The 1,013,108-nt window shown below is 45.4% G+C and overlaps 1 protein-coding gene across 2 annotated transcripts; it reads right to left on the reverse strand.

Annotated features, from left to right (window-relative positions):
- Positions 1-76,327: 76,327 nt before the first annotated feature.
- On the reverse strand, positions 76,328-918,965 carry GUCY2C (guanylate cyclase 2C). 2 transcript variants are annotated; one of them, XM_069737068.1, is made up of 27 exons: positions 918,708-918,965; positions 845,369-845,481; positions 830,961-831,028; positions 809,253-809,462; positions 807,369-807,487; positions 794,723-794,819; positions 793,688-793,802; positions 725,495-725,630; positions 723,531-723,616; positions 687,863-687,974; positions 687,697-687,778; positions 686,507-686,612; positions 620,357-620,419; positions 521,222-521,290; positions 520,864-520,968; positions 458,662-458,748; positions 438,570-438,702; positions 382,359-382,496; positions 381,632-381,720; positions 331,910-332,001; positions 329,387-329,545; positions 325,373-325,565; positions 266,801-266,975; positions 218,324-218,422; positions 205,706-205,800; positions 121,295-121,371; positions 76,328-77,092 (listed from the first exon to the last, which is right to left on the reverse strand). In XM_069737068.1, the coding sequence occupies exons 1-27, from the start codon at positions 918,901-918,903 to the stop codon at positions 76,918-76,920; spliced, it is 3,189 nt and encodes a 1,062-aa protein (XP_069593169.1). In that variant the 5' UTR covers positions 918,904-918,965; the 3' UTR covers positions 76,328-76,917. The 2 variants fall into 2 exon arrangements, with proteins under 2 accessions (XP_069593169.1, XP_069593170.1); XM_069737069.1 differs by lacking the exon at positions 218,324-218,422 and having other exon boundaries at positions 76,785-77,092; positions 918,708-918,954.
- Between the last annotated feature and the right edge of the window lie 94,143 nt (positions 918,966-1,013,108).

Below are 1,013,108 nucleotides of genomic sequence, written 5' to 3' on the forward strand. Positions count from 1 at the left end.
GTCCGACAAGAGTGGCTATATTTTGAGTCTGAGCGTGCATAAATAAGAGAATTTTTGCTTACACGCTTTGTCAGAACGATAATATAATGAATTAAACACTGTCCTTTTATTCATAAAGAAGCTCCTCGTGTATATACTATAAGGTGCCGAGGCATTGAGAAGAGCAGCTGTGGGGAGTGCATGCATATTCAAAGGCATGCTATTGGTTATACCGCTTGCTAACAAACGGCTATTAATGCCGTAACATCAGACCGATGCGGCGCGTGCGTAGTTCCGACTTGTTGGTTGACACCTGCGTTGGTGTGATGCGCTTGCAGCGAGGTGTCAGCTTGCCGGCAGCGCAGGCGCACCTAGGTATCAGCAGCGCAGGCGCGTTAAGACACCGGGTAAAGGAGCAGTGTTTTGGTCCGGATGCTAGAGCGTGGGACAAACCTCCGGCATTGAGAAGTCACATGACCTCCATCTACGGAGTGCAGGAGCATGTTTTGCGTTCCAGGACTGGAACGCACAGCGTATTTGTAGGTATCTGACCCATTTAGTCTCTTAATTTTGAGAACATGACACTATATAAGGATCCTGTATAGCCACGATGGTTGGGAATAGATCGTGGTAATGGATTTTTTAATCTAATGGTCTGTTATAGGAGACTTATATCGGCATTGCACCTGGTGCAGTATGGGTGTGCTAGGAATGGGGACAGGGATTGGACCTTTCCACTTCCTGGTGAGATATTTATACAGGCCCTATACGGGTCTATACAGGTCTGTCCTCTCATCATGTCACCTCACATCCACTGACTGGCTCTATACCCTGTGCCTCCTGATGAACCGTAATGACGGGGAAACGCGTCGAGGCTGGAAGCTAAGTTTTTGGGCTAAACCCCGACTGTTTATTTAACTCCTTATCTGTTTTCTAGAACCACAAATCTATTATTTGGTTGTTTTTGCATCCAATGTGGGTATTATACTATGTACAAAAAGTGTTAAAAAGCTAGTCATATGGCCCTTTGATCTAGGCGTGCAGGTTTTGATTAACCGTTTGAGGTCCGTTGAGTAAATTCTCTATGGGTCCTAGAAAAGCTACCTAACACGCACAATTCATCTATATAAGGGTGTCAAGTGGCACATAACCTATGTTATTTGAATATTAAGTACTATCCTTTCATCTCTTTAAATTGCTTGTTGTTTTCCCACCTATATTACATCAGGGAATCATCAGGGTGAGCTTGGGACAGCCGCCGTGGAGTGGGGGCGCCAAAAAACAATCTCTTTCTAGGGCGCCAACCCCCGCTGATAGGGGCAGCAGGCAAGACTAGGGTTCTGATAGGTTATGATAGACCATATTTATAGTGTGGTGTTTGCACTGGGAGGGTGTTTTTTTAATAATAGTTTTTTCATTCAGAATTTTAAAGGGATTACATGATACACATTTTTGATTTTTCTTCCCTGGGATTATACTTTGATCTGACCCAATTCATGCATGCCCAGCAGCCAACGACAAGGTGATCTCCAATTTTGCTGGAAACCTATCTAGTGTGAAAACCTTTCTAAGGCTAAAGTCTAAATTTATGGGTAGGTAGGATCCTGCTGCTATTAAATACACCATAGACTGGAGGGTGGAGTGGTCAGTCAGAGAGCTAATATAGAAATAAAAAGACACTGACTGACATTTCCAAATCAGGAAATTGGTGCACACATGTGGGAACTAAGAGAAGTCATCTGTATACAGAACAGATAAACAAAGTGGCACTCTGTGGTGCTAAACCATGTAAATATGATATATTAGCATTATTGCTTTAGATTGAAAGAAAAATTGGCCAAATTATGTGCCAAGTATCTCCATTTTTTTTGTATTATCTAGAGCAGTATTACTATTCAATATTTTTCATATTTACATGCGTTAGCACTACAGAGTGCAACTTAATTTATCTGTAATGATAAATGTATGCCAGTCACTGGCTATGCTCTCTAATGCCAGATTAATATCCTCTTAAAGGGAATCTTTCAGCATGATTTCAACCTCCCCTTGTTCCCCTTCCCCCAAAATGTTAAATAAGACTGGCAATACCTTTACATTGCCAGTCTGTTTTTCGATTAATGAGAAATAAACGTTTGACTTGATATGCAAATGAGGCTGGAGTGCTTTTGTAGATATGATTATTATTATTATTATTATTATTATATGAAGATCTGTCAGCCAGCTCTATTCCACACCCAACGTGCCTCTTCCCCACCCACTTCCTGCTTGACTGACTGCTCCCTTTGCTTGAAGTCACACAGCGTGTGTGTGTGTAACAAAATATATATATATATATATATATATATATATATATATATAAACATTTTTCTTAATATTCCGACTCCTTAGTAATAACCGTTGCAATAGTAAAATTGTAACATCACCTTTTTTTTCTTTTTTTTCTAATAGGGAAATGAGTGATAACATTATAAATGAAATGGGAATTATTTAGGCAAGCTTAGAATATTGAGAATTTAGTTAAATATCCTGTATTAATAGATAATATAGGTTTGGGGTGCCATCTAATAGCTACTAGATTTTTGAAAGGGGATTTATTAGTGTATTTATAAGTACATGCATAGGTTTTCACAAACTAAGAAACAAAGTTACGAAGACAGGTGTCACGATTCACACCATGACTGTCACCCCTACGTCACGGATCGGGGTGACTTTAGGCCAACAGACGGCTATCACATGTGCAGGGGGGCTTATCTTGGTTATCCCTCCACTGCTACACTGTGATGATAACACAAACAAGGCCATTGACCTCTTAGTTTACCGCAAGGGCTTATTTTAGTTATCCCACTGCTCTGCAATATAACATGAACTGCAGGGCTTTATGTATATCCTGCTTTACAGTTCCACTGAAAACTTGCAGCTCTCTGGCGCCCCCTTACCCTCAGGTCAGATTAGGTACTGCACCTAGGGTAATTAGTCGCCAGAAAGGCTGCCTGCTATGTACTGGCTATTGGGCACGTTGCAGCGAAGCAATATAACTACCTCTCAGGCAGGAACAATAATTATCAACGCCGCTGTTGCTACAACGACTCCCAAAAGCGCAGGACAAGGTATGCTGCCACCAGCTTCGATTAACGGGTCCAAAGCTAACCCAAAATAGCGTAATTCCCTTCAGAAGACTTAGGGTACATTTTAGAGCAGGAGAACGAAAACTAGTAATTTAAATATTTTACTCCAAAAGATTAGGCAGTGTTTATAAAAATATTACAAGGATGTTACAATAAGAGACAATTGAAAGTATGTACAAAGCAATTATAAAATAACGGATTAAATGATAAAGTAACACATGTGCTCAGATCATTTCAGGTAAAAACCATGCTGGTAGGCGGAGCCCCAAATGTCCCAGTGCATCAGGAGGTCTGGATAGGAACAGCTACTCAGGCAAAACTGAAGGCTGGGTGAAGAGTAGAAAATTATACCTGGTTGGCTGTGACATCACTAAAAAGGGCTGATTCACCTAAACCATCCCCTTTCCTCAGACTACAACTTTTAGCAGCAATTCTTATAATTCTTGTATTTTTGCTCCCGAACATGTCAGAATCACAGCACACCCCTCATTCATCTTCTTTTACAATTGGCTTTCTATTGGTACCAAATTCGGGCTAGTTGGGACACTGTTTCAGAGAAATCCGTACTTTGTACTTGTTGGGATTAGAGGCTCGCGCTTACAGTGTTTGGCAGATCTACCGATGGAAGTTGGCAATATGTACTTATTATTTCTCCTACGCCACATTTGGGGACACAGGACCATGGGTGTTATCCTGCTGTCACTAGGAGGCTGACACTAAGTTGAGACAAAGAATTAGCTCCTCCCCTGCAGTATACACCCTCATGCTGGCTTCCAGAGACCCAGTTCAAGCTTAGTGTCCATAGGAGGCACACTGGATTTAACTTTTTTTTTTAACCGGACGAAGGGGCGACGGAACCTTGCAAGGCTCCGATCTCCCCGAACCAACAACAGGCGAGCACGGGAGTTTTACCTCTCCGTATCCTCTCCTGTGACGTGGGATGCCACTGCCTGAGCTGATTTTTGGGGGGGCGATATGCGATGAGTGTCCTCCACGTATGCTCTTCTGCAGCCAGGCCTTATTGCCGGACATTGCTCTGCCCACCAGGTTTTACCCTCGGCTGTTCAGAGGCTCCTTTTTCTATTGTGGCGTCCATGCAGCCCCCACTGCATCACCACTGAGAAAGCGGATGATGGAAGGAGGCGGACGGTTCCTCTCCACCCCCATCTCATGGGGATGGTGGATAGAGGCTTCCCCAACCCTGCACCGTCCTAACCACCCCGGTCACAGCTAACCTGCTGCAAGCTGCTCTGCAATCCCCCTTCAGTCGGGGTAAGTGCCACCTGGATGGGGTCGGTCGTTCTGGCGGTTCTGGAGGGCTCTTTTTCTCAGGAGCAGGGCACTCTTTTTCAGGGTCTCCACAGGGCTTCTAGGTGCCGGCGCTCCGCAACTGTGGACCCTGAGCACTATTACTTAGATTGGGGTACATCATGTCCCAGTCAAGGGCCAAAAAGATCACCAAGGTGCATACTACTTTTTTTTTCTGCGTGTTCCATCTGTCAGGCCCCACTTCCTCAGCCTCAAAGTACCCCCCTCTGCTCAGCCTGCGATGCACAAGGAGCTCTCCGCCGCCACCGACCCCAGTGTATCTAGCCCCCCTGAGTGGGCTGCGTCACTGTCACAGTCCATGGATTCTTTAGCCAAAGCAATTAAATCCCTTCATGACCCCTCTGGGGAATGGGGCACTCTTTTTCATGGGTTAAGAGATCCCTCCGTAACAGGGGAATCGTCGTCCAGCAGGGGCCACTCTCACTGGAAGGAGGCATGGTAGTAGTGTATAATTCAGATTATTCGTCAAACTCAATCTGACAGGTGCCCCGCCCCCTATCAAAGTGTATCAAAGTGTGTAACCCCTCCCCTCCCCTTGTCTGACGGCTGGTATCCAGCTGTCCCTCCTTGTTTGATTCCCCCTTTTGATATCGTTTAATATAGTTTAATTTGTTGTAGTTTTGATATTATTCCCGTATTTTGTGGAATAACACATGTTTATAATTATAGCCTAGTCGTGTATTTATTTTACACGTGGTTTATAACACCTTTCTCATTTGTTTTATATTAGATTTTATACGTAGCCCCGAGTTTGATTCTGTAAGCTTTGTTTTATTCACAGTGTATTCATATAGTCCAGAACTTAAAGCTGTTTATATGTGTCTCTACTGAACACTAGTACTAAATGGTGAACATTAACTAAATGTTTATTTTCACAAACAGAGAATCTGCTGTGGGTCAGCGGTTTATAACACCTAGGTCAATTGCTGGTACCCAATAAATGTTTATTTTCACAAGCAGAAGAGGCAGCTTTTCTGTTTGTACATGTATTGTACCTGAAGGTTATTGCGGGTCATGTGCCCAGGCATTGGTTTTTATAACGCAGAATGTTTGATATTTGCTTTCTCTTTTTTTGTGTCCTGAAGATGGCATCTGAGAAGTTATTTGTACCTCTACTACGCATTAACTAAATTGGGGGCAGCTGTGTTATCTGAGGGTCATATTTTTTTTGTACAAAGCAATGCTGTTTTGGTGATCTTTGTGCATGTAGGTGTTATCTGAGGGTCATCTGTGTTTTCTGAGGGTCATATTTTTGTACAAATTCATGCGGTTTGCTGATCTTTGTGAAGCAGAACTTTGTTTTATAACACATTTGTGCCTGTCGATGTTATCTGTGGGCCAGCGGTGTTATCTGCGGGTCAGCTGCTTGGAGGTGTTATGGTATATAATTATATCCTAGGATCTGCACGACTACATACAGCGTGTTATGTTCATTAAAATGTTTTATTGTCAGAACTAATTGGAAATAAAGAATACATTTTAAGCTAACCGCACTCACTTTACACAAACAGAAAAAAGGAAACACACTTTAAGTTAACTAACAGCATAAAGCTGACAAATGCATCTTTGCGGAATCTGATAACGACACGATGAACAAAGGACTGCGTCTGAAAATCTTGATGTCACAAAACCTGATACGGTTCGATCATTATTCTGCAAGTCAGACGTGAAGTGCTGTAAAACCTTCTTAAATGGAAAGCCTCGCGCTAAATGGTATAATACATATATGCAATAATGACCGCATACACGGCTATACAAATCTTGAATTTGTGCGCTCTGATAACAATAAGAATAACAATTCTTGTTCAGGAATGTCACAAAAGCGCGTGGAAAGATAATATTATCAGCACGGAAGCCGTAACTGTCAAAAAATATGCCCGTCTTATCGTCGCAGAGTACGATTAATATCCAGTGGCGACCAGCTTGATTCGCCGGGTCTGTATTCACAATATATGCCGCGGGTCTCTGAGTCACTCTTTCTTCCGGAAGCAAATCACACGGAAACACACCGGCGAATATGCGGTCTGTATAATTATCGGACCGCGCTACAACTGTAAGCTGCAGACTTTTCATCGTTGCTTAATTAAAATCGTACAAGATCTCTCGCCTGTTATTAATTTCCAGAATGGTGTGGTTGACTGCAAAGACAATCATATTTATCATGTGGGGTGTCGCTATCGCAAAGCGGACTTCAGCACGCAGATTACCTGTTTTAATGAGCGAGAAATGGCCTCCAGGCTCTTGATCAGGCGATAAATCAAAAGCAAATAGCGTGAAGCCAGCCATAAATTCTTCACGATCTATCGCCATGGCACAATCAGCCTTTTGCTTGCCCGATATATGGGCAAGCGCCATATATTCTCTGATGGCTAAATCAGCATTAAAATTAGGATTATAAGGCCTCGCGGGTATCTGCTGACCATCCAGATATAATGCCGCGTGGTTGACGTGGTAGTGGTGAAAGTCCAACGGGTTTTTTGTATAAGAACCGCTGAAGCCCTCATAATCTACAAACCCCAATATAACAGTTTTTGGTATCTGTCCTAGGAAGAGGTTCTCGTGGTTCGTGATCCGTGTCCCTGCGGCGATGCTGTACACTTTCAGGCATGTTCGGTCAACAGCGTACTTGGCTGTAGCGGCTAGGAGGGCCTGGCTGTGGCCGATTCGGACAGCCGGTGATACCTGCACTCTTTTCACATAGAGAGCCGCCTGCGAGATTTGTACCTTCAGCGGCTCGGCTTCTGCGGACATGAGGCAGAAAGTATCCTTATTTCTTGACAGCTTAACCTTAAGGTCAAGGCCGTTCAATATTAACTTTGGCTGGTTAAATATATCCCCAAAAATGGGTCCCAAAAGGTTGATGGGTTTTGAGCAAGAGGCGGCACTGGCTCTTTTGATAAATCCCGCATTTGCACCATCCAGGCGCCTGTCATTATGATGCCCCGCAGTGTCTTTATAGAACAAACCGGCTGTAAATTGTGATGCCAGCGTCTGTGAACTGTAATTTAAAAGGGTCTCTATGTACGCTCTATAGCTGTAGAGATTGTCCGATTGTGAGATAAGTCGGTCTCCCAGAGTAATATCGACCTGGTTAAAAAGAGTGGCTAGAGGGTAGTTTATGAGCGCCACACGCGCACCATCGGCGATGGCCGTATTATCCTGCTTCACGATGCGACAGCTTATGTACAGCAGCGTGTTGTTCAGATCATAATACTAATCACCGCTACCAGATATGTAAAACTCCAACGGTCCATTGTCTGACAGAGCAGCAACCGGCTGTACTTCTACAAATAGAGATTTCTCGATACTTGTTTGAGTCGGTGGTACGGCAAAAATATCCAGTTCAGATTTTGCGCACTCTACAGAAGCGTCATGCAGGAAAGCCATGGTAACTGATTAGAAGATGTCGTCCGCAGAGCGTCTTACTCGTTTCTGACGGGGCCGTCTCTTGGATGTAGTTTTATTCATGAGCATCGGCGGTAAAGGAGGGCAAACGCGCCGCTTTCTTTTTTGGGCTTTTTTAGCGACATAGATTATCCCAGAGCCGTCTTGCTGGGTTGGTGTATTTATCCTTTTCATAAGGGCCGTCGATGCTGATGTCACGGCATCTGCAGCGATGTTCCGGGCAGCCGTCCGAACGTGTGGTTTTACCAATTCTAAGCCTTTTCTGAAAAGCGGCACGGCGCGACGAAATAAGCCTTTAAATAGTCCTGCCAGTCCAGAGCCATACATGTACTCGCTCCCGCGGAACCCCTCTAGTCCGTGCCCCGACTGGGCAGTATAGTAGCGGGCATAAACAGCAGGATCTCCATATACCCTTTGAGACAACATTTTATCGTGTCAATGCTGGCGAGGTCTAAAATGTAATCGCACTATACACTTGCCGTATCTGAATTTAACCGGCGTGCCCTGGTCCGACATGACTGTAATGTTTATGGAGTCAAAGTGTTGCTTGCACAGCGGTATGTAATCGGGCCGTGAGTAGCGCACCGTGACAATATCATTATCATCGCCGCTAACTTCTACGGTTCGTAGCAGTTGAACGTAACTGTCACCTACAAGTTGATGTTGAATTATATCAGTGTATACAAAAAGCGAATAAAAACCAGCCTTTGAATCGGGGTAAAAGCGGCGATTCCACGGCATTAAAGCAACGGGGGAGTCATCGACGGTCTGCAGTCCGAAAATAAATTTTAGCTTAGTACCCAGAGCAAACTGTATAGGGGATGGGTCGGTCAGGATCACCTCGCGGCGTAGCTCATCATACCGTATTCTGTAGGCAGGCGTAGATAAATACAGCGCTTCTATTCGGGCATTGACCGCGCCAACTAGCTTAGGAATGGACGAGTAAAATCCTGATTTTATGTGATACTGTACTAACGGTTCGCCGTGTTTAGCCGCGTAGAAGCTCCCTTCAAAAGCATCAAACGTGTTCCACGTATGGGGGTACTGTATTTCCGTTAACGCCACCTCATAATCTGCCGAAAGATGAACGGCCCGCGCTAACTTGGTATTGTACTCAGATATTGTGTTTTCAGGGTAGATTTTAATTGACGAATTACTGGGTAATGTCACGAAAAATGAGCCCGCTTCCATGGTTATATATCTGTCAACTCCGAGGCCGGGATCCAACTATTGAATTTTTCGGGGTAGCCCAGCCATTTGACAAAGCAGTGACTCACACCCCTGACACGTTTTTTTCTCAAAATTTTTTCTACTCTGTAGACACGATCCTCATCCATAGGTATTTTTTGCAGCTCTTCCTTATAAAATGACCCCTCTACAGGCTCCCCGGCTAAATCACTGATTTTATAAAGGGGTTTATGAAATTTATTGGAGACGGCGGTAATTAAAAAAATCTCTTCGCTGTATGTCTTCTCATAGCCCTTACAGAAGGGCGATTTATAGCGCGATATTCTCACATGAGAGCCAACCGTTAAAGACGGTTTAATCGGTTTATTAGTAATAGTAGAACTGTAAATATTGCGCCAGATTTGCATCACGTTTCTCTCTGACACAGACGCGGGACTACAGCGGATCGTTGAGTGGTACGTATGGTTGTAGCTATGCAGTAAATCCGGTAAAATATCAATATACCTAAAGGTATTATGATGCGTAAGATAGCGCCACATACGGGTTTTTAATGTGCGATTAAAACGCTCGACCATAGCGGCTTTTACATCATTGTTTGTAAAAAAGTGATGAATATTGTGCGTATTACATAGTTGCTTGAATGATGAATTTATAAATTCTTTGCCGCGATCCGTCTGCAGTTTCTTCGGTATGCGCTTATCATTTTGAAATATTAATTCGAACGATCTGGCGACACTAGCGCCTGTCTTGTTTGTCAAGGCCACGCACCATGCGTATCTCGATAGAACATCAATCACCGTCAGGATGTATTTGACATTATCATTTTCCCTTGAATAGTCAATTAAACTTACGAGATCCGCCTGCCACTGCGCATCAATGGCCGAGACGTAAATTTTATTTGTCAAAAAGCGTTTTCTAGCAGGCTTGTGTAGCGTGTAGGTGTCTTGCTTATTCAACCAAGCAATAACATCAGATTTCTTTATTCCGCGCGCTCTTGCAGATCTAAATAATTTGTCAATACCCGAGAATGATCCGGGTGCCTGGCTTGTAAAATATTGTTTTTCTAATATGGCATCATACGATTTAGACGTCATGATTGATTAAAATGATTGTGGCTCGTTAATCAACAGCCTGCTTCTTTCAGAAATTCAGCTGTATAAAAATTCCTGTTTTAATCCGGCTATATCATGCGTGAGTTAATGCATGCATTAATTGCATGTATGGTTGTGTTCTGGGTGTTAACAGAAGGCGTGTGATGGGCGTAACTGGGTGTGTTTCTGGGTGTTAACAGGTGAGCTGATTTCTGACACTCAGGATAAATACAGCTGACTGTCACACTACAGTACATCAGTCATTCACCAGAAGTCCGACTAGACTAAAAAAAGCAGAGCTATTCTAAATGTAAGTATATATGCCAGTTGTCTTATTATTCGCAACTGCTTAATTATATTTAACTATGCATCTCTAAACCATAATTAAGGGTGTTATTTGTTTAATAAGTTAGTGTTATACTGGAGGATAGCTGCATATTTAGTATCGTTGTATAATATAGTTTTACTGCATAAAACATATTCTGTGGTACATAATTAATATAGAAAGACTTATCCGCGGGCAACTATTATAACATAATTTATGTAATACAGTAGTTAATAACTGTTAATACGCCCTAACTAGCGCATGCAGCGCTTACTTACTACATGTGTTTTGTTTAACATAGACATATTTATAGTCATATTTATACAGTAGCGGTATATTTAGTGGGGCTGTGTAATATAGTTTTACCGCATAAATCATATTTGTGGCGCATAATTAATATAGAAAGACTTAGCCGTATTACCCATGATTTGCTTAGTATAAGAATATTTATACACGGGCCGCAGTTTTATTTGGTGTGTATATAAATGAGCTTGACGAGTGGTGGTGTGCGGTTAATATAGATTGCGCAAAAAATTTACACAGATAATTTATTTTAGATGGAATCCCAACATTTTTCGGCTTTTTCCAGTCAAGTTGCGGATTCGGTATTCGGTATGTTTCAAGATTTATATACATGTATCTGTTAGTGGCCCATTCTAAGTAAGGATTGTTTTATATATTATCTTTATATTGTTTATTCTTTCTTGTTTAAGATAAATTAATCAGGACCATCCCCGATAATCTAGATGAATTTACCAGGAACACCCCCGATGCTGTAGATGAATTTATCAGCAACTACAGCGATGATTTTTTAAACGGCTTCAGCGTGCCTACTCTGGAGTGTGGCGCTGCTGTGGGGGCTTTGACTCAGGACATCATAGGTGCGTTGTGTGACTGCTGTGTATGTGTGTGTGTGTGTGTATATAGCTTTTAAGTATTTAGACGTGTAAATATATATATATTAATTCTTTACAGATGTCGACATGTTTCCAGAACCAACCACCTTGGAACACAATCAGCTACCTGTTGAGGAACTGATGTACCAGACCCCCACGCCGAGAAACAGTCCTGTTTCTAGAGCACCTAAAAAACAGCTCGGACCGGGGTGCCGGAAAGGAAAAGGTAATCGTATGAAAAGTTTTTGCACAACCGCTCTGAGAAAATCCACCACGCCTCTACTAAGGCCTATATCTTTGTTTATAGCTTGTAAACTGAAGCCTAGAAGAATTTTCACAAAAGAGAATATACCGGAGCTAATGGAGAGCCTCGCAGAAGCTACAGAAGACGCCACGGCAATCATTCACCACACATCGCTATCCCGTAAGTGTATATTTTGGTATACATGCACAGTCTCTGTACAATCAATGATACACGTGCTTCACCATTGAGATCCATGGCACACACATATCTGACACATGTATAATCTTTCCTGCAGCTAAGCGCAGCGGCCTGCGACGGTCTCACACATATCTGACACATGTATAATCTTTCATGCAGCTAAGCGCAGCGACCTGCGACGGTCTCGCACATATCTGACACATGTATAATCCTTCCTGCAGCTAAGCGCAGCGGCCTGCGACGGTCTCGCACATATCTGACACATGTATAATCTTTCCTACAGCTAAGCACAAAGTCATGAGAAAAACACCTCCAGCACCTCTACAGCTGCTACAGATCACCGAGAATGGCGCAGCACCAGCGTGGCCGGCGATACAGACGGCTAATGGAGCTGTTAGAGCACATCCGCTATCACCGATCTGCGTGGTTCAGGACGCAGGAAACCCTGTGCCGTCGGACCATCGTGAAATACCCCATTCAAGCACCGGCCAGCCATCGACAATCCGTGTGAATGACCCCGCGCTACTATATCCAGAAGTGGTCGAGGCACCCCGAAAACATAAGCGAAAAACAAAACATGTTACAGAGCCACCAACCGCATCCTGCGCCGTGGGTGCAACAGCCACGATGACTCATGAAGAGTATGATCGCGAGATTGATCAGCTCGCTGATGGTAAGCAACCATCCGTAGAACCGCTCATTATACGTATGTCCCACACTATGCAACCGTCAGCGCCATGTGTAACGGGGCCTGCTAATGCCTCTGGGGTCGGACCCTCAGGACCCTCTAATTTGGGTGACATATCTCATGTCTGTGTATCTAACTCTGTTAATGTTAAGAAACGGTCAAAGAGGTCGCGACCGGCTGATGTTAAGGTGTGTAAAGAGCTTAAGGTGTGTAAAAAGCCACGGATTCATGCACCAGCTATAGATCTGCCGCATGAATCCCGCAGCTGGGGCCCCGTTGAAATGCTTGTGCTTCAGGAACACTTCGTCCGCTACTTACGCTACAAACGCTGGCTCCCCAAAATAATGTTTTTTTGCGATACTTTTGAAAAATTATTATCAACACAAAGCCCAACACAGGCTAATAAGTCCGAACTATACGCACTTCGGAGCCTGCTGCTGGATGGCGAGATAACAACTACAGCGACCCCATTATGACTAGATATGGTCGGCTACGGCATGCATAAACCGCCTAAACTAACACTACCCAGGTATAATAGGGCTAGAGTTATAAAGAGGGCTCTAAAATTGTTGGTCAGCGCTAGACGGGCGCTATGCTCTAGGGGGCGTCGTGGTGACATGTGTACTGCAGTGCCTCTACAGACACCACAGACGTCGTCACAAGAGTCAGAACAGCACTCACATAGCCCAGGCAGCTCTGCAGATGCCGCACATGCATCTACACAAAATTCACAAGCCTCAGACGCTGACGCTGCTGGTAATGTGCGGAGCCCCGATCATACAGTATTTTTGCAACACATCCATCATCATGAAAGAGCCCTCCACAATTTCAACGGTCATATACATACAGATCATTTTAGATTTGTAAATTTGGAGCGTGTACGATCATTTGAAGAGGGCTTGAATATTGTTCATGAGGGCATTCAGGCATTACTGGATAGAATCATCAGGGACATTGAACCTGGCGACTTTGTACAGTTAAGGTTTGATGCCGGCGATACTTTAGACCCTATTTTCACTACAAAACAAACCCGTGAAGATTTTAATTCTGAATCTTTTTTAAATGCTGTTGCCCGCGCACTTCAAAGTAACAGTGAATGCATATCATCCAATTCGCTAAAGCTAGTCGTCACCATCATTAAAAACCGACGCGGTGGTGTAAAAAGGCGCTTGAAATCTATAGCGAGCAGTCAGATCATTAAACAAAAGAGACAATGGCTGTATGATTTTAACAATTACACGACAAATCTGTGTTTGGCTGCTAGTGTGTGCGCCCTGATGGACGACACGGATGTCACTGATGGTGTTTTACTGAGCCGCTCTAAAAACATACACGCAGCACTGGGCATCCCTGATGATCAATTAGTGAGTTTTAGCGACATCCCTGCATTTGAAAAATATTTGGGGGTAACCATTAAAGTACTGTACTATAGTCAGGGCGATTGGCGTTACTTTCAGAGCGGTAATACACCTAATGGTAAAACAGTATTCATATTGTTCCATGATAATCACTACTACGGTATCAAAAATATGAAGGGTTTTATCGGTGCTAATTACTTTTGTGAGCTCTGCAATTCAGTGTTTCACCACAAAAACAACCACGCCTGTCAGTATTTTTGTAAAGCCTGTCAGAGAGAATTGCGTAGAAAGCAGTGCCGCCCACCAACCCAGATGTCCGGTTTGCAGAGTTTATTGCCGCTCGAGCGTGTGCTTAGATTATCACAAACAATTGGCTGTAGGCGACCCGGCATTCTGCAGACTTAAAACATTTTGTGATAAATGCAACCTTTTTGTCCCCAGAAATAGCGAAACAGAGCATAAATGTAATGGTTTGCGCTGTCCTGTATGTCGCAGACATATAAATAAATTCGATGCCCATCTTTGTTACATGCGGAAGTATGTAGCACAGGATGAGTCAGATTGTTATATCTTTTATGATTTTGAATGTATGCAGGAGACAGGCACACACGTCCCGAATTACATTTATGCTACAACGCTGTATGGCCACCCCTCCTGGGAGTTTGAGGGTGATACCTGTACACATGACTTTGTACAGTTCTTTACAAGCGGTAAATTTTCAGATCATACATTTATTGCCCACAATGGTGGAAGATACGACTCATACTTTATTGTTAAGGAACTGATTTCTGAAAAACTACAAGTACAGTTGATAACCCAAGGTGGCCGTCTCTTGTGTGTGTCGCTACCCGATTTGTCTATAAGGTTCATAGACTCTCTAAATTTTATCCCCATGAAACTCAGTAAATTACCACAGGCCATGGGCTTTTCAGGAGGCAAAGGGCATTTTCCACACTTTTTCAATACCCAAGAAAACCAAAACTATGTAGGTCCCATACCTGATGTAAAATATTATGGGGTGGAGTACATGTCACCTGGTGAGAAGGTAGAGTTCCTGGAGTAGTATGAGACACAGGTAAATACAACTTTTGACTTCAAGGCCGAGCTAAAATCTTATTGCAAACAAGATGTTGAAATTTTGAGACACGCCTGCGAGATCTATAGAGAGCGTATTATGCAGATGACGCAGAAAAATGTTAAAAAATACTGTAAGCGTCAAAAGCAAAGGATTGTAGTGAGCAGATGTGTTGATCCTTTTCAGCTCATCACCCTGGCCTCGGTGTGTATGACAATGTACCGCTTTAAATTTCTTCCAAAAAAGACAATCGCCATTTTACCTGGTGATAATTATCACAAGGCAAAAAAGCGCTACTCGACACCCGCTATACAGTGGCTCATCTATGTGGCCCACTCTGAGAACATCGACATACAGCACGCTTTGAGAGGCGGTGAAAAACAGGTCGGGAAGTATTTTCTAGATAGCTATGCCTATGTTAGCGGCCAGCACATAGCCTTTGAATTTCAGGGGTGTTTTTACCACAGCTGTCCCGTGTGCTATAATGAAAATGACACGAATAAGGTCACGAGTACGTCCTACGGTCAGTTATATTACACCTTTTTAGCTAAAAAGCGTTACTTACAGTGTTGCGGGTACACAGTAAGACTGATGTGGGAACATGAGTGGAATGAAATGGTTGAAAATGATTCTAACCTTCAAACATTTCTTCGCCAGATGGAATTCCCCGTTCCTTTAGACCCCCGTGATGCGCTTTATGGCGGGCGAACTAACGCCATTAAGCTCTATCACCATCTGGAAGAAGGGGAGACTTTACACTACTACGATTTCACCAGTCTGTACCCCTTTGTAAACAAAACTAAAACATACCCTGTAGGCCATCCAGACATCATCTACGACAATTTTGGATTCATTAAAAAATACTTTGGCATTGCTAGAGTCAAGGTCTACCCGCCGAGAGATTTATTTTTTCCAGTTCTATCGGTAAAACTCAACAAAAAATTAATGTTTCCCCTTTGCTACACATGCGCTGCAAATTCCCAGGCAGATATTTGTGCCCACAGTGATGAAGAACGGGCGCTGACAGGCACCTGGTGCACTATAGAGCTCGAGATGGCTATAGAAAAAGGGTATCGGATCGCTCACATCCACGAAATATGGCATTTTCCTAAAACCACTGATGATCTGTTTGCGCCTTACATTAAATTACATCTTAGGGATAAGCAGGAAGCCTCTGGTTATCCTAGCTGGTGCACTGATGACGCCAAGAAACGGCAGTACATTGACTCTTTTCTTGAAAAAGAAGGTGTCCAATTATGGCCTGAAAATATAGCTGTCAACCCTGCTAAGCGACAGATCTCCAAGCTTTTCTTAAATTCTTTATGGGGAAAGTTTGCTCAGAGATCTAATCTATCATGTACCAGCATTGTTAGGGATCCAGATGAGCTTTTTAAGTATTTGTTCCTGCCTTACTATGACATTTCGATGTTACATTTCCTTGATGATGACACCGCAACCATTAACTGGAAATATGCAAAAGGCCACCACACACTCAACAAAAACACAAACATTTTTATAGCGTGTTTTACAACAGCGTATGCTCGGTTAGAGCTCTATTCGCTGCTGGACCGGCTGCAGGAGAGGTGCCTTTATCACGACACAGACTCAGTTATTTTTGTACAGAGAGATGGTGAGTGGCAACCGCCTTTAGGCGATTACCTGGGGGAGCTGACCAGTGAAATACCCGATGGTACACACATCACAGAATTTGTATCCGCGGGCCCCAAAACTTACGGCTACAAACTCAACACCGGTAAAACTGTCTTAAAAGTTAAGGGGATAACACTAAATGTTGGTAACTCTCAATCTATTAATTTCAACAGTCTGAAAGATCTAGTTCTGGACTACCCGCGCAATTCTGCCGCAGAAACTCAGAAACGTATTGTCGTACAGCAGGCGTCCATTGTGAGAAATAAAAAGTACTGGGATATTGAAACAAGGCCATTACGCAAAACACAAAAGTGCGTTTATACAAAGCGGCGACTATTAGACGATTTCACAACATTACCTTTTGGGTATTAGTCGAGTATTGTGATGGATACGCGTCTGCAACACCCGTTCTCGTGCATTCTAGCAGGCCCGTCTAATTCTGGAAAGAGCTATTTTGTAAAACAGCTGCTATATAATATTGAAGCTAATTTTTCTCAGAAACCTGATAATATTGTATGATTTTATTCGTGTTGGCAAAAACTATATGATGAAATCTCGCTCTCTTTTCCCCACGCCAGATTTGTGGAGGGTCTGCCGAATACATTCGTAGATGACGAATTATTCCCACCGGAGAAGGTGAATTTGGCGATTGTTGATGATCTCATGGAGAGTGCTAGTGAGAATTGTGAGATAGAAAAAGCCTTTACCAAGTATGTGCACCACAGAAATCTCAGCATTTTCTACCTGGTGCAAAACATATTTTGTCAGGGTAAGAAAAGCCGTACGATAAATTTAAACACAAAGTACATGGTGCTTTTTAATAACCCCCGAGATAAATTACAAATTTTAACTCTAGCTCGTCAGATGTATCCCGGAAAAACACGTTTTTTCCTAGAAGCTTTTGAGGATGCCACTCGGGAGCCTTACGGGTATTTGCTTGTAGATTTGAGAGCTAATACTCCTGAGGATCTGCGTTTAAGGACTGGGTTGTTTCCACCCGCGTTGCCCGCTGTCTATGTTCAGAAGAAAAACACTTCTAAAAAGTGAATTTTACCCGGTATCAGACATTCTACGCTGTGTGCGTTGTGCTGTAAAGATGTCTGAGAGGCTCCGGCGTAACTGGGCTCTCTTAAAAACCCTAGTGAAAGCAACCCCCGCTGTCAGAAAGTCTATTTTGCGCGATGCAAGCAATGATTTAATTACAGCCATAGGCGAGATTGCTTTAAATATCTTAAAAGGCAGGATTCCGCTGAAAGAGCGCCAAAAAGGTATATTAAAGAAGTGGCGTAAAGCTAAAAGAACCATGAGCGACAGATCTCAGCCCATAAAGAAAAAGAAGCGCCTACTAAAACAGGCCAGCGGGTTTATCGGCCCTCTTTTAGCTTTTGCAATTCCAATAATAACAAGCCTGATCGCCGGAAGATAATGGAGCATGCAACGAAAATGTATCTAGTCCCCAAACAGGAGCTAGACAAACTAAGACCCGGTACTACAGATAACATACGCGACAGTGTTATTCGACGCCTTGATGGTGAAATTAGCGACATTTTACAGCGTCGTGACATTCCCGATGATGTGAAAATTAAAATGTATAGCTCTGTGCTACAACGCTACTTGGTACATACGAGGCACAGCTCAAAAGAATTAACGGCTTTAAATCTCGTTAGCCCTCCTGATCCTGGTCAGCAGCAATTGCCAAATACCGACTCTGATAAAAATCATGAGATCGCTGAAATTGTCGGACATATAAACCAAAGATATAAAAAGAATGCTGAATTTTTACTAAACAGGCTGCTGCAGAATAAAAATGTCACAGCATGGAATAATAATGCTGAATTTATTTTCAAAGGATCCGTAATACCCGGGTCTAACTTACTGGATTTGGTACGTAGTACAACGCAGAGTCATGCTCTGAACAGTAGAAATTTACCGCCGGGTTGGGATTCATTTATGCAGGCTATGGCCGAGCTAAATACTGTATGCCGTCTACAGTTGTGGGTAACCCCGCTACTAGGAAGCTTTTAGATGAATTAAAAATTACCAACAGTGAGACACGCTCTGTATCTACACCGCTGAAGTTAGCGGCGGCACCCCGTACAATTCAATCTTTACATTCCCCGTCATTAGGTACCACACGTGGAACTTTGCTACCTAAAAAAAGGTCTCTTCCGATGCTACAAACCATGTGGCTCACGATGTAAAGAATGTACTGGCTAAAATGCTGTACTCGCCTTGTAACGCTATATTAATTATTTTGTAAGAAGTGTAATGATGTATGTTCATTGTACTATTTAATGTTTTTTACTTTTTATATTCTGTAAGAATTTTTATAGTATTGAAATGTCTTTGAGATGCTGTTTTATTGTGAGAAATAAAATTTTTTACATTTTTACAATATCGTGTCTTTGGTTTTTATTCGTATAAAACACACCGCTTCTTACTTGCGTGTGTTGTATATATATACAGACACAAGGAGAAAATCTGCTACACTGTGAATAAACACAGCTTACAATTTACTGTTAATGATCCGTCGAAACACATAAGTTTTCTAAGGAAGCGAATACAAAAACAAATAGACAGCTACAGGACACAATAACTTTTCTTTAAACCTCTGAACCGCAGATAAGCCTACATAACCTTCAGGTACAATACAGGTACAAATGTGTTATAAAACAAAGTTCTGCTTCACAAAGATCGCCAAACAGCATGAAGGGATAGCAAATACAACAACAATTGACCTAGGTGTTATAAACCGCTGACCCACAGCAGATTCTCTGTTTGTGAAAATAAACATTTAGTTAATGTTCACCATTTAGTACTAGTGTTCAGTAGAGACACATATAAACAGCTTTAAGTTCTGGACTATATGAATACACTGTGAATAAAACAAAGCTTACAGAATCAAACTCAGGGCTACGTATAAAATCTAATATAAAACAAATGAGAAAGGTGTTATAAACCACGTGTAAAATAAATACACGACTAGGCTATAATTATAAACATGTGTTATTCCACAAAATACGGGAATAATATCAAAACTACAACAAATTAAACTATATTAAACGATATCAAAAGGGGGAATCAAACAAGGAGGGACAGCTGGATACCAGCCGTCAGACAAGGGGAGGGGAGGGGTTACACACTTTGATACACTTTGATAGGGGGCGGGGCACCTGTCAGATTGAGTTTGACGAATAATCTGAATTATACACTACTACTCATGGTCATCCAGAAAACGGATCCGCACTACCTCCCCTGAACACTCACCACGCCGTTCAGCCTCTGGTAGCTCCACTTCTCGCTCACCCTCTCCAGGGGCTCGTAGCGATCACGACTCTGAATATGAGTCTGATGCATCCTTAGACCCGGATGCTCCGGAGTTTAGATCTACTGTTGACTCCCTCATCGAGGCAGTCAATCATGCACTAAAAGTGGACGATGACCCTAATTCTGCTCCGGACCATTCCGTCTCCTTTACGAGAACCAAGCGTTCCCACTAGACTTTCGCCTCTCACCCAGATTTCCTGGATTTTGTCAGGCGACACAGGGAGCGTCCGGATAAGCGTTTTACGGGCAAAAAAGCCCTGGAATCGAAGTATCTCTTTTCCACTGATCTTGTTAAAGATTGGACGGAATCTCCACTAGTACATCCACCGGTTTCACGCTTAGCTACCAAAACTCTTATCCATTCCTGATGGTGCTTCAATTAAGAATCCCACAGAATGCCAGCTAGATTCCCTAGCTCGCTCAGTGTATGAAGCCTCAGGTTCCTCTCTATCTCCTTACTTCGCTGCGGCTTGGGTTGCCAAGGCAATGGTGTTCTGGGCAGATGCCCTTGCAAAATCCATTCAGGAACAGGATCTTCCATCTGAGGTGGCGGACCTTGCCAAACAAATTGCCATGGCTGGAGATTATGTGATGTACACGTCTCTCGACGCAGCAGACTGTGCAGCAACTGTGGCTTCCAACGCCATCACCATTAGGAGAGCTATTTGACTCAGAGAGTGGCATGCAGATTCCTCCTCAAAAAAGTCTCTGATTTCCCTTCCTCTTCAGAGCGGGCGTCTTTTTGGAGAAAAATTAGACCAGCTTATTTCCGATGCTACAGGAGGAAAGAGCAAGTTCCTCCCGCAACACAGGCCCAAAGCTGCTTTTCAGCGCAACAATATTTTCGCTTTCGGCCCTTTCGCAGTAGCCCATTCTTGTCCAATTCCGCCGCCTCATCCAGATCAGAACGATCCGCACTGTGAGGTGCCAAGGGGAGAAGTACTAGAAAACAGATATGTTTCTCCCCGTTTCATTTCATATGTATCACGGTATTGATTGTGAAGCTGTTTATTTCTCTGTAATCCGGTCCTGGTTTCTTTAGTGATCAGCCTGAAAGCTCTGGTGCTTCCCTTCCACATACGATCCAGCTTTTGCTTCAGCTGATATAATCAAGGAACTGCTGGGATCTCAGTCTCTCATCTGCTGGTCTAGGAGCTGACACAGTAAGGTTGCACAAACTTCTTTCTTGTTGTATAGGTTTATTTTGTAGTTAGTATCTTGTTGTTAGTTAGTGGCCAGACGGCCTTAGACATTTTATTTCATGTTTGGCACGTGTAACATTGTACGGCAAATGTGTACAATAAATACACCTGACACATACCTGTGTGGAACTCGCTAGCCTGCTATTGTTCGTTGTGACTCCATAGCCACCTGCTTGGGCCAAAGCAGAGATCCCTGATGAGCTATATTCCCACAAATGGTGGAGAATGCGGGCATAGTGGCTGTTGGACTGTGACTGCAGATAAAGTGCTCTGTGTATGTCCTGGCTGAAAGCTCATGTGCTTTTGAAGAGCCAAGAGTCCAGTAATATGGAGGAACTAGTGAAACAGTTATTGCAGGCAAATGTGCAACAACAGCAGACCAATACTTACTTCCAGCAATCCCTGGACCAGCAAAACCAGATTCAGCAAGAGCAGTTGAATGCAATAAAGCAGGCTTTGATTCGGCAGCCCCGAGATGAGAGGGATCATGCACAAAGTGTTGCTGGTGCCCGGAAAGCCGTACAAAAAACCCTGCTGACGATGATGTAGAAGCGTATCTCACCGTATTTGAACGTATTGCAGAACGTGAGCATTTACCGGTGGACACGTGGGCTGAAGTGGTTGCGCCATTTCTGAGTGGAGATCCACATAAGGCCTATTACGATTTAAGTGGAGTGGATGCTATGGACTATACCAAATTAAAAAGCGAAATCCTGGCAAGGCTGGGAGTAAACACATATGTACGAGCACAGAGGGTACATTTATGGACTTTTGTGGAAGATCAGCCAGCCCGCTCACAAATGCATGATCTTATCCATCTAGTAAAAAAATGGCTGCAACCAGAGATTTTGACATCTGCAGAGATGGTGGAACGTGTTGTTCTAGACAAGTACCTGCGGTCCTTGCCCCCTAAGTTACAGAGGTGGGTTGGACAAGGTGACCCATATACAGCCGACCAGTTGGTGAATATGGTCGAACGCTACAATGCTTCCGAAAGCCTACTCCAAGGGACGTTATCACCTCGCTGGGCTCCCAAGAAATCGCCAGAAAATACTGCGAGACCTACTTCATCTTCAAAAGAAGAGAACGTTGCAATAAAGGGTAGCAGACCCACAAAGAACTATGGAGGCGGTACAGTCTCACAGCAATTCAGCAGACCCTATCAGGCGTCTCCGGCGAGGAAGCAAGGACCTATACAATGTTGGCGATGTCACGGGCTTGGCCATGTAGCAGCTAACTGCCCAATGACTACAGAGCCAATGGACTGTAACGCTATGAGACGCCTTTCGTTATATGTACAGTCAGTCTGTGTTGCAGAGGTCCTCACAGGAAATGAACGACACGTGTGTTGCCTCGAGGTCGACGGCCATAGTGTGAATGCCGTCTTGGATTCCGGCAGTCAAGTAACTCTGGTACATGCCAGTTTGGTGGACCCTAGAGCCCTAACGAACTCAACCCTGGGCATTAGTTGCATCCATGGCGATATAAAAAACTACCCCACTGCCTGGGTCACCCTTGCCACGCCAGTAGGAACCAAAAGACATCAAGCGGCAGTCCTAAAGTCTATGGGACATGATGTAATATTGGGGAGAGACTTTCCCTTATTTTGGGACTTGTGGAACCTTAAAAATGGCATGAGCACTCTAGTTGAGGAGGGTGCCGTGGGGCTAACCCCTGAGCTATTGCAGCAAGAGGGGGGAGTCCATCTCAGAGGTAACTCCAGAATCTGTAGACTCACCTCTGGCTGTATATGCAGGCGACGCAAGTGAACTAGAGGAGGCTATAGAAATGCCAGGTCTTGAGGTGGCCCGTGGTAAGTTCGGGACCGCTCAACACCAGGACCCTACTCTGGCAAGGGCATGGGAAAATGTAAAGGTCTCTGAGGGAAGACCATTGTACCCAGGGGCTCAAAATGAGTTCCCACACCTAGCTGTGCAACAGGGTATGCTGTATCATATAGACAAAGTGCGGGGGTGGCGGTAGAGCAACTAGTGGTGCCGAAGTCCTTTCGCCAGGTAGTTTTGGAACTGGCACATAAACATCCCTTGGGGGGACACCTGGCCGGAGAAAAAACAAAACACCGTATTCTGCAGCGTTTCTTTTGGCCGGGTCTAGGGGGGGACGTGACCCGGTATTGTCAGTCCTGTCCTACGTGTCAATTGACCACACCTATGTCACATTTTAGAAGCCCCCTTGTGCCCTTACCAATAATAGAGGTGCCCTTCGAGAGGATAGCAATGGATATAGTGGGTCCATTAGTTAAATCTGCCAGGGGACATCAGTACATTTTGGTAGTACTAGATTATGCCACTCGTTACCCTGAAGCAGTGCCTCTGCGGAATGCCAATGCGAAAGCAATTTCAAAGGAGCTTGTTAATATGTTTTCTCGCACCGGCATTCCGAAAGAAATACTAACAGATCAGGGAACCCCCTTTATGTCTCGAATACTTAAGGACTTGTGTAAGCTACTAAAAATCTCCCACTTGCGTACTTCAGTATATCACCCTCAGACTGACGGGTTGGTGGAGCGATTTAATAAAACCCTGAAGGGAATGTTGAAAAGGGTGGTAGATAAGGACGGATGGGATTGGGATGCTCTCCTACAATATCTCCTGTTCGCTATACGGGAAGTACCCCAATCCTCCACAGGCTTTTCGCCTTTTGAGTTAGTTTACGGGCGATGTCCTAGAGGCCTGATAGATATTGCTAAAGAGACTTGGGAACAAGAGGTGACTCCTTATCGCAGTGTAATTGAACACGTAATGCTTATGCAAGATAGAATTGAGGCGGTCATGCCAATAGTTAAAGAATGTTTAGAACGTGCGCAACAGGCCCAAAGCACGGTATATAACCGAGCGGCTAAAACACGAGTCTTTCAACCCGGAGACAGGGTGTTAGTATTAGTACCCACTGTAGAAAATAAATTTCTTGCGAAGTGGCAGGGCCCATACGAGGTGTTGGAGAGAATAGGTGAAGTGAATTATAAGATATATCAACCAGACAAGAGGAAAACCGAACAAATCTACCACATAAACTTGCTTAAGGCCTGGCGGGATAGGGAGAGTCTAATGACAAAAGCCACCCTTAATGATGGACCTCGTAGGGCACCCCCATCTGTGGTAAATGACCCCCAGGTAGCATTGCCAGAGGTGGGTATTGCAGAGACACTATCCGAAAGTCAGAAACGAGAGACTAAGGAATTTATACAGAAAAACGCAGAGGTTTTTTCAGAGCTTCCTGGTCGTACTCACTTAATTAAACACAACATTGTTACTGATCCACAGGTCCATGTACGACTAAAACCATATCGAATTCCGGAGGCTCGGAGACAAGCCATTGCCCAGGAAGTCGAGAAAATGTTAGAACTTGGAGTCATTGAAGAGTCCCGGAGTGATTGGGCTAGCCCAATCGTGCTAGTGCCCAAACCCGATGGGACTATTAGGTTTTGTAATGATTTTCGGAAATTAAATGAGGTATCAAAATTCGATGCCTACCCGATGCCGAGAGTTGATGAACTTATAGAGAGACTGGGTTCGGCCAGGTACATATCTACTATCGACTTAACAAAAGGTTATTGGCAGATTCCCCTCACGGATTCAGCCAAAGAGAAAACGGCCTTTGTAACGCCCCAGGGACTGTTCCAGTACCGTGATATGCCATTTGGGTTGCATGGTGCTGCAGCCACCTTCCAACGTCTAATAGATATTGTCCTTAAACCCCACGTCCGGTATGCGTCCGCATACTTGGACGATATCATTGTCTTTAGTGATGACTGGGACACACATTTGTCAAAAGTACAAGCCGTCTTAGACTCGATAAAAACTGCTGGGTTAACTGCCAATCCTAAGAAATGTACCTTGGGATTGGAAGAGGCTCGCTATCTGGGATATAGCATAGGGCGAGGAGTCGTAAAGCCACAGACCAATAAAGTGGATGCTATTCAGAATTGGCCACGACCGGTCAACAAAAACAGGTCGGAGCCTTTTTAGGGATCGTTGGCTATTATAGGCGCTTCATTAAAAATTTTGCTACCATCGCGGCCCCTCTCACAGAGCTTACCAAGGGCTCAAAATCTATCACAATAAAGTGGAACGCAGAAGCAGAGAAGGCCTTTCAGTATTTGAAAACGGTCCTCTGTGACCAACCAGTGTTGGTTGCCCCTGACTTTAAACGGGAGTTTATTGTCCAAACGGACGCCTCTGGTGTCGGCCTCGGTTCAGTGTTGTCACAGGAAGTGAATGGCGAGGAACACCCAGTAAGCTATCTGAGTAGGAAGCTTACCAGGGCAGAAAAGAATTATAGCGTGGTTGAGCGCGAAGCCCTGGCTGTGAAATGGGCCCTATTCACCTTACGCTATTATTTACTAGGTCGCCAATTTAGGCTAGTAACGGACCATTCACCCCTAACATGGATGTCCCGCGCAAAAGAGGGCAATGCGAGGGTGACACGCTGGTTCTTGGCATTACAACCTTTTAACTTTTCCGTTGAGCACAGGGCAGGCGCAGCGCACGGGAATGCAGATGCGTTATCCAGAACACACTGCTTAGTGACTCATCGTGTCCGACCCTACAGGCTCGAACAAAGGAAGAGGGTATGTGAGGTGCCAAGGGGAGAAGTACTAGAAAACAGATATGTTTCTCCCCGTTTCATTTCATATGTATCACGGTATTGATTGTGAAGCTGTTTATTTCTCTGTAATCCGGTCCTGGTTTCTTTAGTGATCAGCCTGAAAGCTCTGGTGCTTCCCTTCCACATACGATCCAGCTTTTGCTTCAGCTGATATAATCAAGGAACTGCTGGGATCTCAGTCTCTCATCTGCTGGTCTGGGAGCTGACACAGTAAGGTTGCACAAACTTCTTTCTTGTTGTATAGGTTTATTTTGTAGTTAGTATCTTGTTGTTAGTTAGTGGCCAGACGGCCTTAGACATTTTATTTCATGTTTGGCACGTGTAACATTGTACGGCAAATGTGAACAATAAATACACCTGACACATACCTGTGTGGAACTCGCTAGCCTGCTATTGTTCGTTGTGACTCCATAGCCACCTGCTTGGGCCAAAGCAGAGATCCCTGATGAGCTATATTCCCACAGCACGCACAGACAGAGTCTCTCGACCTTCTTTCAGGCCGAATGAGTCCTGGCGAGGAAAGCCTACCAGAGGGTCCAGGCCTGCCAGATTCCCTTCGCAATGACTCGGGGACTATTCCAGTCGACACCTCCAAAGTAGGCGGACGTCTGCTTCTTTTTCAACAAGTCTGGCTCTCCGTCGTCCACGACGAATGGGTCAGAGATGTGGTGTCTTCAGGTTACAAAATAGAATTCTCCACCTCCCCTCCAGCACGGTTTTTTCCCTCTCGTCTCCCAAGTTCGGGAGCTCAGTCTCTCGCCCTTCACTGCGCCATCGAATCCCTCCACCAAAGCGGGGTCATTGTTCCGGTTCCGGAACACGAGAGATTCAGAGGTTTTTACTCAAACCTCTTCGTCGTGCCAAAAAAGGACGGGACGGTGCGCCCCATTTTGGACCTGAAGCTCCTAAACAAGTACGTAAAAGTACGGCACTTCAGGATGGAATCTCTCCGGTCGGTCATCTCCTTAATGGAGAGAGGGGAGTTCCTAGCATCAATAGACATCAAAGATGCTTACCTTCATATCCCAATCTTCCCACCACATCAAAGGTTCCTCCATGTCGCCATCCTAGAGGACCACTTTCAATTCACGACCATACCCTTTTGTCTTGCCACTGCGCCCAGGGTATTCACAAAAGTCTTGGCGGCTGTCATGGCCTATCTTCACTCTCGAGGAGTGGTCATGTTGCCATACTTAGACGACCTCCTCATAAAAGGTCCGTCTTATCAGGCCTGCGAAGCAAGCGTCCGCATTACCTTGGATTCTCTTTCGCGCCTGGGCTGGTTAATCATCTCTGACAAGTCCTCTCCCATTCCTGCCCGACGGATCTTCCTAGGCATGATCCTGGACACGACAAAGGGACTGGTCTTGCTTCCTTGGTCCAATGCCCAAGAGCTTCAGCAGGGAGCTCGGACCCTCTGTCATCCTCGTCCACGGCCAATCCGGTTTGCCATGAAGATTCTGGGAAAAATGGTGGCTGCAATAGAAGCGGTCCCCTTCGCTCAACTCCATCTCCACCCCTTACAACAGGCTCTGTTGGACAACTAGGACAGGAGTCCCTTATCCCTCGATCGGCCATGCCCTCTGTCCCCACGGATCAGGCAAGCCCTCACATGGTGGACTCTGGGATCATCTCTCCTCCAGGGGAGGTCTTTTCTCCTGATCCGCCGGCTGGTGGTAACTCCCCTCCTTGGTTGGGGAGCGGTGTTTCGACACCACTCTGCCCAGGGGCGTTGGACAATTCGGGAGTCGAGGCTCCCTATAAACATCCTGGAGATTCGAGCGATCAGACTCGCCCTGAGACGCTTTCACCCCCTGCTCGCGGGTCACCCAATTCGAGTTCAATCGGACAACGTCACAGCGGTGGCGTATATAAACCATCAGGGGGGTACCCGCAGCAGGAAGGTGATGCAGGAAGTCCCCCACACTCTTCGTTGGGCCTAGGCCAACCACTCCACCATTTCCGCGGTGCACATTCCGGGCGTTGAGAACTGGGCGGCGGACTTTCTCAGCCGTCAGGGTCTTTCCTCGGGGGAGTGGGAACTTCATCCAGATGTTTTCCGGCTAATCTGCCTTTGCTGGGGAACCCCGGACGTGAATCTAATGGCGTCCAGACTGAACGCCAAAGTTCACAACTTCATAGCACGTTCTCGGGATCCCTAGGCCATCGGAGTGGACGCACTGATATCCCGTGGCATAGGTTCCAACTCCCGTATGTGTTTCCTCCACTTCCCTTACTGCCGAAGGTGATCCGCAAAATCAAGACGGAGGGGGTTCCGGTCATCCTTGTCACCCCGGATTGGCCATGTCGCGCATGGTATGCGGAGCTCGTTCAGCTCGTATCCAACGTCCCCTGGCGGTTACCAGACCGCCCAGATCTGCTTCGCCAAGGGCCGATCTACCACCAGAACTCAGGGGCCCTACGTTTAACAGCGTGGCTGTTCAAAGCTGGATTCTAACTCAAGCTGGTTTCTCTCAGCAGGTCATTCCCACCATGATAAGCGCTCGCAAAGCGTCTTCCGCTTGCATCTATCACCGCACCTGGAAAACCTTTTTCTCATGGTGCAGGCTCCGAGGTCACCCTCCGCTTGTTTTCTCAATCCCTTCCATTTTGGATTTCCTACAGTCCGGCTTGGATTCCGGCCTGGCGCTGAGTTCCCTCAAGGGTCAGATCTCAGCGTTATCTGTGTTGTTCCAACGGAAGATCGCTACCAACTTGCAAGTCAGGACCTTCATTCAAGGGGTCTCCCATGTGGTACCCTCCTACAGAATGCCGTTAGAGATCTGGGATCTCAATTTGCTTCTGAGCGTTCTTCAGGAACCTCCGTTTGAACCTCTGCAGGACATCCCGCTAACTGTCCTCTCCTGGAAGGTTGCCTTCCTTGTGGCAGTAACATCTATCAGACAGGTCTCAGAATTGGACGCTTTATCCTGCCAGGCGCCTTTCCTTGCCTTCTACCAGGAAAAGGTAGTCCTACACCCTTCTCCGGCCTTTCTCCCTAAGGTGGTCTCATCTTTTCACCTTAATGAGGACATCATTCTTCCCTCCTTCTGCCCACAGCCAAAACACAGGGTCGAAAAGGCCCTTCATACCCTGGACGTGGTAAGGGCCCTTAGGAGGTAAATTTCCAGAACTGCTCATTTCCGCAAATCGGACTCCCTCTTTGTTCTCTTGGAGGGTCACAGAAAAGGTTTGGCTGCGTCTAAGGACACGATAGCCAGATGGATTTGGTCTGCTATCCAAGAATCCAATCTGGTCAGGGGCAGTCCTATCCCAGCGGGGATTAGAGCACACTCCACTCGGTCGATGGGTGCTTCCTGGGCCATCCAGCACCAGGCAACAGCAGAGCAGGTTTGCACGGCCGCAACGTGGTCCAGCCTGCATACTTTCACAAAACAGTATAATGTCCACATTTATTCTTCTGCAGATGCGGCCCTTGGCAGACGTACAGTCATGGCCAAAAGTATTGACACCCCTGCAATTCTGTAAATATGCCATTTTCTGAGTGTACTTCTAGGAGGTTCCATGGCTTTCCAGACACATGCTGTGGGCTTTCTGACCCCCTCTCTTCCCCCCAGCTGCCTGTGGGTGAATACACTCCTCACACCGCCTGTCAGCTCTGTGTAATCCTATACTCCTTCCCCCCTCAGGAATGCTTTTGTTTGCAGCCATGCATCTCCTGAGTTGTGTGAGAATTATTCATGATGAATAATTTGACCTCAGCTGGTGTCAGATATATGAAAGTTATATATTTGGTATGTGCAACAATAGGGCTACACACCAGTGTGTTTTCTAAGCACAGCGCCTAGCAGAAACAGAGAAACGGATTACTGCTTAACCGGGGCTCATATCCACTTTGTGTTTATACTTAAGTGAACACCCATGTCGCGCTGAGCATAATGGTAATTGTGTCATTCTTCTATGAGGTTCATGCGGCGAGATATGTCTAGAGATGGTTTTCCATAACTCTGGAAAAGGGGAGTATTCAGCCTCCAAGTGAGGTTAGGACAGGGGGAGTGCCTTGGTTTTGGGCACAGGTATAAGAAAGTGAGACCTCATTTTTCACTAGCCTTTGTATAGGAAGCTAGCTGAGAGATGCTCTGTAATACATCTTGATGTATCGCTCCTCCCCCTCACCGCATGGTCTGCTATGAAATGATGTGAAAGAACTGTAAGTTTATTTTCAACTTTAATTCCTTTTATTTTTGTAATTGTTTGTATATATGATACTTGTCTCCTTTCATAATATCTTGTTATACTTTTGTAAACACTGCATACCTTTTGGAGTAAAATATAAAAAATTACTAGCTTCGTTTCTCCTTGCTCTATAACGTACTGTCACATCCTCTGAAGTAAATTACGCTACTAATTGGGTTGGCTCCTGACACATTGTTAATTCAGGAATAGGAACTGGTGGCAGAGGAAGTGTCCTGAGCCATTGGTTAAACTGGTAGCGACGGACGGCGTTGATAATTATTGTTCCTGCCTGAGTGGGAGTAGTTATATCGCTCTCGCTGCAGTGTGCTGAATAGCAAGTACATAGTAAGGCAACCTTTCTGGTGACTGATTATCCTAGGTGCAGTTCCCTGACTGACTCTGAGGGTAAGTGGGGCGCCAGAGAGCTGCGAGTCCCAAACCAGAACGAGGAAGTGGGATATAAATAAATCTCCTTCAGAAAAGAACCGGGGGGCAGCCAAACATCCCCGGTTCATGACATATTGGTGACCGTGGTGGGATGATAAAAATATCCCCCCTGTGATTCGTGACACTACCCTTACTGTCATCTTGTGAGTGACATATGGTGTCTGTTGTGAATTCCGCTCTTGGGCTCCCTCCGGTGGTTGTAAATAGCATTTTTGTGAGTTCTGCTCTTTGCTCCCTCCTGTGGTTTTGAGTGGTATGGCTGCTTCTTGGATTTAGCTTCAGCAGCTGTTTTCACTGATCGTCTTTCTGGCTCGGCTATATTAGTCTGGCCTTATCCCTCATTCAATGCCAGTTGTCAATTGTTCCTGCCTGGAGTCATTGCTCTTAGGACTTTCCTGACACTCTGACCAGTTCATCAAAGCTAAGTCCTTGCTTGTCCTTTTGCGGTTCTCTTGTTGTGGACTTTGTTGTTCAGCACTTTCTTTGTTTTTGTTCATTTGTCCAGCTTTTCAGTATGGATCTATTCAGTTAAGCTGGAAGCTCTGGGCAGCAGAGTTTGCCCTCCACACCTTTAGTCAGGTGTGGAGATTTTTGCATTTCTCTGCAGTGGACTTTTTCTAGTTTTTCTTTACTGACCGCACAGCGTTCTGTTCTGTACTATTTCTATTTAGCTAGAAGTGGCCTCCTGTGCTAAATCTTGTTTCATACTATGTATGTCATTTCCTTCTCCTCTCACAGTCATTATTTGTGGGGGGCTAATCTATCCTTTGGGGATTTTCTCTGAGGCAAGATAGAAGCAGAAAAACTATCTTTAGGGGTAGTTAGCTCTTAGGCTGTGACGAGATGCCTAGGCCGAGTTAGGAGCATTCCACGGCTACTTCTAGTGTTGTGTTGAGCTTAGGGACTGCGGTCAGTATAGTTGCCACCTGCTCAGAGCTAGACGCATGTCGCTCCCTAATCACCAGATCATAACAGTACAACTGGCCAAAAATGAGCTGAATGCCTCTCAAAAGAAGGAAGAGAAAAAGAGTTCTGAGCCATTTTTTTTTTCTTTAGTTTGTTTTGTCTTTTTCCTTCCTCTTGATCTCTGGGTGATTCGGGATTTGGATGCAGGCATGGATGTTCAGGGTTTGTTTTCTCGTGTGGATCAGCTTGCTGCAAGAGTACAGAGTATTCAAGATTATGTGGTTCAGACTCCGGCCTTAGAGCCTAGAATTCCTACTCCGGATTTGTTTTACGGGGATAGATCTAAGTTTTTGAACTTTAAAAATAACTGCAAATTGTTTTTTGCTCTGAAACCCCGTTCCTCTGGTGACCCCGTTCAGCAAGTAAAGTTATTTCTCTACTGCGTGGCGACCCTCAGGACTGGGCATTCTCACTTGAGTCAGGGAATCTGGCATTGCTTAATGTAGATGCATTTTTTCAATCGCTCGGATTATTGTATGACGAACCTAACTCTGTAGAGCATGCTGAGAAAACACTGTTGGCCCTGTGTCAGGGTCAGGAAGCGGCAGAATTATACTGCCAGAAATTTAGAAAATGGTCTGTGCTCACTAAATGGAATGAGGACGCTCTGGCAGCAATTTTCAGAAAGTGTCTTTCTGAAGCCCTTAAAGATGTTATGGTGGGGTTTCCCACGCCTGTTGGTTTGAGCGAATCTATGTCTCTGGCCATTCAGATTGATCGGCGCCTGCGCGAACGCAAAGTGGTGCACCATATGGCAGTGTCCTCTAAGCAAAGTCCTGAGCCCATGCAATGTGATAGGATTTTGACTAGAGCGGAACAGAGGGGATACAGACGTCAGAATGGGCTGTGTTTTTACTGTGGTGATTCTATTCATACTATTTCTGATTGCCCTAAGCGTATTAAGAGGGTCGCTAGGTCTGTTACCATTAGTACTGTGCAGCCTAAGTTTCTCCTGTCTGTGACCCTGATTTGCTCATTGTCATCTTTTTCTGTCATGGCATTTGTGGATTCAGGTGCTGCTCTGAACTTAATGGACTTAGAATTCGCTAGGCGCTGTGGTTTTTCTTTGCAGCCTTTGCAGAGTCCCATACCCTTGAGGGGTATTGATGCTACACCATTGGCCAAGAATAAACCTCAGTACTGGACGCAGATGACTATGTACACGGCTCCTGCACATCAGGAAGATTGCCGTTTTCTGGTGTTGCATAATTTACATGATGTTGTTGTACTGGGTTTTCCATGGTTACAAGTACACAATCCAGTGCTGGATTGGAAATCAATGTCTGTGACTAGTTGGGGTTGTCAAGGGGTACATAGTGACGTTCCTTTGATGTCAATTTCCTCTTCCCCCTGTTCTGATGTTCCTGAATTTTTGTTAGATTTCCAGGATGTATTCGATGAGCCCAAGTCCAGTTCCCTTCCACCACACAGGGACTGTGATTTTGCTATTGACTTGATTCCTGGCTGTAAGTTCCCTAAGGGCCGACTTTTCAACCTGTCTGTGCCAGAGCATGCCGCCATGCGGAGCTATGTTAAGGAGTCTTTAGAGAAGGGGCATATTCGGCCGTCTTCGTCACCATTGGGAGCGGGATTCTTTTTTGTCGCCAAGAAGGATGGCTCCTTAAGACCCTGTATTGATTATCGCCTTCTTAATAAGATCACGGTCAAATTCCAATATCCTTTACCTTTGCTCTCTGATTTGTTTGCTAGGATTAAGGGGGCTAGTTGGTTTACCAAGATTGACCTTCGAGGGGCATAAAATCTTGTTCGTATTAAACAGGGTGACGAATGGAAGACTGCATTTAATACGCCCGAAGGCCATTTTGAATACCTTGTGATGCCATTTGGGCTCTCTAATGCTCCATCTGTGTTCCAGTCTTTCATGCATGATATTTTCCGCAATTATCTTGACAAATTCCTGATTGTGTATTTGGATGATATTTTGATTTTTTCCGATGATTGGGAGTCTCATGTGAAGCAGGCCTGGATGGTATTCCAGATCCTTCTTGATAATGCTCTATTTGTGAAGGGGTCTAAGTGCCTATTTGGAGTTCAGAAGGTCTCTTTTTTGGGGTTTATTTTTTCTCCTTCGTCTATAGAAATGGATCCTGTTAAGCTCCAAGCCATTCATGACTGGATTCAACCCACATCTGTGAAGAGCCTTCAGAAATTTTTGGGCTTTGCTAATTTTTATCGCCGTTTCATTGCCAACTTCTCTTGTGTGGTTAAACCCCTGACCGATTTGACGAAGAAAGGCGCTGATGTGACTAATTGGTCCTCTGAGGCTGTTGAGGCCTTTCAGGAGCTTAAACGCCGATTTACTTCTGCCCCTGTGTTGCGTCAACCGGATGTTTCTCTTCCTTTTCAGGTTGAGGTTGACGCTTCTGAGATTGGGGCAGGGGCCGTTTTGTCACAGAGGAATTCTGATGGTTCCTTGATGAAGCCATGTGCCTTCTTTTCCCGAAAGTTTTCGCCTGCGGAACGCAATTATGATGTCGGCAATCGGGAGTTGTTGGCTATGAAGTGGGCATTTGAGGAGAGGCGACATTGGCTTGAGGGAGCCAAGCACCGCATTGTGGTCTTGACTAGGGTTGAGCGAAACGGGTCGAACATTTTCAAAAGTCGCCGACTTTTGGCGAAGTCGAGTTTCATGAAACCCGATCCGACCCCTGTGCGTGGTCGGCCATGCGGTACGCGACTTTCGCGCCAAAGTCGCATTTCAATGACGCGAAAAGCGCCATTTCTCAGCCAATGAAGGTAAACGCAGAGTGTGGGCAGCGTGATGACATAGGTCCTGGTCCCCACCATCTTAGAGAAGGGCATTGCAGTGATTGGCTTGCTGTCTGCGGCATCACAGGGGCTATAAAGGGGAGTTCCCGCCGACCGCCATGTTACTGCTGCTGATCTGAGCTTAGGGAGAGGTTGCTGCCGCTTCGTCAGAAGCAGGGATAGCGTTAGGCAGGGTCCATTAACCACAAAACCGCTTGTGCTGTAGCGATTTCCACTGCCCAACACCACCTTCGGTGTGCAGGGACAGTGGAAGCTCCTTTTTTTTTTTTTTTTCCTCAGCGCTGTACCTCATTGGGCTGCCCTAGGAGGCTCCCTGATAGCTGCATTGCTGTGTGTACGCCGCTGTGCAAACCAACTGCTTTTTTCAAAGCACAAATCCTCTTGTTCCTTCCTTTCTGCACAGCTATCTTGTTTGTTTGTCCACACTTTTTATTTAATTTGTGCATCAGTCCACTCCTTATTGCTGCCTGCCATACCTGGCTGAGATTACTACAGGGAGATAGTAATTGAAGGACAGTTCCTTTTTTTTTTTTTTTTTTTTTTTTTGTGGGAGATTAAGATTGACATTTCTTCTAGAGTGCCATCTCTGTCTGTGTCATCTCTCACTCAGTGGGCCATAGAAAGCCTATTTATTTTTTTGCTTGATTTGGGTTCTAAATTCTACCTGAAAAAATCAATAAATCAATCAGTGGGAGATTAATATTGGCCTTTGGGCTTGTGTGCCAGTCCTAAGCGTGCCATCTCTCTCTCTCTCAGATAGTGGGCCATAGAAAGCCTATTTTTTTATTATTTTATTGGGTTTATAAATTTTCCCTGGAAAAAAAAAAGTGGGAGATTAATATTGGCCTCTGGGCTTGTGTGCCAGTCCTGAGCGTGCCATCTCTCTCACAAATAGTGGGCCATAGAAAGCCTATTTATTTTTTTGGTTGATTTGGGTTCATAATTCTACCTGAAAAAATCAATCAATCAATCAGTGGGAGATTAATATTGGCCTTTGGGCTTGTGTGCCAGTCCTAAGCGTGCCATCTCTCTCTCTCAGATAGTGGGCCATAGAAAGCCTATTTATTATTATTTTTTTTATTGGGTTTATAAATTTTCCCTGGAAAAAAAAATAATGGGAGATTAATATTGGCCTCTGGGCTTGTGTGCCAGTCCTGAGCGTGCCATCTCTCTCACAAATAGTGGGCCATAGAAAGCCTATTTATTTTTTTGGTTGATTTGGGTTCCTAATTCTACCTGAAAAAATCAATCAATCAATCAGTGGGAGAAAAATATTGGCCTCAGGGCTTGTGTGCCACTCCTTACTCCTGTGTGTGCCATCTCTCACTCAGTGGGCCATAGAAAGCCTATTAATTTTTTTGCTTGATTTGGGTTCTAAATTCTACCTGAAAAAATCATTAAATCAATCAGTGGGAGATTAATATTGGCCTCTGGGCTTGTGTGCCACTCCTGACTCCTGTGTGCGTCATCTGTCACTCAGTGGGCCCTAGAAAGCCTATTTTTTGTTTTATTTGTTTTCTAAATTCTCCCTGAAACAATCATTTTATTTTCTTTGGTTTCTAAATTATTCCTGAAAAAAATCATTTTTTTTGTATTTTTTTTTCTCTCAAGTCTCCCTGAAAAAAAAAAAAAAAAAATCTGTGGGAGATTCATATTGCCCCTTCTGCTTGTGTGCCAGTCTTGACTCCTGGGTGTGCCATCTCTCTCTCTCTCCCCAATTGTGGGCCATAGAAAGCCTATTAATTTTTTTGCTTGATTTGGGTTCCAAAATCTACCAAAAAAAATCACTAAATCAATCAGTGGGAGATTAATATTGGCCTCTGGGCTTGTGTGCCACTCCTGACTCCTGTGTGCGTCATCTGTCACTCAGTGGGCCCTAGAAAGCCTATTTTTTGTTTTATTTGTTTTCTAAATTCTCCCTGAAACAATCATTTTATTTTCTTTGGTTTCTAAATTATTCCTGAAAAAAATCATTTTTTTTGTATTTTTTTTTCTCTCAAGTCTCCCTGAAAAAAAAAAAAAAAAAAACTGTGGGAGATTCATATTGCCCCTTCTGCTTGTGTGCCAGTCTTGACTCCTGGGTGTGCCATCTCACTCTCTCTCCCCAATTGTGGGCCATAGAAAGCCTATTAATTTTTTTGCTTGATTTGGGTTCCAAAATCTACCAAAAAAAATCACTAAATCAATCGGTGGGAGATTAATATTGGCCTCTGGGCTTGTGTGCCACTCCTGACTCCTGTGTGCGTCCTCTCTCACTCAGTGGGCCCTACAAAGCCTTTTTTTTTTTTTTCCTAAATTCTCCCTGAAACAATCATTTCATTTTATTTGTTTTATAAATTCTTCTGTAAAAATAATTTTTTTTTAATTTTTTTTTTTCTGAAGTCTCCCTTTTAAAAAAAACAAACACAAATCAGTGGGAGATAAATATTTACATTTGCGCTTCAGTGACAGTCCTGCGTGTGTGCCATCTCATTTGTTGCCAACAACAACAGAGTGTGTAACATTGTGGCTGATTTTCGTTGTGGTCTCACCCACCTGTAAAGGGGTAGCTAAATCATACTGAAGTTATAGCTCACCGTGTAAGTTGTGTGACAGCAACAAATACCGTTCGTTTGGTAACGTTTTTAAAACAATGAGGAAGTCTGGTGGAAGAGGTCGTGGCCGGGGGCGTTCATTGTCAGCTGGTAATGAGGGTAGTGGTAGTGGTGGAGCATCAGCTGGTCGTGGGAAAAAAAATATTGCACCTAAGTCTGGAGCTGTGGAGCCAGGTTCGTCGTCTGGCTACACAAGGCCTCGAACGCTCCCTTTTCTGGGAGTAGGAAAACCACTTTTAAAGCCGGAGCAGCAAGAGCAAGTTTTGGCTTATCTTGCTGACTCAGCCTCTAGCTCTTTTGCCTCCTCTCGTGAAACTGGTAAATGTCAAAGCAGCGCGTCGTTAGTGGATGTTCACGGTCAGGGACAAGTCGCTTCCTTGTCCTCTTCAGCAAAAACAACAACAGAGAAGAATGCAGCAGGCGACACAACGGGTTACTCCATGGAGCTCTTTACACATACCGTCCCTGGCTTAGAAAGTGAAGCAGTTAACAGTCCATGCCCATTACAAGTTGAATCTGACATGGAGTGCACTGATGCACAGCCACAGCCAGACTACTATCCTGGTCCTTTGACTCAGACCACAACATTGCCCTCGCAGGGTGCTGATCAAGAATCAGACCCTGATGAGACTATGTTGCCCCATCACGAACGCTATACCACCGACCGACACGGTGACACAGACGAAGTTGCACACGAGCTACAAGAAGAGGTAATAGATGACCCAGTTCTTGACCCCGATTGGCAGCCATTGGGGGAACAGGGTGCAGGCGGCAGCAGTTCTGAAGCGGAGGAGGAGGGGCCGCAGCAGGCATCAACATCGCAACAGGTTCCATCTGCCGGGCCCGTATCTTGCCCAAAACGCGTGGCAAAGCTAAAACCTGTTGGAGGACAGCGTGGCCATCCGGTTAAAGCTCAGTCTGCAATGCCTGAAAAGGTATCCGATGCTAGAAAGAGTGCAGTCTGGCATTTTTTTAAACAACATCCAATTGATCAGCGCAAAGTCATCTGTCAAAAATGTTCAACTACCTTAAGCAGAGGACAGAATCTGAAAAGTCTCAATACAAGTTGCATGCATAGACATTTAACCACCATGCATTTGCAAGCCTGGACTAACTACCAAACGTCCCTTAAGGTTGTAGCACCCTCGGCCAATGAAGCTAGTCAGCAACGCAACATCCCTTCCGGCAGTGTAGGGCCACCATTTTCCGCACCACCTGCAGTATCTGTGCAGGTTTCTTTGCCAGGCCAAAGCCGTCAGGGTCAGGGAATCACCAGTTTCGTAGTAGGAAACACTGCATCTAGGGCACCGGTGGCAACAATACCATCTCCCACCGTCTCTCAGTCTGCCATGTCCACCGGCACCCCCGCTAGTTCCACGATCTCCAGCTCTCCAGTCCAGCTCACCCTACATGAGACTATGGTTAGAAAAAGGAAGTACTTAGCCTCGCATCCGCGTACACAGGGTTTGAACGCACACATAGCTAGACTAATCTCGTTAGAGATGATGCCCTACCGGTTAGTTGAAAGCGAAGCTTTCAAAGCCCTGATGGACTACGCTGTACCACGCTACGAGCTACCCAGTCGACACTTTTTTTCCAGAAAAGCCATCCCAGCCCTCCACCAGCATGTTAAAGAGCGCATCGTCCATGCACTCAGGCAATCTGTGAGCACAAAGGTGCACCTGACAACAGATGCATGGACCAGTAGGCATGGCCAGGGACGTTACGTGTCCATCACGGCACACTGGGTAAATGTGGTGGATGCAGGGTCCACAGGGGACAGCAAGTTTGGGACAGTTCTGCCTAGCCCACGGTCTAGGAAACAATTGGCTGTAGCCGTTCGCACCCCCTCCTCCTCCTCTTCGTCCTCCTCCAGAAGCGAGAGCTCGTCCACAGACCGCAGTCGCACAACCACTCCATCCGCAGCTGCCACTGTTGCACACCAGGTCTCCCATTATGGGGCAGCTACTGGCAAACGTCAGCAGGCTGTATTGGCTATGAAGTGTTTGGGCGACAACAGACACACCGCGGAAGTTCTGTCCGAGTTCTTGCAGAAAGAAACGCAGTCGTGGCTGGGCACTGTAGATCTTGAGGCAGGCAAGGTAGTGAGTGATAACGGAAGGAATTTCATGGCTGCCATCTCCCTTTCCCAACTGAAACACATTCCTTGCCTGGCTCACACCTTAAACCTGGTGGTGCAGTGCTTCCTGAAAAGTTATCCGGGGTTATCCGACCTGCTCCTCAAAGTGCGTGGACTTTGCTCACATATCCGCCGTTCGCCCGTACACTCCAGCCGTATGCAGACCTATCAGCGTTCTTTGAACCTTCCCCAGCATCGCCTAATCATAGACGTTGCAACAAGGTGGAACTCAACACTGCACATGCTTCAGAGACTGTGTGAACAGAGGCGGGCTGTTATGTTTTTGTGGGAGGATACACATACACGGGCAGGCAGTAGGATGGCAGACATGGAGTTGTCAGGTGTGCAGTGGTCGAAGATTCAAGACATGTGTCAAGTCCTTCAGTGTTTTGAGGAATGCACACGGCTGGTTACTGGTTAGTGCAGACAACGCCATAATAAGCATGAGCATCCCCCTAATGCGTCTGCTGATGCAAAGTTTGACGCACATAAAGGATCAGGCGTCTGCAGCTGAGGAAGAGGAAAGCCTTGATGACAGTCAGCCATTGTCTGGCCAGGGCAGTGTACAGGACGAGGTAGCGGGCGAAGAGGAGGAGGAGGACGAGGAGGATGATGGGGATGATTATATTTTTAATGAGGAAGCTTTTCCGGGGCCACTGGAAATTGGTGGCGCGGCAAGGCCGGGTTCTGGTTTTTTGAGGGACACAAGTGACGTTGATTTGCCTGAAACTGCCCCTCAACCAAGCACAACCGCAGATTTGAGAACTGGAACTTTGGCCCACATGGCGGATTATGCCTTACGTATCCTCAAAAGGGACACACGCATAACTAAAATGATGAATGATGACGATTACTGGTTGGCCTGCCTCCTTGATCCTCGCTATAAAGGCAAATTGCAAAATATAATGCCACATGAGAACTTGGAACTAATATTAGCAACCAAACAATCAACTCTTGTTGACCGTTTGCTTCTGGCATTCCCTGCACACAGCGCCCGTGATCGTTCTCACACGAGCTGCAGGGGCCAGCAGACCAGAGGAGTTAGAGGGGCAGAAATCAGAAGTGGCGTTGGCCAGAGGGGTTTTCTGACCAGGTTGTGGAGTGATTTTGCTATGACCGCAGACAGGACAGGTACTGCAGCATCAATTCAAAGTGACAGGAGACAACATTTGTCCAGTATGGTTACAAACTATTTTTCATCCCTTATCGATGTTCTCCCTCAACCGTCATTCCCATTTGATTACTGGGCATCAAAATTAGACACCTGGCCAGAATTGGCAGAATATGCATTGCAGGAGCTTGCTTGCCTGGCAGCTAGTGTCCTATCAGAAAGAGTATTCAGTGCTGCAGGTTCAATACTAACAGAAAAAAGGACTCGTCTGGCTACCCAAAATGTAGATGATCTAACCTTCATTAAAATGAACCACAACTGGATTTCGAAATCTTTTGCCCCACCTTGCCCGGCTGACACCTAGCTTTCCTATGAAAAGGTCTTGCCTGTGGACTATTCTGAATGCCTTTTCCAATCTCGTAATTTTCAGCACCTGATTGTCCAGCATACGACATGTTTACACCTCACTAAATGGCCAAACTCCCCACACGGGGCCGTGGTATCGACACTTGGCGACAGCACCCGTGAGAGTGCAGTTTGTCTGAAGAGGTGGGTGAGCCCGCTTTTGGTCGACGGCACTGCCACTGGGTCCCTCCTAGTACAATAAAGTGTCTCTGGCGGTGGTGGTGCGCACCCAACGTCAGACACACCGTTGTAATATGAGGGGCCCTGGGCCTGTACCGCCGGCCACAAGACAGTTTCCCCCCACCCCAGCTCAAACAGTGCTCTACCACTTGCAAAATTATCTCACAGCTCCACCAATGTTTAGTCTATGCGCTGACATCCTTCAATGCCTGCCACTGACAATACCATTGTATTGACATTTTTGTTATGTTAGGCCTTCGATGCCTGTCTGTGGTCACTCCTTCCACTAGGCCTCCACTGACCACACCACTGCTGCCCGTGTACCCCTGGAACCAATTTAAAATTGCCTACACCCATGTGTTATTATTTTAGGCCTTCGATGCCTGTCTGCGGTCACTCCTTCCACTAGGCCTCCACTGACCACACCACTGCTGCCCGTGTACCCCTGGAACCAATTTAAAATTGCCTACAGCCATGTGCTATTATTTTAGGCCTTCGATGCCTGTCTGCGGTCACTCCTTCCACTAGGCCTCCACTGACCACACCACTGCTGCCCGTGTACCCCTGGAACCAATTTAAAATTGCCTACAGCCAGCCCAATTTTTTTATTTTAGGCCTTCGATGCCTGTCTGCGGTCCATTCTTTCAACTACTACTACACTGACCAGGGCACTGCTGCCCGTGTACCCCTGGAACCAATTTAAAATTGCCTACAGCCATGTGTTATTATTTTAGGCCTTCGATGCCTGTCTGTGGTCACTCCTTCCACTAGGCCTCCACTGACCACACCACTGCTGCCCGTGTACCCCTGGAACCAATTTAAAATTGCCTACAGCCATGTGTTATTATTTTAGGCCTTCGATGCCTGTCTGTGGTCACTCCTTCCACTAGGCCTCCACTGACCACACCACTGCTGCCCGTGTACCCCTGGAACCAATTTAAAATTGCCTACAGCCAGCCCAATTTTTTTATTTTAGGCCTTCGATGCCTGTCTGCGGTCCATTCTTTCAACTACTACTACACTGACCAGGGCACTGCTGCCCGTGTACCCCTGGAACCAATTTAAAATTGCCTACAGCCATGTGTTATTATTTTAGGCCTTCGATGCCTGTCTGTGGTCACTCCTTCCACTAGGCCTCCACTGACCACACCACTGCTGCCCGTGTACCCCTGGAACCAATTTAAAATTGCCTACAGCCATGTGTTATTATTTTAGGCCTTCGATGCCTGTCTGCGGTCACTCCTTCCACTAGGCCTCCACTGACCACACCACTGCTGCCCGTGTACCCCTGGAACCAACATCAGAAAATATAAAAATAAGTATTTTGCTTATAAAAAAGAAAATACTGGAGAGATATCAAATGCAGACATTTTAACATTAAAAACAAACACACAACTAAAATCTGGTACAGTACTAAAAATGGCCACCAGCTACAATTACTTTCTCCTGCAAATAGTTAACTGAAAGGTTTTTTAAATTGAAAACACAGATATGGCATCCACCGAGTGTTGTCCTGTCGCGTCTTCTTTATATTATTGCCGAGAAGATGCAAAACAATGAAAATAATAAAATCATTATTTACCAAAAATATAGAGTAAGTCAAAACCACATTGCAAATAAACATTCATTACAAATAAAGAAGCAGGGCGCGTCCGAGGGTGAGTATATACCTAATAAGAATATAATCACCCTCGGACGCGCAATGCTTATTTCCAACAGCCTTCCTTCCTAAGAATCAGCCCTTCCGTGGTGTAGAGAGACGTTGTGTTACACTCCAAGGTGTTCCCCAGGTTGCCTTTCCTGAGCTTCGATCTTCCGGCTCTCGTTTAGTAGTTGTTGGAAACTACGCTGCATTAGGCCTTCAAATTGGGTATGGGGTGTAGAGAGATGGTGTGTTCCACTCCAAGGTGTTCCCCAGGTTGCCTTTCCTGAGCTTCGGTCTTCCGGCTCTCGTTTAGTAGTTCTTGGAAACTACACTGCATTAGGCCTTCAAATTGGGTATGGGGTGTAGAGAGAGGGTGTGTTACACTCCAAGGTGTTCCCCAGGTTGCCTTTCCTGAGCTTCGATCTTCATGCTCTCGTTTAGTAGTTGTCGGAAACTACGCTGCATTAGGCCTACAAATTGGGTATGGGGTGTAGAGAGAGGGTTTGTTACACTCCAAGGTGTTCCCCAGGTTGCCTTTCCTGAGCTTCGATCTTCCGGCTCTCGTTTAGTAGTTGTTGGAAACTACGCTGCATTAGGCCTTCAAATTGGGTATGGGGTGTAGAGAGAGGGTGTGTTACACTCCAAGGTGTTCCCCAGGTTGCCTTTCCTGAGCTTCGATATTCCGGCTCTCGTTTAGTATTTGTTGGAAACTACACTGCATTAGGCCTACAAATTTGGTATGGGGGAAACATTGGCGCATCTGCGGTCCCTCCTTCCTCTAGGCCTCCACTGACCTGTCTACTGCTGCCCGTGTTCCCCTGGAACCAATTTTAAATTGCCTACAGGCAGCCCAATTTATTATGTTAGGGCTTCGAAGCCTGTCTGCGGTCCCTCCTTCCACTAGGCCTCCACTGACCTGTCTACTGCTGCCCGTGTACCCCTTGAACCAACATCATAAAATAAAAAAAAAAGTATTTTGCTTATAAAAAAGAAAATACTGGTGAGATATCAAATGCAGACATTTTAACATTAAAAACAAACACACAACTAAAATCTGGTACAGTACTAAAAATGGCCACCAGCTACAATTACTTTCTCCTGCAAGTAGTTAACTGAAAGGTTTTTTAAATTGAAAACACAGATATGGCATCCAACGAGTGTTGTCCTGTCGCGTCTTCTTTATATTATTGCCGAGAAGATGCAAAACAATGAAAATAATAAAATCATTAATTACCAAAATAATAGAGAAAGTCAACACCACATTGCAAATAAACATTCATTCCAAATAAAGAAGCAGGGCGCGTCCGAGGGTGAGTATATACCTAATAAGAATATAATCACCCTCGGACGCGCAATGCTTATTTCCAACAGCCTTCCTTCCTAAGAATCAGCCCTTCCGTGGTGTAGAGAGACGTTGTGTTACACTCCAAGGTGTTCCCCAGGTTGCCTTTCCTGAGCTTCGATCTTCCGGCTCTCGTTTAGTAGTTGGTGGAAACTACGCTGCATTAGGCCTTCAAATTGGGTATGGGGTGTAGAGAGATGGTGTGTTACACTCCAAGGTGTTCCCCAGGTTGCCTTTCCTGAGCTTCGATCTTCATGCTCTCGTTTAGTAGTTGTCGGAAACTACGCTGCATTAGGCCTACAAATTGGGTATGGGGTGTAGAGAGAGGGTTTGTTACACTCCAAGGTGTTCCCCAGGTTGCCTTTCCTGAGCTTCGATCTTCCGGCTCTCGTTTAGTAGTTCTTGGAAACTACACTGCATTAGGCCTTCAAATTGGGTATGGGGTGTAGAGAGAGGGTGTGTTACACTCCAAGGTGTTCCCCAGGTTGCCTTTCCTGAGCTTCGATCTTCATGCTCTCGTTTAGTAGTTGTCGGAAACTACGCTGCATTAGGCCTACAAATTGGGTATGGGGTGTAGAGAGAGGGTTTGTTACACTCCAAGGTGTTCCCCAGGTTGCCTTTCCTGAGCTTCGATCTTCCGGCTCTCGTTTAGTAGTTGTTGGAAACTACGCTGCATTAGGCCTTCAAATTGGGTATGGGGTGTAGAGAGAGGGTGTGTTACACTCCAAGGTGTTCCCCAGGTTGCCTTTCCTGAGCTTCGATCTTCCGGCTCTCGTTTAGTAGTTCTTGGAAACTACACTGCATTAGGCCTTCAAATTGGGTATGGGGTGTAGAGAGAGGGTGTGTTACACTCCAAGGTGTTCCCCAGGTTGCCTTTCCTGAGCTTCGATCTTCCGGCTCTCGTTTAGTAGTTCTTGGAAACTACACTGCATTAGGCCTACAAATTGGGTATGGGGTGGAGAGAGATGGTGTGTTCCACTCCAAGGTGTTCCCCAGGTTGCCTTTCCTGAGCTTCGATCTTCCGGCTCTCGTTTAGTAGTTCTTGGAAACTACACTGCATTAGGCCTTCAAATTGGGTATGGGGTGTAGAGAGAGGGTGTGTTACACTCCAAGGTGTTCCCCAGGTTGCCTTTCCTGAGCTTCGATCTTCCGGCTCTCGTTTAGTAGTTCTTGGAAACTACACTGCATTAGGCCTACAAATTGGGTATGGGGTGGAGAGAGATGGTGTGTTACACTCCAAGGTGTTCCCCAGGTTTCCTTGCCATTGCTTCGGTCTTCCGACTCTCGTTTAGTAGTTGTAGAAAAGTACACTGCATTAGGCCTACAAAATGGGTATGGGGTGGAGAGAGATGGTGTGTTACACTCCAAGGTGTTCCCCAGGTTGCCTTTCCTGAGCTTCTATCTTCAGGCTCTCATTAAATTGTGGTTAAATGGAACAACTGCATTTGGCGTACTAGTTGGTTTGGGGCCTACTATCGGTGTCTGCCACTCCTTGCTGTTCTCCTGGTTTCCTGTCCTGAAATTCCATTTTCAGGCTCTCGTTAAGTAGTTGTTAATGTTAGACTGCATTTGGCCTACTAGTTGGGTTGGGGCCTACTATCGGTGTCTGCCACTCCTTGCTGTTCTCCTCCACTGAACAAAGCTGTGCCGCCTGTTTACTACGGTTGCCAATTTTGAACTGCATTTCGACTACTTACTGATTTGGCCCTACTCTCTGTGTCAGCCTCTCATTCCAGTTGTCCTCCACTGCAATGCCCCCTGATTAGTCCTGTGTTACCAATTTTGAACTGCATTTAGCCCACTTTATTCTTTGGGCCTATATCTGTGTTTCCACTTCATCGTGCCCATTGCTCAGCCAGTGATAGATGAGTCTGCTGGTACATTGACCCATAACGCAACATTCCCCGTGCATGCTACACAACAACATTGTGACCCTGCTGAAAGTCAGGTTGCTCTTCCCGCATACCATACCACCTTACACGGGGACAAAGAGGAAGGTGCAGATGAAAGTGCAGGTTCCTTCATCAGGTGGGGGGAGGAATACTAGTTGGCGACGTCACTGACACAGGGCCTCTCATAGTACGCAAAAGTGTTGCTGCCGGTGGGAGGCGCCCCCGCCGTGCAAACACACCGCTGTACTTTGAGGGGCCCTGTGCCAGTGCCAATGCCAACAAGTGGGCCCCCCCTGCTTGCTCAGGATCACAGCACTTGCAAAGTTGAAATACTTACCTCTCCCTGCTCCACTGCCGTGACGTGGTCCAGATTTCCTGGGCCCACTAATTACTTGAACCAGCCCTACCCCACACAACTTTAGCCAAATGACCCCCAATTTCAAATGCCTTCCAATTATTATAAGGTAAATTACGCTTGACAAGCTTCATTAAGAAGAATGGATGGTTTTGACATTAAAATGGGCACTCTTTGTGTTTTCCTGGCCCCCACTCACTGCCGACTATGCTGCCCCATTGACTTGCATTGGGTTTCGTGTTTCGGTCGATCCCGACTTTACGTCATAATCGGCCGATTTCACTCGACCCGACTTTTGAGATAGTCGGGTTTCGCGAAACCCGGCTCGACTCTAAAAAGGTCAAGGTCGCTTAACTCTAGTCTTGACCGATCATAAGAATTTGATTTACCTTGAGTCGGCCAAGCGGCTGAACCCTAGACAGGCTCGGTGGTCCCTGTTTTTCTCCCGTTTTGATTTTGTGGTCTCATATCTTCCAGGATCTAAGAATGTTAAGGCGGATGCCCTCTCTAGGAGTTTTTTTCCGGATTCTCCTGGAGTCCTTGAGCCGGTTGGCATTCTTAAGGAAGGGGTGATTCTTTCTGCCATCTCCCCTGATTTTCGGCGGGTGCTTCAGGAATTTCAGGCTGATAGGCCTGACCGCTGTCCTGTGGGGAAGCTGTTTGTTCCTGATAGATGGACGAGTAAGGTGATTTCTGAGGTCCATTGTTCAGTGTTGGCTGGTCATCCTGGGATTTTTGGTACCAGAGATTTGGTTGCTAGGTCCTTTTGGTGGCCTTCCATGTCGCGTGATGTCCGTGCTTTTGTGCAGTCCTGTGGGACTTGCGCCCGAGCTAAGCCTTGCTGTTCCCAAGCTAGTGGGTTGCTTTTGCCTTTGCCCGTCCCGGAGAGGCCTTGGACGCATATTTCCATGGATTTTATTTCGGATCTTCCTGTGTCCCAAAGGATGTCTGTTATCTGGGTGGTTTGTGACCGGTTCTCTAAAATGGTCCATTTGGTACCTTTGCCTAAATTGCCTTCCTCCTCTGATTTGGTTCCATTGTTTTTTCAGCATGTGGTTCGTTTGCATGGCGTTCCGGAGAATATTGTGTCTGACAGAGGTTCCCAGTTTGTTTCCAGGTTTTGGCGGGCCTTTTGTGCTAGGATGGGTATTGATTTGTCTTTTTCTTCGGCGTTCCATCCTTAGACCAATGGCCAAACTGAGCGAACTAATCAGACCTTGGAAACCTATTTGAGATGCTTTGTGTCTGCTGATCAGGATGATTGGGTGACTTTCTTGCCGTTGGCCGAGTTTGCCCTTAATAATCGGGCCAGTTCGGCTACTTTGGTTTCGCCTTTCTTTTGTAATTTTGGTTTCCATCCTCGTTTTTGTTCAGGGCAGGTTGAGCCTTCTGATAGTCCTGGTGTTGATTCTGTGATGGACAGGTTACAGCGGATTTGGGCTCATGTGGTAGACAATTTGACGTTGTCCCAGGAAAAGGCTCAGCGTTTTGCTAACCGCCGTCGGTGTGTTGGTCCTCGGCTTCGTGTGGGGGATTTGGTTTGGTTGTCCTCTCGTCATGTTCCTATGAAGGTTTCTTCCCCTAAGTTCAAGCCTCGGTTTATTGGTCCTTATAAGATTTCTGAGATTATCAATCCTGTGTCTTTTCGTTTGGCCCTTCCAGCCTCTTTTGCCATCCACAATGTTTTCCATAGATCTTTGTTGCGGAGATATGTGGTACCGTTGTTCCATCTGTTGATCCTCCTGCCCCGGTGTTGGTTGAGGGGGAGTTGGAATATGTGTTTGAGAAAATTTTGGATTCTCGTTTTTCGAGGCGGAAGCTTCAGTATCTTGTCAAGTGGAAGGGTTATGGCCAGGAGGATAATTCTTGGGTTGTTGCCTCCGATGTTCATGCCGCCGATTTGGTTCGTGCTTTTCATTTGGCTCATCTTGATCGGCCTGGGGGCTCTGGTGAGGGTTCGGTGACCCCTCCTTAAGGGGGGGTACTGTTGTGAATTCCGCTCTTGGGCTCCCTCCGGTGGTTGTAAATAGCATTTTTGTGAGTTCTGCTCTTTGCTCCCTCCTGTGGTTTTGAGTGGTATGGCTGCTTCTTGGATTTAGCTTCAGCAGCTGTTTTCACTGATCGTCTTTCTGGCTCGGCTATATTAGTCTGGCCTTATCCCTCATTCAATGCCAGTTGTCAATTGTTCCTGCCTGGAGTCATTGCTCTTAGGACTTTCCTGACACTCTGACCAGTTCATCAAAGCTAAGTCCTTGCTTGTCCTTTTGCGGTTCTCTTGTTGTGGACTTTGTTGTTCAGCACTTTCTTTGTTTTTGTTCATTTGTCCAGCTTTTCAGTATGGATCTATTCAGTTAAGCTGGAAGCTCTGGGCAGCAGAGTTTGCCCTCCACACCTTTAGTCAGGTGTGGAGATTTTTGCATTTCTCTGCGGTGGACTTTTTCTAGTTTTTTTTTACTGACCGCATAGCGTTCTGTTCTGTACTATTTCTATTTAGCTAGAAGTGGCCTCCTGTGCTAAATCTTGTTTCATACTACGTATGTCATTTCCTTCTCCTCTCACAGTCATTATTTGTGGGGGCTAATCTATCCTTTGGGGATTTTCTCTGAGGCAAGATAGTTTTCCTGCTTCTATCTTTAGGGGTAGTTAGCTCTTAGGTTGTGACGAGATGCCTAGGCCAAGTTAGGAGCATTCCACGGCTACTTCTAGTGTTGTGTTGAGCTTATGGACTGCGGTCAGTATAGTTGCTACCTGCTCAGAGCTAGACGCATGTCGCTCCCTAATCACCAGATCATAACAGGTGTCATAATGATGCACTTTCGATTATACTATTAATAGTTCATTGCCACAGCTTGCTGGGTTTGCCCATCTTGGTCATTTTACCATTACCCATCATATGTATTGTCTATTTTGATTCAATATTGTTGTAATAACATCTGTCATTTTTATAACTGTTTGGCCTTCTTGCCTGTATATTTTGGGGCATTTTCATTCCAGAATTTTTTGTAGGATTCCACATATTGCAGCGAATGTGGCAGCAACAAGTCCTGATGTAGTATGTCATGTCGTATAGCCTGAGTCAATGCAGTACGGACTTTGGGCATATCACGTTTACAGAGTGGACACAGATTAACCCCTTCATGAACCAGCCTATTTTGACCTTAAAGACCTTGCCGTTTTTTGCAATTCTGACCAGTGTCCCTTTATGAGGTAATAACTCAGGAACGCTTCAATGGATCCTAGCGGTTCTGAGTTTTTTTTTTGTGACATATTGGGCTTCATGTTAATGGTAAATAAATTCTGTGTTTATTTGTGATAAAAATGAAAATTTGGCGAAAATGTTGAAAATTTTGCAATTTTCACATTTTGAATTTTTATTCTGTTAAACCAGAGAGTTATGTGACACAAAATAGTTAATAAATAACATTTCCCACACGTCTACTTTACATCAGCACAATTTTGGAAACAAAATTTTTTTTTCCTAGGAAGTTATAAGGGTTAAAATTTGACCAGCGATTTCTCATTTTTACAACGAAATTTACAAAACCATTTTTTTTAGGGACCACCTCACATTTGAAGTCAGTTTGAGGGGTCTATGTGGCTGAAAATACCCAAAAGTGACACCATTCTAAAAACTGCACCCCTCAAGGTGCAAAAAAACACATTCCAGAAGTTTATTAACCCTTCAGGTGCTTCACAGCAGCAGAAGCAACATGGAAGGAAAAAATGAACATTTAACTTTTTAGTCACAAAAATGATCTTTCAGCAACAATTTTTTTATTTTCGCAATGGTAAAAGGAGAAACTGAACCACGAAAGTTGTTGTCCAATTTGTCCTGAGTACGCTGATACCTCATATGTGGGGGTAAACCACTGTTTGGGCGCACGGCAGGGCTTGGAAGGGAAGGAGCGCCATTTGACTTTTTGAATGAAAAATTGGCTGCACTCTTTAGCGGACACCATGTCACATTTGGAGAGACCCTGTGTGCCTAAACATTGGAGCTCCCTCACAAGTGACCCCATTTTGGAAACTGGACCCCCCAAGGAACTTATCTAGATGCCTAGTGAGCACTTTAAACCCTCAGGTGCTTCACAAATTGATCCGTAAAAATGAAAAAGTTCTTTTTTTCACAAAAAATTTCTTTTCGCCTCAATTTTTTCATTTTCACATGGGCAATAGGATAAAATGGATCCTAAAATTTGTTGGGCAATTTCTCCCGAGTACGCCGATACCTCATATGTGGGGGTAAACCACTGTTTGGGCACACGGCAGGGCTCGGAAGGGAAGGCGCGCCTTTTGACTTTTTGAATGGAAAATTAGCTCCAATTGTTAGCGGACACCATGTCGCGTTTGGAGAGCCCCTGTGTGCCTATGCATTGGAGCTCCCCCACAAGTGACCCCATTTTTGAAACTAGACCCCCTACGGAACTTATCTAGATACATACTGAGCACTTTAAACCCCCAGGTGCTTCACAGAAGTTTATAACGCAGAGCCATGAAAATAAAAAATAATTTTTCTTTCCTCAAAAATTATATTTTAGCCTGGAATTTCCTATTTTGCAATGGTAATAGGAGAAATTAGACCACAAATGTTGTTGTCCTGAGTAAGCAGATACCCCATATGTGGGGGTAAACCACTGTTTGGGCGCACGGCAGGGCTCAGAAGGGAAGGCACGCCATTTGGCTTTTTAAATTTAAAATTAGCTCCAATCATTAGCGGACACCATGTCGCGTTTGGAGAGCCCCTGTGTGCCTAAACATTGGAGATCCCCCACAAATGACCCCATTTTGGAAACTAGACCCCCAAAGGAACTAATCTTGATGTGTGGTGAGCACTTTGAACCCTCAAGTGCTTCACAGTTTAAGTTTATAACGCAGAGCCATGAAAATAAAAAATAATTTTTCTTTCCTCAAAAATGATATTTTAGCCTGGAATTTCCTATTTTGCCAATGGTAATAGGAGAAATTAGACCACAAATGTTGTTGTCCTGAGTAAGCAGATACCCCATATGTGGGGGTAAACCACTGTTTGGGCGCACGGCAGGGCTCAGAAGGGAAGGCACGCCATTTGGCTTTTTAAATTTAAAATTAGCTCCAATCATTAGCGGACACCATGTCGCGTTTGGAGAGCCCCTGTGTGCCTAAACATTGGAGATCCCCCACAAATGACCCCATTTTTGAAACTAGACCCCCAAAGGAACTAATCTTGATGTGTGGTGAGCACTTTGAACTCTCAATTGCTTCACAGTTTAAGTTTATAATGCAGAGCCATGAAAATAAAAAAAAAATATATTTTCTCAAAAATGATAATTTAGCCCGCAATTTTTTATTTTCCCAAGGGTAACAGGAGAAATTTGACCCCAATATTTGTTGTCCAGTTTCTCCTGAGTATGGTGATACCCCATATGTGGGGGTAAACCACTGTTTGGGCACATGCCGGGGCTCGGAAGTGAAGTAGTGACATTTTGAGATGCAGACTTTGATGGAATGCTCTACGGGCGTCACGTTGCGTTTGCAGAGCCCCTGATGTGGCTAAACAGTAGAAACCCCCCACAAGTGACCCCATTTTGGAAACTAGACCCCGAAATGAACTTATCTAGATATGTGGTGAGCACTTTCAACCCCCAAGTGCTTCACAGAAGTTTATAACGCAGAGCCGTGAAAATAATAAATACGTTTTCTTTCCTCAAAAATAATTTTTTAGCCCAGAATTTTTTATTTTCCCAAGGGTTACAGGAGAAATTGGACACCAAAGGTGTTGTCCAGTTTCTCCTGAGTACGCTGATACCCCATGTGTGGGGGTAAACCACTGTTTGGGCACACGTCGGGGCTCAGAAGTGAAGTAGTGACTTTTGAAATGCAGACTTTGATGGAATGGTCTGCGGACGTCACGTTGCGTTTGCAGAGCCCCTGGTGTGCCTAAACAGTAGAAACCCCCCACAAGTGACCCAATTTTGTAAACTAGACCCCCCAAGGAACTTTTCTAGATATGTGGTGAGCACTTTGAACCCCCAAGTGCTTCACAGACGTTTACAACGCAGAGCCGTGAAAATAAAAAATAATTTTTCTCTCCTCAAAAATGATGTTTTAGCAAGCAATTTTTTTTATTTTCTCAAGGGTAACAGGAGAAATTGGACCCCAGTAATTGTTGCACAGTTTGTCCTGAGTATGCTGGTACCCCATATGTGGGGGTAAACCACTGTTTGGGCACACGTCGGGGCTCGGAAGTGAGGGAGCACCATTTGACTTTTTGAATACAAGATTGGCTGGAATCAATGGTGTTGCCATGTTGCGTTTGGAGACCCCCTGATGTGCCTAAACAGTGGAAACCCCTCAATTCTAACTCCAACACACCCCTAACCCTTATCCCAACTGTAGCCGTAACCCTAATCACAACCCTAACCCCAACACACCCCTAACCACAACCCTAACCCCAACACACCCCTAACCCTAACCACAACCCTAATTCCAACCCAACCCTAACCCTAAGGCTATGTGCCCACATTGCGGAATCGTGTAAGATTTTTCAGCATTTTTGAAAAATCAGCGGGTAAAAGGCACTGCGTTTTACCTGCGGATTTACCGCGGATTGCCAGTGTTTTTTGTGCGGATTTCACCTGCGGATTCCTATTGAGGAACAGGTGTAAAACGTTGCGGAATCCGCACAAAGAATTGACATGCTGCAGAAAATACAACACAGCGTTTCCGCGTGGTATTTTCCGCACCATGGGCACACCGGATTTGGTTTTCCATATGTTTACATGGTACTGTAAACCTGATGGAACACTGCTGCGGATCCGCAGCCAAATCCGCACGGTGTGCACATAGCCTAATTCTAAAGGTATGTGCACACGCTGCGGAAAATGCTGCGGATCCGCAGCAGTTTCCCATGAGTTTACAGTTCAATGTAAACCTATGGGAAACAAAAATCGCTGTACACATGTTGCAGAAAAACTGCACGGAAACGCTGCGGTTTACATTCCGCAGCATGTCACTTCTTTCTGCGGATTCCGCAGCGGTTTTACAACTGCTCCAATAGAAAATCGCAGTTGTAAAACCGCAGTGAAATGCGCAGAAAAACCGCTGTAAATCCGCAATAAATCCACAGCGGTTTAGCACTGCGGATTTATCAAATCCGCTGCAGAAAAATCCGCAGAGGACCAGAATACGTGTGCACATCCCTAACCCTAACCGTAACCCTAGTTCTAACTCCAACCTTAGTGGAAAAAAAAAATTCTTTATTTTATTATTGTCCCTACCTCTGGGGGTCACAAAGGGGGGGGGGGGGGGGTCATTTACAGTTTTTTTATTTTGATCACTGTGATAGGTTTTATCACAGCGATCAAAATTCACTCTGGAACGAATCTGCCAGAAGATGGCGGCGCCCAGGAAAGAAGGACAAAAGGCAGGGAGCCAGCACACCGAGGAAATACAGGAAGCACGGATCTCCGTCCTGATGTGACGTGAAGAATATCCAAAAAACGAAAAGATGATCCAGCTTCCAAATAAAATATAAAAGTTTAATCCAACATATTAAAATAAGGAGACAACTCCTGGGACGGCATCATACACATAGTAAGGCGAGCGACGCGTTTCGACCAAGCGGTCTTTATCACAGCTGATCTGCTAAATGACATATCCGGTATATATACAATATAGCCCCAATCAAATGCTAGAAAAATGTCATGTGATACATAGGTTAACCCCTTCATGACCCAGCCTATTTTGACCTTAAAGACCTTGCCGTTTTTTGCAATTCTGACCAGTGTCCCTTTATGAGGTAATAACTCAGGAACGCTTCAACGGATCCTAGCGGTTCTGAGATTGTTTTTTCGTGACATATTGGGCTTCATGTTAGTGGTAAATTTAGGTCAATAAATTCTGCGTTTATTTGTGATAAAAACGGAAATTTGGCGAAAATTTTGAAAATTTCGCAATTTTCACATTTTGAATTTTTATTCTGTTAAACCAGAGAGATATGTGACACAAAATAGTTAATAAATAACATTTCCCACATGTTTACTTTACATCAGCACAATTTTGGAAACAAAATTTTTTTTTGTTAGGAAGTTATAAGGGTTAAAATTTGACCAGCGATTTGTCATTTTTACAACGAAATTTACAAAACCATTTTATTTAGGGACCACCTCACATTTGAAGTCAGTTTGAGGGGTCTATATGGCTGAAAATACCCAAAAGTGACACCATTCTAAAAACTGCACCCCTCAAGGTACTCAAAACCACATTCAAGAAGTTTATTAACCCTTCAGGTGCTTCACAGCAGCAGAAGCAACATGGAAGGAAAAAATGAACATTTAACTTTTTAGTCACAAAAATTATCTTTTAGCAACAATTTTTTTATTTTCCCAATGGTAAAAGGAGAAACTGAACCACGAACGTTGTTGTGCAATTTGTCCTGAGTACGCTGATACCTCATATGTGGGGGTAAACCACTGTTTGGGCGCACGGCAGGGCTTGGAAGGGAAGGAGCGCCATTTGACTTTTTGAATACAAAATTGGCTCCACTCTTTAGCGGACACCATGTCACGTTTGGAGAGCCCCCGTGTGCCTAAAAATTGGAGCTCCCCCACAAGTGACCCCATTTTGGAAACTAGACACCCCAAGGAACTTATCTAGATGCATAGTGAGCACTTTGAACCCCCAGGTGCTTCACAAATTGATCCGTAAAAATGAAAAAGTACTTTTTTTTCACAAAAAAATTCTTTTAGCCTCAATTTTTTCATTTTCACATGGGCAACAGGATAAAATGGATCCTAAAATGTGTTGGGCAATTTCTCCTGAGTACACCGATACCTCACATGTGGGGGTAAACCACTGTTTGGGCACACGGCAGGGCTCGGAAGGGAAGGCGCGCCATTTGACTTTTTGAATGAAAAATTATTTCCATCGTTAGCGGACACCATGTCGCGTTTGGAGAGCTCCTGTGTGCCTAAACATTGGTGCTCCCCCACAAGTGACCCCATTTTGGAAACTAGACCCCCCAAGGAACTTATTTAGATGCCTAGTGAGCACTTTAAACCCTCAGGTGCTTCACAAATTGATCTGTAAAAATTAAAAAGTACTTTTTTTTCACAAAAAAATTCTTTTCGCCTCAATTTTTTCATTTTCACATGGGCAGTAGGATAAAATGGATCATAAAATTTGTTGGACAATTTCTCCCGAGTACGCCGATACCTCATATGTGGGGGTAAACCACTGTTTGGGCACACGGCAGGGCTCGGAAGGGAAGGCGCGCCATTTGACTTTTTGAATGGAAAATTAGCTCCAATTGTTAGCGGACACCATGTCGCGTTTGGAGAGCCCCTGTGTGCCTATGCATTGGAGCTCCCACACAAGTGACCCCATTTTGGAAACTAGACCCCCCAAGGAACTTATCTAGATGCATATTGAGCACTTTAAACCCCCAGGTGCTTCACAGAAGTTTATAACGCAGAGCCATGAAAATAAAAAATAATTTTTCTTTCCTCAAAAATGATTTTTTAGCCTGGAATTTCCTATTTTGCCAAGGATAATAGGACAAATTGGACCCCAAATATTGTTGTCCAGTTTGTCCTGAGTACGCTGATACCCCATATGTGGGGGTAAACCACTGTTTGGGCGCACGGCAGGGCTCGGAAGGGATGGCACGCCATTTGGCTTTTTAAATGGAAAATTAGCTCCAATCATTAGCGGACACCATGTCACGTTTGGAGAGCCCCTGTGTGCCTAAACATTGGAGATCCCCCAGAAATGATCCCATTTTGGAAACTAGATCCCCAAAGGAACTAATCTAGATGTGTGGTGAGGACTTTGAACCCCCAAGTGCTTCACAGAAGTTTATAACGCAGAGCCATGAAAATAAAATAAAAAAATTATTTTCTCAAATAATCATTTTAATAAATGATTTTAGCCTGCAATTTTTTATTTTACAAAGGGTAACAGGAGAAATTTGACCCCAAAAGTTGTTGTCCAGTTTCTCCTGAGTACGCTGATACCCCATATGTGGGGGTAAACCACTGTTTGGGCACATGCCGGGGCTCGGAAGTGAAGTAGTGACATTTTGAAATGCAGACTTTGATGGAATGCTCTGTGGGCGTCACGTTGCGTTTGCAGAGCCCCTGATGTGGCTTAACAGTAGAAACCCCCCACAAGTGACCCCATTTTGGAAACTAGACCCCGAAAGGAACTTATCTAGATGTGTGGTGAGCACTTTGAACCCCCAAGTGCTTCATAGAAGTTTATAATGCAGAGCCGTGAAAATAATAAATACGTTTTCTTTCCTCAAAAATAATAATTTAGCCCAGAATTTTTTAATTTTCCCAAGGGTAACAGGAGAAATTTGACCCCAATATTTGTTGTCCAGTTTCTCCTGAGTACGGTGATACCCCATATGTGGGGGTAAACTACTGTTTGGGCACATACCGGGGCTCGGAATTGAAGTAGTAACGTTTTGAAATGCAGACTTTGATGGAATGCTCTGCGGGCGTCACGTTGCGTTTGCAGAGCCCCTGATGTGCCTAAACAGTAGAAACCCCCCACAAGTGACCCCATTTTGGAAACTAGACCCCGAAAGGAACTTATCTAGATGTGTGGTGAGCACTTTGAACCCCCAAGTGCTTCATAGAAGTTTATAATGCAGAGCCGTGAAAATAATAAATACGTTTTCTTTCCTCAAAAATAATTATTTAGCCCAGAATTTTTTATTTTACCAAGGGTTACAGGAGAAATTGGACCCCAAAAGTTGTTGTCCAGTTTCTCCTGAGTACGCTGATACCCCATGTGTGGGGGTAAACCACTGTTTGGGCACACGTCGGGGCTCAGAAGGGAAGTAGTGACTTTTGAAATGCAGACTTTGATGGAATGGTCTGCGGGCGTCACATTGCGTTTGCAGAGCCCCTGGTGTGCCTAAACAGTAGAAACCCCCCACAAGTGACCCCATTTTAGAAACTAGACCCCCCAAGGAACTTATCTAGATATGTGGTGAGCACTTTGAACCCCCAAGTGCTTCACAGACGTTTACAACGCAGAGCCGTGAAAATAAAAAATCATTTTTCTTTCCTCAAAAATGATGTTTTAGCAAGCATTTCTTTATTTTCACAAGGGTAACAGGAGAAATTGGACCCCAGTAATTGTTGCGCAGTTTGTCCTGAGTATGCTGGTGTTAAAAATCGTTATTGAGCAAAAATATCTAATCAAGACTTAACCAGGTGCGTTATTCTTAAAAGAAAAATGTCATGATTTTCTGAAGAAAGTATAGTGGTTTATTGACTAGTCCACAGAAAAACCAAATTGCAGAAAACATAAAAGGTAGATGAAACAATTACAAACAGAGTGTCCATGTGTAGATATCAGCGCTTTTCTTGTTACTCATCTTTAAAAGGTAGAATGGTAAAAGTCATCTGTCTGTGTGAAGTCATCATGGCATGGAGTAGCTAACAGCTGTTGTTCCTCGTGTCTTGTCCCATGTCCATGGAGAATGATGGTGAAGGAAGGGAGGTGACCGTCCCACGTGACAAAAGCCCCCCACCCTCCTTAGAGACGTTATTTATATGGTTTCTACAGATCACGTGTCTTCTGTATATGGAGTTAACTTATACTCTGAGCTACATACACAGAAATAGCTTTTGATAGTGTCAGCAAGAAACCATGTGCTCGGTACAGAATAAAAATAAGAATAATTAATATTTAACAGCTGGTACCCCATATGTGGGGGTAAACCACTGTTTGGGTGCACGTCGGGGCTCGGAAGTGAGGGAGCACCATTTGACTTTTTGAATACAAGATTGGCTGGAATTAATGGTGGCGCCATGTTGCGTTTGGAGACCCCCTGATGTGCCTAAACAGTGGAAACCCCTCAATTCTAACTCCAACACACCCCTAACCCTTATCCCAACTGTAGCCGTAACCCTAATCACAACCCTAACCCCAACACACCCGTAACCCCAACACACCCCTAACCCTAACCACAACCCTAATTCCAACCCAACCCTTGCCCTAAGGCTATGTGCCAACGTTGCGGATTCGTATGAGATTTTTCAGCACCATTTTTGAAAAATCCGCGGGTAAAAGGCACTGCGTTTTACCTGCGGATTTACCGCGGATTTCCAGTGTTTTTTGTCCGGATTTCACCTGCGGATTCCTATTGAGGAACAGGTGTAAAACGCTGCGGAATCCGCACAAAGAATTGACATGCTGCGGAAAATACAACGCAGCGTTCCCGCGCGGTATTTTCCGCACCATGGGCACAGCGGATTAGGTTTTCCATATGTTTACATGGTACTGTAAACCTGATGGAATACTGCTACGGATCCGCAGCGGCCAATCCGCACCGTGTGCACATAGCCTAATTCTAAAGGTATGTGCACACGCTGCGGAAAACGCTGCGGATCCGCAGCAGTTTCCCATGAGTTTACAGTTCAATGCAAACCTATGGGAAACAAAAATCGCTGTACACATGCTGCGGAAAAACTGCACGGAAACACAGCGGTTTACATTCCGCAGCATGTCATTTCTTTCTGCGGATTCCGCAGCGGTTTTACAACTGCTCAAATAGAAAATCGCTGTTGTAAAACCGCATTGAAATGCGCAGAAAAAACATGGTAAATCCGCCATAAATCCGTAGCGGTTTAGCACTGCGGATTTATCAAATCCGCAGCGGAAAAATCCGCAGAGGAACAGAATACGTGTGCACATACCGAAACCCTAACCCTACCCCTAACCCTACCCCTAACCCTAACCCTAACCCTAACCCTAACCCTACCCCTAACCCTAACCCTACCCCTAACCCTAACCCTAGTTCTTACCCCAACCTTAGTGGAAAAAAAAAATATATATTTTTTTTATTGTCCCTACCTATGGGGGTGACAAAGGGGGGGGGGGTCATTTACTTTTTTTTTTTTTTTTTGATCACTGAGATATAACCTATCTCAGTGATCAAAATTCACTCTGGAACGAATCTGCCGGCCGGCAGATTCGGCGGGCGCACTGCACATGCGCCCGCCATTTTGGAAGATGGCGGCGCCCAGGAAAGAAGACGGACGGTCCCCGGGAGGCCAGGTAAGTATAAGGGGGGGGAGATCAGGGCACGGGGGGGGCGTCGGAGCACGGGGGGGTGGACCGGAACACGGGGGGGGGGGGTGGATTGGAGCACGGAGTGGGGGATCGCTGTGCGGGCGGGTGGATCGGAGCACGGGGGGGGGAATCGCTGTGCGGGGGGGGGGATCGCTGTGCGGGGGGGGGGGATCGGAGTGCGGGGGGGTTTGATTGGAGCACGGGGGTGTGATTGGAGCACGGGGGGAGCGGGCAGGAGGACGGGGGAGCGGAGCACAGGACCGAGGGGAGCAGACCACAGATCGGGGGGCTGGGGGGGCGATCGGAGGAGTGGGGTGGGTGCACATTAGTGTGTCCAGCCATGGCCGATGATATTGCAGCATCGGCCATGGCTGGATTGTAATATTTCACCATTTTTTTAGGTGAAATATTACAAATCGCTCTGATTGGCAGTTTCACTTTCAACAGCCAATCGGAGCGATCGTAGCCACGAGGGGGTGAAGCCACCCCCCCTGGGCTAAACTACCACACCCCCTGTCCCTGCAGATCGGGTGAAATGGGAGTTAACCCTTTCACCCAATCTGCAGGGACGCGATCTTTCCATGACGCATATGCTGCGTCATGGGTCGGAATGGCACCGACTTTCATGACGCAGCGTATGCGTCAAAGGTCGGGAAGGTGTTAAAAAAAAAAAAAAAAATAAATTTTTTTTTAACCCCTTCCCGACCTTTGACGCACCGTATGCGTCATGAAAACCCGTGCCAATCCGACCTGTGACGCAGCATATGCGTCTTGGCCGGATTGGGCTCCTGCAGGCCGGGTGAAAGGATTAACTCCAATTTCACCCGGCCTGCAGGGACAGGAGGAGTTGTACTTTAGCCCAGGGGGGGTGGCTTCACCCCCCCATGGCTACGATCGCTCTGATTGGCAGTTTCACTTTCAACAGCCAATCAGAGCGATTTGTAATATTTCATATAAAAAACTGGTGAAATATTACAATCCAGCCATGGCCGATGCTGCAATATCATCGGCCATGGCTGGAAACACTGATGTGCCCCCACCCCACCGATCGCCCCCCCCCAGCCCTCCGATCTGTGGTCCACTCCCCTCCGTCCTGTGCTCCACTCCCCCGTCCTCCTATACGCTCCCCCCGTGCTCCAATCCCACCCCCCGTGCTCCAATCCACCCCCCTGCACTCCGATCCACCCCCGCACACCGATCCACCCCCCGCACACCGATCCACCCCCCCCGTGCTCCAATCCACCCCCGTGCTCCGATCCACCCCCCCGTGTTACGATCTACCCCCCCATGCTCCGATCCACCCCCCCCCCCCCGTGCCCTGATCTCCCCCCCTTATACTTACCGAGCCTCCCGGGGTCCGTCCGTCTTCTTTCCTGGGCAAAAAACGAAAAGATGATCCAGCTTCCAAATAAAATATAAAAGTTTAATCCAACATATTAAAATAAGGAGACAACTCCTGGGACGGCATCATACACATAGTAAGGCGAGCGACGCGTTTCGACCAAGCGGTCTTTATCACAGCTGATCTGCTAAATGACATATCCGGTATATATACAATATAGCACCAATCAAATGCTAGAAAAATGTCATGTGATACATAGGTTAAAGACCTCTGCACCATTCTGCATAGTTTTAAAATGGCTGCTAAGATGGTTAGCCCTGACGATGCCGTCATCAGCATCACTATTCTGGCTATCTACATGCTGGAGTAGACTTTGAATAGCCTACGGCAGGAAGTGGTGGTCCCAGAGGAAGAGGAGGAAGCAGAGGAGGATGTGGAAGGGATAATAATGTCACAAAGTTCCAGACTGTCGTGACACTGGTGGTTGCCAAGGGAGGGTGGATTACTGTGATCGAGAGGGGCTGGTGTTAACAGACAAACTGTTTGTGAAGGCGCAAGATCCAAGGAACAAATGGAGGAGGAATAGGTGATGAGCGAGCAACTGTCAGGAGATGAACAGGATAATCATCCCCTCTCTGTTGTTCATGGTTGGCGGGAGGGGACAGAGCAAAAAAAAGCATCAGTGTTACTCAGCCACTGTCACAGCATTAGCTTTTACCTATTGGAATAGCTCAACATGTGAGTGCCTTCTTGATGCACTATCTACACATGATCCCCATATAGTTATGATTCAAAATACAACTGGGTTGTCACTCTGTTAGTTATAAAACAAAATTTTGCCAGTTGCTTCCCACTCTGGAAAGGGATCCACGAATGGTGAAGTATCGAAACATGCTTTTACACAACCTTAACAGAGGTATTCCCCAAGATAGCAGTGAGGCACACAGTGTGCATTGCTGTTCTAGACTTCCAACCACCGGCACATCAATTCGTCAACGTCAAAACATCAGCACCAGTGTAAGTGGCAGAAGCAAATTCTGTGAGTGCTTTGACACATTTTTTAGACCAGTGCGTGCACCAGCACAACAGAGTCCAAGTTAGACACCTGGTGAACGAATGGAGAGGATGGTGCAGGAGTATCTAGTACTCAATATCAATACCATCAGGGAGGATTTGGACCCTTTCAAAAATGGATGAGTGGCCTGAGCTCACCTCTCACGCCTTGGAGGTTTTGTCATGCCCGGCAGCCAGCGTTTTCTCAGAATGTGTCTTCATCGCTGCTGGTGGTGTACTGACGTATAAGCACTGTCTGCTGTTCCTTAAAAGTGTAGACTGCCTAACTTTCATCAAGATGAACAAGTCATGGATCTCCAAGGACATTTGCACCCAATTCGCAGACTGTGCAGACTAGGCGATGTTGAAGTTTTTAGTGTGCTGCATCGATCTCACGTAACTGCAGTGTGTGATATCTTTAGTGTGACTTCTGTGCCCGCTGTTGCTGCAGATGTTAACACAAATTTGGAGAAGTGGGAACAGTCATGGTTGGTCTCCATCTGCTGGGTTTACTGTAATGGAAAACATGTCAATCACTATTATACTATTTCTACTCCCGTGACATTGATGCCACTTCGATGGTGTCAGGCTCTCATTTTTTTAGATCGATGCCACTTGGTGGTTGTGTCTGTGTCTGCTACTAATTTTTCCAGATGTGCAGAGTCCTGATTGGGTTTTTCCATCTGCTGGGTTGGCTGTAATGGAAGAGATATAGCTCCATATTATAAAATTGATGCCACTTTGGTATTGTTTGCCACTAATTGTTTGAAATGCAAACACTCCACCCCATCGATGGAGTCAGGCTCTCATTTTTTTAGATCGATGCCACTTGGTGGTTGTGTCTGTGTCTGCTACTAATTTTTCCAGATGTGCAGAGTCCTGATTGGGTTTTTCCATCTGCTGGGTTGGCTGTAATGGAAGAGATATAGCTCCATATTATAAAATTGATGCCACTTTGGTATTGTTTGCCACTAATTATTTGAAATGCAAACACTCCACCCCATCGGATGGGTGGGCTGTAGTGGAAGACATGTCGGTCCCTATTATGTTACTTCTAGTCTGGTGAAATTGATGCCACTTTGTTGGTGTCTGCCGCTAGTTTTAGAAAATGTGTAGACTCCTGGTTGGGTCTCATTCATGTGTGTTGCCTGTAGCAGTAGGCCTCCGTGCCCGACAGGCCTCCACTTCCTTTGAGTCAACTGCCCCTGTTACTATCCTTGCAATCGTAGTCTACAAAACTGATATGTGTGCCATCTGAGTGTGGCTGACATAAAAGCAGGTTGAGCTGTTGCATGTGGTATCAGGGCTCCCAACACAACAGGCCTACACTTATGCCTCACCCACCTCCTCTTAATTTGAAGTTAAATTCAAAGCTGTATATGCTGTCCCAGACCCCGATACCTCATTCCTGGCTGATTGCTGCAGTGCCATTTGTACTGTGGGTGAATTGAGGCCATTTTCCTGGTGTCTGCCACTAATTTGATGTGATTTGTCAGCTTTTGGGGTCATTATAAGGTGTTGTGCATGCGTTTGTTTTTGGCTCCCATTGACTTCAATGGCGTTCAGCTATGTTTGGTGAATATTCGATGAATATATCAGTGAATATTGCAAATTCAGCAGTCGTAATCCGAACAAAACATTGAAATATTTGCACATCTCTAGTTATGATGAGTTAGAGAGGTATTCACACAGGTCAGGGACCCATCAGGCTGAGTCCACCTTGACGTTGATGGATGAGCACAAAATATTTGGCCAAATTTTATGCTAAGCGTCTCATAGTTTTTCCTAATCCTCCAAAGCCGTATTGCTATTCAAATTTCACATATTTCAAATTGACATGCTTTAGCATGATAGAGTGCAACCTTTTTTTGTATATTGTATATGGAGGTAGCTCATCCTGGTATGCACCTATTCACACTATAAACAACCAATATCCAACACTGGTATATATAAACCTCAAAAACGCTAGATAATAAACTACATTCTCCGAATAGAAAGGAGAAAAACCGAGGCATACAACGATATTAAAAAATATTACATAAATTTTATTTAGAAAACTTCACATGACACTTTAATAAACCAACGGAAATATAAATACAAAAAGAACCACATAAAAACAAAATGGCAGCAACGGACCAAACAAATGGTACATTCAATATGCAACACAGGTACAGAAAAAAGGTACTAGAATAACATTTGCAAAACAATATGCATGTGTACAAAACCGCATAGAAAAAAGTGCATAGCGCTAAAGATCAACAGTCTAAATAGAACTGCTGATCACTTTAAGAAGCGTAATAGTACATAAAATTGTATATATATATAAGTGATATTTGCAAATTACCTACATAAATAGCCTATGAAAGGCCCCACTGTCATGGGGCTACAGAGAACTGAGTGCAAACTTACATGTTATGTATCGGATAATATCAGTCAGGTCCGTGCCGCCACCCCGACAGCGCCGTTTCGCCTACCAGGCTTCTTCCATATGGGGGTAAGATGTGTGTCTACTCGGAAACCTCTCATAATATAGTGTTACGTCTAATGACTATATACATAACAGCTGTGTGATCTGTGCTACGCTCAGTGAGATCCTAAATAGCGCATGCGTCATCCGATTAGCCTCTCCTATTCAATAAAGTGACTTCCGGCCAACCGCATGTGGAACGCAAGCGTGACACGCTCCCGTTACCTAGTGAGCAGGACCGGAAGTCATCGGGAGGCCAGGGGTGAGGCATGCGCAGAAGGGATCACGCTGAATATTAACACCGCTTACTAGCGGCATCTACGAAACCAAGAAGGGGCGTACCTAAGGATCTATGAGGCACGCGTACAATAATAGATCTGAAACAAGAACAAAAAAACCACCAATAATAAGCGGAATCAATTAACCGGGGAGGAAACGTATTCCGAACCCATATACTGCACACACGGTGCTGACAACCTTAAATAATAATAAAAATATTAAACATATGAACATATATAAAAAATGCATAATATTGTGAACGCCAAATGAATGACGCAATAAAATTATATATAACCCATTTACGATATCCCCTATAATGTGTACCGGGTAAGATGAAAATATAGATATAATAAATATGCCCTAAAACAACCCATCAATTACCCAAATTGTACAAACTAATTATTTAAGAAAAAAACAACGTCATATGTACAACATATGAATTATAAATTCACACATCTTATATATAAATATGAGCACAAACAGAAAAAGCTTTACAACAGGGAACCTCCATATAATATAGAATACCATATAGGGTTGAGCGACATAATTATAAACATGAAAAAAACCCATATATCACATAAAACACATAAAGATCTTGGTATCGTAAGTTTTGATAGCAGATTGCAAACCAAGCTGGAAAAGTCCAGAGAGGTTTCAGATCTAAAAATAGATCCCTTTTGCTTCAAAAAACGGATGGAATTACCCAGTCAATACCGCCAGAAAAAAGGATGATGTAAATAGAGACAAAGTGATAGCACTGCAAGATAACAGTAAAAAGTTAAAAATCAAAAAAAATATACAAATAGAAACATAATAAACACACATATAAATTAAAATCCGAGAACAGGATGTCCAATGTATAACAATAGGGACCAGAACTAGTACAGAGGGGGAGCAGGAGAAACTCTATATTATAGAAAGGAACTAAAACCCATAGTTTCATTAAGGCCTTGTGGTGATATGGTGCCTAATTGATATATCCACCTGCTCTCCCTCTGCGCCAAGATCCTCCCCAAGTCACCACCTCTACTATTCAGTGTCACCTGATCAATAGCTTGAATCTTGAGACCTGTTGGATCAGAGTTATGGAACATTCTGAAGTGCCTAGGAAGGGTTTTTAACATACTCCCATCATCTGCCATAGCCGCCTTTTCAATGTCAAGCACATGTTCTCTAGTTCGTAATTTTAACTCTCGTGTTGTCAATCCGATGTAAACCTTGTTACAGGGACATTTGGCATGATATACAACCCCTTTTGAAGTACACGACAGATTTTTCCAAATGGAATAGACCCTGGTGCCATCATAATTACAGAAAGACTGACTTTTAATATGGTTACTGCAAGCCTTGCACCTACTACAAGGAAAAAACCCCTTTCTAGTAGATGTTGAAGCTCCAATAGCATTCTCATTCTTAGAATAATGGCTACGAACCAAGTGGTCTTTAAGATTTTGAGAACGTTTAGGCACCAGAGATGGGTATTTTGGCAGGATATTTTTCAAGACCGGATCAACAAGTAGCACATTCCAGTGCTTATGTAAGATTGACTTCAAATTTGACCACTGTTTGTTATAACTTGTGATAAACCTAATTTGGTTATTTTTTTGTTGCCTAACAGAAGTTTCCCGTCCTCCATACAAAAGTTCTTCTCTTGATGTTCTAGCTGCTCTTCTGCATCCCTTTTTGATCTGTCTGTAGCTATAACCTCGGTCTTGAAATCGACAGGCCAAATCTTGAGCTTCCACCTGATAATCAATATCATTAGAGCAGATCTTCTTGACTCTCAAAAACTGTCCTATGGGAATGCCATCAATCGTTGGTTTAAAGTGTGATGATGAGGCATGCAACAGAGTATTCGTCGCAGTAGGCTTTCTATATACGCTGGTCATAATCTTACCAAGAGGGGACACCACAATTTTAATGTCCAAAAATTCCAATGATCTCCCACTTTTATACGTAAGTTTGATATTGCGATCATTTGAATTAAGTTTATTCATGAGCGTAATTAGCTGGTCCTCACTACCCTCCCAAATAAACAGGATGTCGTCGATATACCGACTCCATCCATGTACCAATTTAATTTCCTCTATCTGGTCGTTCTGAAACACCTCTCTTTCCCAGTGTCCCATAAATAAATTAGCATAAGCTGGGGCGCATGTTGCGCCCATGGCTGTGCCTTGTGTTTGAAGAAAAATGTTTTTATTAAAAATAAAGAAATTATGTTCAAGAACAAATTTCAGCAAATTCAAAATCAGGTCTATTAATAACGTGTCTAAATTACTTTCATGTAAGTAATGGGAGGCTGCCTTAAGTCCATCACTGTGCCTAATTGAGGAATACAAAGCTTCCACATCGGCTGTCACCAAAATTGCATGATCGTCCAACTGGACTGAATCCAGCATACGTAACATCGCCGTTGTGTCCTTAATGTATGCTGGAAGTGTCAAGACTAGAGGTTGAAGGTAAAAATCAATAATTTTGCATATAGTTTCACAAAGACTATCCTTTCCTGAGACTATTGGCCTTCCAGGTGGATCATCTGGCTCTTTATGAAGTTTGGGCAGAAGATAAAAAGTTGCCATTTTTGGTTTTAATTTGACAAAATAATCTACCAATCTTTTGGGGATAATCCCTTTCTCAAATGCTTGTTCTAAAATAGCAATCAACTCTTGTTGATATTGAGTGAGCGGATTGAATGAAAGTTTTTTATAACAAGATTTGGTAGATAGTATCTTGTCTGCTTGCTTTTCATATAAATTTACAGGCCAAATAACAGTGTTTCCACCCTTATCCGCCTGTTTTATAACAACATCTCCCAGGCTCTGCAGCTCTTTTAATGCCATTTTTTCTTCTCTATTTAAATTGGATACCCAATTTGGACTATCGGGTATAGACTCAATATCTTTTGTGACTAGTCTCGTAAACACTTCAATTGCTGGGCATGAACTGAAGCTGGGAAAGGTTCTAGATTTAGCAATCAAATGTGATGGAAACTTACCAGCTTCAGTTTGGGCATTCTCCTGCAGCAAATCTTCAAGATCCTTTAAAGCCTCCTTCTCCAATTCTGTTGGAAACAACACATCCAAATCTGTCCTATGGTGCATTTTTTGTAAAATGATTTTCCGGGCAAACAAATGCAAATCTTTCACCACCGTGAATTTATCTAATTTTGAAGAGGGAGAAAAAGTTAAACCCTTCTCCAACAATTTTGTCTGAGCATCAGACAGAATATGATTAGACAAATTAATTACCTTAAGCCGGTCATCATTACGTTTGGTGTTCTTTTTAGAAAAAATATCAGCGTACTTTTTGTTTCCCATTCTTGTACGCATCTGGTAATCATTAGGACCCTCCGTTTCACTACATGAAGTACTACTTTCCGAGTACGATGGTAACTCTTTAGTAGTATTATTCCCATTCAGAGAAGTCAATTTCGGTCTTTTTTTAGGGAGCTGCCATTTGAAGATTTTATCAGTCTCATAATCCTTTGTGTCCCTCAAGTATTTTTTCAGTTTCAGCTGGCTAATATCCATCTCCCACTTGTCTATGTCTTTGTCAATCGCTTTTAAATAGCTCTCTAACTTCTCAGTTGTAAGCTGCTTTTTTAAACTCTTATGCAGTTCTTCAATTTCTTTATCCACCAAATTCAGAGAAGCCGAGTTTTTATCTATTATTATTTTAAGAAATTCGAGTGAACATGTAGTAGCCGCCTTTTTCCATCTCTGTATCAACTCCACCTCCTCCAGATCAAATGACGGGTATACTTGCACCCTTAAGCCTCTTGGAATAATGCTATGTTCAATATAGTTTTCCAAGGCGGTTTTATTCCACCAGGTTTTTAATTTTTTGTGAACCGCATTTTTATATTGGGTAGTGAGGTCCCTATTTTCAATTAAAACATCCTGAACACCGGAAGAGTTCCCTTGTTTAAATAAATCCGTGGCCTTGGACCGCCAGGACGACTCTCTGGCTTTAAGGTCCATCTTGAGTAACGTGGATAGTCTGTTAGAAAACAGCAATATAAATATAAACAACCAATATCCAACACTGGTATATATAAACCTCAAAAACGCTAGATAATAAACTACATTCTCCGAATAGAAAGGAGAAAAACCGAGGCATACAACGATATTAAAAAATATTACATAAATTTTATTTAGAAAACTTCACATGACACTTTAATAAACCAACGGAAATATAAATACAAAAAGAACCACATAAAAACAAAATGGCAGCAACGGACCAAACAAATGGTACATTCAATATGCAACACAGGTACAGAAAAAAGGTACTAGAATAACATTTGCAAAACAATATGCATGTGTACAAAACCGCATAGAAAAAAGTGCATAGCGCTAAAGATCAACAGTCTAAATAGAACTGCTGATCACTTTAAGAAGCGTAATAGTACATAAAATTGTATATATATATAAGTGATATTTGCAAATTACCTACATAAATAGCCTATGAAAGGCCCCACTGTCATGGGGCTACAGAGAACTGAGTGCAAACTTACATGTTATGTATCGGATAATATCAGTCAGGTCCGTGCCGCCACCCCGACAGCGCCGTTTCGCCTACCAGGCTTCTTCCAATGACGTTGTTTTTTTCTTAAATAATTAGTTTGTACAATTTGGGTAATTGATGGGTTGTTTTAGGGCATATTTATTATATCTATATTTTCATCTTACCCGGTACACATTATAGGGGATATCGTAAATGGGTTATATATAATTTTATTGCGTCATTCATTTGGCGTTCACAATATTATGCATTTTTTATATATGTTCATATGTTTAATATTTTTATTATTATTTAAGGTTGTCAGCACTGTGTGTGCAGTATATGGGTTCGGAATACGTTTCCTCCCCGGTTAATTGATTCCGCTTATTATTGGTGGTTTTTTTGTTCTTGTTTCAGATCTATTATTGTACGCGTGCCTCATAGATCCTTAGGTACGCCCCTTCTTGGTTTCGTAGATGCCGCTAGTAAGCGGTGTTAATATTCAGCGTGATCCCTTCTGCGCATGCCTCACCCCTGGCCTCCCGATGACTTCCGGTCCTGCTCACTAGGTAACGGGAGCGTGTCACGCTTGCGTTCCACATGCGGTTGGCTGGAAGTCACTTTATTGAATAGGAGAGGCTAATCGGATGACGCATGCGCTATTTAGGATCTCACCGAGCGTAGCACAGATCACACAGCTGTTATGTATATAGTCATTAGACGTAACACTATATTATGAGAGGTTTCCGAGTAGACACACATCTTACCCCCATATGGAAGAAGCCTGGTAGGCGAAACGGCGCTGTCGGGGTGGCGGCACGGACCTGACTGATATTATCCGATACATAACATGTAAGTTTGCACTCAGTTCTCTGTAGCCCCATGACAGTGGGGCCTTTCATAGGCTATTTATGTAGGTAATTTGCAAATATCACTTATATATATATACAATTTTATGTACTATTACGCTTCTTAAAGTGATCAGCAGTTCTATTTAGACTGTTGATCTTTAGCGCTAGGCACTTTTTTCTATGCGGTTTTGTACACATGCATATTGTTTTGCAAATGTTATTCTAGTACTTTTTTTCTGTACCTGTGTTGCATATTGAATGTACCATTTGTTTGGTCCGTTGCTGCCATTTTGTTTTTATGTGGTTCTTTTTGTATTTATATTTCCGTTGGTTTATTAAAGTGTCATGTGAAGTTTTCTAAATAAAATTTATGTAATATTTTTTAATATCGTTGTATGCCTCGGTTTTTCTCCTTTCTATTCGGAGAATGTAGTTTATTATCTAGCGTTTTTGAGGTTTATATATACCAGTGTTGGATATTGGTTGTTTATATTTATATTGCTGTTTTCTAACAGACTATCCACGTTACTCAAGATGGACCTTAAAGCCAGAGAGTCGTCCTGGCGGTCCAAGGCCACGGATTTATTTAAACAAGGGAACTCTTCCGGTGTTCAGGATGTTTTAATTGAAGATAGGGACCTCACTACCCAATATAAAAATGCGGTTCACAAAAAATTAAAAACCTGGTGGAATAAAACCGCCTTGGAAAACTATATTGAACATAGCATTATTCCAAGAGGCTTAAGGGTGCAAGTATACCCGTCATTTGATCTGGAGGAGGTGGAGTTGATACAGAGATGGAAAAAGGCGGCTACTACATGTTCACTCGAATTTCTTAAAATAATAATAGATAAAAACTCGGCTTCTCTGAATTTGGTGGATAAAGAAATTGAAGAACTGCATAAGAGTTTAAAAAAGCAGCTTACAAGTGAGAAGTTAGAGAGCTATTTAAAAGCGATTGACAAAGACATAGACAAGTGGGAGATGGATATTAGCCAGCTGAAACTGAAAAAATACTTGAGGGACACAAAGGATTATGAGACTGATAAAATCTTCAAATGGCAGCTCCCTAAAAAAAGACCGAAATTGACTTCTCTGAATGGGAATAATACTACTAAAGAGTTACCATCGTACTCGGAAAGTAGTACTTCATGTAGTGAAACGGAGGGTCCTAATGATTACCAGATGCGTACAAGAATGGGAAACAAAAAGTACGCTGATATTTTTTCTAAAAAGAACACCAAACGTAATTATGACCGGCTTAAGGTAATTAATTTGTCTAATCATATTCTGTCTGATGCTCAGACAAAATTGTTGGAGAAGGGTTTAACTTTTTCTCCCTCTTCAAAATTAGATAAATTCACGGTGGTGAAAGATTTGCATTTGTTTGCCCGGAAAATCATTTTACAAAAAATGCACCATAGGACAGATTTGGATGTGTTGTTTCCAACAGAATTGGAGAAGGAGGCTTTAAAGGATCTTGAAGATTTGCTGCAGGAGAATGCCCAAACTGAAGCTGGTAAGTTTCCATCACATTTGATTGCTAAATCTAGAACCTTTCCCAGCTTCAGTTCATGCCCAGCAATTGAAGTGTTTACGAGACTAGTCACAAAAGATATTGAGTCTATACCCGATAGTCCAAATTGGGTATCCAATTTAAATAGAGAAGAAAAAATGGCATTAAAAGAGCTGCAGAGCCTGGGAGATGTTGTTATAAAACAGGCGGATAAGGGTGGAATCACTGTTATTTGGCCTGTAAATTTATATGAAAAGCAAGCAGACAAGATACTATCTACCAAATCTTGTTATAAAAAACTTTCATTCAATCCGCTCACTCAATATCAACAAGAGTTGATTGCTATTTTAGAACAAGCATTTGAGAAAGGGATTATCCCCAAAAGATTGGTAGATTATTTTGTCAAATTAAAACCAAAAATGGCAACTTTTTATCTTCTGCCCAAACTTCATAAAGAGCCAGATGATCCACCTGGAAGGCCAATAGTCTCAGGAAAGGATAGTCTTTGTGAAACTATATGCAAAATTATTGATTTTTACCTTCAACCTCTAGTCTTGACACTTCCAGCATACATTAAGGACACAACGGCGACGTTACGTATGCTGGATTCAGTCCAGTTGGACGATCATGCAATTTTGGTGACAGCCGATGTGGAAGCTTTGTATTCCTCAATTAGGCACAGTGATGGACTTAAGGCAGCCTCCCATTACTTACATGAAAGTAATTTAGACACGTTATTAATAGACCTGATTTTGAATTTGCTGAAATTTGTTCTTGAACATAATTTCTTTATTTTTAATAAAAACATTTTTCTTCAAACACAAGGCACAGCCATGGGCGCAACATGCGCCCCAGCTTATGCTAATTTATTATGGGACACTGGGAAAGAGAGGTGTTTCAGAACGACCAGATAGAGGAAATTAAATTGGTACATGGATGGAGTCGGTATATCGACGACATCCTGTTTATTTGGGAGGGTAGTGAGGACCAGCTAATTACGCTCATGAATAAACTTAATTCAAATGATCGCAATATCAAACTTACGTATAAAAGTGGGAGATCATTGGAATTTTTGGACATTAAAATTGTGGTGTCCCCTCTTGGTAAGATTATGACCAGCGTATATAGAAAGCCTACTGCGACGAATACTCTGTTGCATGCCTCATCATCACACTTTAAACCAACGATTGATGGCATTCCCATAGGACAGTTTTTGAGAGTCAAGAAGATCTGCTCTAATGATATTGATTATCAGGTGGAAGCTCAAGATTTGGCCTGTCGATTTCAAGACCGAGGTTATAGCAACAGACAGATCAAAAAGGGATGCAGAAGAGCAGCTAGAACATCAAGAGAAGAACTTTTGTATGGAGGACGGGAAACTTCTGTTAGGCAACAAAAAAATAACCAAATTAGGTTTATCACAAGTTATAACAAACAGTGGTCAAATTTGAAGTCAATCTTACATAAGCACTGGAATGTGCTACTTGTTGATCCGGTCTTGAAAAATATCCTGCCAAAATACCCATCTCTGGTGCCTAAACGTTCTCAAAATCTTAAAGACCACTTGGTTCGTAGCCATTATTCTAAGAATGAGAATGCTATTGGAGCTTCAACATCTACTAGAAAGGGGTTTTTTCCTTGTAGTAGGTGCAAGGCTTGCAGTAACCATATTAAAAGTCAGTCTTTCTGTAATTATGATGGCACCAGGGTCTATTCCATTTGGAAAAATCTGTCGTGTACTTCAAAAGGGGTTGTATATCATGCCAAATGTCCCTGTAACAAGGTTTACATCGGATTGACAACACGAGAGTTAAAATTACGAACTAGAGAACATGTGCTTGACATTGAAAAGGCGGCTATGGCAGATGATGTGAGTATGTTAAAAACCCTTCCTAGGCACTTCAGAATGTTCCATAACTCTGATCCAACAGGTCTCAAGATTCAAGCTATTGATCAGGTGACACTGAATAGTAGAGGTGGTGACTTGGGGAGGATCTTGGCGCAGAGGGAGAGCAGGTGGATATATCAATTAGGCACCATATCACCACAAGGCCTTAATGAAACTATGGGTTTTAGTTCCTTTCTATAATATAGAGTTTCTCCTGCTCCCCCTCTGTACTAGTTCTGGTCCCTATTGTTATACATTGGACATCCTGTTCTCGGATTTTAATTTATATGTGTGTTTATTATGTTTCTATTTGTATATTTTTTTTGATTTTTAACTTTTTACTGTTATCTTGCAGTGCTATCACTTTGTCTCTATTTACATCATCCTTTTTTCTGGCGGTATTGACTGGGTAATTCCATCCGTTTTTTGAAGCAAAAGGGATCTATTTTTAGATCTGAAACCTCTCTGGACTTTTCCAGCTTGATTTGCAATCTGCTATCAAAACTTACGATACCAAGATCTTTATGTGTTTTATGTGATATATGGGTTTTTTTCATGTTTATAATTATGTCGCTCAACCCTATATGGTATTCTATATTATATGGAGGTTCCCTGTTGTAAAGCTTTTTCTGTTTGTGCTCATATTTATATATAAGATGTGTGAATTTATAATTCATATGTTGTACATATGACGTTGTTTTTTTCTTAAATAATTAGTTTGTACAATTTGGGTAATTGATGGGTTGTTTTAGGGCATATTTATTATATCCATATTTTCATCTTACCCGGTACACATTATAGGGGATATCGTAAATGGGTTATATATAATTTTATTGCGTCATTCATTTGGCGTTCACAATATTATGCATTTTTTATATATGTTCATATGTTTAATATTTTTATTATTATTTAAGGTTGTCAGCACCGTGTGTGCAGTATATGGGTTCGGAATACGTTTCCTCCCCGGTTAATTGATTCCGCTTATTATTGGTGGTTGTTTTGTTCTTGTTTCAGATCTATTATTGTACGCGTGCCTCATAGATCCTTAGGTACGCCCCTTCTTGGTTTCGTAGATGCCGCTAGTAAGCGGGGTTAATATTCAGCGTGATCCCTTCTGCGCATGCTTCACCCCTGGCCTCCCGATGACTTCCGGTCCTGCTCACTAGGTAACGGGAGCGTGTCACGCTTGCGTTCCACATGCGGTTGGCCGGAAGTCACTTTATTGAATAGGAGAGGCTAATCGGATGACGCATGCGCTATTTAGGATCTCACCGAGCGTAGCACAGATCACACAGCTGTTATGTATATAGTCATTAGACGTAACACTATATTATGAGAGGTTTCCGAGTAGACACACATCTTACCCCCATATGGAAGAAGCCTGGTAGGCGAAACGGCGCTGTCGGGGTGGCGGCACGGACCTGACTGATATTATCCGATACATAACATGTAAGTTTGCACTCAGTTCTCTGTAGCCCCATGACAGTGGGGCCTTTCATAGGCTATTTATGTAGGTAATTTGCAAATATCACTTATATATATATATACAATTTTATGTACTATTACGCTTCTTAAAGTGATCAGCAGTTCTATTTAGACTGTTGATCTTTAGCGCTATGCACTTTTTTCTATGCGGTTTTGTACACATGCATATTGTTTTGCAAATGTTATTCTAGTACCTTTTTTCTGTACCTGTGTTGCATATTGAATGTACCATTTGTTTGGTCCGTTGCTGCCATTTTGTTTTTATGTGGTTCTTTTTGTATTTATATTTCCGTTGGTTTATTAAAGTGTCATGTGAAGTTTTCTAAATAAAATTTATGTAATATTTTTTAATATCGTTGTATGCCTCGGTTTTTCTCCTTTCTATTCGGAGAATGTAGTTTATTACCTATTCACACTAGTCTGGTTGAACCAGTCAGTTCTTTGTCTTTTATAATGTTAGTTTTCTGACCGAGCACTCCTCCCTCCATCAGGTGGTGATTTTAATTACAGCAGGTCTCTGCTTACCCATAAATACAGGCATTGCTGACAGAGGTGTCCACATTCACCCAGGAATTCAGTCATCAGCCTTAGAGAGGTATTCACATAGGTCAGGAACCCATCCGGCTGAGACCACCTTGACGTTGGTTGATGGGCACATAATATTTGACTGCTGACTTATGAAGTCTCCAGCACAAGCCCTTTGCACTGCAAGTATTCCCCGATTTCTGAGATGGGAATAGCAGTTATATATGTGATATGCATACATCAGGGCAGAACTCATCTAGTGGGAGCAGTCTTGCTCCATACATTTGTATTATCACAATTAGGCCGGAGTCACACTACCATAGAATACGGACGAGTGCTATGCGATAAAAAATCGCATAGCCCTCAGACCAGTATTCATCTATGGGGCATCTCACATCACCATTTTTTTCCTCGGCTGTATTGTGCGTGTGAGTGAAATCGCAGCATGCTGTGATTGTCACCAACACTCAGAAAAGTCTAGGCTCGCTCGCACCAATATAAGCCTATGGGTGCGAGTGAGAAAATGCACATCACTCGGATATCATCCGAGTGATGTGCGATATACACTGACCCCGGCAATGGAGGAGATGGAGAAATTAATTTCTCCAACTCCTCCGCCGCTGAGCTCCGATCCTCTCTGTGCGAGAGGCTCGGAGCACAGATGCATGACACTCGGCTCCCACTCACAACAGAGCAGGGGCTGAGGGTCATTAGCATATCTGGTGCTGAACCTAGAGTCACCAACTCGTATACAGTCAAATAAATAAGGCAGCACACTGCGACACCAAAACCTGCAAACGTGAAACATGAAAATTGAATTGCATTACTGCACTTGACATATGAAAAATTGAGAACATTTAGCGCATAAATTGGCCAATTTTCATATTTCATGTTTGCTGGTTTTGGCGCCACAGTGTGCTGCCTTATTTATTTGACCTTTCTTCTTGTTTCCTGTGGTATTCCTGGACATTTTTTGCTCCCAAATTCTTCAAAAGGGAGTATGTGGTTCATGAATTTTGTGAAAAACCAAAAATTCTCTTAATTTATTTTTCCAATAGGGGAAAACTGGAAGACAATAGCGCAAAATAGAGTCTTACCTGGATATAGGATATGAGAACGATAGGTGAGAACAATAGGTGCAGGGATTTGCTCACTTGGTAGGGTTGTGTGCCACATCACCTAAGAAAGCTCAGTAGAAAGATTGCTGGAGATCCAGGATACATGCAATGGAAGGAAAAACCATAGAGGATGGATCATTAAGGCCGGTTTCACACTAGCGTTTGTGTACGCAGCATAGTGCTGTGTACTTCTTAGCTTCAGATCCACATACATCCACATCCATCCTGCGTACCTATCTTTAACATTGTGTGCACAGGGACATGCGTGGTCATGCGCTGTATGCGGATGCGTCCTCGTGCAACATTTTGCTGTGCCTGCCGAGCGCAACATGTTATGTAATATGCGGATCTGAAGGTAAGAAGTATGTAGCCCTATGCTGCGTACACAAACGCTAGTGTGAAACCGGCCATACTGCACTGCCGAAGACACCATATGATGAAAAAGAAGATCCAAGTGTTGATGTGTTGAAAATTGCAATTTTATTAGTCAATGTGTCAAAGTTCAAAGGCTTCTTCATTAGGACAAAACCACATTTAATATATTTTTAACTTGTATTGCAACTTGTAATTTTGCAAAAAGTCACATATTCCACTAAAATTTCACAAAATTGAAGTTATACATAGAATCACTTCAAGAGGGACAGCAGTACATTTGCACAAAAATGTTTACTTTTTAAGAAGTTGTAATTGTTGAATCAGCTAAAAACATCGGGAAAGCTCAATTCCCTCCCAAAATGATGACCGTAAGGAAAAATATGCAAACAAATAAAATAGACTTTAAAAAAGATGCAAATTATACAGGGCACCAATGGAAAAGAGCTATAAGGCACAAAAAGAAAACAGGCTAAAACAACAAAAACAACAAAAACTAACTGGAGTACAAAAACATCACTCCAGGAAGATTTTGTTACTTATTAAAAAGACGTAAATGATGAATCAGGCAAAAACATCCCAAAATAATAATGTCAAATTAAATCTACAAGACTTTGACAGAGTTTCAAAAATCAGCTTAAACTTTTTTATCTATTTAGTGCATGTCAATCCTTTTATTACAGATAAGTGCTTGGTGGGCCACTTGTGTTTATCTGTAGGTATTCCAAGGTACCACTTCTATAGCTTGCTACACGGGTCAGTGGTCTATCTTCATAGCCATCTTCTTCTCTTTTTTTCAAAGACCTTTCAATCATATCTGCAAAATCTGACTGTAGACGCTGCTGATTTTCCCTGTTTAACATAAAACAATTTTTTAAAGTTATAAAAATAGCTGGCGAAGCACATTTTACCAATCATGCTTTAATTTTAAAATGAAGATAATGAAACATTTCTCAGTATATTACAACATTGTTCACATTATATTTCACATTATAAAATTATAATACAAAATATCAAAACTCTAACTTAACAAACAAGGACGGTACAGTTCTGCAATATCTTCTATTTGTGTGAGAAGTTATAATGTGGCACCTAAATAATCACATGTAGGGTTGAGCGAAACGGGTCGTTCATTTTCAAAAGTCGCCGACTTTTGGCAAAGTCGGGTTTCATGAAACCCGATCCGACCCCTGTGCGGGGTCGGCCATGCGGTACGCGACTTTCGCGCCAAAGTCGCGTTTCAATGACGCGAAAAGCGCCATTTCTCAGCCAATGAAGGTAAACGCAGAGTGTGGGCAGCGTGATGACATAGGTCCTGGTCCCCACCATCTTAGAGAAGGGCATTGCAGTGATTGGCTTGCTGTCTGCGGCGTCACAGGGGCTATAAAGGGGCGTTCCCGCCGACCGCCATGTTACTGCTGCTGATCTGAGCTTAGGGAGAGGTTGCTGCCGCTTCGTCAGAAGCAGGGATAGCGTTAGGCAGGGTCCATTAACCACCAAACCGATTGTGCTGTAGCGATTTCCACTGCCCAACGCCACCTTTTGTTTGCAGGGACAGTGGAAGCTACATTTTTTTTTTTTTCCCCCTCAGCGCTGTAGCTCATTGGGCTGCCCTAGAAGGCTCCCTGATAGCTGCATTGCTGTGTATACGCCGCTGTGCAAACCAACTGCTTTTTTCAAAGCACAAATCCTCTTGTTCCTTCCTTTCTGCACAGCTATCTTTTTGGTTTGTACACACTTTTTATTTAATTTGTGCATCAGTCCACTCCTTATTGCTGCCTGCCATACCTGGCTGAGATTACTGCAGGGAGATAGTAATTGAAGGACACTCCCTGTTTTTTTTTTTTTTTGTGGGAGATTAAGATTGACATTTCTGCTAGAGTGCCATCTCTGTCTGTGTCATCTCTCACTCAGTGGGCCATAGAAAGCCTATTTATTTTTTTGCTTGATTTGGGTTATAAAATCTACCTGAAAAAATCACTACATCAATCAGTGGGAGAAAAATATTGGCCTCAGGGCTTGTGTGCCACTCCTGACTCCTGTGTGCATCATCACTCACTCAGTGGGCCATAGAAAGCCCTTTTTTTTTTTTTTTTGCTTTATTTGGGTTCTAAATTCTACCTGAAAAAATCAATAAATCAATCAGTGGGAGATTAATATTGGCCTTTGGGCTTGTGTGCCAGTCCTAAGCGTGCCATCTCTCTCTCTCAGATAGTGGGCCATAGAAAGCCTATTTATTTTATATATTTTTTTTTTTAATGGGTTTATAAATTTTCCCTGGAAAAAAAAAAAAAAGTGGGAGATTAATATTGGCCTCTGGGCTTGTGTGCCAGTCCTGAGCGTGCCATCTCTCTCACAAATAGTGGGCCATAGAAAGCCTATTTATTTTTTTTTTTTTGGTTTTATAAATTCTCCCTTAAAAAAAAGGGAGATTAATATTGGCCTTTGGGCTTGTGTGCCAGTCCTAAGCGTGCCATCTCTCTCTGTCTCTCAGATAGTGGGCCATAGAAAGCCTATTTATTATTTTTTTTATTGGGTTTATAAATTTTCCCTGGAACAAAAAAAAAAACGTGGGAGATAAATATTGGCCTCTGGGCTTGTGTGCCACTCCTGACTCCTGTGTGCGTCATCTCTCACTCAGTGGGCCATAGAAAGCCTTTTTTGTTTTATTTGTTTTCTAAATTCTCCCTGAAAAAATCATTTTATTTTCTTTGGTTTCTAAATTCTTCCTGAAAAAATCATTTTATTCTATTTTTTTTTTTTCCTAAAGTCTCCCTGAAAAAAACAAAAAAAAAAAACAAATCAGTGGGAGATTAATATTGCCCTTTCTGCTTGTGTGCCAGTCTTGACTCCTGGGTGTGCCATCTCTCTCTCTCTCTCTCCAATTGTGGGCCATAGAAAGCCTATTATTTTTTTAGCTTGATTTGGGTTCCAAAATCTACCTGAAAAAATCACTACATCAATCAGTGGGAGATAAATATTGGCCTCTGGGCTTGTGTGCCACTCCTGACTCCTGTGTGCGTCATCTCTCACTCAGTGGGCCATAGAAAGCCTTTTTTTGTTTTATTTGTTTTCTAAATTCTCCCTGAAAAAATCATTTTATTTTCTTTGGTTTCTAAATTCTTCCTGAAAAAATCATTTTATTCTATTTTTTTTTTTTTCCTAAAGTCTCCCTTAAAAAAAAAAAAAAATCAAATCAGTGGGAGATTAATATTTACATTTGTGCTTCAGTGACAGTCCTGCGTGTGTGGCATCTCTCTCATTTGTTGCCACCAACAACAGAGTGTGTAACATTGTGCCTGATTTTCGTTGTGGTCTCACTCACCTGTAAAGGGGTAGCTAAATCATACTGAAGTTATAGCTCACCGTGTAATTTGTGTGACAGCAACAAATACTGTTAGTTTGTTTACGTTTTTAAAACAATGAGGAAGTATGGTGGAAGAGGTCGTGGCCGGGGGCGTTCATTGTCAGCTGGTAATGAGGGTAGTGGTGGAGCATCAGCTGGTCGTGGGAAAAAAAATATTGGACCTAAGTCTGGAGCTGTGGAGCCAGGTTCGTCGTCTGGCTACACAAGGCCTCGAACGCTCCCTTTTCTGGGAGTAGGAAAACCGCTTTTAAAGCCGGAGCAGCAAGAGCAAGTTTTGGCTTATCTTGCTGACTCAGCCTCTAGCTCTTTTGCCTCCTCTCGTGAAACTGGTAAATGTCAAAGCAGCGCGTCGTTAGTGGATGTTCACGGTCAGGGACAAGTCGCTTCCTTGTCCTCTTCAGCAAAAACAACAACAGAGAAGAATGCAGCAGGCGACACAACGGGTTACTCCATGGAGCTCTTTACACATACCGTCCCTGGCTTAGAAAGTGAAGCAGTTAACAGTCCATGCCCATTACAAGTTGAATCTGACATGGAGTGCACTGATGCACAGCCACAGCCAGACTACTATGCTGGTCCTTTGACTCAGACCACAACATTGCCCTCGCAGGGTGCTGATCAAGAATCAGACCCTGATGAGACTATGTTGCCCCATCACGAACGCTATACCACCGACCGACACGGTGACACAGACGAAGTTGCACACGAGCTACAAGAAGAGGTAATAGATGACCCAGTTCTTGACCCCGATTGGCAGCCATTGGGGGAACAGGGTGCAGGCGGCAGCAGTTCTGAAGCGGAGGAGGAGGGGCCGCAGCAGGCATCAACATCGCAACAGGTTCCATCTGCCGGGCCCGTATCTTGCCCAAAACGCGTGGCAAAGCCAAAACCTGTTGGAGGACAGCGTGGCCATCCAGTTAAAGCTCAGTCTGCAATGCCTGAAAAGGTATCCGATGCTAGAAAGAGTGCAGTCTGGCATTTTTTTAAACAACATCCAATTGATCAGCGCAAAGTCATCTGTCAAAAATGTTCAACTACCTTAAGCAGAGGACAGAATCTGAAAAGTCTCAATACAAGTTGCATGCATAGACATTTAACCACCATGCATTTGCAAGCCTGGACTAACTACCAAACGTCCCTTAAGGTTGTAGCACCCTCGGCCAATGAAGCTAGTCAGCAACGCAACATCCCTTCCGGCAGTGTACGGCCACCATTTTCCGCACCACCTGCAGTATCTGTGCAGGTTTCTTTGCCAGGCCAAAGCAGTCAGGGTCAGGGAATCACCAGTTTCGTAGTAGGAAACACTGCATCTAGGGCACCGGTGGCAACAATACCATCTCCCACCGTCTCTCAGTCTGCCATGTCCACCGGCACCCCCGCTAGTTCCACGATCTCCAGCTCTCCAGTCCAGCTCACCCTACATGAGACTATGGTTAGAAAAAGGAAGTACTTAGCCTCGCATCCGCGTACACAGGGTTTGAACGCACACATAGCTAGACTAATCTCGTTAGAGATGATGCCCTACCGGTTAGTTGAAAGCAAAGCTTTCAAAGCCCTGATGGACTACGCTGTACCACGCTACGAGCTACCCAGTTGACACTTTTTTCCAGAAAAGCCATCCCAGCCCTCCACCAGCATGTTAAAGAGCGCATCGTCCATGCACTCAGGCAATCTGTGAGCACAAAGTTGCACCTGACAACAGATGCATGGACCAGTAGGCATGGCCAGGGACGTTACGTGTCCATCACGGCACACTGGGTAAATGTGGTGGATGCAGGGTCCACAGGGGACAGCAAGTTTGGGACAGTTCTGCCTAGCCCACGGTCTAGGAAACAATTGGCTGTAGCCGTTCGCACCCCCTCCTCCTCCTCTTCGTCCTCCTGCAGAAGCGAGAGCTCGTCCACAGACCGCAGTCGCACAACCACTCCATCCGCAGCTGCCACTGTTGCACACCAGGTCTCCCATTATGGGGCAGCTACTGGCAAACGTCAGCAGGCTGTATTGGCTATGAAGTGTTTGGGCGACAACAGACACACCGCGGAAGTTCTGTCCGAGTTCTTGCAGAAAGAAACGCAGTCGTGGCTGGGCACTGTAGATCTTGAGGCAGGCAAGGTAGTGAGTGATAACGGAAGGAATTTCATGGCTGCCATCTCCCTTTCCCAACTGAAACACATTCCTTGCCTGGCTCACACCTTAAACCTGGTGGTGCAGTGCTTCCTGAAAAGTCATCCGGGGTTATCCGACCTGCTCCTCAAAGTGCGTGGACTTTGCTCACATATCCGCCGTTCGCCCGTACACTCCAGCCGTATGCAGACCTATCAGCGTTCTTTGAACCTTCCCCAGCATCGCCTAATCATAGACGTTGCAACAAGGTGGAACTCAACACTGCACATGCTTCAGAGACTGTGTGAACAGAGGCGGGCTGTTATGTTTTTGTGGGAGGATACACATACACGGGCAGGCAGTAGGATGGCAGACATGGAGTTGTCAGGTGTGCAGTGGTCGAAGATTCAAGACATGTGCCAAGTCCTTCAGTGTTTTGAGGAATGCACACGGCTGGTTAGTGCAGACAACGCCATAATAAGCATGAGCATCCCCCTAATGCGTCTGCTGATGCAAAGTTTGACGCACATAAAGGATCAGGCGTCTGCAGCTGAGGAAGAGGAAAGCCTTGATGACAGTCAGCCATTGTCTGGCCAGGGCAGTGTACAGGACGAGGTAGCGGGCGAAGAGGAGGAGGAGGGTGATGGGGATGATTATATTTTTAATGAGGAAGCTTTTCCGGGGCCACTGGAAATTGGTGGCGCGGCAAGGCCGGGTTCTGGTTTTTTGAGGGACACAAGTGACGTGGATTTGCCTGAAACTGCCCCTCAACCAAGCACAACCGCAGATTTGAGAACTGGAACTTTGGCCCACATGGCGGATTATGCCTTACGTATCCTCAAAAGGGACACACGCATAACTAAAATGATGAATGATGACGATTACTGGTTGGCCTGCCTCCTTGATCCTCGCTATAAAGGCAAATTGCAAAATATAATGCCACATGAGAACTTGGAACTAATATTAGCAACCAAACAATCAACTCTTGTTGACCGTTTGCTTCTGGCATTCCCTGCACACAGCGCCCGTGATCGTTCTCACACGAGCTGCAGGGGCCAGCAGACCAGAGGAGTTAGAGGGGCAGAAATCAGAAGTGGCGTTGGCCAGAGGGGTTTTCTGACCAGGTTGTGGAGTGATTTTGCTATGACCGCAGACAGGACAGGTACTGCAGCATCAATTCAAAGTGACAGGAGACAACATTTGTCCAGTATGGTTACAAACTATTTTTCATCCCTTATCGATGTTCTCCCTCAACCGTCATTCCCATTTGATTACTGGGCATCAAAATTAGACACCTGGCCAGAATTGGCAGAATATGCATTGCAGGAGCTTGCTTGCCTGGCAGCTAGTGTCCTATCAGAAAGAGTATTCAGTGCTGCAGGTTCAATACTAACAGAAAAAAGGACTCGTCTGGCTACCCAAAATGTAGATGATCTAACCTTCATTAAAATGAACCACAACTGGATTTCGAAATCTTTTGCCCCACCTTGCCCGGCTGACACCTAGCTTTCCTATGAAAAGGTCTTGCCTGTGGACTATTCTGAATGCCTTTTCCAATCTCGTAATTTTCTGCACCTGATTGTCCAGCATACGACATGTTTACACCTCACTAAATGGCCAAACTCCCCAAACGGGGCCGTGGTATCGACACTTGGCGACAGCACCCGTGAGAGTGCAGTTTGTCTGAAGAGGTGGGTGAGCCCGCTTTTGGTCGACGGCACTGCCACTGGGTCCCTCCTAGTACAATAAAGTGTCTCTGGCGGTGGTGGTGCGCACCCAACGTCAGACACACCGTTGTAATATGAGGGGCCCTGGGCCTGTACCGCCGGCCACAAGACAGTTTCCCCCCACCCCAGCTCAAACAGTGCTCTACCACTTGCAAAATTATCTCACAGCTCCACCAATGTTTAGTCTATGTGCTGACATCCTTCAATGCCTGCCACTGACAATACCATTGTATTGACATTTTTGTTATGTTAGGCCTTCGATGCCTGTCTGTGGTCACTCCTTCCACTAGGCCTCCACTGACCACACCACTGCTGCCCGTGTACCCCTGTAACCAATTTAAAATTGCCTACAGCCATGTGTTATTATTTTAGGCCTTCGATGCCTGTCTGCGGTCACTCCTTCCACTAGGCCTCCACTGACCACACCACTGCTGCCCGTGTACCCCTGGAACCAATTTAAAATTGCCTACAGCCATGTGTTATTATTTTAGGCCTTCGATGCCTGTCTGCGGTCACTCCTTCCACTAGGCCTCCACTGACCACACCACTGCTGCCCGTGTACCCCTGGAACCAATTTAAAATTGCCTACAGCCATGTGTTATTATTTTAGGCCTTCGATGCCTGTCTGCGGTGACTCCTTCCACTAGGCCTCCACTGACCACACCACTGCTGCCCGTGTACCCCTGTAACCAATTTAAAATTGCCTACAGCCATGTGTTATTATTTTAGGCCTTCGATGCCTGTCTGCGGTCACTCCTTCCACTAGGCCTCCACTGACCACACCACTGCTGCCCGTGTACCCCTGGAACCAACATCAGAAAATATAAAAATAAGTATTTTGCTTATAAAAAAGAAAATACTGGAGAGATATCAAATGCAGACATTTTAACATTAAAAACAAACACATACAACAAAAATCTGGTACAGTACTAAAAATGGCCACCAGCTACAATAACTTTCTCCTGCAAGTAGTTAACTGAAAGGTTTTTTCAATTTTAAACACAGATATGGCATCCACCGAGTGTTGTCCTGTCGCGTCTTCTTTATATTATTGCCAAGAAGATGCAAAACAATGAAAATAATAAAATCATTATTTACCAAAAAAATAGAGTAAGTCAAAACCACATTGCAAATAAACATTCATTACAAATAAAGAAGCAGGGCGCGTCCGAGGGTGAGTATATACCTAATAAGAATATAATCACCCTCGGACGCGCCCTGCTTCTTTCCGACAGCCTTCCTTCCTAAGAATCAGCCCTTCCGTGGTGTAGAGAGAGGGTTTGTTAGACTCCAAGGTGTTCCCCAGGTTGCCTTTCCTGAGCTTCGATCTTCCGGCTCTCGTTTAGTAGTTGTTGGAAACTACGCTGCATTAGGCCTACAAATTGGGTATGGGGTGTAGAGAGATGGTGTGTTACACTCCAAGGTGTTCCCCAGGTTTCCTCTCCATTGCTTCGATCTTCCGGCTCTCGTTTAGTAGTTGTTGGAAACTACGCTGCATTAGGCCTACAAATTGGGTATGGGGTGTAGAGAGATGGTGTGTTACACTCCAAGGTGTTCCGCAGGTTTCCTCTCCATTGCTTCGATCTTCCGGCTCTCGTTTAGTAGTTGTTGGAAACTACACTGCATTAGGCCTACAAATTGGGTATGGGGTGTAGAGAGATGGTGTGCTACACTCCAAGGTGTTCCCCAGGTTTCCTCTCCATTGCTTCGATCTTCCGGCTCTCGTTTAGTAGTTGTTGGAAACTACGCTGCATTAGGCCTACAAATTGGGTATGGGGTGTAGAGAGATGGTGTGTTCCACTGTAGAGAGATGGTGTGTTCCACTCCAAGGTGTTCCCCAGGTTTCCTCGCCAATGCTTCGATCATCATGCTCTCGTTTAGTAGTTGTTGGAAACTACGCTGCATTAGACCTACAAATTGGGTATGGGGTGTAGAGAGATGGTGTGTTCCACTCCAAGGTGTTCTCCAGGTTGCCTTTCCTGAACTTCTATCTTCAGGCTCTCATTAAATTGTGGTTAAACGGAACAACTGCATTTGGCGTACTAGTTGGTTTGGGGCCTACTATCGGTGTCTGCCGCTCCTTGCTGTTCTCCTGGTTTCCTGTCCTGAAATTCCGTTTTCAGGCGCTCGTTAAGTAGTTGTTAATGTTAGACTGCATTTGGCCTACTAGTTGGGTTGGGGCCTATTATCGGTGTCTGCCACTCCTTGCTGTTCTCCTCCACTGAACAAAGCTGTGCCGCCTGTTTACTACTGTTGCCAATTTTGAACTGCATTTCGACTACTTACTGATTTGGGCCTACTCTCTGTGTCAGCCTCTCATTCCAGTTGTCCTCCACTGCAATGCCCCCTGATTAGTCCTGTGTTACCAATTTTGAACTGCATTTAGCCCACTTTATTCTTTGGGCCTATATCTGTGTTTCCTCCTCATCCTGCCCATTGCCCAGCCAGTGATAGATGAGTCTGCTGGTACATTGACCCATAACGCAACATTTCCCGTGCACGCTACACTGCAAGATTGTGACCCTGCTGAAAGTCAGGTCCCCCTTCCCGCATACCATACCACCTTACACGGGGACAAACAGGAAGGTGCAGATGAAAGTGCAGGTTCCTTCATCAGGTGGGGGGAGGAATACTAGTTGGCGACGTCACTGGCACAGGGCCTCTCATGGTACGCAAAAGTGTTGCTGCCGGTGGGAGGCGCCCCCGCCGTGCAAACACACCGCTGTACTTTGAGAGGCCCTGTGCCAGTGCCAATGCCAACGAGTGGGCCCCCCCTGCTTGCTCAGGTTCACAGCACTTGCAAAGTTGAAATACTTACCTCTCCCTGCTCCACTGCCGTGACGTGGTCCAGATTTCCTGGGCCCACTAATTACTTGAACCAGCCCTACCCACCACAACTTTAGCCAAATGACCCCCAATTTCAAATGCCTTCCAATTATTATAAGGTAAATTACGCTTGACAAGCTTCATTAAGAAGAATGGATGGTTTTGACATTAAAATGGGCACTCTAGGTGTTTTCCTGGCCCCCACTCACTGCCGACTATGCTGCCCCATTGACTTGCATTGGGTTTCGTGTTTCGGTCGATCCCGACTTTACGTCATAATCGGCCGATTTCACTCGACCCGACTTTTGAGATAGTCGGGTTTCGCGAAACCCGGCTCGACTCTAAAAAGGTCAAGGTCGCTCAACTCTAATCACATGGATTATGTATGACAGTACAGCCAGAAGTTGAAAATTCTGACTCAACATTACAAGAAACCAAAGCATTATAAAATGTATACTTTGTTGATGAAAACAGGATAAAAAAAGCCATCAATAGAGGCAGCTGTTGTGTGGCAGCAATGGAAATTAGAAGCTGCAGATTTTTTATTATTTAGGCTAAGTGCACACGTCGCAGAATTGCAGCGGAAATTTCCACGGCAATTCTGCAACTCCTGCCACGGGTATATCACATGCGGAATTGGCATGCATATTCCTGCTAAAAACTAGCGTTTTGCAAGCATAATTAGCTTGCAGAACGCTAGCGTTTTCCAAGCGATCTGCAGCATCGCTTGGAAAACTGATCGACAGGTTGGTCACACTTGTCAAACATAGTGTTTGACAAGTGTGACCAACTTTTTACTATTGATGCTGCTTATGCAGCATCAATAGTAAAAAGATATAATGTTAAAAATAATTTAAAAAAATAAAAAAATGGTTATTCTCACCTTCGGAAGGCTGCTGATCTCCTCAGCGATGCACGTGGCGGCTTCCGTTCCTATAGATGCTTTGTGTGCAGGACCTGCGATGACGTCACGTGACGGCGACGTCATCGCAGGTCCTTCACACAAAGCATCCATGGGAACGGAAGCGGCCGCGTGCACCACTGAGAAGTGGGAAGACTCCGGGGGCCATCAGAAGGTGAGTATATCACTATTTTTTTATTTTAATTCTTTTTCATTTTAACAATTATATGTTGCCCAGTCCGTGGAGGAGAGTCTCCTCTCCTCCACCCTGGGTACCAACCGCACATGATCTGCTTACTTCCCGCATGGGGGGCATAGCCCCATGTGGGAAGTAAGCAGATCAATGCATTCCTAGGTGTGCGGAATCCCCACGAAATTTAATGAACATGCTGCGTTTTTTTCTGGAATGCGATTCCGCTCAGAAAAACAGCGAAGCATGTGCACAAAAAATGCGGATTGCATTCTATTAAATATGATGCTTAATGTGAGCGTTATTTTTGCAGTATTATAGCGTTTTTATAGCGAAAAACCGCCAAAAAAACGCGAAAAATCTGCTACGTGTGCACACAGCCTCAAAGAGAAGCCATCATCAGATAATGACCTTTTGATTAAATCAGGTTTTTGTGTTAAATGGAGTTTTTATAAATTGGTTTCATTTTTTCAATACATATTGTGTCATGTTAAAAAAAAAAAGAAAACAGAAATCTTGGAATTTTCACAGTGACCATTGGGGCTTTTTTTTTTATACCTTTTTAATTTAGGTACTAATACACACATACATAGCCAAAATGGATGGATCCTTACCCTGTCATTTGTACTGAGATGTCTAAAGGTACCTTCACACATAACGATATTGTTAACAATATCGTTGCTTTTTGTGACGTAGCAACGATATCGGTAATGAAATCGTTATGTGTGACAGCGACCAACGATCAGGCCCCTGCTGGGAGATCATTGGTCGCTGAATAAAGTCCAGAACTTTATTTCGTCGCTGGACTCCTGCTGACATCGCTGGATCGGCGTGTGTGACACCGATCCAGCGATGTCTTCACTGGTAACCAGGGTAAACATCGGGTAACTAAGCGCAGGGCCGCGCTTAGTAACCCGATGTTTACCCTGGTTACCATCCTAAAAGTAAAAAAAAACAAACAGTACATACTTACCTACTTACCTACAGCCGTCTGTCCCCCAGCGCTGTGCTCTGCACTCCTCCTGTACTGGCTGTGAGCGTCGGTCAGCCGGAAAGCAGAGCGGTGACGTCACGGCTCTGCTTTCCGGCCGCTGTTCTCACAGCCAGTACAGGAAGAGTGCAGAGCACAGCGCTGGAGGACGTACGGCTGTAGGTAAGTATGTAGTGTTTGTTTTTTTTTTACTTTTAGGATGGTAACCAGGGTAAACATCGGGTTACTAAGCGCGGCCCTGCGCTTAGTTACCCGATGTTTACCCTGGTTACCGGCATCGTTGGTCGCTGGAGAGCTGTCTGTGTGACAGCTCTCCAGCGACCAAACAGCGACGCTGCAGCGATCCGGATCGTTGTCGGTATCGCTGCAGCGTCGCTTAATGTGAAGGGGCCTTAATGACCCAGTGCTAAGATCATTGTGAAGGGATGTCTGACACCACCTACTGCAATTGATGTATGCTGTGTTATCAGCTGTGTATACCTTTCATTGCAATCCTGCCTCTACTGATAAGAAGTCCTGTAAACTATTCCTCAAAGAACAGGAATTTAAAGGGAACATGTTTTTGTGACAAAATGCTATTAACCTGCAGATATGGGATAAATCTTCAAGTTAATATTGTTCTAAACCTGCCCAGTGCCAGCAATTAGAGCACCGCTACTGTAGGAATTTAACTTTATTCCTCCTGGGGGTGTTCAGATTTCAGTCACGGGGCAGTGCCGATGAGGGTTCAATCACTTCTCTGTGTATAGTGAGCGATGGCAGTGACCGCGCCCCCGCCACTAATCTGCTGTCAGTCAGTGCCAGAGGCATCAATATAAAGAGAACCTGGCACTCAACTTAAGTATAGGAAGCTCAGTATTTATATTGTAGTACGAATAAACGTTTCGGTCTAAGGTGACCTTCTTCAGTAACTCCAACCAAAATAATACAAACATCATGTAACAAAGTACATATTCAGTTAGACAGTCTTATGTCATGTTGAGCTGCAAAAAGTAAAAAAAGAAAAAGGAAAAGAAATGGGGGGGAGAAAAAACGGAACATAACAAAAGTATATACAATCCTGCAAATAGTCATAGTGGATCAGTTAGATATCTCATAAACGTTGGTGGAGTCACCAAATATTCAGGTGGAGTGCATAATATTAAGAAAATTAGCATACCGCACTTATCGACTTGGAAAAACGGTAGTGGTGATCAGATTAAATCCTGATCCGTTATGCTGTGAACATAGTGAATGAAACAAGGTGTCATAAGATGGTGATATAGCAGGCATGCACAGTGCGCATAGATGGAGATGAATTACCTTCTTACTACTGGTAGAGCATCCAACAAGAAGGATGGAAAATAAGCTGTAAACCGAGACATAAAGAGGCCTCCTTAGTATTGGTATTCGATATGCCTGTGGAGTTGTGCACTGTGTGCCCGTGTCCCCAGGCATTGAATATAAAAGGTTACCTGCTCACTGTGGGTCCGGGAGTCCACCGCTTGTCAGTATGGTGCAGAGTGAGTGGCCCTCTGTGTGGAGAATGAATGGATGAAAGGGAATACAGTTGTTGTTCACCTGTCTGGTTTGACAAGATAGGAGTTCTCTCCTTGTAAGATGGAATCGGGGTAACCCCTTGATGAGAATTTGGCCTTCATTTCAAGAACCCGTTCGCTTCGTAGGGTTCCGGAACCCTAGACGGGTGAGCAACAACCGTATTCCCTTCGTCCATTCATTTCACCCCTTTGCATATGTACTACATAAAAACATTCGCCGTCATTGGCATCTTTTAGCCACAGCCCATCCAAATATCCCGGAATTCCGCGAACCCTTCCTCCCATATTTCATGCGAGGACGCAACCTTCGAGACACACTTGTCTGAGCTGACATTGGTACGGATAAACACCTCCCTAGACAACGCTTCCTACAGCAACCTGGGTCCGGGAACCTTCCCATGCCTACACTGGACCCAATGTAGCAATGTACAAAAGGGGAATACATTCCAGCATCCCCACTCAGGCAAGAGTTTCTACATCAAGAACTATTTCACATGCGATTCTTCGTATGTGATCTACTTCAAAAAATGCCCCTGTGGCATGTTATATATTGGGAAGACAACACAGGCTATACGGGACCGTATATCTAAGCATAAATCTACCATCAGATGTAAAAACATGCTCTTGCCAATCCCCCACCATTTCATCACCAAGAGGCATAACATCTCACAGCTGAAATTCCAGGTTATCGAACAGGTACAGATGCCCAGAAGCGGTGGGGACAGGTTGGCCAAAATAAAACACCGCGAGGCATACTGAATCCACACCTTGGATACCCTGAGTCCCAAGGGACTCAACAGGGAGTATGATCTACTTTCCTTTATGTAATGACAATGGGTCCTTGGACATATCACTCCTCTATGCACCATGCTGTAAGGTTCTGGGTGGACCGCACACACTCCTGTCGTCCTTTACCTACTGTCTCTAGATTTCATCTAGATTGTCATACCCATAAACATTTATTGGCCTTACCACAAGGTCGTATAGCTTCAGGTGACAGAGACTAAGATAGATCTGAGTGGATGATTAATACTCTGCGAAACATTTGCGACTATCAAAACTGTTAATATTATGTATTATATGTACTGTACTGTATACTGTATCTCTTATTATGCAATTTATGTAGTAGAATTTGGTCAGATGTGTTCCTATATAACTAATGTACTTATCTGTCTCTCTAGAGTCACCTTTTTTGATGCCCCTGAGGGTACCTTTGTGATCATCAACACCACCCTTAAGGAGAGCACCCTCCACTTCAGCATCTTTAATTTATTGTGGAGCTCCCACTTCATCTTTATACAACCTACGTTTACCATCACGGTCACTGCTTAAATCACAATTGCGATGCAGGATATTACACCGCCATATGCGGGGCATCTCCGAGACTGTAAGGACACTACTATCCGGGCACCTCCTCCCATGACTTCACTCCTGCAACACTACTCGCCCAGTCACATGGAACGCTTGACACACCTCCTTCCGGTCCGGACGCTATGCCGGACAGACATGCTACTTAACACGCATCTCCCACACAGAGGGCCACTCAATCTGCACCGTACTGACAAGCGGTGGACTCCGTGTCATACCCCGGACCCGCAGTGAGCAGGTAACCTCTTATATTTAATACCTGGGACACCGGCACACAGTGCACAGCTCCACAGGTATATTGTATACCAATACTAAGGAGGCCTCTTTTTGTCTCGGTTTACAGCTTATTTTCCATCCTTCTTGTTACCAATAGTAAGAAGGTAATCCATCTCCATCTATGCGTACTGTGCATCCCTGCCATATCACCATCTTATGACACCTTGTTTTATTCATTATGTTGACAGCATAACGGATCAGGATTTAATCTGATCACCACTACCGTTTTTCCAAGTCGATAAGTACGGTATGCTAATTTTCTTAATATTATGCACTCCACCTGAATATTTGGTGACTCCACCAACGTTTATGAGATATCTAACTGATCCACTATGACCATTTGCAAGACTGTATATACTTTTGTTATGTTCCGTTTTTTCTCCCCCCCTTTTTTTCCTTTTTCTTTTTTTCCTTTTTGCAGCTCAACATGACATAAGACTGTCTAACTGAGTATGTATTTTGTTACATGATGTTTGTATTATTTTGGTTGTAGTTACTGAAGAAGGTCGCCTTAGACCGAAACGTTTATTGGTACTACACAATAAATACTGAGCTTCCTATACTTAAGTTGAGTGCAAGGTTCTCTTTATATTGATGTCACATGGTGTGGGAACCTACCTGTGCACCCTTCCAGTAGTGCTCACATTTTATTTATCTACGTAGTGCCAGAGGCATGGCACCACACAGGTGATGCATCTATAACTGAATGCCAAATGCAACCCGAAGGAATAAAGTTTATTTCCTCCAGCAGCAGGGCTCTAAGTGCGGGTGCAGGACAGGTTCAGAATACTAGAGATAAAACACACTGGCGCTCGCCTCAATGTGGACAAGTGCCTGAATTCAGGGGAGGATAAGGGATGTAAAACACCCCTAGCTGCTGGAATCACTGACAGGATCTGTGCCTATCCTGGATATAAATAATGCTATACCACAAGAAAATGTGAAGCCGCACGAGCAGGCACCGGCAGCCATCTCCCTCCAGCGGTAACCAGGGACGCCTTCGGCTGGGGCTCCGTAGGTGTCGTGTCAGCTGCCAAACGCCTCACCGCCTCGTCTCTCTCCCCCCATAGCCCACGGCAGCAAGTAGCGGACTCCGGATCTTTCTTTTCCCTCTTCCGCATACCCGTGCCGACTGGACATACCTCCCAGAGGCATCGTGATACCAAGATTACACGTACACCACCAGCGGGGTAAGCACCGACCTGCATGGTTATTCATACATTATAGTCACTGTATTAAGGGGAATTTACTATTATCTGTTTCTGTCATTGTCTCTATGCTTTCGGTGCTCAGTGGCTGGTCACACGCCATCCAGCATTACTTAGCACCTAACCCCTAAGCGCAGCTTCACATTTTCTTGAGGTTCAGAATACTATTAGCCTGCAGATTAACCCCATATCTGCAGGGTAATATTTTTTTAGATACAGTGGGGAAAAAAAGCATTTAGTCAGCCAATTGGGCAAGTTCTCCCACTTAAAAAGATGAGAGATTCCTCTAATTGACATCATAGGTAGACCACAACTATGAGAGTCAAAATGAGAAAGCAAATCCAGAAAATCACCTTGCCTGATTTGGCAAGATTTATTTTGCAAATTATAGTGGAAAATAAGTATTTGGTCACCTAAAAACATGCAAGATTTCTGGCACTCACAGACCTGTAACTTCTTCTTTAAGAAGCTCCTCTGTCCTCCACTCATTACTAGTGATGAGCGAATATACTCGTTACTCGAGATTTCTCAAGCATGCTCGGGGGTCCTCCGAGTATTATTTAGTGCTCAGAGTTTTCGTTTTTCTTGCCTCAGCTGAATGATTTACATCTGATAGCCAGCATAAGTACATGTGGGGGTTGCCTGGTTGCTAGGGAACCCCCACATGTACTTATGCTGGCTATCAGATGTAAATTATTCAGCTGCGGCAAGAAAAACTAAAACTACGAGCCCAAAAAAATACTCGGAGGACCCCCGAGCATGCTCGAGAAATCACTCATTACCTGTAGTAATGGCACTTGTTTTTAACTTGTTACCAGTATAAAAGACACCTGTCCACAACCTCAAACAGTCATACTCCAAATTCCACTATGGTGAAGACCAAAGAGCTGTTGAAGGACACCAGAAACAAAATTTTAGCACTGCACCAGGCTGGGAAAACTGAATTTGCAATAGGCAAGCGGCTTGATGTGATGAAATCAACTGTGGGAACAATAATAAGAAAATGGAAGACATAAAAAACCACTGATCATCTCCCTTGATCTGGGGCTCCACGCAAGATCTCACTTCATGGGGTCAAAATGATCACAAGAACAGTGAGTAAAAATCCCAGAACCACAAGGGGGGTCCTAGTGAATGACCTGCATAAGCTGGGACCACCGTAAAAAGGCTACCATCAGTAACACACTACGCCGCCAGCTACTCAGATTCTGCAGTGCCAGATGTGTTCTCCTGCTTAAGCCAGTACATGTCCGGGCCCGTCTGAAGTTTGCTAGAGAGCATTTGGATTATAAAGAAGAGTATTGGCAGAATGTCATATTGTCTGATGAAACCAAAGTAGAATTGTTTGGTAGAAGGAAAACTCTGTGTTTGGAGGAGACAGAATGCTGAGTTGCATCCAAAGAACACAATACCTACTGTGAAGAGTGGGGGTGGCAACATCATGCTTTGGGCCTGTTTCTCTGCAAAGGGACCAGGACAACCGATCTTTGTACATGAACGAATGAACGTGGCCATGTATCGTGAGATTTTGAGTGCAAACCTCCTTCCATCAGCAAGTACATTGAAAATGAAACGTGGCTGGGTCTTTCAACATGACAATGATCCCAAGCACACCGCCAGGGCAACGAAGGAGTGGCTTCGTAAGGAGCATATGAAGGTTCTGGAGTGGCCTAGCCAGTCTCCAGACCTCTGACATTACCAACAAAGGATGTGGCACCCCAGGAGTCCGGTTGCCACAGTGGCATTGCCTTCCTCACACGGGGTGATGCCATGCCTAAAAGCAAGGAGGGATTCCCTTAGCAGGTAATACATCAGCATGCAACACCTTTCCTACTCCACACCAGAAGGGAGAGCTCTAACACCTGATTTCAGGGGAGCTTCCTGATATAAATTCTGGCCTGGAGGTGGAGGAGGAGGAGGCAAGTGAGGAGAACCTGGGGGATTGGAGCTGCGACTGAGCTCACCCCAGGACTGAGCGCCAAAGACCGGACACCGGAGTCTGTGGTTGTGTTGGAACTGCAGGCCCAGCAACTAAATCCAGAGGGCAGGGGACTGCAGGTCTCCTGGCCCATCACAACATCTAAAGGCAGAGTAGTAAATGAGAGCTCGGAGCCACCATGAAGGAGTGACACCTGTAATAGGCTCAAGCAGAGGACTGAACACAGCCTTAGGCAGCAAGGCCCTCAAAATACAGTGCAATAGGGAGGCCTACTCTGAACTCACCTGGTTAGGTGGATCCCAAATTGCTTCCAGGCTGCCCGGATCTCAATTATCATCTGCATTCAGTGCCATGGACTGCACCACAAACCGTGAGTAAAAGTGTGAAGACTGCACCCCTGCTGTGTCCTCAGAGTTATTAACTGCACCATCCACTCTGAACTACAATCATCATTACTAGTTCTACCTGTGGAGAGCTGTACCAACTCTGCTGCATCACTATCAGCCCCAGTGGTCTCTTTAAGCAGCGTTGGCTATCCCTTGCCGACTACCTCAGGTGGCGTCACGAACTATCCCCCATAAACTTTATTTCCCCTTTTATCATTTTTATTGGATGCCCAGGGCCACAGTCCGGGTCACTGCTGCTGTGACACATCCCCTTTAAGAACTGTCTGGCCCGGTACCGAGTATCCCCACGGCCCTGGCGGGCGCTCCATTCTGTCGTCACGAAGAGGATGGACCGACCCAGCAAACTGGGTCCTGTGTGCCACAGACTTTGTTGAACTGTATGACAACTGCCCTTTTACACGCTGCACGGCGTGCGAGGAGCAGAGGGGGTGTCTTTCCAGACGGAGCCAGAGAAAGAGCGCGAAGAGAAGCTGTGCTCCGTTCTCTGCCGTGAGCAGATGAAAAGCAGGAGGCCCTAACTTGATAACCAGAAGGAGCACCATCCAGACCGCCCGTGGAGCAGCCGCTGACTCTGGTAACAAAACGCAGGGCCTGGCTGAGGTTCACTAGGGGGGAGGAGAAAAAGGCCAATCCAGGTGGAGATTCAGTGGCGGCCACAGCCACAGTCTCCATGGTGCAGCCATATTCAGCGGCGGCCACAGCCCCCATGGTGCAGCCAGGTTCAGCGGTAGCCGCAGCCGCAGCCTCCATGTTGCAGCCATATTCAGCGGCAGCCACAGCTGCAGCCCCATGATGCAGCCAGATCCAGCGGCGGCCGCAGCCCCATAACCCGGCCGGATCTAGCGGCAGCCGAAGCCACAGCTTCCCTAATGCCATTATCAATGCTGTACATACCGGGAGAGGCCTGGTTACTGCAGTACTCAGGGGAGTCACACAACCTGAGTGATTTTAAGGAGAGACTCTGCAGTTTTTTTGAAGTATACCCCCTGTCTGAGAATCAAACGGTCATCAACTGGCTCATTGGCCAGTTAATTGTGGCAGCTCAGAGGAACGTAAAGTCCTGGCTGGACACTGACAAAAGAACTGTTAAAGAAATCTTGGCCAGGCTGAAGGACACCTTTGACACCCGCACTGCAGCAGAGATTAAAATGAGATTCTTTGGGTGCAAACAAAGGGTGCAGGTCAGTATACAGGACTATGCTATTAACCTTCAGGAAGCGCTACGGGCGGTAAAACAAGTTGACCTTGACAGTGTGCAAGATGAAGATAAGTTACTGATGGAGCAGTTTATAGAAGGACTCCTGTCTAATAATCAAAGGACACAGCTGTGCATAATTGCCCTACAATTTCCTGACCTGAACTTTGCACACTTTAAGGATAGGGCCATCCGAGTGCTGTGTGAATCAAATCCTAGTGGCACAGCCCCCTCTAGGCGCCCAGCAATGACATATCAGCAGGAGGCAGCATTCTTTCCCCGGATCTCCGTGGAGGCTGACATGCTAACCCAAGATAATGATTCTTCTGCAGACCTACGTTTCCAGGTCCAGGAGCTGACAAAAAGTATGGCTGCATTAACTAAAACCATGCAGTCCCTGCAAGTGTCCCCAAAGGAGAAGATCCAGCTGGCCTCCAGTCCAGACAACGTCCCTTGGAGATGGCAGAAGAGGATTCTACCAACCAGAGGGAGAGACAATGACCGCTACGACCAGAACGGGCATCCCATCTGTCGCTGCTGCACAATGCACGGCACATCGCAAGATTCTGCAATTTGAACTCACTGGGGCAGAGGGCCAACCTCCAGGAGTAAGACGACCAGGCCCACAAAGATGACGAGACAAGTACGTGGGAGGATAGCCGGTCCTGCCCGTCGTGATTGATGATGTCCCAATGAATGCTTTATTGGACACCAGCTCCCAGATGATGACTATGCAATATTTTCTTAATAAACGGTACTGGGATGACTCTGAAATTACCCACGGCCCAGATAATGATCTGACAATAGTCGCCAGCAATTGTCAGCCTTTGCCACAAGTAGGGTATAAAGAGGTGACCATTAAAATTTTGCTGAGTAGAATTGCAGTCACAACGTTTGATTATAGTCGACATTAACAAATAAGAATGCCATCCTATGATCACTATCGGTACCAATGTAATAGAACATTGTCTTGCAGAAATTATTGTTTTGTTGCAACAGGTAGCTGAGACCACCAGTTCCAGTCAGCAGCGAGTCCTGCAAAAGGAGATCAAAGCACTGTTGCAGAGACAGCAGGTAGAGTTGTCTGGTGGAGAAGTTGGCAGTGTCAGAGTGAGTGATCCGTTCCCCATTGCAGTACCCCCAAGGAGTGAAATGTTAATTTGGTGTCGTGCAGCAATAGGCCTCAGGGGTCAAGATTACCGGACCCTGGTAGAACCAGTATACTCTGATAGTAGGCCCACTGTCCTGACAGCCAGGGGGTAGTCGATGTCCGCAAGGAGAGGGTACTGATACACATCCTGATTTGTGGGGAGAAAGAGGTCCACTTACCCCGATATGCCACCCTTGCTAAGCTGTTCACTGCAAGTAACAATGCAATAGAGACAGCAGAACCCTAGCTTCCGTCTGACAAGGTGGAGCACAATGGCTCTGAGGGGCAGCTGGAGGATTGGTGTCAACAGCTACACGTAGTCACTGACTCTACTCCTTTGCACCAAAAGCATGGGGCTTACCGGGTGGCTCGAGAGTATGAGCCCGTCTTCAGCAAACATCCTCTAGACTTTGTGCAGGTAAAATGGATCCAACACCATACCCCACTGGAGATCATCTGCCCATTAAAGAAAGGTACCAGCCTGTACCCCCAGCACACTATCAACATGCCAAGGATATGTTACGGAAGATGAAGGAGGCTGGGGTAATCAGAGATAGTTGTAGCCCCTGGGCAGCTCTGTTAGTACTCGTTAAAAAGAAAGATGGTACCATGAGAATGTGTGTTGATTACAGGAGAATTAACAGCATTACACAAAAGGACGCCTACCCATTACCTAGAATTGAGGAATCACTAGCTGCGCTAAGATCCGCTATTTCTCCACCTTAGATCTCACAAGTGGGTAGTTAAGGGGTTCCCTTGGCAGAGGCGGATAAAGAGAAGACAGCGTTTATGACACCAATGGGCCTCTGCGAGTTCAACTACATGCCATTTGGGCTTTGCAATGCACCGGGGACGTTCCAAAGGATGATTGAGTGTTGCCAAGGGCACAAGAACTATGAAACCGTTCTGTTATACCTGGATGATGTCATCGTCTTCTCCAAGACCTATGAAGACCACTTGAAGCACCTGGCTGAGGTGTTCGAAGCCTTGTCCAACTTTGGCCTGAAAGTGAAGCCATCCAAATGCCACCTGCTGAAGCCCAAGATGCAGTATCTAGGTCAAGTGGTAAGCGCCGAAGGTGTAGCACCAGACCCTGACAAAGATACCGTTATCAGGGACTGGCCAAAACCCAACAACATTCATGAAGTACGGCAGTTCCTCGGGTTGGTAGGCTACTACCAGAGAGTCATCATGGGCTTTACCAAGATTGCCGCACCCCATTAATACGTCCCAGTGGGCCATTCCAAGAATACCAAGAACAAGAATCCTCCGTTTGAGTGGAACAACAGACTAGAAGAATCCTTCACTCGGTTGAAGCTGGCTCTCACGGGAGATGAAGTGCTGGCCTATCCTGACTATGACCAACCATTTGTACTTAACACAGATGCCAGCAACGTGGGATTAGGAGCAGTGCTGTCACAAGTGCAGAAAGGCGTAGAGAGAGTGATTGCCTACACCAGCAGGAAGCTTCGTCTCACTGAAAGGAACCCCAACAACTACAGTTCCTTTAAACTGGAGTTCCTCGCCATAGTCTGGGCAGTAACGGAGTGCTTCAAGCACTACCTGGCACCAGTGAAGTTTACTATTTACATGGAAATAATCCGCTAACCCACCTTGAAACGGCAAAGCTAAGTGCACTGGAGCATCAATGGATGGCCAACTACAAGTTTACCATCAATTATCGAGCGGGACCTAAGAACGCTAATGCTGATGGGCTGTCCAGAAGGCCCAATTTATCAGACGAGGGAGATGATCTGGAAGCATTCGAAAAAATCGAGTTACCAGCCTTCCACCTCCAAGTTGCAGCCCAATGCTCCCAGGGGGTGAGGAACAAGTGCTGCATCATGCAGGAGGCCATGTTAAACTTATTGCCCCACCATGAGTGGGCAGAGACGCAGGATAGTGATCCAGCAGTCCGCCTAGTAAAGGAGTTACTGATACAAGCTGACTCACACCCTGGTCCAGATGCTCCACAGGAAGCGCAGCAGTTGTGGATGGAAAAGGGCAAGCTGTTCATCTAAGAGGGTACGCTGTTTCGGAGGAACATCAACTCTCGCACTCATGAACTGGTCTGGCAGGTGTTAGTCCTGAAGGGGGATGCGCAAAGTGTCTTGGAAGCGAACTGGCTACACCTACGCTCTGACCATAGTGGACCATTACTCAAGGTTCCTGGTAGTCGTGCCTGTCAAAGACCAAACAGTGAAGACGGCAGCCAAAGCATTTCAAGAACATTTTTGTCGACCGCATGGTTACCCTGAACAAGTGCTCACCGACCAAGGCCCAACATTTGAGGCAGAAGTGTTCCAGGAGTTCTGTAACCTATACTGTTGCAAGAAAATCAGCAGAATGCTGTACCATCCGCAGACAAATGGCATGTGCGATAAAATGAACCAGGTGACTTGTTGAAGACCTTGCCCTTGGAAGAGAGAAACCAGTGGCCAGAGAAGTTTCCGGATTTGGTAGATCTCTAGAACCACAACCATATCCCGGTGAACTCCACCAACTGTACACCTGCGTACCTGATGAGAGTGAGACCTGCTAAGTAATCCATTGACTTGAACATGGGAGTCTTAACACCTGAAACAACAACACTAGATGCAGACTGGGATACAGAGCGTCAGCAGCAATACCGCAAAGTGCAAGAATGCATGGAACGAAGTTTGTCCAAAGCAAGGCAGAAACAGGAAAAGAGCTACAATCAACAAACTCCTGCTACTCCTTTAGTACCTGGAGAACAGGTTCTCAAAAGAAAGAGGAGGATGCACAAACTAGATGATCAGTGGGAGGCTGAACCATACACCGTTATGCCTTCAAACTGATAATACCAAGGTATGCCTCATCTGCAAAGATGGAAGAGAAACCTCAGTGGAAGTATCGAGGGATCATCTGAAAGTATGCCCTGACCAATTGAAAAACAAAAAAGATCAAGATGCCCCTCAGCCCATAGAAGAGAAGTAAGAGAAAATCCATACTGTTCTTGGAGATTTTCCCCAGTCATGGACACAAGTAAACCAAGCCATCGTAGTACCTCCCCTGATCTTTCCCTAACCTACTACACCTGAAGCAGCAGAGACTCTAGACCCGTTGGCTCAAGCAGCAGATGCCACACCAGCAGCGGAGCAAGAGAATCTACTCCCTGCTAGCGGTGAATCTATCAGACCCATAGTGAGTCTAATAAGTCGCAGATGGCTGCCCAGTTTACCAGTACAATACAGGCCTACAAGTATGCACAGACACTAGTGGGTCCACAACAGCAGTAGCAGACACATCAGACCAGGCTAGGTCATCAGAGGGACCAGTACTGCTTAAATTCACCCGTAGTACCAGAGGTCAGATCCCGACCTGGTATAGCGACTAAAATGTTAATGTATTAATAATGTAAATAAGTTAATAACGTGTATAATTTCAACCATTAAGCATACGAGTCTACAGAGACTCTGTAAGAACTTTTAAAAATATTCATTATAACCTGTTGAAGGACTATTGGGCCATAGGACTATGTGTGGTCAGGACCTTCATTGTATATAGTTCCCCGACCTGACATAAATATAAATCATCGGCGTAGCTGAAGAGCCAGAAAAAGTAAGGTCTAGAGTCCAATAGCCACGCTTGGGAATGAAGCAAAGGTGGGTTGGTGCAGTTCCCACCGCAGAAACTCAAAAGTCCGCAGGGTAACGCAAATGGACCATTGTTGCCGTCAGGAACTTTATTGACAAATTCTTATCATTTACAAGGTTTTTGTAATTTATATCCTTTTGAAATCTTGTATAGTTCTAATTGTTAATCTGTTAACATGTTGTTATGTTTCCTCAGTCCAGGAGTTCTGAATTTCACTAGGGGGGAATGTGGCACCCCAGGAATCCGGTTGCCACAGTGTAATTGCCTCCCTCACAGGGGGTGATGCCATGCTTGGAAGAAAGGAGGGATTTCCTTAGCAGGTAATACATCAGCATGAAACACCTTTCCTACTCCAGACCAGAAGGGGGAGCTCTAACACCTGATTTCAGCGGAGCTTCCTGATATAAGTTCTGGCCTGGGGGCGGAGTTAGTCTGAGGAGGACAGAGAGGAAGGAAGAGGGGAAAGTGAGGAGAACCTAAGGGATTGGAGCTGCGACTGAGCTCACCCCAGGACTCAGCGCCAAAGACCGGACACCGGAGTCCATGGTTGTGTGGGAACTGCAGGCCCGGCAACTAAATCCGGAGGGCAGGGGACTGCAGGTCTCCTGGCCCATCACAACATCTGAAGGCACAGCAGCAAATGAAAGCTCGGAGCCACAATGAAGGAGTGACACCTGTAGTAGGCCCAAGCTGCCTCTCATACAGACAAGGACTAAAGAACAAAAAGGAGCAGAGGACTAAGCACAGCTTTAGGCAGCAAGGACCTCAAAATACGGCGCAATAGGGAGAGATACTCTGAACTCAACTGGTTAGGTGGATCCCAAATTGCTTCCAGGCTGCCCGGATCTCCATTGCCATCTGTAATCAGTGCCGTGGACTGCACCACAGAGTTATTTACTGCACCATTCACAATGCACTACAATCATCACTACTATCTTTCACATCATAAGTGCCCTGGGACTAAGCTCTACCTGTGGAGAGCTGTACCAACTCTGCTGCATCACCATCAGCCCCAGTGGTGTCTTTAAGCAGCGTTGGCTATCCCTTGCTGAATACCACAGGTGGCATCACAAACTACCCCCATGAACTTTATTTCCCCTTTTATCATAATTTTTATTGGACGCCCAGGGCCACGGACCTGTTCTCTGCTGCCGTGACACATCCCCTTTAAGAACTGTCCGGCCCGATACCATGCATCCCCATGGCCCTGGCAGGCGCTCCAAAGGATATATATCAAAATATTGAGATGAACTGTTGTTAATGACCAAATACTTATTTTCCACCATAATTTGCAAAATAAAACTTGCCAAATCAGACAAAGTGATTTTCTGGATTTGTTTTCTCATTTTGACTCTCATAGTTGTGGTCTACCTATGATGTCAATTACAGGCCTCTCTCATCTCTTTAAGTGGGAGAACTTGCATAATTAGTGGCTGACTAAATACTTTTTTCCCCACTGTACATGTTCCTTTTAACAGTTAAAAAAGCCCCAGTGGCTAATTTTATTTTATTTTTTAATAAAGATTATGATATGGCAGAAAAAAAACAATTTTTTTTGCAACAATACATGTAACACAAAAACCCGATTTACAGGGGTTGTTCACTACTAGAACAACCCCTTTCCAACTGCAATATTGCCCACATAGAATAAAACCAGCTTTTATTCTTCCCATTTAAAGTGAGTATACAGGACTTTAATTTTATGTGAGGGAATATGTTAATTGAGATGTGGTTGTCCGAGTAGTGGACAACTCCTTTTAACAATAGGTCATTTTTTTAACGATAGCTTATTTTTAACAATCGCTTGGTTATTCCTGGGACCAGTTCAACATAGTTACATAGTTACATAGTTATTAAGGTTGAAGGAAGACTATATGTCCATCTAGTTCAACCCATAGCCTAACCTAACATGCCCTAACATGTTGATCCAGAGGAAGGCAAAAAAACCCCATGTGCAAAGAGTAAGCTCCACATTGGGGAAAAAAATTCCTTCCCGACTCCACATACGGCAATCAGACTAGTTCCCTGGATCAACGCCCTATCAAGGAATCTAGTGTATATACCCTGTAACATTATACTTTTCCAGAAAGGTATCCAGTCCCCTCTTAAATTTAAGTAACGAATCACTCATTACAACATCACATGGCAGAGAGTTCCATAGTCTCACTGCTCTTACAGTAAAGAATCCATGTCTGTTATTATGCTTAAACCTTTTTTCCTCCAACCGCAGAGGATGCCCCCTTGTCCCTGTTTCAGGTCTATGATTAAAAAGATCATCAGAAAGGTCTTTGTACTGTCCCCTCATATATTTATACATTAAAATGAGATCACCCCTTAGTCTTCGTTTTTCCAAACTAAATAGCCCCAGGTGTAATAACCTATCTTGGTATTGCAGACCCCCCAGTCCTCTAATAACCTTGGTCGCTCTTCTCTGCACCCGCTCCAGTTCAGCTATGTCTTTCTTATACACCGGAGACCAGAACTGTGCACAGTATTCTAAGTGTGGTCGAACTAGTGACTTGTATAGAGGTAAAATTATATTCTCCTCATGAGCATCTATGCCTCTTTTAATGCATCCCATTATTTTATTTGCCTTTGTAGCAGCTGCCTGACACTGGCCACTGAATTTAAGTTTGTCATCCACCCATACACCCAGGTCTTTTTCATTGACGGTTTTGCCCAGAGTTTTAGAATTAAGCACATAATTATACATCTTATTACTTCTACCCAAGTGCATGACCTTACATTTATCCCCATTAAAGCTCATTTGCCATTTATCAGCCCAAGCTTCTAGTTTACATAAATCATCCTGTAGTATAAAATTGTCCTCCTCTGTATTGATTACCCTGCAGAGTTTAGTGTCATCTGCAAATATTGAAATTCTACTCTGAATGCCCCCTACAAGGTCATTAATAAATATGTTAAAAAGAAGAGGGCCCAATACTGACCCCTGTGGTACCCCACTGCTAACCGCTACCCAGTCCGAGTGTGCTCCATTAATAACCACCCTTTGTTTCCTATCCCTGAGCCAGCTCTCAACCCACTTGCACATATTTTCCCCTATCCCCATTATTCTCATTTTATGTATCAACCTTTTGTGTGGCACCGTATCAAAAGCTTTTGAAAAGTCCATATACACTACATCCACTGGGTTCCCTTGGTCCAATCCGGAACTTACCTCTTCATAGAAACTGATCAAATTAGTCTGACATGAACGGTCCCTAGTAAACCCGTGCTGATACTGGGTCATGAGGTTATTCCTCTTCAGATACTCCAGTATAGCGTCCCTTAGAATGCCCTCCAGGATTTTACCCACAGTAGAGGTTAAGCTTACTGGCCTATAGTTTCCGAGTTCAGTTTTTGTTCCCTTTTTGAATATTGGCACCACATTTGCTATACGCCAGTCCTGTGGCACAAACCCTGTAATGCACGAATGTAATGGTTGCACAGTTTGGGAGTGAAACAGCCGTTCCCATGTAAAATGAAATATTCAGGTTACACGCGATTAAAATAACGCAGTGACTTTGTTTGATATTACTCTTATTATGTCTGCAACAAGCAAACGCCTTGAGTAGGGTTGAGCGAAACGGGTCGTTCATTTTCAAAAGTCGCCGACTTTTGACAAAGTCGGGTTTCATGAAACCCGATCCGACCCCTGTGCGGGGTCGGCCATGCGGTACGCGACTTTCGCGCCAAAGTCGCGTTTCAATGACGCGAAAAGCGCCATTTCTCAGCCAATGAAGGTGAACGCAGAGTGTGGGCAGCGTGATGACATAGGTCCTGGTCCCCACCATCTTAGAGAAGGGCATTGCAGTGATTGGCTTGCTGTCCGCGGCGTCACAGGGGCTATAAAGGGGCGTTCCCGCCGACCGCCATCTTACTGCTGCTGATCTGAGCTTAGGTAGAGGTTGCTGCCGCTTTGTCAGAAGCAGGGATAGTGTTAGGCAGGGTCCATTAACCACCAAACCGCTTGTGCTGTAGCGATTTCCACTGTCCAACACCACCTTCGGTGTGCAGGAACAGTGGAAGCTACATTTTTTTTCTTTTTTTCTCAGCGCTGTAGCTCATTGGGCTGCCCTAGAAGGCTCCCTGATAGCTGCATTGCTGTGTGTACGCCGCTGTGCAAACCAACTGCTTTTTTCAAAGCACAAATCCTGTTGTTCTGCACAGCTATCTTGTTTGTTTGTCCACACTTTTTATTTAATTTGTGCATCAGTCCACTCCTTATTGCTGCCTGCCATACCTGGCTGAGATTACTGCAGGGAGATAGTAATTGTAGGACAGTCCCTGTTTTTTTTTTTTTTTTTTGTGTGGGAGATTAAGATTGGCATTTCTGCTAGAGTGCCATCCCTGTGTGTGCCATCTCTCACTCAGTGGGCCATAGAAAGCCTATTTATTTTTTTGCTTGATTTGGGTTCTAAATCCTACCTGAAAAAATCACTACATCAATCAGTGGGAGAAAAATATTGGCCTCAGGGCTTGTGTGCCACTCCTGACTCCTGTGTGTGCCGTCTCTCACTCAGTGGGCCATAGAAAGCCTATTTATTTTTTTGCTTGATTTGGGTTCTAAAATCTACCTGAAAAAATCACTACATCAATCAGTGGGAGAAAAATATTGGCCTCAGGGCTTGTGTGCCACTCCTGACTCCTGTGTGTGCCATCTCTCACTCAGTGGGCCATAGAAAGCCTATTGATTTTTTTGCTTGATTTGGGTTCTAAAATCTACCTGAAAAAATCACTACATCAATCAGTGGGAGAAAAATATTGGCCTCAGGGCTTGTGTGCCACTCCTGACTCCTGTGTGCGCCATCTCTCACTCAGTGGGCCATAGAAAGCCTATTGATTTTTTTGCTTGATTTGGGTTCTAAAATCTACCTGAAAAAATCACTACATCAATCAGTGGGAGATAAATATTGGCCTCTGGGCTTGTGTGCCACTCCTGACTCCTGTGTGTGCCATCTCTCACTCAGTGGGCCATAGAAAGCCTATTGATTTTTTTGCTTGATTTGGGTTCTAAAATCTACCTGAAAAAATCACTACATCAATCAGTGGGAGATAAATATTGGCCTCTGGGCTTGTGTGCCACTCCTGACTCCTGTGTGTGCCATCTCTCACTCAGTGGGGCATAGAAAGCCTTTTTTTTTATTTTTTTTTATTTGGTTTCTAAATTGTCCTTGAAAAAATCATTTTATTTTATTTGGTTTCTAAATTCTTCCTGAAAAAATCATTTTATTTTATTTTGTTTCTAAAGTCTCCCTGAAAAAAAAAAAAACAGTGGGAGATTAATATTGCCCTTTCTGCTTGTGTGCCAGTCTTGACTCCTGGGTGTGCCATCTCTCTCTCTCTCTCTCTCAAATTGTGGGCCATAGAAAGCCTATTTATTTTTTTGCTTGATTTGGGTTCCAAAATCTACCTGAAAAAATCACTACATCAATCAGTGGGAGAAAAATATTGGCCTCTGGGCTTGTGTGCCACTCTTGACTCCTGTGTGTGCCATCTCTCACTCAGTGGGGCATAGAAAGCCTTTTTTTTTTATTTTTTTTTTATTTGGTTTCTAAATTGTCCTTGAAAAAATCATTTTATTTTATTTGGTTTATAAATTCTTCCTGAAAAAATCATTTTATTTTATTTTGTTTCTAAAGTCTCCCTGAAAAAAAAAAAAAAAACAGTGGGAGATTAATATTGCCCTTTCTGCTTGTGTGCCAGTCTTGACTCCTGGGTGTGCCATCTCTCTCTCTCAAATTGTGGGCCATAGAAAGCCTATTTATTTTTTTGCTTGATTTGGGTTCCAAAATCTACCTGAAAAAATCACTACATCAATCAGTGGGAGAAAAATATTGGCCTCTGGGCTTGTGTGCCACTCCTGACTCCTGTGTGTGCCATCTCTCACTCAGTGGGGCATAGAAAGCCTTTTTTTTTTTTTTTTTTTATTTGGTTTCTAAATTGTCCTTGAAAAAATCATTTTATTTTATTTGGTTTCTAAATTCTTCCTGAAAAAATCATTTTATTTTATTTTGTTTCTAAAGTCTCCCTGAAAAAAAATAAATAAATAAAACAGTGGGAGATTAATATTGCCCTTTCTGCTTGTGTGCCAGTCTTGACTCCTGGGTGTGCCATCTCTCTCTCTCTCTCAAATTGTGGGCCATAGAAAGCCTATTTATTTTTTTGCTTGATTTGGGTTCCAAAATCTACCTGAAAAAATCACTACATCAATCAGTGGGAGAAAAATATTGGCCTCTGGGCTTGTGTGCCACTCCTGACTCCTGTGTGTGCCATCTCTCACTCAGTGGGCCATAGAAAGCCTTTTTTTTTTTTTTTTTTTTTTTTTATTTGGTTTCTAAATTGTCCTTGAAAAAATCATTTTATTTTGTTTGGTTTCTAAATTCTTCCTGAAAAAATCATTTTATTTTATTTGGTTTCTAAATTCTTTCTGAAAAAATCATTTCATTTTATTTTGTTTCTAAAGTCTCCCTGAAAAAAATAAAAATAAAAAAATAAAACAGTGGGAGATTAATATTGCCCTTTCTGCTTGTGTGCCAGTCTTGACTCCTGGGTGTGCCATCTGTCACTCAGTGGGCCATAGAAAGCCTTTTTTTGTTTTTTTATTTGGTTTCTAAATTCTTCCTGAAAAAATCATTTTTTTTTATTTTGTTTCTAAAGTCTCCCTGAAAAAAAAAAAAATAAATAAAACAGTGGGAGATTAATATTGACATTTGTGCTTGAGTGACAGTCCTGCGTGTGTGGCATCTCTGTGATTTGGTGCCACAGAAAACAGAGTGTGTAACATTGTGACTGATTTTCCTTGTGGTCTCACCAACCTGTAAAGGGATATTGAAATCATACTGAAGTTATAGGTCACCGTGTAAGTTGTTTGACAGCAACAAATAAAGTTACTTTGGTTAAGTTTTTAAAACAATGAGGAAGTCTGGTGCAAGAGGTCGTGGCCGTGGGCGTTCATTGTCAGCTGGTAATGATGGTAGTGGTAGTGGAGCATCAGGTGGTCGTGGGAAAAAAAATATTCCACCTAAGTCTGGAGCTGTGGAGCCAGGTTCGTCGTCTGGCTACACAAGGCCTCGAACGCTCTCTTTTCTGGGAGTAGGAAAACCGCTTTTAAAGCCGGAGCAGCAACAGCAAGTTTTGGCTTACCTTGCAGACTCAGCCTCTAGCTCTTTTGCCTCCTCTTCTGAAACTGGTAAATGTAAAAGCAGCGCGTCGCTTGTGGATGTTCACGGTCAGGGACAAGTCGCTTCCTTGTCCTCTTCAGCAAAAACAACAACAAGAGAGAAGGATGCAGCAGGCGACATAACGGGTTACTCCATTGAGCTCTTTACACATACCGTCCCTGGCTTAGAAAGTGAAACACTTAACAGGCCATGCCCATTACAAGTAGATTCTGACATGGAGTGCACTGATGCACAGCCACAGCCAGACTACTATGCTGGTCCTTTGACTCAGACCACAACATTGCCTTCTCAGGGTACTGATCCACAATCAGACCCTGATGAGACTATGTTGCCCTGTCACGAACGCTATACCACCGACCGACACGGTGACACAGACGAAGTTGCACACGAGCTAGAAGAGGAGGTAATAGATGACCCAGTTGTTGACCCCGATTGGCAGCCATTGGGGGAACAGGGTGCAGGCAGCAGTAGTTCAGAAGCAGAGGTGGAGGAGGGGCCGCAGCAGGCATCAACATCGCAACAGGTTCCATCTGCCGGGCCCGTATCTGGCCCAAAACGCGTGTCAAAGCCAAAACCTGTTGGAGGACAGCGTGGCCATCCGGTTAAAGCTCAGTCTGCAATCCCTGAAAAGGGATCCGATGCTAGGAAGAGTGCAGTCAGCAACGCAACATCCCTTCCGTCACTGTAAGGCCACCATTTTTCGCACCACCGGCAGTATCTGTGCAGGTTTCTTTGCCAGCCAAAAGCAGTCAGGGTCAGGGAATCACCAGTTTTGTAGGAGGAAATATTGCATCTAGGGCACCGGCGGAAATAATACCATCTCCAACCGTCTCTCAGTCTGCCATATCCACCGGCACACCCGCAAGTTCCACGATCTCCAGCTCTCCAGTCCAGCTCACCCTACATGAGACTCTGGTTAGAAAAAGGAAGTACTTATCCTCGCATCCGCGTACACAGGGTTTTAACGCCCACATAGCTAGACTAATCTCGTTAGAGATGATGCCCTACCGGTTAGTTGAAAGTGAAGCTTTCAAAGCCCTGATGGAGTACGCTGAACCACGCTACGAGCTACCCAGTCGACACTTTTTTTCCAGAAAAGCCATCCCAGCCCTGCACCAGCATGTTAAACAGCGCATCGTCCATGCACTCAGGCAATCTGTGAGTACAAAGGTGCACCTGACTACAGATGAATTGACCAGTAGGCATGGCCAGGGACGTTACGTGTCCATCACGGCACACTGGGTGAATGTGGTGGATGCAGGGTCCACAGGGGACATCAATTTCGGGACAGTTGTGCCTAGCCCACGGTCTAGGAAACAGTTGGCTGTAGGCGTTCGCACCCCCTCCTCTTCGTCCTCCTGCAGAAGCGACAGCTCTTCCACAGACCGCAGTCGGCCAACCTCTCAATCGGCAGCTGACACTGTTGCACACCAGTTGTCCCATTATGGGCCAGCTACTGGCAAGCGTCAGCAGGCTGTATTGGCTATGAAGTGTTTGGGCGACAACAGACACACCGCGGAAGTTCTGTCCGAGTTCTTGCAACAAGAAACGCAGTCGTGGCTGGGCACAGTAGATCTTGAGGCAGGCAAGGTAGTGAGTGATAACGGAAGGAATTTCATGGCTGCCATCTCCCTTTCCAAACTGAAACACATTCCTTGCCTGGCTCACACCTTAAACCTGGTGGTGCAGTGCTTATTGAAAACTTATCCTTGGTTCTCCAACCTGCTCCTCAAAGTGCGCGGACTTTGCTCACATATACGCCGTTCGCCCGTACACTCCAGCCGTATGCAGACCTATCAGCGGTCTTTGAACCTTCCCCAGCATCGCCTAATCATAGACGTTGCAACAAGGTGGAACTCAACATTGCACATGCTTCAGAGACTGTGCCAACAGAGGCAGGCTGTTATGTTTTTGTGGGAGGATACACATACACGGGCAGGCAGTAGGATGGCAGACATGGAGTTGTCAGGTGTGCAGTGGTCGAAGATACAAGACATGTGTCAAGTCCTTCAGTGTTTTGAGGAATGCACACGGCTGGTTAGTGCAGACAACGCCATAATAAGCATGAGCATCCCCCTAATGTGTCTGCTGATGCAAAGTTTGACCCACATAAAGGATCAGGCGTCTGCACCAGAGGAAGAGGAAAGCATTGATGACAGTCAGCCATTGTCTGGTCAGGGCAGTGTACAGGACGAGGTAGCGGGCGAAGAGGAGGTGGAGGACGAGGAGGATGATGGGGATGAGTATATTTTTAATGAGGAAGCTTTCCCGGGAGCACTGGAAATTGGTGGCGTGGCAAGGCCGGGTTCTGGTTTTTTGAGGGACACAAGTGACGTAGATTTGCCTGAAACTGCCCCTCAACCAATCACAACCGCAGATTTGACAACTGGAACTTTGGCCCACATGGCGGATTATGCCTTACGTCAAAAGGGACACACGCATTACTAAAATGATGAACGATGATGATTACTGGTTGGCCTGCCTCCTTGATCCTCGCTATAAAGGCAAATTGCAAAATATTATGCCACATGAGAACTTGGAACTAATATTAGCAACCAAACAATCAACTCTTGTTCACCGTTTGCTTCAGGCATTCCCAGCACACAGCGCCCGTGATCGTTCTCACACGAGCTCCAGGGGGCAGCAGACCAGGAGTGTTAGGGGTGCACACATCAGAAGTGGCGTTGGACAGAGGGGTTTTCTGACCAGGTTGTGGAGTGATTTTGCTATGACCGCAGACAGGACAGGTACTGCTGCATCAATTGAAAGTGACAGGAGACAACATTTGTCCAGTATGGTTACTAACTATTTTTCATCCCTTATCGATGTTCTCCCTCAACCGTCATTCCCATTTGATTACTGGGCATCAAAATTAGACACCTGGCCAGAATTGGCAGAATATGCATTGCAGGAGCTTGCTTGCCCGGCAGCTAGTGTCCTATCAGAAAGAGTATTCAGTGCTGCAGGTTCAATACTAACAGAAAAAAGGACTCGTCTGGCTACCCAAAATGTAGATGATCTAACCTTCATTAAAATGAACCACAACTGGATTTCGAAATCTTTTGCCCCACCTTGCCCGGCTGACACCTAGCTTTCCTATGAAAAGGTCTTGCCTGTGGACTATTCTGAATGCCTTTTCCAATCTCGTAATTTTCTGCACCTGATTGTCCAGCATACGACATGTTTACACCTCACTAAATGGCCAAACTCCCCACACGGGGCCGTGGTATCGACACTTGGCGACAGCACCCGTGAGAGTGCAGTTTGTCTGAAGAGGTGGGTGAGCCCGCTTTTGGTCGACGGCACTGCCACTGGGTCCCTCATAGTACAATAAAGTGTCTCTGGCGGTGGTGGTGCGCACCCAACGTCAGACACACTGTTGTAACATGAGGGGCCCTGGGCCTGTACCGCCGTCCACAAGAGAGTTCACCCACCCCCAGGTCAAACATTGCTCTGCCACTTCCACAATTATCTCTCACACTTCCACCAATGTTTAGACTATGCGCTGACATCCTTCCATTCCTGCCACTGACAATACCATTGTGTTGACATGTATAATGGTACTTAACATAGTCAGGGGCAGTGTCCTCTATTTACCCAAGTAAAAACTTTGCGCCAAATTAGTAGGTCAGAAACAACACAGAGGATCCCACCCCTGTACCTACAGATTGCACCCTTTAGTGTTTTCGCTGGATTTTAATGTGAGACATTCACATTTATGTATTGTTTTGGACTACTAACTGGCAGACACTCATTACAATCATCCTCCGCTGACCAGGCCACTGCTGGCCGTGTTCACCTGGAACCAATTTAAAATTGCCTGCAGCCATATGTTATTATGTTAGGCCTTTGATGCCTGTCTGCGGTCACTCCTTCCACTAGGCCTCCACTGACCAGACCACTGCTGCCCGTGTACCCCTGGAACCAATTATAAAGTGCCTACAGCCCAATTTTTTTATGTTAGGCCTTCGAAGCCTGTCTGCGGTCCGTTCTTTCTACTACTACTACACTGACCCGGCCACTGCTGCCCGTGTTCCCCTGGAACCAATTTAAAATTGCCTACAGCCATCTGTTATTATGTTAGGCCTTTGATGCCTGTCTGCGGTCACTCCTTCCACTAGGCCTCCACTGACCAGACCACTGCTGCCTGTGTACCCCTGGAAGCAATTATAAAGTGCCTACAGCCCAATTTTTTTATGTTAGGCCTTCGAAGCCTGTCTGCGTTCCGTTCTTTCTACTACTACTACACTGACCAGGCCACTGCTGCCCGTGTTCCCCTGGAACCAATTTAAAATTGCCTACAGCCATCTGTTATTATGTTAGGCCTTTGATGCCTGTCTGCGGTCACTCCTTCCACTAGGCCTCCACTGACCACACCACTGCTGCCCGTGTACCCCTGGAACCAATGTAAAATTGCCTACAGCCATCTGTTATTATGTTAGGCCTTCGAAGCCTGTCTGCGGTCACTCCTTCCACTAGGACTCCACTGACCAGACCACTGCTGCCCGTGTTCCCCTGGAACCAATTTTAAATTGCCTACAGCCAGCCCAATTTTTTTATGTTAGGCCTTCGAAGCCTGTCTGCGGTCCGCTCTTTCTACTACTACTACACTGACCAGGCCACTGCTGCCCGTGTTCCCCTGGAACCAATTTAAAATTGCCTACAGCCATCTGTTATTATGTTAGGCCTTTGATGCCTGTCTGCGGTCACTCCTTCCACTAGGCCTCCACTGACCACACCACTGCTGCACGTGTACCCCTGGAACCAATGTAAAATTGCCTACAGCCATCTGTTATTATGTTAGGCCTTCGAAGCCTGTCTGCGGTCACTCCTTCCACTAGGCCTCCACTGACCAGACCACTGCTGCCCGTGTACCCCTGGAACCAATTATAAAGTGCCTACAGCCAGCCCAATTTTTTTATGTTAGGCCTTCGAAGCCTGTCTGCGGTCCATTCTTTCTACTACTACTACACTGACCAGGCCACTGCTGCCCGTGTTCCCCTGGAACCAATTTAAAATTGCCTACAGCCATCTGTTATTATGTTAGGCCTTTGATGCCTGTCTGCGGTCACTCCTTCCACTAGGCCTCCACTGACCAGACCACTGCTGCCCGTGTACCCATGGAACCAATTATAAAGTGCCTACAGCCCAATTTTTTTATGTTAGGCCTTCGAAGCCTGTCTGCGGTCCGTTCTTTCTACTACTACTACACTGACCAGGCCACTGCTGCCCGTGTTCCCCTGGAACCAATGTAAAATTGCCTACAGCCATCTGTTATTATGTTAGGCCTTCGAAGCCTGTCTGCGGTCACTCCTTCCACTAGGCCTCCACTGACCAGATCACTGCTGCCCGTGTTCCCCTGGAACCAATTTTAAATTGCCTACAGCCAGCCCAATTTTTTTATGTTAGGCCTTCGAAGCCTGTCTGCGGTCCGTTCTTTCTACTACTACTACACTGACCAGGCCACTGCTGCCCGTGTTCCCCTGGAACCAATTTAAAATTGCCTACAGCCATCTGTTATTATGTTAGGCCTTCGATGCCTGTCTGCGGTCACTCCTTCCACTAGGCCTCCACTGACCACACCACTGCTGCCCGTGTACCCCTGGAACCAATGTAAAATTGCCTACAGCCATCTGTTATTATGTTAGGCCTTCGATGCCTGTCTGCGGTCACTCCTTCCACTAGGCCTCCACTGACCAGGCCACTGCTGACCGTGTACCCCTGGAACCAATGTAAAATTGCCTACAGCCATCTGTTATTATGTTAGGCCTTCGATGCCTGTCTGCGGTCACTCCTTCCACTAGGCCTCCACTGACCAGACCACTGCTGCCCGTGTACCCCTGGAACCAATTATAAAGTGCCTACAGCCAGCCCAATTTTTTTATGTTAGGCCTTCGAAGCCTGTCTGCGGTCCGTTCTTTCTACTACTACTACACTGACCAGGCCACTGCTGCCCGTGTTCCCTTGGAACCAATTTAAAATTGCCTACAGCCATCTGTTATTATGTTAGGCCTTCGATGCCTGTCTGCGGTCACTCCTTCCACTAGGCCTCCACTGACCACACCGCTGCTGCCCGTGTACCCCTGGAACCAATGTAAAATTGCCTACAGCCATCTGTTATTATGTTAGGCCTTCGAAGCCTGTCTGCGGTCACTCCTTCCACTACGCCTCCACTGACCAGACCACTGCTGCCCGTGTTCCCCTGGAACCAATTTTAAATTGCCTACAGCCAGCCCAATTTTTTTATGTTAGGCCTTCGAAGCCTGTCTGCGTTCCGTTCTTTCTACTACTACTACAATGACCAGGCCACTGCTGCCCGTGTTCCCCTGGAACCAATTTAAAATTGCCTACAGCCATCTGTTATTATGTTAGGCCTTAGATGCCTGTCTGCGGTCACTCCTTCCACTAGGCCTCCACTGACCACACCACTGCTGCCCGTGTACCCCTGGACCAATGTAAAATTGCCTACAGCCATCTGTTATTATGTTAGGCCTTCGATGCCTGTCTGCGGTCCCTCCTTCCACTAGGCCTCCACTGACCAGACCACTGCTGCCCGTGTACCCCTGGAACCAATTATAAAGTGCCTACAGCCCAATTTTTTTATGTTAGGCCTTCGAAGCCTGTCTGCGGTCCGTTCTTTCTACTACTACTACACTGACCAGGCCACTGCTGCCCGTGTTCCCCTGGAACCAATTTAAAATTGCCTACAGCCATCTGTTATTATGTTAGGCCTTCGATGCCTGTCTGCGGGCACTCCTTCCACTTGGCCTCCACTGACCACACCACTGCTGCCCGTGTACCCCTGGAACCAATTATAAAGTGCCTACAGCCCAATTTTTTTATGTTAGGCCTTCGAAGCCTGTCTGTGGTCCCTCCTTCCACTAGGCCTCCACTGACCTGTCTACTGCTGCCCGTGTACCCCTGGAACCAATTATAAAGTGCCTACAGCCCAATTTTTTTATGTTAGGCCTTCGAAGCCTGTCTGCGGTCCTTCCTTCCAATAGTTCTCTTCTGACCAGACCAATGCTGGCCGTGTACCCCTGGAACCCAGCTGAAAGTGCATGGAGCCTCCTTTTTTTCTTTGTTTTATATTTAGAAAGCCCAGATGAACTACACTGTACCACGGTTCAAGCTACCCATTCGACATTTCTTTTGCGAGAAAAGCCATCCCAGCCCTCCACCGGCATGAAAAAGTCTGCATTGTCATAGCACTCAGGCAATCAAACAGTTGAAAGGTGCACCTGACAAGAGACGCATGGACCAGTAGGCATGTTCACAAAAAATTACGTGTCCATTACGGCGCACTGGGTTAATGTGTTGGATGCATGGTCCACAGGCGACAGCCTACAAAGTCTGTCTGCAGTCCCTAATTCAAATTTTCCTCCGCTGACCACACCACTGCTGCCCGTGTACCCCTGGAACCATTTTTAAAGTGCCTACAGCCTAATTTTGTTATGTTAGGCCTACTACGCCTGTCTGCGGTCCCTCCTTCCAATACTCGTCCACTGACCACACCACTGTTGACCGTGGACCCCTGGAACCGATTTTTAATTGCATAGAGCATCATTTTTTTAATAGTAGGCGTACAAAGTCTGTCTGCGGTCCACTATTGAAATTGTCCTCCACTGCCCAGAGCAATGCTGCCTGTGTACCCCTGTAACTTTTTTAAGCTGCAGTGAGCCACATTTTTGGTTTAAGGCCTACTACCTGTGTCTGTCTGCGCCACTCAATTCAGCTGTGTTCCTTTGAAAAAAGCAGAGCGTCAATAGTCTTGTTTTCAGCCTCTAGGAATTTTAAAAGTGCTTTGGGGGTACAACTTTGGTAGGGCGTACTAACGGTGTCTGCCGCCTGAAGGTGTGCCCCAGGTTTCGTCCACATTGCTTCGGTCTTCCGACTCTCGTTTAGAAGTTGTAGAAAACTACACTGCATTAGGCCTACAAATTGGGTATGGGGTGTAGAGAGATGGTGTGTTCCACTCCAAGGTGTTCTCCAGGTTTCCTCTCCATTGCTTCAATCTTAATGCTCTCGTTTAGTAGTTGTTGGAAACTACACTGCATTAGGCCTACAAAATGGGTATGGGGTGTAGAGACGGTGTGTTCCACTCCAAGGTGTTCTCCAGGTTGCCTTTCCTGAGCTTCTATCTTCAGGCTCTCGTTTAGTAGTTGTTGGAAACTACACTGCATTAGGCCTACAAAATGGGTATGGGGTGTAGAGAGATGGTGTGTTCCACTCCAAGGTGTTCCCCAGGTTTCCTCTCCATTGCTTCGATCTTCATGCTCTCGTTTAGTAGTTGTTGGAAACTACACTGCATTAGGCCTACAAATTGGGTATGGGGTGTAGAGAGATGGTGTGTTGCACTCCAAGGTGTTCCCCAGGTTTCCTCTCCATTGCTTCGATCTTCATGCTCTCGTTTAGTAGTTGTTGGGAACTGCACTGCATTAGGCCTACAAAATGGGTATGGGGTGTAGAGAGATGGTGTGTTACACTAAAAGGTGTTCCCCAGGTTTCGTCCACATTGCTTCGGTCTTCCGACTCTCGTTTAGTAGTTGTAGAAAACTACACTGCATTAGGCCTACAAATTGGGTATGGGGTGTAGAGACGGTGTGTTCCACTCCAAGGTGTTCTCCAGGTTGCCTTTCCTGAGCTTCTATCTTCAGGCTCTCGTTTAGTAGTTGTTGGAAACTACACTGCATTAGGCCTACAAAATGGGTATGGGGTGTAGAGACGGTGTGTTCCACTCCAAGGTGTTCTCCAGGTTGCCTTTCCTGAGCTTCTATCTTCAGGCTCTCGTTTAGTAGTTGTTGGAAACTACACTGCATTAGGCCTACAAAATGGGTATGGGGTGTAGAGAGATGGTGTGTTCCACTCCAAGGTGTTCCCCAGGTTTCCTCTCCATTGCTTCGATCTTCATGCTCTCGTTTAGTAGTTGTTGGAAACTACACTGCATTAGGCCTACAAATTGGGTATGGGGTGTAGAGAGATGGTGTGTTGCACTCCAAGGTGTTCCCCAGGTTTCCTCTCCATTGCTTCGATCTTCATGCTCTCGTTTAGTAGTTGTTGGGAATTGCACTGCATTAGGCCTACAAAATGGGTATGGGGTGTAGAGAGATGGTGTGTTACACTAAAAGGTGTTCCCCAGGTTTCGTCCACATTGCTTCGGTCTTCCGACTCTCGTTTAGTAGTTGTAGAAAACTACACTGCATTAGGCCTACAAATTGGGTATGGGGTGTAGAGAGATGGTGTGTTACACTAAAAGGTGTTCCCCAGGTTTCGTCCACATTGCTTCGGTCTTCCGACTCTCGTTTAGTAGTTGTAGAAAACTACACTGCATTAGGCGTACAAATTGGGTATGGGGTGTAGAGAGATGGTGTGTTGCACTCCAAGGTGTTCTCCAGGTTGCCTTTCCTGAGCTTCTATCTTCAGGCTCTCGTTTAGTAGTTGTTGGAAACTACACTGCATTAGGCCTACAAAATGGGTATGGGGTGTAGAGAGATGGTGTGTTCCACTCCAAGGTGTTCCCCAGGTTTCCTTTCCATTGCTTCGATCTTCATGCTCTCGTTTAGTAGTTGTTGGAAACTACGCTGCATTAGGCCTACAAATTGGGTATGGGGTGTAGAGAGATGGTGTGTTCCACTCCAAGGTGTTCCCCAGGTTTCCTCTCCATTGCTTCGATCTTCATGCTCTCGTTTAGTAGTTGTTGGAAACTACACTGCATTAGGCCTACAAATTGGGTATGGGGTGTAGAGAGATGGTGTGTTGCACTCCAAGGTGTTCCCCAGGTTTCCTCTCCATTGCTTCGATCTTCATGCTCTCGTTTAGTAGTTGTTTGGAACTGCACTGCATTAGGCCTACAAAATGGGTATGGGGTGTAGAGAGATGGTGTGTTACACTAAAAGGTGTTCCCCAGGTTTCGTCCACATTGCTTCGGTCTTCCGACTCTCGTTTAGTAGTTGTAGAAAACTACACTGCATTAGGCCTACAAAATGGGTATGGGGTGTAGAGAGATGGTGTGTTACACTAAAAGGTGTTCCCCAGGTTTCGTCCATATTGCTTCGGTCTTCCGACTCTCGTTTAGTAGTTGTAGAAAACTACACTGCATTAGGCCTACAAATTGGGTATGGGGTGTAGAGAGATGGTGTGTTCCACTCCAAGGTGTTCCCCAGGTTTCCTCTCCATTGCTTCGATCTTCATGCTCTCGTTTAGTAGTTGTTGGAAACTACGCTGCATTAGGCCTACAAATTGGGTATGGGGTGTAGAGAGATGGTGTGTTCCACTCCAAGGTGTTCCCCAGGTTTCCTCTCCATTGCTTCGATCTTCTGGCTCTCGTTTAGTAGTTGTTGGAAACTACACTGCATTAGGCCTACAAATTGTGTATGGGGTGTAGAGACGGTGTGTTCCACTCCAAGGTGTTCTCCAGGTTGCCTTTCCTGAGCTTCTATCTTCAGGCTCTTGTTAAATAGTGGTTAAATGGAACAACTGCATTTGGCGTACTAGTTGGTTTGGGGCCTACTAACAGTGTCTGCCGCTCCTTGCTGTTCTCCTGGTTTCCTGTCCTGAAATTCCATTTTCAGGCTCTCGTTAAGTAGTTGTTAATGTTAGACTGCATTTGGCCTACTAGTTGGGTTGGGGCCTACTATCGGTGTCTGCCACTCCTTGCTGTTCTCCTCCACTGAACAAAGCTGTGCCGCCCAGGGGCGTAACTACCACGGTCGCAGCAGTCGCCATTGCGACCGGGCCCGGGGTAGTCAGGGGCCCCGGCTGGTCAGATGCGTGCCGACACCAGCAAAAAGTTAAAAAAAGGTGCCGTGCAGGTGATTCGTCCCGCACGGCAACAGACAGACCTGCCCTCCACCTGACCTGCCGGGCGCACACATTAGATCAGCAGCCGACACCTGATCTGAAAGGAAGAGCTGAAGATCCTGTGGTGACGTCATCACTATCATAGGTCTTTCACCATTTATCAGCTCCGCCTCCTGATCACATGACGATGACGTCACCACAGGTCCTTCTGCTCTCAGCAGCTCAGTCCTGGTTGTGTGCAGCTCGTGTTCTCTGGTATCAACCAGCAGCAGATTTCTGGTTCCGGTGAGATATGGAGATGGGCAGAGTGTGGAGAAGGATGGGGCAGAATGCGGAGACGGATGGGGCAGAATGCGGAGTCGGATGGGGCAGAATGCGGAGACGGATGGGGCAGAATGCGGAGTCGGATGGGGCAGAATGCGGAGACTGATGGGGCAGAATGCGGAGTCGGATGGGGCAGAATGCGGAGTCGGATGGGGCAGAATGCGGAGACGGATGGGGCAGAATGCGGAAACGGATGGGGCAGAATGCGGAGATGGATGGGGCAGAATGTGGAGACGGATGGGGCAGAATGTGGAGACGGATGGGGCAGGAGCATGGGCAGGATGTGGATTTGGGTGGAAAATGTTTTGGTGGGGGGGCCCCATTTGAAAGTTCGCACCGGGGCCCATAACTTTGTAGTTACGCCACTGGTGCCGCCTGTTTACTACGGTTGCCAATTTTGAACTGCATTTCGACTACTTACTGATTTGGGCCTACTCTCTGTGTCAGCCTCTCATTCCAGTTGTCCTCCACTGCAATGCCCCCTGGTTAGTCCTGTGTTACCAATTTTGAACTGCATTTAGCCCACTTTATTCTTTGGGCCTATATCTGTGTTTCCTCCTCATCCTGCCCATTGCCCAGCCAGTGATAGATGAGTCTGCTGGTACATTGACCCATAACGCAAAATTCCCCGTGCACGCTACACAGCAAGATTATAACCCTGCTGAAAGTCAGGTTCCTCTTCCCGCATACCATACCACCTTACACGGGGACAAAGAGGAAGGTGCAGATGAAAGTGCAGGTTCCTTCATCAGGTGAGGGGAGGAATACTAGTTGGTGACGTCACTGGCACAGGGCCTCTCATAGTACGCAAAAGTGTTGCTGCCGGTGGGAGGCGCCCCCGCCGTGCAAACACACCGCTGTACTTTGAGGGGCCCTGTGCCAGTGCCAATGCCAACGAGTGGGCCCCCCCTGCTTGCTCAGGATCTCAGCACTTGAAAGTTGAAATACTTACCTCTCCCTGCTCCACTGCCGTGACGTGTTCCAGATTTCCTGGGCCCACTAATTACTTGAACCAGCCCTACCCCCCACAACTTTAGCCAAATGACCCCCAATTTCAAATGCCTTCCAATTATTATAAGGTAAATTACGATTGACAAGCTTCTGTAACAAGAATGGATGTTTTTGCCATTAAAATGGGCAGTATTGGTGTTTTCCTGGCCTCCACTCACTGCCGACTATGCTCCCCCATTGACTTGCATTGGGTTTCGTGTTTCGGGCGATACCCGACTTTTCGCGATAATCGGCCGATTCCACTCGACTCGACTTCTAAGATAGTCGGGTTTTGCAAAACACGGCTCGACTCTAAAAAGGTCAAGGTCGCTCAACCCTAGCCTTGAGTTCTACTGAACTGAACATACAGTAGGTCACCATAGGGCTCGTTGATGATAGACGTTTGCCTCAATAGACCCACTGGATGTCTGTATGTTGTGTCTGTAAGACAATACCAAGCATCTACAGTTTGAGTAACACCTTGAATCTTATGCTTGATAATAATATCAATAACATCTTTATGCAAAACTTGTATTTTCTGTTCAATGATTCTATAACATGTACAGTAAAACAATAGTGTATCACTCGACTATGCTATCACGTTCTCATCTCTGGTGGGGTCCACCCTCTGTAACCCCTCACAAATACTGGAAACGATGTGGCTGCAGCACTGATATAGTGCTATGGTGCGTCACTGTTTTTTTACTAAACAGCTTCCTGGCCACTGCATTTGGAGGGGACTATCACATGGCTCTGTTGGAATGAATGGCGCTGTGCTGCATCATCTTCCGCAGCCGCTGGCCACAAGACCCGCTGTGCCGGGAGCATAGAGGTCTGACACACACAGACAACACAGTGAGGACATATCTTAGCAATATACAAGTAGATGGAAATAACCATTTTATGTCTCATTCTGGCTCCGTAAAAATTATTTTTGCAGACAAGAACTTACACAGAAGGAGATATAGGAAGGTTGTACTGCTGGTCCTTTTCTCCTGTAAGCCAATACGTTGTTTCTGTACCCTTTCCCTAATAAAAATGAAAAAATACTATGATTATAATGAAAATTTTACAGTTTAGTCCAATACAGTTTTTTGTGTTTTATGCTGTTTACTGTGTGGTAACATATTGTATTACTTGTTATACATGTTATTAATGTTGTGATATATACTGTATGTACAGTACAGACCAAAAGTTTGGACACACCTTCTTATTTAAAGATTTTTCTGTATTTTCTTGACTATGAAAATTGTACATTCACACTGAAGGCATCAAAACTATGAATTAACACATGTGGAATTATATACTTAACAAAATAGTGTGAAACAACTGAACTTATGTCTTATATTCTAGGTTCTTCAAAGTAGCCACCTTTTGCTTTGATGACTGCTTTGCACACTCTTGGCATTCTCTTGATGAGCTTCAAGAGGTAGTCACCGGGAATGGATTTCAATTCACAGGTGTGCCCTGTCAGATTTAATAAGTGGGATTTCTTGCCTTATAAATGGGGTTGGGACCATCAGTTGTGTTGTGCAGAAGTCTGATGGATACACAGCTGATAATCCTACTAAATAGACTGTTAGAATTTGTATTATGGCAAGAAAAAAGCAGCTAAGAAAAACAAGTGGCCATCATTACGTTAAGAAACAAAGGTCAGTCAGTCCGAAAAAATTAGGCAAACTTTGAAAGTGTCCCCAAGTGCAGTGGCAAAAACCATCAAGCGCTACAAAGAACCTGCCTAACATGAGGACCACCCCAGGAAAGGAAGACCAAGATTCACCTCTGCTTCTGAGGATAAGTTTATCCGAGTCACCAGCCTCAGAAATCGCAGGTTAACAGCAGCTCAGATTAGAGACCAGGTCAGTGGCACACAGAGTTCTAGCAGCAGACACATCTCTACAACAACTGTTCAGAGGAGACTTTGTGCTGCAGGCCTTCATGGTAAAAAGCTGCTAGGAAACCACTGCTAAGGACAGGCAACAAGCAGAAGATACTTGTTTGGGCTAAACAACACAAGGAATGGACATTAGACCAGTGGAAATCTGTGCTTTGGTCTGATGAGTCCAAATTTGAGATCTTTGGTTCCAACCACCTTGCCTTTGTGCGACGCAGAAAAGGTGAACGGATGGACTCTACATGCCTGGTTCCCACCTTGAAGCATGGAGGAGGAGGTGTGATGGTGTGGGGGTGCTTTGCTGGTGACACTGCTGGGGATTTATTCAAAATTGAAGGCATACTGAACCAGCATGGCTACCACAGCATCTTGCAGCATCATGCTATTCCATTTGGTTTGCATTTAGTTGGACCATCATTTATTTTTCAACAGGGCAATAGTAACATAGTAACATAGTTATTAAGGTTGAAGGAAGACTTTGAATCCATCTAGTTCAACCTATAGCCTAACCTAACATGCCCTAACATGTTGATCCAGAGGAAGGCAAAAAAACCACACGTGGCAAAGAGTAAGCTCCACTTTGGGGAAGAAAATTTCTTCCCGACTCCACATACAGCAATCAGACTAGTTCCCTGGAACAACGCCCTATCAAGGAATCTAGTATATATACCCTGTAACATTATACTTTTCCAGAAAGGTATCCAGTCCCCTCTTAAATTTAATTAATGAATCACTCATTACAACATCATACAGCAGAGAGTTCCATAGTCTCACTGCTCTTACAGTAAAGAATCCGCGTCTGTTATTATGCTTAAACCTTTCCTCCAGACGTAGAGGATGCCCCCTTGTCCTTGTCTCAGCTCTATGATTAAAAAGATCATCAGAAAGGTCTTTGTACTGTCCCCTCATATATTGATACATTAAAATAAGACCCCTTAGCCTTCGTTTTTCCAAGCTAACTAGCCCCAAGTGTAATAACCTATCTTGGTATTGCAGACCCCCCAGACCTCTAATAACCTTGGTCGCTCTTCTCTGCACCCGCTCTAGTTCAGCAATGTCTTTCTTATACACCGGAGACCAGAACTGTGCACAGTATTCTAAGTGTGGTCGAACTAGTGACTTGTATAGAGGTAAAATTATGTTCTCCTCATGTGCATCTATGCCTCTTTTAATGCATCCCATTATTTTATTTGCATTTGTAGCAGCTGCCTGACACTGGCCACTGAATATGAGTTTGTCATCCACCCATACTCTCAGGTCATTTTCATTGACGGTTTTGCCCAGAGTTTTAGAATTAAGCACATAATTATACATCTTATTACGTCTACCCAAGTGCATGACCTTACATTTATCCCCATTAAAGCTCATTTGCCATTTATCAGCCCAAGCTTCTAGTTTACATAAATCATCCTGTAATATAAAATTGTCCTCCTCTGTCCTCTGTATTGATTACTCTGCAGAGTTTAGTGTCATCTGCAAATATTGAAATTCTGCTCTGAATGCCCCTACTAGGTCATTAATAAATATGTTAAAAGAAGAGGGCCCAATACTGACCCCTGTGGTACCCCACTGCTAACTGCGACCCAGTCCGAGTGTGCTCCATTAATAACCACCCTTTGTTTCCTATCCCTGAGCCAGCTCTTAACCCGCTTACACATATTTTCCCCTATCCCCATTATTCTCATTTTATGTATCAACCTTTTGTGTGGCACCGTATCAAAAGCTTTTGAAAAATCCATATACACAACGTCCACTGGTTTCCCTTGGCCCAGTCCGGAACTTACCTCTTCATAGAAGCTGATCAGATTAGTCTGACATGAATGGTCCCTAGTAAACCCGTGCTGATACTGGGTCATGAGGTTATTCCTCTTCAGATACTCCAGTATAGCATCCCTTAGAATGCCCTCCAGGATTTTACTCACAGTAGAGGTTAAGCTTACTGGCCTATAGTTATCGAGTTCAGTTTTTGTTCCCTTTTTAAATATTGGCACCACATTTGCTATACGCCAGTCCTGTGGTACAGACCCTGTTATTATGGAGTCTTTAAAGATTAAAAATAATGGTCTATAAATGACTGTACTTAGTTCCTGCAGTACTCGGGGGTGTATCCCATCCGGGCCCGGAGATTTGTCAAGATTAGTCCTTTTTTTTACGCCGCCGCACTTCCTGCTGGGTTAAGCAGGTGACATTTAATAGGGAATTTTTATCACTAGTCATTTTGTCTGCCATGGGATTTTCTTGTGTAAATACTGATAAAAAAAAAGTCATTTAGCATATTGGCTTTTTCCTCATCCTCATCCACCATTTCACCCAGACTATTTTTAAGGGGGCCAACACTATCATTTTTTAGTTTCTTACTATTTACGTAGTTAAAGAATATTTTGGAATTATTTTTACTCTCTCTGGCAATGAGTCTCTCTGTCTCAATCTTTGCTGCCTTGATTTGCTTTTTACAGAATTTATTTAATTTTCTGTATTTATTTAATGCCTCATCACTACCTACTTCCTTTAATTCTCTAAATGCTTTCTTTTTGTCACTTATTGCGCCCCTTACAGCTCTATTTAGCCATATTGGTTTCCTCCTATTTCTAGTATGTTTATTCCCATACGGTATATACTGTGCACAGGTCCTATCCAGGATGCTAATAAATGTCTCCAATTTTCTTTGTGTATTTTTATGTCTCAGGATATCGTCCCAGTTAATTGCACCAAGATCCTCTCTCATTCGTTGGAAATTTGCCCTCCTGAAGCTTAGTGTCCTTGTAACCCCTCTAATACACATCTTATTAAAGGATACATGAAAACTTATTATTTAGCGATCACTATTACCCAAGTGACCCCCAACCCTTATATTTGCTATGCGGTCTGGCCTGTTGGTTAATATTAGGTCTAGCAGTGCCCCCCTTCTTGTTGGGTCCTGAACCAGTTGTGAAAGGTAATTGTCTCTCATAGTTGTCAAAAACCGATTACCTTTGCTGGAACTGCAGGTTTCTGTTCCCCAATCTATTTCAGGGTAGTTGAAGTCCCCCATAATAAGGACTTCTCCTTGAGTTGCAGCTTCATCTATTTGCTTTACGAGGATATTCTCCGTTGCTTTCATTATTTTTGGAGATTTATAATAAACCCCTATCAGTAATTTATTATTTTTTCCCTCTCCCCTTATCTCCACCCACAGGGACTCTACATTTTTATTAGATTCACCTACATTATCACGCAGGATGGGTTCTAAGGACGATTTTACATATAGACACACCCCTCCCCCTCGCTTATCCATTCGGTCATTTCTGAACAGGCTATAACCCTGCAAGTTAACAGCCCAGTCATGGCTCTCATCCAGCCATGTCTCAGATATCCCTACCATGTCATAATTATGCTCCAACAACATTAGTTCTAATTCATCCATTTTGTTGGCGAGGCTTCTGGCATTAGTATACATACACTTTATGTATCTCTCTGCACCCCTATTCTTTCTTAAATTATTAATTGTTCTAACCCCATACCCCATGCCACCGTCACCCCCAACTTCCTTATTTGTGCCCAGGTCTCTATCTGCACTATCTTCCCCTCCTATAAAATGAATACCCTCCCCCCAATCCCTAGTTTAAACACTCCTCCAACCTTCTAGCCATTTTCGCCCCCAACACAGCTGCACCCTCCCCATTGAGGTGCAGCCCGTCCCTAGCATAGAGCCTGTAGCCAGGGGCGGATTATAATAGGGTCAATCTGGGCGGTAGCCCAGGGCCCAGTGGTGTGGGGGGGCCCTGGGCTACCGCTCAGATTGCCAGCCGCCATCAGGGCATTACTGCCCTGACTGGCATATTGGCCCGGTGGGCAGAGGGGGCCCGCATTGGGCCCCGTCTCATCTGCTCACCGGGCCCCTACCGGCGCTGCGGCAGTTTCACCTATTGAAGTGCGGGCGCGCGCCCGCACGTCAATAGTTAACAACAGCTGCCAGCCAATTGGTGGCTGGCAGCTGAAGTCGGCCGCAGGCGCAGCGCACACGTCACCAGCGTCTGACGTCATTGTCAGTCGCCGGCGAGTCTGCGCTGCTGGAGGAAGCTCGCTGCTGGAGTGCCGGTCAGGTGAGAAGAACTCGCTGTTTTTTTTGTTTTTTTTTGCGAACGGCAATCCGGGGGGCCCAATGCAATATGCTGGAAACACTGGGGCAGATTGCTGGACACACTGGGGCAGATTGCTGGATACACTGGGGCAGATTGCTGGACACACTGGGGCAGATTGCTGGACACACTGGGGGCAATGCTGGAGACACTGGGGCAGATTGCTGGACACACTGGGGGCAATGCTGGAAACAGTGGGGCAGATTGCTGGACACACTGGGGGCAATATGCCGGAGTCAGACACTGGGGCAGATTGCTGGACATACTGGGGCAGATTGCTGGACACACTGGGGTAGATTGCTGGACACACTAGGGCAATATTGGAGACACTGGGGCAGACTGCTGGACACACTAGGGGCAATATGCTGGACATACTGGGGCAGATTGCTGGACACACAGGGAGTAATATGCTGGACACACTGGGGGCAATATGCTGGACACATTGGGGCAGATTGCTGGACATACTGGGGGCAATATGCTGGACACACTGGGGGCAATAAGCTGGACACACTGGGGGCAATATGCTGGACACATTGGGGCAGATTGCTGGACATACTGGGGGCAATATGCTGGACACACTGGGGGCAATAAGCTGGAGACACTGGGGAAATATGCTGGAGACACTGGGGCAGATTGCTGGACACACTAGGGGGTAATATGCTGGAGTCAGACACTGGGGCAGATTGCTGGACACACTGGGGCAATATGCTGGACATACTGGGGCACTGGGGGTAATATGCTGGACACACTGAGGCAATATGCTGGACACACTGGGGCAGATTGCTGGACACACTGGGGGCAATATGCTGGACACACTGGGGGCAATTAGCTGGATACACTGGGGAAATATGCTGGAGACAAAGGGGGCAACATGCTGGACATTTTGGGGGCAAAATGCTGGACACACTGAGGGTAACATGCTGGACACTGGGGCAGATTGCTGGACACACTGGGTGCAATATGCTGGACACACTGGGGCAGAATGCTGGACACACTGGGGGCAATAAGCTGGAGACACTGGGGCAATATGCTGGAGACACTGGGGCAACATGCTGGACATTTTGGGGGCAAAATGCTGGACACATTGGGGGCAGGATGCTGGACACATTGGGGGCAGAGATGCTGGACACTGGGGGCAAAGATGCTGGACACTGGGGCAGAGATGTTGGACACTGGGGGCAAAGATGCTGGACACTGAGGGCAGAGATGCTGGACACACTGGGGGCAGAGATGCTGGACACACTGGGGGCAGGACTGGAGACATGGGCAGAATGTAGATACGGGGCATGATTGGAGACACGGGGCAGAATGAAAGACATGGTGCAGGATTGGAGACAGATCGTGCAGGATCATGGGGCAGGATGGATACGATGGAGACTGATGGGGCAGGATGGGGAGATCATATGGGGCAGGATGGATACTCATGAGGGCAGGATTGGAGAATATATGGCTGGAGCCAGGAATGAGATACATGGGGCCAGGATGGGGGATATTATTATTACCATAAGGGGCTAATTAAGGGATATTATTATTGCAATGATGTATTTATTTTATTTTTTGAGGACACTGTTTTAAATGGGGGCGGTCCTGTTACTGTGTAGAGTGACACTATGTCGCCTCTTTTTCAATCATGTGGTGTAATGTAGAAGTTGGGAAAAATTAATTATTGTGTTCTACAAGCTCGAGATAACTGTGTTATTTCCTGCAGAGACGAGTCCTGGCTGGATGAAGTGATGTCTGTCGGTGCTGGATGAAAGATGAAGGACTTCACCTAGAGACGTCACTAGTGAGTCAGTGTTTCCTATACACTGACACTATACACTGTATACTATATACTGAACTGAAGGGTAAATTGACTAAATCAATGGATGTTTGACAGGTTATAGTTTCACACTGCAACTATTTTTCTGGAATAATCTGGTTCAGGTATATGATGACCCTGTCGCATGACCCTATCACGACCCCGTCACATGACCCCATCACATGACCGGGGGGCCCACAGTGTCTGAACAGCCTGGGGCCCTGGCTACCCTTAATCCACCCCTGCCTGTAGCCAACTGAGAAGTCGGCCAAGTTCTGTAGGAACCCAAACCCCTCCTTCCTACACCAATTCTTGAGCCACTTATTAACCTCCCTAATCTCCCGTTGCCTCTGTTGCGTGGCATGTGGTACAGGCAGTATTTTGGAAAATACCACGTTCGAGGTCCTTGCTTTCAGCTTGCAACCTAATTCCCTGAAATCATCTTTAACCCCTTTACCCCCAAGGGTGGTTTGCACGTCAATGACCAGGCCAATTTTTACAATTCTGACCACTGTCCCTTTATGAGGTTATAACTCTGGAACGCTTCAACGGATCCTGGTGATTCTGACATTGTTTTCTCGTGACATATTGTACTTCATGATAGTGGTAAAATTTATTGGATAGTACCTGCGTTTATTTGTGAAAAAAATGGAAATTTGGCAAAAATTATGAAAATTTCGCAATTTTCAAACTTTGAATTTTTATGCAATTAAATCACAGAGATATGTCACACAAAATACTTAATAAGTAACATTTCCCACATGTCTACTTTACATCAGCATAATTTTGGAACCAAATTTTTTTTTTGTTAGGGAGTTATAAGGGTTAAAAGTTGACCAGCAATTTCTCATTTTTACAACACCATTTCTTTTTTAGGGACCACATCTCATTTGAAGTCATTTTGAGAGGTCTAAATGATAGAAAATACCCAAGTGTGACACCATTCTAAAAACTGCACCCCTCAATGTGCTCAAAACCACATTCAAGAAGTTTATTAACCCTTCAGGTGTTTAATAGGAATTTTTGGAATGTTTAAATAAAAATGAACATTTAACTTTTTTTCACAAAAAATTTACTTCAGCTCCAATTTCTTTTATTTTACCAAGGGTAACAGGAGAAAATGGACCCCAAAAGTTGTTGTCCAAGTTGTCCTGAGTACTCTGATTCCCCATATGTGACAGTAAACCACTGTTTGGGCGCATGGGAGAGCTCGGAAGGGAAGGAGCGCCGTTTGCTTTTCAATGCAAAATTGACAGGAATTGAGATGGGACGCCATGTTGCGTTTGGAGAGCCACCGATGTGCCTAAACATTGAAACCCCCCACAAGTGACACCATTTTGGAAAGTAGACTGTTATGCTGTGCTATCAGGCAACACAGTGTGCAGTAATCAGCGCACATACAGTGATATGGCAATAACCCAAAAACAATAGAACAAGCTCTGAGACGTGGAATCTCTGCAGACTGCAATACCTGAACCTATCCTCACACAACTAAAAGCAGCAGTGGATTGCGCCTAACACTACCTATGCAACTCGGCACTGCCTGAGGAGCTGACTAGCCTGAAGATAGAAATACAAGCCTGACTTGCCTCAGAGAAATACCCCAAAGGAATAGGCAGCCCCCCACATATAATGACTGTTAGCAAGATGAAAAGACAAAACGTAGGAATGAAATAGATTCAGCAAAGTGAGGCCCGATATTCTAGACAGAGCGAGGATAGCAAAGAGAACTATGCAGTCTACAAAAAACCCTAAAGCAGAACCACGCAAAGGGGGGCAAAAAGACCCACCGTGCCGAACTAACGGCACGGCGGTGCACCCTTTGCGTCTCAGAGCTTCCAGCAAAAGAGAATAGCACAGCTGGACAGAAAAAACGGAAACAAAAACAAAGTAACACTTATCTAGCAGAGCAGCAGGCCACAGGAAAGATGCAGTAGCTCAGATCCAACACTGGAACATTGACAAGGAGCAAGGAAGACAGACTCAGGCGGAGTTAAATAGCAAGGCAGCCAACGAGCTCACCAAAACACCCGAGGGAGGAAGCCCAGAGGCCGCAATACCACTTGTGACCACAGGAGTGAATTCAGCCACAGAATTCACAACAGTACCCCCCCCTTGAGGAGGGGTCACTGAACCCTCACCAGAACCCCCAGGCCGACCAGGATGAGCCACATGAAAGGCACGAACAAGATCTGGGGCATGGACATCAGAGGCAAAATCCCAGGAATTATCCTCCTGAGCATAACCCTTCCATTTGACCAGATACTGGAGTTTCCGTCTAGAGACACGAGAATCCAAAATTTTCTCCACAATATACTCCAATTCCCCCTCCACCAAAACAGGGGCAGGAGGCTCCACAGATGGAACCATAGGTGCCACGTATCTTCTCAACAACGACCTATGCAATACATTATGTATGGAAAAGGAGTCTGGGAGGGTCAGACGAAAAGACACCGGATTGAGAATCTCAGAAATCCTATACGGACCAATAAAACGAGGTTTAAATTTAGGAGAGGAAACCTTCATAGGAATATGACGAGAAGATAACCAAACCAGATCCCCAACACGAAGTCGGGGACCCACACGGCGTCTACGATTAGCGAAAAGCTGAGCCTTCTCCTGGGACAAGGTCAAATTGTCCACTACCTGAGTCCAGATCTGCTGCAACCTGTCCACCACAGAATCCACACCAGGACAGTCCGAAGACTCAACCTGTCCTGAAGAGAAACGAGGATGGAACCCAGAATTGCAGAAAAATGGAGAGACCAAGGTAGCCGAGCTGGCCCGATTATTAAGGGCGAACTCAGCCAACGGCAAAAATGACACCCAATCATCCTGGTCAGCAGAAACAAAACATCTCAGATATGTTTCCAAGGTCTGATTGGTTCGTTCGGTCTGGCCATTAGTCTGAGGATGGAAGGCCGAGGAAAAAGATAGGTCAATGCCCATCCTACCACAAAAGGCTCGCCAGAACCTCGAGACAAACTGGGAACCTCTGTCAGAAACAATATTCTCAGGAATGCCATGCAAACGAACCACATGCTGGAAGAACAAAGGCACCAAATCAGAGGAGGAAGGCAATTTAACCAAGGGCACCAGATGGACCATTTTAGAAAAGCGATCACAGACCACCCAAATGACCGACATCTTTTGAGAAACGGGAAGGTCAGAAATGAAATCCATCGAAATATGTGTCCAAGACCTCTTCGGGACCGGCAAGGGCAAAAGCAACCCACTGGCACGTGAACAGCAGGGCTTAGCCCTAGCACAAATCCCACAGGACTGCACAAAAGCACGCACATCCCGTGACAGAGATGGCCACCAGAAGGATCTAGCCACTAACTCTCTGGTACCAAAGATTCCTGGATGACCAGCCAGCACCGAACAATGAAGTTCAGAGATAACTTTACTAGTCCACCTATCAGGGACGAACAGTTTCTCGGCCGCACAACGATCAGGTTTATTAGCCTGAAATTTCTGCAACACTCTCCGCAAATCAGGAGAGATGGCAGACACAATGACTCCTTCCTTGAGGATACTCGCCGGCTCAGATAAACCCGGAGAGTCGGGCACAAAACTCCTAGACAGAGCATCCGCCTTCACATTTTTAGAGCCCGGAAGGTACGAAATCACAAAATCAAAACGAGCAAAAAATAACGACCAACGGGCCTGTCTAGGATTCAAGCGCTTGGCAGACTCGAGATAAGTAAGATTCTTATGATCAGTCAATACCACCACGCGATGCTTAGCTCCCGCAAGCCAATGACGCCACTCCTCGAATGCCCACTTCATGGCCAGCAACTCTCGGTTGCCCACATCATAATTACGCTCAGCAGCAGAAAATTTCCTGGAAAAGAAAGCACATGGTTTCAACACTGAGCAACCAGAACCTCTCTGTGACAAAACCGCCCCTGCTCCAATCTCAGAAGCATCAACCTCGACCTGGAACGGAAGAGAAACATCTGGTTGACACAACACAGGGGCACAGCAAAAACGACGCTTCAACTCCTGAAAAGCTTCCACGGCAGCAGAAGACCAATTAACCAAATCAGCACCCTTCTTGGTCAAATCGGTCAATGGTCTGGCAATGCTAGAAAAATTACAGATGAAGCGACGATAAAAATTAGCAAAGCCCAGGAATTTCTGCAGACTTTTCAGAGATGTCGGCTGAGTCCAATCCTGGATAGCCTGGACCTTAACCGGATCCATCTCGATAGTAGAAGGGGAAAAGATGAACCCCAAAAATGAAACTTTCTGCACACCGAAGAGACACTTTGATCCCTTCACGAACAAGGAATTAGCACGCAGTACCTGGAAAACCATTCTGACTTGCTTCACATGAGACTCCCAATCATCAGAGAAGATCAAAATGTCATCCAAGTAAACAATCAGGAATTTATCCAGATACTCACGGAAAATGTCATGCATAAAAGACTGAAAAACAGATGGAGCATTGGCAAGTCCGAACGGCATCACCAGATACTCAAAATGACCCTCGGGCGTATTAAATGCCGTTTTCCATTCATCTCCCTGCCTGATTCTCACCAGATTATACGCACCACGAAGATCAATCTTAGTAAACCAACTAGCCCCCTTAATCCGAGCAAACAAGTCAGATATCAATGGCAAGGGATACTGAAACTTAACAGTGATCTTATTAAGAAGGCGGTAATCAATACACGGTCTTAGCGAACCATCCTTTTTGGCTACAAAAAAGAACCCTGCTCCCAATGGTGATGACGATGGGCGAATATGTCCCTTCTCCAGGGATTCTTTCACATAACTGCGCATAGCGGTGTGTTCAGGCACGGACAAATTAAATAAACGACCCTTAGGGAATTTACTACCAGGAATCAAATTGATAGCACAATCACAATTCCTATGCGGAGGTAGGGCATCAGACTTGGGCTCTTCAAATACATCCTGAAAGTCAGACAAGAACTCTGGGATGTCAGAAGGAATGGATGACGAAATAGACAAAAATGGAACATCACCATGTACTCCCTGACAACCCCAGCTGGTTACCGACATAGAGTTCCAATCTAATACTGGATTATGGGTTTGTAGCCATGGCAACCCCAACACGACCACATCATGCAGATTATGCAGCACCAGAAAGCGAATAACTTCCTGATGTGCAGGAGCCATGCACATGGTCAGCTGGGCCCAGTACTGAGGCTTATTCTTGGCCAAAGGTGTAGCATCAATTCCTCTCAACGGAATAGGACACCGCAAAGGCTCCAAGAAAAATCCACAACGTTTAGCATAATCCAAATCCATCAGATTCAGGGCAGCGCCTGAATCCACAAACGCCATGACAGAATACGATGACAAAGAGCATATCAAGGTAATGGACAGAAGGAATTTGGACTGTACAGTACCAATGACGGCAGAGCTATCGGACCGCTTAGTGCGCTTAGGACAATTAGAAATAGCATGAGTGGAATCACCACAGTAGAAACACAGCCTGTTCAGACGTCTGTGTTCTTGCCGTTCAACTTTAGTCATAGTCCTGTCGCACTGCATAGGCTCAGGTTTACTCTCAGACAAAACCGCCAGATGGTGCACAGATTTACGCTCGCGCAAACGTCGACCGATCTGAATGGCCAAGGACATAGACTCATTCAAACCAGCAGGCATAGGAAATCCCACCATGACTGTTAGGACTGGCGGAACGCACCAAGACAGATGATAAAGGTGCGTTCGCAGTCCGGGGTCCACCGTGCAGGTGAGAACCTGCTGCTAGCAATTAGCAGACAATATGGCGGTACACTAAAGTATACACGCGTGGGTCAAACCTCACCCAGCGTGAAGAAAGCGATCCTGTTAATTCACAGGACCGCAGTACCGCACTAGTGCGCGAGCAAGTGGTCAGCGGACTTAACCCCAGAAGGGATTGGAGCCCGATTAGACCCTTGCTGGCGTAACACCGCAACTGGGTGTGTAGAGAACCTTAAGCAATCTGTGCACAAGAGTGCGAGCGATGCCGCACTAACGGACGCCACTAACCACCCAGACTCGGGTATGGAAAGCGCAAGGCAGGCGCACGGCGCCGTACTGGCAGGCACAGCTACAGGACGCTGTGATGTGTGTTAGTGCTGTAGGCTAAGTCGGGCGCTAGGTAGCAGCCATACACCTTCCGCGAACAGACATTCAATAGGGTAGGGGTTTCCAAGGACGACTTGCACTCACAACATACACACATAAGCAATTGTAAAACAATACTAGCGCATGGCCGTGCGGTCATGCGCAGTTTATATAACAGCAGCACAGGAAGTGGCCGCAGCACTTTTGCCCTTCTAGGACCTGCCAAGAGGACCAATGGAATGTGCTGCAGAGCCTGAGCACATGACCCTCGATCTCCAACGGGAGACCTTACGCTGGGCATGCTCAGTACATGCAGACAAGGACTTAGTCCCAGAGAAGTCCGCTCGCTGCTGACCAGCACTGACTTTAAAGGCAGAGACTGGAGAAGCAGCACTAACTCTCAGAACAGAGTGAGAATGAGCAAGACGCTGGGACCGACGTCCTTGCTGAGCAGGCTCCACTGCGGCTGGACAAGAATGGGAGACCGCAGCGGAAGTGGCTCGAGATTCCCCCTGTGCAGAAGCGGGAACTCGACCCCTAACATTACCCCCCCTCCTAGGGCCCCCCCCTCCTTGGGCCTCGCTACGTTCGAAGGCAGCAATGAGCTGCGGGGCCCGAATGTGCTCAACAGGTTCCCAGGACCTGTCCTCGGGGCCATAACCCTTCCAGTCCACCAAATAAAATTTTTTACCACGCACCACCTTGCACCCCAAAATAGCGTTCACCTCATAATCGTCCGTAGACGAACCCGATGTCCCAGCAGATGACTCGGAAAAGCGGGACATATACACGGGTTTCAAGAGGGACACATGAAAGGTGTCGGTGATACCCAGGCGTGGCGGAAGGGCCAAACGATAGACCACAGGATTAACCTGCTCGAGGACCTTGAATGGACCCAAGTAGCGAGGAGCAAATTTAGTGGACTCAACTCGCAGCCTGATGTTACGGGCGGAGAGCCACACCAAGTCGCCAGGAGCAAAGGTCGGGGCGGGGCGCCGATGAGCATCAGCGGAGGACCTCATTCTCTCCTTAGAGGCCCGAATGGCATCCTGAGTGCGGTCCCAAATATCCCGTGCCTCCACAGCCCAGTCTGCCACCCTGGAGTCGGCGGAAGACACGGGCATAGGCACAGGTACCCGTGGATGCTGACCATAGTTGAGGAGGAATGGGGTTTGTCCAGTGGAGTCGGCAACGGCGTTGTTCAGTGCAAACTCTGCCCATGATAGCAAGGATGCCCAGTCATCCTGCCTGGCTGAAACAAAATGTCGCAGGTATGTGACCAAGGTCTGGTTGGCCCTCTCTACCAACCCATTCGTCTCGGGATGATAAGCGGAAGAGAGATTCAACTCAATACTGAGAAGACGACAGAGCTCTCTCCAGAACCGAGACGCAAACTGGGGACCCCGGTCACTGACAATTTTGTCTGGCATACCATGTAGGCGGAAGATATGTCTGATGAACAACGCTGCCAAGGCCCGTGCAGAAGGTAACCGCGGCAGCGGCACCAAATGCACCATTTTTGAGAAATGATCGGTGATGACCCAAATGATGGTACAGCCGCGAGACTTGGGCAAACCCACAACAAAGTCCATCCCGACCATCTCCCAGGGCCTATCTGCCACCGGCAAGGGATAGAGCAAACCAGCTGGCCTTTGACGCGGAGATTTATTTTTGGCGCAGGAGACACACGCCAGAACGTAATCCCTGACATCCCGGACCATATGCGGCCACCAGTACGTCCTCGCCAGTAGCTCAGATGTCCTCTTTGTCCCAAAGTGTCCACCCACCCTGGACGAATGAGCCCAAGAGAGAACCTCCGGTCGCAAATTAATGGGCACAAAAGTCTTGCCCGGAGGCACAGACTCTAGCGATACCGGCGCCACGGTTCTCAGGCTCTCGGAAGGGACAATAAGCCGAGGCTCCTCTTCCTCCTCCTCAGTTGACATAAGGGAGCGAGAGAGAGCGTCAGCACGGATATTCTTCTCCCCGGCGAGATAATGCAGGGAAAAGTGGAATCGGGAGAAGAACAGGGACCATCTGGCCTGGCGAGAATTTAGCCGCTGGGCTGTCTGCAAATAGACCAAATTTTTGTGGTCCGTGTAAACTTGGAAGGGAAACCGCGCACCTTCCAGAAGGTGTCTCCACTCCGAAAAGGCCAACTTCATTGCTAGCAACTCCCTGTCCCCGATGGAGTAGTTCCTCTCCGCTGGCGTGAAGGTCTTGGAGAAGAAGAAGCATGGATGCTTCCGACCTTGAGCATCCTTTTGGTAGAGGACTGCTCCAGCACCAACGGACGAGGCATCCACCTCCAGTAGGAATGGCTTATCCACATCGGGACGATGTAAGATGGGAGCGCTAGCAAAGTGGGACTTAATAGAAGTGAAGGCCTTGGAGACCTCTTCCGACCACAATTTGGGATTCGCTCCCTTCTTGGTGAGGGCTACCAAGGGAGCCACCAGAGTTGAGAAGTGGGGAATGAACTGGCGGTAATAGTTTATGAACCCCATAAAGCGCTGCACCGCTTTAAGAGAATGGGGCTCTTGCCAGTCCATCACAGCCTGTAGTTTGGCAGGATCCATAGCCAATCCCTGGGCGGAGATGATATAGCCCAGGAAAGGTAAGGACTCCTGCTCAAACACACACTTCTCCAACTTTGCGTAAAGAGAGTTTGCCCGTAGGAGGTCGAAGACTCTGCCAACATCTCTCCGGTGGGAGTCAATATCTGGAGAAAAGATGAGAATATCATCCAGATAGACTACAACCGAGGTGGAAAGCATATCCCGGAAGATGTCGTTGACAAAGTCTTGAAAAACGGCAGGTGCATTACAGAGCCCGAAGGGCATCACCAGATACTCATAGTGCCCATCTCTGGTGTTAAATGCCGTTTTCCACTCGTCCCCCTCACGGATGCGAATCAGGTTGTAAGCACCCCGCAGATCTAGTTTCGTAAACACTCTAGCTCCCCGAAGCCTATCGAAAAGCTCAGATATCAACGGCAAAGGGTACTTGTTCTTAACTGTGATAGCATTAAGACCCCTGTAGTCTATGCATGGACGTAGTTCTCCATTCTTCTTCTGCACGAAGAAGAACCCTGCCCCAGCAGGTGACACTGACTTCCTAATGAACCCTCTTGCCAGATTCTCTTGTATGTACTGAGACATTGCCTCCGTTTCCGGGAGAGATAATGGGTAGACTCGACCCCGGGGAGGCTCAGCACCAGGCAAGAGATCGATAGGACAGTCATAGGGGCGATGGGGCGGAAGGGTCTCCGCCGCCTTCTTGGAGAACACGTCTGCATATGACCAATATTGCTTGGGGAGAGAGGATAGATCTGCGGGTACCTCAGTAGTAGCAACCTGAACGCACTCTCGGTGACACCTACCCCCACATGATTCACCCCATCCCAGAATTCTGCCTGAGGACCACTCGATGTGAGGAGAGTGGTACCGTAGCCAAGGTATCCCCAACAGGACCTCATCAATACCCTCAGGAATGACGAGTAGAGAAATAATCTCCTGATGGGATGGCGACAGGGACAGAGTAACAGGGATGGTCTGATGTGTTATCTGTGCGGGGAGTGTCGACCCATTCACCACTCGTACCGTTACTGGTTGGGATAGCATAACCAGGGGTATTGCGTGACGTTGGGCGAAGGCAGAAGACATAAAATTGCCCTCCGCCCCAGAATCCACGCAGAGGTCTACCGAGTGGGAGGATGAGCCAAAGGTAATTGTCCCCTTAAAGGACAATTTGGAGGCAAACGTCGCAGTGTCTAGTGCACCTCCACCTACTACCACTAGACGCTGACGTTTCCTCGACCGCTGATGACATCTGGTGGCAAGATGTCCTGACTGTTGGCAAACCTGGCAACCCTGGAGTGCACGAGCAGTCTGGGACTTAGATCCCGCTCGTGACACCACCTTAGGTTCCTGAACCTCAGGAGCCTGAACTGGAGATTCCAAAGGTTTGGCGAAGGTGGGAGCCAGCCGAAACCTCTGCCTACACTGGGCTCGCTCTAACCTCCGCTCGTGAAAACGGCGGTCAATGCGAGTAGATACTGCTATTAACTCCTCCAGTGTGGCGGGAATCTCCCTAGTGGCCAGAGCGTCCTTAACGTGGTCAGCCAGCCCCCTCCAAAATATAGGGATAAGGGCTTTATCCGACCACTCCAGCTCAGATGCCAGAGTGCGGAAATGGACGGCAAAAAGGCTGACCAAGGACGAGCCCTGAGTCAGTGCCAACAGTTGGAGCGCCGTGTCATGGGTGACACGAGGTCCAAGAAAGACCTGTTTCGGAGTGCTCAGGAATAACGGAGCACTCTGCACCACATGATCGCCACGCTCCCACAGCGGCGTAGCCCACTGCAACGCCCTGTCCGACAATAAGGAAATTATAAAGCCCACCTTAGCCCGCTCTGTAGGGAAACGAGAGGCCAGAAGCTCGAGATGTATTGAGCACTGACTCACGAAACCCCTACAGGACTTACTGTCACCAGAAAATTTCTCTGGTAGCGGGAGGCGAGATAGCGTCGGTACAGGAGCGGCAGTGGACAAGGTAGCTGCAGCCACACTTGCAGCCTGAACAGCGACAGCAGTAACATCCACAGCTGAGGTTGAACGCTCAAAAGCCGCCAACCTTCCCTCCAGCTGCTGGATGTACCGCTGTAAACGCTGATCGTCCGCCATTTTACTAGCCAGACCCTGGCGCTAGTATTCTGTTAGGACTGGCGGAACGCACCAAGACAGATGATAAAGGTGCGTTCGCAGTCCGGGGTCCACCGTGCAGGTGAGAACCTGCTGCTAGCAATTAGCAGACAATATGGCGGTACACTAAAGTATACACGCGTGGGTTAAACCTCACCCAGCGTGAAGAAAGCGATCCTGTTAATTCACAGGACCGCAGTACCGCACTAGTGCGCGAGCAAGTGGTCAGCGGACTTAACCCCAGAAGGGATTGGAGCCCGATTAGACCCTTGCTGGCGTAACACCGCAACTGGGTGTGTAGAGAACCTTAAGCAATCTGTGCACAAGAGTGCGAGCGATGCCGCACTAACGGACGCCACTAACCACCCAGACTCGGGTATGGAAAGCGCAAGGCAGGCGCACGGCGCCGTACTGGCAGGCACAGCTACAGGACGCTGTGATGTGTGTTAGTGCTGTAGGCTAAGTCGGGCGCTAGGTAGCAGCCATACACCTTCCGCGAACAGACATTCAATAGGGTAGGGGTTTCCAAGGACGACTTGCACTCACAACATACACACATAAGCAATTGTAAAACAATACTAGCGCATGGCCGTGCGGTCATGCGCAGTTTATATAACAGCAGCACAGGAAGTGGCCGCAGCACTTTTGCCCTTCTAGGACCTGCCAAGAGGACCAATGGAATGTGCTGCAGAGCCTGAGCACATGACCCTCGATCTCCAACGGGAGACCTTACGCTGGGCATGCTCAGTACATGCAGACAAGGACTTAGTCCCAGAGAAGTCCGCTCGCTGCTGACCAGCACTGACTTTAAAGGCAGAGACTGGAGAAGCAGCACTAACTCTCAGAACAGAGTGAGAATGAGCAAGACGCTGGGACCGACGTCCTTGCTGAGCAGGCTCCACTGCGGCTGGACAAGAATGGGAGACCGCAGCGGAAGTGGCTCGAGATTCCCCCTGTGCAGAAGCGGGAACTCGACCCCTAACAATGACATCCTTAAGAGCTTCAGAAAGACCCTTTCTGAACCAAGCCGCCAGTGCAGATTCATTCCACAGAGTGAGTACTGACCACTTCCTAAATTTCTGACAATATACTTCTACATCATCCTGACCCTGGCATAAAGCCAGCAAATTTTTCTCAGCCTGATCCACTGAATTAGGCTCATCGTAAAGCAATCCAAGCGCCTGGAAAAACGCATCAACATTACTCAATGCAGGGTCTCCTGGCGCAAGAGAAAACGCCCAGTCCTGTGGGTCGCCGCGCAAAAAAGAAATAATAATCAAAACCTGTTGAATAGGATTACCAGAAGAATGAGGTTTCAAGGCCAGAAATAGCTTACAATTATTTTTGAAGCTCAGGAACTTAGTTCTGTCACCAAAAAACAAATCAGGAATAGGAATTCTTGGTTCTAGCATAGATTTCTGATCAATTGTATCTTGAATCTTTTGTACAGTTATAACGAGATTATCCATTGAGGAGCACAGAGCCTGAATATCCATGTCCACAGCTGTGTCCTGAAGCACTCTAATGTCTAGGGGAAAAAAAAAAACAAAAACAAAAAAAAACTGAAGACAGAGCTGAAAAAAAAAAAATGATGCCAGGACTTCTTTTTTCCCTCTATTGAGAATCATTGGTTTTGGCTCCTTGTACTGTTATGCTGTGCTATCAGGCTACACAGTGTGCAGTAATCAGCGCACATACAGTGATATGGCAATAACCCAAAAACAATAGAACAAGCTCTGAGACGTGGAATCTCTGCAGACTGCAATACCTGAACCTATCCTCACACAACTAAAAGCAGCAGTGGATTGCGCCTAACACTACCTATGCAACTCGGCACTGCCTGAGGAGCTGACTAGCCTGAAGATAGAAATACAAGCCTGACTTGCCTCAGAGAAATACCCCAAAGGAATAGGCAGCCCCCCACATATAATGACTGTTAGCAAGATGAAAAGACAAAACGTAGGAATGAAATAGATTCAGCAAAGTGAGGCCCGATATTCTAGACAGAGCGAGGATAGCAAAGAGAACTATGCAGTCTACAAAAAACCCTAAAGCAGAACCACGCAAAGGGGGGCAAAAAGACCCACCGTGCCGAACTAACGGCACGGCGGTGCACCCTTTGCGTCTCAGAGCTTCCAGCAAAAGAGAATAGCACAGCTGGACAGAAAAAACGGAAACAAAAACAAAGTAACACTTATCTAGCAGAGCAGCAGGCCACAGGAAAGATGCAGTAGCTCAGATCCAACACTGGAACATTGACAAGGAGCAAGGAAGACAGACTCAGGCGGAGTTAAATAGCAAGGCAGCCAACGAGCTCACCAAAACACCTGAGGGAGGAAGCCCAGAGGCCGCAATACCACTTGTGACCACAGGAGTGAATTCAGCCACAGAATTCACAACAGTAGACCCCCTAAGGAACTTATCTAGAGGTGTGGTGAGCACTTTGACCCACCAAGTGCTTCACAAAAGTTTATAATGCAGAACCGTAAAAATAAAAAATCATATTTCTTCACAAAAATTATATTTTTGCCCCCAATTTTTTATTTTTCCAAGGGTAAGAGAAGAAATTGGACCTCAAAAGTTGTTGTGCAATTTGTCCTGAGTACTCTGATACCCCATATGTGGGGGTAAACCACTGTTTGGGCGCATGGGAGAGCTCGGAAGGGAAGGAGCGCCGTTTGACTTTTCAATGCAAAATTGACAGGAATTGAGATGGGACGCCATGTTGCGTTTGGAGAGCCACTGATGTGCCTAAACATTGAAACCCCCCACAAGTGACACTATTTTGGAAAGTAGACCCCCTAAGGAACTTATCTAGAGGTGTGGTGAGCACTTTGACCCACCAAGTGCTTCACAGAAGTTTATAATGCAGAACCGTAAAAATAAAAAATCATATTTTTTCACAAAAATTATATTTTTGCCCCCAATTTTTTATTTTTCCAAGAGTTAGAGAAGAAATTGGACCTCAAAACTTGTTGTACAATTTGTCCTGAGTACGCTGATACCCCATATGTGGGGGTAAACCACTGTTTGGGCACATGGTAGAGCACGGAAGGGAAGGAGCACCGTTTGACTTTTCATGCCAAAATTGACAGGAATTGAGATGGGACGCCATGTTGCATTTGGAGAGCCACTGATGTGCCTAAACATTGAAACCCCCCGCAAGTGACACCATTTTGGAAAGTAGACCCCCTAAGGAACTTATCTGGATGTGTGGTGAGCACTTTGACCCACCAAGGGCTTCACAGAAGTTTATAAAAAATAAAACAAAAGTTTTTTCCCACAAAAATTATTTTTTAGCCCCCAGTTTTGTATTTTCCCTAGGGTAACAGGAGAAATTGGACCCCAAAAGTTGTTGTCCAATTTGTCCTGAGTACGCTGATACCCCATATGTGGCGGGGGAACCACCATTTGGGCGCATGGGAGTGCTCGGAAGGGAAGGAGCGCCATTTGGAATGCAGACTTAGATGGAATGGTCTGCAGGCGTCACATTGCGTTTGCAGAGCCCCTAATGTACCTAAACAGTAGAAACCCCCCACAAGTGACACCATTTTGGAAAGTAGACCCCCTAAGGAACTCATCTAGATGTGTTGTGAGAGCTTTGAACCCCCAAGTATTTCACTACAGTTTATAACGCAGAGCCATGCAAATAAAAAATATTTTTTTTTCCACAAAAATTATATTTTAGCCCCCGGTTTTGTATTTTTCCAAGGGTAGCAGGAGAAATTGGACCCTAAATGTTGTTGTCCAATTTGTCCTGAGTACGCTGATACCTGATATGTGGGGGGGAACCACCGTTTGGGCGCATGGGAGTGCTCGGAAGGGAAGGAGCATCATTTGGAATGCAGACTTAGATGGATTGGTCTGCAGGCGTCACATTGCGTTTGCAGAGCCCCTAATGTACCTAAACAGTAGAAACCCCCCACAAGTGACCCCATATTGGAAACTAGACCCCTCAATGAACTTATCTAGATGTGTTGTGAGAACTTTGAACCCCCAAGTGTTTCACTACAGTTTATAACGCAGAGCCATGAAAATAAAAAATCTTTTTGTTTTCCCACAAAAATTATTTTTTAGCCCCCAGTTTTGTATTTTCCCAAGGGTAACAGGAGAAATTGGACCACAAAAGTTGTTGTCCTATTTGTCCTGAGTACGCTGATACCGCATATGTTGGGGTAAACCCCTGTTTGGGCACACGGGAGAGCTCGGAAGGGAAGAAGCACTGTTTTACTTTTTCAACGCAGAATTGGCTGGAATTGAGATCGGACGCCATGTCGTGTTTGGAGAGCCCCTGATGTGCCTAAATAGTGGAAACCCCCCAATTATAACTGAAACCCTAATCCAAACACACCCCTAACCCTAATTCCAATGGTAACTCTAACCACACCTCTAACCCTGACACACCCCTAACCCTAATCCCAGCCCTATTCCCAACTGTAAATGTAATCTAAACCCTAACCCTAACTTTAGCCCCAACCCTAACCCTAGCCCTAACCCTAGCCCTAGCCCTAACCCTAACCCTAACCCTAGCCCTAACCCTAGCCCTAACCCTAGCCCTAACCCTAGCCCTATTCCCAACTGTAAATGTAATCTAAACCCTAACCCTAACTTTAGCCCCAACCCTAACTGTAGCCCCAACCCTAACCCTAGCCCTAACCCTAACCCTAGCCCTAGCCCTAACCCTAGCCCTAACCCTAGCCCTAACCCTAACCCTAGCCCTAATCCTAGCCCTAACTCTAGCCCTAACCCTAGCCCTAACCCTAGCCCTAGCCCTAATCCTAACCCTAGCCCTAACCCTAGCCCTAACCTTAGCCCTAATGGGAAAATGGAAATAAATACATTTTTTTTATTTTTCCATAACTAAGGGGGTGATGAAGGGGGGTTTGATTTACTTTTATAGCGGGTTTTTTAGCGGATTTTTATGATTGGCAGCCATCACACACTGAAAGACGCTTTTTATTGCAAAAAATATTTTTTGCGTTACCACATTTTGAGAGCTATAATTTTTCCATATTTTGGTCCACAGAGTCATGTGAGGTCTTGTTTTTTGCGGGACGAGTTGACGTTTTTACTGGTAACATTTTCGGGCACGTTACATTTTTTGATCGCTTTTTATTCCGATTTTTGTGAGGAAGAATGACCAAAAACCAGCTAATCATGAATTTCTTTTGGGGGAGGCGTTTATACCGTTCTGCGTTTGGTAAAATTGATAAAGAAGTTTTATTCTTCGGGTCAGTACAATTACAGCGACACCTCATTTATATCATTTTTTTATGTTTTGGCGCTTTTATACGATAAAAACTATTTTACAGAAAAAATAATTATTTTTGCATCACTTTATTCTGAGGACTATAACTTTTTTATTTTTTTGCTGATGATGCTGTATGGTGGCTCGTTTTTTGTGGGACAAGATGACGTTTTCAGCGGTACCATGGTTAGTTATATCTGTCTTTTTGATCGCGTGTTATTCCACTTTTTGTTCGGCGGTATGAAAATAAAGTGTTGTTTTTTGCCTCGTTTTTTTTTTTTTTCTTACGGTGTTTACTGAAGGGGTTAACTAGTGGGCCAGTTTTATAGGTCGGGTCGTTACGGACGCGGCGATACTAAATATGTGCACTTTTATTGTTTTTTTTTTTTTTTTTAGATGAAGAAATGTATTTATGGGAATAATATATATATTTTTTTTCATTATTTAGGAATATTTTTTTTTTTTTTTTTTTTTTTTACACATTTGGAAATTTTTTTTTTTTACTTTTTTACTTTGTCCCAGGGGGGGACATCACAGATCAGTGATCTGACAGTTTGCACAGCACTCTGTCAGATCACTGATCTGACATGCAGCACTGCAGCCTTCACAGTGCCTGCTCTGAGCAGGCTCTGTGAAGCCACCTCCCTCCCTGCAGGACCCGGATCCGCGGCCATCTTGGATCCGGGCCTGGAGCAGGGAGGGAGGGAGGTAAGACCCTCGCAGCAACGCGATCACATCGCGTTGCTGCGGGGGGCTCAGGGAAGCCCGCAGGGAGCCCCCTCCCTGCGCGGTGCTTCCCTGTACCGCCAGCACATCGCGATCATCTTTGATCGCGGTGTGCCGGGGGTTAATGTGCCGGGGGCGGTCCGTGACCGCTCCTGGCACATAGTGCCGGATGTCAGCTGCGATAAGCAGCTGACACCCGGCCGCGATCGGCGGCGCTCCCCCCGTGAGCGCTGCCGATCGCTATGACGTACTATCCCGTCCAGGGTCAGATAAGCCCAGGGCACCTCGACGGGATAGTAATTCTAAGGTCAGAGAGGGGTTAAGGACCTTCCACCTACTTCTAACTTTGTCATTTGTGCCAATGTGCACAATGACTGCTGGGTCCTCACCAGCCCCTCCCAGTAATCTGCCCACCCAATCAGCGATGTGTCGGACTCAAGCGCCAGGTACGCAGCACACTGTTCGACAATCCCTGTCTTTGTGACAGATTGCCCTATCTGTTCCCCTAATAATTGAGTCCCCACTACCAGCACCTGTCTGGCCTGGCCTGCACTGCTCTCCTATTTCCCTCCTTACTGGAGAAGTCACTCCTCCGGCTTTCAGAGGACATGCCTGGCTGCAGCAGTGCTACCCCTGTACTGGCACCCCCCTCATCTGACAACTTAGCAAACTTATTGGGGTGTACCAGATCAGGACTAGCCTCCCTGGCACTCTTTCCTCTACCCAGCCTTCTAACTGTCACCCAGCTTGCTACTCCACTGTCCTGCGGCTCCATCCTATCATCCCCCCCCTTCATCTATCCCATTGAGCTCAGTGAGCAGAAGACTCCTTTCCATGTTGTCAATGGATCTCAGTGTCGCCAACATGCTCACATCTCACACAGCAGTATGCACCCTCGACCGGCTGATCAAGGACTGCATACATGTGGCAAGATGTGCACTGGATGGCATTAACAATAGTGGAGCACATTCCTAATTGGGATTGCACCAGACAGAAAAGTTAAATAAAAAATAAATGCAAAGTATCAATAAAATACAGACAGCAATTCGGTAATTCCTCCCTTGGAAACTTCCTGAATCCAAAGTCACTGAATCACAAGTCACACTTACTGCCGTTCACACTTACGCTCAGGTCACACTCAGCTCGTTTACACTCGCTATGCTGAAGATTTAAAGATTTTTTTTTCTTTTTCCACTCAGCAGCAATCCACCTTGCTGTTCAATGCACTTCCAAAAAGGATGACCCCAATGACCCCAAACACACCTCCAGGCTGTGTAAGGGCTATTTGACCAAGAAGGAGAGTGATGGGATGCTACGCCAGACGACCTGGCCTCCACAGTCACCAGACCTGAACCCAATCGAGATGGTTTGGGGTGAGCTGGACAGCAGAGTGAAGGCAAAAGGGCCAACAAGTGCTAAGCATCTCTGGGAACTCCTTCAAGATTGTTGGAAGACCATTCCCGGTGACTACCTCTTGAAGCTCATCAAGAGGATGCCAAGAGTGTGCAAAGCAGTCATCAAAGCAAAAGGTGGCTACTTTGAAGAACCTAGAATATAAGACATAATTTCAGTTGTTTCACACTTTTTTGTTAAGTATATAATTCCACATATATATACATATAAAATTTCATAGTTTTGATGTTTTGATGCCTTCAGTGTGAATGTACAAATGTACAATTTTCATAGTCATGAAAATACAGAAAAATCTTTAAATGAGAAGGTGTGTCCAAACTTTTGTTCTGTACTGTATATATATATATATATATATATATATATATATATATATATATATATATATATACACAGTTAGGGCCAGAAATATTTGGACAGTGACACAAGTTTTGTTATTTTAGCTGTTTACAAAAACATGTTCAGAAATACAATTATATATATAATATGGGCTGAAAGTGCACACTCCCAGCTGCAATATGATAGTTTCCACATCCAAATCGGAGAAAGGGTTTAGGAATCATAGCTCTGTAATGCATAGCGTCCTCTTTTTCAAGGGACCAAAAGTAATTGGACAATGGACTCTAAGGGCTGCAATTAACTCTGAAGGCGTCTCCCTCGTTAACCTGTAATCAATTAAGTAGTTAAAAGGTCAGGGGTGGATTCCAGGTGTGTGGTTTTGCATTTGGAAGCTGTTGCTGTGAGCAGACAACATGCGGTCAAAGGAACTCTCAATTGAGGTGAAGCAGAACATCCTGAGGCTGAAAAAAAAGAAAAAATCCATCAGAGAGATAGCAGACATACTTCGCGGGGATGACGCATTCTACATCATCCACATAGTGTCCTCAGCATCTCGCTGCTGCCGAAGACAGAGCAAGGTACTGCAATGCGCGTGGGTGGCAAAAAAACAAAAAGCGCTGGCGAATGCGCACTGCAATACTTTGCTCTGCCACCGGCAGGACAGAGAGGTGCGCCTGCGCAGGAGGGCGATGCCGAGGTGACTGTGTGGATGACATAGAATGCGTCATCCACACGAAACAAGGAGACAGAAGGCGTTGGATCAAAAACAGTGATGCTCCTTGGACTGGACTGCCCAATAACAAAGCTATTTCTTTTGTTTTATGGAAAGTGCATTAACACATACAGGTGCATCTCACAAAATTAGAATATCATCAAAAAGTTAATTTATTTCAGCTCTTCAATGCAAAAAGTGAAACTCATATATTATATAGAGTCATTACAAACAGAGAGATGTATTTCAAGTGTTTATTTCTGTTAATGTTGATGATTATGTCTTGCAGCCAATGAAAAACCAAAAGTCATTATCTCAGTAAATTAGAATACTTTATAACACCAGCTTCAAAAATGATTTTAAAATCCGAAATGTTAGCCTACTGAAATGTATATTCAGTAAATGCACTCAATACTTTGTTTGGGGTTCATATTGCATCAATTACTGCATCAATGCGGCGTGGCATGGAGGCAATCAGTCTGTGGCAATGCTGAGGTGTTATGGAAGCCCAGGTTGCTTTGATAGCAGCCTTCAGCTTGTCTGCATTGTTGGGTCTGGTGTCTTTCATCTTCCTCTTGACAATATTCCATAGATTCTCTATGGGGTTAAGCTCAGACGAGTTTGCTGGCCAATCAAACACAGTGATACTGTTGTTTTTAAACTAGGAATTGGTAATTTTGGCAGCGTGGACAGGTGCCAATTCCTGCTGGAGAATGGAATTTCCATCTCCAAAAAGCTTGTCGGCAGAGGGAAGCATGAAGTGGTCTAAAATTTCCTGGTAGACAGTTGCGCTGACTTTGGTCTTGAAAAAACACAGTGGACCTTAGACCAGCAGATGTCATGGCTCCCGAAACCATCATTGAATTATGGATACTTCACACTAGACCTTGGAATTCAAGATCCCAGAGTCTGGAGGAAGAGTGGAGAGACAGACAATCCAAGCTGCTTGAGGTCTAGTGTGAAGTTTATACAATCAGAGATGGTTTGGGGAGCCATGTCATCTGCTGGTGTAGGTACACTGTATTTTATCAAGACCAAAGTCAGCTCAGCCGTCTACCCAGAAATTTTAGAGCACTTCATGCTTCCCTCTGCTGACAAGCTTTTTGGGGATGGAAATTTCATTCTCCAGCAGGATTTGGCACCTGTCCACACTGCCAAAAGTACCAATTCCTGGTTTAAAACAACAGTATCACTATGCTTGATTGGCCAGCAAACTCGCCTGACCTTAACCTCATAGAGAATCTATGGGGTATTGTCAAGAGGAAGATGAGAGACACCAGAACCAACAATGCAGACGACCTGAAGGCTGCTATCAAAGCAACCTGGGCTTCCATAACACCTCAGCAGTGCCACAGGCTGATCGCCTTCATGCCATGCCGCATTGATGCAGTAATTGATGCCAAAGGAGCCCTGACTAAGTATTGAGTGCATTTGCTGAATATACATTTCAGTAGGCCAACATCACGGATTTGAAAATCATTTTTTCAAGATGGTGTTATAAAGTATTCTAATTTACTGAGATATAGACTTTTGGGTTTTCACTGGCTGTAAGCAATAATCATCAACATTAACAGAAATAAACACTTGAAATAGATCACTCTGATTGTAATGACTCTATCTAATATATGAGTTTCACTTTTTGTATTGAAGAGCTGAAATAAATTAACTTTTTGATGATATTCTAATTTTGTGAGATGCACCTGTTTATAGCAATCCTAACGCTTATCAATCTGTATTGGGATAATTTAGAGTAATCATATAAAACCCCAAATATGTTTATTATATTTGTAAATATCTAAAATGCCACCAACCTGTGGCTTCACCTAGAAAAACAAAACAACAAAACACACCGTGAAAAAACTAGTGTAGGGGGGAAAGATAATCCCTAGATAGTATCTATACTGGTGGCTGCCTATCAGCGGGGGTTGGCGCCCTAGGGGGAACGTTGTGGCGCCCCCATTCAGCGACGGCTTACCCTAGGGTCCCTAGATAGCCCTAGTATTTCCAATGGGTCCCTCTACCCACACAATAATGATAGACTAAAGGTACCCCTAATTTACTAGACAAGTAACACACCTATGTATAGGGAATCCTAAGCCCCAACACCGTGAATATAAAAACAGAATGAGAACATGTGGTAGGCTTTTAACGGACATAAAAGATGTAAATTAAGCGCCTAGTCGATCTAAAGGTACCGTCACACTGGACGATATCGCTAGCGATCCGTGACGTTGCAGCGTCCTCGCTAGCGATATCGTCCAGTGTGACACGCAGCAGCGATCAGGCCCCTGCTGTGATATCGCTGGTCGGGGCAGAAAGTCCAGAACTTTGTTTCGTCGCTGGACTTCCTGCTGACATCGCTGAATCGGCGTGTGTGACACCGATTCAGCGATGTCTTCGCTGGTAACCAGGGTAAACATCGGGTTACTAAGCGCAGGGCCACGCTTAGTAACCCGATGTTTACCCTGGTTACCATCGTTAAAGTAAAAAAAACAAACACTTCATACTTACCTACCGCTGTTTGTCCCCGGCGCTGTGCTTCTCTGCTCTGGCTGTGAGCGCCGGGCAGCCGGAAAGCAGAGCGGTGACGTCACCGCTGTGCTTTCCGGCCGCTGTGCTCACAGCCAGAGCAGAGAAACAGATCGCCGAGGACAGACAGCGGTAGGTAAGTATGAAGTGTTTGTTTTTTTTACTTTAACGATGGTAACCAGGGTAAACATCGGGTTACTAAGCGCAGCCCTGCGCTTAGTAACCCGATGTTTACCCTGGTTACCGGCATCGTTGGTCGCTGGAGAGCTGTCTGTGTGACAGTTCTCCAGCGACCAAACAGCGACGCTGCAGCGATCCGGATCGTTGTCGGTATCGCTGCAGCGTCGCTTAGTGTGACGGTACCTTAACTTAGACCAGGAAATTTTTGTGCTAATAGCTATAATTCAAAAGCACCTGTGCAGTGGGTCACAAACAGCATCATATTCTATGGGATAATTGATAAGTCACAAAATGGGCAATTTGCCCGATAGATAGTGACTTGCCATACACAAATAAGTGCCAATGTTGTAAGCAAAACAGAAAGACCCCTGTCAACATCACTTGATCATATATAGAACTGCACAATTGGTACTCATCGTCAGCTGCCGCGCCGTCAGCCCACTGTCATGAATTGCCTCAACGCGTTTCGCCGCTCTGGCTCATCAGGAGGCCCAATAAGTCTGTCATGTGTCTTGATAGTAAAAGATGAAGGTGCAGGAATTGTGCAGTTCTATATATGATCAAGTGATGTTGACAGGGGTCTTTCTGTTTTGCTTACAACATTGGCACTTATTTGTGTATGGCAAGTCACTATCGGGCAAATTGCCCATTTTGTGACTTATCAATTATCCCATAGAATATGATGCTGTTTGTGACCACTGCACAGGTGCTTTTGAATTATAGCTATTAGCACAAAAATTTCCTGGTCTAAGTTAGATCGACTAGGCGCTTAATTTACATCTTTTATGTCCGTTAAAAGCCTACCACATGTTCTCATTCTGTTTTTTTATTTACGGTTTGGGGCTTAGGATTCCCTATACATAGGTGTGTTACTTGTCTAGTAAATTAGGGGTACCTTTAGCCTATCATTATTGTGTGGGTAGAGGGACCCATTGGAAATACTAGGGCTATCTAGGGACCCTAGGGTAAGCCATCGCTGAGCGGGGGCGCAACAACATTCCCCCTAGGGCGCCAACCCCGCTGATAGGCAGCCACCAGTATAGATACTATCTAGGGATTATCTTTCCCCCCTACACTAGTTTTTTCACGGTGTGTTTTGTTGTTTTGTTTTTCTTGGTGAAGCCACAGGTTGGTGGCATTTTAGATATTTCCAAATATAATAAACATGCACCTGTTTATACAACAATCTAGAAAAACTTGATGACAGGTTTCCTTTAATGATTTGTAATCCTACCCACGGGGGACTTTACAATGCAATCTGGTGATCGCTCTTACTTAATACGTTGGTGTACATGGTTTACTAAAGTATTATTACATGACTGTGATGATGGATTGGACTGTGCCTTTGGAGATTGCATGTAGTGACCACTTACATGTGTAACCACTTAGTAGCCTTGGTATATTAACATCAGCACCCACAGCTTATGTTGTAGGCACAGCATCTCTGCTCATGCCATCCATTGCCGTAATTTTCATACATTTGCTCTAAAGCACTGCGAATATTTATGTCCATTTCTGTAAAAAAGGTTCATACTTGCTTATTAGGAGCAGGGCGGGCTGGACCTGGTGTCAGTAAGGCATATACCCCTGGGCTGCTCCTCCAGCAGCTGTGCAGGGCCGGCTGCCTGATGGCCGTCCACTGTAAACTGTGTGCGGGCCAGTGAGGTTATGTAGTGGGCACGTCAGGGGAGTGGCAGTCTCTGGGAGCTGCAGGCGCTCATTGGCTGTGCAGCTCTGTGCTTTGATTTACTGCCAAGCTGCAATTGGCCTGACGCTAACTGGTGCATCAGGGAAGCGTGGGGCAGGCTTAGAAGGTAGACGGCGCGCATTTAGGTGCGTGCTCAGTCAGTAAGTAGTTAGAAGGTGGAAGGCTCGCATTCAGGACCACGCTCAGTCAGTAAGTACACTACCTGAGCTCTATACTGTAGCCAGAGCTCACCCCGGGATATCATTCTGTCCCTGGGAAAGAGCCAGTCTAATAGAGAGGGAGGAGAGTGGCCAGAACCTCTCACCATGGCAGGTCCTGCACCCACAACGTGAGGGGTCGTCAGTGGAGTGGGGGTATATGTGGACAGCTCTTGCAGAGCATCGCAACTCTATGTGAAGGGCTACTGCACTCCTTACTGCAAATAGGGACATGCAGGGTGACATCTGCAGAGCATTGTTTCCCTACGTGTGCATGTATCTGTGGAGCATCACTTCCCTACCTGTGCATGTATCTGCAAAGCATCACTTCCCTACCTGTGTTTGTATCTGCAGAGCATCACTTCCCTATGTGTGCATGTATCTGCAGAGCATCACTTCCCTACCTGTTCATGTATCTGCAGAGCATCACTTCCCTACCTGTGTTTGTATCTGCAGAGCATCACTTCCCTATGTGTGCATGTATCTGCAGAGCATCACTTCCCTACCTGTGCATGTATCTGCAGAGCATCACTTTCCTACCTGTGCATGTATCTGCAGATACTGTAGAGACCAAAAGTTTGGACACACCTTCTCATTTAAACATTTTTCTGTATTTTCATGACTATGAAAATTGTACATTCACACTGAAGGCATCAAAACTATGAATTAACACATGTGGAATTATATACTTAACAGAAAAGTGTGAAACAACTGAAATTATGTCTTATATTGTAGGTTCTTCAAAGTAGCCACCTTTTGCTTTGATGACCGCTTTGCACACTCTTGGCATTCTCTTGATGAGCTTCAAGAGGTAGTCACCGGGAATGGTCTTCCAACAATCTTAAAGGAGTTCCCAGAGATCCTTAGCACTTGTTGACCCTTTTGCCTTCACTCTGTGGTCCAGCTCACCCCAAACCATCTCGATTGGGTTCAGGTCTGGTGACTGTGGAGGCCAGGTCATCTGGCGTAGCACCCCATCACTCTCCTTCTTGGTCAAATAGCCCTTACACAGCCTGGAGGTGTGTTTGGGGTCATTATCCAGTTGAAAAATAAATGATGGTCCAACTAAACGCAAACCAGATGGAATAGCATGCCACTGCAAGATGCTGTGGTAGCCATGCTGGTTCAGTATGCCTTCAATTTTGAATAAACCCCCAACAGTGTCACCAGCAAAGCACCCCCACACCATCACACCTCCTCCTCCTTGCATCACGGTGGGAACCAGGCATATAGAGTCCATCCGTTCACCTTTTCTGCGTCGCACAAGGACACGGTGGTTGGAACCAAATATCTCAAATTTGGACTCATCAGACCAAAGCACAGATTTCCACTGGTTTAATGTCCATTCCTTGTGTTGTTTAGCCCAAAAAAGTCTCTTCTGCTTGTTGCCTGTCCTTAGCAGTGGTTTCCTAGCAGCTATTTTACCATGAAGGCCTGCTGCACAAAGTCTCCTCTTAATAGTTGTTGTAGAGATGTGTCTGCTGCTAGAACTCTGTGTGGACATTGACCTGGTCTCTAATCTGAGCTGATGTTAACCTGAGATTTCTGAGGCTGGTGACTTGGATAAACTTATCCTCAGAAGCAGAGGTGACTCTTGGTCTTCCTTTCCTGGGGCGGTCCTCATGTGAGCCAGTTTCTTTGTAGTGCTTGATGGTTTTTGCCACTGCACTTGGAGACACTTTCAAAGTTTTCCCAATTTTTCGGACTGCATGACTTTCATTTCTTAAAGTAATGATGGACACTCGTTTTTCTTTACTTAGCTGCTTTTTCTTGCCATAATACAAATTCTAACAGTCTATTCAGTAGGACTATCAGCTGTGTAGCTGTGGCGCCCCAGGGTCCTGGTCGTCACAGTAATGTTGCTTTCCCCACGTGGAGAGTGATGCTACATTTGGAGGCAATGAAGGAGAACTCTTTGTCAGGTAACACAATGCATGCAACATGTTCACACTCCAGACCAGAAGGGGGAGCTCTAAGCCTGTTTAAGGTGAACTCCCCTATAAGAACATCTTGATCTGGAGGATAAAAGGTTCAGTTCCTGTCAGAAAGACAGAAGGAAGGAAAGCAGAGGAGCCCTGTGGCCTGAAGTGCTGCAGCTCCTAGGAAACAGATGGATAGAAAGCAGCACATATTGCAGCAAGCGTAAAGGAAGTCATAGCAAAGGAGAGGATACCAGGAGGAGTTCTGCCCTACACAGGCTGCCTCCTTCTGGGGCGCAGGATCCCAGTGGCCGGAATACCGAGGGAGTAAGGATCTCTACGCTTTACTTCAGAGACCGGCAGGACAGCTAATTTCATGTTACCTGTCCGCCCCTACACCCCGGAGGCAAGGTGGCACCCCTTAGAGGCTGGGGCATGCTAGAGTCCCTATAAACCGCCTCAAGCCACAAGTCATACGGGTTTGTCCTATTCATCTGGGGGACAGAGAGAGACATAACATCTACAACATCTGTGAAAACCTTATGAGTAGCAGTAAGGTACTACAACACCATGGCGCTAGAGGAAGGCTACTGATTTCTACCTGGACAAGGGGACTCTGGATTTGCCTCCAAACCGGCCAGACTCTGCCTGCTCTGTGGTCTGGCACCCTGGACTGTGGATGCTGAAGCCTTCAGTAAAAGGTAAAGAGACTGCAACCTTGTGTCCTCATTCTTCACTGCGCCTCTCACCATCCACCATCTACACACTGGGAAGCCCTGGGGAGATACTTCACCTCTGGGAAGGTATACCATCTAGCTGCCATAACATCACACCAGCGGACCCCCTTAAAGCAGCATCGGTCACCCTGACCGAATGCCACAGGTGGCGTCACGAACATATCCCTTTAAAGACCTTTTTCTATAACACGGACGTCCCAAGGGCCACGGACCAGGTCAGCCACCACAACAACCCCTGTGGACCGAAGGACCTGGTACCGAGTACCCCACGGCCCCATGGAGGCGATCCATATCCACCAGACTTCTGCTCAGCACAACTGATGGTCCCAACCCCATTTATAAGGCAAGAAATCCCACTTATTAAACCTGACAGGGCACACCTGTGAAGTGAATACCATTCCCGGTGACTACCTCTTGAAGCTCATCAAGAGAATGCCAAGAGTGTGCAAAGCAGTCATCAAAGCAAAAGGTGGCTACTTTGAAGAACCTAGAATATAAGACATAATTTCAGTTGTTTCACACTTTTTTGTTAAGTATATAATTCCACATGTGTAAATTCATAGTTTTGAAGCCTTCAGTGTGAATGTACAATTTTCATAGTCATGAAAATTCAGAAAAATCTTTAAATGAGAAGGTGTGTCCAAACTTTTGCTCTGTACTGTACATGCACAAGTACGGAAATGTTTTGGAACCTCTTCCATAAGCTTCTCACAATAGTTAGTCAGAATTTGGGCCCATTCCTCCTGACAAAACTGGTGTAATTGATTCAGGGTTGTTGGTTGCCTTGCTCGCACCGGCCTTTTCAGCTTTGCCCATAAATTTTCACTAGGATTGAGATCAGGGCTTTGTGATGGCAGCTCTAAAATATTGACATTATTATCCTTGAGCCACGTTGTTAGCCCCTATTTACAGGGGGCAGTGGGGACCTTTATACCATATACAGGGAGCAGTGGGGACCTTCATAATATATAGGGGCAGGGGGACCTTCGTACTATATATAGGGGGCAGGGGGACCTTCATACTATATATAGGAGGCAGGGGGACCTTCATACTATATATAGGGGGCATTGGGGACCATCATACTATATATAGGGGCAATGGGAACATCATATTTTATATAGGTGGTATGTAGCAATTTTACAATATATAGGGAGCTCTGGGATCTTCAATGAACAATAAAGGGCTTTGGGGACCATCATATTGTGGTTTGCGGTCTGTAGTGCCATCATTCTGTATATTCAGAGCTGTGTGGGCACTCAGAGGACATTATTAGTTATAAATATTAATTTTAATAGGGGCACTCAGGTTCCATTATTTTTTTCTTGGGGAGGGGGGCATTGTTATCTTTAATTGGATACTAAAGGGTACATGTTGCTAGAAGGGGGCATTTGGGATATTATATTCTTCAAAGGAACATCCAGGGTTTTTCTATGTAGCACAGTATGAGCATTAATATTTTCCATGGCACACTTTAATTTTTGGGAGGAGTGAGTAATCATATTAATGACACAGTTTTTTAAATATTGGGGTCACTGATCCTCTCCTCAAGTGCACGCAGAGTGGGGAGTTTTTGTATGTTGGTAACAGATGGAGACGTCGATGGAAATGACAGACCACATCTCAGTGCCAATGCTTTCTGGCTGATGTTTTGGCAACTTTTGAATGTTGATTTTGCCTTCACACTCGTGGTAGCATGAGACGGACGCTACAACCCACACTTGGTGGCTGGCAGCTGAAGTCGGCCGCAGACGCAGTGCACACGTCGCCGGTGTCTGACGTCATTGTCAGTCGCCGGCGAGTCCACACTGCTGGAGGAAGCTCGCCGCTGGAGTGCCGGTCAGGTGAGAACAACTCGTTTTTTTTTGTTTTTTTTTGTGGACAGCAATCCGGGGGGCCCGGGGCAATATGCTGGACACACTGGGGCAGATTGCTGGACACACATGGGCAGATTGCTGGACACACTGGGGCAGATTGCTGGATACACTGGGGGCAATGCTGGAGACACTGGGGCAGATTACTGGACTCACTGGGGGCAATGCTGGAGACATTGGGGCAGATTGCTGGACACACTGGAGGCAATGCTGGACACACTGGGGCAGATTGCTGGGCACACTGGGGCAATATTGGAGACACTGGGGCAGATTGCTGGACACACTGGGGGCAATGTTGGAGACACTGGGGCAGATTGCTGGACACACTGGGGGCAATATGCTGGAGTCAGACACTGGGGCAGATTGCTGGACATACTGGGGCAGATTGCTGGACACACTGGGGGTAATATTGGAGACACTGGGGCAGTGCTGGAGACACTGGGGCAGATTACTGGACACACTGGGGGAAATATGCTGGAGTCAGACACTGGGGCAGATTGCTGGACACACTGGGGCAATATGCTGGACATACTGGGGCAGATTGCTGGACACACTGGGGGCAATAAGCTGGAGACACTTGGGAAATATGCTGGAGACACTGGGGGCAACATGATGGACATTTTGGGGGCAAAATGCTGGAAACACTGGGAGTAATATGCTGGACACACTGGGGCAGATTGCTGGACACACTGGAGCAATATGCTGGACATACTGGGGCAGATTGCTGGACACACTGGGTGCAATATGCTGGACACACTGGGGCAGAATGCTGGACACACTGGGGGCAAAAAGCTGGAGACACTGGGGCAATATGCTGGAGACACTGGGGGCAACATGCTGGACATTTTGGGGGCAAAATGCTGGACACACTGGGGGCAGGACGGTGGACACACTGGGGGCAGGATGCTGGACACATTGGGGGCAGAGATGCTGGACACTGGGGGCAGTGATGCTGGACACTGGGGGCAGAGATGCTGGACACTGGGGGCAGAGATGCTGGACACTGGGGGGCAGAGATGCTGGACACACTGGGGACAGAGATGCTGGACACACTGGGGGCAGGACTGGAGACATGGGCAGAATGTAGATACGGGGCATGATTGGAGACACGGGGCAGAATGAAAGACATTGGGCAGGATTGGAGACAGATGATGCAGGATCATGGGGCAGGATGGATACGATGGAGACTGATGGGGCAGGATGGGGAGATCATATGGGGCAGGATGGATACTCATGAGGGCAGGATGGGAGAACATATGGCTGGAGCCAGGAATGAGATACATGGGGCCAGGATGGGGGATATTTTTATTACCATAGGGGCTAATTAAGGGATATTATTTACAGTGATGTATTTATTTTATTTTTTGAGGACACTGTTATAAATGGGCGGCAGTCCTGTTACTGTGTAGAGTGACACTATGTCGCCTCTTTTTTTTCATGTGGTGTAATGTAGAAGTTGGGAAAAATTATTTAATGTGTTCTACAAGTGGAGCTCGAGATAACTGTTATTTCCTGCAGAGACGAGTCCTAGCTGGATGAAGTGATGGCGGTCTGTGCTGGATGAAAGATGAAGGACTTCACCTAGAGACGTCACTGGTGAGTCAGTGTTACCTATACACTGACACTATACACTGTATACTATATACTGAACTGAAGGGTAAATTGACTAGATCAATTGATGTTTGACAGGTTATAGTTTCACACAGCAACTATTTTTCAGGAATAATCTGGTTCAGGTATATGATGACCCCGTCACGACCCCGTCACAAGACCCCATCACATGACCGGGGGGCCCACAGTGTCTGAACAGCCCAGGGCCCTGGCTACCCTTAATCTACCCCTGGCAGTGAGCTCCGTTCTGTTCCCATATCTACAGTATGTGCCATTGGTGTGTGTGTCTCTGTGTGCAGGCATTGTCCGATGGGACTACAAGTCCCGTCGGGCTCTGCCTGCTACAGTGACAGTGAATGACACATTAGCCAATGATGGGACAGTATTAGTCCCATCATCCGGCTAATGTGTTAAAAAAACATACATTACACACATACAGTACATTCAACTACAGTACATATTAAAAGAATAAACAAACAAACTCCCTGATCTGCAGAAATCCTATTAAAACGAATGTCCCTCGACGATGTCCTGTGGAGAACAGCAGCATCAGCTGATACGACCGCTCTCCAGGGGCTCCAGGAATACAATGATGGAAGGTATCCTTCCACAATGTATTCCTCACAATGTATTCCTACGCCCCTGTGAGAAAATAGTCCCTAGTCTCACTTTTGGCACTGCTGTGTTGAAAAATTCTTACACAGCTTTGCCATTAAGTGAGCCTCTGAACTGAGGTAACCTCAGTGCTACACAGCAGGAGCCATTGTATCCTGTCAGTGTGTCATTGTAGGTCCCATAGCACATTGACATGACCCGATGTCACTGTTCTATAGGGGACATCGTCGTGGGGCACTCGTTATTAATTGGACTGCTTCAGACAGGGAGTATACGGTTTATTATTTTATGTTTTTTGCAGGCGCTGAAGTATGGTAAGTATGATTAAATTAAGAATAATAAAATACTTTTTTCTGGCTGTGTCATTATTTTGTTTTTAACTCATTCACTACTTTAGGATTAATAATGGATAGGCGTCTTATTGACGCCTCTCTATTATTAACCCGGCTTAATGTCACCTTACAATAGCAAGGTGACATTAACCCCTTATTACCCCAAATCCCACCTCTACTCAGGAGTGGGAATAGAAGGGCTAAGTGCCGAAATTGGTGCATCTTGCAGATGCACCATTTCTGGGGCGGCTGCGGGCTGGTATTTGTAGCCGGGAGGGGGGGCAATATCCATGGCCCCTCTCTAGGCTATGAATATCAGCCCACAGCTGTCTGCATAGCCTTTCTGGCTATAAAATATAGGGGGACCCAATGTCATTTTTTGGGGGGTCCCCCTAGTTTAATAGCCAGTAAAGGCTACGCAGACAGCTGCGGGCTGATATTTATAGTCTGGGAAGGGCCATGGGTATTAACCCTTCCCAGGCTACAAATATTGGCCCCTGGCCATCGGCTTTCCCCCTCTGGCGCAGAAAATTGCGCGGGAGCCCACGCCATTTTTAAAAAAAATGAAACATTGTTCATTAACCCCTTTCTGCCAGCTGACGGAATAGTACATCATCTGGCAGTATCCCCCGCTTTGAGGTGGGCTTCTGCGGTGTGCCCACTTCAAAGGCACAACATGTCAGCTGTTTTCAGTACAACAACAAAAATTTACATGATCACTAAAAGGCATAGTGAGAAAAAAAAATCAAAAGCCAAAATTATGCTTTTTTTGGTCGCAGCGACATTGCATTAAAATGCAAAAATGGGCGATCAAAAGAATGTATCTGCACAAAAGTGGTATTATTAAAAACGTCAGCTTGGCACACAAAAAAATTAGCCCTCACCCAACCCGATATCTCAGGAAATATAGATGCTACGGGTGTTAGGGTTGGCGGAACGTACCGAATATATTTATTAGATGAGATAGGTGCGTTCGCAACCCGGGATCCACCGTGCAGGAAAGAACCTGCTGCTAAGCAAGGCGGCGAAGCAAATTAGTACAAATGAACTCTGTTACTTCACAGAGCCCGTAGAAAAGAGAACGCTGTGCCCTGTTTAGCTCACAGGGGACACAGCTACAGTGTAGAGCCGACAGCAGTCCAACCAACACACAGCTCCTCTCCGGTGGAGCCAGAATTGTAATGGCTTATAGCCAGCCCTGAATTTACACATAAACTCCTCGCCGGAGGTGTCGGCATTCTAGGGGCTTATTTCAGCCGGGTCCCTGACTGCATACACACAAAACTCCTCGCCGGAGGTGCCAGCATTCTAGGAGCTTATCTCAGCCGGGTCCCTGACCATGCACACGACCACGCTGGCGCTGAGCTCGTACATATTTGATACTAGCGCATGTCCGTGCGGTCATGAGAAACTTTTATAGCTGTAGCAACTTCAGGACCTTCCCAGAAGGACCAATGGAAGACTGCCACAGAACTTGATCAGGTACAAGGCCTTCCTGGAGGACCAATGGAAGTTGCTGCAGTACCTGAGCATGTGACCCTTGATCCCCACTGAGAGATCTTACCCTGGGCATGCTCAGTGTGTGCAAAGCAGGACTTAGTCCCAGAAAAGCCTGCTCGCCGCAGACCAGTGCAGGGTACAATAGCAGAGCCTGGAGAGGCAGCAGTAACTCTTTGCACAGTATCAGATTCAGTGAGATGCTGGGACCGATGTCTCTGCTGAGCAGGCTCCATTGCAGCTGATGCAGAATGGGAGACCGCAGCAGACATGGTTTGAGATTCCCCCTGTGCAGCGACGGGAACTCGACTCCTAACAACGAGTATCAGAAAATGGCGCAATTATTTAATTTCTTTTAAGCAAAGTTGGAATTTTTTTCACCACTTAGATAAAAAAAAACCTAGACGTGTTTGGTGTCTGTGAACTCATAATGACCAGGAGAATCATAATGGTAGGTCAGTTTTATGCTGTGTGCACACATTGCAGATTTGGATACAGAATTTTCTGCACAAAATCTGCATCTCCTTGCATAAAATGCAGCTGCGTTTTTTATGTGTTGTTTTCACGGTTTTAGCGCGGTTTTGATGCAGGTTTTTTGTGCGGTTTGGATGCAGTTCTTGGTGCTGTTTTTGGTGCAATTTTTTGCGCAGATTTGATTCAGGTTTTTGATGCTTTTTGATGCAGTTTTTGGTGAAGTTTTGATGCAGTTTTTGGTGCGGTTTTTATGCAGTTTTTGGTGCGGTTTTGATGCAGTTTTTGATGCGGTTTTGATGCAGCTTTTGGTGTGGTTTTGATGCAGTTTTTGGTGCAGTTTTGATGCAGTTTTTCGTGCAGTTTCATGCAGTTTTTGGTGCAGTTTTTTTGCAGTTTTCATGCATTTTTGATGCAGTTTTTGGTGCGGTTTTAATGCAGATTTTGGTGCGGTTTTCATGCAGTTTTTGGTGCGGTTTTAATGCAGTTTTTGGTGCGGTTTTCATGCAGTTTTTGGTGCGGTTTTCATGCAGTTTTTGGTGCGGTTTTCATGCAGTTTTTGGTGCGGTTTTAATGCAGTTTTTGGTGCGGTTTTCATGCAGTTTTTGGTGCGGTTTTCATGCAGTTTTTGGTGCGGTTTTCATGCGTTTTTTATACAGTTTTTGCTGTGGTTTTGATGCAGTTTTTGGTGCACTGTTGATGCGTTTTTGATGCAGTTCTGATGTGTTTTTGATGCAGTTTTGGTGCATTTTTTGCGTGGTTTTGATGCAGTTTTGTAATTTGTTTTTGGTGTGGTTTTTGCGCGGTTTTTATGCATTTTTGTGCATTTTTGTATGCGTTTTTGAAAGCTAAATAAAGATGTATTATTGAACAAAAAAAAAGATTTGTGATGTCATTATTGTCCAACCTCCTCTTTTACATTTGTCCAACCCACACAATTACACACACAGATAGACAGATAGATGATAGATGAAATGGATAGACAAATCTACATATAGATCTATAGATGCATACAGTTAGGGCCAGAAATATTTGGACAGTGACACAATTTTCGCGAGTTGGGCTTTGCATGCCACCACATTGGATTTGAAATGAAACCTCTACAACAGAATTCAAGTGCAGATTGTAACGTTTAATTTGAAGGGTTGAACAAAAATATCTGATAGAAAATGTAGGAATTGTACACATTTCTTTACAAACACTCCACATTTTAGGAGGTCAAAAGTAATTGGACAAATAAACATAACCCAAACAAAATATTTTTATTTTCAATATTTTGTTGCAAATCCTTTGGAGGCAATCACTGCCTTAAGTCTGGAACCCATGGACATCACCAAACGCTGGGTTTCCTCCTTCTTAATGCTTTGCCAGGCCTTTACAGCTGCAGCCTTCAGGTCTTGCTTGTTTGTGGGTCTTTCCGTCTTAAGTCTGGATTTGAGCAAGTGAAATGCATGCTCAATTGGGTTTAGATCTGGAGATTGACTTGGCCATTGCAGAATGTGCCACTTTTTGGCACTCATGAACTCCTGGGTAGCTTTGGCTGTATGCTTGGGGTCATTGTCCATCTGTACTATGAAGCGCCGTCCAATCAACTTTGCAGCATTTGGCTGAATCTGGGCTGAAAGTATATCCCGGTACACTTCAGAATTCATCCGGCTACTCTTGTCTGCTCTTATGTCATCAATAAACACAAGTGACCCAGTGCCATTGAAAGCCATGCATGCCCATGCCATCACGTTGCCTCCACCATGTTTTACAGAGGATGTGGTGTGCCTTGGATCATGTGCTGTTCCCTTTCTTCTCCAAACTTTTTTCTTCCCATCATTCTGGTACAGGTTGATCTTTGTCTCATCTGTCCATAGAATACTTTTCCAGAACTGAGCTGGCTTCTTGAGGTGTTTTTCTGCAAATTTAACTCTGGCCTGTCTATTTTTGGTATTGATGAATGGTTTGCATCTAGATGTGAACCCTTTGTATTTACTGTCATGGAGTCTTCTCTTTACTGTTGACTTAGAGACAGATACACCTACTTCACTGAGAGTGTTCTGGACTTCAGTTGATGTTGTGAACGGGTTCTTCTTCACCAAATTAAGTATGCGGCGATCATCCACCACTGTTGTCATCCGTGGACGCCCAGGCCTTTTTGAGTTCCCAAGCTCACCAGTCAATTCCTTTTTTCTCAGAATGTACCCAACTGTTGATTTTGCTACTCCAAGCATGTCTGCTATCTCTCTGATGGATTTTTTCTTTTTTTTCAGCCTCAGGATGTTCTGCTTCACCTCAATTGAGAGTTCCTTTGACCGCATGTTGTCTGCTCACAGCAACAGCTTCCAAATGCAAAACCACACACCTGGAATCCACCCCTGTCCTTTTAACTACTTCATTGATTACAGGTTAACGAGGGAGACGCCTTCAGAGTTAATTGCAGCCCTTAGAGTCCATTGTCCAATTACTTTTGGTCCCTTGAAAAAGAGGACGCTATGCATTACAGAACTATGATTCCTAAACCCTTTCTCCGATTTGGATGTGGAAACTATCATATTGCAGCTGGGAGTGTGCACTTTCAGCCCATATTATATATATAATTGTATTTCTGAACATGTTTTTGTAAACAGCTAAAATAACAAAACTTGTGTCACTGTCCAAATATTTCTGGCCCTAACTGTACATCTATCTATTCATATATTCAGCTACAGATATATCTGGACAGATATATCTATTGATAGATGTATGGATAGTGTAGGGTGCGTGTCCAGTGTCTGGATTACATCCGAATTAGCTGCAGATTGGATGCTGCGTATTTGTAGTCCCATCGGATGATGCCTGCACACACACCCCAAAACACCCCCCGCACAGCCCCGCACAGTCCCGCACACACCCAAACAGCCCCGCACACACATACACGCACACACACAGTCACCGTCCACACACTTCCCTCCACCCGAACTGCAGCTTTCCTCTGACCCACATCCACAGCAAAACTGCAGATCTTTTTTACATCTGCGGTTTTGCTGCGGATGTGCCCAACTCAATAAAAGTCTATGGGTGTAGAAACGCTGCAGTTTGGCACAAAAGAAGTGACATGCAGTGGAACAAAAAAGCTGCGTTTCGGTGCGGCTTTTTCCACAGCATGTGCACAACAAGTCTGCGGCTCCCATAGACTAACATTGGTTGTGCACTACACTGCGGATTTGATTCAATTCTGTGCAGCAAAAAACCCTACGGATCTGCAATCAAATCCACAACGTGTGCACACAGCCTAAGGCCGGCGTCACACTAGCGAGTCTTATGGACGTATGAGAGGCGCAGAAAATACGGATTGCATACGGTACAATGATTCTCTATGGCCCAGCTCCTATCTGCCGTATTTTAGTGATCTGTATTATATGGTCTTCTACGGCCGTAGAAAATCGCTGCATTTGTCACCGTATTGCGCAAAAAATACGCCAATGAAAGTCTATGGGGGCGAGAAAACTACAGATTACACACGGACCAACAGTGTGACTTGCGAGAAATACGCAGCGGTGTTCTAGCGAAAAGCCGGCAATTCAGTGCGGTGTATAGTAAAATCACACTGACAGGTTAGAATAGAATAGCTAAAATAAATGTCTACACATAGTATAGGGGTATATATATATATACTAGCTATTGAACCCGTTCTACGCCCGGGTGGCGAGCATTTATATTGGTATATGGTCTCCATCCTGGTATGTGCTGCTCCATCCTGCGCCCCCATCCTGTCATGTGCTGCTCCCATCCTGCGCCCCCGTTCTGTCATGTGCTGCTCCCATCCTGCGCCCCCGTTCTGTCATTTGCTGCTCCCATCCTGTCATTTGCTGCTCCCATCCTGCACCCGTTCTGTCATTTGCTGCTCCCATCCTGCGTCCCCGTTCTGTCATTTGCTGCTGCCCTTTCGCCCGTTCTGTCATGTGCTGCTGCCATCCTGCGCCCGTTCTGTCATGTGCTGCTCCCATCCTGCGTCCCCGTTCTGTCATTTGCTGCTGCCATCCTGCGCCCGTTCTGTCATGTGCTGCTGCCATCCTGCGCCCGTTCTGTCATGTGCTGCTGCCATCCTGCGCCCGTTCTGTCATGTGCTGCTCCCATCCTGCGCCCGTTCTGTCATGTGCTGCTGCCATCCTGCGCCCGTTCTGTCATGTGCTGCTGCCATCCTGCGCCCGTTCTGTCATGTGCTGCTGCCATCCTTCGCCCGTTCTGTCATGTGCTGCTGCCATCCTTCGCCCGTTCTGTCATGTGCTGCTGCCATCCTGCGCCCGTTCTGTCATGTGCTGCGGCCATCCTGCGCCCGTTCTGTCATGTGCTGCTGCCATCCTGCGCCCGTTCTGTCATGTGCTGCGGCCATCCTGCGCCCGTTCTGACATGTGCTGCTGCCATCCTGCGCCCGTTCTGTCATGTGTTGCGGCCATCCTGCGCCCGTTCTGTCATGTGCTGCTGCCATCCTGCGCCCGTTCTGTCATGTGCTGCGGCCATCCTGCGCCCGTTCTGACATGTGCTGCTGCCATCCTGCGCCCGTTCTGTCATGTGCTGCGGCCATCCTGCGCCCGTTCTGACATGTGCTGCTGCCATCCTGCGCCCGTTCTGTCATGTGCTGCTGCCATCCTGCGCCCGTTCTGTCATGTGCTGCGGCCATCCTGCGCCCGTTCTGACATGTGCTGCTGCCATCCTGCGCCCGTTCTGTCATGTGCTGCTGCCATCCTGCGCCCGTTCTGTCATGTGCTGCGGCCATCCTGCCCCCATTCTGTCATGTGCTGCTGCCATCCTGCGCCCGTTCTGTCATGTGCTGCTGCCATCCTGCGCCCGTTCTGTCATGTGCTGCGGCCATCCTGCGCCCGTTCTGTCTTGTGCTGCGGCCATCCTGCGCCCGTTCTGTCATGTGCTGCGGCCATCCTGCGCCCGTTCTGTCATGTGCTGCGGCCATCCTGCGGCCGTTCTGTCATGTGCTGCGGCCATCCTGAGCCCGTTCTGTCATGTGCTGCTGCCATCCTGCGCCCGTTCTGTCATGTGCTGCTGCCATCCTGCGCCCGTTCTGTCATGTGCTGCGGCCATCCTGCGCCCGTTCTGTCTTGTGCTGCGGCCATCCTGCGCCCGTTCTGTCATGTGCTGCGGCCATCCTGCGCCCGTTCTGTCATGTGCTGCGGCCATCCTGCGGCCGTTCTGTCATGTGCTGCGGCCATCCTGCGCCCGTTCTGTCATGTGCTGCGGCCATCCTGCGCCCGTTCTGTCATGTGCTGCTGCCATCCTGCGCCCGTTCTGTCATGTGCTGCTCCCATCCTGCGCCACCATTGTATTATATGCCCCCCGCTCCAGTGTGTATGCCCCCGAATGCTGCTGCCATATAAAAAAAAAAAAAATACCATACTCACCTATCGTCCGGCTCCACTGCAGGTATGTCTTCAAGAAAATGGCGCCGGAAAGCGGGGACTGCGCAGGCGCCGATTCCGGCAGCAGGAATCGGCGCCTGCGCAGTCCGCGCTTTACGGCGCCATTTTCTTGAAGACACGCCTGCAGTGGAGCCGGAGTGTGTCTTCAAGAAAATGGCGCCGGAAAGCGCGGACTGCGCAGGCGCCGATTCCGGCAGCAGGAATCGGCGCCTGCGCAGTCCGCGCCCTCCGGAGCTGGGAGCAGAGGAGCCGGGAGACGGAGCCGCAAGCAGCGCTGGAACCGGGAAAGGTGAGTATACTTACCCTCCCTCCTGGCGGTCCCTGACTCTCCGGTGGAGATCGCGGTATGCGTTCAGTGCTTACGCATACCGCGATCTCCCGGGAGCGTCGCTCTGTGAGGCCCAGACTGCGCCGGCGCTTGCGCTTGCGCAGTCTATAGAGGCTTCGGACAGAGTGACGCTCCCAGCATTATATTATAGATATATTTATGTTTATATTTCATATAGCGCTAGATAGCAGAAACGCCGGTAATTCAATTGCCGGTTTTTCCTATCTCCTTCTGAAACCCGACATGATATGAGACATGGTTTACATACAGTAAACCATCTCATATCCCTTCTTTTATTACATATTTCTCTTTAGTAACGGAAGAAGTGTCTGTATGTTAAGTTTGGTGGCTCTAGCTATTAAAATAAAGGGTTAAATCGCGGAAAAAATTGGCGTGTGCTCCCGCGCAATTTTCTCCACCAGAGTGGGAAAGCCAGTGACTGAGGGTAGATATTAATAGCCTGGAGAGGGTCCACGGTTATTGGCCCCCCCCGGCTAAAAACATCTGCCCCCAGCCACCCCAGAAAAGGCACATCTGGAAGATGCGCCTATTCTGGCACTTGGCCACTCTCTTCCCATTCCCGTGTAGCGGTGGGATATGGGTTAATGAATGGTTAATGTCACCTTGCTATTGTAAGGTGACATTATGCCAGATTAATAATGGAGAGGCGTCAATTATGACACCTATCCATTATTAATCCAATAGTATGAAATGGTTAAAAAAACACACACACATTAATACAAAGTATTTTAATTAAATAAATACACAGGTTGTTGTAATATTTTATTATACTGGTAATCCACCTGAAGACTCTTGTCACCCGAAACAAATGTGAACAAAACAAACAACATACCTTCCGACGATCAGTCTCGTCCCACGCTGTAAATCCATCTGAAAGGGTTAACTAATTTTACAAGCAGAAGCCTGCTAATGCAGCTGCCCCTGCCTGTAAATACCCAGTGAATGAATGGAATGCAGGGGAATGTACTGTAGTTACCTCGAGTTGCGGTGATGTGCCCTCTGCTAGATGTCCTCATATGAACTCGAGCCTGGGAACTTTTCAGAATATTTTCCCAGGCTCGAGTCAGTCAGTCTGAAAAATTGGGAAAACTTTGAAAGTGTCCCCAAGTGCAGTGGCAAAAACCATCAAGCGCTACAAAGAAACTGGCTCATATGAGGACCGCCCCAGGAAAGAAAGACCAAGAGTCACCTCTGCTTCTGAGGATAAGTTTATCCAAGTCACCAGCCTCAGAAATCGGAGGTTAACAGTTGGAGCGCCCCCAGACACAGGGCCACAAGTTCTCGGTACCGGGCCTCTCCGGTTCGGTTCTGACGTTGTCACGGTGGCTAGACCCGGTCCGCGACCCTGCTAAGGGGCGTCCAATAAAGGTGGTACAGTCTATCATGGATTCGTGACGCCACCTGTAGTGTTCGGTCAGGATGACCGACGCTGCTGTGGGGTCCGCTGGGGTGATGGAATGGCAGCTGGATGGTATACCTTCCCACAGGTGAAGTATGTCCCCAGGGCTTCCCAGTAAGGTGGATGGTGATGGTGTGAGGTGCAGGCAATAACGAGGACACAAGGTTGCAGTTTCTTTACCTCTTTACTGAAGACTTCAGGATCCTCAATCCAGAGCACGCTTAACAGGGCTTTCTGAGACCGGCCGGTCCGATGGGCACTTCCAGAGTTCCCTTTGCAGGTGGAAATCAGTGCCTACCACTAGCACCTGTGTGTTGTAGTGCTACCCTGCTGAGCATTCGGAATAGTCCTCACAACTTCTGTTCTCGTTCGTTCTTTCTAATTCTCTCTCGCTTGTTCCAGATGTTACTAGTTTCTCGTCCCCCAGGTATGTTATGGCTAGGACGCACCCGTATGACGGGAAGGCTCGGAGCTCTTCCGGGACCCTAGAGACGCCCCTCTCCACGCGTTGCCCCCTATGTCTTCATAGGAAATTTAAGGTAGACAGCCAACCTATAATTAACTGTCCTGCGGAGTTCGAAGTAAGGCCACCGGCTACGCGCATCAGTAGGATGTTGCCTCGGTCTCACGGCACGACTCCTACTGGCTCTCCTTTGTGCTTGATCTCGTTTCTCACTGTTCCACAATATCCTTCCCTTCGTGTCACTTTCTTAGGATACCGCCGCGGGGTGTGCAGGCGCGGTTCCGTAACGTTCTGCTCTGTTCGCTAGGCACCTGCCAGGTTCCCACGCCCGACAGGGACCCCCTGTGTCTTCTCCCTGCAACACCCCCTGCCACGGGATGTTGCCTGAATCCAACCCAGTCAGCTTCTGACTAACTTCCTATCCAACCCCTAGTTTTACAAGTGTGAGGAGTGGCCCAATAAGTAAAGCCTTTTTCTCCCCCTAGTGGCCAGAGTGTGAAGTGTAATGTGTGCTGGTGATACCTGGTCGGTAGAATTTCTTCAGTGCCATCAGACGTACCATCACTCCCCTTAGTGGCAGAGTGTCATACTGCAATGACCAGATCTCTGGGGCGCTGCAACAGCAGCTCAGATTAGAGACCATGTCAATGCCACACAGAGTTCTAGCAGCAGTCACATCTCTACAACAACTGTTAGGCCGGGATCACACACAGCGAGATACGTCCGAGTCTCGCAGGTTAAAACCAAGCTCTGGCACCGGCATTCAGGAGCAGAGCGTGCAGCCGCACAGCAATACATGGAGCTGCACGCTCCGCTCCGGAGTGCCGGTGCCAGAGCTTGGTTTTAACCAGCACGACTCGGCCATATCTCGCTGTGTGTGATCCCGGCCTTAAGAGGAGACTTTGTGCAGCGGGCCTTCATGGTAAAATAGCGGCTAGGAAACCACTGCTAAGGACAGGCAACAAGCAGAAGAGACTTGTTTGGGCAAAAGAACACAAGGAATGGACATTAGACCAGTGGAAATCTGTGCTTTGGTCTGATGAGTCCAAATTTGAGATCTTTGGTTCCAACCACCGTGTCCTTGTGCGGCGCAGAAAAGGTGAACGGATGGACTCTACATGCCTGGTTCCCATTGTGAAGCATGGAGGAGGAGTTGTGATGGTGTGGGGGTGCTTTGCTGGTGACACTGTTGGGGATTTATTCAAAATTGAAGGCATACTGAACCAGCATGGCTACCACAGCATCTTGCAGCGGCATGCTATTCCATCCGGTTTGCATTTAGTTGGATCATCATTTATTTTTCAAAAGGACAATGACCCCAAACACACCTCTTGGCTGTGTAAGGGCTATTTGACCAAGAAGGAGAATGATGGGGTGCTACGCCAGATGACCTGGCCTCCACAGTCACCAGACCTGAACCCAATCAAGATGGTTTGGGGTGAGCTGGACTGCAGAGTGAAGGCAAAAGGGCCAACAAGTGCTAAGCATCTCTGGGAACTCCTTCAAGATTGTTGGAAGACCATTCCCGGTGACTACCTCTTGAAGCTCATCAAGAGAATGCCAAGAATCCTCATAAAGCAAATAGATGAAGCTGTGACTCAAGGAGAAGTCATTATTATGGGGTACTTCAACTACCCTGAAATAGATTGGGGAACAGAAATCTGCAGTTCCAGCAAAGGTATTTGGCTTTTGACAACTATTAGAGACAATTACCTGTCACAACTGGTTCAGGACCCAACAAGAAGGGGGGCACTGCTAGACCTAATATTAACCAACAGGCCAGACCGCATGGCAAATATAAGGGTTGGGGTCACTTGGGCAATAGTGATCACAAAATAAAAATTTTTCATGTATCCTTTAATCCCTTAATCCTATTTGACGTACTATCATGTCAATGTGACCTGGGACTTAATTCCCAGGGAGGGGATAGTACATCATAGCGATCTGCCGGGCTCACGGGAGAAGCGTGGCCGATCACGGCCGGATGTCAGCTGACTATCGCAGCTGACATCCGACACTATGTGCCTGGAGCGGTCACGGACCGCTCCTGGCACATTAACCCCCGACACACTGCGATCAAACATGATAGCAGTGTTCCCGGGGGCATTGGGAAGCATCGCGCAGCGATGGGGCTCCCTGCGGGCTTCCCTGAGACCCTTGGTACAAGGCGATGTGCTCACCTTGACCGAGCGTCTCCTCCCTGCAGGACCCGGATCCAAAATGGCCACTGGGCTGCATCTGGGTCCTGCTTGGAGGTAGCTTACCAGCGCCTCCTCAGAGCAGGCGCTGGTAAGCCTGCAGCCCTACACGTCAGATCGCTGATCTGACACAGTGCTATGCAAAGTGTCAGATCGGCGATCTGACCTTATAACATGATGCCCCGCCCCCCCCGGGCAATGTTATAAAGTAAAAAAAAATATTTAGTTGTGTAAAAAAAATAAAAATAAAAAATTCCTAAGTAGGGTTGAGCGAAACGCATCGGACAAATTGAAAAATCGCCGACTTTCGGCAAAGTGGGATCGGCCATGAGGTCAGCGATCTTCGCGCCAAAGTCGCGTTTCGTATGACGTTTTCAGCACCATTTTTCAGCCAATGAAGGAGGACGCAGAGTGTGGGCAGCATGATGACATAGGTCTTGGTCCCCACCATCTTAGAGAAGGGCATGACAGTGATTGGCTTGCTTTCTGCAGCGTCACAGGGGCTATAAAGGGGCGTGCACGCCGACCGCCTTACTTCTGCTGATCGAAGCATAGGGAGAGGTTGCTGCAGCTGCATCAGAAGATGGGATATAGTTAGGGAGGGAAGATTAAGCCCCGAAACTGCTTGGGCTGTAGCGATTTCCACTGTCCAACACCACCTTTTCTTTGCAGGGACAGTGGAGTTTATATTTTTGTGCATCAGCTCTGTAGCTTATTAGGCTGCCTCATAAGGCTCCCTGATAGCTGCATTGCTGTTTGTACGCTGCTGTGCAAACCAACTGCTTTTTTAAAAGCAAAAATCATGCTGCTCCTTTCTGCACAGTTATCTTGTTTATTTGTCCACACTTTTGTGTGCAGCAACCCTTTTTTATTGCTGCCATACTTGTCCTGAGATCATTGTAGGGAGATTGAAATTGTACTACAGTCCTTGTATTTTTTGATATATCTTCCAGCCACGTTCTGCCACTTACATTGTGTAGTGTAATACACTGGGCCTGGGATTTGTTGCAGTCTCCCCCCCAAAAAAGGGAGATTTAAATTGTCACTAAGTGGATCTACGTCAGTTCTGTTAGTTTGTCGTATATCTTCCAGCCACGTTCTGCCACTTACATTGTGTAGTGTTATACACTGGGCCTGAGTTTTGGTGCATTCTCCCCCCCAAAAAAGGGAGATTTAAATTGTCACTAAGTGGATCTAAGTCAGTTCTGTTAGTTTGTCGCATATCTTCCAGCCACGTTCTGCCATTTACATTGTGTAGTGTTATACACTGGGCCTGAGTTTTGGTTCAGTCTCCCCCCAAAAAAGGGAGATTTAAATTCTCAACAATTTTATATTCACCTTCTACCTTGTTTTACAGTACCATATAACAGTTGTTATTTTGGTTAGATTTTCCCCAAAATGAGGAAGTCTGTTGGAATAGGCCGTGGGCGGTCGTTGCCAGCTGGTACTGATGGTGGTGGTGGTGGTGGAGCATCTGGTGGTAGTGGGAAAAGCAAAATAGCACCAAAGGCTCGAGGTGTTGAGCCAGCGTCATCGTCTGGCTACACAAGGCGTCGAAGGAAAATGTTTTGGCTTTCCTTGCTGACTCAGCCTCTAGCTCTTTCGCCTCCTCTTCAGAAAGTTCAAAATATAAAAGCAGCGAGTCATCAGTGGATGCTCCCGGTCAGGAACAAGTCGCTTCCTTGTGTCCTTCACCCAAACCAAAAGTGAAGGATGCGGCAGGTGACACTACAGTTTACTCCATGGAGCTCTTTACATATACCGTGCCTGGGTTAGAAAGGGAAATTGTTAACAGCCCATTGCAAGATGAATCGGACATGGAGTGCACAGATGCACAGCCACAGCTAGATAATTATGCTGTTCCATTGACTCAGATCACTACATTGCCCTCGCAGTGTACTGAGCTAGAATCTGATCCTGATGAGACTATGGTGCCCCGTCACGAACGCTATAGCACCTTACATGGTGACACAGAGGAAGGTGCACATGACATTGAAGAGGAGGTGATAGATGACCCAGTTGTTGACCCAGATTGGCAGCCATTGGGGGAGGAGGGTGCCACTGCCAGTAGCTCAGAAGCAGAGGAGGATGATCCGCAGCAGCCATCTACATCGCAACAGCTTTCATCTGGCAAACGTCCCATACCGTTGGTGCACCTGCTCAGAATGAAGGTAGTCAGCAACGCTACATTGCTTCCCTCACTGTAAGCCCACCGGTTAGGACACCACCAACAGCAAATGTGGAGGTATCGTCGCAAGGCCAAAGTAGTCAGGGAATCACAAGGTTCTTGGTAGGAAACACTGTATGTAGGCCAACATCAACAATACCATCACCAACCCTTAGGAAAAGAAAGTACTCATCCTCTCATCCGCGTACACAGGGTTTGAACGCCCACATTGCTAGACTAATCTCGTTAGAGATGATGCCCAACCGGTTGGTTGAAAGCGAAGCTTTCAAAGCCCTGATGGCCTACGCAGTACCACGCTATGACCTACCCAGTCAACACTTCTTTGCGAGAAAAGCCATCCCAGCCCTCCACCAGCATGTCAAAGACCACATTGTCCACGCACTGAGGCAATTAGTCAGTAGAAAGGTGCACCTCACAACAGATGCATGGACCAGTACGCATGGCCAGGGACGTTACGTGTTCATCACGGCGCACTGGGTTAATGTGGTGAATGCAGGGTCCACAGGAGACAGCTATAGTTGGACAGTTCTGCCTAGCCCACGGTCTAGGAAACAGTTGGCTGTAGGCGTTCGCCACCCCTCCTCCTCCTCCTCCAGAAGCGAAAGCTCATCCACAGAGCGCAGTTGCATGACCACTCCATCCGCAGCTGCCAGTGTTGCACACGAGGTGTCCCATTTTGGAACAGCTAGTGGTAAGCGTCAGCAGGCTGTGTTAGAAATGAAGTGTTTGGGTGACAACAGACACACCGCGGAAGTACTTGCAGCAAGAAACTCAGTCATGGCTGGGCAGTGTACATCTTGAGGCAGGCAAGGTAGTCCGTGATAACGGAAGGAATTTTATAGCTGCCATAGCCCTTTCAGAACTGAAACACATACCTTGCCTGGCTCACACCTTGAACCAGGTGGTGCAGTGCTTCCTGAAAAATTACCCTGATTTACCAGCCCTGCTCCTGAAGGTGCGCAGACTTTGCTCGCACATCCGCCAGTCTCCCGTACACTCTAGCCGTATGCTGAACCATCAGCGATCGCTGAATCTTCCCCCGGACCACCTAATAATCAATGTTGCTACAAGGTGGAACTCCACACTGCACATGCTTCAGAGGCTGTGCGAACAGAGGCGTGCTGTCATGTATTTGTGGGAGGATACACATACACGGGCAGGCAGTTGGATGGCAGACATGGAGTTGTCTGGTGTGCAGTGGTCGAAGCTCCAAGACCTCTGTCAAGTCCTTCAGTGTTTGAGGAATGCACATAGCTGGTCAGTGCAGACGACGCCATCATAAGCATGAGCATCCCACTAATGTGTCTGCTGATGCAAAGTTTGACGCACATCAAGGAGCAGGCATCTGCGGCCGAGGAGGGAAGCCTTGATGACAGTCAGCCATTGTCTGCTCAGGGAAGTCTCCGGGACGAGGTGGCGGATGAAGAGGAGGAGGAGGATGATGGGAATGAATATTTATGGGAGGATGCTTCTCAGGGGGCAATAGAAACTGGTGGCATTGCAAGGTCAGGTACAGGGTTTTTGCGGGCCACAAGTGATGTAGATTTTCAAGAAAGTGCCCCTCAACCCAGCACAAGCAGTGAATTGACACCTGGAACTTTAGCCCACATGGCAAAGTATGCCTTGCGTATCCTAAAACGGGACCCCCGCATTATCAAAATGATGACCGATGACGATTACTGGTTGGCCTGCCTCCTGGATCCTCGATACAAAGGAAAATTACAAAATATCATGCCACATGAGAACCTTGAGCAAATATTGGCTACCAAACAAGCAACTCTTGTAGACTGTTTGGTTCAGGCATTCCCAGCACACAGCGGCGGTGATCGTTCCCACACGAGCTGTAGGGGGCAACATGGCAGAGGTGTTGGAGGTGCACAAAGCCAAAGTGGCGTTGGACAGAGGGGATTTATGACCAGGTTGTGGAGTGATTTCGCAATGACCGCAGATACGACAGGTACTGCTGCATCGATTCAAAGTGACAGGAGACAGCATTTGTCCAGTATGGTTACCAACTATTTTTCCGCCATAATCGATGTTATCCCAATGTTGATGATCTAACCTTCATTAAAATGAACCAATCATGGATTTCAAATTATTTTGCACCACCTTCCCCTGCTGACACGTAGCTTGCCAGAAAAATTTCTTGTTTTTGGCCTCCTCTTACTGAATGCTCCAATTCCGCCATTTGCAGGTGCCGAATGTCCACCATAGGCCATTTGTATACCTCCCTAAATGGGCTGACTCCCACCACAGGGCCGTGGTCACAACTTGGTGCAAGCACCCGTGCGAGTGCCGTTTGCCTGGACAGGTGGGTGTGCCCACTCTGGGGCGACGCCACTGGCACAGGGTCCCTCATAGTACAATGAAGTGTCTCTGATGGTGGTGGTACACAACCAACGTCAGACACACCGTAGTAATATGAGGGGCCCTGTGCCAGTACCGCCACCCACGAGAGAGTGTTCCCCCCAGCTCGAACTGTGCTCTACCACTTGCAAAACTTAACTCTCCCTGCCCCACCACTGTGCAGTCTGTGCTGTTAAATCCTTAAATGGCACTGCCATTACAAATTTGTTGCAATGATAGATGATAGTAAAAATATACTGGGGCCCTGGCCTCCATTTAGACCCCTTAATACTTTGCGCCACTGTCTGCAACTCTGCAGAGGAGCCCACCCCGGTACCTCGCTATGCCACCAGTATATTTATGAACAATTCATTGGCAGACATTTAGCCCACTTTAGTATTTTGGCCTACTAACTGTGTCAGCCACTTATAACAGTTGTCCTCCGCTGAACAAAGCTATGCCACCTGTGTACTCCTGTTACCAATTGTGAACTGCATGTAGCCTACTTACTTATTTGTGCCTAGTAACTGTGTCAGCCTCTCATAACAGTTGTCCTCCCACGCTGAACCAAGGTAGGCCGTCTGGTTAGTCCTGCTAGCAGTTTTGAACTGCATGCAGCCACCTTTTTTATGTTAGGCCTCTGTCTGTCTGTCTGTCTGCACCACACATTACAACTGTCCCCCGCTGAAACAAGATAGGCCGCCTGGTTAGTCCTGCTAGCAGTTTTGAACTGCATTTAGCCACCTTTTTTATGTTGGGCCTCTGTCTGTCTGTCTTTCTGTCTGTGCCACACATTACAACTGTCCCCCGCTGAAAAAAGCTAGGCCACCTGGTTAGTCCTGCTAGCCGTTTTGAGCTGCATTTAGCCACCTTTTTTAATGTTAGGCCTCTGTCTGTCTGTCTGTCTGTCTTCGCCACACATTACAACTGTCCCACGCTGAAACAAGCTAGGCCGCCTGGTTATTCCTGCTAGCAGTTTTGAACTGCATTTAGCCACTTTTTTTGTTAGTGCAGCGCCCCAGAGTCCTGGTCGTTGCAGTAATGTCGTTCTTCCACCAGGGGGGAGCGATGTTACGTCTGATGGCACCAAAGGAGTTCACCCTGCCAGGTATCACAGCCACACACACACTTCACACGCCGGCCACCAGGGGGAGCAAAAGGTTCTATCTATTAGGCCACTCCTCACCCTTGGGTAAAACTGGGGGTTTGGTTAGGAAGTGAGGTCAGTTGGAGGAGAAAGGAGTTCTGACTGGAGGGAGAAGGAGATAGTCAGGAGGAGAGGAGCAGATTGGGCTCGGCCCAGGAAGAAAAGAAGGACACGGAGCTGCGCCTGCACCTGATTGCGGCAGCTGTTGTGAATTCTGTTATCGAACTCCCTCCTGTGGTCATGAATGGTACTTCGGCGAGTTCTGTCCATGGACTCCCTCTAGTGGCTGTGAACCGTTGGGAGCAGGGTTCTTTTTTGTGGCCAAGAAGGATGGTTCTTTGAGACCTTGTATTGATTACCGCCTTCTTAATAAGATCACAGTCAAATTTCAGTACCCTTTGCCGCTGCTGTCTGATTTGTTTGCTCGGATTAAGGGGGCTAGTTGGTTCACCAAGATAGATCTTCGAGGGGCGTATAATCTTGTGCGTATTAAACAGGGCAATGAATGGAAAACAGCATTTAATACGCCCGAGGGCCATTTTGAGTACCTGGTTATGCCATTCGGGCTTTCTAATGCTCCATCTGTGTTTCAGTCCTTTATGCATGACATCTTCCGAAAGTACCTGGATAGATTCATGATTGTATATTTGGATGATATTTTGGTCTTTTCGGATGATTGGGAGTCTCATGTGAAGCAGGTCAGAATGGTGTTCCAGGTCCTTCGCGCGAATTCCTTGTTTGTGAAGGGGTCTAAATGTCTCTTTGGAGTTCAGAAGGTTTCATTTTTGGGTTTCATTTTTTCCCCTTCTACTATCGAGATGGACCCTGTTAAAGTTCAGGCCATTTATGATTGGACTCAGCCGACATCTGTGAAGAGCCTGCAGAAGTTCCTGGGCTTTGCTAATTTTTACCGTCGCTTCATCGCTAATTTTTCTAGTGTAGCTAAACCGTTGACTGATTTGACCAAGAAAGGTGCTGATGTGGTCAATTGGTCCTCTGCGGCTGTAGAGGCTTTTCAGGAGTTGAAGCGTCGTTTTTCTTCTGCCCCTGTGTTGTGCCAGCCAGATGTTTCGCTCCCGTTTCAGGTCGAGGTTGATGCTTCTGAGATTGGAGCAGGGGCTGTTTTGTCGCAAAGAAGTTCTGATGGCTCGGTGATGAAACCATGTGCCTTCTTTTCTAGAAAGTTCTCGCCTGCTGAGCGCAATTATGATGTTGGCAATCGAGAGTTGTTGGCCATGAAGTGGGCATTCGAGGAGTGGCGACATTGGCTTGAAGGAGCCAAGCATCGCGTGGTGGTCTTGACGGATCACAAGAATTTGACTTATCTCGAGTCTGCCAAACGGTTGAATCCTAGACAGGCTCGATGGTCGCTGTTTTTCTCCCGTTTTGATTTTGTGGTTTCGTACCTTCCGGGCTCTAAGAATGTGAAGGCTGATGCCCTGTCAAGGAGTTTTGTGCCTGACTCTCTGGGTGTTCCTGAGCCGGCGGGTATTCTCAAAGAGGGGGTAATTTTGTCTGCCATCTCCCCTGATTTGCGGCGGGTGCTGCAGAAGTTTCAGGCTGATAGATGGACTAGTAGAGTTATCTCTGAGATTCATTGTTCGGTGTTGGCTGGTCATCCTGGAATCTTTGGTACCAGAGATTTGGTGGCTAGATCCTTTTGGTGGCCTTCTTTGTCACGGGATGTGCGTTCTTTTGTGCAGTCCTGTGGGACTTGTGCTCGGCTAAGCCCTGCTGTTCTTGTGCCAGTGGGTTGCTTTTGCCCTTGCCGGTCCCGAAGAGGCCCTGGACGCATATTTCCATGGATTTTATTTCAGATCTCCCTGTCTCTCAAAGGATGTCGGTCATTTGGGTGGTTTGTGATCGCTTCTCTAAGATGGTCCATTTGGTACCCTTGTCTAAATTGCCTTCCTCCTCTGATTTGGTGCCATTGTTTTTCCAGCATGTGGTTCGTTTGCATGGCATTCCGGAGAACATCGTCTCGGACAGAGGTTCCCAGTTTGTTTCGAGGTTTTGGCGGTCCTTTTGTGCTAAGATGGGCATTGATTTGTCTTTTTCTTCGGCTTTCCATCATCAGACAAATGGCCAAACCGAACGAACTAATCAGACTTTGGAAACATATCTGAGATGCTTTGTTTCTGCTGATCAGGATGATTGGGTGTCCTTCTTGCCTTTGGCTGAGTTCGCCCTTAATAATCGGGTCAGCTCGGCTACTTTGGTTTCGCCTTTTTTCTGTAATTCTGGTTTCCATCCTCGTTTTTCTTCAGGGCAGGTTGAGCCTTCGGACTGTCTTGGTGTGGATACTGTGGTGGACAGGTTGAAGCAGATTTGGACTCATGAGGTGTACAACTTGACATTGTCCCAGGAGAAGGCTCAACGTTTCGCTAATCGCCGGCGCTGTGTTGGTCCCCGACTTCGTGTTGGGGATTTGGTTTGGTTGTCGTCTCGTTATGTTCCTATGAAGGTTTCCTCTCCTAAGTTTAAGCCTCGTTTCATTGGTCTGTATAAGATTTCTGAAGTTCTCAATCCTGTGTCATTTCGTTTGGACCTTCCAGCTTCTTTTGCCATCCATAATGTGTTCCATAGGTCGTTATTGCGGAGATACGTGGCGCCTATGGTTCCCTCCGTTGATCCTCCTGCCCCGGTGTTGGTCGAGGGGGAGTTGGAGTATGTGGTGGAGAAGATTTTGGATTCTCGTATTTCGAGACGGAAACTCCAGTACCTGGTCAAGTGGAAGGGTTATGGTCAGGAAGATAATTCCTGGGTTTTTGCCTCTGATGTTCATGCTGCCGATCTAGTTCGTGCCTTTCATTTGGCTCGTCCTGATCGGCCTAGGGGCTCTGGTGAGGGTTCGGTGACCCCTCCTCAAGGGGGGGTACTGTTGTGAATTCTGTTATCGAACTCCCTCCTGTGGTCATGAATGGTACTTCGGCGAGTTCTGTCCATGGACTCCCTCTGGTGGCTGTGAGTGGAGCTGCTGCTTCTGAGGTTCCTTCCACAGGTGACTTAGTTTATTCTTTGGCTGGCTGCTCTATTTAACCCCACTCAGATCGTTACGCCATGCCAGCTGTCAATGTTCTTGTACTGGTTCAGTTCGCTCTTGGATCTTTCTGGTGACCTGTCTACTCCAGCAGAAGCTAAGTCCCTGCTAGTTAATTATTTGTTCATTGTTTTCTTGTCCAGCTTGCTATCATGGTTTTGCCTTTGCTAGCTGGAAGCTCTGGAATGCAGAGTGGCACCTCCGCACCGTGAGTCGGTGCGGAGGTCTTTTTGCACACTCTGCATGGTCTTTTTGTAGTTTTTGTGCTGACCGCAATGATACCTTTCCTATCCTCAGTCTGTTTAGTAAGTCTGGCCTCCTTTGCTGAAACCTGTTTCATTTCTGTGTTTGTGACTTTCATCTTAACTCACAGTCAATATATGTGGGGGGCTGCCTTTTTCTTTGGGGAATTTCTCTGAGGCAAGGTAGGCTTTATTTTCTATCTCTAGGGCTAGTTAGCTCTTAGGCTGTGAAGAGGCATCTAGGCAGAGTTAGGTACGCTCCACGGCTATTTCTAGTGTGTGTGATAGGATTAGGGGTTGCGGTCAGCAGAGCTCCCACTTCCCAGAGCTTGTCCTGTGTTAGTTTAACCATCAGGTCGTTCCGGGTGCTCCTAACCACCAGGTCCATAACAGGCAGCCTCCAAGGAAAGGACAAGAAAGGAAGTGTGTCGTAGTGAGTGAGCACCGAAGTCGTAGCAACAGGAGTATAACACCAGTGGGAGACCAGCTAGAAGCAGGCTGCCTCCCACTGAGCGCAGATCCGGTAGCCGGAACACCGAGGGAGTAATAGACTCTATGCTTTACTTCAGAGACCGGCAGGACAGTCATCTTCAAGTTGGCTGCCTGACCTAAGAACCTAAGCAGACAAGGTGGCAACGTGGAGGAGGGGCGACGCCAGGGTCCCTATAAAATAGCCTCAGGCCACCTGTTATGTTTGCTAATGACAGGTGTTATGAAGGCAATCCAGAAACACAGTGTGCTTAGCGATCAGAGCGCACACAGTGATCTGACAAATACCCAAAAATACAAGAACGAGCTCTGAGACGTGGAAACTCTGTAGACTGCACACCTGATCCTATCCTAAACACAACTAAAAGCGGCTGTGGATTGCGCCTAACAACTACCTAGGCAACTCGGCACAGCCTAAGAAACTAGCTAGCCTGAAGATAGAAAAATAGGCCTGACTTGCCCCAGAGAAATTCCCCAAAGGAAAAGGCAGCCCCCCACATATAATGACTGTGAGTAAGATGAAAAGACAAAACGTAGGGATGAAATAGATTCAGCAAAGTGGGGCCCGATATTCTAGGACAGAGCGAGGACAGTAAAGCGAACTTTGCAGTCTACAAAAAACCCTAAAGCAAAACCACGCAAAGGGGGCAAAAAAAACCCACCGTGCCGAACTAACGGCACGGCGGTACACCCTTTGCGTCTCAGAGCTTCCAGCAAAAACAAAAGACAAGCTGGACAGGAAAAAAGCAACAAAAAAGCAAAAAGCACTTAGCTATGCAGAGCAGCAGGTCACAGGAACAATCAGGAGAAGCTCAGATCCAACACTGAAACATTGACAAGGAGCAAGGATAGCAGCATCAGGCGGAGTTAAGTAATGAAGCAGTTAACGAGCTCACCAGAACACCTGAGGGAGGAAGCTCAGAAGCTGCAGTACCACTTGTGACCACAGGAGTGAATTCAGCCACAGAATTCACAACAGTACCCCCCCTTGAGGAGGGGACACCGAACCCTCACCAGAGCCCCCAGGCCGACCAGGATGAGCCGCATGAAAGGCACGAACAAGATCGGAAGCATGAACATCAGAGGCAAAAACCCAGGAATTATCTTCCTGAGCATAACCCTTCCATTTAACCAGATACTGGAGTTTCCGTCTAGAAACACGAGAATCCAAAATCTTCTCCACAATATACTCCAATTCCCCCTCCACCAAAACCGGGGCAGGAGGCTCAACAGATGGAACCATAGGTGCCACGTATCTCCGCAACAACGACCTATGGAATACATTATGTATGGAAAAGGAGTCTGGGAGGGTCAAACGAAAAGACACAGGATTGAGAACCTCAGAAATCCTATACGGACCAATAAAACGAGGTTTAAATTTAGGAGAGGAAACCTTCATAGGAATATGACGAGAAGATAACCAAACCAGATCCCCAACACGAAGTCGGGGACCCACACGGCGTCTGCGATTAGCGAAAAGTTGAGCTTTCTCCTGGGACAAGATCAAATTGTCCACTACCTGAGTCCAGATCTGCTGCAACCTATCCACCACAGAATCCACACCAGGACAGTCCGAAGACTCAACCTGTCCTGAAGAGAAACGAGGATGGAACCCAGAATTGCAAAAAAATGGAGAAACCAAGGTAGCCGAGCTGGCCCGATTATTAAGGGCGAACTCAGCCAACGGCAAAAAGGACACCCAATCATCCTGGTCTGCAGAAACAAAACATCTCAGATATGTTTCCAAGGTCTGATTGGTTCGTTCGGTCTGGCCATTAGTCTGAGGATGGAAAGCCGAGGAAAAGGATAGGTCAATGCCCATCCTACCACAAAAGGCTCGCCAAAACCTTGAAACAAACTGGGAACCTCTGTCAGAAACAATATTCTCAGGAATGCCATGCAACCGAACCACATGCTGAAAGAACAAAGGTACCAAATCAGAGGAGGAAGGCAATTTAGCCAAGGGCACCAGATGGACCATTTTAGAAAAGCGATCACAGACCACCCAAATGACTGACATCTTTTGAGAAACGGGAAGGTCAGAAATGAAATCCATCGAAATATGTGTCCAAGGCCTCTTTGGGACCGGCAAGGGCAAAAGCAACCCACTGGCACGAGAACAGCAGGGCTTAGCCCTAGCACAAATCCCACAGGACTGCACAAAAGTACGTACATCCCGTGACAGAGATGGCCACCAGAAGGATCTAGCCACTAACTCTCTGGTACCAAAGATTCCAGGATGACCAGCCAACACCGAACAATGAAGTTCAGAGATAAGTTTATTAGTCCACCTATCAGGGACGAACAGTCTCTCTGCTGGACAATGATCAGGTTTATTCGCCTGAAATTTTTGCAGCACCCGCCGCAAATCAGGGGAGATGGCAGACACAATGACTCCTTCCTTGAGGATACCCGCTGGCTCAGATAAACCCGGAGAGTCGGGCACAAAACTCCTAGACAGAGCATCCGCCTTCACATTTTTAGAGCCCGGAAGGTACGAAATCACAAAGTCGAAGCGGGCAAAAAATAACGACCAACGGGCCTGTCTAGGATTCAAGCGCTTGGCAGACTCGAGATAAGTCAAGTTCTTATGATCAGTCAATACCACCACGCGATGCTTAGCTCCTTCAAGCCAATGACGCCACTCCTCGAATGCCCACTTCATGGCCAGCAACTCTCGATTGCCCACATCATAATTACGCTCAGCGGGCGAAAACTTCCTGGAAAAGAAAGCACATGGTTTCATCACTGAGCAATCAGAACCTCTCTGTGACAAAACCGCCCCTGCTCCAATCTCAGAAGCATCAACCTCGACCTGGAATGGAAGAGAAACATCTGGCTGACACAACACAGGGGCAGAACAAAAACGACGCTTCAACTCCTGAAAAGCTTCCACAGCAGCAGAAGACCAATTAACCAAATCAGCACCCTTCTTGGTCAAATCGTTCAATGGTTTGGCAATGCTAGAAAAATTACAGATGAAGCGACGATAAAAATTAGCAAAGCCCAGGAAGTTTTGCAGACTTTTCAGAGATGTCGGCTGAATCCAATCCTGGATGGCTTGGACCTTAACTGGATCCATCTCGATAGTAGAAGGGGTAAAGATGAACCCCAAAAATGAAACTTTCTGCACACCGAAGAGACACTTTGATGCCTTCACAAACAAAGAGTTAGCACGCAGGACCTGAAAAACCATTCTGACCTGCTTCACATGAGACTCCCAATCATCTGAGAAGATCAAAATGTCATCCAAGTAAACAATCAGGAATTTATCCAGATACTCACGGAAGATGTCATGCATAAAAGACTGAAACACAGATGGAGCATTGGCAAGTCCGAACGGCATCACTAGATACTCAAAATGACCCTCGGGCGTATTGAATGCAGTTTTCCATTCATCTCCTTGCCTGATTCTCACCAGATTATACGCACCACGAAGATCTATCTTAGTGAACCAACTAGCCCCCTTAATCCGAGCAAACAAGTCAGATAACAATGGCAAGGGATACTGAAATTTAACAGTGATCTTATTAAGAAGGCGGTAATCAATACACGGTCTCAGCGAACCATCCTTCTTGGCTACAAAGAAGAACCCTGCTCCCAGTGGTGATGACGATGGGCGAATATGTCCCTTCTCCAGGGATTCCTTCACATAACTGCGCATAGCGGCGTGTTCGGGCACGGATAAATTAAATAATCGACCTTTAGGGAATTTACTACCAGGAATCAAATTGATAGCACAATCACAATCCCTATGCGGAGGTAGAGCATCGGACTTGGGCTCTTCAAATACATCCTGATAATCAGACAAGAACTCTGGGACCTCAGAAGGGGTGGATGACGAAATCGACAAAAATGGAACATCACCATGTACCCCCTGACAACCCCAGCTGGATACCGACATGGAATTCCAATCCAATACTGGATTATGGGTTTGTAGCCATGGCAACCCCAACACGACCACATCATGCAGATTATGCAACACCAGAAAGCGAATAACTTCCTGATGTGCAGGAGCCATGCACATGGTCAGCTGGGCCCAGTATTGAGGTTTATTCTTGGCCAAAGGTGTAGCATCAATTCCTCTCAATGGAATAGGACACCGCAAAGGCTCCAAGAAAAACCCACAACGTTTAGCATAATCCAAATCCATCAGATTCAGGGCAGCGCCCGAATCCACAAACGCCATGACAGAAAACGACGACAAAGAGCATATCAAGGTAATGGACAGAAGGAATTTGGACTGTACAGTACCAATGACGGCAGACCTAGCGGACCGCTTAGTGCGCTTTGGACAATCAGAAATAGCATGAGTGGAATCACCACAGTAGAAACACAGACCATTCAGACGTCTGTATTCCTGCCGTTCAACTCTAGTCATAGTCCTATCGCACTGCATAGGCTCAGGTTTAACCTCAGGCAGTACCGCCAAATGGTGCACAGATTTACGCTCGCGCAAGCGTCGACCGATCTGAATGGCCAAAGACAAAGACTCATTCAAACCAGCAGGCATAGGAAATCCCACCATGACATCCTTAAGAGCCTCAGAGAGACCCTTTCTGAACAAAGCTGCCAGCGCAGATTCATTCCACTGAGTGAGTACTGACCATTTCCTAAATTTCTGACAATATACTTCTATATCATCCTGACCCTGGCACAAAGCCAGCAAATTTTTCTCAGCCTGATCCACTGAATTAGGCTCATCGTACAGCAATCCGAGCGCCAGGAAAAACGCATCGACACTACTCAATGCAGGGTCTCCTGGCGCAAGAGAAAATGCCCAGTCTTGAGGGTCGCCGCGCAAAAAAGAAATAATAATCAAAACCTGTTGAATAGGATTACCAGAAGAATGAGGTTTCAAGGCCAGAAATAGCTTACAATTATTTTTGAAACTTAGAAACTTAGTTCTATCTCCAAAAAACAAATCAGGAATAGGAATTCTTGGTTCTAACATAGATTTCTGATCAATAGTATCTTGAATTTTTTGTACATTTATAACGAGATTATCCATTGAAGAGCACAGACCCTGAATATCCATGTCCACACCTGTGTCCAGAATCACCCAAATGTCTAGGGGAAAAAAAAAAAGTGAACACAGAGCAGAAAAAAAAAAAAAAAATGATGTCAAAACTTTTTCTTTCCCTCTATTGAGAATCATTAGTTTGGGCTCCTTGTACTGTTATGTTTGCTAATGACAGGTGTTATGAAGGCAATCCAGAAACACAGTGTGCTTAGCGATCAGAGCGCACACAGTGATCTGACAAATACCCAAAAATACAAGAACGAGCTCTGAGACGTGGAAACTCTGTAGACTGCACACCTGATCCTATCCTAAACACAACTAAAAGCGGCTGTGGATTGCGCCTAACAACTACCTAGGCAACTCGGCACAGCCTAAGAAACTAGCTAGCCTGAAGATAGAAAAATAGGCCTGACTTGCCCCAGAGAAATTCCCCAAAGGAAAAGGCAGCCCCCACATATAATGACTGTGAGTAAGATGAAAAGACAAAATGTAGGGATGAAATAGATTCAGCAAAGTGGGGCCCGATATTCTAGGACAGAGCGAGGACAGTAAAGCGAACTTTGCAGTCTACAAAAAACCCTAAAGCAAAACCACGCAAAGGGGGCAAAAAAAAACCACCGTGCCGAACTAACGGCACGGCGGTACACCCTTTGCGTCTCAGAGCTTCCAGCAAAAACAAAAGACAAGCTGGACAGGAAAAAAGCAACAAAAAAGCAAAAAGCACTTAGCTATACAGAGCAGCAGGTCACAGGAACAATCAGGAGAAGCTCAGATCCAACACTGAAACATTGACAAGGAGCAAGGATAGCAGCATCAGGCGGAGTTAAGTAATGAAGCAGTTAACGAGCTCACCAGAACACCTGAGGGAGGAAGCTCAGAAGCTGCAGTACCACTTGTGACCACAGGAGTGAATTCAGCCACAGAATTCACAACAGCCACCACCGTCATACGGGTTGGTCCTATCCATCTGGGGGACCGAGAGAAGAGTAACAAGAGTGAGGACCCTATGGGAGCTAATGCACGTAGGGACCTACTACGTTACTGTGCGCAAGGGGTAGGCTACTGATTTCCACCTGGATAAGGGAACTCTGGAATTGCCATCAGACCGGCCGGACTCTGCCTACCCTGTGATCCGGAACCCTGGACTGTGGATGCTGAAGCCTTCAGTAAAGGTAAAGAGACTGCACCCATTGTGTCCTCATTATTCACCGCGCCTTGCACCATCCACCATCAACATCTACACTTCTGGGAAGCCCTGGGGATATGCTTCACCTGTGGGAAGGTATACCGTCTAGCTGCCATTCCATCACCCCAGCGGACCCCTAAGCAGCATCGGTCACTCTGACTGAATACCACAGGTGGCGTCACGAACACTACCGTTATCTACAAACTCTAAACTCCTTTTATTGGACGCCCCTCATAGGGCCACGGTCCGGGTCGGGCCACCGTAACATCCCAGCTGAGGGAACTAAAGGACCCGGTACCGAGTACCCCATTGCCCTTACGTGGGGGTGATCCATTAGGCCTCTGTCTGTCTGTCTGCGCCACACATTACAACTGTCCCCCGCTGAAACAAGCTAGGCCGCCTGGTTATTCCTGCTAGCAGTTTCAAACTGCATTTAGCCACCTTTTTTATTTTAGGCCTCTGTCTGTTAGGACTGGCGGAACGCACCAAGTTTAAGATGAAATAGTATTAGGTGCGTTCGCAGTCCAAGGTCCACCGTGCAGGTGAAAACCTGCTGCTAGTAATGACGGATGATATGGCGGTACAATGTGAATACACACACGGGTTAGCTTCACCCTGTGCGAAGGGAGCAAACCCTGTTGCGTCACAGGGCCGCAGTACCGCACCAAGAGCGCAAGCAAGAAGTCTCAGAACTCAATCCCAAGACACAGGATTTGAGTTCATAAAGACCTCATGCGCTCGACACCGCTACTGGGGTGTCAGAGTGACAGAAATAATTGTATTGAGATGCACGAGAGAGCATGTGGTGCCGCACTGGCGGATGCCACTAACCACCCAGGCTTCGGTCAGGAAATCACTGAGAAAGCGCACGGCGCCGCACTGGCGGTCACAGCAATTAGACGCTGTAATGTGTGTTACGTGCTGATGGCTTGGACGGGCGCTAGATAGCTACCATCATTCACGAACAGTCATCAAACACAAGGAATGGGAATGATTTAGGAGCTTTCATCCATCGACATACATCCATCTACACACACACATTATCAAGTCAATACTAGCGCATGGCCGTGCGGCCATGCGAGCCTTAAATAGTTGCAGCACGTTTAGTACCTTCAAAGAAGGACCAATGGAGTTGCTGCAGTACCTGAGCATGTGACCCCAGATCTCCACTGAGAGATCTTGCCCTGGGCATGCTCAGAGTGCAAAGCAGGACTTAGTTCTTTGTCACATGTTTTATATTTCGTATATATATTATATAAATTTTTATAATTTTTTTCATCAGTTTTATGTTTTTTTTTCACGCTAATTTTACATATATTTTTGTATATATATATATATATATATATATATTACTTTTTTAGATAACCTGTGTTTCGATCAACATTTGGTAGAGTAGATCTTTGTAGCACATAAGCACTTTAACCATTATATCTAGTCTTTTTTTGTTTCAAATATTTTTACAGTTGCATGGTTCCATCTTAATACTTCCTGCAATAAAAATTGCTCATTTGCTATGGTATATGGTATATATTAATTTTGTATACTGAATTTTATATACATAATATTGATAGGGATCTGTATTGTTCTGGGTATTGCTGCTATTATATTGTATATTATATTATAACTGTTATTGTCCTGTGGTGCGTACTGGTATTTGATTTTAAATATTGTTGTAATGTTGCTATTTGAATTTTGTAATAAAAATGTATTTTAATAATTAAGATCCTGGTGTGGTGTTAATCTCTGGTAGGTCTATGGTCACGGGATAGGGGTGTTTTCTTTACTCCTTGTGGTGGTGGTAATCACACATCTCTTCACAGAGTACCTGGAATCACTACTTAAAATAATTTATGGTATATGTGGTATAGATATATATATTTTGTGATATTCCGTGGTAACTTCTGTGTTATATAATATCTGTGGAGGAGGAAGAGGAGCCTCGGCTTATTGTCCCCACCGAGAGCCTGAGAACTGTGGCCCCGATTTCGCTAGAGTCTGTGCCTCTGGGCAAGACTTTTGCACCACCCAGTTTGCGACGGGAGGTTCTCTCTTGGGCACACTCGTCCAGGGTGGGTGGACATTTTGGTTCCAAAAGGACATCTGAGTTACTGGCGAGGACATACTGGTGGCCGCATATGGCTCGTGATGTCGCAGACTATGTTCGGGCGTGTGTCTCTTGCGCCAAGACCAAATCCCCTCGGCAACGGCCAGCTGGTTTGCTTTATCATATGCCGGTCACGAACAGGCCCTGGGAGATGGTCGGGATGGACTTTGTGGTGGGCTTACCCAAGTCTCGTAGTTGCACCATTATCTGGGTGATCACCGACCATTTTTCCAAAATGGTTCATTTGGTGCCTCTTCCAGGGCTACCATCTGCACAGGCTCTGGCGGCCTTGTTCATCAAACATATCTTTCACTTACACGGTATGCCGGACAAGATTGTCAGTGACCGGAGTCCCCAGTTTGCGTCTCGATTCTGGAGGGAGCTTTGTCGTCTACTCAGTATTGAGTTAAATCTCTCTTCGGCTTATCAACCTGAGACAAATGGGTTGGTTGAGAGAGTCAATCAGACTCTGGTCACTTATTTGCGACATTTTGTTTCTGCTAGGCAGGATGACTGGGCATCCTTGTTACCGTGGGCAGAGTTTGTCCTTAACAACGCTGTAGCCGACTCCACCGGTCAGACTCCTTTCCTCCTTAACTACGGCCAGCATTCGTGGGTTCCTGTGCCTATGCCCGTGTCTTCTGCTGACTCCAGGGTGGCAGACTGGGCAGTGGAGGCACGAGACATTTGGGACAGCACTCAGGATGCCATCCGGGCCTCCAAGGAGAGAATGAGGTCCTCCGCCGATGCACTTCGGCGCCCTGCCCCGACCTTTGCTCCTGGCGACTTAGTGTAGCCCTCCGCTCGTAACATCAGGCTGCGTGTTGAGTCCACTAAATTTGCTCCTCGCTACTTGGGTCCCTTCAAGGTCCTCGAACAAGTTAATCCTGTGGTCTATCGTCTGGACCTTCCTCCACGCCTAGGTATCACCGACACCTTTCATGTGTCCCTCCTTAAGCCCGTATACATGTCCCGGTTTTCTGAGTCATCTGCCGGGACATCGGGTTCATCTATGGACGATTACGAGGTGAATGCAATTTTGGGGTGCAAGGTGGTACGTGGCAAAAAATTTTATTTGGTGGACTGGAAGGGTTACGGTCCTGAGGATAGGTCCTGGTAGCCTGCTGAGCACATTCGGGCTCCGCAGCTCATTGCCGCCTTCAAGCGTAGTGAGGCCCAAGGAGGGGGGGTTAATGTTAGGGGTCGAGTTCCTGCCTCTGCACAGGGGAAATCTTGGGCCATCTCTGCTGCGGTCTCCCATTCTTCTCCTGCCGCAGTGGAGCCTGCTCAGCGGAGACGTCGATCCCAGCGTCTCGCTCAGTCTGACTCTGTGCTAAGAATACCCGGCGTTATTAAACATAAGTGCGCAAATACATAAAGTATTAATATGATCTGCCCCCTATATAGTTCTAATCTTGAGACACACTGTATTTAAAGGGCACTGCTAGTCTTATATTTCAGCAGTTGAATTAAAGTACATCTAATATGGGTCTGCTACCTATATGTTCATTTTCTGAAAGATACATCGCATTAAAAATATTCTGCGATTATTGTATCCTAGCAGCAGTCTCTATGCGCGCAAATATATGAAATCCCTCCCTTGATGGCTTAATGTTGAGAACACCCATTTAACCTGATTATTTTAGATATTTACAGGCACGCGTTACTTTCTATACTGCGCTCCTGGTGGAGCGCATGCGCGGTCTGTGTTCCGTGATCAGTTGTTGCGTCCCCGTGTCCTTGGTAACGCCGGGTACTCTGTCCCGTGCGTCCGGTCACGTGGGGCGTGACCTCAGTTTGCCGGATCCTCCTGACCGCGCATGCGCCGACGGCACTAGTGGCGCTAGGAATAGATTGTACGCCAGTATATAATCCTCTCCAGACTTAGACAAAACACCCCCTGACGAAGGAATTCTTCCGAAACGCGCGTCGGGGTGCGTTTCCCACAGGACTCAGCAACCCAAGGTATATATTGCCAATATATTTTTCGATCCCCTCCGCATTTTTTTATAAATCATATAGCGCTTCATTGTATCCCTTGCAGCTGAGCAATTACCTTTTCTTAGCACTATATATAGCAACTTTTTTGGCACATACATATATTCTTTATATGCACAGCACACAGCACTTTATGTGTGGTTTTTGGCTCATCTGAGCAAGGAAGCACGTTTGTGTAATAGTAAGCAGCTGGTCTTTGCGTGATCCTGCACACGGCATTTTTCCTTGGTATTCAGGTTTACAGCACTTTAGCACTTATAGATGTACACAGGTGTATAAGCAGAGTATATAGATATATTATTTCTTCGGCACAATGTTTTATATTTCGTATATATATTATATAAATTTTTATAATTTTTTTCATCAGTTTTATGTTTTTTTTCACGCTAATTTTACATATATTTTTGTATATATATATATATTACTTTTTTAGATAACCTGTGTTTCGATCAACATTTGGTAGAGTAGATCTTTGTAGCACATAAGCACTTTAACCATTATATCTAGTCTTTTTTTGTTTCAAATATTTTTACAGTTGCATGGTTCCATCTTAATACTTCCTGCAATAAAAATTGCTCATTTGCTATATATGGTATATATTAATTTTGTATACTGAATTTTATATACATAATATTGATAGGGATCTGTATTGTTCTGGGTATTGCTGCTATTATATTGTATATTATATTATAACTGTTATTGTCCTGTGGTGTGTACTGGTATTTGATTTTAAATATTGTTGTAATGTTGCTATTTGAATTTTGTAATAAAAATTAATTTTAATAATTAAGATCCTGGTGTGGTGTTAAATTGTTAATCTCTGGTAGGTCTATGGTCACGGGATAGGGCTGTTTTCTTTACTCCTCCACATATGACACAACGGAGCGAGAGAGAGCATCGGCACGAATGTTCTTCTCCCCAGAAAGAAAATGAAGGGTGAAATGGAATCGGGAGAAGAACAAGGACCATCTGACCTGGCGAGAATTTAACCGCTGGGCTGTCTGCAGGTACACCAAATTTTTATGATCTGTGAAGACTTGGAAGAGAAAAAGAGATGTCTCCACTCCGAAAAAGCCAACTTCATGGCTAGCAACTCCCTGTCCCCGATGGAATAATTCCTCTCTGCTGGTGAAAAGGTCTTAGAAAAGAAGAAGCAAGGATGCTTCCGACCTTGAGCATCCATTTGGAAGAGGACTGCTCCAGCACCAACTGATGAGGCATCCACCTCCATGATAAATGGCTTATCTACATCGGGGTGATGTAGGATGGGAGCGCTAGCGAAGTGTGACTTTATGGAGACAAAGGCCTTGGAGACCTCCTCAGACCACAATTTGGGATTTGTCCCCTTCTTGGTGAGAACAACCAAGGGAGCTACCAAAGTTGAGAAGTGCGGAATGCACTGGCGATAATAATTTATGAACCCCATAAAGCGCTGCACCACATTAAGAGAATGAGGTTCCTGCCAGTCCATCACAGCCTGTAGTTTGGCAGGATCCATAGCCAATCCCTGGGCGGAGATGATATAGCCGAGGAAAGGTAAGGACTCCTGCTCAAACACACACTTCTCCAACTTGGCATAGAGGGAGTTTGCCCGTAGGAGGTCGAAGACTCTGCAAACATCTCTCTGGTGGGAGTCAATATCTGGAGAGTAGATGAGAATATCATCCAGATAGACTACGACCGAGGTGGAAAGCATATCCCGGAAGATGTCGTTCACAAAGTCTTGGAAAACGGCTGGGGCATTACAGAGCCCGAAAGGCATCACCAGATATTCATAGTGCCCATCCCTGGTGTTAAAAGCCGTCTTCCATTCGTCCCCCTCACGGATGCGAATCAGGTTGTAAGCATCCCGCAGATCTAGTTTAGTAAACACCCTTGCTCCCTGAAGCCTGTCAAAGAGCTCAGATATCAGGGGCAAAGGATACTTATTCTTAACGGTGATGGCGTTAAGACCCCTGTAGTCTATGCATGGACGCAGTTCTCCATTCTTCTTCTGCACGAAGAAGAACCCAGCCCCAGCAGGTGACACTGACTTCCTGATGAACCCTCTTGCCAGATTCTCTTGAATGTACTGAGACATTGCCTCCATCTCCGGGAGAGATAACGGATAAACTCGACCCCGGGGAGGCTCAGCACCAGGCAAGAGATCAATAGGACAGTATAAGGGCGATGGGGCGGAAGGGTCTCCGCCGCCTTTTTGGAGAACACGTCTGCATAAGACCAATATTGCTTGGGAAGAGAGGATAGATCTGCGGGGACCTCTGTAGTAGAAACCTGAACACACTCCCTCTGACACCTACCCCCACAAGATTCACCCCATCCCAGAATTCTGCCTGAGGACCACTCGATATGAGGAGAGTGGTACCGTAGCCAAGGTATCCCCAACAGGACCTCATCAATTCCCTCAGGAATGACAAGCAGAGATATAATCTCCTGATGGGATGGCGACATGGCCAGAGTAAAAGGGATGGTCTGGTGTGTTATCTGTGAGGGCAGTGTCGACCCATTCACCACTAGTACTGTTACTGGTTGAGTTAGCATAACCAGGGGTATTGCGTGCCGTTGGGCGAAGGCAGAAGACATAAAATTGCCCTCCGCCCCAGAATCCACGCAGAACTCTACCGAGTGGGAGGATGAGCCTATAGTAATTGTAACGTTAAAGGACAATTTGGAGGCAAACATCGCCATGTCTAGTGTACCTCCACCTACTACCACTAGACACGGACGTTTCCTCGACCGCTGGGAACATCTGGTGGCAAGATGTCCTGACTGCTGGCAAACATGACAGACCTTGAGTGCCCTAGCGGTCCGGGACTTAGATCCCGCTCGTGACACTTCCATGGCCTCATTTGACTCAGGAACCTGGACTGGAGATTCCAGAGGTTTGGTGAAGGTGGGAGCCAGCCGAAACCTCTGCCTACAGTGGGCTCGCTCTAACCTCCGCTCGTTAAAACGGAGGTCAATTCAAGTAGAGACAGTTATTAACTCCTCCAGTGTGGCAGGAATCTCCCTAGTGGCCAGAGCGTCCTTAACGTGATCAGCCAGGCCCCTCCAAAATATGGGGATAAGGGCTTTATCCGACCACTCCAGCTCAGAAGCTAAAGTACGAAAGCGGACGGAAAAATGGCTGACCAAGGACTCACCCTGAGTTAGTGCCAGTAGTTGGAGAGATGTGTCATGGGTGACTTGAGGTCCTAAAAAGACATTTTTCAGAGTGCTCAGGAACAGTGGAGCACTCTGCACCACATGATCACCACACTCCCACAGCGGCGTAGCCCATTCCAACGCCCTGTCCGACAAGAGAAACACAATAAATCCCACCTTAGCCCGCTCTGTAGGAAAACGTGCAGCCAGGAGCTTGAGGTGAATAGAGCACTGACTCACGAATCCCCTACAAGATTTGCTATCTCCAGAAAATTTTTCTGGCAGCGGGAGGCGAGATAATGTCAGAACAGGGGTGGCAGCGGACAAGGTTGCTGCAGCCACACTAGCAGCCTGTACAGCAACTGCGGTAACATCCACAGCTGAGGTTGAGCTCTCGAGAGCCGCCAACCTACCCTCCAGCTGCTGGATATACCGCAAAGACTGCTGAATGTCCGCCATTTACTAGCCAGTCCGTTGGCGCTAGTATTCTGTTAGGACTGGCGGAACGCACCAAGTTTAAGATGAAATAGTATTAGGTGCGTTCGCAGTCCAAGGTCCACCGTGCAGGTGAAAACCTGCTGCTAGTAATGACGGACGATATGGCGGTACAATGTGAATACACAGATGGGTTAACTTCACCCTGTGTGAAGGAAGCGAACCCTGTTGCGTCACAGGGCCGCGGTACCGCACCAAGAGCGCAAGCAAGAAGTCTCAGAACTCATCCCAAGACACAAGATTTGAGTTCATAAAGACCTCATGCGCTCGACACCGCTACTGGGGTGTCAGAGTGACAGAAATAATTGTATTGAGATGCACGAGAGTGCGTGCGGTGTCGCACTGGTGGACGCCACTAACCACCCAGGCTTCGGTCAGGAAATCGCTGAAAAAGCGCACGGCGCCGCACTGGCGGTCACAGCAATTAGACGCTGTAATGTGTGTTATGTGCTGATGGCTTGGACGGGCGCTAGATAGCTACCATCATTTGCGAACAGTCATCAACACAAGGAATGGTAATGATTTAGGAGCTTTCATCCATCGACATACATCAATCTACACACACACATTATCAAGTCAATACTAGCGCATGGCCGTGCGGCCATGCGAGCCTTAAATAGTTGCAGCACGTTTAGTACCTTCAAAGAAGGACCAATGGAGTTGCTGCAGTACCTGAGCATGTGACCCCAGATCTTCACTGAGAGATCTTGCCCTGGGCATGCTCAGAGTGCAAAGCAGGACTTAGTCCTAGCACCTACAAGGACCTTCCAAGAAGGACCAATGACCTTAGCTGCAGTATCTGATCATGTGACCCTCGATCTCCACTGAGAGATCTTACTCTGTGCATGCTCAGAACGTTAAAAGCAGGACTTTGTCCCAGAAGCGTCTGCTCGCCGCTGCCCAGCACTGACTTCAATGGCAGAAGCAGGAAATGCAGCAGTAACTCTTAGCACAGAGTCAGACTGAGCGAGACGCTGGGATCAACGTCTCCGCTGAGCAGGCTCCACTGCGGCAGGAGAAGAATGGGAGACCGCAGCAGAGATGGCCCAAGATTTCCCCTGTGCAGAGGCAGGAACTCAACCCCTAACACTGTCTGTCTGTCTGCGCCACACATTACAACTGTCCCCCGCTGAAATAAGCTAGGCTGCCTGGTTAGTCCTGCTAGCAGTTTTGAACTGCATTTAGCCACCTTTTTTATTTTGGGCCTCTGTCTGTCTGTCTGTCTGCGCCACACATTACAACTGTCCCCCGGTGAAACAAGCTAGGCTGCCTGGTTAGTCCTGCTAGCAGTTTTGAACTGCATTTAGCCACCTTTTTTTATGCTAGGCCTCTGTCTGTCTGTCTGTCTGCGCCACACATTACAACTGTCCCCCGCTGAAACAAGCTAGGCCGCCTGGTTAGTCCTGCTAGCAGTTTCGAACTGCATTTAGCCACCTTTTTTTATTTTAGGCCTCTATCTGTCTGTCTGTCTGTCTGTCTGCGCCACACATTACAACTGACCCTCGCTGAAACAAGCTAGGCCGCCTGGTTATTCCTGCTAGCAGTTTCGAACTGCATTTAGCCACCTTTTTTTATTTTAGGCCTCTATCTGTCTGTCTGTCTGTCTGTCTGCGCCACACATTACAACTGTCCCCTACTGAAACAAGCTAGGTCGCCTGGTTAGTCCTGCTAGCAGTTTTGAACTGCATTTAGCCACCTTTTTTATGTTAGGCCTCTGTCTGTCGGTCTGCGCCACACATTACAACTGTCCCCTGCTGAAACAAGCTAGGCCGCCTGGTTAGTCCTGCTAGCAGTTTTGAACTGCATTTAGCCACCTTCTTTATGTTAGGCCTCTGTCTGTCTGTCTGTCTGCACCACAAATTACAACTGTCCCATGCTGAAACAACCTAGGCCGCCTGGTTAGTCCTGCTAGCAGTTTTGAACTGCATTTAGCCACCTTTTTTATTTTGGGCCTCTGTCTGTCTGTCTGTCTGCGCCACACATTACAACTGTCCCTCGCTGAAACAAGCTAAGCCGCCTGGTTATTCCTGCTAGCAGTTTCAAACTGCATTTAGCCACCTTTTATTATTTTAGGCCTCTGTCTGTCTGTCTGTCTGTCTGTCTGCGCCACACATTACAACTGTCCCCTACTGAAACAAGCTAGGCCGCCTGGTTAGTCCTGCTAGCAGTTTTGAACTGCATTTAGCCACCTTTTTTATGTTAGGCCTCTGTCTGTCGGTCTGCGCCACACATTACAACTGTCCCCTGCTGAAACAAGCTAGGCCTCCTGGTTATTCCTGCTAGCAGTTTTGAACTGCATGAAGCCACCTTTTTTATGTTAGGCCTCTGTCTGTCTGTCTGTCTGTCTGCGCCACACATTACAACTGTCCCCCGCTGAAAAAAGCTAGGCCGCTTGGTTAGTCCTGCTAGCAGTTTTGAACTGCATGAAGCCACCTTTTTTATGTTAGGCCTCTGTCTGTCTGTCTGTCTGCGCCACACCTTACAACTGTCCCCCACTGAAACAAGCTAGGCCGCCTGGTTATTCCTGCTAGCAGTTTTGAGCTGCATTTAGCCACCTTTTTTTATTTTAGGCCACTGTCTGTCTGTCTGTCTGTCTGCGTCACACATTACAACTGTCCTCCGCTGAACAAAGCTATGCCGCCTGTGTACTGCTCAAACAAATTTTGAACTGACATTAGCCTACTTTTTATATTTTAGGCCTACTCTGTCTGTCTGAGCCACTTATTACAGTTGTCCTCCGCTGAACCAAGCTATGCTGCCTGTGTACTCCTGTTACCAATTTGGAAATGCATTCAGCCAACTGTTTTATTTTAGGACTACTCAGTCTGTCTAAGCCACTTATTACAGTTGTCCTCCTCTGCTGAACCAAGCTATGCCGCCTGTTTACTCCTCTTACCAATTTAGAACAGCATTTAGCCTACTTACTTATTTGGGCCTAGTAACTGTGTCAGACTCTCACAACAGTTGTCCTCCACCGCTGAACCAAGCTATGCCGCCTGTGTACTCCTCTTTCCAATTGTGAACTGAATATAGCCTTCTTTTTTATTTTAGGCTTACTCTTTGTGTCAGAGCCACTAATTACACTTGTCCTCCTCCGCTGAACCACGCTATGCCGCCTGTGTACTCCTCTTACAAATTTTGAACTGCAATTAGCCACCTTTTTTTATTTTAGGCCTACTCTGTCTCTCTGAGCCACTTATTACAGTTGTCCTCTGCTGAACAAAGCTATGCCGCCTGTGTACTCCACTTACCAATTTTGAACTGCATTTTGCCTACTTACTTATTTAGGTCTACTAACTTTGTCTGCCTCCAATTACAGTTGTCCTCCACTGAACAAAGCTGAGCCTCAATTTTCATCCGGTGTCAGATATTAAACTGCATGTGGCCTACTTCTTTGGTGGGGCCTACAAATGGTGAGTGCTGCTTGGTGTTCTCCACTGAATAAAGCTGAGCCTCAATTTTCATCCGGTGTCAGATATTAAACTGCATTTGGCCTACTTCTTTGGTTGGGCCTACTAATGGTGTGTGCAGCTGCTTGGTGTTCTCCACTGAATAAAGCTGAGCCTCAATTTTCATCTGGTGTCTGATATTACACTGCATTTGGCCTACTGGTTTGGTTACGCCTACTAAAGGTGTCTGTCACGCCTTGCCTTTCTCCTCCACTGAACAAAGCTGAGCTTCAATTTTCATCCTGGTTAGGATATTACACTGCATTTGGCCTACTGGTTTGGTTACGCCCACTAATGGTGTCTGCCGCTCCTAGCCTTTCTTCTCCACTGAACAAAGTTGAGCTTCAATTTTCATCCTGGTTAGGATTTTACACTGCATTTGGCCTACTGGTTTGGTTACGTCTACTAAAGGTGTCTGCCGCTGCTTGTTGCTCTCCTTCAACTGTACAAAGCTGAGCTTCAATTTTCATCCTGGTTAGGATATTTGTTGTGAATTCTGTTGTCGAGCTCCCTCCTGTGGTCGTGAATGGTACTTCGGCGAGTTCTGTCTATGGGCTCCCTCTGGTGGCTATGAGTGAAGCTGCGGTTTCTGAGGTTCCTTACACAGGTGACGTGGTTTATCCTTTGGTTGGCTGCTCTATTTAACTCCTCTCAGATCATTACTCCATGCAGCTGTCAATGTTTTTGCATTTGTTCAGTTCGCTCCTGGATCTCTCTGGTGACCTGCCTTCTCCTGCAGAAGCTAAGTTCCTGATAGTCATTATTTGTGCTTTGTTTTCTGGTCTAGCTGGTTATCATGATTTTGTCTTGCTAGCTGGAAGCTCTGGGATGCAGAGTGGTCCCTCCGCACCGTGAGTCGGTGCGGAGGTCTTTTTTGCACACTCTGCGTGGTCTTTTGTAGGTTTTTGTGCTGATCGCAAAGTTACCTTTCCTATCCTCTGTCTATTTAGTAAGTCTGGCCTCCCTTTGCTGAAACCTGTTTCATTTCTGCGTTTGTGACTTTCAGCTTTACTCACAGTCAATATATGTTCCTTTACCTTTGGGGAATTTCTCTGAGGCAAGGTAGGCTTTATTTTCCATCTCTAGGGCTAGATAGTTCTTAGGCTGTGACGAGGCGCCTAGGTCTGGTCAGGAGCGCTCCACGGCTATTTCTAGTGTGTGTGATAGGATTAGGGCTTGCGGTCAGCAGAGCTCCCACATCCCAGAGCTCGTCCTGTATGAGGTTTAACTATCAGGTCATTCCGGGTGCTCCTAATCACCAGGTCATAACAGATATTACACTGCATTTGACCTACTGGTTTGGTTACGCCTACTAACGGTGTCTGCCGCTCCTTGCCTTTCTCCTCCACTGAACAAAGCTGAGCTTCAATTTTCATCCTGGTTAGGATATTACACTGCATTTGGCCTACTGGTTTGGTTACGCCTACTAACGGTGTCTGCCGCTCCTTGCCTTTCTCCTCTACTGAACAAAGCTGAGCTTCAATTTTCATCCTGGTTAGGATATTACACTGTATTTGGCCTACTGGTTTGGTTACAACTACTAACGGTGTCTGCCGCTCCATGCCTTTCTCCGCCACTGAACAAAGCTGAGCTTCAATTTTCATCCTGGTTAGGATATTACACTGCATTTGGTCTACTGGTTTGGTTATGCCTACTAACGGTGTCTGCCACTGCTTGTTGTTCTCCTTCAACTGTACAAAGCTGAGCTTCAATTTTCACCCTGGTTATGATATTACACTGCATTTGGCCTACTGGTTTGGTTACGTCTACTAGCGGTGTCTGCCGCTCCATGACTTTCTCCTCCACTGAAAAAGCTGAGCTTCAATTTTCATCCTGGTTAGGATATTACACTGCTTTTGTCCTACTGGTTTGGTTACAACTACTAACAGTGTCTGCCGCTCCATGCCTTTCTCCTCCACTGAAAAAGCTGAGCTTCAATTTTCATCCTGGTTAGGATATTACACTGCATTTGGTCTACTGGTTTGGTTACGCCTACTAACGGTGTCTGCTGCTGTTTGTTGTTCTCCTTCAACTGTACAAAGCTGAGCTTCAATTTTCACCCTGGTTAGGATATTACACTGCATTTGGCCTACTGGTTTGGTTACACCTACTAACGGTGTCTGCCGCTCCTTGCCTTTCTCCTCCACTGAAAAAGCTGAGCTTCAATTTTAAACCTGGTTAGGATATTACACTGCTTTTGGCCTACTGGTTTGGTTACAACTACTAATGGTGTCTGCCGCTCCTTGCCTTTCTCCTCCACTGGACAAAGCTGAGCTTCAGTTTTCATCCTGGTTAAGATATTACACTGCATTTGGCCCACTGGTTTGGTTATGCCTACTAATGGTGTCTGCCGCTCCTTGCCTTTCTCCTCCACTGAACAAAGCTGAGCTTCAATTTTCATCCTGGTTAGGATATTACACTGCATTTGGCCTACTTGTTTGGTTACGCCTACTAACTGTGTCTGCCGCTCCTTGGATTTCTCCTCCACTGAACAAAGCTGAGCTTCAATTTTCATCCTGTTTAGGATATTACACTGCATTTGACCTACTGGTTTGGTTACGCCTACTAACGTTGTCTGCCGCTCCTTGCATTTCTCCTCCACTGAACAAAGCTTAGCCTCAATTTTCATCCTGTTTCTGATGTTAAACTGCATTTGGCCTACTTGTTTGGCTGGGCCTACTAACGGTGTCTGCTGCCGCTTCTTGTTCTCCTCCACTGAACAAAGCAGTGCCGCCTGTTTACTCCTGTTACCAATTTCGAACTGCATTTAGCCTACTTTTTTATTTTAGGCCTACTAACTGTGTCTGCCACTCATTACATTGTACTCCACTGAACAAAGCAATGCCGCCTATTTAGTCCTGTTACCAATTTTGAACTGCATTTAGCCTACTTTATTATTTGGGCCTATATCTGTGTTTCCTCCTCATCCTGCCCATTGCTTAGCCACTGCTGGATGAGTCTGCTAGTACATTGACGCAGACCACTACATTCCCCTTGCACTCTACACAGCCAGAATCTGACCCTGCTGAAAGTCAGGTTCCCCTTCCCGCTTACTATACCACCTTAAACGGGGACAAAGAGGAAGGTGCAGATGAAAGTGCATGTTCCTTCATCAGGTGGGGCAATGTCACTGGCACAGGGCCCCTCATAGTACGCAAAAGTGTCTCTGCTGGTGGGAGGCGCCCCTGCCGTCAAACACACCGCCGTACTTTGAGGGGCCCTGTGCCTGTGCCAATGCGAACGAGTGGCCCCCCTGCTTGCTCAGGATCACAGCACTTGCAAAGTTTAAATAATTACCTCTCCCTGCTCCACTGCCGTGACGTAGTCCACATTTCCTGGGCCCACGAAAAACTTGAACCAGCCCTACCCCCCCACAACTTTAGCCAAATGAGCCCCAATTTTCAATGACTAACTATTATTATAAGGTAAATTAAGATTGACAAGCTTAAGTAACAAGAATTGATGTTTTTGACATTAAAATGGACACTGTAGGTGTTTTCCTGTCCTCCACTCACTGCCGACTTTGATTCCCCATTGACTTACATTGGGTTTCGTGTTTCGGTCGATCCCCAACTTTTCGCAATAATTGGCCGATTTCACCCGACCCGACTTTTGACAAAGTCGGGTTTCGCGAAACCCGACTCGATCCGAAAAAAGGAAAAGTCGCTCAACCCTAGACAGAAGTATATCCACTTTTTGAGAATTTGAATCTCCCTTTTTTTTTAGGAGACTGAACCGCAACTTAGGCCCAGTGTATAAAACAACGGTATCTAAGTGGCAGAAAGTGGCTGGCTGATATATGGCAAACTAACAGAACAGAAGTATATCCACTTTTTGAGAATTTGAATCTCCCCTTTTTTTTGGGAGACGGAACCACAACTTAGGCCCAGTGTATAAAGCAACACAATGTAAGTGGCAGAAAGTGGCTGGAAGATATATCAAAAAATACAAGGACTGTAGTACAATTTCAATCTCCCTACAATGATCTCAGGAAAAGTATGGCAGCACAAAAGGACTGCTGCACACAAAAGTGTGGACAAATAAACAAGATAACTGTGCAGAAAGGAGCAACAGGATTTTTGCTTTTAAAAAAGCAGTTGGTTTGCACAGCGGCGTGGAAACAGCAATGCAGCTATCAGGCAGGCTTATAAGGCAGCCCAATAAGCTACAGAGCTGATGCACAAAAATAGCCTCCACTGTCCCTGCAAACAAAGGGTGGTGTTGGACAGTTGAAATCGCTACAGCACATGCAGTTTCGGGGGTTAATCTTCCCTCCCTAACTATATCCCTTCTTCTGATGAAGCTGCAGCAACCTCTCCTTATGCTACGATCTGCAGAAGTAAGATGGCGGTCGGCGTGCACGCCCCTTTATAGCTCCTGTGACGCCGCAGAAAGCAAGCCAATCACTGTCATGCCCTTCTCTAAGATGGTGGGGACCGAGACCTATGTCATCACGCTGCTCACACTCTGCATCCTCCTTCATTGGTTGAAAAATGGCACTGAACGCGTCATACGAAACGCGACTTTGGCGCGATGATCACCGACCTCATGGCCGATCCCACACTAGGATCGGGTCGGGTTTCATGAAACCCGACTTTTCCGAAAGACGGCAATTTTTGAATTTGTCCGATCCGTTTCGCTCAACCCTAAGCGCCATTTGTTCCATGGCGCTTTACATGAGAGGAGGGGTATACATAACAAAAACAGGTACAGTAATCTTGAACAATACAAGTCGCAACTGGTACAGGAGGAGAGAGGACCCTGCCAGCGAGGGCTCACAATCTACAAGGGATGGGTGAGGATACAGTAGGTGAGGATACAGCTGGTCATGCAGTGGTTTGGTCGATCGGTGGTTACTGCAGGTTATAAGCTTGCTGGAAGAGGTAGGTCTTCAGGTTCTTTTTGAAGGTTTCAATGGTAGGTGAGAGTCTGATGTGTTGTGGTAGAGAGTTCCAGAGTAGGGGTGATGCGCGAGAGAAATCTTGGATGCGATTGTGGGAAGAGGAGATAAGAGGGGAGTAGAGAAGGAGATCTTGTGAGGATCGGAGGTTCCGTGCAGGAAAGTACCAGGAGACGAGGTCACAGATGTATGGAGGAGACAGGTTGTGGATGGCTTTGTATGTCATGGTTAGGCTTTTGTACTGGAGTCTCTGGGTAATGGGGAGCCAGTGAAGGGATTGACAGAGGGGAGAGGCTGGGGAATAGCGGGGCAACAGGTGGATTAGTCGGGCAACAGAGTTTAGAATAGATTGGAGGGGTGCGAGAGTGTTCGAGGGGAGGCCACAGAGCAGGAGGTTACAGTAGTCGAGGCGGGAGATGATGAGGGCATGAACTAGGGTTTTTGCAAATTCTTGGTTATGGAATGTACGGATCCGTGAAAGATTTTGAGGTGAAAGCGGCAGGAAGTGGAAAGGGCTTGAATATGCGGTTTGAAGGAGAGATCAGTGTCAAGGATTACCCCGAGACAGCGAGCTTGTGGGACTGGGGAGAGTGGGCAGCCGTTTACTGTAATGGATATGTTCATTGGGGGGGGGTCACGTGAGATGGGGAAAGACAATGAATTCTGTTTTGTCCATGTTAAGTTTTAGAAATCTAGTGGAGAAGAAGGATGAAATAGCGGACATACATTGAGGGATTTTGGTTACTAGGGAGGTGATATCTGGTCCAGAGATGTAGATCTGCGTGTCGTCAGCATAGAGATGATACTGAAAACCGTGAGATTCTATGAGCAGTCCCAGGCCAAAGGTGTAAATGGAGAAGAGCAGGGGCCCTAGAACTGAACCTTGCGGGAATGTTATGTGCGGTACTGCAGTTCTGCTCCTTTCATTTTATTGAGCCATGCTGTAATACCAGAGACAACCTGCAGCCAAGTGTGGTGCTGTTTCTAGAAGAAATCCTTTTCAGTCTTCTATTAACATTGATAAACAGTTTTAATGTGAAAATTAAGTTAGGCTTTTGGTGAACGAACAGTTATCGAACAGAAACTCGAACAGCCGAATTTTAAGCAAATTGTTCTAGTTTGTCGAACGACTCGAACACCACCCAAAACAGCTCGAATTTGAAATTGTTGAACAGTTCGACTCAAACACCGCTCATCTCTAGAGCTTACTTTTTGCCACATGGGTTTTTTTGCCTTCCTCTGGATCAATGTGTTAGGTTAGGCTATGGGTTGAACTAGATGGACTTAAAGTCTTCCTTCAACCTTAATAACTATGTTACTATGTAAGCCTCTCACCATCCACCATCTACACACTGGGAAGCCCTGGGGACATACTTCACCTCTGGGAAGGTATACCATCTAGCTGCCATAACATCACCCCAGTGGACCCCCTTAAAGCAGCATCGGTCACCCTGGCCGAATACCACAGGTGGCATCATGAACATATCCCTTTAAAGACCTTTCTCTTTAACACGGACGTCCCAAGGGCCACGGACCGGGTCAGCCACCGCGACATCCCCCTCTGAACCAAAGGACCCGGGACAGAGTACACCACGGCCCCATGGGGGCGATCTATATCCACCAGACTTCTGCTCAACACAACTGATGGTCCTAACTGTCATGATCCGGGTCGGAGTTTGCCATGTTTCTCCTGCTCCGGCCTGGTCATGGTGGGGTTAACTATTCCTGCCTCTCTTTGATTTGGGAGTGGCTATTTCTTGGTTCTCTTGCTGGCAGCTTGTGTCAGTGATAGTTTTGGGCTTGCTGAGACTGCTACCTATGAAACCCCTGTGTTCCTTTTGCCTCTGACCTCCCTTACCTGTACCTGACCTGTCTCCTGTACCCGACCTAGGTTGACTCTGGTGTGTATCCCCTCCGTTTGTGACCCGGCTAAGACTCTGACTTTGTCTCCTGCTTCCCGTTTTTGTTACCACACGTCTGTCTGGCTTTTTGACCTTTTGGTTTACTCTGACTCCGATCTCTGTCTCATGTCTCTGGTACCTTTGCTCCTGGCTGGTTCGGACCCTCGGCTTGTATATTGACCACGAGTTCTGTTTTCCCCTTTAAACTATACGCTTACCGACTGTTACGGACTTGGCTTGTTTTGACCACTCTCTGTCGCCACCTTGTGGCGCAGTGCAGCTTGCACTGAGCTGCGGTGTGGCAAGTGTGACCTCTTTTTCTGTCACCCACTCTCCTTCATGGAGTCTGCACATGCCTGCATTGCTGCAGCACGACATTATCACTGACCTTGAAACATTTAAAAAAGAGGTCACACTTGCCACACCGCAGATCCTTAAAGTAATGATGGCCACCAGACTTCTGCACAACACAACTGATGGTCCCAACCCCATTCATAAGGCAAGAAATTTTTATGGAGAGAGACAGTCAGAGACAAGCAGATCATGCTGCAATTTCTAGTAAATCATCACCTATACCTAAACAAACAGTACAAGTGAATATAAAAAAACCTTTGTCTTATAAGTGGATCAAGAACAGATTTCTTTGTGTGATATATTATATTTACCTTCCCTCTCTTCTACTGAACTCATTGTTCACACTGAAAAATAGCTGGAAGCCATCTTAGTCAAACCTAGATGGGCTGCCAACTCACTGTTGTGGCAGGTTACATCTCCTAGAGACAAGGAGGAGGATAGAGAAGTGCTGTGTACATAGATTGTAAGGAAGATTATGCTGCAGCTTCTAGCAAAATGTTTTATTTCACTTAAGAGCTAGATTCACAGCTTCACTGCTCAGTGCTTTATAATATCCTCCATTCTGCGACTGCTTCTGTATATTTGTTACAAAGAGAAGGGAGAGCAGGAATATCTGGGAGATCTCATAGCAGCTAGTCTGTCCCCACCAGCTCAGAGCCAACTGAAAATTAGAGCTAGAGACTTCAGAATGGAAAATTATTGAATAATAGAGGCTACAAGTCTCATAATATTTAAAAATAGTGTTATTCCTCATATACAGTATACACAAATGAAAACTCATTCTGAAAAGTTGCATGAAATTACAGGTACCCTTTGAAGGACATAACTTTTTATATGTTCTTACCTTGAGGTATGTTTCTCCTCTTACTTCATACTGAAATTTGCAGTCCGTCCTCTTCAAAATAGATATGGTAGATTTACTTACATGTATTCGCAAAGCTGGAAATGAATGACAGTAGGCTTATTATTTGATTTGATTCCTATGTTGCATTACAATAAATGTTATAATAACATTTACTGACCTATAAGTAAACTAAGTGGATTATATTTCTCTTAGGAGAATTGGGTCACAGGTGATATACAGTGGGGAAAATAAGTATTTGATACACTGACGATTTTGCAAGTTTTCCCATTTACAAAGAATGGAGAGGTCTGTAATTTGTATCGTAGGTACACTACAACTGTGAGAGACAGAATCTAAAAATAAAAACCAGAAAATCACATCTTATCATTTTTAAATAATTAAATTGTGTTTTATTGCTTGAAATAAGCATTTGATCACCTACCAACCAGCAAGAATTCTGGCTTCCACTGACCTATTAGTTTTTTAAGAAGTCCTCCTACTCTGCATTCATTGCCTGTATTAATTGCACCTTTTTGATCTCATTACCTGTATAAAAGACACATGTCCACACACTCAACCCATTCCACCATGGCCAAGACCAAAGAGCTGTCTAAGAGACCAGGGACAAAATTGTACACCAGCACAAGGCTGGGATGGGCTACAGGACAATTGGTAAGCAGCTTGGTGAGAAGGCAAAAATTGTTGCCACAATTACTAGAAAATTAAAGAAACACAAGATGACTGTCAGTCTTCCTCGGTCTGGTGCTCCATGCAAGTTCTAGCCTTGTGGGGTAAGGATGAATATGAAAAAGGTCAGGAATCAGCCCACACCTACACAGGGGGACCTGGTCAATAATCTGAAGAGAGCTGGGACCAGACTCAAACATTACCATTAGTAACGCACTACGCCATGAATTAAAATCAGAGCTCGCAAGGTCCCCCTGTTCATGACATCACATGTCCAGACCTGTTAGAAATTCATCAATGACCACCTTGTGGACCCAGAGGAGGCATGGGAGAAGGTCTTGTAGTCAGATGAGACCAGAATAAAACTTTTTGGTATCAACTCCACTCACCGTGTTTGGAGGAAGAAGAAGGATAAATACAACCCCAAGAAAACTGTCCCAATCGTGAAGCATTGTGGGGTCATCATACTTTTGGGGTGCTTTTCTGCAAAGGGGACAGGACAACTGCACCGAATTCAATGGAGGATACATTGGGTCATGTATGGCGAGACTTTGGCCAACAGCCTTCTTTCCTCAGTAAGAGCACTGCAGATGAGTCGTCGTTGGGTTTTCCAGCATGACAATGATCTGAAACAGACAACTAGGGCAACTAAAGAGTTGCTCCATAAGAAGCATTTCAAGGTCCTGGAGTGACCCAGGCAGTCTCCAGACCTGAACCCAATAGAAAATCTTTGGAGGGAGCTGAAACTCAATGTTGCCCAGCGACAGCCCCAAAACCTGAAAGATCTTGAGAAGATCTGTATGGAGGAGTGGGCCAAAATCCCTGCTGCAGTGTGCAAACTTACAATCATACAATGTGATTTTCTGGATTTTTTTTTTAAGATTCTGTCTCACAGTTGAAGTGTACATACAATAAAAAATACAGACCTCTCCATTCTTAGCAGGTGGGAAAACTTGCCAAACTGTATGCAACTTTGCTTATTTGTTGCAATAGGTTGTATAAGAAAACATGAAAGTCTCTTGTTGAGAAAAGTGGGTGTAAAGAAAACACCTACATGGAGGACATAATTTATATACTACTCTCTCCTGAAAACCACAAAGTCTAATTGTGGTTTACAGTTTTTCTCCCTTTGCTTCACACATGCTTTGCCCACAATAATAATCTTTATTTTTATATAGCGCTAACATATTCCGCAGCGCTTTACAGTTTGCACACATTATCATCACTGTCCCCGATGGGGCTCACAATCTAAATTCCTTATCAGTATGTCTTTGGAATGTGGGAGGAAACCGGAGTACCCGGAGGAAACCCACGCAAACACGGAGAGAACATACAAACTCTTTGCAGATGGTGTCCTGAGTGGGATTAGAACCCAGGACCCCAGCGCTGCAAGGCTGCAGTGCTATCCACTGCGCCACCGTGCTGCCCACAAAACAATTATTTAGACATAATACTGTTTTAGATTTGTGACATTACCCTAGAGCTGTGGTCCCCAACCTTTCTGAGCTTGAGTATCACATTTAGATCTGAGAGAGGGTCACCAGCCACATTCAGCTCCGAGAGAGGGTCGCAAGCCATATGCAGCTCCTGCCCTCTCACAGTAGCGGCAACCAAAGCCCTCGTTACCGGTATAATGATAAACAAAGCTTTTCCACATAAATCACCTCGAAGCAGTATATCAAGATCCAGAGGTTCCCACAATACCCCCATTCAGTATTTTCCCGTCAAGCACTCCCAATACACTGTCACATCCAGCTTCAAGCCTGTCCTCTCACAGGTAGTATCATCCAGTCTCCAGCCTGCCATACTTAAATTATCTCTAATATCTCTGCAGTATACAGTATGTGCACCAAGATCTGCTCTTCTGTGCAGGGCTACTCACAAAATTCACCTTTTTAAGATGTGCTCTTCATATCTGTTTGCTAGACCTGGAGCTAATGCACTAAGCTGGCAGACAGCCGCAGACACAATTCATGGGACCGCAAGCCACATGTGACTCCCAAGCTACATGTTGGGGACCCATGCGCTAGAGGAAAAGTTTTTTATGGGTTTTTAATTACAGAGTCACAAAAATATTTTCAATATTGTTTTTATTTTACAAACAAAAAAAGTAAATAGATATTGTATCCTTATGATTTGCCAGTTAAAGGGAATCCGTCACATGTAGAAATGCTATTTACTTGCATACATAGGAATGATCTACAGTTAGATAGCATTTAAATGTTCCTGGTGCAGTGGCTACAGTGAGAAAATTAGTTTTTTTTCTTCATGCAGCCACTTGCTTCCAGTCATCGGAGAATTGCAGAGAGTGAGACTGTAAACAAGTAATTGCGCTTTGTTTGATAGCCTGACCTGCACACACAAACTCATACATACACACCTAACACACTGCAGAGCAGGCAATCAATCAATGTCTCAGAAAGTGAAGTAAGCAGTGACTATAACAACTCCCTATACTGCCCCAATGACTGGAAACAAGTGTCTGCAAGGAGAATAAAACGTAAACCTGGCAGACATGTTTTAAATGCTATTTACCTGCAAATTACCTCTTTATCTGTACATAGCATTTTTGGAGATGGCAAGTGCTATATAAAAAAAATGTTTTGGCGAAAAATGACATGCCTTTAACCCCTTCATGACCGGGGGATTTTTCGTTTTTCCGTGTTCGTTTTTCGCTCCCCTCCTTCCCAGAGCCATAACTTTTTTATTTTTCCGTCAATTTGGCCATGTGAGGGCTTATTTTTTTGCGGGACGAGTTGTACTTTTGAACGACATCATTGGTTTTAGCATGTCGTGTACTAGAAAACGGGAAAAAAATTCCAAGTGCGGTGAAATTGCAAAAAAAGTGCAATCCCACATTGGTTTTTTGTTTGGCTTTTTTGCTAGGTTCACTAAATGCTAAAAATGACCTGCCATTATGATTCTCCAGGTCATTACGAGTTCATAGACACCAAACATGACTAGGTTATTTTTTATCTAAGTGGTGAAACAAAAATTCCAAACTTTGCTAAAAAAAAAAATAAAAAATTGCGCCATTTTCCGATACTCGTAGCGTCTCCATTTTTCATCATCTGGGGTCGGTTGAGGGCTTATTTTTTGCGTGCCGAGATGACGTTTTTAATGATAGCATTTCGGTGCAGATACGTTCTTTTGATCGCCCGTTATTGCATTTTAATGCAATGTCGCGGCGACCAAAAAAACGTAATTCTGGCGTTTCGAGTTTTTTTCCCGCTACGCTGTTTAGCGATCAGGTTAATACTTTTTTTTATTTGATAGATCGGGCGATTCTGAGCGCGGCGATACCAAATATGCGTAGATTTGATATTTTTTTTATTGATTTATTTTGATTGGGGCGAAAGGGGGGTGATTTAAACTTTTATGTTTTTTTTATTTTTTTCACATTTTTTTAAACTTTTTTTTTTAACTTTTGCCATGCTTCAATAGCCTCCATGAGAGGCTAGAAGCAGGCACAACCCGATCGGCTCTGCTACACAGCAGCGATCTGCTGATCGCTGCTATGTAGCAGAATTGCACGTGTGCTGTGAGCGCCGACCACAGGGTGGCGCTCACAGCGACGGGCAATCAGTAACCATAGAGGTCTCAAGGACCTCTATGGTTACAATATACAAGTATCGCCGACCCCGATCATGTGACGGGGGTCGGCGATGACGTCATTTCCGGCCGCCCGGCCGGAAGCGGTAGTTAAATGCCGCTGTCTGCGTTTGACAGCGGCATTTAACTAGTTAATAGGTGCGGGCAGATCGCGATTCTGCCCGCGCCTATTACGGGCACATGTCAGCTGTTCAAAACAGCTGACATGTCCCGGCTTTGGTGCGGGCTCACCGCGGAGCCCTGCATCAAAGCAGGCGAGCCGGCATTGGACGGTATAGTACGTCCGATGCCGGTAAGGGGTTAAAGGGGATCTGCCAGTAGGATCAACCCTCCTAAGCCATCTCCATGGCCAAGTAGATCGTAGGAATCTGAATAGAATGATACCTTAATATCTGCAATATAAAGTCTTATTCCAGAGAAATCCACATTTTTCTTATGTACATGAGCTGTATAGAAAAATTGGACAGACACTAATCTACATGAGAATCTGCCAGCTTACTTTATATGAAAGGGCGACACGATCAGTGTGATGTGTAATAGTCATTCTCTACTCTCCTGATCTTACTGCAGAGCTGTGTGTGATTATAACTGACACATCTGCAGGTTCCGCTCAGTGCTTCAGCTTCCATCTCACAGGCAGACATGGCTGTAATATTGTTGCAATAGAGCAGAGCTGTGGGAGCTGCAGCTGATAATGTGTTTGTAAGGAGACAAAATTCAGTTCTGCTGTTTTGTGTTAGTTACATGTCTCACACTGGTAATGCCCCCTTACCATACTACAGCCACGGTGCACAAGAACTGTTAAACTTTTGACTTTAAACACTTTAGATTGCCTCCGGCCGAACAATTGTCAGTCTGCTGGCAGCTATGTTAACTGACTTTTATTGAAAATTTAAAATTGTGTTTTTTTGACACAGGAGCCCTTGTTCTGCCTGAAGGTACCGTCACACATAACGATTTCTTTAACGATATCGTTGCTTTTTGTGACGTAGCAATGATATCGTTAACGAAATCGTTATGTGTGACAGCGACCAACGATCAGGCCCCTGCTGGGAGATCGTTGGTCGCTGGGAATGATCAGGACCTTTTTTTTGGTCGCTGATCACCCGCTGTCATCGCTGAATCGGCGTGTTTGATGCCGATCCAGCGATGTGTTCACTGGTAACCAGGGTAAATATTGGGTTACTAAGCACAGGGCCGGCCGTAAAGCACAGCCGGCCGGCGCTCACAGTCAGTGCGGGAAGCTGACGGCGAAGGACGTGACAGACACCGGAATGTGAGTATGTAGTGTTTTTTTTTTACATTTACAATGGTAACCAGGGTAAACATCGGGTTACTAAGCGCGGCCCTGCGCTTAGTAACCCGATGTTTACCCTGGTTACCCGGAGACTTCGGCATCGTTGGTCGCTGGAGAGCTGTCTGTGTGACAGCTCTCCAGTGACCACACAATGACTTACCAACGATCACGGCCAGGTCGTATCGCTGGTCGTGATTGTTGGTAAATCGTTTAGTGTAACGGTACCTTAACACATCTGCATTCTCTATTAACGAACTGCAGTCAGGATCTACAAGAGGCAGCTATCTCTCTCAGAACAAAAAGTTAGGCAATCTGAAATCGGACAAGCTTCATCCTTATCTCCCCTAGACAATCATCTGTCAGGGGGCCCCCATACACATGGTAGAGCAAGGCCAACTTCTAAAATGTTTTTAATAGAACATTACTTAATTAATAAAGCAAAATAACATTCAAATTTTTGCCTAAATATAGGCCACTATGTTTATTAAAGGGTTATTTAGTTAAGATATGAAAATGTAATAAATTAAAACCAAAGCATATAATTAAAAATTATAACAAAAAAAAAATCTAAAAACACAGAGACAAATTTGTTAGACGAAATCCACCCAGCATTGAGCGGCAATACCCACAAGCTCAAAGAAACATGGTCCCCCAAAACACTGCAGTCATTCAATTAGAGCATTATTTCCCAAACTCCAGTCCTCACGGACCCCACGGGTCAAGTTTTCAGGATTTCCATAGTGTTGCACAGGTGAGACAATTCCTGATGCCTTCATGATAATTTCACTACTTGCGCAATACTACACTGTGTGCAGAATTATTAGGCAAGTTGTATTTTGATCACATAATACTTTTTATACATGTCCTACTCCAAGCTGTTCAGGCTTGAGAGCCAACTACCAATTAAGTAAATCAGGTGATGTGCATCTCTGTAATGAGGAGGGGTGTTGTCTAATGACATCATAACCCTACATAAGGTGTGCTAAATTATTAGGCAACTTCGTTAACTTTGGCAAAATGGGTCAGAAGAGAGATTTGACGGGCTCTGAAAAGTCCAAAATTGTGAGGTGTCTTGCAGAGGGATGCAGCAATCATGAAATTGCCAAACTTTTGAAGCGTGATCACCGAACAATCAAGCGTTTCATGGCAAATAGCCAACAGGGTCGCAAGAAGCGCGTTGGGCAAAAAAGGCGCAAAATAACTGCCCATGAATTGAGGAAAATCAAGCGTGAAGCTGCCAAGATGCCATTTGCCACCAGTTTTGCCATATTTTAGAGCTGCAACGTTACTGGAGTAACAAAAAGCACAAGGTGTGCAATACTCAGGGACATGGCCAAGTTAAGGAAGGCTGAAAAATGACCACCTTTGAACAAGAAACATAAGATAAAACATCAAGACTGGGCCAAGAAATATCTTAACACTGACTTTTCAAAGGTTTTATGGACTGATGAAATGAGAGTGACTCAAATATGGACACACGCACACCCATTGTATTCAATGCTGGTGCGCACATGTCATCTTTTTCACATGTACACACGGTCCATGTGAAAAACCTGCAGACATGTCCTTTTTTTGCACCATGGAAGAAATGCATGCTGCACATGTGCAAACTGATGACAAACGGATGACATCCATGTGTCATCAATGTGACATGTACTGGTGCCTGGGAAAATCAGTACAATTAGCATTGTTGTCAGGATCCATCCGGTGCTGAATGCAGCTCTCATCATTGTCACCTAGTCTCTCTATGATCACCGAGGCCAGGTGATGCTGTTGGGAGTTGGAGTGAGCACCCAATGTGTGTATAGCCTGAATTAAATATTAAAAAAAAAAAAAAACAGCGTGGGGTACCCCACCATTTTCCTAACCAGCTGAGTGAAAGCCGATGGCTGGGGGCTGATGTTAATATTTTGGGATGGAGCCAATAGCCATAAAAGGTTCCCAGGTTATTAATATTAACTTACAGCTGTTTGCTTAGCCTTTACTGGTTTTTATAGGGGAGACCCACCCCTAAAAAATATTGCATGGGGTCTCTCTATTTCTACTAACCAGCAAAGGCTAAACAGCTAAACAGACAGCTGCGGGCTTATATTCGTAGCCTAGGAATGGGCCATGGATATTGGTCCCTGTCATGATATGTACTTTTGCCCTGTCCTGTATTTGAATAATATGCCATTTGATGTATGTAACTGTTCTCTGGTTTCTATTAGCTGTAATTTATGTATTTTCTTGGCTGGGAGTTCACCTGTAACAATGTCTCCTTCCCCCAATACTTGCAGCCCTAAGCTCTAATGTAATTAAGCTTTGTCAACATCACTAGTGGAGGAATAGCCATTCTTCCTCACAGCAGGTGGCTAGTCAAATGTACATATTACATAGACTGCCGGGAGCCCACCAGTCTAGAATCTTCTGGTGGACCCAACCATTGAATAGAAGGTGTAACCCCTACCCCTTCATGGGCAGATCCCTGGAGCTCAGACAATCCATTCTTATTTTGAGATCAGATGTGAGTTGATCCTTGAAGGAGAAGGAGTGGGGATTCTTAGCTGAGGCTAGACGCCATGTCCATCTGTGACTGCTGAAGCGAACGGTGCGAGACTTGAGCTGAGGACATATCACGTCGTTCGTGAGATTGTTTTGGGATCCATTGGACTAATTGTGGACTATTGCTTTGTTACCTGGCACAAGGATTATCGGGAGGTGCCCCGAACCTGTTCTGTTGGACTAATTGTGGACTCTGTAGATCTACCTGCATGTGTTGTTCCAGCGTTCTTGATAATAAATTTGTTGAATCATCCCTCGGCCTGTTGTCCCTTCTTGCTCTGCCGTACACCCCATCACAAACTGGTGGCAAGCAGTGGGACCAGAGCAGAAGGAATGGAGGACAAAGGCCCATCAACATCGGGAACCAGCACCGCAGAGTACAAGATCTGGACTTTGGGGAGCCTACAATCAAAGGCCCGTGAAGTAGGAGTCCGTTTTAAGGGACTCTCCAAGGAGCAGCTTATTGAGGCTTTGGAAGGAGTTCGCCTGCAAGATGACGCTGAGGAAGGATCCTCACAGCAAATGGAGGAAAGACTGCAGGCAGAGGTAAATACCCAAAAAAGTCAGTGGGTTGTGTGGTACGAGGAGGAGTTGGCATTGCTGGGAGAAGAGGCCACCATAGACTATAAGAAAGAGGCCATTCAACGAGCTCAGGAGAGGGAGAGGGAGGCCATTCACAGAGCCGAGGAGAGGGAGGCCATTCACAGAGCCGAGGAGAGGGAGGCCATTCACAGAGCCGAGGACAGAGCTCAGGAGATGGCATTGCTGGAGAGGCAGATTGCTTTGGAAGCAGCTAGAAGCTCCAGACAGACTCTAACCCCAGCACCCACCATGAGGGAACTCCCCAGAGTGTCCCGCAAAGACTTCAAGCCCTTTAATGAGGCTGCAGGAGACATTGAGGGCTTCTTCCAGGACTTTGAGCATCAGTGTCGATTAATGGAAGTCCCGGAAAGGGACCGAGTCCGACATCTGGTGGGGGTCTTAGAGGGTGGAGCTGCCGCAGCCTATAGAGCTATGGACCCTCAGGGGAACTGTGAGTATGCGGAGATTAAACGGACTATTCTAGAACATTATGCTGTTACCCCAGACACTTACAGGACTCAGTTCCGTACTTTAGCCTGTGATGAGGAAGTGTCTTTCAAGATGTATGCCCACAGACTCAAACAAATATGTCATCGCTGGCTGGAGGCAGAGGAGGCCTTAACCTGGGAGACCTTCCTCCAGGTTATCCTAAAAGAGCAGTTTTACTTCAAGTGCCCTGCTGAGATCCGGGAATGGGTGCGTGAGAGGAGACCAGCCACTGTGGAGGAAGCTGCAGCTCTAGCTGATGAGGCTCTCACCATCAAGCCTCAGTGGAGGGTTCTGTTGGAGGATGGAGAGAGGCCTACCAGCTCCACAACACCGGTGGCCCCCTGTTCTTCTGTCCCCATTGTTCCCCGTTCCTCTAAGCCACCACCTCATGCTGATACCCGTGTAAATGTGCCTCCAGTTGCTTCTACTGCGTTTTCTGGAATACGACGAGGAGAGGAAGTAGCAGAGCGCAGGTGTTATGGTTGTGGGCATCTGGGGCATCTGCAGGCCTCATGCCCAGCCAGCTCTCGTCGTTCGTGAGATTGTTTTGGGATCCATTGGACTAATTGTGGACTATTGCTTTGTTACCTGGCACAAGGATTATCGGGAGGTGCCCCGAACCTGTTCTGTTGGACTAATTGTGAACTCTGTAGATCTACCTGCATGTGTTGTTCCAGCGTTCTTGATAATAAATCTGTTGAATCATCCCTCGGCCTGTTGTCCCTTCTTGCTCTGCCGTACACCCCGTCACAGTCCCCTCATAGACTAAGAACATCAGCCCTAAGCCATCCCAGAAATGGCACATATATGCACCAAATCTGGCGTTTGACTTTTTCTCTTGGTGCTTGGCCCTGGTGCAGTGGCAAGTGGGGAAATAGTCGTTGGGTTTATGTCAGCTGTTTTATGCTCGCTGACATCAAGCCCAGGGGTTAGTAATGAAGAGGTGTCTATCGAACACCCCCATTACTAACCCCATAGTCAAATTTAATAAAGACACAGAGTAAAGTCCTTAAATTGAAATAAACACGCAAAGTCCTTTAACTGAAATTAACACTCTCTGACACTCTTTTACCCATTTGTTCACCAAAAAATCAAAAAGCACAGTTATACTCACTTACTGCCGATAATCCATATAGGAATAATGGAAGATATAGTTAAATGTTTGGGGCCAGTCCATGATGGGAGGAGTCATGGTCAAGATAAAGGGAATAATTTCCTGGTTTATTGAGTTAGAGTAAGTGATAGGTTCGTGTCAAGATCAACTTCATGCAAACATTGCTGTAACATCTGGGGCCTACAGCCTGAGCTAGACACTGAGGAGTGTGCTTAATCTTGTTCATACTGAAGAAGATGGACAGAGAACCACATGATGGTAATGTAACAGATCTCAGGAGAGCTTTGATGATGGAGAGGAAATCCCTGGGGCTGAGAGGAGGATCAAGAATAAGGATAGTCCAAGCTGAATGAAAGTAAATGCTTGAAATCTACTGTGTTGAAGGAACAAAAACTGGATAATGCTGTGCTTGATTTTGCGTGTTAAAGACTGATGTAATTGAATTGTCAAGTAAAGCTGAAGTTGCTAAAATGAACTCGGTGTCCCTGAGCAGTTGTTCCTGGAATCGTGTACATTGAGACTGCAAAGACTACTGGCCTGCTAGTGAGTGTGATGTACCTTACACAAAAAAGCACACTGGGCCTAGTACACAATTTATTTGTATGGTGCCAGGGCGTGGGAAAGCAGCCCCTCGACCATGACCTGATGGACTACAGCGAGAGACCCAGCAGTGGTTGCTGTTCTCAGAACTGGGCAATATACACTGGAGACAGAGCGGGGGACCTTCATATGGACTACAATGGACCAGCGGGGGACCTTCATGTGTACATCGGTGGACTGGTGTGGTCTTTTTGAAGAAATGGGTGAAAGAGGGAAATTGTTGGCAAGTAGTTTTTTTTTCAAATAAATATTTTTTTCTGTGTTTTTTTCACTTTTTACTTACTAGGTCTGCAATGGTGGTTTCTGATAGGCCTTCACCATTGATAACCCATGGGCTTGATGCCAGCTGACATTGCACAGCTAACAGCAACCCCAAAAACTATTACCCCGATTGCCACTGCACTAGGGCAATCAGGAACAGCTGAGGCTAAGTGCCAGAATTGGCAAATCTAATGTATGCACCATTTCTGGGGTGGCCGAGGGCTGGTTTTATTAGGCTGGGAAGGGGCCAGTATCCATGGACCTTCAAATCATATTAATATCAGCCCCCAGTTGCCTGCATTGCCTTAATTGATAACTAAAAGTAGGGGGACCCCACATCATTTTTTGGAGTTGTCTTTGTCCAGTGTATGGAGCCCAGTTCAGAAAACAAAGCTCCAAATACTGGAGCATCAGTCACTGCCAGATCTTGCACTATACTCTGCTGGTCTTGTGGAGTAAAGCGTGAGAGTGGGAATGATGAGCAGTGACATAACTGCAAGTGACCTATGAAGCCTCAAGGTCGAGGCTCCATAGGTCACTCCTGGTCTTGTCCCACTGGCGATGACGTTGCTGACAGTGAGAAATAAGCACAAATGACTATACAGCCTTGAGAACGTGGTATCATAACAGTAAAACGGACATCTGGGAGATGTCCATGTTTGGAGTTTAGCACCAGACACTCGGCGTCTGGTATGAACACTGAACTTTACAGTTCAGGTTCACTCATCCCTATTCAAAAGCCAAATGTTAGTCAAAAATAAGCGTTAGATCTAACTCAATGAAAATTGTGATTCCCATTGCCAATGCTGTTATGCAATCAGTTTTCCTTTTTAGGTTTGTCTGGTCTTTCTGTAGTTTAGTTCTGATGTAGATAACCCCTCCCTCCTATTTGTATTTAGTTAGTTTTCAGTCATCCATCATTGTCTTATGTTGATCCTCTTTACATCCCTGGTTAAGAATCATATTTTCATCTGCTGTTGTTTCAGCCTGAGAATAAAGCTCTTCTGGAATCTTCTGGAATGCCTTTGCAGCTTTGTTGACCCTGTCTGACGAAGTTTTTGGAGAGAGTACTGGTTCAATGCAGACATTTATAGCAAAGCACTGTCCAATGAGCCCCACACTTGCAGCCCAGTTATGGAGTCTGAATAAAAGAGTTATTCCCATCTTAGCCAGTTGGAATAGGTGATTACTGGCTGATCACTGGAGGTCATTCTATTGGAATAGAATGATACCGGTGCAGGGTCACCACAGCTTCATGCATTGTCTATGGAAATGCTGGAGATAGCTTAGTGCAAAAAAATAAATACATTTATCAAAAAGCAACCTATGTTCACTAAAAACTGCAAAAACTATTTAGGGTAAAAAAAACTTAGGTTGCTGATGAGTCAATTTACACTACGGTACTTATTTATACGTTTTAAAAGATTCTTACGCAATCCTGTAGACTCCATCCGTGAAGCTGTATTAACAGTGTCACCAAAAAGGCAATATCTTGGCATTTTAATTCCAACTACACCAGCAGCACATGGTCCTAGGCAAGAAATTTCATAAAGCAGTTTATAGCAAGCCGTGAATCATAAGTGTGTGAAGCATTATTTATTCACATGAAATTACTAATTTTTTGAAAGAGAGAAAAGTGCAATTTAAAATCAAATGGTAAAACTGGAGAAACAAAAGGCGCAAATAGGGTCTTATCTGATAGCAAAGTGGTATAAAATGTTATGGGCACGCTCATCTGATGTGACAGCCACAACTACTATAGAGTCATGTAAAGGCTGCAGTAGGACCACCAAGGAAATATGTTGCAATATACAGCTCTGGCAAAAATTAAGAGACCACCACATCAAAACCCTGTAATTGGCAGCCCAATCTCCAGACCTGAACCCCATTGAAAACCTCTGGAATGTAATCAAGAGGATGATGGATAGTCACAAGCCATCAAACAAAGAAGAACTGCTTACATTTTTGCGCCACGAGCAGTGTGAAAGACTGGTGGAAAGAATGCCAAGACGCATGAAAGCTGGGATTAAAAATCATGGTTATTCCACAAAATATTGATTTCTGAACTCTTCATCGGTTAAAACTTTAGTATTGTTGTTTCTAAATGACTATGAACTTGTATCTTTACATTATTTGAGGTCTGAAAGCACTATTTTGTTTTGCTTTTTTATTTCATCCATTTCTCCTTTTCGGAAAAAAATTCTAAATTTATTGCTTGGAAATTCGGAGACATGTCGTCAGAAGTTTATAGAATAAAAGAACAATTTACATTTTACTCAAAAATATACATATGAAGAGAAAAATTAGAGAAACTGAACATTTTGCAGTGGTCTCTTTATTTTTGCCAGAGCTGTATGAGGAATATGGTGGTTCAGAGCCCACACTGCCCAAGGTTAAAAGATACGATCACACACGAAGGTGAAGCATGTATATGATTTATTTTGTCAATACTTTTTAAGGTTTTCAAACCTCTTCATCAGGATTAAACCACAATGATAGGATACAACTCAAAAAGTGGCGGAATATATAGACAATGTGTTCAAAAAAGGCATGTAGCAATGAACCTTGCCATTGTAGCAGATACAAAGCAGAATAAGACAAAATACATAACTGTAAAAATAAAAATGAAATGTATTCCTGAAAAATGATACATACATATTTAATTTTTTATCCTTATACATTTGTCACAAGTACATATATACATTTCCTTTTTATTTTTACAGTTATGTATTTTGCTTTATTCTTCTTGCAATCTTTGTATCTGCTACAATGTATCATATGACCGCAATGGTACATTGCTGCACACATGTTTTGAATACATTGTGTATATATTCCCACACTTTTTGAGTTGTATCTTATCATAGAGGTTTGGTCCTGATAAAGAGGTTTGAAAACCTTTAAATGCATTGACAAAATAAACCGCATTCATGCTTCACCTTCATCTTTGATCATATCTTTGAACCTTGGGCAGCACAGACTCTGAACCACCATATTCCTCATTAATTGCAAAAATTGAATTTTAAAGCTTAAAACAAATCAATTGATGCTAACTGCACAACCTAAGTCACACATGTAATGATGATATATAAAAGCAGGGCGCTCCATAGGGCAGAAATCCTTAATAAATTGGATATGGTGAGTGCCGATAGAAAGGACATATGGTGGTGCACTCACATTAGAGGGATGCACAGATACCAGACCCAACTCTGTTTCGATGGAATGAATCAGCTACAGCTTGTCCCAAGCAATGGTACGGTGCAGGAGTCACCAAAAAAATGTTAAAAAATTTTGATAAAAAGGGGGTGATAAAAGTGCTGCTGAGAGTGCCCAAAAGGCAGGTAGTATCTTCATAAGAATTTGTTAAAACTAAATGTGGGCTATGTTGTTTCAACAATGGACGGATGTCTTACTTATATGTCTTACCTACATGCCTGGCCTGAGTAAGACATCTGTCCATTGTTGAAACACGTACCATATATTTATTAATAAATTTTTATCAAAATATTACCTAACTCTGTCGCACTCAGCAGCACTTTTATCACCCCGTTTTGATCTCTAATTTTTAACATTTTTTTCTGAGTTCACACAAGAGCATTCATCTCTATTAATGTTTGCTGCAACTAAAAAACATGCTGGTTTGCTAAAATTTGCCTTGGCTATGCAGGTTTTACAGTTGAAACTTTATTTGATATGGATAAGCAAATTTTGGAGCAGCATCTGTTTGTAGCCATAATGATATCCTCTGGGTAATGTTATTAAACCTCATAAACAAATAGCAGAATTACATATCAAAATGACCCTCATGTGGCTACTAGATTACGCTAGAAGAAATTGGTTGTGAAATCTGTACAAAGTCTTGGTTTTGTGATAAGGCCCTATTCAGATGTCATTGGTTTTTCTATTCCGCAAAAGAAATGGTCCACGTTTCATCAAATGTTTTTTGTACGATTTTCATCAGTGTTTAATCAGGGAATTTCTTGTATGAAAAAAAATAATTCAATAAATTGCAGTTTCTCCTCCCTATTACACCATTAACCCCTTAAATGGCCATTTTCCATTTTTTCCTTTTCGTTTTTTCTTCCCCTTCTTCCAAGAACCATAACTTTTTTATATTTCTGTTAATATAGCTGTATGAGAGTTTGTTTTTTGCGTGACGAGTTTTGAATGACACCATTGGTTTTACCATATAGTGCAATGATAGTGTACTGGAAAACAGGAAAAAAAAGTGGGGTGAATTTGCAAAAAAAAGTGAATAGGCCAAATTATGTGCTAAGCGTTTCAATTTTTTCTTATTATCTAAAGCAGTATTTCTATTCATATTTCATATATTACATACTTACATGCTTTAGCACTACAGAGTGCAACTTCTTTTGTTTTTGTTTATTTATAGCTCAGGCGCCGGCTGATGAATACTCTCATCATTGTATGCCTGCTCTTGTGGCTATCAACGACAGCAGGCATACGCTAATGAGAGTAGTACTCTATTGGCAGCCTGTGACCAGTGGTGACCTTTATACCACCAGTCTCAGCTGCTGGTCCCCACGCTGTCATCTGACTGCTGATCAGAGCCCATGTTTGCCGCACTGTTTAATTTTTAAGTTATTATCTAATGTCTTTAAAAGTTCAATGTTATAAAAAAATAAACGTTTCTATCAGCCCATTCCTTTTCTCAATGCAGACATAAAGAGATTTAAAAAATAAACATATTTCGACTTTTTCGTACATGGCTATACCAATTTATGAAAATCTAAAGTTAATTAACCCATTCACTGATGACCATAAAAAAAAAAACAATGAAGCACCAGAATTATTGTTTTTTAGTCAAGCACCTCCTCAAAAATTTGCAATGAAAACATACAGTATGTACCCCAAACTGATACTAATAAAAACAACATGCCATGCAAGCAAAAAAAATATTTTCTTGAAGGGAAAAATGAAAAAAGTTATGAGTCTCAGAAATCAATTTTTTTAACCACTCTAAAAAAATGGCCACAAGTTTAGCATCTCCATACTATACTGACCTAAATAATCTTGTTGCCAGGTCATTTTAGAAAACACTGAATAATATAAAAACAAAAATACAAAAAACAATATCAGAATTTCATTTTTTTTTCAGAATTTCACCCTATTTGAATTTGTTTTTGAGAACATTAATGAATGGTGTCACTCAAAACTAAAATTTGACCCTCAAAATACAGACATGTCTGTGTTGAAGGGTAAAATAAAAAAAGCAATAGTGGAAAAAACTAAAGTGCAACAACTATTATTGGTCCCTGTCAGGAAGGGTGTTGTGAATTCTGTTGTCGAACTCCCTCCTGTGGTCGTGAATGGTACGTCGGCAAGTTCTGTCTATGGGCTCCCTCTGGTGGCTGTGAGTGAAGCTGCTGCTTCTGAGGTTCCTTACACAGGTGACGTGGTTTATCCTTTGGTTGGCTGCTCTATTTAACTCCTCTCAGATCGTTACTCCATGCCAGCTGTCAATGTTTTTGCATTGGTTCAGTTCGCTCCTGGATCTCTCTGGTGACCTGCCTTCTCCTGCAGAAGCTAAGTTCCTGATAGTCATTATTTGTTCACTGTTTTCTTGTCCAGCTGGTTATCATGATTTTCTCTTGCTAGCTGGAAGCTCTGGGATGCAGAGTGGCCCCTCCGCACCGTGAGTCGGTGCGGAGGTCTTTTTTGCACACTCTGCGTGGTCTTTTGTAGGTTTTTGTGCTGATCGCAAAGTTACCTTTCCTATCCTCTGTCTATTTAGTAAGTCTGGCCTCCCTTTGCTGAAACCTGTTTCATCTCTGCATTTGTGACTTCCATCTTTACTCACAGTCAATATATGTGGGGGGCTTCCTTTACCTTTGGGGAATTTCTCTGAGGCAAGGTAGGCTTTATTTTCTATCTCTAGGGCTAGATAGTTCTTAGGCTGTGACGAGGCGCCTAGGTCTGGTCAGGAGCGCTCCACGGCTATTTTTAGTGTGTGTGATAGGATTAGGGCTTGCGGTCAGCAGAGCTCCCACATCCCAGAGCTCGTCCTGTATGAGGTTTAACTATCAGGTCATTCCGGGTGCTCCTAACCACCAGGTCATAACAGTACAGCTGGCCCAAAGTATTAATGCATCTCAATAGAGGGATAAGAGAACTTCTGAGACCATTTTTTTTTCTTTGCACTGTGTTTTGTCTTTCTTTTCCCCTAGACCTTTGGGTGGTTCAGGACACAGGTGTAGACATGGACATTCAAGGTCTGTCCTCTTGTGTGGATCATCTCACTGAAAGGGTGCAAAACATTCAAGATTTTGTGGTTCAGAATCCTATGTTAGAGCCTAGAATTCCTATTCCTGACTTATTTTCTGGGGATAGATCTAGGTTCTTGAATTTCAAAAATAATTGTAAACTGTTTCTAGCTTTGAAACCCCGCTCCTCTGGTGACCCCGTTCAACAGGTAAAAATCATTATTTCTTTGTTGCGTGGTGACCCTCAAGACTGGGCATTTTCCCTTGCGCCAGGAGATCCTGCATTGCGTGATGTCGATGCGTTTTTTCTGGCGCTTGGATTGCTTTATGATGAACCAAATTCAGTGGATCAGGCAGAGAAAATCTTGCTGGCTTTGTGTCAGGGTCAGGATGAAGCGGAGGTGTACTGTCAGAAGTTTAGAAAGTGGTCTGTGCTTACTCAGTGGAATGAATGTGCCCTGGCGGCAATTTTCAGAAAGGGTCTTTCTGAAGCCCTTAAGGATGTCATGGTGGGATTTCCCACGCCTGCTGGTCTGAATGAGTCTATGTCTTTGGCCATTCAGATCGATTGGCGCATGCGTGAGCGCAAAGCTGTGCACCATCTGGCGGTATTCTCTGAGCATAGGCCTGAGCCTATGCAGTGTGATAGGACTTTGACCAGAGCTGAACGGCAAGAACACAGACGTTGGAATGGGCTGTGTTTTTACTGTGGTGAATCCACTCATGCTATCTCCGATTGTCCTAAGCGCAGTAAGCGGTTCGCTAGGTCTGCCACCATTGGTACGGTACAGTCTAAATTTCTTTTGTCCGTTACTCTGATTTGCTCTCTGTCGTCCTATTCTGTAATGGCATTTGTGGATTCAGGCGCTGCCCTGAATTTGATGGACTTGGAGTTTGCCAGGCGCTGTGGTTTTTTCTTGGAGCCCTTGCAGTATCCTATTCCATTGAGAGGAATTGATGCTACGCCTTTGGCCAAGAATAAACCTCAGTACTGGACTCAATTGACCATGTGCATGGCTCCTGCACATCAGGAGGATATTCGCTTTCTGGTGTTGCATAATCTGCATGATGTGGTCGTTTTGGGGTTGCCATGGCTACAGGTCCATAATCCAGTGTTGGATTGGAAATCTATGTCTGTGTCCAGCTGGGGTTGTCAGGGGGTACATGGTGATGTTCCATTGCTGTCAATTTCGTCTTCCACTCCTTCTGAAATCCCTGAGTTTTTATCAGATTACCGGGATGTATTTGAAGAGCCCAAATCTGGTGCCCTACCTCCTCATAGGGATTGCGACTGTGCTATTAATTTGATTCCTGGTAGTAAGTTTCCTAAGGGTCGTCTGTTTAATTTATCTGTACCAGAGCACGCCGCTATGCGGAGTTATGTAAAGGAATCCTTGGAGAAGGGTCATATTCGTCCGTCTTCGTCACCATTGGGAGCAGGGTTCTTTTTTGTGGCCAAGAAGGATGGTTCTTTGAGACCTTGTATTGATTACCGCCTTCTTAATAAGATCACAGTCAAATTTCAGTATCCTTTGCCGCTGCTGTCTGATTTATTTGCTCGGATTAAGGGGGCTAGTTGGTTCACCAAGATAGATCTTCGTGGTGCGTATAATCTTGTGCGAATTAAACAGGGTGATGAATGGAAAACGGCATTTAATACGCCCGAGGGCCATTTTGAGTACCTGGTTATGCCATTCGGGCTTTCTAATGCTCCATCTGTGTTTCAGTCCTTTATGCATGACATCTTCCGAGAGTACCTGGATAGATTCATGATTGTATACTTGGATGACATTTTGGTCTTTTCGGATGATTGGGAGTCTCATGTGAAGCAGGTCAGAATGGTGTTCCAGGTTCTTCGTGCGAATTCCTTGTTTGTGAAGGGGTCAAAGTGTCTCTTTGGAGTTCAGAAGGTTTCATTTTTGGGTTTCATTTTTTCCCCTTCTACTATCGAGATGGACCCTGTTAAAGTCCAGGCCACTTACGATTGGACTCAGCCGACATCTGTGAAGAGCTTGCAGAAATTCCTGTGCTTTGCTAATTTTTATCGTCGCTTCATCGCTAATTTTTCCAGTATTGCTAAACCGTTGACTGATTTGACCAAGAAAGGTGCTGATGTGGTCAATTGGTCCTCTGCAGCTGTGGAGGCTTTTCAGGAATTGAAGCGTCGTTTTGCTTCTGCCCCTGTGTTGTGCCAGCCAGATGTTTCGCTCCCTTTTCAGGTTGAGGTGGATGCTTCTGAAATTGGAGCAGGGGCTGTTTTGTCGCAAAGAAGTTCTGATGGCTCGGTGATGAAACCCTGTGCCTTCTTTTCTAGAAAATTCTCGCCTGCTGAGCGCAATTATGATGTCGGCAATCGGGAGTTGTTGGCCATGAAGTGGGCATTCGAGGAGTGGCGACATTGGCTTGAAGGAGCTAAACATCGCGTGGTGGTCTTGACGGATCACAAGAATTTGACTTATCTCGAGTCTGCCAAACGGTTGAATCCTAGACAGGCTCGATGGTCGCTCTTTTTCTCCCATTTTGATTTTGTGGTTTCATACCTTCTGGGATCTAAGAATGTGAAGGCTGACGCCCTATCAAGGAGTTTTGTGCCTGACTCTCCGGGTGTTCCGGAGCCGGCGGGTATTCTTAAAGAGGGGGTAATTTTGTCTGCCATCTCCCCTGATTTGCGGCGGGTGCTGCAGAAGTTTCAGGCTGATAGACCTGACCGTTGTCCTACGGAGAAACTGTTTGTCCCTGATAGATGGACTAGTAGAGTTATCTCTGAGGTTCATTGTTCGGTGCTGGCTGGTCATCCTGGAATCTTTGGTACCAGAGATTTGGTGGCTAGATCCTTTTGGTGGCCTTCTTTGTCACGGGATGTGCGTTCTTTTGTGCAGTCCTGTGGGACTTGTGCTCGGGCTAAGCCCTGCTGTTCTCGTGCCAGTGGGTTGCTTTTGCCCTTGCCGATCCCGAAGAGGCCCTGGACGCATATTTCCATGGATTTTATTTCTGATCTCCCTGTTTCACAAAAGATGTCGGTCATGTGGGTGGTTTGTGCTCGCTTCTCTAAGATGGTCCATTTGGTACCCTTATCTAAATTGCCTTCCTCCTCTGATTTGGTGCCATTGTTTTTCCAGCATGTGGTTCGTTTGCATGGCATTCCAGAGAACATCGTCTCGGACAGAGGTTCCCAGTTTGTTTCGAGGTTTTGGCGGTCCTTTTGCGCTAAGATGGGCATTGATTTGTCTTTTTCTTCGGCTTTCCATCCTCAGACTAATGGCCAAACCGAACGAACTAATCAGACTTTGGAGACATATCTGAGATGCTTTGTTTCTGCTGATCAGGATGATTGGGTGTCCTTCTTGCCTTTGGCTGAGTTCGCCCTTAATAATCGGGCCAGCTCGGCTACTTTAGTTTCTCCTTATTTCTGTAATGCTGGTTTCCATCCTCGTTTCTCTTCAGGGCAGGTTGAGCCTTCGGACTGTCCTGGTGTGGATGCGGTGGTGGACAGGTTGCAGCAGATTTGGACTCATGTGGTGGACAATTTGACATTGTCCCAGGAGAAGGCTCAACGTTTCGCTAACCGCCGGCATTGTGTTGGTCCCCGACTTCGTGTTAGGGATTTGGTTTGGTTGTCATCTCATCACGTTCCTATGAAGGTTTCCTCTCCTAACTTGAAGCCTCGTTTTATTGGGCCATATAAGATTTCTGAAGTTCTTAATCCTGTGTCATTTCGTTTGGACCTTCCAGCTTCTTTTGCCATCCATAATGTGTTCCATAGGTCGTTGTTGCGGAGATACGTGGCGCCTATGGTTCCCTCCGCTGATCCTCCTGCCCCGGTGTTGGTCGAGGGGGAGTTGGAGTATGTGGTGGAGAAGATTTTGGATTCTCGTGTTTCGAGACGGAAACTCCAGTACCTGGTCAAGTGGAAGGGTTATGGTCAGGAAGATAATTCCTGGGTTTTTGCCTCTGATGTTCATGCTGCCGATCTTGTTCGTGCCTTTCATTTGGCTCATCCTGATCGGCCTGGGGGCTCTTGTGAGGGTTCGGTGACCCCTCCTCAAGGGGGGGGTACTGTTGTGAATTCTGTTGTCGAACTCCCTCCTGTGGTCGTCAATCGTACTTCGGCGAGTTCTGTATATGGGCTCCCTCTGGTGGCTGTGAGTGAAGCTGCTGCTTCTGAGGTTCCTTACACAGGTGACGTGGTTTATCCTTTGGTTGGCTGCTCTATTTAACTCCTCTCAGATCGTTACTCCATGCCAGCTGTCAATGTTTTTGCATTGGTTCAGTTCGCTCCTGGATCTCTCTGGTGACCTGCCTTCTTCTGCAGAAGCTAAGTTCCTGATAGTCATTATTTGTTCACTGTTTTCTTGTCCAGCTGGTTATCATGATTTTGTCTTGCTAGCTGGAAGCTCTGGGATGCAGAGTGGCCCCTCCGCACCGTGAGTCGGTGCGGAGGTCTTTTTTGCACACTCTGCGTGGTCTTTTGTAGGTTTTTGTGTTGATTGCAAAGTTACCTTTCCTATCCTCTGTCTATTTAGTAAGTCTGGCCTCCCTTTGCTGAAACCTGTTTCATCTCTGCGTTTGTGACTTCCATCTTTACTCACAGTCAATATATGTGAGGGGCTTCCTTTACCTTTGGGGAATTTCTCTGAGGCAAGGTAGGCTTTATTTTCTATCTCTAGGGCTAGATAGTTCTTAGGCTGTGACGAGGCGCCTAGGTCTGGTCAGGAGCGCTCCACGGCTATTTTTAGTGTGTGTGATAGGATTAGGGCTTGCGGTCAGCAGAGCTCCCACATCCCAGAGCTCGTCCTGTATGAGGTTTAACTATCAGGTCATTCCGGGTGCTCCTAACCACCAGGTCATAACAGAAGGGGATAAGGAAGATTTTTACATGCCATATTGTAGTGGAACCTGTTACTGTAATTGGTAGTTTACAGTTTGCATATAGAACCTCAGTTTAAAAAATGTTCGGATAAGAGCTACAGCAAGGGTCCCCTAATGTAGCAGGAGACCCATTTCCTCCACAAACCTGGAAACCTCTTGTTGGGTAGACCCCCATTCCCTGCCCCCAGTAGCGTAGCTACCGAGGAGGCAGAGGGTGCGAATGCCCTGGGTCAAGAGCTTAGATGGAGCCCACCCAGAGCTACGCTACTGTAACTGTATTGGCGTGCACAGCGCACCAATACAGTTACATTTTGCAGCAGAGCAGGGAGAATTGGTCTCCCTGCTCTGCCGCCCGGCCACTATGGGGGCCCTGAGCAGGCGGGGGGCCCTGGTGCCAGCAGTGGGCCCGCCACCCATCACCACAAAGTCAGCTGTATCAGCATTTAGCCGATACAGCTGACCACATTGATGAGGGAATGAGTGCCCAGCGCTCCTTCTCCCATCACCCTCTGTCAGCGTCTGACATCATTGACGCCAACACTGACAGTGGGCGCGGTGACGTCACCACCCAGCGCCCGCTGTCAGAAGACAAGCAAGAGTTCGGAGCACCGCTGGAACAAAGAGAAAAAGAGGTGAGTATTTATTTATTTTTTTATGAGGGCTGCCTTATACTACAGGGTCTGCCTATGGGGGTACTGTCTTATACTTACAGGGTCTGCCTATGGGGGTACTGTCTTATACTACAGGGTCTGCCTATGGGGGTACTGTCTTATACTTACAGGGTGTGCCTATAGGGGTACTGTCTTATAATACAGGGTCTGCCTATGGCAGTACTGTCTTATACTACAGGGTCTGCCTATTGGGGTACTGTCTTATACTTACAGGGTCTGCTTATAGGGGTACTGTCTTTTACTACAGGGTCTGCCTATGTAGTGCTACCTTATACTACAGGATCTGCCTATGGTGGTCTGCCTTATACTACAAGATCTTCCTATGGGGGTGCTGCCTTATACTACAGGATCGGCCTATGGGGGTGCTGCCTTATACTACAGGATCTGCCTATGGGGGTGCTGCCTTATACTACAGGATCTGCCTATGGGGGTGCTACCTTATACTACAGGGTCTGCCTATGGGGTGCTGCCGTTTACTACAGGGTCTGCCTATGGGGTGCTGCCTTTTACTACAGGGTCTGCCTATGGGATGCTGCTTTATACTACAGGGTCTGCCTATGGGGTGCTGCCTTTTACTACAGGGTCTGCCTATGGGGTGCTGCTTTATACTACAGAGTCTGCCTATGGGTGCTGCCTTGTGCTATAGGGTCTGCTTATGGGGAGTGCATTATACTATATTGAGGACTATCTGGTGCATTATACTATATGAAGGCCATTGTACAGTGTGGGGATTACAGTGAGGAGGCCATCGTACAGTGTGGGGATTACAGTGAAGGGGCCATCATACAGTGCTAGAGCCATCAAACAGTTTGGAGGCTACTAAGGGGGCAGTATACTGTGTGGGTGGTACTATGCAGTGAGGGGGCATTATATTGTGTATAAGAGACGCCTCTGCGTGCCCCATATGGCCTCATCTTCAAAATGCACCATCTGTCCTAGCTGGTCCACTGGTTCATTCTGGGGTACTTCCCTTCCATCCGGATCAACCAACGCTTGACTCCTCTCATTCAGACCCCCACCAGAGTACCAGGGCCTGTAGCATCCTATATTGACAGTTGGCCTTGTCCCTTGGGCACATGGATTTCTCCACAATCTCTAAATCTGTAGATGATGTGTACTTTACAAGGTAGAATATTCAAAGGTTTTGCACATTTACATTGATGAACATGTGACTTAATTGAAAATTGTCCCTCCAACTGTTTTTCATTAGTACCACTTAATTATCCAGCCCCCTGTTAACCCCATTCTGTTTTTTAGATGTGTTGCTGCCAGCAATTTCTAAATGAGTTAATTTTTTCTAATGAAATGGAAAAATGTTTAACTTTTAACTTATGATCTGTGCCCCATGTTCTGTTCTGAATAAGATGTATTTAAGAGAAGATAATGTTAGGAGTCGAGTTTCCTCTGCTGCACAGGGGGAATCTCGATCCGTGTCTGCTGCGGTCTCCCATTCTGCTTCGGCCGCAGTGGGCTCTGCTCAGCAGAGGCATCGCTCCCAGCGTCTCGCTGGGACTGATTCTGTGCAAAGGGTTACTGCTGCCTTTTCCGGCTCTCCTGTTGTACCCTGCACTGATCTGCGGCGAGCGGGCTTCCCTGGGACTAAGTCCTTATTTGCACACACTGAGCATGCCCAGGGCAAGATCTCCCATTGGAGATCGAGGGTCACATGCTTAGGTACTGCAGCACATCCCATTGGTCCTTTTGGCAGGTCCTGAAAGGGCAAAACTTCTGTAGCTGTTTCCTGTGCTGCCACTATATAAACTGCGCATGACCGCACGGCCATGCGCTAGTATTGTCTTGATAATATGTGTGTGTGTTGTGAGTGAAAGTCGCTCTTTAAAATACCCTCCCTATTGGATGACTGTTCGTGGAAGGTGTATGTTTGCTATCTAGCGCCCGACTTATCCAACAGCACGTTACACACATAACAGCGTCTAGTTGCTGTGACCGCCTGTACGGCGCCGTGCGCTTCCTCTGCGCTTTCCTTACCCAAGCCTGGGTGGTTAGTGGCGTCCGCCAGTGCGGCACTGCATGCACTCTCGTGCCTTTATATACTATTTTTATAGTTTCCTTACACACCCAGTTGCGGTGTTGTGCCAGCAAGTGGTCTAATCGGACTTCAATCCTGTGTTGGGGTTGTGTTCGCTGACTTCTTGCTCGCGTTCTATGTGCGGTACCGCGGTCCTGTGACTCAACAGGATCGCTTCCTTCACGCAGGGTGAAGTTAACCCATGCGTGTATACTTTAGTACCGCCATATAGTCCGTCTTACTAGCAGCAGGGTTTTTACCTGCACGGTGAACCTCGGACTGCGAACGCACCTAGTTTCATATCTTCTATACTTGGTGCGTTCCGCCAGTCCTTAACAGATAAAGAGATTAAAAAAAAATATTATACTTTGTCATTTTTAGTAACAAAAATGATTATTAATTGTTATTATACACATGTGCTGCTGTGTTCTTTTTTGTATATATAATGCAGTCCCTGCAGCTTGCACGTGTTCACACTAGGAGGTTCTGATAAGTTTTTTTGTTGGCTGCCTCTAGTTTGATCTTGCACCCCTCCCATTGGCCTTGCAGGTGCCGTGTCAGCTCTACTTGCCCATAAATTGTAGGCTTAGCCCGGTAGTGATATGTGTTGTGAATTCTGTGGCCAAGCTCCCTCCTGTGGTCGTGAGTGGTACTTCGGCTGGTTCTGTCTATGAGCTTCCTTTGGTGGATGAGAGTGGTACTGCAGCTTCTGAGTTTCCTTCCTCAGGTGATGAGGTTAAGTCGTTAGGTGCTGCTCTATTTAACTCCACCTAGTGCTTTGATCCTGGCCTCCTGCCAATGTTCTAGTATTGGTCTTGCTTTCTCCTGGATCGTTCCTGTGGCCTGTCTATCCTGCATAAGCTAAGTTTTGCTTGTGTTATTTTTGTTTGCTACTTTTTCTGTCCAACTTGCTATATTGGTTTTTCTTGCTTGCTGGAAGCTCTGGGACGCAGAGGGAGCACCTCCGTACCGTTAGTCGGTGCGGAGGGTCTTTTTGCCCCCTCTGCGTGGTTGTTTGTAGGGTTTTGTGTTGACCGCAAAGCAATCTTTCCTATCTTCGGTCTGTTCAGTAAGTTGGGCCTCACTTTGCTAAATCTATTTCATCTCTGCGTTTGTATTTTCATCTCAACTCACAGTCATTATATGTGGGGGGCTGCCTTTTCCTTTGGGGTATTTCTCTGAGGCAAGCTAGGCTTATTTTTCTTTCTTAGGGCTAGCTAGTTTCTCAGGCTGTGCTCGAGGCGCATAGGACTGGTCAGGAGCGCTCCACGGCTACCTTTAGTGTGGTTGGATAGGATTAGGGATTGCGGTCAGCAGAGTTCCCACGTCTCAGAGCTCGTCTTATGTTTTTGGTAATTGTCAGGTCACTTTGTGTGCTCTGAACTTCAAGGTCCATTGTGGTTCTGAATCACCTGTTCAGAACAGATATGTTTGTCCAAATTTGTAGGCTGGTGGCACAGAAGTGGCTTATACTGTAGAGCAGGGACCCACCAGAGGGAGGTCACCTTGCCGTGGGTAAGAACCTTCATTTTCATCTATTATTGCAAGTTTAAAATTTAAAAAAAATGTTTTTGAAAAAAATATTTTTGAGAAGTATAATCCAAATTGTATGTTTTCTGTGTTTTCACATGGTCTAGATTCATACACATGTGCTGCTGTGTTCTTTTTTTGTATATACAATGCAGTCCTCACAGCTTGCACGTGTTCACACTAGGAAGTGCAGATCAGTTTTTTTGCTTATAGCGTATTTTAGTGATGAGCGAGTATGTTTGTTACTTGAGTTTTTCCGAGCACGCTTGGGTGGTCTCCGAGTATTTTGGCATGCTCGGAGATTTAGTTTGTCGCTGCAGGTGCATGATTTGCGGCTGCTAGACAGCTTGAATACATGTGGGGATTGCCTGTTTGTGCTCTGTATATAGGTGTGTGTATATACACTGTGCATACGTGTATGTGCTCTGTCTATACATGTGTGTATGAGTTAGGTCATACGTGTGTATGTGTTCTGTGTATATCTACAGTAGTGTGAAAAGTGTTTGCCCTCATCCTGATTTCCTATTCTTTTTCACACTTAAATGTTTCAGATAACCATTCATTCCTCGGTCATCTTAATGACAATCCACTTAACATTAAAGTGACTTGGAAATACAATCAAATTGCAATTGACTTTCTGGATCTTCAAATTTCAAAATCTAGTGATGGAACTGTTTGTACTGATATTTTTAGAAAGATTACTGCGACTAATGCGCTACTGCACTTTTCATTTTCACATCGACCCAAACTCAAGAGTTCTATCCCTACAGGACAATTTTTGCAGGCTCATCGCATCTGTTCAAATGATGAGACATTTCACAAACAAGCAAAAGATCTACAGTGTAGATGTAAAAACAGAGGCTACCCGACCAGAGACATCGCCAGGGGTTATTCTCGTGCCTTGCGCGAAGACAGATCTAATTTGTTGTCTAAACCCACTAAAAAGGGAATTACATATACGGACACACGACCTAGGTTTATCACCAAATTTAATTCAAACTGGGCTGAGATTAACCAGATTTTTAGGAGATACTGGTCAATATTGTTAACTGACAAAGACCTAAAAGGACAAATAACACCTTTTCCCTCCATCACCTGGAGGAAATCTCAGACTCTCAGTGACATCCTATGTAGGAGTCACTATATACCTCCTAAAATTAAGCCCTTTTCAAGTAATAGTAAAGGACCCCCCGGGTTGTTTTCCCTGTGGAAACTGCTCTGTATGTCGTTATATTATCAGGACAAAGGAATTTTTGAACTCCAGGGGAGACGAGACATATAAAATTGTACATCATATTACATGTAACACAGAGGCAGTTGTCTATCATGCCAGCTGCCCCTGTGGTTACATATATATCGGTATGACGACCAGACCAGTTAAAGTTCGGATTCAGGTAATCTGAAACAAAAACTCTGGCTAGTCATATTAGACACCATGACACCCAATGGCATCAATGAAGCCATCAGTTTCAAGTCTTTTCTCTAATTCTGATATGTGCGCTATTTTATACTAGTCATGTTTTTTAGTGTTTTACTTTTAGTTGTAATTTGAGTTACTAATTATTTGTCTTAAATTTTCTAGATCTATTCTTTCTATCTACTGGCACAATGCATTATCAGTATGCCGTATTTCGGATCAATCATCGGTGCTAACCACCATCCATGGAAAATCTTATGATAACGGTCCGGGACTTAGACTATACAGACCTGTGAGGCATCACGACCTGTATTCTGGATTATTGCGAGATAATTAATATTACTGTATCGTTTATTGTTTATTTGATTGATTAATTTTTCTATTGTAGATTAAGAACTATCCGATCACTTTATATGTAACGCATGCATATAGCCTTTTGTCTAGCTATGTCTGAGGGATACACCTCTAGTATAAATCGACTGTCAGCAAAACTTTATGAATATTCATTGATTCTAACAGTGCTATAATATGGGCACCATAAATAATTTTAACTATAATGATATCTTATGAATCTTAATTGATTTAATACCCTTTTTCATGTGCCCATTTATTACACTGTTAAAAGCTATGTTTGACTATATGCATAATTACTTTAGATCGATTGATTGTTTTTGTATGTATTTTCTAATTCCTTATTACGATTGTCCAATCTGGGATATCACTTGTCTATTTATCTAATGGATTAGCACAATCCAGATATCAATTTTTTAAATTTATTTACAGGAAAGATATATATCTTGGTACCGTGTTAGCCTGTAGATAGGAAAATATCAACCACTGAGGTCTCTCAATTCTAAATATTTTTAAATTTATTTATTAAGTGTCCATTGTTGTGAATTATGTGGCCAAGCTCCCTCCTGTGGTCGTGAGTGGTACTTCGGCTGGTTCTGTCTTTGAGCTTCCTTTGGTGGATGAGAGTGGTACTGCAGCTTCTGAGTTTCCTTCCTCAGGTGATGAGGTTAAGTCGTTAGGTGCTGCTCTATTTAACTCCACCTAGTGCTTTGATCCTGGCCTCCTGCCAATGTTCTAGTATTGGTCTTGCTTTCTCCTGGATCGTTCCTGTGCTATTTTTTCTGTCCAGCTTGCTATATTGGTTTTTCTTGCTTGCTGGAAGCTCTGGGACGCAGAGGGAGCACCTCCGTACCGTTAGTCGGTGCGGAGGGTCTTTTTGCCCCCTCTGCGTGGTTGTTTGCAGGGTTTTGTGTTGACCGCAAAGCAATCTTTCCTATCTTCGGTCTGTTCAGTAAGTTGGGCCTCACTTTGCTAAATCTATTTCATCTCTGCGTTTGCATTTTCATCTCAACTCACAGTCATTATATGTGGGGGGCTGCCTTTTCCTTTGGGGTATTTCTCTGAGGCAAGCTAGGCTTATTTTTCTTTCTTAGGGCTAGCTAGTTTCTCAGGCTGTGCTCGAGGCGCATAGGACTGGTCAGGAGCGCTCCACGGCTACCTCTAGTGTGGTTGGATAGGATTAGGGATTGCGGTCAGCAGAGTTCCCACGTCTCAGAGCTCGTCCTATGTTTTTGGTAATTGTCAGGTCACTTTGTGTGCTCTGAACTTCAAGGTCCATTGTGGTTCTGAATTACCTGTTCATAACAGTCCATATACTAGTGTACAGTCTCTACGATATTTATATGGCAATCTGTAACATTTATAAATCTATTTTGAGGGCACTAGCGCAATGATTGGCCAGGTTTGTTGCTATGACAACCTAAGAGATACATTGCCTTCTTACCGGTCCGCCATAGTATGGTGATATCGATCTATGCGCAGATTAGCTCCACGCATGTGCTGCACTTTCCCTCGGCGTGGTGGACTCGGATGCATTGTCATGGCGATGGGAAGTGATGACGCACGTCCTCCTTCCCATCATGCATGCCGCGCGCTGGCCTTCCTCTCCGGGGGGCGGGGCATCACACGGGATCGCGCGCCGATTCGCTGATTGATCCACATCCTCTCATACATATACTCTTGATCCTAACATCTTAGTCACGTCTCCTGACGAAGCCGTAGGTGGTGAAACGCGTGTCGAGGCTTCGGCGTGTCTCATAGGCACTTCAACACAGGGTGACCATCATGTCGCAAGGTAAATTATTATATATTTAAATCTTATTATGCCTTGATTTTGCAGATGGACTGGTTCTATTGTCTGTAGCCGGTTTATAAGAGGGAGCAATTGGGAACTACATAGCGCGGACTATAGTCATGATACATAAGTTCCTCATTGCCCCAATGTGTGATCATGCTGGCACAGCCAATATGCTAATTATCAAAATTTGACTTATTTACCGGTGTAATATAATATACTAGATACTTTTTTTCTTCATCCTATATAACAATGTGCAATAGTTCCTATTGAGACACGTCTGTTTTTCCTATTCCTAGTACCACATATTTCAATCTACATTGTACTGGTGGTTTTTAGCTGCTTCCTACACATGAATACCCTTTTGTTGCCACTGTACTGTTCTAGTAAATATGTATAATAAAAGTTATGTATTTTTTTCACTGAAAAAATCCCCTAATTCTTTATTGTGCTCTCTAATTCATATACTGATAAGTACACGGTCTGATAATATAGCAGGATATCTTTTTACAGAGATCCGAGTTCCTTCTTTTTGGTGTAAAATGTGTTCTGTGTATATCTACAGTAGTGTGAAAAGTGTTTGACCTCATCCTGATTTCCTATTCTTTTTCACACTTAAATGTTTCAGATAACCAAATTTAAGTATTAGACAAAGATAATACAGGTTAACAGGGCCCTGTGTGAAAAGGTGATTTCCCCCTAAACCTAATATCTGGTTGAGCCACCCTTAGTAGCAACAACTTCAATCAAGCATTCGTGATAACTGACAATGAGTCTTTTACAATGCTCTAGAAAAATTTTGGCCCTGTCATCTTTGCAGAATTGTAATTCAGCCATTAGAGGGTTTCCAAGCATGAACCGCCTCTTTAAGGTCAATCTCAATTAGACTAAGGTCAGGACATTGTCAAGGCCACTAGAAAAAAGTAGCAATTTTATTTTTCTTAAAAGGAATCTGTCACCTCATTTTTTGCATTCAAGCTGCGGCCACCGCCATTAGGGGCTTATCTACAGCATTCTGTAATGCTTTAGATAAGCCCCCGATGTATCCTGCAAGATAAGAAAATCAAGTTAGATTATACTCACCCAAGAATGGTCCGATGTGGTGTAATTCTCTGCACTGTTGAGGGCAGATCGAAGTACTGCAGTGTGTAGGTACCGGGAAAGCTTAGAGAGGCCCAGCGCCTGCGCACTGCAGTACTTTGCTCTGCCTTCAACAGGGCAAATCAGTATGCCTGTGTAGGAGCCGCGACACGAAGCAAGAAGGATGACGACATCGTATGTAGATGGGAGGCGCCGGACTCGGACCTGCGACCCGCCTCAGACCCGAACTGCACCGGACCGCCCCAGGGTGAGTATAATCTATCTTGTTTTTCTTATCTTTCAAGTTATATCGGGGGCTTATTTACATCATTACAAAATGCTGTAGATAAGCCCCTAATGGCGGTGGCCACAGCTTATATGCGAAAAATGAGGTGACAGATTCCCTTTAAGCCATTCAGAGGTAAACTTGCTGATGTGTTTTGGATCATTGTCCTGCCTGCATAACCCAAGTACGCTTCAGGTTGAGGTTACGAATAGTGATGAGCGAGTATACTCGTTTCTCGGGTTTTCCCGAGCATGCTCGGGTGGTCTTTTAGTATTTGACTGCTCAGAAATTTAGTTTTCCTTGCCACAGCTGAAAGATTTACAGCTACTAGCCAGCTTGATTACATGTGGGGATTCCCTAGCAACCAGGCAACCCCCACATGTACTCAGGCTGGGTAATAGCTGTAAATCATTCAGCTGAGGTGATGAAAACTAAATCTCCGAACACTAACAAATACTCGTAGACCACCCGAGCGTGCTCAGGAAAACCCAAGCAACAAGTCCACTCGCTCATCACTAGTTATGAACAGATGCATTCTTTTTCAGGATTTTTTGGTAGACACCAGAATTCATGGTACCATTTACCACAGCAAGTCTTCCAGGTCCTGAAGCAGCAAAACAACCCCAGACCATCACACTACCACCACCATATTTTACTGTTGGTATGATGTTTCTTTTCTGAAATGCTGTTACTCCTGTGTTGTGAGTTCTGTTTATGGGCTCCCTCTGGTGGTTACTGATGGTACTAGGTGATTTGTGTTCTGCTGTCTCTGGTGTCCACCTGTTCTATTAGGATTTGGGAGTTTCCTATTTAACCGGGCTTTCTTGTCATTTCCCCGCCGGCTATCAAGGTTATCAGAGTGTTTTGTTACCTCAGCTTCTGGCTTCAGTAATCTTCAGGACAAGCTAAGTTTTGATTTTCTTGTTCCACGTTTTGCTTTATTTTTGTCTTGTCCAGCTTGCATATAATTGTCTCTTTGCTGCTGGTTGCTTTAGTGGGCTGTAATTGCTCCTCATGTTCCATGAGTTGGAACATGAGTTCAAGTAATTACAGGATGGTTTTTTGAAGGGTTTTTTGCTGACCGCGCAGTTTACTTTTGTATCCTCTGCTATCTAGTTTTAGCGGGCCTCATTTTGCTGAATCTGTTTTCATACTGTGTATGTGCCTTCCTCTCATTTCACTGTCATTATATGTGGGGGGCTGCTATTTCTGTGGGGTATTTCTCTGGAGGCAAGAGAGGTCTGTGTTTCTTCTAATAGGGGAAGTTAGATCTTCGGCTGGTGCGAGACGTCTAGGATCAACGTAGGCACGTTCCCCGGCTATTGTTATTTGTGTGTTCAGGTTTAGGGTCGCGGTCAGCTCAGGTTCCATCACCCTAGAGCTCGTTGGTGCTTGTCCTTTTGTGATTCCCTGCCATTGGAATCATGACAGTATAGCCGGCCAAAATGTTTGGGCTGAAGTAGGAGGAAAAGTAGTCTGAGGAAGTTTTTTTTTTTTTTCTCTCCTCTGAGGTTGCTGCCTAGCCTTAATTGCAGCCAGGCTGATTTTTTTTTTTTTTTTCCTCCTCTTAATCCTTGAATGGCTCTGACCTTAGCTGTTTATCATGGACGTCCAGAGTTTAGCTTCCAGCTTGAATAATCTTGCTGCTAAGGTTCAAAATATACAAGATTTTGTTGTACATGCTCCTATGTCTGAACCTAGAATTCCTATTCCAGAGTTCTTTGCTGGAGATAGATCTAGTTTTCTGAATTTTAGGAACAATTGCAAGCTGTTCCTTTCTTTGAAATCTCGCTCTTCTGGAGACCCTGCTCAGCAGGTTAAGATTATTATATCTTTCCTGCGGGGTGACCCTCAAAATTGGGCATTTGCATTGGCACCAGGGGATCCTGCGTTGCTTAATGTGGATGCGTTTTTTCTGGCATTGGGTTTGCTCTATGAGGAACCTAACCAGGAGATTCAGGCTGAAAAAGCTTTATTAGCTCTCTCTCAGGGGCAAGATGAAGCAGAAATATATTGTCAAAAATTTCGGAAATGGTCAGTGCTTACTCAGTGGAATGAGTGCGCCCTGGCTGCAAAGTTCAGAGATGGCCTTTCTGAGGCCATTAAAGATGTTATGGTGGGGTTCCCTGCGCCTACGGGTCTGAATGAGTCTATGACTATGGCTATTCAGATTGATCGGCGTTTACGGGAGCGCAAACCTGTGCACCATTTGGCGGTGTCTTCTGAACAGGCACTTGAGACAATGCAATGTGATAGAGTTCAGTCTAGAAGTAAACGGCAAAACTATAGGCGGAAAAATGGGTTGTGCTTTTATTGTGGTGATTCAGCTTATGTTATATCAGCATGCTCTAAACGCACAAAAAAGGTTGATAAGTCTGTTGCCATTAGTACTTTACAGTCTAAGTTCATTCTGTCTGTGACTCTGATTTGCTCATTATCATCCATTTCCGTCGATGCCTATGTAGATTCAGGCGCTGCCCTGAGTCTTATGGATTGGTCATTTGCCAAGCGATGTGGGTTTAGTCTTGAGCCTCTGGAAGTCCCTATTCCTTTGAAGGGAATTGACTCTACACCTTTAGCTATGAATAAACCTCAGTACTGGACACAAGTGACCATGCGTATGACTCCCGTTCATCAGGACGTGATTCGCTTCCTGGTATTGTATAATTTACATGATGTTCTAGTACTTGGTCTGCCATGGTTACAAACTCATAATCCAGTCCTTGACTGGAAAACAATGTCTGTGTTAAGCTGGGGATGTCAGGGGGTTCATGATGATGCACCTCCGATTTCTATCGCTTCATCTACTCCTTCTGAGGTTCCTGTATTTTTGTCTGATTATCGGGATGTTTTTGAGGAGCCTAAGCTCAGTTCGCTTCCTCCTCACAGGGATTGCGATTGTGCTATAGATTTAATTCCTGGTAGTAAATTTCCTAATGGTCGTTTGTTCAATCTGTCAGTGCCAGAGCATACTGCTATGCGGGATTATGTTAAGGAGTCCTTGGAAAAGGGACATATCCGTCCATCTTCGTCCCCTTTGGGAGCAGGTTTTTTTTTCGTGGCCAAAAAAGATGGGTCCTTGAGGCCTTGTATAGATTATCGTCTTTTGAATAAGATTACCATAAAATATCAGTATCCTTTGCCTTTGTTGACTGATTTGTTTGCTCGCATTAAGGGGGCTAGATGGTTCACTAAGATTGATCTTCGGGGTGCGTATAATCTTATACGAATAAAGCAAGGTGATGAGTGGAAAACCGCATTTAATACGCCTGAGGGCCATTTTAAGTATTTGGTAATGCCTTTCGGACTTTCTAATGCTCCTTCAGTCTTCCAGTCCTTTATGCACGATATTTTCCGTGAATATCTGGATAAATTTATGATTGTGTATTTGGATGATATTTTGGTTTTTTCTGATGACTGGGAGTCTCATGTTCAGCAGGTCAGGAAGGTGTTTCAGGTCCTGCGGGCTAATTCCTTGTTTGTAAAGGGCTCAAAGTGTCTCTTTGGAGTCCAGAAGATTTCTTTCTTGGGGTATATTTTTCCCCTTCTACTATTGAGATGGATCCCGTCAAGGTTCAGGCTATTTGTGACTGGACGCAGCCTGCATCTCTTAAGAGTCTGCAGAAGTTCTTAGGCTTTGCTAATTTCTATTGTCGTTTTATAACTAATTTTTCTAGTGTTGTTAAGCCTTTGACGGATTTGACTAAGAAGGGTGCTGATGTTGCTGATTGGTCTCCTGCGGCTGTGGAGGCCTTTCGGGAACTTAAACGCCGGTTTTCTTCTGCTCCTGTGTTGCGTCAGCCTGATGTTTCGCTTCCTTTCCAGGTTGAGGTTGATGCTTCCGAGATTGGAGCGGGGGCGGTTTTGTCACAGAGAAGCTCCGATTGCTCGGTGATGAAGCCATGTGCGTTCATTTCTAGAAAATTTTCGCCCGCTGAGCGGAATTATGATGTGGGTAATCGGGAACTTTTGGCCATGAAGTGGGCATTTGAGGAGTGGCGTCATTGGCTGGAGGGTGCTAGACATCGTGTGGTGGTCTTGACTGATCACAAAAATCTGATTTACCTTGAGTCTGCCAGGCGTCTGAATCCTAGACAGGCTCGTTGGTCACTGTTTTTCTCTCGTTTCAATTTTGTGGTTTCATACCTGCCAGGTTCAAAGAATGTGAAGGCGGATGCTCTTTCTAGGAGTTTTGTGCCTGACTCCCCTGGAAATTCTGAGCCCACTGGTATCCTTAGGGATGGGGTGATTTTGTCGGCCGTCTTCCCAGACTTGCGACGTTGTTTGCAGGAGTTTCAGGCGGGTAAACCTGATCGTTGTCCGCCTGAGAGACTGTTTGTTCCGGATAGTTGGACCAGTAGAGTCATCTCCGAGGTCCATTCTTCTGCGTTGGCAGGTCATCCTGGAATATTTGGTACTAGAGACTTGGTGGCCAGGTCTTTTTGGTGGCCTTCCTTGTCGAGGGATGTGCGTTCTTTTGTGCAGTCTTGTGAGGTTTGTGCTCAGGCTAAGCCTTGCTGTTCTCGAGTCAGTGGATTGTTGTCACCTTTGCCTATCCCGAAGAGGCCTTGGACGCACATTTCAATGGACTTTATTTTGGATCTCCCTGTCTCTCAAAAAATGTCTGTCATCTGGGTTGTGTGTGACTGCTTTTCTAAAATGGTTCATCTTGTACCCTTGCCTAAGTTGCCTTCCTCCTCTGAGTTGGTCCCTCTGTTTTTCCAGGACGTGGTTCGTTTGCATGGGATTCCGGAGAACATCGTTTCTGACAGGGGATCCCAGTTTGTGTCTAGATTTTGGCGGATGTTCTGTGCTAAGATGGGCATTGATTTGTCCTTTTCGTCTGCATTCCATCCTCAGACGAATGGCCAGACGGAGCGAACTAATCAGACCTTGGAAACTTATTTGAGGTGTTTTGTTTCTGCTGATCAGGATGACTGGGTTACCTTTTTGCCGCTGGCCGAGTTTGCCCTTAATAATCGGGCTAGTTCTGCTACCTTGGTTTCTCCTTTCTTTTGTAATTCGGGGTTTCATCCTCGTTTTTCCTCTGGTCAGGTGGAGCCTTCTGATTGTCCTGGAGTGGACATGGTGGTGGATGGGTTGCATCGGATTTGGAGTCATGTGGTGGACAATTTGAAGTTGTCCCAGGAGAAGGCTCAGCAGTTTGCTAATCGCCGTCGCCGCGTGGTGTTGTGAATTCTGTGGCTGAGTTCACTTCTGTGGTCACAAGAGGTACTGCAGTCTACAGAGATTCCACGTCTCAGAGCTCGTCCTATTGTTTTTGGTTATTGCCAGATCTCTGTATGTGCGCTGATTACTGCACGCTGTGTTGCCTGATTGCCAGCCATAACAGTACAAGGAGCCCTACCAATGATTCCCAATAGAGGGAAAAAAGAAATCCTGACATCATTTTTTTTTCTTAGCTCTGTCTTCAGTCTTTTTTTTCCCCTAGACATTAGAGTGCTTCAGGACACAGCTGTGGACATGGATATTCAGGCTCTGTGCTCCTCAATGGATAATCTCGTTGTAAATGTACAAAAGATTCAAGATACTATTGATCAGAAATCGATGCTAGAACCAAGAATTCCGATTCCTGATTTGTTTTTTGGTGACAGAACTAAGTTCCTGAGCTTCAGAAATAATTGTAAGCTATTTTTGGCCTTGAAACCTCATTCTTCTGGTAATCCTATTCAACAGGTTTTGATTATTATTTCTTTTTTGCGCGGCGACCCACAGGACTGGGCGTTTTCTCTTGCACCAGGAGATTCTGCATTGAGTAATGTTGATGCATTTTTCCAGGCGCTGGGATTGCTTTACGATGAGCCTAATTCAGTGGATCAGGCTGAGAAAAATCTGCTGGCTTTATGCCAGGGTCAGGATGATGTAGAAGTATATTGTCAGAAATTTAGGAAGTGGTCAGTACTCACTCTGTGGAATGAATCTGCACTAGCGGCTTTGTTCAGAAAGGGTCTCTCTGAAGCTCTTAAGGATGTAATGGTGGGATTTCCTATGCCTGCTGGTTTGAATGAGTCTATGTCCTTGGCCATTCAGATCGGTCGTCGCTTGCGCGAGCGTAAATCTGTGCACCATCTGGCGGTATTGTCTGAGAGTAAACCTGAGCCTATGCAGTGCGACAGGACTATGACTAAAGTAGAACGGCAAGAACACAGACGTCTGAACAGACTGTGTTTCTATTGTGGTGATTCTACTTATGCTATTTCTAATTGTCCTAAACGCACTAGGCGGTTCAATAGCTCTGCCGTTATTGGTACTGTACAGTCCAAATTCCTTTTGTCCATTACCTTAATGTGCTCTTTGTCATCGTATTCTGTCATGGCGTTTGTGGATTCAGGCGCTGCCCTGAATCTGAAGGATTTGGATTATGCTAAACGTTGTGGATTTTTCTTGGAGCCTTTGCGGTGTCCTATTCCGTTGAGAGGAATTGATGCTACACCTTTGGCCAAGAATAAGCCTCAGTACTGGGCCCAGCTGACCATGTGCATGGCTCCTGCACATCAGGAAGTTATTCGCTTTCTGGTACTGCATAATTTGCATGATGTGGTCGTGTTGGGTCCGGCCGAGAAACTGTTCGTCCCTGATAGGTGGACTAGTAAAGTTATCTCTGAACTTCATTGTTCGGTGCTGGCCGGTCATCCAGGAATCTTTGGTACCAGGGAGTTGGTTGCTAGATCCTTCTGGTGGCCATCTCTGTCACGGGATGTGCGTGCTTTTGTGCAGTCCTGTGGAATTTGTGCTAGGGCTAAGCCCTGCTGTTCACGTGCCAGTGGGTTGCTTTTGCCCTTGCCGGTCCCGAAGAGGCCTTGGACACATATTTCGATGGATTTCATTTCTGACCTTCCCGTTTCTCAAAAAATGTCGGTCATTTGGGTGGTCTGTGATCGCTTTTCTAAAATGGTCCATCTGGTGCCCTTGGTTAAATTGCCTTCCTCCTCTGATTTGGTGCCTTTGTTCTTCCAGCATGTGGTTCGTTTACATGGCATTCCTGAGAATATTGTTTCTGACAGAGGTTCCCAGTTTGTCTCGAGGTTCTGGCGAGCCTTTTGTGGTAGGATGAACATTGACCTATCTTTCTCCTCGGCCTTCCATCCTCAGACTAATGGCCAGACCGAACGAACCAATCAGACCTTGGAAACATATCTGAGATGTTTTGTTTCCGCTGACCAGGATGATTGGGTGTCATTTTTGCCGTTGGCTGAGTTCGCCCTTAATAATCGGGCCAGCTCGGCTACCTTGGTCTCTCCATTTTTCTGCAATTCTGGGTTCCATCCTCGTTTCTCTTCAGGACAGGTTGAGTCTTCGGACTGTCCTGGTGTGGATTCTGTGGTGGACAGGTTGCAGCAGATCTGGACTCAGGTAGTGGACAATTTGACCTTGTCCCAGGAGAAGGCTCAGCTTTTCGCTAATCGCAGACGCCGTGTGGGACCCCGACTTCGTGTTGGGGATCTGGTTTGGTTATCTTCTCGTCATATTCCTATGAAGGTTTCCTCTCCTAAATTTAAACCTCGTTTTATTGGTCCGTATAGGATTTCTGAGATTCTCAATCCGGTTTCTTTTCGTCTGATCCTCCCAGACTCCTTTTCCATACATAATGTATTCCATAGGTCGTTGTTGAGGAGATACGTGGCACCTATGGTTCCATCTGTGGAGCCTCCTGCCCCTGTTTTGGTGGAGGGGGAATTGGAGTATATTGTGGAGAAGATTTTGGATTCTCGTGTCTCTAGACGGAAACTCCAGTATCTGGTCAAATGGAAGGGTTATGCTCAGGAAGATAATTCCTGGGTTTTTGCCTCTGATGTCCATGCCCCAGATCTTGTTCGTGCCTTTCATGTGGCTCATCCTGGTCGGCCTGGGGGTTCTGGTGAGGGTTCGGTGACCCCTCCTCAAGGGGGGGGTACTGTTGTGAATTCTGTGGCTGAGTTCACTTCTGTGGTCACAAGAGGTACTGCAGTCTACAGAGATTCCACGTCTCAGAGCTCGTCCTATTGTTTTTGGTTATTGCCAGATCTCTGTATGTGCGCTGATTACTGCACGCTGTGTTGCCTGATTGCCAGCCATAACAGCGTGGGTCCTCGACTTCGTGTTGGGGACTTGGTGTGGTTGTCTTCTCGTTTTGTTCCTATGAAGGTCTCTTCTCCTAAGTTCAAGCCTCGGTTCATCGGTCCTTATAGGATCTTGGAAATTCTTAACCCTGTGTCGTTTCGTTTGGATCTCCCGGCATCGTTTGCTATTCATAATGTGTTCCATCGGTCGTTGTTGCGGAGGTATGAGGTACCTGTTGTTCCTTCGCTTGAGCCTCCTGCTCCGGTGCTGGTGGAGGGAGAATTGGAGTATGTTGTGGAGAAGATCTTGGATTCTCGTGTTTCCAGACGGAAACTCCAATATTTGGTCAAGTGGAAGGGTTATGGTCAGGAGGATAATTCTTGGGTGGTTGCCTCTGATGTTCATGCTGATGATTTGGTCCGCGTTTTTCATAGGGCTCATCCTGGTCGCCCTGGTGGTTCTCGTGAGGGTTCGGTGACCCCTCCTCAAGGGGGGGGTACTGTTGTGAGTTCTGTTTTTGGGCTCCCTCTGGTGGTTACTGATGGTACTGGGTGATTTGTGTTCTGCTGTCTCTGGTGTCCACCTGTTCTATTAGGATTTGGGAGTTTCCTATTTAACCGGGCTTTCTTGTCATTTCCCCGCCGGCTATCAAGGTTATCAGAGTGTTTTGTTACCTCAGCTTCTGGCTTCAGTAATCTTCAGGACAAGCTAAGTTTTGATTTTCTTGTTCCACGTTTTGCTTTATTTTTGTCTTGTCCAGCTTGCATATAATTGTCTCTTTGCTGCTGGTTGCTTTAGTGGGCTGTAATTGCTCCTCATGTTCCATGAGTTGGAACATGAGTTCAAGTAATTACAGGATGGTTTTTTTGAAGGGTTTTTTGCTGACCGCGCAGTTTACTTTTGTATCCTCTGCTATCTAGTTTTAGCGGGCCTCATTTTGCTGAATCTGTTTTCATACTGTGTATGTGCCTTCCTCTCATTTCACTGTCATTATATGTGGGGGGCTGCTATTTCTGTGGGGTATTTCTCTGGAGGCAAGAGAGGTCTGTGTTTCTTCTAATAGGGGAAGTTAGATCTTCGGCTGGTGCGAGACGTCTAGGATCAACGTAGGCACGTTCCCCGGCTATTGTTATTTGTGTGTTCAGGTTTAGGGTCGCGGTCAGCTCAGGTTCCATCACCCTAGAGCTCGTTGGTGCTTGTCCTTTTGTGATTCCCTGCCATTGGAATCATGACACTCCTGCGCCAGATGTAATGGGACATTCACCTTCCAAAAAGTTCAACTTTTGTCTTGTCAGTCCACAGAATATTCTCTCAAAAGTCTTGGGGATCATCATGGTGTTTTCTGGCATTAATGAGATAAACCTTTATGTTCATATTGCTCAGCAGTGTTTTTCATCTTGGAACTCTGCCATACAGGCGATTTTTGCCCAGTCTTTCTTGTGGCGGATTCATGAACACTGACCTTAACTGAAGCAAATGAGGCCTGCAGTTCTTTGGATGTTGTTTTGGGGTCTTTTGTGACCTCTTGGATGAGTCATTGCTGTGCTTTTGGTGTAATTTTTGTCTGCAGGCCTCCTCTGGGAAGGTTCCTCACTGTTGGAGTCCCAAAAATGGCTTTTTAACCTTTTCCAGACCGATAGATTTCAATCTAATCCATATTCACTTGAAACAGCACAAATACTCACCATATTTATTTGTATAATCTATATCCTGGCTGCTGCATTCACTCACATTCACCGCCCTTGCATTAACTCTCTACACTCCATCCATATCGGCCCCTCTGTCCTTGCCTCTCCTATGTATAGCACTCATGCTCTGTTCACATTGCTTAACAGCACAGATCCATTCAGTCCTACCATCCAACACAAGAGACACTCTCACAAATCACTTAACCATCTGCTCACTCTTTCGATCCTCCTTCTCCTAGTCGCTGGAGACATCTCTCCAAACCCCGGCCCCCCATGTTATAGCCAGTCAAACCTCCCAATTGCTACAAACAGAAACCCCTCTAACCTTATTAATATTCCCTGCATGCCTTCTGTCTCTTTGAATTGTGCCCTTTGGAATTCTCGCTCTGTGTGTAATAAACTCTCCTTCATTCATGACTTCTTCCTTTCTAATTCTCTTAATCTCCTGGCTCTTACTGAAACCTGGATCCAGCAGTCAGACACCACCGCTGCTGCTGCTCTTTCATATGGTGGACTACATTTTTCTCATACCCCAAGGTCGGACAACAGAGCAGGTGGAGGCGTTGGTCTGCTCCTTTCACCCAAATGTACTTTCCAAGTTATCCCCCAAGTACCCTCACTTGTCTTCCCTTCCTTTGAGGTCCATGTGGTCAGACTCTACGTCCCCTTCTCCATGCGAGTGGCGGTGGTGTATCGTCCTCCCGGCCCCTCTCATCAGTTCCTGGATCACTTTGCCACCTGGCTTCCACACTTTCTCTCCTGTGACACCCCCACCCTTATCATGGGTGATTTCAACATCCCCATTGCCTCTCCCCTCTCCCCATCTGCTTCTCACCTTTTATCTCTATCCTCCTCTTTCGGCCTCTCGCAGCATACTAACTCTCCAACACATGAAGATGGAAACTCCCTTGACTTGGTCTTCTCCCGGCTTTGCTCAGTGGATGATTTCACAAACTCCCCTCTCCCGCTCTCTGACCACAACCTTCTTTCATTCTCTATCAAGAACTGCTATCCCGCTCAGGTCACCCCCACTTTCCACACTTATAGAAACATACAGGCCATTAACACCCAGAAACTTATGAAGAACTTGCAGTCCTCATTGGCCCCAATCTTCTCCATCTCATGTCCTGATTCTGCTCTGAAGCATTACAATGAAACCCTGCAAAGTGCTCTGGATGAAGCTGCTCCTCCTATACATAAAACAACTCGGCACAGACGGCAACAACCGTGGCACACGCTGCAAACACGTTTCCTGCAGCGGTGCTCCAGGTGCGCAGAACGTCTGGGGAGAAAATCTAATCTACCCGAAGATTTCATCCATTATAAGTTCATGCTAAAGACATACAATTCTGCCCTTCACCTCTCCAAACAAACCTACTTCAACACCCTCATCACTTCCCTGTCCAATAACCCTAAACGTCTCTTTGACAAGTTCCAGTCCCTACTCAACCCAAGAGAGCAGGCCCCAACCACGGATCTCCGTGCTGACGATCTGGCCAATTACTTCAAAGAAAAAATTGACCACATTCGACAGGAAATCATCTCCCAATCTCTTCATACCATGCACTGTCCTCCCTCCCCCACTGCATCTAGTTCACTCTCTGACTTTGAAGCAGTTACAGAAGAAGAAGTAAGCAGGCTCCTTGCATCTTCTCGCCCGACCACTTGCACCAGTGACCCCATTCCGTCACATCTCCTCCAGTCCCTTTCCTCGGCTGTCACCTCTCACCTAACAAAAATATTCAACCTTTCCCTCACTTCCGGTATTTTTCCCTCCTCATTTAAGCATGCCATCATACATCCATTACTTAAAAAACCATCCCTCGATCAAAACGGTGCCGCTAATTATAGACCTGTCTCTAATCTTCCCTTCATCTCTAAACTCCTCGAATGCCTGGTCCACTCCCGTCTTACCCGCTATCTCTCAGATAACTCTCTTCTCGACCCTCTTCAATCTGGCTTCCGCTCTTTACACTCTACTGAAACTGCCCTCACTAAAGTCTCTAATGACCTACTAACAGCTAAATCTAATGGTCACTACTCCAGGCTAATTCTCTTGGATCTCTCTGCAGCATTCGATACTGTGGATCATCAGCTCCTCCTCACTATGCTCCGCTCCATCGGCCGCAAGGACACCGTTCTCTCCTGGTTCTCCTCCTATCTCTCTGACCGATCCTTCACTGTATGTTTTGCTGGTTACTCCTCCGCTCACCTTCCCCTTACGGTTGGGGTTCCTCAAGGATCAGTCCTAGGCCCCCTCCTCTTCTCGTTGTATACTGCCCCTATTGGACAAACAATCAGTAGGTTTGGTTTCCAGTACCATCTCTATGCTGACGACACCCAATTATACACCTCTTCTCCTGTTGTCACGCCGACCTTTTTAGAAAACACCAGTGATTGTCTTACCGCTGTCTCTAACATCATGTCCTCCCTCTATCTGAAACTAAACCTGTCAAAAACTGAACTCCTCATGTTCTCTTCCTCTACTAACCTACCTTTGCCTGACATTGCCATCTCCGTGTACGGTTCCACCATTACTCCAAAGCAACATGCCCGCTGCCTTGGGGTCATCCTTGATTCTGACCTTTCATTCACCCCCCACATCCGATCACTGGCTCGCTCTTCTTACCTGCATCTCAAAAACATTTCTAGAATTCGCCATTTTCTTACTTTCGACTCTGCAAAAACTCTTACTGTTTCACTTATTCATTCTCGTCTGGACTATTGTAACTCTCTACTAATCGGCCTCCCTCTTACCAAACTTTCCCCGCTCCAATCTGTCCTGAATGCTGCTGCCAGGATCATATTTCTCACCAACCGTTACACCGATGCCTCTACCTTGTGCCAGTCATTACACTGGCTACCCAACCCATCCATTCCAGAATCCAGTACAAAACTACTACCCTCATCCACAGAGCACTCCATGGCTCAGCACCACCCTACATCTCCTCTCTGGTCTCAGTCTACCACCCTACCCGTGCCCTCCGCTCCGCTAATGACCTCAGGTTAGAATCCTCAATAATCAGAACCTCCCACTCCCGTCTCCAAGACTTTACACGTGCTGCGCCGATTCTTTGGAATGCACTACCTAGGTTAATACGATTAATCCCCAATCCCCACAGTTTTAAGCGTACCCTAAAAACTCATTTGTTCAGACTGGCCTACCGCCTCAATGCATTAACCTAACGATCCCTGTGTGGCCTATTTAAAAAAACAAAAAAAAAAACAATCAGGTTCCTCGCATCATGTTCTCATTCACTTTATGCAGTTAATAGCCCTCTGTGTCTGTACTGCTACATACTTAGGCAGTTAACTGGTTCATGCAGCTTTACATGAACACCCGAGCCTTACACTATGGTCGGTCCGAATAACTAAAGCAATTGTTACCATCCACCTCTCGTGTCTCCCCTTTTCCTCATAGTTTGTAAGCTTGCGAGCAGGGCCCTCATTCCTCTTGGTATCTATTTTGAACTGTGATCTCTGTTATGCTGTAATGTCTATTGTCTGTACAAGTCCCCTCTATAATTTGTAAAGCGCTGCGGAATATGTTGGCGCTATATAAATAAAAATTATTATTATTATTATTATAATTACTTTGATTGTCATTTGTTCCAGAATTTCTTTTGACCGCGGCATTATTTCTAACTTTTGCGGATCTTTTGGTCTACTTCACTTTGTCAGGTGGGTCCAGTTTAAGTGATTTCTTGATTGAGAACAGGTGTGGCAGTAAGCAGGCCTGGGTGTGGCTAAGTAATTTGAACTCAGCTTCTCAAAGATGCGATAAACCGCAGTAAATTTATATTTTAAGGGAGAGGCAATCTTTTTTTTTTTTTTTTACACAGGGACCTGTAGATTTGGATTTTTTTCCATTAATAATAAAGGCCTTTATTTAAAAACTAAATGTTGAATTTATTTGTGTTATATTTGCTTAATATTTAAATTTGTTTAGGGATCGGAAACATTTAAGTGTGACAAACATGCAAAGAATAGGAAATCAGGAAGGGAAAACACTTTTTTACACCACTGTATCCATGTGTGTATGTGCTCTGTGCATACATGTGTATGTGACATGCAATGTGTGTATATTGTTGAGTAACATACAGGTCCTTCTCAAAAAATTAGCATATAGTGTTAAATTTCATTATTTACCATAATGTAATGATTACAATTAAACTTTCATATATTATAGATTCATTATCCACCAACTGAAATTTGTCAGGTCTTTTATTGTTTTAATACTGATGATTTTGGCATACAACTCCTGATAACCCAAAAAACCTGTCTCAATAAATTAGCATATCAAGAAAAGGTTCTCTAAACGACCTATTACCCTAATCTTCTGAATCAACTAATTAACTCTAGACACATGCAAAAGATACCTGAGGCTTTTATAAACTCCCTGCCTGGTTCATTACTCAAAACCCCCATCATGGGTAAGACTAGCGACCTGACGGATGTCAAGAAGGCCATCATTGACACCCTCAAGCAAGAGGGTAAGACCCAGAAAGAAATTTCTCAACAAATAGGCTGTGCCCAGAGTGCTGTATCAAGGCACCTCAATGGTAAGTCTGTTGGAAGGAAACAATGTGGCAGAAAACGCTGTACAACGAGAAGAGGAGACCGGACCCTGAGGAAGATTGTGGAGAAGGACCGATTCCAGACCTTGGGGAGCCTGAGGAAGCAGTGGACAGAGTCTGGTGTGGAAACATCCAGAGCCACCGTGCACAGGCGTGTGCAGGAAATGGGCTACAGGTGCCGCATTCCCCAGGTAAAGCCACTTTTGAGCTACAGAGAAGCAGCACTGGACTGTTGCTAAGTGGTCCCAAGTACTTTTTTCTGATGAAAGCAAATTTTGCATGTCATTCGGAAATCAAGGTGCCAGAGTCTGGAGGAAGACTGGGGAGAAGGAAATGCCAAAATGCCTGAAGTCCAGTGTCAAGTACCGACAGTCAGTGATGGTGTGGGGTGCCATGTCAGCTGCTGGTGTTGGTCCACTGTGTTTCATCAAGGGCAGGGTCAATGCAGCTAGCTATCAGGAGATTTTGGAGCACTTCATGCTTCCATCGGCTGAAATGCTTTATGGAGATGAAGATTTCATTTTTCAGCACGACCTGGCACCTGCTCACAGTGCCAAAACCACTGGTAAATGGTTTACTGACCATGGTATTACTGTGCTCAATTGGCCTGCCAACTCTCCTGACCTGAACCCCATAGAGAATCTGTGGGATATTGTGAAGAGAAAGTTGAGAGACGCAAGACCCAACACTCTGGATGAGCTTAAGGCCGCTAATGAAGCATCCTGGGCCTCCATAACATCTCAGCAGTGTCACAGGCTGATTGCCTCCATGCCACGCCGCATTGAAGCAGTCATTTCTGCCAAAGGATTCCCGACCAAGTATTGAGTGCATAACTGAACATTATTATTTGTTGTTTTTTTTGTTTGTTATTAAAAAACACTTTTATTTGATTGGATGGGTGAAATATGCTAATTTATTGAGACAGGTTTTTTGGGTTATCAGGAGTTGTATGCCAAAATCATCAGTATTAAAACAATAAAAGACCTGACAAATTTCAGTTGGTGGATAATGAATCTATAATATATGAAAGTTTAATTGTAATCATTACATTATGGTAAATAATGAAATTTAACACTATATGCTAATTTTTTGAGAAGGACCTGTACAGTGTTTTTGTCACATATGATGTGTGCATGGTAGTCCAGCGGTAGCACCCTATGCAGTGATGAGGCAGTGACCGAACAAAGTTCAAAGCAAAATGTCTCTTTAATGTTCAACTCACAAAAGCAAAGCACACAATATCCTCTGGATTGCAGCCGGGAACCATATCCTCTGGATTGCAGCCAATAAACACTCCAGTCCACCTTTGTGACCGGTTGCCGCGGGTGACTGAACTTCCGCGTTAATGTTCAACTCACAGCACTACACAGTAAATGATATCCTCTGGATGGCAGCTGGAAACCATATCCTCCATTTTGCAGCCAATAAAAATGCCAGTCCACCTCCGAGACCAGTTGCCGTGGGCGAATGCACCACTGTGTACACTGTGGGTGCCAGACCTCTCAGCTCCCTTTGCTGTTTGGCTTTGCTTGCCTGTGTTGCCTCGCACAGGTGGAGCTCTGCAGAGCCTTCTGCTCTATAGTCCTCCAACACCAGACTGACAGTGACTCTGACACACCCAAGCCCTATACTGCTGTCATGCTGCTGCAGTGCAGTATAGCGCAACCTCCACCAGGTGGGAGCTTGTGAGGGAAGTGAGGTTGCACACACACAGAGTAGCACCACAGAGCAGCAGCCCAGATGCCACCAAGTGGCGAGAGAGTGGTCAGGCAAGCCAAGTCAAGAAACAGTCAGAAGCAGAAGTACCAGAGGTTGCAGCAGTACACGTTGTTAGGGCTAGCGGAACGCACCAAATAATAAGACTGATAGTGTACGGTGCGTTCGTAGCCCGGGGTCCACCGTGCAGAGATGGAACCTGCTGCTGAGTAATGACGGACTATATGGCGGTACTCATAAGTATACTCGCGTGGGTTAAACTTCACCCAACGTGAAGGAAGCGATCCTGTTGCGTCACAGGATCGCGGTACCGCACATAGAAGGCGAGCAAGCAGTCAGCGAACTTAACCCCAACTAGGATTGAAGTCCGATTAGACCACTTGCTGACACAACACCGCAACAGGGTGTGTTAGGCAACTCTTATAATTAGAGCACCGAAGTGCGAACTGTGCCGTGCTGGCAGGCACCACTAAGCACCCAGACGTGGGTCAGGAAGCGCACTACTGGCGCGTGGCGCCGCACTGGCGGTCACAGCAATAGACGCTGATACGTGTGTGACACGTTGAGTGATTTGTCGGGCGCTAGATAGCAGCCATACTCCATACGCGAACAGTCATACAACAGGGTAGGGGTATTTAATGAACGACTTGCACTCACAACAAACACACGTATTCAATTGTACACTAGCGCATGGCCGTGCGGTCATGCGCAGTTTATATAATTGCAGGACAGGAAGTGGCCACAGAAACTTTGCCCTTCCAGGGCCTGCCAAGAGGACCAATGGAATGCGCTGCAGAGCCAGAGCACATGACCCTCGATCTCCAATGGGAGATCTTGCTCTGGGCATGCTCAGTGTGCGCAAAGAAGGACTTAGTCCCAGGGAAGTCCGCTCGCCGCTGACCAGCACTGACTTTAATGGCAGGAGCTGAAGAAGCAGCAGTAACTCTCTGTACAGAGTGAGAGCGAGCAAGACACTGGGAGCGACGTCCCTGCTGAGCAGACTCCACTGCGGCTGGAGGAGAATGGGAGACCGCAGCGGAGACGGATCAAGATTCCCCCTGTGCAGCAGAGGAAACTCGACTCCTAACATTACCCCCCTCCTAGGGCCCCCCCCTCCTTGGGCCTCGCTACGCTCGAAGGCAGCAATGAGCTGTGGGGCCCGAATGTTTTCAGCAGGCTCCCAAGACCTGTCCTCTGGACCATAACCCTTCCAATCCACCAAATAAAACTTTTTGCCGCGTACCACCTTGCACCCCAAAATAGCGTTCACCTCGTAATCGTCCGTAGACGAACCCGATGTCCCGGCAGATGACTCGGAAAACCGGGACATGTATACGGGTTTCAAGAGGGACACATGAAAGGTGTCGGTGATACCCAAGCGTGGAGGAAGAGCCAGGCGGTAGACCACAGGATTAACCTGTTCGAGAACCTTGAAGGGACCCAAGTAGCAAGGAGCAAACTTAGTGGACTCAACTCGCAGCCTGATGTTACGGGCGGAGAGCCACACCATGTCGCCAGGGGCAAAAGTCGGAGCGGGGCGCCAATGAACATCGGCGGAGGACCTCATTCTCTCCTTGGAGGCCCGAATGGCATCCTGCGTGCGATCTCAAATGTCCCGTGCCTCCACAGCCCAGTCTGCCACCCTGGGATCAGCGGAAGACACAGGCATGGGCACAGGAACACGCGGATGCTGGCCGTAATTTAAGAGGAATGGAGTCTGACCGGTAGAGTCGGCTACGGCATTGTTAAGTGCAAACTCTGCCCACGGTAGCAAGGATGCCCAGTCATCCTGTCTGGCAGAAACAAAATGTCGCAGATATGTGACCAAGGTCTGGTTGGCCCTTTCTACCAACCCATTCGTCTCGGGATGATATGCCAAAGAGAGATTTAACTCAATACTGAGTAGACGACATAGCTCCCTCCAGAATCGAGACGCAAACTGGGGGCCTCGGTCACTAACAATTTTGTCTGGCATACTGTGTAAGCGAAAGATATGCTTGATAAACAAGACAGCCAACGCCCGTGCAGATGGTAGCCGTGGAAGAGGCACCAAATGCACCATTTTGGAAAAATGATCGGTGATCACCCAGATAATGGTGCAATTACGAGACTTGGGTAAGCCAACCACAAAGTCCTTCCCGACCATCTCCCAGGGCCTGTCAGCCACGGGCAGAGGATAAAGCAACCCAGCTGGCCGTTGCCGAGGAGTCTTGTTCCTGGCGCAAGAGACACACGCCCGAACGTACTCCGCGACATCACGAGCCATATGCGGCCACCAGTATGTCCTCGCCAGTAACTCTGATGTCCTTTTAGTACCAAAATGTCCACCCACCCTGGACGAGTGCGCCCAAGAGAGAACCTCCGGTCGCAAACTAGATGGAACAAAAGTCTTGCCCGGGGGCACAGACTCCAGCGAAACCGGGGCCATGGTTCTCAAACTCTCGGTGGGGACAATAAGCCGAGGCTCCTCCTCCTCCTCCGCAGATGACACAACGGAGCGAGTGAGAGCGTCGGCCCGAATGTTCTTCTCCCCAGAAAGGAAATGGAGGGTGAAATGAAACCGGGAGAAGAACAAGGACCATCTGGCCTGGCGAGAATTCAGCCGCTGAGCTGTCTGCAGATACACCAAATTTTTGTGATCTGTGAAGACTTGGAAGGGAAAACGTGCTCCCTCCAAGAGATGTCTCCACTCTGAGAAAGCCAACTTCATGGCTAGCAACTCCCTGTCCCCGATGGAATAATTCCTCTCTGCTGGTGCGAAGGTCTTGGAGAAAAAGAAGCAAGGATGCTTCCGACCTTGAGCATCCTTTTGGAAGAGGACTGCTCCAGCACCAACAGAAGAGGCATCCACCTCCATGATAAATGGCTTATCAACATCGGGGCGATGAAGAATGGGAGCGCTAGCGAAGTGTGACTTTATAGAGATAAAAGCCTTGGAGACCTCCTCAGACCACAATTTGGGATTCGCCCCCTTCTTGGTCAGGGCAACCAAGGGAGCTACCAAAGTTGAGAAATGCGGGATGAACTGGCGATAATAATTGATGAACCCCATAAAGCGCTCCACCGCTTTAAGAGAATGGGGTTCCTGCCAGTCCATCACAGCCTGTAGTTTGGCAGGATCCATAGCCAATCCCTGGGCTGAGATGATGTAGCCTAGGAAAGGTAAGGACTCCTGCTCAAACATACACTTCTCCAACTTGGCATAGAGGGAGTTTGCCCGTAGGAGGTCGAAGACTTTGCAAACATCTCTCCGGTGGGAGTCAATATCTGGAGAGTAGATGAGAATATCATCCAGATAGACTACGACCGAGGTGGAAAGCATATCCCGGAAGATATCATTCACAAAGTCTTGGAAAACGGCTGGGGCATTACAGAGCCCAAAGGGCATCACCAGATATTCATAGTGCTCATCCCTGGTGTTAAAAGCCGTCTTCCATTCGTCCCCCTCACGGATGCGAATCAGGTTGTAAGCACCCCGCAGATCTAATTTAGTAAATACCCTTGCTCCCCGAAGCCTATCGAACAGTTCAGATATCAAAGGCAAAGGGTATTTATTCTTAACGGTGATGGCGTTAAGACCCCTGTAGTCTATGCATGGACGCAATTCCCCACTCTTCTTCTGCACGAAGAAGAACCCTGCCCCAGCAGGTGACACTGACTTCCTGATGAACCCTCTTGCCAGATTTTCCTGGATGTACTGTGACATTGCCTCCGTCTCCGGGAGAGATAGCGGATAGACTCGACCCCGGGGAGGCTCAGCACCAGGCAAGAGGTCAATAGGACAGTCATAGGGGCGATGGGGCGGAAGGGTCTCCGCCGCCTTTTTGGAGAATACGTCTGCATACGACCAATACTGCTTGGGGAGAGAGGAAAGATCTGCGGGTACCTCAGTTGTAGCTACCTGAACGCACTCCCTCTGACACCTACCCCCACAAGATTCACCCCATCCCAGAATTCTGCCTGAGGACCACTCGATATGAGGAGAGTGGTACCGTAGCCAAGGTATTCCCAACAGGACTTCATCAATTCCCTCTGGAATGACGAGCAGAGAAATAATCTCCTGATGAGATGGCGACATGGACAGAGTAAAAGGGATGGTCTGGTGAGTTATCTGTGAGGGCAGAGTCGACCCATTCACCACTCGTACCGTTACAGGTTGAGCTAGCATAACCAGAGGTATTGCGTGGCGTTGGGCGAAGGCAGAAGACATAAAATTGCCCTCCGCCCCAGAATCCACGCAGAGCTCTACCGAGTGGGAGAATGAGCCTATAGTAATTGTCCCCTTAAAGGACAATTTAGAGGCAAACGTCGCCGTGTCTAGTGTACCTCCACCTACGACCACTAGACACTGACGTTTCCTCGACCGCTGAGGACATCTGGTGGCTAAATGTCCAGACTGCTGGCAAACATAACAGACCCTGAGTGCACAAGCGGTCCGGGACTTAGGTCCCGCTTGTGACACTTCCCTGGCCTCATGTGACTCAGGAACCAGGACCGGAGATTCCAGAGGTTTGGCAAAAGTAGGAGCCAGCCGAAACCTCTGCCTACACTGGGCTCGCTCTAACCTCCGCTCGTTAAAACGGAGGTCAATTCGAGTGGAGACTGTTATTAACTCCTCCAGTGTGGCAGGAATCTCCCTAGTGGCCAGAGCGTCCTTTACATGGTCAGCCAAGCCCCTCCAAAATATGGGGATAAGAGCTTTATCCGACCATTCCAGCTCAGATGCTAAAGTGCGGAATTGGACGGCAAAATGACTGACCAAGGACTCACCCTGAGTTAATGCCAGCAGTTGGAGCGCAGTGTCATGGGTGACTTGAGGTCCTAAAAAGACCTGTTTTAAAGTGCTCAAAAACAGAGGAGCACTCTGCACCACATGATCGCCACGCTCCCACAGCGGCGTAGCCCATTCCAACGCCCTGTCCGACAATAGAGACACAATAAATCCCACCTTAGCCCGCTCTGTGGGGAAACGTGCAGCCAGAAGCTCGAGATGAATAGAGCACTGACTCACGAATCCCCTACAAAATTTGCTATTACCAGAAAATTTTTCTGGCAGCGGGAGGCGAGAAAATGTCGGAACAGGGGTGGCAATGGACAAAGTTGCTGCAGCCACGCTGGCAGCCTGTACAGCAACTGCGGTAACATCCACAGCTGAGGTTGCGCTCTCGAGAGCCGCCAACCTACCCTCCAGCTGCTGTATATACCGCAGGGATTGCTGTTTGTCCGTCATCACTAGCCAGACCCTGGCGCTAGTGTAATGTTAGGGCTAGCGGAACGCACCAAATAATAAGACTGATAGTGTACGGTGCGTTCGTAGCCCGGGGTCCACCGTGCAGAGATGGAACCTGCTGCTGAGTAATGACGGACTATATGGCGGTACTCATAAGTATACTCGCGTGGATTAAACTTCACCCAACGTGAAGGAAGCGATCCTGTTGCGTCACAGGATCGCGGTACCGCACATAGAAGGCGAGCAAGCAGTCAGCGAACTTAACCCCAACTAGGATTGAAGTCCGATTAGACCACTTGCTGACACAACACCGCAACAGGGTGTGTTAGGCAACTCTTATAATTAGAGCACCGAAGTACGAACTGTGCCGTGCTGGCAGGCACCACTAAGCACCCAGACGTGGGTCAGGAAGCGCACTACTGGCGCGTGGCGCCGCACTGGCGGTCACAGCAATAGACGCTGATACGTGTATGACACATTGAGTGATTTGTCGGGCGCTAGATAGCAGCCATATTCCATACGCGAACAGTCATACAATAGGGTAGGGGTATTTAATGAACGACTTGCACTCACAACAAACACACGTATTCAATTGTACACTAGCGCATGGCCGTGCGGTCATGCGCAGTTTATATAATTGCAGGACAGGAAGTGGCCACAGAAACTTTGCCCTTCCAGGGCCTGCCAAGAGGACCAATGGAATGCGCTGCAGAGCCAGAGCACATGACCCTCGATCTCCAACGGGAGATCTTGCTCTGGGCATGCTCAGTGTGCGCAAACAAGGACTTAGTCCCAGGGAAGTCCGCTCGCCGCTGACCAGCACTGACTTTAATGGCAGGAGCTGAAGAAGCAGCAGTAACTCTCTGTACAGAGTGAGAGCGAGCAAGACACTGGGAGCGATGTCCCTGCTGAGCAGACTCCACTGCGGCTGGAGGAGAATGGGAGACCGCAGCGGAGATGGATCGAGATTCCCCCTGTGCAGCAGAGGAAACTCGACTCCTAACACACGTGGTCAGGAACAAGCCAGGGGGTTCAGCAATGGTCAAAAGCAAAAAAAGACAAAGACAGAAGGCAGAAGCGAGTCTGAATACAAGCCAAGTCAAAAACCAGGGAATCAAACCAACTAACAGGGAAACACTGGGAAAGGGCAGACAGAAGGAGTCAACAGACATGAGGCAAGTAAGGGATCACAGCAGGACAAATCAAGATCTACCAGAGTCAGGTACACACGCCGAAGGCAGAACTATAGCTGACACCGCCAGCAGGATGCATCGGAGCTAAATGACAAACCTAAACCCAGAATGAGGCAGAGCAAAGTTAACACTTGACATGATCCGCCCGGAAAACGGGCAGACAAGACAAAACCCTGGAATGGATCATGACAACTGGAGGGTTTTTAACTGGAATTTGTGGCTTTCTGTCACATGGAAAACACAGCCAGGAAGGAAACAGGCTGCACCACTATCATCCTATAGTCTGTTTCAAAACACAAAAGCCCAGAGCAGGTTTTCTTAAATCTGCCTTGGACAAATAGTTTGCCAAAGACTAACACTTACTTTTATTCCGCATTGCAATCACAGCTATGCCTGTGACTGCAATGCACTCCCATTGCTTCAATACGCCTCCGTGTGCATCCTGTGGGGGAACATACAGCGACCCTCACATGTAACACCAGTCACTGCCTCACAGCATGTAGCATCTACAGTACAGACGAAAAGTTTGGACACACCTTCTCATTTAAAGATTTTTATGTATTTTCATGACTATGAAAATTGTACATTCACACTGAAGGCATCAAAACTATGAATTAACACATGTGAAATTATATACTTAACAAAAAAGTGTGAAACAACTGAAATTATGTCTTATATTCTAGGTTCTTCAAAGTAACCACCTTTTGCTTTGATGACTGCTTTGCACACTCTTGGCATTTTCTTGATGAGCTTCAAGAGGTAGTCACCGGGAATGGTCTTCCAACAATCTTGAAGGAGTTCCCAGAGATGCTTAGCACTTGTTGGCCCTTTTGCCTTCACTCAGTGGTCCAGCTCACCCCAAACCATCTCGATTGGGTTCAGGTCTGGGGAGGTGAAACCTAGGATTGGGCTGGATGCTCAGAGTGATTTGGTGGAATTTTAACTTTTGAAGCCTCTTTTACTTCTATGTCTCTGATTAACTTAAATAAAACCTTCACATTTATCATAAATCAGTGAATGGTCTGCATTATGCCTTTTGTACATGAGCAGGTTTAACCTATCCGCTTCACAAAAAATGAGACAAAGAACCGTCATGAAGGTGTAGGAGAAAAGACACCATCTTCCCGGTATTAGAATTTTCCCTCAGATCTTTAGGGGTAGTGAGTCTTTGACATATTTCCTACTCCTTCTTACGATGAGACTTAGACTTTTTTCAGTACAGCAGATTTCATAGCCAGTTTATTCCATCCTATTGTTATCGCCACATGAGGATCATTTCGATATGCATTTCTGATATTTGTTTGATAAGTTTCACTTATGAAGATACGTCAATTATTGGATTGCAAATCCACAGCAAAATCTCAGTAAAGATCGCATGCAGTTTATTCAATACCGTTATATGCGATTTATACCACGAGGTGTGAATAAACATTGAAGTGTGTGCATAAGTTTTCTATCTCTCATAGGTTATAACAAAGTATACATGAGAGACTTTACATCATCCGACAGAATAATTGCAAAAAACAAAATACATTTAGCAACATTTTTAAAATGTTAGAGAAAGGTTTCCATTTACATTTTATGGTACAAAAGAGAACATCTAAAATACTAGTACCGGTGGCTTATGAAAGTATTCACCCCCTGGACTTTTTACCTATTTTGTTACATTACAACCTGTGTTTAAATACTTTTGTTACCCGATTTCTGTGTGATGCATCAGCATTAACTCCTTAAGCCCCAAGCGTGTTTGCACGTTAATGACAAGGCCAATTTTTACAATTCTGACCACTGTCCCTTTATGAGGTTATAACTCTGGAACGCTTCAACGGATCCCAGTGATTCTGACACTTTCTTGAGACATATCGTACTTCATGATTGTTAGAAAAATGTCTTTGATATTACCTGTATTTATTTGTGAAAAAAACGGAAATTTGGAGAAAATTTTGAAAATTTCGCAATTTTCCAAATTTGAATTTTTATTCCCTTAAATCACAGAGATATGTCACACAAAATACTTAATAAGTAACATTTCCCACATGTTTACTTTACATCAGCACAATTTTGGAACCAATTTTTTTTTCTTAGGGAGTTATAAGGGTTAAAAGTTGACCAGCAATTTCTCATTTTTACAACACCATTATTTTTTAGGGACCACATCTCATTTGAAGTCATTTTGAGGGTTCTATATGATAGAAAATAACCAAGTGTGACACCATTCTAAAAACTGCACCCCTCAAGGTGCTCAAAACCTCATTCAAGAAGTTTATTAACCCTTCAGGTGTTTCACAGGAATTTTTGGAATGTTTAAAAAAAATGAACATTTAATTTTTTTTCACAAAAAATTATTTCAGCTCCAATTTGTTTTATTTTACCAAGAATAACAGGAGAAAATGGACTCCTAAATTTGTACAATTTGTCCTGAGTACCCCGATACTCCATATGTGGGAGTAACCCAATGTTTGGGCGCATGGCAGAGCTCGGAAGGGAAGGAGCGCCATTTGACTTTTCAATGCAAAATAGGCTGGAATTGAGATGGGACGCCATGTTGCGTTTGGAGAGCCACTAATGTGCCTAAACATTGAAATCCCCCACAAGTGACACCATTTTGGAAAGTAGACCCCCTAAGGAACTTATCTAGATGTGTGGTGAGGACTTTGACCAATCAAGTGCTTCACAAAAGTTTATAATGTAGAGCCGTAAAAGTAAAAAATAATATTTTTTCCCAAAAATGAAATTTTTGCCCCCAATTTTTATTTTCCCAAGGGTACCAGAAGAAATTGTACCCCAAACGTTGTTGTGCAATTTGTCATGAGTATGTTGATACCCCATATGTGGGGGTAATCCACTGTTTGGGTGCATGGCAGAGCTTGGAAGGGAAGGAGCGCTGTTTGCCTTTTTAATGCAAAATTGGCTGGAATTGAGATGGGATGCCATGCTGTGTTGGGGAGCCCCTGATGTGCTTAAACATTGAAACCCCCCACAAGTGACACCATTTTGGAAAGTAGACCCCCTAAGGAACTTATCTAGATGTGTGGTGAGGACTTTGACCAATCAAGTGCTTCACAGACGTTTATAATGTAGAGCCGTAAAAGTAAAAAATATTTTTTCACAAAAATGAAATTTTCACCCCCAATTTTTTATTTTCCCAAGGGTACCAGAAGAAATTGTACCCCAAACGTTGTTGTGCAATTTGTCATGAGTATGTTGATACCCCATATGTGGGGGTAAACCACTGTTTGGGTGCATGGCAGAGCTCGGAAGGGAAGGAGCGCCGTTTGACTTTTCAATGCAAAATTGGCGGGAATTGAAATGGGACGCCATGTTGCGTTTGGAGAGCCCCTGATGTGTCTAAACATTGAAACTGCCCACAAGTGACACCATTTTGGAAAGTAGACCCCCTAAGGATCTTATCTAGATGTGTTGTGAGAGCTTTGAACCCCCAAGTGTTTCACTGCAGTTTATAACGCAGAGCCGTGAAAATAAAAATTAATTTTTGTGGAAAAAAAAAAGATCTTTAACACCCAGTTTTGTATTTCCCAAGGGTAATAGGAGAAATTGGTCCCCAAAAGTTGTTGTCCAATTTGTCCTGAGTACACTGATACTCTATATGTGGGGGGAGGAAACCACCGTTTGGGCGCATGGCAGAGCCCGGAAGGGAAGGAGCGCCATTTGGAATGCAGAGTTAGATGGATTTGTCTGCAGACGTCACGCTGCATTTGCAGAGCCCCTGATGTACCTAAACAGTAGAAACCCCCACAAATGACCCCATATTGGAAACTAGACCCCCAAGGAACTTATCTGGATATGTTGTGAGAACTTTGAACCCCCAATATTTCACTACAGTTTATAATGCAGAGCCGTGAAAATAAAAAATAATTTTTTTCCCACAAAAATGTTTTTTTAGCCTCCCAAATTTTTATTTTCCCAAGGGTAACAAGATAAATTGGACCCAAAAAGTTGTTGTCCAATTTGTTCTGAGTACACTGATACCCCATATGTTGGGGTAAACCCCTGTTTGGGCGCACGGGAGAGCTTGGAAGGGAAGGAGCACTGTTTTTCTTTTTCAACACAGAATTGGCTGGAATTGAGATCGGACGCAATGTTGCGTTTGGAGAGCCCTGATATGCCTAAACAGTGGAAACCCCCAATTCTACCTGAAACCCTAACCCAAATGCACCCATAATCCCAACCACACCCCTAACCTCAACCCTAACCACACCCCTACCTCCAACACATCCCTAACCCTAATCCCAACTGTAAATGTAATCCAAGCCCTAACCCCAACCCTAACCCTAGCCCCAACCCTAACCCCAACCCTAACCGTAGCCCCAACCCTAGCCCCAACCCTAACCCTAGCCCTAACCCTAGCCCAAACCCTAGCCCTAATCCTAACCCTAGCCCTAACCCTAGACCTAACCTTAGCCCTAACCCTAACCCTAATGGGAAAGTGGAAATAAATACTAACTAAGGGGGTGATGAAGGGGGGTTTGATTTACTTTTATGGCGGGTTTTTTAGCAGATTTTTATGATTGGCAGCTGTCACACACTAAAAGACGCTCTTTATTGCAAAAAATATTTTTTTTTGCGTTACCACATTTTGAGAGCTATAATTTTTCCATATTTTGGTCCACAGAGTCATGTGAGATCTTGTTTTTTGCGGGACGAGTTGATGTTTTTATTGGTAACATTTTCGGGCACGTGACATTTTTTGAGGCAGTATGACCAAAAAACAGCTATTCATGAATTTCTTTTAGGGGGGGCGTTTATACCGTTCCGCGTTTGGTAAAATGGATAAAGCAGTTTTATTCTTCGGGTCTGTACGATTACAGCGGTACCTCATTTATATTTTTTTTTATGTTTTGGCGCTTTTATACGATAAAACTATTTTATAGAAAAAATAATTATTTTTGCATCGCTTTATTCTAAGGACTATAGCTTTTTTATTCTTTTGCTGATGACACTGTATTTGGCTCGTTTCTTGCAGGACAAGATGACGTTTTCAGCGGTACCATGGTTATTTATATATGTGTTTTTGATCACGTGGTATTCCTCTTTTTGTTCGGCAGTATGATAATAAAGAGTTGTTTTTTGCCTTGTTTTTTTTTAATGGTGTTCACTGAAGGGGTTAACTAGTGGGAGAGTTTTATAGGTCAGGTTGTTACGGACGCGTCGATACTAAATATGTGTACTTTTATTGTTTTTTTTATTTAGATAAAGGAATGTATTTATGGGAACAATATATATATATATATTTTTTCTTTATTTAGGAATTTTTTCACACATTTATTTTTACACATCTAAATATATTTTTTTTAACTTTTGAACATTGCCCCGGGGGAGGGGAGGGAGCAGGGGGAAAATCATGTTATAAGGTCAGATCGCTTATCTGACACTTTGGAATGCACTATGTCAGATCAGCGATCTGACATGCACTGCTCCTGGGGCTTACCAGCGCCTGCTCTGAGCAGTCGCTTGGTAAGCCTCCTCCCTGCAGGACCCGGAAGTAGTCCCGTGGCCATTTTGGATCCAGGTCCTGCAGGGAGGAGATGCTCGGTACAAGGTGAGCACATCGCCTTGTACCAAGGGTCTCAGGGAAGCACGCAGGGAGCCCCATCCCTGCGCGATGCTTCCCTATGCCCCCGGAACGCTGCCTGCGATCATGTTTGATCGCAGTGTGCCGGGGTTTAATGTTCCGGGGGTGGTCCATGACCACTCCTAGCACATAGTGCCGGATGTCAGCTGCGATAGTCAGCTCCCTCCGTGATCGCTATGATGTACTATCCCGTCCCTGGGAATTAAGTCCCAGGTCACCTTGACGGGATAGTACGTCATATGGGATTAAGGGGTTAAACAGTCTAAAATGAAAAAGTTAAGTGAAAAAAATAAAAGCATAAATTATATTTATGGGATCAAATAACTAAGAATTGGCATGTGCATAAGTATTAATTCCTTTTGCTATGAAGTCTATAAAAATTTCTGGTGCAAGCAATTACCTTCATAAATCACATGCTTAGTAAAAGGAAGTCCACAAGCCCACCTGTGTGCAGTCTAAGTGTCACAAGGTCTGTCAATATATACACTTTACCTTTTCTGAAAGGCCACAGACGCTGCAACATCATTAAGCAAGAGGCATCACTAACCAAACAGCACCATGAAGACCAATGAGATCTCCAAACAAGTTAGGGATAAAGTTGTTTTGAAGTACTTGTCATTGTGCAGGCATGTACTACGGAGGACAGAGAATGAACTTCAATCCAATATTGCAGCCAGCATGCAAGGAAAGGGTGAATCAAACACCTGAAAACCCCGCCCCTATGGCTGAAGATTGTTCCCTCCAAATTCAGGTGACAGAGTCCCTTTAAATCCTCTCTCTTCTCTAGTCTTAGCTATCACTCCTAGCTTTGTGTCATCAGCAAATTTAATCAGTTAATCATCCCTCAATTCCTTCATCTAAATCATTGATAAAGATGTTGAACAATACAGGGCCCAGGACAGAACCCTGTGGTACCCCACTTGAGACATTCTTCCAACTGGATGTGCAGCCATTTACTACCACTCTTTGGGTCCGATCACTAAGCCAGTTATGAATCCACCTAATAAACAGTTGCCTTGTCCATTCCATACTTAGTTATTTTTTCAATAAGAATGGTGTGAGATCTCATAAAGACTCATCCATAACAACATGCAGCGTAATTGCCACAAAAAGATGCTCTACAAAGTACTGACTTTAGGTGGGTTAATAGTTACGGGCAGCACGGTGGCGCAGTGGATAGCACAGCAGCGCTGGAGTCCTGGGTTCAAACCCCACCAAGGACAACATCTGCAAAGAGTTTGTATATTCTCCCTGTTTTTGCGTGGGTTTCCTCCGGGTACTCCGGTTTTCTTCCACGTTCCAAAGACATACTGATAGGGAATTTAGATTGTGAGCCCCATCAGGGACAGCGATGATAATGTGTGTAAACTGTAAAGCGCTGCGGAATATGTTAGCGATATATAAAAATAAAGATTATTAATAAAGATTATTGTTATGCACACTAAAGATTTCAGTTATTTTCTCCTATTTGCTGTTTGCTTCACAATAAAAAAACAAATGCTATCAGTTGAAGGCATCTAATGTGAGGAAGCAAAATATGTAAAATGACAAAGAGTGAATACTTTCACAAGCCACACTATTTTGAACAGGTTAATTGCATACCTGAGTGAATTCCAATCCGGATCCATACAGGCAATCCAGGCAAATGGTTCAATTCAAAAGAACCCATAAAACTAAGAATATCCAAAGCCATTCTACATATATCTATTGCATGTCGATTTCCATTTCGATTAGGGAGACCACTGACCACCATATAAGCATCTCCAATTGTTTCAACCTTAGGATGACATAAACATTTAGGTTACATTCACACATATGTTTTTCCCATCCGATTGCTAATGTGATGTTAAAATGGAGAGTACACAGACAATTTGAGTTTAAATTAACCATTCACACATGCCTTGTTTTAATGGATCCTTGTATCAATTATATTAAAATCAGTGCATGTCCTATTCTCATTTATTTTTGCAGAACAGATTCAACCATTAAAATCTACAGTGCACTTTAAAAAATGAATGAATAATGAAAGCCATCGATTTCTCAATTATTTTTAACTGACCCACTGCTAAAAGTCAACAGAAAAAAAACAGTTTACCTCTTTCAGGTTGCAAAAATGCATAAAAGAAAAATGGATCAAAGCGGGAGCAAAACAGATGACACATGGGAATAAGGCCTCTTTCACACGTCAGTGGCTCCGGTACGTGTGGTGACAGTTTCCTCACGTACCGGAGACACTGACTCACGTAGACACATTAAAATAAATGTGTCTCTGCACATGTCAGCGTGTTTTCACGGACCGTGTGTCCGTTTGCAAAACACGGAGACATGTCAGTGTTCGTGGGAGCGCATGGATCACACGGACCCATTAAAGTCAATGGGTCCGTGTAAACACGTACTGCACACGGATGCTGTCCGTGTGCCATCCGTGTGCTGTCCGTGTGCGTTTTTCCTGTAATAGGGTTAAAATTGTAAAAATTGTTGCAATACACGGACACGGACACACGTACAGCAAACGGACAGCACACGTACAGCACACGGACAGCACACAGACCCTAAAAACGTACTCATGGACATCACATGGATCCCACACGGATGGCCTACGCGAGCACACGGACACGGATAACTCCGGTACCGGAATTATCTGGACGTGTGAGACTGGCCTAAAACGGTCTGCATTAGTCAAGAGAAAAAATGTAAATAATTGTTTACATGCAGCCTAAGGCTGCCGTCACACTAGCAGTATTTGGTCAGTATTTTACATTAGTATTTCTAAGCCAAAACCAGGCATTTAACAATTAGAGGAAAAGTATAATAGAAACACATCACCACTTCTGTATTTATCACCCACTCCTGGTTTTGGCTTACAAATACTGATGTAAAATACTGAGGTAAAATACTGACCAAATACTGCTAGTGTGACGGCAGCCTAAGGCCCGGTTCACACTTGCGAGTGTGATGTGAGTCTCTCGCATCAATACCTGAAATTCATGCAGCCGCACACTCCAGTCCCGAGTGCCGGCAGTGCCGGGTATTGATGCAAGAGACTCAGGCGAGTTTCTCGCATCACACTCGCAAGGGTGACACCGTCCTAAAGCTATGTTCACGTCACATTTTTGCCTTGTTTTTAACAGGAAAAAACATGCAGAAAAACGGGGGCAAAAAAAAGCATCTAACCCTTTAGTGACAGAGCCAATTTTGTCCTTAATGACCAAGCCAATTTTTACAATTCTGATGACTGTCAATTTATATAGTTAAAAAATTTATATTAAATTATATTAAATATAATTTATATAGTTATAGCTCTGGAACGCTTCAGCGTATCCCATTGATTCTGAGAACATTTTGTTTGTGACATATTGTACTTCATGTTAGTGGTAAAATTTCTTCGATATGACTTGCTTTTATTTATGAAAAAATGGAAATTTGGCAAAAATTTTGAACATTTTGCTATTTTAAAACTTTTAATTTTTATGCCCTTAAAGCAGAGATTTGTGTCACACAAAATAATTAATAAATAACACTTCCCACATGTCTATTTTACATAAGCACAATTTTGGGAGGTGCCTGAGCAACCTTCCGGTTTACAGTCTATGTTGTGTAAGGTCCAATACCAGTACAAATCCTGTTTGCTGCACCCTGGTGCAAATCCTGCCTGCTGCATGCTGATGCAAATCCTGCCTGCTGCACTCTAATGCAAATCCTGCCTGCTGCACTCTAGTGCAAATTCTGCTTGCTGCACTCTGATGCAGACCCTGTCTGCTGCACTCAGATATGAACTTGGTCGGCTGCATTCTGATACAAGCTTTGCCTGCTGCTCCATCCAGTTTGTCCTTCTGGGTCCAACTGCTGCACAACTGTTGGTCTGTCCTGGAGTGGCACTTGGCATTCATTGGAAGCCAAGTCTAACCCAAGTCTAACCATCAGAGGCTCTAGTGAACAGTCTGGTGTTCACTTAGTTATGCCCACCAGGCTCTCCGCAGTCCGTGGCACAGTGGTTCCACAAACCATCTCTGTGACAAAAGTTGACCAGCGATTTCTCCAACAAAATTTACAGAACGATTTTTTTTAGGGACCACCTCACATTTGAAATGAGTTTGGGGGGTCAATATGGCAGAAAATACCCAAAAGTGACAACATTCTACAAACTGCACCCCTCAAGGTGCTCAAGGCCACATTCAAGAAGTTTATTAACCTTTCAGGTGCTTCACAAGAACTAAACCAATGTGGAAGAAACAAATTAACATATTACTTTTTCCACAAAAAATTTACTTTAGACTTAAACTTTTTTATTTTCACAAGGATACCAGGAGAAAAAGGACCACAAAAGTGGGGCAGGAGCTCTGCTATAATGCAGCTGTTCTCGTGCCTGTAAAACCCCAGCGAATGAATGGAAAGTAGGTCAATGACCTGTAGTTACCTTCATTCGCGGTGATGCGCCCTCTGCTGGATGACCCTCGAGCGTGGGAAAAAATCAGAAAAGTTCCCAGGCTCGAGTTCATATGAGGACAACCAGCAGAGGGCGCATCACCGCGAATGAAGGTAACTACAGGTCATTAACCTACATTACCTTCATTCGCTGGGGTTTTACAGGCACGAGCACAGCTGCATTATAGCAGAGCTCCTGCCTGTAAAAAAAATTAACCCCTTCAGATGGATTTACATCGTGGGACGTGACAGATCATCGGAAGGTATGTATATTGTTGTTTTTTTATTTTTCCTTTGTTACAGAGCGAGAGTCTTCAGGTGGATTGAGAGAGCAATAAAATATTAAAACAACCTGTGTGTTTATTTCATTAAAATACTTTTTAATAAAGTGTGTGTGTTTTTTTTAACCCTTTCATACAATTGGATTAATAATGGATAGGTGTCAGAATTGACGCCTCTCCATTATTAATCTGGCTTAATGTCACCTTACAATAGCAAGGTGACATTAACCCTTCATTACCCCACATCCCACCGCTACACGGGAATGGGAAGAGAGTGGCCAAGTGCCAGAATAGGCGCATCTTCCAGATGTGCCTTTTCTGGGGTGGCTGGGGGCAGATGTTTTTAGCCGGGGTGGGGGGGGGGGGGGCAATAACCATGGACCCTCTCCAGGCTATTAATATCTGCCCTCAGTCACTGGCTTTACTACTCTGGCGGAGAAAATTGCGCAGGAGCCCACGCCAATTTTTTCCGCCACTTAACCCTTTATTTTAATAGCTATAGCGCCCAAATTTTGCACATACACACTACTAACATTAGTAGTGTGGAATATGCAAAAAAAATGGGGATATGAGATGGTTTACTGTATGTAAACCATGTCTCATATCATTTCAAAAACCTGACCTGCACATCCAAACATAGACTGAGTGTGAACAGGTGCTGAACCCAGAGTCGCCAACTCGTATATAGTTAAGTAAAAAGGGCAGCACACTGCAGCGCCAAAACATGCAAACTTGAAAACACGAAATTTGAACTGCATTACTGCACTAGAAATATGAAAAATGAGAGCTTTTAGCGCATAAAAATGGCCATATTTATGTGTACCTCGTAGCCACTTTACGGCATCTCTCTTATACGAGGTCCTACGCTTGACCTACCTCACCGAGAATAAACGTCTCCATCTGAATGGGTACATGTGAAACCTCTTCTTGGACTCAAATTCTCTCTTTCTGTGGAGGGGTATTGGACCTACTATAATTAAAACACCTGTGGCTAGGAGGCGGGGAGTGCACGATCAGAAGGCTAAAGAATACATTTCAAAAACCTGACCTGCACATCCAAACATAGACTGAGTGTGAACAGGTGCTGAACCCAGAGTCGCCAACTCGTATATAGTTAAGTAAAAAGGGCAGCACACTGCAGCGCCAAAACATGCAAACTTGAAAACACGAAATTTGAACTGCATTACTGCACTAGAAATATGAAAAATGAGAGCTTTTAGCGCATAAAAATGGCCATATTTATGTGTACCTCGTAGCCACTTTACGGCATCTCTCTTATACGAGGTCCTACGCTTGACCTACCTCACCGAGAATAAACGTCTCCATCTGAATGGGTACATGTGAAACTTCTTCTTGGACTCAAATTCTCTCTTTCTGTGGAGGGGTATTGGACCTACTATAATTAAAACACCTGTGGCTAGGAGGCGGGGAGTGCACGATCAGAAGGCTAAAGAATACATTTCAAAAACCTGACCTGCACATCCAAACATAGACTGAGTGTGAACAGGTGCTGAACCCAGAGTCGCCAACTCGTATATAGTTAAGTAAAAAGGGCAGCACAATGCAGCGCCAAAACATGCAAACTTGAAAACACGAAATTTGAACTGCATTACTGCACTAGAAATATGAAAAATGAGAGCTTTTAGCGCATAAAAATGGCCATATTTATGTGTACCTCGTAGCCACTTTACGGCATCTCTCTTATACGAGGTCCTACGCTTGACCTGCCTCACCGAGAATAAACGTCTCCATCTGAATGGGTACATGTGAAACCTCTTCTTGGACTCAAATTCTCTCTTTCTGTGGAGGGGTATTGGACCTACTATAATTAAAACACCTGTGGCTAGGAGGCGGGGAGTGCACGATCAGAAGGCTAAAGAATACATTTCAAAAACCTGACCTGCACATCCAAACATAGACTGAGTGTGAACAGGTGCTGAACCCAGAGTCGCCAACTCGTATATAGTTAAGTAAAAAGGGCAGCACACTGCAGCGCCAAAACATGAAAACTTGAAAACACGAAATTTGAACTGCATTACTGCACTAGAAATATGAAAAATGAGAGCTTTTAGCGCATAAAAATGGCCATATTTATGTGTACCTCGTAGCCACTTTACGGCATCTCTCTTATACGAGGTCCTACGCTTGACCTACCTCACCGAGAATAAACGTCTCCATCTGAATGGGTACATGTGAAACCTCTTCTTGGACTCAAATTCTCTCTTTCTGTGGAGGGGTATTGGACCTAATATAATTAAAACACCTGTGGCTAGGAGGCGGGGAGTGCACGATCAGAAGGCTAAAGAATACATTTCAAAAACCTGACCTGCACATCCAAACATAGACTGAGTGTGAACAGGTGCTGAACCCAGAGTCGCCAACTCGTATATAGTTAAGTAAAAAGGGCAGCACACTGCAGCGCCAAAACATGCAAACTTGAAAACACGAAATTTGAACTGCATTACTTCACTAGAAATATGAAAAATGAGAGCTTTTAGCGCATAAAAATGGCCATATTTATGTGTACCTCGTAGCCACTTTACGGTATCTCTCTTATACGAGGTCCTACGCTTGACCTACCTCACCGAGAATAAACGTCTCCATCTGAATCGGTACATGTGAAACCTCTTCTTGGACTCAAATTCTCTCTTTCTGTGGAGGGGTATTGGACCTACTATAATTAAAACACCTGTGGCTAGGAGGCGGGGAGTGCACGATCAGAAGGCTAAAGAATACATTTCAAAAACCTGACCTGCACATCCAAACATAGACTGAGTGTGAACAGGTGCTGAACCCAGAGTCGCCAACTCGTATATAGTTAAGTAAAAAGGGCAGCACACTGCAGCGCCAAAACATGCAAACTTGAAAACACGAAATTTGAACTGCATTACTTCACTAGAAATATGAAAAATGAGAGCTTTTAGCGCATAAAAATGGCCATATTTATGTGTACCTCGTAGCCACTTTACGGTATCTCTCTTATACGAGGTCCTACGCTTGACCTACCTCACCGAGAATAAACGTCTCCATCTGAATGGGTACATGTGAAACCTCTTCTTGGACTCAAATTCTCTCTTTCTGTGGAGGGGTATTGGACCTACTATAATTAAAACACCTGTGGCTAGGAGGCGGGGAGTGCACGATCAGAAGGCTAAAGAATACATTTCAAAAACCTGACCTGCACATCCAAACATAGACTGAGTGTGAACAGGTGCTGAACCCAGAGTCGCCAACTCGTATATAGTTAAGTAAAAAGGGCAGCACACTGCAGCGCCAAAACATGCAAACTTGAAAACACGAAATTTGAACTGCATTACTGCACTAGAAATATGAAAAATGAGAGCTTTTAGCGCATAAAAATGGCCATATTTATGTGTACCTCGTAGCCACTTTACGGCATCTCTCTTATACGAGGTCCTACGCTTGACGTACCTCACCGAGAATAAACGTCTCCATCTGAATGGGTACATGTGAAACCTCTTCTTGGACTCAAATTCTCTCTTTGTGGAGGGGTATTGGACCTACTATAATTAAAACACCTGTGGCTAGGAGGCGGGGAGTGCACGATCAGAAGGCTAAAGAATACATTTCAAAAACCTGACCTGCACATCCAAACATAGACTGAGTGTGAACAGGTGCTGAACCCAGAGTCGCCAACTCGTATATAGTTAAGTAAAAAGGGCAGCACACTGCAGCGCCAAAACATGCAAACTTGAAAACACGAAATTAACTATATACGAGTTGGCGACTTTGGGTTCAGCACCTGTTCACACTCAGTCTATGTTTGGATGTGCAGGTCAGGTTTTTGAAATCTATTCTTTAGCCTTCTGATCGTGCACTCCCCGCCTCCTAGCCACAGGTGTTTTAATTATAGTAGGTCCAATACCCCTCCACAGAAAGAGAGAATTTGAGTCCAAGAAGAGGTTTCACATGTACCCATTCAGATGGAGACGTTTATTCTCGGTGAGGTAGGTCAAGCGTAGGACCTCGTATAAGAGAGATGCCGTAAAGTGGCTATGAGGTACACATAAATATGGCCATTTTTATGCGCTAAAAGCTCTCATTTTTCATATTTCTAGTGCAGTAATTCAGTTCAAATTTCGTGTTTTCAAGTTTGCATGTTTTGGCGCTGCAGTGTGCTGCCCTTTTTACTTATCTATATACGAGTTGGCGACTCTGGGTTCAGCACCTGTTCACACTCAGTCTATGTTTGGATGTGCAGTTCAGGTTTTTGAAATGTATTCTTTAGCCTTCTGATCGTGCACTCCCCGCCTCCTAGCCACAGGTGTTTTAATTATAGTAGGTCCAATACCCCTCCACAGAAAGAGAGAATTTGAGTCCAAGAAGAGGTTTCACATGTACCCATTCAGATGGAGACGTTTATTCTCGGTGAGGCAGGTCAAGCGTAGGACCTCGTATAAGAGAGATGCCGTAAAGTGGCTACGAGGTACACATAAATATGGCCATTTTTATGCGCTAAAAGCTCTCATTTTTCATATTTCTAGTGCAGTAATGCAGTTCAAATTTCGTGTTTTCAAGTTTGCATGTTTTGGCGCTGCAGTGTGCTGCCCTTTTTACTTAACTATATACGAGTTGGCGACTCTGGGTTCAGCACCTGTTCACACTCAGTCTATGTTTGGATGTGCAGGTCAGGTTTTTGAAATGTATTCTTTAGCCTTCTGATCGTGCACTCCCCGCCTCCTAGCCACAGGTGTTTTAATTATAGTAGGTCCAATACCCCTCCACAGAAAGAGAGAATTTGAGTCCAAGAAGAGGTTTCACATGTACCCATTCAGATGGAGACGTTTATTCTCGGTGAGGTAGGTCAAGCGTAGGACCTCGTATAAGAGAGATGCCGTAAAGTGGCTACGAGGTACACATAAATATGGCCATTTTTATGCGCTAAAAGCTCTCATTTTTCATATTTCTAGTGCAGTAATGCAGTTCAAATTTCGTGTTTTCAAGTTTGCATGTTTTGGCGCTGCAGTGTGCTGCCCTTTTTACTTAACTAAACATGTCTCATATCATGTCGGGTTTAGGAAGGAGATAGCAAAAGCCGGCAATTGAATTACTGGCTTTAAAGCTATCTAGCACTGTATTAAATATTAATATATATACATATATGTGTCTCAATGACATATATATAGACAGTATATATGTTTTTATGATTTTTTGAGAACATGGATCCATTGTATGTCCATATGTCGGTTTTGCAAGCCTGCGAGAAAATCTCGCAGTACGGATGCCATACGGATTACATACGGAGGATGCCATGCCCAAAATACGCTGACACACCCTGCCTATGGAGGAGATACGGACCACTATTTTGGGGACTTTTCTGCGTATTATGGCCGTAAATTACGGACCGTATTTTTATACGCTGAGTGTGACGCCGGCCTAACTCTGATGCCTCATTACAGTGAATGGATCCCTCAGGGGTTTCATCTGAATCACGTCACTGAGAGATTTAGATGGAAACCCAAAAGTAAGTGGTCAGTGTAGAGGGCCAGATAACTGTGATCCAAAACATTATGTAAAATGTTCCCAATAAACGTTTCAGCTCAATCCACCAAAAAAAATCAAGTCCCCACTCAGGTCTATCACCTGTTAATGGAAATATAGAAGGCTTCCACGTTACTGGTGGTAGAAAGGCTCTGGAAAAGTGAAATTTCTCCACATCCGCCAAAAGAAATTCAGCAAATCTCTGCTCTCAAATCCAAATGCCCCATCCCTTCTGAGCTCCACAGTGTACCTAAACCACATATTGTGTCAATGTTTGGCATTTTTTAAGTGATGAGAGCCTGCCTAACTAATGGGTGCATGCCTCCCGAAGCACCGGCTGGGCATAACATTCTGGTGACTGCATCGTACTGGTCACTATAGTGTACTGGTCACTACAAAGGCAGATTGCAAATTTCACTTGACAACATTCATTGCTGCTTGTTTCTGGAAAATACGCATGGAGTCCAAATTATCACTACACCTGTAGAGAAATTCCCCAAGGGGTATAGTTTCCAAAATGGGGTCACTTTTAGCGGGATTCTGCTCTTCTAGCAATTAGGGGCTCTGTTTATGGAGTCCGCAAACTGTTCTAGGAAAATCTGTGCTCCAGGTGGCAAATAGCGCTACATTCCTCCCGAGTCTCACCGTATGGCTGTGTAGTGCTGTAGAGCCACATATGGGGTATTGTCATTTTTGTGGGTTTTGGTGCCATTTTTACCCACTTCTTGTGTGAAAATGTAAAATCTGGGGCTGAAACAAAATTTTGTGGTAAAAATTTAGTTATTGTTTCTTCACTGCCCAATGGTATAAAATTTTGTGATACACCCGTTGTGTCAATATGATCACTGCACCCCTAGATAAATTAATTGAGAGGTGTAGTTTGTAAAATGTCACTTATGGGGAGTTCTGCTGTACTGGCACATTATGGGCTCTCCCAGTGGGTCATGGCACCTGCAAACCATAATTGTAAAATCTGACACTCCTTGCCTCCTGACCTTTGCACTGTGTCTGAAAAATATTTCCCGATTACATTTAGGGTATTGGCGCACTCAGGAAAAAATGGACCTCAGTTTGTTTTTTTAAAAATCCTATTTGACCTTAAAATAATTAAAAACTTGGGGCTAAAACAACATTTTAGTGTTAAAACTATGATTTATTATTTCTTCAACACTCAGTGGTAAAATTATGTGTGTCGATATGATCACTGCACCACTAGATAAATTCATTGGGGAGTGTAGTTTGTAAAATGAGTTTACATATAAGGGGTTTCTGTTGTTCTGGCACCACAGGGGCTCTGGCAATGTGACATGGCACCCTCAAACCATTCCAGCAAAATCTGAACTCAAATATGGTGCCTCTTCCCTTCTGAGCTTTGCACTGTGCCTCAAAAGTAGTATTCCCCCGCTTATGGGGTATCGGTGTACTTAGGAGAAATTACCCAACAAACTGTATGGTGCAATTTTTCCTGATACCCTTATGAAAATGCAAAATTTGGGGCCAAAATATCATTTTTGTGGGGAAAATGGGATTTATTTTATTTTCACAACTCAATGTTATAAACTTCTGTGAAGTACCTGGGGGTTCAAGGTACTCACCCCACATCTAAGTACATTCCTTGAGACGGAAGATGAATCCAGATATGAATGAACTTTATTACATTACAAGTTTCAGGATCGTTAAGACTCCTTCATCAGGTAAAGACGCTTGTATATCTACTGTCCCAGCATCAGCGGTCCAGGATTCAACGGACACAGCTGAAGCCTCTGTACCGGTATAAATCTTATGCGGTCTATAGCGTTGTGCCTGAATTGTACAACATCAGCAAGTGAGAGCTTCAGCTCACATACAGACGTGTTCAAAATTGTTGATACCCCTCGTTTAATGACAGAAAAATCCACAATGGTCACAGAAATAACTTGAATCTGACAAAAGTAATAATTAATAAAAAATCTATGACGATGAACAAATGAAAGTCAGACATTGCTTTTCAACCATGCTTCCACAGAATTAAAAAAAAAAATACAACTCATGAAATAGGCCTGGACAGAAATAATGATACCCCTGAAAATAATCTGACAAAAGGAACATGTTAAATCAAGGTGTGTCCACTAACTAGCATCACATGTGTCTACAATCTTGGAATCAGTGAGTGGGCCTGTATATAGGGCTACAGATACTCACTGTGCTGTTTGGTGATATGGTGTGTATCACACTCAACATGGACAGAGGAAGCGAAGGAAAGAGTTGTTTAAGGAGATTCGAAAGAAAATTATAGACAAACATGTTACAGGTAAAAGTTATAAGACCATCTCCAAGCAGCTTGATGTTCCTGTGACTACAGTTGCACATATTATTCAGAAATTTAAGATCCATGGGACTGTGGCCAACCTCCCTGGACATGGCCGTAGGAGGAAATTTGATGACAAATCATAGAGACGGATAATACGAATGGTAACAAAAGAGCACAGAAAAACTTCTAAACAGTGTTCCTACTGTGAAACATGGATTAGGTTCTGTAATGTTCTGGGGCTGCTTTACTGCATCTGGCACAGGGTGTCTAGAATCTGTGCAGGGTACAATGAAATCTCAAGACTTTCAAGGGATTCTAGAGAGAAATGTGCCGCCCAGTGTCAGAAAACAGTCTCAGTCGCAGGTCATGGGTCTTGCAAGGATAATGACCCAAAACACACAGCTAAAAATACCCAAGAATGGCTAAGAGGAAAACATTGGACTATTCTGAAGTGGCCTTCCATGAGCCCTAACCTAAATCCTATTGAGCATCTTTGGAAAGAGTTGAAACATGCCATCTGGAAAAGGCATCCTTCAAACACAAGACAACTAGAGCAGTTTGCTCTTGAGGAGTGGGCCAAAATACCTGTCGAGAGGTGCAGAAGTCTCATTGACAGTTACAGGAATCATTTGATTGCAGTGATTGCCTCAAAAGGTTGTGCAACAAAATATTAAGTTAAGGGTATCATCATTTCTGTCCAGGCCTATTTCTTGAGTTTTATTTTTTTTTAATTCTGTGGAAACATGGTTGAAAAGCAATGTCTGACTTTCATTTGTTCATTGTCATAGATTTTTTTATTTATTATTACTTTTGGCAGATTCAAGTTACCATATTTCTGTGACCATTGTGGGTTTTTCTGTCATTAAACGAGGGTACCAACAATTTTGACGACATGTGTATCTCCACCCACCCTTTGGTACACTGCATTAGGTTCGCTTTCTGTTTTCCATTTACAGTATTTTGCAGGTTATAGGACGCACCGAAATATAAGACGCACCCCAAACATTGAGGAGAAAAATAGGAAAAAAAATATTTTTTTAATAAAATGGTGGTGCTTCTTATAATCCATGTGTCTTATTGCTGCGGTGAATTGGGGTTCCAGGGTTGCTGCTGGAGGAGGCAAGAGTGGAGCGTTGCTACAGGCCCCATGCTGGGATCAGGGGGTGTTCAGATGTGCGGCACGCCGCTGTGGGTGTTCGGCGCTAAGAACTTATCTCCTGAGATCTTGGTGCTGAGATCTACATCTGCGCATGTGCCATTTACCCAGAGTCCACCGCAGAGGAAACAATGTAACTGCGGGGGCTCTGGGCTTTCACAAAATGTCAGCAGAGCCCCCGCAGCACCGAGCACCTGCAGCAGCGTGCCGCACATCCAAACACCCCCTCATTCCAGCCTGCGGCCTGCAACAAAGCTTCCTCCAGCAGTGACCCTGGGACCCTGCTCCATCGCGGCCGGTAAGATATATCCGCATTATAAGACGCACCCCCATTTCATCCCCAAAAAGTGTGTCTTATAATCCGAAAAATACGGTACTTTTGCAAACTGTTACCTTTTCAACACTTTTTTTCAGCAATGGGTTTCATCCAAATGGATTGGCTTCATGTAAACATCTTCTGATGGTTGCAAGAATCACACATAACTGAAGACCTTCTTTGATAACCCTGGAGCTGATCATTGGCTACCATTCTATGATTTTATGATCTATGCACATTATAGCATTTTTTTCCTATCTTGTGCTTCGGGTTTTGTTTGCCATTTTAAATACAGTAGGGGAAATAAGTATTTGATCACTTGATGATTTTGTAAGTTTGCCCACTGACAAAGACATGAACAGTATATAATTTTAAGAGTACATTAGTTTTAGGTGAAGCAGAAGTTCAGCGTTGGTGATATCCACAAAAAAATAACTTTTATTCTATTTCATTAAAAGCACATAAGTTCAAAATCCATCTTTATATCCAGAGACACAAAACGGGTAATTCATAATAGTGACAGTCACAGGCTTAACCCCTTCCCGACCTTTGACACATACGCTGCGTCATGAAAGTCGGTGCCATTCCGACCCATGACGCAGCATATGCGTCATGGAAAGATCGCGTCCCTGCAGATCGGGTGAGAGGGTTAACTCCCATTTCACCCGATCTGCAGGGACAGGGGGAGTGGTAGTTTAGCCCAGGGGGGGTGGCTTCACCCCCTCGTGGCTACGATCGCTCTGATTGGCTGTTGAAAGTGAAACTGCCAATCAGAGCGATTTGTAATATTTCACCTAAAAAAATGGTGAAATATTACAATCCAGCCATGGCCGATGCTGCAATATCATCGGCCATGGCTGGACACACTAATGTGCACCCACCCCAATCCTCCGATCGCCCCCCCAGCCCCCCGATCTGTGGTCCGCTCCCCTCCGTCCTATGCTCCGCTCCCCCGTCCTCCTGTCCGCTCCCCCCGTGCTCCAATCAAACCCCCCCGCACTCCGATCCCCCCCGCACAGCGATTCCCCCCCCGCACAGCGATTCCCCCCCCCGTGCTCCGATCCACCCGCCCGCACAGCGATCCCCCACTCCGTGCTCCAATCCACCCCCCCGTGTTCCGATCCACCCCCCGTGCTCCGACGTCCCCCCCCCCCCGTGCCCTGATCTTCCCCCCTTATACTTACCTGGCCTCCCGGGGTCCGTCCGTCTTCCTCCCGGGCGCCGCCATCTTCCAAAATGGCGGGCGCATGTGCAGTTTCGTTCCAGAGTGAATTTTGATCACTGAGATAGCTTATATCTCAGTGATCAAAATAAAAAAAAAAAGTAAATGACCCCCCCCTTTGTCACCCCCATAGGTAGGGACAATAAAAAAAATATTTTTTTTTTTCCACTAAGGTTGGGGTAAGAACTAGGGTTAGGGTTAGGGGTAGGGTTAGGGGTAGGGTTAGGGGTAGGGTTAGGGTTAGGGGTAGGGTTAGGGGTAGGGTTAGGGGTAGGGCTAGGGTTAGGGGTAGGGCTAGGGTTAGGGGTAGGGTTAGGGGTAGGGTTAGGGGTAGGGTTAGGGGTAGGGTTAGGGTTAGGGTTAGGGTTTCGGTATGTGCACACGTATTCTGGTCCTCTGCGGATTTTTCCGCTGCGGATTTGATAAATCCGCAGTGCTAAACCGATGTGGATTTATGGCGGATTTACCATGTTTTTTCTGCGCATTTCAATGCGGTTTTACAACTGCGATTTTCTATTGGAGCAGTTGTAAAACCGCTGCGGAATCCGCAGAAAGAAGTGACATGCTGCGGAATGTAAACCGCTGCGTTTCCGTGCAGTTTTTCTGCAGCATGTGTACAGCGATTTTTGTTTTCCATAGGTTTGCATTGAACTGTAAACTCATGGGAAACTGCTGCGGATCCGCAGCGTTTTCCGCAGCGTGTGCACATACCTTTAGAATTAGGCTATGTGCACACGGTGCGGATTGGCCGCTGCGGATCCGCAGCAGAGTTCCATCAGGTTTACAGTACCATGTAAACATATGGAAACCAAATCCGCTGTGCCCATGGTGCGGAAAATACCGCGCGGGAACGCTGCGTTGTATTTTCCGCAGCATGTCAATTCTTTGTGCGGATTCCGCAGCGTTTTACACCTGTTCCTCAATAGGAATCCGCAGGTGCAATCCGGACAAAAAACACTGGAAATCCGCGGTAAATCCGCAGGTAAAACGCAGTGCCTTTTACCCGCGGATTTTTTAAAAATGGTGCTGAAAAATCTCATACGAATCCGCAACGTTGGCACATAGCCTTAGGGCTAGGGTTGGGTTGGAATTAGGGTTGTGGTTAGGGGTGTGTTGGGGTTACGGGTTGTGATTAGGGTTATGGCTACAGTTGGGATTAGGGTTAGGGGTGTGGGGGGGTTAGTGTTGGAGGAAGAATTGAGGGGTTTCCACTGTTTAGGCACATCAGGGGGTCTCCAAACGCAACATGGCGCCACCATTGATTCCAGCCAATCTTGTATTCAAAAAGTCAAATGGTGCTCCCTCACTTCCAAGCCCCGACGTGTGCCCAAACAGTGGTTTACCCCCACATATGGGGTACCAGCATACTCAGGACAAACTGCGCAACAATTACTGGGGTCCAATTTCTCCTGTTACCCTTGTGAGAATAAAGAAATGCTTGCTAAAACATCATTTTTGAGGAAAGAAAAATGATTTTTTATTTTCACGGCTCTGCGTTGTAAACGTCTGTGAAGCACTTGGGGGTTCAAAGTGCTCACCACATATCTAGATAAGTTCCTTGGGGGGTCTAGTTTCTAAAATGGGGTCACTTGTGGGGGGTTTCTACTGTTTAGGCACACCAGGGGCTCTGCAAACGCAATGTGACGCCCGCAGACCATTCCATCAAAGTCTGCATTTCAAAAGTCACTACTTCCCTTCTGAGCCCCGACGTGTGCCCAAACAGTGGTTTACCCCCACACATGGGGTATCAGCGTACTCAGGAGAAACTGTACAACAACTTTTGGGGTCCAATTTCTCCTGTAACCCTTGGGAAAATAAAAAAATCTGGGCTAAATAATTATTTTTGAGGAAAGAAAACGTATTTATTATTTTCACGGCTCTGCATTATAAACTTCTGTGAAGCACTTGGGGGTTCAAAGTGCTCACCACACATCTAGATAAGTTCCTTTCGGGGTCTAGTTTCCAAAATGGGGTCACTTGTGGGGGGTTTCTACTGTTAAGCCACATCAGGGGCTCTGCAAACGCAACGTGACGCCCACAGAGCATTCCATCAAAGTCTGCATTTCAAAATGTCACTACTTCACTTCCGAGCCCCGGCATGTGCCCAAACAGTGGTTTACCCCCACATATGGGGTATCAGCGTACTCAGGAGAAACTGGACAACAACTTTTGGGATCCAATTTCTCCTGTTACCCTTGGGAAAATAAAAAATTCTGGGCTAAATAATTATTTTTGAGGAAAGAAAACGTATTTATTATTTTCACGGCTCTGCATTATAAACTTCTATGAAGCACTTGGGGGTTCAAAGTGCTCACCACACATCTAGATAAGTTCCTTTCGGGGTCTAGTTTCCAAAATGGGGTCACTTGTGGGGGGTTTCTACTGTTAAGCCACATCAGGGGCTCTGCAAACGCAACGTGACGCCCACAGAGCATTCCATCAAAGTCTGCATTTCAAAATGTCACTACTTCACTTCCGAGCCCCGGCATGTGCCCAAACAGTGGTTTACCCCCACATATGGGGTATCAGCGTACTCAGGAGAAACTGGACAACAAGTTTTGGGGTCAAATTTCTCCTGTTACCCTTTGTAAAATAAAAAATTGCAGGCTAAAAGATCATTTTTGAGAAAATAATTTTTATTTTTTATTTTCATGGCTCTGCGTTATAAACTTCTGTGAAGCACTTGGGGGTTCAAAGTCCTCACCACACATCTAGATTAGTTCCTTTGGGGGTCTAGTTTCCAAAATGGGGTCATTTCTGGGGGATCTCCAATGTTTAGGCACACAGGGGCTCTCCAAACGTGACATGGTGTCCGCTAATGATTGGAGCTAATTTTCCATTTAAAAAGCCAAATGGCGTGCCATCCCTTCCAAACCCTGCCGTGCGCCCAAACAGTGGTTTACCCCCACATATGGGGTATCAGCGTACTCAGGACAAACTGGACAACAATATTTGGGGTCCAATTTCTCCTATTATCCTTGGCAAAATAGGAAATTCCAGGCTAAAAATCATTTTTGAGGAAAGAAAAATTATTTTTTATTTTCATGGCTCTGCGTTATAAACTTCTGTGAAGCACCTGGGGGTTTAAAGTGCTCAATATGCATCTAGATAAGTTCCTTGGGGGGTTTAGTTTCCAAAATGGGGTCACTTGTGGGGGAGCTCCAAAGCATAGGCACACAGGGGCTCTCCAAACGCGACATGGTGTCCGCTAACAATTGGAGCTAATTTTCCATTCAAAAAGTCAAATGGCGCGCCTTCCCTTCCGAGCCCTGCCGTGTGCCTAAACAGTGGTTTACCCCCACATATGAGGTATCGGCGTACTCGGGAGAAATTGCCCAACAAATTTTATGATCCATTTTATCCTACTGCCCATGTGAAAATGAAAAAATTGAGGCGAAAAGAATTTTTTTGTGAAAAAAAAGTACTTTTTCATTTTTACAGATCAATTTGTGAAGCACCTGAGGGTTTAAAGTGCTCACTAGGCATCTAAATAAGTTCCTTGGGGGGTCTAGTTTCCAAAATGGGGTCACTTGTGGGGGAGCGCCAATGTTTAGGCACACAGGAGCTCTCCAAACGCGACATGGTGTCCGCTAACGATGGAAATAATTTTTCATTCAAAAAGTCAAATGGCGCTCCTTCCCTTCCGAGCCTTACCATGTGCCCAAACAGTGGTTTACCCCCACATATGAGGTATCGGCGTACTCAGGAGAAGTTGCCCAACACATTTTAGGATCCATTTTATCCTGTTGCCCATGTGAAAATGAAAAAATTGAGGCTAAAAGAATTTTTTTGTGAAAAAAAAGTACTTTTTCATTTTTACGGATCAATTTGTGAAGCACCTGGGGGTTCAAAGTGCTCACTATGCATCTAGATAAGTTCCTTGGGGCGTCTAGTTTCCAAAATGGGGTCACTTGTGGGGGAGCTCCAATTTTTAGGCACACGGGGGCTCTCCAAATGTGACATGGTGTCCGCTAAAGAGTGGAGACAATTTTTGATTCAAAAAGTTAAATGGCGCTCCTTCCCTTCCAAGCCCTGCCGTGTGCCCAAACAGTGGTTTACCCCCACATATGAGGTATCAGCGTACTCAGGACAAATTGGACAACAACATTCGTGGTTCAGTTTCTCCTTTTACCATTGGTAAAATAAAAAAATTGTTGCTAAAAGATAATTTTTGTGACTAAAAAGTTAAATGTTCATTTTTTCCTTCCATGTTGCTTCTGCTGCTGTGAAGCACCTGAAGGGTTAATAAACTTCTTGAATGTGGTTTTGAGTACCTTGAGGGGTGCAGTTTTTAGAATGGTGTCACTTTTGGGTATTTTCAGCCATATAGACCCCTCAAACTGACTTCAAATGTGAGGTGGTCCCTAAAAAAAATGGTTTTGTAAATTTCGTTGTAAAAATGACAAATCGCTGGTCAAATTTTAACCCTTTTAACTTCCTAACAAAAAAAATTTTGTTTCCAAAACTGTGCTGATGTAAAGTAAACATGTGGGAAATGTTATTTATTAACTATTTTGTGTCACATATCTCTCTGGTTTAACAGAATAAAAATTCAAAATGTGAAAATTGCGAAATTTTCAAAATTTTCGCCAAATTTCCGTTTTTATCACAAATAAACACAGAATTTATTGACCTAAATTTACCACTAACATGAAGCCCAATATGTCACGAAAAAACAATCTCAGAACCGCTAGGATCCGTTGAAGCGTTCCTGAGTTATTACCTCATAAAGGGACACTGGTCAGAATTGCAAAAAACGGCAAGGTCTTTAAGGTCAAAATAGGCTGGGTCATGAAGGGGTTAAAGTGCATTTAAAATCATACGCGTTTCAACAGTCGTGCTGCCTTAGTCATTGTGAAGGTTAGTTTTAACATCGAGAAATAGAATATCAAAAATAAAATCCAGAAAATCACATTGTATAAATTATATAAATTTATTTGCATTTTGCAGTGAGAAATAAGTATTTGATCCCCTGCCAATCATTAAGAGTTCTGGCTCCTACAGACCAGTTAGACAATCCCAATCCACTCGTTACCTGCATTAAAGACAGCTGTCTTATATAGTCCCCTTTATAAAACACTCACGTCCACAGACTCAATTATTCAGTCAGATTTTAACCTCTACAACATGGGCAAGACCAAAGATCTTTATAAGGATGTCAGGGACAAGGGCATAGACCTGCACAAAGCTGAAATGGGCTACAAAATCATAAGTAAGACGCTGGTTGAGAAGGAGTCAACTGTTGGTGCAATAGTAAGAAAATGGAAGAAATACAAAATGATTGTCAATCGACATCGATCTGGGGCACCATGCAAAATCTCACCTCGCGCAGTATCCTTGATCATGAGGAAGGTGAGAGATCAGCCTAAAACTACACAGGGGAAATTTGTTATTGATCTCAAGGCAGCTGGGACCACAATCATCAAGAAAACCATTGGTAACACATTACATTGTAAAGGTTTAAAATCCTGAAGTGCCCGCAAGGTCCCCCTGCTCAAGGAGGCACATGTGCAGGCCCGTCTGAAGTTTGCCAATGAACACCTGGATGATTCTGTGAGTGATTGGGAGGAGGTGCTGTGGTCAGATGAGACACAAATTGAGGTCTTTTGCATTAACTGAACTCGCTGTGTTTGGAGGAAGAGAAATGCTGGAGGTGGAAACATGTTTTGGGGGTGTTTCTCTGCTAAGGACACAGGACTACTTCACCGCATCAATGGGAGAATGGATGGAGTCATGTACCGTAAAATCCTGAGTGACAACCTCCTTCCCTCCACCAGGATATTAAAAATGGGTTGTGGCTGGGTCTTCCAACAAGATAATGACCCAAAACATAGAGCCATGGCAGCAAAGGAGTGGCTCAAAAAGAAGCACATTAAGGTCATGGAGAGGCCTAGCCAGTCTCCAGATCTTATTCTCATCGAAAACGTATGGAGGGAGTTGAAGCTTTGAGTTACCAAGCGACAGTCTCAAAATCTTAATGATTTATAGATGATCTGCAAAGAGGAGTGGACTAAAATTTATCCTGCCATGTGCGCAAACCTCATCATTAACTACAAAAAAAAGTCTGACTGCTGTGACTGCCAACAAGGCTTTTGCTACTTAATATTAAGTCTTGTTTGCCAGAGGGATCAAATACTTATTTCTCACTGCAAAATGCAAATAAATTTAAATAATTTATACAGTGTAATTGGAAATCTATTTAGCTGAGCAGTCAATTATTTACTGAACTTCTTCATTGGCTTTCCCCTCTCCAATCAACTTCTTGATCAAAGTTCTTTCTACTTCAGTACAATGTCTGGAATGGATGTGAGGGAAGGGGGAGCCAGGGAGGTAGTCATGCCTGACAACACAACAATCCTTGTATGACTCCCTGGTCCCTTCCCCATAGAAGTTCACGACCATTCACTGCTTCGCCTTTGTGCTGGCTCTCTGCAACATCTGTACTTGCCCAATACAGGGGTGGTTTCCTCACTGACAGCTCCGGAATGAAAGAGGCACACTCTGGGTTAACTTCAACGATAACTTCTTTACTTGACACATCTTGATCAATTACAGACACTTTAGGTATCGCACACAGCACCCACTCATCTGTCCCTACTCTGTCCTATCTTCCCTCAAGCTCAGCCCCGGGTTGGACCGCTTCCATCAGTCCTGCAGATTCTATTCCATCCAAAATTCTTGCCTCATACGGGGCAGTTCTTTAATGTTTTGCTCCGGTTCTAAGTACTGCCGCCCAGGCAAAGATCTGCCACATTTTGCTGGTGCTTCCCTGCTGAACAAACTTCTCTTTCTGTGAGGGGACAGACTTCTTCAGCTGCCTACACAGCCCTGCTATACCTCTTTCTCCTAGAGGAATTCTTCTGTCATAGCTATACTATGCTGGGCCCTCCTTCTTTGACGTGGTGGGGCACAGCCACTTCAGGCTAAGCAGCCCAGAGAGCTGCACAGACGTTCGGGCCCTGACTCCAACTAACTAAAAGCAGGAAGCTGCCCTAAACTTATGCACTGCCCCTCCTACTCTAACTAGATGTTACAGTGCCCCCCTCTAATGGCCAACTATGGACACTAAGCCCTTATCATTATACTAGGCCCGGGGACAAACTTTACCTATCACAAGTGTGGGTGCATACACATATATTTATATTTATAGAGCAATATACATTTGGTATAGCAATGTACACGGTGACAATACACTTTATGTGTAGCACTAACACCGTGCACAAACACATTAATAATAAACACTATACACATTTAAAGGGGTTGGGAAAAGAAGGAACATTATCCATTTCACATCCCCTACATTTCCCCCTTTCTTTAATAATGATTGTCCTCAATCATAGCAACCTGTAATATAAACATATTAAAACATTAGTATAGGACTCTATGAGTCATGTCCATACTATTCTTTAAAGGGGAGATGGCCCCCTTTCCTTTAAACAAGATACTCCGGTACCAGGAACATCATTTTCACTGTAGAGCCCTGCTTCTGCAGCAGAAAGGGCACAACAGGTGCAACAAAAAAAAGAAGAGAATCCATAGGCTCTAAATGTTATTTATCCGGCTCGCAGTCCTTCGGAACAAAACAGGCAAAGAACAATGAACACAAGTCCTTGTGTCCTCCTCTGGTCACCTCAGTGTAGAGCATTTTCCCTCTGAAAAAAACAATGGGGCATCTCCTTTACCCCTGACAGGACACGGAACAGTCACTTTTTTTAGTACATGGTTCCACAGCACAGCACCACAAATATTACAGTTCAGTCTCTTCAATGGCAAGTGCCTCGTGCCGCTCCAATGACATCAGATTCCCTTTCCCGGTCCCGAGTCAAGGGTGACTCTGTAGCTGCAGGAATCACAGGATGCTTCAGAGAGGCAGGGGTGGCAGAGGTAGCAAGAACATTCCAGGCACTTGACCGTGCCGAACTCAGGTCCGCATGATGCGCTATCTTCTCCGTGGTACATAGAGCCACCGCCACTGCAAAGTAGCCCGTGGGCAACACTCTTTGAAAACGGAGACCCAGTCCCCTTCTTCCAGTAGCCTTCCAAATTTAACCGAGGCCGCATTTTATTTGATCGTCTTCTGGTGAAGTCATTATTTTGCTGATTTGGAGGTATGCTTTCAGTCATTGTCATTCTGAAAGGTGAAATTCCTCTTAAGCTTTTTAGCAGAGGACTGAAGGTTTTGTTGCAAAGTTGACTGATATTTAGAACGGTAATTCTGATATTTCCCCCCTTCTTGACTAAAGTCCCAGTTCCCACTCCTCTAAGCATAATTCTGCCTCCACAATGATTCTCTGTAGGTATGGTGTTCTTACACATGCTACTTTTCTTTTCATCATTATTTGAGGGGCGTCCAGTTCTAGGTAATGCCACTGTTGTGCCAAATTGAAGCCATTTCATGATGCGTCTTCACAGTTATATTAGGCATGTCTACAAAGCCATCCACAACTTGTCCCCACCCCAATATATCTCTGAACTAATCTCCCACTATCTTCCCTCACGTAAGCTTCGATCCTCCCAAGACCTCTTACTCTTCTCCACACTTATTTGTTCCTCACACAACCGCCTCCCAAGATTTCTCCCGAATATTCCCCATGCTCTGGAATTCCACGCCTCAATACATCCGATTATCCACCACCCTAGGATCCTTCAGACGGAACCAAAAAAACCCATCTCTTCAGGAAAGCTTACAGCCTGCAATAACCATTCTGCCGCCTCATCAATCACCCGAGCTGCCGCCTCACCAACCGCCCGAGCAGCCGCCTCACCAACCGCCCGAGCTGCCGCCTCACCAACCGCCCGAGCTGCCGCCTCACCAAACGCCCGAGTTGCCGCTTCACTGCCACCAGAGCTGCGGCCCCCCCGACCTTCTGTCTCTTCTCCAGTATCCCATAGAATGTAAGTCTGCAAGGACAGGGTCCTCTCCCCTCTGTACCAGTCTGTCATCGTAAATTTGTGTACTGTAAATGATATCTATAACTCTGTATGTAACCCCTTTCTCATGTACAGCACCATGGAATTAATGGTGCTATATAAATTAATAATAATAATAATAATTTACATAGACCTTGTGATGGGTCTCGATCTCACATACAATGTCATAGCCTCTGTTATGGACCTGGTGGTTAGGAGCACCCGGCACGACCTGATAGTTAAACTCACACAGGACAAGCTCTGGGATGTGGGAGCTCTGCTGACCGCAGGCCCTAATCCTATCACCACAACTAAAAATAGCCGTGGAGCGTTCCTGACTCTCCCTAGATGCCTCTTCACAGCCTAAGAGCTAGCTAGCCCTAGAGATAGAAAATAAAGCCTACCTTGCCTCAGAGAAATTCCCCAAAGGAAAAGGCAGCCCCCCACATATATTGACTGTGAGTAAAGGTGAAAGTCACAAACGCAGAAATGAAACAGGTTTCAGCAAAGGGAGGCCAGACTTACTAAACAGACAGAGGATAGGAAAGGTATCTTTGCGGTCAGCACAAAAAATACAAAAGACCACGCAGAGTGTGCAAAAAGACCTCCGCACCGACTAACGGTGCGGAGATGCCACTCTGCATCCCAGAGCTTCCAGCTAGCAAGACAAAATTATGATAACCAGCTGGACAAGGAAACAATGAACAAATAATAACTATCAGGAACTTAGCTTCTGCTGGAGAAGACAGGTCACCAGAAAGATTCAAGAGCGAACTGAACCAATGCAGGAACATTGACAGCTGGCATGGAGTAACGATCTGAGTGGAGTTAAATAGAGCAGCCAACCAAAGGATAAACCACTTCACCTGTGTAAGGAACCTCAGAAGCAGCAGCTTCACTCACAGCCACCAGAGGGAGTCCATGGACAGAACTCGCCGAAGTACAATTCACGACCACAGGAGGGAGTTCGACAACAGAATTCACAACAAGCCTCGTCCTGTCTCCACATAGGTGAGCTGGCCATAAGTGCGGCGACCAGCCATAGTGTAACCTCCTGGTTGGCGCAACTCAGCCCAAACATCTTTTCCTCTCCTCTTTTTCTGCTCTACGACCCTAGTGATCCAGGCCTATTGATTGGGGAAGGGAAGGGATCCCATCCAAGATGAGCAGGATAGGCGGCCCCCTGGGGCGCCTGATTATTATTATTATTATTATTTATTATTATTATTTATTGTTATAGCGCCATTTATTCCATGGCGCTTTACATGTGAGGAGGGGTATACATAATAAAAACAAGTACAATAATCTTAAACAATACAAGTCATAACTGGTACAGGAGGAGTGAGGACCCTGCCCGCGAAGGCTCACAATCTACAAGGGATAGGTGAGGATACAGTAGGCGAGGATAGAGCTGTTCATGCAGCGGTTTGGTCGATCGGTGGTTACTGCAGGTTGTAGGCTTGTCGGAAGAGGTGGGTCTTCAGGTTCTTTTTGAAGGTTTCGATGGTAGGCGAGAGTCTGATGTGTTGTGGTAGAGGGTTCCAGAGTAGGGGTGATACGCGAGAGAAATCTTGTAGCCTGATGACACATGGCGCACCTACCCTCTAGCACCCGGCGAGCTGTGGTGCGGCTCTGGACCTCTGACTTCCTGCGGACGGAAAGGGACAGAACCCCAGGAACAGCTCAGGGGCACCGCGATGGGGAGTCCATGTAGCCCATCGTACGCAAATCTGTTCCTTGGCTGGTGGGAGGAGACAATAGTGTTTGGGGGAGACACTGAATGGTGGCATGAATCTATAGCCAGTTGGTATAGATTCATCGATGATGTTTTTGTAGTCTGGACGGGCACCAGGGAACTATTTGAAAGGTTTATTGACTCCCTGAATATCAACAACATAGGTATGAGGTTTACATCAGAGAGCCAAGGGGAGGAGATAGCCTTTCTGGATGTAAAAATTAAAAAAGAACCTGACGGTAGATTGTCGTCTAATATATACCGCAAACCAACTAGTACTAATAATCTCCTCAACTGGCAAAGTCATCATCCTGTCCCCCTGAAAAAGGGGATTCCCAGGGGGCAGTTCCTTAGACTGCGTAGGAACTGCTCTGATAATAAAATCTTCAGAAGTCAGGCAGAAGATATGTACAGTAGGTTTAGGGAAAAAGGGTATCCAGGACATGTGATAGAGGCAGCCTATAGGGTTGCTGAAAAAGAAGATAGGGAAAACTTGCTACAGGGAAGGAGTGGTAGAACAGCTCAAGAATCTGAAAATGAGGAAATCAGAATCATTGGTACTTTTGACCATAAACATCAGAGTGTTAGGAATGTCATCAGCAAACACTGGGACATATTAAAAATGGACCCGGACCTGAGAGAGTGTATAGGTGAGCGTCCCAATATCACATTCCATAAGGGAAGGTCCATTAAAGATCTATTGGTGCATAGCCACTATAAAAAACCTGTGGCAGAGGGGACCTGGCTGGACAGAAAGCCATGTGGTTTTTATCGTTGCGGTCACTGTCAAATGTGTAAATGGATGAAACCAAATAAATCGTTTGTGAGCTCATCCACAAATAAAAAATTATATCAAAGGGACTTCTCCAATTGTAAAACAACCGGTGTTGTCTATAAGGCCACTTGCCCCTGCCCAAGGGACTACGTAGGAAAAAGAAACGTGAGTTCCGGAGAAGAGTGGGGGAACATTTAGGGGACATAAGGAACAATAGGGATACTCCCTTGGCTAAACATATGAGATCGGTCCATGGTGACCAGCTTGACAATATTTACTTTATGGTTATTGAGATGGTGAAAAATAATTGTAGAGGAGGCAACTGGGACAAGTCCATTCTTAAGAGAGAATGTGAGTGGACAATCAGATTGGACTCATTGGTGCCCAAAGGTCTTAATGAAGTAATGTCGTTTGCATGCTTTCTGTAGATCTGGTACGTCTCTCCAACCTTACTGATGTGTATTTCTTGGTCTGTTTTTTTGGGGACATAGAAAAGCCAATAAGTTTAGTACTGGACTGGAGAAATTTCTCCCCCCCTGTTTTTTTGGGGGGTTATACATATTGCTGTAATTTATCCTTGAATAAAAATCCTCCATAGGCTCCTGCCTCTCTGATCTCTTGTTATAGAGTGAATGATTTCCCTTCCAATATCTACTACATCTATCGTGATAACTGTCCTTGGATATGGTGGTAGAACAATAATGAAAATTATATTACGTATATGAAGGTATTGCCCCTACTTTACTGGCTGAGACGGTTGTCTGTTATGACCTGGTGGTTAGGAGCACCCGGAATGACCTGATAGTTAAACCTCATACAGGACGAGCTCTGGGATGTGGGAGCTCTGCTGACCGCAAGCCCTAATCCTATCACACACACTAAAAATAGCCGTGGAGCGCTCCTGACGCTCCCTAGGCGCCTCGTCACAGTCTAAGGACTAGCTAGCCCTAGAGATAGAAAATAAAGCCTACCTTGCCTCAGAGAAATTCCCCAAAGGTAAAGGAAGCCCCCCACATATATTGACTGTGAGTAAAGATGAAAGTCACAAACGCAGAAATGAAACAGGTTTCAGCAAAGGGAGGCCAGACTTACTAAATAGACAGAGGATAGGAAAGGTAACTTTGCGATCAGCACAAAAACCTTCAAAAGACCACGCAGAGTGTGCAAAAAAGACCTCCGCACCGACTCACGGTGCGGAGGGGCCACCCTGCATCCCAGAGCTTCCAGCTAGCAAGACAAAATCATGAAAACCAACTGGACAAGAAAACAATGAACAAATAATGACTATCAGAAACTTAGCTTCGCAGGAGAAGGCAGGTCACCAGAGAGATCCAGGAGCGAACTGAACCAATGCTAAAACATTGACAGCTGGCATGGAGTAACGATCTGAGAGGATTTAAATAGAACAGTCAACCAAAGGATAAACCACGTCACCTGTGTAAGGAACCTCAGAAGCAGCAGCTTCACTCACAGCCACCAGAGGGAGCCCATAGACAGAACTCGCCGAAGTACCATTCACGACCACAGGAGGGAGTTCGACAACAGAATTCACAACAGTACCCCCCCCTTGAGGAGGGGTCACCGAACCCTCACCAGAGCCCCCAGGCCGATCAGGATGAGCCAAATGAAAGGCACGAACAAGATCGGCAGCATGAACATCAGAGGCAAAAACCCAGGAATTATCTTCCTGACCATAACCCTTCCACTTGACCAGGTACTGGAGTTTCCGTCTCGAAACACGAGAATCCAAAATCTTCTCCACCACATACTCCAACTCCCCCTCGACCAACACCGGGGCAGGAGGATCAACGGAGGGAACCATAGGCGCCACGTATCTCCGCAACAACGACCTATGGAACACATTATGGATGGCAAAAGAAGCTGGAAGATCCAAACAAAATGACACAGGATTAAGAACTTCAGAAATCTTATATGGTCCAATGAAACGAGGCTTAAACTTTGGAGAGGAAACCTTCATAGGAACGTGACGAGATGACAACCAAACCAAATCCCCAACACGAAGTCGGGGACCAACACAACGCCGGCAGTTAGCGAAACGTTGAGCCTTCTCCTGGGACAATGTCAAATTGTCCACCACATGAGTCCAAATCTGCTGCAACCTGTCCACCACCGCATCCACACCAGGACAGTCCGAAGGCTCAACCTGCCCTGAAGAGAAGCGAGGATGGAAACCAAAATTACAAAAAAAAGGAGAAACTAAAGTAGCCGAGCTGGCCCGATTATTAACCCCTTCCCGACCCATGACGCCACGTAGGCGTCATGAAAGTCGGTGCCAATCCGACCTGTGACGCCTATGTGGCGTCATGGAAAGATCGCATCCCTGCAGATCGGGTGAAAGGGTTAACTCCCATTTCACCCGATCTGCAGGGACAGGGGGAGTGGTAGTTTAGCCCAGGGGGGGTGGCTTCACCCCCCGTGGCTACGATCGCTCTGATTGGCTGTTCAAAGTGAAACTGCCAATCAGAGCGATTTGTAATATTTCACCTATTATAACTGGTGAAATATTACAATCCAGCCATGGCCGATGCTGCAATATCATCGGCCATGGCTGGAAACACTAATGTGCCCCCACCCCACCGATCGCCCCCCCAGCCCTCCAATCTGTCCGGTACACTGCTCCGGCTCCCCTCCGTCCTGTGCTCTGCTCCCCCCGTGCTCTTGTCCGCTCTCCCCGTGCTCCAATCATCCTCCCCGTGCTCCAATCACCCCCCCTGCACTCCGATCCACCCCCCCTGTGCTCCGTTCCACCCCCCCGTGCTCCGTTCCACCCCCCCATGCTCCGTTCCACCCCGTGCTCCGTTCCACCCCCCGTGCTCCGTTCCACCCCTCCCGCGCTCCGATCCACCCCCCATGCTCCGATCCCCCCCCCCCCGTGCTCCCCACCACCCCATCATACTTACCGATCCTGCCGGGGTCCGTCCGTCTTCTCCCTGGGCGCCGCCATCTTCCAAAATGGCGGGCGCATGCGCAGTGCGCCCGCCGAATCTGCCGGCCGGCAGATTCGTTCCAAAGTGCATTTTGATCACTGAGATAGATTATATCTCAGTGATCAAAATAAAAAAAACAATAAATGACCCCCCCCCTTTGTCACCCCCATAGGTAGGGACAATAAAAAAATAAAGTTTTTTTTTTTTCCACTAATGTTAGAATAGGGTTAGGGTTAGGGCTAGGGTTAGGGCTAGGGTTAAGGGTAGGGTTAGGGGTAGGTTTAGGGGTAGGGTTAGGGTTAGGGTTAGGGTTAGGGCTAGGGTTAGGGCTAGGTTTAGGGCTAGGGTTAGGGTTAGGGTTAGGGCTAGGGTTAGGGCTAGGGTTAGGGTTTCGGTATGTGCACACGTATTCTGGTCCTCTGCGGATTTTTGCTCTGCGGATTTGATAAATCCGCTGCGGATTTATGGCGGATTTACCGCGTTTTTTCTGCGCATTTCACTGCGGTTTTACAACTGCGATTTTCCATTTGAGCAGTTGTAAAACCACTACGGAATCCGCACAAAGAAGTGACATGCTGCGGAATGTAAACCGCTGCGTTTCCGTTCAGTTGTGTACAGCGATTTTTGTTTCCCATAGGTTTACATTGAACTGTAAACTCATGGGAAACTGCTGCGGATCCGCAGCGTTTTCCGCAGCGTGTGCACATACCTTTAGAATTAGGCCATGTGCACACGGTGCGGATTTGGCTGCGGATCCGCAGCGGATTGGCCGCTGCGGATTCGCAGCAGTGTTCCATCAGGTTTACAGTACCATGTAAACCTATGGAAAACCAAATACCGTGCGGAAACGCTGCGTTGTATTTTCCGCAGCATGTCAATTCTTTGTGCGGATTCCGCAGTGTTTTACACCTGTTCCTCAATAGGAATCCACAGGTGAAATCCGCACAAAAAACACTGGAAATCCGCGGAAAATCCGCAGGTAAAATGCAGTGCCTTTTACCCGCGGATGTTTCAAAAATGATGCTGAAAAATCTCACACGAATCCGCAACGTGGGCACATAGCCTTAGGGTTGGAATTAGGGTTGTGGTTAGGGTTGGAATTAGGGTTGTGATTAGGGTTATGGCTACAGTTGGGATTAGGGTTAGGGGTGTGTTGGGGTTAGGGGTGTGATTAGGGTTATGGCTACAGTTGGGATTAGGGTTAGGGGTGTGTTGGGGTTAGTGTTGGAGGTAGAATTGAGGGGTTACCACTGTTTAGGCACATCAGGGGTCTTCAAACGCAACATGGCGCCACCATTGATTCCAGCCAATCTCGTATTCAAAAAGTCAAATGGTGCTCCCTCAATTCCGAGCTCCGACGTGTGCCCAAACAGTGGTTTACCCCCACATATGGGGTACCAGCATACTCAGGATAAACTGCGCAACAATTACTGGGGTCCAATTTCTCCTGTTACCCTTGTGAAAATAAAAAAATGCTTGCTAAAACATCATTTTTGAGGAAAGAAAAATGATTTTTTATTTTCACGGCTCTGCGTTGTAAATGTCTGTGAAGCACTTGGGGGATGAAAGTGCTCACCACATATCTAGATAAGTTCCTTGGGGGGTCTAGTTTCTAAAATGGGGTCACTTGTGGGGGGTTTCTACTCTTTAGGCACACCAGGGGCTCTGCAAACGCGACGTGACGCCCGCAGACCATTCTATCAAAGTCTGCATTTCAAAAGTCACTACTTCCCTTCTGAGCCCCGATGTGTGCCCAAACAGTGGTTTACTCCCACATATGGGGTATCACCGTACTCAGGAGACACTGGACAACAACTTTTGGGGTCCACTTTCTCCTGTAACCCTTGGGAAAATAAAAAATTCTGGGCTAAATAATTATTTTTGAGGAAAGAAAACGTATTTATTATTTTCACGGCTCTGCATTATAAACTTCTATGAAGCACTTGGGGGTTCAAAGTGCTCACCACACATCTAGATAAGTTCCTTTCAGGGTCTAGTTTCCAAAATGGGGTCAATTGTGGGGGGTTTCTACTGTTTAGCCACATCAGGGGCTCTGCAAACGCAACGTGACGCCCGCAGAGCATTCCATCAAAGTCTACATTTCAAAACGTCACTACTTCAATTCCGAGCCCCGGCATGTGCCCAAACAGTAGTTTACCCCCACATATGGGGTATCACCGTACTCAGGAGAAACTGGACAACAAATATTGGGGTCAAATTTCTCCTTTTACCCTTGGGAAAATTAAAAAATTCTGGGCTAAATAATTATTTTTGAGGAAAGAAAACGTATTTATTATTTTCACGGCTCTGCATTATAAACTTCTGTGAAGCACTTGGGGGTTCAAAGTGCTCACCACACATCTAGATAAGTTCCTTTCGGGGTCTAGTTTCCAAAATGGGGTCACTTGTGGGGGGTTTCTACTGTTTAGCCACATCAGGGGCTCTGCAAACGCAACGTGACGCCCACAGAGCATTCCATCAAAGTCTGCATTTCAAAACGTCACTACTTCACTTCCGAGCCCCGGCATGTGCCCAAACAGTGGTTTACCCCCACATATGGGGTATCAGCGTACTCAGGAGAAACTGGACAACAACTTTTGGGGTCAAATTTCTCCTGTTACCCTTGGGAAAATAAAAAATTGCAGGCTAAAAGATCATTTTTGAGAAAATATTTTTTTATTTTTATTTTCATGGCTCTGCGTTATAAACTTCTGTGAAGCACTTGGGGGTTCAAAGTCCTCACCACACATCTAGATTAGTTCCTTTGGGGGTCTAGTTTCCAAAATGGGGTCATTTCTGGGGGATCTCCAATGTTTAGGCACACAGGAGCTCTCCAAACGTGACATGGTGTCCGCTAATGATTGGAGCTAATTTTCCATTTAAAAAGCCAAATGGCGTGCCTTCCCTTCCGAGCCCTGCCGTGCACCCAAACAGTGGTTTACCCCCACATATGGGGTATCAGCGTACTCAGGACAAACTGGACAACAACATTTGGGGTCCAATTTCTCCTATTACCCTTGGCAAAATAGGAAATCCCAGGCTAAAAATCATTTTTGAGGAAAGAAAAATTATTTTTTATTTTCATGGCTCTGCGTTATAAACTTCTGTGAAGCACCTGGGGGTTTAAAGTGCTCAATATGCATCTAGATAAGTTCCTTGGGGGGTATAGTTTCCAAAATGGGGTCACTTGTGGGGAGCTCCAATGTTTAGGCACACAGGGGCTCTCCAAACGCGACATGGTGTCCGCTAACAATTGGAGCTAATTTTCCATTCAAAAAGTCAAATGGTGCGCCTTCCCTTCCAAGCCCTGCCGTGTGCCCAAACAGTGGTTTACCCCCACATATGAGGTATCGGCGTACTCGGGAGAAATTGCCCAACAAATTTTATGATCCATTTTATCCTATTGCCCATGCGAAAATGAAAAAATTGAGGCGAAAAGAATTTTTTTGTGAAAAAAAAGTACTTTTTCATTTTTACAGATCAATTTGTGAAGCACCTGAGGGTTTAAAGTGCTCACTAGGCATCTAGATAAGTTCCTTGGGGGGTCTAGTTTCCAAAATGGGGTCACTTTTGGGGGATCACCAATGTTTAGGCACACAGGGGCTCTCCAAACGCGACATGGTGTCCGCTAACGAAGGAGATAATTTTTCATTCAAAAAGTCAAATGGCGCTCCTTCCCTTCCGAGCCTTACCATGTGCCCAAACAGTGGTTTACCCCCCCATGTGAGGTTTTGGTGTACTCAGGAGAAATTGCCCAACAAATTTTAGGATCCATTTTATCCTATTGCCCATGTGAAAATGAAAAAATTGAGGCTAAAAGAATTTTTTTGTGAAAAAAAGTACTTTTTCATTTTTATGGATCAATTTGTGAAGCACCTGGGGGTTTAAAGTGCTCACTATGCATCCAGATAAGTTCCTTGGGGCGTCTAGTTTCCAAAATGGGGTCACTTGTGGGGGAGCTCCAATTTTTAGGCACACGGGGGCTCTCCAAACGTGACATGGTGTCCGCTAAAGAGTGGAGCCAATTTTTCATTCAAAAAGTCAAATGGCGCTCCTTCCCTTCCAAGCCCTGCCATGCGCCCAAACAGTGGTTTACCCCCACATATGAGGTATCAGCGTACTCAGGACAAATTGGACAACAACTTTCGTGGTTCAGTTTCTCCTTTTACCATTGGGAAAATAAAAAATTGTTGCTAAAAGATAATTTTTGTGACTAAAAAGTTAAATGTTCATTTTTTCCTTCCATGTTGCTTCTGCTGCTGTGAAGCACCTGAAGGGTTAATAAACTTCTTGAATGTGGTTTTGAGTACCTTGAGGGGTGCAGTTTTTAGAATGGTATCACTTTTGGGTGTTTTCAGCCATATAGACCCCTCAAACTGACTTCAAATGTGAGGTGGTCCCTAAAAAAAATGGTTTTGTAAATTTCGTTGTAAAAATGAGAAATCGCTGGTCAAATTTTATCCCTTATAACTTCCTAGCAAAAAAAAATTTTGTTTCCAAAATTGTGCTGATGTAAAGTATACATGTGGGAAATGTTATTTATTAACTATTTTGTGTCACATAACTCTCTGGCTTAACAGAATGAAGATTCAAAATTAGTGTTGAGCATTCCGATACCGCAAGTATCGGGTATCGGCCGATACTTGCGGTATCGGAATTCCGATACCGAGATCCGATACTTTTGTGGTATCGGGTATCGGTATCGGATCAATAGGGATGTGTAAAATAAAGAATTAAAATAAAAAATATTGATATGCTCACCTCTCCGGCAGCCCCTGGACATCACGCTGGTAACCGGCCGGCTTCTTTGTTTAAAATGAGCGTCTTTAGGACCTGAGAATGACGTCGCGGCTTCTGATTGGTCGCGTGCCGCCCATGTGACCGCCACGCGACCAATCAGAAGCCGCGACGTCATTCTCATTCACTAAACTCCTATCTCTAGGAATTGAGGACCTGCGAATGACGTCGCGGCTTCTCATTGGTCGCTCATTTTAAACAAAGAAGCCGGCCGGTTACCAGCGTGATGTCCAGGGGCGCCGGAGAGGTAAGCATATCAATATTTTTTATTTTAATTCTTTATTTTACACATCCCTATGGATCCCAGGGCCTGAAGGAGAGTTTCCTCTCCTTCAGACCCTGGGAACCATCAGGATACATTCCGATACTTGATGTCCCATTGACTTGTATTGGTATCGGATATCGGTATCGGCGATATCCGATATTTTTCGGGTATCGGTCGATACTATCCGGACGGTATCGCTCAACACTATTCAAAATGTGAAAATTGGGAAATTTTCAAAATTTTCGCCAAATTTCCGTTTTTATCACAAATAAACGCAGAATTTATTGACCTAAATTTATCACTAACATGAAGCCCAATATGTCACGAAAAAACAATCTCAGAACCGCTAGGATCCGTTGAAGCGTTCCTGAGTTATTACCTCATAAATGGACACTGGTCAGAATTGCAAAAAACGGCAAGGTCTTTAAGGTCAAAATAGGCTGGGTCATGAAGGGGTTAAGGGCGAACTCAGCCAAAGCCAAGAAAGACACCCAATCATCCTGATAAGCAGAAACAAAGCATCTCAGATATGTCTCCAAAGTCTGATTAGTTCGTTCGGTTTGGCCATTAGTCTGAGGATGGAAAGCCGAAGAAAAAGACAAATCAATGCCCATCTTAGCGCAAAAGGACCGCCAAAACCTTGAAACAAACTGGGAACCTCTGTCCGAGACGATGTTCTCTGGAATGCCATGCAAACGAACCACATGCTGGAGAAACAATGGCACCAAATCAGAGGAGGAAGGCAGTTTAGACAAGGGCACCAAATGGACCATCTTAGAGAAGCGATCACAAACCATCCAAATGACCGACATCTTTTGAGAAACAGGGAGATCAGAAATAAAATCCATGGAAATATGCGTCCAGGGCCACTTCGGGATCGGCAAGGGCAAAAGCAACCCACTGGCACGAGAACAGCAGGGCTTAGCCCGAGCACAAATCCCAAAGGACTGCACAAAAGAACGCACATCCGGTGACAAAGAAGGCCACCAAAAGGATCTAGCCACTAAATCTCTGGTACCAAAGATTCCAGGATGACCAGCCAATACTGAACAATGAATCTCCGAGATAACTCTACTAGTCCATCTATCAGGGACAAACAGTTTCTCCGTAGGACAAGGGTCAGGTCTATCAGCCTGAAACTTTTGCAGCACACGCCGCAAATCAGGGGAAATGGCAGACAAAATGACCCCTTCTTTAAGAATACCCGCCCGCTCCGGAACACCCGGAGAGTCAGGCACAAAACTCCTTGACAGGGCGTCAGCCTTCACATTCTTAGATCCAGGAAGGTATGAAACCACAAAATCAAAACGGGAGAAAAAGAGCGACCATCGAGCCTGTCTAGGATTCAACTGTTTGGCAGACTCGAGATAAGTTAAATTCTTGTGATCCGTCACGACCACCACGCGATGTTTAGCTCCTTCAAGCCAATGTCGCCACTCCTCGAATGCCCACTTCATGGCCAACAACTCCCGATTGCCCACATCATAATTGCGCTCAGCAGGCGAGAATTTTCTAGAAAAGAAGGCACAGGGTTTCATCACCGAGCCATCAGAACTTCTTTGCGACAAAACAGCCCCTGCTCCAATTTCAGAAGCATCAACCTCCACCTGAAAAGGGAGCGAAACATCTGGCTGGCACAACACAGGGGCAGAAGCAAAACGACGCTTCAACTCCTGAAAAGCCTCTACAGCCGCAGAGGACCAATTGACCACATCAGCACCTTTCTTGGTCAAATCAGTCAACGGCTTAGCAACACTGGAAAAGTTAGCGATGAAGCGACGATAAAAATTAGCAAAGCCCAGAAACTTCTGCAAGCTCTTCACAGATGTCGGCTGAGTCCAATCGTAAATGGCCTGAACTTTAACAGGGTCCATCTCGATAGTAGAAGGGGAAAAAATGTAACCCAAAAATGAAACCTTCTGAACTCCAAAGAGACACTTTGACACCTTCACAAACAAGGAATTTGCACGAAGGACCTGGAACACCATTCTGACCTGCTTCAGATGAGACTCCCAATCATCCGAAAAGACCAAAATGTCATCCAAATATGCAATCATGAATCTATCCAGGTACTCTCAGAAGATGTCATGCATAAAGGACTGAAACACAGATGGAGCATTAGAAAGCCCGAATGGCATAACCAGGTACTCAAAATGGCCCTTGGGCGTATTAAATGCCGTCTTACATTCATCACCCTGTTTAATTCGCACAAGATTATACGCACCACGAAGATCTATCTTGGTGAACCAACTAGCCCCCTTAATCCGAGCAAACAAATCAGACAGCAGCGGCAAAGGGTACTGAAATTTGACTGTGATTTTATTAAGAAGGCGGTAATCAATACAAGGTCTCAAAGAGCCATCCTTCTTGGCCACAATAAAGAACCCTGCTCCCAATGGTGACGACGACGGACGAATATGACCCTTCTCCAAGGATTTATTTATATAATTCCGCGTGCTCTGGCACAGATAAATTAAACAGACGGCCCTTAGGAAACTTACTACCAGGAATCAAATCAATAGCACAATCCCTATGAGGAGGTAGGGCACCAGATTTGGGCTCTTCAAATACATCCCGGTAATCTGATAAAAACTCAGGAACTTCAGAAGGAGTGGAAGGTGAAATTGAGAGCAATGGAACCTCACCATGTACCCCCTGACAACCCCAGCTTGACACAAACATAGATTTCCAATCCAACACTGGATTATGGACCTGTAGCCATGGCAACCCCAAAACGACAACATCATGCAGATTATGCAACACCAAAAAGCGAATATTCTCCTGATGTGCAGGAGCCATGCACATGGTCAATTGAGTCCAGTACTGAGGCTTATTCTTGGCCAAAGGCGTAGCATCAATTCCTCTCAATGGAATAGGATACTGCAAGGGCTCCAAGAAAAAACCACAGCACCTGGCAAACTCCAAGTCCATCAAATTCAGGGCAGCGCCTGAATCCACAAATGCCATTACAGAATAGAACGACAGAGAGCAAATCAGAGTAACGGACAAAAGAAATTTAGACTGTACCATACCAATGATGGCAGATCTAGCGAACCGCTTAGTGCGCTTAGGACAATCGGAAATAGCATGAGTGGATTCACCACAGTAAAAACACAGCCCATTCCGACGTCTGTGTTCTTGCCATTCAGCTCTGGTCAAAGTCCTATCACACTGCATAGGCTCAGGCCTATGCTCAGAGAATACCGCCAGATGGTGCACAGCTTTGCGCTCACGCATACGCCGATCGATCTGAATGGCCAAAGACATAGACTCATTCAGACCAACAGGCGTGGGAAATCCCACCATGGCATCCTTAAGGGCTTCAGAAAGACCCTTTCTGAAAATTGCCGCCAGGGCACATTCATTCCACTGAGTAAGCACAGACCACTTTCTAAACTTCTGACAGTACACCTCCGCTTCATCCTGACCCTGACACAAAGCCAGCAAGATTTTCTCTGCCTGATCCACTGAATTAGGTTCATCATAAAGCAATCCAAGCACCAGAAAAAACGCATCAACATCACGCAATGCCAGATCTCCTGGCGCAAGGGAAAATGCCCAGTCTTGAGGGTCCCCACGCAACAAAGAAATAATGATTTTTACCTGTTGAACGGGGTCACCAGAGGAGCGGGGTTTCAAAGCTAGAAACAGTTTACAATTATTTTTGAAATTCAAGAACCTAGATCTATCCCCAGAAAATAAGTCAGGAATAGGAATTTTAGGCTCTAACATAGGATTCTGAACCACAAAATCTTGAATGTTTTGTACCCTTGCAGAGAGATGATCCATACAAGAGGACAGACCTTGAATGTCCATATCTACACCTGTGTCCTGAACCACCCAAAGGTCTAGGGGAAAAGAAAGACAAAACACAGTGCAAAGAAAAAAAAATGGTCTCAGAAGTTCTCTTATCCCTCTATTGAGATGCATTAATACTTTGGGCCAGCTGTACTGTTATGACCTGGTGGTTAGGAGCACCCGGAATGACCTGATAGTTAAACCTCATACAGGACGAGTTCTGGGATGTGGGAGCTCTGCTGACCGCAAGCCCTAATCCTATCACACACACTAAAAATAGCCGTGGAGCGCTCCTGATGCTCCCTAGGCGCCTCGTCACAGCCTAAGGACTAGCTAGCCCTAGAGATAGAAAATAAAGCCTACCTTGCCTCAGAGAAATTCCCCAAAGGTAAAGGAAGCCCCCCACATATATTGACTGTGAGTAAAGATGAAAGTCACAAACGCAGAAATGAAACAGGTTTCAGCAAAGGGAGGCCAGACTTACTAAATAGACAGAGGATAGGAAAGGTAACTTTGCGATCAGCACAAAAACCTACAAAAGACCACGCAGAGTGTGCAAAAAAGACCTCCGCACCGACTCACGGTGCGGAGGGGCACCCTGCATCCCAGAGCTTCCAGCTAGCAAGACAAAATCATGAAAACCAGCTGGACAAGAAAACAATGAACAAATAATGACTATCAGAAACTTAGCTTCGCAGGAGAAGGCAGGTCACCAGAGAGATCCAGAAGCGAACTGAACCAATGCTAAAACATTGACAGCTGGCATGGAGTAACGATCTGAGAGTATTTAAATAGAGCAGTCAACCAAAGGATAAACCACGTCACCTGTGTAAGGAACCTCAGAAGCAGCAGCTTCACTCACAGCCACCAGAGGGAGCCCATAGACAGAACTCGCCGAAGTACCATTCACGACCACAGGAGGGAGTTCGACAACAGAATTCACAACAGTTGTCCGTGTCCTGAGTTTATAATATCATACTCACACTTATTTTACTATATTTTTTCGTTTTCCCTTCGGCTGTCTAATAACAAGATGTATGGGTTAATCTAAATATATTTAATCTAAATATGTGGCTCTGTCTGCTTTTGCAGAGGGGCTTTTTATAGGCCGGTACCACAGAGTATTTAAGAAGGTGGTGGGAGCCATATGATTATATTCTATCAGTATCGCCGGCGCGGCTGTGCGCATGCGTCATCGGCGGCCCATTTAATCTCTTGTGGACAGCATTACAGCGTTACTTTTCTGCACGGCAATGGCCGTGCGTTTCACATCAAGGGTACGCTGTGTTTTCTTTTGCGTTCCAGCCGGCGCATGAGCGGTGGGATGTTTCCCACAATTCAGTGCTGGTTCGTCACTTCCGGTTAGACGCGGCGGAAGTGTAACGGGCAGGAGAGGAGAGCGGGACTATTTAAATGGAGGTGACTTACTTAGCGGTAAGCATCATATCAAAATCGGAACACTTTCTGTTTATCGAGCCTCCTGATGAGCCAGAGGGGCGAAACGCATTGAGGCGGAAGTGGCGGGTGGTTATGCATGGATGAGTGCCAACTTATATTCATTTTTTTGAATCTGTGCTCATTTTGTTGAAGGGCCATTAGGGCAGGGTTTGGACTGCAGCAAACCTATGTCACTAACAATATACATGATTTTGTGGTACTTGTCGGCCTAAAGGGTTAACCATTGGTGTGATTTTGTTTTTTTTCTCTGGTTACCTTATTGGGATTATTAAGTGACATCCAGATGCATAATAATACCACTATACGCCGATTGTGTTCATCATTCTGTTTTTAATGGGTATTTACATTGGGGGATTAGGGTTTTCCCTAGTTCTGTAGGAGTGATCTCTGTTTAGTCCTAGAGGTGCCCTTTATTCCCTATCTGGGGAGTGTTACGGCTCATGGTATTTGTAGAGCCTCTAGGGGTAGCCGTCATTAAGCGGGGGCGCCAAAATGCTTCCCAATAGGGTGTCAACCCCCACTGATAGGAAGGTGACAGCTTAGGTACGGCACTAGGGATTCCCCTAACATCCCATGTTTGGGATTGTTTGTTATTTCACTGTGTTTTTTGGTTTTTGTGTAACCTATCTATTGGTTTTATTGTTGAATAATAATAAAAATTGGTTTTTATAGCGTAGGTTTATGATTTATACTGGCGCAACTCAGCCCAAACATCTTTTCCTCTCCTCTTTTTCTGCTCTACGACCCTAGTGATCCAGGCCTATTGATCGGGGAAGGGAAGGGATCCCATCCAAGATGAGAGGATAGGCGGCCCCCTGGGGCGCCTGATTATTATTATTATTATTATTTATTATTATTATTTATTGTTATAGCGCCATTTATTCCATGGCGCTTTACATGTGAGGAGGGGTATACATAATAAAAACAAGTACAATAATCTTAAACAATACAAGTCATAACTGGTACAGGAGGAGTGAGGACCCTTCCCGCGAAGGCCCACAATCTACAGGGGATGGGTGAGGATACAGTAGGCGAGGATAGAGCTGTTCATGCAGCGGTTTGGTCGATCGGTGGTTACTGCAGGTTGTAGGCTTGTCGGAAGAGGTGGGTCTTCAGGTTCTTTTTGAAGGTTTCGATGGTAGGCGAGAGTCTGATGTGTTGTGGTAGAGGGTTCCAGAGCAGGGGTGATACGCGAGAGAAATCTTGTAGCCTGATGACACATGGCGCACCCCCCCTCTAGCACCCGGCGAGCTGTGGTGCGGCTCTGGACCTCTGACTTCCTGCGGACGGAAAGGGACAGGACCCAGGAACAGGTGACGTTGGAAAGGGCTCACTGTCTTAGGACGCCAGTCGAGGCTCACTCACTGCCTCGCATGGTCGCTGTCCGACTCCATTGATGGTGTCGCTGCTGTCTTCTTCCGCAGAGGTCGTGTGGACTGATCTTTCCAGAAGTAGTCCCGACTCCGGACTTGTACACGCTGACAATATAGTTTATGTGTAGCAGTGCCATCGTGCACAAACACATTAATAATAAACACTATACACATTTAAAGGGGTTGGGGAGAATATGGAACATTATGCATTTCACATCCCCTACAGATGGACCAGTTCACCCACTGAGCAAGGGCTAAAATCAGCAGGTACAACATTTGCTGCCCTCCTTCTTTAAATAAGGGCCATAATTGAAACTGGTTTCTTCACAGAATGAATGACCTCACTAATTAAACTCTGCACTACAATGAACTAGAACACCCCCTTACATTAACCCCTTCCCGACCTTTGACGCCACGTAGGCGTCATGAAAGTCGGTGCCATTCCGACCCATGACGCCTATGCGGTGTCATGGAAAGATCGCGTCCCTGCAGATCGGGTGAAAGGGTTAACTCCCATTTCACCCGATCTGCAGGGACAGGGGGAGTGGTAGTTTAGCCCAGGGGGGGTGGCTTCACCCCCTCGTGGCTACGATCGCTCTGATTGGCTGTTGAAAGTGAAACTGCCAATCAGAGCGATTTGTAATATTTCACCTATTATAACGGGTGAAATATTACAATCCAGCCATGGCCGATGCTGAAATATCATCGGCCATGGCTGGAAATACTAGTGTGCCCCCACCCCACCCCTCCGATCGCCCCCCCAGCCCTCCGATCTGGCCGGTACACTGCTCCGGCTCCCCTCCGTCCAGTGCTCCGCTCCCCCCCGTGCTCTTGTCCGCTCCCCCCGTGCTCCAATCACCCCCCCGTGCTCCAATCACCCCCCCTGCACTCCGATCCACCCCCCCCCCGGTGCTCCGTTCCACCCCCCCGTGCTCCATTCCAGCCCCCCCGTGCTCCGTTCCACGCCCCCCGTGCTCCGTTCCACCCCTCCCGCACTCCGATTCCCCCCCCCCGTGCTCCGATCCCCCCCCCCCCCCGTGGTCCCCCCCACCCCGTGGTCCCCCCCCACCCCATCATACTTACCGATCCAGCCGGGGTCCCGTCCGTCTTCTCCCTGGGCGCCGCCATCTTCCAAAATGGCGGGCGCATGCGCAGTGCGCCCGCCGAATCTGCCGGCCGGCAGATTCGTTCCAAAGTGCATTTTGATCACTGAGATATAATCTATCTCAGTGATCAAAATAAAAAAAATAATAAATGACCCCCCCCCTTTGTCACCCCCATAGGTAGGGACAATAAAAAAATAAAGAAATTTTTTTTTTTTCCACTAATGTTAGAATAGGGTTAGGGTTAGGGTTAGGGGTAGGGTTAGGGGTAGTGTTAGGGGTAGGATTAGGGTTAGGGGTAGGGTTAGGGCTAGGGTTAGGGTTAGGGCTAGGGGTAGGGTTAGGGTTAGGGCTAGGGGTAGGGGTAGGGGTAGGGTTAGGGTTAGGGTTAGGGCTAGGGGTAGGGGTAGGGTTAGGGCTAGGGTTAGGGTTTCGGTATGTGCACACGTATTCTGGTCCTCTGCGGATTTTTCCGCTGCGGATTTTTTTACAACTGCGATTTTCTATTTGAGCAGTTGTAAAACCGCTGCGGAATCCGCACAAAGAAGTGACATGCTGCGGAATGTAAACCGCTGCGTTTCCGTGCAGTTTTTCCGCAGCATGGGCACAGCGATTTTTGTTTCCCGTAGGTTTACATTGAACTGTAAACTCATGGGAAACTGCTGCGGATCCGCAGCGTTTTCCGCAGCGTGTGCACATACCTTTAGAATTAGGCTATGTGCACACGGTGCGGATTTGGCTGCGGATTCGCAGCAGTGTTCCATCAGGTTTACAGTACCATGTAAACATATGGAAACCAAATCCGCTGTGCCCATGGTGCAGAAAATACCACGCGGAAACGCTGCGTTGTATTTTCCGCAGCATGTCAATTCTTTGTGCGGATTCCGCAGCGTTTTACACCTGTTCTTCAATAGGAATCCGCAGGTGAAATCCGCACAAAAAACACTGGAAATCCGCGGAAAATCCGCAGGTAAAACGCAGTGCCTTTTACCCGCGGATTTTTCAAAAATGGTGCGAAAATATCTCACACGAATCCGCAACGTGGGCACATAGCCTTAGGGTTAGGGTTGGAATTAGGGTTGTGGTTATGGTTAGGGGTGTGTTGGGGTTAGGGTTGTGGTTAGGGGTGTGTTGCGGTTAGGGTTGTGTTTAGGGTTATGGCTACAGTTGGGATTAGGGTTAGGGGTGTGTTGGGGTTAGTGTTGGAGGTAGAATTGAGGGGTTACCACTGTTTAGGCACATCAGGGGTCTCCAAACGCAACATGGCGCCACCATTGATTCCAGCCAATCTCGTATTCAAAAAGTCAAATGGTGCTCCCTCACTTCCGAGCCCTGACGTGTGCCCAAACAGTGGTTTACCCCCACATATGGGGTACCAGCATACTCAGGACAAACTGCGCAACAATTACTGGGGTCCAATTTCTCCTGTTACCCTTGTGAATCAAAAAAAATGCTTGCTAAAACATAATTTTTGAGGAAAGAAAAATGATTTTTTATTTTCACGGCTCTGCGTTGTAAACGTCTGTGAAGCACTTGGGGGTTCAAAGTGCTCACCACATATCTAGATAAGTTCCTTGGGGGGTCTAATTTCTAAAATGGGGTCACTTGTGGGGGTATCTACTGTTTAGGCACACCAGGGGCTCTGCAAACGCAACGTGACACCCGCAGACCATTCCATCAAAGTCTGCATTTCAAAAGTCACTACTTCCCTTCTGAGCCCCGATGTGTGCCCAAACAGTGGTTTACCCCCACTCATGGGGTATCAGCGTACTCAGGAGAAACTGGACAACAACTTTTGGGGTCCAATTTCTCCTGTAACCCTTGGGAAAATAAAAAATTCTGGGCTAAATAATTATTTTTGAGGAAAGAAAACGTATTTATTATTTTCACGGCTCTGCATTATAAACTTCTATGAAGCACTTGGGGGTTCAAAGTGCTCACCACACATCTAGATAAGTTCCTTTCGGGGTCTAGTTTCCAAAATGGGGTCACTTGTGGGGGGTTTTTACTGTTTAGGCACATCAGGGGCTCTGCAAACGCAACGTGACGCCCGCAGAGCATTCCATCAAAGTCTGCATTTCAAAACGTCACTACTTCAATTCCAAGCCCCGGCATGTGCCCAAACAATAGTTTACCCCCACATATGGGGTATCACCATACTCAGGAGAAACTGGACAACAAATATTGGGGTCAAATTTCTCCTGTTACCCTTGGGAAAATTAAAAAATTCTGGGCTAAATAATTATTTTTGAGGAAAGAAAACGTATTTATTATTTTCACGGCTCTGCATTATAAACTTCTATGAAGCGCTTGGGGGTTCAAAGTGCTCACCACACATCTAGATAAGTTCCTTTCGGGGTCTAGTTTCCAAAATGCGGTCACTTGTGGGGGGTTTCTACTGGTAAGCCACATCAGGGGCTCTGCAAACGCAATGTGACGCCCACAGAGCATTCCATCAAAGTCTGCATTTCAAAACGTTTTCTTCTGTAACCCTTGGGAAAATAAAAAATTCTGGGCTAAATAATTATTTTTGAGGAAAGAAAACGTATTTATTATTTTCACGGCTCTGCATTATAAACTTCTATGAAGCACTTGGGGGTTCAAAGTGCTCACCACACATCTAGATAAGTTCATTTGGGGGTCTAGTTTCCAAAATGGGGTCACTTGTGGGGGGTTTCTACTGTTAAGCCACATCAGGGGCTCTGCAAACGCAACGTGACGCCCACAGAGCATTCCATCAAAGTCTGCATTTCAAAACGTCACTACTTCACTTCCGAGCCCCGGCATGTGCCCAAACAGTGATTTACCCCCACATATGGGGTATCAGCGTACTCAGGAGAAACTGGACAACAACTTTTGGGGTCAAATTTCTCCTGTTACCCTTGGGAAAATAAAAAATTGCAGGCTAAAAGATCATTTTTGAGAAAATATATTTTTTTTTTTTTCATGGCTCTGCGTTATAAACTTCTGTGAAGCACTTGGGGGTTCAAAGTCCTCACCACACATCTAGATTAGTTCCTTTGGGGGTCTAGTTTCCAAAATGGTGTCATTTCTGGGGGATCTCCAATGTTTAGGCACACAGGGGCTCTCCAAACGTGACATGGTGTCCGCTAATGATTGGAGCTAATTTTCCATTTAAAAAGCCAAATGGCGTGCCATCCCTTCCGAGCCCTGCCGTGCGCCCAAACAGTGGTTTACCCCCACATATGGGGTATCTGCGTACTCAGGACAAACAGGACAACAATATTTGGGGTCCAATTTCTCCTATTATCCTTGGCAAAATAGGAAATTCCAGGCTAAAAAATCATTTTTGAGGAAAGAAAAATTATTTTTTATTTTCATGGCTCTGCGTTATAAACTTCTGTGAAGCACCTGGGGGTTTAAAGTGCTCAATATGCATCTAGATAAGTTCCTTGGGGGGTCTAGTTTCCAAAATGGGGTCACTTGTGGGGGAGCTCCAATGTTTAGGCACACAGGGGCTCTCCAAACGCGACATGGTGTCCGCTAACAATTGGAGCTAATTTTCCATTCAAAAAGTCAAATGGCGCGCCTTCCCTTCCGAGCCCTGCCGAGTGCCCAAACAGTGGTTTACCCCCACATATGAGGTATCGACGTACTCGGGAGAAATTGCCCAACAAATTTTATGATCCATTTTACCCTACTGCCCATGTGAAAATGAAAAAATTGAGGCGAAAAGAATTTTTTTGTGAAAAAAAAGTACTTTTTCATTTTTACAGATCAATTTGTGAAGCACCTGAGGGTTTAAAGTGCTCACTAGGCATCTAAATAAGTTCCTTGGGGGGTCTAGTTTCCAAAATGGGGTCACTTGTGGGGGAGCGCCAATGTTTAGGCACACAGGAGCTCTCCAAACGCGACATGGTGTCCGCTAACGATGGAAATAATTTTTCATTCAAAAAGTCAAATGGCGCTCCTTCCCTTCCGAGCCTTACCATGTGCCCAAACAGTGATTTACCCCCACATGTGAGGTATTGGTGTACTCAGGAGAAATTGCCCAACACATTTTAGGATCCATTTTATCCTGTTGCCCATGTGAAAATGAAAAAATTGAGGCTAAAAGAATTTTTTTGTGAAAAAAAAGTACTTTTTCATTTTTACGGATTAATTTGTGAAGCACCTGGGGGTTCAAAGTGCTCACTATGCATCTAGATAAGTTCCTTGGGGCGTCTAGTTTCCAAAATGGGGTCACTTGTGGGGGAGCTCCAATTTTTAGGCACACGGGGGCTCTCCAAACGTGACATGGTGTCCGCTAAAGAGTGGAGCCAATTTTTGATTCAAAAAGTCAAATGGCGCTCCTTCCCTTCCAAGCCCTGCCGTGCGCCCAAACAGTGGTTTACCCCCACATATGAGGTATCAGCGTACTCAGGACAAATTGGACAACAACTTTCGTGGTTCAGTTTCTCCTTTTACCATTGGGAAAATAAAAAAATTGTTGCTAAAAGATAATTTTTGTGACTAAAAAGTTAAATGTTCATTTTTTCCTTCCATGTTGCTTCTGCTGCTGTGAAGCACCTGAAGGGTTAATAAACTTCTTGAATGTGGTTTTGAGTACCTTGAGGGGTGCAGTTTTTAGAATGGTGTCACTTTTGGGTATTTTCAGCCATATAGACCCCTCAAACTGACTTCAAATGTGAGGTGGTCCCTAAAAAAAATGGTTTTGTAAATTTCGTTGTAAAAATGACAAATCGCTGGTCAAATTTTAACCCTTATAACTTCCTAACAAAAAAAAATTTTGTTTCCAAAATTGTGCTGATGTAAAGTAAACATGTGGGAAATGTTATTTATTAACTATTTTGTGTCACATATCTCTCTGGTTTAACAGAATAAAAATTCAAAATGTGAAAATTGCGAAATTTTCAAAATCTTCGCCAAATTTCCGTTTTTATCACAAATAAACGCAGAATTTATTGACCTAAATTTACCACTAACATGAAGCCCAATATGTCACGAAAAAACAATCTCAGAACCGCTAGGATCCGTTGAAGCGTTCCTGAGTTATTACCTCATAAAGGGACACTGGTCAGAATTGCAAAAAACGGCAAGGTCTTTAAGGTCAAAATAGGCTGGGTCATGAAGGGGTTAAATGAGTATTTTACACCCAATTAGCAGCGTTCATATGACATGACTGTTGATTCTGTTGGTTACACAATAGTTGCCTACATGTGATCTTTTCTGCCAAAAGCAGTAATTAAACAAATGTGTGGTGTTAGACTGCAAATATTTTGCAAATAACTATATTTTGTTCTTGCACACAGTGGCATGTAAGAGTTTGGGCATCCCTGGTCAAAATTACTGTTAATGTGAGCAAGTTGAAGATGAAATGATCTCTAAAAGGCCTGAAGTTCTATATATATATATATATATATATATATATATATATATATATATATATATATATATATATACAGTACAGACCAAAAGGTTTGGACACACCTTCTCATTTAAAGATTTTTCTGTATTTTCATGACTATGAAAATTGTACAGTCACACTGAAGGCATCAAAACTAAGAATTAAGACATGTGGAATTATATACTTAACAAAAAAGTGTGAAACAACTGAAATTATGTCTTATATTCTAGGTTCTTCAAAGTAGCCATCTTTTGCTTTGATGACTGCTTTGCACACTCTTGGCATTCTCTTGATGAGCTTCAAGAGGTAGTCACTGGGAATGATCTTCCAACAATCTTGAAGGAGTTCCCAGAGATGCTTAGCACTTGTTGGCCCTTTTGCCTTCACTCTGCAGTCCAGCTCACCCCAAACCATCTCGATTGGGTTCAGGTCTGGTGACCGTGGAGGCCAGGTCATCTGGCGTAGCACCCCATCACTCTCCTTGGTCAAATAGCCCTTACACAGCCTGGAGGTGTCTGTGGGGTCATTGTCATGTTGAAAAATAAATGATGGTCCAACTAAACGCAAACTGGATGGAATAGTATGCTGCTGCAAGATGCTTTGGTAGCCATGCTGGTTCAGTATGCCTTCAATTTTGAATAAATCCCCAACAGTGTCACCAGCAAAGCACCCCCACACCATCACACTTCCTCCTCCATGCTTCAAGGTGGGAACCAGGCATGTAGAGTCCATTTGTTCACCTTTTCTGCATCGCACAAAGACACGGTGGTTGGAACCAAAGATCTCAAATTTGGACTCATCAGACCAAAGCACAGATTTCTACTGGTTTAATGTCCATTCCTTGTGTTCTTTAGCCCAAACAAGTCTCTTCTGCTTGTTGCCAGTCCTTATCAGTGGTTTCCTAGCAGCTATTTACCATGAAGGCCTGCTGCACTTAACAGTTGTTGTAGAGATGTGTCTGCTGCTAGAACTCTTTCTCGTATTGACCTGGTCTCTAATCTGAGCTGCTGTTAACCTGCGATTTCTGAGGCTGGTGACTCGGATAAACTTATCCTCAGAAGCAGAGGTGACTCTTGGTCTTCCTTGAGCCAGTTTCTTTGCAGCACTTGATGGTTTGTGCCACTGCACTTGGGGACACTTTCAAAGTTTTCCCAATTTTTCAGACTGACTGACCTTCATTTCTTAAAGTGATGATGGACACTCATTTTTCTTTACTTAGCTGGTTTTTCTTGCCATAATACAATTTCTAACAGTCTATTCAGTAGGACTATCAGCTGTGTATCCACCAGACTTCTGCATAAAACAACTGATGGTCCCAACCCCATTTATAAGGCAAGAAATCCCACTTATTAAACCTGACAGGGCACACCTGTGAAGGGAAAACCATTCCCGGTGACTACCTCTTGAAGCTCATCAAGAGAATGCCAAGAGTGTGCAAAGCAGTCATCAAAGCAAAAGGTGGCTACTTTGAAGAACCTAGAATATAAGACATAATTTCTGTTGTTTAACACTTTTTTGTTAAGTATATAATTCCACATGTGTTAATTCATAGTTTTGATGCCTTCAGCGTGAATGTACAAATTTCATAGTCATGAAAATACAGAAAAATCTTTAAATGAGAAGGTGTGTCCAAACTTTTGGTCTGTACTGTATATATATATATATTCATTCATTTTTTTATATTTTAAAAATTACAAAAATAAAAAATGGGCCAATGCAAACGTTTGGGCACCCTTGTAGATTTGTCTGTTCCGATAACCTTGATCCAGGTTTCAGACCTTAATTAGCCTGCTAGGGTTATGGCTTGTTTATTATCATCATTGGGAAAGGCCATATGATGCAAATTTCTCAGCTTTAAAAAAACCCAGCCTCCTGTACCTCGTGCCAAAAACATCAGCCATGAATTCATCTAAACAGCTACCTAGCACTCTGAAAATGAAACTGGTGGAGGTCCACAAAACAGGAGAAGGCTATAAGGCGATAGCAAAGTGTTTTCAAGTTGCCCTTTCCTCAGTTTCAAATGTAATTAAGAAATGGCAGTAAACATGAACAGTGGACGTCAAGATAAGATCTGGAAGATAAAGCATTTTTAGAAACATTCTTTCCAGGATAATGACTTGTCTATAAGGAACATTTTTGCGTTTGGAATGCTTTCAATGGTGAAAAAAAATTTGCATCGTACTAGGTCATGGGTTTTCCAGCAGGACAATGATCCCAAAAATACTCCAAGAACCATCCAATAATAGATGGAAACGAAGCACTGGAGAGTTCAGTTCACTACTGCCTCTTACATATACCGTTATATGAAAAAGTTTGGGCACCCCTATTAATCTTAAGCTTAATGTTTTATAAAAATAGTTTTTTTTTGCAATAGCTATTTCAGTTTCATATGTCTAATAACTGTTGGACACAGTAATGTTTCTGCCTTGAAATGAGGTTTATTGTACTAACAGAAAATGTGCAATCTGCATTCAAACAAAATTTGACAGGTGCATAAGTATGGGCACCCCACCAGAAAAGTGACATTAATATTTAGTAGATCCTCCTTTTGCAAAAATAACAGCCTCTAGTCGCTTCCTGTAGCTTTTAATGAGTTCCTGGATCCTGGATGAAGGTATTTTTGACCATTCCTCTTTACAAAACAATTCCAGTTCAGTTAAGGTTGATGGTCGCCGAGCATGGACAGCCCTCTTCAAATAATCCCACAGATGTTCAATGATATTCAGGTCTGGGGACTGGGATGGCCATTCCAGAACAGTGTAATTGTTCCTCTGCATGAATGCCTGAGTAGATTTGGAGCGGTGTTTTGGATCATTGTCTTGCTGAAAGATCCATCCCCTGCGTAACTTCAACTTTGTCACTGATTCATGAACATTATTGTCAAGAATCTGCTGATACTGAGAGGAATCCATGCGTCCCTCAACTTCAACCTTTTCACACTGTTCTGCTCCAAAATGGTGTTCCAAGCCCCCTTACAATGTGGGAAAGGAAGCTAGATTGATATGATGTGTGTTTGTTGTGCACCCGCCCACGTCCTTGTCGCTCATCATCAACATCACGTCCACTTCCCCATTCCTTGCCCATTTTAAATTACGTATCATATATCCCTGTTCAGAAAACGTTGTAGACAGTATCACAATGCCAGCAAAATGTGCCTACTACAGATGGACGTATAAGACTGTAATATCAATATAGCAATGCTATTTGAAACCAATTTTTTTATGTGTGTGATTTGATGATAAATGCCATATAAAATGTCTCTGCTGTAAAAATTGCAGTATTATAATGCCAACAAAATATGCTGACATACAGGACTCAAACGTAAAAAAAACCCGCGACAAAACGTTCTGAACATATTGAAGTAACCAAAAAATAATTTATTAAATTGCCAGGTGCAGACAGAGAACAAGAAGGGGTTACACCCACTAGCACATGCAAAAGGGATACTCAGAGGACATTATACAAATTATCAAAAAGGCTAAACAGGTCATCTTCAATGCTACAATATATGACCACAAATATTGCACATTTCCCATAAAGCCTAATAATTCAACATCTAACTCCCATAATGTGAATCAGTATTGCACAAAGATCAATAAGTGTTATTACCCATAATTGGTCAGGAGTAAGTCCACGAGCGTCCTTCCCAGAGGACATTATACAAATTATCAAAAAGGCTAAACAGGTCATCTTCAATGCTACAATATGTGACCACAAATATTGCAGATCTCCCAGAAAGCCTAATAAGTCAACATCTAACTCTTTAAATGTGAATGAGTATTGCACAAAGATCAATAAGTGTTATTACCCGTAATCGGTCAGGAGTAAGTCCACCAGCGTCCTCCCCGATGCACGTTTCAGCAAAATACCCTTCTCACCCCTTTCAGGAGAAATTGCACAACAACTTGGGTCCATTTTCTCTTTTTGCTCTTGTGAAAATACAAAATTTCTAGCTAAAAAAGATTTTTGTGGGAAAAATTAGATTTTTTTTTAGTTTCACAGCTTAATGTTATAAACTTCTGTGAAGCACCTGGGGGTTCAAGGTGCTCAATACACATCTAGTTAAGGTACCAAAGAGGTCTTGTTTCCAAAATGGTGTAATTTATGGGGGGTTTCCACTGTTTATGCACATCATGGGCTCTTCAAATGCGACAAGAAAGCATTTGCACTACTAAAGCAGGATGGCACCATTGAAGCTCTAAAAAACTATAGGGAGAAAAATACTTTATCTAAAAAACCAATTAAAGCTGCCAAAAAGGAAACAGAGAAGCACAGAGATGCAAACAACTGGCTAAGACGATGGTGCAGACAACAAGGATTTGGATTCCTGGACCACGGTGTGAATTACTGGTATGATGGACTCCTCGCCAGAGACGGACTACACCTCAACAAACCTGGGAAACACACATTCGCCAGGAGACTCGCTACACTCATCAGGAGGGCGTTAAACTAGAAGAAGAGGGGACGGGAAGAAAAACATTAGACTCGAACAAAGACGACCCAGGAAAACATACTCAGAAGGGAGGTAAGAACATTTCTAAAACAATCCACAGTGAGGAGATAGGAACAAAACAAAATCCTCTAAACTGCATGCTCGCAAACGCCAGAAGCCTGACAAACAAGATGGAAGAACTAGAAGCAGAAATATCTACAGGTAACTTTGATATAGTGGGAATAACCGAGACATGGTTAGATGAAAGCTATGACTGGGCAGTTAACTTACAGGGTTACAGTCTGTTTAGAAAGGATCGTAAAAATCGGAGAGGAGGAGGGGTTTGTCTCTATGTAAAGTCTTGTCTAAAGTCCACTTTAAGGGAGGATATTAGCGAAGGGAATGAGGATGTCGAGTCCATATGGGTTGAAATTCATGGAGGGAAAAATGGTAACAAAATTCTCATTGGGGTCTGTTACAAACCCCCAAATATAACAGAAAGCATGGAAAGTCTACTTCTAAAGCAGATAGATGAAGCTGCAACCCATAATGAGGTCCTGGTTATGGGGGACTTTAACTACCCGGATATTAACTGGGAAACAGAAACCTGTGAAATCCATAAAGGCAACAGGTTTCTGCTAATAACCAAGAAAAATTATCTTTCACAATTGGTGCAGAATCCAACCAGAGGAGCAGCACTTTTAGACCTAATACTATCTAATAGACCTGACAGAATAACAAATCTGCAGGTGGTTGGGCATTTAGGAAATAGCGACCACAATATTGTGCAGTTTCACCTGTCTTTCACTAGGGGGACTTGTCAGGGAGTCACAAAAACATTGAACTTTAGGAAGGCAAAGTTTGACCAGCTTAGAGATGCCCTTAATCTGGTAGACTGGGACAATATCCCCAGAAATGAGAATACAGATAATAAATGGGAAATGTTTAAGAACATCTTAAATAGGCAGTGTAAGCGGTTTATACCTTGTGGGAATAAAAGGACTAGAAATAGGAAAAACCCAATGTGGCTAAACAAAGAAGTAAGACAGGCAATTAACAGTAAAAAGAAAGCATTTGCACTACTAAAGCAGGATGGCACCATTGAAGCTCTAAAAAACTATAGGGAGAAAAATACTTTATCTAAAAAGCTAATTAAAGCTGCCAAAAAGGAAACAGAGAAGCACATTGCTAAGGAGAGTAAAACTAATCCCAAACTGTTCTTCAACTATATCAATAGTAAAAGAATAAAAACTGAAAATGTAGGCCCCTTAAAAAATAGTGAGGAAAGAATGGTTGTAGATGACGAGGAAAAAGCTAACATATTAAACACCTTCTTCTCCACGGTATTCACGGTGGAAAATGAAATGCTATGTGAAATCCCAAGAAACAATGAAAACCCTATATTAAGGGTCACCAATCTAACCCAAGAAGAGGTGCGAAACCGGCTAAATAAGATCAAAATAGATAAATCTCCGGGTCCGGATGGCATACACCCACGAGTACTAAGAGAACTAAGTAATGTAATAGATAAACCATTATTTCTTATTTTTAGTGACTCTATAGCGACAGGGTCTGTTCCACAGGACTGGCGCATAGCAAATGTGGTGCCAATATTCAAAAAGGGCTCTAAAAGTGAACCTGGAAATTATAGGCCAGTAAGTCTAACCTCTATTGTTGGTAAAATATTTGAAGGGTTTCTGAGGGATGTTATTCTGGATTATCTCAATGAGAATAACTGTTTAACTCCATATCAGCATGGGTTTATGAGAAATCGCTCCTGTCAAACCAATCTAATCAGTTTTTATGAAGAGGTAAGCTATAGGCTGGACCACGGTGAGTCATTGGACGTGGTATATCTCGATTTTTCCAAAGCGTTTGATACCGTGCCGCACAAGAGGTTGGTACACAAAATGAGAATGCTTGGTCTGGGGGAAAATGTGTGTAAATGGGTTAGTAACTGGCTTAGTGATAGAAAGCAGAGGGTGGTTATAAATGGTATAGTCTCTAACTGGGTCGCTGTGACCATTGGGGTACCGCAGGGGTCAGTATTGGGACCTGTTCTCTTCAACATATTCATTAATGATCTGGTAGAAGGTTTACACAGTAAAATATCGATATTTGCAGATGATACAAAACTATGTAAAGCAGTTAATACAAGAGAAGATAGTATTCTGCTACAGATGGATCTGGATAAGTTGGAAACTTGGGCTGAAAGGTGGCAGATGAGGTTTAACAATGATAAATGTAAGGTTATACACATGGGAAGAGGGAATCAATATCACCATTACACACTGAACGGGAAACCACTGGGTAAATCTGACAGGGAGAAGGACTTGGGGATCCTAGTTAATGATAAACTTACCTGGAGCAGCCAGTGCCAGGCAGCAGCTGCCAAGGCAAACAGGATCATGGGGTGCATTAAAAGAGGTCTGGATACACATGATGAGAGCATTATACTGCCTCTGTACAAATCCCTAGTTAGACCGCACATGGAGTACTGTGTCCAGTTTTGGGCACCGGTGCTCAGGAAGGATATAATGGAACTAGAGAGAGTACAAAGGAGGGCAACAAAATTAATAAAGGGGATGGGAGAACTACAATACCCAGATAGATTAACGAAATTAGGATTATTTAGTCTAGAAAAAAGACGACTGAGGGGCGATCTAATAACCATGTATAAGTATATAAGGGGACAATACAAATATCTCGCTGAGGATCTGTTTATACCAAGGAAGGTGACGGGCACAAGGGGGCATTCTTTGCGTGTGGAGGAGAGAAGGTTTTTCCACCAACATAGAAGAGGATTCTTTACTGTTAGGGCAGTGAGAATCTGGAATTGCTTGCCTGAGGAGGTGGTGATGGCGAACTCAGTCGAGGGGTTCAAGAGAGGCCTGGATGTCTTCCTGGAGCAGAACAATATTGTATCATACAATTATTAGGTTCTGTAGAAGGACGTAGATCTGGGTATTTATTATGATGGAATATAGGCTGAACTGGATGGACAAATGTCTTTTTTCGGCCTTACTAACTATGTTACTATGTTACTATGTTACATTGCTAAGGAGAGTAAAACTAATCCCAAACTGTTTTTCAAGTATATCAATAGTAAAAGAATAAAAACTGAAAATGTGGGCCCCTTAAAAAATAGTGAGGAAAGAATGGTTGTAGATGACGAGGAAAAAGCTAACATATTAAACACCTTCTTTTCCACGGTATTCACGGTGGAAAATGAAATGCTAGGTGAAATCCCAAGAAACAATGAAAACCCTATATTAAGGGTCACCAATCTAACCCAAGAAGAGGTGCGAAACCGGCTAAATAAGATTAAAATAGATAAATCTCCTGGTCCGGATGGCATACACCCACGAGTACTAAGAGAACTAAGTAATGTAATAGATAAACCATTATTTCTTATTTTTAGGGACTCTATAGCAACGGGGTCTGTTCCGCAGGACTGGCGCATAGCAAATGTGGTGCCAATATTCAAAAAGGGCTCTAAAAGTGAACCTGGAAATTATAGGCCAGTAAGTCTAACCTCTATTGTTGGTAAAATATTTGAAGGGTTTCTGAGGGATGTTATTCTGGATTATCTCAATGAGAATAACTGTTTAACTCCATATCAGCATGGGTTTATGAGAAATCGCTTCTGTCAAACCAATCTAATCAGTTTTTATGAAGAGGTAAGCTAGGCTGGACCACGGTGAGTCATTGGACGTGGTATATCTCGATTTTTCCAAAGCATTTGATACCGTGCCGCACAAGAGGTTGGTACGCAAAATGAGAATGCTTGGTCTGGGGGAAAATGTGTGTAAATGGGTGAGTAACTGGCTTAGTGATAGAAAGCAGAGGGTGGCTATAAATGGTATAGTCTCTAACTGGGTCGCTGTGACCAGTGGGGTACCGCAGGGGTCAGTATTGGGACCTGTTCTCTTCAACATATTCATTAATGATCTGGTAGAAGGTTTACACAGTAAAATATCGATATTTGCAGATGATACAAAACTATGTAAAGCAGTTAATACAAGAGAAGATAGTATTCTGCTACAGATGGATCTGGATAAGTTGGAAACTTGGGCTGAAAGGTGGCAGATGAGGTTTAACAATGATAAATGTAAGGTTATACACATGGGAAGAAGGAATCAATATCACCATTACACACTGAATGGGAAACCACTGGGTAAATCTGACAGGGAGTAGGACTGATGAGATGATGAGAGCATTATACTGCCTCTGTACAAATCCCTAGTTAGACCGCACATGGAGTACTGTGTCCAGTTTTGGGCACCGGTGCTCAGGAAGGATATAATGGAACTAGAGAGTGTACAAAGGAGGGCAACAAAATTAATAAAGGGGATGGGAGAACTACAATACCCAGATAGATTAGCGAAATTAGGATTATTTAGTCTAGAAAAAAGACGACTGAGGGGCGATCTAATAACCATGTATAAGTATATAAGGGGACAATACAAATATCTCACTGAGGATCTGTTTATACCAAGGAAGGTGACGGGCACAAGGGGGCATTCTTTGCGTCTGGAGGAGAGAAGGTTTTTCCACCAACATAGAAGAGGATTCTTTACTGTTAGGGCAGTGAGAATCTGGAATTGCTTGCCTGAGGAGGTGGTGATGGCGAACTCAGTTGAGGGGTTCAAGAGAGGCCTGGATGTCTTCCTGGAGCAGAACAATATTGTATCATACAATTATTAGGTTCTGTAGAAGGACGTAGATCTGGGGATTTATTATGATGGAATATAGGCTGAACTGGATGGACAAATGTCTTTTTTCGGCCTCACTAACTATGTTACTATGTTACTATGACATGGTGTCGGCTAATTCCATCAAATTTTGAATTTAAAAAGTCAAGTGGAGCTCCTTCCCTTACAACCCCTGCCGTGCGCCCAAATAGTAGTATTCCCCCCACATATAGGGTATCGACGTGCTCAGTAGAAATGGCACAACAAATTGTATGGAGCAATTTCTCCTGTTACCCTTATGAAAAATGCAAAATATGAAGCTAAAAAAGATTTATCTGGGAAAAAGTTGATTTTTTTATTTTCATGGCATAACGTTATAAATTTCTGTGAAGCACCTGTGGGTTCAAGGTGCTCAATACACATTTAGATAAGTTCTCTAAGGGGTCTAGTTCCCAAAATTGTGTCACTTGTGGGGGGTTTCCACTGCTTAGGCACATCAGGGGCTCTCCAAACGCGACATGGCAACTGATAATTATTCCAGCATATTTTACATTCAAAAAGTGAAATGGAGCTCCTTCCCTTCCAAGACCTGCCATGTGACCAAACAGTGGATTTCCCCCACATATGGGGTATCGGCATGCTCAGGAGAAATTGTACAACAAATTGTATTGTCCATGTTTCCCTGTTACCCTTGCAAAAGTTTAAAAAAATTAGGTCTAAAGGAAAATTTTTGTGAAAGAAAAGTAAATGTTTTTTTTTTTCTTCCACATTCCAAAAATTTTTGTGCAGCACCTGAAGGGTTAATAAACTTCTTGAATGTGGTTTTGCGTACCTTGAGGGGGCAGTTTTAAGAATGGCGTCATTTTGTGGTATTTTCTGGCCCCTCAAAGTCACTTCAAATGTGATGTGGTCCCTAAAAAAAATGGGTTTGCAAATTTTTTTTTAAAAATTAGAAATCGCTGGTAAACTTTTAACCCTTATATCTTCCTAACAAAAAAATTATGTTTCCAAAATAGTGCTGATGTAAAGTAAAGATGTGGGAAATGTTAGTTATTAACTATTTTGTGCGATATGACTCTCTGATTTAAGGGCATACAAATTAAAAGTTTGAAAATTGCGCAATTTTAAACATTTTTGCCAAATTTCCATTTTCTTCACAAATAAACGCAAATCATATCAAATAAATTTTACCATTACTATGAAGTACAATATGTCATGAGAAAACAATCTCAGAATCCCCTGGATCTGTTAAAACGTTCCAGAGTTATGACCTCATAAATTGACAGTGGTTAGAATTGTAAAAATTGGCCCGGTCAGGAAGGTGAAAACAGGCTTCGGGGTGAAGGGGTTAATGGCTATATCAGTATTCTGTGTCCACCAGAAGGAAGCCTTATAACTGCCTTGTAACTCCAAGCAACTCTTCTGATTTGTATGCCCAGTACAATGTTAGTATGACGTGCCAGGACTCCTAATCAGAAAAGGTGCCAGGGTTGCCAGCAGGTAGGAGGTGGGTTGCAGTGCTCCTGTCTGGCAGTCACAGAATACTGACTTGCTGGTAGACCAGGGTCCTGAAAATTGATTTGCACGTGTCAAATGCTGACATTATTTGCAACAACCCCAGTGTTATTTGGCATGATGCAAACTACAGGTGCTTCTCACAAAATTAGAATATAATCAAAAAGTTAGTTTATTTCAGTTCTTCAATACAAAAAGTGAAACTCATATATTATGTACAGTCATTACAAACATAGTGATCTATTTCAAGAGTTTATTTCTGTCAATGTTGATGATTGTCTTACAGCCAATGAAAACCCAAAAGTCATTATTTCAGTAAATTAGAATAATGAACAAAAAACACATGCAAAGGCTTCCTAAGTGTTTAAAAAAGGTCCCTTTGTCTGTTTCAATAGGCTCCACAATCATGGGGAAGACTGATGACTTGACAGATGTCCAGAAGGCAGTCATTGACATATTCCACAAGGAGGGTAAGCCACAAAATGTCATTGCTAAAGAAGCTGGCTGTTCACAGAGTGCTGTATCCAAGCATATTAATGAAAAGTTGAGTGGAAGGAAAAAGTGTGGTAGAAATAAGCGGGACAAGCAATCGGGATAATCGCAGCCTTGAAAGGATTGTTAAGAGAAGGCCATTCAAAAATTTGGGGGAGATTCACAAGGAGTTGACTGCTGCTGGAGTCCTTGCTTCAAGAGCCACCACACACAGACGTATTCAGGACATGGGCTACAAGTGTCGCATTCCTGGTGTCAAGCCACTCATGACCAATAGACAACGCCAGAAGCGTCTTACCTGGGACAAGGAGAAACAGAACTGGACTGTTGCTCAGTGGTCCAAGGTGTTGTTTTCAGATGATTTCATTTGGAAATCAAGGTCCCAGAGTCTGGAGGAAGAGTGGAGAGGCACACAATCCAAGCTGCTTGAGGTCTAGTGTGAAGTTTCCATAATCAGTGATGGTTTGGGGAGCCATGTCATCTGCTGGTGTAGGTCCACTGTGTTTTATCAAGACCAAAGTCAGCGCAGCTGTCTACCAGGAAATTTTAGAGCACTTCATGCTTCCCTCTGCTGACAAGCTTTTTGGAGATGGAAATTTCATTCTCCAGCAGGACTTGGCACCTGTCCACATCGCCAAAAGTACCAATACCTGATTTAAAAACAACAGTATCACTGTGCTTGATTGGCCAGCAAACTAGCCAGACCTTAACCCCACAGAGAATCTATGAGGCATTGTCAAGAGGAAGAAGCGAGACACCAGACCCAAAAATGCAGACGAGCTGAAGGCTGCTATCAAAGCAACCTGGGCTTCCATAACACCTCAGCAGTGCCACAGGCTGATCGCCTCCATGCCAGGCCACATTGATGTAGTAATTGATGCAAAAGGAGCCCTGACCAAGTATTGAGTGCATTTACTGAACATCCATTTCAGAAGGCCAACATTTCAGATTTTAAAATAATTTTTCAAGCTGGTGTTATAAAGTATTCTAATTTACTGAAATAATGACTTTTGGCTGTAATCATCAACATTAACAGACATAAACACTTAAAATACATCACTCTGTTTGTAATGACTCTATATAATATATGAGTTTCACTTTTTGTATTGAAGAACTGAAATAAATTAACTTTTTGATGATATTCTAATTTTGTGAGAAGTACCTGTATGCGCTGTCTGTTAATTCTTGATGAAAGTGCACATTAACATGCATTTTGCATTTACCACTGTAGGATTGTAGGATTTATTTATTGCAGCTGTGTCTTCTTCCATCCATCTATGTATTCTGTTGATTTACAAGCATTCTGTTTAGCTTAGTACCTTATAGACATCATGATGATCTAAAATCCGGTCAAAATCCTTGTATACATCATTCAGCATATCCACAACCTCCATTGGTGTACTATATTTGCAGATTGTAGTAAACCCAACAATATCACTGAAGTAAATGCTGACTTCTTCGAAGAATTCTGGTTCGACTAATCCAGTTTCCTTAAGGGACTTAACCACAGGCCTGCAGTAAATAAATATACAAGAAAAGCTTTCTATAGTTCCAAGGTACAATAATATTGCAGATGTAAGAAAAGACCCAGGAGCCCCCTGTGAGGACTGAGACTGGAGTCCTAAGGTTTAAGCTATGGAATTTTATTCCAAGTTTATTTTAAAAATGTAATTTTAATATCACATCATTTTTTTTTAACCACTAATGTGTCAGTTTAATACATTTTTACGATTTATGAGGAGGAGGAAACTTAATAGCTGTCTACAAATATCTGAAGGGTTCTCACAGAGTAGAGGGATGTTCTTTATTCTTATTTGCACATGGAAACACGAGAAGCAATGGAATAAAATTGACTGCAGATTAGATATTAGAAAACCCTTTTTGACAGTCAGGGTGATCAATGAGTAGAAAAGGCTGCCACGAGGTGAGATGGTGAGTTCTCCTTCAATGGAAGTTTTCAAACAGAGGCAGGACATACATCTGTCTGAGATGGTTTAGTGAATACTGCATTGAGCAGGGGGTTGGACATGATGACAGCGCAATGACTCGACCGCTGCCTCGGTATGCATTACTTTGCTGCAGTGGTGACATCATGTCAACATCGCTGCTGAAAACTGTGATTGTTTGCAAAGATGTCGATGTGATGCCTCATCTGCAGCCAAGAGTAACAGAGAGCGAGGCAGAGACACAGCGCTAGACCTAGGGAGCGTAAGTTATAAATTGGGCGGGGAGGTATTTACTATGAATGGAGCATATCAGGAAAACTTTTCTAAAAGGGGGCAGCCCCTCTAAATTCAGTTTATGAATAGTATGTAGTAAATAGTATGCTCATGAGCTCCATCTAGTGATAGCTTCAGAGAGATAGAAAGAATTAATCAGCAGTAAAATAGGGAAATGAATGAACTATTGTTTTACAAAGGTCTTACTATGTGCTGCTTCTTTTGATTGTAAGCCACATAGAGAAATGTACATTAAGGGTATTGTCTTGTGAAAACAAGTGATCATCTGTCCATCTTGGTTGGGGTCCGACCACTAGGGCACGCACCAAGCAGCAGAATTGATAACTTGGATCCCTGTTAGAATGGAATAGCAATGTACATACTTGGCCACCACTCCATTCATTCTCAAAGGTGCTGTCAAGAGCAATATTTGGCTTTTTCTGACAGTCCAATAGAAAATGTATGGAATGATGGTCATGCATGCGCACTACTGCTCCAGTCTAAAGGGGTTCAAAAGATCCCTATTCTGCCAATCGGTGGGGTCCCAGTGGTCAACAAGTTGTCACCTATCTAGTGAAAAGGTAATAACTTGTTTTCACCAGACAACTTCTTTAAAGAGGACCTTTAAAAGAGTTGAACTGTTGAACTGAATATATGATGTAATAGTGCCTGCAGAGCAGAATAAAACCTCTTTTTTTCAATTTGCCTCTCATTACGGAGATATTAGCAAAGTATTTGGCACCTAGCGAGTTAAACTTTTTTTTTTAAGTCCAAGTAGGTGTTATGATATAGTTTTCATCGGAGACATATACTTCTTCTCCCTGTATGATGTTGAACAATCCTAAGCAAGCAGCAACATTTAAGAAAGAAGAGCACTGCACCATCATAGCTTAGATCATGTTTCTCAGTGTGTGAGATGTATAATGACAGACAGCCCTGATCTCCTTGTCTAATCTCCTGCATGAGTCAGTGTGGGCGGAGGGCAGTGCAGCTGAATTTAGCTGTGCCATATTACAAATCCTTCTATCAGCTCTCTTAGATTAGTGTGTGTCAGTAATCACACTTATGTCTTCTATGCTCAAGCAATTTGTAATCTCTCTGCAGTGAGATCAGGGCTGCATTACAGACTACCTCTTCTGGGCTATTTTGTGAGATATAATGATACCATGCTATAATTTAATTTCAGAGCGAATAGAAGTTGAGCACAACAGATTTAAGTGCCATACTGAAACTTTGAGGTCTCATCTGGAGACAGGCTGTTTTGGGGGAGGGGTAGCACAGCAGAGCTGAATGTGCTATGACAGTAAGAGAGCTAATAGAAGGGTTTGTAATGTGACACAGCTAAACTCAGCTATGTTGTGCCTTCCCTCACATCAGGACTCAATTTAACACCTGGATTTATGACTCACTACATGGATAAAATTCACACCTCCACCAGACGGACTCCAGATAACTAAGAACATTCCCACTGCCTCTCCATTTGTAATATAATGCCTAGTTTGATTTCCTTGGTTTATCTTTAGGAGGCATCACACCTCACACTTCATGAACAAATGTCCTACTGTACTATCTCTTAAATGGTGTGCTTTTTTCTTATTAATCTATTTGTAATCTTGCCTGACGAAGGAGCCCCTGTGCTCTGAAAGCTTGCAAACATATTTTCTGGTTAGCCAATAAAGGTATCACTACTCCTGGAATACTTTTGTCGTCATTGGGCAAAAAAGTATTCACATCGATCAAACTTAACTGAAAGGAGTGAGCCATCTGTGCTATCTCCTAGCACTTTTTAATTATGTTGGAGGTTAAACCAAGAGATCAGAGCTGTATTCTTACATCTCACACACTGAGAAACATCTCTAAACTTTGGTGGGGGCATGTTCTTTCATTTCACTCTTGCTGCCTGCTTTTGATTGGTCAACATCATACAAGGAGAAGTAGTACATGCCCTCAGTGAAAACTGTCTGACAACATCCACTTGACTTAAAAAAAAGTTAACCCATTAGAGGCCAAATACTTTGATTGCTAATACCTCCAAAACCAAAAGACAAAATTGGAAACAAAACAAAAAAAATGTATTCTGATCTGTAGCCACTTCATGGGCCCAGTTCAACATAAAACATTTTGTGAAAGGTTCTCTTCAATAATTTGGGAGACTAGTCAGCAACTAAATTACAGCCCAGTACTGAAGTTTTATTCAAAATGCAACACAACTATGGTAAGCAAACTAACACATATGTTTTTGTTTTTACGTGCGATAGAGTGGTTTAGCTTTAGACTTTTTTTGAACCATTTGCAACCAGCTAGCTAGAGATCTAACACCAATAAGTCTCTATAACACATGACTATTAGAGCAAGGAAACTATAAGGGTACTTTCCCACGGTCAGTAAACACTGAGGGTTGGACGCTGCATACATCCACAGCGTCCAACCCGCAGCGGCCAGATATTACAGCTTAATGGATGGGATTTCAAGAAATCCCATGCCCACTATGCGTGCACAGATGCTTCCGGCTTCCCTTCGGAGACAGACATGCGGTGCGCCTTTCCAGACTGCAGCATGTCTATTTATCTTGCGGAGATGCTCAGTCTTCGCAAGATAAATATCATCCATACAGTGTATTGGGCACGATGATTCCGCAAGGTTTAATGAACACATGCAGATTCACCTGCATTCAGAAGCCGGCAGCACTTTGGATGGAGCGGACATGTGCTGCGTCCAAAGCGTTGCCAATTACTGACCGTGGAGACGTAGCCTTACAAGTGATGACCAGAGCAGACCAAAAATCTGCCCTGCCAGCTCTAGGGGTAAGCTAAAACATAGCAGTTAAAGAAACCCCAAAATGTTGTAGTATCGAATGGATAGCTTTCCATTGGACAGTTAGTGACAGCAATCCATCCCTAGCGGGCAGCCACAGCAGAGCAACATGAGTTCACAACGATTTCCTATTATGATACAGCAACAGAAACTTTGCAGAAGGTATTAAATTAATTATTATAACAAGGAAACAAGACATAATCTACCGCTGTAAAGAGAGAAAGATATGTCTGAAGGAGGCATGCATATTACATTTCTTCCCTCTTCTGATATTCAGTTTGCACAAATGTAGGCACTTACCCTGGTAGAAGCATGAAGTTCAGGCGGTCAGCTCGATCTCTCTCTGCTTTGTACAGCTTGGTGCGTTCCTCCACTAAATGCTCTAGATTTTTAGAGTAAAGCTGCAATCGCCTCAGTAGGGTGTCCATATAACTCTCATTTGTCTGGGCGTGGAAATTACTATGTACAGAAACACAAAGTTTTTTAAGAAATGAGAACAATAACCTACATATAGGAAACAATATAAAGATAACTTCTGGAGCTTTAACCCTTAAAGGGGTGGTTCCCTTTCAGACTTTCTACCTTCGTATCCCAGCTGCTGTTTTTTAAAACATAATAAATCGCTCTGAACTCGCCTTCTTCAGGTCTTCCGGATAGTTTCTGCCACTGTTCTTGGTGTCTGGCATTAGAGGCAGCTCTGATGTCGCGTCGACACCACAGCAGTCAATCAGCGAGTTCATTGACAGCAACTCTGCTGACAAGAAGTCAGCTCCGCAGCCAGTGACAGACAACGGGAGCAGCAGTTGTGACTCACCATTTGACCCATTGATGGCGAGTGTGGTGTGGTTTGTTATGTTTTTACAAACTGCATCTGGGCTGGAGCCGAACATTAAGGGTATGTGCACACGTCAGGATTTCTTGCAGAAATTTTCCTGACAAAAACCGGACATTTCTGCCAGAAATCCGCATGCATTTTTACCGCGATTTTACCGTGATTTTGACGCGTTTTTGACGCGTTTTTTGTGCGTTTTTTCCCAAATGCATAGAATTGCGAGAAAAACGCAGAAAATCCGCAAAAATAATGAACATGCTCATTTTTTTACCGCGATGCGTTTTTTTCGCGGAAAAAAACGCATCCATGTGCACATAACATGCAGAATGCATTCTAAATGATAGAATGCATAATGTATGCGTTTTTAATGAGTTTTTATAGCGTTTTTACCGCGAAAAACCACGAAAAAAATGCGAAAAAACCTGAACGTGTGCACATAGCCTAACTGTAAGGGAACAACCCAAGATCTAATTTATTAAAATTTTAATAGTTTTATACAATAAGTACTGTTTGTAAGAAAAAAAAACACGTATTTCTGTGCCACTATACTCTGAGAGTCAGAAGTCAAATATTTTTTCATCAATTGAGCTGCACACATGGACAAAATTTTTGGCACCCTTCTGTAAAGTAAAGAAAGCCCACAATGGTCAATGAGATAACTTGAAACTCACAAAAGTCATTTTAATTTTAAATTTACAGAATATAAACTAATGAAAATCAGACATTGCTTTTGAATTGTGATTCAACAGAAAAATATTTTTTTAAAAATTATGAAAATGGACTGGAACAAAATGATGGTACCCATTACTCAATACTTTGTTGCACAACCTTCTGAGGCAATCACTGCCAACGATGGTTGTAACTCTAAGGGTATGTTCACAGGTTGTGTTTTTGATGCATTTTTTTTCCTAAGGCATAACCTGCTCTCTTGGCAGTAAGATGCTTGCCTCAAAAAAGCAGGTTTTGATTCACTTTTGATGCGTTTTTTGCTGTGTTTTTGTCATAATACATTTGTCTCTTGTGCATGCTAACGAAGTTTAGTGCAAAAAACAAAATGCTGATTCTACAGCACAAAAACCGCAGCAAAAACTTATACCCGTTTGCATCACCCATTGATTTTAATGGGTGAAAAATGCTGAAAAAATGCTGACAAGTTGCATTCTGCAAAAACTAAGGTATTGTACAAAATACTGAGGGTAAAAAAACGAGCTCTGGGTATGAGATTTCTTTGCTGATGGGCCGGGGTCACACTTGCGAGTGCAATGCAAGAAACTCACGCAAGACTCTCTCATCAGTACCTGGCACTGACGCCGGCACTCAGGACCGAAGCGTGTAGCTTCATAGAAATACATGCAGCCGCACACTCCAGTCCCGAGTGCCGGCGGCAGTGACGGGTATTGAGGCGAGAGACTCGCGCAAGTTTCTCGCATTGCACTCACAAGTGTGACCCCGATCATACTGTAAAATGCAGCTGAAAATTTGCATAAAAAACACATAAGGAAAAAACCTGATTTTTTGTTACAGATTTTCTAGATAAACCTGAGTCAATCCTGATGCCAGCAAAGTGAAGGAGAAACCTGAATGAGAATCTGCATGCCAGTTCTCTGCGGGGTTTTGCCCTGCGTTTTTCCCCATTTTCTTCAATCAAATTAGCCAAAAACGCAGGCGGACTGCATGTTTCAGCTCCTTCCATGGATATATAATAGGATTTACAACAGGGCTCATAGAAGACCCCTTCAGAATAGCCCAATGCTTTGCTCTCAGACATTCTTGGCGGAAATTCACAGTGTCTTCATTCTGCAATCACTGGGGTCTCGAGACAATATTTTCCTATTGGGGGATTTTGTATACATTTTTCACACACGTAAAGGGTGTTCACAGGTCACATCCTACCATAGTAAATAGTAACTCTGCATGGTTAATACGTGAATAATATCATCTTTTTGACTGCAAAGCCACTATTGTGCTATAAAATACTTCTAAAAAAGTACCTAAAGATCTTTGCCAAGGTGCTTTCAATTTTCTTGAAGTCAGGCCTCTTCTCAGGATCCTCTTCCCAGCAATTCTTCACAAGAACATAAACCTGAAAATATGTATATATATAAAAAAAAACACACAATCAGATTGTTAAGCAAGAAGTTACACACTAATCCTTTTGGATTTAGTTTTAGTATATATAGTGGTCAGGGCCGGCACTCCGGGCAAATGCCGGGGCCCTGGGGAGAGAGGGGGGCCCACTTACAGCTGGGAGAGCAGAGCAGGAGATAACATGCTCTCTGCGCCCACAATGTCACTGCTGGCTGCATCTCTTAACCCCTATGTGCCAGCTCTGACACAAGCATCTTCTCACTCAGTCAGTGCAGCCAGGCAGGCACACATAGGGGTTAAGAGAAGGCAGCCAGTGTGACTGTTTGTGGGCGGAGAGAGCACGTTCTCTGCTCTCCCCCCTGGGTGGCTGCAGACAGTGCTGAACTTATCAGGCAGATTCCGAGGAGCTCCATTCTACCAGTGCCTGAGTGAGTGTTATGGTATTCAGCAGTGGTTGAAGTTGTGGCTCAGTCTGCTGCTGTCTGTCTCCGCTGCCTAAAAATGTGAGTGATGTCTGGAGGAGCAGCTGGTGGGGTGCAGCCTGTAGCCACTCAGCTCTCCCAGAATACATGCATGCTGCACCAAACCTGCACCAGTGGGATAGGAAGAAGCTTAACCCCTTCCCATCTGTATGAAGGTTATTGCTAAACCTTAAAGATAACAATCCGACCCACATAAATGGGGTTAACCAGATGCCAGGAGGAAGGGGAGCTGCTGCCATGGATAAAACTGAGCTGTGGGCTGTATGTTGGGGCCCCGTGGCCCCAGGCTGGTGACTGGGGGGACTCTGCCCAGTGCTGGCATGTGGGTGATTTCTGCTCCGGAGTCTCAGCTTCTCTCCTCCAGGTCACACTGTGCAGTCACAGCAACATTGGTTGTCTCTGTCCAGGTCCCAGCAGCTGCCACTGCTCCCAGCAGCTGCCACTGCTCCCACCACGGACATGGCATCACTTAACCCTTCCCCTGCAGCCACCGGCAACAAATCCACATTATTCCTTGATTAAATCAGGTTCCAACCCAATAAAGGAGCAGACATTTCCTGCTGCCATTAGGGTCCGGGAGGGGGTGACATTGGCTGCCCTGCTACTCTGTAGTGGGGGGGTGACAAGTGTAACATGGGGTAACGATGACGGAGAAATGCACAGGATAATAGTGAGCGCGACAGAGGGCAGTGTATGGTATGGAGCAGTCAGGGGGTGGGCTGCAGGATCCCCCCATACTGTACATGACTACTCAGGACAGGGAGGCGTTTAATGAGCTTCTAATGATGGGGCACTAATTGGGTCATTAGGGTTTGTGGAAAGGATTCAGCATCAGGTCCCTCATTAATGCCCGAGCCGCCTGTTACTTTGTAGCACAGATCTGTTGGGGCCGCAAAACCAAACAACGTTGTTTATATAGAAAAGTCTTTGTTTCATAGAAAAACTCAAAACAGAAAAGCACCTCTCCTGTATATATACACTGCACAGCACCTTTCCTCCTGTATATATACACTGCACAGCACCTCTCCTGTATATATACACTGCACAGCACCTTTCCTCCTGTATATATACACTGCAGAATTTACAATAGCTGTCACTCATGTAAGAAGTGAAATCTGGCATTGTACTATACATTTCTCTGCCGTATCTGTGCATCATAAATCGGGGTATGTGTTAAAGGGGGGGCCCACTGAGACTCTTTCGCCCGGGGCCCTCAAAAACCTGGAGCCGGCCCTGATAGTGGTATAAGAAAATTAAAGCACCACCAATCTAGGATTAGTCTCAGGATAAGGCTGAATTCATTTGTCTGTGAAACACGTTCCATGTACGGACTGGAATGCACGGACTGGTCGGAGTTCTCCTGACTCAACCTTGACAGTCTCATAGTTCTGTAGGAAACTTCAAAGGAAACTATGAGGCAGTCAGGTTTGGGTAATGAGACCTGTGCATTGAGGTCAATACACTGAGCGATTTTCACGGATGTCTAAATTCTGCCTAAGGGATAGTCAGAGTAGTTGGTACCTATGGGTTCATGAAACACTTTAACCCAAATTATGCAGTTGTCTTACAGGAAAGATATAAATATTTGTACAGTGCTAGCCAGTAGATAGAAAAATATTTAGACGTGAGAGTCCTCAGGGGTTGATACCTTTTAATGGCTAACTGAAAAGATGGTAACAAATTGCAAGCTTTTGAGACTACGCAGGTCTCTTCATTTAGGCAAAGACTAATGCAAATTCTGATGAATCACATACTTATACACAACATAGCACACAGAGAAAGAAGGCAATAGATAAGACAAGTGATGTGAAGCAGAATTATCATTATGTGAGAGGGATAGACATAGATATTGGAACAGTTCATAGATAAGGAAGTCTTAATGTTTTATGGTCCTCTGAATGGGTCTGGTTATGTGTTGTGATGACCCCAGAAGGTCTGAAGAGCAAATTCCTTAATTGATGTAAAAAGGCATAAATCCATGCGACACATTCATTCCTGCACTGAGTGAGTCAAAGGTCCTCATGAGTTTATACTCACAGACTCTTCTGTCTTTCTGAGATTTGAAATTACCTTTTAAAACAAGTAATTTCATGTCCATGATGCTATGACCAGGGATACAAAGATGTTTTGCTACCGGTAGGTCCATTCTTTTTTCTCTTATTGTGAGGCGATGAGAATTCATCCTTGTTCTAAGTTTTTGCCCTGTCTCCCTCACATTCAGACCCCCAGTTGGACATTTAGTACAAATAATTAAATACACCACATTAGATGTGATGCAGCTGAAAGTACCTGGGATCTTGTAGTCCTGATGTAAGTTGGGGATCTTGTCCGTGGTCATTATAAATGGACAAGTTTTACATTTTTTCTGGTTGCAAGGAAAGGTTCCTGCAACTGTTGGAGAGGACAGGGAGCTTCTGACAATGATGTTTCTTAACCCCTTCACGACCTTGCCCTTTTCCGTTTTTGCGTTTAACTTTTTTATTTTTCTGTCAATATGGCCATGTGAGGGCTTGATTTTTTTGGTTTTAGCATGTCGCATACTAGAAAATGGGAAAAAAATATCAAGTGCTGTGAAAATGCAAAAAAGTGCAATCCCACACTTGTTTTTTTGCTTGGCTTTTTTTGCTAGGTTCACTGAATGATAAAACTGACCTGATATTTTGATTCTCCAGTTCAGCGACACCAAGCATGTCTAGGTTACATTTTATCTAAGTGGTAAACAAAATTCCAAACTTTGCTAAAAAAAAAAATTGCGCAATTTTCCGTTACCCGTAGCGTCTCTATTTTTCGTGATCTGGGGTCAGGTGAGGGCTTATTTTTTGCATGCCGAGCTGGCATTTTTAATGATACCATTTTGGTGCAGATACGTTCTTTTGATCGCCCGTTATTACATTTTAATTCAATGTCGCGGCGACCAAAAGAAACCGTAATTCTGGCGTTTCAATTTTTTTCTCGCTACGCCGCTTAGCGATCAGGTTAATCCTTTTTTATTGATAGATCGGGCGATTCTGAACGCGGTGATACCAAATATGTGTAGGTTTGATTTTTTTTTTTATTGTCTTATTTTGAATGGGGCGAAGGTGATGATTTAAACTTTTATATTTTTTTATTTTTTTCATATTTTTTAAAACTTTTTTTTTTACTTTTGTAATGCTTTAATAGCCTCCATGGGAAGCTAGAAGCTGGCACAACTGGATTGGCTCTGCTACATAGCAGCGATCATCAGATCCCTGCTATGTAGCTGAATTGCAGGCTTGCTATGAGCGCCGACCATAGGGTGGCGCTCACAGCAGGCCGTCATCAGTAACTATAGAGGTCTCAAGGACCTCTATGGTTACCATCCTGACGCATCGCCGACCCCCAAGCAGGTGACGGGGCTCAGCGATGTGATCATTTCCAGCCGCGCGGCCGGAAGCGTCGGTTAAATACCGCTGTCAGCGTTTGACAGCTACATTTAACTGGTTAATAGCGGCGGGTGAATTGCAATTTCACCCGCTGCTATTGCGGGCACATGTCAGCTGTTCAAAACAGCTGACATGTCCCGGCTTTGAGGTGGGCTCAGCGCCCACCTTACAGATATGTAAACATGTCTCATGTTTACATATCTGGCTGGGGGGGGTCTCTCTTTTTAGGGCAATGTGTTATGGCTGGCGGAAGGCACCGAGTAATGATATGAATTGTTATTGGTGCGTTCGCAGCCCGGAGTCCACCGTGCATGAGAGAAGCCTGCTGCAAGAGGAATGGCGGCCCTATATGGCGGTATAATGTCAAATTAGACGCCAGTTCCGTCACTCGGTCAGTATAGCATGACCACTGTTGCTTCACAGGGTTGTGGAATAATTAGTGGGACTAAAGACCCTAACTAGAGTTGTGCCTGCTCTGGAACTCTTCTGTGCTAACCGCACACATGAAGGAACCAGATGCTAGGCCAAGTGACTAATTGCCCCCACTGACGCTAGCTGCCTGCCTAACAAAATTCCAATGGCTAACGGACACTCTCCACGTGTAGCCTGAGTGGCAGAGTAAGACTGGCAACAAAATACAAATGATGCGCAAGCAAAAAGTATACGGCAGCACTCACCAATCTTCAACACTGGTTTCTTTATTCAAGCAATTTCTTTACGGCACAAGGGTGTATATACAAGGAAAGGGCAGCTAAACATGTTTAGAACGGTCCCAAATGTCCCGTGCCTCCACAGCCCAGTCTGTCACCCTGGAGTCGGCGGAAGACATGGGCATGGGCACAGGAACCGTAATTAAGGAGAAATGGGGTCTGCCCAGTGGAGTCAGCTACGGCATTGTTTAGCGCAAACTCTGCCCACGGTAGCAAGGATGCCCAGTCATCCTGCCTGGCAGAAACAAAATGTCGCAGATATGTGACCAATGTCTGGTTGGCCCTCTCTACCAACCCATTCGTCTCAGGATGATATGCAGAAGAGAGATTCATCTCAATGCTGAGTAGTCAACAAAGCTCTCTCCAGAACCGAGACGCAAACTGGGGACCCCGGTCACTTACAATCTTGTCTGGCATACCGTGTAGGCGGAAAATATGTTTTAAAAACAATGCTGCCAAAGCCTGTGCAGAAGGTAGCCATGGAAGAGGCACCAAGTGCACTATTTTAGAGAAATGGTCGGTGATTACCCAAATGATGGTGCAGCCACGAGACTTGGGTAAGCCCACCACAAAGTCCATCCCGACCATCTCCCAGGGTCTGTCTGCCACTGGTAGGGGATAAAGAAATCCTGCTGGCCATTGTCGAGGAGACTTATTCTTAGCACAGGAGACACATGCCCGAATATAGTCCCCGACATCATCAGCCATATGCGGCCACCAGTATGTTCTCGCCAGCAGCTCAGACGTCCTCTTGGTGCCAAAATGCCCACCCACCCTAGACGAATGAGCCCAAGAGAGAACCTTCGGTCACAAATTAGATGGAATGAAAGTCTAGCCTGGGGGCACAGACTCTAGCGAGACCAGGGCCACAGTTCTCAGGCTCTCAGTGGGACAATAAGCCAAGGCTCCTCTTCCTCCTCCACAGATGATACAACGGAGCGAGAGAGAGCGTCGGCACGAATGTTCTTCTCCCCGGAGAGAAAACGGAGGGTGAAATGGAATCGGGAGAAGAACAGGGACCATCTGGCCTGGCGAGAATTTAGCCGCTGGGCTGTCTGTAAGAATACTAAATTTTTGTGGTCAGTAAAAACTTGGAAGGGAAAGCAAGCCCCCTCCAGAAGATGTCTCCACTCAGAGAAAGCCAATTTCATGGCTAGCAACTCCCTGTCCCCAATGGAATAATTCCTCTCCGCTGGTGTGAAGGTCTTGGAAAAGAAGATGCTTCCGACCTTGAGCATCCTTTTGGAAGAGGACTGCTCCAGCACTAACGGATGAGGCATCCACCTCCATTATAAACGGCTTATCAACATCAGGGCGATGTAGAATGGGAGTGCTAGCAAAACGAGATTTAATTGAGAGGAAGACCTTGGACCACAATTTGGGATTTGTGCCCTTCTTGGTGAGGGCTACCAAGGGAGCTACTAAAGTTGAGAAATGCAGAATGAACTGGCGATAGTAGTTAAAGAACCCAATAAAGCGCTGCACCGCTTTGAGAGAGTGGGGTTCTTGCCAGTCCATCACAGCCTGTAGTTTGGCAGGATCCATAGCCAACCCCTGGGCGGAGATGATATAACCGAGGAAAGGCAAGCACTCCTGCTCAAACACACATTTCTCCAACTTAGTGTAGAGGAAGTTTGCCCGTAAGAGGTCGAAGATTTTGCAAGCATCTCTCCGGAGAGAGTCAATATCTGGAGAGTAGATGAGTATATCATCCAGATAGACTACGACCGAGGTGGAAAGCATATCTCGGAAGATATCATTTACAAAGTCTTGGAAAATGGCTGGGGCATTAGAGTGGCCGAAGGGCATCACCAGATATTTATAGTGCCCATCCCTGGTGTTAAATGCCGTCTTCCATTCGTCCCCCTCACGGATGCGAATCAGGTTGTAAGCACCCCGCAGATCTAACTTGGTGAATACCCTTGCTCCCCGTAGCCTATCAAAAAGCTCAGAAATCAGGGGCAAAGGGTATTTATTCTTAACGGTGATGGCGTTAAGACCCCTGTAATCTATGCATGGACGAAGTTGTCCGTTCTTCTTCTGCACGAAAAAGAACCCCACCCCTGCAGGTGACACTGACTTCCTAATGAACCCTCTAGCCAAATTCTCCTGAATATATTGAGTCATAGCCTCCATCTCCGGTAGGGAGAGGGACAGACCCGACCCGGGGGAGGCTCTGCTCTGGGCAAGAGATAAACAGGACAGTCATAGGGACGGTGAGGCAGAAGGGTCTCCGCAGCCTTCTTGGAGAACACGTCTGCATATGACCAATAGCACTTGGGTGGAGAAGTAAGATCAGCGTGTACCTCTGTAGTGGCAACCTGAATGCATTCCCTCATACATATGCCCTTACAAGATTCACTCCAACTCAAAATTCTCCCTGAGAACCACTCTATATGAGGAGAGTGGAAATGTAACCAGTGTATCCCTAGTAGTATCTCATCTATTCCCTCGGGAATTACAAGCAGGCAGATAATCTGCTGATGGGAAGGAGACATAGATAACATGAAAGGGATGGTCTGATGTGTAATTTGTGTGGGCAGTGTTGACTCATTTACCACTCAAACAGTCACTGGCTTGGCAAGCATCACCAGGGGTATAGCGTGGCGTTGGGCGAAGGCAGAGGACATAAAATTCCCCTCCGCCCCAGAGTCCACACAAAGCTTGACTGTAAGAGTGGAAGAGCCTAAAGTGATTGTCCCCTTAAAGGACAGCTTGGAGGAAAATACCGCTGTGTCTAGTGAACCTCCTCCTATGGTTACTAGACGCGATCGTTTCCCGACCGCTGAGGACATTTATTGGCATAGTGTCCCATCTGCTGGCAGTTATTACAGACCATGGGTACTCGAGTGGCCCGGGACTTAGGTCCTGCTCGAGAAATCTCCATGGCCTCATGGCAGTTGGACACCTGAATGGGAGATTCTAGAGGACTGGCAAAGGTGGGAGCCAACCGAAACCCCTGCCTACACTGGGTCCGCCCCAACCTCCGCTCGTTAAAACAGAGGTCGATGCAGGTAGATATAGTTATGAGGTCCTCCGGTGTGGCGGGAATCTCCCTGGTGGCCAAGGTGTCCTTTACATGGTCAGCCAGTCCCCTCCAGTACACAGGAATAAGAACTTTATCAGGCCACTCCAGCTCTGATGCCAAAGTCCAGAAGTGGACGGCAAATTGGCTGACCATGGATGAACCCTGTGTTAATGCCAGCAGTTGGAGTGCCGTATCATGTGTAACACGAGGCCCAAAAAGACCTGTCTCAGAGAGTCCAGGAAGCAAGGAGCACTCTGTACCACACGATCATCACGCTCCCACAGCGGCGTTGCCCACTCCAATGCCCTGCCCAGCAGAAGGGATATAATAAATCCCATTTTAGCCCGTTCCATAGGAAAATGTGCAGCCAGAAGCTCTAGATGTATGGTGCACTGGCTCACGAATCCCCAACAGAGCTTACTGTCACCAGAAAACTTGTCTGGAAGTAGGAGACGGGATAAAGTCAGAGCAGGGGTGGCAGAGGACAAACTGGCTGCAGCTACGCTAGCAGCTTGTACAGCGACTGTGGTGACATCCACAGCCGAGGTTGTGTGCTCAAGAGCCGCCAACCTACCCTCCAGCTGCTGGATGTACTGCTGTAGACGCTGATCATCCGCCATTTTCTAGCCAGACCCTGGCACTAGTATTCAGTTACGGCTGGCGGAAGGCACCGAGTAATGATATGAATTGTTATTGGTGCTAGGGTTGTGCCTGCTCTGGAACTCTTCTGTGCTAACCGCACACATGAAGGAACCAGATGCTAGGCCAAGCAACTAATTGCCCCCTCTGATGCTAGCTGCCTGCCTAACAGAATTCCCACGACTAACAGACACTCTCCACCTGTAGCCTGAGTGGCAGAGTAAGACTGGCAACAAAATACAAATGATACTAGCGCATGGCCGTGCGGCCATGCAAACCTTTTATAGCTGCAGCAACTTCAGGACCTTCCCAGGGGACCAATGGGAGCTGCCACAGGACCTGAGCATGTGACCCCCGACCTCCAATGAGAGGTCTTCCCTTGGGCATGCTCAGAAGGGAAAAAGCAGGACTTAGTCCCAGAGATGTCTGTTCGCCGCAGACCAGTACTGGCTACAATGGCTGAGCCTGGAAGAGCAGCAGTAACCAAGTGCAGGGCATCAGCCTGAGCCAGATGCTGGGACTGACATCACCGCCCAGCAGATTCCACTGCGGCCGGAGGAGAATGAGAGACCGCAGTGGAGGTGGTTCGAGATTCCCCCTGTGCAGCGGCAGGAACTCGACACCTAACACAATGTCTCTCAGATGTTCTCCTACTCGTCTTCTAAATTCCCGTATTTTCTAGCTTATGAATTCTAGGCCACATGGGCAAACTGCCCTATATATCACGCCTCTTGTTCTACAGTTGATGAAGTGATATATTTGATACAGTATTTCTTAACAGTGAGGTTACTCTCAAAACTTGTTCCTGTTTGTATAGCAGGACACGCTACACAGCCACTGCATTTGTAACACCCCTTGAGGTCTCTTTTTTCTGTGGTGAGTAGTGGCTGTGCACCAATATGTCTCCTATTGATCTCTTCTTTTGGAATGTAATTCTTGGGTAGGGGCCCACCAGTTCTCCAATATCCTCATCCATATGTAGGATGAACCAATGTTTCTCCAGTACTTTTTGAATTTGATGGGAACCGTTATTGTATGTAGTAATGAAGCGACATGTGGAATTCTCCTCTCTCGGGGGTTGGTATTAGTAATTTATTTCTGTTGGTTTTTTCAACCTCCTTATAGGCTTTTCTCAAAATGCCATCTGGATACCCTCTGTCTATAAAGCGTGCACGTAAATCAGCTGCTTGAATCTGATAATCACTCTCAGAGGAACAGTTGCAGCGCAGCCTTAAATACTGTCCTTTGGGAATGCCCTTCTTCAAGGGGACAGGGTGATGGCTGTCCCATTGAAGGAGTGCATTAGTAGAAGTCGGTTTTCTATAAGTTTTTGTACTCACATGGCCATCGGACATCTTGTGGATGAGAAGATCCAAAAAGGGTAGTTCCCACTCATGGAACTCAAATGTAAATGAGAGTCCCAGAGCGTTGTCATTTAATCGTAACACAAAATTTGTTAACTCTGCGGCATTCCCATTCCATATCAACAGTATGACGTCGATATATATCGAGACCATAGGGTTATCTTGGATTGCTCATCCAGATATGAATCGCTGAATACAATGGTTTCTAACCACCAGCCCACGAGCAAATTTGCTTAAGTTGGCACACAAGAATTGCCCATTGCTGTGCCCCTGAGCTGGTGGTAGATGGAGCCATTAAAAAGGAAGACATTTTTTGTCAAACAGAATTCCAACAGATCCAGTATAAAAAAATTTGTGTCTGGTGAATTGTTGACCTCTACTCTTAATGTAGTAATCTACTGCTCTTAAACCATCTTGATGGTCAATGGAGGAATAAAGAGCCTCATCGTAGATACAACACAATAGCGAATTAGGTTCTACTACCAAGTCATCAAGTTTTCTCAGGAGATCTGTAGAGTCTTGTGTGTTGGAGTTTAAAGATGTCACATGAGACTTCAACACCTCCTCTAAATAGATCCCCAAATGGTGGCAAATGCTACAGATCCCTGACACTATTGGTCTTCCCTTCAGGGGTGTTAATCCCTTGTGTACCTTTGGAAGACAATAGAAAGTTGCTGGGTGACTGTGTGTTGTGGCAAGAGAAAGCTATTTTCATTTTTGTCAATCAAGGAAGTTTCAAAACCATCATCTAGCATTTTTTTTAGCTGTTTTACGAAGATGGGTGTTGGATTAGAAGACATTTTTTTGTAGGATTTTAGATCATTCAAAATAATCTCACACATGTTTACATAGTCATTATGATCCATTATGACTGTGTTTCCTTTATCGGAGGGCTTAATTATAATGTTGAAATCCTTTCCCAACATCTTCAAAGTCTCTATTTCAGATCTAGAGAGGTAATGAGGGTCACTTCTGGGATATCAATCCGGGGCACTGTATGGAAAATAATTGCCTCCCCCTGAATGTCTCTACAGTTCTCCAGAATTTGACCCAGGAAAGCGAGGTGAAGTCTTTCCTTTTTTACATGTACCTAGCACAAGGTTAATAAGAAAGAAAGATGTGTGAATATATCTGATTAGAATTTCACCCTAATGTTGAATTAATACCACTGTGATATGCCATTTGACTGGCAACTGCTGTGGGTTTTGCTGCTATGGCCTCTTTTTGAGTCCAAGAACTGCTATCCTGTATAGCAGCTGCATGTTTTTTCATGTGCGTTTGCGTGTGTTTCTTTATGTGGATTTTTTGTCCTACTGTCATATAGGCGTTTTTTAGAATATTTCCCAATAATAGTTTTTATATATATATATATATTTTTTTTTTCTGATGCTTCTTTCATATAGTCTGATGTGTTCATCATGACTATTGCACCACCCTTGTCAGCAGGTTTAATGATTTCTTTGTTGGTTTTCAGAGACTGTATGGCCTTTCTCTCCTGGGCACTGATTTTGGATGCGTCCAGGTGGAGGTGTCCAGACTGAGCAAACAGACAACTTATGGACACACGCTACTACAAAAAATTTGAGTTTGATCCTACACAGGACTATTACAAGGAAGTAAACCAGGGATTCAAGCTTGAGGAGGCTAATTTGCATATTCCAGGTGCCTTCTGGGAAAAGCGAAGTCTCCCTAAGCTAGAAGATCGTTGGGTACAGCCGGGACCAGCTGCTTGGAAAGCATCACCAAACCAGGGATTCAAGCTTGAGGAGGCTAATTTGCATATTCCAGGTGCCTTCTGGGAAAAGCGAAGTCTCCCTAAGCTAGAAGATCGTTGGGTACAGCCGGGACCAGCTGCTTGGAAAGCATCACCAAACCAGGGATTCAAGCTTAAGGAGGCTAATTTGCATATTCCAGGTGCCTTCTGGGAAAAGCGAAGTCTCCCTAAGCTAGAAGATCGTTGGGTACAGCCGGGACCAGCTGCTTGGAAAGCATCACCAAACCGCGCGCCGTAAGGCGCGCAAATTTTTGCCTGTAGGATATTATTGCAAGAGAGCTTGGCTGAGTAGATTACACAAGAAGGAAAACACACAGCAAGTCAGCAGGATCTAGGAGCAACATGGCAGATGTGACAACCTACATGGTGAGCTGCAGCATGTGCTACATGTTCACAGATCGACCAGAAGAAGAATCAAATTTCACCTGTCAGAAGTGTAGACTAGTGGCCCTTTTAGAAGAAAAGGTGCGGGGTCTGGAAGAAAGAATAGCAACTTTGAAACTCATCAAAGAGAATGAAGACTTTCTAGACAGAACAGAAGCATCTCTACTGGTCACAGAAGGTGAAAAAAGTGTCAGAGAACCTCCAAAAGCAGATGAGTGGAAGCATGTGACCAAAAGAAGCAAGAAGACCATGGAGAAATCACCAACCACACAACTGAAGAACCGATATCAAATCTTTGTAGAGGATGAAGATGGCACACCTAAGGATGAAGCAATACCAGCAAGCAAAAAAGAAAAGGGCACACAGCAACAAGTGACAGCAAAAAGTACAGCCAAGAAGCAACGAAGAGTGGTGGTGGTGGGAGACTCACTACTGAGAGGCACAGAAGCAGCCATCTGCAGACCGGACATAACTGCAAGAGAAGTATGCTGCCTTCCAGGTGCGATGATCAAGGATGTGACCGATAGGATACCAAAGCTCTTCAGCTCCAAGGACGTCCACCCATTTCTTCTGATACATGTTGGCACCAATGACACGGCAAGGAAGGACCTACCGACAATCTGCAAGGACTTTGAAGAGTTGGGGAAGAAAGTAACGGAACTGGATGCACAGGTAGTTTTTTCTTCTATCCTTCCAGTAGACGGGCATGGCACCAGGAGATGGAACAGGATCCTTGATGCAAACAACTGGCTAAGACGATGGTGCAGACAACAAGGATTCGGATTCCTGGACCACGGGGTGAATTACTTGTACGATGGACTCCTCGCCAGAGACGGACTACACCTCAACAAACCTGGGAAACACACATTCGCCAGAAGACTCGCTACACTCATCAGGAGGGCGTTAAACTAGAAGAAGAGGGGACGGGAAGAAAAACATTAGACTTGAACAAAGAAGACCCAGGAAAACATACTCAGATGGGAGGTAAGAACATTTCTAAAACAATCCACAGCGAGGAGATTGGAACAAAACAAAATCCTCTAAACTGCATGCTCACAAACGCCAGAAGCCTGACAAACAAGATGGAAGAACTAGAAGCAGAAATATCTACAGGTAACTTTGACATAGTGGGAATAACCGAGACATGGTTAGATGAAAGCTATGACTGGGCAGTTAACTTACAGGGTTACAGTCTGTTTAGAAAGGATCGTAAAAATCGGAGAGGAGGAGGGGTTTGTCTCTATGTAAAGTCTTGTCTAAAGTCCACTTTAAGGGAGGATATTAGTGAAGGAAATGAGGATGTCGAGTCCATATGGGTCGAAATTCATGGAGGGAAAAATGGTAACAAAATTCTCATTGGGGTCTGTTACAAACCCCCAAATATAACAGAAACCATGGAAAGTCTACTTCTAAAGCAGATAGATGAAGCTGCAACCCATAATGAGGTCCTGGTTATGGGGGACTTTAACTACCCGGATATTAACTGGGAAACAGAAACCTGTGAAACCCATAAAGGCAACAGGTTTCTGCTAATAACCAAGAAAAATTATCTTTCACAATTGGTGCAGAATCCAACCAGAGGAGCAGCACTTTTAGACCTAATACTATCTAATAGACCTGACAGAATAACAAATCTGCAGGTGGTTGGGCATCTAGGAAATAGCGACCACAATATTGTGCAGTTTCACCTGTCTTTCACTAGGGGGACTTGTCAGGGAGTCACAAAAACACTGAACTTTAGGAAGGCAAAGTTTGACCAGCTTAGAGATGCCCTTAATCTGGTAGACTGGGACAATATCCTCAGAAATAAGAATACAGATAATAAATGGGAAATGTTTAAGAACATCCTAAATAGGCAGTGTAAGCGGTTTATACCTTGTGGGAATAAAAGGACTAGAAATAGGAAAAAACCCAATGTGGCTAAACAAAGAAGTAAGACAGGCAATTAACAGTAAAAAGAAAGCATTTGCACTACTAAAGCAGGATGGCACCATTGAAGCTCTAAAAAACTATAGGGAGAAAAATACTTTATCTAAAAAACTAATTAAAGCTGCCAAAAAGGAAACAGAGAAGCACATTGCTAAGGAGAGTAAAACTAATCCCAAACTGTTCTTCAACTATATCAATAGTAAAAGAATAAAAACTGAAAATGTAGGCCCCTTAAAAAATAGTGAGGAAAGAATGGTTGTAGATGACGAGGAAAAAGCTAACATATTAAACACCTTCTTCTCCACGGTATTCACGGTGGAAAATGAAATGCTAGGTGAAATCCCAAGAAACACTGAAAACCCTATATTAAGGGTCACCAATCTAACCCAAGAAGAGGTGCGAAACCGGCTAAATAAGATCAAAATAGATAAATCTCCGGGTCCGGATGGCATACACCCACGAGTACTAAGAGAACTAAGTAATGTAATAGATAAACCATTATTTCTTATTTTTAGGGACTCTATAGTGACGGGGTCTGTTCCGCAGGACTGGCGCATAGCAAATGTGGTGCCAATATTCAAAAAGGGCTCTAAAAGTGAACCTGGAAATTATAGGCCAGTAAGTCTAACCTCTATTGTTAGTAAAATATTTGAAGGGTTTCTGAGGGATGTTATTCTGGATTATCTCAATGAGAATAACTGTTTAACTCCATATCAGCATGGGTTTATGAGAAATCGCTCCTGTCAAACCAATCTAATCAGTTTTTATGAAGAGGTAAGCTATAGGCTGGACCACGGTGAGTCATTGGACGTGGTATATCTCGATTTTTCCAAAGCGTTTGATACCGTGCCGCACAAGAGGTTGGTACACAAAATGAGAATGCTTGGTCTGGGGGAAAATGTGTGTAAATGGGTTAGTAACTGGCTTAGTGATAGAAAGCAGAGGGTGGTTATAAATGGTATAGTCTCTAACTGGGTCGCTGTGACCAGTGGGGTACCGCAGGGGTCAGTATTGGGACCTGTTCTCTTCAACATATTCATTAATGATCTGGTAGAAGGTTTACACAGTAAAATATCGATATTTGCAGATGATACAAAACTATGTAAAGCAGTTAATATAAGAGAAGATAGTATTCTGCTACAGATGGATCTGGATAAGTTGGAAACTTGGGCTGAAAGGTGGCAGATGAGGTTTAACAATGATAAATGTAAGGTTATACACATGGGAAGAACTAATCAATATCACCATTACACACTGAATGGGAAACCACTGGGTAAATCTGACAGGGAGAAGGACTTGGGGATTCTAGTTAATGATAAACTTACCTGGAGCAGCCAGTGCCAGGCAGCAGCTGCCAAGGCAAACAGGATCATGGGGTGCATTAAAAGAGGTCTGGATACACATGATGAGAGCACTATACTGCCTCTGTACAAATCCCTAGTTAGACCGCACATGGAGTACTGTGTCCAGTTTTGGGCACCGGTGCTCAGGAAGGATATAATGGAACTAGAGAGAGTACAAAGGAGGGCAACAAAATTAATAAAGGGGATGGGAGAACTACAATACCCAGATAGATTAGCGAAATTAGGATTATTTAGTCTAGAAAAAAGACGACTAAGGGGCGATGTAATAACCATGTATAAGTATATAAGGGGACAATACAAATATCTCACTGAGGATCTGTTTATACCAAGGAAGGTGACGGGCACAAGGGGGCATTCTTTGCGTCTGGAGGAGAGAAGGTTTTTCCACCAACATAGAAGAGGATTCTTTACTGTTAGGGCAGTGAGAATCTGGAATTGCTTGCCTGAGGAGGTGGTGATGGCGAACTCAGTTGAGGGGTTCAAGAGAGGCCTGGATGTCTTCCTGGAGCAGAACAATATTGTATCATACAATTATTAGGTTCTGTAGAAGGACGTAGATCTGGGGATTTATTATGATGGAATATAGGCTGAACTGGATGGACAAATGTCTTTTTTCGGCCTTACTAACTATGTTACTATGTTACTATGTTACTAAGTTTGTATCTTTTTCTGCCTGACGAATCTATAAGAGCTGATGACCTGATACCAGAGAGTCCAAGAATAGGGACATTCTACATGCTTCCCAAAATCCACAAATCTGGAAATCCAGGGAGGCCAATTATTTAATGTGTGGGCACCTATCAGGATCCTGTCAGCAACGGCTAACTGCCACGACTGAGCAGGGTGAATCACCCACACTGCGGGAGCGCCCGGGGTCAGATGCTCTGGGGAAAGTTCAGGCAGATGGGACCTGAGCAGCGTGGTGAGAAGGGACGCTGAGGGTAGCAGGAAACAGAAGAACCTGCGATCATGAGACCACAGGGGGGTGGGGCTTAGCGTCCTGCTGCTGGAGATGAATGCAGGATGCTACAGGGACCCTGGAATTGAGGATAGGGGAACTCAGGTCAGACAAACGGGGGTTATATTCGGAGAGGGCAGCATGGTACAGGAGGGGCGAGCACAGAATAGTCAGAACGTTCGCAAGGAGTCATACATGGAGATAGTAGCGCAGTACAGAAGGGACAGGTGGAACTCTAAACTGGGACAGAACCAGGTCAAACCAGACAAGCATAAAGTAGCACAGGCAAAATGCACAGGCACAACAGGGTCACACACACTCGGCCATGGGTCAAAGTATAAGCGACGAGGAATGATCACACAATGAGTCTATAAGAAGCCTCCCAGAATCCCAGAGTGAGGCTGTCCAGTTTAATCAATTTCACCCCACCATCAGCTTAACATTCAACTACTCCAGCACTGAAATTAACTTTTTGGACACCATAATTAAGCTAAAGAACAATGAAATAGACATATTTCTGTATCAGAAGCCAATCGACTGTCTAACTTACCTTAAAGAGGTAGTTTCTATCCAAAACACATAAAAAACTCTATTATCTACAGCCAAGCCATCAGATACAATCATATTTGTTCCAACCCCATCGATAGAGACAAACACCTTGGTAGCCTCAAAAAGACTTTTTTGAATCAGGGCTGCGATCCAAGAACAATTGAAAACCAAATTACGAGAGCCACCAGAATATCAAGGAATCACCTTCTACATTACAAAGCTAAAGAAGAAAATAATTGGGTGCCTCTAGTAGTCACCTATAATCGAAATCTGGAGGTGCTAAGGGGAGCTGCATGGAAATTACAACCTTTACAACAAAAAGATGCCTGATTACAATCCATTTTTCCAGGCCCCCCACTACAGTGTTTTAGGCAGCCCACAAATTTAAGAAGCATCATTGTCTGAAGCTCCCTGTCCTCTCCAACAGCTGCAGGAATGTTTCCTTGCAACCAGAAAAAATGTAAAACTTGTCCATTTATAATGACCATGGACAAGATCCCCAACTCACATCAGGATTACAAGATCCCAGGTACTTTCAGCTGCATTACATGTAATGTGGTGTATTTAATTAATTGTACTAAATGTACTGGGGGTCTGTATGTGGGGAAGACAGGGCAAAAACTTAGAACAAGGATGAATTCTCATTGCCTCACAATAAGAGAAAAAAGAATGGACCTACTGGTAGCAAAACATTTTTGTATCTCCAGTCATAGCATCATGGACATGAAATTACTTGTTTTAAAAGGTAATTTCAAATCTCAGAAAGACAGAAGAGTCTGTGAGTATAAACTCATGAGGACCTTTGACTCACTCAGTGCAGGAATGAATGTGTCGCATGGATTTATGCCTTTTTACATCAATTAAGGAATTTGCTCTTCACACCTTCTGGGGTCATCACAACACAGAACCAGACCCATTCAGAGGACCATAAAACATTAAGACTTCCTTATCTATGAACTGTTCCAATATCTATGTCTATCCCTCCAGGGGCTGACTGGCAAATTTTAGCCTGGGGGGCAAACACAAAGCACTGGCCCAGGAGTGGTGGTCCATCTTTATGTTAAGGAGTCTAAGGTCTCACATACCATTCAGCGTGAGTATTGCGCATCCGAGGTGCTACTGATAAGAAACCATTTCATACATACTAAACTTAAATGGCCTTTTTAGTAGAGTTGAGCGAAGTTTTCAAAATTCAGTTCCGATTATGATCAGCGGCAAATATTGTATTTGCAATATTCTCCGACCGTCATTGGAGCCAATGGGCGTAGAAATAACTGAATATGTTGTTCCACTGTGGAGGGCTGGCCCTGAACAGGCAGGGGGCCCACTCGCTGTCGGGGACACTGGCGCGCTATAGTGCCGGCCCCCGCGAGTGGACCCCCCGCCTGCTCCGGGCCCCGACACTTGCAATACTTACCTCTCCCGGTTCCAGCGCTGCAGTGTCTTCCATCCTCTGTGACGTTCAGGTCAGAGGGCGCAATGACGTCACCAGTGAGCACCCTCTGCCTGAGCAGTCGCTGCACAGAGAGCAGGAAGACGCCGACGCTGAGGAGTCCAGAGCAGAGCAGCGACAAGCAACGAGAGGTGAGTATTTCATTTTTTTTATATTTGGAGCAATATATGGGGACCATCAGAAGGGACCCATATATGGAGCATTATATGTGGCTAATTCTATATGGAGCATCTTATGGGGCCAATAATATAGGGAGCATCTTATGAAGCCAATTCTATAGGGAGCATTATATGGGGCCAATTCAATATGGAGCAGTATATGGGGCCAATAATATATGAAGCATCTTATGGGACTAATTATATATGGAGCATTTTATATGGCCAATTATATATGGAGCATTATATGGGGCCAATTATTTTTGGAGCATTATATGGGACCCATTCTGTATGGAGTATTATATGGGACCCATTCTGTAAGGAGCATTATATGGGCCTATTCTGTATGGAGTATTATATGGGACCCTTTTGTAAGGAGTATTATATGGGACCATTCTGTATGGAGCAATATATGGGACTCAGTATACTGTATGGGGCCGATAATATACTGTATGGAGCATTATATGAGGCCCATTATATATGGAGCAATAGATGGGGCCCATCATATACTGTGTGGAGAATTATATGTGGCTCACTATACTGTATGGAGTATTATACGCGGTCAATTCCGTATGGAGCAATATATGCGGCTCATTATGTATGGAGCACTCTGTGGTGCCCATTATACTGTATGGAGCATTATATAGTGAGCATGGTATCTTGGGCGTGCTCATAGATTATGTTTGTGTCCCCATAGCTGCATGATTTGCGGCTGTTAGACAACCTAAACACATGCAGGGGTTGCCTGTTTGTTAGGGAATCCCCACATGTATTCAGGCTGTCTAGCAGCCGCAAAAAATGCAGCTACGTGGACACAAACATAATCTACGAGCATGCCCAAAATACTCAGAGACTACCCGAGCATGTTCGCTCATCACTACTCTCTAGCTATCTCTAAGGGTATGTTTCCACTGTCCAGATTTCTTCAGTTTTTGCTGCGGATTGGATGCTGCGTACAGCAGCAGCGTCCAATCCGGAGTGTCCAGATGTTACAACATAGTGGAGGGGATTTTATGAATGCGTGCAGGGCTGCATCCGGCGGCCCTGCATAACCGGACATGCGGCGCGTCTTTATAGACCGCAGCATGTCTATTTATCTTGCGGAGACGCTCAGTCTCCGCAAGATAAATAACACAGTCTATGAATACGATGAGGTGATTCCGCATTTGTTCAATGAACACATCCGGAATTACCGTGCGTACAACAGTGGGCAGCGCTTTGGGTGGAGTGGGGTCCCCGCTGCGACCAAAGGGCAGGGATTCCTGACTGCGCAAACATAGCCTGACTGCAGAAAAACACTCTTAACCTACAGCTATGGGAATTATCTGCATATTAATAGTGTTACTAATCTGCCCAGTGCCCACACTTAGGCTACTTTCACACATATGGTAAGTTTTTTGCCGTCAGGCACAATCCGGAGAATTTTGAAAAAAAAACGGATCTGGCAACAATTGCCACCGGATCAGTTTTTTTCTCATACACTTTTATTAGCGATGGATTGCGACGGATGGCTTAGGATGCCGGATCACCTAGAAGGATCCGGCAAAAAAAAACCAGATCTGTCTCATCAGTTTTTCACAATTTGCGACAGATCCATTTTTTTCAACAGTTGACGGATTGTGTCTGAAAGCAAACACCTGATGTGTGAAAGTAGCCTCAGCCGAACACTGTGTGGGAGAAAATTATTTTTTTTCCCCTCCAGCGTTCGGGTTTCAGTCACAGGGTGGGAGAAGCGCCGGCGCGGGTTCAGTCACCGCTCTGAGTATACAGAGTGATGGCTCAGGTCACCACGTCCACTCATACTCATGTCACAACGTATACACTCATACACACACAGGTCACCACGTACACACTCATGTCACAAAATATACACTCATACACACTCAGGTCACCACGTACACACTCATGTCACAACGTATACACTCATACACACTCAGGTCACCACGTACACACTCATGTCACAACGTATACACTCATACACACTCAGGTCACCACGTACACACTCATGTCACAACGTATACACTCATGTCACAACGTACACACTCATACACACACAGATCACCACGTACACACTCATGTCACAACGTATACACTCATACACACTCAGGTCACCACGTACACACTCATGTCACAACGTATACACTCATGTCACAACGTACACACTCATACACACACAGATCACCACGTACACACTCATGTCACAACGTATACACTCATACACACTCAGGTCACCACGTACACACTCATGTCACAACGTATACACTCATGTCACAACGTATACACTCATACACACTCAGGTCACCACGTACACACTCATGTCACAACGTATACACTCATGTCACAACGTACACACTCATACACACACAGATCACCACGTACACACTCATGTCACAACGTATACACTCATACACACTCAGGTCACCACGTACACTCATACACACACAGGTCACCACGTACACACTCATGTCACAACATACACATACAGATCACCACATACACACTCATACACACACAGGTCACCACGTACACACTCATGTCACAACGTACAGACTCATAAACACACAGGTCACCACGTACACACTCATGTCCCAAAGTACACACTCATACACACACAGGTCACTACGTACACTCATACACACTCAGGTCACCACGTACACACTCATGTCACAACGTATACACTCATACACACACAGGTCACTACGTACACTCATACACACACAGGTCACCACGTACACACTCATGTCACAACGTATACACTCATACACACACAGGTCACCACGTACACACTCATGTCACAACGTATACACTCATACACACACAGGTCACCACGTACACACTCATGTCACAACGTATACACTCATACACACACAGGTCACCACGTACACACTCATGTCACAACGTACACACACAGATCACCACGTACACACATACACACACAGGTCACCACGTACACACTCATGTCACCACGTATACACTCATACACACACAGGTCACCACGTACACATTCAGGTCACCGCATACACACACAGGTCACCACGTACCCACTCACACACACACAAGTCACCATGTACCCACTCATGTCACCATATATACACAGATACATATGTCACCACATACACACTCATGTCACTATGTGCACACTCATACACACACAGGTCACCATGCACACACTCCGGTCACCGCATACACACACAGGTCACCACGTACCCACTCATACACACACAGGTCACCATGTACACACACAGGTCACCATGCACACACTCATACATACGTCCCCACGTACACATTCACACCCACATCACCACATACACACTCATGTCACTATGTACACACTCATACACACAGGTCACCACGCACACATATCACCACGTACACGGTTGCGAATATACACAGTTCGCACACACAGACGCAAATGTACACATATCACCACATATACTCACACATTTTACCACATATACACGCATGTACACATACACATGTCACCATGCACACAAACATACAAAGGAATAAACTGAATTGTGGACTTGAGACTGCATTTAATCACACAGAATGAGACATACAGAAAATTCCACTCCTGTTTCTGCCTGCCCCACAGATATGTACCCCAACAGCTCCCCTCGAGCTGAGTTTCAATCATGCATCCCCCAAACAACTAAGAATCAAAGAGACCCCTTACCAGAAGCCTCCATGATTGCCTGCAGCTACTCACACTTCTGCATGAAGGTTTTTACACATGGTGTGTGGGGCAGCCGGCGCCTCCTCAGCAGAGCTGCACGGTCTGCTTCCTGCTCTCCGATTGGTAAGGGAGCACACACTGAGGGAGCAGGAAAAATACAGTACAGCCTCTAGGGACGGCTTCTCCACCAATCAGAGAGCTGGAAGGACATTGCACCCTTGAGTGACCTCTGCTCCACCAATCAGCATGATGCTGCTTGTTGGGAAGAGCAAATAAAGGTACAGTGCGGCTTCTAAAGTAATATTTGGCTGAACGGCCCAAAGCTGCAACTAGGAGACCAGCCCAGGGGGCAATTGCCCCTCTGCCCCATGGCCCAGCCCGCCCCAGTATCCCTCTCACATAATGATAATTCTGCTTCACATCACTTGTCTTATCTATTGCCTTCTTTCTCTGTGTGCTATGTTGTGTATAAGTATGTGATTCATCAGAATTTGCATTAGTTTTTGCCTAAATGACGAGACCTGCGTAGTCTCAAAAGCTTGCAATTTGTTACCATCTTTTCAGTTAGCAGTTGTCTTAGGAATCCCTCATAACACACTACAATTATAGTAATAATATTGACTGTCATATAATGTCTCAGAAAATTAGCCAAAATCTGTGTGCAAACCAAGTGTTTTTTTATTTAACTGTCTGTGACATTTGGCGTCTATCACCTCTACTGGAAAAGGACGTCATCATATATTTTATTTTGCATGGCTTTTGCCATGTCCAATTATTTCATCTAGTCTATTGATACTGTATCTTTATTGTTTTGCTGATAGAACGTGTTCATTGAAGTGAGTGGATAGAGAAAAAAAAGGGACAGCACAAAGATGGTATCTGTCTATCGTTGACCAAGTATTTATTCTGGATATAAAAAAAACCAGGTAATATATGGATGATAAAAACGGATGCACGGACTAAAAATGGATGAATAACGAATTCTGCATTCTAACGAAAAAATTTTCTGTTTTTTGAGAATGTGAAAAAACACGTGTGAATACGTCTATACTTGGTGGTTTTAGCTTTGCTCCACGTCTAAATTATTTTGAAAAAAGACAAGCAATACTTTTTTTAAAATTAATGTCTAAAGAACATCTAAACAAGCTGATGCATTTTGGAAACAAGTCATATGAACTGATGAGGTCAAAATAGAACCCCTTGGCCATGCCACAATGATCAAAGGTATATGTGAAGATAAAAGGGCACAGAATTTCAGGAAAAGAACATCTCGCCTGGGGGAAGATCAATCATGGGCCGTGTTGCAGCCAATGGCACAGGAACATTTTGGAGGGAACAATGAAATTTCAACAAATTCTTGGTGCAAGCATAAAACCATCTTTAAAAAACCTGCAGTTGAAAAGAGGATGGCTTAAGGTTAATGATCCTGAACACACGTCAAAATCTACAATAGACTACCTCAAAAAGCGCAAGCTGAAAGTTTTACAATGGCCCTTAAAGTCGCCTGATTGAAAATCTGCGTCTAGACCTCAATATAGCAGTGCATGTAAGACGACCCAGGAATCTCACAGGACTGGTGGAAATTTCAAATTTTTCAAGGAAGAATGTATGAAAATCTATCAAACAAGAATTGAAAGACCCTTAGCTGGCTACAAAAAGCATTTACAAGCTTTGATACTTGCAAAAGGGGTTGTTTCTAGGTACTAATCATGCGGGGTACCAAAACTTTTGCATCAGTAAATTTCCTTTTTTTAACTTTTAAAATGGAAAAGATGAAAAAAATAACAATAATTATTATATCCTACTATATAATTGTCTAAGGGTCACTTCCGTCTGTCTTTCTGTCACGGATATTCATTGGTCGCGGCCTCTGTCTGTCATGGAATCCAAGTCACTGATTGGTCGTGGCAAAATGCCTACGACCATTGCCATGACCAATCAGCGACGGCCACAGTCCGGCGGCAATATGGCCGCTCTTTCCTCCCCGGAGTCAGTGCCCGCTCCATACTCCCCTCCAGTCATCCAGTCAGCCCTCACACAGGGTTAATGCCAGCGTTACCGGAGCACACTCTGGTTACGCAGCTATTAACCCTGTGTGACCAAGTTCTTACTATTGATGCTGTGTATGCAGCATCAATAGTAAAACAATCTAATGTTACAAATAATAATAATTAAAAAAAAAAACGTTATTCTCACCCTCCGACGTCGCGTCCTGTCCGCCGACAGGTTCCGGTGCTAAGGATGCTATGGGAGAAGGACCTGCCATGACGTCACGGTCATGTGACTGTGACGTCATCATAGGTCCTGCGCGCCTGCGCGAGAACGACCTGCAATAACGTCACTGTCATGTGACCGCGACGTCATCACAGGTCCTGCGCTCATAGTCATACCAACCCTGGCACCGGAAGCTGCCACGTGCACCGTACACAGGAGCCAGGACTAAGGTGAGTATATGTTTATTTTTTATTTTATGTCACTGGCCAATATACTACATTACTGGGCAATATACTACGTGGCTGACCAATATACTACATACTACGTGGCTGTGCAATATACTACGTGGCTGGGCAATATACTATGTTGCTGGGCAATATACTACGTGGCTGGGTAATATACTATGTGACTGGGCAATATACTATGTGACTGGGCAATATACTACGTAGCTGACCAATATACTACATACTACGTGGCTGTGCAATATACTACGTGGCTGGGCAATATACTACGTTGCTTGGCAATATACTATGCGGCTGGGCAATATACTACGTAGCTGGGCAATATACTACGTGACTGGCCAATATACTACGTGACTGGGCAATATACTATGTGGCTGGGCAATATACTACGTAGCTGGGCAATATACTACATGACTGGCCAATATACTACGTTACTGGGCAATATACTACGTCGCTGGGCAATATACTACGTGGCTGGGCAATATACTACGTGACTGGGCAATATACTACGTGGACATGCATACTCTAGAATACCCGATGCGTTAGAATCGGGCCACCATCTAGTATATATATATATATATATATATATTATATATATGTTATATTATATATATATAAAAGGTTGATAGCCCCATTAGATGCTCCATAGAATAATATAACCCCATATGCTGCTCCATAAAAGTCGATGGCCGCATAAGATGCTCCATAGAATAATATAATCCCATATGCCGCTCCATAAAGGTTGATGGCCCCATAAGATGCTCCATAGCATAATATAACCCCATATGCTGCTCCATAAAGGTTGATGGCCCCATAAGATGCTCCGTAGCATAATATAACCCCATATGCTGCTCCATAAAGGTTGATAGCCCCATAAGATGCTCCATAAAGGTTGATGACCCATAAGATGCTCCATAAAGGTTGATGGCCCCATAAGATGCTCCATAGAATAATATAACCTAATATGCTGCTGAGATTTTAAAAAAATGACATACTCACCTCTTGTCGCTGGGGGAGAGGTGCCGGGGACCTGATCAGGCGGGAACACTGGTGCATTATGGGGGTCAGGTGTGGAAGTCCCCACTGGCTCAGGCCCCTGACACTTGTGATATTCACCTGTCCCCATTCCACCACCGCGCGCTGCTGTGTCTTCTAGGTCTTTGCAGTTTCTGTTCAGGCAGAGGGCGCGCACTAACCACATCATCACACCCTCTGACCTGAACATCACAGCCAGAGGATGCAGAAGACAGAGCCCGGCGGTGGAACGGGGACAGGTGAATATCACATGGCTCACCCTCCCCCGTCATACTCACCCTCCCAGCGTGGTCTCTGCAAGTCCCTGCTTCTCCGATGGTCTCTGGCACGCGCCGGCAGCTTGTTACTGTGTTCAGCAGTCACATGGTACCACTCATTAAAGTAATGAATTTGTGCGCCATGCATATGGGAGTGGAGTCGCATCCATATTCATTACTTTAATGAGTGGTACCATGTGACCGCTGAGCACAGGAACAAGTTGCCAGCGCCGAGACCATCTGAGAACCAGAGACGTGCAGAGACCGTGCCGGGAGGGTGGGTATGATGTGACAGCCGCCGCTCGTCCTCCCCCGCAGACACCCTGTGACAATGACTCGAGTATAAGCTGAGATGGGCACTGTTAGCCTAAAAAAAATGGGCTGCCGTGACCAATCAGCAATGGGCACAGTCAGGCCGAGAATTAGTCCCTCCCTACTTCCGTCCAGTCAGTGCCCAGCGCCCGCTCCATACTCCTGTCCAGTCACCACTCACACAGGGTTAATGCCAGCGTTAATGGACCGCGATATGCCACGGGTAACGCCCTCCGTTAATGCTGCTATTAATCCTGTGTGTCCCCAACTTTTTACTATTGATGCTGCCAATGCAGCATCAATAGTAAAAAGATCTAGTGTTAAAATAATTTTTTTAAAAAACTGCTATTCTCACCTTCCGTCGTTCGGCCGCCAGCTTCCATTCCCAGAGATGCATTGCGAAATTACCCAGAAGACTTAGCGGTCTCACGAGACCGCTAAGTCATCTGGGTAATTTCGCAATGCATCCAGGGAACGAAAGATGGCGGCAGGCACGCACGCATCGGCACAGCTTCGTTGGATCCCGGCGGGTGAGTATATAACTATTCTTTATTTTAATTATTTTTAAACAGGAATATGTGGCCACACTGCTATATACTACGTGGGCTGTGCTCTATACTGCGTGCTATATACTACATGGCCAGTGTTAGATACTATGTGGGCTGTGCTATATATTACGTGGGCTGTTATATATTACGTGGCCAGTGTTACATACTACGTGGGTTGTGTTATATACTGCGTGGCTGCTATATACTGCATGGCTGCTATATACTGTGTGGGCTGTGTTATATACTATGTGGGCAGTGTTATTTACTGCGTGGCCTGTATTAACGCATTGGGTATTCTACAATATGCATGTATGTACTGTATATAGCAGCCACATAGTATATAGCATAGGCCACGTAGTACTCCTATATACTACGTGGCCTGTGCTATATACTATGTGGCTGCTGTATACATACATACATATTCTAGAATACCCGCTGCGTTAGAATCGGGCCACCATCTAGTATATATACATACCGTATATACTCGAGTATAAGCCGACCCGAGTATAAGCCGACCCTCCTAATTTTGCCACAAAAACTGGGAAAACTTATTGACTCAAGTATAAGCCTAGGGTAGGAAATGCAGCAGCTACCGGTGAATTTCAAAAATAAAAATAGATGCTCCATACCGTTCATTATGGCCCCATAGATGTTCCAGAGAAAGCTGTGCCATATAGAATGCTCTGCACCGTTCATTATTGCCCCATAGGTGCTCCACATAAAGCTGTGCCATATATAATGCTCTGCACCGTTCATTATGGCCCCATAGATGCTCCATATAAAACTGTGCCATATAGAATGCTCTGCACCGTTTATATGGAGCATCTATGGGGCCATAATGAAGCTGTACCATATAGAATGCTCTGCACCGTTCATTATTGCCCCATAGATGCTCCATATAAAACTGTGCCATATAGAATGCTCTGCACCGTTCATTATGGCCCCATAGATGCTCCACATAAAGCTGCCCCGGATTTGATGCTTGTCCCAGCTGTCCTGCACGGGACGCAGAGCTTCGCGCAGACAGAACAGTTGAAGCTCCTGTCACACTCCCCCTTTTGTTAGGCCACGCCCCTTCCCCGTCGGTATGTTCCTGAGTCTTCCAGTGTGCCTCACAGTTCAGAGAGAGAGGGGACACCTGAGGTGTACATAACACAGCTGAACACAGCCTGGGTGCCAATGTAAGCAGCAGACCATGAGTGGACTGGAGGCTGCTAATGGGACAGATGCAGATCAGTGAGTAGTGGATGTCACAGAGATGACTCACTCCGTCCAGTGCATTGCGGAGGAGGAGCAGCTGCAGCTCCCTGGGAGAGAGTGAAAACACTAATCAATGTGGCTGCTTTTTTTCCCCAGGCATGAAAGGGCTAAGCATAAGCCCCTATGACAGTCAGTCACTGTATCATCATGTGCTAATTACAAGCTGCAGCTCCGCTCGGTACGCACACGCGGCTGAGGCTCCGCTCAGTACACTTCGTACACAGACACACACACGCGGCTCCGCTCGGTACACTTCGTACACAGACACACACACGCGGCTCTGCTCGGTGCACCTCGTACACACACGTAGCTCTGCTCGGTGCACCTCGTACACACACGCGGCTCCGCTCGGTGTACCTCGTACACACACGCGGCTCCGCTCGGTGCACCTCGTACACACACGCGGCTCCGCTCGGTGCACCTCGTACACACACGCGGCTCCGCTCGGTGCACCTCGTACACACACGCGGCTCCGCTCGGTGCACCTCGTACACGCACATGGCTCCGCTCGGTGCACCTCGTACTGTGAAAGGTGTACGGAGCGGAGTCGTGTGTAAGAGGTGCACGGAGCCATGTGTACGAGGTGTACGGAGCACTGCCGCGTGTGTACGAGGTGTATGGAGCACAGCCGCGTGTGTACAAGGTGTACGGAGCGGAGCAGCATGTGAAAGGTGTACAGAGCGGAGTAGTGTGTAAAAGGTGTACGGAGCCGTGTGTACGAGGTGTACGGAGCACAGCCGCATGTGTACGAGGTGTATGGAGCGGAGCAGCGTGTGAAAGGTGTACGGAGTGGAGTCGTGTGTGTAAGAAGTGTGCGGATCAGAGCAGAGTGTGAAAGGTGTATGGAGCGGAGCCACATGTGTACAAGGTGTACGGAGCGGAGCCACGTGTGTACGAGGTGTACAGAGCAGAGCCACGTGTGTACGAGGTGTGCGGAGCAGAGCCATGCGTGCACAAAGTATACGGAGCGTGTGCAATGTGTATAGAGCGGAGCCATGTGTGTACGAGGTGTACGGAGTAGTGCCGTGTGTGTACGAGATGTATGGAGAGGAGCCGTGTGTGTGCAAGGTATACGGAGCGGAGCAGCGTGTGCAATGTGTATGGAGCGGAGCGGTGTGTGTACGAGGTGTACGGAGTAGTGCCGTGTGTACGAGATGTATGGAGCGGAGCCGTGTGTGTATGAGGTGTATGGAGCGGAGCCGTGTATGAGGTGTATGGAGCTAAGCTGAATGTGTACAAGGGGTACGGAGCGGAGCTGAATGTGTACGAGGTGTACGGAGCGGAGCCGTGTGTGTATGAGATGTATGGAGTGGAGCCGTGTGTACGGAGCGGAGCCATGTGTGCAAAGTGTACGGAGCGCAGCTGCGTGTGTAGGAGTAGCTATGTGTGGCCATTATATGGTACGAAGTATCACGTGCGGCCAATATACAGTATGGAGCATCGTGTGCAGTCATTATACAGTATGGAGCATCGTGTGCAGTCATTATACAGTATGGAGCATCATGTGCAGTCATTATACAGTATGGAGCATCGTGTGCGGCCATTATACAGTATGGAGCATCATGTGCAGTCATTATACAGTATGGAGCATCGTGTGCAGTCATTATACAGTATGGAGCATCATGTGCAGTCATACAGTATGGAGCATCATGTGCGGCCAATATACAGTATGGAGCATAATGTGCAGTCATTATACAGTATCGAGCATCATGTGTGGTCATTATACAGTATGGAGCATCATGTGCGGCCATTATACAGTATGGAGCATCATGTGCAGCAATTATACAGTATGGAGCATCCTGTGCGGCCATTATACAGTATAGAGCACTGTGTGGTTATTATACAGTATGGAGCATCATGTGCAGTCATTATACAGTATGGAGCATCATGTGCAGTCATTATACAGTATGGAGCAGCATCTGCGGCCAATATACAGTATGGAGCATCATGTGCGGTCATTATACAGTATGGAGCATCATGTGCGGTCATTATACAGTATCGAGCATCATGTGTGGCCATTATACAGTATGGAGCATCATGTGCGGTCATTATACAGTATAAAGCATCATGTGCGGTCATTATACAGTATGGAGTAGCATCTGCGGTCAATATACAGTATAGAGCATCATGTGCAGTCATTATTCAGTATCGAGCATCATGTGCAGCCATTTTAGAGTATGGAGCATCATGTGTGGTTATTATACAGTATGGAGCATCATGTGCAGTCATTATATAGTATGGAGCATCATGTGTGGTTATTATACAGTATGGAGCATCATGTGCAGTCATTATACAGTATGGAGCATCATGTGCGGTCATTATACAGTATGGAGCATCATGTGCGGTCATTATACAGTATGGAGCATCATGTGCGGTCATTATACAGTATGGAGCATCATGTGCGGTCATTATACAGTATGGAGCATCATGTGCAGTCATTATACTGTATGGAGCATCATGTGCAGTCATTATACAGTATGGAGCATCATGTGCAGTCATTATACAGTATGGAGCATCATGTGCGGCCATTATACAGTATGGTCATAAGCAAGGAAATTCAACCATCAGCACTCAGCTTGAAGGATGCACGATCCAAAGTCCAAGGATCCAATTAGACCAAGAAATCACCAAAAAAGAAGAGAGAGCAGCATCCATGCCAGGTGAAAAAAATATCCAAAAGATGCTTTATTCTGCCATATAAAGTTACAACGTTTCGGCCAAGGTGGCCTTTGTCAAGTATATATATATACTTGGATATTTTTTTCACCTGGCATGGATGTTGCTCTCTATTCTTTTTTGTTTTTTTCATTATACAGTATGGAGCATCATGTGTGGTCATTATACAGTATGGAGCATCATGTGCAGCCATTTTAGAGTATGGAGCATCATGTGTGGTCATTATACAGTATGGAGCATCATGTGCAGTCATTATACAGTATGGAGCATCATGTGTGGCTATAATACAGTATGGAGCATCATGTGCGGTCATTATACAGTATGGAGCATCATGTGGGGCCATTATACAGTATGGAGCATCATGTGCAGTCATTATACTGTATGGAGCATCATGTGCAGTCATTATACAGTATGGAGCATCATGTGCGGCCATTATGCAGTATGGAGCATCATGTGTGGTCATTATACAGTATGGAGCATCATGTGCGGCCATTATGCAGTATGGAGCATCATGTGTGGTCATTATACAGTATGGAGCATCATGTGTGGTCATTATACAGTATGGAGCATAATGTCTAGCCATTATACAGTATGGAGCATCCTGTGCGGCCATTATACAGTATTGAGCATCATGTGTGGTCATTATACAGTATGGAGCATCATGTGCGGTCATTATACAGTATGGAGCATCGTGTGCAGTCATTATACAGTATGGAGCATCATGTGCGGTCATTATACAGTATGGAGCATCATGTGCGGTCATTATACAGTATGGAGCATCATGTGCGGTCATTATACAGTATGGAGCAGCATCTGCAGCCAATATACAGTATGGAGCATCATGTGCGGCCTTTATACAGTATGGAGCATCATGTGTGGTCATTATACAGTATGGAGCATCATGTGCAGCCATTTTAGAGTATGGAGCATCATGTGTGGTTATTATACAGTATGGAGCATCATGTGTGGTCATTATACAGTATGGAGCATCATGTGTGGCTATTATACAGCATGGAGCATCATGTGCGGTCATTATACAGTATGGAGCATCATGTGGGGCCATTATACAGTATGGAGCATCATGTGCGGTCATTATACAGTATGGAGCATCATGTGCAGTCATTATACAGTATGGAGCATCATGTGCAGTCATTATACAGTATGGAGCATCATGTGCAGTCATTATACAGTATGGAGCATCATGTGCAGTCATTATACAGTATGGAGCATCATGTGCAGTCATTATACAGTATGGAGCATCATGTGTGGCCATTATGCAGTATGGAGCATCATGTGTGGTCATTATACAGTATGGAGCATCATGTGCGGCCATTATGCAGCATGGAGCATCATGTGTGGTCATTATACAGTATGGAGCATCATGTGTGGTCATTATACAGTATGGAGCATCATGTGCAGCCATTATACAGTATGGAGCATCCTATGCGGCCATTATACAGTATTGAGCATCATGTGTGGTCATTATACAGTATGGAGCATCATGTGCAGTCATTATACAGTATGGAGCATCATGTGCGGCCATTATGCAGTATGGAGCATCATGTGCAGTCATTATACAGTATGGAGCAGCATCTGCGGCCAATATACAGTATGGAGCATCATGTGCAGTCATTATACAGTATGGAGCATCATGTGCAGTCATTATACAGTATGGAGCATCATGTGCGGCCATTATGCAGTATGGAGCATCATGTGTGGTCATTATATAGTATGGAGCATCATGTGCGGCCATTATGCAGCATGGAGCATCATGTGTGGTCATTATACAGTATGGAGCATCATGTGCAGCCATTATACAGTATGGAGCATCATGTGCGGCCATTATGCAGTATGGAGCATCATGTGTGGTCATTATACAGTATGGAGCATCATGTGCGGTCATTATACAGTATGGAGCATCGTGTGCAGTCATTATACAGTATGGAGCATCATGTGCAGTCATTATACAGTATGGAGCATCATGTGCGGTCATTATACAGTATGGAGCAGCATCTGCGGCCAATATACAGTATGGAGCATCATGTGCGGTCATTATACAGTATGGAGCATCATGTGCGGTCAATATACAGTATGGAGCATCATGTATTGTACAGTCATTATACAGTATGGAGCATCATGTGCGGCCTTTATACAGTATGGAGCATCATGTGTGGTCATTATACAGTATGGAGCATCATGTGCAGTCATTATACAGTATGGAGCATCATGTGCAGTCATTATACAGTATGGAGCATCATGTGCAGTCATTATACAGTATGGAGCATCATGTGCGGCCATTATGCAGTATGGAGCATCATGTGTGGTCATTATACAGTATGGAGCATCATGTGCGGCCATTATGCAGCATGGAGCATCATGTGTGGTCATTATACAGTATGGAGCATCATGTGTGGTCATTATACAGTATGGAGCATCATGTGCAGCCATTATACAGTATGGAGCATCCTGTGCGGCCATTATACAGTATTGAGCATCATGTGCAGTCATTATACAGTATGGAGCATCATGTGCGGTCATTATACAGTATGGAGCATCATGTGCAGTCATTATACAGTATGGAGCATCATGTGCAGTCATTATACAGTATGGAGCATCATGTGCAGTCATTATACAGTATGGAGCATCATGTGCAGTCATTATACAGTATGGAGCATCATGTGCAGTCATTATACAGTATGGAGCATCATGTGCGGCCATTATGCAGTATGGAGCATCATGTGTGGTCATTATACAGTATGGAGCATCATGTGCGGCCATTATGCAGCATGGAGCATCATGTGTGGTCATTATACAGGATGGAGCATCATGTGCAGCCATTATACAGTATGGAGCATCCTGTGCGGCCATTATACAGTATTGAGCATCATGTGTGGTCATTATACAGTATGGAGCATCATGTGCGGTCATTATACAGTATGGAGCATCGTGTGCAGTCATTATACAGTATGGAGCATCATGTGCAGTTATTATACAGTATGGAGCATCAAGTGCGGTCATTATACAGTATGGAGCAGCATCTGCGGCCAATATACAGTATGGAGCATCATGTGCAGTCATTATACAGTATGGAGCATCATGTGCAGTCATTATACAGTATGGAGCATCATGTGCGGCCATTATGCAGTATGGAGCATCATGTGTGTTCATTATACAGTATGGAGCATCATGTGCGGCCATTATGCAGCATGGAGCATCATGTGTGGTCATTATACAGTATGGAGCATCATGTGTGGTCATTATACAGTATGGAGCATCATGTGCAGCCATTATACAGTATGGAGCATCCTGTGCGGCCATTATACAGTATTGAGCATCATGTGTGGTCATTATACAGTATGGAGCATCATGTGCGGTCATTATACAGTATGGAGCATCGTGTGCAGTCATTATACAGTATGGAGCATCATGTGCAGTCATTATACAGTATGGAGCATCATGTGCGGTCATTATACAGTATGGAGCAGCATCTGCGGCCAATATACAGTATGGAGCATCATGTGCGGTCATTATACAGTATAGAGCATCATGTGCAGTCATTATACAGTATGGAGCATCATGTGCAGTCATTATACAGTATGGAGCATCATGTGCGGTCATTATACGGTATAAAGCATCATGTGCGGTCATTATACAGTATGGAGCAGCATCTACGGCCAATATACAGTATGGAGCATCATGTATTGTACAGTCATTATACAGTATGGAGCATCATGTGTGGTCATTATACATTATGGAGCATCATGTGCAGCCATTTTAGAGTATGGAGCATCATGTGTGGTCATTATACAGTATGGAGCATCATGTGCAGTCATTATACAGTATGGAGCATCATGTGCAGTCATTATACAGTATGGAGCATCATGTGCAGTCATTATACAGTATGGAGCATCATGTGCGGCCATTATGCAGTATGTAGCATCATGTGTGGTCATTATACAGCATGGAGCATCATGTGCGGCCATTATGCAGCATGGAGCATCATGTGTGGTCATTATACAGTATGGAGCATCATGTGTGGTCATTATACAGTATGGAGCATCATGTGCAGCCATTATACAGTATGGGGCATCCTGTGCGGCCATTATACAGTATTGAGCATCATGTGCAGTCATTATACAGTATGGAGCATCATGTGCGGTCATTATACAGTATGGAGCATCGTGTGCAGTCATTATACAGTATGAAGCATCGTGTGCAGTCATTATACAGTATGGAGCATCATGTGCGGTCATTATACAGTATGGAGCAGCATCTGCGGCCAATATACAGTATGGAGCATCATGTGCGGTCATTATACAGTATGGAGCATCATGTGCGGTCATTATACAGTATGGAGCATCATGTGCAGTCATTATACAGTATGGAGCATCATGTGCGGTCATTATACGGTATAAAGCATCATGTGCGGTCATTATACAGTATGGAGCAGCATCTGCGGCCAATATACAGTATGGAGCATCATGTACTGTACAGTCATTATACAGTATGGAGCATCATGTGCGGCCTTTATACAGTATGGAGCATCATGTGTGGTCATTATACAGTATGGAGCATCATGTGCAGCCATTTTAGAGTATGGAGCATCATGTGTGGTTATTATACAGTATGGAGCATCATGTGCAGTCATTATATAGTATGGAGCATCATGTGGCTATTATACAGTATGGAGCATCATGTGCGGTCATTATACAGTATGGAGCATCATGTGGGGCCATTATACAGTATGGAGCATCATGTGCGGTCATTATACAGTATGGAGCATCATGTGCAGTCATTATACAGTATGGAGCATCATGTGCGGTCATTATACAGTATGGAGCATCATGTGCAGTCATTATACAGTATGGAGCATCATGTGCAGTCATTATACAGTATGGAGCATCATGTGCGGCCATTATGCAGTATGGAGCATCATGTGTGGTCATTATACACTATGGAGCATCATGTGCGGCCATTATGCAGTATGGAGCATCATGTGTGGTCATTATACAGTATGGAGCATCATGTGCTGTCATTATACAGTATGGAGCATCATGTGCGGCCATTATACAGTATGGAGCATCATATTCAGCCATTATACAGTATGGAGCATCATGTCCAGCCATTATACAGAATGGAGCATCATGTGCGGCCATTATGCAGTATGGAGCATTATGTGCAGTCATTATACAGTATGGAGCATCATGTGGGGTCATTATACAGTATTGAGCATCATGTGGGGTCATTATACAATATGGAGCATCATGTGCGGCAATTATACAGTATGGAGCATCATGTGTGGTCATTATACAGTATGGAGCATCATGTGTGGTCATTATACAGTATGGAGCATCATGTAGGGTCATTATACAGTATTGAGCATCATGTGGGGTCATTATACAATATGGAGCATCATGTGCGGCAATTATACAGTATGGAGCATCATGTGTGGTCATTATACAGTATGGAGCATCATCTGTGGCCATTATACAGTATGGAGCATCATGTGTGGTCACTATACAGTATGGAGCATCATGTGTGGCCATTGTAGAGTATGGAGCATCATGTGTGGTCATTACACAGTATGGAGCACTGTGTGGCCATATTTTTTGGTTTATAATTATTCTTTATGAACAGTGTGATCAGCAGTGCTATATGGGTGTGGTTGGGACGTGGATATGGGTGTGACTAGTGCGCGCCGCAAACTTTGTCCCTCTTTCCCAGCTTCAAAAGTTGGGAGGTATGTTATTGCCCCATAGATGCTCCATATAAAGCTGTCCAATATATAATGCTGCTGCTGCAATAAAAAAAAAAGAAAATCACATACTCACCTCTCTTGTTCAGGACACCGGTGCTTTCAATATTTACCTGCTCCTCGTGCGGCTCCGTCTCCAGCACTGACGCTCAGCAGAGGGCGCGCACTGACTACGTCACCGCGCCCTCCGACCTGAGCGTCACTGCCAGAGGACGCTGGAGACAGAGCCGCACCGGAGCGAGGAGCAGGTAAATATCACGCAGCGCTCCCCTCCCCGTATACTTACCTGCTCCGGCACGGTCCCTTCAGTCCCTGCTTCTCCCGGCGCTGCATCTTCTTCCTGTATTGAGCGCCGGGAGTAGGTAAGTATAACTAGGCAGCCCCCGCTCCCCCTCCCCTGCCGACCCCGGGTATGACTCGAGTATAAGCCGAGAGGGGGACTTTCAGCCCAAAAAAATGGGCTGAAAATATCGGCTTATACTCGAGTATATATGGTAAATATATATATATATATATATATATATATACACACTGTGTATATATATATATATATATATATATACACTAGCTGAAGAGCCCGGCGTTGCCTGGGCATAGTAAATATCTGTGGTTAGTTATAGCACCTCACGTCTCTTATTTTCCCATCATGCCTCTCATTTTCTCCCTTACACCTCTCATTTTCTCCCTTACACCTCTCCTTTTCCCCCTCACTCCTCTCATTCCCCCCTAACACTTGTCATTTCGACCTCACATCTGTCATTTTCCGATCACTCCACTATTTTCCCTCACTCCTCTCATTTTGCACTCACAACTTTTCATTTTCACCTCACACCCCTCATTTTCACCTCAGTATATACATGTTTGTCATCTCCCTTATATATAGTATACACCTGTATGTCTTCTCTTGTATATAGTATATACCTGTATGTCATCTCCCCTGTAAATAGTATATACCTGCTGTATGTCATCTCCTCCTGTATATTGTATATACCCATGTGTCATCTCCTCCTGTATATATCATATACCTGTATGTCATCTCTTCTGTATATACTATATACCTGTATGTCATCTCCTCCTCTATATACCTATGTGTCATCTCCTCTTTTATATAGTATATACCTATATGTCATCTCCTCATGTATATAGTATATATCTGTGTCATCTCCTCTAGTATATAGTATATACCTGTATGTCATCTCCTCCTGTATATAGTATATACCTGTGTGTCATCGCCCCTGTATATAGAATGTACCTGTATGTCATCTCCCCTGTATACAGTATATACCAGGTTGTCATCTCCTCCTGTATATAGTATATACCTGTATGTCATCTCCTCCTGTATATAGTATATACCTGTGTGTCATCTTCCCTGTATATAGTATAGATGTGTGTGTCATCTCCTCCTGTGCATAGTATATACCTGTGTGTCATCTCCTCCTGTATATAGTATATATGTGTGTCATCTCCTCCTGCATATAGTATATACCTGTAAGTCATCTCCTCCTGTATATAGTATATACCTGTGTGTCATCTGCTCCTGTATATGGTATTTACCTGGGTGTCATCTCCTCCAGTATATAGTATATACCTGTGTGTCATCTCCTCCTGTATATAGTATATATCTGTGTGTCATCTCCCCTGTATATAGTATGTACCTGTATGTCAACTCCCCTGCATATAGTATATACCTGTGTGTCATCTCTCCTGTATACAGTATATACCTGTGTGTATTCTCCTCCTGTATATAGTATATATCTGTGTGTCATCTCCTTCTGTATTAGACCGCGTTCACACGTTATTTGGTCAGTATTTTTACCTCAGTATTTGTAAGCTAAATTGGCAGCCTGATAAATCCCCAGCCAACAGGAAGCCCTCCCCCCTGGCAGTATATATTAGCTCACACTTACACATAATAGACAGGTTATGTGACTGACAACTGCTGTATTTCCTATATGGTACAGTTATTGCTCTTGTAGTTTGTCTGCTTATTAATCAGACTTTTATTTTTGAAGGATAATATCAGACTTGTGTGTGTTTTAGGGCGAGTTTCATGTGTCAAGTTGTGTATGTTGAGTTGCATGTGGCGACATGCATGTAGCGACTTTTGTGAGATGAGTTTTGTGTGGCGACGTGTGTAGCAACTTTTTGTGTGTCGAGTTGCATGTGACAGGTTAGTGTAGCAAGTTGTGTGCAGCAAGTTTTGCGCATGGCGAGTTTTGCGCGTGGCGAGTTTTATGTGTGGTGCGTTTTGAGTATGTGCAAGTTTTGTGTGAGGCAACTTTAGCATGTGTTGCAACTTTTGTGCATGTGGCAATTTTTCCGCGTGTGGCGAGTTTTCCATGAGGTGAGTTTTGCACGTGTGGCGAGTTTTGCGTGAGCCTAGTTTTGCATGTGGCGAGTTTTGCGCGTGGCGAGTTTTGAGCGGCGACTTTTGTGTTTCGACTTTTATGTGGCGAGGTTGGTGTATGTGTGGTGAAATGTGTGCTGAGGGTGGTATATGTGTTCAAGCACGTGGTAGTTTGTGGCACCTTTTGTGTGTGTGTTCATATCCCCGTGTGTGGTGAGTATCCCATGTCGGGGGCCCCGCCTTAGCAACTGTACAGTATATACTCTTTGGCGCCATCGCTCTCACTCTTTAAGTCCCCCTTGTTCACATCTGGCAGCTGTCAATTTGCCTCCAACACTTTTCCTTTCACTTTTTTCCCATTATGTAGATAGGGGCAAAATTGTTTGGTGATTTGGAAAGCGCGGGGTTAAAATTTCACCTCAAAAAATAGCCTATGACGCTCTCGGGGTCCAGACGTGTGACTGTGCAAAACTTTTTGGCTGTAGCTGCGACGGTGCAGTTGCCAATCCCGGACATACACACATACATACATACATACATACATACATACATACGTACATACACACACACATTCAGCTTTATATATTAGATTAGTTTGTATTCCCAAATTTTTCTTTCCCTGTGGTCCTTAAAATTACCTTTTAGTATTAAGACTTTTAAGTCTGTCATACTGTGTCCAGGTCCAGAGAAATGTTTTCCCACAGGTGTGTCCACTTCATTCCTGATTGTGTGTCTGTGTAGATTCATCCTAGTTTGTAGGATGTATCTACCTGTATGTCATCTCCTCCTGTATATAGTATATATGTGTGTGTCATCTCCTCCTGTATATAGTATATACATGTATGTCATCTCCTCCTGTATATAGTATATACCTGTGTGTCATCTCCCCTGTATATAGTATATATATATGTGTGTCATCTCCCCTGTATATAGTATATACCTGTGTGTCATCTCCTGTTGTATATAGTATATATCTGTTTGTCATGTCCTCCTGTATTAGACCTCATTCACACGTTATTTGCTCAGTATTTTTACCTCAGTATTTGTAAGCTAAATTGGCAGCCTGATAAATCCCCAGCCAACAGGAAGCCCTCCCCCCCTGGCAGTATATATTAGCTCACACATACACATAATAGACAGGTCATGTGACTGACAGCTGCCGTATTTCCTATATGGTACAGTTGTTGCTCTTGTAGATTTGTGTGCTTATTAATCAGATTTTGATTTTTGAAGGATAATACCAGACTTGAGTGTGTTTTAGGGCAAGTTTCATGTGTCAAGTTGTGTGTGTTGAGTTGCATGTGGCGACATACATGTAGCGACTTTTGTGAGATGAGTTGTGTGGCGACATGCATGTAGCAATTTTTTGTGTGTCAAGTTGCACGTGACAGGTTAGTGTAGCAAGTTGTGTGCAGCAAGTTTTGTGCATGGTGAGTTTTGCGTGTGGCGAGTTTTATGTGTGGTGCGTTTTGAGTATGTGCAACTTTTGCATGTGTTGCAAGTTTTGTGCATGTGGCAATTTTTCTGCGCGTGCAAGTTTTGCGTGTGGCGAGTTTTCCATAAGGTGAGTTTTGCATGTGTGGCGAGTTTTGCGTGACCCTAGTTTTGCATGTGGTGAGTTTTGAGCGGCGACTTTTGTATTTCGACTTTTATGTGGCGAGGTTGGTGTATGTGTGGTGAAATGTGTGCTAAGGGTGATATGTGTTCAAGCACGTGGTAGTGTGTGGTGCATTTTGTGTGTTTGTTCATATCCCCGTGTGTGGTGAGTATCTCATGTAGGGGCCCCACCTTAGCAACTATACTGTATATACTCTTTGGCGCCATCGCTCTCACTCTTCAAGTCCCCCTTGTTCACATCTGGCAGCTGACAATTTTCCTCCAACATTTTTCCTTTCACTTTTTCCCCATTATGTAGATAGGGGCAACATTTTTGGTGAATTGGAATGCGCGGGGTTAAAATTTTGCCTCACAACATAGCCTATGACGCTCTCAGGGTCCAGACGTGTGACTGTGCAAAATTTTGTGGCTGTAGGTGCGACGGTGCAGATGCCAATACCGGACATACACACATACACACACACATTCAGGTTTATATATTAGATATACCTGTAAGTCATCTCCCCTGTATATAATATATACCTGTATGTCATCTCCCCTGTATATATATAGTATATACCTGTATGTCACCTCCCCTGTATATAGTATATATCTGTGTGTCATCTCCTCCTGTATATAATATATAGCTGCATGTCATCTCCTCCTGTATATAGTATATACGTTTATGCCATCTCCCCTGTATATAGTATATACCTATATGTCATCTCCTCCTGTATCTATAATATAAGGCTGGGAGCGTCACTCTGTCCAAAGCCTTTACGGCGCAGTCTGGACCCCACAGAGTGACGCAGCCCAGGAGATTGCGGTATGCGTAAGCACTGAACGCACACCGCGATCTCCAACGGAGAAGCAGGGACGTGCCAGGAGGGTGAGTATGAGCTGTATTCACCTGTCCCGTTCCAGCGCTGCGTGCCGCTCCATCTTTCAGGCCCTCTGCCTGTGACGTTCACAGTTCAGAGGGCGCGATGACGCGCTTAATGCGCGCCGCCCCCTGACTGAACAGTCATAGCCAGAGGACCCAAAATACAGAGCGGCACGCAGCGCTGGAACGGGACAGGTGAATATAGCAAGTGTCGGGGGCCTGAGCTAGCAGCGACTCCGGCACCTGACCCCCACAGCGCGCCGGTGTCCCCTCCTGCTCAGGCCCCCCAGCACTCGGCGCCCAGCGACGATAGGTGAGTATGTTATTTTTTTTTTATATATCGCAGCAGTATACGGGGCATATACTATGGAGCATCTTATGGGGGCCATCAACATTTATGGAGCAGTCTACGGGGCATATACTATGGAGCATCTTATGGGGGCCATAAACCTTTATGGAGCATCTTATGGGGGCCATCAACATTTATGGAGCAGTGTACGGGCCATATACTATGGAGCATCTTATGGGGGCCATAAACCTTTATGGAGCAGTGTACCGGGCATATACTATGGAGCATCTTATGGGGGCCATAAACCTTTATGAAGCAGTGTACGGGGCATATACTATGGAGCATCTTATGGGGGCCATAAACCTTTATGGAGCAGTGTACCGGGCATATACTATGGAGCATCTTATGGGGGCCATAAACCTTTATGGAACAGAGTATGGGGCATATACTATGGAGCATCTTATGGGGGCCATAAACCTTTATGGAGCAGCATACGGGGCATATACTATGGAGCATCTTATGGGGGCCATCAACCATAATGCAGCAGCATACGGGGCATATACTATGGAGCATCTTATGGGGGACTGTTGTGAGTTCTGTTTTTGGGCTCCCTTTGGTGGTTACTGATGGTACTGGGTGACTTGTGTTTTCTGCGGTCTCTGGGTTCCACCTGTTCCATCAGGATATGGGAGTTTCCTATTTAACCTGGCTTCCTTGTCATTTCCTGGCCGGCTATCAATGTTATCAGTGTGTCTTGTGCCTCTGCTACTGGCTTCAGTAATCTTCAGGACAAGCTAAGTTTTTGTTTTTTCTGTTCCACGTTTTGCTTAATTTTGGTCTTAGTCCAGTTTGCAGATATGTGATTCTTTGCTGCTGGTTGCTCTAGTGGGCTGTAATTACTCCTCATGTTCCATGAGTTGGAACATGAGTTCAGGTAATTACAGGATGGTTTTTTGAAGGGTTTTTAGCTGACCGCGCAGTTCTCTTTTGTATCCTCTGCTATCTAGCTTTAGCGGGCCTCATTTTGCTGAATCTGTTTTCATACTACGTATGTGCTTTCCTCTCATTTCACCGTCATTATATGTGGGGGGCTGCTATTTCTGTGGGGTATTTCTCTGGAGGCAAGAGAGGTCTGTGTTTCTTCTAATAGGGGAAGTTAGATCTTCGGCTGGTGCGAGACGTCTAGGATCATCGTAGGCACGTTCCCTGGCTATTGCTATTTGTGTGTTTAGGTTCAGGGTCGCGGTCAGCTCAGGTTCCATCACCCTAGAGCTCGTTTGTGTTTGTCCTTTTGTGATTCCCTGCCATTGGGATCATGACAGGGGACATCAACCATAATGGAGCAGCATATGAGGCATATACTATGGAGCATCTTATGGGGGCCATCAACCATAATGCAGCAGCATACGGGGCATATACTATGGAGCATCTTATGGGGGCCATCAACCATAATGGAGCAGCGTATGAGGCATATACTATGGAGCATCTTATGGGGGCCATCAACCATAATGCAGCAGCATACGGGGCATATACTATGGAGCATCTTATGGGGGCCATCAACCATAATGGAGCAGCGTATGGGGCATATGGATGGGAGCAGCAAATTACAGAACAGTGGCGCTGGATGGGAGCAGCACATAACAGAACAGGGGCGCAGGATGGGAGCAGCACATGACAGAATAGGGCAGCACATGACAGAACAGGGGTGCAGGATGGCAGCAGCACATGACAGAACGGGGGTGCAGGATGGAAGCAGCACATGACAGGATGGGGGCGCAGGATGGGAGCAGCAAATGACAGAATGGAGGCACAGGATGGGTGCAGCACATGTCAGAATGGAGGCGCAGGATGGGTGCAGCACATGTCAGAATGGGGGCGCAGGATGGGAGCAGCACATGACAGAATGGGGGCGCAGGATGGATGCAGCACATGACAGGATGGGGCACAGGATGGAGCAGCACATGACAGGATGGGAGCGCAGGATGGAGCAGCACATGACAGGATGGGGACGCAGGATGGAGCAGCACATACCAGGATGGAGACCATATACCAATATAAATGCTCGCCACCCGTGCGTGGAACGGGTTCAATAGCTAGTATAATATATAGCTGTATATCATCTCCCCTGTATATAGAATGTAGCTGTATATCATCTCCCCTGTATCTAGTATATACCTGTATGCCATCTCCTTCTGGCTATCAATTTGCCTCCAACACTTTTCCTTTCACTTTTTCCCCATTATGTAGATAGGGGCAAAATTGTTTGGTGAATTGGAATGCGCGGGGTTAAAATTTTGCCTCACAACATAGCCTATGACGCTCTCGGGGTCCAGACATGTGACTGTGCAAAATTTTGTGGCTGTAGCTGCGACGGTGCAGATGCCAATCCCGGACATACACACATTCACACACACATTCAGCTTTATATATTAGACTAGCTGAAGAGCCCGGCGTTGCCTGGGCATAGTAAATATCTGTGGTTAGTTAAAGCACCTCACGTTTCTTATTTTCCCATCATGCCTCTCATTTTCTCCCTTACACCTCATTTTCTCCCTTACACCTCTCATTTTCCCCCTCACTCCTCTTATTTTCCCCCTCACTCCAGTCATTCCCCCCTAACACTTGTCATTTCGACCTCACATCTGTCATTTTCCGATCACTCCACTATTTTCCCTCACTCCTCTCATTTTGCACTCACACCTTTTCATTTTCACCTCAGTATATACATGTTTGTCATCTCCCTTATATATAGTATACACCTGTATGTCTTCTCTTGTACATAGTATATACCTGTATGTCATCTCCCCTGTAAGTAGTATATACCTGCTGTATGTCATCTCCTCCTGTATATTGTATATTCCCATTTGTCATCTCCTCCTGTATATATTATATACCTGTATGTCATCTCCTCCTATATATAGTATATACCTGTATGTCATCTCCTGTATATAGTATATACCTGTATGTCATCTCCCCTGTATAGTATATACCTGCTGTATGTCATCTCCTCCTCTATATACCTATGTGTCATCTCTTTTATATAGTATATACCTGTATGTCATCTCCTCCTGTGTATAGTATATATACGTGTGTCATCTCCCCGTGTATATAGTATGTACCTGTAAGTCATCTCCTCCTGTATATAGTATATACCTGTGTATCATCTGCTCCTGTATATAGTATATTCCTGTGTGTCATCTCCTCCAGTATATAGTATATACCTGTATGTCATCTCCTCCTGTATATAGTATATACCTGTGTGTCATCTCCTCCTGTATATAGTATATACCTATGTGTCATCTCCACTGTATATAGTATATACCTGTGTGTCATCGCCCCTGTATATAGTATGTACCTGTATGTCATCTCCCCTGTATATAGTATATACCAGGTTGTCATCTCCTCCTGTATATAGTATATACCTGTATGTCATGTCCTCCTGTATATAGTATATACCTGTAAGTCATCTCCTCCTGTATATAGTATATACCTGTGTGTCATCTGCTCCTGTATATAGTATATACCTGTGTGTCATCTGCTCCTGTATATAGTATATACCTGTGTGTCATCGCCTCCAGTATATAGTATATACCTGTATGTCATCTCCTCCTGTATATAGTATATACCTGTGTGTCATCTCCTCCTGTATATAGTATATACCTATGTGTCATCTCCACTGTATATAGTATATACCTGTGTGTCATCGCCCCTGTATATAGTATGTACCTGTATGTCATCTCCCCTGTATATAGTATATACCAGGTTGTCATCTCCTCCTGTATATAGTATATACCTGTATGTCATGTCCTCCTGTATATAGTATATACCTGTAAGTCATCTCCTCCTGTATATAGTATATACCTGTGTGTCATCTGCTCCTGTATATAGTATATACCTGTGTGTCATCTGCTCCTGTATATAGTATATACCTGTGTGTCATCTCCTCCTGTATATAGTATATATCTGTGTGTCATCTCCTCCTGTATTAGACCGTGTTCACACGTTATTTGGTCAGTATTTTTACCTCAGTATTTGTAAGCTAAATTGGCAGCCTGATAAATCCCCAGCCAACAGGAAGCCCTCCCCCCTGGCAGTATATATTAGCTCACACATACACATAATAGACAGGTCATGTGACTGACAGCTGCCGTATTTCCTATATGGTACATTTGTTGCTCTTGTAGTTTGTCTGCTTATTAATCAGATTTTTATTTTTGAAGGATAATACCAGACTTGTGTGTGTTTAAGGGCGAGTTTCGTTTGTCAAGTTGTGTGTGTTGAGTTGCATGTGGCGACATGCATGTAGCGACTTTTGTGAGATGAGTTTTGTGTGGCAACATGCATGTAGCAACTTTTTGTGTGTCGAGTTGCATGTGACAGGTTAGTGTAGCAAGTTGTGTGCAGCAAGTTTTGTGCATGGCGAGTTTTGCGCGTGTTGTGTTTTATGTGTGGTGCGTTTTGAGTATGTGCAAGTTTTGTGTGAGGCAACTTTTGCATGTGTTGCAACTTTTGTGCATGTGGCAATTTTTCCGCGTGTGCAAGTTTTGCGTGTGGCGAGTTTTCCATGAGGTGAGTTTTGCACGTGTGGCGAGTTTTGCGTGAGCCTAGTTTTGCATGTGGCGAGTTTTGCGTGTGGTGAGTTTTGAGTGGCAACTTTTGTGTTTCGACTTTTATGTGGCGAGGTTGGTGTATGTGTGGTGAAATGTGTGCTGAGGGTTGTATATGTGTTCAAGCACGTGGTAGTTTGTGGCACCTTTTGTGTGTGTGTTCATATCCCCGTGTGTGGTGAGTATCCCATGTCGGGGCCCCACCTTAGCAACTGTACGGTATATACTCTTTGGCGCCATCGCTATCGCTCTTTAAGTCCCCTTTGTTCACATCTGGCAGCTGTCAATTTGCCTCCAATACTTTTTCTTTCACTTTTTTCCCATTATGTAGATAAGGGAAAAATTGTTTGGTGAATTGGAAAGCGCGGGGTTAAAATTTCACCTCACAACATAGCCTATGATGCTCTCAGGGTCCAGACGTGTGACTGTGCAAAATTTTGTGGCTGTAGCTGAGACGCCTCCAACACTTTTCCTTTCACTTTTTCCCCATTATGTAGATAGGGACAAAATTGTTTGGTGAATTGGAACGCGTGGGGTTAAAATTTTGCCTCACAACATAGCCTATGACGCTCTCGGGGTCCAGACATGTGACTGTGCAAAATTTTGTGGCTGTAGCTGCGACGGTGCAGATGCCAATCCCGGACATACATACATACACACATACACACACACATTCAGCTTTATATATTAGATATACACTTTTTTTTTGCTTAAATACTAAAGAAAAGTGTCATATTTAACTTTAGGCCTTTTAGAGATCATTTCATCTTCAACTTGCTTAACTGTTCACAATAACAGTAATTTTGACCAGGGGTGCCCAAACTTTTACATGCTGACAATAAAAATAATTGAGTAAAAGAATAACATACTAATATAGTATGGGCAGGGTCCTCTTCCCTCTGTACCAGTCTGTCATTGTTAGTTTTGTTTACTGTAAGTGATATTTGTATTTTGATGTATCCCCTTCACATGTACAGCACCATGGAATTAGGGTATGTTCACACGTTCAGGATTTCCATCCTTTTTTTTTCAGGACTGTTTTTTTAAAAAACTGCAGCTCTTGGCAGAAAACGCAGGTCCTTTTTTTGGTCCTTTTTGTCCTTTTTTGATGCGTTTTTTGATCCTTTTTTTTTATGCAGTTTTCTAATCCTAACCCTAACCCTAACCCTAACCCTACCCCTAACCCTAACCCTAACCCTACCCCTACCCCTATTCTAACCTTAGTGAAAAAAAAAAAAAATTCTTAATTTTTTTATTGTCCCTACCAATGGGGGTGACAAAGTGGGGGGGGGGTGTCATTTACAATTTTTTTATTTTGATCACTGAGATAGGTTATATCTCAGTGATCAAAATGCACTTTGGAGCGAATCTGCCGGCCGGCAGATTCGGCGGGCGCACTGCGCATGCGCCCGCCATTTTGCAAGATGGCGGCGCCCAGGGAGAAGACGGCCGGACGGACACCGGGTAAGTATAAGGGGGGGAGATTAGGGCACGGGGGGGGCATCGGAGCACTGGGGGGGGCATCGGAGCACTGGGGGGGGCATCGGAGCACGGGGGGGGGGCATCGGAGCACGGGGAGCGGGATCGGAGCACGGGGGGGGCAGCCACACTCCGCCCATGCACTTCCGCCCGCTCCCCCGCACTTCCTGCTGCAGCGGTTCTGCACATCAAATCGCAGTAAAACCCGCAGATATATTTTTGATCTGCGGGTTTTACTGCGGTTTTGACCTCACAATGGAGGTCTATGGGTGCAGAACCGCTGCGGTTCAGGAAAAAGAAGTGACATGCTCCTTCTTTTTTGCCGCAGCTATTCTGCGCGGCTTTTTAAACGAAATTCCGGATCATGTGCACAGCAGTGACTGTTTTCCATAGGGTTACATTGTTATGTACCCTGCATGGAAAACAGCTGCGGAACCGCAGCGGCAAAACCGCTGCGGTTCTGCAGTAAAAAACGCACTGTGTGAACATGGCCTTAATGGTGCTATATAAATAAATAAATAATAATAATAATATGTTTACAATGTTTATCTTGCTCATCTATCTTCAACCTGTATATATTGTTTATGTAGATATTTGCATTTTCGATTTGATTTTCATATACATTTCCATTATACACTGCTCAAAAAAATAAAGGGAACACTTAAACAACAGAATATAACTCCAAGTAAATCAAACTTCTGTGAAATCAAACTGTCCATTTAGGAAGCAACACTGTTTGACAATCAATTTCACATGCTATTGTGCAAATGGAATAGACAACAGATGGAAATTATTGGCAATTATCAAGACACACTCAATAAAGGAGTGGTTTTGCAGGTGGGGACCACAGACCACATCTCAGAACCAATGCTTTCTGGCTGATGTTTTGGTCACTTTTGAATGTTAGTTGTGCTTTCACACTCTTGGTAGCATGAGACTGACTCTACAACCCACACAAGTGGCTCAGGTAGTGCAGCTCATCCAGGATGGCACATCAATGCGAGCTGTGGCAAGAAGGTTTGCTGTGCCTGTCAGCGTAGTGTCCAGTGGTGCTACCAGGAGACAGGCCAGTACATCAGGAGACATGCAGGGGGCCGTAGGAGGGCAACAACCCAGCAGCAGGACTGCTACCTCAGCCTTTGTGCAAGGAGGAACAGGAGGAGCACTGCCAGAACCCTGCAAAATGACCTGCAGCAGGCCACAAATGTGCATGTGTCTGCACAAACAGTTAGAAACCGACTCCATGAGGATGGTCTGAGAGCCCAACATCCATAGATGGGGGTTGTGCTTACAGCCCAACACCATGCAAGACACTTGTCATTTGCCACAGAACACTAGAATTGGCAAATTTGCCACTGGCACCCTGTGCTCTTCACAGATGAAAGCAGGTTCACACTGAGCACATATGACAGATGTGACAGAGTCTGGAGACGCTGTGGAGAACATTCTGCTGCCTCCTCCAGCATGACCAGTTTGGCAGTAGGTCAGTAATGGTGGGGGGAGGCATTTCTTTAGAGGGCCGCACAGCCCTCCATGTGCTTGCCAGAGGTAGCCTGACTGCCATTAGGTACCGGGATAAGATAATCAGACCCATTGTGAGACCATATGCAGGTGCAGTGGGCCCTGGGTTCCTTCTGATGCATGACAATGCTAGGCCTCATGTGACTGAAGTGTGTCAGCAGTTCCTGCATGATGAAAGCATTGATGCTAAGGACTGGCCTGCCGGTTCTCCAGTCCTGAATCCAATCGAGCACATCTGGGACATCATGTCTCGGTCCATCCACCAATGCCAATGCACCACAGACTGTCCAGGAGTTAACTGATGCCTTAATCCAGGTCTGTGAGCAGATCCCTCAAGATAACATCCATCGCCTCATCAGGAGCATTCTCAGGAGTTGTAGGGAGGTCATACAGGCACGTGGAGGCCACACACTACAGAGCATCATTTCCTTGTCTTGAGGGATTTCCATTGAAGTTGGATGAGCCTGTAATTTGATTTTCCACTTTGATTTTGAGCATCATTCCAACTCCAGACCTCCATGGGACATTAGTTGTGATTTACATTGATCATTTTTAGGTTTAACTGTTCTCAATGTATTCCACTATACAATGAATAAAGATGTACAACTGGAATATTTCATTCAGTGATATCTAGGATGTGGGATTTTAGTGTTCCCTTTATTTTTTTGAGCAGTGTATATAAATGACCTAAGCAAGTCCAAGTATCTATCAATATTAAATAAAAATATTTCCCACCTCTATCTCCCATTCCTCTGCTGTCTCTAGAAGAAGGTCTGGTCGGAATGGACAATTTCCTTTAATATTCTTCACCTTAGCAATTTTTTCTTTAGTTGACCATTGGTAAAGAAATAAAATGAAACAGAAAGTTCAGATGAAATTTGCTTGCAACTCATACTGGCAAAAGTTTTTTTCCCACAAATAAAATAAACTTTTCTGAATGATTGTCTAACAAACAAGATTAATACTTATCATTACCTCATTTTGTTCTTAAATATGTAATATTTTTACATTACGAAAAACAAAGGCCCTGATTCATCAAAGTGATTATGCCAGAATTCTAGTGTAAATTGCTTGGAGAAGTGTAGCAAAATTATTGTGGAGTTGCACAAAATGTTTAGACTTTTGGCATTTTAACATTGGTTTCACGCAGCTCAGACAAAATGGGTTGGGCTGGGGATGGAGTTGGGCAGAACAGGGGCATGGCATCATACCTTGCCTAATTAACGATGAGCTATGGGATGCCTTGTCTCAGAAATCTTACTCCAGTATCTGCACAAAAAGGAACTCACCACTTGTCAGATGCATCTGATTCAATAAGAGACATGTACCTTTTAATGATTCAGGAGGGTCTGACTACAACACATCGTTTATGCCGCTCTTGATGAATCAGGCCCAATCTTTTTTCAATAGATAATTCTTTTTAAACATTAATGTTGTTCATATATTGAAAAAATGATTTTACCTTTGTGCTCATGGCATTGTTCCGTGTAAAATGTTTCTTTCCTCAGGATAATTTCTTGTGCAATAATTCCGTAGCTATAGACATCACCTTTCTGAGAAACCCCATTTTGGCGTATGTGTTCAGGAGCCATCCACAAATCTTTAATGAGTAATAATGAATTAAACTAAAATCTACCATCAGAACCAATCATCATGTATTTTTTGGTCTAAATTTCTGTACAGCTAGGTTCCCATATACATATCTGATTTTTGAATATGTGCTCCATTCATTTTTTTTTTTTGCAAATAGATCACATGCTTGTTAAAGTCTAAGGGAAATACAGTCATGGTCGAAAGTGTTGGCACCCTTGAAATAGTTCCAGAAAATGAAGTATTTCTCCCAGAAAATTATTGCAATTACACATGTTTTGCTACACACATGTTTATTTCCTTCGTGTGTATTTGAAAACCACCAACAATAGAGGGAAAAAACTAATTGGACATGATTTCATATAAAACTTCCAAAATGGACTGGACAAAATTGTTGGCACCTTTCCAAAATCGTGGGTAAACATCTTTGTTTCAAGCATGTGATGTTCGTTCCAAGTCAGCTGTGGAAAGTAACAAGGCAATATGACAATCATACCTGAAACTATATAAAAAGGGGAGAGATTGACTCAAGAAAGGGAAATTGGACATAATTTTGCACAAAACCCCAAAACTGGGCTGGATAAAATTGTGGGCACCCTCAACTTAATGTTTTTCCCAGCAATATGCGCTCCTGAAGGATGATGATGGAACTCGATATTCTGATTCAAGGATGATTTTTATTTCAAACTAAAATACAACCGGTTTCAACTTCTTAGAGTCTTCCTCAGGTATAATGTCATGCATATAAACAGATTATTATTATTTATATAGCACCATTGATTCCATGGTGCTGTACATGAGAAGGGGTTACATACAAGTTACAAATATCACATACAGTAAACAAACTAACAATGACGGACTGATACAGAGGGGCGAGGACCCTGCCCTTGCGGGCTTACATTCTACAGGATTATGGGGAAGGAGACAGTAGGTTGAGGGTTGCAGGAGCTCCGGTGTTGAATATGACTTTAATACTCTGAGTGGGACATTATTAGTGGCTCTATAATCACAGACTTTAAACCTTTAACTTTGCCAGAGCCTGGTATAATATTTTCTCCTGATTCAGTAGAATCCTGTTAGATATCATGAAGAATTACTTTCTGGAGGCTAATCTGTTCCTCTAAATTTCACCAGCAACAGCGGAAAGCATTACTATTTTTTCTTTTCTTTTCTTGTTTTTTTTTTTTTTCATTATCCTCTGTAACAAATGACATGGGAAATATGCCAGGGTTTTTCATTTAAATAAAATTATTATTATTCATTCTACTCATTATGGCCAACATTTCACTAGGATCCCAGGGACGCCATACACTCTCCTGGGGCTTCACCATAACTGATCCCCTAGTCTGGTTGTAAGGTCTGGTGACTATAACCCAGATAAGCACTACAACTACAAGAGAACAGCAGGGGGTTGAGGTGGGCTGCCCACCATGGCTGAATAATTGTCCTAGTGAGTCTCAGATGGCAGCAAAAGACAGACATATTAGTAACTGATGCATCCATTTGGATTTTATCAGGAAAAGAACTAGAGGGCAGGGCCTAAAGGGGGTGCTCGTGCCATCCAGTGCAGGCATAATATTCATTGAGGGCATGGACAAGACTTATGGGGGCGTAGCATTTGGGGCACTGGACAAAAGGCACACTATGCACATGAATGGTGGGAGGGGGGCATAACAAAGGATACAATCCTAGCTTAGAAATAGGTTTAATAGTTCCTATGTGCCAACAGGGGGCACCACATACAGGACAGGTCTCCACCCAAACTAAATTCTAGTTCCTACATACACAATGTAAGGGGTGGAGACAGACTGGGAGCAGCATGGCATTCAGCACCATCTTGTTTCATACTTTCTTATACTAAAACTTATCACCATGTTTTTCTTCCTGCACATCACCTCTAATTACACAGGTTTTTCCATAATATCTCAGCCTAATATAACAAGCCAGCATCATTTAAAGATCCTCTCTTTTACTTCAATACATTTCCAGAAAAAAAAACCCACATTAAGTCAGTCACCCAACTTTCCTTAGATAAATTTTCTGTTGTTCTGCACCATGCTAAAGTTACTTGCAGCAATTCCTCATCTTCCAACTTCCTTTCTTGTCTTTAATAACTCCCTGCCATTCTAACTACTGTAATCTGCCTTTCTTACACATATTTTCATCAAATCACCTCATATTCTATATATACACTTTTTCCCCCCTCTGGCAAACACTATCCTACAGCAGTCTTATCTGCCATCATCACATTCCCTCCTCTTTTACGGAACTGCAAAAACGTCTCAATTTTCTGCTGGCTTTAGACAAACAAAAAGACTGAGTGTTATCCGGTGACCAGAAGTCCCAGCCCAAATCTATGAAGCGCACAGAGAATGAGACGTGTTTTCTGGACGCTGTGTCTCCCCTCAGCCATTGCCGAGTTACCTGGTACCACACAAAATTGCGCTCCCCAGCACCAACACTAATCTCGCCGTTCCTCACGTGCGGTCACAGACAGGACAGCTAATTCTGGAAGAGGGACAACACTTCTCAGACACACATAACCAGACAGACGGACAAACACAAAAACTGACCGTCCTCTGTAACTGGGATTTCTATCTCAGACCTTGTGCACAATGCTAGGGTTCAAAGAGGTTTCTACCGTTGTTTGCACTACGTGGTTCGACCACCCGTGATTCCATCATGCCATGCTCCGCACCCGAGACTCTAGGAGCAACTTTGCGCTCACCGTATCATAGACAACCTCCTATCCCCCTGCCTGCTACACATAGGCAGTAGACTCAATACCCCATCACAGTGCTGGCACAAGACACGACATACAGGATACAAGCAATCAATCACGGTTTGTGCTCCTCACAGCCAGTAGCCGTGGGTTCTTTTAGGGCCACCAGGTGTACATATCCCTCACCCACCGTGTCAGGGCGTTCTGAACACATTTTATAGCAGATATCCCTGCATGTCAATTTGGATGGGGGCTGTCTGACACACCCAGGTACTCAGATATGCAAGAATTTGCACTCTGAGGAATCCAACAAAATTCATATAACAAATACATTTTATACTTTTCTTCTTTTCCCACACAAGGAAGAAAAAAAAGTGTTAAAAAAAAATTCCACACTAAAATTTTTTTTTTTTTACAAATTATTCACTAAAATTATTTTTTCTTTTCTAAGAGCACTATAAATATAATTACACTATATAAAAAATTTCTGTTAAAATGTTATTAAACATACTGAAGTGTGATTTCATACTAAAATGTAAAATCCTACAATTATATACATTATAACAAAAAAAAAAAAACTGAAAAAACTAATATGCAATCTTGTACCTGTCAATTTATTTGCTTTGCAGCTTTGCACATCATATACCTTCTATAACATCATTTAATCCATCTGGGTATAATGTACCCAGACGGAAGATCCAATATGATTCTTTCCAGTTTAACTTTTGTACCCTATTAGTACAATTCACAGGTATTTGCTCCAACGGGGTTACAGAAATATTGAATGTTTTGTTATGCTTCAAACATAGATGCCGGGATAAGCTCTGTTTTAAAAAGCCATTTTTTGTATTGTGTCTGTGGCCATTCATACGGGATCGTAAGGACTGAATAGTCCGACCCACGTATTGCAGGCCACAGGTACAGGTAATAACATATATCACAAAATCACTATCACACGTAAGTTTTTGTGTGATCGCTATGGTTTCACCCGTACTATATGACGTGATGTGATGAGTCATATGGGTGATAATTTTGCAGGTACAACATTTTCGGGAACCACATCGATAAATACCCGGTTTGGAAGCATCCGTTTTGTTTATCCTAATTTTTTCTTTTCTCTTTATACATTCACATTCCTCATCTTTGGTCATTCTGAGATTACTAGGGGCAATTATACTCTTCACTGTTTGGCCCCTACAAAAAGTAATATTGGGTTTGTCTGGTAAAAGTTTCTTCAAAAATGTATCTTTTTTCGATAAGTACCAATATTTATTTAAAATGTTTCTTATCTCTGTATTACTACTATTAAAAGCAGTGATAAAATTATATTCTTCGATATGTCTTTTGGAAGGGTCAACATCTAACTTTTTATAGTATTTTACATCTGATAATATATTATATGCTTCCTCCAAATAGTCCTCTCGGTCCTGAATGACAATACCCCCTCCTTTATCTGCCCCTCGAATCACAAAGAACAATGAAAAAATTGTCATCTGTAAAATACTATAAAAAGTTAGATGTTGACCCTTCCAAAAGACATTTTGAAGAATATCATAGGTTGATAGACACTGCCTTTAATCAAAACATCCTAAATAAAAAGGAAAAACGGTTCCTGACCAACAAAAATCCAAATACAGCCCTATTTTATCATCTCCCCAAGGTGCATAAAAATCCTGTGAAACCTCCCGGACGACCGATCATTTCAGGGATAGGCTCACTAACTAGTCAGCTGTCTCACTACATTGATCTGTACCTGCAGGATCTAGTTAGAAAACTACCTTCTTTTCTCCTAGACTCCAGCCAATTAATAAAAGAATGTGAAAATTTTGTTTGGGAAGAAGATTACATGTTCATAAGTTTAGACGTACACGCTCTTTACTCCAATATTGATCATAGATTGGGAATAAATTCAGTTTCACATTATTTGAATGAAGTAATTGATATGCCAGAACATCAGAGACAATTTTTAATAATGGGTCTAAAATTCATATTGGAACACAATCTTTTTACTTTCCAGGGGCAAATGTATACACAGCGGCTTGGCACCGCGATGGGGACTCGGGTAGCCCCAAGTTTCACGAATCTTTTCATGGGGTGCTTCGAGTCCTCATCCCCCTTATGTCAGCCACCTTATTGTAACAATATATTATATTATCGACGCTTCATTGACGATTTAATTATATTTTGGAAAGGCACTGCAGTTGAAGCTCAAAAATTTATTGTGGCATTAAACAGGAATGACTGGGGTATCACTTTTTCCACAGAGGTTAATAAAGACAAAATAAATTTTCTTGATCTAGAAATATGTCATAAAAACAAAAAAATTTGCACTAGAACTTACTTCAAGAAAACTGACACCAATGGTTTCCTCGATTATCGGAGCGCACACCACCAAAAATGGAAGCAAAACATTCCTTATAGCCAATTCCGTTGAATCAGGAGAAATAATACAAATAAGAAAGATTACGTGGAACAATCGAAAATTTTGATCGATAGGTTTACGGATAAGAAATATCCAAAGCGATTAATTATGGCAGCATATAAAACCAATCTAGAAAGAACTCAGCAGGAGTGCTTATCCAGAGAGAATAATGAAAATAAGGAAGTGGAAGAGGGGATAACTAAGGAAGGAGGAGAAAAACCCGAGCAGATTAATAAAAACAAAAATAAGAATAAGGATAGAAAAAAAGATGCGTGGCAGTATAATTTTATCACTGCTTTTAATAGTAGTAATACAGAGATAAGAAACATTTTAAATAAATATTGGTACTTATCGAAAAAAGATACATTTTTGAAGAAACTTTTACCAGACAAACCCAATATTACTTTTCGTAGGGGCCAAACAGTGAAGGGTATAATTGCCCCTAGTAATCTCAGAATGACCAAAGATGAGGAATGTGAATGTATAAAGAGAAAAGAAAAAATTAGGAAAAACAAAACGGATGCTTCCAAACCGGGTATTTATCGATGTGGTTCCCGAAAATGTTGTACCTGCAAAATTATCACCCATATGACTCATCACATCACGTCGTATAGTACGGGTGAAACCATAGCGATCACACAAAAACTTACGTGTGATAGTGATTTTGTGATATATGTTATTACCTGTACCTGTGGCCTGCAATACGTGGGTCGGACTATTCAGTCCTTACGATCCCGTATGAATGGCCACAGACACAATACAAAAAATGGCTTTTTAAAACAGAGCTTATCCCGGCATCTATGTTTGAAGCATAACAAAACATTCAATATTTCTGTAACCCCGTTGGAGCAAATACCTGTGAATTGTACTAATAGGGTACAAAAGTTAAACTGGAAAGAATCATATTGGATCTTCCGTCTGGGTACATTATATCCAGATGGATTAAATGATGTTATAGAAGGTATATGATGTGCAAAGCTGCAAAGCAAATAAATTGACAGGTACAAGATTGCATATTAGTTTTTTCAGTTTTAATATGAATGAAATTTCGAAAATTTGTATTTGACATATGGAAATAGTCCCAATATGAAAAAAGCAAGTTTTTTTTTTGTTATAATGTATATAATTGTAGGATTTTACATTTTAGTATGAAATCACACTTCAGTATGTTTAATAACATTTTAACAGAATTTTTTTATATAGTATAATTATATTTATAGTGCTCTTAGAAAAGAAAAAATAATTTTAGTGAGTAATTTGTAAAAAAAAAAAAAAATTTTAGTGTGGAATTTTTTTTTTTTTTTTTTAACACTTTTTTTTCTTCCTTGTGTGGGAAAAGAAGAAAAGTATAAAATGTATTTGTTATATGAATTTTGTTGGATTCCTCAGAGTGCAAATTCTTGCATATCTGAGTACCTGGGTGTGTCAGACAGCCCCCACCCAAATTGACATGCAGGGATATCTACTATATAAAGCTGAATGTGTGTGTGTGTGTGTGTGTATGTGTGTGTGTATGTCCGGGATTGGCATCTGCACCGTCGCAGCTACAGCCACAAAATTTTGCACAGTCACACGTCTGGACCCCGAGAGCATCATAGGCTACATTGTGAGGCGAAATTTTAACCCCGCGCGTTCCAATTCACCAAACAATTTTGCCCCTATTTACATAATGGGGAAAAAAGTGAAAGGAAAAGTGTTGGAGGCGTCGCAGCTACAGAAACAAAAGACTGTGGAGACCTGGGTGTCGTAACCAGTGCCTTCCCCCCTCCCATCAATCCCGTAATGAAACACACACAGTCCTAGGTGGGTTGAACAGGTCGGTCACAGTTTATTAATTAAATAATCGGAGAAAGGGCAATTACATATCGTAACGAGCGGCTCGCGCCGAGCTCCTGTCCGTGATCGACAGGGGAATTGGCCCAACGAGCGGTTACGACCTTTGCCCTCCTCCGCTTTTTCCGCTGTGACTTAATAAAGGTTACCAGGGTTAGTTCTATCAACATACGTAATAAATTTTTTTTTTTTTTTTTTTAAACTTACAACATAATTCACACATTTACATTCTCCTGCGGGTTAGTATCATAATTAGCCTTTAAAAGGGAGGGTGGGTGGGACAAAAGCTTCCAGGTGTCCGCCGAGAGTGAAAGAGAAAGTTCTCGGCCGGACACCTGGATTTAACCCCTGTAGGAGTGGCCGTAGGACCCCTCCCCTCTAGTGCCCACTGGCCGGCTGGGGGTCTTCCAATTAATGCATCACTAAGGGGGAGTGATGCTAGGGGGGATCTGGCACAGACATTCTTTTCGTGCAGCTCTCTGTGTGCTCCCCAGTCAGAGACGCGCACCTTAATCAGTACCGCGTCTGCCAGACTGTGGAGACCTGGGTGTCGTAACCAGTGCCTTCCCCCCTCCCATCAATCCCGTAATGAAACACACACAGTCCTAGGTGGGTTGAACAGGTCGGTCACAGTTTATTAATTAAATAATCGGAGAAAGGGCAATTACATATCGTAACGAGCTGCTCGCGCCGAGCTCCTGTCCGTGATCGACAGGGGAATTGGCCCAACGAGCGGTTACGACCTTTGCCCTCCTCCGCTTTTTCCGCCACGGAGGATCCCGTGTATTATCTACGCGGGACTCCGACCCCACCCCTCGATGTTAGGGCCTGTTCAACCCCATCCTGTAAACCAGACAGAAAAATATCGAGGCCAATGTCCGTTAGGTGAACTCCGTCCGGTCTTAGTTGTGGCGTGTTATCCCCTTGTAACGGGAGGTGACGGATCACGATACCGCCTCTTCCTCTCACATATTTTCCAATCCGAGCATTGAATTTACCCCTTGTCCGTTCTATGGCTCTTTTATCTCTTGCTCTTCGCCAGACGGCCCGTGGTGTTATATCCGACCACACCAGGATCATGTTCCTGTAAAGACAGCTGAACCAATCCATATCCGTTGTCACCCATTTGTACAATTCGGCCACCGTTTGTATCCATATCCGTTGTCAACCATTTGTTCAATTCGGCCACCTTTTGTTTGCCAAGGTCATTGCCACCCGCGTGTACCACCATTACCACAGGGCTTTCCGCCCTCCTTGCTATGCCAACCATCTCCTTGAACACCTGTTTCCACTGGAGGCCTCTGACACCCCTCCATTTAACTTTTATGCCCGGGAGGTAAAGATTTGTTCCTCCTGGCCGCAGTTTGGCCCTCTCCTTGGCCCAGTAAACGTAGGAATCTCCTACAACCCAAACTTCAACCCCTGTAAGAGACAACACATGTTAATTAAGCAAGTCGGGTCTTATGTATCTGACGAAGCATGCGGACTTCCAGCGACCCCTTCTCTGCGCCTCGGCCTCTGACACTCCTGCCTTAGCTGCCGCTGTGGCCGCCCCTATGCGGAACGAATGTGTTCCGTACTCCTTTGGATTAGCGCCGGTTTTTCCCAAGCATAGCTTGAACATTGCCTGGAATTGGTACTTGGTCAGAGGGGACATGTCTTTATGAGTGAAGAAAAAATCTACCAGCGTGTCTTATCCCGGCGTATCTTCTAACCATTTTTAGCGGACAAGCTGGGCCATCTGTAGAGTTAACTAGGACCCATGTGCCCCTACCGGTGGGATAGCATTTGGACTTTCGAACCCTGATGCGCAGGGCGTCGCTGCATATATGCGCAGGGCGTCGCTGCATATAACTATGCCCTCATTAATTAGGCCTCCTTCCGACGCAGCAATCAGTTCCTGCAATAGTCTCAGTGAAATGGGGCGGCGACATTCCTGGCTTGGCTGAAGCCTTTTCCCACCTTTTATGGCTTGTCTTATGCAGAAGGACTTAGTTACGTCTACCCATCCCAATAGTTGAAAGAAAAATGCTAGCCCCGATAATTTCCGTAATAAAAATTCGCTTGTAACCGCGCTTCGTGCTCCGTCGCATTCGTCGACTGGCCTACCAATAAATAAAGAAGAAATTTACTTTTACTGGGGATAGAAACCATGTTTCCCACTCTTCAGTGAGAGCTTAACCACTCAGCCATCAGCTGAACTGGCTGAATTAGTGAGCGCCACTCCTCCCAAGCCTTACCATACACCTGCTAGGCCCGGATTAAGGGCATCAATGATTGGCCACTGTATCCCACAGGGACAGTGGACACAGGATACCCAGGGGTTGCGCGTTGGGCTGCTGGATTCTGAAAGCCTGCCAATTGGAAAACAACAATGGGTTAATGATATTATCATCTACTTCCGCCACCACGGTGGCTCTACACCAAATATTGTTTTCAAGGCATATCATCGCTAGCCGGCGCAAGAGAGCGAGTATGGGCAAGGATGAAGAAGACATGTGATTTAAACTCTTCGCTGTTTTTGTATTTTTAGATTGGAAACGAATGTTCATGTTTCTCAACGGATCGGCCCATATCTCCACTGCTGCTACTACCGCAAACAATTCCCATAGGGCCGGGTCTTGCCCCCACTTTGTTGTCGTCCAATTCTCTGGCCAACCAGATTGGCACCATTGTTTTTTATAGATTGTTGCAAAACCCTCTGTTTTGTTCCACCCTAATGTCAGCCCTAATTCTTTGCTTGTGATCTCTCTAACCATGACGTACGTGTGACCGTTGTACGATTGTAGGAACGTCTGCCATACCAGCAGATCTGCTTTTAGCGAACGAGTGAGCCTAATTCTATGGCCGTGCTGAGAAGCGCCTTTTGTTGCCAAAGATAGTCTGCGTGAGAATGCTCTGCCGGCCGGCATTACGCGGCAGGCGAACGTCAGTAAACCCGATAACGCCTGCATTTGCTGTAGGGTTACCTTCTTAACTTCGCGGAAGCCTTTCGACATTTGTTGGGTTTTTTGTATTCTATCCTCTGGTAAGCGGAACACCATCATGTTGGTATCTATTTCGATGCCCAAGAAGGGCAATACATTACATGGTCCCCCCGTTTTTGTTTTTTTTTTGGTGACAATGGCACGCCGAATTTGAGTGAGATAGATTTGAATTTTTCTTGTAAGTCGGAGCAGAGATTAAAATCACTGGGGCCGACGAACCGGAAATCGTCGAGGTAGTGAATTAGGGATTTACTGCCCGTTTCGTACTGAACTACCCAATCTAGGAAGGTGCTGAACAGCTCGAAATAGTGACATGAGATGGAACATCCCATCGGGAGGCACATGTCGAAGTAATAGTGTTGGTCCACTTTGCAGCCCAGAAGGTGGAAACATTCGGGGTGCATGGGTAGCAAACGGAATGCCGATTCAATGTCGTATTTGGCTAGCAGGGCGCCTGGTCCGGCTGCCCGGACTAGTTCTACCGCTGTATCGAAAGACACATACGAGACAGAAGCTTTTTCTGGGGAAATAGCATCGTTAACCGAATCGCCCTTTGGGTGAGATAAATGATGGATTAAACGGTATTTACCGGGTTCCTTTTTTGGTATGATGCCTAACGGAGAAATTTTAATGTTTTTGAAGGGGAGCGACTTAAAGGGGCCTGCTATTCTACCCAATTCTACCTCCTTCCCAATTTTTGTCTAAGAATTTTGGGAATTCGCGAGCCGATTTTAGGTTATCGGATAGGGTTGGCGTTCTTGTTAGCCTAAAGGGAATAAAGAACCCGTCGGAGAAGCCTGATTACAGTTGCTGAGCCGCTTCCTTATTGGGGTAAAGCTTTAGCCAGGGGGCCACCCATAATACAGCCCAATACTACGAAGGCCTGGAGCCAATTATTCATGGTTAATCCGATTTTTGATCTCCCCCTATTGAAAACCCTATCGTTAGCTTTATCCACCGTTTGTTGGTCCGCTGATAACAGCGACCATATGTCAATATAATCGTTGCTCCTGATTTTCTGTCTAGTTTCCTGATCTATAGTTAAAGCTATTTTTGATCCAGATCTTTGTTCACCACTTATCCGTTTGGATGTGATAGTTGTAGGCTCAACTCCTTTACCGCTGAAGTTAGCTCCATTTCCTTTATGTTAACCCTGTAACGTAAGATTTCCTCGTTACCCTTGGCACACTCACCGCTGTGTGACTCTGGACGAGTGTACACCGATCCTGGAGGAACCCCCGCAGATGTTGACGGGGGGATGTCGCAGGACGGGGAAACTCTGGCTCCCGCTACCGCGAGGGATTGGCCGATGTGCTGGCCGATGCACTGAGTATCATGCGTTGGAGCCCAATTACTACCACATAGTGGCGGATTAATGGCTCTGTCTTCAGCGACTGCATTGCAGTTGTCGTGGCTGGAAGCCGCGGGGGATTGTTCTTCCCTGGCTGGTTCGCTACCATTGGAACACTCACCGCTGCGTGATTCTGGACGAGTGTACACCGATCCTGGAGGAACCCCCGCAGATGTTGACGGGGGGATGTCGCAGGACGGGGAAACTCTGGCTCCCGCTACAGCGAGGGATTGGCCGATGTGCTGGCCGATGCACTGAATATCGTGCGTTGGAGCCCGATTACTACCACATAGTGGCGGATTAATGGCTCTGTCTTCAGCGACTGCATTGCAGTTGTCGTGGCTGGAAGCCGCGGGGGATTGTTCTTCCCTGGCTGGTTCGCTACCCTTGGAACACTCACCGCTGCGTGATTCTGGACGAGTGTACACCGATCCTGGAGGAACCCCCGCAGATGTTGACAGGGTGATGTCGCAGGACGGGGAAACTCTGGCTCCCGCTGCGTGGTGGTTGTTGTGGCTGGAAGCCGCGGGGGATTGTTCTCCCCGGCTGAAAGCCCTAGAGGGTGCTCACGATTTAGAGGACTTGCCACGTGCACGATGACTCTTATCCAGACTTAGCGACACCTCGGACCCCTCGGATGTTGCTGATGACAGCCATCCTGTGGCCCGGGATCTGCGGCGGCTCCTATGGGAGCTGCGTCTGCGACGGTGACAGGAGGGGCGTTTAGAGGAGTGGCGGGAACGGCGACGGGAGTTATCCGCCGTTATTATGCGGTGCAATGGGGGGGATTCTATCAGTAGACAGAGGGGGATAATTGGCCGTAGCTGGTCCTGTAACGCTAATCGGAAGGGGGGGCGTCAGTAGGTAACCATATTCCTCCCCATTGCTGGGATTTGACGGGGCGGCGGTTACCGGATAATTTTTATTTAGGTTTTGGGCAGTGGGGGGAGGTGTGGATGTGTCTGTGCTTGGTGCGTTTACTGCGATGTCGCCGTGATTCCCGCTGCGCGGCTGTTGAGCGCCTTGCTCGGTCCCATGGGACCGAACAACGCGCTCTTCAGCCGCCCTGTGACCTCTCCGGCCTGACCCCTGATACCCCCGTACAGGCATCAGGGCTGCGTCTGCCGGGGGTAGGCTGGAGGTCAGACCAGGTGACAAATCAGCACGCTGATCGGTCGATTTCGACCGATCAGCGCACTGTGGGGAAAGTGAGGGATTAAAACCAGCCCCCAGGTTACCCCCTGCGGGCGGCGTATATGTGCCCGCAGGGAAGGCAACCGAGGACTGGCCAGCGCTGTGTTCAGCGCTCATCTGCGGTGACCGGAAGTGGCTGGGCGGGGACCGGAAGTGGCTGGGCGGAGCCTCCCAGCACTCCGAGCGGTGTCCGAGGCCTCCGGAAGACGCCCGCAGCTGCGAGGCGGCGAGGCCCTCCCCTCCCCGACCTGGAGCCGCTCCGGGGCGCGGGGTAAGCGGGCGGATCGCCTGCCACCCGGCGCCACCACCGGCCTCTCCGGAGCGGCCGGGGAAGGGGGCGACACCGCCCGCCGCCGGGCGCCGCCCGATGAAGCCCCGAACAGCCGGCACGGTGCCACCGGCGCCGGCTGCCCATCGCCGCCCTCTGCCCCCACCGGAGTCCGGACCAGAGCCGGCGAGGAGATGCCGGCCACCCTCCGACGGGTGCGACGCCCGGCTCTACCCCGCCGCCCTCGAGAGGCCCCCAGACCATCTACAGCCGAGGGGCCCGGCACTGACAGCGGCGCAGAGAGGGGCCCCTGCCCAGCGATCGGGGCCGGACCAAACGACGGACCGCAGGGTGCTGGTGCTCCCGAAGGTATTGGAGGTGAGCTGGGCACGATGGCGGAGGGGTGAGGGAGAACAGCCGGCAGCAGAGAGCCTTCGCACATGGCTCTGTCCAGCTCCGACCTCCAACCCGTCGGGAGCCGGCGGGCTGGCACGCAGCGGGGGTGACCTAGGCCTAGGGGGGGGGGGGACCCGGAGACGCAGGCGTGAGGGAGGACAAATTTTCTGGACCGGATAAGGGAACAGTGAGCAGGGGGTCAGGAGAGGGCACAGGGAGGTGAGCCCTGCTGCCTATGAAAACGGCCTGAAGCCAGAACTCACCTTCCTGCACCGCTCTCTTCAGCAGGGCCTCAACAAGAAGGGGGTCCGACATCACAGCAGGGACAGACAAAAGCTTCCAGGTGTCCGCCGAGAGTGAAAGAGAAAGTTCTCGGCCGGACACCTGGATTTAACCCCTGTAGGAGTGGCCGTAGGACCCCTCCCCTCTAGTGCCCACTGGCCGGCTGGGGGTCTTCCAATTAATGCATCACTAAGGGGGAGTGATGCTAGGGGGGATCTGGCACAGACATTCTTTTCGTGCAGCTCTCTGTGTGCTCCCCAGTCAGAGACGCGCACCTTAATCAGTACCGCGTCTGCCATTTTGCACAGTCACACGTCTGGACCCTGAGAGCGTCATAGGCTACATTGTGAGGTGAAATTTTAACCCCGCGCTTTCCAATTCACCAAACAATTTTGCCCCTATCTACATAATGGGGAAAAAAGTGAAAGGAAAAGTGTTGGAGGCGTCGCAGCTACAGAAACAAAATTTTGCACAGTCACACGTCTGGACCCCGACAGCGTCATAGGCTACGTTGTGAGGTGAAATTTTAACCCCGCGCTTTCCAATTCACTAAACAATTTTGCCCCTATCTACATAATGGGGAAAAAGTGAAAGGAAAAGTGTTGGAGGCGTCGTAGCTACAGTTACAAAATTTTGCACAGTCACACGTCTGGACCCTGAGAGCGTCATAGGCTATGTTGTGAGGTGAAATTTTAACTCCGCGCTTTCCAATTCACCAAACTATTTTTCCCCTATCTACATAATGGGGAAAAGTGAAAGGAAAAGTGTTGGAGGCAAATTGACAGCTGCCAGATGTGAACAAGGGGGACTTAAAGAGTGAGAGCGATGGCGCCAAAGAGTATATACCGTACAGTTGCTAAGGTGGGACCCCGACATGGGATACTCACCACACACGGGGATATGAACACACACACAAAATGCGCCACACACTACCACGTGCTTGAACACATATACCACCCTCAGCACACATTTCACCACACATACACCAACCTCGCCACATAAAAGTCGAAACACAAAAGTTGCCGCTCAAAACTCACCACGCGCAAAACTCGCCACATGCAAAAAATAGGCTCACGCAAAACTCGCCACAAGTGCAAAACTCACCTCATGGAAAACTCGCCACACGCAAAACTTGCACATGCGGAAAAATTGCCACATGCACAAAATTTGCAACACATGCAAAAGCTGCCTCACACAAAACTTGCACATACTCAAAAGGCACCAGACATAAAACTCACCATGCGCAAAACTCGCCATGCGCAAAACTTGCTGCACACAACTTGCTACACTAACCTGTCACATGCAACTCGACACACAAAAAGTTGCTACACGCATGTTGCCACACAAAACTCATCTCACAAAAGTCGCTACATGCATGTCACCACACACAACTCAACACACACAACTTGACAAACGAAACTCGCCCTAAAACACACACAAGTCTGGTATTAGCCTTCAAAAATAAAAATCTGATTAATAAGCAGACAAACTACAAGAGCAACAAATGTACCATATAGGAAATACGGCAGCTGTCAGTCACATGACCTGTCTATTATGTGTATGTGTGAGCTAATATATACTGCCGGGGGGAGGGCTTCCTGTTGGCTGGGGATTTATCAGGCTGCCAATTTATCTTACAAATACTGAGGTAAAAATACTGAGCAAATAACGTGTTAACGAGGTCTAATACAGGAGATCACACAGGTATATACTATATACAGGGGAGATAACACACAGATATATACTATATACAGGAGAGATGACCCACAGGTATATACTATATAAAGGAGGAGATGACATACAGGTACATACTATATACAGGAGGAGATGACATACAGGTATATACTATATACAGGAGGAGATGACACACAGGTATATACTATATACAGGAGCAGATTACCTACAGGTATATACTATATACAGGAGGAGATGACATACAGGTATATGCTATATATAGAAGATGACATACAGGTATATACTATATACAGGAGGAGATGACACACAGCTATATACTATATACAGGGGAGATGACACACAGGTATATACTATATACAGGAGATGACATACAGGTATATACTATATATAGAAGGAGATGACATACAGGTATATACTATATATAGGAGGAGATGACATACAGGTATATACTATATATAGGAGGAGATGACATACAGGTATATACTATATATAGGAGGAGATGACATACAGGTATATACTATATACAGGGGAGATGACACACAGCAGGTATATACTATATACAGGGGAGATGACACAGGTATATACTATATACAGGAGATGACATACAGGTGTATACTATATATAAGGGAGATGACAAACATGTATATACTGAGGTGAAAATGAGAGGTGTGAGGTGAAAATGAAAAGGTGTGAGTGCAAAACGAGAGGAGTGAGGGAAAATAGTGTAGTGATCGGAAAATGACAGATGTGAGGTCGAAATGACAAGTGTTAGGGGGGAATGAGAGGAGTGAGGGAGAAAATGAGAGGTGTGAGGGAGAAAATGAGAGATGTGAGGGGGAAAATTAAAGATGTGATTGGGAAAATGAGAGGCGTGATGGGAAAATAAGAGAAGTGACGTGCTATAACTAACCACAGATATTTACTATGCCCAGGCAACGCCGGGCTCTTCAGCTAGTCTGCTATAAAATGTGTTCAGATAGATCTGTTTATATGCATGACATTATACCTGAGGAAGACTCTAAGAAGTTGAATCCGGTTGTATTTTAGTTTGAAATAAAAATCATCCTTGAATCAGAATATCGAGTTCCATCATCATCCTTCAGGAGCGCATATTGCTGGGAAAAACATCCACAAAGTGTTATCGCCTATGAAAGCACTGTTCAGTGCGCTCATCAGTTCCCAGATCTTTTGCAGCAAACTGAGTGGAAAGAGGAATGGAGTGATCCAAGGATTGGATCTATACACAGTATATCAAGACACCAAAAAGGTGAGTGGATTAATAATAATAATCTTTATTTATATAGCGCCAACATATTCCGCAGCGCTTTACAGTTTAACAGTTTCAAACACAAAAGTCATAAGTAACAACGTTAACAATACAATAATTAAAGCAAAATAAGACGACCCTGCTCGTGAGAGCTTACAATCTACAATGAGGTGGGGGAGATACAAAGTGGATTCACACTGAGTACACACCTTGGGAAACTAACTACTACACTCAGAAGTCTACGCTTCCCATTACTCTCCCTATAATCCCCTCTTGTTTTTCAACTTAATATTTGGGAGCACACCCTTTGGAATAACTAACTGTATCCACTTCATATAGTCACCAACAAGATTCTTACACCTCTCAATTTGAATTTTGGACAGCTCTTCTTTTGCAAACTGCTCTAGGTCTCTCATATTTGAAGGGTGCTTTCTCCCACCAACAATTTTAAGATCTCTCCACAGATGTTCAATGAGATTTAGATACAGACTAGTGATGAGCAAACCCAAACTATAAAGTTCGGGTTCCATACCGTACACTCAGTGTCCGATACCAAACTCCGAACACGGACTTTTACAGGATGTCCGGTTTCTTGTTCGGTTTCTGATGCCTAATAAAATTTGTTGAGAGGCTGCAGCGCAGCCAATCAACAAGTTTTTAGGCTGTGGGATCTTCCAGAGCCATCACAGCCATGCCAAGTACTCGCATGGCTGCGATTGACCAGCACAGCACATGACCTGGCTTGTATAAATGTCAGATCATAAGTGCCATCGCCATTCTGCTCTGTTTAGTGTAGGGTCTGTACGCAGCCATATTGAGGGACAGTGTTAGGTAGCACACTCTGCCAAAAAGCCGCAGAGTGTACTCTGCAGGTCTCAGTGGGAGAACTGTGGCAATAAGCTGCTGTGTGCATTCTGCACCCATATCTGTGGTAGTACTGTGCCAAAAGCTACTGTGTGTACTCTGCAACTCCGCCTGTGAGAGTACTGTACCAAAAGTTACTGTGTGAAGTCTGCAACCCCACCTGTGGGAGTACTATGCCAAAACCCGCTGTGTGTCCCCTTAATCCATGTCTGTGGGAGTACTGTGACAAAAGTAGCTGTGTGTACTCTGTAAGGCTACGGTCACATTTGCGTTGCGTCGGGCGCAGTTTCGGCGACGCATAGTGACGCATGCATCATGCGCCCCTATATTTAACATGGGGGCGCATGGACATGCGTTGTCTTGCGTTTTGTGATGCATGCGTCATTTTTGGCGCAAGCGTCAGGGCGCAGAGGACGCTGCATGTTGCATTTTTTTTGCGTCCAAAATCAAGCCAAAAATGGACGCATGCGTCACAAAACAATGCGTTTTTGCATGCGTCTTGCATGTGTTGTGCGTTGCGTCGCCGACGCAACGCCCAACAATGCAAATGTGAACGTAGCCTAACTCCGCCTGTGAGTGCACTCTGACAAAAGCTGCTGTGTATAGTTTGCAACCCCACCTGTGGGAGTACTGTGCCAAAAAGCCTCTGTGTGTACTCTGCACTCCTGCCTGTGGGAGTACTGTGTCAAAAAGCTGCTGTGTTTACTCTGCAACCCAGCCTGTGGCAGTCCTGTACCAAAAAGCTGCTGTGTGTACTCTGCAACCCTGCCTGTGGGACTACTGTGCCAAAAGCCACCATGTGTACTATGCAACCACGCTTGTGGGAGTACTATGTCAAACGTTGCCATGTATGCATGAAACCCTGCCTGTGGGAGTACTGTGCCAAAAAGCCACTATGTGTACTCTGCGGCCTATAGAGGTGATATAAAGGTGTCTTTGTGTTAAACATTCCTCTTTATCTCTGAAAGTATAGTAAGCTGGTTAGAACCAGCGAGAAAGCAATTTTGACAGGATCCATAGTTTACAATTTTGTTTTTCCCAACTTAAATATTTTCTCTCTTAGGTAATGGAAGATGCCATTCCCACTTTCCTTATCTCTGTGGTTGTAATAAAGACTTTTGACTGAGAATCAGATAAGAATTGTACACTGACAGTCAATAGCTGTGGTTATTTTCTTGGCTCCGATGCATCGTATTTATTTTATTTCATTTTAATTTGAACCAATAATGGCAGATTGGAGATAGTTTGCATCTCTACTGAAATTAGCTCTCCTTAGAAGGGGCTATCTCAACAGGTGAGGGGATGAGTATGTGGGAGGGCTAGTGCACACAGTCAGAGGACCTCCACAGCACATGGCAGAGGATGATGAAACACAGTTGCCAACTGCAGCATCTTTCTGCAGTGTGCAGATAGGCAAGGAAGACAGGGGCGAGGAATGGGTGGAAGATGATGTGGGGGTTGATGAAGTCCTAGACCTCACATGGAGGGGAGACCATCCTAGTGACATGCAGAGATTGGAGGAAGAAGAGGTAGCCACGTTGCCCCAGCAACACAGCAAAAGAGGGAGCAGGATACAAAGACACAGTGGGTGGCCCATAGCCTAGTGTGCTATTGCTCACCGTGACACTGAAATCAGCACACCGAAGCCAGTGCAAAAGAGCTCCATGGCGTGGCATGTCTTCAGGGAATGTGCCGACGACAGGTGGCATGTGGTTTTCATGCTGTGCCATTAGAGTCTGAAACACTTAGCAATCCTCGTAAATCCTCTGAACCTGAGCACCACCTGGATGACAAGGCATCTGAATTCCAAGCATGAAATGCAGCAGAGTACACACCTTAAAAAGTATAGCAGATCTGGGCTTCCTCTTGCTCCCTCTTCTGCTGTGGTCTTGGCCACTTCCTCCCGCTCATGATCAACAGGGCCACCTGCCTCCCACAAAAAAGGAATGTGACAGCATGACCACCAGCGTCAGCTAGAATCTCCATGCCATCCTATGGAAGTGTTCAGCTTTCCATCCCAGAGAAAGAGGAGATACCCCCATAGCTACCCACAAGCCATCATCCTGGCCTTTGAAATGCTGTCATTTTGGCTGGCAGAGATGGACAGTTTTAAAAAATTTATGGCGGTGGCTGTCCTGCAGTACGTTCTTCCCAACCACCACTACTTTGCCAGGTGTGCCATCCCTGCCCTGCACACACATATTGCTAACAAAATAAGGTGTGCACTGCCCAATGCCTTCAGTGGCAAGGTCCACATAGCCACAGATAAGTGGACCAGTATGAACGGCCACCACACTGGAAAAATGTTGTTGCGGCTGGGACACAGGCGGAAGGCATTCTAGCCCGTCTACTACTAACCACCGAGGATTGCTGAATGTTTCTCTGTCCAAGTTGAGTCCTCCTCCTACTCCGCTTCCTCCCCTGCCTCCTCATCCGGTCACACTAAGACCTGCACCAGCAATTTCAGCACAGCAAGGGGAAAACAACAGCTTTCTGTTCTTAAAATCCTCTGTTTGGGGAATAAAACCCACACTGAGCAAGAGCTGTGGATGGGGATCAAACAGCAGACAGATGAGTGGTTGGTGCCAGTGAACCTCAAGACTGGCCTGGTGGTGTGTGAAAAATCTCGTAGCAGCTCTGAGCCTAGCAGTTTTTGATGCACATCCCTTGCCAGGTGCATGTGCTGAATTTGGTGGCACACAGCTTCCTGAAAAACTACCTGCAAATGTTGGAGCTGCTGGTGAAAGGGTGGGCAATGTGTGTGCACTTTTGCCGTTCTCACCCTGCTGCAGCTTGATTTTCTGCACTGCAGTGTCACTTCTATCTTCCTGCTCACTGGCTGACATGCGGCTTACCAACAAGGTGGAACTTCACATTGAAGATGCTATAGAGACCACGCAAACAGCAAAAAATAGTGGAATTTCAGCTGCAGCAAGCGTGGGTGAGTTCCTCTGCAGAACAGCAACACTTCACCACCAGTGACTTTGCCTCCATGCGGGACATGTGTGCCTTTTTGTGCTGCTTTGAATACTCCATCATTATGGCCAGAGCTGATAATGGCACTATTAGAGTTACTACACCACTTATATGCCTGCTGGAAAAAAACAATTCAGGCCATGATGGATGAAGTGGTGGCACAGGAGGGAGAAAAGCAGGGCCGGCCCTGTACACTTAGGGGGCAGTTTTGGAGGATGAAGTGGAGGAGTAGGATGAACAACCGCGTTCACTGTTGGGTGGCATTCATAGCAGCTCTTGGGCATCACTGGAGCATGGCTGGGTGGATACAGAGGACCTAGACAATTCATCTCCTGCCGAGGACAGCTTGTCAATGCCTCTGAGCAGCCTGGCACACATGAGAAAATACATGCTGCTGTGCCTGTGCAACAACCCCCAAGTTGACCATATTGCTACCAGTGTAGATTACTGGCTGGCTACCCTGCTGGATCCCTGCTACAAGGACAAAATACCATCATTACTTCTGCCACTGGACTGGGATCGCAAAATGCATCAATACGAGTGCACGCTGGTAGAAAAAGTACTAATGGCTTTCCCACCAAACAGCCATGGCTCAGAGGAAAAATAAGGCAGAGGAGGAAGTCATCAATTCAGCTGGGGCACAGCCAGCAACTCGGAAGGCAGGGTTAGCATGGTCGGAATGTAGCAAAATTTTATGAGCATGCCACAACATCTGGCACCACCATCTGATAGAGTCCGTATTAGCAGGAGGCAGCATTACAACAACATAGTAGAAGAGTGCCTGTCCAAACATCTCCACATACTGACTGATGGGTCTGCCTCATTTAACTTCTAGGTCTCCAAATTGGACACATGGCCAGAGCTTGCCCTTCATGCCTTGGAGGTGATGGCCTGCCCTGCAACAAGTGGACTGTCCGAAAGTGTGTTTAGTAGAGTAGAGCGACTTTTACTTTTTTTGTATCGAGTCAGGTTTCGCGAAACCCTACTTTGTCAAAAGTTGGGTCGGGTGAAATCGGCCGATTATTGCAAAAAGTCGGGAGCCGACTGAAACACGAAACCCAATGCAACTCAATGGGGAATCAAAGTCGGCAGTGAGTGGAGGCCAGGAAAACACCTACAGTGCCCATTTTAATGCCAAAAACATCAATTCTTATTACTTAAGCTTGTCAATCTTAATATACTTTATAATAATAGTTAGGCATTGAAAACTGGGGGTCATTTGGCCAAAGTTGTGGGGGGTAGGGCTGGCTCAAGATTTTTGTGGGCCCAGGAAACGCGGAATACGTCACGGCGGTGGAGTAGGGAGAGGTACGTATTTCAACTTTGCAAGTGCTGTGATCCTGAGCAAGCGGGGGGGGGCACTGGTTGGCACTGGCACAGGGCCCCTCATAGTACGGCGGTGTGTTTGACGGCAGGTGACGCCTCCCACTGGCAGAGACACTTTTGCGTACTATGAGGGGCCCTGTGCAAGTGACGTCGCCAACGAGTATGCCCCCCCCCTCCTGATGAAGGATCCTGCTCTTTAATCTGCACCTTCCTCTTTGTCCCTGTGTAAGGTGGTATAGTATGCGGGAAGGGGAACCTGACTTTCAGCAGGGTCAGATTCTGGCTGTGTAGAGTGCAAGGGGAATGTAGTGGTCTGGGTCAATGTACCAGCAGATTCATCTAGCAGTGGCTGGGCAAAGGGCAGAATGAGGAGGAAAGACAGATATAGGCCCAAATAATAAAGTAGGCTAAATGCAGTTCAAAATTGGTAACAGGACTAAACAGGCGGCATTGCTTTGTTCAGTGGAGGACAACTGTAATGAGTGGCAGACGCAGTTAGTAGGCCCAAATATTAAAGTAGGCTAAATGCAGTTTAAAATTGGTAACAGGACTAAACAGTGTTGTGAATTCTGTGGCAGAGCTCCCTCCTGTGGTCACAAGTGGTACTTCGGCTGATTCTCTCTGTGAGCTTCCGTTGGTGGAGGAGAGTGGTACTGCGGCTTCTGAGTTTCCTTCCTCAGGTGATGTGGTTAAGTCGTTAAGTGCTGCTCTATTTAACTCCACCTAGTGCTTTGATCCTGGTCTCCAGTCAATGTTCTAGTATTGGACCTGTTTCCTCCTGGATCGTTCCTGTGGCCTGCTGCTCTGCATTGCTAAGATCCGCTTTGTTATTTTGTTTGCTGCTTTTTTCTGTCCAGCTTGCTTATTTGTTTTTTTCTTGCTTGCTGGAAGCTCTGGGACACAGAGGGTGTACCTCCATGCCGTTAGTTCGGTACGGAGGGTCTTTTTGCCCCTTTGCGTGGTTGTTTGTAGGGTTTTGTGTTGACCGCAAAGTTACCTTTCCTATCCTCGCTCTGTTTAGTAAGTCGGGCCTCACTTTGCTAAATCTATTTCATCTCTACGTTTGTCTTTTCATCTTAACTCACAGTCATTATATGTGGGGGCTGCCTTTTCCTTTGGGGTATTTCTCTGAGGCAAGGTAGGCTTATTTTTTATCTTCAGGCTAGCTAGTTTCTCAGGCTGTGCCGAGTTGCATAGGGAGCGTTAGGCGCAATCCACGGCTGCCTCTAGTGTTGTTGGAGAGGATTAGGGATTGCGGTCAGCAGAGTTCCCACGTCTCAGAGCTCGTTCTATGTTTTTGGGTTATTGTCAGATCACTGTATGTGCTCTGACTTCTATGTCCATTGTGGTACTGAATTACCTCTCATAACAAACAGGCGGCATTGCTTTGTTCAGTGGAGGACAACTGTAATGAGTGGCATACACAGTTGGTAGGCCCAAATACTAAAGTAGGCTAAATGCAGTTCAAAATTGTTAACAGGGCTAAACAGGCGGCATTGCTTTGTTCAGTGGAGGACAACTGTAATGAGTGGCAGACACAGTTAGTAGTCCCAAATATTAAAGTAGGCTAAATGCAGTTCAAAATTGGTAACAGGACTAAACAGGCGGCATTGCTTTGTTCAGTGGAGGACAACTGTAATGAGTGGCAGACACAGTTAGTAGGCCCAAATATTAAAGTAGGCTAAATGCAGTTCAAAATTGGTAACAGGACTAAACGGGCATCATTGCTTTGTTCAGTGGAGGATAACTGTAATGAGTGGCAGACACAGTCAGTAGGCCCAAATATTACAGTAAGCTAAATGCAGTTCAAAATTGGTAACAGGACTAAACGGGCGGCATTGCTTTGCTCAGTAGAGGACAACTGTAATGAGTGGCAGACAAAGTTAGTAGGCCCAAATACTAAAGTACGCTAAATGCAGTACAACATTGTTAACAGGACTAAACAGGCGGCATTGCTTTGTTCAGAGGTGGACAACTGTAATGAGTGGCAGACACAGTTATTAGGCACAAATATTAACCCCTCTCTGACCTTAGACATACTATCCCGTCGAGGTGACCTGGGCCTGTCTGACCCTCGACGGGATAGTACGTCATAGCGATCGGCTGTGCTCACGGGGGGAGCGCTGTTGTGAATTCTGTTGTCGAACTCCCCCCTGTGGTCGTGAATGGTACTTCGGCGAGTTCTGTCTATGGGCTCCCTCTGGTGGCTTTGAGTGAAGCTGCTGCTTCTGAGGTTCCTTACACAGGTGACGTGGGTTATCCTTTGGTTGGCTGCTCTATTTAACTCCTCTCAGATCGTTACTCCATGCCAGCTGTCAATGTTTTTTGCATTCGTTCAGTTCGCTCCTGGATCTCTCTGGTGACCTGCCTTCTCCTGCAGAAGCTAAGTTCCTTATAGTCTTATTTTGTTCTCTGTTTTCTTGACCAGCTGGTTTTCATGATTTTGTCTTGCTAGCTGGAAGCTCTGGGATGCAGAGTGGCTCCTCCGCACCGTGAGTCGGTGCGGAGGTCTTTTTTGCACACTCTGCGTGGTCTTTTGTAGGTTTTTGTGCTGATCGCAAAGTTACCTTTCCTATCCTCTGTCTATTTAGTAAGTCTGGCCTCCCTTTGCTGAAACCTGTTTCATCTCTGCGTTTGTGACTTTCATCTTACTCACAGTCAATATATGTGGGGGGCTTCCTTTGCCTTTGGGGAATTTCTCTGAGGCAAGGTAGGCTTTATTTTCTATCTCTAGGGCTAGATAGTTCTTAGGCTGTGACGAGGCGCCTAGGTCTGGTCAGGAGCGCTCCACGGCTATTTCTATTGTGTGTGATAGGATTAGGGCTTGCGGTTAGCAGAGCTCCCACATCCCAGAGCTCGTCCTGTATGAGGTTTAATTATCAGGTCATTCCGGGTGCTCCTAACCACCAGGTCATAACAGAGCGCGGCCGATCGCGGCCGGGTGTCAGCTTACTATCGCAGCTGACATCTGGCACTATGTGCCAGGAGCAGTCATGGACCGCCCCGGCACATTAACCCCGGCACACTGTGATCAAACATGATCGCAGTGTGCCGGCAGTATAGGGAAGCATCGCGCAGGGAGGGGGCTCCCTGCGGGCTTCCCTGAGACCCCCAGAGCAACGCGATGTGATCGCGTTGCTGTGAGGGTCTCTTACCTCCTCTTCCCTTCAGCAGGCCTGGAAACCAAGATGGCCGCGGCATCCGGGTCCTGCAGGGAGGTGGCTTCACTGCGCCTGCCCAAATGCTAAAGTAGGTTAAATGCAGTTCAAAATTGTTAGCAGGCCTAAACGGGCGGCATTGCTTTTTTCAGTGGAGGACAACTGTAATGAGTGGCAGACACAGTTAGTAGTCCCAAATGTTAAAGTAGGCTAAATGCAGTTCAAAATTGTTAACAGGCCTAAACGGGCGGCATTGCTTTGTTCAGAGGAGGACAACTATAATGAGTAGCAGATACAGTTAGTAGGCCCAAATAATAAAGTAGGCTAAAGGCAGTTCAAAATTGGTAACAGGACTAAACAGGCGGCATTGCTTTGTTCAGTGGAGGTCAACTGTAATGAGTGGCAGACACAGTTAGTAGGCCCAAATAATAAAGTAGGCTAAATGCAGTTCAAAATTTGTAACAGGACTAAACGGGCGGCATAGCTAGGTACAGGAGTGGGCTCCTCTGCTGAGTAGCAAACAGTGGTAGTAGGCGCAAAGTATTAACTGGTCTAAATGGAGGCCAGGGCCCCTGTATAATTTAACTATCATCTTTCATTTCAACAAATTTGCATTGGCAGTGCCATTGAAGGATTTAACAGCACAGACAACACAGTGGTGAAGCAGGGAGAGGTAAGTATTGCAAGTGGTAGAGCACTGTTCGAGCTGGGGGGAACACTCTCCCGTGGGTGGCGGTACTGGCACAGGGCCCCTCATATTACGACGGTATGTCTGACGTTGGTTGTGCACCACCACCGTCAGAGACACTTCATTGTACTATGAGGGACCCTGTGCCAGTGCCGTCGTCCAACAGTGGGCACACCCACCTGTCCAGGCAAATGGCACTCGCACGGGTGCTTGCGCCAGGTGGTGACCACGGCCCTGTGAGGGGAGTCAGCCCATTTAGGGAGGTATAAAAATGGCCTATGGTGGACATTCAGCAGCTGCAAATGGGGGAATTGGAGAAGTCAGTAAGAGGAGGCCAAAAGCAAGACATTTTTCCGGAAGGTGGGGCAAAATAATTTGAAATCAAATCCATGATTGGTTAATTTTAATCAAGGTTAGATCATCAACATTCTGGGTAGCCAGACATGTCCTTTTTTCAGTCAGTATTGAACCAGCAGCACTGAAGACTCTTTCTGATAGCACACTAGCAGCAGGGCAAGCGAGCTCCTGTAATGCATATTCTGCCAATTCTGGCCAGCTGTCTATTTTAGATGCCCAGTAGGGTTGAGCGAAATGGGTCGTTCATTTTCAAAAGTCGCCGACTTTTGGCAAAGTCGGGTTTCATGAAACCCGATCCGACCCCTGTGCGGGGTCGGCCATGCGGTACGCGACTTTCGCGCCAAAGTCGCGTTTCAATGACGCGAAAAGCGCCATTTCTCAGCCAATGAAGGTAAACGCAGAGTGTGGGCAGCGTGATGACATAGGTCCTGGTCCCCACCATCTTAGAGAAGGGCATTGCAGTGATTGGCTTGCTGTCTGCGGCGTCACAGGGGCTATAAAGGGGCGTTCCCGTCGACCGCCATGTTACTGCTGCTGATCTGAGCTTAGGGAGAGGTTGCTGCCGCTTCGTCAGAAGCAGGGATAGCGTTAGGCAGGGTCCATTAACCACCAAACCGCTTGTGCTGTAGCGATTTCCACTGCCCAACGCCACCTTCGGTGTGCAGGGACAGTGGAAGCTACATTTTTTTTTTTTCCCCCTCAGCGCTGTAGCTCATTGGGCTGCCCTAGAAGGCTCCCTGATAGCTGCATTGCTGTGTGTACGCCGCTGTGCAAACCAACTGCTTTTTTCAAAGCACAAATCCTCTTGTTCCTTCCTTTCTGCACAGCTATCTTTTTTGTTTGTCCACACTTTTTATTTAATTTGTGCATCAGTCCACTCCTTATTGCTGCCTGCCATACCTGGCTGAGATTACTGCAGGGAGATAGTAATTGTTGGACACTCCCTGTTTTTTTTTTTTTTTGTGGGAGATTAAGATTGACATTTCTGCTAGAGTGCCATCCCTGTGTGTGCCATCTCTCACTCAGTGGGCCATAGAAAGCCTATTTATTTTTTTGCTTGATTTGGGTTATAAAATCTACCTGAAAAAATCACTACATCAATCAGTGGGAGAAAAATATTGGCCTCAGGGCTTGTGTGCCACTCTTGACTCCTGTGTGTGCCATCTCTCAGTCAGTGGGCCATAGAAAGCCTATTTATTTTTTTGCTAGATTTGAGTTCTAAAATCTACCTGAAAAAATCACTACATCAATCAGTGGGAGAAAAATATTGGCCTCAGGGCTTGTGTGCCACTCTTGACTCCTGTGTGTGCCATCTCTCAGTCAGTGGGCCATAGAAAGCCTATTTATTTTTTTGCTTGATTTGGGTTCTAAAATCTACCTGAAAAAATCACTACATCAATCAGTGGGAGAAAAATATTGGCCTCAGGGCTTGTGTGCCACTCCTGACTCCTGTGTGCATCATCACTCACTCAGTGGGCTATAGAAAGCCTATTTTTTTTTTTGCTTTATTTGGGTTCTAAATTCTACCTGAAAAAATCAATAAATCAATCAGTGGGAGATTAATATTGGCCTTTGGGCTTGTGTGCCAGTCCTAAGCGTGCCATCTCTCTCTCTCAGATAGTGGGCCATAGAAAGCCTATTTATTATTTTTTTTATTGGGTTTATAAATTTTCCCTGGAACAAAAAAAAAAAAGTGGGAGATTAATATTGGCCTCTGGGCTTGTGTGCCAGTCCTGAGCGTGCCATCTCTCTCACAAATAGTGGGCCATAGAAAGCCTATTTTTTTTTTTTTTTGGTTTTATAAATTCTCCCTGAAAAAAAAAGGGAGATTAATATTGGCCTTTGGGCTTGTGTGCCAGTCCTAAGCGTGCCATCTCTCTCTCTCAGATAGTGGGCCATAGAAAGCCTATTTATTATTTTTTTTATTGGGTTTATAAATTTTCCCTGGAACAAAAAAAAAAGTGGGAGATTAATATTGGCCTCTGGGCTTGTGTGCCAGTCCTGAGCATGCCATCTCTCTCACAAATAGTGGGCCATAGAAAGCCTATTTATTTATTTTTTTTTGGTTTTATAAATTCTCCCTGGAAAAAAAAGGGAGATTAATATTGGCCTTTGGGCTTGTGTGCCAGTCCTAAGCGTGCCATCTCTCTCTCTCAGATAGTGGGCCATAGAAAGCCTATTTATTATTTTTTTTATTGGGTTTATAAACTTTCCCTGAAAAAAAATAAAAAGTGGGAGATTAATATTGGCCTCTGGGCTTGTGTGCCAGTCCTGAGCGTGCCATCTCTCTCACAAATAGTGGGCCATAGAAAGCCTATTTATTTTTTTGGTTGATTTGGGTTCTAAATTCTACCTGAAAAAATCAATAAATCAATCAGTGGGAGATAAATATTGGCCTCTGGGCTTTTGTGCCACTCCTGACTCCTGTGTGCGTCATCTCTCACTCAGTGGGCCATAGAAAGCCTATTTTTTGTTTTATTTGATTTATAAATTCTCCCTGAAAAAATCATTTTTATTTTATTTGGTTTCTAAATTCTTCCTGAAAAAATCAATTTTTTTTTTATTATTTTTTTTTTCTAAAGTCTCCCTGGAAAAAAAAAAAAATCAAATCAGTGGGAGATTAATATTGCCCTTTCTGCTTGTGTGCCAGTCTTGACTCCTGAGTGGGCCATCTCTCTCTCTCTCTCTCCAATTGTGGGCCATAGAAAGCCTATTATTTTTTTAGCTTGATTTGGGTTCCAAAATCTACCTGAAAAAATCACTACATCAATCATTGGGAGAACAATATTGGCCTCTGGGCTTGTGTGCCACTCCTGACTCCTGTGTGCGTCATCTCTCACTCCGTGGGCCATAGAAAGCCTATTTTTTCTTTTATTTGTTTTCTAAATTCTCCCTGAAAAAATCATTTTATTTTATTTGGTTTCTAAATTCTTCCTGAAAAAATCATTTTATTCTATTATTTTTTTTTCCCAAAGTCTCCCTGAAAAAAAAAAAAAAAATCAAATCAGTGGGATATTAATATTGCCCTTTCTGCTTGTGTGCCAGTCTTGACTCCTGGGTGTGCCATCTCTCTCTCTCTCTCCAATTGTGGGCCATAGAAAGCCTATTATTTTTTTAGCTTGATTTGTGTTCCAAAACCTACCTGAAAAAATCACTACATCAATCAGTGGGAGATAAATATTGGCCTCTGGGCTTGTGTGCCACTCCTGACTCCTGTGTGCGTCATCTCTCACTCAGTGGGCCATAGAAAGCCTTTTTTTGTTTTATTTGTTTTCTAAATTCTCCCTGAAAAAATCATTTTATTTTATTTGGTTTCTAAATTCTTCCTGAAAAAATCATTTTATTCTATTATTTTTTTTCCTAAAGTCTCCCTGGAAAAAAAAAAATCAAATCAGTGGGAGATTAATATTGCCCTTTCTGCTTGTGTGCCAGTCTTGACTCCTGGGTGTGCCATCTCTCTCTCTCTCTCCAATTGTGGGCCATAGAAAGCCTATTATTTTTTTAGCTTGATTTGGGTTCCAAAATCTACCTGAAAAAATCACTACATCAATCAGTGGGAGATAAATATTGGCCTCTGGGCTTGTGTGCCACTCCTGACTCCTGTGTGCGTCATCTCTCACTCAGTGGGCCATAGAAAGCCTTTTTTTGTTTTATTTGTTTTCTAAATTCTCCCTGAAAAAATCATTTTATTTTATTTGGTTTCTAAATTCTTCCTGAAAAAATCATTTTATTCTATTATTTTTTTTTCCTAAAGTCTCCCTGAAAAAAAAAAAAAAATCAAATCAGTGGGAGATTAATATTGCCCTTTCTGCTTGTGTGCCAGTCTTGACTCCTGGGTGTGCCATCTCTCTCTCTCTCTCCAATTGTGGGCCATAGAAAGCCTATTATTTTTTTAGCTTGATTTGGGTTCCAAAATCTACCTGAAAAAATCACTACATCAATCAGTGGGAGATAAATATTGGCCTCTGGGCTTGTGTGCCACTCCTGACTCCTGTGTGCGTCATCTCTCACTCAGTGGGCCATAGAAAGCCTTTTTTTGTTTTATTTGTTTTCTAAATTCTCCCTGAAAAAATCATTTTATTTTATTTGGTTTCTAAATTCTTCCTGAAAAAATCATTTTATTCTATTATTTTTTTTCCTAAAGTCTCCCTGAAAAAAAAAAAAATCAAATCAGTGGGAGATTAATATTGCCCTTTCTGCTTGTGTGCCAGTCTTGACTCCTGGGTGTGCCATCTCTCTCTCTCTCTCTCCAATTGTGGGCCATAGAAAGCCTATTATTTTTTTAGCTTGATTTGGGTTCCAAAATCTACCTGAAAAAATCACTACATCAATCAGTGGGAGATAAATATTGGCCTCTGGGCTTGTGTGCCACTCCTGACTCCTGTGTGCGTCATCTCTCACTCAGTGGGCCATAGAAAGCCTTTTTTTGTTTTATTTGTTTTCTAAATTCTCCCTGAAAAAATCATTTTATTTTATTTGGTTTCTAAATTCTTCCTGAAAAAATCATTTTATTCTATTATTTTTTTTTCCTAAAGTCTCCCTGAAAAAAAAAAAAAATCAAATCAGTGGGAGATTAATATTGCCCTTTCTGCTTGTGTGCCAGTCTTGACTCCTGGGTGTGCCATCTCTCTCTCTCCAATTGTGGGCCATAGAAAGCCTATTATTTTTTTAGCTTGATTTGGGTTCCAAAATCTACCTGAAAAAATCACTACATCAATCAGTGGGAGATAAATATTGGCCTCTGGGCTTGTGTGCCACTACTGACTCCTGTGTGCGTCATCTCTCACTCAGTGGGCCATAGAAAGCCTTTTTTTGTTTTATTTGTTTTCTAAATTCTCCCTGAAAAAATCATTTTATTTTATTTGGTTTCTAAATTCTTCCTGAAAAAATCATTTTATTCTATTATTTTTTTTTCCTAACGTCTCCCTGAAAAAAAAAAAAAAATCAAATCAGTGGGAGATTAATATTTACATTTGTGCTTCAGTGACAGTCCTGCGTGTGTGGGATCTCTCTCATTTGTTGCCACCAACAACAGAGTGTGTAACATTGTGCCTGATTTTCGTTGTGGTCTCACTCACCTGTAAAGGGGTAGCTAAATCATACTGAAGTTATAGCTCACCGTGTAAGTTGTGTGACAGCAACAAATACCGTTAGTTTGGTTACGTTTTTAAAACAATGAGGAAGTCTGGTGGAAGAGGTCGTGGCCGGGGGCGTTCATTGTCAGCTGGTAATGAGGGTAGTGGTAGTGGTGGAGCATCAGCTGGTCGTGGGAAAAAAAATATTGCACCTAAGTCTGGAGCTGTGGAGCCAGGTTCGTCGTCTGGCTACACAAGGCCTCGAACGCTCCCTTTTCTGGGAGTAGGAAAACCGCTTTTAAAGCCGGAGCAGCAAGAGCAAGTTTTGGCTTATCTTGCTGACTCAGCCTCTAGCTCTTTTGCCTCCTCTCGTGAAACTGGTAAATGTCAAAGCAGCGCGTCGTTAGTGGATGTTCACGGTCAGGGACAAGTCGCTTCCTTGTCCTCTTCAGCAAAAACAACAACAGAGAAGAATGCAGCAGGCGACACAACGGGTTACTCCATGGAGCTCTTTACACATACCGTCCCTGGCTTAGAAAGTGAAGCAGTTAACAGTCCATGCCCATTACAAGTTGAATCTGACATGGAGTGCACTGATGCACAGCCACAGCCAGACTACTATGCTGGTCCTTTGACTCAGACCACAACATTGCCCTCGCAGGGTAATGATCAAGAATAAGACCCTGATGAGACTATGTTGCCCCATCACGAACGCTATACCACCGACCGACACGGTGACACAGACGAAGTTGCACACGAGCTACAAGAAGAGGTAATAGATGACCCAGTTCTTGACCCCGATTGGCAGCCATTGGGGGAACAGGGTGCAGGCGGCAGCAGTTCTGAAGTGGAGGAGGAGGGGCCGCAGCAGGCATCAACATCGCAACAGGTTCCATCTGCCGGGCCCGTATCTTGCCCAAAACGCGTGGCAAAGCCAAAACCTGTTGGAGGACAGCGTGGCCATCCGGTTAAAGCTCAGTCTGCAATGCCTGAAAAGGTATCCGATGCTAGAAAGAGTGCAGTCTGGCATTTTTTTAAACAACATCCAATTGATCAGCGCAAAGTCATCTGTCAAAAATGTTCAACTACCTTAGGCAGAGGACAGAATCTGAAAAGTCTCAATACAAGTTGCATGCATAGACATTTAACCACCATGCATTTGCAAGACTGGACTAACTACCAAACGTCCCTTAAGGTTGTAGCACCCTCGGCCAATAAAGCTAGTCAGCAACGCAACATCCCTTCCGGCAGTGTAGGGCCACCATTTTCCGCACCACCTGCAGTATCTGTGCAGGTTTCTTTGCCAGGCCAAAGCCGTCAGGGTCAGGGAATCACCAGTTTCGTAGTAGGAAACACTGCATCTAGGGCACCGGTGGCAACAATACCATCTCCCACCGTCTCTCAGTCTGCCATGTCCACCGGCACCTCCGCTAGTTCCACGATCTCCAGCTCTCCAGTCCAGCTCATCCTACATGAGACTATGGTTAGAAAAAGGAAGTACTTAGCCTCGCATCCGCGTACACAGGGTTTGAACGCCCACATAGCTAGACTAATCTCGTTAGAGATGATGCCCTACCGGTTAGTTGAAAGCGAAGCTTTCAAAGCCCTGATGGACTACGCTGTACCACGCTACGAGCTACCCAGTCGACACTTTTTTTCCAGAAAAGCCATCCCAGCCCTCCACCAGCATGTTAAAGAGCGCATCGTCCATGCACTCAGGCAATCTGTGAGCACAAAGGTGCACCTGACAACAGATGCATGAACCAGTAGGCATGGCCAGGGACGTTACGTGTCCATCACGGCACACTGGGTGAATGTTGTGGATGCAGGGTCCACAGGGGACAGCAAGTTTGGGACAGTTCTGCCTAGCCCACGGTCTAGGAAACAGTTGGCTGTAGCCGTTCGCACCCCCTCCTCCTCCTCTTCGTCCTCCTGCAGAAGCGAGAGCTCGTCCACAGACCGCAGTCGCACAACCACTCCATCCGCAGCTGCCACTGTTGCACACCAGGTCCCCCATTATGGGGCAGCTACTGGCAAACGTCAGCAGGCTGTATTGGCTATGAAGTGTTTGGGCGACAACAGACACACCGCGGAAGTTCTGTCCGAGTTCTTGCAGAAAGAAACGCAGTCGTGGCTGGGCACTGTAGATCTTGAGGCAGGCAAGGTAGTGAGTGATAACGGAAGGAATTTCATGGCTGCCATCTCCCTTTCCCAACTGAAACACATTCCTTGCCTGGCTCACACCTTAAACCTGGTGGTGCAGTGCTTCCTGAAAAGTTATCCGGGGTTATCCGACCTGCTCCTCAAAGTGCGTGGACGTTGCTCACATATCCGCCGTTCGCCCGTACACTCCAGCCGTATGCAGACCTATCAGCGTTCTTTGAACCTTCCCCAGCATCGCCTAATCATAGACGTTGCAACAAGGTGGAACTCAACACTGCACATGCTTCAGAGACTGTGCGAACAGAGGCGGGCTGTTATGTTTTTGTGGGAGGATACACATACACGGGCAGGCAGTAGGATGGCAGACATGGAGTTGTCAGGTGTGCAGTGGTCGAAGATTCAAGACATGTGTCAAGTCCTTCAGTGTTTTGAGGAATGCACACGGCTGGTTAGTGCAGACAACGCCATAATAAGCATGAGCATCCCCCTAATGCGTCTGCTGATGCAAAGTTTGACGCACATAAAGGATCAGGCGTCTGCAGCTGAAGAAGAGGAAAGCCTTGATGACAGTCAGCCATTGTCTGGCCAGGGCAGTGTACAGGACGAGTTAGCGGGCGAAGAGGAGGAGGAGGACGAGGAGGATGATGGGGATGATTATATTTTTAATGAGGAAGCTTTTCCGGGGCCACTGGAAATTGGTGGCGCGGCAAGGCCGGGTTCTGGTTTTTGGAGGGACACAAGTGACGTGGATTTGCCTGAAACTGCCCCTCAACCAAGCACAACCGCAGATTTGAGAACTGGAACTTTGGCCCACATGGCGGATTATGCCTTACGTATCCTCAAAAGGGACACACGCATAACTAAAATGATGAACGATGACGATTACTGGTTGGCCTGCCTCCTTGATCCTCGCTATAAAGGCAAATTGCAAAATATAATGCCACATGAGAACTTGGAACTAATATTAGCAACCAAACAATCATCTCTTGTTGACCGTTTGCTTCTGGCATTCCCTGCACACAGCGCCCGTGATTGTTCTCACACGAGCTGCAGGGGCCAGCAGACCAGAGGAGTTAGAGGGGCAGAAATCAGAAGTGGCGTTGGCCAGAGGGGTTTTCTGACCAGGTTGTGGAGTGATTTTGCTATGACCGCAGACAGGACAGGTACTGCAGCATCAATTCAAAGTGACAGGAGACAACATTTGTCCAGTATGGTTACAAACTATTTTTCATCCCTTATCGATGTTCTCCCTCAACCGTCATTCCCATTTGATTACTGGGCATCAAAATTAGACACCTGGCCAGAATTGGCAGAATATGCATTGCAGGAGCTTGCTTGCTCGGCAGCTAGTGTCCTATCAGAAAGAGTATTCAGTGCTGCAGGTTCAATACTAACAGAAAAAAGGACTTGTCTGGCTACCCAAAATGTAGATGATCTAACCTTCATTAAAATGAACCACAACTGGATTTCGAAATCTTTTGCCCCACCTTGCCCGGCTGACACCTAGCTTTCCTATGAAAAGGTCTTGCCTGTGGACTATTCTGAATGCCTTTTCCAATCTCGTAATTTTCTGCACCTGATTGTCCAGCATACGACATGTTTACACCTCACTAAATGGCCAAACTCCCCACACGGGGCCGTGGTATCGACACTTGGCGACAGCACCCGTGAGAGTGCTGTTTGTCTGAAGAGGTGGGTGTGCCCGCTTTTGGTCGACGGCACTGCCACTGGGTCCCTCCTAGTACAATAAAGTATCTCTGGCAGTGGTGGTGCGCACCCAACGTCAGACACACCGTTGTAATATGAGGGGCCCTGGGCCTGTACCGCCGGCCACAAGACAGTTCCCCCCCCCAGCTCAAACAGTGCTCTACCACTTGCAAAATTATCTCACAGCTCCACCAATGTTTAGTCTATGCGCTGACATCCTTCAATGCCTGCCACTGACAATACCATTGTATTGACATTTTTGTTATGTTAGGCCTTCGAAGCCTGTCTGCGGTCACTCCTTCCACTAGGCCTCCACTGACCACACCACTGCTGCCCGTGTACCCCTGGAACCAATTTAAAATTGCCTACAGCCAGCCCAATTTTTTTATTTTAGGCCTTCGATGCCTGTCTGCGGTCACTACTTCCACTAGGCCTCCACTAACCACACCACTGCTGCCCGTGTACCCCTGGAACCAATTTAAAATTGCCTACAGCCATGTGTTATTATTTTAGGCCTTCGATGCCTGTCTGCGGTCACTCCTTACAATATGCCTCCACTGACCACACCACTGCTGCCCGTGTACCCCTGGAACCAATTTAAAATTGCCTACAGCCAGCCCAATTTTTTTATTTTAGGCCTTCGATGCCTGTCTGCGGTCCGTTCTTTCTACTACTACTACACTGACCAGGCCACTGCTGCCCGTGTACCCCTGGAACCAATTTAAAATTGCCTACAGCCATGTGTTATTATTTTAGGCCTTCGATGCCTGTCTGCGGTCACTCCTTCCACTAGGCCTCCACTGACCACACCACTGCTGCCCGTGTACCCCTGGAACCAATTTAAAATTGCCTACAGCCAGCCCAATTTTTTTATTTTAGGCCTTCGATGCCTGTCTGCGGTCACTCCTTCCACTAGGCCTCCACTGACCACACCACTGCTGCCCGTGTACCCCTGGAACCAATTTAAAATTGCCTACAGCCAGCCCAATTTTTTTATTTTAGGCCTTCGATGCCTGTCTGCGGTCACTACTTCCACTAGGCCTCCACTGACCACACCACTGCTGCCCGTGTACCCCTGGAACCAATTTAAAATTGCCTACAGCCATGTGTTATTATTTTAGGCCTTCGATGCCTGTCTGCGGTCACTCCTTACAATATGCCTCCACTGACCACACCACTGCTGCCCGTGTACCCCTGGAACCAATTTAAAATTGCCTACAGCCAGCCCAATTTTTTTACTTTAGGCCTTCGATGCCTGTCTGCGGTCACTACTTCCACTAGGCCTCCACTGACCACACCACTGCTGCCCGTGTACCCCTGGAACCAATTTAAAATTGCCTACAGCCATGTGTTATTATTTTAGGCCTTCGATGCCTGTCTGCGGTCACTCCTTACAATATGCCTCCACTGACCACACCACTGCTGCCCGTGTACCCCTGGAACCAATTTAAAATTGCCTACAGCCAGCCCAATTTTTTTATTTTAGGCCTTCGATGCCTGTCTGCGGTCCGTTCTTTCTACTACTACTACACTGACCAGGCCACTGCTGCCCGTGTACCCCTGGAACCAATTTAAAATTGCCTACAGCCATGTGTTATTATTTTAGGCCTTCGATGCCTGTCTGCGGTCACTCCTTCCACTAGGCCTCCACTGACCACACCACTGCTGCCCGTGTACCCCTAGAACCTATTTATAATTGCATAGAGCATCCTTTTTTTAATAGTAGGCGTACAAAGTCTGTCTGCAGTTCACTATTGAACTTGTCCTCCACTGCCCAGAGCACTGCAGCTTGTGTACCCCTGTAACTTTTTTCTGCTGCAGTGAGCCACATTTTTGGTTTGAGTCCTACTACCTGTGTCTGTCTGCGCCACTCAATTCAGCTGTGTTCCTTTGAAAAAAGCTGAGCGTCAATAGTCTTGTTTTCAGCCTCTAGGAATTTTAAAACTGCATTGGGTGTACAACTTTGGTAGGGCCTACTAACGGTGTCTGCCTCCCCAAGGTGTTCCCCAGGTTTCCTCTCCATTGCTTCAATCTTCATGCTCTCGTTTAGTAGTTGTTGGAAACTACGCTGCATTAGGCCTACAAATTGGGCATGGGGTGTAGAGAGATGGTGTGTTCCACTCCAATGTGTTCCCCAGGTTTCCTCTCCATTGCTTCGGTCTTCCGACTCTCGTTTAGTAGTTGTAGAAAACTACACTGCATTAGGCCTACAAATTGGGTATGGGGTGTAGAGAGATGGTGTGTTCCACTCCAAGGTGTTCTCCAGGTTGCCTTTCCTGAGCTTCTATCTTCAGGCTCTCATTAAATTGTGGTTAAATGGAACAACTGCATTTGGCGTACTAGTTGGTTTGGGGCCTACTATCGGTGTCTGCCACTCCTTACTGTTCTCCTCCACTGAACAAAGCTGTGCCGCCTGTTTACTACGGTTGCCAATTTTGAACTGCATTTCGACTACTTACTGATTTGGGCCTACTCTCTGTGTCAGCCTCTCATTCCAGTTGTCCTCCACTGCAATGCCCCCTGGTTAGTCCTGTGTTACCAATTTTGAACTGCATTTAGCCAACTTTATTCTTTGGGCCTATATCTGTGTTTCCTCCTCATCCTGCCCATTGCCCAGCCAGTGATAGATGAGTCTGCTGGTACATTGACCCATAATGCAAAATTCCCCGTGCACGCTACACAGCAAGATTGTGACCCTGCTGAAAGTCAGGTTCCTCTTCCCGCATACCATACCACCTTACACGGGGACAAAGAGGAAGGTGCAGATGAAAGTGCAGGTTCCTTCATCAGGTGGGGGGAGGAATACTAGTTGGCGACGTCACTGGCACAGGGCCTCTCATAGTACGCAAAAGTGTTGCTGCCGGTGGGAGGCGCCCCCGCCGTGCAAACACACCGCTGTACTTTGAGGGGCCCTGTGCCAGTGCCAATGCCAACGAGTGGGCCCCCCCTGCTTGCTCAGGATCACAGCACTTGCAAAGTTTAAATACTTACCTCTCCCTGCTCCACTGCGTGGTCCAGATTTACTGGGCCCACTAATTACTTGAACCAGCCCTACCCCCCACAACTTTAGCCAAATGACCCCCAATTTCAAATGCCTTCCAATTATTATAAGGTAAATTACGATTGACAAGCTTCTTTAACAAGAATGGATGTTTTTGCCATTAAAATGGGCAGTGTAGGTGTTTTCCTGGCCTCCACTCACTGCCGACTATGCTCCCCCATTGACTTGCATTGGGTTTCGTGTTTCAGGCGATACCCGACTTTTCGCGATAATCGGCCGATTCCACTCGACTCGACTTCTAAGATAGTCGGGTTTCGCGAAACACGGCTCGACTCTAAAAAGGTCAAGGTCGCTCAACCCTAATGCCCAGTAATCAAAGGGGAATGACCTGTGAGGGAGAACATCGAAAAGGGAGGAAAAGTAGTTCGTAACCATACTGGACAAATGCTGTCTCCTGTCACTTTGAATCGATGCAGCACTACCTGTCATGTCAGCGGTCATTGCAAAATCACTCCACAACCTGGTCATAAAACCTCTCTGTCCAACACCACTTCGGATTTGTGCACCTCTAACACCTCTGCCATGTTGTCCCCTATGGCTCATGTGAGAACCATCACAGCCGCTGTGTGCTGGGAATGCCTGAACCAAACGGTCTACAAAAGTTGCTTGTTTGGTAGCCAATATTTGCCCAAGGTTCTCATGTGGCATGATATTTTGTAATTTTCCTTTATATCATGGATCCAGGAGGCAGGCCAACCAGTAGTCGTCATCGGTCATCATTTTGATAATGCGGGGGACCCTTTTTAGGATACGCAGGGCATACACAGCCATGTGGGCCAATGTTCCAGGTGTCAATTCACTGCTTGTGCTGGGTTGAGGAGCACTTTCTTGCAAATCAACATCACTTGTGTCCCGCAAAAACCCTGTACCTGGCTTTGCAACGCCACCAGTTTATATTGCCCCTGAGAAGCATCCTCCTCCCATAAATATTCATCCCCATCATCCTCCTCCTCTTCATCCGCCACCTCGTCCATGAGGGTTCCCTGAGCAGACAATGGCTGACTGTCATCAAGGCTTCCCTCCTCGTCGGCTGCAGACGCCAGCTCCTTAATGTGCGTCAAACTTTGCATCAGCAGACGCATTAGTGAGATGCTTATGCTTATGATGGCGTCGTCTGCACTTACCAGTTGTGTGCATTCCTCAAAACACTGAAGGACTTGACAGAGATCTTGTAGCTTCGACCATTGCACACCAGACAACTCCATGTCTGCCATCCAACTGCCTGCCCGCGTATGTGTATCATTCCACAAATTAATTACAGCACACCTCTGTTCGCACAGCCTCTGAACCATGTGCAGTGTGGAGTTACATCTTGTTGCAAAGTCTATTATTGTAACGCTCGCGCCGAGACTGGTTGGCGCGGGCACCTGGGGGTGTGGCCCCACTGGACCACAGACCGAACTTCCCTGGAAGGGGCGTAGCCAAGTAGCTTCCTAGGTGTTCGCTGGAGCCTCTGATGGTGAGGTCAGACTTGTGCAATAGGAAGCTACCAGGTACCACTCCAGGGTGGAGTCGAACTGTGGATGCTGATCCCACCGGGGACAAGACACGGGCAGGCAGGCACGGCTGTGACACTGGCTGACAGATGGGTATGGCAGAGGCCCTGACGGGCGGACTGGCTTGACGGAGATACAGGCAGACGGGCGCGGCTGGCACTCAGGCAGACCGGCTGGCACTGGCAGACAGGACTGATACACTGGTAGGAACTGGTATTCAGATGGATGTGTGGAAACAGGTAAGAACCTGTTCAGACTGGAGAATATAAAGGAACAGGTAGAGACCTGTAGGGAAAGTTGCAGAATTAAGATAGAGCAAGAGTGGAAGAAAAGCTGAATCGCAGGAGGCAGAGTACGAGTAGAAGGTGGAGCTATGAGCAGAGAAGGAGAAAGTAGAGCAGAGAGTGGAGAAGGCAGAGCCAAGGACGGAGCCGCTGGAGGCAGAGCCAAGTGCGGAACCGCTGGAGGCGGAGCCAAGAGCGGAGACGCTGGAGGCGGAGCCAAGAGCGTAGACGCTGGAGGTGGAGCCAAGAGTGGGGACGCTGGAGGCGGAGCCAAGAGCGGGGACGCTGGAGGCGGAGCCAAGAGCGGGGACGCTGGAGGCGGAGCCAAGAGCGGAGACGCTGGAGGCAGAGCCAAGAGCGGAGACGCTGGAGGTGGAGCCAAGAGCTAAAGACGCTGGAGGTGGAGCCAAGAGCTAAAGACGCTGGAAGTGGAACCAAGAGCTAAAGACGTAGAACCGCAAGGAGCGGTGCCAGGTGGAACCGCAAGGAGCGGAGCCGTAGAGCAAAGCCACAGAGAGCGGAGCAAGGTCAGAGAGTAGAGCTGAGAGAAAAGCTGAGAGAAGCAGAGCCACAGACAGTGGCGAACAGAGCAGAAAGATAAGGCAGAGGTACACACAGCTGAGTGGGAAATGACTAATGACAAAGAAGGAGCAGGGACGGACATAGACCAGAGTACAGACAGGAACGGACACGGATGCACAAACAGAACACAGATGAAGGCCTGCAATAGTGCAGCCCTCAGAGACAGGAAACACACGACCTGGCAGCTCAGTAGCAAATGCTAACTGAGGGGAATAGTTTGCTCAGGCATCCTCCAATGGGTGAGGATGCCTTAAGTATCAGAGGCCTCAAGGCTATTGGCCAGAAGCACCTTAGGGAGGTGCACACAGTCTCAATAAGAATCCGGAGTGGCTGGCACCACCCCTCTATGCACACAGCCAGGAAGTGTACACAGAGCAGGCCGCCATGAAGCACATGGCATGGAACCAGCAGCAGACAGATCTCACAGCATGGCACTGGGTGAGTGAGTAGATGTAACAGGCAGGTGGGGAATGGAAGGCCATGCAGTGATGCCGGCAGGGTTGTTACAATTATTAGGCGGTGCTGGGGAAGATTCAGCGATCGCTGATGGTTCAGCATATGGCTGGAGTGTACGGACGACTGGCGGATGTGCGAGCAAAGTCTTCGCACCTTCAGGAGCAGGGCTGGTAACTCGATAATTTTTGAGGAAGCACTGCACCACCAGGTTCAAGGTGTGAGCCAGGCACGGTATGTGTTTAAGTTCTGAAAGGGCTATGGCAGCCATAAAATTCCTTCCGTTATCACTGACTACCTTGCCTGCCTCAAGATGTACACTGCCCAGCCATGACTGAGTTTGTTGCTGCAAGTACTCGGCCAGTACTTCCGCGGTGTGTCTGTTGTTGCCCAAACACTTCATTTGTAACACAGCCTGCTGACGCTTACCACTAGCTGTTTGCTAATGGGACACCTCGTGTGCAACATTAGCAGCTGCGGATTGAGTGGTCTTGTAACTGTTTTCTGTGGACGAGCTTTTGCTTCTGGAGGAGGAGGAGGAGGAGGGGTGGCGAACGCCTACAGCTAACTGTTTCCTAGACCGTGGGCTAGGCAGAACTGTCCCACTATGGCTGTCCCCTGTGGACCCTGCATCCACCACATTAACCCAGTGCATTGTGATGGGCACGTAATGTCCCTGGCGATGCCTACTGGTCCATGCATCTGTTGTGAGGTGCACCTTTCCACTGACTGATTGCCTCAGTGCATGGACAGTGCGGTCTTTGACATGCTGGTGGAGGGCTGGGATAGCTTTTCTTGCAAAGAAGTGCCGTCTGGGTAGGTCATAGCGTGGTACTGCGTAGGCCATCAGGTCTTTGAAAGCTTCGCTTTCAACCAACCGGTAGGGCATCCCCTCTATCGAGATTAGTATAGCAATGTGAGCGTTCAAACCCTGTGTGCGTGGATGAGAGGATGAGTACTTTCTTTTCCTAACGAGAGACTCTTGTAGAGTGAGCTGGACTGGAGAGCTGCATATGGTGGAACAAGCAAAGCGGTGGTGGTGGTGGACATGGCGGATTGAGAGAGGGTTGATGATGGTATTCTTGATGTTGGCCTACATAGAGTGTTTCCTACCAATAACCTTGTGATTCCCTGACTGCTTTGGCCTTGCGACGATACCTCCACATTTGCTGCTGGTGGTGTCCTAACCGGTGGCCTTACAGTGAGGGGAGCAATGTAGCGTTGCTGACTACCTTCATTCTGTGCAGGTGCACCAACCGTACGGGACGTTTGGTAGTTAGTCCAGGCTTGCAAGTCCATGCTGGTTAAATGTCTAAGCATGCACATTGTATTTAAATTTTGAAGATTCTTCCCACTGCTAAAGGTCTTTGAGCATTTCTTACAGATAACTTTTGACTGATCATTCGGATCTTGGTTAAAAAATTGCCACACTACACTCTTCCTACTATGTAATACCTTTTCAGGCATTGCACGCTGTGCTACTTTCACCGGATGGCCACGCTGTCCTTAAATTGTTTTTGTTTTTGACAAACGTTTTTGGCCTGATACGGGCCTGCCAGATGACAGCTGTTGCGATGTAGATGGCTGCTGCGGATCATCCTCCTCCGCTTCTGAGCTACTGGCAGTGGCACCCTCTTCCCCTAATGGCTGCCAATCTGGGTCAACAACTGGGTCATCTATCACCTCCTCTTCAATGTCATGTGCACCTTCCTCTGTGTCACCGTGTAAGGTGCTATAGCGTTCGGGACGGGGCACTATAGTCTCAGCAGGGTCAGATTCTGGCTCAGTACACTGCGAGGGCAATGTAGTGATCTTAGTCAATGGAACAGCATAATAATCTAGCTGTGGCTGTGCATCAGTGCACTCCATGTCCGATTCATCTTGTAGTCAGCAAGAAAAGCCAAAACTTTTTCCTGCTGCTCCGGCTTTAAAAGCTGTTTTCCTACTCCCAGATAAGGGAGCCTTCGAGGCCTTGTGTAGCCAGACTATGACGCTGGCTCAACACCTCCAGCCTTAGCTGCTATTGTGCTTTTGCCACTACTACCAGATGCACCACCATCACCACCACCATCAGTACCAGCTGGCAACCACCGCCCACGGGCTCTTCCACCAGAGTTCCTCATTTTTTGGAAAATCTAACCAAAATAACAACCATTATATGGTACTGTAAAACAAGGTAGAAGGTGTATATAAACTTGCTGAGATTTGAAATCTCCCTTTTTTTTTTGGGGGGGGGGGACTGAACCAAACCTCAGGCCCTGTGCATAAAACAACACGATGTAAGTGGCAGAAAGTGGCTGGCTGATATACTACAAACTAACAGGACTGAAATATATCCACTTTGTGATAATTTGATTCTCACTTATTTTTTTGGGAGACTGAACCAAACCTCAGGCCCTGTGCATAAAACAACACGATGTAAGTGGCAGAAAGTGGCTGGCTGATATACTACAAACTAACAGGACTGAAATATATCCACTTTGTGATAATTTGAATCTCACTTATTTTTTTGGGAGACTGAACCAAACCTCAGGCCCTGTGCATAAAACAACACGATGTAAGTGGCAGAAAGTGGCTGGCTGATATACTACAAACTAACAGGACTGAAATATATCCACTTTGTGATAATTTGAATCTCACTTATTTTTTGGGGAGACTGAACCAAACCTCAGGCCCTGTGCATAAAGCAACACAATGTAAGTGGCAAAAAGTGGCTGGCTGATATACTACAAACTAACAGTACTGAAGTATATCCACTTTGTGAGAATTTGAATCTCAATTTTTTGGGGGGAGACTGAACCAAAACTCAGGCCCTGTGCATAAAACAACACAATGTACGTGGCAGAAAGTGGCTGGAAGATGTATGAAAAAATACAAGGACTGTAGTACAATTTCAATCTCCCTACAATGATCTCAGGAAAAGTATGGCAGCAATAAAAAGGACTGCTGCACACAAAAGTGTGGAGAAATAAACAAGATAACTGTGCAGAAAGGAGCAACAGGATTTCTGCTTTTAAAAAAGCATTTGGTTTGCGCAGCAGCATGCAAACAGCAATGCAGCTATCAGGGAGCCTTATAAGACAGCCTAATAAGCTACAGAGCTGATGCACAAAAATATAGCCTCCACTGTCCTTGCAAAAAATGGTGGTGTTGGACAGTGGAAATCGCTACAGCACAAGCGGTTTGGGGGTTAATCTTCCCTCCATAACTATATCCCTTCTTCTGATAAAGCTGCAGCAACCTCTCCCTATGCTAAGATCGGCAGAAGTAAAATGGCGGCCGGCATGCACGCCCCTTTATAGCCCCTGTGACACCGCAGAAAGCAAGCCAATCACTGTCATGCCCTTCTCTAAGATGGTGGGGTCCGAGACCTATGTCATCAAGCTGCCCACACTCTGCGTCCTCCTTCATTGGCTGAAAAATGGTGCTGAAAGCGTCATACAAAAAGTGACTTTTGGGCGCAGATTGCCAACCTCATGGCCGATCCCACACTAGGATCGGGTCGGGTTTCATGAAACCCAACTTTGCCGAAAGTCGCCAATTTTTGAATTTGTCCGATCCGTTTCGCTCAACCTTAGTGTTTAGCATGGCAGGTGGGTTATCACAGACAGGTGCATCCGCCTGTCCATATCTAATGTGGGGAAGCTAACATTCCTTAAAATGAACCACACTTGGATCCCACAGGACTTGTCCAAACCTTTGGCTGACTAGACACTTATACCAGCCGTACCAAGCCAGTGTTCAATTGTATATGACATTCATTTAATTTGGGTGCTTCATCCCTCAAGAAAACCCCCCAAAACTGTGTTGGCAACCTCCTCCTCCACCTCTTCCACCTACACCACTACGTCCACCTCCTACTCCAGTTTGACCTCCACCCCCTAATTGTAGCTTTTCTTTTTTTTAAGTCAGCTCCGTAAAAGAAAAAATACAAACAGTGTTGGATTACTCATCCCTGGCCTCTTCCATCTAAACGGCCACATCCACCGTTTTCTCTACTTGAACCTATGCCTCCTGTATCTAGATAGCTAGTATTAGCTCTGTTAATTCTAGGTTGTTTTAAGTCAGTTCCATAAAAATAAATAAATGAATAAATAAAACAAACTAAAAAAATACTAACAAAAAAAGCAGTGTTGGATTACTTCTCCCTTTCCTCTCGCACCTTTACAGCCACATCCACCTCTTCCTCCACTTGTCCTTCGCATCTTGGTTCTAGATTGCTCATTTTAGTTTTGTTAATTCTAGGTTGCTTTAAATCAGTTCCATAAAAAAACACTCAAAAATAAAAAAAAATAAAATAAAAGCAATACTAAACAGAAGGGGTTGGATTACTCCTCCCTTGCCTCTTCCACCTATGCCACTACATCCACGTCTTCCTCCACTTGGACCTACGCCTCCTGGTTCTAGTCTGCTAGTTTTAGATTTGTTAATTGTAGCTTGTTTTAAGTCAGTTTCATAAAAAAAGAAAAAAAGAAAAAAAATACAATCAATAAAAAAAAACAGTGTTGGATTACTACTCCGCCTATACCGCCACGTCCACCTCCTCCTCCACTTGGACCTGTTCCTCCTGTTTCAAGATTATTATTTTTTATTTCTGCTCTGCTTAGCATAGGGAAAGGATGCAGCTGTAGTGAGGGACACTGTTTGTGCGTAGTTTTCCAAAAACATTCTCTTGGGTACTCTGCACCCGTATCTGTGATAGTACTGTGCGCACCCAAAACTTTTTCTAATCTGCAACCATGTTGGGGGGAGTCATGTGTGTCAAAATACATGTCAAAATACATTTTTCTACTCTTATGCACCCATGTCTGTGATAGTACTGTGCTAAAAATCCACTGTGTGTACTCTGCAACCATATATGTGGTAGTACTGTGCCAAAAAGCCTCTGTGTGTACTCTGCAACCCCGCTTATGGGAGTACTGTGCCTTTAAGGTTATGTGCACACGATCCAGAAAGGAGTGCTCATGCAATGTTAATCAATGGAAATCCAAAATTGGTGTGCACAAGCTGCGGAAAATTCTGCACTGATTCGCAGCGTTTTATTTTCCACAGCATGTCAATACTTTTTGCGGATCTGCAGCGTTTCTGCCCCCTTTGACTTACATTGAGTCAGTCAAATCCGCAGCCAAACCACAGGTGCAAAAAGGTCTGTGGATTTGCTGTGGATTTGCATGCAAAAAATGCTGTGGAAAGGAAGGAGGAAGATTGTGTGGGCGGAGAATATGTGTGAGCGGAGAATATGCGCGTGTCAGGGGGTGTGTGTCTGTGGGTGTCTACGTGTGTCTTTCTGCAGGTGTCTTTCTGTGGGTGTCTATGTCTGTCTGCGGGTATGTGTGTGTGTGTCTGTCTGCGGATGTCTGTGTGTGTGTCTGTCTGCGGGTGTCTGTGTGTGTGTAGCCAGGCATCATCTGATGGGACTACTGCTGCCATCCAGCTATGTCTGCTGTCACATATAAAGTGAGAGCACGAACCTCGGTGAACTCTCAGTGATACACTGCAGGAGCGATTACCTCCTGTCAGTGTATCACTGGAGGCCGGGTAGAGCAGTCGCATCTCCTGATGTGACTGTTCTACACGTGAGATTGTTGTGGGACCCTCGGTAAATGGACTACGTCAGACAAGGAGTATTATATGTTGGCTTATTATTTTTTGTTTCAGGAGATCAGGGGAGTAGGGAATTAGGCGATGCAGTAAGTATGGTAAATTATGATTCAATAAAGGAGTCTTTGTGATTATTTCAATTAAAGGACTTTATTCTGGCTATGTCTCTATTTACCATGTAATTATAGGATTAGTAATGGAAAGGTGTCATATAGACGCTTCTCCATTACTAAGCCATGGGTTTGATGTCACCGGACAATACAAAGGTGACATTAACCCCACAAATATTGCCCCACTTACTACTGCTACAGGGCAAGTGGGAAGAACAAGGCTAAGTGCCAGAATTGGCGCATCTATAAGATGCGCCATTTCTAGGGTGGCTGAGAGCTGATGTTTTTAACCTGAGAGGCGCCAATATACATGGCCCATTCCCAGGCTATTAATATCAGCCCATAGCTGTCTGCCTAGCCTTTACTGTTTCAATTTTATAGGGGGACCCCATGTCAATTTTTTTCTGGGGTTCCCCTGTAAACTATCCAGTAAAGGCTAAGCAAACATTTTTGAGCTGATATTAATAGCCTGGGAACCTTTATGGCTATTGGCTCCTTCTCAGAATACTAACATCAGCCTTCAGCCATCGTCTGTTCCTACACTGGTTATGAAGATTCCCACAGACCTGAGAGAGCGGAGCTCTACTATGAACATTGAGGATTTATCTGTCTGATGTAAGACTGTTTATCGTTTGTTCATCTTTCTATGGTTTATGGAGAGAATAAACCAAACAGACTGCTTTAAGTGGAAAAACCGTGCCTGAGTGCTTGAATTCCGTGCCAAGCGAGTGTCCCCCAAGACACGTAGTATGCGAAATGCTACAATATATATGTAGATATATATGTAGATATATACAGTATATGCATATATATATATATATATATAATATTCACTTATATTTGTTTTGTGTTTGTAAACATTATATTTGAACATGGAATGCAATGATATTATGGTCTTCAATGGAGAATGAAAAAGAAGATCTTTGATGAGGAAATTACATCACATTTTTTTTTTATATTGAATAATATATCTTTATTTAGCTTACAAAAACACATACAAATCCGCATGAAAATCTGCATAAAAATCGTGTGGAATTTCGACTGCATTTTCTGCCAAGAGAGGCAGAATCCGAGCAGAATTTAACAAAAGGAAATCCGCAATGTGTACTCTGCTACCCCGCCTATGGGAGTACTGTTGCAAAAAGCCTATGTATACTCTCAAGCTGTATCTGTATGAGTAGTGTGCCCCCAAAATTATTCTACTCTGCAGACGTCTTTTTGGGAGTATTGTGTCTAAAAAAGAAATTCTACTTGAAATGTAGAAATGCAGCCATCTCTTTCCCATTTGTGGTAAAAAAAATATTATTTTATTCTACCGCTGTGTCTATTCGAGTATTGTTTCTAAACAATGTTTCTACTGCAGCGCCCCAGAGATCTGGTCGTTGCAGTAACGTCGCTCTGCCACTAAGGGGAGTGATGGTACGTCTGACTGTACTAAAGGAGTTCTTTGACCAGGTATCACCAGCACACATTACACTTCACACTCCGGCCACTAGGGGTAGTAAAAGGCTTATTTATTGGGCCACTCCTCACATTGGTAAAACTAAGGGGTTGGACAGGAAGTTAGTGAGAACGAAGCCTGGGAGAGCTCCAGGGAGGACCTGTCAGAACTGGGAAATCTGGCAGGTACCTAGCTAAAGGACAGATTGTTATGGAACCGCGCCTGCACTACCTTGCGGCGGTATCCTGAGAAAGACACAAGAAAGGAAGGATATTGTGGAACAGTGAGAAACGAGATCAGCACGAAGGAGATCCAGTAGGAGTCATGCCCCAAGAACGGCAACATCTTACTGAGACGCATGAGCACCGAAGAAGTAACAGTCTCCACGCATTACTTCAAACAGCGGCAGGACAGTTAATTACAGGTTGGCTGTCTACCATACAACACCTAAGAAGGACTGTTGTGAATTATGTTGTCGGGCTCCCTCCTGTGGTCATGAGTGGTACTTCGGCTGGTTCTGTCCATGGACTTCCTCTGGTGGGTGTTTCTGAGTTTCCTTCCACAGGTGACGAGGTTAATTCGTTAGCTGGCTGCTCTATTTAACTCCACTTAGATCTTTGCTCCATGCCACCTGTCAATGTTCCAGTATTGGTCTAGTTCACTCCTGGATCGTTCTTGTGACCTGTCTTCCCAGCAGAAGCTAAGTTCCTGCTTGTATTTTCTTTGGTTTGCTATTTTTCTGTCCAGCTTGCTATTTTTATTGTTGTCTTGCTTGCTTGAAGCTCTGGGTCGCAGAGGGAGCGCCTCCGCACCGTGAGCCGTGCGGAGGGTCTTTTTGCGTCCTCTGCATGGTCTTTTTGTAGGTTTTTGTGCTGACCGCAAAGCAACCTTTCCTATCCTCAGTCTGTTCAGTAAGTCGGGCCTCACTTTGCTAAATCTATTTCATCTCTGTGTTTGTATTTTCATCTTTACTCACAGTCATTGTATGTGGGGGGCTGCCTTTTCCTTTGGGGAATTTCTCTGAGGCAAGGTAGGCTTATTTTTCTATCTTCAGGGCTAGCTAGTTCCTTAGGCTGTGCCGAGTTGCATAGGGAGCGTTAGGAGCAATCCACGGCTATTTCTAGTGTGTGTGATAGGATTAGGGATTGTGGTCCTTTATTATCAGTAACTATCAGGTCATTCCGTGTGCTCTTAACCACCAGGTCCATTATTGTCCTGACCACCAGGTCATAACAAAGGACATAGGAGGCAACCGTGGGGGAGGGGCAACACTAGGGTTCCAGAATAACTCCAGGCCTACCTGTCATAAAGGTGCGTCCTAGCCATAACATACCTGGGGGACGGAGAAGAGAAAGATCTAGAACGAACGAGAACAGAAGTTGTGAGGACTCTCCTGAATGCTCAGCAGGGAAGCACTACAACACACAGGCGCTAGTGGGTAGACACTGATTTCCACCTGCAAAGGGAACTCTGGATGTGCCTTCGGACCGGCCGGTCTCAGACAGCCCTGTTGAAAGTGCCCTGGATTGAGGATCCTGAAACCTTCAGTAAAAGGTAAAGAAACTAAACCCTGTGTCCTCGTTATTCCTCGCACTACGCACCATCACCCTTTATTGGATGCCCCTTAGCAGGGTCACGGACCGGGTCCAGCCACCGTGACAACCCCGGAACTGAGACAGAAAGGACCGGTACCAAGTAACCTGTGGCACTGTGTCTGGGGGCGATCCACTACTCTGCAACCATTTTTTTTTGGATAGTGTATCTAAAAAATGTTTCTACTATGCAGCTTTCTCTTTCCCATTTGTGGGCTGAAAAAAAACAAAAAAAAAACATTTTATTCTACTGCTGTGTCTACGTATACAAGTAGTGTTTCTAAAAAGTGTTTCTACTCTGCAGACATTTTTTTGTGAGTGGTGTATGTAAAAAATAATTTTAGTATGAAGCCATATCTTTCCCACTTATGGGCAAAAAAGTCTCTGTGTATACTGTGCCAAAAAGCTTTTAGCTCTACTTCACCAAAAAAACCCTGGGAGTACTGTGTCAAAAAGCCTGTGTGTACTGTGCCAAAAAGCTTCTGTTTCTACTTTACCAAAACGCATCTGGGAGTACTGTGTCAAAAAGCCTTGATCTTAGGCCAGATCTTGTTCTAGTGATGGAAGTAAGGATGGCATATTGTGTTTGGAGCAGGGATCAAGCAGGGTGGCCACCGAGTAATCAGCACTTGTAACAATCCGGGCAACTTGAAAGTTGTTGCGCAGACACAGCAGCTTGTATTGCCTCAGGTGTACCAGGGTGCTCACAGGCAACGATAAGCTGTCCTCAGTGAGAGATGAATTGTCTATATTGTCTGTATCTCTTGTCTATATTGTCTGTATCTCTCCAGCCACGCTCCAGTGATGCCTGTGAGCTACTTTTAGTCTCACTCTGCTGGTTGTTCCTCATTCTCCTGGTACTCCAAAACTGTCATCAGGCTGAACATTTTGTACCTGCTCCATAGTTTCTTCACCAATGCCTGCTGCTCGCACCGTCTCTCCAGCATGTGCGAGGTTGCTTTCCACCTTGTTGTTACATCACACATGAGGCAGGGAGCCGGAAGGCAGAAGTGATACTGCTCTGCAGACAGGCAAGCAGCAGCAAGGTGAGAACGCAAAAAGTGTGCACAGATGGCCTGCGCTTTCTGACAGGATGAGGAGACAGTAGAGGAAGTGGACTAGGAGTCCGCTTACCATCCTAGTAGCTCTTCTCTAAACTTGCTCCAGTTTTTCAATGTCTTTTTTAAAATGTGGTACCCAGATCCGAACACAGTATTCCAGATGAGGCCTGACCAAGGAGGCGTAGAGGAGGGATAATTACTTCAAGTGATCTAAACTCTAAGCTTCTCTTAATACATCCTAAAACTGTGTTTGCCTTTTTTGCTGCTGCATCACACTGTTGAGTAATGTTCAGTCTGTGATCTATTAGTATACCCAAGTCTTTTTCACACGTTCTGTTCTTAGTTCTATTCTTCCCACTCCATAGATGTAATTTTTGTTTTTCTTGCCCAGATGTACAATCTTGCATTTCTCCCTGTTAAATAAAATTTTATTTGTTACTGCCCATTGTTCTAACTTATCTAGATCCCTCTGAATCCTTTCTCTGTCTTCTCTAGTGTTAAGGTACCGTCACACTAGACGATATCGCTAGCGATCCGTGACGTTGCAGCGTCCTGGCTAGCGATATCGTCCAGTGTGACAGGCAGCAGCGATCAGGCCCCTGCTGTGCTGTCGCTGGTCGGGGAAGAAAGTCCAGAACTTTGTTTCGTCACTGGACTCCCCGCAGACATCGCTGAATCGGCGTGTGTGACACCGATTCAGCGATGTCTTCGCTGGTAACCAGGGTAAACATCGGGTTACTAAGCGCAGGGCCGCGCTTAGTAACCCGATGTTTACCCTGGTTACCATCGTTAAAGTTAAAAAAACAACTGCTACATACTTACCTACCACTGTCTGTCCTCGGCGCTCTGCTTCTCTGCTCTGGCTGTGAGCACAGCGGCCGGAAAGCAGAGCGGTGACGTCACCGCTCTGCTTTCCGGCTGCCCGGCGCTCACAGCCAGAGCAGAGAAGCAGAGCGCCGAGGACAGACAGCGGTAGGTAAGTATGTAGCGTTTGTTTTTTTACTTTTAGGATGCTAACCAGGGTAAACATCGGGTTACTAAGCGCGGCCCTGCGCTTAGTAACCCGATGTTTACCCTGGTTACCGGGGACCTCGGGATCGTTGGTCGCTGGAGAGCTGTCTGTGTGACAGCTCTCCAGCGACCAAACAGCGACGCTGCAGCGATCCGGATCGTTGTCGATATCACTGCAGCGTCGCTTAGGCTACGTTCACACTAGCGTTGTGCGCCGCTGCATCGGCGATGCACAAAGCACCGAAAAACGTGTGCAAACGCACGCAAAAACGCTGCGTTTTTCGACGCGTGCGTCGTTTTTTGACGAAAATCGGACGCAAGAAAAATGCAACTTTTTGCGTTTTCTTGGTCCGACGCTAGCGTAACAAAGACGCACGTGTCGGAAAACGCAACAAGCAAAAACGCATGCGTCCCCCATGTTAAACATAGGGGCGCATGACGCGTGCGCCGAACGCTAGTGTGAACGTAGCCTAAGTGTGACGGTACCTTTAGCTCTCCCTCCTAGCTTTGCATTGTCTGGAAATTCAAAAGTTTACTTTCAGTTCCTTTATCTAGATTATTTATAAAAGTGTTGAACAACACTGGGGCCAGGACAGTGCCTTGTGGTTCACCATATGAAACACTTTTCCAATTGTATGTGCAACAATTTATTATCATTCTTTGAGTACGATCACTGAGCCAGTTATGAATCCACCTAACCGTAGCCTTGTCAATCCCATGCTTGGTCATTATTTCCAATAAGGATAGTATGAGACACTTTATCAAATGCTTTGCTAAAGCTGAGATATACTATTTTTACCGCATTTACCAGATCCACTCAGTAATTTATTCCATCATAGAAAGAAATTAGATTAGTCTGGCATGACTTGTTTGCTACAAACCCATGCTTGCTTTGGTCAATTACTGTATTCTTATTCAAGTACCTGCATACATGCTGTTTAATAATTTGTTCAAATATCTTTCCTGGTATAAAAGTAAGGCTCACTGGCCTGTAATTTCCTGGCTCCATCTTCTTTCCTTTTTTAAAGATAGGGACAACATTTGCCTTTTTTCAATCTTCTGGGACTTCTCCTGTTTTCCAGGATTTTTCAAAGATTCTGGCTAGTGGTTCTGCAATTTACTGTACTAGCTCTTTCAGTACCCTAGGATGTAGCTCTTCTGGACCAGGAGATTTAAATTTATTTAAATTAGCTAAGTGTTCCCTCACTATTTCTCTGTTTATGGATAGTGTGGATTCTTTTATTCCTTCAATGTTCAAGAAAAGCACATCCAGCCCATGAATGGCAGCGCTTCCCAGGACTCACATTCAAAGATGATATTTCATATTTTTTTATTTCATAACTTAAAATAGAAGAGATACAACGCATTTCGGATACAGTATATATCCTTCTTCAGGTGTTTTTATGATACCTGAAGAAGGATATATACTGTATCCGAAACGCGTTGTATCTCTTCTATTTTAAGTTATGAAATAAAAAAATATGAAATATCATCTTTGAATGTGAGTCCTGGGAAGCGCTGCCATTCATGGGCTGGATGTGCTTTTCTTGAACTATTCATCCTGTGTGAGCCTTACTCTGGCTCTCTCACTTGGATCCACCCGAGGCAAGCTGCAAGCCCTGTATATTGAAAAGTATCTCAGAGGGAATTTGGAGGATACACGATCTAAAGCCATTTTAGTCTTTTATCAGGTGAGTGCATAAAATTGTGCACCCTTTAAAGACTATAATATTGTGTTTACGCACTTAGGGCGCCGCGATTTGTCTGTTCTTCTCTCCCAAACAGGGTTTTTTTGTTTATTCCTTCAATGGCACCGTGAAGATCATTTGAAGTTAAAATTGCTTTCTTAGAGAACACAGATGCAAAATAGGAATTTAAAAATTTGGCTTCAAAACATCATTTTGACCACTTCACACTTTTCATCCTCTAAAAATCCTATAGCATCTTTGACTTTTCTTTTGCTTTTGACATACCCCCAAAATACTTTTTTACTGCTTTTGGTCTCCCTTTCAAGCCTTACTTCATTACTGGCTTTAGCTCTTCTAAAACTTGCCCTACTTTTCCTGCAAACAGCAGTATATTCTTCTTCAGATATGCTTCCCTCTTTCCATTTTATATAATTTCTTTTTTCCTTTTTAACAAGTGATTAAGTTCTGTGTTCATCCATCCTGGTCTCCTTAAATGCTTCCAATTCAACCTTCTTTTCAGGTCTTTTCTCCTCTGTACCTGTCTGTCACTATTAGTGTGTTCATTGTTGGACTACAGACAGGAGAAAGCTGCAGCAGTTGGCACATGTATTTCACTTACAATTTTTGGAACACTATTGATCCAGTGGTACTCGGGCCTATGAAATAACACAGAACATCCTGTCGCCTGCTTGCACCAGAGGAAGGTGCTAAATTGGGCAGGTAGCAGGCACAGATCGACCATGGCCTCTCTCTCCCTGCAGCACCTACAGCACCACCATCAACACAGCCATGTCCCCTATTTGATGCACTCCTCATTGTATACAACCAAAAAAAGTGCAGAGTATTAAATGACCTGTACACAGATGGAGATTTGCCAGCAGATTATTACACTGACTGTTTTCAGATTAGCCTAAAAAATCAATTAAAACCTCCACCACGTCCTCAATCTCCTCCTACAACTGGACCTCCACCTCCAGGTTCAAGATTATAATTTTTATTTTATTTTTTTATTCTACATTTTTTTAAGTCATTTCCCTATCTAAATTTGTTTGCAGAGCAATTGGCCTGCTTTTATCCCTGTTTAGCTTCCTTTGGCAGCCCCCAGCCCATACTATGACCATTTTACAGCCATTTTAATGCACCGAAAATTGGATTTCTATTGACTTGTATTGAGTTCAGGGTCAAGTTCATATACCAAACCGAACTTTTAACTCTAGTTCGGCCAAATCTAATGAACACAAACATCCAAGAGTCAGCTCATCCCTAATCGAGACTCACAGTCTAGATTTTTAATATCAGCAGTGGAGTCTTCCTGGGTCTCCTGGCATAGCATTTCAGTTCTTTCAAATGTCAATGGATAGTTCGCACTGACACTGATGCACCCTGAGCCTGTAGAACAGATTGAATTTCTTTGGAACTTGATGGGGGCTGCTTCCACCACATGAACTATCCGGCATTGCAATGTTTCATCAATTTTTCTCTGCCGTCCTCGTCCATGGAGATTAGCTACAGTGCCATGAGTTAACTTCTTGATTACGGCATGTTGTGCACTGTGAACAAAGGAACATCAAGATTTCTGGAAAAGGACTTTCAGTCTTGAGATTATTGATACTGTTCACCAATTTTGGTTCTTAAGTCATCAGACAGTTCTCTTATCATCTTTCTGTTCTCCATGCTTAATGTGGCACCTACAGGCACACAATGCAAAGATTGAGTCAACCTCTCCCCATTTTATCTAGTTTCAGGTGTGATTTTTATATTGGCCTTTTACTTGCCACAGGTGAGTTTGAACGAGCATCACATGCTTGAAATAAAGTTTTTTACCCACAATTTTGGAAAGGTGCCAACAATTTTGTCCATCCCGTTTTTGGGGTTTTATATAAAATGATGTCCAATTTGCTTTTTTCCCCTCTGTTCTTTTTGTGTTGTTCCAATACACACAACAGAAATAAACATGTGTATAACAAAATGTGTAACTGCAAAAATTTTCTGGGAGAAATACTTACTGTAATTTTCTGGAATTATTTCAAGGGTGCTAACACTTTTGGCCATGACTGTAAGTCCAAGTGTGTTCCAATTCACAGACCTATCTTACAACCTGTCAATGAATGGTTTTGTGAAATACAAACAGCAGACAGATGCAATCAATGACATGTTATATTCATATTCTATCTGTTCCAAATAAACATGGATGTGTGATTTTGACCTTAGTTTCCCACCATATCTTTATAGTGATTGGAGCTTTTTTTAAACTGAGCCATATTTTCCTTCAGTTATTCACTTAAATACCCTAAAGATTCCAGGTCCTTCCCTTATATAAGACATTTCTCAACCAGTGCAGCACATTACAAAATAAGATTTGGTTATATTTTACAAGGTTTAGACCTGTCCAACACCTGCATTGTTGTATTGCTCATTATTAATATAGACTTTTACATTTTTATTTTGCCCATTCTACTTAAATTGTTCTACGAACCATTTCACTTTCCAATGATTTTTTTTTATAAAATTGAATTTTAAATAACAAAATTCTGTCTGCCGGCTGCTGCCATTAGGAAGAATTTACTATAAATAAATGTATACACCTAGCTTAGGATTGAATATTAAATTCATCTTCATTAAGCTGTGCATAGTTTTGGCACCAAGCAGTCAGAATATTATAATTCAATTCTGTTTAAAGATCACAATGAACTTAACTAAAAAAGTTGGATGTAAAAGTTGAATGATTGAGCTAGGCCGGCGTCACACTTGCGAGTGCAATGCGAGAAACTCACACAAGTCTCTGGCATCCATACCCGACACTCGGAACTGGAGCATTCAGCTACACAGGAATACATGCAGCCGCACACTCCGGTCCCGAATGCCAGGGGCAGTGCCGGGTATTGATGTGAGAGACTCGTGTAAGTTTGTCGCATTGCACTCGCAATTGTGACCCTGGCCTTAAACTGATTATTTGTAATATCCACACTTACCCTTTTTAGGATTTAAAATAGAACTACAAATAAAGTCCGTAATTTTCACCACCATACGACTATCGACTACACAGTTTGTAGATTTAAGTCTGCCATGGGCCTCTACTTTACTGGCGTGCAGATAAGACATACCCTGAAATTGAGAAATAGCAAAATTACATTATACACCATACACATTAATACATACATTAAACATAATTACATCAAAGCTTTAAATGATATTGTGCCATGCGGTCCTTCACATTTTTCTTATTAATATACAAGTGTTTACTAATCAGTAGAGATGAGCGAACATGTTCAGAAAACATTCGCCAATTTTAAATTCGGCACGAATCTAGCACATTCGGACTCGTGTTCGCTTTCACGAGTAATTTTACTCAAAGTAGGCAAAAGTCGGTCACAGTTCGGTAAATCATCGCTTTTCCAATAATGCTTTTGTATTACTTTGGCTTCGACAGTGCTGCTGTAGGAGGAGTGTAGGGCATGGAGGGATATGTTTGATGAGGGGAGGGGATGTGGGGAGGTTAAAGAAGTGTCTGAAGAGTCTACAGGAGCCGTGCATACTTTTTTTCCCCTTAACTTTATGTGTGTTGATTCTGGCATCTAATCAGGGTGCAGAAACCATCCACAAAGTTTTGACACAAGGTCTTTTGTAATTGGTTGTCAAAGTCACATGTCTCTGGCCATATAAAAAGTGGATGTCTTGTTTTCCTGGTGCCATTTGGTCAGTGCAGAGATGTCGTTCCTGCTGGTGCTGCTGAAAGTGAACTTGTCATTTGTAAAATAGATCTTCCAGGATCGAAGTTGACTGTGCAAAAACTGTGTGGCAGTCTCCGGAAGCCCCATTTGCTACTCCAAATTTTTTTATTGCTAAAACAATGTTTCAGTGGAAAATCAGAAGGCCAGATTTCCACTTAAAAATTGTTCAGCCTAATATAGTGTTGCAAATACGAGGCCCAATTAGCTACTCCAAATCGTTTGTGCTAAAACTGTGTTTCAGTGGCAAATCTGAAAGACAGATTTCCACTTAAAAATTGTTAGGCCTAATATAATGTTGCAGCCATGAGGCCTAATTAGCTACTCCAAATCTTTTGTGCTAAAACGGTGTTTCAGTTGCAAATCAGAAGGCCAGATATCCACTAAAAAATCATTAGGCATAACAGTATTGTTCAGTCACACTATCTAAGAAAATACAAAGTGATTATTTAGGGAGACGTGATTGACAGCTGTGGGTCAAAGGTGGTGAAACAGCAGGGTACAAGAAGGGAAGGAGACTTACAACATGAGTGGGAAAAAGCAAGGTCATGGTTTGTGGAAAGGGGAATAGGCTTGTTGTTCGATGTATACATGGGTTAGGTGTTAATGAGACTGAAAGTTCAATTGAACAAACACCATGTGGCAGCCGCACAGCAGTATGCCTTTTAGATGAGACTCAGAAAGAGCATGTGCTCCTGTTGATGGCAAGTGCTGCATCAAGTGGCCTCGCCTCCTCTTCCTCCACCTTAACATCACACACAGTACAATACTCAGAGGAGGCACCCCAATCACCCTTGTTTCCCCCCAAATCAAAACTTTCCAAATGCCCAACTGACTGTGGGGAACCTCAGATGGGTCATTCTGAAGAGCTGTTCACATATTGGGCATCAGGGGTATCAGAGGTCTGCTCTGAAGAATCACAGAATCCAGAAGCGGAAAGCATCTGCACTGAAGACCAAAATTTTTTCATGCTGGATCCGGGGCTGGATAAAGTAGAGTCCAAGCAGAATCCATACCCTCATCACCAGACATTAACCACCAAGGGTGGAGGTGATCCTGATGAGACTCAGATACCAGAGAAACACATGGAGTGTACTGTGGTGTCAGAACAGGAAGAGCAGAAGGGTGACTCTCAAGGTGAGGAGTGTGAGAACAAAGAGGAGGAGGATGAAGTTGTAGATCCTACTTGGTGTGAACCCAGAGGTACGCAGCTGAGTAGCTCAGACGTAAATCTGGGGATTTATTATGATGGAATATAGGCTGAACTGGATGGACAAATGTCTTTTTTCGGCCTTACTAACTATGTTACTATGTTACTATGTTAGATGAGAAGGTGGAGGAGGAGGAAGATGAGATTACTTTGTGGCTTCCCACACACACACAAAGTGAAGCAACCACAACAAGCACTGCATCCTCAGCCTCAACTCTGGCTGTGGCCAGCACCAGTCGTTAGTGTGCAGTTTGCAAGGGATGCCTAGCCTGGGCATTTGTGAGACTGAAAAGGAAGACCACGTCATCTAGCAAATTTGCCAAAAAACCCTCAGTAGAGGCAAAAATTGCAATAATTTGACAACTACATGCATGAACTGGAAAATGCGCGATCAACATGCCTTAGTGTGGGAATTTCACTGCGCTAAAATGCAGACTTGTGGGCTCCGCCAACCACCAGCCATCCCATCAACCTCATCTGCTGCTTCTTCCTTCTCCATCATCATTCTAAGTCAACACACAGGTCTCCGGCTATAGAATCTTCAATTGTTTACCCACCACAGTCGGGGTGAGTGACAGCTAGTGATGAGCGAGTATACTCCTTGCTTGGGTTTTCTCGAGCACACTCAGGTGACCTCTGAGTATTTATGATTGCTCGGAGATTTAGTTTTCATTGCGGCAGCTGAAAGATTTACAGCTACTAGCCAGCTTGATTACAACCAGGAAACCCCCAAATGTACTCAGCCTGGATAGTAGCTGTAAATCATTCAGCTATCGCAATGAAAACTAAATCTCCGAACACTATCAAATACTCGGAGGTCACCCTAGCATGCTCTGGAAAACCCGAGCAACGAGTACACTCGCTCATCACTAGCGACAGCCCTTCAGCTGTTTTATGGAAGTATACATGACTGATGCTTTTGTGTCACTTAGCACAACACATCTTTGTCAATCCACCATAACATCTGTAGCAGCAGAAATGAGTCCTGGTGAAGTATGCTCTTTTGCATAGCCTGGGCCAATGGTGCAAATCGTGCTTGCGGAGTGGGCACAGGTGAAGGACCTCTGCACACTTCTGCACAGTTTTAAAATGGCTACTAAGATGGTTAGCACTGACGATGCTGTCATCAGCATCACTATTCTGGTCAACTACTGTACATGCTGGGGCACACTTTGAATAGTCTGCGTGAGGAGGTGACTGTCCCAGAGGGAGAGCTGAAAGCAGAGGAGGATGTGGAAGGGATAACAATATCTCAACGTTCCGGACTGTCGTCACACAGGCAGGTGCCATGGGAGGATGGCTTACAGTGATCAAGGGGGGGCTCATGGTACCAGATAGACTGTTAGTGAAGATGCAGGAGCCGAAAAACATTGAGGAGGACGAGGTGATAGACGCGCAACAGTCAGGAGATGAAGAGGATAATGATACGCACTCTGTTGTCCGTGGTTGGCGTGAGGGGACAGAGGAAGCAACCTTGAGTGTTACCCCTCCACCAACACAGCATGGACTTGGACCTCATGGAAGCGCCCGACACATGAGTGCCTTCTTGCAGCACTATCTTCAACATGATGCCCGTATTCTTAGGGTTAGAAATAGTGCTGACTACTGGGTTGCCAATCTATTAGATCCATGTTACAAGAGTAAATTTAGCCACATGCTTCCCCCTTGGAAATGGATGCGTGCATGCTGGAGTATCGAAATATGCTTGAAGACAATCTTAAGAGTGGTTTTCCCAAGACAGCAGTGAGGCACACACTGGGCATCCCAGTTGTAGACATCCAACCCCTGGAACATCAAGGTGTCATCACCCAAACATTAGCAGCAGCGGTGTAGGTAGCATAAGCAATTTCTGTGAGTCATTTAACACATTTTTTTAGACCAGCCTGTGCACCAGCAGAACAGAGTACAAATCTGACACGATGTGAATGACTGGAAAGGATGGTGCAGGAGTATCTGGATCTCAATATCAATACCATCAGGGGAGTTTGGAACCCTTTTACATTTTAGTCTTTAAAAATGGTAGTGTGGCCTGTGTTCGCCTGTCATGCCTTAGAGGTATTTTTTTTAATCCCCGGCAGCCAGAGTTCTCTCGGAACGTGTCTACAGCACTGCTGGTGGTGTCCTGATGAAAAAGCGCATCCAGCTGTTCCCTCAAAGTGCAGACTGCCTAACTTTCAAAATAATTAACAAGTCATGGATCACCAATGACTTTTGCCCACCAGTGGCAGATTGGGCAGACTCGGTGATGGTGTAGTTTTTAGTGTCATGTATTGATCTCGTGTTATTGCAGTCTGCGCCATCTGTGTGGTGTTTTCTGTGCCTGCTGTTGCTACTGCTGCTGATGTCACAAACATTTTTTTGAAATGTGGAGACTCCAAGTTGGGTCTCCATCTTGTGGGTTGCCTGTAGTAAAAGCTGTATCAGAGGCCTATTATACTGATTCTAATCTGTGGAATTTGATGCCACTTTACTGCTGTGTGACAACTCAAAGTTGGGTCTCCATCTCGTGGGTTGCCTGTGGTGGAAGGTGTGTCAGAGGCCTATTATAACATTTCTACTCTATGGAAATTGATGTCACTTTAATGCTGTGTGACAATACTTTTTTGAAATGTGGAGACTCCAAGTTCAGACTCCATCTGGTGGGTTGCCCGTTTAAGGAGACCTCCCAGACAGCCAGGCCTGCACTTACTTTCAATCAACGATCTGAGTTACTTTCCTTACATTTTTCACTACCAATATTACTGTATGAAACTGATGTTTGTGCCATCTGAGTGTGGCTGGAATAAAAAATTTGGAGGTGTTGCATGAGGTATGAGGTCTCCCAGCAAAGAAGGCTTACACCACTTCCTTAACCACCAGGTCCTCAATGAAACTAAAATTCCAAGATGTAAATGCTGGGTCAGAGCCTGTTACCTCATGTATGGCCCATGGCTGCTGTGCCATTATAACAGGTTCTACTATGGATCAATTGATCAACTACCTGTGTTACTATTCTAACATTTTTCCATCAATAGTAGTCTATGAAACTGATGTTTGTGCCATCTGAGTATGACTGGAATAAAAAAAAAATTTAGGTGTTGCATGAGGTATGAGGTCTCCCAGCTAAGAAGACTTAAGGTACCGTCACACATAGCGACGCTGCAGCGATACCGACAACGATCCGGATCGCTGCAGCGTCGCTGTTTGGTCGCTGGAGAGCTGTCACACAGACAGCTCTCCAGCGACCAACGATCCCGAGGTCCCCGGTAACCAGGGTAAACATCGGGTAACTAAGCGCAGGGCCGCGCTTAGTAACCCGATGTTTACCCTGGTTATCATCCTAAAAAGTAAAAAAACAAACGCTACATACTTACCTACCGCTGTCTGTCCTCGGCGCTCTGCTTCTCTGGTCTGGCTGTGAGCGCCGGGCAGCCAGAAAGCAGAGCGGTGACGTCACCGCTCTGCTTTCCGGCTGACCGACGCTCACAGCCAGAGCAGGAGGAGAGCAGAGCACAGCGCTGGAGGACAGACGGCTGTAGGTAAGTATGTAGTGTTTGTTTTTTTACTTTTAGGATGGTAACCAGGGTAAACATCGGGTTACTAAGCGCGGCCCTGCGCTTAGTTACCCGATGTTTACCCTGGTTACCAGCAAAGACATCGCTGAATCGGTGTCACACACGCCGATTCAGCGATGTCTACGGGGAGTCCAGCGACGAAATAAAGTTCTGGACTTTCTTCCCCGACCAGCGATCTCCCAGCAGGGGCCTGATCGCTGCTGCCTGTCACACTGGACGATATCGCTAGCGAGGACGCTGCAACGTCACGGATCGCTAGCGATATCGTCTAGTGTGACAGTACCTTTACACCACTCCCTTAACCACAGGTCCTCAATGAATCTTCAAATCCAAGCTGTAAATGCTGGGCCCGACACTGATATCTCATGCATGGCCCATGGCTGACTGCTGCTGTGCCATTTGCAAATTTCTACTGTGGGTCAATTAATGCCATGTTTTATGGTGTTTGCCCCAGTTTTAGCTGTCTGGAAAGCTTATTGTCACCCCTTAAGGTGTTGTCTGTGCACCGTATATACTTGTGTATAAATCGACCCGAGTATAAGGCGAGGCACCTAATTTTGTCATGAAAAACTGGGAAAACATATTGACTCGAGTACAAGCCGGGTATGCATTGTCCCCTCATCCCTATCCTGGTATGCATGGCTCCCCATCCCTATGCTTGTATGCATGGCTCCTTATCCCCTATCCTTGTGTGCATGGATCCCCATCCCTGTCCTTGTATGCATGGCTCCCCATCCCTGTCCTTGTATACATGGCTCCCTATCCCTGTCCTTGTATGCATGGTTTCTATATAAAAAAAAACACTCTATTTACCTTCCCTGTGCGCCACTTGCTCCATCTCGTTCCGTGCCAGCAGCTCTTCCAGCGAAGCGATCACGTGTCCCCGCTCATTAAGGTAATTAATATTCACTCCATGCCTATGGGAGTGGAGAGAGGTGAATATTCATTACGTTAATGAGTGGGGGACACGTGATTACTCAGCCGGAAGAGCTGCAGGCACCAGAATGAGATGCAGCGAGGGCGTGCAGGAAAGGTAAGTAGGATCGTGTGCTGGAAGCTGGCGGCTGCAGGTCTAACTGTGCGTGTTATAAGAGAAATAAGAGAAATGAATATTCACTGCCAGCGAAGTGAATATTCATTTCTCTTTAGCAGCGGGCACAGGCTTTAGATGCAACCGCTGGCTCCTGCCTCCCCCCGCTGTCTTTTTGGGACAATGACTCATGCATAAGCCTAGGGGGATGTCTTCTTCATCACAAAAAAATGTGCTGAAGAACTCGGCTTATACACGAGAATATATGGTATTTGATTTTGCCTCCCATTGAATCTAATGGGGTTTGGGAACGTTTGTCGAAACGTTCGGCGAACTATTAGGCGAACGGCGGTTCGTTAGGCGAAACCGAACCAAACCTTGAAAGGTTCGCTCATCTCTACTCATCAGTCCACTAAATATTCCCCACATTATGTTTCTAAAAAAATGAACTTTCTTCAATTTTTTTCAACATTGTATTACCACCTGTTTGCTGATATATGATAAATATCTTATCACTTATCTTGGATTGCTCCAGTATATGTGGAAACTAAGAAATGGTGAAAAGTCTGCACTAATTTTAATTTGAAGAATTGCTACATGGATTAATTTTGGCACTCATAGGGACAAACTCATGGACATGGTACATCAAGGCTGTTTTGCCAACCCATCGGCACCCCACAATTACATTGTAGGGGGATGATAGGCATTCAGAACAGCACACTTCCACTGGCAGTACACTGTCAGAGATTGACAGTGACATTAAACAGGTTTACAGCAGTGGATGGTGCTCTGCTCCACAAGTGACTGGCTGAATAACACAGCCATCGAATGGGGCAGGCTAAACTCTTGAACGCACTAATAATAATAATAATTTTATTTATATAGCGCCAACATATTCCAGAGTGCTTTACAAATTATAGAGGGGATTTGTACAGACAATAGACATTACAGCATAACAAAAATCACAGTTCAAAGTAGATACCAAGAGGAGTGAGGGCCCTGCTCGCAAGCTTACAAACTATGAGGAAAAAGGGGAGACACAGGAGGTGGATGGTAACAATTGCTTTTGCTGTTCGGACCAGCCATAGTGAAAGGATCGAGTGTTCATGTAAAGCTGCACAAACCAGTTAACAGCCTAAGTATGTAACATAAGGGCTATTAACTGCACAACGTGTATGAGAACATGATGTGAGGAACCTGATTATGGTTTAAGGGTTTTTTTTTTTTAATGGGCCACACAGGGATAGTTAGGTTAATGCATTGAGGTGGTAGGCCGTCTGAACAAATGCATTTTTAGGGCACTCTTAAAACAGTGGAGATTCGGGAAGCACCTGAAAAGTCTTGGAGACGGGAGTGGGAGATTCTGATTATTGAGGATGTTAACCTCCTGTCATTAGCAGAACGGAGAGCACGGGAAGGGTGGTAGACTGAGACCAGGGAGGAGATGAGGGTGGTGCTGAGCCATGGAGTGCTTTGTGGATGAGGGTAATAGTTTTGTACTGGATTCTGGAGCGGATGGGTAACCAATGTAATGACTGGCACAGGTTAGAGGCATCGGTGTAATGGTTTCTGAGGAATATAATCCTGGCAGCAGCATTCAGGACAGATTGGAGCAGGAAGAGTTTGGTAAGAGGGAGGCCAATTAGTAGAGAATTACAATAGTCCAGACGAGAATGAATGAGTGAAACAGTAAGAGTTTTTGCAGAGTTGAAAGTAAGAAAAGAGCGACCTCTAGAAATGTTTTTGAGATGCAGATAAGAAGAGCGAGCCAGTGATCGGATGTGGGGGGTGAAGGAAAGTTTGGAATCAAGTATGACTCCAAGGCAGCGGGCATGTTGCTTGGGAGTAATGGTGGAACAACACACGGAGATGGCAATGTCAGGCAAAGGTAGGTTAGTAGAGGGAGAGAACACGAGGAGTTCAGTTTTTGACAAGTTCAGTTTCAGATAGAGGGAGGACATGATGTTAAAGACAGCGGTAAGACAATCACTGGTGTTTTCTAAAAAGGCAGGCATGATATCAGGAGAAGTGTATAAGTGGGTGTCATCAGCATAGAGATGGTACTGGAACCCAAATCTATTGATTGTTTGTCCAATAGGGGCAGTATACAAAGAGAAGAGGAGGGGGCCTAGGACTGATCCTTGAGGAACCCCAACAGTAAGGGGAAGGTGAGAGGAGAAGAAACCAGCAAAAGATACAGTGAAGGAGCGGTCAGAAAGATAGGAGGAGAACCAGGAGAGAACAGTGTCCTTGAGGCCGATGGAGTGTAGCATAGTGAGGAGCTGATGATCCACAGTATCGAAAGCTGCGGAGAGATCCAAGAGAATTAGCATGGAGTAGTGACCATTAGATTTAGCTGTTAGTAGATCATTAGACACTTTAGTGGGGACAGTTTCAGTAGAGTGTAAAGAGCGGAAACAAGATATCTGAGAGATAGCGGATAAGGCGGGAGTGGACCAGGCTTTCGAGGAGTTTAGAGATGAAGGGAAGATTGGAGACAGGTCTATAATTAGTGGCACAGTTTTGATCAAGGAATTTTTTTTAAGTAATGGATGTATGATGGCATGCTTAAATGAGGAGGGAAAAATACTGGGAGTGAGAGAAAGGTTGAATATTTTTGTTAGGTGAGAGGTGACACTTCTTCTGTAACTGTTTCAAAGTCAGAGAGTGAACTAGGTGCTGTGGGGGAGGGAGGACTGTGCATGGTATGAAGGAATTGGGAGATAATTTCCTGTCGGATGTGGTCAATGTTTTCTTTGAAGTAATTCGCCAGATCGTCAGTGCGGAGATCCGTGGTTGGGGCCTGCACTCTTGGGTTGAGTAGGGAATGGAAAGTGTCAATGAGACGTTTAGGGTTATTGGACAGTGAAGTGATGAGGGTGTTAAAATATGTTTGTTTGGAGAGATGATTGGCAGAGTTGTATGTTTTAAGCATGAACTTATAATGGATGAAATCTTCGGGTAGATTAGATTTTCTCCACAGACGTTCGGCGCACCTGGAGCACCGCTGCAGGAAACGTGTTTGTAGCATGTGCCACGGTTGTCGCCATCTGTGCCAAGTTGTTCTATGTATCGGAGGTGCAGTTTCATCCAGGGCACTTTGCAGGGTTTCATTCTAATGCTTCAGTGCAGAATCAGGACATGAGATGGAGGAGAAAGGGGCCAATGAGGACTGCAAGTTCTTCGTAAGTTTCTGGGTGTTAATGGCCTGTATGTTTCCATAAGTGTGGAAATTGGGGGTAACCTGTGTGGGGTGGCAGTTCTTGATAGAGAATGAAAGAAGGTTGTGGTTAGAGAGCGGGAGAGGGGAGTTTGTGAAATCGTCCACTGAGCAAATCCGTGAGAAGACCAAGTCGAGGGAGTTTCCTTCTTCATGCATTGGAGAGTTAGTATGCTGCAAGAGGCCGAAAAAGGAGGTTAGAGATAAAAGGTGAGAAGCAGATGGGGAAAGGGGAAAAGCAATGGGGATATTGAAATCACTTATGATGAGGGCGGGGATGTCACAGAAGAGAAAGTGTGGAAGCCAGGTGGCAAAGTGATCCAGGAACTGATGAGAGGGGCCGGGAGGACGATACACCACCGCCACTCAGATGGAGAAGGGGATGTAGAGTCTGACAGCATGGACTTCAAAGGAAGGAAAGACAAGTGAGGGTACTTGAGGGATTACTTGTAAAGTTCATTTGGGTGATAGGAGCAGACCAACGCCTCCACCTGCTCTGTTGTCCGATCTTGGGGTATGAGGAAAGTGTAACCCACCATATAAAAGAGCAGCAGCAGCGGTGGTGTCTGACTGCTAGATCCAGGTTTCAGTAAGAGCCAAGAGGCTAAGAGACTTAGAAAGGAAGAAGTCATGGATGAAAAGGAGTTTATTACACACAGAGCAAGAATTCCAAAGGGCACAATTGAAAGAGCCAGAAGGCATGCATGGTATATTAATAACGTTAGAGGGGTTTCTGAGTGTAGCAATTGGGAGGTTTGACTGGCTATAACATGGGGGGCCGGGGTTGGGAGAGATGTCTCCAGCGACTAGAAGACGGAGGATAGAAAGAGTGAGCAGATGGTTAAGTGATTTGTGAGAGCGTCACTTGTGTTGGATTGTGGGACTGAATGGATCTGCTCTGTTTAGCAATGTGAACAGAGCGTGAGTGCTATACATAGGGGAGGAAAGGATAGAGGGGCCAATATGGATGAAGTGTAAAGAGTTAATGCTAGGGCGGTGAATGTGAGCGAATGCAGCAGCCAGGATATAGATGAGACAAATGCATATAGTGATATTTATAGTGAGTATTTGTTGTGTTCCAAATGAACAGGGAATAGAATTAGATTGCCTTTCCTGTCTCCTGCCAGTTTTTAACTGCCAGTACTTTGAAAAAAAGTACTTGGAATAAATGTACACGAATAATAGTGCACGAATGCTCCTCTGCATGAATGCATCCCCAAAGTATGTCTAAATTTATAGGAGGCTAGCACTTAGATCTTACTTTTTTTTTCTCTCATTAGCAATCAAACTAACTTGAGACAGCAGGACACAGTAAATGTAGTGAACAGATAAACAAATGTCCAGGCCTACATGGATCATAAACCACTTTGAAAACAGTTATATGACATTTCTGCATAAGGAACAAGCCGAAGTAAGTTCAATAGCAATATACAAGAATATACCCCCACCCCCCAAAAAAAATGCTTGCTAAGATGGTTAACAAATCTAGATAAAAAGACATGCAAGGTAGATCAGTTCAGAGATGGAATTATATCATTACCATTCAGGTTGTGTTAAGGACTGGCGGAACGCACCAAGTACAAGATGAAGTGGAACTAGGTGCGTTCGCAGTCCGAGGTCCACCGTGCAGGTAAAATCCCCGCTGCTAGTAAAGATGGACTATATGGCGGTACTATAAGAATACACACATGGGTAAACTTCACCCTGTGTGAAGGAAGCGACCCTGTTGCGTCACAGGACCGCGGTACCGCACATAGAGCGCAGGCAAGGAGTCACTAATCTCAAACCCGAGACTGAGGATTTGAGTTCAGAAGACCCCATGCGCTCGACACCGCAACTGGGGTGTCAGAGGAACATAAATAATAATATAAAGGCACAAGAGTGCGTGCGGTGCCGCACTGACGGACGCCACTAACCACCCAGGCTTGGGTCAGGAAAGCGCAGAGCAAGCGCACGGCGCCGTACTGGCGGACACAGCAACTGGTAGCTGTAATGTGTGTTACGTGCTGTTGGATAAGTCGGGCGCTAGATAGCAAACATACACCTTCCGCGAACAGTCATTCAATAGGGAGGGTTATTTAAAGAGCGACTTTCACTCACAACACACACACATAATTACAAGACAATACTAGCGCATGGCCGTGTGGTCATGCGCAGCTTATATAGTTGCAGCACAGGAAGCTGCTACCGAAGTTTTGCCCTTTCAGGACCTTCCAGGAGGACCAATGGGATGTGCTGCAATACCTGAGCATGTGACCCTCGATCTCCAACGGGAGATCCTGCCCTGGGCATGCTCAGACAGAGAAAAGCAGGACTTAGATCCAGAAACGTCCACTCGCCGCTGCCCAGCACTGGCTTCAATGGCAGAAGCAGGAAAAGCAGCAGTAACTCTTCGCACAGAGTCAGACTGAGCGAGACGCTGGGATCGACGTCCCTGCTGAGCAGACTCCACTGCGGCTGGAGAAGAATGGGAGACCGCAGCGGAGACGGATCGAGATTCCCCCTTTGCAGCAGAGGAAACTCGACTCCTAACATTACCCCCCCTCCTAGGGCCCCCCCCCTCCTTGGGCCTCGCTACGTTCGAAGACAGCAATGAGCTGCGGAGCCCGAATGTGCTCAACAGGCTCCCAGGACCTGTCCTCGGGGCCATAACCCTTCCAGTCCACCAAATAAAATTTTTTGCCACGTACCACCTTGCACCCCAAAATAGCGTTCACCTCATAATGGTCCGTAGACGAACCCGATGTCCCAGCAGATGACTCGGAAAATCGGGACATATACACGGGTTTCAAGAGGGAGACATGAAAGGTGTCGGTGATACCCAGGCGTAGCGGAAGGGCCAAATGATAGACCACAGGATTAACCTGCTCGAGGACCTTGAACGGACCCAAGTAGCAAGGAGCAAATTTAGTGGACTCAACTCGCAGCCTGATGTTATGGGCGGAGAGCCACACCAAGTCGCCAGGAGTAAAGGTCGGAGCGGGGCGCCGATGAGCATCGGCGGAGGACCTCATTCTCTGCTTAGAGGCCTGAATGGCATCCTGAGTGCGGTCCCAAATATCCCGTGCCTCCACAGCCCAGTCTGCCAGCCTGGAGTCGGCGGAAGACACGGGCATAGGCACAGGTACCCGTGGATGCTGACCATAGTTGAGGATGAATGGGGTTTGTCCAGTGGAGTCGGCTACGGCGTTGTTCAGTGCAAACTCTGCCCATGATAGCAAGGATGCCCAGTCATCCTGCCTGGCTGAAACAAAATGTCGCAGGTATGTGACCAAGGTCTGGTTGGCCCTCTCTACCAACCCATTCGTCTCGGGATGGTAAGCGGAAGAGAGATTCAACCCTATACTGAGAAGACGACAAAGCTCTCTCCAAAACCGAGACGCAAACTGGGGACCCCGGTCACTGACAATTTTGTCAGGCATACCATGTAGGCGGAAGATGTGTTTAATGAACAACGCTGCCAAGGCCCGTGCAGAAGGTAACCGTGGTAGCGGCACCAAATGCACCATTTTTGAGAAATGATCGGTGATGACCCAAATGATGGTACAGCCGCGAGACTTGGGTAAACCCACGACAAAGTCCATCCCGACCATCTCCCAGGGCCTATCTGCCACCGGCAAGGGATAGAGCAACCCAGCTGGCCTTTGACGCGGAGATTTATTTTTGGCGCAGGAGACACACGCCAGAATATAATCCCTGACATCCCGGACCATATGCGGCCACCAGTACGTCCTCGCCAGTAGCTCAGATGTCCTCTTTGTCCCAAAGTGTCCACCCACCCTGGACGAATGAGCCCAAGAGAGAACCTCCGGTCGCAAATTAATGGGCACAAAAGTCTTGCCCGAAGGCACAGACTCTAGCGAAACCGGCGCTATGGTTCTAAGGCTCTCGGAAGGGACAATAAGCCGAGGCTCCTCTTCCTCCTCCTCAGTTGACATAAGGTAGCGAGAGAGAGCGTCAGCACGGATATTCTTCTCCCCGGCGAGATAATGAAGGGAAAAGTGGAACCAGGAGAAGAACAGGGACCATCTGGCCTGGCGAGAATTTAGCCGCTGGGCTGTTTGCAAATAGACCAAATTTTTGTGGTCTGTGTAAACTTGGAAGGGAAACCGCGCACCTTCCAGAAGGTGTCTCCACTCCGAAAAGGCCAACTTCATTGCTAGCAACTCCCTGTCCCCGATGGAGTAGTTTCTCTCCGCTGGCGTGAAGGTCTTAGAGAAGAAGAAGCATGGATGCTTCCGACCTTGAGCATCCTTTTGATAGAGGACTGCTCCAGCACCAACGGACGAGGCATCCACCTCCATTAGGAATGGCTTATCCACATCGGGACGATGTAAGATGGGAGCACTAGCAAAGTGGGACTTAATAGAAGTGAAGGCCTTGGAGACCTCTTCCGACCACAATTTGGGATTCGCTCCCTTCTTGGTGAGGGCCACCAAGGGAGCTACCAGAGTTGAGAAGTGGGGAATGAACTGGCGGTAATAGTTTATGAACCCCATAAAGCGCTGCACCGCTTTAAGAGAATGGGGCTCTTGCCAGTCCATCACAGCCTGTAGTTTGGCAGGATCCATAGCCAATCCCTGGGCGGAGATGATATAGCCCAGGAAAGGTAAGGACTCCTGCTCAAACACACACTTCTCCAACTTCGCATAAAGAGAGTTTGCCCGTAGGAGGTCGAAGACTCTGCCAACATCTCTCCGGTGGGAGTCAATGTCTGGAGAAAAGATGAGGATATCATCCAGATAGACTACAACCGAGGTGGAAAGCATATCCCGGAAGATGTCGTTGACAAAGTCTTGGAAAACAGCAGGTGCATTACAGAGCCTGAAGGGCATCACCAGATACTCATAGTGCCCATCTCTGGTGTTAAATGCCGTTTTCCATTCGTCCCCCTCACGGATGCGAATCAGGTTATAAGCACCCCGCAGATCTAGTTTAGTAAACACTCTAGCTCCCCGAAGCCTATCGAAAAGCTCAGATATCAAAGGCAAAGGGTACTTTTTCTTAACTGTGATAGCATTAAGACCCCTGTAGTCTATGCATGGACGTAGTTCTCCATTCTTCTTCTGCACGAAAAAGAACCCTGCCCCAGCAGGTGACACTGACTTCCTGATGAACCCTCTTGCCAGATTCTCTTGAATGTACTGAGACATTGCCTCCGTTTCCGGGAAAGATAATGGATAGACTCGACCCCGGGGAGGCTCAGCACCAGGCAAGAGATCAATAGGACAGTCATAGGGGCGATGGGGCGGAAGAGTCTCCGCTGCCTTTTTGGAGAACACGTCTGCATAAGACCAATATTGCTTGGGGAGAGAGGAAAGATCTGCGGGTACCTCTGTAGTAGCAACCTGAACGCACTCTCGATGACACCTGTTCCCACAAGATTCACCCCATCCCAGAATTCTGCCTGAGGACCACTCGATGTGAGGAGAGTGGTACCGTAACCAAGGTATCCCCAAGAGAACCTCATCAATTCCCTCAGGAATGACGAGTAGAGATATAATCTCCTGATGAGATGGTGACATGGACAGAGTAAAAGGGATAGTTTGATGTGTAATCTGTGCGGGCAGTGTCGACCCATTCACCACTCGTACCGTTACTGGTTGAGATAGCATGACCAGGGGAATTGCGTGACGTTGGGCGAAGGCAGAAGACATAAAATTGCCCTCCGCCCCAGAATCCACGCAGAGTTCTACCGAGTGAGAGGATGAGCCCAATGTTATTGTCCCCTTAAAGGACAATTTGGAGGCAAACGTCGCCGTGTCTAGTGCACCTCCACCAACTACCACTAGACGCTGACGTTTCCTCGACCGCTGGAGACATCTGGAGGCAAGATGTCCTGACTGTTGGCAAAGATGACAAATCTGGAGTGCACGAGCGGTCCGGGACTTAGATCCCGCTGGTGACACTACCACAGGCTCATGGGGCTCAGGAGCCTGGTCTGGAGATTCTAAAGGTTTGGCGAAGGTGGGAGCCAGCCGAAACCTCTGCCTACACTGGGCTCGCTCTAACCTCCGCTCGTGAAAACGGAGATCAATACGAGTGGATAGAGTTATTAATTCCTCCAGTGTGGCGGGAATCTCCCTAGTGGCCAGGGCGTCCTTAACGTGGTCAGCCAGCCCCCTCCAAAATATTGGAATGAGGGCTTTATCCGACCACTCCAGCTCAGATGCTAAGGTGCGGAAGTGGACGGCAAAATGACTGAACAAGGACGAGCCCTGAGTCAATGCCAACAATTGGAGCGCTGTATCATGGGTGACACGAGGTCCTAAAAAGACCTGTTTCAGAGTGCTCAGAAACAACGGAGCACTCTGCACCACATGATCGCTACGCTCCCATAGCGGCATAGCCCACTGCAACGCAATGTCCGATAGAAGAGACACTATAAATCCCACCTTAGCCCACTCTGTAGGGAAACGAGAGGCCAGAAGCTTGAGATGGATAGAGCACTGACTCACGAAACCCCTACAAGACTTACTGTCACCAGAGAACTTCTCTGGAAGCGGGAGGCGAGTTAGAGTCGGGACAGGAGCGGCAGTGGACAAGGTGGCTGCAGCAACACTAGCAGCCTGAACAGCGACAGCAGTGACATCCACAGCTGAGGTTGAACACTCAAGAGCCGCCAACCTTCCCTCCAGCTGCTGGATGTACCGCTGTGAACGCTGATCGTCCATCATTTACTAGCCAGACCTTGGCGCTAGTATTATGTTAAGGACTGGCAGAACGCACCAAGTACAAGATGAAGTGGAACTAGGTGCGTTCGCAGTCCGAGGTCCACCGTGCAGGTAAAATCCCCGCTGCTAGTAAAGACGGACTATATGGCGGTACTATAAGAATACACACATGGGTAAACTTCACCCTGTGTGAAGGAAGCGACCCTGTTGCGTCACAGGACCGCGGTACCGCACATAGAGCGCAAGCAAGGAGTCACTAATCTCAAACCCGAGACTGAGGATTTGAGTTCAGAAGACCCCATGCGCTCGACACCACAACTGGGGTGTCAGAGGAACATAAATAATAATATAAAGGCACAAGAGTGCGTGCGGTGCCGCACTGACGAACGCCACTAACCACCCAGGCTTGGGTCAGGAAAGCGCAGAGCAAGCGCACGGCGCCGTACTGGCAGACACAGCAACTGGTAGCTGTAATGTGTGTTACGTCGGGCGCTAGATAGCAAACATACACCTTCCGCGAACAGTCATTCAATAGGGAGGGTTATTTAAAGAGCGACTTTCACTCACAACACACACACATAATTACAAGACAATACTAGCGCATGGCCGTGCGGTCATGCGCAGCTTATATAGTTGCAGCACAGGAAGCTGCTACCGAAGTTTTGCCCTTTCAGGACCTTCCAGGAGGACCAATGGGATGTGCTGAAATACCTGAGCATGTGACCCTCGATCTCCAACGGGAGATCCTGCCCTGGGCATGCTCAGACAGAGAAAAGCAGGACTTAGATCCAGAAACGTCCACTCGCCGCTGCCCAGCACTGGCTTCAATGGCAGAAGCAGGAAAAGCAGCAGTAACTCTTCGCACAGAGTCAGACTGAGCGAGACGCTGGGATCGACGTCCCTGCTGAGCAGACTCCACTGCGGCTGGAGAAGAATGGGAGACCGCAGCGGAGACGGATCGAGATTCCCCCTGTGCAGCAGAGGAAACTCGACTCCTAACATTACCCCCCCTCCTTGGGCCTCGCTACGTTCGAAGGCAGCAATGAGCTCGAATTTGCTCAACAGTCTCCCAGGACCTGTCCTCGGGGCCATAACCCTTCCAGTCCACCAAATAAATTTTTTTGCCACGTACCACCTTGCACCCCAAAATAGCGTTCACCTCATAATCGTCCGTAGACGAACCCGATGTCCCAGCAGATGACTCGGAAAATCGGGACATATACACGGGTTTCAAGAGGGAGACATGAAAGGTGTCGGTGATACCCAGGCGTGGCGGAAGGGCCAAATGATAGACCACAGGATTAACCTGCTCGAGGACCTTGAACGGACCCAAGTAGCGAGGAGCAAATTTAGTGGACTCAACTCGCAGCCTGATGTTACGGGCGGAGAGCCACACCAAGTCGCCAGGAGCAAAGGTCGGAGCGGGGCGCCGATGAGCATCGGCGGAGGACCTCATTCTCTCCTTAGAGGCCCGAATGGCATCCTGAGTGCGGTCCCAAATATCCCGTGAGTCAGACTGAGCGAGACGCTGGGATCGACGTCCCTGCTGAGCAGACTGCACTGCGGCTGGAGAAGAATGGGAGACCGCAGCGGAGACGGATCGAGATTCCCCCTGTGCAGCAGAGGAAACTCGACTCCTAACAGGTTGCTAGTTGACAATGACTCAATACATCTGCTATCGATGTGCGCCAGACAAGTACTTGTACAGGTGCTTGTCATTAAGGTGTTAAAGCTTTTACCAATATTCTAGTGTATCATACAGGTTATACAGTTAGGGCCAGAAATATTTGGACAGTGACACAATTTTCGCGAGTTGGGCTCTGCATGCCACCACATTGGATTTGAAATGAAACCTCTACAACAGAATTCAAGTGCAGATTGTAACGTTTAATTTGAAGGGTTGAACAAAAATATCTGATAGAAAATGTAGGAATTGTACACATTTCTTTACAAACACTCCACATTTTAAGAGGTCAAAAGTAATTGGACAAATAAACATAACCCAAACAAAATATTTTTATTTTCAATATTTTGTTGCAAATCCTTTGGAGGCAATCACTGCCTTAAGTCTGGAACCCATGGACATCACCAAACGCTGGGTTTCCTCCTTCTTAATGCTTTGCCAGGCCTTTACAGCCGCAGCCTTCAGGTCTTGCTTGTTTGTGGGTCTTTCCGTCTTAAGTCTGGATTTGAGCAAGTGAAATGCATGCTCAATTGGGTTTAGATCTGGAGATTGACTTGGCCATTGCAGAATGTTCCACTTTTTTGGCACTCATGAACTCCTGGGTAGCTTTGGCTGTATGCTTGGGGTCATTGTCCATCTGTACTATGAAGCGCCGTCCAATCAACTTTGCATTTGGCTGAATCTGGGCTGAAAGTATATCCCGGTACACTTCAGAATTCATCCGGCTACTCTTGTCTGCTCTTATGTCATCAATAAACACAAGTGACCCAGTGCCATTAAAAGCCATGCATGCCCATGCCATCACGTTGCCTCCACCATGTTTTACAGAGGATGTGGTGTGCCTTGGATCATGTGCCGTTCCCTTTCTTCTCCAAACTTTTTTCTTCCCATCATTCTGGTACAGGTTGATCTTTGTCTCATCTGTCCATAGAATACTTTTCCAGAACTGAGCTGGCTTCTTGAGGTGTTTTTCTGCAAATTTAACTCTGGCCTGTCTATTTTTGGTATTGATGAATGGTTTGCATCTAGATGTGAACCCTTTGTATTTACTATCATGGAGTCTTCTCTTTACTGTTGACTTAGAGACAGATACACCTACTTCACTGAGAGTGTTCTGGACTTCAGTTGATGTTGTGAACGGGGTCTTCTTCACCAAATTAAGTATGCGGCGATCATCCACCACTGTTGTCATCCGTGGACGCCCAGGCCTTTTTGAGTTCCCAAGCTCACCAGTCAATTCCTTTTTTCTCAGAATGTACCCAACTGTTGATTTTGCCACTCCAAGCATGTCTGCTATCTCTCTGATGGATTTTTTCTTTTTTTTCAGCCTCAGGATGTTCTGCTTCACCTCAATTGAGAGTTCCTTTGACCGCATGTTGTCTGCTCACAGCAACAGCTTCCAAATGCAAAACCACACACCTGGAATCCACCCCTGACCTTTTAACTACTTCATTGATTACAGGTTAACGAGGGAGACGCCTTCAGAGTTAATTGCAGCCCTTAGAGTCCATTGTCAAATTACTTTTGGTCCCTTGAAAAAGAGGACGCTATGCATTACAGAGCTATGATTCCTAAACCCTTTCTCTGATTTGGATGTGGAAACTATCATATTGCAGCTGGGAGTGTGCACTTTCAGCCCATATTATATATATAATTGTATTTCTGAACATGTTTTTGTAAACAGCTAAAATAACAAAACTTGTGTCACTGTCCAAATATTTCTGGCCCTAACTGTAATTGGGATTGCATTAGTGAAGGTCTGTTAACTCAGATTTGTTTACTAGAACAAATGGACCCTTTGGTAAATTTGGGAGCAAGCAGTAGTTTTCTACAAAGTACAAAGCTTTCTTTCCCTGTTTACTGGCTTATCATTGGCTATTATAACACCAAACTCATCAGTTCATCTTGCTACTCTTGGTATTCTGTATATTAGATAGACTGTAAATGTGAATGCATAGTCTTACCTTAGCTATATCATTCATGACGGAGATTTTAAATTCCCAGTCCATGAAAGTGCCATCTGGGTAGGATATTTTATCACTGAGAACATCCTAAGATGGAAAAAAAGATTATTTTCATAATGAGAAAAAAAATTTTTCAGGAGAAAAAAAAGTTTTGCTAAGGAGCTCTGCCACAGATCATATCACAATTAATAATAATAATAATAATAATAATAATAATTTTATTTATATAGCGCCAACATATTCCGCAGCGCTTTACAAATTATAGAGGGGACTTGTACAGACAATAGACATTACAGCATAACAGAAATCACAGTTCAAAATAGATACCAAGAAGAATGAGGGCCCTGCTCGCAAGCTTACAAACTATGAGGAAAAGGGGAGACACGAGAGGTGGATGCTAACAATTGCTTTAGTTATTCGGACCGGCCATAGTGTAAGGCTCGGGTGTTCATGTAAAGCTGCATGAACCAGTTAGGCTACTTTCACATTTCCGTCGGTACGGGCCCATCGCAATGTGTCGGGACGACGTACCGACGGACGTTGTGAAAATACTGCACGACGTGGGCAGCGGATGCAGTTTTTCAACACATCCGCTGCCCATTCTGCAGTCCGGGGAGGAGGGGGCGGAGTTTCGTCCGCGCATGCGCGGTCGAAAATGGCGGATGCAACGCACAAAAAATGTTACATTGAACTTTTTTGTGCGTCGCGTCCGCCAAAACACGACGGATCCGTCGCACGACGGACGCGACGTGTGCCCATCCGTCGCGATCCGTCGCTAATACAAGCCTATGGGCAAAAAACGCATCCTGCAAGCACATTTGCAGGATCCGTTTTTTGCCCAAACCGACGGATTTCGACGGAGGACAAAAGACGAAAGTGTGAAAGTAACCTACACTGCCTAAGTATGTAACAGTACAGACACAGAGGGCTATTAACTGCATGAAGTGTATGAGACCAAGATGCGAGGAACCTGATTATGGTTTAAGTTTTTTTTTGTTTGTTTTTTTAATGGGCCACACAGGGATAGTTAGGTTAATGCATTGAGGCTGTAGGCCAATCTGAACAAATTAGTTTTTAGGGCATGCTTAAAACTGTGGGGATTGGGGATTAATAATATTAACCTGGGTAGTGCATTCCAATGAATTGGCGCAGCACGTGTAAAGTCTTGGAGACGGGAGTGGGAGGTTCTGATTATTGAGTGATGAGCGAGTTTACTCGTTACTCGAGATTTCCCGAGCGCGCTTGGGTGTCCTCCGAGTATTTTTTAGCACTCGGAAATTTAGTTTTTATTGCCGCAGCTGAATGATTTACATCTGTTAGCCAGCATAAGTACATGTGCGGATTCCCTAGCCACCAGGCAACCCCCACATGTACTTATGCTGGCTTACAGATGTAAATCATTCAGCTGCGGCAATAAAAACTAACTTTTCGAGCACTAAAAAATACTTGGAGGACACCCGAGCGGGCTCGGGAAATCTCGAGTAACGAGTATATTCGCTCATCACTAATCACAATCTAAATGCAATGCAATCAATATTTCTTTAATTCAACAGACGGCAAATCTAAGCACTATCACATTAACATTCATATGGCATCATCATTTAATGAACATTAATATTGAAGTGCTGCTTAGCACAGATTTGTAGGTTAAAAGTCTAAATATCCAGCATTTCAAGCACAAATAATACATTGCGAGGCCATTGCGATGACAAGAGCGGTTGTTTCATGATGGATTCAAAAGAAGGCAAAGTATGACTGAAAATCTAAAAATAAAATAGGGAAAATGGTTTTCCAATGAGCAAAGTTAGTTTTAATAAACATTTAGCGAGTTATTTATTTGGATATGTTTAATACATAGTAACATAGTAACATAGTAACATAGTAACATAGTTAGTAAGGCCGAAAAAAGACATTTGTCCATCCAGTTCAGCCTATATTCCATCATAATAAATCCCCAGATCTACATCCTTCTACAGAACCTAATAATTGTATGATACAATATTGTTCTGCTCCAGGAAGACATCCAGGCCTCTCTTGAACCCATCGACTGAGTTCGCCATCACCACCTCCTCAGGCAAGCAATTCCAGATTCTCACTGCCCTAACAGTAAAGAATCCTCTTCTATGTTGGTGGAAAAACCTTCTCTCCTCCAGACGCAAAGAATGCCCCCTTGTGCCCGTCACCTTCCTTGGTATAAACTAGGGTTGAGCGACTTTTACTTTTTTAGGGTCGAGTCAGGTTTCGCGAAACCCGACTATCTCTAAAGTCGAGTCGAGTGAAATCGGCCGATTATGGCGTAAAGTCGGGGATCGACCGAAACACAAAACCCAATGCAAAGTCAATGTATTTTTTTTATTTTTATTTTTTTATTTTTTTCTCTCTCTCTCTCCTCTCTCTCTCTCTCGTCCCTGAACAGAAAAGCTGGTGTTACACATTTCAAATCGCTACAGCGCACAAGCGACCAGATGACGATAGGCGTCCACGCCCCTAAGACCTATGTCATCACTCTGCCCACGCTCCTTCATTGGCTGAAAAAATGGCGCCAAGCGCGTCATACGAAACGCGACTTTGGCGCGAAAGTCGCTTACCGCATGGCCGACCCCACACAGGGATCGGGTCGGGTTTCATGAAACCCGACTTTGCCAAAAGTCGGCGACTTTTGAAAATGACCGATCCGTTTCGCTCAACCCTAGTATAAACAGATCCTCAGCGAGATATTTGTATTGTCCCCTTATATACTTATACATATTTATTAGATCGCCCCTCAGTCGTCTTTTTTCTAGACTAAATAATCCTAATTTCGCTAATCTATCTGGGTATTGTAGTTCTCCCATCCCCTTTATTAATTTTGTTGCCCTCCTTTGTACTCTCTCTAGTTCCATTATATCCTTCCTGAGCACCGGTGCCCAAAACTGGACACAGTACTCCATGTGCGGTCTAACCATCTTGGGTTTATCCGTTTTTGAGTTTCCAGTTTTTGCTCCTCTTCTTCCCAGCACCATAACTTTGTTATTTTTCAGTCAATATGGCCATGTGAGGGCTTGTTTTTTGCGGGACAATTTGTACTCCTATATAATATATATGAGCTAGAGCCAGTACAAAGGAGGGCAACAAAATAAATATAGGGGATGCGGGAACAACAATACCCAGATAGATTAGCAAAATTAGGATTATTTAGTCTAGAAAAAAGACGCACGGGGGCGATCTGATAACCATGTATAAGTATACAAGGGGACAATACAAATATCTCTCCAAGGATGTAGATCTGGGGATTTATTCTGACAGAATATAGGCTAAACTGTATGGACAAATGTCTTTTTTCGGCCTTACTAACTATGTTACTATGTTACTTTTGAAAGACACCATTGGTTTTACCATATATTGTACTGGAAAATGTGAAAAAATTTAAGGTGCGATGAAATTGCAAAAAAAAGTGCAATTCCATAATTTTTTTTTATTTAACGTATATTTACTAAATGCTAAAACTGACCTGCTATTATGATTCTTCATGTCATTATGAATTCATAGATACCAACCATGTGTAGGTTCTTTTTTATTTAAGTGGTGAAAAAAATCCAATGTTTCTAAAAAAGAAATGTAAAAAGTCGCCATTTTCCGAGACCCATAGCGTCTCCATTTTTCATGATCTCGGTCTTGGTAATGGCTTATTTTTTGTGCAAACAAAGCACTCACATGGCCATATTGACAGAAAAATAAAAAAGTTATGGCTCTGGGAAGAAGGGGAGCAAAAAACAGAAACACAAAAATGGAAAATGGCCCGGGGGTGAAGTGGTTAAAGGGAGCATCCAGAAATAAACACTATTAGCCTGCATATATGGGGTTAATCTGCGGGTTAATGGCTTTATTAACCTGCCAGGCGCCTGCACGTAGCCGAATGCTGCTGGGAGAAAATTTACTTTATTCCCAGGTGCAGGCTTCCGAAGTCCAGGGCCGCCGTCAGGGCATTCCTACCCTTACTACTGTATGGGGCCTGGTGAGCAGAAGCAAATAGGGGGGCCCGAACATGCTGGCAGCCCGCTCCGGGTGGACCCCTCTCTTTGCTAATGGTCACTGAGCCCCAGGAACATTTTGTTCAAAGCTGCAGCACGGCAGATGCATGACAACACTGTGGTGAGTTAAAGATACACCTACAGGGTTGTTAATGTATCTGGCGGATGGAAATGGGCACTGTACCTTTGAGCTGTGTCCGGCCCGGTTGCATCATGGTCCTGACGTTATGTGACACACTGTGGGCACTTCCACATTCCGGAGGAGAACTGGGTGCATTGTCAGCGGGCGGGCTGAGGCGGTGAGCAGGGAAAAGTGAGGAGACTGCGTCCAGTGAGAAGAGGCTTCAGGTGGCTGCATCTGCCAGAGTGGTTAATTCAGGTTTCTCCTCACCCCTGTCTGGCAGTTGTGCAGCTCTGCGCTCTTTTGCGTTTTTTTTTTCTGGTTTCCACTTTATGCCCGCAGAAATGTCACTTCAGTTCTGACATCTATACAGGGACAGCAAGGAGCAAATAATGGGATGGGGGAGTATAATAATACAAGGGAGAGTGTGGAGTCTCTGCTGTAATAATACAGATAGGTGGGAGATGAGGGATGGAGCAGCTGCCGGAGAGTTATTGATGAAGAAGAGGTAATGGACCCCAAAATATAAAACACAAGAAAGTGTATCCTTGTTTTACTTTGTTCTAAACATAAGAGAAAGGTAATGTTGTATTTCCATATATCCAATCACTACTGAGTGATTATATCAGTGATAATGTCGCACAATATTGTATCTCACGCCCGACATTACAGAACTCATTCCCTAAATTCATGTAATAGAATGAGGGTGATTGTTCGCTTCTCTGGTTGTTCATTATGTTTATACATAAAATTAATGCTTTGCATTGATCAAATAATTGCAGTACTGGATCAGACATTTGGCGCAGGGAGCAGATTCTTAGAATATCGCAGATGGTAACTTGTATTTAGAACAGAGAAGAGCAGAGATCTCAGATTAGTTTGTGGCTCTAATCTCCGCATTTACCGCAAATAAATCCTCAAATTCGATGATATATTCTGCATTGTTGTTGATTCCATAATTCTTTGTATTATATCTGCAGATAATGTGCAACATTTATTGGATGATTATCTGATTGTGAATTCTTATTAATATATAATATTACAGGTCAGGCCGCGGATCCCCAACGCTCAGTGTAGGGAGGACAGCAGGGAATGAATTATTTTGCTTCCTTCTGTTGGAAACAATGTGCTTCTAGCTACAGGATGACAAATTAGTTTCTCAGGAGCCATGATTGCCCCACACCCCCAATAACCGATCACGTGATGCCCCCAAACTCCTCACAGTCCACCCTGATTCTCTATACTGTCCCCCCGAGCTCTCAGATATCCCTCCGTTATAAGGACTTATAACAAAAACAAATACAAATTCTTTATGATGGAATGATATGTGAGGGAGCACCAGGGCTGTAGTCGTGGCTTAGGTTAAAGGCCTCTGCGCACCCTGGCCTCCCGTCACATGCAAAGTACGTACTTCTATGATGGTACTTGCCTCTATGTTACCCGCAGTCTTTGTGTCTCTTCTGAGCTGCTCCAGATCCCTTTCGCACAATTGCGCACAAATTCAGACACAGTCTTGCTTTAACTTCAAACACAAAACTTTTCTTGCTCCTGTTAGCAGCACATCCTTCTCAGTTACATCTACAGCATTGGGTTCCGTACAGTCCACATTCTGCACTTTCCCTGCTTCTCCTCTTATGGCCTTCAGTACGTGCCCGTGTCATACCGCAACTTGTGGTAACACAGCGTCCTCCCTGTCCAAACTCTGCGCCTGGGCATTCCCTCAGACGTTTCATCCCGGATCTGAGGGCATCAGATTATGCCACATTATGGAGCCACCTGCATCCTCGTACTGTCTTGGCCCTGCTTACAGCCTTTGTTCCAACACTGCTGTAAGCCAGTTGCTCAGCTACACTGCTGGCCCTGTGGCACTGGCGTAGGAAGTGGAGTGCGGGGGGGGGGGGGTAGGGGGGCGGGCCGCCCCGGGCGGCACAATGCGCGGGGGTGTGCCCGTGAATGCCCGCCAGCATTTAAGTGCCCCCGTAACCGGTGGGCAGAGAGAGGGGGCCCGCATCGGGCCCCTTCTCATCTGCTCACCGGTCCCCTTCCGGCGCTGCGGCGGTTTCCTATTGACGTGCAGGCGCGCGCCCGCACGTCAATAGGTAAAAACAGCCGCCAGCCAATTGGAGGCTGGCAGCTGAAGTCAGCCGCAGAGCACACGTCGCCGGCGTCTGACGTCATTGTCAATCGCCGGTGAGTGTGCGCTGCTGGAGGGAGCTCGCCGCCTGGAGCGCTGGTCAGGTGAGGAGACTCTGTTTGTTTGTTTTTTGTTTTGTTTTTTGATAAGCTAATGGTGGACACACTGGGGCAATGCTGGAGACACTGGGGCAATGCTGGAGACACTGGGGCAGATTGATGGACACACTGGGGGCAATGCTGGAGACACTGGGGCAGATTGCTGGAGATACTGGGGCAATGCTGGAGACACTGGGGCAATGCTGGAGACACTGGGGCAATGCTGGACACACTGGGGCAGATTGCTGGACACACTGGGGCAATGCTGGAGACACTGGGGCAGATTGCTGGACACACTGGAGGCAATGCTGGAGACACTGGGGCAGATTGCTGGACACACTGGGGGCAATGCTGGAGGACACACTGGGGCAATGCTGAAGACACTGGGGCAATGCTGGAGACACTGGGGCAGATTGATGGACACACTGGGGGCAATGCTGGAGTCACTGGGGCAGATTGCTGGAGATACTGGGGCAATGCTGGAGACACTGGGGCAATGCTGGAGACACTGGGGCAATGCTGGAGACACTGGGGCAGATTGCTGGACACACTGGGGCAATGCTGGAGACACTGGGGCAGATTGCTGGACACACTGGGGGCAATGCTGGAGACACTGGGGCAGATTGCTGGACACACTGGGGCAATGCTGGAGACACTGGGGCAGATTGCTGGACACACTGGGGGCAATGCTGGAGACACTGGGGCAGATTGCTGGACACACTGGGGTAATGCTGGAGGACACACTGGGGCAGATTGCTGGAGACACTGGGGCAATGCTGGAGACACTGGGGCAGATTGCTGGACACACTGGGGTAATGCTGGAGGACACACTGGGGCAGATTGCTGGAGACACTGGGGCAATGCTGGAGACACTGGGGCAGATTGCTGGACACACTGGGGTAATGCTGGAGGACACACTGGGGCAGATTGCAGGAGACACTGGGGCAATGCTGGAGACACTGGGGTAGATTGCTGGACACACTGGGGTAATGCTGGAGGACACACTGGGGCAGATGATTGCTGGAGACAATGGGGAAGATTGCTGGACACACTGGGGGCAATGCTGGAGGACACACTGGGGCAGATGATTGCTGGAGACACTGGGGCAATTGTTGTGGATTCTGTTGTCGAACTCCCTCCTGTGGTCGTGAATGGTACTTAGGCGAGTTGTGTCCATGGACTCCCTCTGGTGGCTGTGAGTGGAGCTGCTGCTTCTGAGGTTCCTTACACAAGTGACGTGGTTTATCCTTTGGTTGGCTGCTCTATTTAACTCCACTCAGATCGTTACTCCATGCCAGCTGTCAATGTTCCTGCATTGGTTCAGTTCGCTCTTGGATCTTTCTGGTGACCTGTCTTCTCCAGCAGAAGCTAAGTTCCTGCTAGTTATTATTTGTTCATTGTTTCCTTGTCCAGCTGGTTATCATGATTTTGCCTTGCTAGCTGGAAGCTCTGGGATGCAGAGTGGCATCTCCACACCGTTAGTCGGTGCAGAGGTCTTTTTGCACACTCTGCGTGGTCTTTTGTAGTTTTTTGTGCTGACCGCAAAGATACCTTTCCTATCCTCTGTCTGTTTAGTAAGTCTGGCCTCCCTTTGCTGAAACCTGTTTCATCTCTGTGTTTGTGACTTTCATATTTACTCACAGTCAATATATGTGGGGGGGCTGCCTTTTCCTTTGGGGAATTTCTCTGAGGCAAGGTAGGCTTAATTTTCTATCTCTAGGGCTAGCTAGCTCTTAGGCTGTGAAGAGGCGTCTAGGGAGTGTCAGGAACGCTCCACGGCTATTTCTAGTTGTTGTGATAGGATTAGGGGCTGCGGTCAGCAGAGCTCCCACATCCCAGAGCTTGTCCTGTGTGAGATTAACTATCAGGTCGTGCCGGGTGCTCCTAACCACCAGGTCCATAACAGTACAGCTGGCCCAAAGTATTAATGCATCTCAATAGAGGGATAAGAGAAGTTCTGAGACCATTTTTTTTTCTTTGCACTGTGTTTTGTCTTTCTTTTTCCCTAAACCTTCGGGTGGTTCAGGACACAGGTGTAGATATGGACATTCAAGGTCTGTCCTCTTGTGTGGATCATCTCACTGCAAGGGTACAAAACATTCAAGATTTTGTGGTTCAGAATCCGATGTTAGAGCCTAGAATTCCTATTCCTAATTTATTTTCTGGGGATAGATCTAAGTTCCTGAATTTCAAAAATAATTGTAAACTGTTTCTAGCTTTGAAACCCCGCTCCTCTGGTGACCCCGTTCAACAAGTAAAAATCATTATTTCTTTGTTGCGTGGTGACCCTCAAGACTGGGCATTTTCCCTTGCGCCAGGAGATCCTGCATTGTGTGATTTTGATGCATTTTTTCTGGCGCTTGGATTGCTTTATGATGAACCAAATTCAGTGGATCAAGCAGAGAAAATCTTGCTGGCTTTGTGTCAGGGTCAGGATGAAGCGGAGGTGTACTGTCAGAAGTTTAGAAAGTGGTCTGTGCTTACTCAGTGGAATGAGTGTGCCCTGGCGGCAATTTTCAGAAAGGGTCTTTCTGAAGCCCTTAAGGATGTCATGGTGGGATTTCCCACGCCTGCTGGTCTGAATGAGTCTATGTCCTTGGCCATTCAGATCGATCGGCGCTTGCGTGAGCTCAAAGCTGTGCACCATCTGGCGGTATTCTCTGAGCATAGGCCTGAGCCTATGCAGTGTGATAGGACTTTGACCAGAGCTGAACGGCAAGAACACAGACGTCGGAATGGGCTGTGCTTTCACTGTGGTGAATCCACTCATGCTATCTCCGATTGTCCTAAGCGCACTAAGCGGTTCGCTAGGTCTGCCACCATTGGTACGGTACAGTCTAAATTTCTTTTGTCCATTACTCTGATTTGCTCTCTGTCGTCCTATTCTGTTATGGCATTTGTGGATTCAGGCGTTGCCCTGAATTTGATGGACTTGGAGTTTGCCAGGCGCTGTGGTTTTTTCTTGGAGCCCTTGGAGTATCCTATTCCATTGAGAGGAATTGATGCTACGCCTTTGGCCAAGAATAAGCCTCAGTACTGGACTCAATTGACCATGTGCATGGCTCCTGCACATCAGGAGGATATTCGCTTTTTGGTGTTGCATAATCTGCATGATGTGGTCGTTTTGGGGTTGCCATGGCTACAGGTCCATAATCCAGTGTTGGATTGGAAATCTATGTCTGTGTCCGATGTTGTGAATTCTGTGGCTGAATTCACTCCTGTGGTCACAAGTGGTACTGCAGCTTCTGAGCTTCCTCCCTCAGGTATTCTGGTGAGCTCGTTGGCTGCTTTGTTATTTAACTCCACCTGATTCTGTCTTCCTTGCTCCTTGTCAATGTTCCAGTGTTGGATCTGAGCTTCTGGATCTTTCCTGTGGCCTGCTGCTCTGCTTAGATTAGTGCTTCTTTGCTTTTGTTGCAACTTTTTCTGTCCAGCTTGTCATTTCGTTTTGCTGGAAGCTCTGAGACGCAAAGGGTGTACCGCCGTGCCGTTAGTTCGGCACGGTGGATCTTTTTGCCCCCTTTGCGTGGTTTTTTGCTTTAGGGTTTTTTGTAGACTGCAAAGTTCTCTTTGCTATCCTCGCTCTATCTAGAATATCGGGCCTCACTTTGCTGAATCTATTTCATCCCTACGTTTGTCTTTTCATCTTGCTAACAGTCATTATATGTGGGGGGCTGCCTTTTCCTTTGGGGTATTTCTCTGAGGCAAGTCAGGCTTGTTTTTCTATCTTCAGGCTAGTCAGCTCCTCAGGCTGTGCCGAGTTGCATAGGTAGTGTCAGGCGCAATCCACAGCTGCCTTTAGTTGTGTTTAGGTTAGGTTCAGGTATTGCGGTCTACAGAGATTCCACGTCTCAGAGCTCGTTCTATTGTTTTTGGGTTATTGTCAGATCACTGTATGTGCTCTGATTGCTGGCACACTGTGTCACTGGATTGCCTACATAACAGTCCGGCTGGGGTTGTCAGGGGGTACATGGTGATGTTCCATTGTTGTCAATTTCGCCTTTCACTCCTTCTGAAGTCCCTGAGTTTTTATCAGATTACCGGGATGTATTTGAAGAGCCCAAATCCGGTGCCCTACCTCCTCATAGGGATTGCGATTGTGCTATTAATTTGATTCCTGGTAGTAAGTTTCCTAAGGGCCGACTGTTTAATTTATCTGTGCCAGAGCGCGCCGCTATGTGGAGTTATATAAAGGAATCCTTGGAGAAGGGTCATATTCGCCCGTCGTCGTCACCATTGGGAGCAGGGTTCTTTTTTGTGGCCAAGAAGGATGGCTCTTTGAGACCTTGTATTGATTACCGCCTTCTTAATAAGATCACAGTCAAATTTCAGTATCCTTTGCCGCTGCTGTCTGATTTGTTTGCTCGGATCAAGGGGGCTTGTTGTGAATTCTGTGGCAGAGTTCACTCCTGTGGTCACAAGTGGTACTTCGGCTGATTCTCTCTGGGAGCTTCCGTTTGTGGAGGAAAGTGGTACTGCAGCTTCTGAGTTTCCTCCCTCAGGTGATCTGGTGAGGTCGTTAGCTGCTTCTCTACTTAACTCCACCTGATGCTTTGATCCATGCTTCCTGTCAATGTTCCAGTGTTGGACTTGTGTTTCTCTGGATCATTCCTGTGGCTTGCTGCTCTGCATAGCTAAGTTCTTCTGTGCTATTTGTTGCTATTTTTTCTGTCCAGCTTGTCTATTTGTTTTGCTGGAAGCTCTGGGATGCAAAGGGTGTACCTCCGTGCCGTTCGTTCGGTACGGAGGGTCTTTTTGCCCCCTTTGCGTGGTTTTCTTTAGGGTTTTGTGTAGACCGCAAAGTTATCTTTCCTATCCTCGTTCTGTCTAGAATATCGGGCCTCACTTTGCTCAATCTATTTCATCCCTACGTTTGTCTTTTCATCTTACTCACAGTCATTATATGTGGGGGGCTGCCTTTTCCTTTGGGGTATTTCTCTGAGGCAAGGTAGGCTTATTTTTCTATCTTCAGGCTAGTTAGTTTCTCAGGCTGTGCCGAGTTGCATAGGGAGCGTTAGGCGCAATCCACAGCTGCTTCTAGTTGTGTTTGGAGAGGATCAGGAATTGCGGTCTACAGAGTTTCCACGTCTCAGAGCTCGTTCTATTATTTTGGGTTATTGTCAGATCACTGTATGTGCTCTGATCGCTATGTACATTGTGTTACTGAATTGCCTATCATAACATTACAGGAAGCCAAAAGTACTAATGATTCTCAATAGAGGAAAAAAAAGAAGTTCTGAGACCATTTTTTTTCCTTTGCACTGTGATTTGTCTTTTTTTTCCCCTAGACATTTGGGTGGTTCAGGACACAGGTGTTACAATGGACTTTAAAGGTCTGTCTTCATGTGTAGATCAGCTCACGGCAAGAGTTCAAGATATTCAAAATTTTGTGGTTCAGAATTCTTTGTTAGAACCGAGAATTCCTATTCCAGATTTGTTTTTTGGAGATAGAACTAAATTTCTGAGTTTCAAGAATAATTGTAAACTGTTTCTGGCTTTGAAACCTCGCTCCTCTGGTGACCCAGCGCAACAGGTTAGGATCGTCATTTCTTTTTTGCGTGGCGACCCTCAGGACTGGGCATTTTCTCTTGCGTCAGGAGATCCTGCATTGAGTGATATCGATGCGTTTTTCCTGGCGCTTGGATTGCTGTACGATGAGCCTAATTCAGTAGATCAGGCAGAAAAAAATTTGCTGGCTCTTTGTCAGGCTCAGGATGAGATAGAGCTATATTGCCAGAAATTTAGAAAATGGTCCGTGCTCACTCAATGGAATGAATCTGCGCTTGCAGCCATTTTCAGAAAGGGTCTCTCTGAAGCCATTAAGGATGTCATGGTCCATTCAGATCGGTCGACGCTTGCGTGAGCGTAAATCTGTGTACCATTTGGCGGTATTACCTGAGAATAAACCTGAGCCTATGCAGTGCGATAGGACTATGACCAGAGTTGAACGGCAAGAACACAGACGTCTGAATGGGCTGTGTTTCTACTGTGGTGATTCCACTCATGCTATCTCTGATTGTCCTAAGCGCACTAAGCGGTTCGCTAGGTCTGTCGCCATTGGTACTGTACAGTCAAAATTTCTTCTGTCCGTTACCTTGATATGCTCCTTGTCGTCGTATTCTGTCATGGCGTTTGTGGATTCAGGCGCTGCCCTGAATTTGATGGACTTGGATTATGCTAAACGTTGTGGGTTTTTATTGGAGCCCTTGCAGTGTCCTATTCCATTGAGAGGAATTGATGCTACACCTTTGGCCAAGAATAAGCCTCAATACTGGACCCAGCTGACCATGTGCATGGCTCCTGCACATCAGGAGGTTATTCGCTTTCTGGTGTTGCATAATCTGCATGATGTGGTCGTGTTGGGGTTGCCATGGCTACAAGCCCATAATCCAGTATTGGATTGGAATTCCATGTTGGTGTCCAGCTGGGGTTGTCAGGGGGTACATGGTGATGTTCCATTTCTGTCAATTTCGTCATCCACCCCTTCTGAGGTTCCAGAGTTCTTGTCTGATTACCGGGATGTATTTGATGAGCCCAAGTCCGATGCCCTGCCTCCGCATAGGGATTGTGATTGTGCTATCAATTTGATTCCTGGTAGTAAATTCCCAAAAGGTCGACTGTTTAATTTATCCGTGCCTGAGCACACCGCTATGCGCAGTTATGTGAAGGAATCCCTGGAGAAGGGGCATATTCGCCCGTCGTCGTCGCCATTGGGAGCAGGGTTCTTTTTTGTGGCCAAGAAGGATGGTTCGCTGAGACTGTGTATAGATTACCGCCTTCTTAATAAGATCACTGTTAAATTTCAGTACCCCTTGCCATTGTTATCTGATTTGTTTGCTCGGATTAAGGGGGCTAGTTGGTTCACTAAGATAGATCTTCGTGGTGCGTATAATCTGGTGAGAATCAGGCAAGGCGATGAATGGAAAACTGCATTTAATACGCCCGAGGGTCATTTTGAGTATCTAGTGATGCCGTTCGGACTTGCCAATGCTCCATCAGTGTTTCAATCCTTTATGCATGACATCTTCCGTGAGTACCTGGATAAATTCCTGATTGTGTACTTGGATGACATTTTGATCTTCTCGGATGATTGGGAGTCTCATGTGAAGCAGGTCAGAACGGTTTTTCAGGTCCTGCGTGCTAATTCTTTGTTTGTGAAGGGATCAAAGTGTCTCTTTGGTGTGCAGAAGGTTTCATTTTTGGGGTTCATCTTTTCCCCTTCTACTATCGAGATGGATCCGGTTAAGGTCCAAGCCATCCATGATTGGACTCAGCCGACATCTCTGAAAAGTCTGCAAAAGTTCCTGGGCTTTGCTAATTTTTATCGTCGCTTCATCTGCAATTTTTCTAGTGTTGCCAAACCATTGACCGATTTGACCAAGAAGGGTGCTGATTTGGTCAATTGGTCTTCTGCTGCTGTGGAAGCTTTTCAAGAGTTGAAGCGTCGTTTTTCTTCTGCCCCTGTGTTGTGTCAACCAGATGTTTCTCTTCCGTTCCAGGTCGATGTTGATGCTTCTGAGATTGGAGCAGGGGCTGTTTTGTCACAGAGAGGTTCTGGTTGCTCAGTGATGAAACCATGCGCTTTCTTTTCCAGGAAGTTTTCGCCTGCTGAGCGAAATTATGATGTGGGCAACCGAGAGTTGCTGGCCATGAAGTGGGCATTCGAGGAGTGGCGTCATTGGCTTGAAGGAGCTAAGCATCGCGTGGTGGTATTGACTGATCATAAGAACCTTACTTATCTCGAGTCTGCCAAGCGCTTGAATCCTAGACAAGCTCGTTGGTCGTTGTTTTTTGCCCGTTTTGACTTTGTGATTTCGTACCTTCCGGGCTCTAAAAATGTGAAGGCGGATGCTCTGTCTAGGAGTTTTGTGCCCGACTCTCCGGGTTTATCTGAGCCGGGGGGTATCCTCAAGGAAGGAGTAATTGTGTCTGCCATCTCCCCTGATTTGCGGCGGGTGCTGCAAAAATTTCAGGCTAATAAACCTGATCGTTGCCCAGCGGAGAAACTGTTTGTCCCTGATAAGTGGACGAATAGAGTTATCTCTGAACTTCATTGTTCGGTGTTGGCTGGTCATCCTGGAATCTTTGGTACCAGAGAGTTAGTGGCTAGATCCTTTTGTTGGCCCTCTCTGTCGCGGGATGTGCGTACTTTTGTGCAGTCCTGTGGGATTTGTGCTCGGGCTAAGCCCTGCTGTTCTCGTGCCAGTGGGTTGCTTTTGCCCTTGCCGGTCCCGAAGAGGCCTTGGACACATATCTCTATGGATTTTATTTCTGACCTTCCCGTTTCTCAAAAGATGTCAGTCATTTGGGTGGTCTGTGATCGCTTTTCTAAGATGGTCCATCTGGTACCCTTGTCTAAATTGCCTTCCTCTTCTGATTTGGTGCCTTTGTTCTTCCAGCATGTGGTTCGTTTGCATGGCATTCCAGAGAATATTGTTTCTGACAGAGGTTCCCAGTTTGTTTCGAGGTTTTGGCGAGCCTTTTGTGGTAGGATGGGCATTGACTTGTCTTTTTCCTCGGCTTTCCATCCTCAGACTAATGGCCAGACCGAACGAACCAATCAGACCTTGGAAACATATCTGAGATGCTTTGTTTCTGCTGATCAGGATGACTGGGTGTCCTTTTTGCCTTTGGCTGAGTTCGCCCTTAATAATCGGGCCAGCTCGGCTACCTTGGTTTCGCCGTTTTTCTGCAATTCTGGGTTCCATCCTCGTTTCTCTTCAGTAGGGTTGAGCGAAACGGGTCGAACATTTTCAAAAGTCGCCGACTTTTGGCTAAGTCGGGGTTTCATGAAACCCGATCCGACCCCTGTGCGGGGTCGGCCATGCGGTACGCGACTTTCGCGCCAAAGTCGCGTTTCAATGACGCGAAAAGCGCCATTTCTCAGCCAATGAAGGTAAACGCAGAGTGTGGGCAGCGTGATGACATAGGTCCTGGTCCCCACCATCTTAGAGAAGGGCATTGCAGTGATTGGCTTGCTGTCTGCAACGTCACAGGGGCTATAAAGAGGCGTTCCCGCCGACCGCCATCTTACTGCTGCTGATCTGAGCAGGGAGGGAGAGGTTGCTGCCGCTTTGTCAGAAGCAGGGATAGCGTTAGGCAGGGTCCATTAACCACAAAACCGCTTGTGCTGCAGCGATTTGCACTGTCCAACACCACCCTCGGTGTGCAGGGACAGTGGAAGTTTTTTTTTTTTTTTTTTCCCCTCAGCGCTGTAGCTCATTGGGCTGCCCTAGAAGGCTCCCTGATAGCTGCATTGCTGTGTGTACGCCGCTGTGCAAACCAACTGCTTTTTTCAAAGCACAAATCCTCTTGTTCCTTCCTTTCTGCACAGCTATCTTTTTTGTTTGTCCACACTTTTTATTTCATTTGTGCATCAGTCCACTCCTTATTGCTGCCTGCCATACCTGGCTGAGATTACTGCAGGCAGGGAGATAGTAGCTGCCTGCCATACCTGGCTGAGATTACTGCAGGCAGGGAGATAGTAATTGTAGGACATTCCCTGTTTTTTTTTTTTTTTTTTTTTTGGTGGGAGATTAAGATTGGCAATTTGGCATTTCTGCTAGAGTGCCATCCCTGTGTGTGCCATCTCTCTCACATAGTGGGCCATAGAAAGCCTTTTCATTTTTCTGTATTTTTTTTTGTGGGGTGTATAAATTCTCCCTGATAAAAATACAGTGGGAGATTAATATTGGCCTTTGGGCTTGTGTGCCAGTCCTGAGTGTGCCATCTCTCTCACAAATAGTGGGCCATAGAAAGCCTATTTTATTTTTTTTTGGGTTTTATAAATTCTCCCTGAAAAAAAGGGAGATTAATATTGGCCTCTGGGCTTCTGTGCCAGTCCTGAGCGTGCCATCTGTGCCAGTCCTGAGCGTCCCATCTCTCTCACAAATAGTGGGCCATAGAAAGCCTATTTAATTTTTTTTTTGGTTTTATAAATTTTCCCTGAAAAAAGGGAGATTAATATTGGCCTCTGGGCTTGTGTGCCAGTTGTGAGCGTGCCATCTGTGCCAGTCCTGAGCGTGCCATCTCTCTCACAAATAGTGGGCCATAGAAAGCCTATTTAATTTTTTTTTTGGTTTTATAAATTTTCCCTGAAAAAAGGGAGATTAATATTGGCCTCTGGGCTTGTGTGCCAGTTGTGAGCGTGCCATCTGTGCCAGTCCTGAGCGTGCCATCTCTCTCACAAATAGTGGGCCATAGAAAGCCTATTTAATTTTTTTTTTGGTTTTATAAATTTTCCCTGAAAAAAGGGAGATTAATATTGGCCTCTGGGCTTGTGTGCCAGTTGTGAGCGTGCCATCTGTGCCAGTCCTGAGCGTGCCATCTCTCTCACAAATAGTGGGCCATAGAAAGCCTATTTAAATATTTTTTTGGTTTTATAAATTCTCCCAGAAAAAAAGGGAGATTAATATTGGCCTCTGGGCTTCTGTGCCAGTCCTGAGCGTGCCATCTGTGCCAGTCCTGAGCGTCCCATCTCTCTCACAAATAGTGGGCCATAGAAAGCCTATTTTTTTTTTTGGGGGGGGTTTTAGAAATTCTCCCTGGAAAAAAAAAGGGAGATTAATATTGCCCTTTGGGCTTGTGTGCCAGTACTAAGCGTTCCATCTCTCTCTCTCTCTCTTAGTCAGTGGGCCATAGAACGCCTATTTTTGGTTTTATTTGTTTTCTAAATTCTCCCTGAAAAAATCATTTTATTTTATTTGGTTTCTAAATTCTTCCTGATAAAATCATATTTTTTTTATTATTTTTTTTTCTAAAGTCTCCCTGAAAAAAAAAAAAAAAAAAAAAAAACAGTGGGAGATTAATATTGGCCTTTCTGCTTGTGTGCCAGTCTTGACTCCTGGGTGTGCCATCTCTCTCTCTCTCTCTCTCTCTCTCTCTCTCTCTCTCTCCAATTGTGGTCCATAGAAAGCCTATATTTTTTTTCCTTGATTTGGGTTCCAAAATCTACCAGAGAAAATAACTCCATCAATCATTGGTAGAAAAATATTGGCCTCTGGGCTTGTGTGCCACTCCTGATTCCTGTGTGCGTCATCTCTCAGTCAGTGGGCCATAGAACGCCTATTTTTGGTTTTATTTGTTTTCTAAATTCTCCCTGAAAAAATCATTTTATTTTATTTGGTTTCTAAATTCTTCCTGATAAAATCATATTTTTTTTATTATTTTTTTTTCTAAAGTCTCCCTGAAAAAAAAAAAAAAAAAAACAAAACAGTGGGAGATTAATATTGGCCTTTCTGCTTGTGTGCCAGTCTTGACTCCTGGGTGTGCCATCTCTCTCTCTCTCTCTCTCTCTCTCTCTCTCTCCAATTGTGGTCCATAGAAAGCCTATATTTTTTTTCCTTGATTTGGGTTCCAAAATCTACCAGAGAAAATAACTCCATCAATCATTGGTAGAAAAATATTGGCCTCTGGGCTTGTGTGCCACTCCTGATTCCTGTGTGCGTCATCTCTCAGTCAGTGGGCCATAGAACGCCTATTTTTGGTTTTATTTGTTTTCTAAATTCTCCCTGAAAAAATCATTTTATTTTATTTGGTTTCTAAATTCTTCCTGATAAAATCATATTTTTTTTATTATTTTTTTTTCTAAAGTCTCCCTGAAAAAAAAAAAAAAAAAAAAAAAAAAAAAAAACAGTGGGAGATTAATATTGGCCTTTCTGCTTGTGTGCCAGTCTTGACTCCTGGGTGTGCCATCTCTCTCTCTCTCTCTCTCTCTCTCTCTCCAATTGTGGTCCATAGAAAGCCTATATTTTTTTTCCTTGATTTGGGTTCCAAAATCTACCAGAGAAAATAACTCCATCAATCATTGGTAGAAAAATATTGGCCTCTGGGCTTGTGTGCCACTCCTGATTCCTGTGTGCGTCATCTCTCAGTCAGTGGGCCATAGAACGCCTATTTTTGGTTTTATTTGTTTTCTAAATTCTCCCTGAAAAAATCATTTTATTTTATTTGGTTTCTAAATTCTTCCTGATAAAATCATATTTTTTTTATTTTTTTTTTTTCTAAAGTCTCCCTGAAAAAAAAAAAAAAAAAAAAAAACAGTGGGAGATTAATATTGGCCTTTCTGCTTGTGTGCCAGTCTTGACTCCTGGGTGTGCCATCTCTCTCTCTCTCTCTCTCTCTCTCTCTCCAATTGTGGTCCATAGAAAGCCTATATTTTTTTTCCTTGATTTGGGTTCCAAAATCTACCAGAGAAAATAACTCCATCAATCATTGGTAGAAAAATATTGGCCTCTGGGCTTGTGTGCCACTCCTGATTCCTGTGTGCGTCATCTCTCACTCAGTGGCCCATAGAAAGCATATAGTTTGTTACATTTGTTTTCTAAATTCTCCCTGCAAAAATCAATTTTTTTTTTTTGGGGGGGTTTCTAAAGTGTTCCTGAAAAAAATAAAAATAAAAAACAAATAATAGTGTGACATTAATATTAACATTTGTGCTTCAGTGACAGTCCTGCGTGTGGGGCATCTCTCTAATTTGCAGCCACCAAAAAAAGAGTGTGTAACATTGTGCCTGATTTTCGCGGTGGTCTCACCAACCTGTAAAGGGGTAGCTAAATCATACTGAAGTTATAGCTCACCGTGTAAGTTGTGTGACTGCAACAAATAACGTTAGTTTGGTTACGTTTTTAAAACAATGAGGAAGTCTAGTGGAAGAGGTCGTGGCCGGGGGCGTTCATTGTCAGCTGGTAATGAGGGTAGTGGTAGTGGTGGAGCATCAGGTGGTCGTGGGGAAAAAAATATTGCACCTAAGTCTGGAGCTGTGGAGCCAGGTTCGTCGTCCGGCTACACAAGGCCTCGAACGCTCCCTTTTCTGGGATTAGGAAAACCGCTTTTAAAGCCGGAGCAGCAAGAGCAAGTTTTGGCTTATCTTGCTGACTCAGCCTCTAGCTCTTTTGCCTCCTCTCGTGAAACTGGTAAAAGTAAAAGCAGCGCGTCGTTAGTGGATGTTCACGGTCAGGGACAAGTCACTTCCTTGTCCTCTTCAGCAAAAACAACAACAGAGAAGAATGCAGCAGGCGACACAACGGGTTACTCCATGGAGCTCTTTACACATACCGTCCCTGGCTTAGAAAGTGAAGCAGTTAACAGTCCATGCCCATTACAAATTGAATCTGACATGGAGTGCACTGACGCACAGCCACAGCCAGACTACTATGCTGGTCCTTTGACTCAGACCACAACATTGCCCTCGCAGGGTGCTGATCAAGAATCAGACCCTGATGAGACTATGTTGCCCCATCACGAACGCTATACCACCGAACGACACGGTGACACAGACGAAGTTGCGCAGGAGGTACAAGAAGAGTTATTAGATGACCCAGTTCTTGACCCCGATTGGCAGCCATTGGGGGAACAGGGTGCAGGCGGCAGCAGTTCTGAAGCAGAGGAGGAGGAGGGGCCGCAGCAGGCATCAACATCGCCACAGGTTCCATCTGCCGGGCCCGTATCTTGCCCAAAACGCGTGGCAAAGCCAAAACCTGGTGGAGGACAGCGTGGCCATCCGGTTAAAGCTCAGTCTGCAATGCCTGAAAAGGTATCCGATGCTAGAAAGAGTGCAGTCTGGCATTTTTTTAAACAACATCCAATTGATCAGCGCAAAGTCATCTGTCAAAAATGTTCTACTTCCTTAAGCAGAGGTCAGAATCTGAAAAGTCTCAATACTAGTTGCATGCATAGACATTTAACCACCATGCATTTGAAAGCTTGGACTAACTACCAAACGTCCCTTAAGGTTGTTGCACCCTCGGCCAATGAAGCTAGTCATCAACGCAACATCCCTTCCGGCAGTGTAGGACCACCATTTAGTGCACCACCTGCTGTATCTGTGCAGGTATCTTTGCCAGGCCAAAGCAGTCAGGGTCAGGGAATCACCAGTTTCGTAGTAGGAAACACTGCATCTAGGGCACCGGCGGCAACAATACCATCTCCCACCGTCTCTCAGTCTGCCATGTCCACCGGCACCCCCGCTAGTTCCACGATCTCCATCTCTCCAGTCCAGCTCACCCTACATGAGACTATGGTTAGAAAAAGGAAGTACTTAGCCTCGCATCCGCGTACACAGGGTTTGAACGCCCACATAGCTAGACTAATCTCGTTAGAGATGATGCCCTACCGGTTAGTTGAAAGCGAAGCTTTCAAAGACCTGATGGACTACGCTGTACCACGCTACGAGCTACCCAGTCGACACTTTTTTTCCAGAAAAGCCATCCCAGCCCTCCACCAGCATGTTAAAGAGCGCATCGTCCATGCACTCAGGCAATCTGTGAGCACAAAGGTGCACCTGACAACAGATGCATGGACCAGTAGGCATGGCCAGGGACGTTACGTGTCCATCACGGCACACTGGGTAAATGTGGTGGATTCAGGGTCCACAGGGGACAGCAAGTTTGGGACAGTTCTGCCTAGCCCACGGTCTAGTAAACAGTTGTCTGTAGCCGTTCGCACCCCCTCCTCCTCCTCCTCCTCCTCGTCCTCCTGCAGAAGCAAGAGCTCGTCCACAGACCGCAGTCGCACAAACACTCCATCCGCACCTGCCACTGTTGCACACCAGGTCTCCCATTATGGGGCAGCTACTGGCATACGTCAGCAGGCTGTATTGGCTATGAAGTGTTTGGGCGACAATAGACACACCGCGGAAGTTCTGTCCGAGTTCTTGCAGCAAGAAACGCAGTCGTGGCTGGGCACTGTAGATCTTGAGGCAGGCAAGGTAGTGAGTGATAACGGAAGGAATTTCATGGCTGCCATCTCCCTTTCCCAACTGAAACACATTCCTTGCCTGGCTCACACCTTAAACCTGGTGGTGCAGTGCTTCCTGAAAAGTTATCCGGGGTTATCCGACCTGCTCCTCAAAGTGCGTGGACTTTGCGCACATATCCGCCGTTCGCCTGTACACTCCAGCCGTATGCAGACCTATCAGCGTTCTTTGAACCTTCCCCAGCATCGCCTAATCATAGACGTTGCAACAAGGTGGAACTCAACACTGCACATGCTTCAGAGACTGTGCGAACAGAGGCGGGCTGTTATGTTTTTGTGGGAGGATACACATACACGGGCAGGCAGTAGGATGGCAGACATGGAGTTGTCAGGTGTGCAGTGGTCGAAGATTCAAGACATGTGTCAAGTCCTTCAGTGTTTTGAGGAATGCACACGGCTGGTTAGTGCAGACAACGCCATAATAAGCATGAGCATCCCCCTAATGCGTCTGCTGATGCAAAGTTTGACGCACATAAAGGATCAGGCGTCTGCACCAGAGGAAGAGGAAAGCCTTGATGACAGTCAGCGATTGTCTGGTCAGGGCAGTGTACATGACGAGGTACCGGGCGAAGAGGAGGTGGAGGATGAGGAGGATGATGGGGATGAGTATATTTTTAATGAGGAAGCTTTCCCGGGGGCACGGGAAATTGGTGGCGTGGCAAGGCCGGGTTCTGGTTTTTTGAGGGACACAAGTGACGTAGATTTGCCTGCAACTGCCCCTCAACCAAGCACAACCGCAGATTTGACAATGGGAACTTTGGCCCACATGGCGGATTATGCCTTGTGTATCCTCAAAAGGGACACACGCATTACAAAAATGATGAACGATGACGATTACTGGTTGGCCTGCCTCCTTGATCCTCGCTATAAAGGCAAATTGCAAAATATTATGCCACATGAGAACTTGGAACTAATATTAGCAACAAAACAATCAACTCTTGTTGACCGTTTGCTTCTGGCATTCCCTGCACACAGCGCCCGTGATCGTTCTCACACGAGCTCCAGGGGCCAGCAGACCAGAGGTGTTAGAGGGGCAGAAATCAGAAGTGGCGTTGGCCAGAGGGGTTTTCTGACCAGGTTGTGGAGTGATTTTTCTATGACCGCAGACAGGACAGGTACTGCAGCATCAATTCAAAGTGACAGGAGACAACATTTGTCCAGTATGGTTACAAACTATTTTTCATCCCTTATCGACGTTCTCCCTCAACCGTCATTCCCATTTGATTACTGGGCATCCAAATTAGACACCTGGCCAGAATTGGCAGAATATGCATTGCAGGAGCTTGCTTGCCCGGCAGCTAGTGTCCTATCAGAAAGAGTATTCAGTGCTGCAGGTTCAATACTAACAGAAAAAAGGACTCGTCTGGCTACCCAAAATGTAGATGATCTAACCTTCATTAAAATGAACCACAACTGGATTTCAAAATCTTTTGCCCCACCCTGCCCGGCTGACACCTAGCTTTCCTATGAAAAGGTCTTGCCTGTGGACTATTCTGAATGACTTTTCCAATCTCGTAATTTTCTTCACCTGATTGTCCAGCATACGACATGTTTCCACCTCACGAAATGGCCAAACTCCCCACACGGGGTCGTGCTATCGCCACTTTGCGCTTGGACCCTTGAGAGTGCTGTTTGTCTGAAGAGGTGGGTGTGGCCGCTTTTGGTCGACGGCACTGCCACTGGGTCCCTCATAGTACAATAAAGTGTCTCTGGCGGTGGTGGTGCGCACCCAACGTCAGACTCACCGTTGTAATATGAGGGGCCCTGTGCCTGTACCGCCGGCCACAAGCCAGTTCCCCCCCCCCCAGCTCAAACAGTGCTCTACCACTAGCAAAATTATCTCTCACAGCTTCACCAATGTGTAGTCTAGGCGCTGACATCCTTCAATGCCTGGCACTGACAATACCATTGTTTTGACATTTTTGTTATGTTAGGCCTTCGAAGCCTGTCTGCGGTCACTCCTTCCACTAGACTTCCACTGACCAGACCACTGCTGCCCGTGTACCCCTGGAACCAATTTAAAATTGCCTACAGCCATGTGTTAATATTTTAGGCCTTCGATGCCTGTCTGTGGTCACTCCTTCCACTAGGCCTCCACTGACCACACCACTGCTGCCCGTGTACCCCTGGAACCAATTTAAAATTGCCTACAGCCATGTGTGATTATTTTAGGCCTTCGATGCCTGTCTGCGGTCACTCCTTCCACTAGGCCTCCACTGACCACACCACTGCTGCCCGTGTAACCCTGGAACCAATTTAAAATTGCCTACAGCCAGCCCAATTTTTTTATTTTAGGCCTTCGATGCCTGTCTGCGGTCCATTCTTTCAACTACTACTACACTGACCAGGGCACTGCTGCCCAAGTACCCCTGGAACCAATTTAAAATTGCCTACAGCCATGTGTTAATATTTTAGGCCTTCGATGCCTGTCTGTGGTCACTCCTTCCACTAGGCCTCCACTGACCACACCACTGCTGCCCGTGTACCCCTGGAACCAATTTAAAATTGCCTACAGCCATGTGTGATTATTTTAGGCCTTCGATGCCTGTCTGCGGTCACTCCTTCCACTAGGCCTCCACTGACCACACCACTGCTGCCCGTGTAACCCTGGAACCAATTTAAAATTGCCTACAGCCATGTGTTATTATTTTAGGCCTTCGATGCCTGTCTGCGGTCACTCCTTCCACTAGGCCTCCACTGACCACACCACTGCTGCCCGTGTACCCCTGGAACCAATTTAAAATTGCCTACAGCCAGCCCAATTTTTTTATTTTAGGCCTTCGATGCCTGTCTGCGGTCCATTCTTTCAACTACTACTACACTGACCAGGGCACTGCTGCCCAAGTACCCCTGGAACCAATTTAAAATTGCCTACAGCCATGTGTTAATATTTTAGGCCTTCGATGCCTGTCTGTGGTCACTCCTTCCACTAGGCCTCCACTGACCACACCACTGCTGCCCGTGTACCCCTGGAACCAATTTAAAATTGCCTACAGCCATGTGTGATTATTTTAGGCCTTCGATGCCTGTCTGCGGTCACTCCTTCCACTAGGCCTCCACTGACCTGTCTACTGCGGCCCGTGTACCCCTTGAACCAACCTAATAAAATATTTAAAAAATTAATTTGATTATAAAAAATAAGATCGTGTTGAGATCTCAAATGCAGACATTTTAACAATCAAAACAAACACACAACAAATATCTGGAACTGTACTACAAAGGTCCAACAGCTACAATTTCTTTCTCCTGCAAGAAGTTAACTGAAAGTTTTTTGGAGTTGTTAACACAGATATGGCATCCACCGAGTGTTGTCCTGTCGCGTCTCCTTTAAATTATTTCCAATAAGATGTTAAACTATTAATTTAATAAAATCAATAATTAAAAAAATAATTGAGTAAGTCAAAAGCACATTGCAAATAAACATTAATTACAAATCAAGAAGCATGGCGCGTCCGAGGGTGAGTAGATACCGAATAAGAATATAATCACCCTCGGGCGCGCAATGCTTATTTACAACAGCCTTCCTTCCTAAGAATCAGCCCTTCCGTGGTGTAGAGAGAGGTTGTTGTTACACTCCAAGGTGTTCCCCAGGTTGCCTTTCCTGAGCTTCGATCTTCCGGCTCTCGTTTAGTAGCTGTTGGAAACTACGCTGCATTAGGCCTACTAATTGTGTATGGGTGAAACAGTGGCGCATCTGCGGTCCCTCCTTCCACTAGGCCTCCACTGACCTGTCTACTGCGGCCCGTGTACCCCTTGAACCAACCTAATAAAATATTTAAAAAATTAATTTGATTATAAAAAATAAGATCGTGTTGAGATCTCAAATGCAGACATTTTAACAATCAAAACAAACACACAACAAATATCTGGAACTGTACTACAAAGGTCCAACAGCTACAATTTCTTTCTCCTGCAAGAAGTTAACTGAAAGTTTTTTGGAGTTGTTAACACAGATATGGCATCCACCGAGTGTTGTCCTGTCGCGTCTCCTTTAAATTATTTCCAATAAGATGTTAAACTATTAATTTAATAAAATCAATAATTAAAAAAATAATTGAGTAAGTCAAAAGCACATTGCAAATAAACATTAATTACAAATCAAGAAGCATGGCGCGTCCGAGGGTGAGTAGATACTGAATAAGAATATAATCACCCTCGGACGCGCAATGCTTATTTACAACAGCCTTCCTTCCTAAGAATCAGCCCTTCCGTGGTGTAGAGAGAGGTTGTTGTTACACTCCAAGGTGTTCCCCAGGTTGCCTTTCCTGAGCTTCGATCTTCCGGCTCTCGTTTAGTAGCTGTTGGAAACTACGCTGCATTAGGCCTACTAATTGTGTATGGGTGAAACAGTGGCGCATCTGCGGTCCCTCCTTCCACTAGGCCTCCACTGACCTGTCTACTGCGGCCCGTGTACCCCTTGAACCAACCTAATAAAATATTTAAAAAATTAATTTGATTATAAAAAATAAGATCGTGTTGAGATCTCAAATGCAGACATTTTAACAATCAAAACAAACACACAACAAATATCTGGAACTGTACTACAAAGGTCCAACAGCTACAATTTCTTTCTCCTGCAAGAAGTTAACTGAAAGTTTTTTGGAGTTGTTAACACAGATATGGCATCCACCGAGTGTTGTCCTGTCGCGTCTCCTTTAAATTATTTCCAATAAGATGTTAAACTATTAATTTAATAAAATCAATAATTAAAAAAATAATTGAGTAAGTCAAAAGCACATTGCAAATAAACATTAATTACAAATCAAGAAGCATGGCGCGTCCGAGGGTGAGTAGATACCGAATAAGAATATAATCACCCTCGGACGCGCAATGCTTATTTACAACAGCCTTCCTTCCTAAGAATCAGCCCTTCCGTGGTGTAGAGAGAGGTTGTTGTTACACTCCAAGGTGTTCCCCAGGTTGCCTTTCCTGAGCTTCGATCTTCATGCTCTCGTTTAGTAGGTGTCGGAAAGTAGGCTGCATTAGGCCTAAAAAATGGGGAATGGGGTGGAGAGAGATGGTGTGTTACACTCCAAGGTGTTCTCCAGGTTTCCTCGCCATTGCTTCGATCTTCCGACTCTCGTTTAGTAGTTGTAGAAAACTACACTGCATTAGGCCTACAAAATGGGTATCGGGTGGAGAGAGATGGTGTGTTACACTCCAAGGTGTTCCCCAGGTTTCCTTGCCATTGCTTCGGTCTTCCGACTCTCGTTTAGTAGTTGTAGAAAAGTACACAGCATTAGGCCTACAAAATGGGTATGGGGTGGAGAGAGATGGTGTGTTACACTCCAAGGTGTTCCCCAGGTTGCCTTTCCTGAGCTTCTATCTTCAGGCTCTCATTAAATTGTGGTTAAATGGAACAACTGCATTTGGCGTACTAGTTGGTTTGGGGCCTACTATCGGTGTCTGCCACTCCTTGCTGTTCTCCTGGTTTCCTGTCCTGAAATTCCATTTTCAGCCTCTCGTTAAGTAGTTGTTAATGTTAGACTGCATTTGGCCTACTAGTTGGGTTGGGGCCTACTATCGGTGTCTGCCACTCCTTGCTGTTCTCCTCCACTGAACAAAGCTGTGCCGCCTGTTTACTACGGTTGCCAATTTTGAACTGCATTTCGACTACTTACTGATTTGGCCCTACTCTCTGTGTCAGCCTCTCATTCCAGTTGTCCTCCACTGCAATGCCCCCTGGTTATTCCTGTGTTACCAATTTTGAACTGCATTTAGCCCACTTTATTCTTTGTGCCTTTATCTGTGTTTCCACTTCATCGTGCCCATTGCCCAGCCAGTGATAGATGAGTCTGCTGGTACATTGACCCATAACGCAACATTCCCCGTGCACGCTACACAACAACATTGTGACCCTGCTGAAAGTCAGGTTGCTCTTCCCGCATACCATACCACCTTACACGGGGACAAAGAGGAAGGTGCAGATGAAAGTGCAGGTTCCTTCATCAGGTGGGGGGAGGAATACTAGTTGGCGACGTCACTGGCACAGGGCCTCTCATAGTACGCAAAAGTGTTGCTGCCGGTGGGAGGCGCCCCCGCCGTGCAAACACACCGCTGTACTTTGAGGGGCCCTGTGCCAGTGCCAATGCCAACGAGTGGGCCCCCCCTGCTTGCTCAGGATCACAGCACTTGCAAAGTTGAAATACTTACCTCTCCCTGCTCCACTGCCGTGACGTGGTCCAGATTTACTGGGCCCACTAATTACTTGAACCAGCCCTACCCCCCACAACTTTAGCCAAATGACCCCCAATTTCAAATGCCTTCCAATTATTTTAAGGTAAATTACGCTTGACAAGCTTCATTAAGAAGAATGGATGGTTTTGACATTAAAATGGGCACTCTAGGTGTTTTCCTGGCCCCCACTCACTGCCGACTATGCTGCCCCATTGACTTGCATTGGGTTTCGTGTTTCGGTCGATCCCGACTTTACGTCATAATCGGCCGATTTCACTCGACCCGACTTTGGACATAGTCGGGTTTCGCAAAACCCGGCTCGACTCTAAAAAGGTCAAGGTCGCTCAACTCTACTCTTCAGGACAGGTTGAGTCTTCGGACTGTCCTGGTGTGGATACTGTGGTGGACAGGTTGCAGCAGATTTGGACTCAGGTAGTGGACAATTTGACCTTGTCCCAGGAGAAGGCTCAACTTTTCGCTAATCGCAGACGCCGTGTGGGTCCCCGACTTCGTGTTGGGGATCTGGTTTGGTTATCTTCCCGTCATATTCCTATGAAGGTTTCCTCTCCTAAGTTTAAACCTCGTTTTATTGGTCCATATAGGATTTCTGAGGTTCTTAATCCTGTGTCTTTTCGTCTGACCCTTCCAGATTCTTTTTCCATACATAACGTATTCCATAGGTCATTGTTGCGGAGATACGTGGCACCTATGGTCCCATCTGTTGAGCCTCCTGCCCCGGTTTTGGTGGAGGGGGAATTGGAGTATATTGTGGAGAAGATTTTGGATTCTCGTGTTTCAAGACAGAAACTCCAGTATCTGGTTAAATGGAAGGGTTATGCTCAGGAAGATAATTCCTGGGTTTTTGCCTCTGATGTCCATGCTCCCGATCTTGTTCGTGCCTTTCATGTGGCTCATCCTGGTCGGCCTGGGGGCTCTGGTGAGGGTTCGGTGACCCCTCCTCAAGGGGGGGGTACTGTTGTGAATTCTGTGGTAGAGTTCACTCCTGTGGTCACAAGTGGTACTTCAGCTGATTCTCTCTGGGAGCTTCCGTTTGTGGAGGAAAGTGGTACTGCAGCTTCTGAGTTTCCTCCCTCAGGTGATCTGGTGAGGTCGTTAGCTGCTTCTCTACTTAACTCCACCTGATGCTTTGATCCATGCTTCCTGTCAATGTTCCAGTGTTGGACTTGTGTTTCTCTGGATCATTCCTGTGGCCTGCTTCTCTGCGTAGCTAAGTTCTTCTTTGCTATTTGTTGCTATTTTTTCTGTCCAGCTTGTCTATTTGTTTTGCTGGAAGCTCTGGGACGCAAAGGGTGTACCTCCGTGCCGTTCGTTCGGTACGGAGGGTCTTTTTGCCCCCTTTGCATGGTTTTCTTTAGGGTTTTGTGTAGACCGCAAAGTTATCTTTCCTATCCTCGTTCTGTCTAGAATATCGGGCCTCACTTTGCTGAATCTATTTCATCCCTACGTTTGTCTTTTCATCTTACTCACAGTCATTATATGTGGGGGGCTGCCTTTTCCTTTGGGGTATTTCTCTGTGGCAAGGTAGGCTTATTTTTCTATCTTCAGGCTAGTTAGTTTCTCAGGCTGTGCCGAGTTGCATAGGGAGCGTTAGGCGCAATCCACAGCTGCCTCTAGTTGTGTTTGGAGAGGATCAGGAATTGCGGTCTACAGAGTTTCCACGTCTCAGAGCTCGTTCTATTATTTGGGGTTATTGTCAGATCACTGTATGTGCTCTGATCGCTATGTACATTGTGTTACTGAATTGCCTATCATAACAGGGGCTAGTTGGTTCACCAAGATAGATCTTCGAGGGGCGTATAATCTTGTGCGAATTAAACAGGGCGATGAATGGAAAACAGCATTTAATACGCCCGATGGCCATTTTGAGTACCTGGTTATGCCATTCGGGCTTTCTAATGCTCCATCTGTGTTTCAGTCCTTTATGCATGACATCTTCCGAGAGTACCTGGATAGATTCATGATTGTATATTTGGATGACATTTTGGTCTTTTCGGATGATTGGGAGTCTCATGTGAAGCAGGTCAGAAGGGTGTTCCAGGTCCTTCGTGCGAATTCCTTGTTTGTGAAGGGGTCAAAGTGTCTCTTTGGAGTTCAGAAGGTTTCATTTTTGGGTTTCATTTTTTCCCCTTCTAGTATTGAGATTGACCCTGTTAAAGTTCAGGCCATTTATGATTGGACTCAGCCGACATCTGTGAAGAGCCTGCAGAAGTTCCTGGGCTTTGCTAATTTTTACCGTCGCTTCATCGCTAATTTTTCTAGTATTGCTAAACCATTGACTGATTTGACCAAGAAAGGTGCTGATGTGGTCAATTGGTCCTCTGCGGCTGTAGAGGCTTTTCAGGAGTTGAAGCGTCGTTTTTCTTCTGCCCCTGTGTTGTGCCAGCCAGATGTTTCGCTCCCGTTTCAGGTTGAGGTTGAGCCTTCGGACTGTCCTGGTGTGGATACTGTGGTGGACAGGTTGCAGCAGATTTGGACTCATGTGGTGGACAATTTGACATTGTCCCAGGAGAAGGCTCAACGTTTCGCTAACCGCCGGCGCTGTGTTGGTCCCCGACTTCGTGTTGGGGACTTGGTTTGGTTGTCATCTTGTCATGTTCCTATGAAGGTTTCCTCTCCTAAGTTTAAGCCTCATTTCATTGGGCCATATAAGATTTCTGAAGTTCTTAATCCTGTGTCATTTCGTTTGGACCTTCCAGCTTCTTTTGCCATCCATAATGTGTTCCATAGGTCGTTGTGGCGGAGATACGTGGCGCCTATGGTTCCCTCCGTTGATCCTCCTGCCCCGGTGTTGGTTGAGGGGGAGTTGGAGTATGTGGTGGAGAAGATTTTGAATTCTTGTGTTTCGAGACGGAAACTCCAGTACCTGGTCAAGTGGAAGGGTTATGGTCAGGAAGATAATTCCTGGGTTTTTGCCTCTGATGTTCATGCTGCCGATCTAGTTCGTGCCTTTCATTTGGCTCATCCTGATCGGCCTGGGGGCTCTGGTGAGGGTTCGGTGACCCCTCCTCAAGGGGGGGTACTGTTGTGAATTCTGTTGTCGAACTCCCTCCTGTGGTCGTGAATGGTACTTCGGTGAGTTCTGTCCATGGACTCCCTCTGGTGGCTGTGAGTGGAGCTGCTGCTTCTGAGGTTCCTTACACAGGTGACGTGGTTTATCCTTTGGTTGGCTGCTCTATTTAACTCCACTCAGATCGTTACTCCATGCCAGCTGTCAATGTTCCTGCATTGGTTCAGTTCGCTCTTGGATCTTTCTGGTGACCTGTCTTCTCCAGCAGAAGCTAAGTTCCTGCTAGTTATTATTTGTTCATTGTTTCCTTGTCCAGCTGGTTATCATGATTTTGCCTTGCTAGCTGGAAGCTCTGGGATGCAGAGTGGCATCTCTGCACCGTTAGTCGGTGCGGAGGTCTTTTTGCACACTCTGCGTGGTCTTTTGTAGTTTTTTGTGCTGACTGCAAAGATACCTTTCCTATCCTCTGTCTGTTTAGTAAGTCTGGCCTCCCTTTGCTGAAACCTGTTTTATCTCTGTGTTTGTAACTTTCATCTTTACTCACAGTCAATATATGTGGGGGGCTGCCTTTTCCTTTGCGGAATTTCTCTGAGGCAAGATAGGCTTAATTTTCTATCTCTAGGGCTAGCTAGCTCTTAGGCTGTGAAGAGGCGTCTAGGGAGTGTCAGGAACGCTCCACGGCTATTTCTAGTTGTTGTGATAGGATTAGGGGCTGCGGTCAGCAGAGCTCTGTTGTGAATTCTGTTGTTAAGCTCCCTCCTGTGGTCATGAATGGTACTTCGGCTGGTTCCATCCATGGGCTTCCTCTGGTGGTTGTGAGTGGGGCTGCGGCTTCTGAGGTTCCTTCCACAAGTGACTAGGTTAATTCGTTAGCTGGCTGCTCTATTTAACTCCACCTAGATCTTTGCTCCATGCCACCTGTCAATGTTCCAGTATTGGTCTAGTTCGCTCCTGGATCGTTCTTGTGACCTGTCTTCCCAGCAGAAGCTATGTTCCTGCTTGTTTTTCTCTGTTTGCTATTTTTTCTGTCCAGCTTGCCATTTTGATTTTTGTCTTGCTTGCTGGAAGCTCTGGGACGCAGGGGGAGCGCCTCCGCACCGTGAGTCGGTGCGGAGGGTCTTTTTGCACCCTCTGCGTGGTCTTTTTGTAGTTTTTTGTGCTGACCGCAAAGTTACCTTTCCTATCCTCAGTCTGTTCAGTAAGTCGGGCCTCACTTTGCTAAATCTATTTCATCTCTGTGTTTGTCATTTTCATCTTAACTCACAGTCATTATATGTGGGGGGCTGCCTGTTCCTTTGGGGAATTTCTCTGAGGCAAGGTAGGCTTTATTTTTCTATCTTTAGGGCTAGCTAGTTCCTTAGGCTGTGACGAGTTGCATAGGGAGCGTTAGGAGCAATCCACGGCTATTTCTAGTGTGTGTGATAGGATTAGGGATTGCGGTCAGCAGAGTTCCCACGTCTCAGAGCTTGTCCTGTATTATTAGTAACTATCAGGTCTTTCCGTGTGCTCTTAATCACCAGGTCCATTATTGTCCTCACCACCAGGTCATAACAGAGCTCCCACATCAGAGCTTGTCCTGTGTGAGTTTAACTATCAAGTCGTGCCGGGTGCTCCTAACCACCAGGTCCATAACAGGCAATGCTGGAGACACTGGAGCAATGCTGGAGACACTGGGGCAGATTGCTGGACACATTGGGGGTAATATGCTGGAGATACTGTGGCAGATTGCTGGACACACTGGGGGCAATGCTGATACTCTGGGGTAATATGCTGGACATACTGGGGCAGAATGCTGGACACACTGGGGGTAATATGCTGGACACACTGTGGGTAATATGCTGGACACACTGGGGCAAATTGCTGGACACACTGGGGGCAGGACTGGAGGCATGGGCAGAATGTAGACACGGGGCATAATTGGAGACACAGGCCAGAATGAAAGACATGGGTCAGGATTGGATCATGGAGCAGGATGATACGATGGAGACAGATGGGGCAGGATGGGGAGATCATATGGTGTAGAATGGATACTCATGAGTGCAGGATGGGAGAACATATGGCTGGAGCCAGGAATGAGACACACGGGGCCAAGGTGGGGAATATTATTACCATAGGGGCTAATTAAGGGATATTATTACTGCAGTGATGTATTTATTTTATTTTTTGAGTATACTATTTTAAATGGGGGGGCGGTCCTTTTACTGTGCAGAGTGATACAATGTCGCCTTTTTTTTCTCCATGTGGTGTAATGTAGAAGTTCTGAAAAATTAAGTAATGTGTTCTGCAAGCAGAGCTCGAGATAACTGTGTTATTTCCTGCAGAAACGAGTCCTGGCTGGAAGAAATGATGGCGGTCTGTGCTGGATGAAAGATGAAGGACTTCACCTAGAGACGTCACTGGTGAGTCAGTGTTACCTATACACTGACACTATACACTGTATACTATATACAGGGGTCCTGTGTATAATGTCACCAGTGATCACTGTATAACCTGTACACAGACACTGCATACTAAGTACAGATCTCCTGTGAATACTGGCACTTATGGTGATAGTATTGTGTTTTTTTGTTGTTTTTTTAATTACTGATCAGTATTGTAGTATTCAGTCTCTATGTGGTGTGTTATGATCTGGTGGCCTAGGAGCAGCATGAGACGGACTCTGGAGAAGGTGGTCCCTGTACTGACCGCAAACCCTGAACCTAGCAGCGCAACTAGAAGTAGCCGTGGGGGGTACCTAACACTTCCTAGACCCCTCGACACAGCCTAAGATCTAACTACCCCTAAAGACAGAAACAGGAAACCTATCTTGCCTCAGAGAAAATCCCCAAAGGATAGATAGCCCCCCACAAATATTGACTGTGAGAGGAGAGGGAAATAACATACGCAGATATGAAATCAGATTTTAGCATAGGAGGCCATACTAGCTAAAAAGAAAGAATAGAACAGAGTACTATGCGGTCAGTATAAAAACACTAGAAAATATCCACCGCAGAAAATACGGATCACCACATCTGACTAAAGACATGGGGGGTATATCTGCATCTCCAGAGAAATAGCTAGGCTGCAAAAAATCCTTCACAGACCAAGCTGGACAAGACAAAAACACGAAAATTCACAGAGCCATAAAGTCCACAGCAGGTGGACAGCAAAAACTAAGCCGGGACTTATCTTTGTAGAAAAGCACAGCAAACTGGAGAGACCAGCAGGGAAGTGAATCCTTCCAGAACAATGGACAACTGGCACTGACTAAAGGATCCTGCAAAGCTATATACCCCAGTCAGTTTTGCAATTAGTAGATACACCTGTCCACTCCTGCAGTCCAGGCACAACTGCATTACCCTCTACAACCACCGGAGGAAGCCCAAAAGCCGAATTCACAACAGTGGTGGTAATATGTGGTCTGGAAATGGTGTTGTGGTATTTGTCCCTTGAATGTGCTATTTGGTCACCAAGCGGTGGTAATATGTGGTCTTGACATGGTGCGGTGGTATTTGTTCCTTGTATGTGATATTATTCGATGACTGTGGTTGTAATTTGTGGTCTGGTCATGGCGCGGTGGTATTTGTTCCTTGTATGTGATATTATTGGTCAAAATATACCTAAATTGTATTGCAGATTTTAACAAATATTTAATAGGTTACAGTAGAGTCGGGGAAGGGGGGGGGGGGCGCCAAACTCGGGAACAGCCCCTGGCGGCAAAAGCTCTAGCTACGCCTCTGCCCTGTGGGCACTGGATGGCTGGGTCCTGTACCTTAACATTGTACCTTCCCAGCTGCTTGGGCACCTTGGCTCCTACTGACTCTCTCAAGGAAACTGTTCCTACCTTACCCCAGCTAGCTCCTCCTATGGTTAACTATTTACACCACTTGTTATTATACGTGTCATGGGCCCCATCTATTGGGCCGAACAGGGTACTACGCTTTCCCTATTCTCATCAATATGTATTAGCAAAACAGATAAGTACATACACAGTTTTGTATGAAGGTAAGATTTACATGGAGGGAGGGAATATCACACGGTCCCGGTATACCCTTACATTCCCCCTCCCTTTAACAATGGTCGCCCCTGACCATTTCTGCATCATCACTTTTATTTTTGCAAGATATACTCTGCACAGGGAGAAACACAGTAAAAAGAGGTAGAACAATTATATTGGCTCAATGTGAGCCGAGTCTGTACAACGTTGCAGGAGAATCCTTTCTCTCTAAACAGATGCCTGATACACAGTCCTCTAGGCAGCACCCTGACAGTTCCATATTCTGGTCTTGTTCACCAGTAATTAACATATAAACAATTAGGTGGCCTTTCCAGTGGGCAAACAGTCCTTAGGGAGTAAAAGTACGTCCCCCTCCCTTTGAGGGTGACACTGACCTTGAATGCTACATGCACTGCCTGTTCTGGGAACAGTCTGTTGCTGCAGTTGCACATAGTTCATGGCACAGTTCCTAGGCATATTCCTGCTTTCCAGGAGAAATGGCGCAACTAAACAACACTATACAATAAAACTTCAGGTTCACTTCTGGCCATCCGGCCACATCACACCTTGCTCTGGGGGTGCTTCAGGGCACCCTTTTACCCACCGGGATGCAGAACAGTCCCGTATATCCCATTACTTTATTTCAACTCAATTTGAAGCAACAAACACGAAGATTATTCTTAACAGGAAAAGACTTATAGTTCAACGGCATGTGTCCCATGCCACTTTATCTGAAGGGTAACATGCCCGCATTGAAGTTAAAGAGGACTCTGCAGCTGCAGAGTCCGTAGGCTGCCTGGATGCAGTAGGGGCAGTGTGGGGCTGAGAGGTGGATGAAGCACAGGGTATCGACCGCACTTGGTCCAGGTTCGCATACAGTCCCAAGTCCTCCTCTGGACACAAGGTCACTGCCACTGCAAAATAGCCCTTGGGGCAGTCTTCTTTAATAAAGGAGACCCAATCCCCTTTCACTAGGGGTCTCCCGAACTTCACAGAGGTGGCATTAACATAGATCTTGTCACTGGTGCCCACCTCACGTATGAAGCCAAAGCCTCTATCCACGACAGTGTAAATGAGCTGGCCGTAAGTGCAGCGATCAGCCATTGTACCCCCTCCTGGCCGGCACAGCTCCGCCCAAATTTCCTTCTCACTCTGCTTCTTCTTTTCAATAATGCCTGTAATCCAAGCAGAATGGCCGAGGGATGGGACTGGGCTCTCCACTGTCTGATGAAAGTGAGATGAGCCCAACAATGCTCCAGCACTGGTCGCAGGTCGGGCCTCCTGAGCAGGGTGGCCGTGGAACAAATCAAGGGGCCTCAGTTCGCTACACAGACGTACGAGACTGGGAAACAGGGCGGCCTTCTGAGTTGAGGGAACGGGGTGTGGACCATCCCTCCGGGATCAAGGGCTGAGGTGCACTCACCACCTCTGATCTCAGCAGCTTATCCACCCCGTCCCATGATCACTGGATTCCTCTGTAGCGCCTGCGCGTTCTGACTCCCAAGGTTGTAGTACCGTCTCGGCATTCACTTCTGGCACAGGTTCCTCCGGGCGGTCGATGTTTCCTGTCCGTCGGCCTCCAGCTCCCGATGATGTTGTTCCGGCTCCCGGTAAGGAGGTTCCATCTCCCGGCGACGTTCCAGCTTCTGATGATGGTGCTCTGGCTCCTCCACCAGTACAGGAAAACGGTGAATCCAAAATTAATCGGTGACTCCCCTATGTCTTCGTGCTGCCACTAGCATTCAATGCTGCCTATGCAGCGACAAAGAGTGCAGGCATGGTCCTTTGCATGGTCTCGCAATGACACCGCACAGCTGCACCCGGGGTTTTCTTCTGGGGACCCACCCGTTCCAGGGTGGGGTCGCTTCCTGCCGCTCCACCCATTCTCTGGCAATCTGGTGTAGGGGGCAGGACCTTCATCTTCTCCAGCGCTCCCACCAAGAGCAGGCACCGACTCTGCCAGACAGCTCCTCGTGTCATTTCCCTATCAGGATGCACACGAAGGGTGGGATCAGAACTGTCGTCCTCCATTTGCGTGCAATTTCTGCCATCTTTTGAGCCACCATAACAGTGTCAGTCACATCCAAGGTTTTAGTCAAGTCCGATATACTCGTCACTTTTAAAACGTCGATCTATTCTTGTTTTGTGTCATCCACACTCCACAAGGCTGTGGCATCCTGGTGACTATGCCAAATGTGAGGGAGCACCAGGGCTGTAGTAGTGGCTGAGGTTAGAGGCCTTTGTGCACCCTTTTGTGCTTCCTTCTGTTGGAAACAATGTGCTTCTAGTTACAGGATGACAAATTAGTTTCTCCGGCTTAATCAGGAGCCATGATTGCCCCACACCCCCAATAACCGATCACGTGATGCCCCCAAACTCCTCACAGTCCTCCCTGATTCTCTATTCTGTCCCCCCGAGCTCTCAGATATCCCTCCGTTATAAGGACTTATAACAAAAACAAATACAAATTCTATATGATGGAATGATATGTGAGGGAGCACCAGGGCTGTAGTCGTGGCTTAGGTTAAAGGCCTTTGCGCTCCCTGGACTCCCATCACATGCAAAGTACGTACTTCTATGAGGGTACTTGCCTCTCTGTTACCCGTACTTTTCGGGTCTCTTCTGAGCTGCTGCAGACCCCCTTCACACGATTGCACAGAAATTGAGACACAGTCTTGCTTTAACTTCAAACACAAAACTTTAGTTGCTTCTGTTCGCAGCACATCCTTCTCAGTTACATAACAGCATTGGGTTCTGTACAGTCCACATTCTCTACTTTCCCTGCTTCTCCTCTTACGGCCTTCAGTACATGCCCGGGTCGTACCGCATCTTGTGGTAATGCAGCGTCCTCCATATAGAAACTCACTGTGCCTGGGGGTTCTCTCAGCCATTTCCCAATGAATCTGAGGGCATCAGCCCATGCGATAAGTTGCCACATTATGGAGCCCAAAAAGAAAGCAACCCTCTAAAATATAACTTTTATTAATATAATTGATATATAGTGTTGAGCGATACCGTCCGATACTTAAAAGTATCGGTATCGGATAGTATCGGCCGATACCCGAAAAGTATCGGATATCGCCGATACCGATACCGATACCCGATACCAATACAAGTCAATGGGACACCAAGTATCGGAAGGTATCCTGATGGTTCCCAGGGTCTGAAGGAGAGAAAACTCTCCTTCAGGCCCTGGGATCCATATTAATGTGTAAAATAAAGAATTAAAATAAAAAATATTGATATAATTACCTCTCCGGAGGCCCCTGGACATCACCGCTGGTAACCGGCAGGCTTCTTTGTTTAAAATGAGCGCGTTTAGGACCTGAGAATGACGTCGCGGCTTCTGATTGGTCGCGTGCCGCTCATGTGACCGCCACGCGACCAATCAGAAGCCGCGACGTCATTCTCAGGTCCTAAACTCCTCATTCTAGGAATTTAGGACCTGAGAATGACGTCGCGGCTTCTGATTGGTCGCATGGCGGTCACATGAGCGGCACGCGACCAATCAGAAGCCGTGACGTCATGGAAGTCCCTAAACGCGCTCATTTTTAACCAAGAAGGCTGCCGGTTACCAGCGGTGATGTCCAGGGGCCTCCGGAGAGGTGAGTATATCAATATTTTTTATTTTAATTCTTTATTTTACACATTAATATGGATCCGATACCGATTCCCGATATCGCAAAAATGTCGGAACTCGGTATCGGAATTCCCATACCGCAAGTATCGGCCGATACCCGATACTTGCGGAATCGGAATGCTCAACACTATTGATATATCAACTAAGGGTGACAGTAGTAGCACTCACATACTGTATATCCACAAAACGTCAAATGACTAATATTGATTAACAAAAAAAGGGAGAGGAGGGGACTAATTTCACCCTAGTAGGCCCTAACAAAAGGCCCTACCTGTCTGCAGAGTTTGGCACCCTAGTTATTGACGATATGGCACCCCCGCTCAACGTCGATGTCCCTAGAGTACTAGGGTATGGTCCTGGTATATCCTTACAGATACAATATATATAAAAGGAGTCTGATAATAAGCAAGAAATGAGGAGGGAGGAGACAGGTGGGGCCGGGACCGTATATACTTATATTTGTTCCTTGTATGTGGTATTATTTGGTCACTGTGGTTGTAATATGGTGTCTGGTGGTCATGGAATGGTGGTATTTGTTCCTTATTTGTGATATTATTGACCATTTTAAAAATTGAAAAATGAATAAAAATATACCGAAATTGTATAGGATATTTTCATAAATGTTTAGTAAGTTACAGTAGAGTAGAGCCCGGCCAAAGGAGTCTTCCTTGTCATGGTGGCGGATTAAAAAAATATTTTGGCCAAAACAAAAGCTGCTGGTTATGTATGTGGTGATGGGAACTGTAAATGTGTGATTGGTGAGGATTTGGTGCAGAAGTGAAGTTTTTCCAAGAGAGGGCAGTGTCGACTATATACGGTTCGAGGGGTGGAGGCGGGGCTGGGGTGGAGCCTGGGCTGAGTATGTGGCTCCAAAATTCCTAGTGGCAGCCCTGCCGGTGTCAGTAACGCATACGGTGATGATTTAGTCACCACTCTGAGCATAACCGCACTCTCGGCCCTGACTGACACTGGCTCTGCATTGGGGCTGGGTGACAGTTACAGCCACAGCTGTTTTTCTCAGAGCAGTGACTGAACCCATGCCACCCCCATGAATGAAAATGTTGTTGGCGGAGTAAAGTTCATTTTCTCCGTGCAGCGTTCAGGTACTTGCAGGCATCGGGCAGGTTAATAATGCTATAAATCTGCAGATTAATCCCATATCTACAGATTAACAGCATTTTTTTCTGGAGACAGGATTCCCTTTAAAGATTAAACCAGTTCTTGTTTCACAATTTTGTATTTTCCTGCCCTTCTTCCAAGGGATATAACTTTTTTATTTTTACTAGATGAGGGTTTGTTTTGTGTAGAAGTTTTGAAATACTCCATTCACTTTACTATACAATGTACTGAAAAAAAATAATTCCAAGGGCAGTGAAAGAAACACAACACAGCCATAGTTTTTTGGTTTTGCTTTTAAGTCATAAATTGTACAGCAAAAGTTACTGGAAACATGATTGTCCAGGTCAGTACAATTACAAGGATACCAAACATGTATATATTTCTTTATTATTTTAGCGACTGAAAACAATTTTTGCTTTTGTATGTCGCCATTTTTATTTTATTCATTCTTGCAGTGTGAGAGCTTGTTTTTTGAGTGCCGAACTGCATTGGTACTATGCTAATGGAATTATAATATTTTCTTTTTATAGCATTTTTGACGGGGAGGTGCATAGACCAGAAAACATCAATTTTGGCTTTTCATTTTTTATTTTTTTTATTTATGGTGTTTACCTTTTAGATGACATATTTAGTGTTTTTACATTTTACATTACTATACATTTTTGGAATTTTAGGGGTGTGGACAATCTGAATATGCTGATATTTTAATTTATTTAGCTTTGAATACTGTATAGAAAGGGTGCTTAATTGAAGTTTTGTTCTGTTTGTACATATCTTTTATGCATATATACACTGCTCAAAAAAATAAAGGGAACACTAAAATCCCACATCCTAGATATCACTGAATGAAATATTCCAGTTGTAAATCTTTATTCATTACATAGTGGAATGCGTTGAGAACAGTAAAACCTAAAAATGATCAATGTAAATCACAAGTAATATCACATGGAGGTCTGGAGTTGGAATGATGCTAAAAATCAAAGTGGAAAATCAAATTTCAGGCTGATCCAACTTCAGTGGAAATGCTTCAAGACAAGGAAATGATGCTCAGCAGTGTGTGGCCTCCAAGTGCCTGTATGACCTCCCTACAACGCCTGGGCATGCTCCTGATGAGGCAGCGGATGGTCTCCTGAGGGATCTCCTCCCAGACCTGGACTAGAGCATCTGCCAACTCCTAGATAGTCTGTGGTGCAACGTGACATTAGTGGATGGAGCGAGACATGATATTCCAGATGTGTTCAATTGGATTCAGGTCTGGGGAATGGGCGGGCCAGTCCATAGCTTCAATGCCTTCATATTTCAGGAACTGCTGACACACTCCAGCCACATGAGGTCTGGCATTGTCCTGCATTAGGAGGAACCCAGTGCCAACCGCACCAGCATATGGTCTCACAAGGGGTCTGAGGATCTCATCTCGGTACTTAATGGCAGTCAGGCTACCTCTGACGAGCACATGGAGGGCTGTGCGGCCCTCCAAAGAAATGCCACCCCACACCATTACTGACCCACTGCCAAACCGGTCATGTTGAAAGATTTTGTAGGCAGTAGATCGCTCTCCACAGAGTCTCCAGACTCTGTTACGTCTGTCACATGTGCTCAGTGTGAACCTGCTGTCATCTGTGAAGAGCACAGGGTGCAAGTGGTGAATTTGACAATCCTGGTGTTTTGTGGCAAATGCACAGTGTTGGGCTGTGAAGACAACCCCCATCTGTGGACGTCGGCCACTCAGACCATCCTCATGGAGTCGGTTTCTAACTGTTTGTGCTGACACATGCATATGTGTGGCCTGTTGGTGGTCATTTTGCAGGGCTCTGGCAGTGCTCCTTCTGTTCCTCCTTTCACAAAGGCTGAGGTAGCAGTCCTGCTGCTGGGTTGTTGCCCTCCTACGGCCCCCTCCAGGTCTCATGGTGTACTGGCCTGTCTCCTGGTAGCGCCTCCCACCCCAGGACACTACGCTGACCGACACAGCAAACCTTCTTTCCACAGCTCGCATTGATGTGCCATCCTGGATGAGCTGCACTATCTGAGCCACTTGTGTGTGTTTTAGAGTCCGTCTCATTCTACCACAAGTGTGAAAGCACAACCAACATTCAAAAGTGACCAAAACATCAGCCAGAATGATTGGTACTGACATGTAGTCTGTGGTCCCCCACCTGCAGAACCATTCCTTTATTGAGTGTGTTTTCATAATTGCCAATAATTTCCACTGCTGTCTATTCCATTTGCACAACAGCATGTTATATTTTGTTTTTTAAATGTTCCCTTTATTTTTTGAGCAGTATATTATTATTATTATTATTATTTATTATTATTATTATAGCGCCATTTATTACATGGCGCTTTACATGTGAGGAGGGGTATATATAATAAAAACAGGTACAATAATCTTGAACAATACAAGTCACAACTGGTACAGAAGGAGAAAAGACCCTGCCCGTGAGGGCTCACAATCTACAAGGGATGGGTGAGGTTACAGTAGGTGAGGATAGAGCTGGTCGTGCAGTGGTTTGGTCGATCGGTGGTTACTGCAGGTTGTAGGCTTGTCGGAAGAGGTGGGTCTTCAGGTTCTTTTTGAAGGTTTCAATGGTAGGTGAGAGTCTGATATGTTGTGGTAGAGAGTTCCAGAGTAGGGGTGATGCGCGAGAGAAATCTTGTATGCGATTGTGGGAAGAGGAGATAAGAGGGGAGTAGAGAAGGAGATCTTGTGAGGATCGGAGGTTGCGTACAGGAAAGTACCGGGAGACGAGGTCACAGATGTATGGAGGAGACAGTTTGTGGATGGCTTTGTATGTCATGGTTAGGCTTTTGTACTGGAGTCTCTGGGTAATGGGGAGCCAGTGAAGGGATTGACAGAGAAGAGAGGCCGGAGAATAGCGGGGGGACAGGTGGATTAGTTGGGCAGCAGAGTTTAGAATAGATTGGAGGGGTGCGAGAGTGTTAGAGGGGAGGCCACAGAACAGGAAGTTACAGTAGTTGAGGCGGGAGATGATGAGGGCATGGATTAGGGTTTTTGCAGATTCTTGGCTTAGGAATGTACGGATCCGTGAAATATTTTTGAGTTGAAGGCGGCAGGAAGTGGAAAGGGCTTGGATATGTGGTTTGAAGGAGAGATCTGTGTCAAGGATTACCCCGAGACAGCGAGCTTGTGGGACTGGGGAGAGTGGGTAGCCATATACTGTAAAGGATAGGTTCGTTGGGGGGGTCACATGAGATGGAGGAAAGACAATGAATTCTGTTTTGTCCATGTTAAGTTTTAGAAATCTAGCGGAGAAGAAGGATGAAATAGCGGATAGACATTGAGGGATTCTGGTTAGTGGGGTGGGGATATCTGGTCCAGAGATGTAGATCTGTGTGTCATCAGCATAGAGATGATACTGAAAACCGTAAGATTTTATGAGCTGTCCCAGGCCAAAAGTGTTAATGGAGAAAAGCAGGGGCCCTAGAACTGAACCTTTCGGGACTCCGACAGATAGGGGGCGAGGTGAAGAGGTGGTGTGTGAATGGGAGACACTGAATGTTCGGTCAGTTAGGTATCACGAGATCCAGGATAGGGCCAAGTCAGTGATGCTAAGGGATGAGAGGGTCCTCAGCAACAGGGAATGGTCCACTGTGTCAAAGGCAGAGGACAGGTCCAGGAGGAGGAGGAAAGAGAAGTGTCGCTTGCTCTTGGCGGTTAATAGGTCATTGGTGACCTTAGTTAGGGCAGTTTCAGTGGAGTGGTGTGACCGGAAGCCTGATTGCAAGCGGTCGAAAAGGGAGCAGGAAGATAGATGGGAGGACAGTTCAAGATGGACATGTTGTTCCAGTAGTTTTGAGGCATAGGGGAGAAGTGAAATAGGGCGATAGCTAGATACAGAGGATGGGTCATGAGAGGGCTTTTTGAGGATAGGTGTGATTGTGGCATGTTTAAAGCTTGAGGGGAAAACACCAGTTGTTAGTGATAGGTTGAAGACATGGGTTAGAGTTGGGATGAAGACTGTGGCGAGGTTTGGGATGAAGTGGGAAGGGATCGGGTCAAGTGCTTAGGTGGTTAGATGCAATCTTGAGAGTAGAGTGGACAGTCGATCTTCTGCAATGGAGATGTTGGTTTTCGAGGTGTAAGGCTGGGTAGTTGGGAGGAAGGGCTCTGGGGGTTGTCAACTAAAACTGTCTCTGATGTTGTCAATCTTCGGCTTGAAAAATGAGGCAAAGTCTTCAGCTGAGATGAGTGGGGAGGGAGGAGGTGCTGGGGGACGGAGGAGAGAGTTGAAGGTGTTGAATAACTGTTTAGGGTTGTGAGACAGGGAGGATATGAGTGATGTGAAGTAGCTTTGTTTAGCTGTGGCGAGTGTCGTCTTGAAAGTAGTGAGGGACTGTTTGAATGCAATAAAGTGCTCGTTGGAGTGGGATCTTTTCCATCTCCGCTCTGCAGCCCTGGAAGCTCGCCTCAGTTCTTTGGTCAGGCTGATGTGCCAGGGCTGTCTGTTGATTTTGCAAGCTTTGGTGTTGTGAATTCTGTTGTCGGGCTCCCTCCTGTGGTCATGAATGGTACTTCGGCTGGTTCTGTCCATGGACTTCCTCTGGTGGGTGTTTCTGAGTTTCACAGGTGACGAGGTTAATTCGTTAGCTGCTGCTCTATTTAACTCCACTTAGATCTTTGCTCCATGCCACCTGTCAATGTTCCAGTATTGGTCTGTTGACTCCTGGATCGTTCTTGTGACCTGTCTTCCCATCAGAAGCTAAGTTCCAGATTGTATTTCTTTGGTTTGCTATTTTTCTGTCCAGCTTGCTATTTAATTTGTTGTCTTGCTTGCTGGAAGCTCTGGTACGCAGAGGGCGCGCCTCCGCACCGTGAGTCGGTGCGGAGGGTCTTTTTGCGCCCTCTGCGTGGTCTTTTTGTAGGTTTTTGTGCTGACCGCAAAGTAACCTTTCCTATCCTCGGTCTGTTCAGTAAGTCGGGCCTCACTTTGCTAAATCTATTTCATCTCTGTGTTTGTATTTTCATCTTTACTCACAGTCATTATATGTGGGGGGCTGCCTTTTCCTTTGGGGAATTTCTCTGAGGCAAGGTTGGCTTTATTTTTCTATCTTCAGGGCTAGCTAGTTTCTTAGGCTGTGCCGAGTTGCATAGGGAGCGTTAGGCGCAATCCACGGCTATTTCTAGTGTGTTTGATAGGTTTAGGGATTGCGGTCAGCAGAGTTCCCACGTCCCAGAGCTAGTCCTTATTATCAGTAACTATCAGGTCATTCCGTGTGCTCTTAACCACCAGGTCCATTATTGTCCTGACCACCAGGTCATAACAGTACAGGTGGCCCAAAGTACTAATGCATCTCAATAGAGGGATAAGAGAAGTTCTGAGACCATTTTTTTTTCTTTGCAGTGTGTTTTGTCTCTATTTTCCCCTTTACCTCTGGGTGGTTCAGGACACTGGTGTAAACATGGACATTCAAGGTCTGTCCTCTTGGATGGATAATCTCACTACAAGGATACAAAACATTCAAGATTTTGTGGTTCAGAATCCGATGTCAGAGCCTAGGATTCCAATTCCTGATTTCTTTTTTGGTGATAGATCTAAGTTCTTGAATTTCAAAAATAATTGTAAATTGTTTCTTGCCTTGAAACCTCGCTCCTCAGGTGACCCTGTTCAACAAGTAAAGATCATTATTTCTTTGTTACGTGGTGACCCTCAAGACTGGGCATTTTCCCTTGCGCCAGGAGATCCGGCATTGCGTGATGTTGATGCGTTTTTCCTGGCGCTTGGATTGCTTTATGACGAACCTAATTCAGTGGATCAGGCAGAGAAAATCTTGCTGGCTCTGTGTCAGGGTCAGGATGAAGCGGAGATATATTGTCAGAACTTTAGAAAGTGGTCTGTGCTCACTCAGTGGAATGAATGTGCCCTGGCAGCAATCTTCAGAAAGGGTCTCTCTGAAGCCCTTAAGGATGTCATGGTGGGGTTTCCCATGCCTGCTGATCTGAATGAGTCTATGTCCTTGGCCATTCAGATCGATCGACGCTTGCGTGAGCGTAACGCTGTGCACCATTTGGCGGTACTATCTGAGCATGGGCCTGAGCCTATGCAATGTGATAGGACTTTGACCAGAGCTGAACGGCAAGAACACAGACGTCGGAATGGGCTATGTTTTTACTGTGGTGATTCCACTCATGCTATCTCCGATTGTCCTAGGCACACTGAGCGGCTCGCTAGGTCTGCCACCATTGGTACGGTACAGTCTAAATTTCTATTGTCTGTTACTCTGATTTGCTCTTTGTCATCCTATTCTGTTATGGCATTTGTGGATTCAGGCGCTGCCCTGAATTTGATGGACTTGGAGTATGCTAGGTGCTGTGGTTTTTTCTTGGAGCCCTTGCAGTATCCTATTCCATTGAGAGGAATTGATGCTACGCCTTTGGCCAAGAATAAGCCTCAGTATTGGACCCAATTGACCATGTGCATGGCTCCTGCACATCAGGAGGATATCCGCTTTCTGGTGTTGCATAATCTGCATGATGTGGTCGTTTTGGGGTTGCCATGGCTACAGGTTCATAATCCAGTATTGGACTGGAAATCTATGTCTGTGTCCAGCTGGGGTTGCCAGGGGGTACATGGTGATGTTCCATTTTTGTCTATTTCGTCTTCCACTCCTTCTGAAGTTCCAGAGTTTTTGTCGGATTATCGGGATGTTTTTGATGAGCCCAAAGCCAGTGCCCTACCTCCTCATAGGGATTGCGATTGTGCAATTAATTTGATTCCTGGTAGTAAGTTTCCTAAGGGCCGATTGTTCAATTTATCTGTGCCAGAACACGCCGCTATGTGGAGTTATATAAAGGAATCCTTGGAGAAAGGCCATATTCGCCCGTCGTCATCACCGTTAGGAGCAGGGTTCTTTTTTGTGGCCAAGAAGGATGGTTCTTTGAGACCTTGTATTGATTACCGCCTTCTTAATAAAATTACAGTCAAATTTCAGTATCCTTTGCCGTTGCTGTCTGATTTGTTTGCTCGTATTAAAGGGGCTAGTTGGTTCACCAAGATAGATCTTCAAGGGGCGTATAATCTTGTGCGTATTAACTCTCCGTCACATACAATATTCGGACTAACGAGTTCACATACAATGTGCCTGTCAGGCGCCTGCTGGAAAAATACCTATAATATCTAATGTTTGCAATTTCAGTGCTCTAAAAGTGATCAGTGACCTTCATAGGGATGTAATAAAAGAGACTACACATAATCAGTTGCAAAAAAAAACATTTACTTAACATAAAACTAATAACTATGAAATACAAACTTTTCAAAACTCCCGCCAAATAGTCCCCAGTTCGACTCTCTCAAAAAAATGTACAAAGAAAATTTTTGAACACAAACTTAATTTTAAGGTACCTTAAGTACTATTAAAAACATATTCAATCAGAAGTAGATGCTGAGGTTTCCCCAGAAAAGTCACACTTGCAGAGCAAATAGCAAGAATTACACACCATTTTTGCATGTGTCAGGCAAATTGCTTTATGACATTTGAGACATTCATAATTTGAAAGCCTTCTGGTTCCGCTTTCCGTTTGGCAGGTGGTGCATCTCCTTCTTTTGTGAGGTGGTGCAGATGGTGACTTTTCACCATCATCTTCTGGGCGGAACCTTTTGAGCTGAACTTGAAGGCGAGAGGGGATACCGATTGTTTTCACGCTTCTCCTGCGTAGCTCTCCAAGTACTAGTTCATGGGCCAATTTTTTCAGATACAATCGTCTACGGAGTGGTTCAAGCTTGTTTTCAAGATAAATTACTTGTGAATTTATACCACCCAAATTCAACATAGCAAAAAATATGACCATTGGCCAGCGTTTGATGTTTCTGCTGATGTTGAAAGTGGAGCACATCTGATCTGCTGTATCCACACCCCCTTTGGTGGCATTGTAAAATTTAATTATCTCCGGGTTTTTTTCTGCCCCAGTCCCAGGATCGATGGCAGCATCATCATGAAGTGTTGATAGAAGAACTACGATTTTTTTGGCATGTGGTACATAGGAAACTAAAGCCTTTCCATTATGGAATGCAAACATACTGCTGTACTGTTGTCTCTCTTTCACACTTACAAACTGTGGCGGCAATTCCCTTTTGTTTTTTCTTACAGTTCCCACATATGACAGCTTCTGAATTTTCAGATAATCAATCAGATCACAACTTGTAAACCAATTGTCAGCTGTAATATTGCGACCCGATCCAAATAAGGGTTCAGCCAGTCTTTTTACAACATCAATGGGTTTGTTGCTCACACAGTAAGGACCTTCTGGTTGTTTTCCTGCATAAACTTCCAGGTTGTAAGTGTAGGTCTTACTGGCATCAACAAGGGCATAAATTTTTATTCCATATTTGTTTGGCTTTGATGGAATATATTGACGAAAGGCACATCTACCACGAAAACCAGGGAGCATTTCGTCAATAGTGAGATTCTCTCCAGGGTAATAACTTGTTTACAGTTTACAACAAATCTTTGAAATATATCACGAATTGGAGCAAGTCGGTCATGTGTTTTGCGTTCGGTTCGGGTAGTTCTGTCGTCAAACCGAAGGCAACGAATTAGAATCTTGAATCTGTTTATGGACATAACAAGGCTAAATTTTTCAACTCCATCCCCATCTTTACCCCAAAGTTCCTCCAAACTTTGTCTATTTGCCCTATAAGCTCCTGCAAGGTACAGTAATCCAAAAAAAGCACGCAGTTCTATTTCATCTGTGGGCTTGATGGTTCTGTTGCAGATGTACTTGTCCTTTATAATGTCTATATATTGGTTGGTATATGTGACAATAGAGTCCAGAATGTCATCTGTAAATATACTGTTCCAGCATTCAACTGCAGTTTTTGCATTACGTGCAGTTCCTATTACTGCAGGAAGGTGAGTAATAATGTTTAAAGGTTCCCTACGTTTTTTCTGGAATGGCTTCTTGTTCCATTTAGTATTTTTATCTTTTCCAATATAATATGATCCAACTTCTTCATCCTCACCACTGTCACCATCTTGCTCTGTTTCAGAATCCAGGACACATTCTTCCACCTCATCATGAGAATCAATCTCACTTTCCTCTCCTAAATCCTCATTCAGTGTGAGGTCTCTATCATCTAACAGCATGTTTGTTACTTCCTCAACATCAAGTTGTTTGGATAAATTGTACATTTTCCTCTCCATTTCAGCAGATAATCTGAAGCAAGAGAAGGAATATGTTAGGGAACTACTGTATATGCCTGAGCAGCACACTTTCTTTTATAAAATCTCCCTTATTTCTATGAAATATCCTCACATTTTGTGCTATACATTCATAAAACAAGCTAAATAAACTATTGTGATGAATAAAAACATAAAATACCAACCTTACTGAATGTGACGTATTCACATACAATGAGACTGAGAGATCTGTGCAGCTATATCCTCTCCCCTGAAGCTCTGAAATCCAACTGTGATATCAGATTTCACAGACCTTCAAGAGACAGGAGACTACCTGGAGGGAGTGGGTTTCCTCACAATCTGGTGAGGAAGGAGAAATGAAAGTAAAAGAGAAGCGCCTGTCAGATCAGTTATATGTGACGGAGGGTTAAACAAGGCGATGAATGGAAAACAGCATTTAATACGACCGAGGGCCATTTTGAGTACCTGGTTATGCCATTCGGGCTTTCCAATGCTCCATCAGTATTTCAGTCCTTTATGCATGACATCTTCCGAAAGTACCTGGATAAATTCCTGATTGTGTATTTGGATGATATTTTGGTCTTTTCGGATGATTGGGAGTCTCATGTGAAGCAGGTCAGAATGGTGTTCCAGGTCCTTCGTGCTAATTCCTTGTTTGTGAAGGGGTCAAAGTGTCTCTTTGGAGTTCAGAAGGTTTCATTTTTGGGGTTCATTTTTTTCCCCTTCTACTATCGAGATGGACCCTGTTAAAGTCCAGGCCATTTACGATTGGACTCAGCCGACGTCTGTGAAGAGCCTGCAAAAGTTCCTGGGCTTTGCTAATTTTTATCGGCGCTTCATCGCTAATTTTTCTACTGTTGTTAAACCGTTGACTGATTTGACCAAGAAGGGTGCTGATGTGGTCAATTGGTCTTCTGCGGCTGTAGAGGCTTTTCAGGAGTTGAAGCGTCGTTTTTCTTCTGCCCCTGTGTTGTGCCAGCCAGATGTTTCGCTTCCGTTTCAGGTTGAGGTTGATGCTTCTGAGATTGGAGCAGGGGCTGTTTTGTCGCAAAGAAGTGACCACAGCTTTCTGGATGTATGCTTCTGATCCTTGGCTCCCCTGGAAGGTTTTCCTTGGATGTTTGCTGCTACCCGAAGCTATCTGGATTTACAGTGCATTTGTGATCACCTTGCAACCTAGGACTGGTATTATACGCACCTACTGCCAGGCGGCCACTACCTGTCTGGGAATTGGCACAGCTATGTCTGGAGGAGTGCACTGTATGCCTCCCTACACGGACAGGCTTAGTGCAACTAACATGGGCAAGGTTTTGATTGATGTCCCTAAGTCTGTTCATAAACGTGTTGCTTACTCAAGGGGACGACTTCTGGAGCTGCGCAGGCTAATGTCTTCTCCTGCAGTGGGCAGACCACATGTCCCGTGTGAGGTAAGGCGACCCTACAGAGGCTGCAGAGCGGGCAAAAAACTTAAGGCAAGGCGAAGACGGTTTAAACCTGTAGTTCCGTCCATCATCATGGGGAATGTTCAATCACTGGGTAATAAGTCGGATGAACTGCTGGCATTAATACGGACCCAGAGGGAATACAAGGAATGCAGTTTGATGTGTTTTACTGAAACATGGTTACGTGGCGAGATCCCAGACTCAAGTGTCTCAGTACCAGGATTTCACATGGTCCGGGCGGATAGAGACACTATGAAGAGCGGCAAAAAAAAGGGCGGTGGAGTTATACTCTACATAAACAACGGTTGGTGCAATCAGGGGCATGTGACAGTAAGGGAGCGCCATTGTTGTCCTAACATTGAATTGCTAGTTGTTGTCCTCAGACCTTACTATATTCCTAGAGAATTCTCGCTTGTTACTGCAATAGTGTTGTACATACCACCAACTGCAAACCATGAGGCTGCAGGTGAAGTGCTGTCAGGAGTCATTGCCCGGCTCCAGATGAAACACCCCAACTCGCTTACTGTAATCTCTGGGGATTTTAACCGGGCTAAAATTTCTACTGCCTTACCTAAATTCTATCAATTTGTGAAATGTACAACACGTGACAATATTACTTTAGACTTACTCTATGCGAATGTCAAGAATGCTTATTCATCGTCTACCCTGCCGCCCTTGGGGAAGTCTGATCACAATCTTGTACTATTGTCACCAGTCTACCAACCTGTTGTTAAAAAACAGCCGGCTACCTTTAAATCAGTTAGAATGTGGTGTCCAACAAATGAACAGGCTTTGCAGGATTGCTTTCATCTTACAGACTGGGATGTGCTGCTTGGGACAATGGACGAGTATACAAATGTTAATGAAGTGGTTGGCAGAGTGACTGACTACATTAACTTCTGCACTGATATGCTGGTGCCGACTAAAAAGATTAGGTGTTTTGCAAACAACAAGCCATGGATAACAAAGGAATTGAAGCATTTGCTCAACAGGAAAAAAAAGGCATTTAAAGTAGGTGACAAAGAGAAAATTAAAATGATACAGCATGAATTGAAGCATAAAATAAAGGAGGCCCAGGAAGCCTTCAGAATTAAACTTGAAAAGAAACTGTCCCACAATAATACCAGAGAGGTTTGGGCAGGAATGAAATTACTGACTGGGCTTAAGCGGAGGCCTGAAAATGATCCAGGAACAATGGACAAGGCTAATGAGATGAATGAGTATTTCAACAGGTTCAGCAGTACATGTGTACATGTGCCAACTGATAGTGGAGGGGACCTGGGTGCAAATTCTGCAACATCGATATTGGAGGATGAGCAGACTAATTTTAGAGTATCCGAAAATGATGTGAGGAGGCAGTTTAAGTCACTTAACATTGGTAAAGCTGCAGGACCAGATGGACTCAGCTCACGTGTCCTTAAAGTTTGTGCAGACCAGCTGTGTACTGTCTTTACGCGCCTATTTAATGGAAGTATACAAACACAGAGGGTACCTGTGCTATGGAAAACTTCCTGTCTGGTGCCGGTACCCAAGACTTCTTTTCCTGCAACCCTAAATGACTATCGTCCTGTAGCCTTAACATCTCACGCTATGAAGGCCTTGGAAAGATTAGTGCTTGCTCACTTAAGACCAAGGGTCAATGCTTTTATCGATCCCCTTCAGTTTGCTTACCGACATAGATTGGAGGTGGATGATGCTATTCTTTCTCTGTTACATAGGGTACATTCATTTCTGGAGACTGACGGAACCACGGTGCGAGCGATGTTCTTCGATTTCTCGAGTGCATTTAACTACCTGCAGCCACTTTTACAACACAAAAAGATGACTGATATGAAGGTGGAGGTGGGGATGAGAAATTGGATAACTGACTACCTATCAGATCGGCCACAGTTTGTACAGATGGGAGCAGTTGTGTCAAGCAGATTATTGAGCAGTGTAGGTGCCCCCCAGGGAACGGTGCTTGCACCCTTTCTATTCACACTGTATACTTCAGACTTTCAGTATAAATCTGAACTTTGCCACCTTCAAAAATTTTCGGATGACTCCGTGGTTGTGGGATGCATTAGGGGGGATCAGGGGGATGAGGAATACAGAAGTGTGGTGTCGAATTTCGTGGATTGGTGCAATGGTAACTATCTGCAACTAAATGTTAAGAAAACTAAGGAGTTGGTGGCCAACTATAGCAGGATTAAGTTGGAATGCTTACCGATCACTATTGCTGGTCAGGAGGTCGAGCAGGGGGAGAGTTACAAATATTTGGGGGTCCATTTGGATAGCAAACTGGACTGGAGATGCCACTCAGAGTTTGTCTACAAGAAGGGGATGAGCAGATTGTATTTCCTAAGGAAACTGAGGTCTTTTAATGTGTGCAGCAAAATGTTAGAAATGTTCTACCAATCTGTAGTGGCAAGTGCCATCTTTTTTGCAATCACATGCTGGGGTAGTAGTGTGCGGGCCTCTGATGCTAATAAGCTGAATAAGATTATCAAGAAGGCAAGTTCTGCTGTGGGCTGTAATCTGGACTCTTTTGGGGAGGTAGTGGAGAGAAGAACTCTGAAAAAGTGTATGGCAATTATGAACAATAATGCACATCCATTATATGAGCTATTCATGAGACAGAAGAGCACCTTCAGTAACCGGCTAATACTTCTGAGGTGTAAGAAGGAAAAATATAGGAAATCGTTTGTGCCAACTGCCATGGGAATGTACAATAATAACATTAGGGTTAAACCACCAAGGTGATAGTCTACTTATTTCTCTACATTTCAGTTCACTCGTTGTGTATGTCCTATTCTAATGTATAATGTTCTTCTGTCAACAAACTGTCATGTCAACTATGTAATTCCTTTATTATTTTTATGATTTAAGTTGTGCTGCTGTGATACCATAATTTCCCACGGGATCAATAAAGTGTATCGTATCGTATCGTATCGTATCATAAGTTCTGATGGCTCGGTGATGAAGCCATGTGCTTTCTTTTCTAGAAAGTTTTCGCCTGCTGAGTGTAACTATGATGTTGGTAATCGTGAATTGTTGGCCATGAAGTGGGCATTCGAGGAGTGGCGTCATTGGCTGGAAGGAGCCAAGCATCTCGTGGTGGTCTTGACAGATCACAAGAATTTGACTTATCTTGAGTCTGCCAAACGGTTGAATCCGAGACAGGCTCGATGGTCATTATTTTTCTCCCATTTTGATTTTGTGGTTTCGTACCTTCCGGGCTCTAAGAATGTGAAGGCTGATGCCCTGTCAAGGAGTTTTGTGCCTGACTCTCTGGGTGTTCCTGAGCCGGCGGGTATTCTCAAAGAGGGGGTAATTTTGTCTGCCATCTCCCCTGATTTGCGGCTGGTGCTGCAAAAATTTCAGGCTGATAGACCTGACCGTTGCCCAGCGGAGAAACTGTTTGTCCCTGATAGATGGACTAGTAGAGTTATCTCTGAGATTCATTGTTCAGTGTTGGCTGGGCATCCTGGAATCTTTGGTACCAGAGATTTGGTGGCTAGATCCTTCTGGTGGCCGTCTTTGTCGCGGAATGTGCATTCTTTTGTGCAGTCCTGTGGGACTTGTGCTCGGGCTAAGCCCTGCCGTTCTCGTGCCAGTGGGTTGCTTTTGCCCTTGCCGGTCCCGAAGAGGCCCTGGACGCATATTTCTATGGATTTTATTTCGGATCTCCCCGTCTCTCAAAAGATGTCGGTCATTTGGGTGGTTTGTGATCGCTTTTCTAAGATGGTCCATTTGGTACCTTTGTCTAAATTGCCTTCCTCCTCTGATTTGGTGCCATTATTTTTCCAGCATGTGGTTCGTTTACATGGTATCCCGGAGAACATCGTTTCTGACAGAGGTTCCCAGTTTGTTTCAAGGTTTTTACATAGTTACATAGTTACATAGTTATTAAGGTTGAAGGAAGACTATATGTCCATCTAGTTCAACCCATAGCCTAACCTAACATGCCCTAACATGTTGATCCAGAGGAAGGCAAAAAAACCCCATGTGCAAAGAGTAAGCTCCACATTGGGGAAAAAAATTCCTTCCCGACTCCACATACGGCAATCAGACTAGTTCCCTGGATCAACGCCCTATCAAGGAATCTAGTGTATATACCCTGTAACATTATACTTTTCCAGAAAGGTATCCAGTCCCCTCTTAAATTTAAGTAATGAATCACTCATTACAACATCACACGGCAGAGAGTTCCATAGTCTCACTGCTCTTACAGTAAAGAATCCGTGTCTGTTATTATGCTTAAACCTTTTTTCCTCCAACCGCAGAGGATGCCCCCTTGTCCCTGTTTCAGGTCTATGATTAAAAAGATCATCAGAAAGGTCTTTGTACTGTCCCCTCATATATTTATACATTAAAATGAGATCACCCCTTAGTCTTCGTTTTTCCAAACTAAATAGCCCCAAGTGTAATAACCTATCTTGGTATTGCAGACCCCCCAGTCCTCTAATAACCTTGGTCGCTCTTCTCTGCACCCGCTCCAGTTCAGCTATGTCTATCTTATACACCGGAGACCAGAACTGTGCACAGTATTCTAAGTGTGGTCGAACTAGTGACTTGTATAGAGGTAAAATTATATTCTCCTCATGAGCATCTATGCCTCTTTTAATGCATCCCATTATTTTATTTGCCTTTGTAGCAGCTGCCTGACACTGGCCACTGAATTTAAGTTTGTCATCCACCCATACACCCAGGTCTTTTTCATTGACGGTTTTGCCCAGAGTTTTAGAATTAAGCACATAATTATACATCTTATTACTTCTACCCAAGTGCATGACCTTACATTTATCCCCATTAAAGCTCATTTGCCATTTATCAGCCCAAGCTTCTAGTTTACATAAATCATCCTGTAATATAAAATTGTCCTCCTCTGTATTGATTACCCTGCAGAGTTTAGTGTCATCTGCAAATATTGAAATTCTACTCTGAATGCCCCCTACAAGGTCATTAATAAATATGTTAAAAAGAAGAGGGCCCAATACTGACCCCTGTGGTACCCCACTGCTAACCGCTACCCAGTCCGAGTGTGTTCCATTAATAACCACCCTTTGTTTCCTATCCCTGAGCCAGCTCTCAACCCACTTGCACATATTTTCCCCTATCCCCATTATTCTCATTTTATGTATCAACCTTTTGTGTGGCACCGTATCAAAAGCTTTTGAAAAGTCCATATACACTACATCCACTGGGTTCCCTTGGTCCAATCCGGAACTTACCTCTTCATAGAAACTGATCAAATTATTCTGACATGAACGGTCCCTAGTAAACCCGTGCTGATACTGGGTCATGAGGTTATTCCTCTTCAGATACTCCAGTATAGCGTCCCTTAGAATGCCCTCCAGGATTTTACCCACAGTAGAGGTTAAGCTTACTGGCCTATAGTTTCCGAGTTCAGTTTTTGTTCCCTTTTTGAATATTGGCACCACATTTGCTATACGCCAGTCCTGTGGCACAGACCCTGTTATTATGGAGTCTTTAAAGATTAAAAATAATGGTCTATCAATGACTGTACTTAATTCCTGCAGTACTCGAGGGTGTATCCCATCCGGGCCCGGAGATTTGTCAATTTTAGTGATTTTTAGATGCCGCCGCACTTCCTGCTGGGTTAAGCAGGTGACATTTAATTGGGAATTTTTATCACTAGACATTTTGTCTGCCATGGGATTTTCTTGTGTAAATACTGATGAAAAAAAGTCATTTAGCACATTGGCTTTTTCCTCATCCTCATCCACCATCTCACCCAGACTATTTTTAAGGGGGCCAACACTATCATTTTTTAGTTTCTTACTATTTATGTAGTTAAAGAATATTTTAGGATTATTTTTACTCTCTCTGGCAATGAGTCTCTCTGTCTCAATCTTTGCTGCCTTGATTTGCTTTTTACAGAATTTATTTAATTTTCTGTATTTATTTAATGCCTCCTCACTACCTACTTCCTTTAATTCTCTAAATGCTTTCTTTTTGTCCCTTATTGCGCCCCTTACAGCTCTATTTAGCCATATTGGTTTCCTCCTATTTCTAATATGTTTATTCCCATACGGTATATACTGTGCACAGGTCCTATCCAGGATGCTAATAAACGTCTCCCATTTTCTCTGTGTATTTTTGTGTCTCAGGATATCGTCCCAGTTAATTGCACCAAGATCCTCTCTCATCCGTTGGAAATTTGCCCTCCTGAAGTTTAGTGTCCTTGTAACCCCTCTACTACACATCTTTTTAAAGGATACATGAAAACTTATTATTTTGTGATCGCTATTTCCCAAGTAACGCCCAACCCTTATATTTAATATGCGGTCTGGCCTGTTGGTTAATATTAGGTCTAGCAGTGCCCCCCTTCTTGTTGGGTCCTGAACCAGTTGTGAAAGGTAATTGTCTCTCATAATTGTCAAAAACCGATTACCTTTGCTGGAACTGCAGGTTTCTGTTCCCCAATCTATTTCAGGGTAGTTGAAGTCCCCCATAATAATGACTTCTCCTTGAGTCGCATCTTCATCTATTTGCTTTACGAGGATATTCTCCATTGCTTCCATTATTTTTGGAGATTTATAACAAACCCCTATCAGTAATTTATTATTTTTTCCCCCTCCCCTTATCTCCACCCACAGGGATTCTACATTTTCATTAAATTCACCTATATTATCGCGCAGGATGGGTTTTAAGGATGATTTTACATATAGACACACCCCTCCCCCTCGCTTATCTGTACGGTCATTTCTGAACAGGCTATAGCCCTGCAAATTAACAGCCCTGTCATGGCTCTCATCCAGCCACGTTTCAGATATCCCCACCATGTCATAATTATGCTCCAACAACATTAGTTCTAATTCGTCCATTTTGTTGGCGAGGCTTCTGGCATTAGTATACATGCACTTTATGTTCCTCTCTGTACTTCTATTTCTTAAATTATTAACTGTTCTGACCCCACCCCCCATGCCACCGCCACCCCCAACTTCCTTATTTGTGCCCAGGACTCTGTCTGCACTATCTTCCCCTCCTATAAAATGAATACCCTCCCCCCCAATTCCTAGTTTAAACACTCCTCCAACCTTCTAGCCATTCTCTCCCCCAGCACAGCTGCACCCTCCCCATTGAGGTGCAGCCCGTCCCTAGCGTAGAGCCTGTAGCCAACTGAGAAGTCGGCCCAGTTCTGCAGGAACCCAAACCCCTCTTTCCTACACCAATTCTTGAGCCACTTATTAACCTCCCTAATCTCCCGTTGCCTCTCTGGCGTGGTTTTGGCGATCCTTTTGTGCTAGGATGGGCATTGATTTGTCTTTTTCCTCGGCTTTCCATCCTCAGACAAATGGCCAAACCGAACGAACTAATCAAACTTTGGAAACATATCTGAGATGCTTTGTTTCTGCTGATCAGGATGATTGGGTGTCCTTTTTGCCATTGGCTGAGTTCGCCCTTAATAATCGGGCCAGCTCGGCTACTTTGGTTGCGCCGTTTTTCTGCAATTCTGGTTTCCATCCTCGTTTCTCTTCAGGGCAGGTTGAGTCTTCAGACTGTCCTGGTGTAGATACTGTGGTGGATAGGTTGCAGCAGATTTGGACTCATGTGGTGGACAATTTGACATTGTCCCAGGAGAAGGCTCAACGTTTCGCTAACCGCCGGTGCTGTGTGGGTCCCCGACTTCGTGTTGGGGATTTGGTTTGGTTGTCGTCTTGTTATGTTCCTATGAAGGTTTCCTCTCCTAAGTTTAAGCCTCGTTTCATTGGTCCGTATAAGATTTCTGAGGTTATCAATCCTGTGTCATTTCGTTTGGCCCTTCCTGCTTCTTTTGCCATCCATAATGTGTTCCATAGGTCGTTATTGCGGAGATCCGTGGCGCCTGTGGTTCCATCCGTTGATCCTCCTGCCCCGGTGTTAGTTGAGGGGGAGTTGGAGTATGTGGTGGAGAAGATTTTGGATTCTCGTGTTTCGAGATGGAAACTCCAGTACCTGGTCAAGTGGAAGGGTTATGGTCAGGAAGATAATTCCTGGGTTTTTGCCTCTGATGTTCATGCTGCCGATCTGGTTCGTGCCTTTCATTTGGCTCATCCTGGTTGGCCTGGGGGCTCTGGTGAGGGTTCGGTGACCCCTCCTCAAGGGGGGGTACTGTTGTGAATTCTGTTGTCGGGCTCCCTCCTGTGGTCATGAATGGTACTTCGGCTGGTTCTGTCCATGGACTTCCTCTGGTGGGTGTTTCTGAGTTTCACAGGTGACGAGGTTAATTCGTTAGCTGCTGCTCTATTTAACTCCACTTAGATCTTTGCTCCATGCCACCTGTCAATGTTCCAGTATTGGTCTGTTGACTCCTGGATCGTTCTTGTGACCTGTCTTCCCATCAGAAGCTAAGTTCCAGATTGTATTTCTTTGGTTTGCTATTTTTCTGTCCAGCTTACTATTTAATTTGTTGTCTTGCTTGGTGGAAGCTCTGGGACGCAGAGGGAGCGCCTCCGCACCGTGAGTCGGTGCGGAGGGTCTTTTTGCACCCTCTTCGTGGTCTTTTTGTAGGTTTTTGTGCTGACCGCAAAGTAACCTTTCCTATCCTCGGTCTGTTCAGTAAGTCGGGCCTCACTTTGCTAAATCTATTTCATCTCTGTGTTTGTATTTTCTGTTATGTTCGCTAATGACAGGTGTTATGAAGGCAAACCAGAAACACAGTGTGCTTAGCGATCAGAGCGCACACAGTGATCTGACAAATACCCAAAAATACAAGAACGAGCTCTGAGACGTGGAAACTCTGTAGACTGCACACCTGATCCTATCCTAAACACAACTAAAAGCGGCTGTGGATTGCGCCTAACAACTACCTAGGCAACTCGGCACAGCCTAAGAAACTAGCTAGCCTGAAGATAGAAAAATAGGCCTGACTTGCCCCAGAGAAATTCCCCAAAGGAAAAGGCAGCCCCCCACATATAATGACTGTGAGTAAGATGAAAAGACAAAACGTAGGGATGAAATAGATTCAGCAAAGTGGGGCCCGATATTCTAGGACAGAGCGAGGACAGTAAAGCGAACTTTGCAGTCTACAAAAAACCCTAAAGCAAAACCATGCAAAGGGGGCAAAAAAAAAACCCACCGTGCCGAACTAACGGCACGGCGGTACACCCTTTGCGTCTCAGAGCTTCCAGCAAAGCAAAAGACAAGCTGGACAGAAAAAAAGCAACAAAAAAGCAAAACGCACTTAGCTATACAGAGCAGCAGGTCACAGGAACAATCAGGAGAAGCTCAGATCCAACACTGAAACATTGACAAGGAGCAAGGATAGCAGCATCAGGCGGAGTTAAGTAATGAAGCAGTTAACAAGCTCACCAGAACACCTGAGGGAGGAAGCTCAGAAGCTGCAGTACCACTTGTGACCACAGGAGTGATTTCAGCCACAGAATTCACAACAATTTTCATCTTTACTCACAGTCATTATATGTGGGGGGCTGCCTTTTCCTTTGGGGAATTTCTCTGAGGCAAGGTAGGCTTTATTTTTCTATCTTCAGGGCTAGCTAGTTTCTTAGGCTGTGCCGAGTTGCATAGGGAGCGTTAGGCGCAATCCACGGCTATTTCTAGTGTGTTTGATAGGTTTAGGGGTTTAGGGATTGCGGTCAGCAGAGTTCCCACATCCCAGAGCTCGTCCTTATTATCAGTAACTATCAGGTCATTCCGTGTGCTCTTAACCACCAGGTCCATTATTGTCCTGACCACCAGGTCATAACACTTTGGTATGTGTGAGAGGGGCAAGCGATTCCAAAGCTGCAGCTATTGTGGTGTTATATAGAGCGGCAGCATCATCCGCATTGTGTAGGGAAAATGTCTGTGAGAGGGAGTAGGGATTCAGAGAGTGAATGTAGATCAAGGTGTTTAAGATTTCTGCTAGGGTGTGCAAGTTGTGGGGTGGGGATTGTAGACAAGGAGTGGAGAGGGAAGATAATGTGAGTAGATTGTGGTCAAAAAGAGGAAGAGGTGAGTTAGAGAGGTTAGATAGGGAGCAGAGGCGGGTGAAGATGAGGTCCAATGTGTGACCATCTTTGTGAGTGGCTGCAGAAGACTATTGAGTGAGGCCAAAGGAGGAAGTGAGAGATAGAAGTTTAGTGGCAGCTGAGAGGGAAGTGTCAATGGGTATGTTGAAGTCGCCCATGATGATAGTGGGGATGTCTGCAGAAAGGAAATGAAGTAGCCAGGTGGTGAAGTGGTCAAAGAAGGTGGTGGCTGGCCCTGAGGGGCGGTAAATGACAGCCAGTTGGAGGTTGGTGGTGGCATAGATGCGCACAGAGTGCACCTCAAAGGAAGGGAGGGTAACAGAGGGTGGCAGTGGGATTGGGGTGAAGGAGCAAGTACATGACAGGAGAAAACCAACTCCTCTGCCATGCTTGCTGCTGGTGCGGGGTATATGCAGTATATATATATATATATATATATATATATATACGTAGAAAAAAAGGGAACAGCACAATATTAACTTATCTTCAGGTGCAGGGCCCCAGGATAACAGTCCATATATCCAGATAATCGATAAATGTCAAAAAATGAGGCAGCACTCCATAGGATCAGTATTCAACTTTGCAGGATTTAATCAACCCACTGTGCAGGGCGACGTTTTGGCTCAGACTGAGCCTTTCTCAAGCCTTGAGAAAGGCTCAGTCTGAGCCGAAACGTCGCCCTGCACAGTGGGTTGATTAAATCCTGCAAAGTTGAATACTGATCCTATGGAGTGCTGCCTCATTTTTTGACATATATATATATATATATATATATATATATATATATATATATATATATATATTTAAGCTTTTTAGTTTTTAACTTTACTATTTGTTTCCCATAAGGGACATGAACCTAAAATCGTCTGTGTGTATTGCATATGTGGCACCCCTAGTGGTATTTGCCACAAAAATAGTTACTGACACTAAATACAAATATTAAAGGGAACCTGTCACCTGAATTTGGCGGGACTGGTTTTGGGTCATATGGGCGGAGTTTTCAGGTGTTTGATTCACCCTTTCCTTACCCGCTAGCTGCATGCTGGCTGCAATATTGGATTGAAGTTCATTCTCTGTCCTCCATAGTACACGCCTGCACAAGGCAAGATTGATTTGCGCAGGCGTGTACTACGGAGGACAGGAATGAACTTCAATCCAATATTGCAGCCGGCATGCAGCCAGCGGGTAAGGAAAGGGTGAATCAAACACCCGAAAACTCCGCCCATATGACCCAAAACCAGTCCCGCCAAATTCAGGTGACAGAGTCCCTTTAAGATAGCAAAACTGCACTACCACCTCCGGCCAGAAGGGGGAGCTCCAGAGACTCCCCTTGATCCATTCTGGTCTGAGAGAAGAAATGGCAGTTGGGCTAAGGAGCTGAAAGTGAGAGGTCATACAGCTGAATTTCTAGCAGCCCTATGACGGTTTCCAGGCCCAAATCACCGGCCTGAGGAGAAGAGGGACAGAGAAAAAGGACATTGTGAGAACCGGGTAGCATTAATCACTACCCAGAACAGGCGCAAAGACGGATACCGGATCCGTGGCTGTATTCATTATATATAATACAGCAACCGGAAAAACGTGAGGTGATATCAGCTTCACTAGGGCCGGACGCAGCAACAGACACAGAGTTCAGCGGTACTCCCGGAGGGGGTAAACCGATAAAAGGACTCGGGTTGCCCGTCGAACCAGGACCCGGAGGGGACAGATTGGGCCGGCAGCCAGTTCACATACAGCAGCAAGGCCACACAGAAACTGCGTACAATAAGAGGCGAAGACCCCGGCAGGGTCAAAGTAACTCAGAGTTCCCATACAGACACCAGTGACAGGACTGGTTGTAAATCCCTTTATGTTGAAGTAAACTGGTTAAACGTTTCAGTGCCTCAGTCTTTCATTTGGACAATAGCCATCTATCCAGGATCGGGATCATCACCGCTGGGAGAACCTGCTGCTGATCAAGTAAGTGCCTGTTCCCTCACGATACCCCTTACACTGTGCATTGCCTGAGGCCACAGCACCGGGTCAAGCCACCCGTGACATCCCCCTCAAGAGACAGACTCCATTGGTCCGGTGCTGGGTACCCCGGTCTCCTGGGCGTCACACATACTACACTACAACTCTGTATAGTAAAAACCACCGACTCAGCTCTGTTCCACGGGAGTACCAAGATGGTGGACACAGGAGCCTTCAGCATACACACAGTTACCATTTGAACCCATTGGGGTCCATGATCGAGTCAATGGAGGGGGTGATGTACACTTAAAAGTATTCCCCAGCAGGATTTTGCCATTTAAATGCCATTTTTTAGTGATTTACAGCCACATTTATGAGGTTAAACAGCAATTAAAGAGGGAAGGGCTTAAATCTATTTTAACTTTTAGGATTCAAATTTTATATACTGTATAAACATATACAGTATATGGACTTGTGAGATGAAGTTGATGAAGTAGAAGCTCACATAGAATCACTGTTTTCATTACCACTATGTTTTAATGAATAAAAAATTATTAGCTGGACACATGTTTCAATTCTGATTTCATTGTAAGTGGCTTAAATGTAAGTAAATGTTAAATAAACATTCAGAATGAGCTTACTCGAAGCGATCCTCTTTCACAGTATTCAATAACGCCATATATCATTGCATCCTTCTTCACCGTTCCATAGAATTTTGTCAGGTTGTAATAATCTATCTGTAGAAGCTGAAGGGTTACACAGTATTTAATGTTACTATTAACAATGCAGTTACACAGATTTCAAGCTTATAGTGAAACATGAATATGTGAGAAAATATACATTTATTATCATAGAAAATTGCTAATTGACATTATCATATACATTGCATAATGGAATTCAGCTAACCACTGGAGTAAATTGGCCTTTCTTAAAAGCAAAGCAAACACATTTACCACCTCAAAGCTATGCTATCCTAACTAATATCATAACAAGGCTTACCTTGTTGAGCTCCATTTTCTGTTTCTCAGTAAAATTCCCATCATGTTTCAAGTCTTTCAATATGATAACCTTCAAAAAATATTAGTAATTTTGTAAATGTTGCAAAAGAAACAAAACTAACAGTTTTATTAATGATACTTAGGAAAACCAGAAACTGATATATTGTATACATATAAGGGCCTAATTCATAATGAAGGCTATGCTGCAAGTACATAATGAAGTCTATGCTGCAAGTACATAATGAAGGCTACACCACAGGAATATAATGAATGCCATGCCACAGGTACATAATGAAGGCTATGCCACAGGAACATAATGAAGGCTATGGTGCATGTACATAACGAAGGCTATGCCACAGGAACATAATGAAGGCTATGCCACAGATACGTAATGAAGGCTATGCCACAGGAACATAATGAAGGCTATGCTGCAAGTACATAATGAAGGCAATGCCACAGGTAAATAATGAAGGCTATGTCACAGGTACATAATGAAGGCTATGCCATAGGAACATAGTGGAGGCTATGCTGCAAGTACATAATGAAGGCAATGCCACAGGTACATACTGAACCTGGGCAGCACGGTGGCACAGTGGATAGCATTGCAGCGCTGGATTCCTGGGTTCAAACCCCACCAAGGACAACATCTGCAAAGAGTTTGTATGTTCTCTCTGTGTTTGCGTGGGTTTCCTCCGGGCACTCCGGTTTCCTCCCACATTCCAAAGACATACTGATAGGGAATTTAGATTGTGAGCCCCATTGGGGACAGTGACGATAATGTGTGCAAAATGTAAAGCTCTGCGGAATATGTTAGCGCTATATAAAAAAATAAAGATTATTATTATTATTAATATACTGAAGGCTATGCCGCCGATAAATAGTGAAGGCTATGCCACAGGAACATAATGAAGGCTATGCCACAGGAACATAATGATGGCTATGCCACAGGAACATAATGATGGCTATGCCACAGGTAAATAATGAAGGCTATACCTCTGCATAGGTGGATTTGGTATCAAAATATGCTATGGATTTTCACAAATATCCACAACACGTGCTGTATATGGATTAGATGAGCTGAGGGATAAAACAATCTCTCAAATTACTTTTGAGCCAGTGAAAATTACTACTAATTACAAGAATTATTTTTAAAAAGTAAATTTAAATACTTTGAATTAAAGACTGAAGTTTGGAATTCACAAGCCAACTACAAAGTGAAAAGCATGTTTAATCAGAGTTGGGTAACTGACTTGGCCAATAAAGAATATACTATTAATTTACAGTACAGAAAGTCTGTCACTCTCAAAACTGAAACTGAACCATTTAGACTTTCATATAGGGTATATAGCCCCTGTAAAAAAAAATTAAAAAATCATACTGGTAGTGTAGATTTTAGTAAATGTTTTTTATGGAAAATCATTTTTATTACATTTGTACATTAGGGGTTTGGGTGCACTCTTGATGTGGCTAAGGGCTCCGTGCACCTTTCCATCTTTTCAGTTACAATACTCTGCCAATCCACTCATGGTGATTGACAGCTCTTACTTTGGAGCACTACCCAAAGTCCCCAGCCTTGCATGTACTGACATTGGAACTGCCAAGTTTCTGCATACATAGTGTCAGAGAGTGCAAAGGCAGAGTTCTCATCCCTTTTTGTGTATACCAGCCGTTCAGTACACACAGGATTACAAAGTTGCCAATGCTAACAAGAGTGGCAGATGAGAACTTACACAGTGTCAGCATGAACGCACTTTCATCTCTCTCTCCTATATGCACTCATTTCACTCTACTGTGTGCAGCAAGAGGCCACTGAACACAGGAAAGGGAGATAAGAGTGCATACACACTAACATTGTCTGCTTTCTCAAATCAAAAAAAGGGGAGAAGCCAGCGCAGCCTAAGGTTAAGACGCAATAAATAAAGCGCAAATGCACATATTAATTTCTATCTGTATTTTCAAAATGAGACATTTAGCAAACAATTGATCAATTCTTTGAGCCACCCCGCCTCTTCACGGCAATCTCATATTGGGGCAGTCCTACACTACGTTTTTTATATTCGCTGTGCCATAAAGGCCTCCTAAATGAACTAAATGCAAGACCACATTAAAAACATGCTGTACCTGGAGCATATACTGAGTCACCCCCATGGCGCCAGAGTAGGCAAGCGAGGATAAAGGTTGACCAGGTCCAGACAGACATTTCGGATCCAACCTCCACACTACTCTGGCGCCATGGGGGTGACTTAGTATATGCTCCAGGTACAGCATGTTTTTAATGTGGTCTTGCATTTAGTTCATTTAGGAGGCCTTTATGGCACAGCGAATATAAAAAACGTAGTGTAGGACTGCCCCAATATGAGATTGCCGTGAAGAGGCGGGGTGGCTCAAAGAATTGATCAATTGTTTGCTAAATGTCTCATTTTGAAAATACAGTTAGAAATTAATATGTGCATTTGCACTTTATGTATTGCGTCTTAACCTTAGGCTGCGCTGGCTTCTCCCCCTTTTTTTTGTTCTGTTATTGGTAAGTGGCTGACCACCACTGTTGCCGTGCGCCGCGCCTGGTTATGTGCGCCATTCTTTCTGTGTCTCAGTGATTGATAGGCTGCTGTCCACACACAGCAGCCCTGCCCTGCCTCAGGCTTTGTTTAATTATGCACCTGTGCCTCAGCCTGTTTCACTCTTCATCTGTGGTACTGGATGGGCAGTGTGGAGGTTGGATCCGAAATGTCTGTCTGGACCTGGTCAACCTTTATCCTCGCTTGCCTACTCTGGCGCCATGGGGGTGACTTAGTATATGCTCCAGGTACAGCATGTTTTTAATGTGGTCTTGCATTTAGTTCATTTAGGAGGCCTTTATGGCACAGCGAATATAAGAAACGTAGTGTAGGACTGCCCCAATATGAGATTGCCGTGAAAAGGCGGGGTGGCTCAAAGAATTGATCAATTGTTTGCTAAATGTCTCATTTTGAAAATACAGTTAGAAATTAATATGTGCATTTGCACTTTATGTATTGCGTCTTAACCTTAGGCTGCGCTGGCTTCTCCCCCTTTTTTTTGTTCTGTTATTGGTAAGTGGCTGACCACCACTGTTGCCGTGCGCCGCGCCTGGTTATGTACGCCATTCTTTCTGTGTCTCAGTGATTGATAGGCTGCTGTCCACACACAGCAGCCCTGCCCTGCCTCAGGCTTTGTTTAATTATGCACCTGTGCCTCAGCCTGTTTCACTCTTCATCTGTGGTACTGGATGGGCAGTGTGGAGGTTGGATCCGAAATGTCTGTCTGGACCTGGTCAACCTTTATCCTCGCTTGCCTACTCTGGCGCCATGGGGGTGACTTAGTATATGCTCCAGGTACAGCATGTTTTTAATGTGGTCTTGCATTTAGTTCATTTAGGAGGCCTTTATGGCACAGCGAATATAAAAAACGTAGTGTAGGACTGCCCCAATATGAGATTGCCGTGAAGAGGCGGGGTGGCTCAAAGAATTGATCAATTGTTTGCTAAATGTCTCATTTTGAAAATACAGTTAGAAATTAATATGTGCATTTGCACTTTATGTATTGCGTCTTAACCTTAGGCTGCGCTGGCTTCTCCCCCTTTTTTTTGTTCTGTTATTGGTAAGTGGCTGACCACCACTGTTGCCGTGCGCCGCGCCTGGTTATGTGCGCCATTCTTTCTGTGTCTCAGTGATTGATAGGCTGCTGTCCACACACAGCAGCCCTGCCCTGCCTCAGGCTTTGTTTAATTATGCACCTGTGCCTCAGCCTGTTTCACTCTTCATCTGTGGTACTGGATGGGCAGTGTGGAGGTTGGATCCGAAATGTCTGTCTGGACCTGGTCAACCTTTATCCTCGCTTGCCTACTCTGGCGCCATGGGGGTGACTTAGTATATGCTCCAGGTACAGCATTTTTTTAATGTGGTCTTGCATTTAGTTCATTTAGGAGGCCTTTATGGCACAGCGAATATAAAAAACGTAGTGTAGGACTGCCCCAATATGAGATTGCCGTGAAGAGGCGGGGTGGCTCAAAGAATTGATCAATTGTTTGCTAAATGTCTCATTTTGAAAATACAGTTAGAAATTAATATGTGCATTTGCGCTTTATGTATTGCGTCTTAACCTTAGGCTGCGCTGGCTTCTCCCCCTTTTTTTTGTTCTGCTTTCTCAAATCCCTCTACTGCCAGCATCTTCAGCTGCTTGTTTGTATAAAAATGATCACATTGTTGTATGTATTCTAGAGTGGTACTAATGGTGAAACATCAGATCATCATGAGGCAAAAACTAAGCCAATATGTTAACAAAAAAACAAAAAAAACATGGACCTATAGAATATAGCAGCATAAAGACATTTGGTAGTTTTTTTGTGTAAATGCAGCAAGTCATAAAAACTACACTATAAAAATTTGCTCTAGCCATATTCATACTGAACCACAAAATAGAATTAACATGAGATATAAAGAATAATAAAAACTGAAGAGTGCCTTCTTGAAATGTGGGAAATAAAATTTACATTTAAGTTTTTTCAGAACAATTTAACTTATGACCTAAATATTTTTATTTTTGCAAAGGTAACTGAAAAAAAGGACCCCAAAATTTGCTGGGCAATTTCTCCTGAGCATGCTGATATCCATATGTGGGGGGGGGGAGTGGGGAAACCACTGTGGGGATGTACGGCAGACCTCGGAAGAGCGCCATTTTACTTTTTGAATGTAAAATTTGCTGGATTCATTAAGCCATGAAAAAAAAAAAGAAATAAAAATTTGCCCACAAAAATACTTTTTAGCCCCAAATTTATTATTTTTACAAGCGTAAAACAAGAAAATTGCACCATACAATTTGTTGTGTAATTTCTCCTGCGTTCGCAGATACCCCATATGTGGGTGAAAGCTACCGTTTGGGTGCACTGCAGGGATTGAAAGGGAAGTAGCACCATTTGACTTTTTGAATGTAAAATTTGCTGGCATAATTAGTGGATTCCATGTTTCATTTGAAGAGCCCCTGATGTGCCAAAATTTAGTTTTAGCCCCAGATTTTACATTTTCAGAAATGAAATGAAAATGGGTAAAAATTTCACCAAAATGTGGCCCACAATTTTTATTGAATGTAGAAATACCCTATATAAGGATGCACAGTACTGCTTAACCACACAGCAAGATTCGGTAGCGACAGATTGGTATTTGCCTCCTGGAGCCCAGATTTTTCATAGTTAGCGGTCTCCATATACAGAACTTTTAAGTGCTGGAAAAGCAGAATCCCCCTTGTCTCCTCCTGCCGATTCCAACTCAAAAACATTCCCGGATCCGTGTATTCCTTGACCATGAAACCACAAAAACACTAGTACATGCCCTTATCATCTCCTACCTCGACTACTGCAACCTCCTACTCTCTGGTCTCCCCTCTAACACTCTGGTACCACTCCAATCCATCCTAAACTCTGCTGCCCGACTAATCCACCTGTCTCCTCATTATTCCCCAGCCTCTCTTCTCTGCCAGGCCCTTCATTGGCTTCCTATTGCCCAGAGGCTACAGTTCAAAACACTAACAATGACATACAAAGCCATTCACAACCTGTCTCCTCCATACATCTGTGACATGGTCTCCCGGGACCTACCTACTGGTGCCTACCTACACGCAACCTTCGATCATCTCATGATCTCCTTCTCTACTCCTCTCTCATCTCGTCCTCTCACAACCGCATCCAAGACTTCTCCTGTGCTTCCCTTTACTCTGGAACTCTCTACCCCAACACATCAGGCTCTTGCCTACCACAGAAACCGTCAAAAGGAACTTGAAGACCCACCTCTTTGGTCAAGCCTACAACCTGCAGTGATTCTCAGTCTACTGAACCACCTCTGTTGTGAACTCTGTTGTCAAGCTCCCTCCTGTGGTCATGAATGGTACTTCGGCTAGTTCTGTCCATGAACTTCCTTTGGTGGAGGTGAGTGGTGCTGCTGCTTCTGAGTTTCCTTTCACAGGTGACGAGGCTAATTCGTTGGCTGGCTGCTCTATTTAACTCCACTTAGTTCATTGCTCCATGCCACCTGTCAATGTTTCAGTATTGGTCTAGTCCGCTCCAGGATCTTGCTGGTGACCTGTCTACTCTATCAGAAGCTAAGTTCCTGCTTGAATTTTACTGTTTGCTATTTTCCTGTCCAGCTTGCTATTTGATTTTTGTCCTGCTTGCTGGAAGCTCTGGGACGCCGAGGGGGCGCCTTCGCCCCGTGAGTCGGTGCGGAGGTCTTGTACCCTCGGCGTGATTTTTTGTAGGGTTTTGTGTTGACCGCAAAGTTACCTTTCCTATCCTCTCTCTGTTCAGTAAGTCGGGCCTCTCTTTGCTAAATCTATTTCATCTCTGTGTTTGTGATTTTCATCTTGTTTCACAGTCAATATATGTGGGGGCTGCCTTTTCCTTTGGGGAATTTTCTCTGAGGCAAGGTAGGCTTTGTTTTCCTCCTTTAGGGCTAGCTAGTTCTTAAGCTGTGCCGAGGTGCATAGGGAGCTTTAGGCGCAATCCACAGCTATTTCTAGTGTGTGCGATAGGATTAGGGATTGCGGTCAGCAGAGTTTCCACTTCCCAGAGCTTGTCCTGTATTTTTGTCACTATCAGGTTTTTTCTGTGTGCTCTTAACCACCAGGTCCATTGTTGTCCTAACCACCAGGTCATAACACATCTCATGACCAGCTCTATCCTCTCCTAGTGTATCCTCACCCATCTCCTGTAGACTGTGAGCCCTCACGGGCAGGGTCCTCTCTCCTCTTGTACTTGTGTGTGCCTTGTTTTACTCATGTTTATTGTACTTGTCTATATTTGCCCCGTTCACATGGAAAGCTCCATGGAATAAATGGCGCTATAAAAATGTATAATAATAATAAAAATCGCCCTCAAGTGACCCCATTTTAGAAATTATACCTGTCACGTACCTGCTTCTCAGCGCGTGACAGGGGGTTGCGCCTGCAAAGGTTAATCTATCTCCTCTCACTCAGTCCAGCATTCAACCTCTGTCCTGTGCTGCAATGGGAGCATAATTCACACCTTGACACATTCCACACACCCCGCTCATACACGCTGCCACCACTCACCGAGCACATGGGCGATGAGTCCCGGAAATACTACTGCTACTGTCTGACAATCATAAGGATTACACACTTTAAGGCTATGGATTCTTTTAGAGCATACAAGGTTCAGACTTATTAAAGTTTTAAGCGTTAATAGAAAAGGTACAGTGCTTACAATAAAAATGGTATAAAAATATAGGAATAAAAAGTGACATGCGGGGGGGCGTGGCCTGGACTCTGAGCAGAGCAGACGTGTCTAACCCGGGCTCATTGGACTTTTCCGTTCTGGGACCCCAAACACACACTTAACCCTCGGAAAATACTCCCCCGGGACAGAGAAACATCAGGCTTCCCACCTTGCCTCTCCTGCAGTCAGAGAGACTCCATAGGAGAGGGACGCTGGACAGCGTTTGAAGCAGCCAGGAGGAGAGACGCCATTTCTGCCTCCCAGCAAGACTCCAGCGGTGGACCGATAACCCGCGGCAGAGGACGAGTCCATAAAGCAGGTGCTGGGACACGAGGCAGGGAGGGAGACCGCGGCTCAGCTCAGAGGGGCCGGTGAGTGTGGAAGCGCCGGAGGAGCAGGAAGAGGACGCTAGTCGCGGCGGAGGCTATTTTGACACGTGGGTCGCTGGGAGCCGGTCGGCTCGCGACTCTGGCTGCCTGCAGTACACCCCTGCTACCTATCTCTATCGTCTCCTTGCGTCCCGCACGTCTACATTGCGCTCACCTGGTCTGTGTGGAGGAGGTGGTGCCGTGCTTGTCTGGGGCTGCGGTGGCTTCACTCAGGCTTCTTCTCCCCCCTCCTTGGTCCCCTTCTTTTTGGCACCAAGCGCGGCGGTTCCACTGGAGAGCAGGCACACATCTGTTATGATACGGTGGTCTAGGAGCAACATGGAACGAGCTCTGAAGGAAGTGGTAACTGTACTGACCGCAGTCCCTAAGCTCAACACCACACTAGAAGTAGCCGTGGAATGCTCCTAACTCTCCCTAGGCATCTCATCACAGCCTAAGAGCTAACTACCCCTAAAGATAGAAGCAGGAAAGCTATCTTGCCTCAGAGAAAATCCCCAAATGATAGATTAGCCCCCCACAAATAATGACTGTGAGTGGAGAGGGAAAAGACATACACAGAAAGAAATCAGGATGAGCACAGGAGGCCAGTCTAGCTAAATAGATAGGACAGGATGGAATACTGTGCGGTCAGTATAAAACACTACAAAAATCCACGCAGAGTTTACAAAAAATCTCCACACCTGACTAAAGGTGTGGAGGGTAAATCTGCTTCCCAGAGCTTCCAGCAAGACAGAATTAATTCATACTGATAAGCTGGACAAACATAGAAAGCACTGAATGGATAAGTCCACAATCTATGGACAGAAAAGAGCAAGCAAAAACTTAGCTTTGCTGAACTGGTCAGGATAACAGGGAAATCCAAAAAGATGTGAATCCAACCAGGAACCATTTACAAGTGGCACTGGCTGAAGGAACAGCCAGGCCTAAATAGCCGAGCAGAAGAGACGATAAGACAGCTAACTCCAAGGAGCAGCCATACCACTTGAAACCATAAGAGGGAGCCCAAGAGCAGAACTCACAAAAGTGCCATGTTATGATCTGGTGGTTTAGGAACAACATGAGACAAGCTCTGAAGGAGGTGGTATCTGTACTGACCGCAAATCCTGAACCTAGCAGTGCAACTAAAAATAGCCGTGGGGGGTACCTGACGCTCCCTAGACTCCTCGGCACAGCCTAAGATCTAACTTCCCCTAAAGATGGAAACAGGAAACCTATCTTGCCTCAGAGAAAATCCCCAAAGGAAAGATAGCCCCCTACAAATATTGACGGGGGCGAGGAGGGGAAAATAACATACGCAGAAATGAAATCAGATTTTAGCATAGGAGGCCAGTCTAGCTTGATAGATAGGACAGGAAAGGATACTGTGCGGTCAGTATAAAAACTACAAAACAATCCACACAGAGTTTACAAAATCTCCACACTTGACTAAAGGTATGGAGGGTAAATCTGCTTCCCAGAGCTTCCAGCTAACAGAAATAATCCATACTGACAAGCTGGACAAATATAGAATGCACAGAACAATAAGTCCACAACATGTGGACTGAAATGAGCAAAGCCAAAACTTATCTTTGCAGAACTGGTTAGGAAACCAGGAGAATCCAAGCAGAGATGTGAATCCAGCCAGGAAACATTGACAAGTGGCACAGGCTGAAGAAATAGCCAGCCTTAAATAGCTGAGCAGAAGAGACGATAAGTGGAGGCAGCTGATGACAGCTAACTCCAAGGAGCAGCCATACCACTAGAAACCACAAGAGGGAGCCCAAGAGCAGAACTCACAAAAGTGCCACTTACAACCACCGGAGGGAGCCCAAGAGCGGAATTCACAACAGTACCCCCTTTGAGGAGGGGTCACCGAACCCTCACCAGAGCCCCCAGGCCGATCAGGACGAGCCAAGTGAAAAGCACGAACCAAATCGGTGGCATGGACATCGGAGGCAACAACCCAAGAATTATCCTCCTGGCCATAACCCTTCCACTTGACAAGATACTGAAGCCTCCGCCTCGAAAAACGAGAATCCAAAATCTTCTCAACCTCATATTCCAACTCTCCCTCAACCAACACCGGGGCAGGAGGGTCAACCGAGGGAACAACGGGCACCACATATCTCCGCGACAAAGATCTATGGAAAACATCATGAATGGCAAAAGAGGCAGGAAGAGCCAAACAAAAAGACACTGGATTAATAATTTCAGAAATTTTATAAGGACCAATAAACCGAGGCTTAAACTTAGGAGAAGAAACCTTCATAGGAACATGACGAGAAGACAACCAAACCAAATCCCCCACACGAAGCCGGGGACCAACACGCCGACGGCGGTTAGCAAAACGTTGAGCCCTTTCCTGAGACAACGTCAAATTGTCCACCACATGAGTCCAAATCTGCTGCAGCCTGTCCACCACAGAATTAACACCAGGACAATCAGAAGGCTCAACCTGCCCAGAAGAAAAACGAGGATGAAAACCAAAATTACAAAAGAAAGGTGAAACCAAAGTAGCCGAACTAGCCCGATTTATTAAGGGCAAACTCGGCCAACGGCGAGGATGAAACGCCGAAGAAAAAGATAAATCAATGCCCATCCTAGCACAAAAGGCCCGCCAAAATCTAGAGACAAACTGAGAACCTCTGTCAGACACAATATTCTCCGGAATGCCATGCAAACGAACCACATGCTGAAAAAACAATGGAACCAGATGTGAGGAGGAAGGTAACTTAGGCAAAGGTACCAGATGGACCATTTTAGAGAACCGGTCACAAACAACCCAGATAACAGACATCTTCTGGGAAACAGGAAGATCCGAAATAAAATCCATGGAAATATGTGTCCAGGGCCTCTCAGGGACCGGCAAAGGCAAAAGCAACCCACTAGCGCGGGAACAGCAAGGCTTGGCCCGGGTGCAAGTCCCACAGGACTGCACAAAAGCACGCACATCGCGAGACAAGGAAGGCCACCAAAAGGACCTAGCAACCAAATCTCTGGTACCAAAAATCCCAGGATGACCAGCCAACACTGAACAATGAACCTCAGAAATTACCTTACTTGTCCATCTATCAGGAACAAACAGCTTCCCCACTGGACAGCGGTCAGGCCTATCAGCCTGAAATTCCTGAAGCACCCGCCGCAAATCAGGGGAGATAGCAGAAAGAATCACCCCCTCCTTAAGAATGCCAACCGGCTCCAGGACTCCAGGAGAATCAGGCGAAAAACTCCTAGAGAGGGCATCAGCCTTAACATTCTTAGATCCCGGAAGATACGAGACCACAAAATCAAAACGGGAGAAAAACAGGGACCATCGAGCCTGTCTAGGATTCAGCCGCTTGGCCGACTCGAGGAAAATCAGATTCTTATGATCGGTCAGGACCACAACACGGTGTTTAGCTCCCTCAAGCCAATGTCGCCACTCTTCAAACGCCCACTTCATAGCCAACAACTCCCGATTGCCGACATCATAATTGCGTTCCGCAGTCGAAAACTTTCTGGAAAAAAAAGCACACGGTTTCATCAAAGAACCATCAGACTCCCTCTGAGACAAAACGGCCCCTGCGCCAATCTCAGAAGCGTCGACCTCAACCTGAAAAGGAAGAGAAACATCCGGTTGACGCAACACAGGGGCAGAAGTAAATCGGCAGAAAGCTAGTCTCCTTTCCACTCCTTATCATGTATGTTCCCAATAGTCAGTCACAACATGCTCTGGGTACGTTAGAGAATATAGGTCAGTATGACCCTGGGTGATGGTGGGGGCTACATGAATTGCATTAAGGTTGTAAATGGTATAAAATATTGCCTCTTGCTCTATTGCTTCAGATAAAAGTGACTTGCTCACAGAATATGTGTGAGGTGTCTTTTTGTTTCCAAGCGCGCTTGTAAAATGACGGGCGTAACTCCACAATTTGGTCTCACTGGTGATCTGTCAGCTGACATTGGGTCAGAACGAAAACAGCTATGACAACCCCTTCACAAATAAAGCATTATCACGAAGGATCTGGAACACCATCCTGACCTGCTTCACATGAGACTCCCAATCATTGGAAAAAATCAAAATATCATCCAAATATACGACCATGAATTTATCAAGATAATTGCGGAAAATATCATGCATGAAAGACTGGAACACAGATGGAGCATTAGAGAGCCCAAATGGCATCACAAGGTATTCAAAATGGCCTTCGGGCGTATTAAATGCAGTTTTCCATTCGTCACCCTGTTTAATACGAACAAGATTATATGCCCCTCGGAGGTCAATCTTAGTAAACCAACTAGCCCCCTTAATCTGAGCAAACAAATCAGTAAGCAAAGGCAAGGGGTATTGGAATTTGACCGTGATCTTATTAAGAAGACGATAATCAATACAGGGTCTCAAGGAGCCATCCTTCTTAGCAACAAAAAAGAAACCCGCTCCCAATGGTGACGAAGAGGGCCGAATATGCCCTTTCTCCAAAGATTCCTTAACATAGCTCCGCATGGCGGCATGCTCTGGCACAGACAGATTGAAAAGTCGGCCCTTAGGGAGCTTACAACCAGGAATCAAGTTAATAGCACAATCACAGTCCCTATGTGGAGGAAGGGAACTGGACTTGGGCTCATCAAATACATCCTGGAAATACGACAAAAACTCGGGGACCTCAGAAGAGGGGGAAGAGGAAATTGACATCAAAGGAACGTCACTATGTACTCCTCGACAACCCCAACTAGTCACCGACATAGTTTTCCAATCCAGCACCGGATTATGTTCCTGTAACCATGGAAATCCCAGTACAACAACATCATGCAGGTTATGCAACACCAGAAAACGGCAATCTTCCTGATGTGCAGGAGCCATGTACATAGTCATCTGTGTCCAGTACTGAGGTTTATCCTTGGCCAAGGGTGTAGCATCAATGCCCCTCAAAGGAATAGGGCTCTGCAAAGGCTGCAAGGAAAAACCACAGCGCCTGGCAAATTCTAAGTCCATTAAGTTCAGGGCAGCGCCTGAATCCACAAATGCCATGACAGAAAAGGACGACAATGAGCAAATCAGGGTCACAGATAAGAGAAATTTAGGCTGTATAGTACTAATGGTAACAGACCTAGCGACTCTCTTAGTACGCTTAGGGCAATCAGAGATAACATGAGCCGAATCACCACAGTAAAAACACAGCCTATTCTGACGTCTAAATTCCTGCTGTTCTATTCTAGTCAAAATCCTACCACTTTGCATAGGTTCAGGACTATGCTCAGAGGATACTGCCATATGGTGCACAGCTTTGCGCTCGCGCAGACGCCGATCAATCTGAATGGCTAGAGACATAGATTCGCTCAAACCGGCAGGCGTAGGAAAGTCCACCATAACATCTTTAAGGGTTTCAGAAAGACCTTTTCTGAAAATAGTAGCCAGAGCCTCTTCATTCCATTTAGTGAGCACAGACCATTTTCTAAATTTCTGGCAGTATAACTCTGCCGCTTCCTGACCTTGACACAAGGCCAACAGGGTTTTTTCTGCATGATCCACAGAATTAGGTTCGTCATACAATAATCCAAGCGCTTGAAAAAATGCATCTACATTCAATAATGCCGGATCCCCTGTTTCAAGAGAAAAAGCCCAGTCTTGAGGGTCACCACGCAGCAAGGATGTGATGATTTTCACCTGCTGAATGGGATCACCAGAAGAACGGGGTTTCAAAGCAAAAAACAATTTGCAGTTATTTTTAAAGTTCAAAAACTTGGATCTGTCCCCAAAAAACAAATCAGGAGTAGGAATCCTGGGCTCTAAAGCCGGAGTCTGGACAACATAGTCCTGGATACTCTGTACTCTTGCAGCAAGTTGATCCACACGAGAAAACAAACCCTGAACATCCATGCCAAAACATATATCCTGAACCACCCAGATATCAAGAGGAAAAAAAAAAGACAAACCAAAGCACAGAAAAAAAATGGTTCAGAACTTTCTTTTCCTTCTTTTGAGATACATTTAATTCATTTTTGGCCACTTGTACTGTTATGATCTGGTGGTTTAGGAACAACATGAGACAAGCTCTGAAGGAGGTGGTATCTGTACTGACCGCAAACCCTGAACCTAGCAGTGCAACTAAAAATAGCAATGGGGGTACCTGACGCTCCCTAGACCCCTCGGCACAGCCTAAGATCTAACTTCCCCTAAAGATGGAAACATCAAACCTATCTTGCCTCAGAGAAAATCCCCAAAGGAAAGATAGCCCCCCACAAATATTGACGGTGAGAGGAGGGGAAAATAACATACGCAGAAATGAAATCAGATTTTAGCATAGGAGGCCAGTCTAGCTTGATAGATAGGACAGGAAAGGATACTGTGCGGTCAGTATAAAAACTACAAAACAATCCACACAGAGTTTACAAAATCTCCACACCTGACTCAAGGTATGGAGGGTAAATCTGCTTCCCAAAGCTTCCAGCTAACAGAAATAATCCATACTGACAAGCTGGACAAATATAGAATGCATAGAACAATAAGTCCACAACATGTGGACTGAAATGAGCAAAGCCAGAACTTATCTTTGCAGAACTGGTCAGGAAACCAGGAGAATCCAAGTAGAGATGTGAATCCAGCCAGGAAACATTGACAAGTGGCACAGGCTGAAGAAATAGCCAGACTTAAATAGCTGAGCAGAAGAGATAAGTGGAGGCAGCTGATGACAGCTAACTCCAAGGAGCAGCCATACCACTAGAAACCACAAGAGGGAGCCCAAGAGCAGAACTCACAACAGTGCCACTTACAACCACCGGAGGGAGCCCAAGAGCGGAATTCACAACAGTACCCCCCCCTTGAGGAGGGGTCACCGAACCCTCTCCAGAGCCCCCAGGCCGATCAGGACGTGCCAAGTGAAAAGCACGAACCAAATCGGTGGCATGGACATCGGAGGCAACAACCCAAGAATTATCCTCCTGGCCATAGCCCTTCCACTTGACAAGATACTGAAGCCTCCGCCTCGAAAAACGAGAATCCAAAATCTTCTCAACCTCATATTCCAACTCTCCCTCAACCAACACCGGGGCAGGAGGGTCAACCGAGGGAACAACGGGCACCACATATCTCCACAACAAAGATCTATGGAAAACATTATGAATGGCAAAAGAGGCTGGAAGAGCCAAACGAAAAGACACTGGATTAATAATTTCAGAAAATTTAAAAGGACCAATAAACCGAGGCTTAAACTTAGGGGAAGAAACCTTCATAGGAACATGACGAGAGGAAAACCAAACCTAATCCCCCACACGAAGCCGGGGACAAACACACCGACGGCGGTTAGCAAAACGTTGAGCCCTTTCCTGAGACAACGTCAAATTGTCCACCACATGAGTCCAAATCTGCTCCAGCCTGTCCACCACAGAATCAACACCAGGACAATCAGAAGGCTCAACCTGCCCAGAAGAAAAACCGAGGATGAAAACCAAAATTACAAATGAAAGGTGAAACCAAAGTAGCCGAACTAGCCCGGTTATTAAGGGCAAACTCGGCCAACGGCAAGAAAGACACCCAATCATCCTGATCAGCAGACACAAAGCATCTCAAATAGGTCTCCAAGGTCTGATTAGTTCGCTCAGTTTGGCCATTAGTCTGAGGATGAAACGCCGAAGAAAAAGACAAATCAATGCCCATCCTAGCACAAAAGGCCCGCCAAAATCTAGAGACAAACTGAGAACCTCTGTCAGACACAATATTCTCCGGAATGCCATGCAAACGAACCACATGCTGAAAAAATAATGGAACCAGATCTGAGGAGGAAGGAAACTTAGGCAAAGGTACCAGATGGACCATTTTAGAGAACCGGTCACAAACAACCCAGATAACAGACATCTTCTGGGAAACAGGATGATCCGAAATAAAATCCATGGAAATATGCATCCAGGGCCTCTCAGGGACCGGCAAAGGCAAAAGCAACCCACTAGCGCGGGAACAGCAAGGCTTGGCCCGGGCGCAAGTCCCACAGGACTGCACAAAAGCACGCACATCGCGCGACAAGGAAGGCCACCAAAAGGACCTAGCAACCAAATCTCTGGTACCAAAAATCCCAGGATGACCAGCCAACACTGAACAATGAACCTCAGAAATTACCTTACTTGTCCATCTATCAGGAACAAACAGCTTCCCCACTGGACAGCGGTCAGGCCTATCAGCCTATTCTGACGTCTGAATTCCTGCCGTTCTGTTCTAGTCAAAATCCTATCACATTGCATAGGTTCTGGACTCTGCTCAGAGGATACTGCCATATGGTGCACAGCTTTGCGCTCGCGCAGACGCCGATCAATCTGAATGGCTAGAGACATAGATTCGCTCAAACCGGCAGGCGTAGGAAAGCCCACCATAACATCTTTAAGGGCTTCAGAAAGACCTTTTATGAAAATAGCAGCCAGAGCCTCTTCATTCCATTTAGTGAGCACAGACCATTTTCTAAATTTCTGGCAGTATAACTCTGCCGCTTCCTGACCTTGACACAAGGCCAACAGGGTTTTTTCTGCATGATCCACAGAATTAGGTTCGTCATACAATAATCCAAGCGCTTGAAAAAAATGCATCTACATTCAATAATGCCGGATCCCCTGTTTCAAGAGAAAAAGCCCAGTCTTGAGGGTCACCACGCAGCAAGGATATGATGATTTTTACTTGCTGAATGGGATCACCAGAAGAACGGGGTTTCAAAGCAAAAAACAATTTGCAGTTATTTTTAAAGTTCAAAAACTTGGATCTGTCCCCAAAAAACAAATCAGGAGTAGGAATCCTGGGCTCTAAAGCCGGAGTCTGGACAACATAGTCCTGGATACTCTGTACTCTTGCAGCAAGTTGATCCACACGAGAAAAGAAACCTTGAACATCCATGCCAAAGAATATATCCTGAACCACCCAGATATCAGGAGGAAAAAAAAGACAAACCAGAGCACAAAAAAAAAAATGGTTCAGAACTTTCTTTTCCTTCTTTTGAGATGCATTTAATTCATTTTTGGCCACTTGTACTGTTATGATACGGTGGTCTAGGAGCAACATGGAACGAGATCTGGAGGAAGTGGTAACTGTACTGACCGCAGTCCCTAAGCTCAACACCACACTAGAAGTAGCCGTGGAATGCTCCTAACTCTCCCTAGGCATCTCGTCACAGCCTAAGAGCTAACTACCCCTAAAGATAGAAGCAGGAAAGCTATCTTGCCTCAGAGAAAATCCCCAAAGGATAGATTAGCCCCCCACAAATAATGACTGTGAGTGGAGAGGGAAAAGACATGCACAGAATGAAACCAGGATGAGCACAGGAGGCCAGTCTAGCTAAATAGATAGGACAGGATGGAATACTGTGCGGTCAGTATAAAACACTACAAAAATCCACGCAGACTTTACAAAAAATCTCCACACCTGACTAAAGGTGTGGAGGGTAAATCTGCTTCCCAAAGCTTCCAGCAAGACAGAATTAATTCATACTGATAAGCTGGACAAACATAGAAAGCACTGAATGGATAAGTCCACAATCTATGGACAGAAAAGAGCAAGCAAAAACTTAGCTTTGCTGAACTGGTCAGGATAACAGGGAAATCCAAAGAGATGTGAATCCAACCAGGAACCATTTACAAGTGGCACTGGCTGAAGGAACAGCCAGGCCTAAATAACCGAGCAGAAGAGACGATAAGTGGAGGCAGCTGATGACAGCTAACTCCAAGGAGCAGCCATACCACTTGAAACCACAAGAGGGAGCCCAAGAGCAGAACTCACAAAAGTGCCACTTACAACCACTGGAGGGAGCCCAAGAGCGGAATTCACAACACACATCCATAGATAAGGCTGCACCTACTGATATGCTCATAGCCCACAAAACCCCCAATCATACTCCTTACTGAGCTTGGAAGTTATACAGGGGAAAGGCACTTGCCGTTGGGGAGGCTACTTACCTGATGTAGGCACACATGCCTCACGGATCACCCCCGCAACCATATATTAGCTATCAAACATCCTAGAGTGTATATGGGCAAAAACAAACAACGTGCTGGACTACCTCCAGATTCTGATACTCACTCTGGCGACATGGATCGTTTCCTAAATACAAATAGCCAGCATAGGGGCAGAAGATCCAAATCTTCCACTAAGACCTCAAGTGACTGTTCCTATTTACATGATCTACCAGCTCACCAGGGTTGCCCTGATAGAATGATTGAAGAAGAGGATGACAATAACGAACTTTCAGATGACGTGTCTGTAAATGAGCTTAGCAAATTTATTAGAACACTTCTCACCAAAACAGATTTGGAAGTCTTTGCCTGCCGCATTGAAAATTCCTACAAAAAAGAGCTTCATGCCCTCAAGTCAGAATTCACATCCCGAGTAGAGGATGTGGAGAAGTCCCAGGAAATTATATTACAAGAACTACAAATGCATAGAGAAGTCATAGCTTGCCATGCTCAGAGATTGGAGGAGTTTGCGACAGGAATGGAGGACTTAGAAAATCGCAATAGACTTAACAACATCAGAAAACGTGGCCTTCCTGAAACTGTACTGTAAATCCCTCTGACTTGGATTCCACTGTACAAAAACTATTCCTTGATTTATTAAATGACTAGCTGAAGAGCCCGGCGTTGCCTGGGCATAGTAAATATCTGTGGTTAGTTATAGCACCTCACTTCTCTTATTTTCCCATCACGCCTCTCATTTTCCCAATCACATTTTTCATTTTCCCCCTCACATCTCTCATTTTCTCCCTCACACCTCTCATTTTCTCCCTCACTACTCTCATTCCCCCCTAACACTTGTCATTTCAACCTCACATCTGTCATTTTCTGATCACTCCACTATTTTTCCTCACTCCTCTCGTTTTGCACTCACACCTTTTCATTTTCACCTCACACCTCTCATTTTCACCTCATCACCTCAGTATATACATGTTTGTCATCACCCTTATATATAGTATACATCTGTATGTCATCTCCTGTATATAGTATATACCTGTATGTCATCTCCCCTGTATATAGTATATACCTGCTGTGTCATCTCCCCTATATATAGTATATACCTGAATGTCATCTCCTTCTATATATAGTATATACCTGTATGTCATCTCCTCCTGTATATAGTATATACCTGTCATCTCCCCTGTATATAGTATATATCTGAGTGTCATCTCCTCCTGCATATAATATATACCTGCATGTCATCTTCTATATATAGCATATACCTGTATGTCATCTCCTCCTGTATATAGTATATACCTGTGTGTCATCTCTCCTGTATATAGTATATATCTGTGTGTCATCTCCTCCTGTATTAGACCTCGTTCACACGTTATTTGCTCAGTATTTTTACCTCAGTATTTGTAAGCTAAATTGGCAGCCTGATAAATCCCCAGCCAACAGGAAGCCTTCCCCCTGGCAGTATATATTAGCTCACACATACACATAATAGACAGGTCATGTGACTGACAGCTGCCGTATTTCCTATATGGTGCAATTGTTGTAGTTTGTCTGCTTATTAATCAGATTTTTATTTTTGAAGGCTAATACCAGACTTGTGTGTGTTTTAGGGCGAGTTTCGTTTGTCAAGTTGTGTGTGTTGAGTTGCGTGTGGCGACATGCATGTAGCGACTTTTGTGAGATGAGTTTTGTGTAGCAACATGCGTGTAGCAACTTTTTGTGTGTCGAGTGACATGTGACAGGTTAGTGTAGCAAGTTGTGTGCAGCAAGTTTTGCGCATGGCGAGTTTTGCGCATTGCAAGTATTATGTGTGGTGCCTTTTGAGTATGTGCAAGTTTTGTGTGAGGCAACTTTTGCATGTGTTGCAACTTTTGTGCATGTGGCAATTTTTCCGCGTGTGCAAGTTTTGCGTGTGGCGAGTTTTTGATGAGGAGAATTTTGCACTTGTGGCGAGTTTTGCAAGAGCCTAGTTTTTGCATGTGGCGAGTAGGGTTGAGCGACCTTGACCTTTTTAGAGTCGAGCCGTGTTTCGCGAAACCCGACTATCTTAGAAGTCGAGTCGAGTGGAATCGCGAAAAGTCGGGTATCGCCCGAAACACGAAACCCAATGCAATTCAATGGGGGAGCATAGTCGGCAGTGAGTGGAGGCCAGGAAAACACCTACAATGCCCATTTTAATGGCAAAAACATCCATTCTTGTTAAAGAAGCTTGTCAATCGTAATTTACCTTATAATGGTAAATACCTTACCTTATAATGGAAGGCATTTGAAATTGGGGGTCATTTGGCTAAAGTTGTGGGGGGTAGGGCTGGTTCAAGTAATTAGTGGGCCCAGTAAATCTGGACCACGTCACGGCAGTGGAGCAGGGAGAGGTAAGTATTTCAACTTTGCAAGTGCTGTGATCCTGAGCAAGCAGGGGGGGCCCACTCGTTGGCATTGGCACTGGCACAGGGCCCCTCAAAGTACAGCGGTGCGGGGGCGCCTCCCACCGGCAGCAACACTTTTGCGTACTATGAGAGGCCCTGTGCCAGTGATGTCGCCAACTAGTATTCCTCCCCCCACCTGATGAAGGAACCTGCACTTTCATCTGCACCTTCCTCTTTGTCCCCGTGTAAGGTGGTATGGTATGCGGGAAGAGGAACCTGACTTTCAGCAGGGTCACAATCTTGCTGTGTAGCGTGCACGGGGAATTTTGCGTTATGGGTCAATGTACCAGCAGACTCATCTATCACTGGCTGGGCAATGGGCAGGATGAGGAGGAAACACAGATATAGGCCCAAAGAATAAAGTTGGCTAAATGCAGTTCAAAATTGGTAACACAGGACTAACCAGGGGGCATTGCAGTGGAGGACAACTGGAATGAGAGGCTGACACAGAGAGAAGGCCCAAATCAGTAAGTAGTCGAAATGCAGTTCAAAATTGGCAACCGTAGTAAACAGGCGGCACAGCTTTGTTCAGTGGAGGAGAACAGCAAGGAGTGGCAGACACCGATAGTAGGCCCCAACCCAACTAGTAGGCCAAATGCAGTCTAACATTAACAACTACTTAACGAGAGCCTGAAAATGGAATTTCAGGACCGGAAACCAGGAGAACAGCAAGGAGTGGCAGACACCGATAGTAGGCCCCAAACCAACTAGTACGCCAAATGCAGTTGTTCCGTTTAACCACAATTTAATGAGAGCCTGAAGATAGAAGTTCAGGAAAGGCAACCTGGAGAACACCTTGGAGTGTAACACACCATCTCTCTACACCCCATACCCAATTTGTAGGCCTAATGCAGTGTAGTTTCCAACAACTACTAAACAAGAGCCGGAAGATCGAAGCTCAGGAAAGGCAACCTGGAGAACACCTTGGAGTGGAACACACCATCTCTCTACACCCCATACCCAATTTGTAGGCCTAATGCAGTGTAGTTTCCAACAACTACTAAACGAGAGCATGAAGATCGAAGCATTGGCGAGGAAACCTGGGGAACACCTTGGAGTGGAACACTCCATCTCTCTACACCCCATACCCAATTTGTAGGCCTAATGCAGTGTAGTTTCCAACAACTACTAAACGAGAGCCGGAAGATCGAAGCTCAGGAAAGGCAACCTGGAGAACACCTTGGAGTGGAACACACCATCTCTCTACACCCCATACCCAATTTGTAGGCCTAATGCAGTGTAGTTTCCAAGAACTACTAAACGAGAGCCGGAAGATCGGAGCTCAGGAAAGGTAACCTGGAGAACACCTTGGAGTGGAACACACCATCTCTCTACACCCCATACCCAATTTGTAGGCCTAATGTAGCGTAGTTTCCAACAACTACTAAACGAGAGCCGGAAGATCGAAGCTCAGGAAAGGCAACCTGGAGAACACCTTGGAGTGGAACACACCATCTCTCTACACCCCATACCCAATTTGTAGGCCTAATGCAGTGTAGTTTCCAAGAACTACTAAACGAGAGCCGGAAGATCGAAGCTCAGGAAAGGCAACCTGGAGAACACCTTGGAGTGTAACACACCATCTCTCTACACCCCATACCCAATTTGTAGGCCTAATGCAGTGTAGTTTCCAACAACTACTAAACGAGAGCATGAAGATCGAAGCATTGGCGAGGAAACCTGGGGAACACCTTGGAGTGGAACACACCATCTCTCTACACCCCATACCCAATTTGTAGGCCTAATGCAGCGTAGTTTCCAACAACTACTAAACGAGAGCTGGAAGATCGAAGCTCAGGAAAGGCAACCTGGAGGACACCTTGGAGTGGAACACACCATCTCTCTACACCCCATACCCAATTTGTAGGCCTAATGCAGTGTAGTTTCCAAGAACTACTAAACGAGAGCCGGAAGATCGGAGCTCAGGAAAGGTAACCTGGAGAACACCTTGGAGTGGAACACACCATCTCTCTACACCTCATACCCAATTTGTAGGCCTAATGCAGTGTAGTTTCCAACAACTACTAAACGACAGCATTAAGATCGAAGCAATGGCGAGGAAACCTGGGGCACACCTTGGGGAGGCAGACACCGTTAGTAGGCCCTACCAAAGTTGTACCCCCAATGCAGTTTTAAAATTCCTAGAGGCTGAAAACAAGACTATTGACGCTCAGCTTTTTTCAAAGGAACACAGCTGAATTGAGTGGCGCAGACAGACACAGGTAGTAGGACTTAACCCAAAAATGTGGCTCACTGCAGCTTAAAAAAGTTACAGGGGTACACAAGCAGCAGTGCTCTGGGCAGTGGAGGACAATTTCAATAGTGGACCGCAGACAGACTCTCTATTAAAAAACGGATGCTCTATGCAATTAAAAATAGGTTCCAGGGGTCCACGGGCAGCAGTGGTGTGGTCAGTGGACGAGTATTGGAAGGAGGGACCGCAGACAGGCGTAGTAGGCCTAACATAACAAGATTAGGCTGTAGACACTGTAAAATTGGTTCCAGGGGTACAGGGGCAGCAGTGGTGTGGTCAGCGGAGGAAAATTGGAATTAGGGACTGCAGACAGACTTTGTAGGCTGTCCCCTGTGGACCATGCATCCAACACATTAACCCAGTGCGCCGTAATGGACACGTAACTTTTTGTGGACATGCCTACTGGTCCATGCGTCTCTTGTCAGGTGCACCTTTCTACTGTTTGATTGCCTGAGTGCTATGACAATGCAGACTTTTTCATGCCGCTGGAGGGCTGGGATGGCTTTTCTCGCAAAAGAAATGTCGACTGGGTAGCTTGAACCGTTGCACAGCGTAGTTCATCTGGGCTTTCTAAATATAAAACAAAGAAAAAAAGGAGGCTACATGCACTTTCAGCTGGGTTCCAGGGGTACACGGCCAGCATTGGTCTGGTCAGTGGAGAACTATTGGAAGGAGTGACCGCAAACAGGAATCGAAGACCTAACATAATAACACATTGCTGTTGGCAATTTTAAATTGGTTCCAGGGGAACACGGGCAGCAGTGGCCTGGTCAGTGTAGTAGTAGTAGAAAGAACGGACCGCAGACAGGCATCGAAGGCCTAAAATAAAAAAATTGGGCTGGCTGTAGGCAATTTTAAATTGGTTCCAGGGGTACACGGGCAGCAGTGGTGTGGTCAGTGGAGGCATATTGTAAGGAGTGACCGCAGACAGGCATCGAAGGCCTAAAATAATAACACATGGCTGTAGGCAATTTTAAATTGGTTCCAGGGGTACACGGGCAGCAGTGGTGTGGTCAGTGGAGGCCTAGTGGAAGGAGTGACCGCAGACAGGCATCGAAGGCCTAAAATAAAAAAATTGGGCTGGCTGTAGGCAATTTTAAATTGGTTCCAGGGGTACACGGGCAGCAGTGGTGTGGTCAGTGGAGGCATATTGTAAGGAGTGACCGCAGACAGGCATCGAAGGCTTAAAATAATAACACATGGCTGTAGGCAATTTTAAATTGGTTCCAGGGGTACACGGGCAGCAGTGGCCTGGTCAGTGTAGTAGAAAGAATGGACCGCAGACAGGCATCGAAGGCCTAAAATAAAAAAATTGGGCTGGCTGTAGGCAATTTTAAATTGGTTCCAGGGGTACACGGGCAGCAGTGGTGTGGTCAGTGGAGGCACAGTGGAAGGAGTGACCGCAGACAGGCTTCGAAGGCCTAACATAACAAAAATGTCAATACAATGGTATTGTCAGTGGCAGGCATTGAAGGATGTCAGCGCATAGACTAAACATTGATGGAGCTGTGAGATAATTTTGCAAGTGGTAGAGCACTGTTTGAGCTGGGGGGGGGGGGAACTGTCTTGTGGCCGGCGGTACAGGCCCAGGGCCCCTCATATTACAACGGTGTGTCTGACGTTGGGTGCGCACCACCACCGCCAGAGATACTTTATTGTACTAGGAGGGACCCAGTGGCAGTGCCGTTGACCAAAAGCGGGCACACCCACCTCTTCAGACAAACAGCACTCTCACGGGTGCTGTCGCCAAGTGTCGATACCACGGCCCCGTGTGGGGAGTTTGGCCATTTAGTGAGGTGTAAACATGTCGTATGCTGGACAATCAGGTGCAGAAAATTACGAGATTGGAAAAGGCATTCAGAATAGTCCACAGGCAAGACCTTTTCATAGGAAAGCTAGGTGTCAGCCGGGCAAGGTGGGGCAAAAGATTTCGAAATCCAGTTGTGGTTTATTTTAATGAAGGTTAGATCACCTACATTTTGGGTAGCCAGACGAGTCCTTTTTTCTGTTAGTATTGAACCTGCAGCACTGAATACTCTTTCTGATAGGACACTAGCTGCCGGGCAAGCAAGCTCCTGCAATGCATATTCTGCCAATTCTGGCCAGGTGTCTAATTTTGATGCCCAGTAATCAAATGGGAATGACGGTTGAGGGAGAACATCGATAAGGGATGAAAAATAGTTTGTAACCATACTGGACAAATGTTGTCTCCTGTCACTTTGAATTGATGCTGCAGTACCTGTCCTGTCTGCGGTCATAGCAAAATCACTCCACAACCTGGTCAGAAAACCCCTCTGGCCAACGCCACTTCTGATTTCTGCCCCTCTAACTCCTCTGGTCTGCTGGCCCCTGCAGCTCGTGTGAGAACGATCACGGGCGCTGTGTGCAGGGAATGCCAGAAGCAAACGGTCAACAAGAGTTGATTGTTTGGTTGCTAATATTAGTTCCAAGTTCTCATGTGGCATTATATTTTGCAATTTGCCTTTATAGCGAGGATCAAGGAGGCAGGCCAACCAGTAATCGTCATCATTCATCATTTTAGTTATGCGTGTGTCCCTTTTGAGGATACGTAAGGCATAATCCGCCATGTGGGCCAAAGTTCCAGTTCTCAAATCTGCGGTTGTGCTTGGTTGAGGGGCAGTTTCAGGCAAATCCACATCACTTGTGTCCCTCCAAAAACCAGAACCCGGCCTTGCCGCGCCACCAATTTCCAGTGGCCCCGGAAAAGTTTCCTCATTAAAAATATAATCATCCCCATCATCCTCCTCGTCCTCCTCCTCCTCTTCGCCCGCTAACTCGTCCTGTACACTGCCCTGGCCAGACAATGGCTGACTGTCATCAAGGCTTTCCTCTTCCTCAGCTGCAGACGCCTGATCCTTTATGTGCGTCAAACTTTGCATCAGCAGACGCATTAGGGGGATGCTCATGCTTATTATGGCGTTGTCTGCACTAACCAGCCGTGTGCATTCCTCAAAACACTGAAGGACTTGACACATGTCTTGAATCTTCGACCACTGCACACCTGACAACTCCATGTCTGCCATCCTACTGCCTGCCCGTGTATGTGTATCCTCCCACAAAAACATAACAGCCCGCCTCTGTTCGCACAGTCTCTGAAGCATGTGCAGTGTTGAGTTCCACCTTGTTGCAACGTCTATGATTAGGCGATGCTGGGGAAGGTTCAAAGAACGCTGATAGGTCTGCATACGGCTGGAGTGTACGGGCGAACGGCGGATATGTGAGCAAAGTCCACGCACTTTGAGGAGCAGGTCGGATAACCCCGGATAACTTTTCAGGAAGCACTGTACCACCAGGTTTAAGGTGAGCCAGGCAAGGAATGTGTTTCGGGTTGGGAAAGGGAGATGGCAGCCATGAAATTCCTTCCGTTATCACTCACTACCTTGCCTGCCTCAAGATCTACAGTGCCCAGCCACGACTGCGTTTCTTTCTGCAAGAACTCGGACAGAACTTCCGCGGTGTGTCTGTTGTCGCCCAAACACTTCATAGCCAATACAGCCTGCTGACGTTTGCCAGTAGCTGCCCCATAATGGGAGACCTGGTGTGCAACAGTGGCAGCTGCGGATGGAGTGGTTGTGCGACTGCGGTCTGTGGACGAGCTCTCGCTTCTGCAGGAGGACGAAGAGGAGGAGGAGGGGGTGCGAACGGCTACAGCCAACTGTTTCCTAGACCGTGGGCTAGGCAGAACTGTCCCAAACTTGCTGTCCCCTGTGGACCCTGCATCCACAACATTCACCCAGTGTGCCGTGATGGACACGTAACGTCCCTGGCCATGCCTACTGGTCCATGCATCTGTTGTCAGGTGCACCTTTGTGCTCACAGATTGCCTGAGTGCATGGACGATGCGCTCTTTAACATGCTGGTGGAGGGCTGGGATGGCTTTTCTGGAAAAAAAGTGTCGACTGGGTAGCTCGTAGCGTGGTACAGCGTAGTCCATCAGGGCTTTGAAAGCTTCGCTTTCAACTAACCGGTAGGGCATCAACTCTAACGAGATTAGTCTAGCTATGTGGGCGTTCAAACCCTGTGTACGCGGATGCGAGGCTAAGTACTTCCTTTTTCTAACCATAGTCTCATGTAGGGTGAGCTGGACTGGAGAGCTGGAGATCGTGGAACTAGCGGGGGTGCCGGTGGACATGGCAGACTGAGAGACGGTGGGAGATGGTATTGTTGCCGCCGGTGCCCTAGATGCAGTGTTTCCTACTACGAAACTGGTGATTCCCTGACCCTGACTGCTTTGGCCTGGCAAAGAAACCTGCACAGATACTGCAGGTGGTGCGGAAAATGGTGGCCCTAAACTGCCGGAAGGGATGTTGCGTTGCTGACTAGCTTCATTGGCCGAGGGTGCTACAACCTTAAGGGACGTTTGGTAGTTAGTCCAGGCTTGCAAATGCATGGTGGTTAAATGTCTATGCATGCAACTTGTATTGAGACTTTTCAGATTCTGTCCTCTGCTTAAGGTAGTTGAACATTTTTGACAGATGACTTTGCGCTGATCAATTGGATGTTGTTTAAAAAAATGCCAGACTGCACTCTTTCTAGCATCGGATACCTTTTCAGGCATTGCAGACTGAGCTTTAACCGGATGGCCACGCTGTCCTCCAACAGGTTTTGGCTTTGCCACGCGTTTTGGGCAAGATACGGGCCCGGCAGATGGAACCTGTTGCGATGTTGATGCCTGCTGCGGCCCCTCCTCCTCCGCTTCAGAACTGCTGCCGCCTGCACCCTGTTCCCCCAATGGCTGCCAATCGGAGTCAAGAACTGGGTCATCTATTACCTCTTCTTGTAGCTCGTGTGCAACTTCGTCTGTGTCACCGTGTCGGTCGGTGGTATAGCGTTCGTGATGGGGCAACATAGTCTCATCAGGGTCTGATTCTTGATCATTACCCTGCGAGGGCAATGTTGTGGTCTGAGTCAAAGGACCAGCATAGTAGTCTGGCTGTGGCTGTGCATCAGTGCACTCCATGTCAGATTCAACTTGTAATGGGCATGGACTGTTAACTGCTTCACTTTCTAAGCCAGGGACGGTATGTGTAAAGAGCTCCATGGAGTAACCCGTTGTGTCGCCTGCTGCATTCTTCTCTGTTGTTGTTTTTGCTGAAGAGGACAAGGAAGCGACTTGTCCCTGACCGTGAACATCCACTAACGACGCGCTGCTTTGACATTTACCAGTTTCACGAGAGGAGGCAAAAGAGCTAGAGGCTGAGTCAGCAAGATAAGCCAAAACTTGCTCTTGCTGCTCCGGCTTTAAAAGCGGTTTTCCTACTCCCAGAAAAGGGAGCGTTCGAGGCCTTGTGTAGCCAGACGACGAACCTGGCTCCACAGCTCCAGACTTAGGTGCAATATTTTTTTTCCCACGACCAGCTGATGCTCCACCACTACCACTACCCTCATTACCAGCTGACAATGAACGCCCCCGGCCACGACCTCTTCCACCAGACTTCCTCATTGTTTTAAAAACGTAAATAAACTAACGGTATTTGTTGCTGTCACACAACTTACACGGTGAGCTATAACTTCAGTATGATTTAGCTACCCCTTTACAGGTGAGTGAGACCACAACGAAAATCAGGCACAATGTTACACACTCTGTTGTTGGTGGCAACAAATGAGAGAGATCCCACACACGCAGGACTGTCACTGAAGCACAAATGTAAATATTAATCTCCCACTGATTTGATTTTTTTTTTTTTCAGGGAGACTTTAGGGAAAAAAAATAATAGAATAAAATGATTTTTTCAGGAAGAATTTAGAAACCAAATAAAATAAAATGATTTTTTCAGGGAGAATTTGGAAAACAAATAAAACAAAAAAAGGCTTTCTATGGCCCACTGAGTGAGAGATGACGCACACAGGAGTCAGGAGTGGCACACAAGCCCAGAGGCCAATATTTATCTCCCACTGATTGATGTAGTGATTTTTTCAGGTAGATTTTGGAACCCAAATCAAGCTAAAAAAATAATAGGCTTTCTATGGCCCACAATTGGAGAGAGAGAGAGAGATGGCACACCCAGGAGTCAAGACTGGCACACAAGCAGAAAGGGCAATATTAATCTCCCACTGATCTGTTTTTTTTTTTTTTTCAGGGAGACTTTAGGAAAAAAAAATAATAGAATAAAATGATTTTTTCAGGGAGAATTTAGAAAACAAATAAAGCAAAAAAAGGCTTTCTATGGCCCACTGAGTGAGAGATGACGCACACAGGAGTCAGGAGTGGCACACAAGCCCAGAGGCCAATATTTATCTCCCACTGATTGATTTATTGATTTTTTTCAGGTAGAATTTAGAACCCAAATCAACCAAAAACATAAATAGGCTTTCTATGGCCCACTATTTGTGAGAGAGATGGCACGCTCAGGACTGGCACACAAGCCCAGAGGCCAATATTAATCTCCCACTTTTTATTTTTTTTCAGGGAAAATTTATAAACCCAATAAAAAAATAAATAAATAGGCTTTCTATGGCCCACTATCTGAGAGAGAGATGGCACGCTTAGGACTGGCACACAAGCCCAAAGGCCAATATTAATCTCCCACTGATTGATTTATTGATTTTTTCAGGTAGAATTTAGAACCCAAATAAAGCAAAAAAAAAAAAAGGGCTTTCTATGGCCCACTGAGTGAGTGATGATGCACACAGGAGTCAGGAGTGGCACACAAGCCCTGAGGCCAATATTTTTCTCCCACTGATTGATGTAGTGATTTTTTCAGGTAGATTTTAGAACCCAAATCAAGCAAAAAAATAAATAGGCTTTCTATGGCCCACTATTTGTGAGAGAGATGGCACGCTCAGGACTGGCACACAAGCCCAGAGGCCAATATTAATCTCCCACTGATTGATGTAGTGATTTTTTCAGGTAGATTTTATAACCCAAATCAAGCAAAAAAATAAATAGGCTTTCTATGGCCCACTGAGTGAGAGATGGCACACACAGGGATGGCACTCTAGCAGAAATGTCAATCTTAATCTCCCACAAAAAAACAAACAAAAAAAAAAAAAAACAGGGAGTGTCCAACAATTACTATCTCCCTGCAGTAATCTCAGCCAGGTATGGCAGGCAGCAATAAGGAGTGGACTGATGCACAAATTAAATAAATAAAAAGTGTGGACAAACAAAAAAGATAGCTGTGCAGAAAGGAAGGAACAAGAGGATTTGTGCTTTGAAAAAAGCAGTTGGTTTGCACAGCGGCGTACACACAGCAATGCAGCTATCAGGGAGCCTTCTAGGGCAGCCCAATGAGCTACAGCGCTGAGGGGAAAAAAAAAAAAAAATGTAGCTTCCACTGTCCCTGCACACCGAAGGTGGTGTTGGGCAGTGGAAATCGCTACAGCACAAGCGGTTTGGTGGTTAATGGACCCTGCCTAACGCTATCCCTGCTTCTGACGAAGCGGCAGCAACCTCTCCCTAAGCTCAGATCAGCAGCAGTAACATGGCGGTCGGCGGGAACGCCCCTTTATAGCCCCTGTGACGCCGCAGACAGCAAGCCAATCACTGCAATGCCCTTCTCTAAGATGGTGGGGACCAGGACCTATGTCATCACGCTGCCCACACTCTGCGTTTACCTTCATTGGCTGAGAAATGGCGCTTTTCGCGTCATTGAAACGCGACTTTGGCGCGAAAGTCGCGTACCGCATGGCCGACCCCGCACAGGGGTCGGATCGGGTTTCATGAAACCCGACTTTGCCAAAAGTCGGCGACTTTTGAAAATGAACGACCCGTTTCGCTCAACCCTAGTGGCGAGTTCTGCGCGTGGCGAGTTTTGAGTGGCGACTTTTGTGTTTTGACTTTTATGTGGCGAGGTTGGTGTATTTGTGGTGAAATGTGTGCTGAGGGTAATATGTGTTCAAGCACGTGGTAGTGTGTGGCGCATTTTGTGTGTGTTCATATCCCCGTGTGTGGTGAGTATCCCATGTTGAGGCCCCACCTTAGCAACTGTACGGTATATACTCTTTGGCGCCATCGCTCTCATTCTTTAAGTCCCCCTTGTTCACATCTGGCAGCTGTCAATTTGCCTCCTACACTTTTGCTTTCATTTTTCCCCATTATGTAGATAGGGGCAAAATTGTTTGGTGAATTGGAACGCGCAGGGTTAAAATTTCACCTCACAACGAAGCCTATGACGCTCTCAGGGTCCAGACGTGTGACTGTGCACAATTTTGTTTCTGTAGCTGCGACGCCTCCAACACTTTTCCTTTCACTTTTTTCCCCATTATGTAGATAGGGGCAAAATTGTTTGGTGAATTGGAAAGCGCGGGGTTAATATTTCGCCTCACAATATAGCCTATGACGCTCTCGGGGTCCAGACGTGTGACTGTGCAAAATTTTGTGGCTGTAGCTGCGACGGTGCAGATGCCAATCCCGGACATACACACACACACACACACACACACACACACACACACACACACACACACACACACACACATTCAGCTTTATATAGTAGATAGAGGGGGAGGCTCTATAGAGTTCGACCGTATACACAGATCTCTGGGACCTAAACCGCCATCAGAATTCCGCCAGGCAGAGAAGTACCATTAATTACTGTGGAACGCAGATTTTATTACTCTTGGATTTATCTAGACATACATTGCAGCTCAGGAGAGAATTATGACCCCTATTATTCCTCCTCAAAGAAAGAGACATTACGTACAAATGGGGATTCCCATTCCAGCTGATAGCCTTTAAAGGAGGGAAAACAGCCATTTTCCGTAATTTGGGAGACTTGACCAATTTTTTGGTTACTTTTGAGCTGCCAATGACTGACCTGTCTGACTGGCCACATTCTCCCCAACTACCAGATATTCCTCCAAGATGGCTGAAAGCGCAGCACACCAAGCAGCGCGGGAGGAGTGGCACCTGTCTGGCCCCGACATGAGGGGAGTCTTCTTCGCGCGCTGCCTCCTCCTGTGGAATACTTTATTCTCATAAATTGATATGAGCTACATTTACTCTTACAATAACTTGGTTTTGAGTCACCCGTGTTTCGTCATGTAAAATTCTTTCTATTGATCTATGAACCCGGTCCTGAATCCTGGTTGGTGTACTTATCTATTCTTCTGCTCATAAGTTAAGCGTGACCTGAGTATATTTTGAACAGATCCAGATACCAGTTAACTAAGTTTGTTATAATATTTTATTGTTTCGGTTGTGGGGGTGATGGATAGGGGCTGGTTCTCGCCTTCGGCTTCTTCCCACCCCGATTGTAGTTTTTGGTGGTCTACCACCAAACAGCCACACCATAATTTCTAACTCTAGGTGTCCATTCACCGCACACTTTGCTTTTTTCTACCTTCAGCTTTTTTACTCTCTTTTTTTTCTTTTCCTCTTCTGTACCCCTCCTCCTCCAACTCCCTGACATACTCCCAAATCAAAAACCGCACAAAAAATTCCCTAGGATCTGGTCCCAATGTCCATACTATCAACCCCACGAAGTCCATCCTAGATATGACTGGAATTCAATTTTGCTCTCATAATGTTAAAGGGTTAAATATACCCGAGAAAAGGAGACAGATCATACATTCTAAACATAGACAACATATATCAATCTTAATGCTCCAGGAAACACACGTCAAGACTGGAGTGACTCCTAATTGTACATCTCATTACTACCCCAAGTGGTTCCATAGTACAAACCCTCACTCTAAATCTAAAGGAGTGACTATAGGTTTCCATAAATCTTTCCTACCAGAGATCCTTGAATCATTAATCGACACAGAGGGAAGATATATTTTCTTGAGGGTGGCCTGGGGGTCACGTATACTCATCCAGGCAAATGTGTACTTTCCCAACCAGGGCCAGCAGAAATTCGGCTTCATATGTAGGCGACTCCTAGAGAAATTTGCAGGTGCCCTACCGATAGTTCTCGGGGGCGACTTTAACCTCCCAATGAACCCTCTAGTTGACGTCTCGTCGGGCAGGACATCTAACCCTCCATCTTCCATTAAAAAAAGTGAAGAAACAAATTTCTGATTTACGTCTGGTAGATGTGTGGAGGGCTCTTCACCCGGGCACGAAAGACTATAGCTTCTACTCTCAAATACATTCTACATACAGCAGAATCCATTTTTTTTGCCTCCCATTGTTTACTGGATTTCTAGGTGAGAGCGGATATAGGATCTGTGTTATGGTCTGACCACGCACCTATTTATTTTACGATGCACCTAGATCCTTCTGGAAGATGTACAGAAGCTTTTCCTGGCGGCTAAACGACATCCTCTTGCAGGATCCGATTTGTGTATCGGCAGTGAAAAGCTCAATCGAGTGCTTTGTGGCAGATCATGCGGGAGATTAAACGCCCCCTTCAATGCAATGGGAAGCCTTGAAGAGTGTCTTACGGGGTGTATTCATCTCCCAGGGAGCCCACCTTAAGAAAGAACGCTTGACTAATATCTCTGATCTCTCCTCGCAGATCCACAAACTGAAGACGCAACACAAGCGGGATATTTCCCCGCTTACTGTCAAACTTATCCACAGCAAGACAGAAACTACTTTCAATCCTAGACCAGTAGTCTCGCTGTTTCAGAGAACGAGTTAGAAGCCGATTCTATCATTTAGGGAACAAGAGCGGTAAATATCTAGCGAGAGCCTTACATCCGCTGGGCCCACAAACATTTATCTCACACATTAAAAATGCTAAAGGTAAGAAAGTTCATAGCCCCAGGGACATTTTATCTAGCTTCTATGACTTTTATAGCTCCCTCTAGAAAATTAACGGCCGTTTCAAAGATCTCCCCGCCCACTCATTCCAAGAAAAAATCAAATCCTATATCCATCTAAACAAATTACCCACAATCTCTGAGGGGATCCTGGCCGATCTTGAGATTGACTTTTCTCTAGAGGAGGTCACGTCTGTGGTCCGAGACCTGAAATTAGGCAAAAGTCCAGGTCCCGATGGTTACACAGCAGGCTTCTATAAGCAATTCCCAGATCTGCTATGCCCTCTATTCTTATTAACGTGCAACTTCATTTCCACAGGAGGTTCCTTCCCTCCTCAAGCCCTAATTGCTCATTCCAAAACCGGGAAAGGATCCATCACTGTGTAGCAATTATCGCCCTATCTCGCTTATAAACATGGATGTAAAAATTTATGACAAAATAATATCAAAAAGACTTAATTGCCTCTTGCCCTACCTGATTAACCAGGACCAGGTAGGTTTCATACCTGGAAGAGAGGCAAGGGATAACACCATTAGATCCATTTCTTTGATTGACAGAGCCAACAAAAAAGGTGATCCTTTGTGTATTTTGTCGATAGATGCAGAAAAAGCATTCGACAGGGTGTGATGGGAATTCATGTGTCAAACACTTAAAGGCATTGGATTACAAAAGAGGGCGCTATGGAGTATAAGGGCCCTTTGAGTTTCCTTCTGCTCAGGTCAAGGTGAACGGTTCATTGTCAGACCCTTTCTACATACGAAATGGCACGAGACAGGGGTGTCCACTGTCCCCTTTACTCTATGTTCTGACCATGGAACATTTGGCAGTTGCGATTCGTAACAACCCCTCTATAGCAGGACTGAAGATTCAATCAGACGAACATAAACTAGCACTGTTTGCTGATGACATACTTATGTATATTACCTCTCCTGTTACCAGCTTACCTAACATCTTATCGAAAATGAATGGCTATGGAGCACTAAGTAATTTCAAAATCAACTCACATAAATCCGAAATATTAAATATCTCGTTATCACCCTCCTTAGTCTCACAACTGTGCTCCTCTTTCCCATTTAGATGGCGATCCGACTCCCTTGCTTACTTAGGTATAAAATTAACTGCCAAGTCATCACAATTATATGATGCATTGCCAACTATAAAATAGCCTTAAATAACGCAGAACTTGATCTGGAGAGATGGAACAAATTACATTTATCTTGGCTTGGAAGAATCAATGCGATCAAAATGGATCTATTGCCACGCCTTCTTTACTTCTTCCAGACCATTCCCTTGTTTCTTCCAGCTTCCTTTTTCTCCAGACTCAAATCAGCAATAACGAGATTTGTGTGGTCAGGGAAACGTCCATGTTTGGCATACCGTCTCCTGAGCAGAACTAAACAATCTGGAGGACTGAGCCTCCCAGATTTTTTACTCTATCATTATGCATCTCTTGGTACTTGCATTTTAGACCTATTTCATCACAAGCTCAGCAAAAAATGGGATAACCTAGAGATGAAGCTTTCAAGGCATAATCCCATAGCATACATTTGGAGGGAGGGCCTTCTGAAGGCTCAGAGAGATGACTTGCCCTTTATTACCAGACATTTAACACTATTCATTAAATATGGCAACCAAAAACTTAATTTTTCCTCCATACCAGATCCCCTGACTCTTATCTTTGATAACCCAGACTTCCCAGCAGGCCAAGACAAAATAATCTTCCTACACAAACATAGAGATGAACGCCCAGTGGTCCATGATTATGTAGATCAAACCTCCATAAAGTCCTTGCAGACTATCTTTGCCGGAACTGAGCCTCCGCCAGGTTCGTGGTTTTTCCATGAACAAATTAAAAGTTACCTCATGGAGTTGTCTGGACGGGCTGACATCTTTAGACAGCTCACCCCCTTTGAGTCCGCGTGCATGGGTGGGGGCCCTCTGACTCACACGATATCACTGCTATACAAAATGTTCCAAGAGCACCAAACAACCTCAATTGATTCTCCTATATTTTTCTTAAAATGGGAGAATGAACTGAATAAATCATTATCTCCGGAGGACCGCCTTAAAAGTCTTTTCACTTTCAAATCTTCACTATGTTCAGACTATCAAGAAAGAAGCTATAAACTTCTGACTAGATGGTACAGATGTCCATCCAGTATACATATTTTATTTCCCACCACTCCCGATACCTGCTGGAGGTGCTGGGGGGAAAAGGGCACATACCCGCACATCTGGTGGTCTTGCCCACCTATACACAATTTTTGGGTGGACGTCTTTGCACTCTACAACAAATTATCTCTTCATAAAGTACAGCCTACTATGGAACTAGCCCTGCTGTCTACATGTGACCTCTCCATCGCCAAATTCAAGAAAAGCCTATTACGCCATTTCCTGACAGCAGCGCGTAATCTAATGCCCTGTTTTTGGAAGCAATCAACATCTCCTTCACGCGCTGTTTTTTTTATGGAACTGAATCATATATATATAGAATGGAACAATTGATCGGTCAGGATATCGGAACTTCGGGTAAGGTGTTCATTGTCTGGTCTCCTTCGATTGTTTTCAGAGAGACCGAGGAGTTGAATGTCTGGCTGCGTTAATTGACCTAACCGGACTATTTAAAGCACATACCCATCATTACTATAGAGAGTAGAGCACCAAGTTCTTAGTATAAAAGAATCACTGATTTAACTCAGTCAGGACAAAAGACCAGATTCTCCCCCCCCTTTTCCCCCCCCCCTTTTTTTTTTCTCTTTCTCTCTCTTTCCTCTCTATTTCTCTTACTTTCTCTCTTTTCTCTTCATGGCCTAGGTTTTGTCTTGATTCTTCGTTAGGTATTAAGAGTTTTTGTGAGCTCGGATGCTCCTACTTCCAACTGACATTTCAGTTTCATCTCAAATTACTCGGTAGTTGAGTGGTGGGAGTGTTTGACACTCAAAATTATAAACGATTATTACTAAAACTAGATGGCAGCCCAATTCTAATGCATCGGGTATTCTAGAATATGTATGTATATAGCACAGGCCACGTAGTATATAGGAGCCATGTAGTATATAGCATACAAATAGTACGTGGCCTGTGCAATATAGTATGTAGCTGCTATATACATATATACATATTGTAGAATACCCGATGCGTTGTATATAATGCAGCCCATGCAGTATCTAACACAGGCCACGTAGTATACAGCAGCCATGTAATATATAACACTGCCCACGTAGTATATAATAATAATAATAATAATAATATTTATTTTTATATAGCGCTAACATATTCCGCAGCGCTTTACATTTTGCACACATTATCTAGCAGCCATGTGGTATAAAGTACTGCTCACGTAGTATATAGCAGCCATGTAGTATATAGTACTGCCCACGTAGTATATAGCAGCCATGTAGTATATAGTACTGCCCACATAGTATATAGCAGCCATGTAGTATATAGTACTGCCCACCTAGTATATAGCAGCCATGTAGTATATAGTACTGCCCACGTAGTATATAGCAGCCATGTAGTATATAGTACTGTCCACGTAGTATATAGCAGCCATGTAGTATATAGTACTGCGCATGTAGTATATAGCAGCCATGTAGTATATAGTACTGTCCACGTAGTATATAGCAGCCATGTAGTATATAGTACTGTCCACGTAGTATATAGCAACCTTGTAGTATATAGTACTGCCCACATAGTATATAGCAGCCATGTAGTATATAGTACTGCCCACGTAGTATATAGCAGCCATGTAGTATATAGTACAGCCCACGTAGTATATAGCAGCCATGTAGTATATAGTACTGCCCACATAGTATATAGCAGCCATGTAGTATATAGTACTGCCCACGTAGTATATAGCAGCCATGTAGTATACAGTACTGCTGCCCACGTAGTAGTATACAGTACTGCTGCCCACGTAGTATATAGCAGCCATGTAGTATATAGTACTGCCCACGTAGTATATAGCAGCCATATAGTATATAGTACTGCCCACGTAGTATATAGCAGCCATGTAGTATATAGTACTGCCCACGTAGTATATAGCAGCCATGTAGTATATAGTACTGCCCACGTAGTATATAGCAGCCATGTAGTATATAGTACTGTCCACGTAGTATATAGCAGCCATGTAGTATATAGTAGTGCCCACGTAGTATATAGCAGCCATTTAGTATATAGTACTGTCCACATAGTATACAGCAGCCATGTAGTATATAGTAGTCCCACGTAGTATATAGCAGCCATGTAGTATATAGTACTGCCCACGTAGTATATAGCAGCCATATAGTATATAGTGCTGCCCACGTAGTATATAGCAGCCATATAGTATATAGTACTGCCCACTTAGTATATAGCAGCCATGTAGTATATAGTACTGCCCACGTAATATATAGCAGCCATGTAGTATATAGTACTGCCCACGTAGTATATAGCAGCCATGTAGTATATAGTACTGCCCACGTAGTATATAGCAGCCATGTAGTATATAGTACTGCCCAAGTAGTATATAGCAGCCATATAGTATATAGTGCTGCCCATGTAGTATATAGCAGCCATGTAGTATATAGTACTGCCCACGTAGTATATAGCAGCCATGTAGTATATAGTACTGCCCACGTAGTATATAGCAGCCATGTAGTATATAGTACTGCCCACGTAGTATATAGCAGCCATATAGTATATAGTAGTGCCCACGTAGTATATAGCAGCCATGTAGTATATAGTACTGCCCACGTAGTATATAGCAGCCATGTAGTAAATAGTACTGCCCACGTAGTATATAGCAGCCATATACTACGTGGGCAGCCGCACAGCCAGCTCTTCCCTCTCCTAGTGTATCCTCACCCACCCCCTGCAGACTGTGAGCCCTCGCGGGCAGGGTCCTCCCTCCTTATGTACTCGTGTGCCTTGTTATCTGCTCATGTTTAATGTAATTGTCTATATTTGCCCCGTATTCACATGTAAAGCGCCATGGAATAAATGGCGCTATAAAAATGTATAATAATAATAATAATAATATAGTATATAGTACTGTCCACATAGTATACAGCAGCCATGTAGTATAAAGTAGTGCCCACGTAGTATATAGCAGCCATGTAGTATATAGTACTGCCCACGTAGTATATAGCAGCCATGTAGTATATAGTACTGCCCACGTAGTATATAGCAGCCATATAGTATATAGTACTGCCCACTTAGTATATAGCAGCCATGTAGTATATAGTACTGCCCACGTAATATATAGCAGCCATGTAGTATATAGTACTGCCCACGTAGTATATAGCAGCCATGTAGTATATAGTACTGCCCAAGTAGTATATAGCAGCCATATAGTATATAGTGCTGCCCACGTAGTATATAGCAGCCATGTAGTATATAGTACTGCCCACGTAGTATATAGCAGCCACGTAGTATATAAAACTGCCCACATAATATATAGCAGCCATGTAGTATATAGTACTGCCCACGTAGTATATAGCAGCCATGTAGTATACAGTACTGCCCACGTAGTATATAGCAGCCATGTAGTATATAGTACTGCTCACGTAGTGTATAGCAGCCATGTAGTATATAGTACTGTCCACATAGTATATAGCAGCCATGTAGTATATAGTACTGCCCACGTAGTATGTAGCAGCCATGTAGTATATAGTACTGACCATGTAGTATATAGCAGCCATGTAGTATATAGTACTGTCCACGTAGTATATAGCAGCCATGTAGTGTATAGTACTGCCCACGTAGTATATAGCAGCCATGTAGTATATAGTACTGCCCACGTAGTATATAGCAGCCATGTAGTATATAGTACTGCCTATGTAGTATATAGCAGCCATGTAGTATATAGTACTGTCGACGTAGTATATAGCATCCATGTAGTATATAGTACTGCCCACGTAGTATATAGCAGCCATGTAGTACAGTATATTAGTATATAGTACTGCCCACGTAGTATATAGCAGCCATGTAGTATACAGTACTGCCCACGTAGTATATAGCAGCCATGTAGTATATAGTACTGCCCACATAGTATATAGCAGCCATGTAGTATATAGTACTGTCCACGTAGTATATAGCAGCCATGTAGTATATAGTACTGCCCATGTAGTATATAGCAGCCATGTAGTATATAGTACTGCCCATGTACTATAAAGCAGCCATGTAGTATATAGTACTGCCCATGTAGTATATAACAGCCATGTAGTATATAGTACTGTCCACGTAGTATATAGCATCCATGTAGTATATAGTACTGCCCACGTAGTATATAGCAACCATGTAGTACAGTATATTAGTATATAGTACTGCCCACGTAGTATATAGCAGTAACGTAGTATACAGTACTGCCCACGTAGTATATAGCAGCCATGTAGTATATAGTACTGCCCACGTAGTATATAGCAGCCATGTAGTATATAGTACTGTCCACGTAGTATATAGCAGCCATGTAGTATATAGTACTGCCCACGTAGTATGTAGCAGCCATGTAGTGTATAGTACTGCCCACGTAGTATATAGCAGCCATGTAGTATATAGTACTGCCCATGTAGTATATAGCAGCCATGTAGTATATAGTACTGTCCACGTAGTATATAGCAGCCATGTAGTATATAGTACTGCCCACATAGTATATAGCAGCCATGTAGTATATTAGTATATAGTACTGTCCACGTAGTATATAGCAGCCATGTAGTATATAGTACTGCGCACGTAGTATATAGCAGCCATGTAGTATATAGTATTGTCCACGTAGTATATAGCAGCCATATAGTATATAGTACTGCCCACGTAGTATATAGCAGCCATGTAGTATACAGTACTGCCTACATAGTATATAGCAGCCATGTAGTATACAGTACTGCCCACATAGTATATAGCAGCCATGTAGTATACAGTACTGCCCACGTAGTATATAGCAGCCATGTAGTATATAGTACTGCTCACGTAGTGTATAGCAGCCATGTAGTATATAGTACTGTCCACATAGTATATAGCAGCCATGTAGTATATAGTACTGCCCACGTAGTATGTAGCAGCCATGTAGTATATAGTACTGCCTATGTAGTATATAGCAGCCATGTAGTATATAGTACTGTCCACGTAGTATATAGCATCCATGTAGTATATAGTACTGCCCACGTAGTATATAGCAACCATGTAGTACAGTATATTAGTATATAGGACTGCCCACGTAGTATATAGCAGCCATGTAGTATACAGTACTGCCCACGTAGTATATAGCAGCCATGTAGTATATAGTACTGCCCATGTAGTATATAGCAGCCATGTAGTATACAGTACTGCCCACGTAGTATATAGCAGCCATGTAGTATATAGTACTGCCCATGTAGTATATAGCAGCCATGTAGTATACAGTACTGCCCACGTAGTAAATAGCAGCCATGTAGTATATAGTACTGCCCACATAGTATATAGCAGCCATGTAGTATATAGTACTGTCCACGTAGTATATAGCAGCCATGTAGTATATAGTACTGTCCACGTAGTATATAGCAGCCATGTAGTATATAGTACTGCCTATGTAGTATATAGCAGCCATGTAGTATATAGTACTGCCCATGTAGTATATAACAGCCATGTAGTATATAGTACTGTCCACGTAGTATATAGCAGCCATGTAGTATATAGTACTGCCCACGTAGTATATAGCAGTAATGTAGTATACAGTACTGCCCACGTAGTATATAGCAGCCATGTAGTATATAGTACTGCACACGTAGTATATAGCAGTCATGTAGTATATAGTACTGCCCATGTAGTATATAGCAGCCATGTAGTATATAGTACTGCCCACGTAGTATGTAGCAGCCATGTAGTATATAGTACTGTCCACGTAGTATATAGCAGCCATGTAGTATATAGTACTGCCCACGTAGTATGTAGCAGCCATGTAGTATATAGTACTGTCCACGTAGTATATAGCAGCCATGTAGTATATAGTACTGCCCATGTAGTATATAGCAGCCATGTAGTATATAGTACTGCTGTGGAGATCAGACTGAACTAAAACAATCCATCTTGTCTTCTTCCTGAGAAATCTCGCTTACAACAAGATACATTTCTGCTGACTTGACATTTCCTTTTATGGAAGTAATCATGTGTGCATTCCTTCTCTCAATAGCAGCCTTTCATTCACCTTCCAGATGATGTAACTTTCTACTGATAAAGACTGGTATAGATTGTTTATGTAAGAGATAGTGAAATATGAGCGCTTGTGCGCATGTCTGTAAAAGAATAATTCTTTTCTATATAAAGGGAGGGCAAAGCCCAGAGAGAGAGATGTGCTCCTGGGCTTCCCTTGTATATGATCACACAATACCTTGTTTGCGTGTCATTTACTCTGGATCCCTACCTCTAGTAAGCCAGGGACTGAGAAGGACTTAACATTTCTTTGGCGCACCGAACGGGGACCCGAGATGAGAGTATTTGCTCGAGATTCACCTGCAGATACGGACAATGGAGATCTGGGATAATGGACGGCAAATGAACTGAAAAACCTGGCCAGGTAAGAGACATTATTAGTTCTCTTTTATCTGCCTTGTATTATCCGAAAGATCTCTATGAGCCGTGTCATGCTGGGTTAGTCTAGTAGTGAGTAGATACCTATAAAACTCGGGTTACTATATTGTATAGATTTATGAGTCCTGTCCCTGGCAGTGTGTGAACAGAGTGAAGGTTGTGGTATGTTGTGAAAGAAGAGCAAAAGTGCGTAGAAAAATAAGCCGAAATAGTTGGGGTATAAGCCTTATACACGGAAGTCAGCCTAACTGGGTCATGTGGTTGCGTCCTTTCGGGGAGACCTCCGCCCATGCTTGACTCTCATTTAAGTGCTTAACCTCCTTCATTTCTGGATAAGGTTTGATAGAATGAGCCCAGGACGCGGGTCCATGAGCCTGGGACAAGTATGCTAACTGACACAGAAAGTTTTGTGATCTGTATGGTGTTGCTGGGTCTGTTTGCGTGCATAATAGCACTTAAGTACATTCTGCACATTAGAAAGAATGGAGCAGATCAGCCCTTCAATATTTTAGCTCCCTAGGAGAGAAGGCAACGAGACATCACCTAGGATAAGTGATTGTCCAAACGTCACCTGGGGTAGAAATAGCTAATATTGAAAAAAAAAGAAAAATGGGAAATAAACAGACAAAAACCGTCTTAGGACAAGTGGAAGCAGCAGATATCATACAGGAAAGATGTGGGAAGACAGTCAGAAGTCAGATTAGAAGGGTAAGAGAAAAATTGGGAATTTCAGAAGCACTTATGTTCAGTACAGAATGGGAAAAACTGAGTAAAGAACGAGGTGGAATTATCAAAGACAATGGGTGGGAAGAAATCATACACTGTATGATAGAGGTCTCAAAAACAGCTAAAGAGGAGAATTGGAAGTATGATCCAGACACTTCCAAATGGATTATGGGGAAGGGAAAAAGTTGTGACATAATCCCACCACCTTACCTAGATCCAAAAGCCCAATCATTTGTACCATCTGGAGGAGCAGAAGGAGGAAAACAATTTCCAGCCTTGTATCCCAATCTTGGTGGGGTAGGAGGATGGGTATGTTCACACTGTGGACAACAAAATCCAGATTGGAGAAATGATTGCCTAGTCTGTGGTACACCTAGACATGGCGCTGTACTTGCCCCTGTTAGGGTAGTACCAAGACCCTTTAGGGAACCTGGTGCTGACGGGGTAATGGGAACTAGATATCACCAGACCCGACAGTATTTTCCTTGGTCCCCTGCTGAAGGTATGTCCCTCCTGCATAATGCGCCTGATCCCACTCAATATCCCATCCGATTTGCACAATACATACAACAAATCATGCAGACTCATGCTGGGGTCTGGGCGGACGGGGAAGAATTATGTAGAATGAAAATGTCCCCCGGACTTTTTCAGGAATTATTGACACACCTACAGCCCAATAGACCAGTGGCAGAAGGGGGTGCCTTACAGACAGAAGCATCAGGTACCCAGTTCACAGAGGCATTAATAATTTTCATGAGAGAAAAACAGAGGGAAAGGGGATCTACGGGTGTGATTATGCAGAAATTTGGGCAAAGTATTGAAGAATATAGTCAAGAATTAGAAAATAGCTTTAGGGATGAAGGATTGGATTTGACTGATGCTTCAGTATGGAGACTTTTTACAAAACAATTAATAGAGGGGCTAGATCCGAAAATCAGAGAAAAATTTAAATCCTCTACTCCAGATTGGAGAACAATTGAACAACCAAATATTGTGAAACAACGATGTTTAGGAATAGTCATGGATATGAGAGAGAATCGTAAGCCTGTTAGAATAGCACAAGCTAATACAGGAGGAAGAGTGAGACACAACTTTCCTTGCCACTACTGTAAAAAGCCAGGTCATTTCCAAAGAGAGTGCAGGAAGAAGTTGGCAGATATAAAGTCAGGCAAATTTGTTCCCAGAAATAACCCTCCCCAAACGGACAACCAGCAGAAATCTACCATCATAGATGGTCCCATAATAGATTCAGATTGACTCGATGTGTTACAAACTTCCCTACCAGCTAGAAGACCTATGATACAGGTGAATGTGGGGGGGAGAGAGATTCCATTTTTGATAGATACAGGTGCAACTTCCTCAATTTTGAATCAAGATTTTCTTCCGAATCCGGAAGATATTTCAGAACAAACAACTTTTGCTGAGGGTTATGATGGGGTAATTCGAACACTGCCATATACTGTGCCCCTAGAGGTCTCATTAGGACCTAAATGTTTTGCATCCAGATTTTTGTATGCCAGAGGTGCCCCAACATGTTTGTTAGGAACTGATGTCCTAAAGAAATTAGAAGCTAACATCAATTTTAGGGAAGATGGCACAGTTATACTGACTATCCCTGATGATGCAGAAACATTAGAACAATATGTTAGAATTCAGGCTTTTGAGGATTATGCTGAAGAAAAAGAGTACACCACAGATCTAGACCTCTCAATGGTCCCAGAAACACTGTGGGCACAGGGTGACACCGATGTGGGACTATTGCATATCTCTCCTGTAAAACTATCTGTGCAACCAGGAACTGTTCTCCCACAGCTCAGACAATACCCTGTGAGTGCCCAGCAGGAACTAGCGATTACAAAACAGATAGAGGGATATAGAGAGAAAGGGGTTTTGGTAGAGATACAATCACCTGCTAACACTCCTCTGTATCCAGTCAAAAAGAGAACTCTTGATAAGAGTTCTATGCCCAAATATCGTATGGTACATGATTTAAGAGAAATAAACAAAGTTCTAGATCCAATCACCCCAGTTGTACCCAATCCTCATACGTTACTATCACAGATACCAGCCAGTTCTCAAGTATTTACTGTAATAGATCTTTCAAATGCATTTTTCTCGGTTCCTTTACACCAAGACAGTTGGCATTTGTTTGCATTTACATTTAAGGGCAAACAGTTGGCGTGGACACGCCTTCCACAGGGAATGATACACTCCCCTACTCTTTATTCAAATGCCCTACAAACAGTCCTTCAGAGGTTTGAACCCGAACCACAGGTAGTAATTTTGCAGTATGTGGATGACCTACTACTTTAATGCCCAGATCTAGAAACTGCAGAAAGGTCCACTGTGAGTTTACTATGTTTTTTAGAAAAAGAAGGGTGTAAAGTGAATAGACAAAAGCTACAAGTTTGTCAGACCAAAGTGGTCTTTCTAGGTCATTGCATTTCTCAAGGTAAAAAGCATCTTACACCACAAAGAACTGAAGCAATAAGACAGATGAATGAGCCTAGAAATCATAAACAGCTACGAGCATTTTTAGGAATAGTGTCTCATTGTAGACAATGGATTATACATGCCAGTCAACTAATGCAACCACTGTATGACTGTGTAAAAAGTGAACCTTATTTGTTGACAAAAGAAGGTCAGATTTCGTTCCAACAATTAAAAGATGCCCTTGTTTCAGCTCCAGCGTTAGGGCTACCAGACTACACCAAACCGTTTCAGCTTATGGCTGCAGAAGTTGATTCCCATGCTACAGGAGTTCTTACCCAGAAGCATGCAGGGAAACAAAGACCAATTGCATATCTTTCAGCAAGGTTAGATCCCGTAGCTAGAGCAGCGCCAACCTGTGTACGTGTAGTTGTTGCTGTCTCACTATTGTTGGACAAAGCATCAGAAATTGTCCTAGAGTATCCACTCACAGTTCAAACTACACATGATGTTTATGGGATATTAAACCAGGTCCAACCAAAACACATTTCCATGGCCAGACATTTGCGGCTGCAGTGTTCTTTGTTGCTCCCCTCTACTATCACATTTGCTAGGCTTCAGACTCTCAATATAGCTACACTGCTACCTCTCGAGTCTGAAGGGGGGAATAAGGACACTGATCCACACGCAAATTTTTTCCCTACAGACACACATGATTGTACAGAGCTCATTTTACAAGAAACGGTAGGCTTACCCAATGTATCCGAAACACCACTTCAAAATCCAGATTTAGAGCTGTTTATAGATGGTAGTAGGTTTGCAGATGACACAGGTAACTTCCATACAGGGTATGCAGTTGTGTCAGAATCTGAAACTCTCAAAGCAGAACCACTTCCACCGAAACAGTCTGCACAAGAAGCAGAACTAACAGCATTGATTGAAGCTCTTAAAATAGCTGAGAACCAGACAGCTAATATATACACTGATTCTAGGTATGCACATGGTATTGTGTTTGATTTTGGAGTAATCTGGAGAGCTAGAGGTTACATGACAGCGTCAGGACAACCTGTAAAACATGCTTCTCTGATCAAACAGATCTTAGAGGCTGCACAAGAAACAAAAGAAGTAGCAGTAATCAAGGTAGCTGCACATGTGAGACTCGACACTAGGGAATCTAGGGGAAATGATAGGGCTGATAAAGCAGCCAAAGCAGCAGCTGTCAAACCCTTACAACAGGTTCATACTGTAAACCCCACAGAAAATACTGAAGATAGACTGAGACAAGCACAGGAAGATGCAGGAGAAGAGGAGAGGGACAGGTGGAAAAAGGAAGGGGCAGAAGAACAAGCGGGAATTTGGAAGAAAGATGGACTAATATGTCTACCTAGAGCCTGGTACCCGATAGTAGTTGGTGGATTACATCACCCTACGCATGTGTCTGCAAATGCAATGACACTACTGGCAAAGCAAGTCTGGTTGGCTCCAGGTTTTGGCAACTATGCAAGAGACTATTGTGCTGCATGCGCTATATGCCTGACACATAATCCCGGACAGACAGCAAAGACCCCTATGAAGCACCACGTCCGACCTCTCTACCCGTTTCAACGGTTGCAGATAGACTTTATCCAGCTGCCAAAAAGTAATGGGTATGAGTATGTGTTGGTATGTGTGGACATGTTCTCGGGGTGGCCAGAGGCCTATCCAGTTCGGAAGGCTTCAGCTAAAAACACTGCTGTAAAGCTAGTTGCCGAACTGATACCCCGTTACGGTCTCCCTGAAGTGATCGAGTCAGATAGGGGTACTCATTTTACTGGAGAAATATTTCAAAATGTACTGAAAATGTTGGGTGTTGAAAGTCAGTTACACACTCCGTATCATCCTCAAAGTTCTGGTAAGGTAGAACGCATGAATGGAACTTTAAAATTAAAAATACAGAAAGCCATGGCTGAAACAGGAAAGCCTTGGACAGAATGCCTTTCACTGGCCCTTTACTCAATACGCAATACCCCAAGGGGTAAGACTAAACTGTCTCCATATGAAATTTTGTTTGGCAGGACTGCCAATTTAGGATGTTATTTTCCACAGCAACTTGTGTTAAATATTGAGTCATTGACTTCTTATGTGCAAAATCTTCAGAAACAATTAACTAAGGTGCATGCACAAGTTTTTGCTTCCCTTCCAGATCCTGACAACACAGAAGGAAGTCACAAGTTGGAACCAGGTGATCAAGTCTATGTAAAAAGACACACCAGAAAGGCTCTAGAACCAAGGTTTGACGGACCCTTCCAAGTCCTGTTGACAACACCTACATCAGTCAAGCTTGAAGGAAAGGCATCATGGATACATGCAAGCCATTGCAAGAAAAGCAGTATAAACTCATGATATTGATGTTAATAATGATAACCTCAACGGAGGCGTGGGATAGACTGAATTCTCTAGCCCCTTTGAACAATAGATTCGTACAACATCATAGAAAATTAGTGCATGACTTGTTAAACAATACACAAACCCTGACAGATTGTTGGATCTGTACCCATTCGCCGGTATCAGCCACAAGTATACCTTTTCTAGCAGTTCCCGTATTAGCAGAAGAAATATTCGCTTGGCCTAATTGTTCAGACAACCTGGCCAACAACCAAATTGGTAATACTAGGCTATGGAATACTACAATCGCCATACCGATTGTGGGATGGGTAGAATTTCCTTGGTGGCAGGGTAATCTCTCAGGGAGTAACACACATCTACAATATTTAGCATTTAGGGGAGGAAAATGGGTACCTAGAAATAAGACTGGATTAACTAATTTAGGACAGGTCCCCACAGAAAATCTACAGCTTAGTTTCAGTACAACCGTCCCCCCCTCTGATGCTTTCAAACCTGTAGTATTGGAAAGATACATACATAATAGAAAATGGAAACATTCTAAATTGTTCCCCCAAGGTGATGCAAACAGTTGTACAAGTAAGCCGGGGAACCTGGTTTGTAATAAATCCGATGAGTATATCAAAGGAATGCCTGTATGTGGGAATCCCGCAGCCGGGTACTGTAGCCCCTTGGGACAAAAACCCTCTTGGTGTATGCTTCAGAATGTATCTAGTTTTGTGGATTTGGCTCACAGATTGGTATTGCAGCACTCAGCTCTATGGGATCTGCCTGAAGGTACATTTTGGATATGCGGAGAAGGAGCATATAAATGGCTTCCCGTAGGTATAAAGGGTACTTGTACATTAGGACGCCTAACCCCGGCTACATTCATAATTTCAAATAAACAAGTGAATATGCAAGCCGTGCCCAAGCACACACTGTATAAAAGAGCTGCAGATAACTCACCACGTCCCTCGGGGAGGCCACATATAGTACAAATGGGAATTCCTAACAAAATTGCTAGTACCATTTTTATTTATCCTATGTTAACACAGATGTGGGATAAATTAGTTAGAGCCACGGATTATCTAGATGATCAGATCTGGGATATATTGGATATACTAAACACTAGTGTAGCTGTACAGAATCAGCTTATAATAGTCGTCAACCAACATACCCTGGTATTGGATTACCTAACTGCCTCACAAGGGGGTATGTGTCAAATCATCGGACCCACCTGCTGTCATTATATAGACCCGAATAGTACTATGAGTATGACATTTAAATTAAAGGACGTACAACGACTCAGAGATCAGTATGACAAAGACAATGACCAGAATAAGGATAGCTGGTGGTCAGATACCTTTTCTTTTCTTAACCCGGCCAACTGGTTCAGAGGAATCGGTGGGTGGGTTGCTGGGATTATGCAGAGCATAATACATATAGTTATGATAATTGTAGTCATATACGTACTATTCCAGATTGTGCTCAAGAGTATCTCAGTATGCACAGATAAACTTTGTGTAATAGATGCAAGAGTATAAAGTTTTTTTTCCTTCTTCTCTTATGTTATCCTTTGCTAATACTGATTATTGCGCTTATTTTGCTATCCCTTTGTAATATCTGTACTTATTGCAAAACAAAGAAAAGGTTGCGAGAGTTAAACGGAAGAATTAATACTAGATTTGATTCTCTTATTGAATACAAGCATGTACATGTGTAATACCAAATAAAGGCTTTGTCTTTGGCCCTGTGGTAATAAAATAAACAAAAGAAAATGTCAAAGGGGGGAATTGTGGAGATCAGACTGAACTAAAGGAATCCATCTTGTCTTCTTCCTGAGAAATCTCGCTTACAACAAGATACATTTCTGCTGACTTGACATTTCCTTTTATGGAAGTAATCATGTGTGCATTCCTTCTTTCAATAGCAGCCTTTCATTCACCTTCCAGATGATGTAACTTTCTACTGATAAAGACTGGTATAGATTGTTTATGTAAGAGATAGTGAAATATGAGCGCTTGTGCGCATGTCTGTAAAAGAATAATTCTTTTCTATATAAAGGGAGGGCAAAGCCCAGAGAGAGAGATGTGCTCCTGGGCTTCCCTTGTATATGATCACACAATACCTTGTTTGCGTGTCATTTACTCTGGATCCCTACCTCTAGTAAGCCAGGGACTGAGAAGGACTTAACACTGCCCATGTACTATAAAGCAGCCATGTAGTATATAGTACTGCCCATGTAGTATATAACAGCCATGTAGTATATAGTACTGTCCACGTAGTATATAGCAGCCATGTAGTATATAGTACTGCCCACGTAGTATATAGCAGCCATGTAGTATATAGTACTGCCCATATAGTATATAGCAGCCATGTAGTATATTAGTATATAGTACTACCCACGCAGTATATAGCAGCCATGTAGTATACAGTACTGCCCACGTAGTATATAGCAGCCATGTAGTAAATAGTTCTGCCCACGTAGTATATAGCAGCCATGTAGTATATAGTACTGCCCATGTAGTATATAGCAGCCATGTAGTATATAGTACTGTCCACGTAGTATATAGCAGCCATGTAGTATATAGTACTGCCCATATAGTATAAAGCAGCCATGTAGTATATAGTACTGCCCATGTAGTATATAGCAGCCATGTAGTATATAGTTCTGCCCACGTAGTATATAGCAGCCATGTAGTATATAGTACTGTCCACGTAGTATATAGCAGCCATGTAGTATATAGTACTGCCCACGTAGTATGTAGCAGCCATGTAGTGTATAGTACTGCCCACATAGTATATAGCAGCCATGTAGTATATTAGTATATAGTACTGCCCACGTAGTATATAGCAGCCATGTAGTATACAGTACTGCCCACGTAGTATATAGCAGCCATGTAGTATATAGTACTGCCCACGTAGTATATAGCAGCCATGTAGTATATAGTACTGTCCATGTAGTATATAGCAGCCATGTAGTATATAGTACTGTCCACGTAGTATATAGCAGCCATGTAGTTTATAGTACTGCCCACATAGTATATAGAAGCCATGTAGTATATTAGTATATAGTACTGCCCACGTAGTATATAGCAGCCATGTAGTATACAGTACTGCCCACGTAGTATATAGCAGCCATGTAGTATATAGTACTGTCCACGTAGTATATAGCAGCCATGTAGTATATAGTACTGCCCACGTAGTATGTAGCAGCCATGTAGTGTATAGTACTGCCTACGTAGTATATAGCAGTCATGTAGTATATAGTACTGCCCATGTAGTATATAGCAGCCATGTAGTATATAGTACTGTCCACGTAGTATATAGCAGCCATGTAGTATATAGTACTGCCCACATAGTATATAGCAGCCATGTAGTATATTAGTATATAGTACTGCCCACGTAGTATATAGCAGCCATGTAGTATACAGTACTGTCCACGTAGTATATAGCAGCCATGTAGTATATAGTACTGGTCACGTAGTATATAGCAGCCATGTAGTATATATTACTGCCCATGTAGTATATAGCAGCCATGTAGTATATATTACTGCCCACGTAGTATATAGCAGCCATGTAGTATACAGTACTGCTGTGTTATGAACAGGTGATTCAGAACCACAATGGACCTAGTGGTTAAGAGCACACAAAGTGACCTGATATTTACTAACATAGGACGAGCTCTGAGACGTGGAAACTCTGCTGACCGCAATCCCTAATCCTATCATACCACACTAGAGGTAGCCGTGGATTGCGCCTAACGCTCCCTATGCAACTCGGCACAGCCTGAGAAACTAACTAGCCCTGAAGATAGAAAAATAAGCCTACCTTGCCTCAGAGAAATTCCCCAAAGGAAAAGGCAGCCCCCCACATATAATGACTGTGAGTTAAGATGAAAATACAAACACAGAGATTAAATAGATTTAGCAAAGTGAGGCCCGACTTACTGAATAGACCGAGGATAGGAAAGATAGCTTTGCGGTCAACACAAAACCCTACAAACAACCACGCAGAGGGGCAAAAAGACCCTCCGCACCGACTGACGGTACGGAGGTGCTCCCTCTGCGTCTCAGAGCTTCCAGCAAGCAAGAAAAACCAATATAGCAAGCTGGACAGAAAATATAGCAAACAAAAGTAACACAAGCAGAACTTAGCTTATGCAGGGCAGACAGGCCACAAGAACGATCCAGGAGAGAGCAAGACCAATACTGGAACATTGACTGGAGGCCAGGAACAAAGAACTAGGTGGAGTTAAATAGAGCAGCACCTAACGACTTAACCTCGTCACCTGAGGAAGGAAACTCAGAAGCCGCAGCCCCACTCACATATACCAGCGGAAGCTCATAGACAGAACCAGCCGAAGTACCACTCATGACCACAGGAGGGAGCTTGACCACAGAATTCACAACACTGCTGCCCACGTAGTATATAGCAGCCATGTAGTATATAGTACTGCCCACGTAGTATATAGCAGCCATATAGTATATAGTACTGCCCACATAGTATATAGCAGCCATGTAGTATATAGTACTGCGCACGTAGTTTATAGCAGCCATATAGTATATAGTACTGCCCACGCGGTATATAGCAGCCATGTAGTATATAGTACTGCCCAAGTAGTATATAGCAGCCATATAGTATATAGTGCTGCCCATGTAGTATATAGCAGCCATGTAGTATATAGTACTGCCCACGTAGTATATAGCAGCCATGTAGTATATAGTACTGCCCACGTAGAATATAGCAGCCATGTAGTATATAGTACTGCCCACGTAGTATATAGCAGCCATATAGCCCACGCAGTATTTAGCAGTGCGGGCACATATCCCTTTTAAAAAAAAGAATTAAAATAAAAAATAGTTACATACTCACCCCCTGGGATCCAACGGCGCTGTGGCGATGGGCGCGCGGCTACCGCAATCTTCCGTTCCCAGGATGCATTGCGAAATTACCCAGAAGACTTAGCGGTCTTGCTAGAGGTATGGTTGCAGTTTCTGCATAGCCCACATAATTGCCAAACATTCCTTTTCAATTGTGGCATAAGCTACTCACCTTGCTGGTTCCCCTTGCTGAGAATCACACCTAGCCCATAGGTGCTGGCATCTGTCTCAACTGCCAACCTAGGAGTGAAATCTGGGGCCTAAAGGATGGGTGAACTAACCAGTGCTGACTTTAGGGCAGAAAATGATTCCTCTCACTGAGGAGTTCAGAAACAATTTGGGGAAGCTTCCTCCTGGTCAGATCAGTTAACGTCTTGGCCAGAGCACTGTAGTTTGGTACAAACCTCCTATAATAGCCAGCCGTACCCAAGAAGGACAGTACCTGCTTCTTGGTTAGTGGGGTGAGACAGGCTGTAATTGCTTCTACCTTCCCTTGCTCAGGTTTTAGCAGTCCTCCCCCCACCCGGTGTCCGAGGTATTGTACTTCCCGCATGGCTACCTGGCACTTTACTGGCTTACAGTAAGACCTGCAGCGTTAAGCCTTTGCAACACCTGGGAAAGTTGTACAAGGTGTTCCTCCCAAGAATTGCTAAAAATAGCTATATCATCGAGATAAGCAATGGCAAAGATATCAAATCCTTCCAATAAGTGATTAACCAACCTCTGAAGGGTGGCAGGCGCATTCTTCATACCAAATGGCATCACCAGAAACTCAAACAGCCTGAATGGTGTTTTAAAGGCCGACCTTTCCTGAGCTTCATTGGTCAGGGGTAGGGTTGAGTGAAACGGATCGTTCATTTTCAAAAGTCGCCGACTTTTGGCAAAGTCGGGTTTCATGAAACCCGACCCGATCCCTGTGTGGGGTCGGCCATGCGGTACGCGACTTTCGCGCCAAAGTCACGTTTCGTATGACGCGCTTGGCGCCATTTTCCCATTGACTTTGCATTGGGTTTCGTGTTTCGGTCGATCCCCGACTTTTCGCCATAATCGGCCGATTTCACTCGACTCGACTTTAGAGATAGTCGGGTTTCGCGAAACCTTACTCGACCCTAAAAAAGTAAAAGTCGCTCAACCCTAGTCAGGGGTATCTGCCAATATACCCTACTTAGGTCCATGATGGTGAGGTATGATGCTTTAGCTAGCTGCTCTAACAGCTTGTATATCCTCGGCATGGGGTAGACCTCACATGTAGTCAGTAAATTTAATTTCCTGTAGTCTACACAGATACGGGTAGTACTGTCGTTCTTCCGGACAAGGACCACAGGCGAGGCCCAGGCACTCTGGGATTTTTGTATTACCCTGAGGTTTAGCATCTCCTCTACCTGTTCCTTCACGTGTGCCTTCACCTCTGCTTACACCTGCTATGCAGACTGCCATACTAGGGGAATAGTACTAGTGTCCACATGGTGAGTTGCTAAGTGAGTTCTTCCAGGCTGCCCTGTAACGACTTCTGTGAATTCGCTGAGCACCCGCATCAGCTCAGACCTCTGACTGTGGGATAGCTCAGGGTTTAACTCTGCTGACTCCAAGGACTCCATGTGCTGAGTCCCAGCCCCCACATCCAGTAACAGATCAGCCTCCCCTTCTTCAGGCAGGCTACAGACAGGTAACATATTTAAATGGAAGACTTTCTGACTCTTTGCATGCTCATCTAGGGTCACCTTAACATAATTTAGCCGCTTGTGTACAGTGTATGATCCCTCCCATGCGGCTTGCAATTTGTTCTCTAACATAGGGACCAACACCCAAATCTTCTGCCCCTCCTCATAGGCTCTCAGTCTGGCATTATGATCATACCAGACCTTCTTGTGATTTGGGCCTGGGTCACATTCTCATGGGCCAGGTTGCTCAGTTTTTACATTCTTTCTCTGAGTTTCAGTACATATTCAACCACTGAGACTCCCGTAGTTTTGGGGTCACCCTCCCAACAGTCCTTAATCAAATCAAGTGACCCCCTTACCCTCCTCCCATAAATCAGTTCAAAGGGGGATAATCCTGTAGACACCTGGGGTACCTCACTGTATGCAAACAACAGAAGTGGGAGGTAGCACTCCCAGTCTCTACCTTCAGTCTCCACCAGCATTTTGAGCATTTGTTTTAATATCCTGTTAAAACGCTCGCAGAGTCCGTTGGTTTGGGGATGATAGACACTGGCTACAAAATGCTGCACTTGTATCTTTTTGCAGAGGCTTTCCATCAGATTGGACATGATTTGGGTTCCCCGATCGGTTAACATCTCCCTGGGGAACCCCACAAGAGAGAAAACAGTCAGTAAAGCATCCGCCACTTTGTCTGCTCGGATGGAGGACAGTGCCACAGTTTCCAGGTATCGTGTATTATAGTCCACCACTGTGAGGATGAACTTTTTGCCAGAGCTGCTAGGTATTGCAAGTGGCCCTATGATATCCACAACCACTCGCTGGAAAGGCTCATCGATCACTGGCAGTGGAATCAATGGAGCTTTCTGTATATTCCCAGACTTTCCAACTCTCTGACAAACTACACATGATGGACAGTAATTGGCTATATCTGTCCCCATTTTGGGCCAATAGAACATGTGTCAGGCGAGCTTTGGTCTTTTGTATTCCAAGGTGTCCACCCAGATGGATTTCATGAGCAATTCTCAACAATTGTTCCCTAAATAGATAAGGAACAACCAGCCGCTTTTCACAGTCCCAAGGTTCTGTAGTATCCGTGGGGAGTGTCTCTTTATACAGTGTGCCCTGGTACAAGTATGTTCTCTCTTTGTCAGAAGCAGCAGGGGATTGGTCTGCAAGACACCTGAGCTTCCTTCTGTCCGCAGGGCCTCCTGGAAGCTCTCACTGTCAGTCTGCAGGCCCTGGCCTTGTGTGACTGCCAGTCTCTGGTCTGAAGCTGAGTCTTCGGTATCGGTTATCAGGGACCTCGGTGGATCTGCCATGTTAGGAGGCTTCTGGGCCATAGTATGGTCCTCCTGTTTTGGCCCTTCTGTCTGAGACTCATCCTCTAATTTCTGGGGTTGAGTCTGAGCCTCAGCCTGACTCCAGGTCACAGCTGCCACATACATACAGTCCGGTGCATTGGTACTTTTTCCCTCCTTGCACGGGATCTCAGGTGGGTCACTTGCTTTCACCTTCTCTGTAGCACTAACTTGCAAGGGAGGAATATAGTGGGACACCATCCTTCCCAAGTTTGTTCCTAGCAACATATTGGTGGGAATAGCCTCTGATACTCCCACTTCTCTCAGACCTTTCCCTGCTCCCCAGTCCAGGTACACACGGGCCATGAGCACGGCAAGGCTGACCCTTCCAATCCCGGTTATAGACATCATCTTTCCTGGTATGATATCGACAGGGTTTACCATTGCTGGATGCACCAGAGTCACCTCTGGCTCAGTGTCCCTGAGAACAATGGTGACCTTATTGCCAACAGTGACATATTGATAATTCTCATCAGTCCTCGCATCAGAGTCGGCCACAAAGAGGACAGAGGGTGGGGGCCCAGATGGATTTGTGGTTGTAGTTGGGTGTTTCTCCCTATCAGGACAAACTGCACTGACATGTCACACTTTGTTGCAGGAGAAGCATCGGCTTGCATCACCTAAAGAATGTCTATTCCCAGGGAGGTGGGCTTGGACAGCACTGGTGATCAGCCAGCAGAGGGAGAAGGGTGGCTGTTTGCATTACATCCCTTCCAGCTGAATCCCAATGGCTTCCGCACCTCAGGCATCCTGTTAGCCGCATAACAGTCCGCAATCTTTGCAGCCTGATCCCCAGTTTGTGGCTCTCGATCACACACAAATTGTCAAACAGCCGTGGGGTACATATGAAGAAATTGATCCTTGATCATAAGATCCGTTACGTCCTCAAAACTGTTAACAGAAAGTCCCCTGATCTATTGGTGGAACGTGGTCCTCAAGGTTCTAATGAATCCGCATAGCTTTCATTTGATCCACGTTTTAGGTTCAAGGAACTTTCTCCGATACACTTCTGTTGTATTTAGTGATGAGCGAGCACTAAAATGCTTGGGTGCTCGTTGCTCGGGTCAAGCAAATTGGAATACTCGGGTACTCAGCAAGAACAATGAGCCCAATGTAAGTCTATAGGAGACCTGAGTATTTTTACAGCAATCACCCCCCAGGGGGCCTTTTAAGGTCTAAAAATGTCTGAAAATGATGGAAACACTGCTCAAATAACACATGAACATCATGGGGATCGCCCCTGGAAGCATTTCTGACTCCTAATTCACAGCTTTAATCAATTTTTTCTGAGATTCATGCCATTTTTCCCGATGCCACAAAAAACACATTAAATAATAATAATAATAATTTTTATTTATATAGCGCCAACATATTCCGCAGCGCTTTACAAATTATAGAGGGGACTTGTACAGACAATAGACATTACAGCATAACAGAAATCACAGTTCAAAACAGATACCAGGAGGAATGAGGGCCCTGCTCGCAAGCTTACAAACTATGGGGAAAAGGGGAGACACGAGAGGTGGATGGTAACAATTGCTTTAGTTATTCGGACCAGCCATAGTGTAAGGCTCAGGTGTTCATGTAAAGCTGCATGAACCAGTTACCTGCCTAAGTATGTAGCAGTACAGACACAGAGGGCTAATACTGCATAAAGTGTATGAGAACATGATGCGAGGAACCTTTTTTTTTTTTTTTTTTTTTTTTTTATTATAAATAGGCCACACAGGGATCGTTAGGTTAATGCATTGAGGCGGTAGGCCAGTCTGAACAAATGAGTTTTTAGGGTACGCTTAAAACTGTGGGGATTGGGGATTAATCGTATTAACCTAGGTAGTGCATTCCAAAGAATCGGCGCAGCACGTGTAAAGTCTTGGAGACGGGAGTGGGAGGTTCTGATTATTGAGGATGCTAACCTGAGGTCATTAGCGGAGCGGAGAGCACGGGTAGGGTGGTAGACTGATACCAGGGAGGAGATGTAGGGTGGTGCTGAGCCATGGAGTGCTTAAAACAAAACCAAAATGGGTTTTGCTTGGAAATATGTCAAGGTACATCCTTTGCAGGTTAATGAATTGCCCGTAAGGCCAAATATTTAACCCCAGACCGAAAGTTTCCTCCCCCACTTAGGCTTAGTTCAGACACAGCATTTTTGAAGCGTTTTTCAACTTTAGCATTGCTTTCTACCACTACAAATGCATTCACTGGGAAATGTCATTGTAACATTTAACAACCCTAGTTGGCCATGTGCTGTGTGACACATACGCAGACCCATCTTGTTTCATTTATGAAGGAGGGACTCAAAGTCACAGAGCCTATTTTTACTGGTGCATCAGGTGGCATTAATCTTCTTAAAGGGCCATTATTAAACAGTGGGTCTCCTAAGCTGTTGTGGGCCAGGCTGTGAGTGGCTGGGCTGCCAAGAATTACAACGCACCACAATACCTCTTTCATAAGATGTACAGGGGGACTCCAGAAAAAGTATTTCATTGAATTCAAGGCCTGCCCTGCTAGCAATTCATATGCACCCCATTACGCCTTGGAACCCACATACTGGATGAGCCCATGAAAATCCACTTCACAATATGCCTTTTGTACTCCCATACTCCTTTGTTTTACACATTGGCAGCAAGGCCAGCCCTGCTGCATAGTCGGTCATATGCACCTCAATATGCCCTGGAACCCACATACTGGATGGGTCCATGAAAATCCACTTCACAATATGCATTTTGTACTCCCGTACGCCTTTGTTTTACACATTTGCAGCAAGGCCAGCCCTGCTGCATAGTCATATGAACCCCATTACGCCTTGGAACCCACATACTGAATGGGCCCATGAAAATCCACTTCACAATATGCATGTTGTACTCCCATACTCCTTTGTTTTACACATTGACAGCAAGGCCAGCCCTGCTGCATAGTCAGTCATATGCACCCCATTACACCTTTGAAATCACATACAGGATGGGCCCAGGAAAATCCACTTCACAATATGCATTTTATACTCCCGTACTCCTTTATTTCACACATTGGCAGCAAGGCCAGCCCTGCTGCATAGTCAGTCATATGCACCCCATTAGGCCTTGGAACCCACATACCAGATGGGCCCATGAAAATCCACTTCACAATATGCATTTTGTACTCCCGTACTCCTTTATTTCACACATTAGCAGCAAGGCCAGCCCTGCTGCATAGTCAGTCATATGCACCCAATTAGGCCTTGGAACCCACATACTGGATGGGCCCATGAAAATCCACTTCACAATATGCATGTTGTATTCCCGTACTCCTTTGTTTTACACATTGGCAGCAAGGCCAGCCCTGCTGTATAGTCAGTCATATGCACCCCATTAGGCCTTGGAACCCACATACCAGATGGGCCCAGGAAAATCCACTTCACACTATGCATTTTGTACTCCCATACTCCTTGGTTTTACACATTGGCAGCAAGGCCAGCCCTGCTGCATAGTCAGTCATATAAAACCCATTACGCCATTTAACCCACATACTGGATGGGCCCATGAAAATCCACTCTTATTTGTTAATGGTATGATGGTTTCCTCTTTGCACAATTATTTACAGGAGAATTTGGCAATTTTATTTGCCATGTTTTTAACGCTAAGGTTCAGATACGGCTTTAGAAAAAGGCTAATACTTGCAATACAACACAATTTTATTGCAAACTACAAAATTCAAGGATTAGTATGATTGAATAGTGTGAGTGGGTACACTTTTGTATATGTTAACAAACAAAGGTTAATAAGTACATATAAGGATTAAATAAATATAGTGTTTACGTACATATGAAGATTAACTACATACAGTATACTTAGATCATCACCAAGAGGCTTTGAAACATCATCAGTCTGGAATATCATTGAAGCAACACCATGACAGAGAACCCCTGGGAGATTACCTACACTGCATGGGCGTCCCCAATTATGCAGGTATCAGCACACTGTACATATACAGGTACCCCAGTTTTGGCATCTGTCTTAGGCTGGGTTCACATTGCACTATGGCAGTCCGTTAGACGGACTACGTTACACGCGGGAATAACGCGGTGTAATGTAGTCCTCTAATGCCGCCATAGACTCCAATGTCGGACGCATCGCTAGCGCACGCCCACAATGGGCACGCCCTAGGGATGTGCCGTCATTGAGTGACGGACCCTGAGACGCGGGCTGCAGCGTTTCCGGGTCCGTCACTGCTAGCGCAGATAGAGCTAGCAGATGCTCTATCTGCGCTAGCGATCTGCCAAAGTCGGCACTTGCGTTCCAGCAGCCCGTTTAACGTATGTGTTGAACGGGCTGCTGTAATGCAGTGTGAACCCAGCCTAAGTCATGTTTCTCTTGTCTTATATAGTGATTTACACTATGTAGTAACTCTAGTATCACCCAGACCTTCAAGTGGCCACTTTTCAAGGTTGGATGAAACTGAGATATCATGGAGTCATCAGACAAGGGGCCATAAACCCCTAGAAAATAAAAGCCACAAGGATTTAGATCAAGCCACCACAGGCATAGTTTCAGTAAACCTTAATATTTTACAATGACAAACAGCAAACATATAGATGCTTAGAACTGTTTGTGAAGTGAATAAACAAACATTTATCAAGATTGTGTCAGTATGAGCATTGTCTGTAACATCAGTAAATGTTTTACAAGAAATGCAGCTATGTGATTGAATGAATTCGGTATACAGTATTTTAATCTTGTTTCCAAATCGCCATTTGTACATTCTCCATTTGTACATTTGAGGCAGCCAAAGTTATGGCTCTCAAGGAGAGAAACTAATATAGTGGACAAAGCTATATTTTTAATGAACTACTGAGCCAAACTAACAGCATTGCTTTAGTGTATTGTGTCCAATGTGAGCAACCAGGCAACACAAAAAGCCACCAATGCCAATGTGGGGTACCTTTTTTAAAAATATATTATTTCCATCACAGCCGCCCTTGCACAAACTTGACCAGCCTATAACAGTACAAAGCACGTTCACCCTGGTGATCTAGTGGCAGTTAAACAAGAGACATTGCAGGAGACCGAGTTAAGAAGTAGGCCCAATGTAACGTAATGCCCAATTCCCCAATGTGGGGTCCTTTCTTTATAAATTAAAATAGTGACATCACAGCCCCCTTGCCCAAAATACACTGTACAGAGCACGTTCATCCTGGTGATCTAGTGGCAGGTGAAGGACCCACTCCAGGAAACAGAGTCAAAAAGTAGGCCCAATGTAATGTAATGCCCAATTCCCCAATGTGTTTTTTTTTTACTAAATAAACTAGTGCCATCACAGACCCCGTGCCCAAAATTCACCAGATTATAACAGTACAGAGTACGTACATCCTGGTCATCTAATGGTTCTGGATGATGAGGATGAGGATAAGGTGGAGGATAACAAGAAACTGACCAAATGTGGAAGTGTATACCCATGTGTGGTTGTGAAGAGGTGCATGAGAATACACCTCCACAAAAGAGAGAATGTATTTGAGGTTTCGCTGTTTTCACTTGGTGGTGTACAGAAGTCTTTCCCAATCCAGGCCTTGGTCATTTTTATAAGAGTCAGCCTGTCAGCATTTTCAGTTGACAGGTGCATGCACTTATCTGTTATAATTCCACCAGCGGCACTAAAAACCCGCTCTGACAGAACGCTAGCAGCAGGGCAGGCCAGGACCTCCAAGGCGTAGAGAGCCACTTCATGCCACGTGTCCAGCTTGGATACCTAATAATTGAAAGGCACAGAGGAATCACGGAGGACATTTGTAAGAGGAATCACGGAGGACATTTGTATGATCTGCAAGGTACTCCCTCACCATGTTCACAAACATTGCACTTCTTGTGACAGCACCCCTTGCCTCTGTGCCGTCACGATGGGAGGGTCTGAGAAAACTGTCCCAGAACTTTGCCATTGTTCCCCTGCCTGAGCTGGATTGCATTTCTGTCTCTCTCGCTTGGACTCATTGGTTGTACAACAAACTCTGACGTCTGCTGCCAGCGTTGTCACATGGGAATTTTCTGCATATTTCCATTACAAGGGCCCTCTGGTACTGCAACATTTTAGTACACCTTTCTGCCTCTGGTAGCGGAGATTGAAAGTTCTCCTTGTAGCATGGGTCTAGAAGTGTCACCCACCAGTAATGAGTGGCACCCAAAATTTTCATAATGCGAGGGTGAAACGCAGTGCAACATAAAGTCAGCCATGCGTGCCAGACTACTAACAGGTAAGACTTCCGTGTCCACACCAACAGGATCACTGATTATGCTGTCCTCCTCCTCCCTGTCCTCAGGCAATCCCCTCTGAACAGATGTATGACAGCTGTGTTTGTAGTACCGTCTATAGCGCATGAAAGTAGCTCCTGTTCTTCCTTCTCTTCCTCCTCATTGACTACCAATCCACGATGAGAAGACATGAGGCTGGGCTGAGTGTAATCCCCATGTATGGTTCTTTGCTCCATGTCATCTTGCTCTGCCTGCAATGCATCCTCTTTAATTGTGAGCAGAGAGGTTTTCAGAATGCTGAGAATCGGGATGGTGATGCTAATTATGGCGTCATCGCCGCTCACCATCTTGGTGCAGTCCTCAAAGTTTTGGAGGATGGTACATATGTCGGACATCCATGTCCACTCCTGAGGTCTTATGTGTGGAGTCTGAACTGAATATTGATGGCCTTGTTGATGTTGGTAGCCAACAACTGCCTTCTTCTGCTCACAAAGCCTTTCCAACATAAGCAGCGTAGAGTTCTAGTGCATGGGGACATCACACACCAGCTGGTGAGCTGGAAGCTGCAAACGCTGAAGCACGGCAAGGGTGGCTAAAGCTATAGCTGACTTTCTAAAATGGGAAGACAGACGGCGTACTTTCACTAGCAGATCCGGAAGCTCCGGGTAGCTTTTCAGAAAACGTTGAACCACGAGGTTAAGCACATGGGCCAAGTAAGGCACATGTGTGAGCTCACCTTGCCTCAGAGCCTCCACCAGGTTACGGTCATTGTCATACATGACGATGCCTGGCTGTAGGTTCAGTGGTGTCATCCAAACATCTGACTGCTCTTTCAGAGCTGCTATTCTTCATTGTGTGGTTTGTCACCTATGCAGATTAGCTTCAGCACAGCCTGTTGCCGCTTGGCTGAGGCAGTGCTGCAGTGCTTCCAGCTTCTGACTGATGTGTTGATTTCAGAGATGGAGGATGAAGAGGAGGGGGAGGTTAAGGAGCTGTAGACTGTGGGGGCAACCCTGATTGACGTAGGGCCAGCAATCCTCGGCGTGGGGAGGATGTGTTCCATCTTCTAATAGCAAATACGTACAGTAGGGAAAAGGTATAAATCATATAGAAAATGCCCTAACGTTTAAAAAATGTACTTTATTATTAAAATCAAGGCAAACTGCCGTGTTCAAAAGAAAACCAACACAAAAAAACCAAACACAAAAGTGCTCAAAACAACAAAAATACTAATGGGGAAAAAAAAACTAGATAGCCCTAGCTACGGCACCTATATATGTCCCTGCCTAACTGCGGAGGTTGGCACCCTAGGGGGGAGCGTTATGGCGCCCCCGCTCCACGATGGCTATCCCTATTGGCCCTGATAAGTCCTACCGCCGCTAGTGAGCACCTCTACCCACAAGCTAAAGGATCCTCTAACACTAAACAGAGGACTGCCTATGCTAGGGAAAAACTAGAACCCCCAAGAATAAAAAACATTGTATGAACACATAGGCGTATATAGATTCGGGAAACAAATAACACCGCCCTATAGGAGATCACTCATGTATCAGCCTCAGTGATCTAAGTATCACTTTGGTAAGTGTCCACAAAAAGTGGAGTAAGGGTCACAGAATCGCCTGTATATAGCACATAAATGTATGCAAACCAAGACAATGTTCAGTTTTGATTAGATGCATGTGTCCTTAAATGCAATGCAGGACAAATATAGCTCATAGAGCACGTCATTAATTTAGATCCCCTGCAAGAACCAATCTGGTCCTAATACCAAAAGAACACCTTGCATAAATGCCAAAATATATGGGATACATAGATAGATACTCATCTCCCAATATGTCAGCGGTGGTTCCCCACACGCCCTTGATATATAGCGTGCCTCTACGCGTTTCGCCCATACGGGCTCATCAGGAGGCCTGATGCAGAGATAATGTGTGTCATATCTGACTGGGTCCCGGCTTCCACTATGTTAACCCAGTGTGCCGTCAGTGATATGTACCATCCCTGCCCACAAGCACTTGTCCATGTGTCCGTGGTTAGGTGGACTTTCCCTGTAACAGCATTGTTGAGGGCACGAGTAATGTTGTGGGACACATGCTGGTGTAATGCCGGTACAGCACACCGGGATAAATAGTGGCGACTGGGGACCGAGTACTTTGGGACGGCCGTGGCCATCAGGTTGCGGAAAGCTTCCATCTCAATGAGCCTGAAAGGCAGCATTTCTAGCGCAAGCAGAAGAAAAATATTAGAATTTAGGACTGTGGCCTGTGGGGCGTTGGCGGGGTATTTCCGCATGCGTTCCAAAGACTGAGTTATAGACAACTGAAGGCTGTGCTGGGACAAGGACGTGGACGGGCTTGATGGTGGTGCTGCTTGACTGTGGGCAACAACAGGTGCAGGGCTAGAGGCATCTTCACATGCATGGTGTACTGGGGTTTGGCTTCTCCACAAAACAGTGGAAGAAGCAGTGGTGTGACCTGCAGGCAGTGGTCCTGGAGCCTGGGCTTTGGCCCACAAAGTCAAGTGCTTTGCTGCCATGTGCATGATCATGCTGGTGGTGGTCAGACTGGTTGTTTTGCTACCCCTGCTGATGCATGCATGGCAGGTGCTGCAAATGGCCTGTTTGGGGTTATCGGCAGTCTTTAAAAAAACAGACTCAGGAAGATCTAACAGTTGGAATGGCTACTTCTTTCATGTTGGTGTAACGGGGAATGGATGATCGCCTTCTGTCTGTGGCCATCACACTGCTTCTTCCTGCCTGTTGTGGTGATATGCCTCCTTTCCCATGTGTGTTGCTGCCCTCGCTCTGCATGTCCTCCTGCCAGGTTGGGTCAGTCACTGTCATCCACCACCTCGACATCCACATCGGCACCCTGCTCCTCCTCCTGAATTTCTGGCAATTGTGTCTCATCATCGTCCATGTTGTCTCATCTGTCCCCACTTCAAGTTGACCGGCTGAGAGTTCAGAATCTTGAAATGGAAAACTGTCCAAGTGTGGGATCAGTTGCCTCAGGGCACTTGGCATGGTGGGAGGAAGGAAGATCAGTGTGAGGATTATCGGGGCCACACTCACGGCTTCTCAGACTTGACTGTGTGGAAGACATGGTGGTGGATAAGTGACTGGAAGCATTATCCGATATCCAACCAACAACCGTTTCACACTGCTCTGGCTTCAACAGTGGTGTGCTGCGGTCCCCTAGAAACTGGGACAGGAAGGTCGAGCGAGAAGTTGTGGGTCTTTGTTGTTGCCCACTTTCACCTTGGCCACGGCCTCGTCCTCTGCATGCACCATCATCGTCACGTCCACTTTCCCGTCCCTTGCCCCTTGCCTTGTCCATTTTAAATGGACTACTGTACTATTTCAAATGCTCAACATCAACACAAATATATTTATTAGTAGCAAAATAATATCTGATTAGTATGCCTGCAAATCTACGATTTTTAAAACCCAAACATCAGGCAGGCCTCAGCCTGATATTACAGACTGTATTCAATCTTTGGGGGCTTTTTTGTGAAGTAAATTTATGCAAAATAGTACTGTATAGAATTAGAGTATCAGACAGCAAAAAAGGGGTCCAACGGCCTACAATTATCATACTGGGAGCACACAGATATATGAGGGCTGTCAGGAAAATACCACACTGGCAAATATGTGACCTTTTTATAATTTTGGAATCTAAATAGTGCTGCATAGAATTAGAGTATCAGACAGCAAAAAAGGGGTCCACGGGGGGCATGACTATGTAGCCAAGCGGAGAGGACGTGTCTGGCTGGAGCTCCTGATTTGAATCCTGCAATATACTCACCCAGGAGAGTTCCTTCGGCTGCTGCTGTGTTCCCTGGATACCTGGAGGCGCCCGACTTCAGAAGAGGTGTTCGGTGCAGCTCCGGCTTGGAGAGCGCCGGGGAAGCCAGGACGGTGGATGGGCCTTGAAGGAGACGGCGTCTATTTTACCTGCTGCGTGCGCCGGTGGTGAAGGACGTGAAGCGGCGGCACTCGGCTCAAAGGGAGTTAGCTGAATGCAGGTGAAGCTCCAGGAGGTACAACAGGGGGACCGTGCAGTGTGAGCCCTGAGAAACGGGCCCTGCGCTCCCCCATCCTCAATACGGTATAGTGCCTGATAGTTCCAGTGTCTGCTCCCAAACGGATGTATCTCCATCCACTCCCACCATTCGGAATGTAACTGCAGACACTGTGGTGCCTGGTGGGTGGCTGACCTGCCTAGCACCACACAGAGACTGAGATATAGATAAATTCACTGCATACAAACATTGTTTGGAGGAGGAACCTATATCTCTTGATCAACATTGCGCTTTATTTATCTAGGCTTTGTCCCCCTGACTTGCTGACTTGCACCTCCCCCCAGGGTAATAAGGGCAGCAGCTGCAATAAATTCTTGTTGCCACACGCTGCTTCCTCCGTAAGGATCTTCAGTAGGCTTTGTAGATACTTAACACAGACTTATTTGCTCTGCAACACATTGCTGCATTAACTAAGTAGTGACTGTATTTAATTATAGTGCAACAGTGCCTGGATCTTATTTCACAAAACATTAACTATGCATCGTCCAAGAACCTCCAGTGCAACTGAAGAGTTGAGAAAATATGCACGACCTGACCCCTCTGATAACCTGCGGTCGAATAAATATAATTCAACTGGGGCCAAGACTGCTAGTCAGCCAAAAAAACATGCTTCTGATAGTGAGGAGGATGGAGATCGGGAAAATTTAACTTTGAAACAAGCATCCGAGCAGTTAATGCAGGCTATATCACTAACCAGGACATCCTTATCTGAGAAAATAGAGGAGGTGCACTCTGAGGTGGGATGCCTGCAACAGGACATGCAATCTATGAGTGGCCGCATTACAGAGGTGGAGTCTTCAGTATCTCGCCTGGAAGACAACTCTGTGCCCATGGAAACTAAATTGACTCAAATACCTGGAAGCAAAAGGTGGACGACCTGGAAAATAGACTATGTCGGAATAATATCTGCATTATTGGGCTCCCAGAACGCTCAGAGGGTCAGCAACCGGAACAATTCCTGGAGAGTTGGCTAAAAAATACTTTGGGAGACGAATTCTCCTCTACATTCTCTGTGGAAAGGCTCACAGAGTACCAACAAAACCTCTTCCCCCGGGCGCCCCACCGAGACCCTTTTTGGCGCGCCTTTTGAATTGCAGGGATAGAGATGCAGTGCTCCGCAAGGCAAGACAAAAAAAACCCATAAAATTTAATAATGCCACTATATCAATATTCCCGGATTTCTCTATGGAATTGCAGAAACTGCATGCCCAATTCATGGAGATAAAGAAACAACTCAGGGAAAACAACATTTTATGTTCAATGATTTATCCAGCACGTCTCAAGATTATTTACAAGGGTTGTTCTTCTTCTTTCTTTATGACCCCAGCAGAAGGCAAAGATTGGATGCAATATCATGTAGGAGCGAATGGGGTGGGGAATCTTAAATTACCTGCCATCTTTACATACAGATACTCCTTAAATGGAACTCTTTCACTGGGTTTTCTTCTCCTTTTATTTTTTATTCCATTTTTAATGATAAGAGCTCTTTCCGCCAAAGTCCAAGAAAACAACTATACCGGGCTCTGCTTTCAGAGATGGTACCCTCTTTTTTTTTGGACAGCGATAGGAGCAAGAAACTTTGCTCCCTCTTGAAGTGTATTTTGCTTTATCGTGTTTTTAGTATTGTTAGGAATTGGTTATATAGGAATTGCTGCCATGTTTTTTTCCATTGTATGCCAGAAATGTGATTAGCGTGACAATGTGTATTAGTTGTGGATGAGGAGGTATGGCATCTGATCTTACATGTTTGACCTGGAATGTGAGAGGTCTTGGATTACCCCGAAAGAGAGTTAAAAGTTTTTTCTCAAATTAGACATCACCATCCTCATATTGTAACCCTAGTTGAAACACACTTGACCAGAGACACGGCCAGCTATGTACAAAAATCGTGGGTACAATGGTCTGTAGTATTCCATACTAGTTATTCTAGGGGGGGTCTCTTTATTAATTCATAAGGATGTTAGATGGGACGTTGGGGAGGTACGGAGGGATCCTGAGGGCCGGTTTATCCTTGTACATGCGTGGATTAACTTGAAACACTATGTTATAATTTGTATATACAACCCCCCTCACGCTAATATGTCCATCATCAAAAAGGCGCTGAGTTTTGCTCTGAATTATCCGGATGCATATATCTTATGCATGGGAGACTTCAATTTGGTTATGGTCGAGGGCCTTGATAGCCTCAGGCTGGATGGCGAGGTTTGGGGGTGACTCCCTCCCCTTCCCATTTGTCCACATTCATGGAGTGTAGTGGGTGGCTAGATCTGTGGAGAATACGTCATTCGGATGTAAAAGAATACACCTGCCACTCGTCCGTTAGACGCACCCTATCCCGCTTGGATTATATTTTCTAGTAACTTGGCGATGTGGGTGGGGGAGATAGAACATGGAAACAGGGGCATTTCAGACCATAGCCCGATAATACTTAAGCTCATCTTTGGTCAGACAAGACATAATGCGGTCTGGAAACTAAATTTATTCTGGCTCAAGCTGATAGGCCTTAATGATAGAACTATAGACCAACTAGACGTTTCATAACATCTGACCCAGAGCCACAGAATATAAATATGTTTTGGGATGCTCTTAAGGCGTACTTGAGAGGATGCTTGACCTCTACAATTTCCTACATTACACGTATGACCTCACGGGAAGATGATGAGATGAAGAGACGACTGAGAGACTCAGAAAAGGCCTATATTACTAGCCAAACCAGCGAGAATAGGATTGAATGGTTACGTTCCCATAGATTATATACTCAATATGTATATACTAAGTCTAAACTCGTAAACTCTTTTTTTACTCGACAAGCATACTTTGAGTTGGGGAATCAATCGAGTAAACTATTAGCATTCATGGTGCGACAACACGATACATCTAATACTATACTTAAAATCCGGAAACCATATGGTGCAATAGTGACTTCCACAAATGATATTCTTCAATGCTTTCAAGAATATTATAAAGAGCTGTATCGCTCTCAGGGGGACTTCGATACACCAGGTTGTTTAGACTATTTATCAGACATTGAGTTCCCTACGTTGAGTCCTACACAACAAGCTTTTCTAGATGCAGATTTCACTCTGGAAGAGATTAATGCGGCTATAGGGGATATGCATTCTGGAAAGGCACCAGGCCCAGACGAGTTCCCCATAGAAATGTATAGACAATACCAAGATATTTTAGCACCGTGTCTTTTGAAGGTGTTTCAAGGGATTTGGAGGGGAGGTTCTTTGCCAGACTCCTATTATGAAGCAAATATTATAGCTATAAAAAAGGAAGGTAAGGACCCCCTGGAATGTGGATCATATCGCCCTATCTCATTGGTAAATGTAGATTATAAAATTTTCACTAAAATATTAGCCACTAGGTTAAATACGGTAATACTAGACATAATACACCCAGACCAGACCGAATTCATGCCAGGTAAAAATACGTCCATTATTATTAGGAGGGTCCAGTCGGTTGCCCAATATAGCTCACTGGTATTGGAGAATAGATGGGCTTTGGCCTCGCTGGACGTTGCCAAGGCGTTCGACTCCCTTGAATGGCCCTTTCTGTCTGCATGTTTACAGAGATACCGATTTGGCCCCAAATTTCAAAAATGGATCAATGCAATATATATGAAACCTAAAGCCCAGATAATTATTAATAGCTCCATGTCAGAGACATTCTCGCTGAATAGGGGAACCCGACAGGGTTGCCCCCTTTCACCGGCCCTTTTTGCTCTGGCGATTGAAGCACTAGCAATACGTATGAGATCCACTCCATCCATTAAAGGTATTGAGATAGCAGACCTCGTGCAGGTTATTGGCTTATACGCCGATGATATGGTAATATTCATGGATGACGTAGAGGAGACACTGCCGCATGTGATCACCACCATAAATAGATTTAGTAAATGCTCCGGATGGTATATAAATTGGGACAAATCCGCCTTGATGCCTCTCTCCTATGTTTCAGCAGATCATCTTAAAGAGTTATCCTTATTTTCAGTGGTGTCCCACTTTAAATATTTAGGGATAATTATGCCCAAATACAGTAGATTTGACCTACAATTTAATGTCCTCCCATTATTGGATCTAGTCAAGCATAAATTTGGGGTGTGGAGTAAATTACCCTTGTCTGTTTCTGGTCGCATAAATCTGATCAAGATGATATTACTTCCGAAGCTCAATTATTCCCTTCAGCACAGTGCAGTTCCTGTTCCCAGATCCTTTTTTTCAAATCAAAATTCGTTAATCTCATCCTTTATATGGGGGAAAGCCAGGCCTAAACTTAAATTATCTGCTTTACATAGATCTAAGCAAAAGGGAGGTGTGGCGCTACTTGACTTTTTCCTGTATTATTTGGCCAGACAACTTAGGGCTCTGGGTAAGTGGATGCCTGGGGGTCATTTACCAAACTCGGAGAGTCATCTGGCCCACGCTGCGAAGCTTGATTGCCCGTTAGGCTTTTTAGAAATTAATAGAGCCAACACCTCTAAATTATTACCGCTTCTCCGCTTAGCGAGATTGGTTTGGAAGCAGGTGAAAAGGGCCATTCATTTTGAAGGTATTATAGCAGAAATGCCACTATGGAATAATATGTACTTCCCGGAGCTACTGAACCACCCATCTACTCAAATCGGGACCTCATGCGTTGTTGTTTCCATTAATAATTTGTATGAGCAGGGCGTCTTAATGTCTTTCGAACAGTTATACAGACTAAGTATGATATCCCAAGGCCCCATTTCTTCCGTTATCTGCAACTCAGATCAGCAATACAATCGTACATGTGCAGAGTAAATGCCGTGCTAATAATATCATCCCTTCCATTAATAGGGATCCTTAAATCACAGGAGCCCCGGGGTCTTATATCCACATTGTACACTCATATCCTATCCGTAAGTGCGGTCTTGGCGGTATTGCCGGTTAAGGAAAGATGGGAACTCCTAGTTCCTGATCTTCAAGATGAGGAATGGGAGACAATTCTTGAATCCCCATCTAGGGTGTCCCCTTCTGCCAACAGTAAGATGATCCAACTATATATAATACATCAATCATATTTAACCCCGTCACGACTATTTAAAATGGGTTGGACTAACTCTCCAGAATGTCTGAGATGCCATATAGGGGAAGCAGATTTTTTACATATGGTCTGGGGATGTCCAGTTATTCAATCCTTTTGGAGTGAGGTAATATAGCTACTAACCTCCCTTGTACATATCCCTGTTCCTTTGAACCCATTAATATGTTTATTTGGGGTGCTGGAAGAAGAGACGTGGGGGCACCATGTTCAAATTTTTTTGAGAGAAATGCTTTTTCTGGCAAGGAAAATAAAAGCTTTGCGCTGAATGGGAAAAAATCACCCATCCCTTAGGGGATGGATTTATCTGGTGAACTCTGTTATACCTTATGAATGCACATTATACCAGAATAAGGGTTGCATGGGAAAATTTGATAAGATCTGGGATATATGGAACTCATCATACCTCACCATGTCATCACAGGACAGATAGCCTTGCCTCATTATAATAAATGGTAGAAATCTACATTGGTTCGCACCTTGTTTCAACATTTAAAGACAATTAAAATGGAATTGGCTTTGACAGGAAGACAGTTTTAGAGTTTAATTACAGGTCCGCAGATATGCTGTATTACTTTAAGTTTTCTGAGACTGGGTCTATGTACCAAGATATGTGGTGATATGACTTGTGCTATGCATTTGTACTGGCTTGGTTGCAAGCAACATGTATGTCTAAGGGTACTTTCACACTAGCGTTTTTTTAAATCCGTCACAATGCGTCGTTTTGCAGAAAAAACGCATCCTGCAAAAGTGCTTGCAGGATGTGTTTTTTCCCCATACACTTCTATTGACGACGCATTTGCGACGGATTTGCACACTTCGCATCCGTCTTGCGACGAATGCGTCGTGCTTTGGCGGACCGTCGGGAGAAAAAAACCCTACATGTAACGTTTTTTTCTCCCGACGGACCGCTTTTTCCGACCGCGCATGCGCGGCCGGAACTCCGCCCCCACCTCCCCGCACCTTACAATGGGGCAGCGGATGCGCCGGAAAAATGCATCCGCTGCCTCCATTGTGCAATGCAGCAAACGCTAGCGTCGGAATCTCTCCCCGACGCATTGCGACGGGGAGATTCCGACGCTAGTGTGAAAGAAGCCTTATTGTTCTTTGTTCTTTTGATGTTTAATAAACAAATTTCAAAAAAACAAAAAGGGGGCCACTGGCCTACAGTGACCAAACTTGGAGCACGCAGATATATGAGGGCTGTCACGGAAATACCACACTGGCAAAAATGTGACCTGTTTGTTTTTTAAAATGCAAAATAGTGCAGTATAGAATCAGAGTAACAGCAAAAAAAGGGGTCCACCGACCTACAATGCCCAAACTTGGAGCACGCAGATATATGAGGGCTGTCACGGAAATACCACACTGGCAAATATGTGGCCTTTTTATACTTTTTTAAGCCAAATAGTGCTGTATAGAATTATCGTACCAGACAGCAAAAAAAAGGGGTACACTGGTGTACAATGACCAAACTTGGAGCATGCAGATGTATGCGAGCTGTCACGGAAATACCACAGTGGCAAATATGTGGCCTTTTTATATATTGTGAAGGGAAATAGTGCTGTATAGAATTACAGTATCAGACAGCAAAAAAAAGGGATCCACTGGCCTACAATGACCAAACGTGGGCAACGCAGATATATGCGGGCTGTCGTGGAAATAACACACTGGCAAATATGTGGCCTTTTTGGAAGCTAAAGAGTGCTGTATAGAACTAGAGTCTCAGACAGCAAAAAAGGGGTCAACCACCCTACAATGACCAAACTTGGAGCACGCAGATATATGAGGGCTGTCATGGAAATACCACGCTGGCAAAAATATGTTTTTTATTTTTTTTTTTAAATGCAAAATAGTGCTGTATAGAATTAGAGTAACAGAGAGCAAAAAAAGTGGTACACCGGCCTACAATGACCAAACTTGGAACACGCAGATATATGAGAGCTGTCACGGAAATACCACGCTGGCAAAAATGTGACCTGTTTTTTTTTTAAATGCACAATATTGCTCTATAGAATTAGAGTAACAGACAGCAATAAAAGGGGTCCATCGGCCTACAATGACCAAACTTGGAGCACGCAGATATTTGAGAGCTGTCACGGAAATACCACACTGGCAAATATGTGGCCTTTTTATAATTTGGAAGCTAAATAGTGATGTAAAGAATTAGATTATCAGACAGCAAAAAAGGGGTCCACCGGCCTACAATGACCAAACTTGGAGCACGCAGATATATGAGGGTTGTCACGGAAATACCACACTGGCAAATATGTGGCCTTTTTTTTTTAAATGCAAAAGAGTGCTGTATAGAATTAGAGTAACAGACAGGAAAAAAAGTGGTACACTGGCCAACAATGACCAAACTTGGAGCAAGCAGATATGAGATGAGGTCTGTCACAGAAATACCACACTGGCAAATATGTGGCGTTTTTATGTCCTATCCGTCAGCGGGACAGAGAGAAAGAGACTTAACATCTACAATAGTTGTGAGGACCTTACCGAGTTGCTCAGCAGGGAGGTACTACAACGCCCAGGCGCTAGAGGAAGGCTATTGAATTCCACCTGGATAAGGGGACTCTGGATTTTCCTTCAGACCGGCCAGACTTTGCCTACCCTGTGGTCCCTACCCTGGACTGTGGATGCTGAAGCCTTCAGTAAAGGTAAAGAGACTGCAACCTTGTGTCCTCGTTATTCACTGCGCCTTACATCATCCACCATCTACACTCTGGGAAGCCCTGGGGATACACTTCACCTGTGGGAAGGTATACCATCAAGCTGCCATAACGCCACCCCAGCAGACCCCTAAGCAGCGTCGGTCACCCTGACCGAATACCACAGGTAGCGTCACGAACATTATCTCTTTAAAGACCTTTCCCCACAATTTACAGCGGATGTTCCCCTAGGGTCATGGACCGGGTCAGCCACTGTGACATCCCCCACTGAGTACAGAAGAAGGGCCCGGATCCGAGTACCCCACAGCCCTTGGGCATGCCGCACTTACAATAAAAAGGGTATAAAAATATGGGAATAAAAAGTGACATACAAATATGTCTGTGGCCTCCCTGCTAACACTCTCGCACCTCTCCAGTCCATCCTTAACTGTGCTGCCTGACTAATTCATCTCTCTCCTCACTACTCCTCTGCTTCCCCCCTCTGCAAATCTCTTCACTGGCTCCCATTCCCTCAGTGTATCCAGTTCAAATGACTAATACTGACCTACAAATAATAATAATAATTTTATTTATATAGTGCCAACATATTCCGCAGCGTTTTACAAATTATAGAGGGGACTTATACAGACAATAGACATTACAGCATAACAGAAATACAGTTCAAAATAGATACCAAGAGGAATGAGGGCCCTGCTCGTAAGCTTACAAACTATGAGGAAAAGGGGAGACACGAGAGGTGGATGGTAACAATTGCTTTACTTATTCGGACCAAAGCCATCCATAACCTGTCTCCTTCGTATATCTCTGAACTAATCTCCCAATATCTTTCTTCACGTAATCTCCGGTCCTCCCAAGACCTCCTTCTCTCCTCCACACTTATTCGCTCCTCGCCTAACCGCCTCCAAGACTTCTCCCAAATATCCCCCATCCTCTGGAATTCTTTGCCCCAACACATCCGACTATCAACCACATTCGGATCCTTCAGACAGAACCTGAAAACCCACCTCTTCAGGAAAGCTTACAGCCTGCACTGACCCCGCTGCCTCCTCACCACTACCAGACCAACACCGGAGCTCCTACAACCCTCAACCTATTGTCTCCATGCCCGTCATCCTGTAGAATGTAAGCCTGCAAAGAGCAGGATCCTCACCCCTCTGTATCAGTGTGTAATTGTTAGTTTGTTTACTGTAAGTGATATCTGTAATTTGTATGTAACCCCTTCTCTTGTACAGCAGCATGGAATCAATGGTGCTATATAAATAAATAATGCTGCAAAAACAGTCATACAATAAAAGGGAGAACTTACAGAAATATCAAACTTTGCAGTCTGGTATTCTGCCCCTGAGGGAGGGGAAATATGGAACAGATCACACCAGCTTGGCTGTCCCTCACTGTGAACATCTTTCTATGTGTAAAGGCCTAATTTATAGAGTTAACTTGGAAGTCAGATTTCTAGACCAGCCTCCAAGGTTACTATTCTAATGTTTGGTTTTTGACTGGATCCTGGCTATTTTATCAGCCAGCTCAATGCCCTTGTATTGATTGAGGCCACGCCCTGTCTAATACAATTGTATTGAGCGAGGCCGCATCCACTAGACGAGTTCTCTAGGAGTATTCACTGGGAGGATTCATAAGTCTGCAGTCACACAGAGTGAATACAGACTTGTCAATCTAGACTGTACAACCCCTATAATTCCCACAAAACAACAAACGAGTTAACAGCTATCCTAGATGCCAATTTGAATTATTTAAAGACAATTATGTTTCATTACCTATTCTGTGCTGTATGACTATCTGTCTCACAAACAGAGAAATTCTAACTTTTGAAAAATATGTGGCTGTGTCATTTAAGGGAATCTATCAGTAGTATCACCCTTCCTAAGCTGTGTTTATGGGCATAAAAATCATATGATGCTAAATAAAATGATACCTGGATATCTGCGATCTGATGTCTTATTCCAGAGAAATCCACGATTATCTTTAAATGAGCTTTTAAGAACTATGGGCAGGCCATAGAGGTTCCTGAGTATCTTCCTCTAAAACTTTTTTTTATAAATGGAAGTGCAGTGCCCCAGAGTCCTGGTCATTGCAGTAATGTTGTTCTTCCACCAGGGGGAGCGATGTTACATCTGATGGCACCAAAGGAGTTCACCCTGCCAGGTATCACAGCCACACACACACTTCACACGCCGGCCACCAGGGGTGTTATGATCTGGTGGATAGGACAAATACCTGGTAGTTAGAGCCCCAGAAAAGACCTGATAGAACATAAATACAGGACAAGCTCTGGGAAGTGGAACCTCTGCTGACCGCAATCCCTAATCCTATCACGCACACTAGAAATAGCCGTGGAGCGCTCCTATCATGACCTAGGCGCCTCGTCACAGCCTCAGAACTAGCTAGCCCTAGAGATAGGCTTATTTTTCCTATCTTGCCTCAGAGAAAATTCCCCAAAGGAAAAGGCAGCCCCCCACATATATTGACTGTGAGTAAGATGAAATCACAAACACAGAGATTAAATAGATTTAGCAAAGAGAGGCCCGACTTACTAAACAGACAGAAGATAGGAAAGGTCACTTTGCAGTCAGCAAAAAACCCTACAAAAGCCACACAGAGAGTGCAGGGAAAAATACCTTCCGCACCGACTAACGGAGCGGAGGCGCCCCTTTGCGTCCCAGAGCTTCCAGCAAGCAAGGCAAAATTCACATAAGCATACTGGACAGAAAAAATAGCAAACAAGAAAAAAGCAAAGCAAAACTTAGCTTCTGCTGGAGGAAACAGGTAACCAGGAAGATCCAGGAGCGAACTAGACCAATGCTACAACATTGACAGCTGGCATCGGACAAGGATCCAAGTGGAGTTAAATAGAGCAGCCCACTAACGAATTAGCCTCGTCACCTGTAGAAGGAAGCTCAGAAACACCCACAGGCATCAGAGAAAGTCCATGGACAGAACCAGCCGAAGTACCATTCATGACCACAGGAGGGAGCCCGAAAACAGAATTCACAACAGTACCCACCCCTTGAGGAGGGGTCACTGAACCCTCACGAGAGCCCCCAGGCCGACCAGGATGAGCCAAATGAAAGGCACGAACCAGATCGGCCGCTGTTGTGAATTCTGTGGCAGAGCTCCCTCCTGTGGTCACAAGTGGTACTTCGGCTGGTTCTCTCTGTGAGCTTCCGTTGGTGGAGGAAAGTGGTACTGCGGCTTCTGAGTTTCCTTCCTCAGGTGATGTGGTGAAGTCGTTAGGTGCTGCTCTATTTAACTCCACCTAGTGCTTTGATCCTGGCCTCCAGTCAATGTTCTAGTATTGGACCTGTTTCCTCCTGGATCGTTCCTGTGGCCTGCTGCTCTGCATAGCTAAGTTCCTCTTTGCTATTTGTTTGCTGTTTTTTTTCTGTCCAGCTTGTCAATTTGTTTTTTACTGCTTGCTGGAAGCTCTGGGACGCAGAGGGTGTACCTCCGTGCCATTAGTTCAGTACGGAGGGTCTTTTTGCCCCCTTTGCGTGGTTTTTGTAGGGTTTTGTGTTGACCGCAAAGTTACCTTTCCTATCCTCGCTCTGTTCAGAAAGTTGGGCCTCACTTTGCTAAATCTATTTCATCTCTACGTTTGTCTTTTCATCTTACTCACAGTCATTATATGTGGGGGCTGCCTTTTCCTTTGGGGTATTTCTCTGAGGCAAGGTAGGCTTATTTTCTATCTTCAGGCTAGCTAGTTTCTCAGGCCGTGCCGAGTTGCATAGGGAGCGTTGGGCGCAATCCACGGCTGCCTTTAGTGTGGTTGGAGAGGATTAGGGATTGCGGTCAACAGAGTTCCCACGTCTCAGAGCTTGTTCTTGTTTTTTGGGTTATTGCCAGGTCACTGTATGTGCGCTGACCTCTATGTCCATTGTGGTACTGAATTACCTTTCATAACAGGCCGCATGAACATCAGAGGCAAAAACCCAGGAATTATCCTCCTGAGCATAACCCTTCCATTTGACCAAGTACTGGAGTTTCCGTCTCGAAATACGAGAATCCAAAATCTTCTCCACCACATAATCCAACTCCCCCCTCAACCAACACCGGAGCAGGAGGGTCAACGGATGGAACCACAGGCGCCACATATCTCCGCAACAACGACCTATGGAACACATTATGGATGGCAAAAGAATCTGGAAGGGCCAAACGAAATGACACAGGATTGATAACCTCAGAAATTTTATACGGACCAATGAAACGAGGCTTAAACTTAGGAAAGGAAACCTTCATAGGAACATAACGAGACGACAACCAAACTAAATCCCCAACATGAAGTCGGGGACCCACACAGCGCCGGCGGTTAGCGAAACGTTGAGCCTTCTCCTGGGACAATGTCAAATTGTCCACCACATGAGTCCAAATCTGCTGCAACCTATTCACCACAGTATCTACACCAGGACAGTCTGAAGACTCAACCTGCCCTGAAGAGAAACGAGGATGGAAACCAGAATTGCAGAAAAATGGCGAAACCAAAGTAGCCGAGCTGGCCCGATTATTAAGGGTAACCTCAGCCAACGGCAAAAAGGACACCCAATCATCCTGATCAGCAGAAACAAAGCATCTCAGATATGTTTCCAGCGTCTGATTAGTTCGTTCGGTTTGGCCATTTGTCTGAGGATGGAAAGCCGAGGAAAAAGACAGATCAATGCCCATCCTAGCACAAAAGGATCGCCAAAACCTCGAAACAAACTGAGAACCTCTGTCCGAAACGATCTTCTCCGGAATGCCATGTAAACGAACCACATGCTGGAAAAACAATGGCACCAAATTAGAGGAGGAAGGCAATTTAGACAAGGGTACCAAATGGACCATCTTAGAAAAGCGATCACAAACCACCCAAATGACCAACATCTTTTGAGAGACGGGGAGATCCGAAATAAAATTCATAGAAATATGCGTCCAGGGCCTCTTCGGGACCGGCAAGGGCAAAAGCAACCCACTAGCACGAGAACAGCAGGGCTTAGCCCGAGCACAAGTCCCACAGGACTGCACAAAAGAACGCACATCCCGTGACAAAGAAGGCCACCAAAAGGATCTAGCCACCAAATCTCTGGTACCAAAGATTCCAGGATGCCCAGCCAACACCGAACAATGAAGCTCAGAGATAACTCTGCTAGTCCATTTATCAGGGACAAACAGTTTCTCTGCTGGGCAACGGTCAGGTCTATCAGCCTGAAATTTTTGCAGCACCCGCCGCAAATCAGGGGAGATGGCAGACAAAATTATCCCCTCTTTGAGAATACCTGCCGGCTCAGAAACGCCCGGAGAGTCAGGCACTAAACTCCTTGACAGGGCATCAGCCTTCACATTCTTAGAGCCCGGAAGGTACGAAACCACAAAATCAAAACGGGAGAAAAATAATGCCCATCGAGCCTGTCTCGTATTCAACCGTTTGGCAGACTCAAGATAAGTCAAATTTTTGGGATCTGTCAAGACCACCACGCGATGCTTGGCTCCTTCCAGCCAATGACGCCACTCCTCGAATGCCCACTTCATGGCCAACAATTCACGATTACCAACATCATAATTGCGCTCAGCAGGCGAAAACTTTCTAGAAAAGAAAGCACATGGCTTCATTCCCGAGCCATCAGAACTTCTTTGCGACAAAACAGCCCCTGCTCCAATCTCAAAGGCATCAACCTCAACCTGAAACGGGAGCGAAACATCTGGCTGGCACAACACAGGGGCAGAAGAAAAACGACGCTTCAATTCCTGAAAAGCATCCACGGCCGCAGAAGACCAATTGACCACATCAGCACCCTTCTTGGTCAAATCAGTCAATGGTTTAGCAACACTAGAAAAATTAGCGATGAAGCGACGATAAAAATTAGCAAAGCCCAGGAACTTTTGCAGGCTCTTCACAGATGTCGGCTGAGTCCAATCATGAATGGCCTGGACAGCGTCCATCTCGACAGTAGAAGGGGAAAAAATGAACCCCAAAAATGAAACCTTCTGAACTCCAAAGAGACACTTTGTCCCCTTCACAAACAAGGAATTAGCACGAAGAACCTGGAACACCATTCTGACCTGCTTCACATGAGACTCCCAATCATCCGAAAAGACCAAAATATCATCCAAATACACAATCAGGAATTTATCCAGGTACTCTCGGAAGATGTCATGCATAAAGGACTGAAATACTGATGGAGCATTGGAAAGCCCGAATGGGATCACCAGGTACTCAAAATGGCCCTCAGGCGTATTAAATGCTGTTTTCCATTCATCGCCCCGTTTAATACGCACAAGATTATACGCCCCTCGAAGGTCTATCTTGGTAAACCAAGTAGCCCCTTTAATACGAGCAAACAAGTCAGACAGCAACAGCAAAGGATACTGAAATTTGACAGTAATTTTATTAAGAAGGCGGTAATCAATACAAGGTCTCAAAGAACCATCCTTCTTGGCCACAAAAAAGAGCCCTGCTCCCAACGGTGATGACGATGGGCGAATATGCCCTTTCTCCAAGGATTCCTTTATATAACTCCGCATAGCGGCGTGTTCTGGCACAGATAAATTAAACAATCGGCCCTTAGGAAACTTACTACCAGGAATCAAATTAATTGCACAATCGCAATCCCTATGAGGAGGTAGGGCACTGGCTTTGGGCTCATCAAATACATCCTGATAATCCGACAAAAACTCCAGAACCTCAGAAGGAGTAGAAGACGAAATTGACAAAAATGGAACATCACCATGTACACCCTGGCAACCCCAGCTGGACACAGACATAGATTTCCAGTCCAATACTGGATTATGGACCTGTAGCCATGGTAACCCTAAAACGACCACATCATGCAGATTATGTAACACCAAAAAACGGATATCCTCCTGATGTGCAGGAGCCATGCACATGGTCAATTGGGTCCAGTACTGAGGCTTATTCTTGGCCAAAGGCGTAGCATCAATTCCTCTCAATGGAATAGGATGCTGCAAGGGCTCCAAGAAAAAACCACAGTGCCTAGCATACTCCAAGTCCATCAAATTCAGGGCAGCGCCTGAATCCACAAATGCCATAACAGAGTAGGAAGACAAAGAACAAATCAGAGTAACGGACAATAGAAATTTTAACTGTACCGTACCAATGGTGGCAGACCTAGCGAACCGCTTAGTGCACTTAGGACAATCGGAGATAGCATGGGTGGAATCACCACAGTAAAAGCACAGCCCATTCCGACGTCTGTGTTCCTGCCGTTCAGCTCTGGTCAAAGTCCTATCACACTGCATAGGCTCAGGCCCATGCTCAGATAGTACCGCCAAATGGTGCACAGTTTTACGCTCACGCAAGCGCCGATCGATCTGAATAACCAAAGACATAGACTCATTCAGACCAGCAGGCATAGGAAATCCCACCATGACATCTTTAAGGGCTTCAGAGAGACCCTTTCTGAAGATTGCTGCCAGGGCACATTCATTCCACTGAGTGAGCACAGACCACTCTCTAAACTTCTGACAATATATCTCTGCTTCATCCTGACCCTGACACAGAGCCAGCAAGATTTTCTCTGCCTGATCCACTGAATTAGGTTCATCATAAAGCAATCCGAGCGCCAGGAAAAATGCATCCACATCACGCAATGCCGGATCTCCTGGCGCAAGGGAAAATGCCCAGTCTTGAGGGTCACTATGTAACAAAGAAATAATGATCCTTACTTGTTGAGCAGGATCACCTGAGGAGCGAGGTTTCAAAGCTAGAAACAATTTACAATTATTTTTGAAATTCAAAAACTTAGATCTATCACCAAAAAATAAATCAGGAATTGGAATCTTAGGCTCTGACATCGGATTCTGAACCACAAAATCTTGGATGTTTTGTACCCTTGTAGTGAGATTATCCATCCAAGAGGACAGACCTTGAATGTCCATGTCCACACCTGTGTTCTGAACCACCCAGAGGTAAAGGGGAAAAGTGAGACAGAACACGCTGCAAAGAAAAAAAAATGGTCTCAGAGCTTCACTTATCTCTCTATTGAGATGCATCAATACTTTTGGCCAGCTGTACTGTTATGATCTGGTGGTTAGGACAAATAGTGGACCTGGTAGTTAGAGCCCCAGAAAAGACCTGATAGCACATAAATACAGGACAACCTCTGGGAAGTGGAACCTCTGCTGACCGCAATCCCTAATCCTATCACGCACACTAGAAATAGCCGTGGAGCGCTCCTATCATGACCTAGGCGCCTCGTCACAGCCTCAGAACTAGCTAGCCCTAGAGATAGGAAAAAAAAGCCTATCTTGCCTCAGAGAAAATTCCCCAAAGGAAAAGGCAGCCCCCCACATATATTGACTGTGAGTAAGATGAAATCACAAACACAGAGATGAAATAGATTTAGCAAAGAGAGGCCCGACTTACTAAACAGACAGAAGATAGGAAAGGTCACTTTGCAGTCAGCAAAAAACCCTACAAAAGCCACACAGAGAGTGCAGGGAAAAATACCTTCCGCACCGACTAACGGAGCGGAGGCGCCCCTCTGCGTCCCAGAGCTTCCAGCAAGCAAGGCAAAATTCACATAAGCATGCTGGACAGAAATAATAGCAAACAAGAAAAAAGCAAAGCAAAACTTAGCTTCTGCTGGAGGAAACAGGTAACCAGGAAGATCCAGGAGCGAACTAGACCAATGCTACAACATTGACAGCTGGCATCGGACAAGGATCCAAGTGGAGTTAAATAGAGCAGCCCACTAACGAATTAGCCTCGTCACCTGTGGAAGGAAACTCAGAAACACCCACAGGCATCAGAGAAAGTCCATGGACAGAACCAGCTGAAGTACCATTCATGACCACAGGAGGGAGCCCGAAAACAGAATTCACAACACAGGGGGAGCAAAAGGTTCTATCTATTAGGCCACTCCTCACACTTGGGTAAAACTGGGGGTTTGGTTAGGAAGTTAGGCAGTTGGAGAGAGAGAAGCTGACTGGAGGGAGAAGGAGATAGTCAGTCGGAGAGGAGAGGAGCAGACTGGGCTCGGCCCAGGAAAGGGAAAGAAGGATACGGAGCTGCGCCTGCAACCCATGCGGCAGCCTCCTAAGGAAGGACAAGAAAGGAAGTGTGCCGTAGTGAATGAGCACAGAAGTCGTAGCAACAGGAGTAAAACACCAGTGGGAGACCAGCTAGGAGCAGGCTGCCTCCCACTGAGCGCAGATCCGGTAGCCGGAACACCGAGGGAGTAGTAGACTCTATGCTTTAGTTCAGAGACCGGCAGGACAGTCGATTCCAAGTTGGCTGCCCAACCTAAGAACCTAAGCAGACAAGGTGGCAACGCGGAGGAGGGACGACGCTAGGGTCCCTATAAAATAGCCTCAGGCCACCACCGTCATATGGGTTTGTCCTATCCATCTGGGGGACAGAGAGAAGAGTAACAAGAGTGAGGACCCTATGGGAGCTAATGCACGTAGGGACCTACTACGTTACTGTGCGCAAGGGGAAGGCTACTGATTTCCACCTGGATAGGGGGGCTCTGGAATTGCCATCAGACCGGCCGGACTCTGCCTACCCTGTCATCCGGCACCCTGGACTGTGGATGCTGAAGCCTTCAGTAAAGGTAAAGAGACTGCACCCATTGTGTCCTCGTTATTCACCGCACCTTGCACCATCCACCATCACCATCTACACTTCTGGGAAGCCCTGGGGATATACTTCACCTGTAGGATGGTATACCATCTAGCTGCCATTCCATCACCCCAGCGGACCCCTAAGCAGCGTCGGTCACCCTGACCGAATACCACAGGTGGCGTCACGAACACTACCGTTATCTATGAACTCTGCCTTTTATTGGGCGCCCCTCATAAAGCCACGGTCCGGGTCGGGCCACCGTGACATCCCAGCTGAGGGAACTGAAGGACCCGGTACCGAGTACCCCATTGCCCTTATGTGGGGGCGATCCAAAAGCAATACCATTGTGAGACATGTAATTAACACGGTACAGTAGAACTAAACTTTGACTTCTGACAAACACATTTGCTTCAGCTCTCACAGCTCTACTGAAATGCATCAATATTGAAACATTGACTGCCTGTGAGATAGAAGCTGAAGCACTGGGAGAGCATCTGCTGATGTGTTTAATGCTGGACTGTGTCAGTTATAATCACACACAGCTCTGCAGTTAGATCAGAAGAGCAGAGGGCAGCCAATACACATCACAGTGGAAAATGCCCCCTTTTATTTAAAATAATGTCTGGAAGCAGATTCTTATGCAGATCAGTGGAACAGCTCATTTTTATATAATAAAAAGGTGGATTTCTCTGGAATAAGACATCAGATTACAGATATGAAGGTATCATTTTATTCAGCTTCCTATGACCTGCATGCCTATATAGTCAGAAGGGTTGATCCTATTGACAGATTCCCTTTAAGGTGAAAACTGGTGGCTGCAGAAAAGTAACGCAGTTATCTTTTCATTAGATCTGGCAAGGGAGCAAATTGTTACTGTACACTGAGAAGAATATTGCACAGGAAAGGGAGCTCATATGGAACATACATCTGAATTGCCAAGTAACACATGCCCAGTAAAGCAGAGACTAGCCCAGTTCCTGAAACAGACATCACTGATGACGCTTCAATTCATCGTGGGATCAGAGGCCGACTGCAGTCTCTGCCTTCTGATGATTTCTCATTTGAGTATCACAGCATACGCTGGAGGTTCTCAAATGTAGTGTCATCAAACAGGAACTAGGTAAAAAGAAAAAATAGATAGCGTAGTGAGGAAATGGGATTTTTTAATGAAGGTATTTTAGAAAAGAAATTAGATTATTGCATTAAATATACAGACATTTAGGAATAAAAATAAATGCTAGTTTCGAACCACCCCATTAATAACCTCATTGAAAGCATGCCAAAGCATTTAAGCTCTGTATCTAGCGCTCATACTTGATATGGAATAAATCAAGATGTTTTGAACATTTTGATTCATTTTTTTCCTCATTTAAATTTCATTTATACAGATGAGCAAGCACTAAAATGCTCGGATGCTTGTTAATCTAACCAAACAATTTTTAATGAGTAACGAGTATAATGGGAGTCAAAGGGAAATCAAAAGCTTCTTTCCGGCAGACCCTACAAAGAGGTCTGAGGGCAGTGAAAATATTGAAATGGATGGAAAAAGTGCTGAATAGAACGATAACAGCAAGGGGAAGACCCCTAGAAGCATCTGTGACTCCCAGATCGCTAAAAAACATTCAAAATCGATGAGAAATTGGAGTTTACAGGAAAAAAATGGTAAGAAACATTTTTTTCCTGAATAATGACTTGTATATAAGGCAAAATTTTAAGAGCATTTAAAAATATATATCATTTAGGTGAACCAAAATTAATTTTTTCATTACAAAAAATGGAGATTTCTGTTTAATTTAGGAATAGAAAGAAAGTAAGAAGTGCCAAAAATTAGGGACTCAGACACATCCTGTATTAGGCTGGTTTCACATTTGCGTTTTGTTTTTGTTTTTTGCGTTTTTGCGGTAAAAAACGCAAAAAAAGCATGCATTTTTTTCCCTATATTTAACATTAAAAACGCATGCGTTTTTTTTGCATGCGTTTTGATGCATTTTTGCAACGCATGCGTTTTTTCTCTGCATGCGTTGTGTTGCAGAAATGCAACATGTAGTGATTTTTGCGGCGTTTTTTTTTTGCCGCAAAAAAAAGCATGCGTTTTTTCGCGGCAAAAAACGTATTGATGTCTATGTAAACGCATGCGTTTTTAAGCACATGCGTTTGCATGCGTTTTTATAGAAAAACACAAGAAAACACCCTAACCCAAACTCTAACCCTAACACAAACCCTAACCCAAACTCTAACCCAAACCCGAACACAAACCCTAACCCTAACCCAAACTCTAACCCAAACTCTAACACAAACTCTAACACAAACCCTAACCCTAACACAAACCCTAACACAAACCCTAACACAAACCCTAACACAAACCCTAACCCTAACACAAACCCTAACCCAAACTCTAACCCAAACTCTAACACAAACCCTAACCCTAACCCTAACACAAACCCTAACACAAACCCTAACACAAACTCTAACACAAACTCTAACACAAACCCTAACCCTAACACAAACTCTAACCCAAACCCTAACACGAACCCTAACCCTCACCCAAACTCTAACCCAAACTCTAACCCAAACTCTAACCCAAACTCTAACACAAACCCTAACCCTAACCCTAACACAAACCCTAACACAAACCCTAACACAAACCCTAACCCAAACTCTAACACAAACCCTAACCCTAACACAAACCCTAACCCAAACTCTAACACAAACTCTAACACAAACCCTAACCATAACCCTAACACAAACCCTAACCCAAACTCTAAACCAAACCCTAACACAAACCCTAACACAAACCCTAACACAAACCCTAACACAAACCCTAACACAAACCCTAACACAAACCCTAACCATAACCCTAACACAAACCCTAACACAAACTCTAACACAAACCCTAACCCTAACACAAACCCTAACCCAAACTCTAACACAAACCCTAACCATAACCCTAACACAAACCCTAACCCAAACTCTAACCCAAACCCTAACACAAACCCTAACACAAACTTTAACACAAATTCTAACACAAACTCTAACACAAACTCTAACACAAACTCTAACACAAACTCTAACACAAACTCTAACACAAACCCTAACCCAAACTCTAACCCAAACCCTAACACAAACCCTAACCCTAACCCTCACCCAAACTCTAATCCAAACTCTAACACAATATCTAATGCTAACACAAACCCTAACCATAACCCTAACACAAACCCTAACCCAAACTCTAAACCAAACCCTAACACAAACCCTAACACAAACCCTAACACAAACCCTAACACAAACCCTAACACAAACCCTAACACAAACCCTAACACAAACCCTAACACAAACCCTAACACAAACTCTAACACAAACTCTAACACAAACCCTAACCCTAACACAAACTCTAACCCAAACCCTAACACGAACCCTAACCCTCACCCAAACTCTAACCCAAACTCTAACCCAAACTCTAACACAAACCCTAACCCTAACCCTAACACAAACCCTAACACAAACCCTAACACAAACCCTAACACAAACTCTAACACAAACCCTAACCCTAACACAAACCCTAACCCAAACTCTAACACAAACTCTAACACAAACCCTAACCATAACCCTAACACAAACCCTAACCCAAACTCTAAACCAAACCCTAACACAAACCCTAACACAAACTCTAACACAAACCCTAACACAAACCCTAACACAAACCCTAACACAAACCCTAACACAAACCCTAACCATAACCCTAACACAAACCCTAACACAAACTCTAACCCAAACCCTAACACGAACCCTAACCCTCACCCAAACTCTAACCCAAACTCTAACCCAAACTCTAACACAAACCCTAACCCTAACCCTAACACAAACCCTAACACAAACCCTAACACAAACCCTAACACAAACTCTAACACAAACCCTAACCCTAACACAAACCCTAACCCAAACTCTAACACAAACTCTAACACAAACCCTAACCATAACCCTAACACAAACCCTAACCCAAACTCTAAACCAAACCCTAACACAAACCCTAACACAAACTCTAACACAAACCCTAACACAAACCCTAACACAAACCCTAACACAAACCCTAACACAAACCCTAACCATAACCCTAACACAAACCCTAACACAAACTCTAACACAAACCCTAACCCTAACACAAACCCTAACACAAACCCTAACACAAACCCTAACACAAACCCTAACACAAACCCTAACACAAACCCTAACCCAAACTCTAACACAAACCCTAACCATAACCCTAACACAAACCCTAACCCAAACTCTAAACCAAACCCTAACACAAACCCTAACACAAACCCTAACACAAACCCTAACACAAACCCTAACACAAACCCTAACACAAACCCTAACACAAACTCTAACACAAACTCTAACACAAACCCTAACCCTAACACAAACTCTAACCCAAACCCTAACACGAACCCTAACCCTCACCCAAACTCTAACCCAAACTCTAACCCAAACTCTAACACAAACCCTAACCCTAACCCTAACACAAACCCTAACACAAACCCTAACACAAACCCTAACACAAACTCTAACACAAACCCTAACCCTAACACAAACCCTAACCAAAACTCTAACACAAACTCTAACACAAACCCTAACCATAACCCTAACACAAACCCTAACACAAACCCTAACACAAACTCTAACACAAACCCTAACACAAACCCTAACACAAACCCTAACACAAACCCTAACACAAACCCTAACACAAACCCTAACACAAACCCTAACACAAACCCTAACCATAACCCTAACACAAACCCTAACCATAACCCTAACACAAACCCTAACACAAACTCTAACACAAACCCTAACCCTAACACAAACCCTAACACAAACCCTAACACAAACCCTAACCATAACCCTAACACAAACCCTAACCCAAACTCTAACCCAAACCCTAACACAAACCCTAACACAAACCCTAACACAAACCCTAACACAAACCCTAACACAAACCCTAACACAAACTCTAACACAAACCCTAACCCTAACACAAACCCTAACACAAACCCTAACACAAACCCTAACACAAACCCTAACACAAACTCTAACACAAACCCTAACCATAACCCTAACACAAACCCTAACACAAACTCTAAACCAAACCCTAACACAAACCCTAACACAAACCCTAACACAAACCCTAACACAAACCCTAACACAAACTCTAACACAAACTCTAACACAAACCCTAACCCTAACACAAACTCTAACCCAAACCCTAACACGAACCCTAACCCTCACCCAAACTCTAACCCAAACTCTAACCCAAACTCTAACACAAACCCTAACCCTAACCCTAACACAAACCCTAACACAAACCCTAACACAAACCCTAACACAAACTCTAACACAAACCCTAACCCTAACACAAACCCTAACCATAACCCTAACACAAACCCTAACCATAACCCTAACACAAACCCTAACACAAACTCTAACACAAACCCTAACCCTAACACAAACCCTAACACAAACTCTAACACAAACCCTAACCATAACCCTAACACAAACCCTAACCCAAACTCTAACCCAAACCCTAACACAAACCCTAACACAAACCCTAACACAAACCCTAACACAAACCCTAACACAAACTCTAACACAAACCCTAACCCTAACACAAACCCTAACACAAACCCTAACACAAACCCTAACACAAACCCTAACACAAACCCTAACACAAACCCTAACACAAACCCTAACCCAAACTCTAACACAAACCCTAACCATAACCCTAACACAAACCCTAACACAAACTCTAAACCAAACCCTAACACAAACCCTAACACAAACCCTAACACAAACCCTAACACAAACTCTAACACAAACTCTAACACAAACCCTAACCCTAACACAAACTCTAACCCAAACCCTAACACGAACCCTAACCCTCACCCAAACTCTAACCCAAACTCTAACCCAAACTCTAACACAAACCCTAACCCTAACCCTAACACAAACCCTAACACAAACCCTAACACAAACCCTAACACAAACTCTAACACAAACCCTAACCCTAACACAAACCCTAACCCAAACTCTAACACAAACTCTAACACAAACCCTAACCATAACCCTAACACAAACCCTAACCCAAACTCTAAACCAAACCCTAACACAAACCCTAACACAAACTCTAACACAAACCCTAACACAAACCCTAACACAAACCCTAACACAAACCCTAACATAAACCCTAACACAAACCCTAACACAAACCCTAACACAAACCCTAACACAAACCCTAACACAAACCCTAACACAAACCCTAACCATAACCCTAACACAAACCCTAACACAAACTGTAACACAAACCCTAACCCTAACACAAACCCTAACACAAACTCTAACACAAACCCTAACCATAACCCTAACACAAACCCTAACCCAAACTCTAACCCAAACCCTAACACAAACCCTAACACAAACTCTAACACAAACTCTAACACAAACTCTAACACAAACTCTAACACAAACTCTAACACAAACTCTAACACAAACTCTAACACAAACTCTAACACAAACTCTAATACAAACTCTAACACAAACTCTAACACAAACGCTAACACAAACTCTAACACAAACTCTAACACAAACAAATTCAAATTCAAATTCAAATTCAAATGAGCTTTATTGGCAGGACTAAGTACATGTTAGCATTGCCAAAGCATATGGTAAAAATACGGGGGTGGGGGAGGGGGGGCATATAGAGGTCCAGGGAATATCAAATTCCTTTTAGAGGATAGGGGATGTTTCCAGGGTGGGGTATAGGAGTCCATGACATATCGGGCTCTTTAGTCGGGGGATAGGGATATGTCCAGTGTTGGGGTACGGGAGTCCATGACATATCAGGCTCCTCTTAGTCTGTGGCAGGCACTGACATATTCCGCTGCTACGGCCACTGCACTTTCCTCTTCCCCCAGTATTATCAGCAGTTTCTCTTCCTCCTCCTTGGAGGTGAAATCTGGGAGGAGATCAGACAGCCTCTTGAAGTGAGTGTCCCTCACTGCGGAGTATTTGGGGCACCTCAGCAGGAAGTGGGCCTCATCCTCCACGGCCTCCTGGGGGCACTGCTGGCAGAGTCTGTTCTCTCGAGGCTTGTAGTTCTGTCGGTGCCGCCCGGATTCGATGAGTAGGCTGTGGGCGCTCAGTCTGTACCGGCTCAGGATCTGTCGATCTTTGGGGTTTTCTAGTTTCTCTAGATATGGGGCCAGTTTGTACTCCCTCTGTAGATTCCGGTATATTGTCAGTTTCTGGGATTTGTTTATGTCGTTCCTCCAGATGCTGAGATATTCCTCTTTGACTTTGTGTACCATTTTCTGGATTTCACCTTTTGTCAGGCCATGGGGGTTGATGGCTTGGTCAGACTGGCTTTGGGTACTTTTCCTTGGGAGGCTTCCTGAGGCTTCCTGGTGTAGTAAGGCTTTGTGATGGTAGGAGCTGGGACTGCTACTTTGTAGATGAGCCTTGAATGACAGCGCCTTCTTCTTTATTGCGATGTGTAGTGGGAATCTGCCCAGCTCTGCTCGGCAGGCGCTATTTGATGTGCTCCGATGGACTTGGAGAAGATGCTTGCAGAACTTTAGGTGGAATATTTCTGTCGGCCCAGCGTCCCACTTTGACCAGTTTGGGTATGAGACTGGGCCCCAGACCTCACTACCGTATAGAAGAATTGGGGCAATGATGGAGTCAAAAATTTTTAGCCATACGGTTACTGGTGCCTTGAGGTGGTACAGACGCCTTCTGATGGCATAAAAGGCTTTGGATGCCTTGTCTTTTAGTGACTCTATGGCTAGCTTGAAGCTCCCTGACTGGCTGAGTTCTAGGCCCAGGTAGGTGTACCTGTTGGTTTCAGTAAGTGGACGGTTGTCTATCATAAAGGTAGGATTGCCAGTGGGTTTCTGCTTTCTTTTCTGGAACACCATGATATTAGTTTTTTTCTCGTTGATTGGCAGTGCCCATGTGCTGCTGAAGGTCTCTAGGATTTTCAGATGATCTTGGAGGCCTTTCTCAGTTGGTGATAACAGCACGAGGTCATCTGCATACAGCAGAAATTTCACCTGGGTGTCATGGAGGGTGAGTCCTGGTGCTGAGGAGGACTCTAGGGCCACTGCCAGCTCGTTGATGTAGATGTTAAAGAGCGTTGGACTGAGGCTGCAGCCCTGTCTCACTCCTCGACTTTGTTGGAAATAGGCTGTCCTCCTTCCGTTGACCTTCACACTGCAACTGTTCTCTGTGTAGGAGCTTCGGATGACATCATATGTTTTGCCTCCTATTCCGCTCCCCAGCAATTTTAGGAATAGTCCTGGGTGCCACACTGAGTCGAAGGCCTTCTTGAAGTCCACAAAACAAGCGTATATCTTCCCGTTCTTTGTATTGTGGACGTGGCTCTTGATGAGGCTGTGCAGAGTGTAGATGTGGTCAGTGGTGCGGTGGTTTGGCATGAACCCTGCTTGGCTCTTGCTGAGGACGTTGTGCTCGGTGAGGAAGGTGAGGATCCTCTTGTTCAGGATGCAGTTGAAGAGTTTACCCAGGTTGCTGCTGACACATATCCCTCGGTAGTTTGCTGGGTCGTACTTGTCCCCATTTTTGTGTATAGGGGTTATGAGGCCTTGGTTCCAGTTTTTGGGGAAGCAGCCGGCCTGCAGTACAATATTAAATAGTTTTGTTATCGCAGCCTGGATGTCTGGAGGGCTGTATTTCAGCATTTCTGGGAGGATCCCATCTGGACCACTGGCTTTTTTACCTTTTATCTGTGTGATCCTTTCTGTTATTTCTGTCAGTGTGATTGGTGTATCCAGAGGATTTTGGAAATCTTTGAACTTTTCCTCCATATCTTTCAGTTTTTTCACAAGCTCTTTTTGTGCCAGGTTCAGGTCTTCACTTGGGATGTCATTGTAGAGGTCCTTGAAGTACTGGAGCCAGATGTTGCCGCTCTGGATGTGGAGGCTGTTGCTTTTCTGGTTGGATCCAAGGTGATTCCACAGTTCCCAAAATTTGTTGTCTTCAAGGGCATCTTGGAGTTGGAGGAGTTTGGTAGAGATGTCGTTTTGCTTTTTCTTTCTGAGGATGGCTTTGTAATTTCGTTGTACGGTGTGGTAGGCTTCTCTCAGAGTGGGGTTATTGGGGTCTCTGTGTTTTTTATTTGAGGCCATTCTTAGGGCCTTCCGTATGGTCTTGCATTCTTTGTCAAACCAGTTGTTGGGATTTTGTTTACTCGGTCTCTTGTTGATGATTCTTTTCAGGTCAGACATTTCTGCCATGGCATATAGAATGTCGTTAAGGTCTCTTACCGCTAGGTGTACTCCTTCTGGGTTGAGTTCATACACGTTATTATGGAAACATTGGAGCTTCTCCTTGATCTCTGGTCTGTTGATGGCATCTTTGTATTTTGGGGCCGACATCTTGGACCATTTGAAGGATGGTGGCAGGCTAAAGAGGCCGGTCTTTTGCGGGGTTTGTGAGGGTGAACTCTAACACAAACCCTAACCCAAACTCTAACCCAAACCCTAACACAAACCCTAACCCTAACCCTCACCCAAACTCTAATCCAAACTCTAACACAATCTCTAATGCTAACACAAACCCTAACACAAACCCTAACACAAACCCTAACACAAACCCTAACACAAACCCTAACACAAACCCTAACACAAACCCTAACACAAACCCTAACACAAACCCTAACACAAACCCTAACACAAACTCTAACACAAACCCTAACCCTAACACAAACCCTAACCCAAACTCTAAACCAAACCCTAACACAAACCCTAACACAAACCCTAACACAAACCCTAACACAAACCCTAACACAAACCCTAACACAAACCCTAACACAAACCCTAACACAAACTCTAACACAAACCCTAACCCTAACACAAACCCTAACCCAAACTCTAAACCAAACCCTAACACAAACTCTAACACAAACTCTAACACAAACTCTAACACAAACCCTAACACAAACCCTAACACAAACCCTAACACAAACCCTAACACAAACCCTAACACAAACCCTAACACAAACCCTAACACAAACCCTAACACAAACTCTAACACAAACCCTAACCCTAACACAAACCCTAACCCAAACTCTAACACAAACCCTAACCATAACCCTAACACAAACCCTAACCCAAACTCTAACCCAAACCCTAACACAAACCCTAACACAAACTCTAACACAAACTCTAACACAAACTCTAGCACAAACTCTAACACAAACTCTAACACAAACTCTAACACAAACCCTAACACAAACCCTAACACAATCCCTAACACAAACCCTAACACAAACCCTAACACAAACTCTAACACAAACCCTAACCCTAACACAAACCCTAACCCAAACTCTAACACAAACCCTAACCATAACCCTAACACAAACCCTAACACAAACTCTAACACAAACTCTAACACAAACTCTAGCACAAACTCTAACACAAACTCTAACACAAACTCTAACACAAACTCTAACACAAACCCTAACCCAAACTCTAACCCAAACCCTAACACAAACCCTAACCCTAACCCTCACCCAAACTCTAATCCAAACTCTAACACAATCTCTAATGCTAACACAAACCCTAACACAAACCCTAACACAAACCCTAACACAAACCCTAACACAAACCCTAACACAAACCCTAACCCAAACTCTAACACAAACCCTAACCATAACCCTAACACAAACCCTAACCCAAACTCTAAACCAAACCCTAACACAAACCCTAACACAAACCCTAACACAAACCCTAACACAAACCCTAACACAAACCCTAACACAAACCCTAACACAAACCCTAACACAAACCCTAACACAAACCCTAACACAAACTCTAACACAAACCCTAACCCTAACACAAACCCTAACCCAAACTCTAAACCAAACCCTAACACAAACCCTAACACAAACCCTAACACAAACCCTAACACAAACCCTAACACAAACCCTAACACAAACTCTAACACAAACCCTAACCCTAACACAAACCCTAACACAAACCCTAACACAAACCCTAACACAAACCCTAACACAAACTCTAACACAAACCCTAACCCTAACACAAACCCTAACACAAACTCTAACACAAACCCTAACCATAACCCTAACACAAACCCTAACCCAAACTCTAACCCAAACCCTAACACAAACCCTAACACAAACTCTAACACAAACTCTAACACAAACTCTAGCACAAACTCTAACACAAACTCTAACACAAACTCTAACACAAACCCTAACACAAACCCTAACCCTAACACAAACCCTAACACAAACCCTAACACAAACCCTAACACAAACTCTAACACAAACTCTAACACAAACCCTAACCCTAACACAAACTCTAACCCAAACCCTAACACGAACCCTAACCCTCACCCAAACTCTAACCCAAACTCTAACCCAAACTCTAACACAAACCCTAACCCTAACCCTAACACAAACCCTAACACAAACCCTAACACAAACCCTAACACAAACCCTAACACAAACTCTAACACAAACCCTAACCCTAACACAAACCCTAACCCAAACTCTAACACAAACTCTAACACAAACTCTAACACAAACTCTAACACAAACTCTAACACAAACCCTAACCCTAACACAAACTCTAACCCAAACCCTAACACGAACCCTAACCCTCACCCAAACTCTAACCCAAACTCTAACCCAAACTCTAACACAAACCCTAACCCTAACCCTAACACAAACCCTAACACAAACCCTAACACAAACCCTAACACAAACTCTAACACAAACCCTAACCCTAACACAAACCCTAACCCAAACTCTAACACAAACTCTAACACAAACTCTAACACAAACTCTAACACAAACTCTAACACAAACTCTAACACAAACCCTAACACAAACTCTAACACAAACCCTAACACAAACCCTAACCCTAACCCTCACCCAAACTCTAATCCAAACTCTAACACAATCTCTAATGCTAACACAAACCCTAACACAAACCCTAACACAAACCCTAACACAAACCCTAACACAAACCCTAACACAAACCCTAACCCTAACACAAACCCTAACACAAACCCTAACACAAACCCTAACACAAACTCTAACACAAACCCTAACCCTAACACAAACCCTAACCCAAACTCTAACACAAACTCTAACACAAACTCTAACACAAACTCTAACACAAACTCTAACACAAACCCTAACACAAACTCTAACACAAACCCTAACACAAACCCTAACCCTAACCCTCACCCAAACTCTAATCCAAACTCTAACACAATCTCTAATGCTAACACAAACCCTAACACAAACCCTAACACAAACCCTAACACAAACCCTAACACAAACCCTAACACAAACCCTAACACAAACCCTAACACAAACCCTAACCATAACCCTAACCATAACCCTAACACAAACCCTAACCCAAACCCTAACCCAAACCCTAACCCAAACCCTAACACAAACCCTAACACAAACCCTAACACAAACCCTAACACAAACCCTAACACAAACCCTAACACAAACCCTAACACAAACCCTAACACAAACCCTAACACAAACTCTAACCCAAACCCTAACACAAACCCTAACCCTAACCCTAACCCAAACTCTAACTTAAACCCTAATACAAACCCTAACCCTAACTCTAACCCAAACTCTAACCCAAACTCTAACACAAACCTTAACACAAACCCTAACACAAACCCTAACACAAACTCTAACACAAACCCTAACCCTAACACAAACCCTAACCCAAACTCTAACCCAAACCCTAACACAAACCCTAACCATAACCCTAACCCTAAGGGTTAGGGTTAGAGTTTGGGTTAGGGTTTAGATATGCAAAGGAATTTTGAAGCTTATGTTGTAAAAAATGTGAATATGAATAAGCGCAGGAGACAGCAGCCAGTGTCAGCTATTCATACTGCACAGATTGGAACTATGATTGCACATGAGAAATGGTCAGATTTGTTAAACTGGGATGGCTCAGAAAATGAGACAAATGAGGAAGAAAGGCATGCCAGATTGTAATTACAAAAACCAGGAGAGAAGTCACTCAGCATAGTGGAGATAGGATGGATGCAGGAAATGCAGCTGTTGGAGCAGAAGCCGCAATGACAGAGGAATCTAGGAATTATACTGCAGGAGAGTTTACAGAATTAGCTACCAGGTACAGGCAGGAAGCAGGAGAGCATTTGTTAACACGGATTCTCAGATTATGGGATCAGGATGCCGATACTATAATTTTGAACCGTCTTGAGGGCATAGGAATTGGTAGTATTTGTATTGATCCCATGGTGCGTCTAAAAATGAGACGTGCAAGGGACACTGCAGAGAATTTTACCCTATTGCATTTGGTGAGGGATTCTGGGGCACAAGTATATGATTCTCCTATTGAATTAATACCAGAAACTCAATGGGAGTCTCTTGCAGATGGAGTTCAGAGATTGAGAGAAATCGCATGCATAGGTGGTATAACTCGCAATCCTTTGCCAGATTTGAATAATCTCTTTGCTGTTATTGAGGATTGGAAGGGACCAGATGCTGGAGTGATGACAGTAATGATGAAAAATAAGTTCATAGAAGGTGCCACAGCTGCTTACAAATCTCCATTATTTACGATGTTCAGTGCGCTAATGGGAAATTCTACTACTGTATATACAGCATGCAGTTTAATCTCCCAGTCATCTGCTCTAGAAAAAACAAAAGTGTCAAGGAATTGCACAGTAGACAGAGTAGATCAAGAAAGAAGGAAATGGGGATAATACCTAACTTAGAAAGAAAGCACACCAAAAACAGGCAGAGATGCCCAAATGGTTCTGTACACTGTGGCCTCTGTTCACACAGGATGCATTGTAGCACTGGGCAGCCCGCCATAGGGCATTATTAATAGGCTGGAGCCAGATGCTTTGTATTCCTTGTGTGAACATGCCACATACAGAGTATATATCTTAGTGCATTGGTGCACCACACGGCCAATCCCTGATTGAAGGCTGGCTGTTTCATTAGGTATTGCACCTGTGCATTTGCTATTTTACTTGGGTCCGCTGCACCCTGTCTGTGCAATTGTATTGAGGCCCATTAAGACAGGTAAGCATCTCTGCCTGTTTTTGGTGTGTTTTCTTGAATTTTTCCTTTTTTGGTGTTTTTCATGTTAGAGTAGGACTGGCAAACGTAAGGACCCTTGACGCGGGTTGCCGGCTTACATATTATGGCCAGAATATCAACCAATACCTTACATATATTTATATGTTTTGTTTTGCATGCTGTATTCTTTGCAGGGTGCAGTTGGGCCCAAATGGTTCTGTACACTGTGGCCTCTGTTCACAAAGGATGCATTGTAGCGCTGCGCAGCCCGCCAAAGGGCATTATTAATAGGCTGGAGCCAGATGCTCTGCATTCCTTGTGTGAACATGCCACATACAGACTATATATCTTAAAGGGACACTGTCACCTGAATTTGGAGGGAACAATCTTCAGCCATGGAGGCGGGGTTTGGGGGTTCTTGATTCACCCTTTCCTTACCCGCTGGCTGCATTCTGGCTGCAATATTGGATTGAAGTTCATTCCCTGTCCTCCGTAGTACATGCCTGCACAAGGCAAGATTGCCTTGGGCAGCACGGTGGCTCAGTGGTTAGCACAGCAGCCTTGCAGCGCTGGCGTCCTGGGTTCAAACCCCACGAAGGACAACATCTGCAAAGAGTTTGTATGTTCTCTCCGTGTTTGCGTGGGTTTCCTCTGGGCACTCCGGTTTCCTCCCACATTCCAAAGACATACTGATAGGGAATTTAGATTGTGAGCCCCATCGGGGACAGCGATAATAATGTGTGTAAAGCGCTGCGGAATATGTTAGCGCTATATAAAAATAAAGATTATTATTATATTATTGCTGAAGTTAGGGACAGTGTGTGGATGTAATGTGTTTGTTAATTATGTAAAACATAATTGGCTTGGGTTCTGTTTTTCCTGAAAAAATTTGGAAATATTTAGTGGTACTGATTTTGATTAGTATTACCATAATTTTGTAATTTTGATTTACATGATTGTACTAGTAATTATGATCATCATTATTATGCAAATGTGATTGATATGAATATGGTGCATTTAATAACTGGTGTTTGATATTCTGGAGGCATGATATATTTCAGTGTATAAGTCCAGACATATATGATATATTTATATAATACATCTGTTTTATTTAGTAGATAGTTATGATCTAGATTAGAAATATCTGTTTGCTACTGTATAAAATTTCAAAGGTCGTCCTGGACACAGTTAATTGGACCAAATAATTTTTATTTATTCAATTGATGAAGGGGTGGAGAAACAAGCCACCAGGACCAGAACTTTGAATTTATAATGGACTGAGTTATCATGGACCAAGTTAATCTATCTTGGATTGTTGCTTTGGACTGAGTTTACCTCTGCCAGGATTTTGGAAGTTTTTCAAGTGTGACTTTGAATTTCACTTTTTCACAGTGCAAGATGTATCTGTGCATATGCTGCAAATGTACAATTGAGCGCTGAGACCGCGCCCAGATGCTGCTAAACCATTACCAGGGTGAACCTCAGAACCACCAGCTGATGACAAGTGAGGGGAGAACTAACCATAGAAGCTTTTGCCTGCATCCAAATGGTGTATAAAGTGAGGCCCTGACCAGCTGCAGCAATAGAAGATGAAGGGACTCTTATGTTCAGCCATGGACACCTGCACTCCCCTCATCCATTGCTTTGAAAAAACAATGGGTTAATCTCATAAAAGGGCAGGGACAGATTACTTTTATGAGTCTGTTCTTTGGCTATCCAGGGAAAGCAGTGAATTCATCTTGGAATTTAAGATGATGAGGACATAATAATCCCCTTGCTTTCCCTGCACCAGAGACCAATTTAGATTTGTGGTCTAAGAAGATCCAAAGAAAAGAAGATTTCTGCAAAGACTTTTAATATTCCAGTACCTGTTGGTCCAAAGATTTTTTTTTGTGTCGGGCCAATGTTTTCTTTTTGTTTTTTTGTGTCCATTGTTTTTGTACCAAAGTGGTTTTCTATTGGTAGCAACCAAATTAAATAAACATATAGGGAACGATGTTAAAATGGTTTATGAAGAATTTGCATAGTTTAGTGGTAGGATTAAAGGGAACCTGTCACCTGAATTTGGCGGGACTGGTTTTGGGTCATATGGGCGCAGGCATGTACTATGGAGGACAGAGACTGAACTTCAATCCAATATTTCAGCCAGCATGCAGCCAGCGGGTAAGGAAAGAGTGAATCAAACACCCGAAAACTCCGCCCATATGACCTAAAACCGGTCCTGCCAAATTCAGGTGACAGGTACCCTTTATTGGCTGTGAAACAGGCGCCAAACATGCGGGGCGGAGATTTGAGTTTGAAATCAAACACCGATTAATGCTTACCAAGTAATGAGCACATCTGAGCACCCTAATACTCGAGTGATAATCAAAGTATCCGAGCATGTTCACTCATTCCTAATCATTAACATGTCTTTTAATTCTGTGATTTCCATATTTCCACTTTTCCTTCATGGTGTTGCAATTTTAGTTTTGAGGAGCATATATAGCACATGTCGGAATAAGGAAAGGGCAGCCTGAACACAAAAACAAAATTATGTTGAGTTTAAATTGCTAAAATTACCTTTTTATCATATTTTCCTCTTCTGATTCTTGGTATAGATTCACGTCGTTTATCTTCATCAATCTAACAAAAAAACAAATAAAATTAACAGCACATAATTTGTAACAACACTGCATTTCCTATATTATATTTATTTTAAATAATATGCTGCTAACTTGTCACTTAATTAATGATGGTATCATTATGATCATATATTAACACTAGAGATGGGCGAACCTGAACAGTAAAGTTCGGCGTCTGTACCAAACACCTACTATTCGGGCACGGACACCGAACACGGACTTCACCAGGAAATCATCCCCGCCAGTCAGAGAGCCGTTGTTCCCACGCTGTTAAAAGACAGCATGAGTGCTCAGCTGTGATCAGAGGATTAAAGTTTACCTCAGGTCACTGGTGTCAGCTGATGGGACTACTGCTCCCATCATGCGACGCCTGCTGTCGCTAATAACAGCATGAGGTTTTGGGTTTGATGTCACCTGACAATATGAAGGTGACATCAATCCCAACCCTATTACTCAACTTGCCACAGCCACAGGGCAAGTGGGAAGAGTGAGGCTAAGCGCCAGATTTTGCGCATCTTATGGATGTGCCATTTCTGGGGCGGTTGAGGGCTGATATTGGTAGCCTGGGGGGCAATATCTCTGACCCAATCCCAGGCAGTTAATAACAACCCACAACTGTCTGTTTAGCCTTTGCTAATTTCAATTTATAGGGGGATCCCATGTCATTTTTTTTCTGGGGTCCCCGTATATTCACCAGGAAAAGTGCAATCTGCAATCAAGCATTTGCGATAACTGGCAATGAGTCTTTTAGAATGCTGTGGAGTAATTTTGGCCCACTCATCTTTGCAGAATTGTTTACTTTATTACCGGGAAGTGAGGCCAAGATGGAATCATGATGTTTCCTAAGAACTCTCAGGCAGAGATATACAGGCACAGTTTACCTAACGGACAGGCAGCAGGGGCATCTGCCTGAACGTCAACAACCTATTGTTCAAGATAAGAGCATCTGGACGCAATAACAACCCTTTTTTGTAGTATAGGAACCGGTTCACAATTATCTCAATCCAGGAAAATTAGATAATGCATCTGTCTTAACGTTCTTGTTCCCTGGCCTGACAGAAAAATTAATCCTGGTGAAGAACAATGCCCATCTTGCCTGTCAAGGCGTTAGACGTTTCGCTGACTATCATATTTTCTCTCCGCAGATGACAGTTTTTTTAAGAAAGTATGCACATGGATACCATTTACCAGGAGATGCACCCTGCGACAATACAGCTCCCACTCCCATTTCAGATGTGTTAAAATCTACATTAGAAGCCTAAGTGACATCGGCCTCTATGAGAATTGGCACAGGGGCAAAACACTCCTTCAAGGCATCGAATGACTCCCTGGCTGGACTGGACTACTTGGAAAAGTCTGTCCCTTTCCTGATCATATCTGTCAGAGGTTTCGCCACTACTGAAAAGATTTTTATGAACTTATGGTAGTAGTTGGCGAAATCCAAAAACCTTTGTAACGCCTTCAAATCCTCAGGATGATCCCAATTCAATACCGCCCCGACTTTCGCTAAATCCATGCGAAAACCAGTGGACAAGAAAACACCCTAGAAAAGAAATCTCCTCCACCGAGAACATACAATTGTTTGGTTTGATAAATAATTTATTGTCTCTGAGTGTCTGTAAGACCTGCCTGACATGTACCCGATGTGACTCCTCAAGGTCAGATTAATAAATTAATATGTCATCAAGATAGATTGCGACAAATCTATCTACCAGGTGACTAAAGATGTAATTTACAAAGTGATGAAAGACGGCGGGAGCATTCGTCATCTCAATTGGCATCCCAAGGATCTCATAGTGTCCTTCAGGTGTATTGAAAGCTGTCTTCCACTCATCCTCCTCTTTAATACAAATGAGAATATTCGCCCTCCTGAGATCCAGTTTAGAAAACTGCTCTGCTCCTATAAGCTGATTAAAGAGGTCCGGGATGAGAGGAGGCGGAAACTAATCCCGAACCATAATCTGATTGAGTTCATGGAAATCTAGGCAGGGGTGTAGCCCCCCATCTTTCTTGTTTGCAAAGAAAAACCTCACAGCAATGGTGGATGAGGATGGTCTGATATGACCCTTTGCCAAACTTTCCGCGATATAGTCCTTCATGGCCTGCCTCTCTAGACCAGAGATATTAGGCAGCTTGGCACCAGGGACAAGATTAACGGCGTAGTTGTAAGGATGATGGAAAGGACATTCTTGGCACCCCTGCTCTGAGAACACATCCCCAAAGTCAGACAAGTATTTAGGCACAGACTGGGTATCCATCCTTGCAAGATGGGTGCCCAAGCAGTGTCCTTGACAATACTCACTTTACTTTACCACTTCCAAGTCTGCCAATCTACCACAGGGTTATGCAGAGTGAGCCAAGGAAGTCCAAAACCACAGGAGAGGAGGAGGCAACATGGACATAGAAACATCCCAAAAAAATCCAGCAATCCTCTAAGGTGGTAGGACATGCAGTGAGATGCTTTCTGCCTCAACGGAAACAACATTTATCCAGTGGGCACTTAGAGAGATGTAATGTCCCTGCCCATACTTAGTGGTCCATGTATCTGTGGTTATGTGGACCATTAAACTGATGGTGTTGTACAGTAAATACCTGACTTTGTACACAACATGTTCATGCAGGGCAGGGTTGGCCCACCTGCAAAATAGTGGTGGCTTGGAACCACGTAAGGTGGTTCCCATGATCCCAATGCATTGTTAGCCCTTTAAAAATCACCTGTGAGGCCACATGTAGAATATGGGATCCAGTGTTTGAGGGATGTACAGCTGAACACTTTAATGGGATGGTGTAGAGATGTCCGCTGACACTGCTGGTGCTGTTACATTCTCTCTTTGTGGGCAGCCAGGTGGTCCTGTTACTCAGTAGGGATAGGAAGAGGGCAACACTGCAGCAGAGCAGAGAGTAGGAGGAGGCTCAGATCTTATCTTGTTTTTCTGGTATGTAATCCACTGCAGCTCCTGCTTTGCATTCAAATGCCTTGTCATTCAGGTGGTGCTTAGGTTAACAACATTTATGCCTCATTTCTATCTCTGATGATACAGAGTGCAAACCATCCGTGTCTTGTCAGGAAGCATGTTTGAACTAGATTTGGTGTGCTCTGTTCGTCGGTGCTTCTCCCCTATGGAAATCCCTTCATTGTCTCCCAATTCGACAACATATCCACTTCAAGCTACTAACTCTGACCTACAAAGCCATCCATAATTCTGTCTCCACCATATATCTCAGAACTAATCTACCTTCTTCTCTTCATCCTCTTGTGCCAACACCTGATCTATCATAGCCTGAAGTGTTTTTTCAAGGAAGCATAGAAGTTGGACAGTAACGCTGATGATGGTGTCATCAGCGCTGGCCATGTTCATGGACTAAGGGCAACAAGGCACACAGGTCCCACATGGAGGCCCATTCATTGGTATTGAAGTGGTGTTGTTCCGCAGAGCAACTCACCTGTGCGTGATGCAGCTGAAACTCCACTATCGCCTGCTGCTACTTACACAATCTCTCCAGCATAAGCAAGGTGGAGCTCCTCCTTGCAGGTACGCCACATATGAGGCAGGGAGCAGGAAGGCAAAAGTGATGCTGCACAGCAGATAGGCAAACAGAAGCAGGGGGATAATGCTAAAAGCACCCATAGATATCCCGCACTTTCTGTCCGGATGTGGAAACAGTGGAGGAAGCAGATTAGGAGGAGGAGGCAACATGGACAGAGAAAGCTGACTTAACATCTAGTGGCGGGCCACATGGCACAGTAGCAGCCAATTTAAGGGCTGGAAGCCAAACTTGGGGCCTTGCAGCATCTGACGTAATAACTAGGGGCCGGCTGCAGTGCGCAGTGACAGCCAGCTTAATGGCTAGGGGCTGGCTTCAGTGCACAGAAAAAGCTAACGTAACAACTAGGGGCTGGCCGCCGTGCTTTTTCACGCTGCTCCTTCCCATACTGCACAGCTGGGGCAGCGTGACCATCACCTCTTCCTCCAAACTGCCCACATCACTCAGAAGGCCTTGACTTCATGTGGGGTATAGGACCTCATCCTCCCCATCACATCATCATACCTCTCCTGTTATGACCTGGTGGTAAGGACAATAATGGACCTGGTGGTTAAGAGCACACGGAATGACCTGATAGTTACTAATAATATAGGACGAGCTCTGAGACGTGGAAACTCTGCTGACCGCAATCCCTAATCCTATCACACACACTAGAAATAGCCGTGGATTGCTCCTAACGCTCCCTATGCAACTCGACACAGCCTAAGAAACTAGCTAGCCCTAGAGATAGAAAAATAAAGCCTACCTTGCCTCAGAGAAATTCCCCAAAGGAAAAGGCAGCCCCCCACATATAATGACTGTGAGTAAAGTTGAAAATTATAAACACAGAGATGAAATAGATTTAGCAAAGTGAGGCCCGACTTACTGAACAGAGAGGATAGGAAAGGTAACTTTGCAGTCAGCACAAAAAACTACAAAAAGACCACTCAGAGGGCGCAAAAAGACCCTCCGCACCGTGCGCCCTCTGCGTGGTCTTTTTGCTCCCTCTGCGTCCCAGAGCTTCCAGCAAGCAAGACAAAAATCAAAATAGCAAGCTGGACAGAAAAATAGCAAACCAGAGAAAAACAAACAGGAACTTAGCTTCTGCTGGGAAGACAGGTGACAAGAACGATCCAGGAGAGAACTAGACCAATACTGGAACATTGACAGGTGGCATGGAGCAATGATAAAAGTGGAGTTAAAAAGAGCAGCCAGCTAACGAATTAACCTCGTCACCTGTGGAAGGAAACTCAGAAGCCGCAGCTCCACTCACAACCACCAGAGGAAGTCCATGGACAGAACCAGCCGAAGTACCATTCATGACCACAGGAGGGAGCTTGACAACAGAATTCACAACAGTACCCCCCCCTTGAGGAGGGGTCACCGAACCCTCACCAGAGCCCCCAGGCCGACCAGGACGAGCCAAATGAAAGGCACGAACCAGATCGGCAGCATGAACATCGGAGGCAAAGACCCAGGAATTATCTTCCTGACCATAACCCTTCCACTTGACCAGGTACTGGAGTTTCCGTCTCGAAATACGAGAATCCAAAATCTTCTCCACCACATACTCCAACTCCCCTTCAACCAACACCGGGGCAGGAGGATCAACGGATGGAACCACAGGCGCCACGTATCTCCACAACAATGACCTATGGAATACATTATGGATGGCAAAAGAAGCTGGAAGGGTCAAACGAAATGACACAGGATTGAGAACCTCAGAAATCTTATACGGACCAATGAAACGAGGCTTAAACTTAGGAGAGGAAACCTTCGTAGGAACATAACGAGACGACAACCAAACCAAATCCCCAACACGAAGTCGGGGACCCACACAGCGCCGGTGGTTAGTGAAACGTTGAGCCTTCTCCTGGGACAATGTCAAATTGTCCACCACATGAGTCCAAATCTGCTGCAACCTATCCACCACAGTATCTACACCAGGACAGTCCGAAGACTCAACCTGCCCTGAAGAGAAACGAGGATGGAAACCAGAATTGCAGAAAAATGGCGAAACCAAAGTAGCCGAGCTGGCCCGATTATTAAGGGCGAACTCAGCCAAAGGCAAAAAGGACACCCAATCATCCTGATCAGCAGAAACAAAGCATCTCAGATATGTTTCCAGCGTCTGATTAGTTCGTTCGGTTTGGCCATTTGTCTGAGGATGGAAAGCCGAGGAAAAAGACAAATCAATGCCCATCCTAGCACAAAAGGCTCGCCAAAACCTCGAAACAAACTGGGAACCTCTGTCAGAAACGATGTTCTCTGGAATGCCATGTAAACGAACCACATGCTGGAAAAATAATGGCACCAAATCAGAGGAGGAAGGCAATTTAGACAAGGGTACCAAATGGACCATCTTAGAGAAGCGATCACAAACCACCCAAATGACCGACATCTTTTGAGAGACAGGGAGATCCGAAATAAAATCCATAGAGATATGTGTCCAGGGCCTCTTCGGGACCGGCAAGGGCAAAAGCAACCCACTGGCACGAGAACAGCAGGGCTTAGCCCGAGCACAAGTCCCACAGGACTGCACAAAAGAACGCACATCCCGCGACAAAGACGGCCACCAAAAGGATCTAGCCACCAAATCTATGGTACCAAAGATTCCAGGATGACCAGCCAACACCGAACAATGAACCTCAGAGATAACTCTACTAGTCCATTTATCAGGGACAAACAGTTTCTCCGCTGGGCAACGGTCAGGTCTATCAACCTGTAATTTTTGCAGCACCCGCCGCAAATCAGGGGAGATGGCAGACAAAATTACCCCCTCTTTGAGAATACCCGCCGGCTCAGGAACACCCGGAGAGTCGGGCACAAAACTCCTTGACAGGGCATCAGCCTTCACATTCTTAGAGCCTGGAAGGTACGAAACCACGAAATCAAAACGGGAGAAAAATAGCGACCAACGAGCCTGTCTAGGATTCAACCGTTTGGCAGACTCGAGATAAGTCAAATTCTTGTGATCCGTCAAGACCACCACGCGATGCTTGGCTCCTTCAAGCCAATGACGCCACTCCTCGAATGCCCACTTCATGGCCAACAACTCTCGATTGCCAACATCATAATTGCGCTCAGCAGGCGAAAACTTTCTAGAAAAGAAGGCACATGGTTTCATCACCGAGCCATCAGAACTTCTTTGCGACAAAACAGCACCTGCTCTAATCTAAGAACCATCAACCTCGACCTGAAACGGAAGCGAAACATCTGGCTGGCACAACACAGGGGCAGAAGAAAAACGACGCTTCAACTCCTGAAAAGCTTCCACAGCCGCAGAAGACCAATTGACCACATCAGCACCCTTCTTGGTCAAATCAGTCAACGGTTTAGCAACACTAGAAAAATTACTGATGAAGCGACGATAAAAATTAGCAAAGCCCAGGAACTTTTGCAGACTCTTCACAGATGTCGGCTGAGTCCAATCATAAATGGCCTGGACTTTAACAGGGTCCATCTCGATAGTAGAAGGGGAAAAAATGAAACCCAAAAATGAAACCTTCTGAACTCCAAAGAGACACTTTGACCCCTTCACAAACAAAGAATTCGCACGAAGGACCTGGAACACCATTCTGACCTGCTTCACGTGAGACTCCCAATCATCCGAGAAGACCAAAATCTCATCCAAATATACAATCAGGAATTTATCCAGGTACTCTCGGAAGATGTCATGCATAAAGGACTGAAATACTGATGGAGCATTGGAAAGCCCGAATGGCATAACCAGGTACTCAAAATGGCCCTCGGGCGTATTAAATGCTGTTTTCCATTCATCGCCCTGTTTAATACGCACAAGATTATACGCACCACGAAGATCTAACTTGGTGAACCAACTAGCCCCCTTAATCCGAGCAAACAAATCCGACAGCAGCGGCAAAGGGTACTGAAATTTGACTGTGATCTTATTAAGAAGGCGGTAATCAATACAAGGTCTCAAAGAACCATCCTTCTTGGCCACAAAAAAGAACCCTGCTCCCAATGGTGACGACGACGGGCGAATATGACCCTTCTCCAAGGATTCCTTTACATAACTCCGCATAGCGGCGTGCTCTGGCACAGATAAATTGAACAGTCGGCTCTTAGGAAACTTACTACCAGGAATCAAATTGATAGCACAATCGCAATCCCTATGAGGAGGTAGGGCACTGGATTTGGGCTCATCAAATACATCCCGGTAATCCGACAAAAACTCCGGGACTTCAGAAGGGGTGGATGACGAAATAGACAAAAATGGAACATCACCATGTACCCCCTGACAACCCCAGCTGGACACAGACATAGATTTCCAATCCAATACTGGATTATGGACCTGTAGCCATGGCAACCCCAAAACGACCACATCATGCAGATTATGCAACACCAAAAAGCGAACATCCTCCTGATGTGCAGGAGCCATTCACATGGTCAATTGGGTCCAGTACTGAGGCTTATTCTTGGCCAAAGGCGTAGCATCAATTCCTCTCAATGGAATAGGATACTGCAAGGGCTCCAAGAAAAAACCACAGCGCCTAGCAAACTCCAAGTCCATCAAATTCAGGGCAGCGCCTGAATCCACAAATGCCATAACAGAATAGGATGACAAAGAGCAAATCAGAGTAACGGACAAAAGAAATATCGACTGTACCGTACCAATGGTAGCAGACCTAGCGAAACGATTAGTGCGCTTAGGACAATCGGAGATAGCATGAGTGGAATCACCACAGTAAAAACACAGCCCATTCCGACGTCTGTGTTCTTGCCGTTCAGCTCTGGTCAAAGTCCTATCACATTGCATAGGCTCAGGTCTATGCTCAGATAATACCGCCAAATGGTGCACAGCTTTACGCTCACGCAAGCGTCGATCGATCTGAATGGCCAAAGACATAGACTCATTCAGACCAGCAGGCATGGGAAATCCCACCATGACATCCTTAAGGGCTTCAGAGAGACCCTTTCTGAAAATTGCTGCCAGGGCACATTCATGCCACTGAGTGAGTACAGACCACTTCCTAAACTTCTGACAATATATTTCTACCTCATCCTGACCCTGACACAGAGCCAGCAAGATTTTCTCTGCCTGATCCACTGAATTAGGTTCATCATAAAGCAATCCGAGCGCCAGAAAAAACGCATCAACATCACGCAATGCCGGATCTCCTGGCGCAAGGGAAAATGCCCAGTCTTGAGGGTCGCCACGTAACAAGGAAATAATGATTTTCACTTGTTGAACAGGGTCACATGAGGAGCGGGGTTTCAAAGCAAGAAACAATTTACAATTATTTTTGAAATTCAGAAACTTAGATCTATCCCCAAAAAACAAATCAGGAATTGGAATCCTAGGCTCTAACATCGGATTCTGAACCACAAAATCTTGAATGTTTTGTACCCTTGCAGTGAGATTATCCATACAAGAGGACAGACCTTGAATGTCCATATCTACACCTGTATCCTGAACCACCCAGAGGTAAAGGGGAAACGAGAGACAAAACACACTGCAAAGAAAAAAAAATGGTCTCAGAACTTCTCTTATCCCTCTATTGAGATGCATTAATACTTTGGGCCACCTGTACTGTTATGACCTGGTGGTAAGGACAATAATGGACCTGGTGGTTAAGAGCACACGGAATGACCTGATAGGTACTAATAATATAGGACGAGCTCTGAGACGTGGGAACTCTGCTGACCGCAATCCCTAATCCTATCACACACACTAGAAATAGCCGTGGATTGCTCCTAACGCTCCCTATGCAACTCGACACAGCCTAAGAAACTAGCTAGCCCTAGAGATAGAAAAATAAAGCCTACCTTGCCTCAGAGAAATTCCCCAAAGGAAAAGGCAGCCCCCCACATATAATGACTGTGAGTAAAGTTGAAAATTACAAACACAGAGATGAAATAGATTTAGCAAAGTGAGGCCGGACTTACTGAACAGACAGAGGATAGGAAAGGTAACTTTGCGGTCAGCACAAAAAACTACAAAAAGACCACGCAGAGGGCGCAAAAAGACCCTCCGCACTGACTCACGGTGCGGAGGCGCTCCCTCTGCGTCCCAGAGCTTCCAGCAAGCAAGACAAAAATCAAAATAGCAAGCTGGCAGAAAAATAGCAAACCAGAGAAAAACAAACAGGAACTTAGCTTCTGCTGGGAAGACAGGTGACAAGAACGATCCAGGAGAGAACTAGACCAATACTGGAACATTGACAGGTGGCATGGAGCAATGATAAAAGTGGAGTTAAATAGAGCAGCCAGCTAACGAATTAACCTCGTCACCTGTGGAAGGAAACTCAGAAGCCGCAGCTCCACTCACAACCACCAGAGGAAGTTCATGGACAGAACCAGCCGAAGTACCATTCATGACCACAGGAGGGAGCTTGACAACAGAATTCACAACACTCTCCAGTCTTCTTTAACTCTGCTGACCTACTAAACCACTTCAGTCCTTACTACTACTCCACTTCTTCGCTCTGCTAATTCACTTAATTGTATCCCAGTATCCTTCAAGTTACTAACACTAACCTACAGAGCTGCCCATAATCTGTCTCCCTCATATATCTCTGAACTAATTTCCCAATATCTCCCAGCAGGTAATTTCTGGTCCTCACAAGACCTCTTTCTCCCCTCCATAATCGTACATTCCTCATCCAATCGCCTGCAAGACTTCTCTGAAGTATCCCCCATCTTGTAGGATTCTTTGGCCCAACACATCCGATTATACACTACATTCGGCAATTTCAAGCGGATCTTGAAAACCCATGTCTTCAGAACAGCTTTCAGCCTGCAATGACCCCGATGCCACCTCACCAACACTAGAGTGGCTGCATCCCCCGAAACTACCGTTTCCTTCCCCATTATCCTGTATAATGTAAGGTCACAAGGGTATGGTCCTTTCCCCTCTGTATCTGTCTGTCGTTATTACTTTGTTCATTGTAATTTCTATTTGTGTTTTATATGTAAATAGTGATGGGCGAGCACTAAAATGCTCGAGTGCTCGCTGATCGGGTCAAGCAAATTGGAATGCTTGGGTGCTCGACTGAGCAACGAATCCAATGTAAGTCTACGGGAAATTCAAGCATTTTTCCAGCGGCCCCCCTGGTGGTCTGCAGAGGGACTAGAAATTGTGGAAAGCGACAGGAACAGTATTCAATTGACATGGGAACAGCATGGGGAAGACCCCTGGAAACATTTCTGACTCCCAGGTCACTGCGGTGAACAATGTTGTCTGAGTCTTATGCCACTTTTACAGACTCACAAAAAACATACAAAAACAAAACCAAAATGGATTTTCCTGGGAAATATGTTAAAGAACATCCGTTCCAGACTAATGACTTGTATATAACGAAAATAAATAACCCCCAAAAATGCTCCTCCACACCTTGAGCTATATTCACACGTAGCGTTTTTGATGTGTGACACCCCAGGGTCCTGGTCGTCACAGTGGCATTGCTTTCCCCATGGGGAGAGTGATATCACGCTTAGAAGCGATGAAAGACCTCTTTTACCAGGTAATCATGTACGCACAACACGTTCATACTTCAGGCCAGAAGGGGGAGCTCTGAACCCAGATTAAGGGGAACTTCCCTAATATATTCTGGCTGAGGGGAAGTGAGTGAGCAGTCTGAAGCAGACAGTGGAGGAGGAAGGAGTCTGTCAGAGGACAGAGGAGAGTGCAGTCGGACAGTGAGTGTCAGAACGACTGAAGGGGCCCTGTAGCTGGAGTCGCTACAGCTACTGGAGAAGAGAAACAGAGAAGGAAAGGACAGCTTGTGGAAATTGTGCAGGAGAGAAAAGGCACAGGAGAGTGACACCAGGGGAGCAGAGCAGTGATTTGGCTACCTCCCTGGCTAGCACAGATTTTGGTAGCCGAAAGACAGAGGCCGTGTTGGACTCTAAGAGAAATAGCTGAAACCGGCAGGACAGCTGAACTTTAAGTTACCTGTCCACCTTTACACCCAGGAAGCACAGTGACACATAGGGCCCAGGTCATGACAGAGACCCTATAAAAAGGCTTGAGTCACCTGTCATACCGGTTTGTGTCCTAACCTATATGGGGGACAGAGAGCAACTGTGAGGACCTTATCAGAAGCCATAAGCAGTAAGGGACTACAAGACCACCGCGCTTTGAGGAAGGCTTTTATCTCCATCTGGTAAAAGGGACTCTGGATTCGCTTCCAAGCCGGCCGGAACCTGCCTGTACCTGTGATCTGGTGCCCTGGACTGCAGTTGCCTGAAGCTACAGTAAACCAGGTAAAGAGACTGCAAACCTGTGTCCTCGTGCTTTACTGCACCATTTACCATCTCAGAAAAAACAATGACCACCAATCAAATTGGTATCAAAAGCAAGGTGTGATTAGTCAGAAAATATTAAAAAAAACTTTATTGAAAAGATATTCTAAAAAGCCTGTGTGGCAAAAAGACACAAAATCCACATGGAAAAACATAAAAACCACACATGAGAAAATATACACAGCTGCTATCCAATATAGCAGTTTTGGACTCTGCCATAGCAGCAATATCCACAGTGGTTTTCAGTTAAGTAACCTATCAATATAGTCCAAAACTGCTATATTGGATTGCAGCTGTATGTGTTTTCTCATGTGTGTTTTTTTATGTTTTTCCACGTGGATTTTGTGTCTTATTGCCACACAGGCTTTTTAGAATATTTTTTCAATAAAGTTTTTTAATATTTTCTGACTAATCACACCTTGCTTTTGATACCATTCACCATCTCCATCTACACACCGGGAGCCCTGGGGACCTACGTCACCTGTGGGAAGTTATACCATCTAGCTGCCATACCATCACCCCAGAGGACCCCTTTAAGCAGCGTCGGTCCCTACTGACCGAATATCACAGGTGGCATCACGTACACAAACTGTAATCAATTTCCCTTTTACATGGGCGCCCCAGGCCACAGACCGGTCGCCGCCGTGACATATCCCTTTAAGTACCGGACCCGGTACCGAGTACCCCACGGACCTGGAATGCATTTTTGAAATTTAGCATTGTTTTCAACCAGGAAAAATGCATTCACTGGGAAATGTCATTTTAACATTTTACAACCTTATCTGGCCATGTGGTGTGTGACACATCATAAAACACATCCTGTTTCATTTACGAAGTAGGGACTCTGAATGTCACAAAGTCTATATTTATAGGGCCATGAGGCGGCCTTTACTATTCTTAAAGGGCCAGCAGTTGGCGCGCACTATTCTTAGATAGCCATCAGCTGGTTATGCTTTGTTGTTCCCATTATTAATCAGTGGGTCTCCTATACTGTTATTGTGTATGCAGTGAGTGTCAGGGTTTCCAAAATTTGGACACACCCCAATACCCCTTTGAAGAGACGTACAGGAAGGCCTCCTGAAAGCAATGTTTCCATTATCAGGAAGTGGGTCTCCCATAGTGTTTGCCTATGCAGTGAATGCAACGGCTGCCAAAAATTTGGAGGCATTTCAATGCCCCTTGGATGAGACGTGGAGGAGGGCCTCATCAAAAAATGTTCCCATTAGAAAGGAGCGGGTCTCCTATACTTGTAATGCCTATGCACTAAGTGTATGGGCTGACAAACATTTACGCCTGGGAGGTATACATGAACATACTGTATGCCAATTTTTTTTTACTGGCATCATAAACGCTATTAACTTATGTGGGTGTAGCAACACGGACCACGGTCACCCTGGTGATATGGTGGTGGAGCAAGAGGATGAGGAGAAAGTGGAGGACAACAGCAAATAGCCAAAATCAGGAAGCTTATACCCATGTGTGGGTGTGAAGAGGTGCATGGGAATAGACCTTCCAAAGAAAGAAACCGTATTTGAATTTATGTTATGCGGCTATCATTCAGTGGTGTTGAGAAGTCTGTCCCAATACAGCCCTTGTTCATTTTTATTAGAGTCAGCCTGTCAGCATTTTCAGTTGACAGGCAGATGCGCTTATCAGTTATAATTCCACCAGCGGCACTAAAAACTCTCTCTCTGACAAAACACTAGCGGCAGGGCAGGCCAGGCCCTCCAAGGTGTGGTAACAAATTACTTAGAGCGCATAAACCACATACAATTAATAGTAAAAAAATAATAAATCTTTAATCAAGAACAGACCATATAGATCAATCACAAACAGTTACGGTATGTCACTACAGAGATGTTTGAATCCATTGAAGGGTACACCAACCGAGTGTCACCCCACAAGTAAAATCACACAGGCATATAGAACCAAGGTATAAGTAAATTTATCAACATAAAGTGACAGTGCATATATCATTAATCCATAGTTTAAGTAGAAATTACAGATTCATAATCACTACACATAAAGCACATGATAGTTCACAGCTACAAAGAGGTGAGTGACCAATTACATTTAAATAAATAAGTTCCAATGGTAGTGGAGCAAACCATAATCATTGCAGGTTCTTACCCATGCTGTGAGTAAATGTGAGCGTGACACGCGCCCCAGGACCTCCAAGGTGTAGATTGCCAATTCATGCCATGTGTCCAGCTTGGATGCCCAATAATTATAAGGCACAGAGGAATCATGGAGGACGTTGGTATGGTTAGCAAGGTACTCCCTCAGCATCTTCCCAAAACATTGACAGTTCTCCCCTGCCTCTGCTGGATTGGAGTTGTGTCTCTCTCGCCTGTACTACTTGTCTGTCCAACGAACTGTGACCTCTGCTGCCAGCTTTTTCAGATTGGAATTTTTTAATAATTCCGCAACAAGGTCCTTCTGGTATTGTCTCATTTTTGTAGACATGTCCGCCTTGGGAATAAGAAATAGAAAGTTTTTCTTGTAGCGTGGATCTAGAAGTGTCACCAACCAGTAATGACTGTCACCCAAAAATTTTGAGAATGCGAGGGTCACGGAAAAGGCAGCGTAACATAAACTCAGCCATGTGTGCTACACTGCTTACAGGCAAGACTTCTGTGTCCTCACCAAGAGGATGACCAGCCATGCTCTCCTCCTCCCTGTCCTCAGGCCATCCACGCTGAGCAGACAGCATGACAGTTGTGCAGGTAGTACCCTCTATAGCTCATGAAACTAGCTCCTGTTTTTTATCCTCCTCCTCTTCCTCATTGTCACCCAATCCACATTGGAATGAGATGAGGATGTGCTGTGTGTAAACACCCTGTATGGTTCCTTGTTCCATCTCATCGTGCTCCGCCTGTAATGCATCCTCTTTGATTGTGAGTAGAGAGCATTTCAGAACACAAAGAAGCAGGATGGTAATGCTAATTATGGCTTCATCGCCACTCATCATCTTGGTGGAGAAATCAAAGTTTTGGAGGATGGTACATATGTCTGACATCCATGTTCAACTTGAGGTCTTATGTGTGAGATCTGAACTGAATACCAACAGCCTTGTTGATGCTGGTAGTCAACAACTGCCCTCTTCTGCTCACAAATCCTTTCCAACATCTGCAGTGTAGAGTTCCAATGCGTGGGGACATCACACACCAGTCGGTGAGCCGGAAGCTGCAAACGCTGCTGAAGCACCGCAAGGACGGCTGAAGCTGTAGCTGACTTACTAAAATGGGCACACAGGCAGCGTACTTTGACAAGCAGATCCCGCAGCTCCAGGTATGTTTTGAGAAACCGCTGAACCATGAGGTTAAGCACATGGGTCAGGCATGGTATGTATGTGAGTTCGCCTCACCTCAGAGCGGCCACCAGGTTCTGGCCATTATCACACACTCACATGCCTGGCTGTAGGTTCAGCGGTGTCAGCCGCAGATCTGCCTGCTCTTTCAAAGCTGTCCACAACTCTTCATTGTGTGGTTTGTCACCTAAGCATATTAGCTTCAGCACAGCCTGTTGCCGCTTGGATGAGGTAGTGCTGCAGTGCTTCCAGCTTGTAAATGATGTGGTCATTTCAAAGATGGAGGCTAAAGAGGAGGATGAGGAGGTGCAGGAGCTGTAGACTGTGGGGGCAACCCTGATTGACCTAGGGCCTGCAATCCTCAGTTTCAGGAGGACGTGTTCCATCCCTAGGTTCGACTGGGTCCTGGCTTCCACTATGTTAACCCAGTGTGCCATCAGTGAGATGTACCATCCCTGCTCACAAGCACTTGTCAACGTGTCCATGGTTAGGTGGAACTTCCCAGTAACTGCACTGTTGAGGGCACAACTAATGTTGTGAGACACGTGCTTGTGTAATGTGGGGATGGCACAGCGAGAGAAATAGTGGCGGCAGGGGACCGAGTACCAAGGGATGGCCACCGCCCTCATGTTGCGGAACGCTTCCATCTCCACAAGCCTAAATTGCAACATTTTGAGTGCAAGCAGTCACAAAATGTGTAATTTAATAGTGTGGCCTTTGGGGCATTGGCTGCGTATTTGCAATTGCGTTCCTTGGACTGGGGTATGGACAACTGAATGCTGTGCTGGGACAAGGATGTGGACGTGCTTGCTGATGGTGCTAGTTGAGTGTGTGCAACGACAGGTGCAAGGCAGGAGGCATCTTTGCATGCACCATGGACAGGGGATTGGTTTGCATGCACAACAGCGGAAGAAGCAGTGGTGTCACCCATAAGCACTAGGGTTGAGCGAAACGGGTCGTTCATTTTCAAAAGTCGCCGACTTTTGGCAAAGTCGGGTTTCATGAAACCCGATCCGACCCCTGTGCGGGGTCGGCCATGCGGTACGCGACTTTCGCGCCAAAGTCGCGTTTCAATGACGCGAAAAGCGTCATTTCTCAGCCAATGAAGGTAAACGCAGAGTGTGGGCAGCGTGATGACATAGGTCCTGGTCCCCACCATCTTAGAGAAGGGCATTGCAGTGATTGGCTTGCTGTCTGCGGCGTCACAGGGGCTATAAAAGGGAGTTCCCGCCGACCGCCATGTTACTGCTGCTGATCTGAGCTTAGGGAGAGGTTGCTGCCGCTTCGTCAGAAGCAGGGATAGCGTTAGGCAGGGTCCATTAACCACCAAACCGCTTGTGCTGTAGCGATTTCCACTGCCCAACACCACCTTCGGTGTGCAGGGACAGTGGAAGCTACATTTTTTTTTTCCCCCTCAGCGCTGTAGCTCATTGGGCTGCCCTAGAAGGCTCCCTGATAGCTGCATTGCTGTGTGTACGCCGCTGTGCAAACCAACTGCTTTTTTCAAAGCACAAATCCTCTTGTTCCTTCCTTTCTGCACAGCTATCTTTTTTGTTTGTACACACTTTTTATTTAATTTGTGCATCAGTCCACTCCTTATTGCTGCCTGCCATACCTGGCTGAGATTACTGCAGGGAGATAGTAATTGAAGGACACTCCCTGTTTTTGTTTTTTTTTTGTGGGAGATTAAGATTGACATTTCTGCTAGAGTGCCATCCCTGTCTGTGTCATCTCTCACTCAGTGGGCCATAGAAAGCCTATTTATTTTTTTGCTTGATTTGGGTTATAAAATCTACCTGAAAAAATCACTACATCAATCAGTGGGAGAAAAATATTGGCCTCAGGGCTTGTGTGCCACTCTTGACTCCTGTGTGTGCCATCTCTCAGTCAGTGGGCCATAGAAAGCCTATTTATTTTTTTGCTTGATTTTGGTTCTAAAATCTACCTGAAAAAATCACTACATCAATCAGTGGGAGAAAAATATTGGCCTCAGGGCTTGTGTGCCACTCCTGACTCCTGTGTGCATCATCACTCACTCAGTGGGCCATAGAAAGCCCTTTTTTTTTTTTTTGCTTTATTTGGGTTCTAAATTCTACCTGAAAAAATCAATAAATCAATCAGTGGGAGATTAATATTGGCCTTTGGGCTTGTGTGCCAGTCCTAAGCGTGCCATCTCTCTCTCTCAGATAGTGGGCCATAGAAAGCCTATTTATTTATTTTTTTATTGGGTTTATAAATTTTCCCTGGAACCAAAAAAGAAAAAGTGGGAGATTAATATTGGCCTCTGGGCTTGTGTGCCAGTCCTGAGCGTGCCATCTCTCTCACAAATAGTGGGCCATAGAAAGCCTATTTATTTTTTTGCTTGATTTGGGTTCTAAAATGTACCTGAAAAAATCACTACATCAATCAGTGGGAGAAAAATATTGGCCTCAGGGCTTGTGTGCCACTCCTGACTCCTGTGTGCATCATCACTCACTCAGTGGGCCATAGAAAGCCCTTTTTTTTTTTTTTTGCTTTATTTGGGTTCTAAATTCTACCTGAAAAAATCAATAAATCAATCAGTGGGAGATTAATATTGGCCTTTGGGCTTGTGTGCCAGTCCTAAGCGTGCCATCTCTCTCTCAGATAGTGGGCCATAGAAAGCCTATTTATTTTTTATTTTTTTTATTGGGTTTATAAATTTTCCCTGGAAAAAAAAAAAAAAAGTGGGAGATTAATATTGGCCTCTGGGCTTGTGTGCCAGTCCTGAGCGTGCCATCTCTCTCACAAATAGTGGGCCATAGAAAGCCTATTTATTTATTTTTTTTTGGTTTTATAAATTCTCCCTTAAAAAAAAAAAGGGAGATTAATATTGGCCTTTGGGCTTGTGTGCCAGTCCTAAGCGTGCCATCTCTCTCTGTCTCTCAGATAGTGGGCCATAGAAAGCCTATTTATTATTTTTTTTATTGGGTTTATAAATTTTCCCTGGAACAAAAAAAAAAAAGTGGGAGATAAATATTGGCCTCTGGGCTTGTGTGCCACTCCTGACTCCTGTGTGCGTCATCTCTCACTCAGTGGGCCATAGAAAGCCTTTTTTTGTTTTATTTGTTTTCTAAATTCTCCCTGAAAAAATCATTTTATTTTATTTGGTTTCTAAATTCTTCCTGAAAAAATCATTTTATTCTATTATTTTTTTTTCCTAAAGTCTCCCTGAAAAAAAAAAAAAAAAAATCAGTGGGAGATTAATATTGCCCTTTCTGCTTGTGTGCCAGTCTTGACTCCTGGGTGTGCCATGTCTCTCGCTCTCTCCAATTGTGGGCCATAGAAAGCCTATTATTTTTTTAGCTTGATTTGGGTTCCAAAATCTACCTGAAAAAATCACTACATCAATCAGTGGGAGATAAATATTGGCCTCTGGGCTTGTGTGCCACTCCTGACTCCTGTGTGCGTCATCTCTCACTCAGTGGGCCATAGAAAGCCTTTTTTTGTTTTATTTGTTTTCTAAATTCTCCCTGAAAAAATCATTTTATTTTATTTGGTTTCTAAATTCTTCCTGAAAAAATCATTTTATTCTATTTTTTTTTTTTCCTAAAGTCTCCCTGAAAAAAAAAAAAAAATCAAATCAGTGGGAGATTAATATTTACATTTGTGCTTCAGTGACAGTCCTGCGTGTGTGGCATCTCTCTCATTTGTTGCCACCAACAACAGAGTGTGTAACATTGTGCCTGATTTTCGTTGTGGTCTCACTCACCTGTAAAGGGGTAGCTAAATCATACTGAAGTTATAGCTCACCGTGTAATTTGTGTGACAGCAACAAATACCGTTAGTTTGTTTACGTTTTTAAAACAATGAGGAAGTATGGTGGAAGAGGTCGTGGCCGGGGGCGTTCATTGTCAGCTGGTAATGAGGGTAGTGGTAGTGGTGGAGCATCAGCTGGTCGTGGGAAAAAAAATATTGCACCTAAGTCTGGAGCTGTGGAGCCAGGTTCGTCGTCAGGCTACACAAGGCCTCGAACGCTCCCTTTTCTGGGAGTAGGAAAACCGCTTTTAAAGCCGGAGCAGCAAGAGCAAGTTTTGGCTTATCTTGCTGACTCAGCCTCTAGCTCTTTTGCCTCCTCTCGTGAAACTGGTAAATGTCAAAGCAGCGCGTCGTTAGTGGATGTTCACGGTCAGGGACAAGTCGCTTCCTTGTCCTCTTCAGCAAAAACAACAACAGAGAAGAATGCAGCAGGCGACACAACGGGTTACTCCATGGAGCTCTTTACACATACCGTCCCTGGCTTGAAAAGTGAAGCAGTTAACAGTCCATGCCCATTACAAGTTGAATCTGACATGGAGTGCACTGATGCACAGCCACAGCCAGACTACTATGCTGGTCCTTTGACTCAGACCACAACATTGCCCTCGCAGGGTAATGATCAAGAATCAGACCCTGATGAGACTATGTTGCCGCATCACGAACGCTATACCACCGACCGACACGGTGACACAGACGAAGTTGCACACGAGCTACAAGAAGAGGTAATAGATGACCCAGTTCTTGACCCCGATTGGCAGCCATTGGGGGAACAGGGTGCAGGCGGCAGCAGTTCTGAAGCGGAGGAGGAGGGGCCGCAGCAGGCATCAACATCGCAACAGGTTCAATCTGCCGGGCCCGTATCTTGCCCAAAACGCGTGGCAAAGCCAAAACCTGTTGGAGGACAGCGTGGCCATCCGGTTAAAGCTCAGTCTGCAATGCCTGAAAAGGTATCCGATGCTAGAAAGAGTGCAGTCTGGCATTTTTTTTAAACAACATCCAAATGATCAGCGCAAAGTCATCTGTCAAAAATGTTCAACTACCTTAAGCAGAGGTCAGAATCTGAAAAGTCTCAATACAAGTTGCATGCATAGACATTTAACCACCATGCATTTGCAAGCCTGGACTAACTACCAAACGTCCCTTAAGGTTGTAGCACCCTCGGCCAATGAAGCTAGTCAGCAACGCAACATCCCTTCCGGCAGTGTAGGGCCACCATTTTCCGCACCACCTGCAGTATCTGTGCAGGTTTCTTTGCCAGGCCAAAGCAGTCAGGGTCAGGGAATCACCAGTTTCGTAGTAGGAAACACTGCATCTAGGGCACCGGCGGCAACAATACCATCTCCCACCGTCTCTCAGTCTGCCATGTCCACCGGCACCCCCGCTAGTTCCACGATCTCCAGCTCTCCAGTCCAGCTCACCCTACATGAGACTATGGTTAGAAAAAGGAAGTACTTAGCCTCGCATCCGCGTACACAGGGTTTGAACGCACACATAGCTAGACTAATCTCGTTAGAGATGATGCCCTACCGGTTAGTTGAAAGCGAAGCTTTCAAAGCCCTGATGGACTACGCTGTACCACGCTACGAGCTACCCAGTCGACACTTTTTTCCAGAAAAGCCATCCCAACCCTCCACCAGCATGTTAAAGAGCGCATCGTCCATGCACTCAGGCAATCTGTGAGCACAAAGGTGCACCTGACAACAGATGCATGGACCAGTAGGCATGGCCAGGGACGTTACGTGTCCATCACGGCACACTGGGTAAATGTGGTGGATGCAGGGTCCACAGGGGACAGCAAGTTTGGGACAGTTCTGCCTAGTCCACGGTCTAGGAAACAGTTGGCTGTAGCCGTTCGCACCCCCTCCTCCTCGTCCTCCTGCAGAAGCGAGAGCTCGTCCACAGACCGCAGTCGCACAACCACTCCATCCGCAGCTGCCACTGTTGCACACCAGGTCTCCCATTATGGGGCAGCTACTGGCAAACGTCAGCAGGCTGTATTTGCTATGAAGTGTTTGGGCGACAACAGACACACCGTGGAAGTTCTGTCCGAGTTCTTGCAGAAAGAAACGCAGTCGTGGCTGGGCACTGTAGATCTTGAGGCAGGCAAGGTAGTGAGTGATAACGGAAGGAATTTCATGGCTGCCATCTCCCTTTCCCAACTGAAACACATTCCTTGCCTGGCTCACACCTTAGTGCTTCCTGAAAAGTTATCCGGGGTTATCCGACCTGCTCCTCAAAGTGCGTGGACTTTGCTCACATATCCGCCGTTCGCCCGTACACTCCAGCCGTATGCAGACCTATCAGCGTTCTTTGAACCTTCCCCAGCATCGCCTAATCATAGACGTTGCAACAAGGTGGAACTCAACACTGCACATGCTTCAGAGACTGTGCGAACAGAGGCGGGCTGTTATGTTTTTGTGGGAGGATACACATACACGGGCAGGCAGTAGGATGGCAGACATGGAGTTGTCAGGTGTGCAGTGGTCGAAGATTCAAGACATGTGTCAAGTCCTTCAGTGTTTTGAGGAATGCACACGGCTGGTTAGTGCAGACAACGCCATAATAAGCATGAGCATCCCCCTAATGCGTCTGCTGATGCAAAGTTTGACGCACATAAAGGATCAGGCGTCTGCAGCTGAGGAAGAGGAAAGCCTTGATGACAGTCAGCCATTGTCTGGCCAGGGCAGTGTACAGGACGAGTTAGCGGGCGAAGAGGAGGAGGAGGACGAGGAGGATGATGGGGATGATTATATTTTTAATGAGGAAGCTTTTCCGGGGCCACTGGAAATTGGTGGCGCAGCAAGGCCGGGTTCTGGTTTTTGGAGGGACACAAGTGACGTGGATTTGCCTGAAACTGCCCCTCAACCAAGCACAACCGCAGATTTGAGAACTGGAACTTTGGCCCACATGGCGGATTATGCCTTACATATCCTCAAAAGGGACACACGCATAACTAAAATGATGAATGATGACGATTACTGGTTGGCCTGCCTCCTTGATCCTCGCTATAAAGGCAAATTGCAAAATATAATGCCACATGAGAACTTGGAACTAATATTAGCAACCAAACAATCAACTCTTGTTGACCGTTTGCTTCTGGCATTCCCTGCACACAGCGCCCGTGATCGTTCTCACACGAGCTGCAGGGGCCAGCAGACCAGAGGAGTTAGAGGGGCAGAAATCAGAAGTGGCGTTGGCCAGAGGGGTTTTCTGACCAGGTTGTGGAGTGATTTTGTTATGACCGCAGACAGGACAGGTACTGCAGCATCAATTCAAAGTGACAGGAGACAACATTTGTCCAGTATGGTTACAAACTATTTTTCATCCCTTATCGATGTTCTCCCTCAACCGTCATTCCCATTTGATTACTGGTGTTGTGAATTCTGTGGCTGAATTCACTCCTGTGGTCACAAGTGGTACTGCAGCTTCTGAGCTTCCTCCCTCAGGTGTTCTGGTGAGCTCGTTAACTGCTTCATTACTTAACTCCGCCTGATGCTGCTATCCTTGCTCCTTGTCAATGTTTCAGTGTTGGATCTGAGCTTCTCCTGATTGTTCCTGTGACCTGCTGCTCTGTATAGCTAAGTGCTTTTTGCTTTTTTGTTGCTTTTTTTTTCTGTTCAGCTTGTCTTTTGTTTTGCTGGAAGCTCTGAGACGCAAAGGGTGTACCGCCGTGCCGTTAGTTCGGCACGGTGGGTTTTTTTTGCCCCCTTTGCGTGGTTTTGCTTTAGGGTTTTTTGTAGACTGCAAAGTTCGCTTTACTGTCCTCGCTCTGTCCTAGAATATCGGGCCCCACTTTGCTGAATCTATTTCATCCCTACGTTTTGTCTTTTCATCTTACTCACAGTCATTATATGTGGGGGGCTGCCTTTTCCTTTGGGGAATTTCTCTGGGGCAAGTCAGGCCTATTTTTCTATCTTCAGGCTAGCTAGTTTCTTAGGCTGTGCCGAGTTGCCTAGGTAGTTGTTAGGCGCAATCCACAGCCGCTTTTAGTTGTGTTTAGGATAGGATCAGGTGTGCAGTCTACAGAGTTTCCACGTCTCAGAGCTCGTTCTTGTATTTTTGGGTATTTGTCAGATCACTGTGTGCGCTCTGATCGCTAAGCACACTGTGTTTCTGGATTGCCTTCATAACACCTGTCATTAGCATACATAACAGTACAAGGAGCCTAACTAATGATTCTCAATAGAGGGAAAGAAAAAGTTCTGACATCATTTTTTTTTTTTTTTTCTGCTCTGTGTTCACTTTTTTTTTTTCCCCTAGACATTCGGGTGATTCTGGACACAGGTGTGGACATGGATATTCAGGGTCTGTGCTCTTCAATGGATAATCTCGTTATAAATGTACAAAAAATTCAAGATACTATTGATCAGAAATCTATGTTAGAACCAAGAATTCCTATTCCTGATTTGTTTTTTGGAGATAGAACTAAGTTTCTAAGTTTCAAAAATAATTGTAAGCTATTTCTGGCCTTGAAACCTCATTCTTCTGGTAATCCTATTCAACAGGTTTTGATTATTATTTCTTTTTTGCGCGGCGACCCTCAAGACTGGGCATTTTCTCTTGCGCCAGGAGACCCTGCATTGAGTAGTGTCGATGCGTTTTTCCTGGCGCTCGGATTGCTGTACGATGAGCCTAATTCAGTGGATCAGGCTGAGAAAAATTTGCTGGCTTTGTGCCAGGGTCAGGATGATATAGAAGTATATTGTCAGAAATTTAGGAAATGGTCAGTACTCACTCAGTGGAATGAATCTGCGCTGGCAGCTTTGTTCAGAAAGGGTCTCTCTGAGGCTCTTAAGGATGTCATGGTGGGATTTCCTATGCCTGCTGGTTTGAATGAGTCTTTGTCTTTGGCCATTCAGATCGGTCGACGCTTGCGCGAGCGTAAATCTGTGCACCATTTGGCGGTACTGCCTGAGGTTAAACCTGAGCCTATGCAGTGCGATAGGACTATGACTAGAGTTGAACGGCAGGAATACAGACGTCTGAATGGTCTGTGTTTCTACTGTGGTGATTCCACTCATGCTATTTCTGATTGTCCTAAGCGCACTAAGCGGTCCGCTAGGTCTGCCGTCATTGGTACTGTACAGTCCAAATTCCTTCTGTCCATTACCTTGATATGCTCTTTGTCGTCGTTTTCTGTCATGGCGTTTGTGGATTCGGGCGCTGCCCTGAATCTGATGGATTTGGATTATGCTAAACGTTGTGGGTTTTTCTTGGAGCCTTTGCGGTGTCCTATTCCATTGAGAGGAATTGATGCTACACCTTTGGCCAAGAATAAACCTCAATACTGGGCCCAGCTGACCATGTGCATGGCTCCTGCACATCAGGAAGTTATTCGCTTTCTGGTGTTGCATAATCTGCATGATGTGGTCGTGTTGGGGTTGCCATGGCTACAAACCCATAATCCAGTATTGGATTGGAATTCCATGTCGGTATCCAGCTGGGGTTGTCAGGGGGTACATGGTGATGTTCCATTTTTGTCGATTTCGTCATCCACCCCTTCTGAGGTCCCAGAGTTCTTGTCTGATTATCAGGATGTATTTGAAGAGCCCAAGTCCGATGCTCTACCTCCGCATAGGGATTGTGATTGTGCTATCAATTTGATTCCTGGTAGTGTATTCCCTAAAGGTCGATTATTTAATTTATCCGTGCCCGAACACGCCGCTATGCGCAGTTATGTGAAGGAATCCCTGGAGAAGGGACATATTCGCCCATCGTCATCACCACTGGGAGCAGGGTTCTTCTTTGTAGCCAAGAAGGATGGTTCGCTGAGACCGTGTATTGATTACCGCCTTCTTAATAAGATCACTGTTAAATTTCAGTATCCCTTGCCATTGTTATCTGACTTGTTTGCTCGGATTAAAGGGGCTAGTTGGTTCACTAAGATAGATCTTCGTGGTGCGTATAATCTGGTGAGAATCAGGCAAGGAGATGAATGGAAAACTGCATTCAATACGCCCGAGGGTCATTTTGAGTATCTAGTGATGCCGTTCGGACTTGCCAATGCTCCATCTGTGTTTCAGTCTTTTATGCATGACATCTTCCGTGAGTATCTGGATAAATTCCTGATTGTTTACTTGGATGACATTTTGATCTTCTCAGATGATTGGGAGTCTCATGTGAAGCAGGTCAGAATGGTTTTTCAGGTCCTGCGTGCTAACTCTTTGTTTGTGAAGGGATCAAAGTGTCTCTTCGGTGTGCAGAAAGTTTCATTTTTGGGGTTCATCTTTACCCCTTCTACTATCGAGATGGATCCAGTTAAGGTCCAAGCCATCCAGGATTGGATTCAGCCGACATCTCTGAAAAGTCTGCAAAAGTTCCTGGGCTTCATCTGTAATTTTTCTAGCATTGCCAAACCATTGACCGATTTGACCAAGAAGGGTGCTGATTTGGTTAATTGGTCTTCTGCTGCTGTGGAAGCTTTTCAGGAGTTGAAGCGTCGTTTTTGTTCTGCCCCTGTGTTGTGTCAGCCAGATGTTTCTCTTCCGTTCCAGGTCGAGGTTGATGCTTCTGAGATTGGAGTAGGGGCGGTTTTGTCACAGAGAGGTTCTGATTGCTCAGTGATGAAACCATGTGCTTTCTTTTCCAGGAAGTTTTCGCCCGCTGAGCGTAATTATGATGTGGGCAATCGAGAGTTGCTGGCCATGAAGTGGGCATTTGAGGAGTGGCGTCATTGGCTTGAAGGAGCTAAGCATCGCGTGGTGGTATTGACTGATCATAAGAACTTGACTTATCTCGAGTCTGCCAAGCGCTTGAATCCTAGACAGGCCCGTTGGTCGTTATTTTTTGCCCGCTTCGACTTTGTGATTTCGTACCTTCCGGGCTCTAAAAATGTGAAGGCGGATGCTCTGTCTAGGAGTTTTGTGCCCGACTCTCCGGGTTTATCTGAGCCAGCGGGTATCCTCAAGGAAGGAGTCATTGTGTCTGCCATCTCCCCTGATTTGCGGCGGGTGCTGCAAAAATTTCAGGCGAATAAACCTGATCGTTGTCCAGCAGAGAAACTGTTCGTCCCTGATAGGTGGACTAATAAACTTATCTCTGAACTTCATTGTTCGGTGTTGGCTGGTCATCCTGGAATCTTTGGTACCAGAGAGTTAGTGGCTAGATCCTTCTGGTGGCCATCTCTGTCACGGGATGTACGTACTTTTGTGCAGTCCTGTGGGATTTGTGCTAGGGCTAAGCCCTGCTGTTCTCGTGCCAGTGGGTTGCTTTTGCCCTTGCCGGTCCCAAAGAGGCCTTGGACACATATTTCGATGGATTTCATTTCTGAACTTCCCGTTTCTCAAAAGATGTCAGTCATTTGGGTGGTCTGTGATCGCTTTTCTAAAATGGTCCATCTGGTGCCCTTGGCTAAATTGCCTTCCTCCTCTGATTTGGTACCTTTGTTCTTTCAGCATGTGGTTCGGTTGCATGGCATTCCGGAGAATATTGTTTCTGACAGAGGTTCCCAGTTTGTTTCAAGGTTTTGGCGAGCCTTTTGTGGTAGGATGGGCATTGACCTATCTTTTTCCTCGGCTTTCCATCCTCAGACTAATGGCCAGACCGAACGAACCAATCAGACCTTGGAAACATATCTGAGATGTTTTGTTTCTGCAGACCAGGATGATTGGGTGTCCTTTTTGCCGTTGGCTGAGTTCGCCCTTAATAATCGGGCCAGCTCGGCTACCTTGGTTTCTCCATTTTTTTGCAATTCTGGGTTCCATCCTCGTTTCTCTTCAGGACAGGTTGAGTCTTCGGACTGTCCTGGTGTGGATTCTGTGGTGGATAGGTTGCAGCAGATCTGGACTCGGGTAGTGGACAATTTGATCTTGTCCCAGGAGAAAGCTCAACTTTTCGCTAATCGCAGACGCCGTGTGGGTCCCCGACTTCGTGTTGGGGATCTGGTTTGGTTATCTTCTCGTCATATTCCTATGAAGGTTTCCTCTCCTAAATTTAAACCTCGTTTTATTGGTCCATATAGGATTTCTGAGGTTCTCAATCCTGTGTCTTTTCGTTTGACCCTCCCAGACTCCTTTTCCATACATAATGTATTCCATAGGTCGTTGTTGCGGAGATACGTGGCACCTATGGTTCCATCTGTTGAGCCTCCTGCCCCGGTTTTGGTGGAGGGGGAATTGGAGTATATTGTGGAGAAGATTTTGGATTCTCGTGTTTCTAGACGGAAACTCCAGTATCTGGTTAAATGGAAGGGTTATGCTCAGGAAGATAATTCCTGGGTTTTTGCCTCTGATGTTCATGCTTCCGATCTTGTTCGTGCCTTTCATGCGGCTCATCCTGGTCGGCCTGGGGGCTCTGGTGAGGGTTCGGTGACCCCTCCTCAAGGGGGGGGTACTGTTGTGAATTCTGTGGCTGAATTCACTCCTGTGGTCACAAGTGGTACTGCAGCTTCTGAGCTTCCTCCCTCAGGTGTTCTGGTGAGCTCGTTAACTGCTTCATTACTTAACTCCGCCTGATGCTGCTATCCTTGCTCCTTGTCAATGTTTCAGTGTTGGATCTGAGCTTCTCCTGATTGTTCCTGTGACCTGCTGCTCTGTATAGCTAAGTGCTTTTTGCTTTTTTGTTGCTTTTTTTTTCTGTCCAGCTTGTCTTTTGTTTTGCTGGAAGCTCTGAGACGCAAAGGGTGTACCGCCGTGCCGTTAGTTCGGCACGGTGGGTTTTTTTTGCCCCCTTTGCGTGGTTTTGCTTTAGGGTTTTTTGTAGACTGCAAAGTTCGCTTTACTGTCCTCGCTCTGTCCTAGAATATCGGGCCCCACTTTGCTGAATCTATTTCATCCCTACGTTTTGTCTTTTCATCTTACTCACAGTCATTATATGTGGGGGGCTGCCTTTTCCTTTGGGGAATTTCTCTGGGGCAAGTCAGGCCTATTTTTCTATCTTCAGGCTAGCTAGTTTCTTAGGCTGTGCCGAGTTGCCTAGGTAGTTGTTAGGCGCAATCCACAGCCGCTTTTAGTTGTGTTTAGGATAGGATCAGGTGTGCAGTCTACAGAGTTTCCACGTCTCAGAGCTCGTTCTTGTATTTTTGGGTATTTGTCAGATCACTGTGTGCGCTCTGATCGCTAAGCACACTGTGTTTCTGGATTGCCTTCATAACACCTGTCATTAGCATACATAACATACTGGTCATCAAAATTAGACACCTGGCCAGAATTGGCAGAATATGCATTGCAGGAGCTTGCTTGCCCGGCAGCTAGTGTCCTATCAGAAAGAGTATTCAGTGCTGCAGGTTCAATACTAACAGAAAAAAGGACTCGTCTGGCTACCCAAAATGTAGATGATCTAACCTTCATTAAAATGAACCACAACTGGATTTCGAAATCTTTTGCCCCACCTTGCCCGGCTGACACCTAGCTTTCCTATGAAAAGGTCTTGCCTGTGGACTATTCTGAATGCCTTTTCCAATCTCGTAATTTTCTGCACCTGATTGTCCAGCATACGACATGTTTACACCTCACTAAATGGCCAAACTCCCCACACGGGGCCGTGGTATCGGCACTTGGCGACAGCACCCGTGAGAGTGCAGTTTGTCTGAAGAGGTGGGTGTGCCCGCTTTTGGTCGACGGCACTGCCACTGGGTCCCTCATAGTACAATAAAGTGTCTCTGGCGGTGGTGGTGCGCACCCAACGTCAGACACACCGTTGTAATATGAGGGGCCCTGGGCCTGTACCGCCGGCCACAAGACAGTTCCCCCCCCCAGCTCAAACAGTGCTCTACCACTTGCAAAATTATCTCACAGCTCCACCAATGTTTAGTCTATGCGCTGACATCCTTCAATGCCTGCCACTGACAATACCATTGTATTGACATTTTTGTTATGTTAGGCCTTCGATGCCTGTCTGTGGTCACTCCTTCCACTAGGCCTCCACTGACCACACCACTGCTGCCCGTGTACCCCTGTAACCAATTTAAAATTGCCTACAGCCATGTGTTATTATTTTAGGCCTTCGATGCCTGTCTGCGGTCACTCCTTCCACTAGGCCTCCACTGACCACACCACTGCTGCCCGTGTACCCCTGGAACCAATTTAAAATTGCCTACAGCCATGTGTTATTATTTTAGGCCTTCGATGCCTGTCTGCGGTCACTCCTTCCACTAGGCCTCCACTGACCACACCACTGCTGCCCGTGTACCCCTGGAACCAATTTAAAATTGCCTACAGCCATGTGTTATTATTTTAGGCCTTCGATGCCTGTCTGCGGTCACTCCTTCCACTAGGCCTCCACTGACCACACCACTGCTGCCCGTGTACCCCTGGAACCAATTTAAAATTGCCTACAGCCATGTGTTATTATTTTAGGCCTTCGATGCCTGTCTGCGGTCACTCCTTCCACCAGGCCTCCACTGACCACACCACTGCTGCCCGTGTACCCCTGGAACCAATTTAAAATTGCCTACAGCCATGTGTTATTATTTTAGGCCTTCGATGCCTGTCTGCGGTCACTCCTTCCACTAGGCCTCCACTGACCACACCACTGCTGCCCGTGTACCCCTGGAACCAATTTAAAATTGCCTACAGCCATGTGTTATTATTTTAGGCCTTCGATGCCTGTCTGCGGTCACTCCTTCCACTAGGCCTCCACTGACCACACCACTGCTGCCCGTGTACCCCTGGAACCAATTTAAAATTGCCTACAGCCATGTGTTATTATTTTAGGCCTTCGATGCCTGTCTGCGGTCACTCCTTCCACTAGGCCTCCACTGACCACACCACTGCTGCCCGTGTACCCCTGGAACCAATTTAAAATTGCCTACAGCCATGTGTTATTATTTTAGGCCTTCGATGCCTGTCTGCGGTCACTCCTTCCACTAGGCCTCCACTGACCACACCACTGCTGCCCGTGTACCCCTGGAACCAATTTAAAATTGCCTACAGCCATGTGTTATTATTTTAGGCCTTCGATGCCTGTCTGCGGTCACTCCTTCCACTAGGCCTCCACTGACCACACCACTGCTGCCCGTGTACCCCTGTAACCAATTTAAAATTGCCTACAGCCATGTGTTATTATTTTAGGCCTTCGATGCCTGTCTGCGGTCACTCCTTCCACTAGGCCTCCACTGACCACACCACTGCTGCCCGTGTACCCCTGGAACCAATTTAAAATTGCCTACAGCCATGTGTTATTATTTTAGGCCTTCGATGCCTGTCTGCGGTCACTCCTTCCACTAGGCCTCCACTGACCACACCACTGCTGCCCGTGTACCCCTGGAACCAATTTAAAATTGCCTACAGCCATGTGTTATTATTTTAGGCCTTCGATGCCTGTCTGCGGTCACTCCTTCCACTAGGCCTCCACTGACCACACCACTGCTGCCGGTGTACCCCTTTAACCAATTTAAAATTGCCTACAGCCATGTGTTATTATTTTAGGCCTTCGATGCCTGTCTGCGGTCACTCCTTCCACTAGGCCTCCACTGACCACACCACTGCTGCCCGTGTACCCCTGTAACCAATTTAAAATTGCCTACAGCCATGTGTTATTATTTTAGGCCTTCGATGCCTGTCTGCGGTCACTCCTTCCACTAGGCCTCCACTGACCACACCACTGCTGCCCGTGTACCCCTGGAACCAATTTAAAATTGCCTACAGCCATGTGTTATTATTTTAGGCCTTCGATGCCTGTCTGCGGTCACTCCTTCCACTAGGCCTCCACTGACCACACCACTGCTGCCCGTGTACCCCTGTAACCAATTTAAAATTGCCTACAGCAATGTGTTATTATTTTAGGCCTTCGATGCCTGTCTGCGGTCACTCCTTCCACTAGGCCTCCACTGACCACACCACTGCTGCCCGTGTACCCCTGGAACCAATTTAAAATTGCCTACAGCCATGTGTTATTATTTTAGGCCTTCGATGCCTGTCTGCGGTCACTCCTTCCACTAGGCTTCCACTGACCACACCACTGCTGCCCGTGTACCCCTGGAACCAATTTAAAATTGCCTACAGCCATGTGTTATTATTTTAGGCCTTCGATGCCTGTCTGCGGTCACTCCTTCCACTAGGCCTCCACTGACCACACCACTGCTGCCCGTGTACCCCTGGAACCAATTTAAAATTGCCTACAGCCATGTGTTATTATTTTAGGCCTTCGATGCCTGTCTGCGGTCACTCCTTCCACTAGGCCTCCACTGACCACACCACTGCTGCCCGTGTACCCCTGGAACCAATTTAAAATTGCCTACAGCCATGTGTTATTATTTTAGGCCTTCGATGCCTGTCTGCGGTCACTCCTTCCACTAGGCCTCCACTGACCACACCACTGCTGCCCGTGTACCCCTGGAACCAACATCAGAAAATATAAAAATAAGTATTTTGCTTATAAAAAAGAAAATACTGGAGAGATATCAAATGCAGACATTTTAACATTAAAAACAAACACATACAACAAAAATCTGGTACAGTACAAAAATGGCCACCAGCTACAATAACTTTCTTCTGTAAGTAGTTAACTGAAAGGTTTTTTCAATTTTAAACACAGATATGGCATCCACCGAGTGTTGTCCTGTCGCGTCTTCTTTATATTATTGCCAAGAAGATGCAAAACAATGAAAATAATAAAATCATTATTTACCAAAAAAATAGAGTAAGTCAAAACCACATTGCAAATAAACATTCATTACAAATAAAGAAGCAGGGCGCGTCCGAGGGTGAGTATATACCTAATAAGAATATAATCACCCTCGGACGCGCCCTGCTTCTTTCCGACAGCCTTCCTTCCTAAGAATCAGCCCTTCCGTGGTGTAGAGAGAGGGTTTGTTACACTCCAAGGTGTTCCCCAGGTTGCCTTTCCTGAGCTTCGATCTTCTAGCTCTCGTTTAGTAGTTGTTGGAAACTACGCTGCATTAGGCCTACAAATTGGGTATGGGGTGTAGAGAGATGGTGTGTTCCACTGTAGAGAGATGGTGTGTTCCACTCCAAGGTGTTCCCCAGGTTTCCTCGCCAATGCTTCGATCATCATGCTCTCGTTTAGTAGTTGTTGGAAACTACGCTGCATTAGGCCTACAAATTGGGTATGGGGTGTAGAGAGATGGTGCGTTCCACTCCAAGGTGTTCTCCAGGTTGCCTTTCCTGAGCTTCGATCTTCCGGCTCTCGTTTAGTAGTTCTTGGAAACTACACTGCATTAGGCCTACAAATTGGGTATGGGGTGTAGAGAGATGGTGTGTTCCACTCCAAGGTGTTCTCCAGGTTGCCTTTCCTGAGCTTCGATCTTCCGGCTCTCGTTTAGTAGTTCTTGGAAACTACACTGCATTAGGCCTACAAATTGGGTATGGGGTGTAGAGAGATGGTGTGTTCCACTCCAAGGTGTTCCCCAGGTTGCCTTTCCTGAGCTTCGATCTTCCGGCTCTCGTTTAGTAGTTGTTGGAAACTACGCTGCATTAGGCCTACAAATTGGGTATGGGGTGTAGAGAGATGGTGTGTTCCACTCCAAGGTGTTCTCCAGGTTGCCTTTCCTGAACTTCTATCTTCAGGCTCTCATTAAATTGTGGTTAAACGGAACAACTGCATTTGGCGTACTAGTTGGTTTGGGGCCTACTATCGGTGTCTGCCACTCCTTGCTGTTCTCCTGGTTTCCTGTCCTGAAATTCCGTTTTCAGGCGCTCGTTAAGTAGTTGTTAATGTTAGACTGCATTTGGCCTACTAGTTGGGTTGGGGCCTACTATCGGTGTCTGCCACTCCTTGCTGTTCTCCTCCACTGAACAAAGCTGTGCCGCCTGTTTACTACGGTTGCCAATTTTGAACTGCATTTCGACTACTTACTGATTTGGGCCTACTCTCTGTGTCAGCCTCTCATTCCAGTTGTCCTCCACTGCAATGCCCCCTGGTTATTCCTGTGTTACCAATTTTGAACTGCATTTAGCCAACTTTATTCTTTGGGCCTATATCTGTGTTTCCTCCTCATCCTGCCCATTGCCCAGCCAGTGATAGATGAGTCTGCTGGTACATTGACCCATAACGCAACATTCCCCGTGCACGCTACACAACAACATTGTGACCCTGCTAAAAGTCAGGTTGCTCTTCCCGCATATCATACCACCTTACACGGGGACAAAGAGGAAGGTGCAGATGAAAGTGCAGGTTCCTTCATCAGGTGGGGGGAGGAATACTAGTTGGCGACGTCACTGGCACAGGGCCTCTCATAGTACGCAAAAGTGTTGCTGCCGGTGTGAGGCGCCCCCGCCGTGCAAACACACCGCTGTACTTTGAGGGGCCCTGTGCCAGTGCCAATGCCAACGAGTGGGCCCCCCCTGCTTGCTCAGGTTCACAGCACTTGCAAAGTTGAAATACTTACCTCTCCCTGCTCCACTGCCGTGACGTGGTCCAGATTTCCTGGGCCCACTAATTACTTGAACCAGCCCTACCCACCACAACTTTAGCCAAATGAACCCCAATTTCAAATGCCTTCCAATTATTATAAGGTAAATTACACTTGACAAGCTTCATTAAGAAGAATGGATGGTTTTGACATTAAAATGGGCACTCTAGGTGTTTTCCTGGCCCCCACTCACTGCCGACTATGCTGCCCCATTGACTTGCATTGGGTTTCGTGTTTCGGTCGATCCCGACTTTACGTCATAATCGGCCGATTTCACTCGACCCGACTTTTGAGATAGTCGGGTTTCGCGAAACCCGGCTCGACTCTAAAAAGGTCAAGGTCGCTCAACTCTAATAAGCACTGTTCCTGGGCCCTAAGGTTCGGCCTACAAAGTCAGCTGCTTTGCTGCCATTTGCCTGATTATGCTGGTGGTGGTCACGCTTGCAGTTTTGCTACCCCTGCTGATGCTGGCCTGGCAGGTCGTGAAAATGGCCTTTTTGGGGTTATTGGCAATCTTTAAAAAACAACCAAACTCTGGAAGACTTAACAGTTGGACTGGCAACTTCCATCGTGTTGGTGTTACGGAGAACAGTTCCCCGCTTTCTGTCTGTGGCCATCACACTGCTTCTTCCTGCCTGTTGGGGGTGCTATGAATCCCTCCCCCTGTGTGCTGCTGTCCTCGCTCTGCATGTCCTCCTGCCAGCTTGGGTCAGTTACTATATCATCCACCACCTTGTCTTCCACTTCTGCACCCTGGTCCTCCTCGTGACTTTCTGGCAATTGTGTCTCATCATCGTCCACCTCTTGTGACACTTTCCCACTGACGCCTTCGTGCGACCGTGGCTGCTCAAATATTTGGGCATCGCTACATGTGATTTCCTCTTGCCTCGCTGCAAATGGACGGTGCGAGAGGCCCAAATCTATAAATGGAACAATGAACAGCTTTTCGGAGTGTCTAAGTGTTGGATCAGTTGTCTCCAGGCACTCAGCATGGTGGGAGGAAGGAGGATCAGGGTGAAGAATATGTGGTCCAGACTCATGGCTACTGAGACTTGACCGTGTGAAAGACAGGGTGGTGGTAATGGCAAAGTGACTGGAAGCATTATCCTCTATCCAACCAACAACCTTTTGACACTATGGCTCAATAGTGGTGTGCTGTGGTCCCCTAGTAATTGGGACAAGAAGGTAGGGCTAGAAGATGTGGGTGTTTGTTGTGGCACAATTTCAGCTTGCTCAAGGACTCAGCTTCGGTCTCTGCATGCACCATCTTCATCACGTTCAGTTCCCAGTCCCTTGCCACACACCATGCCCATTTTAAAAGGACAATATTTTCCACATTCACTACAAATGGCTAAATTTGGAGAGAACTTATATGTGATCCATGCGATGGAAAACCTCAGTTTTAAACAGCTGGCCTATAGGTAGCTATTTTTACCAGCAAACTGGTGTCAATAACTTTGCTAACACACCACAACACAATTTAAAGGGAGGCCAGAAATGGCAGAATTTTGAGCACAGTTTTTATTGCTGATCCGTGTGACAGACAAACTACAGTTTTAAATATCTGGATTTTTAGCGCTGTAATACTGAAAGGATTTGCCTGTATTCTGCAGTGACAACAAGCAAAAGGAGCAGAAAAACAGAGTTCTCTGAATTGCTTTTTAAGCAAATAATCAGGATTAAGATCCCAAAAAAATTATTCCTGGCCCCTGATACCTGGGGTTATGTCTAGAAATATCTGTAACAGCAGCAGCATCAGACAGAACCAGAATGGACCCTCTTGCTATATGTACTGAAGTCTGCCACATACCCTGTCTGCCTGCGTAGCACTGATACCTATGCAGCCTTATTATTAATCAAAAGGACTATTAGTTGTGATGGATATGTGTATAATATATGGTATATCCACACTAATTAAGAACCAAGCAATTCCCTCCTTAGCTCAGCAGCAACTCTCCCTACACTGCCTGATTCCATAGTAGACTGTGACGAGCAGGGCGGTGCCAGGTCTGATACAGACCTGATGACGTTGTGTGGCCAGCCAATCACTGTAATGCCACAACCAACATGGCTGCGGCATTACAGCGTGTGGCAGACAATCCCTGCATGTTCATTGGCTCTCTCTTAAGAGCGCCAAACATGCAGGGTGGGGACCTGAGCTCCCGCAGAGCAACCCGGAAATACTTGGCAAACTCCGAGCATCTAGAGCGCTGAGATGCTCGGGCAAGTACCGAGTCATGGCGAGCATGCTCGCTCATCACTAAATGTAACCTCTCCTCATGTAGAGCACCATGGAATCAATGGTGCTCTAAAAATACAGTATAATAGTAATCGTAATAATAATAATAATCCTCTGCATGATTTTCCACCCACTACTCACCCATGCCCTCCTTGTCAGACTAAACACAGCAGAAAGCTACAGCAGTTGGTCCCTGTGTTTCAGTATCAGCGATGTGCTGTGGTGGTCCACTGACCATTTGCACTACCCTTCCCATGTACTCATATTCCAACAGAACAAGTGATTGGACATCAGTGCACTCAATATCTTCCAATTATTGGCCAGGTCCAGGTAGATGGCCAGCAGAGTAGTCAAGTCTGCATGACTTGGGGCTCAAACTGCCTACCTGATTTGCAGCGGATGAGGTGGAAGACAGATACCTAAGGACTGCAAGTCTAAAATTTGGGCTTGCAGCAGAAGACTGGGAGGAAGACAAAGCAAAGGAACTGAAGGCATTCTCAGCCTACCAATCTAAAACCACCTCTACTTCTTCTGGCCTCAACATTCGTCCAGTCGTACTCATGGCTTCAAAATTATGCAGAACATCCTATTCACTGCGTGCACGTGGAGCGCCTGCTAGGACCTTCGGGAACTCGGGCCGGGACCAGTGGTCATTAAAGGGTTGTCATAGTGACGGTGACCCGATCCATGGTCCTGGGTGTCCAAGTTAAAGGAAAGGTCTTTAAATGGGTTCTTTGAATAAAGAATGCTCATCATGACGCCACCTGTGGTATTCAGTCAGGAATAACCGACGCTGCTAAAAGGGGTCCACTAGGGATGATGGTACTGCTGCAGGGATGGTATGGCTTCCCACAGGTGAAGATCAATCCCCAGGGCTCCCGGTGTAGTGGGTAAAGATAACAGATGGTGTAGTGCCGGAAAGAATTGAAGGACACAAGGTTGCCGTCTCTTTACCTTTTACTGGAAGTATGCAGCCACAGTCCAGGGTACGGATCACAGGTGTTGGTGAGTGTTATGTTTGCTAATGACAGGTGTTATGAAGGCAATCCAGAAACACAGTGTGCTTAGCGATCAGAGCGCACACAGTGATCTGACAAATACCCAAAAATACAAGAACGAGCTCTGAGACGTGGAAACTCTGTAGACTGCACACCTGATCCTATCCTAAACACAACTAAAAGCGGCTGTGGATTGCGCCTAACAACTACCTAGGCAACTCGGCACAGCCTAAGAAACTAGCTAGCCTGAAGATAGAAAAATAGGCCTGACTTGCCCCAGAGAAATTCCCCAAAGGAAAAGGCAGCCCCCCACATATAATGACTGTGAGTAAGATGAAAAGACAAAACGTAGGGATGAAATAGATTCAGCAAAGTGGGGCCCGATATTCTAGGACAGAGCGAGGACAGTAAAGCGAACTTTGCAGTCTACAAAAAACCCTAAAGCAAAACCACGCAAAGGGGGCAAAAAAAACCCACCGTGCCGAACTAACGGCACGGCGGTACACCCTTTGCATCTCAGAGCTTCCAGCAAAACAAAAGACAAGCTGGACAGAAAAAAAGCAACAAAAAAGCAAAAAGCACTTAGCTATACAGAGCAGCAGGTCACATGAACAATCAGGAGAAGCTCAGAACCAACACTGAAACATTGACAAGGAGCAAGGATAGCAGCATCAGGCGGAGTTAAGTAATGAAGCAGTTAACGAGCTCACCAGAACACCTGAGGGAGGAAGCTCAGAAGCTGCAGTACCACTTGTGACCACAGGAGTGAATTCAGCCACAGAATTCACAACAGTACCCCCCCCTTGAGGAGGGGTCACCGAACCCTCACCAGAGCCCCCAGGCCGACCAGGATGAGCCGCATGAAAGGCACGAACAAGATCGGAAGCATGAACATCAGAGGCAAAAACCCAGGAATTATCTTCCTGAGCATAACCCTTCCATTTAACCAGATACTGGAGTTTCCGTCTAGAAACACGAGAATCCAAAATCTTCTCCACAATATACTCCAATTCCCCCTCCACCAAAACCGGGGCAGGAGGCTCAACAGATGGAACCATAGGTGCCACGTATCTCCGCAACAACGACCTATGGAATACATTATGTATGGAAAAGGAGTCTGGGAGGGTCAAACGAAAAGACACAGGATTGAGAACCTCAGAAATCCTATATGGACCAATAAAACGAGGTTTAAATTTAGGAGAGGAAACCTTCATAGGAATATGACGAGAAGATAACCAAACCAGATCCCCAACACGAAGTCGGGGACCCACACGGCGTCTGCGATTAGCGAAAAGTTGAGCTTTCTCCTGGGACAAGATCAAATTGTCCACTACCTGAGTCCAGATCTGCTGCAACCTATCCACCACAGAATCCACACCAGGACAGTCCGAAGACTCAACCTGTCCTGAAGAGAAACGAGGATGGAACCCAGAATTGCAAAAAAATGGAGAAACCAAGGTAGCCGAGCTGGCCCGATTATTAAGGGCGAACTCAGCCAACGGCAAAAAGGACACCCAATCATCCTGGTCTGCAGAAACAAAACATCTCAGATATGTTTCCAAGGTCTGATTGGTTCGTTCGGTCTGGCCATTAGTCTGAGGATGGAAAGCCGAGGAAAAGGATAGGTCAATGCCCATCCTACCACAAAAGGCTCGCCAAAACCTTGAAACAAACTGGGAACCTCTGTCAGAAACAATATTCTCAGGAATGCCATGCAACCGAACCACATGCTGAAAGAACAAAGGTACCAAATCAGAGGAGGAAGGCAATTTAGCCAAGGGCACCAGATGGACCATTTTAGAAAAGCGATCACAGACCACCCAAATGACTGACATCTTTTGAGAAACGGGAAGGTCAGAAATGAAATCCATCGAAATATGTGTCCAAGGCCTCTTTGGGACCGGCAAGGGCAAAAGCAACCCACTGGCACGAGAACAGCAGGGCTTAGCCCTAGCACAAATCCCACAGGACTGCACAAAAGTACGTACATCCCGTGACAGAGATGGCCACCAGAAGGATCTAGCCACTAACTCTCTGGTACCAAAGATTCCAGGATGACCAGCCAACACCGAACAATGAAGTTCAGAGATAAGTTTATTAGTCCACCTATCAGGGACGAACAGTTTCTCTGCTGGACAACGATCAGGTTTATTCGCCTGAAATTTTTGCAGCACCCGCCGCAAATCAGGGGAGATGGCAGACACAATGACTCCTTCCTTGAGGATACCCGCTGGCTCAGATAAACCCGGAGAGTCGGGCACAAAACTCCTAGACAGAGCATCCGCCTTCACATTTTTAGAGCCCGGAAGGTACGAAATCACAAAGTCGAAGCGGGCAAAAAATAACGACCAACGGGCCTGTCTAGGATTCAAGCGCTTGGCAGACTCGAGATAAGTCAAGTTCTTATGATCAGTCAATACCACCACGCGATGCTTAGCTCCTTCAAGCCAATGACGCCACTCCTCGAATGCCCACTTCATGGCCAGCAACTCTCGATTGCCCACATCATAATTACGCTCAGCGGGCGAAAACTTCCTGGAAAAGAAAGCACATGGTTTCATCACTGAGCAATCAGAACCTCTCTGTGACAAAACCGCCCCTGCTCCAATCTCAGAAGCATCAACCTCGACCTGGAACGGAAGAGAAACATCTGGCTGACACAACACAGGGGCAGAACAAAAACGACGCTTCAACTCCTGAAAAGCTTCCACAGAAGCAGAAGACCAATTAACCAAATCAGCACCCTTCTTGGTCATATCGGTCAATGGTTTGGCAATGCTAGAAAAATTACAGATGAAGCGACGATAAAAATTAGCAAAGCCCAGGAACTTTTGCAGACTTTTCAGAGATGTCGGCTGAATCCAATCCTGGATGGCTTGGACCTTAACTGGATCCATCTCGATAGTAGAAGGGGTAAAGATGAACCCCAAAAATGAAACTTTCTGCACACCGAAGAGACACTTTGATCCCTTCACAAACAAAGAGTTAGCACGCAGGACCTGAAAAACCATTCTGACCTGCTTCACATGAGACTCCCAATCATCTGAGAACATCAAAATGTCATCCAAGTAAACAATCAGGAATTTATCCAGATACTCACGGAAGATGTCATGCATTAAAGACTGAAATACAGATGGAGCATTGGCAAGTCCGAACGGCATCACTAGATACTCAAAATGACCCTCGGGCGTATTGAATGCAGTTTTCCATTCATCTCCTTGCCTGATTCTCACCAGATTATACGCACCACGAAGATCTATCTTAGTGAACCAACTAGCCCCCTTAATCCGAGCAAACAAGTCAGATAACAATGGCAAGGGATACTGAAATTTAACAGTGATCTTATTAAGAAGGCGGTAATCAATACACGGTCTCAGCGAACCATCCTTCTTGGCTACAAAGAAGAACCCTGCTCCCAGTGGTGATGACGATGGGCGAATATGTCCCTTCTCCAGGGATTCCTTCACATAACTGCGCATAGCGGCGTGTTCGGGCACGGATAAATTAAATAATCGACCTTTAGGGAATACACTACCAGGAATCAAATTGATAGCACAATCACAATCCCTATGCGGAGGGAGAGCATCGGACTTGGGCTCTTCAAATACATCCTGATAATCAGACAAGAACTCTGGGACCTCAGAAGGGGTGGATGACGAAATCGACAAAAATGGAACATCACCATGTACCCCCTGACAACGCCAGCTGGATACCGACATGGAATTCCAATCCAATACTGGATTATGGGTTTGTAGCCATGGCAACCCCAACACGACCACATCATGCAGATTATGCAACACCAGAAAGCGAATAACTTCCTGATGTGCAGGAGCCATGCACATGGTCAGCTGGGCCCAGTATTGAGGTTTATTCTTGGCCAAAGGTGTAGCATCAATTCCTCTCAATGGAATAGGACACCGCAAAGGCTCCAAGAAAAACCCACAACGTTTAGCATAATCCAAATCCATCAGATTCAGGGCAGCGCCCGAATCCACAAACGCCATGACAGAAAACGACGACAAAGAGCATATCAAGGTAATGGACAGAAGGAATTTGGACTGTACAGTACCAATGACGGCAGACCTAGCGGACCGCTTAGTGCGCTTAGGACAATCAGAAATAGCATGAGTGGAATCACCACAGTAGAAACACAGACCATTCAGACGTCTGTATTCCTGCCGTTCAACTCTAGTCATAGTCCTATCGCACTGCATAGGCTCAGGTTTAACCTCAGGCAGTACCGCCAAATGGTGCACAGATTTACGCTCGCGCAAGCGTCGACCGATCTGAATGGCCAAAGAAAAAGACTCATTCAAACCAGCAGGCATAGGAAATCCCACCATGACATCCTTAAGAGCCTCAGAGAGACCCTTTCTGAACAAAGCTGCCAGCGCAGATTCATTCCACTTAGTGAGTACTGACCATTTCCTAAATTTCTGACAATATACTTCTATATCATCCTGACCCTGGCACAAAGCCAGCAAATTTTTCTCAGCCTGATCCACTGAATTAGGCTCATCGTACAGCAATCCGAGCGCCAGGAAAAACGCATCGACACTACTCAATGCAGGGTCTCCTGGCGCAAGAGAAAATGCCCAGTCTTGAGGGTCGCCGCGCAAAAAAGAAATAATAATCAAAACCTGTTGAATAGGATTACCAGAAGAATGAGGTTTCAAGGCCAGAAATAGCTTACAATTATTTTTGAAACTTAGAAACTTAGTTCTATCTCCAAAAAACAAATCAGTAATAGGAATTCTTGGTTCTAACATAGATTTCTGATCAATAGTATCTTGAATTTTTTGTACATTTATAACGAGATTATCCATTGAAGAGCACAGACCCTGAATATCCATGTCCACACCTGTGTCCAGAATCACCCAAATGTCTAGGGGAAAAAAAAAATGAACACAGAGCAGAAAAAAAAAAAAAAAATGATGTCAGAACTTTTTCTTTCCCTCTATTGAGAATCATTAGCCGGCTCCTTGTACTGTTATGTTTGCTAATGACAGGTGTTATGAAGGCAATCCAGAAACACTGTGTGCTTAGCGATCAGAGCGCACACAGTGATCTGACAAATACCCAAAAATACAAGAACGAGCTCTGAGACGTGGAAACTCTGTAGACTGCACACCTGATCCTATCCTAAACACAACTAAAAGCGGCTGTGGATTGCGCCTAACAACTACCTAGGCAACTCGGCACAGCCTAAGAAACTAGCTAGCCTGAAGATAGAAAAATAGGCCTGACTTGCCCCAGAGAAATTCCCCAAAGGAAAAGGCAGCCCCCCACATATAATGACTCTGAGTAAGATGAAAAGACAAAACGTAGGGATGAAATAGATTCAGCAAAGTGGGGCCCGATATTCTAGGACAGAGCGAGGACAGTAAAGCGAACTTTGCAGTCTACAAAAAACCCTAAAGCAAAACCACGCAAAGGGGGCAAAAAAAACCCACCGTGCCGAACTAACGGCACGGCGGTACACCCTTTGCGTCTCAGAGCTTCCAGCAAAACAAAAGACAAGCTGGACAGAAAATAAGCAACAAAAAAGCAAAAAGCACTTAGCTATACAGAGCAGCAGGTCACAGGAACAATCAGGAGAAGCTCAGAACCAACACTGAAACATTGACAAGGAGCAAGGATAGCAGCATCAGGCGGAGTTAAGTAATGAAGCAGTTAACGAGCTCACCAGAACACCTGAGGGAGGAAGCTCAGAAGCTGCAGTACCACTTGTGACCACAGGAGTGAATTCAGCCACAGAATTCACAACAGGTGAGGTCCAGGAAGCCTAGATGTGATTCGGAATCCCCCTAATCAGGTGGGGTAGGAAACCTTCTTTTCTTTGCTGTGGTTTAAGTCCCTTGCTGCCTAAGGCTCTTTACAAGGTCCTCTCTGTCTCTCTGTCCTATTAGCAGGACAATAATCTGTATGGCAAGCAACTCGAACCTTTTTACAAATGTCCCTGGTTGCGGCGACTCCGGGCTCTATATGCTGCTGTGCCTTTGGATGTAATGGTGGACAGGTGACTAGGAATCTCCTGCCCAATGGTTTCTGCTGTGAGGCATACAGTTACTCCCACCACTTCGGAATTCCGGCTTCCGGTGTCATGCGCTTCAGTGTGGAGGAAGCTCAGTCGCAGCTCCCCTCCAGCTCCTCACTTCTCCTGTGCTCCTTCTCCCCTCACAGTCTCTCACAGACTGCTCTGTCGTTCTCTTCTCTTTCCAGGAGCTGCAGAACCTCGTGTCTGCACAGTCCCAGCTTTCCACTCCTCTCTCCTCACTCCTCTCTGACAGACTAACTAACTCCTCACCCAGCCAGAATATATATGTAAGGAAGCTCCCCTGAATCCGGGTCTCAAGCTCGCCTTCCTGGTCAGAGTCAGAACAGTGTTGTATGTACATATTACCTGTTAAAGGGATCCTTGTCACTTCCAAGCATGGCATCACCTGCCACGTGAGGAAGGCAATACCACTGTGGTACCCGAACTCCTGAGGTGCCACACACGGTAGGAAGGCATTTCATTTGGGAGCATAGCAGGCAGGGCTTTGGAGTTGGCAAGCTAAATCTCTGACTTTTCAATTTCCCTAACACCCAACTCTGACTCCACGAAGCCGCCACTGCTCCAGACACTTACCTCACTACTGAGCATGTACATTAATTGCAGAACCTACCTCAACCAAAAGCCAACATCCTTAGATCAGGAATAGAACAGACATTTATAGTAAATTTCATAACTTTTCCAAATTCTTATGAAAAAATTTACAGCACATACTGCATGGAACTACTGTACCCAATTTATTATATATTTATTATTGTGTGTATATATATATATATATATATATATATATATATATATATATATATATATATATATATAATACATATATAATTTTATATATGTCCACCAAAATCGACACTGACTCCGAATCCACATCTCCAACTCCACAAAGATCAGTTTAGCACATGTGCCAGGTAAGGGATGTGCATCAGGCCCAGAGCTGCTACAAGATTTCACCTGTTATCATACAGCACCAGGCCGGGATTGAGGTTTACCGGCACCAACCACTCATTTGTCTGCTGTTTAATCCCAGTCCACAGCTAATGTGCACTGTGAGATTTGTCCCCCAAATAGATGAGTTTCAGAACAGCCTGCTGTCGTCTCTCCCTGGCTGTTCTGAAGCTGGTGGTGCAGGTCTTACTGTGACCAGATGAGGAAATGGTGGAGGAAGCTGATTAGGAAGAGGAGGCTACCCGAACAGATAAACATCTAGCAATCCTCAGAGGTGGTAGGACGTGGGCTGCAATGCCTTCTGCCTCTGTCCCAGCCACCACTACATTTACCCAGTGGGCAGTTATGTAGATGTAACTTTCTTGCCTTTGCTTATGCAGCGCCCCCATGTAAGGGCAATGGGGTACTCGGTACCGGGTCCTTCAGTTCCCTCAGGTGGGATGTCACGGTGGCCCAACCCGGACAGTGGCCCTATGAGGGACGCCCAATAAAAGGGGTGATGAAAGCTTGTCAAGTGTTTGTGATGCCACCTGTGGTGTTCGGTCAGGGTGACCGACGCTGCTTAGGGGTCCGCTGGGGTGATGGAATGGCAGCTAGATGGTATACCTTCCCACAGGTGAAGTATATCCCCAGGGCTTCCCAGTAGTGTAGATGTTGATGGTGGATGGTGCAAGGCACGGTGAATAACGAGGACACAATGGGTGCAGTCTCTTTACCTTTACTGAAGGCTTCAGTATCCACAGTCCAGGGTGCCAGATCACAGGGTAGGCAGAGTCCGGCCGGTCTGATGGCAATTCCAGAGTCCCCTTATCCAGGTGGAAATCAGTAGCCTTCCCCTTGCGCACAGTAACGTAGTAGGTCCCTACGTGCATTAGCCCTCATAGGGTCCTCACTCTTGTTATTTTTCTCTCTGTCCCCCAGATGGATAGGACAAACCCGTATGACGGTGGTGGCCTGAGGCTATTTTATAGGGACCCTAGCGTCGCCCCTCCTCCGCTTTGCCACCTTGCCTGCTTAGGTCCTTAGGTTGGGCAGCCAACTTGAAGATGACTGTCCTGCCGGTCTCTGAAGTAAAGCATAGAGTCTATTACTCCCTCGGTGTTCCGGCCACTGGCACTGCGCTCAGTGGGAGGCAGCCTGCTTCTAGCTGGTCGCCACTGGTGTTAAACTCCTGTTGCTACGACTTCGGTGCTCACTCACTATGACACACTTCCTTTCTTGTCCTTTCCTTGGAAGCTGCCGCAATCAGGTGCAGGCGCAGCTCCGTGTCCTTCTTTCCTTTCTGGGCCGAGCCCAGTCTGCTCCTCTCCTCCTCTGACTATCTCCTTCTCCCTCCAGTCAGAACTGCCTCTGTCTCCAACTGACTAACTTCCTAACCAAACCCCCAGTTTTACCCAAGTGTGAGGAGTGGCCTAATAGATAGAACCCTTAGCTCCCCCTAGTGGCTGGCGTGTGAAATGTGTGTGTGGCTGTGATACCTGGCAGGGTGAACTCCTTTGGTGCCATCAGACGTAACATCACTCCCCCCGGTTGAAGAACGACATTACTGCAATGACCAGGACTCTGGGGCGCTGCACTTACTGGTCTACATATCAATGGTTATGTGGACCTTGTGTAATAGGGTGCAGGGTTGAGTATGTCACCACAGAGCATAGACCAACTGTTGGGGGAATTTATTAACAGGAACAATATTCTCCTCGCAGGGAGAAAACAGTAGAACGTGAACTGAAAAAATAAGGGTGCAAAACATGGGAGTCAAACAGTGTAACAGAATTAAGCGTGATTTCTTGAGGAAAAGAACACTCATCAGTCTGATGAGGACTTGCTTGAAGGGTCGTCTTCTCCAACGTAGGCCCTGAGAAACAGCGGCACATGTCGTCCCTCTGTTGTCCATGGGCTTAGTAGTCTCTAGGTACCCGCTGGCTGGAGTTTCGGGAGTTAATGTGATATGCACAGGCTCTGAGTCTTTAGCTTTTGCAGCACAGCCTATCCCGGGAAAACGAAGCTCAGTCTATTATTAAGTCTCTTAACAGGAATCAGGGGCTCTGCACTGATACCGTGGGTACCAGGGGTAATAGTCACTGCACTGATACCGTGGCTACCAGGGGGTCACTGTCTCTGCACAGGCCAATGTCTCTGCACGGGTCTCAAGGCACCCCTCTCCAGTCACAGCAGAGTCCGCTTTCATGTACTCACAAGATGCTGTCTTTCTGGGCAATCTCCCTGCATTTGTCCTCTGACCGGGAGCCCTCATTCCTCCCCAGAGCGCAGTTGCCCTGACCGCTGCACACGCTGCTCGGCCTGGCTTCCTTCCTGTCCCAGTCTCTAAGTCTGCTCCCTGGGGAACCTGTAGCACAGCTCAATGGTTCCAGGCATGGAGCAGAGAAGGTAACCGCCCCCAGACTCTTCTTGTGTTCCACCTCCTTACATTCCCCCTCTCTTAAAGCTTGCCATTCCACGGGCGAAGAGACTCTTAGTGCTTCTCTTTGCTCTTTTGAGGGGAGACAGATTCCTGCAATTCTCGCATCTCCTTCTGCCTTTCTCCTTGCACACACTGCCAAACTAAATGGTCGAGGAGTTGTTCATCAGTCAAGTTGAGATATGCCTCCTCTATTTCATCGACAACTGCTTGCCTCTTCTTCTTCTTTTTCTTCTTCTTCTTAGCTTTGCCGCTGGCATATGTTTGCCTAGATGATTCATCCTCTTCCTTGTCACCATCGGAAACTCTAGGGCTTCTTGCTCGGGCTCCTCAGTTTGGTGGCTTAGTACAAGTAATTATTCTCCATAGCTCCCCCTCTCTTTGACAGGAGCATTCTTGTCCAAAGTAGAATCAGATGAATTAAGACCATGCAAGCTGGATTCTTCGTCATCTGCGCCGGGCTCTGCGGGCATCACTTCCCAGGGCTTCTCAGCCACACGCCCCATCTCACACAGCTGTTCCATGTCCTCCGTCCGATCATGATCTTGTGAGCTGACAGCCAGCACACTCTTCACCTCAGAAGATGATATTAGTGGTTCCTCCTTCTCATCGCCGAGGACCTCGAAAACGAGCTTCGCACGTACACTTGGCACTTTCTCTCCTTCTTGGAGAACTCGTGCTGGGCAAGGTAGTAAAGCACTTCGGTGGTCTTCTCGAGCGGACGTCCCTTTCTTTCCTCCGGGCTGAGTCTCACAGACAAGACCTTCAGACCTAGGCTGGAGTTCCACCAAGCTCGTCTTCACGCATCGGGACAGCGCAGTCATTCCACCAGAGATGCTTGACACCTTCTCCACCTCTCCTTGGCGTCCGACATTGTGGTACTGTCTTGCCTTAGGTGGAACTCTTCTCTTCCTGCCGTACCATTCTCTCCAGGGGTGACATTCCCTCCAGTTAGCAGAACCCTCAGAGGGGTGAGTGAATCTCTGCCACCGCTCTTCTTGGGTAGGGCAATTTCTAGACATGTGTCCCACCCTTCTGCACGACCAGCCCCCATGCCTGCGTCTGTCTGGTGGGCGCTTCAGTCTGGTTCATCGACTTCGGCGGGAGACATCTCTCATCTGCAGTTGCTCTTCACCCGAGAATACGGAGTTACACTCTGGGGCCACCACTGAAGCCCTCTTCATGCTGCGCACATCTCCTCTATCGTTTTCTGGCGGCTTCTGCACGTTACCTCGGGGTATGCCGCTGGTCCCCAAAAAGGCACTATGGGATTTCCCCAGACTCTCAATCTCCTCCCAGATTCTTCTTATCTTCAGCTGGGAATCTCGGGTCCACATCGCCTCCTCTTCATTTTGACCGGGTTCTCCGCAATTGTAGCATGTAGGCAGTCTTCTTCGCCGAGCGGCACTAGTCTAACTATGGAGGCCGGTCTCTCTTTCTTGTACCGGAGGGCTATACTCTGCAGCAGGGTTCTTCTTATGTTCAGCCACTTCCTCATGGACTCGCTTAACCTCCTTCTTCAAGTCTTCTACCCATTGAGGGGAAGTTACCTCCCTGCTCCAGACCCCCACTGGCACTATCACCCCTTGCTCTTGCTCGCGCATGCGCACGTCACTCCCGACCTCAGAGAAAGTCATATCTGGCTTTACGCGCAAGTGCTCTTGCAGGGCCTGTTTCATCAACACATCTCGCAAGCCTGTCACCGGTTGGTCTCGCAGCACAACGTCAATTGACAAAAGCACAGAAAGGCGGGCACCGCACTCAATCAATACTAAGGGGATCAACCACATGCATATATGGAATATCAAGAAAACAACAGAAAAAAGAAATATGCACACAGTGGGATCAACCTAATAAATTTTATTATACTATAACAATCCACCATATACAAAAGCAAGAGAGGGAAAGGCAAACATTTAAAAACAAATCGGACCTACCTGCATCCCCCCAAATGCAGTAACAAGGATCCAAATGACAATATATAACAGTATACAAATAATACAAATGATACAAGGAACCCCTAAACAGATAGGCAGGTTAATGCAATAATAAGCATAAATATTCAATACACTGTGCTGCCAATCTGACAGAGCCCTCATAGAATAAGACACATTATCAAAGATTGGATCCCAAAAATAAACAATACTCCCCCAATACCACACCAGGCCTATAATAAGAAAGGTTGCTATCCAGCAGAAGAGTTATAGATTACGCCGGCAAAATAACCAAGTAGCTAAAACAGCTATACAGCAACCTACCCTAAAGCTGACACCCAGTATAATACTTTACCAGGATGACACACCAGGCTTCCAGTCACCAAGGAGTCAATACCCCATTGATGTCCGTAGATAAATGTGCCCTCAGAGCACAGAGCAGATATGAAGGCAACAGGCATCCAAAAGTGCATGCACCTAAATGGAGCTAGGGTGAGCAAGGAATGAGGCCAGGACCGGGGGGATCCAAGAGGGGGGATGGAGGACCCACGCGTATCGACGCTGCTAAAGGTGTCTTCGTCAGGGGAAGGTAGTGAGGATAACTTCCCAGACATGCCCTATATACGTGGAACTGAATAAATGAAGATACATTTCACATGTGAGGCTGCCAGAAGTGTCCGAATGACCCATGCGTGTGAGGAGCTGGAGAGACGATTCCAGACATGCGCACAAGGGTGCCGTGGGTGAAGCCGGTGTATCCGCCTACCAGCTCCCACGTAGCTCCCATAAGCCAGGTTAGTTAAGAGAGACCAGCTCCGATTGGTCCAGGAGAGCGATGTGACCAGTGTGCACGCGCACAATCCGGCATACAGGCGCCAATGTGGCGTTCAATGAGGTCTCTGCACACACCCGGGTTACCATAATAAGGACGCCCAGGCATGCACAATAGACATAGGAGCTAGCTTTATCAATCATCTTTATAAACCCCATGCGCACGCACACCATATGCCCTGCGGAAGGCGCCCAGATAAAGAACAAATAATGCAATGTCTGCAGAATTGACCAGGTACTGATCTTAATCACAAACAGTCTGGTACCACATCCACATCACATCACACACCCTGCACATGATTTATTAGTGCGCCAGGTTGCGCACATACCTCGTCTTAACTACTGGACATGTTGCGCACATGATATGGCCAAAGGCCATATCAATGCCCGCCCCCATCCAGTCACAGAAGACGTAGTGAATTAATAAAGAAACACTGAAACCCAAAAACAAGTACGCAGTACAGACATAGGCTTTAAATGATTAACTTATAGACAAATATGCCTTATGGACGGGGGTACAGCAGGAATTTGAAAAATCCCGCATAGATGGCCCAATCAAGCTAGACATATCCGCACTGGATACCAGGTGTAACAAAGGAGCTAGTACAAGTTGTAAGAGGACAATCCAAATCCATCTCTCAGAAGACCGCCTTTGTTGTTATTCTTATTTTAACCATTATTTTTCTCCCCCTTATATCTAAGGAGATTAGAAATAGGCATGCCAGACTGACAAGAGATACCACAAACGGGTAAGTAGCCAGCAGACCCCACTCCACAAAATTGCTCACTTGATACCGTATAAGTCCAATCCCCAATATTTAAGCCCCACCACCAGATGTATACTTACTGGTGAGGTCAAAGTGCCTCCCAAAGCCAGGTCCCAAACCCCCATATAGAGAGAGCCCAAGTTCGTGCCCCCCTCGTGATGATGGATGAGTAGACATGCCCTCAAGATTGAGGTAGGGGTGGCCGAAATTGGAGATGGCTGACCAATAACCCCACTAACACCCCATAAAGAGGAGAGAGGGGAGAAAAGGGCCATGTACAATAATGGCGCAGCAGGCCCAAGAGGGAGAGGGAGAGGCCAATGGAGGGAAGAGTAACGGGGGAGGGAGAAGAAGAGAGAGAAAGAAATGGCGCAGTGAGGGCTTGATGACTGTGTGCTAAGGCATACAGACAGTACATTCAGTGTTGATACAACAAATGCCCCAAAGGGGAAGGGAGAAGAAGAGAGAGGAAGAAATGGCACAGTAAGGACTTGGTGACTGTATACCGAAGCATACAGTCAGTGCGTTCAGTGTTGATACAACAAATACCCCAGATTTTTCAGGCCCAAATATCCCATTATCCCCCAATGGTAATACATATAGATGTAAAACTGGGTGACTCAAAAAGTTCGCATTTCTGAGACTAAACCTGTTTATAAAAACCGGTAAAAAGAAGTTCTTCATTGATTCCAATCGGAGCCCGGCTATTCAGGTTGTAGATCCACTTTGACTCTCTCCTAAGTAGGTCCAACATAATGTTGCCGCCCCTTATGTCCAACTTCACCCCCTCCAACCCCATACCCCTCAAACTTCCAATAGAGCCCCCATGCTCCTGCAAAAAATGTCCTGCCACCGATGAAAGTTTCTTTCCCTTCTCCCAATCCCTCTTGGCCGTATTGAATTCTTGGTGCGACAATTAAAGTACGCCGGTGGTTCAATCCTTTTAGAAATGTGTGGAAGTGCTAGACCAGTATCAGATATCATAAAGCTACACACGTTACAGCCCCCACACAGATAAGAGCCGAAAATACGGCCACAATTGCTGCTCTTGACACATGCCCGTTTAAAGTGGCTGGACACCAACTCGTCCTTAAGATTCCGCGATCTTCTGGCCACCACTCTGGGGGTAGGGGCCAGCCAGGGATGGAGTTTAGGTTCTGTGAGCAAAATGTTCCAGGATCACCTTAAGTAAGTCCAAGACAAAACAATCATGGTCCCTGTCCCTACTTGATTTCTTGTCCAGGAAGTACGTGACTGCCCCCAATCCAAGCTTATGGTCAATGCTGGTGTACAGGGACTCTACGTCAAGCGTGACAATCAAAGTGTCGCTTGGTGTTTCCAACCTCCCAATCCTTTCAATCAAATGCATAGAGTCCCGAATATACGACCCCAAAGAGAGGACCAGAGGTTGTAGGAAGTGGTCCAAATATATGCACGACCTCTCAAATAACCCCCCAATCCCCGATATAATGGGCCTACCTCGGGGGTTGTCCAGACTCTTGTGCACCTTGGGGAGCATATAGTACGTAGGCACTTTGGGCGTCTCAATGATCAAGAAGTCCTTCTCTCTCTTGTTGATGATTCCCAAACCATAAGCGGTTAGGACCAGTCCATCGAGATGTTTTTTGAAGACGTCCGTGGGGTCAGAGGGTAAGACCTGATAATGAGAAGTATTTAGTAATTGCCTCTTAGCCTCAGCCACGTACATATCCTTGGGCCAGATCACAATATTGCCCCCTTTGCCGGCCTCCTTGATGACGAAAGAGTCTTGTTTTTTAAGATGTTTTAAACAATATGCCTCCTCCCGGGTAAGATTTTTTGTCCCTAAGTTCCTTATTTTAAGATTGTGAACATCCCTGCTCACAGTTTTCAAAGAAAATCTGTATCACTGGGAAGAGGGAAAAGGGAGGTGAGGCCTGGGACGGAATACGCCCCGTAAACCTCCGAGACTTGCCTTCATCTCCTTCACTCGCATCAAGGAGCTCCAACAAATCACGGAACACCTGTCTGTCGTCATCCGGTATGGTATCAATCACTGAAGGTTTGTGATACAGTAGTTTGAACATAAGTTGCCTACAAAATAGGTACAGATCTTTCGTAAGTTCAAATTTATTCAGTGAATTTGTAGGGGAGAAGGACAATCCCTTGGAGAGTAAAGAAATCTCTCCTGGTGACAAAGAGTATGTAGACAAGTTGACAATTTGTAACTTACCTGGCCCATTCCCCCGTGCATCGTCCTGTGCTAGAACCTCCTGTTGTTCTTCCTCGTGGTTCTCTTGCGACCCACTGTCCAATCCTGGAGAGGTCCCCCCCTCCGCGATCTTAAGTTGGGGGCGCTTGCGCCTCCCCCTCCTGCTCCGCCTTCTTGGTCGTTTATGTCTGATGACAAAAAATCACTCGATACGGGTTCAATCTGTTCAGCTTGTGCTCCATCCCCCTGCGTTGTCAGAGCTACCCTTCTGTTGTTACCATGATGCGACCATCTGTAAGCTCTCAGATTGTCAAAGTCCAGCTTATCCCGTTGGAATTTGTGTCTCTTGCCTTTAATTACCTCCTTTTCAAAGGTATCAATGGAGGTTTTTAGTCGCTGCTTGAAGGGAGTAACCTGGCTCTGTAAATCAAAGGCCTGTAGCTTTCCTTCCTTCAATTTGATATCATCCTTAAGTTGGATCAGAAGGGTACGGTCATGTTCCAACAACATATCAATTAATATGGTGGAGCATCTAAATAAACCACTTTCCCAGGTTCTCTTAAATACAGGGTCCACCTCCCAAGCTGGGAAGATTTGTACCCGCAATCCCCTGGGAACAAGGCCCAGCCTTTTATACTCTTCCAGGCTCTTTGTGTTCCACCAGACCTTGGTTAAAGACTTGTGCAAATAAGTAATCTCACTGCATAATTTGGAAAACCCCTCATCACGCTCTACAACAGCACCTGCTACATCATCCCCAGCACCAAAAACATCCGAGGCCTGGTCACACCAAGCTGCCTCACGGGCCTCTAAATCCATTTAAATATCCGCAGGCGTGCCACCGCCAAGAAACCCTGGTCAAACAGTTACACCAGGTATACAACAAACTATTGCAAAAGCACAGAAAGGCGGGCACCGCACTCAATCAATACTAAGGGGATCAACCACATGCATATATGGAATATCAAGAAAACAACAGAAAAAAAGAAATATGCACACAGTGGGATCAACCTAATAAATTTTATTATACTATAACAATCCACCATATACAAAAGCAAGAGAGGGAAAGACAAACATTTAAAAACATTTAAAAACAAATCGGACCTACCCGCATCCCCCCAAATGCAGTAACAAGGATCCAAATGACAATATATAACAGTATACAAATAATACAAGTGATACAAGGAACCCCTAAACAGATAGGCAGGTTAATGCAATAATAAGCATAAATATTCAATACACTGTGCTGCCAATCTGACAGAGCCCTCATAGAATAAGACACATTATCAAAGATTGGATCCCAAAAATAAACGATACTCCCCCAGTACCACACCAGGCCTATAATAAGACAGGTTGCTATCCAGCAGAAGAGTTATAGATGACGCCGGCAAAATAACCAAGTAGCTAAAACAGCTACACAGCAACCTCCCCTAAAGCTGACACCCAGTATAATACTTTACCAGGATGACACACCAGGCTTCCAGTCACCAAGGAGTCAATACCCCATTGATGTCCGTAGATAAATGTGCCCTCAGAGCACAGAGCAGATATGAAGGCAACAGGCATCCAAAAGTGCATGCACCTAAATGGAGCTAGGGTGAGCACGGCGTAATCTATAACTCTTCTGCTGAATAGCAACCTGTCTTATTATAGGCCTGGTGTGGTACTGGGGGAGTATCGTTTATTTTTGGGATCCAATCTTTGATAATGTGTGGACCCTATATTTAAGAGAACCTGGGAAAGTGGTTTATCTAGATGCTCCACCATATTAATTGATATGTTGTTGGAACATGACCGTGCCCTTCTGATCCAACTTAAGGATGATATCAAATTGAAGGAAGGAAAGCTACAGGCCTTTGATTTACAGAGCCAGGTTACTCCCTTCAAGCAGCGACTAAAAACCTCCATTGATACCTTTGAAAAGGAGGTAATTAAAGCAAGAGACACAAATTCCAACGGGATAAGCTGGACTTTGACAATCTGAGAGCTTACAGATGGTCGCATCATGGTAACAACAGAAGGGTAGCTCTGACAACGCAGGGGGATGGAGCACAAGCTGAACAGATTGAACCCGTATCGAGTGATTTTTTGTCATCAGACATAAGCGACCAAGAAGGCGGAGCAGGAGGGGGAGGTGCAAGATCGCGGAGGGGGGGACCTCTCCAGGATTGGACAGTGGGTCGCAAGAGAACCACGAGGAAGAACAACAGGAGGTTCTAGCACAGGACGATGCACGGGGGAATGGGCCAGGTAAGTTACAAATTGTCAACTTGTCTACATACTCTTTGTCACCAGGAGAGATTTCTCTACTCTCCAAGGGATTGTCCTTCTCCCCTACAAATTCACTGAATAAATTTGAACTTACGAAAGATCTGTACCTATTTTGTAGGCAATTTATGTTCAAACTACTGTATCACAAACCTTCAGTGATTGATACCATACCGGATGAGGACAGACAGGTGTTCCGTGATTTGTTGGAGCTCCTTGATGCGAGTGAAGGGGATGAAGGTAAGTCTCGGAGGTTTATGGGGCGTATTCCGTCCCAGGCCTCACCTCCCTTTTACCTCTTCCCAGTGATACAGATTTTCTTTGAAACTGTGAGCAGGGATGTTCACAATCTTAAAATAAAGAACTTGGGGACAAAAAATCTTACCCGGGAAGAGGCATATTGTTTAAAACATCTTAAAAAACAAGACTCTTTCGTCATCAAGGAGGCCGACAAAGGGGGCAATATTGTGATCTGGCCCAAGGATATGTACGTGGCTGAGGCTAAGAGGCAATTACTAAATACTTCTCATTATCAGGTCTTACCCTCTGACCCCACGGACGTCTTCAAAAAACATCTCGATGGACTGGTCCTAACCGCTTATGGTTTGGGAATCATCAACAAGAGAGAGAAGGACTTCTTGATCATTGAGACGCCCAAAGTGCCTACGTACTATATGCTCCCCAAGGTGCACAAGAGTCTGGACAACCCCCCAGGTAGGCCCAATATATCGGGGATTGGGGGGTTATTTGAGAGGTCGTGCATATATTTGGACCACTTCCTACAACCTCTGGTCCTTTCTTTGGGGTCGTATATTCGGGACTCTATGCATTTGATTGAAAGGATTGGGAGGTTGGAAACACCAAGCGACACTTTGATTGTCACGCTTGACGTAGAGTCCCTGTACACCAGCATTGACCATAAGCTTGGATTGGGGGCAGTCACGTACTTCCTGGACAAGAAATCAAGTAGGGACAGGGACCATGATTGTTTTGTCTTGGACTTACTTAAGGTGATCCTGGAACATTTTGCTCACAGAACCTAAACTCCATCCCTGGCTGGCCCCTACCCCCAGAGTGGTGGCCAGAAGATCGCGGAATCTTAAGGACGAGTTGGTATCCAGCCACTTTAAACGGGCATGTGTCAAGAGCAGCAATTGTGGCCGTATTTTTGGCTCTTATCCGTGTGGGGGCTGTAACGTGTGTAGCTTTATGATATCTGATACTGGTCTAGCACTTCCACACATTTCTAAAAGGATTGAACCACCGGCGTACTTTAATTGTCGCACCAAGAATTCAATACGGCCAAGAGGGATTGGGAGAAGGGAAAGAAACTTTCATCGGTGGCAGGACATTTTTTGCAGGAGCATGGGGGCTCTATTGGAAGTTTGAGGGGTATGGGGTTGGAGGGGGTGAAGTTGGACATAAGGGGCGGCAACATTATGTTGGACCTACTTAGGAGAGAGTCAAAGTGGATCTACAACCTGAATAGCCGGGCTCCGATTGGAATCAATGAAGAACTTCTTTTTACCGGTTTATATAAACAGGTTTAGTCTCAGAAATGCGAACTTTTTGAGTCACCCAGTTTTACATCTATGTGTATTACCATTGGGGGATAATGGGATATTTGGGCCTGAAAGATCTGGGGTATTTGTTGTATCAACACTGAACGCACTGACTGTATGCTTCGGTATACAGTCACCAAGCCCTTACTGTGCCATTTCTTCCTCTCTCTTCTTCTCCCTTCCCCTTTGGGGCATTTGTTGTATCAACACTGAATGTACTGTCTGTATGCCTTAGCAAACAGTCATCAAGCCCTCACTGCGCCATTTCTTTCTCTCTCTTCTTCTCCCTCCCCCGTTACTCTTCCCTCCATTGGCCTCTCCCTCTTGGGCCTGCTGCCCCGTTATTGTACACTAGATTGTGGCCCGATTCGAACGCATCGGGTATTCTAGAATATGCATGTCCCCGTAGTATATGGACAATGATGATTCCAGAATTCGCGGCAGACTGTGCCCGTCGCTGATTGGTCGAGGCAACCCTTATGACATCATCGTCGCCATGGCAACCATTATGACATCTACGTTGATACTGTGCCCGTCGCTGAATCAGAAACGTGGGATTTCTACATACTTTATGACATCATCGTCGCTGTGCCCGTCGCTGATTGGTCGAGGCCTGGCGGCCTCGACCAATCAGAGATGCGGGATGTCTACGTCCTTTATGACATCATCGTCGCTGTGCCTGTCGCTGATTGGTCGAGGCCTGGTGGCCTCGACCAATCAGAGACGCGGGATGTCTACGTCCTTTATGACATCATCGTCGCTGTGCCGGTCGCTGATTGGTCGAGGCCTGGCGGCCTCGACCAATCAGAGACGCAGGATTTCTATATCGATACTGTGCCCGTCTACGTCCTTTATGACATCATCTATATCGATACTGTGCCCGTCTACGTCCTTTATGACATCATCGTCGCTGTGCCCGTCGCTGATTGGCGTCGTGGCGGCCTCGACCAATCAGAGACGCGGGATTTCCAGAACAGACAGAAAGACAGACAGACAGACGGAAAAACCCTTAGGCAATTATATATATAGATGACCCTTTTCTCCCCTCTCTCCTCTTTATGGGGTGTTAGTGGGGTTATTGGTCAGCCATCTCCAATTTCGGCCACCCCTACATCAATCTTGAGGGCATGTCTACTCATCCATCATCACGAGGGGGGCACGAACTCGGGCTCTCTCTATATGGGGGTTTGGGACCTGGCTTTGGGAGGCACTTTGACCTCACCAGTAAGTATACATCTGGTGGTGGGGCTTAAATATTGGGGGTTGGACTTATACGGTATCATAGTAACATAGTAACATAGTTAGTAAGGCCGAAAAAAGACATTTGTCCATCCAGTTCAGCCTATATTCCATCATAATAAATCCCCAGATGTACGTCCTTCTACAGAACCTAATTGTATGATACAATATTGTTCTGCTCCAGGAAGACATCCAGGCCTCTCTTGAACCCCTCGACTGAGTTCGCCATCACCACCTCCTCAGGCAAGCAATTCCAGATTCTCACTGCCCTAACAGTAAAGAATCCTCTTCTATGTTGGTGGAAAAACCTTCTCTCCTCCAGACGCAAAGAATGCCCCCTTGTGCCTGTCACCTTCCTTGGTATAAACAGATCCTCAGCGAGATATTTGTATTGTCCCCTTATATACTTATACATGGTTATTAGATCGCCCCTCAGTCGTCTTTTTTCTAGACTAAATAATCCTAATTTCGCTAATCTATCTGGGTATTGTAGTTCTCCCATCCCCTTTATTAATTTTGTTGCCCTCCTTTGTACTCTCTCTAGTTCCATTATATCCTTCCTGAGCACCGGTGCCCAAAACTGGACACAGTACTCCATGTGCGGTCTAACTAGGGATTTGTACAGAGGCAGTATAATGCTCTCATCATGTGTATCCAGACCTCTTTTAATGCACCCCATGATCCTGTTTGCCTTGGCAGCTGCTGCCTGGCACTGGCTGCTCCAGGTAAGTTTATCATTAACTAGGATCCCCAAGTCCTTCTCCCTGTCAGATTTACCCAGTGGTTTCCCATTCAGTGTGTAATGGTGACATTGATTCCTTCTTCCCATGTGTATAACCTTACATTTATCATTGTTAAACCTCATCTGCCACCTTTCAGCCCAAGTTTCCAACTTATCCAGATCCATCTGTAGCAGAATACTATCTTCTCTTGTATTAACTGCTTTACATAGTTTTGTATCATCTGCAAATATCGATATTTTACTGTGTAAACCTTCTACCAGATCATTAATGAATATGTTGAAGAGAACAGGTCCCAATACTGACCCCTGCGGTACCCCACTGGTCACAGCGACCCAGTTAGAGACTATACCATTTATAACCACCCTCTGCTTTCTATCACTAAGCCAGTTACTAACCCATTTACACACATTTTCCCCCAGACCAAGCATTCTCATTTTGTGTACCAACCTCTTGTGCGGCACGGTATCAAACGCTTTGGAAAAATCGAGATATACCACGTCCAATGACTCACCGTGGTCCGGCCTATAGCTTACCTCTTCATAAAAACTGATTAGATTGGTTTGACAGGAGCGATTTCTCATAAACCCATGCTGATATCGAGTTAAACAGTTATTCTCATTGAGATAATCCAGAATAACATCCCTCAGAAACCCTTCAAATATTTTACCAACAATGGAGGTTAGACTTACTGGCCTATAATTTCCAGGTTCACTTTTAGAGCCCTTTTTGAATATTGGCACCACATTTGCTATGCGCCAGTCCTGCGGAACAGACCCTGTCGCTATAGAGTCCGTAAAAATAAGAAATAATGGTTTATCTATTACATTACTTAGTTCTCTTAGTACTCGTGGGTGTATGCCATCCGGACCCGGAGATTTATCTATTTTAATCTTATTTAGCCGGTTTCGCACCTCTTCTTGGGTTAGATTGGTGACCCTTAATATAGGGTTTTCATTGTTTCTTGGGATTTCACCTAGCATTTCATTTTCCACCGTGAATACCGTGGAGAAGAAGGTGTTTAATATGTTAGCTTTTTCCTCGTCATCTACAACCATTCTTTCCTCACTATTTTTTAAGGGGCCTACATTTTCAGTTTTTATTCTTTTACTATTGATATAGTTGAAGAACAGTTTGGGATTAGTTTTACTCTCCTTAGCAATGTGCTTCTCTGTTTCCTTTTTGGCAGCTTTAATTAGTTTTTTAGATAAAGTATTTTTCTCCCTATATTTTTTTAGAGCTTCAATGGTGCCATCCTGCTTTAGTAGTGCAAATGCTTTCTTTTTACTGTTAATTGCCTGTCTTACTTCTTTGTTTAGCCACATTGGGTTTTTCCTATTTCTAGTCCTTTTATTCCCACAAGGTATAAACCGCTTACAGTGCCTATTTAGGATGTTCTTAAACATTTTCCATTTATTATCTGTATTCTTATTTCTGAGGATATTGTCCCAGTCTACCAGATTAAGGGCATCTCTAAGCTGGTCAAACTTTGCCTTCCTAAAGTTCAGTGTTTTTGTGACTCCCTGACAAGTCCCCCTAGTGAAAGACAGGTGAAACTGCACAATATTGTGGTTGCTATTTCCTAGATGCCCAACCACCTGCAGATTTGTTATTCTGTCAGGTCTATTAGATAGTATTAGGTCTAAAAGTGCTGCTCCTCTGGTTGGATTCTGCACCAATTGTGAAAGATAATTTTTCTTGGTTATTAGCAGAAACCTGTTGCCTTTATGGGTTCAAGTGAGCAATTTTGTGGAGTGGGGTCTGCTGGCTACTTACCCGTTTGTGGTATCTCTTGTCAGTCTGGCATGCCTATCTCTAATCTCCTTAGATATAAGGGGGAGAAAAAAAAATGGTTAAAATAAGAATAACAACAAAGGCGGTCTTCTGAGCGATGGATTTGGATTGTCCTCTTACAACTTGTACTAGCTCCTTTGTTACACCTGGTATCCAGTGCGGATATGTCTAGCTTGATTGGGCCATCTATGCGGGATTTTTCAAATTCCTGCTGTACCCCCGTCCATAAGGCATATTTGTCTATAAGTTAATCATTTAAAGCCTATGTCTGTACTGCGTACTTGTTTTTGGGTTTCAGTGTTTCTTTATTAATTCACTACGTCTTCTGTGACTGGATGGGGGCGGGCATTGATATGGCCTTTGGCCATATCATGTGCGCAACATGTCCAGTAGTTAAGACGAGGTATGTGCGCAACCTGGTGCACTAATAAATCATGTGCAGGGTGTGTGATGTGATGTGGATGTGGTACCAGACTGTTTGTGATTAGGATCAGTACCTGGTTAATTCTGCAGACATTGCATTATTTGTTCTTTATCTGGGCGCCTTCCGCAGGGCATATGGTGCGCATGCGCATGAGGTTTATAAAGATGATTGATAAAGCTAGCTCCTATGTCTATTGCGCATGCCTGGGCGTCCTTACTATGGTAACCCGGGTGTGTGCAGAGACCTCATTGAACGCCACATTGGCGCCTGTATGCCGGATTGTGCGCATGCGCACTGGTCACATCGCTCTCCTGGACCAATCGGAGCTGGTCTCTCTTCACTAACCTGGCTTATGGGAGCTACGTGGGAGCTGGTAGGCGGATACACCGGCTTCACCCACGGCACCCTTGTGCGCATGTCTGGAATCGTCTCTCCAGCTCCTCACACGCATGGGTCATTCGGACACTTCTGGCAGCCTCACAGGTGAAATGTATCTTCATTTATTCAGTTTCACGTATATAGGGCATGTCTGGGAAGTTATCCTCACTACCTTCCCCTGACGAAGACACCTTTAGCAGCGTCGATACGCGTGGGTCCTCCATCCCCCCTCTTGGATCCCCCCGGTCCTGGCCTCATTCCTTGCTCACCCTAGCTCCATTTAGGTGCATGCACTTTTGGATGCCTGTTGCCTTCATATCTGCTCTGTGCTCTGAGGGCACATTTATCTACGGACATCAATGGGGTATTGACTCCTTGGTGACTGGAAGCCTGGTGTGTCATCCTGGTAAAGTATTATACTGGGTGTCAGCTTTAGGGTAGGTTGCTGTATAGCTGTTTTAGCTACTTGGTTATTTTGCCGGCGTAATCTATAACTCTTCTGCTGGATAGCAACCTTTCTTATTATAGGCCTGGTGTGGTATTGGGGGAGTATTGTTTATTTTTGGGATCCAATCTTTGATAATGTGTCTTATTCTATGAGGGCTCTGTCAGATTGGCAGCACAGTGTATTGAATATTTATGCTTATTATTGCATTAACCTGCCTATCTGTTTAGGGGTTCCTTGTATCATTTGTATTATTTGTATACTGTTATATATTGTCATTTGGATCCTTGTTACTGCATTTGGGGGGATGCGGGTAGGTCCGATTTGTTTTTAAATGTTTTTAAATGTTTGCCTTTCCCTCTCTTGCTTTTGTATATGGTGGATTGTTATAGTATAATAAAATTTATTAGGTTGATCCCACTGTGTGCATATTTCTTTTTTTCTGTTGTTTTCACAACGTCAATTGACCCCACACATTAGCCATCCTTCCGTATGATGGCAGTATGAAGCTCCTGCAGGGCATTCATATCTTGTGTCACGGTCTCCCCCTCTCTTTGTACCCGGCGGAACAGTCGCATGCGCAGCTCCTCTACATCAGTGAGGTCCCCATGTGTCTCCTCAAGTATACGTAATACTTTGTCCAGGGCATCTCTCGCCTGGGGAGCCTGAGCATAACCGAGTTCCGTGAATCCCCCTCTAGGGCCATCACAGCTATTTCTGCCTGCAGAGCCGGCATCATAGGATGCACCCACATCATCCCTCGGATGTGCTCCGTCCAACTCCACAACATGACATTGCTCTCCGAAAATTTTGGCAGGTTAACTAACATTTCTCCCAGGTAGATGCTAGACCTGGGGCCTCCCGCAACTGCTTGGTCTGCCCCTTCCGCGCTACCGTGTGACATCCTGCTGACCACGCCAAGTGTAATAGGGTGCAGGGTTGAGTATGTCACCACGGAACAGACAGACCAACTGTTGGGGGGAATTTATTAACAGGGACAATATTCTCCTCGCAGGGAGAAAACAGTAGAAAATGAACTGAAAAGATAACAGTGCAAAACATGGATGTGTAACAGAATTCAGCAAGATTTCTTGAGGAAAAGAACACTTATCAGTCTGATGAGGACTTGCTTGAAGGGTTGTCTTCTCCAACGTAGGCGCCGAGAAACAGCGGCACTTGTCGTCCCTCTGTTGTCCGTGGGCTGAGTAGTCTCTAGGTACCCGCTGGCTGGGGTTTCGGTAGTTAATGTGATATGCACAGGCTCTGAGTCTTTAGCTTTTGCAGCACAGCCTATCCCGGGAAAACGAAGCTCAGTCTATTATTAAGTCTCTTAACATGAATCAGGGGCTCTGCACTGATACCGTGGGTACCAAGGGTAATAGTCTCTGCATTGATACCATGGCTACCAGGGGGTCACAGTCTCTGCACGGGCCAATGTCTCTGCACGGGTCTCAATTCGCCCCTCTCCAGTCACAGCAAAGTCCGCTTTCATGTACTCACACGATGCAGTCTTTTTGGGCAATCTCCCTGCATTTGTCCTCTGACCGGGAGCCCTCTCTCCTCCCCGGAGCGTAGCTGCGTCCTGACCTGACCGCTGCACACGCTGCTCTGCCAATTGCGTGCGCGCCTTTCCCGCTCTCTGCCCGGCTTCCTTCCTGTCCCAGACCCTAAGTCTGCCCCCCAGGGAACCTGTAGCTCAGCTCAATGGATCCAGGTACAGAGCAGAGAAGGTAACCGCCCCCGGACTCTTCTTGTGTTCAACCTCCTTACATTTGCCATTGAATTTGTTGCGCAGTGCACACTTGATTTGTTTGAGCAGGGCAGGGATGACCTGCCTGGAAATGTAGTGGCACCTGCAAGATAGTCACCGTCATCAGTTTTTTAAAACTGTCTGTCTCCACCATCCGCAATGGCAACATTTCAAAGGCCAGTCATTTGGAAATGCTATCATTCAGATGGCTCATGGGTGGTTAGGGGGTATCTCCTCTTTCTCTTGAGTGTTTGTTTGATGGAAAGCTGAACACTTCCATGGGACACTGTGAAGATTCTTGGTGACACTGGTGATGGTGGGTGGTGCTGATACTGTCACATATTCTCTTGCAGGGAGGCATGTTGATCACAAGCAGGAAGAAGAGGTCGAGACGGCAGCAGAAGATGGAGCAGTGGGAGGCTCAGATCTGTCATGCTTTTAAAGGAGTGTGCATCACTGCATCTTGTGAATGGAATTCAGATACCTTATCATACAGGTGGTGTTCAGGTTCAGAACCTTTATGCCTTGCTTAAGGGTCTGACGACACAGCGTGAAAACCACCTGTGACTTGTCAGCAGCACATTCCCTAAAGAAATGCCATGCCAGCATGCTCTTTTGGAGTGCTGATTTCAGAGGTATGGTGTGCAGTATCAGCTGATGTACTGGCTGGGGACTGCCTGCTGAGCTTTTGCACCCTGCTCCCTCTTTTGCTGTTCTGCTGTGGCAGTATTGCCACCTCCTCTTTCAACAAACTGGACATGTCGTTAGAATGACCTTCTAGGGGTCTAGAACCTCATCATCCCCCCACATCATCTGCACATTGCATACAAAAGTTTCAGTTGGCAACTGAGTTTCGTCATCATCTGACATGTCCTGCGGTGGTCCACTGACTGTGTGCACAAGCCCTTCCACGTACTCATCCTCTAACATAACAAGTTGTTTGGAATCAGTGCACTCAGACTCTTCCACATCTTTGGCAGGGCCAGGTGGATGGGCCACAGAACCACAGCCAGGGAAGTCATCAAAAAGCAGAAGAGACTGCTGCATGACTTGGGGCTCAGACTGCTTGGCTGATTTGCGAGGCGGTGAGTTGGAGGCCAGATGACCATGGTCATCAGGTGCCAACTGTGCACTTTCAGCAGTGGACAGGGTGCAACATAATGCAAAGGGGCTCAGCCATACAATCTAACACATTTTCAATATCTTGTGGCCTCACCATTCGTGCAGCAGTATTCAGGCCTACGAAATGACTCAATGTCCTGTCGCCTGCGTGCAACAGAGGAAGGTGTTGGAATTGTGCACGTAACTGTTACAGAATGACCATGTCCTCTCCTTGCATCAGTTACATCAGAAGCTACACCAACACCAAAATGGCAACGTCCCTAATTTGATGCTCTTCCAATTTTTTAAAGTGTTTCTTATCAAAACTACTCACAAAGAGATGGCTGAAGAGTAGATTTATTGATTTGCAACAGTACTAGAAAACATACAGAGGTCCTGAAAAATTATTTATTTGGCCTAGAAATAGTAACTAGAAGGCTGATAACAATTATTTATTTCCCAGACTACTAAAAAACCCACACAAGTTCAGAAAAAATATTATTATTGCCTAGAAATGGCAACAAGATGACTGATGCAAATTATTTATTTGCAAAACTACTAAAAAAACACACAGCATTCCTGAAAAAAATATTTTTTGGGCTGATAAATGGCAATGAGATGGCTGATGCCAATTATTTGTTTCCAACACTACTAGAAAACACACAGCGGTCCTGAAAAATTATTTCTTTGGCGTATTTCCTTTATTTTCCAGACTACTATAAAACACACACTGGTTTAGAAAAAATATTTATTTGGCCTACAAATGGCAACAAGATGGCTGATGCCAAATATTTATTTCCCAGTCTACTAAAAAATACACACCGATCTAGAAAAATGATTTCTTTGACCTACAAATGGCAACAAGTCAGTTGCTGACAATTATTTATTTCCAAGTCTGGTAGAAAACACACAATGGCTTAAAGGCACTGCAATCCCACAGGCACAGAGTACAGAGTACACACAGCAGCTTAAACACACAGTACTCCCATAGGCGATGGGAGGGTAGACTACATACAGTGGTTTAAAGGCACTGTACTCCCAGAGATGGGAGGTGTAGAGTGCACATAGTGGTCTAAAGGCACTGTACTTCCACAGGTGGGGCGGGCAGAGTACGCACAGTGACTTAAAGGCACAGAGCTCCAACAGGTGGAGGGTGCAGGCCAATTTCTGATTTTGTTTATAACTGGTTATTTACTAACAACTGGTTGATAAACTGGTTACAATAGTACAATATTGTGGACATATTTCCCCAAGGCAGCCAGGGCAAATGATGAATAAGCATTCTTAACATTTGCGTAGAGGAGATTCAATGTACTGTTTTCATGTGTAGTACATTTGACATATTGTTAGTACTTTAGTTGAGATCATAGCTCGATTAAAATCTCCAGAAATCACAGTTAGTTAGTGAACAAGAAAATAGGCATAATTTCAGAAAGGGTAATTTATGCCATAGTTTATCCAGACGTTATTTACTGAAGCATAATAGAGATTCTAAGGGCCTGGAACTCACTATCATTGAACAGATATCTGAGGACACTCCATATAGAGTGCAAAGACTCATCAATAGGGAATCCTATTGGATTTTTCAATTAGCGTCACTGAAACCGGAGGGATTGAATGAATGCATTGAAAATATAAGATAATTTGTGGTCCAATGGTTAAGGACCAACAAGCCCAGTCAGTCATGTGACTACCAAAAATGTTTTTTAGGGCTATCGAGTGGGGGGTGGGGAATTTTCGTATTGCATTTGGGCACTAGAATTAAATATGGTTTGATTATGCTCAACCTCAATATTCAACTCCACCCGCTGATGCTCCTCCTCCTCTTCTTTCACCTCCTTCTCCACATCCCTCAACTTGCAACATGAACCTTGAGGGTCCCCTAGAGACAATGGACAGTGCAAGGTCCTGTGTTCCTCCATCCGCACTATTTTACTCTACTTGTTCAGGTGCTCCAACAAATGTAGTGTCAAATTTCAGCAAATTCTAATGTCGCAAATCAAATGGTGCTTTGGTAGACCTTTCTGTTTTTGCGAAGCTAATAAGTTGTGCTTTGCCATGTAAGAGTGGTTAAAATGAAGAGACACTTTATGCGCCATAACCACAAACATATTTAAGTAGGTATTTTTCTGAAACACGATGATCAATTACATTTAGGAAGTACTCGATTCACAGAGTATGAGTTACTTTACATAACCTCAAGGTCGCCAGAATGTTTAAGGTATTGTCGCTCAGCTGCAGGTGAGGAGGAGCCAGGCAGCATAACATTTGCCACTTGATGCACAGCAGCAATTTTTCCATTTTATGGCTTCTTCCATGTTTACAATTTGTAAAATTGCTTTACCTTGCATGAACAAAAAGAATGAGGTTGGTCTATGATCATCGCTGTACCAGGTCTCTCTTGGCTATGGGATCATGTCTGTTGATTAGGATATAGAGAAAGTACAGGAAAGGACAGATAACAAAACACCTGGCATTGAAAAAAAAGCAGCTCCCAGTCACAAAGACTGTCCTGGTTGCGGTGGTGCATTTCTGCAGCTTCAAACATTCACCCAACGGCTCTTGAAATATTTGTACTGTCCCTGTCCATAGTTGTGGCTCTAGTTTTCTATAGTGCAGCACACTTGGAAGCCTGAACAAAAGTTGAGAGAGAGGCTTACACTGCACCCCAACGTGATAACCCCATTCTGCAAAAACTAGAAATGATCTGCTGCATCTCTCTCACCTATAGCTGTAAATTTCAGAGGAAGATGTGTGTCATTTAAGTATTCCCCTGTCAATAATAATGTTAGTATGTTTGTTGTAAATCACCTTCAAGCTGACATGAGCAGTCTCATTTGTCTCCAGTGGCAAAATCTTCTCAGATGCAATATGAGACCATCTTTTCTGCTGCAGTTCATGCTCTTTGCGATATTTCCTGCAAAAAAAAAATAAGTTTCAGTTTTAGCATATTAAAAATAAATATTACATACTGTGTCTAAAGGATCAAGTATGATTAATGCAATTGTCCAATAAATAATAAGTATTACCGTACTTGTGCTTAGGATTAATGATAAATACATGATTGTTGGTGATATGACCATTGGGACCTCCACCCGTGGATAGGTGATAAACATTGTTTATGGACTATAATGACGTAAAAGAGAGATTTTGAGAATTTTGGTGGCATTTGTATAATTATATACACAAAATATATCTTAATTTATTATTTCTGAAAATACAAGTTGAAGAAAATAGTAGTATCAACTTAATAATACGCCATATTTTGGAAGTTCAAATTTTTTTTATCTGACCATACACCAACTGTGAAGAAGGCTGGTGCTTTTTCTTGTGAAAAATTGCAATTTTTTTCTTACCCTGCCCTTAAAAGAAATCTGCTGGTAAAATCAGCCCTCCCATGCCATCAATATGAGCCTTTAGGTTATACGGAGTTGAATAATGTGATACCAAAATATTGATTTGTCAGGACGAATCCCAGTGAGGTGAAACACGCATCGAGGTGCCCCCTCCTGTGTCTCTCTCCCCGATGCCAACTATACTGGCCTCACCATTTCTTTAGGCAATGTCTATATTCTTAAATAGATCAGAGCCACATAAGTTCAGTTTAAATCATACAGAAAACTCCCAACAATATATATATATAATTAGAGAAATGGAGTAAAAAAAACTGTCTTTTTTAGTATATAAAAAATTGTAGCATTTATTAGATATCAAAATATATTCAAATCATCAAATAGGCTAATAGTAAAAAACATACATAGTCAATTTAGGGTCACTATGCGAGCAAAGGATACAGGTAACAAATCCACAAATCCACAATAATGGAATATAGTCCGACCTGAGGTCTCAGGTTCAATAAAGTATATAGTCCATATAATAGTTAAACACTAGATGTCCCACTGAAAAACCTCATCATAGATACGTGTATAGGACTGGACCTCACCCATAATGGTCATAGTGTGGAAGTGGAACGCAAGCCACTTTGTGGGATTAACACCTACCTGAAGACAAGAAGAGCAATGACAAGAATAAGTATTATAGCTGCTGTTAATGTGAACACTGCGATTGTCATGATGTTAGGGCCTGCAATAAAATAAAAATATATATATTTATATATTCACTGATTGTAATATAGTTGAAAAGAACACATAATTCAGGTGAACTTACCACTTGCTGGGACATCACTAGGAAGTTTCTGATTCTTCCATACAAATTCCGGTGCATTGTCTAATACTTTGGTTCCATTCGTACTAGTGTCAAACTGGAGATATTCTTTATACTAAACAAAATAGAGGATTTAGTGTAAATGGAACGTTACACTGGTCAACACAAAAAAATCACCAGCAAAGGTAATATGTTGGTTTATGGAGTTTGATGTGCTGATTCCAAAAATATGCTTAGTTTTGCTCGCATACAGTTTCTGAGATAGACGTATTTTTGTTATTGTTATCTGCATTTTCAATGTACACACATGGTCAAAATTGTTGGTACCCCTCATTTCATGACAGAAAACTCACAATGGTCACAAAAATAACTTGAATCTGACAAAAGTAATAATAAATAAAAGATCTATGAAAATGAACAAATGAAAGTCAGACATTGCTTTTCAACCATGCTTCCATGCAATTAAAAAAAAATGAAAACTCATGAAATAGGCCTGGACAGAAATAATGATACCCCTGAAAATAATGTGACAAAAGAGACATGTTAATTCAAGGTGTGTCCACTAACTTGCATCACAGGTGTCTACAATCTTGGAATCAGTGAGTGAGCCTGTATATAGGGCTACAGATACTCACTGTGCTGTTTGGTGATATGGTGTGTATCACACTCAACATGGAACAGAGGAAGCAAAGGAAAGAGTTGTCTCAGGATCTTAGAAAGAAAATTATAGACAAACATGTTAAAGGTAAAAGTTATAAGACCATCTCCAAGCAGCTTGATGTTCCTGGGACTACAGTTGCACATATTATTTGGAAATTTAAGATCCATGGGACTGTGGCCAACCTCCCTGGACATGGCCGCACAAGGAAATTTGATGACAAATCAAAGAGATGGATAATACAAATGGTAACAAAAGACCCCAGAAAAACTTCTAAACAGTGTCCCTACTGTGAAACATGGATTAGGTTCTGTAATGTTCTGGGGCTGCTTTACTGCATCTGGCACAGGGTGTCTAGAATCTGTGCAGGGTACAATGAAATCTCAAGACTATCAAGGAATTCTAGAGAGAAATGTGCTGCCCAGTGTCAGAAAACAGTCTCAGTCGCAGGTCATGGGTCTTGCAACAGGATAATGACCCAAAACACACAGCTAAAAACACCCAAGAATGGCTATGAGGAAAACATTGGACTATTATAAAGTGGCCTTCTATGAGCCCTGACCTAAATCCTATTGAGCATCTTTGGAAAGAGTTGAAACATGCCATCTGGAAAAGGCAACCTTCAAACACGAGACAACTGGAGTAGTTTGCTCTTGAGGAGTGGGACAAAATACCTGTTGAGAGGTGCAGAAGTCTCATTGACAGTTACAGGAATCGTTTGATTGCAGTGATTGCCTCAAAAGGTTGTACAACAAAATATTATGTTAAGGGTATCATCATTTCTGTCCAGGCCTATTTCATGAGTTTTATTTTTTTTTTATTCTGTGGAAGCATGGTTGAAAAGGAATGTCTGACTTTCATTTGTTCATTTTCATAGATATTTTTATCTATTATTATTTTTGTCAGATTCATGTTATTTCTGTGACCTTTGTGGGTTTTTCTGTCATTAAACGAGGGCTACCAACAATTTAGAACACATGGGTATGTGGTTTATCCTATGTTATTCCCATTTCTTTTCTTGTCTTTACTTAATTGTGAATTTTCTTACAGGGACAACATCAGTAACGCTTTTAGTAAGTTTTATGGGAAGGAGTATTGACAGTGCAGCAGTCAACTAATGACTGCTTCTCGGAAAGTCACATGTTATGGGGAGGAGCTAACTGTTATGAGGCGGTAAGATTTGAGTCAGTCACAAAAGGATGGTGATGGCAGCAAGGACTGGTATGTGACAGGAAACAGGCCTCTACAGGGATCTGAGCACTGCCACAGGGAGATAGAAGGCAAGGCAGTGGACATCTGCCATTGTGAGAGGATTTTCACTGCATTTCTGAGAGGGCAGGTCGCCTCAGAGGGAAGAAAACAGCTCAGCCACTGAGGTGTAACTGAGTGGGGGTCTCCACAGAGAGAGAACCGGAAAGCAGCCAATATCACACTGAGAAACTGCCTGTCTGCAAATGTTCATCTGTAAGGAATAGGCTGACCCGTTTACCTTACAGCTGTATATAATTATCTATCAGATTACCTCCGTAAAATCAGTTCTAAATAAAAACTGCTTCTGTCATCTCTGGCGAAATATGTACATATAGTCGTTCAGCTCATCGCATTATTTTTTTTATTTTTTCACCACCATTGAACTTAACTTACTCTACTGTTTGATCTGATTTCAAGGAGAAAAATGCCTCAACAGTGTATCAATCATCCGAATAGATTCTGATATGTGTGTTCTGTGGTTCTTTAACACCAAAAGGCCAAGTACGTTTAAGCACTCATCATATTAAAAAGATGTACCAAATGTACTTTAAGTGTCCACTTGTTGATCAAGATAAAAACTGGGCCCCTCATGTGATATGCTCAAGTTGTTCAAATGGTCTTCGTGGCTTGTTGAATATGAGGAAAGTGGCTATGCCATTTGCTTGTCCCATGATTTGGAGAGAACTCAAAAATCATAGTGATGACTGCTACTTTTATTTTGTCAAACTGAAGGGCTTTTCTACAAAGGACAAACATAAGATTAATTACCCTGAACTTGAATCTGAGATTAGACTAGTTCCACATGATGGTACCTTGCCAGTTCCTGTACCACCGTTGCCTGGATTGGATTAAAATGAAGTAGAATATCAAGATTATGGAGTTGAAGCTACTGGCGAAGACATGGAGATCTCAAGTTAAGATAAGTATGTACTTGATGGAGCAGCCAAGCAGCCAGCAGCACGCTTTACTCAACATAAAATAAATGATCTCGTCAGAGACCTTTCATTGTCAAAAGATAAAGCTGAACTTCTTGCATCTAGGTTGAAACAGAAGAATCTTCTTAATGATTATGTCAAAGTGTGTTATTATCGAAACAGAAGTAACACTTTAAAGGTACCGTCACATTTAGCGACGCTGCAGCGATCTAGACAACGATGCCGATCGCTGCAGCGTCGCTGTGTGGTCGCTGGAGAGCTGTCACACAGACAGCTCTCCAGCGACCAACTATGCGAAGTCCCCTGGTAACCAGGGTAAACATCGGGGTACTAAGCGCAGGGCCGCGCTTAGTAACCCGATGTTTACCCTGGTTACCAGTGTAAATGTAAAAAAAAAAACAGTACATACTTACATTCAGGTGTCTGTCCCCCGGCGCTCTGCTTCCCCTGCACTGACTGTGAGCGCCGGCCAGCCGTAAAGCACGTCACCGCTGTAATCTGCTTTACGGCTGGCCGGCGCTGACAGTGCAGGGAAAAAGAACGCCGAGGGATGCGACAGACACCGGAATGTAAGTATGTAGTGTTTGTTTTTTTTTACATTTACACTGGTAACCAGGGTAAACATCGGGTTACTAAGCGCGGCCCTGCGCTTAGTAACCCGATGTTTACCCTGGTTACCAGTGAAGACATCGCTGAATCGGCGTCACACACGCCGATTCAGCGATGTCTGTGGGAGATCCAGCGACAAAATAAAGTTCTGGCCTTTCTGCTCCGACCAACAATGACACAGCAGGATCTGTTATGAACAGGTGATTCAGAACCACAATGGACCTGGTGGTTACGAGCACAGAAAATGTTCTGATAGTTGCTAATCACATAGGACGAGCCCTGAGACGTGGGAACTCTGCTGACCGCAATCCCTAATCCTATCACACCACACTAGAGGTAGCCGTGGATTGCTCCTAACGCTCCCTATGCAACTCGGCACAGCCTGAGAAACTAGCTAGCCCTGAAGATAGAAAAATAAGCCTACCTTGCCTCAGAGAAATTCCCCAAAGGAAAAGGCAGCCCCCCACATATAATGACTGTGAGCAAAGATGAAAACACAAACACAGAGATGAAATAGATTTTAGCAAAGTGAGGCCCGACTTACTAAATAGACCGAGGACAGGAAAGATAGCTTTGCGGTCAGCATAAAAACCTACAAACAACCACGCAGAGGGTGCAAAAAGACCCTCCGCACCGACTAACGGTACGGAGGTGCTTCCTCTGCGTCCCAGAGCTTCCAGCCCGCAAGACAAACCAATATAGCAAGCTGGACAGAAAAAATAGCAAACAAAAATAACACAAGCAGAACTTAGCTTATGCAGGGCAGACAGGCCACAAGAACGATCCAGGAGAAAGCAAGACCAATACTGGAACATTGACTGGAGGCCAGGAACAAAGAACTAGGTGGAGTTAAATAGAGCAGCACCTAACGACTTAACCCCGTCACCTGAGGAAGGAAACTCAGAAGCCGCAGCCCCACTCACATCCACCAGAGGAAGCTCATAGACAGAACCAGCCGAAGTACCACTCATGACCACAGGAGGGAGCTTGACCACAGAATTCACAACAGTACCCCCCCTTGAGGAGGGGTCACCGAACCCTCACCAGAGCCCCCAGGCCGACCAGGATGAGCCAAATGAAAGGCACGAACCAGATCGGCAGCATGAACATCAGAGGCAAAGACCTAGGAATTATCTTCCTGACCATAACCCTTCCACTTAACCAGGTACTGGAGTTTCCGTCTCGAAATACGAGAATCCAAAATCTTCTCCACTATATACTCCAACTCCCCCTCAACCAAAACCGGGGCAGGAGGATCAACGGATGGAACCACAGGTGCCACGTATCTCCGCAACAATGACCTATGGAAAACGTTATGGATGGAAAAAGAAGCTGGAAGGGTCAAACGAAAAGACACAGGATTAAGAACCTCAGAAATCCTATACGGACCAATGAAACGAGGCTTAAACTTAGGAGAGGAAACTTTCATAGGAATATAATGAGATGACAACCAAACCAAATCCCCAACACGAAGTCGGGGACCCACACAGCGCCTGCGGTTAGCGAAACGTTGAGCCTTCTCCTGATACAATGTCAAATTGTCCACTACATAAGTCCAAATCTGCTGCAACCTATCCACCACAGTATCCACACCAGGACAGTCAGAAGACTCAACCTGCCCTGACGAGAAACGAGGATGGAAACCAGAATTGCAGAAAAACGGCGAAACCAAAGTAGCCGAGCTGGCCTGATTATTAAGGGCGAACTCAGCCAAAGGCAAAAAGGACACCCAATCATCCTGATCAGCAGAAACAAAACATCTCAGATATGTTTCCAGGGTCTGATTGGTTCGTTCAGTCTGGCCATTTGTCTGAGGATGGAAAGCCGAGGAAAAAGACAAATCAATGCCCATCCTAGCACAAAAAGCTCGCCAAAACCTCGAAACAAACTGGGAACCTCTGTCAGAAACGATGTTCTCCGGAATGCCATGTAAACGAACCACATGCTGGAAGAACAATGGCACCAAATCAGAGGAGGAAGGCAATTTAGACAAGGGTACCAAATGGACCATCTTAGAGAAGCGATCACAAACCACCGAAATGACCGACATTTTTTGAGAGACGGGGAGATCCGAAATAAAATCCATAGAGATATGTGTCCAGGGCCTCTTCGGGACTGGCAAGGGCAAAAGCAATCCACTGGCACGAGAACAGCAGGGCTTAGCCCGAGCACAAATCCCACAGGACTGCACAAACGAACGCACATCCCGTGACAGAGACGGCCACCAAAAGGATCTAGCCACCAAATCTCTGGTACCAAAGATTCCAGGATGACCAGCCAACACCGAACAATGAACCTCGGAGATAACTCTACTCGTCCATTTATCAGGAACAAACAGTTTCTCCGCTGGGCAACGGTCAGGTCTATTAGCCTGAAATTTTTGCAGCACCCGCCGCAAATCAGGGGAGATGGCAGACAAAATTACCCCCTCTTTGAGAATACCCGCCGGCTCAGGCAAACCCGGAGAGTCGGGCACAAAACTCCTAGACAGGGCATCCGCCTTCACATTTTTAGAGCCCGGAAGGTACGAAACCACAAAGTCAAAACGGGAGAAAAACAGCGACCAACGAGCCTGTCTAGGATTCAACCGTTTGGCAGACTCGAGATAAGTCAAGTTCTTGTGATCAGTCAAGACCACCACACGATGCTTGGCTCCTTCAAGCCAATGACGCCACTCCTCGAATGCCCACTTCATGGCCAGCAACTCTCGATTGCCAACATCATAATTACGCTCAGCAGGCGAAAACTTCCTGGAAAAGAAGGCGCATGGTTTCATCACCGAGCCATCAGAACTTCTTTGCGACAAAACAGCCCCTGCTCCAATCTCAGAAGCATCAACCTCGACCTGGAACGGGAGCGAAACATCTGGTTGGCACAACACAGGGGCAGAAGAAAAACGACGCTTCAACTCTTGAAAAGCTTCCACAGCAGCAGAAGACCAATTGACCACATCAGCACCCTTCTTGGTTAAATCAGTCAACGGTTTAGCAATACTAGAAAAATTATTGATGAAGCGACGATAAAAATTAGCAAAGCCCAGGAACTTTTGCAGACTCTTGAGAGATGTCAGCTGAGTCCAATCATAAATGGCCTGAACTTTAACAGGGTCCATCTCGATAGTAGAAGGGGAAAAAATGAAACCCAAAAATGAAACCTTCTGAACACCAAAGAGACACTTTGACCCCTTCACAAACAAAGAATTTGCACGCAGGACCTGAAACACCATTCTGACCTGCTTCACGTGAGACTCCCAATCATCCGAGAAGACCAAAATATCATCCAAGTATACAATCAGGAATTTATCCAGGTACTCTCGGAAGATGTCATGCATAAAGGACTGAAACACTGATGGAGCATTAGAAAGCCCGAATGGCATAACCAGGTACTCAAAATGGCCCTCGGGCGTATTAAATGCCGTTTTCCATTCATCGCCCTGTTTAATACGCACAAGATTATACGCACCACGAAGATCTATCTTGGTGAACCAACTAGCCCCCTTAATCCGAGCAAACAAATCAGATAGCAGCGGCAAGGGGTACTGAAATTTGACCGTGATTTTATTTAGAAGGCGGTAATCAATACAAGGTCTCAACGAACCATCCTTCTTGGCCACAAAAAAGAACCCTGCCCCCAATGGCGACGACGAGGGGCGAATATGACCCTTCTCCAAGGATTCCTTTACGTAACTCCGCATAGCGGCGTGCTCAGGAACAGACAAATTAAACAGTCGACCTTTAGGAAACTTACTACCAGGAATCAAATCGATAGCACAATCGCAATCCCTATGCGGAGGTAGGGCACTGGACTTGGGCTCATCAAATACATCCCGGTAACCTGACAAGAACTCTGGGACCTCAGAAGGGGTGGATGATGAAATAGACAGAAATGGAACATTACCATGTACCCCCTGACAACCCCAGCTGGACACAGACATTGATTTCCAATCCAATACTTTGTTATGGACTTGTAGCCATGGCAACCCCAACACGACCACATCATGCAGATTCTGCAACACCAAAAAGCGAATATCCTCCTGATGCGCAGGAGCCATGCGCATGGTCAGTTGGGTCCAATACTGAGGCTTATTCTTGGCCAAAGGCGTGGCATCAATTCCTCTCAATGGAATAGGATACTGCAAGGGCTCCAAGAAAAACCCACAGCGCCTAGCAAACTCCAAGTCCATCAAATTCAGGGCAGCGCCTGAATCCACAAATGCCATGACAGAAAAGGATGACAAAGAGCAGATCAAAGTGACGGACAAAAGAAATTTCGACTGTACCGTACCAATGGTGGCAGACCTAGCGAAACGCTTAATGCCCTTAGGACAATCAGAGATAGCATGAGTGGAATCACCACAGTAAAAACACAGCCCATTCCGTCGTCTGTGTTCTTGCCGTTCAGCTCTGGTCAAAGTCCTATTACATTGCATAGGCTCAGGTTTATGCTCAGGTAATACCGCCAAATGGTGCACAGTTTTACGCTCACGCAAGCGTCGATCGATCTGAATAGCCAAAGACATAGACTCATTCAGACCAGCAGGCATAGGAAATCCCACCATGACATCCTTAAGGGCTTCAGAGAGACCCTTTCTGAAAATTGCTGCCAGAGCACATTCATTCCATTGAGTGAGCACAGACCACTTTCTAAATTTCTGACAATATAACTCTACCTCATCCTGACCCTGACACAGAGCCAGCAAGATTTTCTCTGCCTGATCCACTGAATTAGGTTCATCATAAAGCAACCCGAGCGCCAGAAAAAACGCATCAATATCACATAATGCAGGATCTCCTGGCGCAAGGGAAAATGCCCAGTCTTGAGGATTGCCACATAATAAAGAAATAATGATCTTTACTTGATGAACTGGGTCACCAGAGGAGCGAGGTTTCAAAGCCAGAAATAGTTTACAATTATTCTTGAAATTCAGAAACTTAGATCTATCACCAAAAAACAACTCAGGAATAGGAATTTTAGGTTCTAACATAGGATTCTGAACCACTAAATCTTGAATGTTTTGTACACTTATAGCGAGATTATCCATCAAAGAGGACAGACCTTGAATGTCCATGTCTACACCTGTGTTCTGAACCACCCTGATGTAAAGGGGAAAAAAAAGACAAACACAGTGCAAAGAAAAAAAAATGGTCTCAGAACTTCTCTTTTCCCTCTATTGAGAAGCATTAGTACTTTGGTCCTCCAGTACTGTTATGAACAGGTGATTCAGAACCACAATGGACCTGGTGGTTACGAGCACAGAAAATGACCTGATAGTTGCTAATCACATAGGACGAGCTCTGAGACGTGGGAACTCTGCTGACCGCAATCCCTAATCCTATCACACCACACTAGAGGTAGCCGTGGATTGCTCCTAACGCTCCCTATGCAACTCGGCACAGCCTGAGAAACTAGCTAGCCCTGAAGATAGAAAAATAAGCCTACCTTGCCTCAGAGAAATTCCCCAAAGGAAAAGGCAGCCCCCCACATATAATGACTGTGAGCAAAGATGAAAACACAAACACAGAGATGAAATAGATTTTAGCAAAGTGAGGCCCGACTTACTAAATAGACCGAGGACAAGAAACATAGCTTTGCGGTCAGCACAAAAACCTATAAACAACCACGCAGAGGGCGCAAAAAGACCCTCCGCACCGACTAACGGTACGGAGGTGCTTCCTCTGCGTCCCAGAGCTTCCAGCCCGCAAGACAAACCAATATAGCAAGCTGGACAGAAAAAATAGCAAACAAAAATAACACAAGCAGAACTTAGCTTATGCAGGGCAGACAGGCCACAAGAACGATCCAGGAGAAAGCAAGACCAATACTGGAACATTGACTGGAGGCCAGGAACAAAGAACTAGGTGGAGTTAAATAGAGCAGCACCTAACGACTTAACCCCGTCACCTGAGGAAGGAAACTCAGAAGCCGCAGCCCCACTCACATCCACCAGAGGAAGCTCATAGACAGAACCAGCCGAAGTACCACTTATGACCACAGGAGGGAGCTTGACCACAGAATTCACAACAAGGATCCAGATCGCTGCTGCATGTCAAACACAACGATATCGCTATCCAGGACGCTGCGATGTCACAGATCGCTAGCGATATCATTGTTAAATTGTTCAGTGTGAAGGTACCTTAACACAATTTTTCACAGTTGATGGACCAATGGTGTACTGTTACAATGTGAATGGCCTCTTTGAAGAACTGAGTCAAGAGTATTTTGTTGCAGATTGCCAATTGTTTATTGACTCATCCCAGAGAAGTTTGAAAGCAGTGTTGCTTCACAATGGAAATATGAAACCATCAATCCCTATTGCTCACTCATGTCTCCTTCGTCAGAGATGGTCCTTTAGGAGACAAAGACTGCTTTATATGCAATCGACTCATTTTCTGCAAAGATGCATTTGTCGTCTGACAAGTTTTTGGACCATCCCTGATGAAGGAGACAGTGTTCTCCGAAAAACGTAGGAACTGGTCCTTGCGACGCCTCTTACCCTTGCCGGTCATGTGACAATTTACGTAACGCAAGGTCCTGCTGGTCTACTCCATTGCTGAGGACTTCAACCACGAGCTTCCATATGCTCGCACGCCGTCGGGTAGCAGGCTCAGGGAGCGTGTGTCACCGGCCGGGACAGCACTCCTGAAAGTATTTTTTCTTTCCTCTTGCTGAAATCATCTCCAGAGAAGAATCCTACACTACGGACTCCAGAATCTCGGTCATAGAGGTAACCCCAACATCACATATTACATACAGCTTTATTTTCAAATCCATTTACTGTGGGGGACTCTATGCATCAATCGTTTAAACTTCACATGCTTTGGAGCTAATCAATTTGACTTTTGGGACTTTTTTATATTTATTCTACTTGGCTTTTAATATGAACAGCTGATTGGCTGAATCTATTTGTTTATTTTTTACAAGGTATCTTTGCGCAAACTATGTAGTATATTAAAAAATATACCATACCTGTCTGCCGTTCTGTCCTACGTCGTAATTCATGTCTGGGGCATAATTAGTTTTCAACCTGGACAGTGCCAAGATGCAACCGTCCAGGCTGAGAACCACTGGTGAATGAGCTGCTGGGAATGCAGCGCCAGTGACTGGCGGTGACATCATAGAGGTTATCTCCGGTCACTGAGGCTTCATTCATTTCTGCATGCAAAGTGCACAAGATGGCACCGGCAGGGCTTAAATATCCCCCTATGACGCTATAAAACCAGCCAGTCACAGTTATGCCACAACAAATATGGCGACGGTATTATTGTGATTGGCAATCAAGCCCAGCATGTTATTTGGCTGCAAATATAGCGCCAAACATGCTGGGCGGGTCACTCGAATATACCAAATTGAATAGCTAATTACTCGCCGAATAACTAATAGCCCGAATACTGTACTATTCGTGTGAGTAACGAATAGTGACGAATGTATTCGTTCATGACTATTGGTAAGGCAAATGTAAAAAATGGGATTAAATAGCAGTAGCATTATAACAACATTGAGTACATAAGCAGCAGTAGCCAGTCATTTATGACCATGCATAATGCCAAACATTAGATGAAATAAGCCATCAATGAACTCTGAAGTTTGTGGTGCAGTGACCAATGTTAAAGCCAGGGGGCGCGGCGAGTGCACTTCAAGATGCACTTGGAGGCATAATTGTGATGAGACAAAGTCCGGCAGAATTGTAGATGGCCGGTATGTGTGTCGCAGAGGAGGACACTCTGCTCTGTCAGTCTGAAGTTATGTTGTGGTCTGGGACCTGTAGTCCCACATGTAAATGTGTATTTCTAAAGGGAGATTGGTAGGGCTAGTTATGAGATGGGTGGGTCAAACTAGCCACACACACCCACACTCCCACCCAGGAGAGTGGTTACAGGTATGTAATGTGACTAAGGTGTGGGTCACAAGGTTCCTGTGTGTGGATCTGAATGATCCGAGTGCAAGGCTCTGGAAGCCTGTGTTGGAAGTCCTGGTGAATAGGATTCCTGAATAGCACATGGTTGGGTTTTGGCACTGAGTGGACGGTCAGTGTTGGAGTCTCTTGGGAGTGGAGACGTCCTGGAAGCACTGTGAGACTGTCGACCTGGACAGTCCGTGTTGAGGACTTGGAACTGACGTGGAGTCAACCTGGCCACTTTATAGTTCTTAGTGACCCCATTCCTCCTATTTGGCACTACCCATCCGTTGGGCACAATCCTCACTAGAGTCACCGAGCTCCCAGAATCGACCATCCAAAATACCTCTTCAGCGTTTATCAGCAGGGCACATGCCCGTAAACTCTCGCCGGGTGAATAGCTCACATAGCAGACTGGACACACATAATTTATTTGTCCCGGACAACAGCCCGACTGCGTCACACTTTTGGGATGCTCCACCCCTTTTGGGAAACCACCTTTCCCCGGGACTCCACCCCTTTTTGGGCAACTACAACCTATTGGGCTACCACCCCTTTTGGGACTCCACCCCTTTTTTGGCAACCACTACCTTTTGGGCTACCACCTCCTTTTGGGACTCCGCCCCTTTTTTGGCAACCATCCCTTCTCTGGGGTACACTTAACGGTACTCTCAGGCCCCAGTTCGCACCGTACACCAGAATGACCCTGGGCTTGCACTGGCCCTTTAAAAGTCTGCACAAATTTCTTTCTTTTTTTTTTTTCTTCTTTCAACACTTCACCAGTTCCTGCTGGCACTGCTACAGCTCTTGCTGCAGTGAGAAATCACTGGCACCTCCGGGTGCTGATTACAAGTAGCTGCTGCCGCCACTGCAGCTCCTGCTGCTGCGGAACCTCTTGCTGCAACCGCGGTTACACTCCGATCAGGGTGACTCACGAGACAAAACGAGACATTGCATTACATGATGTTGCCATAGTCCCAAACCTATGTAACAGACCTGTGGGAGAGGGGAGTTTCTCTACAGCAGGAGAATGGAGGGCTCTCAGCTGGTGAGGTTGAGTACTTAAAAGCAGTGACACCTCCCAAAATTGACGGATCAGACGTAAGGGATGCACCTACCAACTTACTGACATGATGTCACCTGACATGTACCCCAAAATGACTGGTAGTGTTGTATTAAATAAATCCTGTGTAGCTGACACCCGATTAGAAAGCAACTTGAGCGTTCACCATGCTGTGGGGTGTGACACAGACTCCGGGGGTGACTGTGACATTTCATTACCAGTAGCAACCACTAGAGCTGAGTACGAGGTTGTGCTGACAGAAACACTGACACAGGGGAACGACAGTGCTCCACAAGGTAAAGTCAGGATGGCAGGGGCAGCCATAACAGAAAGTATGACCTGTGTAAAGGGCGACTGCCGGTTACAGGATGACCGATTGGGTGGTGGTGACTCCCATTCAGATGATGACGTCAGCAGGAAAAGAGTGCATTAAGGCTGACTCAGGAACAAACGGCAAGTCTTCCACTCGTTGCCGAAGACGTAAAAGAGGCAAAGTGATTGAACCAGTTGCTACTTTTGAAGATTTAAATAAAGATGAGGTGACGAAAGATGCTGAGGATCTGGAGTGTGTGAAGTACTCTGAAGTCCCTGAGAATCGGGATGAGGCTAAGGTTGTCACTACTGAGACCCAAGAGAAGGCTGAAGATGACTGTGCTGAGTCCAAGGGTGCAGAGGTGGAGGAAGCCATCAATGGAGTGGGGCCTGAAGCAGATACCTCCTTGAGAGATGGAAGCGCAACCAAACCAGAGGTTGGAAGAAGTGAGTTAAGGAGGATCCAGGAGGCAGTAGAAACCCGGCTGAAGCAAGAGGAGCTTCTGAGACAGGCTGCTGAGTGCCGAGTGGGTACCTTGGAGAAAGAGGTGTCTGAGCTCAAAAGTCACCTGTCAACGTGGCAAACTGTGACTAAGGCCCTAAAGAAAGATATGGAAGTGCTCAGACAAGCACTAAGAGGCCCTCTACAAGAGAAAGAGTTGGTGGTTGCAGACTTACCGTGCCGGTGCCAAAGTGGTAACGAGGTGAAGCTGCCAATGCCTAGCCTGGCTAGGGGTCTGGAAGAATGTAAAGTGGAGGAAGAATTGGCACTAAAAGCAAAACAAGACAGTCACAAAGTCATGGCAGATGTCTTAATGGAAAGGTCCGTGGCAAAACGGGAGCCGCCCGTCAATGAAGAGAGTGAGACCCCGCTCTTCAAGTGTATGATAGATGTACCCGAAGATGTGCAAGAAGCCTGTACCGGTGAAGGAGTGCATGAGGCCTTTAAGAAGGGGGTCGAAGCGCATAGTGTGAACTGGGCACCAGAGGCAAAACAGTTGGTGATACTGTCCACTAAGGAAGTCACAGTAAAGCGGGTGGCTATCCTGAAGGATATGCACCTACAATGTCTTCGCACAAAACAGATGATCCTGTTGAGGAAGAAGGAAACAGCTCAACATTTGGAGCATGCCAGGAAATTGCAAAGTCGGCTGGGCTTTGTGGAAGATGTCGTTCGAGTACCCAGAAATCTGGTGGGGACAGTCATTGGTAGATTTGGAAAAGTGATGCAGGACCTGGTGAATAGATCCGATGTGGCAAGAGTGAGGATTCAAGATGTTGGCGAAGTCCAGGTAGTTGGTGAAGATGGGATGATTCCATTTGTTGTAATTGGCTCAGTAAATAGCCTCAGGAACATTTGAATGCTTCTTGAATACCGGGTGACATATCTGAAGGAGATAGAGCAGCTAAGACTAGACCGTCTGAAAATTAATAAACAGCTGCAGAATATAAGATGGCGACCTCTTCCAACCCAGGGTATGGAGATACGAAAAGATTCCCTAAAGAATTGAAGAGTCTACAGAAGTGACTCCTCTGTTAGCTCAGGGTTGAGTGACCGAGGTGGGAGACTCGGTAGCAGACGTAGTAGCGAAGGGTCAGACTCAGACCAGACAGTCGGCTCAACTGTAAGTGGCACTTATGACCGTGTCAATCGGGGAAGTCGTCTATGAAAAGAAAGGTCACGTGAAGGGATACATGTGGAAAGTGGGTTGACCAAAAAGGGTCTGGTGACACAGACGGATGGTGACTCAAGGGTTGAAGCTCAAGGCCGACAAACTGACCGCTGGTGGCGGGGGAGGCCTATCAAAGGTGACATAGGTACCCGGTATCAGGACCCCTGGTTTACATCATGTGTCCACCCCAATAGGGTTGAACAAAGGGGGAGGTATGTGGTGCAGTGACCAATGTTACAGCCAGGGGGCGCTGCATGTGCACTTCAAGATGCACTTGGAGGCATAAATGTGATGAGACAAAGTCTGGCAGAATTGTAGATGGCCAGTATGTGTGTCACAGAGGAGGACACTCTGCGCTGTCAGTCTGAAGTTATGTTGTGGTCTGGGACCTGTAGTCCCACATGAAAATGTGTAGTTCTAATGGGAGACTGGTAGGGCTAGTTATGAGATGGGCAGGTCAAACTAGCCACACAGACCCACACTCCCACCCAGGGGAGTGGTTACAGGTATGTAATGTGACCAGGGTGTGGGTCATAAGTTTCCTGTGTGTGGATCTGAATGATCCAAGTGCAAGGCCCTGGAAGCCTGTGTTGGAAGTCCTGGTGAATAGGATTCCTGAATAGCACATGGTTGGGTTTTGGCACTGAGTGGACGGTCAGTGTTGGAGTCTCCTGGGAGTGGAGACGTCCTGGAAACACTGTGAGACCGTCAACCTGGATAGACCATGTTGAGGACCTGGGACTGACGTGGAGTCAACCTGTGGAGCAGGAGCTCCTGAGAGGTAACCCCTGGTATGGGGAAAAGAACTGTGCGCTAACACATGACAGTTGCTGAACTGTGCAGTCAGCTGGTGACTGGAGAGATAAGGCGTGCCTATTGAATGCTTTGTAAAGCCACAGGTGTTGAAGCAATGGACTATGTGTAAGCTGGTGATGTGTAACCTGGCTTACGGTGCAGTTTATGACAATTAATAAACCATATGGACAAATTTGTGTGAGATATCGTGCCTGTATGCGTTATTCCCGTGTCAAGCGAGTGTCCCCCAAGACCCGAAGTAATGGAAATGCTACAAGTTGTTGAAATATATTAGAAGTGACAAACTACACATCTCTATCTGGTAGCTGAATGTTGAGCCTGGGTTTGGCAAATGACAGGAGGACGTTAACAGCCTGCCTGGATTGCATCAACTGTAAAGTTTGTTGATGGAGGGATAATGCTATAGGATTGTTTTCCAAAAGGTTGGCCCACAACCCTATGTTCTAGAGAAAGGGAAATTAAATACTTGAGAATACCAAGACATGATGGACAATTGTATGCTTCCATCATTGTGGTAATAGTTTTTGGGAAGGCCATTTTACTGTATGTTATGGCATGACTTTGCCCTAGTACACAAAACAAAATCCATAAGAGCATGGTTGGGTAAACTTGATGTGGAAGAATTTGACTAGCGCTTGCACAGCCCAGAACTCACCATTGCGATGAACAATAACAGGGATTACGAGCCAGGCCCTCTCATCTATCATCAATTTCTGACCTTGCAAAAATTCCCACAGACAAATTACACAAAATCTTGTAAAAAGCCATCCCACAAGAGTGGAAGATGTTTTATCTACAAAGGTGAAACAAACTTTATATTGATGCCTTTGTATTTACAATGAGATGTCACAATAGCTTACAGTATGTACTTGTATGTGTAATAAGTAGGTGCCTAAAAACCTCTGTCCGTATAGTATTTAATAGGTCATAATCAGGTGCAGGTTGTTATCAGGTTTTGTATGCAAGTATAAGTGTCAATTTTGGTGAGAATGGGGTCACTGATGTAGATATGATGCGACCAAACAGCACCTCAAAATTGTAAACTGATGCTGATAGAAGCCAGAAGTTGAATTCAGCTGTATATGTGGCACCCCAGGAGTTCAGGTATCACAGTGGTATTGCCTTCCTCTCGGGGAGGGTGATGCCATGCCTGGAAACGAGGTGAGTCCTTTTGGCAGGTAATCTGTACCTTCTGTTATGACCTAGTGGTCAGGACAACAATGGACCTAGTGGTTAAGAGCACACGGAATGACCTGATAGTTTCTGATAATAAGGACGAGCTCTGGGACGTGGGAACTCTGCTGACCGCAATCCCTAATCCTATCAAACACACTAGAAATAGCCGTGGATTGCGCCTAACGCTCCCTATGCAACTAGGCACAGCCTAAGGAACTAGCTAGCCCTGAAGATAGAAAAATAAAGCCTACCTTGCCTCAGAGAAATTCCCCAAAGGAAAAGGCAGCCCCCCACATATAATGACTGTGAGTAAAGATGAAAATACAAACATAGAGATGAAATAGATTTAGCAAAGTGAGGCCCGACTTACTGAACAGACCGAGGATAGGAAAGGTTACTTTGCGGTCAGCACAAAAACCTACAAAAAGACCACGCAGAGGGCGCAAAAAGACCCTCCGCACCGACTCACTGTGCGGAGGCGCTCCCTCTGAGCTTCCAGCAAGCAAGACAACAATAAAAATAGCAAGCTGGACAGAAAAATAGCACACCAAAGAAATACAAGCTGGAACTTAGCTTCTGCTGGGAAGACAGGTCACAAGAACGATCCAGGAGAGAACTAGACCAATACTGGAACATTGACAGGTGGCCTGGAGCAAAGATCTAAGTGGAGTTAAATAGAGAAGCAGCTAACGAATTAACCTCGTCACCTGTGGAAGGAAACTCAGAAACACCCACCAGAGGAAGTCCATGGACAGAACCAGCCGAAGTACCATTCATGACCACAGGAGGGAGCCCGACAACAGAATTCACAACCGTACCTCCCCCTTGAGGAGGGGTCACCGAACCCTCACCAGAGCCCCCAGGCCGACCAGGATGAGCCAAATGAAAGGCACGAACCAGATCGGCAGCATGAACATCAGAGGCAAAAACCCAGGAATTATCTTCCTGACCATAACCCTTCCACTTGACCAGGTACTGGAGTTTCCGTCTCGAAACACGAGAATCCAAAATGTTTTCCACCACATACTCCAACTCCCCATCAACCAACAGCGGGGCAGGAGGATCAACGGATGGAACCACAGGCGCCAGGTATCTCCGCAATAATGATCTATGGAACACATTATGGATGGCAAAAGAAACAGGAAGGGCCAAACGAAATGACACAGGATTGATAACCTCAGAAATCTTATACGGACCAATGAAACGAGGCTTAAACTTAGGGGAGGAAACCTTCATAGGAACATAACGAGACGACAACCAAACCAAATCCCCAACACGAAGTCGGGGACCCACACAGCGCCGGCGGTTAGCGAAACGTTGAGCCTTCTCCTGGGACAATGTCAAATTGTCCACCACATGAGTCCAAATCTGCTGCAACCTATCCACCACAGTATCCACACCAGGACAGTCCGAAGACTCAACCTGCCCTGAAGAGAAACGAGGATGGAACCCAGAATTGCAGAAAAACGGCAAAACCAAAGTAGCCGAGCTGGCCCGATTATTAAGGGCGAACTCAGCCAAAGGCAAAAGGGACACCGAATCATCCTGATCAGCAGAAACAAAGCATCTCAGATATGTTTCCAAAGTTTGATTAGTACGTTCGGTTTAGCCATTTGTCTGAGGATGGAAAGTCGAGGAAAAAGACAAATCAATGCCCATCCTAGCACAAAAGGATCGCCAAAACCTCGAAACAAACTGGGAACCTCTGTCAGAAACGATGTTTTCCGGGATACCATGTAAACGAACCACATGCTGGAAAAATAATGGCACCAAATCTGTTATGAACAGGTAATTCAGAACCGCAATGGACCTTGAAGTTCAGAGCACACAAGGTGACCTGACATTTACCAAAAACATAGGACAAGCTCTGAGACGTGGAAACTCTGCTGACCGCAATCCCTAATCCTAACACACCACACTAGAGGTAGCCGTGGATTGCGCCTAACGCTCCCTATGCAACTCGGCACAGCCTGAGAAACTAACTAGCCCTGAAGATAGAAAAATAAGCCTACCTTGCCTCAGAGAAATTCCCCAAAGGAAAAGGCAGCCCCCCACATATAATGACTGTGAGTAAAGATGAAATACAAACACAGAGATGAAATAGATTTAGCAAAGTGAGGCCCGACTTACTGAATAGACCGAGGATAGGAAAGATAGCTTTGCGGTCAACACAAAAACCTACAAACAACCACGCAGAGGGGCAAAAAGACCCTCCGCACCGACTAACGGTACAGAGGTGCTCCCTCTGCGTCTCAGAGCTTCCAGCAAGCAAGAAAAAAACAATATAGCAAGCTGGACAGAAAATATAGCAAGCAAAAATAACACAAGCAGAACTTAGCTTATGCAGGAAAGAGAGGCCACAGGAACGATCCAGGAGGAAGCAAGACCAATACTAGAACATTGACTGGAGGCCAGGATCAAAGGACCAGGTGGAGTTAAATAGAGCAGCACCTTACGACCTATCCTCATCACCTGAGGAAGGAAACTCAGAAGCCGCAGTACCACTCTCATCCACCAAAGGAAGCCCATAGACAGAACCAGCCGAAGTACCACTCACGACCACAGGAGGGAGCTTGGCCACAGAATTCACAACAGTACCCCCCCTTGAGGAGGGGTCACCGAACCCTCACCAGAGCCCCCAGACCGACCAGGATGAGCCACATGAAAGGCACGAACCAGATCGGCAGCATGGACATCAGAGGCAAAGACCCAGGAATTATCTTCCTGACCATAACCTTTCCACTTAACCAGATACTGTAGTTTCCGTCTCGAAACACGAGAATCCAAAATCTTCTCCACAATATACTCCAATTCCCCTTCAACCAAAACCGGAGCAGGAGGATCAATAGATGGAACCACAGGTGCCACGTATCTCCGCAACAATGACCTATGGAACACGTTATGGATGGAAAACGAAGCCGGAAGAGTCAAACGAAAAGACACAGGATTAAGAACCTCAGAAATCCTATATGGACCAATGAAACGAGGCTTAAATTTAGGAGAGGAAACCTTCATAGGAATATAACGAGATGACAACCAAACCAAATCCCCAACACGAAGTCGGGGACCCACACAGCGCCTGCGGTTAGCGAAACGTTGAGCCTTCTCCTGGGACAAAGTCAAATTGTCCACTACGTGAGTCCAAATCTGCTGCAACCTATCCACCATAGTATCCACACCAGAACAGTCCGAAGACTCAACCTGCCCTGAAGAGAAACGAGGGTGGAACCCAGAATTGCAGAAAAACGGCAAAACCAAAGTAGCCGAGCTGGCCCGATTATTAAGGGCGAACTCAGCCAAAGGCAAAAAGGACACCCAATCATCCTGATCAGCAGAAACAAAACATCTCAGATATGTTTCCAAGGTCTGATTGGTTCGTTCAGTCTGGCCATTTGTCTGAGGATGGAAAGCCGAGGAAAAAGACAAATCAATGCCCATCCTAGCACAAAAGGCTCGCCAAAACCTCGAAACAAACTGGGAACCTCTGTCAGAAACGATGTTCTCTGGAATGCCATGTAAACGAACCACATGCTGAAAAAACAATGGCACCAAATCAGAGGAGGAAGGCAATTTAGACAAGGGCACCAAATGGACCATCTTAGAGAAGCGATCACAAACCACCCAAATGACCGACATTCTCTGAGAGACGGGGAGATCCGAAATAAAATCCATAGAGATATGTGTCCAAGGCCTCTTCGGGACCGGCAAGGGCAAAAGCAACCCACTGGCACGAGAACAGCAGGGCTTAGCCCGAGCACAAATCCCACAGGACTGCACAAAAGAACGCACATCCCGCGACAGAGACGGCCACCAAAAGGATCTAGCCACCAAATCTCTGGTACCAAAGATTCCAGGATGACCAGCCAACACCGAACAATGAACCTCAGAGATAACTTTATTCGTCCACCTATTAGGGACAAACAGTTTCTCCGCTGGGCAACGGTCAGGTCTATTAGCCTGAAATTTTTGCAGCACCCGCCGCAAATCAGGGGAGATGGCAGACAAAATTACCCCCTCTTTGAGAATACCCGCCGGCTCAGACAAACCCGGAGAATCGGGCACAAAACTCCTAGACAGGGCATCCGCCTTCACATTTTTAGAGCCCGGAAGGTACGAAGCCACAAAGTCAAAACGGGAGAAAAACAGCGACCAACGAGCCTGTCTAGGATTCAACTGTTAGGCAGACTCGAGATAAGTCAAGTTTTTGTGATCAGTCAAGACCACCACGCGATGCTTAGCTCCTTCAAGCCAATGACGCCACTCCTCGAATGCCCACTTCATGGCTAGCAACTCTCGATTGCCAACATCATAATTTCGCTCAGCAGGCGAAAATTTCCTGGAAAAGAAGGCGGATGGTTTCATCACCGAGCAATCAGAACTTCTCTGCGACAAAACAGCCCCTGCTCCAATTTCGGAAGCATCAACCTCGACCTGGAACGGAAGCGAAACATCTGGTTGGCACAACACAGGGGCAGAAGAAAAACGACGCTTCAACTCCTGAAAAGCTTCCACAGCAGCAGAAGACCAATTGACCACATCAGCACCCTTCTTGGTCAAATCAGTCAACGGTTTAGCAATGCTAGAAAAATTAGTGATGAAGCGACGATAAAAATTAGCAAAGCCCAGGAACTTCTGCAGACTCTTCAGAGATTTTGGCTGAGTCCAATCATAAACGGCCTGAACTTTAACAGGGTCCATCTCGATAGTAGAAGGAGAAAAAATGAACCCCAAAAATGAAATCTTCTGAACACCAAATAGACACTTTGACCCCTTCACAAACAAAGAATTAGCACGCAGGACCTGGAACACCATTCTGACCTGCTTCACATGAGACTCCCAATCATCCGAGAAGACCAAAATATCATCCAAGTATACGATCAGGAATTTATCCAGGTACTCTCGGAAGATGTCATGCATAAAGGACTGAAACACTGATGGAGCATCAGAAAGTCCGAATGGCATAACCAGGTACTTAAAATGGCCCTCGGGCGTATTAAATGCTGTTTTCCATTCATCGCCCCGTTTGATACGCACAAGATTATACGCACCACGAAGATCTATCTTGGTGAACCAACTAGCCCCCTTAATCCGAGCAAACAAATCAGACAGCAGCGGCAAGGGGTACTGAAATTTGACCCTAATTTTATTTAGAAGGCGGTAATCAATACAAGGTCTCAGCGAACCATCCTTCTTGGCCACAAAAAAGAAACCCGCTCCCAATGGCGACGATGACGGGCGAATATGACCCTTCACCAAAGACTCCTTCACGTAACTCCGCATAGCGGCGTGCTCAGGTACAGATAAATTAAACAGTCGACCCTTAGGAAACTTACTACCAGGAATCAAATCGATAGCACAATCACAATCCCTATGCGGAGGTAGGGCATTGGACTTGGGCTCATCGAATACATCCCGGTAGTCAGACAAGAACTCTGGGACCTCAGAAGGGGTGGATGATGAGATAGACAGAAATGGAACATCACCATGTACCCCCTGACAACCCCAGCTGGACACAGACATTGATTTCCAATCTAATACTGGGTTATGGACTTGTAGCCATGGCAACCCCAACACGACCACATCATGCAGATTATGCAACACCAGAAAGCGAATATCCTCCTGGTGCGCAGGAGCCATGCACATGGTCAGCTGGGTCCAATACTGAGGCTTATTCTTGGCCAAAGGCGTAGCATCAATTCCTCTCAATGGAATAGGACACTGCAAGGGCTCCAAGACAAACCCACAGCGCCTAGCATACTCCAAGTCCATCAAATTCAGGGCAGCGCCTGAATCCACAAATGCCATGACAGAATAGGAAGACAAAGAGCAGATCAAAGTAACGGACAAAAGAAATTTAGACTGTACCGTACCAATGGTGGCAGACCTAGCGAACCGCTTAGTGCGCTTAGGACAATCGGAGATAGCATGAGTGGAATCACCACAGTAGAAACACAGCCCATTCTGACGTCTGTGTTCTTGCCTTTCAGCTCTGGTCAAAGTCCTATTGCACTGCATAGGCTCAGGTTTATGCTCAGATAATACCGCCAAATGGTGCACAGATTTACGCTCGCGCAAGCGTCGACCGATCTGAATAGCCAAAGACATAGACTCATTCAGACCAGCAGGCATAGGAAATCCCACCATGACATCCTTAAGGGCTTCAGAGAGACCCTTTCTGAAAATAGCTGCCAGCGCACCTTCATTCCACTGAGTGAGCACGGACCACTTTCTAAACTTCTGACAATAAATTTCTATCTCATCCTGACCCTGACACAGAGCCAGCAAATTTTTCTCTGCCTGATCCACTGAACTAGGTTCGTCGTACAGCAATCCGAGCGCCAGAAAAAACGCATCAACATTACACAATGCAGGATCTCCTGGCGCAAGGGAAAATGCCCAGTCTTGAGGGTCGCCACGTAATAACGAAACAATGATTTTAACTTGTTGAACTGGGTCACCAGAGGAGCGGGGCTTCAAAGCCAGAAACAGTTTACAATTATTTTTAAAATTCAAAAATTTAGCTCTATCTCCAGAAAATAACTCAGGAATAGGAATTTTAGGTTCTAACATAGGATTCTGAACCACTAAATCTTGAATGTTCTGTATTCTTATAGTGAGATTATCCATCAAAGAGGACAGACCCTGAATATCCATCTCCACACCTGTGTTCTGAACCACCCTGATGTAAAGGGGAAAAGAAAGACAGAACACAGTGCAAAGAAAAAAAAATGGTCTCAGAACTTCTCTTTTCCCTCTATTGAGAAGCATTAGTACGTTGGGCCTCCAGTACTGTTATGAACAGGTAATTCAGAACCACAATGGACCTTGAAGTTCAGAGCACACAAGGTGACCTGACATTTACCAAAAACATAGGACAAGCTCTGAGACGTGGAAACTCTGCTGACCGCAATCCCTAATCCTAACACACCACACTAGAGGTAGCCGCGGATTGCGCCTAACGCTCCCTATGCAACTCGGCACAGCCTGAGAAACTAACTAGCCCTGAAGATAGAAAAATAAGCCTACCTTGCCTCAGAGAAATTCCCCAAAGGAAAAGGAAAGGCAGCCCCCCACATATAATGACTGTGAGTAAAGATGAAATACAAACACAGAGATGAAATAGATTTAGCAAAGTGAGGCCCGACTTACTGAATAGACCGAGGATAGGAAAGATAGCTTTGCGGTCAACACAAAAACCTACAAACAACCACGCAGAGGGGCAAAAAGACCCTCTGCACCGACTAACGGTACGGAGGTGCTCCCTCTGCGTCTCAGAGATTCCAGCAAGCAAGAAAAAAACAATATAGCAAGCTGGACAGAAAATATAGCAAGCAAAAATAACACAAGCAGAACTTAGCTTATGCAGGAAAGAGAGGCCACAGGAACGATCCAGAAGGAAGCAAGACCAATACTAGAACATTGACTGGAGGCCAGGATCAAAGCACCAGGTGGAGTTAAATAGAGCAGCACCTAACGACCTAACCTCATCACCTGAGCAAGGAAACTCAGAAGCCGCAGTACCACTCTCATCCACCAAAGGAAGCCCATAGACAGAACCAGCCGCAGTACCACTCACGACCACAGGAGGGAGCTTGGCCACAGAATTCACAACACAAATCAGAGGAGGAAGGCAATTTAGACAAAGGTACCAAATGGACCATCTTAGAAAAGCGATCACAAACCACCCAAATGACCGACATCTTTTGAGAGACGGGGAGATCCGAAATAAAATCCATAGAAATATGCATCCAGGGCCTCTTCGGGACCGGCAAGGGCAAAAGCAACCCACTGGCACGAGATCAGCAGGGCTTAGCCCGAGCACAAGTCCCACAGGACTGCACAAAAGAACGCACATCCCGTGACTAAGACGGCCACCAGAAGGATCTAGCCACCAAATCTCTGGTACCAAAGATTCCAGGATGCCCAGCCAACACCGAACAATGAATCTCAGAGATAACTCTACTAGTCCATCTATCAGGGACAAACAGTTTCTCCGCTGGGCAACGGTCAGGTCTATCAGCCTGAAATTTTTTCCAGCACCCGCCGCAAATCAGGGGAGATGGCAGACAAAATTACCCCCTCTTTGAGAATACCCGCCGGCTCAGGAACACCCGGAGAGTCAGGCACAAAACTCCTTGACAGGGCATCAGCCTTCACATTCTTAGAGCCCGGAAGATACGAAACCACAAAATCAAAACGGGAGAAAAATAACGACCATCGAGCCTGTCTCGGATTCAACCGTTTGGCAGACTCAAGATAAGTCAAATTCTTGTGATCTGTCAAGACCACCACGCGATGCTTGGCTCTTTCCAGCCAATGACGCCACTCCTCGAATGCCCACTTCATGGCCAACAACTCACGATTACCAACATCATAGTTACGCTCAGCAGGCGAAAACTTTCTAGAAAAGAAAGCACATGGCTTCATCACCGAGCCATCAGAACTTCTTTGCGACAAAACAGCCCCTGCTCCAATCTCAGAAGCATCAACATCAACCTGAAACGGAAGCGAAACATCTGGCTGGCACAACACAGGGGCAGAAGAAAAACGACGCTTCAACTCCTGAAAAGCCTCCACAGCTGCAGAAGACCAATTGACCACATCAGCACCCTTCTTGGTCAAATCAGTCAACGGTTTAGCAACAGTAGAAAAATTAGCGATGAAGCGCCGATAAAAATTAGCAAAGCCCAGGAACTTTTGCAGGCTCTTCACAGATGTCGGCTGAGTCCAATCGTAAATGGCCTGGACTTTAACAGGGTCCATGTCGATAGTAGAAGGGGAAAAAATGAACCCCAAAAATTAAACCTTCTGAACTCCAAAGAGACACTTTGACCCCTTCACAAACAAGGAATTCGCACGAAGGACCTGGAACACCATTCTGACCTGCTTCACATGAGACTCCCAATCATCCGAAAAGACCAAAATATCATCCAAATACACAATCAGGAATTTATCCAGGTACTCTCGGAAGATGTCATGCATAAAGGACTGAAATACTGATGGAGCATTGGAAAGCCCGAATGGCATAACCAGGTACTCAAAATGGCCTTCGGGCGTATTAAATGCTGTTTTCCATTCATCGCCTTGTTTAATACGCACAAGATTATACGCCCCTCGAAGATCTATCTTGGTGAACCAACTAGCCCCTTTAATACGAGCAAACAAATAAGACAGCAACGGCAAAGGATACTGAAATTTTACTGTAATTTTGTTAAGAAGGTGGTAATCAATACAAGGTCTCAAAGAACCATCCTTCTTGGCCACAAAAAAGAACCCTGCTCCTAACGGTGATGACGACGGGCGAATATGGCCTTTCTCCAAGGATTCCTTTATATAACTCCGCATAGCGGCGTGTTCTGGCACAGATAAATTGAACAATCGGCCCTTAGGAAACTTACTACCAGGAATCAAATTAATTGCACAATCGCAATCCCTATGAGGAGGTAGGGCACTGGCTTTGGGCTCATCAAATACATCCCGAAAATCCGACAAAAACTCTGGAACTTCAGAAGGAGTGGAAGACGAAATAGACAAAAATGGAACATCACCATGTACCCCCTGGCAACCCCAGCTGGACACAGACATAGATTTCCAGTCCAATACTGGATTATGAACCTGCAGCCATGGCAACCCCAAAACGACCACATCATGCAGATTATGCAACACCAGAAAGCGGATATCCTCCGGATGTGCAGGAGCCATGCACATGGTCAATTGGGTCCAGTACTGAGGCTTATTCTTGGCCAAAGGCGTAGCATCAATTCCTCTCAATGGAATAGGATACTGCAAGGGCTCCAAGAAAAAACCACAGCGCCTAGCATACTCCAAGTCCATCAAATTCAGGGCAGCGCCTGAATCCACAAATGCCATAACAGAATAGGATGACAAAGAGCAAATCAGAGTAACAGACAATAGAAATTTAGACTGTACCGTACCAATGGTGGCAGACCTAGCGAACCGCCTAGTGCGCTTAGGACAATCGGAGATAGCATGAGTGGAATCACCACAGTAAAAACATAGCCCATTCCGACGTCTGTGTTCTTGCCGTTCAGCTCTGGTCAAAGTCCTATCACATTGCATAGGCTCAGGCCCATGCTCAGATAGTACCGCCAAATGGTGCACAGCTTTACGCTCACGCAAGCGTCGATCGATCTGAATGGCTAAGGACATAGACTCATTCAGACCAGCAGGCATGGGAAACCCCACCATGACATCCTTAAGGGCTTCAGAGAGACCATTTCTGAAGATTGCTGCCAGGGCACATTCATTCCACTGAGTGAGCACAGACCACTTTCTAAAGTTCTGACAATATATCTCCGCTTCATCCTGACCCTGACACAGAGCCAGCAAGATTTTCTCTGCCTGATCCACTGAATTAGGTTCGTCATAAAGCAATCCAAGCGCCAGGAAAAACGCATCAACATCACGCAATGCCGGATCTCCTGGCGCAAGGGAAAATGCCCAGTCTTGAGGGTCACCACGTAACAAAGAAATAATGATCTTTACTTGTTGAACAGGATCACCTGAGGAGCGAGGTTTCAAGGCAAGAAACAATTTACAATTATTTTTGAAATTCAAGAACTTAGATCTATCACCAAAAAACAAATTAGGAATTGGAATCCTAGGCTCTGACATCGGATTCTGAACCACAAAATCTTGAATGTTTTGTACCCTTGTAGTGAGATTATCCATCCAAGAGGACAGACCTTGACTGTCCATGTTTACACCAGTGTCCTGAACCACCCAGAGGTAAAGGGGAAATGAGAGACAAAAAACACTGCAAAGAAAAAAAAATGGTCTCAGAACTTCTCTTATCCCTCTATTGAGATGCATTAGTACTTTGGGACACCTGTACTGTTATGACCTAGTGGTCAGGACAACAATGGACCTAGTGGTTAAGAGCACACGGAATGACCTGATAGTTTCTGATAATAAGGACGAGCTCTGGGACGTGGGAACTCTGCTGACCGCAATCCCTAATCCTATCAAACACACTAGAAATAGCCATGGATTGCGCCTAACGCTCCCTATGCAACTAGGCACAGCCTAAGGAACTAACTAGCCCTGAAGATAGAAAAATAAAGCCTACCTTGCCTCAGAGAAATTCCCCAAAGGAAAAGGCAGCCCCCCACATATAATGACTGTGAGTAAAGATGAAAATACAAACATAGAGATGAAATAGATTTAGCAAAGTGAGGCCCGACTTACTGAACAGACCGAGGATAGGAAAGGTTACTTTGCGGTCAGCACAAAAACCTACAAAAAGACCACGCAGAGGGCGCAAAAAGACCCTCCGCACCGACTCACGGTGCGGAGGCGCTCCCTCTGCGTCCCAGAGCTTCCAGCAAGCAAGACAACAATAAAAATAGCAAGCTGGACAGAAAAATAGCAAACCAAAGAAATACAAGCTGGAACTTAGCTTCTGCTGGGAAGACAGGTCACAAGAACGATCCAGGAGAGAACTAGACCAATACTGGAACATTGACAGGTGGCCTGGAGCAAAGATCTAAGTAGAGTTAAATAGAGCAGCAGCTAATGAATTAACCTCGTCACCTGTGGAAGGAAATTCAGAAACACCCACCAGAGGAAGTCCATGGACAGAACCAGCCGAAGTACCATTCATGACCACAGGAGGGAGCCTGACAACAGAATTCACAACAACCTTCAACACATTCTGACTCCAGGCCAGAAGAGGGAGCTCTGAACCCGGTTTTCAGGGGAGTGTTGTGACCTGGTGGTTAGGAGCACCCGGAATGACCTGATAGTTAAACCTCATACAGGACGAGCTCTGGGATGTGGGAACTCTGCTGACCGCAAGCCCTAATCCTATCACACACACTAGAAATAGCCGTGGAGCGTTCCTGACCAGACCCTAGGCGCCTCGTCACAGCCTAAGAACTATCTAGCCCTAAAGATGGAAAATAAAACCTACCTTGCCTCAGAGAAATTCCCCAAAGGTAAAGGAAGCCCCCCTGTTGTGAATTCTGTGGCCAAGCTCCCTCCTGTGGTCGAGAGTGGTACTTCGGCTGGTTCTGTCTATGAGCTTCCTTTGGTGGATGAGAGTGGTACTGCGGCTTCTGAGTTTCCTTCCTCAGGTGATGAGGTTAAGTCGTTAGGTGCTGCTCTATTTAACTCCACATGATGCTTTGATCCTGGCCTCCAGTCAATGTTCTAGTATTGGTCTTGCTTCCTCCTGGATCGTTCCTGTGGCCTGTCTATCCTGCATAAGCTAAGTTTTGCTTGTGTTATTTTTGCTTGCTATTTTTTCTGTCCAGTTTGCTTTATTGGTTTTTCTTGCTTGCTGGAAGCCCTGAGACGCAGAGGGAGCACCTCCGTACTGTGAGTCGGTGCGGAGGGTCTTTTTGCCCCTCTGCGTGGTTGTTTGTAGGTTTTTGTGTTGACCGCAAAGCTATCTTTCCTATCCTCGGTCTATTCAGTAAGTCGGGCCTCACTTTGCTAAATCTATTTCATCTCTGTGTTTGTATTTTCATCTTACTCACAGTCATTATATGTGGGGGGCTGCCTTTTCCTTTGGGGAATTTCTCTGAGGCAAGGTAGGCTTATTTTTCTATCTTCAGGGCTAGTTAGTTTCTCAGGCTGTGCCGAGTTGCATAGGGAGCGTTAGGCGCAATCCACGGCTACCTCTAGTGTGGTGTGTTAGGATTAGGGATTGCGGTCAGCAGAGTTCCCACGTCTCAGAGCTCGTCCTTTGTTTTTGGTAATTGTCAGGTCACTTTGTGTGCTCTGAACTTCAATGTCCATTGTGGTTCTGAATTACCTGTTCATAACACCCCCCACAAATATTGACTGTGAGTAAAGATGAAAGTCACAAACTCAGAAATGAGACAGGTTCAGCAAAGGGAGGCCAGACTTACTAAATAGACAGAGGATAGGAAAGGTAACTTTGCGATCAGCACAAAAACCTACCAAAGACCACGCAGAGTGTGCAAAAAGACTTCCGCACCGACTCACGGTGCGGCGGGGCCACTCTGCATCCCAGAGCTTCCAGCTAGCAAGACAAAATCATGATAACCAGCTGGACAAAAAACAATGAGCAAAAATAATAATCAGGAACTTAGCTTCTGCAGGAGAAGACAGGACACCAGACAGATCCAGGAGCGAACTGAACCAATGCAAAAACATTGACAGCTGGCATGGAGTAACGATCTGAGAGGAGTTAAATAGAGCAGCCAACCAAAGGATAAACCACGTCACCTGTGTAAGGAACCTCAGAAGCCGCAGCTTCACTCATAGCCACCAGAGGGAGCCCATAGACAGAACTCACCGAAGTACCATTCACGACCACAGGAGGGAGCTCGACAACAGAATTCACAACAGTACCCCCCCCCCTTGAGGAGGGGTCACCGAACCCTCACCAGAGCCCCTAGACCGATCAGGATGAGCCAGATGAAAGGCGCGAACAAGATCGGCAGCATGAACATCAGAGGCAAAAGCCCAGGAATTATCTTCCTGATCATAACCCTTCCACTTGACCAGGTACTGAAGTTTCCGTCTCGAAACACGAGAATCCAAAATCTTCTCCACCACATTCTCCAACTCCCCCTCTACCAACACCGGGGCAGGGGGATCAACGGAGGGAACCATAGGCGCCACGTATCTCCGCAACAACGACCTGTGGAACACATTATGGATGGCAAAAGAAGCTGGAAGGTCCAAACGAAATGACACAGGATTAAGAACTTCAGAAATCTTATAAGGCCCAATGAAACGAGGCTTTAACTTAGGAGAGGAAACCTTCATAGGAACGTGACGAGATAACAACCAAACCAAATCCCCAACACGAAGTCGGGGACCAACACAATGCCGGCGGTTAGCGAAACGTTGAGCCTTCTCCTGGGACAATGTCAAATTGTCCACCACATGAGTCCAAATCTGCTGCAACCTGTCTACCACCGCATCCACACCAGGACAGTCCGAAGGCTCAACCTGCCCTGAAGAGAAACGAGGATGGAATCCAGAATTACAGAAAAAAGGAGAAACTAAAGTAGCCGAGCTGGCCCGATTATTGAGGGCGAACTCAGCCAAAGGCAAGAAGGACACCCAATCATCCTGATCAGCAGAAACAAAGCATCTCAGATATGTCTCCAAAGTCTGATTAGTTCGTTCGGTTTGGCCATTAGTCTGAGGATGGAAAGCCAAAGAATAAGACAAATCAATGCCCATCTTAGCGCAAAAGGACCGCCAAAACCTCGAAACAAACTGGGAACCTCTGTCCGAAACGATGTTCTCTGGAATGCCATGCAAACGAACCACATGCTGGAAAAACAATGGCACCAAATCAGAGGAGGAAGGCAATTTAGATAAGGGTACCAAATGGACCATCTTAGAGAAGCGATCACAAACCACCCAAATGACCGACATCCTTTGAGAAACAGGGAGATCTGAAATAAAATCCATAGAAATATGTGTCCAGGGCCTCTTCGGCAAGGGCAAAAGCAACCCACTGGCACGAGAACAGCAGGGCTTAGCCCGAGCACAAGTCCCACAGGACTGCACAAAAGAACGCACATCCCGTGACAAAGAAGGCCACCAAAAGGATCTAGCCACCAAATCTCTGGTACCAAAGATTCCAGGATGACCAGCCAACACTGAACAATGAATCTCAGAGATAACTCTACTAGTCCATCTATCAGGAACAAACAGTTTCTCCGTAGGACAACGGTCAGGTCTATCAGCCTGAAACTTTTGCAGCACACGCCGCAAATAAGGGGAAATGGCAGACAAAATTACCCCTTCTTTAAGAATACCCGCCGGCTCCGGAACACCCGGAGAGTCAGGCACAAAACTCCTTGACAGGGCGTCAGCCTTCACATTCTTAGATCCCGGAAGGTATGAAACCACAAAATTAAAATGGGAGAAAAAGAGCGACCACCGAGCCTGTCTAGGATTCAACCGTTTGGCAGACTCGAGATAAGTTATATTCTTGTGATCCGTCAAGACCACCACGCGATGTTTAGCTCCTTCAAGCCAATGTCGCCACTCCTCGAATGCCCACTTCATGGCCAACAACTCCTGATTGACCACATCATAATTGCGCTCAGCAGGCGAGAATTTTCTAGAAAAGAAGGCACAGGGTTTCATCACTGAGCCATCAGAACTTCTTTGCGACAAAACAGCCCCTGCTTCAATTTCAGAAGCATCAACCTCAACCTGAAAAGGGAGCGAAACATCTGGCTGGCACAACACAGGGGCAGAAGCAAAACGTCGCTTCAACTCCTGAAAAGTCTCTACAGCCGCAGAGGACCAATTGACCACATCAGCACCTTTCTTGGTCAAATCAGTCAACAGTTTAGCAATACTGGAAAAATTAGCGATGAAGCGACGATAAAAATTAGCAAAGCCCAGGAACTTCTGCAAGCTCTTCACAGATGTCGGCTGAGTCCAATCGTAAATGGCCTGAACTTTAACAGGGTCCATCTCGATAGTAGAAGGGGAAAAAATGAAACCCAAAAATGAAACCTTCTGAACTCCAAAGAGACACTTTGGCCCCTTCACAAACAAGGAATTCGCACGAAGGACCTGGAACACCATTCTGACCTGCTTCACATGAGACTCCCAATCATCCGAAAAGACCAAAATGTCATCCAAATATACAATCAAGAATCTATCCAGGTACTCTCGAAAGATGTCATGCATAAAGGACTGAAACACAGATGGAGCATTAGAAAGCCCGAATGGCATAACCAGGTACTCAAAATGGCCCTCGGGCGTATTAAATGCCGTTTTCCATTCATCGCCCTGTTTAATTCGCACCAGATTATACGCCCCTCGAAGATCTATCTTGGTGAACCAACTAGCCCCCTTAATCCGAGCAAACAGATCAGACATCAGCGGCAAAGGATACTGAAATTTGACTGTGATCTTATTAAGAAGGCGGTAATCAATACAAGGTTTTAAAGAGCCATCCTTCTTGGTCACAAAAAAGAACCCTGCTCCCAATGGTGACGACGAGGGGCGAATATGACCCTTCTCCAAGGATTCCTTTATATAACTCCGCATAGCAGCGTGCTCTGGCACAGATAAATTAAACAGACGGCCCTTAGGAAACTTACTACCGGGAATCAAATTAATAGCACAATCGCAGTCCCTATGAGGAGGTAGTGCACCGGATTTGGGCTCCTCAAATACATCCCGGTAATCTGATAAAAACTCAGGGACTTCAGAAGGAGTGGAAGGCGAAATTGACAACAATGGAACATCACCATGTACCCCTTGACAACCCCAGCCGGACACAGACATAGATTTCCAATCCAACACTGGATTATGAACCTGTAGCCATGGCAAACTCCAAATCCATCAAATTCAGGGCAGCGCCTGAATCCACAAATGCCATAACAGAATATGACGACAGAGAGCAAATCAGAGTAACGGACAAAAGAAATTTCGACTGTACCGTACCAATGGTGGCAGACCTAGCGAACCGCTTAGTGCGCTTAGGACAATCGGAGATAGCATGAGTGGAATCACCACAGTAAAAACACAGTCCATTCCGACCTCTGTGTTCTTGCCGTTCAGCTCTGGTCAAAGTTCTATCACACTGCATAGGCTCAGGCCTATGCTCAGAGAATACCGCCATATGGTGCACAGCTTTGCGCTCACGCATGCGCCGATCGATCTGAATGGCAAATGACATAGACTCATTCAGACCAGCAGGCGTGGGAAATCCCACCATGACATCCTTAAGGGCTTCAGAAAGACCCTTTCTGAAAATTGCCGCCAGGGCACATTCATTCCACTGAGTAAGCACAGACCACTTTCTAAACTTCTGACAGTACACCTCCGCCTCATCCTGACCCTGACACAAAGCCAGCAAGATTTTCTCTGCCTGATCCACGGAATTTGGTTCATCATAAAGCAATCCTAGCGCCAGAAAAAACGCATCAACATCACGCAATGCAGGATCTCCTGGCGCAAGGGAAAATGCCCAGTCTTGAGGGTCACCACGCAATAAAGAAATAATGATTTTTACTTGTTGAGTGGGGTCACCAGAGGAGCGGGGTTTCAAAGCTAGAAACAGTTTACAATTATTTTTGAAATTCAGGAACTTAGATCTATTTCCAGAAAATAAATCAGGAGTAGGAATTCTAGGCTCTAACATCGGATTCTGAACCACAAAATCTTGAATGTTTTGTACCCTTGCAGTGAGATGATCCACACAAGAGGACAGACCTTGAATGTCCATCTCTACACCTGTGTCCTGAACCACCCAAAGGTTTAGGGGAAAAGAAAGACAAAACACAGTGCAAAGAAAAAAAAATGGTCTCAGAACTTCTCTTATCCCTCTATTGAGATGCATTAATACTTTGGGCCAGCTGTACTGTTGTGACCTGGTGGTTAGGAGCACCCGGAATGACCTGATAGTTAAACCTCATACAGGACGAGCTCTGGGATGTGGGAACTCTGCTGACCGCAAGCCCTAATCCTATCACACACACTAGAAATAGCCGTGGAGCGCTCCTGACCAGACCCTAGGCGCCTCGTCACAGCCTAAGAACTATCTAGCCCTAGAGATGGAAAATAAAGCCTACCTTGCCTCAGAGAAATTCCCCAAAGGTAAAGAAAGCCCCCCACAAATATTGACTGTGAGTAAAGATGAAAGTCACAAACTCAGAAATGAGACAGGTTCATCAAAGGGAGGCCAGACTTACTAAATAGACAGAGGATAGGAAAGGTAACTTTGCGATCAGCACAAAAACCTACCAAAGACCACGCAGAGTGTGCAAAAAGACCTCCGCACCGACTCACGGTGCGGCGGGGCCACTCTGCATCCCAGAGCTTCCAGCTAGCAAGACAAAATCATGATAACCAGCTGGACAAGAAACAATGAGCAAAAATAATAATCAGGAACTTAGCTTCTGCAGGAGAAGACAGGACACCAGACAGATCCAGGAGCGAACTGAACCAATGCAAAAACATTGACAGCTGGCATGGAGTAACGATCTGAGAGGAGTTAAATAGAGCAGCCAACCAAAGAACAAACCACGTCACCTGTGTAAGGAACCTCAGAAGCCGCAGCTTCACTCATAGCCACCAGAGGGAGCCCATAGACAGAACTCGCCGAAGTACCATTCACGACCACAGGAGGGAGCTCGACAACAGAATTCACAACAGGGGAGCTTCCCTGGATATACATTCTGGTCTGGAGGAGGAGTTAGTGTGTCTGGTATAGACAAGAGAGTAGCACAGGATAGCTTAGGAGCTAGAGGAGGGCTGCGATTGGGCCCCTATAAGCTGAGCGCAGAAATCGGGCACCAGGAGCCCAAGGCCGTGTGGAACTACAAATCCCACGGCAGAACCAGAGGGCAGGAAATTGAAAGGCACTTGCCCACATCACACGTCAGGTACAGCAACATCTAGAGCCCAGAGTCACAGTGTATAGAGACCCCCAGGAACGGCTCAAGTTGCATACCATGCAGGAACTGTCCCAGGACAGAGAATAACCAAGGACCCTGTCAGGAAGCCACAGGCAGCAGGGACTAGTAAGCAGCACATAGTGGAAGACTCCCAAACTGACCTGGCAAAAGGGATTCCCACTCGTCTTTGGGCTGCCTAGACTCCATCGACACCTGTTGCCGGTACCCTTGACTGAGGTTGACTACAGCAGTAAACCAGGTAAAGAAACAGCAATCCCGTGTCCTCCATTTATTACCGGCACCACACCATCCCTGCCCAGCACACCGGGAGCCCTGGGGACCCAGCTTCACCTGTGGGAAGTGATAACATCTTGCTGCCGTACCATCACCCCCAGAGGACCCCGTTAAGCAGCATTGGTCACCCCTGACCGAGTACCACAGGTGGCGTCACAAATTTTTATTGCTTTACAACTCCCTTTACTTGGGTACCCAGGGCGATGGACAGGGTCACAGCCACCGTGACATCCCGTTTAAGTACCAGACCCTGTACCGAGTACCCCTGGGCCCTGGCATTTGACTCATATATTACACTTGTGTCCTGACTTCATGTCTATGGCACTGATGAGTACACCTGAGCAGAGCACTGATGCCAGTTTGTCACCAAGGCAAGATTGAGAGCACAAATTTCCTATTCTGGTGATCGGCGTATATCCTAGCAGTGGATAGTTTTTAACTTACTGACTGAAATATTCCTTTAACCATGAACTTCAGATTTTTATGAGAGACGTACTGGCTATAATGCTGGGTATATTGTCTAACAAAATAAATGTAATTATAATATTGTGCATGCAACAGCATTGAATTATCCTAATTCAACTTTTGGGGTTTTTAGTTCTTTTACTTACCGTACCTTATTGGTTGTCTTGGTGGTGAACAATAGAGTCAGATTTTGGTCTCGGTCACCCATCTCATCCAGTATTATTGAACCTGAGGCACCTATGCATGAAAAATTTAACAGTAAGGTTACAGTCTCTAATTTCTTTCATCCTATTAACCCCTTAATGACCAGGGGTAATTCAGTTTGTGCATTTCTGTTTTTTGCTCCCCTTCTTCCCAGAGGCATACTTTTTTTATTTTTCTATCAATATGGCCATGTGAGGGCTTGTTTTTTGCAGGACAAGTCGTACTTTTGAACTACACCATTGGTTTTAACATATCAGGTACTGAAAAATGGGAAAAAATTCAGAGTGCGGTGAAATTGCGAAAAAAGTGCACTTCCACAATTTGTTTTTTATTACCATGTTCTCTAAATGCTAAAGCTGACCTGCGATTATGATTCTCCGGGTCATTACGATTTCACAGACACCAAACATGTATAGGTTCTTTTTTATTTAAGAGGTGAAAAAAAAAATCCAAAATGTGTTACAAAAAAGCGCCATTTTCTGAGACCTGTAACGTCTCCATTTTTCGTGATCTGGGGCTGGGTGAGAGCTATTTTTTGTGAGCTGAGGTGACGATTTTATTGATACCATTGTGGTGTAGATACAATCTTGTAGCAGCGAACAAAAAACATAATTCTGGCATTTTTTTTTCTCGTTGCGCCATTTTTTTATATTGATCAGGCGCTTCTGAATGCAGCGATACTAAATATGTGCATATTTGATTTTTTGTTGCTTTATTTTGAATGGGCTGAAAGGGGGGTGATTTGAACTTTATAGTTTTAAAAACATTTTTTTTACTTTTTTGCATGCTTCAATAGTCTCCATGGGAGACTAGAAGCTGCAATACTTTGGTTGCCAGTGCTACACACAAGCGATGATCAGATCTTCTGTGTGTAGCAGAAATGCTCACAGGCTGGCACTTATGGCAATCTGGCAATAACAACCATAGAGGCCTGCTGCAGACCTCTGGTTGTTATGCCAACTTATCGTTGACCCGCGATCATAAGACGAGGTCACCAATGGGAGGGATTAGAGACGTGCTTCCTGTAAGCACAAGTTAAATGCCGTTGCCAGAGATTGAAAGTGGCACTTAACTAGTTAACAAACGTGGGTGGATCGCGATTTCACATACGGCTGTTGCAGGTACATGTCAGCTGTATAGGTCAGCTGTCATGTGCCTGAAAAAGTGTGGGCTCAGGGCCGGAGCCCGCATCAATCAGGTGGAGTCCGACATGGGCGCACTATGACGCCACATGTTGGAAAGGGGTTAAATTACTTCTTTACCATATTATAGAACGCTCTCTGGCAAAAATTAAGAGACCACCAAATCAAAACCCTGTCATGGGCAGCCCAATCTCCAGACCTGATCCCCCTCTGGAATGTAATCAAGAGGATGATGGATAGTCACAAGCCATCAAACAAAGAAGAACTGCTTACATTTTTGCACCAGGAGCAGTGAGAAAGACTGGTGGAAAGCATGCCAAGATGAATGAAAGCTGTTATTAAAAATCATGGTTATTCCACAAAATATTGATTTCTGAACTCTTCCTGAGTTAAAACATTAGTATTGTTGTTTCTAAATGATTATGAACTTGTTTTATTAGCATTATTGAAGGCCTGAAAGCACTGTTTTTTTATTTTGACCATTTTTATTTGTCAGAAAAAAATACAAAAATTATTGCTTGGAAATTTGGAGACATGTTGTCAGTAGTTTATAAAATAAATGAACAATTTACATTTTACTCAAAAATATACCTATAAAGAGAAAAATCAGACAAACTGAACATTTCGCAGTGGTCTCTTAATTTTTGCCAGAGCTGTATTTTAAGTCTTTTTTTTTTGTTGGAGTGGTGTTGGTGGATAGCCTGCACACTCTTCATAAATGTCTGTAATGTTTTTTGTATCATATAGTTACACTGTTATATGACCAAACCTGTGATGGAGATGTTACGAAATAACTGGATAAAATCTGTGGTCTCATTTATTTCTCCTGCCTTGAGAAAGCGCTTGAGTGCATGTCCAAAGAGAAGAACAGCATCCAAGTATCCAGCAGCATAATTATCTTGCAACTAAAATATAAAAAATAAAAGATATACTTTAACCTCTTAAAATTAAACTGTGTTACCTTAATATGACCCACAGAGATGCACAACACAGGACATCTCAAAATTGTATTGGAGAACAACAAAAACATATCAATGGTTAAAAAAATTAGTACCTTGGTACCTGGCATCCCCAGATCTAAGTAAAGCTCCACTTTAAAATGTAAGATTGTTTAAAATTTAAAACAAAACGCTTGGCCTGCTATAGGTGACCAAATTTTTTTTGCTGCAAAAATTAACTATTGTTGTCCGTATAGTTTAACCTGCTTTGTGTGAAATTATGATGGTTTGAAATTTAAAAAAAAATTATTGGCCTGCAACAAGTGACCACTTTTTTTATGAAAAAAATGTAGTTTCGACTAATCAAGAAAATTTGGTTTCAAGAGACTTAGCAAAAAGAAAATGAGTAAGGTGTGCAGTAAGGGCAGGGAAGTGGAAATGCTGATGATGGTGTGCGCAGACGGCGAGGACATTGGGCAGGTGCGACTGCGCCTGTCACTGTAGCTCAAGCAAAACACCAATCCACTACACATAGCTTACTGTCCCACTTTGCAGTGAGGCCCTGATTGTCCTTCCTCCCACCATGCTGAGTCCCAGAAGACCAGTGATCCCACACTAGGATGCTCCAAGGAGCTCTTTACATCATAATTTCTTAATTGTGGCCTCTCACCCTGCATGTTCCAAGAGGGACAGGAGGATATGCTGTTTAATGATGCACAAAACGGTCACAAGAAGATGATGATGGGAAATGGCAAATTTTGCCTAAGGAGGTAGAAGAGGATGAGACATAGTTGCTGATAAGTTTGTTGTTAAGTCACCAAGTGAGAAGTACCAGGGTGTAGCGGTAGAAGACAAGGAGGTGGATGACAAAGTCACTGACTCAACCTGTGAAGATAGCATGCAGAGTGAGGCCAGCAGTGTTGAGGATGGGAGATTGGCAGCACTGAAACAGGCAGGAAGAGGCAGTGATGTGACCACAAGAAGAAAGAGGGCAACTATTCCAGAGAGCACCAACTGTTAGGGTTGGCGGAACGCACCGAGTATATATGTGTATTAATAGGTGTGTTTGCAACCCGGGGTCCACCGTGCAGGAGAGGAACCTGCTGCTGGCAAATGGCGGCACTATATGGCGGTATAAGCGAACTCTTAACTCCACAGATTCGCTAGAAACAAGATGCAGTCAGAGAAACAGGCAAACAACTCCTCACCGGAGGTGCTGGTATTCTAGCGGCTTATTTCAGCCTAGGCCCTGAATACACACATACAAACTCCTCACCGGGGGTGCCGGTATTCTATGGGCTTATTTCAGCCAAACCCTAACCACATCCATACATGACCATACTGGCGCTGAGCTCATAGACATTGGTTTGATACTAGCGCATGGCCATGCGGCCATTCGAACCTTTTATAGCTGTAGCAGACAAAAACCTTCCAAGTGGTCCAATAGGAGTTACTACAGGACCTGAGCGTGTGACCCCCGACCTCCAATGAGAGGTCCTCCCGTGGGCATGCTCAGTGTGTGCAAAGCAGGATTTAGTCCCAGAAAAGCCTGCACACCACTTACCAGTGCTGGCTACAAAACCAGAACCTGGAAAGGCAGCAGTAACCCTTTGCACAGTATCAGGCTGAGCAAGACGCTGGGACTGACGACTCCGCTGAGCAGGCTCCACTGCGGTTAAAGCAGAATGGGAGACCGCAGCAGACATGGCTCGAGATTCCCCCTGTGCAGCGGTGGGAACTCGACTCCTAACATTACCCCCCCTCCTAGAGTCCCCCCCTTGGGCCTCGCTACGCTCAAAGGCTGCAATGAGCAGCGAAGCCAGAATGTGCTCCATAGGTTCCTGTTGTGAATTCTGTGGCTGAATTCACTTCTGTGGTCACAAGTGGTATTGCAGTCTCTGGGCTTCCTCCCTCAGGTGTTTTGGTGAGCTCGTTGGCTGCCTTGCTATTTAGCTCCACCTGAGTCTGTCTTCCTTGCTCCTTGTCAATGTTCCAGTGTTGGATCTGAGCTACTGCATCTTTCCTTGGGCCTGCTGCTCTGCTAGATAAGTGCTTCTAGTTTGTTTTCTGTTTTTTCTGTCCAGCTTGCTATTAACTTTTGCTGGAAGCTCTGAGAAGCAAAGGAGTGCACCGCCGTGCTGTTAGTTCGGCACGGTGGGTCTTTTTGCCCCTTTGCGTGGTTTTCGTTTTAGGGTTTTTTGTAGACTGCATAGTTCTCTTTGCTATCCTCGCTCTGTCTAGAATATCGGGCCTCACTTTGCTGAATCTATTTCATTCCTACGTTTGTCTTTTCATCTTGCTAACAGTCATTATATGTGGGGGGCTGCCTATTCCTTTGGGGTATTTCTCTGAGGTAAGTCAGGCTTGTATTTCTATCTTCAGGCTAGTCAGCTCCTCAGGCGGTGTCGAGTTGCATAGGTAGTGATAGGCGCAATCCACTGCTGCTTATAGTTGTGTGAGGATAGATCAGGTACTGCAGTCTACAGAGATTCCACGTCTCAGAGCTCGTCCTATTGTTTTTGGTTATTGCCAGATCTCTGTATGTGCGCTGATTACTGCACGCTGTGTTGCCTGATTGCCAGCCATAACAGTACAAGGAGCCACACCAATGATTCCCAATAGAGGGAAAAAAGAAATCCTGACAGCATTTTTTTTTCTTAGCTCTGTCCTCAGTCTTTTTTTTCCCCTAGACATTAGAGTGCTTCAGGACACAGCTGTGGACATGGATATTCAGGCTCTGTGCTCCTCAATGGATAATCTCGTTGTAAATGTACAAAAGATTCAAGATACTATTGATCAGAAATCGATGCTAGAACCAAGAATTCCGATTCCTGATTTGTTTTTTGGTGACAGAACTAAGTTCCTGAGCTTCAGAAATAATTGTAAGCTATTTTTGGCCTTGAAACCTCATTCTTCTGGTAATCCTATTCAACAGGTTTTGATTATTATTTCTTTTTTGCGCGGCGACCCACAGGACTGGGCGTTTTCTCTTGCACCAGGAGATTCTGCATTGAGTAATGTTGATGCATTTTTCCAGGCGCTGGGATTGCTTTACGATGAGCCTAATTCAGTGGATCAGGCTGAGAAAAATCTGCTGGCTTTATGCCAGGGTCAGGATGATGTAGAAGTATATTGTCAGAAATTTAGGAAATGGTCAGTACTCACTCTGTGGAATGAATCTGCACTAGCGGCTTTGTTCAGAAAGGGTCTCTCTGAAGCTCTTAAGGATGTAATGGTGGGATTTCCTATGCCTGCTGGTTTGAATGAGTCTATGTCCTTGGCCATTCAGATCGGTCGTCGCTTGCGCGAGCGTAAATCTGTGCACCATCTGGCGGTATTGTCTGAGAGTAAACCTGAGCCTATGCAGTGCAACAGGACTATGACTAAAGTAGAACGGCAAGAACACAGACGTCTGAACAGACTGTGTTTCTATTGTGGTGATTCTACTCATGCTATTTCTAATTGTCCTAAACGCACTAGGCGGTTCGATAGCTCTGCCGTTATTGGTACTGTACAGTCCAAATTCCTTTTGTCCATTACCTTAATGTGCTCTTTGTCATCGTATTCTGTCATGGCGTTTGTGGATTCAGGCGCTGCCCTGAATCTGATGGATTTGGATTATGCTAAACGTTGTGGATTTTTCTTGGAGCCTTTGCGGTGTCCTATTCCGTTGAGAGGAATTGATGCTACACCTTTGGCCAAGAATAAGCCTCAGTACTGGGCCCAGCTGACCATGTGCATTGCTCCTGCACATCAGGAAGTTATTCGCTTTCTGGTACTGCATAATTTGCATGATGTGGTCGTGTTGGGGTTGCCATGGCTACAAACCCATAATCCAGTATTGGATTGGAACTCTATGTCGGTAACCAGCTGGGGTTGTCAGGGAGTACATGGTGATGTTCCATTTTTGTCTATTTCGTCATCCATTCCTTCTGACATCCCAGAGTTCTTGTCGGACTTTCAGGATGTATTTGAAGAGTCCAAGTCTGATGCCCTACCTCCGCATAGGAATTGTGATTGTGCTATCGATTTGATTCCTGGTAGTAAATTCCCTAAGGGTCGTTTATTTAATTTGTCCGTACCTGAACACACCGCTATGCGCAGTTATGTGAAGGAGTCCCTGGAGAAGGGACATATTCGCCCATCGTCGTCACCATTGGGAGCAGGGTTCTTTTTTGTAGCCAAGAAGGATGGTTCGCTAAGACCGTGTATTGATTACCGCCTTCTTAATAAGATCACTGTTAAGTTTCAGTATCCCTTGCCATTGATTTCTGACTTGTTTGCTCGGATTAAGGGGGCTAGTTGGTTTACTAAGATTGATCTTCGTGGTGCGTATAATCTGGTGAGAATCAGGCAGGGAGATGAATGGAAAACGGCATTTAATACGCCCGAGGGTCATTTTGAGTATCTGGTGATGCCGTTCGGACTTGCCAATGCTCCATCTGTTTTTCAGTCTTTTATGCATGACATTTTCCGTGAGTATCTGGATAAATTCTTGATTGTTTACTTGGATGACATTTTGATCTTCTCAGATGATTGGGAGTCTCATGTGAAGCAAGTCAGAATGGTTTTCCAGGTACTGCGTGCTAATTCCTTGTTCGTGAAGGGATCAAAGTGTCTCTTCGGTGTGCAGAAAGTTTCATTTTTGGGGTTCATCTTTTCCCCTTCTACTATCGAGATGGATCCGGTTAAGGTTCAGGCCATCCAGGATTGGACTCAGCCGACATCTCTAAAAAGTCTGCAGAAATTCCTGGGCTTTGCTAATTTTTATCGTCGCTTCATCTGTAATTTTTCTAGCATTGCCAGACCATTGACCGATTTGACCAAGAAGGGTGCTGATTTGGTTAATTGGTCTTCTGCTGCCGTGGAAGCTTTTCAGGAGTTGAAGCGTCGTTTTTGCTGTGCCCCTGTGTTGTGTCAACCTGATGTTTCTCTTCCGTTCCAGGTCGAGGTTGATGCTTCTGAGATTGGTGCAGGGGCGGTTTTGTCACAGAGAGGTTCTGGTTGCTCAGTGTTCAAACCATGTGCTTTCTTTTCCAGGAAATTTTCTGCTGCTGAGCGTAATTATGATGTGGGCAACCGAGAGTTGCTGGCCATGAAGTGGGCATTCGAGGAGTGGCGTCATTGGCTTGAGGGTGCTAAGCATCGCGTGGTGGTTTTGACTGATCATAAGAACCTTACTTATCTTGAGTCTGCCAAGCGCTTGAATCCTAGACAGGCCCGTTGGTCGTTATTTTTTGCTCGTTTTGATTTTGTGATTTCATACCTTCCGGGCTCTAAAAATGTGAAGGCGGATGCTCTGTCTAGGAGTTTTGTGCCCGACTCTCCGGGGTTATCTGAGCCGGCGAGTATCCTCAAGGAAGGAGTCATTGTGTCTGCCATCTCCCCTGATTTGCGGAGAGTGTTGCAGAAATTTCAGGCTAATAAACCTGATCGTTGTCCGGCCGAGAAACTGTTCGTCCCTGATAGGTGGACTAGTAAAGTTATCTCTGAACTTCATTGTTCGGTGCTGGCCGGTCATCCAGGAATCTTTGGTACCAGGGAGTTGGTTGCTAGATCCTTCTGGTGGCCATCTCTGTCGCGGGATGTGCGTGCTTTTGTGCAGTCCTGTGGAATTTGTGCTAGGGCTAAGCCCTGCTGTTCACATGCCAGTGGGTTGCTTTTGCCCTTGCCGGTCCCGAAGAGGCCTTGGACACATATTTCGATGGATTTCATTTCTGACCTTCCCGTTTCTCAAAAAATGTCGGTCATTTGGGTGGTCTGTGATCGCTTTTCTAAAATGGTCCATCTGGTGCCCTTGGTTAAATTGCCTTCCTCCTCTGATTTGGTGCCTTTGTTCTTCCAGCATGTGGTTCGTTTACATGGCATTCCTGAGAATATTGTTTCTGACAGAGGTTCCCAGTTTGTCTCGAGGTTCTGGCGAGCCTTTTGTGGTAGGATGGGCATTGACCTATCTTTCTCCTCGGCCTTCCATCCTCAGACTAATGGCCAGACCGAACGAACCAATCAGACCTTGGAAACATATCTGAGATGTTTTGTTTCCGCTGACCAGGATGATTGGGTGTCATTTTTGCCGTTGGCTGAGTTCGCCCTTAATAATCGGGCCAGCTCGGCTACCTTGGTCTCTCCATTTTTCTGCAATTCTGGGTTCCATCCTCGTTTCTCTTCAGGACAGGTTGAGTCTTCGGACTGTCCTGGTGTGTAGTGTTGAGCATTCCGATACCGCAAGTATCGGGTATCGGCCGATATTTGCGGTATCGGAATTCCGATACTGAATTCCGATACTTCCCGCGTATCGGATACCGGAATCGGAAGTTCCCAGAATTCAAATTGAACGCAGCAGCCAATGAGGAATGAATGAAAGTGTGGGCACATCCTGTTTAGCATGGTGGGCATGTAAGTACTGGCAAGGCTGGGATTGGCTGCTGAAATGATGTCACTCTGCACTATAAAAAAGCGCTGCCGCCATTTTGCGCTCACTCTGCTGTGATTTCAGTTAGGGACAGGACGCTGTGTTCTAACTGAGGGCCAGTCGAGCTAGCTAATTGCTTTATTTTCCTTTCCAAAGGCTAATTTAGCAAAACGCTGTGTGTTCTTCACTGTTCACCTTGCTCTTGCCTTGCAGCGCTGTTTTAACAGCGTTCTGCAAGGTCTGTGTGTGTGTGTGTGTGTGCAGCTCACTCTGTAGTCTGTGTGCAGCCATATACCCGGTTGTATTCAGCTCAGGGGGGGTTCACACTGCCTCACACAGTTGTTCTTTTTTGCTCTTAGTGCAGCCTGCTGCACATTTTTTCTCAAATTTCCTATTAGTGTTTTTCCACCAGTCTCCAGCTCTATTGTGGAAAAACACTACATAGGATAACCTAGAGGGGGGTTTTTGGGCCTTGCAGCGCCGTTTACGGCTGTCTGCACGGTCTCCGTGTGAGCCCAGCTCGCCCTGTAGTCTGTGTGCAGCCATAGCCGGTTGGATTCAGCTCAGGGTTCGTTACTGGCTCATACCTTGAGAAAAATTTTCCTTTTTTTCAAATAGTGCAGCCTGTTTAAAATTTGAAAAAAAAAATTCCTATTAGTGTCTTTCCACTCGTATCCAGCTAAATAGTGGAAAAACACTATATAGGATAACCTAGAGGAGGGTTTTTTGGCCTTGCAGCGCCGTTTACGGCTGTCTGCACGGTCTCCGTGTGAGCCCAGCTCGCCCTGTAGTCTGTGTGCAGCCATAGCCGGTTGGATTCAGCTCAGGGTTCGTTACTGGCTCATACCTTGAGAAAAATTTTCCTTTTTTTCAAATAGTGCAGCCTGTTTAAAATCTGAAAAAAAAAATTCCTATTAGTGTCTTTCCACTCGTATCCAGCTAAATAGTGGAAAAACACTATATAGGATAACCTAGAGGAGGGTTTTTTGGCCTTGCAGCGCCGTTTACGGCTGTCTGCACGGTCTCCGTGTGAGCCCAGCTCGCCCTGTAGTCTGTGTGCAGCCATAGCCGGTTGGATTCAGCTCAGGGTTCGTTACTGGCTCATACCTTGAGAAAAATTTTCCTTTTTTTCAAATAGTGCAGCCTGTTTAAAATTTGAAAAAAAAAATTCCTATTAGTGTCTTTCCACTCGTATCCAGCTAAATAGTGGAAAAACACTATATAGGATAACCTAGAGGAGGGTTTTTTGGCCTTGCAGCGCCGTTTACGGCTGTCTGCACGGTCTCTGTGTGAGCGCAGCTCGCCCTGTAGTCTGTGTGCAGCCATAGCCGGTTGGATTCAGCTCAGGGTGCGTTACTGCCTCATACCTTGAAAAACAATTTCCTTTTTTTCAAATAGTGCAGCCAGTTTAAAATTTGAAAAAAAAAATTCCTATTAGTGTCTTTCCACTCGTATCCAGCTAAATAGTGGAAAAACACTATATAGGATAACCGAGAGGAGGGTTTTTTGGCCTTGCAGCGCCGTTTACGGCTGTCTGCACGCTCTCCGTGTGATTTAAACTAGCTCTGTAGCCCGATCTGCACCAAAAAAAGTTAAGTTCACCAAACACAACTTAACACTTGTGTAGGCCACATTTGAAAAATAATAAAGTTTAGTCCACAATTTACAACATTAGTGTTTCTTACACCTGTTAGGAGGAGCATTACAGGAATAAGCACACTAAGGCCTTAGTACTTTTCTGCTTATCTTTATCTGTCAACCAAGATGAAGAGGGCAGGGAGTAAGGCACGTGGGCGTGGGCGCGGAGCAGGGAGAGGAGCAGGGAGAGGACGTGGTGATTCTGTGCCTGCTGCGGGCGCCGGTGACTCGTCGTCACTCAGTTTCAGCAGGGAACAGTCCTTCATGCGCAGCTTTGTCGGAGAGCGCCGTGCACCGCTGCTGCGTGAAGACCAAATTGAAGCCGTTGTCGGGTGGATGGCAGCTAACGCCTCGGCATCGACTTCAGTTAGTGCCACATCCTCTCAGGCACAGAGCACTGGAGAGCAGCCATCTGTCTCTTCACCACCTGCCAAATTGGCCAGGCAGTCAGAGAGCCCAGGACAGGAGCCGTCTCTACTTCTGTTCTCTGAATCTCTTGGCTTGGAAACAGGGGGCCAGCCAAGCAGCATTGGAGAAATGGAAGAAGAGGCAGTGTGCAGTGATGCCCAACACCTTTTTCTCTCTGACTCTGAAGAGGCAGGTGGGCCAGTGCCTCCGGTGACCACAGCGCAGTACGCATCTGATGATGAAACTCAGGTGCCGCTTTCTCGTGCGTACTGTGCTGCTGAGACTACCCAGGAGGAGCAGTTGGTGGCAGAGGGTAGTGGAGATGATGAGGTCCTTGACCCATCGTGGCGTGAGGAACAGGAAGGTGGTGGGAGCAGCTCAGAGGAAGAGCTTCCTCTTACGGGCCAAAGAGGGAGAGGGAGGGGGAAGACTGCGGAGCCTGTAGCCTCCACTTTGGCACCCGTTAGGAGCCTGTCTCTTTCCAAAGCCAAAAAGGGCGCTCCCAAGACTTGCAGTGCCTGGTCCTTTTTTGACACAGTTGCAGATGACATTTGTTTTGTCAAATGCAAGCTGTGTCATCATAAAGTAAAAAGAGGGAAAAATGTCAGCAACCTCAATACCACAAATATGTGGAAACATGTGCGGACCAGGCACGCGGTGGAGTTACAGAAACACACTGAAGATGTAGGCCAACCAACAGCGGCAGCTACCACCTCTTCAGCTCGTGTTGCCTCTTCCTCCAGCTCACGCACAGCTGGTTTGGCTTCCTCCCAGAGACCTTGTGTAATTCCACCCACAGCACCACCTTCCCAGTCATCCTCACACTCCCAGTCTACTCTACAGCCATCGGTAGTACAGGCATGGGAGAAAAGGCGGGCATTCTCGGCCAACCACCCCCGAGCACAGGCTCTGAATGCAGGCATTGCCAAACTGTTGTCCCTGGAAATGCTCTCGTTCAGGCTGGTGGAGACTGACAGCTTCCGTGACTTGATGGCATTGGCAGTCCCACAGTACAAGGTGCCCAGCCGCTTTTACTTCAGCAGGCAGGCTGTCCCTGCCCTGCACAGGCATGTTGAGGCAAACATAAAACATGCGCTACTGAACGCCGTCAGTAGCAAGGTCCACCTCACCACCGATGCGTGGACCAGTCAGCATGGACAGGGGCGATATGTTTCCCTCACTGCCCATTGGGTTAATGTTGTTGAGCCAGGTACAGATCGTGCGAGTGGCGCAGGACGTGTCCTGCCCACTCCAAGGATTGCAGGAATCCAGTCTGTACGCATCGACTCCTCCTCTTACACCAGTTCCTCTGATTCCTCTCTGCAGGATCCGTCACAGTCCACCCCCACATGGACCCGTGAACGTTTACCTATGACCGACATGAGCACAGCCGTGGCCAAACGTCAGCAGGCCGTCTTGAAACTAGTTTCATTGGGGCATCGAAGCCACACAGCGCAGGAGCTCTGGAATGCTATAAAGCAGGAGAGCGATGTGTGGTTACTGCCAGCGAATCTCCAGCCAGGCATGGTAGTGTGTGACAATGGCCGAAATCTGGTGGCAGCTTTGGCCCTTGGCAACCTCACTCACATCCCATGTCTGGCACATGTGCTCAATTTGGTTGTGCAGAGTTTTCTGAGGGACTATCCGGATCTTGATGCCCTGCTGCACAAGGTCCGCCTAGAGTGTGCTCACTTGCGGCGTTCCAGCTTGGCCAGATCCCGCATTGCTGCTCTGCAGCGCCGATTCCGCCTTCCGGAACACCGCATCATATGTGACCTACCTACCCGGTGGAATTCCACGTTACATATGTTGGAGCGGTTGTGTGAGCAGCAGCAAGCAGTTATGGAGTACCAGCTGCATCAGGCGCAAAGAAGTCGCAGTCAGCGCCGATCAGACTTCACAACCACAGAGTGGGCCACTATGAAGGACGTCTGCCAGGTTTTGCGTCCTTTTGATTATTCCACGCGGATGGCAAGTGCAGATGATGCACTAGTCAGCATGACTGTCCCCCTTATCTGCCTGCTTCAGCAAACTTTGCAAGGGTTAAGGGATGATGTGGTGGAAGAGGTGGAGGATGAGGAGTCACCTTTTCCATCAGCTTCTGGAGAGTCAGCGCCACGTGGTTCCTCACAAAGGGGTACGCAGGGGCCAATTTGTGAGGAGGATGAGGAGGAGTCAATGGAGGAGGAAGAGCTCCGTCCAGAGGAGGGAGCGACACAATTGTCCAGTGGTCAGTGTGTACAGCGAGGGTGGGGTGATGACGAGCGGGCAGAGATCATGTCTCAAGCAGGGGACAGCGTTTCTGGGCCGGTTGGCACTCTGCAGCACATGGTGGATTTCATGCTGCAGTGCCTGAGAAACGACCGCCGCATCGACCACATTCTCAACATGCCTGATTATTGGGTGTTCACCCTCCTCGATCCTCGCTACCGGGACAACGTCCAAAACCTCATCCCTGCGTTGACCCGGGAGCGTAAATTGCGGGAGTACCACGACACACTGGTGAATTCCATCATCTTCTCCTGTCCAACTGAGAGGAGTGCTGCTAGTGCTTTACAAAGCAGCTCAGTGCGTCGAGGCAGTGGGGGAGGCTCTGCCCAAAGAGGGAGCAGAAGCAGTGCCTCTGCCCAAGGCAAGCCCAGTATGGCACAACTCTGGCACACTTTTGTGTGCCCGCCCCAAATGTCTACACCATCACCGGCGGCTCCAGTCAGCAGGAGGCAACGGTTCCGTCAGATGGTGACAGACTACATGGCTTGCCCTCTTACTGTACTCCCAGACGGCTCTTCCCCGTTCAAGTTTTGGGTCTCTAAGCTGGATACATGGCCAGAGCTAAGCCAGTATGCATTGGAGGTGCTGGCTTGCCCTGCGGCTAGTGTCTTATCGGAACGTGTCTTTAGTGCCGCAGGTGGTGTACTAACAGACCGTCGCATGCGACTATCCTCCGATAACGTTGACCGGCTTACTTTCCTGAAAATGAACCAGGCCTGGATCTCGCAGGAATTTGCCACTCCTCTGCCTGATTAAGTAATTGGGTGTCATCCAGGTCTCCTGCTGTGTTCATCTTTCTACCACCTGAACTGCTATTCCTGGGCTCCAACACCGCCAGTTGCGGCTCAGAAGTGCAGGCTGCACAGTAAAAACATACGACCCAGTGTTATTGGGTTTCAGTAACGTCAGCTGATCCCCAGCTGTGTAGCCGGCAATGTGTCCTGCGACCGCCACGCTGGCACAACAACCTAAATGTAAGGGAACCTGTCCCCCCCCCCCCCCCCCGTCGTTTGTTACTGAAAGAGCCATCTTGTGCAGCAGTAATGCTGCACAAGGAAAAGGTAGCTCTTTTTTTTTAGCTCTTTGCACACGCAGAACTTAACACTTATAAAATGTGTTCACTGATACCGTTATACCGTCCCGGAGCTGGGACTTTCCTTCGTAATGTGACGCAGCACAGCCGTCATTCCTACCCCCTTGGTGCCATGCGCTGCCTCCTCAGCGTTGTTTTAAGCTGTCACGGAGCCTGCGCTGTTCTGTTATCCCTTGGGCATGCCCTATTTGCGCTGCCTGTAATCTGACATAATTTGGTGTCAGGCTGGCTGCGCCTGTGCGGCCGCGGTGCCCGAGATCCCGCCTCGCAGTGTCTTCTGATTGAGTCACACTGCGGGCCTGGGATCCATGGGCATGCGCAGTGCATATCTTCCCCTCGGGCTCTCGCTCATTTCCCTCCGCCTTCTTTAGACTGTGCGCCGTCAGCTGATCCCTAGCATGCCACGGCCGTGACACCGCACAGTCTGAAGAAGAGGGAAGGAGGGGAGTGAGAGTCGAGGTTATGCACTGTGCATGCCCATGGTTCCAAGGCCCGCAGTGGGATTACGTTAGATGAGACTGCGAGGTGGGATCTGGAGCAGCGTGGACGCACAGGCACTGACAGCCTGACACCAAATTATGTCAGAAGACAGGCAGCGCTAATTGGGCATGGCCAAGGGCTAACAGAACAGCGCAGGCTCCGTGGCAGCTTAAAACAACGCTGAGGAGGCAGCGCACGGCATCAAGGGGATAGGAATGACAGCTGTGCTGTGTCCCATTACGAAGGAAATTCGCACCTCCGGAACGGTTTAACGGTATAAAGGGACACATTTTTAGTGTTTACTTCGGTGTTTGCAAGGAGCATAATTAAAAGAGCAACCTTTTCCTTTTGCATCCTTAGTGCTGCACAACATGGCTCTTTCAGCTACAAACGTCTTGGGGGGGGGGGTTAAAGGTTTCCTTTCAACTTGCTCCAATCAGGCTTCGGCCTACACTCTGTTCCTCTGCTCCTCCTGCTGTCCCTGGGCTCTAACACCGCCAGTTGGTGCCTGGAAGTGCTGTGTGCACAGTCAACAGTCGCTCCTCTGTTATTGGGGTTCAGTAACGTCAGCTGATCCCCAGCTGTGTGTGCGGCAATACCTCCATTCTGCTCCTCCTGCTGTCCCTGGGCTCTAACACCGCCAGTTGGTGCCTGGAAGTGCTGTGTGCACAGTCAACAGTCGCTCCTCTGTTATTGGGGTTCAGTAACGTCAGCTGATCCCCAGCTGTGTGTGCGGCAATACCTCCAATCTGCTCCTCCTGCTGTCCCTGGGCTCTAACACCGCCAGTTGGTGCCTGGAAGTGCTGTGTGCACAGTCAACAGTCGCTCCTCTGTTATTGGGGTTCAGTAACGTCAGCTGATCCCCAGCTGTGTGTGCGGCAATACCTCCAATCTGCTCCTCCTGCTGTCCCTGGGCTCTAACACCGCCAGTTGGTGCCTGGAAGTGCTGTGTGCACAGTCAACAGTCGCTCCTCTGTTATTGGGGTTCAGTAACGTCAGCTGATCCCCAGCTGTGTGTGCGGCAATACCTCCAATCTGCTCCTCCTGCTGTCCCTGGGCTCTAACACCGCCAGTTGGTGCCTGGAAGTGCTGTGTGCACAGTCAACAGTCGCTCCTCTGTTATTGGGGTTCAGTAACGTCAGCTGATCCCCAGCTGTGTATCCGGCAACGTGTCATGCGACCGCCACGCTGGCACAACTAAAATGTAAGGGGACCTGTCCCCCCCCCCCCCCTAGGCGTTTGTTACTGAAAGAGCCACCATGTGCAGCACTAATACTGCACAAGGGAAAGGTCGCTCTTGAAATTATGCTCCTTGCAAACGCTGAACTACACACTCATGTAATGTGTCCCCTCACACCGTCCAACCGTCCCGGAGGTGGGACTTTCCTTTGTAATGTGACGCAGCACAGCCGTCATTGCTACCCCCTTGGCACCGTGCGCTGCCTCCTTAGCGTTGTTTGATTCCGTCATGGACCCTGCGCTGTTATGTTATCCCTTGGCCATGCACAGTTTGCGCTGCCCGTCCTCTGACATCATTTGTTGTCGTCCTGGCTGCGCCTGTGCGTCCACGCTGCCCGAAATCACACCTCGCAGTGTCGTCTAATGTGATCCCACAGTGGGCCTGGTATCCATGGCCATGCGCAGTGCATATACTAGCCTCTCACTCCCCTTCTTCACGCTTCTTCAGACTAGGCGGCGTCAGCTGATCCCTAATAGCATGCCACGGCCGTGACGCCGCACAGTCTGAAGAAGCAGGAAGGAGGTGAGTGAGAGGCGATGATATGCACTGCGCATGCCCATGGATCCCTGGCCCGCAGTGGGACTACATTAGATGACACTGCAAGGTTGGATCTCGGGCAGCTTGGACGCACAGGCACTGCCAGCCTGACACCTACATGATGTCAGAAGACGGGCACCGCTAACTGTGCATGGCCAAGGGATAACATTACAGTGCGGGCTCCGTGACAGAACCAAACAACGTTGAGGAGGTGGTGCCCGGCACCAAGGGGGTTGGAATGACGGCTGTGCTGTGTCACATTACAAAGGAAAGTCCCACTTCCGGGATGGTTTGACGGTGTGAGGGGACACATTATATGAGTGTGTACTTCAGCGTTTGCAAGGAGCATAATTTTCGGAGCCACCATTTTCCATGTGCAGTATTACTGCTGTACAAGATGGCTCTTTCAGCAACAAATGCCTGGGGGGGGGGGTTAAAGGTTCCCTTTCAACTTGCTCCACTGCAGGCTTCGGCCTACACTCTGCTCCTCTTTGATTCCCTGGGTTTCAACACTGTCAGTTGCCACCTGGAAGTGTTGTCTACACAGAAAAAAACACTAGGTGATGTGTCAGTGGGGTTCAGCACCGCCAGCTGTTCCCCTGCTGTGTAGTCGGCAACGTGTCCAGCACAAGCCACGCTGGCACAACAGAACAAAAGCTGCCACCAGTGCAGGCTTCGGCCTACACTCTGCTCCTCTCCTCCTCCTGCTGACCCTGGGCTCAAACACCGCTAGTTTTTGCCCGAAAGTGCTAGCTGCACAGAGAAAAACACCAGCCAATGTGTTAGTGGGGTTCAGCAACGCCAGCTGTTCCCCTGCTGTGTAGCCGGCAACGTGACCTGCAAACGCCATGCAGGCACAGGAACTGAAATTAAAAGGGAACCTGGCCCCACCCCCCCAGGTGTTTCTATGTATAACAGCCACCTAGTACAGCAGTACTGCTGCATTTGTACAAGGTGGCTGACTTTTTCTCCTTGCCCACGTGGAACTCAACACGTACAAAATGTGTCTCATTGAGACCATTCCACTGTCCCTGAGGTGTGACTTTCCTTTGTAATGATACGCAGCACCCCCCTTGGTAGCGTTTCCCGTCTTTTGTCATCATGGTTAGCTGGCTGCGCCTGTGCATCCGCCCTGCTAGAAACAACGCCCCTCGTTGTCATATTTATTTTGTCAGCGAGGGTGTGGTTTATGGGCACGAGCAGTGCATATGTTCGCCTGTCTTAACTCATCTCCTTCCGCCTTCTTCAGACTGTGCGGCCTCCTGGCCGTGGTAGGCGATAAGGGATCAGCTGAGGCCGCCCAGTCTGGAGCAGGTGTAAGGACATGTGTAAGCGGCAAACCTATTTACTGCACAAGGCCACGAATCCCAGCCACGCAGTGTGATTTTTTGAAAACACACTGTGGGTCTGGGATTCATGTCCATCGCTAACCGCAACGGCCGACATGAAATGAGGTCAGAAGACAGGAAGCGCTCACAGCGCATGGCCAAGGGATCACAATAGCGCAGACTCCTGTACAGCAAATAACAACGCTCAGGAATCTGCGCCCAGTACCTAGGTGCAAATTTTGACACCTGTGCTGCGTCTCGTTAAAAAGACAAGTCACGCCTCCACAATTGTTTGACAGTATAATGGGCTAAATAGTGTACGTGTTTTAGTCAGCGTGTGCAAGGAGCAAAACAAATAGAGCAACCTTTTACTTGTGCAGCATTAATGCTGCACAAGGTGTGGCTCTTGTACCTTGCAACACCTGAGGGGGGGGTTAAAGGTAACCTTTGAAATTGGTTCAACTAGGCTTCGGCCTACACTCTGCTCCTCTACTCCTCCTGCTGACCCTGGGCTCAAACACCGCTAGTTTTTGCCCGGAAATGCTAGCTGCACAGAGAAAAACACCAGCCAATGTGTTAGTGGGGTTCAGCACCGCCAGCTGTTCCCCTGCTGTGTAGTCGGCAACGTGTCCAGCACAAGCCACGCTGGCACAACCGACCAAAAGCTGCCACCAGTGCAGGCTTCGGCCTACACTTTGCTCCTCTCCTCCTCCTGCTGACCCTGGGCTCAAACAACGCCAGTTTCTGCCCGGACATGCTAGCTGCACAGAGAAAAACACCAGCCAATGTGTTAGTGGGGTTCAGCACCGCCTGCTGTTCCCCCGCTGTGTAGCCGGCATCGTGTCCAGCACAAGCCACGCTGGCACAACCGACCAAAAGCTGCCACCAGTGCAGGCTTCGGCCTACACTTTGCTCCTCTCCTCCTCCTCCTGCTGACCCTGGGCTCTAACACCGCTAGTTTTTGCCCGGACATGCAATCTGCACAGAGAAAAACACCAGTCAATGTGTCAGTGGGGTTCAGCAACGCCAGCTGTTCCCCTGCTGTGTAGCTTGCAACGTGACCTGCAAACGCCACGCAGGCACATGAACTGAAATTGAAGGGAGCCTGCCCCCCACCCACAGGTGTTTCTATGTATATCAGCCACCTTGTACAGCAGTACTGCTGCATTTGTACGAGGTGGCTGACTTTTTCTCCTTGCCCACGTGGAACTCAACACGTACAAAATGTGTCTCATTAGAGACCATTACAATGTCCCTGAGGTGTGACTTTCCTTTGTAATGACACGCAGCACCACCCTTGTTAGCGCTGCCCGTCTTTTGACATCATTGGTTAGCTGGCTGCGCCTGTGCATCTCCCCTGCTCGAAACAACGGCCCTCGGTGTCTTATTTTTTTGGACAGCGAGGGTGTGATTGATGGGCATGTGCAGTGCATATGTTTGCCTGTGTTCACTCATCTCCTTCCGCCTTCTTCAGACTGGGTGTCCTCATGGCCGCGGCAGGCGATAAGGGATCAGATGAGGCCGCCCAGTCTGAAGCAGGTGTAAGGACATGTGTGAGCGGCAAACATATTTAGTGCACCAGGGCACGAATCCCAGCACCGCAGTGTGATTTTTTGAAAACACACTGTGGGTCTGGGATTCATGTCCATCGCTAACCGCAACGGCCGACATGAAATGAGGTCAGAAGACAGGAAGCGCTCACAGCGCATGGCCAAGGGATCACAATAGCGCAGACTCCTGTACAGCAAATAACAACGCTCAGGAATCTGCGCCCAGTACCTAGGTGCAAATTTTGACACCTGTGCTGCGTCTCGTTAAAAAGACAAGTCACGCCTCCACAACTGTTTGACAGTATAATGGGCTAAATAGTGTACGTGTTTTAGTCAGCGTGTGCAAGGAGCAAAACAAATAGAGCAACCTTTTACTTGTGCAGCATTAATGCTGCACAAGGTGTGGCTCTTGTACCTTGCAACACCTGAGGGGGGGGTTAAAGGTAACCTTTGAAATTGGTTCAACTAGGCTTCGGCCTACACTCTGCTCCTCTACTCCTCCTGCTGACCCTGGGCTCAAACACCGCTAGTTTTTGCCCGGAAATGCTAGCTGCACAGAGAAAAACACCAGCCAATGTGTTAGTGGGGTTCAGCACCGCCAGCTGTTCCCCTGCTGTGTAGTCGGCAACGTGTCCAGCACAAGCCACGCTGGCACAACCGACCAAAAGCTGCCACCAGTGCAGGCTTCGGCCTACACTTTGCTCCTCTCCTCCTCCTGCTGACCCTGGGCTCAAACAACGCCAGTTTCTGCCCGGACATGCTAGCTGCACAGAGAAAAACACCAGCCAATGTGTTAGTGGGGTTCAGCACCGCCTGCTGTTCCCCCGCTGTGTAGCCGGCATCGTGTCCAGCACAAGCCACGCTGGCACAACCGACCAAAAGCTGCCACCAGTGCAGGCTTCGGCCTACACTTTGCTCCTCTCCTCCTCCTGCTGACCCTGGGCTCAAACAACGCCAGTTTCTGCCCGGACATGCTAGCTGCACAGAGAAAAACACCAGCCAATGTGTTAGTGGGGTTCAGCAACGCCAGCTGTTCCCCTGCTGTGTAGCTTGCAACGTGACCTGCAAACGCCACGCAGGCACATGAACTGAAATTGAAGGGAGCCTGCCCCCCACCCACAGGTGTTTCTATGTATATCAGCCACCTTGTACAGCAGTACTGCTGCATTTGTACGAGGTGGCTGACTTTTTCTCCTTGCCCACGTGGAACTCAACACGTACAAAATGTGTCTCATTAGAGACCATTACAATGTCCCTGAGGTGTGACTTTCCTTTGTAATGACACGCAGCACCCCCATTGTTAGCGCTGCCCGTCTCCTGACATCATTGGTTGGCTGGCTGTGCCTGTGCGTCCCCCCTGCCCGACACAACGCCCCCCGTTGTCTCATATATTTTGACTGCGAGGGTGTGATTGATGGGCACGAGCAGTGCATATGTTCCCCTGTTTTCACTCCCCTCCTTCCGCCTTCTTCTGACTGTGCGGCCTCATGGCCGCGGCATGCGATAAGGGATCAGCTGAGGCCGCCCAGTCTGAAGCAGGTGTAAGGACATGTGTGAGCGGCGAACATATTTACTGCACAAGGCCACGAATCCCAGCACCGCAGTGTGACTTTAGGAAAAGCCACTGTGGGTCTGGGATTTATGGCCATCGTTAACCGCACCGGCCAACATGAAATGAGGTCATGAGACGGCCTGCACTAACAGGGTATTGCCAAGGGATAACACAAGAGCGCAGACTCCTGTACAGCAAATAACAACGCTCAGGAATCTGCGCCCAGTACCTAGGTGCAAATTTTGACACCTGTGCTGCGTCTCGTTAAAAAGACAAGTCACGCCTCCACAACTGTTTGACAGTATAATGGGCTAAATAGTGTACGTGTTTAATTCAGCGTGTGCAAGGAGCAAAATTAAATAGAGCAACCTTTGACTTGTGCATCATTAATGCTGTTCAAGGTGTGGCTCTTGTACCTTGCAACACCTGAGGGGGGGGTTAAAGGTAACCTTTGAAATTGGTTCAACTAGGCTTCGGCCTACACTCTGCTCCTCTACTCCTCCTGCTGACCCTGGGCTCAAACACCGCTAGTTTTTGCCCGGAAATGCTAGCTGCACAGAGAAAAACACCAGCCAATGTGTTAGTGGGGTTCAGCACCGCCAGCTGTTCCCCTGCTGTGTAGTCGGCAACGTGTCCAGCACAAGCCACGCTGGCACAACAGAACAAAAGCTGCCACCAGTGCAGGCTTCGGCCTACACTTTGCTCCTCTCCTCCTCCTGCTGACCCTGGGCTCAAACAACGCCAGTTTCTGCCCGGACATGCTAGCTGCACAGAGAAAAACACCAGCCAATGTGTTAGTGTGGTTCAGCACCGCCAGCTGTTCCCCCGCTGTGTAGCCGGCATCGTGTCCAGCACAAGCCACGCTGGCACAACCGACCAAAAGCTGCCACCAGTGCAGGCTTCGGCCTACACTTTGCTCCTCTCCTCCTCCTCCTGCTGACCCTGGGCTCTAACACCGCTAGTTTTTGCCCGGACATGCAATCTGCACAGAGAAAAACACCAGTCAATGTGTCAGTGGGGTTCAGCAACGCCAGCTGTTCCCCTGCTGTGTAGCTTGCAACGTGACCTGCAAACGCCACGCAGGCACATGAACTGAAATTGAAGGGAGCCTGCCCCCCACCCCCCCAGGTGTTTCTATGTATAACAGCCACCTTGTACAGCAGTACTGCTGCATTTGTACAAGGTGGCTGACTTTTTCTCCTTGCACACGTGGAACTCAACAAGTACAAAATGTGTCTCATTACAGACCATTACAATGTCCCTGAGGTGTGACTTTCCTTTTTAATGACACGCAGCACCCCCATTGTTAGCGCTGCCCGTCTCCTGACATCATTGGTTGGCTGGCTGTGCCTGTGCGTCCCCCCTGCCCGACACAACGCCCCCCGTTGTCTCATATATTTTGACTGCGAGGGTGTGATTGATGGGCACGAGCAGTGCATATGTTCCCCTGTTTTCACTCCCCTCCTTCCGCCTTCTTCTGACTGTGCGGCCTCATGGCCGCGGCATGCGATAAGGGATCAGCTGAGGCCGCCCAGTCTGAAGCAGGTGTAAGGACATGTGTGAGCGGCGAACATATTTACTGCACAAGGCCACGAATCCCAGCACCGCAGTGTGACTTTAGGAAAAGCCACTGTGGGTCTGGGATTTATGGCCATCGTTAACCGCACCGGCCAACATGAAATGAGGTCATGAGACGGCCTGCACTAACAGGGTATTGCCAAGGGATAACACAAGAGCGCAGTTTCCTGTACTGCAAATAACAACGGTAAGGAATCTGCGCACAGCACCTAGGTGTAAATTTGTACACCTGTGCTGCGTCTCCTTAAAAAGACTAGTAGTCACGCCTCCACTACTGTTTGACAGTATAATGGGCTAAATAGTGTACGTGTTTAATTCAGCGTGTGCAAGGAGCAAAATTAAATAGAGCAACCTTTGACTTGTGCATCAATAATGCTGTTCAAGGTGTGGCTCTTGTACCTTGCAACACCTGAGGGGGGGGTTAAAGGTAACCTTTGAAATTGGTTCAACTAGGCTTTGGCCAAAACTCTGCTCCTCTACTCCTCCTGCTGACCCTGGGCTCAAACACCGCTAGTTTTTGCCCGGAAATGCTAGCTGCACAGAGAAAAACACCAGCCAATGTGTTAGTGGGGTTCAGCACCGCCAGCTGTTCCCCTGCTGTGTAGTCGGCAACGTGTCCAGCACAAGCCACGCTGGCACAACAGAACAAAAGCTGCCACCAGTGCAGGCTTCGGCCTACACTTTGCTCCTCTCCTCCTCCTGCTGACCCTGGGCTCAAACAACGCCAGTTTCTGCCCGGACATGCTAGCTGCACAGAGAAAAACACCAGCCAATGTGTTAGTGGGGTTCAGCACCGCCAGCTGTTCCCCTGCTGTGCAGCTTGCAACGTGACCTGCAAACGCCACGCAGGCACATGAACTGAAATTGAAGGGAGCCTGGCCACCACCCCCAGGTGTTTCTATGTATAACAGCCACCTTGTACAGCAGTACTGCTGCATTTGTACAAGGTGGCTGACGTTTTCTCCTTGCCCACGTGGAACTCAACACGTACAAAATGTGTCTCTTTGAGACCATTCCACTGTCCCTGAGGTGTGACTTTCCTTTCTAATGATACGCAGCACCCCCCTTGGTAGCGCTTCCCGTCTTCTGACATCATTGGTTGGCTACTTGCGCCTGTTCGTCCGCCCTGCCTGAATAAAATGCTCCTCGTTGTCTTAATTATTTTGACTGCGAGGGTGTGATTGATGGGCACGAGCAGTGCATATCTTCGCCTGTCTTAACTCATCTCCTTCCGCCTTCTTCAGACTGTGCAGCCTCATGGCCGCGGCATGCGAGAAGGGATCAGCAGAGGCCGCCCAGTCTGAAGCAGGTGTAAGGACGTGTGTGAGCGGCCAAAATATTTACTGCTCAAGGTCACGAATCCCAGCACCGCAGTGTGGCTTTATGAAAAGACACTGTGGGTCTGGGATTTATGGCCATCGTTAACCGCACCGGCCAACATGAAATGAGGTCATAAGATGGGCAGCGCTAACAGGGCATTGCCAAGGGATAACACAAGAGCGCAGACTCCTGTACAGCAAATAACAACGCTCAGGAAGCTGCGCCAAGCACCAAGGCGTTATTTTGGACACCTGTGCTGCGTCTCATCAAAAAACCAAGTCACGCATCCACTACAGTTTGACTGTAGAATGGGGTAAATTGTGTATGTCTTTCATTCAGCGTGTGCAAGTAGACAAATTAATAGAGCAACCTTTCACTTGTGCAGCATTAATACTGCACAAGGTGTGTCTCTTGTACTTTGTAACACCTGAGGGGGGGGGTTAAAGGTTTCCTTTGAAATTGGTTCAACTAGGCTTCGGCCTACACTCTGCTCCTCTCCTCCTCCTCCTGCTTCAACACGGGCTCTAACATCGCAAGTTTTTGCCCGCAAGTGCTAGCTGCACAGATAAAAACACACGCCATTGTGTTAGTGGGGTTCAGCAACGCCAGCTGTTCCCCCAGTGTGTAGCCGGCAAAGTGTCCTGCAAACGCAACGCAGACACAAAGCTGCCTCCAGTGCAGGCTTCGGCCTACACTCATCTCCCCCTGCTTACCCTTTGCTCCAACACCGCTAGTTGGGGCTCTAGGAAGACAATCTTTAATAGGCAAGGCAACGCATCCGGGTTCCAGCACCGCCAGCTGGTTCTCGGCAGTGTTCTTGTCACAGGTACTCCCTCGTGCCAAGCCTGGTTTCAGCACCGTCAGCTGTTTCCGGGTTGTGTCAACTTCACTGAGACGCCTATGCTTGCCCCGTCGTGGGGCGGTCGAGTTAGCCAACTCCAGGGTGCCTCCAGTTTAGGAGCTTCCTATGTGGGCTGCGTGAACTGGTAGTCAAGGCTGGTTCTGTAGTGCCAGTAGGCCCAGCTCCCCCTGTAGGACTGTTGGGGTTCGGTAACTGCGGCTGCCTCACGGCCTAGCTGTTCTCTCCTCTCCTGTGGGCCTTGGGGTCCACCACCTGGTTCCAGCACCGTCAGCTGGTTCCGGGCCGAGCCTTTGGCTAAGGTGCCTCCTCCTGGGTATCCGAGTTCCGCCAACGCCAGGCGGTCCTTGGTAGTGCTTTTAAGCGCGGGCACCTACAGCTTAGTAACCGGGTTCCAGCACCGTCAGCTGGTCCTCGGTCGTGCCATTGGCTCTTGCACACTGGGGCAACGCATCCGGGTTCCAGCACCGCCAGCTGGTTCTCGGCAGTGTTCTTGTCACAGGTACTCCCTCGTGCCAAGCCTGGTTTCAGCACCGTCAGCTGTTTCCGGGTTGTGTCAACTTCACTGAGACGCCTATGCTTGCCCCGTCGTGGGGCGGTCGAGTTAGCCAACTCCAGGGTGCCTCCAGTTTAGGAGCTTCCTATGTGGGCTGCGTGAACTGGTAGTCAAGGCTGGTTCTGTAGTGCCAGTAGGCCCAGCTCCCCCTGTAGGACTGTTGGGGTTCGGTAACTGCGGCTGCCTCGCGGCCTAGCTGTTCTCTCCTCTCCTGTGGGCCTTGGGGTCCACCACCTGGTTCCAGCACCGTCAGCTGGTTCCGGGCCGAGCCTTTGGCTAAGGTGCCTCCTCCTGGGTATCCGAGTTCCGCCAACGCCAGGCGGTCCTTGGTAGTGCTTTTAAGCGCGGGCACCTACAGCTTAGTAACCGGGTTCCAGCACCGTCAGCTGGTCCTCGGTCGTGCCATTGGCTCTTGCACACTGGGGCAACGCATCCGGGTTCCAGCACCGCCAGCTGGTTCTCGGCAGTGTTCTTGTCACAGGTACTCCCTCGTGCCAAGCCTGGTTTCAGCACCGTCAGCTGTTTCCGGGTTGTGTCAACTTCACTGAGACGCCTATGCTTGCCCCGTCGTGGGGCGGTCGAGTTAGCCAACTCCAGGGTGCCTCCAGTTTAGGAGCTTCCTATGTGGGCTGCGTGAACTGGTAGTCAAGGCTGGTTCTGTAGTGCCAGTAGGCCCAGCTCCCCCTGTAGGACTGTTGGGGTTCGGTAACTGCGGCTGCCTCGCGGCCTAGCTGTTCTCTCCTCTCCTGTGGGCCTTGGGGTCCACCACCTGGTTCCAGCACCGTCAGCTGGTTCCGGGCCGAGCCTTTGGCTAAGGTGCCTCCTCCTGGGTATCCGAGTTCCGCCAACGCCAGGCGGTCCTTGGTAGTGCTTTTAAGCGCGGGCACCTACAGCTTAGTAACCGGGTTCCAGCACCGTCAGCTGGTCCTCGGTCGTGCCATTGGCTCTTGCACACTGGGGCAACGCATCCGGGTTCCAGCACCGCCAGCTGGTTCTCGGCAGTGTTCTTGTCACAGGTACTCCCTCGTGCCAAGCCTGGTTTCAGCACCGTCAGCTGTTTCCGGGTTGTGTCAACTTCACTGAGACGCCTATGCTTGCCCCGTCGTGGGGCGGTCGAGTTAGCCAACTCCAGGGTGCCTCCAGTTTAGGAGCTTCCTATGTGGGCTGCGTGAACTGGTAGTCAAGGCTGGTTCTGTAGTGCCAGTAGGCCCAGCTCCCCCTGTAGGACTGTTGGGGTTCGGTAACTGCGGCTGCCTCGCGGCCTAGCTGTTCTCTCCTCTCCTGTGGGCCTTGGGGTCCACCACCTGGTTCCAGCACCGTCAGCTGGTTCCGGGCCGAGCCTTTGGCTAAGGTGCCTCCTCCTGGGTATCCGAGTTCCGCCAACGCCAGGCGGTCCTTGGTAGTGCTTTTAAGCGCGGGCACCTACAGCTTAGTAACCGGGTTCCAGCACCGTCAGCTGGTCCTCGGTCGTGCCATTGGCTCTTGCACACTGGGGCAACGCATCCGGGTTCCAGCACCGCCAGCTGGTTCTCGGCAGTGTTCTTGTCACAGGTACTCCCTCGTGCCAAGCCTGGTTTCAGCACCGTCAGCTGTTTCCGGGTTGTGTCAACTTCACTGAGACGCCTATGCTTGCCCCGTCGTGGGGCGGTCGAGTTAGCCAACTCCAGGGTGCCTCCAGTTTAGGAGCTTCCTATGTGGGCTGCGTGAACTGGTAGTCAAGGCTGCTTCTGTAGTGCCAGTAGGCCCAGCTCCCCCTGTAGGACTGTTGGGGTTCGGTAACTGCGGCTGCCTCGCGGCCTAGCTGTTCTCTCCTCTCCTGTGGGCCTTGGGGTCCACCACCTGGTTCCAGCACCGTCAGCTGGTTCCGGGCCGAGCCTTTGGCTAAGGTGCCTCCTCCTGGGTATCCGAGTTCCGCCAACGCCAGGCGGTCCTTGGTAGTGCTTTTAAGCGCGGGCACCTACAGCTTAGTAACCGGGTTCCAGCACCGTCAGCTGGTCCTCGGTCGTGCCATTGGCTCTTGCACACTGGGGCAACGCATCCGGGTTCCAGCACTGCCAGCTGGTTCTCGGCAGTGTTCTTGTCACAGGTACTCCCTCGTGCCAAGCCTGGTTTCAGCACCGTCAGCTGTTTCCGGGTTGTGTCAACTTCACTGAGACGCCTATGCTTGCCCCGTCGTGGGGCGGTCGAGTTAGCCAACTCCAGGGTGCCTCCAGTTTAGGAGCTTCCTATGTGGGCTGCGTGAACTGGTAGTCAAGGCTGGTTCTGTAGTGCCAGTAGGCCCAGCTCCCCCTGTAGGACTGTTGGGGTTCGGTAACTGCGGCTGCCTCGCGGCCTAGCTGTTCTCTCCTCTCCTGTGGGCCTTGGGGTCCACCACCTGGTTCCAGCACCGTCAGCTGGTTCCGGGCCGAGCCTTTGGCTAAGGTGCCTCCTCCTGGGTATCCGAGTTCCGCCAACGCCAGGCGGTCCTTGGTAGTGCTTTTAAGCGCGGGCACCTACAGCTTAGTAACCGGGTTCCAGCACCGTCAGCTGGTCCTCGGTCGTGCCATTGGCTCTTGCACACTGGGGCAACGCATCCGGGTTCCAGCACCGCCAGCTGGTTCTCGGCAGTGTTCTTGTCACAGGTACTCCCTCGTGCCAAGCCTGGTTTCAGCACCGTCAGCTGTTTCCGGGTTGTGTCAACTTCACTGAGACGCCTATGCTTGCCCCGTCGTGGGGCGGTCGAGTTAGCCAACTCCAGGGTGCCTCCAGTTTAGGAGCTTCCTATGTGGGCTGCGTGAACTGGTAGTCAAGGCTGGTTCTGTAGTGCCAGTAGGCCCAGCTCCCCCTGTAGGACTGTTGGGGTTCGGTAACTGCGGCTGCCTCGCGGCCTAGCTGTTCTCTCCTCTCCTGTGGGCCTTGGGGTCCACCACCTGGTTCCAGCACCGTCAGCTGGTTCCGGGCCGAGCCTTTGGCTAAGGTGCCTCCTCCTGGGTATCCGAGTTCCGCCAACGCCAGGCGGTCCTTGGTAGTGCTTTTAAGCGCGGGCACCTACAGCTTAGTAACCGGGTTCCAGCACCGTCAGCTGGTCCTCGGTCGTGCCATTGGCTCTTGCACACTGGGGCAACGCATCCGGGTTCCAGCACCGCCAGCTGGTTCTCGGCAGTGTTCTTGTCACAGGTACTCCCTCGTGCCAAGCCTGGTTTCAGCACCGTCAGCTGTTTCCGGGTTGTGTCAACTTCACTGAGACGCCTATGCTTGCCCCGTCGTGGGGCGGTCGAGTTAGCCAACTCCAGGGTGCCTCCAGTTTAGGAGCTTCCTATGTGGGCTGCGTGAACTGGTAGTCAAGGCTGGTTCTGTAGTGCCAGTAGGCCCAGCTCCCCCTGTAGGACTGTTGGGGTTCGGTAACTGCGGCTGCCTCGCGGCCTAGCTGTTCTCTCCTCTCCTGTGGGCCTTGGGGTCCACCACCTGGTTCCAGCACCGTCAGCTGGTTCTCGGCAGTGTCTTTTGCTCTTGTACCTTCTGCTCCCCATCCTGGTTCCAGTACCGTCAGCTGGTTCCGGGCAGAGCCTTTGGCTTAGGTGCCTCCTTCTGGGTATCCAAGTTCCACCAATGTCAGGTGGTCCTTGGTAGTGCTTTCAGGCACGGGTACCTCCTGCTTAGTAACCGGGTTCCAGTAACGTCAGCTGGTCCTTGGTAGTTCCATTGGCTCTTGGACATTCGGCTACCCATCCGGGTTCCAGTACCGTCAGCTGGTTCTCGGCAGTGTCTTTTGCTCTTGTACCTTCTGCTCCCCATCCTGGTTCCAGTAACGTCATCTGGTTCCGGGCAGAGCCTTTGGCTTAGGTGCCTCCTTCTGGGTATCCGAGTTCCGCCAACGTCAGGCGGTCCTTGGTAGTGCTTTTTAGCACGGGTACCTCCTGCTTAGTAACCGGGTTCCAGTAACGTCAGCTGGTCCTCGGTAGTTCCATAGGCTCTTGAACCTTCGGGTAGCCATCCGAGTTCCAGTTCCATCAGCTGGTTCTTGGCATTTTCTCAGCCTTCTTGTACCTTCTGCTACATTTCCAAGTTGAAGACCCTAACGTCGACAACCCGGAAGACCACCCCGATGACGACGACCCGGAAGACCACCCCGATGACGACGACGACGACGACGGCGGAGACGACGACGGCTGAGACGACGACGGCGGAGATGACGACACTGGAGACGAAGACCCTGGAGACGACAACATGGAAGACCGAGAAGCAGAAGAACAAGAGGCTGCAGAACAAAGAGCAGAAGAACATTAAGCATAAGACTTAATATCAGAGCAAAAGATATTATCTAAATTATATGCAGAAGAAGACTAAGCAGTGTATGGGGGTGAGTCCGTTCCTCCTCGTGGTGCCCCTGGATAAAGCCTGATGCTGCAGGCCAAACTGAACGCGGACAAATGTAACTTTTGTGACTGGCAGAACGGAAGGTGTAATCTTCCAACTTTTATAGATAACAACTACGGGAATGCCTGTCACAAATGAGAATATGATGAAGAAGTAGAATAGGAAGAATAATAACAGTGGAATAAAAAGAATATGTAGAATAGGAAGAATAATAATAGTTGAAGAAAATGAATATGAAGAATGTAATAAAAAAAAAATAGGTAGAAGATGAAGAAGAAGATGAATAAGGTGAAGAAGTTGATGTCAAGGATGCTGATGATGATGAAGATGAAAGTGTGGGAAAAGAAAAAAAAAAAAAAGAAAAAAAAGAAGGGGAAGGGCGTGGAATAGTGAAACATCAATATCTGACAAAATAAAAAAAATTTACATACTCAATATCTTTTTCAATCCGAACTTCTTTAAAAAAAAAAAAAAAAACATGCTATTCTATTTGATTGGACTAATCCTCATTGCCTTTAATGTCTCCGCCACCTCCCCCATACATCCTACATTATTCTTAGTTGTTTTCCTTCAGGTAGAATGAACCTACAAGGAAAGAAAGGGTTTATTTTAATTCCGATATTTTGGTCCCATTGACTTGCATTGGGATCGGGTATCGGTATCGGCGATATCCGATATTTTTTGAATATCGGCCGATCCAAACCGATACCGATACTTTCCGATATCGGAAGGTATCGCTCAACACTACTGGTGTGGATTCTGTGGTGGACAGGTTGCAGCAGATCTGGACTCAGGTAGTGGACAATTTGACCTTGTCCCAGGAGAAGGCTCAGCTTTTCGCTAATCGCAGACGCCGTGTGGGACCCCGACTTCGTGTTGGGGATCTGGTTTGGTTATCTTCTCGTCATATTCCTATGAAGGTTTCCTCTCCTAAATTTAAACCTCGTTTTATTGGTCCGTATAGGATTTCTGAGATTCTCAATCCGGTGTCTTTTCGTCTGATCCTCCCAGACTCCTTTTCCATACATAATGTATTCCATAGGTCGTTGTTGAGGAGATACGTGGCACCTATGGTTCCATCTGTGGAGCCTCCTGCCCCTGTTTTGGTGGAGGGGGAATTGGAGTATATTGTGGAGAAGATTTTGGATTCTCGTGTCTCTAGACGGAAACTCCAGTATCTGGTCAAATGGAAGGGTTATGCTCAGGAAGATAATTCCTGGGTTTTTGCCTCTGATGTCCATGCCCCAGATCTTGTTCGTGCCTTTCATGTGGCTCATCCTGGTCGGCCTGGGGGTTCTGGTGAGGGTTCGGTGACCCCTCCTCAAGGGGGGGGTACTGTTGTGAATTCTGTGGCTGAATTCACTTCTGTGGTCACAAGTGGTATTGCAGTCTCTGGGCTTCCTCCCTCAGGTGTTTTGGTGAGCTCGTTGGCTGCCTTGCTATTTAGCTCCACCTGAGTCTGTCTTCCTTGCTCCTTGTCAATGTTCCAGTGTTGGATCTGAGCTACTGCATCTTTCCTTGGGCCTGCTGCTCTGCTAGATAAGTGCTTCTAGTTTGTTTTCTGTTTTTTCTGTCCAGCTTGCTATTAACTTTTGCTGGAAGCTCTGAGAAGCAAAGGAGTGCACCGCCGTGCTGTTAGTTCGGCACGGTGGGTCTTTTTGCCCCTTTGCGTGGTTTTCGTTTTAGGGTTTTTTGTAGACTGCATAGTTCTCTTTGCTATCCTCGCTCTGTCTAGAATATCGGGCCTCACTTTGCTGAATCTATTTCATTCCTACGTTTGTCTTTTCATCTTGCTAACAGTCATTATATGTGGGGGGCTGCCTATTCCTTTGGGGTATTTCTCTGAGGTAAGTCAGGCTTGTATTTCTATCTTCAGGCTAGTCAGCTCCTCAGGCGGTGTCGAGTTGCATAGGTAGTGATAGGCGCAATCCACTGCTGCTTATAGTTGTGTGAGGATAGATCAGGTACTGCAGTCTACAGAGATTCCACGTCTCAGAGCTCGTCCTATTGTTTTTGGTTATTGCCAGATCTCTGTATGTGCGCTGATTACTGCACGCTGTGTTGCCTGATTGCCAGCCATAACAGGTTCCCAAGTTCTGTCCTCTGGGCTGTGACCCTTCCAGTCCACCAGATAATATTTCTTGCCACATGCCACTTTGCACTCCACAATACAGTTCACTTCAAACTCATCCATGGACCAACCCGATGTCCCGGCAGATGACTCGGAAAACCGGGACAAATAGACGGGCTTTAACAGGGAAACGTGAAAGGTATCGATGATACCAGGGCGCGGAGGAATAGCCAAACGGTAGACCACAGGGTTGACCTGTTCCAGAACCTTGAAAGGGACTATGTAGCAAGGCACAAAATTAGTGGACTCAACTCGCAGTCTGATGTTACGGGCGGAGAGCCACACTAAGTCGCCAGGAGCAAAGGTCGGAACGGTCGTTGGTGTGCATCAGCAGCAACCCTCATTCTCTCCTTGGAGGCCCGGATGGCATCCTATGTGCGGTCCCAAATGTCATGTGCCTCCACCGCCCAGTCTGCCACCCTAAAATCGGTGGATGACACAGGCATGGGCACAGGAACATGCGGATGCTGGCCGTAATTAAGGAGAAAAGGAGTCTGCCCGGAAGAGTCGGCTTCGGCGTAGTTCAAAGCAAATTCCGCCCAAGGTAGCAGAGATGCCCCGTCATCCTGCCTGGCGGAGACAAAATGTCGTAAGTATTTGACCAGAGTCTGGTTGGCCCTCTCTACCAACCCATTCGTCTCGGGATGGTATGCAGAAGAGAGATTCAGCTCAATGCTGAGTAAACAACAGAGTTCTCTCCAGAACCGAGATGCAAACTGAGGACCCCGGTCACTGACAATTTTGTCCGGCATGCCATGTAAAGGGAAAACACATTTGCCGAACAACACCGCTAAAGCCCATGCAGAAGGTAACCGTGGAAGCGGAACCAAGTGCACCATCTTAGAAAATGGTCGGTAACTACCCAGATAACTGTACAGCTACGAGACTTGGATAAGCCTACCACGAAGTCCATCCCAACCATCTCCCAGGGCCTGTCTGCCACCGGCAGGGGGTAAAGATGCCCAGCAGGCCGTTGCCGAGGAGACCGATTCTTGGCACAGGAGACACACACCCGAATATAGTCCCCGACGTCACGGGCCATATGCAGCCACCAGTACGTCCTCGCCAAGAGCTCAGATGTCCTCTTGGTCCCAAAATGTACACCCACCCTGGACGAGTGGGCCCAAGAGAGAACCTCTGGTCACAAATTAGATGGAACGAAAGTCTTGCCTGGGGGCACAGACTCTAGCGAAACCAGAGCCACAGTTCTCAGGCTCTCTGAAGGGACAATAAGCCAAAGCTCCTCCTCCTTCTCCTCTGATGACACTACAGAGCGAGAGAGAGTGTCGGCACGAACGTTCTTCTCCCCGGAAACAAAATGGAGGGTGAAATGGAACAGGGAAAATAACAAGGGCCATCTAGCCTGGCGAGAATTTAGCCGCTGGGCTGTCTGTAAATACACCAAGTTCTTGTGGTCTGTGAACACCTGGAAGGGAAAGCGAGCTCCCTCCAGGAGGTGTCTCCACTCTGATAAAGCCAACTTCATAGCTAGCCACTCCCTGTCCCCGATGGAATAATTCCACTCCGCTGGTAAAAAGGTCTTGGAGAAGAAGGAGCAAGGATGCTCCCGACCTTGAGCATCCTTTTGGAAGAGGACTGCTCCAGCACCAACGGATGAGGCATCCACCTCCATAATAAATGGCTTATCTACATCCGGGCGATGTAGGATGGGAGCGCTAGCAAAGTGTGACTTAATCGAGAGAAAGGCCTTGGAGACCTCCTCCAAACACAACTTGGGATTTGATCCCTTCTTGGTGAGGGCAACCAAGGGAGCTACCAAAGTTGAGAAGTGGGGAATGAACTGGCGATAGTAATGAACCCCATAAAGCGCTGCACCGCTTTGAGAGAATGGGGTTCCTGCCAGTCCATCACAGCCTGTAGCTTGGCAGGATCCATAGCCAATCACTGGGCAGAGATGATATAGCCAAGGAAAGGCAAGGACTCCTGCTCAAACACACACTTCTCCAACTTGGCACTTGGCATAGAGGGAGTTAGCCCGTAGGAGGTCGAAGACCTTGCAAACATCTCTCCGGTGGGAATCAATATCTGGAGAGTAGATGAGAATATCATCCAGATAAACTATGACCGAGGTGGAAAGTATATCCCGGAAGATGTTGTTTACAAAGTCTTGGAAGATGGCTGGGGCATTACAGAGCCCGAAAGGCTTCACCAGATATTCATAGTGCCCTTCCCTGGTGTTAAAAGCCATCTTCCATTCGTCCCCCTCATGGATGCGAATCAGATTGTAAGCACCCCGCAGATCTAATTTAGTAAACACCCTTGCTCCCCATAGCCTATCAAAAAGCTCAGATATCAGGGGTAGTGGGTACTTATTCTTAACGGTGATGGCTTTAAGACCCCTGTAGTCTATGCATGGATGCAGTTCTCCACTCTTCTTCTGTGCGAAGAAGAACCCAGCCCCTGCAGGTGACACTGACTTCCTAATGAATCCTCTTGCCAGATTCTCTCGGATATACTGTGACATTTCCTCCATCTCCAGGAGAGACAACAGATAGACTCGACACCGGGGAGGTTCAGCACCAGGCAAGAGGTCAATAGGACAGTCATAGGGGCGGTGAGGTGGAAGGGTCTCCGCTGCCCTTTTGGAGAACTCGTCCGCAATGGGGCCAATATTGCTTGGGGAGAGAGGATAGATCTGTGGGTACCTCAGTTGTAGCAACCTGAATGCTTTCCCTCTGACATCTACCCCCACAAGATTCACCCCATCCTAAAATTCTGACGTTGGGCGAAGGCAGAAGACATAAAATTGGCCTCTGCCCCAGAATCCATGCAGAGCTCTACCGAGTGAGTTAATGAGCCTATTGTAATTGTCTCCTTAAAGGACAATTTGGAGGCAAACATCGCCGTGTCTAGTGTACCTCCACCTACTACCACTAGACGCTGAAGTTTCCTCAACCGCTGTGAATATCTGGTGGCAAGATGTCCTGACTGCTGGCAAACATGGCAGACCTTGAGTGCACGAGCTGTTCGGGACTTAGATCCCGCTCGTGACACTTCCATGGCCTCATGTGACTCAGGGACCAGGACCGGAAATTCCAAAGGTTTGGCGAAGGTGGGAGCCAGACGAAACCTCTGCCTACACTGGGCCCGCTCTAACCTCCGCTCATGAAAACGGAGGTCAATACGGGTAGACATAGCTATTAACTCCTCCAGTGTGGTGGGAATCTCCCCTGAGGCCAGAGCGTCCTTCACGTGGTTAGCCATCCCCCTCCAAAATATAGGGTTAAGGGATTTATCCGACCACTCCAGCTCAGATGCTAGGGTGCGGAAGTGGACGGCAAAATGGCTGACCAAGGACGAGCCCTGAGTCAATGCCAACAGTTGGAGCGCTGTATCATGGGTGACTCGAGGCCCTAAAAAGACCTGTTTCACAGTGCTCAGAAACAGCGGAGCACACTGCACCACATGATCGCCACGCTCCCACAGCGGCGTAGCCCACTCCAACACCCTGTCCGACAGGAGAGACACAATAAATCCCACCTTTGCCCGCTCTTTGGGGAAACGTGCGGCCATGAGCTCAAGGTGTATAGAGCACTGGCTCACGAAACCCCTACAAGATTTACTATCACCAGAAAATTTTCTGGCATCGGTAGGCGATATAGAGTCGGAACAGGGGTGGCCGTTGACAAGGTTGCTGCAGCCACGCTAACAGCCTGAACAGCAACTGCGGTAACAACGACAGCTGAGGTTGTGCGCTCGAGAGCCGCCAACCTACCCTCCAGCTGCTGGATGTACCACAAAGATTGCTGTTTGTCTGCCATTTACTAGCCAGACCCTGGCGCTAGTATTATGTTAGGGTTGGCGGAATGCACCGAGTATATATATGTATTAACAGGTGCGTTCACAACCCGGGGTCCCCCGTGCAGGAGAGGAACCTGCTGCTGGCAAATGGCGGCGCTATATGGCGGTATAAGCAAACTCTTTTAACTCCACAGATTCACTAGAAACAAGATGCTGTGCCCTGTTAACCTCACAGAGGTACACAGCTACCAAACAGAGCAAAACTGTGGTCATGCAGTCAGAGAAACAGGCAAACAACTCCTCACCGGAGGTGCTGGTATTCTAGCGGCTTATTTCAGCTAAGGCCCTGAATACGCACATACAAGCTCCTCACCGGAGGTGCCAGTATTCTAAGGGCATATTTCAGCCAAACAATAACCACATCCAGAAACGACCACACTGGCGCTGAGCTCATAGACATTGGTTTGATACTAGCACATGGCCGTGCGGCCATGCGAACCTTTAATAGCTGTAGCAGACAAAGACCTTCCAAGTGGTCCAATAGGAGCTGCTACAGGGCCTGAGCGTGTGACCCCCAACCTCCAATGAGAGGTCCTCCCGTGGGCATGCTCAGTTTGTGCAAAGCAGGACTTAGACCCAGAAAGCCTGCACGCCGCTTACCAGTGCTGGCTACAAAAGCAGAACCTGGAAATGCAGCAGTAACCCTTTTCACAGAATCAAGCTGAGCGAGATGCTGGGACTGACATCTCCGCCGAGCAGGCTCCACTGCAGCTGAAGCAGAATGGGAGACCTCAGCAATTATTGCTCGAGATTCCCCATGTGCAGCGGCGGGAACTCGACTCCTAACACCAACACTCATGAATTTATCCATCAAAGAGTTAGGAGAGTTCTGAGACAAAAATGTGCCCTGGTCACAAATATTATTTTCAGTGGTTGAAAGGCACCCTGTATTTTCCCACAGACCCATTGAGGTCTCCTACACACATGGTCCCCTGATGAACCCCAGAGAAAGAATGGAAAATTCATAGAGAAAATGGATTTATTTCTGCAATTCAGATAAATCGCCTTCTGGAGCTCTATACAATTGGTGTGGGCAACCTGATTTATGTATATAATCTGAGAGGACCTAAGCGCAGATGCACTTTATTGTTCTTTTTAAAATCTTGATATATAAATATTGGTACATATTGTTACTAGTGTTGAGCATTCCGATACTGAAAATATTGGATACTGAGTTCCGATACTTTTGCAATATCGGATAGTGGAATCGGAAGTTCCCATAATGCTATGAGCCAGTTTCATTTAATTCAGCCAATGAGGATTCCTAAGAAGTGTGGGCACATCCTGTTATGCATGTTAGTCATGTAACTACTGGCATGGCTGTGATTGGCTGCTGAAATGATGTCATGATTCACTATAAAATTCGCCGCCGCCATTTTGGGTTCACTCTGTTGTGAATTCAGTTAGGGACAGGACGCTGTGTTCTGACTGAGGGCCAGTTGAAGATTGTGATTTGCTTCATTATGCTTTACCCAGGCTAATTTAGCAACCACTGTGTGAGAACCTTGTTTTTGCCTTGCAGCGCTGTTCACGGCTGTCTGTAAGGTCTCTGTGTGAGTGCAGGTCACTCTGAAGACACTGCTGGGCGGGATCTCGGGCAGCGCGGCAGCACAGGCGCAGTCAACCTGACAACAAATGATGTCAGAAGACGGGCAGCGCTAACTGCGCATGCCCAAGGGATAACATAACAGCGCAGGCTCCGGGACTGACTCAAACAATGCTGAGGAGGCGGCGCCCGGCGCCAAGAGGGTATGAATGACGGCTGTGCTGCGTCTCATTAAGAAGGAAAGTCCCACCTCCGGGACGGTTTCACGTTATGAAGGGGCACATTTTATAAGTGTTAACTTCAGCGTGTGCAAGGAGCATAAGTAAAAGAGGCATCTTTTCCTTTTGCAGCATTAGTGCTGCACAAGGTAGCTCTTTTAGTTACAAACGCCTGGGGGGGTTACAGGTTCCCTTTCAACTTCCTCCAATTAGGCCTCAGCCTACACTCTTTTTCTCATGTAATCCCTGGGCTCCAACACCGCCAGTTGCTGCTCAGAAGTGTCTTTGGCACGGATTCTCCCTCCTGCCCAGCCTGGTTCCAGCACGCCAGCTGTTTCCGAGTAGTGTCAAGGTCACTTTGCCTCCAATATGTTGTCCTGTTGGGTTGCGGTCAGGTTAGCCAAATCTATGGTGCCTGCAGTTTAGGTGCTTCCTATGTGGGTTGCGGGAACTGGCAATCAAGGCTGGTTCCGTAGTGCCAATAGGACAAGCTCTCCCTGTAGGACTGTGGGTTTTAAGTAACTACGGCTGGCTTGCGGCCTTGCAATTTTTTTTTCCTGTGGACCTTCTGCTGCCTATCTGAGTTCCAGCATCATTAGCTGGTTCTTTGGAAGACAATCTTGAATAGGTCCCCCTGGTTCCAGTACCATCAGCTGGTTCCAGGCAGAGCCTTTGGCTTAGGTGCCTCCTTCTGGGTATCCGAGTTCCACCAATGTCTGGTGGTCCTTGGTAGTGATTTCTGGCACGGGTACCTCCTGATTAGTAACCGGGTTCCACTACCATCAGCTAATCCTCGGTAGTTCCATTGGCCCTTGTACCTTTGGCTACCCATCCGGGTTCCAGTACCGTCAGCTGGTTCTCAGCAGTGTCTTTTGCTCTTGTACCTTCTGCTCCCCATCCTGGTTCCAGTACCATCAGCTGGTTCCAGGCAGAGCCTTTGGCTTAGGTGCCTCCTTCTGGGTATCTGAGTTCCACCAACATCTGGTGGTCTTTGGTAGTGCTTTCTGGCTCGGGTACCTCCTGCTTAGTAACTGGGTTCCAGTACCGTCAGCTGTTCCTCGGTAGTTCCATTGGCTCTTGTACCTTTGGGTAGCCATCCGGGTTCCAGTACCGTCAGCTGGTTCTCGGCAGTTTCTCAGCCTTCTTGTACCTTCTGCTACATTTCCAAGTTCAAGACCCTAAAGACGATGACCCTGAAGACCACCCGAAGAAGACGACGACCCTGGAGACGACGACCCTGGAGACGATGACCCTGAAAAACACCCCGAAGAAGATGACAACCCCGGAGACGACGACCCTGAAGACGACAAACCTGGAGACGACGACCCTGGAGACGACGACCCTGAAGACCAAGAAGCAGAAGAACAAGAAGCTGCATAACAAAAAGCAGAAGTACATTAAGCATAAGACTAAAAATCAGAGCAAAAGATATTATCTAAATTATAAGCAGAAGAAAACTAAGCAGTGTATGGGGATGAGTCCATTCCTCCTCGTGGTGCCCCTGGAAAAAACCTGCTGCTGCAGGCCAAACTGAACGCGGACAAATCCTGTTGTAAATCTTTTGTGACAGGCAGAACGGAAGGTGTAATCTTCAAACTTTTATAGATAACAACTACAGGAATGCCTGTCACAAATAAGAATATAATGATGAAGAAGAATATGAAGAAGATGAAGAAGTAGAATATGAAGAAGAATAATAGTTGAATAAAAAGAATATGAAGAATGTAAAAAAAAGAATAATAGGAAGAAGGTGAAGAAGAAGAAGATGAATAAGGTGAAGGAGAAGTTGATGAAAAAGATGCTGCTGCTGAGGATGATGAAGAAGAAAGTGTGGGAGAAGTAAAAAAAATATAAAAAATCTTAACATAGCCAATATCTTTGTAACTCTGTACGTCTTAAAAAAAATAAATAATTCCTGCTATTCCATTTGATGGGGCAAAACCTCTATGCCTTTAATCTCTCCTCCACCTCCCCCAATACATCCTACATTATTCTTAGTTGTTTTTCTTCATGTAGAATTAACCTACAAGGAAAGAAAGGGTTTATTTTAATTCCAATATTTTTGTCCCATTGACTTGCATTGGTATCGGGTATCGGTATCGGCGATATCCAATATTTTTTGGATATCGGCCGATCCAATCCGATACCAATATTTCCGAATATCGGAAGGTATCGCTCAACACTAATTGTTACACCTGAATATTTTAGCACAGTGGCACTTTATTATACTGTCTCAGATTCTGTGATATAAGAAACTGTGCACACTGTTACATCAGGATATATCTATTATCACAAATATGATCGACACTTAGAATCCCAGAAGCACTAAATCTACTTTGTGGCTATAACTATATTGTGTAATTTTGTATATGTGTGTGTGTGATTAATATAAGGGAAAATAGGGTTATTCAGAGTCTGCCGGCGTTGAGCGGGTTCGCCATGTCGAATATTTAGGGACCCAACCTCCGCAGCTAGGTACTGTAGGTGAACAGCTCTATACGGCCCACTAGGATCTGATAGCCTGTCTATGTATACTTTACCCTAATATTTAACCCATATCACCCCCTTTGTAAAGGGTTTGTCTGAATATATGTATATACACTTTTTAGAGATAATTTTTAAGGTGTTTTCTGGTTTAATTACCATATATACTCGTGTATAAGCTGAGTTTTTCAGCACTTTTTTTGTGCTGAAAATTTCCCCCCTCGGCTTATACAAGAGTCATCATCCCAGAAAGACAGCTAGGAAGGGGGAGCGATGGAGCAGCGGGTCACAGGAGGCAGAAGCCTGTGCCCACTGCTAAAGAGAAATGAATATTCACTGCACTGGCAGTGAATATTCATTTCTCTTATAGCACGCACAGTTATAGCTGCAGCTGCTGGCTTCCAGCAGCAACTGGACTATCACGGATGCTCGCTCATTAAGGTAATGAATATTCACCTTTCTCCACTCCCATAGGCATGGAGAGAGGTGAATATTCATTACCTTCATGAGCGGGGACACGTGATCGCTCGGCCTGAAGAGCTGCTAGCACCGGAATGAGATGCAGTGAAGGTGCGCAGGGAAGGTAAGTAGGATGAGTTTTTTTATAGGAACCATGCATTCAAGGACAGGGATGGTCAGCCATACATACAAGGATAGGGGATAAGGAACCATGCATACTAGGATGGGGATAAGGAGCCACGCATACAGGGACGAGGAGCCTTGCATTCAAGTGCAAGGTTGGGGAGCCATGCATACAAGACAGGGATGGGAAGCCATGCATACAAGGACAGGGACGGGGAGCCATGCATACAAGGATGGGGATGGGGAGCCATGCATACAAGGATGGGGATGGGGAGTGATGCATACAACGACGGGAATGGGGAGCCAAGCCTACAAGGATGGAGATGGGGAGCCATGCATACAAGGACAGGGATTGGGAGCCATGCACACAAGGATGGAGATGAGTAGCCATGCACACAAGGATGGTGATGAGGAACCATGCATACCAGGATAGGGATGAGGGGACAATGCATATCCGGCTTATAAACAAGTCAATAAGTCTTCCAAGTTATTTGTTTTTTGTTGCAAAATTAGGTGCCTTGGCTTATACTCGGGTTGACTTATACACGAGACTATACGATAGTGATCTATGCTAGTGTAACAGAGGCTTCATCCTGTCTCTCCTATGTGGATGGGCTAAATAACCAAGAAACTGTTGGAGAGATCAGCGCAAATATGGTCTTATCCAAGAAATACAGTTAGTTTAGCACTCAGATTAAACTCACCTGTTCAATCTGGTAAAGATGCATATAATATAGAAAATCAGCAGCAGCGGATCCATGGGTCAGCAAGTGACCATCAGACATCAGACTGTAGAAGGAGTTAGTGGACAATATTCTGCGCGGCCGACAGAAAGGAGATGTATATCCCAGTATGGTACAGTAAGGTGGTGGTCTATTTCAACGCGGTTCGAAGTATATAACTTCTTCAGGAAAAACAACAGGCAACAGGATGCCTGTGATTTTTCCTGAAGAAGAAGTTATATACTTTGAAACGCGTTGAAATAAACCACCACCTTACTGTACCATACTGGGATATACATCTCCATTCTGTCGGCCGTGTGGAATATTGTCCACTAACACCCTCTACAGTTTCACATGGATGGGCTGAGGAAGGGCATGAGGAGGAAGAGAGGGAGGAGAAGGAGAGAGGGAGGAGAAGGAGATAGGGAGTCATCAACATGGTGGAGACAGGGAAGTGTTGGTTGTAGGGAGCTTGGCACATATGGCCAACTTTATCTACCACTGCCTTTCTGATGACCCTTGTGTTATATTCATCTTGGCCAAAAAAGAGTACTGGTTGTTCACCCTGCTAGACCCACGGTACAAGGCGAAACTTGTTGTATATTTCATTCCTGATGTGGAGAGGTCTACTAAAATGGTGCTATACCAGAAGGATATTGTGGAAAATATATTGAAAAAATCCCATCACACAACACTAGTGGCAGAAGCAAGCTTCCTTGCCCAACCAAGGAGGAGTGGCGAGGGAGACACACACCAGGTACAGGAGAGCCAAGCAGGGGTACACTGTCAAAGGCCTGGGCCAATTTCATGCCAGGCTCACTCTGATAACAATGAATAAAGCCTGGATTAGCCCTGACTTTTTCACACCACCAGATGACAGCAGCACATAAAGCATTTTTAATTTTCAATATTTGAAAGAGGCACTACAGGTGTCTGTGGGTGACCCTCCTTATAATTTTTTTTCTGGATTTGCACTGTGTGCAGAGCCTTTATGAGTGTAGGAGTAGCACTACGCGTACTTAATATTTGAATGAGGCACTTCAGTTGGTGCCTTCAAGGGTGCTTGAATTTTTATCTTTGGCTTTGCACTGGTTGCAGAGCTTTTAAGTGTAGGAGTACCACAACTGCTCTCCAACCCTGCTTGTAATTTTTCACAAGAATTGCACTGTGCTCAGAGCTTTCATGAGTTTAGGAATACCACAACAACACTTTGTTCACAATATATGAATGAGGCACTACAGTTGGTGCCTTCAAGAGTGTTTTGAAGACCATGCTTGCCATTTTTGGTAGGCTATGCACTTAGCGCATAGCCTTTATGAGTCTAGGAGTAGCACTACATGACAATGTGAAACAAATGTGTATGAGGCCTTCCTTTATGTCTAATACAGTGTGTATCTGAGTCTCTCTTTCTTCTAATTTTTGGCAGCTCTTGCTTCTTTCATAAATTACACAGATTTTTCCAATTTTTTTATACAAATGTAAATTTGTGTATGTTTATTAGATCCTTCTTAAATGTTGCCTTACATACAATTCATTATACTGGAAAGGTTGATTCTTAACATTTGTTCTTGTAAACTCAAATTTTTCTTTGATTTTGAGTGTTTTATTTTCAGTCCTTAAAGTGGAGTAAAAGTGTGACACCATTGTTCTCAGCAGCTATCTGGGAGTAAGAGATGCTTCCAGAGGTCTTCATTACGTTGTTCTCTTTCCATACAGCACTTTTTTCCATCCATTTCAACATTTGCACTGCCCCTCAGACCTCCTTGTAGGTCCGCCTTACAAATGGCTAGATTCTCAATTGACTCAAAGTATACTCATTACTCGAAACGAGCATCGAAGCATTAGTAATTGCTCGGTTCGAGTAACGAGCATATGAACAATTTGGTTCTCGCTCACCAGTAAACACAATCTGTAAAAAAGCTGAGGTTAAAAAGGGGATGGCTTCTACAAATAGATAATGATCCTAAACACACATCAAAATCCACAATAGACTATCTCAAAAGGCTCAAACTGAAGATTTTACAATGGCTCTCACAGTTCCCTGATCTGAACAACATTGAAAATCTGTGGCTAGACTTCAAAATAACAGTGCATGTAAAACAATCCAGGAATCTCAAAATGTCGAAACCAGAACTTTACATACACTTTATAAAAAGACACAGATGCATATTTTTCTCAATATCTGACATGAGATCAGAATAAACCTTTCCTGTTTTAGGTCAATTAGGATTACAATAATTATGAATATTTACCAAATGCCAGAATAATGGGAGAGAATGTTTTAAGGCATTTTTATTACTTACTGCAAAGTCAAAGGTTTACATACACTATGATTACTATGCCTTTAAACCATTCTGGACTGCCAATATGATGATATCATGTGTTTGGAAGATTCTGATAGGTTTTTTTGGCAACATCTGAGTTAATCAGAGAAACAGCTGTGGATGTACACTGCTCAAAAAAATAAAGAGAACGCTTAAACAACAGAATATGACTCCAAGTAAATCAAACTTCTGAGAAATCAAACTGTCCACTTATGAAGCAACACTGATAGACAATTAACTTCACATGCTATGCAAATGCAATAGATTGACAATTATCAAAACACACTCAATAAAGGAGTGATTCTGCAGGTGGGGACCACAGACCAAAACATCAGCCAGAAAACATTGGTACTGAGATGTGGTCACTTTTGAATGTTGGTTGCGCTTTCACTCTCGTGGTAGCATGAGACGGACTCTACTACCCACACAAGTGGCTCAGGTAGTGCAGCTCATTCAGGATTGCAAATCAAAGCGAGCTGTGGCAAAAAGTTTTGCTGTGTCTGTCAGCGTAGTGTTCAGAGACTGGAGGCTCTACCAGAAGACAGGCCAGTACATCAGGAGACATGGAGGGGGCCGTAGAAGGGCAACAACCCAGCAGCAGGACCACTACCTCAGCCTTTGTGCAAGGAGGAACAGGAGGAACACTACCAGAGCCCTGAAAATGACCTCCAGCAGGCTACAAATGTGCATGTGTCTGCATATACGGTTAGAAACTGACTCCATGAGGATGGTCTGAGTGCCTGACATCCACAGATGGGGGTTGTGCTCACAGCGCAACACTGTGCAAGATGCTTGGCATTTGCCATAGAACACCAGGATTGGCAAATTCACCACTGGCGCCCTGTGCTCTTCACAGATGAAAGCAGGTTCAAACTGAGCACATGTGACAGAAGTGACAGAGTCTGGAGACGCCATTGAGAGCGATCTGCTGCCTGCAACATACTTCAGGATGACTGGTTTGGCAACGGATCAGTAATGGTGTGGGGTGGCAATTCTTTCGAGGGCCACACAGCCCTCCATGTGCTCACCAGAGGTAGCCTGTCTGCAATTAGGTGCCGAGATGAGATCCTCAGACCCCTTGTGAGACCATATGCTGGTGCGCTTGGCCCTGGGTTCCTCCTAATGCAGGACAATGCCAGACCTCATGTGGCTGGAGTGTGTCAGCAGTTCCTGCAAGATGAAGGCATTGAAGCTATGGACTGGCCCGCCCGTTTCCCAGACCTGAATCTGATTGAACACATTGGGATCATGTCTCGCTCCATCCACCAACATCACGTTGCACCACAGACTGCCCAGGAGTTGGTGGATGCTCTACTCCAGGTCTGGGAGGAGATCCCTCTGGAGACCATCCGCCGCCTCATCAGGAGCATGCCCAGGCATTGTAGGGAGGTCATACAGGCACATGGAGGCCACACACACTACTGAGCATTATTTCCTTGTCTTTAGGCATTTCCACTGAAGTTGGACAAGCCTGCAATTTGATTTTCCACTTTGATTCTGAGCATCATTCCAAATCCAGACCTCCATGGGATATTAGTTGTGATTTATATTGATCATTTTTAGGTTTTACTGTTCTCAACGCATTCCACTATATAATGAATAAAGATTTACAACTGGAATATTTCATTCAGTGATATCTAGGATGTGGGATTTTAGTGTTCCCTTTATTTTTTTGAGCAGTGTATTTTAATGCACACCTGAAATGCATTGCTTCTTTGTGTAGCATCATGGGAAAGTAAAGAAATCAGCCAAGATATCAGGAAGAGAATTTGTGGCTTTGCACAAGACTGTCTCATCCTTTTGTACAATTTCAAGATACCTGATGGTGTCTCGCTCATCTGTACAAACAATTATAGGCAAGTACAAACAAGATGGGAATGTCCAGCCATCATACCGCTCAGGAAGGAGATGAGCTCTGTGTCAAAACTGAAGCAACATCTCAAGATATCAGCCAGGAATTTAAAGCTAGGGTGGAAACGGGTCTTCCAAATGGACAATGACCAGAAGCATACTGCCAAAAGTGGCTTAAGGATAACAAAGTCAATATTTTGGAGTGGCCATCACACAATCCTATTGAAAATTTATGGGCAAAGCTGTAAAGGCAGGTGCGAGCAAGGCGACCTACATACCTGGATCAGTTGCATCAGTTTTGTCAGGAAGAATGGGCCCAAATTCCGACCAACTATTGGGAGAAGCTTGTGGAAGGATATCCCAAATGCTTGACTCAAGTCATTCAGTTTAAGGGCAATGGTACCAAATACTAATGAAATGCATATAAGGGTATGTTCACACGTTCAGGATTTCCATCCTTTTTTTTTCAGGACAGTTTTTTTAAAAACTGCAGCTCTTGGCAGAAAACGCAGGTCCTTTTTTTGGTCCTTTTTTGATGCGTTTTTGATGCGTTTTTTGATGCGTTTTTTGATCCTTTTTTTATGCAGTTTTCTATGCAGAGACTGTGTGTTTCCTGGGAAGCTTTTTAGGGCTAAAATGGCTGAAAATACCCTAACCCTACCCCTAACCCTACCCCTAACCCTAACCCTAACCCTACCCCTAACCCTACCCCTAACCCTAACCCTACCCCTAACCCTAACCCTACCCCTAACCCTAACCCTACCCCTAACCCTACCCCTAACCCTAACCCTACCCCTAACCCTACCCCTAACCCTAACCCTACCCCTAACCCTACCCCTAACCCTACCCCTACCCCTAACCCTAACCCTACCCCTACCCCTATTCTAACCTTAGTGAAGAAAAAAAAAGTGGGGGGGGGGTGTCATTTACTATTTTTTTTATTTTGATCACTGAGATAGGTTATATCTCAGTGATCAAAATGCACTTTGGAGCGAATCTGCCGGCCGGCAGATTCGGCGGGCGCACTGCGCATGCGCCCGCCATTTTGCAAGATGGCGGCGCCCAGGGAGAAGACGGCCGGACGGACACCGGGACGCCGGGTAAGTATAAGGGGGGGAGATTAGGGCACGGGGGGGGCATCGGAGCACTGGGGGGGGCATCGGAGCACGGGGGGGGGCATCGGAGCACGGGGGGGGCGGGATCGGAGCACGGGGGGGCAGCCACACTCCGCCCACGCACTTCCTGCTGCAGCGGTTCTGCACATCAAATCGCAGTAAAACCCGCAGATATATTTTTGATCTGCGGGTTTTACTGCGATTTTGACCTCACAATGGAGGTCTATGGGTGCAGAACCGCTGCGGTTCAGGAAAAAGAATTGACATGCTCCTTCTTTTTTGCCGCAGCTATTCTGCGCGGCTTTTTACACGAAATTCCGGATCATGTGCACAGCAGTGACTGTTTTCCATAGGGTTACATTGTTATGTACCCTGCATGGAAAACAGCTGCGGAACCGCAGCGGCAATACCGCTGCGGTTCCGCAGTAAAAAACGCACTGTGTGAACATGGCCTAAACCTTTGACTTTGCGTAAGGAATACAAATGCCTTAAAACACATCTCTTGCTCTCTCATTATTCTGGCATTTGGAAAATATTAATAATTATGGTAATCCTAATTGACCTGAAACGGGAAAGATTAATTATGATTTAATTTCAGATATTAAGAAAAACATGCATATGTGTCTTTCTATATAGTGTATGTAAACTCCTGGCTTCAATTATGTGTGTGTGTATATATATCAGGAAAGTCACTCTACAATATCATGTGGCAACAAGTTCCATAATATCACTGTTTGAAAAGTAACTAATCACTGATTGTGATGATGGTGATACCTTTTTTCCTCTAGATCAGGGTTGAGGAACCCCAGGCCCAGGGCGGCCCTTGATAACCTTTTATCCAGCCCCCTGCAGACTGCCGGGGACCAAAGTGCTTGGGTCGGCAGCTGTATTTTGCAGGCCACAGGCTTTTTAATTTCTTCCTGCTCTGTGAGCATGTGCACGCAGTGTTCACTACTGAACACTGAGGCACACATAATGAAAGATTATGTCCTGACACCAGTGCCAGCGTCAGGACGTATTTTGTTGGTGGAGTTAGCATGTGATTTTTACGGCCTCCCAAGAATGGTATAGATATCCAAATGGCCCTGAGCAAAAAAACAGTTTGCCACCCCTGATCTAGAAATAGAGGATACCCTTTGTTATTATTTCATGACTAGGTGTAAAAACATAATAGGAAAAATCTCTGTTATGTCCCTTCAGATATTTGCACAATTAAAGATTCTCCCTCAGCCTTAATTTCTCCAAACTGGACAGCCCAGATGTTTTGACAAACTGTCATGATATTCCAGTTCACCCATTCCTTTAAAGGGAATCTGTCAGCAGGTTTTTGCTATCTCATCTGAGAGATGCTTGATGAAGGCAAAGAGACCCTTGAATCCAATGATGTATCAGTTAGTTTACTAGATGCAGCGATTCTGTCATACCCCTATCAAGCTCTGCATATACAATGTCTATAAACAGTGAGGTGATTATCACAGAAGGGGGTGTGACGGACTACGAGGCATCAATGCTGTGTCCAAGCAATGATAAGCTCTTGGTGCTAAAACAATCATTGCAAATAAACAACAGCACAGACCAACATCTACATCCACTGAAATTTATATTTTAACCCTTACAGCATGCTGTTTCCAGATTACATAGCAACAATCTGCTGGCAGATTCCCTTTTATAACCTTGGTCGCTTTTATTTGCATCAAATCTAGTGTGGCTTTGTCCTTCCTATACAGTGTAGCACCACATTGTACACATTATTCTAAGTGTGGCTGCACTAGTGACAAAACTGTTCATCTATGTTCATGAGTATCTATGCGTTTTTTTTAATGCATCCCATGGCAGCATCTGACTGGCATCCGCCACTAAAGTTGAGCTGGTTGTCCATCCATACAATAAAATATTATTCAGTGACATTTTTACTCTGTATTTTACCATTCAGTACATAATTGTACATTTTATTTCCTTGATTGAAGTGCATGACCCTACATTTATCTACATTAAACTTCAATAGCCATTTATCAGCCCAAACCTTCAGGTTATATAAATTCCTCTGTAAAAAGAAATGATCCTCCTCTCTATTGATTACCTTGCAGAGTTTAGTATCATCTGTAAATATTCAAATTTAAATATGACGGTCCAATACTGACCCTTGTAGTACACCAGTGTTAACTGTGACCCAATCCGAGTGTGTTCCATTAATAATTACTCTCTGCTTCAAATCACTGAGCCCATTTTTAACTCAATTATACATATTTTACCCAATTATACATATTTTCTCCTACAGGAAACATATATATCTTGGTACCATGTTAGCCAGAACAACCAAAGACGAATGCAGTCACTGAATCCACTGAATCCACTAAAAAAGTATCTTTATTACAAAACAATTAAATTTACATACAAAGAACCAAAAAAATAGTACAAATGGGACCAGCAGATGACAAAATACATGCCACAGGCAACATACAGGAGCAGTCACCCAAGGTACGGTGAACCCAGCAAAGGTCCAGAACCACCCAGCCGGCGTAACAGAGCACACATAGCCTCATGCCAACCACCCACTAATAGTAGAAATATCGGCAGTGCTGCCGAGGGGTGTCTCGGTGTCCCCCGCGCTGGTCCTGACCCATCGCAGCAGGTAATATGCACAGTGGATTACTGTGTCCACATGCCTCTCTCTATATTTCTGTGCACTACTCACGATATTATTTAGCCTTCCATGGCAGCACTGCCGATATTTCTACCATTAGTGGGTGGTTGGCATGAGGCTATGTGTGCTCTGTTACGCCGGCTGGGTGGTTCTGGACCTTTGCTGGGTTCACCGTACCTTGGGTGACTGCTCCTGTATGTTGCCTGTGGCATGTATTTTGTCATCTGCTGGTCCCATTTGTACTATTTTTTTGGTTCTTTGTATGTAATTTTAATTGTTTTGTAATAAAGATACTTTTTTAGTGGATTCAGTGACTGCATTCGTCTTTGGTTGTTCTAGTATAGTTTTGGCAGTTATCCATATTGTCCATGGATGGTGGGTGTGTGTGCAGTAATATATACCATCGTTTGCACTATAGCATTTTTTCGCACCACCAATGTTGCTTATTAGAATACTCTTCCATGTTAGCCAGTAGAGAGAAAAATATTTAGAATTGAGAGTCCTCAGTGGTTGATACCTTTTAACGGCTAAATGAAAAGATGGTAACAAATTGCAAGCTGACCACCATACAATAAGAACAAAAGCTTAGAACAAGAATGAATTCTCACCGCCACACAATAAGAGAAAAAAAGAACGGATCTACCTGTGGAAATACATTTTTGTCTCCCCAATCATAACATTATGGACATGAAATTACTTGCTTTAAAAGAAAAATATTTAGAATTGAGAGTCCTCAGTGGTTGATACCTTTTAATGGCTAACTGAAAAGATGGTAACAAATTGCAAGCTTTCGAGACTACTCAGGTCTCTTCATCAGGCACAGACTAAAGCAAATTCTGAAGAATCACATATTTATACACAACACAGCACAGAAGTGTCATTATGGGAGAGTGATAAATGATAAACAGTTGTGTCCATAAATATTGGAAAGTTCCTAGATTAGGAGTGAATGTTTTGTTGTCCTCTGATTGGGGTCTGGTTCTGTTATGATGACCCCACATGGTCTGAAGTGCAAATTCCTTAATTGATGTAAAAAGACATAAATCCATGCGACACATTCATTCCTGCACTGTGTCAAAAGTCGCCATAAGTTTATACTCCCAGATTCCCCTGTCTCTCTGAGATTTGAAGCCGCCTTTCAATACAAGTAATTTCAGGTTCATGGTGCTATGATGAGGCATACAAAAATGTTTGGCCACAGGTAGATCCATTCTTTTTTCTTTTATTGTATGGCGGTGAGAATTTATCCTTGTTCTCAGTTTTTGCCCTTTCTCCCCTACATACAGACCCCCAGTTGGACATTTAGTACAAATAATTAAGTACACCACATTAGACGTGATGCAGCTGAAGGTACCTGAGATCTTGTAGTCCTGATGTGAATTGGGGATCTTTATCTTGTCCGTGGTCATTAGAAAAATGGACAGAAATGGACAGGTTTTAAATTTTGTCTGGTTGCAAGGAAAGGTTCCTGCAGCTGTTGGAGAGGACAGAGAGCTTCTTAGATTTGGGGACTGCCTAAAACACAGTAGTGGGGGGTCTGGAAAAATGGATTGTAAGCGGGCATCTTTTTGTAGTAAAGGTTGTAATTTCCGTGCAGCTCCCCTTACCACCTCCAGATTTGGATTGTAGGTAACTACTAGAGGTACCCGGTAATTTTCTTCTTTAGCTTTGTAATGTAGCAGGTGATTCCTTGATATTCTGGTGGCTCTTGTGATCTGGTTTTCAATTGTTTCTTGGATGGTAGCCCTGATTCAAAAAGTTCTTTCCGAGGCTACCAAGGTGTTCATCCCTATCCATTGGGTTGGAACATATACGACTGTATCTGATGGTTTGGCTGTAGACAATAGAGTTTTTTATGTGTTTTGGATGGAAACTATCCCATTTAAGATATGTTGGACAGTCGATTGGCTTCTGATACAGGGATGTCTCTATTTTATTGTTCTGCAGCTTAATGATGGTGTCCAAAAAGTTAATTTCAGTACAGGAGTAGTTGAGTGTCAAGTTGATGGTGGGATGAAATTGATTAAACTGTTCATGGAACATTTTTAGCTGTGGCTCAGACTCCGTCCAGATGAATAAAATGTCATCAATGTAGCGGTAGTAGGCCAGAGGCCTGATGGGACATGAGGACAAAAAGTCGCTTTCAAGCTTGGCCATGAAAAGATTTGCATACCGTGGAGCCATTTTACTTCCCATTGCTGTGCCAGTCTCCTGTAGATAGATCTTGTTGTCAAATTCAAAGTAATTGTGGGTGAGGTGTTATGTCTGCTAATGAAAGGTGTAATGAAGGCAATCTAGAGACACAGTGTGCCTAGCGATCAGAGCGCACACAGTGATCTGACAAATACCCAAAAACAAAAGAACGAGCTCTGAGACGTGGAAACTCTGTAGACTGCACACCTGATCCTATCCTAAACACAACTAAAAGTGGCTGTGGATTGCGCCTAACCACTACCTATGCAACTCGGCACAGCCTAAGAAACTAGCTAGCCTGAAGATAGAAAAATAGGCCTGACTTGCCCCCAGAGAAATACCCCAAAGGAAAAGGCAGCCCCCCACATATAATGACTGTGAGTAAGATGAAAAGACAAAACGTAGGGATGAAATAGATTCAGCAAAGTGGGGCCCGATATTCTTAGACAGAGCGAGGACAGTAAAGCGAACTTTGCAGTCTACAAAAAACCCTAAAGCAAAACCCACGCAAAGGGGGCAAAAAAGACCCACCGTGCCAGACTAACGGCACGGCGGTACACCCTTTGCATCTCAGAGCTTCCAGCAAAACAAAAGACAAGCTGGACAGAAAAAAGGCAACAAAATAGCAAAAAAGCACTTAGCTATACAGAGCTGCAGGTCACAGGAACAATCAGGAGAACCTCAGATCCAACACTGGAACATTGACTAGGAGCAAGGATAGCAGCATCAGGTGGAGTTAAGTAACGAAGCAGCTAATGAGCTCACCAGAACACCTGAGGAAGGAAGCTCAGAAGCTGCAGTACCACTTGTGACCACAGGAGTGAATTCAGCCACAGAATTCACAACAGTACCCCCCCCTTGAGGAGGGGTCACCGAACCCTCACCAGAGCCCCCAGGCCTACCAGGATGAGCCGCATGAAAGGCACGAACAAGATCGGGAGCATGAACATCAGAGGCAAAAACCCAGGAATTATCTTCCTGAGCATAACCCTTCCATTTAACCAGATACTGGAGTTTCCGTCTAGAAACACGAGAATCCAAAATCTTCTCCACAATATACTCCAATTCCCCCTCCACCAAAACCGGGGCAGGAGGCTCAACAGATGGAACCATAGGTGCCACGTATCTCCGCAACAATGACCTATGGAATACATTATGTATGGAAAAGGAGTCTGGGAGGGTCAGACGAAAAGACACAGGATTGAGAACCTCAGAAATCCTATACGGACCAATAAAACGAGGTTTAAATTTAGGAGAGGAAACCTTCATAGGAATATGACGAGAAGATAACCAAACCAGATCCCCAACACGAAGTCGGGGACCCACACGGCGTCTGCGATTAGCGAAAAGTTGAGCCTTCTCCTGGGACAAGGTCAAATTGTCCACTACCTGAGTCCAGATCTGCTGCAACCTGTCCACCACAGAATCCACACCAGGACAGTCCGAAGACTCAACCTGTCCTGAAGAGAAACGAGGATGGAACCCAGAATTGCAGAAAAATGGAGAAACCAAGGTAGCCGAGCTGGCCCGATTATTAAGGGCGAACTCAGCCAACGGCAAAAAGGACACCCAATCATCCTGGTCTGCAGAAACAAAACATCTCAGATATGTTTCCAAGGTCTGATTGGTTCGTTCGGTCTGGCCATTAGTCTGAGGATGGAAAGCCGAGGAAAAGGATAGGTCAATGCCCATCCTACCACAAAAGGCTCGCCAGAACCTTGAAACAAACTGGGAACCTCTGTCAGAAACAATATTCTCAGGAATGCCATGCAACCGAACCACATGCTGAAAGAACAAAGGTACCAAATCAGAGGAGGAAGGCAATTTAGCCAAGGGCACCAGATGGACCATTTTAGAAAAGCGATCACAGACCACCCAAATGATTGACATCTTTTGAGAAACGGGAAGGTCAGAAATGAAATCCATCGAAATATGTGTCCAAGGCCTCTTTGGGACCGGCAAGGGCAAAAGCAACCCACTGGCACGAGAACAGGAGGGCTTAGCCCTAGCACAAATCCCACAGGACTGCACAAAAGTACGTACATCCCGTGACAGAGATGGCCACCAGAAGGATCTAGCCACTAACTCTCTGGTACCAAAGATTCCAGGATGACCAGCCAACACCGAACAATGAAGTTCAGAGATAAGTTTATTAGTCCACCTATCAGGGACGAACAGTTTCTCCGCTGGACAACGATCAGGTTTATTCGCCTGAAATTTTTGCAGCACCCGCCGCAAATCAGGGGAGATGGCAGACACAATGACTCCTTCCTTGAGGATACCCGCTGGCTCAGATAAACCCGGAGAGTCGGGCACAAAACTCCTAGACAGAGCATCCGCCTTCACATTTTTAGAGCCCGGAAGGTACGAAATCACAAAGTCGAAGCGGGCAAAAAATAACGACCAACGGGCCTGTCTAGGATTCAAGCGCTTGGCAGACTCGAGATAAGTCAAGTTCTTATGATCAGTCAATACCACCACGCGATGCTTAGCTCCTTCAAGCCAATGACGCCACTCCTCGAATGCCCACTTCATGGCCAGCAACTCTCGGTTGCCCACATCATAATTACGCTCAGCGGGCGAAAACTTCCTGGAAAAGAAAGCACATGGTTTCATCACTGAGCAATCAGAACCTCTCTGTGACAAAACCGCCCCTGCTCCAATCTCAGAAGCATCAACCTCGACCTGGAACGGAAGAGAAACATCTGGCTGACACAACACAGGGGCAGAACAAAAACGACGCTTCAACTCCTGAAAAGCTTCCACAGCAGCAGAAGACCAATTGACCAAATCAGCACCCTTCTTGGTCAAATCGGTCAATGGTTTGGCAATGCTAGAAAAATTACAGATGAAGCGACGATAAAAATTAGCAAAGCCCAGGAACTTTTGCAGACTTTTCAGAGATGTCGGCTGAATCCAATCCTGGATGGCTTGGACCTTAACTGGATCCATCTCGATAGTAGAAGGGGAAAAGATGAATCCCAAAAATGAAACTTTCTGCACACCGAAGAGACACTTTGATCCCTTCACAAACAAAGAGTTAGCACGCAGGACCTGAAAAACCATTCTGACCTGCTTCACATGAGACTCCCAATCATCTGAGAAGATCAAAATGTCATCCAAGTAAACAATCAGGAATTTATCCAGGTACTCACGGAAGATGTCATGCATAAAGGATTGAAACACTGATGGAGCATTGGCAAGTCCGAACGGCATCACTAGATACTCAAAATGACCCTCGGGCGTATTGAATGCAGTTTTCCATTCATCTCCTTGCCTGATTCTCACCAGATTATACGCACCACGAAGATCTATCTTAGTGAACCAACTAGCCCCCTTAATCCGAGCAAACAAGTCAGATAACAATGGCAAGGGATACTGAAATTTAGCAGTGATCTTATTAAGAAGGCGGTAATCAATACCACACACTGTTGTTGGTATGTTGGCCCATTCCTCCATGCAGATCTCCTCTAGAGCAGTGATGTTTTTGGCTTTTCGCTTGGCAACACGGACTTTCAACTCCCTCCAAAGGTTTTCTATAGGGTTGAGATCTGGAGACTGGCTAGGCCCCTCCAGGACCTTGAAATGCTTCTTACGAAGCCACTCCTTCGTTGCCCTGGCGGTGTGCTTTGGATCATTGTCATGTTGTCATGTTGAAAGACCCAGCCACGTTTCATCTTCAATGCCTTTGCTGATGGAAGGAGGTTTGCACTCAAAATCTCACGATACATGGCCCCATTCATTCTTTCATGTACCCGGATCAGTCGTCCTGGCCCCTTTGCAGAGAAACAGCCCCAAAGCATGATGTTTCCACCACCATGCTTTACAGTAGGTATGGTGTTTGATGGATGCAACTCAGTATTCTTTTTCCTCCAAACACGACAAGTTGTGTTTCTACCAAACAGTTCCAGTTTGGTTTCATCAGATCATAGGACATTCTCCCAAAACTCCTCTGGATCATCCAAATGCTCTCTAGCAAACTTCAGACGGGCCCGGACATGTACTGGCTTAAGCAGTGGGACACGTCTGGCACTGCAGGATCTGAGTCCATGGTGGCGTAGTGTGTTACTTATGGTAGGCCTTGTTACATTGGTCCCAGCTCTCTGCACTTCATTCACTAGGTCACCCCGCGTGGTTCTGGGATTTTTGCTCACCGTTCTTGTGATCATTCTGACCCCACGGGGTGGGATTTTGCGTGGAGCCCCAGATCGAGGGAGATTATCAGTGGTCTTGTATGTCTTCCATTTTCTAATTATTGCTCCCACTGTTGATTTCTTCACTCCAAGCTGGTTGGCTATTGCAGATTCAGTCTTCCCAGCCTGGTGCAGGGCTACAATTTTGTTTCTGGTGTCCTTTGACAGCTCTTTGGTCTTCATCATAGTGGAGTTTGGAGTCAGACTGTTTGAGGGTGTGCACAGGTGTCTTTTTATACTGATAACAAGTTTAAACAGGTGCCATTACTACAGGTAATGAGTGGAGGAAAGAGGAGACTCTTAAAGAAGAAGTTACAGGTCTGTGAGAGCCAGAAATCTTGATTGTTTGTTTCTGACCAAATACTTATTTTCCACCATAATATGCAAATAAAATGTTAAAAAAACAGACAACGTGATTTTCTGGATTTTTTTTCTCAGTTTGTCTCCCATAGTTGAGGTCTACCTATGATGTAAATTACAGACGCCTCTCATCTTTTTAAGTGGTGGAACTTGCACTATTGCTGACTGACTAAATACTTTTTTGCCCCACTGTATCTATTTTTTTTTTTTGTTTGTTTTTTTTTGTGATGTGTTGTGCATAAATATGCGATTCTCCAGAATTTCTTTTAGTCTATGCCTCATGAAAAAACCCGAGTAGTCTGGAAAGCTTGCAATTTGTTACCATCTTTTCAGTTAGCCATTAAAAGGTATCAACCACTGAGGTCTCTCAAATCTAAATATTTTTCTATTTTCTCCTAGTCACATTATTCTCATTTTATGTGCCAACTTTTTTTATGTGACACCATATCCAATGTCTTTGAAAAGTCAACATTTCACGGACTTACCCTTGTTAAACCTAGAACTTATTCTCATTGTAAAAGCTTATCAGAATAGTTTGACAGAATCAATCCTTCATATCCCCTTATCGATGCTTGGTTAAATAATTATTTTTATTGAGATACTTCAGGATAGAATCTCTTAGAAAATTGTGAAATACTTTGCCCACAACAGAGGTTAAACTTGCAGGCATTTCCCAGCACAGTTTTTGACTTTTTTAATATTTGTATCAAATTTACTACACATATTAGAAATAATGGTCCGTCTATCACAGTATTTAAAGGGAACTTGAGAGCAGATACGTACCGCCTGAACTACGGGTAACGTATATCAGACACTGGCTTGATTTCAGCCAGGTATGTTTGACTCTGCAATATTGCAGAGGTCTCACAGCTGCGTGTGTTTGTGTGTGTGTGTATAGGGAGAGACCTATTACTTCAGGGCAGCAGATGAAGAAGAGCAGCCTTGAATCTGCCTGTCCAACTAGGCTCCCATACGACTTTTAAAGACTCTTTTTCTCTGAACACTTCACAGTTCAACATACCTGGTTGAAATCATACAGCGACTGATACATGCTACCAATTGTTCGGGCAGTATGTACATTATCTGCTGATATGTTCCCTTGGCACTTGGAGGTGTATGCTGTAATTTCTACTAGTTTGAGAAGGGAACATTTAATAGAGAATGTCATGTCATCTGTCGTGGGATTTGAATGTGTAAATACTATAAAGAATAAGGCATTAATAAGGTTGGCATTTCCTTCCATTTCACCCAGATTATTTTTGAGAGGGCCAAGATTATTTTTGAGTATCTTACTGTTTATGTAATTGAAAAATATTATTAGATTATTTTAATTTTTTTGACAGTAGATGAAATCTTTCCTGCCGAGATTTTTATTTTTTCTTTGCATAATTTATTTTTCTCCCTATGATTTTTAATCCCCTCCTCACTACCCTCTTGCTTTAATTCTCGGAACACTTTGTTTTTGTCATTTGTTGTTTATTCCCATAGGGTATATACTGTGCATACTGTACATTCTATTCAGGATGCTTATAAAAGGGTCCCATTTGCTTTGTGTACTTTCCTTTTAAGGATATTGTCCTAATTTTTGGCTAGAATATCATCTACTATACACAGGGCCGTATTTAGAGTTTCTGCTGCCCTAGGCACTTTTAGTGCTGCCTCCCCCTTTGGTCAGTACGACACTATCACTATCGGCAGTGACTTTGGCAAAAATCGCTGATGTGAAAGTAGCCTTTTGCAGCAGATCGGGCAGTTTTTCCGCATCTGCCACGCAATGAATCACTTACAGCAACACTGCGTTTGGCCTTATTAATTTCCTATGGGATTTGTGGACATATGTGGCACTTGCCGCGATCCGGCAAATGCGGTATCATACCTCCCAACTTTTGAAGAAAGGAAAGAGGGATAAAGTTTGCGGCAATTTCACAACTAGTCACACCCATATCCACACCCCAACCACACCCATTTAGTACTGCTGATCACACTGTTTCATAAACAATAATTATAAACAAAAAACAAATATCGTCACACAGTGCTCCATACTTTATAACGACCCCACATGATGCTCAATACTGTATAATGGCTACACATGATGCTCCATACTATAAACATAATCCTCTGAGGAATATACCACAAAGAGGATAAGAAGTGAGTAAGCAATTATAATAAATTTAAAATTAATGTTTATTAATACAAATATTAAAAATGATACAATAAAAAAGACAAAATGGGACCTCCAAATGATAGGGGGAGAGAGGGGCCAGCGAAAAAATTAATAGGATTATTAATCAGTAAATAGAGAATATATGAATGGATTCCCCTCTAATGCGGTGAGCATAGAGATACACTAGATTCACAGACCTCAAACATAAATATAATAAGGGTTAAAGTGCAAAGTGAAAAAATGTAATTGCTAAACTTTTAGACTATATTTTCCCACAATAGTGCAAAAAATAACCTGATGTAGCAGACCTAAAAGAAGCCAATGTAATACAGGATGGAATATACAGTAAAGAGACAGCTAGTGCTTTAAGTAAAGCTACTCAAAACTGACAAGGGAATCCCTATTTACCATGGCATAGGCTGCTGTGAAGGAGATATAAGGCATATGAATAAAAGGTACAGTATTGGTAGTGTTACCTGCTGTGCACCACAGTAGAGAAAAAGGCTAGTGCCAAGGGATCATACACGTGTGTAGAATAAGCTGGCAGCGCTCTCCCGACACCCGACGAGCGCCATTTCGCAAATGCTTCTTCCGGGGCGGGTACTGCCAAATGAAAGCTGTTGCGATGTAGATGACTGCTGCGGATCATCCTCCTCTGCTTCTGAGCTACTGGTAGCAGCACCCTCTTCCCCCAATGGCTGCCAATCTGGGTCAACAACTGGAACATCTATCACCTCCTCTTTAAAGTCATGTGCACCTTCCTCTGTGTCACCGTGTAGCGTTCTGGACGGGGCACCATAATCTCATCAGGGTCAGATTCTGGCTCAGTACAATGCGAGGGCAATGTAGTGATCCGAGTCAATGGAACAGCATAATAATCTAGCTTGAAGACACAAAAGTGCACAGAGGGGTCAAAAAATACTCTGTTGTAAAAAAAAGGTCACAGTAAATAAGCAAGTGCTAGTCAAAAATGAAAAAAATACAGGGTATTTAGTTACTACTTTTTTTGTTCTCTTGTTTTCTACAAGACTGGGGAGTTCACCACTCCTCTGTGGGTCATTTGCATTGTAGCTGTTCCATCCTGCACGTCCACATGGATATTTTCTCTCTGAACCCTGCTTATACAGGTACTATACAGATGATCAGGTTTTTAAATACATCAGATAGGTATTATATACATTAGATAGGATTGCTCTATTATGGGTATACCTTGGCGATTGGTGGAGCAGCTTAACATACATTTTTTTGCAAAAAAAACTTAATAACTAAATACCCTGTATTTTTTTCATTTTTTGACTAGCACTTGCTTATTTACTGTGACCTTTTTTACAACAGAGTATTTTTTTACCTCTCTGTGCGCTTTTGTGTCTTCAAGTTTCTTGGTGGTGTGAACAGGTTTCTACAGACTTGTTCACTGTGCAAGTAGCCCATGTGTTTTTTGGTTCTATAATTGTTCACTTGTTTTCTACAAGACTGGGGAGTTCACCATTCCTCTGTGGGTCATTTGCATTGTAGCTGTTCCATCCTGCACGTCCACATGGATATTTTCTCTCTGAACCCTGCTTATACAGGTACTATACAGATGATCAGGTCTTTAAATACATCAGATAGGGATTATATACATTAGATAGGACTGCTCTATTATGGGTATACCTTGGCGATTGGTGGAGCAGCTTAACATAGATTTTTTTGCAAAAAAACGTATTAACTAAATACCCTGTATTTTTTTCATTTTTTGACTAGCACTTGCTTATTTACTGTGACCTTTTTTTACAACAGAGTACTTTTTGACCCCTCTGTGCGCGCTTTTGTGTCTTCAAGTTCTTTGGTGGTGTGAACAGGTTTCTACAGACTTGTTCACTGTGCAAGTAGCCCATGTGTTTTTTTGTTCTATAATAATCTAGCTGTGGCTGTGCATCTGTGCACTCCATGTCCGATTCATCTTGTAATGGGCTGTTAACAATTTCCCTCTCTAACCCAGGCACGGTATGTGTAAAGAGCTCCATGGAGTAAACTGTAGTGTCGCCTGCCGCATCCTTCACTTTCGGTTTGTGTGAAGGACACAAGGAAGCGACTTGTTCCTGACCGGGAGCATCCACTGACGACTCGCTGCTTTTATATTTTGAACTTTCTGAAGAGGAGGTGAAAGAGCTAGAGGCTGAGTCAGCAAGGAAAGCCAAAACTTTTTCCTGCTGCTCCGGCTTTAAAAGCTGTTTTCCTACTCCCAGATAAGGGAGCCATCGAGGCCTTGTGTAGCCAGACGATGACGCTGGCTCAACACCTCCAGCCTTTAGTGCTATTTTGCTCTTCCCACTACCACCAGATGCTCCACCACCACCACCACCATCAGTACCAGCTGGCAACGACTGCCCACGGCCTCTTCCACCAGACTTCCTCATTTTTGGAAAAATCTAACCAAAATAACAACCGTTATATGGTACTGTAAAACAAGGTAGAAGGTGTATATAAACTTGTTGAGAATTTAAATCTCCCTTTTTTTGGGGGGGAGACTGCACCAAAACTCAGGCCCAGTGTATTACACTACATAATGTAAGTGGCAGAACGTGGCTGGAAGATATACGACAAACTAACAGAACTGACGTAGATCCACTTAGTGCCAATTTAAATCTTCCTTTTTTGGGGGGGAGACTGCAACAAAATGCAGGCCCAGTGTATTACACTACACAATGTAAGTGGCAGAACGTGGCTGGAAGATATACGACAAACTAACAGAACTGACGTAGATCCACTTAGTGCCAATGTAAATCTCCCTTTTCTTTTGGGGAGACTGCAACAAAACCCAGGCCCAGTGTATTACACTACACAATATAAGTGGCAGGACGTGGCTGGAAGATATACGACAAACTAACAGAACTGACGTAGATCCACTTAGTGCCAATTTAAATGTCCATTTTTTGGGGGAGAGACTGCAGCAAAACTAAGGCCCAGTGTATTACACTACACAATGTAAGTGGCATAACGTGGCTGGAAGATATACGACAAACTAACAGAACTGACGTAGATCCACTTAGTGCCAATTTAAATGTCCATTTTTTGGGGGAGAGACTGCAACAAAACTAAGTCCCAGTGTATTACACTACACAATGTAAGTGGCATAACGTGGCTGGAAGATATAAGACAAACTAACAGAACTGACATAGATCCACTTAGTGCCAATTTAAATCTCCCTTTTTTTGGGGGGGAGACTGCAACAAAATCCAGGCCCAGTGTATTGCACTACACAATGTAAGTGGCAGAACGTGGCTGGAAGATATACGACAAACTAACAGAACTGACATAGATCCACTTAGTGCCAATTTAAATCTCCCTTTTTTTGGGGGGGAGACTGCACCAAACCTCAGGCCCAGTGTATTACACTACACAATGTAAGTGGCAGAACGTGGCTGGAAGATATACGACAAACTAACAGAACTGACGTAGATCCACTTAGTGCCAATTTAAATGTCCATTTTTTGGGGGAGAGACTGCAACAAAACTAAGTCCCAGTGTATTACACTACACAATGTAAGTGGCATAACGTGGCTGGAAGATATAAGACAAACTAACAGAACTGACATAGATCCACTTAGTGCCAATTTAAATCTCCCTTTTTTGGGGGGGGAGACTGCAACAAAATCCAGGCCCAGTGTATTACACTACACAATGTAAGTGGCAGAACGTGGCTGGAAGATATACGACAAACTAACAGAACTGACATAGATCCACTTAGTGCCAATTTAAATCTCCCTTTTTTTGGGGGGGAGACTGCACCAAACCTCAGGCCCAGTGTATTACACTACACAATGTATGTGGCAGAACGTGGCTGGAAGATATACGACAAAACTAACAGAACTGACGTAGATCCACTTAGTGCCAATTTAAATCTCCCTTTTTTTGGGGGGAGACTGCAACAAATCCCAGGCCCAGTGTATTACACTACACAATGTAAGTGGCAGAACGTGGCTGGAAGATATACGACAAACTAACAGAACTGACATAGATCCACTTAGTGCCAATTTAAATCTCCCTTTTTTTGGGGGGGAGACTGCACCAAACCTCAGGCCCAGTGTATTACACTACACAATGTAAGTGGCAGAACGTGGCTGGAAGATATACGACAAACTAACAGAACTGACGTAGATCCACTTAGTGCCAATTTAAATCTCCCATTTTTGGGGGGGAGACTGCAACAAAACTCAGGCCCAGTGTATTACACTACACAATGTAAGTGGCAGAACATGGCTGGAAGACATACGACAAACTAACAGAACTGACGTAGATCCACTTAGTGCTAATTTAAATCTCCCTTTTTTTGGGGGGGAGACTGCACCAAAACTCAGGCCCAGTGTATTACACTACACAATGTAAGTGGCAGAACATGGCTGGAAGACATACGACAAACTAACAGAACTGACGTAGATCCACTTAGTGCCAATTTAAATCTCCTTTTTTGGGGGGGAGACTGTACCAAAACTCAGGCCCAGTGTATTACACTACACAATGTAAGTGGCAGAACGTGGCTGGAAGATATACGACAAACTAACAGGACTGATGAAGATCCACTTTGTTAGGGTTGGAGGAACGCACCAAGTATATATATATGTATAAATAGGTGCGTTCACAACCCGGGGTCCACCGTGCAGGAGAGGAACCTGCTGCTGGCGAATGGCGGCGCTATATGGCGGTATAAGCGAACTCTGTTAACTCCACAGAGTCGCTAGAAATAAGATGCTGTGCCCTGTTAGCGTCACAAGGGAACACTGCTAACTGCTGAGCTGGAGGCATTCAGTGGTCACGCACCAGAAAAGCATACAAACAGTCCTCACCGGAGGAGCCGGTATACTAGGGGCTTATTTCAGCTGGGTCCCTGAATACATTCATGCAATACTCCTCACCGGAGGTGCCGGTATTCTAGGGGCTTATTTCAGCCGGGTCCCTGAACACACTAATACAGGCGCAACCACAATTAACAAGCTCATGTCATGAGGTGATACTAGCGCATGGCCGTGCGGCCATGCGAACCTTTTATAGCTGCAGCATGTACAGGACCTTCCAAGAAGGACCAATGGAAAGCTGCCACAGAACTTGGTCAGGTACAGGGCCTTCCTGGAGGACCAATGGAAGTCACTGCAGTACCTGAGCATGTGACCCTAGATCTCCACTGAGAGATCTTACTCTGGGCATGCTCAGTGTGTGCAAAGCAGGACTTAGTCCCAGAAAAGCCTGCTCGCCGCAGACCAGTGCAGGGTACAATAGCACAGCCTGAAAAGGCAGCAGTAACCCTTTGCACAGCATCAGGCCGAGTGAGACGCTGGGACCGACGTCTCCGCTGAGCAGGCTCCACTGGGGCTGATGCAGAATGGGAGACTGCAGCAGACACGGCTCGAGATTCCCCTGTGCAGCGGCGGGAACTTGACTCCTAACATTACCCCCCTCCTAGGGCCCCCACCTCCTTGGGCCTCGATACGCTCAAAGGCTGCAACGAGGAGCGGAGCCCGAATGTGTTCCACAGGTTCCCAGGTTCTGTCCTCTGGGCCGTGACCCTTCCAGTCCACCAGATAATATTTCTTGCCTCATTCCACTTTGCACCCCACGATAGCATTCACCTCAAACTCATCCGTGGATGAACCCGATGTCCTGGCAGATGACTCGGAAAACCGGGACATATAGACGGGTTTTAAGAGAGAAACGTGAAAGGTGTCGGTGATACCAAGATGCGGAGGAATAGCCAAATGGTAGACCACAGGGTTTACCTGTTCCAGAGCCTTGAAAGGGCCTATGTAGTGAGGCGTAAATTTAGTGGACTCAACTCGCAGCCTGATGTTACGGGCGGAGAGCCACACTAAGTCGCCGGGAGCAAAGGTCGGAGCAGGGTGCCGGTGTGCATCAGCAGAAACCCTCATTCTCTCCTTGGAGGCCCAAATGGCATCCTGTGTGCGGTCCCAAATGTCACGTGCCTCCACCGCACAGTCTGCCACCCTAGAATCGGTGGATGACACGGGCATGGGCACAGGAACACGCGGATGCTGGCCGTAATTATGGAGAAAAGGAGTCTGCCCGGTAGAGTCGGCTACGGCGTTGTTCAAAGCAAATTCCGCCCAAGGCAGCAGAGATGCCCAGTCATCCTGCCTGGCGGAGACAGAATGTCGTAAGTATGTCACCAGAGTCTGGTTGGCTCTCTCTACCAACCCATTCGTCTCGGGATGATAAGCAGAAGAGAGATTCAGCTCAATGCTGAGTAAACAACAGAGTTCTCTCCAGAACCGAGACTACCATGAAGTCCATCCCGGCCATCTCCCAGGGCCTGTCTGCCACCAGCAGGGGGTAAAGTTGCCCAGCAGGCCGTTGCAGAGGAGACCGATTCTTGGCGCAGGAGACACATGCCCGAATATAGTCCCCGATGTCATGGGCCATATGCGGCCACCAGTACGTCCTCGCCAAGAGCTCAGATGTCCTCTTGGTCCCAAAATGTCCACCCACCCTGGATGAGTGAGCCCAAGAGAGAACCTCTGGTCGCAAATTAGATGGAACGAAAGTCTTGCCTGGTGGCACAGACTCTAGCGAAACCGGAGCCACAGTTCTCAGGCTCTCTGGAGGGACAATAAGCCGAGGCTCCTCTTCCTCCTCCTCTGATGACACTACAGAGCGATAGAGAGCGTCGGCACGAACGTTCTTCTCCCCAGAAAGAAAATGGAGGGTGAAATGGAACCGAGAGAAGAACAGGGACCATCTAGCCTGACGAAAATTTAGCCGCTGGGCTGTCTGTAAATATACCAAGTTCTTGTGGTCTGTGAACACCTGGAAAGGAAAGAGAGCTCCCTCCAGAAGATGTCTCCGCTCTGAGAAAGCCAACTTCATAGCTAGCAACTCCCTGTCCCCGATGGAATAATTCCTCTCCGCTGGTGAAAAGGTCTTAGAGAAGAAGAAGCAAGGATGCTTCCGACCTTGAGCATCGTTTTGGAAGAGGACTGCTCCAGCACCAACGGATGAGGCATCCACCTCCATAATAAATGGCTTATCTACATCGGGGTGATGTAGGATGGGAGCACTAGCGAAGTGTGACTTAATCGAGAGAAAGGCCTTGGAGACCTCCTCCGACCACAACTTGGGATTTGCCCCCTTCTTGGTGAGGGCAACCAAGGGAGCCACCAAAGTTGAAGTGGGGAATGAACTGGCGATAGTAATTAATGAACCCCATAAAGCGCTGCACCGCTTTGAGAGAATGGGGTTCCTGCCAGTCCATCACAGCCTGTATCTTGGCAAGATCCACAGCCAATCCCTGGGCAGAGATGATATAACCAAGGAAAGGCAAGGACTCCTGCTCAAACACACACTTCTCCAACTTGGCATAGAGGGACTTAGCCCGTAAGAGGCAAACATCTCTCCGATGGGAGTCTATATCTGGAGAGTAGATGAGAATATCATCCAGATAAACTACGACCGAGGTGGTAAGCATATCCCAGAAGACATCATTAACAAAGTCTTGGAAAACGGCTGGGGCATTACAGAGCCCGAAGGGCATCACCAGATAGTCATAGTGCCCATCCCTGGTGTTAAAAGCCGTCTTCCATTCATCCCCCTCATTGATGCGAATCAGGTTGTAAGCACCCCGCAGATCTAATTTAGTAAAAACGCTTGCTCCCCGTAACCTATCAAAAAGCTCAGATATCAGGGGTAGTGGGTACTTATTCTTAACGTTGATGGCGTTAAGACCCCTGTAGTCTATGCATGGATGCAGTTCTCCATTCCTCTTCTGTACGAAGAAGAACCCAGCCCCTGCAGGTGACACTGACTTCCTAATGAATCCTCTTGCCAGATTCTCTCAGATATACTGTGACATTGCCTCCGTCTCCGGGAGGGACAATGGATAGATTCGACCCCGGGGAGGCTCAGCACCAGGCAAGAGGTCAATAGGACAGTCATAGGGGCGGTGAGGCGGAAGGGTCTCCGCAGCCCTTTTGGAGAACACGTCTGCATAGGGCCAATATTGCTTGGGGAGAGAGGATAAATCTGCGGGTACCTCAGTTGTAACAACCTGAATGCTTTCCCTCTGACATCTACCCCCACAAGATTCACCCCATCCTAAAATTCTGTCTGTGGACCATTTGATATGAGGAGAGTGATACCGTAGCCAAGGCATCCTTAACAGGATCTCATCAATTCCCTCAGGAATGACGAGCAGAGATATTATCTCCTGATGAGATGGTGACATGGACAGAGTGAAAGGGATGGTCTGGTGTGTTATCTGTGAGGGCAGTGTCGACCCATTCACCACTCGTACAGTTACTGGTTGAGCTAGCATTACCAGAGGAATTGCGTGACGTTGGGCGAAGGCAGAAGACATAAAATTGCCCTCCGCCCCAGAATCCACGCAGAGCTCCACCGAGTGAGTGAATGAGCCTATTGTAATTGTCCCCTTAAAGGACAATTTGGAGGCCAACGTCGCCATCTCTAGTGTACCTCCACCTACTACCACTACACGCTGACGTTTGCTCGACCGCTGTGAACATCTGGTGGCAAGATGTCCAGACTGCTGGCAAACATGGCAGACCTTGTGTGCAGGAGCGGTCCGGGACTTAGATCCCGCTCGTGACACTTCCATTGCCTCATGTGACTCAGGGACCTGGACTGGAGATTCCAAAGGTTTGGCGAAGGTGGGAGCCAGCCGAAACCTTTGCCTACACTGGGCCCGCTCTAACCTCCGCTCGTGAAAACAGAGGTCAATACGGGTAGACACAGCTATTAACTCCTCCAGTGTGGCAGGAATCTCCCTTGAGACCAGAGCATCCTTCACGTGGTCAGCCAGCCCCCTCCAAAATATAGGGATAAGGGCTTTATCCGACCACTCCAGCTCAGATGCTAGGGTACGGAAGTGGACGGCAAAATGGCTGAACAAGGACGAGCCCTGAGTCCATTCCAACAGTTGGAGCGCTGTATCATGGGTGACTTGAGGCCCTAAAAAGACCTGTTTCAGAGTGCTCAGGAACAGCGGAGCACTCTGCACCATATGATCACCACGCTCCCACAGCGGCGTAGCCCACTTCAACACCCTGTCCGACAGGAGAGACACAATAAATCCCACCTTTGCCTGCTCTGTGGGGAAACGTGCGGCCATGATCTCGAGATGTATAGAGCACTGGCTCACGAAACCCCTACAAGATTTACTATCACCAGAAAATTTTTCTGGCAGCAGGAGGCGAGATAAAGTCGGAACAGGGGTGGCCGTGGACAAGGTTGCTGCAGCCACGCTAGCAGCCTGAACAGCAACTGCGGTAACATCCACAGCTGAGGTTGAGCACTCGAGAGCCGCCAATCTACCCTCCAGCTGCTGGATATACCGCAAGGATTGCTGTTTGTCCGCCATTAACTAGCCAGACCCTGGTGCTAGTATTATGTTAGGGTTGGCGGAACGTACTGAATATATATATATATGTATAAATAGGTGCGTTTGCAACCCGGGGTCCACCGTGCAGGAGAGGAACCTGCTGCTGGCAAATGGCGGCACTATATGGTGGTATAAGCAAACTCTGTTAACTCCACAGAGTCGCTAGAAATAAGATGCTGTGTCCTGTTAGCGTCACAGGGGAACACAGCTAACTGCTGAGCTGGAGGCAGTCAGTGGTCCCGCACCAGAAAAGCATACAAACAGTCCTCACCGGAGGAGCCGGTATACTAGGGGATTATTTCAGCCGAGTCCCTGAACACACTCATACAGGCGCAACCACAATTAACAAGCTCATGTCATGAGGTGATACTAGCGCATGGCCGTGCGGCCATGCGAACCTTTTATAGCTGCAGCATGTACAGGACCTTTCAAGAAGGACCAACGGAAGGCTGCCACAGAACTTGATCAGGTACAGGGCCTTCCTGGAGGACCAATGGAAGTCGCTGCAGTACCTGAGCATGTGACCCTAGACCTCCACTGAGAGATCTTACCCTGGGCATGCTCAGTGTGTGCAAAGCAGGACTTAGTCCCAGAAAAGCCTGCTCGCCGCAGACCAGTGCAGGGTACAATAGCAGAGCCTGAAAAGGCAGCAGTAACCCTTTGCACAGTAACAGGCCGAGTGAGACACTGGGACCGACGTCTCCGCTGAGCAGGCTCCACTGCGGCTGATGCAGAATGGGAGACCGCAGCAGACACGGCTCGAGATTCACCCTGTGCAGCGGCGGGAACTCGACTCCTAACACACTTAGTGCCAATTTAAATTTCCCTTTTTTGTGGGGAAGACTGCAACAAAACTCAGCCCCAGTGTATTACACTACACAATGCAAGTGGCAGAACGTGGCTGGAAGATATATAAAAAAATACAAGGGCTGTAGTACAATTTCAATCTCCCTACAATGATCTCATGACAAGTATGGCAGCAATAAAAAGGACTTCTGCACACAAAAGTGTGGACAAATAAACAATATAACTGTGCAGAAAGGAGCAACAGGATTTTTGCTCTTAAAAAAGCAGTTGGTTTGTACAGCGGCGTACAAACAGCAATGCAGCTATCAGGGATCCTTATAAGGCAGCCTAATAAGCTACAGCGCTGATGCACGAAAATATAAACTCCACTGTCCCTGCAAAAGAAAAGGTAGTGTTGGACAGTGGAAATCGCTACAGCACAAGCAGTTTCGGGGCTTAATCTTCCCTCCCTAACTATATCTCTTCTTCTGATGCATTTGCAGCAACCTCACCCTATGCTACAATCAGCAGAAGTAAGATGCCGGTCGGTGTGCACGCCCCTTTATAGCCCCTGTGACGCCGCAGAAAGCAAGCCAATCACTGTCATGCCCTTCTCTAAGATGGTGGGGACCGAGACCTATGTCATCATGCTGCCCACACTCTGCGTCCTCCTTCATTGGCTGAAAAATGGTGCTGAAAACGTCATACGAAATGCGACTTTGGCGTGCTGATCGGTCGATCCCACACTAGGATCGAGTTTCACGAAACCCGACTTTGCCGAAAGTCAGCGATTTTTGAATTTGTCCGATCCGTTTTGCTCAACCCTAGTTGGGAGCATCATGCTATGGAAATTCTTCTCTCCAGCAGGGAAGGTAGAAGACAGGGAAGCTAGTCAGATTGTTTTTTTATATTTGTATTAGCCTTCTGACTGAGCACTCCACCCCTTAGTCTTAGATGTTTTTAATTGCAGCAGGATTCTACCCCTCCATAGAGAAATAGACTTTAGTCCAAGAGAGGATTCACATTAGGTTCCCAGATTGATGTAGACTGTCTAAGAGAGGATTGGCATTAGGTCCTGGCATCGAGAATCGCTTTAACGTGGCTGCCAGGTACACAATTTTTCATATTTCTAGTGCAGTAATGCAATTCAATTTTCAGATTTTATGTTTGCATGCTATAGCGCTACAGAATGCTGCCTTATCTGTTTCATAGGTTTACCTTCTAGCAGGACAACAACCCTAAACATACCTCCAGAGGTAAAATGGAATTTTTTAGATCAAAGCATATTCATGTTTCAATGGCCCAGTCAAAGTTAAGATCTAAATCTCACAGAGAATCTGTGGTAAGGCTTGAAAATTGCTATTCACAGACACCTCCATTCAATCTCACTTAGCTAGAGTTATTTTGCAAAGAACAATGGCAAAAATTTCAACCTCTAGATGTGCAAATCTGGTAGAGAGTCTGACGTACCCCAAAAGGCCTACAGCAGTAATTTTAGTGAAAGGTGATCCTACAAACATTTGACTCTAGGGGGTTGAACACAAATGCACATCACAATTTTCAGATTTCTTTAAAAAAAAAATAGAAAACAATGTATCATTTCCTTTTCGTTTCACAAATACTTCCTATTTTGTGGGTATAATATGAAAAAATGTGAGAAAGTTCATGGGGTATGAATAATTTTTCAAGTTACTTTATTTCCACTGCGGACGCCACTCCAGCACTACAGAAAAGCATATAGAATAGAATGTTAGCAACATTATCTGTTTGACAATGGTCTTTTAAGTTATTTTTCAAATAGGAAGGGTTGTCTATGAAAAGACAAACTTATTAATACTGTCATATGCCATATGTGCTCTTTATGTCGGTGATGTGTCAGTCGGGTCTCTATGGTCCAAAAACTGTTACTGGTGGAGTTTACCAGGGTAAACCATCAAATTTTTCTCTCATTAAACAACATTGTTCAATGCAGTAAACTCTCATGATGATAGTTATTTATTCCAAGACAATGATTGTAATTTTAAAGTACCGTAGATTAACTTAAATGTGACACATTTGTAGTCCAATATTTTTTACACAATTTCCTGTATTTTGGGCAGAAAATCATTCTTGCGGTTGGGTTTCATTAAAAATATTACTATATTTGGCTTTTGCATGGCCTGAACATTGGCACTGCTTGTGTGGTCCCAAGTTACAATGGACCAGTAAATACATTACCCAGAGGCAATTGTTACTTAAAAGACCAATTATGTACTGTGCATTAAATAAAACATACAAATATCCTCTTTGCATGCAATGTCAGTTATGTAATTATTCTGTTTCTTACCGATTTGGTTATGTTAGAATCATTGGATATTCCACTAAAATTTGATTGATCCAAGGTTAACACCAATACTTTTGTCATATGGGGCAGAGAGGAGCTGTTCTCAAAATATTGGGAGCTGTTTGAAAAAAATCACAGTAAAGACATTGCTTCATTACAGTTAGCTATCACACATCGCATCTAAGAATGATGTGCTTTATAATGCAAAAACAACAGTAATGTATAGTGTACTATTAATATTAATTATTTGTATCAAGCCATCCCCTTCTATCAAAATTGGAATAACTGTCCTCTTCCTCCAAAACAATCCCAAATGCCCATATTGATGCAAATCAGGAAAGGACTCAAGTATTTGTGGTCTGTTTCTCGTGGCTGGGACTCTAACAGATGACAACATAGGCCAATCATTATTCCCCACTGTGGTATTAAATAGAGAAACATTGTCATGTGTGACTGCTACCTCTACATTTAGAGCCAAGTTACTCAAGATTGAGATTTTGACTCCACCAGAAATGTTACTCCAGTCAGGAACTGGAGTACATTTCTAGTGTAGTTTACATGACTAAAATTGCGTAAGTTATTGTTTTCTAGGTGGGCCTCGCTATGCCCCATCCCCCAAGCTTTTCCCACTTTTATTACGCTGTCAGCCACATGCAAAAAAAACATTAAAAATAGAACTAATTAAAAAATCACTTATCTCTGATCCATATGGCGGATTTTAAAAAAAAGAAATAGAGGACCCCCAAAAAAGTAGAAATAAAATAAGTGTAAAAAAATGGCTACTTTTCAACTAGTGACTGGTTCTCTTTAAGCTTAAGAATTAATAAATATCCTGCCAAAAAAGGTTTAATTTTTTTTTAGTTTACTATAAAACATTCCATATTGATTATCATCATAATGAGCCCGCAAAATAATAATAAGACATAAAAAGTTTTTATTTTTTTGGATGCAACAATGCAAACAAAAAAACAAACAAAAAGAACATAGCTTAGTCCCCATGGTCTAAAATAGGTATGGTTTTAAGGGGTTAATACCTACTTGAAAATATCAATCAGAATGATGACCATTTCATCTGGAATATTTACTGTGTTTGTTAAATTCTGGACGTCATCAGGAGAGCCACACATCAATAGAACTATATGGGAAAAAAAGTTTTAAAATTGTATTATTTGTTTTATAAATTTCTTTTATTTTGGTTTGAAGTAAATGTATATTTTACTTTGGTTATATAAAGTTAAAAACTATTTTTAGGCTTGCCATCTAAGTAAATTAACTCTCCTCCAGAAAACATATTTTGCCAGAGCTACATATAGGAAGCAACCTTGCTAATATATAAATTGCCAACGAGCTTTGGTATTTTAATATCGACAAGTGACTGCAGCATCCGATCACTAGCTCCAACAGAGATTTCTATTAGGTCACCACTGCAGCAAGACCTCCAGGGACATAGCAGGTAGGACTGAACAGATTTGGTTTGAAGAATTTATAATAGGAGCTCTGTCCGTCACAAAAGAACGGCACATCGCTAGCGCGTGCCGAAAGTGGCATGCGCTAGCGATGCGCTACAGGCACAAATCACATTGCTGTCAACGGGTGCGCTAACGGACCCGTTGTACGGCGTTAATTGCGACATTTTCGCCGTGCAACACAGTCCGTTAGCGTTAACCCATTAACGCAATGTGAACCTAGCCTGTTGTGAATTCTGTGGCAGAGTTCACTCCTGTGGTCACAAGTGGTACTTCGGCTGATTCTCTCTGGGATCTTCCGTTTGTGGAGGAAAGTGGTACTGCAGGTTCTGAGTTTCCTCCCTCAGGTGATCTGGTGAGCTCGTTAGCTTCTTCTCTACTTAACTCCACCTGATGCTTTGATCTATGCTTCCTGTCAATGTTTCAGTGTGGGACTTGTTTTTTCCCTGGATCATTCCTGTGGCCTGCTGCTCTGCAAAGCTAAGTTTTGCTTATGTTATTTTGTTGCTATTTTTCTGTCCAGCTTGCTTTATTGGTTTTTCTCGCCTGCTGGAAGCTCTGAGACGCAGAGGGACCACCTCCGTACCGTTAGTCGGTGCGGAGGGTCTTTTTGTCCCCTCTGCGTGGTTTTTTATAGGTTTTTGTGCTGACCGCAAAGTTATCTTCCCTATCCTCGTTCTGTTCAGCTAGTCGGGCCTCACTTTGCTAAATCTGTTTCATCTCTATGTTTGTGTTTTCATCTTACTCACAGTCATTATATGTGGGGGGCTGCCTTTTCCTTTGGGGAATTTCTCTGAGGCAAGCTAGGCTTATTTTTCTATCTTCAGGATTAGCTAGTTTCTCAGGCTGTGACGAGGCGCCTAGGTTCTGGTCAGGAGCGCTCCACGGCTACCTTTAGTGTGGTTTTATAGGCTTAGGGATTGCGGTCTGCAGAGTTATATCACAGAACAAACAGTAAAGGTGCCAACGGAAGAAACAAATTCACAGCAAAGGAACACCATATACAGAATAGAAATACAATACTCAATAAAACTTAACATTTAATAATTAACTTTATAATGAAAAAAACTTATCCCACATACAACCTAAAACCAGTATCTACTGTTTGACACAGAAAGATACAAAAAAGATACAGGGTGCTCTCCGACCCTAGGGTACCGACTATCTGTCCCCTACCTTGCCGCGGAGGTTGGCACCCTATATATCCTGCGCAATGGCGCCCCCGCTCAACGTAGACTAACCCTAAATCGCCCTAATAGACCCTCACGTGCAAGAAAATAGACCAAAATCTATCAAACAGCAGAGCATACACTCACAAGCTAATAGTTGATGAAGGTAAACATATTGCACTTGCCCAGATATTAAAGTGCAAACCCTAACACACGTTTGGATGTTGCAAAAAATGATAAGCAACAAGAGGAGAAACCTAAAACGGCACCCTAATTCGCCCTACCTGTCAGTGGGGGTTGGCGCCCTAGAATCCTGCGCAGATGGCGCCCCCACTCAACGTAGTCTACCCCTAATAACACCCTAGGCTATTAATAAGGGGATGGCAAAGTACTATACAGAATGTGTAGTTAGGGACAACCGCAGTAATGAAAAAATAAATAAAACACACAACCCAAAAAAAAAAAAATTATTCCAAACAGTGTTAGACTAAAAAATATACTAATCAAAGTACTCTTTAAAGTATGAAGATCTCGACGCGTTTCCCTGAAATCAGTTCATCAGGAGACATACTCGTGAAAAATTAAGAGAACTTATCTGAGCGACGATTCAGGAGGATAATGCCATTTGCATGCGGTGGGGAACAGTGTCCTACCAGTACCACAGACCTAGATCAGCCCCTCTAGGTCTGTGGTACTGGTAGGACACTGTTCCCCACCGCATGCAAATGGCATTATCCTCCTGAATCGTCGCTCAGATAAGTTCTCTTAATTTTTCACGAGTATGTCTCCTGATGAACTGATTTCAGGGAAACGCGTCGAGATCTTCATACTTTAAAGAGTACTTTGATTAGTATATTTTTTAGTCTAACACTGTTTGGAATAATTTTTTTTTTTTTTTGGGTTGTGTGTTTTATTTATTTTTTCATTACTGCGGTTGTCCCTAACTACACATTCTGTATAGTACTTTGCCATCCCCTTATTAATAGCCTAGGGTGTTATTAGGGGTAGACTACGTTGAGTGGGGGCGCCATCTGCGCAGGATTCTAGGGCGCCAACCCCCACTGACAGGTAGGGCGAATTAGGGTGCCGTTTTAGGTTTCTCCTCTTGTTGCTTATCATTTTTTGCAACATCCAAACGTGTGTTAGGGTTTGCACTTTAATATCTGGGCAAGTGCAATATGTTTACCTTCATCAACTATTAGCTTGTGAGTGTATGCTCTGCTGTTTGATAGATTTTGGTCTATTTTCTTGCACGTGAGGGTCTATTAGGGCGATTTAGGGTTAGTCTACGTTGAGCGGGGGCGCCATTGCGCAGGATATATAGGGTGCCAACCTCCGCGGCAAGGTAGGGGACAGATAGTCGGTACCCTAGGGTCGGAGAGCACCCTGTATCTTTTTTGTATCTTTCTGTGTCAAACAGTAGATACTGGTTTTAGGTTGTATGTGGGATAAGTTTTTTTCATTATAAAGTTAATTATTAAATGTTAAGTTTTATTGAGTATTGTATTCCGGTCTGCAGAGTTCCCACGTCTCAGAGCTCGTTCTATTATTTTGGGTTATTATCAGTTCACTGTATGTGCTCTGACCTCCATGTCCACTGTGATTCTGAATTGCCTTTCATAACAGTACAGGAGGCCAAAAGTGCTAATGATTCTCAATAGAGGGAAAAAAGAAGTTCTGAGACCATTTTTTTTTCTTTGCACTGTGTTTTGTCTTTTTTTCCCCTAGACATTTGGGTGGTTCAGGACACAGGTGTAGCAATGGACATTAAAGGTCTGTCTTCATGTGTGGATCAGCTCACGGCAAGAGTTCAAAATATTCAAGATTTTGTGGTCCAGAATTCTTTGCTTGAACCGAAAATTCCTATTCCAGATTTGTTTTTTGGAGATAGAACTAAATTTCTGAGTTTCAAAAATAATTGTAAACTATTTCTGGCTTTGAAACCTCGCTCTTCTGGTGACCCAATTCAACAGGTTAGGATCGTCATTTCTTTTTTGCGCGGCGACCCTCAGGACTGGGCGTTTTCTCTTGCGTCAGGAGATCCTGCATTGAGTAATATCGATGCGTTTTTCCTGGCGCTTGGGTTGCTGTACGATGAGCCTAATTCAGTGGATCAGGCAGAAAAAAATTTGCTGGCTCTTTGTCAGGCTCAGGATGAGATAGAGGTATATTGTCAGAAATTTAGAAAGTGGTCAGTGCTCACTCAATGGAATGAATCTGCGCTGGCAGCAATATTCAGAAAGGGTCTCTCTGAAGCCCTTAAGGATGTCATGGTGGGATTTCCTATACCTGCTGGTTTGAATGAGTCTATGTCTTTGGCCATTCAGATCAGTCGACGCTTGCGTGAGCGTAAACCTGTGCACCATTTGGCGGTATTACCTGAGCTTAAACCTGAGCCTATGCAGTGTGATAGGACCTTGACCAGAGTTGAACGGCAAGAACATAGACGTCTGAATGGTCTGTGTTTCTACTGTGGTGATTCCACTCATGCTATCTCTGATTGTCCTAAGCGCACTAAGCGGTTCGCTAGGTCTGCCACCATTGGTACTGTACAGTCAAAATTTCTTCTGTCCGTTACCTTGATCTGCTCTTTGTCATCATATTCTGTCATGGCATTTGTGGATTCAGGCGCTGCCCTGAATTTGATGGACTTGGAATATGCTAAGCGTTGTGGGTTTTTCTTGGAGCCCTTGCAGTGTCCTATTCCATTGAGAGGAATTGATGCTACGCCTTTGGCCAAGAATAAGCCTCAATACTGGACCCAGCTGACCATGTGCATGGCTCCTGCACATCAGGAGGTTATTCGCTTTCTGGTGTTGCATAATCTGCATGATGTGGTCGTGTTGGGGTTGCCATGGCTACAAGCCCATAATCCAGTATTAGATTGGAAATCCATGTCGGTGTCCAGCTGGGGTTGTCAGGGGGTACATGGTGATGTTCCATTTCTGTCAATTTCGTCATCCACTCCTTCTGAGGTCCCAGAGTTCTTGTCTGATTACCGGGATGTATTTGATGAGCCCAAGTCCAATACCCTACCTCCGCATAGGGATTGTGATTGTGCTATCAATTTGATTCCTGGTAGTAAATTCCCAAAAGGTCGATTGTTTAATTTGTCCGTGCCTGAGCACACCGCTATGCGCAGTTATGTGAAGGAATCCCTGGAGAAGGGGCATATTCGCCCGTCATCGTCGCCATTAGGAGCAGGGTTCTTTTTTGTAGCCAAGAAGGATGGTTCGCTGAGACCTTGTATAGATTATCGCCTTCTTAATAAGATCACGGTTAAATTTCAGTACCCCTTGCCATTGTTATCTGATCTGTTTGCTCGGATTAAGGGGGCTAGTTGGTTCACAAAGATAGATCTTCGTGGTGCGTATAATCTGGTGCGAATTAAGCAAGGTGATGAATGGAAAACTGCATTTAATACGCCCGAGGGTCATTTTGAGTATCTCGTGATGCCGTTCGGACTTGCCAATGCTCCATCAGTGTTTCAGTCCTTTATGCATGACATCTTCCGAGAGTACCTGGATAAATTCCTGATTGTGTACTTGGATGACATTTTGATCTTCTCGGATGATTGGGAGTCTCATGTGAAGCAGGTCAGAATGGTTTTTCAGGTCCTGCGTGCTAATTCTTTGTTTGTGAAGGGATCAAAGTGTCTCTTTGGTGTGCAGAAGGTTTCATTTTTGGGGTTCATCTTTTCCCCTTCTACTATCGAGATGGATCCTGTTAAGGTCCAAGCCATCCATGATTGGACTCAGCCGACATCTCTGAAAAGTCTGCAAAAGTTCCTGGGCTTTGCTAATTTTTATCGTCGCTTCATCAGCAATTTTTCTAGTATTGCTAAACCATTGACCGATTTGACCAAGAAGGGTGCTGATGTGGTCAATTGGTCTTCTGCTGCTGTGGAAGCTTTTCAAGAGTTGAAGCATCGTTTTTCTTCTGCCCCTGTGTTGTGTCAACCAGATGTTTCTCTTCCGTTCCAGGTCGAGGTTGATGCTTCTGAGATTGGAGCAGGGGCTGTTTTGTCGCAGAGAGGTTCTGGTTGCTCAGTGATGAAACCATGCGCTTTCTTTTCCAGGAAGTTTTCGCCTGCTGAGCGTAATTATGATGTGGGCAACCGAGAGTTGCTGGCCATGAAGTGGGCATTCGAGGAGTGGCGTCATTGGCTTGAAGGAGCTAAGCATCGCGTGGTGGTATTGACTGATCATAAGAACTTGACTTATCTCGAGTCTGCCAAGCGCTTGAATCCTAGACAAGCTCGTTGGTCGTTGTTTTTTGCCCGTTTTGACTTTGTGATTTCGTACCTTCCGGGCTCTAAAAATGTGAAGGCGGATGCTCTGTCTAGGAGTTTTGTACCCGACTCTCCGGGTTATCTGAGCCGGCGGGTATCCTCAAGGAAGGAGTAATTGTGTCGGCCATCTCCCCTGATTTGCGGCGGGTGCTGCAAAAATTTCAGGCTAATAAACCTGATCGTTGCCCAGCGGAGAAACTGTTTGTCCCTGATAGGTGGACGAATAGAGTTATCTCTGAACTTCATTGTTCGGTGTTGGCTGGTCATCCTGGAATCTTTGGTACCAGAGAGTTAGTGGCTAGATCCTTTTGGTGGCCCTCTCTGTCGCGGGATGTGCGTGCTTTTGTGCAGTCCTGTGGGATTTGTGCTCGGGCTAAGCCCTGCTGTTCTCGTGCCAGTGGGTTGCTTTTGCCCTTGCCGGTCCCGAAGAGGCCTTGGACACATATCTCTATGGATTTTATTTCTGACCTTCCCGCTTCTCAAAAGATGTCAGTCATTTGGGTGGTCTGTGATCGCTTTTCTAAGATGGTCCATCTGGTACCCTTGTCTAAATTGCCTTCCTCCTCTGATTTGGTGCCTTTGTTCTTCCAGCATGTGGTTCGTTTGCATGGCATTCCAGAGAATATTGTTTCTGACAGAGGTTCCCAGTTTGTTTCGAGGTTTTGGCGAGCCTTTTGTGGTAGGATGGGCATTGACTTGTCTTTTTCCTCGGCTTTCCATCCTCAGACTAATGGCCAGACCGAGCGAACCAATCAGACCTTGGAAACATATCTGAGGTGCTTTGTTTCTGCTGATCAGGATGACTGGGTGTCCTTTTTGCCTTTGGCTGAGTTCGCCCTTAATAATCGGGCCAGCTCGGCTACCTTGGTTTCACCGTTTTTCTGCAATTCTGGGTTCCATCCTCGTTTCTCTTCTGGACAGGTTGAGTCTTCGGACTGTCCTGGTGTGGATACTGTGGTGGACAGGTTGCAGCAGATTTGGACTCAGGTAGTGGACAATTTGACCTTGTCCCAGGAGAAGGCTCAACTTTTCGCTAATCGCAGACGCCGTGTGGGTCCCCGACTTCGTGTTGGGGATCTGGTTTGGTTATCTTCTCGTCATATTCCTATGAAGGTTTCCTCTCCTAAGTTTAAACCTCGTTTTATTGGTCCGTATAGGATTTCTGAGGTTCTTAATCCTGTGTCTTTTCGTCTGACCCTTCCAGATTCTTTTTCCATACATAACGTATTCCATAGGTCATTGTTGCGGAGATACGTGGCACCTATGGTTCCATCTGTTGAGCCTCCTGCCCCGGTTTTGGTGGAGGGGGAATTGGAGTATATTGTGGAGAAGATTTTGGATTCTCGTGTTTCAAGACGGAAACTCCAGTATCTGGTTAAATGGAAGGGTTATGCTCAGGAGGATAATTCCTGGGTTTTTGCCTCTGATGTCCATGCTCCCGATCTTGTTCGTGCCTTTCATGTGGCTCATCCTGGTCGGCCTGGGGGCTCTGGTGAGGGTTCGGTGACCCCTCCTCAAGGGGGGGGTACTGTTGTGAATTCTGTGGCAGAGTTCACTCCTGTGGTCACAAGTGGTACTTCGGCTGATTCTCTCTGGGATCTTCCGTTTGTGGAGGAAAGTGGTACTGCAGCTTCTGAGTTTCCTCCCTCAGGTGATCTGGTGAGCTCGTTAGCTTCTTCTCTACTTAACTCCACCTGATGCTTTGATCTATGCTTCCTGTCAATGTTTCAGTGTGGGACTTGTTTTTTCCCTGGATCATTCCTGTGGCCTGCTGCTCTGCAAAGCTAAGTTTTGCTTATGTTATTTTGTTGCTATTTTTCTGTCCAGCTTGCTTTATTGGTTTTTCTCGCCTGCTGGAAGCTCTGAGACGCAGAGGGACCACCTCCGTACCGTTAGTCGGTGCGGAGGGTCTTTTTGTCCCCTCTGCGTGGTTTTTTATAGGTTTTTGTGCTGACCGCAAAGTTATCTTCCCTATCCTCGTTCTGTTCAGCTAGTCGGGCCTCACTTTGCTAAATCTGTTTCATCTCTATGTTTGTGTTTTCATCTTACTCACAGTTATTATATGTGGGGGGCTGCCTTTTCCTTTGGGGAATTTCTCTGAGGCAAGCTAGGCTTATTTTTCTATCTTCAGGATTAGCTAGTTTCTCAGGCTGTGACGAGGCGCCTAGGTTCTGGTCAGGAGCGCTCCACGGCTACCTTTAGTGTGGTTTTATAGGCTTAGGGATTGCGGTCTGCAGAGTTCCCACGTCTCAGAGCTCGTTCTATTATTTTGGGTTATTGTCAGTTCACTGTATGTGCTCTGACCTCCATGTCCATTGTGATTCTGAATTGCCTTTCATAACACTAGCCTAAGGGAAAATTGCCTGAAACCTATTTTGCTCACTGCTAGAAAAAGAGGAAACGGAGGCTGCAGTGGAACAGGATTAGGTGAGTATAAGCTTTTTTTTAATAATAAGTCCACAGTCCAGAAATATTGCAATCGCACAGCCGTTATACGTAAGACCCTTTCTGCCTCAGGGCTATTGAATGCCACACCATATAAGCCTTTAGTCACAATAGAAAAAAAGTAATCGCTATACAAGCTCCACCTGCTGCTTCATGAAAAAAAAAATTTGTATAAGGATATCCAGAGCAAGAAAAGTAACAGCGCACTCACCGGTGTTGAGCAAAAAGCGATTTATTCACATGCAATCATGCGGTGGAGGGAGGGTGGTGAACACATGCGGATGACAGCTGTTTCGTGCTGCAAGCACTTCAACAGATCCAGATCGCATGATTGCATGTGAATAAATCGCTTTTTGCTCAACACCGGTGAGTGCGCTGTTACTTTTCTTGCTCTGGATATTTTTTTTAATAATATTTTTCTTATGTTATTTGGACTGGGATACTGTATGTGGGCTGTGAGGCTATCATAATGTATGGGAGGCTGTGGAGGCCATCACAATATGTGGGGGGCTGTGGGGGCCATCATGCTATATGAGGAACTGTGGGGGACAGTATACTGTATGGGAGGCTGTGGTGGACATTATACTGTGTATAGAGGATTGTGTGGGACATCATATTCTATAGGGGACATTATGTTATGTATAGGGGAGCTGTGACAGAATCATACTGTATGGGTGGTTGTGGGGGCCATCATACCATATTGGAGGCTGTGCAGGTCTCATACTGCATGGGGGCTGTGGGGGACATTATACTATCTCTATGGGATGGTGGAGAACATCATACTCTATGGGGCTGTAAGGGACATTATACTATATTTAGGTGAGTGGTGGACGTCATTAGACCATATGGGAGGTTGTGGGGAACATCATACTATGTATAGGGGGCTGTGTGGCCATCAAACTGTATGGGGACTGTGGGGGACATTATACTGTATATAGGAGGCTGTGTTGGACATTATATTGTACATAGGGGTTGTGATAACTTCATAATTTGTTTAGAGGGCTATGGTAGACCTCATACTGTCTATCGGGGGCTATAGTGGACACCACACTGTGTGAGGGGCTCTGCTGACCATACTGTATAGGGGGCTCTAGTAACCATTATACTGTGTTTTGGGCAATGTGAATAGGAGGCACAGTATCGATATGGAGAGGGGGCAGCGTGAAATAGGGGCACAATATGGAGAGTGGTTAGCATGGCATTGAGACAGTGTGGAAATATAGTGAGCAAAAAGACAGTGGAGAGGGGACAGCCATAGCATAGCTAATAAGTGCAGACAGTGTCACGGTCTTAAGGGTAAAAAGTGTGGAGGCCAAATACCATAAAAGGGATAGTGTAAGGTCATATTGCGTCCAGGGAGCATGATAAGGGGCAAATTATTCAGAGGCATATAGGGCTTATTTAAGGCACAGCACGGGATATACTTTTAAGCAAACTTTTATTTTTAAGGGCACTGTGTAGGGATGCGATTCCGAAGGCTGGAGAAGAGGGAAGCCTGCTCAGACAAAATGTGGATGAGAAAAGTCATCATGACTTCTGTACCAGATGGTGTCAAAAGGGATGAGAATGACCCCAATCAGAGAACACATTATCAGTAAGATACCTAAATATAAATGTTTATTTGTGATTCAAGCTGTACCAAATCAGTGCTGTGGTCCCTGTATGGTCCGCAGTCTGATGATGGCTACTAACAACAACTCCTTTACCATTGTTAAGGACACACTGGGAGCTGAAGCTTCATGAGGTACAAATTGCTGACCTGACCGCCGGAGCCCACATCAAAGCGGGGGTACTGCCATTGGACGTACTGTACTATCCCATCCAATAGCAGTAAGGGGTAAAAGTCACGTCTAGGAAGTTTTCACCTAAATTTGTAGGTCTTTATAAAATTATAAAGATTTTAAATCCTGTGACAATTAAAGGAACTCTGTCACCTGAATTTGGAGGGAACAATTTTCAGCCATAGGGGCATGGTTTTCGGGTGTTTGATTCACCCTTTCCTTACCCGCTGGCTGCATGCTGGCTGCAATATTGGATTGAAGTTCATTCTCTGTCCTCCGTAGTACATGCCTGCACAAGGCAATCTTTATGTTCATCCTTCACTGTACTTCCTTGTTGGCTCTACCGTTTAGCGGATGTTTGTTCAGAAGTTCCAGTTCTTCAGCTTAGGGGGTGTGCCCTGTATGCTAAGGCCAATTGTATTCTTGCAGTAAGTGATTACTTTCCCTCCAAGCACTTTTTCTTTTTACCTCTGTTAGGTTTCTGGGAGGATATACTTGTTCCTTATATTTTTAGTTATCCTTAGCTTTCCCTCTCTATACTATGGCAATTTGTTTCTCATTCTTGGTTTTTGCATCTTACTTCACATTTTCCTTTCCCCTTGTTGGCAGTGTGCTGTGGCCTACCTTCTGGTTCCTCTGGAGGTACGAGAAATGTCTCGATGTCCTTTTAGGGAGTTAGGTCCAAGATGGTGTTTTTAATTGTGTGGCTAGGGCCTTTCAAGCCTGTATAGGGAACGGTTGGGTGCAGGTGCGGTGTTTCTCATGTTTGAGCATGTACATGTTCATAACACCTTTAAACTATACTTCAAGATCCTAGAACTCTTTTTGGAAGGAAGAGCAGCCTTTATATTTTTGCAATATTGCATGGCCAAAGCAAGCCAAAATTTTTCTGTGAAATCTCAAACAGTAAAGTTTTGTGATTTTGCGCAATCCTGCTTTTCTATGACACTTTTCATAATACAATTAGCTGGACAATCACTTTGTTTGGAGCTCAAAAAGTAACAAAGTTACGAGGAATGTAATAAACAAGTAGCTACACAAGGATGAGAAATGCGTCCTAAACCACTCTGCATGCTGCCAGCCTCTTTTGTGCCTACTGTGTCCACAGGACTCAGAATATGTTAATATCTTGCTTATTTTCTCCTATCTCTTGGTAGGAGTTTTGGGTTTATTAAGTGAGACAGTTCCTACTAATACAACTGATACATCACCTGCTTCTATCAGTATCTTCTCAAGTTTGAGAGGCAATAAAGCAGGGTTTAAGCATCATGAGTCCCTGTGGCTCCATTATGAGCTGCAGTGAATCTGGTAGCACTTCCAGCCTCTGGACACTTTCCTGACAGACACAGTAAACCTTCTTGCCACAGCTCGCATTGATGTGCCATCCTGGATGAGCTGCACTACCTGAGCCTCTTGTGTGGGTTGTAGAGTCTGTCTCATGCTAGCACGAGTGTCGAAGCACACCCAACATTCAAAAGATACCAAAACATCAGCCACAAAGCATTGGTACTGAGATGTGGTCTGTGGTCCCCACCACTCCTTTATTAAGTGTGTCTTGATAATTGCCAATAATTTCCATCTGTTGTCTATTCCATTTGCACAACAGAATGTGAAATTGATTGTCAACCAGTGTTGCTTCCTAAGTGGACAGTTTGATTTTACAGAAGTTTGATTTACTTGGAGTTATATTCTGTTGTATATATATGTAGTACTACATACAGTATATGTAGTATGGATATACACATCTACAGCTACGTATAATCATATAAGATATATTATACTATGAAAACCAACCAATAGAGTCCACACAACAGAATATATATTAAAAATGCAATATTTTATTGGGGGTTAAGAAACAAGTGGCTTAACAAGGAATGAAAAAAGCGCACACCCAAAAATTGAATAAAACCAGTAGGTGCCAAATGTGTGACATGAGATGAGGAGCTGCCTGATGAAGACAATAGCTGAAACACCCGTTGGGGTGGACACAACTCAGTTTTTGGAGTCTACAGCCACAGGCTAGTACATTGTAAGTGTAGATCAGCTTTTGCACTGGCACTTTTTTTATAAATATATTTATATCTACTGTTGTATCTCTTCACCTTGATGCATATGACTGATGTGCAATAGAGTCATAATTAAGTGTACAGCATCTCATACTTTTATATATCTGTTGGAACCTATTACTACTGTATATGGAAATAAGACTCCCTATTGACATGTGCTGTTATTATTAAATTTTTGGGTGTGCATCTTTTTGAAAACCTGTGGATACCTGTTACCTCCTTGCTCCCCAATAAAATCTTGTATTTTTAATATACAGTACATTGTGCTGTATGGAATCTGTTGGTTGATTGGCCTCTAGCATCAGTCAAAAGCAGATGTCACAACATTATTACCAGCAACCGAATGAGATATTATGTTAAAAATAAGCATATTGTAAAGTTTTCTATTTCTTATGATGGACTTCTTTGGGTGGTGGTGCATAAATTTTAAAAATTATTTTGAATTTTGCTAAGTTTAACTCCATACCATTGCTTTTCCGATTTGGATCTTCTAGTACATTTTTCACATCATTTTCTTTCAAATTTTCTCTGAAGGTGAGGGCACCCATAAAATAGGACACAGATATCTCTAAGGAACTAATGTACCTGCCATAAAAGTAGAGGGCACTGGTTAATATAATTATTTTTTGCACAATTGTTAAAACAACTCTCCAGTTCTGCACACAAATTTCACAATAAATGTATAATGTAAAGTTAAACTAGCATGCCACTCTGGAGCTTTAACAGTCTGAGGCAAAAATCCCCTTGTCTCGGAGCACTAATCTTGCGCTGGTCAATTTAAGAGCAGGGGGATTGTGTCCCAGGCAATGCATAGTATGCATAGAGTAATTTACAGAGTGGGCAGTCATTTTACCTAACTGCAGATAAAATCAGTGGAACCACAACAGTAAGGCCATTCTCACATGTTTTTTTCTGGTGCATGGGCTGCTATTCTTTAAGGATAGATCATGACCCATTACAATGAATATGCCTATTTTCTTGTCCTTTTTTTGCAGACTGATTGTTTGAAAAAAAAACAGATATGCCATACTTTTATCCATGTTGTATACTTGACAATTCAAGTCAATAGGCCAGTGAAATATAATGAATAGCACATAGAAAACATACCAACGATCATAGAGCCACGACTCCAACATTGTCAGATGACAGTTTGAGCCTGCAGCTGTGACTGAAGGTAAAAAGTCTACTTCCGATCACAGGCGTTGGCTGATGGGACTACTACTCCCATCAGCATACACCTGCTGCCGCTAATAACAGCGAGAGTAGGTGGCGGCTGAAGGGAGTATTCATCAGCTGACGCCTACGCTAAATAAATAAATATATATATATATATATATATACATGTATATATATATATATATATTTTTTTTTTTTATGATATCGGGTTCCCCTATAATTTTGACAACCAGCATGGCAAAACTGACAGCTGTGGTCTGAAACCAATAGCTGTCAGCTTTAGCATTGCTGGTCAATAATAGAGGGGTCCCCGTGCTGTTTAAATAAATTATTTAAAAAAAACTGTGTGGGGTCCACCCCATTTTTGACAAACAGCCTCGCTAAAGCAGACAGCTGGTAGCTGATATTATTAGGCTGGTAAGGGGCCATGGATATTGGCCCCCAGCCTAAGAACAACAGCCCACAAACGCCCCAGAAAAGGTGCATCCATTAGATGCGCCAATTCTGGCGCTTTTCCCAACTCTTCCCACTTGACCTGTGGCGGTGGCAAGTGGGGTTCATATTTGTGCGGTTGTGGGGTTGATGTGCGAGAACACACATCCAGTTGAAGTTTCTGCTGGCATTGGCGGACCCCTGACCTGCCAGGCCTGGTCGCAGCAGCCACCGCTACGACTGCGATCGTTACATTACTACATCTTGCACTCAGTATACTCAGTACTCGAGATTTCCCGAGCATGCTCGGGTGTCCTCCAAGTATTTGTATACTCGGAGATTTAGTTTTCTGCACCACAGCCGAATGATTTACATCTATTAGCCAGCATTAGTACATGTTGCCTAGCAACCAGACAACCCCCACATGTACTTATGCTGGCTAACAGTATACTCGCTCATCACTACCACCTACCTGTCCTTATATTAGTGGTCGTAACCATTGACCTAAGCTACTGCAATGCCATGTACATGAGGTAAGCGACTTAGTGAATCAGTAGAATTATACTACATTTCTAATTGGAGGTATTTGCTCATATTATTATTATTATTACCCCCTACTACATATTTGGACAGAATCTTAGAGATGGGACTACAATGTACACATATGGTATACTTTATGTTATATATTTGTGCTCATACAGCATTTCTTACTAATAAATTCTTTAGTACAATTTTTGCTTACCAGTAGCATGATTCTGTGTGATCGTTTCTTTTGTATATGTATACAGAGTCCCACTTAGGCTTGCTTACGTGCCCAAATTTCCAAAAGGTATAAAAAAAGTATGCTATCTTCCTGGCTGGGATTAAAATGCGAGTGAGAAATCGTTTATAATCACAAGACAGACCAAAGCTCCCAGCTGAAATTACTGGATAAGCAAATATATTTTTAAACCTGTCAAGGCAAGACAGAAACAAATAAATATATCAGACCGTATGTATAGATAATACATGCATAGAATGCTGAATGCAATAAACCACAACATAAAGTTAGGAGGTAGGCCCATTTATAAAATATGACATGTGTCACCTTATGTAACAATAACTTGAAATGTCTTTTCCTACCAATCAATTCTGTTCTAGTTCTTTTGTGACACATTGTAATTTATGTTAATAATAAATTCAAGTCGGTATGTTCTGAATTTATGTAAAAAAAAATCCCTGAAATAAAATGAAAACATTTGCACTTTTCCAATCTTCAATGTGTCTGTGGGGCCGATTTAAGACAAAGTGGAGTTCTGGGCAAAAAAAATAAAAGCGGGCCCCCAAATTCTGCACTCAAATAATGATATTTGATATTACCAGCATGGCCACTAACCCACAGCCTGACTAATAATACATATGACTGATACCTGGTAATCATGCATAACTCCAGGTATGTGTAGCTCTAACGTCATCAGCTCATGTCACCTCTTGATGCAACAATGAATGATGTCGGACAAACACATTAAAATTAAGTCAAAAGATTCACTTAAAGGAGTTGTCTAGTGAAAACAAATTATCATCTAAACATAGGATAGGTGAAAAGTTATTGATCAGAGGGGGTCTGACCACTGGAATCAGCACTGATCGGCAGAACTTTTATCCCTATGAGAATGAAGGGGTAAGTGCGGGGATATGGGGTTGGCAACCTCTGTGCTCAGATTTTTCTAGCAGCCTTAGAAATGATGAATAGATCGGTGGTCAGGCATTCCTTGTTCTGACCAATTCTGGTGCAGTTCCAGAAGTCGGACATCCACCGTTTCAGTACCTTATCGTCAATCAGGGGCTAGCTGGGCAGGGTGGCAGAGGCAAATGCCGCCCTGGCCACTGACCCAGCAGCTGTACAGGGCCGGCCGCCTGATGGCTACGCACAGCAAATTGTGAGCGGCCGTGTTTGCTGTACTGTGACAAGGCCGGCAGCGTACACAGCCGCATCACAGTCTATCCGCGCACACGTCTGCGCCGGGGACATGAGCTGTACAGCCGTCTCTAACCTTGATGGCTGCGCAACGTTTCGGATTTCCAATCCTTTTTCAAGCAGGCTGCTTGAAAAAGGATTGGAAATCCGAAACGTTGCCACGCCGTTCAGGCACTAAAAGCCCACTTTTTCTATTTTTTTATGTGCTTTCCTTTTTTTTCATATTGTTGGAGCCATTGGAATATTGGTTTGGAGAGCTTTGCACTACAAGTGTGGTAATATGATGCTGTTCTAATTTTTTCTATATATACAGTGGGGCAAAAAAGTATTTAGTCAGTCAGCAATAGTGCAAGTTCCACCACTTAAAAAGATGAGAGGCGTTTGTAATTTACATCATAGGTAGACCTCAACTATGGGAGACAAACTGAGAAAAAAAAAATCCAGAAAATCACATTGTCTGTTTTTTTAACATTTTATTTGCATATTATCGTGGAAAATAAGTATTTGGTCAGAAACAAACAATCAAGATTTCTGGCTCTCACAGACCTGTAACTTCTTCTTTAAGAGTCTCCTCTTTCCTCCACTCATTACCTGTAGTAATGGCACCTGTTTAAACTTGTTATCAGTATAAAAAGACACCTGTGCACACCCTCAAACAGTCTGACTCCAAACTCCACTATGGTGAAGACCAAAGAGCTGTCAAAGGACACCAGAAACAAAATTGTAGCCCTGCACCAGGCTGGGAAGACTGAATCTGCAATAGCCAACCAGCTTGGAGTGAAGAAATCAACGGTGGGAGCAATAATTAGAAAATGGAAGACATACAAGACCACTGATAATCTCCCTCGATCTGGGGCTCCACGCAAAATCCCACCCCATGGGGTCAGAATGATCACAAGAACGGTGAGCAAAAATCCCAGAACCACGCGGGGGGACCTAGTGAATGTACTGCAGAGAGCTGGGACCAATGTAACAAGGCCTACCATAAGTAACACACTATGCCACCATGGACTCAGATCCTGCAGTGCCAGACGTGTCCCACTGCTTAAGCCAGTACATGTCCGGGCCCGTCTGAAGTTTGCTAGAGAGCATTTGGATGATCCAGAGGAGTTTTGGGAGAATGTCCTATGGTCTGATGAAACCAAACTGGAACTGTTTGGTAGAAACACAACTTGTCGTGTGTGGAGGAAAAAGAATACTGAGTTGCATCCATCAAACACCATACCTACTGTAAAGCATGGTGGTGGAAACATCATGCTTTGGGGCTGTTTCTCTGCAAAGGGGCCAGGACGGCTGATCCGGGTACATGAAAGAATGAATGGGGCCATGTATCGTGAGATTTTGAGTGCAAACCTCCTTCTATCAGCAAGGGCATTGAAGATGAAACGTGGCTGGGTCTTTCAACATGACAATGATCCAAAGCACACCGCCAGGGCAACGAAGGAGTGGCTTCGTAAGAAGCATTTCAAGGTCCTGGAGTGGCCTAGCCAGTCTCCAGATCTCAACCCTATAGAAAACTTTTGGAGGCAGTTGAAAGTCCGTGTTGCCAAGCGAAAAGCCAAAAACATCACTGCTCTAGAGGAGATCTGCATGGAGGAATGGGCCAACATACCAACAACAGTGTGTGGCAACCTTGTGAAGACTTACAGAAAACGTTTGACCTCTGTCATTGCCAACAAAGGATATATTACAAAGTATTGAGATGAAATTTTGTTTCTGACCAAATACTTATTTTCCACCATAATATGCAAATAAAATGTTAAAAAAACAGACAATGTGATTTTCTGGATTTTTTTTTCTCAGTTTGTCTCCCATAGTTGAGGTCTACCTATGATGTAAATTACAGACGCCTCTCATCTTTTTAAGTGGTGGAACTTGCACTATTGCTGACTGACTAAATACTTTTTTGCCCCACTGTATATATATATATATATATATATATGTATATATATATATATATATATATATAATATATAAAGCTGAATGTGTGTGTGTATGTGTGTGTGTGTATATATGTATGTCCGGGATTGGCATCTGCACCGTCGCAGCTACAGCCACAAAATTTTGCACAGTCACACGTCTGGACCCCGAGAGCGTCATAGGCTATGTTGTGAGGCGAAATTTTAACCCCACGCGTTCCAATTCACCAAACAATTTTGCCCCTATCTACATAATGGGGAAAAAAGTGAAAGGAAAAGTGTTGGAGGCGTCGCAGCTACAGCCACAAAATTTTGCACAGTCACACGTCTGGACCCCGAGAGCGTCATAGGCTATGTTGTGAGGTGAAATTTTAACCCCGCGCTTTCCAATTCACCAAACAATTTTGTCCCTATCTACATAATGGGGAAAAAGTGAAAGGAAAAGTGTTGGAGGCGTCGCAGCTACAGCCACAAAATTTTGCACAGTCACACGTCTGGACCCCGAGAGCGTCATAGGCTATGTTGTGAGGTGAAATTTTAACCCCGCGCTTTCCAATTCACCAAACAATTTTGCCCCTATCTACATAATGAGGAAGTGAAGGGAAAAGTGTTGGAGGCAAATTGACAGCTGCCAGATGTGAACAAGGGGGACTTAAAGAATGAGAGCGATGGCGCCAAAGAGTATATACTGTACAGTTGCTAAGGTGGGGCCCCGACATGGGATACTCACCACACATGGGGATATGAACACACAAAATGCACCACACACTACCACGTGCTTGAACACATATTACCCTCAGCACACATTTCACCACATATACACCAACCTCGCCACATAAAAGTCAAAACACAAAAGTCGCCGCTCAAAACTCGCCACATGCAAAAACTAGGCTCACGCAAAACTCGCCACAAGTGCAAAACTCACCTCATGGAAAACTCGCCATACGTGCAAAACTCACCTCATGGAAAACTCGCCACAAGTGCAAAACTCACATCATGGAAAACTCGCCACACGCAAAACTTGCACACGCGGAAAAATTGCCACATGCACAAAAGTTGCAACACATGCAAAAGTTGCCTCACACAAAACTTGCACATACTCAAAAGGCACCACACATAAAACTCGCCACACGCAAAACTTGGCATGCGCAAAACTTGCTGCACACAACTTGCTACACTAACCTGTCACATGCAACTCGACACACAAAAAGTTGCTACACGCATGTCCCCACACAAAACTCATCTCACAAAAGTCGCTACATGCATGTCGCCACACGCAACTCAACACACACAACTTGACAAACGAAACTCGCCCTAAAACACACACAAGTCTGGTATTATCCTTCAAAAATAAAAATCTGATTAATAAGCAGACAAACTACAAAAGCAACAAATGTACCATATAGGAAATACGGCAGCTGTCAGTCACATGACCTGTCTATTATGTGTATGTGTGAGCTAATATATACAGCCAAGGGGAGGGCTTCCTGTTGGCTGGGGATTTATCAGGCTGCCAATTTAGCTTACAAATACTGAGGTAAAAATACTGAGCAAATAACGTGTGAACGAGGTCTAATACAGGAGGAGATGACACACAGGTATATACTATATACAGGGGAGATGACACACAGATATATACTATATACAGGAGAGATGACACACAGGTATATACTATATACAGGAGGGGATGACATACAGGTATATGTTATATATAGAAGATGACATACAGGTATATACTATATACAGGAGGAGATTACACACAGATATATACTATATACAGGGGAGATGACACACAGGTATATACTATATACAGGAGGAGATGACATACAGGTATATACTATATATAGAAGGAGATGACATACAGGTATATACTATATATAGGAGATGATGAAATACAGGTATATACTATATACAGGGGAGATGACACACAGCAGATATATACTATATACAGGTGAGATGACATACAGGTATATACTATATACAGGAGATGACATACAGGTGTATACTATGTATAAGGGAGATGACAAACATGTATATACTGAGGTGAAAATGAGAGGTGTGAGGTGAAAATTAAAAGGTGTGAGTGCAAAATGAGAGGAGTGAGGGAAAATAGTGGAGTGATCGGAAAATGACAGATGTGAGGTCAAAATGACAAGTGTTAGGGGGCAATGAGAGGGGTGAGGGAGAAAATGAGAGGTGTGAGGGAGAAAATGAGAGATGTGAGGGGGAAAATGAAAGATGTGATTGGGAAAATAAGAGGCGTGATGGGAAAATAAGAGAAGTGAGGTGGTATAACTAACCACAGATATTTACTATGCCCAGGCAATGCTGGGCTCTTCAGCTAGTATATATATATATACATATATATATATATATCTAATATATAAAGCTGAATGTGTGTGTGTATGTGTGTGTGTGTATGTATGTCCGGGATTGGCATCTGCACCGTCGCAGCTACAGCCACAAAATTTTGCACAGTCACACGTCTGGACCCCCGAGAGCGTCATAGGCTATGTTGTGAGGTGAAATTTTAACCCCGCGCATTCCAATTCACCAAACAGTTTTGCCCCTATCTACATAATGGGGAAAAAAGTGAAAGGGAAAGTGTTGGAGGCGTCGCAGCATCGCAGCTACAGCGACAAAATTTTGCACAGTCACACGTCTGGACCCCGAGAGCGTCATAGGCTATGTTGTGAGGTGAAAGTTTAACCCCGCGCTTTCCAATTCACCAAACAATTTTGCCCCTATCTACATAATGGGGAAAAAGTGAAAGGAAAAGTGTTGGAGGCGTCGCAGCTACAGCCACAAAATTTTGCACAGTTACACGTCTGGACCCCAAGAGCATTATAGGCTATGTTGTGAGGTGAAATTTTAACCCCGCGCTTTCCAATTCACCAAACAATTTTGCCCCTATCTACATAATGGGGAAAAGTGAAAGGAAAAGTGTTGGAGGCAAATTAACAGCTGCCAGATGTGAACAAAGGGAACTTAAAGAAAGAGAGCGATGGCACAAAAGAGTATATACTGTAAAATTGCTAAGGTGGGGCCCCGACATAGGATACTCACCACACATGGGGATATGAACACACACACAAAATGCGCCACACACTACCATGTGCTTGAACACATATTACCCTCAGCACACATGTCACCACACATACACCAACCTCGCCACATAAAAGTCGAAACACAAAAGTCGCCACTCAAAACTCGCCACGCGCAAAACTCGCCACATGCAAAAACTAGGCTCACGCAAAACTCGCCACAAGTGCAAAACTCACCTCATGGAAAACTCGCCACACGCAAAACTTGCACACGTGGAAAAAATTGCCACATGCACAAAAGTTGCAACACATGCAAAAGTTGCCTCACACAAAACTTGCACATACTCAAAAGGCACCACACATAAAACTCGCCACGCGCAAAACTCACCATGCGCAAAACTTGCTGCGCACAACTTGCTACACTAACCTGTCACATGCAACTTGACACACAAAAAGTTGCTACACGCATGTTGCCACACAAAACTCATCTCACAAAAGTCGCTACATGCATGTCGCCACACGCAACTCAACACACACAACAATAAAAATCTGATTAATAAGCAGACATCTTATCTTACAAATACTGAGGTAAAAATACTGAGCAAATAACGTGTGAACGAGGTCTAATACAGGAGATGACACAGGTATATACTATATACAGGAGGAGATGACACACAGATATATACTATATACAGGAGAGATGACACACAGGTATATACTATATAGAGGAGGAGATGACATACAGGTACATACTATATACAGGAGGAGATGACACACAGGTATATACTATATGCAGGAGCAGATGACCTACAGGTATATACTATATACAGGAGGAGATGACATACAGGTATATGCTATATATAGAAGATGACATACAGGTATATACTATATACAGGAGGAGATGTCACACAGATATATACTATATACAGGGGAGATGACACACAGGTATATACTATATACAGGAGGAGATGACATACAGGTATATACTATATATAGAAGGAGATTACATACAGGTTTATACTATATATAGAAGGAGATGACATACAGGTATATACTATATACAGGGGAGATGACACACAGCAGGTACATACTATATACAGGGGAGATGACATACAGGTATATACTATATACAGGAGATGACAGACAGGTGTAAACTATATATAAGGGAGATGACAAACATGTACAGTATATACTGAGGTGAAAATGAGAGGTGTGAGGTGAAAATGAAAAGGTGTGAGTGCAAAATGAGAGGAGTGAGGGAAAATAGTGGAGTGATCGGAAAATGACAGATGTGAGGTCAAAATGACAAGTGTTAGGAAGAATGAGAGGAGTGAGGGAGAAAATGAGAGCTGTGAGGGGGAAAATGAAAGATGTGATTGGGAAAATGAGAGGCGTGATGGGAAAATAAGAGAAGTGAGGTGCTCTAACTAACCACAGATATTTACTATGCCCAGGCAACGCCGGGCTCTTCAGCTAGTATATATATATATTTCATATACCGCTAGATAGCAGAAAAGCCGGTAATTCAATTTCCAGCTTTTGCTATCTCCTTCCTAAACCCGACAGGATATGAGACATGGTTTACATACAGTAAACCATTTCATATCCCTTATTTTTTTACATATTCCTCGCTAATAATGTTAGAAGTGTCTGTGTGCAAAATTTGGGGGCTCTAACCCTTCATGACCCAGCCTATTTTGACCTTAAAGACCTGGCCGTTTTTTGTAATTCTGACCAGTGTCCCTTTATGAGGTAATAACTCAGGAACGCTACAACGAATCCTAGCGGTTCTGAGGCTGTTTTTTCGTGACATATTGGGCTTCATGTTAGTGGTAAATTTAGGTCAATAATTTTTGCGTTTATTTGTGAAGAAAATGGAAATTTGGCTAAAATTTTGAAAATTTTGCAATTTTCAAATTTTGAATTTTTATTCTGTTAAACGAGAGTTATATGACACAAAATAGTTAATAAATAACATTACGCACATGTCTACTTTACATCAGCACAATTTTGGAACCAAATTTCTTTTTTGCTAGGAAGTTATAAGGATTAAAATTTGACCAGCGATTTCTCATTTTTACAGCAAAATTTACAAAACCATTTTTTTAGGGACCAACTAACATTTGAAGTCAGTTTGAGCGGTCTATATGGCTGAAAATACCCAAAAGTGACACCATTCTAAAAACTGCACCCCTCAAGGTACTCAAAACCACATTCAAGAAGTTTATTAACCCTTCAGGTGCTTCACAGCAATTAAAGATAAATGTAAACTGAGCCTTACTGCAATCTTTGGTAGCTAGAATAAACAAATCAATGATAGGTGAAGAATTGTTTTGTTTGTTTCTTTTTACGTCATTTCTACTGCAGTATAAGTGATTAGACTACTTGATTCTTCAGGTCAGTTCAATTACAGCGATGCCAGATTTATATCTTTTTTTATGTTTGGCTGCTGTCACACACTAAAATACGCATATTTTTCAAAATCATCGCCATATTTGAAAGCAATAATTTTTCCTTATTTCTGCCGACCGTCATATGATGGCTTGTTTTTTGTGGGATGAGTTGATGTTTTTCTTGGTACCATTTTCAGGCACATAATGTTTTTGGATCACTTTCTATTCTGAATTTTGTGAGACAGAATGAACAACAGACAGGCAATCCCTGCATGTGTTGCAGCTGTCTGACAACCGTGAGACATGCAGCCTCAAAGACTCAAACATATTATTCGAGCACGCCCAAGACACTCAGATAGTAGCCGAGCATGCTCGGATATCAGAACACGTTCGTACTTTGCAGAAATCCTGAAGTATCAAAAGAATAGTGACTCACAAAAAGTGAAAAATTCATTTGTTTTTTGACAGATTTCTTTACCAGTGAATTGTGAAAATGAAATTTTATATATATATATATATATATTATTTTTTTAATTATTTTGTTTTTTTTTTCCCCATGATCTAATGTACACCCCACAATATTCTACACAAATACTCCTGAGTACAACGATATCCAATATGTAGTTGTATAGTACTTATTGGGTGCATAGCAAGGTTCAAAATGGAGGGATAGCAATTTGTTTTTTGAAGTGCAAATTTAGATTGACTGGTTTGTGCAACAACATACAGTACAGACCAAAAGTTTGGACACACATCATTTAAAAAAATGTCAGTATTTTCATGACTATGAAAGTTGTACATTCACACTGAAGGCATCAAAACTATGAATTAACACATGTGGAATTATATACTTGACAAAAAAGTGTGAAATATCTGAAAATATGTCTTATATTCTAGGTTCTTCAAAGTAGCCACCTTTTGCTTTGATGGCTGCTTTGCACACTCTTGGCATTCTCTTGATGAGCTTCAAGAGGTAGTCACTGGGAATGGTCTTCCAACTATCTTGAAGGAGTTCCCAGAGATGCTTAGCACTTTTTGGCCCTTTTGTTGGCCTTCACTCTGCGGTCCAGCTCACCCCAAACCATCTCAATTGGGTTCAGGTCTGGTGACTGTGGAGGCCCGGTCATCTGGCGTAGCACCCCCTCACTATCCTTCTTGGTCAAATAGCCCTTACACAGCCTGGAGGTGTGTTTGGGGTCATTGTCCTGTTGAAAAATAAATGATGGCTCAACTAGAAGAAAACCAGATGGAATAGCATGCCGCTGCAAGATGCTGTGGTAGCGATGCTGGTTCAGTATGCCTTCAATTTTTAATAAATCCCCAACAGTGTCACCAGCAAAGCACCCCCACACCATCACACCTCCTCCTCCATGCTTCACGGTGGGAACCAGGCATGTAGAGTCCATTTGTTCACCTTTTCTGCATCGCACAAAGACACGGTGGTTGGAACCAAAGATCTCAAATTTGGACTAATCAGACCAAACACAGATTTCCACTGGTCTAATGTTCATTCCCTGTGTTCTTTAGCCCAAACAAGTCTCTTCTGCTTGTTGCCTGTCCTTAGCAGTGGTTTCCTAGCAGCTATTTTACCATGAAGGCCTGCTGCACAAAGTCTCCTCTTAACAGTTGTTGTAGAGATGTGCCTGCTGTTAGAACTCTGTGTGGCATTGACCTGTTCTTTAATCTGAGCTGCTGTTAACCTGCGATTTCTGAGGCTGGTGACTTGGATAAACTTATCCTCAGAAGCAGAGTTGACTCTTGGTCTTCCTTTCCTGGGGCGGTCCTCATGTGAGCCAGTTTCTTTGTAGCGCTTGATGGTTTTTGCCACTGCACTTGGGGACACTTTCAAAGTTTTCCCAAGTTTTCCGACTTATTGACCTTTATTTCTTAAAGTAATGATGGCCACTCATTTTTCTTTACTTAGCTGCTTTTTTCTTGCCATAATACAAATTCTAACAGTCTATTCAGAAGGACTATCAGCTGTATATCCACCAGACTTCTGCACAACACAACTGATGGTCCCAACTCCATTTATAAGGCAAGAAATCCCACTTATTAAGCCTGACAGGGCACACCTGTTAAGTGAAAATCATTCCCGGTGACTACCTCTTAAAGCTCATTAAGAGAATGCAGAGAGTGTGCAAAGCAGTCATCAAAGCAAAAGGTGGCTACTTTGAAGAACCTAGAATATAAGACATACTTTCAGTTGTTTCACACTTTTTTGTTAAGTATATAATTCCACATGTGTTAATTCATAGTTTTGATGCCTTCAGTGTGAATGTACAATTTTCATAGTCATGAAAATACAGAAAAATCTTTAAATGAGAAGGTGTGTCCAAACTTTTGGTCTGTACTGTATTCCATTTGCAAAAACCATGTGGTATTAGAACATCGTAAGCCACCCAGAAGTGATCCCATTTGAAAACTATCATAGCTGAGTATCAAAGATTCCTCTACCATTAACTGCAGTTTGCTGATGCATTTTGTATATACAGTCTTTGCCGAAAATGTTGGCACCCTTGAAATTTTTGCAGACAGTGAAGTAGTTTTCACAGAAAATTAATGCAACTACACGTTTTGTTATATACTTGTTTATTTCCTTTGTGTGTATTAGAACAACACAAAAAAAAAGAGAAAAAAGTTCAATTGGACATATCCTTACGCAAAACTCCCAAAATGGGCCGAGGTATTTTTGGTTTTGCATTTTCATTTTTTGCTTCCCTTCTTCCCAGAGCCATAACGTTTTTATTTTTTTGTGAAAATGGCAATATGAGGGCTTGTTTTTTGTGGGAAGAGTTGTACTTTTTAACAACATCATTGGTATTATTAACATATCGTGTACTGGAAAGTAGAAAAAAATTCCAAATGCGGTGAAATTGCAAAAAAAGTGCAATTCTACGGTAGTTTTTTGTTTCGCATTTTTTATTATATTGGCTAAATGCTTTTAAAACTGAACTGCCACTATGATTCTCCAGATCATTACAAGTTCATAAACACCAAACATGTCTAGGTTCTTTTTTATCTGAAAAAAATTCCAAAATTTGTTTAAAAAAATTCCGCCATTTTCCGATACCCGTAGCATCTACATTTTTCGTGCTCTCAGGTTGAGTGAGGACTTATTTTTAATGCACCAAGCAGACATTTTTAATTATACTATATTGGTGCAGATACGATCTTTTGATTGCCAGTTATTGCATTGTAATGTAATGTTGAGGCGACCAAAAAACTGTAATTCTGGCGTTTTGACTTTTTACTTATTACGGCGTTTAGTGATCGGGTTAATTCTTTTATTATATTGATAGATCGGGCTACTCTAAACACGGCAATACCAAATGCGTGTATGTTTGATTTTTTTTATTGTTTTATTTTGAATGGGGCAAAAGGAGGGCATTTTGAACTTTTATATATTTTTTTATTTTATTTACATTTTTAAAAACATTTTTTTTACTTTTGGCATGCTTCAATAGTCTACATGGGAGACTAGAAGCTGCCATAACCTGATCGGCTCTGCTACATACAGGCGATGATTAGATGGTCTGTATGTACAGAGGGGAAAAAAGTATTTAGCCAGTCACCAATTGTGCAAGTTCTCCCACTTACAATGATAAGAGAGGCCTGTAATTGATATCTTAGACAGACCACAACTATGAGAGTGAAAATGAGAAAACAAATCCTGAAAATTGCCTTGTCTGATTTGGCAAGACTTATTTTGCAAATTATGGTGGAAAATAAGTATTTGGTCACCTAAAAACATGCAAGATTTCTGGCTCTCACAGACCTGTAACTTCTTCATTAAGGCCGGCGTCACACTGGCGTATTGCATCCGATGCGAGAACATCGGATGCGATATGCTAATGACACTCGGCTCCTGCTCGCAGGAAAGCAGGAGCCGAGTGTCATGCGTCTGTGCTCCAATTCTCTCGCACAGGGAGGATCGAAATGAATTTCTCCATCTCCTCCATTGCTGGGGTCCGCTTACAACGCACATCACTCGGATGATATCCGAGTGGTGTGCGCGGTCTCACTCGCACCCATAGGCTTATATGGGTGCGATTGTCTCGGACCGATTAAAACGGCCGACAAAAAGTCGGCTGCTGGGAGCTGCCCCCTAGTTTAACATTGGTCTGAGTGCGATGCGATTTTTTATCGCATTGCACTCGGCCATTTAAAACGCCAGTGTGACGCCAGCCTAAGAGGCTCCTCTGTCCTCCACTCATTACTTGTAGCAATGGCATCTGTTTGAACTTGTTATCAGTATAAAAGACTGATATAGTATATTCGCCTTTCTTTGGTTCTGGGGTGGCTATTTAACCCCTTAACCCCCAAGGGTGGTTTCCACATTAATGACACTGTTTTCTCATGACATATTGTACTTCATGATAGTGGTAAAATTTCTTTAATATTACTTGCATTTATTTGTGAAAAAAATGGAAATTTGGCGAACATTTTGAAAATTTAGCAATTTTCCAACTTTTTTTCCAATTTGTATGCCCTTAAATCACAGAGATATGTCACACAAAATACTTACTATGTAACATTTCCCACATGTCTACTTTACATCAGCACAATTTTGGAGCCAAATTTTTTTTGTTAGGGAGTTATAAGGGTTAAAAGTTGACCAGCAATTTCTCATTTTTACACCATTTTTTTAGAGACCACATCACAGAAGTTTATAATGTAGAGCTGTAAAAATAAAAAATCATATTTTTTCACAAAAATGAACTTTTCGGCCCCCAATTTTTTATTTTCCCAAGGGTACCAAAAGAAATTGGACCCAAAAAGGTGTGCAATTTGTCAAGAGTACGCCTATACCCCATATGTGGGGGTAAACCACTGTTTGGGCAAATGGCAGTGCTCGGAAAGGAAGGAGCGCCGTTTGACTTTTCAATGCAAAATTGACTGGAATGGAGATGGGATGCCATGTCACGTTTGGAGAGGCCCTGAAGTGCCTAAACATTTAAACCCCCCACAAGTGACACCATTTTGGAAAGTAGATCCCCTAAGGAACTTATCTAGATGTGTTGTGAGAACTGTGAACCCCCAAGTGTTTCACCACAGTTTATAACGCAGAGCCGTGAAAATAAAAAATCTTTTTTTTCACAAAAATTATTTTTTAGCCCCCAGTTTTGTATTTCCCAAGGGTAACAGGAGAAATTGGACCCCAAAAGTTGTTGTCCATTTGTTTTGAGTACGCTGATACCCCATATGTGGGGGAAGGAACCACCATTTGGATGCATGGCAGAGTTCAGAAGGGAAGGAGCGCCGTTTGGAATGCAGACTTAGATGGATTGGTCTGCAGGCGTCACGCTGCATTTGCAGATCCCCTGATATACCTAAACAGAAGAAACCCCCCACAAGTGACCCCATATTGGAAACTAGACCCCCCAAGAAACTTATCTAGATGAGTTGTGAGAACTTTGAACCTCCAAGTGTTTCACTACAGTTTATAATGCAGAGCCGAGAAAATAAAAAATCTTTTTTTCCACAAAAATTATATTTTAGCCCCCAGTTTTGTATTTTCCCAAGGGTAACAAGAGAAATTGGACCCCAAAAGTTGTTGTCCAATTTGTCCTGAGTACGCTGATACCCCATATGTTGGGGTAAACCCCTGTTTTAGCACACGGGAGAGCTCGATAGGGAAAGAGCACTGTTTTACGCAGAATTGGCTGGAATTGAGATAGGACGCCATGTCGTGTTTGGAGAGCCCCTGATGTGCCTAAACAGTGGAAACCCCCAAATTCTAACTGAAACCCTAACCCAAACACCCCTAACCCTAATCCCAACCCCACCATAACCCTAACCACACCCCTAACCCGAACATGCCCGTAGCCCTAATTCCAACCACACCCCTAAATCCAACACACCCCTACCCTAATCCCAACCCTAACCACACCCCTAACTCCAACACACCCTTAACCTTAATCCCAACCATAACCCTAACCACACCCCTAACCCTAATCCCAACCCTAATTCCAACCATCAATGTAATCCAAACCCTATCTTTAGCCCCAACTCTAACCCTAACTTTAGCCCCAACCCTAACCCTAACTTTAGCCTCAACAATAACCCTAACTGTAGCCTCAACCCTAACCCAAACTTTAGCCCCAACCCTAGCCCTAACTGTAGCCCCAACCCCAACCCTAAGTTTAGCCCCAACCCTAACCCTAACTTTAGCCCCAACCCTAACCCTAACTGTAGCCCCAACCCTAACCCTATCTTTAGCCCCAACCCTAACCCTAACTGTAGCCCCAACCCTAACCCTAACTTTAGCCTCAACAATAACCCTAACTGTAGCCTCAACCCTAACCCTAACTTTAGCCCCAACCCTAACCCTAACTTTAGCACCAACTCTAACCCTAACTTTAGCCCAACCCTAACCCTAACTTTAGCCCCAACCCTAACCCTAACTTTAGCCCCAACCATAACTTTAGCCCTAACCCTAACTTTAGCCCCAACCCTAACCTTAACGTTAGCCCCAACCCTAACCCTAATGGGAAAATTGAAATAAATACATTTTTTAACCCCTTCATGACCCAGCCTATTTTGACCTTAAAGACCTTGCCGTTTTTTGCAATTCTGACCAGTGTCCCTTTATGAGGTAATAACTCAGGAACGCTTCAACGGATCCTAGCGGTTCTGAGATTGTTTTTTCGTGACATATTGGGCTTCATGTTAGTGGTAAATTTAGGTCAATAAATTCTTGGTTTATTTGTGATAAAAATGGAAATTTGGCGAACATTTTGAAAATTTAGCAATTTTCACATTTTGAATTTTTATTCTGTTAAACCAGAGAGTTATGTGACACAAAATAGTTAATAAATAACATTTCCCACATGTATACTTTACATCACCACAATTTTGGAAACAAAATTTTTTTTTTGCTAGGAAGTTATAAGGGTTAAAATTTGACCAGCGATTTCTCATTTTTACAACGAAATTTACAAAACCATTTTTTTTAGGGACCACCTCACATTTGAAGTCAGTTTGAGGGGTCTATATGGCTGAAAATACCCAAAAGTGACACCATTCTAAAAACTGCACCCCTCAAGGTACTCAAAACCACATTCAAGAAGTTTATTAACCCTTCAGGTGCTTCACAGCAGCAGAAGCAACATGGAAGGAAAAAATGAACATTTAACTTTTTAGTCACAAAAATGATTTTTTAGCAACAATTTTTTTATTTTCCCAATGGTAAAAGGAGAAACTGAACCACGAAAGTTGTTGTCCAATTTGTCCTGAGAACACTGATACCTCATATGTGGGGGTAAACCACTGTTTGGGTGCACAGCAGGGCTTGGAAGGGAAGGAGCGCCATTTGACTTTTTGAATGAAAAATTGGCTCCACTCTTTAGTGGACACCATGTCACGTTTGGAGAGCCCCCGTGTGCCAAAAAATTGGAGCTCCCCCACATGTGACCCCATTTTGGAAACTAGACGCCCCAAGGAGCTTATCTAGATGCATAGTGAGCACTTTGAACCCCCAGGTGCTTCACAAATTGATCTGTAAAAATGAAAAAGTACTTTTTTTTCACAAAAAAATTCTTTTAGCCTCAATTTTTTCATTTTCACATGGGCAACAGGATAAAATGGATCCTAAAATTTGTTGGGCAATTTCTCCTGAGTACACCAGTACCTCACATGTGGGGGTAAACCACTGTTTGGGCACATGGTAAGGCTCGGAAGGGAAGCAGCGCCATTTGACTTTTTGAATGAAAAATTATCTCCATCGTTAGCGGACACCATGTCGCGTTTGGAGAGCCCCTGTGTGCCTAAACATTGGAGCTCCCCCACAAGTGACCCCATTTTGGAAACTAGACCCCCCAAGGAACTTATCTAGATGCATATTGAGCACTTTAAACCCCCAGGTGCTTCCCAGAAGTTTATAGCGCAGAGCCATGAAAATAAAAAATAATTTTTCTTTCCTCAAAAATGATTTTTTAGCCTGGAATTTCCTATTTTGCCAAGGGTAATGGGAGAAATTGGACCCCAAATGTTGTTGTCCAGTTTGTCCTAAGTACGCTGATACCCCATATGTGGGGGCAAACCACTGTTTGGGCGCACGGCAGGGCTCAGAAGGGAAGGCACGCCATTTGGCTTTTTAAATGGAAAATTAGCTCCAATCATTAGCGGACACCATGTCACGTTTGGAGAGCCCCTGTGTGCCTAAACATTGGAGATCCCCCAGAAATGACCCCATTTTGGAAACTAGACCCCCAAAGGAACTAATCTAGATGTGTGGTGAGGACTTTGAACCCCTAAGTGCTTCACAGAAGTTTATAACGCAGAGCCATGAAAAAAAAAAATTATTTTCTCAAAAATTATCTTTTAGCCTGCAATTTTTTATTTTCCCAAGGGTAACAGGAGAAATTTGACCCCAAAAGTTGTTGTCCAGTTTCTCCTGAGTACGCTGATACCCCATATGTGGGGGTAAACCACTGTTTGGGCACATGCCGGGGCTCGGAAGTGAAGTAGTGACGTTTTGAAATGCAGACTTTGATGGAATGCTCTGTGGGCGTCACGTTGCGTTTGCAGAGCCCCTGATGTGGCTAAACAGTAGAAACCCCCCACAAGTGACCCCATTTTGGAAACTAGACCCCGAAAGGAACTTATCTAGATTTGTGGTGAGCACTTTGAACCCCCAAGTGCTTCATAGAAGTTTATAATGCAGAGCCGTGAAAATAATAAATATGTTTTCTTTCCTCAAAAATAATTATTTAGCCCAAAATTTTTTATTTTCCCAAGGGTTACAGGAGAAATTGGACCCCAAAAGTTGTTGTCCAGTTTCTCCTGAGTACGCTAATACCCCATGTGTGGAGGTAAACCACTGTTTGGGCACACGTCGGGGCTCAGAAGGGAAGTAGTGACTTTTGAAATGCAGACTTTGATGGAATGGTCTGCGGGCGTCACGTTGCGTTTGCAGAGCCCCTGGTGTGCCTAAACAGTAGAAACCCCCCACAAGTGACCCCATTTTAGAAACTAGACCCCCCAAGGAACTTATCTAGATATGTGGTGAGCACTTTGAACCCCCAAGTGCTTCACAGACGTTTACAACGCAGAGCCGTGAAAATAAAAAATCATTTTTCTTTCCTCAAAAATGATGTTTTAGCAAGCATTTTTTTATTTTCACAAGGGTAACAGGCGAAATTGGACCCCAGTAATTGTTGCGCAGTTTATCCTGAGTATGCTGGTACCCCATATGTGGGGGTAAACCACTGTTTGGGCACACGTCAGGGTTCGGAATTGAGGGAGCACCATTTGACTTTTTGAATACAAGATTGGCTGGAATCAATGGTGGCGCCATGTTGCGTTTGGAGACCCCTGATGTGCCTAAACAGTGGTAACCCCTCAATTCTACCTCCAACACTAACCCCAACACACCCCTAACCCTAATCCTAACTGTAGCCATAACCCTAATCACAACCCTAACCACAACCCTAATTCCAACCCTAACCCTAAGGCTATGTGCCCACGTTGCGGATTCGTGTGAGATTTTTCAGCATCATTTTTGAAAAATCCGCAGGTAAAAGGCACTGCGTTTTACCTGCGGATTTTCCGCGGATTTCCAGTGTTTTTTGTGCGGATTTCACCTGCGGATTCCTATTGAGGAACTGGTGTAAAACGCTGTGGAATCCGCACAAAGAATTGACATGCTGCGGAAAATACAACGCAGCGTTTCTGCGCGGTATTTTCCGCACCATGGGCACAGCGGATTTGGTTTTCCATAGGTTTACATGGTACTGTAAACCTGATGGAACACTGCTGCGAATCCGCAGCGGCCAATCCGCTGCGGATCCGCAGCCAAATCCGCACCGTGTGCACATGGCCTAATTCTAAAGGTATGTGCACACACTGCGGAAAACGCTGCGGATCCGCAGCAGTTTCCCATGAGTTTACAGTTCAATGTAACAAAAATCGCTGTACACATGCTGCGGAAAAACTGCACGGAAACGCAGCGGTTTACATTCCGCAGCATGTCACTTCTTTGTGCGGATTCCGCAGCGGTTTTACAACTGCTCAAATAGAAAATCGCAGTTGTAAAACCGCAGTGAAATGCGCAGAAAAAACGCGGTAAATCCGCCATAAATCCGCAGCGGTTTAGCACTGCGGATTTATCAAATCCGCAGCGGAAAAATCCGCAGAGGACCAGAATACGTGTGCACATACCGAAACCCTAACCCTAGCCCTAACCCTAGCCCTAACCCTACCCCTACCCCTAACCCTACCCCTAACCCTACCCCTAACCCTAGCCCTAACCCTACCCCTAACCCTAGCCCTAGCCCTAACCCTAACCCTACCCCTATTCTAACATTAGTGGAAAAAAAAAATTCTTTATTTTTTTATTGTCCCTACCTATGGGGGTGACAAAGGGGGGGGGGGTCATTTATTATTTTTTTTATTTTGATCACTGAGATATAATCTATCTCAGTGATCAAAATGCACTTTGGAACGAATCTGCCGGCCGGCAGATTCGGCGGGCGCACTGCGCATGCGCCCGCCATTTTGGAAGATGGCGGCGCCCAGGGAGAAGACGGACGGACCCCGGCAGGATCGGTAAGTATGATGGGGTGGGAGGGAGCACGGGGGGGGGGGGAAGTCAGAGCATGGGGGGTGGATCGGAGCACGGGGGGTGGAACGGAGCACGGGGGGTGGAACGGAGCACGGGGGGGTGGAACGGAGCACGGGGGGTGGATCGGAGTGCAGGGGGGTGATTAGAGCGCGGGGAGGGTGATTGGAGCACGGGGGGAGCGGACAAGAGCACGGGGGGAGCGGAGCACAGGACGGAGGGGAGCCGGAGCAGTGTACCAGACAGATCGGAGGGCTGGGGGGGCGATCGGTGGGGTGGGGGCACATTAGTGTTTCCAGCCATGGCCGATGATATTGCAGCATCGGCCATGGCTGGATTGTAATATTTCACCAGTTATAATAATAGGTGAAATATTACAAATCGCTCTGATTGGCAGTTTCACTTTCAACAGCCATTCAGAGCGATCGTAGCCACGGGGGGGGGGGGGGGTGAAGCCACCTTCCCTGGGCTAAACTACCACTCCCCCTGTCCCTGCAGATCGGGTGAAATGGGAGTTAACCCTTTCACCCGATCTGCAGGGACGCGATCTTTCCATGACGCCACATAGGCGTCGGATTGGCACCGACTTTCATGACGCCTACGTGGCGTCATGGGTCAGGAAGGGGTTAAAATTTTATTATTTTTCCCCGACTAAGGGGGTGATGAAGGGGGGTTTGGTTTACTATTATAGTGGATTTTTTTAGTGGATTTTTATGATTAGCAGCCGTCACACACTAAAAGACGCTTTTTATTGCAAAAAACAGTTTTTGCATCTCCACATTTTGAGAGCTATAATTTTTCCATATTTTGGCCCACAGAGTCATGTGAGGTCTTGTTTATTGCAGGTTGAGTTGACGTTTTTATTGGTACCATTTTCGGGCATGTGATATTTTTTGATCCCTTTTTACTCTGATTTTTGTGAGGCAGAATGACCAAAAAGCAGCTATTCATGAATTTCTTTTGGGAGGATGGGGGGCGTTTATACCATTCCACGTTTGGTAAAGTTGATAAAGCAGTTTTACTTTTCGGGTCAGTACGATTACAGCGATACTCATTTATATCTTTTTTTATGTTTTGGCGCTTTTATATGATAAAAACTATTTTATATAAAAAATAATTATTTTTACATCGCTTTATTCTGAGGACTATAACTTTTTTATTTTTTCACTGATGATGCTGTAAGGTGGCTTGTTTTTTGCGGGACGAGGTGACATTTTCAACGGTACCATGCTTATTTATATCCGTCTTTTTGATTGCGTGTTATTACACTTTTTGCTCGGCAGTATGATAATAAAGCGTTGTTTTTTTGCCTCATTTTAAAAAAAAATTTTTTACGGTGTTGACTGAAGAAATGTATTTATTGGAACAATATATATATATATTGTTCCAATAAATACATTTCTTTATCTAAATTTAAAAAAAAACAATAAAAGTACACATATTCAGTATCGCTGCGCCTGTAACGACCCGACCTATAAAACGGTCCCATTAGTTTACCCCTTCAGTCAACACCGTAAAAAAAATCGGCTCGTGTTTGACTTCTCTTTTGTCTAACCCTTCAGCTCCCGCGAACCCCGTCTGGCTTCCGACCTCTGCCTGTTTCTGACTACGTCCCCATTACCACTTCCAGCCGGTCCCGTTCCATCACACAGTGGTCGGCTCCACCCCCATCCTTCCCTCCGACCTCGCACATTCAGCTTGGCTTCGGTATGGTACCCTCGGCACCTTGCGGTGCTCTCACTACCTCCTCGCTGGCCTGTGTTGTCTGCTAAAGTTCCCCCTAGGCTTCACCTCCGGTTACGCACGCGCTGTGTATCATTACAGTACTTATGTATATCTCTCAGTTATGCACAAACATTACTGCAAATTCTCAACTATATCCCTGACCCTATGTCACTCAGCTGTCAAATGTCGTAGCTCTGTCAGTGAGCGTTGCTCAAAGTAGATAACATTGACAACATCATTAGGCAGGGTGTTCACCACCCAGCCAGTCAATCATTAAAAGAGATGTGGTCCCCTGCTGCTGGGTGACGCACATGCAGCCCAGCAACGAGCATTTTCTGCTATTCAGCGCCTAGCTGCATTCAGACATTGCATCCATTTTGCATCATTTTGCTGTGAGAATGGTAAAACGACAACATTTTTGTTTCAGTTTTTTTAAATTTGCTGTCTTCATTGCAAAAAAAAACGGGATATGGCTGCAATTTGTGAACGCAGCCTTAGGCCTTGCTTATCAGACAATTGCTGGGCTAGTTAGCATACTAATCATTATGTTTTACACACCTTGTAAACTCCTTACTGACTGTCCAAGGATCCGAGAATGTTCCTAGAACTGTCTCAGTATAAAGCTGCAGAGTCGTATAACAAAGTAATTTCATCTAGTTCATGCAGTGTTCATGTTCTACTTTTTTCCATTGAAGTTAATATGAATTCTCATGCCATAGCCATAAACAACACGACATGAGGTTTTGGAAGACAGAAGGTTGTGTTGTTAAAAATAGAGAGGCTTTTTGGTATTTGGTATTATTGCTATGTAATTTATATCATTTGCCTAACTTAAGATTTTTACTCACGTGAGCATCTGATAAGTGGCATATGAACATGTTGGTCCAAGAATGGCACATCCCAGATGTTTTTTTTCCTACAGAATGAAATAAGACAAGGTATTATTTAACTGCTCATCTATAAAGAGATAGCATTGAAGTCATAAATTAGAAGGTGAAATGGTAAAAAATAAAAACATTTCCACCATTGCATTTTGGATTTATTATATGTCATTGCAACATCAAATTTATATATTTTTTCAGTCTTTATTTTACTGGTTTAAAAAAAATGATGAACTTTGCAAAACAAGAATAAAAAATATTAGTTTGTTTCATTGTTTTCTAACAGCCATAACTTTTTTTATCTTTTCTTTATGGGAGATGTGTGAGGGCTTGTTTTTTGCTTATGGAGCTTTTGTTTTTTATTGGTAGTATTTCATGACACATGACGTTTTGATCACTTTTTATTCCATTACTTCAGGATGAGAAATTACTGAAAAATTCCAATTGTTCCATTTCAATATTATTTTTTCTTTGTAGTGTTTACCACGTGGGTTCATTTTAATATAATTTTATGTCTACAGCTGAATTTTACAGATATAGTGATGACAAGTATGCTTTAAAATATACATATAATATATAATGAAGACACAAAAGAGAATAGTAAAACCAAAAACACTCAGTGTTCCTGTTTCCATATAATATATAATATATATATATATATATATATATATATTATTATGTTTTACTATTAGTATTCCATAACTAGGCTGAGAGTGTGGCGTACTTGACAGAGAGTTTCCATATCTCTCTATGTATCGTTACTCATGAAGTGATTTCATAACATAGTTTGACCTGACTGCAGGAGTCATGTATGAAGATTCCAGGGAAAAAAATGATTTTCCATCTGAATTCTTGTAGTTATTCTCAAGTACAGGAGGAAAAAAGAACTTATTCTGGACCAGAGATTCATACACTGTGCTTTTTAGCATGGCTGACATACAGAATGAGAAAGCTGAAGGGAGGGGTTACTGATATCAGAGCTACATCAGAACTATAGGGAGAGAGGAAGGACAGACTTCTAAAAGGGGCAAACCTTGTTGCATACCAACCAAACAGCAAAATAATTAACCAATACTGTCCATATGATTCCTAAATCATGGGACATGACACTCCCAGGGTGAAATCTTTAGATTTCACTATAATTCCATCTCGGCGCTATATTCTTCGATGATGTCCAACGCTGATCTAGGAACCTAAAGGACAAAAAAAGAAACAAACAAACAAACATGCAATCATTACCTGCAAACACTGTAAAGTCCAATTTATGGTTTGTTGCCAAGTCCACAACAGTAGTAGGATAATACATGTCCAGTTGGAAATCCATTTTTAGATTTGGAAAGCCACAACTTGAAAAACACTTCCACCAACCCAACAATCCAAATGGTGAAAGTTCCATGTTCTAACACAGCTGAAGGTATGTTCCCCGTCATAAGCTGTGTCCAGCACCAATGTTCTTTTTCATGTGACAACTTCTTTCATGAAGCCATTCGAGTTGTGCGTTATGTGAGTTCCAGCCGGCACCACCGATGACCAGTTCAAGCGGTGCCAAAGTGATAAGACCTCAGCTGCATCATTGCTACCACAAATGTGGTGGTGGCTGGTTTGATCTCTTCGTTGGACTGCAGGTCATCAGGCTCAACAGCACTGCTGACATCAATAGAACAAGGATCCTTGTGTAGGAGGCTTGAAGATGACAGCCATGTGTTGTCACTAAGGATAGATGCAACCATGAGTTCTAATCTCTGATTAATTGGGCCAGGCCTGTGAAATGAGATGACAGTGCTCTGGAGTGACTTAACCAATTTTCACTGCTAGTACAGCAGCTCAAAGTTCAAGTCGTGAAACAGAGTGTGCAGGTTTTGGGCTTAGATTTACCCAACAAGGAACAAATCCGCGATGCACCCTGTTGCTGGCCTCTGAGGTCCTCAAACAGGCCACTGCACTGCAGTCATGGCTTTTGTAGAACAATCACAGTGAATGTGGACTTCTCTTCTGATGTCAGCTGAAAGGGACTTTAATGAATAACAACATGGACTTGGAGATGTTTTAATACCTTGACAGACTTTTTCCATGTCTCCCACTTTTGTTATGTCTGGAAAGGTAACAGAATGTCCAAATTCTTAAAGAGAAATACTAGTAACAACTGTAACAGGCTGGGTGGGGGAACCTAGGTGCCATGGACCGAGAAGAGCCTGGAGGAGTGTGACTAAGCAAACACCTGGCTTTGCTGAAGACCCTGATGGTGGGGCTAGAATTGGCTACGGATGGACGATGGGTGCTACTCCAGGATGGATCTTGGACACACGGCAGCTGACCACCAAATAGGCAGGAAGCTGTATCAGCAGGTGCAACCAAGTATGGCAGGCACTGGTGGACATGGATGGTGTACAGGCATGCAGGTACTGGTAGGCACAGCTGATATAAAGGCAGGCAGGTGCTGGCAGGCATGACTTATATGTAGGCAGCCAGGAGCTGGTGGGCATGACTGATATGTAAAAAGGCAGGTCCTGGCGGGCACGGCTGATGTACAGACAGTCAAGTATTGAAAGACACGGCTGATATATGGACAGATCCTGGTTGGCCCGGCTAATATGCAAGCAGGCAAGTGCTGATGGGAGTAGCTGGAATGCAGGCAGGTAGGTGCTGGCAGACACAGCTGGGATACAGGGAAACATGTCAAGTATGGGCAAGTACAGGCTAGGTAAGTAGACTGGCAGGTACAGGGGACCTGGGAACTAGCAAGCGTGCAGCCTACTGACATGACAAGTTGCTTAGGCACCTCCCATCAGGTGCATTAAATAAGTGTCTCACAGCCATTGGCATGAGACACTTTAGGACAGTGCTCTATGACCATTTAAGAAACCGGACAGCATGTGTGCCCTAAGCACAGTGCCCCAGGATCTGCAAGCAGTGCGCAGACCCTGGGCATCAAAGGAAAGAGGAGGAGATGCGGGACGGGCGTCGTGTCAGTGAGTAAGTCGGGAGGAAGCATGCCGGGTGAGGGAGGAAGTATGCAGGGACATCGATGATACAATACCTCCCTTTAAGCCCCCTCATCTTCAACCCACAAGATATGTCTCCAGTAGGAGAAGAGCATGGATTTTCTCCCTGGGCACCCACAACTTCTCCTCGAGACTGAGCTCCTTCAAATCCACAAGAAAAAAGTTTTTCCTCTTGCCCTTTTAGTGGCTAGAATATTCTCTACATTTTCAGTGCTGACTGGAGCAGGAAGGGTACTCGGGTCGAAGGAGGTGAAGATGACAGGCTTCTGGAGAGACATGTGGCAGGAATTGAGGAACAGTAAAGAAGCTGGGAGTTTGAGCTCGCAAGCTATGGCATTAATTTGTTTGAGAACCTCAAATGGACAGATGAAGCAAGGACCCAACTTAAACGAGGGTAGATTGAGACAAACATACTTCAGAGAAGGCCAAACCTTATCCCAAGGATGAAAGAGGCGGGTCCAGACATCTCTTGTCCGTGTGTCTCTTCATCCGTATTGAGGATTTTATCAAAGTGGCCTTGGAGTCCCAGATCTTAGAAAACCCTTAAGAGTTTCAGCAGCAGGAATGTCGGTGGTAGTTGACACAGGGAACAGAATATTGGGGTGTAGACCATAGACCATGAAAAATTAAGATTTCACAAACTCAGTGACCCCTCAGGTCAAGTTTCATGAAGACTCTGAAACTTTTGAGATGATTAAACAACTCTGAAATGAGGATCAGAGGATATTTATTCTTGATCGTTATCTGGTTGAGACCACTATAATCAATACTGGGTCGAAGTGAGCGATCTTTTTCTTTACAAAGAAATATCCTGCTCCAGCTGGGGAGGTTGACTTCCGTATAAATCTCCTGGCTATATTCTCTTTGATATACTCAGACATGGCTCAGGTCTTAGCCTGGGATAGCAGGTAGCTGTAATATCATGGAGGAGAAAAGCCAGGAAGAAGGTCTATAAGACAGTCATATGACCTATGAGGTGGTAGCGTCTCGTCCTCCATTTTATTGAAGACATCAGCGTACGTCTAATAAGCAGGCGTAACCGGTGGTTCAGCTTGACAGATGGGAACTAGACATCGCTCATCAAACACTTGACCCCAACGAAGTACTTCACCAAATCTCCAATCCAAGACAGGCTTGTGTTTCTGAAGTCATGGCAGACCTAAGAACAGAGGATGAGACAAGCCTGATAGTACATAAAGAGGGATCTTCTCCAAGTGCAGCATTTTTATCTGAAGTTCTGCGTGCAGTGCACACACTATGGAGCAGCAGAGGAAAGAGGAGGAGGTGCGGGACGGACATCGTGATGGTGAGTCGGCGTTCCTGCTGGGAAGGGAGGAAGTGTACAGGGACACTGATGCTACAACGGGGGAACAGTGCCTCACCCTATTAAACCAGTATCATATCCCTGCCTTGCCACAGGTTGGCACCCTACAATTGCAGAAAGGGCCAAAGTAAAATAAAGTGCCAAGTGCATATTAACCCTAGAACGCATACCCATAGAAATCTACACATTCACGCAACTGGGGCCTTTTAGGCCTGTTTACAATTATCATGGAATAACTCAAATAAAAACACTTTTCAAAGTTTATTGCAAAGTAAGGATGCATTCCCACTATCGCAGGGGTCCGCCAGGATGGGATTCCGTAATGGATCTGACCTCCTGGTGACCCCAGCTAAGGCTGGCGGACGCATACCTGGAGCCTCGAAGGCCTGCCAGGTTACTTGTTTTCTATTTTCTGTAAAATTACTTTAGTTAGAATTTTGAAACCCTAGATATTCCTCAGGTATATAGTTGTTAGTAATTTCCAGTTGTTCATATATTTTTATGTTATAGGCATTTCGGTATAACAACCTTTTTTTGGGACTACCCCATATTCATGCATCTGGGGCCTTTTAGGCCTGTGTGCAAATAACACAGAATAACTCAAATAAAAATACTTTTCAAAATTTATTTTACAATTGCAAGGTAAGGATGCATTCCAACTAGCGTTGGGGTCCGCCAGGAGGGGATCCGTAATGGATCTGACCTCCTGGAGACCCCAGCCAAGGCTGGCAGAATCCCGCCATTCCGGCAGCCTTAGCTGGAGTTGCCAGGAGGTCAGATCCATTATGGATCCCCTTCTGGTGAACCCCAGCGCTACTGGGAACACAGCCTAAGATGTGTATATTTCAAAACATAATTATGTGCATAAAACAACAAAAAAGTAAGTAAACGGGCACGCCAAATATAGGCATTCTATATGCAATTTTGTTATGAAAACATTTTTTGGTTGTAGCAAACTTGGTGCAGGAATATTTATTTGTAATTTTACATATTCCCCCGACAATTCTTGCATATTATTTTTTTGGCTGAATGTTCCTTGCATACATTTTGTCCGCAAGTAGAACAGAAACGCTCCGATTTTTTTTCCTTCTTTGCTGGACAAATATAGCAGCGCTTTCTTTTTTTTTCTCTTTGCTCTGGATGTTCCAGAAAGCGTATTCCACATTGGATCATTACCTCCATAATTTGCCTTGATAAGCATATCATGCTGCTTCTCTCCATCATAGTAGCCATCAAAAGTTCATAACAAAGTTCTGTCAAAAATAGACGTCTCTTATCTCTCTTGTTGGCATGGAATTCTGGATTAGTTTGACAATAAACAATGTAGCTATTGAGGGCTGACACATCAAGGATATTGGAAAAAAGGGCAATATGCCAACGTTTAGTCTGCCTTTTGCATGAATACTCTCCAATCATTTCGTCCATCTTGTCGAGATCTCCTATTGTCTTATTATAATGCAGTATGATTTCAGGGCTGTGCATTGTGCTTCATGATTGGAGGAATTTTGCGGCGGTTTGGCCTCATAGTACCAACAAGTGTAAGTTGCTTTTGAAGCAAAAAGTTGGCTATTTCAAAATTGGAAAAGTAATTATCCATTGTAATATTTTTTCCTGAATTGAAAATTGGTAGAGCAAGTGTTTTTAGAGTGTTTAGAGAGTTTTTAGCAAGTGTTTTAGAGTCATAAAAGTTCTTCCCCAGCAACAATACAGACAAAAAGACTGAGTATCACATGTAAACCTAGTACAGGCCTAAAAGGCCCCAGGTGAGTGAACATGGGGTAGTCCTAAAAAAAGGTTGTTATACCGAAATGTCTGTAACATAAAAATATATGAATAACTGGAAATTACTAACAACTATATACCTGAGGATTACCTAGATTTTCAAAATTCTAACTAAAGTACTTTTACAGAAAATAGAAAACAAGTAAACTGGCAGGCCTGCGAGGCCCCAGGTATGCGTTCTAGGGTTAATACAACAATATACAGTATCTACTAAGCCCATGCACCTTGGAATTGCTGGGACAGAACACAGCTATACAAAACAATAGTGCTCACATTCAGACAATGATTTTCTGACCCAAAACAAAATGGATAGTGAGAAATTAGTTGCAATCAATACATATCACCAGTTAAGACCTAATTCGGTCCTGACAGCAAGTGTTGTATATTCATTAACTTCATTAGAAATCTCTGCTAAACACTATAGAGTTTATTACCATAACCACTCAACGCATTTCCCCTTTTCTAAGGTTCATTAAGAGTATTCAATAAGGTAGTTTAGCAAAGAAAAAAATCTACTTAGCTGACAGTCATATCTCACAAAATCATATGATTTGTTTGGATAACCTATGATTAGTGATGAGCGGTACGCTCATCACTGGGCGTAAGAGTAGGACAATTGCCCTGCAAATGCACCTGGATAGGAAAATTACTTAAAATAACATAGAATAAAAAAAAGAAAAAAATTATAATTCTGAACCAGAAGGTAGAGGTCCAAGTGGAGCAGGAGGTTGAGGAGGAGTTGGTGGTGTAGGTGGAAGAGGGTGAGTAGGAGGAGGTAGCCAATACTGTTGGGTTTTTTTTGTTTGTTTTTTAAACTGTGAAAACATGCAGTGTTATAATCTGCTGACCACTCTCTCTGTTTACAGGCAGTGTAATACTCAACATTATTTAGGGTTGAAAACAATGAGGAGATGTGGCTGTGTTGGTGGTGGTGGTGATATATTTGCTGCAGGGAGAGAGAGTGCATAGTCAAAATGTGTCTGTTACGTGCCCAAATTAAACACCTTCCTTTGATGCAATCAGGCGACAGTACGTTGTGAGTGATTTCTTAGACCCAAGTACTGATGGATGAATGGTGAGGCCTAGAACAAGTAGAGGTTGTTTTAGATTGGTTGACTGAGAATGCCTTCAGTCATTTTCATCTTCCACCCGGTTGTCTGCTGAAAGCGCAGATTTGGCACCAATTTTTATACAACCTTTTTTTTGTGACAACATCACATTTGAAGTGACTTTGGGAGGCCTGTATGACAGAAAATGCCAAAAAAGTGACACCATTCTAAAAACTGCACCCCTCAATGCCCTGAAAACCACATTCAAGAAGTTTATTAACCTTTCAAGTGCTTGACAGGAAAAAAATGCAATGTGGAAAGAAAAAACTATCATTTTACTTTTTTCACAAAAGTTTAGTTTAGCCCCAATTTTTTTATTTTTACTAATGTAACAGGAGAAAATGAACCCGTACATTTGTTGTGTAATTTCTCCCGAGTACGTAGATAACTCATATGTAGGGGAAAACTACTGTTTGGGCGCACGGCAGAGCTCGGAAGGGAAGGAGCATTGTTTGACTTTTTAAACACAAAAATGGATGGAATAAAGAGCGGATGCCATGTCACATTTGGAAATCTAATGTGTCTGAACAGTAGAATCTCCCCCCACATGACCCCATACTGGAAACTAGACCCCATAAGGAATGTGTCAACCCCCAAGTGCTTCACAGAAGTTTATTACGCAGAGCCATGAAAATAAAAAAATATTTTTTCCAACAAAAATGTTATTTTAGCCCTCAAGTTTTTATTTTCGCAAGAGTAACAGAAGAAAATGGACCTCTTAATTTGTTGTGCAATTTCTCCTGAGTGCACGGATACCCCATATGTGTGGGAAAAGTACTGTTTGTGCGCATATCAGGGCACGGAAGAGCAGGAGCACCATTTGAGTTTTGGAGCCAAAAATGGCTGGAATTGAGAAGTAATGTCATGTCCCGTTTGGAAAGCCCCTGATGTGGCTAAACAATGGAAACCCCCCACACATGACCCCATTTTGGAAACTAAACCATTCAAGGAATGAATCTGGATTTGTGGTGAGCACGATAAACCTCACAGAAATTGTTTAACAGGTGCTTCAAAGAAGTTTAAAACAATGAGCGGAGAAAATGAAAAATCATAATTTATCCCACAAAAATTAGTTTTAGCCCCAAATTTTGCATTTTCACAAGGATAACAAGAGAAAATGCACTGTACAATTTGTTGTGCAATTTCTCCTGAGTACGCCGATACCTCAAGTGTATAAAAAAGCTATTTTTGAGGTACAGTGCAAAGCTCAGAAGGGAAGAAGCACCATATTGGCATTCAGATTTTGCTGGAATGGTTTGAGGGTGCCATGTCACATTGGCAGAGCCCCTAAAGTGCCAGAACAGCAGAATTCCCCCATAAGTGACATCATTTTACAAACTACACCTCTCAATTAATGTAGGGATGCAGTGAGCATGTTGACACCACATATGCCTCACAGAAATGTATACCATTGGGCGGTGAAGAATAATTACATTTTTGCTGCTATAATGTTGTTTTAGCCTCAAATTTAAAATTTTCGTAAGGGCTCATAGGAAAAAATGGACCTCTAAGTTTGTTGAGCAATATCTGTTGAGTGCGCCAATACCCTACATGTAATTGGGAACTAGTTTTGAGGATCAATGCAAAGCTCGAAAGGGAAGGAACGTTATATTATAGTGCAGATTTTACTGTAATGGTTTGTGGGTGCTTTAACCACTGGAAGAGCCACTGAGGTACCAGAACACCAGAACCCCCCATGAGTGACCCCTTTTACAAACTACACCTCTCAATGAATTCATCTAGGAGTGCAGTGATCATATTGACATCACAGATGTGTGAAGAATTTTATACCAACATTTTTTTTTTACATTTTTACCACAAAAAATTTGTTTTAGCCTTAGATTTTAAATTTTCATATGGGAAAATGGGTAAAACCTGTACCAAAATCTGTCACACAATTTCTGCTGAACATGGAAATACCTCATATGTGGCTATACAGTACTGCTTAACCACACTGCAAGACTCGGAACAAAAGGAGCGCTATTTGACTCCAGGTGCTCATATTTTCCTAGAATAGTTTGTGGACTCCATATAGAGAGCCCTGAGCGCTAGAAGAGCAGAATACCCCCCTCAAGTTACCCCATTTAGGAAATTATACCACTTTGGGAATTACCTACAGGTGTAATGATGATTTGACTCCGTGGGTGTTTTCCAGAGACTAGCAGCAGTGGATGTTGCTGAATGAAAATTATAAACATACATTATAGTAGTGCACATACATTATAGTGGCCATTACGTTGTATTGCCCAGTACATTGTGCCTAGCTCATGTTTCTGGAGACATGCACTCATAAAATAGGCGGGATCATATCACTACAAAAATGCCAAACATGAGGATGCTAAATTTTTTTTAGGCATACTGTGAGGGTCAGAATTGAGGGTGGTATTTGGATATGGGAGTGCAGAATTTGCTGGCTTTCATGGGGGGGGGGGGGTAAGGATCCATAGCGCTTTTCCAGAGCCTTTGTACTACCAGTAACGTGGAAGCCCCTTATATTTTCATTGACAGATGACAAACCTGAGTGGTGACTTGCTTTATTGAGAATTGAGTTGAAACTATTATGTTTTTATCGGGAACATTTTACATAGCATTTTGCAGCACATTTATCCTGTACTGTACCCTGAGCACTTACAGCTGAGTTTCCATCTAAATCTCTGAGTGACATAATTTAGCTAAAACCCTGAGGGATCCAATCGCTATAATGCATCAGCAGAGTTACTCTGGACATCGTCTAGCCTCTGTTCAGCAGTGTCCTTCTTTTCAGAAGTGTACAAAACTGTGGCCCACCGCATTTTTATGCATGCCTATAAAGAATAACACTTTATGTGTCCCCATCTGCATCATTATAGAGAATTTTCTGAAAGACCTTCCACCTGAATCATGTATTTCAGAGATTTACACTAAAATCCCGGTGTAAGCACCCAGCGTAGAGCGCAGGATAAAAGTGAGCCGAGCCTTACTGCAATCTTTGGAAGGCAGAATGAATAAATCAACAGCAGGTAAAGAATTGGTTTTATTTATTTTTTACACTGTTCTTCATGCAGTATAAGTGATCAGATGACTTTATTTTTCAGGACAGTGCGATTACAGCAACACCAGAATTACACAGTTTTTTTCTGCTTGACTGCTGTCACACACTAAAAGACACCTTTTTTTCAAAAACTAGGTGTCTCCATATTTTGAGAGCTATAATTTTTCCATATTTCTGCCAACAGAATCATGTGACGGTTTATGTTTTATGACTATATGAATATATAGTATTGTATATGAACCTCTGAATTGTAAAGCGCTGCGGAATATGTTGGCGCTATATAAATAAAGATTATTATTATTATTATATGTGGGACGAGTTCACGTTTTAATTGGTACTATTTTCGAGCACATAACATTTCTTGATCGCTTTCTATTCCGATTTTTGGGAGGCAGAATGAACAAATAACAGCAATTCAAGAGTTTTATTATAATGTTTCGCGTGTGATAAAATTGATAAAACAGCTTTATTTTTCATGTCAGTACGATTACAGCGATACCACATTTATATCTTATTTTATGTTTTGGCATTTTTACACAATAAAAACTATTTTATAGAAATAAAATATTTTTGCATCACTGTATTCTGAGAACTATAACTTTTTTTATTTTTTCACTGATGGAGCTGTATGGCAGCTTGTTTTTGTGTGACAGGATCACATTTTCACCTATACCATGTTTATTTACATTCAACTTTTTGATGCGGTATGATGAAAAACCATAGTTTCCCAAGTATTTTTTTTTTTGTCTTTTATGATGTTCATTTTAGGAGTTGACTAGTATGACAGTTTTATAGATTGGGTCGTTTAAGATGCGGCTATACCAAATATGTATACTTCTTTTATTTATTTTTTTACATAAAAATGTCTATTTACTGGTATAATTATTTTTTTTTTTTATGTTTAACAAAAATATTTACAATTTATTTTTACTTTTTTACTTAGTCCCTCTATGGGACATTAACTTTTTTTTCACTTTGATTGCTGATATAAAGCATTGCAATGCTTTATACCTGTCAGTTCTCCACTGAGAGAAGCTTCTTAGACCATGCTCTGAGTATAATCAAAGAGACTTTACATAGCTTAAGAACCTGCGTGTTTTCATGATCACCTTGGGTCACCATGGAATTGATCTTTTCTTTCCTTTTCAATGTTCTTTTTATTGAATTTAACAAGTTTAAACATACAGTATCAAATTGTTACAAGTTATAGCAGAGAAAAAAAAAAATTTGGTTATAATATGCAGACAAAAGATCCGGCAAAAAAAAAACCAATCATATAGAATCCTGAGCATTAGTTTAGATTAATAATGGCAAAGATCTGCATTCCGATCTGTAACTCTATAATGTCTAGCATTGGAATTCCCCAGAAGTCTCAACATAAAAAAAAAAAAAACAACAAAAAAAAAACAAAGGTTGTACTGTGGGTTGAGACATTGATTATAACTTGTCTTAGTTGCAAACAATAAGTGATCCTAAAAGAATAGTTAACAATGGAGGAGTATAGAAGAGTAGAAAAGAGGAGGTTAACAGGTGAGAGAGAAGAGGGGGTGGCGTAATTGGGAAGGAAGGGGGGGGGGGGAAGCACCTTATAATAGTCTCGGATGAAAATCAAGATGAGTCTTCGGGTTCCGTACTTTGGTGGGTTCTATGAAGGGCCCATGGGCGCCACATCTCTGTGAATTTTGCTTGTGAGTGGTGGACAGATGCAACTAGTTCAGCCATATGATATAGTTGATCTATTTTTGCTAATAACTGAGAGTTAAAGGGCATATTTGTTGTCTTCCAGTATAATGGACTCAGTAGTTTAGCAGCAGCTATGATATTGCCGATAAGAGTGGTTGAACCGGTGTATTCGGGCCCAATAGGGAAGTTTAAGAGAGAAATTTCAGGTGTCAGTTTCAGCATTTTCCCGTGATTTCTTGTATGACGTTCTCCACTGATGACCAAAAGATTTTTATGTTTCATTTCAAAAACCTGACCTGCACATCCAAACATAGACTCAGTATGAACAGGTGCTGAACCTAGAGTCGCCAACTCGTATATAGTTAAGTAAATAAGGCAGCACACTGCAGCGCTAAAACATGCAAACTTGAAAACACGAAATTTGAACTGCATTACTGCACTAGAAATATGAAAAATGAGAGCTTTTAGCGCATAAAAATGGCCAATTTACTTATTTACTTAACTATATACGAGTTGGCGACTCTAGGTTCAGCACCTGTTCACACTGAGTCTATGTTTGGATGTGCAGGTCAGGTTTTTGAAATGTATTCTCTAGCCTTCTGATCGTGCACTCCGCCTCCTAGCTTCAGGTGTTTTAATTACAGCAGGTCCAATACCCCTCCACAGAGAGAGAGAGAATTTTAGTCTAAGAAGAGGTTTCACATGTACCCATTCAGATGGAGACGTTTATTCTCAGCGAGGTAAGGCAAGCGTAGGACCTGGTATAAGAGAGATGCCGTAAAGGGGCTACCAGGTACACATAAAATTGGCCATTTTTATGCACTAAAAGCTCTCATTTTTCATATTTCTAGTGCAGTAATGCAGTTCAAATTTCGTGTTTTCAAGTTTGCATGTTTTAGCGCTGCAGTGTGCTGCCTTATTTACTTAACTGTATACGAGTTGGCGACTCTAGGTTCAGCACCTGTTCACACTGAGTCTATGTTTGGATGTGCAGGTCAGGTTTTTGAAATGTATTCTCTAGCCTTCTGATCGTGCACTCCGCCTCCTAGCTTCAGGTGTTTTAATTACAGCAGGTCCAATACCTCTCCACAGAGAGAGAGAATTTTAGTCTAAGAAGAGGTTTCACATGTACCCATTCAGATGGAGACGTTTATTCTCAGCGAGGTAAGGCAAGCGTAGGACCTGGTATAAGAGAGATGCCATAAAGGGGCTACCAGGTACACATAAAATTGGCCATTTTTATGCGCTAAAAGCTCTCATTTTTCATATTTCTAGTGCAGTAATGCAGTTCAAAAGATTTTTATGATCGGGCATGACCACCAAAGATGCATATAGTCTCCAATCTCATTCTCACATCTCCAGCACGCGGTTGGGGTATCTGCCTTCCAGGCCCGAATGTGCGGCTGTGATATGTAGCACCTAGATATTATTTTGTAGGAGTTTTCCTGAGTTTTCACACACTTTATAGGACCGTGTGATTGTTTATAGATGTGTTGCACTTGTGCCTTGGAAAACAAATAGCCCAGATCCTTTTCCCACTTTGTTATATAAGCTCCTAAAGAAAGGTTTTCAGTTAAGAGTGAATGATATATTGTGGAGAGTATTTTTGAAGGTCTAGATGTTTTAGTGCAAAGAGTTTCAAAGGGAGTAAGGTTATGAGTGGAGTCTGGGTTATAATGCAGTTGCTTCAGTGAATTTTTGAGAGAGGAGTATTGTATAAAATTGAGATTGGCAAGGCCCGGAAGTTTACCAACTTCACCATGGAATTGATCAAGTCGCCTCAATGGCAAGGAGAGGAGATCTGAAAGGAGAGGTAGTCCCCTCCCTTTCCCAGTCTCCTAAAGGTTGTGATCGCTCTCTATTGCAGCATTTAGTGGGTTAAACAGCCAGGGTCGGTGCTGGCACTGTCCATGGCTGTTACTGCACAAGCTCGGCCATTAGCAGCATCAAGCTCCTGCGATGATCGTGTGGGAGGTGCAGATATTTCAGCACCTCCTGCTGGATCATGCTGTGATCAATCAGTCAGTTTGATTGACCGATTACTCCCCTCGGAGTACGGCGACCGATGACATGGATCTCCATTAGTGATGAGTGAACTTGCTCGGATAAGGTGTTAACCAAGCATACTGGGTGGTAATATGTTCAAGTCCCTGCAACTGCATGTTTTGTGGCTGTTAGACAGTCGCAACAAATACAGGGATTGCCTAACAAACAGGCATATTATCCCAGCATGGCCCAGATACTCAGATAACACCCAAGCGTGCTCAGATAACATTAATTTTTGCCCTTTTTCAGTATATTAGATTGCAAAATGAATGTTGTCAATCAAACTTATAGCTTCTGCTGCAGAAAAAAACAATGTCTCATACAGCTATGTTGACAAAAAAGAATATGTATATATACACACACACATTTTTATATAATTAGATTTATCAGATACTTACAATAATATACTTCAGTTTCTCTACTCCTTCACAGCCACTGGATATACAGCCTTGATTTAAGTAGAGTTCTGTGGTATACACTTGGTAGTCAACGTTTAAACTTACATTTTGTCCTGTGTAGCACATAGAAAATAAGTGCAATTAATTTTTTTTAATCAACACTTAAGGATACTTCTCATTTGTATTTGGTGCCTAACATTAAAATCCCCATCAATCAAAGGAAAGGGGTCCCAGAGTCGTCTGTGTGGATGGAGTCGCAGTGCAAATGCAGGGGCATCATTCTATTCACTGTCTATGGTACTGACAGAAGTAGCTGTGCTCTATATTCAGTTATCTGTCTGTTTCATAGACAGTGAATGGAGAAGTAGTCATGAATGTGTAATGTTGCCCAAGGGTGGTAGCCGCAGGTGAGTGTCATTTGTCCGACACCACGACACCAGTAGACTTCTGTTCAAACATGGGAACTTTACTGAACTTGATGAGGGTTATGTACAAAGGATAATGAGTACACAGTCAGTCTTAAGCACTTTTCATTCACAGCAAGAAGCCTTTTCACTGACATCATTTCCTTCCACTGTAGTCTGCCCTACTTTGTCACAACCTAGCATGTCGCCACAGTACAGTTCAGCTGCTCCACATCCTATCACAATGGATGCCCTGGATCTACTATTCAGGACTATCAATAGCCCCACAGTCTCAAAATCCTCTTTAGATCTGTATCTTCAGCTTTTATAAATCTCAGGGTATCTTGTGAAACATTGGCCTATCCAAGGACCCCTTAAGGCTGTGTGCCCATGTTGTGTTTTTTATGCATTTCTGCAGCGCTTTTTGCCTTAGTGGAAATGCATAAAAACGCTTAAAAACCGCATTCCCATGCAATCCTTTGGGATTCCGCAGTTGCTATGCCCATGCTGCGGATTTTCCCACTGCAGAAACGTATAGTGGTAAAATCCGCAGCATGTTCATTATTTCTTCGGAATCGCAGCGATTCCGCAGCCATAGGATTGCATTGAAAGCTCACTTTACACATGTGGCTATGCCCACCATGTGTAAAGTGAGCGCTTCATGTGCGGCTGGTACCCGGGTCTGGAGGAAGAGAAGACTCTCCTCCAGGCCCTTGGGAACCATATTTCTGTAAAAAAAATAAAAATAAAAAATATGGATATACTTACCTTCTGAAGGCCCCCGGAGTCCTCCCGACTCTCAGCGGTGCACGCAGCGGCTTCTGTTCCCAGGGATGCATTGCGCGAATCACCGGCGATGACGTTGCGGTCACGCGAACGTGATGTCACAAAGGTCCTTCGCGCAAAGCATCCCTGGGAACGGAACATACCGGGTGCGCTGCTGATGAGATTAGGGGCCGTTGGAAGGTGAGAATAGCAATATGTTTTTTTGTTTGATTATTTTTAACATTCTATCTTTTACTATAGGCAGCATCAATAGTAAAAAGTTGGTCACACTTGTCAAGCATTATGCTTGACAAGTGTGACCAACCTGTTAATCACTTTTCCAAATTGCTTCAAATCGCTTGCAAAACGCTTGTGTTTTGCAGGAAATTGCATGCGAATTCCGCATGCGTTTTACCCGTGGCAGGGAGTTGCGGAAATGCTGCAGATAGTTCCGCAGCATTTCTGCAACGTGGGCACATAGCCCAAAGGTAGAAGGCCACTCTGCCTTTTCTGTCAGTTCCTAGTCATACTACCTCATTGTCCCTTTGTCTCCTTTTGCTGTAGTTGACCCAAACGGCAGCACTGCACACTTGTCACTTCTCTCTGAATAACTTCACAAAGCAGGTTTCTTGTCCTTGCACTAAGCCCTCTCCCTGTGGGCTGGTCCCAACATTAACTCTCTCTCCCTGAGTCTGTTGCTGGGAAAAAGTACCCTTTCACCTACATTCTATACAAACACTACCTTACGTCCTAAATCCTAACCTATGTTTTTCATGCATCGCCAATGTACAAGTAATACCATAGAAACTGGAGAGAAAACAAGCCAATAGGGTCTTAGCTGGAAACAAGGTAGGATTAAAACAGGGGTGTGAGCTCACCTGATAAAGTTGTACATTAGCAACATATTACACACATGAATCAACTGCAGCATGACACGGGTCAGCAGACTGAAGTGATATACTTGAAAAAAGGTGAAGTGTCTAAATTTGCGCTGCTGAAGAATCTAGGATACCAATGGCTTCTTTAAAAGTTTTATTCAAAACGAGTATAAAGGTCAGCGCGTTTCAAAGTCATTCCAGACTTCTTCCTAGGGACACAAACCGTATCTATGACTTTGAAATGCGTTGACTTGTTTTGAATAAAACTTTTAAAGAAGCCATCGGTATCCTGAATTCTTCAGCAGCGCAGATTTAGACACCTCACCTTTTTCAAGTATTTCATGCATCACATCACTATACATTATAATACCTTACAGTATCACATTACATAGGTAAACATCTTACACTTCACATGTACACAAGACACAGGACATTATTCAAATTACACATCACATTATACACAGCACTGATGTCTTCAAAGAAGAGCAGGGCAATATGTCCATCTCCTTACATTTCCCCCATCTTTAATGTTGGTCATCCTCAACCATCCGAAACACCTGGAAAACACCAAAGCACTATACCACACATATCATAACTTTTTAACTAACATGAGGTCTTTGTCCCTCTTTTTTCTGGAATGACACGGAATCGGTCCTACTTGGTAAGGACACTGGAACTACAGCTGCCCAAGTCTCTTTAACTCGGCAATAGTCCTATGGGTTAACAATGGCCTTGGTTTTTAAGGTCCCATAAGCCAATAATATGGCTCCATTGGGCCGTCCACTTGTCTCCATGGGTCTGCATGACCCTGATCTCGCCAGTTTGGATACCCTGACACCACGTGACTAAATTCTTTTTAATCACAGGCCTGTTGGCCAATACAGCAACCGTTCCAGAAGTTCTGGAGCACAGTCCACACAGTCCCTCACCTGTCTTTTATGACAAGGTTGCAATTAACACAATCATGACCCGGCTTGATCCTTGGATCATCCTTTTCCATTACTCCCCTCCCCCTTTTGTGATCGGCAGTCCTTTTAACTTGCATAGTCCATAGGGACAGAAAAGGGTTTGTGGCCCTTTGAACATTCACAATCCCCCAATCCAGCAGCGGGGTATGCAACACGTGTAAAACAAACTTGGAGAGGAGAAAAAGACAAAAAACCTTCAGCCATCCTGGCCAATATCTGGGGGTTCCTAATACACTTAGGGCCCACTGCCCTCTGGAATGCAGAACAGTTCCTCTAGTTGCTCTCTTTTTGTGCAACAGGCACAACTGAGCTTGCAGGACCGCCTTCACACTCAGGTCTCCCGGCAGCACCCTCAGGTCACAGGCCTGTAACTCTCCTGTGGAGTCATCTCTTGGGGCTCCTGAGGCCTGTCATGGCACCACTTTTCACTGGCTGGAGTCCACCCTGACTCACCACAGCTCGGTTCATCAGCCTCATCAATTCCATTCGTGCCTCCTCCAGCACACTCTGATCATACCAGCAGTAGATACGTTACTCACGTACCACCGTATGCATGGCCTTCGTTGCTTCCATTGCATCTCTTCTTCACTAATATCCATAGTGCAGTCAGGAGACTTGCGAGTTTTCTATCCACTCAGCACCATAGTGGCCCGAGGCTTACTGCTTCCCTTCTTAATCCTCATGTATTGAGAAAAAAATGGCGCCAGTTGTTTCCTCATGATGCCCTTTCTGCGCATTTGGCTCTGCCTCTTCCTAGATCGAACTTTTTACACAACTGCCGCATCATGCTTCACTCTCGGTGGCTCTGCTTTCAGCCGGGCTCTTCTACGAAAATGTATCTCCCATTCCGGGCTGACCTCTGGCCACTGCGCCCATCCCTCTTTGGGTCATCATTCATGGGGCTGATGTTGTGAGTTCCGCTCTTGGGCTCCCTCCGGTGGTTGTAAGTGTCACTTTTGTGAGTTCTGCTCTTGAGCTCCCTCTTGTGGTTTCTAGTGGTATGGCTGCTCCTTGGAGTTAGCTGTCATCAGCTGCCTCCACTTATCGTCTCTTCTGCTCGGCTATTTAAGTCTGGCTCTATCTTCAGCCAGTGCCACTTGTAAATTGATCCTGGGTGGATTCACATCTCTTTGGAGTTCCCTGTTATCCTGACCAGTTCAGCTAAGCTAAGTTTTTGCATTCCCTTTTCTGTCCATAGATTGTGGACTTATCCATTATGTGCTTTCTATGTTTGTCCAGCTTATCAGTGTGAATTTATTCTGTCTTGCTGGAAGCTCTGGGAGGCAGAATTGCCCTCCACACCTTTAGTCAGGTGTGGAGATTTTTTGTAAACTCTGCGTGGATTTTTGTAGTGTTTTATACTGATCGCACAGTATTCCATCCTGTCCTATCTATTTAGCTAGACTGGCCTCCTGTGCTCATCCTGGTTTCATTCTGTGTATGTCTTTTCCCTCTCCACTCACAGTCATTATTTGTGGGGGGCTAATCTATCCTTTGGGGATTTTCTCTGAGGCAAGATAGCTTTTCTGCTTCTATCTTTAGGGGTAGTTAGCTCTTAGGCTGTGACGAGATGCCTAGGGAGAGTTAGGAGCATTCCACGGCTACTTCTAGTGTTGTGTTGAGCTTAGGGACTGCGGTCAGTACAGTTACCACTTCCTTCGGAGCTCGTTCCATGTTGCTCCTAGACCACCGTATCATAACAGCTGAACACCTTGTTAGGACTGGCGGAACGCACCAAGACAGATGGTATAGATGCGTTCGCAGTCCGGGGTCCACCGTGCAGGTGAAAACCTGCTGCTAGCAATTAGCAGACTATATGGCGGTACACTAGAGTATACACGCGTGGGTTAACCTCACCCAGCGTGAAAGAAGCAATCCTGTTAAGGCTCAGGACCGCGGTACCGCACCTAAAGCGCGAGCAAGTAGTCAGCGAACTCAACCCCAACTGGGATTGAAGTCCGATTAGACCCTTGCTGGCGCAACACCGCAACTGGGTGTGAAATGAAACAGAAGAGCATGCAGTGCCGCACTAACGAACGCCACTAACCACCCAGGCTTGGGTAAGGAAAGCACAGAGGAAGTGCACGGCGCCGTACTGGCGGTCACAGCAACTGGACGCTATAATGTGTGACTAGTGCTGTAGGATAAGTCGGGCGCTAGGTAGCAGCCATACACCTTCCGCGAACAGTCATACTATAGGGTAGGGGTATCCAAGGACGACTTGCACTCACAACATACACACATTAGCAATTGTTTGACAATACTAGCGCATGGCCGTGCGGTCATGCGCAGTTTATATAGCAGCAGCACAGGAAGTGGCCACAGCACTTTTGCCCTTCTAGGACCTGCCAAGAGGACCAATGGAATGTGCTGCAGAGCCTGAGCACATGACCCTCGATCTCCAACGGGAGACCTTACGCTGGGCATGCTCAGTACGTGCAGACAAGGACTTAGTCCCAGAGAAGTCCGCTCGCTGCTGACCAGCACAGACTTTAATAGCAGAGACTGGAGAAGCAGCAGTAACTCTCAGAACAGAGTGAGAATGAGCAAGACGCTGGGACCGACGTCCTTGCTGAGCAGACTCCACTGCGGCTGGACAAGAATGGGAGACAGCAGCGGAGGTGGCTCGAGATTCCCCCTGTGCAGAAGCGGGAATTCGACACCTAACATTACCCCCCCCTCCTAGGGCCCCCCCTTCCTTGGGCCTCGCTACGTTCGAAGGCAGCAATGAGCTGCGGAGCCCGAATGTGCTCAGCAGGCTCCCAGGACCTATCCTCAGGGCCGTAACCCTTCCAGTCCACCAAAAAAAAATTTTTGCCACGTACCAACCTTGCACCCCAAGATAGCGTTCACCTCGAAATCGTCCGTAGACGAACCCGATGTCCCGGCAGATGACTCAGAAAACTGAGACATGTATACGGGCTTAAGTGTCGGTGATACCAAGGCGTGGAGGAAGGGCCAGATGGTAGACCACAGGATTAACCTGTTCGAGGACCTTGAAGGGACCCAAGTAGCGAGGAGCAAATTTAGTAGACTCAACTCGCAGCCTGATGTTACGGGCGGAGAGCCACAACAAGTCACCAGGAGCAAAGGACGGGGCGGGGCGCCGATGAGCATTGGCGGAGGACCTCATTCTCTCCTTAGAGGCCCGAATGGCATCCTGAGTGCGGTCCCAAATATCCCGTGCCTCCACAGCCCAGTCTGCCACCCTGGAGTCTGCAGAAGACACGGGCATAGGCACAGGTACCCGTGGATGCTGACCATAGTTGAGGAGGAATGGGGTTTGTCCAGTGGAGTCGGCTACGGCGTTGTTCAGCGCAAACTCTGCCCATGATAGCAAGGATGTCCAGTCATCCTGCCTGGCTGAAACAAAATGTCGCAGGTATGTGACCAAGGTCTGGTTGGCCCTCTCTACCAACCCATTCATCTCGGGATGATAAGCGGAAGAGAGATTCAACTCAATACTGAGAAGACGACACAGCTCTCTCCAGAACCGAGACGCAAACTGGGGACCCCGGTCACTGACAATTTTGTCAGGCATACCATGTAGGCGGAAGATGTGCTTAATGAACAACGCAGCCAAGGCCCGTGCAGAAGGTAACCGTGGTAGCGGCACCAAATGCACCATTTTCGAGAAATGATCGGTGATGACCCAAATGATGGTACAGCCGCGAGACTTGGGCAAACCCACGACAAAGTCCATCCCGACCATCTCCCAGGGCCTATCTGCCACCGGCAAGGGATAGAGCAACCCAGCTGGCCTTTGACGCGGAGATTTATTTTTGGCGCAGGAGACACACGCCAGAATATAATCCCTGACATCCCGGACCATATGCGGCCACCAGTACGTCCTCGCCAGTAGCTCAGATGTCCTCTTTGTCCCAAAGTGTCCACCCACTCTGGACGAATGAGCCCAAGAGAGAACCTCCGGTCGCAAATTAATGGGCACAAAAGTCTTGCCCGGAGGCACAGACTCAAGCGAAACCGGTGCTACGGTTCTCAGGCTCTCAGAGGGAACAATAAGCCGAGGCTCCTCTTCCTCCTCTTCAGTTGACATAAGGGAGCGAGAGAGAGCATCAGCACGAATATTCTTCTCCCCGGCGAGAAAATGAAGAGAAAAGTGGAACCGGGAAAAGAACAAGGACCATCTGGCTTGGCGAGAATTTAGCCGCTGGGCTGTCTGTAAGTAGACCAAATTTTTGTGGTCAGTGTAAACCTGGAAGGGAAACCGCGCACCTTCCAGAATATGTCTCCACTCTGAAAAGGCCAACTTCATTGCTAGCAGCTCCCTATCCCCGATGGAGTAGTTTCTCTCCGCTGGCGAGAAAGTCTTAGAGAAGAAGAAGCATGGATGCTTCCGACCTTGAGCATCCTTCTGGTAGAGGACTGCTCCAGCACCAACGGATGAGGCATCCACCTCCATTAGGAATGGCTTATCCACATCGGGACGATGTAAGATGGGAGCGCTAGCAAAGTGGGACTTAATAGAAGTGAAGGCCTTGGAGACCTCTTCCGACCACAATTTAGGATTCGCTCCCTTCTTGGTGAGGGCTACCAAGGGAGCTACCAGAGTTGAGAAGTGGCGAATGAACTGGCTTTAAGAGAATGGGGCTCTTGCCAGTCCATCACAGCCTGTAGTTTGGCAGGATCCATAGCCAATCCCTGGGCAGAGATGATATAGCCCAGGAACGGCAAAGACTCCTGCTCAAACATACACTTCTCTAACTTAGCGTAAAGAGAGTTTGCCCGTAGGAGGTCGAAGACTCTGCCAACATCTCTCCGGTGGGAGTCAATATCTGGAGAAAAGATGAGAATATCATCCAGATAGACTACAACTGAGGTGGAAAGCATATCCCGGAAGATGTCGTTGACAAAGTCTTGAAAAACGGCTGGGGCATTACAGAGCCCGAAGGGCATCACCAGATACTCATAGTGCCCATCTCTGGTGTTAAACGCCGTTTTCCATTCGTCCCCCTCACGGATGCGAATCAGGTTGTAAGCACCCCGCAGATCTAATTTAGTAAATACCCTTGCTCCCCGAAGCCTATCGAAGAGCTCAGATATCAAGGGCAAAGGATACTTGTTCTTAACGGTGATAGCGTTAAGACCCCTGTAGTCTATGCATGGACGTAGCTCCCCATTCTTCTTCTGCACGAAGAAGAACCCTGCCCCAGCAGGTGACACTGACTTCCTGATAAACCCTCTTGCCAGATTCTCTTGAATGTACTGAGACATGGCCTCCGTCTCCGGGAGAGATAATGGATAAACTCGACCCCGGGGAGGCTCCGCACCAGGCAAGAGATCGATAGGACAGTCATAGGGACGATGGGGCGGAAGGGTCTCCGCCGCCTTCTTGGAGAACACGTCTGCGTAAGACCAATATTGCTTGGGGAGAGAGGATAGATCTGCGGGTACCTCAGTAGTAGCAACCTGAACGCACTCTCGGTGACACCTACCCCCACATGATTCACTCCATCCCAGAATTCTGCCTGAGGACCACTCGATGTGAGGAGAGTGGTACCGTAGCCAAGGTATCCCCAACAGGACCTCATCAATACCCTCAGGAATGACGAGCAGAGAAATAATCTCCTGATGGGATGGCGACAGGGACAGAGTAACAGGGATGGTCTGATGTGTTATCTGTGCGGGGAGTGTCGACCCATTCACCACTCGTACCGTTACTGGTTGAGATAGCATAACCAGGGGTATTGCGTGACGTTGGGCGAAGGCAGAAGACATAAAATTGCCCTCCGCCCCAGAATCCACGCAGAGGTCTACCGAGTGGGAGGATGAGCCAAAGGTAATTGTCCCCTTGAAGGACAATTTGGAGGCAAACGTCGCAGTGTCTAGTGCACCTCCACCTACTACCACTAGACGCTGACGTTTCCTCGACCGCTGATGACATCTGGTGGCAAGATGTCCTGACTGTTGGCAAACATGGCAACCCTGGAGTGCACGAGCGGTCTGGGACTTAGATCCCGCTCGTGACACCACCTTAGGTTCCTGGAACTCAGGAGCCTGGACTGGAGATTCCAAAGGTTTGGCGAAGGTGGGAGCCAGCCGAAACCTCTGCCTACACTGGGCTCGCTCTAACCTCCGCTCGTGAAAACGGAGGTCAATGCGAGTAGATACTGCTATTAACTCCTCCAGTGTGGCGGGAATCTCCCTAGTGGCCAGAGCATCCTTAACGTGGTCAGCCAGCCCCCTCCAAAATATAGGGATAAGGGCTTTATCCGACCACTCCAGCTCAGATGCCAGAGTGCGGAAATGGACGGCAAAAAGGCTGACCAAGGACGAGCCCTGAGTCAGTGCCAACAGTTGGAGCGCCGTGTCATGGGTGACACGAGGTCCTAGAAAGACCTGTTTCAGAGTGCTCAGGAATAACGGAGCACTCTGCACCACATGATCGCCACGCTCCCACAGCGGCGTAGCCCACTGCAACGCCCTGTCCGACAATAAGGAAATTATAAAGCCCACCTTGGCCCGCTCTGTAGGGAAACGAGAGGCCAGAAGCTCGAGATGTATTGAGCACTGACTCACGAAACCCCTACAGGACTTACTGTCACCAGAAAATTTCTCTGGTAGCGGGAGGCAAGATAGCGTCGGTACAGGAGCGGCAGTGGACAAGGTAGCCGCAGCCACACTTGCAGCCTGAACAGCGACAGCAGTAACATCCACAGCTGAGGTTGAACGTTCAAGAGCCGCCAACCTTCCCTCCAGCTGCTGGATGTACCGCTGTAAACGCTGGTCGTCCGCGATTTTACTAGCCAGACCCTGGCGCTAGTATTCTGTTAGGACTGGCGGAACGCACCAAGACAGATGGTATAGATGCGTTCGCAGTCCGGGGTCCACCGTGCAGGTGAAAACCTGCTGCTAGCAATTAGCAGACTATATGGCGGTACACTAGAGTATACACGCGTGGGTTAACCTCACCCAGCGTGAAAGAAGCAATCCTGTTAAGGCACAGGACCGCGGTACCGCACCTAAAGCGCGAGCAAGTAGTCAGCGAACTCAACCCCAACTGGGATTGAAGTCCGATTAGACCCTTGCTGGCGCAACACCGCAACTGGGTGTGAAATGAAACAGAAGAGCATGCAGTGCCGCACTAACGAACGCCACTAACCACCCAGGCTTGGGTAAGGAAAGCACAGAGGAAGTGCACGGCGCCGTACTGGCGGTCACAGCAACTGGACGCTATAATGTGTGACTAGTGCTGTAGGATAAGTCGGGCGCTAGGTAGCAGCCATACACCTTCCGCGAACAGTCATAATATAGGGTAGGGGTATCCAAGGACGACTTGCACTCACAACATACACACATTAGCAATTGTTTGACAATACTAGCGCATGGCCGTGCGGTCATGCGCAGTTTATATAGCAGCAGCACAGGAAGTGGCCACAGCACTTTTGCCCTTCTAGGACCTGCCAAGAGGACCAATGGAATGTGCTGCAGAGCCTGAGCACATGACCCTCGATCTCCAACGGGAGACCTTACGCTGGGCATGCTCAGTACGTGCAGACAAGGACTTAGTCCCAGAGAAGTCCGCTCGCTGCTGACCAGCACAGACTTTAATAGCAGAGACTGGAGAAGCAGCAGTAACTCTCAGAACAGAGTGAGAATGAGCAAGACGCTGGGACCGACGTCCTTGCTGAGCAGACTCCACTGCGGCTGGACAAGAATGGGAGACCGCAGTGGAGGTGGCTCGAGATTCCCCCTGTGCAGAAGCGGGAATTCGACCCCTAACACACCTTTTTGCACTCTCAGGTTCCATCCATGAAAACGATAAACAGCATTTCTTCTCTTCACTGCCACCGCTGTCATCTTGGAACCTATACTTCAGACCGCCATCTTGGATCACATGCATTCCGGAGTTCTCCCAACTTCCCCATGAGCCATCTCTTCCTCGCTTTCTTTGTGCGAGGCACTCACATCCTGCCGACTAAGCCAAATATAATGGTGCCCAGGGTGGTAGCGGCAGGCTAGTGTCATGTGTCCCGACACCCTGGCACGTTACAGACAATTGTGGGTCCTGGCTGGGTGTTAGTGTTGTGAGGGCCCTGTGCCCATGCAGGCCGCCGGTAGCCAATGGCATTGGCTGACCAGGACCACGAGTTCCACAGATAATTAAAGAAGACTTATACTCAAACATGGGAACTTTACTAAACTTGACCAGGGTTAGATACAAGGGAAACCAAGTACACAGTCTTAAGCACTTTTCATTCACAGCAGGAAGCCTTTTCACTGACATAATTTCCTTCCAAAGTAGACTGCTCCAGGGCTAGTATAGCACACTGTTTTGCCCTACTTCTTCACAGCCTAGCTTGTCACCACAGTACAGTTCAGCGAGTCTCTCTACACCCACTCAGCGGCTCCATGTCCTCTCACAATGGATGCCCTGAATCGACTGCTAGGGACTCTAACGAGTCCCGCAGTCTGTCATCTTTAGGTCTGCACCTTCGACATTCAGGGTTTCTCGTGACATGTCATTCTATCAAGGTAGATGGCCATTCTGTCTCTTCTGTCAGTTTCTAGTCATGTTACCTCATTGTCCCGTTGTCTCCTTTGCTGCAGTTCACCCAAACAACAGCATTGCACACTTGTGACTCTAACTCCTCTCTGACTAATTTCAGGAAGCAGGTTACTTGCCCTAGCACTAAGCTGTCCCCCTGTGGGCTGGTCCCAACATTAATCCTCTCTCCCTGAAACTGGTGCTGGGGAAATGTACCTTTTCACCTACATTTTATACAAACACTACCTTATGTACTAAGTCCTAGCCTATGTCTTTCATGCATCAAATCACTATACATTATAATACCTTACATTATCACATTACATAGACAAACATCTTACACTTCACATGACACAAAATGTACACAAGACACAGGACATTATTCAGATTACACCACATTATGAACAGCACTGATATCATCAATTGTGAGCAGAGATCTCTGTACTTGTGATCAGTGGGGATTCCAAATGTTGGGTCCTAGCAGTCAGACTAGTTATTTTTTAAAGAGCTTTTTAAAAACTACTATCGGCAGGTTATGGGGATAAAAGGAAATGTAATCACCTTGATATCAACTCCGCACTTCAGAACTGCTGTTCTTACGGTCTACAAAAAAATGCCACTCATCTAACCTCTGCGTCCTCTAAGTGGCTGCAGGATCAGGAGACTGATGTACATTATCACTTCCAGTCTGGTGTAGACCTTTGGATTAACAGCACTAAGGCGACCGGTGAATTATGGAGGTGAATAGATCTTCTTTCCTCCCCATGACTTGCCACTGTCCTTGGTAGGTGTGCTGTTCCCCAGAGATAATTATTATTCAGCAGTTTGGTTTGCATATCTTACAAAATATGCTGACCAGTATTCTCCCCAGAACAGGGATAGTTAGGTTCTTGTGAGCAGGTTGGAGGATGCAGTAACGGATAGGAGGCAGAGCAAGGGTTAAATTTAACTTTACTATAACAGGGGTATACTCCATGCTGGGAGGAGAGAAAGTATGGACAGGTGGTATTAACACTTTTGTTACACCAACAGAGGGATTGAGGGCAAAGGGTATAAACAATGTTCAACAGTAGTAAACTTATTGGTCCGGCAGTTTCAGAGTGATGAGTCTCAGATACCCACGGTGGTGCCGACATGGTCAGCATGTGATGGAAACGATGCAGGCCTGTAGGGGTAGATGGATCGGTTCCTGGCAATTATGGTGAGTCCTCGATGTCTGTCCTGGGGTTCCGAGTAGCAGGGAGGAGCAGTCCTTTTGCGCTACCGGGGCTGGACAGAACCCAATAGAAGTAAGCGGGTGAGTAAAGGTAAAGTTCTTGATAAGTCACCCGGTTTCTTTTAGGCGGCACACACGCGTTATACGGTAGCCTGTGACGTAGAGTTACTTGAACAGTGGGGGGCCAATGGGCGGAAAACGGTTCTCTGGTCACAGTCTTTGTAGGGAGCAGCCGGGACAATCTAGCACGGTCCTGCACTGTCTTGGTGCTCAGAGGATAGAGCACCTAAATTCCCCTGCTTCGTGCTTTGTCTTCCCACTAAGTCTGCCTGCAATTTTGCATGCTCTGCCCTTTTTATCCATACCCAACCCCCTGCTGTCAAGTGCAAAGGTCGGTCCGGGTCTCTAAGCTTTCCCCCAGACAACAAAGATGACAGTTACGGACCCGGCGTGAAAAAGGTTCCCCAAAATTCCTCAGTTTGAGGCCCCTCTCCCTTACTAAAGACCATCACAATGTGACAGCATAGTGCATTATACTATATGGAGGCATATGTGAAATGCATTATACTATATGGAGGCCTATGCGGAGTGTAGTATACTGTGTGCAGAATGTGCAGGCAGCAGAACATTGTATGTGATCTAAAGGTATCAGAACCCTGTAGGCTCTCTGTGCTGGCAGATGGTGCCCAGCACCCAGATTTGCGCAGAGGGGCGTATGTAGCAAAGCCAGGTAGGACTGGGTTAAATCCTAGCATTGCATGTCTTAAAGGGAACCTGTCACCAAGTTTGTCCCATGTGAGATAAGACCACCACCTTTCATCCCTCATACACAACATTCTAATAAGCTGTATAAATGCGGCCAATCCGGCCTGCAACAAAACAAAAACACCTTTTATTATACTCACCTATGGGGCAGTCCAGTCGATGGGCGTCACTGGTCTTGGTCCCATGCCTTCCTTCTTTTGATGCTATCCTCCTTCTGTGCTTCTTGTTGATGACACATCCTTCAACATCCACACAATGTCCCCGGCATTACACATGATGGAAAAGGTCAAAGAAAGGGATACCAAGACATAGTAGGATCGTACCTCTTCTGTGCATAAAGTGTTGATCTGGGAAAAAAGTACTGTAATCTGTTTATGTATGGTAGGGTGTATATGTATATGCAGTCATGGCCGAAAATGATGGCAGCCTTGAAATTGCTCCAGGAAATGAAGTATTTCTCCCAGAGAATTATTGCAATTACACATGTTTTGTTATACACAGGTTTATTTCCTTTGTGTGCACTGGAACAACACAAAGAAACTGATAAAAAGGCAATTGGCAATTGGTTGCAGTTATTTATTCCAAAGGGTGTGCAAGCTATCAATTCCTATAACCATCAACAAGCTTCTTACACCTCTTAACTGGAATTTTGAACCACTCTTGTTTTGCAAACTTCTCCATGTCTCTCATATTTGAAGGGTGCCTGCTCCCAATAGCAGTTTTAAGATCTCTCCACATGTGTTCAATTGGATTTAGATCCAGACTCATTGCTGGACATTTAAGAAGTTTCCAGCGCTTTGTTTCCATCCATTTCTGAGTTCTTCTTGAAGCATGACTGGATTAATTGTCCAGCTATATAGCTGACATGTGCACGCAACAGCCATGGGCGGAATCGCGTTCCACACGTTAACTAGTTAAAAGCCGCTGTCAATCTCTGTCAATTTGAATTTTAGAAAAAATGTATTATTCCTAGGGTAACAATCAAAGAGGAAGCATGAAAAACCCTAAACTTTAAAAAGATGCCATCTTTATTTTAATTCTTAAAACCCACCAATTGGTGGTACGTGCACACCACTATGAAAAAACACACTGTGCAAAACTAAAAAAAAACACAAAAAGATTGTGGGGGCAATATCAAGTATAAGGTGCATCCAGGGAAAAACAGAGGCAGATGACGCTGAGCGAGGGCGCCACAACGCTACCCCCCCTAGGGTGCCAACTTCTGCCGCTAGGCAGGAAAAGCATAGGAATTTATCAGGGATCTGCAGCAAACATTTACAAGGTTTTAACTTGCGCTTAGGCCAGTTTCACACGTCCGTTTATTTCCGGTACCGGAAAAAACGTTACCGAAGATATTCGTGTCCGTGTGTCCGTGTGTTGTGAATGTAATACTTGCGGCACATGTGTGGCAAACGTGTGTTGCATCAGTACCACACGGATGGCCGCCGGGGAAGACGCGCTACAGTAAGTGCTGTTCCCTGGCAGTGGGTGCTGAAGACGGCTCTCATCATTCTACCCTGCTCTGCCAGCGGTCGGCGCAAGCAGAGGAGAATGATGAGAGTTATATTAAAGTCCGAATGGTGACAGGCAGGTGGGGGCTTTTGAGACTCTTTTTTGGGACTTCCATCATCTGACACCTGCTGCCGCTAATAAAAGTGACAGCAGGAGCGGATGATCGGGGTAGTCCTCAGTCGCCACCTGCGATCTAACGAAATAAATGAATGGAAAACCCGACATGGGTTCCCTCATATTTTCTTGAACCAACCAGGCAAAACTCACAGCTGGGGGTTGCAACCCTCAACTGTCAGCTTCTGCAAGGTTGATTATCTAGAATAGAGGGGTACCCATGCTGTTTTTTTAATTATTTAAATAAATAATTTAAATAAAACGGCGTGGGGTCCCCCCCCATTTTTGACAACCAGCCTTCTAAAGCTCACAGCTGGGGGCTGGAATTCTCAGGCTGGAAAGGGGCCATTGATATAGGCCCCCTCAGCCTAAAAACTGCAGCCCACAGCTGTGAGCTTTAGCAAGGCTGGTTGTCAAAATGGTGAAAACTACTGGTGAATGAGCTGCTGAGAACGCAACATCATTCATCAGGGGTGACATCATCGAGGCCGGACTGAATTGCGGTGACCTCAGGACTATGGGAAAATATCAGGGATGATGTCACCACTGGTGAATGATGCTGTGCTCTCAGCAGCTCATTCACCAGTGGTTTTCAGCCTGGATGGTTGCATCTTGGCATCGTCCAGGTTGAAAACTATTTAGCCCCCAGACATGGATTACAGCATGGGGCAGAACGATGGACAGGTATGGTATATTGTTGTTTTTTTATTTTACTTTTATTACAGGGGATTGAGGGCTTTGCAGGCATTAGGTGTTGCAGTAAGTATGGTTTAATTGAGATTAATAAAGGAGTCTGTGTCATTTTTCAATTAAAGGTTAAATGATTTTATTCTGGCTGTGTCTTTATTTAACATATAACTATAGGATTAGTAATAGAGAGGTGTCTTATAGACACCTCTCCATTACTAACCCATGGGCTTGATGTTACCTGACAATACAAAGGTGGCATCAACCCCACAAATATTAACTCCACTTGCCACCGCTACTGGGCAAAGAGGAAGAGTCGGGCAAAGCACCAGAAAAGGCGCATCTACAGTGGGGATGAAAAGTATTCAGACTCCTTTAAATTTTCACTCTGTTTCATTGCAACCATTTGGTAAATTCAAAAAAGTTAATTTTTTTTTCTCATTAATGTACAGAGTGCACCTCATCTTGACTGAAAAAAATACAGAAATCTAGAGATTTTTGCAAACTTATTAAAAAAGAAAAACTGAAATATCACATGGCCATAAGTATTCAGACCCTTTGCTTAGTATTGAGCAGAAGCACCCTTTTGAGCTAGTACAGCAATGAGTTTTTTTGGGAATGATGTAACAAGTTTTTCACACCTGCATTTGGGGATCCTGTGTCATTCTTCATTGCAGATCCTCTCCAGTTCCGTCAGGTTGGATGCCATTCTCAGGTCTCTCCAGAGATGCTCAATTGGGTTTAGGTCAGGGCTCTGGCTGGGTCAGTCAAGAATGGTCACAGAGTTGTTCTGAAGCCACTCCTTTGTTATTTTTGCTGTGTGCTTAGAGTCATTGTCTTGTTGGAAGGTGAACCTTTGGCCAAGTCTGAAGTCCAGAGCACTCTGGAGAGGCATTCATCCAGGATATCTCTGTACTTGGCCGCATTCATCTTTCCTTCAATGACAACCAGTCATCCTATCCCTACAGCTGAAAAACACTTCCATAGCATGATGCTGCCAACACCATGTTTCACTGTTGGGATTGTATTGGGCAGGTGATTAGGAGTGCCTGGTTTTCTCCACACACACTGCTTACAATTATCACCAAAAAGGTCTATCTTTGTCTTATGAGACCAAAGAATCTTATTTCTCATAGTCCGGGAGTCCTTCATGTGTTTTTAGCAAACTCTATGCAGGCTTTCAGATGTCTTGCACTGAGGAGAGGCTTCCGTCGAGCCATTCTGCCATAAAGGCCCAACTGGTGGAGGACTGCAGTGATAGTTGACTTTGTGGAACTTTGTCCTACTGCTCTCTGGAGCTCAGCCACAGTGATCTTGGGGTTCTTCTTTACCTCTCTCACGAGAAGGGCACGAGAGATACCTTTGGCCAATTCATTGCATTCCTGAATAAGAATGATATCGGCCTAAAGTTCATATTTGAGATACAGGAGGACAGGTTACCATTTTTGGACATCCTAATTACTAAATCAGAGAGGGGAGAATGTTTGGAGACTACAGTCTATAGGAAACCTGCTGCAACTAATTCATTAAGATGGGGTAGCCATCACCCCTATCCCTTAAAGAGAGGTATTCCCAAGGGCCAGTACCTTAGACTACGACTAAACTGCTCCAATCAAAGAGACTTTAAGGCTAAGGTTGATGACCTTAGACAGAGATTCTTGGCCAGGGGCTACCCTGATCAGATACTAAGGGAGGCTTTTTGCTATGCAAACAGACAAAATAGAGGCTCCCTTCTTACCCCTCCTGGCAGAGAAGATGACATACCGAAGGAGACAAGACTCATCTGTACATTTGACAATGGAGCAGCATCTTTGAAAAAGATCCTCAGGGAACATTGGGGGATTTTGGGTATGGATGAGGTCTTGAAGAGGATTGTGGGCGGTGCACCTAGCATCACATATCATAGATGTAGGACCCTCGGGGACAGACTAGTGCCCAGTCATTTTCGTACCCAAAAAAAAGAGACATGGCTACCTGTTAGACCAGCAGGGTGCTATAAATGTGGGACCTGTGTGGCATGCGAATTTATAAGACCTGGTAAGGAATTTGTTAATGAGAATACTCAACAACTGTATAAAATCAAAGAGTTAATTAACTGCAAAACCACTGGTGTAATCTACAGGGCTCTGTGTATGTGTGGTCAGACCTATATTGGAAAAACGATCAGAGAATTTAGGAGACGTGTGGGTGAGCACCTTGGTGATATACATAACCAGAGGGATACCCCCATTGCGAAACATGTGAATGGTACACATGGAGACAACACCAGGGTGCTCTCCTTTATGGGATTGACAAGGTATCAATGCCACCAAGGGGTGGTGACTTGGACAGGATGCTCCTCCAGAGGGAGGCCAAGTGGATATTTTTACTTGACACTTGTGACCACAGAGGATTGAATGAACAACTTAACTATAGTTGTTTTCTCTAAACAGGTCCCTCATCATTACCTCACTGTCTTCATCCTGGGTCAGTAGAGTTATTTAATCATTCGCACATCCCTTTTCTCCCCCTCTTCCCCTCCCCCATTCGCCCATTTTGAACTTGCTATATAATGTGATTGGCGGACTGTCATATATTCCGCCAAATGGTATGTTCTTTGTATATAGACTTTTGAGTATTCCATGTCTGGACTCTAGTGATTTAAACAGCCAAAGAAAACAGAATTGCAGAATTGTTAATATGTCCATAGTGACTTATAGGAATTTAGCCATTGCTTCTTTCCTCGTTCTGGTGATACCCCTCTTTAGATTTTGTGTTGTGTCTCCCATTAGAAGCTACAGCACTACCAATAGGGGTTTAACATCACCACTCTTGTAATCTAACTTTTAATCTATATCTATACTGTCTCCTCATTGTATGCCCTTCTTATTATGAGATGGGTACATTTTCCCCCTCCTTTCTTCCCCTTAGCCTCATATCTGTAGCATATTATTATTATAGTACTCTCCTCCCCACTGAGTATACCTGGGGTTCCTCGTTACTCAGTCCGGGGGTGATGTGTTGCCCTTTCTGAATGTGGATGGGAATTTATGCTCATAATATAATACCATGCTTAGTTGCGAACGGTTTCTTATCCATATTGTATTTGGAAGTGCGGGCATATTACATCTTTAGCACTCCGATATCTATGATCCGTCATGGGCATGCCACATAGGCATATAATTATGCTATGACGATCTGTTTCTAGTTACTATGGCGGCGTGATGGGTAACGCCTACATTATGGCGCTGTTGTTTCCGGGTTGTGTGCGCACCACGATTTGGAACGCACTCACCCTGCACATGTGCGGATGTGACATATGCAACAAGGCGGCCGCACTTCTGTTATGTGCGCTGCACACATGGCGCGACACGCTGAGATTGATCTGTAAGTACATATTGCGGTAATACATTGCCGCATGAGGCAACGATATGCTGGTATATCCGGCGCCATAACGTTTAAGGGGGAGGTAACTGAGATCTGTATATAAGGCTACTCTTCCGGTACATGGGTGAGGATTCACCTTAGGCTGTAAACACAGACAGTCACTCCATCTCTACAGGTACTCAGCCACTGCGGGACCCACATATAGACACAGACTTTTTGTTGCTTGGACTTTTTGTACCTATTGGTACATATATTTATTTGAACTCCCCTGATGAGTCTCCTGCATTGGTGATGAAACGCGTTGGGAGCAGAGGAACTTTTGTTACCTACACTCATTGATTTGGTGGTTGTCCATAGCAGGGTCCACTTCGGGCCTGTCCTTGTCAGGACAGGAGCTACAGAGGGATTACAGGGTAGACAGCATCTATATACCCCACTCTGTCCCAATTCCCCCGAACCAGGATTTCTCAAAGCCTGCTAGGCTGAAAACAGTTATTACATCTATACGTCCGTCATCATTGGTGATATCTGTTATGTAGGCAATCCAGTGACACAGTGTGCCAGCAATCAGAGCACATACAGTGATCTGACAATAACCCAAAAACAATAGAACGAGCTCTGAGACGTGGAATCTCTGTAGACCGCAATACCTGAACCTATCCTAAACACAACTAAAGGCAGCTGTGGATTGCGCCTGTCACTACCTATGCAACTCGGCACAGCCTGAGGAGCTGACTAGCCTGAAGATAGAAAAACAAGCCTGACTTGCCTCAGAGAAATACCCCAAAGGAAAAGGCAGCCCCCCACATATAATGACTGTTAGCAAGATGAAAAGACAAACGTAGGGATGAAATAGATTCAGCAAAGTGAGGCCCGATATTCTAGATAGAGTGAGGATAGCAACGAGAACTTTGCAGTCTACAAAAAACCCTAAAGCAAAAAACCACGCAAAGGGGGCAAAAAGACCCACCGTGCCGAACTAACGGCACGGCGGTGCACCCTTTGCGTCTCAGAGCTTCCAGCAAAAACGAATAGACAAGCTGGACAGAAAAAGTAGAAACAAAAGCAAAGAAGCACTTATCTAAGCAGAGCAGCAGACCACAGGAAAGATCCAAAAGCTCAGGTCCAACACTGGAACATTGACAAGGAGCAAGGAAGACAGAATCAGGTGGAGTTAAATAACAAAGCAGCCAACGAGCTCACCAGAACACCTGAGGGAGGAAGCTCAGAAGCTGCAGTACCACTTGTGACCACAGGAGTGAATTCAGCCACAGAATTCACAACAGTACCCCCCCTTGAGGAGGGGTCACCGAACCCTCACCAGAGCCCCCAGGCCGACCAGGATGAGCCACATGAAAGGCACGAACAAGATCTGGAGCATGGACATCAGAGGCAAAAACCCAGGAATTATCTTCCTGAGCATAACCCTTCCATTTAACCAGATACTGGAGTTTCCGTCTAGAAACACGAGAATCCAAAATTTTCTCCACAATATACTCCAATTCCCCCTCCACCAAAACCGGGGCAGGAGGCTCAACAGATGGAACCATAGGTGCCACGTATCTCCGCAACAACGACCTATGGAATACATTATGTATGGAAAAGGAGTCTGGGAGGGTCAGACGAAAAGACACTGGATTGAGAATCTCAGAAATCCTATACGGACCAATAAAACGAGGTTTAAATTTAGGAGAGGAAACCTTCATAGGAATATGACGAGAAGATAACCAAACCAGATCCCCAACACGAAGTCAGGGACCCACACGGCGTCTGCGATTAGCGAAAAGTTGAGCCTTCTCCTGGGACAAGGTCAAATTGTCCACTACCTGAGTCCAGATCTGCTGTAACCTGTCCACCACAGAATCCACACCAGGACAGTCCGAAGACTCAACCTGTCCTGAAGAGAAACGAGGATGGAACCCAGAATTGCAGAAAAATGGAGAGACCAAGGTAGCCGAGCTGGCCCGATTATTAAGGGCGAACTCAGCCAACGGCAAAAAGGACACCCAATCATCCTGGTCTGCAGAAACAAAACATCTCAGATATGTCTCCAAGGTCTGATTGGTTCGTTCGGTCTGGCCATTAGTCTGAGGATGGAAAGCCGAGGAAAAAGACAGGTCAATACCCATCCTACCACAAAAGGCTCGCCAAAACCTCGAAACAAACTGGGAACCTCTGTCAGAAACAATATTCTCAGGAATGCCATGCAAACGAACCACATGCTGGAAGAACAAAGGCACCAAATCAGAGGAGGAAGGCAATTTAACCAAGGGCACCAGATGGACCATTTTAGAAAAGCGATCACAGACCACCCAAATGACTGACATCTTTTGAGAAACGGGAAGGTCAGAAATGAAATCCATCGAAATATGTGTCCAAGGCCTCTTTGGGACCGGCAAGGGCAAAAGCAACCCACTGGCACGTGAACAGCAGGGCTTAGCCCTAGCACAAATCCCACAGGACTGCACAAAAGTACGTACATCCCGTGACAGAGATGGCCACCAGAAGGATCTAGCCACTAACTCTCTGGTACCAAATATTCCAGGATGACCAGCCAACACCGAACAATGAAGTTCAGAGATAACTTTAGTAGTCCACCTATCAGGGACAAACAGTTTCTCCGCCGGACAACGATCAGGTTTATTCGCCTGAAATTTTTGCAACACTCGCCGCAAATCAGGGGAGATGGCAGACACAATGACTCCTTCCTTGAGGATACTCGCCAGCTCAGATGAACCCGGAGAGTCGGGCACAAAACTCCTAGACAGAGCATCCGCCTTCACATTTTTAGAGCCCGGAAGGTACGAAATCACAAAATCGAAGCGGGCAAAAAATAACGACCAACGGGCCTGTCTAGGATTCAAGCGCTTGGCAGACTCAAGATAAGTAAGGTTCTTATGATCAGTCAATACCACCACGCGATGCTTAGCTCCTTCAAGCCAATGACGCCATTCCTCGAATGCCCACTTCATGGCCAGCAACTCTCGGTTGCCCACATCATAATTACGCTCAGCAGCCGAAAACTTCCTGGAAAAGAAAGCACATGGTTTCAACACTGAGCAACCAGAACCTCTCTGTGACAAAACCGCCCCTGCTCCAATTTCAGAAGCATCAACCTCGACCTGGAACGGAAGAGAAACATCTGGTTGACACAACACAGGGGCAGAACAAAAACGATGCTTCAACTCCTGAAAAGCTTCCACAGCAGCAGAAGACCAATTAACCAAATCAGCACCCTTCTTGGTCAAATCGGTCAATGGTTTGGCAATGCTAGAAAAATTACAGATGAAGCGACGATAAAAATTAGCAAAGCCCAGGAATTTTTGCAGACTTTTCAGAGATGTCGGCTGAGTCCAATCCTGGATGGCTTGGACCTTAACCGGATCCATCTCGATAGTAGAAGGGGAAAAGATGAACCCCAAAAATGAAACTTTCTGCACACCGAAGAGACACTTTGATCCCTTCACAAACAAAGAATTAGCACGCAGGACCTGGAAAACCATTCTGACCTGCTTCACATGAGAGTCCCAATCATCTGAGAAGATCAAAATGTCATCCAAGTAAACAATCAAGAATTTATCCAGATACTCACGGAAGATGTCATGCATAAAAGACTGAAACACAGATGGAGCATTGGCAAGTCCGAACGGCATCACTAGATACTCAAAATGACCCTCGGGCGTATTAAATGCAGTTTTCCATTCATCTCCTTGCCTGATTCTCACCAGATTATACGCACCACGAAGATCTATCTTAGTGAACCAACTAGCCCCCTTAATCCGAGCAAACAAGTCAGATAACAATGGGAAGGGATACTGAAATTTAACAGTGATCTTATTAAGAAGGCGGTAATCAATACATGGTCTCAGCGAACCATCCTTCTTGGCTACAAAAAAGAACCCTGCTCCCAGTGGTGATGACGATGGGCGAATATGTCCCTTCTCCAGGGATTCCCTCACATAACTGCGCATAGCGGCGTGTTCAGGCACGGATAAATTAAATAATCGACCTTTAGGGAATTTACTACCAGGAATCAAATTGATAGCACAATCACAATCCCTATGCGGAGGTAGGGCATCGGACTTGGGCTCTTCAAATACATCCTGATAATCAGACAAGAACTCTGGGACCTCAGAAGGAGTGGATGACGAAATAGACAAAAATGGAACATCACCATGTACCCCCTGACAACCCCAGCTGGACACCGACATAGAGTTCCAATCCAATACTGGATTATGGGTTTGCAGCCATGGCAACCCCAACACGACCACATCATGCAGATTATGTAGCATCAGAAAGCGAATAACTTCCTGATGTGCAGGAGCCATGCACATGGTCAGCTGGGTCCAGTACTGAGGTTTATTCTTGGCCAAAGGTGTAGCATCAATTCCTCTCAACGGAATAGGACACCGCAAAGGCTCCAAGAAAAACCCACAACGTTTAGCATAATCCAAATCCATCAGATTCAGGGCAGCGCCTGAATCCACAAACGCCATGACAGAATACGATGACAAAGAGCATATCAAGGTAATGGACAGAAGGAATTTGGATTGTACAGTTCCAATGACGGCAGACCTATCGAACCGCTTAGTGCGCTTAGGACAATCAGAAATAGCATGAGTGGAATCACCACAGTAGAAACACAGACCATTCAGACGTCTGTGTTCTTGCCGTTCAACTCTGGTCATAGTCCTATCGCACTGCATAGGCTCAGGTTTAATCTTAGACAATACCGCCAAATGGTGCACAGATTTACGCTCGCGCAAGCGTCGACCGATCTGAATGGCCAAAGACATAGACTCATTCAAACCAGTAGGCATAGGAAAACCCACCATGACATCCTTAAGAGCCTCAGAGAGACCCTTTCTGAACAAAGCTGCAGATTCATTCCACAGAGTAAGTACTGACCACTTCCTACATTTCTGACAATACACTTCTATATCATCCTGACCCTGGCACAAAGCCAGCAAATTTTTCTCAGCCTGATCCACTGAATTAGGCTCATCGTAAAGCAATCCGAGCGCCAGGAAAAACGCACTGACATTACTCAATGCAGGGTCTCCTGGCGCAAGAGAAAATGCCCAGTCCTGAGGGTCGCCGCGCAAAAAAGAAATAATAATCAAAACCTGTTGAATAGGATTACCAGAAGAATGAGGTTTCAAGGCCAGAAATAGCTTACAATTATTTTTGAAATTAAGAAACTTAGTTCTATCACCAAAAAACAAATCAGGAATAGGAATTCTTGGTTCTTACATAGATTTCTGATCAATAGTATCTTGAATCCTTTGTACATTTGTAACGAGATTATCCATTGAAGAGCACAGACCCTGAATATCCATGTCCACACCTGTGTCCTGAAACACCCAAATGTCTAGGGGAAAAAAAAGACTGAACACAGAGCTGAGAAAAAAAAATGATGTCAGAACTTCTTTTTTCCCTCTATTGAGAATCATTAGGTTGGCTCCTTGTACTGTTATGTAGGCAATCCAGTGACACAGTGTGCCAGCAATCAGAGCACATACAGTGATCTGACAATAACCCAAAAACAATAGAACGAGCTCTGAGACGTGGAATCTCTGTAGACCGCAATACCTGAACCTATCCTAAACACAACTAAAGGCAGCTGTGGATTGCGCCTGTCACTACCTATGCAACTCGGCACAGCCTGAGGAGCTGACTAGCCTGAAGATAGAAAAACAAGCCTGACTTGCCTCAGAGAAATACCCCAAAGGAAAAGGCAGCCCCCCACATATAATGACTGTTAGCAAGATGAAAAGACAAACGTAGGGATGAAATAGATTCAGCAAAGTGAGGCCCGATATTCTAGATAGAGCGAGGATAGCTGTTGTGAATTCTGTGGCTGAATTCACTCCTGTGGTCACAAGTGGTACTGCAGCTTCTGAGCTTCCTCCCTCAGGTGTTCTGGTGAGCTCGTTGGCTGCTTTGTTATTTAACTCCACCTGATTCTGTCTTCCTTGCTCCTTGTCAATGTTCCAGTGTTGGATCTGAGCTTCTGGATCTTTCCTGTGGCCTGCTGCTCTGCTTAGATAAGTGCTTCTTTGCTTTTGTTGCTACTTTTTCTGTCCAGCTTGTTAATTCGTTTTGCTGGAAGCTCTGAGACGCAAAGGGTGTACCGCCGTGCCGTTAGTTCGGCACGGTGGGTCTTTTTGCCCCCTTTGCGTGGTTTTTTGCTTTAGGGTTTTTTGTAGACTGCAAAGTTCTCTTTGCTATCCTCGCTCTATCTAGAATATCGGGCCTCACTTTGCTGAATCTATTTCATCCCTACGTTTGTCTTTTCATCTTGCTAACAGTCATTATATGTGGGGGGCTGCCTTTTCCTTTGGGGTATTTCTCTGAGGCAAGTCAGGCTTGTTTTTCTATCTTCAGGCTAGTCAGCTCCTCAGGGTGTGCCGAGTTGCATAGGTAGTGTCAGGCGCAATCCACAGCTGCCTTTAGTTGTGTTTAGGATAGGTTCAGGTATTGCGGTCTACAGAGATTCCACGTCTCAGAGCTCGTTCTATTGTTTTTGGGTTATTGTCAGATCACTGTATGTGCTCTGATTGCTGGCACACTGTGTCACTGGATTGCCTACATAACAGTACAAGGAGCCAACCTAATGATTCTCAATAGAGGGAAAAAAGAAGTTCTGACATCATTTTTTTTTCTCAGCTCTGTGTTCAGTCTTTTTTTTCCCCTAGACATTTGGGTGTTTCAGGACACAGGTGTGGACATGGATATTCAGGGTCTGTGCTCTTCAATGGATAATCTCGTTACAAATGTACAAAGGATTCAAGATACTATTGATCAGAAATCTATGTTAGAACCAAGAATTCCTATTCCTGATTTGTTTTTTGGTGATAGAACTAAGTTTCTTAATTTCAAAAATAATTGTAAGCTATTTCTGGCCTTGAAACCTCATTCTTCTGGTAATCCTATTCAACAGGTTTTGATTATTATTTCTTTTTTGCGCGGCGACCCTCAGGACTGGGCATTTTCTCTTGCGCCAGGAGACCCTGCATTGAGTAATGTCAATGCGTTTTTCCTGGCGCTCGGATTACTTTACGATGAGCCTAATTCAGTGGATCAGGCTGAGAAAAATTTGCTGGCTTTGTGCCAGGGCCAGGATGTTATAGAAGTATATTGTCAGAAATTTAGGAAGTGGTCAGTACTCACTCTGTGGAATGAATCTGCGCTGGCAGCTTTGTTCAGAAAGGGTCTCTCTGAGGCTCTTAAGGATGTCATGGTGGGTTTTCCTATGCCTACTGGTTTGAATGAGTCTATGTCTTTGGCCATTCAGATCGGTCGACGCTTGCGCGAGCGTAAATCTGTGCACCATTTGGCGGTATTGTCTAAGATTAAACCTGAGCCTATGCAGTGCGATAGGACTATGACCAGAGTTGAACGGCAAGAACACAGACGTCTGAATGGTCTGTGTTTCTACTGTGGTGATTCCACTCATGCTATTTCTGATTGTCCTAAGCGCACTAAGCGGTTCGATAGGTCTGCCGTCATTGGTACTGTACAATCCAAATTCCTTCTGTCCATTACCTTGATATGCTCTTTGTCATCGTATTCTGTCATGGCGTTTGTGGATTCAGGCGCTGCCCTGAATCTGATGGATTTGGATTATGCTAAACGTTGTGGGTTTTTCTTGGAGCCTTTGCGGTGTCCTATTCCGTTGAGAGGAATTGATGCTACACCTTTGGCCAAGAATAAACCTCAGTACTGGACCCAGCTGACCATGTGCATGGCTCCTGCACATCAGGAAGTTATTCGCTTTCTGGTGCTACATAATCTGCATGATGTGGTCGTGTTGGGGTTGCCATGGCTGCAAACCCATAATCCAGTATTGGATTGGAACTCTATGTCGGTATCCAGCTGGGGTTGTCAGGGGGTACATGGTGATGTTCCATTTTTGTCTATTTCGTCATCCACTCTTTCTGAGGTCCCAGAGTTCTTGTCTGATTATCAGGATGTATTTGAAGTGCCTAAGTCCGATGCCCTACCTCCGCATAGGGATTGTGATTGTGCTATCAATTTGATTCCTGGTAGTAAAATCCCAAAAGGTCGATTGTTTAATTTATCCGTGCCTGAACACGCCGCTATGCGCAGTTATGTGAAGGAATCCCTGGAGAAGGGACATATTCGCCCATCGTCATCACCACTGGGAGCAGGGTTCTTTTTTGTAGCCAAGAAGGATGGTTCGCTGAGACCGTGTATTGATTACCGCCTTCTTAATAAAATCACTGTTAAATTTCAGTATCCCTTGCCATTGTTATCTGACTTGTTTGCTCGGATTAAGGGGGCCAGTTGGTTCACTAAGATAGATCTTCGTGGTGCGTATAATCTGGTGAGAATCAGGCAAGGAGATGAATGGAAAACTGCATTTAATACGCCCAAGGGTCATTTTGAGTATCTAGTGATGCCGTTCGGACTTGCCAATGCTCCATCTGTGTTTCAGTCTTTTATGCATGACATCTTCCGTGAGTATCTGGATAAATTCCTGATTGTTTACTTGGATGACATTTTGATCTTCTCAGATGATTGGGACTCTCATGTGAAGCAGGTCAGAATGGTTTTCCAGGTCCTGCGTGCTAATTCTTTGTTTGTGAAGGGATCAAAGTGTCTCTTCGGTGTGCAGAAAGTTTCATTTTTGGGGTTCATCTTTTCCCCTTCTACTATCGAGATGGATCCGGTTAAGGTCCAAGCCATCCAGGATTGGACTCGGCCGACATCTCTGAAAAGTCTGCAAAAGTTCCTGGGCTTTGCTAATTTTTATCGTCGCTTCATCTGTAATTTTTCTAGCATTGCCAAACCATTGACCGATTTGACCAAGAAGGGTGCTGATTTGGTTAATTGGTCATCTGCTGCTGTGGAAGCTTTTCAGGAGTTGAAGCGTCGTTTTTGTTCTGCCCCTGTGTTGTGTCAACCAGATGTTTCTCTTCCATTCCAGGTCGAGGTTGATGCTTCTGAGATTGGAGCAGGGGCGGTTTTGTCACAGAGAGGTTCTGGTTGCTCAGTGTTGAAACCATGTGCTTTCTTTTCCAGGAAGTTTTCGGCTGCTGAGCGTAATTATGATGTGGGCAACCGAGAGTTGCTGGCCATGAAGTGGGCATTCGAGGAATGGCATCATTGGCTTGAAGGAGCTAAGCATCGCGTGGTGGTATTGACTGATCATAAGAACCTTACTTATCTCGAGTCTGCCAAGCGCTTGAATCCTAGACAGGCCCGTTGGTCGTTATTTTTTGCCCGCTTCGATTTTGTGATTTCGTACCTTCCGGGCTCTAAAAATGTGAAGGCGGATGCTCTGTCTAGGAGTTTTGTGCCCGACTCTCCGGGTTCATCTGAGCCGGCGAGTATCCTCAAGGAAGGAGTCATTGTGTCTGCCATCTCCCCTGATTTGCGGCGAGTGTTGCAAAAATTTCAGGCGAATAAACCTGATCGTTGTCCGGCGGAGAAACTGTTCGTCCCTGATAGGTGGACTAGTAAAGTTATCTCTGAACTTCATTGTTCGGTGTTGGCTGGTCATCCTGGAATCTTTGGTACCAGAGAGTTAGTGGCTAGATCCTTCTGGTGGCCATCTCTGTCACGGGATGTACGTACTTTTGTGCAGTCCTGTGGGATTTGTGCTAGGGCTAAGCCCTGCTGTTCACGTGCCAGTGGGTTGCTTTTGCCCTTGCCGGTCCCAAAGAGGCCTTGGACACATATTTCGATGGATTTCATTTCTGACCTTCCCGTTTCTCAAAAGATGTCAGTCATTTGGGTGGTCTGTGATCGCTTTTCTAAAATGGTCCATCTGGTGCCCTTGGTTAAATTGCCTTCCTCCTCTGATTTAGTGCCTTTGTTCTTCCAGCATGTGGTTCGTTTGCATGGCATTCCTGAGAATATTGTTTCTGACAGAGGTTCCCAGTTTGTTTCAAGGTTTTGGCGAGCCTTTTGTGGTAGGATGGGCATTGACCTATCTTTTTCCTCGGCTTTCCATCCTCAGACTAATGGCCAGACCGAACGAACCAATCAGACCTTGGAAACATATCTGAGATGTTTTGTTTCTGCAGACCAGGATGATTGGGTGTCCTTTTTGCCGTTGGCTGAGTTCGCCCTTAATAATCGGGCCAGCTCGGCTACCTTGGTCTCTCCATTTTTCTGCAATTCTGGGTTCCATCCTCGTTTCTCTTCAGGACAGGTTGAGTCTTCGGACTGTCCTGGTGTGAATTCTGTGGTGGACAGGTTGCAGCAGATCTGGACTCAGGTAGTGGACAATTTGACCTTGTCCCAGGAGAAGGCTCAACTTTTCGCTAATCGCAGACGCCGTGTGGGTCCCCGACTTCGTGTTGGGGATCTGGTTTGGTTATCTTCTCGTCATATTCCTATGAAGGTTTCCTCTCCTAAATTTAAACCTCGTTTTATTGGTCCGTATAGGATTTCTGAGATTCTCAATCCTGTGTCTTTTCGTCTGACCCTCCCAGACTCCTTTTCCATACATAATGTATTCCATAGGTCGTTGTTGCGGAGATACGTGGCACCTATGGTTCCATCTGTTGAGCCTCCTGCCCCGGTTTTGGTGGAGGGGGAATTGGAGTATATTGTGGAGAAAATTTTGGATTCTCGTGTTTCTAGACGGAAACTCCAGTATCTGGAGGTCCCAAACTTCTTCCATTTAAGGATTATGTAGGCCACTGTGCCCTTAGGAACATTGAGTACTGCAGAAATTCTTTTGTAACCTTGGCCATATCTGTGCCTTGCCACAATGCACTGTGAGCTGTGAGGTCTTATATAGACAGGTGAGTACCTTTCCAAATCAAGTCCTATCAGTTTAATTATACACAGCTGGACTCCAATGAAGGAGTAGAACCATCTCAAGGAGGATCACAAGTAAATGGACAGCATGTGATTTAAATATGAGTGTCTGAGCAAAGGGCCTGAATACTTATGACCATGTGATATTTCAGTTTTTCCTTTTTAATAAATTTGCAAACATTTCTACATTTGTTTGTTTTTTTCAGTCAAGATGGGGTGCAGAGTGTACATTAATGAGAAAAAATGAACTTTTTTGAATTTATCAAATGACTGCAATGAAGCAAAGAGTAAAAATATAAAGGGGTCTGAATACTTTCTGTACCAACTGCAATAGATGCGCCTTTTCTGGGCAGCTGCAGGATGCTGTTTTTAGGCTGGGGGGGGGGGCCTATATCAATAGCTCCTTACCAGCCTGAGAATACCAGCCCACAACTGTGAGCTTTAACAAGGCTGGTTGTCAAAAATGGGGGGACCCCATGCCGTTTTTTTTTTTTTTTTAATTATTTATTTAAATTATTTAAATAAAAAAAACTGCATGGCGACCGCTCTATTCTTGATAACCAACCTTACTAAAGCTGACAGTTAAGGGTTGCAGCCCCCAGCTGTGAGTTTTGCCTGGTTGGTTCAGGAAAATAGGGGGGAACCCACATCAGGTTTTTCATTCATTTATTTTGTTAGATCTCAGGCGGCGGCTGAAGAATACCCTGATCATCCACTCCTGCTGTCACTGTTATTAGCGGCAGCAGGTGTCGGATGATGGGAGTAAGAGTCCCAAAATCCCCCACCTGCTGTCATCAATCGGACTTTTATATAACTCTCATCATTCTCCTCTGTTCGCGCCGATCGCTGGCAGAGCAAACTAGAATCATGAGAGCCGTTTTCACGATCCAAGTTTGGATCTGTTGTAGATCTGGTTTCCCTCAGATTTAAACCTTTTTTCCTTTTCTGGTCATTGGGGGTTAATGCAGTTTTCTCCCCCCGGTGGTCGCTGGTGTTATTTCATTGCAGGAAAGCAGCCAGAAGAGCATAACCCAATAATAAAACGTAACTTTTACTAATAATGTTAAAAAGTGGAAAAAACAATACAACAAATACACAAAGTGCTCACGCCGAAAACTGTGCTCAATTAAAAAAAACTGGTATGGTCTCACCAATTATGGACGTAGGGTACCCAAATCGATGCACAAGGGTCCCAGGGAGGGTCCAGTAGTTGTGGGGTAAGAGTGTAGGGACGGGGGACCTCTGCCTATATCCCTTGTCGTGCCCCAGCAATGACTCCCGTCCTGACAAGGACAGGCCCGAATAAGCCCCACTACGGACACCCCTCCAAGATGCAAGATGTAATATGACGCCTCCCTACGCGTTTCCTCTCCAATCCCGGAGATTCATCAGGGGAGTTTAGATGGCCAACAGGCCTACATGTAACTCAAAAGTCCATAAACGGAGTTGTTGGTCCATAAAACGGAGCTATATGCAGTGGCTATACGGCATCCGGGTACCGGCAGACTTGTGTGGTGTCTGCCACAGAAAGTGAGTCAGCACAGAGTGACGCTCACTCCCCCCTAATATACCATTGGGGGGCCCCTCCCCCAGGCACATGACATAATAACATAATAAGTATAAACCCCTACCGGCTTACAATGTCACCATGAGACCGATCAAGTCCATGCTGCGTTCCAATCCTGGAACGCACGCCGAGGTCCCCCATGCCGCCAGGTAATAACACGCTGATATCCGTAAAACCGGAAGTGCCGGTGCCATATTGGGAACGCCACTTCCGGTGCGCTCATAATGCGATGCGCTCCAGCAGTGGAGCGCATCCAAAAGGCGTATAAAGATGACACAGGAAACGCCACCTCCGGTGCGCAGATGATGCCATGCGCTCCAGAGGTGGACCGCATCCAAAGGGCGCATAGTGATGATGAAGGTCTAACTCTTCGGAAGTATCAGCGCCGCAATAGATACGTCTCCAGAGCAACGCCAAAATAGTGATGCGGTCCAAATGTGGAACGCATCGCCAAAACCATGGAAAGAAACACCCATGGTACAAAAATAGTGTGGTGAGCTCCAAAAGTGGGACGCACCACAACAGAAAATACAGAAGCATATGATAAGTACTACTTAACAGCGGTGCAATATCATTTCACTACCGCATGCTTATACATAGTGCCTCACCTATAAAGGAGGCGACCCATATGGATACCTATATCTACCTATGTATGCTCAAGTAGTAATAAGGTACAATGCATACGTGATCAACATAGGTAAACGTAATATATGTATACCGCCAATATTCACACCATACCAAATAGAATATACCAAAGGCTAATATATAAGAATGTGTCAGACTACCATGTGACATATATGAATATATGTGGTTGATGTATCCAACTACATAATATACTGCCTACATATGCTAATGACAGCTGGAAATGTCCAGACTAGGGCGGATATTAGTAATACCAATGGTGGTTGTGGTTGATGTATCCACTACACGTAATGTACTGCCTACATATGCTAATGACAGCTGGAAGTGTCCAGACTAGATCGCATTTGGGTAGTACCAGTGATGATTGTGGTTGACGTATCCACTAACATAATATACTGCCTACATATGCTAATGGTAGCTGGAAGTGTCCAGACTAGGGCGCATCTAAATAGTACCAATGATGGGGAAAGGTATATGTATCATACAACATAATATACTGCCCACATATGCTAATGGCAGCTGGAAATGTCCAGACTAAGGCGGATGTTAGTAGTACCAATGGTGGTTGTGGTTGATGTATCCACTAACGTAATATACTGCCCACATATGCTAATGACAGCTGGAAGTATCCAGACTAAAGCGCATTTTAGTAGTACCAGTGATGATTGTGGTTGATGTATACACTAACATAATATACTGCCTACATATGATAATGACAGCTGGAAGTGTCCAGACTCAGGCGCATCTTACTAGTACCAGTGATGGGGAAAGGGGGAAAGGGGGAAAGGGCCTGGTAGGGAGAACGTAACATGCCTGGGGAGAGAGAAAGCAATTCTGATACACCAAAAACAAAAAGTGTTAGTGTACCAAAAGCAGAAAGTGCCATCATGATTAATTGACAACACAGGAACATCACCATAGGAAAGAGACTGTAAAAATGTATCCACTAAAAACAAATACCCCCCTCATTCCTGGTGGTTCGTCCATAAAGCCAAGCTGAAGCCAGGAAAAGTCGCAAGAGGGGAAAAGGGACAGAGTAATGACCCCGTACCATAATATTGCAATTGTTTTGTTTATCAAGGCTGGCCCAGAGACAAAAGACACCAAACACAAAAAAAAAAGGCAAAATAATATCTAGGTAATAATGAAAAAGACAAAACGAGTAGACATATACAAGTGAAATATATATGTCCATACTAAAATAGACCCAGGATGCTCCAGTAGATCTAGAGAAAACAACCGAAATTGAGCTAGTCATTGAGTCCACGAGGGTGGCAAGTGTCTAACAAAAAGATCCACCTTGTTTCCTTCTGCAGCAGGATCTTATCGAAATCGCCTCCCCTCACTGGTGGGGTAACTTTATCAATCCCCATGAAACTCATGACCTGAGTGTCACCATTATGACAGATGTTGACGTGTCTGGCAATAGGGGTGTCTCTATGATTTCGGATATCCCCCAAATGTTCGCCCACCCTTCTTCGGAGTTCCCTAGTGGTTTTACCGATATACGTCAGCCCACATGTGCAGACAGCTCTGTATATGACACCTTTAGATTTACAATTGATAAAATCCCTTATAGTATAGGTCTTCTGCGTATGAATATTATGGAACTCTTTGCCAGTCTGTATAGATGCGCACGCTACACATGTGCCACATCTATAACAACCACTGGGTTTATTTGATAGCCAAGTCGCCTTATTGGGTGTAGTTAGATGACTATGCACTAGCCGGTCCCCTAACGTCCTACATTTTCTGTATGTGATCTGTGGCTGTGTGCCCACAACATCCCTAAGGTCATCATCCATCATAAGTATGTCCCAGTGCTTCCTAAGGATGGCCCTGACTGATGGAGCCCCATTGTCAAAGGCACAAATCATTCTGATGGTCTTAAGGTCCTCTCTCCCCTCTCCCGTGGTGTGAGCAGACTACTTCTAGCCTGTCCTCTAGCATGATGATATGTGTTATGTAGGCAATCCAGTGACACAGTGTGCCAGCAATCAGAGCACACACAGTGATCTGACAATAACCCAAAAACAATAGAACGAGCTCTGAGACGTGGAATCTCTGTAGACCGCAATACCTGAACCTATCCTAAACACAACTAAAGGCAGCTGTGGATTGCGCCTGTCACTACCTATGCAACTCGGCACAGCCTGAGGAGCTGACTAGCCTGAAGATAGAAAAACAAGCCTGACTTGCCTCAGAGAAATACCCCAAAGGAAAAGGCAGCCCCCCACATATAATGACTGTTAGCAAGATGAAAAGACAAACGTAGGGATGAAATAGATTCAGCAAAGTGAGGCCCGATATTCTAGATAGAGCGAGGATAGCAAAGAGAACTTTGCAGTCTACAAAAAACCCTAAAGCAAAAAAACACGCAAAGGGGGCAAAAAGACCCACCGTGCCGAACTAACGGCACGGCGGTACACCCTTTGCGTCTCAGAGCTTCCAGCAAAACGAATAGACAAGCTGGACAGAAAAAGTAGCAACAAAAGCAAAGAAGCACTTATCTAAGCAGAGCAGCAGGCCACAGGAAAGATCCAGAAGCTCAGATCCAACACTGGAACATTGACAAGGAGCAAGGAAGACAGAATCAGGCGGAGTTAAATAACAAAGCAGCCAACGAGCTCACCAGAACACCTGAGGGAGGAAGCTCAGAAGCTGCAGTACCACTTGCGACCACAGGAGTGAATTCAGCCACAGAATTCACAACAGTACCCCCCCCTTGAGGAGGGGTCACCGAACCCTCACCAGAGCCCCCAGGCCGACCAGGATGAGCCACATGAAAGGCACGAACAAGATCTGGAGCATGGACATCAGAGGCAAAAACCCAGGAATTATCTTCCTGAGCATAACCCTTCCATTTAACCAGATACTGGAGTTTCCGTCTAGAAACACGAGAATCCAAAATTTTCTCTACAATATACTCCAATTCCCCCTCCACCAAAACCGGGGCAGGAGGCTCAACAGATGGAACCATAGGTGCCACGTATCTCCGCAACAACGACCTATGGAATACATTATGTATGGAAAAGGAGTCTGGGAGGGTCAGACGAAAAGACACAGGATTGAGAATCTCAGAAATCCTATACGGACCAATAAAACGAGGTTTAAATTTAGGAGAGGAAACCTTCATAGGAATATGACGAGAAGATAACCAAACCAGATCCCCAACACGAAGTCGGGGACCCACACGGCGTCTGCGATTAGCGAAAAGTTGAGCCTTCTCCTGGGACAAGGTCAAATTGTCCACTACCTGAGTCCAGATCTGCTGCAACCTGTCCACCACAGAATCCACACCAGGACAGTCCGAAGACTCAACCTGTCCTGAAGAGAAACGAGGATGGAACCCAGAATTGCAGAAAAATGGAGAGACCAAGGTAGCCGAGCTGGCCCGATTATTAAGGGCGAACTCAGCCAACGGCAAAAAGGACACCCAATCATCCTGGTCTGCAGAAACAAAACATCTCAGATATGTTTCCAAGGTCTGATTGGTTCGTTCGGTCTGGCCATTAGTCTGAGGATGGAAAGCCGAGGAAAAAGATAGGTCAATGCCCATCCTACCACAAAAGGCTCGCCAAAATCTTGAAACAAACTGGGAACCTCTGTCAGAAACAATATTCTCAGGAATGCCATGCAAACGAACCACATGCTGGAAGAACAAAGGCACCAAATCAGAGGAGGAAGGCAATTTAACCAAGGGCACCAGATGGACCATTTTAGAAAAGCGATCACAGACCACCCAAATGACTGACATCTTTTGAGAGACGGGAAGGTCAGAAATGAAATCCATCGAAATATGTGTCCAAGGCCTCTTTGGGACCTGCAAGGGCAAAAGCAACCCACTGGCACGTGAACAGCAGGGCTTAGCCCTAGCACAAATCCCACAGGACTGCACAAAAGTACGTACATCCCGTGACAGAGATGGCCACCAGAAGGATCTAGCCACTAACTCTCTGGTACCAAAGATTCCAGGATGACCAGCCAACACCGAACAATGAAGTTCAGAGATAACTTTACTAGTCCACCTATCAGGGACGAACAGTTTCTCCGCCGGACAACGATCAGGTTTATTCGCCTGAAATTTTTGCAACACTCGCCGCAAATCAGGGGAGATGGCAGACACAATGACTCCTTCCTTGAGGATACTCGCCGGCTCAGATGAACCCGGAGAGTCGGGCACAAAACTCCTAGACAGAGCATCCGCCTTCACATTCTTAGAGCCCGGAAGGTACGAAATCACAAAATCGAAGCGGGCAAAAAATAACGACCAACGGGCCTGTCTAGGATTCAAGCGCTTGGCAGACTCGAGATAAGTAAGGTTCTTATGATCAGTCAATACCACCACGCGATGCTTAGCTCCTTCAAGCCAATGACGCCATTCCTCGAATGCCCACTTCATGGCCAGCAACTCTCGGTTGCCCACATCATAATTACGCTCAGCAGCCGAAAACTTCCTGGAAAAGAAAGCACATGGTTTCAACACTGAGCAACCAGAACCTCTCTGTGACAAAACCGCCCCTGCTCCAATCTCAGAAGCATCAACCTCGACCTGGAACGGAAGAGAAACATCAGGTTGACACAACACAGGGGCAGAACAAAAACGACGCTTCAACTCCTGAAAAGCTTCCACAGCAGCAGAAGACCAATTAACCAAATCAGCACCCTTCTTGGTCATATCGGTCAATGGTTTGGCAATGCTAGAAAAATTACAGATGAAGCGACGATAAAAATTAGCAAAGCCCAGGAATTTTTGCAGACTTTTCAGAGATGTTGGCTGAGTCCAATCCTGGATGGCTTGGACCTTAACCGGATCCATCTCGATAGTAGAAGGGGAAAAAATGAACCCCAAAAATGACACTTTCTGCACACCGAAGAGACACTTTGATCCCTTTACAAACAAAGAATTAGCACGCAGGACCTGGAAAACCATTCTGACCTGCTTCACATGAGAGTCCCAATCATCTGAGAAGATCAAAATGTCATCCAATAAACAATCAGGAATTTATCCAGATACTCACGGAAGATGTCATGCATAAAAGACTGAAACACAGATGGAGCATTGGCAAGTCCGAACGGCATCACTAGATACTCAAAATGACCCTCGGGCGTATTAAATGCAGTTTTCCATTCATCTCCTTGCCTGATTCTCACCAGATTATACGCACCACGAAGATCTATCTTAGTGAACCAACTAGCCCCCTTAATCCGAGCAAACAAGTCAGATAACAATGGCAAGGGATACTGAAATTTAACAGTGATCTTATTAAGAAGGCGATAATCATTACACGGTCTCAGCGAACCATCCTTCTTGGCTACAAAAAAAAACCCTGCTCCCAGTGGTGATGACGATGGGCGAATATGTCCCTTCTCCAGGGATTCCCTCACATAACTGCGCATAGCGGCGTGTTCAGGCACGGATAAATTAAATAATCGACCTTTAGGGAGTTTACTACCAGGAATCAAATTGATAGCACAATCACAATCCCTATGCGGAGGTAGGGCATCGGACTTGGGCTCTTCAAATACATCCTGATAATCAGACAAGAACTCTGGGACCTCAGAAGGAGTGGATGATGAAATAGACAAAAATGGAACATCACCATGTACCCCCTGACAACCCCAGCTGGATACCGACATAGAGTTCCAATCCAATACTGGATTATGGGTTTGCAGCCATGGCAACCCCAACACGACCACATCATGCAGATTATGTAGCACCAGAAAGCGAATAACTTCCTGATGTGCAGGAGCCATGCACATGGTCAGCTGGGTCCAGTATTGAGGCTTATTCTTGGCCAAAGGTGTAGCATCAATTCCTCTCAACGGAATAGGACACCGCAAAGGCTCCAAGAAAAACCCACAACGTTTAGCATAATCCAAATCCATCAGATTCAGGGCAGCGCCTGAATCCACAAACGCCATGACAGAATACAATGACAACGAGCATATCAAGGTAATGGACAGAAGGAATTTGGATTGTACAGTACCAATGACGGCAGACCTAGCGAACCGTTTAGTGCGCTTAGGACAATCAGAAATAGCATGAGTGGAATCACCACAGTAGAAACACAGACCATTCAGACGTCTGTGTTCTTGCCGTTCAACTCTGGTCATAGTCCTATCGCACTGCATAGGCTCAGGTTTAATCTTAGACAATACCGCCAAATGGTGCACAGATTTACGCTCGCGCAAGCGTCGACCGACCTGAATAGCCAAAGACATAGACTCATTCAAACCAGCAGGCATAGGAAAACCCACCATGACATCCTTAAGAGCCTCAGAGAGACCCTTTCTGAACAAAGCTGCCAGCGCAGATTCATTCCACAGAGTGAGTACTGACCACTTCCTAAATTTCTGACAATATACTTCTATATCATCCTGACCCTGGCACAAAGCCAGCAAATTTTTCTCAGCCTGATCCACTGAATTAGGCTCATCATAAAGTAATCCGAGCGCCAGGAAAAACGCATTGACATTACTCAATGCAGGGTCTCCTGGCGCAAGAGAAAATGCCCAGTCCTGAGGGTCGCCGCGCAAAACAGAAATAATAATCAAAACCTGTTGAATAGGATTACCAGAAGAATGAGGTTTCAAGGCCAGAAATAGCTTACAATTATTTTTGAAATTAAGAAACTTAGTTCTATCACCAAAAAACAAATCAGGAATAGGAATTCTTGGTTCTAACATAGATTTCTGATCAATAGTATCTTGAATCCTTTGTACATTTGTAACGAGATTATCCATTGAAGAGCACAGACCCTGAATATCCATGTCCACACCTGTGTCCTGAAACACCCAAATGTCTAGGGGAAAAAAAAGACTGAACACAGAGCTGAGAAAAAAAAATGATGTCAGAACTTCTCTTTTCCCTCTATTGAGAATCATTAGGTTGGCTCCTTGTACTGTTATGTAGGCAATCCAGTGACACAGTGTGCCAGCAATCAGAGCACACACAGTGATCTGACAATAACCCAAAAACAATAGAACGAGCTCTGAGACGTGGAATCTCTGTAGACCGCAATACCTGAACCTATCCTAAACACAACTAAAGGCAGCTGTGGAGATTGCGCCTGTCACTACCTATGCAACTCGGCACAGCCTGAGGAGCTGACTAGCCTGAAGATAGAAAAACAAGCCTGACTTGCCTCAGAGAAATACCCCAAAGGAAAAGGCAGCCCCCCACATATAATGACTGTTAGCAAGATGAAAAGACAAACGTAGGGATGAAATAGATTCAGCAAAGTGAGGCCCGATATTCTAGATAGAGCGAGGATAGCAAAGAGAACTTTGCAGTCTACAAAAAACCCTAAAGCAAAAAACCACGCAAAGGGGGCAAAAAGACCCACCGTGCCGAACTAACGGCACGGCGGTACACCCTTTGCGTCTCAGAGCTTCCAGCAAAACGAATAGACAAGCTGGACAGAAAAAGTAGCAACAAAAGCAAAGAAGCACTTATCTAAGCAGAGCAGCAGGCCACAGGAAAGATCCAGAAGCTCAGATCCAACACTGGAACATTGACAAGGAGCAAGGAAGACAGAATCAGGCGGAGTTAAATAACAAAGCAGCCAACGAGCTCACCAGAACACCTGAGGGAGGAAGCTCAGAAGCTGCAGTACCACTTGTGACCACAGGAGTGAATTCAGCCACAGAATTCACAACAGATATGCCTCCCTCAACACCCGGTCCGGGTACCCTCTATCAAGAAACCTAGATCTTAGATCCCTTGCCTGGATCTTAAAATCCGCATCATCGGAACAGTTCCTCCTTAGGCGGAGATATTGGCCCTTGGGGATACCTTTTTTAAGGGAGTATGGGTGATGGCTATCCCACCTCAATACAGAGTTAGTCGAGGTGGGTTTTCTAAAAATGGTGGTATCCAGACCATCACCACCACAGGTATTAGAGATCAAAATATCAAGAAAGGGTAGACTGTTCTCCTTCATTTCAAAAGTAAACCTCAAACCTATATGGCTCTGATTTAGTGAAGACATAAATCTCTGAAATGTTTCTCTGGTGCCTTTCCATAGGATGAAAACATCGTCTATGTAACGAACCCATAGGTCGACATAGGCGGTAAATTCTTCATTGGCATCAGAGAAAACGACGGTATCCTCCCACCAGCCCAGGAACAGGTTGGCATAGCTGGGCGCACACGGGCTGCCCATAGCCGTGCCCCTGAGCTGGTGGAGGATCCGCCCATCAAAACAGAAGTAGTTGTTGTTAAGGACGAAATCCATAAGGCTCAATACAAATTCATTATGGGGGGCATGTTGTTGGCCCCTCGTCCCCAAAAAATGCCGCACCCCCTGCATACCAAACATATGTGGGATAGAGGAATATAGTGACTCTACGTCAATACTAACAAGGAATGACCCTGGCTCCAGGGAAATCCCTTCCAGTCTACGCAAAAGGTCCATAGTGTCCCTGATGTACGAGGGAAGCGAGGTTACAAATGGTCGTAAGATCTGATCAATGTAGATCCCTACATTCTGGCAAACACTCCCTATCCCCGAGACTATGGGTCTCCCCTTCAAAGGTTCAATACCCTTATGTACCTTCGGTAGGGCATAGAAGGTAGCCATAACTGGGTGCTGAGGGAGGAGAAAGAAAAATTCCTCTTGGTTATACTTATTATGTTATTATGTCATGTGCCTGGGGGAGGGGCCCCCCAATGGTATATTAGGGGGGAGTGAGCGTCACTCTGTGCTGACTCACTTTCTGTGGCAGACACCACACAAGTCTGCCGGTACCCGGATGCCGTATAGCCACTGCATATAGCTCCGTTTTATGGACTAACAACTCCGTTTATGGACTTTTGAGTTACATGTAGGCCTGTTGGCCATCTAAACTCCCCTGATGAATCTCCGGGATTGGAGAGGAAACGCGTAGGGAGGCGTCATATTACATCTTGCATCTTGGAGGGGTGTCCGTAGTGGGGCTTATTTGGGCCTGTCCTTGTCAGGACGGGAGTCATTGCTGGGGCACGACAGGGGATATAGGCAGAGGTCCCCCGTCCCTACACTCTTACCCCACAACTACTGGACCCTCCCTGGGACCCTTGTGCATCGATTTGGGTACCCTACGTCCATAATTGGTGAGACCATACCATTTTTTTTTAATTGAGCACAGTTTTCGGCGTGAGCACTTTGTGTATTTGTTGTATTGTTTTTTCCACTTTTTAACATTAAGTAAAAGTTACGTTTTATTATTGGGTTATGCTCTTCTGGCTGCTTTCCTGCTATTTGCCCAAAGAGTTGTGCAACAGCTTGGTACTTCTAGCTGCAGCTGTTTCATTGTACTTCTAGTTTTGGTATGGCTGGTTTTTTGGCAAAGGGACCGGACACAGATCTATGGCTCACTGAAGCAAAGGATATCTTTTCTGAAAAGACCTTTGCACAGAAAAAGTACACACCCACGTATAGTACGGTATTTAAAGACCTCACTAGAATCTATAAAGAACAGATAGTATCATGGTGGGAATTGCAAAGCCTGGAGAATTATATAGCTAATAGCATTGTACCCAGGGGCCTTCGTATTGCATTGCTACCAGCAGTGCGTTGTAGAACACCACAATTAATGAGCTTGTGGGAGAAAGAGGCGACATCCAGTTCCCTTAGACTCATGCAGATTTTGGTAAATGAAGAGAAAGTCAATTTGGAGAGATTGAATTTGAAATTGAAGGAACAGATTATTACAAAGAAATTTAGTACAGAGAGTGATTTCTCTGTTAAGGAGAGTCAGCTGCAGAATACAATTGAAAAATTTCAGTACAATTTGAAAGAGAGGAAGCATAAGCAATACCTTAGAGATTTACAAGACTTTAAGGACAACAAAATCTATCAGGTGGTGGGTGAACGACAAGAGAGGGTGGATAAGGATTTTGAGCTCTCATCTACAGAAACTGATCTGTCGGATACTGAGGGGAGGGCGGGCCCATCTAGAGGACGACAACGGGGTAAAAACAGGGGCTATCAGAGAGGAGGTAGATATCATTCCTCAACCCCTAGGCCTGGTTTTTTAGACCGTCCTTACCAACTGAGGAGTCACAACATTTACAGCAAGGAATAGCTCCACAGGTTATTAACTTATCCAAAAGACAGTTGGATTCCGTGGAAATGTCGGTCCTGTCCAAGGGTCTGTCCTTTATACCCACCACTGACTTTGCACTATTTGATATGGTAAAAGATCTGCATTTATTTGTGAGGAGACTTAGATGGCATAAACTTTTCAAACAAAGGGATAAAAAAACTGCAGCTGATCTGGGGATTCCTCCTGACATGATACAGGACGTTCAATTATTGGCGGACCTAGAAAATATACCACGGACAGAGAGAGGTCTTGGCCCGTTTACCCAATTGAGGAACCCCAGTAAGAGAATGGCACCTGTGGGGGGGGACGTGTCGGCTATTGATGTCTTTCTGAATTTAGCTACCCAAGATATCAAACAGCTCACACGGATACAATCAAGGCACAATCTCAGTAAAGCACAGATTACAGCTCTCCACAGCCTAGAAACAGACAAAACAGTCGTCTTCAAGCCCTCTGACAAAGGGGGCAATGTGGTTGTCATGGATGTGGAGAACTATAAAAATATGTGCCTGACCCTCCTTAATGATGAGACTACCTATACTCGAGTTACACAGAACCCCACAGCTGGTTGTTTGAAAAGATTGGGGGTTATCCTAGAAAGGGCCAGGATAGATAACCTCATTAGCCAAGAGGAATTTTTCTTTCTCCTCCCTCAGCACCCAGTTATGGCTACCTTCTATGCCCTACCGAAGGTACATAAGGGTATTGAACCTTTGAAGGGGAGACCCATAGTCTCGGGGATAGGGAGTGTTTGCCAGAATGTAGGGATCTACATTGATCAGATCTTACGACCATTTGTAACCTCGCTTCCCTCGTACATCAGGGACACTATGGACCTTTTGCGTAGACTGGAAGGGATTTCCCTGGAGCCAGGGTCATTCCTTGTTAGTATTGACGTAGAGTCACTATATTCCTCTATCCCACATATGTTTGGTATGCAGGGGGTGCGGCATTTTTTGGGGACGAGGGGCCAACAACATGCCCCCTGTTAGGGCTAGCGGAACGCACCAAATAATAAGACTGATAGTGTACGGTGCGTTCGTAGCCCGGGGTCCACCGTGCAGAGATGGAACCTGCTGCTGAGTAATGACGGACTATATGGCGGTACTCATAAGTATACTCGCGTGGGTTAAACTTCACCCAACGTGAAGGAAGCGATCCTGTTGCGTCACAGGATCGCGGTACCGCACATAGAAGGCGAGCAAGCAGTCAGCGAACTTAACCCCAACTAGGATTGAAGTCCAATTAGACAACTTGCTGACACAACACCGCAACAGGGTGGGTTAGGCAACTCTTATAATTAGAGCACCGAAGTGCGAACTGTGCCGTGCTGGCAGGCACCACTAAGCACCCAGACGTGGGTCAGGAAGCGCACTACTGGCGCATGGCGCCGCACTGGCGGTCACAGCAATAGACGCTGATACGTGTGTGACACGTTGAGTGATTTGTCGGGCGCTAGATAGCAGCCATACTCCATACGCGAACAGTCATACAATAGGGTAGGGGTATTTAATGAACGACTTGCACTCACAACAAACACACGTATTCAATTGTACACTAGCGCATGGCCGTGCGGTCATGCGCAGTTTATATAATTGCAGGACAGGAAGTGGCCACAGAAACTTTGCCCTTCCAGGACCTGCCAAGAGGACCAATGGAATGCGCTGCAGAGCCAGAGCACATGACCCTCGATCTCCAACGGGAGATCTTGCTCTGGGCATGCTCAGTGTGCGCAAACAAGGACTTAGGGTACCGTCACACTATACGATTTACCTACGATCATGACCAGCGATATGACCTGGCCGTGATCGTAGGTAAATCGTAGTGTGGTCGCTGGGGAGCTGTCACACAGACAGCTCTCCAGCGACCAAGGATGCCGAGGTCCCTGGGTAACCAGGGTAAACATCGGGTAACTAAGCGCAGGACCGCGCTTAGTTACCCGATGTTTACCCTGGTTACAAGCGTTAAACTAAAAAAAACAAACAGCACATACTTACATCTGGTGTCCGTCACGTCCCTTGCCGTCTGCTTCCCGCACTCAGTGACTGCTGGCCGTAAAGTGAAAGTGAAAGCACAGCCGCTGTGCTCTGCTTTCACTTTACGGCCGGCAGTCACAGTGCGGGAAGCAGAGACGGCAAGGGACCTGACGGACACCAGAATGTAAGTATGTGCTGTTTGTTTTTTTTTAGTTTAACGCTTGTAACCAGGGTAAACTTCGGGTAACTAAGCGCGGTCCTGCGCTTAGTTACCCGATGTTTACCCTGGTTACAAGCGAACGCATCGCTGGATCGCATCGCTAGATCGCTAGATCGGTGTCACACACACCGATCTAGCGATGACAGCGGGAGATCCAGCGATGAAAGAAAGTTCCATACGATCTGCTACGACGTACGATTCTCAGCAGGATCCCTGATCGCTGCTGCGTGTCAGACACAGCGATATCGTAACGATATCGCTGGAACGTCACGAATCGTACCGTCGTAGCGATCGAAATGTTATAGTGTGACGGTACCCTTAGTCCCAGGGAAGTCCGCTCGCCGCTGACCAGCACTGACTTTAATGGCAGGAGCTGAAGAAGCAGCAGTAACTCTCTGTACAGAGTGAGAGCGAGCAAGACACTGGGAGTGACGTCCCTGCTGAGCAGACTCCACTGCGGCTGGAGGAGAATGGGAGACCGCAGCGGAGACGGATCGAGATTCCCCCTGTGCAGCAGAGGAAACTCGACTCCTAACACCCCCCATAATGAATTTGTGTTGAGCCTTATGGATTTCGTCCTTAACAACAACTACTTCTGTTTTGATGGGCGGATCCTCCACCAGCTCAGGGGCACGGCTATGGGCAGCCCGTGTGCGCCCAGCTATGCCAACCTGTTCCTGGGCTGGTGGGAGGATACCGTCGTTTTCTCTGATGCCAATGAAGAATTTACCGCCTATGTCGACCTATGGGTTCGTTACATAGACGATGTTTTCATCCTATGGAAAGGCACCAGAGAAACATTTCAGAGATTTATGTCTTCACTAAATCAGAACCATTTAGGTTTGAGGTTTACTTTTGAAATGAAGGAGAACAGTCTACCCTTTCTTGATATTTTGATCTCTAAAACCTGTGGTGGTGATGGTCTGGATACCACCATTTTTAGAAAACCCACCTCGACTAACTCTGTATTGAGGTGGGATAGCCATCACCCATACTCCCTTATAAAAGGTATCCCCAAGGGTCAATATCTCCGCCTAAGGAGGAACTGTTCCGATGATGTGGATTTTAAGATCCAGGCAAGGGATCTAAGATCTAGGTTTCTTGATAGAGGGTACCCGGACCGGGTGTTGAGGGAGGCATATCATCATGCTAGAGGACAGGCTAGAAGTAGTCTGCTCACACCACGGGAGAGGGGGAGAGAGGACCTTAAGACCATCAGAATGATTTGTGCCTTTGACAATGGGGCTCCATCAGTCAGGGCCATCCTTAGGAAGCACTGGGACATACTTATGATGGATGATGACCTTAGGGATGTTGTGGGCACACAGCCACAGATCACATACAGAAAATGTAGGATGTTAGGGGACCGGCTAGTGCATAGTCATCTAACTACACCCAATAAGGCGACTTGGCTACCAAATAAACCCAGTGGTTGTTATAGATGTGGCACATGTGTAGCGTGCGCATCTATACAGACTGGCAAAGAGTTCCATAATATTCATACGCAGAAGACCTATACTATAAGGGATTTTATCAATTGTAAATCTAAAGGTGTCATATACAGAGCTGTCTGCACATGTGGGCTGACGTATATCGGTAAAACCACTAGGGAACTCCGAAGAAGGGTGGGCGAACATTTGGGGGATATCCGAAATCATAGAGACACCCCTATTGCCAGACACGTCAACATCTAATATATAATTGCCTAGAATACTACTTCCTGCAATTTGTGCCAACTTCCGTGGCTTTGTCCGGAGCTAATGTCCGGAGCTAATGTCCGGAGCTAATGTCCGGAGATTAATTGCCTAGAATACTACTTCCTGCAATTTGTGCCAACTTCCGTGGCTTTGTCCGGAGCTAATGTCCGGAGCTAATGTCTGGAGCTAATGTGCGGAGATAATGTCCGGAGCTAATGTCCGGAGCTAATGTCCGGAGATAAGTGACGTCAACAGTGTCCAGTGTCTGATTGGTTGCCGCCTGCTGCGAGCGACCAATCAGAAACGTGCCGTACTGTGACACACTCCGCCCGCCATTTTGGTGTGATTTTTGAATTTTTACCTCACAGCAAGTTTCTACTGCGTGGAGGCGGGCCCAGTGACGTTGCTCTTCAAGCTCCTGCCGAATTTCGTCAAAAAAATGATAATACCATTTACCAAAACTATATATATTTAGTTGTGAAGTGGTTCAGTGACATTTTCACACCAATTTTGAACTTTTGTTTGGTGTTTTCTCCATATACTGCCTATTATTCACTGACTGTTATACTGAGAGACTGCCGTTTATTAGCCTCTTCTTTGCCACATTGGGTATATTGCTCTATTATTTGCCACATAAGGACATTGTCCATTATTGCCCAGCAATTTCTCTGCAATATAAACTGCCTATTTATTAATATCTGCATTCCTGCAAAGAACTATTGCCTATTATTAACTGGCTATTTTCGCAAAGAACCGTTGTTGTGGCATTTGCCACAACACGCAAAGTTGTCGTCTGATGTCTTTCATCCCTCCCCTCATAAGCATGTTCATGGATCCTGTGTAACTGTACCTTAAATAACAAGAATTGTCAAGAGCTGGTGAGTGCAGCCATTTTTTGTTCTTTCTTACTATTATTTATTAATTGTATTATTCTTACATTTGAATAAATAAAGTATATATGGATTCTAGACTCCCGATTCTTTAGAATCGGGCTGCCATCTAGTCTGTCATAATGGCGACACTCAGTTCATGAGTTTCATGGGGATTGATAAAGTTACCCCACCAGTGAGGGGAGGCGATTTCGATAAGATCCTGCTGCAGAAGGAAACAAGGTGGATCTTTTTGTTAGACACTTGCCACCCTCGTGGACTCAATGACCAGCTCAATTTCGGTTGTTTTCTCTAGATCTACTGGAGCATCCTGGGTCTATTTTAGTATGGACATATATATTTCACTTGTATATGTCTACTCGTTTTGTCTTTTTCATTATTACCTAGATATTATTTTGCCTTTTTTTTTTGTGTTTGGTGTCTTTTGTCTCTGGGCCAGCCTTGATAAACAAAACAATTGCAATATTATGGTTCGGGGTCATTACTCTGTCCCTTTTCCCCTCTTGCGACTTTTCCTGGCTTCAGCTTGGCTTTATGGACGAACCACCAGGAATGAGGGGGGTATTTGTTTTTAGTGGATACATTTTTACAGTCTCTTTCCTATGGTGACGTTCCTGTGTTACCAATTAATCATGATGGCACTTTCTGCTTTTGGTACACTAACACTTTTTGTTTTTGGTGTATCAGAATTGCTTTCTCTCTCCCCAGGCATGTTACGTTCTCCCTACCAGGCCCTTTCCCCCTTTCCCCCTTTCCCCATCACTGGTACTAGTAAGATGCGCCTGAGTCTGGACACTTCCAGCTGTCATTATCATATGTGGGCAGTATATTATGTTAGTGTATACATCAACCACAATCATCACTGGTACTACTAAAATGCGCTTTAGTCTGGATACTTCCAGCTGTCATTAGCATATGTGGGCAGTATATTACGTTGTATGATACAAATACCTTTCCCCATCATTGGTACTATTTAGATGCGCCCTAGTCTGGACACTTCCAGCTACCATTAGCATATGTAGGCAGTATATTATGTTAGTGGATACGTCAACCACAATCATCACTGGTACTACCCAAATGCGATCTAGTCTGGACACTTCCAGCTGTCATTAGCATATGTAGGCAGTACATTACGTGTAGTGGATACATCAACCACAACCACCATTGGTATTACTAATATCCGCCCTAGTCTGGACATTTCCAGCTGTCATTAGCATATGTAGGCAGTATATTATGTAGTTGGATACATCAACCACATATATTCATATATGTCACATGGTAGTCTGACACATTCTTATATATTAGCCTTTGGTATATTCTATTTGGTATGGTGTGAATATTGGCGGTATACATATATTACGTTTACCTATGTTGATCACGTATGCATTGTACCTTATTACTACTTGAGCATACATAGGTAGATATAGGTATCCATATGGGTCGCCTCCTTTATAGGTGAGGCACTATGTATAAGCATGCGGTAGTGAAATGATATTGCACCGCTGTTAAGTAGTACTTATCATATGCTTCTGTATTTTCTGTTGTGGTGCGTCCCACTTTTGGAGCGCACCACACTATTTTTGTACCATGGGTGTTTCTTTCCATGGTTTTGGTGATGCGTTCCACATTTGGACCGCATCACTATTTTGGCGTTGCTCTGGAGACGTATCTATTGCGGCGCTGATACTTCCGGAGAGTTAGACCTTCATCATCACTATGCGCCCTTTGGATGCGGTCCACCTCTGGAGCGCATGGCATCATCTGCGCACCGGAGGTGGCGTTTCCTGTGTCATCTTTATACGCCTTTTGGATGCGCTCCACTGCTGGAGCGCATCGCATTATGAGCGCACCGGAAGTGGCGTTCCCAATATGGCGCCGGCACTTCCGGTTTTACGGATATCAGCGTGTTATTACCTGGCGGCATGGGGGACCTCGGCGTGCGTTCCAGGATTGGAACGCAGCATGGACTTGATCGGTCTCATGGCGACATTGTAGGCCGGTAGGGGTTTATACTTATTATGTTATTATGTCATGTGCCTGGGGGAGGGGCCCCCCAATGGTATATTAGGGGGGAGTGAGCGTCACTCTGTGCTGACTCACTTTCTGTGGCAGACACCACACAAGTCTGCCGGTACCCGGATGCCGTATAGCCACTGCATATAGCTCCGTTTTATGGACTAACAACTCCGTTTATGGACTTTTGAGTTACATGTAGGCCTGTTGGCCATCTAAACTCCCCTGATGAATCTCCGGGATTGGAGAGGAAACGCGTAGGGAGGCGTCATATTACATCTTGCATCTTGGAGGGGTGTCCGTAGTGGGGCTTATTCGGGCCTGTCCTTGTCAGGACGGGAGTCATTGCTGTGGCACGACAGGGGATATAGGCAGAGGTCCCCCGTCCCTACACTCTTACCCCACAACTACTGGACCCTCCCTGGGACCCTTGTGCATCGATTTGGGTACCCTACGTCCATAATTGGTGAGACCATACCAGTTTTTTTTTAATTGAGCACAGTTTTCGGCGTGAGCACTTTGTGTATTTGTTGTATTGTTTTTTCCACTTTTTAACATTATTAGTAAAAGTTACGTTTTATTATTGGGTTATGCTCTTCTGGCTGCTTTCCTGCTATTTGCCCAAAGAGTTGTGCAACAGCTTGGTACTTCTAGCTGCAGCTGTTTCAATGTTATTTCATTGCATTGCTGCTGGGTCAGCTGATGTTTGTGACCACTCCCACCATCCTTTATAAGGTCACCTGGTGCATCAGCTGACTGTTGGTTATACAGTTCCTTTCAGGAGACCAACCTCGCAGTAGCAGCTCCCTGGTGTCAGCCAAGTCTGGTGTTTGGAGCTCAGTTGCTGTACTATCTATGTTGTGGAGTCTGCAGCGGCGTGCACAAGCTAAGTTCTGAGTTTGTTACTTTGTAGTTTGTGCATTCACCTTTTGGTATCGTGTTCCCCTCACTCTTATCTTGTTTTTTCCAGTTTATTTGCTTTGTGGTGCTGTTTGCACTGTTCACCCCCTGGGGTGGGGGTTGGGGGTTTAGTACAGGGTTTAACAGGAGCCAGGGACAGGTCAGTGACTTGGGCCTCCCTACCTTCAAGGGTACCCCCAAGTTAAGGAAAGACAGGGCTTCCCCTAGCCTGAGGGGCAGTTCAGGGGCCCAGATTCCTAATCTCCTGTCTTCCTATTTTTGTCTTGTGACATTATAACCAACCATCGACATCCTTCAGTCGCAAAAATAGCTGCTACCAGCGCATCAACAGTATGCGAAAAACAGGCATCTAACTGAGCAGCGTCCCCCTGGTCGTGTGGAGGGAGGCGACCAGGGTGTGTATATTTCCTTCATTTTTCGTCTCAGTGTACCTTACCTGCTGGGGTGGTTATTGATGGGGTAACTGAGAATATTCCGGTGCTTGTGGACAGTGGAGCAGGAGTCAATTTGGTGGATGCTCATTTTGTCCAGACCCATGGCCTGATGAGTAGGATGCTAGCGAAACCCTTAAGCGTCCAGGCCATTGACTCTGCTCCGCTCAGCCAGGGGAGCATTACACAAGTCGTAGACAACATACATCTGCGCATAGGGGCTTGTCATGAAGAGTCGTTATCATGCTACGTCTTGAAGGGCATACCAACTCCCATGGTTTTAGGACTCCCTTGGTTGAAAAGACATAACCCGGTCATAGACTGGCGGTCCAGGGAAGTAGTCAGCTGGGGTCATTCGTGTAAGGACTGCTGCCCAGGAGCTACGATCTCTGCTGTTCTTCTAAAACCTACCCCTTCCCCTTCAGTGGGGGCAGCAGAGGTGCTGTCAGGGACTAGGGACAAGACTTTACCCTCACTACAGGTTAACCCGGTGGGTCAGAGACCTCTTAGGAGGAGGGGTCAGATGAGGGTGGTGGTTCCCTCGGAGCATTGTGGGGGTGTGAGTGTAGTGACACAGGGGGACGCCTCTGTTGTCAATTCCTCAAAGAATTCTCCATCCTGTGGCAAACGTTTGCATGGAAATAAACGTTCAGGTCCGGACCTGGGTGTGAATGAGTACGTATGGGTGTCCACCAAAAACATCAGGTGGAAGTGTGCAACTGGGACCTGGAGTTCCAGGGTGATTGGGCCATATCGGGTGTCGGCCATTCTCAGCCCGGGGACTTTTCAGTTGGAGTTACCCCCAGTTATGCATGTACACAACTCATTCCCCAGGTCGGCCCTCTGGAGATTTGTGGCATTTTCATCAGGTCGCGTTTGCCATAAACCAGAGAGTCAGGTGACTGTCGAGGTGAACTCTGGTGGATCGAGGCGTCCTCACCGTAGGTAGGTCTGGTGAGGTCTGATATTGAGTGTCCAGAGGCCACTCATTGTAAGGGGGGTACTGTCACGATCCATGTTTGGATCTGTGGCAGATTTGGTTTCCCTCAGATTTAAACCTTTTTTCCTTTTCTGGTCATTGGGGGTTAATGCAGTTTTCTCCCCCCGGTGGCCGCTGGTGTTATTGCATTGCATTGCTGCTGGGTCAGCTGATGTTTGTGACCACTCCCACCATCCTTTATAAGGTCACCTGGTACATCAGCTGACTGTTGGTTATACAGTTCCTTTCAGGAGACCAACCTCGCAGTAGCAGCTCCCTGGTGTCAGCCAAGTCTGGTGTTTGGAGCTCAGTTGCTGTACTATCTATGTTGTGGAGTCTGCAGCGGCGTGCACAAGCTAAGTTCTGAGTTTGTTACTTTGTAGTTTGTGCATTCACCTTTTGGTATCGTGTTCCCCTCACTCTTATCTTGTTTTTTTCCAGTTTATTTGCTTTGTGGCGCTGTTTGCACTGTTCACCCCCTGGGGTGGGGGTTGGGGGTTTAGTACAGGGTTTAACAGGAGACAGGGACAGGTCAGTGACTTGGGCCTCCCTACCTTCAAGGGTACCCCCAAGTTAAGGAAAGACAGGGCTTCCCCTAGCCTGAGGGGCAGTTCAGGGGCCCAGATTCCTAATCTCCTGTCTTCCTATTTTTGTCTTGTGACATTATAACCAACCATCGACATCCTTCAGTCGCAAAAATAGCTGCTGCCAGCGCATCAACAGTATGCGAAAAACAGGCATCTAACTGAGCCGCGTCCCCCTGGTCGTGTGGAGGGAGGCGACCAGTGTGTGTATATTTCCTTCATTTTTTCGTCTCAGTGTACCTTACCTGCTGGGGTGGTTATTGATGGGGTAACTGAGAAATTCCGGTGCTTGTGGACAGTGGAGCAGGAGTCAATTTGGTGGATGCTCATTTTGTCCAGACCCATGGCATGATGAGTAGGACGCTAGCGAAACCCTTAAGTGTCCAGGCCATTGACTCTGCTCCGCTCAGCCAGGGGAGCATTACACAAGTCATAGACAACATACATCTGCGCATAGGGGCTTGTCATGAAGAGTCGTTATCATGCTACGTCTTGAAGGGCATACCAACTCCCATGGTTTTAGGACTCCCTTGGTTGAAAAGACATAACCCGGTCATAGACTGGCGGTCCAGGGAAGTAGTCAGCTGGGGTCATTCGTGTAAGGACTGCTGCCCAGGAGCTACGATCTCTGCTGTTCATCTAAAACCTACCCATTCCCCTTCAGTGGGGGCAGCAGAGGTGCTGTCAGGGACTAGGGACAAGACTTTACCCTCACTACAGGTTAACCCGGTGGGTCAGAGACCTCTTAGGAGGAGGGGTCAGATGAGGGTGGTGGTTCCCTCGGAGCATTGTGGGGGTGTGAGTGTAGTGACACAGGGGGACGCCTCTGTTGTCAATTCCTCAAAGAATTCTCCATCCTGTGGCAAACGTTTGCATGGAAATAAACGTTCAGGTCCGGACCTGGGTGTGAATGAGTACGTATGGGTGTCCACCAAAAACATCAGGTGGAAGTGTGCAACTGGGACCTGGAGTTCCAGGGTGATTGGGCCATATCGGGTGTCGGCCATTCTCAGCCCGGGGACTTTTCAGTTGGAGTTACCCCCAGTTATGCATGTACACAACTCATTCCCCAGGTTGGCCCTCTGGAGATTTGTGGCATTTTCATCAGGTCGCGTTTGCCATAAACCAGAGAGTCAGGTGACTGTCGAGGTGAACTCTGGTGGATCGAGGCGTCCTCACCGTAGGTAGGTCTGGTGAGGTCTGATGTTGAGTGTCCAGAGGCCACTCATTGAAAGAGGGGACTGTCACGATCCATGTTTGGATCTGTGGCAGATTTGGTTTCCCTCAGATTTAAACCTTTTTTCCAGGACGTCCCTCCTGACAGCACCCTGGAGGACGTCCTCCTCCCCCTTTGCTGGGACAGGAAACACACGAGAGTTCAAAAGGGCATGTCCCACCCCCAATCCTCAGTTTTTTTCCTGTCCCTGCTAGGGACGCACGAGAGAAGCTGTACTGGCTTACCGGAGCTCAGGGGGATCGTGCGGCTCGTCCAATACCCTTCCCCCTGTCAAGAGGCTCAGGGCAGAAACCCTCCGGGGGGGTCCCTCTGCTCCAAAGAACAGGAAGGTCAAGCTCCTGTTGCGGCCGCTCCTCCCGGGGGGAGGCTCTCGGCCGCGACGCGGTTCCATGCGGTGCAGCATCCAGAGCGCTGCGGCGTCTGGCAGAGCGTCTTTCGACGGAAGTTCCGGGGAACCGCGTCACTTCCGGTTTCGTGGCATCTGATCCCGTCACTTCCGGTGATGAGGTAGAAGTGCGGGGAGAGTGTGTGCGCTCCAGCGTGGGACGCACAAGCAGCCGAATCGCTCCTAATCCAGTGTGGACCTGCTGAATCGTCATGGAAGGTACACCAGCAGAGGAAGGGGTGAGTGCGCAGTGCGCTGTCCCCCCTATTCACTCACACACACTATTCAGGCTTCCCATTACTTCTCCCTATCTTATATCATTTAAGGATAAGGGAAACCCCGCTGCCCCTCTCCTCAAGTTAAGAAGTCCGGCAAATCAGCTGCGAAGACATATAGATGCCCTATATGCAACGTAAAGCTCCCGGACACCCATGCAAAGACCTTGTGTGCAGATTGCACTTCCAAGGTTATGAGAGACGAACAGCCGACACTTCTATCAGAAATGAGGTCCCTAATACGGGAAGCTTCTTTGTCCTTTGTTCTTTGTCAGGCTTCTTTGTCCAGTATTGTGGAAAGGTCCAGCCCAGTTCCCAGCCGTAAGAGAGCCAGAAAGGAACGAAACAATAAAGAGCCAGAATATAGCTCGGAGGACCTGTCTGCCTCCGATAACTTCTCCTCAGAAGAGGAAGGGGAACTTCCCTCAGGGAGTCAGGACCACCAGAGAAAATACCTCTTCCAGGCTGAGGATACGAATGAACTTGTGCAGGCGGTGCGGACCACGATGCAGATCGAGGAGACATCCAAGCCTCAGTCCAGGCAGGATCTGATGTTTGGTGGACTCATGTCACGTAAACAGACTGTCTTCCCAGTAAGCGAGCATATCAAGGCCATGATACTGGAGGAGTGGAAGGAGGCAGAACGTCGGCTGGTTTTGACTAAGGACTTCAAAGCTCGCTTACCTTTCGAGCCAGAAGAAGTCAAACTTTGGGAAGAGATCCCCAAGGTTGATGTTCCGGTGGCAAAGGTTGCAAAAAAGACAGCCATTCCATTTAAGGACTCTTCAAATCTGCGGGATCCTATGGATCGAAAGGCTGACATACTGCTTAAAAGGGCCTGGGAATCCTCTGCAGCCCTAATTAAGACCAACATAGCAGCTACCTCGGTAGCCCGGTCTATGTATCTTTGGATGGGTCAATTGGAGGAACACCTTTCCAATAAGACCCCCAGGGCCGATATATTAAGCTCCCTTCCTATAATGAAATCTGCTACGGCCTTCCTATCCGACATGACGGCTGAATCTGTCAGATTTTCAGCTAGGAATGGTTCCCTATCCAATGCGGCTAGAAGGGCAGTATGGCTAAGATCCTGGTCGGGGGATAATGCCTCAAAAACCAAATTATGTTCTATTCCTTTCTCGGGGGCTAGGGTTTTCGGACCTTCTCTAGATACCATCCTAGAGTCAGCCTCTGATAAAAAGAAAGGTTTTCCAGAGGACAAACCAAAAAAGGGCCAGTCCTTTCGGAGAGGTTTCCCCTTCAGGAGACAATCCGATTACAGAGGAGGCAGATCCAACAGAGGATTCAGTAGAGGTTCCCGTAACCAGGGCAATAGAAGCAGGAGTTTCTTCTTTAACCCATCTTCAAAACCTAAGACACAATGACGCCACATTTATAGGGGGAAGGCTCCGACACTTTGCGGAAAATTGGGCCCGAATCACCCAGAATCAATGGGTTCTTCGGACTGTGTCAGAAGGTTACAGCATAGAGCTTTCCTCTCCTCCTCCGGACAGATACATCGTACCTACGATAGTCTTGCAGGACTCTCCCATGATGTTAGACCTAGAGGACATGCTTTCCTCAGGGGTCATAATCCCAGTTCCATCTCTAGATGTAGGTCGGGGTCACTATTCTTCCCTATTTTCTATAATGAAACCCTCCGGCGACTCACGCACAATAATAAACTTGAAACCTCTAAATGCCTGGGTCAGGTACAAGAGGTTTCGCATGGAGTCCATTCGCTCTGCAATCCTCTTAATAGATCGGGACGCTGTGATGTGCACTCTCGACCTCAAGAGTGCCTATTATCAGGTCCCTGTTCACCCATCATCTCAGAAACTTCTGAGGTTTGCGGTAGCGCTGCCGTCCCGGACCTGTCACTACCAGTTCCAGTGTCTTCGGTTCGGACTTGCCTCGGCACCTCGAGTATTTACAAAGCTGGTGTCAGAAATTGTCGCTTTCCTGAGAAACCAGGGGATCAAGATAGTTCCATATCTAGACGATTTTCTCCTGATCGCAAGTACTCCAGAGATTCTGTCAGATCACAGGACCCGAACGGTGGCACTGATGGAACGTTTAGGATGGATCATAAACTGGCAGAAATCCGACCTGAATCCGGAGTGCGAAAAGATCTTCCTGGGAGTATGTCTGGATTCGAGAAACAGGATATCCCGGCTACCCGAGAACAAGTTGGAGGCGATCCAGATACAGATCAGGCTTCTATTAGAACGCAGAGCATCGATAAGAACGGCCATGAAGGTACTAGGTCTGATGACGGCCTGCATACTGTGTGTAAGATGGGCTCAGTTCCATTCAAGACCTCTGCAGAGGTTAATCCTTTCCACGTGGGACCGTCGTCAGTCTTCTCTGGACAGTTCTTTAAGGCTGACGTATCCAGTACGAAGATCTCTACTCTGGTGGAGTCAACCAGAGAAGCTAAGAGTCGGGGTGTTATGGTCTACCAGTCCCTATGTAGTGGTAACTACAGATGCCAGTGCCTGGGGCTGGGGAGCCCACCTGAAGGGCAGGATCCTACAAGGGAGATGGCCAGCAGATGTAATTCACAACTCCTCCAACTTCAAAGAATTGTATGCTGTCTGGGAGGCGTTAAGAAGGAACCAACACACCCTCAGAAATTGTCATGTCAGGATACTATCCGACAACGTTACAGCAGTGTCGTTCCTGAAACATCAGGGAGGCTCAAGACACTATCCGCTTCAGGAGCTGGCGGGAAGAATATTCCGCTGGGCAGAAAATTCGGTTCTATCCATCTCTGCAGTCCACTTAGAAGGCTCGCAAAACACCATAGCGGATTATCTGAGCAGGAGACGAGTGTTTGCAACAGAGTGGGAACTCAATCAGGAGGTCTTCCAAGATCTTTGTCTTCACTGGGGAACTCCCAGTATAGACCTATTTGCAAACAGGAGAAACTCAAAGGTCTCAAAATTCTTCTCGCTGAACCCTCAAGATCTCCCAGAAGGGATAGATGCTCTGAGCCAGGATTGGACAGAACCTCTCTCTTATGCATTCCCGCCTCTAGCACTGATTCCAGCCGTGCTCAAGAAAATCAAGGAGGATCAGGCTCGGGTCATATTAATCGTACCGTTTTGGCCGAGAAGGAGCTGGTTCTCTCTCTTGCTGGATTTGGCAGTAGAGAACCCAGTAGAGCTTCCTCTCAGAGCAGATGTAATCCATCAAGGTCCGGTGTACCACCCAAGCCCAGAGAATCTCCATCTCTCTGCATGGATCCTGAAAGGAACATCCTGAAGGCTAGAGGGCTATCAGATCAGGTGATCTCTACTATAAAATCCAGCAGAAAGCCAGTCACATCGGCAATTTACCTGAAGATCTGGAGACGTTTCTGTCTGGAGGGTGGCAGGTCTGAGGTTACGGCAGGTGCTCCCGACTTACCTGGAATTTTAGACTTCCTGCAGGCTGGGTTTGACAAAGGTCTCAAACCAAGCTCTCTGAAAGTGCAGATCTCGGCACTTAGTTCTTTTCTTGACTACCCCCTAGCATCTCACCCGTGGATAGTCAGGTTTATCAGAGCCACCCAGAGGTTGCGCCCTACCATTAGACAAATCTCGCCATCCTGGTCCTCAGATTCCTTTGTAAAGATGTTTTCGCCCCGGCCGATAATATGCCCATTTCAGTACTCACTCGTAAAACAGCATTCCTAGTGGCAATTACTACGGCTAAGAGAGTGGGGGAAATCCAGGCCCTATGTACTAGGGACCCTTACCTTCAGATTAGAGAAGATAGTCTAGTTCTTAGATTGGATCCCTCCTTTATTCCAAAGGTGGGGTCAGTAAAAAACAGAAATCAGGAGATCGTGCTACCATCCTTCTGTAATAATCCGGCTAATGAGAAAGAACGAGCCCTTCATTCCCTCGACGTCAGACAGGCGGTTCTAGACTACTTAGCAGCCACCAACTCTTGGCGTATCGACCCGAATTTGTTTATTTTGTTTGGAGGGAAGAATAAGGGTAAGAAGGCTTCTAAAGCTTCTATTGCTCGTTGGATCACTTCGGTGATCTCTGAGGCTTATCAGTCTGAGGGGCTTCCTTCTCCAAGGGGTCTTCACGCTCATTCTACTCGAGGGATAGCTACTTCGTGGGCTGAGAGAGCAGATGCATCTCTTGAGCAGATCTGTAAGGCAGCCACTTGGGCTAGTGCTAATACATTTTGTAGACACTATAAACTTGATGTTCTGTCTGGTCAACATATGGCATTTGGGAGAAGGGTTCTCCAGGCGGTTATCCCACCCTAAGGAGGTGCTTTGGTACTCTCCAGGGTGCTGTTAGGAGGGACGTCCTGGAAAATAGGTATTAAGCTTACCGTTAATTATGTTTCCAGGAGTCCATACTAACAGCACTGGTAGTTCCCTCCCTGTAGTACTGAGATCCTCTATGTAAGATGCCTGACATAAGATGTATTATGTTCTGGTATAAAATGTATGCATGTTATTTTAACATATGAGTAAATATGTTTATGACAAATCTAATGTGTATATATATATTGTTTCTATTAAAAAAGTCTTTTTTCTGCATGTCCATGAGGTGGTTCTTGTTACAACACTGAGGATTGGGGGTGGTACATGCCCTTTTGAACTCTCGTGTTTTTCCTGTCCCAGCAAAGGGGGAGGAGGACGTCCTCCAGGGTGCTGTCAGTATGGACTCCTGGAAACATAATTAACGGTAAGCTTAATACCTATTTTCCTTTTCTGGTCATTGGGGGTTAATGCAGTTTTCTCCCCCTGGTGGCCGCTGGTGTTATTGCATTGCATTGCTGCTGGGTCAGCTGATGTTTGTGACCACTCCCACCATCCTTTATAAGGTCACCTGGTGCATCAGCTGACTGTTGGTTATACAGTTCCTTTCAGGAGACCAACCTCGCAGTAGCAGCTCCCTGGTGTCAGCCAAGTCTGGTGTTTGGCGCTCAGTTGCTGTACTATCTATGTTGTGGAGTCTGCAGCGGCATGCACAAGCTAAGTTCTGAATTTGTTACTTTGTAGTTTGTGCATTCACCTTTTGGTATTGTGTTCCCCTCACTCTTATATTGTTTTTTCCTGTTTATTTGCTTTGTGGTGCTGTTTACACTGTTCGCCCCCTCGGGTGGGGGTTGGGGGTTTAGTACAGGGTTTAACAGGAGACAGGGACAGGTCAGTGACTTAGGCCTCCCTACCTTCAAGGGTACTCCCAAGTTAAGAAAAGACAGGGCTTCCCCTAGCCTGAGGGGCAGTTCAGGGGCCCAGATTCCTAATTTCCTGTCTTCCTATTTTTGTCTCGTGACAGCCATCTTCAGCACCCACCTGAGACCAGGGAACAGTGCTTACTACAGCGCTTCTTCCCCGGTGCCGATTCGTATAACACGGAGGACATCGATGTGTGTTCTTCATGTGCAGGTGTGCGGGATGTTTTGCTGTCCATACTGACGGTAAAAAACAGACATGTCTACATGTGGGGCACATGGACACACAGTCCGTGGAAACACACTGACATGTGCACCGTTCGCCGTTTAGCATTCGAGTTAATTCTTTTTTTATATTGATAGATCGGGCTTTTCTGAATGCGGCGATACCAAATATGTGTATATTTGATTTTTCAACTTGTTTCATTTTAAATGGGGCGAAAGGGGGGTGATTTGAACTTTTATATCTAAATATACAGTATACAGTATATATATTTTTAATATTTTTAAAAACTTTTTTTTTACTTTATGCATGCTTCAATAGTCTCTATGAGAGACTAAAAGCTGCAGTACTTTGATCGCCTCTGCTACACACAGGCAATTATCAACCTCTGGTTTTCATGCCGAACCATCGGTGACCCGTGATCATGTGACAGGGTCACCAATGGGCGGGATTAGTGACGCACTTCCTGTAAGGCCTCTTTCACATGTCCGTGTCTCCAGTATGTGTGGTGACAGTTTTCACATGTACCGGAGACACGTACACACGTACGTAAACACTAAGTAGTGTGAAAGATTGACATGCTGCCGCAATGTCACATTATATAGTACCTGTTAAAGGATGGAGGAGGGGAGGGTTGAGAGCTGTCCCAAGGATGCGTCCACCCCAAGACGCATCCTTGGGACAGCTCTCAACCCTCCCCTCCTCCATCCTTCAACAGGTACTATATAATGTGACATTGTGGCAGCATGTCAATCTTTAACACTACTTAGTGTTTACCATATTTTTTGGACTATTAGATGCACTGGACCATAAGACGCACCCCAAATTTTGGCGTGGATACTAGCAGAAATTTGGACAAAAACTCCTGAGGAGTTTGTTATAAATTAAATTGCATTTTTGTTAACTCTTGCTCTGCATTCCCTGTGTTACTGCATCTTTGTACCTGCTTACATTTGTCGTAGTTGGCAGGATGCAGTCTACGAATGCAGAGGCACCAGACTAATACCGGACAATACTCTGTACTCCTCCTTCTAGACCTGTCCTCTGCTTTTGACACAGTTGACCACTGCCTCCTACTACAGATCCTCTCCTCCTTTGACATCAAAGACCTTGCCCTATCCTGGATCTCCTCATACCTTTCCAACCGCACATTCAGAGTCTCCCACTCCCACACTACCTCCTCATCCTACTCTCTCTCTCTGTTGGAGTCCCCCAAGTCTCTGTTCTAACACCCCTACTCTTCTCAATCTACACACTTGGCCTGGGACAACTAATAAAGTCCCATGGATTCCAGTACCACCTTTATGCTGATGACACTCAGATCTACCTTTCTGGACAAGACGTCACCTCTCAGCTGTCCAGAATCCTGGAGTGTCTATCAGCCATATCCTCCTTCTTCTCCTCTCGCTTCCTCTAAATTAATGTGGACAAAACTGAACTCATCATCTTTCCTCCATTTCATAGCTCTTCCATTCCTGACCTATCTATCGCAATTAATGACATCACGCTTTCCCCCGTACCGGAAGTCCGCTGCCTCGGAGTAACCCTTGACTTTGCCCTGCCCTTCCAACCGCACATCCAAGCTTCCTCCACCTCCTGTCGCCTCGAGCTCAAAAATATCTCCAGAATCCGTCCTTTCCTCAACCGTCAATCTACTAAAATGCTTGTGCATGCCCTCATCGTCTCCCGCCTTGACTACTGCAACATCCTTTTTCTGTGGCCTCCCTGCTAACACCCTTGTAACTCTAAAGTCCACCCTTATAACTCTGACCTTGTAGACCACCCCAGTGGATTTACAGTTCCCAAAATCTCTGATGTAGTATTCTCTACCATTCGCCGCAGTGCTACATCAGAGATTTTGGGAACTGTAAATCCACCCGGGTGGTCTACAAGGCCACGTGCACCTGCCCAAAAGATTGCATCGGTAAAACGATTAGGGAATTAAGGGTAAGGGTAGGTGAGCACGTGGGTGATATAAGGAATGAGAGACACCCCGGTTGCCCGTCATATTAATGAAGTACATGGGGGCAATTTGAAGGAAATCACCTTTAATATGGTGGAATTGGTTAGACCTAAAATAAGAGGGGGTGATCTGGATAAAGCCATCCAACGGAAGGAAACATAATGGATGTATAGATTACAATCATTGTCCCCAAAGGGGCTCATTGAATATTTTTCATACACATGCTTCATCTAATAGTTCCCTTTCTCTGATGGTAATGGGGAGGTCCAGTTAATGTGCTCGATGGAGGGGTGTGGGGGTAAATGTTTCTTTGTTAAAACTGCATGTTTAAGCATGTTTTTACATGCGCCATATTGGAGGGAATATTTATCAAAATCCTTATGTCTGTATTGGACATTCTATTCTTTATTCTTTATTGATATTGCCTTTTCCCTTTGATATGCAGGCCAGTAGGGGGTTACATGTTACATAGTTACATAGTTATTAAGGTTGAAGAAAGACTATAAGTCCATCTAGTTCAACCCATAGCCTAACCTAACATGCCCTAACATGTTGATCCAGAGGAAGGCAAAAAAAACCATGTGGCAAAGAATAAGCTCCACATTGGGGAAAAAAATTCCTTCCCGACTCCACATACGGCAATCAGACTAGTTCCCTGGATCAACGCCCTATCAAGGAATCTAGTGTATATACCCTGTAACATTATACTTTTCCAGAAAGGTATCCAGTCCCCTCTTAAATTTAAGCAATGAATCACTCATTACAACATCATACGGCAGAGAGTTCCATAGTCTCACTGCTCTTACAGTAAAGAATCCCCGTCTGTTATTATGCTTAAACCTTTTTTCCTCCAAACGCAGAGTATGCCCCCTTGTCCCTGTTTCAGGTCTATGATTAAAAAGATCATCAGAAAGGTCTTTGTACTGTCCCCTCATATATTTATACATTAAAATAAGATCACCCCTTAGTCTTCGTTTTTCCAAACTAAATAGCCCCAAGTGTAATAACCTATCTTGGTATTGCAGACCCCCCAGTCCTCTAATAACCTTGGTCGCTCTTCTCTGCACCCGCTCTAGTTCAGCTATGTCTTTCGTATACACCGGAGACCAGAACTGTGCACAGTATTCTAAGTGTGGTCGAACTAGTGACTTGTATAGAGGTAAAATTATGTTCTCCTCATGTGCATCTATGCCTCTTTTAATGCATCCCATTATTTTATTTGCCTTTGTAGCAGCTGCCTGACACTGGCCACTGAATATGAGTTTGTCATCCACCCATACACCCAGGTCTTTTTCATTGACGGTTTTGCCCAGAGTTTTAGAATTAAGCACATAATTATACATCTTATTACTTCTACCCAAGTGCATGACCTTACATTTATCCCCATTAAAGCTCATTTGCCATTTATCAGCCCAAGCTTCTAGTTTACATAAATCATCCTGTAATATAAAATTGTCCTCCTCTGTATTGATTACCCTGCAGAGTTTAGTGTCATCTGCAAATATTGAAATTCTACTCTGAATGCCCCCTACAAGGTCATTAATAAATATGTTAAAAACAAGAGGGCCCAATACTGACCCCTGTGGTACCCCACTACTAACCGCTACCCAGTCCGAGTGTGCTCCATTAATAACCACTTTTTGTTTCCTATCCCTGAGCCAGCTCTCAACCCACTTGCACATATTTTCCCCTATCCCTATTATTCTCATTTTATGTATCAACCTTTTGTGTGGCACCGTATCAAAAGCTTTTGAAAAGTCCATATACACTACATCCACTGGGTTCCCTTGGTCCAATCCGGAACTTACCTCTTCATAGAAACTGATCAAATTAGTCTGACATGAACGGTCCTTAGTAAACCCGTGCTGATACTGGGTCATGAGGTTATTCCTCTCCAGATACTCCAGCATAGCATCCCTTAGAATGCCCTCCAGGATTTTACCCACAGTAGAGGTTAAGCTTACTGGCCTATAATTACCGAGTTCAGTTTTTGTCCCCTTTTTGAATATTGCCACCACATTTGCTATACGCCAGTCCTGTGGTACAGACCCTGTTATTATGGAGTCTTTAAAGATTATAAATAATGGTCTATCAATGACTATACTTAATTCCTGCAGTACTCGGGGGTGTATCCCATCCGGGCCTGGAGATTTGTCAATTTTAGTGATTTTTAGACACCGCCGCACTTCCTGCTGGGTTAAGCAGGTGATATTTAATTGGGAATTTTTATCACTAGTCATTTTGTCTGCCATGGGATTTTCTTGTGTAAATACTGATGAAAAAAAAGTCATTTAGCATATTGGCTTTTTCCTCATCCTCATCCACCATTTCACCCAGACTATTTTTAAGGGGGCCAACACTATCATTTTTTAGTTTCTTACTATTTATGTAGTTAAAGAATATTTTGGGATTATTTTTACTCTCTCTGGCAATGAGTCTCTCTGTCTCAATCTTAGCTGCCTTGATTTGCTTTTTACAGAATTTATTTAATTTTTTTGTACTTATTTAATGCCTCCTCACTACCTACTTCCTTTAATTCTCTAAATGCTTTATTTTTGTCACTTATTGCGCCCCTTACAGCTCTATTTAGCCATATTGGTTTCCTCCTATTTCTAGTATGTTTATTCCCATACGGTATATATGTGCACAGGTCCTATCCAGGATGCTAATAAATGTTTCCCATTTACTTTGTGTATTTTCGTGTCTCAGGATATCGTCCCAGTTAATTGCACCAAGATCCTCCCTTCATGCATTGGAAATTTGCCCTCCTGAAGTTTAGTGTCCTTGTCACCCCTCTATTACACATCTTTTTAAAGGATACATGAAAACTTTTTATTTTGTGATCGCTATTTCCCAAGTGACCCCCAACCCTTACATTTGCTATGCGGTCTGGCCTGTTGGTTAATATTAGGTCTTGCAGTGCCCCCCTTCTTGTTGGGTCCTGAACCAGTTGGGAAAGGTAATTGTCTCTCATAGTTGTCAAAATCCGATTACCTTTTTCTGTTCCCCAATCTATTTCAGGGTAGTTGAAGTCCCCCGTAATAATGACTTCTCCTTGAGTCGCAGCTTCATCTATTTGCTTTACGAGGATATTCTCCATTGCTTCCATTATTTTTGGAGATTTATAACAAACCCCTATCAGTAATTTATAATTTTTTCCCCCTCCCCTTATCTCCACCCACAGGGACTCTACATTTTCATTAGATTCACCTATATTATCACGCAGGATGGGTTTTAAGGACGATTTTACATACAGACACACCCCTCCCCCTGGCTTATCTGTACGGTCATTTCTGAACAGGCTATAGCCCTGCAAGTTAACAGCCCAGTCATGGCTCTCATCCAGCCACGTTTCAGATATCCCCACCATGTCATAATTATGCTCCAACAACATTAGTTCTAATTCGTCCATTTTGTTGGCGAGGCTTCTGGCATTAGTATATATGCACTTGATGTTCCTCTCTGTACCTCTATTTCTTAAATTATTAACTGTTCTAACCCCACCCCCCATGCCACCGCCACCCCCAACTTCCTTATTTGTGCCCAGGTCTCTATCTGCACTATCTTCCCCTCCTATAAAATGAATACCCTGGCCTACCGCCTCAATGCATTAACCTAACTATCCCTGTGTGGCCTATTTATATATATATATATATAAAAAAAAAAAAACAGGTTCCTCGCATCATGTTCTCATTCACTTTATGCAGTTAATAGCCCTCTGTGTCTGTACTGCTACATACTTAGGCAGTTAACTGGTTCATGCAGCTTTACATGAACACCCGAGCCTTACACTATGGCCGGTCCGAATAACTAAAGCAATTGTTACCATCCACCTCTCGTGTCTCCCCTTTTCCTCATAGTCTGTAAGCTTGCGAGCAGGGCCCTTATTCCTCCTGGTATCTGTTTTGAACTGTATTTCTGTTATGCTGTAATGTCTATTGTCTGTACAAGTCCCCTCTATAATTTGTAAAGCGCTGCGGAATATGTTGGCGCTATATAAATAAAAATTATTATTATTATTACCCTCCCCCCAATTCCTAGTTTAAACACTCCTCCAACCTTCTAGCCATTTTCTCCCCCAGCACAGCTGCACCCTCCCCATTGAGGTGCAGCCCGTCCCTAGCGTAGAGCCTGTAGCCAACTGAGAAGTCGGCCCAGTTCTGCAGGAACCCAAACCCCTCCTTCCTACACCAATTCTTGAGCCACTTATTAACCTCCCTAATCTCCCGTTGCCTCTCTGGCGTGGCACGTGGTACAGGCAGTATTTCGGAAAATACCACGTTGGAGGTCCTTGCTTTCAGCTTGCGGCCTAATTCCCTGAAATCATCTTTAAGGACCTTCCACCTACCTCTAACTTTGTCATTTGTCCCAATGTGCACCATGACCGCTGAGTCCTCACCAGCCCCTCCCAATAGTCTGTCCACCCGATCAGCGATGTGTCGGACTCAAGCGCCAGGTAGGCAGCACACCGTTCGACGATCCCTGTCTTTGTGACAGATTGCCCTATCTGTTCCCCTAATAATTGAGTCCCCCACTACCAGCACCTGTCTGGCCTGCCCTGCTCTCCTATTTCCCTCCTTACTGGAGCAGACACTCCTACATGCATATATATAAACATGTGTTTATATATATGCATGTATATGAAAGAAATGTGTTTAACAAACAGTTTGAAAAGGATATAATCTGATCCGGTGTCTAGACGGTTAATTAGGTATGCATTGGTGGCAACCGTCCGACATCGGAACCTGAATCTGGCATTATGTATTACTAGATGTCCGGGGACTTTTTTGAACCGGGCGCACCGGAACTAGTGAAGCAGCAGATGGGTTCCAGTATTAAACATCTATGATATCGCAAGCAGACGGAGAGGAGACATGACTTCCGGTCTCGCGCACTAGACTGGAACGCACGCTGCAGCGTGGAACGCATTAGGGACCTGCAATAGATAGAGGTAAGACTTCCATGCATGCGCAGTATCCCGAAGCCCACGCTGAAGCAGGATGATCGCTTGGCATATGGCAAGTAAATAATTTATTACCCAGTTGTTTATGCCATCACTGATTAGCGATGGCGCTGATTGCAGCAAGTGTATGAACGGGGGTATATAACTCCACCCGTTGTGGACCGCCGGTTATGCTACTTATCCATGGCATTTGGTATATATGACAGGCCTCCTGATTAACCGCACCATGGGGAAACGCGTTGAGGCGCAACATATCTTGATAAGTAACACGCATCATTGTTTATACTAAGGATACATCCTATATTCAGGCGCAGCATATCTTGATGGGTGATTCCCATCATTATTCCTGTTAAGTATACATCCTATATTACATAGTAACATAGTAACATAGTTAGTAAGGCCAAAAAAAGACATTTGTCCATCCAGTTCAGCCTATATTCCATCATAATAAATCCCCAGATCTACGTCCTTCTACAGAACCTAATTGTATGATACAATATTGTTCTGCTCCAGGAAGACATCCAGGCCTCTCTTGAACCCCTCGACTGAGTTCGCCATCACCACCTCCTCAGGCAAGCAATTCCAGATTCTCACTGCCCTAACAGTAAAGAATCCTCTTCTATGTTGGTGGAAAAACCTTCTCTCCTCCAGACGCAAAGAATGCCCCCTTGTGCCCGTCACCTTCCTTGGTATAAACAGATCCTCAGCGAGATATTTGTATTGTCCCCTTATATACTTATACATGGTTATTAGATCGCCCCTCAGTCGTCTTTTTTCTAGACTAAATAATCCTAATTTCGCTAATCTATCTGGGTATTGTAGTTCTCCCATCCCCTTTATTAATTTTGTTGCCCTCCTTTGTACTCTCTCTAGTTCCATTATATCCTTCCTGAGCACCGGTGCCCAAAACTGGACACAGTACTCCATGTGCGGTCTAACTAGGGATTTGTACAGAGGCAGTATAATGCTCTCATCATGTGTATCCAGACCTCTTTTAATGCACCCCATGATCCTGTTTGCCTTGGCAGCTGCTGCCTGGCACTGGCTGCTCCAGGTAAGTTTATCATTAACTAGGATCCCCAAGTCCTTCTCCCTGTCAGATTTACCCAGTGGTTTCCCATTCAGTGTGTAATGGTGACATTGATTACACACTGAATGGGAAACCACTGGTTGATGACTGACGCTGTAAGCCGCATTTAAGGGCATAGTTTAGACTGACAATTGGAACATATCTGTGTTCAAGTCAGCTAGATGTTGTATAGGATGTAATGATGTGTGATATAGGTATCAGTTCTTTTTGATATTTATTTATGCTGAATTAGCATGTATATGTGGCAAATCTGGTAGCATACCCACTGCAATTTAACAGTAATTAGCGATTATTGCATCACAGGGGCTGGAACCCTGGGACAACTGCATTAATTGTCCTGCTCCTGTCTTTTTGCTATTTTTGACTATATTGTGTTTTTTTAATTTTTTTTGACCATTTTTTTGCTTTTCTTCATTTCTGTTCTTATATTATTGTTTTCCCACCTGTGTGGTAGGGTGAGAGAGGGGAGTGAGGGTTAGTCCATGTTGAGTGGGGGCGCCAAAAAATCATTATATAGGGTGCCAACCTCCACAGGCAGGTGACAGAGAAGGTTATTGTAGGGTATGCGCTAGACCTTGGTCAATTTTTATTTTTTGGTAGATCTCCTTTTCTGCCAAAAGCACTGGGTTGGTGTTATTTTTTAATATTGGTAAATAAAATTTGTTTTAAGGGAATTCATGTTCACTAAATATTTGTACAGTTCCCAGTATGATTGTTTCTAGTACAAAAAAAAACATGAGTTTTTCCCCTTGCCCAAACGGTGTCTAGCACCTGACTCATTTCCCCGTCCTCAGACTTTCTGGTGTCAGGTGTTATTTTCACTGCTTTTGTCATATACACCATTGCTGCAATCTTACACACGTGTTTATCTGAGAGGGGACTTGTGACTGTAATACCCTCAGGAGAGTACTATATAGTGGCCTGGATAGCACTCAACAAATTTTCTCCCAGCAAATTCATAGGAGTATTGTCATTAACAATACGTTTTGTAAGCACCTCTTGGCTATCTCGTAATTTTAGTCTTGTTTAGTCATAGGGGCTTCAGTCACTTGTCCCTCTTCCCCTACACATTCCACAGTCTCGTTAGTAATCATGTCTGGCATTATCAAGTCTTTGTGTACCACAGTCCCGGCTGCCCCAGTGTCAATCAAAAATTCTGCCTCTTTCCCCCCTGCATTGTTATGGTGGTCATCAAGGCAGGACCAGGTCCGGAGGGGACAAGAACAGGGCACACATTTGTCACTGGGTTGCCAGTTTCCTAGTCTGAAGGTGAAGGAGGTGGAGATTGGTCCATTTTCTCCACAATTAAAGCACTTCACTGTTTCTAAGTCCTTAGGTCCCTTACAATGTCTCCACTGTTTTCCTTGTGCTCCAGCATACATGACAGGTCATCTTATTGTTCTGGTTTCTTCAACTCCTTTAGCCACCTTCAGGAGATCTTTTGGATCTACATTTCTCCATTCAGGTCTGGCTGTCTGCACTGGGTCTCGGTGCCTGGAAGAAATTCCTGCCTCCTGTCCTCACTGCAATACTACTCCCTCCCATCAGCATCAGTTATGGCCCTGGAATCCTGCGCCTGTGCCTTGCGCTCCCTCCACAATACGTACCTTTTCCTCCCTTCTATTGGTACTGCATTCAAGGATCATTCAGGCGTCTGCGAGTCATTGTGACCTCCAGTGTCCACTCCAATAATATGCTCTCCCCACTTCCTCCATGCACAGTCATCGCTAGGAACCATGTGTACATGTTGATGACTATGCAGGGTGGGAAGTGCGGAGAGAACCTTATCGGCGAGCATGCCGGAGGTCACTGGAGTGGTTAGTCGCTGGCGCCTGCACAGAAGATCCCCTGAATGCAGTGCCCATAGAAGGGAGAAAAAGGTATTTATTGTGGAGGCATTGCAGGGTGCAGGCGCAGGATTCTGAGGCCATAACTGAAACTGATGGGAGGGGGTAAGTATTACAATGAGAGGAGGCCGGGATTTCTTACAGCTCGTCCCAGTACCTGGATGAAATCATTAACATAAAGAAAGAATATAAGGTTTCTCAACAACAAGACCATTTATATGAGGCATGCAGGTAGGACTAGTGTAATATTTTATCACCTGTATGTCCATATTAATAGGTCATATACGTCCCGGGGGTGACAGATTCCCTTTAACAATCATGCTCACAGTATATTATAATAGGAGGCGAAGCTCCTTTTCTGTCAATCAAATAATAAAGTGAAGACTCTCTAGAAGTAAATGCAGCTGCAGTAAATGTTCTCTAGGTGGTATGAATCCAACGAATAAAATCACTGCATAATTGTAGACTACTAGAAAATAGAATAGTGTACTAGCCAAGCTACTAGGTGTCATGACTCTGGACAGGATGGTTCCGCCTCCATCCTGGTCAGGTCAGGGTTAATTTTAGTTCGCTTCTCTTTGGTTCTGGGGCGCAATTTAATGTTGGCAGTTCCTGGATATGTGTCGGTGATACTTCTGTATTCTCAGTTTAAGGTTGCTGACCCAGGTTACTCATCCGTAAACGTTGTTCCTCTGTGCTTGTGTGCTTTGCTGTGTATGACCCAGTTTGTCCCCTGACTCTTGCCTCTGAATCCTGCTTTGTACTGCTCTGTCCTTTCTGGTTCTCTAACCCCTTGGCTTGTCTCCGTTTACTTTTTGTCTTATCCCTAGGTACTGCGCTCTCGTCTGGCTTTTGACCCTCGGCTTTCCTTGACCATATTTTACTGTCTGTGCCTTGCACTCCATGCACTCAGTTACCTTCCCTGCACTCACGCGCAGTGACTCCACCTCCCTGTTCACGTGACTGCTCAGTGCCAGGTCCTGTGCTCACTGCTTTTAGTGTCAGGTCCTTGCACACAGCGTGCCTTGTTACTGCACTCCCTGCGCTCATTCCCTTGCCCCTTGATAGCGCCCCTATGCAGCATCAGTGACACCATTGGTGTCATCACACTAGTGAATAATAACTTTGTATTACCATATTATGCTACACTTGACACAGCCATTATGGCAGGTCCCACCTATGAGCTGTATTGCCCTCATGCACTGCTGTACAAGCTCTTTGCTTGTATACATAAGCTCGTACACGTGATCTATTGTAAAGCTACTTTTATGGTCATTTATTTACCATTTTCTTACCATTATATTTTCATTGTAGATGGAGTCCCACATTTTCTAAACCTCTCTCCATTCTATGAAGCGCTCCCGTTCATTTTGTAGTCACTCATGGCCCAGCTGCTCATTAGATTCCACAGTGAAGCCAAACTTTTCTTCCCCAAGAAAGGGGTCCAAATTCCCTTCTCAGCTTGATTCCTGCTTCTGCTGGCAATGATTATGTATCACTAGATGGTGGCCCGATTCTAACGCATCGGGTATTCTAGAATACAATATGTATGTATGTATGTATGTATATAGCAGCCACATAGTATATAGCACAGCCCACGTAACACAGACAGCCACGTAGTACAAAGCAGCTACGTAGTATATAACACAGCCATGTAGTATATAACACCCACGTAATATATAGCACAGCCCACGCAGAATATAACACAGCCCACGCAGTATATTACACAGCCCACATAATATATAGCACAGCCCACGTAGTATATAACACAGCCTATGCAGTATATAACACAGCCACGTAGTATATAACACTGCCCACGTAGTATATAACACAGCCCACATAGTATATAACACTGGCCACATAGTATACAACACATTCCACATAGTAAATAACACAGCCCACGCAGTATATAACACTGGTCACGTAGTATATAGCAGCCACGCACTATATAACACAGCCCAAGTACTATATAGCAGTGTGGGCACCATATCCCTGTTAAAAAAAAAGAATTAAAATAAAAAATAGTTATATACTCACCCTCCGGCGTCTACTGAAGCTGTCCCGATGCGCACGATGCTGCCGCCAGCTTCCATTCCCAGTGATGCATTGTGAAATTACCCAGATAACTTAGCGGTCTTGCGAGACAGCTAAGTCATCTGGGTAATTTTGCAATGCATCACTGGGAACGAAAGCTGGTGGCAGCATTGCACGCATCGGTGGACGACGGAAGGTAAGAATAGCACGATTTTTTTATTATTATTTTTAACATTAGATCTTTTTACTATTGATGCTGCACAGGCAGCATCAATAATAAAAAGTTGGTCACACAGGGTTAATAAGCAGCGTTAACGGAGTGCATTACACCGCGGCATACCGTGGTCCGTTAAGGCTGCCATTAACCCTCTGTGAGCGCTGACTAGAGAGGAGTATGGAGCGGGCACTGACTGGACGGAAGTAGGGAGGGGCGAATTTGCGGCCGGACTGTGCCTGCAGGCCGTGACCAATCAGCGATGCGGGATTTTCGTTACAGACAGACAGACGGAAGTACTCCTTAGACGATTATATAGATAGATTATGAGAGCACTGTCATAAATATCAGAGGCTTGCTGTAGTTGGCTTTTTTCAGCCCCATAGACAGTGAATGGAGGGTCAGCGCACATGGGCACTCGTTTTCTTGATCAATGAGATCTCCAGTTAAGAGACGCTTATAACAAAAACTGTCAATAGGTGATAAGTTGTAATCGACGGAAATCTCCTTAAAATCAAGGCTTAGTTTTGGGAGCTACTCTACTGCTGGCTAAAAAACAACACACGAAAACTCATCTATTTTTTTGCATTTAGCCCCTTTAAATCATATGACTTTCTGGTATCTCCTTATGTGGAGCAGGCTCAGAAACTGAATCCATATCATATTCATCCAATCTCACTGCTTCTGTTTAACAACTTATATACTGCTATCAATCACTGACAGCAGCATTTAAATAGCATGATCAGTGATGCACTGGTGACCATCGCCCCCCCCCCAGTAACGTAATCGCTGGAGTCAGATGGGTTTTCATTACAGTCCGAACACAATATTTAAAAAATAAGCATATTTGGTACCAACCTTATCTGTGAAAGTTTGATCTATAAAATAAATTGAATGTTGCAAATAGAGAAAAAAAGTTGAATTGCTAGAATTGTGCTTTTAGTCTTCACACCTCCCTACAGCTCTGTAATAACAGATATTAAAGTGTCATATATTCCCCATCAATAATTACGTAATCTTGCCACAGCTCCATTGACAGAAAAATGTAAAAAGTTAGAGGTGACAGAAAATGGAGACACAAAAATTTTTTTTTACACATTTCTGTACCGTACATACTGTATATTTTGTATCTCTGTGAGCCGACTGATGCGGGGAATCATATTGCTAGTTCATTTTTCCCACACAATGAAGACTTAAAAATTAAAAACAATTAGGTTACGTTCCCACAATGAGTTTTTCGTGAGTTTTTGATGCAGTGAATTTTTGAAAAAATGCAAGTAACCTATTTTACTTAATGGGTGCAGAAAATCTGAGACATCAAAAACTCACCAAAAAGCTTATCGTGGGAACATAACCTTATAGAACTGTGTTTTTTCTACAATCTCACCACATTTGGAATCTTTTACTTGTTTAACAATGTATTGTAGGGTAAAATGAATGATGTCATTCAAAATTACAACTCAGCCCCCCCAAAAACAAGCTTTCAAGTGACTGTGCAAATGGTTCATCTGAGAGTTCAACTTTAATGTTTTCTAATTTGTAAAAAAGCAACTAAAAGACAAAAAGCTAAACGAGGATCATTTCAACAATCCCACAGAACTTCATATCTACATTAAGTAATACATAAATACAAATAAATATCAGATGACATAACATTCCGTCAGTTCACTCAATTGTATGCAGATATAACTAATGTGACTATACTTTTATGTCCACCCTTGTTTCCAGACACAAGAATACTCAGGAGTCACACATGTAACTGCTTTGTTCTACGTTTTACACCTTGTTAGATGTTGCACAGGACTTTTTCAGCACAATAAATTCTCATTCTGATTATGCATAACATCCATACTTGGCATCAAATTATTGACACATTAAATACAGAATAAAAGACATGACAGTATGATAAAATAAATAGGTCATACCTCCATTCCTTAGGTCATTTTGGATCAGAGACAGGCCTAGTTCGACGGCGATTTTAATATATTCTACATTCCATTCTGTCGATGTGTGATTCAATATAATCATATTCAGAGTGTAGCTTCTGTTTCCACATGTTGACATCGCCACGGTTGGCAGCCATTGAATAAATACGAACAAGCAAATCACTGGCTTCATCATTTTACATCAACCATGTTCTATGAACAATTTGCCAGGATATCACTGATACTCTAAGAAAGACTGGATGGCTGGGACAGCAGTGATTACATGTCACTTCCTTTTACTGCCATAGCACAATTGTCTGGTCACATATTAACAAGTGAAGATAACACAGCGGTTGCTTCTGTATTGCATTTTTATTTGTACAGATAGAGATCATAGTCATTAACTTTCACAGAAAATTGACAATATCAATAGAAATATTGCTTTTAATTAATGTTCCAAGGAGAAGTACAGTCATAAAAAACGCATAACAACCTGCTACATGCAACCAAATACTAAAATGACTTAACAGCAAATATTTAGTTAGATGTTGGGATACATTCATCAAGAATATATAAGGGTCTAGTTAATAAAAACGTTATTCATTTCATATTTTTGGCATGTACAAATAAAACTTAAAAAAAAAATTGTTAAAAAACAAGCCAACAAATAAGTGGTGTAAACTTGGAATTTACCAGATTTATAAAACAGCATAAATCACTTTAATCTGGAGAATTTTAAGAAGGTCTAGTCTAAGATTAAGGCAGTCTTGATAAATATGTCCCACTGTCTGAAATTATGGTGTCAATTTAATTGTGGGTTATTGCTGTAAATCTCTGTTAAAACTGTACTCTGATTATTAGTGGAAGACGTGTATTTTTCTTTTCAGCAGCCAGCATGCCATACAGCCTCGGCATTCCTTGCACATACGGTTACATTGCACTGCTAAGATCGCTGCCGCGGCACTAGACAGGAGGGATGGGTGGTCTGATGCACTGATCACGAGCTGCAGTGGGGTAATATACTGTAGGTATAGGGGTGGCATGCTCTTCTGTTCTGTGCTGCTCTGTCCCTGCCTCTTACTACGGCCTGGATCACACACAGCGAGATACGGCCGAGTCTCGCAGGTTAAAACCAAGCTCTGGCACCGGCACTCCAGAGCGGAGCATACGGTCGCACAGCAATACATGGAGCCGCACGCTCTGCTCCAGAGTGCCGGTGCCAGAGCTTGGTTTTAACCTGCGAGACTCGGCCGTATCTCGCTGTAGAGTGACTCCGCCTACAGCTCATGATCAGGACATCAGACCGCCTTCTTCCTCCTGTCTAGTGCGGCGGCAGGACCAGAAAGAAAAATGTAAAATATATATATATAAATACAGTATAAATTTGAAATCTTTGTAATTGTATCTAGCGCCAGAATTAAGTTAACTTGTCATAGTACTACACAATGAGCTTAACCCCTTCATGACCCAGCCAACTTTGACCTTAATGACCTGGCCATTTTTTGCAATTCTGACCAGTGTCCCTTTATAACTCAGGAACACTTCAACGGATCCTAGCGATTCTGAGATTTTTTTTGTGACATATTGAGCTTCATGTTAGTAGTAAATTTAGGTCGATAATTTTTGCGATTATTTGTGAAAAAATCAGAAATTTGTTGAAAATTTTGAAAATTTCGCAATTTTCAAATTTTGAATTTTTATTCTGTTAAAGCAGAGAGTTATGTGACACAAAATAGTTAATAAATAACATTACCCACATGTCTACTTTACATCAGCACAATTTTGGAAACAACATTTTATTTTTGCTAGGAAGTTATAAGGGTTAAAATTTGAGCAGCGATTTCTCATTTTTACAACAGACTTTACAAAAACCTTTTTTTTTTAAGTTAGTTTGAGGGGTCTATATGGTTGAGAAAAAACAAAAGTGACACCATTCTAAAAACTGCACCTCTCAAGGTGCTCAAAACCACATACAAGAAGTTTATTAACCCTTCAGGTGCTTCACAGCAGCAGAAGCAACATGGAAGGAAAAAATGAACATTTAACTTTTTAGTCACAAAAATGATCTTTTAGCAACAATTTTTTTATTTTCCCAAGGGTAAAAGGAGAAACTGGACCCTGAAGCGGTCCTTCATCAGACAGCCACGGACCCGTCCCAGCTATCCTGCAGCGCTGCAGCAAGTGGGCCTGTCACACTACCTGGAGACCAGGAAGCTGGTCCATCAGGTTTTCCCCTTTCCCAGTCCTCTGCCTCTGCCCCTTTTTTGGGGGGCTCCTCCCGGCAGCAGCATATGGCATCGGACAGGTCCCTCATGCCCGAGTTTTTTCACTTGAGCTCAGTTTTTCACGATGGACTCAAGGCATTGGGTGACCGAATGGATATTGCCATTAGCCACATGAATACACGTATCCAGGAATAGTGAATAGTGAATTCATGAGGCTGTTATATGTGCATCATAAATGCATTATTTCTGACACCTGACTTGATGAGTATAGATCTGTTTTGTATTACAAACAGCCATTGTCTCTTCAGTCTGCGTCCAATGGATACTGCAGAACAGAATCAGAACGCAATGACGTCAACAACCTTACCACTAACAACCTGGCTGCCATCACACTAGCAGTATGTGGTCAGTATTTCACATCAGTATTTGTAAGCCAAAAACAGGAGTGAAATAATTAGAGGAAAATTATAATATTAACATATTTAGCACTTCTACATTTATCACCCACTCCTGGTTTTGGCCTACAAATACTGCTATAAAATACTGACCAAATACTGCTACTGTGAGGGCAGCCTTGGTTTGCAGAGGAAATACATAGGAGACACGGTCAAGATACCAAAAAATAAAGTTTATTAACAACAAATATTAGTAACATGTAAGAAAATAACTAGTTCAGACAAAATCCCAACAGGACATTTACACAACATTGTCCTGCCATGACACACGTCCAATATCTGATTCAAAAAAGGCAGCAAATTGGTCCCTCATGTGGCCAACTTCAGCAGTTGACCGCAGCGGGTGATGCTGGTAATCGGGCAATGAGTTTGCAACTGGTTCATCCAGTTCAATGTTGGGTCGCTCCTTAGCCATTATGTAATTGTGCAAAACCACACAGGCTTTGACCACCTCATCGACAGTCTCCATTTTTAGATTAATGGCTGTTGCAAGAATGCGCCATTTGGAGACTAGAATCCCAAAGGTGCACTCTACTGTTCTTCGGGCCCTGGTCAGACTGCAGTTAAAGATTCTTTTAGTGTGGTTCAAGTCCTGACTGGAATATGGCTTCAGTAGGTTTTCACACATCTGAAAGGCCTCATCCCCAACCATAACAAATGGCATTGGTGGACCTTGAGTGTTGGGGAGAGGTCATGGCCATGGAAAATTAAAATTTTTGCCATACACACGGCGGCCCATATCAGAGTTCTTAAAAGTCTGGGAATCGTTGCCACGGCCAAAAGCTCCAATGTCCACGGCGATGAAGCGACAGTCCACATCGGCTATTGCCATGAGCACAACAGAAAAATATTTTTTATAATTGAAGTACTCCGATCCTGTTCTGGCTGGTTTGATAATGCGGATGTGCTTTCCATCCACCGCTCCCAAACAGTTGGGGAAATCACACACACTCCAGAATTTTTCCGCAATTCCAATCCACATGTCCAAGGTGGGTAGGGGTATAAACTCATCCCGGAGTACATTCCACAAAGCTCGGCAGGTGTCCGCAACTATTTCGGACAGGGTGGATATTCCAAGCCGGTATTGGAAGTGGAGAGATGATAAACTCTCCCCGGTTGCCAGCAATCTGGAAGAAAATTAAAAAAAAAAAACAATTACAATCAATTCTATTTATGGTGTTGTTATGCTAAAGACAAAAAGGAGAATACCAAAAATTACATGTTAGAACACCCAAAATTAGCACCGCCATTGGTTTACATTTGTTACGTACTGTACCTTAATGTAACCAGCAGACGTTCCTCTGGTGGAATCGCTCTATGGAGCTGGGTGTCCTGTCTCCGGATGGCTCCTTAGACACGAGCAAGCAAATCCCGGAACGAGTCTTGCGACATCCTTGTATATCCCGGGAATTTGTCCGGGTTGGCATTAAGCTCGCCATACAGCGTGTGATAGGCTCCACGTCTCTAACGTAGTTCAATAATGGGGTGTCTCCAAAAACGCCTACACCGTCTCCTCCATCTTTCGCAATGTCTGTCTTGCTCCCAAGCAAACGTACAGGCAGGAAACAGCTTGATGTTTAAATCCAAGTTAAAATAAAAGCTCTCCATGCGAAGATCCATCATGACACAGGATACAGTAGCAAACTGTTAAGATTTCAGCAGTCCTAGGGTCTATATATATAGAGATCCCATAATACACGCCCTCTGTAGTCACACTGGCGGTGTCTGGTTATCTAGATTTTTATCCTGTAAAATTTGTCACCATGCGCACCAAAAACGCAAACGCAGGAAAAAACGCATGGAAAAGCGTGTAAACGCGGCATTTTTTTATCCGCATGCGTTCCGGCATGCGTCTAAAAAACGCTGCGTTTGTACGTGTTTATATGCGTTTTTTTCTGCGGATTAAACGCTGCGGATTCTAATGCAAATGTGAAACTAGCCTTAGGCTGAGGGTGCCAATAATTTTGCCTGGCCCATTTTTGGAGTTTTGTGTGAAATGATCAATGTTTTGCTTTTTGCTTCATTCTCTTCTGCGTTTTTTCATTTAAGACAAATTAAATGAAGATAATAATACCAAAGAATTTGTGATTGCAATCATTTTCAGGAAGAAACTGAGTATTATCTGACAGAATTGCAGGGGTGTCAATACTTTTGGACACAACTGTATATCATGGCCCCCTAAAGGTGCTGGAGTTGAATTTTTCTTTGGAAAAAATAAAATATGTATGTGGTCAATTTAAGGAGTGCTATGGCCATAGAGCACACTGCAATAGACTAGTGGTAAACAAACCTTTTATTAAGCCACTGTGCGTTTCGGCAGCGGACTGCTACCTTCCTCAGGTGCTGGAATTAAATGGTTAAGCTTTCCAATGTATATAACCAGCAGGAGGGGAAAAATTCCAAGAGCTATATTTAAACTAACATATAAATGTTACCAGCTGTCTGCAGCGTTCCCATCGCCCCAACGCACGTTTTGCTAACTCTTCATCAGGAGGCACCACCTAACCATGCAGCATAAGCTAACTCTGCAAATGAGTGCTAGCCAAGGCCTATATAGTATAGGGGATGGGAGTGGCTAACGGTGAACAGCTGAGAGCCTTAATAATGCAGGAAAGCTTCCAAGAGCTCTCAACTGAAACCTGAAGAAACCTGAACCATTTAATATGGAGGTGACATGCTTCTAAACAGTGCAAGAGTAGGAAAAATTAGACGCTACATTCTTTTAGCTCCTCTCTGTTGTGGTAAACCCGTGACAGTCAGATAAATATTGCCAAACTCAGAGTAATAGTTGACTACTCAGTAAAATGTCATTTTTGTGCTCCACGTAATAATAGTGACATTCTCAGTTCTCTAAAAATTAACAGTGCCCCACACAGTAACAGTACCTTTGCTTCACTCACGCATTTGTGTCATTCACAGTAACAATATCCCTTTCTGCTTCTACACAGTAATAGTGCCCATTATGTCCCTTCTAGATAGTAATGTTCTCTCTGTGCCCCATAGAAAGTAATAATACCCCACTGTGATACCTAGTAATAATGCTTTCTGAGTGCACTCTTTAAGTAAAAATGACCCCCTGAGAGAGGTAAAAGTAATGAAGGCACACTGAATGCTCCAATCAAGTAACCTTGCCCCTTAGGTGCACTTTCAACTAATAATGTCCCCTTCAAAGTAATAATGTAACTTGAAAGCTCCATTCAAGTAATAATGCTGACTGTGTGTCTCTTTCAAGTAATAATACCGACAAGTAATCAAGTAAAAATGATCCCTGAATGCTCCCCCATAAAGTAATCATGTCTTGAGGGCACCCTTAAAGTAAAAATGCTTTAAAGCGAATAAGCAATCTAATAGCAGCAGGAGAAAGGGAGAGACACTGAGTCCAGGGATGTATGACTTAGTTTACTGAGTGCAGAACTTATGATAGTAACTGTCATGATTCCACTACGCTGGGAGTTACAGCTCAGCTGCTCTTTTAGATAGGGGAGTTCTGTGCTGTCATTATTGTGAGTGACAGCCCAATCGCCCAATCTGAGGCAAGGGTGTGTTGGGCTGTCGATAAAGTGATTGAGCAGCTGGGCTATCAATCTGGCCAAGCCTGCAGGGTCTTATAGGTGTCACCTATTCTGGATGATTGTATTGCTACTTAGATTACTAGCTGTTATTAGACCTTGCCAGTTGTAGCTTAGCTCAAGTGGTGTGCGTTTGCTCTGTGCTCTAAGTTCCTGTTTTCTTATCTTTGTTGCCAGACCTTGCACCTTGATTTTGACATTTCATTTGCTGTAGCACCTTTATCTTGATTTGCAACCTTCTTCAAATTCTGACATTGGACTGCAAAACATAGCCCAGTAAGTGACATCACTAGAATCACAGTTTCTGTTCTTACATTATGGTGCTCTCAGACGACATAGCAATAATATGGTGACAGATTCCCTTTACGTGCCCCTTTGGGTAATATCCCCATTGAGCAGCAGTCACAAAAAATTATATCTGATACTCATCTCAATCCCAGAAAGCCACATCCATAGAGTGATCTTCAGCCCAATGTTGTGATGTCATTGGTCCCCCTGTATGCTGGGGCTTTCACATGTTGTAGGCTGCAGACCTACAGAAGTCTATTGCCTACAAGTCAAAGAACAGTGGGATAGGGAGCAGACGACAACAGATGTAACTCTATGACCATGGACAATATTTTTAGAGTTTCTGGAAGGCAGTCTACAAGGGACTGGGAGACTTCATGGTGAATAATGAACATTGTGTAAGGCGAAAAAAGGATATAGTATAAACTATGTATGTAGTAAACAGACAAGAAAGCAAAGGGATGGTGTGTAGTGTAAAGAAACCACAGGGTAGGCATGCATCTTACACAATGGGCAGCATGGCATGGATCTTTAACAGGAAACTTGTTATGTGCCCATTGCTCTTAATACAGATTGTCGGGGTACTTTAATTTGCAAATGTATTTTCGGATTTCAATATCTAACAATATCAGTTACACTGCATGCACTTATATTTTTAAAGGGAACATGTCACAGCCCAAACCTTGGTCAGAAAGAATTAGAGTCTGGATGCACAATTGTTTGAAGAGTCGACCAAGGACTGTAGGGAAAGCCATAACTAGCCCACTGCTCCAGCTGATTGGCAGGTCTGTCCTCTGTGAGTACATGAGAATAGAATTGTAGATTACTTGGAGAGGGACTGGGATAAACCAAATTCACTATAATCCTAGCCATCTCCTTAAACTTTTTTTTTTTCTAATTGTTTTCATTGAAGCTTTAGATTATTATCAAGAAAAGAAAACAACCTTGTAACTCAGGGTTAAAATGTTAAGCAGAATTACATAAAACAGTTGTACAATAAGTTCTAGATGTACATAGACAATATCAAACTGCTGTAAATGGCCTTTCTGAAAGTAACAGATAAGTAACCAAACAACTAACAAGAAGAAAATGAAGACATGGAGGAAAAAAGAGTGGGGGGGGGAGGGGTGCGATCCGTGCCCTACCCCCCCGCCCCCCCCCCCCCCCTCGCATGCTCCAGAATTTCAAGGCAAGATCGGTTATATGGGCACGTCTTCAGTAGCTCCTTTCTGAGTACCAAGCTATGTCCAAAAGTGTGTCCTGATTTTATTCTGGGTGTTAGAGGGCAGAACAGCAATTAAACTTTCAAGTGTATTAAAAACTTTTTTCCTCTATGTTCTTTAACCCCTTAGTGACAGAGCCAATTTGGTACTTAATGACCAGGCCAATTTTTGCAATTCTGACCACTGTCACTTTATGAGGTTATAACTCTGGAACGCTTCAACGGATCTCGCTGATTCTGAGATTGTTTTTTCGTGACATATTGTACTTCATGTTAGTGGTAACATTTCTTCGATATTACTTGCGATTATTTATGAAAAAAACGGAAATATGGCGAAAATTTTTAAAATTTTGCAATTTTCAAACTTTGTATTTTTATGCCCTTAAATCAGAGAGATATGTCATAAAAAATAGTTAATAAATAACATTTCCCACATGTCTACTTTACATCAGCACAATTTTGGAAACAAAATTTTTTTTTGTTAGGGAGTTATAAGGGTTAAAAGTTGACCAGCAATTTCTCATTTTTACAACACCATTTTTTTTTAGGGACCACATCACATTTGAAGTCATTTTGAGGGGTCTATATGATAGAAAATAATGAAGTGTGACACCATTCTAAAAACTACACCCCTCAAGGTTCTCAAAACCACATTCAAGAAGTTTATTAACCCTTTACGTGCTTCACAGGAACTGAAACAATGTGGAAGGAAAAAATGAACATTTAACTTTTTTTTGCAAACATCTTAATTCAGAACCATTTTTTTTATTTTCACAAGTGTAAAAACAGAAATGTAACCATAAATTTTGTTATGCAATTTCTCCTGAATACGCCAATACCCCATATGTGGGGGTAAACCACTGTTAGGAGCGCCGTTTGACTTTTTCAATGCAGAATTTGCTGGAATTGAGATCGGACACCATGTCACATTTAGAGAGCCCCTGATGTACCTAAACAGTGGAAACTCCCCACAAGTGACACCATTTTGGAAACTAGACCCCTTAAGGAACTTATCTAGATGTGTGGTGAGCACTTTGAACCCCCAAGTGCTTCACAGAAGTTTATAACGTAGAGCCGTGAAAATAAAAAATCGCTTTTGTTTACACAAAAATGATCTTTTTGCCCACAAATTCTTATTTTCACAAGGGTAACAGGAGAAATTAGACCACAAAAGTTGTTGTGCAATTTCTCCTGAGTACGCTGATACCCAATATGTGGGGGTAAACAACTGTTAGGGCGCACCGCAGAGCTTGGAAGAGAAGGAGTGCCGTTTTACTTTTTCAATGTAGAATTGGCTGGAATTGAGATTGGACGCCATGTCGCGTTTGGAGAGCCCCTGATGTGCCTAAACAGTGGAAACCCCCCACAAGTGACACCATTTTGGAAACTAGACCCCCCATGGAACTTATCTAGATGTGTGGTGAGAACCTTGAATGCCCAAGTGCTTCACAGAAGTTTATAATGCAGAGCCGTGAAAATAAAAAATATTTTTTTTTTCCACAAAAAAGATTTTTTAGCCACCAAATTTTTATTTTCACAAGGGTAACAAGAGAAACTGGACCCCAAAAGTTGTTGTCCAATTTGTCCTGAGTATGCTGGTACCCCATATGTGGGGGTAAACCACTGTTTGGGCGCACGGCAGAGCTCGGAAGGAAGGAGCGCCGTTTTGGAATGCAGACTTTGATAGAATGGTCTGCGGGTATTATGTTGCGTTTGCAGAGCCCCTGATGTACCTAACCAGTAGAAACCCTCCACAAGTGACCCCATTTTGGAAACTAGACCCCCCAAGGAACTTATCTAGATGTGTGGTGAGAACTTTGAATGCCCAAGTGCTTCACAGAAGTTTAGAATGCAGAGTCGTGAAAATAAAAAATATTTTTTTTTCCACAAAAAAGATATTGTAGCCCCCAAGTTTTTATTTTCACAAGGGTAACAGGAGAAATTGGACTGCAATAGTTGTTGTCCAATTTATCCCGAGTACGCTGATGCGCCATATGTGGCGGTAAACCACTGTTTGGGCGCACGGCAGAGCTCGGAAGGGAAGGAGCGCCTTTTTGGAATGCAGACTTTGATAGAATGGTCTGTGGGCATTATGTTGCGATTGCAGAGCCCCTGATGTACCTAAACTGTAGTAACCCCCCACAAGTGACCCCATTTTGGAAACTAGACCCCCCAAGGAACTTATCTAGATGTGTGGTGAGAACTTTGAATGCCCAAGTGCTTCACAGAAGTTTAGAATGCAGAGTCGTGAAAATAAAAAAAAATTTTTTTTTCACAAAAAAGATTTTGTAGCCCCCAAGTTTTTATTTTCACAAGGGTAACAAGAGAAATTGGACCCCAGAAGTTGTTGTCCAATTTATCCCGAGTACGCTGATGCCCCATATGTGGGGGTAACCCACTGTTTGGGCGCACGGCAGAGCTCAGAAGGGAGGGAGCACCATTTGACTTTTTGAGCGCAAAATTGGCTGTCGTGTTTGGAGACCCCCTGATGTACCTAAACAGTGGAAACCCCCCAATTCTAGCTCCAACCCTAACCCCAACACACCCCTAACCCTAATCCCAACCTCATCCATAATCCTAATCACTAACCCTAACCATAATTACAACCCTTACCCCAAAACAACCCTAATGTCAACCCTAACCATAACCCTAATCAAAACCCTAAATCCAACACACCCCTAATCCTAATCTCAACCCTAACCTCAAACCTAACCCTAATCCCAATACACCCCTAATCACAACCCTAACCTTAACCCTAATCCCAAACCTAACCCTAATCCCAAGCGTAACCTTAATGCCAACCCTAACCCTAATACGAACCCTAATCCAAACCCTAACCCTAATCCCAGCTCTAACCCTAACTTTAGCCCCAACCCTAGCCCTAACTTTAGCCCCAACCCTAACCCTAGCCCTAGGGCTACTTTCACACTTGCGTCGTTTGGCATTCCGTCGCAATCCGTCGTTTTGGACAAGAAACGGATCCTGCAAATGTGCCCGCAGGATGCGTTTTTTGCCCATAGACTTGTATTGCCAATGGATCGTGACGGATGGCCACACGTCGCGTCCGTCGTGCACTGGATCAGTTGTGTTTTGGCGGAGCGTCGGCACAAAAAAACGTTCAATGAAACGTTTTTTTGTACGTCGCATCCGCCATTTCTGACCGCGCATGCGTGGCCGTAACTCCGCCCCCTCCTCCCCAGGACATAGATTGGGCAGCGGATGTGTTGAAAAACTACAGCTGCTGCCCACGTTGTGCACAATTTTCACAACGTGCGTCGGTATGTCGGGCCGACGCATTGCGACGGCCCCGTACCGACGTAAGTGTGAAAGAAGCCTAACCCTAAGTTTAGCCCCAACCCTAACCCTAAATTTAGCCCCAACCCTAACCCTAAATTTAGCCCCAACCCTAGCCCTACCCCTACCCCTAACCTAACCCTACCCCTACCCCTAACCTAACCCTACCCCTAACCCTACCCCTAACCCTACCCCTAACCTACCCCTAACCCTAACCCTAACCCTACCCCTAACCTAACCCTAACCTAACCCTACCCCTAACCCTAACCCTACCCCTAACCCTAACCCTACCCCTAACCCTATCCCTACCCCTAACCTAACCCTACCCCTAACCCTACCCCTAACCCTAACCTAACCCTAACCCTAACCCTACCCCTAACCCTACCCCTAACCCTACCCCTAACCTAACCCTAACCTAACCCTACCCCTACCCCTAACCCTAACCCTACCCCTAACCCTACCCCTAACCCTAACCCTAACCCTACCCTAATTTTAGCCCCAACTGCTGTTCTCCTGCCGGCCGGCAGATGGAGACAGATGGCGGGCGCACTGGGCATGCGTCCGCCATGTTCTGCTGCCGGCGGCCAGGAGGAGCAGCAAGAGGATCCAGGGACCTAGGTGAGTATGCTAGGGTCCCCGAATCCCCCTATTTCTCTGTCCTCTGATGTGCGATCACATCAGAGGACAGAGAATTACACTTTACTTTTTTTTTTTTTTTTTTTGCGGTCGCCGGTAAACAGTTAATTACCGGCGATCGCAAAACAGGGGTCGGTAATACCGACCCCGATCGTGCTCTTTGGGGTCTCGGCTACCCCCGGCAGCCGAGACCCCAAAGATTCTCCCGGTGCCGGCCGGCGGGCGCACTGCGCATGCGCCCGCCATTTTGAAGATGGCGGCGCCCACCGGGAGACACGAGGAGCATCGGGGGAGCTAGGTGAGTATTGGGGGGCCACCTGGGACCCCTTTTCTCCGTCCTCCGATGTGCGATCACATCGGAGGACAGAGAAATTAAAAAGAGATCGCTTTTTTTTTTTTTTTGCGATCGCCGGTAAACGGTTAATTACCGGCGATCGCAAATGCGGGGTGGATTAAAAACCCCCCGAATCATGTTCTCTGGGGTCTCGGCTACCCTCGGCAGCCGAGACCCCGGAGAAAATCGGCCTCTGGGGGGCGCAATGGACTTTTTCCACAGCGCCGTTAATTAACGGCGCTGTGGTTTAAGTACCCTTAGCGGCCGCCGTTAAAAGGCGTATCGGCGGTCGCTAAGGGGTTAAGGATCGATACCCCCATGCAATCTATGAAAAATAGAACGGTTCCTTTTTCTAGAAATAGTTTTTCCTGAGAGGAACCCAAGTTTGGAGGATCGCTATTTTTACAGCTTCTGATACTAAATGAAGGAGATTTTTTAGAGCCTTTGTCACATCTGTATTTATTGGGATTGACCACCAAACAAGCACCCAAACTACATTGCAGGGCAGAGAGGAAGTCAGGTGTTTTAAGAAAAAGTCTCAGATCTTCAGCCAGTATTCCCATACCTCACACGTCCATAAGCAGTGCTTAATATCTGCTATACCCATTTTATAACCCCAGGATGGGGAAATAAAACTTGTTTTTTTTTTCTGAAACACTGAAGCTGCATGAATTGAGTGGTTGGTTCCCGTTAATTTACTGGTGTTTTAATCTTCTAGGCAAATAGGAGATTTACTGCAACATATTTACTTTGCTAAAGCTTGAGTCAATTATATGGTTTCAGCATAGATATCAGATGTGTGGAAGCAAATCAAACAACCTGGCAGTTAAAGCAAATTACATACTAAAACAGGATGAGATAAAAATATATTAATTTCTGGTAATTTGATTAGTTAAACAGACAAACAGAATTGGAATATAAAATGTTAGGTCTCGAGTTCCTGCTTCTGCACAGGGGAAATCTCGAGCCATCTCCGCTGCGGTCTCCCATTCTTGTCCAGCCGCAGTGGAGTCTGCTCAGCAGGGACGTCGGTCCCAGCATCTTGCTCAATCTCACTCTGTACAGAGAGTTACTGCTGCTGCTTCAGCTTCTGCCATTAAAGCCAGTGCTGGTCAGCAGCGAGCGGACTTCTCTGGGACTAAAGGTACCGTCACACTAGACGATATCGCTAGCGATCCGTGACGTTGCAGCGTCCTCGCTAGCGATATCGTCCAGTGTGACAGGCAGCAGCGATCAGGCCCCTGCTGGGAGATCGCTGGTCGGGGAAGAAAGTCCAGAACTTTATTTCGTCGCTGGACTCCCCGTAGACATCGCTGAATCGGCGTGTGTGACACCGATTCAGCGATGTCTTTGCTGGTAACCAGGGTAAACATCGGGTAACTAAGCGCAGGGCCGCGCTTAGTAACCCGATGTTTACCCTGGTTACCATCCTAAAAGTAAAAAAACAAACACTACATACTTACCTACAGCCGTCTGTCCTCCAGCGCTGTGCTCTGCACTCCTCCTGTACTGGCTGTGAGCGTCGGTCAGCCGGAAAGGAGAGCGGTGACATCACCGCTCTGCTTTCTGGCTGCCCGGAGCTCACAGCCAGACCAGAGAAGCAGAGCGCCGAGGACAGACAGCGGTAGGTAAGTATGTAGCGTTTGTTTTTTTACTTTTTAGGATGGTAACCAGGGTAAACATCGGGTTACTAAGCGCGGCCCTGCGCTTAGTTACCCGATGTTTACCCTGGTTACCGGGGACCTCGGGATCGTTGGTCGCTGGAGAGCTGTCTGTGTGACAGCTCTCCAGCGACCAAACAGCGACGCTGCAGCGATCCGGATCGTTGTCGGTATCGCTGCAGCGTCGCTATGTGTGACGGTACCTTAAGTCCTTGTCTGCACGTACTGAGCATGCCCAGGGTAAGATCTCCTGTTGGAGATCGAGGGTCATGTGCTCAGGCTCTGCAGCACATTCCATTGGTCCTCTTGGCAGGTCTTGGAAGGGCAAAGTTTCTGTGGCCACTTCCTGTGCTGCAACTATATAAACTGCGCATGACCGCACGGCCATGCGCTAGTGTACATTTGCTTACGTGTGTTTGTTGTGAGTGCAAGTCATCCTTGGATACCCCTTCCCTATTGAATGTCTGTTCGCGGAAGGTGTATGGTTGCTATCTAGCGCCCGACTTATCCTACAGCACGAATCACACATTACAGCGTCAAGTTGCTGTGACCGCCAGTACGGCGCCGTGCACTTCCTCTGTGCTTTCCTTACCCAAGCCTGGGTGGTTAGTGGCGTTCGTCAGTGCGGCACCGCATTCACTCTTGTGCCCTAATATTGTTATTTAGCTTCCTTACACACCCAGTTGCGGTGTTGTGCCAGCAAGGGTCTAATCGGACTTCAATCCTAGTTGGGGTTGAGTTCGCTGACTACTTGCTCGCGCTCTATGTGCGATACCGCGATCCTGTGACGCAACAGGATCGCTTCCTTCACACTGGGTGAAGTTTAACCCACGTGTGTATACTTATGAGTACCGCCATATAGTCTGTCATTACTTGGCAGCAGGTTCCATCTCTGCACGGTGGACCCCGGGCTGCGAACGCACCATACTCTATCTGTCTTATTATTTGGTGCGTTCCGCTAGCCCTAACATTACACTAGCGCCAGGGTCTGGCTAGTAATGACGGACAAACAGCAATCCTTGCGGTATATCCAGCAGCTGGAGTGTAGGTTGGCGGCTCTTGAGAGCGCAACCTCAGCTGTGGATGTTACCGCAGTTGCTGTACAGGCTGCTAGCGTGGCTGCAGCAACCCTGTCCATTGCCACCCCTGCTCCAACATTTTCTCGCCTCCCGCTGCCAGAAAAATTTTCTGGTGATAGCAAATTTTGTAGGGGATTTGTGAGTCAGTGCTCTATTCACCTCGAGCTCCTGGCTGCACGTTTTCCCACAGAGCGGGCTAAGGTGGGATTTATAGTGTCTCTCTTGTCGGACAGGGCGTTGGAATGGGCTACGCCGCTGTGGGAGCGTGGCGATCATGTGGTGCAGAGTGCTCCGCTGTTTCTGAGCACTCTGAAACAAGTCTTTTTAGGACCTCAAGTCACCCATGATACTGCGCTCCAACTGCTGGCATTAACTCAGGGTGAGTCCTTGGTCAGTCATTTTGCCGTCCAATTCCGCACTTTAGCTTCTGAGCTGGATTGGTCGGATAAAGCTCTTATCCCCATATTTTGGAGGGGCCTGGCTGACCACGTTAAGGACGCTCTAGCCACTAGGGAGATTCCTGCCACACTGGAGGAGTTAATAACTGTCTCCACTCGAATTGACCTCCGTTTTAACGAGCGGAGGTTAGAGCGAGCCCAGTGTAGGCAGAGGTTTCGGCTGGCTCCTACCTTCGCCAAACCTCTGGAATCTTCGGTCCTGGTTCCTGAGTCACATGAGGCCAGGGAAGTGTCACAAGCGGGATCTAAGTCCCGGACCGCTTGTGCACTCAAGGTCTGTCATGTTTGCCAGCAGTCAGGACATCTAGCCACCAGATGTTCTCAGCGGTCGAGGAAACGTCAGCGTCTAGTGGTAGTAGGTGGAGGTACACTAGACACGGCGACGTTTGCCTCTAAATTGTCCTTTAAGGGGACAATTACTATAGGCTCATTCTCCCACTCGGTAGAGCTCTGCGTGGATTCTGGGGCGGAGGGCAATTTTATGTCTTCTGCCTTCGCCCAACGTCACGCAATACCCCTGGTTATGCTAGCTCAACCAGTAACGGTACGAGTGGTGAATGGGTCGACACTGCCCTCACAGATAACACACCAGACCATCCCTTTTACTCTGTCCATGTCGCCATCTCATCAGGAGATTATATCTCTGCTCGTCATTCCTGAGGGAATTGATGAGGTCCTGTTGGGAATACCTTGGCTACGGTACCACTCTCCTCATATCGAGTGGTCCTCTGGCAGAATCCTGGGATGGGGCGAATCTTGTGGGGGTAGGTGTCAGAGGGAGTGCGTTCAGGTTGCTACTACAGAGGTACCCGCAGATCTTTCCTCTCTCCCCAAGCAATATTGGTCTTATGCAGACGTGTTCTCCAAAAAGGCAGCGGAGATCCTTCCGCCCCATCGCCCCTATGACTGTCCTATTGATCTCTTGCCTGGTGCTGAGCCTCCCCGGGGTCGAGTCTATCCGCTATCTCTCCCGGAGACGGAGGCCATGTCACAGTACATCCAGGAAAATCTGGCAAGAGGATTCATTAGGAAGTCAGTGTCACCTGCTGGGGCAGGGTTCTTCTTCGTGCAGAAGAAGAATGGGGAACTACGTCCATGCATAGACTACAGGGGTCTTAACGCCATCACCGTTAAAAATAAGTATCCTTTGCCCTTGATATCTGAGCTCTTCGATAGGCTTCGGGGAGCAAGGGTATTTACTAAACTAGATCTGCGGGGTGCTTACAACCTGATTCGCATCCGTGAGGGGGACGAATGGAAGACGGCTTTTAACACCAGGGATGGGCACTATGAATATCTGGTGATGCCCTTCGGGCTCTGTAATGCCCCAGCCGTTTTCCAAGACTTTGTGAACGATATCTTTCGGGATATGCTTTCCACCTCGGTCGTAGTCTATCTGGATGATATTCTCATCTACTCTCCAGATATTGACTCCCACCGGAGAGATGTTTGCAAAGTCTTCGACCTCCTACGGGCAAACTCCCTCTATGCCAAGTTGGAGAAGTGTATGTTTGAGCAGGAGTCCTTACCTTTCCTAGGCTACATCATCTCTGCCCAGGGATTGGCTATGGATCCTGCCAAACTACAGGCTGTGATGGACTGGCAGGAACCCCATTCTCTTAAAGCGGTGCAGCGCTTTATGGGGTTCATTAATTATCGCCAGTTCATTCCGCACTTCTCAACTTTGGTAGCTCCCTTGGTTGCCCTCACCAAGAAGGGGGCGAATCCCAAATTGTGGTCTGAGGAGGTCTCCAAGGCCTTTAACTCTATAAAGTCACACTTCGCTAGCGCTCCCATCCTACATCGCCCCGATGTTGATAAGCCATTTATCATGGAGGTGGATGCCTCTTCTGTTGGTGCTGGAGCAGTCCTCTTCCAAAAGGATGCTCAAGGTCGGAAGCATCCTTGCTTCTTTTTCTCCAAGACCTTCTCACCAGCAGAGAGGAATTATTCCATCGGGGACAGGGAGTTGCTAGCCATGAAGTTGGCTTTCTCGGAGTGGAGACATCTCTTGGAGGGAGCACGTTTTCCCTTCCAAGTCTTCACAGACCATAAAAATTTGGTGTACTTGCAGACAGCCCAGCGGTTGAATTCTCGCCAGGCCAGATGGTCCTTATTCTTCTCCCAGTTTCATTTCACCCTCCATTTTCTTTCTGGGAAGAAGAACATTCGGGCCGACGCTCTCTCTCGCTCCGTTGTGTCATCTGCGGAGGAGGAGGAGGAGCCTCGGCTTATTGTCCCCACCGAGAGCTTGAGAACTGTGGCCCCGGTTTCGCTAGAGTCTGTGCCCCCGGGCAAGACTTTTGTTCCATCCAGTTTGCGACCGGAGGTTCTCTCTTGGGCACACTCGTCCAGGGTGGGTGGACATTTTGGTACCAAAAGGACATCTGAGTTACTGGCGAGGACATACTGGTGGCCGCATATAGCTCGTGATGTCGCAGAGTATGTTCGGGCGTGTGTCTCTTGCGCCAAGAACAAGACTCCTCGGCAACGGCCAGCTGGTTTGCTTTATCCTCTGCCAGTGGCGGACAGGCCCTGGGAGATGGTCGGGATGGACTTTGTGGTGGGCTTACCCAAGTCTCGTAACTGCACCATTATCTGGGTGATCACCGACCATTTTTCCAAAATGGTGCACTTGGTGCCTCTTCCACGGCTACCTTCTGCACGGGCGTTGGCTGTCTTGTTCGTCAAGCATATCTTTCGCCTACACGGTATGCCAGACAAAATTGTTAGTGACCGGGGTCCCCAGTTTGCGTCTCGATTCTGGAGAGAGCTTTGTCGTCTACTCAGTATTGAGTTGAATCTCTCTTCGGCATATCATCCCGAGACGAATGGGTTGGTAGAGAGGGCCAACCAGACCTTGGTCACATGTTTACGACATTTTGTTTCTGCCAGGCAGGATGACTGGGCATCCTTGCTACCGTGGGCAGAGTTTGCACTTAACAATGCCGTAGCCGACTCCACCGGTCAGACTCCATTCCTCCTAAATTACGGCCAGCATCCGCGTGTTCCTGTGCCCATGCCTGTGTCTTCTGCTGACTCCAGGGTGGCAGACTGGGCTGTGGAGGCATGGGACATTTGGGACCGCACGCAGGATGCCATTCGGGCCTCCAAGGAGAGAATGAGGTCCTCCGCCGATGTTCATCGGCGCCCCGCTCCGACTTTTGCTCCTGGCGACTTGGTGTGGCTCTCCGCCCGTAACATCAGGCTGCGAGTTGAGTCCACTAAGTTTGCTCCTCGCTACTTGGGTCCCTTCAAGGTTCTCGAACGGGTTAATCCTGTGGTCTACCGTTTGGCTCTTCCTCCACGCTTGGGTATCACCGACACCTTTCATGTGTCCCTCTTGAAACCCGTATACATGTCCCGGTTTTCCGAGTCATCTGCCGGGACATCAGGCTCGTCTACGGACGATTACGAGGTGAACGCTATTTTGGGGTGCAAGGTGGTACGCGGCAAAAAGTTCTATCTGGTGGATTGGAAGGGTTATGGCCCAGAGGACAGGTCATGGGAGCCTGCTGAAAACATTCGGGCACCACAGCTCATTGCTGCCTTCGAGCGTAGCGAGGCCCAGGGAGGGGGGGCCCTAGGAGGCGGGGTAATGTTAGGTCTCGAGTTCCCGCTTCTGCACAGGGGGAATCTCGAGCCATCTCCGCTGCGGTCTCCCATTCTTGTCCAGCCGCAGTGGAGTCTGCTCAGCAGGGACGTCGGTCCCAGCGTCTTGCTCAGTCTCACTCTGTACAGAGAGTTACTGCTGCTTCTTCAGCTTCTGCCATTAAAGCCAGTGCTGGTCAGCAGCGAGCGGACTTCTCTGGGACTAAGTCCTTGTCTGCACACACTGAGCATGCCCAGGGCAAGATCTCCCGTTGGAGATCGAGGGTCATGTGCTCAGGCTCTGCAGCACATTCCATTGGTCCTCTTGGCAGGTCTTGGAAAGGCAAAGTTTCTGTGGCCACTTCCTGTGCTGCAACTATATAAACTGCGCATGACCGCACGGCCATGCGCTAGTGTACATTTGCTTACGTGTGTTTGTTGTGAGTGCAAGTCGTCCTTGGATACCCCTTCCCTATTGAATGTCTGTTCGCGGAAGGTGTATGGTTGCTATCTAGCGCCCGACTTATCCTACAGCACGAATCACACATTACAGCGTCAAGTTGCTGTGACCGCCAGTACGGCGCCGTGCACTTCCTCTGTGCTTTCCTTACCCAAGCCTGGGTGGTTAGTGGCGTTCGTCAGTGCGGCACCGCATGCACTCTTGTGCCCTAATATTGTTATTTAGCTTCCTTACACACCCAGTTGCGGTGTTGTGCCAGCAAGGGTCTAATCGGACTTCAATCCTAGTTGGGGTTGCGTTCGCTGACTACTTGCTCGCGCTCTATGTGCGGTACCGCGATCCTGTGACGCAACAGGATCGCTTCCTTCACGCTGGGTGAAGTTTAACCCACGTGTGTATACTTATGAGTACCGCCATATAGTCCGTCATTACTTGGCAGCAGGTTCCATCTCTGCACGGTGGACCCCGGGCTGCGAACGCACCATACTCTATCTGTCTTATTATTTGGTGCGTTCCGCTAGCCCTAACAATAAAATATATCAACCTTAACCCCTTTACCCCCAAGGGTGGTTTGCACGTTAATGACCAGGCCAATTTTTACAATTCTGACCACTGTCCCTTTATGAGGTTATAACTCCGAAACGCTTCAACGGATCCTGGTGATTCTGACATTGTTTTCTCATGACATATTGTACTTCATGATAGTGGTAAAATTTCTTTGATAGTACCTGCGTTTATTTGTGAAAAAAATGGAAATTTGGCGAAAATTTTGAAAATTTCGCAATTTTCAAACTTTGAATTTTTATGCAATTAAATCACAGAGATATGTCACACAAAATACTTAATAAGTAACATTTCCCACATGTCTCCTTTACATCAGCATAATTTTGGAACCAATTTTTTTTTTTGTTAGGGAGTTATAAGGGTTAAAAGTTGACCAGCAATTTCTCATTTTTACAACACCATTTTTTTTTAGGGACCACGTCTCATTTGAAGTCATTTTGAGGGGTCTATATGATAGAAAATGCCCAAGTGTGACACCATTCTAAAAACTGCACCCCTCAAGGTGCTCAAAACCACATTCAAGAAGTTTATTAACCCTTCAGGTGTTTAATAGGAATTTTTGGAATGTTTAAATAAAAATGAACATTTAACTTTTTTACACAAAAAATTTATTTCAGCTCCAATTTGTTTTATTTTACCAAGGGTAACAGGAGAAATTGGACCCAAAAAGTTGTTGTCCAATTTGTCCTGAGTACGCTGATACCCCATATGTGGCAGTAAACCACTGTTTGGGCGCATGGGAGAGCTCGGAAGGGAAGGAGCGCTATTTGACTTTTCAATGCAAAATTGACAGGAATTGAGATGGGACGCCATGTTGCGTTTGGAGAGCCACTGATGTGCCTAAACATTGAAACCCCCCACAAGTGACACCATTTTGGAAAGTAGACCCCCTAAGGAACTTATCTGGATGTGTGGTGAGCACTTTGACCCACCAAGTGCTTCACAGAAGTTTATAATGCAGAACCGTAAAAATAAAAAATCATATTTTTTCACAAAAAATATATTTTTGCCCCCAATTTTTTATTTTTCCAAGGGTAAGAGAAGAAATTGGACCTCAAAAGTTGTTGTCCAATTTGTCCTGAGTACGCTGATACCCCATATGTGGCAGTAAACCACTGTTTGGGCGCATGGGAGAGCTCGGAAGGGAAGGAGCGCAGTTTGACTTTTCAATGCAAAATTGACAGAAATTGAGATGGGACGCCATGTTGCGTTTGGAGAGCCACTGATGTGCCTAAACATTGAAACCCCCCACAAGTGACACCATTTTGGAAAGTAGACCCCTAAGGAACTTATCTAGAGGTGTGGTGAGCACTTTGACCCACCAAGTGCTTCACAGAAGTTTATAATGCAGAACCGTAAAAATAAAAAATCATATTTTTTCACAAAAATTATATTTTTGCCCCCAATTTTTTATTTTTCCAAGGGTAAGAGAAGAAATTGGACCTCAAAAGTTGTTGTCCAATTTGTCCCGAGTACGCTGATACCCCATATGTGGCAGTAAACCACTGTTTGGGCGCATGGGAGAGCTCGGAAGGGAAGGAGCGCCGTTTGACTTTTCAATGCAAAATTGACAGGAATTGAGATGGGACGCCATGTTGCGTTTGGAGAGCCACTGATGTGCCTAAACATTGAAACCCCCCACAAGTGACACCATTTTGGAAAGTAGACCCCCTAAGGAACTTATCTGGATGTGTGGTGAGCACTTTGACCCACCAAGGGCTTCACAGAAGTTTATAATGCAGAGCCATAAAAATAAAACAAAATTTTTTTCCCACAAAAATTATTTTTTAGCCCCCAGTTTTGTATTTTCCCTAGGGTAACAGGAGAAATTGGACCCCAAAAGTTATTGTCCAATTTGTCCTGAGTACGCTGATACCCCATATGTGGGGGGGAACCACCGTTTGGGCGCATGGGAGGGCTCGGAAGGGAAGGAGCGCCATTTGGAATGCAGACTTAGATGGAATGGTCTGCAGGCGTCACATTGCGTTTGCAGAGCCCCTAATGTACCTAAACAGTAGAAACCCCCCAGAAGTGACACCATTTTGGAAAGTAGACCCCCTAAGGAACTCATCTTGATGTGTTGTGAGAGCTTTGAACCCCCAAGAATTTCACTACAGTTTATAACGCAGAGCCATGCAAATAAAAAATATTTTTTTTTCCACAAAAATTATATTTTAGCCCCCAGTTTTGTATTTTTCCAAGGTTAGCAGGAGAAATTGGACCCTAAATGTTGTTGTCCAATTTGTCCTGAGTACGCTGATACCCGATATGTGGGGGGGAACCACCGTTTGGGCGCATGGGAGGGCTCGGAAGGGAAGGAGCATCATTTGGAATGCAGACTTAGATGGATTGGTCTGCAGGCGTCACATTGCGTTTGCAGAGCCCCTAATGTACCTAAACAGTAGAAACCCCCCACAAGTGACCCCATATTGGAAACTAGACCCCTCAATGAACTTATCTAGATGTGTTGTGAGAACTTTGAACCCCCAAGTGTTTCACTACAGTTTATAACGCAGAGCCGTGAAAATAAAAAATCTTTTTGTTTTCCCACAAAAATTATTTTTTAGCCCCCAGTTTTGTATTTTCCCAAGGGTAACAGGAGAAATTGGTCCACAAAAGTTGTTGTCCAATTTGTCCTGAGTACGTTGATACCCCATATGTTGGGGTAAACCCCTGTTTGGGCACACAGGAGAGCTCGGAAGGGAAGGAGCACTGTTTTACTTTTTCAACGCAGAATTGGCTGGAATTGAGATCGGACGCCATGTCATGTTTGGAGAGCCCCTGATGTGCCGAAACAGTGGAAACCCCCCAATTATAACTGAAACCCTAATCTAAACACACCCCTAACCCTAATTCCAACGGTAACCCTAACCACACCTCTAACACTGACACACCCCTAACCCTAATCCCAACCCTATTCCCAACTGTAAATGTAATCTAAACCCTAACCCTAACTTTAGCCCCAACCCTAACTGTAGCCCCAACCCTAACCCTAACCCTAGCCCTAACCCTAGCCCTAACCCTAGCCCTAACCCTAACCCTAGCCCTAACCCTAGCCCTAACCCTAGCCCTAACCCTAGCCCTAACCCTAGCCCTAACCCTAGCCCTAGCCCTAACCCTAGCCCTAACCCTAGCCCTAGCCCTAACCCTAGCCCTAACCCTAGCCCTAACCCTAGCCCTAACCCTAGCCCTAATGGGAAAATGGAAATAAATACATTTTTTTTTATTTTTCCCTAACTAAGGGGGTGATGAAGGGGGGTTTGATTTACTTTTATAGCGAGTTTTTTAGCGGATTTTTATGATTGGCAGCCGTCACACACTGAAAGACCCTTTTTATTGCAAAAAATATTTTTTGCAATACCACATTTTGAGAGCTATAATTTTTCCATATTTTGGTCCACAGAGTCATGTGAGGTCTTGTTTTTTGCGGGACGAGTTGACGTTTTTATTGAAAACATTTTTGGGCACGTGACATTTTTTTATCGCTTTTTATTCCGATTTTTGTGAGGAAGAATGACCAAAAGCCAGCTATTCATGAATTTCTATTGGGGGAGGCGTTTATACCGTTCCGCGTTTGGTAAAATTGATAAATCAGTTTTATTCTTCGGGTCAGTACGATTACAGCGATACCTCATTTATATCATTTTTTTATGGTTTGGTGCTTTTATACGATAAAAACTATTTTACAGAAAAAATAATTATTTTTGCATCGCTTTATTCTCAGGACTATAACTTTTTTATTTTTTTGCTGATGATGCTGTATGGCGGCTCTTTTTTTGCGGGACAATATGACGCTTTCAGCGGTACCATGGTTATTTATATCTGTCCTTTTGATCGCGTGTTATTCAACTTTTTGTTCGGCGGTATGATAATAAAGCGTTGTTTTTTGCCTCGTTTTTTTTTTTTCTTACGGTGTTTACTGAAGGGGTTAACTAGTGGGACAGTTTTATAGGTCGGGTCGTTACGGACGCGGCGATACTAAATATGTGTACTTTTATTGTTTTTTTTTTTATTTAGATGAAGAAATGTATTTATGGGAATAATATTTTTTTTTTTTTTTTCATTATTTTGGAATATTTTTTTTTATTTTTTTTACACATTTGGAAATTTTTTTTTTAACTTTTTTACTTTGTCCCGGGGGGGGACATCACAGATCAGTGATCTGACAGTTTGCACAGCACTCTGTCAGATCACTGATCTGACATGCAGCGCTGCAGCCTTCACAGTGCCTGCTCTAAGCAGGCTCTGTGAAGCCACCTCCCTCCCTGCAGGACCCGGATCCGCGGCCATCTTTGATCCGGGGCTCGAGCAGGGAGAGAGGTGAGGAGACCCTCGCAGCAACGCGATCACATCGCGTTGCTGCGGGGGGCTCAGGGAAGCCCGCAGGGAGCCCCCTCCCTGCGTGGTGCTTCCCTGCACCGCCGGCACATCGTGATCATCTTTGATCGCGGTGTGCCAGGGGTTAATGTGCCGGGGGCGGTCCGTGACCGCTCCTGGCACATAGTGCCGGATGTCAGCTGCGATAAGCAGCTGACACCCGGCCGCGATCGGCCGCGCTCCCCCCGTGAGCGCGGCCGATCGGCTATGACGTACTATCCCGTCCAGGGTCAGATAAGCCCAGGGCACCTCGACGGGATAGTACGTCTAAGGTCACAGAGGGGTTAATAAAAAAAAAACATTTTAGAATTTACCTGTAGTTTGAATTTTACTCAGAGAAACATCCTTTTTGGAAAGGAAAGCAATCAGCTGAATGCAAGCGTTCCAGCTATTGCAATACCCAGTGCGGAACATTATGCATGCAGCAAGCGAACGGCCAACCATGAAGAATTTTGACCCAGATTCATTTAGGAGTGTGCAGCAGAATTTTGTAGTCTCCCTATAAAATTACAATAATACAATCCTATCAGAAACTAGGGGACTCTAAAATATTTCAAAACTTTTATTTAATCAAAAAGCAACAATACAAAAATAAAATGAAGGCTATGAAGTGATGCAATTCAGAATCATGTCATGCACCATGGCTGAAAATCGATGTAACAGAGCATCAATATATAACAATTATCATGATACATTTTTACATTAAATTTAGGTTAGAGAAAATATTTTTCTGATAAATGAGTCCAAATACAACTTCACAGAAAATATATCATAATTTTTTACTCAGAATAAGTTATTTACAATACAGTGCATAGTGCTACATCCAATCTGACATATTCACATGTGAAGACAAAACCCCAAGTATAACTCCTTGAAACAATGGCAGAAAAATTAGGTAAATATTGGCACCTAGTAGGATAACCTTTAACATACATAGGGGTTTATGTAGATTACAGGATCTCTATTAGCTTCTAGACCCTCATGTAAGGGTACCGTCACACTATACGATTTACCTACGATCACGACCAGCGATATGACCTGGCCGTGATCGTAGGTAAATCGTAGTGTGGTCGCTGGGGAGCTGTCACACAGACAGCTCTCCAGCGACCAACTGTAATGACCAGAGGTCCGAATAAGATCCAGTGAGTCACAAACCAAGATTAAGGCAGAAATCTCCAACGGTATTTACTCAAAGGCAAAATAATCAAGGTAATATGGAGAATATTAAGGCAGATGCACCCCAAAGATACACTAGCTCAGCAGCAGCTGAAATCACTGTGCCACTCCAAGGTCTCCTGAGAACTGTATACTACAACAGACTAGTAAGAAATTTACCTAACAGGCAACTAAAAACAGGAACAAGTGTAAATTGAATGTAGTGTTATTAAGGGAGCCCCTGGAATGGCACATTGAGTATAACTTACACAACTCTAATATAAGATACACCTCTAAAGTAACAATTTAACACTCTGAGCAGAGATACCCGGGTATCTATAACTATGGTACCGTATCCTGAGATGGATTTCCTCTCAGGCAGGAATCCGCACAGGCTGCAGCCAGTCCTTATCTTCAGCGCCAATAAGTTACAGCAAGCTCCTCTTGTCTTGTCGGCCGATGCCGAGCCCAAACGCCGGGGACTTAGTTAGTGGTCTCACGATGTAGTCTCTGCTTCTGTAGCTCCTAGGAATGCTTCCACGACAATCCGTCCGTCTCTGTATCAGCAGTCTGTCCAGACTTGTTCCTCCACTCAATGCACAGGGAATCCACAGACTTCCAAATACGTACTGGGTTCTTAGTAAAGTCTCAGTCTTTTCTTAGATAAAGGGTTAGCTCCTCTCCAGGAAACGTTAGCAACACAAGTCTCTCACAGAGTTAAACAAAAGGTTAGCTCTTCTCCAGGGGAACGTTAGCAACAAAAAGTCTCTCAAAAGCTTCTTTTCCTCCAAAAACACTTGCAGTAAATCCACACAGTCTCTTTTTAAGATCTCACAGCAGCTTCTCCTTTTGCTTCCCGCCTTTTCTCTCTCAGCTCTCACTTCTTAGTTTCACTTTACACCGGAGACACTAGACCCCACCCCCCAGCACACATTGTCTCTGGGAGTTTTGCACGGTCTGTCCTTTGCTGCAACAGGCAAAAACCACAGGGTCCTAGTGCCCTCTCAGTGGGACTACAGTTCACCCTCTTACACAACGATGCCGAGGTCCCTGGGTAACCAGGGTAAACATCGGGTAACTAAGCGCAGGACCGCGCTTAGTAACCCGATGTTTACCCTGGTTACAAGCGTAAAACTAAAAAAAAAAAAACAGCACATACTTACATTCTGGTGTCCGTCAGGTCCCTTGCCGTCTGCTTCCCGCACTCACTGACTGCCAGCCGTAAAGTGAAAGTGAAAGCACAGCCGCTGTGCTCTGCTTTCACTTTACGGCAGTGCGGGAAGCAGATGGCAAGGGACCTGACGGACACCAGAATGTAAGTATGTGCTGTTTGTTTTTTTTTAGTTTTACGCTTGTAACCAGGGTAAACATCGGGTTACTAAGCGCGGTCCTGCGCTTAGTTACCCGATGTTTACCCTGGTTACAAGCGAACGCATCGCTGGATCGCATCGCTAGATCGCTAGATCGGTGTCACACACACCGATCTAGCGATGACAGCGGGAGATCCAGCCATGAAAGAAAGTTCTAAACGATCTGCTACGACGTACGATTCTCAGCAGGATCCCTGATCGCTGCTGCGTGTCAGACACAGCGATATCGTAACGATATCGCTGGAACGCCACGAATCGTACCGTCGTAGCGATCGAAATGGTATAGTGTGACGGTACCCTAAAATGCATAGCATGGATTTAATAATACATAGAAAATGGAAAATGTTATATTTAAGTGTCTCCAAAATTAAAAAAATATTATTAGGGCTGCGTATGCAACATATGGGAAACACAACTGTATAGTTTATATTAATACTAGAAATGTAGGTCAATGTAAAGTGCATAGAGATTGTTTAATCATTTAACCCCTTCACGACATGTACGCTGCATGTTGGGTCTCCCCATTTCATGTGGGCTCCGGCGCTGAGCTCACATCTTTTCTGGCACATGTCAGCTGATTTCAACAGCTGACATGTGCCCCTAACAGCCACAGGTGGAATTGAAATCCATCCACGGCTGTTAGCCTGTTAAATACTACTGTCAACTAGAAAATCTTTCCTCTAACATAAATTTAATGAAAAATATATCATGCAAATTGTTTTATATTGATGCTTGGTTACATCTACAGCGCTGGCAAAAATTAAGAGACCACCACATCAAAACCCTGTCATGGGCAGCCCAATCTCCAGACCTGAACCCCATTGAAAACCTCCGGAATGTAATCAAGAGGGTGATGGATAGTCACAAGCCATCAATAAAGAAGAACTGCTTACATTTTTGCGCCATAAGCAGTGTGAAAGACTGGTGGAAAGCATGCCAAGACGCATGAAATCTGTGATTAAAAATCATGGTTATTCCACAAAATATTGATATCTGAACTCTTCCTGAGTTAAAATATTAGTATTGTTGTTTCTAAATGATTATGATCTTGTTTTCTTTGCATTATTTGTGGTCTGAAAGCACTGGGTTGCTTTTTTTTATTTTTACCATTTCTCCTTTTCAGAAAAAAAATACAAAATTTATTGCTTGGAAATTCGTAGAAATGTTGTCAGAAGTTCAAAGTATAAAAGAAAAATTTACATTTTACTCAAAAATATACCTATAAAGACAAAAATCACAGAAACTGAACATTTTGCAGTGGTCTCTTAATCTTTGCTAGAGCTGTATTTTCAGCCATGCTACATAACATTTTTTTTGAATTGTATCACTTCATACCCTTAATTTTATTTTTGTATTTTTTTTTATTCAATAAAAGTTTTGAAATATCTTAAAGTATAGTCCTCTAGTTTCTGGCAGCATGTGCCAGATAACAGATGCGCCTAATTCATTAAGTCGCGTTGGCAACGTCTGACTTTATAAATCGGCCCCATAGAATATCCAGCTCCATGATAGCAAGACCTGCTCGTTGTAAACAGGTTTTCAATTTCATACTAAAGGGTCCCAGTCAGAATTCTATGTGTTTTAACCCTTTTGAGCCACAGCCTGTTATTGCCTTACAGACCAGGTCAATTTTTACAATTCTGACCACGGTAACTGTATGAGGTTATAACTCTGCAACACTTCAACGTATCCCACTAATTCTGACACTTTTTCTAGAATCAGACATATTGTACTTCATGATAGTGGTTAGGGTTGAGCGACCTTGACTTTTTTAGAGTCGAGTCGGGTTTCGCAAAACCCGACTATCTCAATAGTCGGGTCGAGTGAAATCGGCCGATTATGACGTAATGTCGGGATCGACCGAAACACAAAACCCAATGCAAGTCAATGGGGCAGCATAGTCGGCAGTGAGTGGGGGCCAGGAAAACACCTAGAGTGCCCATTTTAATGCCAAAACCATGCATTCTTCTTAATGAAGCTTGTCAATCTTAATTTCCCTTATAATAATAGTTAAGGTAAGGTAAGTATTTAAACTTTGCAAGTGCTGTGATCCTGAGCAAGCAGGGGGGCCCACTCGTTGGCATTGGCACTGGCACAGGGCCCCTCAAAGTACGGCGGTGTGTTTGCACGGCGGGGGCGCCTTCCACCGGCAGCGACACTTTTGCGTACTATGAGGGGCCCTGTGCCAGTGACGTCGCCAACGAGTATTCCTCCCCCCACCTGATGAAGGAACCTGCACTTTCATCTGCACCTTCCTCTTTGTCCCCGTATAAGGTGGTATGGTATGCGGGAAGAGGAACCTGACTTTCAGCAGGGTCACAATCTTGCTGTGTAGCGTGCACGGGGAATGTTGCGTTATGGGTCAATGTACCAGCAGACTCATCTATCACTGGCTGGGCAATGGGCAGGATGAGGAGGAAACACAGATATAGGCCCAAAGAATAAAGTGGTTTAAATGCAGTTCAAAATTGGTAAGAGGACTAACCAGGGGGCATTGCTTTGTTCAGTGGAGGACAACTGTAATGAGAGGCTGACACAGAGAGTAGGCCCAAATCAGTAATTAGTCTAAATGCAGTTCGAAATTGGCAACAGTAGTAAACAGGCGGCACAGCTTTGTTCAGTGGAGGAGAACAGCAAGGAGCGGCAGACACCAATAGTAGGCCCCAACCCAACTAGTAGGCCAAATGCAGTCTAACATTAACAACTACTTAACGAGAGCCTGAAAATGGAATTTCAGGACAGGAAACCAGGAGACAGCAAGGAGCGGCAGACACTGTTAGTAGGCCCCAACCCAACTAGTAGGCCAAATGCAGTTGTTCCATTTAACAACTATTTAACAAGAGCCTGAAGATAGAAGCTCAGGAAAGGCAACCTGGAGAACACCTTGGAGCGGAAGACACCGTCTCTACAACCCAGACCCAACTTGTAGGCCGAATGCAGTGTTGTTTTCAACAACTACTTAAGAAGAGCCTCAAGATTGAAGCAATGGAGAGGCAACCTGGGGAACACCTTGGAGTGGAACACACCGTCTCTACACCCCTGACCCAACTTGTAGGCCGCATGCAGTGTTGTTTTCAACAACTACTAAACGAGAGCCAGAAAATTGAAGCAATGGAGAGGCAACCTGGAGAACACCTTGGAGCGGCAGACACTGGTAGTAGGCCCCAACCCAAGTACTAGCCCCACTGCAGTTAGATTTACAAAAAAATACTAAACGAGAGCCTGAAGATCAAAGCTCAGAAAAGGCAACCCGGAGAACACCTTGGAGCGGCAGACACTGGTAGTAGGCCCCAACCCAAGTACTAGCCCCACTGCAGTTAGATTTAAAAAAACTACTAAACGAGAGCCAGAACATCAAAGCTCAGAAAAGGCAACCCGGAGAACACCTTGGAGCGGCAGACACTGGTAGTAGGCCCCAACCCAAGTACTAGCCCCACTGCAGTTAGATTTAAAAAAAACTACTAAACGAGAGCCTGAAGATCAAAGCTCAGAAAAGGCAACCCGGAGAACACCTTGGAGCGGCAGACACTGGTAGTAGGCCCCAACCCAAGTACTAGCCCCACTGCAGTTAGATTTTAAAAAAACTGCTAAACGAGAGCCTGAAGATCAAAGCTCAGAAAAGGCAACCCGGAGAACACCTTGGAGCGGCAGACACTGTTAGTAGGCCCCAACCCAAGTACTAGCCCCACTGCAGTTAGATTTAAAAAAACTACTAAACGAGAGCCTGAAGATCAAAGCTCAGAAAAGGCAACCCGGAGAACACCTTGGAGCGGCAGACACTGGTAGTAGGCCCCAACCCAAGTACTAGCCCCACTGCAGTTAGATTTTAAAAAATCTACTAAACGAGCGCCTGAAGATCAAAGCTCAGAAAAGGCAACCCGGAGAACACCTTGGAGCGGCAGACACTGGTAGTAGGCTTTAAACCCAAAATTTTGGTCAATGGAGTTTATAAAATGTTCCAGGGGTACACAGGCAGCATTGGTGTGGTAAGCGGAGGACAATTTCTATTTGGGACTGCAGACAGACTTAGTAGGCTGTCCCCTGTGGACCATGCATCAACAACATTAACCCAGTGCGCCGTAACGGACATGTAACCTTTCGTGGACATGCCTACTTGTCCATGCATTTGTTGTCAGGTGCACCTTTCTACTATTAGATAGCCTGAGAGCATGGACAATGCGGATTTTTACATGATGGTGGAGGGCTGGGATGGCTTTTCTCGCAAAAGAAGTGACGACTGGGTAGCTCTTACCGTGGTACAGCGTAGTTCATCTGGGCTTTATAATTATAAATTAAAGAAAAAAAGTAGGCTGTATGCACTTTGAAATAGGTTCCAGGGGTACACGGGCGGCAGTGGACTGGTCACTGGAGGACTAGTGGAAGGAGGGACCGCAGACAGGCGTAGTAGGCCTAACATTATAAAATTGGGCTGTAGGCACTTTAGAATTGGTTCCAGGGGTACACGGGCAGCAGTAGACAGGTCAGTGGAGGCCTAGTGGAAGGAGGGACCGCAGACAGGCTTTGAAGGCCTAACATAAAAAAAATTCGGCTGTAGGCACTTTAAAATAGGTTCCAGGGGTACACGGGCAGCAGTGGTCTGGTCAGTGGAGGAGTAGTAGAAAGAAGGGACCGCAGACAGGCTTCGAAGGCCTAACATAAAAAAATTGGGCTGTAGGCACTTTTAAATAGGTTCCAGGGGTACACGGGCAGCATTGGTCTGGTCAGTGGAGGAGTAGTAGAAAGAACGGACCGCAGACAGGCTTCGAAGGCCTAACATAATAAAATTGGGCTGTAGGCACTTTATAATTGGTTCCAGGGGTACACGGGCAGCATTGGTCTGGTCAGTGGAGGAGTAGTAGAAAGAAGGGACCGCAGACAGGCTTCGAAGGCCTAACATAAAAAAATTGGGCTGTAGGCACTTTTAAATAGGTTCCAGGGGTACACGGGCAGCAGTGGTCTGGTCAGTGGAGGAGGAGTAGAAAGAAGGGACCGCAGACAGGCTTCGAAGGCCTAACATAAAAAAAATTGGGCTGTAGGCACTTTATAATTGGTTCCAGGGGTACACGGGCAGCATTGGTCTGGTCAGTGGAGGAGTAGTACAAAGAAGGGACCGCAGACAGGCTTCGAAGGCCTAACATAAAAAAAATTGGGCTGTAGGCACTTTAAAATAGGTTCCAGGGGTACACGGGCAGCATTGGTCTGGTCAGTGGAGGAGTAGTAGAAAGAAGGTACCGCAGACAGGCTTCGAAGGCCTAACATAATAAAATTGGGCTGTAGGCACTTTATAATTGGTTCCAGGGGTACACGGGCAGCATTGGTCTGGTCAGTGGAGGAGTAGTAGAAAGAAGGGAACGCAGACAGGCTTCGAAGGCCTAACATAAAAAAAATTGGGCTGTAGGCACTTTATAATTGGTTCCAGGGGTACACGGGCAGCATTGGTCTGGTCAGTGGAGGAGTAGTAGAAAGAAGGGACTGCAGACAGGCTTCGAAGGCCTAACATAAAAAAAATTGGGCTGTAGGCACTTTATAATTGATTCCAGGGGTACACGGGCAGCATTGGTCTGGTCAGTGGAGGAGTAGTAGAAAGAAGGGACCGCAGACAGGCTTCGAAGGCCTAACATAAAAAAAATTGGGCTGTAGGCACTTTATAATTGGTTCCAGGGGTACACGGGCAGCAGTAGACAGGTCAGTGGAGGCCTAGTGGAAGGAGGGACCGCAGACAGGCTTCGAAGGCCTAACATAAAAAAAATTCAGCTGTAGGCACTTTAAAATAGGTTCCATGGGTACACGGGCAGCAGTGGTCTGGTCAGTGGAGGAGTAGTAGAAAGAAGGGACCGCAGACAGGCTTCGAAGGCCTAACATAAAAAAATTGGGCTGTAGGCACTTTTAAATAGGTTCCAGGGGTACACGGGCAGCATTGGTCTGGTCAGTGGAGGAGTAGTAGAAAGAACGGACCGCAGACAGGCTTCGAAGGCCTAACATAAAAAAATTGGGCTGTAGGCACTTTTAAATAGGTTCCAGGGGTACACGGGCAGCATTGGTCTGGTCAGTGGAGGAGTAGTAGAAAGAACGGACCGCAGACAGGCTTCGAAGGCCTAAAATAATAAAATTGGGCTGTAGGCACTTTATAATTGGTTCCAGGGGTACACGGGCAGCATTGGTCTGGTCAGTGGAGGAGTAGTAGAAAGAAGGGATCGCAGACAGGCTTCGAAGGCCTAACATAAAAATAATTGGTCTGTAGGCACTTTATAATTGGTTCCAGGGGTACACGGGCAGCATTGGTCTGGTCAGTGGAGGAGTAGTAGAAAGAAGGGACCGCAGACAGGCTTCGAAGGCCTAACATAAAAAAATTGGGCTGTAGGCACTTTTAAATAGGTTCCAGGGGTACACGGGCAGCAGTGGTCTGGTCAGTGGAGGAGTAGTAGAAAGAAGGGACCGCAGACAGGCTTCGAAGGCCTAACATAAAAAAAATTGGGCTGTAGGCACTTTATAATTGGTTCCAGGGGTACACGGGCAGCATTGGTCTGGTCAGTGGAGGAGTAGTATAAAGAAGGGACCGCAGACAGGCTTCGAAGGCCTAACATAAAAAAAATTGGGCTGTAGGCACTTTAAAATAGGTTCCAGGGGTACACGGGCAGCATTGGTCTGGTCAGTGGAGGAGTAGTAGAAAGAAGGTACCGCAGACAGGCTTCGAAGGCCTAACATAATAAAATTGGGCTGTAGGCACTTTATAATTGGTTCCAGGGGTACACGGGCAGCATTGGTCTGGTCAGTGGAGGAGTAGTAGAAAGAAGGGAACGCAGACAGGCTTCGAAGGCCTAACATAAAAAAAATTGGGCTGTAGGCACTTTTAAATAGGTTCCAGGGGTACACGGGCAGCATTGGTCTGGTCAGTGGAGGAGTAGTAGAAAGAACGGACCGCAGACAGGCTTCGAAGGCCTAACATAATAAAATTGGGCTGTAAGCACTTTATAATTGGTTCCAGGGGTACACGGGCAGCAGTAGACAGGTCAGTGGAGGCCTAGTGGAAGGAGGGACCGCAGACAGGCTTCGAAGGCCTAACATAAAAAAAAATTGGGCTGTAGGCACTTTAAAATAGGTTCCAGGGGTACACGGGCAGCAGTGGTCTGGTCAGTGGAGGAGTAGTAGAAAGAAGGAACCGCAGACAGGCTTCGAAGGCCTAACATAAAAAAATTGGGCTGTAGGCACTTTTAAATAGGTTCCAGGGGTACACGGGCAGCATTGGTCTGGTCAGTGGAGGAGTAGTAGAAAGAACGGACCGCAGACAGGCTTCGAAGGCCTAACATAATAAAATTGGGCTGTAGGCACTTTATAATTGGTTCCAGGGGTACACGGGCAGCATTGGTGTTGTCAGCGGAGGCCGATTGTAATGAGTGTCTGCCAGTTAGTAGTCCCAAACAATAAATACATGTTAATCTCTCGCATGACAACAAAACGAAACCACCAAAGGGTGCAATCATTCGGTACTGGGGTGGGCTCCTCTGCGGAGTTTCAGACCTAGTAATTTGGCGCAAAGTATTTACTTGGGTAAATATAGGACACTGCCCCGGACTATGTTAAGTACCATCATACATGTCAATACAATGGTATTGTCAGTGGCTGGAATTTAAGGATGTCAGCGCATAGACTAAACATTGGTGGAACTGTGAGAGATAATTGTGCAAGTGGTTTAGCAATGTTTGAGCTGGGGGTGGGGGAACTCTCTTGTGGCCGGCGGTACAGGCCCAGGGCCCATCATGTTACAACAGTGTGTCTGACGTTGGGTGCGCATCACCACCGCCAGAGACACTTTATTGTACTATGAGGGACCCAGTGGCAGTGCCGTCGACCAAAAGCGGGCACACCCACCTCTTCAGACAAACAGCACTCTCACGGGTGCTGGCGCCAAGTGGCGATACCACTGCCCCGTGTGGGGAGTTTGGCCATTTAGGGAGGTGTAAACATGTCGTATGCTGGACAATCAGGTGCTGCAAATTGCGAGATTGGAAAAGTCATTCAGAATAGTCCACAGGCAAGACCTTTTCATAGGAAAGCTAGGTGTCGGCCGGGCAAGGTGGGGCAAAAGATTTCGAAATCCAGTTGTGGTTCATTTTAATGAAGGTTAGATCATCTACATTTTGGGTAGCCAGACGAGTCCTTTTTTCGGTTAATATTGAACCTGCAGCACTGAATACTCTTTCTGATAGGACACTAGCTGCCGGGCAAGCAAGCTCCTGCAATGCATATTCTGCCAATTCTGGCCAGGTGTCTAATTTGGATGCCCAGTAATCAAATGGGAATGACGGTTGAGGGAGAACATCGATAAGGGATGAAAAATAGTTAGTAACCATACTGGACAAATGTTGTCTCCTGTCACTTTGAATTGATTCTGCAGTACCTGTCCTGTCTGCGGTCATAGCAAAATCACTCCACAACCTGGTCAGAAAACCCCTCTGTCCAACGCCACTTCTGATTTCTGCCCCTCTAACACCTCTGGTCTGCTGGCCCCTGCAGCTCGTGTGAGAACGATCACGGGCGCAGTGTGCTGGGAATGCCTGAAGCAAACGGCCAACAAGAGTTGATTGTTTGGTTGCTAATATTAGTTCCAAGTTCTCATGTGGCATTATATTTTGCAATTTGCCTTTATAGCGAGGATCAAGGAGGCAGGCCAACCAGTAATCGTCATCGTTCATCATTTTAGTCATGCGTGTGTCCCTTTTGAGGATACGTAAGGCATAATCCGCCATGTGGGCCAAAGTTCCAGTTGTCAAATCTGCGGTTGTGCTTGGTTGAGGGGCAGTTTCATGCAAATCTACGTCACTTGTGTCCCTCAAAAAACCAGAACCCGGCCTTGCCACGCCACCAATTTCCAGTGGCCCCGGAAAAGCTTCCTCATTTAAAAAATACTCATCCCCATCATCCTCCTCGTCCTCCTCCTCCTCTTCGCCCGCTACCTCGTCCTGTACACTGCCCTGGCCAGACAATGGCTGACTGTCATCAAGGCTTTCCTCTTCCTCTGCTGCAGACGCCTGATCCTTTATGTGCGTCAAACTTTGCATCAGCAGACGCATTAGGGGGATGCTCATGCTTATTATGGCGTTGTCTGCACTAACCAGCTGTGTGCATTCCTCAAAACACTGAAGGACTTGACACATGTCTTGTATCTTCGACCACTGCACACCTGACAACTCCATATCTGCAATCCTACTGCCTGCCCATGTATGTGTATCCTCCCACAAAAACATAACAGCCCGCCTCTGTTCGCACAGTCTCTGAAGCATGTGCAGTGTTGAGTTCCACCTTGTTGCAACGTCTATGATTAGGCGATGCTGGGGAAGGTTCAAAGACCGCTGATAGGTCTGCATACGGCTGGAGTGTACGGGCGAACGGCGGATATGCGAGCAAAGTCTGCGCACTTTGAGGAGCAGGTCGGATAACCCCGGATAACTTTTCAGGAAGCACTGCACCACCAGGTTTAAGGTGTGAGCCAGGCAAGGAATGTGTTTCAGTTGGGAAAGGGAGATGGCAGCCATGAAATTCCTTCCGTTATCACTCACTACCTTGCCTGCCTCAAGATCTACAGTGCCCAGCCACGACTGCGTTTCTTTCTGCAAGAACTCGGACAGAACTTCCACGGTGTGTCTGTTGTCGCCCAAACACTTCATAGCCAATACAGCCTGCTGACGCTTGCCAGTAGCTGCCCCATAATGGGAGACCTGGTGTGCAACAGTGGCAGCTGCGGATGGAGTGGTTGTGCGACTGCGGTCTGTGGACGAGCTCTCGCTTCTGCAGGAGGACGAGGAGGAGGAGGAGGGGGTGCGAACGGCTACAGCCAACTGTCTCCTAGACCGTGGGCTAGGCAGAACTGTCCCAAAATTGCTGTCCCCTGTGGACCCTGCATCCACAACATTCACCCAGTGTGCCGTGATGGACACGTAACGTCCCTGGCCATGCCTACTGGTCCATGCATCTGTTGTCAGGTGCACCTTTGTGCTCACAGATTGCCTGAGTGCATGGACGATGCGCTCTTTAACATGCTGGTGGAGGGCTGGGATGGCTTTTCTGGAAAAGAAGTGTCGACTGGGTAGCTCGTAGCGTGGTACAGCGTAGTCCATCAGGGCTTTGAAAGCTTCGCTTTCAACTAACCGGTAGGGCATCATCTCTAACAAGATTAGTCTAGCTATGTGGGCGTTCAAACCCTGTGTACGCGGATGCGAGGCTAAGTACTTCCTTTTTCTAACCATAGTCTCATGTAGGGTGAGCTGGACTGGAGAGCTGGAGATCGTGGAACTAGCGGGGGTGCCGGTGGACATGGCAGACTGAGAGACGGTGGGAGATGGTATTGTTGCCGCCGGTGCCCTAGATGCAGTGTTTCCTACTACGAAACTGGTGATTCCCTGACCCTGACTGCTTTGGCCAGGCAAAGAAACCTGCACAGATACTGCAGGTGGTGCGGAAAATGGTGGCCCTACACTGCCGGAAGGGATGTTGCGTTGCTGACTAGCTTCATTGGCCGAGGGTGCTACAACCTTAAGGGACGTTTGGTAGTTAGTCCAGGCTTGCAAATGCATGGTGGTTAAATGTCTATGCATGCAACTTGTATTGAGACTTTTCAGATTCTGACCTCTGCTTAAGGTAGTTGAACATTTTTGACAGATGACTTTGCGCTGATCATTTGGATGTTGTTTAAAAAAAATGCCAGACTGCACTCTTTCTAGCATCGGATACCTTTTCAGGCATTGCAGACTGAGCTTTAACCGGATGGCCACGCTGTCCTCCAACAGGTTTTGACTTTGCCACGCGTTTTGGGCCAGATACGGGCCCGGCAGATGAAACCTGTTGCGATGTTGATGCCTGCTGCGGCCCCTCCTCCTCCGCTTCAGAACTACTGCCGCCTGCACCCTGTTCCCCCAATGGCTGCCAATCGGGGTCAACAACTGGGTCATCTATAACCTCCTCTTCTAGCTCGTGCGCAACTTCGTCTGTGTCACCGTGTAAGTCGGTGGTAGAGCGTTCGTGACGGGGCAACAGTCTCATCAGGGTCTGATTCTGGATCAGTACCCTGCGAGGGCAATGTTGTGGTCTGAGTCAAAGGACCAGCATAGTAGTCTGGCTGTGGCTGTGCATCAGTGCACTCCATGTCAGATTCAACTTGTAATGGGCATGGCCTGTTAACTGTTTCACTTTCTAAGCCAGGGACGGTATGTGTAAAGAGCTCCATGGAGTAACCCGTTGTGTCGCCTGCTGCATCCTTCTCTGTTGTTGTTTTTGCTGAAGAGGACAAGGAAGCGACTTGTCCCTGACCGTGAACATCCACTAACGACGCGCTGCTTTTACTTTTACCAGTTTCAAAAGAGGAGGCAAAAGAGCTAGAGGCTGAGTCAGCAAGGTAAGCCAAAACTTGCTCTTGCTGCTCCGGCTTTAAAAGCGGTTTTCCTACTCCCAGAAAAGGGAGCGTTCGAGGCCTTGTGTAGCCAGATGACGAACCTGGCTCCACAGATCCAGACTTAGGTGCAATATTTTTGTTCCCACGACCACCTGATGCTCCACCACTACCACTACCCTCATTACCAGCTGACAATGAACGCCCCCGGCCACGACCTCTTCCACCAGACTTCCTCATTGTTTTAAAAATGTAACCAAACTAACGGTATTTGTTGCTGTCAAACAACTTACACGGTGAGCTATAACTTCAGTATGATTTAGATACCCCTTTACAGGTGGGTGAGACCGCAAGGAAAAGCAGGCACAATGTTACACACTCTGTTTTTGGTGGCACCAAATGAGAGAGATGCCACACACGCAGGACTGTCACTCAAGCACAAATGTCAATATTAATCTCCCACTGTTTGTTTTTATTTTTTCAGGGAGAATTTAGAAACCCCCCCAAAAAAATGATTTTTTTCAGGAAGAATTTAGAAAACAAATTAAAAAAAAAAGTGATTTTTTTCAGAGAGAATTTAGAAACCAAATTAAAAAAAAAAAAAAAAGGCTTTCTATGGCCCACTTTCTGAGAGAGAGAGATGGCACACCCAGGAGTCAGGACTGGCACACAAGCAGAAAGGCCAATATTAATCTCCCACTGTTTTTTTTTAATGTTTTCAGGGAGAATTTAGAAACCCCCCCAAAAAAATGATTTTTTAAGGAAGAATTTAGAAAACAAATAAAAAAAGTGATTTTTTCAGAGAGAATTTAGAAACCAAATAAAAAAAGAAAAACAAATAGGCTTTCTATGGCCCACTGTTATGCTGTGCTATCAGGCAACACAGTGTGCAGTAATCAGCGCACATACAGTGATATGGCAATAACCCAAAAACAATAGAACAAGCTCTGAGACGTGGAATCTCTGCAGACTGCAATACCTGAACCTATCCTCACACAACTAAAAGCAGCAGTGGATTGCGCCTAACACTACCTATGCAACTCGGCACTGCCTGAGGAGCTGACTAGCCTGAAGATAGAAATACAAGCCTGACTTGCCTCAGAGAAATACCCCAAAGGAATAGGCAGCCCCCCACATATAATGACTGTTAGCAAGATGAAAAGACAAAACGTAGGAATGAAATAGATTCAGCAAAGTGAGGCCCGATATTCTAGACAGAGCGAGGATAGCAAAGAGAACTATGCAGTCTACAAAAAACCCTAAAGCAGAACCACGCAAAGGGGGGCAAAAAGACCCACCGTGCCGAACTAACGGCACGGCGGTGCACCCTTTGCGTCTCAGAGCTTCCAGCAAAAGAGAATAGCACAGCTGGACAGAAAAAACGGAAACAAAAACAAAGTAACACTTATCTAGCAGAGCAGCAGGCCACAGGAAAGATGCAGTAGCTCAGATCCAACACTGGAACATTGACAAGGAGCAAGGAAAACAGACTCAGGTGGAGTTAAATAGCAAGGCAGCCAACGAGCTCACCAAAACACCTGAGGGAGGAAGCCCAGAGGCTGCAATACCACTTGTGACCACAGGAGTGAATTCAGCCACAGAATTCACAACAGCCCACTATCTGAGAGAAAGAGATGGCACACCCAGGAGTCAGGACTGGCACACAAGCAGAAAGGCCAATATTAATCTCCCACTGTTTTTTTTTATTTTTTCAGGGAGAATTTAGAAACCCCCCCAAAAAATGATTTTTTAAGGAAGAATTTAGAAAACAAATAAAAAAAAAAGTGATTTTTTTCAGAGAGAATTTAGAAACCAAATAAAAAAACAAAAAACAAAGGGCAATATTAATCTCCCACTGTTTTTTTTTTTTTTTTTCAGGGAGAATTTATAAAACCAATAAAAAAAATAATAAATAGGCTTTCTATGGCCCACTATTTGACAGAGAGATGGCACGCTCAGGACTGGCACACAAGCCCAAAGGGCAATATTAATCTCCCACTGTTTTTTTTTTCAGGGAGAATTTATCAAACCAATAAAAAAAAGAAATAGGCTTTCTATGGCCCACTATTTGACAGAGAGATGGCACGCTCAGGACTGGCACACAAGCCCAAAGGGCAATATTAATCTCCCACTGTTTTTTTTTTTCAGGGAGAATTTATAAAACCAATGAAAAAATAATAAATAGGCTTTCTATGGCCCACTATTTGACAGAGAGATGGCACGCTCAGGACTGGCACACAAGCCCAAAGGGCAATATTAATCTCCCACTGTTTTTTTTTTTTTCAGGGAGAATTTATAAAACCAATAAAAAAAAATAAATAGGCTTTCTATGGCCCACTATTTGAGAGAGAGATGGCACGCTCAGGACTGGCACACAAGCCCAAAGGGCAATATTAATCTCCCACTGTTTTTTTTATTTCAGGAAGAATATATAAAACCAATAAAAAATAAATAAATAGGCTTTCTATGGCCCACTATTTGACAGAGAGATGGCACGCTCAGGACTGGCACACAAGCCCAAAGAGCAATATTAATCTCCCACTGTTTTTTTTTTTTCAGGGAGAATTTATAAAACCAATAAAAAAAAATAAATAGGCTTTCTATGGCCCACTATTTGACAGAGAGATGGCACGCTCAGGACTGGCACACAAGCCAAAAGGGCAATATTAATCTCCCACTGTTTTCTTTTTTTCAGGGAGAATTTATAAAACCAATAAAAAAATAAATAAATAGGCTTTCTATGGCCCACTATTTGACAGAGAGATGGCACGCTCAGGACTGGCACACAAGCCCAAAGGGCAATATTAATCTCCCACTGTTTTTTTTTTTTTCAGGGAGAATTTATAAAACCAATAAAAAAAAATAAATAAATAGGCTTTCTATGGCCCACTATTTGAGAGAGAGATGGCACGCTCAGGACTGGCACACAAGCCCAAAGGGCAATATTAATCTCCCACTGTTTTTTTTTTTTTCAGGGAGAATTTATAAAACCAATGAAAAAATAATAAATAGGCTTTCTATGGGCCACTATTTGAGAGAGAGATGGCACGCTCAGGACTGGCACACAAGCCCAAAGGGCAATATTAATCTCCCACTGTTTTTTTTTTCAGGGAGAATTTATAAAACCAATAAAAAATAAATAAATAGGCTCTCTATGGCCCACTATTTGACAGAGAGATGGCACGCTCAGGACTGGCACACAAGCCCAAAGGGCAATATTAATCTCCCACTGTTTTTTTTTTTTCAGGGAGAATTTATAAAACCAATAAAAAATAAATAAATAGGCTTTCTATTGTTAGGGGTCGAGTTCCCGCTTCTGCACAGGGGGAATCTCGAGCCTCTTCCGCTGCGGTCTCCCATTCTTGTCCAGCCGCAGTGGAGCATGCTCAGCAAGGACGTCGGTCCCAGCGTCTTGCTCATTCTCACTCTGTTCTGAGAGTTACTGCTGCTTCTCCAGTCTCTGCCATTAAAGTCAGTGCTGGTCAGCAGCGAGCGGACTTCTCTGGGACTAAGTCCTTGTCTGCATGTACTGAGCATGCCCAGCGTAAGGTCTCCCGTTGGAGATCGAGGGTCATGTGCTCAGGCTCAGCAGCACATTCCATTGGTCCTCTTGGCAGGTCCTAGAAGGGCAAAAGTGCTGTGGCCACTTCCTGTGCTGCTGCTATATAAACTGCGCATGACCGCACGGCCATGCGCTAGTATTATCTGACAATTGCTTATGTGTGTATGTTGTGAGTGCAAGTCGTCCTTGGAAACCCCTACCCTATTGAATGTCTGTTCGCGGAAGGTGTATGGCTGCTATCTAGCGCCCGACTTAGCCTACAGCACTAAACACACATCTCAGCGTCCTGTAGCTGTGCCTGCCAGTACGGCGCCGTGCGCCTGCCTTGCGCTTTCCATACCCGAGTCTGGGTGGTTAGTGGCGTCCGTTAGTGCGGCATCGCTCGCACTTTTGTGCACATATATTCCTTGAGGTTCTCTACACACCCAGTTGCGGTGTTACGCCAGCAAGGGTCTAATCGGGCTTCAATCCCTTCTGGGGTTAAGTCCGCTGACCACTTGCTCGCGCACTAGTGCGGTACTGCGGTCCTGTGAATTAACAGGATCGCTTTCTTCACGCTGGGTGAGGTTTAACCCACGCGTGTATACTTTAGTGTACCGCCATATTGTCTGCAAATTGCTAGCAGCAGGTTCTCACCTGCACGGTGGACCCCGGACTGCGAACGCACCTTTATCATCTGTCTTGGTGCGTTCCGCCAGTCCTAACAGAATACTAGCGCCAGGGTCTGGCTAGTAAAATGGCGGACGATCAGCGTTTACAGCGGTACATCCAGCAGCTGGAGGGAAGGTTGGCGGCTCTTGAGCGTTCAACCTCAGCTGTGGATGTTACTGCTGTCGCTGTTCAGGCTGCAAGTGTGGCTGCAGCTACCTTGTCCACTGCCGCTCCTGTACCGACGCTATCTCGCCTCCCGCTACCAGAGAAATTTTCTGGTGACAGTAAGTCCTGTAGGGGTTTCGTGAGTCAGTGCTCAATACATCTCGAGCTTCTGGCCTCTCGTTTCCCTACAGAGCGGGCTAAGGTGGGCTTTATAATTTCCTTATTGTCGGACAGGGCGTTGCAGTGGGCTACGCCGCTGTGGGAGCGTGGCGATCATGTGGTGCAGAGTGCTCCGTTATTCCTGAGCACTCTGAAACAGGTCTTTCTAGGACCTCGTGTCACCCATGACACGGCGCTCCAACTGTTGGCACTGACTCAGGGCTCGTCCTTGGTCAGCCTTTTTGCCGTCCATTTCCGCACTCTGGCATCTGAGCTGGAGTGGTCGGATAAAGCCCTTATCCCTATATTTTGGAGGGGGCTGGCTGACCACGTTAAGGATGCTCTGGCCACTAGGGAGATTCCCGCCACACTGGAGGAGTTAATAGCAGTATCTACTCGCATTGACCTCCGTTTTCACGAGCGGAGGTTAGAGCGAGCCCAGTGTAGGCAGAGGTTTCGGCTGGCTCCCACCTTCGCCAAACCTTTGGAATCTCCAGTTCTGGCTCCTGAGTTCCAGGAACCTAAGGTGGTGTCACGAGCGGGATCTAAGTCCCAGACTGCTCGTGCGCTCCAGGGTTGCCATGTTTGCCAACAGTCAGGACATCTTGCCACCAGATGTCATCAGCGGTTGAGGAAACGTCAGCGTCTAGTGGTAGTAGGTGGAGGTGCACTAGATACTGCGACGTTTGCCTCCAAATTGTCCTTTAAGGGGACAATTACCTTTGGCTCATCCTCCCACTCGGTAGACCTCTGCGTGGATTCTGGGGCGGAGGGCAATCTTATGTCTTCTGCCTTCGCCCAACGTCACGCAATACCCCTGGTTATGCTATCCCAACCAGTAACGGTACGAGTGGTGAATGGGTCGACACTCCCCGCACAGATAACACATCAGACCGTCCCTGTTACTCTGTCCCTGTCGCCATCCCATCAGGAGATTATTTCTCTGCTCGTCATTCCTGAGGGTATTGATGAGGTCCTGTTGGGGATACCTTGGCTACGGTACCACTCTCCTCACATCGAGTGGTCCTCAGGCAGAATTCTGGGATGGGGTGAATCATGTGGGGGTAGGTGTCACCGAGAGTGCGTTCAGGTTGCTACTACTGAGGTACCCGCAGATCTATCCTCTCTCCCCAAGCAATATTGGTCTTATGCAGACGTGTTCTCCAAGAAGGCGGCGGAGACCCTTCCGCCCCATCGCCCCTATGACTGTCCTATCGATCTCTTGCCTGGTGCTGAGCCTCCCCGGGGTCGAGTCTATCCATTATCTCTCCCGGAAACGGAGGCAATGTCTCAGTACATACAAGAGAATCTGGCAAGAGGGTTCATCAGGAAGTCAGTGTCACCTGCTGGGGCAGGGTTCTTCTTCGTGCAGAAGAAGAATGGAGAACTACGTCCATGCATAGACTACAGGGGTCTTAATGCTATCACAGTTAAGAACAAGTACCCTTTGCCGTTGATATCTGAGCTTTTCGATAGGCTTCGGGGAGCTAGAGTGTTTACGAAACTAGATCTGCGGGGTGCTTACAACCTGATTCGCATCCGTGAGGGGGACGAGTGGAAAACGGCATTTAACACCAGAGATGGGCACTATGAGTATCTGGTGATGCCCTTCGGGCTCTGTAATGCACCTGCCGTTTTTCAAGACTTTGTCAACGACATCTTCCGGGATATGCTTTCCACCTCGGTTGTAGTCTATCTGGATGATATTCTCATCTTTTCTCCAGATATTGACTCCCACCGGAGAGATGTTGGCAGAGTCTTCGACCTCCTACGGGCAAACTCTCTTTACGCAAAGTTGGAGAAGTGTGTGTTTGAGCAGGAGTCCTTACCTTTCCTGGGCTATATCATCTCCGCCCAGGGATTGGCTATGGATCCTGCCAAACTACAGGCTGTGATGGACTGGCAAGAGCCCCATTCTCTTAAAGCGGTGCAGCGCTTTATGGGGTTCATAAACTATTACCGCCAGTTCATTCCCCACTTCTCAACTCTGGTAGCTCCCTTGGTAGCCCTCACCAAGAAGGGAGCGAATCCCAAATTGTGGTCGGAAGGGGTCTCCAAGGCCTTCACTTCTATTAAGTCCCACTTTGCTAGCGCTCCCATCTTACACCGTCCCGATGTGGATAAGCCATTCCTACTGGAGGTGGATGCCTCGTCCATTGGTGCTGGAGCAGTCCTCTACCAAAAGGATGCTCAAGGTCGGAAGCATCCATGCTTCTTCTTCTCCAAGACCTTCACGCCAGCGGAGAGGAACTACTCCATCGGGGACAGGGAGTTGCTAGCAATGAAGTTGGCCTTTTCGGAGTGGAGACACCTTCTGGAAGGTGCGCGGTTTCCCTTCCAAGTTTACACGGACCACAAAAATTTGGTCTATTTGCAGACAGCCCAGCGGCTAAATTCTCGCCAGGCCAGATGGTCCCTGTTCTTCTCCCGGTTCCACTTTTCCCTTCATTATCTCGCCGGGGAGAAAAATATCCGTGCTGACGCTCTCTCTCGCTCCCTTATTTCAACTGAGGAGGAGGAAGAGGAGCCTCGGCTTATTGTCCCTTCCGAGAGCCTGAGAACCGTGGCGCCGGTTTCGCTAGAGTCTGTGCCTCCGGGCAAGTCTTTTGTGCCCATTAATTTGCGACCGGAGGTTCTCTCTTGGGCTCATTCGTCCAGGGTGGGTGGACACTTTGGGACAAAGAGGACATCTGAGCTACTGGCGAGGACGTACTGGTGGCCGCATATGGTCCGGGATGTCAGGGATTATGTTCTGGCGTGTGTCTCCTGCGCCAAAAATAAATCTCCGCGTCAAAGGCCAGCTGGTTTGCTCTATCCCTTGCCGGTGGCAGATAGGCCCTGGGAGATGGTCGGGATGGACTTTGTTGTGGGTTTGCCCAAGTCTCGCGGCTGTACCATCATTTGGGTCATCACCGATCATTTCTCAAAAATGGTGCATTTGGTGCCGCTGCCGCGGTTACCTTCTGCACGGGCCTTGGCAGCGTTGTTCATTAGACATATCTTCCGCCTACATGGTATGCCAGACAAAATTGTCAGTGACCGGGGTCCCCAGTTTGCGTCTCGGTTCTGGAGAGAGCTCTGTCGTCTTCTCAGTATTGAGTTGAATCTCTCTTCCGCTTATCATCCCGAGACGAATGGGTTGGTAGAGAGGGCCAACCAGACCTTGGTCACATACCTGCGACATTTTGTTTCAGCCAGGCAGGATGACTGGGCATCCTTGCTATCATGGGCAGAGTTTGCACTGAACAACGCCGTAGCCGACTCCACTGGACAAACCCCATTCCTCCTCAACTATGGTCAGCATCCACGGGTACCTGTGCCTATGCCCGTGTCTTCCGCCGACTCCAGGGTGGCAGACTGGGCTGTGGAGGCACGGGATATTTGGGACCGCACTCAGGATGCCATTCAGGCCTCTAAGGAGAGAATGAGGTCCTCCGCTGATGCTCATCGGCGCCCCGCTCCGACCTTTGCTCCTGGCGACTTGGTGTGGCTCTCCGCCCGTAACATCAGGCTGCGAGTTGAGTCCACTAAATTTGCTCCTCGCTACTTGGGTCCATTCAAGGTCCTCGAGCAGGTTAATCCTGTGGTCTATCGTTTGGCCCTTCCGCCACGCCTGGGTATCACCGACACCTTTCATGTGTCCCTCTTGAAACCCGTGTATATGTCCCGGTTTTCCGAGTCATCTGCTGGGACATCGGGTTCGTCTACGGACGATTATGAGGTGAACGCTATATTGGGGTGCAAGGTGGTGCGTGGTAAAAAATTTTATTTGGTGGACTGGAAGGGTTATGGCCCCGAGGACAGGTCCTGGGAGCCTGTTGAGCACATTCGGGCTCCGCAGCTCATTGCTGCCTTCGAACGTAGCGAGGCCCAAGGAGGGGGGGGCCCTAGGAGGGGGGGTAATGTTAGGGGTCGAGTTCCCGCTTCTGCACAGGGGGAATCTCGAGCCTCTTCCGCTGCGGTCTCCCATTCTTGTCCAGCCGCAGTGGAGCCTGCTCAGCAAGGACGTCGGTCCCAGCGTCTTGCTCATTCTCACTCTGTTCTGAGAGTTACTGCTGCTTCTCCAGTCTCTGCCATTAAAGTCAGTGCTGGTCAGCAGCGAGCGGACTTCTCTGGGACTAAGTCCTTGTCTGCATGTACTGAGCATGCCCAGCGTAAGGTCTCCCGTTGGAGATCGAGGGTCATGTGCTCAGGCTCAGCAGCACATTCCATTGGTCCTCTTGGCAGGTCCTAGAAGGGCAAAAGTGCTGTGGCCACTTCCTGTGCTGCTGCTATATAAACTGCGCATGACCGCACGGCCATGCGCTAGTATTATCTGACAATTGCTTATGTGTGTATGTTGTGAGTGCAAGTCGTCCTTGGAAACCCCTACCCTATTGAATGTCTGTTCGCGGAAGGTGTATGGCTGCTATCTAGCGCCCGACTTAGCCTACAGCACTAAACACACATCTCAGCGTCCTGTAGCTGTGCCTGCCAGTACGGCGCCGTGCGCCTGCCTTGCGCTTTCCATACCCGAGTCTGGGTGGTTAGTGGCGTCCGTTAGTGCGGCATCGCTCGCACTTTTGTGCACATATATTCCTTGAGGTTCTCTACACACCCAGTTGCGGTGTTACGCCAGCAAGGGTCTAATCGGGCTTCAATCCCTTCTGGGGTTAAGTCCGCTGACCACTTGCTCGCGCACTAGTGCGGTACTGCGGTCCTGTGAATTAACAGGATCGCTTTCTTCACGCTGGGTGAGGTTTAACCCACGCGTGTATACTTTAGTGTACCGCCATATTGTCTGCAAATTGCTAGCAGCAGGTTCTCACCTGCACGGTGGACCCCGGACTGCGAACGCACCTTTATCATCTGTCTTGATGCGTTCCGCCAGTCCTAACATCTATGGCCCACTATTTGACAGAGAGATGGCACGCTCAGGACTGGCACACAAGCCCAAAGGGCAATATTAATCTCCCACTGTTTTCTTTTTTTCAGGGAGAATTTATAAAACCAATAAAAAATAAATAAATAGGCTTTCTATGGCCCACTATTTGAGAGAGAGATGGCACGCTCAGGACTGGCACACAAGCCCAAAGGGCAATATTAATCTCCCACTGTTTTCTTTTTTTCAGGGAGAATTTATAAAACCAATAAAAAATAAATAAATAGGCTTTCTATGGCCCACTATTTGACAGAGAGATGGCACGCTCAGGACTGGCACACAAGCCCAAAGGGCAATATTAATCTCCCACTGTTTTTTTTTTTTCAGGGAGAATTTATAAAACCAATGAAAAAATAATAAATAGGCTTTCTATGGGCCACTATTTGAGAGAGAGATGGCACGCTCAGGACTGGCACACAAGCCCAAAGGGCAATATTAATCTCCCACTGTTTTTTTTTTTCAGGGAGAATTTATAAAACCAATAAAAAATAAATAAATAGGCTTTCTATGGCCCACTATTTGACAGAGAGATGGCACGCTCAGGACTGGCACACAAGCCCAAAGGGCAATATTAATCTCCCACTGTTTTTTTTTTTTTTTCAGGGAGAATTTATAAAACCAATAAAAAATAAATAAATAGGCTTTCTATGGCCCACTATTTGACAGAGAGATGGCACGTTCAGGACTGGCACACAAGCCCAAAGGGCAATATTAATCTCCCACTGTTTTCTTTTTTTCAGGGAGAATTTATAAAACCAATAAAAAATAAATAAATAGGCTTTCTATGGCCCACTATTTGAGAGAGAGATGGCACGCTCAGGACTGGCACACAAGCCCAAAGGGCAATATTAATCTCCCACTGTTTTTTTTTTCAGGGAGAATTTATAAAACCAATAAAAAATAAATAAATAGGCTTTCTATGGCCCACTATTTGACAGAGAGATGGCACGCTCAGGACTGGCACACAAGCCCAAAGGGCAATATTAATCTCCCACTGTTTTTTTTTTTTTCAGGGAGAATTTATAAAACCAATAAAAAAAAAATAAATAGGCTTTCTATGGCCCACTATTTGACAGAGAGATGGCACGTTCAGGACTGGCACACAAGCCCAAAGGGCAATATTAATCTCCCACTGTTTTCTTTTTTTCAGGGAGAATTTATAAAACCAATAAAAAATAAATAAATAGGCTTTCTATGGCCCACTATTTGAGAGAGAGATGGCACGCTCAGGACTGGCACACAAGCCCAAAGGGCAATATTAATCTCCCACTGTTTTTTTTTTTCAGGGAGAATTTATAAAACCAATAAAAAATAAATAAATAGGCTTTCTATGGCCCACTATTTGACAGAGAGATGGCACGCTCAGGACTGGCACACAAGCCCAAAGGGCAATATTAATCTCCCACTGTTTTTTTTTTTCAGGGAGAATTTATAAAACCAATAAAAAATAAATAAATAGGCTTTCTATGGCCCACTATTTGACAGAGAGATGGCACGCTCAGGACTGGCACACAAGCCCAAAGGGCAATATTAATCTCCCACTGTTTTTTTTTTTTCAGGGAGAATTTATAAAACCAATAAAAAAAGAAATAAATAGGCTTTCTATGGCCCACTATTTGAGAGAGAGATGGCACGCTCAGGACTGGCACACAAGCCCAAAGGGCAATATTAATCTCCCACTGCTTTTTTTTTTTCAGGGAGAATATATAAAACCAATAAAAAAAAAATAAATAGGCTTTCTATGGCCCACTATTTGACAGAGAGATGGCACGCTCAGGACTGGCACACAAGCCCAAAGGGCAATATTAATCTCCCACTGTTTTTTTTTTTTCAGGGAGAATTTATAAAACCAATAAAAAAAATAAATAAATAGGCTTTCTATGGCCCACTATTTGAGAGAGAGATGGCACGCTCAGGACTGGCACACAAGCCCAAAGGGCAATATTAATCTCCCACTGTTTGTTTTTTTTTCAGGGAGAATTTATAAAACCAATGAAAAAATAATAAATAGGCTTTCTATGGGCCACTATTTGAGAGAGAGATGGCACGCTCAGGACTGGCACACAAGCCCAAAGGGCAATATTAATCTCCCACTGTTTTTTTTTTTCAGGGAGAATTTATAAAACCAATAAAAAATAAATAAATAGGCTTTCTATGGCCCACTATTTGACAGAGAGATGGCACGCTCAGGACTGGCACACAAGCCCAAAGGCCAATATTAATTTGCCACTGTTTTTTTTTTTCAGGGAGAATTTAGAAACCCCACAAAAAAAAAACAGAAAAAAAATTAGGCTTTCTATGGCCCACTATGTGAGATGGCACACACAGGGATGGCACTCGAGCAGAAATGCCAATCTTAATCTCCCACAGCTTTTTTTTTTAGGGAGAATTAAAAAAAATAAAAATAAAAAAAACCACACAGGGACTGTCCTACAATTACTATCTCCCTGCAGTAATCTCAGCCAGGTATGGCAGGCAGCAATAAGGAGTGGACTGATGCACAAATTAAATAAAAAGTGTGGACAAACAAACAAGATAGCTGTGCAGAAAGGAAGGAACAACAGGATTTCTGCTTTGAAAAAAGCAGTTGGTTTGCACAGCGGCGTACACACAGCAATGCAGCTATCAGGGAGCCTTCTAGGGCAGCCCAATGAGCTACAGCGCTGAGGAAAAAAAATGTAGCTTCCACTGTCCCTGCAAACAAAGGTGGTGTTGGACAGTGGAAATCGCTACAGCACAAGCGGTTTGGTGGTTAATGGACCCTGCCTAACACTATCCCTGCTTCTGAAGAAGCGGCAGCAACATCTCCCTATGCTCAGATCAGCAGCAGTAAGATGGCGGTCGGCGGGAACGCCCCTTTATAGCCCCTGTGACGCCGCAGACAGCAAGCCAATCACTGCAATGCCCTTCTCTAAGATGGTGGGGACCAGGACCTATGTCATCACGCTGCCCACACTCTGCGTCCACCTTCATTGGCTGAGAAATGGCGCTTTTCGCGTCATTGAAACGCGACTTTGGCGCGAAAGTCGCGTACCGCACGGCCGACCCCGCACAGGGGTCGGGTCGGGTTTCATGAAACCCGACTTTGCCAAAAGTCGGCGACTTTTGAAAATGAACGATCCGTTTCGCTCAACCCTAATAGTGGTAAAATGTGTTCAATGACTTGTGTTTTTCTGAAAATATCAGAAATTTGGTAAAAGTTTTGAAAATGTCACAATTTTAAAATTTTTAATCTTTATGCATTCAAACCAGTGAGTTACAGTTAGGTCCATATATATTTGGACAGAGACAACATTTTTCTAATTTTGGTCATAGACATTTTACCACAATGAATTTTAAACATAATGTTTTTTTGTTTTGAAGTTATAAGGGTTAAAAGGTGATCAGCAATTTCTCATTTTTCCATAAAATTTACGAAACCATTTTTTTAGGGACCACATCACATTTGAAGTAACTTTGAGGGGCCCATGTGACATAAAATACCCAAAAGTGACACCATTCTAAAAACAAAGTCAGTAAAAGGCGGATTCTTTAGGAGCGCTGGATTGGTAGCCCTAGTGAGGGGAAAGCGCACAGTCCCCCCACAGCATTAGTTTTATAAAAAAAAAATGTATATATACTTTTTTTTATATATTGCTTTGCACATTTTGACCCGTACAGCTCAAACAAAAAAATCCTGGTATTATGGTGGGGATTCTGCTGGGAATGATATACATTTTATAATCCTGTTGTTGCGCAAATTTTGTATATTTAAATATATTTTTTAAAATTTTAAGTAATCATTGCCACTTCCAGTAATAAAGGCATATTTTAATATTCCCATGCTCATATTTTTTTTGAGTTTTGGTCCTTGTTGTATTGCTTTGGTTCTAGTCTTTCCTTTGTAGTGGTTTCCACTGCTGGCTTGCACAGCGCACCTTGGTGGTCTATTTTATATTATCTCTATATTTTTAAATACATTGGTATGTGATATAGTGGACCTGTGATTGACTGTGGGTGTACTGTGATATACTGTATATTTACTCTAATTTTACTGCAGTAGGCTTCGAGAAAATGGCCGCTTACAGTGGCGCATAAGCAGATTGAAACCTCAGGAGATGAGATCTTGGGAGATCTCAATCTGCGCATGCACAGCTGAAGTCGGCCATTTTCCCGAAGCCCACCACGTGGAAATTATTGGGAAAGTGTAACGAATGGAAACGAAGGCACAGAAGTTGAAGTTCACATTCGTTTTTATTAAGTTTTAACATGGAACCTCGGGACCACGGTCTGGGGGGCTCCGAAGGGGGCATGACTACGTGAGCCCCAGACACCCATGGTAAGTCCCCTCGAACAGGGTCAGAATGGAATACCTGGGGGACAACACGGGTGCTATCTCCAGACCCCAAACTCGTGGCAGCTGTCCCAGAGGGACAAATGGACAAGCAGGGTTAGTGGGAGAGCAGGTGATACCAGGTGTACCGGTAGAAGCTGGTTCCAGCAGTACTGGCATTGTCCGGAGATGAGGATGGCAGATTGGCGGGACGAGACGGTAGCTGATGATCTGTGGAGACAGAGAGTATAAGCAGAGCACTGACAGAGAACCTCAGAAACAGAAGCACATGCTGGCAGGAACCGGGAGAAGCAACAGTGGATACTTGTTGCTCCGGCGCCCCCCCTATGGTGGAGGAGCTAGAAATAGCAACACGCCATTGGCCAGAAGTATTTTTTTTAAAATGCGCGCTGTCTCTTTAAAAGACCGGGAGTGAGAGCGCGGATGACCTAAGCACACTGCCCGAGAACCTGCTGGCAGTGCGCCAGGAAGCAGGAGAGGAAGGAGAGGCAGAGGCTGCATCCTGACAGCATGGAGCCGGCACAGAGCGGGAGTCCCGACGGGGACCCCGCAAAAGTACAGAAACTTAACCTGGTGTAACAGTATCCCTCTCTTTATGCCCCCTCTTTTTCAAGCCTGCGTAGAATCTTTTCAGAAGAAGAGGAGCCCGGATATTCTCCTTAGGCTCCCATGACCTCTCCTCAGGACCAAAGCCCCTCCAATCCACCAGATAATAGGTCTTACCCCTTACTCTCTTAGTGGCCAAGATATTCTCTACCTCAAAAACATCCTCCTCACTGACGGGATTTGGAGTATTTAAAAAAGGAGCTCAAAACTACTGGTTTGAAAAGAGAAATATGAAAAGAGTTAGGCACAAATAAAGAAGGAAGCAATTTCAATTTGTACGAAACTGCGTTAATTTGTTTTAAGACTACAAATGGACCGATGAAGCGAGGTCCCAGTTTGTAAGCCACAACTTATCTCCAGGCCGAAAGATTGTCTTTTGTCCGCTTTCCTCATCATACGTTGTGAGGCTTTCTCCAAGGCGACTTTTGTGTCACTCCATATCTTCGAGAATTCCCCAGTAAAGGTGTCAGCTGCAGGAACCCCTGAAGACCCGGAGATGGGAAGGGGAATCCCGGGTTGGAGTCCAAGCAGAATCTGAAAAGGAGAATTTCCTGGAAGATTCACTTTCTTGATTATTGTACGAGAATTCTGCACAAGGCAGCAACTTGATCCAGTCATCATGATGCACATTGACGAAATGTCGCAGGAATCCAGTCAGGATTTGATTAGTCCTCTCTACTTGCCCATGGGATTGAGGATGGTATGCAGAAGAGAAGTCCAGCTCCACTTGCACAGATTTACAAACCGCTCTCCAGAACTTGGAGGTGAACTGGACACTCCTGTCGGACACAATGTGGAGAGGAAATCCATGAAGACGGAAGATGTGCTGTATAAAATGGTCCGCGAGCTCAGAAGCAGACGGAAGACCAGGTAGCGGAACGAAATGAGCCATCTTCGAGAAACGATTCACCACTACCCAGATAACAGAACAGCCAGAAGAAACAGGAAGATCAGTAATTCATAGTATGGCATAGTTCTCCTGCGCTGAGCATTGTTTAATTAATGAACTGATAGGATGTGATGTGGACAGGTCATCAGTTTTTTAGATGCATATATAGGGCTTTATTTCTCAAAAACGTAATAAATGTACATTAAATCAGTTCTAATGTTCATATGTTCCTATGTTGTTCTAGGAACTAATCTTTAATACGTTTCTATTTTTTGCGTTGTATATGGTCAATTAAATGAAGAAGGTTAATAAACAAAGTAGATTAATAAGCTGCATAGCAGCTAAAATGAGCTGTCATTTTAACTATCAACATATGAGAATTTTTAATATGCCAAATGAAAAGTAATTACTCATTCATAAGTACCTTTTATGGAGCAAATGTCCTGTGTACAGCTAGGTAACGCCGAGTTGTTTTTCCCATGGCCTGTCTTCACTTCCTCAATTATCTGATAATGAAGTTCCTCTCTTTTCCTATCACTGTGGGATAACCTCTGAGAAAACACACATCACTGGTCATGGCAGATATGTGAGATATTATAAACTGTTATATTATCTGAAATGATTTATTAATATATTTTGTTCTGCTAAATACCTTATGTTAAAAACAGAGGCGTATCTAGGGGTTCAGCTGAGGGGGCAAAACATTTGAGTGGGGCCCTAACCAGGTAATCCTGATTACTACTACAGTGGACCTAGGAGAACCTCAGCAGATGACCATACTGTTACTGAAAATAAATCTCTATACAAAGATCAACACTGATATTATCGCCATATGGTGACATATAGTGGTAGATACCAGTGCTGTAGAACATATATTACAGTACATATCAAGGGAAGAATATAGATCACTGATGGATTTAAAAAATAATAGAAATTGAATTATAAAACCTGCTGATAAAGGAGGTGCAATCGTGGTTTTGGATCAAACTTATATTAATGAGATTTTGTCGCAATTGAGCGATACTAATACTTATATGCCGGTGTCAAATAATCCAACTTTTGAAATTGGGAGACAGATTAGTAATTTAGTGTCACACTACTTATCACTAGGTGTCATTGACCAGAAGCTGGGGGATTTTCTCATTAACCACCATCCGGTTATCCCAGTGCTGCACACATTGCCAAAAATACACAAAGATCTGCTTAGAACCCCTGGAAGACCCATAGTGGCTTCCACTAAAGGTACCGTCACATTAAGCGACGCTGCAGCGATCCAGACAATGATCCGGATCGCTGCAGCGTCGCTGTTTGGTCGCTGGAGAGCTGTCACACAGACCGCTCTCCAGCGACCAACGATGCCGGTAACCAGGGTAAACATCGGGTTACTAAGCGCAGGGCTGCGCTTAGTAACCCGATGTTTACCCTGGTTACCATCCTAAAAGTAAAAAAAACAAACGATTCATACTTACCTTCCGCTGTCTGTCCCCGGCGCTGTGCTTCTCTGTACTGGCTGTGAGCACAGCAGCCGGAAAGCAGAGCGGTGACGTCACCGCTCTGCTTTCCGGCCGCTGTGCTCACAGTGAGTGCAGGAGAGCAGAGCGCCGGAGGACAGACAGCGGAAGGTAAGTATGAAGCGTTTGTTTTTTTTACTTTTAGGATGGTAACCAGGGTAAACATCGGGTTACTAAGCGCGGCCCTGCGCTTAGTAACCCGATGTTTACCCTGGTTACCAGCGAAGACATCGCTGAATCGGTGTCACACACGCCGATTCAGCGATGTCAGCGGGAGAGCCAGCGACCAAATAAAGTTCTGGCCTTCTAGCCCCGACCAACGACATCACAGCAGGATTCTGATCGCTGCTGCGTGTCAAACTGAACGATATCGCTAGCCAGGACGCTGCAACGTCACGGATCGCTAGCGATATCGTTTAGTGTGAAGGTACCTTAACTCTGTCTTGTCACCACTTGCAATCACAGTAGAGAAGATCTTATCTCCACTTGTACCCCTCATGAAATCGTATTTAAAAGACACTACTCATTTCTTACAATTACTCAGGGACTTAGGTCCCCTACCCTCTAACAGCATACTGGTTACCATGGATGTTTCCAGTTTATACACTAATATTGATCATCAGGAAGGTCTTGAATCTGTCACCAGATATGTCACCACACATGCCAATTTTTCAGAAAATCAGCTACAATTTTGTATTGATGCATTAACCATTATTCTCACTAAGAACTATTTCCTGTTTGAGGACCAGTTCTATGTACAAAAGAAAGGCACTGCAATGGGGTCTAATGTTGCGCCTCCATTTGCTAACATATTCATGGATTTCTATGAGACATCATATGTATATTGTCACCCATTATTTTCATCACATGTCATATTTTGGAGACGTTTTATTGATGACGTGTTTTTTATTTGGACCGGTGATGCTGAAGCTCTTCGGAGTTTTCACGCTGATTTGAATTCCAGTAAACCTAACATCACTTTTTCCCTACAGTACAGTGAGCAATCTATTAATTTTTTGGAGACCCTCGTAGTCATATGGACAGGTGGTGTAGTGGAAACTGACTTATATGTCAAGTCCACGGACAGAAATAGCCTACTTTCTTATACTAGCAATCATCCACGTCATGTTAAAAAAGCACTACCTAAGTCGCAACATGACAGAATTAGGAGGATTGTCTCCAATCCGGTCCAACGCACCATGAGACACATTGAAATGGATAAGAAATTTCATGACAGGGGTTACCCTCCAACTTTGGATGAAAATATTAGGGATCAGAACATCAATAGGATAGCAATGTCTAAGCAACCTAGGATCGCCTTTGTAAGTGTCTTTCACCCCTTTAAACAACGAATTCAACAGTGTATACTAAAACATTGGAATATTTTACAGAACTCATACCCGACCATTCCTGAATGTAATATTAGACCTATTTTTTGTGATAAAAGATCTGATAATCTAAGGAATTACTTGGTAGGGGCTGATGTAGGTTCTTCTAGTCCTTCAACTAAACAAAGAGTTTTGAGTACCCCACGAAATGGGACGTTCGCCTGTCTGGGATGTCTGCAGTGTTCTAATGTGACGAAGGGAGATTCATTCACCCACCCATGTTCAGGGCATAGGTTTCTTATAAAAGGACATTTTACATGTGATTCATCATTTGTCATATATCTCATTAAGTGTCCATGCGGTCTCGGATATGTGGGTGAAACTACCCAACATATCCGGGACCGCATATCCCAACATAAATCTACCATCCGATGTGGGCGTACTCTCCTTCCTGTTCCTGCGCATTTTTCCCAGAACAATCATACAGTCGCACAACTTAAATATCAAATAATTGATTGGATACCACCCATGAGGAGAGGGGGAAATAGAATTGAAAAATTAAAGATACGGGAATCCTATTGGATCCACAAATTGCAAACTCTTTTTCCATTGGGCCTCAACAGGGAGTATGAGGTTATGTATTAGGTGACTTTCTTGTATGGACTTTATACTATTTTCCCCTATTCTTTATTTAGTTTGGGTCCACTGGAATATATTTTTTCATATTTTTTCATATTTTTGCAAATTTTTCCATATTTTTCCATATATTTTTCCATATTTTTCATATTTTTCCATATTTTTTCCATATATATTTCTTTATATTTTTTCTTTATATTTTTTCTATATATCCTGTATATTGACGCATTTTTATTATTCCACTTGTTACATAATTAGATGTATCATTATATATATATTATGTTCTCCTGTTTTTGTATATAATGTCATATCATAATACCATATAATATAACAGTTTCTTTCTTTTTTGTTTTTCCCCCTCCCTTTTTCTTTCTTCTCCCTCCTTCCTATAGACAGGCGCCGACCCACGCTGATTTCTAGCAGGGAAGTCATGTGACCGGCCGGATCTATCGTTTTTTTTCGGCCGCATTCGGCTCTTCTCGGCTCTCTGGCCGCGCGTGCGCACTAGATCTCCAGCTCGTCACAATCACCCGGAAGTACCTGCACACGGGTTCAGCTAGCCTGCATGAAAGGATGCATGTTTGTAGCGTCCTAGTACCGCACTCCGGACCTTCCTGAACACCCGATTCACATCCTATTGGTAAGATTAAGCACTGGGACTCCTTTTCTTCTTCTACCGCTTTACTATATTCCTCCCCTGGAATCATTGTTATATCCTTGGTATGGTCGCACTACTTATCTATGGGACTCATGCTTATCTTATATTTTATTGCCGTTCATCTCTAGCGCACTGACGCATTCATTTCGGCTGTTTTGCTTTCTTTCTCTTTTTCCTCTTAGGGAGATTGGTTAGGGAGATCTTGTGCAATATATTTTTTGCAAAATTTTTTGCAATTATTTTTCTGCAATTGTTATAGAATATTTTTTGCAATATTATTTAGGAATATTATATTTGGTACACATAAACAGGTACACATACTGCTGTGCGAGCTGCAATACAAGCGGTTCTTTCGTTTTTTTTCCTTTTTTCCTTTTTTCCTTTTTTCTTTTGTTTTCTTGTATTTTGCGGTATTTGGCTATGGATTTCCAGCCATATTTGGTATATATTCTTGTCTTTAACACAATAATCTGTGATTTGGATGTATATGATGGAGTCATTAATTCACCAATGAGTCATAAATGTCTTTTGGCATAGGCCTTATATAATTGTGCATGTACATACTTTATTTATTTGGAAATATATTTTTGCCTTTTTGTACCAATTTTTGTTAGTAATTTGAATTTATATCGTCCTATTTAGGTATTTCTTGATAAAGGCTAATGTTATAGCTGAAACGTTGAAATATGATACCTACTTCATGTGAATTATGATACCTACTTTATGTACCTCTATGGTCCTTTTTTGTGCGCAACTTGCTTGAATATGGAATGAAATAATACACATTTCTAATAAAATTGATTTCACTTTGCTTGGAGAAACAGTGTGCCAGATATTTTCTTGAGACTATTGATATATTTTTCATGAGCACCTGTATACAACAGTGAGCCACTCCTTATCTATTCTGAATATATTACAGTACAGTTATAGATGGTTACTTACAGCTAAATGTTCTTTCTGATGGAATCGTTCACTTTTTCTGTCGTTTCCATGTGGCCCAGACCAACATGATGACTTCTTCAGCCACGACTCGGCTGCAGAGATTACAACAAAGAAATATTTGACTTTTTACAATTCCAGCACCATCCACATCTATTCAGAATCTACACAAACTTATCCTGCTGACACCCCAAAGCTGTTGCCATATGTGTCCCTATTACTCCATCTGCTCCTTTTACTGCCCCATATAATAATGCCCATCACTGTGCCCATTATATAGTAATAATTCCACCACTGTGCCCCTTACATAGTAATAATGCCTCCTTTATGCCCTCTAGATGGTAAAATTGGCCCTCAGAAAATATTAATATCATGTGCATGTACCTGCCACATTTTGTTCCTAGAAAGCAATAATACTCCATGAGCAACTTTGATGATCACAATACTCTTAGTGCCCCTATACAATTAATGATTAAGTGCCCACTTAACATTTAATAATGTCTCCTGAGTTCCCCCATGTACAGATCCCCTATACACATTACGGTGGGCCCACAGCTCCCCTATACAAAGTATAATGCCCTCACACATCCCCTATACACAGTATGTTGGGCCCACAGCTCCCCTATACAGAGTATAACGCCCTCACACCTCCCTTATACACAGTCTGATGATCCCACAGCTCATTATGTATCAGCAAAATACACTACTGTTGTGAATTCTGTGATCAAGCTCCCTCCTGTGGTCACGAGTGGTACTGCGGCTTCTGAGTTTCCTTCCTCAGGTGATGAGGTTAAGTTGTTAGGTGCTGCTCTATTTAACTCCACCTAGTGCTTTGATCCTGGCCTCCAGTCAATGTTCTAGTATTGGTCTTGCTTCCTCCTGGATCGTTCCTGTGGCCTGTCTGCTCAGCATAAGCTAAGTTCTGCTTGTGTTACTTTTTGCTATATTTTCTGTCCAGCTTGTTTTTTTGTTTTTGCTTGCTTGCTGGAAGCTCTGAGACGCAGAGGGAGCACCTCCGTACCGTTAGTCGGTGCGGAGGGTCTTTTTGCCCCTCTGCGTGGTTGTTTGTAGGTTTTTGTGTTGACCGCAAAGCTATCTTTCCTATCCTCGGTCTATTCAGTAAGTCGGGCCTCACTTTGCTAAATCTATTTCATCTCTGTGTTTGTATTTTCATCTTACTCACAGTCATTATATGTGGGGGGCTGCCTTTTCCTTTGGGGAATTTCTCTGAGGCAAGGTAGGCTTATTTTTCTATCTTCAGGTCTAGCTAGTTTCTCAGGCTGTGCCGAGTTGCATAGGAGCGTTAGGCGCAATCCACGGCTACCTCTAGTGTGGTTTGATAGGTTTAGGGATTGCGGTCAGCAGAGTTTCCACGTCTCAGAGCTCGTCCTATGTTTTGTGGTTTTTGTCAGGTCACTTGTGTGCTCTGAACTTCAAGGTCCATTGTGGTTCTGAATTACCTATTCATAACAGTACTGGAGGCCCAAAGTACTATGCTTCTCAATAGAGGGAAAAAAGAAGTTCTGAGACCATTTTTTTTTCTTTGCACTGTGTTTTGCCTTTTTTTTCCCCTAGACATTTGGGTGGTTCAGGACACAGGTGTGGTTATGGACATTAAAGGTCTGTCTTCATGTGTGGATCTTCTCACTGCAAGAGTACAAAATATTCAAGACTTTGTGGCTCAGAATTCTATGTTAGATCCAAGAATTCCAATTCCTGATTTGTTTTCTGGAGATAGAGCTAAATTTCTGAGCTTCAAAAATAATTGCAAACTGTTTCTGGCGTTGAAACCTCGCTCCTCTGGTGACCCAGTTCAACAAGTTAAGATCATTATTTCTTTATTACGTGGCGACCCTCAAGACTGGGCATTTTCCCTTGCGCCAGGAGAGCCTGCATTATGTAATATTGATGCGTTTTTTTTGGCGCTCGGATTGCTGTACGACGAACCTAATTCAGTGGATCAGGCAGAGAAAAATTTGCTGGCTCTGTGTCAGGGTCAGGATGAGATAGAGATTTATTGTCAGAAGTTTAGAAAGTGGTCTGTGCTCACTCAATGGAATGAATGTGCTTTGGCAGCAATCTTCAGAAAGGGTCTCTCTGAAGCCCTTAAGGATGTCATGGTGGGATTTCCTATGCCTGCTGGTCTGAATGAGTCTATGTCTTTGGCCATTCAGATCGGTCGACGCTTGCGTGAGCGTAAATCTGTGCACCATTTGGCGGTATTATCTGAGCATAAACCTGAGCCTATGCAGTGCGATAGGACTTTGACCAGAGCTGAAAGGCAGGAACACAGACGTCAGAATGGGCTGTGTTTCTACTGTGGTGATTCCACTCATGCTATCTCCGATTGTCCTAAGCGCACTAAGCGGTTCGCTAAGTCTGCCACCATTGGTACGGTACAGTCGAAATTTCTTTTGTCCGTTACTTTGATCTGCTCTTTGTCTTCCTATTCTGTCATGGCATTTGTGGATTCAGGCGCTGCCCTGAATTTGATGGACTTGGAGTTTGCTAGGCGCTGTGGGTTTGTCTAGGAGCCCATGCAGTGTCTTATTCCATTGAGAGGAATTGATGCTACGCCTTTGGCCAGGAATAACCCTCAGTATTGGACCCAGCTGACCATGTGCATGGCTCCTGCGCACCAGGAGGATATTCGCTTTCTGGTGTTGCAAAATCTGCATGATGTGGTCGTGTTGGGGTTGCCATGGCTACAAGCCCATAACCCAGTATTAGATTGGAAATCAATGTCTGTGTCCAGCTGGGGTTGTCAGGGGGTACATGGTGATGTTCCATTTCTGTCTATCTCATCATCCACCCCTTCTGAGGTCTCAGAGTTCTTGTCTGATTACAGGGATGTATTCGATGAGCCCAAGTCCAATGCCCTACCTCCGCATAGGGATTGTGATTGTGCTATCGAGTTGATTCCTGGTACTAAGTTTCCTAAGGGTCGACTGTTTAATTTATCTGTACCTGAGCATGCCGCTATGCGGAGTTACGTAAAGGAATCCTTGGAGAAGGGTCATATTCGGCCGTCGTCGTCGCCATTGGGAGCAGGGTTCTTTTTTGTGGCCAAGAAGGATGGTTCGCTGAGACCTTGTATTGATTACCGCCTTCTAAATAAAATCACGGTCAAATTTCAGTACCCCTTGCCGCTGCTATCTGATTTGTTTGCTCGGATTAAGGGGGCTAGTTGGTTCACCAAGATAGATCTTCGTGGTGCATATAATCTTGTGCGTATTAAACGGGGTGACGAATGGAAAACTGCATTTAATACGCCCGAGGGCCATTTTGAGTACCCAGTTATGCCATTCGGACTTGCCAATGCTCCATCAGTATTTCAGTCCTTTATGCATGACATCTTCCGAGAGTACCTGGATAAATTCCTGATTGTATACTTGGATGATATTTTGGTCTTCTCGGATGATTGGGAGTCTCATGTGAAGCAGGTCAGAATGGTGTTCCAGGTCCTGCGTGCTAATTCTTTGTTTGTGAAGGGATCAAAGTGTCTCTTTGGTGTTCAGAAGGTTTCATTTTTGGGGTTCATTTTTTCCCCTTCTACCATCGAGATGGACCCTGTTAAGGTCCAGGCCATTTATGATTGGACTCAGCCGACATCTCTGAAGAGTCTGCAAAAGTTCCTTGGCTTTGCTAATTTTTATCGTCGCTTCATTTGTAATTTTTCTAGTATTGCTAAACCATTGACCGATTTGACCAAGAAGGGTGCTGATGTGGTCAATTGGTCTTCTGCTGCTGTGGAAGCTTTTCAAGAGTTAAAGCGTCGTTTTTCTTCTGCCCCTGTGTTGTGTCAACCAGATGTTTCGCTTCCGTTCCAGGTTGAGGTTGATGCTTCAGAAATTGGAGCGGGGGCTGTTTTGTCGCAAAGAGGTGCTGATTGCTCGGTGATGAAGCCATGCGCCTTCTTTTCCAGGAAGTTTTCGCCTGCTGAGCGAAATTATGATGTTGGCAATCGAGAGTTGCTGGCCATGAAGTGGGCATTCGAGGAGTGGCGTCATTGGCTTGAAGGAGCTAAGCATCGCGTGGTGGTCTTGACTGATCACAAGAACTTGACTTATCTCGAGTCTGCCAAACGGTTGAATCCTAGACAGGCTCGTTGGCCGCTGTTTTTCTCCCGTTTTGACTTTGTGGTTTCGTACCTTCCGGGCTCTAAAAATGTGAAGGCGGATGCCCTGTCTAGGAGTTTTGTGCCCAACTCTCCGGATTTGCCTGAGCCGGCGGGTATTCTCAAAGAGGGAGTAATTGTGTCTGCCATCTCCCCTGATTTGCGGCGGGTGCTGCAAAAATTTCAGGCTAATAAACCTGATCGTTGCCCAGCAGAGAAACTGTTTGTCCCTGATAGGTGGACGAATAAAGTTATCTCTGAGGTTCATTGTTCGGTGTTGGCTGGTCATCCTGGAATATTTGGTACCAGAGATTTGGTGGCTAGATCCTTTTGGTGGCCGTCTCTGTCGCGGGATGTGCGTTCTTTTGTGCAGTCCTGTGGGATTTGTGCTCGAGCTAAGCCCTGCTGTTCTCGTGCCAGTGGGTTGCTTTTGCCCTTGCCGATTCCGAAGAGGTCTTGGACACATATCTCTATGGATTTTTTTTCGGATCTCCCCGTCTCTCAAAAAATGTCGGTCATTTGGGTAGTTTGTGATCGCTTCTCTAAGATGGTCCATTTGGTACCCTTGTCTAAGTTGCCTTCCTCCTCTGATTTGGTGCCATTGTTCTTTCAGCATGTGGTTCGTTTACATGGCATTCCAGAGAACATCGTTTCTGACAGAGGTTCCCAGTTTGTTTCGAGGTTTTGGCGAGCCTTTTGTGCTAGGATGGGCATTGATTTGTCTTTTTCCTCGGCTTTCCATCCTCAGACAAATGGCCAGACTGAACGAACCAATCAGACCTTGGAAACATATCTGAGATGTTTTGTTTCTGCTGATCAGGATGATTGGGTGTCCTTTTTGCCATTGGCTGAGTTCGCTCTTAATAATCGGGCCAGCTCGGCTACCTTGGTTTCACCGTTTTTCTGCAATTCTGGGTTCCATCCTCGTTTCTCTTCAGGGCAGGTTGAGTCTTCGGACTGTCCTGGTGTGGATACTGTGGTGGACAGGTTGCAGCGGATTTGGACTCATGTAGTGGACAATTTGACCTTGTCCCAGGAGAAGGCTCAACGTTTCGCTAATCGCAGACGCTGTGTGGGTCCCCGTCTTCGTGTTGGGGATTTGGTTTGGTTGTCATCTCGTTATATTCCTATGAAGGTTTCCTCTCCTAAGTTTAAGCCTCGTTTCATTGGTCTGTATAGGATTTCTGAGGTTCTTAATCCTGTGTCTTTTCGTTTGACCCTTCCAGATTCTTTTTCCATCCATAACGTATTCCATAGGTCATTGTGCGGAGATACGTGGCGCCTGTGGTTCCATCTATTGATCCTCCTGCCCCGGTTTTGGTGGAGGGGGAGTTGGAGTATATAGTGGAGAAGATTTTGGATTCTCGTGTTTCGAGACGGAAACTCCAGTATCTGGTTAAGTGGAAGGGTTATGGTCAGGAAGATAATTCCTGGGTCTTTGCCTCTGATGTCCATGCTGCCGATCTTGTTCGTGCCTTCCATATGGCTCATCCTGGTCGGCCTGGGGGCTCTGGTGAGGGTTCGTTGACCCCTCCTCAAAGGGGGGGGTACTGTTGTGAATTCTGTGATCAAGCTCCCTCCTGTGATCACGAGTGGTACTGCGGCTTCTGAGTTTCCTTCCTCAGGTGATGAGGTTAAGTCGTTAGGTGCTGCTCTATTTAACTCCACCTAGTGCTTTGATCCTGGCCTCCAGTCAATGTTCTAGTATTGGTCTTGCTTCCTCCTGGATCGTTCCTGTGGCCTGTCTGCTCAGCATAAGCTAAGTTCTGCTTGTGTTACTTTTTGCTATATTTTCTGTCCAGCTTGTTTTTTTGTTTTTGCTTGCTTGCTGGAAGCTCTGAGACGCAGAGGGAGCACCTCCGTACCGTTAGTCGGTGCGGAGGGTCTTTTTGCCCCTCTGCGTGGTTGTTTGTAGGTTTTTGTGTTGACCGCAAAGCTATCTTTCCTATCCTCGGTCTATTCAGTAAGTCGGGCCTCACTTTGCTAAATCTATTTCATCTCTGTGTTTGTATTTTCATCTTACTCACAGTCATTATATGTGGGGGGCTGCCTTTTCCTTTGGGGAATTTCTCTGAGGCAAGGTAGGCTTATTTTTCTATCTTCAGGTCTAGCTAGTTTCTCAGGCTGTGCCGAGTTGCATAGGGAGCGTTAGGCGCAATCCACGGCTACCTCTAGTGTGGTTTGATAGGTTTAGGGATTGCGGTCAGCAGAGTTTCCACGTCTCAGAGCTCGTCCTATGTTTTGTGGTTTTTGTCAGGTCACTTGTGTGCTCTGAACTTCAAGGTCCATTGTGGTTCTGAATTACCTATTCATAACACACTAATCAGAAAGGGGGAATCAGCTCCAAAAGATACTGTGCAAATTTCCACAATACTCAGGGAATCAGATTATTTAACTGCACGGTAAGTACCAATATGAATACATAAGGTTTAGTTATGATCATTTAAAACCAAATAACGAACACACATATATTCTAAAAGACACCAAAAAAAGTTCCTATGTACAGTTTTTTTTTTGTTTTGTCCAAACCACAGTGGTGGAAAAATAAAGGAACAAATAAGAATCGTGTTCACATACCCAGCTGGCTATTATTACAGTGATCATCAACTTTTACGCATTTTAATATCTCAATAATCAAAACTACCGGAATGCCTCTGTGTATAGTTGCTGGCTATAACCATGATAAATAGATAAAGTTGGAACGGTCTCACCAAATCTTGTTTGAGGCAAATTCCTTCAGTCGGATATCCAACCGGTAACCCGCTGTTATTATTATTATTATTATTCATTTATATAGCACCATTGATTCCATGGTGCTGTACATGAGAATGGGTTACATACAAGTTACAGATATCGCTTACAGAAAACAAACTAACAATGAAAGACTGATACAGAGGGGCGAGGACCCTGCCCTTACGGGCTTACATTCTGCAGGATTATGGGGAAGGAGACAATAGGTTGAGGGGTGCAGGAGCTCCGGTGTTGGTGAGGCGGTAGCTCCGGTATTGGTGAGGAGGAAGCTGGGTCAGTGCAGGCTGTAGGCTTTCCTGAAGAGGTGGGTTTTCAGGTTCTGTCTGAAGGATCCGAATGTGGTTGATAGTCGACGTGTTGGGGCAGAGAATTCCAGAGGATGGGGGATGTTCTGGAGAAGTCTTGGAGGTGGTTGGATGAGGAGCGAATAAGTGTGGAGGAGAGAAGGAGGTCTTGAGAGGACCAGAGATTACGTGAGGGAAGATATCGGGAGATTAGTTCAGAGATATATGGAGGAGACAGGTTATGGATGGCTTTGTAGGTCAGTATTAGTAATTTGAACTGGATATGCTGAGGGAATGGGAGCCAGTGAAGAGATATGCAGAGGGGGGAAGCGGAGGAGTAGCGAGGAGAGAGATGAATTAGTCAGGCAGCAGAGTTAAGGATGGACTGGAGAGGTGCAAGGGTGTTAGCAGGGAGGCCGCAGAAAAGGATGTTGCAGTAGGCTAGGTGGGAGATGATGAGGGCAAGCATTTTAATAGATTGACAGTTGAGGAAGACGGATTCTGGAGATATTTTTGACCTGGAGGTGACAGGAGGTGGACAGAGCTTGGATGTGTGGTTTGAAAGACAGGGCAGAGTCAAAGGTTACTCCGAGGCAGCTGACTTCCGGTACCGGGGAAAGCGTGATGTCGTTAATTGCGATAGATAGGTCAGGTATGGAAGATCTATGAGATGGAGGAAAGATGATGAGTTCAGATTTGTCCACATTGAGTTTGAGGAAGCGAGAGGAGAAGGAGGATATTGCAGATAGACACTCTGGGATTCTGGACAGCAGAGCGGTGACGTCTGGACCAGAGAGGTAGATCTGAGTGTTATCAGCATAGAGGTGGTACTGGAATCCATGGGACTTTATGAGTTGTCCCAGGCCAAGTGTATAGATTGAGAAGAGTAGGGGTGCTAGAACAGAGCCTTGGGGGACTCCAACAGAGAGAGGGTGGGATGAGGAGGTAGTGTGGGAGTGGGAGATGCTGAATGTGCGGTTGGAAAGGTACGAGGCAATCCAGGATAGGGCAAGGTCTTTTATGCAAAAGGAGGAGAGGATCTGTAGTAGGAGGCAGTGGTCAACTGTGTCGAAAGCAGAGGACAGGTCTAGAAGGAGGAGTACAGAGTATTGTCCCTTAGCTTTGGCAGTAAGTAGGTCGTTAGTGATTTTGGTCAGGGCTGTCTCAGTTGAGTGATGGGGCAGAAACCAGATTGTAGATTGTCAAAGAGCAAGTTAGATGAGAGGTGGGAGGAAAGTTCAGAGTGGACGTGCTGCTCCAGGAGTTTGGAAGCGAATGGGAGCAGCGATATTGGGCGATAGCTGGACATAGCAGTTGGGTCGAGGGTCGGCTTTTAAAGGATAGACGTGATTGTGGCATGTTTAAAAGCAGAAGGGAAGGTGCCAGAAGTTAGTGATAGGTTGAAGAGGTGGGTTAGGGATGGGCTAAGAGTGGTGGTGAGGATGGGGAAGAGGTGGGATGGGATGGGGTCAAGCACACAGGTGGTGAGGTGCGATTTGGAGAGGAGACAATTAAGCCCCCTTTCAGTGATGTTGGATAGGGAGGATATGGGGTTTGGGCATTGGTCTGGTATACAAAGGGGTTGTGGTGGTTGGACAATGAAGACTTGCATTGTCTGGTCGATCTAATTTTTAAAGTATGTGGCAAAGTCCTCAGCAGAGATGAGAGAGGTAGGAGGGATGTTATGATCTGGTGGCCTAGGAGCAGCATGTGACGTACTCTGGAGAAGGTGGTACCTGTACTGACCGCAAATCCTGAACTTAGCAGCGCAACTAGAAATAGCCTTGGGATGTACCTAACACTCCCTAGACACCTTGACACAGCCTAAGGACTAACTTCCCCTAAAGATAGAAACGGGAAAACTATCTTACCTCAGAGAAAATCCCCAAAGGATAGACAGCCCCCCACAAATATTGACTGTGAGAGGAGAGGGAAATGACAAACGCAGACTGAAATCAGGATTAGCAAAGGAGGCCTTACTAGCTAAAAAGAAAGAATAGGACAGAGAACTATGCGGTCAGTATTAAAACACTAGGAAATATCCACCACACAAAATACAAAACTCCACATCTGACTAAAGACATGGAGGGTATATCTGCATTTCCAGAGATACCGCTTGGCTGCAAAAAATCCTTACACAGACAAGCTGGACAAGACAAAACATGAAAATGCACTGAACTATAAGGCCCACAGCATGTGGACAGCAAAAACAAAGCCAGGACTTATCTTTGTTGAAAAGCACAGCAAACAGGAGAGACCAGAAAGGGATGTGAATCCTCCAAAAACAATGGACAACTGGCACTGACTAAAGGATCAAGCAGGACTAAATAGCTGAGTCCAAATTGCAAAAAGTGATCACACCTGATAAATGCTGCGATCCAAAGACAGCAGCACTACCACTCATAACCACCTGAGGGAGCCCAAGAGCAGAATTCACTACAGAGGGGGCGGTGGGGGGCGGAGACACTGACACTTGACACTGTTAGGTGTCAAGTTCTCACGTCTGCACAAGGGGAATCTCGAGCCATCTCCGATGCAGTCTCCCATTCTTCTCCAGCCGCAATGGAGCCTGCTCAGTGGAGACATCGATCCCAGGGTCTGGCTCAAGCTGATACTGTGCGACTGGTTTGTAGCCAGCACTGATCAGCAGCGAGCAGGTCTTTCTGGGACTAAGTCCTGCTTTTCCCATACTGAGCATGCCCACAGGACGACCTCCCATTGGAGGTCGGGGGTCACATGCTCGGGTCCTGTTGCGGCTCCTATTGGACCAACAGGAAGGTCCCATAGCACTGCTGCTATAAAAGGTTTGCATGGCAGCTTGGCCATGCGCTAGTGTATACTTGATAATGTGTGTGTAGATGTGTGACTGTCGCTCCTTAATCATCCCCTTCCTAGTGTTGTTGACTGCTCGTGAATGGTGGATGCTATCTAGTGCCCGACAGTGCTACCTGCACACCTAGCACACGATACAGCATCTGATTGCAGTGACCGCCAGTGCGGCACTGTGCGCTAATAGAGCGCTTTCCTGGTCCATGTCTGGGTTGTTAGTGGCGTCTGCCAGAGCGGCACTGCATGCACTCTTGGGAATTAAATTATGATTTCTGTTAAACTCTGACACCCCAGTAGCAGTGTCGAGCACAAGAGGTCTAGAGGAACTCTTTCCCTGAGTCTTGGGACAGAGTTCTGTGACTCCTTGCTTGCGCTCTTTGTGCGGTACCGCGGCCTTGTGACGCAACAGGGTTCGCTTCCTTCATACCGGGTGAAGCTAACCCGTGTGTGTATCCACATTATACCGCCATATAGTCCATCATTACTCAGCAGCAGGTTCCATCTCTGCACGGTGGACCCCGGGCTGCGAACGCACCTTATGCCATCTTTCTAATTATTTGGTGCATTCCGCTAGCCCTAACATTACACTAGCACCATGGTCTGGCTAGTAATGGCAGACCAACAGCGATTACAATGGTACATCCAGCAGCTGGAGGGTAGGTTGGCGGCTCTTGAGCGCACAACCTCGACTGTGCATGTTACCGCAGTCGCTGTTCAGGCTGCTAGCGTAGCTGCAGCCAATTTGTCCACTGCCACCCCTGCTCCGACTTTATCCCATCTCCCGCTACCTGATAAGGTTACTGGTGACAGTAAGCTGTGTCGGGGATTCGTGAGTCAGTGTGCCATACACCTTGAGCTCCTGGCTGCACGTTTTCCCACGGAGCAGGCGAAGGTGGGATTTATTGTATCCCTGTTGTCGAGCAGGGCGTTAGAGTGGGCAACGCCGCTGTGGGAGCGTGACAATCATGTGGTGCAGAGTGCTCCAAGGTTTCTGGACTCTCTGAGACAGGTCTTTTTGGGACCTCGCATCACCCATGATTCGGCGCTCCAACTGCTGTTTTTGACACAGGGTTCATGCATGGTCAGTCATTTTTCTGTTCACTTCCGGACTTTGGCATCTGAGCTGGAGTGGCTGGAAAATGTCTTTATCCCTGTGTTCTGGAGAGGACTGGCTGACCATGTGAAGGACACCTTGGCCACTAGGGAGATGCCCGTCACAGTGGAAGAGCTGATAGCCATATCCACTCGCATTGACCTCCGTTTTCACAAGTGGGGGCTGGAGTGAGCCCAGTGTAGGCGGAGGTTTCGGCTGGCACCTACCTTCGCCAAGCCACTGGAGTCTCCTGTTCAGGCATCCAAGCCCTATGAGGCCATGGAGGCTTCTCAAGCGGGTATGAAGTCTCGGGCAGCTCGAATACCCATGGTCTGTAATGTCTGCCAGCAGTCAGGACATTATACCAAGAAATGTCCACAGCGGCAGGGGAAACGACCACGTCTAGTAACTGTAGTAGGAGGTTCAGTAGACACAGTGGCGTTTTCCTCCAAATTGTCCTTCATGGGGACAATTACCTTTGGCCCTTCCACTTTTACAGTCGAGCTTTGTGTAGATTCCGGGGCGGAGGGAAATTTCATGTCCTCAGCCTTTGCCCAACGGCACGCAATACCCCTGGTTATGCTAGCCAAACCAGTGACCGTAAGAGTGGTGAGTGGGTCGACACTGCCCTCACAAATTACACACCAGACTATCCCATTTATATCATCCATGTCTCCATCCCATCAGAAGATAATTTCTCTTCTTGTCATTCCTGAGGGAATAGACGAGATTCTGCTAGAGATACCTTGGTTGCAGTGGTCTTCTGGGAGAATTCTGGGATGGAGTAAATCTTGTGAGGGCAGATGTCTGAAGGAGTACGTTCAGGTTGCCACAACAGAGGTACGTGCAGATCTTGCCTCTCTCCCCAAACACTATTGGTCTTATGCGGACGTATTCTCCAAGAGAGCTGCAGAGACTCTTCCGCCTCACCGCCCCTATGACTGTCCTATTGATCTCTTGCCTGGGTCAGAGCCTCCCCGGGGATGAGTCTATCCCCTGTCTCTCCCGGAGATGGAGGCAATGTCCCTATACATCCAGGAAAATCTGGCAAGAGGATTCATTAGGAAGTCAGTGTCACCTGCGGGGGCGGGGTTCTTCTTTGTGCAAAAGAACGGAGAATTGCGTCCATGTATTGACTACCGGGGTCTTAACGCCATCACTGTTAAGAATAAGTACCCTCTGCCTTTGATATCTGAGCTCTTCGATAGACTATGAGGAACAAGGGTATTTACTAATTTAGATCTGCGGAGTGCTTACAACCTGATTCGCATCCATGAGGGGGACGAATGGAAGACGGCTTTTAATACCAGGGATGGGCACTATGAGTATTTGGTGATGCTCTTTGGGCTCTGTAATGCCCCAGCCATCTTCCAAGACTTTGTGAATGACATCTTCCGGGATATGCTCTCCACCGCGGTGGTAGTCTATCTGGATGATATTCTCATCTACTCTCTAGATATAGATTACCACCGGAGAGATGTTTGCAGAGTCTTCAACCTCCTACGGGTAAATTCCCTCTATGCCAAGTTGGAGAAGTGTCTGTTTGAGCATGAGTCCTTGCCTTTCCTGGGTTATATCATCTCAGCTTGGGGATTAGCTATGGATCCTGCCAAGCTACAAGCAGTGATGGACTGGCAGGAACCTCATTCTCTCAAAGCGGTGCAGCGCTTTATGGGGTTCATTAATTATTATCGCCAGTTCATTCACCACTTCTCCACTTTAGTAGCTCCCTTGGTAGCCCTCACCAAGAAGGGTGCAAATCCCAAATTGTGGTCGGAGGAAGTCTCCAAGGCCTTCTTATCTGTTAAGTCCCATTTTGATAGCGCTCCCATTCTGCATCGTCTCGATGTAGATAAGCCCTTCATTATTGAGGAGGATGCCTCATCCATCGGCGTTGGAGCGGTCCTCTTCTAAAGGGATGCTCAGGGTCGGAAGCATCCTTGTTTCTTTTACTTCAAGACCTTCACTCCAGCAGAGAGGAATTATTTCATCGCGGACAGGGAGTTGCTAGTGATGAAGTTGGCCTTTTCAGAGTGGAGACACCTCCTGGAGGGAGCTCGCTTTCCCTTCCCAGTTTATACTGACCACAAGAATTTGGTGTATTTGCAAACAGCCCAACGGCTAAATTCTCGCCAGGCTAGATGGTCCCTGTTCTTCTCCCGGTTCCACTTCACCCTTCATTTCCTATCCGGGGAGAAGAACAATCATGCCAATGCTCTCTCCCGCTCCGTGGTGTCATCAGAGGAGGAGGAGCTTCAGCTAATTGTCCCCTCCGAGAGTCTGAGAACTGTGGCTCTGGTGTCACTAGAGTCTATGCCCCAGGGCAAGACTTTCGTGCCATCTAATTGGTGACCGGAGGTTCTCTCTTGGGCTCTCTCGTCCAGGGTGGGTGGACATTTCGGAATCAAGAGGACATCAGAGCTTCTGGCGAGGACGTACTGATGGCCACATATGGCCCGTGACGTCAAAGACTATATTCAGGCATGTGTCTCCTGCACCAAGAATAGGTCTTCTCAACAATGGCCTGCTGGGCTACTTTACCCCCTACCGGTGGCTGATAGGCCCTGGGAGATGGTCGGGATGGACTTTGTGGTTGGCTTACCCAAGTCCCGTAGCTGCACCATTATTTGGGTAGTTACCGACCAGTTCTCTAAAATGGTGCATTTGGTGCCTCTCCCACGGTTACCTTCTGCAGAGGCCTTGGCGACGTTTTTTGTCAAACATGTCTTCCGCTTACACGGTATGCCTGATAAGATTGTCAGTGACCGGGGTCCCCAGTTTGCGTCTTGGTTCTGGAGAGAGCTTTGTTGCCTAGTTAGTATTGAGCTGAATCTCTCTTCAGCATACCATCCCGAGAGGAATGGGTTGGTAGAGAGGGCCAACCAGACCCTGGTCACATACCTACGACATTTTATTTCGGCCAGGCATGATGACTGGGCATCCCTGCTACCGTGGGCGGAGTTTGCCTTGAACAATGCCATAGCCAACTCCACTGGGCAGTGTTGTGAATTCTGCTTTTGGGCTCCCTCCGGTGGTTGTAGGTGGTAATGCAGTTGTCCCTGGTCTGCAGACCTGGACAGGTGTATCTGCTGATTGCAATTCTGACTGGGGTATTTAGGTTTGCAGGACTCATTAGTCCTTTCCAGTTGTCAATGTTTCTTGGGAAGTGTTGGATCTCTGTCTGGCTTCTCCTGCTTAGCTGACAATTCAGCAAAGATAAGTGTCTGTTTCTTTTTCTATGGCACACAAGCTGTGTGCTTGTTTTTTTATTGTATTCCTGCTCTGAGTGTAGGAGTCTCTGGAGTTGCAGATATACGTTCCACGTCTTTAGTTAGATGGAGGAATTTTTTGTATAATCTGCTGTAGATATTTTTGGAAGGGTTTTAATTCTGACCGCACAGTACTCTGTCCTATCCTTTCCTATTTTAGCTAGAGAGACCTCTTATGCTAAATCCTGTTTTTCTGCCTGTGTTTATCTTTCCTCTCCTACTCACAGCCAATATTTGTGGGGGGCTGCCTATCCTTTGGGGTTCTGCTCTGAGGCAAGGTAGAATTCCTATTTCTATCTATAGGGGTATTTAGTCCTCCGGCTGTGACGAGGTGTCTAGGGTTTGTTAGGTACACTGTTATGACCTGGTGGTTAGGAGCATCCGGCACGACCTGATAGTTAAACTGACACAAGACAAGCTCTGGGATGTGGGAGCTCTGCTGACCGCAACCCCTAATCCTATCACACACGCTAGAAATAGCCGTGGAGCGTTCCTGACTCTCCCTGGACGCCTCTTCACAGCCTAAGAGCTAGCTAGCCCTAGAGATAGAAAATATAGCCTACATTGCCTCAGAGAAATTCCCCAAAGGTAAAGGAAGCCCCCCACATATATTGACTGTGAGTTAAGATGAAGTCACAAATATAGAAATGAAACAGATTTCAGCAAAGGGAGGCCAGACTTACTAAACAGACAGAGGATAGGAAAGGTATCTATGTGGTCAGCACAAAAAACTACAAAAGACCACGCAGAGTGAGCAAAAAGACCTCCGCACCGACTAACGGTGCGGAGATGCCACTCTGCATCCCAGAGCTTCCAGCTAGCAAGACAAAATCATGATATCCAGCTGGACAAGGAAACAATGAACAAATAATAACTAGCAGGAACTTAGCTTCTGCTGGAATAGACAGGTCATCAGAAAGATCCAAGAGCGAACTGAACAAATGCAGGAACATTGACAGCTGGCATGGAGTAACGATCCGAGTGGAGTTAAATAGAGCAGCCAACCACAGGATAAACCACGTCACCTGTGTAAGGAACCTCAGAAGCAGCAGCTCCACTCACAGCCACCAGAGGGAGTCCATAGACAGAACCCGGCGAAGTACCATCCACGACCACAGGAGGGAGCCCGACAACAGAATTCACAATAGTACACCCCACGGCTACTTCTAGTTGCGGTGTTAAGATCAGGATTTGCGGTCAGTATAGTTACCACCTACTCCAGAGAAAGTTTCATGTGGCTCCAAGGTCACCGGATCATAACAGTACAACTGGCCCATAATGAGTTAAATGCATCTCAGAAGAAGGGAAGAAAGGTGTTGAGCCATTTTTTTTTTTTTCAGTCTGCTTTATCTTCTCTTCCCTCTTTATCTCTGGGTGGCTGAGGAGCCTTCTGCTAGCATAAATGTTCAGGAATTAGCTTCTCGTGTAGACCAGCTTGCTGCTAGGGTACAGGGTATTTCTGATTATATTGTTCAGACTCCTGTTTTAGAACCGAAGATTCCTACTCCTGATTTGCTTTTTGGTGACAGGTCCAAATTTTTGAGTTTTAAAAACAACTGTAAACTGTTTTTTGCTTTGAGACCTCGATCCTCCGGTGATTCCATACAGCGGGTATTTATTGGGGTTTTTCCCATACTTACCATATGATTTCTTGAGCCACAATATATACCTTATTGGTCTCTGTGTTACCCCGTACCTTTTTTCCACCCGGTTTTTCGTTTTCCCTTTCATATATGTTATGTGATTATTTCTTTAAATTTTATGATTAATAAAATTATGTTTATCATGATTTTGTGAGTTGTGCATCATTCTTATAGGTTTAGTATTATTCTGTAATGCACACCATATGTTTACTGTTATATATATATATGTGTATTCAAATTTTTATCGCCGTTTCATTGCTAATTTTTCCAGTGTGGTTAAACCCTTGACCGATTTGATGAAGAAAGGCGCTGATGTGGCGAATTGGTCCTCTGTGGCTGTCTCTGCCTTTCAGGAGCTTAAACGTCGATTTGCTTCTGCTCCGGTGTTGCGCCAACCGGATGCTTCTCTTCCGTTTCAGGTTGAGATTGACGCTTCTGAGATTGGGGCAGGGGCCGTTTTGTCTCAGAGGGATCTTGTTGGTTCCTTAATGAAACCGTGTGCCTTCTTTTCCCGTAAGTTTTCGCCTGCTGAACGCAATTATGATGTCGGCAATCGGGAGTTGTTGGCTATGAAGTGGGCGTTTGAGGAGTGGTGACATTGGTTTGAGGGAGCTAAGCACCGTATTGTGGTCTTGACCGATCATAAGAATTTGATTTACCTCGAGTCTGCCAAACGGCTGAATCCTAGACAGGCTCGATGGTCCTTGTTTTTTTCCCATTTTGATTTCGTGGTCTCGTACCTTCCGGGTTCTAAGAACATTAAGGCTGATGCTCTCTCTAGGAGTTTTTTGCCTGATTTTCCTGAGGTCTTAGAACAGGTCGGTATTCTGAAAGAAGGGGTGGTCCTTTCTGCCATTTCCCCTGATTTACGACGGGTTCTTCAGGAATTTCAGGCTGACAAACCTGACCGCTGTCCTTTGGGGAAACTGTTTGTTCCAGACAGATGGATTAGTAGAGTGATTTCTGAGGTTCACTGTTCCGTGTTGGCTGGTCATCCTGGCATTTTTGGTACCAGAGACTTGGTTGGTAGGTCCTTTTGGTGGCCTTCTTTGTCGCGTGATGTGCGTTCTTTTGTGCAGTCCTGTGGGACTTGTGCGCGGGCCAAGCCTTGTTGTTCCCGTGCTAGTGGGTTGCTTTTGTCATTGCCGGTCCCTGAGAGGCCCTGGACGCATATTTCTATGGATTTTATTTCCGATCTTCCGGTTTCCCAGAGGATGTCGGATATCTGGGTTGTTTGTGACCGGTTCTCTAAGATGGTTCATTTGGTGCCTTTGCCTAAATTGCCTTCCTCTTCGGATTTGGTTCCGTTGTTTTTTCAGCATGTGGTTCGTTTGCATGGTATTCCGGAGAATATTGTGTCCGACAGAAGTTTCCAGTTTGTTTCTAGGTTTTGGCGGGCCTTTTGTGCTAGGCTGGGCATTGATCTGTCTTTTTCTTCTGCGTTTCATCCTCAGACAAATGGTCAGACCGAGCGAACTAATCAGACTTTGGAGACTTATTTGAGATGCTTTGTGTCTGCTGATCAGGATGATTGGGTGGCTTTCTTGCCTTTGGCCGAGTTTGCCCTTAATAATCGGGCTAGTTTGGCTACTTTGGTTTCGCCTTTCTTTCGTAATTTTGGTTTTCATCCTCGTTTTTCTTCTGGGCAGGTTGAGCCTTCTGACTGTCCTGGTGTGGATTCTGTGGTTGACAGGTTGCAGCAGATTTGGGCTCATGTGGTGGACAATTTGGTGTTGTCTCAGGAGGAGGCTCAACGTTTTGCTAACCGTCGTCGGTGTGTTGGTTCCCGTCTTCGGGTTGGGGATCTGGTCTGGTTGTCTTCCCGTCATGTTCCTATGAAGGTTTCTTCTCCTAAGTTTATGCCTCGGTTTATTGGTCCTTATAGGATTTCTGAGATTATTACTCCGATGTCTTTTCGACTGGCGCTTCCCGGCCTCTTTTGCGATCCATAATGTCTTCCATAGATCTTTATTGCGGAAATATGTGGAGCCCGTTGTTCCCTCTGTTGATCCTCCGGCCCCTGTGTTGGTTGATGGGGAGTTGGAATATGTTGTTGAGAAGATTTTGGATTCCCGTTTTTCGAGGCGGAAGCTTCAGTACCTTGTCAAATGGAAGGGTTATGGCCAGGAGGATAATTCTTGGGTTTTTGCCTCTGATGTCCATGCTGCTGATTTGGTTCGTGCCTTTCATCTGGCTCATCCTGATCGGCCTGGGGGCTCTGGTGGGGGTTCGATGACCCCTCCTCAAGGGGGGGTACTGTTGTGAATTCTGCTTTTGGGCTCCCTCCGGTGGTTGTAGGTGGTAATGCAGTTGTCCCTGGGCTGCAGTCCTGGACAGGTGTATCTGCTGATTGCAATTCTGACTGGGGAATTTAGGTTTGCAAGACTCAGTTGTCAATGTTTCTTGGGAAGTGTTGGATCTCTGTCTGGCTTCTCCTGCTTAGCTGCCAATTCAGCAAAGATAAGTGTCTGTTTCTTTTTCTATGGCACACAAGCTGTGTGCTTGTTTTTTAGTTTCAATATATTTATTTAAAGTTTTCAATACAACCAAGGCTAGGCAAACTTCCGTACAGAAGAGAAATGTGCATCAACAAAAAAAGAGAAATGTAATAATTGTTCTGTACAAATAATTAGCCTTAGAGGGGACAAACAAAACGTACAAAGACTCATAGACAATACAGAGAGACAAAGGATGGAGACATCAGGGAGGGGGGTATCTAATCAGTCATCAAACAAGCAACAACTTTAACATAACATGAGAAATTACTCAGGTAGGTCAGAAACTAAAGGTCTCGTTAGTCTGGTTAGCCATTATCAGGAACAATCCAAATATAGCAAACAATAGAGGGGCACCAAGAATATATAACATTGTAAGTAAATGATAGCGATATTAATCCCACCTAGAAGTGTTCGTCTCCAGACCCTCTAACCATATATGTTCACATTATGGGGAGATCCTGAGAGCTTGGGTCAGTTGAGCGACGGAATCCAGGTCAAGATCAATCCAATGACTCCAAGTCCGAAAGAAAGTGTTCCAATCATCATTCCTGGTAGCTTGTATGCGTTCATGCAGTAGAATCGAGTTTATTCTGTCTTTAACTAGCGAAATAGAGAGTGACGTGGTTCTCCATCTGGCCGCAATGTGAATTTTCGTGGCCATACATATAATGGTCACAAGTTTATGTAGACTTTTAGAGAAGCCGGGATATTTTGCTCCCAACAGGAAAACTGAAGGATCCATGGAGATTGTCTTACCATAGATTTGATCTATAATTAATTTAACTTCTCGCCACAGAGCCTCGACAATAGGGCAGCTCCACCATATGTGCAACATGTCACCTAAAGCATTACAACCTCTAAAGCAATTGCTAGGTATGTGTGAGTGGATGGCATGAAGTCTCGCTGGGACGTAATATGCTCTGTGGAGGACTTTAATCGACGTTTCCGCTAACGAGGCCTGATGACTGCCCTTTGTCAATGTATCGCAAGACATGTGCCATTTCTCTATAGGCATTACTAGGCCTAAATCCTCCTCCCATTGTAACATATATTTTAACTTCCCTTTAGTGCGGGGTGTATTAAGGGCAGAGTATACTAGGGAGATCAATCCCTTCCCCATGGGGTCATGTAGGCACCTATTCTCAAACCCAGATGCCAGAAGTGGTGTTCCATGTGGCGTAATATGCTTGGCGAAGTGGAGCACTTGATTTATGCGGAGAGCTTCCCTAAATGGTGGTTCATGCTTTTGAATAAATTCTTGCCTGGTGAGTAGGACATTGAATGGGGTGCATAGGTGTTTCAAGGTAGTGATATCTTTCAGGATCCACCAAGCAAAAAGAGAGGGCTCTAGGCCTGGTAAAAACATGGGGTTATAAAAAAGGGAGGTGAGTGGAGAGGGATCTGATTGTAATCCATACTTGAATCTTTCCTTCCTCCATAGTATTAAGGAGTGGGCAGTAAAAGGGGCAGTGTCATAAATATTATGCGGTAGTTTTCCAGTGGACCAGAGGAGACCCTGGAGAGAATATGGCCTAAGGAGATAGGATTCTAAATGTACCCACCTAGGGCGTCTGCTACCAGAGTTGACACTAGTTAGTTGGGCTATTTGGGCTGATTTAAAGTATAAATTGAGGTTGGGTAAGGACAGCCCGCCTATCTTTCTATGCAAAAACATAACATTTTGTTTGATCCTTGGCCTCTTACCATTCCATACGAATTTTGCGATAAGCGTTTGTATATCCCGAAGATTTTTTGACGGTATTGTGATAGGGAGGGATCGAAAGAGATATAAAAATCTCGGAAGAGATATCATTTTAATAGCATGTAGTCGACCCAGTAGTGATAGATTCAGAGAAGACCATCTGGTCACATCGGCCTGAAATTTTTTAATTAAAGGGAGATAATTCCATTTGTATAGGGTTGATTTGTGAGATGTCAAGTTAATCCCTAGATAGGTTAGAAAGTGATCTTTTTTGCTAAATCCGAACTGGGCCACCAGATTATCTTGGTCTTCTTTAGAGGTATTAACAAATAATGCTTCCGACTTTTCGACGTTAATTTTGAGGCCAGATACCAGTTCGAACATGCGTAGAAGAGAGAATAGGTTAGGGAGGGTGGAGTAAGGGTTCGTTAAGGCCAAGAGGAGATCATCCGCGAAAAGGCTGACTTTATATTGATCCCCGAGATCTGCAGGGCATAATATATTAGGATTTTTCCTTATAGCATGGGCCAGAGGTTCCATTGCTAGGGCGAATAACGTTGGCGATAACGGGCATCCTTGACGTGTACCTCGCTGTATGTTTATAGGGGAGGGCCTGGTAGTTGGGAGCTTAAGATATGCAGTTGGATTATCATAAATTAGTTGAAGACATGAGATCAATTTTTGAGGAAAGCCAAATTTAGTTAGGACCAAAAAGAGGTATGGCCAGGAGAGGGAATCAAAAGCTTTTTCAATGTCTAGGGCTAACATCATGAGTGGTTTGTGTAAATGATTTGCTGAGTGTATAATATTAAGATTTCTCCTTATGTTATCAGGGCCTTGTCTTTGGGGTATGAAGCCCACTTGGTCCTGGTGTATCAGTGAGGGAAGAAGTTTACTGAGTCTATCGTTGATAATTGAAGTAAATATTTTGAGGTCGACATTTAATAATGAGATGGGTCTATAGTTTTTAACTAGTAAGTGATCACTCTTTGGTTTGGGAATGACCGTTACGTGGGCTATATAGAATTCGGGGGGCATTTGGGAACCGTTAAGAAGGGCATTGCAGAATGTTTTAATGTGGGGTGTTAATAATTTATTAAATTTTTTATAGTACAAGGCAGTGAGTCCATCTGGACCGGGGGCTTTTCCTGTTTTTAGTTTTTTGATCACTAAGTCTATTTCTTCAGTTAGAATTTCTGATTGGAGCTGCTGGGATATTTGCTCAGTGATATTGGGCAGGGGTGTATCCTGTAGGAATGCTTGTAGAAGGTGCGGGGGGGGGGGGGGGTGTTTCGGGAGCGGAGTAGAGTTTCTGATAGAATTCGTAAAATGCTTTGTAAATGATCTCTGGGTGGGCCGATACGTGTCCCGCAGGATCTCTAATAGAGGGTATAGCGTTAACAAGTTGTTTTGATCGTAATTGGCGGGCAAGCATTTTGGAGGGTTTATTTGCCTGCTTATAAAAAGTAGCTTGGGTCCAAGCAAGAGCTTTTTCCGTTCTGGTGGTTAGGACTACATCTAATTGTAGTTTGACGTCATGTATTTGTTTGATTAAGTAACGGGATGTAGACATCTGGTTTGCCTGTTCTAGTTTAAATAATTTAGTTTCCAACTTGTTTTGGAGCTCAGATCTGTTTTTTTTCTTAGTAGATGCTATTTTAATTATTGTGCCAGTAATATACTTTTTATGAGCCAACCAGACATTCCCAGGTGAGGATTCCTCAGTAACATTGGTTTGGAAAAAGAGTTTTAGTTCGTCCACAATTTGAGAGGCTATCATAGGGTCAGCTAGAAGAGATTCATTTAGCCGCCATCTAAAAAGATTGGATGTAACAATATCAAATTTAAAAACGGATAGAACAGCATCATGATCGGACCATGCTGACGGGACATGACGCGAAAACAAAACATTTGGGAGAGAATTTGCCGCAGTAATTTGGAGATCTATTCGGGAGTACGATCCGTGAACTGGAGAAAAGTAAGTGTACCCTCTCGTGGGCCCATTAATTTCTCTCCAAATATCAACTAACCGATTGTCAGTCATCATACGATGAATTTTTTTCCTATCCGCCTTCGAGATGTCCGAACGTTTCGATGAGCTGCTATCTAGGATAGGGTTTAGGGTGAAATTGTAGTCGCCACACCAAATCAAGTGGTGGTAAGGGATTGTGGAGAGTTTAGAAAGAATTGTTTTGAAGACCGCTAATTGGGTGGTGGCGGGAAGATAACTATTTACAATACAGAGATTATGGCCTTGTAATGTTCCTTGTAAAATTAAGAATCTGCCCTCTGGGTCCGAATAGGAATTGGTTATATGGTATGGAAAGTTATTTTTGAGAAATATAGCTACCCCTCTAGTTTTGCGGTTCCAAGAGGCCAAGAAGAAACGGGAATATTTAGAGTCAAAATATTTGGGGTAAGATGTGTTAGAAAAATGAGTTTCTTGCAGACACAAAATGTCTGGCTTGGATTTTTGATAGTCTAAAAAGGCTTTTTTCCTTTTTATCGGTGAATTGAGCCCTCTAACATTATGAGATAAAACCCTACACATGGCTAGCTATATAATTACCGCTTACAATCCAGTAGTCTCGAGCCCCTCTCCGACCAGACCTGAAAGGCCACCTGAGTTGGTGCCAACTCGATGAACAGCTTTGTACAGCTCTAAAAGGAAACAATAGGAAAGATACAAAACGGGGGGAAACAAAGACAAATAACACATAAAATGCAAAGACTTGGGTCAAAGGCCCAAAGAGTGTGGTGACCCAGAGATTCATATTAGGGGAAAATCCGGGCATCACCAAGGTTGGGCGACATGTAGAACACCCGAGTATCCAACCCTTGCCGTAGCGGACCCTGATAGGGAGGTCAGGGGAGGGAAAATAGGGGAGGGGTAGGGGGGAGGTAAGAAAAAAAAAAAAAAGGGGGGGGGGGAGGAAGGGGGGGTGGAAGGTAGGAAAGTTGTAGGGGGAGTTTGGTAGGGTCGGGCTATTGTTGTATAACTCGGAACCGGGGGGGGGGGGCATTTAAAAGAATAAAGCATGTAATTGAAGAGTATCTCTAAATTAGTGAGATTTAGCATAACTTGTGATGCTCAGTTTTTTAACAGCAGGTTAGCCTGAGAAGACCGACGGGTTGGGTCCAAAGTCCAGTCATGTAGTAGATGCGGTTTGGCTCCTTGTTTTAGGAGCTGGCTTCCATTCTCTAGCTGGTCTTAACTTCCTTTGTGGCTGGGGTGGTATAACATCAGGAATTGGTATTCCGGCTTGTTCTAAGGCTTTTTTACCCTCGTCCAGCGAGCGGCAAACATGTAACTCATTTCCATGGGTAAAAGTTAGCGAGAATGGGTATCCCCAGCGATATTTAACTTGCGCCGTTTGTAAGGCAGCTGTGACAGGCTTGAGGGCTCTTCTCCTGGAGAGGGTAGCTGGAGCTATATCTGCATATAGACGCACTGAGTCAGGGAGGTCAGGTAGTGAGGAAAGAGGCCTTGCTGCATTTAGAATCAGATCTCTGGATTCCTCATAATGTAATTTTAGGACTATGTCTCTTGGGAAATCTGGGGAGCGGGGTCTGCCAAGTGCTCTGTGAATCCTCGTAATGTGTAAAAGAGAAGGGTCTATATCTGGCAGCAACGCAGAGAAAAGTGTGGTGGCTGTTTCCTTAAGCGCCATATTAGTTTCAGGCAGGCCACGTATGCGCACATTCCCCCTGCGGGATCTGTTTTCATAATCCTCGCTCCTTAGCTCAAGTTCCGTAATGCGGTCAGCATGGTACCTGAGGGTCTCTTGGTCCTCCTCGAGGGCGTCCGCTGTGGCGTCCATCTTCTCCTCCAAGTTTGTTGTACGCTGAGCGATGTCCTGCAGCTGCGTGGCGATGGAGTGCATAGCTGCAGTAAGTTCAGCACGAAAAGTTGCCTGTAGCGACTTAGTTAAAGCTGCGGTGGATATGGTGGCTTCTCCTGCCCCACACAGCTCCTCTGTGCTTCCATCTGCGCTTGGCTGTGAGGAGGGAGCGAGGGTGGGGAGGGAAGGAGACGCGGCGGCCATTTTACCCGCACTGGCGCTTATCAGGAGCTCAGGTATTGTGCGGTTTGCCGATTGATTTGTGCCTCCTTTCTTAGGCATTTCAAGTCACACGTTTCCCAGCTGTAAGGGGGACCCGTCGGTGCTAAAATTACCCCGGTACCGGCACTCTGGAAGGGTAAGTTAGGATGCCGGGTTGCGGAGCTCAGCAGAGCATGTCTGACTCCGCGAAAGTCCGCGCATGCGCCCCATGTGCTTGTTTTTTGATTGTATTCCTGCTCTGAGTGTAGGAGTCTCTGTAGTTGCAGATATATGTTCCACGTCTTTAGTTAGATGGAGGAATTTTTTGTATAATCTGCTGTGGATATTTTTGGAAGGGTTTTAATTCTGACCGCACAGTACTCTGTCCTATCCTTTCCTATTTTAGCTAGAGTGGCCTCTTGTGCTAAATCCTGTTTTTCTGCCTGTGCTTGTCTTTCTTCTCCAACTCACAGCCAATATTTGTGGGGGGCTGCCTATCCTTTGGGGTTCTGCTCTGAGGCAAGGTAGAATTCCTATTTCCATCTATAGGGGTATTTAGTCCTCCAGCTGTGACGAGGTGTCTAGGGTTTGTTAGGTACACCCCACGGCTACTTCTAGTTGCGGTGTTAAGATCAGGATTTGCGGTCAGTATAGTTACCACCTACTCCAGAGAAAGTTTCATGTGGCTCCAAGGTCACCGGATCATAACAGGGCAGACCCGATTCCTCCTTAATTACGGTCAGCTTCCGCTGGTTCCTGTGCCCATGCCCGTGTCTTCTGCCGACTCTAGGGTGGCAGACTGGGCAGTGGAAGCACGGGACATCTGGGACCACACACAGGATGCCATCCGGGCCTCAAAGGAGAGAATGAGGGTCTCTGCCGATGCACATCGGCGCCCCGCTCTGACCTTCGCTCCTGGTGACTTAGTGTGGCTCTCCGCCCGCAATATCAGGCTGCAAGTTGAGTCCACTAAGTTTGCGCCTCGCTACTTAGGTCCCTTCAAGGTTCTGGAACAGGTTAATCCTGTGGTCTACCGTCTGGCTCTTCCTTCACGGCTGGGTATCACCGATACCTTTCATGTGTCCCTCTTAAAGCCGGTTTACATGTCCCAGTTTTCCGAGTCATCTCCTGGGACATCGGGTTCGTCCACAGATGATTATGAGGTGAACGCTATCTTGGGGTACAAGGTGGTACGTGGCAAAAAGTTTTATCTGGTGGACTGGATGGGTTACGGCCCAGAGGACAAACCTGGGAACCTGTGGGGCACATTTGGGCTCCGCTGCTCATTGCAGTCTTTGAACATAGCGATGCCCAGGGAGGGGGGCCCTAGGAGGGGGGTAATGTTAGGTGCAGAGTTCCTGCCTCTGCACAGGGGGGAATCTCGAACCATCTCCGCTGCAGTCTCCCATTCTTCTCCAGCCGCAGTGGAGACATCGGTCCCAGTGTCTGGCTTGAGCTGATACTCTGCGACTGGTTATTGCTGCCCTTCCAGGCTCTGCCTTTGTAGCCAGGCACTGATCAGCAGCGAGCAGGTCTTTCTGGGACTAAGTCCTGCTTTTCCCATACTGAGCATGCCCATGGGACGACCTCCCATTGGAGGTCGGGGGTCACATGCTTGGGTCCTGTTGTGGCTCCTATTGGACCATCTGGAAGGTCCCGTAGCACTGCTGCTATAAAAGTTTTGCATGGCCTCGGCCATTCGCTAGTGTATGCTTGATAACGTGTGTATGTAGATGTGTGACTGTCGCTCCTTAATCATCCCCTTCCTAGTGTTGTTGGCTGCTCGCGAATGGTGGATGCTATCTAGCGCCCGACAGTGCTACCTGCACACCTAGCACACGATACAGTATCTGATTGCAGTGACCGCCAGTGCGGCACTGTGCGCTAATAGAGCGCTTTACTGGCCCAAGTCAGGGTGCTTAGTGGCGTCCGCCAGAGCGGCACTGCATGCACTCTTGTGCATTAAATTATGATTTCTGTTAAACTCTGACACCCCAGTAGCGGTGTCGAGCGCAAGAGGTCTAGAGAAACTCTTTCCCTGAGTCTTGGGACAGAGTTCTGAGACTCCTTGCTTGCACTCTTTATGCGGTACCGTGGCCCTGTGACGCAACAGGGTTCGCTTCCTTCATACCGGGTGAAGCTAACCCGTGTGTGCATCCACATTATACCGCCATATAGTCCGTCATTACTCAGCAGCAGGTTCCATCTCTGCACTGTGGACCCCGGGCTGCGAACACGCCTTATACCATCTTTCTAATTATTTGGTGCATTCCGCTAGCCCTAACACCCGCTTTCTGGTACACATAGGAAGGAGGAGGGGTTCAGGTCTGGCCCTGTTGTGCTCTATTCAGTGCTATTCATGAAGAATGTAAGTCTGCAAGGACAGGGTCCTCTCCCCTCTGTACCAGTCTGTCTTTGTAAATTTGTTTACTGTTAACGATATCTATAACCCTGTATGTAACCCCTTTTCTCATGTACAGCACCATGGAATTAATGGTGCTATATAAATAAATAATAATAATAAAACTGAAGGAAGATGGACCATGCCAGTAATACCTCCCTCGTGTTAGTTCCGGAACTATCAGGGCTGTCACCATTGTTGCAGGGGGGAGAGCTTTCTGACCCGGACAGACCTTTCCACCCGACTGTAGGGGGTAAGTCAGGGATAAAAGGGATGGTGCTCGGGGAAGCGAGGCAGTTGGTGGGAAGACAGAGCATGAAGCAGGAGAACGTTCAGTCACTCTCCATGGAGCTACGCAATAGGCCAGACCTGAGCTGCAGCACTCCGGCCCTTGAACAGACCGACTGTGAGGAACGTATTACTGCATGCCTACTTACCCCAGTCATGGGGAATCCTCCCTGCACCATTCCGCCTTTTGCCGCAGGCTTGCAGCCTGAGCCAGACTCGCTGAGTCATCCAGAGTCGGGTAGCGTCATCCCCGCCTCTGCCTGTGAACTGAGTTCAGAACCACAGATGACTTCCCAGCACGGACATCTTCCTGGTATTCCAGGACCTCACCTCACAAAGCCAGGATTCGCCGCGGCCATCAGGAGGTAGTGTATCAACTTCCTTCAGGATCAGGCCAGAGACTTCACGTGTTGCTTACGGCGCCACCGTGGGATTTCAAGCTTCGACGGGCTGGAGCCATTCAGACTGATAAGTTTACCGGTTGCATAACCACTTGTTCTTACCGTTACATAATATTTAGTTTAACTCTCCCCTTGACCCTTTCTCTCCCTGTATGGAGTAAACCCTGTAATAAACTCCTTTAACTCATGCTCTGCCTCCTGTTTGTCACTGCATCCTGTGTTACCTGTTACCTCACCCAACTCTAGAGCCCCAAAACTCCCACCCTAACAAGGGCAGTCCACAGATCAACCTAGTGGAAAAATGTCTTAAAAAGCCATATGTGCCTTTAATTGGCTCTTCAGGGGAGAACACATACATGCTATGATGAACCTATATGGGCTTAATCAGGGAAGAACACATACATTTATTAGGTTCTGTAGAAGGACGTAGATCTGGGTATTTATTATGATGGAATATAGGCTGAACTGGATGGACAAATGTCTTTTTTCGGCCTTACTAACTATGTTACTATGTTACTATGATGAACCTATATGGGCTTATATTTCCTAGTCCATCAGTGACTGTGCAAATACTAATGGCACAGGGTTGTATAGGTCAGATTCTTACATATCTGCATCCAGAACAGGGTCACGAATCACCTGATTCAACTTGTGGGTGCACATTTGTCTGGTTAGACTATATTACTTTGATGGTATGCATGGCATGCGTGCCATTCCTCCACATAACGCTACTATGGAACATAACAGAAACCAAAACGGGGATAGTGAAGGAGCCCTGGGGTCAGTCCCTGGAGTGCGACCCCTTGGAGGTGCCTATCCTGGGCCACACATTAAAGGAAGGGTCACCTACCCTGTCTCCAGTGGACCTCACTAATTAGTACAATGTTCTGGGAGGTCCTCCCATTTCTTCAGCGGGAAAGGAAGAGGTGGAGGACGTGGAGATGTTTGTCGTGAACAAGGTGACCAGGTCTCTAGGGGACACCAGGCTTCATACACTGGGAGTAGACAAGGCGCACTCAGTTGGGGGGGAACACCTCAGGGTCATCTGACATGGGCAAAAATATGCCTGATAGGGGTAAAAGTAAAGAGTGTGTGAATATGTCTGTGTGTTTGAAGTGTGATGTCTGCCTCTGAGGGTGAGCATGTTATGCAGGGAGGTGGCAAATAGCTTGCTGTTGATCACCCATGATGGCGGCACTCATCTCGTTGATGCTGGTAATCATTAATGTTGCCAGCATAAAGTCTGATATGGCTATAGATATACGGCTTTTAATTTTAGCATTCGTGTTCATACCGACATCTTGCAGGGGACCAGGTTGACAGATTTCACGTCCTTGCAGAAAGCATGGAGGGAGTGGATGCCAGTATGATAGGTATGCATCCTTAGTTTTTTAGAGGGATTTTGAGAAGTACCGCTCTTCTGACCCCTACAGGAACTGTATGTTGTCAATGAATAGTAAAGTTGTGGTGGGTCTGAGGCAGGGGTGAACAAAGACTGCACATGGCCCCTGTGCAGGAAATCTTTCCGGGCCCTCCCTCATACCGCAACAAAGTAATGTAAATATATAGGTTGTAATCTTTATTAACAGTTTAGAACACAACTATCAAATCTAAACAATATATTTAAGTTCCATATTTAATAATAGAAGCAGCACAGACTTATTACTTTATAAATTGGAGGAAATAATACTGTAGTGAGGAGAATTGGATTTTTTTTCTTCAAAACTTAGAGGTGGTCCAGAACTACCTACCTGTTCTGTGGTGGCATAGAGTGGTCACCGACTGCTCCTGCCATCGATCCTGCTACTTCATGTCAATAGTGCTCTCTCCATCCTTATGAGCTCTAAATTTATTCACTGTCATGAATCTTTGTTATAATTGCATGATAATTGTGTCCAAGCAGCAGTTAAAGATGTTTGCCTGGAAGTACTTCTCAGTATTTTAGAGCCGTTCATCTTCACTCAATTCATCATACTGTCTTTTTACACGTTTATTTATTTTTCTTTGAAATGCAACGTCTATTCCCCACTTCTCTGACACTTGTATGGCACTGCTTTTTGCTCCCAATAGTCTGTTCTGAAATCTTGAAGATCTTCAACATCATTTTGAAGTAATAGGGTAGCTTTTTCAAGATTTGTATCTTTAGCTTGCAGACATTTTGAAACTGGTCCAACAACATCTAGAATTCTAGACTGCCTGATAACTGTCATCACAAACTTAAAGATGCTGATGTTTTTCTTTCAGCTAGAGGCGTCATTGCTGTCACCGGAATTTTTTTCTGACTCCAGGATAATTTCTGTCAGTGCCTTCAGAACATCAGTGTAACGATACCTCGGTGCCATGATGGAATCATTCCGGGAAGACCATCTAGTTGGAGACAATCTCTTCAGAGTATTGTTATCAGTTTTAGACTCTGATGATATCTCTGATAATAAAGCCAATTGTTTGATACTGTTGCCAAAAAACTGGTACAATTTTTCAATAATGTGATAAAATTTCAGAATCGTTTACAGCAAGGTCTAAGTTGTGAGCTGCTCAATGTGTATACTGTGCACTAGGTTCCCTTTTTAAGATTCCTGCTTGAACTCGTGTATATATACCGCTCATGCTTGCTGCCCCATCATACCCTTGTCCACAACATCTACTTATGTCAAGACCCTTATTTTCAATACTTAGAACAATTTTGTTCTCAAGGTTTGCAGCTATTTGATCTGTTATGGCATAAAATACCAGGAAAACTTAATTTACCTTTAATACACTAACAGTATTCTGTTCATTCATTTCTATGGTTACAGAATGAAAAATCTGACTTGGTCACTTTTAAAGATGTCTTGTGTTGTATCTGTGATCATTGAAAAAAAATATAGTGCTCATGATCTCATTAACAACTTCTTGCTCTATCTTCGTTGACAATAAAGTAATTATCTCATCCTGTATTCTTTGGCTCAGATAACGAACAGAACCACTTGGCATTTCCAATAATTGATGCATATACTTTGCTAGCAACTGAATCATGGACAAAAAACTCCACTGTTTCCTTGGCCTATTACTTCTGTGTGACCTCTAAAAGGAAGATTACACATTGCCAGTGTTAAGGTGATCTTATTTACGCCCCAAGGCAATTTGCACATTAATGACCAGGCCAATTTTTACAATTCTAACCACTGTCCCTTTATGAGGTAATAACTCTGCAATGCTTCAATGGATCTCGGTGATTCTGAGAATGTTTTTTAGTGACATGCTGTAGTTCATGATAGGGGTAACATTTCTTATGACTTGCATTTATTTGTGAAAAAAATTGGAAATTTGGTGATAATTTGAAGAAGTTTGCAATTTTCAATTCTGAACTCTTATGCCACTAAATCAGAGGGTGGTGTCACACAAAATAGTGAATAAATAACATTTCTCACATGTCTACTTTACATCAGCACAATTTTTGAAACTTTTTTTGGGTAGGACATTTTAAGGGTTAAAACTTGACCAACAATTTCTCATTTTACAACACAATTTTTTAGGGACCACCTCACATCTGAAGTGTCCTTGAGGGGTCTATATGATAGAAATACCCAAAAGTGACATCATTCTAAAAACTGCACCCTTCAAGATGCTCAAAACCACATTAAAGTTTATTAACCCATCAGGTGCTTCACAGGAATTTTTGGAATGTGGAAAAAAAAGAACATTTAACTTTTTTTTTCACAAAAATTTTACTTTAGATTCAAACTTTTTTTTATTTTCACATGAGTAACAGGAAAAAGTAAATCCTAAAACTTGTGCAATTACTCCTGAGCACGCCGATACCTCATCTTCTTTGGTTCTTCCAAGAACCAAAACTTTTTTTTTTCATTGATTTAGTCCTATGAGGGATTATTTATTTGCAAGACTAGTTTTAATTTTGACCTGCATCATTCTTTTTACTGTACAATCTACTGGAAAATGGGGAAAAAATTCCAAGTGCAATGATAATATAGAAAAATATGCAAATTTTACATGGTTTCTGGGGTTTTATTTTTATCATTTTTATTGTGCGGTAAATTTGAGGTTTTTCTTTTAAATTAATTTAGTGATGGAAAAGTGTTTTGAAATTTGTGAAAAAATTTTTTTTTACTTTTTGTCACCAATTTCCGAGACACTTGGGCTTGTTTATTGATAACATTTCCGGACAGATATGTTTTGATTGAATCTTATTGAACTTTGGAGATCATTTTCCCATGCCAACGTGATACCTTTTACTGCATACTGTGATACAACTGTTTCGCAGTTTTGTTTAAAATGAACCTGACATATAATTGAACATGTCAGGTGAACACTATACAGGTGAAAATGCAGCGGATGTCAGCTGTACACTATAGCTGACACACTGCTTCATCAGTTATGATTGGTGGCTGTTTAACCCCTTCAATGCTGCTGTGAACAGTGACTACAGCATAGATGATCAACAGAGTGTAGGGGCTTCCTCTTTAACCATATCAGAACCATGATATCACGATTGTGTGGTCCTGATGTTTGCTATGGCAATTCATGGCCAAATAACGGCCTAAGAGTCTGCCAGATATAGTGACCTGTTCAGAAGTTAGCAACATTTAGGTGGTAAAAACAATATTTTCCTCTCATGCCACTTTGCAGTAATTCCTGTGAAGAGCAGAACAAAAATGATTACCTCAATGAACAAAAAAAAAAAAAAGAATTTGTGATAAATATTGACCTGTCCATTCAAGGACATTTTAGCTATAGTATGAAATCCTGTTTTTCTTGTTGTGGAATTGCCTTTGTACTGTTTGTTGTGAAACTGCCGCCCACGAAACTGTTTTCTTTTCTTTTCTTTCTTTCCTGTTTTGTCTCTTTGTTTAAACATGCAAAACTTGTATAACCACTAAACCTACTGAAACAACTATATAAAGAAGGGATAGCACATTGAAGGCAGGCGTGCTTCAGAGACTTCCCAGTGATACACTATACAAGACGTGTCTTGTGTATTATTTCTGGTGATTTCCCACTTCCAAAGGCTGCTCCGACTGAGTGTGACCCCGACATTTCCTGGCGCCCGAACAGGGACCCGAGGTCTGTGTATTCCTTCAAGAACACCGGCAGAATACGAACGAAAAGAGAATCTGGGATAATGGACGGCAGATGAACAAAAACCTGGCCAGGTAAGAGACACTGTTAGATCTCTTATATCTGCCCTGCACTGTCCGTAAGATTTTCTGTGTCGTGTTCTTTAGCGGGTAGTTCTAGTAGAGGAGGATACCTATAGCTCGGGTTCTTGAACTATTTAGGAATTGATCACCTCACGGAGTACGGCATTGAATGAGAGTGAATGTGAATAGAAGGTGTGTGGAAGTTGGGAATAGCCCTATAAGCCGCCCAGGGGGTTGAAACAGAAGAAGTGACTGTCCCACTGGGCAACGTGGTTGCGTCCTTTCGGGGAGACCTCCGCGCCTATGTTCAATCTCTGATCCTGTCTTTGACAAAAACCTGGTGACGGATAAGTGTATGATAGTATAAGCCCAGGACAGATAAATTAGCCTGGGACAAGATACGTTGTATGTTCTTTTTCTGTCTGGTTGCATTTGTGTTGTTTGCTATAGGTGTAGGAATCAGGATTTTCTTACATCAACACAGTTTAAACATCCTAGCTCCTTAGGAAGAAGGTAACGAGGTATTCTCATACCCAAACGCCACCTAGGGCAAGAAAAAAGACATCCTAGCTCCTTAGGAAGAAGGTAACGAGGTATTCTCATACCCAAACGCCACCTAGGGCAAGAAAGCTCAGGATAAGAAAATGGGGAATAAGCAAACAAAGTCGGAACCAGAAGAATTAGATATCTATACTATCATAAAGGAGAGAAGTGGTGAAGATGCCACTAAGGGGCTGAAAAAGATTTTTAGTAAGTTTGGAGTTACTAGGGCAGAAGCTTTTAGTAGAAAACTATGGGAAGGAATTCAGGAAAGGAAAAAAGGCATAATCAGAGACAAGAAATGGATAGATCAGATCCAAGCATTGATTGATGTCTCTAGGGTAGCAGAAAATGAGGGATGGACATATAATCAACAGAGTAAAAAGTGGTGTATTAGACCCACAGGCTGTGGAGAAAAACAAAATGTGGAATCTAAAAATACCCCACCCCCATACCTTAACCCACATGCCCCATCTTTTCTCCAAACACCACCTCAAAGTTTAGCCGGACCAGGAGGATGGGTATGTCCGCACTGTTGACAACAAAATCCAGACTGGAGAAATGATTGCCTAGCCTGTGGTACACCTGTTAGGGTAGTACCAAGACCCTTTAGGGAACCTGGTGCTGACGGAGTAATGGGAACTAGATATCACCAAACTCGACAATATTTCCCTTGGTCCCCCGCTGAAGGCATGTCTCTCTTGCATAACGCACCAGATCCCACCCAGTGTCCAGTTAGATTTGCACAATATATACAGCAAATTATGCAGACTCAAGCTGGAGTTTGGGCAGATGGAGAAGAATTATGTAGAATGAAAATGACTCCTGGACTCTTCCAGGAGCTATTAGCAAATCTACAGGTACATAGGCCCCAAGCAGGAGATGGTGCCTTACAAACGATAGAATCAGGTACACAATTTGTAGATCACTTAATGGTTTTCATGAGGGAGAGACAGAGGCAGAGAGGAACAACGGGAGTGGTGGCTCAGAAATCTGGACAATCAGTAGACGAATATTATCTAAGTGTAGAAAATAATTTCAGAGATGAAGGCATGGATCTAACCGCTCCAGGAATGATGAGGTTAGTTACAAAAACCTTTATAGATGGATTGTCTCCAAAAGTGAAGGAAAAGCTTAAGGCCGCAACCCCTGATTGGAGAACCTTGGAAGACCCACACCTGGCTAGACAGAAAGCTGTAGGGATAGAAATGGACTTAAGAGAAAATTCTAAGCCAGTAAGAATTGCACAGGCTAATACTGGCTCTGCTAATCAAAAGTTTACTTGTCATTACTGTAAGAAGCCAGGACATTTCCAAAGGGAATGTAGGAAGAGAAAAACAGATATAGATTCAGGAACCTTTGTACCCAAAAATAGGATAAATAACCCAGTGCCTGATCAAACAGACAGCTCAGAATGACTGAAAGTTATGCAGGTCTCTCTTCCTTCTAGAAGACCAATAATACAAGTTGAAGTTGAGGGTAAAAATGTACCTTTTCTGATAGATACGGGAGCAACATCCTCCATTTTAAATCAGGACTTTTTACCATATCCTGACAATATATCCTCAAAGGTTACATATGCAGAAGGGTATGATGGTAAAATTCATGCGTTGCCCTTTACAAAACCTTTAAATGTGAGCTTTGGCCCTAAAACTTTTGTATCCAAATTTTTATTTGCTAAAGGTGCACCTACCTGCTTGTTGGGTACTGATGTCTTAAGTAAAATGCATGCAAACATCCATTTTAGAGAAGATGGCACAGTTATGCTGACCATCCCTGAAGATGCAGAAACTCTGGAACCATATGTTAGAATACAGGCAATGGAGGATATTCCCGAAATTTACACTCAACAAGCAAAAATTGACTTGTCTCGGGTTCCTGACAGCCTATGGGCAAAAGGAGACACTGATGTAGGATTTTTATCAGTAGCTCCTATACTGTTAGAAACTGCCCCGGGAACCATATTACCTCAGCTTAGGCAATACCCCATCAGCGCCCAGCAAGAACAGGCGATTTCTCAACAAATTCAGGATTATGTGTTACAAGGTGTTTTAGTAGAAATCAGGTCACCCGCCAATACACCCTTATATCCTGTTAAAAAGAAAGTGTCCTCCAAAGAAACTATGGTGAAATATCGCATGGTGCACGACTTACGGGAAATCAATAAGGTTTTGGCACCGGTCACCCCTGTGGTACCGAATCCTCATACCTTACTGTCTCAAATTCCCAGCACTGCTGCATATTTTACGGTAATTGACTTATCAAACGCATTTTTTTCTGTGCCACTACATAAGAACTGTTGGCATTTGTTTGCCTTTACATTCAAGGGTAAACAATTAGCATGGACAAGATTGCCACAAGGTATGGTACACTCACCAACTTTGTACTCTGAAGCAATGCAGACCGTGCTAAAAAATTTCATCCCAGAACCAGGAGTAGTCATTCTACAGTATGTAGATGACTTACTTATTTGTTGCCCTGATGAGCAGACGGCAGTTACCTCAACTGTTAATTTCTTAATTTTCCTAACGCAAGAAGGCTGTAAAGTAAATAGACAGAAACTCCAGGCTTGTCAACAAACAGTCGTGTTTTTAGGTCACTGCATATCACAGGGCATCAGACACCTCACACCTCAACGTACGGAAGCCATACGTAACATGCTTGAACCCAGGAATCACAAACAGCTGCGTGCTTTCCTAGGTATTGTTTCACACTGTAGACAGTGGATCATACATGCAAGTCAACTCATGCAGCCTTTATATGACTGTATTGCCAACACACCATATTCACTCAGTGAAGAGGCTAAACAGTCATTTTCCTCTTTGAAAACAGCACTGGTATCAGCTCCGGCTTTGGGACTCCCAGACTACACTAAACCTTTTCAATTGATGGCAGCTGAGATATCCTCACATGCTACAGGGGTGC

Source organism: Ranitomeya imitator, chromosome 8 (genome assembly GCF_032444005.1).
Source record: "Ranitomeya imitator isolate aRanImi1 chromosome 8, aRanImi1.pri, whole genome shotgun sequence".
Classification (NCBI taxonomy): Eukaryota; Metazoa; Chordata; class Amphibia; order Anura; family Dendrobatidae; genus Ranitomeya; species Ranitomeya imitator.

What these genes read in the sequence shown, in the direction of transcription:
- GUCY2C (XM_069737068.1), bottom strand. Translation starts at nt 918,903, where the DNA reads ATGATGAAGCCAGTGATTTGCTTGTTCGTATTTATTCAATGGCTGCCA. An exon ending in TCATGAATGATATAGCTAAG is followed by an intron (nt 438,703 to 458,661) that starts GTAAGACTATGC and finishes TCTCAATTTCAG; the next exon opens with GGTATGTCTTATCTGCACGC. An exon ending in GATGGAGTCTACAGGATTGC is followed by an intron (nt 205,801 to 218,323) that starts GTAAGAATCTTT and finishes ATTCATTTCCAG; the next exon opens with CTTTGCGAATACATGTAAGT.